We start from the raw sequence: 877,871 nt of genomic DNA on the forward strand, positions 1-877,871 counted from the left end.
AATGAAATCTTGATTTACCTCTACACTTCCCTCCATTAGCTAAGTAACTATTACTTGATGCCTCAGGAAGCATACATCTATCATCCCATTGATCTCTTAACATCTGTTGACCTCGCTGCTTTTAGACTTCTCCCTTTCCAAGTTTTCCTCAGCCTTACACGTTTTCTATGGTTTGGTGGTGTCCATAGTATAGTCTTTCTAGGTAACCTGGATGCATACATGCATTAGACATGATCATACCATATTAATTGTTTCCAGTCTGTCATTTGGGCCGTTTTATACCCATTCATAATTGAACCATTTTTTTTGTTATTCTCTGTAACTCTTCATGTGTCTACCCATAATCATTACCTATGGTATCATATTGTACTCCTAGAGGTGTAACTACTGCAAGCTCAGTTTCCCCTGTATTGAGGTAGATGCTGGTTAGTTCTCCCCCTGTTGAAAGGTATTTAGTTTTCTTGGTAACATGTTCCAAGCCCTGTCATTTATACTCTTCCTGTAGTTTTCATGCCATATCTTGTAGATATTTCTTTCTTTCTTTTTCTTTTCTTTCTTTTCTTTTCTTTCCAAGGATTTTACATCTTTGATGTAACTGGCACTGTAATAATATTAAGGTTGTCCATAGAGGGCACAGCTATCACACATCGTAATTCACTGTTTTTATCCAAAATATAAATAAGTTGTAGACACAACTATTATCTGGAAATCAGATATTTAAATGAATCAATTTTATGTTATTAGTGTATTTCCTACTTTTATACTTTGACGATGGCGTCATATTATGAACGCTGATTGGCAGTTATGAAGTAGTGTGACAGGAAGTAGGCGGAGCCTCTGCATATTTAAGCTCGTGCTCAGCACTCATAACCATCAGTTGACTGCACAGCAGCAAGGAGAGCTCCACCTACCAACCCAAGGGAGCCAATGGGTATAACTAATTTTATTTTATTTTGTTAAAAATTTTGACATCATTAGACTTTTTCATTCATTTAAAGATTGGTATCTAGTATTTCTTAAAATTTATTCACAGGTCTGATGATGGTTTTATAGAAAAAACCGAAACAGGTTACTCATTAAAACAGACATAACGTGATCAAGACTGAACTTTAATCTAAATGTATTGGCTGTGATGTGATGTTATTTGAATTTGTTTGGATATTAAGTGTGGTTTTCCAATTTTTCATTACTATGTTTAGGAACTGTATCAGTTTAGGATCTACTTTGTATATTTCCAATATTTGTAGTAACCATGAGTGGGGTACACTATCAAAAGCTTTTTGGTTAGCCCTATTAGTGGTTTGTTCTTTTCGTCGCCTTTTACGACTGGCAGAACATACCGGAGGCCTATTCTTTTCCCGGGCCTCCATGGGGAATTTATTATTATTATTATTATTATTATTATTATTGTTGTTGTTATTGTTGTTGTTGTTGTTGTTGTTGTTGTTGTTGTTGTTGTTGTTTCTGTTGTTGTGCCAAACTTGACGAGTCCTGTTGGGATTCCTTCTCGACTTGAAGATCAACAGTTTTTTAGTTTGTGAATAGTGGAAATGTCCTCTCCTTGGGTTAGTATTTGTACTCATTCCTGTTTTCTGTCAGTAATTGCATGTAGTGGTCTTATCTGTTGTTTCGTTGGTACTAATATGCAACATGGAACCATCTCCAAATTTATAGTTTTGTGCTACATCATGTTTTGGAAAACTTTAAAAATAAAATTCTGTTAGGTGAGAATGTTATTACAGTGTATGTTTTAGATACCAACGTTTAAAATAAAGAAAGGTATAAAATATAGATTTCCCTAGGTGGAAAGGGCGTAAATGGGAATTGGTTCCTTACTGCTTACCCCAGTAATTTAAAATGGCACTTTGATATCTTGTGTTGTATTTTGAGGGATTGGGTATTGTGCATCAGGAGCTTGAAAAACCTATCAATAGTGATGTTTGTGTGTATTAATATATTAAACTTTAATTATTTACCAAACAATATGAACATAATACAATGCAATGGCAAGAAAAATAACACATTTTGCACAATGAATCTGATGTTTTTCCAAGATGAAGTTCAGCTCCCCATCAGCCCCATCAGTATTGTCCACAACACCAGTCTACTGAAACATTACTGTAAAATGTAGTAGCATCAACCGGGATGAGATGCATAATGGATGTGATGTTGTCCAGTTTTGGCTGTGATATATGCTTTCCATTAGGCCACAAAGGTAACAGGAGTGATGAGAAGTTTACTGCATACTTTGGGCAACCAGCTCTTCTTTTCTTGACATCAACTTCAACAAAATTCTCACCTAATTCTGTATTCATAAATACAGAGAAGGGATTGCTCTTTGAGATTCTAATCTGACGGAGTTGCAGCAGTTTACTTTGTTCTAATGTATGTCTTGTTTCCTATTAACAATACTTTTTTCAAGTTTTGCGGTTCCTTTAAAGTCACGTTTTTGCACCTTATGGATCTGTAAGGGATTCTTTTACCTTCCCCTCTGCATTATACGGATATAATGTTCTGGCATATAGAGTCTATCCTGCATCTTCAGAGCGTATATCTCCAAAGTCGCTATTGTTAGGCAAAAAAGAATGGCATGAGATATTTCATTGTAATTGTTTCCAAAGAACTATGCTCTTCTAGAGTTGCTTTTAATATTAAAACCATTTTTATATTACAGTTTTGTTCCCCACGCGAATTCGACCACACAACCAATTCCTTCACTCACTGTATGTGACGTCGGAGACATGACCCAACTTCTTGAGCCCCACAGCCAGCAGTGCATTCAATCCAGGTATAGCAGTGCACTTCATTACATGGACCAGTATGTCTACATCTACATGGATACTCTGCAAATCACATTTAAGTGCCTGGCAGAGAGTTCATCGAACCATCTTCACAAGTGTCTATTATTCCAGTCTCGTATTGCAAGCGAAAATAACGAACACCTATATCTTTCCGTACAAGCTCTTACTTCGCTTATTTTATCGTGGTGATTGTTTCTCCCTATGTAGGTCGGTGTCAACAAAATATTTTCACATTCTGAAGAGAAAGTTAGTGATTGGAATTTTGTGAGAAGATTCTGTCACAACACGGCTCATTAACAATACATGAGGAATGGGTTTAGTTGATTAATACATAGATCATTAACAGAAGTAATTGTTTGTATTACAAAACATAAAATAAAATGAAAATAGTATGAGAAAGCTGAATAAAGCTTGAAATGTGTGTACAAGTTAGGAACTTTTTGTGGAAACTTTCCGTTTGTGGGTGAATGGCGAAACTTCCTGTAGGTGTGCCCTGCAGTAATCCGTCAAAAGGTTTGGTGACAATCTTCCCTTATATTGTCTTTCCGTGGCAGCAATATCAAGGTGAAATCACTCATGATGTTCGTCACTCACATCTCCAAGATTAGTTGGGAAGAAACCCAACTGGGAATGAAGGAAATGTAATTTCAGAGACCTGTTGCACCCCATAACCTTGTAACAGTCCAGCATGTGTTCCTTCAGTTACCTATAATTCTCAGACATTATGTTTCCCAAGGAATTGTAGCGTACATCTTTAAGAGCATGCCAAGCTGGCTTCTGAGTATCTGTCATCAACTGTTGAAAGATTGTGTGTTTCATCAAGTCACGGATCTGAGGCCCAGTGAACATTCCTTCTTTAATTTCTGCAGTACTAATCACAGAAGATTTAGATGGTAAAAAATCGGAAACCTTACCCCTTTTGCCCACTGCTTTCACAAAATTCTTCATAAAGCCCAATTTCAGATGGAGAGGTGGTAACAACACACTGTCTTTGTCAACAAGGGCTTCATGTTTGACCCCTTTTTTTCGCCGGGAAATTCCTCGTAAAGGCCACTCTTAGACTGCATAATTGCACTTCCTTCCCTTTAATATCCCAGTGATACAAAAAACAGCAATATTTTGTGTAACCATTACCAGAAGTAGTCACAGAACTTTGAGATCACCATAGATTTTCCGTTTGTGATTCGAATATCCAATATACTTGAGGAATAGTCTCATGTTCTCGAAGGTTTCCTTTAAATGAACAGAATGGGCCACTGTTATCAAGGTTTCTCATTTCCTTTATGTAAGAGAATAGATTTGAGACTACGGTTTAAGGAATGTATAAATAGGGGTCATTCTTCCGGATTGTAAATCATCCCAAATTTTGTAAGCAGCCCATTTATGTCATTACATTGTACCAAACTCTCTGTATTGAGAAAAAAGTGGGAAGACCAAGCTGTCATTTACAGAATTAAATACTAATGTTTGGTTGTTTAAGGTTCTTTTGTTGGAGACAAGACCTAAGTAATCCTGCTTGCCTCATTGAAAGATTTAAATCTTCATGGTAAATAACAGCCAACCAGTTGCAGAATAAAGACTTACTGAAATCCTTGACTACGGTTTTGGTATAGCTGAATGTACCTTCATCAGAAGCAAAACTACACCTGAACAGGAAGACACCTTCATTAGCAATAAACATAGCAACATAACTGAGATAGAAGAGAAAAAGAAACGATTATAACTTAAGTAACCATGACAATTACCAAAGTATTACAAGCACAAAAACTTTTAGTCACTTACTAAAATGACATCCTGCAGTCAAGATGCATAAAACAATTGTGGCAAAGGCGTTGTCAGTAGTTAAAATATCACCTCCATCTGTACAGCATAATTTTATAGAGAGACGGTCAATGTGAACACGGCATACTATCGGTACTTAGCCTGTGAACTAGCGTGAAGAGGATGTGGATACTCTAGGGCAGACAATTTCACCAAGAGAGGGCACTTGTGGTGCGCGAGGCACTTGCGCACATTAAAACTCTGGGATACATACTCATGCACATCAAAATTTTAAAGATTGTGCTAATTTAAACCCTCTGAGTTAATAAATAAAACATATCAGAACCATTTAACACACTCGCATACATAGAAAGAAGCTTGCGCTAAGGAACATACCCCACGAGAGAGAGCACTAGTGTTATGCACGAGAATCTTGCGCAAATTAAAGGCTAGGGGACATACTAGCGAAAACGAACAAAATATTGTAAATCGAAATCATCTGTCATCATGAATAAAAACATAACAGAATCATTTAAACCACACATGCACATCAAAAACTGTGAACAATAATTATCAAAAATATGTAAAATTCCAACTAGACAGGAAAGGAGCATCTCACCAGCATCAACAGACAAGAAAATTAGCTTCTAGTCAGCCAGACTATATTACGTTACAACAAGAAGGGGTTTGAAACTATCCAAAAATTGTTTGATTCTAAGCTGCACCTGTTCATTAAGAATAAATCCATCTCTTTGATATAAATGTTTGAAAATTTCTAATTCCTCAAACAGGTCCAGTTTGTAACCCTTACTCACTTCGTGTAGCATTTCTACGTCATCCAGTTTACGTGGCATATGTTGTAAGAGCAATAGATGTTCAGGAAACGTGGAATTGTACACATTTTCCCTGTTTTTTACCTAGCATGTGTTCTTTATATCTTACTTTAATAAGTCTACCTGTCTGTCCAACGTAATATTTGAGGCAGTCATTACAAGTAATTTTGTAAACTCCAGATTTAATGCCAAGTTCTTCCCGTGCTCCAGTAGTGGTATGAACACCTCTTTGTTTTAAGCTATTATTTACAGAAAAGGCAACTCTGTAACCATATTTCTTCTGTACAAATTTCCTTATCTTGTACGATACATTCCCCAAAAACAAAATAGAAATAAAGTTATTACCCTCACTCTTTATTGCCCTGTTATCTCCTAAGGTTGAATATTTTACAGCTGTTTTTTTCCTAATAATTTGGTCAATTAACATAGGGTCGTAACCATTGTTAATAGCTATGGATTTTACTAAAGATATTTCTTTTTCTAAACAATTCTGTTCTAACGGTGTCTTCACAGTACGATGAACTGCAGAGTGAAAGAAGGCAATTTTGTGAATTTGTGGATGACACGAACCTGCTGGGATAATATTATCAGAAAAAGTATTTTTACAAAAAATGTCAAAGCTAATGGTGTTGTCAAATAACTTAAGCTTCAAATCAAGAAAATTGAGTTCTCTCTCATCATTTTGCATCTATTTTGTGAAATTCATTTTTTTGTGAAAACTGTTATAAACGTGAAACATTAGTTGCAGATCTTGGTCACTCCCTTGAAATATTATGAGTACGCCATCAACGTAACGAGCATAGAAAGAAATCATATCACCCAACACAGGATTATTTTTGAAAAAATTCCCTTCTAAAGCATTCACAAAGATGTCAGCTAAGATACCAGCTAACGGCAACCCATGGCTAAGCCGAATGGTTTCTCATACATTTTGCCATTAAACTGAAAGTAATTATACTCGAGCACAACCTACAATAGTGACATAAGTTCTGACAGTTACAACTCACTTAAAATTTTATGTTGTTGAATGTTATTTTCAATAATTTTAAGAGTGATGTCTATTGGGACATTAGTGTATAAACTTAAAACATTGAGTGAAGTCAACCTGGAGGAGGTAGTGCGATCTACTGGTTTTAGCTTGTTTATTAACTCAGCACTATTTTTAACTGAATAATTATTTTAAAAAATGCTTCAGTCGTGTTTAAAATTTTGAGATTTAAATATCTTACAAGATCGTTCAGTTCTGCCTGTGACAACGGCTGTGGTTGTAGCCATGCTGCAGATGGCGTGACTCAAGACCTTCATGATCTGTTGGTAGTTCAGGAGCTGGAAGATAACCACAATGTGGAATTGCGTGAATTGCAGATTCCAAATCTGGATAAGAAACTGCATGTTTGGGTTTATTTCAGATTTCTTTTACTTTGATTAAACAAAAGTAGCCATCTGTAATGTGATTACTGGGTGTGGTACGGCGAACGGCATAGACAGGTAGTTGCCGTGTAACCAACCTGTTAAATAGCAGGAGCAACAGTTCTGTGGTGCCAATACTTATCCTCATCTATCTTTGATTCAAAATACAGTTCGTATGCTTTTAGCTAAGTGAAATGGGATGTCTTTGAGACTTAGTCGTAAACTCACCATAAACGTAGCGGAAAAGATTTGGTGAATTATCACACTTCCTAGATATGGCAGAGTATAAGAATCATGCAAATATACACAAGTAATGTTCATCACATTAGCGAATGTACACACATCAAGATGCAACTGCCACTTGCCTTGACCTACCCCAAGTGCCTATATCCCCCTTCCCTCTCTATTCCCACCACTAGGCAATAATATTCCTAAAATAATAAAATGAGATAAGCTTCTTGGCAGCATAAATAACACAGCCAAGTACAGATAAAAGTGCATTTCCAGAAGAAAGTTCAGGTGATGGCTAATAAAGGTTTTCACCATTGCCATCAGGACACTGAACTACATAACAACACATATTTTTGTTCTGCAGCAAATTGGATTGTCACACTATACAATTTTTCCAGTCTTCTCTATTTCAGTGATTCTGTTGCTAATGCTTCCAAAGGACTGATCTTTGTTAGTAGGAGTCCCATCATCAGAGATTGCATACAAACCCATGATTGTTGCTGTAATTTGAAATAAATTCTTATTATTAGTGTGATAATTTCATTTACAGTTTCAGAGCCTATTATTTTATGTTTACTTTTCTTATTACTCATGAAAGAGACATCTCTCTTTGCTCTTTGACCACCCTTCAGAAAATATGTATACAGTGTGTCAAGTATTTATTTTGTAGAAATAGTTATGGTACTTGCAATGTTTGCTATGGTATTGGTTTATTAGTGATTAGTTTTAAAATGCTCACCATCAATATCACAACCCACTTCCCATTTTTCAGCCGTGGCGCAGTACACGTTCTGAAGCATTAGTGGTGTTATGGCAGCAGCAGCTTGCATAATGCGGTTGCTGAGCTCCTGCAATTTGGTAATGCGTCGAGTGAACACATGTTGTTTGATAATCCCCACACAAAAAATCCATCAGCATGAGGTCAGGGGAACGTGCTGCCCATGGCAAGGGGCCTGCTCGTTCAACTCATCTCCCAGGAACTGTGAATTCGGGAATATGCAAACATCTAAGGTGTAATGACGTGGTACCCCATCATGTTAAAAGTTAACAGTATCCCGACACCCACCTTGGGTAAGCTGTGGCATATCTAGGTACACTGCTCCATTTATCATTTTTTTCAGCAAAGGAAAACAGTGCATAAACCCTGTCATGCTGATGCCCATCCAAATACAGGGTGTCCCACTCAAACATCCCTGATTTCAAAGACCCAGGAAAAGAAACCCACAGTAGATATGACAGTGAAAAATGCACCACATTGTAGAGCATCTCAAAGAATTTATTTATTTATCATCAATAAACCGCTGCATGTGAACCATTTGTAGCCGAAGAATATTGAGTCTATATTCAATTTCTTGCCAAGTTCTTTGTAACATTTCCTCTGTTATTGTTGCAATCGCATGAGTGATACGATGTCGCAACGTAGGAATATCGTCCACTTTGGTTGCCAACATGTGGTCCTTTTTCACGAATCCCCACATGAAGAAATCAGGCGACATAATGTCGGGTGCACGTGGTGGCCAAGCTATGGGTCCTCCGCATCTGATCCAACAATTGGGAAATTTCCTGTCCAGGAACTTGCAAAAAGCCACTGACAAATGTGGCGTAACTTCATCTTGTGGAAAAATGATGTTGGGTTGCAAATCTTGTATCTGCGGATACACAAACTTCTGAAGGTACTCAAACTGCTCCAACATGTCCATATACACTTACCCATTCACTGCTTGTTCCGCAAAGAGGCACAGTCCAAAAATCCTGTCGTACATTAGCCCGCACCAGATGTTTAGTTCAGGGCTATCACAAACATGTTCAATGACAACGTGCAGATTTTGCAAACCCCAAATCCGAACATTATGCCTGATAACCCTTCTTGATAGATGAAAGGTTGCCTAATCTGAGAATAAACACCTCTCCAAGAAGCTGGCATCCATATCAGTACTCGGCAGCATATCCACAACAAATAATTGTTCGGCATCAGATGTTGCAGAATTTGCACTTTGTAAGCAGACATACGAAGACGCTGGTGAACTACTCAATGCAGTGTTGATCGAGGTACATCAAGTTGCCTAGCCAGAATTGTTTTCACATCAGGTGGATCACATTCATACACACTACAATAATTTCTTTGCACAGTAATCGGCAAATTTGTTTCTGCAAACCTCACTACTGCTTGCACGTGCTGCTGTGGAATTGCCGTTTTCACTTCATGCGACCATACTGCACTCTGGTAACGATACTTGGCACTTCTGACACGGGAATATAAATTCTTTGAGATGCTCTACAATATGGTGCATTTTCATTGTCATATCTACTGTGGTTTTTCTCTCCTGGGTCCTTGAAATCAGGGAGATTTGAGTGGGACACCCAGTACTAACCTTGGGGTAGTCTTGCATGACTTCAACATGGTCTAGTGGTGTGGTATTGGCCCATATAATATAGTTATGCTTGTTAACCTTTCCATAAATGTGACAGGTCGCTTCATCACCGAATAAGATATGTTTCAGGATGCTGCGCTCTTCATGTGCACATGGCTATACACTGCAAAATCCTCTTCATCCAGATGGCGGAGAACCTGCAGATGGTATGGCTTGTTCTTTAGTGTACAACTTAACACTGTGTGTACCATTGAACATGAAATGTCCAATTCCACTGACAGACACTGCACCGATTTTATACTCCTTTCAGTGGATGTCCTGATGGCTTATATCCTTGTATTGGAAGCTGACAGACATCTTTGTCTGGACTCCCTTCTCAGTGATCCAGTGTGCCTGAACTTGTTTACCAACGTGCGGATTTTTCTATCGGTGGTGAAATCTCATCTGAATGTCATCCATATGCCAATCTCTGGTAGCCTCCAAATCACAATAGTCGTCTTCACTTTTATGGTAAACATCATGCACATTCATACTGGAGACAATTAAATACATTTTTAATTATTAGCATGAGATTATTGCATGGTACCATGCAATGAAGTACACACAAAGTACGTTGAATGTAGCAGCAATGATACACGATACACAACCCCCTCATAAAGTATGTATTTCTGCAAAATAGATACTTAATTTCTGGAGACCCAGCATAATTGTCCAACATTTCTGAACTTGTACATTCCAGATTGCAGTGTTCATGCACCTTTTCTGTAGCCTTTTTCATTTTCCAAGTGATCCGTCTGAACCCTAAAAGTATTCGGTTTCTTGATAATACACTATGTGATCAAAAGTATCCAGACACCTGGCTGAAAAAGACTTAAAAGTTCGTGGCACCCTCCATTGGTGATGGTGGAATTCAATATGATGTTGGCCCACCCTTAGCCTTGATGACAGCTTCCACTCTCGCAGGCGTACATTCAATCAGGTGCTGGAAGGTTTCTTGGTGAATGGAAGCCCATTCTCCACGGAGTGAGGTATCGATGTCAATGGGTGAGGCCTGGCATGAAGTTGGCATTCCAAAACATCCCAAAGATGTTCTATAGGATTCAAGTTAGGACTCTGTGCAGGCCAGTCCATTACAGAACGTTATTGTCATGTAACCACTCTGCCACAGGCCGTGTATTATGGACAGGTGCTCAAATGTGTCGAAAGGTGCAATCGCCATCCCCAAATTGCTCAACAGTGGGAAGCAATAAGGTGCCACACAAAACAACAAGGGGTGAAGTCCCCCTCCATGAAAAACACTACTGCACAATAACACTACCATCTCTGAATTTTACTGTTGGCAGTACACACGCTAACCGAGCGAGGTGGCGCAGTGGTTAGTCACTGGACTCGCATTCGGGAGGACGACGGTTCAATCCCGCGTCCGGCCATCCTGAATTAGGTTTTCCGTGATTTCCCTAAATCACTCCAGGCAAATGCCGGTATGGTTCCTCTGAAAGGGCACGGCCGTCTTCCTTCCCCATCTTTCCCTACTCCAATGAGACCGATGACCACGCTGTCTGGTCTCCTTCCCCAACCAACCAACCAGTACACACGCTAGCAGATGACATTCACCGGGTATTTGCCTTATTCACACCCTGCCATCAGATCGCCACATTGTGTGCCATGATTTGTCATTCCACACAGTGTTTTCCACTGTTCAGTCATCCGATATTTATGCTCCGTACACCAACCGAGGTGTTGTTTGGCATTTATCGGCATGATGTGAGGCTTATGAGCAGCCGCTCGACCGTGGAATCCAAGTTTTCTCACCTCCCGCCTAACTGTCATAGTACTTGCAGTGGATCCTGATGCAATTTGGAATTCTTGTGTGATAGTCTGGATAGGTGTCTGCATATTACACATTTACGACCCTCTTCAACTGTCGGGGTTTCTGTCAGTCAACAGACGAGGTCAGCCCGTACGCTTTTGTGCTGTACGTGTCGCTTCACGTTTCTACTTTACTGTCACATCAGAAACAGTGGCCCTAGGGATGTTTAGGAGTGTGGAAATCTCACGTACAGATGTATGACACAAGTTTATTTATCGTATGATGATACAGAGCTTGGATCAAATACATAATTTTAAGAGTATATAGTGTAAGAAATGACAAGCAAAATGCAGGTACAGAATCAAATGCTAAACTATGTACACATTACACAAAGTCTTAGATTTCTAAGTCCAGTCTGTTGATCCAGTTGAGCCCTTCAGATGATACATGGTGGATGTCATTTATTGATCCCGCGAAGACTCGTTTTGGGCATTCACCAACAATGTTATCTATTGTTTGCAGGACAGCTCCACAGTCCAATCTGGAGATGTTGCCCAGCCCCATTTGTGCTTTACATATCCGCAGTTCCCTTGTCCTGTTCGGATGCGGTTGATGGTTCTCCACTGGCATCTGGGGAGTGTGGAACCTGGAACTCACATGGAAGGCTTTTCAACCCGATGACCGTTGAACACCGGCGATTATCCCACTGACTTCTCCATACTTCGTTGATGTTAAAGTCGGAGGCTTCAAGATGTTGTGCAGTTCACCAAGGTGGTTTTCTTGACTTCAGACGCTGATGTTCTGCTATTAATATATTACTGTGTACGGGTAGCTGGGGATTCTTCTGAATGTTTCTCCAGATCTTCAGGAGAGCATCTGATCTTCGTAGAGCTGGATGTTGGATGTTACTTAAAACTGGTAGCCATGCAGTTTGAGTGCTATGAATGCAGTCTGTGATAAGTCGCATTGTCTGGTTGAGTTGCACATCTATCTTGCTACAGTGAGCACTGTTCATCCAAGTTGGACAACGATATTCAGTGACAGAGAATGATAGTGCGAAAGCAGTTGATCTTAGGGTTTGAGCGCTGCAACCCCAGGAGGTACCAGCAGGCTTCTGAATGATACTATTACAGGTCTTCACTTTTGCCGCCACATTGGAGAGATGTTGTCGGAAAGTAAGGGACCTATTGAGTGTTATTCCGAGGTACTTCGGTGTGCTGCAGTACTTAAAGATTTGTCCTCAGTGTTTAACTTCTGGTTTATAGTCAGAGTGTCTGTTCCGTAGGTGAAATGCTGAAGTCACAGTTTTCTGAGGGCTTAGGTGGAGACGCCATGTCCTGAAGCATGTGTCCAGAATTTCCATGTCAGCAGTTAATGTGCTTTCAGCAGGGGTGAAAGTGGAGCTCTGGGTTATCAGATGTCATCAGCATATATGAATTTCTTTGAGGTTGTGGCTTGTAGGTCATAAATGTGTAAGTTGAATAGGAGAGGGGCCAATACAGATCCTTGAGGTAGTCCATCACTTACTTTGAAGACTTTGCTTCTGTTGTTAAATCTGGAAGGTCTGTTGCTTAGCATGTTGCTAAGTAGGTTTGTAAGTTTCCGGCACTGAATGATGCTCACAAATTTAAAGAGAAGGCCTTCTTGCCATACGGTGTCGTAGGTGGTGGATAGATCCAAGAAAGCAGCTATGCTTACGCTTTTCTTCTCATATCCATTTTCAATATGGGTTGTAAATGCAAACACTTGGTCATTACAGCTTCTACCAGGCCTGAATCCAGCTTGTTCTATGGGTATTTGTTTATGGTGCAGCTAGAAAAAAACCGGACTGATGTTGGAAAAAACATTTATTTACAATTATTTACAATTTCATGTTATCTCCTTCAATGTACTCTCCTCCTCGGTCTCTACACCGCTCCATACGAATTTTCCACTGTTCATAGCAATGCTGAAGATCATTTTCGGTACGTCCATACATTACTTCCGTCGCTTTTTCTTTTATTGCTTCAACAGTCTCAAATCTAGTTCCTTTCAAAGCTGACTTGACTTTAGGGAAAAGAAAAAAGTCACAGGGGGCCAAATCAGGTGAGTAGGGTGGATGATCTAAGATGGGAATGTTGTGTTTTGCCAAAAACGTCTTCACTGACAACGCACTGTGAGCTGGGGCATTGTCTTGGTGAAGGATCCATGACTTTTTTCTCCACAAATCGTTCCGTTTTCTCCGTACTCGCTCACGTAGGGTAGCCAGGACGCTAATGTAGTAATGCTGATTCACTGTTTGTCCCTCTGGTACCCAATCAATGTGTACAATCCCTCTGATGTCAAAAAAAACAATCATCATTGCCTTGAATTTCGATTTTGACATTCGTGCTTTTTTTTGTCTTGGAGAACCAGGAGTTTTCCAATGCATCGATTGGCGTTTAGTTTCGGGATCGTAAGTAAAAAACCACGATTCATCGCAAGTAATAACATTTTGTAAGAAGGTGGGATCACTTTCAGTGTTTTCCAGGATGTCAGAACAAATCATTCTTCGGCGTTCCTTCTGTTCAATTCTGAGACACTTTGGAACCATTTTTGAACGCACTTTGTTCATGTTGAAACTTTCATGAAGAATCTGCCTAACACTTTCCTTGTCAACTCCTGTTAACTCAGACACTGCTCTGATTGTTAAACGGCGATCTTGTCGAACAAGTTTACCGATTTTTTTCAATGTTTGCATCAGTTTTTGCTGACAATGGTCTGCCAGTGCGAGTGTCATCACTGGTGTCTTCGCGGCCATCTTTAAATCGTTTAAACCACTCAAACACTTGTGTTCGCGATAAACAATCATCGCCGTACACTTGTTGTAACATTACAAATGTTTCACTTGCAAATTTTCCTAGTTTGAAACAAAATTTGATGTTAACACGCTGTTCTTTCTGTACACTCAACATTTTCCGACACACAGACAAAACGTCAACTACTTAAAACAGACGCCACGGGCAGACTGAGTGCAGGAGGCAGATGAAACTCAAGCAGTAGGCGAAGCGAGAGTCACGTGACAGGCCACGCGACTTTCAGCCTTATTGCATTCGTTTTATTGTCTCACCAGTACTAGTCCGGTTTTTTTCTAGCCACACCTCGTAGATGCGTCGTTCAAGTAGTTTGTAAGTAACACTTAACAGGGCTATTGGGCAGTAACTTTCTACTTTTTTTGGGTCTTTGTTCGGTTTAAGGGTTGCGATTAGCTTGGTTTTCTTGAATAATGGTGGGAGGGAATGTCTGAGAAGAAGGTAGAAAGCCATTTGATATTTGCTGGTCCACACTGTCTGAGAAATTCAGAGTACATTCCATCGAATCCAGCTGCCTTCCCAACATCCATGTTTCTGATGGCATATCCTACTTCCTCTTCATTGACTGGATTGGAAAATTAGAATAATTTGGTGCTGCTCGTTTCTTGGTGTTGAGCTGGATTTTGATTTCCCTTCTTGTCTGCTTATACTTTGGGCTCTCGGAATTTGAGATTAGATGTTTGGCAAAATCATTCAGCTTCATGGCAGTTTTAGGTCTCACCAGCACTGAGTTTGTTGCATCCAGTTTTCTGATAACAGACCAAGCTTTGCGACTTGAATGTGTGTGGTCGGTTGATTCTACGGTTTGATGCCAGATCGTCTGCCTATTCTCATCAAGTGACTGCAGAAGGTCCTTAGCTTTGTTAACAGTTGGATTTTCTTCATAGTCTTGAAGCAATTTTTTACTGTCCTCATTCCAGCCAGGTGTATATTCCTTATGATAGCCTCTATGAGAAATCGTCTGGCTGCTCCTTTAATTATGCCTATAAACCGACTGTAGTCACTGTTTATTGGCGTGATCCATGTGATATTGTTTTCTGAATTCAGTCCAGTTAGCTTTCTTGAAATTCCACCTTGGTTTCAGATGCGACTGCACAAGGGGTACACATAGTCCAGTCTCTAGAATAATAGGTCTGTGCCGACAGGGGAGGGGGGGGGGGGGGAAATCTTTAAGTATTGAGCGGCATATCTGGGTATGGGTGCTGTGAAGCACAGATCAGGTGTATGTCCTCTGCTCCAACTTCCTGAAAGAAAGGTAGGTGGATCCTTGGCATCAAAAACTACTTCCAAGTTTTTGGCTTCCATCCATTCTTAAAGAGCTTCACTATTACTGTCGTTTTCACAATATCCCCATAGATTATGATGGCTGTTGAAGTCGTACAGGAATAGAGATGGTGGAGGAGGAGCAAGCCAGATTACTCTGGGAGGCTTGTAGAAATTGACTATTGTTACACTATCAATTTTTGATGTAATTGTGAAAAAACAGGTGACACCCAGTCATCTGGCCATGTTCGAAGTCTGTGAGTTCCGCGAAGCGTCCCATTCTGCTCTCTCGCGATATCTAATGACATCTGAGGTCGCTGATATGGAGTACCTGGCAGTATATGGCAGCACAATGCACCTAATATGAAAAACATATGTTTTTGGGGGTGTCCGGATACTTTTGATCTCATAGTGCATCAGTCATTTAAAAAGTGATGGGGAACCAGCCCAATACCTCAACCCTCAACTTGGGAAATAGGGTGAGCATGGTGCAAGAATGTAGTCCTAGAGATTGTCCGTGTTTCTGGACTTTGTTGACCAATCTTCCTTTTTTTGCAGTTCTTCTATGTCTCAGATGACTTCCTGAGCACCGTTGACCATTTCTTGAAGATAATTCCTCTGCCTAATCCACCTTTAAAACCACTGACTGTCTCCGCATGTAACTGTGTCGAGGGGCCCTTACAAGGTACTGCCATCTGTGCCATGTGCACCAAGATAATATTTTTTTTTTTTAGAGATATTACTCTATTACTCACCCTTTATCCTGGCTTGTGACAGAGCATAGTTTCCCAGTTTTGCCATCAGGTTGGCCCACTCTACATGTAGTACCAGTAAATCAGAGATGTGAATGCTGACAATATTCTCAGTTTCATCTGCTTCCAAATTAAGTTTAGGGTCCTCCTTCAGGGTGTATATGCCCCAGGAGATCTGGGAGAAACCTGGGAATTTTTTCATCTGGTAGAAAACCGGGAAAAACAGGGGAATTTCTTAGAAATCCGGGAATTTTTCAAAGCTTTAGTTTTCAATTACATTTTTGTAATTTTGATTGCTAACAACTGACAGTCTAACAAAGAATATTACTCTACCTCACTACTGCAGAATTATATTGCAGCAATAAAACAAATGAGAGAAAAAAATTAAGTAAAACTTAAGTTGCAAAGAAAATGCACCACTTACAACAAAACGTGTTAAAGGCATTAGGATGAAAGACTGCAATACTTCATAACAGCAAGCTGCTTGCGATGAGCGTGACGTCACAATAGTTTACATTAGCTTCGTTAGAGAAGATGCCAGTCGCGTATGAACAGTACATTCTCCCGCTTGGGGCTACTTGGAAATGTTGCTGTAGCAAGCAGCCAGATGCTACCCGGAAAATTTTTTCTGGCACGCAGTGTTTACATTTAGTTATTTTGCTGTTTCCTCTTCATTTACAGATCTCACGTCATGAAAAAAAAAAAAAAAAAAAACGGATTTCTGTGGCCGGGAGCCATCAGTTCATAGATGAAATAGATTCACATGATTATGAAAGACTAGTATACGTTCTTCATTTCAGTTTTTTGGTTTTATTTTATTTCTAGGTTTTTAACAGTCAAGCAGTAATCGCCTTGCAGAATGGTGAAGTTTTTTTCGTCGGTTTGCTAAAGAAATTTGGTTGTTATTAATCTTTTCCCCTGAGGCAGGCAATTTATTTGAAATGAAGTGTTTCGTTCCATACTATTGACTAGTTTCTTCAACTGTCTGCTGGATTTCAAGTGTACGTTTTCATCTTCTGGCACGTATGGAATTGTCGATAAAATGAAATGAGCATATGGCATCGTTGGCCGGGAGGCCCCTATTCGGGAAAGTTCGGCCGCGGTGCAAGTCTTTATTTCATTCGACGCCATGATAATAAAGAACCAAACATATAATGCAGTATTGGTACTCCAAGAAAATTTACATCCAGAAAACCACACTGAAAAGCTTAATATCAGGTTGGGGCCTACTTCATTGTAAATCTGGACATAGGAATTGGGTATTTTAGTATAGTTCACAAAATTCCGAAGCTCTTGCATTGTGATGTGATCTTCTGTTTCTCGTACTGCGTTATGTAAGTTCTCTCAATGATTTAAACGTACGAACATACAGGCTGCACACGGGCAGTAACAACTGTTTTCTGGAGGCCAATGGCAGCTGATGAAACGAACCCGTTTCTAATAGCTCGAGGGAAAGTATTGCAAATGGTGGTTTGAAAAGCATCACTGTCAACGTAAATATCCTTTTACGCAAGATAAATAATATTGCATATGGGAATGTGCGATGAATTTCTTAAATCATAGACCTTTTGACTGTCGTTTGAAACTTAAAATTTTACTGGCTGATTTGTGTGATGTATTTAAAGTGTAACACACGTAAAAAAAGACCAATTGTGACTTTAGCTTTTCTGGTGGCTAATTGATCTTTGAGACCAGTATTATATGTGAAACTGTACCGTCCCTTGCAGCCACACTAGTATATTAATTTAAACCATTAACTTTCCATACTCGTGTGTTCGTGCTATTTAATAGCGATGTTGCTGTTGACTGACTACATCACGTGTTACATGCTCTGAATACCTGCTTTCATTGGCTGGCGAGATCACGTGGCATGAGCTATGATTGACTCACAAATGCGCATCACAAAACTCAATTTCAATGCTTCGGAAACTAACTTGGCGAGTTTGGTGGAAATTTGAATTTATACTTTTGTAATATGAAAATATGCAGCATACTTATGACTGCATATATATATATATATATATATATATATATATATATATATATATATATATATATTAAAAAAACAAAGATGATGTGACTTACCAAATGAAAGTGCTGGCAGGTCGACAGACACACAAACATACACACAAAATTCAAGCTTTCGCAACAAACGGTTGCTTCATCAGGAAAGAGGGAAGGAGAGGGAAAGATGAAGGATGTGGGTTTTAAGGGAGAGGGTAAGGAGTCATTCCAATCCCGGGAGCAGAAAGACTTACCTTAGGGGGAAAAAGGACAGGTATACACTCGCACACACGCACATATCCATCCACACATACACAGACACAAGCAGACATTTGTGAAGGCAAAGAGTTTGGGCAGAGATGTCAGTCGAGGCGGAAGTACAGAGGCAAAGATGTTGTTGAAAGACAGGTGAGGTATGAGCGGCGGCAAATTGAAATTAGCGGAGATTGAGGCCTGGCGGATAACGAGAAGAGAGGATATACTGAAGGTCAAGTTCCCATCTCCGGAGTTCTGACAGGTTGGTGTTAGTGGGAAGTATCCAGATAACCCGGACGGTGTAACACTGTGCCAAGATGTGCTGGGTGTGCATCAAGGCATGTCTTTAAATATGTCTGCTTGTGTCTGTATATGTGTGGATGGATGTGTGTGTGTGTGTGTGTGTGTGTGTGTGTGTGTGTGTGTGTGTGTGTGTGCGCGAGTGTATACCCGTCCTTTTTTCCCCCTAAGGTAAGTCTTTCCGCTCCTGGGATTGGAATGACTCCTTACCCTCTCCCTTAAAACCCACTTCCTTTCGTCTTTCCCTCTCCTTCCCTCTTTCCTGATGAGGCAACAGTTTGTTGCGAAAGCTTGAATTTTGTGTGTATGTATGCGTCTGTTTGTGTTTCTATCGACCTGCCAGCGTTTTCGTATGGTAAGTCACATCATCTTCGTTTTTAAATATATTTTTCCCGCGTGGAATGTTTCCCTCTATTTTATATATATAATTTTTTTTCTTTTTTACCTTGCTCGCAGTCATTTGCTAATGTGCAGGGAATTTCAGGCCAGCTCATGAAACCTTAACCCTTCAAAGGATTCACAAGTTTTACAGCTCCGAGGGAACGTATCCTGTCATTTAACACAGAAAAAGTGTATTTTTAACCGGGAAGTTTTTTTCCTTGTTCTTGTATACACCCTGTCCTTGATCAGATGAGAGTACCAAGATATTCCCAATGAATCTTCCTGCACCCGTAACTGTGACAAGCTGCCCTTACAAGGTACTGCCATCTGTGCCATGTGCACCAAGGTTTTTTTTTAGAGATGTTACTCCTGTATCACTCACCCTTTATCCTGGCTTGTGACAGAGCTCGGTTTAGGGTCCTGCTTGATCAGATCAGAGTACCAAGAGATTCCCAATGGATTTTTAACATTATTATACTCGTAGCCACCCACATTGAATTTCAGTTCAGCATCTTGCTTATATGAAGACTTCACTGTTTTAGTCTTTAGTGAATCGTTGAGAAACTTGATTCAGACTCTCCTCCAGTTACGGAAATTCGAATTTATACTTTTGTAATATGAAAATATGCAGCATACTTATGACTGCATATATCCAGCTCATGAAACCTTAACCCTTCAAAGGATTCATAAGTTTTACAGCTCCGAGGAAACGTATCCTGTCATTTAACACAGAAAAAGTGTATTTTTAACCGGGAAGTTTTTTTCCTTGTTCTCGTATACACCCTGTCCTTGATCAGATGAGAGTACCAAGATATTCCCAATGAATCTTCCTGCACCTGTAACTGTGACAACGGGCCCTTACAAGGTACTGCCATCTGTGCCATGTGCACCAAGGCTTCTTTTTTAGATGTTACTCCTGTATCACTCACCCTTTATCCTGGCTTGTGACAGAGCTCGGTTTAGGGTCCTCCTAGATCAGATCAGAGTACCAAGAGATTCCCAATGAATCTTCCTGCACCCATAACCGTGACAAGGTGCCCTTAACAAGGTACTGCCATGTGCACCAAGGTTGTTTTTTAGGGATGTTACTACTGTATCACTCACCCTTTATCCTGGCTTGTGATGGAGCTTGGTTTCCCAGTTTTGCCCTCAGGTTGGCCCACTGAACATGCAATACCAGTAAATCAGAGATGTGAATGCTGACAATATTCTCAGTTTCATCTGTTTCCAAATTAAGTTTAGGGTCCTACTTGATCAGATCAGAGTACAAAGAGATTCCCAATGAATCTTCCTCTACCCGTAACCGTGACAAGGTGCCCTTACTAGGTACTGCCATGTACATCAAGGGTTTGTTTTTTTGGAGATGTTTCTCCTCTATCACTCACCCTTTATCCTGGCTTGTGACAGAGCTTGGTTTAGGGTCCTGCTTGATCAGATCAGAGTACCAAGAGATTCCCAATGAATTTTTAACATTATTATACTCATAGCCATCCACATTGAGTTTCAGTTCAGCATCTTGCTTATATGATGACTTCACCTTTTTAGTGTTTAGTGAATCGTTGAGAAACTTGATTCAGACTCTCCTCCAGTTATGGAAATTCAAATTTATACTTTTGTAATATGAAAATATGCAGCGTACTTGTGGCTGCACACACACACACACACACACACACACACACACACACACACACACACACACACACACACACACACATATATATATTTTACCTTGCTCGAGGTCGTTTGCTAATGTGCCGGGAATTTCAGGCCGGCTCATGAAACCTTAACCCTTCAAAGGATTCATATGTTTTACAGCTCCGAGGGAACGTATCCTGTCATTTAACACAGAAGTAGTGTATTTTCATCCGGGAGAAAGTGTATTTTTAACCGGGAAGTTTTTTTCCTTGTCCACGTATACACCCTGTCCTTGATCAGATGAGAGTACAAAGATATTCCCAATGAATCTTCCTGCACCTGTAACTGTGACAACGGGCCCTTAGGAGGTACTGCCATCTGTGCCATGTGCACCAAGGCTTTTTTTTAGATGTTACTCCTGTACCACTCACCCTTTATCCTGGCTTGTGACAGAGCTTGGTTTAGGGTTCTCCTTGATCAGATCAGAGTACCAAGAGATTCCCAATGTATCTTCCTGCACCCATAACCATGAAAAGGTGCCCTTACAAGGTATTGCCATCTGTGCCATGTGCGCCAAGGTTGTTTTTTTAGGGATTTTACTACTCTATCACTTGGTTTCACAGTTTTGCCTTCAGGTTGGCCCACTGTACGTGCAGTACCAGTAAATCAGAGATGTGAATGCTGACAATATTCTCAGTTTCATTTGCTTCCAAATTTAGTTCAGGATCTTCCTTGATCAGATCAGAGTACCAAGATTCCCAATGGATTTTTAACATTATTATACTCATAGCCATCCACATTGAGTTTCAGTTCAGCATCTTGCTTATATGGAGGCTTCACGTTTTTAGTCTTTAGTGAATCATTGAGAAACTTGATCCAGACTTTCCTCCAGTTACTCTCTTACTTCACACTGAATGGGTAAATCTAAACCATGGGGTCTGGCTCAGTCGGTTCCCCATCTGTTTCCTCTTTTTTTTCCATCCACATAGTTTTCTTATTGTCCATAGCTGCTGTTCACCACTTCTTTCGCATTGGAATGATAAACCTAGTTCATGGTGTCTGATTGAGTAAATGCATAGATACCTCTCATCTCCTTCCCTTTTTTGGTAGATTGTTATCTTGTGGATCTTCGCTGCAACGCTACACCCATTTCACAATGTAGGGTAAACCTGGACCATACAGGCTGGCTTGGTAGATGTTTCAACACCTGCCAAGGATAACCTCGACCATGGATCCTAGCTTTAAAAAAAATCCAGGAAGTCTTCCTATGGCCCCCACCTCTGGAAACATAAAAATATATTTGTGTCCACAAAACACAAGATAGATTAAGATACTTTTTTTCACTACTACAGGGTTTGTATAAAAAGTATTGAGACTAAGCTTGTGAAACAAAGTTTATTCTACATATTGCTACAACCACTTAGTACTCCTCAACATACAGGGTGAGTCAGTAGGAAAGATACATGCTTTGACAGGTGATACCACTGGTAATTCTGAAAAAAAAACTTCTAATAAACATATGCCCATTTCTTAACCATCTCCGGGCAAACCATTCAAAACTGGTAGGAACACGAAAGGTGCATGTGATGATAAATTAAGATACTGTTGTGTTATGGTTTGTTTAATTGTGTACGTTTCCTCACAGAAGATGTTCAAACAGTCCACCATCAACTTCAGTGCATGTTGCTGCTCCTGTAGACAGGTATTGTGTTGCCGATCAGAGCTCAGTTTTGCATTCTTTTACCTGGGCACAAGCATGTAAAATAGGAGCGAGAAGTTCCTCTTATGTGTCCACTCTGCACTTGTAGACGTCGCTCTTCAGCCACCCCCACAAGTCAATGGGGTAAGATCGGGTGACCTCAGTGGGCAAGCAATGACTCCATGGCGACGATCCAACGACCGGGATACGCTGTGTTGAGATACTGTGTCACTAGCCATAAGGAATGTGTAGCAGCTCCATCGTGCTGAAAGTATATACGAGTTCGTGTTGCCAAAGGAATATCCTCCATGTATTCTGGTAACACATTTTGAAGAAACTCAAGATGGTGTTTCCCAGTAAGATGGTTATCTGAAACAACTGGACTGATAAGTTGGTCATCAATAATACCTTACCGCACATTGACTGAGAAATGCCATTGAAATATCATTTCCACAGTAGCATGCACATTTTCATTTTCCCGTAAATGAGAGTTGCGCATGTTGTTGATTCTGTTGTGGATAAATGTTGACTCATCAGTGAAAAGAATATGTGGAATTAATCAATCATTAGCAATGATCCATTGACAGAATTATTGCTGGGTGGGGGCATCTCCTTCATGCAGATGATGTACACTTTGCCAATGAACGGGATACAGACTGTGCTCGTGTACTGTGCTTATCACTCGTGTTTGTGGAATACCAAGTTGGGTAGCAAATACTTGAAGTATGTTCTCAAATTCATTAATAGTTTGTTATACGGGACATTCATAGATAACATTTACGCTGGGAAGCACACCATGCTCACACAATCCATGAAACACCCTGCTATCTGGCACTTTGCGATTCAGAAATTATTGTTGGTATTCTTGCACAGCTGCTCTGGAATTCCCGTTGAACAAACCGTAGACAAACATCATGTCAGCATACTCTGCATGTGTGAAGATCCATGGCATTTTTTCACTACACAAAACTGTATTTGTTGTTCACTTTACAACACTGTAGTACCATGCACTATGACAAGCACTGTCGGACTGAGACTTGAGGTAAACAACTGCACCATGCGCAAGTGAATTGCGTACTGACACGGTTAGTAAGGTCGACAATACATGTTTCCTGTTCCTAGTTTTCTTCATTGGTTTACCTGGAAATGGTTTAGAAAAGGGCATATGTTTATTAGGAGTTTTTTGTTCAGAGTCACCACTGGTATTACCCTCAAAGCACGTACCTTTCCTCCTGACTCATCCTGTATGACCCTTCAGAGTCAACAACCCGCTGCATGCGAGATTTTCACGCTTAAAGTGCTGCCGTGAATTATGAGTCCAGGATGGCCTTCAAAGCCCTCACTGTGGCGGCTTAGGCCTCCTCCACAGTCCAGTGATGGTGTCCTTTCATGGAAGTTTTTAGTTTGGGGAAGGAAAAAATGTCTGGCGGGGCCGCATCGGGACTGTAGGGGGCTGCGGAATTGTTGAAATCCCTATCTTGGTAGGTAGCCGGCCACCATGAAGCAGGTGTGATTCGGCGTGTTATGATGCAGCTTTTCCAGTCATCAGCGATGGCTGGCTTCACGTGATGGACCCTGGCTTTCAGTCACTTGAGCACTTCACAGTAAAAAGCACTGTTGATAGTATGGCCTTGGGGCACAAACTCATGATGAACCGTCCGCAGCTCGTAGTCTCGCAGTCGCGTTCTCGCTTCTCGAGCACAGGGTCCCAAGTTTGATTCCCGGCAGGTCAGGGATTTTCACCTACCTCGAGATAACTCAGTGTTTGTGTTGTCCTCATCATTTCATCATCATTCATGGAAGTGGCGAGATTGGGCTGAGAAAAGGTTGGTAATTTGTACGGGCGCTGATAACCGCGTGGTTGAGCGCCCCACAAATGAAACATCGAAAAACAAAATCAATGTGGCATTCACCTTCGATTTGCTCATGCGAGCCTTTTGTGGACGTGGAGATCCTGCAGTGTGCCATTTGGCACTTGTGTGCTTTGTCTCTAGGTCATACTGAAACAGCAAGGTTTCATCTCCGATGATTATTTCATCTAAAATTCCCGATCAGGTTCAAGGCTCTGGAGATTGTCTCGGCAGTCATACACAAGTGCTTGCTTTTGAACGTCTGACAAAATCTTCGGGACTGTCTTAGTGCAGATCTTCCTCACTGACAATTGTTTGGTGGTGATGCTGTGCATTGTCATTTTACCAAGTCCGAGGTCGTCTGCTATCATCCTGACACTCATCTGATGGTCAGTGTTCAATAAAACGCGTACGCTGTCGATGTTTTCTTCAGTTTTGCTGGCTGATGGGCGTCCGGAGTGGTCCTTGTCCCCAGCACTGTCCTAGTCCTCTGAAAACCTTGACTGTTGACAGGCAGCCATCACCACAGGCTTGTGGACATATATCCAATGCTTCCGTACCCGATGTTACTAGTTTCACTTGATGGCGTAACGTTGCTCGATCATTTGCTGTTTGTTGTGCCACGACCGATGACTTAGCAACGTGTCCATTCAACGTATGATGCTGCTGAGACAAGAACCCCCAGACAATTGGCATGCTGCACGTTTTCAGCCGGACATCATCCCCCCACTACCGCCGGGCAAACGCGCGCTGTGAAGTACAATCACATCAGCAAAAAATCAGTTTCATTATTTTTTATACAATCTCTGTAAATCATTGATACATATATATAATTGAATGCTAGTCGTGGACTCGTTTTCTCAAAAAAGTTTGCAAAAATACACCATACAGTGAAAGAAATAATTGTCCACAGTACTGATGTTGAGTCTGATCACGTTGTCTTTGTGTGCAGCCTCCTCCATTAGTTCTTGGGCTTCACTGTCCTGAGGCAGTGAGGTTGGAATTTCTGAGGTTCCATTGGGTGCACACCTCTCATTTCGTCGTGCTTCTGTGAATTGCTTTTTGGACTTGGCAGAATATGCTACTTGACCTTTAGCACAGTTGTTACGGTGTGATGGGATTATTTTAGCACTGCAGCATCTTGCATTGTGATTTCCTGTGCACTTTGTGCAGATTGGTTCTTTCTCTGTGTAGTCTTCTGTTGAGTGGCCGAATTTTAGGCACTTTAGGCAATGGATTGCCAGTGGTCTTCGGCATCGTGTTATTTCTGTATTGTGTAGCTTGAAGGAGGTGTATACGCTTCTTGTCGATAAAGAGTCTGGTGTATCATCGCAGAGCATAACAACAGGAAATTTCAGTTGATGTTTCAGGGTACCTAGAACAGTATCCAGTACCTTTTTTTTATGTTGTTTTATGAACTTTCACAGTTATGGATAATTATTTCAAAGAAAAGAAAAAATCTTACTAGCATCTAGAAATATTAGTGACCTACTCAAATGCAAATCAAAATGCCATATTTGTTAAAAGATAAGGTGTAGAATGAAAAAAGATTCATGTATCATGACTTCACTAAATCCCTGTTTTGATCTCTACATAAATCACTAGCTATGGCTCTTACATTTCATCTTGTTAACAGGGTTTTATTGTATATGTATTTATTTTGGAAACAGACTCCAAAGAAATGTAGCTTCATTCTCAATGCAAAAAATTCATCTGTGCTTGTTGAAGGTAGTTAAACACACCATGTCAGAAGAGAGTCTTAGCAGTAAGCATGAAAACAATATCAGTGCTGTGAAAATTGGCAGATGGTGATTCCTGATAGGTACATGTTTGAATAATCACTGATGTCTACCACAAACTTCTGAAGTGAGGCAAATCACACAAGCACTTGTGAACTTCATGACAACTGTATATGTGTAATTTTACTGCTTGTGTTCATTTGCATATCATTCTCTTTACACTTTTTTTATGGAAACAATCACTGTCTGATATTTTGGTAGTGCTTCTCCTAAGATCGCTTACCATAAATTTCTGCAATATGTAATTTACCAAACTGTTACAGAAGGTCTTTAATTCATCTTAAGCTGTGTTTGTAAAAGCCAGGCATTTCATATTCCTGGAGAAGTATATAACTTAAAACTAAGAGAATAGTCCTTAGTGTTATTAACATTCAAACAAAATAGCAGTGATCTCAGTACTAACAATGAGGCATGCAGTATTTATTAAATGTTTATTATTAACATTTCACATTTATGTACACCATACACTTTATTGAGAACTATAAACCAGTTTTCTATTTGTTAGGTAAAATTTTCTCATGTTACTAGCAGTACTTACAATACAGGATGTCCCACTTGAAAAAGGCCCCACAAGAAAAATTTGCTCAAGTTACATGTAAAAGCTTTGTACAAAAATCAGTAAATGAGATGAAGTGAAATGAACATTTCATTCCTTGTTCATGGGGAAATAAAGGTGAATCACAAAAGGTGTCACAAGTGACCACCCTCAACCTGTAAATACAGTTGAACACTACGCTGCAGATTCTTGAATGTTGCTGCCAGAACCTCTGGTGTCACTGCCTGGATTTCACAGATGATGTCCTCTCATAAATTTTTTCAAGTTGTGTGGTTTGTTCCTGTAGATCTTTCCTTTTAGACCACTGCAGAGGAAACAGTCAGGTGGTGCTAAAACAGGTGCCAGTGACCTTGGGGGCACAGTCCTTTCGAAATCACCTCAGCCATGGTTACTTAAAATGTAAGGCATGTGATGCATCCTGTTGTTACCAGCCGAGGCTAAGTTCTTCATTGCAAACTGGTTCACAAATTCCCAAAACATTTCAAAGTAAACTGCACTTGTCACAGTAGACTAAAAAAAGACTGGGCCGATGATGTGACGCTGTGATATTGCACAGAACACAGACCTTTGCATATGGATTTTCATTACACCACAAACATGTATTCTGAGAGTTTACATAGTCAGAGAGGTGTAAGCATGACCCATCACTGAACTGTGTGTACTGCAATATTCCTGGCCTCTGGGCAATACATTGCAGAAACCACTGGCAAAATGTAATGTGTTTGTCTTTGCCATTGACATTCAGTTCCCGAACTACTATAAACCTGTATAGATGCATGCCGGCTTTCTTTGCAGCTCTGTGACATGTGCTCCGTGACATTTCACATTCCTGAGATAAATGTTGAATAGACTTTGCAGGGGAGGCCAACAACTGTCGTTTCACGTCAGTCGCTTTTTCTTCCAATAAAGGCGCTGTCCTCTGCCGTGAAGATCCAGCGCTGTTCCGCTGCTCTCTGTCTTGTTCACTGTCTTTTGCATGCAGCATTTTGGCAGTCACCAAAATGATCAATAAACGTTCACTGGCCAGTCTTAATGGAACCAGTAATTGAATATTGTTTCACAAGGAACATGTGCTCTTAGACAGAATAGCGATACATTATCACTAAACATTGAACACTGTATTTATTTAGCGTATGGCAAGTACAAATCACGATTATAGAGAAGTAAGCTGCTACAATAACATTATATCTTTGGCACTAAAAACAAGACATAAAGAATTAAATACAGTTATGTCATGAACAACATATATATAATTACAAATTAACATTTAGGTTTTTAATATATTGAACTGCACTTCGAGTCGCATCCAGGAAGTCCGTTGTTTGACCTGAGTAGGCTCTCAGAGGGCACTCTGCAATGATGTGCCGGATTGTCTGCTTCTCAGCGCTGCAGTCGCACTTTGGGGATGGTGCTCTTCCCCATTTGTGTAGAGAGTCCGCACATCGACCGTGGCCCGTTCTGATCCTGTTGAGGATGGTCCAGATTTTACGTGGTAAGCCCAAAGCTGGAGGTCTGTTGGACGGTTTCAGTAAGGTGTTTACCTGTGGTGGTGGTGCTGATCCTTCCCATTCCACTTTCCAGCGTTCTCCAAGACAGAAACCATTTTCCTCCTTATCTTTGGCCCTTATAAGAGGTGGATGTGTAGAGCGCAATCTCTCTCTGTCAATGCCATTGCTCAAAGCGTGAATCGGAAGTTGCGGGTTGTCTTGTATTTTTTTAAATTCTCTGAGAAGCGCATGTTCTCTTCGTAAATGAGGTGGCGGTATGTGGCTCAGTATAGGTAGCCAGTGAATGGGGGTTGATTTTATTGTACCTGAAATAATCCTCATAGTTTGGTTCAGTACTGTGTCCACCATCTTGGTGTGAGCGCTCTTTAGCCAAACAGGGGAACAGTACTCTGCCGCAGAGTAGACAAGTCCCAAACTAGAGCATCACAAGGTAGAAGCGGAGGAGCCCCAGCTGGTACCACATAGTTTCTGAATGATTTTATTCCTAGTACGGATTTTTGCAGCAGTGTTGGTGAGGTGTTGTTTGTAGCTCAGGGTTCTTTCTAATATCACTCCCAGGTATTTTGGATTTTTATTATAAGGCAGAATATTGTTATCAAAATATAGCTTAAGGTGTCTGTTAGCCAATTTATTATTCAGGTGGAAACACATAGCCTCAGTTTTAGTTGGACTAGGTTGTAGCCTCCATTCACACTGTGAACTCCAGCCACACCGACACATAGAAACACACCGTTGCATCAAATGATGTAGCAGACTGCATGATACGATATCAAACCTCACAAATTACACGGTTCCATTTCAGTGGAATTACTGCACATATTTGTGAGTCCTCTTTTGAGTGGGACACCCTGTACAAATTTGTTATAACATAACAACAATTGAATCAGTCTTTTCTAAAAGGCCTTCTTTGCAAGAAGTAAGTTTTGAGCAAAAAAAAGCGCCTTTTCTTTTTTTATTACTCTTATTTTTATAGAGTACTTTATTAATGTTGTTATGTAGATATGTTAGAAGGCTTCCCATTTGGCACTACTTTCAGTTATTTTTGTTTGTTACTATCTTCATTCTTGATTTTTTAAATAACTAAGGGCCATTTTGAAATGAAAGCTAGCTATATAAAAGTTCATATGGCACAGGAAGGTTTTTGACAGGTAAAGTGGTTACAAATTATAACAAACTGCTGTATTTGACGCTCAAGCGCATTTTATAGTATAAAAACAGGTAACTGAAAAAATGAATGATTTCATTAGCATAACTTGCCTATTTTACACTTACACTTACTGTTACTGAATACCTTCATAAGAAGTTGAAGGTTCATATGTAATATAATTTCTTAACATTGAAAGTGCCTTTCGAATTTTCTGGGTTAAGCATCATCTTTCAACATATGCAGGGCTAGTAGGAAGGGTTAACAGCAGTAGCCAAAGATCAAAGGTATGCCCGATACATGCATCTATGAACTCTGAAGTATTTACAATATGAGGAAGGCTAGCAGTGTACTCAAATTTTGACTCGCTGTCTGGAGCAGATGACACCTTTGATTGCCAAGGTACTGCTTTGACTTGAGACTTGAGATTCTACAAAGAGGCAACCTTTCTTATAAAATTTAGGCCACCATAAGTTGAAGTTCAATATGTTGTTTGTTTCTACCGTGTAAGCAAGAAATTTGTTATCTCTTGTGCAATGAACAATAAGTTCTACTTACCCTTCGCCACATTCTCTCTCTCTCTCTCTCTCTCTCTCTCTCTCTCTCTCTCTCTCTCTCTCTCTCTCTCACACACACACACACACACACACACACACACACACACACACACACACACACACACAGAAATAGCCCTGTTAATTGACCTAAAATCCCAGTCGCATGGCAAATATGAGTGTCCAGTGACAGGAAATCCAAGCATATCGTGGAATGATTCTTGGTTTGTCCGGGCAGGAGTCAGAATAAAGATGTGGCTCTCTCATGGTATGTGGCACATACTCTTTATTGTATAGTCTAAGAAAAGAACAAGCCTCATTGGCCCCCTTTCTTGGCTGTTCTCTCATAGTACACTTAAATAACTGATTTACGTGTTCGTAACTTATGCATGCAGAATATATAAACCAATAACTGACATAGATAAAACAGTTTCCGAACAGGAATATGTGACAGGGGCAGAGTCTGCATAAAATCAAAAGGAGAGTGCAAAAACTCAATCATTTTATCATACTTCTTTCTCAGAATCGTTCTTTCTTGCACAGAATTTGGATGCAGACTTCTTGTGAACAACTAATTCAGTGGTAGCAGCCTTTTTTGCAGCTTCATTTATGCTGTGAATTTTAGCTATTAGACTCTCACATATTGAAATTCTCATTAAAATATTTCAAATAAAATTTAACAAATAACGGAAAATCCAGGATGGAATGTAACAATATTATGAAAAGGAAAGTTACTACTCACTGTATAGTGGAGATGCTGAGTCGCAGATAGGCACAGCAGAAAGACTATCACAACTAAAGCTTTCAGCCATTAAAGCCTTCATCAACAATAGATCACACACACACACACACACACACACACACACACACACACACACACACACACACGACTGCAGTCTCAGGCAACTGAAACCACACGGCGAGCAGCAGTGCCAGTGCGTGATCGGAGTGGCGACTGGGTGGTGGTAAGGAGGGCCACCAACATCACCTATCCCATCAAAGGCAGGGCTACCTGTGAAACCAGCCTTGTGGTCTACAACCTAAGCTGCAACCACTGTGCTGCATTCTATGTGAGCATGACAACCAACAAGCTGTCTGTCCGCATGAATGGCCACGGACAATCTGTGGCCAAGAAACAAGTGGACCACCCTGTTGTTGAACACGCTGCCAAGCATGACATCCTTCATTTCAGTGACTGCTTCACAGTCTGTGCCATATGAATCCTCCCCACCAACACCAGCTTTTCTGAATTGTGCAGGTGGGAACTTTCCCTGCAATACATCCTACATTCTCATAGCCCTCCCGGCCTCAACCTTCATTAGTCACTGTCCTCACCCATCCAGCCCCTTCCCTGTTCCCAGTCCAGCACTACACAGCCGTCATGCTACTGTCACACCCAGTATTTTTACTTCTCTCCTTTTCTGGTACCTCCCCCCCCCCCCCCCTTTCCCAGCTTTCCTGTGTCCCCTGTCTAACCTGCAGCACTCCAGTATCCGCCGCCTCCACCATACTGTCCCTCCCTCTCCATGCCCCTGCCTCCTCCTTACCCCCACCCAGTCCCCACACCCATCATGCACTGGTGCTGCTGCTCGCGGTGTGGTTTCAGTTGCCGTAGACTGCAGTCGTGTGTGTGTGTGTGTGTGTGTGTGTGTGTGTGTGTGTGTGTTCATTCTGTTGTTGACGAAGGCCTTAATGGCCGAAAGCTTTTGTTGTGATAGTCTTTTTGTTGTGCCTGTCTGCGACTCAGCATCTCCACTATATGGTGAGTAGCAACTTTCCTTTTCATAGTATTGTCAAATAATATTTATTTATTTATTTTTGATGTATTAGGGTATTTCTTAATGTAGAGTTCATGCATGATTCCTCCATTCAGTCTTTCGCATATTCCTTTGAAGTGTAATGAATCTTCTTTACAGGGAATGACTGAATATGATCATGAATTTTCATGCATCCATTGGCAGAAGTTACCTTTTTAACGAGTTTTCCATGTCAATCTTTTGATGATTTTGAAAACAGTAATAAACTTTTAAGCATACATACTCTTCTTCTCCTGCTTCTGTAAGACTCAAAATAGTTTTCCTGCAAACCTGAATGTCTGCTTCTTGTGCTAACATAAAATGTAAAGGAACTTGTGTGACTGGTATCTTCACCGTTGGCGGAACACATCGTTGCACTGGTATGGCATGAATGATACCCTGAATGAATATATGTTGTTCATCCTTTGTATTGAGGGATGAAAATTGCTTAGGTAGGTTCAGTTGAGATTACTTGTGTGTTCGCCGAAAAATTGCTGTGCCCGGATAAAGTAGTAATATATTTTACGTTAATGACTTCATTACTTTATTCTGCTTTTTATTAAATATACCAAAATATTATTGCTGTTTTCCTTATAATAATCTGCAATGCAGAACGGACAAGTCAAAGTAATCTCAAACAGCAGTTGAGCTATTAATTATTGTTATTGATAAAGGAGTTAGTGGATGTTTCGAAAAATATTTTATCACAATAGGTAAAACTAAATTATTATTTCACTACCTACATTTTCAGTGCCAATAAGTTTAGCTTTTTTGATCACGTTCCTTTTGTACATCAAGATCTGAGTTTCTCTTTCTAGGTTTATTTGGTTGCTTTTCAATTTAAAATTGATGGTTATATAGCATTCCAATCCTTTAATTAACTTAATACAGAGGAATTATCTCTGTCGTATAAAACAAATTAGCTGTTGATAAAACTCAGTTAGTTTACATTTATGTCACCAGATGGAATCACAGCATTCCAAGACTTTCATTGCTAGAAGGCTTGCTATCCTGTAGGTGGGATGCTTCAGAAATGACTAAATAATTTATTGCCTCCTATGTCTGTGCATGTAGATTAAGGGAAGTTCTAGGAGCCTTTGCACTAGGATAAAGAATCCACAATAAAACCATTTTTACAAAAAAAAATTGGAGAAAGGTCCTTTTAGATACTACCAATTCAATTACACAGTCAGCATTTTCAAGATAGAGAATCTGTGATGTGTTTTGCATATCACAGATATGTGAAATCAGCAAGTAAACTTCGAAAATTTGGCATTTTGAAATTCAAATTCGTCATTTATTTAGCATTTATACTTTCAATCGTGTGTATGCATTTAAACGACCCAGATATATACACACTAAACAACATTTACTCACAAAATTCTTACCTTACATTTCACGTTTTATTTGTTTTAAAAATAGGTGAAATTCATTATTTCTGTAACACAATACCATAGTGTTAGTTACCATTCAAATTAACACACTTTATAGGCAAAAGTCACCAAAGGAGGATGTTGTACACTGTTAGCAGAAGAGATGTATGTTCCACTGAACAGACCCAGAATGAACTAGGGCAGTTCCAGATTGAGTAACTTTGTTTAGCTGCACTGGGATGTGAAAAAACAAACCCTACAATGGCTAGTCATCTCAGTCTTCAGAGTCACTCGTAAGCTTGTAGCCAGTGTGTTGCGTATTCGTAGCTGTGAGTTGCAGTGGGAAGCAGCCGACATCTGACACTTGATGCAGCAAACCTGCAAGTTCCCACTGGGCTCGTGAGACTCGACTCTCGAGTGTCATTTGTTACAGTGCCAGTGCCTCTGCTATGATGTAGGTCGGCTTTGTTCAACCTATCTGAAAATCCTGTGCAGTGGTGCCAGGGAACGTTGCAGTAAAACAATTTTTAAGTTGTCATTGATAGTGGCAGCCATGTTATACTGAACTGATTTCATTGGGCAAATGTAACCTTTGTGATTTCCTCTTTTGAATGAAATAGCTGTAACACTGTTAAAGGAATGGTCTCTTTCCTAATATCAGTGTTTAAATTTCTCTCAAGGTCGCAATTTCCTGGGTCATTTTTAACAGGCACTATTTGCTTGTTAACTTGACTTTCACATTTTCTTGGTGCACATTTGTAGGAATGTGCCGTGTTGGAGCTAGGAAACCTTTTGCTTAACAGATAATTTATTTGTTACAAATGACACAAAATACTTCTCTTTTTATAAGTCTTTTTCCACCACTTAGAAAATATATGCCCAGTGCCGACTGTCCTTTCTAAACCACTCAGGGTGTACATTATAAGTTTGCTCCTTTTTTTAAGTTGCCTGCAAAAGAAAGAAACTGTAGTAGTGGGTACCTAGGTCCATTATGTCAATGTACAAATTAGGTATTTCTATTTCCACTTCTTTAATAAAAGTCAACCTTTATTTGATTACAATATGATACTTCCCACCACATAAGCAAACCTCTGTTTCACTATTTCCCATCTAATCTCAGCTCTTGCAAAAGATGGTAGGAGTAAGGCAATTGTCCATGCAACGATTAGTACTTTGTAATCATGGCAGCCGTGTAGACGCTTTATGTAACTGGTGGAGTGTGGCTTATTAACAGTGATCTTTAATACCGGAGATTAGTGCTTGTAAGTTACCACAGCTAAAGATATTAAAAGGTGAAATCGTAACACGGGGTAGTATGAACCTGTGAAAAGTCATGTCTAGGCAGAAATGAACTTCACATAAATATTACCCTTGAATGAAAATAATAAATAGTCACCTGGAAAGAACAATAGTTGACTGATTCTCCAAGATATTTGTATCTTTGGCACTTTGTATTAAAAATAGTCAAAGTAGTCACCTTTCCAAGGTCCAAACTAACAAATGATTGTTTAACTTCATCACTGCCCTGCTAACTGCCAGAGAACACAGCTGTTCTTCATAAGTCCCTCTGTTCAACACAGTGGTTACAGATTCCGATTGGCTAGAGTTTGAGTCTATGTTTATTTCTGGTGGCATCGGGATGGCAAAATATACAATAATGTTGTGGAGTAAAAAGCATTAATTTTGGCACATATAGTCTAAATATATTTTGGTTATGATGACTTGGGCCCTTGCTGTGGAAGATGCTGGGAGTGTTATTTGTCGGTAGAAGTTGGAAATTGTCATTTTCAGAACAGTTGCCATCCTACGCAATCTTACAGAAGAGGGTACTGCACTATTTCTAGTGTGTGAAGGCAAATATCGTATAAAGATAAAAGCAGAAACTTTTGCAAGAATGCATTAGTTCTTTACGAGACAGTATGCAACAGATGGCATCGAGTGGTTCGAAATGGCAACATTATTTTTGTCATCTGCTAGCATATAATACCTTGCTTGAAATAAAAACATAAAAAGTCTGTTGTGATTGGCAAGCTCTCGGAGCCAGTAGCTCCTTCTTCAGGTAGAAGAGTTGAAGGGGAAGGAATAAGGGTGAAGGGAAAGGACTGGAGAGGTCTAGGAAAAGGGATAGATTTTGGGAAAATCACCCAGAACTGCAGGTCAGGGGAGACTTACCATACTTACTCCAGTACAGTGAGTTGTGTTTATCGTATAGGTTGGGGCAGGGAATAAGCCCTTTAAAGTTAATAAAAGAAAACTAAAAGTGCTAGAAAACATTTATCTATTACCTTAATGAAGTACAGTTGGAAGTTTCATTTATTAAGTACTGAACATCAGATTCTGCAAGTGACGTCCCTCATTGTCAGTGCACAGATGCAGCCAGTTTCTAACTTTCTGCATCACTCCGTGGACAATCTGTTGTGGAATACAAGGCATATAGCATCCACCAAGGCTCCCAGGTCCGTGGCCGGTGTTTAGAAACTTCAGGTTTGAGCCCAAAGAAAGAAGTCACACAAACTTAAATCAGATACAATGTTTCCTGCTTTCTGTTTTTTGGTATTACATAACTACACAGGTGCTTATACTATATTTTGGACAGCATGGGGCAAAGTTATTTATTCAAGGCAGACTTATAAGATATGGGTTTTAAGTTGTAGCATGGAGGTCCAAGTAAAGAATATTTGACATGGGTTGAACAAACCAACATGGTGGTACTTTGCCAGAAAAATATGCCCACAATGGTCTTGGTTATGGAATAGTCATTATGTGTGTTGACCAGGTGGAAGAACTGCCATATATATTACATTTATTTACTTCATTTCATCCATGTAAATAATATTCAGGCCCCAGGTACAATAGTATCTAAAAGAATTTGTAAAGGTTGTAATCTACAGGAGGGAAATGAAATAAAAAAGAAACATAGAGGGACAGAGACTTCATATCTGACTGTTCAGCCAATATATTAGTGGCTTTATGGAAAGACAGCAGTGTGGTGATAGTGGCAACTAACTTTTATACAGGGTGGGGCAGGGAATTACCCCAATTTTAAGTTGGTACTGTGAAGAAAGAGGGGGGAAGAATGGGCATAGGCTCCAAGGTCAAATGCAGTGGACATTTACGATGGTACTGCTTTTAGTTGGAAACGTATCGTGGTCAAATGAATAACTTGCTTTTGCTGTTGCAACCTATTTTTCTGAAACCTGGTCTACAATTGCAGTACAGCGTGCTATGTGCACTTGATATCAACTGCTGCTGGTGGAAATGCTATGCAAAAGCATTCTGGTGAAAGTAGACGGACCACCACACTGCAAGAGGATCAATACATAGCCCTACTGGCGAAAAGGAACAGACATCTCATACCTATGCAGATCGCTTCACACCTTGCAGCCGCTACGGTACATGTGTGTCTGCCAGAACCATTTCACAGCAATTGAATCAGGCTGGTTTGTATGCACCCCACTTCAATCGAGCCACGTCAAGATAGTGTATGTTGGTGTAGGGAGCATAATGGTTGGGATCAGCAACAGTGACGTAGAGTGATGTTCTAATTGATGATCTTCCCCTGAACTTTCCTAAAACTTCTCCTGTACATTTTAGTGCTGGTACAAATCTGTTTTCAGTACTACATAAGTGCAATAAATGAGTGAGAAATTATCAGGTAGAATGAGTAGGCTTCACATAAATAAACTGTTGCTGAGTGCAAATAAAACAGGCCACATCCTCTTCTATTCAGCAAAAAAATCACCCTACTCAAATGACACCGATGACAGTAATACTAATACTATATTCCACCTTCCAACAGATGACCTTACATACTTTGTCCTATTTACCCATCCCATTGTTTATAACAATATTAACTTTCATTATTGAGTCAGAATTATTCTGTATGCATGAAAAAACTTTGTTTGCTGAAAATGGATTATCTGCCAGATCTTCTAGTTCATGGGTAAGTATAGCATCCCTGTGCACACACATATATTAGAGCAATAACTGTTCACATGTTCTCTCAGAACATCATGTTAATGCAGTGAGGGGTTAACATGGGTGTATCTGCATGCTTGAAATAACCTTGGTGACTGTCTGTTTAGGCAGTTCTTCTAGGACATTAGTATTATGCATACAAAAATGGCCATGACCCACACTGCTCAACATTCGATGAATGTCTTGAAGGAAATCTTTGCAGGTCGTTTGATCTCACGGTATGGTGATATTCCATTGCCTGCAGGCTCGTATTCCTGCAGTACTGCTGTGCTGTAACGGTATGTTACACTAAGATATGTAGCAGTTTTCGGCCATCGTGCATATGTAACATGTTCCACTCTCTCTTTACCCTGACTGGTGGCCAGAATCATTCACCACATTGAAGCAAGATTTGTCCGAGAACATCACTCTGGGCCAATGTTGCTGTTCCCAACCATCATGCTCCCTGCACCGACAACGCTTCCTTGACGATGGCTCGATTGAAGTGGAATGCATCGAACAGGGTTCCGAGCATACAAACCAGCCTGATTTAATTACTGTGAAATGGTTCTGGCAGACACATGTGTATCGTGACGGTTGCAAGGTGTGCAGCTATCTGCATAGGTATGAGATGTACGTTCCTTTTCGCCAGTAGAGCTATGTATCGATCCTCTCGCAGTATGGTGGTCCGTCTACCTCCACCAGCATGCTTTTGTATAGCATTTACACCTTCAGCAGCTGTTTTTATGTGTGAGATGACAGGTTTGGGCACATCCATTACAGTGGCCCCAGTAGTGACACATTGACCAGCTTCAAGCCTTCCAAAAAAATGCTCAAAAGGTGTCTTGCAGAAACATTGCAATACCACACAGAATGTCTCACTAATCGGTTCCACAACCACCTTTGTCGAACACCTTGCTGCATGAACTATTGAATGTATACAAAGTGTTCATGCAGAGACTTTGCTGCGGTTAACATATCCCGCCCTGTACATTTCCTTTTACTATCATTGATTGGATGTTCCGTAGCAATTGTTGGTTGTTCCGTAGCAGTTTCCAGCGTTCCATAGCAAGTGTCAATTGTTCCTTGGCTGCTGTTAATGTACTGTGGTATTCCAACCAAGATTTTTCATTACCATATTAGTTACTGCACAGGGTGAACCATAGCTCTGACAAACTTTCAGGGGCTGTTTGGGGACACCTTCAGTGTATTTTGGTGTAAGGTACCCAAGGTATCCAGCAGCTCATTACAGAGTTATTGCATCTTGTTTGGTTTCTTGCTCTAATTGTCTTCTTATTCATATTGCACAGAAAATAGTGAACAGCAGTCCAACTGTCTACAGTATGTGTTGAGTATCTCGTTTCCATTCACTCATGATACCTGCTTTAACAATAATAATGCCATCAACTCTTTGCCCTTTGCATTCAGTACTGCTCAAGGATTTTGTTTTCTAGTAGTGTTCATTGTGCATTAACAGTGATACACAGCAATACTGTGGATAGAGGCACAGATGAAGAGCTGGCATATCAATGCGTTTCTTGTACAAGTTCACTGACTGTGACAGAAGAGTGGTATGACGACACTAGGCGGCAACCACATCAGAGTACGTTTCGTTATTCTCTGTTTTGTATTGTACATTTTGGTTATTGCATGTTGCAGGATTCTTCACAAGGGTGATTGCTATAATAAACCTATTAAATCATAATTACATTATTACTCTGTAAGAAGCCATTGGAGACCAGGGCCTCTTACACTAAAATACTCAGAAAGCATCCCTAAACAACATTCGAAAGTTAGTTGTTGGAGTTCTGGTCTCCGTATATATTTTATGATTATTTACGATTAAAAATTGTTTCCTACAATAAAATTTTCCAACAGTTGCCTTTTCATTGTTACTGTTTTACTGCCTTCAGAGAAGCATTATATTTACACTTATGTCTTGTAATAACAACATGGTGGGATTTATTACATTATTTGTACCACTTACAAATGAAATAAAATTGGTAATAGCCTCATATTATTTGTAATTTGTGTGTGTGTGTGTGTGTGTGTGTGTGTGTGTGTGTGTGTGTGTGTGTGTGTGTGCTCTGAAAAGTGCTTCTGTCATTCTGTCATCACATTTAACATTAAGTAAAGTACAAAATTGTGTGAGAGTAGTAATTTGGTTCATACCGTAGTTTGTTTTTGGTTGCTGTATCCCTTTATTTAAAAGGGATTTACATTTAGTTTTAAATAAAAGATTAATTTATTGAAATAAGTTTTGCTCGTTGTGGCACCCTGTTATTGAAAGCTAATAAGTTGTTAATAGTGGTGATAGAGCATCTAAAATTGTGAATTTGTCATACATTTTTAACATATGTTTTATACACTAATCCTGTATTCACTCTCATCTGACGCGTGTCCTAAACACCTGAAGTCTTCCACTGTAAAAACTGGAATACATTTAATAATTGGTAGTAGAAATTTTTTGGTCTTACTGTAAAAGCAAGACACTTGTATATAATGGTTATCATATATAAACAATTTTTTGAAGTTCTCATTGTTTCATTCAGAAGTAATTTTTGTATTTGAAAACTAAGTGGAAATCATATTTATTTGTCCAACTAGAAATATTTAATACTATGGCACTTATGTATGCATTCACATATACTAGAATGTACAGAAAAAGAAACAAATATTAAAATTTTTGTGCGTTACTGTTTTTGTAAATTACAGCTGTGTATTTTTTCCTTAACCTCTCCTTTTCTTTGACCAGAAACTATGAAGTGAATTATTGTGGTTGAGTTGATTCATTAAATGTTTATTGTCACATTACTTGCTCCATACAATCAAAGATTATGACAGGTGATTTGTCAGTAAGGCTGTGTACAGACTCATAAAATTAATCTAAAGTTGTGTGACATAGACAGATAGTTTATATTAAGGGTCAGAAGACAAGTGTGATTAAATTTCTGGATATACACAGCAGGCCTAATTACAGATACAATTTTACAGTTATTTCTCAAGAAATATTTGTTTCATATATTTTTTCAGATCTGCCTGAGAGAGAGAGAGAGAGAGAGAGAGAGAGAGAGAGAGAGAGAGAGAGAGTGAGTGAGTGAGTGAGTGAGTGAGTGAGTTTAATTTGGATAACATCCCCACTACCAGATGTTACTTATAAATTTTTATGACAAGGATAGATTGCTGCTTACTGTAAAGTTGACACGTTGAGGTGCAGAGAAGCATGATGAAAAGACTGTTATGTATAAGTCTTTGACCAAAGCCTTCTTCATGGGGAAACAAAATGCACACACATTTGATAAGCACATATGAAATAGTCTTTTCGTTGTGCCTGTCTGCAACTCGAGATTGGGTTGTTTGGGGGAGGAGCCCAAACAGCAAGGATGGGGAAGGAAGTCGACCATGCCCTTTCAAAGGAACCATCCCGGCATTTGCATGGAGCAATTTAGGGAAATCATGCAAAACCTAAATCAGGACGGCTGGACACGTGATTGAGCCGTTGTCCTCCCGAGTGCAAGTCCAGTGTGCTAACCACTGCGCCACCTCGCTTGGTGCAACTCAAGATGTCATCTTTACGGTGAGTAGCAGTCTATCGTTTTCATAATATTGTCGCAGAAGAAGCTGAGTAGCACCATGGCGTAGTGGTTATGATACTAAACTGTCGCATGGAGGGTCGTGAGTTCAAAACTCATGTGGACTGTACAATTTTAATTTCTATATTTGTTCAAGTACATTCTAGAAGTATTCACAAATGTCAAGACTCATTCTACTGGCATGTTCTGTAGCTGTATATATACTCTATGTGTTCTGGCTGGAGGCAGTCCACTCTGTGCTCTTGTATGTGCAAGTGCTGAATAAACCTTCGTTAAGTGTAGTTTGAGTTCGTCATTCATCTAATTACACCTTCTTCTACGTGACATTATTCTGGTGGAGACGCTGGATATTAGAACTTGTGATAGCACACATTATGGACGACACAGGCCATGACAGAGCTGCCATTTATGTGGCGAGGAACTCGAGTTCGAGCCATATTCAACAGATTGCAATCTATTGTGGAGACAGAAGAAGAAGACAACATAACGATGACAGCAACTGCGTGCCACCACATGAGACATTCTTCCGGGTTCTCTGGTGACGATAGTCAAGATCGAAACAAGTGGTTGCAGGTATATGAGTTTATAGCAAAATTTAACAAATGGAATGGCGCCGTGTGTTTGGCTAATGTATTTTTCTACTTGGAGAGCACTGTCAAGCAATGGTATGAGAACAATGAAGAGAAGTTCACAAGCTGGGAAGTATTCCAGGCGAAACTGCACAAGTATTTCAGCGACACACAACGACAGAAGTGCAAGATTGAAGATAAATTAAAGTGCAGGGCACAGTGTCCAGTAGAAACTATAGCATCCTACATTCAAGACGTCTTGGAGCTGTGTAAAATAGTGGATCCTAGAATGGAGGAGGAAAATTAGGTTGCACATTCATGAAGGGTGTTGCTGAGGTCATGTATCAAGCCCTACTCCTGAAGGAGGTTTCAACAGTAGACGACTTCATAAAATGGTGCCAGTATATGGTGATAATGCATAAAAAAAGAATTACACCCAAGACGTTTGAATGGCTTCCAAATGTTGTATCGATGTCTTTGATGGCTGAGGAAATTGATTTCACAAGTGCTCTTCATCAGATAGTGAGAGAGGAAGTTCAGAAGGCACTTGGATTGTATGGCGAGCAAAAAACAGAGACGCTTCAAGAAGTCATAAGGGAGGAAATGGAAGAGACATTGAATCCAATCTCTCGTCCTCCATTTTCGTTTAAAACGGTGAAAAAGTCGAGACCCAGGCAGAGTTACGTTCCTGCCATGCCGCATGAGGAACCTGTTTAGGCACCAAGGAAGTCTGATGTCTGGAGGACGCAGGATAACCAACCAGTATGTTTCCACTGTGGACGGCTGGGACATGTGGTGCGTTATTGTCGAGAAAGGTGGGGGACATTTGATGATTCCCGCGCTACAAGACAGCAGACCAATCTTAGCCGACGCCAACTCCAGGATGACGAAGATGAACAAGATGTGGGTGCAGGACGATGTAGGTCACCATCGCCGCAAGCTAGCCGCTGGAGAGGACGCTCCCCAACACCCCGATCAACCTCTCCATCGCTGTTTAGAAGCTCCAATGGATCACCTAGCCGCCGCAACCTGGAAAACTAAAGGGTGCGACCTTCCTTGGAGGTGAGGCCGCTGAAGAGAAAAACCCTAGGAAACTATCTCGATATCCTCGTGGATGGCTGACCAGGCCAAGCTCTTGTGGACTCTGGAGCATCGTATTCAGTCATTTCCGAGATGTAACACCGCCAGTTGCAGAAAACTGTATTTGTCGACAGCAAAACATCTCTGTTGTAGGTGGCTAATGGGAAATATGTAAAACCTGCAGGAAGATGTACCATTCGTGTGGGTATAAGTGGCCATACACAGCCCTTAGAATTCATCATCTTACAAGATTGTAGTCATGATGTCATTCTTGGATGGGACTTTTTGAAAGCTTCTCAGGCAATTATAGATTGTGGTCGCTCGAAGATTATGCTAGGCGAGATGAGATACTGTGGACAGGAAGATGCGCATCCGAGTGTGTGGAGACTATATGTGCTGGGTGAAGTGATCATTCTTGCAATCAGCGCTAGAAAGGTAACTGTCACATGTCATGCCATACATCAACCCGTGGATCATGTAGAGGAATGTAAGAGAAGCATACCACTGAAGAATAACTTGGTCATCCCAGCCTCTGTCATCAAGTTTAAGAACAGATTTGATGAATTGTGGATAGTTAACTGTCACTGAGAACTGCAGATCCTTCCACAACGCATGTGTGTAGCAAATGCTGAGCCGTTAATTGAAGAACAGCTGCGTATCGTAGAAACGTCCCATGCACAATCTGTGTGTGAAATTAGCGCTACCACTACGAGACAAGATCTGGCTTAACTATCACCAGATCTCACTAAGGAACAAGAGAAGCGACGTGTCATTCTTCAAGAGTTCTCTGAATGCTTCAACCCACAGATGAAGAGCAATGTAGACAAATTGACGGTGAAGTGCCGGATTAGCACTGGAGACCATTAACCAATAAGCCAGAGAGCATACCATGTGTCAGCGACAGAACGTGACAATATTGTTGATATTCACATCTGGACTTTCCATTACCTGATTATGCTTGATGGTTTTTCTTCCATCCCACAACCCAGTGATGGTTTCCTTTGTTACTTTTCTCTAAAACAGTACTCCATGTCCGCTTTTTGTCTTGTTTCCTGTGTTTTTCTCATCGCCTTCCAAACCACACATGCTCTGAGCCACACTGTATCAAAGGTCATGTCTGCACACAACACATTGCTGCATAACTGCTCATATTGTTGGTGCAGCATCTCATGCCAAAAATTTTTCCAATTGATAATGAAAGTTATTGCTATTGATCACATTTCCTTCCCCATCCTCTCATATTTTTGCATATTAATTTCCATACGTACGTGTGCCACATGAACTTGTAAACCCAACCAACACCTCTTCCCCAGTCCCAACACAAACACTATCCCATACCTCATCTGATCCTTCCTTTTTTCCCCATATGGCTGCATAACCACATGTTGTTGGTGCAGCGTTTTATGCCTAAAATTCTACCGACCAATATTATAATTATTCCCACTTTATATACTTGTGCACAATTTTACGTATTTGTGCATATTTTTGCGTATGTATATGTATTTTTAGGCATCTTTTACCGTTATCCAGCTCTCCTCACAACCACCTAATGCCTTCAGTTTTGCCCATTTCCTACATCATTTCCTTTTCTCCAGTGCCAACACTGCCACAGTGGGCCCCTGCTCCCTGTTTCTGCACCAGCTCATGAAAGTATGCCTTTCCCTGGCAAAAACACAGTCCGACATCTCATTTCTTAAATGCTGCCTAACCATGGGATTCAACCCTTCGTTCCCCCTCGTCCCCGCCCTCCCTCATCCTTCCACTATGATCTTCACCTTTTCAGATCCTGACATTCCCTGTTCCTCACAGACCTAGTACTGCAAAAATAGATCTCCATGACACAGGCATCCAAGAACCGCCTCTGCAAGATACTGCTGCTGTGAAATCCCTACTACATACGAGAGTGGTTCTAAAAGATCTTGGTACGGAATAGGAAAAAAGTACTTACATCACTGAAACTTTTTTTATTTTTCAGTATAGTCTGCTTCTAGATTAATGCACTTGCTCCAACGATGTTCCAGTGCCTTGATCCAATCTCGAAAATGAGTTTCCTCCAGCCCTGCAAAGTAGTTATCAACTCTAGCTATCAATTCTTCATTTGAAGTGGATCTTTATACACCAAGAAAAATTTTTAGTTTTGGGAAGAGATGGAAGTCTGATGGAGTCATATTAGGTGAATAAGACGGGTGTGGCAACAATTCATACCATAGTTCATGTAATTTTGCCATGTCGACGGCACGTGTGTGGGTGCGCATTGTCTTGATGGATTATGACTTTCTTCCTTACTAAACTTGGCCCTTTATTGTGTATCTTTTGCTGCAATTTGTCCAGAAGGTTAGCATAGTATTCTCCAGTAATTGTTTGCCCAGTCTGGAGATAATCTACGAATAGAATCCTCTTTGCATCCTAGCACACTGATGCCATAACCTTTCCTGCTGAAGGAATTGTCTTCGCTTTCTTTGTTGGCGAATAATCAGCATGTTTCCACTTCTTTGACTGTTGTTTTGTCTCTGGGGTACAGTCGGTCACCCAAGTTTTTGTGGTCACAAACCGCGCAAAAAATCTTGTTTGTTTCTCCTAAAACTGGCCAAACATTGTTACGCTATGTCTATTCTCATGCGTTTTTGATCCAGTGTCAAGAGACGTGGTGCCCATCTTGCAGATAAATTTTTCATTTCTAATTCTTGATTTAAAATGTGATATACCCTTTCAGATGACATCTGGCAAGCGTGAGCAATTTCATGCACTTTCAATTCGCAATCCTCTATGACCATTTTGTGCCCTTTTGCAATAATTTCTGGAGTAGTGACACATCTTGGCTGGCCACTGCGCGGATCATCATCTAAGCTCTCCCAGCTAAATTTAAATTCATTTGCCCACTTGGCAACAGTTGAATATGAAGGAACAGAGTCCCCCAATGTATTCTGAAAATCGGCATGAATGTCCTTTGCTCTCATACGTTTCTTTATTAAGTACTTAATCACTGCTTGAATCTGAAATTTATTTTTTTCCCCCCCTCCATCTTCACAAATCACTACATGGGAACAACAACAGAGCCACATCATTGCCTCAGCTCACTTCCAAGAGCACTGACAAGCACTGACAGGGCATGTGTTTACAGGCAACAGCCCAGTGAATATCGCATGAACAACTCGATGCACAAGTGCTGACCTCTTGAGGTGATTCCGAGAACTTTTCAAACCACCCTCATACATCACATCTCTGAAATTGAATCCCTTGCACGCCAACATCTGGAAGAGCACTCCAGACTACCTCCATCCAGCCTACTGACATTCTACTGCCCCCTTGGGACACCGCTATCCAACCCCTATACTACTCACAGTATTTCTCCTCATCAAGTCTCACAGCATCCAGACACTGTGTAGCTGACCTTTTCAATCTGACATATCCCCCATAACTCCAGTCCAACAGTCCACTAAATCCTGAGCCGAAACAATCATAGATCACTGCTGTTACTCCTTCCACCAAAATCCTCAGCCCCGTAGAAGGTTCAGTCCTTCCCAGAGACCTCACTGCCAGCCCTACATCGAAATTTAACTATGTTGGACTTACCAAAGACCTAGTATCGTCCTCCCAATCCCTGCAATGGAAACACTTTTTTGCCACCAGTCCTTCCAACCTATTCCAAACATTTTACCCTGTCTCTTTCAGTTCATACCACCATCCAGCTGTGATCCTCCCACCTAACCACCCACTGGTCAACTTTGAGTAATTCCTTACCTCTGATGTGGCCTTACCATCCTTCCCCAGATTCCTCCCTAAGAACACTTAACCTTTCAGCAGAAAAAGGACAGCCTTGCACAGCCTCCAAACAGATCCTCACCTGATCATCCTACCTGCAGACAAAGGTTCCACCACCATCATTATGAATCACAGTGACTGCCTGGTGGTAGACCTCCAGCAATTGTGTGACATCTCCACTTATAAACTCTGCCAGAGTGATCCCATCCCAGAAGTCCAGCATAAACACCAATATCTGCTTAAAGCCTTTGGCCCTTCCCAGAACCTCTCCCATGAATCCATTTCCCTTCTCACTCATATGACACCATACACATCCAAAATCCACAAGTTCAACAATCCTGGAGCCCCTTTTTAGCTTTTTATTGTGCTCCCACTGAAATAATTTCAGCCATCGTTGACCAGGACCAACCTATTGTCCAAAATCTAGCCTCCCACATCAAAAATACCAACCACGTCCTTCACCAACTGTCCTTCATCCCCAACCCTTTACTTTCTGGAACTTAACTCGTCACTTTTGACACCAGTTCCCTATACATCAACATCTGTCATGCCCATGGTCTTGAGGCTATTAAACACTACCTCTCACAATATTCTTCAGACTCCAAACCCACTAGTCATTCCTCATATACCTTACTAACTGTATCCTAATGCACAATTACTTCTCTTTTGAAGGGAAGGTATAGAAACTAATCCACGTCACAGCCATAGGCACCACCAAGGCACACTTTTACACCAACTTGTTTATGGTCTGTCTAGAGGAAATTTTGCTAAGCCTCTAAAATCTCCAAACCCTTGGTCAAGTTCAGGTACATCGATGTCTTCATGAACTGGGTTGAGGACCAGGACAGCATTCCTTCACAAACTCAACATCTTCTCCCCAACCAAGTCACTTGGTCCTCCTGAACCCAACATGCCACCTACCAGGACATTGACCACCTCCTCTCTGATGGTCCTGTCCACACCTCTGTCCACATTAAACTCACCAACCACCAATAGTACCTGCATTTCAACAGCTGTCACTCTTTCCACACCAGAAGTTTCTCCCATACAACTTGGTTGCCAGGGGACAATGTTCTCCTTTACTCTCTGAAATGTTTGTACCCAGCAGATAAAGTAGTCCAGGATAGCCTCCTCCACCTACAATGACTGGGGAAGGAGATGTATTTCTGCTGGGTGCCTGGGCACCTGGGAATTGTGGGGAACGGAAGGGCAGATTTAGCAGCCAAGGAGACATGCCTTGATTCTCAGGTATTTCAGTGTGCCGTCCCTCTGTGTGCTATGACCTCGCTGTTGAGCTCCAGGGTCTTGTGTCAATGGGACCATCAGTGGCTGGAAGTAACCAACAATAAGCTTCATACCATAAAGCCCACTACTAGTCTGTGGCACACCTTCTTCCAGCCACATCGACATCCTCACTTGCCTTCGCATAGGCCGCTGCTTTGTGATGCACGGCTTTTTGCTTCGGTGAGAGGCCACTCTAATGTGTGGCATACAGATCACTCTGTGGCACATTTTATTAGACTGCATTTTACTTTTTGACCAGCAGGCCACGGCTGCTTTGCCAACAGATCCACAGACTATTATAGGTAATGATCAAATGAATGTGGTTCGAGTTTTAAAGTTTTGTGAATTATCCAATGTTTTTAACAAGATTTTAGGGAGATGGTTCTAATATGTTCATGGGGTGACTGGCTCACCATATTTTACGAAAATGGCCAGACAGTGATATTTTCCTATGCCTTCCTTTTAGATTCTTTTTCATTTTACTTGCGTTTTAGTCTCCTGTATAGGATCCGTTATTTTTTTCCTGTCGTCTTAATGTGTATGGTCACATTTTACTACTTTTCTTCACATTCGTTATTTGTAATATGAGTAAGGGCACTGATAACCTCGCCATTGAGCACCCGTAAGCACCACACACACACACACACACACACACACACACACACACACACACACACAACAGTGTTCTGTAGTGCCAGGAGTTCCCTTGCCCAGTATGCTGAAGGTCTCATGAAGGCCTTCATTGACAGGCACTATCCTCCAGACTTAGTCTGCAAACAGATTTCCCACAATCTTCCCTTTTCCCACACTGATAATCCTTCCACCAGCCCCCAAGAACCAGCTACAAAGGAGCACCCTCTTTATCACCCAGTAGTGTCCTGGACTGGAACATTGGTACACATGCTCGTTCAGGGCTTTGATTATCTATCATCATGCCCTGAAATTAGGGACATACTTTCCGTCCCTCCTAAAGTAGTGTTTAGTGTTCTGTTGCCCACTCAACCTCTGTGACATCATAGCTCATCCCTATTGCACTGCCAATCCCAACCCCTTGCCCAAAGATCATACCCCTGTGGAAGACCAAGGTGTAAGACCGGCCCAATCCACCCACCCAGAACTTCCTAGTTCAGTCCTGTCACAGGTTTATCCTACGCCATCAGAGGCTAGTCCACCTGTGAAAGCAGCCATGTCATATACCAGCTGTGCTGCAGTCATTGCTCAACTTTTTAAATTGGTATGAGTATCAACCAGCTTTCCACCAGGATGAATGGCCACTGCCAAACTATGGCCAAGAGCAAAATGTGCTATCCTGTAGCACATCATGCAGCTGTACATAAATTGCTTGATTTTCTATTTATTGGCTTTTGGGACATGCCCGTACAGCCATCTTGATAGTGTAATGTTAGTTGTTGTTATAAGAACGTAAGAGCAATACAATGCCCTGTCCCTGAGTGGAGAATATCTCCGATTCTGCTGGGAATTGAACTCGGGCCACTTCAGTTAGCAATCTGCCACACTGACCACGCTTGATTTCAATTGCTGCTTCACAGCCCAATCCATCTGGATCCTCCTCTCCACCCCAACTTTTCTGAATTGCCCAACCAACTGTCCCCACACCCTCCACCAACTGTTTCTGCCCTCCTCTGCCCTGTCACCACCTCACAGTTTACCTCTCACCATTACTACAATGGAACCAGTCTTTTCCCCTTCTTTGCTGCTCTGCTTTGCGCTCCCCCCCCCCCCTCCCCCTTCCCCTTCCCCACAGCTTCCCAGTGCTGCACCTGTCAGCCCTGTCCTTTCACCTCTAGTCCCTGGACACTCTGCCAGGCAGTGCTGACTCGTCTTCTACCACCCATGCCCTCCACCTCTCAACCTCACTCTGGATCGTTGCTCCCATGCGAAGTGTTGCAGCGGCATTCTGACCGGCGTTAGTACCTAAATGTGTGTGAGAAGTGCTTGCTTGTGTGAATATGTGTCCTTTTTTTCTTCAACAAAAGCTTATACGTAACAGTCTTTTCGTCGTACCTGTCTGCAATTCAGCGTGTCATCTTTATGGTGAGTAGCAATCTATCATTTTCATAATACTATTGATACTCCAACCTGCACTTCCCTTTGTTTATTTATAAATTTTGTGCACAGATAATGTGAATTTTCTTAATACAATTTCAGTATGTGGATAGGTAAAGTGTGGCTTGATCTGTGTCATACTGATCCAGGAAGTACACCAATATTATGAAAAAGATATATTGCCACTCACTGCGTAGAGGATCCAGTCGCAGTCAGGCACAGTGGAGAGACTATAACAATATTATGAAAAAGATACACTATGTGATCAAAAGTATCCGGACACCTGGCTGAAAATGACTTACAAGTTCATGGTGCCCTCCATCAGTAATGCTGCAATTCAGTACGGTGTTGGCCCATCCTTAGCCTTGATGACAGCTTCCACTCTCACAAGCATATGTTCAATCAGGTGCTGGAAGGTTTCTTGGGGAATGGCAGCCCAGTCATCACGGAGCGCTACACTGAGGAGAGATGTCGATGTCGGTCGGTAAGGCCTGGCACAAAGTCGGTGTTCCAAAACATCCCAAAGGTGTTCTCTAGGATTCAGGTCAGGAATCTGTGCAGGCCAGTCCATTAAAGGGATGTTATTGTCATTTAAACAATCCGCCAAAGGCCTTGCATTACGAACAGGTGCTCAATCATGTTGAAAGATGCAGCCGCCATCCCTCAATTGCTCTTCTACACTAGGAAGCAAGAAGGTGCTTAAAACTTCAATGTAGGCCTTTGCTGTGATAGTGCAATGCAAAACAACAAGGGGTGAAGGCTCTTTCCATGAAAAGCACTTCCACACCGTAACACTACCGCCTCTGCATTTTACTGTTGGCACTACACGTGCTGGCAGATGACGTTCACGAGGCATTCGCCTTACCCACACCCGACCATTGGATCACCACATCGTCTACTGTGATTCATCACACCACACAACATTTTTTTTGCTGTTCAATCGTCTGTTGTTTATGCTCCTTACACCAAGCGAGGAGTTGTTTGGCATTTATCGACATGACGTGTGGCTTATGAGCAGCCGCTCGACCATGAAATCCGAGTTTTCTCGCCTCCCGCCTAACTGTCATAGTACTTGCAGTGGATCCTGATGCAGTTTGGATTTCCTGTATGATACTTTGGATAGATATTTGCCTATTGCACATTACAACCCTCTTCAACTGTTGGCAGTCTCTGTCAGTCAACAGACGAGGTCAGCCTGTATGCTTTTGTGCTGTATTTATTGCTTCACATTTCCACTTGACTATCACATCGGAAACACTGTACCTAGGAATGTTTAGGGGTATGGAAATCTTGCGTACAGGCGTATGACACATGTGGCACCCAATCACATGACCACGGATGTGCATGAGTTCCGTGGGGCACCCCATTCTGCTCTCTTACGATGTCTAGTGACTACTGAGGTCGTTGATATGGAGTGAGTGTCTGGATACTTTTGATCACTTATTGCATATTGCCACTCACTGTGTAGGTGTGTCCAGTCACAGACAGGCACAGTGAAAAGACTACTAAACATTTAAGCTTTCAGTCAATCAGTCTTCTTTGGAAATAGAAAGCACCCCCCCCCCCCCCCCCCCCCCACACACACACACACACACACACACACACACACACACACACACACACACACGGCCATTGTCTCTGGTCACTGTGAACTGGAATTGCGTCTGACATGAGCAACAATCCAGGATGTTTAGTGAGGGTAAGGAGATGGTGTGGGATGGGGAGGGGAGAGGTGATAGTAAGAGTAGGAATGAGGGAATATGTTGGTTACTACGTGCATAGTTGTGATTCTATGCTGGGGTGCGAGTGGGACAGGTAGTAGAGAAGGGAGAGGAGAGAAACAGACAAAGGGAAAAGGCTAATGGATGGATTGGTGGAATGAAGACATACATAGTGCTGAAGTGGGAGCAGGTAAGGGGGTAGGTATTTGGAGAACAGGGACTAATGAAAGTTGAGGCCAGGGCGTTGTGAGAATGAAGAATATGTTGTAGGCAGAGTTCCCATCTTTGCAGTTCTGAAAAGCTGATGTTTGTAGGAAAGATCCAGATGGCGCATGTTGTGAGGCAGTCATTGAAGTGAAGCTCATGTTGAGCAGTGTGTTCAGCAGCTGGGTGGTCCACTTGTCTCTTGGCCACAATTTGACAGTGTCCATTCATGCAGACAGACAGTTTGTTAGTTTCATGCCCATGTAAGAAGCAGCACAGTGGTTGCAGCTTAGTTTGAAAACAACAGGGCTGCTTTCACAGGTAGCCCTGCCGAAAGGTACAGGTCTCACGTCTAGGTCTATTTTAGTATTATGAGACAAGGGGCCAGGAGTGGGGGTGCAGCTGGACAAACAAGGATATTGGGTAGGTTCACAAGGTGGCAGAACACCACTACGGGAGGGGTGAGTAGGATAGTCCTCATTTCATGGCAGGATGAGAGGACGATCTCTGAATTTAATTTTGGTAACACTATTTATGATTGTTAGCCCATAGCTGATAATTAAATACCAAATATAGAATGTAATACTAACCTGCCAAAGAAAGTGTGCATACTAATAGAAAGTGAGCACACACTAACTAAATTACCGAAACATAATTAATTTAGAACAAGTCTAAATTACACTGCCTAACAATTGTTTATGGGCAGACATTGTTGGAGCGGAATAACTACATGCAACAATGGATGACATAAAACACAGTACGTATGTAAGAGGTGTGGAATGGTATATTTGCAATTAAAAGTGGTACAGACTACACCACATGGAAAAGCAGGCTAATAGACATAAATAACATTCAGATTTGTCACACATCAGAGTTCCAACATAAAGGTTGGTAGCATACCCTCAGTAAAGAATATGCCCTCCTCTGACACTACACACACTTGGAATCTGTTGTTCATGTTTGTTACCGAACTCTTAAGGAGTCCTCGGCAGGGTATTGTCCCACGCATCTCTCGAAGAGCTTTTCAGTTCCCGCACAGTTTGAGGAGGAGGTGTTCATTAAGGAGCACTCTGCTAAGAGCATCCGAGGTGTGCTCTATAAAATTTAGATCTAGGGAGTATGCAGATCATTCCATATGCTCAGTATCTTCACTTTCCAGTGTGTCTGACGCATCAATGGTCGTGTGGCGGCAGGCATTGTCATCCATAAACTGGAAGTCAGGTCCTCCTGCACCTCTAAAGAGAGACATGTGATCCAGAATAATCTTTCTGTAATGCTCCTGTGCTGTCACGATGCCTAATACAAAGAAATGAAGTGGTTTTCAGCTACTGTGCATAATGCATGCCCACACCAGTATGCCTAAACCATAACAATGATTGTCAGTGGTATGTGATGCTTTCCTCTCTCTCTCTCTCTCTCTCTCTCTCTCTCTCTCCACACTAACTGGTGACCAGAATCACTTGACGCAGTGAAGCAGGATTTGTCAGAGAACATCACCCTGGACTACTGTTGCTGACCCCCATCAACATGCTCCCTACACCAATCAAACTTTTCTCAGTGATGACATGATTGAATGGATTCCAAGCATACAAAGCAGCCTGATTTAATCACCACAAAATGGTCCTGACAGATACACGTTTAATGATAGCAGTTGCAAGGTCTCCAACAGCCTTCCAAGGAGGTCGATGCCTGTTCCTTTTCGCCACTAGGGCCAGGTGTCAGTGCTCTTGGGGTGTGATGGTCCACCTGCAACCATTGACATGCTTTTGCAGAGCATTTTACCTCAAGTGGCATTTTTCAATCACAAGATGACACTTTGACCACCATCGAGCCATCCAGCTGTTTGCCTCCGATCTTAAGCACTCAAATGATGTCTTGCAAATGTGTTGCCATACCACACAGAATGTCGCACTAATCATTTTTCCAACAACCTTCGACGAACACTGTACTCCATAAACTGTAGAATGCATAAGGAACATTTGTGCACAAGTTTCGCTGCAGGTAAACACATTCTGCCCTCTTACATTTCCTTTTACTGTCATTGGTCGTGTGTTCTGTAGCAATTATCAGTCATTCTGTAGCAACTGACAGTTGTTTTTTTAGCAAGTGTCAGTTGTTTCTTAGCATTTGTCAAGCAACATAAAATGTAAGCTGAATATGACCCTGCATTCAATTTGCTTTTTCGTAAATTACGATCATTTGAAGAATCAATCTATGAAATAATGCCCCACCTGCCCCACATTGTTTACACTTTCTTTAAATAACAATATGGTTGAAGCCAAAGTTTTGAAATGTAACTTCTGTTAACAGCCCATCTGTCTGAGTTCCCCAAGTTCCATATAAACTGATAATGGTGTATCTTTGCCATTTTGAATGAATATACATAGCCTGATAAAAAACAAAGCTGCCGAAAGAAGAGGAACCAAAATGAAACTTGTGGGTTGAGAAGGTATGTGCTGTTGTTCGATGATTACACAATGAAGTCAAATTTACAAAGAACTTGGTACAATGAGGCCACTTAACCACTATGCCATTGAACCTCCTTTGGTCTTAATGCATGTACGACTTTGTTTAGCTCTTTCAGTATTTCATTTTTGAAGTCTTTTGTTGCTTTCTGTATGGACAATCCCTTACAAAAGCCAAACTAAGAGTTAATTAACACCTGATCTGTTAAATGAGTCAGTACTCTGTGATAGGCCACTTTCCACATCTGGACAGAGTGATATAGGCCTGTAAATAGAGTTAGTTTGCTTATCTCCAATCTTGTAGACGTGTGTTACTGTAGCATATCTAAGCCTCTCAGGAAACATGCCCCAAATCGTAGATTGATTATGAAGACAGCTTGTGGGTAATTCTAAACTTGGCAGAAGATTTTAATATTCCTCTAAAAATACATCTTCATTCATTTACATCTACATACATACTTTGCTAACTACTGTGAAATGCATGCCAGAGAATATGTCCCATATTACCAGTTATCTGGGATTTTTCCACTCCAGTAATGAAGGGAGCATGGGAAGAATGATTGCTTAAATGTATCTACATGCACTGTAATTAATTTGCTCTAATTTTGTCTTTACAATGGCTATATGAGAGATATGTAGAGGGTTGTAATATGCTGCTAGTTCCATCACTGAAAGTCAGTTTTAGAAATTTCCTAGTAATTGTTCGTGAGATAGTTGCATCTACCTTCAAGTGTCGTCACTTAGTTCTTCCAGCATCTTTCTGACAATTTTCCAAAGGTCAAACAAACCTTTGATAATTCATGTTGCCCTTCTCTGTATACGTTGAGCATCCACTGTTCTGTTTGTTATTGATCCCACACATTTGAGCAATTTTCCATTATGGGTTGCACAAGTGTTCAGTGTGCTGTCTCCTTTTTAGGCTGATTGAGTTTCCCTATTGCTATTCCTGTGAACTGAAGTGTGCCCCCTGCTTTTCTAAGAACTGAGTCTATGTGATCATTTGCATTTCATATCCTTAAAATACAGGATTATTCTAAATAATGAATCCAGTTTCAAAACTTCATATTTATTCAAGTACAAATCCAAAATGAACAAGCTTTACAGCAATGAAAAGAGGAAGTTTCAAAGTTTTTTCATAATTTTTGATATCAATTTAATAAATTTTATAATTTGTAATTAATTAGTTTTAATAATTACAGATGTTATAAATGTTCAGTGTGACCACTGTTAGCTGCACAGCAAACATCAACGTGGAGGCAAACGCGTCCCACACACGCAAAAGTGTATCTACTGTTACTTAGTGCACTGCAGCAGTGATCCGGTTCCGAAGATCATTCAGTGTGGTTGGTAGAGGTGGGACGTAAACAGCTTCCCTCGCATAACTCCATAAGAAATAGTTGTAGAGTGTGAGATTAGGAGATTTCAGTGGCTGGAAATGCAGAGCCAGATCCTCAAGTCCCCTGCAACAGATACAGCGTTGAGGAAGGGAGTCATTTAATAAGCCTCGTACATCACGGTGCCATTGGAGCGGAGCTCCGTCCTGTTGGAAAATGAAGTCCTGGGAATCTTCCATAAGTTGAGGGAACGGCTATTGTTCCAATATGTCCAGGTACGTGATTCCCTTTACAGTTCTTTCCACAAAGAAAAATGGCCTGTAAACCTTTGTATGAAGATCAATGTGTTCTGTGCCATATCCAACACATTGATCTTTGGTGAGTCTCTTTCGTCTTGCAGTGGTGAATGTGGATTTTCCAAACCCCATATGCGAATATTGTGTCTGTTGACTTTTCCACTAAGGTGGAACATCACTTCATCACTAAAAGTTACACTCTGTAGAAATGCATCATCCTCCATCTTTGCTAGCACATAACTGCAAAATGTGGGACACTTCTCTTTGTCATTGGGGTTGCAAGTCTGCACATTGGGCTTGCGAGCCTGCACAAGTTGTAATCAGTAGGGCTTTTACTGCAAACACTAGTATTCCAAGTTCTCAACTGGCTCTATTGGTAGACATACCGGGACTGCACACAAAACTATCATGAATCTGTCAGAGATCATCCTCTGACACGTGCAGTTGGCCTGTGCTTTTTCCTTTGCACACACTTCCAGTCTGTTTAAATTGCTTAAACTAACGGCTAATGCTTTTGCAAGTTGGTGGCTGAATACTGAATTTGGTACAAAATGCCTGCTACACTGCAATTTGCAGCTCACTTTTAGAAAACTCGAGAATGCAGAAAACCTTGTGCTCCCCAGTTGCTCTCATTCACAACTTACAGTGACACGGAATGACGGCCCTATTGCCATGCGAACTCTACCGGCCGGCCACTTCTGAAACCATCACCGCCCACCCTCCGCCACCTGAAACTTCCTCTTTTCATTAGTATAAAGCTTGTTCATTTTGGATTTGTACTTGAATGCATACAAACTTTTGGAAATGGGTCCATCATTTAGACTAATCCTGTACATACACCCTGGTATTCGTACAAGTCGACTGATTCCAATTGTTGCTCATTGACATACTCATGTGATACTACTTTTCTTTTTCATTTTTTGAAGTGCACAGTTAAGCATTTCTGAACATTTAAAGCAAGTTGCCAATCTGTTCACCACTTCAAAATCTTTTCAAGATATGGCGGAATACTTGTGCAGCTTCTTTCAAGCAGTATCTCATTATAATGTGTTATATTAGCTTAGCACCCACTGCTTCACTTGCGTAGACTGTATGATTCCACAGATTTTCTTTGTTTTTTTTTTTTTTTTTTTTTTTTTTTTTTTTTTTTTTAATAAAATTTTTATGTTGTTCACAAGCTGCACCACCTTCTAAACTTTTCATGCCAATTAAGGCCATATAAATATGGTCTTTTCTGAATGTACTTCTGACCAAAAAATGATTCTGGTAGCTGGAGTCCAGGGTTTTTGTTAATCGTGCCTTCTGCATTCTTGGGGTGTTATTTCCATAGAAACTTCTATCCCCTAACACATATTTCTTTATATCTAAGTGGAGAGTGAAATAACAGTTTCCATATATTTTGCTTCAGATTTTTTTAATGTTAAGAAGTATTTAAGTAAAAATTTTCATCCTCTGTTTCACGCCTCTAGGGGTGTAATTGAGAAATCAAATACCAATTTCCATAGATATAGCTTTAACAATGTTTTAGTAGTTCCTTAGTAATGATTTATTTTCAAGAAAACTTCCATCCACTGTTTCACCCGCATCAGGGTAAAATTTCCAAAAATTCTAAAACACACATTTCTTCATTTCTAAACAAGAACCCAAATACCTTTCCTGTATGTCTAGTCTCAAAGTTGCCATAATAGCAACACGTTTTCAAAAACCCTTTCATCCCCTGTTTCAACTTTTAGGAATCCATTCATTTGGAATTGTCACCATTTCTGCCAGAGCTATTTTGTGGGAGTTAAATTTCACTTGAATTACTGGTTTTGTATGTAACTTGTTAAATCATCTTCCAAACTGAGGCTCATTGGAAAACTCACGGGAATTATTTTTTGTCTCGAAAATGATAACAAACAAACAAATTCTGAAATATGCAAATGGAAGGTTAGTTCATATGTAAACATAACATGTAGGGAAATGGATGCACACACACACACACACACACACACACACACACACACACACACTCCCACACACACACACACACACACACACACACACACACACACACACACACACACACACACACACTCTCTCTCTCTCTCTCTCTCTCTCACACCACCACCATAAAAATATAGCAGGAGGAAAAAGACGAAAAGAAAGTTTGTCATTGCAAACATGTTTTATTGTCAATTTCCACAGTATGCAATACTACATTACAAACTGTACGCATCTAATGGCATCAGGAGTCTCCCCATGAATTCCCAGTAATGCAGTAATGTGACAGGATGCTAGATGGCCGTCCTTTCCAGGAGAATGAAGCATGAAGAGAAACCAGTGTTAGTTGAGCAGCCATTCAGAATGGATGTTACCTGACTTGAATGCTCTTATGACGAGATTGCAGTTCATCTTGGAAGGAATGTGCTACTATGCCACAAGCAGCTTGTGGAAGCAGTAGGAAATGCTGCTCTACTGCATCGAACAGTTGCTCAGTGGGTAGATGCATTCAGGTGTGGCAGAGGTGCAATGGCTAATAGGCTCCGCTGGGTGGGCAGCCTATCAGTGTGAGTATAGACTGTGCTCATACAAAGATCACCCAGTTCTTGCAGAATGACAGAAGATGGCCACTGCAGGAATTATGGTGCAATACTGGTATTGAGGAGACAACAATCTATAGGATTTTACATGATGAGCTGCACATGCATAAAGTTGCAGCAGAATGGGTGTCTGATGCACTAAGTGAAGTGGAAAAGTAGACAAATTATGAATCTTTTCTTGTCTTACGAGGAGCAGGGAGACAATAAGCTTGTGAGGATCATCGCAATAGATGAATTTTGGGCCAGGGCCAATGAGTCAAAACCGAAAGGCCTGTCCACTGACTCGCATCATCCAAGTTCACAACACAAGCAGAAATTTCATCACAATCTCTCTCCTCTCATGTTAATTATCACCACATTAGAGGACTGATTTTGTCCCAATTCGTCCCTAATGGACAAACTGTTAATGTACTGCACTGCTGTCTCACTTTCCTGCAGTAAACTATGCTGGACTATTCGGAAGAAACGTCCCAAACATCTACACGCTGCATTAATTCCTCAGGACAATGCGAGAGCCCATACAGCAGTGTGAATACAGAATCTTCCCACGCTATGGGGATGGGAAGTATTGGAGCATCAACCATATTCCCCAGACCTTGCATTTATAACCTCATACCAAAACAGTAAGAGCCATTATGTGGAACACACTTTTAAACACATAAAGGCATTGCCACAGCAGTGACATGACATGTCAGATTCAATGGTTCACTCTTGGTGAGGCCACAGGTACTTGGTGCCTTTCACAGTGATGGCAGTGTAGGATGGAATTGCTATTGCTGGGAGACTATTTCAGGGGACTCTTTAAGATGTCACAGGTCCACATTCCTGCCCTTTGCTATTGCTTACTGTTGCAATTGGCAGTAAAACTTGTTTGAAATGATGAAATTTGTTTCATCTCTTTTCTCATGCCATATCTTTATGGTGGTGTGTGTGTGTGTGTTCATCCATCTCCCTACATGTAATGTTTACATATGAACAAACCTTCCACTTGCATATTTCAGACTTTTTTAATTCATTACAATTTTAGAGACAAAACATAGTTGCCATGACTTCAATGACCCTTATAGTTTTGACATACTCTTTGAGTGCTTTATATTTGGAGCATAATACTTGAGATTTCCTTTTTTAGTGATAAAGTGGAGAATTTGATGATACTCATGGTAAAGTTGTTTCAGATCTTGACTACTGCCTGTTACCTGAATTTTGCCACTGCAGCCTTTTTATAGATGACAGGATTGTTTGTGTATAGATCCATATAGCCCACAATGTTATCCACTAAATCATTAAAATATAAGGAAATGTTTATTTGCAATAAATTGTACATAGCTTTAAAACTTGAACATTTTTCTATTTTTCCACATGATCACCATTTTGATGGATTCATTTTTGCAAACTTTGGAGTAGTTTCCGTTTGCCCATGTCATACCACCCTGCTGTCATGCTCTTGAAGAAGCATCAGACCTCATTGTTCACTGAAGCACCTCCCAATCAAGTGTTCTTTCAACTTCAGAAACAAGTGGTAGTCAAAGGGTGCTAAGTCAGGACTACATGGTGAAGTGTATCATCTAAATTGTTGAAGAATAGCCATGGTTTGATGGGCAATGTGGAGGCAAGCATTGTCATGGAGAAGGATTATGACCTTGCTCAACTTTCCTCTTCTTCAGATCTGAATCAGCTGTCTGAGTTGTTTTTAATGTCAACAATACATGTCATCATTTATTGTTGCCCCAGGAATCATGAAGTCAACAAAGACCATCCCCTTTCGATCCCAAAACACAGCTGCCATGACTTTACCAGAAACTGCGTTCTGTTGAATTTTTGCAGCTTAGGTAAATCAGAATGCTATCATTCATATATCTGTTGTTTGGTCTCAGGTGTGAAGTGGAAAGACAGGTTTCATCACTCATGAGTATTGGATCAAAAGGATTGCCCTTTACATCTGCGTAGTGTCGAAGAAATTGCCAAGAAACTTAAATGCATTGTTGTTAGTGGCCTTCTGTCAGTATTCGTGGGACCCATCTTGTGCACACCCTCTGAAATTCCAACACTTCAAAGACCAGTGAATGGTGCTTCGAGAAACCTCAGAAACAACATTGTAGAGCTCATCGAGAGTGATCCATCGATTTGTTCAAATTTTTTTAATTGCCTCTTCAGGAATTGGCAGTTTCCTGCATCTTTCCATGTCATGAATTTCAGTATGACTGCCTGCAAACTCACTACATCAGTAGTGGACATTTTTGACATCAATACACGACTCTCCATACACTTCCATCAGCTGTCAATGAATGTCAATTGGTTTAATGCCTTTTGTACTCAAAAACTGGATAACTGCGTGAACTTCACACCTGGCAGCAGTGGCAAACAGGAGCTCCATTACAACTGGCTGCTCAAGCCAAGACTGAAAGCTCCACTGGATGTGTGGTGGTTTCTGTACAGAGTGGAGGGAGCAAGGAAAAACACAGTGTGGCCAATAGCCATGCAAACAGTTTCCCTGTGGCCCCAGTGCTTTGGAGATCCTACTTTCAGGATTACCCCCATAAATTTTGTAAACAGTAATGGACCTATCAAGTTTCTTCGAGATTCTCGTGAAATTACCTATACATCCCAGACTTTTGTCTGTTAAGAAAGACATGTTGAGTTCTATCTGGAAGGAAGTCCAGAATTCAATCACAAGTCTTGTCCAATACTTGGTAGGCATGTATTTTGTTTAGTAAACTACAATACAGAACTGTAAGCAATGGATAGGAAGATACTTTGAGATAGAGTATTTCTGTTTTAAAGTCTGGTCTCGCACACATCACAAGGTGAACAACTTTGGCACAGATTTGGAGACATCGTATATATGTGGTAATGTAAATTTTTATGTTGGTAAAGAATCAGTACAACATAGCTGTAAATATTCACAGCTTACAGTGGTGAACATCCAGTATACTGAAAGCATAATGTGACAATTAACCCATGAGGTTCAAAATGCATTCTGAATAATAGGTTTTCTAAATTGCAGGCAGATTCTATCTAAGGTTTTTGTGCTTGGGTTCACAGCCACATTAAATTTCTTGAAATAAACTAGGCGTTTATTTCAAATAAATGACTGTGTCACACACTAAAGTAGGTTATGTAAAAAGAAATGTTATTAACTTAGTGTCTTCTCACTTGATATCGTAATTGCATTGATATGCAACTAGCTTCTATAGTCATGGCTAAATATTATTATTATTTATTTTATGGCCTTCATTGGACCACTGTAGTCAAAAATACAAAGTTCTAAACAAGTTGTTACACATGGATACAATTTGATTCGACAATAACTTAATATATTTACGTAATATAATTATTAGAGGCTATTCTTTAATATAATTATTAGAGGCTATTCTTATATGAAAGGTGTTTTGCTCTTCTGTCTGCCCAATATTTCTTCATTCTTTCAGATATTTTCTTTCTTTCTTCATCTGAGAGAACTCTTCCTGTACTCCTTTTATTGATTTTCATTTGTAGTCTGGTTTGCGGGTCTTGCAGTATTCTGATTTTCTCTGTCTTGTTTTTAGGTCATCTACTGTAATTTGAAGTTCTTTTATATCTTCCTTAATTTCTGTGATCCATTTAATGTCGCTCTTGCTATTCCACAATTTTTGTATTATTTTTTTACTAATTCTGTTTTCTGGAGTTCTCATCAGATGTCCAAAGAATGAGATGCGTTTCTTCCTGATTGTGCTCATGACTGGTTCTATTTTCTTATATACTGTTTCATTTGATGCTATTCTCCAATGTCCATTTATTTTATACTGTTTATTTATACATGTCCTAATTATTCTTCTTTCTATTTTTAGTATTCTGTCAATTTCTGCTGTATTAGTTGTTTTGAAGATAGTTTCAGCTGCATACGTTATTTCTGGTTGTGTAACTGTTTTATAGTGTTTTAATTTTGCATCTATAGATAGGCTTTTTTTGTTGTATGTAGTTTTGGTAATGTAATTTGCATAGTTCAGTTTTTTTATCCTATTTTGCCATGATGGCTTCTCATTTAGATTGTATGTTATTATTTCGCCTAAATATTTAAATTTATCAACAATTTTGATTTCCTGTTCTCCTATTGTAATTTTGTTTGCAAGTGGTGGATCAGTTAGCATAATCTCCGTTTTTTCAAATGATATTCTAAGGCCTACTTTCTCTGCTATTTCTTGTAGTTATTTCACTTGTTGCCTGGCTTCTTGAATGGTGTTGGCTAGGAGAGCAAGATCATCAGCGAATCCCAAGCAGTTTAAGCTAATATCATCTTTTGCACTTCCAATTCTTATCCTCTTTGGATTGTCCTTGGTTCAAATGGTTCTGAGTACTATGGGACTTAACTTCTGTGGTCATCAGTCCCCTAGAATTTAGAACTACTTAAACCTAACTAACCTAAGGACAGCACACACATCCATGCCCGAGGCAGGATTCGAACCTGCGACCGTAGCGGTCGTGCGGCTCCAGACTGTAGCGCCTAGAACCGCTCGGCCACGATTGTCCTTGTACCATTCTCTCATTATGTATTCCAGTGCACAGTTGAAAAGTAATGGTGATAGGCAGTCACCTTGTCTTAAGCCTGTTTTTATGAGGAATGGTTCTGAAATTCCTCCTCTAAACTTCACTTTTGATTTGGTGTTGGTTAGAGTGAGTTGTATTATTTTAATTAGTTTTGGATGGAGTCCTAAATTTCTTAAAATTTTTAATACTGAAGGTCTGTGGAGACAGTCATATGCCTTCTTAAAATCTACAAATGTTATTGCCAGAGGTTTGTTCCGTTTCTTGTAGTATGCCATAATCAATTTTAAACTAATTATCTGCTCTGCACAGCTTCTCCATGGTCTGAAACCTCCCTGATATTCCCCTAACTCCTGTTCTAATTGCTCCTTGATTCTTTCACATAGGATCTTGGATAGAATTTTATATGTGCAATCTAGGAGAGAGATTCCTCTGTAGTTGTCTGGGTTGCTCTTATCTCCCTTTTTGTGTAGTGGGTGGATGATAGCTGTGGTCCAATGTTTGGGAAATTGTTCTTTTACCCAAATTTTTGTTAGAGCCATGTGTAAGTAGGTCTTGACTGTGTCACTTGCATATTTCCACATTTCAACAAAAACCTGATCTTCTCCACATGCCTTATAATTTTTTTGTTCTTTAAAAATTTCTTCTACTTCTTGGAAAGTTGGAGGGTCTAGTTTGTTAGGTTTGGTTTTTATTGGGGTATTTATGTTGATTTGTAAGGGTTCTTTGGGTTCCTTGCAATTCAAAAGTTTGTAAAATGCTTTTGCCATGATTTCTGCATTTTCCTTGTTACTGTGTGTCATTCTTCCATCTTCATCTTTCAGTATTAGTGTAGGGGCCTCATATTGTTGTAGTTGTTTCCCAAAGATTTTGTAGTAGTTTCTGGAGTTGGTTTTATGATAATTAATATGTAACTTTGTAAGAAAATTTTACACTTTAACAGTGGATTAATTGCTCATAAGATAAAACATATGGAACAGAAAACTTACAGCTGTAGATTCCATGCACCTGTGTTTTAATCATTTTTAAGCTAACTGGCTCTGGTTCTGGCTTTAAGTAATGACTCTACAATCCCCCTACATATTGCTGTTGTAGGAGTCATTAGGACAAGATTAGATTAATTACAGCAGACACAGAGGCATTTACACTATGATTTTGCCATGCTCCTTTTGTGAATGGAATGGGAAGAAATCTTAATAAATGGTAAAATAATACAGTCCCTCTACCACGCACTTCACAGTGGTATGCAGAGTACATATTTGGATGTCTGTGAGACAGATGGTTTCCATTTCTTTTCTTTCTAATCACAGTGTTTGTAGGTTTCACACCACACTGAATTCTCCACATCAAAGATCATGTAGCTCTCTGTAGCCATAATCATCTCTATGTTGTAATGTACCCAGTCTGTAGTATACAAGTAGGTGTCAGTTCAGTCATGTGTCTCCCTATTGGTGATGAGATTTTAACAAGTGTTGGTGTACTAACTGTAATACTTCTTTATACGAGCCACAATTGATTACCATAATCTGATAAATCATTTTAAAAATGAAAGCTGTTGAGATTCATTATTTATCTGGGAAATGACACAGAAGAATCATTGTAGAGTGATTGGATGAAAATGGATAATACAGAAAAACTATGATACATAAAATAAGGAAAGGCAACCACTCAACCTGTAGTGGATCGATGCATGGAGCAGAGTGACACATACCCAAAAACAGCATTCATACTAGGTTTCGAGAACTAGCACTTTTTCCAGCAATAGTACACACATTCACACACACAACCACACAACCACAGAGACACCCAAAAGCACTCTCCCGTGGCCATGGCAAGACTCTTGTCGTATACACAAGTCTTGGCTTAATAAATGGCAGTCCACAGCTTGTGGTCTCGCGGTAGCGTTCTCGCGCCCCGAGCACGGGGTTCCGGGTTCGATTCCCGACAGGGTCAGGGATTTTCACCTGCCTTGAGATGATGACTGGGTGTTGTTGTGTCATCTTCATCATGATCATTCATGGTTGGAGGAAGGCAATGGCAAACCACCGCCACTAGGACCTTTCACCACCACCACCACCACCACCACCACCACCACCTCATCATCATCATCATCATCATCACCATCATCACCATCATCAATAAATGGCAGCTCTCTTTGTATGTGGTATGATGCATGATAATGTGTATAAGAAAGAGGAAGAACCAACAGGATCCCGATTTAGTTGCAGACATCTGAAAATGCAGTTTAGGTAGTTGTCTGGTGTGGAATGTCCCTATGTTGCATGCTCTCATTTGATGCAAGTGCAAACAGATGCAAAAGGAAGTCATACTGGCAAGGAGCGATGGTGAACACGCATCTCCACCTGGAGGCCTACTTATGCTTTGGCATCAATGGTCGGTGGTCCTGTTAAGCAGAAAAGTGGTGCTGGCAAGAATGTAAATGACAGAACAACTGAGCAAGCTAGACAAGAACTATCACTCAATCTCTGATGTCAAGACATTACACATACATGTTACGAGCTATTGAGAGCTACAAGTTATGAGCGATTTGCATCATCTGAAATTGTAAAAGTAAATATTGAAAATGTTGCTTTTACAATACAGAAGAGTTATCACAAACCTAATTACATCATTTTAGTAGCTTACATAGATCAGATCTCTCCTTTGACACCCACCCAAACTGCAAAAATAGAATAATTCACATGGCACTGCATAGCAGGTACAATTGAGCAATTACATTCAAGAATGGTGACTGCATATTATTTGTAAGGCAAAGTTGGCACACACATGCAACCAGGTGACAGATCATACAGGGAGTGACTTACATTGACCAATTTACCCCAGTAACTCCAACATTTCCAGCTTCCTTCTGACAACTGTTCATTTTCAATTAGTTCTAAAAGCAAATCATCCAAGATTTTGCATTTTTATAAATTTTGTTCTGTTGATCATGGTAGTCCTGCAGCTGGTGGTTCTTATGTGGCTGGTGTCCTTCTGGCCGCTAATAGTTTTTCTGCAGCTGGTAGTTCTTCTATAGCTGGCAGTTCTTCTGCTGCTGATGGTCCCTCACCTAGACAGTTCTTTGTCCCTTTTCACTGCTTTGCCAGACTGAAGTCTTCCAGTCTAGACAGTGTACCAATTAGGTTCCTTTCAGAGTATGCTGATGCAATAGCTCCATGCTTAACAATCATATACAACCACTTGCTTGACAAAAGATCCATATCCAAAGATTGGAAAGTTGCACAGGCCACACTAATATTCAAGAAAGCTTGTAGAAATAATCCACTAAATTACAAGCCCATATCACTAATGTCAATATGCAGCATGATTTTGGAACATATATTGTGTTTGAACATTATAAATTACATCAATGATAACTGTCTATTGACACAGAGTCAACACGGATTTAAAAAACATCATTCTTGTGAAACACAACTGACTCTTTACACACATGAAGTGTTGAGTGCTTTTGACAAGGGATTTCAAATTTACTCCATATTTCTAGATTTCCAAATGGCCTTTGACACTGTACCACACATGCAGCTTGTAGCAAAATTGCTTGCTTATGGAATAGGACCTCAGTTATTGAACTGGATTTGTAATTTCCTGTCAGAGAGGTCACAGTTTGTAGTAATTGATGAGAAGTCACCAAGTAAAACAAAAGTGATTACTGGCATTCCCCAATGTAGTGTTGTACACCCTCTGCTGTTCCTTATCTATATAAACAATCTAGGAGACAATCTGAGCAGCTATCTTAGGTTGTTTGCAGATGATGCTGTCATTTTATCATCTAGTAAAGTCCTCAGAAGATCAAAACAAAGTGCAAAATGATTTAGACGAGATATCTGTATGGTGCAAAAATTGGCAATTGATCATAAATAACGAAAAGTGTGAGGTCATCAACAAGAGTGCTAAAAGGAATCCTTTAAACTTATTACACAATAAAGCAAGTCAAATCAAATCTGAAGGCCATAAATTCAACTAAATACCTAGGAACTACAAGTACAAACAACTTAAATTGGAAATAACACCTAGATAATGTTGTGGGAAAGGCAAACCGGTAAAATCCCTGCTGCAGAAAACACAATAGAAATTAAAACAAATGATAGCATTCATGACAATGTTGAAATAATCACTGACATTTTTAACAACCACTTTGTGGCATCAGCATTACAAACTGGAAAAACATGTTCTGTTAATGAAACCATGTTATCCCTTCAGAAACCTATTCATAAAAAAACCAAGCAGATTAAAGTGTTTCCTGTCATAGTACATGAAATTGAGAACATAATTAGAGAGATGAAGAGCAAGAATTCTAGAATGAAATTTACACTCTACAGTGGAGTGTGCACTGATATGAAACTTCCTGGCAGATTAAAACTGTGTGCCGGACCGAGACTCGAACTAGGGACCTTTGCCTTTCGCGGGCAAGTGCTCTACCAACTGAGCTACCCAAGCACGACTCACGCCCCGACCTCACAGCCTTACTTCTGCCAGTGCCTCGTCTCCTACCTTTCATATCAGCGCACACTCCGCTATAGAGTGAAAATTTCATTCTAGAAACATCCCCCAGGCTGTGGCTAAGCCATGTCTCCACAATATCCTTTCTTTCAGGAGTGCTAGTTCTGCAAGGTTCGCAGGAGAGCTACTGTAAAGTTTGGAAGGTAGGAGACAAGGTACTGACAGAAGTAAGGCATGGAGAAGCTCCGATTCAGTAAATGGAGCATTATGTGGTTCACTCTGGCGTGTAGTGAAAGAGAGGAGCTTCCCTTCCATCCATCGTTTGAGGGTGAGAAAGGTGGGGTAGAGGAGGAGAGGGGTTATTCTCTGATGCAGAGGCCCAAACATAACACTCAGCAAAGTCCTCGGCAATTGCATTTGCGTCAGTAGATAGCACTCCATTGATGGATATTCCAGGGACACTTGTTGGGGCATGATACCCAAAGTCACATCTGATCTTTGTCCAGACTTGTGAAGATGACATATGTGACCCAATGGTAGAGATGTACAGTCTTAGACATAAAATATGACCACTGCCCGGCTGTCACAGAGACTAAGTCCAAGTCGTTCACTTAAGTGGCCAGTAAAACCGACCACCCCTGAGAACGTTAAGTCCAGCAATCTCCACAATCTGTCAATACTGTAAGATGCGGAAGTCGCATATTTGCATCCAACCGTGTCTCTTTTTTCACCACATTTTGGCCCTCATCTAAACTAATGAATCTGACTGAACATAGAAGACAATTCGCTTCACATTCTACCCACCAGCAATAACAAGTACTTCCAGAAGCAATTCCGCAGGACAGCTCGTGGCTGCGTTGCAATCACAACAGCTTACACTCGAGCGTTTCCTCGCGCTGCAGCGGCTACCAGCCACAGGCCAGACGCCACGCTCCGCCTGAAGTCGGTCGCCTCCCAGGTGAATGCGGTGCTGGCTGAAGTAGAGATATCAAGAATTTCCTGTCTCAACTCGACTTCTTCCTCTTAAGTACTGGAGCTCCCACATATTTCAGTGTAGCTCATGGTACTTACTTGAACGTTGATTTACCACTTTGCAGCCCAGGACTTCTCCCATCTGTCCACTGAAGAGCCCACGATGACTTGTGTGGTAATTACCACTTCCCCATCATCCTGTCACTCCCCCAACGTCATTCCCCAGGACGCCTACCCAGATGGACTTTAATCACTGTTAAATCTCCCACACATGGTAACATCGATATAGTGGAGATAGTAACCACAATGATCGTTGCTGCTGCAGTAACGTGATCCCTCGTTCCTGATGGTGACGCCACTGAAATCCAGTGCCTTGGTGGTCGCTGGAAATCAGTGAGGCCTTTAAAAAACGTAGGTTGACTCTACAGTGGCACTAGCAGCACCCTACATTGGAGCACCTAATAGATTTTAAACAGGTCCATGCCCCTGGTCGCCAACTCATAAAAGAATGGAAACGGGAGTATTGGGAGAGGTACAGTCTTCGATATAAAAACTGACCACCGCCCGGCAATCACAGAGACTAAGTCCAAGTCATTCACTTACGGTGGCTAATAAAACCGACCGCCCCTGACAACGCTAAGTCCGGCCATCTCCACAATCTGGCAACACTGTAGGATGCAGAAGTATTAGGTGGGAGTGTTGTCTACGTCCGAGAAGTTGTCGCATTGTGTGAACATGTGGTCTAGTGGTAATCATCGTGCATTGTAAACTTATAGTCGCATGTTCGTGTGCAACCGTATCTCTTCTTTTTTTTTCTTTACCACATTTCGACCCTTAACTAAAGTTATGAGTCTGATTGGGCGTCGAAGACAATTTGCTTCACATGCTACCCACCAGTAATAACTAATATTCCAGAAACAATTCAGCAGGATGGGTCGTGGCTGCGTCGCGATCAGAACAGCCTACGCTCGCGCTGCAGCAGATAGCGGCCACCGGCCAGACGCCACCCCGCCTGAAACCCGGCGCCACACGGGTGAACGCGGTGCGGCGCTGTCAGTGTATGTATCAACTGTCATTTTCGAATTTGAAGTTCTAGTTATCATCTTGCAGTTAAGCACTGGATTTTGCATACTTGAAAATCATGAACTACAGTTAAGCGTTGTAAAATTGGGTCGCAAGTACAAAAAGGTGTAACATCTGAACATCTGCACTACAATATTTACTTCTGGTATAATAGAGGGGTGAATGCAGGTGGGTGGGGGCAGCTCGAAAGATTTGATCTGTGTATGGAGCGAGTGCTTTTGGGGAAAATACGCCAGGAAAAGATATTCTAGTTTCAACATAGATCGTTCTGGCATGAATGATTTTTCACATTAAAGAAGTCGATATAAGTTATGGATTATCATTTAACCATCATGTGACAGTTGCATTCAACAGGCAAGGTTCAGAAGTCTGGTGTAGGAACACTGCATGCTCTAATTCGAAGCAACAAAACTCAACAGTGTGACTAATATTGCAGTTTTCCTTGAAGATCATCAGGTTGCTCATTGAGCATTATTATACAATACTGTTACTGGTGAGAGATATGATGCCTTTATCGTTAACCTCCTGAGAAAAAATGAAAGGCTGAGCCCTACCAAAAGACATAAACTCGACCAAAGAGTAGTGTGAACATAATATGTTCCATCTGATAACTCCAAAAGTGTGTTTTGCATTACGAATTCTTGCCCAAGGCTCTGCCCATCACAGCTGGAATTTATTGCCAACAATTGAGACACCTTTCGGCTGCAGTGTAAGAAAAACAACTGACAAAACTACATCACATTTGATACTGCATGATAACGCACCCTGTTGATTTGAGAAACAACACTGTCCAGCAGATTAATAGGGAAGTCATCTCTCGGGCACTTATACCTCTGATCGTATACTCGTAAAATTTTATTTTTCCCGCTCTTGATCGATCAACCGTCATTTAACTCATGTCTAGACGAAAATGTTCTTCAAACTACACTGGTTTAAAGACGTCGTTAGAACCAGTAGGTTACTACAGCCGTCGAATTTGTAAACTACTTTAGCACTGTCAGATTGTTTTAGATATTGTGAAAGAGTATACTGTTGCTGATTAATTTCTCTTTGGTGATTACTGTTGTGTTCAATAAACTAATGGAAAATGGCATTAAAATATTCACTGTACTAATACAAATTAAATACAACTTACATCAGAAACATCACGACGGGAGACTATCTTAACAAAGCGTTAAGTGTATGTAAGAAGATTGTGCCTATTTTAACGTGAATTATTACAGTATTACCGACTTTTGACATCGAACATCGAAAAGTTCTGTATTTACTTCATGTCCTCAGTCATACTCAAGTAATATGAAAATGTGGCTGTTCATAGATAAAATTATGCATTCACAACAACAAAAAGTATGTTGGCAGAAAACACAAGTGGCACGAATTTTGTAGCTCAAGAGTTGTCTTACATTTCCCTTGTTGAGTTACTATCTGCGTGCTTGTAGCTCTGCTACAAAAGATTTAAAAATCTGACTTTCAGCGAGTCTCGAAAGCAGCTTGCACGTGGTAGGCAAGCATGTTACCCTTTTTTTCCTTTTGTTCCGCACTGTTCGTTGCGTTTGTCTGGGCGGACGTCACATAACATCCATTCAAGTTGGTCGTCGACTCCTTTACTCAGTTTTTTAATTACAGTGGGCAAGTAGCTCTCTTACCGAACATTCTGAGCTATAGTGGCGACAGAAGCTAACGAAGAGGTGGTTGAAGGCGCAGGCGGCCGAATTTTACGACGAAGGAATTTCCAAGCTCGTCCATCGCTACGATAAGTGCCTTAATTTAAATGGCAACTATGTAGAAAAGTAGTATTTAAGTGTGGCTTTCATCTCTATATATTTTTTAAAAAAAATTCCACTTCTTCATTTATTTTTAATTCCAAAACGTAATGTACTTTGTGGATAGCCCTCATACTACCAGGAAGGATACCAGCTGATGTGTTCCGTGAGTGACCTCGGAAGTGACTATAGATTCGTGTGTGGCAAGGGCCGCAATATCCTCATTGTATGTCAATGAGTCTCCTTCGCAATTCTGTAACTAGGTTTAGGGGCTATGTATTTGTAATACATCGATGCACTGAGTGCAAACGAAACGTCATGAATTAGTAACTGCGACAGTTATTTGTGGTTTACTGTGTTAATTGGACCGAAACCTTGAAAGCGTATTCAACACATGTGATTCACAATTTTGAAGCCACTGAAGTGCCTGACAGATGACTTCCCTATCAATCTCATGGGTAGTGTTGTTTCTCAGATCAACAGAGTGCGTTATCATGCAGTATCACAAGTGATGTAGTTTTGTCAGTTGATTTTCTTACACTTCAACCGAAAGGTGTCTCAATTGTCGGCAACAAATTCCAGCTGTGATGGACATACCCTTGGGGAAGAATTCGTAGTGCAAAACACACTTTTGGAGTTATCAAATGGAAAATATTATGTTCACTACTCTTTGCTCGAGTATCAGTATACCATCAACTTGACCTTCTCGGGTAATTTGTCACCCTCAAATGACAAGATGAAGGCACTGGTGGCAACTTGATTATCCTTCGGACTCCTATGGATGCCCCAGATGAAATGAACACCTAATCACTTTAATTTGGCATGTAACTCTTCATCCGACTGCAAAAGAAGGTCTCTGTGGAATATAATATGCTCTTATGGGGCATGATGGAAACAGAAACATCCCCCAGCTTGTCACAGGTGAATAATACCTGTGACTGGGCAGAGGATGCTTTTTTTTATCAGGACTGACAAAGATCGTGATTTGGACAATCCTTTCACCTCCCCAACCTTGTCCTCTAAATGCTCGTCAAAAAACTAGGCTTCATTGGCAGGAAAGATTCCTCATCAGCTCTCACGCATACTATGTTCTGGTGCGAATAAGGTTCACTTCTATGTTTAGCCTGGCATTCCTCCCATGGTGCAGCCAGGGAGGGTAACAAGTTGGGGTCAAACTTCCTTAGATTGAATTGAGACCTTGAACGCTTAGAGACTGCTGGTGTTTGACCACCAGCAAGAGGTGACGTAGTCCACCTCATTCTGTGTCATCTGCCTTGACGCCATCCACTCTGACCAGGGGCCCTACCCACGAGCGCCACCCCGCCTCAGCAAAGGCCACCTGGCAGGATGGCCATTGCTGGGAGTCCCAATGCCCCAGGTAGACAGGCCTTCGCCTCAATAGGAAATGGAAGGGAAAACTGTCTGGGTTGATTGCAGAAAACTTCAGGGGGGACAATGGCACAAGTGGTAAAATACCAGTGGTCACAGGTGTCAGAGGGATGCCTTTTTTAGGATAGAGAAGGGGGAAAGAAAACGAATTTTAAGAGAGATTGGCAGACACACTCAGTTTGAGAAAACAGATGAACAGGAATCAGATTGTATCATACAGCCTCCATTTAAACAGTGTTTAACAGAAAGTAATCAGAAACTGCCAGTTCATCTTCACCAAAGCAGTTACAATCCCATTAGTATGCAGTATCAGCTATCTTTATTACACTAGAACATTCCGGGACTTAGAAATAAAGTTGATGAACTACTCATTTGTATCGATGAAATGAATTCATCTAACCAAATTGACATAATCTGCCTCTCTGAATATCAAGTGACCACTGATATAGATATGTTAGACATTCCAGGATTTAAGCTAGCTTCCTACTTCTGCAGAGTAGATATGGATGGAGGAGGAGTTGCCACATTTATCAAAAACTGCCATAAATTCAAGAACATTGACATTAATAAATTCTGTTTAGAGCAGCATCTAGAAGCATGTGCAACAGAAGTAGAGTTCCATAACAGATCATATACAATAATAACTATTTACCGAGCACCTGCAGGAAATTATAATCTATTCTTAGATCATCCAGAAGCTCTTTTGGGTTATTTAACAGGAAGAAACAAAGAAATTTTGATTGCTGGTGACTTTAATACAGATTTTCTAATGCAATCTTCCAGTAAACATTCACTGCAGTTAGTAATGTTGTCTTTCAATCTAACTCACACTGTAAACTTTCCAACTAGGATCATCCTCAAGGACAGCCATTGATAACATTTTTATAGACAAATCAAAGGAACAAAATCATATCATAAACCCTGTTATAAATGGACTACCAGATCACTGCGAACGGCTGAAAGCAAGGGGAAACTACAGCCGTAATTTTTCCCGAGGGCATGCAGCTTTACTGTATGATTACATGATGATGGCGTCCTCTTGGGTAAAATATTCCGGAGGTAAAATAGTCCCCCATTCGGATCTCCGGGCGGGGACGACTCAAGAGGATGTCGTTATCAGGAGAAAGAAAACTGGCGTTCTACGGATCGGAGCGTGGAATGTCAGATCCCTTAATCGGGCAGGTAGGTTAGAAAATTTAAAAAGGGAAATGGATAGGCTGAAGTTAGATATAGTGGGAATTAGTGAAGTTCGGTGGCAGGAGGAACAAGACTTCTGGTCAGGTGACTACAGGGTTATAAACACAAAATCAAATAGGGGTAATGCAGGAGTAGGTTTAATAATGAGTAGGAAAATAGGAATGCGGGTAAGCTACTACAAACAGCATAGTGAACGCATTATTGTGGCCAAGATAGATACGAAGCCCACACCTACTACAGTAGTACAAGTTTATATGCCAACTAGCTCTGCAGATGACGAAGAAATTGAAGAAATGTATGATGAAATAAAAGAAATTATTCAGATTGTGAAGGGAGACGAAAATTTAATAGTCATGGGTGACTGGAATTCGAGTGTAGGAAAAGGGAGAGAAGGAAACATAGTAGGTGAATATGGATTGGGGGACAGAAATGAAAGAGGAAGCCGCCTGGTAGAATTTTGCACAGAGCACAACATAATCATAACTAACACTTGGTTTAAGAATCATGAAAGAAGGTTGTATACATGGAAGAACCCTGGAGATACTAAAAGGTATCAGATAGATTATATAATGGTAAGACAGAGATTTAGGAACCAGGTTTTAAATTGCAAGACATTTCCAGGGGCAGATGTCGACTCTGACCACAATCTATTGGTTATGACCTGTAGATTAAAACTGAAGAAACTGCAAAAAGGTGGGAATTTAAGGAGATGGGACCTGGATAAACTAAAAGAACCAGAGGTTGTACAGAGATTCAGGGAGAGCATAAGGGAGCAATTGACAGGAATGGGGGAAATAAATACAGTAGAAGAAGAATGGGTAGCTTTGAGGGATGAAGTAGTGAAGGCAGCAGAGGATCAAGTAGGTAAAAAGACGAGGGCTAGTAGAAATCCTTGGGTAACAGAAGAAATATTGAATTTAATTGATGAAAGGAGAAAATATAAAAATGCAGTAAGTGAAACAGGCAAAAAGGAATACAAACGTCTCAAAAATGAGATCGACAGGAAATGCAAAATGGCTAAGCAGGGATGGCTAGAGGACAAATGTAAGGATGTAGAGGCCTATCTCACGAGGGGTAAGATAGATACCGCCTACAGGAAAATAAAAGAGACCTTTGGAGATAAGAGAACGACTTGTATGAATATCAAGAGCTCAGATGGAAACCCAGTTCTAAGCAAAGAAGGGAAAGCAGAAAGGTGGAAGGAGTATATAGAGGGTCTATACAAGGGCGATGTACTTGAGGACAATATTATGGAAATGGAAGAGGATGTAGATGAAGATGAAATGGGAGATAACGATACTGCGTGAAGAGTTTGACAGAGTACTGAAAGACCTGAGTCGAAACAAGGCCCCCGGAGTAGACAATATTCCATTGGAACTACTGACGGCCGTGGGAGAGCCAGTCCTGACAAAATTCTACCATCTGGTGAGCAAGATGTATGAGACAGGCGAAATACCCTCAGACTTCAAGAAGAATATAATAATTCCAATCCCAAAGAAAGCAGGTGTTAGACAGATGTGAAAATTACCGAACTATCAGTTTAATAAGTCACAGCTGCAAAATACTAACACGAATTCTTTACAGACAAATGGAAAAACTAGTAGAAGCCAACCTCGGGGAAGATCAGTTTGGATTCCGTAGAAACACTGGAACACGTGAGGCAATACTGACCTTACGACTTATCTTAGAAGAAAGATTAAGGAAAGGCAAACGTACGTTTCTAGCATTTGTAGACTTAGAGAGAGCTTTTGACAATGTTGACTGGAATACTCTCTTTCAAATTCTAAAGGTGGCAGGGGTAAAATACAGGGAGCGAAAGGCTATTTACAATTTGTACAGAAACCAGATGGCAGTTATAAGAGTCGAGGGGCATGAAAGGGAAGCAGTGGTTGGGAAGGGAGTAAGACAGGGTTGTAGCCTCTCCCCGATGTTGTTCAATCTGTATATTGAGCAAGCAGTAAAGGAAACAAAAGAAAAATTCGGAGTAGGTATTAAAATTCATGGAGAAGAAATAAAAACTTTGAGGTTCGCCGATGACATTGTAATTCTGTCAGAGACAGCAAAGGACTTGGAAGAGCAGTTGAATGGAATGGACAGTGTCTTGAAAGGAGGATATAAGATGAACATCAACAAAAGCAAAACAAGGATAATGGAATGTAGTCTAATTAAGTCGGGCGATGCTGAGGGAATTAGATTAGGAAATGAGGCACTTAAAGTAGTAAAGGAGTTTTGCTATTTGGGGAGCAAAATAACTGATGATGGTCGAAGTAGAGAGGATATAAAATGTAGGCTGGCAATGGCAAGGAAAGCGTTTCTGAAGAAGAGAAATTTGTTAACATCCAGTATTGATTTAAGTGTCAGGAAGTCATTTCTGAAAGTATTTGTATGGAGTGTAGCCATGTATGGAAGTGAAACATGGACAATAAATAGTTTGGACAAGAAGAGAATAGAAGCTTTCGAAATGTGGTGCTACAGAAGAATGCTGAAGATTAGATGGGTAGATCACATAACTAATGAGGAAGTATTGAATAGGATTGGGGAGAAGAGAAGTTTGTGGCACAGCTTGACCAGAAGAAGGGATCGGTTGGTAGGACATGTTCTGAGGCATCAAGGGATCACCAATTTAGTATTGGAGGGCAGCGTGGAGGGTAAAAATCGTAGAGGGAGACCAAGAGATGAATACACTAAGCAGATTCAGAAGGATGTAGGTTGCAGTAGGTACTGGGAGATGAAAAAGCTTGCACAGGATAGAGTAGCATGGAGAGCTGCATCAAACCAGTCTCAGGACTGAAGACCACAACAACAACAACCAGATCATGACATGCAGCTCCTTGTTTTAGATGCAACTTCTAAGCAGATTATCAAGACTGCTAAATCTGAGTACAAGAGAGTAGTCAATCAACCAAAAATTGAGTGTTTTAGAAAACTGCTCAAAGATATGAACTGGAAAGATGTTTATAGTGCTCATGACATGAATGAAAAATATAACACATTCATGAACAATGTCAGTACCATGTTTGAAAACTGTTTTTCTCTAAAAGTTACTCAAATTAAACAGAAGTCTATAATAAAACCATGGATTACACAAGGAATAAAGATTTCCTGTAAGACAAAAAGGAAAATGTATCTGTCGACCAAGAATAGCTCCAATGCTGATGATTTAGCTAAATGCAAGGAATACTGTAAAACATTAAAAAAAGTAATTCAGATGTCCAAACAAATGCACTACGAGAAGAAGATAGCAATGTCAGGGAACAAAATAAAAACAATATGGGATATAGTGAAAGAGCAGACTGGTAGAACCAGAAAGGAACAGGAGCAAATAGCACTAAGGGTAGATGACACATTAGTAACTGATGGGCATAGTGTGGCAAATCTATTTAACAAGTACTTTATATCCGTTACTGATACAATGGGACTTTCAGGATCAGTAAATAATTTCCTTGAATATCTGAAACTAGCCTTCACAAATAGCTTCAAGTACATGAATATATCACTCACTTCACCAAAAGAAATAACGTCCATAATAAAATCTTTAAAAACAAAGCATTCTAGTGGGTACGATGAAATATCAACAAAGTTAAATAAGGCATGTTCTTGCGAGTTTAGTACAATTCTAAGTTACTTGTGTAACCAGTCAATTATAACTGGGACATTTCCTGACTGGCTAAAATATGCAGATGTTAAGCCTCTATTCAAGAAAGGGGATAAAGAGATACCATCAAACTACAGACCGATTTCACTTTTGCCAGTATTCTCAAAAATTTTAGAAAAAGTAATGTTCAGGCAGCTGCTCAACCATCTGACCACAAATAACATATTATAAAGAACACAGTTTGGATTTCTGATGGGTTCTGATATCGAGAAGGCTATTTACACCTACAGTGGCAATGTACTTAATTCATTAAATAACAAATTACAAGCAGCAGGTATTTTCTGTGATTTGTCAAAGGCATTTGATTGTGTGAACCACAACATCCTTTTAAGTAAATTAGAATTCTATGGTGTCACGGGCAGTGCTGCAAAATGGTTCAAGTCATACCTCACTAACAGGAAACAAAGGGTGTCAGTGCAAGGGACTAGTGAATTAAGTCATCAGTCATCATCAGAATGGGAAGAAATTACATGTGGTGTCCCACAAGGATCCATCTTAGGGCCATTGCTTTTTCTTGTGTACATTAATGATCTCTCATCAGTTACACTGCCAGAAGCAGAGTTCGTTTTGTTTGCAGATGACACAAGTATTGCAATAAATAGTATGCCAAGTGTAGTCCTAGAAAGATCTGCTAATTATATTTTCATAGATATTAATAAATAGTTTAAAGCCAACTCACTGACATTAAACTTCGAAAAGACTCACTATATGCAATTCAGAATCTGTAACAGGTTTCCACCCAGCATATGCATAAAATACGAAGAAGAGCAGATAGAAGAGGTTGACAGTCTTAAATTCCTGGGATTACAACTTGATAATAAATTCAGTTGGGAAGAGCACACCACAGAACTGCAGAAACGCCTTAACAAATCTGTATTTGCAATTCAAGTGTTAGCAGACATAGACGACATAAAAATGAAAAAGCTTGCATACTTTGCCTACTTTCATTCCATAATGTCATATGGTATATTTTGGGGTAACTCTTCAAGTCAAACAAAAGTTTTCAGAGTCCAAAAGCGTGTAATATGTATTATTTGTGGAGTAAATTCACGGATGTGTTGTAGAAACCTCTTCAAAGAACTGGGTATACTAACTACTGTCTCTCAGTATATTTACTCCTTAATGAAATTTGTCCTAAATAATGTATCTCTTTTTCCAACAAACAACTCAGTTCATACATACAATACCAGGAACAAAAATGATCTGCACAAGGACTTAAAAGCACTTACTTTAGTTTAAAAAGGGGTCCACTACTCAGGAACACTCATCTTCAATAATTTGGCAGTAAACATAAAAAATTTAGTTACAAATAAAGATCAGTTTAAAAGGAACCTGAAAGACTTACTAGTGGCCAACTCCTTCTACTCCATTGACGAATTTTTTAATAGAAACAAATGATGTATTGTATATATTCATACTATTAGTATTGTTATTTCAGCTTAAAAAAATTGACATGTTCCACATCCACGAGGATCTCCTCAGCACGGATCTATGGAACGAAAACTAATCTAATCTAATCTAATCTCTAATCTAAGGCATCTATTCCTTAGCATATATGGGGAGTTAATGGCACAGGCATCAGCAGAGGCATCCCTGTGTAGTCAGGAGAGTACAACAAAGAGGGTACTGCGGTGGCCCAATGTAATGTTAAGTTCTCTCTATACAGCTTAAGCGTTTCGTGGACTTACTTGTTGAAGAATGCTGGTTCTGCTTTCTTGCAGCGCCGATGTCTTCTGCTAGCACCGGACACTTCTCCGAAGGTTTCACTGCTAGGAAAGGGAAATTTTCACTCTCTCGCTCTCTCTCCTTATGTAAAAAATACGCTACTCTTGGAATATCATTCAATGCACCAGAACATATTTATTTCCACTTTGTAAAAAAAAAAAAAAAAAAAAAAAAAAAAAAAAAAAAAAAAAAAAAAAAAAACTTTATGACGTAAGCCCACACATTACTGGGCACCCAGAATCAGTTAATTACACATTTTTGAACACGATTAATACATAAGCTTTTATCGTGGCTGACTATCCACGTCCAGTCCATGTACTCTCAACAGCAGTTCAACATCTAATAAACAGTCACTACTTCAAGTCTCTCCATTTGTTTTTTAACAATACAGCGCTACATTGCTCTTTGCAGCCGGCCACAGAGCTTCCGGGCCGTATTTGCTTATTCTTGGCAGGTCGCGCTGAACACTTGGCAGTGCCAACGAATTATCTCCCTTCCAGTTTCGCCTGCACAAACAATAAATGGGTACAGCATCCCATGCTCATCCTTACGCTCTGCTTTAAAATAACGCGTGTTCGAAACGGCTGGAACACAAGTGTCTCCAAACTTTCGTAAAATTCTGGGGGCACTACAGTACATGGTGACCCCACCGTAACAGGCTGGCTACCGTGCTAGATATCAGGTGGTGGTGGTGGTGGTGGTGGTGGTGGTGGTGGTGGTGGTTAGTGTTTTAACGTCCCATCGACAACGAGGTCATTAGAGACGGAGCGCAAGCTCGGGTTAGGGAAGGATTGGGAAGGAAATCGGCCGTGCCCTTTCAAAGGAACCATCCCGGCATTTGCCTGAAACGATTTAGGGAAATCACGGAAAACCTAAATCAGGATAGCCGGAGACGGGATTGAACCGTCGTCCTCCCGAATGCGAGTCCAGTGTGCTAACCACTGCGCCACCTAGCTCGGTAGATATCAGGTGCAAACAAGTCCATTATCAATGTCAGTGCAGAAAAATGATGGCGCACAGTGGATGGAGGAAACACATCCGGGAAGGTGTCAATGGCTGGAGAATGAGCAGAATTGCAGATCCACGATGATAAATGACACTAAAGGTTGCAGCACACAAGGGACATGATGCACCATGCTAAGCTCTCCCCCAATAGGCTTGCTCTTCGGAAAAATTTTGAAGAATGGAGGTCAAACCCTATAGGGGACAAACACAGAAAGGCCTAAACATTTGAGCTTCCTTTTAGTCACCGTTTATGACAGGCAGGAATACCTCTGGCCTATTCTAACCCCCCCCCCCCCCCCCAGACCCGCAGGAAGGCGGGGGGGCATTGTTGGTTGGCAGCCAGACCAAGATCAGTCACCAGGATTAGACTCATTGAGTCAATCACTGCAGTCTTTTAGGACAATTCCACGAGATTGTTATCAGCTTGTTTGAAAGGTATTTACATCGATCTGTAACAAATTTGATCTCACTTTGTGGGGCGAAAATCATCAAGTGACTGATTTGTTTGGGAACGTAGAATTTTGTCTGCGGTAGTAGCAGTGGCTACAGTATATTGTAGTTTAGGATTGGATCCCCGTGATTGGTGATTTTTACGCCAAAACAGTTACTGAATGAAGTGTAGCTTGAAAGCCACTTGTCTGTAGGCACCTCGTATTTTGGTTAGATTGGAGATTTTCCATTTTGTTGTGGGAGATAAGTGACATCGTCATGTGAAGTCTTTACTTGAATTTGAAGGTGGAGAAAGCACACACTAAGCCTCTGCTTTGTTCAATTGGCCAGCACTCATAAAATTGAATCTGACTTGTACCTGTACATGAAAGAAAACAGACAATAATGACAGAACTGTTTCTGCTTTAAAAATAGAAATAGTTTCCCAGTTCTCATCTGCTCCATATTTAATATTCAAAGATATTTTGAAAGTAAATATCAATTTTATTGCAAACATATAATTTGCAAATATCTTAAAGTGTTAAAAGGAAGCCAAAGATTAGATAAAAAGATCTTTCAATGTTATCAAAAGCAAAGATCTGATTTCCTATACAAAGTATACAACAGTGCATAGTATTTTCTGTTGAAGCTGAGATTGTCTGTGGTAATTATTCATGCAAATGTTGTAGGTCTTTTGATAGTCTGATGCATTATCAATATCATTATATTCTGGTAGCAACCACTAGCCCATCAAACAAATAGTATCCGTGACAATTGTGTAGTCCACATTCTTGTAGTGTGGACTGTATCGAGAGAATTTCAACTCTAAGTAAAAGTGTCTATGTTGTGATCTGGACAGATGATATTTCCAATACAGGAGTTTATGCCTAGTGGTTATCTTAGGCATAGACCTACCTGTAAAGTTGAATGATGTACTTCCACAATAGAGCTAACGTAGCAAATTCCTGCATCATCCTTCTTGGGCACAACTGGGCAAAACTAAAGTGTTGATTTCTGCTTTGCAAATCTGCTCTCCCTTTGTGTGTCACTGTGCCTTTGTTGTGTTTAATAGACGGTTGTTTCTATGAGGGCGCTCATGTCTGTAGGGTGCCGCACTACAATATCTTCATGATCTGGACCAAGAGTGGGGGCACCCTACCCACATTCCTCCATAACCTCAACACGTTCTCCCTCATTCGCTTCACCTTGCCCTCCTCAATCGAACAAGCCACCATCCTCTATGTTGACCTCAATCTCAAAGATGGCTGCACCAGTACCTCCACCCATATCAAACCTACCAACCACCACCAATACCTCCACTCTGACCACTGCCACACACTCCATACCAAATGAACCCCCCTCCCCCCATACTGTCTAGCCACCTGTGGTCATTGCACCTGTAGAGATGAGTGGTCCCTGTACAAATATACCAAAGGTCTCACTGAGACCTTCACAAACTGAAATTACCCTCCCAACCTTGCACAAGAACAGATCTCTCAATCCTTATCTGTCCAGTCACCAACCACCTCCCAAAGTCCCACCATCCAGCCACAGAGGAGTATTCCCCTCAAGACTCAGTACTTCCTAGGACTGGAGCAACTGAATCACATTCTTCACCAGCGTTTCGACTACCTCTCTTCTTGCCGTGAAATGAGAAGGATCCTGGCCACTATCCAGCCCATCCCTTCCACAGTGACATTCTACTGGCCACTGAACCTACATATCATCCTCGTCCATCCTTCTTCCATTCCCTTGCCTTGTATTCATGTAATAGGTCTATATGCAAGACCATCTCATACATCTTCCCACCCCCACCTACTCCAGTCTGGTCACAAGTACAGAGCGCTAAGCTAAGAAATATCTGCATGAAGTCAGGATAGCTGTTGGGAACCTGTGAAGTGTCAGTTACGCAAGTAAAATGTTATTAGAGTACAGTTATTTATTCACAATGTTTACACACAGTCATTCTTCTGTAGCAGCCTCGGCTGTTGCTGATTCAGTGGCGTGTTGGAAAGCTGACATCTGCCGAGTCAGCTCAGCATTTGCACACACAGGAGTTATCAGCAACCCTGGCGGTGCGGCGGTTGCCCAGCGCAATGTGTTTCTCACGCTGGCTGTGGGAGTGTACTCGGTCGCATTCTGAATTCTATAATGACCATTGATGCCCCATCCGCAATGTACCTGATGTCGGTAGTCCTGTAGCTACTTCATCTCCTCCTTACCTCTGCTACATTTCAGCATCTGAAGGCGCTTAAGTGTAGAATAGGAACATGGGCCTCATGAGGCCCTGTTGCTGGCTTATGCAATGAAGACCGGTATTAGCAGCACTCTGTAATGTCGTGTTGTCAGAGAACAGTTTCTCCACCAGTAGATAGTAGGTGGCTAGGTTAGGTTCGTGTTTAACGTCCCGTCGACAACGAGGTCATTACAGACGGAGCGCAAGCTCGGGTTAGGGAAGGATTGGGAAGTAAATCGGCCGTGCCCTTTCAAAAGAACCATCCCGGCATTTGCCTGAAACGATTTAGGGAAATCACGGAAAACCTAAATCAGGATGGCTGGAGATGGGATTGAACCGCCGTCCTCCCGAATGCGAGTCCAGTGTGTTACCACTGCGCCACCTCGCTCGGTAGATAGTAGGTGGCGAGCAGTATGAAGTTCATTGGGTGAATGCCATAATCTTGAGTACATTTTCAGATAGTTCGTAAACTGTGCTGGAACATCTAGGACTTAGATTCACTTCAGTATCGTAATCATGGAATCGAGTGCTGTTCCTGTGAATGCTATCAATCCCAATGATCGACTCATGACAAGGACTGGAGTATTTAAAGGGAGCTAAAGTGAGGCTACAATGCAAAGTTCAGTTTGTATTGACCGAATGTGTCCTCCTCATTCTGCTACATCCACTTAACGGGCTGTTAACTGCTGTTTCAATCTCTCACTATGCGCTCTTATGAAATAGATACAGTTTCTTGCAAGATGTCTTATGAGCTACAGAATATGCTTGTCTGTCTTCCTTTGGTTTTCTGCCCTCTCTTCTGCTGAATACTTATTCCTCATTCAGCAGACAGTGTCATCCACCTGACCCACTTGCAATATAATAGCTTGCTTCCTGCTTCTTCCTCTGTCTCTGGCAATGTGAGTGAATTTTAATAACATTTTTTTCCAATTTCTGTCTGCTACTATTCTGTGCTAAAACACAAGCATCACATATCCCATCACAGGCAGGGCTACTTGTGAAAGCAGTCATTTGGACTGAAACTAAGATGCGACGACCACCGTGCTGCATTCTGTGTGGACATGACAACCAACAAGCATGAATGGTGACTGACAAACTGTGTGTGTCCAAGAGACAGCTACATCACACAGTTGCTGAACATGGTGCTCAACACATGTTTCACTTCATGCCTGTCCGTGACTCAGCATCTCATTTAATTACAATTCCCTATTCATACTGTAAAAATCACTACCATGTTTAGTGTCTGGGAAATAATGGAAGTAATAGCATTAAAAAATTCCAAGTTATCAGTTCAGTGTTGTTTCAGCTGTCAAAAGATTGCATTTCTTCGCACTGTAGAGTTTTGTGTCTGTCTGTCATATACTGGAGCAACCAAACTGTATTTTTACAGTTTTTGGGAGGCAATTTCTCAAAAATAGGTAGACTCGATTTGCACTGCTGATTCTGAAAATTCATTTTGTTTTATTATGGTAGGGGTTTTGACAAAATAAGGTTTCATGTTTCAAATATTTAAGAAACGGAAATACAAATATTAAAATAAAATTTCAATCAAATTCTATATTTTTTTAGTTATTGTTATATTTTTGCAGGCCTGTGAGTACTCTGTTATATTTAACTTTCATACTTAGTCTTTTTTTATTTCTTTAGAGAATCTTCACCTTTACTGTCCCTTTTCAACATATGACAGTAGTTAGCCATCATACTTTCATTCCATCTTCCCTGATATATCTTCCACATCTCCTTAATACCTTGTCGGAAGAATTCTCCTTTATATTCATTATAATGTCCCAGATTTTCAGGAAAGTTGTAAATATGGTAGTGTAGGAAGTGGACTTTCACACTCACTTTACATCACAACATGCTTTTGACAATGTTTTTGCAATTTACATGTTTTTTTCTATTCCCTAATTATTTCAGTAACAAACCTAAAGGCAGTCCATGCACCTTCTTCTCTCACATTCACTGTGTTCTTGAATTCATGATCCTCCATCAGTCTGTTAATCTGAGGTTCAGCAATATTTGCAGCTTTCAATATTTTTTACTTTTTTACTCAAAGCATTTCATGCAAGACATTTTTAATCCAAGGTGCAAAATGTCATAAATTTGGCCAAACCTTCACATTCTGCTGCCTTTACTTTGCCCATCTACTACTCTCACATGAAAGCAGTGCATTTTTGTGTACCCTGATGGCTGCTGTATTAAAATTCTTATAACTAAAAAAGAAATAAACTTTATTTATTTATGCTGATCTGATTAGAGTCTCAGGCCATCTCTCACATCGGCCAGGCTTTCACACATACAGTACCTTTTGTACATCAAAGTTACCTAATTTCAATATGGCAAATAGTATTAAAATGGTTTGAGTGTTTATAGAGACAATGTGAGTAAATAATACTGACTATATACTAATAAAGCTAATACCAGCAGTGTTTCTACTACTACTACTACTACTACTGCTACTGCTGCTGCTGCTGCTGCTGCTGCGGTCGTTGCCACTAAGGATGTTAGCGATAATAACAGAAGTTGCAGATGTTGTTGTTGTGGTCTTCAGTCCAGAGACTGGTTTGATGCAGCTCTCCATGCTACAATATCCTGTGCAGGCTTCTTCATCTCCCAGTACCTACTTCAACCTACATCCTTCTGAATCTGTTTAGTGTATTCATCTCTTGGTCTCCCTCTACGATTTTTACTTCCCACGCTGCCCTCCATTACCAAATTGGTGATTCCTTGATGCCTCAGAATATGCCCTACCAACTGATCCCTTCTTCTAGTCAAGTTGTGCCACAAATTTCTCTTCTCTCCAATTCTATTCAATACCTCCACATTAGTTATGTGACCTACCCATCTAATCTTCAGCATTCTTCTGTAGCACCACATATCGAAAGCTTCTATTCTCTTCTTGTCTAAACTATTTATCGTCCATGTTTCACTTCCATACATGGCTAAACTCCATACAAATACTTTCAGAAACGACTTCCTGACACTTAAATCAATACTCGATGTTAACAAATTTCTCTTCTTCAGAAACGCTTTCCTTGCCATTGCCAGTCTACATGTTGTATCCTCTCTACTTCGACCATTAACAGTTATTTTGCTCTCCTAATAGCAAAACCCCTTTCCTTCTTTAAGTGTCTCATTTCCTAATCTAATTCCCTCAGCATAACCCGATTTAATTCGACTAAATTACATTATCCTCATTTTGATTTTGTTGATGTTACGGTATCCGTTTTTAAATCTGTTGAGTCACCATCATCAGTTTTCCACTCAAGTTACCAGCTGTGGTTTACGAGTGCTTTCCACTTTAGTCTGGCCATGCACCATTCCTTCAGGACTGTATCCCAATTGTCTCCTATTGTTCCTGAATCCTCATTCACTTGGTCCACCAGTCTCTTCCTTAGTCATTCTACCAGTCACATCTGTGCACAGTCATTGTTCTACTATCCTTTCCTCAGCTGTTTGAAATGTCCAAACCATCTGAAACAGGCTTATATAGCTGAAATCCAATGAAGGTTTGGCCAATGAGTACAATGATGCTGATTGTTTAAAGATTCGATACTGTACAACTAGAGTTTGCAACTGCCCATACTGGAAATAGTATGTATGAGGTGGTTGCTTTTTATCACACCTTGCCTGGCCTTGTTAGACGAACTATGTATTCTAACTGATGTGGAGCCACCACAAGTGATCTGCGTTGAGTGCCACGGTGCTATTAATCATGTACATGTAAGTACTTTCTTCTGCTAGACTAGTCTGTTGGTGCTACCACATGCTACTGCTGTGGCATTTGGGGTCGCGTTGCCAGCTTGCTACCTGCGTGCTCGCAAGCACTTGGGCTATGTAAGCTCAAACTAAGCCTGTATCATTATCAGTAATAAAGCTGAGTGATTTAACCTAATCTTTCAATGGTTGTTTAGTCAAACTGTACTGTGAGAGGCTGTTAAGAACTGTGCCTAGAAGCTGAAATTCAATCACAACCACCACCACAGCTTCTCCCTAAGACTGTGTTACTTTATGAATGCTTTAATTGTTAGGATATCTTAGGTTTTAGATTATTGGTTAATTTTTTGGAATCTGGCTTAGTAGCTGGAATTTAAGTTCACACTACTAAACAATAAGTTCATGGTTTATACAATATGGGTGTTAAATTGGAAAGTGCCGGCACTATGAGGAAAGGGAGTCTTTACTGAATGTTTCTCCCGTCAGATTTTAATATATGTAGGCTATATGTAGAGGACCCTGTTGTGATATTTGTGTTACTGGTGTTGGCCTGTTTCTGGCAGTGTCCGTGGATTCTTACATTGCATACAACTATTGTACTGTGGCAGTGGACCAGTTGACTCGATATGATCGTAAGACTAATTCAAGTATGTATTGCATACATAAACATTAATTGTTTGGCGAAGAATGCTTAAATTTCATGGTTGCAAATTTTTATTTAATTGCTTGGATAATCAATAAATGTTTTAAAAGACCTCTCTGCACTTATTAGACTCAGCCCCCCACTTCACTCCCATATATATAACTACCCATCCTTCCTAGTTTTTTGGCTCATAGTTAATAAGAACTTCATTTCTGCAGCTGTCACAGGGTATTTACAGAGTTGGCAAGGAAAAAATCCAAGGAGTATCTAATTAGTCTCCAGCCCAGTAATTTTTAGTGTCCCAGTGGGAGAAAAAGATTTCAAACAAATTTTATTCTGTTGGATTTGAATAGTTAGTGCTAAAATTGCACAGTATTCACAATATTGCTTTCATAAGTTTAAATACAAAATAGCCAACCAAGTTCTTTTAATCAATGACCGATGGTCTCCAGATAATTAAGCATTTTCTTTTCCACTTCTTTTTCAGATGGAACATTATTCTCTGTTGCATCCACCTGCTGGGAAGAGGTTCTTGGCTTCAGCGATATTTAAATGCATTTTTTCTTGCAGACAACATTGCTTTTAAAGTTCATTATGTAATTAATCAATGTGAAGAGCACTTAACAAAGTATTTTCTGTAGAAATGAGTTCATGAATGTTCAATGAGACCCCTTCTAGACACTGAAGCGACATCAACCATCTCTGGCGTAACAGTTTGGATAGCTGTAGTTATTCATTCTTTTAGTTCCTTAGTGTTAGCTGGAAGAGTTGGCCGATACACCATATCTTTAACATTTTGTACCCCACTCTTTCACAGGTCATTATCAGATAAATATGGCTTTACAATTTATTTACATTGAAATAGTAATATTACATTGAAAAAGTAAAATAAAATAAATAAGATTTATTAAAAATATAATAGAGAAAATGTACTTACTGGCAGGAAAAAAATTAAGAACCGATGTTTTTCTCTACCAGAAAAACACATGAAGAGAGTAACAGTATCAGGAGAAAGATGACAGGGGAAATAACGTAACACTCCCAACTAGTTACCAATGTATAACTTCTGTTTTACCTTCCAGCTCCAACAAAACTGCCCTTGAAATACCCACAAGTTTAAAATTATGTAGCGCCATCTAGTGATGTAATATGTAACTCATGTAAAGCCTCTAATCCCTCAAAATAATATAATTCTGGGTAATTATCATCAATCTGGGAACAATACTGCTAACAACTTTTCAGAACTTCACAAGAAAGGAGAAAGAGAGAAGGGAACTCTCAAACAACTGCCTTTCTTTTCTATCCGTAGAAGAGTGGGTGTGGTTATTAGGGTTATCCAAGCCAATTACATTTGTGCTTGAAACGAATGACACACTATATGCACTGATGTTCATTTTGCAATCATGATATGTTGAATACACATTTGAAGCCATGCAGTATTTTTGCATCACGGTAATATAAGGAATATTTTGTTCATATGAGGAGTATCAAGTACTCTCTGGAAATTTCTTTTGCAGCTAAGGTGTTTCTAAAGAGTATAAGGTGCCTACATGCTCCCAGAATTTGCAGTTTGTTGTTGACCTGTTTGGTTGCTGTACAGGTTTCTGTTGAGCGGAAACTTGTAAATGAATATTCATGTAAATGTACACTATGTCATCAAAAGTATCTGGGCACCCTCAAAAACATACGTTTTTCATATTAGGTGCATTGTGCTGCCACCCACTGCCAGGTACTCCATATCAGCAACCCCAGTAGTCATTAGACATCTTGAGAGAGCAGAACGGGGCACTCTGCAGAACTCACGGACTTCAAACGTGGACAGGTGACTGGGTGTCACTTGTGTCATACGCTTGTACGTGAGATTTTCAGACTCCTAAACATCCGTAGGTCCACTGTTTCCGATGTGATAGTGAAGTGGAAACGTGATGGGACATGTACAGCACAAAAGCGTACAAGCCGACCTCGTCTGTTGACTGACGGAGACCGCCGACAGTTGAAGAGAGTCGTAATGTGTAATATGCAGACATATATCCAGACCATCACACAGGAATTGCAAACTGCATCAGGATCCACTGCAAGTACTATCACAGTTAGGCAGGAGGTGAGAAAACTTGCATTTCATGGTCGAGCAGCTGCTCATAAGCCACACATCACACCAGTAAATGCCAAACAACGCCTCAGTTGGTGTAAGAAGTGTAAACATTGGACGATTGAACAGTGGTAAAAGGTTGTGTGGAGTGATGAGTCATGGTACACAGTGTGGTGATAGAACGGCAGTGTGTGGGCATGGTGAATGTCCGGTGAATGTCATCTGCCAGCGTGTGTAGTGCCAACAGTAAAATTCGGAGGCAGTGGCGTTATGGTGTGGTTATGTTTTTCATGGAGGGGACTTACACCCCTTGTTGTTTTGTGTGGCACTACCACAGAACAGGCCTACATTGATGTTTTAAGCACCTTCTTCCTTCCCACTGTTGAAGAGCAATTCAGGGATGACGACTGCATCTTTCAACACGATCGAGCACCTGTTCATAATGCACGGCCTGTAATGGAGTGGTTACAAGACAATAACATCCCTGTAGTGGACTGGTCTGCACAGAGTCCTGACTTGAATCCTATAGAACACCTTTGGGATGTTTTGGAACACCAACTTCGTAACAGGCCTCACCGACCAACATCCATACCTCTCGTCAGTGCAGCACTCCGTGATGAATGGGCTGCCATTCCCGAAGAAACCTTCCAGCACCTGATTGAACATACGCCTGCGGAGTGGAAGCTGCCATCAAGGCTAAGGGTTGACCAACACCATACTGAATTCCAGAATTACTAATGGAGTCATTTTCAGCCAGGCATCCAGATACTTTTGATCACAGATCATAGTCTAGACATGTTCCACAACTAAGGTGAGCTTATCATGGACCATGGAATACGCATACATTAATTTTGAAAAAATCAAATTTACATAATATTCTTACTACCAGTATCTGTAGAATAAATAATTTAAGGCCTTAGCTTAACTGCCCCAGACGACAATGCCACAGGGCTGTACCAGGTGATTGTACCCTAGCAATCCCATCCTTAGTTCAATGCAGTGATTTCTGCGTTAAAAGTGGGCAGAAATGAGGTTTCTGCTTAACTTATGGAATGTGCTGGCATCATCTCAGTTCACTGTTTGCAACTACATAATACAAGTTTTACTGTGGTAGAACAACTCTCATTATATGGTGGTAATTTATATACAACAAACTATGTTCTACAGTTATAGAATGTACTGCAATTCTAGAAACCCAATAATAAGAGTACAGAAGGAATTGGTAACAACACACACCTTAAATTTAGTTTCGTATTTTTGAGGATACACAATTTACTTCCTCGAAACAGGCTTTACCCTGCAGTGGGATGCAGATTTCATCCGAAACACTTTTTCATAAATTATGACACTGCATTTAATATATAATGAACCGAGACAATGATAATTAAATCTAACATTGTACACCAAATTCCCTGACAATCTTTATCGCAACAATAACTGTTAATCAACATTTTCTGCTACTAACAACCAAATTTCCAGACGTTTGTCAGACAATGTATATCAATAGACTATCAACCAAAATACTGACATAGTTTGTGCTATGAGCTGTCGCCCAGGAAGACATTCGTAAATGGTAAGAAATAAGTATTGAATGACCGCTGGAGCTTAGGAAAGGCATAACTGTGAGTATCTGTCATGTAGAACTCCCTTGGGGAAGTGGGTTGAGCGTTAGTTTATTATTAATACTACAGCACATGTGATGAAATTAGTTTTATGATATGCCTGAAGATAAACCTGCAAGAGTTTGGAGTACAAAGTGATGAGGTCAAACAGAACGAAATGTTGCCAGTTGTTACAAAGTGAGATAAATTCTCATTTACAAAACTTAGAAACATAATCAAAGTGGACTAATGGAAACAATGTGGCATTTGTTATAGGCTGAACCACTTTTTTTTAATTTGTTTGAAAGAACATGTGAGCCCATTTATATTTTATGTCTATCTGTACATAAATTTTTTTGTTCTCTGATGTTGCATCAGGTAACTGATGAATGATACTTACCTGGGTGACACACAAGTTGTTTTCAATAGTTTCACTTCAAAAATGTGTTTTTGTAAGATTAAGATTGAATCTGGTTAGCTGCTGTCTTGGGTTTGTCAGGTGCTTATGTTTTTGTTATCAGTGAATGTTTTTGAAAAAATTCAAATAGTTCCTTGACAGATCATTTAGGAACTTTGAGTCTTAAACAGGAATGACTGAACCTTGTGGGATACCATATTTCATTTTACCCCACAGTGGGTTTAGATTTTACTCCTGTAGTAACATCCTTTAATGTGACACGGTGATTCCTGTTAGTGAGAAAATACTTCTGGAATGTGGCAGTGTACTACTGATACTATTTATTTGGTTTCTCCTCAAGTAAAGATTATGTATCAACAACATTCAAACTCTTCAATGAAGTAACAGACAATAGGTAGGCCTATTGCTTCCTGTTTACATAACTCTCACCAAAATTAATTTGTGAGATAAAATAAAAAAAAGGTGTTTTAGTAAAGCCTTACATGAAATTAAATTGAGAGATGTTAAAAAGTTGTTGTCATAATTGGAAGTCTTAAAGCTTATCACAGTTATTTTCTGAAAGAAGTTTGAAAAACTGCCAGTGATATGGGTCTTCATGACGAGTTTGCTTCCAAATATCCACTTCTATAAATAAACACCACCACAGCATGTTTTAGTCTTTCAAGAATCATTCTCCTAGCATATGGTGATGAAACTTCAATGGTCAGTACCTCTCAATACAATTTAAAAATGCCATTTTTTCAATTAAGTCATGGTTTTTGTTATTTCTATGTTTGTTCTTTGCCCCTCAAGACAATAAACTTTCATTGTACTAATTATGGCACTGAATGTATACCAATCCAGGTGGCACACTGGTTAATGAACAAAGATGTTATACAAATCGACGTCTCACCATCCTGAGTTTTTCGTGTCCACAAATTTCTTGATCTAAAAGTTGACACTGTTGTTCTGAATACGCCATGGCTGATTTCTATACCCATACACAATCCAAGATTATGTCGTCTCTCTCTCTCTCTCTTTTGCACGTTAATGGTGATTGGCATGACACCACTACGCTTCCTTCTTTCTCGAAATTGAAAGATGTGCTATAAAAAAGAAAAACTAACTGCAAGCAAGGCTGACATCAATAGCTTTATCCAGTATGGCTTCGCCCTTATTACGCTAAATGTGTAAAGTTGCCCTCTCTTCCCCCTCACACACACGGCATTCGAAGAGACTGAAATCGCTAAAAATTATGGTGCCTTACACTCGTTAGTTTCAGTTGTTGCGCCATATGTAGGCCTACTAATAAACAGATCTAGCTCTCTTTTTAGTAATTTATAGATATTCTTGGGCGTATGTCTTATCCAGTTCACTTACAGTATTAGAACACAGTCGCAACCACCACTTTTAATTGGAAATTTACGGTGCGGTTTGTATTACATAAATTTCGCATTATGTCATTACGAAAGGTAAATTCATCATCCGTTTGCGCAATTACTTGCAGCCACAACTGTTAAGTCGAGGAATACAATCACGTCTATATATTTGTTTACTAGATACCAATTAATGTAACACTTAACTGAAAACCTGGCATTTCTTTCAAATAAGGGCAAACGAACAATAATACTCGTCGTACAATGAATCGCCAGATACAACTGTTCAACAATTCTTTGAGTGCATTTGAATCAGCCAACCACTGCCGTATGATATACAATTTGTCTTTGCTACAAATGCTGAATACTTTTTTACAGTTCTTAATTCACACCTCAGCCTTATATATAGCAGCGCCATCTACTTAAATCACTTCGACGCTCCAGGCTTCACAAACTTCTAAATTCGCAATGCAACTGAGGTTGCGGTAGTCTTTACAGAGACATTAGGTTTCAGGACGGTAGCCAACTCATCGAATAGTGTATTTTTTATGGTAAAGTAGTATACAGTAAAAGGTAAGTTCCTGCTTACTGTAAGACAGTCCAAGTGATTTAGTATATCTGTTGACAGTTATTTTCAAGTTAAATAGCTCATTTCTTTGCTTATACGATACAGCAGTGCTTGCGCGAAAAGCTTCCAGCGTTGGTAGCTCTTCACGCTTGTCAGTTGTCGTAGGCTTGCGAAGTGAAATATCTTTGACGGTGAATTTCATCGTAGTAGTTTACAATCTTTGCGCATTAGTGTTGTTAGTGAGTATTACGCGAGTTGTGTGACAAAGTAAGAGTGAGCAGTGAGTTGTAGCAACTTTGGTTCTCAGTGTTTTTGTTTACGTAAGTTTTGTTTTCCCCGCATCGCCTACGGAGGAGTGTGATTTCACGTAATGCCTGCAGTGTTTTGGAACATGCTTTCCTGTGTTTTGGAGGGTTAACAGTTCATCGTCCTTCAGATCCACGCCTTTTAAAGTAAGTAATGAATGCCATGAGTGTTTATTATCATTTGCAGTGGACGGAGGGTAGCTTCACACTATCTATTCTGTAATAGTGACCAATCCTCCACGAAATTTTAGTTCTCATCGTCAAAATTGGCCGCCAGTTTCTTGATTTGTGCATTATATCTGTTTTGCAACGTAAGCAATACATTCAAAATAGTGTTTTATAGTCCATTCTCGACTTTGCATGCTTTTTTTATGCCTGCCGTATTTTGTGAATGGCTTATTTCTGCTTTAATCGAACCTGACACTATTCCGTCGTGTAGTGCTTGACGAATCGGAGTTTGACATCGAATACTAAAGCTTTTTATGAGTGATTTTTGGTATCTTGTCTCGAAGTAGCCTCTTGCCGACGGGTAGCTATTTTTAAAGGGCAATTAGCGCACACTTCCTCGGCGCAGCGGCACGTAATGAAGAGATAATTGGGTTGTTTATTTAGTTGTGCGAGGCTTATCGTGGTGCTGAGTTATCTCTTACGATTATTTTGTAGGCGCACTATCACGTAGCCTGAAATAAATTTTCAGCGCAGCCTCGTCGTCTGTCGATAAGTTGTTTGTTGAGAACTGTGTAGATTTCTTTTTGTATGGTACAAAGTTTTATAAATGACTGTGGGGCTGCTGTGTGTGGCGTCTTGGAAAAGTAGCTCCGAAAGAAGTATTTCGTGACCGTAGACTTACATCGTTTTTATTTTTTGCTTGTCTGTCTTTAGAATAATATGCCACAGTATTAGACACGATACTACTACTACTAGAGTATATAGTATTGTATGTTTTACAGGGGAAATATGTTGCTCTTGGCGCTGGTTTTTCTCATCTTTTTGTGTGGTTTCCTCAAATTTTAAAGTAATACTGTCAGATGGCTGTGCAATTCAAGTAATTTTCAGATTGATTATCCGAAGTTTTATTTCCAGTCGCTTCATCGCTTTACTTGGAAGTTAGACGTGTTCGTGTCAGAAATACAAATACGCCGTATTTAATAACTGCTAGTTGGTGAAGAAATCGAAGCCAAAGGAAAGTTGTGCTTTTCTGGACGACTCCCTTTTCCAATGGGACTTATAAAGACGCTCAGGATTCCCAGCTATCTCGGACTGAGTGCGTTGACCAGAGACAACAATAAATAAAAATATTCTAAAGCTATGATTTTGTAAACATTATTCTTCGTCCGACGTTTATGTTTATGGCACTATACTCAAAATATATACGGTAAGCCAGCGAATGTAATGGGATCTGCAGACACTAGCCTCCTTTGAAGCACATTTTTCCATGCTTTTTATAACACCGTGATGTACAAATTATACTCATGACATGCTTTCTAGCTTCTGATGTACCTGTACTATAAGTCATTACATCTCCAAAGTCTCGCCTGTGAAGTGCGCTCCGCCAGTTACGGATGTGTAGATGTCCCTTACTTGGTCACTGTATGCCACACTAAGAGGATAATAAACACTGTTAATTGTGTCTGTCACGTTTTCCACAGAATTTAAGAGGAATCCATAGTGTTAGCTGCGTCGTTCCTGTCTGACGCTGTTTCTTAATCCTGTGTGTTTTCCAGATGCCACGGACACGTCACTGAGAATAGTCTGACAGCTGTCCAGGAATGTAGTGGGCCTCTTGTTAAAGCTTGTGAGATAACATTTACCAAGGGCAAAGAAAGTTAGCCGTGATGTTGTTCAGTTCTGGAACTGATTTTAAGGGCGTCGTGGGCGCATATCCTAGTTCTTTTGCAATGGTTACTTGTATATTTTTAAAAGCCATCTTCCGCAAACATTTTCATTTCTCATACGAAATGTGCCTGAGCCAAGTTGTCTGGGGAGGCAGTTATTCGCCAGCTGAATAGGCAAGTGATGACCGGGGTTTATCCGTTTCAGTTTTTAGGTAATTCCCGTCAGTAAGACGCATCGCGAAGACAGATTCTGGAAACTTAACGTTTCTATAAGTTCAAAGAGTATACTCGTGGTAACAGATTGGCCCCCTAGGTAATGTTCTACAATATAGAATATTTCTTAAAGATCAATCCACGGCACCTCATATTCGACGGTCTGCATTAATTCGACGCCGTTCTGCTTAGTTGCAACGGAGTCCCCCTTAGCTCTGCGAGGTTGAGAGGAACCCATGCCAGACGTCCTTGCTCCAATAAAAATGTATGCAGAGGTAACGGGAACTGAAGCCGGTTGCGCGTCGGAATACGGCGGGTTTTTGCCAGTGAGAAAAAAATACATATCATTAACGCTCATTCTGTTTCGCAAGACATGCGCCTTTCGTAAGACTCATTAAGCCAGTTGTCTGCTAGTAATAATTGCATCATGTTTTGTACTTAAGTTCTTTCCTTCGAATATATGTTTTTCGTTTGTAGTAAACGATTTCCAGCTGTAACAAGATGGAAACATGTGAACGACGAGAAACTGTCAGTCGAAAAACTGGCGCAAGTTGCAACGGTCGATTCACAGATAAACCAAATGGGTTTACCATATGTTCTAGAGAATTACATATATGGCATATACAGGGTGGTCCATTGATCGTGACCGGACCAAATATGTCACGAAATAAGCGTCAAACGAAAAACTACAAAGAACGAAACTTGTCTAGCTTGAAGGGGGAAACCAGATGGCGCTATGGTTGGCCCGCTAGATGGCGCTGCCATAGGTCAAACGGATATCAACCTTTTTTTTTTTTTTTTTTTTTTATATAGGAGCACCCATTTTTTTACATATTTGTGTAGTACGTAAATAAATATGACTGTTTTAGTTCGAGCACTTTTTTCGCTTTATGATAGATGGCGCTGTAATAGTCACAAACCCATATGGCTCACACTTTTAGACGAACAGTTGGTAACAAGTAGGTTTTTTTAAATTAAAATTCAGAACGTAGGTACGTTTGAACACTTCATTTCGGTTGTTCCAATGTGATACATGTACCTTTGTGAACTTATCATTTCTGAGAACGCATGCTGTTACAGTGTGATTACCTGTAAATACCACATTAATGCAATAAATGCTCAAAATGATGTCCGTCAATCTGAATGGATTTGGCAATACGTGTAACGACATTCCTCTCAACAGCGAGTAGTTCGCCTTCCGTAATGTTCGCACATGCATTGACAATGTGCTGACGCATGTTGTCAGGCGTTGTAGGTGGATCACGATAGCAAATATCCTTCAACTTTCCCCACAGAAAGAATTCAGGGGACGTCAGATCCTGTGAACGTGCGGCCCACGGTATGGTGCTTCGACGATCAATCCACCTGTCATGAAATATGCTATTCAATACCGCTTCAACCGCACGCGAACTATGTGCCGGACATCCATCATGTTGGAAGTACATTGCCATTCTGTCATGCAGTGAAACATTTTGTCGTAACATCGGTAGAACATTACGTAGGAAATCAGCATACATTGCACCATTTAGATTGACATCGATAAAATGGGGACAATTATCCTTCCTCCCATAATGCCGCACCATACACTGACCCGCCAAGGTCGCTGATGTTCCACTTGTCGCAGCCATCATGGATTTTCCGTTGCCCAATAGTGCATATTAGGCGGTTTACGTTACCGCTGTTGGAGAATGATGCTTCGTCGCTAAATAGAACGCGTGCAAAAAATCTGTCATCGTCCCGTAATTTTTCTTGTGCCCAGTGGCAGAACTGTACACGACGTTCAAAGTCGTCGCCATGCATTTCCTGGTGCATAGAAATATGGTACGGTGCAATCGATGTTGATGTAGCATTCTCAACACCAACGTTTTTGAGATTCCCGATTCTCGCGCAGTTTGTCTGCTACTGATGTGCGGATTAGCCGCGGCAGCAGTTAAAACACCTACTTGGGCATCCGCATTTGTTGCACGTCGTGGTTTCACATGTGGCTGAACACTTACTGTTTCCTTAAATAACGTAACTATCCGGCGAACGGTCCGGACACTTGAATGATGTCGTCCAGGATACCGAGCAGCATACATAGCAGAAGCCCGTTGGGCATTTTGATCTCAATAGCCATACATCAACACGATCTCGACCTTTTTCGCAATTGGTAAACGGTCCATTTTAAGACGGGTAATGTATCACGAAGCAAATACCGTCCGCACTGGCGGAATGTTGCGTGATACCACGTACTTACACATTTGTGACTATTACAGCGGCATCTATCACAAAACGAAAAAAGTGCTCCAACTAAAACATTAATATTTCTTTACGTACTACAAGAAGATGTAATAAAAATGGGGGTTCCTATTTTAAAAAAAATACAGTTTATATCTGTTTGACCTGTGGCAGCGCCATCTAGCGGGCCAACCATAGCGCCATCTGGTTTCCCCCTTCAAGCTAGTTTCGTTCTTTGTAGTTTTTTCATTTGATGCTTATTTTGTGAGATATTTGGCCCGGTCACTATCAATGGACCACCCTGTATAGGTGCATGTAGTGGCCGCCAGGTAGGCCCCACCGCATTGATAAACTCAGTGTCGTGAGAATGCTTCCGGACAACGCTGTGCATGGTTCTGTTACAGTACAGATACTACAGGCGTCCAATAAGTATTGCAATAAGTATTTCCCCGCAATCAGGTTGGTTTTATTCAGGAATCCAGTACAATACACCATACAATACCCCACTCTTTTGGCTACAGAACCCTGTTTTTCAACATAATCTCCGTTCAGTGCGACGTCCTTACGCCACCTTACTGGGGGGACCTCTTATGCCCACATGGTACCGCTCTGCTGGTCGACGTAGGAGCCAACAACGTCTTGCTATGTCAGTAACCTCCCAGTCATCCACGTATTGCTTCCCGCGGAGTGCATTATTCATTGGGTCAACAGCTGGAAGTCGGAAAGTGCGAGGTTTGGGCTGTAGGGTAGCTGAGGAAGAACAGCCCAATGAAGTTTTGTGAACTCCTCTCGAATGCGCACACCTGTGTGAGGCTTTGCTTTGCACCTGGACATTATTGTGGCGACGAACACCCTGAAGTCGTTTCATCAGTTTCCTGAGGGTAGCACAGTACGTAGCAGAGGTGATCGTTCCAGCACGAGAGAAGCTATCAAACAGAATAAAGTCGTCACTGTCCAAGAAGATCTTCGCCCCGACCTTAACGGTTGAGGGTGCGGCTTTGAACTTCTTGTTCAGAGATGAGGTGGTGTGACTTCACTCAGTGGATTGCTGTTTTGTTTCCGGCCCGATGTGGTGAACCCATGGTTCATCCCCCGTGACGATTTTCCATAAAAAATAGTCACAGTCAGCCTCGTAACGCGCAAGCAATTTCGCACAGGTGGCCCTTCGTTGCTCTTTCTGGTCTTCTGTTAAGCGGCGAGGAATCCACGGAGCATACAACTTTGAGTGGACGAGTGTGTCAGCACCATCAACAGAGATGATCAGCTATGTAGTGCGGTGTTCGATTGTGATACGTCGATCCCCTCTATTACAGTGTCCGCACGTCCCAACATTGCAGGAGTCTACATCTACGTGATTACTCTGCTATTCACAATAAAGTGCCTGGCAGAGGGTTCAATGATCCATCTTCATGCTGTCTCTCTACCGTTCCACTCTCGCCGGCACGCGGGAAAAACGAGCACTTAAATTTTTCCGTGCGAGCCCTGATTTCTGTTATTTTTCCGTGATGATCATTTCTCCCTACGTAGGTGGGTGCCAACAGAATGTTTTCGCCATCGGAGGAGAAAACTGGTGATTGAAATTTCATGAGAAGATCCCGTCGCAACGAAAAACGCCAATTCACGTATGATGTCTGTGACACTATCTCCCCTATTTCGCGGTAATAAAAAACAAGCTGCCCTTCTTTGTAATTTTTGGATGTCATCCGTCAGTCCCACACCGCACAGCAGTATTCCAGAATAGAGCGGACAAGCATAGTGTAAGCAGTCTCTTTGGTAGACCTGTTGCACCTTCTAAGTGTTCTGCCAATGAATCACAGCCTTTGGTTTGCTCTACCCACAATATTATCTATGTGATCGTTCCAACTTAGGTTGTTCGTAATTGTAATCCCTAAGTATTTAGTTGAATTTACAGCCCTCAGATTTGCGTGACTTATCGCGTAATCGAAATTTAACTAATTTCTCTTAGTACTCATGTGAATAACTTCGCACTTTTTCTTATTCAGGGTCAACTGCCAGTTTTCGCACCATGCAGATGTCTTATCTAAATCATTTTGCAAGTCGTTTTGATCATCTGATCAATTTACTGTGCACCATCACTGAAGACCGTTTACTTTTGCATTAATGATTTTAAACATGTTCGGACAAGCACCAAAGACGAAGTGCTGCCCAGCCGTCCAATTGAGGTCACCGCTGGGAAACCATTAACAAAGTCCATCATATGCTAATGCAAGACTGCCGAATAAAAATTCGTGAGATTACTCAGACTGCAGGCATCTCAACTGAGCGAGTGCTCAATATCTTGCACACACAACTGGTTATGAGACAGCTGTGGGCGTCTCGATTGCTCACAGACGACCAGAAGTGCATCCGGCACATTTGCATACAAGGCAAAGAAGTGCTCTTTCACCAGGATAATGCACCATCACACATGGGCGACAACAAAGGAGAAACTGCGTAAATTGGACTTAGAATTGGTTTCTGATCCACCCAGTTCACCAGACTCAGCCCCAGGCTGTTCCCTAACTTCAAAGTTTGGCTTGATGGGAAGAAATTTTCACCAAATGACTAAGTGATAGTTGCAGTCAACGAGTATTTTGCAGAGTTTGACATAACCTATTTTTCCAACGAGATGAAAAAGCTGGAAGATGGCTGGACCAAGAGTATATTTCTCAAAGGAGACTTATGTCAGTTAGTAAGGTTAGTTGGTTACGAAATAAATATTTTTTCTTATATTTTTTTACCAGACTTACCGAACCATCCTTTTACATAAGTACAAGAAGTCGCAGAGCAGACGTAAATGGCTACCTCACACAGTACTGATGTTGGCCACAGCGAAAACAAAATGGTTACCGGCGGAAGCCGTCCGACTTTTACCGACCTCTGCCGATTTATACCTAGGGAGCGGCCAGCTAACATGAAAGTCCGCAATATATACAGGAGTTTCCGTAAGAGCGTGCAAAAATTTAGCCAGACTTAGAGGGTGCTCCACTGAACAATTTGAGGTAGGGATCGTGGGGTCGGAAAAGCCAGCCTAAGGTGATAATAGAAATAAAATCACATTACTGTGTACTTTACGTTAGTTACAGTTAGCTGCAGATGCCATCCTTAACAGAATGAGCGTACAATTTGTACTGTATCTTACAAAATGTGCTGGAACAGATGGCCATCAACCTCGATGCAAGCGTGACATCAGCGAACAAGATTTTGACACACCCTGACAAATACCCCTGCTGTGTTTCAAACCACATCACTGGCAGCTATAATTCACGCAACTAATTCCATCTCTGTAGCCATTGGGGTCTCGTACACAAGTGACTTTAGATGTCCCCATAGAAAATAATCCAGAGGATTCAGGTCAAGTTATCTCGCAGGCCATGGAATAGGACCTCCACTTCCAATCCAGCGACCAGGAAATACAGCACTGAGGCGGTTGCGGATGCGGTGCACCGTCAAGTTGTTTCCACATCCTCTCACGACTAGCCAAGGCTACCTTCTCCCACAACTCAGGTAGAACTCTATGCACGAACTTCAAGTACGAGGGTGAGTCAAAAAAAACCGTAAATTTGTTACAACAAATCGAAATTTCGCGCCGTTATCCTGTAAGTTGGTAAGCGTGCTACAAACAGCGTGCAGAATGGCCTGTAGGTGGCAGCATAGTGCAGATGCACACATACCGTCGCAGTATCAGTATAAAGATGGCCACCCCACTTTCTACTTGCACCAGGGAAGAACAACGTTCTGTTGTTCGGTTTTTGCGTAGTGAAGGTGTGAAACCTATTGAAATTCATCGACGAATGAAGGTTCAGTACGGTGATGCATGTTTGTCACAGCAGCAAGTCTACGAATGGAGTAGAAAATTCGCAAATGGTGTGACTTCAGCGGAAGATGCTCCTCGTCCAGGTCAGGCACAACGAGTTGTGACTCCACAGAGCATTGCAGCAGTTGAAGCCATAGTGAAGGAAAACCGCGCAGTGGCACTAAATGACATTGCAGCATGTTTACAGATTAGTCATGGGTCAGCACACCACACTGTGCATGATGTGCTCCAGTTTCACAAAGTGCCTGCAAGATGGGTGCTACAGCAGCTGACTCCTGAAATGAGAGAACTAAGTGTTGATTCTTGTGAAGAACTTCTTCGGCGCTCTGAACGAGAAGGTGATGGCTTCCTTGCAAGAATCGTTACTGGGGACGAAACCTGGGTTCACTTCCACCAACCGGAAACGAAGAGAGCGAGCAATGAATGGCGCTATTCCTCATCACCAAAACCAAAGAAGTTTCGAACAGAACCATCAGCAGGGAAGGTTATGCTGACTCTCTTTTGGGACGAAAAAGACGTCATTTTGGAGCATTACATACCTAGAGGGACCACTGTCACCTGTGTATCATACACAGATCTCCTAAAAAATCATCTGTGGCCTGCAATCAAATCAAAGCGACGTGGATTGCTGTCAGCAGGTGTCCTTTTGCAACATGACAATGCAAGGCCCCACACTGCCTGTACAACAGTTGCAACAATCACAGACCTGGATTTTGAGTGTCTTCCTCTTCCACTACACTCACCAGACCTTGCCCCAAGTGATTTCCATATGTTTGGACCACTCAAAGACGCAATGGGAGGAAAGACGTTCCGTTCTGATGAAGAGAGACGCCACACAGTGTATGAGTGGTTGCGCGGAATACCAAAAGAAATTTTTTCTAAAGGAATTTATGCGCTTTGTAAGCGCTGGAGAACTTATTGAGCGTGGGGGAGATTATGTTGAAAAGGGATACAGCTTTGTATTACTTCTGCACAATAAATAATATTTTTTAAAAAATTTAAGGTTTTCATTCACTCACCCTCGTACTTGTGGCCTTTCAGACGGCCAGGTAGAAGATATGGCCCAGTGAGATTGTCGCCTACAATGCCGGCCCCGATATTCACAGGAGGAGTGCCCCAAGGGAAGTGTATAGGACCGCTATTGTTCCTGATCTATATTAACGACATAGGAGACAATCTGAGTAGCCGTCTTAGATTGTTTGCAGAAGATGCTATCATTTACCGTCTTGTAAAGTCATCAGATGATCAAAACTACTTTCAAAATGATTTAGATAAGGTACCTGTATGGTGCTAAAAGTGGAAATTGACCGTGAATAAGGAAAAGTGTGAAGTTATTCACATGAGTACTAAAAGAAATCAGCTAAATTTAGATAACCCGATAAGTCACACAAATCTGAAGGCTGTAAATTCAACTAAATACTTAGGGATTACAATTACGAACAACCTAAGTTGGAACGATGACATAGATACTATTGTGGGTAGAGGAAGCCAAAGACTGCGATTCATTGGCAGAACACTTAGGAGGTGCAACAGGTCTACTAAAGAGACTGCTTACACCACGCTTGTCCGCTCTATTCTGGAGTATTGCTATACGGTGTGGGATACGTATCAGGTGGGACTGACGGATGACATCGAATAAGTACAAAGAAGGGCGGCTCGTTTTGTATTATCGCGAAATAGGGGAGATAGTGTCACAGACATGATACGTGAATTGGAGTGGCAATCATTAAAACAAAGGGTTTTTTTGTTGGGACGGGATCTTCTCATGAAATTTCAATCACCTGTCTTCTTCTCCGATTGCGAAAACATTCGCTTGGCACCCACCTACATAGAGAGAAATGATCATCACGATAAAATAAGAGAAATCAGGGCTCGCACAGAAAAATGTAAGTGCTCGTTTTTCCCGCGTGCCGTTTGAGAGTGGAACGGTAGAGAGACAGCTTGAAGGTGGTTCATTGAACCCTCTGCCAGGCACTTTACTGTGAATAGCAGAGTAGTCACGTAGATGTAGAAAACTGTGGTAGGGAAGGCAGATGGTCGATTTCGGTTTATTGGGAAAGAATGGTATTCCTATAAAGGCGACCGCATATAGGACGCCGGTGCGACCTATTCTTGAGTACTGCTCGAGTGTTTGGGATCCGCACCAGGTCGGACTGAAGGAAGACATCAAAGCAATACAGAGGCAGGCCGCAAGATTTGTTACCGGTAACTTCAAATAAAACTTTAGTGCTTCTGGAACTCAAACGGGATTCCCTGAAGGGCGGTGTTCTTTTCGGGAAATACTATTGAGAAAATTTAGAGAAGCGGCATTTGAAGCTGACTTACGAATAATTCTGCTCCCGCCAACATACATCGCGCCTAAGGACCACGAAGATAACATACGAGAAATTACGGCTGGTACGGAGGCGTACAGGCATTCGTTTTTCCCTGTTTGCGAGTGGAACAGGAGGGGATAAGACAAGTAGTGGTATAGGGTACCCTACCCGAAGCCTTACGGTCGCTTGTGGAGATGTAGATGTAGGTATCGTACTTGATGGTGTGGCTTTACTACAGCGTGAAGGTTTTCCTCATCTCTCACATGGCTATTCCTGCTGTTTGAAATACCATCACGATCAAATGAGGACTCGTCAGTAAACAGCACGATTTGGAGGACATACGGTCGATCAATCCATTGTTGGGGTAACCACTGACACAATGCAGTCATAAGCATTCCATGGACTCGTTGGTTATATGGATGTAATTATTGTTCGTAGAGTATTAACCACAAGCTACACTATGTGATCAAAAGAATCCGGACACCCCCAAAAACATACGTTTTTCATGTTAGGCGCATTGTGCTGCCACCTACTGTTAGGTACTCCATGTCAGCGACATCAGTAGTCATTAGACATCGTGAGAGAGCAGATTGGGCGCTCCGCGGAACTCACGGACTTCGAACGTGGTCCGTTGCTTGGGTGTCACTTGTGTCGTACGTCTGTACGCGAGATTTCCACACTCCTAAACATCCCTAGGTCCACTGTTTCCGATGTGGTAGTAAAGTGGAAACGTGAAGGGACACGTACAGCACAAAAGCGTACTGGCCGACCTCGCCTGTCGACTGACAGAGATCGCCGACAGTTGAAGAGGATCGTAATGTGTAATAGACAGATATCTATCCAGACAATCACACAGGAATTCCAAACTGCATCGGGATCCACTACAAGTACTATGACAGTTCGGCGGGAGATGAGAAAACTTGGATTTCATGGTCGAGCGGCTGCTCGTAAGCCACACATCACACCGGTAAATGCCAAACGACGCCTCGCTTGGTGTAAGGAGCGTTAACATTGGACAATTGAACAATGGTAAAGAGTTGTGTGGAGTGCTGAATCACGGTACACAATGTGGTGATCCGATGGCAGGGTGTGGGTATGGCGAATGCCCGGTGAACGTCATATGCCAACATGTGCGGTGCCTACAGTAAAATCCGGAGGCGGTGGTGCTATGGTGTGGTCGTGTTTTTGATGGAGGGGTCTTGCACCCCTTGTTGTTTTGCGTGGCACTATCACAGCACAGGCCTACATTGATGTTTTAAGCACCTTCCTGCTTCCCACTGTTGAAGACTATTCGAGGATGGCGATTGCATCTTTCAACGCGAACGAGCACCCGTTCATAATGCACGGCCTGTGGCGGAGTGGTTACACGACAATAACATCCCTGTAATGAACTGGCCTGCACAGAGACCTGACCTGAATCCTACAGAACACCTTTAGGATGTTTTGGAACGCCGTGCCAGGCTTCACGGACCGACAGTGATATCTCTCGTCAGTGCAGCACTCCGTGAAGAATGGGCTGCCATTCCCCAAGAAACCTTCGAGCACCTGATTGAACGTATGCCTGCGGGAGCGGAAGCTGTCATCAAGGCTAAGGTTGGGCCAACATCATATTGAATTCCAGCATTACCTATGGAGGGCGCCACGAACTTTTGATCATATAGTGCAGTAAGTGTAGCACCCATTTCACGTGCAATACGACGAGTACTTGTAGTCGGATCTGTTGCAATACATTCCAGCACCTCCTCTTAAAAATGCGTGTGCGACTGGTCCTCATCTTGCCAGGTCCCTCGTTTCTTCTTTCCAATGACCAGTCTCCCGCATTCGTTGATCGAGAGAAATAAACATTCGTCGTGACGGATGATGCCTGTCAGGAAATCGTTCCCCGCACAACCTTTCACCAGCGAGAGCATTGCAACGTACTTCCCCATACACAAGGTACACCTCAGTGAGTTTTGCGAAACTCTACCTTTACTGCTTCATCGTATTGTACTGTACGCCTCTGAATAGCACTGAGTAGTGAATGGGTGTGTCGTTGATTCATAGCGCGTTCTGTCATGGGACTATGTAAATACGCTACAACACATCAACTTATGGACAGGTAAAGAAAACAACACCTGTATCATGACTTCCTAGTAATCAGGCTCGTCCTCCTTGTGTCCTTGCAGGAAATAAGGAATGTACACCTAAATAAACTGCGAAGTACCTGTAAACTTGTACTCTTGTTAGTTGTAAATAAGTTGGAACACAGTAATGCTAAACAAAGCAGTAGACAAGTTTACCTCCATACCTCCTTTAGCTGGCTTCTCCGACCCCAGGTGCCCATCTCAATTTGTTCAGTGGAGCATTCTGTTAAGTCCTGTTACATTTTTGCACGCTCTTACGGAACCACCCTTTATACTTGTTCAGTCTTTCAACAGGGCTCCAAAGCACCATTTCAAGTTTAGGGCATGCGTGTCTTCTCATTTTACAACCTTTCCAGAGAACTACTTTCTCCTATGGTTGGCTTGACAGACCTGCAACATTTTTGCTGTTGCCGAAAACGAATTACCACACGATACTCCCCTTTACTAATGGTCTGCGCCATTGGCTCCTCTAGTGGCGTGATTACGGTACTGTGGCGGGAGGATTTCACTGTATGTCAGGAATTGCTAACAAATACTTTGTAACGTAACTAGTGTTACAATACTCTAAAACCTCAAAATGAGGACACCCTCAAGGGGGCTTATCAACACGTTCCTAACATGGTTGTAGTCCGTATGTCGGTAACAGGGTAGAATAAGGCAAACATTGCTGACGTCATATCATATTTATAGCTGTGCTATAATTTATTTAATTGTAAATAAAAAAAATTATGATTGCCGTACCTTTATCTGTATCATAGCCCAGGTAATCGGTTCTAGGCTGGGACGTTTTTATTTGTAATTAAAAAGTACGATTACCGTAAAACAGTGACTGTCGCGTTTCAATCGAGATCCGGAATAATCCGTTTAAGACTGCCGAATGACACATTATTAGTTCAGTTTTTTGCGTTGCGAAACGGCTACAACACATATGGAACAAAATAAAAAATATTACACACATCACACATAACTTATTACCCCTTGTCCCATGTGTATTCACCAGACTGAATCTTGTTTAAAAGTTCTCTTTGTTGACACAGATATTTAAAAATGTTTTTGCAGTTCAGATGTGTGAAATTAAATTTTACCATTGTAATCCTTTTTATAGTTTCAACTTTCTCTCCTTTGTCCACTTCGTCATATTAAAGAGAACAACCTCCAACACCAGCGCTATGGGCTGGCACTGCAAAGATGTTCCATCGAATGTGGCCATAATTTTTTCTTTTAATTTGAAAACCGATCAAAATACTTGTCAGTATATTAAATAAAACAATGTTTCTGTGCCATAGGGGATATTTTGAAAATCTTTAAATTGTTGTTTCAACTTACTTAATAATATTATTTATTGGGTGAGTAATAGGCAATTTGAAGAAGATGCTGTTGGGTGAATACACTAGTTCACTAAAAATACAAGTATTGCACAGAAATCCACTTTTAAGTGGAAAGTGGAAGGAAGGGAACTGTCACAACCAAAGAACGTAGACATCACAGCTATCTCTAAGCTATAAAAGATCGAAACATTGATTGTGAGCAATATTTTCGGTTTGACTAGCATAACAAATCGATTGTAAGCAAATAACAAATGATGTAATTCAGTTAACGATGTAAAAGGTACATAATTTATTGACGACACCAAATGAAAACAGAAATCTAAAGATCGTAATTCCCAAAACTAAAAAAAAAGCGGATGTTATCAGAAATTGTAAAAATGTACGCGCACGCTACATTAACCGGCGAAGATGCGGACATGTCTGCATAAATGTGGACGTATGGTAACCCTACACGAAACAGCAGCATTGCTAATATTGTTTCTACCAAAAATGATTCAGCTCGTATAGAATTTGGTGATAAAATAATTGATCTTTTACATCGTAGCAGAATTCAAAGCACAGAATGTATTAAAAGTGGAGGTCTCTTGAAACATTTCTAATGAAATATATACAAGATTTAGTGTATGTAATTTTTGAGGTAACTAAAACCATAAACTTTTAACAGTTAATAAAATTAACTGAATATTACACTTACTCGGACCGGACCGATTGCTAATAATCACAAAACAAGCAAGGCCCCACAATAGTTCTGGAAGAACATAGTGTGACTAATACTAATATGTAAATAAATGTTATGCAACACGCATCTGTCAGATTCGAAGTTTTTCATCGTCATCATAATCATCATTTAAGACTGATTATGCCTTTCAGCGTTCGGTCTGGAGAATAGTCCCCCTTATAAAATTCCTCCATGATCCCCTATTCAGTGCTAACATTGGTGCCTCTTCTGATGTTAAGCCTATTACTTCAAAATCATTCTTAACCGAATGCAGGTACCTTCTCCTTGGTCTACCCCGACTCCTCTACTGCTGAACCCATGAGTCTCTTGGGTAACCTTGCTTCTCCCATGCGTGTAACATGACCACACCATCTAAGCCTGTTCGCCCCGACTGCTACATCTATAGAGTTCATTCCCAGTTTTTCTTTGATTTCGCCGGCCGGTGTGGCCAAGCGGTTCTAGGCGCTACGGTCGCAGGTTCGTATCCTGCCTCGGGCATGGATGTGTGTGATGTCCTTAGGTTAGTTAGGTTTAAGTAGTTCTAAGTTCTAGGGAACTGATGACGTCAGATGTTAAATCCCATAGTGCTCAGAGCCATTTGAACCATTTTTTTTCTTTGATTTCCTCATTGTGAACACCCTCCTACCATTGTTCCCATCTACTAGTACCTGCAATCATCCTAGCTACTTTCATATCCTTAACCTCAACCTTATTGATAAGGTAACCTGAATCCACCCAGCTTTCGCTCCCATACAAAAAAGTTGGTCGAAAGATTGAACAGTACACAGATAACTTAGTCTTGGTACCGACTTCGTTCTTGCAGAAGAGAGTAGATAGTAGCTGAGCGCCCACTGCATTAGCTTTGCTACACCTCGCTTCCAGTTCTTTCATTATGTTGCCATCCTTTGAGAATATGCATCTTAATTACTTGAAACGGCCACCTGTTCTAACTTTGTTCCTCCTATTTGACACTCAATCCGTGTATATCTCTTTCCCACTGATATTACTTTCTTTTTGGAGATGCTAATCTTCATACCATAGTCCTTACATTTCTGATCTAGCTCTGAAATATTGGTTCAAATGGCTCTGAGCACTATGGGACCTAACATCTGAGGTCATCAGTCTCCTAGAACTTAGAACTTCTTAGACCTAACTAACCTAAGGACATCACACACATCCACGCCCGAGGCAGGATTCGAACCTGCGACCGTAGCAGCAGCGCGGTTCCGGACTGAAGCGCCTAGAACCGGTCGGGCGCCGCGGCCGGCTCTGAAATATTACTTTGCAAACTTTCAATCGAATCTGTCACCACAACTAAGTCATCCGCATATGCGAGACTGCTTATTTTGTGTATCTTAATCTCACCTAGCCAGTCTATTGTTTTCAACATATGATCCATAAATAATACGAACAACAGTGGAGACAGGTTGCAGCCTTGTCTTACCCCTGAAACTACTCTGAGACTGTACAACAAGCGTATTTTACTAGCAGTTTCATTACACAGCACGAAATAGAACATGGGAACTGGATAAACTTGCAAAAGACAGGAGTGAGGCTTACAGACACTGCAGTTGTACATTTATATGTAGCAAAAGATGTAGAAAATATAAAATGAAAATAAATTCTGTCACTAGGTTGGTTGGTTGATTTGGGGGAGGGGACCAATAGCGAGGTCATCGGATTACGGAAGAATGGGGAAGGATGTCGGCCGTACCCTTTCAAAGGAACCGTCCTGGCGTTTGCCTGAAGCGATTTCGGGAAATCACGGAAAACCTAAATGAGGATGGCCGGGCGCGGGTTTGAACCGTCGTCCTCCCGAATGCGAGTCCAGTGTGATAACCACTGCCACCTCGCTCGATAATTCTATCACTCGATTCACACAGAAACGCTACAAGAATGAAGACGATGACAGAAGAGAAAATATCCGTAAAAACATACTTTCCTGTAAAAGAGCATTTTATGAAAGAAATGAATTTCGCTTTAATCTTTTTAAATTATTGAAAGTGTGGTCTAAAGTGTCTTGGTTTAAGGTGAGATAGGTGACGTACAACAATGAGAAAATTTAAAGGCAACTTCTGCTGTATGTTCGTTACACAAGTCTTGACGAATTAAATTTGCGATAGATGGGCTGCCTGTCACTCAGATGAAAGCTGAGGCAGTCGGCGTGCGGTCGTCCTGCTGTACAATTTCGGCGACGAACATCAAACGTGCTTCACTCGGCGAACACAACGTGATAATTATCGGCACCACTGCGCTTATTAGTCATTTCACGTCTCGGTTCAAACGTTGTACTCTTAACGTTAGTCTAAGGCGAGAAGCACTTCATACATCGCAGTCGACAAAGTGCGTTGTAAAACATTCTCTTTCCTGTTTGTTACTGCACGAAATGTTATAGTCCGATTAAAATTCTTGATTGTTGATGTCTGTTGCTTGCCGCTACAGTGTTGCCGCATCGGCTACTTGCTACAGATCGGTTATAGGTGACAAACAAACTCGGCAGAACACTTCACAAATGCTGTTCGTGTGTAACGCGGAGCAATGTTGGAAGCGACCGCCGCAAGGTATGTGGTAAATGCGAGATGCCCTGCCAATAGCTGATTTTAAGTCATCAGTGACTGGACTGTGGCAAGCGACGCGTTTTGTAACCCTGAATTTAAACTCATGACCTAAGCTAAACTTAGCCTCGTGATGTGCAATGTATAAGCGAAAATGGTAGTCAACAATCTGCGGCAGAGCGAGAATTACGATCGCTTTGTTCACGGCGATTGAAGCTAATCTGTACAAGCAAACGCAAGACAAGAGAAAATTCAGTTTCAGCGCTAAAAAACACTGTAATTTGTCGCTCGAAAGTATCCTCAGTTACATGACTTGCCATTTCAGCAATTGGTTGCAGATCACAGGCAGATTCCGGAAGAAAAGATAGGAAGAGAAAACAAGAGCAAACAAAGAGTGAATACAGAATGAGATTTTCACTCTGCAGCGGAGTGTGTGCTGATATGAAACTTCCTGGCCGATTAAAACTGTGTGCCGGACCGAGACTCGAACTCGGAACCTTTGCCTTTCGCGGGCAAGTGCTCTACCATCTGAGCTACCCAAGCACGACTCACGCCCTGTCCTCACAGCTTTACTTCTGCCAGTATCCGTCTCCTACCTTCCAAGCTTTACAGAAGCTCTCCTGCCCGCGAAAGGCAAAGGTCCCGAGTTCGAGTCCCAGTCCGGCACACAGTTTTAATCTGCTAGGAAGTTTCAAAAAGTGAATACGGCGATGAAAATGACGCGGCAAACAAATACAAAAAAAATTACATTTAAGTCAATTAACTGAAGAAAAGTAATAATCAAACTCTTTTGATTAGATTTAGGAATATAAATAATTTCGTTATATTTTATGAGATTCGAACCTGAGGTCTTCTATGCGTAAGGTTTTCACTCAAGCCATTGTGCTACGCCACATAGCTGTGGGTCAGGTGTTAAATTCATGTTTCTTCTGATCCAGTTGCAAGGATGAACTGCAGCCTTCAAAAATTCCGCTTTACATAATGTCTTGCGAAACTGATATCTATGACTATGGTGACTGTTTATGTGACACTGAATTGCGACTTGTGCTGAAGTATCCTGTATGTTTGGTTAGCGCTGTGTCGTCATTTGTGTGTGTGTTTGGTGTTCTTATGAGTGATGAAATACGACGTTAAAGAGCCAGATCCCGGATTCGGGATCCAGACACAACATATCTCACTGAGCAATCAGCTAATGAAATATTTGTAAGTATCAATGGGTGGTTCGCAGCAAATGGATTGTCACAGAATTTTGACAAGACCCAGTACATACAGCTTAGTACCTCACAAAGAATACTTGACCCTATAAGTCTGATGTTTTCAAACAATGAAATTAAAGCTGTAGACAGTGTCAATTTTTTAGGGCTTCAAATTGACCACAACCTAAATGGGAAAACTCATACTCTAGACTTAATGAAGCGCCTTAGTTCAGCTACATTTGCAGTACGCATGATAACAGAAATAGGTGATTTAAAAATGAAGAAGTTAGTTTATTCAGCCTACTTCCATTCACTAATGAGTTATGGAATCATCTTTTGGGGAAACTCCTCTCACAAAGAGAACATTTTCAAAATTCAGAAACGAGTCATTAGAATTATATCTGGTGTCAGTCCTAGATCATCATGCAGATACCTCTTTAAGAAACTTGTTATCTTAACTATTACTTCTCAGTACATATATTCATTGATGTACTCTGTGATTTCCAACGTGTCTCTTTTTACACAAAATAGTGCAAGACAAGGTTATAATACCAGAACCAAAAACAATCTGTATAAGGACTATAAAAGCTTAACATTAGTACAGAAAGGAATCAAATACATGGGTACTCATATACTCAGTAACTTACCAGAGCATATCAAAGGTCTTGTAAGTGATAAAGATCGGTTTCAGAGTGAATTAAAGAACTTCCTGTTGGCCAACTCCTTCTACTCCATCGATGAATATCTTAACAAGGATTATAGCTCATAACTCTGTCTGCATTAGTATTGTACAATATCCATGTATCTGAATAAAAAAAAGTAATGTAAAAAGAAAGCCGGACAAGGAGAACTTGCCAATTTTCTTGGCTGTCTGGCAACGGCGAACGGTTCGGGTGTGACTTTGAGCGCCCTGGTTGGAGGAAACCAGCTCCAACGCATGAAGTGTCAACTATCAAGTAATTTTAATCATACTATAGTAATGGTTGTCCACGATAAGTTGACGATTCGCATGGTCGATGTAATGAGCAGTAACGTCAGCTGTTTGTGGCAATGGTGGCATCATCACCCATGTTTTGTGCTTAATATGAAAACTGAGGCGGCACTCGCGGAAACATTGCCGGCTTAAATGACACTGGCATTGGTCGGAAATCACCTAATTTGTTGACATGTTCATGGTTCAAATGGCTCTGAGCATTGTGGGACTTAACATCTGAGGCCATCAGTCCCCTAGAACTTAAAACTACTTAAACCTAACTAACCTAAGGACATCACATACATCCATGCCCGAGGCAGGATACGAGCCTGCGACCGTAGCAGTCGCGCGCTTCCGGACTAAAGTGCCTAGAACCGCTCGTTCACCGCGGCGGGCCCCTGTTCATTAGTTGGGTTGATTTGATGTAGCAATTTTAATGGCCGGGTGTGTAGCTGAGTTTCAAGAGAAGTTTGTTTTTGGAGTTTATATGTATCCCAGTAGAGGAGCTTTTCACTCTGCAAAATAACCATAAGACACGATGAAAACGTGTTCCATTCTGGAACAGCTTGACGTCCGTGATACAGGCATAGAATTTTGTGCACCTGTCTACAACCTCCACTTGCAAACGTGGATTGACCGATATACTTCAGATATTTACGCGATACTGTAATAAATATTTAGACGGATGTAGACAATACATTTTTTTCAAACGAGATTTTCTGACAGTGAGAAAGAAAGTGCTGTGATGTGGTTTATTGTGAAAATGTGTTTAGTTTTCTCATTCTCAGTCAGTTTTAAATACGATAGCAAGACATTTGAAGCATTACACAATTTTTTTTTCTTTTCCATCTATATTCTTCCTCATGGTATATATGCGCTGAAGAGCCAAAGAAACTGGTACACCTGCCTAATATCGTGTAGCAGGGTGTATACAACCCGGGACATCCTGGAGATCCGGGAAAACACCGGAATTTTTTTCATCCGGGAGAAAAATTCCAGGAATTTTTCGTTGTTTTAGTTTTCAATCAAATTTTTGTAATTTTGACTGGTACGAATCGATACTCTAACAAAGCAAATTACTGTATCCCGCTACTGCAGAATAATACTGCTACAATAAAAAATGAACGAGAAAACAAAACGAAAATAAACCATAAATTGCAAAGGTAATGTGCCATATACAGCAGCTAAACACAGTGCTCATACAAGGGTTTGACAACAGCAAAATGTGTTAAAGGCTTTAGGAAGACTGTGCAATGCTTCATAAAAACAAATTGCTGTCTACATTGATTCGTTTGAGCAGTAGTGAACGGGCTCATGCGCATGCGCAGTTGAGTGGCGTGTGAGTAGTACCTTCTCCCGTTTCTGGCTACAGAAATGTGGCTGTTGGCTGTGTAAGCAGTCGCAGCAAGCAGCTAGATGCTACCGGGAAAAATTTTACTACCGCGCCCAAGCTGCTAGATTCACGCACGCGCAGCCGGCCCGGATCTACGAGGTTCAAAATGGTTCAAATGGCTCTGAGCACTATAGAACTTAACATTTGAGGTCATCAGTCCCCTAGAACTTTGAACTACTTAAACCTAACTAACCTAAGGACATCGAGGCAGGATTCGAACCTGCGACCGTAGCAGTCGCGCGGTTCCGAACTGCAGCGCCTAGAACCGCGTGGCCACTGCGGTCGGCGATCTATGAGGGATGAGGAGGGGGGGGGGGGGCAAATTCATGTTATTGAGGAGGAAAAACCTTGTTTCACAAAGCGCCTAACGCCCAGCGCACGTTGGTCTATCGATTACTCATATGATTTTGATGCGCATCCCTGTTGGTTTTTGAACACACTCTGTAAGTTGTTTTCTGAATGAATCAGAAGCTGCGCGGGGTAGCCTTGCGGTCTGAGGCGACTTGCCAATCGGAGGTTCGAATTCTCCCTCGGGCATGGGTGTATGTGTTGTTATTAGCGTAAGTTAGTTTAAGTCAGATTAAGTAGTTTGTAAGCCCAGGGACCGATGACATCAGCAGTTTGGTCCCATGGGAAAAAAAAGCATAAGTTGGTTTTCGAATGCGTGCATAGTGCACGTGATGTCTGTCAGGGGGAATCCTCGCCGCATCTAGAAGTAAACTTTCCTACAGGCAAAAGGGGACCGGGCTATACAAGCTGAGCGGAGTAAAGACGAACGAGTCAACGCCAATCGCTGTCTGATTATGCTGCTGTTTGGATTTACGAATGATCAGCGTTGCTATAATTACTAGGGAAAACCATAGATTCAGACTACCAGAGTGGAAATAATCGACTAACAGGAATAACAGGTCTCGGTGTATCCCGGAAAATGAAATTTTGTCAGAAAAGTTTTGACCAGATCGCTAACTAGTAAGGGCAAGTCGTACAGTCTCCATCTAGCAGACGCTTAAGTTCTATTCTGGAAGTAGCGCGGAAAATGGTTTGTAGGAACATAACAAATCCTAACCGGAGAATAATCAGGGATAACTAAACCGGTGATTCTGGCAGGGTTAGTGAAGTTAACCGGCGAATAAGTTTTGACAAAGGCAGGAATAGTTCCAGAATGAGTCATGACAAGAATGTTTGTTAGAGAGAGGAAGGAGAAGAAACGGGAACACCACATGAATTAGGGAAGAATATGACGATTCCAAATTTATATAAAATCTCGTACTACTACTTTTCGATCTCATGCTCGAGAAACTTGAGCGTATGAATGAAATGTGATACTATTTTCTAACATAAAGCATTTTGCATGTAGTAGGCCTAATAGGCATTTTATGTTGGCCTTCGTGAATTATATTCTGTCGTAAAAATGACCATTTGTGCCAAAATAGTCTCATTTATTTAGTGTGTGTTACAGTTTCTGTAGTGTTAGAAAGGCCTATTTTGTTTTGTCTAGCAGACAGTGAAAAAATAGACGTAATCAGATCGAGAAACCACACCAGTCTTGGATACTATTCGTATTAACAGCTTACGCAGTATTAGACAGCGATATTTCCAATTTTCATGTAGCAAAACGTTTAACAAACTTTGAGGTAATAGATTCTGTCGCAGAAAGGAAAGCACACCATGTACAGCTGTAGCAAAATTAGAGAGAAAACAATGCTAGAAGCTAAGGATTGAATAAATGTGTACTGCATTGCTTGTCTCTTGTCTTTACTCATTTTATGCCTTACATTTCCTCGAACATACATGTTTTATGTATCAGACTCTTCAGAAAGATGTTGCCTACAAAATGAACATAGTTTTGAAAATTCGAATTTTTCAAATTTTTGACGCCATATCTCAAACGCTCGATGGAGGGTGGGAGGGGGGGGGGGGGGCGCCACTATCTTAGTATTACCCCGGTTCGGAAATATCGTAGATCCGAGGCTGATGCGCAGAGCAGTCTGAGTTATAGTGGGGAAGTGTGTAGTCTCCACGTGACCCGTGTTTGCATTTAATGATTTTGCTGTTTCCTCTTCGTTTACTGCTCTCACGTCAAATGAAAACAAAATGCATTTCTGCGGCCGGGAGCTATCAATTGAATTAAAATACATTCATATAATTACGGAAGGCTAATATACGTTATTAGTTTCAGATTTTATTTCCACTTTTCTGACAGTCATGCATTAATCGCCTTGTAGAACAATCAAGTTTTTTTGTCGGTTTACTAAATAAATTTGGTTTTTATTAATCTTTTACGCTGAGACAGTGAATGTGTTTGAAACAAAGTGTTTAGTTCCCCACTATTGGCTAATTTCAACTGCTCACTGCATTTCAAGTATACGTTTTCATCTTCTAGTGCGTGTGGCACTATGCCATAATAAGGAATCAAAAATGAGTTAATACAGTACTGGCACTCCAAGAAAATTTACATCCCGAAACCCAACTTAAAAGCTTAATATCAGGTCGACGACTATTTCATTGGGAATCTGGACATACGAATGTGCTCTTTAAGTATGTACTTTAAATGTGCCATTTTAGTGTGCTTCACGAAATTCCTATGCTATTGGAGTATCCTCTGATGTCTTTTTTCTTGTATGACATACTGTAAGATCTTCTGATGCTTTACATGTACGAACATTACGGACTTCCTGAGTCACAGCAGCTGCCGAAGTGCGGTGGCGCCTGTTATCTGGCGCTCTGACGACTGCTGGAACGAGCCTATTTCTAACAGGTCGCGGAAAAATATTGCGAATGGTGGTTTGAAAAGCGTTACTTTCAAAGTAATTTTCCTTTTACGCAAGTTGAACTATGTGCGAGAATGTACGATGCATTTTTTAAATCACAGAGCGTTTGATGACGAGCCATTTAGAAGCATTTAGAGCCCAGAAGATCATTCATGTCGTTATTATGAGCAAATTGATGTAGTGCTGCGGGAAGCTCTCTCACCTATGCTGTAGCTAATTTATTTGTGAAAAACTTTGAGGACAAGTCACTGGACTCAGTTAAAAATTTTACTGGCACATTTATGTGATATATCTTAAAGTGTAACACGCGCAAAATTATCAACATTATGTGTGAAAACTTAGCTTCTGTTGCAGCATATTAATCTTAGAGACCAATGTTATATGTGAAAGCTTTGCTTTTCTTGTAGCAACACTATGTATATGAATTTAAAACATTAACTTTTCCTGTTTGTGTATCCGCACTACTTAACAGTGGTGTTGCTATTAGCTGACTACGTCACGTGTCCTGTGGTCTGAATATCAGCTGTCATCGGCTGGCGAGATCAAGTGACATGAGCTATGACTGCCTTACTAAAGCGCATCGCAATCTCGATTACAATGGTTCGGAAAGTAACATGCCGTGTTTGGTGGAATTCGAATTTACACTTCCGTAATACGAAACAATGCAGCGTACATGTTGCTGCACATCAAAAATCTTTCCAAAAGGAATTTTCTTCCCGGAGTTTCGTTTTCTAAGTGCCGGGAAATTCTACGCCCGTGTATAAAAACATAACCATTCAAAGGATTGATATGTCTTACAGTTCCGAGGGAAAATATACCGTCACTTAACAACACGGAAAAAGTGTGTTTTCATCCGGGAGAAAGTGTATTTTTAACCGGGAAATCCGGGAAAAATCCGGGAATTTTTTTTCCTTGTCCACGTGTACACCTTGTGTAGGGACCCCGCGAGCACGCGGAAGTGCCGCAGCACGTGGCGTGAACTCGACGAGTGTCTGAAGTAGTGCTGGACGGAACTGACGCCATGAATCCTGCAGGGCTGTCCATAAATCCGTAAGAGCACGAGGGCATGGAGATCTCTTCTGAACTGAACAGCACTTTGCAAGACATCCCAGATATGGTCAATTATCTTCATGTCTGGGGAGTCTGGTGGTCCGCGGAAGTGTTTAAATTCAGAAGAGCGTTCCTGGAGCCACTCTGTAGCAATTCTGGAGGCGTGGACTGTCGCATTATCCTGCTGGAATTACCCAAGTCTGTCGGAATGCACAGTGGACATGAATGGGTGCAGGTAATCAGACGGGATGCTTATGTACGTGTCACCTGTCAGAGTCGTATCTAGACGTATCAGGGGTCCCATATCACTCCAGCTGCACACGCCCCACATCATTGCAGAGCCTCCACCAGCTTGAACAGTACCCTGCTGACATGCAGTGTCCATGGATTCGTGAGGTTATCTGCATACCCTTACATGTCCATCCGCTCGATAATATTGAAACGAGACTCGTCCGACCAGGCAACATGTTTCCAGTCGTCAACAGACCAATGTCGGTGTTGATGGGCCAAAGCGAGGCATAAAGCTTTGTGTCGTGCAGTCATCAGGGGTACGCGAGTGGTCCTTCGGATACGAAAGCCCATATCGAGGAGGTTTCGTGGAATGGTTCGCACACTGACACTTGTTGATGACCCATCATTGAAATCCGCAGAAATCTGCGGAAGGGTTGTACTTCTGTCACTTGAGCGATTCTGTCGTCGTTGGTCCCGTTCTTGCAAGATCTTTCTCTGGCCGCATCGATGACGGAGATTTGATGCCTGATATTCACGGTACAATCGTAAACTGGTAGTACGGGGAAATCCCCACTTCATCGCTACCTCGGAGATGCTGTGTCCCATCGCTCGTGCGCTGACAAACACTTGATCAAACTCATTTAAATTTGATAACCTGCCATTCTAGCAGGAATATCCGATCTAGCAACTGTGCCGGCCACTAGTTGTCTTATGTAGGCGTTGCCGATCGCAGCGGTGTATTCTACCTATTTCCATATCCCTGTATTTGAATACGCATGTCTATACCAGTTTCTTTGGCGCTTTGCATATATATATATATATATATATATATATATATATATATATATATATATATATATATATATATACCAGCTGCGAAACACTGCCGCGTTCGTAAATAAATATTTGTGAAACAAAAGGAAAAGTGCACCACTGGTTGGCTTGCTGGCTGTCGGGTTTGCTTAACACTTCGTCACACTGCGAACAAATCCAACTCCTGTCTAAAGGTGCGTGAAGTGGCAGTATTGTCCTATACGACCGAACGAAAGATATTTCTATCCTCTCGGGCGCTAGTCGCGTGGGGCCGTTGAGTCCTGCACAGCGTTGGTATAGTCCTCCTGAACGTATCGACTACATATTAGCATGCCATTCGGGGGGGGGGGGGGGGGTGACCTCAGCAACGAGCAGCGGTATCGTTGAACGATGAACTGCAATTTTGATAGGCCAAGATTCTGCCGGTCTGGTATTCCTACAAGTCTTGGTAGACGTTTGTCTTCGTACATGCTGGCATAACTATGAAATGCGATTGTAGAAGAGACTCACAAGGGGGACACGCCAGTCGCAACTGGTCATCTATCAAGAAGGATGAAAATGAAGAGCTATCCTCTTTGGCTTGGGCGCCAATTAGCAATATCTTCCGAGAAAAAGACGGTCCAAGTTACGAAACGACTTCATCACGTTACTCGTGCGACGTAAAACCGTATGGGTTGACAGTGCAGTGGGTAAGAGAACCGTTTCTAAATTTTGCACTCCGTGTTCAGGTGCAGTCTTAAGGTGTTTTTTTTATTTTGTCGTTGCGAAAATATATCAGTATTTTTTTTAATGACATCGTGAAATACAGTGGAATTAGCGACAAAAAGAATAAAGATTTCAAATCTTATTAGGTCTACAACTTCCGCCGTTTCGCAGTAGCGGCAAGTGGCGGTACAGATGGTCAGTCATAAGCGACGTACAATAAACTTTGGTATTTGTAAACATAGCGCCACCAAAATACTAGTCGATTGAGTATGTCAGCTTAGGAACCCAATTTTCGCCATTGGCCGGAAAATTCTACTTTCTGCTTAAACATGAAGAAATCTGCGGCTGACGCTGTTGTGAACTGTTAGTGAAACAACGTGCGGAGAATGGTTTCAACGCTTCAGGAACGGTGGTTTTTACGTCAAAGCCCAGCATAGCAGTGGAAGAAAGGTGGTTTTCGAAGCTACTGAAACTGACGACAACAATCATAGGAGAGCATTATCGAAAACACTTGATGCTTTTGAGCAGAGCACTGAAAGACAGCAGCGTACCCAATATGTCTGCATATTAATAAAACCGACAAACTGCAGGGAACTAGAGGAAAAAAGGTCCTACTAACATGTGTCGGGAAATGCATCGTTGCCACAGTAGGTGGCACTGACGAATGAGAGTTCCTATGACCACGTGCCGTGTGTTCCTTGTTGCAGGCTGTGTGAGTGACGCAGCGTGCTGTAAGCAGCAAAATGGTCCGATGTTCATATAGGGAACAAGCCGAGATTTTGGGCGGTATTTGTGTACGGTCAACCACCTAAGGCAGAGGCCAGAGGCGATAACAAGACGCTATACAACATCACAAGAAAGCTGTCAAATAAGAAATTTGGGGGTGATATGCCAATCAAGGACAAGCAAGGAAAACTACTCGCCAATCGAGAAGACCAAGTGCAGAGATGGAGAGAACATTTCGAGGACGTTCTGAACCGCGAAACTACAGATGACAGTGTAACTCAGCTGAATGTGGATGGGGAAGGACTCCTACAAGATATGCCAATTAACGTAGAGGCGCCATCCAGAGAAGAAATCGCCAAAGTTGTTCAAGAAATAAGAAACGCAAAAGCTTCAGGCCTGGACAACATCAACCCAGAGTTACTTAAAGCAGATCCCTCTATAACAGCAGAAATTTTACATCCACTCCTGACAGCCATATGGATGAATGAACAAGTGCCAAATGACTGGAACAGAGGCTTGCTTATCAAGCTCCCCAAGAAAGGAGACCTATCCATTTGTGATCATTGGAGAGGCATTACCCTGCTGTCAATCCTAAGTAAGATCCTTTCACGAATAATCCTAAATAGGATAAAAGCACATGTAGACAAGAACGTAATAAGGGAACAAGCTGGATTCAGGGACGGTCGCTCATGCATTGACCAGATAAACACCTTGAGTATAATAGCAGTACATTCATATGAATACCAGTCACCACTTTACATGCTGTTTGTAGACTTTGAAAAGGCATTTGACAGTATAACTAGAAAAAAAATTTGGAGTTAACTGCGAACTTTTGGAATCCCCAAGAAAATAATAGCTCTCGTCAAGTGCATGTATGAAAACTACACATGCCAGATTCAGCATCAAGGTCTGCTTTGAGATCCAATAGCAGTGAAAACAGGAGTTAAGCAAGGCTGCATACTCTCACCAATACTTTTTAACATAGTACTTAATCTTGTAATGGCGCAAGCAATAGATAAAGTGAGAGGAATAAAATGGAGCAATGGGAGACATCTAGAAGACCTAGATTTTGCAGATGACCTTTGCCTTCTATCCCACAGCCTCAACGACATGAAATAGAAGCTAGAAGACCTGAAATCTGCAGCGAAGGAAGTTGGCTTGAAAATTAAAGCTCAAAAAACTAAAGACATGCAGACAAATGATAACAGCACTGCAGAGCTTAAGCTTGGGGGGGGGGGGGGGGCAGGTAATTGAAAAGGTGGATCAGTTTTGCTACCTTGGAAGCATGATTACACCAGATGGCGGTGCCACAGAGGACATTAACAGCTGCATCAACAAAGCAAGATTAGCTTTTACAACCCTACGCTCTATCTGGAGATCGAAGGAAATATCACTGAGGACCAAATTGCGGATATTTGAAAGTAATGTAAAATCTATGCTCCTTTATGGATGTGAAACATGGAAAGTGACAAAACAGTTAATCCACAAGCTGCAGACATTCAACAACAGATGCCTGAGGAGCGCCCTGGGGATACGGTGGCCAAATGTTGTCTCTTTGGGAAAGAACAAGCCAGAAGCCAATTGGGCTGCAAATCAGAAGTGGAGATGGTTAGGACATACTCTTAGAAGTCTAAATGAACATATTGCGAGAGAAGCACTTGACTGGATCCCGCAAGGACGACGGAGATGAGGCAGGCCCAAAATGAAATGGAGGCAGTCAGTTGAAGCAGAAGGCCATCAGCAAGGAATAGGATGGGATGAAATGAAGGTACTAGCAGAAGACAGAACAAGATAGCGATCCTTTGTTGCAGCCCTATGCTCCACATAAGGAGTTAGAGGAAATAATAATAATATAAATAACCAGATGGAAACGGTCGAGAGGCAGCACTGCTGTACCAAAGCAAGTACCCTCACAAACACCAACCACATCACACTGCATTTCGAGCCCTTCCAGGTTCTACAATATCCTTGTACACCCGGGCCCCAAATCTGGTGTACGCACAGTCTGCAGCCTCCCTGCACGTTCGTCTGCCTGAAAGGACCTATGATCACGCAAACACCCACCTAGGGCCAATCTGAATGTTTAATTTCTGATGAAGTGCTGAAACCAGGTCAAACGACTTAATTTTTGCGACCGAGGACTGTAATTGCTTTAGCGCACAAAGGGCTTGAAATGTTAAGTGATGATGTGGTTGATGTCTGTGAGGGTACATGTTTTGGTGTAGCCGTGCTGCCTCTCGACCATTTCCGTCTGCTTGGCCGTATGCAAACACCATCTCGGCTTTTTCCTAACATGAATACCAGACCATCCTACTGCTTACAGCACGCTGCACAAATCACCGGCCTGCAACACCAAGGACCTCATGGCATGCGCTCAGAAGAACTGTCATTCGTCAGCGCCATCTACTGAGGCAACGATGAATTTCTGGTCACATGTCCATAGGATCCTTTTCGAGTCAGGACTCTGTCCACGCAATTTGTGTGTTCTAAATGTTTGCGTAGCGTGTATCTGATGCGGAACGTGGGAATTATCCCAGTATTCACCTAGTGGGATGTGGGGAAACCACCTAAAAACCATGTCCAGGCTTGCCGGCACTCCGACCACTCGCCGATAATCCGCCGGGCGGATTCGATGCGGGAAGGGCATACGCCCCATCTCGGAAGCGGGGCGTTAACGTCCACGGTCTCCCGGGCGACTATACTTTTAACGACCAGAAGAGTACTTCAGAGAGTTTGATAATGCCTATTGTTTGTAGCTGTTCAAAATATCTGATTGCGATGAGAAAAGTGATTATCTCTAAAGGCCCCTGATATACGTATCAGATTCGCTGTTTTCTAACCGGCCTCTATAGTCGAGCGGTTCTAGGCGCTTCAGTCCGGAACTGCGCTGCTGCTACGGTCGCAGGTTCGAAGGCGAAATAGTCTACGACTGTTTGGAGTAGTAGAAAATAAGGAAGAAGACACGGACAACCTGCTTATACAAGTTGCACGTGAAAAATTAGGTGTTGAAGTGACCAAGGCAGACATTGACAGGAGCCATCGGGTGGGACGAAAATTACCAGGTGCCACCAAACCTCGTCCAATAATAATTAAATTTGTTTCGTACCGAAAAAGGGCAGAGATCTTTACCCAGAAGAAGAAGTTAGCAAGGACAGGGCTTACAATAAGGGAAGATCTGACACATGAACGGCTAAAGATTTTAAACAGTGCCATATCCCATTTCGGTCTTCAGAATGTGTGGACTCAGGATGGCAGAGTAATCATTAAGACAGCAGCTGGAAAGAAGACAGTCACAAACATGACAGAACTGAATAGTATTAAGTGAAGCTACTCGAGCCAAAAGTGCAAACTTAACACCATTTGCAATTGTAACAGCCCCAATACTCAGATATAGTCTTGTAATTGTATTAATTTTTTAATTATACCCATATTTGTACCTTCAACTAATTGTTTTTGTAACTGTATTAACTTTTCACTATTTTTTTGTGTCTGTAGCTCTAACCATTACTTAATTTTAGTTACTGCTAATTCTTTTTTCATTTTCTCAGTTTATTCTCTTCGATTCTGAAATAGTTCTATTGCAATTATTAGTCTCTCCTTTAGTTCATTAATCACCCATCTCTTCGGTTTAAATTGTTCATAACAAAAATCACTATCAGTATCACTTTAGCAAATTTCAATCTAATTGTAGCTTCCTACGATAATCACTACCAGTATCACTTAAGTAAATTTCAATTTAATTCTAGCTTCCTACGATAAACTATTAATTACTAAGCTTACTTCTCTCTGCTGGCAGCATCGGCCTCTTAAATCACCCCCTTCTCCCTTATTTCCACCCTAAGCTGTTTCAAATACGCTAATTACATTTCTCCTCGTACGACAGAGGATACACAGTGACACACAGCCGTCACTATTTTGGTCATATTCTCCTTGCACAGAATACCACTAATCCATTTTCTACACTCCCGCAACCTCAGGAAATCTTTAGCAGGCGCCTTTCTTTCGGCACTCGCGGTGTCACAAACAGGGCGTGCAAAATCTTGGACACCCCTGTGGTATGTCACTTGGCGGAAGCAGCGGCCAGTGCCCCTCGCGGCAGGTAGTGCCTAACAAAGGGACAAACCAGTCTGCCACCCTACTCCAGGCAGCTCGGCAGAACTCGTCAGAGCTTTTAGCAGCTCACTGCAACGTCCAGTCTTTACCTGCGCATTACGAAGAACTTAGCCTCCTCTTCAACCAACTAAACTACCACGTAATCCTCTTATCCGAAACGTGGTTGAAACCACACATATCCTCTGCATCTTTTCATCTCCCAGGGTACACATTTCTTAGGGCAGACAGATCAAAAAAGCGAGGTGGCGGGGTCGGCGCGTATATACGAACAGATCTCAAAGCGAAAGTCTTATGTACGTCAAATCCTGCTGAAGAAAAAGAGGCTGAATTCATGTTCATTGAAATAAATATACAAAGTCGGAAATTCTTGACTGGCGTCGTGTACAAGCCGCCAAAAATAAGCTCAATGAGTTCTTTCCAGTCGGAATTACATTCACTTCAGTGTCAATACGAACATGTCATCGTAATGGGTGACTTGAACATAGACCTGCTAAGAGACACTCCCTCCGCAATAAACCTAAGAAGACTGTTTAGTTGCAATAGCATGAACATTCTTCCATTACAACCTACACACCATACAGCGCACAGTCATACTCTTATAGACGTAATCGCAACGAAACAGACTGACAAAGTAAGAGATGTTGGTCAAACATCGGCCCCTGGCCTCTCAGCACATGATGTAATATTCCTGGCCTACTCTGTGCAGCCCCCAAGGATCAAATCGCGTTACATAACTTGTAGGAACATGAAACGTATTGACCTTGACGCTCTAACAGCCGATTGCTCAGAAATCCTATGGCATCAAATAATCAGAAAACCCACAATCGACGGCAAAATTAATGACCTTGGTGATAAACTCACTGCCCTCTATGACAAACATGCACCTGTGCGCACAATCCGTGTAAGAAAATCTCCTGCTCCGTGGCTGACAGCTGAATTACGTCAAATGATGACTAATAGGGATGCTGCCCACAGGCGTTTCAAGGCAGATCCGAAACCCGAGCGTTTCGAAGAATACAGAAAGCTACGGAACAGAGTGAAACAATGCATTCGCAATGCTAAAATCAGGCACGCTCGCTCCCTTGTATGCAGCGATCTGACGCCCACGACTCTATGGAAGAATCTCCGTAGCTTGGGGGTCGGAAAGGCAAAATCGGAAACTACTTTTCATGTGTCTGCTAACGAATTAAATGAATTCTTCTCTGCACCTCTGAATACCAGCACAGCTGATAATTACCGTCCACAAGAATCCCCAAACAGGATAACTAACAACGATACCTTCCATCTAAAACATGTAACAACAAATACGGCAAGAAAAGCAATAATGAGAATCTCTTCTGATGCAATAGGCAACGACAGTATCGGTATAACCATGATTAAGAATGTTGCCGATATCTTAGTACCTGTCTTAACTGACATATTTAATTTTTCCCTCGTGAACGGAATATATCCTACTGCATGGAAAAGAAGCCTAATTCGACCCATCCCTAAGATCGAAAACCCGCAACTGCCTAGTGATTACCGACCAATTAGCATACTGCCTGCTGTTTCCAAAGCACTTGAATATATTGTTCATGACCAAATCACTGAACACTTGCATGAATTCAGCCTATATGACAAATTTCAATCCGGTTTCCGTAAACATCACAGCACAAACACTGCTCTAATTAAAGTAACTGATGACCTGAAATATGCCATCGACAATCGAAAGGCAACAATATTGACGCTACTGGACTTCAGCAAAGCTTTTGACACTGTTAACTTTGACATATTGCTCAGAAAAATGCAACAGCTTAATTTCTCTGATAGTGCAATGAGATGGTTTGAAAGCTACTTAAAAGACAGACAGCAATGTGTTGTCTGCGTAAATGAAAAATCTTCCTGGAAACATGTTTCCTCGGGAGTGCCACAAGGATCAGTCTTAGGACCACTTTTGTTTTCTTTATATGTCAACGATATTTCGTCGGTTCTGTCCTCCTGTAAATATCATTTCTATGCCGACGACCTCCAGCTCTACCTAAGCGTCAGACCTGAAGATGTAAACACTGCAATCGCTCAGATGAATGATGATCTGTCTTCAGTAGTGAGATGGGCGAAAAACCTGGGGCTTAAACTTAATGCAAAAAAGACGCAAGTAATCTTAATAGCCCATCAGAAATTAATAAGTTCAGATTTTCGCGAACGGCTACCTCCTATTCTGCTCGACGGTACTCCAATACCATATCAGAAAACAGTGAAGAACTTGGGTGTAACTTTGGATGAGCATCTCAACTGGGCGGAGAATACAGTCGCAGTGTGCCGAAAGACGTCTGCTTGTCTCTATGCTCTCAAAAAGTTTCGGAACATATTTCCACAGGACTTGAAACGCCAGCTCGTGCAAGCACTCGTTCTACCGAACCTCCACTATTGTGATGTGATTCAACAAGGCATGAGTAGTGAAAGCAAAAGACGGCTAGAGCTAACCATGAATGCCTGTGTGCGTTACACCTGCAACATTCGCCGATATGATCATGTTAGTGCTTCATACTCCGAGCTAGGGTGGCTGCGGCCGGACAAATTGCGTGACTACCACACTCTATGTCTACTCCACCGACTCCTCATCGCGCAAGCACCCCAGTACCTTGCTTCAGAGATTAAAAATCTGTCATGTCATCATAATCGAAACACGAGGTCACTCTTATTTGGTATCCTAACTGTGCCCACTCACAAAACAAAAACTTTTGCAAACTCCTTCTCAGTTGCCGCTGTCCGCCTATGGAACAAACTGCCCCTTACCTTGCGCAAAATTCGATCTCCTGCTGCTTTTAAGAAGAAGTTGAAGCATTTCCTACTATCATCCTCACAAAGTTCTCCACAAAATTAATGTACAAGGACAATCCCCTCATCTGTCAAATAGCAAAGCTAGCGTCTCCTATCTTGCTCCTGAGATGCCTTCCTCTTCATCTTTCTCTATTAGCCACGCAATCTTCTTTTCCTTTATATTCCCTTAATTATGTTTCATCATGTCTCTATTCTTCTCCTCCCTTCACCATGAGTCTCCCTCATACTCCGTGCTGCCGGCACTCCTATCTAAAATCTGTCTCTTCAATAATGTCTAATTATAACAGTACTTGTGACCTAAGAATATAAACTCTATATGTATGTATTTTTCCAGGTGTACCTTTCAAATTGTTTATTTCACTTTTTGTACTAGATGTAGTTTAACATGCCTACTAAAACATATGAATGTAAAATAAGTAGAATGCCTGGTTAGATGTAAGAGAGGGCCTGATGGCCCTAATCTTGCCAGGTTAAACAAATCAATAAATAAATAAATAAATAAATAAATAAATAAATCCTGCCTCGGGCATGGATGTGTGTGATGTACTTAGGTTTAAGTAGTTCTAGGTCCAGGTGACTGATGACCTCAGATGTTAAGTCCCATAGTGCTTAGAGCCATTTGAATCATTTGCTGTTTTCTATCCATTTGTTTGTTTATGAAACAAGTGCGCAGATATACCAATAAAGTTTGTCAGATTTAACCTCGTTTCTTGACGCTGTCACGTTGTGCGTTCGTGTCGTAAACTGGTTGTCAAGTGTTCTTTTTTTGCCGAACTGTTCTTTATTTCAGCCCTGCTTTCGGTACCGAAGTATGAGTGGTTAGTTAATTTTCGAATTCCAATCATAACACAAATTTAAATATTTTATACGAAGAGAGCCGTATGCTAAACAAAACTTTGGAACAATTACTAAGTGAAGCACTACGTCTATTAACTCGATTTCTCGGAAAACGTTTTTAAACAGAAAAGAAACTCCTAACATAAAAAATATCGAAAGCGTAATGGCAGTTCCACGCAGCTATTATTATATAAAATGAGTCTTCAGTCGCATGAACAAATTGAGGGTTGTATGATAAAAGTAGTGTGTTACATTCGGTATAATTTGAAGTGTGCAACATGCAACAATTTTACCAAAAAAAAAAATAAAGGTAACAAAAATGTATTTAAAACCTTAAGTAGCAGTAATAAATACAATTTTTAATGTTTACTAAATGTTTTATTGTGTTCACTCTCAGCTCAGCAAATCCTTCGGCCAGAAAATGTTCATTAATTTTGTCAGTCCAATCTGGCAACTATAGTCGTGAAGTATTTTGCCACTAGGAGAAATGGCTACCAAGCAGAAAAGAAAACAAGTCACTGGTTCAGCGAATGGTTTAAATTGAGAAAGAAATGTATCCATGAAAGTGTGCTAAACTGAATACAGCACTCAGAAGCTTATGTTTACATCAAAGGCTGCGCGGGTTAGCCGCGCGGTATCAGGCTTTTGCCACGATTGGCGCGCCCCCCTCCCCCCCCTCCCCCCCCCCCCGCCCCCCCGTTGGAGGCTCGAGTCGTACATCGGGCATGGTGGTGTGTGTTGTCCTTAGCGTAAGTTCGTTTAAGTTAGATTAGGTAGTGTGTAAGCCTAGGGACCGATGACCTCAACAGTTTGGTCCCATAGGAACTTACTACAAATTTCCAAATTACGTCAACTTTCTCCGAAAAGACAGTCAAACTTTTTATAAACTGTTAGAATTAGTTCGCACTCACATTGAAAACACACAGATATGCAAATTTAGTCCTCTAACGAAAATTCATTAAAATGTATCCATCGTTGTGGAATACTGATATTCGTCAACGTCTTCTTGCGCTATATACGGCTAGGAAAGACTCAACATCTCTACCATGTTTGTAATTGCCACTGCTCTTTTGTTTTATTCATGATCGTAGTATTAGTAGTAGTGGAAGCTCACGATATGGTGAGATAAATAGCTGTAATAACTCTTTCTCACTGAACATCAACAAAAAAATATGTACGCCATTTTTTCAAATCTGCCATCAGTAAAAATTTCTCTCTAAATTATATGTTTGACAAACACGTCAAACAGTGCCGCAAACTGCCAAGTAATTTGACAAACTGGTAAAGTTTGACAATTTTTTATCGTTTCCTTGGCCCTTAAAAGGTAAACTAAAAAATAAATACTGTAATTTGTTTTATAAAATGTTTTCTTCATTGTGACCTCATTCAATAGGCGCAGCACTACTTGTATGTCTAAATTGGGCGGAAACGGCTTCGTCATTCATAACAACTGGAAATCCTTTTCTAGAGTGTATTTCTTGCCTGTATTCTCACACGTTGAGACGCAACAGCGGCACAGTTTCGTGTGGCAAGAGTCGCAGGGCGGCGTCTTTTGTAACGTGGCAATTGCCACACATTGTAAACACGGATGCTGCGAGTGTTAACAATCCCATTTAGCACGGAGCTGTTTGCGACGCGCATGTGGAAAGCAATTTTGCTTGCGGGACGGCACAGCTGCGGGGTTCCAGGTCACAAACGCTTCCTTTCCGCCAAAGATAGCAGTGAACTTCTGTATGTTTCCACTTCATTTGGTTCACAGGGTACGTAACACCTTCGTCAGTTGCGTATTTTGTTGTATTTCGCCGCATCGCGCGCTTATTTTACCATGACATTTTGAGACGTAAGGCGTATGCTCAGTTGCGTATTTTCTTGTACCGGGTGATTCAAAAAGAAGTAACAGATTTCAATTGTTTATTACAAAATATTACAAACAGAAACACATTGCGCGTGTCTCTGGATAGAGGAAGGTCCCAAGTTTAGGAACAGCTGCTCAGTTGGTTGTCTGTAGCAACGTTGCGAGTACACCACAAGAGGGATAATTTTGTGAGTTGGAATGTGCGTGACGTCAGACCATTGTTCAAGTGCATCGTGCATTCCGTCGTCGATTCAGCAAGAATCCACCTCTGCATAAGCAGATTTATGACTGGAATACAAAATTCTTGGAAGCTGTTTGCATATGCAAAAGGAAGAGCCACTGTTCGGCCACACACGTCCGATGAAAATGTCGAGCGTATCCGAGATGCGTTCACACGGAACCCTCGGAAGTTCACAAGACACGCAGGCCAGGAACTTCAACTTCCTCAAACAACGGTGCGGCGTGTTCTGAAACGACGCAGTTACTTCAGCAAATTGCGTCCAGGCGACCATAGCAGAAGCTACGAATTTTGCATTTCATTTCTCCAGGATATGGCAGCACACTTTTTCCGAGCGACTCATCCTTTCAGATGAATCAACGTTTCATCTACTGGGTAAAGTAAACGTTATAATGTAAGAAGTTGGGGGTTGCAAAATCCCGTCGTTGTTGTCGAACATGAAAGAGGCTCACCGAAACCGACAATAGAGTGTGTTTTGTCCCGTTTCTCTTCACAAAGTTTATGGACCTTCCATTTTTCACGGAGGAAGTGTGACAAGAATATCATACATGGACATGCTGCAAAACTAGTTATTTCCTCACCTTCACGAAGATTCTATTGATTTTGTTTAACAATGGAGAAACCAGGATGGACTCCAACAGTATTGTGAAAAGGATAGTTACTACTCACCATATAGCAGAGATGTTGAGTCGCAGACAGGCACAACAAAAAGATTGTCGGAAGTCCGCCAGGATAGGTGAGTGGTCAGCGCGGCTCGATGCTGTGCAAAGGGTCCCGGGTTCAATTCCCGGCTGGTCGGAGATTTTCTCTGCACAGGGACTGGGTGTTGTGATGTCTTCACCGTCGTCATATCATCTCCACCGACGTGCAAGTTGCCGAAGTGGCGTCACCCCCAAAGACTTGCACCAGGCGACCCGGTCTGCCCAACGGGACGCCTCTAGCTACGCGACACTTCATTTCAGACTGTCATAAAATGAGCTTTCAGCTGACAAAGTCTTCGTCGAAGGTAGAACACACACACACACACACACACACATAGCTGAGTGGTCAGAGCGGCCGAATGCTGTGCAAAGGCGCCGGGTTCGATTCCCGTCTGGCCTTTTTGAATCCAACAATTTTTACCTTTTTGAATCACCTTGTATTTCGCTGCATCCCGTGTTTGCTTTAGGTATGATATGTTGAGAGGTAAAGCGAACCACACATACATGACCGTAGTCTCTGGCTGCTAAGACCCAAAGTCAGAGGATTTCATTGTTGTTGTGAAAAGCGGTGCCCGTCTAGTGGCTACCGTTGCTGCCTCTGGATCACCGGGTCCCGGGCTCGATTTCCGGCCGGCTTGGGGATTTTTCTCTGCCCGGGGACTGGGTATTTGTGTTGTCCGCATCATTTCATCATCATCATTCGTGACATTGGCTAGCTTGGACTGTGTAAAAAAATTGGACTGTGTAAAAATTGGGACTTTGTACGGACGCTGATGACCGCACAGTTCCCCTCTTTCACCTTGTGCGCTGCTGTCTTAACACCACCATCCCACAACGTTGGATTGGGAGAGATGGACAACAAGGTCTTGTTTGTTGCATTTGGCCGGTCATCAGGCCTCACAGCTTGCGATTTTTTCCTGTAGAAGTATGTAACGGACAGAGCTTTTGCCCCACGTGTGGCACATACTCTTCAAGAGTTGATAAATCGAATTGTTAGATTCAATAAACAGGGATCTGTTCATTCGTGTATGGAATGGTACTCATGTAGAGTGCATGATATAGTGTCTGTACGAACATGAAACTTCGAACCTTCCTCTATCCAGCGACATGCGCAGTGTGTTTCTATCTTTCACCGTTTGTCTGTAATAAACAACTGAAATCTGTTCTGCCTTTTTGAATCACCCTGTATTTCGCTGCATCCCGTGTTTGTTTTAGGTATGATATGTTGAGAGGTAAAGCGTACCAGCGCTACAACTTTTATTAGACTTGAACTGCATTCTAAACTATCTTCTTAGTGGTACGCTGACACGGTAATGTGGGGTGTGTCTACACTTCGCCTTGATGACGGCTTGAACTCTATTTGGGACAGCTGCCGAGAATTCTTCCGAGTTGTATGGCCGTGGTCCATGGAACTCTTCTATCCCTGACGTTTCGTCCAAAGCTACGTTGGACATCTTCGGAGGTCGGCAAGACTCAGCATAACCAGGAGCACCTCCTAAGATGTCCAACGTAGCTTTGGACGAAACGTCAGGGATGAAGAGTTCCATGGACCACGGCCATACAACCCAGAAGAATTCTTGGCAGCTGAAACATCCGGTCGTGAAAGCCTTCATCCTATTTGGGACGCTTTCAAGGAGGTGTCTGTCCATGGAGAGATGGAAGTTCACTGTTTCTCGAGAGCCACAACTAGAGAATGTCGTGATTAGGGCCGCAGAGGTCTGGAGCGAAGTCGAAGTTGTAACTCAGGGATGCACAGACTAGGACCCTAGACCTGAAACCTCATGGCGTCCCCCCCCTCATTGTCCGTTCTTTCAATTTGTGTTTTACTCATCTTCCATTCCCTCCCGGAAAGGAGAGATTGGGCCCATGTAGAACTTTTGAGCCACGCCAGTCTAGCTGGCATTGGGGGATCCCAGTTTGAAGTGATAACTCGTCTCATGGCGAGTTATTTTTCAATAGTGCAGTCGCGGCAACAAGAGCTGTACCCGGGACTGTAGAGAAAGTCATTGTTTAGTCGTCTGTGGTGTACTTTTTGTTTCTCTCCCTCTCCCTCTGCCTTTGCCTTGCCTCCCCCCTCCCCATCCCGTTTTTTTTCCCCTCTGCCTTTACGTAGCCACATTTGTGATCTGCGATACCAGCAAGTTTGTACATCCCAACTCTGACTCATGCTGAAAGTGTTATGTTAGGTTCAGTTCGGGACTCTGGGAATGCCAATCCATTTCAGTAATGTTATTCTACACAAACTACTGCCTCCCAGATTCTGCCTCATAGCAGGGTGTGTTGTCATGCAGATACAGTTATCGTCTCCGAACGCTTCCTCTACTATAGACAATGCTCTAAAATGTGTTCATATCCTTCCGCATTTAGCATTGTATTGTATTGTATGTTAACTGGGGACCCAGAAACGACGGAGAGGCTCCGTCCCCGTCGCAGCCGCAGTGGTCCACAACCCCACGACGACTACCGCAGTCCACTTCACCCCTCCGCCGCCCCACACCAAACCCAGGGTTATTGTGCGGTTCGGCCCCCGGTGGACGCCCCAGGGAACGTCTCACACCAGACGAGTGTAACCCCAATGTTTGCGTGGCAGAATAATGGTGGTGTACGCGTACGTGGAGAACTTGTTTGCGCAGCAATCGCCGACATAGTGTAACTGAGGCGGAATAAGGGGAACCAGCCCACATTCGCCGAGGCAGATGGAAAACCGCCTAAAAACCATCCACAGACTGGCCAGTTCACCGGACTTCGACACAAGTACGCCGGGCGGCTGCGTGCCAGGGACCAGGCGCTCCTTCCCGCCCGGAAAGCCGTGCGTTAGAGCGCACGGCCAACCGGGCGGGCGCATGTAGCATACTCTTACGATTGATAAGAGGACCACACCCAGACCATGAAAAAGACCTCTATACCGATGTACCATATTCCCGTAAAAAGAAGACTGGAAATGGGAAACGCTGAATCGTCCCATGTCAGATTTTTCATGGAAACCGTTTTATGTGCCAAGGTGAATAACATGGAAAAGGTTGGAAGTGCCACAAATGTTTCCCTTTAATTCACAAGGCGTCCGATAAATGTAGGAGAATGGACGTTCCATCGGCGGCGGCACAGTGAACCCTGAATGTGTCACGTGCCTAAGGCAGTGATTGTTGTAAACTGTGTCTGGTGTGAGCTCCTACCAACGTAGTACTTTGAATATTGTGTAATCTCGTTTTGTGGTGTTATGACTGTGTCGAACATACCAAAAATCATATGATGTTGATACCTTTAATATAGTGTGTTTCAGAAGGTATCTTTAAAAGTGTTGAAATCAAGTTTTTAGTGTCTGGTCATCGTTCCATGCCTTCCCATTGATACTCTGCTGTTATAGAAAGGAAGAAAAAAGAATGTTGAATTCATGGTGCCAGAAGTACTGGAAAATATGGTGGCCACAGCTAGAGTGAAAAAAAAAAAATCTTTTCTGTTGATTAACATGGGTGACGGAGATTTCTTGGCTCCAGCTTCCTTCGGAACGCACATGTTGACGCCAGCAAACTAAAAATAACCAAAGCTTCAGTATTACGTGTCACTTCAGACTAGAATGGCAAGCTTCTAATGAAAACTCGAGTGGATGGAGCAGACTGAACTGACTTCGCTGTGTTCAAAAAGGGACGAAACTTCACTGACCTACCATCCTTAGGATATATGCCCCAACCTCGACTATCAAGCAAATTAAGTGAAGAGAAAAAAAAAGGATCTACTGGCACGTTCAGCATTACCGAAATGTTGAGTTTTATGGGATTCTGTGCTCAATATGAAATGCTGCTTTTTAAAATGTGTTTGGGTGAATTGTTAATAGTAATGTCGAATACACAGAAGAGCTGAAGAAATTGGTACACCTGCCTAATATCGTGTAGTATCCCCGCGAGAACGCAGAAGTGCCACCACACGACGTGGCATGGACTCGACTAATGTCTCAAGTAGTGCTGGAGGGAATTGACACCATGAATCCTGCAGGGCTGTCCATAAATCCCAAAGAGTACGAGGGGGTGGAGATCTCTTCTGAGCAGCACGTTGCAAGACATTCCAGATATGCTCAATAGTCTTCATGTGTGGGGAGTCTGGTGGTCAGGGGAGGTGTTTAAATTCAGAAGAGCGTTCCTGGAGCCCCTATAGCAATTCTGGACGTTTGGGGTGTCGCATTTTCCTGCTGGAATTGCCCAAGTCCGTCGGAATGCACAATCGACATGAGTGGATGCAGGTGATCAGACAGGACGCTTACGTACGTGTCACCTGTCAGAGTCGTATCTCGACGTATCAGGGGTCCCATATCACTCAAACTCCACACGCTCCACACCGTAACAGAGCGTCCACCGGCATGAACAGCCCCTGCTGACATGAAGGGTCCATGAATTCATGAGGTTACCTGTACACGTCCATCTGTTCGATACAATTTGAAACGAGACTCGTGCGACCAAGCAACATATTTCGAATCATCAACAGTCCAATGTCGGTGTTGACGGGTCCAGGGTACACGTAAAGCTTCGTTTCATGCAGTCATCAAGGGTAAACGAGTGGGCCTTCGGCTCCGAAAGCGCATATCGATGATGTTTCGTCGAATGTTTCTCTCGGTGACACTTGTTGACGGCCCAGCATTGAAATCCTCATCAATTTGCAGAAGGGTGCACTTCTATCACGTTGAACGATTTTCTTCAGTTGTCGTTGGTCCCGCTCTTTTTCCGGCCGCAGCAATGTCGGGGATTTGATGTTTTATCGGACTCCTGATATTCACGGTACACTCGTGAAATGGTCGTACGGGAAAATCCCCACTTCGTCTCTACCACGGAGATGCTGTGTCCCATCGCTCGCGCGCCGACTATAACACCATGTTCAGGCTCACTCAACTGTTGATAACCTGCCATTGTAGGAGGAGTAACCGATCTGACAAGTGCGCTAGACGTTTGTTGTCTTATATAGGCGTTGCCTACCGCAGCGCCGTATTCTGCCTGTTTACATATCACTGTGTTTGAATACGTAAGCCTATACCAGTTTCTTTGGCGCTTCAGTGTATAACAATTTATATTTCATTTTATTTTTATCACTTTCAGCGTTTCTCAGTTCCTGTGTTGCATTCTTGACCATTGGCACTACACATGGGGGGTGGGGGGGGGGGGGGGGAGCAGGTAGCGTTCTCCAGGCGTTCGCCAAACCCAAACTTTTCCATGAGTCTGCCATAGCGCGTACCGTGATTCATCACTCGAAACGACTCATTTCCGGTCTTCCACTGCCCAGTGACCTCGCTCTTTACAGCACATCAAGCGGCGCTCAGCAATGAGCACAGAAATATGTGGCTATTGATGAAGTAATCGGGCATTGTATCCCATTCTTTCTAATTCGCTACGCGCAGTTATTGTGCTCGCTGGAATGCTGATAGGGCTTTGGATTCCGTCCATTTATTTCATGTGTTTTTTACAACAATCTTCCGCATTAGTCGACGCCGTTGTCCGTCAGTACATGAGCTTTTTCTTGTCTCGAGTTAGTTGTGGTTGTTGCTTCGCCTGTCCACAGTAACATCACCAACAGTCGACTTGGGCATTGGCTGCGGACATAATACATAGGCTGAAAAATAGATTCTTCGGCACAGCTACAGACGCACACCGCTCCGTCCCTGAACTCATGTCTATAATCCTGGCGCCCGTGTCCTTCGATATCGGCGTCCGGCACTCTGCTCAGTATTTATAGCCGAGCCCTTCACCCTGTATCAGGCCACGGAGTACATTTGCCGACACCGACTTTTCAATTTTGTTCTCTGCTCAGACTCTCATAAAGAAATTGTCTGTCTGTCCGTCAGTTTAAGATCCCTTTTTTCCTCAGGAACGGGTACAGCCATGAAGTTGAAATTTGTGTCAAATACTAGGATCGACGGTCCCTCGGCGGTATAAAAAAAGTTAAACTTGTATGTCAGTGCAGTCAATACGACCATATAATTATGTCAGTTATTTTTGTACTCCGAAACTCACTCTTCAAAACGTGTAGATGGATTATCTATACACATTCCGACCTGGTGGTTTAACGATGAAGTGCGTACCTGGAAAATAAGAGCTCACAATATGGAATCTCGGTCGCACCACGGATTTTTCAGCCTTCGTTTTAACCAAGCGTATACCTCCCAACGATGTGGGAAGTCTGCAGAAACAACACGTGATTCGGGTGCCACGTTTAACTGCAAGTCACCGAAGTGGCCTTTAAAGTTTTTATTTTTATTGTCTCTGCTATTTAATGATCGTTTTATTAATGTGATTGCGTATTATTGTTAATTGATTTTTATTTATGGTTTGGTTTAGCGATTCATTTTTACTGTTTGCTCCTTTTATTTGACTCCTTTTAATTATGTTTGTGGTGGTTGTGAAGTCTATATTGCTTACTGTTCTCCGTAAGTTAAAGAATAAGGTAATACCAGATGCGTTTCGCAGCAGCAGATATTGTTGAGACTCCTTGCTGGAACTTCTCCACCTGAAATCGCTAAAGATAATTTATCGCTCTACGGAAATTGATCGGTACAGCCAAGTGCTATGCTGTGTCATGTGTATGGAATGTGGCGTTCAACTTTAGTTCGTAAAATTATTTAGGTCTTCGGAGAAATATTCTAGAATGATCCCAAAACCGTGTAAAACTGCAGGTTCGCACCATCAAACCACACAACTCTTCCGAACGACTTGCGTATTTATAATCACTGAATATTTATTTTGAAATGATTAAGGGTTATGAACTCTACACACCTGATACTCCTTTTGTGATTTTATATTATTTATTTTCTTCAATACCATAAAACATAGATTACTGCCTTAATGGCGGCTTCCATCAACAATCTCCTCTCAATTCGACTTAGAACATCTCTCTTCCAGTGTCCAACATGGAATAATTATCTCATTGCCGTAGCTTAATACAGTCTATATATTATTGTTATCGAGATGCTTAAATTCCACAGAGTACTTTTCTCTCGCACACGCAATTTATCGTCGTATTAATAGTCCGTCGCACTTTATTTATGGGTCTTTGCATCATGAAACGCTACACGCTTGAGCCGCCACGCAATTATTATTGTTACTTACCGTGACGGGAATAAATCCTATCAAGAAAAATTAATGTAGAGTGCTGAAATTTGGGGAAAACAGTTGTCTGGGCAACATATTTAAGTGCAATATCGCAGGTTAGTAGCGCCAGTTAAGACATTTGAAATGTGAAGTGCTGGTACATTAATAACCGGTTTAGCCGCCAGGATATTAAATGCAAACATGCACACGTGCTTGCATTGTGTTGGACAGGAGCAGGATGTCAGTTCCTGGGATGGAGGTCCATGCCTGTCGCACTTGGTTGGTCAGTACAGGCTGTTTGTGAATGACGCCGGAGATATCGTCCGATTATGTCCCATACGTCCTCGATTGGAGACAGATCTGTTGATCAATCAGGCCAAGGCAACATGTTGACAGGTTGAGTTACAACAGCGGTACGCGGGCGAGTAGTATCCTGTTGAAAAACACCCGCTGGAATGCTGTTGATGAATTGCAGCGCGACATGTCGAATCACCAGATTGACGTAGAAATTTGCAGTCAGGGCGCGTGGGATAGCCATGAGCGTCCCCAGACGATAACTCCAGGTGCAGGTCCGGTGTGTCTAGCACGCAGATAGGTTGGTTGCAGGCCCCCAACTGGCTAGTTTCTAACCAACACACGGTCATCACTGGCAACGAGGCAGAACCACCTTTCATCCGTGTGGTGTGCGTTTCAGTACACACACCATCAGATTATTTGACTTGTCGCTCTAACGAAGTAGGCGAGTGTCAGCGATATGCCTCGTGTCTTATCGTGGCGTGTTTATCTTCTGCCGGTAGGTCAGGCGACAGAAATGCCACTTGCACACTTAGAGTAGCAGATTGACGGTGACCAACTTTAAACAGAACTTGATTAATTTTTACATACATTTATTAAAATAATAACAAGCATAAAAATTACTTAATGCCGCCCGCGGTGGTCTCGCGGTTCTAGGCGCGAAGTCCGGAACCGTGCGACCGCTACGGTCGCAGGTTCGAATCCTGCCTCGGGCATGGATGTGTGGGATGTCCTTAGGTTAGTTAGGTTTAAGTAGTTCTAAGTTCTAGGGGACTTATGACCACAACAGTTGAGTCCCATAGTGCTCAGAGCCATTTGAACCATTTTGAATTACTTAACGTGGTTCTGGATGCTATTTACAATTGACAATCTGAAGTTCCTTTGGTGTGGGTACGTTAATCTTATTCTCACATACATCTCTGATACTTGACAAAAGTGTCTATACATTTATCTTCCTGGCTATGTACAGGAATATGATAATCTTAATAGGTGCAGACTGAAACTTGACTATAGACTGGTACAGACAAATGTAGAACTCGTACAGACTGATGCAGACTGGTACAGACTGGTGCAGACAAATGCAGACTGACTAATTGGAGGTCTGTACACTCGTTATAATACCTCGTGCATTCATGTATCACTGCGTGAGTGTGATCTGCGAGCAGAAAAGGTTCTACGTTAGCAGCAATCTCATTGGCTGCGTTACATATTAATACGCGGATCGGCGGAAGCAGAATTTGGTCCGTCTCTATGGCAGCGCCATCTCGTAGTGCGGAGACGGACGAGCGCTGCGCCTGCGCTGTTGCGCTTAGCGGGGCGCGCTCTAGTGGGAAAGTTGTGTACGCGCTGACTACGCAGAACTATGTACACAACAATCCGAAAACACAACAGATCCCCATCCTGCTCTCCAGTGAGCTCTTGCTTCACACCATTCTGGTCCAAAATGGCGGCGGTTTGAGATCAGCGGAATACACGCTACTTGGTGTCCAGATCCAACCTGTTCCTGAAGTAACCGATTTGTCACAGTTCATTGTGCCACTGTGATGTCAACTGCTGCTCAGACCGCTGCTGCAGCTGCAGTACGACGTGCGAGGGACAGACTCGGAACACGATGGTTTCTTACCTTGGTTGTACAAGTCATCTTGCGATCGCAGAAGGAACATCCAGCTTTTTGTAGCCCTATTACATGACCTCGTCCCAACTCTGTGAGCTGTTGACAACGGCCACTACGTCGTCTTACAAGCACTCTGGACTAGCATAAACCCATTAAGTTCAAGGGCAGCTAATGCTCACAACCGTTATATCACGTATCTAAAGAAAACCTGATTTGCGTCCACGTACTGGCGATATTAGTGTTACTCTTACGCGACTGGCCCACAATTTGAATAGGCGTCATCTTTCAGGTGTAGAAACAGTTCTGCCAACCTTCTTATACGTAGCACATCTCCTTCTTGTCGTTCGGATTTTTTTTTCCCGTCAGTGTAAATACATGATTAAACATTAGTGGACGTCTCTTACTTGCCCCTGTGCTGTTTACAGTGATGAAAATAAGCGTTCATACACTAGAGCTTGGAAAAGTAAACTGCCTTTATTGACAATACGACACCAAAAACACTAATTGGATATGCACTATATACATTGGCCAGTCGCCAATGCAGCTATGCTGGTATACAGGGTGTTACAAAAAGGTACGGCCAAACTTTCAGGAAACATTCCTCACACACAAAGAAAGAAAATATGTTGTGTGGACATGTGTCCGGAAACGCTTACTTTCCATGTTAGAGCTCATTTTAGTTTCGTCAGTGTGTACTGTACTTCCTCGATACACCGCCAGTTGGCCCAATTGAAGGAAGGTAATGTTGACTTCGGTGCTTGTGTTGACATGCAACTCACTGCTCTACAGTACTAGCATCAAGCACACCAGTACGTAGCATCAACAGGTTAGTGTTCATCACGAACGTGGTTTTGCAGTCAGTGCAATGTTTACAAATGCGGAGTTGGCAGATGCCCATTTGATGTATGGATTAGCACGGGGCAATAGCCGTGGCGCGGTACGTTTGTATCGAGACAGATTTCCAGAACGAAGGTGTCCCGACAGGAAGACGTTCGAAGCAATTGATCGGCGATTGATCGGCGTCTGAGGGAGCACGGAACATTCCAGCCTATGACTCGCGACTGGGGAAGACCTAGAACCACGAGGACACCTGCAATGGACGAGGCAATTCTTCGTGCAGTTGACGATAACCCTAATGTCAACGTCAGAGAAGTTGCTGCTGTACAAGGTAACGTTGACCACGTCACTGTATGGAGAGTGCTACGGGAGAACCAGTTGTTTCCGTACCATGTACAGCGTGTGCAGGCACTATCAGCAGCTGATTGGACTCCGCGGGTACACTTCTGCGAATGGTTCATTCAACAATGTGTCAATCCTCATTTCAGTGCAAATGTTCTCTTTACGGATGAGGCTTCATTCCAACATGATCAAATTGTAAATTTTCCCAATCAACATGTGTGGGCTGACGAGAATCCGCACGCAATTGTGCAATCACGTAAAAACACAGATTTTCTGGGAACGTTTGGGCAGGCATTGTTGGTGATGTCTTGATTGGGCCCCAGGTTCTTCCACCTACGCTCAATGGAGCACATTATCATGATTTCATACTGGATACTCTACCTGTGCTGCTAGAACATGTGCCTTTACAAGGACGACACAACATGTGGTTCACGCACGATGGAGCTCCTGCACATTTCAGTCGAAGTGTTCGTACGATTCTCAACAACAGATTCGGTGACCGATGGATTGGTAGAGGCGGACCAATTCCGAGGCCTCCACGCTCTCCTGACCTCAGCCCTCTTGACTTTCATTTATGGGGGCATTTGAAAGCTCTTGTCTACGCAACTCCGGTACCAAATGTAGAGACTCTTCGTGCTCGTATTGTGGACGGCTGTGATACAATACGCCATTCTCCAGGGCTGCATCAGCGCATCAGGGATTCCATGCGACGGAGGGTGGATGCATGTATCCTCGCGAAGGGAGGACATTTTGAACATTTTCTGAAACAAAGTGTTTGAAGTCACGCTGGTACGTTCTGTTGCTGTGTGTTTCCATTCCACGATTAATGTGATTTGAAGAGAAGTAATAAAATGAGCTCTAACATGGAAAGTAAGCGTTTCCGGACACACAACATATTTTCTTTCTTTGTGTGTGAGGAATGTTTCCTGAAAGTTTGGCCGTACCTTTTTGTAACACCCTGTATAGAACGAGAATGAACAAGCCTGTACAAAACAAAATACAAAAACGTCTACCAAGTTCTCTACTGCCCTGGGAATTTTGTATTCATACACCAACAGAAAATGACACTTCTAACAAAGCCAGAACATGTTTAATACTTCGTATGCATACCCTTCCGATGTATTACTTCTCGCAACCTCCGTGGCACGAAATGGACCAATTTTCTTGTAGTTTTCGGCGTGATACCTTCCTATTCTCGAAGGAGAGCCTCTTTCAAAGAGGCCTTACTACGGATGTCGTGTTTTCTCACTCGTGTTTCCAGCTCACTCCACAGGTGTTCGATGGGACTCAGGTCTGGACTCTGAGCTGGTGTTTTAAGAGTGTGTGGAGTGTTGTAGAGCAACCACAGCCGGACAATTTGCGCCGTATGTTTGGGATCATTATCCTGTTGGAAGTAATAATTTCTAGGAAGACCCAAGGCGTCAACACTCTGTTGTAAGCTCTGTTTGAGAATGTTCATATACACAAATCTGTCCATGGTACCTTCCACGAACACTAATTTTCCGACACCGGAGGCTGACATACAGCCCCATACCATCACTCCACCACCTCCGTGCTTCACCGTGGGTTGAATGTTGTTTCGGTCGAGGTCTGTATTCGGTTTTCTCCAGACCAAGATCCTACCATCATTGTGCACGAAATTAAATTTGCTTTCATCACTAAACAATACAGTATCCCAGAAGTCTGCTGTCTTGGATACATGCTGTTTGGCGAATTCCATCCGCCACTTTCTGTTCTTTTTGCTGATGTAGGGCTTTCTTCTCGGGACCCTGGCTCTGTAGCCCGAACGATTGAGAATGGTACGAACTGCCCTTGGAGTGATGTCCTTTCGGAAGTGGTCATGTACACTACTGGCCATTAAAATTGCTATACCATGAAGATGACGTGCTACAGACGCGAAATTTAACCGACAGGAAGAAGATGCTGTGATATGCAAATGATTAGCTTTTCAGAGCATTCAGACAAGGTTGGCGCCAATGGCGACACCTACAACGTGCTGACAGGAGGAAAGTTTCCAACCGATTTCTCATACACAAACATCAGTTGACCGGCGTTGCCTGGTGAAAAGTTGTTGTGATGCCTCATATAAGGAGGAGAAATGCGTACCATCACGTTTCCGACTTTGATAAAGGTCGGATTGTAGCCTATCGCGATTGCGGTTTATCGTATCGCGACATCGCTGCTCGCGTTGGTCGAGATCCAATGACTGTTAGCAGAATATGGAATCGGTGGGTTCAGGAGTGTAATACGGTACGCCGTGCTGGATCCCAACGGCCCCGTATCACTAGCAGTCGAGATGACAGGCATCTTATCCGCATGGCTGTAACGGATCGTGCAGCCACGTGTCGACCCTCGAATCAACAGATGGGGACGTTTTCAAGATAACAACCATCTGCACGAACAGTTCGACGACGTTTGCAGCAGCTTGGACTATCAGCTCGGAGACCATGGCTGCAGTTACCCTTGACGCTGCATCACAGACAGGAGCGCCTGCGATGGTGTACTCAACGGCGAACCTGGGTGCACGAATGGCAGAACGTCATTTTTTCGGATGAGTCCAGGTTCTGTTTACAGCATCATGATGGTCGCATCCGTGTTTGGCGACATTGCGGTGAACGCACATTAATCCGGCGTGATGGTATGGGGTGCCATTGGTTACACGTCTCGGTCACCTGTTGTGTGCATTGACGTCGCTTTGAAGAGTTGACGTTACATTTCAGATGTGTTACGACCCGTGGCTCTGCCCTACATTCGATCCCTGCGAAACCCTACATTTCAGCAGGATAATGCACGACCGCATGTTGCAGGTCCTGTACGGGCCTTTCTGGATACAGAAAATGTTGGACTGCTCCCCTGGCCAGTACATTCTCCAGATCTCTCACCATTTGAAAATGTCTGGTCAATGGTGGCCGAGCAACTGGCTCGTCACAATACGCCAGTCACTACTGTTGATGAACTGTGGTATCGTGTTGAAGCTGCATGGGCAGCTGTACCTGTACACGCCATTCAAGCTCTGTCTGACTCAATGCCCAGGCGTTATTACGCCCAGAGGTGGTTGTTCTGGATACTGATTTCTCAGGATCTATGCACCCAAATTGCGTGAAAATGTGATCACACGTCAGTTCTAGTATGATATATTTGTTCAATGAATACCTGTTATCATCTGCATTTCTTCTTGGTGTAGCAATTTTAATGGCCAGTAGTGTATATATGCGGATAGTGCCGACGCTGTCGTTTTCGGGTTTTTCTTGATGATTCTTGGAAGAATTCTGGTTTCTCTTGTTGTAAGCTTCTGTGGACGACCAAGTCGTTCACTGTTTATTACTACCATATCTGTCCTTATATGGCTTAATGATAGATTGCACAGTCGTTCGGCTTCGTCCTATGATGTTCGCAATTTCGGCATGCGACTTGGTTGAAGATATTGGGCGACAACGATGTTTCGTTCCTCAATGGTCGTTTCCTTCCCCTTGCGGCCTATTCTGCTGTTCACGGTACCCACGCCCGACGTGCTGTTGCTTCACGGCCGCCACAAGACTACACAAGTGTGGCATGCACTCCGGGGCTGCGTCAACCGTTTGTTTGGTTGAAAGTAGTCCGCTGTATGAACACATTTTGCCTCTGTCGCAGGCCGTGCGGAGTGTAACATATTTTATTTTCACAGAATAGATTCAAGGCATACGGCAAGCTTCATTACAAAGTACATGGTTATCTGACGCTACGTCATCGTAGTTATTCGTATCGGCACTGCGGGTGATTTACTATCCCAACACACCATCGTAGTCTGTCATAACCTACTGTTGATTGTTGTTGTGGTCTTCAGTCCTGAGACTGGTTTGATGCAGCTCTCCATGCTACTCTATCCTGTGCAAGCTTCTTCATCTCCCAGTATCTACTGCAGCCTACATCCTTCTGAATCTGCTTAGTGTATTCATCTCTTGGTCTCGCTCTTCGATTTTTACCCTCCACGCTGCCCTCCAATACTAAATTGGTGATCCCTCGATGTCTCAGAACATGTCCTACCAACCGATCCCTTCTTCTAGTCAAGTTGTGCCACAAACTCCTCTTCTCCCCAATTCTATTCAGTATTTCCTCATTAGTTATGTGATCTACCCATCTAATCTTTGCCATTGCCAGTCTACATTTTATATCCTCACTACTTCGACCATCATCAGTTATTTTGCTCCCCAAATAGCAAAACTCCTTTACTACTTTAAGTGTCTCATTTCCTAATCTAACCCCTCAGCATCTCGCGACTTAATTCGACTACATTCCATTATCCTCGTTTTGCTTTTGTTGATGTTCATCTTATATCCTCCTTTCAAGATACTGTCCATTCCGTTCAACTGCTGTTCCATGTCCTTTGCTGTCCCTGACAGAATTACTATGTCATCGACGAACCTCAAAGTTTTTATTTCTTCTCCATGGATTTTAATACCTATTCCGAACTTCTCTTTTGTTTCCTGTACTGCTTGCTCAATATACAGATTGAATAGCATCGGGGAGAGGCTACAACCCTGACAGATGTGAAAATTACCGAACTATCAGTTTAATAAGTCACAGCTGCAAAATACTAACCACCTACTGTATGAATACTTATTTCCTAGACTGTATTTTTATTTTATTTTTAAATTTCGAGAAAGTCGCTCGTGTGAAAGGGGCTGAGTTAGCGAGCGGGATAGACCTAGAGGCGGGAGCTTCCCTGTCCTTGACTTGGCGTCGGCGCTCATGTCAGCCCGGCGCACGTATATGCCAGACTTTCTCTCCCCTCGGGCGTGAACCGAACCCCACGCCGGGCCCCTCGCGAAACTGCGCAGTTGTTCTGTGGGTCCCTGTTGGGTCCGGTCTGGCGCGAAATTCGAGAGCATGCCGTGCGGTCGCCTCGTTACACGATTCGCACGCCCGCCACACCTCGCACTGCGAAGCGGCGCAGTGCGACCGTGATAATCCATCGGTATGTACCCGCTGGTTGTAATTAAACTGTGTTCCGAGTGGTGTAGTGCGGCCTGTATACACCGAGGACTCTGAAACAGCGTAGGTATGTTCAGTAATCGGTCGCGGAATATGCGAAAAAAATACACTACTGGCCATTAAAATTGCTACACCAAGGAGAAATGCAGATGATAAACGGGTATTCATTGGACAAATATATTATACTAGAACTGACATTCACGCAATTTGGGTGCATAGATACTGAGAAATCAGTACCCAGAACAACCACCTCTGGCCGTAATAACGGCCTTGATACGCCTCGGCATTGAGTGAAACAGAGCTTGGATGGCGTGTACAGGTACAGCTGTCCACGCAGCTTCAGCACGATACCACAGTTCATCAAGAGTAGTGACTGCCGCATTGTGACGAGCCAGTTGCTCGGCCACCATTGACCAGACGTTTTCAATTGGTGAGAGATCTGGAGAATGTGCTGGCCAGGCCAACAGTCGAACATTTTCTGTATCCGGAAATGCCCGTACAGGACCTGCAACATGCGGTCGTGCATTATCCTGCTGAAATGTAGAGCTTCGCAGGGATCGAATGTAGGGTAGAGCCACGGGTCGTAACACATCTGAACTGTAACGTCCACTGTTCAAAGTGCCGTCAATGCGAACAAGAGGTGACCGAGACGTGTAACCAACGGCACCCAATACTATCACGTCGGGTGATATGCCAGTATGACGATGACGAATACACGCTTCCAATGTGCGTTCACCGCGATGTCGCCAAACTCGGATGCGACCATCATGATGCTGTAAACAGAACCTGGATTCATCCGAAAAAAATGACGTTTTGCCATTCGTGCACCCAGGTTCGTCGATGAGTACACCATCGCAGGCGCTCCTGTCTGTGATGCAGCGTCAAGGGCAAGCGCAGCCATGATCTCCGAGCTGATAGTCCATGCTGCTGCAAACGTCGTCGAACTGTTCGTGGATATGGTTGTTGTCTTGCCAACGTCCATATCTGTTGACTCAGGGATCGAGACGTGGCTGCACGATCCGTTACAGCCGTGTGGATAAGATGCCTGTCACCTCGACTGCTAGTGATACGAGGTCTTTGGGACCAGCGCGGCACCGGCCGCTGAGTCCGGAACCGCGCGACTGCTACGGTCGCAGGTTCGAATCCTGCCTCGCGCATGGATGTGTGTGATGTCCTTAGGTTAGTTAGGTTTAAGTAGTTCTAAGTTCTAGAGGACTGATGACCACAGATGTTAAGTCCCATAGTTCTCAGAGCCATTTGAACCATTTGAACCAGCGCGGCGTTCCGTATTACCCTCCTGAACCCACCGATTCCATATTCTGCTAACAGTCATTGGATCTCTACCAACGCGAGCAGCAATGTCGCGATACGATAAACCGCAATCGCGATAGGCTACAATGCAACCTTTATCAAAGTCGAAAACGTGATGGTACGCATTTCTGCTTCTTACATGAGGCATCACAACAACGTTTCACAAGGCAACGCTGGTCAATTGCTGTTTGTGTATGAGAAATCGGTTGGAAACTTTCCTCCTGTCAGCACGTTGTAGGTGTCGCCATTGGCGCCAACCTTGTCTGAATGCTCTGAAAAGCTAATCATTTTCATATCACATCATCTTCGTCCTGTCGGCTAAATTTCGCGTCTGTAGCACTTCATCTTCGTCGTGTAGCAGTTTTAATGGCCAGTAGCGTCCCATTTTCTGCCTCCAGGCGAGAATATGGCGCTTAAGCAGTCAGAATGTTACCTGATTTGACGTCTGTGTCGTATTTGTTGCTTGGCGACGTATGTTGATTTATTTTGTGAAGTGACTGTCGGTGTAAAGCGTGGTTGTCCAACCTTGGGCCTCATGCGGTCCAAGAGTGGCCATCTATCACACAATCGGTAAGAAAAATCCATAAAACCAATCGATGCTGCTCTCTCATTGGTCCATCCCGTTCTTAACATTGCCGCCCCTGCTATATTTGAAGAACCCTGCAAGTTTCCTTCTTACAACTGGCCATTCCGTTCAAGTGCGTTAGTCCGTTGTAGAACCTTCAACATCGCAGCGCGTCAGCAATCGTTGGTTAATATATTAAAACATCCAGTTTTGAGCCCTTAACCTCGGCATGAAGTTACTCGATATCAACTGGAGGGCGCGGCCCATTAGCCGTTTGCACCAAGTGTTCCGCATACCTAGAGCCCTTAGTACCGTCACCGCTTCTAGTAGGATTATGCTCTTTATACCTGAGACCCAGAGCTCGTCCAGTTTGTCCGATGTAAAATTTTGGACAATCCCCGCCCTCCAGGTGATATCGAGTTACTTCATGCTGAGGTTAAGGGGATTAAAACTGGATGTTTTGCAAGAAATGCAGATCTTTAAGCATGTGCAACATGTTAAAGACAATATCCTCAATGACCAACTCCTACTAAGAAATAGAAATTTTTTTGAAGGTTTCGCGCCTTTACTTTGTTCTTCATACTTGTAAATCTGATGATCTGGGGATTATCACATGCGCGCGCTGTTCATCTTCTTTCTTTTTCTCCTCACTTTCCTTTTACAATGAAGGTGATTTTAGCCCGTTTAACACCTCACGTTTTACCCCTGTATCTTTATTACCACGACGTCTTTAGATTACGTCCCCTCAGCACCCCCCCCCCCTCCCAAGCTAACTAACTACTGCCTTTAGGTATAGTTTTTAAGCGTTCCTCCTGCTGCCATAGGTAGCTTCATATATAAGTTTCTTTACTAGCATAAGCAACCGTGTGCGGTTATTTTTGGGTTTCATCTCCTATTTAGCTCCTCTCGTGTTCTATCCATTTCATTTCTTGATATACGTTGATCCACGGTTCGGAATGTATGGGCTATTTAGCCCCGACCCATGGATAAACTTTCTCGTATTCGTATGCGCATGCGCATTCAAGTAACTTCCCTTGTCTTGCGCATGTGCATACATAGCGGGTCAGGCTTGTAAGTGAGCGACCGTTTGTAGCTGCAGTTTATGGCGGGTCATGGCCCATCGAACATAGACCGGTGTTAGGTGCAGCGTACACCATTAAGTTAGGTAGTGGTTTTGAATTTGTACATATTTACTGTTTGTGTTTTCCTTTTCTTTTTCGTTTATAAATGTGTAGCTATGGTGTTCTTTTAATCATTAACAAAGGTCTTCTTAGGCACTTGTGGGTTTTATTATTGTTTTGAAGAAGGCGTAGTTATCTACGCGGAAACTTGTGTTAACACTTAACACTAGGTGCTTTTTTCGCAATCGAGGCGGGTTTTTAATTTTTTAATATATTAGTCTGTTGTCGTGTGGCCACTTTAGTTGCAGCTGCGGAACTAGAGATTTAGAGACGCATAAATTAATTTATAGAAAAACAACAAATTCTGTGCTGTTTGTATACAGTTGTCATCAAGAACCGTTTTCACGGTAATTCTGGCACTACAAGACGGTAGAAGTTTGAAATCCTCATGCGGACTGCAATTACTGCCAATGTATGCTATAACAGGTTTAATTTGATACTATATCTATTGCTACAAATAACAACCACATTTGAACAAGAACGCTCTATGATGGGCTTCCACTGTCTTTTTACTTTCGTGTGCAAAGACAGACACAGCGGAACGAAATGAGCTTTAATTCAATTATATTTCTTAATTCGGCAGCCCACGTACCAGTTCGCTACGGCATTGAATCATCATCAGTTGCAGGAATTACTCAGAAGTTTGGATGCTGAGCATGTTGATATCGTACATTTTACAGAAGTAAGGTGGCTCACTCGAGGCCAGATGTAAAAAAGATCTTATGGCCAGTGGCATAGCGAGGGGCAAGGGGCTTCATCATGCCCCGGACGCCACCTGCGGAGGGACGCTAAATGACTTCCAACACAAACAAGTTATTACGGGAAATGCCTAACCTAACCTAATACACATATCAAAAAAAGTTTTGCATCACCCCGGTTGCCAGAACTCCTGAAGATAGGCGTTGACTGTGGATATTGTATCACAGACAAGAGTCCCTTTGACTGTTCAGAGACGTCACTAAACCCGCCCAAAGATGGAAAAAACCACGCATGAGCAGCGCCTATTAGACGGAGGGGGTCCGACAGCCGATCAGTTCCAGTCATTCCACCAGGAAGGAGGTACAAGACTCGTGTTCTCTGTAGTTCAACCCTGTCTAGACGCTCAGTACCGCGGTTCGATCCTATCCGCATTGTTACTTTTTGCTAGGAAGGGCTTTCAACAAGGGCAGTGTCCAGGCGTCGCGGAGTTAACCAAAATGATGTTGTTCGGACATGGAGGAGATACAGAAAGACAGGAACTGTCGATGACATGCCTCGCTCAGGCCGCCCAAGGGCTACTGCTGCAGTGGATGACCGCTACCTACGAATTATGGCTTAGAGGAACCCTGACAGCAAAGCCACAATGTTGAATAATGCTTTTCGTGCAGCCACTGGATGTCGTGTTACGACTCAAACTGTGCGCAATAGGTTGCATGATGCGCAAATTCACTCCCGACGTCCACGGCGAGGCCCGGTTTTGTAACCATGACACCATGCAGCGAGGTACAGATGTGCCCAACAACATGTTGAATGGACCGCTCAGGATTGGCATCACGTTCTCTTCACCGATGAGTGTCGCATATGCCTTCAACCAGACAATCGTCGGAGACATTTTTCGAGGCATCCTGGACAGGCTGAACGCCTTAGACACACTGTCCAACGAGTGCAGAAAGGTGAAGGTTCCTGCTGTTCTGGAGTGGCATTATGTGGGGCCGCTGGTGGTCATGGAAGGCGCCGTAGCGGCTGTACGATATGTTAATGCCTTCCGCCGACCGATAGTGGAACCATATCGGCAGCATATTGTCGAGGCATTCGTCTTCATGGACGACAATTCGCGTCCCCATCGTGCGCATCTTGTGAATGACTTCCTTCAGGATAACGACATCGCTCGAATAGAGTGGCCAGCATGTTCTCCAGACAAGAACCTTATCGAACGTGCTTGGGATAGATATAAAAGGGCCGTTTATGGACAACGTGACCCGCCAACCACTCTGAGGGATTTACGCCGAATCGCCGTTGAGGAGTGGGACTATCTGGACCAACAGTGCCTTGATGAACTTGTGTATAGTATGCCACAACGAATACAGGCATGCATCAATACAAGAATACGTGCTGCTAGGTATTAGAGTTACTGGTGTGTACAGTAACCTGGACCACCACCTCTGAAGGTCTCGCTATATGGTGGTACAACATCCTATGTCTGGTTTTTGTGGGCAATAAAAAGGGCGTAAATGATGTTCAGCGGTCAGCGGAAGTGTTTAAATTCAGAAGAGCGTTCCTGTAGCCACTCTGCAGAAATTCTGGAGGTGTGGGTTGTCGCGTTTTCCTGCTGGAATTGCCCAAGTTCGTCGGAATGGACAATGAACAATAATTGATGCAGATGATCAGACAGGATGCTTACGTACGTGTCACCTGTCAGAGTCTATCTAGACGTATCAGGGGTCCCATATCGCTTCAACTGTACATGCCCCACTCAATTACAGAGCCTCCACCAGCTTGAACAGTCGCCTACTGACATGCAGGATCCATGGATTCATGAGGTTGTCTCCATACCCGTACACGTCCATACGATCAATACAATTTGAAACGAAACTAGTCCGACCAGGCAACATGTCAGTGTTGACGGGCTCAGGTGAGGCGTAAAGCTTTGTGTCGTGCAGTCATCAACGGTACACGAATGTGCCTGCGGCTCCGAAAGCCCATATCGATGATGTTTCGTTGAATGGTTCGCACGCTGACACGGTCCAGCATTGGAATCTGTAGCAATTTATCGAAAGTGATGCTCTTCTGTGATGTTGAATGATTCTCTTCAGTCGTCGTTGGTCACGTTGTTACAGGATCTTTTTCCGGCCGCAGCTATGTCGGGAGATTTGATGTTTTACCGAATTCCTGATATTCACGGTACACTCTTGAAATGGTCGTAGGGGAAAATCCCCACTCCATCGCTATCTCGGAGATACTGTGTCCCATCGCTCGTGCGCCGACTGTAACACCACGTTCAAGCTCACTTAAATCTTGATAACCTACCATTGTAGTAGCAGTAACCGATCTAACTAATGCGCGTTGCCGACCGCAGCGCTGTATTCTGCCTGTTTACATATCTCTGTATTTGAATACGCATGCCTATACCAGTTCCTTTGGCGCTAAAGTTTAAAATGGGTACATTACTTTTTTTTGCGAGGCAGTGTATTTGGTACTTGGACACTCGATCATACTTTTTCCGAGGGAAACTCTCTAGCCTGTGCAACTCTCCTTCCTGTTTATTCCTTGGTTCGTTCGTCGTGCGTTATTTTGCTTCCTAGGTAGCAGAATTCTGTGCTGGATCGCCCTCGCTGTTAATGGTACGTTTGGCGCTTATCTCAGTCTGCGACTCCTCGTTACTTTCAACGTTTTTCCTGCACTCTTAGTTCACATTCTGCGTTCAGTAAACTGTTCATTCCATTCAGCGGGTCGTGCAATTCATCCTCACATTCACTGATTGCCTCTTCGTCTCTGGTGAAAAATGATGGAGCCATGTTTCATCATCTGTCACAATTCTTCCAAGAAATTCATCTCCACCATTCTCGTACTGTTCCAAAAGTTCGCTGCATACCGTTTTTCTTGTTTCTTTGTGAGCCACTGTCAACATCCTGGGAACCCACCTGGCACAAATCTTTTTTAAAACCAACACTTTCAGTATTCTGCAAACACTTCCTTCCCCTATCCCAACATAGCGTGACAATTCATTCACTGTGATGCGTCTGTCAGCAGGCACCAATTCGTTAACTCTCTGCACATTGTCTCTAGTGTGTGCAGTACGAGGGCCGGCCGGAGTGGCCGAGCGGTTAAACGCGCTACAGTCTGGAACCGCACGACCGCTACGGTCGCAGGTTCGAATCCTGCCTCGGGCATGGATGTGTGTGATGTCCTTAGGTTAGTTAGGTTTAAGTAGTTCTAAGTTCTAGGGGAATTATGACCACAGCAGTTAAGTCCCATAGTGCTCAGAGCCATTTTGCAGTACGAGGCCTGCCGCTGCGAGGACAATCCTCAATATTGCCGTGCCCGCTTTCATCACGTAACTTGCTTGCCCACCGACTAACTGCACTGCGATCAAAAATGGTTCAAATGGCTCTGGGCACTATGGGACTTAACATCTGTGGTCATCAGTCCCCTAGAACTTAGAACTACTTAAACCTAACTAACCTAAGGACACCACACACATCCATGCCCAAGGCAGGATTCGAACCTGCGACCGTAGCGGTCACGCGATTCCAGACTGAAGAGCCTAGAACCGCACGGCCACACCGGCCGGCTGTACTGCGATCGACAGCAGCATCTCCGTACACCTTTTTCAACCTCTTGTGGATGTTTCCCACTGTCTCGTTTTCACATCACAGGAATTCTATGACAGCGCGTTGCTTCTGATGAACGTGAAGTGTAGCAGCCATCTTGAAGACATGCTGTGACGGCGCCACTGACGGGAACAGGTTGAACTAAGTTTGAAAACAAGTGGGAAGGATGTATCTACACACTGTAAAACTTTCACACATGCAGAATGAAAACTGTATTTTTACAAAAATAGTGTGCATTTCTTTTGGAGTGACGATCGGCTTGCTCGCAACTCAGGTCAACTCACAGGGCTTGTTAGTTTCGACACAAATTCGTTATCTGTTATTTTGGCTCGGTCTACCAGAGAAGAGCTGACTGGGCATTGGCAGGCGACAAGCGAGGTGATAACTCGGTGGACTGCTACACGGGCCTCGCCAAACTAGTCGGCCCGTTGCAAAATATTCGCTGATTGCGCCCGAACTGTAACTAACACAGTTAATACACTCATTTCAAAAGCTGTGACTACCCGTCATCACATCACAGGCAGTTGCTCGTATTTCACGGATTTTTGGCAACGAATACTATAATTAAATACCTTAAATAGGGTTAAAGAAATGTAGTCGAAATAAATCGGGCGAAGCTGAGGCAATAAAATTAGCACATGAGACGCTAAATACACTCATGCTCCTAAATTAAGGATAATTGCAGAATGTGGTGTCACACAACGTGGCACTATACAAAACTGGCGCTAATAGCATAGGCACATAGGGAACACACACGACACAGATCTGTAAGCCCACGGTATTGGTGAACATGTTTTTAGAAAACGCCACTGTTTCCTGCGCATGTACCCCGACATCAATATGGGATATGATCACCATGCACACGTACAAATGCCGCACAACGGGCTGGCATACTTTGGCTCAGGTGGTCGAGCAGCTGCTGGGGTATAGCCTCCCATTCTTGCAACAGTGCCTGTCGGAGCTCCTGAAGTGACCTAGGGGGTTTGGAGACATGCAGCGATACGTCGAGAGAGAGCATCCCAGGCGTGCTCGATGGGGTTTAGGTCTGGAGAACAGGCAGGCCACTCCATTCGCCTGATATCTTCTGTTTCAAGGTGGTACTCCACGATGGCCGATCGGTGGGGCCGTGCGTTATCATCCATCAGGAGGAGGGTGGGACCCACTGCACCCCTGAAAAGGCGGACATTCTGGTGCAAAATGACGTCCCGATACACCTGATCTGTTACAGTTCCTCTGTCAAAGACATGCAGGGGTGTACGTACACCAATCATAATCCCATCCCACACCATCAAACCATGACCTCCGTACAGGTCCTTTTCAAGGACATTAAGGGGTTGGTATCTGGTTCGTGGTTCAGGCCAGATGAAAACCCGGCGAGAATCACTGTTCGGACTATACCTGGACTCGTCCGTGAACACAACATGGGACCACTGTTCCAGTGACCATATACTGTGTTCTTGACACCAGGCTTCACGTGCTCTCCTGTGAACAGGGGTCAGTGGAATGCACCTTGCAGGTCTCCGGGAGACTAAACCATGTCTGTTCTGTCGTCTGTAGACTGTGTGTCTGGAGACAACTGTTCCAGTGGCTGCGGTAAGGTCCCGAGCAAGGCTACCTGCAGGGCTCCGTGGGCGTCTGCGATCACTGATGGTGAGATACCGGTCTTCTTGTGGTGTTGTACACTGTGGACGTCCCGTACTGTAGCGCCTGGACACCTTCCCTGTCTGCTAGAGTCGTTGACATAATCGTGAGATCACACTCTGTGACACACGGAGGACCCGTGCTACGACCTGCTGTGTCTGACCAGCCTCCAGTCGCCCTAGTATTCTACCCCTCATAACGTCATCAATATGTGTTCTATGAACCATTTTCAACACACAGTCACCATTAGCACGTCTGAAAACGTCTGCACACTTACTCGCTACACCGTGCTCTGACATGCACCGACACACCTCTGCGTATGTGGACTGCTGCCAGCGCCACCGTGCGACGACCGCAGGTCAAATGCACCGCATGGTCATACCCCGAGGTGATTTAAATCCGTAAACCGCCCACCAGAGCGTTGTTTCACCATGTGTCAGCATTATGCTTAATTTATGAGCATGAGTGTAGTAGAGTTCTACCGGGGTTGGAACACTTGCACGGATCTAGGGGCTCTTGCCGGGCTAACCGGCTTTTCACAGGTACAGGGATACAAGGAAGTGTAGCAGTTCAGCACAGCTGCTGAAGTTCCATAGTGCTTAGAGCCATTCAACACAACTGCTCGAGCGACCTGGCTCGCGCCTGCACCATAGCAGTGGGCAACCACGTACCGCTTCAGGGTGGCTCATTAGCGCCTTTCGTGGCAAATTTATTTGTAAGGCTGTTGTATTAACGAGAACTGGCAATGAAATTCAGCATCTCGTTTAATATTTTGATCATGCAAAGGACTGGAGGCGGCTAAATTGGAAATCCGTGGTAAGTTCCTATGAGACCAAACTGCTGAGGGCATCGGTTCCTAGGCTTCCAGAATACTTAATCTAATTTAAACTAACTTACGCTAAGGACAAAACACACACACACACACATGCCGGGCGGGGGGGGGGGGGGGGGGGGGGAGGCGCGCGAATCGTGTCAAGGCCCCTGAGACCGCGCCACTGCCTCGCGCGCTGGCGGCTAAATAAGAAACATGGTATTTCTCACGACTGTTACGGCCTTATGATGCCGTTTTAGAACAAAATTTGAGTCGACAGATTTATATTTCGTTACCGTTTTATTTAAACCTTAGACGCAAAATCACACAATTTCAATGAAAATTACTTCTTTCGCTTATCACCAGTTTTCGAGTAATGCTAATTCGAAGACAGGTTCTTAAGCTGAAGTCTGCCGGTTAGCTTCTGTGGATGGATATCTTCCTCTTCATTGCGTAAAAAAGCAGCGTGTACCTGTAAGTGTGAACATCGACATAATCGCACCTCCGGACTTGTCAAGTCGTGGAAATTTACATTGTGGAAACAGAAGTCTACGAGACTTAATTTTGCTATGAAATTAATCACGCGAACGTCACACTTTGGGTGTATAAGTTCTAGTTATAGCCGAGTTTCCACGCTGTCAAAATAATCCGAAAATCAGTGAAACTGCGCAACTCTTTACAAGCTGAGAAGCAGTAGGGTAACTTCATGTAAATGCCGATTCAGTCATGTCCTGAAAAAGAATTTCCATAGTGAAAATGATGGGAAAATTATTGACTTATTTCTCTAGTCCCATATGATGAATACTTTCTTTTGACATACCGCTTAAAAGCGGTTTTTTTTTTTAAGAAAAAATATTTGCACATCGCCTTCTCGCTGATCACCTTCTGAGTGTCTAAAATCTTTTATGGAATCTATAGTAATGTTTTTAGTAAACTGAATTTTTTTCGTAGTGTTCAAAGTTTTGAAGTATATTAATAGAACACTAAGCGTATGAAGACTTCATCGCATACAAAAAACATATAGTCTTGGCATCCTCTGCTGATACGTTGATGTTGATGTGTCTGACCGCTTTGAATCTCGTAACCCGACCATCGTGCTACTTTTCATCGCTTTAAGAACAGCTGCTCTCCATTTCAAGGGGAGATTCCACCTAAAGCTTCATTCGTCAACAAAAAAATTTAATGAAATTAGAATTATATTAATACCTTCAGCTGCTGACGGGCGTTGATATATACAGGGTGGTCCCGAATTCATGGTACAAACTTTAATGGTAGGTGCAGGACATTGTAACAAGGATATATTGTATAGGAATGTATAGTCCCAGGTGACGCGGTGAGGCGTAAACAGGGGAAATAACGGCCGAAAGGAAAACGAAAGATTTTATTGAAATCGTTGTTGACAAGTGTCATGTTTACAGTAAGTGTTCAAAATTGCGTCCACCATGAGCGATACATGCTTGACAGCGTCGGTGCAGCGATTGGCGTACACGTTCAAAGATGCCTGGTATTTCACGCACACCTGCAGCAGCTACAGATATGCGAGCAACGAGATCCTCATCTGAGTCAACTGGAGTCTCATAAACAAGACTCTTAAGATGTCCCCATAAAAAGTAATCGAGGCAAGAGAAATCAGGAGATCGGGGTGGCCAAGGGACTGGTCCACCACGCCCAATCCATCTAGCACCAAACGTGGCATTCAGGTAATTCCGTACAGCAGTGCTGAAGTGTGCTGGCGCTCCATCGTGCTGAAACCACATGCGGTTACGAATGGCGAGCGGAACATCTTGCAGCAGTTCTGGTAACACTTCTTGCAGAAAAATAAGATAGCTTTCGCCACAGAGTCGCGTGGGTAGTAAGTATGGCCCAATCAAAAAGTCGTTCACAATACCAGCCCACACATTAATACCGAAACGTTGTTGATACGCATGTGGACGCGTTGCATGTGGATTATCTGTTGCCCACACATGGGAATTGTGCGCATTAAAGACACCCTCGCGTGAAAATGTCGCTTCATCTGTAAATAGCACATGACCTACGAAATCCGGCTGCAACGCACATTGCTGCAACAACCACTGGCAGAAGTTCACGCGAAGAGGATAATCTGCCGGATTCAATGCTTGTACTTTTTGAAAATGGAAGGGGTGTAAGCGATTTTCATTTAACACTCTGCATACAGTCTGATGACTCACATGTACGTCACGCGCAACAGTTCTTGTGCTTGACTCGGGTCTATCAGCCACTATGTTCAAGATGCGTTCTTCCAGTCTTGGAGTGCGTACAGCTCTTAATCGACCAGCGTCATGTCTGTTGACGTCGAACGTACCTGTTTCACAAAGTTGACGATGTAACCGTTGAAAAATTCTATGATCCGGCATTCGTCGATTAGGATACTCCGCGCGATACATTCGTAACGCAGCTCTGGCGTTACCATTTGCACGGCCGTACATGTAATGCATGTCTGCTTTTTCTGCATACGTAAAGTCACCCATCGTCTACGGCAGCACAATTGTGAATGGCGCTTGTCCCTACTGCGATACATCATGTTCATCTACTGCCCTCTACCGGCAGTGACACCAACCGATCACTCCATTTCTCTTTCCCCTGTTTACGCCTCACCGCGTCACCTGCGACTATACATTCCTATACAATAAATCCTTGTTACAATGTCCTGTACCTACCATTAAAGTTTGTACCATGAATTCGGGACCACCCTGTATATCAGCGGGGACAGGTGAAAATGTGTGCCCCGTCCGGGACTCGAACCTGGGATCTCCTGCTTACATGGCAGACGCTCTATCCATCTGAGCCACCGAGGGCACAAAGGATAGTGCGACTGCAGGGACTATCTCGCGCACGCCTCCCGCGAGACCCACATTCCCACCTTATATGTCCACACACTACATTCACTACATTCATAGTGTCCCACCCCCAACACACTCTTTACTCGTGGAAGACATTCTTACCAAGTCCCATAAGAGTTCGGGTAATATATATGCATCCGCCCAGAAGAAGGTGGTCATGGCCGGTATTGCCAGAACTGTATACTTATATGGATACGGTGTCCGTTCTTACGGACGTGTCCGAACTCTTACGGGACTTGGTAAGAATGTCTTCCACGAGTAATGAGTGTGTTGGGGTGGGACACTACGAATGTAGTGTGTGGACATATAAGGTGAGTATGTGGGGCTCGCGGGAGGCGTGCGCGAGATAGTGCCTGCAGTCGCACTATCCTCTGTGTACTCGGTGGCTCAGATGGATAGAGCGTCTGCTACGTAAGCAGGAGATCCCGGGTTCGGGTCCCGGTCGGGGCACACATTTTCACCTGTCCCTGTTGATATATATATCAACGCCCGTCAGCTGCTAAAGTTATTAATATAATTCTAATTTCGTTCTAGACGGCTGCAGGTCATCAATGTCCGAAAGAACAGACACCATATCCATATAAGTATAAAAAATTTAATGGCTGTTTCACATCTCTGGAGTGTTTGCCGTTAGTTCCCAAAGCGATATGGCTGTATTCCAGTTACAAGTACGACTAAGAAACGTTTGAAACACGGATTGCGTAAGGGGCTGTGGCACACCGAAAGATACCAAGGATAATTTTCGATTTCTATCACCATCGAACGGAACCATCTTTACTGCGAAGTTGGTATAAACTTAAACTGGGAAAAATAAGTTGCAAGATTTCGAGGGAAAATGAAACGAAACTATTTTCAGCCAGTTGTCGGAAATCAATTACTTTGGCTGTTGACTGTGTAAATATAAATTTAGGGATTACACTCAAGACAAGGCCCCAGGAGTAGACAACATTCCTTCAGAACTACTGACAGCCTTGGGAGAGCCAGTCCTGACAAAACTCTACCATCAGGTGAGCAAGAGGTATGAGACAGGCGAAATACCCTCAGACTTCAAGAAGAATATAATAATCCCTATCCCAAAGAAATCAGGTGTTGACAGATGTGAAAATTACCGAACTATCAGTTTAATAAGTGGTGGTGGTGGTGGTGGTGGTGGTGGTTAGTGTTTAACGTCCCGTCGACAACGAGGTCATTAGAGACGGAGCGCAAGCTCGGGATAGGGAAGGATTGGGAAGGAAATCGGCCGTGCCCTTTCAAAGAAACCATCCCGGCATTTGCCTGAAACGATTTAGGGAAATCACGGAAAACCTAAATCAGGATGGCCGGAGACGGGATTGAACCGTCGTCCTCCCGAACGCGAGTCCAGTGTGCTAACCACTGCGCCACCTCGCTCGGTAGTTTAATAAGTCACAGCTGCATAATACTAAGGCGAATTCTTTACAGACGAATGGAAAAACTAGTAGAAGCCAACCTCGGGGAAGATCAGTTTGGATTCCGTAGAAATATTGGAACACGTGAGTCAATACTGACGCTACGACTCATCTTAGAAGCTAGATTAAGGAAAGGCAAACCTACGTTTCTAGCATTTGTAGACATAGAGAAAGCGTTTGACAATGTTGACTGGAATACTGTCTTTCAGGGGTAAAATACAGGGAGCGAAAGGCTATTTACAATTTGTACAGAAAGCAGATGACAGTTATAAGAATCGAGGGACATGAAAGGGAAGCAGTGGTTGGGAAGAGTGAGTCAGGGTTGTAGCCTATCCCCGATGTTACTCAATCTGTATATTGAGCAAGCAGTAAAGGAAACAAAAGAAAAATTGGGAGTAGGTATTAAAATCCATGGAGAAGAAATAGAAACTTTGAGGTTCGCCGATGACATTGTAATTCTGTCAGAGACAGCAAAGGACCTGGAGGAGCAGTTGAACGGAATGGACAGTGTCTTGAAAGGAGGATATCAGATGAACATCAACAAAAGCAAAACGAGGATAATGGAATGTAGTCGAATTAAGTCGGGTGATGCTGAGGGAATTAGATTAGAAAATGAGACACTTAAAGTAGCAGAGGAGTTTCGCTATTTGGGGAGCAGAATAACTGATGATGGTCGAAGTAAAGAGGATATAAAATGTAGACTGGCAAATGACAAGGAAAGCGTTTCTGAAGAAGAGAAATTTGTTAACTTCGAGTATAGATTTAAGTGTCAGGAAGTCGTTTCTGAAAGTATTTGTATGGAGTGTAGCCATGTATGGAAGTGAAACATGGACGATAAATACCCTCCTGGAAATTGAAATAAGAACACCGTGAATTCATTGTCCCAGGAAGGGGAAATTTTATTGACACATTCCTGGGGTTAGATACATCACATGATCACACTGACAGAACCACAGGCACATAGACACAGGCAACAGAGCATGCACAATGTCGGCACTAGTACAGTGTTTATCCACCTTTCGCAGCAATGCAGGCTGCTATTCTCCCATGGAGACGATCGTAGAGATGCTGGATGTAGTCCTGTGGAACGGCTTGCCATGCCATTTCCACCTGGCGCCTCAGTTGGACCAGCGTTCGTGCTGGACGTGCAGACCGCGTGAGACGACGCTTCATCCAGTCCCAAACATGCTCAATGGGGGACAGATCCGGAGATCTTGCTGGCCAGGGTAGTTGACTTACACCTTCTAGAGCACGTTGGGTGGCACGGGATACATGCGGACGTGCATTGTCCTGTTGGAACAGCAAGTTCCCTTGCCGGTCTAGGAATGGTAGAACGATGGGTTCGATGACGGTTTGGATGTACCGTGCACTATTCAGTGTCCCCTCGACGATCACCAGTGGTGTACGGCCAGTGTAGGAGATCGCTCCCCACACCATGATGCCGGGTGTTGGCCCTGTGTGCCTCGGTCGTATGCAGTCCTGATTGTGGCGCTCACCTGCACGGCGCCAAACACGCATACGACCATCATTGGCACCAAGGCAGAAGCGACTCTCATCGCTAAAGACGACACGTCTCCATTCGTCCCTCCATTCACGCCTGTCGCGACACCACTGGAGGCGGGCTGCACGATGTTGGGGCGTGAGCGGAAGACGGCCTAACGGTGTGCGGGACCGTAGCCCAGCTTCATGGAGACGGTTGCGAATGGTCCTCGCCGATACCCCAGGAGCAACAGTGTCCCTAATTTGCTGGGAAGTGGCGGTGCGGTCCCCTACGGCACTGCGTAGGATCCTACGGTCTTGGCGTGCATCCGTGCGTCGCTGCGCTTCGGTCCCAGGTCGACGGGCACGTGCACCTTCCGCCGACCACTGGCGACAACATCGATGTACTGTGGAGACCTCACGCCCCACGTGTTGAGCAATTTGGCGGTACGTCCACCCGGCCTCCCGCATGCCCACTATACGCCCTCGCTCAAAGTCCGTCAACTGCACATACGGTTCACGTCCACGCTGTCGCGGTATGCTACCAGTGTTAAAGACTGCGATGGAGCTCCGTATGCCACGGCAAACTGGCTGACACTGACGGCGGCGGTGCACAAATGCTGCGCAGCTAGCGCCATTCGACGGCCAACACCGCGGTTCCTGGTGTGTCCGCTGTGCCGTGCGTGTGATCATTGCTTGTACAGCCCTCTCGCAGTGTCCGGAGCAAGTATGGTGGGTCTGACACACCGGTGTCAATGTGTTCTTTTTTCCATTTCCAGGAGTGTAGTTTGGACAAGAAGAGAATAGAAGCTTTCGAAATGTGGTGCTACGGAAGAATTCTGAAGATTAGATGGGTAGATCACATAACTGATGAGGAGGTATTGAATAGAATTGGGAAGAAGAGATGTTTGTGGCACAACTTGACTAGAAGAAGGGATCGGTTGGTAGGACATGTTCTGAGGCATCAAGGGATCACAAATTTAGCATTGGAGGGCAGTGCGGAAGGTAAAAATCGTAGAGGGAGACCAAGAGATGAATACACTTAACAGATTCCGAAGGATGTAGGCTGCAGTAGGTACTGAGAGATGAAGAAGCTTGCACAGGATAGAGTAGCATGGAGAGCTGCATCAAACCACTCTCAGGACTGAAGACCACAAGAACAACACACTCAAGACCTGATCAGTAGAATCAACAAGCTCCAATAAAATAGGCATTAGCTTACAATCAGATATCCCTACCACTGCATCACGTTAAGAACATTGTGAGTAGATTTTTATTCAGAAATTGAAGACTGGCGCAGGGACAGGGAACTCTGGCCTTCCCCGGCAGCCGCGGACGGGCTAGGGTACCCTGCTTCTGCAGCACGCTGTCCACTGCCTACCTTGTCCCGGGCTCCATGCAAATGCCGACATATACCCTCTCCGTACAAGTGTCACTCCGTGCCCGTGTCACCAAATCGTTTTACCGGATGGTGGGCATGAAAAGTGTCACAATTCTGCTTTTGAATAAACACTTTACTTTCAAGTTCTAAAGAGCATACACTACCATGGATACACTCTGTGGAGAATTGCTCTAACTCAGCACATGCTCAGTATGTCCACCATTTCGATTCCTAACTTCTTTCACACGAAAAACCGATGTTAGCGATAACCCTGCGTAATTTCAAAAAAATGGTTCAAATGGCTCTGAGCACTATGGGACTTAACATCTATGGTCATCAGTCCCCTAGAACTTAGAACTACTTAAACCTAACTAACCTAAGGACACCACACAACACCCAGCCATCACGAGGCAGAGAAAATCCCTGACCCCGCCGGGAATCGAACCCGGGAACCCGGGCGTGGGAAGCGAGGACGCTACCGCACGACCACGAGATGCGGGCGCATAATTTCACTGCAAGCTCGAAGAATGAGGCGTCTGAGCTGCAATAAATCATTTGAAAGTTTCGGGAAAATTGTTTCCTTTAGGTACCTCCAAAGAAATAAGTCATACGGGTTGATATCTGGACTATTGGGGGGGCCAAAATTGTCCGTCATTCGCGGGGTAGCCGCGCGGTTTGGGGCGCCTTGTCACGGTTCGCGCGGCTCCCCCCGTCGGAGTTTCGAGTCCTCCCTCGGGCATGGGTGTGTGTGTCGTACTTAGCGTAAGTTCGTTTAAGTTAGATTAAGTTTTGTGCAAGCTTAGGGACCGATGACCTCAGCAGTTTGGTCCCGTAAGTCATTACCACAAATTTCCATTTGTCCGTCATTGAAACGAGATCTGAGTGAAATGACCCGCATGTCGAAACGCTCGTGTAAGAAATCCAACAGAGTTTTATAAATTATAGAGTACAGCAATCAGTCGTCCTTTTTTAGATTTTATTACGCAAGCCTAGATTTCTGCTAGTGGTTAGGCATTCTAAATGCACTATTTTCTATTCTCGATGCATGTAAGTCGCTGGTGTTGCGTCAGTCACATTTCTTTGAATACTATTGTCGAAGTTATTTACATGCATCGAGAATAGAAAATAGTGCATTGAAAATGGCTAGCTATTAGCTGACATCTGGATTTGCGTAATAACATCTAAAAAAGGACGACTGATTGCTGCTCTCTATAATTTATAAGCCACATAACAGTCGCTGAGTGCACCCGCTTTCCGAATGAAAGGTAACCTGAATCCAACACAAGTGTTCGCACTATGTAGCCTTGCTTGTTGAGTGTTCTTGTGTATGTGAAATCTTATGGGACTTAACTGCTAAGGTCATCAGTCCCTAAGCTTACACACTACTTAACCTAAGTTATCCTAAGGACAAACACACACACACACACACACACACACACACACACACACACACACACCTATGCCCGAGGGAGGACTCGAACCTCCGCCGGGGCCAGTAGCCTTGCTCCGTCTTGCATTAACTACTGTGTGTTGAAGGGCAACACGGTAGCAAGAGGCTGTGGAACAAGATTATTGCGAAGCCTGCTCAAATAACTCGACTGTTCACAGTTTTTTCAAAGAAAAAAAGATCCAATAACTCCGTGTCTGGAAACTGTGACCCACAGTGCAATCCTCAAACTGAAACATTGTTCACGAGATAGACACTGGATCCATCCCTCCTTTTATAACGAGTCTGAATATATATAGCCCATTGCAAAATGTGCCTGCTTCGGCTGCGTCTTCTTCGCCTCATGAAGCTGAAGAGTCTTGCTTTTCTGTTTATTTAGCTCTTCTAGTGTTCCCAACTGTCCTTTTGAGCTGCTTCGCCTTCGTTAGCCTGACCCCTTTGTTTCTTCGCCATAAAAAAGTTTTTACTTTTAATTTTTCTTTTCATCGTTGTCTTTTCTGACCATTTCTGTTACCTTGAAATCGTTTTTGAATGGAGAGGTGGGCAGTATTATTGCTTTACCTTTTATTCTGCTGGTGATTTCTTTGCACTTTCCACAGAATCAGGCTTTGGCAGAGACATTAGAAAATTTTGCCAGCCTGGATTCGCTCCGGCCAATATATCCGATATTGCCCTACAGTGTAAGACAGAACAAAAAAAATAGCGCTGGAAAGTTAGCATTCACATTATGTGCATCATACAAACATTGAAACACGCTGAAAAACATGCTTAATCGAACTAATTACTTTAATATTTTGTATCAGGTAATGTTCCTGTGAAACACAACTAGCTCTTTATACATTTGAAGTGTTGAGTGCTATTGACAAGGGATTTCAGATCGATTCCGTATTTCTGGATTTCCGGAAGGCTTTTGACACTGTACCACACAAGCGGCTCGCAGTGAAATTGCGTGCTTATGGAATATCGTCTCAGTTATGTGACTGGATTTGTGATTTCCTCTCAGAGAGGTCACAGTTGGTAGTAATAGACGGAAAGTCATCGAGTAAACCACAAGTGATTTCAGGCGTTCCCCAAGGTAGTGTTATAGGCCCTTTGCCGTTCCTTATCTATATAAACGATTTGGGAGACAATCTGAGCAGCCGTCTTCAGTAAGTTTACGGATGACGCTGTCGTTTATCGACTAATAAAGTCATGAGAAGATCAAAACAAACTGCAAAACTATTTAGAAAAGATATCTGAATGATGCGAAAAGTGGCAGTTGGCCCTAAATAACGAAAAGTGTGAGGTCATCCACATGAGTGCTAAAAGGAACTCAAACTTCTTTTACACGATAAATCAGTCTAATCTAAAAGCCGTAAATTGAGCTAAATATCTAGGTATTACAATTACGAACAACTTAAATTGTAAGGAACACATAGAAAATGTTGTGGGGAAGGCTAAGCAAGAGACTGCGTTTTATTGGCAGTACACTTGGAAAATATAACAGACCTACTAAGGAGACTGCCCACACTACGCTTGTCCGTCCTCTTTTTGAATACTGCTGCGCGGTGTGGGATCCTTACCAGGTAGGACTGACGGAGTACATCGAAAAAGTTCAAAGGAAGGCAACACGTTTTGTATTATCGCGAAATATGGAAGGGAGTGTTACAGAAATGATACAGGATTTGGGCTGGACATCATTAAAAGAAAGGCGCTTTTCGTTGCGACGGAACTTCTCACGAAATTCCTATTACCAACTTTCTCCTCCGAATGCGAAAATATTTTGTTGACACCGATCTGTATACGGAGGAACGATAACCACGATAAAATAAGGGAAATGAGAGCTCGTGCGAAAAGATATAGGTGTTCATTCTTTCCTCGCGTTATACGAGATTGGAATAATAGAGAATTGTGAAGGTGGTTCGATGAACCCTCTGCCAGGCACTTAAATGTGATTTGCAGAGTACCCATGTATATGTAGATGCTTGTCTTCGAGACACTGCACCAAGAAGCGCCAGGATCGAAAAAACGTCAGCAAAAGCTTTTAAAATGTCTAGAAGGAAAAGTGCTGATGATGGTTATTTACGACTCCTGGAATGAAACTCCTTAGTGGTTCTGTGTGGTATCAGTCCGATGGCGGCACTAGTCGTGGGAATCTGAAGCTACTTGGTTTGACCCGCATACCCAGTTCTACCCTACTTTCCACTATATGCAAACAATCCCCATACATTCGAAGAGTTAGGTATTCGGCTAGTCATTTCCCTAATTTCGGTAGCCGAAATTCGTCGAGTATTTGGTAATGTGTTCAGAAGTTGTCAGGCTGCGCCGGCCGGAGTGGACGAGCGGTTCTAGGCGCTTCAGTCCGGAACCGCGCGACCGCTACGGTCGTAGGTTCGAATCCTGCCTCGGGCATGGATGTGTGTGATGTCCTTAGGTTAGTTAAGGTTTACGTAGTTCCAAGTCTTAGGGGACTAATGACCTCAGAAGTTAGTCCCATAGTGCTCAGAGCCATTTGAACAATTTTTTTTTTTTTTTTTTTTTTTTTTTTTTTTTTTTTTTTTTTTTTTTTTTGTCAGGCTGCTTAAGCCACGGAAGGACATTATTTTGAGCACCTGCTGGAAATTAACTCTATCGGAACAGGTCTGGGAAGGCGCAACGGTATCGACCGTCCGCTTTGTCATCCTCAAGCGATTGGTGTCACCGGATGCGGATTTGGAGGGCTATGTGGACAGCACAATCTCTTCCCACCGTGGTCAGTTTTCGTGATCGGAGCCCCTACTTCTCAATGAAGCAGCTCGTCAGTTGCCTTCAGAAGCGCTGAATGCACTCCGCTTGCTATTAGCGCTCGGCATGCCAGGACGGTTACCCATCCCAGTGCTAACCAAGCCCGACAGCGCTTAACTTCAGTGATCTGACATAACGTGTGTTAACAGCGCGGCAAGGCCGTAGGCGCTGCAAAGGTAGGTAAGCCTAATACAGTGGATTGCATCATTGCTTAAGCTCTACTGGGGGATGCATGCGCAGTCGTTTTGCGGCAGACGCAGGGGTCTTGACCGGTAGATCTGCCGTGTGGACTCCCCCCATTGTACGTGAAACATTTCGTACTTTGAAGGGGACATAGTTAAATTTTAACGCTGAATAAAACAGGTGAAAAATGTCTCATTGCTTTATTTGCACACATGATTAACCGTGTAGTCACCTCCATCCTCAACCACCACCACCTTTCGCCCCTCCATCATCCCTGTTTCGACAAATAACAGCAGGAAACCGTGTTTTACTTCCTGTTTACAGAGTGCTTGTCACCTGCCCCGCGAGGCACAGGCTGTTAAATAGCAGACTGCCTGTCGCTCGACCGGAGATTGGCCGTTTAGAGTTCCAATGATTGGAATCGGCAGAAGAGCACAGGCTGCGCCGCTCAGTCTCTGGCTGCCAATTTCTACGGCGACCCGTCTGCCATCTGTAGTGCTGTGACGCTACTGTGCGCTGCAGCTGGAATACGTACTACTGCCACTGGGCAAATCCCTCCCAGGATGCGATGCACCAGCTACACCGTGTTGTCCATTCAGCTACAGCAGAGAATGTGATCGGGTTCGTGGTTGATGTCTCAGCAATCTGTGGCGGCCGGCGCCCCCCCCACTCCCCCCCCCCCACACTCCCCCCCCCCCCCCCCCCCCCCCACCACACCCCGCCACCGACAATAGCCGCAGATTCGGGAGGACTACGGTTCAAATCCCCATCCGACGATCCACATTTCGTACGTCGCTCCAGGTAGATGCCGACCATACCAGCTGCGTTGCTCTCCTTTGGCCCTCTCCCGTGGGCTGTTAGACTGGTTCATCATCTTTTATCTCTCTGTGCTTCGCTTGCCCTGTCCGTCTTTCCTAGGCAATCTCTGAGTGGGGTATGTGTAACAAGTAGTGGAGGCTGGGGGATGTATGGCCCCTTACTTTCGGCTGCTCCCTAGAGGGGGCACGTTGGCTGCCTTTATTTGTCTTGTCTTCTTTTTGCCTGTAACTCGCCTTGTTGACCTTTCGTAGACCTCGGTGTTTTCTTCTGGTGCGTTTTGCGCGGTAGGCTATCTCTGTTCTACAGTCAAGTAGACCTGTCTGTTCGAGGAAAAAGGGACTGGTGGCATAGTAGTTTCGTTTAACCAACCAACCAACCAGGTACACATTAATTTCAATACGCCCTGGTATTTCAGATTTACAACACAAATCAAACGTTATTGCTCACAAAATATATTAACTTCCACGTACACTACTGGCCATTAAAATTGCTACACCAAGAAGAAATACAGATGATAAACGGGTATTCATTGGACAAATATATTATACTACAACTGTCATGTGATTACGTTTTCACGCAATTTGGGTGCATAGATCCTTAGAAATCAGTGCCCAGAACAACCACCTCTGGCCGTAATAACGGCCTTGATACCCCTGGGCATTGAGTCAAACAGAGCTTGGATGGCGTGTACAGGTACAGCTGTCCATGCAGCTTCAACACTATACCACAGTTCATCAAGAGTAGTGACTGGGGTATTGTAACGAGCCAGTTGCTCAGCCACCGTTGACCAGACGTTTTCAGTTGGTGAAAGATCTGGAGAATGTGCTGGCCAGGGCAGCAGTCGAACATTTTTCTGTATCCAGGAAGGCCCGTACAGGACCTGCAACATGCGGTCGTGCATTATCCTGCTGAAATGTAGGGTTTCGCAGGGATCGAATGTAGGGTAGAGCCACGGGTCGTAACACATCTGTTCAAACTGCCGTCAATGCGAACAAGAGGTGACCGAGACGTGTAACCAATGGCACCCCATACCGTCACGCCGGGTGATACGCCAGTAGGGCGATGACGAATACACGCTTCCAATGTGCGTTCACCGCGATGTCGCCAAACACGGATGCGGCCATCATGATACTGTAAACACAACCTGGATTCATCCAAAAAATGACGTTTTGCCATTCGTGCACCCAGGTTCGTCGTTGAGTATACCATCGCAGGCGCTCCTGTCTGTGATGCAGCGTCAAGGGTAACCGCAGCCACGGTCTCCGAGCTGATAGTCCATGCTGCTGCAAACGTCGTCGAATTGTTCGTGCAGATGGTTGTTGTCTTGCAAACGTCCACATCTGTTGACTCAGGGATCGAGACGTGGCTGCACGATCCGTTACAGCCATGCGGATAAGATGCCTGTCATCTCGACTGCTAGTGATACGAGGCCGTTGGGATCCAGCACGGCGCTCCGTATTATCCTCCTGATACCACCGATTCCATATTCTGCTAACAGTCATTGGATGTCGACCAACGCGAGCAGCAATGTCGCGATACGATAAACCCCAATCGCGATAGGCTGCAATCCGACCTTTATCAAAGTCGGAAACGTGATGGTAAGCATTTCTCCTCCTTACACGAGACATCACAACAACGTTTCACCAGGCAACGTCGGTCAACTGCTGTTTGTTTATGAGAAATCGGTTGGAAACTTTCCTTCTGTCAGCACGTTGTAGGTGTCGCCACCGGCGCCAACCTTGTGCGAATGCTCTGAAAATCTAATCATTTGCGTATCACACCATCTTCTTCCTGTCGGTTAAATTTCGCGTCTGTAGCACGTCATCTTCGTGGTGTAGCAAATTTAATGGCCAGTAGTGTATATAATACAATCACTATCATTATATTTTACTTTCATCAAAGCATCCTCCTTTGGATTAAATGACTGCCTCCCAAACTCGAGGCACGTGGTCAATCAGTTTTCGTAGGTATCGTGAATCTGTATGGTTCCACACATTCTTAACAATATTCTAGAGATGTTACTTGCTGGATATATTAACTTCCCTGATACATCTGTCCACTTCATCTCAGACCATTTCAATGCGATTATAACCGGGGCTTTGGGGCGGCCGTACCATATCATTCAGTATTTTCTGTTTTTCCTTTGATGCAATGTAGTTCGCACAGTATGCCAACTGATGTTTTGGGTCATTATCCTGTTGTAAGGTTAACCCTTTCCCTATTAAGCGCAATCGACTTCGTAATGCATGGTACTGAAGTATGCGGTGGTATGGCTTCTGATCCATACATCCTTCTACACTCCTGGAAATGGAAAAAAGAACACATTGACACCGGTGTGTCAGACCCACCATACTTGCTCCGGACACTGCGAGAGGGCTGTACAAGCAATGATCACACGCACGGCACAGCGGACACACCAGGAACCGCGGTGTTGGCCGTCGAATGGCGCTAGCTGCGCAGCATTTGTGCACCGCCGCCGTCAGTGTCAGCCAGTTTGCCGTGGCATACGGAGCTCCATCGCAGTCTTTAACACTGGTAGCATGCCGCGACAGCGTGGACGTGAACCGTATGTGCAGTTGACGGACTTTGAGCGAGGGCGTATAGTGGGCATGCGGGAGGCCGGGTGGACGTACCGCCGAATTGCTCAACACGTGGGGCGTGAGGTCTCCACAGTACATCGATGTTGTCGCCAGTGGTCGGCGGAAGGTGCACGTGCCCGTCGACCTGGGACCAGACCGCAGCGACGCATGGATGCACGCCAAGACCGTAGGATCCTACGCAGTGCCGTAGGGGACCGCACCGCCACTTCCCAGCAAATTAGGGACACTGTTGCTCCTGGGGTATCGGCGAGGACCATTCGCAACCGTCTCCATTAAGCTGGGCTACGGTCCCGCACACCGTTAGGCTGTCTTCCGCTCACGCCCCAACATCGTGCAGCCCGCCTCCAGTGGTGTCGCGACAGGCGTGAATGGAGGGACGAATGGAGACGTGTCGTCTTCAGCGATGAGAGTCGCTTCTGCCTTGGTGCCAATGATGGTCGTATGCGTGTTTGGCGCCGTGCAGGTGAGCGCCACAATCAGGACTGCATACGACCGAGGCACACAGGGCCAACACCCGGCATCATGGTGTGGGGAGCGATCTCCTACACTGGCCGTACACCACTGGTGATCGTCGAGGGGACACTGAATAGTGCACGGTACATCCAAACCGTCATCGAACCCATTGTTCTACCATTCCTAGACCGGCAAGGGAACTTGCTGTTCCAACAGGACAATGCACGTCCGCATGTATCCCGTGCCACCCAACGTGCTCTAGAAGGTGTAAGTCAACTACCCTGGCCAGCAAGATCTCCGGATCTGTCCCCCATTGAGCATGTTTGGGACTGGATGAAGCGTCGTCTCACGCGGTCTGCACGTCCAGCACGAACGCTGGTCCAACTGAGGCGCCAGGTGGAAATGGCATGGCAAGCCGTTCCACAGGACTACATCCAGCATCTCTACGATCGTCTCCATGGGAGAATAGCAGCCTGCATTGCTGCGAAAGGTGGATATACACGGTACTAGTGCCGACATTGTGCATGCTCTGTTGCCTGTGTCTATGTGCCTGTGGTTCTGTCAGTGTGATCATGTGATGTATCTGACCCCAGGAATGTGTCAATAAAGTTTCCCCTTCCTGGGACAATGAATTCACGGTGTTCTTATTTCAATTTCCAGGAGTGTATATTCACAATGTCGCTAATTCTATCTCCGGCAAAACATACCGAAACCATAATAGAACCTTCACAGTGTCTAATTGTAGGTAGAAGTTACTGCTGGGCTACCCTTTCACCTACAAATCAGAGAACAAAAATCTCTAACTTCGATTCGTTGGTGAATAACACCGTCGTCCAGTCTTCCGATGTCCAAATACGGTGTTTTCTAGCCCATTCAAGTCTCTTCTGTTTGTTTATGGACCTTAGAAGGGGTTTTCTTGCTGTGACGCATCCTTTCAAGTCGACGTAAATCAGTCTCCTCTTTACTGTTGCAACAGGTATTGTTCTCTGTTCGTTTCTACCAATTCTGTGCGAATTTGGGGCGCAGTTTTGTATCTATTTCTTTTACTGGTAATTCTGATATATTTATGATCACTTTTAGTGGTATTACGAGGTCGACCTGGTCGTGATATGTCATTGCTATCTGTTGTCTTCTGGCGGTGAAAGGTGTACTGCACTCCCCATATAGACACGCTACACTGTTTCGCTACTTGGCGATTAGATAAACCTGCTTGGCTAAGTGCTACAATTGCAGCATGTTTTTCTGTGGATATCTCCACTCGTGAAACGATACTAGCGATGTGCACACTTCAATGTCACGAAGGAACTGACGTGCAGGAACCATATGTTATGTATCGTAGCAATGCTTGCCGTTCGCTGCGGACATCACATCACTATGGGGAACAACACAGGTGCACCAGTGCAGCGTTCGTCGGCAAATAGGTAAACATATCAGATGGGGGTGGGGGTTGGAGGAATGGAATATCGCTCAACAAAAGGAGTGTTGGGGTCCTCCACCGACAAATAGGTAAAATTTGGTGTTGCTTAAAGTAGTTTTTGGTAATTGTTTTGGAGTTAGGTTAAAAATTTGTGTTAATAAATAAGCACCGGTACAATAACTCGTCCTTTGAAGGAAAAAAACTGGTGCGTGAAAAAGGCCGATTTCAGGCAAGTGCATTTTTTTGTTCAACCGCGAATAACAAACATTTCCGTTCCGTATTCGGAAAAACCGTTTCAGGGGTGGATTCTAAACACTTTCATCGATCCAAAAATGCAATGTAAAAAATCGATTTTTTAAACCAAAAGATTGTAAACCTCCGCTTAATGTTGCAGGGGGGTCACTTTCAACATTTTCTGGAAATGTATTTTTCGCTGTATTTTCGTTGCAAATAAGTGGTAAGTCCATTTCAGCTCTTCGTTTCTGTTATTTCCTGTATATTTACAGGGAGCTACTTTTTATCTGCGGCACTCTTTTAGTTGAGCAGTGTTGAGAAAACAGAGGAGTGTCGCTAAGAATTGACTGACGAAAGTTATGTCACCAGTTGACGAGACGGTAGGAATTACGGAGTGTTACTGACCGAGTGCCGCCTAGTCGTGCTCTGCGCAGAGCCAGGTCGAGCGCTCAGCCGCGACACCGACCTGCGTGGCTGGCTGGCTGCCTCTAGCGTCGCCGCTGTGGCCTAGGATGGACGGGGCTTTATCGCTAGCGGGCGAGCAAGTTGCGCGTCCGGCCGCGCCAACTTGTGCATTCGCCTGGGAGCCGTCCCACGCGCTCCAAGTCTGCCCTACTTCGCTCCTCCCCCCCCCCCCCCCCCCCCCACACACACACACATGCTGCTCTCCTACTGCTCTTTCCTTCCTCTCTCTCTCACGTATCACTCCCCTCTTCAATAGCGAAAAACGTACGAAAAATAGCTCTGCAGGGCGTACTCCTACACGGAGAAGTCCGTATATTTGAAAAAAAAAGGAGGGTGGTGGGGGATAAAAAAATGAAGAAGCGAAGAGCTGTTCAGCAGCAGGGTTGGAGTCGCCCCCACCCCTCCCTCCTTTTTCCTGCACTGCGCCGCTATGCATTTCTCTATCAGCGCAGTTTGCTCCTCGGATTCGGCGGAGTTATCGATCGCACCCGTCTCCTTCTTTGGCGCGCTTTTAATATGTCGACAGTTTCGGGGGCCAACTTCATAGCGAGGCGGCGGGGTTACCCACAAAAATATTGAAAATCCGAAGTGCACCGAAACACGAATTGCAACGAATGCACTTCGCTCACTGTGGGCCCCGTACAAAGCACAAGGCTTTTTTTTTAAATTTATTAGGCCTTTGGCGTTTAAATACATACACTACTGGCCATTAAAATTGCTACACCACGACGATGACGTGCTACAAACGCGAAATTTAACTGACAGGAAGAAGATGCTGTGATATCCAAATGATTAGCTTTTCAGAGCATTCACACAACGTTGGCGCCGGTGGCGACGTCTACAACGTGCTGACATGAGGAAAGTCTCCAACCGATTTCTCATACACAAACAGCAGTTGACCGGCGTTGCTTAGCGAAACGTTGTTGTGATGCCTCGTTTAAGGAGGAGAAATGCGTACCATCACGTTTCCGACTTTGATAAAGTTCGGATTGTAGCCTACCGCGATTGCGGTTTATCGTATCGCGACATTGCTCCTCGTGTTGGTCTAGATCCGATGGCTGTTAGCAGAATATGGAATCGGTGGGTTCAGGAGGGTAATACGGAACGCCGTGCTGGATCCCAAAGGCCTCGTATCATTAGCAGTCGAGATGACAGACATCTTATCAGCATGGCTGTAACGGATCGTGCAGCCACGTCTCGATCCCTGAGTCAACAGATGGGACGTTTGCAAGACAACAACCATCTGCACGAACAGTTCGACGACGTTTGCAGCAGCACGGACTATCAGCTCGGAGACCATTTCTGCGGCTACCCTTGACGCTGCATCACAGATAGGAGCGCCTGCGTTGGTGTACTCTCCGACGAACCTCGGTGCACGAATGGCAAAACGTCATTTTTTCGGATGAATCCAGATTCTGTTTACAGCATCATGACGGTCGCATCCGTGTTTGGCGACATCGCGGTGAAGCACATTGGAAGCGTGTATTCGTCATCGCCATACTGGCGTATCACCCGGCGTGATGGTATGGGGTGCCATTGGTCACACGTCTCGGTCACCTCTCGTTCGCATTGACGGCACTTTGAACAGTGGACATTACATTTCAGATGTGTTACGACCCGTGGCTCTAGCCTTCATTCGGTCCCTGCGAAACCCTACATTTCAGCAGGATAATGCACGACCGCACGTTGCAGGTCCTGTACGGGCCTTTCTGGATACAGAAAATGTTCGACTGCTACCCTGGCCAGCACATTATCCAGATCTCTCACCAATTGAAAACGTCTGGTCTATGGTGGCCGAGCAACTGGCTCGTCACAATACGCCAGTCACTACTGTTGATGAACTGTGGTATCGTGTTGAAGCTGCACGGGCAGCTGTACCTGTACACGCCATCCAAGCTCTGTTTGAGTCATTGCCTGATTTCTCAGGATCTGTGCACCCATATTGCGTGAAAATGTAATCACATGTCAGTTCTAGTAGGCCATGAATACCCGTTTATCATCTACATTTCTCTGAGTACTATGGGACTTAACATCTGAGGTCATCAGTCCCCTAGAACTTGGAACTACTTAAACCTAACTAACCTAAGGACATCACACACATCCATGCCCGAGGCAGGATTCGAACCTGCGACCGTAGCGGTTGCGCGGCTCCGGACTGAAGCGCCTAGAACCCCTCGGCCACACCGGACGGCGCCTTCTACTCAGTAGATAAATTATTACATATTACTGTAAAAAAAAAAAAAAAATTATTTTGTGTAATGAAAATTTATGTTAAAGTGACACGTTCCGCATCATTATGAAATGTCGTATTCATTATCTATGGAACAAGGATTAATGTGTGTGTGTATGTATGTATCTATGTATGTATGTATGCACTAGTTCGCGTTCGTCCACTTTGTGGGAATCGTGAATAATGACCAGTAATGTTTGGAGTACATGTGGGAGCAATTTGCGAGCCGCGATGTTGCCAGGCAACATTGTCGGTATATGTTGTCGACATAATGCAGTTTTTATGGCGCGATGTAAACGTACCTCAGGCAAGTCAGATCCCGCTGGGGCTCGAGCTGCCGAGCAACACGGCAGAGAAGCCGGTGTTTTCCTTTCCCGGCACGGTCGCCACCGCAGCCGTGACCCGCTGCGCCCGTGCCCTGTAGCGCGGCTGGCGGCTGGTGGGATCAGTCGAACAAGGCCGCGTCGCCAGACGGCGGAAGCCGACCAACTGCGCCTCCTAGCCTGCCCGCGCGCCTAAACATTCCCGGCAGTCCCGGGCGCGCTAGTCTGCAGACAGCAGGTGACTGTTTATTACGCGTACAGTTCAACTCCCGAAAGTTCCACGTTCAGGAAGCCCAGGGAAACTTTCGGATTTTAATTTAACGAAAGCTGTAATTTCCAAGAATGATTGCCTATAGAAGTTGGGGTGTCCAAACGATACATATCGAAGGTGCGATCGTAAATACCAGGTGATCAAAGTGTCAGTATAAATTTGAAAACTGAATAAATCACGGAATAATGTAGATACGCACTATCCTCTGTTATCTTTAACGTATGCATTGAAGAGGCGCTGAAAAAAGTAAGGGAAAATTCACAGACAGGTGTAGTAATTCATGGCCAACGAATAGATATGAGAAGATATGCCGATGATATAGCTGTCCTGGCTGAAAGTGAAGAAGATCTTGTAGTCCTACTGAATAGAATGGATAAAGTTATGGGTGAAGAATATAATATGAGAATTAATAAAGCAAAAACAAAAGTAATAGCATGCGACAAAGAAGATAAAGTGAAAGTCCAAGTTCATGTAGGCAATGAACTGCTTGAACAAGTTGATAAATTTACTTATCTGGGCAGTAATATTACCAGGGATGGAAGGAGCAAGGCAGAAGTGAGAAGTAGAATAGCTCAAGCAAAGGCTGCTTTTAACAAGAAGAAAAACATATTAACATCTAAGAGTATCAGCCTTGAAATCAGGAAAAGATTTTTGAAATCATATGTGTGGAGTGTGGCATGCTATGGGTGTGAAACATGGACTCTCGGGACAGAGGAAGACCAGAAGCTAAATTCTTTTGAAATGTGGTGCTATAGACGCATGCTCAAAATAAGATGTATCGGCAAGGTCAAAAACGAAGTGGTTCTGGAAAGAGCAGGTGAGAAGAGAAGCTTCTGGAGTTTCATTGTTAAAAGAGTGCAATTTACAGGCCATCTATTAAGACATAAAGGACTCGTGAACACAGTCATAGAGGGATATGTCGAGGGAAAAAGACCAAGAGGAAGACCACGACTGAGGTACATGGATCAAATCGTGAAAGATGTGGAATGTAACACCTACAAAGAAATGAAGAGAAAAGCTGAAAGACGCACAGAATGGAGACAAGCTGCCATTGTGACTGTTGCAAACCAATCCTTGGATTGACCACTACAGAAGAAGAATGTAGATACAGAGGTACAAATTGACACACATGCTTGGAATGACATGGGGTTTTTATTAGAACCAAAAAAATACAAACGTTCAAAAAGTGTCCGACAGATGCCGCTTCATCTGATCAGATTAGCATAACAAAGTAAGACAAAGCAAAGATGATGTTCTTTACAGAAAATGCTCAATATGTCCACCATCATTCCTCAACAATAGTTGTAGTCCAGAAATAATGTTGTGAACAGCACTGTAAAGCATGTCCGGAGTTATGGTGAGGCATTGGCGTCGGATGTTGCCTTTCAGCATTCCTAGAGATGTCTGTCGATCACGATACACTTGCGACTTCAGATAACCCCAAAGCCAATAATCGCACGGACTGAGGTCTGGAGACCTGGGAGGCCAAGCATGACGAAAGTGGCGGCTGAGCACACGATCATCACCAAACGACGCGCGCAAGAGATATTTCACGCGTCTAGCAATATGGGGCGGTTCTAATAAAACCCCATGTCATTCCAACCATGTGTGTCAATCTTTACCTATCTACATTATTCCATGGTTTATTGTTTTCAAATTTATATTGACTTTTTGATCACCCGGTAGATCATGCGATTCTGGTGGCTGGCGTTATGAGAATGTTTACGGTGGTCGCTACAGCAACGACAAAAGAGCGTTAAAAAATACTTGTAACTGCAAAGGAGACGACGTACCTTACTCGTCGACGGTGTTGTCGTCATGTAGAAGTCAATTACGGTGGTCTGGACGGATAATTTGGAAGAGTTGAACCATGTATTCTTCCTGATACTCGTTCGTTTTCCACACTGTCCGCAATGAAATTGTAAACCGCATTTCAGCATCGACACTGTTCTTACGAAGTTTTACACTCCATATTTGCGACAAAAAGTCGAACATTTTCTACGCTGGATAAACATGGGATTAGATTTTTCCGTGTGAGAGAATCCGCCGAAGAAACGTCAAGAACACCAGATATCCCACTCACTAACGACATATATCGTCAAGGATTCCTAGCAACTCACAAATAATTGGCGGATGTATGTAATTTAGAACAACTAAGGGAACGACGGAAAACAGATAAAAATGACCATCACAAACAATTGATCACAACGCCCGCCACCAGAGTCACGTGATCTATTTACGATCGCACGTTCGATATGTATCGTTTGGACACCGCAACTTCGATAGGCAATCATTCTTGGAAATTACCGATGAAGTAAATAGAGAGAAGAGATTGGAGATAACGAACCAAAGATGAATACCTTTGCATACAGTATACACTATGTGATCAAAAGTATCCGGATACCCCCAAAAACATATGTTTTTCGCATTAGGTGCATTGTGCCACTACCTACTGTCAGGTACTCCGTATCAGCGACTTCAGTAGCCAGAGAGCAGAATGGGGCGCTGCGCGGAACTCACGCACTTCGAACGTGGTCAGGTGATTGGGTGTCACTTGTGTCATACGTCTGTATGCGAAATTTCCACACTCCTAAACATTCCCAGGTCCACTGTTTCTGACTTGATAGTGAAGTGGAAACGTGAAGGAAGACGTACAGCACAAAAGCATGCAGGCTGACCTCGTCTGTTGACTGACAGAGACCGCCGACATTTGAAGAGGGTCGTAATGTGTAACACGCAGATATCTATCCAGACCATCACACACGAATTCCAAACTGCATCAGGATCCACTGCAAGTACTGTGACAGTTAGGCGGAAGGTGAGAAAACTTAATCATAGCCCACACATCACGCCGGTAAATGCCAAACGACGCCTCACTTGGTTTAAGGAGCGTAAACATTGCACGATTGAACAGTGGATAAAAACGTTATGTGAAGTAACGAATCACGGTACACAATGTGGCAATCCGATGGCAGAGTGTGGGCATGGCGAATGGCCGGTGAACGTCATCTGCCAGCGTGTGTAGTGCCAACAGTAAAATTCGGAGGCGGTGGTGTTATGGTGTGGTCGCGTTTTTCATGGAGGGGCTTGCACCCCTTGTTGTTTTCCGTGGCACTATCACAGCACAGGCTTATATCGATGTTTTAAGCACCTTCTTGCTTCCCACTGTTGAAGAGCAATTCGGGGATGGCGATTGCATCTTTTAACACATTCGAGCACTGTTCATAATGCATGGCCTGTGGCGGAGTGGTTACACGACAATAACATCGCTGTAATGGACTGGCCTGTACAGAGTCCTGACCTGAATCCTACAGAACACCGTTGGGATGTTTTGGAACGACGACTTCGTGCCAGGTCTTACCGACCGACATCGATACCTCTCCTCAATACAGCACTGCGTGAAGAATGGGCTGCCATTCCCCAAGAAACCTTCCAGCGCCTGATTGAACGTATGCCGGCGAGAGTGGAAGCTGTCTTCAAGGCTAAGGATGGGCCTTCGCCATTTTGAATTTCAGCATTACCGATGGAGGGCGCCACGATCTTCTAAGTCATTTTCAGCCAGGTGTTCGGATACTTTGAGCACATAGTGTACCTTGAAAACTTAGAGAAAGGAATGGGACGGCTGTGGGAGGGACGTCTCCCATCACATGCTGGACTGCAACTGGAAGCTCTCCTACCCACATCCACTTGTTCTCCTGATTATTCCTCCCACCTTGTTATGTGTGGTCAGTGTTATTGATGTTCATTGCGTATTTAGCCTTCTCATTATTACTATTACGAATCTCTCGGCTATAAGACATTCTTTCTGATGTAGCTGTCTTTCTCCTTTATCAGGTTGGCAGGGGCAGATGTGGGTGTGGGTTATCTCGCAACACATGTGCCCGGGAAGATACCTCGTCTGCAATCTGGTGTCTGTACCGGCCTGACCCATGTACTTTCACATCTCTCTAAATTATTTATCAGCTCTCGCATCAGTAATCCTTTCAAGGCCCGATTTTACCACTTTTACGTATGTCCTCAATTCGATTAAATTTCTGGCAGGAGACACTAACTCCAGATGAACTATTTCTACATCTCGCTGTTTAATCATTTTAACTTCCAACCAACCAATCGATGTAGGACGACAGTAAGTATTTCTGATCATTGATACTAGCTGATGACGAAAAAAACAGTTAAAGCTTGTACATTTCATCGGAAAGAGTAGGTTTTATTCCTATTGGGTCATTTACATAATCGTATTAACTTTCTTATTTGCTCTCATATATACTTTTTTTTATTCTTTTTTTTCATTTTGAATCTTAATCCATGTGATGATAAATACTTTTGTGTTACTACAGTAATATTTAAAGTTTGAAAGTACCTAACTGTCAAATAAAAAACAAACAATGAAACAGTCTATTAACATTGGCTGTGCAACGGTGTCAGAAATAGGATTTTCGTTACGAGATGTACATTTCTTTGGATTGTAATAGTCGTACAGAAATTTCGAACACAATTCGTCTCGCATCACGGACAGAATAACGCAGATGACGGTACAAACGAAAAGAGGGCTTTATAAAGTAAATGAATTTCACACAAAACGAATAATACAAATAACGACTGCAAGAAAACGGGCGAAAAGGAAACAAAATTACGGAAAGGAACAAATGAAATTGAAATAAATAGAAAAAATAATCGGTATCACATGGACAAAATTTCGAAATCAAAAAGAATAAAAGGAAGTAAAAATAGAGAGGAAAAAGGCAGTTAATATGTTAACTGAAATGATGTGACAACAGATAAGAAGTGAAACAATTACATTTAAACCAGTTACTTGAATAAAAATTAGGATCTCAATCGTTTCGATAAAGATTTAAAAATTGTTGATCGCACCGTACTGGGTTTGAACCCGGCACCTGCAGCATACGAGTCAAATATCTTAACTACTTTTTCGTTCTATATATTTATATACCTGTGTTTCTTCGTCAGTTATTGGCAGTAGTCATTTCGGATGTTCTATTACATCTCTTCAAATTAATCCTTGAGAACGTCACTGAGTTTATTATTAATATTATTATTATTATTGGCAATACTAACCTTACGACTTATCTTAGAAGAAAGATTAAGAAAAGGCAAACCTACGTTTCTAGCATTTATAGACTTAGAGATAGCTTTTGACAACGTTAACTGGAATACTCTCTTTCAAATGTGAAGGTGGCAGGGGTAAAATACAGGGAGCGAAAGGCTATTTACAATTTGTACAGAAACCAGATGGCAGTTATAAGAGTCGAGGGACGTGAAAGGGAAGCAGTGGTTGGGAAGCGAGTGAGACAGGGTTGTAGCCTCTCCCCGATGTTATTCAATCTGTATATTGAGCAAGCAGTAAAGGAAACAAAAGAAAAATTCGGAGTAGGTATTAAAATTCATGGAGAAGAAGTAAAAACTTTTGGTTCGCCGATGACATTGTAATTCTGTCAGAGACAGCAAAGGACTTGGAAGAGCAGTTGAACGGAATGGACAGTGTCTTGAAAGGAGGATATAAGATGAACATCAACAAAAGCAAAACGAGGTAATGCAATTTAGTTGATTTAAGTCGGGTGATGGTGAGGGAATTAGATTAGGAAATGAGACACTTAAAGTAGTAAAGGAGTTTTGCTATTTAGGGAGTAAAATAACTGATGATGGTCGAAGCAGAGAGGATATAAAATGTAGACTGGCAATGGCAAGGAAATCGTTTCTGAAGAAGAGAAATTTGTTAACATCGAGTGTAGATTTAAGTGTCAGGAAGTCGTTTCTGAAAGTATTTGTATGGAGTGTAGCCATGTATGGAAGTGAAACATGGACGATAACCAGTTTGGACAAGAAGAGAATAGAAGCTTTCGAAATGTGGTGCTACAGAAGAACGCTGAAGATAAGGTGGGTAGATCACGTAACTAATGAGGAGGTATTGAATAGGATTGGGGGGAAGAGAAGTTTGTGGCACAACTTGATTAGAAGAGGGGATCGGTTGGTAGGACATGTTTTGAGGCATCAAGGGATCACAAATTTAGCATTGGAGGGCAGCGTGGAGGGTAAAAATCGTAGAGGGAGACCAAGAGATGAATACACTAAGCAGATTCAGAAGGATGTAGGTTGCAGTAGGTACTGGGAGATGAAGGAGCTTGCACAGGATAGAGTAGCATGGAGAGCTGCATCAAACCAGTCTCAGGACTGAAGACCACAACAACAACATTATTATTATTATTATTATTATTATTATTATTATTACACACGTTATAGGCCTTCATCAGACCACACGAAGCGTTTATGACTATTTGTTCTTCCAGTACTCCTACATTCGTACGCTAAAGGCCCTCTCCCTTTCTTCGGTGCACTTTGTTATTTGAGCTATAGGTGCTGTCTTCTCTGACATTACTTCCCACTTGTGTATTTTGTGTCTATAGACGCTTTTGTGTGTGATGTCCGCTGAACCTACCTGTCCTTTTTCCAGATCAGTTTTGACTTGTGCCATCCAAGGTGTAGTGGTTTTGAGCATATTGACGTATCTGAGTATTCTGTTGGTGAGTCTGGTCTGTGGGAGTCTGTTGATGTGGCCGTAAAATCTTAGTCGCCTTTTTCTGATGTCCGCTGCGAGGTTGGACAACTTCTCTATGATGTCTCAGGAGTGAATCCTGTATCCTTCATCAGTGAGTTTTGGTCCAATAATTTTCCTGACAGTTTTTCGTTCTTCTGTGAGGATCTTCTTTAGGTCGCTCTCGGTGTGTAGCGTCAGTGTCTTGCAGGCTGGTAGCACGTCCGGTTTGATTACAGTATTGTAATGACGAATTTTGATGGAGGAGGACAGACATTTTTTGTTGTAGGTACCCTGTGTTTTGCATAAGACTCTCTTCATTATCAGTAACATGGTGTTTGTGTGATTTTTCTCCTTTCCTGTTGTATCGAGTACTTCCCCTAGGTATTTAAAATGATTTAGTATGTTGAATTTCCTGCTGAAGAACTCTGTTCTTTGGGAGGAGATCTGTAGCCCTACTTTTCCAGCGCACTCTTTGCGTACTTCTACCTGCCTGATTGCTGTAGTTTCGTTCTCCTGCAAGTAGTGCCAGGTGCCGGCCGGAGTGGCCGAGCGGTTCTAGGCGCTTCAGTCTGGAACAGCGCGACCGCTACGGTCGCAGGTTCGAATCCTGACTCGGGCGTGGATGTGTGTGATGTCCTTAGGTTAGTTAGGTTTAAGTAGTTCTAGGTTCTAGTGGACTGATAACCTCAGAAGTTGAGTTCCATAGTGCTTAGAGCCATTTGAACCATTTTAGTGCCAGGTCGTCCGCGAAGGATAAACAGCCACCTTCCAGTTCATCCTTGGGTCGTCCTAGTCGGACTGGTTTCCAGCATCCTTGTAATTTCAGCTCTTTCTCCCACTCCTTAATAACTTTGTCCAACACTGTGTCGAACAGGAGTGATGAGAGACCATCACCATGACGCACACCTGTCCTTCGTTCAGAGATTTCCCCCCTAAATTTCACTTTTGATGTTTTTGTCAGTGTCGGTCTGATCAGTCGTTATTCTTCTTCTGCTTTTACGGCCTCATTGGACCACTTCAGTCAATCATTTCTGGTCGTCTTCTTTGGTATTTTCCCCTTCCGAGTGGCCCAGTATCTCTTCATTCGTTCCGATGCTTTTCGTCGTTCCTTATCTGTAAATACCCTTTTCATTGTATGTCGTTTGTCAATTTTTGGTTTAAATCTTATTTCTGTGTCCCTCAACTTCTTTAAATTTGGCGTTTTGTTCTGCAAATCATCCAGAGTTACATTTCCAGTTCTTCCATATCCTCTCTTATTTCCTTAAGCCATCCTCCTTGTTGTTTCAATTTCCAGAGTTTCTCAATAATTTTCCTTGATAATCTGGTTTCTGGTGTCCTCAGAATGTGACCACAAAAAGAGATCCTTTTCTTTCGTATAGTATCAGTGATGGGCTCCAGTTCTCTGTATACCACTTCATTTGGAACTATCCGCCATTGCCCAGCTTTTTGATATTTCTTATTTATGCATGTTCTAGCAATTCTTCTCTCTACTTTTAAAATTTTGTCAATTCTGTTTTTCTGGGTGACTTTAAAAAGAGTTTCACTTCCGTATGTAACCTGTGGTTGAACCACCGTCTTGTAATATTTTAATTTTGTTTTAATTGATAGACATTTTTTATTGTATGTAGACCATGTTAGTTTTTGAGCTTTTATCATTTTATTAGTTCTTGCTCGCCATGCAGGTTTCTCGTCCAATTTATGTGTTATAATTTCACCCAGGTATTTAAATTGTTTCACTATTTTAATTTCCCTATTGTTCACTGTGATGTGATCTATTACAAGTGGATCCGTTACCATTATTTCAGTCTTTTCAAATGATATCTGGAGTCCTAATTTTTGTGCTATATTTTGTAAGCTTGTTATTTGTTTCGTGGCTTCCTGAATATTATTAGCTAGTAATGCTAGGTCATCAGCAAATCCCAAGCAATTTAGGTTTATTTTATCTTTCTTAGTTCCAATTTTAATATTCATAGGATTTTCCTTGTACCATTCTCTCATTACATATTCAAGAGCACAATTGAATAGCAATGGTGATAAACAATCTCCCTGTCTCAACCCTGTTTTAATCGTAAATGGTTCAGATATTTCTCCTCTAAATTTTACTTTGGATTTTGTGTTTGTTAAGGTTAACTGTATCAGTTTTATTAATTTAGGATGAAGTCCAAAATTCCTTAATATTTTCATTATTGAAGATCTATGGATGCAATCATACGCCTTTTTGAAATCTACAAAGGTTATGACTAGTTGTTTTTGCCTTCTTTTGTAGACATCCATAACTAACTTCAAGGTGATTATCTGTTCTGGGCAGCTTCTCCAGGATCTAAATCCTCCTTGATATTCTCCCAGTTCCAGTTCTAATTGATCTTTACAGCGGTTGTATAGTATTCTTGACATGATCTTATATATGCAGTCCAAAAGGGAAATTCCTCTATAGTTGTCTGGATTTGATTTTTCTCCTTTCTTATGTAATGGATGTATTATAGCAGTAGTCCAATTTTCTGGTAATTTCTCTTCATTCCAGATTTTTACTATGCATTGGTGTAATGCTATCTTTACTGGTTCTGCTGCATATTTCCAAAGTTCAGCAAACGTTTGATCTTCTCCACTTGCTTTGTAGTTTTTGAGTTCTTTCAAAGCTCTGTAGACCTCATTAATTGTAGGTGGATTTATATTTTCTGCTGGTGTTTTAATTGGGGTTTCTGTGTTTATCTGAAGAAGTTCTGGGGGATCTTCACAATTTAGTAACTTGTTAAATGTTTCTGCTAGAATTTCTGTATTTTTACTATTGCTATGGGCTAGGTTATTATCTTTATCTTTTAACATTAATGTTGGAGGATCATATCTTTGTAATTGTCTGCCAAATATTTTGTAATAGTCTCTTGAGTTTGTTTTTTCACTATTTATTTCTATCATTAGAAGTATATCTTTTTGGTACTGACGTTTAACTCTCCTTATTATTTTTTGTGTTGTCTTCCTTTGTTTTGTGAGTTCCAAATATGATTTTTCTGTTTTTTCATTTTGATGCCTTAACCAGGCTTGGTGTCGATCCAACACTGCTTCATCACATTCATCGTTCCACCACTGGTGTTTTTTCCTTGGATTTATAGGGGCAACTTGTTCAGCTATTTGTTTCAATTTGGGAATTATTTCTTCCAGATCATCTGTTATTTTTATATCCCTGGTTTGTGCTTCATAATCCTCATTTTGTATCAGTTTATGAGGGTCATAGGTTCTCTTCTTCTTCTGGTGGGATTTTTTCTTTGCTAATGGGGTTACTTTAATTTTAATTTTTATCATGTAATGATCTGATCCGGTATCTGTCCCTCTCAGTACTTTCACATTGTAAATTTCCTTGTGGTAATTCTTATCCATGCAGACATGGTCCAGTTGCCATTCTCCTTTTTTCCAGTCTGGATGTTTCCAAGTTTTTAGTTTACTTGGTCTTCTCTTAAAATACGTCGACTTTGAGATCATGTCATGGTTTCTGCAAAATTCCACTAGTCTTATGCCATTTTTGTTTGTTCTTCTTTGTGCTGTCCATTTCCCTATTATGTCTCTATATCTCTTTTCCCTTCCTAACTGGGCATTGAAGTCTCCAATTAAAATTTTGATGTGATTTTTATTAATGTTATTCGTCGTTTGATCTAAGAGCTCCCAAAATTTTTCTACCTCTTCTCTGTGTTCTTTTTTATTATTTTTATCATTTGTCGGGGCATGGGCATTTATTATTGTGTACATTTTATTTGCAGCTTTTAGAGTTAATGTTGAGAGCCTGGGAGATTGTGCTTTAAATTCTATTATGGACTCTATTATTTTCAGACTCACCACGAATCCTGTTCCAAATTGTGGACACTGTTTCATGACTCTTTTCCCTGGTATTCCCTTATAAATCCTATATCCTTGTGATTCTATCGGCTCCTGATCAGTATTTCTCATTTCTTGAAGTCCGGTTATGAGAATCCCCTTGCGATCCATTTCATCCGTCAGAATTTTGAGTTTGCCTGGTTGTATGAGGGAATTTATATTGTGTGTCGCAATGTAGTTTATTTGTCCTGTCTTGAGTTTTGGTCGTCTGTCCGTTTTGGGTATTTTCAGATGCTCCGACTCATCCAAGTTATCTTTCAGGTGACTGCCCACCGTATCCGAGTGCAGTCTTCCTTGGTTATTGCCAAGCGGTGGATTATTCCTTGAAAGATTTCCTTCCATGTTTGACTTTCAAAGGTAGTCAACCTTGTATGGAGCAAGCTCCGAGTTACAACTACGGTTGTTAGCCGTAGAGGTTGTTTAGTGTTTGGTCCGCGAGAGCTATTTTATTTCGCTGAAGTCCGCCGGTAAACCGGTGAGGACCCCCCTATCCGCCACCTGGGACGCGCCACGTCGGAGTATCACCTCTCCGCCTGCTACGACACCGTAGTAGGTTCGTGGTCAGTCGTTATTATTATTTGCGATTATTCCGATTTAAAGAGAGCGTTTGAACTTGAATTCCTTTATGATGATTGTTAATGTTTTTTCTGAGCCCAAATTTTCTTCATGTGTTCACTGTGTTGTTTCTTTCGCTCCGCTGTCCATTTACATCCTGGTCTCTTCTGTGTTGTGGTGTCAAATTTATGTTTTTTGATGATGTTCCTGAATTCAGTTCTATTTTCGGCATCGTTTACTGTTATGTGTGCTTGTCTGAGGTCCTCTTCAACTTCTTTTATCCATTTTGTTTCCCCCGGCCTGAGTTGATGACTTTAAGAATTCGCTTTGAAATTCTGTTTTCATTCATCCTGTGGATATGTCCGCAGAACTGCATTCTTCTTTTCCTTATTGTATCCGTAATCATGTCTGTGTGTATATATATATAATTCTGATGTTGGTCTCTTCTTCCAGATTCCTTGCTCTTGTATCGGGCCAAAAATTTTCCTGAGAATTTTCCTTTCTTGTTTTTCTATTTCTTTGATTTTAGTTTGCCCACTTATTTGTGTTGTTTCAGATGCATAAAGTGCCTCAATTTTGCGTTAATGGATATGGACTTTTTGTTATAATAGTTCCACGTGAGTTTATACGCTTTTTGTATTTTTTTTATTCTCTCCTCATTGGCCTTTAGGTTGATCCCTGATGGCTGGACGATTTCTCCCAGGTAATTAAAATGTGGTACTTGTACAATTTTCCCATGGGTTGTCACAATAGGCAATTTGTCTTGTGGCACTCTTTGTATGTCGTGGGTTTTCTCACACGAAATTTGCAGGCCAGTTCTTTCTGCAATTTCGAGTAACTTCTCTGAGGCATTAGTGGCTTCTTTTCTATTATTTGTGAGGATTGCAAGGTCATCTGCAAAAGCTAAACACTTCACATTGAATCTATTATCTTTTCTAATGCCAATTTGGATTCGTTTGATTTCTTTTTCCCATATCCTGGTAATTTTTTCAAGAATGATATTAAAGGGTAATGGTGAAAGTCCGTCACCCTGTCGCACTCCAGTTTGGATTTCAAATGGTTTAGAGATATCCCCCATAAATTTGACCTTGGAGACTGTCTGTCGCTATTATTATTATTATTATTATTATTGTTACAGAGGGTGGCCAGTCTGAGTGAACCCGCTGAGCTACCATGCGTTTTGCACATAAATTCCGTTTTAAAGGCCCTAGTGAATCACAAGACATGATGAAATTTTGATTGGTCCATTACTTGCAAACGAGGGTCAACCAGGGTGAACAGCTGCAGGGTGTGTTACCTGTTACACTAAACCTATAGCATTGTGCGGGCGGTTTCTAAAAGTCCATGCCACCCATCGGTACACCTCCTTGCAAGTTCCGGGGTCGAGTCCCAGTCTGGCAGAGTGTTTTAAGCTGCTAGACTGTTTCGACATTCTTGTTAATCACAGGACAGTTCCTAGTGACGCGCCGTCTTTAGTGTCAGGTGAGGTCCGGCCGCTGTTGCAGTGCCCGGTGGGGTCCAGGGAGCGACGTCGGTGGTGCGGCTTTAAGGCGCCGCGGCAGGCATGCCTGGGTTTTAGTTTTAACGTCCGCCCAGCTCCGAGGCCCTCGACTAAAGGTCGCTAACGAGGCCTGGGAAGAGCCACCCTCCGCCACCCACCACTCCGGCGACGGCCCTCCACAAGTTGTCCGCCGCGACGGGAGCTGTCCGCCTCTCTCGCCCAGCCCGAGGAATTTGGCCGCACATCGCACTCGCTCTGTTTCTGCACACGATCGCCGGAATAACACAACGTGTGACAAAAGGATCGTCTTCGGAACGAAATTGCGAAAAGGTTCTGAGGCACTGATGCTCCTTTTCGGTGCTGACCAGCTGGGTAGGTCTGATATTCCTGGCTGTGCTCCCCTTGATGCAGCTTGATATACGTGAAGTAGCATATGGTACAGAAGTGGACTGACATACAAGCAGCAGATGGTACAGTATGTACCACACTACTGGCCATTAAAATTACTACACCAAGAAGAAATGCAGACGATAAACGGGTATTCATTTGACAAATATATTATACTAGAACTGACATGTGGTTACATTTTCACGCGATTTGGGTGCATAAATCCTGAGAAATCAGTACCCAGAACAACCACCTCTGGCCGTAATAACGGCCTTGATACGCCTGGGCTTTGAGTCAAACAGAGCTTGGATGGCGTGTACAGGAACAGCTGCCCATGCAGATTCAGCACGATACCACAGTTCATCAAGAGTAGTGACTGGCATATTGTGACGAGCCAGTTGCTCGGCCACCATTGACCGTTTTCAGTTGGTGAGCGATCTGGAGAATGTGCTGGCCAGGGCAGCAGTCGAACATTTTCTGTATCCAGAAAGGCCCGTACATTATCCTGCTGAACTGTAGGGTTTCTCAGGGATCGAATGAAGGGTAGAGCCACGGGTCGTAACACAGCTGAAATGTAACGTCCACTGTTCAAAGTGCCGTCAGTGCGAACAAGAGGTGACCGAGACGTGTAACCAATGGCACCGCATACCGTCACGCCGGGTGATACACCAGTACGGCGATGGCGAATACACGCTTCCAATGTGCGTTCACCACGATGTCGCCAAAAACGGTTGCGACCATCATGATGCTGTAAACAGAACCTGGATTCATCCGAAAAAATGACTTTTTGCCATTCGTGCACCCAGGTTCGTCGTTGAGTACACCATCGCAGGTGCTCCTGTCTGTGATGCTGCGTCAAGGGTAACCGTAGCCACGGTCTCCGAGGCTGATAGTCCATGCTGCTGCAAACGTCGTCGAACTGTTCGTGCAGATGGTTGTTGTCTTGCAAACGTCCCCATCTGTTGAGTCAGGGATCGAGTCGTGGCTGCACGATCCGTTACAGCCATGTGGATAAGATGCCTGTCATCTCGACTGCTGATGATACGAGGCCGTTGGGATCCAGCACGGCGTTCCGTATTACTCTCCTGAACCCACCGATTCCATATTCTAACAGTCATTGGATCTCGACCAACGTGAGCAGCAATGTGGCGATACGATAAACCGCTATCGCGATAGGCTACAATCCGACCTTTATCAAAGTCGGAAATGTGATGGTACGCATTTCTCCTCCTTACACGAGGCATCACAACAACGTTTCACCAGGCAACGCCGGTGAACTGCTGTTTGTGTATGATAAATCGGTTGGAAACTTTCCTCATGTCAGCTAATCATTTGCAAATCTCAGCGTCTTCTTCCTGTCTTTTAAATTCCGCGCCTGTAGCATCATCATCGTGGTGTAGCAATTTTAATGGCCAGTAGTGTATTTCCGTGGGCAGTCCGCCAGTTGTACTGAACTTGATTCTGATTGATCTGCACATTCGGGTGCTAGCCACCAAAACGCCCAACTTCTCTTCTTAATTATTTGTATACTTTTCATCGTATTTAACCTAGTTTTCAGCGTGACCAACTCTCATGATTACCCCACGAGTCTACCGTATTTGTTTATTAAATTTCACTAGTTTTTAGAAACATAGGAGTATCGTTATCTTGGGGTCGCCTTGGCGCTTGGGAGACGAAGTACTTCGGCTGCACTAGTCAGACTGTTTCTGGCGTTCTGAATGTCTGGTCACGCAACTCTGTTTCGGGTGTTCTTCACAGCCGGACGTGTATCTCTGTTTAGGACGGACATACCGTTCTGTATATCGGAAATTGTGAAAAAAGTTACCGTACTATTAAGAAAGATATGTCGAGTGTTGTAGAAGATAGTGTAAAAGGTGAAATTTTAAAATATAAACAAACAGCGCCGCGCGGGATTAGCTGAACGGCCAAAACGCTGCAGTCATGGACTGTGCGGCTGGTCCCGGCGGAGGTTCGAGTCCTCCCTCGGGGATGGGTGTGTGTGTTTGTCCTTAAGGTAATTTAGGTTAAGTAGTGTGTAAGCTTAGGGAGTGATGACCTTAGCAGTTTAGTCCCATAAGATTTCTCACACAAAAAAAACACCATACATTAATGAGAGGTGTCGCCTACCATCATTGTCAGTACTACAGACCTTGTTCTCTGTAGATACAGAGACTAACCTGGGCAAGTGTCATCCCATAAAAAGTCCAATCTCCCCACTGTCATGAATGATGATGAAATAATGAGGACAACACGAACACCCAGTCATCTCGAGGCAGGTGAAAGTTCTCGACCCCGCCGGGAATGGAACCCGAGACCCCGTGCTGGGGAAGCGAGAACGCGACCACGAGCTGCGGACGGTTCATGTTCGAGATGACAGCATAGCGGCCTCCGACGAAGAAGATCCCAGACCGACGAGCTCTCTCTTCCACTGGGGACACAACTTTAGAAGACGACAGGTTGGTGGAGAGATCGATTAGGGACTCTCATTTAATCCCTCCAACATCTAGATCTGACTTCCAGCACGACAACGTATAATTTATACAAAAACGGCATCAAAAGTGAAATTTAGGGGGGAAATCTCTGAACGAAGGACAGGTGTGAGTCATGGTGATGGTCTCTCGTCACTCCTGTTCGACACAGTGTTGGACAAAGTTATTAAGGAGTGGGAGAAAGATCTTAAATTACGAGGATGCTGGAAACCAGTCCGACTAGGACGACCCAAGGATGAACTGGAAGTTGGCTGTTTATCCTTCGCGGACGACCTGGCACTAAAATGGTTCAAATGGCTCTGAGCACTATGGAACTCAACTTCTGAGGTTATCAGTCCCCTAGAACCTAGAACTACTTAAACCTAACTAACCTAAGGACATCACACACATCCACGCCCGAGGCAGGATTCGAACCTGCGACCGTAGCGGTCGCGCTGTTCCAGACTGAAGCGCCTAGAACCGCTCGGCCACTCCGGCCGGCACCTGGCACTACTTGCAGGAGAACGAAACCACAGCAATCAGGCAGGTAGAAGTACGCAAAGAGTGCGCTGGAAAAGTAGGGCTACAGATCTCCTCCCAAAGAACAGAGTTCTTCAGCAGGAAATTCAACATACTAAATCATTTTAAATACCTAGGCGAAGTACTCGATACAACAGGAAAGGAGAAAAATCACACAAACACCATGTTACTGATAATGAAGAGAGCCTTATGCAAAACACAGGGTACCTACAACAAAAAATGTCTGTCCTCCTCCATCAAAATTCGTCATTACAATACTGTAATCAAACCGGACGTGCTACAAGCCTGCGAGACACTTACGCTACACACCGAGGGCGACCTAAAGAAGATCCTCACAGAGGAACGAAAAACTGTCAGGAAAATTATTGGACCAAAACTCACTGATGAAGGATACAGGATTCACTCCTGAGACACCATAGAGAAGTTGTCCAACCTCGCAGCGGACATCAGAAAAAGGCGACTAAAATTTTACGGCCACATCAACAGACTCCCACAGACCAGACTCGCCAACAGAATACTCAGATACGTCAATATGCTCAAAACCACTACACCTTGCATGGCACAAGTCAAAACTGATCTGGAAAAAGGACAGGTAGGTTCAGCGGACATCACAGACAAAAGCGTCTATAGACACAAAATACACAAGTGGGAAGTAATGTCAGAGAAGACAGCACCTAAAGCTCAAATAACAAACTGCACCGAAGAAAGTGAGAGGGCCTTTAGCGAACGAATGAAAGCGTACTGGAAGAACAAGTAGTCATAAACGCTTCGCGTGGTCTGTGTGTTGCTCATCAGGCAGGGTGAAACCCAGAACAAACCACTGCGATAGCAGTTCATTAAACACCCGTGTTTGGAGATAGCTGTCGTTGCCAACGCCAGTCGGCGTTAAGTTACAGTTCAATATAAACGACACTATTCACAATCATCCGGTAGTCAAAAGTGTAGCATTCTGTCCGCGTGTAGCGCAGCCGTCGCACTGTACGTAAAGCTCTGTATAGGGTAAGTACAGCCAACTTGCCAGTGGTGATAAGTTGACTTCTGCAGCATATTTAGCCAGCCGTGTATATTAAGTGGACTCGGCCATCTAATGCACTGCTAAAACTGACCAGTGACATCAAACGGAACATGTTGGATATTCAGCAACAAAAAATCCCAACAAATCTAAGGTAAATGGGTCGAAAAGCATATGTTGTGGCGAGCATGAAAAACAGTTTTTTCCCTGCTATCCTTTATTAATAGCAGTTATTGTTGTGGTATCGAGTGTGAACACCTCTTTTCGTAATTGGCATTAAACTGATCTCATCCAATTGTCAGCAAGACAAAAGGGAACCAATAATAGTTTGCAAGTGCAATGAACAACCCATCACTAATTTAAAGCTCTAGATCGACTTACTACTTCTTCCTGCTAATCGGTACTACGAAAACTCGCCCATTGTCTCTTTTGTTGAACGAAATAAAGCATTGGATTCAAATGTATATGCGCGCTACCTCGGTAAATAGAATTGATAAATGTGCCTATATGATTAGGCGTGCTTTATATGTTTGTCAGATCTATCCCATAAAATTGTCTGCAATTTGTTCTATGACATTTGGAGAATGATTATGAAAGTACAAGAGAATACAATATTTTTAAAATGTGTTCGAATAAAACTAGGCCTAGGATCAAAAGTGGGCTGTAGGAAACTGTGACAACTGTATTCGTATTAATACAATGTACATTAGTGGATATGTTACAACAGTAGTAATAGTCTTTTGCCGACACGGCTGCCCAGCGTGTCCGGTCAGAGAGCTGGGTGGTCTCTGTAATAAAACAGCTGAGTCAAGGGATCAACAGTGAACTTCAGCGGATGTCATGTGACGTCCGCTACGACCAGATAGAACGAACAAAAAAAGTGTAGGTTCGGTACTTGGATAGAGAAAAATTTTTATTTCTTTTTGTATATTACATCGTGTGCAACAAAGTACACTTTATTATTGTGAACATACTATATGTAAGTTTAAACCATACTGTACAATCAATCAGGTCAAATTTTTTGCCAGTTATTATAACTTTGTACGGTATCACTCACTATTTTTCGTTTTATGTACTAACAGTGGCACTTTTATCTCTTAAGATTCCTACTTTGTAATTAAATTACTACTAAACCATCCTGTTAGCTCTTCCGACTTTTTTTTTTTTTTGCTGTGTGAGTGGATTTGATATTCTCCTTCTTGTTGCATCTCTCCCTTCGGAAGGAATTCTGTAGAGTTTTCCTCCCTTTTCGCATCGAAACGAACAGCCAAAAGCACAGCACTGAGGTATTATTCTACGTAAAACTTCGAAAATACACAACACTTCCTATGCCTCACACGTAACGCTTGTGTCCACAATGCCTACTAATGTCACGTGACGCGGTTTCAGCCAATCCTGAACTGCGGACGGCGGCAAACGCAGGGGAATAGATGGCCATACTTTCCTTTATACAGATCTTTAACTGTACGAGATGTGGTTATAAAATGACGGGAGTGGTGATGTCACAGAGTAAGTACACTTGCGGCAAAGATGAACGAGCAATAGCTGTCGACCGTGAAGTCTTCCCAGTCAAATGTGACGTCTTTGGTGCCTGTAGACAAACTATTGTAGCCGTGGCCTTCGTCTGTGTAAGAGCTGTGATTTTGTTTTGCCGGAAAATTTGTATGTGTAATAATAGAGCAACGAATTGACTTGAAGCTTTACATGAAACGTGGAAGAAACTGCTAGTAAAACCCATACGTTACCGAAAGACGTATATGGTGAAGACTGTTTATTACATACGCGAGCTTTTGCGCCATTCAAGCGTTTCCAAGATCGCCGAGAAGACGTTGAAGATGACCCGAGCCCGGGACGCCCTTCAACATCAAAAACGGATGAAAATATCGAAAAGGTAGGCCACCTGATTCGATGTGACCTTCGGTTGAGTCTTCGAGCGGTTGTTCAGACTGTAGAAATTGACGAAAAATGCTAAACACATGTTTTAAATAACAAGTTTAGCATGAAAAAATGTATGCGAAACTGAGGCCGAAAATTGTCTCCATCGGCCAAAATGAACTTCATGGAAATGTGTGTGCTGACACTTTGAATATTATTGAAAATGATTCTAATTTCTTGGAAAGAGTGATAATGTGTGAGAAAACTTGGTTTTTCCTTTTGCGCTAGAAACTGAGCGCCAATCCATGCATGGATGGACTCAACTTCACCGAGAGCGAAAAAAGCTCCAATGATTAAATCAGTATTCAAGGCGATGATTATTGCTTTTTACGATATTCAGGAATTGTGTACGTTCAGTGGGTTTCTAAACGTCAATCTATTAATCAACATTACTGGCGTGAGATTCTTGCTCAGTTTTGTGAGAAAAGAACGACCGGAATTGTAGAAGAACAAGTCATTGGTTCTGCAACAACACGGCTCACCGGCTCATACCTGTTAAGAAGTTTGTAACGAAGTACTGCATCGTGTTAAGACCACCCACCTTATTCGCAAGACATAGCACCATGTGACTTATCTGTTCCGCGACGTCAGATCTGCATTAGAAGGAACGAGATTTCAGTCCGTTGAAGCAGTCAAAGAAAAAGCGCCACGCGTCATCAAGGAACTCAGAGAAAGGCTTTCAGAACTGAAACTTCCTGGCAGATTAAAACTTTGTGCCGGACCGAGACTCGAACTCGAGGCCTTTGCCTTTCGCGGGCAATTGCTCTACCAACTGAGCTACCCAAGCACGACTCATGACCCGTCGTCACAGCTTCAATTCTGCCAGTACCTCGTCTCCTACCTTCCAAACTTGGTAGAGCACTTGCCCGCGAAAGGCAGAGGTCCCGAGTTTGAGTCTCGGTCCGGCACACAGTTTTCATCTGTCAGGAAGTTTCATATCAGCGCACACTTCGCTGCAGAGTGAAAATCTCATTCTGGAAACATCCCCCAGGCTTTGGCTAAGCCATGTTTCCGCAGTATCCTTTGTTCCAGGAGTGCTAGTTGTGCAAGGTGAAGAAGGTAGAAGACGAGGTACTGGCAGAATTGAAGCTGTGACGACGGGTCGTGAGTCGTGCTTGGGTAGCTTAGATGGTAGAGCACTTGTCCGCGAGAGGCAAAGGTCTTGATTTCGAGTCTCCGTCGGGCACACAGTTTTAAGCTACCAGGAAGTTTCATGTCAGCGACACTCTGCTGCAGAGTAAAATCTCATTCTGCTTTCAGAGTTGTTTCCATCAATGGAAAATTCGCATGGAGCGTTGCAGGGATAGAGAAGGGGAGTATATTGAAGGTTACAATAACTAGATATGTATGTTTTAGAAATATGTTTTACAGCAATAGTCCTTTAGTTGGTAGCCATACCTCATATAACAAAAATTATCGAGAGTATATTGACTGCATTATTAGTCTGTGGTGTTACTGTCAATATTTCTAACAGAGAAATATGTGCTTCCATGTTCCATTACTGCTCATCGTCAATAAATTTCATGATATTAACAGTAGCTCCTCAAAGCTGTACTAGTAACCTGACTGAGTTCGTTCTCGCTACGGTCAGGTTTACTATTCGCCATGTCGATCAATATCGGCGGTGCTTGAAGTGTTCACACACGTAAATGTATTTAGCCGGTGTGAGGCGGCTGCCAGCACGGCGGGAGTGTCCGGCGGGTTGCGTTATACGCCTGGATTCACGGGGCGTTAAACGAAAACTATAGTCCGTTTAAAATTACTTGATAGTTGAAGGCTGTCATTTGGTGCTGCAGTGTTGCCACATCGGCTACCGCTTGGTTAAAGGTGACATACAAACGCGGCGGATCACTTCGCAAGTGCCGAAATGCCGGTAAGTAACGCGTAGCGATGTTGGAAGCTGCTGCCGTCAAATTATAGTGAGATGCCCTGTCCACAGCTGATTTTATATGACCAGTGACAAATGCGGCAGACAACGCGTTTTGTAGCCCTGAGTTTACAGTCATCTTGTAACCTAGCCATAGCTAGGTGTATTGCATCCGAGAAATGGGGGTCAGCAACATGCAGCAGTACTATTAATCACGCTCGCTTGATCACAGCGATTAAAATTCACATGAACGAACAAACTCAAGACAGAGAAAAATCAGTTTCACTATTAAAGGCTAACTGCAAGATCTCGCTTTTTCTACGCGAGCTGACGCGATACCGATCGATGAGTAGTCGTTGTTGGAACTCGTTTACAGGCTATAGGGGACACAGGCAGATTACAAACGAAAAAATAGTGATAGAAAGACAAATAAGAGCAAATAAAGAAGTCATTACGATGATGAAAGTAATGCGACAAAAGATTGAGAATGTCGTGTGACTGGGGCCTCCCGTCGGGTAGACCGTTCGCCGGGTGCAAGTCTTTCGATTTGACGCCACTTCGGCGACTTGCCCTTAGGATTGACATTCTGCCGCGCTGACCATTCAGCTACCGGGGCAGACAAGATTGAAAATTATAAAAAATTACATTGAGGTTTCGAATCTGCGACCTTCTGTATCAGAGACTGTAACATTACCGCTGTCCAGTGTGGCCGAGCGGTTCTAGGCGCTACAGTCTGGAACCGCGCGACCGCTACGGTCGCAGGTTCGCCTGCCTCTGGCATGGATGTGTGTGATGTCCTTAGGTTAGTTAGGTTTAAGTAGATCTAAGTTCTAGGGGACTGATGACCTCAGCAGTTAAGTCCCATAGTGCTCAGAGCCATTTTTTGTAACTTTACCACTGCGCCACCGAAGATATTTAGGATGTATCCTTATACAGGGTGTTTCAAAAACGACTTTACAATTTTGAAAATTGATATAAATTAATACATAGTACCTACAGTGGTGATTGTGGTGTCAATTAGTAGGGAAAAAGTCAAGTTTTGTCTCGCGTAGTTCGCTAGTGCCGAATCGCACTGTAATGAAAGCTAGCGGCACTTGTGTTAAAGATAGCAGCCTTCACTCGACCCGAACGCGCTAGCTGGGAATTTTAGTTTGAAAAATCGAAGTCGGCAACAACAGTTCTTCATAATTTCCGTACCAAGTGCGCTATAGATCCTACTAGTAGGAATACAACTTATGAATGGGATAAATATTTCGTAAAAACAGGGTGCTCGGTAAGACATGGGAAATCAAAATGTCGTCCAAGCACATCTGACGAGCGAATGAGACGTTTTGTCAACAGCCGTAAGAAATCCACCCGGCGTGCGTCTCGCGAACTGCAAATCCCACATACGACTGTTTGTCGTGTGTTGAGAAACCGTTTGCATTTGAAACAGTACAGATTGACGATCGTACAAGCAATAAACGACACTCATATAAATGCTCGCAAGAAGTTCTGTGCGGGTACTTTAAATCGATTACATGAGGATGAACATTTCTTGGACAAAATCGTATTTTCTGACGAGTCTACTTTTCACTTAACTGGCAAGGCTAACACATGACTTTAGGATTTGAGACAATGAAAATCCACATCAAACGTTGCAACATGGTCGCGATAGCCCTAAACTGAACGTTTTTTGTGCACTGATCAAGAAAAACGTGTAAGGCCCCTTTTTTCCGTGAGAGAACCATCAACGGGATAGTGTACCTGGAGAGGTTACAACAATTTTTGATACCACAGATCGATGAGGATGACCAAGAACGAAATGTTCACTTCATGCAAGATGGTGCACCACCACACTACCTGGGTGACATCCGGCATTTTCTTAGTGACCGCTTTCCGGGTCAATGGATTGGCCGTGATGCACCAACTGCATGGCCCCCATGTTCCCCAGACCTGACACCATTCGATTTTTTTTTTAAATGGGGATTCACCAAGGATATCGTGTTTGTTACCTCCTGTGCCAGCTGCTCAACCTGAACTTAGAGTAAGAATTTACGCTGGCACTGAGTAAGTTACACCTCTAACGCTACAGCGAGTTTGAGAAGAAATTGACCTCCAATGGGACGTGTGCAGGATAACCAACGGAAATCACATACATTATCTTTAGTTTAAGGTAAAAAATCTTGATGTGTTGCCCTACAAAGTGACACTAAACCCAGCTCTATATCGTCTTTCAATAAATTTATATGAATTTTTAAAGTTGTAAAGTCCTTTTTGAAGCACTCTGTACTTGTTTATGTATAGAACAAGAAGCAATGATCATTTGTTGCCTTCAAAAAGTTTTTCACGCCACGTCGTATGACGTTTACCTACTGTAAGCCGATCTCTGTGATGATAATAATCGAATATGTGAAGCAGAATCTTGTCTTGTGAGAAAGAATCCAGTAGTCTTTGGTTAGTGGTGTATATGAAATATGAGGTATTTCGTTGCCATCGTTTTGTACGCGTTGTTTTGGATGTGTTTATCATGTCTGATGAAATTCGAAATAAAAGGGACCGATCCAGTATTCAGGATCCAAACACAGCAAGAAAATAAACCAGACAGGGAATTGGAGGTTACCTGACCGTTTGTTGCGTTAGGTTGGCATCGGCGGACGGTTCGGTAGTGACGTTGAGCGCTCTGATTGGAGGAAGGCACCTCCAACACGTAAAGTGTCAACAATCAAGTAATTTTAATCAGATCGTAGAAAGACGATTTAAGAATTAACCGGGACAGAGGTGCGTGAGTTTTTCCAGCTCTACGAGTTCCTATCTTCTGCCTGCGAGAAGCAGTCTTTAGAGTACGCAGGTTCATTTCGTCTAAATACCACCTAAATAAATGACTGCTGCCGAACATGCGTCACTTGGCTTTTGTGTCAACAGAGCGCTTGATTCATACAGCTGCCGCCGAACGCCGGAGAAATGCGGACACGGAGATAAGCGGACAGCAGCGTTTGTCAGAGATTTGCGGAGCAACTTCAGACGTGTCATTGTTTCTGCTGCACTTTGTGTCAATGGATAGGAATAAGTATTAAACGTATACACACTTCGATTTTGTTGAGCACATAACTGAGTATTTCTTCAACGTGGCGTCCATATTCCTTTATCATTTCGTGAGACTGACCCGCATTTCACGGAGTACCAGCATGAATGCGGTGTGCTCTTCGAAGTAGAAGATTTTTTCGCAGTTGCAGTGTGGAGTACTGTTGTGATTCAATTCGTCAAACTAAGGCTGTGTTCGAATGTTTAAAATGAAAGCAGTGTCACAGAGAATCACGTATTAACCACATTACGAAGTGTTCAATGTAATTATTGTTGCAAAGATCTGTGGTATGTAAGAACATTGTATTAAAACAGTGTTCAAAAAATTCTAAGGAAAGAGGTTTTTGTTTTGTTTTAAATGTGTAGTATGAAGACATGCGCCGATGCATGTAACGCTACTTCAGGCATATTCTGTGGCCAAACAATGTTTTCTGTTTGTATATGTACTAGAAAAATGGTCAACTATTTGAAGACTTCGTCTTTTTCGATTTGAACCCCGCCATGCCTTTTTTGGTATCAGTTTCTTAATGATTGTCTCGACTTGTCTGACGTGGTAGACAAGAGTAAATTTAGTAAATTGCAGAAACTACCCATGGGGAAAAAGTACAATCATACTTAAAAAGTTGAAACAGAGACAAACAAACTGTATCCAACTTTATCAGCAATTATTATGGACAGTAAAAGTAAGAAAAATAAACTTGAAACAGTGGTTAAAAGATAGACCACTGAAAGGATAACTTAAGATAAATGGGAAACAAACACATTTTTTGTAAATATTGTGTCACATTTATTTTTAAAACACTTACTTTGTCTGGAAATTAGCGCTATCACGAACGAATAATTCGCATTTTCCCCCCCATAACCTTCATCACTTTTACGCTACAAATGAATTACACTTCATTTATTAATGTAACTTAAAATTAGTGCTAATAAGGTTTCTTCAATGTAATTAGTGGTGCCGGCCGGTGTGGTCCAGCGGTTCTTGGCGCGTCAGTCTGGAAACGCGCGACCGCTACGGTCGTAGGTTCAAATCCTGCCTCGGGCATGGATGTGTGTGATGTCCTTAGGTTAGTTAGGTTTAAGTAGTTCTAAGTTCTAGGGGACTGATGACCTCAGATGTTAAGTCCCATAGTGCTCAGAGCCATTTGAACCATTAATCAATGATTTAAACGAAGTAATCTACGATGACTCACAAGCTATCATAGCTTTTTAATACGTGTGAACAGACCCTAGTCCTGTTTCTGAATGAATGTCGGCAACTTTCAAACAGTACGTCGCCAGGATCTTTATGATTTTTTTTACAGTTCTCTTCTGTCCTGTCGTCCAGCTTCAAGAATTTCCTCTTTCTCCTCTTTTCTTCAAGACTCGTTTCCAGCTTTATGTACATGCAGTTTTTTCAAGCTTTCCATCAAATAGTCGATTCTAGGGAGAGGGTTTCCAATAACATTATTTACGAGTATTTTGCTGTGCCACCTTTCAACAGCATTCGCCTTTCGGTGGCGTTTTCCATAGCCGTTCCACATTGCGATGGGGACACATCATTGGGGACATGTAGGTCTGACAGGGAGTGTGCAAGAGATAAGTCCCTGCAGGCGTACTATCCTCTTGTGCCCTCTGTGGCTCAGATGGATAGAGCGTCTGCCATGTAAGCAGGAGATCCCGGTCGGGACATACATTTTCAACATGTCCCCAATGATGTATACCAACGCCTGTTTGCTGCTAGGGTGTCGATTTAATTATCATTTCAGCCTGCAGCAGTGACAATACCTTGGTACGTAAAACTTCCTCGGTGTAGTGGTACCTGCTGAGACTTAACCTCAAGACGTAGGAGGTAAGATCGCGTTTTGTGGGGAACGGCTCCCCAAACCGTCATACTTGGCGTCTGTCCGCTATGCCGCACAATAATACAGTCTGCCCGACCGCGTTCGCTACGGAGACGTCCAACGCATATGACGACAAGTTGAAGCGGAACTCGTCCGTAAACACTACATTTTGCTGGCCGGAGTGGCCGAGCCGTTCTAGGCGTTACTGTCTGGAACCGCGCGACCGCTACGGTCGCATGTTCCAATCCTGCCTCGGGCATGGATGTGTGTGATGTCCTTAGGTTAGTTAGGTTTAAGTAGTTCTCAGTTCTAGGGGACTGATGACCTCAGATGTTAAGTCCTATAGTACTCAGAGCCATTTGAACCACTACATTTTGCAACTCAGCACGCCAGTGCGGCGTACGTGTGCTCATCGCAGTCTGCGGTGTTGGTGGTTTGTGATGGATGGAAGCCGACCAAATGGCTGCGTGCCATGGGTCCAGCCCGCAGGAGACGGGTTGAATCGTCGACACAGACGTCCACACCCGTTGCACTACTCCAAAGTCGTGCCACCACTGCGAACTAAGCTGTTCTGTCCGTTACGGCCAAGCGGACAAGACCGCGGTCACCGCGCACTGTGGTCTTCTTGTGTTGTCCAGTACGCTATCGGCAATGTGTACTGCTCACTTCTCTCCACTGGTTCCACATACGCCTCACTGCTGAAGCAGCTTGACCTGTCCGAGGAACGACATAGCCGCCTCCCGGAGACCAACTATTCTGCTCCGTTCTAACGCGCTCAACTCCGTCCGAACAGGCCATGAAGGCCCATTGGTACCGATCGGCTGCCGTGTCATTCTCAGCCCACAGGCATCACTAGATGCGAATATGGATGGGCATGTGGTCAGCACATCGCTCACCCTGCCGTTTTGTCAGATTACGAGACCGGAGCCGCTACTTCTCAGTCAAGCAGCTCCTCAGTTTGCCTCACAAGGGCTGAGTGCACCCCGCTTGCCAACAGCGCTCGGCACACCGGATAGTCACCCTGTAATGTTATGTGAGCCTCACTGCCTCCTTTTTTTTAAACTAATTTGTGTCAGATTTTATTCTGAGAGCTCAGTAATGTATGATAATACCGTAAATGTAAATTTGATTCAAAAAGTACTTGTAGCGAAGTAAAGCATAGCTGGACAGCAACAAACTCCTTAGCGCGCAATCGCCGCAACGATAGTAGTTGTGAATCTTTGAGTGTCGACTAAACAAAAAAAAAAGACAAAATTGATTAAAAAAAAGGTTAATCTGTATCTCGTGGAAAGAGGACGTGTTGCTATGCAGTCTCTCAGAACGTATTGTTACATTTAATGAAAATTGATATTTTAGTGATAAAACCGAGTAAAGTATGTGTAAGACTTGCCAAACATTTATGCATACAAATTTTCTGGAAGTGAAGAATAGAAATATCTTGTTTTTGGAAAAGGAGGTGAACTACATTGTCGTCGCCGTCTATCAATCCACAGAATTGTAAGTGTACAAAGTTCACTAAAATACAGGAAAAGAAATGCATTATCTATAGTTTTCATTCAGTTAGTAACAGCCTCTCATAATTTCTTAATTACAGTAACTGGATGATGTTCTTGTACAATAGTATGGTGCTGAACTCCACTGACCAATTTTGATGTAGCAGGACGTGTAGTTTGAAGGAAGTTTGTGTGCCAAGTAATCTCCTTTTCTCACGAAGAGCAGATTGCTGTTTGATCTTATTTACTTACAACAGTGGTCCCTTAGGTATGAAAAGCTACGAAAACTTGGGCTCAAAGCTATCCGCAATACGGCCAAGTAACTAACAGAGTCGTATTTTAAACTTCCTCCAAATTGTAATACGTCACCAACTGATGCAGAAGCTGATCATTCAAGGAGGCAGCAACCAAAATTCAGGTACCAGTTACGACTAAAAGTAAAAAATCTCAATCAAAAATCTCTCTCTCTCCAAACGCATATATAAATATTCATATTATTATTTTTATAAGTCATTTTATAACCCATCCAAGTGCTAGGCCACCCCGACAGCGCGTAACCGGTTATCTGAAGGCAAACGGTGTTACCACTGCGGCAAGGCTGTCCTCACATGCCGATATTCCACAGTATGATGTGGGCGAGGCATAGCGGCCCTTGGTTACACGTTTTTCGTGTGACTGTTCCGCACCGACTGAGCATTGCATAATACTGACTTGTCCTACGTGAACGCCACCTTGTGTCAGGTCAGAGGGGTGTTCTGAACACAATTTCGACACAAAGCAGCTCAATAGGCTGTGGAGTGGAAGGGGTAGGCTAGCAATAGAACAGTGCATCACCGTTGACTAGACACTCATTTATATAAGTCCGATATTACCCAAAAGGAACAATCAGTACAAATTACAAAATAATATTCTTTTCCTTTAAGTCACTCAAACATTTAAACAGGCAAGTAGCAATCATTTAACTGAAAGCCTTTTAAGAAAGCAAGGCTAGAAAATTTGAATGATGAGTTAAATCATATTTAAATAGGCTCTGACCGAGCACATATTTTAAAGCGAAATACTTCCTTTAAGAAACCAGCGATCAAAATTACATAATCCTCAACAATCATATTACATCCAAGACATTTAAGATTAATGAGTAATATATAACATCAGAAAGCTGCAGTCCCAAGTTTTAAGCAGCACGTTTCAGATGGACTGCACTGCAATAGTACACTACAAGTCCCTCAGAGGATCTCCCCACACAGGAAGTTATTGCCGCAATCGACAAAATATCAACATCATTCCATGTACAGACCTAAAACAAACTAAAATCTCTCTTAAGTTTGTACAGTTAATTCCCTTTCGACATAACATACATCACAAGTCTAGCCCTAGGACGGCACCGACACCCCGCAGTTTAGCACGCGAAAAACTACAGCGATGCACTCATCACGTATCCTTACAAAATCCAAGAACAGAGAGCCGGCTCGCCAATAGCGGAACATTTAACCACGCGCAGCGTGCGGGTTTGCGGGATGCTGATCTCCCCCTTAACCTCAACACCAGTTCAAATACTAGTCAGCCTTCAATCTTGAACCACCATACACATCCCTTCAGGTACTGCATAGAAAGCAAATGTGATAGGCAAACAGACCAGCATATGATAAAAGCTTAAGCATTTTCCTTACTAGATAACCCTTATGAATAGTAGCTGTAATTTTTTTTGTTTTTATTTTTATTTATTTTTTTTTTTTTTTTGTTAAACGTGAGCACACCCACAATCAAAAGACAAACAGCGCCAGTCATAAGGACAGTGGCACATAAGCAAGTAGCAGTGGTAACTTCTGCTTAGATTGGCTACAAATCAGCGCGTGATTTAACACACCCGAGAACAGTCTTTACAACATAACCATCAATACAATAGCAAATTACTCACACGTGTACTCCCCCCACGATTTCGATTCGCAAAGCCACAGACAAAACGTGGAGAACGTATTACTTAGACCAACATAAAGGTGCTCCCTCAGTTACCCCAAATAACTGACTCCCTTAGTTGCACAGCAAAGAACCAGACCTAATGAAACCACCACAGTTTTCGCCTCTAAATTGTCACAGTGCAAGTGAGACTCAATCACAAATGTAATTTTACATCACCAATTCCCGTATAGTCAATACAAGCGCCTGATTTTCACCCGTTTATAACGGCAGGCAGCAACATCGTACGGAAAAGAGCGTAGACACAAGCTCTTACCAATTCCCTTCTCCGAAAGCAGCCAACGCAACTCTCGGGAACCACTGGGGCATCCAATGCAAAAATCGTTACTCCTTTACACAAATTACAGGACGCCCGCTTCCCGCTGCTTGCTACGGCGCCTTCCGTTCAGAGCCAACTTGTATATCTCCATGCGATAGGTCCGGTCCCACACTCGCTGCGTCAACCCGACAACCGTCTTCCACCACGTCCCGGAGCACACCCCCCCCCCCTCCCCCACAGGACCTCGCCTCGTTACTCCTCGCATAGACCCCAGAGGACGCTGCTTACCGCCCTGACCGTGGCAGGAAAGATAAACCACCAGAGTGGCACTATCGATATGAGCCGCCACGGCTCACACCTCTCTCTCATTTAAATCATTTATTACGCTTCCACTATTCTACACATCTTTATATTGTGCCTTATTTCAGAGCAATGCTTCTGAGTGTTTCATTTTTTTTCTTTTTTGCAATCAGTAGCGTAGCAGAGGCTTTTTTTTCTTTGAAATGCTGATATCCACTATGGCTTTTATAGGATCCGACCGCCAAATGTCACTAACTTTGCATCAGTCCATAAAACAGTGCCGACCCGTACAGAAACAGGAAAAATCAAGGAAGAATAAGAAGAAAGTCTGTAACTGTACTGTTGCAAGGTGTTGTGTGCATAGTTGCGCGTAGTCAGCGCCTACACAACTTCCCACTAGAGCGCGCCCCGCTAAACACAATAGCGCAGGCGCAGCGCTCGTCCGTCTCCGCACTACGAGATGGCGCTGCCATAGAGACGGACCAAATTCTGCTTCCGCCGATCCCCGTATTAATATGTAACGCAGCCAGTGAGATTGCTGCTGACGTAGAACCTTTTCTCCTCGCGGATCACACTCGCGCAGTGATACATGACGCGCGAGGTATTATAACGAGTGTACAGACCTCCAATTAGTCAAAAAAATGGCTCTGAGCACTATGGGACTCAACTGCTGAGGTCATTAGTCCCCTAGAACTTAGAACTAGTTAAACCTAACTAACCTAAGGACATCACAAACATCCATGCCCGAAACAGGATTCGAACCTGCGACCGTAGCGGTCTTGCGGTTCCAGACTGCAGCGCCTTTAACCGCTCCAATTAGTCAGTCTGCATTTGTCTGCACCAGTCTGTACCAGTCTGCATTTGTCTGCACGAGTTCTGCATTTGTCTGCACCAGTCTGCATTTGTCTGTACGAGTTCTACATTTGTCTGGACCAGTCTATAGTCAAGTTTCAGTCTGCACCTATTAAGATTACCATATTCCTGTACGTAGCCATGAAGAGAAATGTATAGACACTTTTATCAAGTATCAGAGATATATGTGAGAATTAGATTAACGTACCAACACCAAAGGAACTTCAGATTGTCCATTGTAAATAGCATCCAGAAACAAGTTAAGTAATTTTTAGGCTTGTTATTATTTTAATAAATGTGTGTGAAAATTAATCAAGTTCTGTTTAAAGTTGGTCACCGTCAGTCTGCTACTCTAAGCGTGCAAGTGGCATTTCTATCGTCTGACCTAACGGCAGAAGATAAACGCGCCACGATAAGACCCCGAGACATATTGCTGACTCTCGCCTACTTCGTTAGAGCGACAAGTCAAATAATCTGATGGTGTGTGTACCGAAGGTCTTACAGTACGGACACCACGCAAAGTATAGTGAAAACCTCCGCATCAGGTGGAAGGGTTGGAGTGGCTGGTGTCCGGTGGATGGCAGGGGCTTCGTTATGCAGATTATCCCATGGCGGCGCCTTTGAAGCTGGAGCCAGGAAGGCGGAGAGCGTAGCCGGCCCTTTGAAGACGCGGGCCGTGGGGCCTATCAGGGGCCCTCGACATTCGCAGCGCGCACGCACGCACACGCAGCGCGCACAAACATGGCGGCGACAGACGAGGGGGTCTGGAACAAAAGGCGGCTAATTGTAGGCCTGCCCGCCGCCATGACACAACGCGCGCCGCCTGCTCCCGCCAGATAAGGCTGGCGCAAAAAAACACGCGGAGAGCCTCGCCAGAATATCTGCGCGGCTGGCGGAGGGGGCGTGCCGAGCCGCGGTAAGCTGGCGAACTCAATATGCGCGCGTGGCAGCACAGAGCCGAAACCAACCAGCTTACCTGCACACGTGTCCCTGTCACGACAACCTGGCGCTGTGTAAATTCTATACAGGATGTGTCAAAAAGAAACATCAGATATTTTTTTTTTTAAGTCGTAACTATTTTGTTATGTGAGATACACTGAAGAGCCTAAGAAATTAGTGCACTGTTCTAATGGTTATAATTGCTCTGAGCGCTATGGGACTTAACAGCTGAGTTCATCAGTCCCCTAGACTTACAACGACTTAAACCTAAATAATCTAAGGACGTCACACACATCCATGCCCGAGGCAGGATTCGAACCTGCGACCGTAGCGGTCGCGCGGTTCTAGACTGAAGCGCCCAGAACTGCTCGACCACACCGGCCGGCCTAGTACACTGTCTAATACCGTGTAGGGTCCCTATAAGGCGCACAGAAGTGGCGCAACACGACGTGGCATGGACTAGACTAATGTCTGAAGTAGTGCTGGAGGGAACTGACACCATCAACCCTGCAGGGCTGTCTATAAATCCGTTAGAGTACGAGGGGATGGAGATCTCTTCTGAACAGCACGTTGCAAGGCATACCAGATACGCTCAATAATGTTCATGTTGGGGTGTTTGGTGGCCAGCGGAAGTGTTTAAACTCAGAAGAGTGTTCCTGGAGCCACTCTGCAGCAATTCCAGACGTGTGGGATGTCGCATTGCCCTGCTGGAATGACGGTGTTGATGGGCCCAGGAGAGGCGTGTCGCGCAGTCATCATGGGTACACGATTGGGCCTTCGGTTCCGAAAGCCCATATCGATGATGTTTCGTTGAATGATCCGCACGCTGACACTTGTTGATGGCCCATCACTGAAATCTGCACCAATGTGCGGAATGGTTGCACTTCTGTCACGTTGAACGATTTTCTTCAGTCGTCGTTGGTCCCGTTCTTGCAGGATCTTTTTCCGGCCGCTGCGATGTCGGAGATTTGATGTTTTACCGGTTTCCTGATATTCACGGTACAAACGTGAAATGGTCGTATGGGAAAAATCCCCACTTCATCGCCACCTCGGAGATGCTGTGTCCCACCGCTCGTGCGCTAACTATAATACCACGCTCATTGCCATTTTAGCAGCAGTAACCGATCCAAAAACTGCGCGAGACACTTGTTGTCTTATATAGGCTTTGGCGACCGCAGCGCCGTACTCTGCCTGTTTACAGCTCTCTGTATTTGAATACGCATGCCTATACCAGTTTCTTTGGCGCTTCAGTGTACATAGTCATTTTTCTGTCGTTCTGTTAGTGACTGGAACAGGAAAGGAAAGAAGAAGTAGTGGTACAGGGTACCCTCCGCCACGCACCGTACCGTGGCTTGCGGAGTATATAAGTGCATGTGGATGTAGGTATCACAGGAACGATCATTCGAAGATAAAAAAATCTAACAAGGATTGGCTGTAAAATGCAAACCTTAAGATCTACGAGAGCATGTTCAGTAGAAGAAATTTGTTCACAGTAGCGATGATGAACAAGTGCTTATAGTTCTTAAAAAATGGTTCAAATGGCTCTGAGCACTATGGGACTTAATATCTATGGTCATCAGTCCCCTAGAACTTAGAACTACTTAAACCTAACTAACCTAAGGACATCACACAACACCCAGTCATCACGAGGCAGAGAAAATCCCTGACCCCGCTGGGAATCGAACCCGGGCGTGGGAAGCGCGAACGCTACCCCATGACCACGAGCTGCGGACCATAGTTCTTAACTTACGCATTTAGAGCCCATGTTAATTATACTTTTAACCCTCGAATATGCTTCCTGCTGTATCGCTGAATATAAATCATCTTTTCTCTGACACACTGTAAACGTTTGTTCATAAAGTACCGGGGATTTTGTGATCTCGTGTGCACGCAGCCATAAAAGCTGGCGAATCACACTGTGTGATCGAAAGTATCCGGACACCTGGCTGAAAATGACTTACAAGCTTGTGGTACACTCCATCCGTCGTGCTGGAATTCAGTATGGTGTTGGCCCACCCTTAGCCTTGATGACACCTTCCACTCTCGCAGGCATACGTTCAATCAATGCTGGAAGGTTTCTTGGGGGAATGGTTGCGCATTCTTCACGGAGTGCTGCACTAAGGAGAGGTATCGATGTCGGTCGGTGAGGCATGGCACGAAATCGGCGTTCCAAAACATCCCTAAGGTGTTCTGTAGGATTCAGGTCAGGACTCTGTGCAGGCCAGTCCATTACAGGGACATTATTGTCGTGTAAGCACTCCGCCAGAGGCCGTGCAATATGAACAGGTGCTTGATCATGTTGAAAGATGCAATCGCCATCCCAGAATTGCTCTTCTATAGTGGGAAGCAGGAAAGTGCTTAAAACATCAATGTAGGCCTGTGCTGTGATAATGCCTGTAGGCTTTTGTGCTGTACGTGTCCCTTCACGTTTCCACTTAACTATCACATCGGAAACAGTGGAGCTAGGGATGTTTAGGAATGTGGAAATCTCGCGTACAGACGTATGACACAAGTGACACCCAATCGCCTGACCACGTTCGAAGTCCCTGAGTTCCGCGCAGCGCCCCATTCTGCTGTCACACGATGTCTAAAGACTACTAAGGTCGCTGATATGGAGTACCTGGCAGTAGGTGGCAGCACAATGCACCTAATATGAAAAACGTATGTTTTTGAGGGTGTCCGGATACTTTTGATCACATAGTGTATGTTTACACACCTGATTTCACATTTCCGAAATTTAACCTTAATTGAACGTCGTAATTTCTCCAGCACAGCGTTTCCCAGTGATGGAGACACCAAGTTTCTTGAGATCAATATGCGATGGGCCCTGGGATTCAAAGAAGAGGCTGAGCATCACCTTTCCTGGAGATGTCTGGCTCTTGAACTTCTTGGTCGTTTTCTACCGACATGCTGCTCCATACACGTTCTTCGTTTCCCGATGAATGTCTACCTGTGTTTGTCCTTTGGCGGTCAAGAAGAGAATAACAGCAGGATAGTCCTGTTTGGACGCATTTGGTAATAAAGTCACCGTAGTTCAGTTTTCCGCTTGTACCGCGCGTACATCGGAAAGATAAAGATGCCACGCTGATCGCTTTCCTACATGTCGGTGCTTATATACCCGTATCGGAGTCGCAGTACATTGTGTATATGCTGCAGCAACGCCGTCAAACGGAAACATTTTGACTACCCCTTATGTAAGATGAATACCATATAAAACCAGTTTTTGCAGTTTAACAACACACATATACTTACAACATTTGATATTATATTATTTCGTCACAAGAAGTTAAAAAATATTGTTGTAGTACCGTGTTGATTTTTGATATAGTCATAATATTGATATAATCATAATATAAGTATATTAGCATCAAAATCAACATACACTCCTGGAAATGGAAAAAAGAACACATTGACACCGGTGTGTCAGACCCACCATACTTGCTCCGGACACTGCGAGAGGGCTGTACAAGCAATGATCACACGCACGGCACAGCGGACACACCAGGAACCGCGGTGTTGGCCGTCGAATGGCGCTAGCTGCGCAGCATTTGTGCACCGCCGCCGTCAGTGTCAGCCAGTTTGCCGTGGCATACGGAGCTCCATCGCAGTCTTTAACACTGGTAGCATACCGCGACAGCGTGGACGTGAACCGTATGTGCAGTTGACGGACTTTGAGCGAGGGCGTATAGTGGGCATGCGGGAGGCCGGGTGGACGTACCGCCGAATTGCTCAACACGTGGGGCGTGAGGTCTCCACAGTACATCGATGTTGTCGCCAGTGGTCGGCGGAAGGTGCACGTGCCCGTCGACCTGGGACCGGACCGCAGCGACGCACGGATGCACGCCAAGACCGTAGGATCCTACGCAGTGCCGTAGGGGACCGCACCGCCACTTCCCAGCAAATTAGGGACACTGTTGCTCCTGGGGTATCGGCGAGGACCATTCGCAACCGTCTCCATGAAGCTGGGCTACGGTCCCGCACACCGTTAGGCCGTCTTCCGCTCACGCCCCAACATCGTGCAGCCCGCCTCCAGTGGTGTCGCGACAGGCGTGAATGGAGGGACGAATGGAGACGTGTCGTCTTCAGCGATGAGAGTCGCTTCTGCCTTGGTGCCAATGATGGTCGTGTGCGTATTTGGCGCCGTGCAGGTGAGCGCCACAATCAGGACTGCATACGACCGAGGCACACAGGGCCAACACCCGGCATCATGGTGTGGGGAGCGATCTCCTACACTGGCCGTACACCACTGGTGATCGTCGAGGGACACTGAATAGTGCACGGTACATCCAAACCGTCATCGAACCCATCGTTCTAGCATTCCTAGACCGGCAAGGGAACTTGCTGTTCCAACAGGACAATGCACGTCCGCATGTATCCCGTGCCACCCAACGTGCTCTAGAAGGTGTAAGTCAACTACCCTGGCCAGCAAGATCTCCGGATCTGTCCCCCATTGAGCATGTTTGGGACTGGATGAAGCGTCGTCTCACGCGGTCTGCACGTCCAGCACGAACGCTGGTCCAACTGAGGCGCCAGGTGGAAATGGCATGGCAAGCCGTTCCACAGGACTACATCCAGCATCTCTACGATCGTCTCCATGGGAGAATAGCAGCCTGCATTGCTGCGAAAGGTGGATATACACTGTACTAGTGCCGACTTTGTGCATGCTCTGTTGCCTGTGTCTATGTGCCTGTGGTTCTGTCAGTGTGATCATGTGATGTATCTGACCCCAGGAATGTGTCAATAAAGTTTCCCCTTCCTGGGACAATGAATTCACGGTGTTCTTATTTCAATTTCCAGGAGTGTAGTTTTAGAACAGCGTTATTTTTAATATATTTCTGAGTTATAACACCAAATCATGTGTGTATACGAATTTTAATCCTGCCAAAACTGGTTGTACATGTATCAATTTCATACTATATGTTTTTCTCAATATGCTGTATTATGCTTTGCAAATACTTTAAAATGTCACAAATGCTGAAATTGCAAGAGCAAATAAAAGAAGTAACTGCTAATAGCGAATACGTCATTTAGAAAAATTATAGTAGCTGTGGTGGTGATGATTAAGTCCCATACCCAAGGAGTATGGCACTTCATCATAGTATCTCTGGACCCAGGCTATAAAAAAATGTGTTACACTGGTAGTTCTACAGTATTCCCAGCTGCCAGCGCCTGCGTTCTTTGGAACTGGAATGGTTACGTTATTCTTGAAAATAGAGGTGATTTCGCCTGTCTCAGATATCATGCACCCGTGATTCAATAGTTTGCCGTAACTGACTCTCCCAAGGAGCTCAGTAATTCTGAGGACATGTCTTATACTCAAGGACCTTGTTTCCACTTAGGTCTTTGAACACTCTGCTATATTCTTTTTGCGGTATCATGTCTCTTATTTCATCTTCATCTACTTCCATGTCCCTCTGTATAACATCATCTTTAAGTTAACTTCACTTGGATGAGCCCGTCTATATATTCCTTCCACGTTTCAGCTTCCCTTATCTCGATTTAGAATGGCTTGCCATCTGATCTCTTGATATTCATACAGCTGATTCTCTTTTCTACAGCGATAGTATCCAGGAATAATTAAAGGATGGATTCGAATACAGTACGGCTGCGACCGAGCGAGGTGGCACGGTGGTTAGCACACTCAACTCGCATTCGGTTCAAATGGCTCTAAGCACTATGACTAGACTTTAGAACTACTTTAACCTGACTAACCTAAGGACATCACACACATCCATAACCGATGGAGGATTCGAACCTGCGACCGTAGCAGGAGCGCGGTTACGGACTGAAGCGCCTAGAACATCTACATCTACATTTATACTCCGCAAGCCACCCAACGGTGTGTGGCGGAGGGCACTTAACGTGCCACTGTCATTACCTCCCTTTCCTGTTCCACTCGCGTATGGTTCGCTGGAAGAACAACTGCCGGAAAGCTTCCGTGCGCGCTCGAATCTTTCTAATTTTACATTCGTGATCTCTTCGGGAGGTATAAGTAGGGGGAAGCAATATATTCGATACCTCATCCAGAAAAGCACCCTCTCGAAACCTGGACAGCAAGCTATACCACGATGCTCTTCTTTGGATCATCTCTATCTCCTGTGTCAACCCGACCTGGTACGTATCCCACACTGATGAGCAATACTCAAGTATAGGCCGAACGAGTGTTTCGTAAGCCACCTCCTTTGTTGATGGACTACATTTTCTAAGAACTCTCCCAATGAATCTCATCCTGGCACCCGCCTTACCAACAATTAATTTTATATGATCATTCCACTTCAAATCGTTCCGTACGCATACTCCCAGATATTTTACAGAAGTAACTGCTACCAGTGTTTGTTCCGCTATCATATAATCATACAATAAAGGATCCTTCTTTCTATATATTCGCAATACATTACATTTGTCTATGTTAAGGGTCAGTTGCCACTCCCTGCACCAAGTGCCTATCCGCTGCAGATCTTCCTGCATTTCGCTGCAATTTTCTAATGCTGCAACTTCTCTGTATACTACAGCATAATCCGCGAAAAGCCGCATGGAACTTCCGACACTATCTACTAGGTCATTAATATATATTGTGAAAAGCAATGGTCCCATAACATTCCCCTGTGGCACACCAGAGGTTACTTTAACGTCTGTAGACGTCTCTCCATTGAGAACAACATGCTGTGTTCTGTTTGCTAAAAACTCTTCAATCCAGCCACACAGCAGGTCTGATATTCCGCAGGCTCTTACTTTGTTTATCAGGCGACAGTGCGGAACTGTATCGAACGCCTTCCGGAAGTGAAGGAAAATGGCATCTACCTGGGAGCCTGTATCTAATATTTTCTGGGTCTCATGAACAAATAAAGCGAGTTGGGTCTCACACGATCGCTGTTTCCGGAATCCATGTTGACTCCTACAGAGTAGATTCTGGGTTTCCAGAAACGACATGATATGCAAGCAAAAAACATGTTCTAAAATTCTACAACAGATCGACGTCAGAGATATAGGCCTATAGTTTTGCGCATCTACTCGACGACCCTATTTGAAAACTGGAACTACCTGTGCCCCCTTCCAATCATTTGGAACCTTCCGTTCCTCTAGAGACTTGCGGTACACGGCTGTTAGATGGGGGGGAAGTTCTTTCGCGTACTCTGTGTAGAATCGAATTAGTATCCCGTCAGGTCCAGTGGACTTTCCTCTGTTGAGTGATTTCAGTTGCTTTTATATTCCTTGGACACTTTTTTCGATGTCAGTCATTTTTTCGTTCGTTCGGTGATTTAGAGAAGGAACTGCAGTGCGGACCCACAGCGGCCGGTCCCGCATTCGGGAGAACGACGGTTCTAACACGCGCTCGGCCGTCTAGATTTAGGTGTTCATGGTAAAAAAAACTTCCTACAGCCAAGATCGCATAAATACTTCTTCATTTTCGACATCTGGTTCCGACGGACTTTGCTGTCAACTCCTGGTATTCAGAAAGTTTTGTTGCAAAACGTGTTCATTGTGAGTTGGAACCTTATGTCAGGTTGTTCGGCATATGGCTCTGACGCATCGTACTGGATCTACAGCAGCAATATGGGCAGCAGTTGGCACCACAGTGACACAAGGAAATGTTACAAATCGGTTACTTCAAGGACAGCTCCACATGTCCCGTAGCGTGCGTTCCACTGATCCCAAACCACGGCCATTTGCGACTTCAGTGGTTTCATGCGAGAGCTCGCTAAAGCTGGTTCTGCCTCGGTGCCAACGATGTGGTGCGTTGGTCAGGAGGCGGCCAGTTGAGGGCCTGAAACGAACCTGTCTGCGTGCAAGACCCACCGGGCCTACTCGTGAAGATATGGTCTGCGGTGGAAATTAGTATGGCAGCGGGAGCACTCCCACGGCTGTCCCACACACTCTGACTGCAAATTTGTGCGTCAGTCTGGTGATTCGACCTGTTGTGCTGCCATTCATTAACAGGGACTGTTTTCGAGCAGGATAACCCTCGCCCAGGTACCGCTGTTATAACCCAACATGCTCTACAGCTTGTCGACAAGTTGCCTTGACCGGCTCTATCACGACATCTGTCTCCAATCGAGTACGTATGGGACAAATCGGACAACTCCAGCGTTATCCAAATCCACTATTAACCGTCCCTGTATTGACCAACCAAGTGCAACAGGCGTGGAACTCCATCCTACAAACTGACATCCAGCACCTGTACAATTCATGCCCGTGTGTATATTTGCATGCCAACGGCCTTGACGCAGTGGTAACACCGGTTCCCGTCAGATCACCTAAGTGAAGCGCTGTCGGGCTGGGCTAGCACTTGGATGGGTGACCATCCGGTCTGCTGAGCGCTGTTTTCCAGGGTGGAGCACTCAGCCCTCGTGAGGCAAACGGAGGAGCTACTTGAATGAGAAGCAGCGGCTCCGGTCTCGTGAACTGACATACGACCGGGAGAGCGGTGTGCTGACCACATGCCCCTCCATACCCACATCCCGTCACGCCTATTGTTTGAGGATGACACGGCGGCCGGTCGATACGATTGGGCCTCCATGGCCTGTTCGGGAGGAGTTTAGTTTTAGTTTTTTTTGTGCACTTTTGCATAAAACATTCTGGCGGCTACACGGGTTCGGAGTAAGCATTAAAATCCATGGAGAAGGAATAAAAGTTCGCCGATGACATTGTAATTCTGTCAGAGACAGCAAAGAACTTGGAAGAGCAGTTGAACGGAATGGACAGTGTCTTGAAAGGAGGATATCAGATGAACATCAACAAAAGCAAAACGACGATAATCGAATGTAGTCGAATTAAGTCGGGTGATGCTGAGGGAATTAGATTAGGAAATGAGACACAAAATAGTAAATGAGTTTTGCTATTTGAGGAGCAAAATAACTGATGATGGTCGAAGTAGAGAGGATATAAAATGTAGACTGGCAATGGCAAGGAAAGAGTTTCTGAAGAAATTTGTTAACATCGATTATTGATGTAAGTGTCAGGAAGTCGTTTCTGAAAGTATTTCTATGGAGTGTAGCCATGTATGGAAGGGAAGTGAAACGTGGACGATAAATAATTTGGACAAGAAGAGAATAGATGCTTTCGAAATCTGATGCTACAGAAGAATGCTGAAGATTAGAATGCTGAAGATTAGATGGCCGGCCGAAGTGGCCGTGCGGTTAAAGGCGCTGCGGTCTGGAACCGCAAGACCTCTACGGTCGCAGGTTCGAATCCTGCCTCGGGCATAGATGTTTGTGATGTCCTTACGTTAGTTAGGTTTCACTAGTTCTAAGTTCTAGGGGACTAATGACCTCAGCAGTTGAGTCCCATAGTGCTCAGAGCCATTTGCACCATTTTTGAAGATTAGATGGGTAGATCACATAACTAATGAGGATGTATTGAATAGAATTGGGGAGAAGAGCAGTTTGTGGCGCAACTTGACTAGAAGAAGGGATCGGTTGGTAGGACATGTTCTGAGATATCGAGGGATCACCAATTTGGTATTGGAGGGCAGCGTGGAGGGTAAAAATCGGAGAGGGAGACCAAGAGATGAATACACTAAACAGATTCAGAAGGATGTGGGCTGCAGTAGGTACTGGGAGATGATGAAGCTTGCACAGGATAGAGTAGCATGGAGAACTGCATTAAACCAATCTCAGGACTGATAACAACAACAACAACAACAACAACACAGGTTATTAACGTACTAGCATTTTGCATTTGCAGTGGCTTATCTCGCGCTTACATTATCCTTTTGCTGTAGTTTTAAGCCTCTCGACGAGAATGTAACTTTATGCAATTGATAATTGTTATCAGATACTTGCTGCTTGTGCCATTCAGAACAATGATACGGAAACTATTGGAAAGACGGTTTTTTCGGTAAGGAATCTAAAAGAGCCCTGTCTTCCATTACACGTGTAGGATTACAAAATTCATAAAATAAAATCATTAATTTGACTTACAACTAGTAATTTCTTCCGAGGAAAGTCAGTTGTATTTCGAACGATTACACAGGACATCAGCTAAAATGAACTAATCTTAAGACAGTTTATTGAGAAAATAAGAAGTTGGTGCGTCTAAAGGACCCCTGCTATGCAGACAATGGTTAAGTTCGATGTGGTATCAGCAAAACCGGTACGCCAGGATACTGTTCTTTTATGTGCGTTCTAAGGATCATGCCTCCTCAGTCCGAGCTTGAGCGCCGTCTCTGATGACCTTCTGGTCGACGGGATGGTAAACCCTAAGCTGCCATCCTCGCTACCGATAGCAACGTAATCACGTGGGTGGGTAAGATCGGTGTTGGGGAGGGGAGGTAGAGGAGGGGCGTCGTTGTTTGTGGCAATGAGAGGTATCCGTGAAAGCCCCCAATAGTGACTCTCAACTTGCGAGAACGGCGATCTCGTAGCGCATCTGGTGCTATTTGTTGACGCTCTCGATGATGGAGTGCTTGCGAAATGAAGTGTTTGTCGTGGCTCTTATAGCGCACGGCCGTCGTTAAGATAACATGTTTCCTCAGCTGCCTCACACTGTAAAGAGCCTTGGCCTTTATACTTTGTACGGGGCGAGGAAAATTTTTCTTCTCCCTCTCTCTTTCTCTACGGATCGTATTGCTTTGCTATAAAGCGTCCACCTGGATGTAGCGGTAGCTTATGGGGCGCCCAAGATTAGAAATCTAGGTTTTGGGCAGCGTCATGATGGAACACTGAAACACGTATAAAACCGCCGTTTCGGCCGTCAGCCAGCGGTCATATTCAGCACGGGTTAATCTGCCCTGAAGAGGATTGCTGCAGCCATTCCTACAGCAGACAAAAAAAATGGAATTCTGTAGAACAAACGAAGTCCTGTCACTTTCAAAAGAAAGCATCTGTGACACACTCCGTTTTTTTAAGTGCGAGTCTGCTCATGAATTGATAATTTTTTTTGTGGTATCGAAATCGATACCACATTTTGAAATATTATTCTTTTGAATCAATACTGAACTAAAATACTAAATGTTGATGGTTTCCACATACAACTTTCAGTTTAGAATGGCTACTTTCTCAACAATACGCGAATTGTGATGTGTGTGATGGGGAGAAAAAAAAATGGTTCAAATGGCTCTGAGCACTATGGGACTCAACTGCTGTGGTTATCAGTCTCCTAGAACTTAGAACTACTTAAACCTAACTAACCTAAGGACATCACACACATCCATGCCCGAGGCAGGATTCGAACCTGCGACCGTAGCAGTCGCACGGTTCCGGACTGCGCGCCTAGAACCGCGAGACCACCGCGGCCGGCTGTGATGGGGAGATGGTTATTTTGCATATGTGTGTTTTTGTTGTGTGTCCTGGGTCAGTTCTCTCAGAGCGGTACAGTGTGTGTTGTTGCAAAGTGTTGTGTTTTCTTTTATTACATTTTTTCCCTTTCAGTAAACGGTAAAAAAGCAAGAAAAATTGATTCCATAAACAATTCAGCTTGCTTCTCGACATAGGCTCCCTCGAGGTATGTACACTTTGCTCTAGCGATCCTCCATTTTGTACATCGCATCGGAAAAATAGGTTCTGACAAACTTTGCTGCTAAAACTTTATTTGTTTGCTTATTTATTTCCCAAACTAGTTTCGGCGACAAATATCGCCATCATCAGTGGGCTCTTTAAATCTAAATCATGCAGAAAATAGCACAGTTATACATACACAGTATTACATTTTTACTGTTCGTTTTTTGAAGTATAGTTTTCTGTGGATTCTTTCACACTGCTTTATTTATTGTCGCTGTTTGCGGCATATTTTCTGTGCTTCTTCTGTTGCCGTTTTTTCCCAGCGTACATCATTTCATTTGCAACTGTGTGAGCGGCTGTTAGTAAACAAATAGAAAAAAGTTGAATTTTACGTACGTCAGCGTTACACACTTGGGGTTGTGGTAGTGTTGTGGGATCCAGTTTTGGTGTGTACTGGACTGTTACTTAGTTATTCGTGTACTCACGTGCGTTGGACGACATGTAGCTGATTCTGTACACAGAAAAACGAAACTTCCGCACTTTGTTATGATCCAGAACATTACGCCATCTTCCTGTTCGCGTGTATCGCGAGAGATGTATCGCATGTTGCCAGAAGGCTATGTAAACAGTAGCAGGAGTTACGACGACTTCTGTTCTTTATTTATGTCTCTGTGTGTGATGCGGAAGTGGTTCTTTTGCATATGTATGTTTTTGCTTCGTGTCCTAGAGTCAGTTCTCTCAGAGCGGTACAGAGTGTGTTGTTGCATTCGTTTATTACATTTTTCCCTTTCAATAAACTTTATAAAAGCAAGAAAAATTGATTGCGTAAAAGTTCAGCTTACTTCTCGACATAGGCTCCTTCGAGGTATGTACTCTTCGCTCTAGCGATCCTCCATTTTTTACATCGCATCCGAAAAATAGGTCCTGACAAACTCTGCAAAATACTTGTCAATACAAATATTACTCTCTCATTTGATGAAAATTTGTTCCCAACAACCATAAATTTCAGTGTAGGTAATAGGAAGAAATCACTTGGGATCTGGTCAATAGAGGAACGAATTCAGAGCCCAGTTCATGCATTTTTCGCCACTGTTATCTCTGATGTGTGGAAAGGTGCAGTATCATGTTGAAAGAGAACTTTTTTGCATCCAACCTCTTTCTTTTTTGTGCCAACACAAATTTCAAACGATCCGACAATGAAGCATAATAGGTTCCAGCTATGGTGCTGCCTATTTCCAGTTATTCTATCAGGATTAACCCTTAGGAACCTCAGAAAAGTGCCGTTTTGACTCTGGTGTGTAGTGATGGTTCCAGGTTTCATCAGCAAAAAGTCTTGCGAATGGCGATGAAACATCGCCAGATAATATTTTGAAATGTTGTGTCGGTTGCGCTTTACGGTCGACTGTGAACAATCGCGGTACTTACTTACCACGCACACAGCTTCTTTAAAGCCAATTCTCTGAGCAGGACATTATGAACTTGCTCAGTTGAGATGCCTACAGTCTCAGAAATCCCACGAATGTTTACCATATTCCAGACTGAAGCGCTCGGCCACATCGTCCGGCTATAGTTAGAAGACAGCACTGGAAAACCCGAAGAAACATCATGGATCTCTATCTCTGAATCCTTAAGCCGAGGCGAAGCCTCGAGTAGAACTTCACTCATCAGAAGCTGTGGTGTCAGAAGTGTGATGATAATAATAATAATAATAATAATAATAATAATAAAGACTCATTAAGTCCTTTCTGGTTCTGCCTTGCTCTGAACCCACTATCCGACATCCTAAATAATACAAATTATGGATTCAATATTACTGGAACATACCAACACAAAATCACACATTTGCTATACATGGATGATATAAAACTACTGACAGCAACAAATCAACAACTCAACCAATTACTAAAGATAACAGAAGTATTCAGCAATGATATAAATATGGCTTTTGGAACAGACAAATGTAAGAAAAATAGCATAGTCAAGGGAAAACACACTAAACAAGAAGATTACATACTGGATAACCACAGCGACTGCATAGAAGCGATGGAAAAAACAGATGCCTATAAATATCTAGGATACAGACAAAAAATAGGAATAGATAATACAAATATTAAAGAAGAACTAAAAGAAAAATATAGACAAAGACTAACAAAAATACTGAAAACAGAATTGACAGCAAGAAGCAAGACAAAAGCTATAAATACTTATGCTATACCAATATTGACCTACTCACTTGGAGTAGTGAAATGGAGTAACACAGACCTAGAAGCACTCAATACACTTACACGATCACAATGCCACAAATATAGAATACATCGGCTACATCGGCTACACCAGTGCAATTTCGTAACCACTTCTACAACCCTTTAAATCACATAACATCAACAGATACAAAGAAAGTAAATTGGAAAAAGAAAACACTACATGGCAAGCACATCGATCAAGACGCATCCAACACATGGCTAAGAAAAGGCAATATATACAGTGAGACGAAAGGATTCATGATTGCAATACAGGGTTAAACAATAAACACCAGATATTACAGCAAGCATATTATTAAAGATCCCAATACCACAACAGATAAATGCAGACTTTGCAAACAATAAGTAGAAACAGTAGATCACATCACAAGCGGGTGTACAATACTAGCAAATACAGAATACCCCTGGAGACACGACAATGTAGCAAAAATAATACATCAACAACGTGCCATGCAACATAAACTAATAAAACAACACGTTCCCACATACAAGTATGCACCACAAAATGTACTGGAGAATGGTGAATACAAATTATACTGGAGCAGAACCATTATAACAAATAAAACAACACCACATAACAAACCTGACATCAACTCACCAATAAAAAGAACAAATTAACACAACTAATCGAAATATCCATACCCAATACCACATATATACAGAAGAAAACAGGAGAAAAAAATTGAAAAATACATCCAACTGGCTGAGGAAGTCAAGGACATGTGGCATCAGGATAAAGTTGACATTGTACCAATTATACTATCAACTACAGGAGTCGTACCACACAATATCCACGAGTACATCAACGCAATACAGCTACATCCAAACGTATGTATACAACTACTGAAATCTGTAATTATTGATGCATGTTCAATTACTCGAATGTTCCTAAATGCAATGTAACGTATACCGTACAGTTAAAAGGAAGTCACGCTTGATCAAGGTCCGCGTCACTTTCCATTTTTAACCAGACATAACGTCTGAGAAAAGAAAGAATAATAATAATAATAATAATAATAATAATAATAATAATAATAATAATAATAATAATAATGATGATGATGATGATGTACAGAGCAGGCTTATTCAGTATACGGCTTTCGAGTGTGCGAATCGCAAGTGGGTTGAAATGTGTTTATCGCTGTTGTATATGTCGAGTTGTCCAAACAGGGTCTCGGCCTTGTTACCTGTCCGTCGCGTGCGAGTTTTCCCGGCCCTCGTCTGACACGGCTTTTCGTAATATCACGCAACGTTGAGTGACGTCACCAGGTAAACACGGCCGCCATTAATATTATTACGCCGAAAGCCGCGGTGCGTCGCTGCCGACACTCCAAAGCGATCGCGTGGAAATTATCGCGTTATCGGATAAACACGGCAATTACGTCGTGGTACAGAAATGTCGTTCTCTGATCGAACAGCTGCGTCCTTCGTTTAGAGAAATTGACATACTTTATTGAATGTAGCTATTGTCCCGCTCCTACGATACTAATTTTGTGATGACTGCCGCTTCTTTTCTAACTTCGTATACCCGTGGCGCACGTCGTTGAGGAAGAATGAAGAGATTTTCAGTCTTTACCCTGGCACATATCGTTTCATTTATTTTTGATGCACTTTCAGGTGTTTGCAGAGGTGTAACATACTCGACACTGACCGGCCTCCGAAAATAAAAATTCGGGCCCGTAAAAATGTACAACTAACATAATTTTAATTACAAACGCTACAAGTAGAAATTTAATGGTGTGTGCTGTGTAGTCCCATGGAATATGGACAAAGGCATTATCAATACTTGTTTTGCAAATCAAACTGCCTTTTCCTGCTGCTAATTATTTTATTTATGCCATACGCGTTTCTCATTTTCCTGTTCTAAGGCATCATCAGTGGGATCCATAATGATACAGTTTTATTAGTTATAGATTATCAAACAGTTCACTTCGCGATTTTTTGTAGAAATGTAATTACTTACGATTTGCTGATCTGCGTTTCCTCACATCTGGTCTGGAGGTCGCACTACCACTTATATCACTGTTCTATATTCACATCTTTGTATTTTGGCCATCCGCACACTGTTCACCATGTTTCTCACTCTTTTTTGTGGTGGACTATCGTTCTTCTGTCACTCTATACAACTATTTCGTCGTACACTTCTTTTCACAGCGTAAATATTGTGACTCGGTTACGTGTTTCATCGTCTTTGGTATGTTTACCTATTTGTTGCCAACCTAACGAAGTATATGTTCGATACTAACTTCTGTTTATGATGTTTATACCGTGTGTGTGCGTAAGAGAGAGAGAGAGAGACCAGATGTGCCTGGCCGAAAGGCGAAGGTGGGATCTGGCCGCGTGGCAGCTGCCTTACCCCTTTCCAACAGGTACGGGGTGCTTCCTAGTGGTGATGACATCGTTTCCGAGCCACCACAGGGTGCCTCGCCTGTTGGGCCAGTGGCCGATTCTCCGGCAAGGTCCCGACAGTCACAGAGGGCGGGCCTATTAGTTATAGGGAGCTCCAACGTTAGGCGGGTTATGGAGCCCCTCAGGAAAATAGCGGGTAGGTCGGGGAAGAATGCCAGTGTGCACTCGGTGTGCTTGCCGGGGGGTCTCGTCCGTAATGTGGAGGAGGCCCTTCCGGCAGCTATTGAACGCACTGGGTGTGACCGGCTGCAGATAGTAGCACATGTCGGAACGAATGACGCCTGCCGCTTGGGTTCTGAGGCCATCCTTGGTTCCTTCCGGCGGCTGGCTGATTTGGTGAAGACAACCAGCATCGCACGCGGAGTGCAAGCTGAGCTTAATATCTGCAGCATAGTGCCCAGAGTCGATCGCGGTCCTCTGGTTTGGAGCCGTGTGGAGGGTCTAAACCAGAGGCTCAGACGACTCTGCGACTATAATGGTTGCAAATTCATCGACCTCCGTTATTGGGTGGAGAACTGTAGGGCCCCCCTAGACAGGTCAGGCGTGCACTACACACCGGAAGCAGCTACTAGGGTAGCAGAGTACGTGTGGCGTGCACACGGGGGTTTTTTAGGTTAGAGGGACCCCCCCTTGGGCGAAACGATAAAATACCTGACGGCTTACCAGAGAGGACATTATCATCGTTGATAAAGAACGTCCGTCCTCAGAAACCAAAAACAGGAAAAGTTAACGTAATATTGGTAAACTGCAGGAGTATCCAGGGCAAGGTTCCTGAATTAGTATCTCTTATTGAAGGAAATAGTGCGCATATAGTATTAGGAACGGAAAGTTGGTTAAAACCGGAAGTGAACAGTAACGAAATCCTGGACACAGAATGGAATATATACCGCAAGGATAGGATAAACGCCAATGGTGGAGGAGTATTTATAGCAGTAAAGAATTCAATAATATCCAGTGAAGTTATTAGCGAATGCGAATGTGAAATAATCTGGGTTAAGTTAAGTATCAAAGGTGGGTCAGATATGATAGTCGGATGCTTCTATAGACCACCTGCATCAGTAACCGTAGTAGTTGAGCGCCTCAGAGAGAACCTGCAGAACGTCGTGAAGAAGTTTCGTGATCATACTATTGTAATAGGGGGAGACTTCAATCTACCAGGTATAGAATGGGATAGTCACACAATCAGAACTGGAGCCAGGGACAGAGACTCTTGTGACATTATCCTGACTGCCTTGTCCGAGAATTACTTCGAGCAGATAGTTAGAGAACCAACTCGTGAAGCTAACGTTTTAGACCTCATAGCAACAAATAGACCGGAACTTTTCGACTCCGTGAATGTAGAAGAGGGTATCAGTGATCATAAGTCATTGGTTGCATCAATGACTACAAGTGTAATAAGAAATGCCAAGAAAGGAAGGAAAATATATTTGCTTAACAAGAGTGATAGGGCACAAATCGCAGAATATCTGAGTGACCACCATCAAACGTTCATTTCTGAGGAAGAGGATGTGGAACAAAAATGGAAAAAAATTCAGAAACATCGTCCAGTACGCATTAGATAAGTTCGTACCGACTAAGGTCCAAAGCGAGGGGAAAGATCCACCGTGGTATAACAATCATGTACGAAAGGTACTACGGAAACAAAGAAAGCTTCATCATAGGTTTAAGAGTAGTCGAATCATAGCTGATAAGGAAAAGCTGAACGAAGCGAAAAAGAGCGTAAAGAGAGCAATGAGAGAAGCATTCAACGAATTCGAACATAAAACATTGGCAAACAATCTAAACAAGAACCCTAAAAAGTTTTGGTCATATGTAAAATCGGTAAGCGGATCTAAATCCCCTATTCAGTCACTCGTTGACCACGATGGAACCGAAACAGAGGACGACCGAAGAAAGGCAGAAATACTGAATTCAGTGTTCCGAAACTGTTTCACTGCGGAAAATCGTAACACGGTCCCTGACTTCAGCCGTCGCACGGACGCCAAAATGGAAAATATTGAAATAAACGATATCGGAATTGAAAAACAACTGCTATCACTTAGTAGCGGAAAAGCATCCGGACCAGACGAGATACCCTTAAGATTCTACAGTGATTATGCTAAAGAACTTGCCCCCTTTCTATCAGCAATTTATCGTAGATCGCTGGAAGAACGTAAAGTACCTAGCGACTGGAAGAAAGCGCAGGTCGTTCCCATTTTCAAGAAGGGTCATAAATCAGATGCGAATAATTATAGGCCTATTTCGCTTACGTCAATCTGTTGTAGAATAATGGAACATGTTTTGTGTTCTCGTATTATGACGTTCTTAGATAATACAAATCTCCTTCATCATAACCAACATGGATTCCGCAAACAGAGATCATGTGAAACTCAGCTCGCCCTATTTGCCCAAGAAATTCACAGTGCCGTAGATACTGGCGAGCAGATTGATGCCGTATTCCTGGACTTCAGGAAGGCATTTGATACGGTTCCGCACTTACGTTTAGTGAAAAAAATACGAGCTTACGGAATATCGGACCAGGTTTGTGATTGGATTCAGGATTTCCTAGAAGAAAGAACACAACATGTCATTCTTAACGGTTCAAAATCTGCAGATGTAGAGGTAATTTCGGGAGTACCGCAGGGAAGCGTGATAGGACCTTTATTGTTTACAATATACATAAATGACTTAGTTGACAACATCGGTAGCTCCGTGAGGCTATTTGCAGATGACACGGTTGTCTACAAGAAAGTAGCAACATCAGAAGACTCGTACGTACTCCAGGAGGACCTGCAGAGGATTAATGCATGGTGCGACAGCTGGCAGCTTTCCCTAAACGTAGATAAATGTAATATAATGCGCATACATAGGGGCAGAAATCCATTCCAGTACGATTATGCCATAGGTGGTAAATCATTGGAAGCGGTAACGACCGTAAAATACTTAGGAGTTACTATCCGGAGCGATCTGAAGTGGAATGATCACATAAAACAAATAGTGGGAAAAGCAGGCGCCAGGTTGAGATTCATAGGAAGAATTCTAAGAAAATGTGACTCATCGACGAAAGAAGTAGCTTACAAAACGCTTGTTCGTCCGATTCTTGAGTATTGCTCATCAGTATGGGACCCTTACCAGGTTGGATTAATAGAAGAGATAGACATGATCCAGCGAAAAGCAGCGCGATTCGTCATGGGGACATTTAGTCAGCGCGAGAGCGTTACGGAGATGCTGAACAAGCTCCAGTGGCGGACACTTCAAGAAAGGCGTTACGCAATACGGAGAGGTTTATTATCGAAATTACGAGAGAGCACATTCCGGGAAGAGATGGGCAACATATTACTACCGCCCACATATATCTCGCGTAATGATCACAACGAAAAGATCCGAGAAATTAGAGCAAATACGGAGACTTACAAGCAGTCGTTCTTTCCACGCACAATTCGTGAATGGAACAGGGAAGGGGGGATCAGATAGTGGTACAATAAGTACCCTCCGCCACACACCGTAAGGTGGCTCGCGGAGTATAGATGTAGATGTAGATGTAGAGCCGCGTATGGGATAAATAAAATAATTAGCAGCAGGAAAAGGCAATTTGATTTGCAAAACAAGTATTTATATGCTTGCTGCGGAGGATGGCCGCCGCGCGGGATTAGCCGAGCGGTCTGGGCGCTGCAGTCATGGACTGTGCGGCTGGTCCCGGCGGAGGTTCGAGTCCTCCCTCGGGCATGGGTGTGATTGTTCGTCCTTAGGATAATTTAGGTTAAGTAGTGTGTAAGCTTAGGGACTGATGACCTTACCAGTTAAGTCCCATAAGGTTTCACACACATTTGAACATTATTACTTTTTTAATTTTTTTTAGGATGGCCACACAAACAAACTTGTTAAAGGCATTATTCATTCACTATTTTAAAAAAATTCAATAAGCTTATTTTGATTGGTTAATGTTATTAAAAATTAAATGCATTATAGCGATTGAAACTTCTATCTGCTGTTTCATGTACTTGTACTTTTAAAAACTGTGTGTACACCCTGATTTCTAGTGAAGCTGGAGCACGCAGAGTACTTTCCGTGATGCGAAAGTGTTGATGTTTCCACTGACATCAATCGATATACGTCTTTCGCTTTCGATAACTGAGGACACTTGAGTTCACCAAGTCCATTACGGCGTTTATGCCACATCCCGCCCCACGTTTATTAAATTTTTGTTGCTGTGTTTTAATGCAAAGATTTGTTACGAGAGGCTAGCAAGTAGGTGGATCACAAACAAGTCAGACTCTTCGACGCCAGATAGTCACGTAGCGTGAGATGGCCGGGCGAGCAAAAGCCTTATCGAACTGGTTCAGGGAGAGAGAGAGAGAGAGAGAGAGAGAGAGAGAGAGAGAGAGAGAGAGAGAGAGATTTCGCTTACAACGCTGGGCGCCGTGTAGCGAATTTTTTGTTATTTATATTTACCTTTTAAATATTGGTTCAAATGGCTCTAAGGATTACGGGACTTAACATCTGAGGTCATCAGTCCATCAGTCCCCTAGACTTAGAACTACTTAAACCTAACTAACCTAACGACATCACACACATTCATGCCCGAGGCAGGATTCGAACCTGCAGCAGCGCGGTTCCGGACTGAAGTGCCTAGAACCGCTCGGCCACAGCGGACGGCTTTTGAATCTCTCCGGATATTTTTGATCACATAGTGTGTATTATAGCATTTTGTATTGCATGCGGTACGCGAAAAGTTCGGAGGCAATGATTCTTTCTATGGATCCTGTCTTAAAGCAGCATCTGTGAGGCAAAGGTTTGTGCACAGTAACATTCCTGAAGTGGACTGGCGTCTTCGGAATCGCAGTCTGAACCCAGTGGAACATCTTTGGGGTCATTTCGAACATCAGCTTCGCTGGAGACCCCACCGTCAGAAGGGCTGTCATTACTCCAGAGACACTCAGAAATAGCAATATCAGAAAATTGAGTCCGCCTTGATGCAAAACACCTTGTTATTCGTTTATGTCTTTATTATCCCAAACTAATTTCGGCGACAAATATCGCCATCATCAGTGTTTTTTTTTTTAGATCTAAAACATGCAGAAAATAGCATGGTTCAAACACAGTAGGGCGTTATTATGTTTTTGATATTCGTTTTTTAATATAGTTTTCTTTGGACACTTTTATACTACCTTATTTATTGTATGTTACAGCATGTTTTAAGCAATTATTCTCATTGTGTGCCGCATATTTTCTGTGCGCTTTTTGTTTCTGTTGCCGTTTTTTTACTTAGCGACACACGCGAACATCAAGACGGCGTAATGTTCTGGATCAGAAACAGAGTGCGAAAGTTTTGTTTTTCTTTGTATAAAAGCAGCCACATACAATCCAATGAACGTGAGTACACGAATAGCTATGTAACAGCTCAGTCCACACCAAATAACTGGTTTCCACAACACTACCACAACCCCAAGTATATATTGCTGACGTACGAAGTTCACCTTTTAGTATTTTGTTTACTAACAGCCGCCCACATGTTTGCAGATGCCATGATGTTCGCTAAGTGGAAAAACGGCAACAGAAGCAAAAAGCCCACAGAAAATATGTCGCAGACAGTGACAATAATTGCTTAAAACATGCTGTAACATACAATAAATAAGGTAGTATAAAAGTGTCCATAGAAAACTATATTAAAAAACGAATATCAAAAACGTAATAACGTCCTACTGTGTTTGACCCATGCTATTTTCTGCATGTTTTAGATCTAAAAAGAAACACTGGTGATGGTGATATTTGTCGCTGAAACTAGTTTGGGAGAATAAAGCAATAAACGAATAACAAGGTGGTTTGCATCAAGGCGGACTCAATTTTCTGATATTACTGTTTTTCTATGCAAACACGGACCAAATGCAAGAGTTCCAAGATAAAATCATTCATTCAGAAATGTCATTGAAAGTGTCCCGAACAAAGTTCAAGCCGTCATAAAGACGAAGGTTGCACATATCCCATATGAATGTCGTCCAGATACTTTTGCTGAGCTATACAATTGGCGTTTTATAAGTAATGCAGCCCATTTTTTTCTCCACAGTTTCGGTTGAAAAAGTTTCGAATTTGGTGTGGAACATCGTGGAATATTCCCTTTCAGCCCCTACAGTTTCATGAAATTTCGATTCGTGGTGGCGCTGTACGTACGTAATCTTCAAAATGGCATCTGTGACGGATGTACAGTGACTGCACAAAGTACTCGTCCGACCGTGGCGCATAGACTATAATACGCGCAGTCATACAAATATAGCTGCGAAATGAATAATAACTATTGCCTTACATTGCGGCCCCTCCCGCAAGAGGTTCTAGTCCTCCCTCGGGCATGGGTGTGTGTTGTCTTTAGCGTAAGTTAGTTCAAGTAGTTTGTAAGTCTAGGGACCGATGATCTTAGCAGTTTGGTCCCTTACGAATTCTCACACATTTGAACATTTCCGCACATTGTTTGATTTCTACACGTGGAAATAAAACGCTCTTTGTGGTCCAGACGTCGCTTAATTTGTGACCAAATACATGCTATGTAAAATCACGCCGCAATGGACGCCAAACAAGTATTCGTCTAGTAAGCAATATCTGTGGTATTGGGCCGCACTGACACAAGCCCCTCTCGCGTTCGTTATGCAGTCGTGTTCCATCCAGCACACTGAACAGTTTCCTCTCCGGTCTGAAAGCCGTTGAGTGATATTTACGTAATATGGTGCGAAAACGTTGCGAAACTATAAAGGAAGAGACACAAATATGCGTCAGCTTGTTTCGACAAGGAAAACGTTTTCAAGAAATCTGAGAAACCGTTGGTAGACCTACAAGTACAGTGAAGAATATTATATACAGGTTTAATCAGAGCAAGAAGTACGAAAACAACTCACGAAGTGGTCGTCCTGAGAGAAACTACAGCTACTTCGAAAAATCATCAAAAACCCGAAGCTGAGCGCTCCACATCTTGCTCTTGCTTTTCATCTGCTTACAGGAAGGTCTGTTTCAGCACAGACTGTAAGAAATATGCTTCATGAAGCTGCGTGTGGAGGCCGAAGAGCATGTAGAAAGCCGTACCTCAGTGAGATCAACAGAAGAAAGCGACTTGCATTTGTCATGGAACACAAATCAGATGGGTTTGATTCCTGGGAAAAGGTTGTATTTACTGACGAGAGTCGATTTGAGCTGTTTAAGCCTAAAGGGCGCGTAACAATGTGGAGAGAAAGAATTGTGAATTTGAAGAGAGAAATATAACAGACTCAGTGAAACATGGAGGAGATTCAGTACGTGTGTGGTGGTGCATGAGTGCAAATGGTGTGGGTGTCGTCATTCATGGCATTATGAACCATAACTCCTACGTAAATATTCTAAAAACACATATATCCAGTAGTGTGAATCATATGGGTCTTAATGGAGATTATACACTACTGGCCATTAAAATTGCTACACCAAGAAGAACTGCAGATGATAAACGGGTATTCATTGGACAAATATATTATACTAGAACTGACATGTGATTACATTTTCACACAATATGGATGCATAATCCTGAGAAATCTCTAGCCAGAACAACCACCTCTGGCCGTAATAACGGCCTTGATACGCCTGGGCATTGAGCCAAACAGAGCTCGGATGGCGCGTACAGGTACAGCTGCCCATGCAGCTTCGACACGATACCACAGTACATCAAGAGTAGTGACTGGCGTATTGTGACGAGCCTGTTGCTCGGCCACCATTGACCAGACGTTTTCAATTGGTGAGAGATCTGAAGAATGTGCTGGCCATGCCAGCAGTCGAACATTTTCTGTATCCAGAAAAGCCCGTACAAGACCCGCAACATGCGGTCGTGCGTTATCCTGCTGAAATGTAGGGTTTCGCAGGGATCGAATGAAGGGTAGAGCCACGGGTCGTAACACATCTGAAATGTAACGTCCACTGTTCAAACTGCCGTCAATGCGAACAAGAGGTGACCGAGACGTGTAACCAATGGCACCCCATACCATCACGCCGGGTGATACCGCAGTAGGGCGATGACGAATACACGCTTCCAATGTGCGTTCACCGCGATGTCGCTGAACACGGATGCGACCATCATGATGCTGTAAACAGAACCTGTATTCATCCGAACAAATGACGTTTTGCCATTCGTGCACTCCGGTTCGTCGTTGAGTACACCATCGCAGGCGCTCCTGTCTGTGATGCAGCGTCAAGGGTAACCGCAGCCACGGTCTCCGAGCTGATAGTCCATGCTGCTGCAAACGTCGTCGAATTGTTCGTGCAGATGGTTGTTGTCTTGCAAACGTCCACATCTGTTGACTCAGGGATCGAGGGGTGGCTGCACGATCCGTTACAGCCACGCAGGTAAGATGCCTGTCATCTCGACTGCTAGTGATACGAGGCCGTTGGATCCAGCACGGCGTTCCGTATTACCGTCCTGACCCACCGATTCCATATTCTGCTAACAGTCATTGGATCTCGACCAACGGGAGCAGCAATGTCGCGATATGATAAACCGCAATTTGCGATAGGCTACAATCCGACCTTTATCAAAGTCGGAAACATGATGGTACGCATTTCTCCTCCTTACACGAGGCATCACAACAACGTTTCATCACGCAACGCCGGTCAACTGCTGTTTGTGTATGAGAAATCGGTTGGAAACTTTCCTCATGGCAGCACGTTGTAGGTGTCGCCACCGGCAGTGTACTGTGAGTGCTCTGTGAAGCTGATCATTTGCATATTACAGCATCTTCTTCCTGTCGGTTAAATTTCGCGTCTGTAGCACGTCATCTTCGTAGTGTAGCAATTTTAATGGCCAGTAGTGTATTTTCACACAAGATAATGATCCAAAACATACGACTCTAGGTACAGAGCTGTGGCTTCGGTATAACACGCCCCACTGGATGCAGACACCACCACAATTCTCAGACATTAATCCTGTCGAGAACTCGTGGCATTTACTCGACAGATAGATCAGGAATCGTCAGATATCCGGTAGAAATGATATACAGATCGCGTAAAAGTACAGTGCAAACAACAGAATCTCTGGTGAAATCCGTGCCAGGAAGAATGCAAGGGATTATAAAGAGGAAAGGCGGAGGAGGCCCTACTAACAACAACAATCTCTGTTCAAAGTGTGATTTTCAGTACTGTAGACGATTACTTACTTTGCGTCTTCCATTGCTTGTCTGTACTTTGCGTCTTCCATTGCTTGTCTGTACTTCTGAATGCTTAAGTATGTTTATTTACATAGCAATCTGTGCTTCTTTATTGTATTCTCATTTTCATTGATCAATAATCCTGCTTTATTTCAATCCGCTAGTTCTCCACCCTTTATACACCCTTATACAGACAATCATGTATTAGACGAATATTTTGTGGAGTAACTGTGTATCAAACAGAGAGCTGTCATTGAGTTTCTTTTTGACGGAAAACCAGAGCATCGCTGCTATTCACAGGCACTTGCAGAATATCTACAGAGACCTGGCAGTGAACAAAAGCACGGTGAGTCGTCTGTCATCTCAACAAGGTCGCGCAAATTTGTCGAATCTTCCACATGCCGGCCGGCCGCACGCAGTTGTGACTCCTGCAACGTTGAAATACACACGCATTCGAGGTGATTGACTGAACACAATCAAACACCTCGCTCTTCAGCTGTTTGTAGTGCTGGCACACTCGTCCACCAGCTGGGGTGCCCACTGGCTTCCTTATCGAATAACAGAAGAGCGTAAAGAGCAACGAAGGACCATCTGTAGGGCATTGCTGGCTCGTTACGAGGCTAATAGCGACAGCTTTATGTCGAACATTGTCACAGGCGATGAAACACGGGTTCATCACTTTTAACCGGAAGCGAAACTGCAATCCATGGAGTGGCGCTACACCACTTAACCTCCGAAGAAGTAGTTCAAAGCCGTACCCTACGTCGATAATGTCATGGCGACCGTATCCTGGGACTTTGAAGTGGTTATTCTGTTTGATGCTCTGCCTCGTGTTGCAACGATCGGATCTGCAGTGTACTGTGCTACCCTCAGAAAACTGATGAAACGACTTCAGCGTCTTCGTCGCCACAAAAATGCAAACGAACTTCTCCATGACACCGCAGGGCCTCACACAAGGTTGCGCACCCGAGAGCAGCTCAAGAAACTTCATTGGACTGTTCTTGCTCATCCCCCCTACAGCCCGGACCTCGCACTTTCCAGCTGTTTGGCCCAATGGAGGATGCACTCTATGGGAAGCTGTACGTGGATAATGGGGAGGTTTTTGACGCAGCAGGTCATTGGCTCTGACCTCGACCAGTAGAGTGATACCACGCTGGCGTACAGCCCTTCCGGTAAGGTGGACCATCATTGGACTGTTGTTTCTCATCCACCCTACAGCCCAGACCTCACTCTTTCCAGCTGTTTCGCCCAATGGAGGATGCACTCCATAGGAAGCTGTACAAGGATAATGGGGAGGTTTTTGACGCAGTGCGACATTGGCTCTGACCTCGACCGGTAGAGTGATACCACGCGGGCATACAGCCCTTCCAGTAAGGTGGAGCAATATTGGACTGTTGTTTCTCATCCACCCTACAGCCCGGACCTCACACTTTCCAGCTGTTTCGCCCAGTGGAGGATGCACTCCATGGGAAGCAGTACATGGATAATGGGGAGGTTTTTGACGCAGCGGGACATTGGCTCTGACCTCGACCAGTAGAGTGATACCACGCGGGCATACAGCCCTTCCAGAAGGTGGAGCAATATTGGACTGTTGTTTCTCATCCACCCTACAGCCCGGACCTCACTCTTTCCAGCTGTTTCGCCCAGTGGAGGATGCACTCCATAGGAAGCTGTATGAGGATAATGGGGAGGTTTTTGACGCAGTGCGACATTGGCTCTGACCTCGACTAGTAGAGTGATACCACGCGGGCATACAGCCCTTCCAGTAAGGTGGAGCAATATTGGACTGTTGTTTCTCATCCACCCTACAGCCCGGACCTCACACTTTCCAGCTGTTTCGCCCAGTGGAGGATGCACTCCATGGGAAGCAGTACATGGATAATGGGGAGGTTTTTGACGCAGCAGGACATTGGCTCTGACCTCGACCAGTAGAGTGATACCACGTGGGCATACAGCCCTTCCAGTAAGGTGGAGCAATGTTGGACTGTTTTTTCTCATCCACCCTACAGCCCGGACCTCACACTTTCCAGCTGTTTCGCCCAGTGGAGGATGCACTCCATGGGAAGCAGTACATGGATAATGGGGAGGTTTTTGACGCAGCGGGACATTGGCTCTGACCTCGACCAGTAGAGTGATACCACGCGGGCATACAGCCCTTCCAGAAGGTGGAGCAATATTGGACTGTTGTTTCTCATCCACCCTACAGCCCGGACCTCACTCTTTCCAGCTGTTTCGCCCAATGGAGGATGCACTCCATAGGAAGCTGTATGAGGATAATGGGGAGGTTTTTGACGCAGTGCGACATTGGCTCTGACCTCGACTAGTAGAGTGATACCACGCGGGCATACAGCCCTTCCAGTAAGGTGGAGCAATATTGGACTGTTGTTTCTCATCCACCCTACAGCCCAGACCTCACACTTTCCATCTGTTTCGCCCAGTGGAGGATGCACTCCATGGGAAGCAGTACATGGATAATGGGGAGGTTTTTGACGCAGCGGGACATTGGCTGTGACCTCGACCTGTAGAGTGATACCACGCAGCCATACAGCCCTCCCAGTAAGGTGCACCAAGGCCGTCACATTGAACAGAGACTATGTTGAGAAATAGAGTGTTTTAGTCAAAGGAGTGGGGAATAATTCTTTCTTTCTTTCTTTGTCTGAGCCTTGTCCCATTGATACGCAGGGTCGTACATGGTTAATCGGGTGCGGCATGTTAAGTTTAAGGGGTGGCCGGATGCCCTTCCTGGCGTCACCCCATAGCCCCCCAGGAAGGAATCAGTGGACCCCAGCTGTCTGTGTCTAATGTAAGCCATGGAATAGTGCGAATGTGTTGCAAATGTCTGCGAGTCGTGTAACTGAGGCGGAACGTGGGGACCAGCCCGGTATTCACGTAGGGGGATGTGGACAACCGCCTAAAAATCACATACAGGCTGGCCGGCACACCGGCCCTTCGTCGTTAATCCGCCAGGCGGATTCGATCCGGGGCCGGCGCGCCTACCCGAGTCGAGGGTGCCTATTCTGTATCTCTCCGCTATTGTGCCGATCGTTTCGGTACTCAAGAGCACCGAACGGTCTAGTACTCGAATTAATGTCCCATCTTTATTGAGTATGCATTTCGGTAACGATACCGTTCGGGTCTAGAGAACCGAAGCGCTGTTGTCGGTTCGCGTCGCGCAAGCCAATCAAAAGCAACGGCCGCACATCCGCGCATGCGCACTGCAGCTCGTACAGCGCCACGAGCACGAAGCGGCTAGCAGACGACACAGGCGCGCTATTCTTCTATTCTTCCAAGTACCGAACTTGCGTTTTCGCAGTACGAAGTGATGCTAAAATACCAGCGGAAATGTAGGACGAAAATGAGTCACAGTTCAGTGACGCTGAAAGAGCGTTAAGGATTGCTATTGTGATTGTCGTTTGTGGTTATTTTATTGGAAACAAACACAGCAACCCTGGGTATGGAGAGGCACTTATTATTGAACAGTCTAAAAATATTACTGCGGAGATCTTTCATCTGTCTACCGTTGTTGAGGATTCGATCGCAGATAAAGACTTGTGACAAGCAAGATTATGAAGATGACTGCTGCTAGTTACATTCCCAGTAATTTAAGTTGTGCTCTTAGATTCCTGTCTAACCGCATACTCGGAAATCGCAACATATTCGGAAAAAATGGTGAATTATTTATGACAAGAAAAAAATATAAAGGTTACTGTCGGTTGTTTCATTCACAATTATTTCATCTCCAACAATTTCATATTTCGTATTTTAAACACACAGAAATAACGAAATCATTACTGAGGAAATGCGCTCTTACATGTAAGTAATATTGCAGAAAAATCTTAACTTACACGAATAACAATGTCTCAACACGTGTTGCATATATGAAGAGGGAAAAAATTTTTTGCACCCATCCGTGCGCGAACCCATGCCCTTTTGCATAGCAATCCCGCGCGCTAACCACTTTTTTTGTTGTTGATCTCATTTTGTTCTATGTTGTTTGTTGAATTTGTTGTGCGCCCCGGTAGCTGAGTGGTCAGCGTGACAGACTGCCAATCCTAAGGGCCCGGGTTCGATTCCCGGCAGGGTCGGAGATTTTCTCCGCTCAGGGACTGGGTGTTGTGTTGTCCTAATCATCATCATCATCATTTCATCCCCATCGACGCGCAGGTCGCCGAAGTGGCGTCAACTCGAAAGACTTGCACCAGGCGAACGGTCTACCCGAGGGGAGGCCCTAGCCACACGACATTTCCATTTTATTTTTTGAATTTGTTGACTACGTTAAACAACAGCTACGCGCGGCTGAATTCTTGTACTATTGCGGAGGAACGTAGGCTGACTTCGTTGCCAAACGATGCTGCGTAAGTCAGAAATGCGTAATAGTTTGGAAGGTTTCTAATATCAGGCTTCACATAATTGCTTTCCATTGTTAGTTGAAAGTTGTAAACACGTTTCGATAATTACTAACTAAACCATTTGTGGGGAAAAAGAACACGAAGTCACTAGTAACGTTAGTTCACACTCATGTAATATACGTAAGCAGAGCCGATGTCTTGCTATTTAATGATCTTTAGACTCTTATTTGCATTAAAATAACACATATTTTGAGAGAATATTGACCGAAAACGTTTTCTTTTTGGATGTAATCATTCACAGTAACAAACTAACCATATTTCTAACAAAGGAAAATAATCTATTATGTACTAACTTTCCAACCGGATGCATCCTCTGGTGATTCTTTAGTAACACAATCACTAAATCCAAAGCTAAAACCGCTAAATTATAGGTGTACATAAACCACAGCTCACTGATCGACAGGGCCACAACGAAATCCAAAACCTCTCAGTACAATTGTCGTAAAATCGGTGGGAGGACCGTTCGGTAACAGAAGCTTACTGAATAGCATATTTCGATAAAGAACCGAAAATGACGTCACTACCGAAACGAACCAACTACACCGATCGATATGAACGATACTGGATAGGGCCCCAGGAAACAGCGCGTTAGCGCGCTCGGCTACCCTGGCGGATCAAAGGAGTGGGGAATAATGTGGAACATCCAAATTCTGAATAAAACCATCCTGCTTTCAGGGAAAAAGCGTGTTGCATTACTTATTGGGGTGTGGTAGGAAAGTTGGGAGGGCGTCGCGCGGGTTGTGAGTGCAGCTGGCTCGTGCGCCAGCGAGTCAGGCGCACAGACGACCTCTGCAGTTGCGGTCTTTTTCCGCCTCGTCTGCGGCGCGTCTGCCGCCCAGAATAGCTCCGGGCCCGCCCCTCCCCCCTTCCACCACTCTCACTTCCCCTCCACCGCCCCAATGACTGCAACCGTCGCGAGCAGCCGCTGCTGTGACATCACAGACTCCGTCGATACGGACCGCGCTTGACACGCGACGACCTGGTCTCACGGTAAACGATTCCCCGACTCTGTGACACAGTTACTTTGCGGTTATCTAGCAACAGGCAGCCACGCCCGCTGCAGCTTCCTCGTAGAATTATGCAACCAGTGTACTCGCTTGCGTATTCTTATGTGGGGAGCACAGGTTTATAGGGTAGCGTAGAGAAACGGAGTAATCAGAAAAGTAATTATCGAAGTACACATGAATTTTTAATATACAACTTTTTAGATCGGACAAAAGAAGTTTAAAAATAAGTTCTCCTTGCCGCTTACAGATTCCTAGCCACACACGAATAGGCCTTAAAATTTATGATCGTGAATTTTTTTAATGACGAAGAAAATATTTTTAGGATTTAAAACAAGAAAGGTGGGTTGCACACGATAGATAATAGTAAGGAAGTGCTATTCATGCATCAGTTCGTAAGTAGTGTACTAGTAAGGAGGTGAATTATACATGCATCAGTTATGCTCTGAATTGGCCCTAGTTTCTCGTTTAAAATCTTTCAAGTATTTTCACAGCTGTTAAAAATTCAGACACATATTTTCAAGACTGCCTGTTTGTGGCAAAGAGAATTTGTTTCATTCTTCCGAGTCCAAATTAAAAATTGATGTATCAAAAATTGATTTTTATTTAACTCTATATCTACATGATTATTCTGCAGTACACAATTTAGTGCCTGCGAAAGGTTTTATCCACCCACCTTCAAGCTATTTCTCTGCCGTTCCGATCTCGAACAGTTTGCGGTGAAAACGAACACTTAAATCTTTCCCTGTGAGTTCTGGTCCCTCTTAGTTTATCACAATGGTCGTTCCCCTATGTAGGTACGTGTCAGTAATATATTTACGCAATCGAAGGAGAAATTTAGTGATTGAAATGTCACGAGATGATCCTGCCACAAAGAAATACAGCTTTGTTTTAAATGATTGCCCCCCCCCCCCCCCCAATTCGGGTATAATATCCGTGACACTATCGCACATATTTCGCGATAATAAAAAATGCGCTGCCCTTCTTTGAACTTCTTCGATGTCCTCCGTAACACTCATTTGCTGCGGATCCTACCCGTAACAGCAGTACTCCAGAATAGGCCGGTAGTGTCTTTAGTATACCTATTACATTTTCCAAGTGTTCTGCCAATAAAATTCAATCTTTGGTTTGCTTTCCCCACATCATTACTGTATGATCGTTAGAATTTAAGTTATCCATAACTAAATTCGTAAATTAATATTTTCTGTTTATAGTATTATGTGTCACAAATCTTTCGATTGATTTGAAACATTTCCATGAAATTACAAAAGAGACATGTGATATGGTAAATGTCTGGTTTATTTCAGTTTTTGTTCACTCAACAAATATATTGCTTCCTTCTACAAATGCCTCGCGAGGACGTGAAGGAACAAATTAGAGACGTTAGAGCTCACATTGGAACTTAGCAACAGTTGGCGCATATCATTCGCGACTGGAACACGAAAAGTGTGAAATGGCAGTCGTACCGAAAGTACCCTCCACCATTCACCAGACAAAAAAGCTCGCTAACGTTGGACTGTCACCCAGTTCTGAGCTGTGTGGATGGTTCCAAGTCTCGAGCTCATTGGGAAGTTATTTTATAATCAACTGCAAAATTTTACTGAACAGGCATCGGATAGACAGGCAGACAGACAAAAAAGCGATATACACTCCTGGAAATTGAAATAAGAACACCGTGAATTCATTGTCCCAGGAAGGGGAAACTTTATTGACACATTCCTGGGGTCAGATACATCACATGATCACACTGACAGACCCACAGGCACATAGACACAGGCAACAGAGCATGCACAATGTCGGCACTAGTACAGTGTATATCCACCTTTCGCAGCAATGCAGGCTGCTATTCTCCCATGGAGACGATCGTAGAGATGCTGGATGTAGTCCTGTGGAACGGCTTGCCATGCCATTTCCACCTGGCGCCTCAGTTGGACCAGCGTTCGTGCTGGACGTGCAGACCGCGTGAGACGACGCTTCATCCAGTCCCAAACATGCTCAATGCGGGACAGATCCGGAGATCTTGCTGGCCAGGGTAGTTGAGTTATACCTTCTAGAGAACGTTGGGTGGCACGGGATACATGCGGACGTGCATTGTCCTGTTGGAACAGCAAGTTCCCTTGCCGGTCTAGGAATGGTAGAACGATGGGTTCGATGACGGTTTGGATGTACTGTGCACTATTCAGTGTCCCCTCGACGATCACCAGTGGTGTACGGCCAGTGTAGGAGATCGCTCCCCACACCATGATGCCGGGTGTTGGCCCTGTGTGCCTCGGTCGTAAGCAGTCCTGATTGTGGCGCTCACCTGCACGGCGCCAAACACGCATACGACCATCATTGGCACCAAGGCAGAAGCGACTCTCATCGCTGAAGACGACACGTCTCCATTCGTCCCTCCATTCACGCCTGTCGCGACACCACTGGAGGCGGGCTGCACGATGTTGGGGCGTGAGCGGAAGACGGCCTAACGGTGTGCGGGACGGTAGCCCAGCTTCATGGAGACGGTTGCGAATGGTCCTCGCCGATACCCCAGGAGCAACAGTGTCCCTAATTTGCTGGGAAGTGGCGGTGCGGTCCCCTACGGCACTGCGTAGGATCCTACGGTCTTGGCGTGCATCCGTGCGTCGCTGCAGTCCGGTCCCAGGTCGACGGGCACGTGCACCTTCCGCCGACCACTGGCGACAACATCGATGTACTGTGGAGACCTCACGCCCCACGTGTTGAGCAATTCGGCGGTACGTCCACCCGGCCTCCCGCATGCCCACTATACAACCTCGCTCAAAGTCCGTCAACTGCACATACGGTTCACGTCCACGCTGTCGCGGCATGCTACCAGTGTTAAAGACTGCGATGGAGCTCCGTATGCCACGGCAAACTGGCTGACACTGACGGCGGCGGTGCACAAATGCTGCGAAGCTAGCGCCATTCGACGGCCAACACCGCGGTTCCTGGTGTGTCCGCTGTGCCGTGCGTGTGATCATTGCTTGTACAGCCCTCTCGCAGTGTCCGGAGCAAGTATGGTAGGTCTGACACACCGGTGTCAATGTGTTCTTTTTTCCATTTCCAGGAGTGTACATCTCCTCTTTCCCGTTTCTCTGCTCAGCGGTGCAGAACACATTCGTCCTGCAGGGCAGCAGAGATGTCAGGCGCTACCAGCCTTTCACCCCCACCCCTATTATATGCACACATTAAAAAAAATCTTTGCATCAGCCCCATTCCCAGAACTTCTGAAGATAGACGTTGACCGTGGATATTGCATCACAGACACAGTGTCTTTGACTGTTAAACGATGTCACTAAACCCACCCAAAGATCTAAACAATGATGCATGGGCAGCGCCTATTAGACGGAGGGGCTCCAACCACGACACCATGCAGTGCGGTACAGATGGACCCAATAACATGCCGAATGGACCGCTCGGGATTGGCATCATGTTCTCTTTACCAATGAGTGTCGCATATGCCTTCAACCAGACAATCGTCGGAGACGTTTTTGGAGGCATCCTGGACAGGCTGAACGCCTTAGACACGCTGTCCAACGAGTGCAGAAAGGTGAAGGTCTCTGCTGTTTTGGAGTGGCATTATGTGGGGCCGACGTACGCCGCTGGTGGTCATGGAAGCGCCGTAATGGCTGTCCAATACGTGAATGGCATCCTCCGACCGATAGTGCAACCATATCAGCAGCATATTGGCGAGGCATTCGTCTTCATGGACGACAGTTCGCGCCCCCATCGTGCACATCTTGTGAATGACTTCCTTCAGGATTACGACATCGCTCGACTAGAGTGGCCAGCATGTTCTCCAGACAAGAACCCTATTGAACATGCCTGTGATAGATTGAAAAGGGCCGTTTATGGACGACGTGACCTACCAACCACTCTGAGGAATCTACGCCGAATCGCCGTTGAGGAGTGGGACAATCTGGACCAAAAGTGCCTTCATGAACTTGTGTATAGTAGGTCATGACGAATACAGACATGCATCAATGCAAGAGGACATGCTACGGGGTATTAGAGGTACAGGCGTGTACAGCAGTCTGGATCACCACCTCTGAAGGTCTCGCTCCATGGTGGTACAACATGCAGTGTGTGGTTTTGATGAGGAATAAAAAAGGGCGGAAATGATTATGTTGATCTCTATTCCAATTTTCTGTACAGGTTCCGGAACTCGCGGAACCGAGGTGATGTAGAATTTGTTTTATGTGTGTATATTACCAATTTGCAGACCAAGTTGTAGCGCTCCGCTGCTGAAGTGCCCCGAACCGAGGCGTGTAACATGGTATTGTGTTACGTAAATATGTGTATGAGAGCCCCTCAAAAAAGTGAAAGCACAAAGTCGAGTTGTTCATCCACACATGGAACACTCTCTCCTTCGGTATGACGATGCCGGACAATATACGAGCATTGCAGCATCAGCAACAATCGTATGCTTTCGATTCACTGTCATCGATGATCCTCGCTACAGTTCCCATTTAGTGATGAAGCGGTGCAAGCAGAGGTGAGGTTATGGCTGTGTCAGCAGCGTCAAATATTCTACAGTGACGGTATCTACAAACTGGTCTCTCGTTGGCAGAAAACTTTTTGTCGCCAGAGTGATTATGCTGAGAAACAAATATATATCCGTGAATAATATGAAATGTTAATAACGTTCGTTTTGTGAAATTTAAAATTTTCCCGGCGAACTAAATATTCAAAAATATTTCGGGCTTGCAGCCGGTCGTCGTTAGCTTCAATCCACGATATTTCGACTGGACAACTGCCAGCCATCGAAGACTGACGTAGACGCCCTCCGTTCCGTAATATATAGCGTGCAGCGAGTATTCCGCGCATGCGTGAAAATCGTATGGAGAGACGAACCACACCGCCCGCCAGCAGCGCCCTCGCTGGTGAAACTGCAGAACTCAGTTATCTTCGGCGTTGACAATTGCCGCGGCAATCGGAGTACTCTGACGTCTTCGTCTGGAGCAGATCTTAGAGATGACGGGGTTCCACGCATTACCTAGCTGGTAGCCATTGTCACGGTTCATAAGATTGTCTGTCATGCGAATTTCCACTGATTCTTTTATGACAGAGTCCCAAAAGGATGTTGCTGTGGCCAAAATTGGTGTCTTGTCATACTCCATTGAGTGTCCAGTGGAAATGCAGTGCTCAGCAATTGCAGACTTGCTAGGTTGCAAAAGGCGAGTACAGCTCTGATGTTCAGTGCAACGTTCGTCTACTGTTCGCAATGTTTGTCCTATATATGACATGCCACACTGACAACGTATTTTATAAATTCCCGCCTTCCGCAATACCAGATCGTCTTTCACTGATCCCAGCAGGCCGGAAATCTTCGATGGTGGACGGAAAATCACTTTCACTTCGAAACCGTGGAGGATTCTTGCAATTTTGAAGGAAATGTCGCCAACGAAGGGAAGTAGAGCTGAATATTTAGTAAGCGTGCTATCTTGTTTCTCCACTCCCTGTTCCTTTGGCTGAATTGCAAGTGCCTTGCTGCCGGGTAGAATATCCATTCTCTTTGAAAACCCTCTTCAGATGGGCAAGCTCTTAAGGCAAACTATCTGCATCTGACATTACATGAGCTCTGTGTACAGGTGTTTTATGTACACACATTGTTTGCGATGGGTGACGGCAGCTGGACAAATTTAAATACAAATCAGTATGTGTGGGCTTTCGATAAACCGAATGCCCCAGAGAGCCAAAACTCTTCCGTCTAACTAGCACATCCAAGAAAGGGAGGTAACCATTTTTCTCTAATTCCATAGTAAACCGAATGTTCTCGTGAATGGAGTTGAGGTGATCTAAATATTCCATTAATTTTGCTCTTCCTTTGTTGGAAACATTTCCTTCAAAATTAAGAATCCTCCACGGCTTCGAAGTGAACGTAATCTTCCGTCCACCATCGAAGATTTCCGGCCTGCTGGGATCAGTGAAAGACAATCTGGTATTGCAGAAGGCGGCAATTTATAAAATACGTTGTCAGTGTGGCATGTCATATATAGGATAAACATTGCGAACAGTAGACGAACGTTGCACTGAACATCAGAGCTGTACTCGCCTTTTGCAACCTAGAAAGTCTGCAATTGCTGAGCACTGCATTTCCACTGGACACTCAATGGAGTATGACAAGACAACATTTTTGGCCACAGCAACATCCTTTTGGGACTCTGCCATAAAAGAATCAGTGGAAATTCGCATAACAGACTGTCTTATTAACCGTGACAATGGCTACCAGCTAGGTAATGCGTGGAACCCCGTCATCTCTAAGATCTGCTCCAGACGAAGACGTCAGAGTACTCCCATGGCCGCGGCAATTGACAACAGCTGAGTTCTGCAGTTCCACCAGCGAGGGCGCTGCTGGCGGGCGGTGTGGTTCGTCTGTCAATGCGTTTTTGACGCATGCGCGGAATACTCGCTGCACGCTATACAGGGTGTTACAAAAAGGTACGGCCAAACTTTCAGGAAACATTCCTCACACACAAAGAAAGAAAATATGTTATGTGGACATGTGTCCGGAAACGCTTACTTTCCATGTTAGAGCTCATTTTATTACTTCTCTTCAAATCACATTAATCATGGAATGGAAACACACAGCAACAGAACGTACCAGCGTGACTTCAAACACTTTGTTTCAGGAAATGTTCCAAATGTCTTCCGCTAGCGAGGATACATGCATCCACCCTCCGTCGCATGGAATCCCTGATGCGCTGATGCAGCCCTGGAGAATGACGTATTGTATCACAGCCCTCCACAATACGAGCACGAAGAGTCTCTACATTTAGTACCGGGGTTGCGTAGACAAGAGCTTTCAATTGCCCCCATAAATTAAAGTCCGGAGGGTTGAGGTCAGAAGAGCGTGGAGGCCATGGAATTGGTCCGCCTCTACCAATCCATCGCTCACCGAATCTGTTGTTGAGAAGCGTACGAACACTTCGACTGAAATGTGCAGGAGCTCCATCGTGCATGAACGACATGTTGTGTCGTACTTGTAAAGGCACATGTTCTAGCAGCACAGGTAGAGTATCCCGCATGAAATCATGATAACGTGCTCCATTGAGCGTAGGTGGACGAAACTAAAATGAGCTCTAACATTGAAGTTAAGCGTTTCCGGACACATGTCCACCTAACATCTTTTCTTTATTTGTGTGTGAGGAATGTTTCCTGAAAGTTTGGCCGTACCTTTTTGTAACACCCTGTATATTGCGGAACGGAGAGCGTCTTCGTCAGTCTTCGATGGCTCACCAGAGGATGGCTGACAGTTGTCCAGTCGAAATATCGTGGATTGAAGCTAACGACGACCGGCTGCAAGCCCGAAATATTTTTGAATAACGGTCGTTGTATTTAAAAAGCTTTAAGAGTTTTCACATAAAAATTTCGGGGCATCACTTTTCAGAAAGCCCTCATTTTTGAAGAGAAGAACATTCTTAGTTACTTAAATTGTTTCAGTTTTAATAAATTCTTTATTCTTAAATAATTTATTTCTGTGAGCTATAATGACTTCTGTAATTTAATGAATTGTGTTCCTTTTGTTACAGGTAAGTTCCGAACGCTGAAGTTACTGACTGCCATGGACACTCGTTGCTGGTGGAAAAGACGCACATCCGCGTAAGTTTTTGCCAGAAAATAAAAGTTTTGAAACCTCTCTCTCTCTCTCTCTCTCTCTCTCTCTCTCTCTCTCTCTCTCTCTCTCTCTCTCCTGCTCTTCAGAAGTTCCCTGGCGTCGCGTGAAATCACACGCGCGTTCACGGCCAGATTCCGAGCACTGTTGGCGAAGCGCCGGGTGGCGTGGTGCTCCACGGGTTTACTCGCAAACCTTTACCGGCGGACCCCGATCGGTTCTGTGCGCTGTTGCTCCTCGCTTTGACCTGCGAGACAGGTTTAAACTTCTCACAACTGCCAAGCTAATGGTTAAAAGACCTGCACGCATCTACCGAGCGAGGTGGCGCAGTGGTTAGCACACTGGTTTCGCACTCGGGAGGACGACAGTTCAAACCTGCGTCCGGCCAACCAGATTTAGGTTTCCCGTGATTTCCCTAAATCGCTCCAGGCAAATGCCTGGATAATTCCTTTGAAAGGGCACGGCCGATATCCTTGCCCATCCTTGTCACAAGCCGAGCTTCTGCTCCGTCTGTAATGATCTCGATGTCGACGGGACGTTAAACCCAATGTTCCGTTTCTGCACCTATGAAACCTGGTAGTCAAGGGAAGGCAGGATTCGGTTATGATTCTGGACGGCGCCGTAATCAGTTACTATTGGTTGCCTTTTACAGTTACACACAATGTATTTTAAAGAGGTAATTCCAGACTCAACAGTAAATAAAAATACCACACGTTATTAATGAAGGAGTAAACAACTGTGTAAATAATAGTGTTTTCAGTGAGTTACAATTTAGCAAATCACCATTAAATACAGATACAGCAGATAATGTTTTAAAAGCAGGCCACTGTGATCTGGACAGAAGGCCTTAGACGCCAGGAATCGCAATAAATTAAGAATTGCTTTAAACTCGCTGCAACTTACAAATTACAGGTGCTGAAATATTAAAGGTAAGTCGCCACAAACACAGCAGAAGGCATCAGACGCCAGGAAAGGCAGTAAATAAGGTTTTAAGGCGTACTGCCAAAATACAAATACCAAATTAGAATTTTAAGGCAAATGACCACAATCACTGCTGAAGGCCTTACACGTCAGGAACGCCAATAAAATAAAAAATTTAGAAACCTGCTGTAAAACAGCAAATACAGTAGCAAAGGTTAATTAAAAAATAAGCAACTGATCACCAAACGGGTGAAATAAGATGATGATAAACTTTGTAACACAACACTTCACATCCACTGAACACTACACTGCTAGATTTATTCCAGAAGGCGACCAGAACTATTGATGATGATGATGATGAGCGTTTGGCGTCATTGGCCGGGAGGCCCCTCGCGGGGCAGGTCCGGCCGCCATATCGCAGGTCTTATTACATTCGGCGCCACATTGGGCGACCTGCACGCCGGATGGGGATGAAATGATGATGAACACAACACAACACCCAGTCCCTGAGCGGAGAAAATCCCCGACCCAGCCGGGAATCGAACCCGGGCCCAGAGGACGGCAATCCGTCACGCTGACCACTCAGCTACTGGGGCGGACACCAGAACTATTAACTAGCATGTATAACCTTTAATGTAGGCATTACAAGGTATTGTAATAAATAATACAATAATAAAACACAACGACCAGTTCATAAGTTCCTTAAAGGGTACTGAGGCAGATTATACCCGCAGAAGACGTGGGCTGAAGAAGCGTTACACTGAATTACTGGCGATCAGATATCCATTTAGAACACACATGTCTTACAAGAACCAAGGGGCCACAGACAGTGCTCCAGGAATCGACCTCTGAGAAGGTCCGGCAACAAACACTTTCGCGAGCGATCAAATAGGCTGCCAAGAGTTGCATTCACTTCACAAGATGGTAACTCAGACTCGTGGCAGTCTAACGAATGACTAATGATAACCTTGCTGAAGCTACCTGACGTCCGATAAACCAAATGCAACGATGGAACAATACGCCAAAGCCGGAACCGGAGGTCTGCACTACGTCCCCTTAATACTGTCTTTAGAGCGCCCGGAACGAGAAAGGAATCACTTCCACCAGAGTAGAAGAATCACCAACCGGCCTGCAATCAAGAAAGCTGTCAAAACTACACGCCTTAGCGGATAGCAGCGGCAAGGCGAGGAAACGTGCACTGGCGTTACATACACCAACCCCCAGGACAGGTAACTGGGGCGTTAGCGGTTAAACTTAAGAGATTGTAACAAGTTGAACGCAGTAAATAGTAATAAGGAGTCGAGGAAAGCTCGCTGGATCCGGTTTACGACGAGGTCGTGCACCCTCGTGACTACAGGCCTTCCATCCGGCAGTCCATGCGTGCCGCCAGCCGTCCCGGCGTGTTCTGGAGCTGCGCGGACCTCGCTCCTCCTGAGTCCCCACTGGCCCACTCACACGACACGGAAAAACAACAACGTCGCCCCAAAGATAGGGCAACAGATAGTACATATCGATAACCGCCGCTGCTGCCACTAGCGGATAGGCAACGCTTGCGAAACCGAGTGGCGCCAGTCAACAGGAGAAGAAGACAAACAACCGCAACCATACCAACTAAATGATACCGTTTGGCCTCCAACAGAGCACGGAAACCTACAAATAGCTCCAACGCGAGCCATAGCACGGCTCAACCTACTTGACTAGTTTAAAGAAAGATTCCGAGATCCGCCCACTGGACTGGTAACGTGCACAGTTCTAGCGGTTTAGTAATACGCACGAGGACCTTACGAACCGCAGTGATCTCACATATTCTGAAGCTATTATGGTCGGAGTCATGAACGATGGCGGATTGTTCTACGCTCCTACGTCAGTCACGCATTCTCCGACAGCCAATTAGCGTTCATTAGTGTTCTGAGTGCTCTTCTGTGAATGTCGTGGCCAGTCCGAGCATTGAAAGTGATTGTAGCAAGTTGCAGTCGAAACCGGTTATGCTCATATTAAGTCGAACGGTCCCGATGGTTTACGATCGTTACAGCCGATAGTCCTGGGTTTATGCTTTGTTTTTTGATAAAAATTTCGTATCTGTAAATTTCAGGCTATCTTAGAGTTAACCCTTCAAAAAAGCAGAAATACAGCGCACCGGCGGTATTTACAGTGCAGTATTTATGGAGAGGGACTGACGATGAATTTTGTTCAAATGTGTGTGAATTCTTAAAGGACCAAACTGCTGAGGTCATCGGTCCCTAGACTTACACACTACTTAAAGTAACTCAAACTAACTTATGCTAAGGCAAACACACACACACACACACACACACACACACACTCATGCCCGATGGAGGACTCGAACCTCCGGCGGGAGGGGCCGCGCAGTCCGTGACATGGCGCCTCAAACCGCGCTGCCACTCCGCGCGGCATGAATTTTATGATTTTGAAATACGTGCAGCAGTAAAATGCCAGGAAAATGTAAAAACCATCAATAAGTGACGAAAGAAGTAGCAACAATGTAAATTGTTCAATAATATCGAACACAGTCTCGGATAATGAATGAGATAAAATGTTGAACATGTTTAAAACGTACTGTAAGTGCTGTGTAGCATAAAAGTCGTCAATGACACTTCCGGTTAACTGTATTACAAAATTTAGTCAACAGTAATGAAATGAAAAGACGGTATTCTATACATACATTACACGAAAGCCTACACCTCTTATGTGTCTCTTTAAACTTTCTAGAAATGAAAATATCTAAAACACACAACCACAAAACGTGAATAACGAATACATTATTGTTCTACTTATGTACTTTGAGAAAAGATGTTTATGTTCTTTAACCAGCTGCTTCAACTTTAAAATGCGGTACAGTAACACATATGTATGGTGTCCTGCTTAAGGTAGTCATTTATATTTTCTTGCATTTTGTGTCTAAGATGTGACGATTTGACGATGTACTCCTTTTGACCCCCCACCCCCATGAACCATGGACCTTGCCGTTGGTGGGGAGGCTTGCGTTCCTCAGCGATACAGATGGCCGTACCGTAGGTGCAACCACAACGGAGGGGTATCTGTTGAGAGGCCAGACAAACGTGTGGTTCCTGAAGAGGGGCAGCAGCCTTTTCAGTAGTTGCAAGGGCAACAGTCTGGATGATTGACTGATCTGGCCTTGCAACACTAACCAAAACGGCCTTGCTGTGCTGGTACTGCGAACGGCTGAAAGCAAGGGGAAACTACAGCCGTAATTTTTCCCGAGGGCATGCAGCTTTACTGTATGGTTAAATGATGATGGCGTCCTCTTGCGTAAAATATTCCGGAGGTAAAATAGTCCCCCATTCGGATCTCTGGGCGGGGACTACTCAAGAGCACGTCGTTATCAGGATGAAGAAGCTTGCACAGGGTAGAGCAGCATGGAGAGCTGCATCAAACCAGTCTCAGGAATGAAGACCACAACAACAACAACAACAAAGCCGCCCGCGGTGGTCTAGCGGTTCTAGGCGCGCATTCCGGAACCGCGCGACTGCTACGGTCGCAGGTTCGAATCCTGCCTCGGGCATGGATGTGTGTGATGTCCTTAGGTTAGTTAGGTTTAAGTAGTTCTAAGTTCTAGGGGACTGATGACCACAGCAGTTGAGTCCCATAGTGCTCAGAGCCATTTGAACAACAACAAACAACAACTCCTTTTGACGCCTGATTTAAAATCGTCCTGCAGAAAGCAAGAATTTGAAAATAGGCTGTACATTGTAGTTAGAAATTCCCAAATACGTAACAAACAAAACTGAACGTTGGACGTAACAGCCGATATGTTGTTGTTGTTGTGGTCTTCAGTCCTGAGACTGGTTTGATGCAGCTCTCCATGCTACTCTATCCTGTGCAAGCTTTTTCATCTCCCAGTACCTACTGCAACCTACATCCTTCTGAATCTGCTTAGTGTATTCATCTCTTGGTCTCCCTCTACGATTTTTACCCTCCACGCTGCCCTCCAATACTAAATTGGTGATCCCTTGATGCCTCAGAACATGTCCTACCAACCGATTCCTTCTTCTGGTCAAGTTGTGCCACAAACTTCTCTTCTCCCCAATCCTATTCAGTACTTCCTCATTAGTTATGTGATCTACCCATCTAATCTTCAGCATTCTTCTGTAGCACCACATTTCGAAAGCTTCTATTCTCTTCTTGTCCAAACTATTTATCGTCCATGTTTCACTTCCATACATGGCTACACTCGATGTTAACAAATTTCTCTTCTTCAGAAATGCTTTCCTTGCCATTGCCAGTCTACATTTTATATCCTCTCTACTTCGACCAGCATCTGTTATTTTGCTCCCCAAATAGCAAAACTCCTTTACTACTTTAAGTGTCTCATTTCCTAATCTAATTCCCTCAGCATCACCCGACTTGATTAGACTACATTCCATTATCCTCGTTTTGCTTTTGTTGATGTTCATCTTATATCCTCCTTTCAAGACACTGTCCATTCCATTCAACTGCTCTTCCAAGTCCTTTGCTGTCTCCGACAAAATTACAATGTCACCGGCGAACCATAAAGTTTTTATTTCTTCTCCATGGATTTTAATACCTACTCCGAATTTTTCTTTTGTTTCCTTTACTGCTTGCTCAATATACAGATTGAACAACATCGGGGATAGGCTACAACCCTGTCTCACTCCCTTCCCAACCACTGCTTCCCTTTCATGTCCCTCGACTCTTATAACTGCTATCTGGTTTCTGTACAAATTGTAAATAGCCTTTCGCTCCCTGTATTTTACCCCTGCAACCTTTAGAATTTGAAAGAGATTATTCCAGTCAACATTGTCAAAAGCTTTCTCGAAGTCTACAAATGCTAGAAACGTAGGTTTGCCTTTCCTTAATCTTACTTCTAAGATGAGTCATAAGGTCAGTATTGCCTCACGTGTTCCAGTGTTTCTACGGAATTCAAACTGATCTTCCCCGAGGTTGGCTTCTACTAGTTTTTCCGCTCTTCTGTAAAGAATTCGTGTTAATATTTTGCAGCTGAGACTTATTAAACTGATAGTTCGGTAATTTTCACATCTGTCAACACCTGCTTTCTTTGGGATTGGAATTATTATATTCTTCTTGAAGTATGAGGGTATTTCGCCTGTTTCATACATCTTGCTCACCAGATGGTAGAGTTTTGTCAGGACTGGCTCTCCCAAGGCCGTCAGTAGTTCGAATGGAATGTTGTCTACTCCGGGGGCCTTGTTTCGACTCAGGTCTTTCAGTGCTCTGTCAAACTCTTCACGCAGTATCATATCTCCCATTTAATCTTCATCTACATCCTCTTCCATTTCCATAATATTGTCCTCAAGTACATCGCCCTTGTATAGACCCTCTATATACTCCTTCCACCTTTCTGCTTTCCCTTCTTTGCTTAGAACTGGGTTTCCATCTGAGCTCTTGATATTCATACAAGTCGTTCTCTTATCTCCAAAGGTATCTTTAATTTTCCTGTAGGCAGTATCTAGCTTACCCCTAGTGAGATAGGCCTCTACATCCTTACATTTGTCCTCTAGCCATCCCTGCTTAATCATTTTGCACCTCCTGTCGATCTCATTTTTGAGACGTTTGTATTCCTTTTTGCCTGCTTCATTTACTGCATTTTTATATTTTTTCCTTTCATCAATTAAATTCAATATATCTTCTGTTACCGAAGGATTTCTACTAGCCCTCGTCTTTTTACCTACTTGATCCTCTGCTGCCTTCGCTACTTCATCCCTCAAAGCTACCCATTCTTCTTCTACTGTATTTCTTTCCCCCATTCCTGTCAATTGTTCCCTTATGCTCTCCCTGAAACTCTGTACAACCTCTGGTTCTTTCAGTTTATCCAGGTCCCATCTCCTTAAATTCCCACCTTTTTGCAGTTTCTTCAGTTTTAATCTACAGGTCATAACCAATAGATTGTGGTCAGAGTCCACATCTGCCCCTGGAAATGTCTTACTATGTAAAACATGGTTCCTAAATCTCTGTCTTACCATTATATAATCTATCTGATACCTTTTAGTATCTCCAGGGTTCTTCCATGTATACAACCTTCTTTTATGATTCTTAAACCAAGTGTTAGCTATGATTATGTTGTGCTCTGTGCAAAATTCTACCAGGCGGCTTCCTCTTTCACTTCTTTCCCCCTATCCATATTCACCTACTATGTTTCCTTCTCTCCCTTTTCCTACACTCGAATTGCAGTCATCCATGACTATTAAATTTTCGTCTCCCTTCACAATCTGAATAATTTCTTTTATTTCATCATACATTTCTTCAATTTCTTCGTCATCTGCAGAGCTAGTTGGCATATAAACTTGTACTACTGTAGTAGGTGTGGGCTTCGTATCTATCTTGGCCACAATAATGCGTTCACTATGCTGTTTGTAGTAGCTTACCCGCATTCCTATTTTCCTATTCATTATTAAACCTACTCCTGCATTACCCCTATTTGATTTTGTGTTTATAACCCTGTAGTCACCTGACCAGAAGTCTTGATCCTCCTGCCACCGAACTTCACTAATTCCCACTATATCTAACTTCAACCTATCCATTTCCCTTTTTAAATTTTCTAACCTACCTGCCCGATTAAGGGATCTGACATTCCACGCTCCGATCCGTAGAACGCCAGTTTTCTTTCTCCTGATAACGACATCCTCAATATATTTCTCCGAAAATGAAATAAAAATACGTCGTTTCATACGATAAGTCACAATAAGCCATGTCGCACTAAGCGCTTTTTTTAAAAATATAGCGCCTACGTAGAATTTAGACGGGACCGTTAGATTTCGCTGTTGCAGCTTGTACGCCGGTAAAAGCGATGTCGCTATTAACGATATCGACTGTGTTTAGAGATTTTTATTCCGTTTGTTGCAAGTGGCCATCACTGATGTTGGCGGTGAGAGACACATTCTACATAAGTAAGCAAGACACATACTCTGCAGGATGCATGCTTTCTTCAAGCGAAAAGCACGTATCGCAACTGTGGAAAACGGAAACAATGCAATCCTCATGCCTCGACCTGCGCGGACGCCCATCGTACGTGAATCAGACCGTAGTGTAGCCACGGCTCCCGTAGGAAAAATAGGAGTTTCTTTTGGCAGTCGAAACGTTTTAGATACTTTTTTTCTGTGTCCAGAGAAAATCCACATCCGACATTTTCCCCCTCCGACAATTCTGAACCATCCCTGTTTTAAGTCTTTTACTGTATGTTCCACGGCGATAAAGCAGGAAACACAGGGGGTTGTGAAAATATCATGAAGTGTGAAATGAAAGCCAATATAACGCATCCACAACATATAAACTGTGTAAAGAATATCAAATGACAGTGTTTACTTTTGATAAACTCAACAGACTCTGTCGCAATAAACGTACTAAGCGCCGCCAGAAAGAAAATTGACTGACTCTTTTCTCTCGTTGCACAAGAAGAAATTCTTAATTTCAGAATATAATTCAATAGTTAAAATATTAACCTGCTTTCTTACTTTCTGAAAGGCTCCTCTCGTTGCCGGCCGTTGTGGCCGAGCGGTTCTAGGCGCTTCAGTCTGGAACCGCGTGACCGCTACGGTGGCAGGTTCGAATCCTGCCTCGGGCGTGGATGTGTGTGTGATGTCCTTAGGTTAGTTAGGTTTAAATAGTTCTAAGTCTAGGGGACTGATGACCTCAGAAGTTAAGTCCCATAGTGCTCAGAGCCATTTGAGCTCCTCTCGTTGAATTGTTAAGTAAATACGTAAGATTTTTCTAGCGGCCATAAGACATTGCAGGTCATTGCTGGATCGCGGCCGTAAACCACAAATAGCTTTGTATTTGTGTAATTATCTGCGGGCTTCACCTGTCTTCGAGAGTAATATCATTGGAATAAAAACCAGTAGAACATTAAGCCTTTTAATGATACCTTAAAATGTGAGTGCTCAGGGATATCTTTTTTTACTCACGTAATAAAATGCTCTGACTTGGATTTCGTTTCACGAAATCTGATAACTATGAATGTTTCGTTAAAGCATTAACTTGAAGACAGATACTGAATAGATAACCGAAGTGCATTCATTCTGGATGCCTAAATCAGAAGAATTACATCATTACAATATTCTTTCGTTAAGTGAGTGTTTATATTGGCAGTGCCTCTCGAAAGTGTACGTTGTGTCAGGCAGACATAAACAATTTCATAGTATTGACATCCCATACCGAAGCTTTATCAGACATATTGATTCGGAATATTAATTTTACCAACATGTCAAAACCTTTTGTTCACATAATATCAAACTATTAACAGTGACAAATGCAAGGCAGTGTTCTATGCTTTCTCGCTGTATTCATTTCATTTTTTTCACACGCTGAACAGCTGCGGCACGAGTGTATGTAAATCATTACAGGCAATTCTGAGCGCGCAACCACCAACCAAGTAAGGCCAATTCTAAAATATTACATATAAAATAAATTCAAATAAAAAATAAACACTAAGAGTGGGAAGGTCACTAACTACGAAGGGCGTTTGAAAAGTCCGTACAAAAATAAAAACTACTTAGGTGTTTGAGGGTAAACCTTTTTTATTTTTCGACATAGTCTCCTTTTAGACTTATACACGCTGTTCTAATTTGTTGATCCCTTCCGAATAATAGGAAGTGTCCAAGACTGCGAAATAGCTATTAGTTGCTGCAATCACTTCCTTGTTTGAATAAAATCTTTGTCCCAACAGCCATTTCTAGTAGCCCGAGGGAGCCAAGTCTGGAGAATAGGGGGGATGTGAAACGAGTTGGAATCCTATTTCCATTAATTTTGCGACCGCAGCTGCTGAGGTGTGTGCTGGTGCATTGTCGTGGTGGAAAAAGACTTTTTTGCGGTCCAATCGCCGGCGTTTTTCTTGCAGCTCGGTTTTCAAACGGTCCAGTAATGATGAATAATATGCACCTGTAATAGTTTTACCCTTTTCCAGATAGTCGATGAGGATTACTCCTAGCGTATCCCAAAAGACAGTCGTCATAACCTTTCCGGCCGAAGGAACGATCTTCGCCTTTTTTGGTGCAGATTCTCCCTTGGTAACCCATTGTTTAGATTGTTGTTTGGTCTCAGGAGTATAGTAATGTAACCACGTTCCATCCACAGTCACGAAACGTCGCTTAAAGTTCTGTGGATTCTTCCTCAACAGTTGCAAACCATCCTTGCAACACTTCACACGATTCCGTTTTTCGTCAAGCGTGAGAAATCGCGGAACCCATCTTGCGGATAGCTTTCTCGTGTCCAAATGTTTATGCAAAATATTATGTACCCGTTAATTCGAGATGCCCGCAGCACTAGCAATGCCACGCACCCTATCTCTTCTGTCATCCATCACCATATCATGGATTTCATCAACGATTTCTGGAGTCGTAACCTCCACAGGGCGCCCAGAACGTTCAGCATCACTTGTGCCCATATGGCCACTCCGAAAATTTTGAAACCACTTATAAACTGTTCTCATCGAAGGTGCAGAGTCACCGTAATGTTCATCAAGCTTCTCCTTAGTCTCCAGAGGCGTTTTGCCTTTCGCAAAGTACTCCGCAAGCCACCCAACGGTGTGTGGCGGAGGGCACTTTACGTGCCACTATGATTACCTCCCTTTTCTGTTCCAGTTGCGTATGGTTCGCGGGAAGAACGACTGCCGGAAAGCCTCCGTGCGCGCTCGAATCTCTCTAATTTTACATTCGTGATCTCCTCGGGAGGTATAAGTAGGGGGAAGTAATATATTCGATACCTCATCCAGAAACGCACCGTCTCGAAACCTGGCGAGCAAGCTATACCGCGATGCAGAGCGCCTCTCTTGCAGAGTCTGCCACTTGAGTTTATTAAACATCTCCGTAACGCTATCACGGTTACCAAATAACCCTGTCACGAAACGCGCCGCTCTTCTTTGGATCTTCTCTATCTCCTCCGTCAACCCGATATGGTACGGATCCCACACTGATGAGCAATACTCAAGTATAGGTCGAACGAGTGTTTTGTAAGCCACCTCCTTTGTTGATGGACTACATTTTCTAAGGACTCTCCCAATGAATCTCAACCTGCTACCCGCCTTACCAACAATTAATTTTATATGATCATTCTACTTCAAATCGTTCCGCACCCATACTCCCAGATATTTTACAGAAGTAACTGCTACCAGTGTTTGTTCCGCTATCATATAATCATACAATAAAGGATCCTTCTTTCTATGTATTCGCAATACATTACATTTGTCTATGTTAAGGGTCAGTTGCCACTCCCTGCACCAAGTGCCTATCCGCTGCAGATCTTCCTGCATTTCGCTACAATTTTCTAATGCTGCAACTTCTCTGTATGCTACAGCATCATCCGCGAAAAGCCGCATGGAACTTCCGACACTATCTACTAGGTCATTTATATATATTGTGAAAAGCAATGGTCCCATAACACTCCCCTGTGGCATGCCAGAGGTTACTTTAACGTCTGTACACGTCTCTCCATTGATAACAACATGCTGTGTTCTGTTTGCTAAAAACTCTTCAATCACAGCTGGTCTGATATTCCGTATGCTCTTACTTTGTTTATCAGGCGACAGTGCGGAACTGTATCGAACGCCTTCCGGAAGTCAAGAAAAATGGCATCTACCTGGGAGCCTGTATCTAATATTTTCTGGGTCTCATGAACAAATAAAGCGAGTTGGGTCTCACACGATCGCTGTTTCCGGAATCCATGTTGATTCCTACATAGTAGATTCTGGGTTTCCAAAAACGACATGATACGCGAGCAAAAAACATGTTCTAAAATTCTACAACAGACCGACGTCAGAGATATAGGTCTATAGTTTTGCGCATCTGCTCGACGACCCTTCTTGAAGACTGGGACTACCTGTGCTCTTTTCCAATCATTTGGAACCCTCCGTTCCTCTAGAGACTTGCGGTACACGGCTGTTAGAAGGGGGGCAAGTTCTTTCGCGTACTCTGTGTAGAATCGAATTGGTATCCCGTCAGGTCCAGTGGACTTTCCTCTATTGAGTGATTCCAGTTGCTTTTCTATTCCTTGGACACTTATTTCGATGTCAGCCATTTTTTCGTTTGTGCGAGGATTTAGAGAAGGAACTGCAGTGCGGTCTTCCTCTGTGAAACAGCTTTGGAAAAAGGTGTTTAGTATTTCAGCTTACGCGTGTCATCCTCTGTTTCAATGCCATCATCATCACGGAGTGTCTGGATATGCTGTTTCGAGCCACTTACTGATTTAACGTAAGATCAGAACTTCCTAGGATTTTCTGTCAAGTCGGTACATAGAACTTTACTTTCGAATTCACTGAACGCTTCACGCATAGCCCTCCTTACGCTAACTTTGACATCGTTTAGCTTCTGTTTGTCTGAGAGGTTTTGGCTGCGTTTAAACTTGGAGTGAAGCTCTCTTTGCTTTCGCAGTAGTTTCCTAACTTTGTTGTTGTACCACGGTGGGTTTTTCCCGTCGCTCACAGTTTTACTCGGCACGTACCTGTCTAAAACACATTTTACGATTGCCTTGAACTCATATTGCGGATAGCTTTCTCATGTCTAAATGTTTATACAAAATATTATGTACTCGTTCTCTCGAGATGCCCACAGCACTAGCAATCTCACGCACCTTAACTCTTCTGTCATCCATCACCATATCATGGATTTTATCAATGAATTCTGGAGTCGTAACCTCCACAGGGCGTCCAGACCTTTCAGCATCACTTGTGCCCATATGGCCTCTCCGAAATTTTCAAACCACTTATAAACCGTCCTAATCGAAGGTGCAGAGTCACCGTTATGTTTATCAAGCTTCTCTTTAGTCTCCTGAGGCGTTTTGCCTTTCATAATCACCACACGAAATTATTCTTCGTCCATTTTTTGACAATCACTCGACTTCCTAGATTCACACGAATGCCAGACAGACAGAAATAGACCAATATGGCTGAAACTTGGTGTGCGTTCTTTCTAAAGATGCTACTAACTAAACATGACTTCGATATGTGCCGGTGGTGCCATCTCTCGGACTTTTTACGGACTTTTCAAACGGCCCTTGTACGTGCAAAAAGTCCAGCCATTTCTGAGATACTTGGCAGTTGCTTCACGATGGAAGATTAGACTTTGTTAGTGATGTGCAGTGTAGCCTCTTATTGTAATGTCTAACATCCACATTCGCGACATCTAACTGCTGTGGAAGGTTCCTGAATATTTTGGGGTGAAAGGGCTGGAAAGGAAACGGTATGGGAAAAGAGATAGGAAGTAAGTAATGACTTGCAGCCGCACAGGGCACTGCGGCAATGCAATGGCGAAAGTTGAAAATTCGTGCCGGACCCTGATTCGAGTCCAGATACCCTGCTTCTGTAGAACGTTTGCCTTTAGCGCCTCGGCTATCCGGTCACACTTCTGGACCCTATCATCAGACTAGTCAGCACAACAACAGAAGCCCTAAACAGAGGTGACTGCGTATTGGCACTGTTCCTAGACATCGAGCGAGCTTTCGACAAGGTGTGGCACTGCGGGCTGGCGTATAAAATGGCCAAGCAAAGCTTCCCACCTCACTACGTTCGCCTCATTCTCGACATAATTACCAAGAGAACAGCAACAGTATCGGTCGGTAACCAACTCTCCAAAAAATTCTCTCCTGCTGCTGGAGTAGCGCAAGGTGCTGTCCTCTCACCCACGCTCTACAGCTTATACACCGCCGACATCCCTCGCCCCAACAAGTGGAACGAACACTTCGCCCTCTACGCAGACGACACCGCCTACTGGTGCACGGCGCACTCGGTAGAGGAAGCGAAGAATGTAATAGCTTCCTACACACCCCAGCTAGAACAGTGGATGGCCAAATGGCGCATCAAACCCAATCCAACAAAGAGCCAGCTGCTACTTTTCAGACACCGCAACCAAACGCAAAGTGCCAGACTAAAACAAGACGACCTCCACATAACCCTATGGCAAAAGAGAGTCGACCCCGTACAGAGTGCAAAATATCTAGGGATGACTCTCTACTCTACCATGGAAGCACCACACCGAAAACATCATCAGCAAATGCAAACAAAAAATGAACCTTGTGAAGCTAATCAGCTCAAAATTCGGGGGCGCCAGCCCAGATGCAGTGCTACACACCTACAGAACATTTGTCCGACCTACCCTAGAGTACGGGGCCTGTCTGTGGACAGCCTCCAGGGCGCAGTATGAAAGAGTTGCCGCATTTGACCGCCACAACTTGAGACGAGCGGGAAAGCTGCACTACACAACCGCCAACGACTTAGTCTACGCGGGCACCAACACCTGCCCTATATTAGACAAGATCACTCCTGAGGTAGCCAATTACGGCCGGAACAGAGTGAGAATGGATGGGATAATGAAAGACATAATATGCAACCCAATCCACGAATACAGGATCACCCTATTTCGATACCCCTACCCCCCAGACTTCATTGCCCATGCCATTCAACGTACATACCCAAACAACAAAGAACTCACAGATAAAATTAGAAAAAGAAGAGTGTAGTAAATACAGTGAAGTGAAGTGGCCCATTATCTCCCTCCAACTCTCTCCAACCACCCCAGTGAAGTGAAGTGCAACGACCTCCACAAACCGTCGAACTCATAACTCATAATAAGTTAGGAATAGAATCCACCAATTAAACTATTAGCCAGACACATTCTAAAATAGAGCAGTAGGTTAGTCGATATAAATAACTCTAGAACAAAACTCTAAACAGAGATGAAACAATCTACCAATAGATCATTATTTAGTATAAAAACCTAGCATAATAAACACATTTGAACAGACGATAACCCAGTGCCATCCCGACTGGGGTTTTGGTGGTTTCCCCCAGTTGTAAGGCGACTGCCGGGATGTGGAATTCCACCACTTAGACATAAGAAAACTGACTACAAAATGGCATGAGCCAAAACATACAGAAATACCAAGTAGGCAGGTTTCCCCACTGAAACTAATAAAAAGCGCCCCAACAGCATCAAACAACCCCAGGCTGAGAAGGACCCGAGTCCTCAGCAGCCGCCATTACCCGAAAGGGTATGGCAATCCTTAAAAATAAACTTCCCCTCAGAACAAAATTCCCAACTTCCCACTCGCCGCACAGCGACGACCACCGCACGTTAACCCCGTACTCGCAGATTTCTGATTCCCGTAGCAGTTCTGACGTTGGTTGTGCATCCCCACTGAAACTTATTCGCGAAACGCCCGTCGCCCCCAAACAGGCACGACTCACATCTGTAAAGCTGTTAGGCCGTGTCCTGCGTGAGCGGCAGTAGCGAGCGACTTCTGGATAAGCGACACTCCAGCGACAGCGCTACAAGATGGCTGCTTAGAGCCAACCATCTGTTTCCATGAAACGGCGTCCATGACCTTTAGAATACTGTAGCTGGAGAGTAGGGCTGCAGAATTAAGTTTGCATAATAAAAGCGAAAAGGAATGCTGTGAATGAAATTTATAAAAGAAGGAATCTCCACGGAGAATTTCATAAATATCATCAACTACGAAGATCACCAGACAAATTCTTCGAATACACATGGATAAGCAGAGGAGCATTCGACTATCTCATCGATAAATTAAATACAAATGTTCTTTTACATGATCAAGAACTTTTAACAGCCAATAAATGCGGAGGAATGGCTACTACACGACTAACTATGCTAAATGAAAAGAAGGTGACACCTGTATATAAGAAGGGTAGAAGGAGGACGGATCCTCAAAATTACAGACCAATATTGTTAACATCGGTTTGTTGCAGGATTCTCGAATATATTCTCAGTTCGAATATAATGAATTTCCTTGAGACAGAGAACTTGCTTTCCATTCATCAGCACGGCTTTAGAAAGCATCGCTCCTGCGAAACTAAACTCGCCCTTTTTTCACATGATATCTTGCGAACCATGGATGAAGGGTATCAGACGGATGCCATATTCCTTGACTTCCGGAAAGCGTTTGACTCGGTGCCCCACTGCAGACTCCTAACTAAGGTACGAGCATATAGGATTGGTTCCCAAGTATGTGAGTGGCTCGAAGACTTCTTAAGTAATAGAACCCAGTACGTTGTCCTCGATAGTGAGTGTTGATCAGAGGTGAGGGTATCATCTGTAGTGCCCCAGGGAAGTGTGGTAGGTCCGCTGTTGTTTTCTATCTACATAAATGATCTTTTGGATAGGATGGATAGCAATGTGCGGCTGTTTGCTGATGATGCTGTGGTGTACGGGAAGGTGTCGTCGTTCAGTGACTGTAGGAGGATACGAGATGACTTGGACAGGATTTGTGATTGGTGTAAAGAATGGCAGCTAACCCTAAATATAGATAAATGTAAATTAATGCAGATGAATAGGAAAAAGAATCCTCTAATGTTTGAATACTCCATTAGCAGTGTAGCGCTTGACACAGTCACGTCGATTAAATATTTGGGGCCGGCCGCGGTGGTCTAGCGGTTCTAGGCGCGCAGTCCGGAACCGCGCGACTGCTACAGTCGCAGGTTCGAATCCTGCCTCGGGCATGGATGTGTGTGATGTCCTTAGGTTAGTTAGGTTTAAGTAGTTCTAAGTTCTAGGGGACTGATGACCACCGTAGTTACGTCCCATAGTGCTCAGAGCCAATTGAACCATTTTTTGTAAAGGAGACCGCGTATAAAACACTAATACGACCTATTCTTGAGTACTGCTCGAGCGTTTGGGATCCCTATCAGATCTAATTGAGGGACGACATAGAAGCAGTTCAGAGGCGGGCTACTAGATTTGTTACTGATAGGTTTGATCATCACGCGAGTGTTACCGAAATGCTTCAGGAACTTGGATGGGAGTCTCTAGAGGAAAGGAGGCGTTCTTTTCGTGAATCGCTGCTGAGGAAATTTAGAGACCAGCATTTGAGGCTGACTGCAATACAATTTTACTGCCGCCAACTTACATTTCGCGCAAAGACTACAAAGATAAAAGAGATTAGCGCTCGTAAAGAGGCATATAGGCAGTCATTTTTCCCTCGTTCTGTTTGGGAGTGGAACAGGGAGAGAAGGTGCTAGTTGTGGTACGAGGTACCCTCCGCCACGCAACGTATGGTGGATTGCGGAGTATGTATGTAGATGTAGGTGTAGAAGCACCCGGCGATACAGTGGCAGAGAATATGGAGAGCAAAGCCTCATGGTGTAAGTTATAGGGAGTCTTGTTTTCGCTCTGCTCACGCATTTACAAAAACGTATCGAGTGTTAATCATCTGATAAAATAGTCCTTTCTGCGTGCTGTCATATCCAAAATTCGTCGTTTCGATATCTTGAACCTTCTATGAGATACGACGATTTTTACGACCACTTGATTCCCGAAGCGCAGGAAAGGTTCGGACGCGCCGCGAGCGATCTGTCAGCGGATGTAACAACTAATATCTCAAGAATGAAAAGAGATATCATTCCGGTCTCAACTTGAAATACAATTTAGATATATTGATTACATTTCATACGCAATAATGTATGGCCTTAAATGAACTATACGGAAAGTCTACACAATGTGATTTTACCTCTGCAAATTCTTAAAACTTTCGTGCAGCCATGTACTCAGATTCTTGCAGCACAGTAACTATGAGGAATAACGAAAATAAATTCAGACCTTTATCGTTTAAAGGTATCAAGCTATAGGTTGCTGAAGAATCAAATTTTTTCACCCAATAGTTTTCTTAAAATCGGATGTTAAGTAATTCATAGATGCCGTCGCGTTCGCTCCACTGCTTTGCCGAGAAGACACGTGGCTGTCGCTCTGTGTCGCGCGTGCTGCAGCGACAAGATTCAAACACGTTTGAATTCAAACGTCGCCAGTTGCCGCGGGAAACAGGCAGCGACACAGATGTCGCTCACGTTGGACACTTCCGTAACTACACGTGCGGCTGTGTTTTGTCACCTGAAGCTGTCGCTCGCTTCTGTCGCTCACGTAGGACACGGCCTTACCGCCCGACAGTTGGAGCGGCACTAGCGCTCCTAGCGGCGAGAAAACCAACTGTAAGGTTAATGTTTATTTTCAGTTATTCTTCTTCCTAATCACCGAAATAGTTACTATATTTTGCGTCTCAAGCATTTGTTAATTATGTAGAGATACGAATACCCGTTATTTAAATGTAAAAACAGCCCAATCTCACTGACGCAGTGGCATAAGCTACAACTAACTCATGAGGAAATACCTTCGAATATCTCTATAATTTTAGCTTATTCCGCTCACTGCAAGACAATATAAACACACTTAATGCATGAGAAGCATATATTTCTGTTGTTGTATGTCCTTATTATGATAGGCACTTTCCAGACACTTAACAGCTTATGCAGTGTAGTGCTTCGGACATTCTTCCACGTCACTAGACGTTCTTATACAGGAATAGTTTTGTAAATGTAATTACTGTTTACTCTAAAAGCGAATGTGTTGAAGATTCTTGTCATGTGTGACGCAGATTTAACAGCAGTTGCGGAATTGGTATCTCCTGTGTGGTCTTCCTTTCAGCTACAGTTGTGGTGGTTTATTTGGTACGTTAAATAATTTAGGTACTGCATTACATACAAGTTTCCTACATTAGACATTTACTGGTGTGATACGGAGGCCAACTGCATCCATTACAGACACCACCACTTGAGCACCCACCCTGAAATCCCGATGCCTCCCTGTGGAATTATTACGCCGATTTACTCACGGCGGCCTGTGGTCTAGCTGGATTGTAGTTTTTTGATAATTACAAACAAAGTTTACAGTTGTAGTGTGGTGTCACGCTCTTAAACATAAATCTTCTTAATTTGTTTGAAAGTTGTCTGGAAATAATAAAACTATGATTGTTGTACTCTGTTTTGAATAATACGAGCTGTGCAGACGTAATAATGAATCGTAATAGAAAATTGAACTGTCATGATGAGCAGGCAAGCCTTTAATACTGGTAAAGTGAATAATCTGACTACAAGAATTTTGAACAGTATAAAATGCCTGAATAATGAACTTTGACATAAAACAGATCCCGGAATTAAAACTGATACATAACACAGAAAAACCTAATTGTCTCTGAGTGACATACGTTGGCCCTGATTGAATAAAAAATATTAAAATATTTAGTCCTTACCTCTATTCTGCACAAATATGGGTAACACGTTGATGTACTGCTATGCTAAAGCTGCAAATTACTGTACCTGCACAGAGACAACCTTGAGGTGTGTAACCTCCCCACCGTAATTTTATAAGAAAGAAAAATAAAGCAATACTTAATAGAGATGGGAGCCAAGTGTAACCTCCCCGCAAAATTTAGAATAATTGACAATATTATTTAGGGATGCTAATGGACATTACTCTATGCGTAACTTGCCCACAATCAAATGTACTGACAATGGCAACAAAAATGTGAAATACGCAATCTGACTCAAATATAAATCCTTCAAAAAATTAAAGTCCATTCAGTGACAAGAAAATTCAATTAAACCGAAATATCGGTTTTTGGCCCTGTGTAAAAACAATCAGAATTAAAGTCTTACCTCAGAATAAATGGATGTCACATATCTGCTCTTGTTGTTGCGCACCGCTTCGAGGAACTGCATTGCAAATAATAATATTCTCTTTTTTTGTGATTTTAGTGGAATTTTTCTTCAAAAGAAGTGGAATGAAATGGGAAGTGCAACGAAATCTTGAGTTCAATAAAAAAATTAAATTTTTGAAAAATGCTTTTGAAATAAAAAATTATTATTGAGAGACTTGTTGGAGAATAATTACAATAAATAAAATTTTTCATTATCTAATGATTATATTAATTAACAGTATACCTTATTCCTCATCTTGACCATTGTTGCCGACCGCGTACATCACACAACCGCACTGGGCTGCTACTACTGACCGACCGCTCTGCATGACGACTACAGACTGAGTACTGCTCTCAACTAGACAGAGCTACAGACTCGCAACGACTGAACTGACAGACTCGCAACGACTGACTGACTGCTACTTTGCATAGCGACAACTAACTCGCAAAGACTACTACTGACAGAGAACCGCTCGCAACACTCGCGCGGTCAAGCGCATACTCTCTGGTCACAGATGCTACAATGCCTCGCCATCGCTGCTGCGTTACATACGTGTTTCATAACCCTCCACTCGGGGGGCAAAAATTTGGCAGCGATGGTGAGTCATTTGGACTTGCCAAGCGCGGCAAAATTTTTCTTTAATTAACAAAATCCTACAACTTACAGAATATTTAAATGTTGTGCACACGCACTAAGTACAAAATATATCAGACAAGGACAAAATGTGAATACTAAACATAGTAGCAAATCAGAAAAAAGTATATACAAACTTTTTGACAGATAAAGTGCACAGGCACTGAAAAAATTCTTTAGCATATGCAGAACAAATAAACAGACTGGCAAAATATTATGTTGACAAGTGTACATGCACTGAAAAATGTCTTTAGTATTTTCACAACAAATAAACATAATGGCAAAAAAAATTCATGTCCAAAGTGCACATGCACTGAAAAATGTCTTTAGTATTTTCACAACAAATAAACATAATGGCAAACATCATGTCGACCAGTGACATAAGTGTACTCACACTGGAGTTTAGCGAATCGAAAAATGTATAACCTATGAACATAAATGATGTTACCAAAAAAAATTTTTTCTTTATGTGACAAGAATCAGGATAGGAAAGGGAAGGATTGCATCATGGTTGTAGCACTTTAGATTGCACACAGCTGCTCTGAAAGTCCATATCTTTCCACAGTAGTACAACACCAAGTGACACAACTTGAAGTTCTTTTCCCATCAGAATTTATCAGTGTAGCCAAGACACTGAACTGTCGTAGTAATGTTCCATGTTTTCATTTTGGCAGTACATTAGGTACACCAAACAGTGGGACCATAATAACGTCTTCATTGCTCACGGTGGTGGACAGCATGTCGTGTCAACACCACACTCTTACAAGGCACACCAACGTAGAATTAGTGCAAAACCAAAGATAGTGCTCCATGATCACTAGGATAAACAGGACAAATGGACATTGCAGTAATTCAGGGTAGTCAGCTTATGAGGTGAAGGACATCAAGTCACATAATATTGACAATTACAGTCTTCATTGATAGTTCGTGGCATTCATAGCCCAGTTATTGAACATTTCTGTACCAAGTATGTAGTATTACAGAAAAATGTTCATTACTTGTTTTACATAGAATCAGTAGCCTTCTTTTCCTGGTTACAAAATATTATGAAATAATCGCATTCTTTTCAGTTACAGAGTATAATTAAGAATCATTAACCTTTTCCTAATTACAGTTAATTAATCATTTGTCATTAATTAATCATTTGTCTAATTACAATTAATTAATCATTTGTATAATTACAGTTAATTAATCATTTGTCGTTAATTAATCAGTTGTCTAATTACAGTTAATTAATCATTTGTCGTTAATTAATCATTTGTCTAACTACAGTTAATTAATCATTTGTATAATTACAGTTAATTAATTGATCATTTGTCATTTCAATATATTAAGAATTATTAGCCTTAATTAATTACAAAGCATTATTAAACAGTACCATAGTTAATTAATTATGTGTCATTCCAATCTATTAAGAATCATTAGTCTTTTCCTAATTACAAAGCATTATGAAACAGTCACATTCATTTCCAAATACAAAGTATGAACATTGAAAACAAGAGTTAATTAATGGCATAATTAATAACAATTTCGTTGATTGACATTAATTATTGGCACTCAGTGGCCATCAAGTATTGAATAGAATAAAACATAGTTCATCATTCAGTATTATTCAGATCATTACAAAGTCATTATTAAAAATCAGTTAATTACAGTCAAATCATTAGTAATCACAGGCATTACAATAAACAGTGGCAGTTATTAGCTAGTGACAAAGCATTATTTTGAATATAGTCTCATTAAGAGGTCATTACTCGAGTGACATGCTATTCAGAGTTGATCAGTATTATTCAGAATTATCATAAACTAGTGACATTATGTGGGACTGGTAATACATTTTTTTTTGGTAGCAATGCATTGCGTTGGGATCGATAATTAATTGCTGAGGCATAATACTTTTTGCTTTTGACCTATTGCTGCAAATGAGGATAGGTAACGTCATTCGTCATGAGTCAGCTGTAGCAAGATTATGTAACAAGGCAGTACATGTGATCACATTTATAAATGATAAACACAAATGGGTAAAAAATATAAAAATGCAAGTACTAGAACAGGTATAATAAGTAACAGGTTTAGTAAGTGTCATGAAAAACTTTTCCTGAAAAAAAAATACAAAAACGGATTATTGACCTGAAAGAAGAAACGCACACTATGCTGAAAAGTAGTAAACTTCGAATTAACAAGTAGTGAAATGTGTATAAAATGTGTTCCATAGCTGTCCTTTCCAAAACTTTCCGTCATCCTACTATGCAATGTAACACCTGCTGTCAAAGCAAACCGCAACAAATACTTAAATAACTACGTAGCATAAATACATTACTTCAACATTATCCTCATCTGTAAAGAAAAAACTTCATTATCCATCACTTCATTATCCATATTATCATAACTTCATTATTATCATCACCTGTAAAGAAAAACTTCATTATTCATAATACCATACCCTTCGTCATTATTCATCAGTATTCACTATCATCTGCAAAAAATCACTTCATTACTCATTACATAACTATTCCTTATCTCTAGCATATTTCATCACTAAAACTAAGATGTGTAGTTCAGTCTGACAGCCTGCATCAATCACCTTGTAATCTGAAAGAAAAAATTAGTTAAGACTGCTATTCTGTGATGAGTATAGTATAGTCTTGTTAATGCTTGTTAATCCTGATCCCTTTACTCTTCCTCATAAAGTTATTGCATCTCCTTTCGTTTATTCCGTAGGTGAAATTCCCATTTCTGTTGAATTTATTTCTTACACGCACCATTTCTTTCTGAAATTGATGACAGAGATTAATGTCTTGCATTTAAATCATATACCCACTAAATAATGACTGGTTTATGGTGACATAATTAGCCATACAGCATAACATGACAGAAAACGTAATATGTCCAAGACATTGACAGTGTTCGGATGCGAAAAAATGTACACAGAATAATACAATGCAGTAGCAAAAAAAATGTGAAACAGTCACGATGTTGAGATGTCATAAGGCAAAAAAAAATGTCAAAGTCGACTGGTGTGTGTTATATCTTAATTATTTCATAGTCCATACAAACAAAACTGGAGTACAGTCATATACACAAAAAAATGGAAAATGTGCACGGTCTGATGTGTAACGACAAGAAAAGCGACCTGCTAACCTTACCTTGCCGGGCACTTGCCAAGAAAAAATACGATAATCATCAATAAGTATTCACATAAATATAATTGCTGAAATAGTCGTAAATGTGTAAATTCATCTGGAAAAATATGCACGGTCTGATGTGTAACGACAAGAAGAGCGACCTGCTAACCTTACCTTGCCGGGCACTTGCCAAGAAAAAATACGATAATCATCAATAAGTAGTCACATAAATATAATTGCTTTAGTAAATGGCATCATAGTGTGTTGAATCATACAGTGGTTTCACTCAATAAACGGTTTAATGTTTGAGATATGGTGATTGCCTTTCGATTTTCTGGTTCTCAAAGTTTCGACGTGTACAACATTGGGGTGAGGGATGCTGCGAATCCGATACGGACCTGCGTATAGAAGTTCAAATTTACTGCACTTACCTTTTAATTTACTGGATAAATAGTGTGTACGTACTAGTATCTTCTGTCCAACGTGAAAGTCGCGGCGTGTACAAACCTGTTTTTGCTGTCTTCTCCGGCGCTCTGCGGCACGTTTGATGTTGTTCAGCGCAATGTCAATTATTTCGTGGTGTCGTAGGCGACGATTTTTGGGGAATTCTATTAATTCTTTAATTTTGTTCGGTGGTTCAACGTTTTTCAGTATAACAGTCGGAGATAGCATAGTGGATTCATTTGGAATGGAATTAATTACATCTTGGAATGAGAGTATGTGTGTATCCCAATCAATATGTCTTTTGTGGCAGTATATTCTGCACAGCTTACCAATTTCCTTCATTAATCTTTCACAAGGGTTCGAAGAAGCGTGGTACTTGGATATATAGATCGGAGAAATGTTTCTAGCTCGTAACATGCGTGTCCATACACTACTACGAAATTGAGATCCATTATCAGAAATTACTTTCATTACATGCCCTACATGAAATAGAAAATGTTTTACAAATGCTTTCGAAACAGTTTTAGCAGTAGCTTTGCGTAACGGAGTGAAAGTAACAAATTTTGAAGTGAGTTCAACAGCGACAAAAATGTAGCAAAAACCTCTGTTAGTTCTCGGAATCGGACCAAAAAATATCTACTGCGGCCATGTGTCTTAATTTCACAGGTATAATGGGATTTAAAGGAGGAATATGTGAAGTGGTGTCTGATTTAGCTTTCTGGCAAATTTTACAAGACGCTAAAACTCGTCGTATACGTTTTTCCATGTTGGTAAAATAACAGTTCTGTCTCAGTATAAGAAAACATTTTCGTGCTCCGTAATGTGCGTAACTTAAATGAGTGTACCAAATTAGTTTGTTAACCAGTTCGTCAGGAATGCATAATAACCAAATGTTGCTGTCAGGATGAGAGCGGCGAAACAGAATGTCATTGCGTACAGTGTAGTGGTTCCTAATCGTAACATTTTTCCTATCTTGCCAAAGGTGTTTAATTTCTTTCCACACATTGTCCTTATTTTGTTCTTGTGCTATGTCCTGTAATGACGATGAAATAAAATTTTCAAATGCAACCTGCTGAATGTACATGACACTGAAATTTGCTTTGCAGAAGTTGGTTGCTACGTCTTGCTGATTGTTACTGAGAGAACGCGATAGTGCGTCTGCTATAACATTTTGCGTACCGGGAATGTGAACAATCGTAAAATTAAATTCTTGCAAATAAAGTTTCCATCTACTTAATCTATCGTGAGTAAATTTGGCTGAAAGTAAAAATTGTATGGCTCTATGGTCAGTGTAAACGGTGGTGTGTCTGCCATAAAGAAAATGCCTAAATCTCGTGAAAGCCCATACAACACATAATGTTTCTAATTCTGTAACGGAATAATTTCGCTCAGCAGGTGACAAAATGCGACTTGCAAATGCGATGTTTTTAATTACTGTAGAGCCATCTTCTTCTATTTCCTGGAAAATGTGTACGCCTAAAGCGGTGTTGGAACTGTCGGTAGCGATGGAAAAATTTCTAGTAAGATCTGGATGCGATAAAAGTGGTGCATTCAACAAAGCATGTTTCAAATAACATTCTCGTGAACAAAATTCTGCGTGTCAAAAGTAATGTTTGCGTTTCTGTAATATGCAATCTGTGCTGTATCTGGTTTGTTGCTGCTCATAAGATCGACTGTTATTAAATGTACGCTGAAAATTGTGCTCATCATTCTTTTTACGTCTGTCCTAATAATCATTCCTATACGGTGTATTGCGATAGGAATTGAAATAGAGTGTTGTCTGCACGTAGTTATTTCTTTGCTGCCATGCGTTACTATTTGTTGGAGCTGAGACTATACATGCACGCGGCGAAACATTAAAGTTTGGTTGACCTTGTAGTCTGCATTGTTGGTTAGGTATGCTAAGCGGTTGACTTTAATGCTATTGTGGTGAAAAACATCTATTGTTACAAAAATGTGGTTGCGACTGCCGAAAATTTTGTACATACTGATGATTACGATTTTATCTGTAATTAAAATTACGGCGGTAGTTGTCATTACGGGAGTGCCTACTGAATATTGTCACATTCGGTAGAAGTTTGTCACATCGGGTTTTCATTACTCGTTTCTTAATACTAGGTAGAGCAATAGTTAAAGAGCAGTTTGGATAGATATAAAGGATAGTAGAAGAGAAGGCAGCAGTGCAGAAAACTAAAGATGAAACAGCACTACTACAGCTCGGGGCCCTATGCTCGCTACGGCACATATTCATTAAAGCGTAATGAATCCCCTGAGGTCGTTTACGCACTGCAAATAAATTTTAGCTTTTGCGTTGCACGCAATAGCGGTAAAAAATCAAAAGCAAATTGTTGTATTCTTGCTAATTCCAGTTTCTGCATTATAGGCAATGCTGTTGTAAATACAAAAATAAATTGTCGCATCTGGTTCAAAGTTAGCTTCTGCATTACAGGCAATAGCGGTGAATGTACAAAGATAAATTGTCGTATACAGTGCAAAGCGTGTGCCTGTACGCTGTCATTATTACTTTCTTTACATTTTCTGGCGGATAAAATTTGCTCGTAATCTACGTTCTCGTCATTGAATTTGAAAACACGTTCGGGTTTGTGTGTGAATCTGTTTGTCTGTGTCATTTCGGATTTCAAGTTGCGTAGCTTTTCAGATTTTAAGTCGCGTGGCTTTTCGGATTTTAAGTCGCGTAGTTGCTGTAAATTGCTCACATGATACGCGCTGCGTGAGTCTGACACATGTTCATAAAGTGGCGTCTGTTGCGGTATGTTATTAACAGAAGTGTTTTTCATTTCTGTTACTTCTTGTTGTAAATTTGATAACTTCCTACGTAACGTGTTGTTAGATGAATCGATCTCATTAATTGTCTGCTGTAAATTTTGAAATTCAGGCGTTTGGATAAATGAAACCGGTGCAGTATCGTCTGATTTATTGTCATTAGTATTTTCGATAACATCAATACGACTGGCCAATTCATCACATTTTTCAGTCAGTATTTTAACCTGATCATCGGTTTTAGAATCAGACGCATTAATCTGTTTTTGCAACTTGCGCGTAGTTTCGCTCAGTTTTTTAACATCAGCTTTGATGACATCGCAATCCTGTGTTAGATCTAGTTGTTCGAATCTATCTGTCACTGTTTGAATATTTACTGTGTGTGTATCCGTTTTTGCTTTAAGATCAGAAATTTCATCCCGTAATTCCGCGTTCAATTGTTCTATGGTATTAATTTTGTCGGACACTGTAGTAATATTATTGTCTACATACGTCTTCGCTTTCGCGAATATTTTACGTTTGTCCTCTTGTCTCTGTGCAGTGATTGTTTCCATGACTTGTCGTTTTACTTTGTTTTGATCTTGAATAAATCTGCGGAAACGCGTGTTACTGTTCTGTATGTGCTGACTAAAGCGCTCGTTAATCTGAGTATTCTGCTGTTCGAATTTCGCGTCTATCTTTGCGTCCATAGTGCGCGAAAGTTCTACCGTCATTGCTTTAAACTCGTCCCGTAATTGTGCAGCTTTTTCAGAGCACTGTTTAGCGACTCCGCTAATTTCGTCTCTGAGTGTTTCGGTTGCGACTGTTTGCATTTCTCTTAATTCTTGCGCAACAGATTTAATTTCTTCGCTATTTTTTTGTGAACAAGCCTCAATTTCCACGCGCAACTGTTCCTTAGTGTCATGGCACTGCGCGGCAACGGCTGTAATTTGTTCACTAAGTTGTTTGAAATTTTCGTCATTATTGTCAAGTTTTTCATTTAAGTGTTTGTTATCTTCCCTAAGTTGTTTGAAATTCTCTTTAAATTGTTTGTTATCTACACTCTGTTGTTTGACTTGTTCATTAAGTTGTTTGAGATTGTTGTTAGTTTTCTCACTTTGCTGTTTGTTCTGTTCTATCAATATTGCCATAAGTTGCTCCAAGGTGACATTACCTACTCTATTCTCAGTACTGTTTGATGGTGTATCTATAGTTGTCGCGCTTTGTGTGACCATTTGGTCATTTTGCAACTTACAAAAAGGATTATCAGTCGGATGTGCACTATCAGACACTGTTCCGGAATTAAATGGATCCGTCATACTCTCACTACGCTGACCATTTTCATTCGAAAAATTTGTCTGTACATTACTTGGATTTTCTAAATCGGGTGTGTTAAGCTCTGCAGCGCTCATTACCATAGAGCATTCTGCGTCATCAATTGTCGTCAAGTTAACAGACGAGACAATTGAGTTCGTTTGTTCATCATTAAGGTGAAAGTCATCATTAGTGGTTGGAATGCACTGATTGTTAGTGAACGCAGGATTGTCATCACCACGCTGCGTATCACAATTACTATCGGTCACGTTGCTTAAGTCGGTAATTTCATTCACAATACTTCGCGATACACTATTCACAGTCTTTCGCGGCATTTTTGCAATAGTCACAATTATTCACAAAACAAAAAAAAAGCACAATGCAAAAGCAACACACAAATACAACAAAGCAGCAAATTGCCGTTGACCTGTAGAAAGAAAGTCACAATATTATTAAAAGCGTTGCGCCAAATCCTAATTATCTAAGCAAATAAGAGCAGATATCTGACTGTCGCTCAAAAGACTCTCAACGAAATACGATCCTGGACTGGGTGTCGCCAAGTGTAACCTCCCCACCGTAATTTTATAAGAAAGAAAAATAAAGCAATACTTAATAGAGATGGGAGCCGAGTGTAACCTCCCCGCAAAATTTAGAATAATTGACAATATTATTTAGGGATGCTAATGGACATTACTCTATGCGTAACTTGCCCACAATCAAATGTACTGACAATGGCAACAAAAATGTGAAATACGCAATCTGACTCAAATATAAATCCTTCAAAAAATTAAAGTCCATTCAGTGACAAGAAAATTCAATTAAACCGAAATATCGGTTTTTGGCCCTGTGTAAAAACAATCAGAATTAAAGTCTTACCTCAGAATAAATGGATGTCACATATCTGCTCTTGTTGTTGCGCACCGCTTCGAGGAACTGCATTGCAAATAATAATATTCTCTTTTTTTGTGATTTTAGTGGAATTTTTCTTCAAAAGAAGTGGAATGAAATGGGAAGTGCAACGAAATCTTGAGTTCAATAAAAAAATTAAATTTTTGAAAAATGCTTTTGAAATAAAAAATTATTATTGAGAGACTTGTTGGAGAATAATTACAATAAATAAAATTTTTCATTATCTAATGATTATATTAATTAACAGTATACCTTATTCCTCATCTTGACCATTGTTGCCGACCGCGTACATCACACAACCGCACTGGGCTGCTACTACTGACCGACCGCTCTGCATGACGACTACAGACTGAGTACTGCTCTCAACTAGACAGAGCTACAGACTCGCAACGACTGAACTGACAGACTCGCAACGACTGACTGACTGCTACTTTGCATAGCGACAACTAACTCGCAAAGACTACTACTGACAGAGAACCGCTCGCAACACTCGCGCGGTCAAGCGCATACTCTCTGGTCACAGATGCTACAATGCCTTGCCATCGCTGCTGCGTTACATACGTGTTTCAGGTGTAATGACTTCTCTATTAGTTGTAATCGAATTATTTTCGGAACGCACTTGGTTCCTTTTCTACTTTAAAAAAAAAAAAAAAATGATCAATTAAAAATTTTAAGAGAAATGTAGGTGAAAAATGGCGATGCAATAATAAGAGTGATTTTTTAAAAAAACTTATAATTCCTATTCACGTAAATAAAAGATTCTATTACACCTCCTCCTTCTCAGATCAGTTACCAGTACATAATCCTCTTAATTAAACACGGCGATAAATTGAGGTTTTACATTTGAAACATAGCATTACAGCTGCTTCCTCATTTTAACTCAGATAAACACTATCTGCTACTGCGCCTGCACGCACAGCAAAGATGATAACCTAACCCTGCAATACAGCTTACAGCCGGCCGGAGTGGCCGTGCGGTTCTAGGCGCTACAGTCTGGAGCCGAGCGACAGCTACGGTCGCAGGTTCGAATCCCGCCTCGGGCATGGATGTGTGTGATGTCCTTAGGTTACTTAGGTTTAATTAGTTCTAAGTTCTAGGCGACTGATGACCTCAGCAGTTAAGTCGCATAGTGCTCAGAGCCATTTGAACCAATACAGCTTACAACATCGCTGCTCGCTTACTTTCCTTGAGAGCAAAGCTATGACATTATTGTACAATCGATTAATTCTCGAATGACACCTCTTATGTTCTGTCCAAAATATGTCCCAACGACAGTGCAGTTTTATCAGCAGACTGAAAACGAACATTATTTCATCAGCTTTTCTTTCAAGCAAAGTTACAGTTCCACAGCTAAAACGATGGCATTCAGTAACTTCAGTATTTAATTACCGCTGTACATGATCATATTGAGTCGCTATGGTGACGCTTTGGAAATGGAAGAGGATGTAGATGAAGATGAAATAGGAGATATGATACTGCGTGAAGAGTTTGACATAGCACTGAAAGACCTAAACCAAACACAGGCCCGGGAGTAGACAACAATCCATTAGAACTACTGACAGCCTTGGGAGAGCCAGTCCTGACAAACTCTACCATCTGGTGAGCAAGATGTATGGGACAGGCGAAATACCCTCAGACTTCAAGAAGAATATAATTATTCCAATCCCAAAGAAAGCAGATGTTGACAGATGTGAAAATTACCGAACTATCAGTTTAATAAGTCACGGCTGCAAAATACTAACGCGAATTCTTTACAGACGAATGGAAAAACTGGTAGAAGCCGACCTCGGGGAAGATCAGTTTGGATTCCGTAGAAATATTGGAACACGTGAGGCAATGCTGACCCTACGACTTATCTTAGAAGCTAGATTAAGAAAAGGCGAACCCCCGTTTCTAGCATTTGTAGACTTATAGAAAGCTTTTGACAATGTTGACTGGAATACTCTCTTTCAAATTCTGAAGGTGGCAGGGGTAAAATACAGGGAGCGAAAGGCTATTTACAATTTGTACAGAAAGCAGGTGGCAGTTATAAGAATCGAGGGACATGAAAGGGAAGCAGTGGTTGGGAAGGGAGTGAGACAGGGTTGTAGCCTCTCCCCGATGTTATTCAATCTGTACATCGAGCAAGCAGTAAAGGAAACAAAAGAAAAATTCAGAGTAGGTATTAAAATCCATGGAGAAGAAATAAAAACTTTGAGGTTCGCCGATGACATTGTAATTCTGTCAGAGACAGCAGAGGACCTGGAAGAGCAGCTGAACGGAATGAACAGTGTGTTGAAAGGAGGATATAAGATGAACATCAACAAAAGCAAATCGAGGATAATGGAATGTAGTCGAATTAAGTCGCGTGATGCTGAGGAAATTAGATTAGGAAATGAGACAATTGAAGTAGTAAAGGAGTTTTGCTATTTGGGGAGCAAAATAACTGATGATGGACGAAGTAGAGAGGATATAAAATGTAGACTAGCAATGGCAAGGAAAGCGTTTCTGAAGAAGAGAAATTTGTTAACGTCGAGTATAGATTTAAGTGTCAGGAAGTCGTTTCTGAAAGTATTTGTATGGAGTGTAGCCATGTATGAAAGTGAAACATGGACGATAAATAGCTTAGACAAGAATAGAAGCTTTCGAAATGTGGTGCTACAGAAGAATGCTGAAGATTAGATGGGTAGGATCCTAGGAAGTTCTGGTCTTACGTTAAATCAGTAAGTGGCTCGAAACAGCATATCCAGACACTACGGGATGATGATGGCATTGAAACAGAGGATGACACGCGTAAAGCTGAAATACTAAACACCTTTTTCCAAAGCTGTTTCACAGAGGAAGACCGCACTGCAGTTCCTTCTCTAAATCCTCGCACAAACGAAAAAATGGCTGACATCGAAATAAGTGTCCAAGGAATAGAAAAGCAACTGGAATCACTCAACAGAGGAAAGTCCACTGGACCTGACGGGATACCAATTCGATTCTACACAGAGTACGCGAAAGAACTTGCCCCCCTTCTAACAGCCGTGTACCGCAAGTCTCTAGAGGAACGGAGGGTTCCAAATGATTGGAAAAGAGCACAGATAGTCCCAGTCTTCAAGAAGGGTCGTCGAGCAGATGCGCAAAACTATAGACCTATATCTCTTACGTCGATCTCTTGTAGAATTTTAGAACATGTTTTTTGCTCGCGTATCATGTCATTTCTGGAAACCCAGAATCTACTATGTAGGAATCAACATGGATTCCGGAAACAGCGATCGTGTGAGACCCAACTCGCCTTATTTGTTCATGAGACCCAGAAAATATTAGATACAGGCTCCCAGGTAGATGCTATTTTTCTTGACTTCCGGAAGGCGTTCGATACAGTTCCGCACTGTCGCCTGATAAACAAAGTAAGAGCCTACGGAATATCAGACCAGCTGTGTGGCTGGATTGAAGAGTTTTTAGCAAACAGAACACAGCATGTTGTTATCAATGGAGAGACGTCTACAGACGTTAAAGTAACCTCTGGCGTGCCACAGGGGAGTGTTATGGGACCATTGCTTTTCACAATATATATAAATGACCTAGTAGATAGTGTCGGAAGTTCCATGCGGCTTTTCGCGGATGATGCTGTAGTATACAGAGAAGTTGCTGCATTAGAAAATTGTAGCGAAATACAGGAAGATCTGCAGCGTATAGGCACTTGGTGCAGGGAGTGGCAACTGACCCTTAACATAGACAAATGTAATGTATTGCGAATACATAGAAAGAAGGATCCTTTATTGTATGATTATATGATAGCGGAACAAACACTGGTAGCAGTTACTTCTGTAAAATATCTGGGAGTGTGCGTACGGAACGATTTGAAGTGGAATGATCATATAAAATTAATTGTTGGTAAGGCGGGTACCAGGTTGAGATTCATTGGGAGAGTGCTTAGAAAATGTAGTCCATCAACAAAGGAGGTGGCTTACAAAACACTCGTTCGACCTATACTTGAGTATTGCTCATCAGTGTGGGATCCGTACCAGGTCGGGTTGACGGAGGAGTTAGAGAAGATCCAAAGAAGAGCGGCGCGTTTCGTCACCGGGTTATTTGGTAACCGTGATAGCGTTACGGAGATGTTTAATAAACTCAAGTGGCAGACTCTGCAAGAGAGGCGCTCTGCATCGCGGTATAGCTTGCTCGCCAGGTTTCGAGACGGTGCGTTTCTGGATGAGGTATCGAATATGTTGCTTCCCCCTACTTATACCTCCCGAGGAGATCATGAATGTAAAATTAGAGAGATTAGAGCGCGCACGGAGGCTTTCAGACAGTCGTTCTTCCCGCGAGCCATACGCGACTGGAACAGGAAAGGGAGGTAATGACAGTGGCACGTGAAGTGCCCTCCGCCACACACCGTTGGGTGGCTTGCGGAGTATCAATGTAGATGTAGATGTAGATGTAGATCACATAACTAATGAGGAGGTGTTTAATAGGATTGGGGAGAAGAAAAGTTTGTGGCCCAACTTGACTAGAAGAAGGGACCGGTTGGTAGGGCATATTCTGAGGCATCAAGGGATCACCAGTTTAGTATTTCAGGGCAGTGTGGAGGGTAAAAATCGTAGAGGGAGACCAAGAGATGAATACACTTAACAGATTCAGAAGGATGTAGGCTGCAGTAGGTACTGGGAGATGAAGCAGCATGCACAGGATAGAGTAGCATGGAGAGCTGCATCAAACCAGTCTCAGGACTGAAGACCACAACAACAGCAACAACAACAACAACATGGAGACGCTTGCAGAACCTCAAGTATACAGTACACTCATGGAAAATGGACAGTGAAAAAGGGATTCTAACTCTAGATGCCTGTTGGTCGCATTACTGCCGTTGCGTTGTGTCTAAGTGGTGTAGAGTGTTATGTTGCCTTGGCCGCGTGGCCTGGACGCACGGTTGTTGCGTCGCACTCGGTCAGTGAGTGCCACGTCATACCGAGTGAGGGAACCGCCAACCGCGTGCTTCCGCATGCGCATGCGTACCGAGCCTAGCGGGAAAGGCCGGCCACGGCGCGTACGTCACAGCACGTGACTGTGCAGGTCTTAAGAGTGCCAGCAGGCGTCTCCAGTGTGGAGCGAAACTGCACTGATTGAAAATAATAATAATAATAATAATCCACCAATAGGAAGTTGGCAGACGTGATCCTACAGGTCAAAGATGATGTCTATTCAAATTTCGCGCCAGTCGCATAAGATAACGCCACTATGAGGTTGTAAATTAGATTTGCTTTAAATCCACGCTGTAACGGCCTTGAGCGTTAATTACCTTTAAGATTGAGCGTGCTTCTAAGACGGCAAAGACGCCATTGTCAGCATCTTACTGATGTGATTCTTCAGTTTCTCCAGGCGTATTTTATGACGAAATAAATATCGGGTGAACGGCCTGGTATGAGTGTGTATAGGACACAATATTTCGGCAGTCGGCTACGTTGATGTACTGACCGGCGGTAGTCCAGCCATGTTTCGGAGGAATGTTTACAAGGAAGGAAAATTCGGAAGGCTCTACATCCCTCACCTGCAGCACCGGCGAAAACTGAGGATGAACCTCAGGAGGAGGCGGTCTTGGCTATTATTCCGTTTTGTGAGGCCTTTTCCGGAAAATTGGACGCATTTTACGCAAACACCAAGTGAAAACCATCTTCCGTCCTCCAAGCAAAACCAAGAGCCTTCTTGGTAGTGTCAAGGACAGCCTTGGTCTACGTAAATCTGGGGTTTATCAGATACTGTGCCATGCGGTAGTGTATACATAGGGCAGACCATTCGTACCATTGAGGACCTATGCCCAGAACATCAACGGCACACTAGACTGCAACAGCCCAGTAAGTCAGCAATCGCTGAGCATTGCCTGTCGGAACTCCACAGCATGGATTATGACCAGATAGACCAAACTTCCAAATACTGGGACTCTGTCATCAAAGAAGCCATAGAGATCTGAGTAAGGGAGCCACAACTAAATCGTGACACCGGTTACATCCTTAGCAAGGCGTGGGAACCCGCGATCACCCGGATGAAGATGAAAAAGGATATTTCCCAGAGTGTACCGACTTCAAGGGTGGAGGGAAGAATAACGAGAGCGGTGCCGGCAGACCCTCCTGAACGAGAAGACCTAGGACGCAGCGGCCAGACGGCGGGAGAACGGACGCTGTACCTGGACCACGCGCGGGGCGCGAACTGCACCGACTCGTAGGAAGCGCCTGAGGGAGGAGCGGCAGAGGGATTGTCCTATATACAGGGTGTTACAAAAAGGTACGGCCAAACTTTCAGGAAACATTCCTCACACACAAAGAAAAAAATATGTTGTGTGTCCGGAAACGCTTACTTTCCATGTTAGAGCTCATTTTATTACTTCTCTGCATATCACATTAATCATGGAATGGAAACACACAGCAACAGAACGTACCAGCGTGACTTCAAACACTTTGTCACAGGAAATGTTCAAAATGTCCTCCGTTAGCGAGGACACATGCATCCAATCTCCGTCGCATGGAATCCCTGATGCGCTGATGCAGCCCTGGAGAATGGCGTATTGTATCACAGCCGTCCACAATACGAGCACGAAGAGTCTACATTTGGTACCGGGGTTGCGTAGACAAGAGCTTTCAAATGCCCCCAAAAATGAAGGTCAAGAGGGCTGAGGTCAGGAGAGCGTGGAGGCCATGGAATTGGTCCGCCCCTACCAATCCATCGGTCACCGAATCTGTTGTTGAGAAGTGTACGAACACTTCGACTGAAATGTGCAGGAGCTCCATCGTGCATGAACCACATGTTGTGTCGTACTTGTAAAGGCACATGTTCTAGAAGCACAGGTAGAGTATCCCGTATGAAATCATGATAACGTGCTCCATTGAGCGTAGGTGGAAGAACCTGGGGCCCAATCAAGACATCACCAACAATGCCTGCCCAAACATTCACAGAAAATCTATGTTTATGACGTGATTGCACAATTGCGTGCGGATTCTCGTCAGCCCACACATGTTGATTGCGAAAATTTACAATTTGATAACGTTGGAATGAAGCCTCATCCGTAAAGAGAACATTTGCACTGAAATGAGGATTGACACATTGTTGGATGAACCATTCGCAGAAGTGTACCCGTGGAGGCCAATCAGCTGCTGATAGTGCCTGCACACGCTGTACATGGTACGGAAACGCCGGCCGAAGTGGCCGTGCGGTTAAAGGCGCTGCAGTCTGGAACCGCAAGACCGCTACGGTCGCAGGTTCGAATCCTGCCTCGGGCATGGGTGTTTGTGATGTCCTTAGGTTAGTTAGGTTTAACTAGTTCTAAGTTCTAGGGGACTAATGACCTCAGCAGTTGAGTCCCATAGTGCTACCATTAGAACCATTTGGTACGGAAACAACTGGTTCTCCAGTAGCACTCTCCGTAAAGTGACGTGGTCAACGTTACCTTGTACAGCAGCAAACTTCTCTGACGCTGACATTAGGGTTATCGTCGACTGCAGGAAGAATTGCCTCGTCCATTGCAGGTGTCCTCGTTGTTCTAGGTCTTCCCCAGTCGCGAGTCATAGGCTGGAATGTTCCGTGCTCCCTAAGACGCCGATCAATTGCTTCGAACGTCTTCCTGTCGGGACACCTTCGTTCTTGAAATCTGTCTCGATACAAACGTACCGCGCCACGGCTATTGCCCCGTGCTAATTCATACATCAAATGGACATCTGCCAACTCCACATTTGTAAACATTGCACTGACTGCAAAACCACGTTCGTGATGAACACTAACCTGTTGATGTTACGTACTGATGTGCTTGATGCTAGTACTGTAGAGTAATGAGTTGCATGTCAACACAAGCACCGAAGTGAACATTACCTTCCTTCAAATGGGCCAACTGGCGGTGTATCGAGGAAGTACAGTACATGCTGACGAAACTAAAATGAGCTCTAACATGGAAATTAAGCATTTCTGGACACATGTCCACATAACATATTTTCTTTATTTGTGTGTGAGGAATGTTTCCTGAAAGTTTGGCCGTATCTTTTTGTAACATTGCGCCGGCCCACCGCCGGTCAGTACATCAGCGCACCCGATGATGGCAACGTGGTCGTTTGCCAAAATATTGTGTCCTATGCATACTCATACCAGGCTGTTCACCCGAGATTTATTTCGTCAGCATCTTACTGACTTTGAACGATGTCGTGTAGTAGGACTACGAGAAGCAGGATGTTCTTTCTGCGATATTGCAGGAAGACTTGGCACGACTGTCGCCAATGTACTTGATTGCTGGCACCGGTTATCACGAGAATGTACGGCCGCAAAAAGACCGAGCTCTGGAGTTCCGGGTGCGATTACCAAAAGAGGTGACCATTGTGTTCGGCGTATGACTGTGGCGCGTTATACTGCATCTGCAGCAGCAATATGAGCAGCAGGTGGCGCCGTAGTGAACTTTTACAAACAGGTTACTTCAAGGACAGCTCCAAATCAGACGCCCTGTAGCGTGTATTCCACTGACACCAAACCACCGCCATCTGTGACTTCAGTGGTATCAAGCGAGAGCTCATTGCAGGGCAGAGGGGGGGGGGATCTGTTGTGTTTTCTGACGAAAGCCAGTGATGACCATGTGTTGGGTAAAAGGAATCCAGTTGAGGGCCTGCAGCCAAGCTCTCTGCACTTGAGACACGCTGGACCTACACATGGAGTTACGGTCTGGGGTGCGATTTCGTATGACAGCGGGAGCACTCTCTTGGCCATCCCGCGCACCCTGACTGCAGATTTGTACGTCAATCTCGTGATTCGACCTGATGTGCTGCCACCTATTAACAGCATTCCAGAGAGTGTTTTCCAACACGATAACGCTCGTCCACATACCGCTGTTGTAACTAAACGTTCTCTGCAGCGTGCCTGCTCGGTCACTGGATGTGTCTCCAACCGAGCACGTATGAGACATCATACGACAACTCCGGCGTCATCCACAACCGTCATTAACCGTCCCTGTCTTGACCGGTCGAATGCCACAGGGGTGGAACTCTTTGTCTCACAAACTGACAGCCGGCTCTTGGACAACGCAATGCTTGCATGTGTGCACGCTTGCATTCAACTATCTGGCCGTTACACTGTTTAATCATGTAGCAGCATTTCACATTTGCAATCTCATGTCTCGCGCTTACATTAACTTGTAGTCTTGCAGCGTTAATAACTTAAATACGTTACCTAGGCAAAACAATTCCTGGAATTTATGTAGCTCTACGTTATCATGGTTTTGAAGTTTTTTTCCCACCAGTGTGTTTCAGACGAGCTTAATAAGTCTTCGAATGTTTGCAAGCTCTCGATTGCACACGACATAGTTACGACATGTAGTTTGTACCTTTTCAAGTACGTATTTCCCATGGACCCTAAAGGGGTCGAGATTTCCAAAGTGTGGAGGAAGTGCAGGGAAGCATTCCCAACTTCTGTGATGGCCCTTTTTAGAGATGTCCATTCCTCTTCAACTGTACTGCCTACTGCGCTATTCCTTATTGCTGTATCTACAAAGGGCGTTTGAAAAGACCGTGCAAAGTCCGAGAGATGGCACCACCGGCGCGTATCGAGGTCATGTTTAGATAGTAGCATCTTTGGAAGGAACGCACTCCAAGTTTCAGCCGTATTGGTCTATTTCTTTGTGTTGGGCATTCGTGTGAATCAAGGAAGTCGAGTGATTGTCAAAAAATGGACGAGGAAGAATTTCGTTTGGTGATTCAACATTCCTAGGAAGTTCTGGTCTTACTTTCAATCAGTAAGTGGCTCGAAACAGCATATCCAGACACTCTGGGATGATGATGGCATTGAAACAAAGGATGACACGCGTAAAGCTGAAATACTAAACACCTTTTTCCAAAGCTGTTTCACAGAGGAAGACCGCACTGCAGTTCCTTCTCTAAATCCTCGCACAAACGAAAAAATGGCTGACATCGAAATAAGTGACCAAGGAATAGGAAAGCAACTGGAATCACTCAACAGAGGAAAGTCCACTGGACCTGACGGGATACCAGTTCGATTCAGAATTACGCGAAAGAGCTCCCCCCCCCCCCCCCCCCTTCTAACAGCCGTGTAGCGCAAGTCTCTAGAGTAACGGAAGGTTCCAAATGATTGGAAGGGGGCACAGGTAGTTCCAGTTTTCAAAAAGGGTCGTCGAGCAGATGCGCAAAACTATAGGCCTATATCTCTGACGTCGATCTGTTGTAGAATTCTAGAACATATTTTTTGCTCGCGTATGATGTCGTTTCTGGAAACCCAGAATCCACTCTGTAGGAATCAACATGTATTCCGGAAACAGCGATCGTGTGAGACCCAACTCGCTTTATTTGTTCATGAGACTCAGAAAATATTAGATACAGGCTCCCAGGTAGGTGCCATTTTCCATCACATCCGGAAGGCGTTCGATGCAGTTCCGCACTGTCGCCTGATAAAGTAAGAGCCTACGGAATATCAGATCAGCTGTGTTGCTGGATTGAAGAGTTTTTAGCAAACAGAACACAGCATGTTGTTCTCAATGGAGAGACGTCTACAGGCGTTAAAGTAACCTCTGGCGTACCACAGGGGAGTGTTATGGGACCATTGCTTTTCACAATATATATAAATGACCTAGTAGATAGTGTCGGAAGTTCCATGCGGCTTTTCGCGGATGATGCTGTAGTATACAGAGAAGTAGCAGCATTAGAAAATTGTAGCGAGATGCAGGAAGATCTGCAGCGGATAGGCACTTGGTGCAGGAGTGGCAACTGTCCCTTAACATAGACAAATGTAATGTATTGCGAATATATAGAAAGAAGGATCCTTTATTGTATGATTATATGATAGCGGAGCAAACACTGGTAGCAGTTAACTTCTGTAAAATATCTGGGAGTATGCGTGCGAGACGATTTGAAGTGGAATGATCATATAAAATTAATTGTTGGTAAGGCGGGTACCAGGTTGAGATTCATTGGGAGAGTTCTTAGAAAATGTAGTACATCAACAAAGAAAGTGGCTTACAAAACACTCGTTCCACCTATACTTGAGTATTGCTCATTGGTGTGGGATCCGTACCAGGTCGAGTTGACGGAGGAGATAGAGAAGATCCAAAGAAGAGCGGCGCGTTTCGTACAGGGTTATTTGGAGATGTTTAGCAAACTCAAGTGCCAGACTCTGCAAGAGAGGCGCTCTGCTTCGCGGTGTAGCTTGCTGTCCAGGTTTCGAGAGGGTGCGTTTCTGGATGAGGTATCGAATATATTACTTCCCCCTACTTATACCTCCCGAGGAGATCACGAATGTAAAATTAGAGAGATTCGAGCGCGCACGGAGGCTTTCCGGCAGTCGTTCTTCCCGCGAACCATACGCAACTGGAACAGAAAAGGGAGGTAATCATAGTGGCACGTAAAGTGCCCTCCGCCACACACCGTTGGGTGGCTTGCGGAGTACTTTGTGAAAGGCAAAACGCCTCTGGAGACTAAAGAGAAGCTTGATGAACATTACGGTGACTCTGCACCTTCGATTACAACAGTTTATAAGCGGTTTGAAAATTTTCGGAGTGGCCATATGGGCACAAGTGATGCTGAACGTTCTGGGCGCCCTGTGGAGGTTACGTCTCCAGAAATCATTGATGAAATCCATGATATGGTGACGGATGACAGAAGAGATAGGGTGCGTGGCATTGCTAGTGCTGCGGGCATCTCGAATTAACGGGTACATAATATTTTGCATAAACATTTGGACACGAGAAAGCTATCCGCAAGATGGGTTCCGCGATTTCTCACGCTTGACGAAAAACGGAATTGTTGCAAGGATGGTTTGCAGCTGTTGAGGAAGAATCCACAGAACTTTAAGCGACGTTTCGTGACTGTGGATGGAACGTGGTTACATTACTATACCCCTGAGACCAAACAGCAATCTAAACAATGGGTTACCAAGGGAGAAACTGCACCAAAAAAGGCGAAGACCATTCCTTCGGTTGGAAAGGTTATGACGACTGACTTTTGAGCTTCGCAAGGAATAATCCTCATCGACTATCTGGAAAAGGGTAAAATTATTACCGGTGAATATTATTCATCGTTATTGGTCCGTTTGAAAACCGAGCAGCAAGAAAAACGTCGGCGATTGGACCGCAAAAATGCCCTTTTCCATCACGACAATGCACCAGCACACACCTCAGCAGTTGTGGTCGCAAAATTAATGGAAATAGTATTCCAACTTGTTTCACATCCCCCCTATTCTCCAGACTTTCCTCCCTCGGACTACTATTTGTTCCCCAATTTGAAGAAATGCCTGGCGGGACAAAGATTTTATTCAAACGAGGAGGTGATTGCAGCAACTAATAGCTATTTTGCAGACTTGGACAATTCCTATTATTCGGAAGGGATCAACAAATTAGATCAGCGGTGGACGAAGTGCTTAAGTCTAAAAATAGACAATGTCGAAAAATGGAAAAGATTTACCCGGAACACGTTAGTATTTTTTTTATTTTTGCACGGACTTTTCAAACGCCCCTCGTTTCCCCAGTGGCGTCATTCAGCATGCTGAAGACACTCTCCGACAGCCGTTGAGAGAACAGTGTTAACCAACTACAGATTGTGGCACACATTGCAACAAACGCAACCAATCACCTGAGCTCTGTGATTATACTTGGATCACTTCAGACTAGCAGAGAATGTAGAGAATACTGCCCTTGCTCACAGAATTTCAACGAAGCTCACAGTCTGCAGCTTTGTCCCCCAGGTTCTGAATTAAATGGGAGGCTTGAATTAGAGTCTGTTTGAGTTCTCTGACAAACAAGGCTGCAACTTCCTAGACTTGCAACATAGGGTTGAGAACTATGAGGTCCCCCTAAATGGGTCAGGTGTAGCCTACACATCAGAGGCAGTTACTCAGGGGGGTGAAAACAAGCCTTTTTTTTTTTTTTAGACTCTCCATTCAATTCAGATAACGATAGCTGAAGGAAACCCAAAAGTCACAGTGTAAGATTCAAAGAAAAGCCCCTACAGATCAGTGTACACAAAGTCTAGTGGTTGATTGTCGAAGCGTCATCAACGGAGGTTGAAGCGCTCCTAAAGAACAGTGACACTCACATAATACAGGTACATAAGGCTTACTACGTGGAGCTGGCAGTAGGGAGAGATTAGCGTAGATTTAAGTGACTACCAAAGCGATAGGGAAATGGGGTATGGACATCGTGTAATGGTCGCAGTAGACAAAATAAACTCAGATCCACCGAGATAGAAATCGAAGCTACATGTGAGACTAAGTGGGCGAGACTTATTATCAAGGATGGGCGTAAATTACAGTTGGATCATTCTCTCGACCACCTGACTCATTTTCTGATGTAACTGAAAACTTTAGAGTAAACGTCAGTTCGCTTGTATGTAAGTACCCCAAGCATAGTTTAATCACTGGAGGAACCATCCAACAAATGATTGTTCTCGTGCTCTTCCTATCTGAGTAGTACAGTGCAGCATTAGTAGATGTACTCTAGAAACAGGGCTCGTAGAATCAAAAACAGAGTTTAACGGCTTTGGCAGGAAAAGACACAAAGCAGTTTGTTGCAGTGTACACACTCCATTCTGATTAAATAAAGTTGTCACATAGCTCTAGTTGTTGTTGTTGTGGTCTTCAGTCCTGAGACTGGTTTGATGCAGCTCTCCATGCTACTCTATCCTGTGCAAGCTTCTTCATCTCCCAGTACCTACTGCAACCTACATCCTTCTGAATCTGTTTAGTGTATTCATCTCTTGGTCTCCCTCTACGATTTTTACCCTCCACGCTGCCCTCCAATACTAAATTGGTGACCCCTTGATGCCTCAGAACATGTCCTACCAACCGATCCCTTCTTCTAGTGAAGTTGTGCCACAAACTTCTCTTCTCCCCAATCCTATTCAATACCTCCTCATTAGTTATATGATCTACCCATCTAATCTTCAGCATTCTTCTGTAGCACCACATTTCGAAAGCTTCTATTCTCTTCTTGTCCAAGCTAGCTATCGTCCATGTTTCACTTCCATACATGTCTACGCTCCATACAAATACTTTCAGAATCGACTTCCCGACACTTAAATCTATACACGATGTTAACAAATTTCTCTTCTTCAGAAACGCTTTCCTTGCCATTGCCAGTCTACATTTTATATCCTCTCTACTTCGACCATCATCGGTTATTTTGCTCCCCAAAAAGCAAAACTCCTTTACTACTTTAAGTGTCTCATTTCCTAATCTAATTCCCTCAGCATCACCCGACTTAATTCGACTACATTCCATTATCCTCGTTTTGCTTTTGTTGATGTTCATCTTATATCCTCCTTTCAAGACACAGTCCATTCCGTTCAACTGCTGTTCCAAGTCCTTTGCTGTCTCTGACAGAATTACAATGTCATCGGCGATCCTCAAAGTTTTTATTTCTTGTCCATGGATTTTAATACCTACTCCGAATTTTTCTTTTGTTTCCTTTACTGTTTGCTCAATACACAGATTGAATAACATCGGGGAGAGACTACAACCCTGTCTCACTCCCTTCCCAACCACTGCTTCCCTTTCATGCCCCTCGACTCTTGTAACTGCCATCTGGTTTCTGTTCAAATTGTAAATGGCCTTTCGCTCCCTGTGTTTTACCCCTGACACCTTCAGAATTTGAAAGAGAGTATTCCAGTCAACATTGTCAAAACCTTTCGCTAAGTCTACAAATGCTAGAAACGTAGGTTTGCCTTTCCTTAATCTTTCTTCTAAGATAAGTCGTAGGGTCAGTATTGCCTCACGTGTTCCATCATTTCTACGGAATCCAAACTGATCTTCCCCGCGGTCAGCTTCTACCAGTTTTTCCATTCGTCTGTAGAGAATACACGTTAGTATTTTGCCTCCGTGACTTATTAAACTGATAGTTCGGTAATTTTCACATCTGTCAACACCTGCTTTCTTTGGGATTGGAATTATTATATTCGTCCTGAAGTCTGAGGGTATTTCACCTGTTTCATACATCTTGTTCACCAGATGATAGAGTAAAGGAATGTTGTCTACTCCCTGGGCCTTGTTTCGACTCAGGTGTTTCAGTGCTCTGTCAAACTCTTCACGCAGTATCGTATCTCTCATATCCTCTTCCATTTCCATAATATTGTCCTCAAGTACATTGCCCTTGTATAGGCCCTCTATATACTCCCTCCACCTTTCTGCTTTCCCTTCTTTGCTCTAGTACTTCATAAACATTTGCTACGCTTCACGAAGGAATTATCCGAAAGGGACGGAAATCGGTAGATGTGATTTACGGTATGTGTACAGACAAAAATGGGATGATTTATTCAAGAGAAAGAGCTTCATGAACAGAGCAAGTCAATAATACGTTAGTCCACCTATGGCCCTTGTGCAGCAGTTATTCGGCCTCGCACTGGTTGAGAGAGTTGTTGAATGTCCGACTGAGAGATATCTTGTCACATTCTGTTTAGTTGGCGCGTTAGATCGTCAAAATCCCGACGTGACTGGAGGGCTTTCCCCTTAACACTCCTAACATTCTCAGTTGGAGAGAGATATGCTGACCTCGCTTGCCAAGGTAGGGTTGGGCGAGCACGATGACAAGCGGTATAAACTCTCGCCGTGTGCGGGTGTGCATTATCTTGCTGAAGTGTAAGCGAAGACGGCTTGCCAAAAAGGGCAACAAAACGGTGCGTAGACTATCGCCTAAAAGTAGACAATGCCGAAAAATAAAAAAGGTTTACCCCAAACACGTTAGTAGTTTTTATTTTTGCACGGACTTCTCAAACGCCCCTCGTAGTGTGATGTCGCAAGTCTGTTGTGGGGCCCTTATTTCTCGTGGTCCCGCATGCTTAAAAAGTGACATAGACCAACGCTACTGAAGCGGATTCGCCTCTCTGTTGCGTATCGATTCGGAGTGTCGCTGGCCGGGTCCCCCGAACAGCTGGGGGTGGCCTGGTCTGCTCTGCTGTGCAGTCACAGGGAGGCGGACGCGGGCAAGAACCTGCGTGGGCGGCGGGCAGTAGAGCGCCGCCCCCGCCGCCCACGCACTCGGCTTTCGCCCGCAATGCGGCGCCGGACGTCACTAGCTTTGGGGCGCTGGAGCTCCCAGGGCCGGCATCTCCGAGTTAACCCACCGCCCACACTCTCAAAAGCGGGGCCCATCCGTAGACGTCTCCGATGTTCGCTGGTATCCGCAGTAATTGGCCCAAGTATAACGAAATACTGGTTGATCGGAAGATCACACTCATAAAAAAAAATATCCAAGTGTTGGGGTTGCGCAAAAACATGGAAACACCGCGAGAAATCTATGCTCAAACATAAACACAGATGGTAACCGAACTTGCATCTGTCGCGAAAGCGACCTATGCAGTGGTCTCAGTAGGTTGCAAGTGTTATCTTTTTTTTTTTTTTTTTTCAAACACTTAATTTTTTGACAGAATTTTGTAAATAAATGAACATAAAAACAAAACAACTCAGGATATTTTAATTATTATAGTTCCATGTGTGTTAAATCTCACACTTGTCATGTTGTGAAAATTTCATGTCTCTACCATCAGTGCCGACCGCGGTGGTCTAGCGGTTCTAGGCGCTCAGTCTGGAACCGCGCGACTGCTACGGTCGCAGGTTCGAATCCTGCCTCGGGCATGGATGTGTGTGATGTCCTCAGGTTAGTTAGGTTTAAGTAGTTCTAAGTTCTAGGGGACTGATGACCACAGATGTTAAGTCCCATAGTGCTCAGAGCCATTTGAACCATTCTACCATCAGTACTTTTTTAGAAAATGGGTCATTTATTGGAAAAAATGTAGTTCACAGATACTGAGGTTTAAAATTTTTTTATTACAAATTCTTATACAGACGTACATTTTTGCGTCTTTTATGCACTAGAATTGCCCTGACTCATAGTCTGTGTCTTCTCCAGTGTCACAACGACCCAGTGCTTGCCTCCATCTTTTCTTTCTTGCTTCTTTTGTCATTTGCTGAGCAGCTAACTCCGCTTCACGTACACGAACCTCATGCAGTTCCCGCAGTCCTTTAGCTGTGTTCTGTCCAAATCTTACCCCTAACTTCTCCAGAACCTTACGTCTTTCATAGTTCCCACCATTAAAAATTATTACACCAACAAATACATTTTTAGGCACACGGCACCTCACAACCTTATTGAATGATTCATTCACATTCTGGGTCTTCCCACGTAAACACTTCTTTAGTAGCTCAGGAAAATCTCTGTAAATAAGTTTGATTGCCTCAATTACTGCCAAAGGAAGAGAATGTTTATGTGTAAATTCATGCAGGGAGCCAGAAAATTCAGCTTGGCTATATTTGCACCAAGTGTTTGGTGGAGGTGGACACAAAGCATGACATGGCTTTTCATCGGTTGATATTCGATGAAAGAAAGTGCTCCACACAGCACTTTTCATCTTCTCTAAATTGTCACAGTTATCTCTAATGGCCTTCCCATAATATTCCTGTAATTCATCAATAACTTTGTCCGTTAGTCTCCCAGCACTGTTATTGTCTTGCCATCAGAAAGTTTTGTGTTACCCAGCTTGGTTTTTAGGTTTATTCGTAATGTTAATGTCTGAGACGTAGCAGTAGGCACAAAACAAAGCAATTCACAGCTCAAATGGTTCAAGTGGCTCTAAGCACTATGGGACTTAACATCTGAGGTCATCAGTCCCCTAGAACTTAGAAGTACTTCAACCAAACTAATCTAAGGACTTCACACACATCCATGCCGAGGTAGGACTCGAACCTGCGACCGTAGCAGCAGTGCGGTTCAGGGCTGAAGCGCCTAGAACCACTCGGCCCCACCGGCCGGCTTGCAAGTGTTAGCCATGGTCAGGACGGCATTCTGTGTAGTTGTGAGTGCATTATGTCGGAGCTAAGTGAATTGGAATTGTATGCTCGGTGTTGCCATTACCAAAGTAGCCGAAAAGTTGTGTTTCAAGATCTGTACCGTATGTAGGTAAAGCGAAAAAATATTATCCGGCAAAGCTGTCGGCACACGGACCGTGCATTCGAGCGTTGAGTGTGCCGAGTTTCTAACGTCATAGCGTGGAATAGCGCTTTGGGAAGTTCTCCCGAACGTGAAAAGCAATATGTAGCATGTGAGCTATTCTGAACGTGCGTCTGAACGTTGATCAGTGAGATGGTAGAACGCCGCCTACGTCACTTTCACGCCATATTCTTTCGGTGTAAAGTTGTTAGGTCCCGTATTGGCTTTCAGTTGAAGACCGTATGTATATACCGGGTGATCAAAAAGACAGTATAAATTTGAAAACTGAATAAATCACGGAATAATGTAGATAGAGAGGTACAAATTGACACACATGCTTGGAATGACATGGGGTTTTATTAGAACCAAAAAAAAAAAAATACAAAATATCAAATAATGTCCCACAGATGGCGCTTCATCTGATCAGAATAGCAATAATTAGCATAACAAAGTAAGACAAAGCAAAGATGATGTTCTTTAAAGGAAATGCTCAATATGTCCACCATCATTCCTCAACAATAGCTGTAGTCGAGGAATAATGTTGTGAACAGCACTGTAAAGCATGTCCGGAGTTATGATGAGGCATTGGCGTCGGATGTTGTCTTTCAGCATCCCTAGAGATGTCGGTCGATCACAATACACTTGGAACATCAGGTCACCCCAAAGCCAATAATCACACGGGCGGAGGTCTGGGGACCTGGAAGCTCAAGCATTACGAAAGTGGCTGCTGAGCACACGATCATCACCAAACGACGCGCGCAAGAGATATTTCACACGGCTAGAAATATGGGGTGGTTCTAATAAAACCCAATGTCATTCCAAACATGTGTGTCAATTTTTACCTCTCTTTCTACATTATTCCGTGGTTTATTAAGTTTTCATATTTATACTGACTTTTTGATCACCCAGTATATCGTCTCTGAGCACCAGGAATATGAGGAGCTGTCGAAAACACGCCGTTAATTATATGATTCGTTGTAATAAAATAACGAGGAACGTCGTATTCGTGGTAAAAGGATTACTGTAACTTGCGTATTATGAGACTATGCCATTTGAAGACAACGGCATGCTGAGGATCCATTAAAAACGCGTTGTTCTTGTTACAGTTTGTCATAATTAAATTTCAGTCAGTAAAATAGCTACCATTAAAGCTTTCAGGACTGGGTGAATAGCTAGATAAGATCATCGAAGGTTCGTGGTTCAAAAATGGTTTAAATGGCTCTAAGCACTATGGGACTTACCATCTGAAGCCATCAGTCCCCTAGACTTGGAACTACGTAAACCCAACTAACCTAAGGACATCACACAGACCCATGTCCGAGGCGGGATTCGAACCTGCGACCGTAGCAACCGCGTGGTTCCAGACTGAAGCGCCTAGAACCGCTCGGCCACAGCGGCCGGCGAAGGTTCGTGGTCAGCATAATGAATAGCATCATAGGTTAGTTATAAAGTTCGTGGTTCGCATCCCACTGCATCCATTTTTTTTTCTAACCTTCGCATTTTTAATACGTTTTGATACTTCCTTATTAATTTAATATAAATATAAACTATGAGTATTCGAAGTTTTGATTTGTGTATAATACAGACAGGGCAACCTGACTAGCATGTGCACAAGGAGGAAAGTACGTTTTAATAGAACTAATATAGGAATTTTGCGCCCGTCGATTTCGAAAATAGTGGGATTTACGAGCCAGATACTGCCGATAACTGCCGCTGGAGAGCGTTGCGATCGCGTGTACGACGTTGGGCCCACGTACCGATGCAGAAGTCGTATCGTTTCTGAACGTTCAACAGCACGTTGAAATCGGCACGCTCAACGTTCACGTTCGACAACTTAAAGTATCGAAATTCCAAGCGTAAAACATCCGATTCGGGCAACGGCCTTGCCGCAGTGGATACACCGGTTCCCGTGAGATCACCGCAGTTAAGCGCTGTCGGGCGTGGTCGGCACTTGGATGGGTGACCATCCAGGCCGCCATGCGCTGTTGCCATTTTTCAGGGTGCACTCGGCCTCGTGATGCCAATTGAGGAGCTATTCGACCGAACAGTAGCGGCTTCGGTCAAGAATACCATCTTACGACCGAGAGAGCGGTGTGCGGACCCCACCCCCCTGCTATTCGCATCCTCCACCGAGGATGACACGGCGGTCGGATGGTCCCGGTAGGCCACTCGTGGCCTGAAGACGGAGTGCCAACTGAATATTTGACGTAGTATCTCCTGAAGTATGCGCCGTTCCGTGATATTACGTTCCAGGGACATTCAGTGGTCTGTGTGGATATTGTCTGCGATATGTGTTGCGAAGTAAGACGTTATGCCTGATGATGTAGTTTTACTGTACCAACTTTTTTCCTCGGGTGAGAGGCAGAGATCAGCGAGAAAGACGTTTGAAATTATTAAAATCACTCCACTTCGTAATTACCGCGTTGGCACAGGTACAGCAACAGTAATAGATCTTTAGATACAGAAGAAAACAGCCTTGGTTGCACAAGATAGGTTTTCTCAACCTTAACATGTGACGCGTTTCGCCTGTTCTAGGCATCAGCAGGTAATCGAATAAAAACTCGTGCTAATGGTGACAGAGGCGTCGAACGAAATTGAAAGCCTTATAGAATCGGGAGTTGACAGCCAGATAGCCACAGTCGATGCTTCATTACATCTTACTTACTTACTTACTTACTCACTTGTCATACCAGACTCGAGAGTCCATTACCGCAGCAACGTACACTCCTGGAAATGGAAAAAAGGACACATTGACACCGGTGTGTCAGACCCACCATACTTGCTCCGGACACTGCGAGAGGGCTGTACAAGCAATGATCACACGCACGGCACAGCGGACACACCAGGAACCGCGGTGTTGGCCGTCGAATGGCGCTAGCTGCGCAGCATTTGTGCACCGCCGCCGTCAGTGTCAGCCAGTTTGCCGTGGCATACGGAGCTCCATCGCAGTCTTTAACACTGGTAGCATGCCGCGACAGCGTGGACGTGAACCGTATGTGCAGTTGACGGACTTTGAGCGAGGGCGTATAGTGGGCATGCGGGAGGCCGGGTGGACGTACCGCCGAATTGCTCAACACGTGGGGCGTGAGGTCTCCACAGTACATCGATGTTGTCGCCAGTGGTCGGCGGAAGGTGCACGTGCCCGTCGACCTGGGACCGGACCGCAGCGACGCACGGATGCACGCCAAGACCGTAGGATCCTACGCAGTGCCGTAGGGGACCGCACCGCCACTTCCCAGCAAATTAGGGACACTGTTGCTCCTGGGGTATCGGCGAGGACCATTCGCAACCGTCTCCATGAAGCTGGGCTACGGTCCCGCACACCGTTAGGCCATCTTCCGCTCACGCCCCAACATCGTGCAGCCCGCCTCCAGTGGTGTCGCGACAGGCGTGAATGGAGGGACGAATGGAGACGTGTCGTCTTCAGCGATGAGAGTCGCTTCTGCCTTGGTGCCAATGATGGTCGTATGCGTGTTTGGCGCCATGCAGGTGAGCGCCACAATCAGGACTGCATACGACCGAGGCACACAGGGCCAACACCCGGCATCATGGTGTGGGGAGCGATCTCCTACACTGGCCGTACACCACTGGTGATCGTCGAGGGGACACTGAATAGTGCACGGTACATCCAAACCGTCATCGAACCCATCGTTCTACCATTCCTAGACCGGCAAGGGAACTTGCTGTTCCAACAGGACAATGCACGTCCGCATGTATCCCGTGCCACCCAACGTGCTCTAGAAGGTGTAAGTCAACTACCCTGGCCAGCAAGATCTCCGGATCTGTCCCCCATTGAGCATGTTTGGGACTGGATGAAGCGTCGTCTCACGCGGTCTGCACGTCCAGCACGAACGCTGGTCCAACTGAGGCGCCAGGTGGAAATGGCATGGCAAGCCGTTCCACAGGACTACATCCAGCATCTCTACGATCGTCTCCATGGGAGAATAGCAGCCTGCATTGCTGCGAAAGGTGGATATACACTGTACTAGTGCCGACATTGTGCATGCTCTGTTGCCTGTGTCTATGTGCCTGTGGTTCTGTCAGTGTGATCATGTGATGTATCTGACCCCAGGAATGTGTCAATAAAGTTTCCCCTTCCTGGGACAATGAATTCACGGTGTTCTTATTTCAATTTCCAGGAGTGTATTTTCGCCATCTGCCCCTGTCTTGAGCTATTTACTTCCATTCACCTTCAATACCTAGGCTCCTTAAATCAGCTTTCACATTGTCTTCCCATCTACGCCTCGGTCTCCCCACAGGACGTTTTCCCTCTAGGTGCCCTACCAGTACTCTGCGCGCTGCCCTGCCCTCATCCATTCGAGCTACGTGACCCGCCCATCGCAGCCTACGTGATTTAACGATACTGATTATGTCAGGGCTTGAATAGAGTTCGTGAACCTCTTCGTTATGCAGCTTTCGCGACTCTCCGCTAATGTCATCCCTTTTTGCCCCGAAAATTTTCCTCATAATTTTGTTTTTGAATACTCGAAACGGCTTTTTGTTTTGCACAGTGAGAGACCAAGTCTCAAGCCCATACAGCATAACTGGTAGGATAATAGTTTTGTATATTCTAATCTTTAAATTCCTAGACAATATCCGCGATGAAAGTAATCTATTGAGTGAGAAGTAGCACGCATTTCCCGCCCGTAATCTCTTCTTCAGTTCGGATTCAATCTCATTTTTCGAAGTGATGTCCACGCCTAGATACTTAAATGTGTTCACTTTTTCAAACTGCTTGTCTCCAACTCTTAACATTTCCTGATCTACTGCTGTTGGCATTCTAGTAGTAACCAGGTATTTAGTTTTGTTTTCACTTATCTTTAGACCTACATCTTCACTAGCCTTGATTAACGCATTCGCATTTGCTGTTACAGATTCTTTCCTATCGCTAATGATGTTTAGATCATCTGCATACCCTAATATCTTAATATTTCCATTTAACTCCACACCCTCTGAATTATCTGTTGCCATTCGTACAATATATTCTAGGACTAAATTAAAAAGTAGCGGAGACAGTGCATCTTCCTGCTTAAGTCCGTTCTATATTACAAATTCTTCTGACTCCAATTTCCCCACGCGTACTCTACCTTTTTGTTTTTCAAACTCGCTTCTATAAGTCTAACATACTTCTTTGGTATTCCAAGTTCCAAAAGAATCCTGTGCAATTTTGACTGCAATACTTAATCATATGCTTTTGTAAAATCTATGAAAAGATTCTGAACTGGTTTATTGTATTCCCATTTCTTTTCGAAAATTTGACGCAGGGTGAATATTTGGTCTATAGTTAATCTGTTCCTCCGAAAGCTGGCTTGGTAATCCCCCACAATTTTATCTGCATATGGAGTAAGCCTGCTTAGCAGAATATTCGAGAAAATTTTGGAACATACTGGTAGTAGCGATATCCCTCTATAATTACTACAATCCATTTTGTCACCTTTCTTAAAAATTGGGATCAGAATCGACTCCTGCCACTCTTCAGGTATCATCTCTGAGTTCCATACTTTAGTTATCACTTTGTGAACTATTTCCACCAATTTCTGTCTCCCATTTTTAACTAATTCTGCAGTTATGCAATCTGATCCTGGTGCTTTATGGTTTTTCAATTTGTTGATCGCATCTCTTACTTCCTTTAACGTTGGCTCAGGTATCTGGGTTTCTGCTGTATGTATTTCGTACACCTACTCATTTCCTGCTTCCTGGTGTACATTTCATAGATGCTCAAAATACGCCCTCCATTTACTTAATATAGCACTGCGGTCTGTCAGTATTCCCCCAGCATCCCCTCGAAGTGCATTTGTCCTAGCCTTCCTATACCCATTTATGTCTAGGTAAAGTTCCCTAATGTTTTTTGTTTTAATGTTTGTTTCCATTTTTGTAATTTGATTGTTCAAATAATCCCTCTTCTTTGCCCGTAGCCTACGACCAACTTCCCTTCTCATGTTCAAGAACTCCTCTCGTTTTCTGTCTCCCTTGCTTCATTACATCACTGATGAAATTCTTCCCGCTTATATTCAAGGCGTGAGACGTGATTAAAAAGTCCCAAAGAACTAGGGGGAAACAACCAGATAGTCACTGTCAACGCTTGTTTATGTCAACCGTGAAGAAACAGATCAAATTTGTGTTCGTGGATCTCTGTCACACACTTTGAGGTTAGCACCACCATTTCCTTCATTACGAGCACACAAAACCCAACGTGACACTTTACTGATGTCGATGCGATCATCACCGTACACAGCTTTCATTCTTCTATGCATTTCAATTGCAGGCAAGTTTCCTGCGGTTAGAAACTTGAATACACCGAGCTGCTTCTCACCACTGACATTCACCGAAGAGTCAAAACTCTATAACCACCTCTTTAATAGCGTGTTGTTCTACTTTTCAAACACTATACAACAGAGATTCTGCTTGGTATGGATTTACAAATCCTTGACAGGATTCCTAAAGTAAGTGGCGCCAGATGTCTACGCAAAGGTCAAGCAATTCCCACAAATTATGGGATAATGGTTTACAGGCACACAGCTGGCGCCCGATGTGTGTTTCAGTGGGTACAGATCAGGGACATTGCTGGCCAAGACATCAATGTGAGTTCACTACAGTGCCTCTCAAACCTTGCATCATGGACAGTTATCCTGCTGGAAGATGTCATGCCGTAGCGTGAGACTTCAAGCATGCAGCGATGCACGTAGTCCGCAGTAATGTTGACGCAGTTCACTGTTGTCATAATGCCTTCGGCTACCACCACAGATCCCCTGGAAGCCCAACAGCATAATTCTGCCCTCGTCGGCTTGCCGCTGTGGAGTGGTGCGTGTTTTGTGCAGCCATTCACCTGGACGGCAGCGTGTAAGGACCCAACCACCGACCTGGTGTAACAAGAAATGCGATTCATTCGACAGGCGACATGTTTCTATTCATCCACGGTGAACACTCAGTGATGCTGTGCCCACTGCATTCTACATCTACATCTACATCCATACTCCGCAAGCCACCTGACGGTGTGTGGCGGAGGGTACCTTGAGTACCTCTATGGTTTCTCCCTTCTATTACAGTCTCGTACTGTTCGTGGAAAGAAGGATTGTCGGTATGCCTCTGTGTGGGCTCTAATCTCTCTGATTTTATCCACATGGTCTCTTCGCGAGATATAGGTGGGAGGGAGCAATATGCTGCTTGACTCCTCGGTGAATGTATGTTCTCGAAACTTCAACAAAAGCCCGTACCGAGCTACTGAGCGTCTCTCCTGTAGAGTCTTCAACTGGAGTTTATCATCTCCATAACGCTTTCGCGATTTCTAAATGATCCTGTAACGAAGCACATTCTCCGTTGGATCTTCTCTATCTCTTCTATCATCCCTACTATCATCCCTATCTGGTACGGATCCCACACTGCTGAGCAGTATTCAAGCAGTGAGCGAACTATCATACTGCCGGCCGCGGTGGTCTCGCAGTTCTAGGCGCGCAGTGCGGAACCGTGCGACTGCTACGGTCGCAGGTTCGAATCCTGCCTAGGGCATGGATGTGTGTGATGTCCTTAGGTTAGTTAGATTTAAGTAGTTCTAAGTTCTAGGGGACTGATGACCACAGCAGTTGAGTCCCATAGTGCTCAGAGCCATTTGAACTATCATACTGTAACCTACTTCCTTTGTTTTCGGATTGCATTTGCTTAGGATTCTTCCAATGAATCTCAGTCTGGCATCTGCTTTAACGACGATCAACTTTATATGATCATTCCATTTTAAATCACTCTTAATGCATACTCCCAGATAATTTATGGAATTAACTGCTTCCAGTTGCTGACCTGCTATATTGTAGTTAAATGATAAGGGATCTATCTTTCTATGTATTCGCAGCACGTTACACTTGTCTACATTGAGCATTGAGATTAAGTTGCATTTCCCTGCACCATGCGTCAGTTCGTTGCAGATCCTCCTGCATTTCAGTACAATTTTCCATTTTTACAACCTCTCGATATACCACAGCATCATCCGCAAAAAGCCTCAGTGAACTTCCGATGTCATCCCCAAGGTCATTTATGTATATTTTGAATAGCAACGGTCCTACGACACTCCCCAGCGGGACACTTGAAATCACTCTTACTTCGGAAGACTTCTCTACACTGAGAATGACATGCTGCGTTCTGTTATGTGGGAACTCTTCAATCCAGTCACTCAATTGATCTGATAGTCCATATGCTCTTACTTTGTTCATTAAACGACTGTGGGGAACTGTATCGAACGCCTTGCGGAGCTGGGTTTCACACGATCGTCTTTTTCGAAACCCATGCTGGCTCCTACAGAGTAGATTTCTAGTCTCCAGAAACTGACGATGTCGTTGTGTCTACTCTGGAGCACTTAAGAGTCCATATCGAACAATGGCGTTTGAACGGTGTACTCCGAAACACATGTGGCTGCACCGGCATTGTACTGTGTCGTCACATCTGCCACAGGATAGCTGTCTATCCTCGATTACTCAGTGAGGATCCCCCGACCTCTTCGTTTTCTGATGAGACTTGGTTGTCCAATACCATACGGCCAGTCGTTATTTCACCATTCCTAACCACTCTAGGTGCTCACGACAGCAATACGCCAACAGGCGACCAATTTCGCCTGTTTCGGAGATTCTCGTTTCCAGTCAGCACTGAAAGACCTGAGTCGAAACAAGGCCCCCGGAGTAGACAACATTCCATTAGAACTACTGACAGCCTTGGGAGAGCCAGTCCTGACAAAACTGTACCATCTGTGAGCAAGATGTTTGAGACAGGCGAAATTCCCTCAGACTTCAAGAAGAATATAATTATTCCAATCCCAAAGTAAGTAGGTGTCGACAGATGTGAAAATTACCGAACTATCAGTTTAATAAGTCACAGCTGCAAAATACTAACGCGAATTCTTTACAGACGAATGGAAAAACTGATAGAAGCCGACCTCGGGGAAGAGCATTTTGGATTCCGTAGAAATGTTGGAGCCCGTGAGGCAATACTGACCCTACGACGTACCTTAGAGGAAAGATTAAGGAAAGGCAAACCTACCTTTCTAGCACTTGTAGACTTAGAGAAAGCTTTTGACAATGTTGACTGGAATACTGTTTTTCAAATTCTGAAGGTTGCAGGGGTAAAATACAGGGAGCGAAAGGCTATTTACAAATTGTACAGAAAACAGATGGCAGTTATAAGAGTCGAGGGATATGAAAGGGAAGCAGTGGTTGGGAAGGGAGTGAGACAGGGTTGTAGCCTGTCCCCGATGTTATTGAATCTTTATACTGAGCAAGCAATAAAGGAAACAAAAGAAAAGTTCGCATTGGGAATTAAAATCCATGGAGAAGAAATAAAAACTTTGAGCCAGAATGAGATTTTCACTCTGCAGCGGAGTGCGCGCTGATATGAAACTTCCTGGCAGATTAAAACTGTGTGCGCCGACGGAGATTCGAACTAGGGACGTTTGCCTTTCGCGTTTTAATCTGCCAGGAAGTTTCATATCAGCGCACACTCCGCTGCAGATTGAAAATCTCATTCTGGAAACATCCCCTAAGCTGTGGCTAAGCCATGTCTCCACAATATCCTTTCTTTCAGGAGTGCTAGTTCTGCATGGTTCGCAGGAGAGCTTCTGTAAAGTTTGAAAGGTAGGAGACGAGATACTGGCAGAAGTAAAGCTGTGAGGGCCGGGCGTGAGTCGTGCTTGGGTAGCTCAGATGGTAGAGCACTTGCCCGCGAAAGGCAAAGGTCCCGAGTTCGAGTCTCGGTCGGCGCACTCAGTTTTAATCTGCCAGGAAGTTTCAAAAACTTTGAGGTTCGCCGATGACATTGTAATTCTGTCAGAGACAGCAAAGGACTTGGAAGAGCAGTTGAACGGAATGGACAGTGTCATGAAAGGAGGCTATAAGATGAACATCAACAAAAGCAAAACGAGGATAATGGAATGTAGTCGAATTAAGTCGGGTGATGCTGAGGGAATTAGATTAGGAAATGAGACACTTAAAGTAGTAAAGGAGTTTTGCTATTTGGGAAGCAAAATAACCGATGATGGTCGAAGTAGAGAGGATATAAAATGTAGACTGGCAATGGCAAGGAAAGCGTTTCTGAAGAAGAGAAATTTGTTAACATCGAGTATAGATTTAAGTGTCAGGAAGTCGTTTCTGAAAGTATTTGTATGGAGTGTAGCCATGTATGGAAGTGAAACATGGACGATAAATATTTTAGACAAGAGAGAATAGAAGCGTTCGAAATGTGGTGCTACAGAAGAATCCTGAAGATTAGATGGTTAGGTCACATAACTAATGAGAAGGTGTTTAATAGGATTGGGGAGAAGAGAAGTTTGTGGCACAACTTCACTAGAAGAAGGGATCGGTTGGTAGGACATGTTCTGAGGCATCAAGGGGTCACCAATTTAGTATTGGAGGGCAGCGTGGAGGGTAAAAATCGTAGAGGGAGACCAAGAGATGAATACACTAAACAGATTCAGAAGGATGTAGGCTGCAGTAGGTACTGGGAGATGAAGAAGCCTGCACAGGATAGAGTAGCATGGAGAGCTGCACCAAACCAGTCTCAGGACTGAAGACCACAACAACAACAACGTTTCCAGTCACAGCGCGACCACTGTGCCCTTTGTCAAAACCGCTTATATCGGTGGATTTCCGCATTTGCGGCGCATATCTTTGCTATACTGACTGCCAATTCGTCTCTCTTCCGCTTAAATTCTTTCCTTACTGCGTCACTTGCCCGCAGCACCCGAGAAAGCATTCAAACTTGCGGTGGGCAGTGGTTATAATGTTTTGGCTCATCAGTGTAGCTACGATGCACACCGCCATGTTAAAATCTACAGTTCGGAGCTCTACAGCGGTAGAAGATTGTAAATTGCGTCAGTCAATCAAGAAAGTTCGCCGAATGACATGCATCACATGTGATACTAGAAGCAATATTGAGACCAGAATAAAGAAAATTCGGAGGCTTTACTTGATAGCACGCCCTCGTATGAAACGTGGCAGTTTGCTCCCCTGGTGGAAAATTTCCTGCGGACGTCCACGAGGCCAGCTGTCAGATACGATGTGGTCAGACCCCGACCGTGCCGGGCCGCGACACGAAAGCCCGCTCACTTGTGCCCAGCCAGGCAGGGCTAACGGAACTGACCTCGGGCTGCGGTGTCGCTTTTCGCGTAGCCCTGACCCAGTTGGGGCGCCTTAACAAGGGCCTCTCTGTCTGCCTGTTCTACACACAAACACACACAGAACTTCAGAAGTACCGACCCAGTACGGCTGTGTACCTGGGCCCTGCATTAGATTGGTGAGAAAGTACATTTATGGCACGACTAAAACAAGGGCTGGGTTAACACGACACATGCTACAGCATCTATGAGAGGTCTGACGCAGGACACTTTGCACTCAAGTCAACAACAACTGTAAGGTTCTCAAATGTTTTCTGCTATTGTAAATACACTGAAGAGCCAAACAAACTGGTACACCTGCGTAGTATCGTGTAGGGCCCCCGCGAGCATGGAGATCTGCCGCAACACGACGTGGCATGGACTCGACTGATGTCTGAAGGAGTGCTGGAGGGAATTAACACCATGAATCCTGCAGGGCTGTCCATAAATCCGTAAGAGTGCGAGTGGGTGGAGATCTCTTTTTACAGCAGGTTGCAGGGCATCCCAGATATACTGAATAATGTTCACGTCTGGGGAGTTTGGTGGCCAGCGGAATTGTTTAAACTGAGAAAAGTGTTCCTGGAACCATTGTGTAGCAATTCTGGACGTGTGGGGCGTCGCATTGCCCTGTTGGAATTACCCAAGTTCGTAGGAGTGCACAATGGACATAAATGGATGCACCAGCTTGAACAGTCCCCTAACGATGTTGCAGCGTCCATGGATTCATGAGGCTGTCTCCATACCCTTACACGCTCATCCGCTCAATACAGTTTGAAACGAGACTCACCCGACCAGACAATGTTTTTCTAATCATCGACAGTCCATTGTCGCTGTTGACGGGCCCAGGCGAGGCGTAAAGCTTCGTGTCGTGCAGTCATCAAGGGTACACGAGTGTGCCTTTGGCTCCGAAAGTTCATATCGATGATTTTTCGTTGAATTTATTTAATCTATGTAAAAATGAATGGGCTGTTACGTTTCAAACTTCGTGTTTAGAGAAAACTCGAATTTTATAGTTAATTATCCCAATTTTTACCACAGTTTTTAACAGATTTGGGAAATTTTAGAGTTTCATACACCTGTAAGTATGGTTTGTATGCTGTGAAAAATTCATCGAAGAATCTCTCTTACTTATGAAGAAAAGTGTACCTACAGCAACAAATGCAGCTAATACCAAGTGAAAAAATGATGAAATTTCACATGTAAAAAAAAAAAATTGTTTTGTTAGTTCGGAGTAGGTATTAGAATCCATGGAGAAGAAATAAAAACTTTGAGGTTCGCCGATGACATTGTAATTCTGTCAGAGACAGCAAAGGACTTGGAAGAGCAGTTGAACGGAATGGACAGTGTCTTGAAAGGAGGATATAAGATGATCATCAACAAAAGCAAAACACTTAAAGTAGTGAAGGAGTTTTGCTATTTGGGAAGCAAAACAAGTGATGATGGTCGAAGTAGAGAGGATATAAAATGTAGACTGGCAATGGCAAGGAAAGAGTTTCTGAAGAAGAGAAATTTGTTAACATCGAGTATAGATTTAAATGTCAGGAAGTCGTTTCTGAAAGTATTTGTATGGAGTGTAGCCATGTATGGAAGTGAAACATGGACGATAAATAGTTTGGACAAGAAGAGAATAGAAGCTTTCGAAATGTGGTGCTACAGAAGAATGCTGAAGATTAGATGGGTAGATCACACAACTAATGAGGAGGTATTGAATAGAATTGGGGAGGAGTTTGAGGCGTAACTTGACTAGAAGAAGGGATCGGTTGGTAGGACATGTTCTGAGGCATCAAGGGATCACCAATTTAGTATTGGAGGGCAGCGTGGAGGGTAAAAATCGTAGAAGGAGACCAAGAGATGAATACACTACGCTGATTCAGAAGGATGTAGGCTGCAGTAGGTACTGGGAGATGAAGAAGCCTGCACAGGATAGAGTAGCATGGAGAGCTGCATCAAACCAATCTCAGGACTGAAGACCACAACAACAACAACATGTTTTTGAACTTCCTCTGCTATGAGTGTGAATCCTGAATCCTTCCTGGTCATGCTAACAGTTTTATGAATTTATTTGTAAAATTATAGCCAGTGTAAATTAAAATGTCCTGTGGTGCCTCTCCTGCTCCAAGTCGGCCCGTTTCACGTCCTACCCCCCTTAAGAGACGGACAGGTAGACAGATAGGCGGACAAGAAAGTGACGCTATAAGGGTTCCGTTTCTACCGATTGAGGTATAGAGACTTCAGAAACAATAGCCTTATCCGCAGTGAGGTGAACACTGTTGACGCTGATGCGTCGATAGGAGGGTTTCCAGCAGAGAGCAGTCAGATGGAGAAGGCTGCGGAACGAAGAAGTCGGGCACGCGACCCGAATTCCACTGGGAGCGCGACGCCCTTTTGCCGCCTAACCTCACCCACCTCGGCTGCCTTCCCCGCAGGTCAACGGCGGCTGTATTCTCGTCCCGTGCGCTCGTCTGGGGGGGGGGGGGGGGGCGTGGAAACGTTCACGTACTGCCCGATGAAACATCAACTACATCCACTTCCACATACACTCAGTCGCGAAAGTATTCGGACAGCACGTAACGGCGCATAATTTTGCAGTTTGCCGCATAAACAAATGCAGAAACTGCACTTTGTAATGTATTTGGGACTCTGGGTACGATGTCGCAACATGAAACACGCGTCAAATACGAAGAATTGTTGTTGGACATGTGTCTGTTACGTAATATTTCCTGAAAACGACATGGGAAGGTGCAACAACAGTATTCGGACAAAGGCGGACAACGTGAGAGAATAGTTCATTCCGTGACGCGCGGAGGGTGAAGCGACTGCAGTGTGTCCGACATTTCCGCGAGACGATAGCGATGATTAGCGAACACGTATCGCGAGCCTGTGCAGGTCGACGATGGGACGTTCGAGCAAAGGCAACTTGTCGTTTATCATCACGCGAAGGGGAAAACCTGCAGGGAAATTGCCGCAATAGTGAACATGAAGAAAATTACAGTTCACGACATTATTAAACGGTTCGACAAAGAAGACCGATTGGAATTCCGTTGCAGCACAGGACGGCCACGGACATTTTCACAGAGAGATGAACGTGTGATTGTGCGAAAGGTACAACAGAATCCGAAAATATCTGCCACACGAATTGCAAGTGAGGTGGAGGGAGACCTCGGTATAAAAGTTCATCCCGAAACTGTGCGGAGAGTACTACGACGATCGCAGTATCATGATCGAGTGGCACGGCGAAAGCCATTCATAAATGCAGTGAACCAGAAGAAAAGTATGCAGTTTGCGAGGGAATACGCCGAATACGATCAGGCTTGGTGGAATAGGGTGATATTTTGCGACGAATGTAAATTTACATTATGTCAAAGCGATGGAAAGACAAACGTGTGGCGAAAGACCAATGAAGAAGATCTGAATCCCAGGAACCTCAAACCAACAGTAAAGTTTGGAGGTGGGAGCATCATGGCACGACATTTAGGTATTGCGAACAACTTTCATTTTTATCAGGATAATGATCCCAAGCATACCGCGCATATTGTACAAATTTGGTTGCTCTTCAATTGTCCGAAAGTATTGCACCCCCCTCCCCAATCACCAGACCTTAACCCAATCGAAGATTTGTGGAATAAATTGAAACGGACCCTACGCGCGTACATCTACACGAAGGAGACCTTGAAAGAGAAACTGCGCCAAGAATGGGCAAATATAGGCCCAAATTTCACGAAAAAACTCGTGGAAAGTATACCTAGTAGATTGGAGGAGACATTGAAAATGAAAGGTGGACCCACAAGGTATTGACATTTTCGTCGTACAACTTATGAAAATTTTGTTGGACAGTGTCCGAATACTTTTGTAGCAGCAGTGTGTGCAGGATGTTTCATTTTTGTTGTTAATTTTTCTGTTATTCATGTTTTGGAAACGAATTAATACAATAATTCTTTTGTAATTAATGTTGTTACGCATATATATTGCTAATAAATATGTATTGGTTTCACAGCCAGTGTTTCTCGGGTACTCATTGTGAAACTTCCCACTGTCCGAATACTTTTGCGACTGAGTGTAGATAGTCTGCAGGCCACCGGCCGGCGTGTGGCGGTAGGGACCCTATACCAAATCTGCATCTACATAATGACTCTGTTATTTACAATAAAGTGCCTGGCAGAGGGTTCAATGAACCACCACCTTTACCGTTCCACTCTCGTATGATGCGCGCGAAAAGCGAACACTTAAATTTTTCTGCGCGAGCCCTGATTTCTCTTATTTTACCGTGATGATCATTTCTCCCTATGTAGGTGGCTGCCAGCAGAATGTTTTCGCAATCGGAGGAGAAAACTGGTGATTGAAATTTCATGAGAAGATCCTGTCGTAACGAAATGATTGCCACGCCAATTCACGTATCATGTCTGTGACACTGTCTCCCCTATTTCGCGATAATACAAAACGAGCCGCCCTTCTTTGAACTTTTTCGATGTCATCCGTCAGTCCCACCTGATACGGATCCCGCACCGCACAATAATACTCCAGAATAGGGCGGACAAGCTTGGGGTAACCAGTCTCTTTAGTAGACCTGTTGCACCTTCTAAGTGTTCTGACAAGGAGTCGCAGTCTATGGTTTGCTCTACCCACAACATTATCTATGTTATAATTCCAATTTAGGTAGTTTGTAATTGTAATCCCTAAGTATTTAGTTGAATTTACGACCTTCAGATTAGTGTGACTTATTGCATAACCGAATAGTACTCATGTGAGTAACTTTACACTTTTCTCTATTCAGGGTCAATTGCCACTATCCGCACCGTACAGATATCTTATCTAAATCATTCTGCAATTCGTTTTGGTCATCTGATGACTTTACAATACGGTAAATGACAGCATCTTTTGCAAACAATCTAAGACGGCTACTCAGATTGTCTCCTATGTCGTTAGTATAGATCAGGAACAATAGAAGGCCTATAACACTTCCTTGGGGGACGCTGGATATTACTTCTGTTTTATTTGATGACTTGCCGTCTATTACTACGAACTGTGACCTTTCTGACAGGAAATCGCGAATCCAGTCGCCCAACTGAGGCGATGTTCCATAGGCACGCAGTTTGGTTAGAAGACGCTTGTGAGCAACCGTGTCGAAAGCCTTCTGGAAATCTAAAAATATGGAACCAATTTGACATCCCCTGTCGATAGCACTCATTACTTCATGAGTATAAAGAGCTATTTGTGTTTCACAGGGACGATGTTTTCTGAATCTGCGCTGACTATGTGTCAATAAATCGTTTTATTCGAGGTAATTCATAATGTTCGGATACAGTATATGTTCCAAAATCCTACTGCAAATCGACGTTAGTGATAAAGGCCTGTAATTCAGCGGATTACTCCTACTTCCCTTTTTGGGTCTTAGTGTGACTTGAGCAATTTTCCAGTCTGTAGGTACGGATCTTTCTGTGAGCGAGCGGTTGTATGTAATTGCTAAATATGGAGCTATTGTATGAGCATACTCTTGAGAGGAACCTGACTGGTGTACAATCTGGACCGGAAGCCTTCCTTTTATTAAATGATTTAAGCTGCTTTGCTACACCGAGGACATCTACTTCTATGTTTCTCATCTTGGCAGTTGTCCTTGAAATGAATTCAGGAATATTTACTTCGTCTTGTTTGGTGTATTTTCGGAAAACCGTGTTTAATAACTCTGCTTTAGTGCCACTGTCATCAGTGACTTCACCGTTGTTTTCGCGCAATGAAGGTATTGACTGCGTCTTGCCACTGGTGTGCTTTATATAGGACCAGAATCTCTTTCGGTTTACTGCCAGATTCCGAGACAGGGTTTCGCTGTGGAAATTATTAAAAGCATCTCTCACTGAAATACGCGCTATATTTCGAACTTCTGTAAAACTTTGCCAATCTTGAGGATTTTGCGTTCTTTTTAATTTGGCATTTTTTTCGTTGCTTCTGCAACAGCGATTTGACCCGTTTTGTGTACCATGGAGGGTCACTACCATCACTTATGTAGTATATATCTCTCAATTGCCGTCGATACTATCTCTTTGAAAACATTCCAGAACTTTTCTACACTTACATGATCAGATCGGATGGAGTGAAGACTGTCTCTTAAAACGGCGTTAAGAGCATTTGTATCAGCTTTTTTAAATAGATGCACGTTGCGTTTCTTTTTGATGGTTGTGGGTGTTACCGTATTCAGTCAGCCTAACAGCAACTGCCTTGTGGTCGCGAATCCCTGTATTCGTCACAACACTCGCTATTTGTCCAGAATTATTTGTTGCTAAGAGGTCAAGTATGCTTTTGCAACCATTTACGCTTCGATTGGGCTCATGAGCTAATTGTTCAAAATAATTTTCTGAGAAAGCATTCAGTACAATTTCGGATGACGTTTTACGCCTGCCGCCGGGTTTAAACGTATAATTTTTCCAGCACATTGAGGATAGATTGAAGTCACCACCGACTATAATTGCATGAGTGGAGTACCTATTTGAAATGAGACTCAGGTTTTCTTTAAACTGTTCAGCAGCTAGTCATCTTGTCCTGCTGCAGTTATTCTTGTTATGTCCGTGCTTGCAACGAAAATATGGAACGAGGAATTTCTCGTTCCATATGTTCAGCAACTATATCTTCTGAATGGGGACTAGTAGTCATTTCCTTTCCTGTTCCTCTCGCAAACAGAGCGAGAGAAAAACGACTGTCTATATGCTTCCGCAAGAGCCCTAATTTCTCATATCTTCGTGGTCCTTACACGCAATGTACATTGGCGTCAGTAGAATCGTTCGGCAGTCAACTTCAAATGTCGGCTCTCTAAATTTTTTCAATAGTGTTTCTCGAAAAGAACGTCATGTTCCCTCCAGGGACTCCTACACTCCTGGAAATTGAAATAAGAACACCGTGAATTCATTGTCCCAGGAAGGGGAAACTTTATTGACACATTCCTGGGGTCAGATACATCACATGATCACACTGACAGAACCACAGGCACATAGACACAGGCAACAGAGCATGCACAATGTCGGCACTAGTACAGTGTATATCCACCTTTCGCAGCAATGCAGGCTGCTATTCTCCCATGGAGACGATCGTAGAGATGCTGGATGTAGTCCTGTGGAACGGCTTGCCATGCCATTTCCACCTGGCGCCTCAGTTGGACCAGCGTTCGTGCTGGACGTGCAGACCGCGTGAGACGACGCTTCATCCAGTCCCAAACATGCTCAATGGGGGACAGATCCGGAGATCTTGCTGGCCAGGGTAGTTGACTTACACCTTCTAGAGCACGTTGGGTGGCACGGGATACATGCGGACGTGCATTGTCCTGTTGGAACAGCAAGTTGCCTTGCCGGTCTAGGAATGGTAGAACGATGGGTTCGATGACGGTTTGGATGTACCGTGCGCTATTCAGTGTCCCCTCGACGATCACCAGTGGTGTACGGCCAGTGTAGGAGATCGCTCCCCACACCATGATGCCGGGTGTTGGCCCTGTGTGCCTCGGTCGTATGCAGTCCTGATTGTGGCGCTCACCTGCACGGCGCCAAACGCGCATACGACCATCATTGGCACCAAGGCAGAAGCGACTCTCATCGCTGAAGACGACACGTCTCCATTCGTCCCTCCATTCACGCCTGTCGCGACACCATTGGAGGCGGGCTGCACGATGTTGGGGCGTGAGCGGAAGACGGCCTAACGGTGTGCGGGACCGTAGCCCAGCTTCATGGAGGCGGTTGCGAATGGTCCTCGCCGATACCCCAGGAGCAACAGTGTCCCTAATTTGCTGGGAAGTGGCGGTGCGGTCCCCTACGGCACTGCGTAGGATCCTACGGTCTTGGCGTGCATCCGTGCGTCGCTGCGGTCCGGTCCCAGGTCGACGGGCACGTGCACCTTCCGCCGACCACTGGCGACAACATCGATGTACTGTGGAGACCTCACGCCCCACGTGTTGAGCAATTCGGCGGTACGTCCACCCGGCCTCCCGCATGCCCACTATACGCCCTCGCTCAAAGTCCGTCAACTGCACATACGGTTCACGTCCACGCTGTCGCGGCATGCTACCAGTGTTAAAGACTGCGATGGAGCTCCGTATGCCACGGCAAACTGGCTGACACTGACGGCGGCGGTGCACAAATGCTGCGCAGCTAGCGCCATTCGACGGCCAACACCGCGGTTCCTGGTGTGTCCGCTGTGCCGTGCGTGTGATCATTGCTTGTACAGCCCTCTCGCAGTGTCCGGAGCAAGTATGGTGGGTCTGACACACCGGTGTCAATGTGTTCCTTTTTCCATTTCCAGGATTGTATTTGGCTTCACGAAGCATATCCTTAACACCTACGTGTTCTACCTGCAGAATTATATTATTTGATGTCTCATGGTTCACGAGATGTCACGTCATAAATATTGAAATGTTTGGAAAACTAATTCTTTGATCATCTCAGCAGACTACCAGAAAAGCGGGCGGCATAAAGGGTAATACATTACTGTAACATCAGATAAGCAGGAAACACTTCGGCTGAGCGAAATTCGAAAGGACCTCAAAAATGCAAACCTAAGACCAAACGACATTTTAGGAAGAGAGACCTTCAGACGCAAAGTAGACAAATGAGAAGTCACATCAGAGAAACCAAAACAAAAACAGCACGGAACCAAAGTCGTCGCAAGAACTTACACAAGCCTGCTCGGCAAGAATGAAAACTAAACTCAGCCAAACCCCGCCCGAAGGGGCCACGAAGGCCCAACAGTACCGACCGGCCGCCGTGTAGTCTTCAGCCCAGAGGCGTCGCTGGATGCGGATATGGAGGGGCATGTGGTCAGCACACCGCTCTCCCGGCCGTATGTCAGTTTACGAGACCGGAGCCGCTACTTCTCAATCAAGTAGCTCCTCAGTTTGCCTCACAAGGGCTGGGTGCACCCCGCTTGCCAACAGTGCTCGCCAGACTGGATGGTCACCCATCCAAGTGCTAGCCCAGCCCGAGAGCGCTTAACCTCTGTGATCCGACGGGAACCAGTGTTACCATTACGGCAATGCCGTTGGCTAGGAAAGATTGAAAGCCTACAGGAAAAGCAAGAAGAACAGAAACAAAAGTTGACTGAGTTATTTGCTTAACATGTTTCATTTATTGAGAGAATTCTCTGATAATGATGATGATGATAATAATAATAATAATAATAATAATAATAATAATAATAATGATAATGACAGTTAAAAGGAAGTGACGCTTGATCAAGGTCCGCGTCACTTTCATTCCGAACCAGACCTAAGGTCTGAGAAAGGAAAGATAATAATAATAATAATACAGGGTTACCCTGATTTCAAGATTAAATATTAATTATATTTACGATGGTAACAACGTCTGTTTGTTGTGACAGGTTTACTAGGGAGCCCGTGAAGTTTCTGTACAGCTGTGGCTAATTCAAGACTTCCCCCACAAGGAGCGCTGAGTGAGACATATCGTAAAAATGCCCCCCCCCCCTCCAAGGTTAAGACTCAGTGTGTTGTGTGACTAGCAGAAACTAAATCACCGATTGGAGCTTCCTGGCAGATTAAAACTGTGTTGCGGACCAAGACTCGAACTGGGGACCTTTGTCTTTCGCAGGCCTACGGAATATCAGAACAGCTGTGTGGCTGGATTGAAGAGTTTTTAGCAAACAGAACACAGCATGTTGTTCTCAATGGAGAGACGTCTACAGACGTTAAAGTTACCTCTGGCGTGCCACAGGGGAGTGTTACGGGACCATTGCTTTTCACAATATATATAAATGACCTAGTAGATAGTGTCGGAAGTTCCATGCGGCTTTTCGCGGACGATGCTGTAGTATACAGAGAAGTTCCAGCATTAGAAAATTGCAGCGAAATGCAGGAAGATCTGCAGCGGATAGGCACTTGGTGCAGGGAGTGGCAACTGACTCTTAACATAGACAAATGTAATGTATTGCGAATACTTAGAAAGAAGGATCCTTTATTGTAAGATTATATGATAGCGGAAAAAACACTGGTAGCAGTTACTTCTGTAAAATATCTGGGAGTATGCGTGCGGAACGATTTGAAGTGGAATGATCATATAAAATTAATTGTTGGTAAGGCGGGTACCACGTTGAGATTCATTGGGAGAGTGCTTAGAAAATGTAGTCCATCAACAAAGGAGGTGGCTTACGAAACACTCGTTCGACCTATACTTGAGTATTGCTCATCAGTGTGGGATCCGTACCATATCGGGTTGACGGAGGAGATAGAGAAGATCCAAAGAAGAGCGGCGCGTTTCGTCACAGGGTTATTTGGTAACGGTGATAGCGTTACGGAGATGTTTAATAAACTCAAGTGGCAGACTCTGCAAGAGAGGCGCTCTGCATCGCGGTGTGGCTTGCTCGCCAGTTTTCGAGAGGGTGCGTTTCTGGATGAGGTATCGAATATATTGCTTCCCCCTACTTATACCTCCCGAGGAGATCACGAATGTAAAATTAGAAAGATTCGAGCGCGCACGGAGGCTTTCCGGCAGTCGTTCTTCCAGTGAACCATACGCGAGTGGAACAGGAAAGGGAGGTAATGACAGTGGCACGTTAAGTGCCCTCCGCTACACACCGTTGGGTGGCTTGCGGAGTGTAGATGTAGATGTACTAACCCATTCGCGACGTGGTTGGCGTGACGCGCAGTTGAAGATTTTGACCACGCAATCTTTCTATAAGACCCGCTGCAGGGAGTGAATGAGCTAGAAAGCGGCTCGAGTAAAGAGGTGAAGTTTCCCTCTCGCCGGCAGCGCGCGCTCCGGCGAGCAGCGATATCTGGGACACGCCACCCTTGCCCTTGAACTGGGCGCCGCGCGCTCGTAAAAATAACGACGAGAAATAACCGAGCGCCGCGTGGCCGCTTTTCAGATCGGACTACCTGCCCCGTCTGGCCGAGGCAGCGAGTGCGCATGCGCCGGAGGTCCGACTGCGCATGCGTCCTTCCCCCCACCGCCACCACCACTAATACCGACCGACGCAAAGATTAGCACATCCACACTCTGCAAACCACTCTGAAGTGCATGGCAGAGGTTACGATCCATTCTACTAGTTATTAGGGTTTCTTCTCATTCTATTCACGTATGGAGCGCGACAAGGCCAACTGTTTGAATCCTCTGTGCGTGCAGTAATTATTTCAAACTCATCCTCACAATACCTTTGTGAGTGATACGTAGGGAGTTGCGGTATATTACTAGAGTCGCACTTAAAGCCGGTTCTTTAGACATTGCTAATACACTTTCTTGTTAATACACATTCTCAGGATAGTTTACGTCCATCTTAAAGAGCCTTCATCATCATCATCATCATCATCATCAGCCAATTCAATCATTAGATGATGTGGCCTCTTCGAGTCGTGGATTCAGGTAGGCTTTCAGAAGTCTTCTCCAAGTGGGACGGTCTTGGGCAGTTCTCTGCCAGGTGTTACCAGCGGTCTTCTTGATGTCTTTGTCCCATCTGTCTGGTGGTTTCCTCTAGGCCTCCGGTGCTCTCTCGGACTCCACTCCAGTACTAACTTCGTCCATCTGTTGTCTTTTCTTCTTGCGACGTGGCCAGCCCACTGCCGTTTCAAGGAACCTACTCTCTCTAAGATGTCATTAACCTTCGTCACAGACAGGATGTCATCTGCCCTTTTCCTGTCCTTTCTTGTATAGCCCAGCATTGATCTCTCCATGGCTCTCTGTGCTGTCCTAAGTTTCCCTTTTGTGAATGAGTTCAGTGTCCATGTCTCGCATCCGTACGTCATCACAGGAAGAATGCATTGATCAAATACTGCTTTCTTCAGATTTACTGGCATTTTTGATCTGAATACTTTTGAATTCTTCCCAAATGCTTGCCAGCCAAGCTTGATGCGTCGATAGATTTCTGGTCTTATGTCTCCCTTCATATTTATAATCTGGCCAAGGTAGACATATTCACTGACCTCTTCTAGTAGACTGTCCTTGACTTTCACATCTCCAGCTGGGATCCATTTGTTGGATATTACTTTTGTTTTGGAAAGGTTCATGTTCAGTTTATTTAGTATCTCTGTGACACATTCCCAATCATCAAACAAATTCGTGATCATTCGTGCTGTCTTCCTCTGAATGCGTTCAGTATTCCCGTTAGTCCTAACTGGTACGGGTCCCACATACACTACTGGCCATTAAAATTGCTTCACCACGAAGATCACGTGCTACAGACGCGAAATTTAACCGACAGGAAGAAGATACTGTGATATGCAAATGATTAGCTTTTCAGAGCATTCACACAAGGTTGGTGCCGGTGGCGACACCTACAACGTGCTGACATGAGGAAAGTTTCCAACCGATTTCTCTTACACTAATGGCAGTTGATCGGCGTTGTCTGGTGAAACGTTGTTGTGATGCTTCGTGTAAGGAGGAGAAATGCGTGCCATCACGTTTCCGACTTTGATAAAGGTCGGATTGTAGCCTATCGCGATTGCGGTTTATCGCATCGCGACATTGCTGCTCGCGTTGGTCGAGATCCAATGACCGTTAGCAAAATATGGAATCGGTGGATTCAGGAGTGTAATACGGAACGCCGTGCTGGATCCCAACGGCCTCGTATCACTAGCAGTCGAGATGACAGGCATCTTATCTGCATGGTTGTAACGGATCGTGCAGCCACGTCTCGATCCCTGGGTCAACACATGGGGACGTTTGCAAGACAACAACCATCTGCACGAACAGTTCGACGACGTTTACAGCAGCATGGACTATCAGCTCGGAAGCCGCGGCTGCGGTTGCCCTTGACGCTGAATCACAGACAGGAGCGCCTGCGATGGTATACTCAGCGACGAACCTGGGTGCACGAACGGCAAAACGTCATTTTTTCGGATGAATCCAGGTTCTGCTTACAGCATCATGATGGTCGCATCCGTGTTTGGCGACATCGCAGTGAACGCACATTGCTGGCCTCGGTGGCCGTGCGGTTCTAGGCGCTGCACTCCGGAACCGCGGGACTACTACGGTCGCAGGTTCGAATCCTGCCTCGGGCATGGATGTGTGAGATGACCTTCGGTTAGTTAGGTTTAAGTAGTTCTAAGTTCTAGGGGACTGATGACCTAAGATGTTAAGTCCCATAGTGCTCAGAGCCATTTGAACCATTTTTTGAACGCACATTGGAAGTATGTATTTCTCATCGCCACACTGGCGTATCACCCGTGGTGATGGTATGGGGTGCCATTGGTTACACGTCTCGGTCACCTCTTGTTCGCATTGGCGGCACTTTGAACAGTGGACGTTACATTTCAGATGTATTGCGACCCGTGGCTCTACCCTTCATTCGATCCCTGCGAAAGCCTACATTTCAGCAGGATAATGCACGACCGCATGTTGCAGATCCTGTACGGGCCTTTCTGGATACAGAAAATGTTCGACTGCTGCCCCGGCCAGCACATTCTCCAGATCTCTCACCAATTGAAAACGTCTGGTAAATGGTGGCCGAGCAACTGGCTCGTCACAATACGCCAGTCACTACTCTTGATGAAGTGTGGTATCGTGTTGAAGCTGCATGGGCAGCTGTACCTGTACACGCCATCTAAGCTCTGTTTGACTCAATGCCCTGGCGTATCACGGCCGTTATTACGGCCAGAGGTGGTTGTTCTGGGTACTGATTTCTCAGGATCTATGCACCCAAATTGCCTGAAAATGTAAAATCAGTTCTGGTATAATATATTTGTCCAATGAATACCCGTTTATCATCTGCAGTTCTTCTTGGTGTTGCAATTTTAATGGCCAGTAGTGTACGTAGGGAGTTGCAGTATATTCCTAGAGTCGCACTTAAAGCCGGTTCTTTAAACATTGTTAATACACTTTCTTGTTAATACACTTTCTCAGGGTAGTTGACGTCCATCTTAAAGAGCCTTCAGTTCAGGTTATTCAGTATCTCTGTGACACATTCCCAATGATCTGGATGCGTTCAGTATTCCCTCTTAGTCCTAACTGGTACAGGTCGCGCATTCAATATTCTAGAACCGGTTACACGAACGATTTCTAAGTTATCTCCTTTGAAGACTGATTGCACTTCTCCTGTATTCTGTCAGTAAACAGAAGTCTACCACGTGCTTTACTCACGACTGAACCAGTGTGATCATTCCAATTCATGTCCCTACGAAGTGTCACACCCAGGTATATGTATGAGTTGGCCAGTTCCAACACTGACTCATTGATATTATACTCATAGGATACTACGTTTTTTCGTTTCGTGAAGCGCAAAATTTTACATTTCTGAACATTTAAAGTGGTTGGGAAGAGAGTGAGACAGGGCTGTAGCCTATCCTCGATGTTATTCAATCTGTATATTGAGCAAAAGGAAGCAAAAGAAAAATTCGTAGTAGGAATTAAAATCCATGGATAAGAAATAAAAACTTTGAGGTTCGCCGATGACATTGTATTTCTGTCAGAGACAGCAAAGGACCTGGAAGAGCAGCTGAACGGAATGGACAGTGTCTTGAAGGGAGGGTATAAGATGAACATCAACAAATGCAAAACAAGGATAATGGAATGTAGTCGAATTAAGTCGGGTGATGCTGAGGAATTAGATCAGGAAATGAGACACTTAAAGTAGTAAAGGAGTTTTGCTATTTGGGGAGTAAAATAACTGATGATGGTCGAAGTAGAGAGGATATAAAATGTAGACTGGCAATGGGAAGGAAAGCGTTTCTGAAGAAGAGAAATTTGTTAACATCGAGTATAGATTTAAGTGTCAGGAAGTCGTTTCTGAAAGTATTTGTATGGAGTGCAGCCATGTATGGAAGTGAAACATGGACGATAAATAGTTTAGACAAGAAGAGAATAGAAGGTTTCGAAGAATGCTGAAGATTAGATGGGTAGATCACATAACTAATGAGGAGGTATTGAATAGAATTGGGGAGGAGTTTGTGGCACAACTTGACTAGAAGAAAGGGTCGTTTGGTAGGACATGTTCTGAGGCATCAAGGGATCATCAATATGGTATTGGAGGGCAACGTGGAGGGTGAAAATCGTAGAGCGAGACCAAGAGATGAAAGAAGAAGTGGACAGTGTTAAATTCTTGGGATTACAGCCTGATAATAAATTCAACTGGGAGGAGCACACCACAGAACTGCTGAAGCGTCTTAACAAATCTCTACTTGCAATGCGAATTGTGTCAGACATAGGGGATATAAAAATGAAAAAGCTGGCATACTATGCTTGCTTTCACACCGTAATGTCATAGGGGATTATTTTTTGGGATAATTCTTCAACCCAATCTAAAGTTTGGGGGCACAAAAAGTGCAATAAGAATTATATGTGGTGTGAACTCAAGAACATCGTGCAGAAGCCTGTTTAGGGAACTAGGGATACGAACTACTGCTTTTCAATATATGTATTCCTTAATGAAATTTGTCATTAAAAATTATCACTTTTTCAAACCAACAGCTCAATTCATGGGATCAATTTAGAAATAAGAATAATCTTCACAAGGATTTAAAACCACTTCCTCTTGGTCAAAAAGGTGTGCATTATTCGGGAACACACATTTTCAATAACTTGCCAGCAGCCATAAAAGGCTTAACAGCCAATGAAATTCAGTTCAAGAGAAGCCTGAAAGATTTATTGGTGGCCATCTCGTTCTACTCCATTGATGGATTTCTCAGTAGAACCAACTGATTTGTATAAGTACAATCTAACTTCTGCACCATTTCAGTACAGTAATGTGTTCATTGTAAATAAGTATTGTAGTACTTACATTACATGTTTATTACCTTATACATAAAAAAACTTTTTTCGTTTTAAATTTAGTGCATTAGTGTTAGTAAAATGATTCTTTCATATAGTGTTCTTTAAAAAAATGATGATTATTCCACTTGGGACCTGTGGAAGGTACATTAGCTTATTTGTTTCAGTTGTAAATATTTGTCATGTATTGGTGTTTCTCTTACATGTTCTACAGCCTGGAGGACCTCCTCACTACGGATCAATTGGAATTATGTTGTTGTTGTGGTCTTCAGTCCTGAGAGTGGTTTGATGCAGCTCTCCATGCTACTCTATCCGGTGCAAGCTTCTTCATCTCCCAGTACCTACTGCAACCTACATCCTTCTGAATCTGCTTAGTGTATTCATCTCTTGGTCTCACTCTACGATTTTTACTCTCCACGCTACCCTCCAGTACTGTATTGGTGATCCCTTGATGCCTGAGAATAAGCCCTACGAACCGATCCCTTCTTCTAGTCAAGTTGTGCCACAAACTCCTCTTGTCCCCAATTCTATTCAGTACCTCCTCATTAGTTATGTGATCTACCCATCTAATCTTCAGCATTCTTCTGTAGCACCACATTTCGAAAGCTTCTATTCTTTTCTATTATCATCCATGTTTCACTTCCATACATGGCACACTCCATGCAAATACTTTCAGAAGCGACTTCCTGACCCTTAAACCTCTACTCGATGTTAACAAATTTCTCTTCTTCAGAAACGCTTTCCTTGCCATTGCCAGCCTACATTTTATATCCTCTCTACTTCGACCATCATCAGTTATTTTGCTCCCCAAATAGCAAAACTCCTTTACTACTTTAAGTGCCTCATTTCCTAATCTAATTCCCTCAGCATCACCCGATTTAATTCAACTACATTCCATCATCATCGTTTTGCTTTTGTTGATGTTCATCTTATATCCTCCTTTTAAGACACTGTCCATTCCGTTCAGCTGCTCTTCCAGGTCCTTTGCTGTCTCTGACAGAATTACAAATGTGTGTGTGAAATCTTACGGAACTTAACTGCTAAGGTCATCAGTCCCTAAGCTTACACACTACTTAACCTAAATTACCCTAAGGACAAACACACACACCCATGCCCGTGGGAGGACTCGAACCTCCGCCGGGACCAGCCGCACAGTCCATGACTGCAGCGCCTTAGACCGCTAGGCGACAGAATTGCAATGTCATCGGCGAACCTTAAAGTTTTTATTTCTTGTCCATGGATTTTAATACCTACTCCGAATTTTTCTTTTGTTTCCTTTACTATTTGCTCAATATACAGATTGAACAACATCGGGGAGAGGCTACAACCCTGTCTCACTCCCTTCCCAACCACTGGTTCCCTTTCATGCCCCTCGACTCTTGTAACTGCCATCTGGTTTCTGTACAGATTGTAAATAGCCTTTCACTCCCTGTATTTTACCCCTGCCACCTTTAGAATTTCAAAGAGAGTATTCCAGTCAACATTGTCAAAAGCTTTCTCTTAGTCTAAAAATGCTAGAAACGTAGATTTGCCTTTTCTTAATCTACACTCCTGGAAATTGAAATAAGAACACCGTGAATTCATTGTCCCAGGAAGGGGAAACTTTATTGACACATTCCTGGGGTCAGAGACATCACATGATCACACTGACAGAACCACAGGCACATAGACACAGGCAACAGAGCATGCAGAATGTCGGCACTAGTACAGTGTATATCCACCTTTCGCAGCAATGCAGGCTGCTATTCTCCCATGGGGACGATCGTAGAGATGCTGGATGTAGTCCTGTGGAACGGCTTGCCATGCCATTTCCACCTGGCGCCTCAGTTGGACCAGCGTTCGTGCTGGACGTGCAGACCGCGTGAGACGACGCTTCATCCAGTCCCAAACATGCTCAATGGGGGACAGATCCGGAGATCTTGCTGGCCAGGGTAGCTGACTTACACCTTCTAGAGCACGTTGGGTGGCACGGGATACATGCGGACGTGCATTGTCCTGTTGGAACAGCAAGTTCCCTTGCCGGTCTAGGAATGGTAGAACGATGGGTTCGATGACGGTTTGGATGTACCGTGCGCTATTCAGGGTCCCCTCGACGATCACCAGTGGTGTACGGCCAGTGTAGGAGATCGCTCCCCACACCATGATGCCGGGTGTTGGCCCTGTGTGCCTCGGTCGTATGCAGTCCTGATTGTGGCGCTCACCTGCACGGCGCCAAACACGCATACGACCATCATTGGCACCAAGGCAGAAGCGACTCTCATCGCTGAAGACGACACGTCTCCATTCGTCCCTCCATTCACGCCTGTCGCGACACCACTGGAGGCGGGCTGCACGATGTTGGGGCGTGAGCGGAAGACGGCCTAACGGTGTGCGGGACCGTAGCCCAGCTTCATGGAGACGGTTGCGAATGGTCCTCGCCGATATCCCAGGAGCAACAGTGTCCCTAATTTGCTGGGAAGTGGCGGCGCGGTCCCCTACGGCACTGCGTAGGATCCTACGGTCTTGGCGTGCATCCGTGCGTCGCTGCGGTCCGGTCCCAGGTCGACGGGCACGTGCACCTTCCGCCGACCACTGGCGACAACATCGATGTACTGTGGAGACCTCACGCCCCACGTGTTGAGCAATTCGGCGGTACGTCCACCTGGCCTCCCGCATGCCCACTATACGCCCTCGCTCAAAGCCCGTCAACTGCACATACGGTTCACGTCCACGCTGTCGCGGCATGCTACCAGTGTTAAAGACTGCGATGGAGCTCCGTATGCCACGGCAAACTGGCTGACACTGACGGCGGCGGTGCACAAATGCTGCGCAGCTAGCGCCATTCGACGGCCAACACCGCGGTTCCTGGTGTGTCCGCTGTGCCGTGCGTGTGATCATTGCTTGTACAGCCCTCTCGCAGTCTCCGGAGCAAGTATGGTGGGTCTGACACACCGGTGTCAATGTGTTCTTTTTTCCATTTCCAGGAGTGTAGTTTCTAAGGTAAGTCGTAGGGTCAGTATTGCCTCACGTGTTCCAACATTTCCACGGAATCCAAACTGATCTTCCCCGAGGTCAGCTTTTACCAGTTTTTCCATTCGTCTGTAAAGAATTCGCGTTAGTATTTTGCAGCTGTGACTTAAAGTAAATCTAATCTAGCGGAGCTCCTACTGGAGAGAGAGAGAGAGAGAGAGAGTGAGGTGGCGGGGTACAGGGGGTGGGGGGAGCGTCTGGGCATTGAGACGTGTAGCGCCGATCTGCCCGGCAATATCCCCACCCCACACCATACCAGACCACGCCTCGTCACTCCAACCTTCATTACTCTCGCGGCTGGCTCGACCCCGGCGTGTCTGCTGGCACTCTGCCACCGCCACACAGAGCTCTGCCGTCATCTCACTCGCCATTTTAATTAAAAGACGTGCAAGTCTGCGAGCGGAGGCCACAAGTTTCTATTATTCCTCAGCGCCAGTCCGCAGTACATCCCCGAGGGTGGACTTCGGTCGCCATTAATGTAAAGAAGAAAAGAAAATACTCATAAATAAGGAATCATATATGTGGTGACTATCAGATATATACGGAAAATCGAGATTCGTAGAGGTATTGCTGTGGGGAATCGAAAAGTTTTGTTCCATTTTTTCCCCCCCGCAAGCCACTGTTCTCGGAGCTAACGTTACTTTTGTGTATTTTACAAACAAGAGGTCAGAGGAACATAAAAGTAATTGATACGTGCGTAAAACTGTACCGTTAGGAGGGTTGTGTGTGACTACTTCGTCTAAATCAGTGGTTCGCATCAGCCCCGAGTGCAATGAGATATTAGCTGTTATCGTCCCTCCCCTCCGCCTGCATCATCCTTAACGTCGAACTAATCTTTAGAATGAAAAAAATTGTCGTCTAACACATTCATACTCGAAATGACAAAAGAGAAATGATATTCAGATTAGCTGTTTCATTGAACTACTTACTATGGAGGCAATGAGACATCAGTAGTGCTTATTTCTAACAGTCTTGTTTTACAGAAGGTTAAACCAATTCTCAGTGCATCGCGTGTGTTCCCTCCAACTTCTTCTCAGAAAAAAAAAGCAAACTATCCATATAGAGGTAAACGACGTATTATAAAACATGCTTCTTCTGCATAGTTCCTCTCCCTAACGACATGTGCTTCACGTACATACTGTACCACTGTTTAATGACAGCCAGATTAAAATGTTTGGAAACCAACTGATTGCAGGACTGCATACTGCTGAACTGGCAGAAATTGGAAGACTTCACGCTGATAGTGCTTTTCGTGTGACCACTGCCACTAATACTACTACCACCACCAGTTCTACTAACAATAATAATAATAATAATAATAATAATAGGAAATACAGAATACACCAGAAGACATGACAATGTAGCAAAAATAATACATCAACAACTTGCCATACAATATAAACTAATAAAACAACACGTTCCCACATACAAGTATGCACCACAAAATGTACTGGAGAATGATGGATACAAATTATACTGGAACAGAACCATGGTAACAGATAAAACAATACCACATAACAAACCTGACATCATACTCGCCAATAAAAAGAAGAAATTAACACAACTAATCGAAACATCCATACCCAATACAACAAATATACACAAGAAAACAGGAGAAAAAATTGAAAAACACATCCAACTGGCTGAGGAAGTAAAGGACATGTGGCATCAAGATAAAGTTGACATTCTACCAATTATACTATCAACTACAGGAGTCATACCACACAATATCCACCAGTACATCAATGCAGTACAGCTACATCCAAACTTATATATACAACTACAGAAATCTGTAATTATTGATACATGTTCAATTACCCGAAAGTTCCTAAATGCAATATAACATATACCGTACAGTTAAAAGGAAGTCACGCTTGATCAAGGTCCGCGTCACTTTCCATTTTTAACCAGACATAACGTCTGAGAAAGGAAAGAAATAATAATATACATACAGTGTATGTCCTACGGCACTATACTAGCCATTCCGTAGTTACTGTTTTGCTAAGCTGTCAGTTCGTTTATTTGTAACGATGTGAATAATGAAGCAATTTCGACCCATTACGCGAACAACCTAAAACTGGGAGAAAGCAATTTCATGACGTATTTCAGCATATGGATACATATGTATCAGCTTTAAAGCATGGTACGAAGTACAAAGAATGTTTGTAGCGTGTGGACTGTGTGAGGAAAATAAAGTTTGCACACTCGATTTACAACCTATAATCTCCACCATATTACGTCACGTCTTAATGCTAGTAATTGAAAAGTATTTGGTAACGTAAGTAATGGATTTTTAAGGTTCACTTAGAAGTACACTATTTTTGCACTACTGATTTTTCACTACGGTCGCAGGTTCGAATCCTGCCTCTGGCATGAATGTGTGTGATGTCCTTAGGTAAGTTAGGTTTAATTAGTCCTGGGCGACTGATAACCTCAGAGGTTAAGTCGCATAGTCCTCAGAGCCATTTGAATTACTAATTTTAGTTTATTTCGAAATAGTTTTTGGGCTATTAGGGCATCTTTAGGAAACAATTGTTTGCTGAAGATGGCTTAATAAGCTGAAAACAGGTCAGAAATAAACAAAAATCTATAGAACACACATAATCTTAAATATAGGACTGTTCTACCAAGAAGTAACGGAAGAAACCACAAATAAGTATTGCGTATTTTAGTACTTCGAAACAGTGACAATATAATAACATTAAAAATAAAATTGTTACGTAGGAAATACAGTTGAACGCCTTTCTTTCTACCCCTCAGAAAATTACATTTAACACCTAACGGGGTAATAACCCCCAAGTTGGGAACCACTGTCTGTATAAGCACGATGGTCGTAGGATCCACAAAAAGATAAGTGATACAGCTGTTGAAACACTGTAGGGGGTTTGTTATCCATAACTGCCTCCAGCGCGTGGGAGGACAACTCCGTCAAAATCGCAACCGCTATATAACACTGAGGTGAGAAGAGAAAGTCATGGGATAGCGATACGCACATATAGAGAGATGGTGGTAGTATAACAGAGCAGTGCAATTGTGCAGCCGTCATTTGTACTCACGTCATTCATGCGGAAAGGTTACCTCCTGGAATTTGGTCGCCCGACGGCAATGAACAGACTTTGAACGCGGAATGCTAATTGGAGCTAGACGCATGGAACATTCTATTTCCGAAATCGTTAGGATTCAATATTGCGAGGTCCACCGTGTCAAGAGTGTGCCGAGAATACCGAATTTCAGGCATCACCTCCCACTACGGCCAATGCAGTGGCCGACGGCTTTCACTGAACGACCGAGAGCAGCGGAGTTCCCAACAGGCAAGCAACACTGCGTGAAATAGCCGCACAAACAAATGTGGGATGTAGAACGAACGTATCCATTAGGTCAGTGCTACGAAATTTGGCGTTACTGGGCTGTGGGAACAGACGATCGACTTGTGAACAACTGCGGCCTGGTGATAGGGTGAATTGTCATCCATAAAACTCCTCGTTGTTTGGGAACATGAAGTCCATGTGAATGGCTGAAAAAGGTCTCCATTTAGCCGAACATAAGCATTTCCAGTCCATAATGGGTTCAGTTGGACGAGAAGACCCAGTCGACTCCATGTAAACACAGCCACCATCGTTATGGAGCCGCCACTATCTGGCACACCGGCTTGAGGAGAACTGGGGTCCATGGCTTCATGGGGTCTGCGCCACACTCGAACCTATCACCAGCTGAAATCTGGACTTAACTGGCCAGGTCACGGTTTTCCAGTCGTGTAGGGTCCACCAGATACGGTCACGAGCCCAGGAGAGCCGCCGCAGGCAATATATGCTGTTAGCAAAGGCACTCGCGTCGTCATAGCCCATTAACGTTAGACTTCGCCGCGCTGACCTAACGGATATCTTCGTCATACGTAGCACATTTATACTACTGGCCATTAAAATTGCTACACCAAGAAGAAATGCAGATGATAAACGGGTATTCATTGGACAAATATATTATACTAGAACTGACATGTGATTACATTTTCTCGCAATTTGGGTGCATAGATCCTGAGAAATCAGTACCCAGAACAACCACCTCTGGCCGTAATAACGGCCTTCATACGCCTGGGCATTGAGTCAAACAGAGCTTGGATGGCGTGTACAGGTACAGCTGCCCATGCAGCTTCAACACGATACCACAGTTCATCAAGAGTAGTGATGGCGTATTGTGACGAGCCAGTTGCTCGGCCACCATTGACCAGACGTTTTCAATTGGTGAGAGGTTTGGAGAATGTGCTGGCCAAGGCAGCAGTCGAACATCGACCAACGCGAGCAGCAATGTCGCAATACGATAAACCGCAATTGCGATAGGCTGCAATCCGACCTTCATCAAAGTCAGAAACGTGATGGTACGCATTTCTCCTCCTTACACGAGGCATCACAACAACGTTTCACCAGGCAACGCCGGTCAACTGCTGTTTGTGTATGAGAAATCGTTTGGAAACTTTCCTCATGTCAGCACGGTGTCGCCACCGGCGCCAACCTTGTGTGAATGCTCTGAAAAGATAATCATTTGGATATCACAGCATTTTAAACAAGGCCCTGGGAGTAGACAACATTCCATTAGAACTACTGACAGCCTTGGGAGAGCCAGTCATGACAAAACTCTACCATCTGGTGAGCAAGATGTATGAGACAGGCGAAATACCCTCAAACTTCAAGAAGAATATAATAATTCCAATCCCAAAGAAAGCAGGTGTTGACAGATGTGAAAATTACCGAACTATCAGTTTAATAAGTCACAGATGCAAAATACTAACGCGAATTCTTTACAGAGGAATGGAAAAACTGGTAGAAGCGGACCTCGGGGAAGATCAGTTTGGATTCCGTAGAAATGTTGGAACACGTGAGGCAATACTGACCCTACGACTTATTTTAGAAGAAAGATTAAGGAAAGGCAAACCTACGTTTCTAGCATTTGTAGACTTAGAGAAAGCATTTGACAATGTTGACTGGAATACTCTCTTTCAAATTCTGAAGGTGGCAAGGGTGAAATACAGGGAGCGAAATGCTATTTACAATTTGTACAGAAACCAGATGGCAGTTATAAGAGTGGAGGGGCATGAAAGGGAAGCAGTGGTTGGGAAGGGAGTGAGACAAGGTTGTAGCCTCTCCCCGATGTTATTCAATCTGTATATTGAGTAAGCAGTAAAGGAAACAAAAGTAAATTCGGAGTAGGTATTAAAATTCATGGAGAAGAAGTAAATACTTTGAGGTTCGCCGATGACATTGTAATTCTGTCAGAGACAGCAAAGGACCTGGAAGAGCAGCTGAACGGAATGGACAGTGTCTTGAAAGGAGGATATAAGATGAACATCAACAAAAGCAAAACAAGGATAATGGAATGTAGTCGAATTAAATCGGGTGATGCTGAGGGAATTAGATTAGGAAATGAGGCACTTAAAGTAGTAAAGGAGTTTTGCTATTTGGGGAGCAAAATAACTGATGATGGTCGAAGTAGAGAGGATATAAAATGTAGGCTGGCAATGGCAAGGAAAGCGTTTCTGAAGAAGAGAAATTTGTTAACATCTAGTATTGATTTAAGTGTCAGGAAGTCATTTCTGAAAGTATTCGTATGGAGTGTAGCCATGTATGGAAGTGAAACATGGACGATAAATAGTTTGGACAAGAAGAGAATAGAAGCTTTCGAAATGTGGTGCTACAGAAGAATGCTGAAGATTAGATGGGTAGATCACATAACTAATGAGGAGGTATTGAATAGAATTGGGGAGAAGAGGAGTTTGTGGCACAACTTGACAAAAAGAAGGGACCGGTTGGTAGGACATGTTTTTAGGCATCAAGGGATCACAAATTTAGCATTGGAGGGCAGCGTGGAGGGTAAAAATCGTAGAGGGAGACCAAGAGATGAATACACTAAGCAGATTCAGAAGGATGTAGGTTGCAGTAAGTGCTGGGAGATGAAGAAGCTTGCACAGGAGCATGGGGAGCTGTATCAAACCAGTCTCAGGACTGAAGACCACAACAACAACAACAACAACAACAACAACAGCATCTTCTTTCTGTCGATTAAATTTCGCGTCTGTAGCACGTCATCTTCGTGGTGTAGCAATTTTAATGGCCAGTAGTGTATTTCTGTGGTTATTTCACGTAGTGATGCCGCTGCTTTCGGTCGGTAAGTGACGGGCGCCGGTCACTGCGTTATCCTCGGTGAGAAGTAATGTCTGAAATTTGATACTAGCGGCACACTTTTGACACTGTGGATCTCGGAATATTGATTTCGCTAACGATTTCCGAAATGGAATGTCCCATGCATCGAGCTCCAACTAACATTCCGCGTTCCAACTGTGTTCATTGCGGTAGTGCGGCCATAATGACGTCGGCAACATTTCCACTTGAATCACGTGGTTACATATGACAGCTCCGCCAATGCGCTGCCCTTGTGTACGTGATACCCCAGATCACGTAAGAAACAGATTGACCGTCCTTATGGCGGAACAGGCAACCGTAAAAATAGTTTTCCCGTCGGTCAACAGATGTCACAAGCGACGCTACAACGCTAACTGACATATCCATGTCGCGGAATTGGCAACGCTGTATCTACGGCGACGTGAATGACGCTGATTTGCGTTCGGCTAGAGCGCTGCGTGCGAAATGCATTCGTCACACTGCTGACTGTAGCTCATGATCGGCTGTGGTTTTTCCCGAGTTTTCAATCTAAGAATGTAGATTAGCTCCTGTAATTCTACAGACCAAGTTTATTTCTCACAATCATATGCGAAATGAAATAAATGAAAAGTAACACACAAACATTTCTCGCGAGTTACTGTTTAAATGCAGACTGTATTGCAGTCGCAAGGGTTTTACACTCTCCTTCCATGCCGTCTGTTTCCTCTTTGCTATACAGCTCTTCTGATATGGATTATGGTGGTAAAAAAGATCTCCACGTGCAGGTTAACACTAGAAAGTTTTCAAAATCCGCACTCGGTTAAGATGCCAATTAAGGCTGGACATATTTCAGTGACAGTCATTTCAAATTTAAATTCTTTTACTTTGCATGTAACTTATCGTAAATGATATAAGAGTGGCACAAAACGATGAATTTTGGATTGTTGCTGAAAGGGGGCTGCAAACGCGGTAATATACAAGTGAAAGCGTGTTTTTCGAGCATATTTTGGCGCTGACAACTTTGAAGAGCCACAGTCGGCAAACCATAATTATGTTAAAAATTTACTTTGTACAGTTTAAAGATAACCCGCAAATATTCGCAACAGACGTACGCCTTTACCTGCAACATAGTTATTACTGGGGATATCCACACTCGCACAGACCTGTTACTATAAGTAGTGTTGCTTTCGAGTGAAATCTGTGTGAGGATTATTAGCGCACAGATTAAAAAAATTAAAATAGGCAGCGTCTATAGTTTGCATGTTATGCTCGTTCTCTTCTATTCTCCTCCCTTCATTCCAGTATAAACGCTTGTTCACAAGTATAAACGAATGGCAGTGAACATTGGCGAATTATCTATGAATACTCGTTTGCAGTAGTGTAAACGAGGTTTTACACTCGTTCACTTCGTTCGCTCTAGTATATACTAGGATTTAGAGGGACCGATGATCTAGCAATTATTCATTTATTTCACTGTTGCGATTTCAGCTCTAGAGCCATTTTCAAGTACCAAGGGAAAGGTCTTGTAAGGTAATGCTTCTTAAATTGTTTACCAAATGTTACCACACTATGCTTTGCATTTTGTTATCCACATGTTATATTGGTTTCAGTTTTTACATTGCACACAAAAATGCCTCTACACCCAAAATTACGATAGTGAAGTGAATAAACAGTTTTAAAACAAATCGCAGCAAAGATTTCATTCAAAAATTATATGATATGATTCTTGTAGAGGAAGGGCTGCCACGTCATATCGAATATAACATCGACAACATTTAAATAGGATCGAATGCTTATGGCTCTTTATTAATTCTTACTCGTTACTAATTTATTGATTTACCTGAATTTAAAATCCACTCGCGTAACCTTTCTTTATCTTTGACGGGAAATCTGAACATTTTTAGTTCAGGATTTGTTCGTCTACTCCTTCCACAGTTGTCATACCGAGGACCTACGAGTATATCGACTCGATCCACTACCACCGGTATGTCAGAAACAGCTGTACTTCACAGACGCCAAATAGTGGAAAGCTGCACGCATTCGGCCGATGTTGCCACATATTCCACAGAACGGAGTGCCATCTAGTGGTTGATTCCAGAAGTAAGGGTGTGACGCTGTTGCCGCCTGGTGGCCGTTCCCTGACAAGTGTTGCCTGCTAGACCAAGCGATAGGGCAATCTGTTTCTTACGTGATCTGGGGTGATACTAACGCCACATCAGTGTATTGAGGACGACTAATGCCGTCCTCTGGCCAGAGTACTCTACAGTCTAGTGTTGTGTGTACACGTCAGTACTGCCCGCTGTTCACTCATTGTGGGTGCCTCCCTAGTTTTAATGACATACGCGCGGTTCTACGGCGCATGTGCTGGTTTGGGCGACACGTGTTAGGGGCACCAGTATAGCGGCGACCTTGACCTATGCTTGCTTTATCCAGCCCGCGAGTGGAGCAGAGCAGAGCACGCCCAGCAGCCTCTGCCCTATCTCCGCGCTGCAGACGCTCCCGTGACGTCACGGCGTGTTTAGTCTGCCCAACCTTCGCTGCGTCCGTGGGCCGATGTGTGCGCAACGCGACGCCGCCGTTATGCTGCTCTCTGACCAGAAACACATTCTTACACTTTCGTTTCACTTATTGTATTGCTTCCTTTCTCCACATCATAATTGAGTGACTTGTAGAGGGCCCAGCAAACCATCTACAAGCTGCACTCTCGAACAGCGCGCGGGAGAAACGAACTCTTAAATCTTTCCGTCCGAATACTGATTTCTCTAATTATAATGATTATTTCTCCCTGTACAGGATGAAAAGTATTTAAACCGACAAACTGTGGGAGGTTGTAGGGGACATCAAAACAAATATTTTTCCCTAATGTCATTTTTTCCTATGAGTAGTATTTAAGCCGGTGGAGGCCGTATTACGCTCTTCAGTTGTTAGAGACCGTATTACTATCTTCAGTTGTAGGCAGCTGCTGTCCACCAGTGTAGTAGTGCATTGTCTCTGTTTACTAATGGAGCGATACACCTGGAGTGAGTACACTGATATGGTTGGTGCGTACTACGTAGCGCACCACAATTGACGAGCTGCACAGCGGGTTTATCAACAGCAATATCCTAATCGCCGTATCCAGCACCATACGACCTTTGCTGCTGTGTACCAACGTGTGCGTGAGACCGGGACATTTAGAAGATTACCTGGACAGGGGCGCAGTCGCACGGTAAGAACGCTGTGATTTGGGGAAGCTGTCTTGCAGCATGTGGAGCGGGATCCTTCAGTCAGCACTCGTGCAATTGCACATAACGTGGTGACGAATCAGACGAATGTAAGATCAGTCCTTCGAGAGCAGTTATTACGTCCATTTCAGTTACAGCGTGTCCACAACCTGGAACCTGGTGATTATCCACCCAGAGCACAGTTTTCGCGCCGGCCGCAGTAGCCGAGCGGTTCTAGGCGCTACAGTCTGGAACCGCGCGACCGCTACGGTCGCAGGTTCGAATCCTGCCTCGTGCATGGGTGTGTGTGATGTCCTTAGGTTATTTCGGTTTAAGTAGTTCTAAGTTCTAGGAGGCTGATGACCACAGCAGTTAAGTCCCATTTGAACCACAGTTTTCACAGTGGTACCTGGAACAGTGTGAAGTGCATCCTACATTTCCATCCTCTGTGTTGTTTACCGGTCAAGCAACGTTCGGGCGTGATGGAATCTTCAACAAACACAGTTCGCATGTTTGGAGTGAGGATAACCCACATGCCACAGTTACTAGCGCTCATCAAGTGCGGTTCTTCGTTAATGTGTGGGTCGGTGTTGTTGGGGACTGTTTAATTGGGCCGTATCTGCTACTTAACCCATTAAATGGCAGGCACTGTTACAATTTTCTCGCCAGAGCATTGCCAGAATTGCTGGAAGACGTCCCGCTCCCTACAAGACAACGCATGTGGTTCCAACATGACGGGGCGCCGGCACATTTCAGTCGTCGTGTGCGTCGATTCCTGGGCCGACGGTTCCCAGAAACGTGGATTGGCAGAGGTGGTCCTGTACCATGGCCTCCTCGATCCCCAGATATGTCCCCTCTGGACTTTTTTGTGTGGGGAGAGATGCACAACCTTGTTTACGCAACTCCTGTTGCATCAGAAGAGGATCTGGGTGCTCGGATAGTAGCAGCAGCAGCAGGAACAATTCAGGATACTCCTGGGGTTTTTGCCCGTGACAGACAGAACATTATCCGACGGTGTAACCTTTGTTTACGTGTCAATGGAGGCATTTTCGAAAATCTAATGTAACTGAAATTGGGTTGTGTTAATTTGTTCTCTCTTGATCATAAAAAAATGGAAAAGTGTTTGTTGTTTAATTAACATGCCGCCAGAGAAAACTTCCTCTACCAGTTTAAATATTCCTCAAAGAAAAAAATGACATTAGGGAAAAATATTTGTTGTGATGTCCTCTACAACCTCCCACAGTTTGTCGGTTTAAATACTTTTCACCCTGTATAGGCTGCGCCAGAAAACTATTTTGACACTCTGAGGAGAAAGTTGATTGAAATTTCATGAGAATATCCTGAAATGCCTGAGCTACCAGGACAGAGCGGACTAGGTTGTGGAAAGGGACCAACATAAGTTGCTGTCAGTTTCACTCAACATGCAAACTTTACTTGTCAACACACAATACTACAACAAAGATGCAAAACACTCAAAACTTTAATCGACCACCTTTGATTAACCTTAGATCGGCTGAACCCCACACTCAAAATTCAAGACACAAGGCCTGAGTAAGGAACTGAAATACAAGATCCTTCTGCAAGTTTCACCCAAGAATATTTTCTAAATCTTCAATGTAAACAAGCTGAAGGCCTTATCAATTTAATTTTAATGGATGTTGGCTGGAGGCCGCATATTAAGCAATAAGAAGAGTATCAATCAAAAGGCAAAAGGCCTTATCTTAAAACCAAAGCATAACAATCTTATGCCTTAAGGGCAAGACAAGAACATTAATTTAAGAGACACTAAAACTCGGCTGAAGGCCGCACATCAACAACTACTTTAACGGCTTAAGCCCTAGAAAGAAGAGTTTCAATTTTAAAAGGCAGAACGCCGTATCTTAAAACATTTCATATGAAATTCAGTTGAAGGCCCCTCTACAGAATAACGATCTATTGCCTTAAGGGCAAGACAAGAACTTTAATTTAAGAGATATTAATAATGGTTCGAATGGTTCTGAGCACTATGGGACTTAACTTCTGAGGTCATCAGTCCCCTAGAACTTAGAACTACTTAAACCTAACTAACCGAAAACATCACACACATCCATGCCCGAGGCAGGATTCGGACCTGCGACCGTAGCGGTCACGCGTCTCCAGACTGTAGCGCCTAGAACCGCACGGTCACTCCGGCCGGCTAGATATTAATACTCAGCTGAAGGCCGCATACCGACAAACTATGTTTAACGGCTTAAGGCCTAGAAAAAGAGTTTCAGTTTAAAAGGCAGAAAGCCTTATATTAAAACATCTCATGTAAAATTGGGCTAAAGGCCCCATATAAAAGAATAACAATCTCATGTCTTAAGGGCAAGACAAGAACATTAAGTGATATTGAAACTCGGCTGAAGCCCACATATCAACCAAATAACTAAAACCCAAACAGGGAAATTACTGTGTAATGTGGTGTCACCGCCAGACACCACACTTGCTAGGTGGTAGCTTTAAATCGGCCGCGGTCCATTAGTACATGTCGGACCCGCGTGTCGCCACTGTGTGATCGCAGACCGAGCGCCACCACACGGCAGGTCTCGAGATACGGACTAGCACTCGCCCCAGTTGTACAGACGACGTAGCTAGCGACTACACTGACGAAGCCTCGCTCCTTTGCCGAGCAGATAGTTAGAATAGCCTTCAGCTAAGTCAATGGCTACGACCTAGCAAGGCGCCATTAGTAACATTGCATGTATCTAAAGAGTCTCACTTGTATCGCCACAATCTCCAGATGTACCAAAATGATGGATTAAAGTTAAGTATTCCAGAAGCTATGTACTTTTCTTTATAGCATTCATTACGTATCCTGTTTCAGACCTCACGCCATCCTGCTTTAGCTTAGCGCTTGCCTTTCGGCTTCCTCTCATTGTGTCTAGGCTGTCTTGTCTAGACACAACATGTAACACATAAGGAATGGCGCTCAGAATTTTCCAAGGGTCGGCCTGAGATTGTAACACTAAAGCCCGTTTAGGTGAGGCAGGCTGCCTGTCCAAAGACTTCTTAATCTGAAGGCAACCCAACCGACAGACAACCGTCCGACCAATGAACAAGATCAGTTATGCTCCATGCAACCAGCAAAACGACCACAAGATTTCAATACAACGACACACAGAATATTGGCGCCCACAACGACCAACAAGACCTCAGCTGTCGAACTACACACCGTGCTGGACAGCAACAACACGACGAGGAAAATACACTGCCTAAAATTACTTCAACGACCAGGACAGGTAACCGGAACGTCAACGGCCACAAGGCAGAAGATACCACTGGGCAACTTCAATAACAGGGAATAAATTGAGTTAAACTGCTCAGGAAGACGGCTGAATCTTAGCAGACCTGAAAACACACACGTTGTTGCTCGCAGGAATGTCCCAAAAGCGACAACCAGGATCAAACGAAGAAATGTAAACAGCTGAGGCTGGATAGTAGGTTATGTGAGGACTCAACTTCTACGTCGAAGATCGGTGGGCGACGAACTACGTAGCACTCGGAAGCAGCGCCTCACACTCCAGCCGCGCATGCACGCCGCCAGCAGCTCCGGCCGACTCCTCGCGACGGGGACTTCCTTGCTGCTCCACGCCAACCGACCGACTGCCCAGGCCCGGAAAGGACCAGATATACGTCGGCCGACGAGAAGACCAACCGAACGACCAACCAACGGTCGTCCCGCTCCAATCTCCCTCCGTTGGACATTTCATGTGTGTCCCCAGCAGTCGGCGAGCACTGGCTGTCGGCGCCTCACCGGCGCTCCGTCCCCGACTTCACTGCTGGTCCGTCTCCAACTGCACTATCGGTCGCTCCAGAGATGGTAGGACAGTGCTCTTATTAATACGAGCTGCTGCTGCCGCTCACGGGCAAGTAAGGCAGTAAGTTAGTGACGCCAGTAAATGGAATAAGGAAACGAGGCAGCATTACCGTAATAGAAGATGACAAACAATAAATGGCATGAACACAAGCCGTGCATGGCTCATATCCTGCCGCAACGAAAAACACCTTTGTTTTAATGATCGACAACCCAATTCGCGTACCACATCCGTGTCACGGTCTCTCATATTTCGCGGTAATACGAAACGCGCTGCCTTTTGAACTTTGTCGATGTCCTCCATCAATTCTATCTGATACACATTGCACAGCAGAACGGACAAGCGTTGTGTAGGCAGTCTTTCTAGCGGATATGTTGCATCTTCTAAGTATTCTGCCAGTAAAGCACAGTCTATGGTTTACCTTCGTCACATCATTATCTACAGTGAATACCCAAAGAAACTGGTACACCTGCCTAATATTTTGTAGGACCCCGCGAGCACGCATAAGTACAGCAACACTACGTGGCATGGACTCGACTAATGTCTGAAGTAGTGCTAGAGGGAATTGACACAATGAACCCTGCAGGGCTGACCATAAATGCGGAAGAGTACGAGGAGGTGGCGATCACTTCTTCACAGCATCCCAGATATGCTCAATAATGTTCATGTCTGTGGAGTTTGGTGGCCAGCGGAAGTGTTTAATCTCAGAATAGTGTTCCTGGAGCCACTCTGTAGCAATTCTGGACGTGCGGGGCGTCGTGTTGTCCTGCTGGAGTTGCCCAACTCCGTCACAATGGACAACGGACATCAATGGATGCAGGTGATCAGACAGCATGCTTATGTACGTGTCAGCTGTCAAGAGTCGTATCTAAACGTATCAGGAGTCCCATATCACTCCAACTGCACACACCTCACACTATTACAGAGCCTCCAACAGCTCGAACAGTCCCTTGCTGACATGCAGGGTTCATAGATTCATGAGGTTGTCGGCATACACGTACACGTCCATACGGTACATTCAATTTGCAACGAATCTCGTCCATCTAGGCAACATGTTTCCAGTCGTCAACAGTCCATTGTCAGTGTTGAAGAGGCCCAGGCGAGGCGTAAAGCTGTGTGTCGTGCAGTCATCAAGGGTACACGAATGGGCCATCGGCTCTGAAAGCCCATATCGATGATGTTTCGTTGAATGGTTCGTACGCTGACACTTGTTGACGGCCCAGCATTGAAATCCGCGGCATTTTGTGGATGGATTGCACTTCCGTGACGTTGAACTATTCTCTTCAGTCTTCGTTGGTCCCGTGCTTGCAGGATCTTTTTCTGGTCGCAGCGATCTCGGAGATTTGACGTTTTACTGGATTCCTGATATTCAGGATACACTCGTGAAGTGGTCGCACTGGAAAATTACCACTTCATCGCTAGTTCGGAGATACTGTGTCCCATCGCCCGTACGCCGACTATAACACCAAGTTCAAACTCACTGAACTCTTGATAATCTGCCATTGTATCGGCAGTAATTGATCTAACGACTGCGCTAGACACTTGTTGTGTTATATAGGCGTTGCCGACCGCAGGACTGTATTCTGCCTGTTTACATATCTCTGTATTTGAATGCGCATGCCTATACCACTTTCTTTGGCGCTTCACTGTATATAATTACGGCGAGGACGGCCAGTGATCTCTTCAGTGCAGATACACACCAGGCTCGAACTACAATGGGAATCGGCGAAATGCCGCGACTAACGAGGATAATAGGCAAGGGGCACTACATTAGTAGTGTTTGGTAATTTGGATCTGGCAGGAGGCGTGCTGAGGTAGTCAGCGCAGTTGGGATGATCAGTGTGTCCGTATCTACATCTACATTCATACTCTGCAAGCCACCTGACGGTGTGTGGCGGAGGGTACCTTGAGTACCTCTATCGGTTCTCCCTTCTTTTCCAGTCTCGTATTGTTCATGGTAAGAAGGATTGTCGGTATGGCTCTGTGTGGGCTCTAATCTCTCTGATTTTATCCACATGGTCTCTTCGCGAGATATACGTAGGGGGGGGGGGGGGGGGGAGCAATGTACTGCTTGACTCCTCGGTGAAGGTATGTTCTCGAAACTTTAACAAAAGCCCGTACCGAGTTACTGAGCGTCTCTCTTGCAGAGTCTTCCACTGGAGTTTATCTGTCATCTCCGTAACGCTCTCGCGATTACTAAATAATCCTGTAACGAAGCGCGCTGCTCTCCGTTGGATCTTCTCTATCTATTCTATCAACCCTATCTGGTACAGATCCCACACCAGTGAGCAGTATTCAAGCAATGGGCGAACAAGTGTACTGTAACCTACTTCCTTTGTTTTCGGAGTGCATTTCCTTAGGATTCTTCCAATGAATCTCAGTCTGGCATCTACTTTACCGACGATTAATTTTATATGATCATTCCACTTTAAATCACTCCTAATGCCTACTCCCAGTTAATTTATGGAATTAACTGCTTCCAGTTGCTGACCTGCTATATTGTAGCCAAATGATAAAGGATCTTTCTTTCTATGTATTCGTAGCACATTACACTTGCCTGCATTGAGATTGAATTGCCATTCCCTGCACCATGCGTCAATTCGTTGCAGATCCTCCTGCATTTCAGTACAATTTTCCATTGTTACCACCTTTCGATATTCTACATCATCATCCGCAAAAAGCCTCAGTGAACTTCCGATGTTATCCACAAGGTCATTTATATATATTGTGAATAGCAACGGTCCTACGACACTCCCCTGCGGCACACCTGAAATCACTATTACTTCGGAAGACTTTTCTCTCCATTGAGAATGACATTCTGCGTTCTGTTACGTGGGAACTCTTCAATCGAATCACACAATTGGGTGATAGTCCACATGCTCTTACTTTGTTCATTAAACGACTGTGGGAAACTGTATCGAACGGCTTGCGGAATAAAGAAACCCACGCGCGAGCTGGGTTTCACACGATCGTCTTTTTCGAAACCCATGCTGATTCCTACAGAGGAGATTTATAGTCTCCAGAAAAGTCATTGTCCTCGAAGATAATACGTGTTCCTACATTCTACAACTGATCGACGTTAGAGATATAGGTCTATAGTTCTCCACATCTGTTCGACGTCCCTTCTTGAAAACGGGGATGACCTGTGCCCATTTCCAATCCTTTGGAACGCTACGCTCTTCAAGAGACCTACGGTACACTGCTGCAATAAAGGGCAAGTTCCTTCACGTACTCTGTGTAAAATCCAACTGGAATCTCATCAGGTCCAGCGGCGTTTCCTCTTTTGAGCGATTTTAATTGTATGGGGCAGTGGTCAGGGCATCTGCCTAGTAAACAGGAGACCTGGGTTGGAGTCCCAGTATGGCACAAATTTTGTACTTTCCCCCTTGATTTAAATCAGTGCCCACTGTCTTAAAATAATATTGGCATCGGGAGTAGTAAGGACAAGCATGATGATTCCACGTTGCTCTGCTAAACATTGCAAAGTTTAGACAACGCTTTATCCAGAGTTGGACGTGCAAAAACTGATGATGTTTATAAATTACAAATACGAAGTCGGCTTTGCTTACCCTACATAGATACGCCGAAAAAGAATATTGTAGATGAAACTGCATTGCTTGCTTTAGCAGCTGTTTGTTTCGCTCTAAAAAACAGAATGGCAAGTTGTTTCTCTAAAGCGACGTCTTACATAAAACGGTCGTTAGAAAAGCATTTAAACGAAAGGTTATGTGCCGGCCTTTCTGGAGAAGTCCATAAACGGCAACAATTCTGCGCTAGCTTTACCATGGGGAAATAAAGCTAGCCGTGGAGTTGGTGAAAACATAATTCTGCCGCAGCCGGTTCACGGACAACTCGGTCACACTAGCAGCCGGCTAGTCGCTTCTTGTTTCTACGCGCCTTATCTGCGGCCGGCTGCTGCCCGTACGGAAGTTTTCAACTGCGTCCGTCTTTCTCTTCAGTGTACGGTCAAAGTTCACGCATCACACAAAAATATTTGTGTCTGCTGCTCTTCGACTCGGGGCAGCGGAGATATTTTGGTGCCGGCCGGACAACACGAAACCGTAGTGCGCTGCGACAAAGCTAGCGCGACTGATTTCGGTTACCTAACCGGCACTGTGATACGCGGCCGTCACGAATAGTTTCCCAGAATGCTTTATGTTTCAAATGTTGGCAAAACTGTGTCGTTCTGTAAAGACGCGAAACGTCAAAACCATGGTTTCTCGTTGTTACTAATACTTGGCCCGCCCGGTTGGCCGTGCGCTCTAACGCACGGCTTTCCGGGCGGGAAGGAACGCCTGGTCCCCGGCACGAATCCGCCCGGCGGATTTGTGTCGAGGTCCGGTGAACCGGCCAGTCTGTGGATGGTTTTTAGGCGGTTTTCCATCTGCGTCGGCGAATGCGGGCTGGTTCCCCTTACTCCGCCTCAGCTACACTATGTCGGCGATTGCTGCGCAAACAAGTTCTCCACGTACACGTACACCACCATTACTCTACCACGCAAACATAGGGGGTTACACTCGTCTGGTGTGAGACGTTCCCTGGGGGGTCCACCGGGGGCCGAACCGCACAATAACCCTGGGTTCGGTGTGGGGCGGCGGAGGGGTGAAGTGGACTGCGGTAGTCGTAGGGGGGTTGTGGACCACTGCGGCTGCGGCGGGGACGGAGCCTCTCCGTTGTTTCTAAGTCCCCGATTAACATACCATACAATACAATACAATACAATACAATACTAATACTTGTCGGGCTGGTCCGTTTCTGCTTGAGAGCCCATTTTCGAGTGATGCCAGGAAACGATCAAACGCAGTGTGTCCCAGGGGGAACGATAAGTATGCTGAGGCTTGACAGTAACGATAATTCTAAGGAAAAAAGTCTAATAAACATTGGCTCTAAAACGCGCACCTTAACAGCCGTGTGCGCTGCTTCATCTTCGCTACCGTGAAACACACCTCTTCTACTGAACAACTATGTCAGAGTATGCAGACACAATAGCGCCTTTCTTAGTAATCCCATACAACCGCTCACTTGACGAAAGGTCTGTTCCTAAAGACTGGAAAGTAGCACAGGTGACACCAATATTCAAGAAAGGAAATAGGAGTAACCCATTGAATTACAGACCCATATCACTTACCTCAAGTTGCAATAGTATTTTGGAGCATTTACTGTACTCGAACATTATGAATCATCTTGAAGAAAATGACTTATTGATACATAACCAACACAGATTCTGAAAATATCGTTCTTGTGCAACACAGCCAGCTCTTTATTCCCATGGGGTAATGAGTGCTGTCGACAAGGGATCTCAGATCGATTCCATATTCCTAGATTTCCAGAAGGCTTTTGATACCGTTCCTCACAAGCAACTATTAATCAAAGTGCGTGCATATGGAGTATCGTCTTAGTTGTGTGAATGGATTCGTGATTTACTCTCAAAGAGGTCACATTTCGTAGTGATAGACGGTAAATCATCGAGTAGAACAGAAGTGATATCTGGCGTTCCGCAAGGTAGTGTCATAGGCTCTCTGCTGTTCCTGATTTACATAAATGATCTAGGTGATAATCTGAGTAGACCCCGTAGATTGTTTGCAGATGACGCCGTAATTTACCGCCTAGTAAAATCATCAGACGATCAATTCCAATTACAAAATGATCTAGAGAGAATTTCTGTATGGTGCGAAAAGTGGCAATTGGCACTAAACAAAGAAAAGTGCGAGGTCATCCACATGCGTCCTAAAAGCAATCTAATAAATTTTGGGTATACGATAAATCGCACAAATCTAAGGGCTGTCAATTAGACTAAATACCTAGGAATTACAATTACGAGCAACTTAAATTGGAAAGACCACATAGATAATACTGTGGGGAAGGCAGAACACTTAGAAGATGCGACAAACTCACTAAAGAGACAGCCTACATTACACCTGTCCGTCCTCTGCTAGAATATTGCTGCGCAGTGTTGGATCCTTACCAGGTAGGATTGACGGAGGTCATCGAAAAAGTGCAAAGAAGGGCAGCTCGTTTCGTGTTATCGTGCAAGAGGGGTGAGAGTGTCACTGATATGATACGTGAGTTGGGGTGGCAGTCACTGAAACAAAGGCGGTTTTCTTTGCGGCGAGATCTATTTACGAAATTTCAATCACCAACTTTCTCTTCCGAATGCGAAAATATTTTGTTGACACCCAACTGCGTAGGGAGGAATGATCATCATGATAAAATAAGAGAAATGAGAGCTCGAACGGAAAGATTTCATATGAACATAGTCAAGACGAAGCAATTAGGGCTGTGTTGTGGGTGATGGAACACTTCCCATCGAAAAGGCTGCAGCAGCGTCTTCACTGCCCCTGCAGAGTGCGGCTGAGAATTGCCATGAAGAAGGGAGTGCGTGGCAGTTGTGTTAGGTGGGCTGCATTCATTAAGGCGAAGCCTCTCAGCAGGCCCTCCTACTTTGCAGGAGACATCGTTGTTCCAGGCATCTTTACTCGCTCACAGTGCGCTCACAACTAAAAAGAGCGTCTCGATGCGATTGGCGGTCATACTAGAGACATTACCCAACGCATCTGTGTAAAGCTTCACCGGGTTTTCACTGTGGTGTCCATTTCACGACCGATCGCAACTTCCTTTCTGGACAACCCTCGTAGTACAGGAGGTAGATGTGGCTGGCTGATCTCTGGAATAAAAAGCAATGTGTCAGGCGCTCCGCAACACACTAAAAGACAGTCTAAAAGCTTAGGACAGAGAACAAGCACTATACAAAATTTTACAAGTGTCACCATACTCTCCTCGTCGTCAGCTAACGAAGAATGTAAATCCCCACTAGAATTTGCTCCTGCCCTGTCATCATAATGTATTGTCGAGAGTTGGGGGGGGGGGGTGGCTCTCGCTGGAGAGACTGGTGTGAGGAACGCCACGGCCGGATAGTTTGTTTCACTGATCACAGCCTACTGTGCTACACTGCCAGCAACTCCTCCCCCCATAGCTTGTAACATTACTGTGAGAATAATACTGATATACAATACCTATTTACAGGAATAATACGTCTGTGGTAAGCTTACTAGACCAGACAAGTAAATGACAATTTAAATCGCTGCTACCCTTCGCACCTTTACTCGCTGATCCTCAGCGAGATAGTAGATGAAGCATATTATAGTTTGTTCCTTTCTGCCGAAACGTTCAGACGAGACGATCGTTTTGTCGGAGAGATTACAAACCTGTCCATTATAATTATCCGGGCTGTTATGCCGTGGTCGGTTGATAAATTCTGTGTCAGTTCCCAACGTTTCGTCCCCGTCTGCGGAGGACATCTTCAAGGGGGGTCTGTAGCTCGATGGAAGGTCCAACACACCCACTGGCTCGCTACTGACTGCCGCTAAATTCCGTGACGTCACGTGTTTTGAAAACGTCAGTGCAGTTGGCCGCTGTCCGCTGCCGTCGATCGTCGTTTCCATAAAAATGTAAAAAGAATCAAAAATGTGCTTGGCTAAATGCAAACCTATAACCTTCAGCATACCAGACAGTTAACCACTGTGCCGTTTTGGTAATTACGGTTTTCCAATGCTCTGTAGACTCAAACGAAATTTGTCAATTCTATTTCGTTGACTACGCGCGAATGACGACCCACTGGGGTGGATGGCTGCAGCATGTGACACCTGCGACCCTGATCCACGCCACCGTACAGGTGGTTCAAAAAGTTCATCCCACCGGTGGGGACCTATCCTTGTTAGTACTCCGTCGCTCTCGCCAATCCCCAGCTAACGTCAAGTGCCGGCCGATCGGCCGCGCGCCAGCAGGACGTCTGCGTGTTGTGTGCGTTACGCAGTGCGAGCGGCGGCCCCTTTGTGCCAGCGCGCGCGTGCCTGGCGAGTGAAGTCAGGCGGTGAAAGTTCCCCCCGCCCATGGGCACGCCTTCGCGCAGCTCCACGGCTCGACTCGCTCCCGTACCACTTGGCTGGCTGAGCGCTCCACATGCGCGCCGTCATTCGTTCCATGTTACAGATTCTGCCATTCATCCACGTCGTCTGCAAGCGTTTGTTCAGTTACCGTTTCCATAGAACAAAAACTCGCACACCACAACCGCTGCGACGTGGAACGCAAGAAATAGAGGGAAAAATATTCATAGGGCTACACGCTGGCCACTTGCAGATGTAAGGCCCTCTGCTGTTCCTGATTTACATAAATGAGACATGACAGCCCATTGTTCACGGAGTCTTGCACTGAGGGGAGGTATCGATGTCAGTCGCTGAGGCCTGACACGAAGTCGGCATTCCATAACATCCCAAAGATGTTCTATAGGATTCAGGCCAGGACTCTGTGCATGCCAGTCCATTACAGGCCGTGCTTCATCAACAGGTACTCGATCGTGTTAAAGACGCAGTCGCCATCCCCGAATTACTTTTCAACAGTCGGAAGCAAGAAGGTGCTTAAAACTTCAATGTAGGTCTGTGCTATGATTTTTTTTTTTTTTAACATCAGTCTACTGACTGGTTTGATGCGGCCCGCCACGAATTCCTTTCCTGTGCCAACCATCTCAGAGAAGCACTTGCAACCTACGTCCTCAATTATTTGCTTGACGTATTCCAATCTCTGTTTTCCTCTACACTTTTTGCCCTCTACAGCTCCCTCTAGTACCATGGAAGTCATTCCTTCATGTCTTAGCAGATGTCCTATCATCCTGTCCCTTCTCTTTATCAGTGTTTTCCACATATTCCTTTCCTCTCCGATTCTGCATAGAACCTCCTCATTCCTTACCTTATCAGTCCACCTATTTTTCAACATTCGTCTATAGCACCACATCTCAAATGCTTCAATTCTCTTCTGTTCCGGTTTTACCACAGTCCATGTTTCACTACCATACAATGCTGTACTCCAGACGTACATCCTCAGAAATTTCTTCCTCAAATTAAGGCCGTTATTTGACATTAGTAGACTTCTGTTGGCCAGAAATGCCTTTTTTGCCATAGCGAGTCTGCTTTTGATGTCCTCCTTGCTCTGTCCGTCATTGGTTATTTTACTGCCTAGGTAGCAGAATTCCTTAACTTCATTGACTTCGTGACCATCAATCCTGATGTTAAGTTCCTCGCTGTTCTCATTTCTACTACTTCTCATTACCTTCGTCTTTCTCCGATTTACTCTCAAGCCATACTGTGTACTCATTAGACTGTTCATTCCGTTCAGCAGATCATTTAATTCTTCTTCACTTTCACTCAGGACAGCAATGTCATCAGCGAATCGTATCCTTTCACTTTGTATTTTAATTCCACTCCTAAACCTTTCTTTTATTTCCATCATTGCTTCCTCGATGTACAGATTGAAGAGTAGGGGCGAAAGGCTACAGTCTTGTCTTACAGCCTTCTTAATACGAGCACTTCGTTCTTGATCGTCCACTCTTGTTATTCCCTCTTGGCTGTTGTACATATTGTATATGACCCGTCTCTCCCTATAGCTTACCCCTACTTTTTTCAGAATCTCGAACAGCTTGCACCATTTTATATTGTCGAACGCTTTTTCCAGGTCGACAAATCCTATGAAAGTGTCTTGATTTTTCTTTAGCCTTGCTTCCATTATTAGCCGTAACGTCAGAATTGCCTCTCTCGTCCCTTTACTTTCCCTAAAGCCAAACTGATCGTCACCTAGCGCATTCTCAATTTTCTTTTCCATTCTTCTGTATATTATTCTTGTAAGCAGCTTCGATGCATGAGCTGTTAAGCTGATTGTGCGATAATTCTCGCACTTGTCAGCTCTTGCCGTCTTCGAAATTGCGTGGATGATGTTTTTCCGAAAGTCAGATGGTATGTCGCCAGACTCATATATTCTACACACCAACGTGAATAGTCGTTTTGTTGCCACTTCCCCCAATGATTTAAGAAATTCTGATGGAATGTTATCTATCCCTTCTGCCTTATTTGACCGTAAGTCCTCCAAAGCTCTTTTAAATTCCGATTCTAATACTGGATCCCCTATCTCTTCTAAATCGACTCCTGTTTCTTCTTCTATCACATCAGACAAATCTTCCCCCTCATAGAGGCTTTCAATGTATTCTTCCCACCTATCTGCTCTCTCCTCTGCATTTAACAGTGGAATTCCCGTTGCACTCTTAATGTTACCACCGTTGCTTTTAATGTCACCAAAGGTTGTTTTGACTTTCCTGTATGCTGAGTCTGTCCTTCCGACAATCATATCTTTTTCGATGTCTTCACATTTTTCCTGCAGCCATTTCGTCTTAGCTTCCCTGCACTTCCTATTTATTTCATTCCTCAGCGACTTATATTTCTGTATTCCTGATTTTCCCGGAACATGTTTGTACTTCCTCCTTTCATCAATCAACTGAAGTATTTCTTCTGTTACCCATGGTTTCTTCGCAGCTACCTTCTTTGTACCTATGTTTTCCTTCCCAACTTCTGTGATGGCCCTTTTTAGAGATGTCCATTCCTCTTCAACTGTACTGCCTACTGCGCTACTCCTTATTGCTGTATCTATAGCGTTAGAGAACTTCAAACGTGTTCTCGTCATTCCTTAGTACTTCCGTATCCCACTTCTTTGCGTATTGATTCTTCCTGACTAATGTCTTGAACTTCAGCCTACTCTTCATCACTACTATATTGTGATCTGAGTCTATATCTGCTCCTGGGTACGCCTTACAGTCCAGTATCTGATTTCGGAATCTCTGTCTGACCAAGATGTAATCTAATTGAAATCTTCCCTTATCTCCCGGCCTTTTCCAAGTATACCTCCTCCTCTTGTGATTCTTGAACAGGGTATTCGCTATTACTAGCTGAAACTTGTTACAGAACTCAATTAGTCTTTCTCATCTTTCATTCCTTGTCCCAAGCCCATATTCTCCTGTAACCTTTTCTTCTACTCCTTCCCCTACAACTGCATTCCAGTCGCCCATGACTATTAGATTTTCGTCCCCCTTTACATACTACATTACCCTTTCAATATCCTCATACACTTTCTCTATCTGTTCATCTTCAGCTTGCGACGTCGGCATGTATACCTGAACTATCGTTGTTGGTGTTGGTCTGCTGTCGATTCTGATTAGAACAACCCGGTCACTGAACTGTTGACAGTAACACACCCTCTGCCCTACCTTCCTATTCATAACGAATCCTACACCTGTTATACCATTTTCTGCTGCTGTTGATATTACCCGATACTCGTCTGACCAGAAATCCTTGTCTTCCTTCCACTTCACTTCACTGACCCCTACTATATCTAGATTGAGCCTTTGCATTTCCCTTTTCAGATTTTCTAGTTTCCCTACCACGTTCAAGCTTCTGACATTCCACGCCCCGACTCGTAGAACGTTATCCTTTCGTTGATTATTCAATCTTTTTCTCATGGTAACCTCCCCCTTGGCAGTCCCCTCCCGGAGATCCGAATGGGGGACTATTCCGGAATCTTTAGCCAATGGAGAGATCATCATGACACTTCTTCAATTACAGGCCATATGTCCTGTGGATACACGTTACGTGTCTTTAATGCAGTGGTTTACATTGCCTTCTGCATCCTCATGTCGTTGATCATTGCTGATTCTTCCGCCTTTAGGGGCAATTTCCCACCCCTAGGACAAGAGAGTGCCCTGAACCTCTATCCGCTCCTCCGCCCTCTTTGACAAGGCCGTTGGCAGAATGAGGCTGAGGCCGGAAGTCTTCGGCCGCCAATGCTGATTATTTATCAAAATTTAGGCAGTGGCGCGGGTCGAACCCGGGACCGAAGATGTTTTGATTATGAATCAAAGACGCTACCCCTAGACCACGGGTACAGACGCTGTGATAGTTCCACGCAAAACAACAAGGGGTGCAAGACCCCTCCATGAAAAACACGGCCGGTCTCGGTGGCCGTGCGGTTCTCGGCGCTTCAGTCTGGAACGGTGCGACCGCTACGGTCACAAGTTCGAATCCTGCCTCGGTCATGGATGTGTGTGATGTCCTTAGGTTAGTTAGGTTTAAGTAGTTCTAAGTTCTAGGGGACTGATGACCTCAGATGTTAAGTCCCATTGTGCTCAGAGCCGTTTCAACCATTTTTGAGCAACCCCGTTAGATTGTTTGCAGATGACGCTGTAATTTACCACCTAATAAAATCATCAGACGATCAATTCCAATTACAACATGATCTAGAGAGAATTTCTGTATCGTGCGAAAAGTGGCAATTGGCACTAAACAAAGAAAAGTGCGAAGTCATCCACATGGGTACTAAAACAAATCTGATAAATTTTGTGCGTACGATAAATCGCACAAATCTAAGGGCTGTCAATTCGACTAAACACCTAGGAATTACAATTACGAGCAACTTAAATTGGAAAGACCACATAGACAATATTGTGGGGAAGGCGAAACAAAGACTGCGCTTCGTTGGCAGGACACTTGGAAGATGCGACAAACCCACTAAAGACAGCCTACGTTACACTTGTCCGTCCTCTGCTGGGATATTGCTGCGCGGTCTTGGATCCTTACCAGGTAGGATTGACGAAAAAGTACAAAGAAGGGCAGCTCGTTTCGTGTTATCGCGCTGTAGGAGTGAGAGTGTCATTGATTGTGATTGGCAGTCACTGAAACAAAGGCGGTTTTCTTTGCGTCGATATCTATTTACGAAATTTTAATCACCAACTTTCTCTTCCGATTGCGAAAATATTTTGTTGACACCCACCTACGTAGGGAGAAATGATCATCATAATAAAATAAGAGAAATCAGAGCTTGAACGGAAAGATTTAGGTGTTCCTTTTTCCCACGCGCCATTGGAGAGTAGAATGGTAGAGAAGTAGTATGAAAATGGTTCGATGAACCCTCTGCCAGGCACTTAAGTGTGGATTGCAGAGTAGTCATATAGATGTTGATGTTTTACTGTGTAAGTGTCTCGCTATTTGTGTTATATTCGCCAACTGGGTTTGGAGTTAGGCTTGGAGTCAAACTCGAGAGATATTCTAATGCGTTTAAAAATGGTTCAAATGGCTCTGAGCACTATGGGACTCAACATCTGTGGTCATAAGTCCCCTAGAACTTAGAACTACTTAAACCTAACTAACCTGAGGACATCACACACATCCGTGCCCGAGGCAGGATTCGAACCTGCGACCGTAGCGGTCGCGCGGTTCTAATGCGTTTATGCGGAACCGATTTACGCTGAAAAGAAGGGTCAAATTTTAGCCACCAATTGCAAATCTGGCGCCGTGAATGAAAGAAAGACGTCTAGAAATGTTACCATATGTAATGTATTAGGAACGGGACGTGAACAGAGAAAGTCGGACAAGCGAGTAGGGCATAATCTCGATCGTATCATTAACTGATTAACTGCTACCAACAGCGTCTCCTCAAGGAGCGTTCCGGGAACGTAGCTGCATATGAGCCCCCGCAGAAGGCGCCCGGTTCATGCACCCATGCTGACTGCTGTTCATCAGCTACCAAGGCTGGAGTTTGCACGGCAGTACCGAAAGTGGACGTCCACTGACTACTGACAGATGGCTTCTCAGATGAATCACGTTTTGTGCGCAATTGAGCTGACGGCCGTTGGCTTGTACGGCGTGAAACGTCTGAAAGCAAAGGGCGTGCGTCTAAGGAGAGAGCCTTATGGGCTGGGGAATGTTTTTGTGGCTCTCCCTGGGTTATATCGTCATTCTGGAAGGCACAGTATCTCAAAAATGATTTTAAACGCTATGGAACTTAACATCTGAGGTCATCAGTCCGCTAGACTTAGAACTACTTAAACCTAACTAACCTAAGGACATCACACACATCCATGCCCGAGGCAGGATTCGAACCAGCGACCGTAGCAGCCGCGTGGTTCCGGACTGAAGCGCCAAGCACCGCTCGACCACAGCGGCCTGCGAAGGCACAGTGTGTTTTCGCTCGCTACAATGGGATCTACTAGCAGGAAAATGCAAAGTGTCTCATAGCTCGCAGCGTACCAGCGTGGTTTTAAGAATACCAAGATGGCTTTACCATGCTCCCCAGCCACCAAAGTCCCCGGATTTGAACCCAGTCGAGAATCTGTGGGACTACCTCGGTGGGACTGTTTGTCCCATGGAATGGAGAAATCTAGTGCAGCTGTCCATGACACTGAAGTAGGCATGGATCCACATACGTTTCAGGACCTTCCAGAATGACACTCTTCCTGCACATCTCGCAACAGTTCGCTCTGCAGAACGTGGTTATTCGTGCTTTTGACAGGTGGTGACATTAATGTGACTGGAGAGCGTGTGTCACACGTATAGCTTCGTCTAGCTCCTAGCCTGTTACGTCACTAGGTTGGTTGGTTGGTTTGGGGAAGGAGACCAGATAGCGAGGTCATCGGTCTCATCGGATTAGGGAAGGACGGGGAAGGAAGTCGGCCGTGCCCTTTGAAAGGAACCATCCCGGCATTTGCCTGGAGCGATTTAGGGAAATCACGGATGGCCGGACGCGGGATTGAACCGTCGTCCTCCCGAATGCGAGTCCAGTGTCTAACCATTACGTCACTAGAGCTTCAGCCAATAACAAAGCGTTTTTGATAATCATTGTGAATAACAGCAATACGAATACATAGAAAATAGGCCATTAGAAAATAAGGCCACGCAGAATAACGTGGTCGATAGATGCGCAGTCGGCAGGGCACGCGTGGGGAGAGTGGTGGTGGTGGGGGTTACAGGTGGTCGCTGTAGGGGAAATGCCCGGGGGGGGGGGGGGATGCGGGGGGCAGTGCCGTTCTAAACTGAAGCCTACACTCACATTTTTTGTAAATTTTAAGTGGAGCCCCGCCACACCCACACTTGCATCATGACCATTCAAAAAGACTTGTCACATCCACTTTGGTTGGTATCTGAAAAGAATTCTGTTGAAAATGCAGTGATTTATTTTCCCGTGGCTTGTTAAACCTTTGTAACTTTCGGAGAAGCGTCATGAGTCGCGAATTTTAAGTAAAACACCTCACTAACACGTTGTGCAGACCCAGTTGCGAGAGAATTCTGAGGCAGTGGTTAATTGGCCGGCCGCGGTGGTCTCGCGGTTCTAGGCGCACAGTCCGGAACCGTGCGACCGCTACGGTCGCTGGTTCGAATCCTGCCTCGGGCATGAATGTGTGTGATGTTCTTAGGTTAGTTAGATTTAAGTAGTTCTAAGTTCTAGGGGACTGATGACCACAGCAGTTGAGTCCCATAGTGCTCAGAGGCATTTGAACCATTTTGAACAGTGGTTAATTAAGCAAGGAACTGAGGAAAATTAAGGTAAGTAGCTTATGAAAAAGCACATCCTCGGTACAAAATAAACGTGTAGTGTCTTCAGTTATGTTTTTCCAAAATCCACAGCATTTCTTATTTCACTGGATATCGATGGCAATTGAAAATATCATTTTTTCATGGAAAAAGTGTGCAGTTAGTGGAATAACTCGGTAGATAACGAAGTGTACAATAACAAGGCATAATACTCTTCTCTTTGCGTGCTTTCATTTGCTAAAATCTAATTTCAATATCTCAAACTGTTTATGAAATACGAGGACTGTTGTGGATATTTCATTTTTGCTCAAATTGGCTCTGAGCACTATGGGACTTAACTTCTGAGGTCATCAGTCCCGTAGAACTTAGAACTAGTTAAACCTAACTAACCTAAGGACACCACACACCTCCATGCCCGAGGCAGGATTCGAACCTGCGACCGTAGCGGTCACGCAGTTCCAGACTGAAGCGCCTAGAACCGCTCGGCCACCCCGGCCGGCGCGCGATCTCAGATGAGTGTCCTACGTAAGATTGCTGACAGATACAGTCCTGTATCCAAATCTAAAGAAAAATTCGATACGCTAGCTAAATTTCATGTGCAGCAACATATTATGTAATCTGCACAGAGTGCAAAATCATAACATCCTCTATTTTTCACTGCAAACTGTATCGAATTTCCCAGGATGCCATACTTGCATGTACGAGGGTCACTCCAAAAGAAATGCACACTATTTTTTTTAAATCCATCTTTTATTGTACATGGTTTAAACTTTTGCAGTGTGTAGATTCATCCTTTAGGAACAATATTTTCATTTCTCCACATAATTTCCATCCCTCTGAACTGCCTTACGCCATCTTGGAACCATCGCCTGTATACCCGCATTGTAAAATTCTGGACCAACCTGTTGGAGACCGAGCGAGGTGGCGCAGTGGTTCGACACTGGACTCGCATTCGGGAGGACGACGGTTCAACCCCGTCTCCGGCCATCCTGATTTAGGTTTTCCGTGATTTCCCTAAATCGCTCCAGGCAAATGCCGGGATGGTTCCTCTGAAAGGGCACGGCCGACTTCCTTCCCCATCCTTCCCTAATCCTATGAGACCGATGACCACGCTGTCTGGTCTCCTTCCCCAAAAACAACCAACCAACCTGTTGGAGTCACTGTTTGGTAGCGTGCACAAGGGAGTCGTCATCTTCAAACCTTGTTCCACGAAGAGAGTCTTTCAGTTTCCCAAAGTGATGATAGTCACATGGAGCCAGGTCAGGACTGTAAAGCGGGTGTTTCAGTGTTGTCCATCCGAGTTTTGTGATCGCTTCCATGGTTTTTTGACTGACATGTGGCCGTGCATTGTTGTGCAACAGCAAAACATCCTGCTTTTGCCGATGTGGTCAAACACGAGTCAGTCGAGCTTGAAGTTTCTTCAGTGTTGTCACATATGCATCAGAATTTATGGTGGTTCCACTTGGCATGATGTCCACAAGCAAGAGTCCTTCTGAATCGAAAAACACCGTAGCCATGACTTTTTCAGCAGAAGGTGTGGTTTTGAATTTTTTTTTTTTTTCTTGGGTGAATTTGCATGATGCCACTCCATTGATTGCCTCTTCATCTCTGGTGAAAAATGATGGAGCCATGTTTCATCACTAGTCACAATTCTTCCAAGAAATTCATCTCCACCATTCATGTACTGTTCCAAAAGTTTGCTGCATACCGTTTTTCTTGTTTCTTTGTGAGCCACTGTCAACATCCTGGGAATAATAAGTAGAGGAAAGACAGGGAGTGCCCTGCAGACATGTTCAACACAGCTGAATTGACAACAGACAGACGGGGGCGTGTTGTTGTTAGGGAAATGCTCCCACTTTCGCATCAACTTACACCAAACATACTAAAAGCATACGTAATCCTGTTCAGGAAGGACTTGGGTACAACTTAACACAGTAGAAAAAAAAGCTGCTATTTTGAGGAGTTTTCACTTCCTTCTTCCCATAAGGGAGTGACCTATATTTTGACTGGTTAGCATACGTTGCTTATGTTGCATCTCGAAGGACACGAATGAAAACAGGAACCTTTCCCGTTGCGGCGGCGAGTCTCGGGGACTCTGGAGTGAATGGAATCGCTCTGACGTGTCTGTCCATAAGGCAGCGGCAGTGCGCTTTGGTGACGCAAGAGGCGTCTTATCTGATGATGACGTCACTGTTCCACTGACCCACAAAGCGACGGAGGCGTAGAAAGCGAGTTCGCTTGTAGCGGCGACGAAAGTGGTCCATCGCGCCCGAGGAAACGTGTAACCTGGCGTCCGCGGACTAGTGGACGCCGCGAGCTCATCTTTAACCCTTGGATACATAACTGGGGTCTTTTAGACCAGGCAGCCTTTAGTTTTCTCAGTAAATTATCTTAAAATCAAGTTGTTTTCCTGCGTAATCGTTGGAAACTGAATTAAAATTCAATGTAAAAAACATTATACGAGGGCCTTTGAGACTTCCGTGCAGAGTCCGAGAGATGGCACCACCGGCGCCTATCGAGGCCATGTTTAGTTAGTAGGATCTTTGGAAAGAACGCACACCCAGTTTCAGCCATATTGGTCTATTTCTTTGTGTTTGGATTTCGTGTGAATCAAGGAAGTGGAATGATTGTCAAAAAACGGACGAAGAAGAATTTCGTGTGGTGATTAAACATTACTTTATGAAAGGCAAAACGCCTCTGGAGACTAAAGAGAAGCTTGATAAACATGACGGTGACTCTGCACCTTCGATTAGAACAGTTTATAAGCGGTTTCAAAATATTCGGATGGACCATATGGGCACAAGTGATACTGAACCTTCTGGGTGCCCTGTGGAGGTTACGACTCCAGAATTCATTGATAAAATTCGTGATATGGTGATGTATGACAGAAGAGTTAAGGTGCGTGAGATTGCTAGTGCTGTGGGCATCTCGAATGAACGAGTACATAATATTTTGCATAAACATTTGGACATGAGAAAGCTATCTGCAACATGGGTTCCGCGATTGCTCACGCTTGACCAAAAACGAAATCGTGTGAGGTGTTGCAAGAATTGGTTGCAGCTGCTCTGGAAGAATCCGCAGGACTTTAAGTGTCGTTTCGTCACTGTAGATGAAACATGGATACATTACTATAGTCCTGAGACCAAACAACAATCTAAACAATGGGTTACCAAGGGAGAATCTGCACCAAAAAAGGCGAAGACCAGTCCTTCGGCCGGAAAGGTTATGGCGATTGACTTTTCGGATTCGCAAGGGATAATCCTCATCGTCTATCTGGAAAAGGGTAAAATTATTACAGGTGAATATTGTTCATCGTTATTGGACCGTTTGAAAACCGAGCTGCAAGAAAAACGCCCGCGATTGGACCGCAAAAATGTCCTTTTCCATCACGACCATGCACCAGTACACACCTCAGCAGTTGTGGTCGCAATATTAATGGAAATAGGATTCCAACTCGTTTCACATACCCCCCTATTCTCCAGACTTGACTCCCTCGGACTACTATTTGTTCCCCAATTTGAAGAAATGGCTGGCGGGACAAAGATTTTATTCAAACGAGGAGGTGATTGCAGCAACTAATAGCTATTTTGCAGACTTGGACAATTCCTATTATTCGGAAGGGTTCAACAAATTAGAACAGCGTTGGACGAAGTGTATGTATAAAATGAGACTATGTGGAAAAATAGAAAAGTTTTACCCCAAACACGTAAGTAGTTTTTATTTTTGCACGGACTTCACAAACCCCCCTCGTATGTTGTAGGCCAGATTACTTATGTCATGAATTTTGTAATCTTCTGCATGTCTTTCATCCCCTTACCAAACAAGCCGTATTTCCAATGGTGTATTTGTCATGTTAAAGTGGCAAGTTACTGATAAAAGTTATCAGTTATCTACACGTATAGTCTCTACTGAGTGTTAAGATGTACTGCAAAAGATATAACTGAGTACTCTTGTGAAGATAAGGGCGTTGCTCATTGCCAAAATACTTTCAGATGAGCACAAGTTTAGTTTCACAGACGGAATAATTATGGAAGACATTTTAGTTCTTTACGTAAAACAGCGGTACTGTACTGCCTGTAAGACACAAAAGAACATGACATATAGTCGGCACAAGTGATGGAAATTTTGAATAGGTTGTTACTGGATGGCTCGAAGATGGACGTCCATTTGATTATGAAGCTAACAGATGCTCAGACACCGTTGATCCGCAGTATAATCAATTCGCATCTTCTAGCGTCTCAAATGTAGTATGCAGGCTCCATTAACAGGTAGAATAACAAAACAAAAACAAAATTTCACCTCAGATGATGGTTTTCACTACCAGAGAAGCTTTATCATTATCATTTTGATGTGAAAAACAATTTGACAATTATACAATTGCCAAGAAAAACAAAAATTTGATATTGCTAATTTCATTGTATCATTGTAGATGAAGAACCTAAAAACAAGTGAGAGGATGTTTTATTCAGTAATAAATGTCGTTCTCTTTGCCAGATTGCACATACACACGCACTAAAAAGGGATAGGAAGATGATGATACTTCTGTTACTTACAATCCGTCTTGATTGCAAAAATGTTTATTCACATGACCGGTTTCGGTTCTTCTAGAACCATCTTCAGATCTGCAATTTCGGTTACAGGAGTAACCCATCTACATACAGCAACCTTCACATGCTGCGTCAGCCGCTTCACTGGTTGTGCGCTGTACGGAAGGGCGCCACCTTGCATAAAAATGGTATCATCCCACAAATCTCCACGCTGTTGAAGGACCGAAATGAGGTGCGTAAAACACTCTCAGATACAGATACCAAGACTGGCAGAAGGCATCTACTAAAAAAAAAATACGGCCCTATGGTAAACGACGCTGTGAACCCGCACCACACAGTCATCTTTGCAGAAGTACGTCGTACCGGTTGATGTGCATGCGATTTTTCCGTTGCCCGCATTTTGCAGTTATGCATATTGACGTGTCCTTGGAGATGGAAGTGGGCTTTGTCTCTCCATAGAATGGTCGATGGCCATTAATTGGAAGTGGTTCCATGTTGTTGTTGTTGTGGTGGTCTTCAGTCCTGAGACTGGTTTGATGCAGCTCTCCATGCTACTCTATCCTGTGCAAGCTTTTTCATCTCCCAGTACCTACTGCAACCTACATCCTCCTGAATCTGCTTAGTGTATTCATCTCTTGGTCTCCCTCTACGATTTTTACCCTCCACGCTGCCCTCCAATAGTAAATTGGTGATCCCTTGATGCCTCAGAACATGTCCTACCAACCGATCCCTTCTTCTGGTCAAGTTGTGCCACAAACTTCTCTTCTCCCCAATCCTATTCAATACTTCCTCATTAGTTATGTGATCTACCCATCTAATCTTCAGCATTCTTCTGTAGCACCACATTTCGAAAGCTTCTATTCTCTTCTTGTCCAAACTATTTATCGTCCATGTTTCACTTCCATACATGGCTACACTCCATACGAATACTTTCAGAAATGACTTCCTGACACTTAAATCAATACTAGATGTTAACAAATTTCTCTTCTTCAGAAACGCTTTCCTTGCCATTGCCAGCCTACATTTTATATCCTCTCTACTTCGACCATCATCAGTTATTTTGCTCCCCAAATAGCAAAACTCCTTTACTACTTTAAGTGCCTCATTTCCTAATCTAATTCCCTCAGCATCACCCGATTTAATTCGACTACATTCCATTACCCTTGTTTTGCTTTTGTTGATGTTCATCTTATATCCTCCTTTCAAGACACTGTCCATTCCGTTCAGCTGCTCTTCCAGGTCCTTTGCTGTCTCTGACAGAATTACAATGTCATCGGCGAACCTCAAAGTATTTACTTCTTCTCCATGAATTTTAATACCTACTCCGAATTTACTTTTGTTTCCTTTACTGCTTGCTCAATATACAGATTGAACAACATCGGGGAGAGGCTACAACCCTGTCTTACTCCCTTCCCAACCACTGCTTCCCTTTCATGTCCCTCGACTCTTATAACTGCCATCTGGTTTCTGTACAAATTGTAAATAGCCTTTCGCTCCCTGTATTTTACCCCTGCCACCTTTAGAATTTGAAAGAGAGTATTCCAGTCAACATTGTCAAAAGCTTCCTCTAAGTCTACAAATGCTAGAAACGTAGGTTTGCCTTTCCTTAATCTTTCATCTAAGATAAGTCGTAAGGTCAGTATTGCCTCACGTGTTCCAGTGTTTCTACGGAATCCAAACTGATCTTCCCCGAGGTTGGCTTCTACTAGTTTCTCCATTCGTCTGTAAAGAATTCGTGTTAGTATTTTGCAGCTGTGACTTATTAAACTGATAGTTCGGTAATTTTCACATCTGTCAACACCTGCTTTCTTTGGGATTGGAATTATTATATTCCTCTTGAAGTCTGTGGGTATTTCGCCTGTTTCATACATCTTGCTCACCAGATCGTAGAGTTTTGTCAGGACTGGCTCTCCCAAGGCCGTCAGTAGTTCCAATGGAATGTTGTCTACTCCCGGGGCCTTGTTTCGACTCAGGTCTTTCAGTGCTCTGTCAAACTCTTCACGCAGTATCATATCTCCCATTTCATCTTCATTTACATCCTCTTCCATTTCCATAATATTGTCCTCAAGTACATCGCCCTTGTATAGACCCTCTATATACTCCTTCCACCTTTCTCCTTTCCCTTCTTTGCTTAGAACTGGGTTTCCATCTGAGCTCTTGATAATCATACAAGTCGTTCTCTTATCTCCAAAGGTCTCTTTAATTTTCCTGTAGTCAGTATCTATCTTACTCCTAGTGAGATAGGCCTCTACATCCTTACATTTGTCCTCTAGCCATCCTGCTTAGCCATTTTGCACTTCCTGTCGATCTCCTTTTTTAGACGTTTGTATTCCTTTTTGCATGCTTCATTTACTGCATTTTTATATTTTCTCCTTTCATCAATTAAATTCAATATTTCTTCTGTTACCCAAGGATTTCTACTAGCCCTCGTCTTTTTACCTACTTGATCCTCTGCTGCCTTCGCTACTTCATCCCTCAAAGCTACCCATTCTTCTTCTACTGTATTTCTTTCCCCCATTCCTGTCAATTGTTCCCTTATGCTCTCCCTGAAACTATGTACAACCTCTGGTTCTTTCAGTTTATCCAGGTCCCATCTCCTTAAATTCCCACCTTTTTGCAGTTTCTTCAGTTTTAATCTACAGGTCATAACCAATAGATTGTGGTCAGAGTCCACATATGCCCCTGGAAATGTCTTACAATTTAAAACCTGGTTCCTAAATCTCTGTCTTACCATTATATAATCTATCTGATACCTTTTAGTATCTCCAGGATTCTTCCAGGTATACAACCTTCTTTCATGATTCTTAAACCAAGAGTTATTATTATGTTGTGCTCTGTACAAAATTCTACCAGGCGGCTTCCTCTTTCATTTCTTCCCCCCCATCCATATTCACCTAGTACGTTTCCTTCACTCCCTTTTCCTACACTCGAATTCCAGTCACCCATGACTATTAAATTTTCGTCTGCCTTCACAATCTGAATAATTTCTTTTATTGCATCATACATTTCTTCAATTTCTTCGTCATCTGCAGAGCCAGTTGGCATATAAACTTTTACTACTGTGGTTCCATGAGAGCAGTAAATTTCGGAGCGAACATTTGTCTCGATGGCATCTCAGCAGGAAGCAAGTCCTGAACACAGGTGATTTTGTACGCGTAGCAGTGCAGGGTGTTTCGTAAGATATAATGCGCTGTGCTCGCAGGCGTGTCCAACGTTCGGGCAATTCCATGTGCACTGCATGTTTGCACACAACCGCTCGGTCCCCCGTGCAGTGATGCGGCCACCATCTTCGACACAGCCGGCCGTGGTGGCCAAGCGGTTAAAGGCGCTACAGTCTGGAACCGCGCGACCGCTACGGTCGCAGGTTCGAATCCTGCCTCGGGCATGGATGTGTGTGATGTCCTTAGGTTAGTTAGGTTTAAGTAGTTCTAAGTTCTAGGGGACTGATGACCTTAGAAGTTAAGTCCCATAGTGCTCAGAGCCATTTTCTTCGACAGACGCCGAATCAATGGCTTTTCTCCATCTGCCAAATTGCACTTCAAAAGAAGCTGTCTCTTCGAATTTCATAATTATTTTCTAGAAATGCTTCATAGACATCGGTCCAATGCATTTTTCCACACCTTTGAGTGACCGGAATTTCTGCTGGGCTACAGGCGCGCAGTCACTGTTCTTGTAGAAGAGCGTTACCAAACGCGCGCGACCGTTTATCGAAACAATCGTCTTAGGCGTATCGGATGCAAACTGAGGAACAGCATGTCTGTTGGTGTGCTTTATTGACGTTTACAGTGCCATCTATTGGTCAAATGTTTCTTAAATTTTTATCGTTCCATGGCATATCCCCCTGCGTCACATTTTCACCCTCACTGTTTTCCTTATTGCCAGTAGGTGCTTCTTACATCCACACTGTAGTATTTTCATTCGATTCTGAACTATGTTTAAAATCTGAAGTTAAGGTAGTTAATTTAAAATCAGTGGCAAAGTTTGTACCAAACAGACAGACAAGAATGCAAATCAGTCTCCTCTTCCCCCCCCCCCCCCCTCCCCCGGCCGTTTTCAGCTGTGCCTGCCCGCTAACGTGACGCCTGGAACGCATTCCGATACTACCTGCACAACACACCTGTCCTGCAGGTGGGTCATACAGGAAATGAGTCACTACCAAAAATGGTTCAAATGGCTCTGAGCACTATGGGACTCAACTGCTGTGGTCATCAGTCCCCTAGAACTTTAGAACTTAGAACTACTTAAACCTAACTAACCTAAGGACATCACACACATCCATGCCCGAGGCAGGATTCGAACCTGCGACCGTAGCAGTCCCACGGTTCCGGACTGCGCGCCTAGAACCGCGAGACCACCGCGGCCGGCTGAGTCACTACCGCTTTGTCATCCAGTTCTGAGCTATTTTTAAAATTTTAAATCTCTAGATCAGGGGAAGTTTATTAAAACCAACCTCAATGTTTATACTGAGAGGCAGACCAGAAGGCAACCTCACAGGAATGTGTTAAAATACCAGTAACCGAAAAGTAACATTAACAGAAATCACTGTCATCGTAAAGGCCCAGTTTAGCCCGCCCTTAGTCTGCACTAGCTCGCGGATGCCTGCGGGCTGTGCAGAATCCGTCGGAAATAGCCGCGGCCCGTCGCTGAAATCTGCTCACGTTCGTTCGGCTATTGTCAGGTGCAAACGGCCGGCGCTGTGTCCGACCTGGCGAGCACGCCCGCGGCCGGAAATACTTGGCGCGCGGCACTTGTTTACCGCCGCTGCGGCGGAGGCGGCGCCGTGCGAAGAGCAGCCGATGTGCTCAGACTCGCCGAGCAACGACTTTAATGTGTGCCACAGGGACAACTTCTTTTTTTGCTCTCCTCTTCCTCCTCCTCATCCAGTTCCCACTCTCAGGGGTGACAGTCCATCGCCGTCTCTTACAGCATAGGTTATGTGCGCTTCGTCGACTCCTACGCCTACCGTTGACGAATGTGCAGAGACATCCTAGACAGCAATGGTGTATGGAACGACGTCACTGAGTAAAAGAATGGTATCGGAAAATGTTTTAGGACGAATCCAGGTCTTGTTTGTTTGAAAATGATGGCCGCATTTTGGTTCGCTGCAGACAGGGGTAGCGGCTTCACAATGGCTGTATTCGCGCAAGACTTACAGTGCCAACTCAAAGACTTATGGTGTGAGGTGCTATTGGTTACAACCACAAATCACGGTTGATGCATGTCCAGGGTACTCTGACCAGCCTGACGTACATGAATGGCACCCTGCGACCCACAGCCATATCCTCTCTGCACAACGCCCCAGATGTCATTTTTCAGCACGACAATGGACGACCACTCTCTTTCAAATTCTGAAGGCGGCAGGGGTAAAATACAGGGAGCGAAAGGCTATTTACAATTTGTGCAGAAACCAGATGGCAATCATTAGAGTCGAAGGACATGAAAGGAAAGCAGTGGTTGGAAAGGGAGTGAGACAGGGTTGTAGCCTCTCCGCCATGTTGCTCAGTCTGTATATTGAGCAAGCAGTAAAGGAAACGAAAGAAAAAATCGGAGTAGGTACTAAAATCCGTGGAGAAGAAATAAAAACTTTCAGGTTCGCCGATGACATAGTAATTCTGTCAGGGACAGCGAAGGACATGGAAGAGCAGTTGAACGGAATGGACAGTGTCTTGAAAGGAGGGTATAAGATGAACATCAACAAAAGCAAAACGATGATGATGGAATGTAGTTGAATTAAATCGGGTGATGCTGAGGGAATTAGATTAGGAAATGAGACACTTAAAGTAGTAAAGGAGTTTTGCTATTTAAGGAGCAAAATAAACTGGTGATGGTCGAAGAAGAGAAGATATAAAATGTAGACTGGCAATGGCAAGGAAAGCGTTTTTGAAGAAGAGCAATTTGTTAACATCGACTATAGATTTAAGTGTCAGGAAGTCGTTTCTTAAAGTATTTGTATGGAGTGTAGACATGCATGGAAGTGAAACATGGACGATAAATAGTTTGGACAAGAAGAGAATAGAAGCTTTCGAAATGTGGTGCTACGGAAGAATGCTGAAGATTAGATGGGTAGATCACGTAACTAAAGAGGAGGTATTGAATAGAATTGGGGAGAAGAGGAGTTTGTGGCACGACTAGAAGAAGGGATCGGTTGATAGGACATATTCTGAGGCCAAGGGATCAATTTGGTATCGGAGGGCAGTGTGGAGGGTAAAAATCATAGAGGGAGACCAAGAGATGAATACACTAAGCAGATTCAGGAGGATGTAGGTTGCAGTAGGTACTGGGAGATGAAGGAGGTTGCACAGGATAGAGTAGCATGGAGAGCTGCATCAAACCAGTCACAGGACTGAAGACCACAACAACAACAACAACAACAATGGACGACCAAATGTTGCTGCATGAACACATGCCTTCTTGGTGCAACAGGACTGCCAGATCACCAGACTTGTCGTCAATGGAAAATGTGTGCGATATGTTCAAACGACAGTTGAGCACTGTGACCCAATGGCTACCACCACAGATGAACCTGGAACCAGGTGAATGCAGCTTGGATGGCTATAACACAGGACGCCATTCGCATCGTATACGCATTGATGCCATCACACATGGGACACATTATCAGGGTCCATGGCGGACCCTGTGCCTAGCAGGCAACAGGACACATGCTGAACTGAGGTGGCTGAAATGCTAATCATTTGTGCAGAACATACTAATGTACGTGTCCTGTGAATATGATTATCATCCTCTAGGTGTTCTGTTTGTTTCTGAACATGGGTCTAGTCAAGGATACCAAATACTACTGTAAATGCAGTGTAAGTTTCTGGTAACCGAGCTAAGTAAGCATCCAGTGTTATACATGGATGAGTAGCTAATGTTAATGCATAGGATTAGCAATACGATTTCTCTACTGCTAACTACGAGGGTTGGAATTTTAATAGTGGCAACTATTTATTTACAGCTCGTGCAAAGTAGATACGTGTTTCTAAGTTTTACTGACCTTCAAAGTAATCATCAGCATCGCGTATAACCCGTTGCCAGCGATGTGGAAGTCGTAGGATACTCTTAGCAGTGCCAGTTGTGTTCACAGTTCGAGCGGCGCGGTCTATTGCCCGACGAATTTGTAGCTGTTCTGAAGCGAATGCCGTGAAGTGTTTCCTTCAGTTTAGAAATAGAGTTGAACTCATGAGGGTTTAAGTCAGGGGAGTGCAGTAGGTGGTATAGCACTTAGCAGCCCCATCAGTTAAACATATCAGTAACAGCTTGCACTGTACGTGATTGTCCTGCAAAATGAAGGTCAGGTCCTGCAAAAAGTGTCATCACTTCTGTCTCTACGCTGGTCGTAGGATGTGTTCTAAAACTGAACAGCATAGAGACAGAAGTGTTGACATTTTCTGCAGGACCTGACCGTCATTTTGCAGGACAGTGCTCAAGCACGTACTGTGCAAGCTGTTACTGATTTGTTTGACTGAAGGGGCTGCTAAGTGCTATACCACCTACTGCACTCCCCTGACTTAAGCCCTCGTGGGTTCAACTCGATTTCTAAACTGAAGGTTCAAATGGCTCTGAGCACTATGGGACTTAACATCTGAGGTCATCAGTCCGCTGGAACTTACAACTACTTAAACCTAGCTAACCTAAGGACATCACACAATCCATGCCTGAGGCAGGATTCGAACCTGCGACAGTAGAGGTCGCGCGGTTCCAGACTGACGCGCCTAGAACGGCTCGGCCATACCGGCCGGCAGTCTAAACTGAAGGAAACACTTCACGGCATTCGCTTCAGAACTGCTACAAATTCGTCGGGCAATAGACCGCGTCGCTCGAACTGTCAACACAACTGCCACTGCTAAGAGTATCCTACGACTTCCACATCGGTGGCAACGGGTTATACACAATGCTGGTGAAGGTCAGTAAAACTTTGAAACACTTTTCTATGTTGTACGAGCTGTAAATAAGTAGTTGGCACTATTAAAGTTTCAACCCTCGTATAAGCTACTTTGTTCTGACTGCTGGCCCATAGCTCGAAGAAACTATTGCAAGGTATTGACCGCCAGTCACAACTGACGATGTTACTAACACATTTCGCCTCTGTCTTACATATTTTTATATTATTCTTAAAACAAGAAAATATTATTTGTGTTTGAACTTCGAATAATTGTTGTTTTTGAAAAAAGTGTTATTCTATGTAAAATTTTACAGATAAAAACGAAAGAAAAAAAGATAACAAACGAAAACTTTAATGTGTACGGCTTGTTTTAAAACATCAGGTAATAGGTGTTTAAATTCGCAATAAGTAAATAAATATTAACAATTCTGTGGAAACGAAATAGTGGGGAAGCATGTTACCATAGATCTCCCAATTATGGACAGAAAGCTGAACGGCGCGTGGCGTGAGGTGAGGGTGACTTTAGCGCAGTGTGCGATTTGTACTTTTACCAGTGGGGGATGTCTTATGGGGTTAGTATAAATATACATGTTACTAGCTTGGACCGTGGCGTTACCCATGGTTAAACAGTTATTTATAAATAGATGTTAATGCCGAAACTCACTATTCACGCGTATACACTATCAGAAAAGCCATCCCTTGTTGTATCTTTAAAAGTACATTATAGGTAAAGCTTATTTACAAAATCATCTACATACAGATATACGAGGGGAATTCAAAAAGTAAAGGCAAATTTGTGAAAAGCTGTACTTATTATGATGACAGAAAACTGAAACATGCGTTATTTTTCTACGTAACCTCCCTGGACTTCAATGCAGTTTTCCCGACGTTTTACGAGTTTTCATTAAATACATTTCTCGGTTGCATCTGTAACCAATTTTGCACCGCAGCAATGACGTCTTCATCACTTGCAAATCTTCTTCCCTGTAGTGCTTTCGTTAAGGGTCAAAACATGTGAAAATGGCTTTATTGCGTCGGCTGTCCGTTTGACAGAATGTGGCGGAGCGTTATCTTGCTGCAGGATGACACCTCTTCACAGTTTTCCACGACGTTTGGATCTGGTTGCAGGTTTTAGTTTCGTACGCAACACATCACATCCACCATACAATACAGACCTGGCTCTAAAGCCTCGTTTACGCTGGGACGACGTCTTGCAACATTGTGGCTTGCTATGGAAATGTGGCGTACGTCGTCTTGTCATAAAATGTTTTGAAATGCTTAACTACTACATAACAGTTTTTCAAAATTAATAAGCAAACTTATTAATAGTATTAATAGTAAACTTTCAGTGTTCGGCTCCACAAATTTGAATTATATGTAAAGTCTTACTCCAGTGAGTGGGAAATAAACATCCCAGGTTGAGATGCATAAACTAAAACCAGAGGAGGGGATGGTCTGATGCAGAGGGGGGCAAATCCCCCCCCCCCCCCTGGAAATCGCACACTGCTTTAGCGCCAAAAGGGCCCGGCGCCGCAACACGAGGCAGTGCAAGGAATTCAAAAAAACAGTGTGTGCCCATCATGATGTTCGGCATTTCTTAAACAGGAGATTGGAAAACCGATGGATCGGTCGTGGTGGAGATCACGATCAGCAATTCATGTCATGGCCTCCACGCTCTCCCGACTTAACCCCATGCGATTTCTTTCTGTGGGGTTATGTGAAAGATTCAGGGTGTAAACCTTCTCTACCAAGAAACGTGCCAGATCTGCGAGCTCGCATCAACGATGCTTTCGAACTCATTGATGGGGACATGCTGCGCCGAGTGTGGGAGCAACTTGATTATCGGCTTGATGTCTGCCGAATCACTAAAGGGGCACATATCGAACATTTGTGAATGCCTAAAAAAACTTTTTGAGTTTTTGTATGTGTGTGCAAAGCATTGTGAAAATATCTCAAGTAATAAAGTTATTGTAGAGCTGCCAAGACTACAGAAAGAGAGCAAACGTATCAGTGACCGTACGGACAGTACACAATGTTTTAAAAAAATAGAAATTGATGACACTTGGGAGTTTGGAATCCGGCTCCTCCGATCTGTTTTTTAATTTTTTTCCCATTTTGTTCGATATAGTTCGTTGCTTTTGGTCTGGGCGGGGGTCGCAAGACATCCGTTCAAGTTGATCGTTGATTCCTTGATTCAGTTTTTTTTTTATTATAGAGAGCACGCAGCCCTCTGACTGAACACGATTTTTTTCATTTTCTTCGTATTCGTTCGTTGTACGAGGTGCATTCAAGTTCTAAGGCCTCCGATTTTTTTTTCTAATTAACTACTCACCCGAAATCGATGAAACTGGCGTTACTTCTCGACGTAATCGCCCTGCAGACGTACACATTTTTCACAACGCTGACGCCATGATTCCATGGCAGCGGCGAAGGCTTCTTTAGGAGTCTGTTTTGACCACTGGAAAATCGCTGAGGCAATAGCAGCACGGCTGGTGAATGTGCGGCCACGGAGAGTGTCTTTCATTGTTGGAAAACGCCAAAAGTCACTAGGAGCCAGGTCAGGTGAGTAGGGAGCATGAGGAATCACTTCAAAGTTGTTATCACGAAGAAACTGTTGCATAACGTTAGCTCGATGTGCGGGTGCGTTGTCTTGGTGAAACAGCACACGTGCAGCCCTTCCCAGACGTTTTTGTTGCAGTGCAGGAAGGAATTTGTTCTTCAAAACATTCTCAAATAATAAAGTTATTGTAGAGCTGTGAAATCGCTTCAATCATTTGTAATAACCCTGTAGTTTCTGGCAAGTCGGTGTGCGGCAGTCGGCCTGTTAAGCCGTCGGCACACGGACCGTGCTGTCGAACGTTAACGTTGAGCGTGCTGCTGAACGCCCAGGCACGCTGCGACTTGTGCACACGGTACGTGGGCCCCAACGTGGTATACGCGATCGCAACGCACTCCAGCGGCGGTTGAGGGATGCTTGTAGTTCGTAAATCACGCTGTTTACTCAACGGGAGCGCGCAAAATTCCCACGTTAGCTCTATTAAAACGCACATTCCCTCCATCGTCCACGAAAAGCAAAGTACCATGTCCAATCAATAAGGACAGAGGCTTATAAAAATTCCATTACAAACAGTGCGGTACAAATTTGGAATACTTCTCCGCAAAAGATAAACATTATTTCATCATTCCCACATTTTAGTAAAAGCCCAAGGTAAGTCTTACTTGATCACTGTTCCTACCCAGTAGCAGAATCTTTGCAACATGTGAATTACGAAGTGTAAAAGAAAAAGGAGCAAAATATCTTTATACAAGTAGCGCAAGCTGTCCAGTAGATTAAGCCAATCGAACAAAGTCACCCCTCAGAAAAGGTGAACTTATGTTTACATAACATCAAATATTATAGCATATATTAAAGTAATAATAAAGTATCAGAACCAATTAAAAACGCGAATGTTAGGGGAAAAAATTGGAAGTGTTGAGACGCGAACCACCGCCCCAACAAAAACTTATCACTAAGCAGAGACTCTACACATTACGCTAAGCCAACAACACTCTGGCTCTACTTAATCTTATTATTTTACCCCTTGATAAAAACGTTAATCGTAGGTAATTATGTTACTAATTGAAATTTTAAGAAATTGTACCGAGAACAATGCGTTTTGGGTGGATCTTCAGTGTGTCGCTGCCTTCAAATAGCCTACTCTCACAATACGCAAGTTACAATAATTATTTTGCCACGAATACGATGATTCTCATTATTTTATTGGAACGAATCATACAACTAACAACGGGTTTTCCAGTGATTCTCAATTTGCTGGTGCTCAGAAACGGCATATATACATATAGGCTTGAAATGAATGCCAATATGGCGCCTCACAACTCTGTACTGAAGGGAGACGGCGTGCGTGTGACGTAGGTGGCGTTGTGCCATCTCATTGGTCAATGCTCAGACGCACGCTCAGAATATCTGACATGCCAGATATTGCTCTGCACGTTCGGAAAGACTCCCGAACGTGCTATTCCACGCTATGACGTTAGAAACTCGGCACGCTCAACGCTCGGATGCACGGTCCGTGTGCCGTCGGCTTTAGGGTGGATCAGCTAGGAAATCGCGCGGCGCAGTGGGCCGGGCCGACTGGCGGTCTCTACGCAGTGTCGGAGTGTGTGGGAGCTGTGCCGATTACTACGAGGTTCGTGGCTAACCGACGCAGGACATCAAAGTTGAGTGGCGATTTAATTACCGAAGCCAGTCCGTTCACATCGTGTCGTTGGTTTTCATGGCTGTTGGGGGTATTCCCGTGAGCAACAGCGAGTGTTCGAGTTGGCAAAAGTTTGGCCACCATCCGGTGGAGATTAACTGTATTTTGGTTATTTGAAGTCCAAGTGCACCAGAGGAAATTTGCTGTCTTGTGGCCGTTAGCGTTCCGGTTACCTGCCCTGGCCGCTGACGTGAAATTCGGGCAGTGTCCTTTCCTCACCGTATTGTCGATGTCTATCACGTGTGGGTAGTTCCACAAGATTTCGGGATTGCAGCCGGATCTCATCGACTTCTTTCCACGATGTTTCGGCTGACAACCTTACAGCAATCTTCAGGCGAGTGTTTGACACTGGAGATTGCTAGTGCAAGTCGCTCTGTTTATACGTAAAAGTGCCGCAGATTGTTAAGTGCTTTATGTTTCTTACTGAAATGCCGGGGTAGGTGGCGCGCATGCTACGGTAACTTGCGCATGCGCGCCTGCGGCACTTTTACGTATAAATAGAGCGACTTGCACTAGCAATCTCCAGTGTTAAACACTCGCCTGAAGATGGCTGTAAGGTTGTCAGCCGAAATATCGTGGAAAGAAGTCGATGAGATCCGGCTGCAATCCCGAAATCTTGTGGAATATTCGATACGGCGGGAAAACTTCAAGAGTCACACGTGTGGGTAGTTTTGACTGCTTATGCATACTTGGTTGTCGGCGGCTACGCCTTTTACGTTTCGGCATTGGAGTTCCTTGTGTACTGGTCGGGTGGAAAGCAAGTCGTCTTGTCGGTGGGTCCGTTGACTGTCTCTTGGTTGGGTTGCCGACGGATCGGAATAGTTGGGCCGACTACCTGTCTCCCCTAAGCGAACGCTAATATTTCAAGTGCAGACCGACCCCCAGAAACTTCTGAGGGCCGCTGGCTGTACTGCCTTTTCCTATTGGTGTTTGATTGTGTATTTTAATGGCTCATAGCCGATGGTTTGAATTTGTATGCTTTTAGTTGGGTTTTAAATAATGGGCTTTTCAGCCGTTTTAAAACTGAAAATTTCTTACTTGTTAAGTCTTGCATTGTTTGCGCCTTCAGACTCATTAATTTTTTTTTTCTGGATAAAGCTTTGGGCCTTCTGCCTTTGAAAATATATTGTAGTTGTGGTTTTAAATCATGGGCTTTCAGCCGTTTTAAAATTAAAATTCCTTGCTTGTCTTAGATTGCTTGGGTCTTCAGCCTCATCAGACATATTATTTAAGGATAAAACCTTGCGTTTTCTGCCTTTTGAAAATTTGTTGTAGTTGTGTTCCAAATCATGGGCCTTCAGCCGTTTTAAAAATTAAAGAGTTTGTGTCCTTAGTTTCACACACCTTAGTAGTAATGTTTTGCAATCCTTGGTTGATAATCGAACAGCATGTGCAGAAGCAGTATTTCTCATTGCGTAGCAGCAATCGTTAGTGTTTCCTCTCAACTCCTAGCACTACGCTCATTTCTGGAAAACTACTGCACGCACACGTCTGGGACGTGTTTTATTAGAATCTCCAGATCGATAACAACAAAATAAATGGAAAGCGTGTTTTACTTTAACCTCGTACTGTTTTGCAATGGCTTCATATTAGCGAAGTTGCTAAATTTCGGGCAAAGTCTTTTATTAGCCCTAACTCCGTAACTAAACATTTGCGGACCTATGTTAATATGAACTTTTTTCTCTTTAGTTATACTTGTAGAATAACACATTAAAATATTTGCATATCTTCGTGCTTCACCTTGTATATACCGAGCGAGGTGGCGCAGTGGTTAGCACACTGGACTTGCATTCGAGTGGACGACGGTTCAGACCCGCGTCCGGCCATTTTTATTACCGCGAACAGCACTAGTACACCCTAGAGACGGGCAAAGTCGTTCATCCTTGGGAACTAGTTCACTGGTGATCGCTCTTTTTATGGAACCGTTCATTTTTACTCCTTCAACGTTCATTGTGCTTGGTATATGGTTCTTATGAAAAATTGAAAATTAGTAGCGTAGATGAGTGAAGATGGAAGGCGCCAAGAGAGGGACTTGCCTCCCCCTGGAGTACACAGTTTTTTTTTTTTTTTCATAACAGAATTCTCACACACTTGTAATTTTCGTGTTTCGTAAAACATCTCGTTTAGCCAACTGTAGCGTTATGTGGCTGATCGCAGTGAAATAATATAAGGTGGCGCACGAGAAACCGGCCCCGAGTACAGACTGCTCGCCAATTACGCACGATTTGTTGACCGCTGCGTGCAGTACAGATAAACGTGTAATAATTGGGCAGTGAAGAAATAACAAATAAGCAAATGCAAACAGCTTCGAAACAGTAGAAGACGATTGGTAGGCGATAATGAGCAGTGTAGTACTCGGGGCCGACTTTTCGTGCGCCACCCTGTAGCACCGAAATAATACTGTAGAAGTTATCATATTCTCTTTAAAAAATGTGACACCAGACACTCGATTACGAAGCTCGGGCTTCATTCGGTTGTACGTCGGTCTGCCTTCCGTAACAATGAACATGCTCTTTTACCTTCGATCAAAAAAAGACGGAAAATGGCCACTCGTGTGTGCCGTGCCAACGTCCTTTGCATGTGTAATAACAAAAAATCTTTCCTTTTTACAAGTATTTCTTCTGCTGTTTATCGAAATAGTGGAGTAAGCTGATACGCCGTTTTGTTAGCTGAAAAGATGTTATTTTATGCAGTTTACGTAATTATAAAACACATTTTAATTACCGGTCGTGGACGCTGAATAGAATACGAAAAGAATCAGAAGTTCAGATTTCAAAAAACGGTTGAAACAGATAGAGAGTGCGCGTGCGAAGCGAACGAAACGAACAACTGGATACTGAACTAACCATGAGCAGTCGGCAGTGGAAATGCGAGTGGCCACGCGAAGAAGGACGAGTCCGGCCGAGCGAGACCGAGACCGAGACCGAGGAAAACGGGACCGAGGCTGGAACGACACTGGGCGACGTGCCGTTCGTGAATGAGACCGACCGTTTCCCATTCCCGGGAACGATAAGTAGAAAGCCAGGACCGAAGTGAACTATGAAAGGGCGGCCGGAGTGGCCGTGCGGTTCTAGGCGCTACAGCTGGAACCGCGCGACCGCTACGGTCGCAGGTTCGAATCCTGCCTCGGGCATGGATGTGTGTGATGTCCTTAGGTTAGTTAGGTTTAAGTAGTTCTAAGTTGTAGGGGACTAATGACCTCAGAAGTTAAGTCGCATAGTGCTCAGAGCCATTTGAACCATTTGAACTATGAAAGACCATTCCTTAGAATTCGTTCCTCTCTTGCTGCGTTCATCTTCGTGAACCGTTCCTATGGACCAGTTAGTTCGCGAAAAGACCCATCTCTAGTGCACGCTGGTGGCCATTCTACCTGTGAGAAAGGACTGGAACGCTAGATCATCTACATACCTGCCGATGGTGTACGCGGGTGAGTCAAACGAAAACTTTAAATTTGTAATAACAAATCGAAATTTCGCACCGTCATCCTGTAAGTTAGTAAGCGTGCTATAAACAGCGTGCAGAATGGCCTGTAAGTGGCAGCATAGGGCAGATGCGCAGATACCGTCACAGTATCAGTATAAAGATGGCCGCCCCACTTGCGACTTGCACCAGGAAAGAACAGCGTATTCGGTTTTTGCGTAGTGAAGGTGTGAAACCTATTGAAATTCATCGACGAATGAAGGTTCAGTAAGGTGATGCATGTTTGTCACAGCAGCAAGTCTACGAATGGAGTAGGAAATTCGCAAGTGGTGTGACTTCAGTGGAAGATGCTCCTCGTCCAGGTCAGGCGCAAGAGTTGTGACTCCACAGAGCATTGCAGCAGTTGAAGCCATAGTGAAGGAAAACCGCCGAGTGACACTGAATGACATTGCGGCATGTTTACAGATTAGTCATGGGTCAGCACACCACACTGTGCATGATGTGCTCCAGTTTCACAAAGTGTCTGCAAGATGGGTGCTACAGCAGCTGACTCCTGAAATGAGAGAACTAAGTGTTGATTCTTGTGAAGAACTTCTTCGGCGCTCTGAACGAGAAGGTGATGGCTTCCTTGCAAGAATCGTTACTGGGGACGAAACCTGGGTTCACTTCCACCAACCGGAAACGAAGAGAGCGAGCAATGAATGGCGCCATTCCTCATCACCAAAACCAAAGAAGTTTCGAACAGAACCATCAGCAGGGACGGTTATGCTGACTCTCTTTTGGGACGAAAAAGACGTCATTTTGGAGCATTACATGCCTAGAGAGACCACTGTCACCAGTGCATCATACACAGATCTCCTAAAAAACCATCTGCGGCCTGCAATGAAATCAAAGCGACGTGGATTGCTGTCAGCAGGTGTCCTTTTGCAACATGTCAATGCAAGGCCCCACACTGCCGGTACAACAGTTGCAAGAATCACAGACCTGCATTTTGAGTCTCTTCCTCATCCAACATACTCAGCAGACCTTGCCCCAAGTGTTTTCCAATGTTTGGACCACTCAAAGACGCAATGGGAAGGAAAGAAGTTCCGTTCTGATGAAGAGGTACGCCACACAGTGTATGAGTGGTTGCGCGGACTACCAAAAAATTTCTTTTCTAAAGGAATTAAGGAATTTATGCACAGTGTAAGCGCTGGAGGACTTGCATTGAGCGTGGGAGAGATTATGTTGAAAAGTGATACAGCTTCGTACCACTTCTGCACAGTAAATAATATTTTTAAAAAATATTTAACGTTTTCATTTGACTAAGCCTCGTATACATGGACGGAGTTACATTCACATCCGACCATGTCTTTGGGTGCTTCAGCTTTGTTGTATTGTATATGCTTCGATGAAAGCTCTCTGCCACGTAAATGAGTGTGCTGGCAGAGCATAATTGTGGGTGTAAATTTCCGGTGGGGAAAGGGCAGAACGATATGTTGTCTTGAGTAGTGGAAGACAGTCAGCAGGGTGCAGGGGAAAGGAAACGAACTGTACACTCTATCTGCTTACGGTAGCGTGATTCCTGACCCGTCAGTTCCCGCCGCCGAGGACCAGAGAGACGTGCGCCCATCCGTTGCGGCTTCCGGGGGGCGGCGTGGGCTACCCCTCCACCCTCCCGCCTCTTTCCACCCCCATCGCCCACCCTACGCGTCCCGTAGCGTTCTTCACTCCAGAGACAGCCGGATCGGATTTAGAGCGACCGGAAGCGGACCCACTTAAGGAACACTCTCGTTTCCTCTCCGTCTCTCTCGTCGTCGTCCTCCTCCTCCTCCTCCTCCTACACACACACACACACACACACACACACACACACACAGTGAAAAGCTCTACACTCAAACAGTAGCTGCATCCGCTCACAGTTGGCTATCTGTACTACTTGTGGCTGTTCAATAAAGGTAACAGTGTTCCGTGCTCCCAAAGGTATTATGCGGCAAATGACCTGTACGGCAAGAAAAAAGGAATATAAGTGAGATAGTGTTAATACTTTCATCCTTCTTTACCTCCTCTGCATTACTGCAGATGACGTGTCACTGAGCACATTTGTACTGTGCATGCACTACACGTGAGGTGCCTAGTTGTCTCCACTGCCCTGTGTGTAATACATAAGTTCTTGTACACTTCGCTAACCTACTGTCTTCGTGATGATGATGTCCCCAGCGCAGAAAACAGCACGCAGGTCGTGGATTCCTTTTCTTGAGGCTGAAATTAACTTCGCAAGGAACTGCTGCTACGAATAAACTAAAACTCATTTGGGATGCCACTCGCGTTTTTATTGATATAGACACGAGAAACTATTCTTGATCACAACGTATTGAACATACCTTTCCACAGTCATTATATCTGGCTAAATAAACATGAAATACTTGCTGCCACAGACAACATGTCTGTCTACTGGAACCGTCAGAACTGGAGAATAAAATTACATGAATCAAATACTACTATTACAGACAACATGTCTGTAACTATCGACGGTCGGAACTGTAGTAAATAAAATTGCATGAAACAAATACTGCTTTAACAGACAACATGTCTGTCCCCCGAGACACTTCGCGCGCCAAGCCAGCCAGGCATGACCCGAACGCCACCGAAGTGCATCGGCGGTAATATCGTCAGTCTTTTGTTTTAGTAATACTTTGATTTTAATAATTTTGAAATGACTGACTGATAGCTGCCTGTTGAGAGATGTTTATTTGAAAAAATGAAGTAATTTGGATTACAGGTTTAATTAATAATAGCAACTAAAGTTTAACGTTTTGGCGCCCTACCGGCGAACACAGCAGCCAATCACAGAGCAGCAGCATCATGCAGGCGGTCTTTCTCACGGGAATGGTACCGAATCTAACATCTGTCACCGGTACCTCACCCCACATTGCGTCATCTCTATGCTTCTTGCATCTCCACTGCCCTGGGAATAGCTTCCTGGAGCCTAATATGATGGCTCAATAAGCCAGAAATATAACACCTGCTATATGGTGGGCCGCATCGAACCAGTCAGAAGACTGATGAAGAATGCAGGGGACGCGACTTCAACGCCCGGTTCCACACGGGAGGTCGGGCAACGACAGTAACCACGAACAGAACAGGTGCACACTGGTAATGGTTCGCCCTGTGAGGGACGAGTGGAACTCTAATAAATCATCTACGTACTCGCCGATGGTGTGTATATGTACGGAGTATGTATGCAGTAAGAATAAACGTAAAACACCAAACATAATTTTATGCCAGCGAATAAAACAGTAGAATAGATTAACCAAGGAGATTAAAGAGAGTACTTACACTATTCATTAAGAAAAACCTTCTTAAGTAGATATTAAGCAATACTTCCTATACATTGAAGGATTGCTTAGATAACTTAGTGTTTGGGTTTGGTAACAAAAAGGAACACAACAAACAATAATACGATGGTAATCGCAAAAGTAAGGTCTCCTATTTTTTTATAAGTACATAGACCTGTTTATTTCTGCAATGGTTTACATCAGTTTACAGCTTGAACATTTAGCTATTTTTCGACATAATCACCATTTCTGTCGATGCATTTTTGTAGACACTGTGGCAGTTTTTGTATGCCCACGTCATACCAGCTCGCCGCTATGTTGTTCAGAAAGTTATGAACCTCTTCTTTCACCGCGTCGTCGGAGCTGAATCACTTTCCGGCCAAATGTCTTTTAACCTAGGGAACAGGTGATAGTCACTGGGCGCCAAGTCAGGACTATAGGGTGGGTGGGTGATTATGTTCCACTGAAACTGTTGCAGGAGAACAACGGTTTGCCGAGCGATGTGTGGGCGAGCGTTGTCATGGAGAATGTGTACGCCCTTGCTCAACATTCCTCTTCTCCGGTTCTCAGTTGCACGTTTGAGTTTTTTCAGAGTCTCACAGTACCTGTCAGCGTTAATTGTGGTCCCGTTGGGCTTAAAGTCGACTAACAATACGCCTTTCCGATCCCAAAAAACGGTTGTCAAGACTTTACCGGCGTGCTGTGTTTGTTTGAATTTCCGCGACTTAGGCGAAGAAGGATGCCACCACTCGCGTGATCGTTGATTGGTCTCAGGTGTAAAGTGGTATGTCCAGGTTTCATCATCCGTAACAGTTGGGTCCAGAACGTTGTCCTGTTCGGCTGCAAGGCGGTGAAGAAATGCGCGAGAAGCATCAACTCGTTGCCGCATGTGGTCCTCAGTCAGCATGCGTGGCACCCATCTTGCGCACACCTTCCGGTAGTTCAATTTTTCCGTTAAAATTCTGTGAACGGAGCTTCGGGAAACCTCAGGAACCAACGTGCAGAGATCATCCAGGGTGATCTGCCGATCTTCACGCATGCTTTGCTCAACCTTCAACACTGTCTCCTCAGAAGTTGACGGGCTCCCTCTCCTCTGTTCGTCGTGAATTTCGGTCCGACCAGCTGCAAACTCTCTACACCACTTACGAACATTTTTGACATCCATGCACGATTCATCATACACTTCCGTCAATTGGCGATGGATTTCTATCTGCGCAGTGCCCTTTGCGTTCCAAAACCGAATAACTGCGCTCAATCCGCTCTTGGCGGTAACATCCAACGGGAGCTCCATTCTCAACGGCTGCCAAGCCAAGACTGAGCGCCTCAGCGTGGCCTGCACATGTTTACACACAGTGCGTGAAACACTCTTCATAACAGTGTGACCAACTGCCACACAAACAGAGTTGCTGTTTGGAAAATCTGTGCCCGGTGAGGTGAGCCCCGATTTCAACTGGTAAGACCTGATGGTAGGGTTCGAGTGCGACGCAGACCCCACGAAGCCATAAACCCTAGCTGTCAACAAGGCAGTGTCCAAGCTGGGGCTGGCTCCATAATGGTGTAGTCTGCGTTAACATGGAATGGACTGGATCAGTGCTGTTTTTCTGGGGGAACGCTGAGGGATGCGTACCCCTAAACTTTTTCGTTGACAAAGTAATTTTTTTACGATGTTGAGAACTTGGAAGAGTGCCAAAGATTTATTTCACGGACGTAAATTTTTTATTTAATTTTTTGGTGTTGGTAATTGCAATACGAACGAAATCAGTGCAGTTTTTGGTGGGAAAAGCGATGCCAATGATCCTTCGCGATTCATTTCCATCTTTGTTTTGTAGTTCTTCATTCGTTGGCGTTTGCCGTTCCGTTTGCTGTTTCATTTGAGGTGTATTATAGGTCAGTTGTAGTGTACAATACCGTTTTCTTTTATTGTTCACGGGTTGATGGGAATCGCATGCTTCGTTTAAGGTGATGTGAACTGAAGTGCTCGCTACCAAATTCTCTTGTATGTTTGCATGTTTCTCGGTATCGTCTACTTCATTTGAGTTGTAAAGTCAACTGAAGTGGCCGATACTTTTTTAGTTCGACATGTTGATGGCGTCATGGCTAAAAGCAGAGGGGTGGTATCCCATGCTTCAGTTTCGCTGGATTATATCCAATGTCGCGGAGTACCCTCAAACTTTTTTAGAAAAAAAGCACTGGACTGGATCCAATTAATGCACTTCACGTTCCAAGACAACAGTGAAATTGTTATGGATGACAATGCGCCATCTCACCGTGCCACTGCTGCCCGCGGTTGATTTGAAGAACGTGTTGGACGATTCGAGTGCATGGTTTGGCCACCCATATCGGCCGACTTGAATCCCATAGACCGTTCATGGGACATAATCGAGAGGTCAGGTCGTGCACAAAATCCGTCACCTGCAACACTTTCACAATTATGGATGGCAGTAGAGGCAGCATGGCTCAGTATTTCTGCAGTTGACTTCCAACGTCTTATTTAGCCCATGCCACGTCGAGTTCCTGAGGAGGTACGGAACAATATCTAGCTGGTATCAATGTCGATAACAGGCAAAAACCGCCGACATTTTCGATTCCCAAAATGGATGAACTGTCTAAATACATGATTAGCTCGGTGCGGAACCCTCAGTGCGGGAGTCCTGTTCGCATTTGGCTAGGTTTTCCCTCGGTTTGCACCGAGCGAGGTGGTGCAGTGGTTAACACACATAGGACCCGCATTCTGGAGGACGACGGTTCAAACCCCCGTCCGGCCATCCTGATTTAGGTTTTCCGTGATTTCCTTACATCGCTTGAGGTAAATCCCGGGATGGGTCCTGTGAAAGGTCACAGCCGTTTTCCTTCCCCACCCTTCCCAAATCCGAAGAGACCGATGACCTCGCTGTTTGGTCCCCTCCCCCGAATCAACCAACCAATCTTGGTTTACCTTTTCAACGAAATGGGCCACTGTGCAATGTGACGTGTGTTGCATGGCTCCTTGATAGCGCTGCAATTGTATTGGTCCGCAGTGTACGCCCGCCGTGTGGAGACGGTAGTAGTCGTCCGCATCACGTGTGGTCCCACCGCCTGCAGCTGCGCCGCGCCTCCGCCTCCTCTGACGCTGCTAAATGCGGTCCCAGCGCCGCCGCGACGGCACCATTTATTTCTGGGCCTCCTGTCGCGTCTCCTCCTCCGCTCCTGTCGTCTCGTCTCGCGCTTCGCCAGAGCGGCGTGGGCGGCACCCACATACACTTGTTTACAGCCAGGCGCTACCGCACCGCAGCGCTGCGACGGAAGGCACACGCGAAATTATACAGGCTGTCTCAGATTAAGAGTTGTTCTCCGTAACTTAGAAAATAGTAAATGGAAAGAACAGTTTTGTTCATGAAATCTTGTCGCGTCATAATTCGAGTCATGTCGATATGTTTCAAACAGTTTCCTACTTGTCATCATGAGTCGAAGTCCAGAATGAGATTTTCACTCTGCAGCGGAGTGTGCGCTGATATGAAACTTCCTGGCAAATTAAAACTGTGTGCCGGACCGACACTCGAACTCGGGACCTTTGCCTTTCGCGGGCAAGTGCTCTACCATCTGAGCTACCCAAGCATGACTCGCGCCCCGTCCTTCCAGCTTCACTTCTGCCAGTACCTCGTCTACTACCTTCCAAACTTTACAGAAGCTCTCTTGCGAAGCCAGGCGCGGTGGCCGTGCGGTTCTAGGCGCTTCAGTCCGGAACCGCGAGACTGCTACGGTCGCAGGTTCGAATCCTGCCTCGGGCATGGATGTGTGTGGTGTCCTTAGGTTAGTTATGTTTAAGTAGTTCTAAGTTCTAGGGGACTGATGACCTCAGATGTTAAGTCCCATAGTGCTCAGAGTCATTTGAACCATTGCTCCTGCGAAACTTGCAGAACTAGTACTCCTGAAAGAAAGGATAGTGCGAAGAGATGGCTTAACCACAGCCTAGGGGATGTTTCCAGCATGAGGTTTTCACTCTGCAACGGATTGTGCGCTGATATGAAACTTCCTGGCAGATTAAAACTGTGTGCCGGACCGAGACTCGAACTCGGGACCTTAGCCTTTCGTGGGCAAGTGCTCTACTAACTGAGTTACCCAAGCACGACTCACGCCCCGTCCTCACAGCTTTACTTCTGCCAGTACCAACAGAGTTTTAAGCTGGCAGGAAGTTTCATGTCTGACCTTGCTTGCCTCTCACAGGCGGGAACCAGGAGTTCTAATGAAACTACTACGACGTTTTTGTTGCACATTAAGCTAACAGAATATCGTAAGATTAAATTTTAGCGTATGAAATTATGAATATAAAAAAGTTATGATCGTTCTTTATTGAACAACCCTCGTAGATTGGTGGTATACTCTATCTTAACAGAAAGCAGGAAATACCTATTTGCCGCTGTTATAATTTTATTCATGAGAGTTGTGCAGAGCCAGGACTCGACGCCCGGACCCCAGGCAACCCCTCCTGTGTCAGAGCCCCGGCCGCGACCTCTCTTCTGGAGGAACGTGATCGGCCCAGCAGTGGATCTGCACGGTCCAGCATCTATGAAGGAAAGAGCTGGAGATCAAGCCGACACTTCGACTCATGAAACTTCCTGGCAGATTAAAACTGTGTACCGGAACAAGACTCGAACTCGGGAAGTCGGAAATACCTATTTGTTCGCAGGAGAGCTTCTGTGAAGTTTGGAAGGTGGGAGACGAGGTACTGGCAGAAGTAAAGCTGTGAGGACGCGGCGTGAGTCGTACTTCGGTAGCTCAGATGGTAGAGCACTTGCCCGCGAAAGGCAAAGGTCCCGAGTTCAAGTCTCGGTCCGGCACACAGTTTTAAGCTGCCACGATGTTTCATATCGGCGCACACTCCGTTGCAGAGCGAAAATCTCATTCTGGTAGGTCAGACATGTTCAGTGTCGCCTATCGCTGCAATGGAGGTAAATGTAAATGTCGTGTGACTAGGACCTCCCGTCGGCTAGACCGTTCGTCGGCTGCAATTCTTTCGCTTTGACGCCACTTCGGCGACTTGCGCGTCGATGGGGATGAAATGATGATGATTAGGACAACACAACATCCAGTCCCTGAGCGGAGAAAATCTCCGACCCAGCCGGGAATCGAACCCGGGCCCTTAGGATTGACATTCTGTCGCGCTGACCACTCAGCTACCGGGGACGGACTGCAACGGAGGTAACACGCGAGGAATAGTATGCGGCTTAGAAATTCTGCTTTCGTCTCGACAAATCTTCAGCGGGGGCGTATACAATGTTACAGGGGGCCTATGGAAAGTCTGTTCTTCCCTACAGCACAGCTCGAAGGTCGTTTAAACTGTTTAAGGAGGGGAGACAGGATCGACGAATTACCTTAAGATCAGAGACTCACTCTGGAAGCATCTCCCAGGCTGTGGCTAAGCCATGTCTCCACAATTTCCTTTCGTCTAGGAGTGTTTGTTCTGCAAGGTTCGCAGGAGAGCACTAAGGAGCTAGTCGACCTGGCGCATCTTGGGCGATACTGCTGCCGTAGTTTCCAGGAAGGCCAAGGAAGACTTCACGAGGCATTCAACCATAAGTCACCATGCTACTATCCAGGCTAGACAACATAATCTGTAGAGGAAGTAACTGAGGTCAGCGACCACCGAATGAAATAGTGTCCCAAGAAGCTTCATTAGGTTGGTACAAGTGATAATGCAAGTATGGACTTTAAGGCCTAACAGTGATTGCTGAAATTACACTACTGGCCATTAAAATTGCTACACCAAGAAGAAATGCAGATGATAAACGGGTATTCATTGGACAAATATATTATACTAGAACTGACATTCACGCAATTTGGGTGCATAGATACTGAGAAATCAGTACCCAGAACAACCACCTCTGTCCGTAATAACGGCCTTGATACGCCTCGGCATTGAGTCAAACAGAGCTTTGATGGCGTGTACAGGTACAGCTGCCCATGCAGCTTCAACACGATACCACAGTTCATCAAGAGTAGTGACTGAAGTATTGTGAAGAGCCAGTTGTTCGGCCACCATTGACCAGACGTTTTCAGTTGGTAACAGATCTGGAGAATGTGCTGGCCAGGACATCAGTCGAACATTTTCTGTATCCAGAAAGGCCCGTACAGGACCTGCAACACGCGGTCTCGTGCATTATCCTGCTGAAATGTAGGGTTTCACAGGGATCGAATGAAGAGTATAGCCACGGGTCGTAACACATCTGAAATGTAACGTCCACTGTTCAAAGTGCCGTCAGTGCGAACAAGAGGTGACCGAGACGTGTAACCAATAGCACCTCATACCGTCACGCCGGGTGATACGCCAGTATGGCGATGACGAATACACGCTTCCAATGTGCGTTCACCGCGATGTCGCCAAACACGGATGCGACCATCATGATGCTGTAAACAGAGCCTGGATTCATCCGAAAAAACGATGTTTTGCCATTCGTGCACCCAGGTTCGTCGTTGTGTACACCATCGCAGGCGCTCCTGTTTGTGATGCAGCGTCAAGGGTAACCTCAGCCTTGGTCTCCGAGCTGCAAACGTTGTCGAACTGTTCGTGCAGACGGTTGTTGTCTTGTAAACGTCCCCATCTGTTGACTCAGGGATCGAGACGTGGCTGCACGATCCGTTACAGCCATGCAGATAAGATGCCTGTCATCTCGACTGCTAGTGATACGAGGCCGTTGGGATCCAGCACGGCGTTCCGTATTACCCTATTGAACCCACAGATTGCATATTCTGCTAACAGTCATTGGATCTCGACCAACGCGAGCAGCAATGTCGCGATACGATAAACCGCAATCGCGAAAGGCTACAATCCGACCTTAATGAAAGTCGGAAACGTGATGGTACGCATTTCTCCTTCTTACACGAGGCATCACAACAACGTTTCACCAGGCAACGCCGGTCAACTGCCGTTTGTGTATGAGAAATCGGTTGGAAACTTTCCTCATGTCAGCACGTTGTAGGTGTCGCCACCGGCGCCAACCCTGTGTGAATGCTCTGAAAAGCTAATCATTTGCATATCGCAGCATGTTCTTCCTGTCGGTTAAATTTCGCGTCTGTAGCACGTCATCTTCGTGATGTAGCAATTTTAATTGCCAGTAGTGTACTTGCTGTAGCGATGTGCTGCCCGACGCCCAAGGAGTCCAGCAGACAATGACTGTTGGCCGGGTTAGTATGAGGGCGGATCCAGTAGCGCTGGTAACCGTAATCATGACGTGTACTCAGAGTCTGGAATATACAACTAAACATATCAGGAGTGCTCCATGCTCTGCCTAGGACAAACGGGCCGAAATTTCAAAGCCAGGTGTACAGAGCGCATTAAACCCTACACGCAGAACACCAACGAAATAGCCGCACACATACGTAACACTGGATACCCATTTGGGAAAGTCGAGCAAAATGTTGAAGTACTCACCGACTAAATGAAGGACGAAGAAGGGATATGTCAGAAGAACTGCAGATACATTCATATTGCAGAAAATATAAAGACAAAATGTTAAACGAAAAACTTGAAAGTGAATCAGTGAATATCTTCAGATGCTTTGAAAATATACTTAAATAAAAACAGTAATAAGGACCATTGTAAAATATATGTAGGGAAATTATAATCTATATTGTTAAAATAAGTACCCTCTGTGCGAAAGTGTATCATACTCTGTAGGAGACTTTTTATCTCTGTCAACTACTTTCTCTGCCGGGAGATTGGGTTTTTGTGTTTTCATCATCATCATCATCATTTGTGGCGGTGGTTAGAGTTGACCTGGAAAAAATTGGACTGTAACAAATGGTCTTTTGTAAGGGCGTTGATGATGGTGCAGTTGAGCACCCCACAAACCAAACAGCATTAACATCTCTCAACTACAACAACTAAAAACATCTTTGTAACTGTTTGTTTTTGTAAGTTATTCTCGATATATACAGTGCACTGAAAGTTTTGTGTGATGTTTAACATGTGTGACACACTGCAAGTACAAGTTCGTCCATATTTCGCCACTAACTAGATATAAAAATCGATAAGTAACGAAGAATTGCGCGTTTTTTTTGTACATTGCTGTAAACTCAACAAAACTAAACGGAACCTCACAGATCCAAAACACTACGTAAAAATTGCATATTAAAAAGAGAAAGCACATTTGTAAATGGGAATCATTTCCGAAACGCTTCGAGTAAAATATGAATAAAATAAAATCGTGACTGGCAGGAGGAAAGTTCTTATAAACAAACCCATTGCCAAATGGTTCAAATGGCTCTGAGCACTATGGGACTCAACATCTGAGGTCATCGGTCCCCTAGAACTTAGAACTAATTAAACCTAACTAACCGAAGGACATCATACACATCCATGTCCGAGGCAGGATTCGAACGTGCGACCGTAGCGGTCGCGCGGTTCCAGACTGAAGCGCCTAGAACCGCTCGGCCACATCGGCCGGCGATCCCATTGACAGTCAGGTTGGTATCCCAACACTCTCCGGGGCGTCTACGGACTGGAATCTCATTGACTGGAGTAGAATTGTGTTCTGTGATTAGACCTGCTTCGAACTGAGCTCCGATGACCAGCGGTGTCTGGAGAGGGCGCAAAGCGCAGGGGGTACCGAGCTGACGTACGGACCGACAGCCAGGGTTGATGCTCTGGGGTGCCACTTCATTTCATAGCAGGACCACCCTGGTTGCCATTCGCATTAACCTTACAGCACAGCAGTACTCGACGATATTACAGGCCCCGTATTTTTGCCGTTCTCCGCAAGCCTTCCTGGGTTTACATTTGAGCAACACAAGGTCCGTCCACACACGGCGAGAGTTTCTACTGCTTGTCTTTGTGCTTGGCAAACCTTACCTTGGCCAGCAAGGTCGCCGGGTCTTTCCCCAACTAATAACGTTTGAAAATTATGGGCAGGGTCCTCGAAGCATCTCGGGATTTCGACGATCTAACACGCCAACTGGAGACAAGTTGGCATGGTATCTTTCAGGAGGATACTCAACGACTCTATCAATCAGTGTCAAACCGAATAAGGATTTGAATAAGTGCCAGAGGTCGACCAACGCGTTACTGACTTGTTCATTTTATAAAGCTCTTTCCCTTGAAGAAATCAACCATTTTTTTCTATAATTGTCTGTAAATGTACTTCACATTTGCCGATTTCCGGCACCATTTGGGTAATGTCTTCCTCGTGCTTCTTTTTTTGTCCTATAGTGTTGTTTTACTTCTTAAATTATCAGCTGTCTGTCTCCATAGCTGAGTGGTAGCGTGGCAGAACGCCATGCGAGGGGCCCAGTTTTGATTCCCGGCCGGAGCAGAGATTTACTCCGCATGGGGACCGGCTGTTGTGTTGTCTTCATCATCATTTCATCCTCATCGACAAGCACGTCGCAGAAGTGGCAGCAAATAATCAGACTTGCGCCAGGCGACTGGTCTACGCGACAGAACGGCCTAGCCACAAGCAAAGTTCATATTTATATGCCCTGAAGCGCCAGAGAAACTTGTATAGGCATGCGTACTCAAATACGGAGATATGTAAACACGCAGAATACGGCGCTGCAGTCGCCAACGCCTATATGACAGGCGTCTGGCGCAGTTAATCGGTTACTGCTGATACAATGGCCAGCTATCAAGATTTAAGTGACTTTGAACAAGGTGTTATGGTAGGCGCACGAGCGATGGGGCACAGCATCTCCGAGGTAGCGATGAAGTGGGGATTTTCCCGTACGACCATTTCACGAGTGTACCGTACCAGAAATCCGGAAAAATATGAAATCTCAGACATGGCTGTGGCCGGAAAAAGATTCTGCAAGAACAGGGCCAACGAAGGTTGAAGAGAATCGTTCAGCGTGACAGAAGTGCAACACTTCTGCGAAGTGCTGCAGATTTCAATGCTGGGCCATCAACAAGTACCAGCGCGCGAAGCGTTCAACGAAACGTCATGGATATGGGCTTTGAGAGCTGAAGGTCGAATCGTGTATCGTTGATGATTGCACAACACAAAGCTTTACGCCTCGCCTGAGCTCGTCAACACCGCCATTGGGTTGTTGATAACTGGAAACATGTTGCCTGGTCGGACGAATCTCGTTTCAAATTGTATCGAGTGGATGGACCTGTACTGGTATGGAGACAACCTCATGAATATGTGGATTCTGCATGTCAGCAGGGGACTGTTCAAGCTGGTGGAGGCTCTGTAATGGTGTGGGGCGTGCGCAGTTGGAGTGATACGTGACCCCTGATACGTTTAGATACGACTCTGACAGGTGACACCTACGTAAGCATCCTGTCTGATCACCTGCATCCATTCACGTCCATTGTGCATTTCGAGGGACTTGAGCAATTCCAGCAGTACGGTGCGACACCCCACACGCCCAGAATTGCTAGAGAGCGGCTCCAGGTGAGTTTAAATACTTCCGCTGGCCACCAAACTCCCCAGACATGAACATTATTGAGCATACAAGGCAACGTTCTGTTTAGAAATCTCCACCCCCTCGTACTCCTACTGATTTATCGATAGCCCTGCAGGATTCATGGTGTCAGTTACCTCCAGCATTACTTCAGACATTAGTCTAGTCCAGGCCACGTCGTGTTGCGGCGCTGCTACGGCTCTCGCGGGGTCCCTAAACGATATTAGGCGGGTGTGCCAGTTTCTTTGGGTCTTCAGTGCATATTTCTCAGCTCTGGAATCAGTACTGGTTTCATTGTGTCGATATTAACACCCGTACACATGTTAATAATCCGATCAAATTTCTAGTGGATGTCATTATTTCTGGATGAACTACCTCTTGACCGAAGGATTGAATATTATGCCATGTAGTTCTTTAACCCTAAGCAGAGAGAGAAAGAGAGAGAGAGAGAGAGAGAGAGAGAGAGGTTGGTGGTGTGTGTTTTGGACCGGAGCCTCTGCCGTTGGATATGGTCGACCTTGCAGCAGCTAAGCTTTCAACGAAAAGCGTGGCATTTGTTTTGCTCTGCTGTCATCTCCTGCACGCGGGGCTGTGTGATGCGAGTTAAGTGCAGAGTGGGAGGGGAGGTGTGGAAGAGAAGAGCAACAGGGCAGCGCGGGGATCGTGACGGAGGGCGGGGGGGGGGGGGGGAGGGAGGAGTCGGTGTTTGTCATTCCGGACAGGCCGTTCACCTCTCCAGGCGAGGCGCCTCTGCGCCAACCCCGACACAGCGGCCGCTCTGACTCACTGGCCACGCTATTCACTGCCAACACTCACGGTGTAGCAGCCGCCGCGGATCCAGCTGGGCTTTCGTGGGGCTCGTGACCTCTCCCTCCCCATCCCCATCCCTCCAACACCCCAAAAAATAAGCTGAAGTGCTGGAATGTTGCTTTCGTCATTTTTCGGAGAGTCCGTGTCTTCGCGCGAGATCGATCTTTCCGCAATATGCGGCGCGCTAAAGAAATGAAGAGCTTCCTTAGTCAAGACTGTGTATTAACGTTGTTGGTAATGTTGCGTTTTCGCTGAAGTAAACTGGCCCATTACGTGAGACGTGATTCCACAGCAACGGATGCCTTGTTTTCTGTTTGCAAGTTGGGCTGTTTGTAGTTGTTATGTTGACCATCGTGTTAGAACATTGTATATCACTGAAAATGGTGGATGTGGCTACTGTAGCCGGCCGGCGTGGCCGAGCGGTTCTAGGCGCTACAGTATGGAGCCGCGCGACCGTTACGTTCGCAGGTTCGAATCCTGCCTCGGACATGGATGTGTGTGATGTCCTTAGGTTAGTTAGGTTTACGTAGTTCTAAGTCTAGGGGACTGATGACCTCAGATGTTAAGTCCCATAGTGCTTAGAGCCATTTGAACCGACAGACTCCAGGGACAGATTTCTGGCTAGAAATGGAGGAGAAAAGGTCCTTTGAACATGTGTCCGTAAATGCATCTTTGCCTCGGTAGAAGGGGCTGACGAATCAGTTCATCTGGCCACGTGCCGTGTGTGCCTTGCGTGTTGGCGGGATGTGTGATTGACGCAGCGATGCAGAGAAAATGGTATGGTGTTACGAGGTGCTTTCAAGTTCTAACTACTCACCCGAAATCGATGAAACTGGCGTTACGTCTCGATGTAATCGCCCTGCTGACGCCATGATTCCATGGCAGCGGCGAAAGCTCCTTTAGGAGTCTGTTTTGACCACTGGAAAATCGCTGAGGCAATAGCAGCATGGCTGGTGAATGTGCGGCCACGGGGAGTGTCTTTCATTGGTGGAAAAAGCCAAAAGTCACTAGGAGCCAGGTCAGGTGAGTAGGGAGCATGAGGAATCACTTCAAAGTTGTTATCACGAAGAAACTGTTGTGTAACGTTAGCTCGATGTGCGGGTACGTTGTCTTGGTGAAACAGCACACGCGCAGCCCTTCCCGGACGTTTTTGTTGCAGTGCAGGAAGGAATTTGTTCTTCAAAACATTTTCGTAGGATGCACCTCTAACCGCAGTGCCCTTTGGAACCCAATGGGTAAGGATTACGCCCTCGCTGTCCCAGAACGCGGACACCATCATTTTTTCAGCCCTGGCGGTTACCCGAAATTTTTTTGGTGGCAGTGAATCTGTGTGCTTCCATTGAACTGACTGGCGCTTTGTTTCTGGATTGAAAAATGGCATCCACGTCTCATCCATTGTCACAACCGACGAAAAGGAAGTCCCATTCATGCTGTCGTTGCGCGTCAGTATTGCTTGGGAACATGCCACACGGGCAGCCGTGTGGTCGTCCGTCAGCATTCGTGGCACCTACCTGGATGACACTTTTCGCATTTTCAGGTCGTCATGCAGGGTTGTGTGCACAGAACCCACAGAAATGCCAACTCTGGAGGCGATCTGTTCAACGGTCATTCGGCGATCCCCCAAAACAATTCTCTCCACTTTCTCGATCATGTCATCAGACCGGCTTGTGCGAGCCCGAGATTGTTTCGGTTTGTTGTCACACGATGTTCTGCCTTCATTAAACTGTCGCACCCACGAACGCACTTTCGACCCATCCATAACTCCATCACCACATGTCTCCTTCAACTGTCGATGAATTTCAATTGATTTCACACCACGCAAATTCAGAAAACGAATGATTGCACGCTGTTCAAGTAAGGAAAAGGTCGCCATTTTAAGTATTTAAAACAGTTCTCATTCTCGCCGCTGGCGGTAAAATTCCATCTGCCGTACAGTGCTGCCATCTCTGGGACGTATTGACAATGAATGCGGCCTCATTTTAAAACAATGCTCATGTTTCTATCTCTTTCCAGTCCCGAGAAAAAAAAATCGGAGGCCTTAGAACTTGAATGCACCTCGTAATATAGGGACCAAGCCAAGATGCTGTTTCTGTGCGGCCAAGCAGATGGAAACGGTCGAGAAGTACACTCACAGACACCATCCACGTCACACAACATATCAAGACGTTTTTGGGCGTTTGTGTGATCATGAGTCTTCAGTCAAACGAATGGGCTGAGTGGCGGCGGTCTGCGCATGTACCAGATCTGGAGGACCGGGTTCTACGGGATATTGGGATGGATCCCAGTACTCAGACGAAGCGAAGTTCAAGCTCCCGGCAAGTGATCCGCCAGCATGGTGTAAGCGAAAGAGTACGATAATCCATGATGTGTCACGAGAACGCGCGCATTTCATTCCATAGAGGCCGCTTTGAACATCTGTTGTGACATGGATGCGATGGAGCATAGGTTCGTCGTACGTCCCACATTGATTTCTGCGGCTATTGCACGCAGTGTTGCTTGTCTGTTAGTACTGACAATTCTACGTGAACACCGCTGCTCTCGGTCGTTAAGTGAAAGCCGTCGCCCATTGCATTGGCCGTAATGGGAGGTAATGCCTGAAATGTAGTATTATTGCCATGCTCTTGACACTGTGGATCTCGGAATATTAAATTCCCCAACGATTTTCAAAATTTAATGTCTCATGCGTCTACCACCAACTACCATTTCGCGTTGAAAGTCTTTTAATTTCCGTCGTGCGGTCCTAATGACGTCGAAAACCTTTCCACAAGAATCGCCTAAGTACAAATGACAGCTGCGCCAATGCACTGGCCTTTCATACCTTGTGTACGCGATACTACCGCCATACCTGTATATGTGTGTACCTGTATCTCATGACTTTTGTCAGCTCAGTGTAAGTGTAACGGTAAGTGGTTGAGTTTTTCATTTTTCGGGTATGACTCTGGGATGCACAAGAAGTCGAACCCCATTTCTCGCAACCTCTCTCTAAGTTCGGACATTAGAAATGTTGGAGGTTAATGCGATGGCAATTTTATTTGTAAAGTCATGCTAATGGTCCGTCCCTAACGCCAGCGTGTGCCGTGTGTTGCAGACATGGCGGAGGTGTCGCCGCCTCCATCTTCGGCGCCCACCACAGCCAACATCGTCAAGGAGGGGTGGCTCTTCAAGAGGGGTGAGTACCTGTACCGTCGCCTTTCATTTTCAAGGTAATGAGAACACCTGGCAAGAGGGCGTGTGGTGGAGCGATGCTATCGTAGCAGTACGAGAGCGTGCGTTTTCCTAAACAAATCATAAAACTTCTTTGATGCTTCATATGATGCGTAAAATGTGCTTTTTGCACGCCACAAATAACGTACGCCGTCGACGATTCAGTTTAGTGCCGAAGCAGATCAGACGTCGTAAGAACTGTTCTGTCAGATGTTACAGTACTGAAGTGAATCATGAATGTGGGGAAACCGAAAAAAAAAAGAACAGAATCGAACAGTAGGAAATGTAGTATGGAAGGATGTGGTCTGATGAGATATGAAATGAGGATATTCACCTCACGATAGGCGAGGAGAGAAACATCTGCAAATTGTAGTCATGTGTTCGGACATCAAGGGATAGCTTCCAAGTTACTAGAGATAGTGTAGAGGGTAAAAAGTGTAGGGGAAGACAGTGGTTATTGTACTCGTATGTCCAACAAACAATTGAGGACGTTATGTGCAAGTACTACCGCAAATGAATACGTTCGCGCAGGGAGGAATTCGTCGTCAGGTGCATCACAACAGGCAGAGGAAAAAGATAATTATTTGGATGAAAAACTTTTTAATATAATACATTTTTAAAACGAACTAAATAGTGCTATTTTTTCGAAAACTGGCGTTTTGAGCCCGTGGTCCTATACAAAATACAGATAAAATCAACCAGCCACTTTGTTATAACGCTATTTAACAATAATTTATCCTAGTCCCACACAGATTCCTAATCCCATATAGATAGTTCTGAATGTTTCTGTTTGTAAGTTTTTAATAACTGTGACATTACCTTGTAAAACTAAAGCGAAAAACATGGGACGCATGTTACTGATAATTCATGTTCCTAGGTCACAAATAGTTTTATGGGAAATGATAATAGCCGTTGCGATTTTTCTCAACGACGGATACTCTCTACGCTCCTTAATATCATGTATTGCTTGCGCCCAAGGTTTTCGTTTTAATTTTTACAAGTATTATCACAACTGTTAAAAATTCACAAGCTCAAAACTCCAGGACTGTCTGTTTGGGGTTAGAAATCTGTGTGGTGCCAGGAGAAATTATTTTATACATTTTAGCCGGTTTTAAAAATGTGTTACGTTAAAAAATGTTTACTTAAATAATTGTTTTCAGCGTTGTATCCTTGTCTGTGTGTAATTTTTCAAGCATTTTGATGTGGTAAATTTCAGGTTTACTTCAATTTCTCTTCATCTGAGCCAAACAGTATTCAGCTTCCTAATACGTACATATCGCGAAAAGACCATGAAGGAAAAAATTACAGAGATTGTAACTCTCACGGAGGGTTACGAGACATTCGCAAGTAGAACAGAAAAGTGGGGAATAGCAGTGGAACACAAAGTACACTCCGCCACACACCAGACAAGAAAGTGAGTTAACATTGCACTGTCATCAGGTTCTGAGCTATGTTCAAAGTTTCAGGTCTCTAGAACATCGGGAAATTAGTTTGAAATCAAATGAAAAATGTTTACTGTACAGACAGACAGATAAGCAAAGTAGTCGCCGCCACACACGAGACAATAAAGCGAGTTAATTTTGCATTGTCACACGCTCCTCAGCCATGTGAGTGTTTCAGGTATGTAGTGCATCGCGAAGATGGTTTGAAATTAATTCCAAATTTTGCATCAGACAGACAAGAAAGTCGCCTAATAAAAAGTCTTAAAAACTGAGGAAGACAAGCAGAAACAGATTCCGTGGAGAAACCATTTTGTATAGGTTGTGTACAGTGAACTTTAAATGGCTACCTTTAAACATTTTTTAAAAATTACTATTCCTTTTTCGTGTTGAACCTAAAATAGACATACACTGTCTGATAAGAAGTACACTACTGGCTATTAAAATTGCAGCACCACGAAGAAATGCAGATGATAAACAGGTTTCATTGGACAAATATATTATACTAGAACTGACATGTGATTACATTTTCACGCAATTTGGGTGCATAGATCCTGGGAAATCAGTACCCAAAACAACCACCTCTGGCCGTAATAACGGCCTTGATACGTCTGGGCATTGAGTCAAACAGAGCTTGGATGGCGTGTACATGTACAGCAGCCCATGAAGCTTCAACACGATACCACAGTTCATCAAGAGTAGTAACTGGCGTATTGTGACGAGCCAGTTGCTCGACCACCATTGACCAGACGTTTTCAGTTGGCGAGAGATCTGGAGAATGTGCTGGCCAGAGCAGCAGTCGAACATTTTCTGTATCCAGAAAGTCCCGTACGGGACCTGCTGAAATGTAGGCTTTCGCAGGGATTGAATGAAGGGTAAAGCCACGGGTCGTAACACATCTGAAATGTAACGTCCACTGTTCGAAGTGCCGTCAATGCGAACAAGAGGTGACCGAGACGTGTAACCAATGGCACCCCATACCATCACGCCGGGTGATACGCCAGTATGGCGATGACGAATACACGCTTCCAATGTGCGTTCACCGTGATGTCGCCAAACACGGATGCGACCATAACGATGCTGTAAACAGAACCTGGATTCATCCGAAAAAACGATGTTTTGCCATTTGTGCACCCAGGTTCGTCGCTGAGTACACCATCGCAGGCGCTCGTGTCTGTGATGCAGCGTGAAGGGTAACCGCAGCCATGGTCTCGGAGCTGATAGTCCATGCTGCTGCAAATGTCGTCGAACTGCTCGTGCTAGTTTATGCTGCTGCAAATGTCGTCGAACTGTTCGTGCAGATGGTTGTTGTCTTGCAAACGTCCCCGTCTGTTGACTCAGGGATCCAGACGTGGCTGCCAGATCCGTTATAGCCATGCGGATAAGATGCCTGTCATCTCGACTGCTAGTGATACGAGGCCGTTGGGATCCACCACGGCGTTCTGTATTACCCTCCTGAACCCAGCGATTCCATATTGCCGGCCGGAGTGGCCGAGCGGTTAAAGGCGCTACAGTCTGGAACCGCACGACCGCTACGGTCGCAGGTTCGAATCCTGCCTCGGGCATGGATGTGTGTGATGTCCTTAGGTTAGTTAGGTTTAAGTTGTTCTAAGTTCTAGGGGACTGATGACCACAGCAGTTAAGCCCCATAGTGCTCAGAGCCATTTGAACCATTTGATTCCATATTCCGCTAACAGTTATCTCGACTAACGCTAGCAGCAATGTCACGATACGATAAACCGCAATCGCCGTAGGCTACAATCCAACCTTTATCGAAGTCGGAAACGTGATGGTACCCATTTCTCCTCCTTACACGAGGCATCACAACAACGTTTCACCAGGCAACGCCTGTCAACTGCTGTTTGAGTATGAGAAATCGGTTGGGAATTTTCCTCATGTCAGCACGTTGTAGTTGTCGCCACCGGCGCCAACTTTGTGTGAATGCTCTGAAAAGCGAATCATTTGCATCTTCTTCCTGTCGGTCAAATTTCGCGGCTGTAGCACGTCATTTTCGTGGTGTAGCAATTTTAATAGCCAGTAGTGTATTTGGACGCTTACTAGTGGAAATTAATGTCTGGTGTGCCCACTCTTCGCCTGTATAACGGCTTGTTCTTTCCAGGGGACACTTGGAGTGTGGTGTGTGTTGATGACTGTGGAGGAATGACAACCCACTCTTCTTCATGAGCCGTTTGTTCCACTGGATTCAGGTCGGGACTCTGGACAGCCCAGCGCATTTTAGGACTATTACTGTCCACAAGTGCCTCACAGATGTTGCGTTATGACAGGGTGCTCTGTCATGCTGTTGCAAAGGACCATCGTCTCCTACTTGTTCCTCCACTGTGCACAATACGAAAGGCTTTAACACGCGTTCATATCCTTCGGCTTTCAGCTCTTTCTTAAACGCAATAATGCAACAACACCATAACCACGAAAAACATACCCATACCGTAACACCTCCCTTCTGTATTCAGTGTTGGGCTACACGTGATTTGACGTAACGCTGTCCAGACATTCGTCAAACTCAAACCCTTCCATCAGACCGCTACGTGTTATGACTGGATTCATGACTCAAAATCTCTCGTTTCGAGTCATCCACTGTCCAGTGGCGTTTCTTGTGCGTTCCGACTCGCCTAGTGCGCTACAAGCAATTCACCAAATGTATCCAGTAGACAAGTTGATTCAGCTCATGCAGACTCCTCACAGCCAGCGGCTCCAACACCATGGCAAGGAAATGATGAGAGGGCGGTTTGGAAAGTTCTCGGAAAGGAAGAGAAAAAAAGTACGAGTACTTACATAACTGTAACTATTTTTTAGTTTTCAGTGTAGTCTCCTTGTAGATTAATGCACTCGGTACAACGATGTTCTAGTGCCTTGATCCCATCTCGAAAAATGAGTTTCCTCCAGGCCTGCAAAACTCCGGCTATCTGTTCTTCGTTTGAAGTGAATCTTCGTCCACCAAAAATATTTTGAGTATTAGGAAGAGCTGGAAGTCTGACGGACCCATATCGGGTGAATAAGGCGGTTGTGGCAACAATTCATACCTTAGTTCGTGTAATTTTGGCTTGGCGACGGCACGTGTGCGGGCGCGCATTGTGTTGATGGAAGATGACTTTCTTCCGTGCTAAACCGGGCCTTTTTTTCGCGTATCTTTTGTTTCAATTTATCCAGGAGGTTAGTGTGGTATTGTCCAGTAATTGTTCGCCCAGTGGGGCAGTAATCTACAAACAGAATCCCCTTCGCACCCCAGAACACTGATGCCACGACCTTTCCCGCCGAAGGAATTGCCTTTGCTTTCTTTGGTTGCGTAGAGTCGGCATGTTTCCGCTGCTTTGACTGTGGTATTGTCTCTGGGTTATAGTAGTGTACCCACGTTTCATCTGTGGTCACAAACCGGCGCAAAAAATCATGTTCTTTTCTCCTAAAACGGGCCAAACATTGTTCCGATATGTCTATTCTCGTGCGTTTTTGATCCACCGTCAAGAGTCCGTCACCCATCTTGCAGATAATTTTTTTCATTTCTAATTCTTCAGTCAAAATGTGATACACCGTTTCAGATGACATCTGGTAAGTGTGAGCAGTTTTCACGCACTGTCAAGCGGCGGTCCTCCATGATCGCTTTGTGCACTTTTGTAATTACTTCTGGAGCAGTGACACACCTTGGCCGACTACTGCGCGGATCATCATCTAAGCTCTCCCGACCAAATTTAAGCTCATTTATCTACTCGGCAACAGTTGAATATGAAGGAACAGAGTCCCCCAGTGTATTCTGGAAATCGGCATGAATGGCCTTTGCTTTCATACCTCTCTCTACAGAGTACTTAATCACTGCTCGAATCTCAATTCCTTTGCATCTTCGCAAATTCCTGAGCGGGTACAACAACAGAGCCACGTCACCGCCGCAGCTCTCTTCCAAGAGCACTGACGTGGCACGTGTTTACAGGCAACAGTCAAAATGGTTCAAATGGCTCTGAGCACTATGGGACTTAACATCTATGGTCATCAGTCCCCCAGAACTTAGAACTACTTAAACCTAACTAACCTAAGGACAGCACACAACACCCAGCCATCACGAGCCAGAGAAAATCGCTGACCCCGCCGGGAATCGAACCCTGGCGTGGAAGTGAGAACGCTACCGCACGACCACGAGATGCGGGCAGGCAACAGTCCAATGAATATCACGTGAAGAACTCGTTGCGCTAGTGCTGATCTGTCGTGGTGATTCCGAGAACTTTTCAGACCACCCTGGAATTTGTTGGATACATGGCCACATCGGGATGAGGGGAAACGACATGGCTGACAAAGTGGCCAATGAAGCATGTAGGGACTGTGTTGCCCGTCGGTGTCCCATCGTGTTGTACGCCGTCATCTCATTTTCTGACAGACGCATCATGTATCAGTGGGAGACTGGATGGTTGAAGGTGACGAAAACAAACTGTGGTCGCTCAAATCGACCACACAGGCATGGCGGACTTCATGTCAGCCTCACCGCTGGATGGAGGTTCTGCTTACCAGACTGCGCATCGGACATAGCCCTTTAACACATGGCTTCCTCCTCCGGTGGGAGGGTCCACCACTTTATGAAGTTTGTGCTGTGCCACTGTCAGTTCATCATGTTTTTTATTTATTTATTTATTTATTTATTTATTTATTGTTCCGTGGGACCACATTTAGGAGAAGTCTCCATGGTCATGGAACGAGTCAATACATGAAATTATAACACGATTGTAGAAACACATAAAATGAAACAAGTCGTTAGTTTAAATAAAGAAAATCAAGAATGTAACACTGGAATTTGCTTAATTTTTTATCTCTTCCAGGAGCTCCTCGACAGAATAGAAGGAGTGAGCCATGAGGAAACTCTTCAGTTTAGACTTAAAAGTGTTTGGGCTACTGCTAAGATTTTTGAGTTCTTGTGGTAGCTTATTGAAAATGGATGCAGCAGAATACTGCACTCCTTTCTGCACAAGAGTCAAGGAAGTGCATTCCACATGCAGATTTGATTTCTGCCTAGTATTAACTGAGTGAAAGCTGCTAACTCTTGGGAATAAGCTAATATTGCTAACAACAAACGACATTAAAGAAAATACATACTGTGAGGGCAATGTCAAAATTCCCAGACTATTGAATAGGGGTCGACAAGAGGTTTTCGAACTTACACCATACATAGCTCGAACAGCCCGTTTTTGAGCCAAAAATACCCTTTTTGAATCAGAAGAATTACCCCAAAAAATAATACCATATGACATAAGCGTATGAAAATATGCGAAGTATACTACTTTTCGTGTTGAAATGTCACTTATTTCAGATACTGTTCTAATGCTAAATAAAGCGGCATTTAGTTTCTGAACAAGATCCTGAACATGGGCTTTCCACAACAGCTTACTATCTATCCGTACGCCTAGGAACTTGAACTGTTCCGTCTCGCTTATAACATGCCCATTCTGTCTGATTAAAATGTCAGTTCTTGTTGAATTGTGGGTTAGAAACTGTAAAAACTGAGTCTTACTGTGATTTAGCATCAAATTATTTTCCACAAGCCACGAACTTACTTCATGAACTACATTATTTGATAATGTTTCAATATTACACACAATGTGAGTCTTATATATTGATATCAGGGCAGCCCCTCAGTCTCTATGGAGATGTGCCGATACTGATTCCAGTGTTAGAAGGGTGGTGGAATTTCGTGAACAGTCAGGCCTCATCCGTAAACTGGTGGGGAAGAGAGGCAGACTTCAGTGCATTTTAAACTACTGCGCATGTGGGGACAACCATCGTCCCCACCAGTGAGATTGGCTTGCTGACTTTTCGTCAGGGCACCGATGATCATGATGTAGAGCACCCTGATTATTGTAATGTCACTACGTGATGTAACATTATTGTAATATTCCGAATGTCAGTACCAGCGATGATGCGCTACCGTAACTGAGACCAGAACGCTCTTTGCTATGACGACAACGCTCTTTGCTGTGAAGAAAGGCATGTAGCTATTTTTGCAATTGTTGGAGATAAGGAATACCGGTTGGACATTGTGTTTTTTTTTTCAGGTGAGATAAGTTTGCATATAAACGTAATTTGAAGTGCAGAGGTCAACTTGTTGTCGCAATTATCAAGAATAAAAAAAAAATTGTCTTATGAAAAAGAAGGTAAATATCGTCTACGAACTTTTATTCGAGGTTGGATTCCCGGACCTTCCTAAAAACTATTAGTGTGTTTAGCAATAGAGTGAATACTGGGCGAATCTGCTACTATCACGGTCCGAACGAGGCGCAATATTTCGCCGTCAGCATGTGTGTTAAAGACGTTCCCTAAGCGACCAGTTTGTTACACAGAAGATATCATACTTCCACTGTTGTTCAAACTTTTCATTCTGAAAGAGAATTTCCAAAAAATCTTACGGTGACTGTGAGTACTTCAGCTGCCACGACAGACAGAGTTTTCATGGCGAGTTGTAGCATTTTTCTCCGACTTTGCCTGGCGATCTCTGAGAACTGGAGGAACGGAAACATCCGACCGCCAAATCATCGTGCACCTAACCCGGTCTCTCCTTAGCCACGAAGCCATCTATAATCAAATTTTTCACAAATTTTTGTATTAGACAGGTAAAAAATATTAAAGTATATGCATCTACGCAAAAAATCAAAAGAGTTCAAATGCAGTACCTGTCTTGTCTGTGTCAAAGTCAGAGGTCAAGTTATTTTTTTTTCTTTACGACGTAGCAGTTCATTATACACTCATCCTCATAAATTAATGGAAATTGCAGAATGGCGCTAATAGCATAGGCACATAGGGAACACACACGACACAGGTATTGGGGATAAGTTGAAAAAACTGTCCCGAAACACTTGAGCTGCAAAACGCCATTGTTTCCTGCGCATGGGATATGATCACCATGCACACGTACACAGGCCGCACAACGGGTTGGCATACTCTGGATTAGGTGGTCGAGCAGCTGCTGGGGTATAGCCTCCCATTCTTGCACCAATGCCTGTCGGAGCTCCTGAAGTGTCGTAGGGGTTTGAAGACGTGCAGGAATACGTCGACCGAGAGCATCCCAAACGTGCTCGATGTGGTTTAGGTCTGGAGAACAGGCAGGCCACTCCATTCGCCTGATATCTTCTGTTTCAAGTTACTCCTCTACGATGGCAGCTCGGTGGGGCTGTGCGTTATCATCCATCATGAGGAAGGTGGGACCCACTGCACCCCTGAAAAGGCGGACATACTGGTGCAAAATGACGTCCCGATACACCTGGCCTCTTACGGTTCCTCTGACAAAGACCTGCAAGGGTATATGTGCACCAATCATAATCCCACCCCACACCATCAAACCACGACCTCTATACAGATCCCTTTCAAGGACATTAAGGGGTTGGTATCTAGTTCCTGGTTCACGCCAGATGAAAACCCGTCGCGAATCACTGTTCAGACGTTACCTGGAACCACTGTTCCAATGACCGTGTACTGTGTTTTTGACACTAAGCTTTACGGGCTCTCCTGTGACCAGGGGTCAGTGGAATCCACCTTGCAGGTCTCTGAGCGAATAAACCATGTCTTTTCAGTCGTCTGTAGACTGTGTGTCTGGAGACAACTGTTCCAGTGGCTGCAGTAAGGTTCCGAGCAAGGCTACCTGCAGTACTCCGTGGCCGTCTGCGGGCACTGATGCTGAGATATCGGTCTTCTTGTGGTGTTGTACACTGTGGACATCCCGAACTGTAGCGCCGGGACACGTTTCCTGTCTGCTGGAATCGCTGCCATAATCTTGAGATCACACTATGTGGCACACGGAGGGCCTGTGTTACGACGTGCTGTGTTTGACCAGCCTCCAGTCGCCCTAGTATTCTACCCCGTCATCAATATGTGTTCTTTGAGCCATTTGCAACAGACAGTCACCATTAGCACGTCTGAAAACGTCTGCACACTTACTCGCTGCACCGTACTCTGACATGCACCAACGCACCTCTGTGTATGTGGACTGCTGCCAGCGCCACCGTGCGGCGATCGCAGGTCAAATGCATCGCATGGTCATTCCCCGAGGTCATCTAAACCCGCAGACCGCCCACCGGAGCGTTGTTTCACCGTGTTTCAGCATTATCCTTAATTTATGAGCATGAGTGTATTACCATCATCTTCTGTACCTCACTGTTGGTCTACACATGATGGGATGTAACACTCTCCAGGCGTTCGATAGACGCAAACCCTTCCATTGGATTGCGACAGGGTGTATCTTGGTTCATCACTCCAAATCGCTCGTTTCGAGTCTTCCACTGTCTATCGCCGTCTCTCCTTAGACGACGTCAAGCTTAGTTTAGCATTGACTCCAGCAATGACTGCTCGATCATTGTATTATATTCTTTTTAACTCCATAAGCGCAATCACTGTGCTAGCTGGATTACTGATATCACTTTGGAAGTGACGTTACAACCACCATCCGCGATGCTCAATAGACCCTCTGTCACTATATGAGACTTGCGTTGCCTTCGTTTATCTGTGATTGTTTCTTCGTGTTTCCACTTCACAATCACAACACCAACAGTCCACCTGGGCGGCTTAAGAAGAGGTGAAATGTCCCTGATGGATCTGTTACTCAGGCGACATCCAATGACTACTCCATGTTCCAAGTCATTGCACTCTCTTGACAGATCCATTTTGCTGATCCTGCTTGCCTAACATACGTTTTGCCTAACATATGATGACAAGCAGAAAGAAGGACAGTGTTAAATTTTTGGGATTTCAGCTTGATAATAAATTCAACTGGGAGGAGCACACCACAGAACTGCTGAAGCGTCTAAACAAATCTCTATTTGCTGTGCAAAATCTGTCAGACATAGGGGATATAAAAATGAAAAAGCTGGGCTGGCATACTGTGCTTACTTTCACTCCATAATGTCACATGGGATTATTTTTTGGGGCAATTCATCAAGCCAAATTAAAGTTTTGCGGGCACAAGAACGTGCAGTAAGAGGTATATGTCATGTGAACTCAGTAACACCCTACAGAGGCCTGTTTAGGGAACTAGGGGTACTAACTATTGCTTCCCAATATATTTAATCGTCAATGAAATCTCTCATTAAAAATATATCACTTTTTCAAACCAACAGCTCAGTTGATGGAATCAATACTAGAAATAAGAATAATCTTCGTAAGGATTTAAAGTCACTTACTCTTGTACAAAGAGGTGTGCATTATTCCGGAAGCCAGGCGCGGTGGCCGTGCGGTTCTAGGCGCTTCAGTCCGGAACCGCGCGACTGCTACGGTCGCAGGTTCGAATCCTGCCTCGGGCATGGATGTGTGTGATGTCCCTAGGTTAGTTAGGTTTAAGTAGTTCTAAGTTCTAGGGGACTGATGACCTCAGATGTCAAGTCCCATAGTGCTCAGAGCCATTTGAACCATTTGAACCACACATTTTCAATAACTTGCCAGCAGCCATAAGAAGCTTAACAACCAATTAAATTCAGTTTAAGAGAAGCCTAAAGGATTTATTGGTGGCCAAGTCCTTCTACTCCATTGTTGAATTTCTCAGTAGAACCAACTGGTTTGTATAAGTACAATCTAACTTCTGCACCATTTCAATGCAGCAATGTGTTCATTGTAAATAAGTATTGTAGTAGTTCTATTATATGTTTATTACCTTATAAATTCCGCCCCCCGGTAGCTGAGTGGTCTGTGGGACAGAATGTCAATCCTAAGGGCCCGGGTTCGATTCCCGTCGGGGGTTTTCTCCGCTCAGAGACTGGGTGTTGTGTTGTCCTAATCATCATCATTTCATCCTTATCGACGCGCAAGTCGCCGAAGTGGCGTCAAATCGAAAGACTTGCACCTGGCGAACGGTCTACCCGACGGGAGGCCCTAGTCACACGACATTTACGTTTACCTTATAAATAAAAAAAACATTTTTTTAATTCAGTGCATTAATGCGATCTCAGTAAATGAGTGTTGTAAAATGATCCTTCCATATAGTGTTCATTAAAAAAATGACGGTCATTCCACTTGGGTACTGTGGAAGGTACATTAGCTTATTTGTCTCAGTTGTAAATATTTATCATATATTATTGTTTTTCTGACATGTTCTGCATCCTAGAGAACCTCCTCATTATGAATCAATTGGAATGAAAGTAAATCTAATCCAATCTCTGCTGACAGCACAGTACTCATCATCTCCTTTTATACTGACGACTTCGCCGCTCGTGACATCTGGGGGTCAATTCCGCACAGGTTCGATCCGATCGTGTATTTATGACACTGACAAATAAGTAAGAGTGAATTTTTAACTACTCCCGTACCCGCCCCATGTTGTAATGCAAATTTGTAATACGGCAGAACGACCGTTGTTCACGAATGAGGTGGCAATCTGGAGACGTAATCAGCCAGAACACAGCGAGGTAGATACTCGCTCCTGTTTTCCCCTTCCCGCTTGTACGGGCAGCAGTGAGAGGGGATACTAGAGACCTGCGTGTCAGACGGCGTTTAACCTTTAGAGCACTAATTACAGTGCGCTGTTCGGTCGAACTGCACTTACTGTTGACGGGAAGGTCGGCGATACGGGCGACAACAACGTACCCTCACCGTTATCCCAGTTAAGGACGACTCGGTATATGTTAGAGATACGGCGTTTGCACAGAAATACGGAAGCACCGCGAGAAACGCATGTTGGCAAATTGTCGTTGCTCGTATCGGAGGTGCTTCAGTAACCAAGGTAGCCAAAATGTTTGGCGGTTCAAGAGGCGCGGCGTCGAAGACTTGTATCACATACAGGGAAATCGGAAAAACATCACCCGCAAAGTCACAACACGGACGGAAGTGTGTGTTCAGTGATGGTGACGGGTGCTAATTGAAGCCGAATGCGCCGGCCGCCGTGGCCGAATGGTTCTAGGTGCTTCAGTCCGGAACCAGGCTGCTGCTGCGGTTGCAGGTTCGAATCCTGCCTCGGGCATGGATGTGTGTGACGTCCTTAGGTTGGTTAGTTTTAAGTAGTTCTAAGTTCTAGGCGACAGATGACCTCAGATGTTACGTCCCATAGTGCTCAGAGCCATTTGAACCATTTTTGAAGTGGAATGTGACGAAAAATAAGAGCACAACAGCTGCTAAGTCACTGCAGAATTGAATGTTGCACTCGCGAACCCTGTCAACAGCAAAACAACGCCTAGGGAGCTCCATAATCAGGGAATTCCAGAGCGAGTTGGAATTCCAAAACCATTCATCAGTGGCGCAAATGCCCGAACAGGAAAACGTGGTACCGAAGTCATAGATGCTCCCCTGTGGAGCAGTGGAAGAAGGTCGTTTGGTCGAATGAGTTTTAGTTCACACCGTTTTCAACTTATGATCGTGTTTACGTCACGTGGCGGGGGTTCCGTGATAATTTGGGCAGCCGTATCGTGGTATTCCATGGGCCCCATACTTACTTTGCGAGGACGTGATTGCCAACGATTATGTGGCCATTTTGACTGATAAGCTCCATCCCACGGTACAATATTAGTTCGCCAATGGTGAAGCTGTGTTCCAAGATGTCTCTGGCCCTGTTCACACAGCTCGCATTATCCAGGACTGGTTTCTTTTTTGAGGACGAGGTATGAATTGTGGCGTCTTCCCTGGCAACCACAATCGCCAGATCTCAGTATTATTGAGCCTCTTTGGTCTTCTTTTGGAGAGAAAGGGGCGTGATCGCTGCACACCTCCATCATCGTTATCTATGGACAGACTTGCACGATTCATGGTGTCAATTCCGTCCAACACTACTTCAGACATTGGTCGAGTCCAAGCCACGTCGTGTTACGGCCTTCTGCGTCCTCGCCGGGGCCCTACACGATATTAGGTAGGTGTACCAGTTTCTTTGGGTCTTCAGTGTATAATGTGACCTCTATTACCCAACCAGTCGAATGTGAGACGAAGTGGTTGGCTGATCGTAAGTTTATGAAATTAATACCAAAGACAATACGTAAGTGGTCAGTCTTTCTCCTTTACCAATTTATTATCTCCTTTTTATATAGATCCAAATTCGGGAAAATTACTACTCGTGTACAAAAGGATACCAAGATTCGGTTTCGTAGAGCGGTTTACACTTCTTACTTTCAATATGCGTAGAAAGGGCTCCCATTATAATTTTTATTAATAATTTAAATTTAGTAATTACCTAGTCCTCCTGACAGAAAAATGACATGCTTTTCTGTCTGTAATATACAGGGTGAAGATAAATTGGCGCACTCGAACTTAGCAATGCAATTCCTCACATACTAGTAATACAAAAATGTGTCACACAAAATTTCATCGTGCGCATATTTCAGGCAGTAAATGGGCGTTAAAGATTGGCAAACTGGCAACACTGTAATCACATGTACGATAACTACATACACGTGAAAGCATATAACAGGAGGGCTGTGCAGCTGGTGTAGTGGATAGCGTTTCGGGTTAGCTTGCAGGAAGTCGAGAGTTCGATTCTGGGCTGAGGCGTGTTGGTTTTTTATTTGCTAAATGTAGTCACCGTGGTACGGTATTGACGTCTTAATCGCCATATCGCGGTTACAGTCGGTGTTCTAAAAGACATCTGCAGTTACGCCCTATATGAACACAGAAATCGAAATAGGATCGTCTTCATTGCAGCTTTTAAAGAACCCCTTTGTACGTCGTGGGTGCGAATTGTGTACCCTCCCTGAATGGACCCATTGAAATTATTTGCAAAGCACGTTGCTAGCCCTGCTGTTGACGTAAGACCTTTACGAAATGTAATGGACTTGAATGTGCCAAGAATAATAGTTGGTATTAATCAATGAGACCATCAGGGTAGGTACACACAAAACAGGTTTGGAATCTAGTATATGCAGTGACGCGAAACAATTCGCGTCCACGACGTGCAAAGGCTTTTTATAAGCTGGTCAATGAAAATGAGTGTATCTCCATTTCTGTGTTCATATTACGCAACTGCAAATGTTTTGTAGAAGACTCATTGTAAAGGCTGTGGGACGATTAAGACGCCAGATACCGTATTACGCGGACTACATTTAGCAAATAAAAACGAATAAGCCTCGACCCAGAATCGAATCCTCGACCTCATGCGTGCTAATCCAAAACACTATCCACTATGCAAACTGCACAACACTACTGCTATATACCGTCAGTGTTAGTTACCGTAAGTGTCATTGTAGTGTGGGCAGCTTGCCAATCTTTAACGTCCATTTACTGCCCTGAATATGTGCAGGACGAAATTTTGTGAAAGACATTTTTATGTAGGTAGTTGTGAGGTATTGCACTGCGAAGTCCGTTTGCGCGAATTTTTCTTCACCAGTATATTTTGCTGCTTTCTATTAAATTTAAAAAAAAATGTATGGGCTGTTCCACAAGCGAACTCAGTTCACGCCGTCACGCGATTAGGAGCATTTTTATGTACGTTTGTTATGTAATGAATCAATCGATGCAGGACGTTATTAAAAACAGTGATTGGCCGAATATTAATGATAGCTGTTTTACTTTTTTTCAAAAATTGTACGACACAGTAGAGTGAGAATTTCACAATCCTGTAAATGCATTCGACCATGAACTGGTCACTTTCAGTAGCTGAAATAAGCAGGCAAAGAAACGTTATAGAGTCTAGAAAATATTTGTAAAGGTCCGTATTGATCACATGAATTGTACGTTTCACAAATACCGCTTTCGGCCATTGACTTCTTCGGATCATAAAAATATTGTGATGCAGATATCAACGTCAAAATCTGTATATCTAGGTACCTACTAAGTGAGCACTTTCCATGTACCTTGATATATAGATTTTGACATTGATACCTACATCAGAATATTTTTATGATCTGAAGAAGGCAATGGCCGAAACTGATAATTGTGAAATGTACAATTTATGTGATCAAGGCGGACCTGTACAAATAAAGTACCATAACATGATCGCGGACTCATCTACTGACGTTATGCCTTCGATTGCTCTACAAAATCCTTCAAGTAACTGTGTAGTGATGCAGAAGAATAAAATGACAAATAAAGTCACGTGATGCAAGTGGTTTCCCGTGCATTGTCAACAGTAACGCAGCTATAGATCCAGGTTTTGTAGTCGGAGTGGAAGCCTATCGTTGTCTATCGATACTCGTTCATGTTCATTCCTACTACAAAACCTGTGGCTCGAAGTAGTGGTGCCTTCGTCATTCTTAACAACGCAAGGGAGAGGGACCACTTGGAATACGTGTCTTTTGGTATAATTTTATTCTTTTACCTCACTAAAAAGGTACTTTGCCGATTCCATAGACTCTATAATGATTTTTTGCCACACTTTTTGTCTATTGACAGTTTGAATACGACCAGTGGCTGGTCGAAACCGTTCAACCTCTTTACTACCATTGAGACGTGTGTGTCCCACGACGGGTTATCAGAGAGCCAATGGCAGTTTGCTGCACGTTTTTACTGCCAGTGTCCCCTGATAAAGGGAAGGCAGCCAAATAGTCTCCGCAATTCTTACAATTACGTTTTGCACTTGTAGGTTGTGCTGTCTCAAGTTTCGTTGCTAACCCCCCGCTCCGCTCCGCAACGAACTGGATAGCGCCTGCAGATAGGCAACCGGATGAACAGATTTGCAAAGCGGGTTGCTGTCGCGCCTTCCCGGACTGTGCGCACGTTTTGACGTTGCCGCGTGACAAACGGTGCTCATATCGAGCACCTGTGATGTAAGATTTTTTATTCGTTTATTTTGAGATTTTTTTATTCGTTTAGTTTGGGTTTTGGTTTCATGGCCATAGAACCAACCGTAGTTTAAACACATGAGTAACAACTGTCAGTTTTGATTACCCCTAAATACAAATTTCTGTACCCTTATAGCAAAAGAAGTATAATTTTTATAAAATTGGTATGTATGCACTACACTTGTCTGTGTCCAATATTTAAGTCAATTACAGTAAAAGGTGTACTTATTTTAACTAAATAATTTTGAACAAATAGATAGAGTCGGAAGTTCCATGCGGCTTTTCGCGGATGATGCTGTAGTATACAGAGAAGTTGCAGCATTAGAAAATTGTAACGAAATGCAGGAAGATCTGCAGCGGATAGGCACTTGGTGCAGGCAGTGGCAACTGACGCTTAACACAGACAAATGTAATGTATTGCGAATACATAGATAGAAGGATCCTTTATTCTATGATAATATGATACCGGAACAAACACTGGTAGCAGTTACTTCTGTAAAATATCTGGGAGCATGCGTGCGGAACGATTTGAAGTGGAATGATCATATAAAATTAATTGTTGGTAAGGCGGGTACCAGGTTGAGATTCATTGGGAGAGTCCTTAGAAAATGTAGTCCATCAACAAAGGAGGTGGCTTACAAAACACTCGTTCGACCTATACTTGAGTATTGCTCATCTGTGGGATCCGTACCAGATCGGGTTGACGGAGGAGATAGAGAAGATCCAAAGAAGAGCGGCGCGTTTCGTCACAGGGTTATTTGGTAAGCGTGATAGCGTTACGGAGATGTTTAGCAAACTCAAGTGGCAGAATCTACAAGAGAGGCGCTCTGCATCGCGGTGTAGCTTGCTGTTCAGGTTTCGAGAGGGTGCGTTTCTGGATGAGGTATCGAATATATTGCTTCCCCCTACTTATACCTCCCGAGGAGATCACGAATGTAAAATTAGAGAGATTCTAGCGGGCACGGAGGCTTTCAGACAGTCGTTCTTCCCGCGAACCATACGCGAGTGGAACAGAAAAGGGAGGTAATGAAGTGGCACGTTAAGTACCCTCCGCCACACACCGTTGGGTGGCTTGCGGAATATAAATGTAGATGTACTTCACTTTATGTGTCATATTTGTCTTCCGATGTATTGGGTAACTGGAATCCGCCCCCCCTTTATGTCAGTTAAAAACTTCGAGAGTTGATCTAACTACTGATGTATGTCTGGTTTCCGTACGTCTCGTAGTTTTTGCGCAGATGTCTTCCGAAACTGCGGAGGTGTTAATGGTCTCGCAGTATGCCCCATCCTTCCCCGCGACGGAAAACGAAACGACGGGAAATATGTACTATATTTGCGACGAGTGACACTGCCCTGTTTGATAATACTATTTATTACTATACGGCTGTTTCACCGTGATTGCCATCGTCAAGTTAGATCATATAGTCTCGATATCTATACGGCATTGATGTGTCAGTTGCTGTTGCACTGTTGTATATGTTTGCTCCTTTGACGTTGTTGGGGCTATAGTAGATGTTAAATATACAGGGTGTTACTAAAAGGTACGGCCAAACTTTCAGGAAACATTCCTCACACACAAAGAAAGAAAATATGTTATGTGGACATGTGTCCGGAAACGCTTACTTTCCATGTTAGAGCTCATTTTATTACTTCTCTTCAAATCACATTAATCATGGAATGGAAACACACACCAACAGAACGTACCAGCGTGACTTCAAACACTTTGTTACAGGAAATGTTCAAAATGTCCTCCGTTAGCGAGGATACATGCATCCACCCTCCGTCGCGTGGAATCCCTGATGCGCTGATGCAGCCCTGGATAATGGCGTATTGTATCATAGCCGTCCACAATATGAGCACGAAGAGTCTCTACATTTGGTACCGGGGTTGCGTAGACAAGAGATTTCAAATGCCCCCATAAATGAAAGTCAAGAGGAGTGAGGTCAGGAGAGCGTGGAGGCCATGGTCCGCCTCTACCAATCCATCGGTCACCGAGTCTGTTGTTGTGAAGCGTACAAACACTTCGACTGAAATGCGCAGGAGCTCCATCGTGCATGAACCACATGTTGTGTCGTACTTGTAAAGGCACATGTTCTAGCAGCACAGGTAGAGTATCCCGTATGAAATCATGATAACGTGCTCCATTGAGCGTAGGTGGAAGAACATGGGGCCCAATCAAGACATCACCAACAATGCCTGCCCAAACGTTCACGGAAAATCTGTGTTGATGACGTGATTGCACACAGCCCACACATGTTGATTGTGAAAATTTACAATTTGATCACGTTGGAATGAAGCCTCATACGTAAAGAGAACATTTGCACTGGAATGCCGTGGATGAACCATTCGCAGAAGTGTACCCGTGGAGGCCAATCAGCTGCTGATAGTGCCTGCACACGCTGTACATGGTACGGAAACAACTGGTTCTCCCGTATCACTCTCCATACAGTGACGTGGTCAACGTTACCTTGTACAGCAGCAACTTCTCTGACGCTGACATTAGGGTTATCGTCAACTGCACGAAGAATTGTCTCGTCCATTGCAGGTGTCCTCGTCGTTCTAGGTCTTCCCCAGTCGCGAGTACAGTACATACTGACGAAACTAAAATGAGCTCTAACATGGAAATTAAGCGTTTCCGGACACATGTCCACATAACATCTTTTCCTTATTTGTGTGTGAGGAATTTTTCCTGAAAGTTTGGCCGTACCTTTTTGTAATGATGACATTTCGTGACAGCTGTATTGACATCGCTGACTTAACTGTCACTACATCCGTCACGAAACGTCATTATGAAATAAACTTACATAACACAATTGAATCAGCGATGTCAATACAGCTGTCACGAAATGTCAGAATGAAATAAACTTACGTAATTCGACGGCTACACAAGTAACTGCTCCAACAAAAGTTTCACATCAGCTGTAGTTCAAACAACGTCAAAGGAGCTAAGATATACAAAAATGCGACAGCAACTGAGACATCGATGTCACATGGATGTCAAGATCACCTGATACACCCAGACGATGGCAATCACGCCTGTAGTAATAAACAATATAACAAACAGAGTAGCGTATTTGTTTTATAAATAAAAAAGCATATATTTGTTTCGTCATAACTAATGTAAGCACATCCAGTGCACTTAGCACGTGCTTCTGCATTATGTAAGTCAGTTATCTTGACTTTGTTCTTTGTAAATGTTACTCCAACTGTGAGTAAAATATGTTATATTAATTGTTTTGTATAGAATGTACTATATTATTTTTGTAATATTCAGTATACTTTAGTTAACCAGTCGCTACTGTGCTTATTTAATAACCACGCATAGCACTCAGTACAGACATGCTAAGCAGTTTCAGTTTATTAATCATAGAGAAGCTTAAACTAGGAATAGTACATTCAGAACCTGTAAGTAAAATGTAATTTTGAACCGTACACTTAATTTTTCGACGTGAATGAAGATGCCAGTCGGCAATATGGCGGATACTGCACTAGTTTTGCGCAGTGTACCGTAAACCGTATTGAGATTTAAACGTAATTATCATTACTGTTTTTTTAAGTTCAATGACGTTTATGTTAGTGAACATAGTGGCTTGTATGAAATGATGACATACTAATTAGTACAATACATTTTGTAAAATGCAGAGGATGTAACGGGGAAAAATGTACATGGTCAAAGTTAGCATGGATTTTGTGGTCAATATTTCAGAGCTTTGATCACGCAGAACTAAATAAATTGATCTAAAGTTTTCTTAAGTGCTTTGTTAATCCCCATTTAAAAAAACTGATACGGTGCATAAATGAAGTGTCATCCGTCGTCAAAATTAATAAGTATGTGGTAATAAAAGACACTAGGCTGGAGTGCCTCAACATAGCTCCAAATTTTGTTGAAGGAACTCATCACCCCATTAAACCTAATACTCGTTTCACAACATCTGGTGCTGTTAGAAGTGACTCATCTGTTTTTCATTTATCGAATGAATATCTGGCACTTGTGGCCAAGCAGACTTCACTCCTTGTTTTCGGAGATATTCGACATTATATGTTGTACCTGAATCACCGCTTGAACCTCAGTAGCTTGTGATTTGAGCAATATACGATTGACCTTTGTTTTTCTTAGTTGTAGGAACATTAACAATTACAAATGAGCCTCCTCCTGTATCCCGAGTGTTAACGTTTGCATTCCTTAGTTCCGCACTGTCAATCACTATCACTATACAATCATTTTCCAAGGTTCCCAGCATGCTTTCTGCAAACATGTGCCGCCACAATAGTCATTTCGCTTCAATTGTTGAACCACCATGATTTTAAAAGGATGAAAGTGGAGGTCAAAGGGCAAAAAGCAGCGAACCGACCTGTATGAAATGCGCAAAGCGCGAACGTGTCGTACCGTTGAACGCCGAGGGCTGACCTCCACGGCTTGTCGAACTTTTTCGATGTTTTTTGCTGTTCTGATTCTCCGAACACCTCCCCGAGTTGGTCCAGGTCTCACCGTTCAAATGGTTCAAATGGCTCTGAGCACTATGGGACTCAACATCTTAGGTCATAAGTCCCCTAGAACTTAGAACTAATTAAACCTAAGTAACCTAAGGACATCACACACACCCATGCCCGAGGCAGGATTTGAACCTGCGACCATAGTAGTGCCGCGGTTCCCGACTGCAGCGCCAGAACCGCACGGCCACCGCGGCCGGCGGTCTCACCGTTCTGAAGTTGTTGAACCACTTTACTGTTGTTGGGTTAGACGGGACAGCACCGTGTCTCCCGACATTGACCTGATTGCAAAGTTTTTACTGCGTGTGCACTACCGAATGATCCGCTGCAGCAAAGGTGTCGTAGAGACGTGTGTTCAGCTGACCGAGGGTCCATATTCGCTGAAATGGCAACTGATAACGAATGTGTATTAACCAGTACGCATCCGCTGGTTCCCCCACCACTTAAATTGTGGCTGAGTCCCTGCCGGTCGCCTTGACGTAAAACAGTGGCTGGTTGCAGTATTTCGTAAAACAATGAAATCATTTCATTCTGGTGCGCAAAATACACCGAAGAGCCAAAGTAACTGGTACACCGCCTAATACCGCGTAGGGCCCCCCGAAAGCACGCAGAAGTGCCGCAACACGACGTGGCATGGACACCGCTAACCTCTGATGTAGAGCTGGAGGGAATTGACACCATTAATCCTCCACACCATGAATTCTGCAGGTCTGTTAATAAATCCGTAAGATTACGAGGGGGTGGAGATATCCTCTGAACAGTACGTTGTAAAGCATCACAGATATGCTCAATAGTGTTTATGTCTGCGGAGTTTGGTGGCCATCGGAAGTGTTTAAACTCAGAAGAGTGTTACTGGAACCACTCTGCAGCAACTCTGCACGTGTGTGGTGTCGCATTGTCGTGCTGGAATTGCCCAAGTCCGTCGGAATGCACAATGGACATGAAAGATGCAGGTGATCAGACAGGGTGCTTAGGTACGTGTCACCTGTCAGAGTCGTATCTAAATGTATCAGGGGTCCCATATTGCTCCACCCCACGCCATTACAGAGCCTCCACAAGCTTGAACAATCTCCTGCTGACATACACGGTCCATGGATTCATGAGGTTGCCTCCGTACCCGTACACGTCCATCCGCTCGATACAATTTTAAACGACACTGGTCCGAACACGCAACATGTTTCCAGGCATAAACAGTCGAATGTTGATGTTGATGGGTCCAGGCAAGGCGGAATGCCTTGTGTCGTGCAATCACCAAGGGTAAACGAGTGTGCCATCGGCTCCTAAAGCACTTACCGACGATGTTTCGATGATTGGTTCGCACGCTGACATTTGTTGATGGCCCAGTATTGAAATCTGCAGCAGTTTGCGGAAGGGTTGCACTTGTGTCACGTTGAACGATTCTCTTCACTCGTTGTTGGTCCCGTTCTTGCAGGATCTTTTTCCGGCCGCAGCGACGTCGGGGATTTGATGTTTTACCAGATTCTTGATACTCACCGAACACACACTCGTGAAATGCCCGTTCATCGCTACCTCGAACATGCTGTGAGCCATCGCTCGTGCGCCGACTATAACACCACCTTCAGACTCACTTGAATCTGCCATTGTAGCAGCAGGCACTGATCTAAGAACTGCGCCAAACACTTGTCTTAAATAGGCGTTGCCGATCGCAGGGCCGAATTCTGCCTGTTTACATGTCTCGGTTATTGAATACGCATGCCTATACCACTTTCTTTGGCGCTTCAGTGTACAAAAAGAGAAAAGAACATGGTCAATTACTTAATCTTCATGAACAGTAGGCCACTTTTTCCAAAACAGCCGAATGGAAAAACTGGTAGAAGCCGACCTCGGGGAAGATCAGTTTGGATGCCATAGAAATGCAGGAACACGTGAGGAATTACTGACCATACGGCTTATCTTAGAAGCTAGATTAAGAAAAGGCAAACCTACGTTTCTAGCATTTGTAAACTCAGAGAAAGCTTTTGACAATGTTGACTGGAATACTCTATTTCAAATTCTATAGGTGGCAGGGGTAAAATACTGGGAGCGAAAGGCTATTTACAATTTGTACAGAAACCAGATGGCAGTTACAAGAGTCGAGGGGCATGAAAGGGAAGCAGTGGTTGGGAAGGGAGGGAGACAGGGTTGTAGTCTATCCACGATGCTATTCAATCTGTATATTTACCAAGCAGTACAGGAAACAAAAGAAAAATTCGGAGTAGGTATTAAAATCCATGGAGAAGAAATAAAAACTTTAAGGTTCGCCGGTGACATTGTAATTCTGTCGGAGACAGCAAAGGACTTGGAAGAGCAGTTGAACGGAATGGACAGTGTCTTGAAAGGAGGATATACGATGAACATGGACAAAAGCATAAAGAGGATAATGGAATGTTGTCGAATTAAGTCGGGTGATGCTGAGGGAATTAGATTAGGAAATGAGACACTTAAAGTAGTAAAGGAGTTTTGCTATTTGGGGAGCAAAATAACTGACGATGGTCGAAGTAGAGAGGATACAGAACGTAGACTGGCAATGGCAAGGAAAGCGTTTCTGAAGAAGAGAAATTTGTTAACATCGAGTATAGATTTAAGTGTCAGGAAGTCGTTTCTGAAAGTATTTGTATGGAGTGTAGCCATGTATTGAAGTGAAACATGGACGATAAATAGTTTGGACAGGAAGAGAATAGAAGCTTTCGAAATGTGGTGCTACAGAAGAATGCTGAAGATTAGATGGGTCGATCACATAACTAATGAGTTGAATAGGATTGGAGAGAAGAGAAATTTGTGGCACAACTTGACTAGAAGAAGGGACCGGTTGGTAGGTCATATTCTGAGGCATCAAGGGATCACCAATTTAGTACTGGAGGGCAGCATGGAGGGTAAAAATCGTAAAGAGAGACCAAGAGATGAATACACTAAACAGATTCAGAAGGATGTAGGTTGCAGTAGGTACTGGGAGATGAAGAAGCTTGCTCAGGATAGATGGACAGCTGCATCAAACCAGTCTCAGGACTGAAGACCACAACTACAACAATAACAATCTCTGTAGAGTAGCATCCAGTGTTGTAAACAGCATAGGACACACACGCGCGCGCGCGCGTGTGTGTGTGTGTGTGTGTGTGTGTGTGTGTGTGTGTGTGTGCGCTGCGATAGGACAGCGTGAGGCAGTGTTAGCCGCGGCGGCGAGCAAACAGGATGTTTACCGGCAGAAAACCTGGCGGCGTGTCACCGAACTCCCGAGTCCGGCGCGCACGTTTCTCGGCTCCCCTCTTGTTTACGTTTCCTGCGGCAAAGGCCAGTGGACAGAGACACTCCTCTGGGGCAACCTTCACACAGCCACAACACTACCCGCTCAGCAACAACTACTTTCCGTTACCGTACTGAAAAGAAAGAAGGCCTGTATAGCGTAGACTGCATCCTCTCCACACTTCGTCCGAATAGGCCTCGGAAGCCCCAACGGTACCGACCGACCACCGCGTCATCCTCACAGATAGGCGTCGCTGGTTGCGGATATGGAGGGTAGGGAGGCAGTTATCGGCGAAACAACCTGTTTTCAGTTATACCAGGTTTTTTTTAGAGTCAGTTTAACCTGAGTTTTAAAACCGTTCAAAATAACCGATTTCTGAAATAACCGATTTTCAGTTTTTTTATTCACATTACTTCCTGTAATAGCCGGCCGGTGTGGCCGAGCGGTTCTAGTTGCTTCTGTCTGGAACCGCGCGACCGCTACGGTCGCAGGTTCGAATCCTGCCTCGGGCATGGATGTGTGAGAGGTCCTTAGGTTAGTTAGGTTTAAATAGTTCTAAGTTCTAGGGGACTGATGATCTCAAATGTTAAGTCCCATAGTCCTCAGAGCCATTTGACCTTCCTGTGGTATACATATAATTCGGACAAAGATTGAAAATTTTTGATTCCCTCAGTTTCAGGATACTTAAAATCAACATACTAAATCATAAAAAAGGGTCGGACCTGTTCTCTTCATATATTTCCTTTTAATAATTTTATATGGGTAAGTGCATTCATCTTTTAATGTATGACAATTGGTTTCTATGATAGTCATCAATTTTAATAGGTCTGTTACATGCATTTTACCTAAAGTGTTTTTATCAGATTATGTTTTTTGTGTAAATGATGACTATATCTAAGTAAGCCCACAGTAGCGACATCTAGGGAGGATGTAGGCAAACAGGTTTCTGGAATCCAGTTGCAATAATCACCATGTGGACGATGTGGCCTATTGTACACCTTATTTTAGATCCATGTGACGATGCATTGCTGATTTATTTTGCGTGTTTTGACGATGCCATTATGGCCTTCTCACTTTAGGACATGGTTTAAAAAAGCTATATTATACCACATTTTATCTGTACATTTCTCTGGTTGTGTGACAGTATATTGTGATACATATTGCTGTTTTATATTGAAAGACACACTGCTCACTAGATGTATACATTTATGTATTTTAGATTTGAGGATGGTCATTACGCACTGAAACCGGTCATCGTCTAGAGAATTGATATTGCGATCAGAGACTGGAATAAAAAACATTTGAAAATACTACTTTAAATAGGCAGATAAAAGGGAACTTTCTACGTCCACGGTACGGTGTTTCACGAAAAGTGATAAGTGTGTGAATACTATACAAAAAAGTATTCTCTACTGATTCTAATTTTTTGAAACTCTACTTTAAAAAATGTTGTAAAAGGGGATACTACCACAACTAGGAATAGTGGGTGCGAAACTTTGAAAAATGAGTTTGAAGAGCTCTATTCTTCGTGTTAATTCGCCCGTTTTCAAGGGTACAAGCGCATGTATTGTAGACACATTTAACACATAGGCTACTTTCAGATTTGATAGCAAACTATGAATGAATTGTAATAAGTTTTCTGCTTCTATGATGTCGCAGGTTTGTTGTAGCTCCTCCCGTTGTTAATCTTTTAAAGTAAATGGAGCACTGTACTTCATTGATCCCGCACTTTGTGAAATACTTCCAGACTACGGATGGTGCCATCCCATAATACAGGGCTATTACAAATGATTGAAGCGATTTCATAAATTCACTGTAGCTCCGTTCATTGACATATGGTCACGACACACTACAGATACGTAGAAAAACTCATAAAGTTTTGTTCGGCTGAAGCCTCACTTCAGGTTTCTGCCGCCAGAGTGCTCGAGAGCGCAGTGAGACAAAATGGCGACAGGAGCCGAGAAAGCGTATGTCGTGCTTGAAATGCACTCACATCAGTCAATCATAACAGTGCAACGACACTTCAGGACGAAGTTCAACAAAGATCCACCAACTGTTAACTCCATTCGGCGATGGTATGCGCAATTTAAAGCTTCTGGATGCCTCTGTAAGGGGAAATCCACGGGTCGGCCTGCAGTGAGCGAAGAAACGGTTGAACGCGTGCGGGCAAGTTTCACGCGTAGCCCGCGGAAGTCGACGAATAAAGCAAGCAGGGAGCTAAACGTACCACAGCCGACGGTTTGGAAAATCTTACGGAAAAGGCGAAAGCAGAAGCCTTACCGTTTACAATTGCTACAAGCCCTGACACCCGATGACAAAGTCAAACGCTTTGAATTTTCGGCGCGGTTGCAACAGCTCATGGAAGAGGATGCGTTCAGCGCGAAACTTGTTTTCAGTGATGAAACAACATTTTTTCTTAATGGTGAAGTGAACAGACACAATGTGCGAATCTGGGCGGTAGAGAATACTCACGCATTCGTGCAGCAAATTCGCAATTCACCAAAAGTTAACGTGTTTTGTGCAATCTCACGGTTTAAAGTTTACGGCCCCTTTTTCTTCTGCGAAAAAAACTTTACAGGGCACGTGTATCTGGAAATGTTGGAAAATTGGCTCATGCCACAACTGGAGACCGACAGCGCCGACTTCATCTTTCAACAGGATGGTGCTCCACCGCACTTCCATCGTGATGTTCGGCATTTCTTAAACAGGAGATTGGAAAACCGATGGATCGGTCGTGGTGGAGATCACGATCAGCAATTCATGTCATGGCCTCCACGCTCTCCCGACTTAACCCCATGCGATTTCTTTCTGTGGGGTTATGTGAAAGATTCAGTGTTTAAACCTCCTCTACCAAGAAACGTGCCAGAACTGCGAGCTCGCATCAACGATGCTTTCGAACTCATTGACGTGGACATGCTGCGCCGAGTGTGGGAGGAACTTGATTATCGGCTTGATGTCTGCCGAATCACTAAAGGGGCACATATCGAACATTTGTGAATGCTTAAAAAAACTTTTTGAGTTTTTGTATGTGTGTGCAAAGCATTGTGAAAATATCTCAAATAATAAAGTTATTGTAGAGCTGTGAAATCGCTTCAATCATTTGTAATAACCGTGTGTATCTGATGTCCGGTGACGACCGTGTGAAACTACCGTATAGACCAGATGGGGCACGTCTCGCGCATTGCAACGGCAGCGTATCATCCAATACACCAGCCACGCGGCAATAGGGACATCTCTGTCACACCAGTGCTGAACCAATTCTCATGTCACCTGTTTGTTGCTCGTGTCTGTCGACATTGTTATTAAAATAGTTGCGATTACGTTTCCAGTTTTTATGACGCAATACTTCAAATGAACGGAAAATTTTCAAATAAAAAAGGACTTTTTTTGTTTATTTGAAAACCACATATTTTAACACTGCTGCAGTTGTGGGGGCGGCGGGTTACATAATAGTGATGGTGGTTGCTTACTGATGTTTTTTGTTCGCCGTCTTTTTCACGTGAACCTGTCAACTATTTTTGTCGTCAGCCAGAAAGCGATGGAGAGCATATTGACCATAGTTTCCACTCTGCACGGCCACATTTTGATCCAGCCCACTGAAAGAAATGCTCTATTCTCCTTCTACCTAGCGGGATCATAATCCTATGATTATAAATGAAAGTATAGCATTCTAGTTCATACTTATATTTAGGAAAGTATCTCTCACACAGTACTTTGAAAGTCACTATGTTCAATTGACAGTAAATAAACAGGACTATTATCAGATCAGAGGCGACCTCTACGGTACGTTCCTGTCAAGTAGTCCTTCGCGATGACTAGTAATACTCAAAGAAATCCTTCCTTATATGTGAAATTCTCGTGTCACAGTGTTAGTTGCCATACTCCTCCGAAACGGCTCGAACGATTCTGATGAAATTTTACATGTATATTCCGTATGTCTGAGAATCGGTCGTAATCTATTTTCATACCCCTAAGTGATAAGGGTAGTCCATCCCAAAATTTTTTCTTATTTTTTGGACAGAACTTTTTATTTTTTTGTGATGTGGCATTACAAAATATACGCAACCCTAAATTTTCACCCTTCTACCACCAACCCTTACGTTTTAATAGCCATTTTAGTAATTTAATAATTTTCAACCCCAGTCGATAACTGATCAATTATCACTTGATCCCCGCCAGGTGTCTACCGGTGATAGCTTTTCACTATTCGATAGATAGGTGATTGAAGAAAATGTACCAAAAGCAACTACTCGAATATCCCTCTCTGAATCGACGTAACTAGATCGAGAAGTTTAACTTGGTAGCATGCGTCATCCGCCAAACCGACATTTAGACCTAGCGCACACGGATCGATTTTTGTCGTACGGAAATATATCGTACAATCAAATTCTTTTAGTGGAACAAAGAAGCTCTCCTTTGTTCCTCTAAAAGAATATAATCGTACAAAATTTTATGCACGATAAAAATCGAGGCGTGTGCGGTTGTGCCTTATTCATAATGCTGGCGAACACGTTTCGCCACAAAATTGTCGCTATGTTTGTATGCTCATGGACGAGCTGCATTTGTTAAATCCGCGCGATCTACCGTAGAAACGTTAGAACTAATAGTGGCGGATACTGCCGGAGTTGCCACTAAGCCTTTTCTCACTCCCTACACAGTTTTCGGCCATTATTATTGTTGGTGTTACGAGCTCCCGCCAACAATGGCTATTGTGTTCCACGTATACATTGTGTTACACGTATACATTATTCTTATAGACTAGAGATAATTTATATGGCAAAACATTTCCCATATAACATATGCTATATAACATATAAAGATTTTCAGAGGCGGAACGAAGTTAGCCGGATATAGCTAGAGTTCGATATAAATACTCTCCACAAAAGTGGAAATAATATTTACCTGTTGCCACGCGGATTTGTCATTATTGCGGCCGGCACACTAACAGTTACTTTAGCGAATTCTAAGCAATCCAGGACGGTGTATATTCCTCGCGAGTCCACTATCAGTTTTTACCGCAAATAGGCGATTTGTCACAGTCCGTCTCTGACGTCATCCGAGCCAGAACTCGATCTGCCGTTTAACACACGTGGATCTTTACAGTGGCTGAGTGGGATGTGAACCTTTTTCCTTTAGTCGTCGAAGCACCATACCATGGGCAGCACGTTCATCGAATCTGACGTCTCCGGATTTCTTTCTGTGGGGAAAGTTGAAGGATATTTGCTATCATGATCCACTGACATGTGTCAGCGCATTGTCAATGCATGTGCGAACATTACGGAAGGCGAACTACTCGCTGTTGAGAGGAATGTCGTTACACGTATTGCCAAATGCATTGAGGTTGACGGACATCATTTTGAGCATTTATTGCATTAATGTGGTATTTACATGTAATTACGCTGTAACAGCGTGCGTTCTCAGAAAGGTACATGTATCACATTGGAACAACCGAAATAAAATGTTCAAACGTACCTACATTCTGTATTTTAATTTAAAAACCCATCTGTTACCATCTGTTCGTCTAAAGTTGTGAGCCATATGTTTGTGACTATTACAGCGCCATCTATCACAAAGCAGAAAAAGTGGTCCAACTACAACATTAATATTTCTTTCGTACTACATGAATATGTAATGAAAAATGGGGGTTCATATTTTAAAAAACGCAGTTGATATCCGTTTGACCGATGGCAGCGCCATCTAGCGGGCCAACCATAGCGCCATCTGGTTTCCCCCCCTTCAAGCTAGACAAGTTTCCTTCTTTGTAGTTTTTTCATTTGACGCTTATTTCGTGAGATATTTGGCCCGGTCACGATCAATGGACTACGCTGTATATGTATTGGGGCAGCGTAGAAGTATTTGAAAATGGAAATCTTCCGTAACAGCTGTAGTAATAGTCAATAATTTACTTACAACGTCCAATCAAGACATATATTCCACTTCAGGCTCAATCATGAAGAAATTAAAATTTAAGACATTCTCGAAATTCTTGGCCCAGGATCGATAACTTGACAGTAGCAATGTCGATAACAGGCAAAAATGGTAGAGATTCTCAATTCCCTGGGTGGATGATCTGTCCTGATACATAATTAAATTTGTACGGAACCGTCAGTCGGCGAAGCCTACTCGCACCTGGGCAGTTTTTACTTTTCTTTAGGAAATTTATACATTTTGTGCTTTATTTACAGAGGTTATACGTTTACTCGTAATTTACTGGTATAGTTCATGTACGTAATATTTTGCAATAACGCGTAATTTTTGTTAGACCTGCTTACAAAATTATGTACGTTTTCAAGATCTGCACACAAAAAAAATTTCGAATATTGTGGAGGGGGGGGGGGCAATTTGGTCTTTTTGCCACGGATGCAGAATTGCGTCGATAGAAGCAGGAAGTGAGACCCAACGTGAACTTACGCTTTCGTTGCCAGTTACCAGGGTAGGCAATGGGTGGAGGGAATGGTGTGGGGAGGGTCAGATGGCGCAGTGGCGACGCCGCGAAATGTGCTGCGTACTTCTGTGCGCAGAACGCAGTCGCACAGCCGCCACGTCACTTGCACAACACTGTAGCTGGTGGAACTGACAAGCGCTTTCGGCCGGGTGTCGCGATTACGCCGCAGACCGTGTGTAAGTGTGAAGGCGGGGCACGGCAGGGCTGCGACCCACCTCCCGCCGCTGCCTCCGCTGGCGTGGGCGGCGCCTGACGTAAGTGGGCCAGCGAGGGCGGCGAAAATGACGGATTGCCGCGGCCGGCCTTTTGCAACCCGGAGGCAGGTGCGCGAATCTGACTGCGTGCGGCGGTGTTCAGACGGAGCAAAACGGAACCGAGGTCATCTGTCAATGTAGAGAAGTGTAATGTGCTGCGAATACACAGAAAGAAATATCCCTTATCATCTAGCTACAGTCCGCCCCAGTAGCTGAGTGGTCAGCGTGACGGATTGCCGTCCTCTGGGCCCGGGTTCGATTCCCGGCTGGGTCGGAGATTTTCTCCGCTCAGGGACTGGGTGTTGTGTTCTGTTCATCATCGTTTCATCCCCATCCGGCGTGCAGGTCGCCCAATGTGGCGCCGGATGTAATAAGACCTGCGATATGGCGGCCGGACCTGCCCCGCGAGGGGCCTCCCGGCCAATGACGCCAAACGCTCATCATCATCATCATCTAGCTACAATATAGCAGGTCAGCAACTGGAAGCAGTTTGGGAGTAGGCATTAGGAGTGATTTAAAATTGAATGATCATATAAAGTTGATCGTCGGTAAAGCAGATGCCAGACTGAGATTCATTGGAAGAATCCTAAGGAAATGCAGTCCGAAAACAAAGGAAGTAGGTTACAGTCGCTTGTTCGCCCACTGCTTGAATGCATCGGTGTGGAATCCGTACTAGATAGGGTTGATAGAAGAGATAGAGAAGATCCAACGGAGAGCAGCGCACTTCGTTACAGGATCATTTAGTAATCGCGAAAGCGTTACGGAGATGATACATAAACTCCAGTGGAAGACTCTGCAAGAGAGACGCTCAGGAGCTCGGTACGGCTTTTGTTGAAGTTTCGAGAACATACCTTCTCCGAGGAGTCAAGCAGTATATTGTTCCCTCCTACGTATATCTCGCGAAGAGACCATGAGGATAAAATCTTAGAGATTAGAGCCCACACAGAGGCATAACGACAATCCTTCTTTCCACGAACAATACGAGACTGGAATAGAAGGGAGAACCGATAGAGGTACTCAAGGTACCCTCCGCCACACACCGTCAGGTGGTTTGCGGAGTATGGATGTAGATGTAGATCAGAGACGGAGTACAAGCTCGGATTGTGTCAAGGATGGGGAAGGAAATCGGCCGTGCCCCTTCAAATGGCCCATCCCAGCATTTGCTTCGAGAGATTTAGGGAAATCACGGAGAATCTAAATGTAGATGGCCGGACGCGGGTTTGAACCGTCGTCCTCCTGAATGCGAGTCCTGAGGTGCGGAGAACAGCAACTGCATAACTGTGAGCTCTCCAGTGGGGAAGTCTGTACAACGATAGTTGGTCATACCGAGGATCCCGGTTTCGAGCCCTGGTGTTGTCAGTTTTTGTATGTAGTACGTTTGGAGCTGTTATACGGTACAACGTGTTTCTGACATGTAAAAAGACTGTTCGACTTTTATACCAATATTCTGTTGGCAGTTTTTGGTTGTAATATGTTGGTACTTCTCTTTGAAAGACATTAACTCTCCCCTTTCCCCCAGCCTTTTCCATTCATACACCACACGTCGTGCAGGACATTTAGTGCGAAATCTGTTTTTCATTCCAGACATCGTGAGATGTGCAAATGTTTGGGATGACTCCGGCTGCTTTAGACGTCAACTTGTATCTGAGCATTTCGAATTTCTCGTTTTCTGATTGAAGTACGAACTTTTCGTGGTTTTTCGTCATTTCCACCACTTGTGGGCTATTCTGGTGACGATATCGAAGGCGTCGATTCTTGTCCATGCACTTGTTCAAATGGCTCTGAGCACTATGGGACTTAATATCTGGGGTCATCAGTCCCTTATAACTTAGAACTATTTAAACCTAAGGATATATATGACGGTAGTATCTGTTCCCGCAAGAACAGTTACCGTGGATGACCATGCAGCTTTGCTAGAAATGAAATGATAATTAAATGGACACCCTAGCTGCAAACAGGCGTTGATGTACTTCATTGGGGACATGTTGAAAATGTGTGCCCCGACCGGGACTCGAACCTGGGATCTCCTGCTTACATGGCACACGCTCTATCCATCTGAGCCACCGTGGGCACAGAGGATAGTGCGTCTGCAGGGACTTATCCCTTGCACGCTCCCCGTGAGAGCCACATTCCCAACATGTCCACACCACTACATTCGTAGTGCGCCTAATAGATGTTTGCCCATCATACTCACTACTCGTGGCAGATTAATCTACCAAGTCCCGTACGAGTTCGGGCATAGCGTGTGCGTTCGCACAAGAAGGTCAATGGCCGGGAAGCCATATTTTAATTATGTATGACGGTAGTATCTGTTCCCGAAAGAACAGTTACCGTGGATGACCATGCAGCTTTGCTAGAAATGAAATGATAATTAAATGGATACCCTAGCTGCAAAAACATCTATTAGGTGCACTACGAATGTAGTGTTGTGGACATGTTGGGAATGTGGATCTCACGGGGAGCGTGCAAGGGATAAGTCCCTGCAGACGCACTATCCTCTGTGCCCGCGGTGGCTCAGATGGATAGAGCGTCTGCCATGTAAGCAGGAGATCCCGGGTTCGAGTCCCGGTCGGGGCACACATTTTCAACATGTCCCCAATGAAGTACATCAACGCCTGTTTGCAGCTAGGGTGTCCATTTAATTATCATTTAAACCTAAGGACATCACACACATCCATGCCCGAGGCAGAATTCGAACCTGCGACCGTAGCGGTCGCGCGGGGTCCGGACCGAAGCGTCTAGAACCGCTCGGCTACCGCGGCCGGCTTGCACTTGGTCACATACGAACGCTCAATCTGGTGTGCGCTCATCGATATCCAGTGTTTCCTCTTTCGTGCCGTTCGACACCTTTCACTGGTCAGTTAAGTCTACTAGGAATGCTGCGCATTCTTCCTCTTCGCCAGTTACTTCCGTTTTTGTAGTTACAGAGCCGCCGCTACGCAACAGTTCGACGAGAATATCAATAACGTTCCACGGTTTCATGTAGCAAAACTGCACTGTCAGCTGTAGCGGTAACATGTGGACTGGAAGGCAGTTTCAGACCCCTCGTTCCCGTCTGCACAAACACGAACGAGTCTCTGGCCACAACACCCACATCTGAAGTACGGCAGTGCTGCCATCTAGTACTCAGTTATCACTACCATTATTGTTATTGTTACTGTCATCATTATTATTGTTGTCATCTTCTTCTTCTTTCGTTTCACCCTCTTTGGGGTACGCTGGATCAATCATTTCTTTGTGCGTTGTTCTTTTCTTAGGGCCCAGTATTTCTTCATTCTTTCTGATCTTCTTCTCCTCTCTTCTTCCGAGATGAAGGATTTGGACTTTTGTGTGGATTTGTCTTGGAACCTTATGTTTTCATCTTTAGTAATTAATTTAGCAGTTCGATCAATAAGTGAATTTTCTGAAATATTTAATTCCACTAGGTCTTTCTCAGTTTCTTTAAACCAGTTGGGCTTCGTTTTTCGGTTACGGAAGAAGTCAAAGATTTGTTTAGTTAATCTGTTGGAATTCATTCTGAGAAGATGACCATAAAAATTTATTCTCCTTTTTCGCATAGAATCTGAAAGTTTTTCAATTTTCTTGTAGAGAGTTTCATTTTTAATGTATATAATCTTATTGTCTTGAAATTTTGGCCCAATGATTTTTCTTAAAATTTTTCTTTCCTTTATCTCAAGTTTCTCCATTTGGCCTTTGAAATTCATGTTAAGTGTTTCTGCTGCATACAGTGCTTCTGGCTTAATCACTGTCTTGTAACATGTAATTTTGGACCCCCATGAAAGGGATTTTTTGTTGTATGTATTTTTTGTTAGTTGGAAGGCCAATTCAAGTTTATTTTTTCTGGATTCCATTGCTTTGCTTTCCCCAGCATTCCAAGTAATCCATTCTCCGAGATATTTGAATTCTTTTACTATTTCAATCTTGTTGTCATCATTAATAATACGTTTGCGTTGTGATGCAGCTGTTTTTTCGTTTTTCTTTTCCGATTGTCTGTGTTTATTCTGTGAAACGACGAATGTACTCTATGGGTTTGCTACTTTCAAATGAACGAAGTGAAAGGGGTTTGCCAGTAGGGCATTGCTATAACAGTTCTTTTACTTGTTAGGAGCATGATGTCCCACGTAACAGTCCCACACGTAGTACAATACGAAAACTGACATGAGCAGGAGTCGTACCTGGGCCCATTAGTACGATAGAGTAACGCTCTGCCAACTTCCTCACGGGAGGTCAAAATGACAAACGCTGACAGTTACGCTCTTCGTGTGTTCCGTGGGCCACGTGTTAGTTATTACTTACCGTTTACCCACATTCTCATATACAGCAGCATAAAGCACAAACTATATCGGAGTTCTGGTTGATACTCTGTCGATATGCTACGGATCTGACTGTCTGACATCTGGAGGTTCGGGTGTCAGCTCAACGAACGAGGCGGGCGTGCGGATACAGAGTTTCAATGCCCATACAATCAAGACCGTATTATAGTTACCACCCGAAACCCTCCCACAGTCGCGATTCTGTAAACAATCGAACTGCCATGTATCATACAGCACCAAATATCTGATCACTTTGCAGATATTTTAATTTGTCCAATATTTGACGTTAAGCATGTGAAAACCTAATTACATTCGTTTCATGACGTCCTAACTCCTGAACTATTTCTGGTACATAAACGTTGTGTTCTGTATTTTTGTAGGACTACTGGTTTGCACATTGCGAGTGAGAGAATATGAAAAACTGGCCCGTGGTGTTGCAGGTTGCAGATTGCATAGAATCCATAGGTACGGTTCAAAAAATGGTTCAAATGGCTCTGAGCACTATGGGACTTAACTTCTGTGGTCATCAGTCCCCTAGAACTTAGAACTACTTAAACCTAACTAATCTAAGGACTTCACACACATCCATGCCCGAGGCAGGATTCGAACCTACGACCGTAGCGGTCACGCGGTACCAGACTGAAGCGCCTTTAACCGCACGGCCACACCGGCCGGCCATAGGTACGGACAGCTGAATTATCCTGTATGCAAAAAAATGGCTCTGAGCACTATGGGACTTAACAGCTATGGTCATCAGTCCCCTATAACTTAGAACTACCTAAACTTAACTAACCTAAGGACAGCACACAACACCCAGCCATCACGAGGCAGAGAAAATCCCTGACCCCGCCGGGAATCGAACCCGGGAACCCGGGCGTGGGAAGCAAGAACGCTATCGCACGACCACGAGATGCGGGCATATCCTGTATGCAAGCGATGTTCAATAAATGCAGCACACTGCAAAATTTTTGCCGCAACATCGGTGTAGATACTGCAGCTTCTTTTTGTAAATTACGATCTTTGTACACAAAGATTTGCATGGGGCAAGTACTTTGAAATATGTGTGTGTGTGTGTGTGTGTGTGTGTGTGTGTGTGTGTGTGTGTGTGTGTGTGTGTGTGTGTGTGTGTGTGCGCGTGTGTGTGTAAGGGGCAAGGCGGGGGGCTCTACACTGTGTATTCATGGTTCAGAAATCGGCGAAATATGCACGTCTTCAAAAACAATTAACAGTGCAGTAAAGAGACACTGGACATTCAATGTACCACGAAGCTAATTCAGTTCATATTTTAGAACCTTGTTTCATTTACAATAAAGTAGTCCTGTTTTCGTACACTGTTTTGTTGCTGTGGAGCACCACTAGCCCACGAATCTTTTAGGGCAATCACCGAACATCACATGGACACTATATGAAATTTTGAATGTGAACAGCCGTCTGAGCAGAAACATGAAAATACATAGCCTTATCTGATAAGCTTGTTAAAATTTTGTAGTGGTTTATATTCCGTGTTTCTTTTTCCCTCTAAATATTGACCTGTTCATTTAGCGTACAGTGCAGAAGCCTACTTTGCGAGACCCGGGGGGAGGGGGGGGGGAGGTGGAGTCAGACATCCAGACCAGTACCGAATCCTCGCAGTGAATTAACGCTCTCTGGTATCGTGCACTGGCCAGCCCGGGGGGGGGGGGGGTTAAGCTATTTTTCAAGCTCCTCAGAAAATTCTACCCACAAACAGTTAAAATAAGATAGCACACAGAATATATTTAATAGCAACCTTGCACATTTTGCAGATAATCCACTTGTCTGTAGTTAAGTATTAACTGGAAAAAACTCCTCCAATACCAAGACAAACCTTGATAAGATTTCAAACTGATGCACAAATTGGCAACTTGCTTTAAGTGTACACAAATGTCAAATGGCGCACTTCGCAAAAGGAGTGGTATTCTATGGCTACAACATTAGCGAGGGAAAATTATGATCAGTCAACTCACCTAAACAGCTGGATGAAACTATTTGTAAGGATATGAAATGGAACGTTTACATAGGCTCAGCAGTAGGTCAGGCAGATAACAGGCATCAGTGGCAGGATACTAGCAAAATGCAGTCCGTCAGCAATGGAGATTTATGAGTTATATATGGTTTAAATAGAGCGTTTTGCGACTGTAATAAAGTCTTGTTAAGACCAAACGCGTTTAGCTGTATTTTAAAGCATCTGCAGTGGTGTGTCTATTCTCATATACTTATGTTGCAGTTTTTAGCGCACACCACTTCAACTAACAATAAATATAGGGCGATTCAGCTAGGCTTTATGCAACCTGCAACACTTTCAAAAACCGTGCGTGTTATTTTAATATTCTTTCACTAGCTACGTGTAAACTCTTAGTCTTACAGAAAAAATGAACAGGAGCTTTTTGTAGGAAATGAAATGTAGTTAAAATTTTTACTGAGCTACGCTTTCGCTGGACGTCACGGTTTTCGACTTATTCAAGAAAGACGCGTTTGAAGTTCACTTTTGTGCGTTTTTCTTTATAATTCGAAAACTACAGCCTCTAGTAAAAATATATCTCGGTATACAATTGAACTACATTAAATTTCCTATGAAACGGTTCTGTTAAAAGTAATAGTTTGCATGTTGCGAGCAAGAGAATATGAAAATAGTGCATGTCGTATTCGGAGGTATTGCGAGTTGCATAAAATCAGTGGGTAGGGGCAGCTGAATAACGTTTTTGTTTTCTGAAGAACCATTGCCATGCCGCCATTTCGTACGCCTTCGTCACTGTTATGAGTGTTGAGAAGCAATGCCATAACTCTGCAGGGCTTCAGAGGCCTGGAAAATACACAAGTGTAGAGGTTACAATATGACATAATACCACAGGACATGCCTTGAGAAACTTGGTGGAACAAAGCACTGAAATAGTGTAATCTGGGCCAATGTCTCCAACCCTAAGGGTGCTCTCTCTCTCTCTCTCTCTCTCTCTCTCTCTCTCTCTTTCTCTCTTTCTCTCTCTCTCTCTCTCTCTCTCTCTGTGTGTGTGTGTGTGTGTGTGTGTGTGTGTGTGTGTGTGTGTGTGTGTGTGTGTTTAAGTTTTTTGGCGGTCTAGGTTGTACTGATATTTTCTGGTCATTTACTATCTACTTCTTCTCTGTTACAATTTTTTTTTTAATTTGGAAGTTCTGTTGTAAGGCCAGGAAATGTTTCTTGTTACTGAAACTGACTATCTTCATGTTCTTTTCTATTATGGTAGGATCGTCGTTTCTTGCCGAAGGTGTTCTGCAAATGTTGAATGGGTCGTGGCATATTTCCATGCTCTTTTGTGTTCCTCATACCTTATTTCAAAAGTTCTGCTGGTCCGCTCTAAGTATAGAGCATCAGAATTAAACAATGGAGTTTTTAAGAGCCAGATTTTCCGTGCATTTCAGCGTCATCTTACTTAAAAAGTGGTTCAAATGGCTCTGAGCACTATGGGACTTAACTTCTGAGGTCATCAGTCCCTAGAACTTAGAACTACTTAAACCTAACCAACCTAAGGACATCAAACACATCAATGCCCGAGGCAGGATTCGAACCTGCGACCGTAGCGGTCGCGCGGTTCCAGACTGTAGCGCCTAGAACCGCTCGGCCACTTCGGCCGGCTCATCTTACTTCTTTAGGCGAGATGACAGCGGTTGTTCAGAACACAGAAACGTGAATGTATTTAGTCCAGTGAAAGTGCTCTGTGCTAAAATCTAGTACACGTATGTGGGAGAACGGGAAGAATAACGGAAACAGCCCGCATCTCGTGGTCGTGCGGTAGCGTTCTCGCTTCCCACGCCCGGGTTCCCGGGTTCGATTCCCGGCGGGGTCAGGGATTTTCTCTGCCTCGTGATGGCTGGGTGTTGTGTGCTGTCCTTAGGTTAGTTAGGTTTAAGTAGTTCTAAGTTCTAGGGGACTGATGACCATAGATGTTAAGTCCCATAGTGCTCAGAGCCATTTGAACCATTTTTTGAATAACGGAAACAACAAAAACCGTGAGTAACGACACTATTTATACAGTAGTAGTAAGTTAAAGCATACGAACTGTTCATAATCCTAGCGAACAAAATTGTAAGAGAAAAAAAACTGTGAGCTCTGAAAATAGTTTAGAATAAAGCGAAATGCGTTTGGTCTTACTAAGATTTGCATTGCAGTTGCACAAAACGGTATTTAAGGTTGGTTGATTAGTGGGACGGGACCAAACAGTGAGGTCATCGGTCCCATCGGGTTAGGGAAGGATGGGGAAGGAAGTCTGTTGTGTCCTTCAAAGGAACCATCCACCATTTGCCTGAAGCAATTTAGGGGAATCACGGAAAACCTAAATCAGGATGGCCGCACGCGGGTTTGAACCGTCGCCCTTCCGAATGCAAGTCCAGTGTGCTAACCACTGCACCACCTCGCACGGTACGGTATTTAACTTGTACAACATGTGACAAAGTCTTGTGGTGATTGCAGGTCGTGAAATAATGTACGGAAGTTTCTCTCACGTAGTCCAACCACCGCACACATACATTTTATTTTAGGACTTGTATTACTTCTGTAAAATTGTGACATGCTTAAATATCTGATAGAAATATCTTGTACGATTGTAGGTAGTTTCAGCAGTACACCAGAAATGTATTTCAGTATTCGTTTCCGAATAATAAAGGTACTAATTCACAGCACAACACAGCAGTAACTATGTAATGGGTACTATACTGCTATAGAGCCTACACAGTATTATTATTATTGTTGTTGTTGTTGTTGTTGTTGATGATGATGATGCTGTCAGTGGTTAGACACAACCCATTGGCAGCCTGAAGTCTTGCAATTTTTGCCAGTTCAGAAGTTAGCAGTCTAGGTAACAAGTGATTTACTAATAGTAAGCCTTAAGTATAGTGCACACATTTTAACTGGTTTATTTCAATTGGGGGTGGAGCGTGTGAGTGAAGGAAGTGTAGCTAGGGAGAGGAGAGGTGTGGAGAAATCATGTTTTGTAACAAATGTCTACCCTCGGTATGGAGGGTTAGCTTCCTTTTCTGAGAAGGGGTGGTATGGAGCACTCGCTATGCACAGGAAATGGCGTCATCTCCTGTAAGAAAAAAATGGTTCAAATGGCTCAGAGCACTATGGGACTTAACTGCTGTGGTCATCAGTCCCCTAGAACGTAGAACTACTCAAACCTAACTAACCTAAGGACAGCACACACATCCATGCCCGAGGCAGGATTCGAACCTGCGACCGTAGCGGTCGCGCGGTTCCAGACTGTAGCGCCTTTAACCGCTCGGCCACCTCCGGCCGGCTCTCCTGTAAGAGAGCGTTGTTGGAAACAAGCAGTACCTGTTGTCCATCCGACTCATTAGTTCGTGGATTAATAAAAAGTCTACAAAAACTGAATATCATTTATTTTTTCTGATTTTTAAAATAAGTGTTCAAACGAAATTCTTTTTCATTCTGAAGCAGATGCTATTGTTGATGATGGTGGTTTGGGGAAGGGGGGGGGGGGGGAGAGACTACAAGTTAATATCTCAATGCATTCAGGAGTAGCGGTCTGAGAAAGGTTACGAACCACAGGTGTAGGCTCTGGTATTTCGACAGGAGGCTGGGTGGAGGAGAGGGGCAGGTGGGGGGGGGGGGGTGTATAGCTGGTGAAAGCCACCAAAAGATTGGAACGTGAAATAAACACCAAGTGAAACATGTCACTTCTTACTTGTTACAGCCAAAATGGTGTCACTGGATGTGAGATTTGCAGTCACGAAATTGCGAAATCGGCTTGCGTAAAAGTGTAATTAAGAAACGACTCAACCTGATGTGGCGCTACGGCTCATTCCCGCTGCGGAGATTTTAATTAAGGACTACTGTTCCAGTTGAGATGGCAGATGCCTGGTTTTTAACTTCTCCCTTATCCAGGCGAGCTAGAAGCGCCGAATTAGAAACCGCATGACTTCCGGTATCGACTCATTCTCGAACTCCTGTAGCAGCGTCTTGGAGGCAATATTTTTATTTGTTAAGGGTTTTGGTTATTCAGGTTCAGTGGAAAGTTTTTGCCCATGGAACGAGTCCGAGCGCGCGCCTTTACGCACGCACGCACACACACAAAAATACGATTAAAATTTGAAAATTACGTTAGAAAATTAAACAGAAACGATAAAAAGACAGTATTTTGTGTCATCTAAATATTGTCTGATACGTTTAACTACATAAACTGAGTAAATGCTCCATTGTTTGGACGGCACCTCCTGCTCTTCAGTTCTAGGGTTGGGTTGGGTTGTTTGGGGGAAGAGACCAAACTGCGAGGTTATCGAGCTCATCGGATTAGGGAAGGACGGGGAAGGAAGACGGTCGTGCCCTTTCAGAGGAACCATCCCGGCATTTGCCTAGGGAGATTTAGGGAAATCACGGAAAACCTAAATCAGGATGGCCGGACGCGGGATTGAACCGTCGTCCTCCTGAATGCGAGTCCAGTATGCTAACCACTGCGCCACCTCGCTCGTTCTAGGATGTGTTGGGAATTCACCATACGACATTTGTCAACAACGTACACCGTGAATTTTGTTTTGGCCATTAATAAATTGTTGACTCCTTTTTACCCAAAAAATATTAGCGTAATTCAAATAAATACATTAATTATTTATTATTGTGCAAATAAGGTAATACAGAAAAACGCAGACTTCGTTTTTCGAAGTATTCCCGATGACATGGTAACGCAAGCATTCCTCCGCTTCAGGGCCGCATGGAAGCTATCATCAAGGCTAAGGGGGGCCAACACCATATTGAATTCCAGCATTACCGATGGAGAGCGCCACGAACTTGTAAGTCATTTTCATCCAGGTGTCCGGATACTTTTGATCTCGTAGTGTCTGAAACTTCCTGACAGATTAAAACTGTGTGCCGGACCGAGAATCGAACTCGGGATGTACCAGGTGTACCGATATGAAATGAGCGTCTTTTTTTTGCGAAAATGAAACACTAATTTTGAATTGAAAAGTAAAAATATTTTATTCAAAGTACTGACCAATGCTTCCTATAGATTTTGACCACCTTTCTGGCAATTTGTGAACACCACGCCGATAGAAATGTTCTTCTTTTGAAGCAAACCAATCAAACACCCAATTTTCGACTTCTTCGTAGGAATCGAAGTGTTCCTCAGCCATTGCGTGTCCCATTGATGAAAACAAATGGTAGTCGGAAGGGGCCAAGCCTGGTGAATACAGCGGGTGGGGTAGCAGCTCCCAGCCACGTGTTTTGATTGTATCCTGAACCAGTTTTGCTTTGTGTGCAGGTGCATTGTCGTGTAAAAAAATTACTTTGCCATGTCTTCTGGCCCATTCTGGTCTTTTTTCGATCAATGCATCAAATTGATCATTTGCTGTCTATAGCGATTAGTATTCACAGTTTCACCGGGTTTTAGAAGCTCATGATACACCACACTTTTCTGATCCCACCAAACACAGAGCATTGTTTTCTTGCCGAATCGATATGGTTTTGCAGTCGATGTTGATGGGTGTCCCGGATTAACCCATGATTTTTCCCGTTTAGGATTCTTAAAATAATTCCATTTTTCATCGCCAGTAACAGTTCGATGCAAAATTGATTTTCTTTCATCTCTTTGAAGCAAAATTTGACAAATGGTTTTTCGGTTTTCCATCTGTCTTTCATTCAGTTCATGTGGCACCCATTTTCCACACTTTTGGATCTTTCCCATAGCTTTCAAACGGTCAGAAATTGTTTGTTGTGCAACATTTAGCATTGCTGCCATTTGCTTCTGACTCAAAGTATCATCTTCATCCAGTATTGCTTGCAATTCGGCGTCTTCGAACTTTTTTGGTGGTCTTCCACGTTCTTCATTTCTTACATCAAAAATCATTATTTCTGAACCGCTGAAACCATCTTTTGCATGTCGCTTCTGATAGAGCATGATCACCATATGCCTTGACAAGCATTCGATGCGACTCTGCAGCACTTTTTTCGAATGAAAACAAAAAATTATTGCTTTCCGCAAGTCATCACTTTCTAGTACAAAATTCGACATTGTTAACACGGTGAAAACATATGATGTTGTTTGTTCCATGACCTGATGTATACTAAATATTTTTGACAGATGTCATACCAACCAAACAAAAAAAAATTAAGACTCGTTCACAACAAATGTTCCCTATCGACACATTTGTATCTCAACACTCATTTCATAATGGTACACCTGGTATGTCTTTCGCGGACAATTGCTGTAATGATGACATAATTTTTGTCTTACATGGGGAACTAGTGTAAATTTGTATCGCACTATTTGTAATGGAGCTTTTATAAGCAGATGGAATTATTGACTGTATATGGTACTTTCCTTTTTGCTCTATAATATGTCCATGGGAATTGAATTTTTATTTGTGTATACTACATACAGAATAACACGGCTAACATATGGATAAGGAAGCAGATGGGCGTTTCAATAGAGCTAACGTGGAAATTTTATGCTAGTCGGTTTCATAAACGAACGGTGTGTTATGAGGGGCAGATACAGTCGAGAACAGCCGCTAGAGCGCGATGTAGTTACCTGTATCTCTTACACGGGAACCTCCCCATCGCACCCCCCTCAGATTTAGTTATAAGTTGGCACAGTGGATAGGCCTTGAAAAACTGAACACAGATTAATCGAGAAAACAGGAAGAAGTTGTGTGGAACTATGAAAAAAATAAGCAAAATATACAAACTGAGTACTACATGCGCAAGATAGGCAACATCAAGGATAATGTGAGCTGAGGATCGCAGTGGTCCCGTGGGTAGCGTGAGCAGCTGCGGAACGAGAGGTCCTTGGTTCAAGTCATCCCTCGAGTGAAAAGTTTACTTTCTTTATTTTCGCAAATTTATGATCTGTCAGTTCGTTCATTGACGTCTCTGTTCACTGTAATAAGTTTAGTGTCTGTGTTTTGCGACCGCACCGCAAAACCGTGCGATTAGTAGATGAAAGGGCGTGCCTCTCCAATGGGAACCGAAAACATTTGATCGCAAGGTCATAGGTCAACCAATTCCTCCACAGGAAAACACGTTTGATATATTCTATACGACACTGGTGACGGCATGTGCGTCACATGACAGGAATATGTTGTCGACCCACCTAACTTGTACACTTGGCGAATGGGTAAAAAGATTCTTCTACCTTGCCCGATTTAGGTTTTCTTGTGGATGTCACAATCATTCCCAAAAAAGTGATGAAAACATAAGAGTTTGTCACATAAACTGCAACAAATGAATGCAAGAGTTTCACAGTCGCACAGTTTTCCCTGTGCTCTGTCAAAACATATGTTTTTAACGTTTTCAAATTTTTCCGTGTGTAGACCGTCAAATCGTGCATATGTCAAGCAAATCTGAACATGTCCTGGAATTTTGGAGAGCGAAGTTGATTATGTGTGAGTGCCTGAACTTTGATAATTGACACACGATCACGTAAACAATACTGCTCTGTGTACCTGTGCAGCTTCGCAAAATCATAGAATCTTGTTACAAAGTATTTCACTTGCCGAAAACCAAACACATCTAAAGGTTGCACAAGAGGTGTACAACCTGGAGGAATGGTAATCAGTCGTGTGAAGTTAGCACCCCTTTTTCGAGAAATATACATTTTTTTCACAGTTCTTGTTAGATGTTCCATAGTTCTAGAGTTCTTTCCACAAAATTTCAATAGTTCTGCAAAATGTAACGAAGAAAACAACAATACTCGAAAAAATTTTTGTATCGAAAATATTCTCTGACAATTTCCGCAAAATTTAAATAAGTACAAGAGTTCTGAGCACAGTTCTGAACAGAGCTCCGAGAGTTCTTTCGAAAATCCAAGTAACATTTTTTTGTGCAGCTAATAGTTTACGAGATAATTGCAATTTAAGAGAAAATCTTTTCACTTACTGTAAAGTTGGCACCCTTTTTTTCTGAAATGTATACTTTTTTCAAAAAATGGTTCAAATGGCTCTGAGCACTATGGGACTCAACTGCTGAGGTCATTAGTCCCCTAGAACTTAGAACTAGTTAAACCTAACTAACCTAAGAACATCACAAACATCCATGCCCGAGGCAGGATTCGAACCTGCGACCGTAGCGGTCTTGCGGTTCCAGACTGCAGCGCCTTTAACCGCACGGCCACTTCGGCCGGCTACTTTTTTCAGATTTCTTGATAGATATGCCATAGTTCTAGAGTTCCTTGTACAAAATTTCAATAGTTCTGCAGAATTTAGCGACGAAAACAATATTCGAAAAAATTTTCGTATCGAAAACATTCTTCGTCAATTTTCGCAAATTGTAAATAAGTACAACAGTTCTGAGCACAGTTCTGAACAGAACTCCAAGAGTTCTCTCGAAAACCCAAGTAACATTTTTTTGTGCAGCTAATAGCTTACTAGATAATTGCAATTTAAGGAGAAAATCTTTTCACTTACTGTGAAGTTGGCACCCTTTTTTTCACAAGTGTATACTTTTTTCAGATTTCTTGATAGATATGGCATAGTTCTAGAGTTCCTTGTACAAAATTTCAATAGTTCTGCAGAATTTAGCGACGAAAACAATATTCGAAAAAATTTTCGTATCGAAAACATTCTTCGTCAATTTTCGCAAATTGTAAATAAGTACAACAGTTCTGAGCACAGTTCTGAACAGAACTCCAAGAGTTCTATCGAAAACCCAAGTAACATTTTTTTGTGCAGCTAATAGTTTACGAGATAATTGCAATTTAAGGAGAAAATCTTTTCACTTACTGTGAAGTTGGCACCCTTTTTTTCAGAAATGTATATTTCTTTCACAGTTCTTGACAGGTATGCCATAGTTCTAGAGTTCTTTGTACAAAATTTCAATAGTTCTGCAGAATTTAGCGAAGAAAACAACAATACTCGAAAAAATTTTTCTATCGAAAACATTTTTTGTCAATTTTCGCAAAAATTAAACTTGTACAACAGTTCTGAGGACAGTTCCGAACAGAACCCCAAGAGCTCTATCGAAAATCCTAATAACATTTTTCTATGGCGATAATAGTTTGTGATAAATTGATTTAATGTGGGACACACTTTCTCTACAGAAAATATAAATATATTCGTACAACAGTTCTGATGACAGTTCTGGACACCACGTGAAGAGTTCTATCGAAATTCCTAGTAGAATTTTTTAGTGCAGGTAATAGGTTAAGAGGTAATTGCAACTTAATTAAGAACCACATAAGAGCTCCTACTGTGAAGCTGGCACCCTTTTTTTCGGAAATATGTATATTTTTCAGAGTTCTTGATAGATAAGTCATAGTTATAGAGTTCTCTGTACAAAATTTCAATAGTTATGCAGAATTTAGCGAAGAAAACAACATTGTATAACAAAGCTGATTCAGGAACCCTTTCCTTCTGATACAGTTCTTACTGTTGCCACAATAAATCACTTGTGCATAGATTCCAACTGTACTGATCATTACAAAAATACAATCATTGACCAGCGGCGCACATTTCTTGCAGCGTTGTACAAAGTATTCGGCTTATCCGCTGTGAAAATACCACACTTAACACTATTTTAAAATTTACGGTGGATGGCTTCCGTTTATCTACAATGTCAGCATCTATCGAATTATCTTCATGCAAACGTGATGCCTGGATCACTCACTTCCCCTTTTTAGGTACGGAGGAAAGTAGAGTTCAGTCTTGTGGAAGCCAAAAAAGGAAATGTGGGCAGCCCTTCTTTTACTGATAGCAAACTCTAGACAAATCTCCACGCTTGTCTTTCTTCATCATGCCAACAAAAGAAAAATTCTCCCTTCATAGCTCTATTATCATTCCAGTACTAGTAAACCAGTTGTCCGCTTTCACATTTCGACCTGACTGATATATAGGTTTACACAGTCACAGAACAACATCAAAATGTTTATTGCTCAGTTGGTAAATCCTTCTGGTTGCAACAAAGCGTATATTTCCAAATTGTACAGGTAAAATACTTAAGAACGCACACTCAAGAATCCATACTCGTTTGTTTTGATTGATACATATTGGCAAAAACTGTACCTTCCACAGAATCCTTCCAGCTTCTTGTCTACTGTAACATTTTCTCCAAGGATGTAAGATTTGTGGTAGTTGCGTACAAACACAGTAAATATTTCCCGAATAGCTGTTAGCTTGTCTAATTGTCTCCTTTCATCACGAATAGCGCGACTGTAAAATCTAAGGCTCTCCAGAATAAATTTGAAACGTTTTATGTTCATTTGGAAGGTGAAATTTTTCAATGCCATCACCATCAGTTCCACACAGATATTCCAGGCTTTATCTGTTACTTTTGTTAACAACAATTAAAAACAAGAGACTGATGAAGGCTTTCAATTCAATATCATCTATTGATTTTACCCCTCTCTCGCTGAAATGAGGCTTTGATGCTCTCAAAATTCTGATTGGAATACAAAACTACAATAGACAAATATCGTTATCTGTGAGGTAATTACAGCATCACAAATGCTGCTTTGGCTGCACCTATTGGTACAGGTAAATTTCGAATAATATTATGCTCTTCGAACAATATGCTTTGGATTTCTTCAACATTATCTAGTACTTCCCACTTACAATAATAAAATTCCTATAAAATAACGCAACCAGGCGCAGTGTATTAATCTGAAATTTGACGTTCAGACAGCGGACACTGACTATTAAACAGTTAAAACAGAATTTAAGTGCAGTTTACATTCTGGATTAGCTTTGTACTACTTACTACGTTGATAAACAAATAAATTAATCGCTGAAATGAAATTCGAAAGGGCACAGTGGATAAAAACGAGCAATCGGCTCATATCTCATCAAGAGAGCATTAGCGTCGATACTGAATCATACAACATTGAAAGGCACACATGAAGTGTATATTTTTAGAATCAGGAAGAACCAGATGAATTTTATTACGTAAAACAGTAATTGTTTTGAGCTCTCATGACATCCAGGACCCACTAACAGCTAAAAATATGCCCAGGACCCTCATGGATGAAAGTTATGTGGCAACATCACCAGCCGCTAGGATACATAAAAACATGTGCTGTGTGTAACGAATAAATTTGAAATTGCTGTCGTTAATATTGTTGCAAACATTTGTTCTAGTTAGAAAGGAAGTGTGGAAGTTTGATGAGTTACACTACAGCGAGAGTTAAAAGTTTTTACAATGTATAGAAATGTAAGTATATTTACTGAATATATCGTACAAACGAACTAAGTAGTATGTTTAAATCCTAATTCAATACATGACTGATAGAGGTGTTATAATGTTGAGGGGATACAGTATTAAAGTTAATAACAAGTTCGAAATTTGTAAATAAGAACCTCGTTTATTTGGTCCTCAGTAATCCGGATTTCCGGTTTATCCGGATTCATATTTTGTGTCGCTTGGTATTTTTCTCTTTTTTTCTTGTAACACGAAGATGTGTAGTCGGTGAGGTACATAGGCTGCTTATCACTAGGCCGGTAATTTAGTCTAGTACTGAGTGATGAGGAACTCGGAGTGTGTGAATGACATTGTTTCTCAAGTATTGTACATTAATATAACGGTGTATTTGTTGTGGCGTAACAAGCTAGTTACGCCACACTGGGAAGGGAGCCGAAAGAAAGGCACGCGTACACACACGCCGACTGGCGTCAAGTCTGGAACAGGATACGTTATGACTGCTATAAAGAAAATACGTAGCTTTGGAATATACTTAACTTTTAATCACTCCTTGTGATACATCTCTCTTGACTATACAAATGAGACTCGTAAGATACATGCACTGTTACAATTGGCGCCTTGCTAGGTCGTAGCCATGGACTTAGCAGAAGGCTATTCTAACTGTCTCTCGGCAAATGAGAGGAAGGCTTCGTCCGTATTGTCGCTAGCAATGTCGTCCGTACAACTGGGGCGAGTGCTCGTCCGTATCTCGAGACCTGCCTTGTGGTGGCGCTCGGTCTGCGATCACACAGTGGCGACACGCGGGTCCGACATGTACTAAATGGACCGCGGCCGATTTAAGCTACCACCTAGCAAGTGTGGTGTCTGGCGGTGACACCACAGTATTGATGCCCATCAAGTAAGTTGCATAGTAACCACGCCAACAGCACTCCACCACAGCTCATTGTACCTCTGGTGCGATTCTCGACAGGTGTGACACCATCTGGTTAGTGGCGCGTGTGAATGTATCTGCTCTCTCAGCCATCTGTTTGTTTTCCACTGACGAGCCTTCTCTCCTTGAATCATCTAAGCGTGCACATCCCACGCTTCCACCTACAGTTACTACAGTCAGTCTTAAGAAGGTGTACTGGCATTTGTATAGTGCTGAACATTTAGCCTTTTTGTATTTAGTAGAATATACATCCGGGTTTTCGATTTTCGGTTTTCCAAACTAAAAGTGAGAATTTACGATCGTCCTCATAGCTGTACTTCCAGCAATACCTCATCTCCTGCGTTCCCAATTTCGTAGAAGTTGTCCTACGAAAATTGCAGAAGCACTCTTGGACGAAAGGATATTGTGACGATATTCTTTCGTCACAGCCTGGGGTTAGAGACCCGGTCCGGCACACAGTTTTTATCTGCCAGTAAGTTTCACATCGGCGCACACCCACTGCAGAGTGAACACACAATCTACACTCCTGGAAATTGAAATAAGAACACCGTGAATTCATTGTCCCAGGAAGGGGAAACTTTATTGACACATTCCTGGGGTCAGATACATCACATGATCACACTGACAGAACCACAGGCACATTGACACAGGCAACGGAGCATGCACAATGTCGGCACTAGTACAGTGTATATCCACTTTTCGCGGCAATTCAGGCTGCTATTCTCCCATGGAGACGATCGTAGAGATGCTGGATGTAGTCCTGTGGAACGGCTTGCCATGCCATTTCCACCTGGCGCCTCAGTTGGACCAGCGTTCGTGCTGGACGTGCAGACCGCGTGAGACGACGCTTCATCCAGTCCCAAACATGCTCAATGGGGGACAGATCCGGAGATCTTGCTGGCCAGGGTAGTTGACTTACACCTTGTAGAGCACGTTGGGTGGCACGGGATACATGCGGACGTTCATTGTCCTGTTGGAACAGCAAGTTCCCTTGCCGGTCTAGGAATGGTAGAACGATGGGTTCGATGACGGTTTGGATGTACCGTGCACTATTCAGTGTCCCCTCGACGATCACCAGTGGTGTACGGCCAGTGTAGGAGATCGCTCCCCACACCATGATGCCGGGTGTTGGCCCTGTGTGCCTCGGTCGTATGCAGTCCTGATTGTGGCGCTCACCTGCACGGCGCCAAACACGCATACGACCATCATTGGCACCAAGGCAGAAGCGACTCTCATCGCTGAAGACGACACGTCTCCATTCGTCCCTCCATTCACGCCTGTCGCGACACCACTGGAGGCGGGCTGCACGATGTTGGGGCGTGAGCGGAAGACGGCCTAACGGTGTGCGGGACCGTAGCCCAGCTTCATGGAGACGGTTGCGAATGGTCCTCGCCGATACCCCAGGAGCAACAGTGTCCCTAATTTGCTGGGAAGTGGCGGTGCGGTCCCCTACGGCACTGCGTAGGATCCTACGGTCTTGGCGTGCATCCGTGCGTCGCTGCGGTCCGGTCCCAGGTCGACGGGCACGTGCACCTTCCGCCGACCACTGGCGACAACATCGATGTACTGTGGAGACCTCACGCCCCACGTGTTGAGCAATTCGGCGGTACGTCCACCCGGCCTCCCGCATACCCACTATACGCCCTCGTTCAAAGTACGTCAACTGCACATACGGTTCACGTCCACGGTGTCGCGGCATGCTACCAGTGTTAAAGACTGCGTTGGAGCTCCGTATGCCACGGCAAACTGGCTGACACTGACGGCGGCGGTGCACAAATGCTGCGCAGCTAGCGCCATTCGACGGCCAACACCGCGGTTCCTGGTGTGTCCGCTGTGCCGTGCGTGTGATCATTGCTTGTACAGCCCTCTTGCAGTGTCCGGAGCAAGTATAGTGGGTCTGACACACCGGTGTCAATGTGTTCTTTTTTCCATTTCCAGGAGTGTATTTCATAATCTACTGGCATCATAAAAATGTTATGAGGGTTTTTAAAAGAACTCTTTCGGTGCTATCCAGAACTGTCAGCAAAAGGGTTGTGCCAATTTATTATAATGTAGACCAAGTGGGTCTCTCGAAAATGCTATTATCTCATTGTTATCCCCACAAAAAATGTTATTACAATTGTCGGTAGAACTCTTAAGGTCGTATTAAGAAATGCCATCAGATCTTTTGTACGAATTTATTACTTTTACATGACAAAAGTGAGTCCCACATTAATTATCTCATATAATGTCATCGTCACAAATAATGTTATTATAGTTTTTGGTAGAACTCTGTGGGTGATATTCAGAACTGTCATTAGAACTATTCTACGAATTTTGCTGTATTAGATAAAGTGAGTATCAGATTAAAACTAATATTGTATAAACTATTATCGCCACAAAAATGTTCTTATCATTTTCAATGCAACTCTTCCGGTGCTATCCAGAACTGTTATACAAATTTATTTTTTCCAAACTGACAAATAATTTTTTACCATACCAAAATTTTGCCGAGTTATTGTTTTCTTCCCGAAATTCTGTAGAACATTCGTGTTTTGAGCAGGGAAATCTAGAAGTATTGCATATATATCAAGAACTGTGAAAAAAATTTATATTTATCGTAAGAGGGGTTCAAACTTCACGGGAAATGCTCATAAGCATTCCTTAGTAAAGGCAGTTACTACGTAAACAATTACCTGCACAGAATATGTTACTAGTATTTTCGATAGAACTCTTACAGTGCTATCCAGAGCTGGCATCAGAGCATACGAACAGACATAATTTTTTTTTAGTAAGAGTGCCCCACAATTAATCAATTACCATACAAACTTTATAACCACAAAAAATGTTATTATGATTATCGATAGAAGTCTTGAGGTGTTAACCTGATCTGTTCATCAAAACTGTTGAACGAATTTACTTTTTCTGTGGAGAAAGTGGGTCTAACATCAAAGCAGTTACCGTATAAACTATCATCGCCACAAAAAGATATTATTAGGATTTTCGATAGAGCTCTTGGTGTTCTGTTCAGAACTGTTGTACGAATTTACTTTTTGCGAAAATTGACAAAGAATGTATTCGATAAGAAAATTTTTTCGAGTATTGTTGTTTTTCTCGCTAAATTCTGCAGGACTATTCAAATTTTGTACAAATAACTCTAGAACTATGACATTTCTATCAAGAACTCTGAAAAATATATATTTCTGAAGAAAAGGATTCCAACTTCACAGTAAGTGAAGAGGTTCCCTCCTTAAATTGCAATTATCTCGTAAAGTGTTAGCTGCACAAAAAATTGTAATTAGGATATTCGATAGAACTATTGGGGTTCTGTTCAGAACTGCCCTCAGAACTGTTGTCCGAATTTACTTTTTGCGAAAATTTATAACGAATGTTTGCTATTCGAATTTTTTTGAGTATTGTTGTTTTCTTCGTTAAATTCTGCAGAACTATTAAAATTTTGTACAAAGAACTCTAGAACTATGGCATACCTGTCAATAACTGTGAAAGAAATATACATTTATGAAAAAAAGGGCGCCAACTTCACAGTAAGTGAAAAGATTTTCTTCTTAAATTGCAATTATCTCGTAAGCTGTTAGCTGCACAAAAATATGTTACTTGGGTTTTCGATAGAACTCTTGGAGTTCTGTTCAGAGCTGTGCTCAGAACTGTTGTACTTATTTACAATTTGCGAAAATTGATGAAGAATGTTTTCGATACGAAAATTTTTTCGAATATTGTTTTCGTCGCTAAATTCTGCAGAACTATTGAAATTTTATACAAAGAACTCTAGAACTATGGCATATCTATCAAGAAATCTGAAAAAAGTATACACTTGTGAAAAAAAGGGTGCCAACTTCACAGTAAGTGAAAAGATTTTCTCCTTAAATTGCAATTATCTAGTAAGCTATTAGCTGCACAAAAAAATGTTACTTGGGTTTTCGATAGAACTCTTGGAGTTCTGTTCAGAACTGTGCTCAGAACTGTTGTACTTATTTACAATTTGCGAAAATTGACGAAGAATGTTTTCGATACGAAAATTTTTTCGAATTTTGTTTTCGTCGCTAAATTCTGCAGAACTATTGAAATTTTGTACAAAGAACTCTAGAACTATGCCATATCTATCAAGAACTCTGAAAAAAATATATATTTCTGAAAAAAAGGGTGCCAACTTCACAGTAAGTGAAAAGATTTTCTCATTAACATGCAATTATCTCGTAAACTATTAGCTGCACAAAAAAATGTTACTTGGATTTTCGAAAGAACTCTTGGAGCTCTGTTCAGAACTGTGCTCAGAACTCTTGTATTTATTTACATTTTGCGGAAACTGCCAAAGAACATTTTCGATACGAAACTTTTTTAGAGTATTGTTGTTTTCGTCACTAAATTCTGCTGAACTATTGAAATTTTGTGCAGAGAACTCTAGAACTATGACTTATCTATCAAGAGCTCTGAAAAAAATATATATTTCTGAAAAAAAGGGTGCCAGCTTCACAGTAGGACCTCTTATGGAATTCTTAATTAAGTTGCAATTACCTCTTAAACTATTACCTGCACAAAAAAATTTCACTAGGATTTTCGATAGAACTCTTTACGTGGTGTCCAGAACTGTCATCAGAACTGTTGTACGAATATATTTATATTTTCCGTAAAGAAAGTGTGTCCTATATGTAAGTAGGCTGTTTAGGTTTTTTATTGGTAACGCCAGCTCTGTATGAAAATCACTGGCTGTGCTGTGTGCAGTCTGTGGCTGCTTTGCATTGTTGTAATACTCGCCATTGTAGTGTTGGGCAGCGGCAGCTGGATGTGAGCAGCGCGTGGCGTTGCGCAGTTGGAGGTGAGCCGCCAGCAGTGGTGGATGTGGGGAGAGAGATGGCGGAGTTTTGAAATTTGTCATGAAATGCTATATTTATATATGATGATATCAAGGTAAATACATTGTTTGTTCTCTATTAATATCTTTCATTTGCTAACTATCCCTATCAGTAGTTAGTGCCTTCCATAGTTTGAATCTTTTATTTGTTTCTTTCTTTCTGGTAAGCACGTAAAAGTATACAGTGATCATCGTGCATTACAATTTCTTATGTCTTCAAAATTAAATCATGACAGGTTAAAACGTTGGGCATTGTTTCTGCAAGAATTTCGCTTCACAATAGTCTACATTCCCGGCAAGGAGAACATTGTTGCGGACGCACTGTCACGCGCACCGGCTGGGCTTGAGAAAAGTAACAAAGAAGGCAACCTCGAGAAAAATTTCAGTATTCTTTACATTCAGAAAGTCGCCTTTGAAAACTTCATCACCACATCTTTAAAAGACATTGCTCATGAACAAGATAAAGATCCGATTTGGAGAGACATCAAAAGTAAATGGCATGAAAAGACACACACTCAGATTCGGCATTATTACCTGGTTAGAAACAACATACTCTTCAAACGCTGCACTGTTGATGATAAGCTATGGGTACTTTGCATTCTAGACGATTTTGTTAATAAGCTCATTTGGTACATTCATTTCAGCTACGCACATTTTGGCCCACGAAAATGTTATCATATTCTTCGAACGACTTGTTATTTTAACAATATGGAAAAGAGAATTCGAAGAGTCTTGTCTATTTGTAAACTTTGTCAAAAGGCGAAACCATCTACTATCTCCCATAGTGCTCCGCTGTTTCCTATCATTCCTTCTAAATTAAAAGAATTTGCTGCTGTTGATCTCTTGGGACCGCTTGTCAGAACATCTAATGGATTTTCGTACGTTCTAGTCGCTGTTGAACTTACTTCAAAATTTGTTTCTTTCACACCGTTACGTAAAGCCACTGGACGGTCTGTATCCAACGCCTTTGTTAAAAATTTCTTATGTGAAGTTGGACACGTTAGTAAAGTCATTTCAGATAACGGACCGCAATTCAGATCTGCTGTTTGGTCACGCATGCTTCGCAACCATAAAATCAAACCTGTTTTTATTTCATTGTACTCACCACATTGTAACCCGTCTGAACGGATTATGAAAGAAATCAATAAGCTTTGCAGACTTTATTGTCACAGAAAGCATCAGCATTGGGACAGATATTTACACTTATTTCAAAATGTGCTGAATGAAATGCCTCATGATTCCACTGCTTTACCACCTACTCTTGTACTGGAGAATGAAGAACCACCGAACAGAATCAGAGAGCTTGTACCTTTCCCGAATACACATAAACTTCGACACAAAGACATAATTGATTTGGCTCTTAAAAATATAAAATCTGCAGCAGACAAAAGGAGAAAACTACACGGTAAAGCAAATGCAAAGAAATTGTATATTGGTCAGAAAGTTCTCATTAAAGCTCATTCATTGTCACATAAGAAGAAACACTTGAGTCACAAATTCTTTCTAGTTTACAATGGACCATACAGAATCCGACGTATACCACATGATAATTGCGTTGAAGTTGAAACTCTGCGTACTAGGAAGAGTAAAGGTTTACACCACACTTCACATGTAAAACCATTTATTGAAAGATAATCTGCTTTTTAACTTTGTCTTTGCCATAAAACTTTTCACTTCACATTTCTAGTATGCTTTGTCAGACTTAAGAAACTGTTAACATGCAACAATGTTTGAAGTTAAATATCCAGTCTAGAACATAGGGAACATTTTTAAACAGAAATTACGAATGCATTGTTATAGTGAACAGACGACACAGTGTTGTGTGTACATTCTTGCTTGTTAGTTGCACGATTACGTAACGACTATCAGGCTTACATACTTAGGACACATACTGGTACTGCTAATGAGATTTTGATGCAACATTTTGGTTTACTTGAAAATACATTCTGGGTTTAAAGTACTTTCTGTGAGATACCAGACGACACAGTGGTTAGTTTAAGTGACAACTACACGGTTTTATCACGACGCTACTAATGAGTGACAATTTACAATGTTGCTTTTGCGGTGTATCTGTTTTATATCTGCACAGTTTTTCTGAATTCCTCTGGAAATCAAAATATGTTTTATTAGTAACTTTTGTGGTATAGCTACAAGGAGACAGCCTTTTCCATAGCACAACAATACGTTACAGCACAGTACTTTCATCATCACAACAATAAGCGTAATAACTAAGATATCTCTACGCAAAGCATTTCACTTTTGTTTATCATGAGGTAAGTACATTGGCTTCTGCAGAACTTAGCTTTCGGAGGAAAATAACTACGACACTTCCACAGAGATTATCTTACAACAAGATGCACATTTAGCTCTACAGGACACGCATTTCAGTGATTAATTTTGTACTTAAAACATTTATTTTTAAAGATTTTTGAATTACAAAGAAAGTTTTCCGTGATACATTTCATTCCATTGCTGTAATCTGTAACACCTGAGGGTATAATTACATTAATCCTCAGGGGGGTACACGCTTACTTTGTGTACCATGTGTGTGGCAACCACAAGGAACCCTAGCTAATATGATATTTGCTTATACAACTTTACACATCGGTACCACATTTCTCTAACACACAAATTACACAGCTATCTGATCATTTAACTGAGAGATAAACATTTTTTTACTACATCAGTGACACATGTTTACGCAATACACAGTTGGGTAACTTCACACTTATGAAACTGTATTTTGTCTGTACTTTGTAAACTGTTCATATTTTTTCAGAATCATTGTGATACTATGAGGGCTTTGAATGATGTATTTGGTAAGGGAGCATGATTTTAAAGTACGTTTGAGGAAGATGACACTATTGAAATGAGCAGAGAATTTTTTTTAGGTTTTGAAATTATTGGAGGAAGCTACGACGATTTTGAGAGTTGACTAAGATGTTATGATATTATTACGACGACGATGTGTATTATACTGTTGAGGTATGTTTATGGTTGATAAGATGATGATACCGTATATGAGGAGTTTGAGTATGCTACATATTTCTTATGATGAAATACTGAAGAAGTGTCGACGAATAAGGTAAGGAATAATGAGTAGTGATTAGGGACTCTGATTTGTGAAAAATGTTGTTGGAAACCAAGAATCGTACTTTAAGAGTTATGAAATGTGTGTATATGAGTGAATGTATCACAATGCTGGCGAAAATTTTTTGGACACTGTTATATTTACAGGGTTTTGTTTCTACAGATTTGCAACGCTAATTCTTGACCTGTGAAATATTTTTATGTGAGACTGTCACTGTAGCGGAAACTGCTGTCGTAAATATTTCCGTAAGAAAGTTAAGTGACCACCTGCACGTAATGCGTCGCGGGCACCCACCTGGGCGACAGCCGCCCGAAAAAAAGCCATTAGCCTGGCACAGGTAGAAAAAAAAAAGGGGAGGCCATTATAATGACAAATGTCTTTCTACGAGAGTTGGGAGCTACTGACTTATGAAATGTCACATGACTATTGAATTATATTTTTATGCTTTGCTTTTCATAGTTGCTTACTTCACTAGATATCTGGTTTCCATCTGTGTTGCAGCATTGCTTTTATAAAATAAAATGCATTTGCTAATGTGAACACTTTCTGTCAACAGATCTATTAAATAATAATTTTGTAATCCACATTCTTTAAAAAAGGAGCACTTGGAAAGGAAGGAACAATAAGAAGGGACTAGTAACAGTAACTGGACACATAATTTTCTTTTCAAGTACATGGTAATATTTTTTTTACAATAAGTTGTTGTGGTGCACCACTTTAATTACTTAGACATTAAGATGTGATTATACATTTCCCTTATCTGCATTGTTATCTTTAGTGATATATTTTTTCTGCTTGAGCTATGTCATGTTTAGGTATACGGGTAAGTTACTGCTGTTTGCCAGGCATAGTGCTACTGAACTTTAACTTGTGTTACTCTGCTCAGCCAGATTTATTTTTCTTGTTTGCTGCGCATTGCCTCATATTAGTTGTAATGTTGAATTGCTTGGTAATTTAGATTTACTGTAGCTTGCTTTGCGATTTTCCATTTTTTTTCATTGCTGTTTATATTAATTGTTTTATGTGCTGCTGCATTGCCTCGTTCCTTAGTTTAGCATCTGAGCTCAGTAGATTTAAGTTAGCTTAAGAGGAGGTAGACTATATAAGAAACTGACTATGGACAATATGAAAAAGATTTGGGCCAAAATGAGTATTCTACACTGAGAAATAATTATATTGAAAGAAATATGAATAGAATACAGAAAGCAGGTATAGATAGGACTTTTTGGGAATAATGATGAATGAAGGGAGATCTCCAAGAAGTAAAGAAAGTTTTGTTTGCAAAATACTGCAGTACAACAAACCCTGTCCTTTCCTTTTGTGTTATCCCACTATATGTTTGTGTACCCTTGTGTATTTGTTTTCTTCCTGTCTGTGTAGTTTCATAGAATTTTTTTTTCTTTTAATATTAAGCTACATTCACTATGATGAGGAATACTGTTATCCTCAAATATAATTTGCATTAATAATATGTTATTTACCTTGTAAATATGCTTAGACATTATTTATTCTGGTTTGTTGCTCACATGTGAAGGCGATGTTTCAAAAGTTCTTGTGATCTTTATGTATTTACTTATGTCATAATTCCTGTAACACTGATGTATATGTTTTTTCGATTCTTTTGTAAAGCCCATATTACTACAAATGTTATCTGTACTATTATGTTCTTTAATGATGTATTTGTACCTTTGTAATTGTATTCTTATGTTATAAAATTGTAATTGTCACCAGTTCATGATATTATTAACTTGTTAGTTACATTTCACTGCACACGTTTCTGTTGGTCATAGTATATGGACAATATGTGAGAAGTAGGGACTGTTAGTGTTTGCACGTGTGTTAATAATTCAGCAAGGGACTGGATAACAGCATTGCTGGTTCTAAGGACAATTCCAAAAACTTTGTGAGTGCACAAGTGGTGGTTTATGGACTTGCTATATTCTCCGCAAGACTCTTCGATGGTGAATGTGCACCTGCACAATCGCAACAGATGGCTGCTGGCCATCTCTACAAGGACTACAGTGGGTCTGCTCTGTGATGACCTAACTACCAATATTCTTCAAAACGTCGACTGACTCTGCTGTGGGTTTACTCTGTTGTGGCCCATTACCTGTCTGCATGTCGAGTCAGCACTGTCTTTCCGTTGGAAGGACAACGCTACTTCTTCAAGACTGCATGGAAATCCACTACTTCCGTGTGCATTTTCTTTTACTGTTCAGACTTTGAAAAAAAAAGAAAAACACTGCAATTTTACTGTGACGAATGATGAGGACTGTCTTTATGGACTGTGAGAAAATTTTAGCTTTTGACCAACATTGTATCAATAAGTGTGTGCCTTTGATTTCTTTGTTATTGTAATTGTGAAAAAAAATTTTAACAAATATGTATTGGCCAGTGCCCAAAAAAAAATTTGTAAAATTTTTTTGGGTAGCATGGGGGCTATGTAAGTAGGCTGTTTAGGTTTTTATTGGTAACGCCACCTCTGTATGAAAATCACTGGCTGTGCTGTGTGCAGTCTGTGGCTGCTTTGCATTGTTGTAATACTCGCCATTGTAGTGTTGGGCAGCGGCAGCTGGATGTGAACAGCGCGTGGCGTTGCGCAGTTGGAGGTGAGCCGCCAGCAATGGTGGATGTGGGGAGAGAGATGGCGGAGTTTTGTAATTTGTCATGAACTGCTATATTTATATATGATGATATCAAGGTAAATACATTGTTTGTTCTCTATTAATATCTTTCATTTGCTAACTATCCCTATCAGTAGTTAGTGCCTTCCATAGTTTGAATCTTTTATTTAGCTGGCAGTAGTGGCGCTCGCTGTATTGCAATAGCTTGAGCAGCGAAGATTTTTGTGAGGTAAGTGATTTGTGAAAGGTATAGTTTAATGTTAGTCAGGGCCATTCTTTTGTAGGGAATTTTGAAAGTCAGATTGCGTTGCGCTAACAAAATATTGTGTGTCAGGTTAAGCACAGTCTTGTATAAATTGTTCAAAGGGGACGTTTCACATATTAAATCAATTTATCTCAAACCATTATCGCCATAGAAAAATGTTGTTGGGATTTTCGATAGAGCTCTTGGGATTCTGTTCAGGACTGTCCTCAGAACTGTTGTACAAGTTTAATTTTTGCGAAAATTGACAAAAAATGTTTTCGATACGAAAAATTTTTCGAAAATTGTTGTTTTCTTCGCTAAATTCTGCAGAACTATTGAAATTTTGTACAAAGAACTCTAGAACTATGCCATATCTATCAAGAAATCTGAAAAAAGTATACACTTGTGAAAAAAAGGGTGCCAACTTCACAGTAAGTGAAAAGATTTTCTCATTAAAATGCAATTATCTCGTAAACTATTAGCTGCACAAAAAAATGTTACTGGGATTTTCGAAAGAACTCTTGGAGCTCTGTTCAGAACTGTGCTCAGAACTCTTGTACTTATTTACATTTTGCGGAAACTGCCAAAGAACATTTTCGATACGAAAATTTTTTCGAGTATTGTTGTTTTGGTCGCTAAATTCTGCAGAACTATTGAAATTTTGTACAAAGAACTCTAGAACTATGCTACATCTATCAAGAACTGTGAAAAAAAATGTATATTTCTCGAAAAAGGGGTGCTAACTTCACACGACTATGGTAATCACGTCTACTCCCACACTAAAATTGTACAATGCTTGATCCTTCTGTCCTGTATAGCTGTCATGGAGTTAGGCAAAATCTTTGTCCGCGTAAGGAGCCATCACATGTTCATTAAAGTCTTTCACTAGTCTTCCCTTCATTTTTCCTGACGCACTGGAATTCACTACGGCGCAGTTACCCCGCATCGGACGGACGGACGGACAGACAGATGATAATTGTCTGAAAACAAAAAATTAAACTTTTCACTCGAGGGTTGAACGTAGGACCTCTCGTTTCACAGCTGCTCAAGCTAACCACGGGACCACGGCACTCCTGAGCGTATACTATTCTTGATGTTACCTATCTTGCGCGTGGACTACTCAGTTTGTATATTTTGCTTATTTTTTTTTTTTCATAGTTCCACACAACTTCTTCCTGTTTTCTCGATTGATCTGTGTTCAGTTTTTCAAGGCCTATCCACTGTGCCAACTTATAACTAAATCTGAGGGGGGTGCGATGGGGAGGTTCCCTTGTTAGAGCCACACTTAACGGTACGCACAAGTCGCATAGTTTCTGAGCGTTCAGCAGCACGGTACGCTCAACGTTGAAGTTCGAAAGCGCGATCCGTTTGTCGATGGCTTTTAGCACGTGGCGCTCGCCGTGCTATAGCGGAGCTCGTAGCGGCGCGTCTTCGCGCGTCGTCGGCAATGTTCGTCGGTGTTCGGCCAGGCGGCGTCGCAGCCACTGCTGGGTGCAGCGGTGCAGGTCAGGGAACTTCCGCAACTACTGCGCAGCGCCAGACCGATGGATGCGTGTGCCACTGCCGGTCGGTTATCAGTACACGCGCCGCGGTAGCCTCGCAGAGCGCCAATCGACACGTACACGCGTGTGTTTCTCTCCGTGTATCACGTCCCGGGATTTTTGCAATGTTCAGGCACGAACATCTTGGCTCGCTCCTTCACAATATGAATTCCACATTGGGTGGTCATCCGTCCCGACATTTCAGGATCGTCGCCGTTATGGACCTTCTTGTTCCGACATCCCGACAGGACCCAATTTTGTGCCGATTTTGCAAAACGCTGTTACGACCTTGGCTCAAGTACTGAAGTAACGTCATCTGTTAGCACAACATATAACTGCAGCCTCGGTTTTATTTATGTCAGCAAGTTGATGTTGGGAAATGGCTCTGAGCACTATGGGACTTAACTTCTAAGGTCATCAGTCCCCTAGACTTAGATCTACTTAAAACTAACTAACCTAAGGACATCACACACATCCATGCCAGTGGTAAGATTTGAACCTGCGACCGTAGCGGTCGCGTGGTTCCAGACTGTAGCGCCTAGAACCGCTCGGCCAACCCGGCCGGCCGATATAGCAGACATCTTCAGTTCTACGAGACCTGAACTATTTAATCAGCGACACGTGGAATAATCGGGAAACTGCCATTTGAATAGTGATCTGATAAGACGATTTTTTCTAAACGTAATACGAACAGAAAATGCAATTTGGTAATGTTTGAAGTGATTACTGCGAGTATACAGGATGCTCCAATGATAGTGACCGGGCCAAATATCTCACGAAATAAGAATCAAACGAAAAAACTACAAAGAGCGAAGCTCGTCTAGCTTGAAGGGGGAAAACAGATAGCGCTGCCATAGGTGAAATGGATATCAACTGCGTTTTTTAAAAATTAGGGACCCCCATTTTTAATTACATATTCGTGTAGTACGTAAAGAAATATGAATGTTTTAGTTGGACCACTTTTTTTGCTTTGTGGTAGATGGCGCTGTAATACTCACAAACATATAAGTACCTGGTATCACGTAACATTCTGCCAGTGCGGACGGTATTTGCTTCGTGATACATTACCCGTGTTAAAATGGACCGTTTACCAATTGCGAAAAAGGTCGATATCGTGTTGATGTATGGCTACTGTGATCAAAATGCCCAACGGGCTTCTGCTATGTATGCTGCTCGGTATCCTGGACGACATCATCCAAGTGTCCGGACCGTTCGCCGGATAGTTACGTTATTTAAGGAAACAGGAAGTGTTCAGCCAAGTCTGAAACGTCAACCACGACCTGAAACAAATGATGATGCCCAAGTAGGTGTTTTAACTTCTGTCGCGGCTAATCCGCACATCAGTAGCTCCGCGAGAATCGGGAATCTCAAAAACGTCGGTGTTGAGAATGCTACATCAACATCGGTAGCACCCGTACCATATTTCTATACACCAGGATTTGCATGGCGACGACTTTGAACGTCGTGTACAGTTCTGACACTGGGCACAAGAGAAATTACTGGACGATGACAGATTTTTTGTACGCGTTCTATTTAGCGACGAAGCGTCATTCACCAACAGCGGTAACGTAAACCGGCATATTATGCACTATTGGGCAACGGAAAATCCACGATGGCTGCGACAAGTGGAACATCAGCGACCTTGTCGGGTTAATGTAAGGTGCGGCATTATGGGTGGAAGGATAATTGGCCCCCGTTTTATCGATGGCAATCTAAATGGTGCAATGTATGCTGATTTCCTACGTAATGTTCTACCGATGTTGCTACAAGATGTTTCACTGCATAACAGAATGTCGATGTACTTCCAACATGATGGATGTCCGGCACATAGCTCGCGTGCGGTTGAAGCTGTATTGAATAGCATATTTCATGACAGGTGGATTGGTCGTCGAAGCACCATACCATGGCCCGCACGTTCACCGGATCTGACGTCCCCGGATTTCTTTCTGTGGGGAAAGCTGAAGGATATTTGCTATCGTGATCCACCGACAATGCCTGACAATATACGTCAGCGCATTGTCAATGCATGTGCGAACATTACGGAAGGCGAACTACTCGCTGTTGAGGGGAATGTCGTTACACGTATTGCCAAATGCACTGAGGTTGACGGACATCATTTTGAGCATTTATTGCATTAATGTGGTATTTACAGGTAATTACGCTGTAACAGCATGCGTTCTCAGAAATGATAAGTTCACAAAGGTAGATGTGTCACATTGGAACAACCGAAATAAAATGTTCAGACGAGCCTACGTTATGTATTTTAATTTAAAAAACCTACCTGTTACCAGATGTTCGCCTAAAATTGTGAGCCGTATGTTTGTGACTATTACAGCGCGATTTATCAAAAAGCGAAAAAAGTGGTCCAACTAAAACATTCATATTTCTTTACGTACTACACGAATATTTAATGAAAAATGGGGGTTCCTATTAAAAAAAAAAAACGCAATTGATATCCGTTTGACCTATGGCAGCGCCATGACTGAAGTGTTATTGTGTACAGTTTACCTTGTAATAAACTTATCATAACTTAAGAAAATGCCTAATGATGGTAAGAGAAACTGTCAGTTTTCGAATGATTACAGAAAAGAATAAAGTCTCGATAGTTGAAACAAGAAATATGTTTATTAACACTCAAATATGTCTGAATGAAAGAAAGACTGCAAACCAAGACGAATTTGAACAAATTAAGCAATGAGCGTTTTGGAAGCTAAACGTGACTCGGAAGAAGGGAATTCGAAACAGTCCTTGGAGGAAAGGTGGATTTACTTTATTAAGGACTCTCTCTGTGAAAGCAGGCGCAGTTATGTGGTGGAGGGGTAGCAAATACAGGTCCCCTCACAATGATAATATTATAGTTGAGTCGGCGTAACTTGAACGCTGGCAGTTTAATTGGGCTGTACTCGCGAGCTTCGGGGCCTGTTTCAACCAATAGCGTAACGCGGTTTTGTAAACTACTGTGTGTTGCCCCTGCTCTGTAGACGTTCGGCAAACCGTTGCTCACCTGCAACAGTTTTAGTGGAACATAATCACCCACCCACCCTATAGTCCTGACTTGGCGGGCAGTCACTATCACCTGCTCCCTAGGTTAAAAGAACATTTGGCCGGAAAGCGGTTCAGCTCCGACGACGAGGTGAAAGAAGAGGTTCATAACTTTCTAAACAGCATGGCGGCTGGTATGACATGGGCATGCAAAAACTGTCACAGCGTCTACAAAAATGCATCGACAGAAATGGTCGCTACGGTCGCAGGTTCGAATCCTGCCTCGGGCATGGATGTTTGTGATGTCCTTAGGTTAGTTAGGTTTAACTAGTTCTAAGTTCTAGGGGACTAATGACCTCAGCAGTTGAGTCCCATAGTGCTCAGAGCCATTTGAACAGAAATGGTGATTATGTCGAAAAATAGCTACATGTTCAAGCTGTAAACTGATGTAAACCATTGTAGAAATAAACAGGTCTATGTATTTATAAAAAAAATAGGAGACCTTACTTTTGGGATTACCCCCGTGCTTACGGGCCAAGCGACACAGGACGCGGCTTGGGGAGCCAAGCTGAGAGGGGCGTTCAAGTGAGAATTATGTATACAGTGCATATCACTCGCTGCAGTCATGGACCGTGCGGCTGGTCCCGGCGGAGGTTCGAGTTCTCCCTCGGGCATGGGGGTGTGTGTTTGTCCTTAGGATAATTTAGGTTAAGCAGTGTGTAAGCTTAGGGACTGATGACCTTGGCAGTTAAGTCCAATAAGATTTCACACACGTTTGAACTTTTTTTTTGCCTATCACAATTAATAGCGAAAACTGAAACAGGTGAATGTGTACGAGGAGAAAAAAGTGTGTGTGTGTGTGTGTGTGTGTGTGTGTGTGTGTGTGTGTGTGTGTGTGAGAGAGAGAGAGAGAGAGAGAGAGAGAGGGGGGGGGGGGGGGGAAATAAAACGTCGCTTGTCTGGGAAATAGTTTTCGAACCCGTCCTGCTCTCAAAAGCATTCAATTAACTGAAGACGGAATGATCGATGTGCCTTTTTCCATTTGTTTACAACTTCATATTCACGTGAATAGTACATCGTGATACATTTTTGAACAGGTCTTGAACACACAAAGTGGATAAGCAAATAAAAAAGTAAAGGGTGCTATTTAAAAAAAAATGTAGCTACTGCTGGTCACATCATCGTAACGTGAGTTACAGGAGAGGCATTTACACTGGTTAATGTTCCCTTGCCGGCCGATGTGGCCGAGCGGTTCTAGGCGCTTCAGTCTGGAACCGCGCGACCGCTACAGTCGCAGGTTCGAATCCTGCCTCGGGCATGGATGTGTGTGATGTTCTTAGGTTGGTTAGGCTTAAGTAGTTCTAAGTCTGCGGGACTGATGACCTCAGATAAGTCCCATAGTGCTCAGAGCCATTTGAACGAATGTTTCCTTGGTATGTAAACAACATTTGGTTATGGGATGAAATTTTCACTCTACAGCGGAGTGTGCGCTGATATCAAAATTCCTGGCAGATTAAAACTGTGTGCCGGACCGAGACTCGAACTTGGGACCTTTGCCTTTCGCGGGCAAGTGCTCTACCAACTTTTTTTTTTTTTTTTTTAAGTTCAAGTGGCTTTTTTTTATTATTATTAAATCTCATTTTGTTCGCTTTCGTTCGTTGCATCTGCTCGGCGCGGACGTCGTAAGACATCCGTTTAAGTTCGTTGTTGATCGATTAACTCAGTTTTTTATTACAGAGGGCTACTAACCCTCTGACCGAACACGTCCAACTGAGCTACCCAAGCGCGACTCACGCCCCGTCCTCACAGCATTAATTCCGCCAGAAACCTCGTCTCCTACCTTCCAAACTTCACAAAAGGTGTCCTGCAGTTGCCCGCTAAGGGCAAAGGTCCCGAGTTCGTCTCGGTCCGGCACACAGTTTTAATCTGACAGGAAGTTTCAACATTTGGTTGATAAAATTTTGGACCGGGGGAAAAATAAAAATGTATTTGGGGTGGTCTCAAGCTAAGTGCGACGCCCCGTATCGGCAACCGTTGGGGATGCGGCATGTGACGATATCATGAGCGCGTTGTACCAGTACGTGTAACCACTAGCGATATTATGTGACACAACTTTTTTTCCGTTCTGGAAAAACCGACATTTAAGGACAAAAGAATAAACACATGTAGTCCAACGATTGCAAAGGACAAATGTACACTGAAGCGGCAAAGACACTGGTACAGGCATGCGTATTCAGATACCGAGATTTGTAAGCAGGCGGAACGTGGCGCTGGGGTCGGTAACGCCTATGTAAGACAGCAAATGCCTGGCGCAGTTGTTAGATCGGTTACTGCTGCTACAATGGCAGCTTATCAAGATTTAAACAAGTTTGAACGTGGTTTTGTAGTCGGCGCAAGAGTGATGGGACACAGCATCTCCGAGGTAGCAGTGATTTGGGGATTTTCCCGTACGACCATTTCAAGCGTGTACCGTGAATATATAAAAATGCAGTACATGAAGCAGGCAAAAAGGAATACAAACGTCTCAAAAATGAGATCGACAGGAAGTGCAAAATGGCTAAGCAGGGATGGCTAGAGGACAAATGTAAGGATGTAGACGCTTATCTCACTAGGGGTAAGATAGATACTGCCTACAGCAAAATTAAAGAGACTTTTGGAGATAAGAGAACCACTTGTATGAACATCAAGAGCTCAGATGGAAACCCAGTTCTAAGCAAAGAAGGGAAAGCAGAAAGGTGGAAGGAGTATATAGAGGGTCTATACAAGGGCGATGTACTTGAGGACAATATTATGGAAATGGAAGAGGATGTAGATGAAGATGAAATGGGAGATACGATACTGCGTGAAGAGTTTGACAGAGCACTGAAAGACCTGAGTCGAAACAAGGCCCCCGGAGTAGACAACATTCCATTCGAACTACTGACGGCCTTGGGAGAGCCAATCCTGACAAAACTCTACCATCTGGTGAGCAACATGTATGAAACAGGCGAAATACCCTCAGACTTCCAGAAGAATATAATAATTCCAATCCCAAAGAAAGCAGGTGTTGACAGATGTGAGAATTACCGAACAATCAGTTTAATAAGCCACAGCTGCAAAATAATAACACGAATTCTTTACAGACGAATGGAAAAACTAGTAGAAGCCGACCTCGGGGAAGATCAGTTTGGATTCCGTAGAAATACTGGAACACGTGAGGCAATACTGACCTTACGACTTATCTTAGAAGAAAGATTAAGGAAAGGCAAACCTACGTTTCTAGCATTTGTAGACTTAGAGAAAGCTTTTGACAATGTTGACTGCAATACTCTCTTTTAAATTCTAAAGGTGCCAGGGGTAAAATACAGGGAGCGAAAGGCTATTTACAATTTGTACAGAAACCAGATGGCAGTTATAATAAGAGTCGAGGGACATGAAAGGGAAGCAGTGGTTGGGAAGGGAGTAAGACAGGGTTGTAGCCTCTCCCCGATGTTATTCAATCTGTATATTGAGCAAGCAGTAAAGGAAACAACAGAAAAATTCGGAGTAGGTATTAAAATCCATGGAGAAGAAATAAAAACTTTGAGGTTCGCCGATGACATTGTAATTCTGTCAGAGACAGCAAAGGACTTGGAAGAGCAGTTGAACGGAATGGACAGTGTCTTGAAGGGAGGATATAAGATGAACATCAACAAACGCAAAACGAGGATAATGGAATGTAGTCGAATTAAGTCGGGTGATGTTGAGGGTATTAGATTAGGAAATGAGACACTTAAAGTAGTAAAGGAGTTTTGCTATTTGGGGAGCAAAATAACTGATGATGGTCGAAGTAGAGAGGATATAAAATGTAGACTGGCAATGGCAAGGAAAGCGTTTCTGAAGAAGAGAAATTTGTTAACATCGAGTATAGATTTAAGTGTCAGGAAGTCATTTCTGAAAGTATTTGTATTGAGTGGAGCCATGTATGGAAGTGAAACATGGACGGTAAATAGTTTGGACAAGAAGAGAATAGAAGCTTTCGAAATGTGGTGCTACAGAAGAATGCTGAAGATTAGATGGGTAGATCACATGACTAATGAGGAGGTACTGAATAGGATTGGGGAGAAGAGGAGTTTGTGGCACAACTTGACCAGAAGAAGGGATCGGTTGGTAGGACATGTTCTGAGGCATCAAGGGATCACCAATTTGGTATTGGAGGGCAGCGTGGAGGGTAAAAATCGTAGGGAGAGACCAAGAGATGAATACACTAAGCAGATTCAGAAGGATGTAGGTTGCAGTAGGTACTGGGAGATGAAGAAACTTGCACAGGATAGAGTAGCATGGAGAGCTGCATCAAACCAGTCTCAGGACTGAAGACCACAACAACAACAACCGTGAATATCAGGAACCCGGTAAGACATCAAATCTCCGACATCACTGCGCCCGGAAAGAGATCCTGCGAGAATGGGACCAACGACGACTGAAGAGAATCGCTCAACGTGACAGAAGTGCAACCCATCCGCAGATTTGAATGCTGGGCCATCAACTAGTGTCAGCGGGCAAACCATTGATGACTGCACGACACAAAGCTTTACGCCTTGCCAGGGCCCGTCAACACTGACATTGGACTGTTGATGACTGAAAACATGTTGCCTAGTCGGACGAGTCTCGTTTCAAATTGTATCGAGCGTATGGACGTGTACGGGTATGGAGACAACCTCATGAATCCATGGACCCTGGATGGCAGCAGGGGACTGTTCAAGCTGGCGGAGGCTCTGTAATGGTGTGGGGCCTTTCATTCGTCTTGACATTACTCTGACAGGTGACACGTACGTAAGCACCCTGTCTGATCACCTGCATCCATTCATGTCCATTGTGCATTCCGACGGTCTTGGGCAATTCCAGCACGGCAATGCGACACCCCACACGTCCGGAATTGCTACACAGCGGCTGTAGTAGCACTCTTCTCAGTTTAAACACTTTCGCTGGCCACCAAACTCCCCATACATGAACATTATTGAGCATGTCTGGGATGCCTTGCAACGTGCTGTTTAGAAGAGAGCTCCACGCCCTCGTACTCTTATGGATTTATGGACAGCCCTGCAGGATTCATGGTGTCAATTCCCTCCTACACTATTTCAGACATTAGTCGAGTTCATGCCGCGTCGTGTTGCGGCATTTCTGCGTTCTCGCTGGGGCCCTACACGAAGTTAGGCAGGAGTACCAGTTTCTTTGGCTCTTCAGCGTATATTCTTAATAATCGAGCGTGAGAGGCTGCGCGTATGCTACCTTGTTTTTAAGCTATTTTTTATTTTGTTTCTCTACTCACTTATCTTTGTCTGTCTACTCGTTCGAGAGGCCACATGTAAGTTCCTTATTCTCTGTCTTACGCAACAGTAAGATAAGAATTAATTACTTCACTGTGTCTAATTTCTCAAGATCAGACGACATAGATAACTTGAGAAGTCATATATTATGCATTAAATGTATTATTAGGTTTACAGGCTTCGTTTTTCAAAAAAACTGGAGCCGGTTTTTTCACTTTGTGCTTCTCCTTCCTTAGTCATTGTCTTAACAGTGAATGAACATCAAAGACCGATTGTCTTAATTCCAAAATTATTTCCGTGTAGGGATTTTATTAAAGTTTTACGGTCAAGAATCACGAATAATGACGAGAGACAACCAAAACATGTTGACTTGAAATGTAATTATCTGTAATTCTCTTGCAGCGACCAACAGTGATTTTTTTTAAAATTACGACAGGTTGCTTATAAAAGGCGATAATGCTAGTCTGGGACACAATGGAAATGCCATTGCTGTTGGAATTCGCGTTCTGACTTGACAAAAATACGCACGTCAAACTTCGACTCAATCCTATTTCTTAATGTCCTTTAACTGGGCGGTTGTTATATTTTCACTATCGAGAGGGCGCTTATCAACATTGTCCAATAAATTTAAATTTTGACATGTGGTAACTCAAACTTTTTCTCAGTGTTCCATATGAAAATGGCCACATGCCGAGATTTCAGTCGTTAAACTTGTAATAAATAATTTTAACAGTTATAAGCGACAGTAGTGTGTTTTTAAAAAATGATTGAAATTCAACTTCTTTAGAAAATCTCTTGTGAGTCCCTCGGATGGTAGGATTCAAACAATTGACACAGTCATTTTCGAAAGGGCCTTATCCAAATTTTGCCAAAATTAGTTAAGAACGGTACCAGATTGTACATACATATCCAGTTCTTTCTGGATTAAAAGGGCTTTATTTCACACATTGTACACCGTACCAGATTCTACATACATAGATACGTGTTTCTGGATTAAAAGGGCTTTATTCCACACATTGTACAAGTGTTTTTCCAACTTTGTTACAGTGACCTCATTTTCGAAAGGGCTTTTCTCTTAGAATAAAGCCTTATCAGTGGTGATAATTTACGCATGTCGTCTATCGAATACCTAATACACTATGCGTTATGTTTCGTTTTCCTTGTTCACCTGTTGTTATTTCTGAACAGTCATGTGAAATGCAAAATAGCGTCAAGTATTAAGTTGGAACGCAGTGTAAGTACCAAAAATCTTTTGTTTGCGGAATTGTCTGCTGGTTTTAATTTTGCAAAGGCTTACACTGGACAGGTGGTTACTAACAGGAACATAATGCAAGGCATACAATACTTAATCATATTTCGCATGAATGTAGGTATTTCTACGATGGTTTTGTGAAATGGCTTGTGCGTAGCAGTGCTGCTGCTGATAAGAGAAACCATTTTATATGTGATTTGATCAGAATTACAATACTGTGAAAATATACGAGTAAGAAAACTAAAAACGGATCTTGACCATTACTTCATCAAGAAAGGGACCTTATTCCAAGATTTTTGCCTTATTTTTTTCCAAAGAGATTGCAAAACTTAGCAACTGCATTAATGGCAAAACATTCATTTCATTCTGTTGTTTAAGCGTTTGGAAAGCCCATCCTGTTACATTCCATATACTCACTCGCATTTTTTTTTCCTTAGCTCCTGAAGATCTGGGGTAAGGTCCTTTCAAAAATGAGTGTCTCAATTGCCTTCCGTTCGAAGCCACTCAGTTCTGCTCATAATCTCATTTTGACGGAAAAGACGGCCACGATAGTGCGACGTTGTGTCTGATCGTGTCACACGAATAGCCTGGTGTCATACACGCAGTACGTATAATTCGATGTCTGTAGTGGAAAAGCGGTGGGGGGGGGGGGGGGGGGAGAGGCGAGAGAGAGAGAGAGACTCGCAGGTAATGAGAGCGGCAGTCATCAGAATACTGTGTGAACGATTGACTCAGTAACAGACAACAAGAAATTTGTCCTTTAGATGAAGTTTTGTGGAAATTGTGTCTAATCGGGCTTTTCCATTTGTGTAAGATCCCTCTGTATCAGCTGGTAAACAGGCAGTGACGTAAGAAATTCTGAAGGTACCCCGCCTCGTCATAATACGTGATACGCGCTATTCGATTTACGATGATTATGCAGCATTAGCGTTGTTGACAAATAGGAACCAGCGTTAAAGGTAAACGCATTCCGACGGTTATAGCCTATCCTGCTGATGCCGTTTCTGAAAATAGAAGCTATCGCGGCGTAAACGGGAATGGGGATATATTTTTCTCGCCCGACGTCTCAACAACAAGGCCATCGTGACAGGCAAATAAAAGATTTAGGGCCACTGGTAGGAATTTCTATGTCACACACGCTCGTTCCTTTCTGATAAACATGGAGGCCGTAAGACGCAAGTCAGTCGGTTACGTTTATAGCGGCAGGCGGCTGTTGAAGCCGTGATTAGCGTTAAAACTCTCAGTGCGTAAACACGCTTTCTCTCTGCTGGGCGAGGCACCTGTTGGAAATGCGCCACTGCCATGTTTTCGGATTAGACGTTCCGGAGTGTGCGGAGGCAAGGTAAATTTTATTACCTCCGTTCTCATGGCTACCAGGAAGAGATTGAAGACTTAATAAAACCATGACAGCAGTTCATAAATTTTTGAAAGAGAAAATGTCGACCTGCGCATATTTATTAGTTAGTCTTTGCATAAGCTCCCAGCTACATTATGTACTGCTGCTCATTGAATTAGCAACGCGAGGAAGTACAGAAAATAACGAAATTTTATTTACTGTGAGTACGCGGTATAGTAGGAAGGAACCGCAGTTAAATTTGTAGGTTATTTGGAAGATACACAGGGTGCGAAACGCCTCCTGTGGCAGTAAGAATAGCTCTAACTCACCTGGCCGACCGCTGTGGCCGAGCGGTTCCAGGCGCTTCAGTTCGGAACCGCGCTGCTGCAACGGTCGCAGGTTCGAATCGTGCCTCGGGCATGGATGTGTGTTATGTCCTTAGGTTAGTTAGGTTTACGTAGTTCTAAGTTCTAGGGGACTGATCACCTCAGATGTTAAGTCCCATAGAGCAATTTGATTTTTCAAACTCATCTGCACATCGAGTCGAACTGAGATGGAATAAGAGGTACACTGTCCAGTCGCATTAGTGCGGCCTCCTGTCGAAAGCCTAGATAACCACATTTTTCAGCGCGGGCCGCTGCCTGACGTCTCGTTGAGGTTATGGAAGCTACTAACAGGGTTCAAATGGTTCAGATGACTCTGAGCACTATTGGACAACATCTTAGGTCATCAGTCCCCTAGAACTTAGAACTACTTAAACCTAACTAACCTAAGGATATCACACACATCCATGCCCGAGGCAGGATTCGAACCTGCGACCGTAGCAGTCCTGCGGCTCCGGACTGCAGCGCCCAGAACCGCACGGTCACTGCGGTCGGCCTACTAACAGGGATGTGGAGCAATGCCGATTCCAGTGCTGTGGGCAGCTGCGGTAGATTTCTCGGTTGGAGGGTCTGTGGCGCCAACAGGCCGTTCGAGGTGGTCCCACAGATTCTCGATTAGGTTTAAATCGGGGATATTTGGTGGACATCGGAGTACCGTAAACTGATCCTCGTGCTCTTCGAACCACGCACACTGTGAACTGTGTGACATGTTTAGTTGTGTTGCTGGTAGATGCCATCGCGTCGAGCACAGAAGAACTGTTTGTAGGGCTGGACATGGACCTCAAGGATAGATGCATACTTGTGCTGATCCGTTGAGCCTTCCAAAATGACGAGACCACCCTATGAATGCCACGAGAACATTCTGCAGAGCATAAGACTCGCTCCTTCGACCTGCACCCTCCCGTAGATGGTTGGGGGGGGGGGGGGGGGGCGCATATGCCATTGGACATCTGTCCAGTGGAGCATAAAATGTGAGTCATTTGAAAAGACCACCTGGCGCCAGTCAGTGGACATTCATTTGCGGTATTGGCGTCCAAATTTCAGCCTTCTTCGCCAATGAACAGTAGTCAGCGTGGTTTCATGAACCATGCGTCTGCTGCGACGGCTCATACGCAGCAACGTGCGCTGAACAGTTGTTGGGAGACACCATTTGTCGCCCTTTTGGTCATCTGGGCTGTCAGTTGCACGCCTTTACACGTCTCTGCAGCCTTGGGTCACACCGGTCATCTATGGATACATGGCCTGTGGTGCACTACAGTTGCCTCTCGCCAGTTTTGGATATCGCCATTTTGCCATGCACGGTGTTCTTTAACCACGGCAGGACGCTAACGGTTTACAAACGTAGCTGTTTCGGAAATTCTTCAACCATTGGCGCTAAAGCCAGTGATAATGCCATCTTGGAACACAGATAAATGGCGCCGTTTCCACATTACAACAACGACTGTACTGTCCATTATAATTATCCGGGCTGTTATGCCGTGGTCGGTTGATGAATTCTGTGTCAATTCCCAACGTGTCGTCCCCGTCTGCGGAGGACTACTTCTTTATGGCGGGTCGTGGCCCATCGAACATAGGCCGGTGTGAGGTGGATGGTTCAAATGGCTCTGGGCACTATGGGACTGAACTTCTGAGGTCATCAGTCCCCTAGAACTTAGAACTACTTAAACCTAACTAACCTAAGGACATCACACACATCCATGCCCGAGGCAGGATTCGAACCTGCAGTGTGAGGTGGAGCGTACACCTTTAAGTTAAGTAGTGGTTTTGACTTTGTACATATGTCCTGTTTGTGTTTTCCTTTTTTTCATTTATAAATGTATAGCTGTGGTGTTCTTTTAATCATTGACAAAGGTCTTCTTAGGCACTTGTGGGTTTTATTGTTCTGAACAAGGTGTAGTTATCTACGCCGAAACCTGGGTTAACACTAGGTGCTTTTTTCGCAATCGAGGCGGGTTTCTAGTTTTTTAATATTCTTCAAGGGGATCTGTAGCTCGATGGAAGGTCCAACACACCCACTTAGTAGCGAGCCAGTGGGTGTGTTGGACCTTCCATCGAGATGCAGACCCCCTTGAAGGTGTCCTCCGCAGACAGGGACGAAACGTTGGGAATTGACTCAGAATTCATGAACCGACCACGGCATAACAGGCCGGTTAATTATAATGGACATGACATTTCCCGCCTTGGAAGTCTACATTTTAGTAACGACTGTACTGTTCTCCGCATCCCCCAGAAATGTTCTATGTACCCTCCACTGCTAGTGGTGACATCTGCCGTCTGTGAGTGGTTATTGCACGTTGACGTCGAAATTAGGCAGTGGTCGCATTAAAGTGACAGGACCTTCTATCTGGGTATGTCATTCTATGCTGCTTTAAGTTTGCATCCCATTACCGGTCATAGTGGTTGGCGGGCAGTGGCGTCCCATTCGCTCAGAAACCGATGACCAGGCGCTTTCAACGTGTAGAGTTGTGAAGGACGTGATGGTGAGGGCAACACTCTAACAATATATGTCGAAGTATGGCGGGAGAGCATGGACAGCGTGCAGTTTTGTGTTGTCTTCTTGAAAATAAACGTCACGCGGACCTCTACATGTGAGATTGTAGCCGCGGGGGATTAGCCGAGCGGTCTTAGGCGCTGCAGTCACGGACTGTGCTGCTGGTCCCGGCGGAGGTTCGAGTCCTCCCTCGGGCATGGGTGTGTGTGTTTGTCTTCATTATAAATTAGGTTAAGTAGTGTGTAAGCTTAGGGACTGATGACCTTAGCAGTTAAGTCCCATAGGATTTCACACTTTTTTTATGAGATTGTACACTGCTCAGCCATAACATTATGACTACCTACCTAATAGTTAGTGTGTCCACCTTTGGCACAAATCACAGTATCGAAGCGCCGAGGCATGAAAACAGTGAGGCCTTGGTAGGTCCCTGGAGGGATTCGGCTCCACATCACCAAGCGCAAGCCACTTAATACCTGTAAATTCTGGGGTGGGGGGATGAGCTCTGACGCCACGTTCAATCATATCCCAGACGTGTTCGATCGGGTTCAGGTCTGGAAAGTTGGGACCAGCACATCATTTGGAAATCGCCCCTGTGTTCCTCAATTAGTAATACATTGACCTTCACTGTTTACAACAGTCTGCCAACGCCTGGTAACTTTTCGATTCCGCAATTGTGGAAATCACGTGGTTTTTGAGGTGAAGAACTTGCCGAGCCGTGTTCGGTGCGCATTTTCATCCGGAAAGGAAGTTCCTAGAAGGTTACTCGATAGAGAGCGGAAAAGGTGAAAGTCTGATGGTGCAATATCAGGTAATTAAGGTGGGTGTCGAGTGACTTCCCAACCCAAGTACTGTATAGTGCTCTTTGTCAGTCTAGCAGAATGCAGGCGGGCGTTACCGTGGGGTAGCTTCACTTCACACAGTCTCCCCGGTCGATGTTCTTAGTTTGCGTATGCTAGACGTCTGTGTTGTTGGTAATAAATGTCAGCACTGATGGTTACACCTGGGGAAAGCTATTCGTAGTACCCAGCACTGTCGCTTTTCCACCACATGCGTAACATTTATCTTTGTGCGCATATATTTGTACGAGGAGTTACTGCTTTGTTTGGTCTGAGCCATTCGTTTCTTTTCCTTACGTTAGCATAATGACACTAATACACGTCACCAGTTAAGATAAAGATTAGGAATTTTGTCCACGAGCCAATTGATGACGAGCAAGGCGCGATGCATATACTATGGCCACCCGCTGATCTTTGTGATTTTGGCTTAGAGCGTGCGGTACACATACACCCGATTGCTTGCAAATGTCCCACGATGGTGGAATGATGTCGTTTAGTCACGTTTGTAGTTCTTGAGTACACTCACGTGGATCATTGTTGATTGACGCTTGTAAACTGTTTCCTTCAAACCGAGAAAGTCTTCCTGAACGTGGAATGTCACTTATGTCAGAACGATCCTGTTTAAAACGAGAAAACCATTTTTATGCCGTGCTCTGTCCAGTGGCATTATCTCAATACACTGCACAAATGTTTCTGGCTACCTCCGATGCTGTCACCTGTCCCTTGAACTCAAATAGAAGAATATGTCGGACATGTTCCGATTTCTCCAATTGTCGTTTCATTTCTCAAGTCTACAGCTCCATTCACTATCTCCAAGTGGCAAAATGACAATACGTAAACTCAGCTGGCCGCTGTGACCGAGCGGTTCTAGGCGCTTCAGTCCGGAGCCACGCTGCTGCTACGGTCGCAGATTCGAATCCTGCCTCGGGCATGGATGTGTGTGATGTCCTGAGGTTGGTTAGGTTTAAGTAGTTCCAAGTCTAGCGGACTGATGACCTCAGATGTTAAGTCCCATAGTGCTTGGATCCATTTGAAGCAAGTAAACTCAAACAACAGTGAACTGCAAATAAAAATTGACAGTCGATAAATAAACTTATCCATCAACATAATACATTAACTTTGGAATAAAAGCAGTAAATATTGTTTGTAGAAATGGAAGAGTAATTACAATACGATCTTGGCGATATAGCTAGTCACCTTATTTCAGTAGTATAGGTATATGCGTCTCTGGACCCGAACTTTTCTTAACTTTTTTTTCTTCTGTCACGGTTTTTTAGTAGTAATAATGCAACAACGGTGGCAGCCGAAGAATCGATGCCGCAGTAAAACAAGTTAAATCTACCTGATGTTGCAGCGAGTTTGGCAAGAAATTGACTTCAGACAGGGTCTCTGCCATTTAATGATTGGAAGTCACGTTGATCCTTTTCAGGTATCACGTAAAAAAGAAAAAAAACTTGACGCACTTCGCTAAACAATAATACTAAAGCCAGGTGTGTAAGTAATATGAATGAATTTATATCTGCTTCCAGTGTTGTGAATCCCTTCTAGAAACACTCTGTATTTCCTGTTGAAATACATTGCTGTCCAAAATTAAAGCAACAAACGGAAATTTTGCAAGGTTACGTTTATTTTCCCACTAAACAGTATAGACAGGTCATTGTAAATAGAAACGATGTAACGAATACAAAATGTCATCAACTGCAACGTACATAACGGTAGACAAAAATTTCTTTTTTTTTTTTTTTTTCAACTTAACGGATTTGCACACGCATTCTGACAGCTGGTTAGTGTGCCGAATATGGGATGTGATATTCTCTGGCGCCAATACAGTCTGATAACGAAGGGATATGCTGTAAATGATGTCATCAATCTGTTGTTGAGGTAGTAACAGCCATTCTTCCTGCAGAACTGCTCGCAAGTCTTGGAGGGTTGGTTGGTGGATGCTGACGTGATGCAACCTGTTTCCCTAGTGCATCCCAGACATGCTCTATGGGATTTAAATGGAGAGAGCGAGCAGGCCAACCACGTGTGCGATATCTTTCGTTTCCTAAAAAACATCAACCACCTGTGCTCTGTGAGGTCGAGCATTGTCGTCCATCAGTACGAAGCCTGTGCCCACAGGACCTTGCAACAACGGCGCATGAGATCCCAAGGGTTCCTCACAGTACCTGACAGCAGTTAAACCTTGCTGATTCACCCGTACAATTGCATGAAGAGGTGTTCGAGTGGTCAACATGATACGAGGCCTGCCCACACCTTTAGTGATCTTCCTTGATATCAGTCTCTTTCCACAATGTCTGCGTCCCGAAATCGTGTTCGACATGCCCTCCAGATGCAAATCCGTCGGGAATCACTCTCCAGGCCAAATCGGGACTTACCTGTGAAAAGAATATTGGCCCATAGCTTGACCGTCCAGGTGGCGTGTTGACGGCTCCGCTCTAGAGGTTCCCTTCTGTGAAGACACGCCAGACGTGAACAGACAGCGGTCTCCAACAGTAAAAGCTACTCTGCTGAAGCCATCTGTACACCGTTCACCTCGATACAGCACATCCGAGGGATGTTGCGAGGTCAGATGCCATAAGGTGGTGCCGTCGTGCCCTTACAGCCGAATAACGGTCCTCTCTTTCTGAAGACACACGTGGTCGGCCCTGCCCTGGTCTCCTGGATACAGTTTCGGTCTCTGTAAACTGTCGCCATATCCGAGAAACAACAGAAAGATCCACATTAAGCCATCGGGCTACATCGGTTTGCAACTGCCTTGCTTCCATTCTTCCTGTGGCCCTCCACAGCGGAGTACCTGTAGACGCCTTCTCTGTGCCTTACTGCGCCGTCCGTGACTGTATACACCGCGATTGTGCACGTGGAGTACCCTGCAAACACTACCTTGTTTGATAGGTGCCATGACGTCATTGCTGGCGTGGTTGTCCGCTGATCGGAATGCTCTCTTCCGGTCAGAACACTATCGTAACGACATCTGTTGGCAGTTTCTATGATTATATCGTGAATTAGACACAGGGCGGGGAAACAGCAGTTGGTTGCTTTAATTTTGGACGCCAGTGTATTTGTCCTTTACTCATAATAGCGTAATTTGCGTATTTTGCTAATGGTGTGCTTCCGAAAGTTCAACCAAGTTGTTGTTTCCATTTTATGGACACAAAGGAAACAAAGATCAGGCTGAACCCGTGAAAGCTTGCCATTAATCAGTCAACCGAGAAAACCTGCTCATTCACATACACTACGTGATCAAAAGTATCCGGACACCTGGCTGAAAGTGACTTAAAAGTTCGTGGCGCCCTCCATCGATAATGCTGGAATTCAATATGATGTTAGCCTTGATGACAGCTTCCACTCACGCAGGCATACGTTCAATCAGCTCCTGGAAGGTTTCTTGGGGAGTGCCAGCCCATTCTTCGCCGTGTGCTGCACTGAGGAGAGATATCGATGTCAGTCGGTGAGGCCTGGCACGGAGTCGGCGTTCCAATACATCACAAAGGTTCTCTATAGGATTCAGGTCAGGACTCTGTGCATGCCAGTCTATTATAGGCCGTGCACTATGAACAGGTGCTCAGTGTGTTGAAAGATGCAATCGCCATCCCCGAATTGCTCTTCAACAGTGGGAAGCAAGAAGATGCTTAAAACATCAATGTAGGCATGTGCTGTGATAGTGCCACGCAAAACAACAAGGGGTACAAGCACCTTCCACGAGAAACACGACCACACCATAACACCACCGCCTCCGAATTTTAGTGTTGGCACTACACACGCTGGCAGATGAAGTTCACCGGCCATTCGCTATACCCACACCCTGCCATCGGATCGCCGCCTTGTGTACCGTGATTCATTACTCCACACAACGTTTTCACATTGTTCAATCTTCCAACGTTTACGTTCCTTACACCAACCGAGGCGTGGTTTGGCATTTACCGGCGTGATGGCTTACGAGCAGCCGCTCGACAGTGAAATGTAAGTTTTCTCATCTCCCGCCTAACTGTCATAGTACTTGCAGTGGATCCTGATGCAGTTTGGAGTTATTGTGTGATGGTCTGGGTAGATATCTGCCTGTTACACATTACGACCCTCTTCAAGTGTCGGCGGTCTCTGTCAGTCAACAGACGAGGTCGGCTTGTACGCTTTTGTGCTGTACGTGTCCCTTCGCGTTTCCAGTTCACTATCACATCGGAAACGGTGGAGCTAGGGATGTTTAGGAGTGTGGAAATTTCGCATACAGACGTATGACACAAGTGACACCCAACCAGATGACCACGTTCGAAGTCCGTGAGTTCCGCGGAGCGCCGCATTCTGCTCTCTCACGATGTGTAATGACTACTGAGGTCGCTGATATGGGGTATCTGGCGGTAGGTGGCAGCACAATGCTCCTAATACGAAAAACGTATGTTTTTGGGAGTGTCCGGATACTTTTGATCACATAGTGTACGCATTTTTCCTTCCGTCGGAGATATGTACAGTGTGTCCTAGGAGGATTGGTCAGTATTCATAGATATGACAGGAACGGTCATTCGAAAGAAAAAAAATGTAGTAAATACGTGCTCTAAAGTGCGTATCTTAACCTTAATGGGTATGTGCACTTGTTCAACTTCACTACTCTTAAACGCATTTCTTTTTCTGAAAAAGGGCTCTTAGCTCTTAGGGTATGCATGTAAGGCCCATTTTAACTAGATAATTTTTTCCTGTTTTGTTTCACGCTTACTTTTCCCAAAATATGGAAAGCAAAGACCTTACAAGAGAAGAAATTTATTTCCCAGTGGCGAAGATGAAATAGTGCTCGTTGCTCTTAAGGCATACCGTGTAGAGCCCATGGTTGCTAGATTTTTTTGCTTCGAGTGATCGTTCCTATCATATCCCTGAATAGTGTCCATTTCGCCTCAGATTTGTAGTTACATTCATCCATCCGGCGCTCCCTGCAGCAAACGAGAATAAACTGCTACATTTTACAGCGGTTTGGAACCCCCAGTCGCTCCAGCGACGTAGTCAGATCCGTGTGTACTTAGCCTGTCGTTAGAAGTCGTGACGCAGTCTTTGGCGGCGATTTTGTCCACATGGAGCCGGAACGGTCCGGTTTGCGAAGGCCTGTTAGCGGGGCAGAAGGCCTCAGACAGACAGACAGCAGCTCAAGTGCGGGCGTACTGTGCGTGGGCGGACGAGCCGGACCAGTGTGTGTGTGTGTGTGTGTATGTGTGTGTGCGCGCGCGCGCGTGTGTACTTGAGTGAGCCGTACTCCGGCCACGTCGTAGTCTCGTTCCGTAAACAGGTCTAGGTCGACAGGCGTTCAGAAGTTCGCCAAACAGGTTTGAACACCCACCAGGTGTCCCGATTTATACCAGAGAATCCCGATTTTCCACTTTTTCTCCCGCCTGCCGATTATTTCATTATTTCTCCCAATTTTTAGCTAATTACCGTCAGAACTAGTTCATTTGATTTGAGAAACTTGCCATTTCAGTTTTATTGTCCAATGAGTGGAAGTCCTTCTCTCATTAGTTTTATTTAATCGATATAAGTATCGAAGGTTACGGAAATCAGGAAGTCGCGCGCGGCCTGAGTATCCATTGTTATTTTTCCTCAATTCCAAGCATTTTGTAGGGTGGTTTAAGTCTACAGCTGTCCTTCCGCCGTTTTGCAATAGATGGGAGTACCAGTAAGTTGTGGTGCAGATGGTCGGTCGTGTCATACAAAAAGCGTAGGCAGTCGTAAACATAACGCCACCAAAATATCATTATAATCAAATCCAGACCTTTAGCTGCTTACAGGCGTTGATAGATAGCAACGGGGACAGTTGAAAATGTGTGCCTCGACCGGGACTCGACCGCGGGACCTCCTGCTTACATGGCAGTCGTTCTATCCGACTGCAGGGGCACTGCAAATGTAGTGTGTGGACTGTAAGTTGGAAATGTGGGTCTCACGGGGAGTGCGCCAGAGATAAATCCTTGCAGTCCCACTATCCTGTGTTTCCTTGATGGCACAGTTGGATATAATGTCTTCCATGTAAGCAGGAGATCCCGGTCTCGCATTTTTCAACTGTTCCCGTTGATATTTATCAACGCCTGTAAGCAGCCAAAGGTCTGGATTTCTTTATAATTTCATTCTTCCAGAGCTGGAAAATCACCAGTGGTGTCTGTACAGATACCAGCTTCATGAATATAAGAATATAATAATTCCAATCCCAAAGAAAGCAGGAGATGACAGATGTGAAAATTACCGAACTACCAGTTTAATAAGTTGCGGCTGCAACATGGTGACACGAATTCTTTAAAGACGAATGCAAAAACTGGTAGAAGCCGACCTCGGGGAAGATCAGCTTGGATTCCGTAGAAATGTTGGAACACGTGAGGCAATACTGACTCTACGACTTATCTTAGAAGAAACATTAAGGAAAGGCAAACCTACGTTTCTAGCATTTGTAGACTTAGAGAAAGCTTTTGACAATGCTGACTGGAATACTCTCTTTCAAATTCTAAAGGTGGCAGGGGTAAAATACAGGGAGCAAAAGGCCATTTACAACTTGTACAGAAACCGGATGGCAGTTACAAGAGTCGGGGGACATGAAAGGGAAGCAGTGGTTGGGAAGGAAGTGAGACAGGGTTGTAGCCGCTCCCCGATGTTATTCAATCTGTATATTGAGCAAGCAGTGAAGGAAACAAAAGAAAAATTTGGAGTGGGTATTAAAATCCATGGAGAAGAAATAAAAACTTTGAGGTTCGCCAATGACATTGTAATTCTGTCAGAGACAGCAAAGGACCTGAAAGAGCAGTCGAACGGAGTGTACAGTAACTTGAAAGGAGGATATAAGATGAACATCAACAAAAGCAAAACGAGGATAATGGAATGTAGTCGAATTAAGTTGGGTGATGCTGAGGGAATTAGATTAGGAAATGAGGCACTTAAACTAGTAAATGAGGTTTGCTATTTGCGGAGCAAAATAACTGATGATGGTCGAAGTAGAGAGGATATAAAATGTAGACTGGCAATGGCAAGGAAAGCGTTTCTGAAGAAGAGAAATTTGTTAACATCGAGTATAGATTTAAATGTCAGGAAGTCGTTTCTGAATGTATTTGTATTGAGTGTAGCCATGTATGGAAGTGAAACATGGACGATAAATAGTTTGGACAAGAAGAGAATAGAAGCTTTCGAAGTGTGGTGCTACAGAAGAATGCTGAAGATTAGAGGGGTAGATCACGTAACTAATGAGGAGGTATTGGATAGCATTAGGAAGAAGAGGAGTTTGTGGCACAATTTGACTAGAAGAAGGGATCGGTTGGTAGGGCATATTCTGAGACATCAAGGGGTCACCAATTTAGTATTGGAGGGAAGTGTGGAGGGTAAAAATCGTAGAGGGAGACCAAGAGATGAAAGCACTAAATTGGTGATCCCTTGATGTCTTAGAATGTGTCCTGCCAACCGATCTCTTCTTCTAGCCAGGTTGCGCCACAAATTTCTCTTCTCCCCAGTTCTATTCAGTACCTCCTAATTAATGACGTGATCTACCCATCTAATCTTGAGCATTCTTCTGTATCACGACATTCCAAATGCTTCTATTCCCTTCTTGTCTAAACTGTGTGTTTTCCATGTTTCACATCCATACAAATACTTTCAGAAAGGACTTCCTGACACTATACTCGAGAATGTAAACAAACCTCTGTTCTTCAGAAACGCTTTCCTTGCCATAGCCGGTCTACATTTTATATCCTTTACATCGACCATCATCAGTTATTTTGCTTCCCAAATAGAAAAACGTACGTAATACTTTAAGTGTCTCATTTCCTAATCTTATTTCCTCAGCATCACCTGATTTAATTCGACAACATTCCATTATCCTCGTACTTTCCATATGATAATAAAACCGTAATCGAAGTTACCATGACAGATACAAGAGCTAAAGTAAAAGTGTTTACCAAGACAAGTGTCTTCAATGAAGAAGTGAAGTAAGGTGTCTCCACTGTCTTATTCAGTACAGCCGTGCTCAGTGTGGTAAATAAGATCAATAAAAGAGTCATCATATTTATGAAAATTAGCCAGATATGTGCGTACGTCGATGACATAGCAATAGTAGGAAGAAATGCCAACACACTTACAGAAACATACCTGACAATGGAAACGGAAGGTTTAAAAATCGACCTCACAGCAACGGAAAGTAAAACAAAGTATATGGTACTGTCACACTCTGAGGCCAAAAAGACCTCTAAAGAACTACACACAAATGATGAATGTTTCAAAGGAGTGTCCTCTTTTAGTTACTTGGGAGCCTTAATACCAAACGATAGCAGCGTAGGGAAAGCTGTGCGGGAAAGGGTACACGCAGGGAAAAGAGCTTACTTTCCAAGAAGCTACCTTGTTACATGAACAAAACTGCTGATGTACAACGTGGACTCTTTTAATCAATTATTTGGAATAATTCGGAATAGAGATGAGATACAGCAAAACGTTTTAGATAAAAGTTTTCGGTGACAAAGAGTGTCACGCATTGCTACTAATGACCTTGAAGGTAATATGGAGGTTAAAGGTTTTTAAAAAATATATTTGATTTAAGATTTGAAAAGAGCCGCAAATTTACGTATAAAATGATATATTATTCAAGGTCATGGCATGATTCAGTGAGGATCAAATAGGCAAATGTGTTTTCAGTTCTAGTAGGTACACTACTGGCCTGAAAGTTGCTGCACCAATAAGAAATGCAGATGATAAACGGGTATTCATTGGACAAATATATTATACTAGAACTGACATGTGATTACATTTTCACGACATTTGGGTGCATAGATCCTGAGAAATCAGTACCCAGAATAACCACTTATGGCCGTAATAATGGCCTTGATACGCCTGGGCATTGAGTGAAACAGAGCTTGGATGGCGTGTACAGGTACAGCTGCCCATGCAGTTTCAACACGATACCACAGTTCATCAAGAGTAGTGACTGGCGTATTGTGACGAGACACTTGCTCGGCCACCATAGACCAGACTTTTTCAATTGGTGAGAGATCTGGAGAATGTGCTGGCCAGGGCAGCAGTCGAACATTTTCTGTATCCAGAAAGGCCCGTACAGGAACTGGAATATGCGGTCGTGCATTATCCTGCTGAAATGTAGGGTTTCGCAGGGATCGAATGAAGGGTAGAGCCACGGGTCGTAACACATCTGAAATGTAACGTCCACTGTACAGAGTGCCGTCAATGCCAACAAGAGGTGACCGAGACGTGTAACCAATGGCACCCCATACCACCACGCCGGGTGATATGCCAGTATGGCGATGACGAATACACGCTTCCAATGTGCGTTTACCGCGATGTCGCCACACATGGATGCGACCATCATGATGCTGTAAACAGAACCTGGATTCATCCGAAAAAATGACGTTTTGCCATTCGTGCACCCAGGATCGTCGTTGAGTACACCATCGCAGGCGCTCCTGTCTGTGATGCAGCGTCAAGGGTAACCGCAGCCACGGTCTCCGAGCTGATAGTCCATGCTGCTGCAAACGTCGTCGAAGTGTTCGTGTAGACGGTTGTTGTCTTGCAAACGTCCCCATCTGTTGACTCAGGGATCGAGACGTGGCTGCACGATCCGTTACAGCTATGCGGACAAGATGCCTGTCATCTCGACTGCTAGTGATACGAGGCCGTCGGGATCCATCACGGCGTCCCGTATTACCCTCCTGAACCGATAGATTCCATATTCTGCTAACAGTCATTAGATCTCGACCAACGCGAGCAGCAATGTCGCGATATGATAAACCGCAATCGCGATAGGCTACGATCCGACCTTTATCAAAGTCGGAAACGTGATGGTACGCATTTCTCCTCCTTTCACGAGGCATCACAACGTTTCACCAGGCAACGCCGGTCAAGTGGTGTTTGTGTATGAGAAATCGGTTGGAAGCTCTCCTCATGTGAGCACGTTGTCGGTGTCGCCACCGGCGCCCACAGCATCTTCTTCCTGTCGGTTAAATTTCGCGTCCGTAGCACGTCATCTTCGTGGTGTAGCAATTTTAATGGCCAGTAGTGCGGATGTAGAGGTAGATGTAAAACAGAAAATTCTTTTAAGGAACCGTTTAGTTTGAACAGTTCAAACAGCCAGGTTAAACTGGCGTGTAAACAAACCGATATAACCGAAAACCGGTCGTTTCGGCGACAACCGCCTTGCCCAGGGCAGATGTGGGTCAGACGCCGACGGCGCGTCTCAGGTCGAGGCAGGTGCGGCGCGGCTTGGCAGCGGGAAGTATGCCGGACGCAGAAGCCGCGGCCGAAATTCGCGAGCGGCGAGGCCGGCTTCCGCGAACTGCTCACCTCGCTACACACGGCCGGGCTGGCGCGTGCCCCGACTGCGGGAAGCACGGAACACACCTGCCGTGGCCCGCGGCGGCGCAGCTGCGGGCCGCGACGTCCACCCTACACCGGCGGTCCGTCCAGCGGTGCGGGAAGCGGCCCCCACCCTGACTGGTGGGTACTTCCAGCCACACCTAGACTGTTGTGTTTACAGCATCATGATGGTCGCATCCGTGTTTGGCGACATCGCGGTAAACGCACATTGGAAGCGTGTATTCGTCATCGCCATACTGGCGTATTACCCGGCGTGATGGTATGGGGTGCCATTGGTTACACGTGTCGGTCACCTCTTGTTCGCATTGACGGCACTTTGAACAGTGGACATTACATTTCAGATGTGTTACGACCCGTGGCTCCACCCTTCATTCGATCCCTGCGAAAGCCTTCATTTCAGCAGAATAATGCACGACTGAATGTTGCAGGTCCTGTACGGGCCTTTCTGGATACAGAAAATGTTCGACTGCTGTCCTGGCCAGGACATTCGCCAGATCTCTCCCCAATTGAAAACGTCTAGTCAATCGTGACCAAGCAACTGGCTCGTCACAATACGCCTGCCAGTCACTACTCTTGATGAACTGTGGCATCGTGTTGAAGCTGCATGGGCAGCTGTACCTGTACACGCCATCCAAGCTCTGTTTCACTCAATGCCCAGGCGTATCAAGGCCGTTATTACGGCCATAGGTGGTTGTTCTGGGTACTGATTTCTCACGATCTATGCATCCAAATTGGGTGAAAATGTAATCACATGTCAGTTCTAGTATAATATATTTCACCAATTAATACCCGTTTATCGCCTGCATTTCTTCTTGGTGTGGCAATTTTAATGGCAAGTAGTGTAGATTTCTATTTCGCAAGCCAGCCAACGGTGTGTGGCGGAGGGCACTTTATGTGCCACTGTCATTACCTCCCTTTCCTGTTCCACTCGCGTATGGTTCGCGGGAAGAACGACTGCCGGAAAGCCTAAGTGCGCGCTCGAATCTCTCTAATTTTACATTCGTGATCTCCTCGAGAGGTATAAGTAAGGGGAAGCAATATATTCGATACCTCATTCAGAAACGCACCCTCTCGAAACCTGGACAGCAAGCTACACCGCGATGCAGAGCGCCTCTCTTGCAGAGTCTGCCACTTGAGTTTGCTAAACATCTCCGTGACGCTATCACGCTTACCAAATAACCCTGTGACGAAACGCGCCGCTCCTCTTTGGATCTTCTCTATCTGCTCTGTCAACCCGACCTGGTACGGATCCCACACTGATGAGGAATACTCAAGTATAGGTCTAACGAGTGTTTTGTAAGCCACCTCCTTTGTTGATGGACTACATTTTCTAAGGACTCTCCCAATGATTCCCAACCTAGCACCCGTCTTACCAACAATTAATTTTATATGATCATTCCACTTCAAATCGTTCCGCACGCATACTCCCAGATATTTTACAGAAGTAACTGCTACCAGTGTTTGTTCCGCTGTCATATAATCATACAATGAAGGATCCTTCTTTCTATGTATTCGCAATACATTACATTTGTCTATGGTAAGGGTCAGTTGCCACTGCCTGCACCAAGTGCCTATCCGCTGCAGTTTTTTTTTTACTCGATAGATTTTCTCGTTTCCCGTAATACAGAGTGTTCATTTTAACTGAAGACATTCAGATATCTCGAAAATTACACATCGCATGAAAAAAGTTATAATTCTGATTTGTTTGTCTCGGAAGGGATTTTACATCATAGCGATCAAAATTACACAGAATATTTCTTATTTATGTGAGAATTGTATGACGAATCCTACTCATCATTTTCCTTGCACATACAAATCATATCGATTTTTTTTTTTTCAGTGCTGGACTTTATATCTAATATCAGACTATTCAGAGAACGACTATGTTGACTAAGTCATCTGAAACTAACTGCTGTCTGGATATGATTATATCAACAAGATTTTGCGTAGAGACCGGTAATACCAGTGTCGTGAGACAATGGATTCTCGGAATTTGCAGACTCTTCGCAACAGCCGCCAAGTTTGTAAACTGTTGCCAACATCCAACGATACTACCACACTCCACCCGCCACTCCACCCCGTGTGTGGGTGGCTGGGGGCAACTTTGAAGTCTTCATTGGGAACCCGCCTTATTTGTAGCAGATTACGATTCTACGGCACAATCTACTTACTTTTTGTCTGAGGCGTATTCTTAGTTTTTCCACAGATGGCGCTGTAATCGGAGGAATGGAAGTCGACACACAGTCGTAATTTACGACATGCTACTCAACGGCCCTAGAGTATACAATGGCACGTGGGACCCCACCTCCATGCTGCGAGCGAAGGACAGGCCAGTATTACATGAATTCTAATTCGAAACTCCATTCGCAAAGTCATATTCCTCCGACACATCGAACAGGGGAGAATTCGACGCTGTATAGCGAACGACGACGTATCATAACAGGCAGTACACTGTTACCGGAGCTCACTTACGCAGACGTAGAACAGATAGCGGCTCCAACTATTACATTGCGCAGTGTTTATTACCTTTGCACCTACAATATGTGATCAAAATTATCCGGACTCCTGGCTGAAAATGACTTAAAAGTTCGTGGCGCCCTCAATGGGTAATGCTGGAATTCAGTATGGTGTTGGCCCACCCTTAGCCTTCATGACAGCTTCCACTCTCGCAGGCATACGTTCAGTCAGGTGCTGGAAGGTTTCTTGGGGAATGGCAGCCCATTCTTCACGGAGTGCTGCACTGGGGAGAGGTATCGATGTCGGTCGGTGAGGCCTGACACGAAGTCGGCGTCCCAAAACACCCCAAAGGTGTTCTATAGGATTCAGGTCAGGATTCTGTGCAGGCCAGTCCATTACAGGGATTTTATTGTCGTGTAACCACTCCGCCACAAGCTGAGCATTATGAACAGGTGCTCAGTGTGTTGAAAGAAGCAGCCGCCATCCCCGAATTGCTCTTCAACAGTGGGAAGCAAGAAGGTGCTTAAAACAGCAATGTAGGCCTGTTCCGTGATAGTGCCACGCAAAACAACAAGAGGTGCAAGCCCCCCCTCCATGATAAACACGACCACACCATAACACCACCGCCTCCGAATTTTACTATTGGCACTAGACATGCTAGTATACGACGTGCACCGGGCATTCGGTATACACACACGCTACCATCGGATCGCCACATTGTGTACCGTGATTCGTCTCTCCACACAACGTTTTTCCACTGTTCAGTCGTCCATTGTTTACGCTCCTTACACCAAGCAAGGCGTCGATTGGCATTTACCGGCGTGATGTGTGGCTTACTAGCAGTCGCTCGACTATGAAATCCAAGTTTTCTCACCTCCCGCGTAACTGTCAAAGTACTTGCAGTGGATCCTGATGCAGTTTGGAATTCTTGTGTGATGGTTTGGACATAGGCCTGCCTATTGCACAGTACGACCCTCTTCATGTGTGGGCGGTCTCTGGTGGTCAACAGCCGTGGTCGGCCTTTTGTGCTGTACGTGTCCCTTCACGTTTATATAGACGCATGACACAAGTGACATCCAATCACCTGACCACGTTCGAAGTGCGTGACTTGCGCGGAGCGCCCCACTCCGCTCTCACACGATGTCTAATGACTACTGAGGTCGCTGATATGGAGTACCTGGCAATGCTCCTAATATGAAAAACGTGTATTTTTAGGGCTGTCCGGATGCTTTTGATCATATAGTGTATCTATCATTTGGAGAACAGACGTATAAATGGACGACGAATGTTGCAACCACAGAAGAAAAATTGAAATGATACTGATCTACGAAGAATGCAGGAGAAATGTTGAGGCTGCTGTTGCCTTGTGTGCCGAGCATTTTCGAGAGAAAGCGCGCTCTCGTTCGTTCTTTTACTAGGCTGTGAAAGCCTTTATTGGGGATGGCACACGGCAGAAGTCAACGTGTTACAGGAGAAGGTAATAAAACTGCTGTGCTAGCGGCAGTGCGCCACAACACACGGATAAGCACAAGGCAATTACACCGCGATTCTGGGATGTTCGTAGGTAATATTACAATAGTGTCATCCATACCGCGTGTCCCGGTTAGCGTTTAGTGAATGCAAATTAGCCCCACATTCTTTGCCGAGATACTGCTTTCCGGCCGGCTGTTCTAGGCACTTCATTCCGGAACCGCGCTGCTGCTACGGTCGCAGGTTCGAATCCTGCCTCGGGCATGGATGTGTGTGATGTCCTTAGGTTAAATAGGTTTAAGTAGTTCTAAGTTCTGCGGGACTGATGACCTCAGATGTTAAGTCCGATAGTGCTTAGAGCCGTTTCAACCATTTGAACTACTTTCCGATGAATGTACATCCGCAATCCCTCGTAGCTTTAACCAGGGTTACATGCATTGCAGGAGTGTAGGCAATGGCCACTGGTTACAGCTTGTCTGTCAATGCCCTTGGTTGGTTAACGAAGTGTGTGGCATCACATGCACATGCGGAACAAACTCGTTGATCCGTATTTTATCGGCGGCACGTTGAATGTACGCAAATATGGTACGTTTTTGCAACAGGAATAACCGGTACCAGTGCAGCAAGTTGCTGTCGTCGTTCGACAACGTATGTGGTTTTAACATGTTGTTTGCCCAGCGCATTACATGATTGCAGTAGGGGAGAAACTAGACCGAGTTTACAGTGGTCGGTGGCCTTATTAATCGGCTGGCTAGGTCTACATGTACATCTACATCCATACTCCGTAAGCCACCTGACGGTGTGTGGCGGAGGGTACCTTGAGTACCTCTATCGGTTCTCCCTTCTATTCCAGTCTCGTATTGTTCGTGGAAAGAAGGATTGTCGGCATGCTTCTGTGTGGGCTCTAATCTCTCTGATTTTATCCTCGTGGTCTCTTCGCGAGGTATACGTAGGAGGGAGCAATATACTGCTTGACTCCTCGGTGAAGGTATGTTCTCGAAACTTTAACAAAAGCCCGTACCGAGCTACTGAGCGTCTCTCCGGCACAGTCTTCCACTGGAGTTTATCTATCATCTCCGTAACGCTTTCGCGATTACTAAATGATCCTGTAACGAAGCGCGCTGCTCTCTATTGGATCTTCTCTATCTCTTCTATCAACCCTATCTGGTACGGATCCCACACTGCTGACAAGTATTCAAGGAGTGGGCGAACAAGCGTACTGTAACGTACTTCCTTTGTTTTCGCACTGCATTTCCTTAGGATTCTTCCAATGAATCTCAGTCTGGCATCTGCCTTACCGACGATCAACTTTATATGATCATTCCATTTTAAATCACTCCTAATGCGTACTCGCAGATAATTTATGGAATTAACTGCTTCCAGTTGCTGACCTGCTATTTTGTAGCTAAATGATAAGGGATCTATCTTGCTATGTATTCGCAGCACATTACACTAGTCTACATTGAGATTCAATTGCCATTCCCTGCACCATGCGTCAATTCGCTGCAGATCCTCCTGCATTTCAGTACAATTTTCCATTCTTACAACCTCTCGATGCACCACAGCATCATCTGCAAAAAGCCTCAGTGAACTTCCGATGTTATCCACCAGGTCATTTATGTATATTGTGAATAGCAACGGTCCTATGACACTCCCCTGCGGCACACCTGAAATCACTCGTACTTCGGAAGACTTCTCTCTATTGAGAATGACATTCTGCGTTCTGTTATCTAGGAACTCTTCAATCCAATCACACAATTGGTCTGACAGTCCATATGCTCTGACATTGTTCATTAAACGACTGTGGGGAACTGTATCGAACGCCTTGCGTAAGTCAAGAAACACGGCATCTACCTGTGAACCCGTGTCTATGGCCCTCTGAGTCTCGTGGACGAATAGTGCAAGCTGGGTTTCACACGACCGTCTTTTTCGAAACCCATGCTGACTCCTACAGAGTAGATTTCTAGTCTCCAGAAAAGTCATTATACTCGAACATAATACGTGTTCCAAAATTCTACAACTGACCGACGTTAGAGATGATGATGGATACATAACACCCTGTCCCCTGCCGGGAATCGAACCCGGGCCTCCTTGCGTGGTAGTCGGTGACGCCACTGCTGCGCTACGGAAGTGCACAGCGCAGTTGTTATCACACCGGACTCGCATTCTCGAGGACAACGGTTCATATCCGCGTCCGGCTGTCCTGATTTTGCTTTTCCATGATTTCCCTAAATCGCTTCAGGCAAATTCAGGGATAGTTTCTTCGTAAGGGCAGGCCGCTTTCCTTTCCATTTTTCCGTAATCCGAACTCGGGCTTCGTCTCTGATGACCTAGTTGTCGACGAGACGTTAAACCCCAGTCTCCTCCTCCTCCGCTCGTATCTTGGCGGGTCGCTTGAATTTGCGCGCACAACGGCCTGATTGGCTAACTTCAATGCTAATTAATTCGGAAATGGCGCAGTGTATCGGATCTTTCTTAACTGTTTCTCAGCAGATCTTGCCGTACAACACCTTTACTAGCTGTTCAGATTGTATCTCATCAGGCTCTATAAATGATTTAGTAGTAAGCGTCGGAAGCTCTTTGAGACAGTTCGCACATGATGCGGATGTCGTAAGAAAGTAGCAACGCCAGAGGACAATATCGATTAGCAGAATGAAGTGCAGAGGATTGATGAATCTTACTGGCTCTGGTAGTTGTCCCTGAACGCAAATTAATGTAACATATTGCTTTTGCGTACGAAAAGAAACCCACGATTGTGAAACTACACTGTTGATGAGTATTTGCTGAAAACAGTTATTGTTGTTGTTGTTGTTGTTGTTGTGGTCTTCAGTCCTGAGACTGGTTTGATGCAGCTCTCCATGCTACTCTATCCTGTGCAAGCTTCTTCATCTCGCAGTACCTATTGCAACCTACATCCTTCCGAATCTGCTTAGTGTATTCATCTCTTGGTCTCCCTCTACGATTTTTACACTCCACGCTGCCCTCCAAAACTAAATTTGTGATCCCTTGATGCCTCAGAACATGTCCTACCAACCGGGCCCTTCTTCTTGTCATGTTGTGCCACAAACTCCTCTTCTGCCCAATTCTATTCAATACCTCCGCATTAGTTATGTGATCTACCTATCTAATCTTCAGCATTCTTCTGTAGCACCACATTTCGAAAGCTTCTATTCTCTTCTTGTCCAAACTATTTATCGTCTACGTTTCGCTTCCATACATGGCTACACCCCATAAAAATACTTTCAGAAACGACTTTCTGACACTTAAATCTATACTCGATGTTAACAAATTTCTCTTCTTCAGAAACGCTTTCCTTGCAATTGCCAGTCTACATTTTATATCCTCTCTACTTCGACCATCATCAGTTATTTTGCTCCCCAAATAGCAAAACTCCTTTACTACTTTAAGTGTCTCATTTTCTAATCTAATTCCCTCTGCATCACCCGACTTGATGCGACTGCATTCCATTATACTCGTTTTGCTTTTGTTGATGTTCATCGTATGTCCTCCTTTCAAGACACTGTCCATTCCGTTCAACTGCTCTTCCAAGTCCTGGAAACAGTATCAAACGTAAAATATCTAGGAGTAACTGTCCAGCGCGACCTTTAGTGGAGCAACCACTTAAAGCAATTAGCAGGAAAAGCAGATTCTAGACTGAGATAGAGATGAAGAATCCTAAGGAAATGAAACTCACCTACGAAGGAAGTGACATATATGGCGCTTCTTTGACCGATTCTTGAGCATTTTAAGTTTCGCGTTCATTCATTTATGTGCATGGGCACATGGAGTGTCTGTAATTTGTCACTGACGTTCATCACTGTTGTAGTTCCTACGAGACGACTAAACGCACGAATAGATAAATAAAAGTTCTAATAAATTTCATTCCTTTTGTTTCAGGTAAGTCCCTGACTCTGAAGTTGTGGACTGATTGTGAGGCAGAAACTGTTGCTCAGTGGGACTCAGTTATGCGTAAGTTTAAATTCTTAAAAATAAATTCTTAGCTGTATTTTGTCATCAGTTCTTGTGTCTATGTAGTAGAGAAATGGAACTGTTCTTAGGCAAAAAATTTGTGGTACACGCTAATTTGGATAATTATTCGGTATGTTACCTAAGCCTGCTACTATTATAAGACGTCAGATTGTATATGATGCTTCATAGCTAACATCAGAAGATTGCTTGTATGGTAAAACATCGACAGTGTGTCTGGCTGTCGACCTTCGAATTATGTGCCTGATATGTGACGTAAGTACGAGTATCATCTCAGAAAAAAGTGAAAAAACACGAAAGCGCAAAATCACACCTCTTCAAAATGCGTATCAATCAATCAATTTTGAAGTTATCAAATTGGAGCACGCGATCTACTTTGAAAAATACTGTCTTTGTTCCAATTTCCTTGATCGCATTGGATGGACTAGTAGTAGTTGGTTCAAATGGCTCTGAGCTCTATGGGACTTAGCTTCTGAGATCATCAGTCCCCCAGAACTTAGAACTACTTAAACCTAACTAGCCTAAGGACATCACACACATCCATACCGGAGGCAGGATTCGAACGTGCGACCGTAGCGGTCGCGGTTCCAGACTGTAGCGCCTAGAACCGCTCGGCCACCCGGCCGGCTAGTAATAATTATCCAGTTTCTACTCTGACGAGTCATTATCATAATGAAAAAATACAGAAGAGACAAAATGGAAATATAATTATTATGCGTGTGGCTCAACGGCTTGGTGGAAGTCAAACACTAAAAACTGCAAGATAGAGAGACGTAAGGGAGTGCAGGAGATACTCAACAAACTCCAACGGGAGACTTTAGAGGAGAAGGGTTGTGCATCATGGGGAGGTTTAATGTTAAAATTACGAAGAGGTAGAGTCGGACAACAAATTACTTCCTCCTGCATACGTTTCGCGAAATAATGATCCAGAAAATTCGAGAAATTAGAGTTAACACAGAGGTGTACTGACAATCATTCTTCCCATGCGCCATTGTCGGTTGGAACGGGTAATCAGAAGTATAGGCGTCAGAAAGATAGGGGGAGGGAGGGGGGGCACTTGCACGCACCCGTCTCCTCCCCCTATCTGTCCCCGCACTTGGAATCTGGAGTTCAGACCCTTTATCCATATACTAGCGTAGCGCCCGCTTCTTCGCTCGCGTAGGCTGTGTATGCTCTGCACAGATTTATGTTGTTCACAAATTGCAACGCCTTCTAAACTTCTCACTCTAATTGTAGCGCCAGAAGCATGTTCTTTACCGAATATTCTCCTGAGTAAAAAGTGATCCTGGGAACTGGAGTCCAAGGTTTTTGTTCCATGCCTTTTGCGTTTTTGTGGTAACACTTCCATAGAAATTTTCATTCCCTAAGGCATATTTCTTTATGTCTAACCGAGAAGTGAAATACCAATTTTCATAGCGTAAAAAACGTTTTCATTCAACGAAATATTTTCTTAAAAATTTTCATCCTGTTTTTCACATCTAATTGGATGAACTTCCAAGAACACTGAAACACGTACTTTCTTATTTTCCAAATGAGAAGTTAAATAATAGTTTTCACAGATGACCTTTAAAATACTTTACTGTTTATTTAATAGTGATTTATTTGTAAAAGAAAAAAAAATTCACCCACTACTCCCCCTCCCCCCCCCTTCAGGGGTTAAATTTCCAAAAATGCTGAAACACGTATTTCTTTATTTCTGATCGAGAAACCAACAATTTTTGTGAGTCTAGTTTCAAAACTGCCTTAGTAGCAACTAATTTTCTAAAAACATTTCATGCCATAATGGCGGAATTTCGAAAAATCCCTTCTTAAATAACGCCTACAGTATAAGATCAACACCCTCTCCAAATCAGATTTCAAATTTCTATCATTAGCGGTTTAAACCGGTGTGACTGTGTTAGTCAGTCGGGATATATGGAGACGGTGTGGTAACTATCAGTTTCTTGTGATAAGTTTCTTCTGTCACTTGTAAAATTTAGTTCCTATTGCCTGACATGTTTCGCAACCGACGATCTCATTTACATCAAAATAGGGAATTTTTAGAGTCTTGCGCCCCCCCCCCTCCACACACACAAAAAAAACTCCTCTCGGAAAATTTTCTGCGAACGCATATGATGCCCAAAAGTACCCTCTGCCAGAGACTGTATGTTGGCCTGCGTAGTGTATAGGTACGGATATGGAAGTGATTAATGCAGTGGGCTTCCCAGTGTGATATCGAGCATGTTTTGTAAATAGAGTAAGTTGCCGTTTCCGGTAAAATACGAGGCGTGTTTTTTAAGTAAGTATCGTTTTGAAATTAAAAAAAGACGTGCAAAGATATCTCAATAATTTTATATTTACACCAAAGCCTGTACCTTAATCTACACTCCTGGAAATTGAAATAAGAACACCGTGAATTCATTGTCCCAGGAAGGGGAAACTTTATTGACACATTCCTGGGGTCAGATACATCACATGATCACACTGACAGAACCACAGGCACATAGACACAGGCAACAGAGCATGCACAATGTCGGCACTAGTACAGTGTATATCCACCTTTCGCAGCAATGCAGGCTGCTATTCTCCCATGGAGACGATCGTAGAGATGCTGGATGTAGTCCTGTGGAACGGCTTGCCATGCCATTTCCACCTGGCGCCTCAGTTGGACCAGCGTTCGTGCTGGACGTGCAGACCGCGTGAGACGACGCTTCATCCAGTCCCAAACATGCTCAATGGGGGACAGATCCGGAGATCTTGCTGGCCAGGGTAGTTGACTTACACCTTCTAGAGCACGTTGGGTGGCACGGGATACATGCGGACGTGCATTGTCCTGTTGGAACAGCAAGTTCCCTTGCCGGTCTAGGAATGGTAGAACGATGGGTTCGATGACGGTTTGGATGTACCGTGCACTATTCAGTGTCCCCTCGACGATCACCAGTGGTGTACGGCCAGTGTAGGAGATCGCTCCCCACACCATGATGCCGGGTGTTGGCCCTGTGTGCCTCGGTCGTATGCAGTCCTGATTGTGGCGCTCACCTGCACGGCGCCAAACACGCATACGACCATCATTGGCACCAAGGCAGAAGCGACTCTCATCGCTGAAGACGACACGTCTCCATTCGTCCCTCCATTCACGCCTGTCGCGACACCACTGGAGGCGGGCTGCACGATGTTGGGGCGTGAGCGGAAGACGGCCTAACGGTGTGCGGGACCGTAGCCCAGCTTCATGGAGACGGTTGCGAATGGTCCTCGCCGATACCCCAGGAGCAACAGTGTCCCTAATTTGCTGGGAAGTGGCGGTGCGGTCCCCTACGGCACTGCGTAGGATCCTACGGTCTTGGCGTGCATCCGTGCGTCGCTGCGGTCCGGTCCCAGGTCGACGGGCACGTGCACCTTCCGCCGACCACTGGCGACAACATCGATGTACTGTGGAGACCTCACGCCCCACGTGTTGAGCAATTCGGCGGTACGTCCACCCGGCCTCCCGCATGCTCACTATACGCCGTCGCTCAAAGTCCGTCAACTGCACATACGGTTCACGTCCACGCTGTCGCGGCATGCTACCAGTGTTAAAGACTGCGATGGAGCTCCGTATGCCACGGCAAACTGGCTGACACTGACGGCGGCGGTGCACAAATGCTGCGCAGCTAGCGCCATTCGACGGCCAACACCGCGGTTCCTGGTGTGTCCGCTGTGCCGTGCGTGTGATCATTGCTTGTACAGCCCTCTCGCAGTGTCCGGAGCAAGTTTGGTGGGTCTGACACGCCGGTGTCAATGTGTTCTTTTTTCCATTTCTAGGAGTGTACTTTTCTACGTAATTTCCGTCAATATTGAGGCACTTGTCATAACGTTGTAGCAGTTTTTGAATACCCTCCTCATAGAAGTCTGCCGCCTGACTTGTTAACCACTGCATCACCACTGTTTTGACTTCGCCATCGTCTGAAGACGCTGACCGCCCAGGTGTTTCTTCAAGTGCAGGAACAGATGGTGGTCACTGGGCGCAAGATGGGGTCTGTACGGAGGATGATCTAGAGTTTCCCATCGAAAATATGTGATGAGATCTTTGGTCTGATTCGCCACATGCGAACGGGCATTGTCTTGCAGCAAAACGGTGCCCTTGCTCAACTCCCATGGACTGTTGCTTTGATTCTGGTGTGACGTAGGCCACCCATGTTTCATCGGGCGTAACAGTTTGGTTTAAGAAATCATCACCGTCGTTGTGGCACCGCTCAAGGAAAGTCAATGCACTGTCTAAAAACGTTTGGTTTTGTGCACATCCGTCAACATTTTCAGTACCCAACGTGCGCATAATTTTCGGTAATTTAAGTGCTCGGTCACAATGCCATACAAAACACTACGAGAAACATTAGGAAAGTCATCCCGCAAGGAGGAAATCGTGAAGAGTCTGTTTTCTCTCACCTTATTGTCCACTTCCTGCACCAAACTTTCATTAACGACCGAAGGACGCCCACTCCGTTGTTCATTATGCACATTTGTGCGGCCATCTTTAAATGCTCTGTCCCACTCTCTTACCATTCCATCGTCCGCCCCGGTAGCTGAGTGGTCAGCGCGACAGAATGTCAATCCAAAGGGCCCGGGTTCGATTCCCGGCTGGGTCGGAGATTTTCTCCGCTCAGGGACTGGGTGTTGTGTTGTCCTAATCATCATCATTTCATCCCCATCGACGCGCAAGTCGCCGAAGTGGCGTCAAATCGAAAGACTTGCACCAGGCGAACGGTCTACCCGACGGGAGGCCCTCGTCACACGACATTTCATTTCATACCATTCCATCGCTCATTATGTTTTCTCCGTAAACTGCACAGATCTCACGATGAATATCGATTGCTTTTAGGTCTTTAGCACTAACAAATCTTACAACAGCCCGTACTTCACAGTCGGCGGGACTGACGATTATCGGAGGCATCTTAAACACTCAGTGCACAACGTAAACAAGGAAGAACCAGACTTTAATGGCAGATTAAGGTACAGGCTTTCATGTAAAAATAAAATTACTGAGATATCTTAGCACGTCTTTTTTTGTTTCAAAACGGTACTTACTTAAAAAACACGGCTCCTATTGTAGTTGGCAGAAGAGTCAACACCGTGTTACTAGAGTAGGCCGAAATGCACGCGTTTTAGCTCACGCAGGCTGGCGTGAGGAGTGAAGGACTATACTGACGTGAGGTCTGGAACATGACAAGGAATTAGAATTCAGAAAGCGGACGTTATTAGTTTGATACTTAACTTTAATCCATTAATGATGAACGTCGCTCTTGACGGTACATGATTCACAATATTATCTGTTCAGAATTCATTCTAATTACTGAATATGGCGCCTTGCTAGGTCGTAGCAAATGACGTAGCTGAAGGCTATGCTAAACTGTCGTCTCGGCAAATGAGAGCGTATGTAGACAGTGAACCATCGCTACCAAAGTCGGTTGTACAACTGGGGCGAGTGCTAGGACGTCTCTCTAGACTAGACCTGCCGTGTGGCGGCGCTCGGTCTGCAATCACTGATAGTGGTGACACGCGGGTCCGACGTATACTAACGGACCGCGGCCGATTTAAAGGCTACCACCTGGCAAGTGTGGTGTCTGGCGGTGACACCACACCTCGTACATAGGTATTTTTGATTATCAGTGCTTGTCAGTTACCCCCCAATCTCGGATCCACAATCAGCCTTGATGACCGAGAGGTTGCTCCCTATCTAAATTTTGTTTTAACTCGGCGCCTGCTTGCGCTAGACAGAGTAGTTTCTTCCGCGCTGTCTTATGGGGGTCATTATAATGGATGAGAAGACTTGCGGTTCGGCAAGGGCGTGCGTAACGGGTTTCGGCAGCTGCTGCAGACGCCAGGAATGGCCGCATCGTACGTGGCCCGGCCGGGGCTCCGGCGAGATGGTATCAGCTGCCGCGGAATACTTGGGATGTGTGCCGCGCCGTGGAGCCGAGCGGTCGCGGAATCTCTCCGTGGCTGGCATGTCTGAGCAGGGTCAGCTGCAGGCAGGGCCACACTCCAAGTACGTAAACAAAAGGCCCGCTCTGCTGGCGACCTGATACAGCTCGTTTTATACAGTTCATGTTACACACTTCTAGAGGTTGTAGAGGGGACTTTATAGATCAAGTTTCACATAGGTTCGGATAGATAGTAAGGTGTTGTGGAAAGCCCAAGTCCAGGATCTTGTTCAAAAGCTAAATGCTGCTTTATTTACCATTAGAACAGTATCTGAAATAAGTGACAGCTCAACACGAAGAGTAGTCTACTTCGCATATTTTCATACGCTTATGTCGTATGTTATTATTTTTTGGGGTAATTCATCTGATTCAAAACTGGTATTTTGGCTGAAAAACGGGCTGTTCGAGCTATATGTGGTGTAAGCTCGAGAACCTCTTGTCGACCCCTATTCAGTAGTCTGGGATTTCTGACATTGCCCTCACAGTATATATTTTCTTTAACGTCGTTTGTTGTTAGCAATATTAGCCTATTCCCAAGAGTTAGAAGCTTTCACTCAGTTAATACTAGGCAGAAATCAAATCTGCATGTGAAATGCACTTCCTTGACTCTTGGGCAGAAAGGAGTGCAGTATTCTGCTGCATCCATTTTCAATAAGCTACCACAAGAACTCAAAAACCTTAGCAGTAGCCCCAACTCTTTTAAGTCTAAACTGAAGAGTTTCCTCATGGCTCACTCCTTCTATTCTGTCGAGGAGCTCCTGGAAGAGCTAAAAAATTAAGCAAATTCCAGTGTTACATTGTTGATTTTCTTTATTTAAACTCAAGTCTTATCGCCTGAATATGTTTTTCATATTTCATTTTATCTGTTTCTACTATCGTGTTTTAATTCCATGTATTGACTCGTTCCATGACCATGGAGATTTCTCCTTAATTTGGTCCCACGGAACAATAAATAAATAAATAAATAAAATAAATAATAAATAGGAATACACGTCCAGGAACGTCATCCAACGACGTCACAGAGCGTCGAAGTGTGAGTGTGAGTGTCTCTGTGTGTGTGTGTGTGTGTGTGTGTGTGTGTGTGTGTGTGTGTGTGTGTGTGTACCGGGTGTTTCAAAAAGGACTTTACAACTTTGAAAAAAAATGGAAATTTGTGGTAAGGTCTTATGGGACCAAAGTGCTGAGGTCATCGGTCCCTAAGTTTACGCACTGCTTAATCTAATTTAAACTAACTTACGCTAAGGACAACACACCCACCCATGCCCGAGGGAGGATTCGAACCTCCGACGGGGGCAGCCGCCCGGAATGTGACAAGACGCCTAAAGTTTGAAAATTTGTATAAATTAATTCATAGTACGTACAGAAGTGAGTGTAGTGTCAATTTGTAGGCGAATAAAAAAAGTTTCGTCTCGCGTAGTTCCCTAGTGCCGAATCTCACCATACGGAGCGCTAGCGGCAGTTGCGTTGAAGATGGCTGCCTTCACTGGACCCAAGCCTGCTATCTGTGTGTTTTGGGTGAAGAACCGAAGTCGGCGACAAGAGTTCAGCGTAATTTCCTTACCAAGTACGCTAAAGATCGGTCTTGTAGGCCTGCAGTTTATGTGTGGCGTAGATGTTTTGTAGAAACAGGGTGCTCGGTAAGACATGGGAAATCATCAGGTCGGCCAAGCACATCTGACGACGTCGTCGAGCGAGTGAGACAACGTTTTGCCAACAGCCCTATGAAATCCACTGTCGTGGAACCTAAAACCTGTATCCTTCTGTAGCTCGCGTTTTACAGTTTTCTTGTTTGCGCTCTGGTAAGAAGTTAATTAACAAAAACCAGTTGTTAATTAATGATTAAATAACGCAGTAGATGTTCGTAATTAAGTCCCCCCCCCCCTTTGGATCTGAAATTTAACATTCAGAATAAACATCTGGTCGCTTCTAAGACCGGGATTCAGTAGTCCAAACATTACTCTAGGCAACCTACTGAACGAAACTCCACAATTCCAAACTTTTTTTTTTATATTTATAGCCACTTTTTCGGGTATCTGACCCAAGTCACCAGAGCGGTCTAAAGCGCTGCAGTCATGGACTGTGCGGCTGGTCCCGGCGGAGGTTCGAGTCCTCCCTCGGGCATGGATGTGTATGTTTGTCCTTAGGATAATTTAGCTTAAGTAGTGTGTAAGCTTAGGGACTGATGACCTTAGCAGTTAAATCCCATAAGATTTCACACATATTTGAACAGTAGCACGCTAACAGCTGACCAACTTCGTCTCTGCCGCTACGCGCCACCAGGCAGTATTCAACCTCGTCGTGTGCAGTGGTCACAATGTTTTGCACATCAGTGTGTATCTCGGCCATTGGGGAACTTCTACTGCTGCGTGGACGCATCTTCTGGACTGTTACATGTACGGGGATAGACCGAGGGAATACCGACACCGTAAAAGCTTTTTCTTTTTGTTTTCCAATCTATCACTTCCGTGGAAAATTTCTTGACCCACTGTGTGACCCAGGAATGTTAGACGTACGATGTATCAGTAGCAAAATAATCAAAACACGCTGAAACGATCGGAGTTCTATAAACATTTTTTAACGTGTGCAACCTGTCGGAACGGCCCCGAGTACCTTACAGGATAATGTCAATAGCACGACAGACAGAATACAATTCCTACTCTAAAATAGTAAAAAAAATTTAGTATCATAACATGTATCAACATACATGCACGGAATGTTTTTTCGAAAATAGTGTTCAAATTCCGGGAAAAAATCAGCTTCAGCCTTCTTGAAACCTATAGCTCCGTTGATAGTTGCGTCGTTGTTTTCTTAAGCTTAACCTAGGATTTCTTTTTTTGTAAACAAGAAACCCAGTCTTCAGTCGTTTTGCAATTATATTGAAATTGGGCTTAAGGCCCAGTTCTCGGGCAAGGTCTTAGGTAGTTCGCCGCAATTGAATCAGGAAAATGCCGTAGAATAGTTGATTAATTCTTGTTCTTGTTCACGAGTAAAAATAGATCTCCTCTCCAAGGAAGGATTCTCGTCTGAATTTGATTTTAAACTATGTCCAGCTTCTTCGAGACGCTGGGCAGAGTTCTCCCTGACTTCAGTAAAGTTAATGCCTCTTTCCGGGTTTCTTCAGTCCATTTAGGCCTCTCTGTTTTTTGATTTCTTCTCCTCGCCCCCTGTAATGTCAGATACTAACACCATGGTTAAGTGGAAACAGCTTTTTTTTTTCTAACGTTTAGAGCATGGGGAAGTATCGACAGCCTGCCTACATTGCCCCATATACGCCCATCGGTATTATCACAGAAATCATGTCGGAGATCAGACTAATGGCTTCGCTAAGTCTCCGACAGTTACAAAACCCGTTTCTTAGACGCACTAGGAAATGTACTGTCTACCTACATTTGACCATTAAAAAGTAGTGAAACACTTACCTCAATTTAAGCATAAACCAAAAGTAACACCAAATGTAATACAAATTATTTTGTAGCGTCAAAATAAGGCTGTCGTTGACAAGAACTCTTCGCCTCTGCGGTCTACTTCTGGCAACATCTTTTATGCTGCAGCACTGTCTCCCACTGACTACAACGCTACTCTGCCGTAAAGAGGATGGCGTCGGTATTGCCCGGCATGTCGTTATTCTCGCGTTCTCCCCTACAGTGCCCAGTGATTCTCCTTGTTCTGACACAGAAGACGACCGTAATGTTGTCGTAGTGTGACTAATCTTGTATAGCTATTCTGACACGTATATCTTGCCGCCTCAACATGTGATCAAAAGTATCAGGACACCCCCAAAAGCCGGCCGAAGTGGCCGTGCGGTTAAGGGCGCTGCAGTCTGGAACCGCAAGACCGCTACGGTCGCAGGTTCGAATCCTGCCTCGGGCATGGATGTTTGTGATGTCCTTAGGTTAGTTAGGTTTAACTAGTTCTAAGTTCTAGGGGACTAATGACCTCAGCAGTTGAGTCCCATAGTGCTCAGAGCCATTTTTGAACACCCTCAAAAACATACGTTTTTCATATAAGGTGCATTGTGCTGCCACCTACTGCCAGGTACTCCATACCAGCGACCTCAGTAGTCATTAGACATCGTGAGAGAGCAGAATGGGACGCTCCGCGGAACTCACGAACTTCGAACGTGGTCATGTGGTTGGGTGTCACTTGTGTCATACGTCTGTACGCGAGATTTCCACACTCCTAAACATCCCTAGCTCCACCGTTTCCGATGTGATACTGAAGTGGAAACGTGAAGGGACACGTACAGCACAAAAGCGTACAGGGCGATCTCGTCTGTTGACTGACAGAGACTGCCAACAGCTGAAGAGGGTCGTAACGTGTAGTAGGCAGACATCTATCCAGACCATGACACAGGAATTCCAAACTGCATCAGGTTCTACTGCAAGTACTATGACGGTTAGGCGGGAGGTGAGAAAACTTGGATTTGATGCTCGATCTTCTGCTCATAGGCCACACATCACGCCGGTAAATACCAAATGACGCGTAAGCATTCGGCGATTCAACAATGGAAAAACGTTGTGTGGAGTGACGGAACACGGTACACAATGTGGCGATCGGATGGCAGGGTGCGGTTATGCCAAATGTCAGGTGTGAACGTCATCTGCCAGCGTGTTTAGTGCCAACAGTATAATTCGGAGACGGTGGTGTTATGGTGTGGTTGTGTTTTTCATGGAAGGAACTTGCACCCCTTGTTGTTTTGCGTGGCACTATCACAGCACTGGCCTACACTGGTGTTTTAAACACCTTCTTGCCTCCCACTGTTGAAGAACAATTCGGGGATGGCGGTTGCATCTTTCAACACGATTGATCACCTGTTCATAATGCACAGCTTGTAGCGGAGTGGTTACACGACGATAACATCCCTGTAATGGACTGGCCTGCACGGAGTCCTGACCTGAATCATACAGAACACCTCTGGGATGTTTTGGGACGCAGACTTCGTGCCAGGCCTACCCGACCGACATCGATACCTGTCATCAGTGCAGCACTCCGTGAAGAATGGGCCGCCATTCCCCAAGAAACCTTCCAGTACCTGATTGGAGGAGGGTGGAAGCTGTCATGAAGGCTAAGGGTCGGCCAACACCATATTGAATTCCAGCATCACCGATGAGGGCGCCACGATCTTGTAAGTCATTTTCAGCCAGGTGAGCGGATACTTTTGATCACGTAGTGTATTTAACTTCGGCCAGGCATTGAACAGTGGCTTGCAGGATACAGATCTATAGAAGCGCCCACTCTCTCTCCCTCTCTCTCTCTCTCTCTCTCTCTCTCTCTCTCTCTCTCTCTCTCTCTCTCACACACACACACACACACACACACACACACACACACACACACACACACACACCAGCTGGTACGCGGCGCTACAGCGCGCACGGAACGCGAGGTTCGCCAGCCTCGCGCGTGGTTTCTCGCGCTGCGGCTCGAACCCAGGACCGTTAGGAATGCGCCCGCCCTCCTGGTCCGGTTCAGCGGGCCGACCTGCGCAGTCGCAGCTCCAGGTCGCTCTGCAGTACATGCCGGAACTCCCAGCGCCACGTGCTGAACGTACTAGATTTATCTGTACTGGTGCTCTCAATAGCACAGATTGCCCTCTGCTCTAACGCACAGACCGGGTGAGCTTTGTAATATCGTGCGTTGTATTGATTCGACTCGGTATTTTTTTCGTTGTTAAGCTTCACTACTGGCCATTAAAATATATTATACTAGAACTAATATGTGATTACATTTTCACGCAGTTTGGGTGCATAGATCCTGAGCCATCAGTACCCAGAACAACCACCTCTGGCCTTAATAACGGCCTTGATACGCCTGGGCTTTGAGTCAAACAGAGCTCGGATGGCGTGTACAGGTACAGCTGCCCATGCAGCTTCAACACGATGCCACAGTTCATCAAGAGTAGTGACTGGCGTATTGTGACGAGCCAGTTGCTAGGCCACCATTGACCAGACGTTTTCAGTTGGTGAGAGATCTGGAGAATGTGCTGGCCAGGGCAGCAGTCGAACATTTTCTGTATCCAGAAAGGCCCCTAGAGCACCTGCAACATGCGGTCGTGCATTATCCTGCTGAAATGTAGTGTTTCGCAGGTATCGAATGAAGGGTACAGCCAAGGGTCATAACACATCTGAAATGTAACGTCCACTGTTGAAATTGCCGTCAATGCGAACAACAGGTGACCGAGATGCATAAGCAGTGGCACCCCATACCATCACGCCAGGTGATACGCCAGTATGGCGATGACGAATACACGCTTCCAATGTGCGTGCACCGTGATGTCGCCAGACAAGGATGCGACCATCATGATGCTGTAAACAGAACCTGGATTCATCCGAAAAAATGACGTTTTGCCATTCGTGCACCCAGGATCGTCGCTGAGTACACCATCGCAGGCGCTCCTGTCTGTGATGCAGCATCAAGGGTAACCGCAGCCATGGTCTCCGAGCTGATAGTCCATGTTGCTGCAAACGTCGTTGAACTGTTCGTGCAGATGGTTGTTGTCTTGCAAACGTCCCCATCTGTTGAGACAGGGATCGAGACGTGGCTGCGCGATCCGTTAGAGCCATGCGGATAAGATGCCTGTCATTTCGACTGCTAGTAATACAAGGCCGTTGGGATTCAGCACGGTTTTCCGTATTACCCTCCTGAACCCACCGATTCCATATTGTGCAAACAGCCATTGGATCTCGACCAACGCGAGCAGCAATGTCGCGATACGATAAACCGCAATCGCGATAGGCTACAATCCGACCTTTATCAAAGTCGGAAACGTGATGGTACGCATTTCTCCTCCTTACACGAGGCATCACAACAACACTTCACCAGGCAACGCCGGTTAACTGCTGTTTGTGTTAGAGAAATCGGTTGGAAACTTTCGTCATGTCAGCACGTTGTAGGTGTCGCTACCGGCGCCAACCTTGTGTGAATGCTCTGAAAAGCTAATCATTTGCATATCACAGCATCTTCTTCCTGTCGGTTAAATTTCGCGTCTGTAGCACGTCATCTTCGTTGTGTAGCAATTTTAATGACTATTAGTGTAGTACAAACACCTTAAAATTATCCATACACTGTTAGACATATCGGAAAATTATTCTGTTGTCAGGTCTCAAAAAGGCTGTATGTTAATTTCCTCGTGATTATTTCTTCCGTATAAAAATAGATCACATACATTGCATTAAATTTTCCTGTAATATCGAAATAAAGTAAAAAAAAAGCTTTAGAAACGTTAATTCTCGCATTTGGTTAGTGTCTTATGACTCAACCAGGAGTTAACAGTGATTGGACAAAAATATGGATACATTCTTCAAAATATAAACGCAGATGCTAGCAAAGCCTATACGTGCAGCTGTTGTATTTGACGGTGGCCGCTGTGGCCGAGCGGTTCTACCGGTGCGGTAGCTCAGCGTGTTCGGCCAGAGGGCTGCTTGCCCTCTGTAATAAAAAAACTGAGTAAAGGAATCAATGATCAACTTGAAAGAATGTCTTGTGACGTCCGCCCAGACCAAACGCAACAAACAATACCGAAAAAAAAGAAAGAAAGAAAGAAAGCTGTTCTAGGCGCTTCAGTGTGCAACCGCGCTGCTTCTACGGTCGCAGGTTCGAATCCTGCCTCGGGCATGGGTGTGTGTGATGTCCTTAGGTTAGTTAGGTTTAAGTAGTTCTAAGTCTAGGGGACTGATGACCTCTGATGTTAAGTCCCTTATTGTTTCGAGCGATTTGAACCTATGGCAGTGAAGACCAGAGGAAAAAGAAGAAGAAAGTTCAGATGACGATTTGCAGAGATTTTAAACGTCAATTCAGTTTTGTGAACTAAACATTTTTTTACTATGGTTTTGCACTCTAGTAATAGAAATATTAACAGTGTTCTTTTTTAAAAAATTGCTTAAAAATTAAGGTGCGTCGTATAGTCCGTAAAATATGGTACACTGGATGTCATGTTTCCGTAGGAGTCTTCCGATGTATTCGGATTTTGGGCCAGCATCAGGTAGATCACCGATTTTTTCTTGTCTTCCTCGTCTCACCCTCTATTACTTTGTCAGCCGTTCTTGATTTGGTTTTTAGACAACATAGTTGTGTGGAGATAACAGCGATTAATTTACTTATAATCAATTATTCAAAATGGCAGTCACAATCGCGTATTTTTTCTGCCGCCCACCGGTTTCATCGGTTGGTAACTATCAACCATGCACAGGCGGGGTGACGACTCGAGCGAGCGATCAAATGGTGTGAATTGCCCTGAAGATTACCCCATCGCGGGTTGAAACCGGTTGGCGGCAAAATAAATAATGCGACTGCGACTGTCATTCTGTATAATTGGTTCATGATTTTGACTGCATCGTCTGGTCAGTTTGTTGCTCCGTGTATCCACTCGTTCAGAACACCAGTCGTAAGATGTTTTAATTCTCCGTTGAGGCTGTCCTTGTCTGAAAGCGTTCGAGCTCTGTGGACCAGAGTCTTTAGCGCCAAAGTACCTTGTGACGGACGGTTATGACTCGAGGCGTACCGAGCGAGGTGGCGCAGTGGTTGGCACACTGGACTCGCATTCTGGAGGACGACGGTTCAATCCCGTCTCCGGCCATCCTGATTTAGGTTTTCCGTGATTTCCCTAAATCGTTTCAGGCAAATGCCGGGATGGTTCCTTTGAAAGGGCACGGCCGATTTCCTTCCCAATCCTTCCCTAACCCGAGCTTGCGCTCCGTCTCTAATGACCTCGTTGTCGACGGGACGTTAAACTCTAACCACCACCACCACTCGAGGCGTGGAGATAGAGGTCAGTGGGTGTAGGTTTCTGGACCTGTCCGGTCTTCTCTTAATTAACATGTCGAGTTCCACCATGAATGTTATTTTACGATGGATACGGTTTAAATATTCCAGGAACTTCAGAAGGGTTTCGGCTCCATGTGGCCACACCACAAACATGTCGTCCACCTACCGATAGAAACACATGGGTTTCAATTTGGCGGTTCCTGGTGCCTTTGCTTCAAAGTCGTCTGGGTAAAACGTTCGTCACGACAGGCGATGATGGGCCGTCGGTTTGTTTGTCACGAAACCTGCCAGTTAAAAGGGTAGTACCTATGCGACCATGGAGTGTGGGCTACGGATCCACGGAAACGTCACACCTGCTCGGATCCACCACGGTTCGTGTTACAGCTCGCGCAGGATACGGTGAGCGATGCGCAGTGACCAATTTTCGTCCAAAGTGCTGGGGGGTTCATTCGTTCGTTAGGAAGAGGAGGCCGATTGTGTCAAACATTTCGGTTAGTCGGCGATGACAGAACCGAGGCGCACGCCCTGCACTCTTTGTCAAACGATTTTAGAGAAACTATTCGGAAAAAAAATCATTTTTAGCTTTACTTATATGTCAGCTTCATCATGACGTGCCCATCATTTCGTTAATGGTCGTACTTACAGTGATATTTACATGGAAGTAAGACACCGCGCGAAATTCGAAAAAGATTGTAATGAAAAATAGAGGTCGCTATGATTTTGCGTTTGGTGCATATTACACAGTATGTTGCAGCGTATGAAATTTAGCTAACATATTGAATTTTTCTTTCGACTTGGTTTGAGGTCTTTGTCACTAATCTTGAGAAAATTGATCTGACGTAGCACAGTCATTTGCGACGCACGGAATGTGTTACCAGTTGTTTCTTTCACAATTCACGACGCACGTTAGATATCCCTCTGGGATCTCTACGGCAGTACCAGCAGAGCTTGGAAAAACAAATGAGTTACGAAATGACGTGTAATTCACGATACTGCCGCTAGGAGACTAGTAGGCAGCAATGGCTGACAATGGAAGACTGCACAGCAACGATTGGCAATTGTGTTACTTTTTCATGAAACGAAAAGCCTTGTTGTGACTCAGACGCATTTTCGACAACAGTTTAAGACATGATGGGTCCCTTGCAAGAAGATCATCCACATGTTGTACGATAAATTTGTACAGGAAGGAACAGTATTGGAGGCGAAGCGACCTCGGCCTAAGTCTGTTTCTTCGCCGGAGAATACTGAAGCGTTACGAGTTGCTGTACAGAGAAGTCCCGGGAAATTGTGTACAAAGGCAGCAGTGCAACTGGGAATATCCAGACGCTCCGTTCAACGCATTCTTAACTGACCTCCATATATACCCATACAAGATGACCTGTGCACAGAAGCTCACTGAAGAACACAAGCAGCAGAGACTACTGTTTGCTCAGTAGGCGGAGGATAGAGAAGAGACTCTGAACAACGTTTGGTTTTCAGACGAGGCGCACTTTCATTTAGACGGTGTGGTTAACAAACAAAATGTACGCTTTTGGACCACTGATAACCCACAAGTGCTTCACGAACGACAACATTATGCTCCGAGGATTACAGCGTGGGCAGCAATTTCCAGTCACGGACTTATTGGACCCTTTTTCTTTGAAGAAACTATGAACAGCGAGCGTTATTTGAGCATGCTTCGCAATAGCTTCATTCCACAGCTTCTTGCTACTGCCTTGCCCTTCAACACGCAGTGGTTCATGCACGATGGAGCAAGGCCACATACTGCAAACACTGTGTTGGAGTTTTTACACGAGCATTTCGGCATGCGGATCATTTCACTCAGGTTTCAAGGTCGCATCAATGACGGACAAAATTGGCCCCCCAATAGTCCAGACCTAAATCCATGTGACTTTTTTCTTTGGGGGTACCTAAAGGAAAACATTTTCCCGAAACGTCCACGTGATTTAATGGAGCTCAGAAGACTTATTATTCAAGCTTGCAGTGAAATTACGGAAGACATGCGCCGTAGGGTAATCACTAACTTCAGTGTTCGTTTGAAGGAAGTTAGGAAAGGAAATGGTGGACGTATTGAGCATGCGCTGAGTTAGAACAAATCTCCATGGACGGCTCTTCATTGTAGTACATGTTCCTTTGAGATTGTATTGACAAAGTTTATATGCAAAAATAAAATGGTACATTTAGTGCGCCACCCTGTAGCTAACATATTGAATTTTTCTTTAGACTTGGCTCGAGGTCTCTGTCACCAATCTTGAGAAAATTGATGTGACGTAGCACAGTCATTTGTGACTGCGCCGCGCCAGCGATAAAGCCAGTGTGAAATATCTACAACATTCCTCATATTTCATAAACGGTTTGGGATATCGATTGCGGCAAATGGTAGACAGAAAGAGGAGAGTATTTTGTCACTTGGTTATTATGCAAAAATCATTATCTACCGGGTTATTTGACTGACTACAGACTTCTTCGATGAAACAATGCAATTTTTAAGGGCCATTGATAGCTGGTGAAACGACAAATGCTACGAGTTTTGGATCAACGTAAGTGAAGACATTATACGTTTATTTTGTAGCGTGAATATACTTTTTGATAAGGTATTGAACTTATGTTATGTTAACCGGGGATCTAGAAACGACGGAGAGGCTCCGTCCCCGCCGCAGCTGCAGTGGTCCACAACCCCACTACGACTACCTCAGTCCACTTCACCCCTCCGTCGCCCCACACCGAACCCAGGGTTTTTGTGTGGTTTGGCCCCCGGTGGACCCCCTAGGGAACGTCTTACACCAGACGAGTGTAACCCCTATGTTTGCGTGGTAGAGTAATGGTGATGTACGCGTACGTGGAGAACTTGTTTGCGCAGCAATTGCTGACATAGTGTAGCTGACGCAGAATAAGGGGAACCAGCCTGCATTTGCCGAGGCAGATGGAAAACCGCCTAAAAACCATCCATAGACTGGCCGGCTCACCAGACCTCGACACGAATCCACCTCCACCGGGCTGATTCGTGCCGGGGACCGGCGCTCCTTCCCATCCAGAAAGCCGTGCGTTAGACCGCACGGCCAACCGGGCCGGCAGCTGTTCACCTTACTTATCCTTAGTTCCTCACTTAATAAACCACTGTTTCAGAATAATTCTCTCGCAATTGTATGTGCACAATTTGTTAGTGAGGGATACTGTGGAATCTCTTCTGCGTTTTGGAAAAAGAAGGAAATTTGGACATGGCAACCAGAGAAATTTGTAGGTTTTACTCATAATTCGCCACTCGTGATGCTTCTTTGAAACAAATGGCCAACAAGCCAGGCGAAAATAAATCGCTACATTTTTGGCGAAATTCTTTTTAGATTCTAACCGAAACAGAGGTGACAGCAGATCTTTTTGAAGGGCCCCCACTTAATATTCATAGAAAATGTGAGCCTACGCTCGGTATTTCCCCTACAGTGCCTGCCCGTAACCCCCACCACTGCCACTCTCCCCACGCGTGCCCTGCCGTCTGCGCATCTAGCGGCACTCTAGGCGAATGGGAGCCAGTGCGCCAGAGACAGAGGGTGTTGGGATGGACATTCACCTGGGATTCCGTGGACCTGTGGCAGTCGTCAAAGGAAACGTTAACAGCTGTGGTCTACCAGCATCGCTCTGAGTTTCATGTCTCCCCCTGATGGCGATGGCTCTTTCCAGCAGGATAACTGCCCCTGTCACAAGGACAATATTGTACTACAGCGGTTTCAGGTGTGTGTGATAGTGAGTTCCCGTTGATGTCTCGGCCAGCAGATTCGCCTGATGTGAGCTCATGGAACATCTGGGAACCTGCAGGGCACCAGCTCCTCACCCACGACCAACCAACCCCGTAATTTACGCGAAACGCGTGACATGTGCTTTGACATCTGGAGCCACATGGCCTTGGAAACCTACCAAGGCCCTGCTGAATCCGTGGCACGCAAAATCGCCGCTATAGTGCATTCCGAACGGGGACCATCACAGAATTAACCTGGTGCCATACTGCTTCAGCCCGTCGGCGTATACGGGACCTGTTGCTCTGCACCATTTCGCAGCATCACCACGCCGCGGCGTTCGGATGGCCCCTAGCTATGGAGCAGCGGGCTCGCTCTTCCCGCGACATTGTCCAGAGCGAGAAAACGGGCTGCGACTGACACCACACAATGGGGACGCTCTCTGCCACCTGTTGCGAGATGAACACAAAAGGGATGCGACGCAAGCTGCCGGCTCCACTGCAGACAATACCTCGCGGAGGCTGCACTCGTCAATCCCACCCTAGCTCCGGCAAAGAGCGCTACCTTAACGGGGCGCAGCGAAATCCAGCTTCTGTCATTTCTCAACCGCCGAGACGCTGTCGATACAATTTCGCAGGATAAATAAAAACCCGTATAAACTATACATACAGTATGTGATCAAAAGTATCCGGACACCCCCAAAAACATATGTTTTTCATATTAGGTGCATTGTGCTGCCACCTACTGCCAGGTACCCCAGCGACCTAAGTACTCATTAGACATCGTGGGAGAGCAGAATGGAGCGCTCCGCGGAACTCAAGGACTTCGAACGTGGACAGGTGATTGGGTGTCAGTTGTGTCATACGTCTGTACGCGAGATGTCAGCACTCCTAAAAATCCCTAGGTCCACTATCTCGAACGTGATAGTGAAGTCGAAACGTGAAGGGACACATACAGCACAAAAGCGTACAGGTCGACCCCTTCTGTTGACTGACAGAGACCGACGACAGTTGAAGAGGGTCGTAATGTGTAATATGCAGACATCTATCCAGATATTCACGCAATAATTCCAAACTGCATCAGAATCCACTGCAAGTACAAGATGTTTATAAATGAATATTGGGATTTTAAACGCTTTATGATATCTACACTCCTGGAAATTGAAATAAGAACACCGTGAATTCAATGTCCCAGGAAGGGGAAACTTTATTGACACATTCCTGGGGTCAAATACATCACATGATCACACTGACAGACCCACAGGCACATAGACACAGGCAACAGAGCATGCACAATGTCGGCACTAGTACAGTGTATATCCACCTTTCGCAGCAATGCAGGCTGCTATTCTCCCATGGAGACGATCGTAGAGATGCTGGATGTAGTCCTGTGGAACGGCTTGCCATGCCATTTCCACCTGGCGCCTCAGTTGGACCAGCGTTCGTGCTGGACGTGCAGACCGCGTGAGACGACGCTTCATCCAGTCCCAAACATGCTCAATGGGGGACAGATCCGGAGATCTTGCTGGCCAGGGTAGTTGACGTACACCTTCTAGAGCACGTTGGGTGGCACGGGATACATGCGGACGTGCGTTGTCCTGTTGGAACAGCAAGTTCCCTTGCCGGTCTAGGAATGGTAGAACGATGGGTTCGATGACGGTTTGGATGTACCGTGCACTATTCAGTGTCCCCTCGACGATCACCAGTGGTGTACGGCCAGTGTAGGAGATCGCTCCCCACACCATGATGCCGGGTGTTGGCCCTGTGTGCCTCGGTCGTATGCAGTCCTGATTGTGGCGCTCACCTGCACGGCGCCAAACACGCATACGACCATCATTGGCACCAAGGCAGAAGCGACTCTCATCGCTGAAGACGACACGTCTCCATTCGTCCCTCCATTCACGCCTGTCGCGACACCACTGGAGGCGGGCTGCACGATGTTGGGGCGTGAGCGGAAGACGGCCTAACGGTGTGCGGGACCGTAGCCCAGCTTCATGGAGACGGTTGCGAATGGTCCTCGCCGATACCCCAGGAGCAACAGTGTCCCTAATTTGCTGGGAAGTGGCGGTGCGGTCCCCTACGGCACTGCGTAGGATCCTACGGTCTTGGCGTGCATCCGTGCGTCGCTGCGGTCCGGTCCCAGGTCGACGGGCACGTGCACCTTCCGCCGACCACTGGCGACAACATCGATGTACTGTGGAGACCTCACGCCACACGTGTTGAGCAATTCGGCGGTACGTCCACCCGGCCTCCCGCATGCCCACTATACGCCCTCGCTCAAAGTCCGTCAACTGCACATACGGTTCACGTCCACGCTGTCGCGGCATGCTACCAGTGTTAAAGACTGCGATGGAGCTCCGTATGCCTCGGCAAACTGGCTGACACTGACGGCGGCGGTGCACAAATGCTGCGCAGCTAGCGCCATTCGACGGCCAACACCGCGGTTCCTGGTGTGTCCGCTGTGCCGTGCGTGTGATCATTGCTTGTACAGCCCTCTCGCAGTGTCCGGAGCAAGTATGGTGGGTCTGACACACCGGTGTCAATGTGTTCTTTTTTCCATTTCCAGGAGTGTATTACATTGAACGTACAGTTATAAACGATATGTCAAATGAAAGAGCAACTCAAACAGTTTTACCAAGAACCTTATAAATGTTCAATGTGAGCACTGGGCCGTCCGCGTTGGTCTAGTGGTTCTAGTCGCTTCAGTCTGGAACCGCGCGACCGCTACGGTCGCAGGTTCGAATCCTGCCTCGGGCATGGATGTGTGTGATGTCCTTAGGTTAGTTAGGTTTAAGTAGTTCTAAGTTCTAGGGGACTGATGACCACAGAAGTTAAGTCCCATAATGCTCAGAGCCATTTGAACCATTTGTGAGCACTGGCCTAACGAAGTACGCGATTGGTTGAACTTCACTGTACCCAAGCGCTGGATAGGGTGCAAGGGGTCCAGTCACAGTGTTTGCTTTGCATGGCCTCCACGTTCTCCCGACCTAACTCCATGAGTTTTTTTTTCCTTTGGGGCTTCATCAAGGTTCGTGTGTACGTGCCTCCCTAGCCAGCACACCTCCTTGAATTAAGAAACCGAATTGAAGCAGCTGTTGCTACAATCACTGAAGACATACTTACCAACGTTTGGGAAGAACTCGGCTATAGACTTGATGTGCGCCGTGTGATAAATAGCCCTCACATTGTACATCTATACGGTTCTTGGTAAAAATACTTCAGTTGCTCTTTCACTTGACATATCATTTATAACTGTAAGTTTAATATAATAAATATTATAAAGCGTTAAAACCCCGATATTCATTTATAAACACCCTGTACTATGGCAGTTAGGCGGGACGTGAGAAAACTTGGCTTTCATGGTCGAGTGGCTGCCCATAGGCCACACATCACGCCGGTTAATGTCAAACGACGACTCGCGTGGTGTAAGGACTGTAAACATTGGACAATTGAACAGTGGAAAAACGTTGTGTTGGGCGACGAATCACGGTACACAATGTGGCGATCTGATGGCGGGCTGTGGGTATGGCGAATGCCCAGTGAACGTCATCTGCTAGCGTGTGTAGTACCAACAGTAAAATTTGGAGGTGGTGGTGGTGTTTTTCATGGAGGGGGCTTGCACCCCTTGTTGGGCGTGGTACTATCACAGCACAGGCCTACATTGATGTTTTAAGCACCTTCTCGCTTCCCCCTGTTGAAGAGCAGTTTGGGGATGGCGATTGCATCCTTCACCACGATCGAGCACCTGTTCATAATGCACGGCCCGTGGCTTAGTGGTTACACGACAGTAATATCCCTGTAATGGCACCTCAGTGACACCCCGAACTGTTACAGATCTGTTACTTAAAGGGCAGCTCAGAGCCAGGCGCCCTGCAGCGTGCATACCACTGACCCCAGACCACCTCCATTTGTGAATTCAGCGGTGTCAAGCAAAACCTCATTGGAGGGCGGACTGGAGGTAAGTTTTCTGATAAAAGCTAGTTCTGCCTCGGTGCCAGAGATCGCCGTGTATTGGTTAGAAGGATGCCACTTGAGGGCCTGCAGCCAACCCGTCTGTGTGCTGGACACACTGGACCCACACCTGGAGTTATGGTCTGGGGTGCGATTTCGTATGACACTAAGAGAACTCTCGTGGTTATCCCACGCACCCTGACTGCAAATTTGTACGTCTGTGTGTTGATTCGATATGTTGTGTTGCCATTCTCAAAAAGCATTTAAGGGGGTGTTTTCCAACAGGACAACGCTCGTCTATACGGGGTGGTCCATTGATAGTGACCGGACCAAATATCTCATGAAATAAGTATCAAACGAAAAAACTACAAAGAACAAAACTCGTCTAGCTTGAAGGGGGAAACCAGATGGCGCTATGGTTGGCCCGCTAGATGGCGCTGCCATAGGTCAAACGGATATCATCTGCGCCTTTTTTTAAATAGGAACCTCCATTTTTTTATTTCATATTCGTGTAGTACGTAAAGAAATATGAATGTTTTAGTTGGACCACTTTTTTCGCTTTGTGATAGATGGCGCTGTAATAGTCACAAATGTATAAGTACGTGGTATCACGTGACATTCCGCCAGTGCGGACGGTATTTGCTTCGTAATGCATTACCCGTGTTCAAATGGACCGTTTAGCAATTGCGGAAAAGGTCGATGTCGTGTTGATGTATGGCTATTGTGATCAAAATACCCAACGGGCGTGTGCTATGTATGCTGCTCGGTGTCCTGGACGACATCATCCAAGTGTCCGGACCGTTCGCCGGATAGTTACGTTATTTAAGGAAACAGGAAGTGTTCAGCCACATGTGAAACGCCAACCACGACCTGCAACAAATGATGATGCCCAAGTAGGTGTTTTAGCTGCTATCGCGGCTAATCCGCACATCAGTAGCAGACAAATTGCTCGTGAATCGGGAATCTCAAAAACGTCGGTGTTGAGAATACTACATCAACATCGATTGCACCCGTACCATATTTCTTTGCACCAGGAATTGCATGGCGACGACTTTGAACGTCGTGTACAGTTCTGCCAATTGGCACAAGAGAAATTACGGGACGATGACAGATTTTTTGCACGCGTTCTATTTAGCGACGAAGCGTCATTCACCAACAGCGGTAACGTAAGCCGGCATAATATGCGCTATTGGGCAACGGAAAATCCACAATAGCTGCGACAAGTGCGACATCAGAGACCTTGGCGGGTTAATGTTTGGTGCGGCATTATCGGAGGAATGATAATTGGCTCCCACTTTATTTATGGCAATCTAAATGGTGCAGTGCATGCTGATTTCCTACGTAATGTTCTACCGATGTTACTACAAGATGTTTCACTGTATAACACAATGGCGATGTACTTCCAACATGATGATGTCCGGCACACAGATCGCGTGTGGTTGAAGCGGTATTGAATAGCATATTTCATGACAGGTGGATTGGTCGTCGAAGCACCATGCCATGGCCGGCACGTTCAGCGGATCTGAGGTCCCCGGATCTCATTCTGTGGGGATAGTTGAGGGATATTTGCTATCGTGATCCACCGACAACGGCTGACAACGAGCGTCAGCGCATTGTCAATGCATGTGCGAACATTACGGAATGCGAACTACTCGCTGTTGAGAGGAATGTCGTTACACGTATTGCCAAATGCAGTGAGGTTGACGGACATCATTTTGAGCATTTATTGCATTAATGTGTTATTTACAGGTAATCACGCTGTAACAGCATGCGTTCTCACAAATGATAGGTTCACAAAGATACATGTATCACATTGGAACAACCGAAATAAAATGTTGAAACGTACCTACGTTCTGTATTTTAATTTGAATAACCTACCTGTTACCAACTGTTCGTCTAAAATTGTGAGCCATATGTTTGTGACTGTTACTGCGCCATCTATCACAAAGCGAAAAAAGTGGTCCAACTAAAACATTCATATTTCTTTACGTACTACGCGAATATGTAATAAAAATGGGGGTTCCTATTTTTTTAAAACGCAATTGATATCCGTTTGACCTACGGCAGCGCCATCTAGCGGGCCAGCCATAGCGCCATCTGGTTTCCCCCTTCAAGCTAGACAAGTTTCTTTCTTTGTAGTTTTTTCATTTGACGCTTATTTCTTGAGATATTTGGCCCGGTCACGATCAGTGGACCTCCCTGTACACTGCTGCTGTATCCCAACGTGCCCTTCAGGGTGTCGCCGTGTTGCCTTGGCCTGCTCGATCACCGGACCTGTCTCCAGTCGAGCACATCCGAGACATCACCGAACAACTCCAGCGTCATTCACAAACAGAATTAACCGTCGCTGTATTGACCGACCAAGTGAGACAGGCAGGGAACTCTATTCCTCATACTGACATCCGCCACCGTGCAACACAGTGCATGCTCGTTTGCATGCTTGTATTCAACAGACTGGCGGTTACATAGGTTATTAATGTACCAGCATTTTACATTAACATGTCATTTTGTGATGTTGATCACCTAAATGTGTTATATAGACAATTGTATTCCCGAAATTTAATTAAGGGGGGTAGGAGGACAAACGGGCCGACTTGGAGCAGGAGAGGCACCACAGGACATTTTAATTTCCACTGTCTATACTTTTACAAGTAAATTCATAAAACTTTGACAGCATGACCAGGAAGGATTCAGGATTCACACTCGTAGCAGCGGAAGTTCAAAAACATAACAAAATAATTTTTTTTACATGCAAAACTTCATCATTTTTTTACGTACTATTGGCTGCATTTGTTGCTATAGGTACACTTTTCTTCATAAGTAAGAGAGACTGTTCTATGAATTTTGCACAGCATACAAACCATACTTACAGGTGTCTGAAACTCTAGAATCTATTTAATTTATGAAAAAATGAATGAGCTGTTACGTTTTAAACTTTATGTTTAGAAAAAGTCAAATTTTGTAGTTAATTATCTCAATTTTTACCACAGTTTTTAATAGATTTGGAAAATTCTAGTTTCATACACCTGTAAGTATGGTTTTTATGCTGTGCAAAATTCATCAAAGAATCTCTCTTACTTGTGATGAAAAATGTACCTATAGCAACAAAAGCAGCCAACAGTAAGTGAAAAGGTGATGAAATTTCATATCTAAAAAAAAATTTATTTTGTTATGTTTTTGCACTTCCACTGCTAAGGATGTGAATCCTGAATCCTTCCTGGTCATGCTGACAAAGTTTTATGAATTTATTTGTGGAAGTATAGACAGTAGAAAATAAAATGTCCTGTGGTGCCTCTCCTGCTCCAAGTCGGCCCGTTTGACGTCCTACCCCCCTTAATGTACATTTACTATTTCTTGGTGTTACAATTTTTTCCGTTAGCGTATTTTTTTTAATATCCCGAATTTTACTCAAAATAAAACTCTGTGATATAAGAAAGCAACAACATTTTTATTTCACATCCGTTGAATGTGTATAGCTCGAACCATTTACAAATGCTGCGCAAAACACAACCTCGTATCTAGCATGGACAAGAGCTGGAGAAAATAGTGGAATCTCCTTACGGGGGTCTTCTAGTGCGCATTCCTACATAAATGTTTCTGAAATGAGTCACCAGGCTGAAGTACCGACCAAAGAACGTCGTGTCTTTATGGATACACTATCCTCCGGGTACAACACTCTCTCCTATCGAGCTTTTATTTATGTACTGAGTGGGTAACCATCAGTTCCCTGCAAACGCGTGCTGGAAAGTATCACTACCGAATTTTTTTATGTCAAAACTCAATGCTTTTTTAATAAAACAGACATCTCTATTCTTGATATCTGCATATTTATTTCTCTACGTAGTCACCCCTGCTACAAACACGTTTCTGCCAACGAGAGACCAGTTTGTTGATACAGTCACTCTAAAATGTTGAGCCACAACCTCACCTCTGCTTTCCTCAACGTGATTTTGGAAATAGGTGAAAATCGGATGGCGCCAAATGGGTACTGTATGGAGGATGATTGGTTGCGGTGAACCCAGGGCGTGGAATTGTCGCAGATATCGCAGAGCTCCTTTGTGGTTTCGCTTTGTACTCAAGGAGAGGGCGTTCGGTGTGTGGGCGAACTCTTCGAATTCATGCTCTAAGTTTTCCGAGGGTCTCGCAATACCTTGTAGGGCTTATCGTGGCGTCTTTGCGCATGAATTCCATATGAACCACATCCCAGAACACGGTGAGCATCACTTTGTCTGCTGATGGCGTTGTCTTGAACTTTTTTTTGGCATCAGGGATTCTTTGTGGTAGAACACCGTTGATGCTTCCTTGTCTTCGGGACCAAAATGGTGAATCCAGATTTCGTCACATGTCACGGTGTTGTTAAGGGATCCATCAGCCTCACGCCATAAACGCAAAAGAAATTGCTGAGCGATGTCCAATCTCCTCCATTTCATGTCAGGAGTGAGCATTTCATTTACATCTACTCTGCAAATCACATTTAAGTGCCTGGCAGAGGGTTCATCGAACCACCTTCACAATCATCTGTTGTTCCAATCTCGTATAGCGCGCGGAAAGAATGAACATCTATATCGTTCCTCCCTATGTACGTGGGTGTCAACAAAACATTTTCGCATTCGAAGGAGAAGGTTGTTGATTGGAATTTCGCGAGAAGATTCCGTCGCAACGAAAAACGCCTTTCTTTTAATGATGTCCATCCCAAATCCTGTATCATTTCAGTGACACTCTCTCCCATATTTCGAAATAATACAAAACTTGCTGCCCTTCTTTGAACTTGTCGATGTACTCCGTCAGGCCTATCTGGTAAGGATCCCACACCGCGGAGCAGTATTCTAAAAGAGGGCGGACAAACGTAGTGTAGGGAGTCTCCTTAGTAGTTCTGTTACATTTTCTAAGCGTCCTGCCAATAAAACATTTGAGGCATCCAGGGTGCACACAGTTTTCTGGGCCGCAGTTCACCAGCAATGGCCTGTACACGCTTCCGTGATATGCCACACTTACTAAAGAGCTGTGTCTGTGTTATCCGACGTTTTCCTGTGATGAGATCGTCAACCTGATTCCAATTATCTCTTTTGGTCCATCATGGCAAAGGGACACCGGCAGGTAAGTAATTTTCAGTGTCAATAAAATTCACCAACAGCCATATACCTTAGGAAGTTTTACTTCATTCTGAAACCAACCAGTTTCGGCATTTCATTTTGCCTTCTTCAGACCCCATACGCTTCTATCCAAATAAACGAACTTGTCGTTTAGCGCCGCAAATAACTGGATATCGTGAATTCCAGAACTGAGCACACCTACAGTTGACATGGCCTGCAGGTGTGCCCAGTTGCTGTCACGTCTTCGTTTGAAGCAATTGTATAACGATTGGAATTCACGATAACCAGTGATTTATGGCGCCATGTGACAAGTTCGTTTATTTGGATAGAAGCGTATGGGGTCTGAAGAAGGCAAAATGAAATGCCGAAACTGGTTGGTTTCAGAATGAAGTAAAATATCTTAAACTATACTGTTGTTGGTGAATTTTATTGACATTTGAAACGATGCTAATGAGTGTCGTTGGTTGCCACATATGGTCGTTTAGTACGAGCACTGTCACACATGTTGAAGTTCGCACAACAGTGTCCCTTATTATGAGAGTGTGCAACCCAAAGTCGTACATTAGTGATGTCAATAGCCGGCCGTTGTGGCCGACCGGTTCTACGCGCTTCAGTCCGGAACCACGCGGCTGCAACGGTCACAGGTTCCAATCTTGCCTCGGGCATGGATGTGTGTGATGTCCTTAGGTTGGTTGGTTGGTTGGTTGGTTTTTGGGGAAGGAGACCAGACAGCGTGGTCATCGGTCTCATCGGATTAGGGAACGATGGGGAAGGAAGTCGGCCGTGCCCTTTCAGAGGAACCATCCCGGCATTTGCCTGGAGTGATTTAGGGAAATCACGGAAAACGTAAATCAGGATGGCCGGACGCGGGATTGAACCGTCGTCCTCCCGAATGCGAGTCCAGTGTCTAACCACTGCGCCACCTCGCTCGGTGATGTCCTTAGGTTAGTTAGGTTTAAGTAGTCTAGGGGAGTGATGACCTCAGATGTTAAGTCCAATAGTGCTTAGAGCCATTTGAACTATTTTTTTTTTTTATGTCTATACAATCATCACCATACAGAGCTTTCATTCTTCTATGGATTTGAGTTGGATGCACGGTTTATGCAGTCAGAAATTCGATTAAAAAACGCTGTTTCTCACGCGCCGACGAGGTTACGTTACACACGGCCATGTTACACGCTTCATTTCGGAACTCCGTACCAGCAATCGTTGCACCTTGGCGGCAGCTGAGCGGGAAAGTCGACCGAGCAACATGCATGGCATGTACACTGAAGTGCCAAAGAAACTAGTATAGGCATGCGTATTCAAATACTCAGAATACGGCGCTGCGGTCGGCAACGACTACATAGACGACAAGTGTCTGGCGCAGTTATTACATCGGCTACTGCTGCTACAGTGGCAGGTTATCAAGATTTAGGTGAGTTTGAACGTGGTGTTATGGTCGGAGCAAGAGTAATGGGACACAATATCTCCGAGGCAGTGATGAAGTGAGGATGTTTCCGTACGACCAGTTCACGAGTGTACCGTGAATATCAGGAATCTGGTAAAACATGAAATCTCCGACATCGCTGCGGCCGTAAAAAGATCCTGCAAGAACGGGACCAAAGGCGATTGAAGAGAATCGTTCAGCCTGACTGAAGTGCAACCCCGCAGATTTCGATGCTGCACCATCAACAAGGATCAGCGTGCGAACCATTCAACGAAACATCATCGATAAGGGCTTTCGAAGCCGAAGGCGCACTCATGTGCCTTTGACGGCTGGACGACACAAAGCTTTACACGTCGCCTGGGCCCGTCAACACTGTTGATGACTGGTAACACGTCGACTGGTCGGAGGAGTCTCGTTTCAAATTGTATCGAGCGGATGGACGTGTACGGGTATGTAGGCAGCTTCATGAATCCATGGGCCCTGCATGTCGGAAGGGGACTGTTCAAGCTGATGGAGGTTGTGTAATGGTGTGGGGCTTGTGCAGTTGGAGTGATATGGGACCCGTGATACGTCCAAATACGACTGATAGTTCACACGTACGTATGTATCCTGCCTGATCACCTGCTTCCATTCATGTCCATTGTGCATTCCCACGAACTTGAGCAATTCCAGCAGGACAATGCGACATCACACACGCTCGGAATTGCTACAGATTGGCTCCAGCCGGCCGCTGTGGCCGAGCGGTTTTAGTGCTTCAGTCTGGAACCGCGCTGCTGCTAAGGTCGCTGGTTCGAATCCTGCCTCGGGAATGGTTGTGTGTGATGTCCTTAGATTTAAGCCGGCCGCGGTGGTCTAGCGGTTCTAGGCGCTCAGTCCGGAGCTGCGCGACTGCTACGGTCGCAAGTTCGAATCCTGCCTCGGGCATGGATGTGTGTGATGTCCTTAGGTTAGTTAGGTTTAAGTAGTTCTGAGTTCTAGGGGACTGATGACCATAGATGTTAAGTCTCATAGTGCTCAGAGCCATTTGAACCTTAGATTTAAGTAGTTCTAAGTCTAGGGAACTGTGGGCATATTTTTTCTGTTTGAGCGCACTGTTCCAATCACATTAGTTTTATTGGTGAGGAGAGTTCTGAACAGTTTCGGTGAAGAAAACTAGTTATATAAATATAGAGTATGCCCTTTCTGTAATACCGACTGTGATAGTTCTAGAACTACACTGGCACTAGCATCACGTTTGTCACTACCCATGTATATCATAAAATCATAGCAGTATCCTGAACTCGACTCCCACAATTTATAAATATTAATACCAAACCTCGCTCTTTTTGATGGATTAACTTGTTTGTAGGATAAGCGCTCCTTAAATTGCATTAATGATTCATCAACGGCAATATTCTCTTGTATTGTGTACACTTCCTTAAATTTTGATTGAACATATCTATGTCTGGCCTTAGTTTGAACAGCTTATCTGTGTTGTTGCCTAATCTGTTTTTCGCTAGATGCAGAAATCTACTTATGTGCAGAAATCTCCTGAATGGCAACGTCTTCCTAAATATTAGCGTTTCTGTAACGGCCCTCCGAGACCAATACATCTGAATCGGGGGTTAAAGAATCGGGGAGGAGTGAGGACATAAGGCCGGTATTACACTATCAAATTTCTTTGTCAAAGATTTGATCAAAGATGTGATCCAATATTCCGTCCAATATATTTGACAAAGATCTTTGACGTAGCGCTAGAAGGGGTATTACACTGTCATCAAATTTTTCGTCAAAGTTCAAGATGGCTGACAACAACTTGTTATTTAACCGCAGCAGTTTTACGTACTCCAGTTGCATTGTGTGCACATGCGGAAAAGAAGTGGGGGGAAAAATGGAACCATACATATGAGGTTGACAGTCTTAAAAGTCCTGGGATTACAACTGGATAATAAATTCAGTTGGGAGGAGCACACCACAGAACTGCAGAAAGGCCTTAACAAATCTGTATTTGCAATTCGAGTGTTAGCAGACATAGGCAACATAAAAATGAAAAAGCTTGCATACTTTCGTTCCATAATGTCATATGGGATAATATTTTGGGGGTAAATCTTGAAGTCAAACAAAAGTTTTCAAGGTCCAAAAGCGTGTAATACGTATTATTTGTGGAGTAAATTCACGGACCTCCTGCAGAAACCTCTTCAAAGAACTGGGTATACTAACTACTGCCTCTCAGTATATTTACTTCTTAATGAAATTTGTCGTAAATAATATATCTCTTTTTCCAACAAACAACTCAGTTCATACATACAATACCAGGAACAAAAATGATCTGCACAAGGACTTAAAAGCGCTTACTTTAGTTCAAAAAGGGGTCCACTACTCAGGAACACTCATCCTCAATAATTTGCCAGCAAACATAAAAAATTTAGTTAGAAATAAAGATCAGTTTAAAAGAAGCCTGAAAGACTTACTACTGACCAACTCCTTCTACTCCATTGGCGAAATTTTTAATAGAAACAAATGATGTATTGTATTTATTCATACTATTAGTATTGTTATTTCAGCTTAAAAAAATCGACATGTTCCACATCCACGAGGATCTCCTCAGCACGGATCTATGGAACGAAAAAACTAATCTAATCTGGCTGTAGCCGTGGGTTTTACGACGACACGATAAAATCATTCAACAAAACTTGTTACGTGAGCTTACAGTGGAAGACGTCAAGTCGTACATCATACAGAATGGATGAGCATACATTTCTGTATGTGCTCAATGAAGTGTATCCTCATATCACAAAGCACAATACTTAAGGACTGCTACATCTTCAGAAGACAGACTCACTATAACACTCCGATTCCTTGCTACAGGAGAGGGTTATGTTAGGTTAGGTTAGGTCAGGTTAGGTCTCCAATCTTCTTAATCTATTTTTGTATTCAGGGTGCCTCACGTTGTAAAGCGCCTCATCAGCTTCAGACATCTCTATTAATTTTGTAGTTGTCGGCACACACCAATTGTATTTACCGGCAATGGTTATAAAAACACTACAGACGACAGAACGCTGCAGCGATCCTAGCGCTCAGAAGACAAGCGGTTTCTTTGATCAAATATACAGCGAGGCCCTAGATTTGATCAAATATTGGACGACATTTGACAAAGTCCCTATTACACTATCAAATATCTTTGACAAAGATATTGGACAAAGATTTTGGACAAAGAAATTTGATAGTGTAATACCGGCCTAAGGAACTGCGATCGAAGCGTTCCTGCGGGTTCCTGACCGCCACATTTGCGCACCGAGGCGCAGCTTCACAATGCGGCAAGTTGCGACACACGTGGCGTGACCGGGTCGCATAAAGCAGCCCGCCCGACCCGTGGTTCCGCTAGCAGAGTCCGGCGACGCGTCAGCTGGGCGACGGCCTTGAGTGTCCTGACGCAGCACGTGCGGACTAACGGAACAACGCGGACTCCAGACCACTCCTGCGTAAGAGGGCAAGCTCTCCTTCACAGCTGCGGGTGTCCGCGGAAATGATCTCGAGGCCGGGGTGGAGAGGGCTGGGGGGATGGGCGAGGAAGACTCTAGACACTGCCATGTTTGATACAAATGAATTGATTCACTTTCGAGATACGTTTGCCACAAAAAATACACTACTGGCCATTGAAATTGCTACACCAAGAAGAAATGCAGATAATAAACGGGTATTCATTGGACAAATATATTATACTAGAAGTGACATGTGATTACGTTTTCACGCAATTTGGGTGCATAGATCCTGAGAAATCAGTACCCAGAACAACCACCTCTAGCCGTAATAACGGCCTTGATACGCCTGGGCATTGAGTCAAACAGAGCTCGGATGGCGTGTACAGGTACAGCTGCCCATACAGCTCCAACACGATAACACAGTTCATCAAGAGTAGTGACTGGCGTATTGTGTCGAGCCAGTTGCTCGGCCACCATTGACCAGACGTTTTCAATTGGTGAGAGATCTGGAGAAAGTGCTGGCCAGGGCAGCAGTCGAACATTTTCTGTATCCAGAAAGTCCCGTACAGGACCTACAACCCTGCGGTCGTGCATTATCCTGCTGAAATGTAGGGTTTCGCAGGGATCGAATGAAGGGTAGAGCCACGGGTCGTAACACGTCTTAAATGTAACGTCCACTGTTCAAAATGCCGTCAATGCGAACAACAGGTGTCCAAGACGTATAACCAATGGCAACCCATACCATGACGCCGGGTGATACGCCCGTATGGCGATGACGAATACACGCTTCCAATGTGCGTTCACCGCGATGTCGCCAAACACGGATGCTACCATCATGATGCTGTAGACAGAACCTAGATTCAGCCGAAAAAATGACGTTTTGTCATTCGTGCACCCAGATTCGCAGTTGCGTACACCATCGCAGGCGCTCCTGTCTGTGATGCAGTGTCAAGGGTAAACGAAGCCATGGTCTCCAAGCTGATAGTCCATGCTGCTGCGAACGTCGTCGAACTGTTCGTGCAGATGGTTGTTGTCTTGCAAACGTTCCCATCTGTTGGCTCAGGGATCGAGACGTGGCTGCATGATCCGTTACAGCCATGCGGATAAGACGCCTGTCATCTCGACTGCTAGGCCGTTGGGATCCAGCACGGCGTTCCGTATTACCGTCCTGAACCCACCGATTCCATATTCTGCTGACACTCATTGGATGTCGACCAACGCGAGCAGCAATGTCGCGATACGATAAACAGCAATCGCAATAGGCTACAATCCGACCTTTATCAAAGTCGGAAACGTGATGGTACGCATTTCTCCTCCTTACACGGGGCATCACAACAACGTTTCACCAGGCAACGCCGGTCAACTGCTGTTTGTGTATGAGAAATCGGTTGGAAACTTTCCTCAAATCAGCACGTTGTAGGTGTCGCCACCGGCGCCAACATTGCGTGAATGCTCTGAAAAACTAATCATTTGCATATCACAGCATCTTCTGCCGTTCGGTTAAATTTCGGGTCTGTAGCATGTCATCTTCGTGGTGTAGCAATTTTAATGGCCAGTAGTGTACAGTCGTTGCGTGTTGTAACAGCATAAATTCTATGTCAGAAAGACCGCTTCAGGATCACAGTCTGTGTGCTTCACCATATCAAGTCTGTTGCTGTCGTCATCTGGGACTGTTTGCGTTTGGCACTCGAAGACGTGGTTCGGGAACGCCCGCGCTTCGGCAACCCGCTGTACCCGCGCGTTTTGTTGGTGGACTGCGTGTCCCAATACACAAGGTGTCACCTGAAGATGTTCGTTTAGAACATGATCTGTCACGCCGTTCCAAACGACACGCGATTACAGTGAGCGGGCCCAATCTCAGCCTCTCTGCAGCTTTACTCGGTCCTTCTCAGAAGTAGTCGATACTCGACTGCGAAGTTTCGCAGGTCACACTAGTACTCGACAAAGGAAATAGGAGCAGTGCGCTAAATTACAAAAATGGTTCAAATGGCTCTGAGCACTATGGGACTTAACATCTCAGGTCATCAGTCCCCTAGAACTTAGAACTACTTAAACCTAACTAACCTAAGGTCATCACACACATCCATGCCCGAGGCAGGATTCGATTCTGCGAGCGTAGCGGGTGCACGGTTCCACACTGAAGCGCCTAGAACCGCTCGGCCACAGAGGCCGGCTATTGATAGTGGATCTCAAATTGAGTTCATATTTCGAGATTTCCAGAAGCATTTTGACACCGTTCCACGCACACTACTTCTAATCAAATTGCGTGCCTATGCAGTGTCACATCAGCTGTGCGACTGGCTCTGACGTTTCCTCTCAGAAAGGTCGCAGTAAGTAGTATTTGACGGAGAATCGTGGAGTATAACAGAAATAACATCTAACGTTCCCCAAAGAAGTGTTATAGCCCCTCGGCTGTTCCTAACCTACATGAACTGTTTAGAAGACAATCTGAGCAGCTGTCTTAGATTGTTTGCAGATGATGCTGTCATTTAGCGTCTGGTAAAGTCATCAGAGTAAAGATACGACTTACTATACAACAGAGTAAAGACTATGACATGGGAGCAAAACAGAGCAGGAAGTGCTACTATGGAAATTTTGAGTAAAGACAAAGAGGTAGTGTACAAAGATCGTGACGATGTCCTCCAGAGATGGGAAGAATATATAAAAGAGCTAAATGACACAAATAGCAAACCAGAAACTCTGGAACTTGAAGCACACAACAGTGTAAGTGATGAAGAGAAAGGACCGACCATCATAATGGAAGAAGTGAAGTCTGCCATTGCTGCAATGAAAAATGGCAAAGCAGCAGGTACAGATACAATACCGGGAGAAATACTAAAATGCTTGAACCACAATGGAATAAGAGAAATATTGAGGTTATGTAATAAAATATATGACAGTGGTGAATGGCCTGAGGACTTTCTGACAACAGTAATGATTCCATTGCCGAAAAAACAAGGAACCAAGAAATGCAGCGAGCACAGGACAATCAGCCTCATTTCACATGCAGCCAAAGTGATGTTAAGAATAATTAATAAAAGACTTGAAAAAGTAATAGAGGTAAATCTCGGCGAGGAGCAGTTTGGCTTTAGACGGAATCCGGGCACCAGAGATGCGATAGGGCTCCTACGAATCTTGGGAGAAAGGTTTATTGAATAAGGAAGAGACCTATATATGTGCTTCATCGATTTAGAAAAGGCATTTGACAATGTGGTTTGGGACAAGCTGGCGACTATTATGAGGGAAAAGAGAGTGGACTGGAAAACCAGAAGACTTATAAACTCATTGTACCTTAATCAAAAAGTTTCAGTTAAAGTGAGAGGAGAAAGTACAAAATGGATCAGACTAGGGGAAGGAGTAAGACAAGGATGCTGTTTATCACCTACTCTTTTCAACCTGTACTTGGAAAATATGATTGACCAGTGCTCATTAGATGACAAAGGAGTAGAAATTGGAGGAAGAAGAGTAGGGTGCTTGAGATTTGCTGATGACATGGTCCTTCTAGCCACAGGGGAAAAAGAATTACAGGATTTGGTGGACACCATTGCAACTAACGGAAAAAAATATGGAATGAAACTTAACACAAATAAAACAAAAGTATTGGCAATAGGAGGAAATAAATAAATAAAAATTGTGCTGAATGGAGAAACACTAGAACAGGTGCAAAATTTTAAGTATCTTGGAAGCAGGATAGACACCGATTGGAAGTGCACCACAGAAATTCAAACAAGGATAGCAATGGCAAAAGAGGCGTTTTATAAGAAAAGGAGAATCTTCTGCAGCGGTCTGGACAGAGAACTCAGAAAGAGACTCATAAAATGTCTTGTATGGAGTGTTCTTCTATATGGCGCTGAAACATGGACTATGAGGAAAAAAGACAAAGAAAGGCTGGAGGCTTTTGAGATCTGGACATGGCGGAAGATGGAAAGAATAAGTTGGATGGACAGAATAAAAAATGAAGAGGTACTGAGAAGAGTGGGAGAGAAAAGACAGTTACTAGCTGTAATAAAGAGAAGAAAAAGAAATTGGATTGGGCATATATTAAGAAAGAATGACGGACTGATAGAAACAGTTTTAGAAGGTTATGTAGAAGGGAAAAGGAAGCGAGGAAGGAAGAGATTCTAGATACTGGATGACATGATGGACGGTACAACATACAGCAGCCTTAAGAAGGAAGCAATGGATCGCAGAAAATGGAGAGGCAAAGGACCTGCTAATATAGCAGATAACTGATGATGATGAAAGTCATCAGAAGATCAAAACCAATTACAAATTGACTTATACGCGAAATCCGAATGGTGCAAAAAGTTGCATTTGACTCTCAATAAGAAACATTGTGAGCTCATCAACATGGATACAAAAAAAAACTTCTGTTAAATTTCGATTACACAATAAGTCCCGCTAATTTAAAGGCTGCCAGTTCGACTAAATACCTAGGAATTACAATTACGAACAACTTAAGCTGGAACGATCGTATAGAAAATGTTGTGAGGGAAGCCAAACCAAAGACTGTTTATTGACAAAGCACTTAGAAGATTCTGCAGGTCTACTGTAGAGACCGGCTACACTACGCTTGTCCGTCCTCTTCTGGAGAACCGTTGTGCTTTATGAGATCCTTACTAGACAAGATTGACGAAGTTCAAAGAAGGGCAACTCGTTTTCTACTGTCGCGAAGTAGGGCAGTGTGTGTTACGGATATGATAAACAAAGGCGTATATCGTTGTGGCGAGATCCTTTCACGAAATTTCGTTCACCACCTTTCTCGTCTGAATGTGAAAATATTTTACTGGCGCCGGTCTACTTATGTAGGAATAATTGTCGTAATAAAATAAGGGAAACCCGAGCTCGCAGCAAAAGATTGAAGTGTTCATTTTACCCATACGCTGTTGGAGAATGGAACTGTACAGAAACAGTCTGAAGGTGGTCTGAAAAACCCTCTGCCAGTCACTCACGTGTGAATCGCAGAGCAGTCACGTAGATCTACATCAAGATTTAGATAGAGCCCAACATTTCGGTGAATATGGCCGTGCGGCATTTTTTGGTCTGCGTGACTGTCTTCATTTCGGCAGAATCACGGTGCCAGCCATGTTTACCCTTCGCTATTTGTTCGTCTTATGAAGGACGTTCACAGGTCTCGCCGGTGTTTGCACAGACGGAGCCAGCCCAGCGATCTGTCGTCACAACCGTTTAAAAATGGATGCGAATGTCAGAAGATAGTGATGAGAATTCTCATTATCTGTCGTGCAGTTGCACAAGTGACGTTTACTTGAAATTTTCTGTGAAACGACATTACATGCAGAAAGAATCTGAAGATTAGTTTTTGTTGAAAGAGCAGAATATTACAACGATCTTTAAATGTGATTTGTTGTTGTGTACATTATGAAGCACTTTCTGCTAAATTTGTAGGCATGCGGCACGTGATGGAATTTGTGGTACGAAGTAGTAAAATTTCTGAAGCTGCCCGCAGTTCCAACAGTTTTCGATGGAATTGAGCGAAGAGTATAGATACTTTAAATATTACTGTAAAGTACGTTGGTCGTATCAAGGAGCATCAAATGGCTCTGAGCACTATGGAACTTAACATCTATGGTCATCAGTCCCCTAGAACTTAGAACTACTTGAACCTAACTAACCTAAGGACATCACACAACACCCAGTCATCACGAGGCAGAGAAAATGCCTGATCCCGCCGGGAATCGAACCCAGGAATCAAGGAGCATCCATGGAACGATTTTTCGATTTAAAACTCGCTACTGTTGAAGTCATGGAAGAAGGAGTCTAGGTACGAAAATTAGACCATCCGGAATGGATTGCAGACCTCGCATTTTAAGTGGACGGGACTGCACACTGCCCACAATTAGACATTGCAATGTGAGAAACAATGTGTTTCTAATTTGATGGGGATACTTTTAAAAAGAAAATCGCGTAGTAGAAGGGACAAATTCTGACAAAAAACATAGTTACCTGAGCTCACTGACGCCAAAGGAAACGCGAGGTCGGAAGAATTCATTGTGACCTTCAAAGAACTAGACGTTTTCTAAAAGTTTTGAGGACGCTGCCACTCTTACACCTCTTTTCAAGATCATTTGTCGTTTCAGTTGAAAGCGACGCTGTGCGTGTGAAGGGGGAATTGATTGGTCTACAATGCAAATTTCATTCTAAAGAGAAATTCTTTGAAGTTAAAACTGTCCAGCTCGTCCACATTGTTTTCCTCACGAAGAGTTTCCATGTCTCCATAACGAGTTTGCTAACATGATAGAATATTTCGACCAGGATGTGCTTTAAAAAGGCTTTTTTGCGATCGTGGAAGTGAGTGAGTGACGATTACGTGGCAACCTGGGTGCGAAAATCTGTGAAATTGCATCTTTCCGTAACTCCACTGTTTGTACCAGATAAAAAAAATATTGTCTTAAGCGCACCAAAAATAGTTAAAGAATACAGAAAATTTGTTTTGTACGTGATTCCTTGGGTAACGGAAGAAATATTGAATTTAATTGATGAAAGAAGAAAATATAAAAATGCAGTAAATGAAGCACGCAAAAGGGAATACAAACGTCTCAAAAATGATATCGACAGGAAGTGCAAAATGGCTAAGCAGGGATGGCTAGAGGACAAATGTAAGAATGTAGAGGCTTGTCTCATTAGGGGTAAGATAGATACTGCCTGCAGGAAAATTAAAGAGACCTTTGGAGAAAAGAGAACCACTTGTATGAATATCAAGAGCTCAGATGGAAACCCAGATCTAAGCAAAGAAGGGAAAGCAGAAAGGTGGAAGGAGTATATAGAGGGTCTATACAGGGGCGATGTTCTTGAGGACAATATCATGGAAATGGAAGAGGATGTAGATGAAGATGAAATGGGAGATATGATACTGCGTGAAGAGTTTGGCAGAGCACTGAAAGACCTAAGTCGAAACAAGGCCCCGGGAGTAGACAAAATTCCATTAGAACTACCGACAGCCTTGGGAGAGCCAGCCCTGACAAAACTCTACCATCTGGTGAGCAAGATGTATGAGACAGGCGAAATTCCCTCAGACTTCAAGAAGAATATAATAATTCCAATCCCAACGAAAGCAGGTGTTGACAGGTGTGAAAATTACGGAACTAACAGTTTAATAAGCCACAGCTGCAAAATACTAACGCGAATTCTTTACAGATGAATTGAAAGACTGGTAGAAGCCGACCTCGGGGAAGATCAGTTTGGATTCAGTAGAAATGTTGGAACACGTGAGGCAGTACTGACCTTACGACTCATCTTAGAAGAAACATTAAGGAAAGGCAAACCTACGTTTCTAGCATTTGTAGACTTAGAGAAAGCTTTTGACAATGCTGACTGGAATAGTCTCTTTCAAATTCTAAAGGTGGCAGGCGTAAAAAACAGGGAGCGAAAGGCTATTTACAAATTGCACGGAAACCAGATGGCAGTTATAAGAGCCGAGGGACATGAAAGGGAAGCAGTGGTTGGGAAGGGAGTGAGACAGGGTTGTAGCCTCTCCCCGATGTTATTCAATCTGTATATTGACCAAGCAGTAAAGGAAACAAAAGAAAAATTCGGTGTAGGTATTAAAATCCATGGAGGAGAAATAAAAACTTTAAGGTTCGCCAATGACATTGTAATTCTGTCAGAGACAGCAAAGGACTTGGAAGAGCAGTTAAACGGAATGGACAGTGTCTTGAAAGGAGGGTATAAGATGAACATCAACAAAAGCAAAACGAGGATAATTGAATGTAGTAGAATTAAATCGGGTGATGCTGAGGGAATTAGATTAGGAAATGAGACACTTAAAGTAGTAAAGGAGTTTTGCTATTTGGGGAGCAAAATAACAGATGATGGTAGAAGTAGAGAGGATATAAAATGTAGACTGGCAATGGCAAGGAAAGCGTTTCTGAAGAAGAAAAATTTGTTAACATCGAGTACACATTAAATGTCAGGAAGTTGTTTCTGAAAGTATTTGAATGGAGTGTAGCCTTGTATGGGAGTGAAACATGGACGATAAATAGTTTAGACAAGAAGAGAATAGAAGCTTTCGGAATGTGGTGCTACAGAAGAATGCTGAAGATTAGATGGGTAGATCACATAACTAATGAGGAGGTATTGAATAGAATTGGGGAGGAGCTTGTGGCACAACTTGACTAGAAGAAGGGATCGGTTGGTAGAACATGTTTTGAGGCATCGCGGGATCACCAATTTAGTACTGGAGAGCAGCGTGGAGGGTGAAAATCGTAGAGGAAGACCAAGAGATGAATACACTAAGCAGATTCAGAAGGATGTAGGTTACAGTAAGTACTGGGAGATGAGGAAGCTTGTGCAGGATAGAGTAGCATGGAGAGCTGCATCAAACCAGTCTCAGGACTGAAGACCACAACAAAAACGTGATCTATGTTGTTGAGAAATATGAAACAGAAGTCCTATGCATGCATTGCCATCTAAATGCTGCGCGTTTGTCATTTATCCGTCTTCCCCTTCCTTCCGTTCAGTTGTCGTGACGTGGTGATGGGGGAAGTACGCAGTTAGACTGACACCCAAACCTCCAGATACCAGACACTCAAATCTGTGCCGAACGCTGTATGTCGATAGAGTATCATCCAAAACTCCGATTTAGTTCGTAGTACGAGGTGCATTCAAGTTCTAAGGCCTCCGATTTTTTCTAATTAACTACTCACCCGAAATCGATGAAACTGGCGTTACTTCTCGACGTAATCGCCCTGCAGACGTGCACATTTTTCACAACGCTGACGCCATGATTTCACGGCAGCGGCGAAGGCTTCTTTAGGAGTCTGTTTTGACCACTGGAAAATCGCTGAGGCAATAGCAGCATGGCTGGTGAATGTGGGGCCACGGAGAGTGTCTTTCATTGTTGGAAAAAGCCAAAAGTCACTGGGAGCCAGGTCAGGTGAGTAGGGAGCATGAGGAATCACTTCAGAGTTGTTATCACGAAGAAACTGTTGCGTAACGTTAGCTCGATGTGTGGGTGCGTTGTCTTGGTGAAACAGCACACGCGCAGCCCTTCCCGGACGTTTTTGTTGCAGTGCAGGAAGGAATTTGTTCTTCAAAACATTTTCTTAGGATGCACTTGTTACCGTAGTGCCCTTTGGAAGCCAATGGGTAAGGATTACGCCCTCGCTGTCCCAGAACATGGACGCCATCATTTTTTCAGCACTGGCGGTTACCCGAAATTTTTTTGGTGGCAGTGAATCTGTGTGCTTCCATTGAACTGACTGGCGCTTTGTTTCTGGATTGAAAAATGGCATCCACGTCGCATCCATTGTCACAACCGACGAAAAGAAAGTCCCATTCATGCTGTCGTTGTTCGTCAACATTGCTTGGCAACATGCCACACGGGCAGCCGTGTGGTCATCCGTCAGCATTCGTGGCACCCACCTGGATGACACTTTTCGCATGTTCAGGTCGTCATGCAGGATTGTGTGTACAGAACCCACAGAAATGCCAACTCTGGAGGCGATCTGTTCAACAGTCATTCGGCGATCCCCCAAAACAATTCTCTCCACTTTCTCGATCATGTCATCAGACCGGCTTGTGCGAGCCCGAGGTTGTTTCGGTTTGTTGTCCCACGATGTTCTGCCTTCATTAAACTGTCACACCCACGAACGCACTTTCGACACATCCATAACTCCATCACCACATGTCTCCTTCAACTGTCGAAGAATTTCAATAGGTTTCACACCACGCAAATTCAGAAAACGAATGATTGCACGCTGTTCAAGTAAGGAAAACGTCGCCATCTTAAGTATCTAAAACAGTTCTCATTCTCGCCGCTGGCGGTAAAATTCCATCTGCTGTACGGTGCTGCCATCTCTGGGACGTATTGACAATGAACGCGGCCTCATTTTAAAGCAATGCGCATGTTTCTATCTCTTTCCAGTCCGGAGAAAAAAAATCGGAGGCCTTAGAACTTGAATGCACCTCGTATGTGCTGTCGTTCAGCAAAACGGCCCTAACCGTTAATTAAAAGTAACAACACAACTATCAGAGCTCTGTAAAAGCTTGTCTATGAGGGCACAATAGAAGTGGCATCCGTGGGTGAGTTAGAAGAGCGTTGTATCACCACCGCAAGGGTCCTGGTTTGTGAACCTAGTCATGGCAATTTTTTAAAAACAGTTTACGTGCGAAACTGTTATATGGGAGAACATTTTCGGGACATGAAAAAAGACGTTTCTGACATGCAGGCTGGCTGACACCTGTTTAAGTGGTCGTGGCACTGGGGCAGTTTGGACGACTGAGCTGGTTCCACCCATGTTCTGTCGGGAACAGTTCTCACGATTGTATTGGCCACAGTGTAACACTACTGCACAGTGGCTCATAATTACAAATTAATTAATCCCATAATTTTGATGTAATTTATTAGATGTGTATATACCTTTGTTAATTTTTTCAGTGTTCATTACTTAAACTGTAATGTAAAGTATTTATGGAGGACTATTTGAAGTGCTGGCAAAGTGAAGGAGATTTATGTTGTACACTGTGTCTGGGTTGAAAATATTTAGTAATATAATATGTAATAACTTGAGAAGTAACTGAGATATTTATTGACAGTATGTTTCTAAAAGTGTGGCAACCCAACTACCATACCAAAAAACAGTAAAAGACCTTGGAATAATCTTGGATGAACACCTAAACTGGGAAGAACAAACAGTCACAGCTTGCAGGAAATCGCTCTCCTCCCTACATGCAATCCAAAAATTTAGAAAAATGTTTCCAACCCAAGTTAAACAAAAATTAGTCCAAACGCTAGTCTTGCCTAATCTTTACTACTGTGATGTAGTTCAACACGGCACAAATAGTGAAAATTCGAGATGCCTCGAGCTAGTGATGAATGCTTGCGTTAGATACGTGTGCAATATACGGTTGTACATATCAGCCCTTCATACTCCCAGCTAGGTTGGATACGCCCTCATAAGGCACGCGATCTCCACACGATGTGCTTACTTCATCGATTTCTTAGCCACTGGTGCCCCCAATACTTGTCCTCTCACATTAAACACCTATCATCATTCCACAACCGCAATACCAGATCGGATACGTCTAGCATCTTGGCTGTACCTTTACATAACACAAAATCTTTCTCCGTGTCATTCTCCATCTCAGCCATACGACTATGGAACGCGCTCCCCTGTGATCTGCGTCTTATCCAGAACCACTCAACATTCAAGAGGGAACTCAAAACTTACATATTAGGGACGGTATAGCCACCATTGTTGTGCCCCTCTCATCTCTTTCTTTCTCCTCTCCATCATAGCTTCGAATTTTACCATTCTATTTCTCTTCCTCTAACCTAGCTACCTCTTTGTATCTCTTTCACCCCATTCTATCGTCTTATGTCTCTGCTCGATGAGAATAACTCACAAGCTGCAAGAACATGACGAGAAAATTCCAAACTAGCAATAGGACTGACATTCATAACAGAAAAATATGTTTATTTCATATACTTAGTCATTACTATTATTGTTATTATTATTATTATTATTATTATTGATTGTTATAATTATTTTTTATTGTTATAATTATCATTGTACTACTGTTTATAATCTCTATTTTTTCTTCTTTAACAATATTACTGTTTAACACGTCACGTTCTGTACAAACTGAAATTCGTTCAAATTGAGTATGCCTGGTTAGATGTAAGAGAGGGCCTAAGGCCCTAATCTTGCCAGGTCAAATAAATGTATAAATAAATAAATCTCGATATGCGCCCCATTAATGGCGCGACACACAGTATTCCACGTCTCAGGTGTTTTCCATCATTTCAGGCGTAACATTTGCGGTAGTTGCACGAATGCGATGGCGCGTAACTGTTAAATCACGAACTGATGTCAGATACACTTGATGGTTGTTAAAACGCCACAGAAAAAAGTTGAGTGGCGTAATTTTTGAGCTTCTACGGTGCCACGCAATCGATAGACTTAAGTCCTCCAGTCCAGCGATGTGGGACCTCATGATGCAAGAAATCCCTCACATTGTTCGCCAAATGGCATGGTGCGCCGTCTGATTGAAAGATTGTGTCACGAAGTGGTTTTGGCACTGCATATAACCCTATCCTTCAACAATCCACACCACACATTAATTTTTTAGAGTAATGTTCGCACTGTGTCGCTATGTGGGGTTCAGTTCCCCATATGCAGCAGTTCTGTATGTTTACCGTTCAGAGATGTTGAATGTAGCCTCTCGACCGAGAAACAGACCAAATTCAGGAGTGCCTCGTTTTCATCCATTTTTGCCAGAATTGTCTTCACGAATGCCTTCCTCCTCAGCCTGTCCTAAAGCTCGATTTTGTGACAAAGCCGCAGTATGTACGCACGTAAATTCAACCTTTTTTCGTGTACTGTCGAAAGAGGTAACTGTAACTGCCTACTTGCGTGTGTGATTGGCTTACGAGGCTCTGCTGCAAGAACGTATGGATTAATTCACCAGTAGCCTCTGGAACTGCGTGCATGGCGTGGTGGCCCGCCATCGAAAGCAAACTCCCAGTTCTCCGAAGTCTGCTTGTCAAATTTCTTGATTCTTACGTAAGAAGGAACGTTGTCAGTTGTTCGCAGTCCATGATTACGCCGAAAACGACCTTGCACTAGTGTAACAGACTTCAGCTCAGCGAGAGGAAGTCCACATGGCTGGTGACGCGTGTTTACGTGAACAATGCAGCTATGTGTATGCGCAGGTGGTACCGTTTTAATGTACCGAAGAGTGTGGCACGTTACTGCGGGAGTACCTCAGTATCGCGCATACAGTTCATGGAGACACCTGCCGTATTTGTACGAACGTTGTCTTGTTGAAAAATAGCGCAACGTTATTATTGCATGAGAGGTAATAACATGAAGATACAGGTAGGAAAAGAGGTACTGGCAGAAGTAAAACTGTGAGGTCGGGGCGTGAATCGTGCTTGGGTATCTCAGTTGGTAGAGCACTTGCCTGCGAAAGGCAAAGGTCCCGAGTTCGAGTCTTGGTCCGGCATACAGTTTTAATCTGCCAGGAAGTTTGAAGACACAGGATTTCCATGAAGTACCGCTATGCTGTTAGCATTCCCTCACTCACTAAGAGCCGTAACCTGAAGTCACACCCAATGGCTCTCCACACCACGATTCCAGGAGCAACACCACTGTGGTTCTCCCAAACATGATAAGGACGACACGTCTCCCTAGTTCGCGACCATATTCACAAGCTATGGTCATCCGATATAGCACAGAACCGAAAGTCGTCGCTAACACAATGCAGCAGCATTCGTCAGCAGTCTATGCGTAACGCCACCTCTCCAAATGCAGCCGTTTGTGTTGTGTGTTGATGGGAACCTAGACATGGGACGGTAATTCCATAGTCCGGCTGCTTCCAGTCTCCGACCAATGGTGCGAAATGACACAGAATATTGCCGACATGCATTACTTGCTACCTGGTCGCAGGCGCAGGTGTGAAGGAGTTACGGTGTGATCGGTGTGTAATACGGCGTTCCATCCTTGTGGTGGTATGGTCGATCGGAACCGTGACGACAAATGTCCCTGCCCTCTCGTTCGCGTTCCGTCCAATGTCGGACACCGAGTAAGGTGGCACAGTAGTTCGCACACTGGACTCGCATTCGGGAGGAATACGCTTCAAACCCGCGTCCGGCCATTCTGATTTAAGCTTCCTGTAATTTCCCTAAATCGCTTTAGGTATGGTTCTTTTGAAAGGGCACGGCCGATCTCCTTCCCCTTCCTTCCCTAATCCGAGCTTGTGTTCCGTCCCTAATAACGTCACTGTCGATGGGACACTAAACACTCATCTCCTCCTCCTATTCGATCTGGTTCAGACTTGGCAACCTGGGGTGCCAGCCAGTCAATTTTAACTCGCCACTGTGTTCCTCGAACCACACCATCACACTCCTAGCGTTGTAACATCGCACGTTATCATGTTGAAAAATGCCACTGCCATTGGGAAACAAGATCGTCATGAACGTGGTCTGCAACAAGTGTAAGGTACTCCTTGGCCGTCAAGGTGCTTTGCACGAACTCCACTGGACACACAGATGCCCACGTGAATGCTCCCCAGAGCATAGTGGAGCTGTTTCCAGCTTGTCTCCGTCCCGCTGTACAGGCTCTGGCTCTGAGCACTATGGGATTTAACTTCTAAGGTCATCAGTCCCCTAGAACTTAGAACTAATTAAACCTAACTAACCTAAGGACATGACACACATCCATGCCCGAGGCAGGATTCGAACCTGCGACCTAAGCGGTCGCGCGGTTCCAGACTGTAGCGCCTAGAACCGCTCGGCCACCACAGTACAGATGTTAAGGAGCTGTTCTCATGGAAGACGACAGATTCACCCCCTTCCATTGGTATGATGAAGAAGGTATCGGCATTCATCACACTGTGCAATGCTCTGCCACTACACCAACGTCCAGCCGATGGTCACGTGCCCATCTCAGTCATAGTTGCCGATGTTATGGTGTTAACATTGGTACGTGCATGGGTCGTCAGCGGAGGCCCATCGTTTGGAGAGTTTGGTGCTTTGCGTGTTTCAGATACACTTGGACTCTGCCCAGCATTAAAGTCTGATGTTAGGTCCGCCGTAGTTCGCTGCCTGTCCTGTTTTAACACTGCCGAGTCTACGGCGTACGACATCTGTAATGAGAGGTGGCAGCCCAACCCACGTCAGGATGTGGTTTCAGCTGTGTTTCGCCATGTGTTGAAGACACTCACCACAGCACTCCTCAAACACCCGACAAGTCGTGCAGTCCCCGAAATGCTCGTGCTGAGCCTCCAGGCCATCACAGTTACCTGTTGATTCTAGTGTACAGGCCACTCAGCATTTGTCGTCTGCAAAGAATTCGTGTAAATTATATTCTGTCTAATATTAGCAACTGAGCTAGTTGGTGCAGTGGTCAGCATAATGGACTCGTATTCTGGAGACACCGGTTCAAACCTGTGTCCGGCCATTCTGATTTAACTTTTCCGTGATTTCCCTAAACTTCTTCAGGCAGATGCTGGTACGGTTCCTTTTTTTTTTTTTTTTTTTAAGGATTGCCATACCCTTTCGGGTAGTGGCGGCTGCTGAGGACTCGGGTCCTTCTCAGCCTGGGGTTGGTTGATGCTGTTGGGGCTCTGTTTATTAGTTTCAGTGGGGAAACCTGCCTACTTGGATTTTCTATATGATTTGGCTCACGCCATTTTGTAGTCAGTATTCTTATGTCTAAGTGGTGGAATTCCACATCCCGGCATTCGCCTTACAACTGGGGGAAACCACCAAAACCCCAGTCGGGATGGTACTGGGTTATCGTCTGTTGAAATGTGTTTGTTGTGCTAGGTTTTTATACTAAATAATGTTCTCATGGAAGATTGGTTCATCTCTGTTTAGAGTTTTGTTCTAGAGTTATTTATATCATCTAACCTACTGCTCTTTTTAGAGTGTGTCTGATTGATAGATTAATTGGTGATTCTATTCCTAACTTATTCTAACTTATTCTGAGCTATGGGTTCGACGGTTTGTGGAGGGTCGTTGCACTTCACTTCACTGGGGTGGTTGGAGAGAGTTGGAGGGAGATAATGGGCCACTTCACTTCACTGTATTTGCTACACTCTTCTTTTTCTAATTTTATCTATGAGATCTTTGTTGTTCGGGAATGTTCGTTGAATTGCATGGGCAATGAAGTCTGGGGGGTAAGGGTATCTAAATAGGGTGATCCTGTATTCGTGAATTGGATTGCATAACACGTCTTTCATTATCCCATCTGTTCTCACTCTGTTCCGACCGTAATTGGCTACCTCAGGAGTGATTTTCTCTAATATAGAGCGGGTGTTGGTGCCCGCATAGACTAGGTCGTTGGCGGTTGTGTAGTGCAGCTTTCCCGCTCGTCTCAAGTTGTGGCGGTCAAATGCGGCAACTCTCTCATACTGCACTCTGGAGGCCGTCCACAGACAGGCACCGTACTCTAGGATGGGTCGAACAAATGTTCTGTAGGTGTGTAGCACTGCATCTGGGCTGGCGCCCCCGAATTTTGAGCTGATTAGCTTCACAAGGTTCATTCTTTGTTTACACTTGCTGATGATGTTTTCGGTGTGGTGCTTCCATGATAGAGTGGAGTCGAGAGTCATCCCTAGATACTTTGCACTCTGGACAGGGCTGACTCTCTTTAGCCATAGGGTTATGTGGAGGTCGTCTTGTTTTAGTCTGGCACTTTGCGTTTGGTTGCGGTGTCTGAAAAGTAGCAGCTGGCTCTTTGTTGGATTGGGTTTGATGCGCCATTTGGCCATCCACTGTTGTAGCTGGGGTGTGTAGGAAGCTATTACATTCTTCGCTTCCTCTACCGAGTGCGCCGTGCACCAGTAGGCGGTGTCGTCCGCCTAGAGGGCGAAGTGTTCGTTCCACTTGTTGGGGCGAGGGATGTCGGCGGTGTATAAACTGTAGAGCGTGGGTGAGAGGACAGCACCTTGCGCTACTCCAGCAGCAGGAGAGAATTTTTTGGAAAGTTGGTTACCGACCGATACTGTTGCAGTTCTATTGGAAATTATGTCGAGAATGAGTCGTACATAATGAGGAGGAAAATTTTGCTTGGCCATTTTGTACGCCAGCCCGCAGTGCCACACCTTATCGAAAGCTCGCTCGATATCTAGGAATAGTGCCAATACGCAGTCACCTCTGTTTAGGGCTTCTGTTGTTGTACTGACTAGTCTGATGATAGGGTCCATGGTTGAATGTTCCTGTCTAAAGCCGGCTTGTTCTGGAGGGAGGATCTTTAATTTGTTTATGAATTTGTGGGTTCTTTTGTTTAGAATGGATTCAAATGTTTTGCCAATTACTGGTAGAAGCGAGATTGGGCGATATGAAGAAGGTTTATTAATCGGCTTTCCAGGTTTGTGTATCATGATAACGTTTGCGTTTTTCCATTGCTTTGGCACTATCCCTAGACAGAGCGCAGCGTTGTAGAGACGGCTTAGAGTTGGAAGGAGCACTTTGAAAGGGCACAGCCAACTTTCCTTCCCAATGATGATCTCGCTGTTTGGTCACCTCTCCCAAATCAACCAACTAACAACCAACGTCGGACGACTGTCACAAATGGTTCAAATGGCTCTGAACACTATGGGACTTAACATCTGAGGTCATCAGTCCCCTAGAACTTAGAACTACTTAAACCTAACCAACCTAAGGACATCACACACATCCATGCCCGAGGCAGGATTCGAACCAGCGACCGTAGCGGTCGCGCGGTTCCGGACTGAAGCGCCTAGAACCGCATGCCCGCAACGGCCGGCACGTCTGTCACATTTCGAATGCCTCACAAATCAGGATATTGCCCGACTAGCCAGTCAAACCGAGACCCCACAGTGACGGCCATTTCAGACTACGACAGGTGCTGATAATGCCGTCTCTGGCGAGTATGTGTAAGGGTTGCACTCTGCCGAAACTACGGTTCAGTAGTTTTGGTAGATACATAAATGACTTAGTAAATGGTAGAATTACCGATAGTATTCGTAGCATTGGTGGGAAAAGAAACATAAACAAATCTGAGAAATTCGGAGCTGAAGACGTCTCAATTTTTTGTTTTTTGTTTTGGTTTTTTTGCATGTTATTTAAATCGCGCATCACGCAGTGTTAGTTTATTGTGTATTTTGTATCCTTAGGAAGTATAAATTACGTTTTGTAAGGAATAAAGATTATTTGAGCGCATAACTCTTGCACATTTATGTAACCAAAGCAATTACTTTTGATGCAAGTACAATTTATGTGCACAGCCAAATAAAATATTGTTGTAATCATTGTTATTTTGTACTCAATAGAACATTCTTCATCATGATGAAAGGAAAGACTTCCCTGTTGTTATTGATAAATGCGGAAGTTGTTTATGAATAACAGAAAGATGTTTTATATAACTTCGACGTTAAAATCAGAAATTTTCGAATAAAACCTGACTTAAATATTGATCAAGTCAATTTTACTGTAAATACTGTTTTTTCTCAAATAAAGGAGGACAGTCATGTAGAAAAAAAACCTCCAGGTTTGCCGAGAGCGCTAATATGCTGCTTCCTGGACACGAGTAGGCACGCTGGCCCCGGGTCTAATCTGCCCAGCGGATTACCGTCGTCAGTCGGTGTGCCGGCCAGCCTGGATGTGGTTTTTAGGCGGTTTTCCACGTCCCGCTAGGTGAATACCGGGCTGGTCCCCACGTTCCGCCTCAGTTACACGACTCGCAAACATCTGCACACACTCGCACTATTCCATGAATAACACTCGATGCAGACAGGAGGGGTACACTAATTCCGCTCCGGGGGGGGGGGGGGGGGCGGCAGGAAGGGCATCCGGCCACCCATTTCCACTAAGCTTGCCAAATCCGTTCCTAACAATGCCGACCCAGCGTCAGCGCGTGCCAAGGCACCAGTGAAAGAAAGAAAGAGTCATGTAGTACAAAAATATTCTGTTGCTTACGTGGCCCATTATACACTACTGGCCATTAAAATTGCTACACCTAGAAGATCAAAATGGTTCAAATGGCTCTGAGCACTGTGCGACTCAAATTCTGAGGTCATCAGTCGCCTAGAACTTAGAACTAATTAAACCTAACTAACCTAAGGACATCACACACATCCATGCCCGAGGCAGGATTCGAACCTGCGACCGTAGCGGTCGCTCGGCCTAGAACCGCACGGCCACAACGGCCGGCTACACCTAGAAGAAATGCAGATGATGAACAGGTATTCATTGGACAAATATATTATACTAGAACTGACATGTGATTACATTTTCACGCAGTTTGGGTGCATAGATCCTGAGAAATCAGTACCCAAAACAACCACCTCTAGCCGTAATAACGGCCTTGATACGACTGGGCATTGAGTCAAACAGAGGTTGGATGGCGTGTACAGGTACAGCTGCCCATGCAGCTTCAACACGATACCACAGTTCATCAAGAGTAGGGACTGGCGTATTGTGACGAGCCAGTTGCTCGGCCACCATTGACCAGACGTTTTCAATTGGTGAGAGATCTGGAGAATGTACTGGCCAGGGCAGCAGTCGAACATTTTCTGTATCCAGAAAGGCCCGTACAGGAATTATCCTACTGAAATGTAGGGTTTCACAGGGATCGAATGAAGGGTAGAGCCACGGGTCGTAACACATCTGAAATGTAACGTTCACTGTTCAAAGGGCCGTCAATGCGAACAAGAGGTGACAGAGACGTGTAACCAATGGCACCCCATACCATCACGCCAGGTGATACGCCAGAATGGCGATGACGAATACACGCTTTCAATGTGCGTTCACCGCAATGTCGCCAAACACGGGTGTGACCGTCATGATGCTGTAAAAAGAACCTGGATTCATCCGAAAAAATGACGTTTTGCCATTTGTGCACCCAGGTTCGTGGTCGAGTGATGCATCATCAAGGGTAACCGCAGCCATTGTCTCCGAGCTGATAGTCCATGCTGCTGCAAACGTCGTCGAATTGTTCGTGCAGATGGTTATTGTCTTGCAAACATCCCCATCTGTTGACACAGAGATCGAGATGTGACTGCACGATCCGTTACAGCCATGCAGATAAGGTGCCTGTCATCTTGACTGCTAGTGATACGAGGCCGTTGGGATCCAGCATGGCATTCCATATTACCCTCTTGAGCCCACCGATTCCATATTCTGCTAACCGTCATTGGATCTCGACCAATGAGAGCAGCAATGTCGCGATACGATAAAGAGGAATCGCGATAGTCTACAATCCGACCTTTATCAGAGTCGGAAGCGTGAAAGTACGCATTTATCCTCCTTACACGAGGCATCACTCCTTCGTTTACATACCCGCTGACGGGGGTGACTGGTTCGAAGTTGTGCTGGCATCTGACCGTATCTTCTAAGCGCCTCACTTTTTTTGTCGGGCAGTGTCGTTCTTCGGATCACGAGCGCGCGGGCTGTGGGAGATGAGTTTCCAGCGCGCAGGGCTTCTGCAGAGGTCTGCCCTTGATAGCGCGGATGGTGGGTGGCCTCGCGGCGCGCCTGCAGATGGCTGCAGCAAAAACTGGGCGCAGGATCGCACTGCGCCTACCTGTTTGCCTCCAGGGCTTTCACTCGGCTAGCGATTCGCATGAACGCCGTCTAAGGCCTCCGCCTCTGTGTGTGAATGAAACGTTGGTTCTGATTAACTGAATTCTTTTGCCAATGAAATTAAATGCTTCCAGAGACCTTTTCAATCCCCCACACATCTTTGATGTACACTGAAGAGCTAAAGAAACCGGTACACCTGCTTGATATCGTGTAAGGTCCCTGCGAGCACGCAGAAGCCCCTCAACGCGAGGTGGCATGGACTCGCCAGATGTCTAAAGTAGTGCTGGAGGGTTGGCCATAAATCCGTAAGAGTATGAGGGAGTGGAGATGTCTTCTGAACAGCACGTTGCAAGTCATCGCAAATATCCTCAATAATTTTCATATCTGTGGAGTCTGGTGGTCAGTGGAAGTGTTTAAACTCGTACGGGTGTTCCTCGAGCCACGCTGTAGCAATTCTGGAAGTCGGCGGTGGAGTGTCGCATTATCTGCTGCAATTGGTCAAGTCCGTCGGAATGCACAATGGACGTGAATGGCTGCAGCTGATCAGACAAGATGCTTAGGGGTACATATCAACTGTCAGAGTCGTATCTAGACGTATCACAGGTCCCATGTCCGCCTCCGGTAGCTGAGTGGTCAGCGCGACAGACTGTCAATCCTACGGGCTCGGGTTCGATTCCCGGAGGGGTCGGAGTTTTTCTCCGCTCGGGGATTGAATGTTGTGTTGTTCTTATCATCATTATTTCATCCCCATCGACGCGCAAGTCGCCGAAGTGGCGTCAAATCGAAAGACTTGCACCAGGCGATCGGTCCACCCGACGGGGGCGTCGTCGCACGACATTGTACAGGTCCCATATCGCTGCAACTGCACACGCCCCGCACCATTGCAGAGCCTCCACCAGCTTGAACAGTCCCCTGCTGACGTGCAGGGTCCATCGATTCATGAGATTGTCTCCATACCAGTACACGTCCGTCCGCTCGATATAATTTGAAACGACACTCGTCCGACCAGACAATATGTTTCCAGTCATCACAGTCCAATGTCACTGTTGACCGGCCCAGGCGAGGCGTAAAGCTTTGTGTCGTGCAGTCAAGGGTGTACGAATGGGCCTTCGGCTCCGAAAATCCTTATCGATGATGTTTCGTCGAATTGTCCACACGCTGATGTGTAGTGATGACCCAGCATTGAAATCTTGAACAGTTTGCGGAAGAGTTGCACCATTCTCTTCCGTCGTCGTTGTTCCCTTTCTTGCAGGATCTTTCTCCAGCCGCATAGAATTGGTGCTTTCCGGATTCCTGATATTCACGGTACAGTCGTGAAATGGTCGTACGGGAAAATCTCCATTTCATCGCTACCTCGGAGATGTAGTGTCCCATTGCTCGTGCGCCGACTATAACACCATGTTCAAACGCACGTAAATTTTGATAAGCTGTCATTGTAGCAGCAGTTACCGATCTAACAACTGTGCCAGACATTTGTTGTCTTACGTAGGCGCTGCCGACCGCAGATCCGTAGTCTGCCTGTTTACACATCTCTGTATTTGAATACGCATGCCAATACGTTTCTTTGGCGCTTCAGTGTTTATATGCAGAGTGAAGCGACGAATGAAAGATTTTACCAAGGACTGCTCATTACGCAGATTCGCTAATCACTACGCCACCTTGACACATCGGCTTTGCACAAGGGCACAGATTACCTTTGCACATCTCTCCCTCAACCCAAATTCTATTCAGCCCTCAGGCAACTTCTTATTTCTTCTAACCTCGCACAGCATAACGGAGACTCACCAACTTTATTCGAATACCACCTCAACATCGAACGAAACTGGCGATATATATATATACATTATAAATGTATTCTTTTGTTTGCCCCTATTTCGCGATAATACAAAACGTGCTGCTCTTCGTTGAACTTTCTCGATGTACTCCGTTAATCCTATCTATTATCGATCCCGGACCGTGCAACTGTACTCCAAAAGAGGACGGACAAGCGTAGAATAGGAACTATTGTTAGTAGATCTGTCACATTTTCGAAGTCTTCTGCCAATAAAACGCAGTCTTTGCTTTGCCTTCCCCACAACATTTTATGTGTGTTTTTTCCAATTAAAGTTGTTCGTAATTGTAAACCCTAGGCATTCAGTTGAATATATGGCCTTAATCGTGTAACCGAAGTTAAATGGGTTCCTTTTAGCACTCATGAGGACGACCTTACACTTTTCATTATTTAGGGTCAATTGCCAATTTTCGTACCATACAGATATCGCTTTGCAATTGGTGTTGATCTTCTGATGACTTTATCAGACGATAAACGACAGCATCTTAGCAAAAAACCTAAGACGGCTGCTCAAATTATCTCCTAAATCGTTTATATACGAGGGTTGCCCTGAAAGTAATGAGCCGCATTTTATTCAACAATTCTTTATTGGACATAGTCAGAATCAGACACACGAAAGAATGGTGTTTTACCTACACATCCTATTTTTCCACGTAATCTCCGTCTCGTTCTGTGGCCTTCCTCCAGCGCGAAACAAGGGCGCGTATGTCCTGTCGGTAGCAATCCTCCTGCTGATGGCGGAGCCAGCGCTTCACTGTGTGAATCACCTCCTCATCGTCCTCAAAATGCCTTCGACGAATGGCATACTTTAATGGCCCAAATAAGTGGAAGTCCGAGGGGGCGGGGTCAGGTGTCACGTGTGACAGCCGTGGATAGACTCCCACGACCACTGCAAATCGTGGAGCTACGCCGAACCGACTTCTGATGACCTCACCCTTCGTGCCGTGCATTACCTTCTGGACAACCCTCGTAGATATGGAACAGCAGAGGGTCGACAGCGCTGCCTTGGGAACGGCAGAAATCACTTTCCGCCAGGTACTACGAATTGTGACCTCTCTGACAGGAAATCACGAATCCAGTCACATAACAGACGATATTCCGTAAGCACACGATTTCACTACAAGCCCTTCAGTCCGGAACCGCGCTGCTGCTACGGTCGCAGATTCGAATGGGTGTGTGTGATGTCCGTAGGTTAGTTAGGTTCAACCAGTTCTAAGTTCTAGGGGACTGATGAGCACAGATGTTGAGTCCTATAGTGCTTAGAGCCATTTGGACCACTACAAGCCACTTGTGATGTTCAATGTCAAAAACCTTCTGGATATCTCAAAATACGGAGTCAATTTGAAATCCCTTATCAATTGTAACAACTATAACGGCTTCTGAGACCAAATGTAACAGTTGTGTTACTAAATGTGACACTTCTGTCACTCAATGTAACTGTGTTTTCTCTTTTGATGCTGTCAATTGTCAGGATGAGCATTCTAAAGCATTCTGTCAGGGTGAAAATACTAAATAAATTAACTTTTCTCTCTTAACAACATGTGGGCAGGGTGGGTTCTTCCTTGGCTCGGGTATGAGGTCGAATGAAACATCATTTTTACAAAAGATAACTTTTATTGAAGATTTATACAAATGTATCTTACGGGATGTTCTGGTTCGGCGAGCGGCAGCTGTGTCGTTTGTGAAGTCTTTTGCTGCGGGAGTGGCAGTGGCGGCGGCGGCGGCGGCGTCTGATTACGCGTAGCGGTGTGTATCTCGTGTCGCCGTCTCGCCCAGCTGACCGGAGACGCGCAGCGCGAGGTGGCCCGTTTAATTATTGCGAGCGACGTCGTGCATCGGATGGTGATACCTTGGATGTGGCGTCCCAGTGTTTCTCTTCTCTAAGCGGCCGCGTGTGTTGTGCGTCGACCAGCGGAGCGGCGCGGCGGGGCAAGGCCAGTGTCCCGAACTCGAACCACGGACTCCCGCTTGCCAGTCTTCGGCTGTCAGGTCTTCATCCCAGCTCACAGGTGACTGCTGAGGTGAGGCCGTCTCCTTCCCGTCCTCACGAGTCACCCGGGTACGTAAAAATCAGACTTCCAATACCTTTTAACTTCTGTCTTCTGGCGCCGCGGCTGCTGCTTGCTATTCCATTACAGCGGCGGACTTGGTGCGTCTGTGCATGATGCAGTCTCTTCTTGCATGACGGTCTTCAGCACCGAAACTGACTGAAAACTACTGCTACTCTTCTTTTCTTCCTTCGTCTCTCGTCTTCGTCTTCGTCTTCGTCCCCGTCTTCATCTGTCTTCATCTGTCGGGCCCACCGCGTCTCGCGTATTTATTCACTTCAGTTCACTGGAGGTGAACGACTTCACGGCCATTGCCTCTTCTGTCACGTTGAAAAGCTTCTCGAAGAATCTTCTTGACGTGTGTCATTGGCTCTTGGAATGTAGGCGGGGCCCTCTGATCGCATGTGACGACTGGGAAACACGTGAGCCGGTCATTGCCTCTTCCGTCACGTTGAAAAGCTTCTAGAAGAATCTTCTTAACGTCGGTCATTGGCTCTTGGAATGTAGGCGAGGGCCTTTGCTCACATGCGACAACTGAGAAACACGTGAGCCGGTCGGGCGATGCCCTGACGGCTGAATCGACAGCGCCCGCTTATGTGGAACTGCTGACTTCATGGTCATTGTCTCTTCTGTTCTGCCCACTGAATGCGAGTATGTAACTCTCTAAACTAAACCAAGTTTTCCATTTATATTCTAATTTCTAGTTCACTTTGATTTCACTAATTTATTTACTTAAGTAACACTTAACACAATAGGACTCATCACTTCATGCGAGTAAAGAGTTAGTTGTGTTTCACAACAACGATATTTTCTAAATCCATGTTGACTGTGTGTCATTAGACCGTTCTTTTCGAAGTAACTCGTAATGTTCGAACAGAATATATGCTCCAAATTCCTGCTACACATGGACGTTTATCATATGGGCCTATAATTTAGTCGATTTCTCCTACTGCATTTCTTGAATACTGGTGTGACCCGTGCAACTTTCCAGTCTTCAGGTACGGGTCTTTCGTCGAACGAGTGGTTGTATAAGATTGTTAAGTATGGAGCTATTGTATCAGCATACTCCGAAAGGAACCTAATTGGTATACAGTCTCGACCAGAAGACTTGCTTTTATTAAGTGATTTAAGTTGCTTCTCTACTCCGAGGATATCTACTTCTACGTTACTCATGTTGGCAGCTGTTTTCGATTCGAATGGTGGAATATTTATTTCTTCTTTGGTGAAGGTGTTTCGCAAGGCTGTGTTTAGTAACTCTGCTTTGGCAACGCTGTAGTCGATAGTATTTCCTTTGCCATCGCGCAAAGAAGGTGTTGACTGTCTTGCCGCTACAATAGGCTCAAATGGCTCTGAGCACTATGGGACTTAACATCTGTGGTCATCAGTCCCCTAGAACTTAGAACTACTTAAACCTAACTAACCTAAGGACATCACACACATCCATGCCCGAGGCAGGATTCGAACCTGCGACCGTAGCAGTCGCGCGGTTCCGGACTGCGCGCCTAGAACCGCTAGACCACCGCGGCCGGCCGCTACAATAGCTTACGTACGATAACTCCTTGAATTTTCTGCCATTTTCGAGACAAAGTTTTGTTGTGAAAACTTCTATAAGTGTTTCGTTTTGAAGTCTGCGCTAAATTTCGAGAATATGTAAAAAATCGTGAATCTTTGAGATTTCGCGTTTTTTTCTTTTAACAGAATTTGATCTATAGCTGTAGACGGATGGCTAATAAAGCGTCTGTGGATGTGGGTAGGTGTCTTATACAGGAAGTGGATAGGTAGACCAAAATATGGAAACAGCTTATGAAATTCGTGCATGAACTTAAACGCAGATATTAGCTAAGAATCAGTTTTTACATTTTCTGACAAACAGTTCAACAAGTTTTAGTTTCACAGAACGTGCGTATGATTAGTGAAACTGAGCAGTTCAGATTTCTAGGTGTACATATAGATAGTAAACCTTCATGGAAAGCCCACGTTCGAGATCTTGTTCAGACTTAATGCTGCCATTTTTGGTATTCGAACTATATCTGAAGTAAGTGATAGTTCGACACAAAAGGTCTACTTTGCTTATTTTCATTCGCTTATGACATATAGTAGTATATTTTGGGGTAACTCTTCTCATTCTCGGAAACGGGCGGTTATGGCAGTAAGTGGTGGAAGTGCGCGAACCTCTTGTCGACTCCTGTTCATTAGTCTGGGTATCCTGACATTGTCATATATATATATATATTCTTTACTGTTGTTTCTTGTCAACAATATAAGCTTGTTTCCAAGAATTAGCAGCCTTCATTCAGTTAATACTCAGCAGAAATAAGACTTGCATTTGGATCGGACGTCCTTAAGCCTTGTGCAGAAGGGTGTGCAGTGTACTGCTGCATCCGTTTTCAATAAGCTGCCACAAGAATTCAAAAGTCTTACCAGTAATCCACGCGCTTTCGAATCGAAACTGAGGAGTTTCCTCATGGGTCACGCCTTCTATTCTGTCGAGGAGTTTCTTGAAAAATTAAGCTGATTCCTGTGTTGTATTGTCGATTGCGTTTACGTAAACTTATATGGCTAGTCTTTTTTTGGCTTCATAAACATTTTACTTTATCTGTTAATACTTTTTAAGTTGTAATTTCGTGTACTGACACTTTCTATGACCTTGGAAATTTGCTCCTCAATTTTGTGCTATGGAACTGGACGTGTAAACTAAAATGAAAAAAAAAAAAAAAAACCAGCAATTTGACGTGTTGTGTTTGGCCGGCCGGGGTGACCGAGCGGTTCTAGGCGTTTCAGTCTGGAACCGCGCTGCCCCTAGGTCACAAGTTCGAATCCTGCCTCGGGCATGGATTTGTGTGATGCCCTTAGGTTAGTTAGGTTTAAGTAGTTCTCAGTTCTAGGGGAGTGATGACCTCAGATGTTAAGTCCCATCGTGCTCAGAGCCATTTGAACCATTTGTTGTGTTTGACCACGAACCCCACCTGTACACAGGGCCTCAGTACGTTGCAAGTGTACGTCGTGCTCAGAACAGTGTTGTGTGTAGTTTTGAGTGCGTTATGTCGGAACTCAGTGAATTCGGACCTGGGCAAATTGTTGTTGCTAGTATGGTGGGTGATTCCGTAACCAAAGGAGCCGAAGCTGTGGGTATTTCAACAGACACAAAGTCCAAGATTTACATTGCATAGTGAGAAAGCGGAAAGACGTTATCCGCTAAGTCATAACGGGGACGAAAGTTTGTGTGGATGATTGTGGCAAATGTTCATTGAATAGGACTCTGACGGAAAATAAGAGGACGGCAGCTGAAAAAGTCAACACGAAGGAGATCCAGGAACAGGGAATTCCTAAGCCACTCATCAGTGGCGCAAATGTCCGCAACAAGAAAACATGGTGCTGAAGTCGAAAAACCAGAGCCGTGGAGCAATGGGAGAATGTCATTTGGTCGAATGAGTCTTGTTTCGCGCTGTTCCCAACTGGCCGAGTTCACGTCCCAAGTGTGAAATACAACGAGATTTCCTAAATGATTTCCGCGGCCATGACGTATATCATGGGCCCCATGGTTATTCAGCAAGGTCAAATTGCTGCCAAGCATTATGCGACCATTTCGGCTGATCAGCTTCATCCGGTGGTACGAAGATTGTTCCCCAATGGTGATGATCCGTTCCAAGATGACAGGACCCCTACTCACATATTTCGCATCGTCGAGGACTGGTTTGTGAGCTCGAGAATGAATTGTGGCGTCGGCCCCCTCCCCCTCCCCCCTAGCCTCCAATTTTATTGAGGAGGGTGCGTGATCGTTGTCCACGTCCATTAATATCTGAACTTGCCAGTATTTTGCTAGAAATAATGTTGCAAGATCCCTGAAAAAAAAAAGTCTGGAAGCTGATTTGAATGGCTACGGGTTTCCCACTCGTAATGGGCGTGATAATGTGTGCTGTTTCTGCCGTTTCTATATTTATGTCCAACCCCAGCGATGAGGAAGTTCGTCGACCGTTCCTTTTCTGTTTGTAGAGACAACCAACGTCCATGTGTCGTTGACACCAACGCACAGTGCTCTGTTTATATCGCGCTTCCTTTCCATAATTCGCTCTGCATGCTCACTGCACTGTTGTATAGATATGCATTTCGCATATTCCAGCATACAAAAGCTCTTTACTTTGTCACCTTCTTGTCAAGTTACTGCACTCGTAACGCCAACTGATCTGCAGAACGTAAACTGGATAAGGTTAGGGCTGTATTCATGCGTCAGTCGTATTTGCAGGTACAATACTTTGGAAAATAAACAACTCTGAAAACGAATGGGTCATTTACAGCAGCCCAGTATAAGCCTTTATACTGGTTTCACGGTTCAAGGTGGAGACCCTACCCCCGGATCGAATCTAACTCGCGAGCTAACGACGGCCGGCGGCTGACGAGTCGGCTCCCATGGTTGTTGTTTTTAGGCGGTTTTCCACTTCCAAGTAGATGAAACTGGGCCTGTATCAGGTCCTGCATCAAATACACGCTAAGCAAACGTTTAGAAAAACGCTCTCACACGTCAACATGAATCACTAGACGCAGACAGTAGGGGTACACAGAGTCTGTCCCACGTGGAAGCGGTGGTTTCAGAAAGGGCACCCAGTCCCAACTGTAACTAATGTTACCAATGCACTTATAACATCCCCGACCTTGTAGAGGAGGGGGAGAAGGAGGAGGAGGAGGAGGTGGTGCTGCTGCTGCTGGTGGTGGTGGTGCTTTAATAGAAACTGTTTGTGGTTTCAAGAAACCTTTCCCATCAGTTTTATGGATTTAATGAACTACACTGCTAGCCATTAAAATTACTAGACCACGAAGATGACGTGCTACAGACGCGAAATTTAACCGACAGGAAGAAGATGCTGTGATATGCAAATGATTAGCTTTTCAGAGCATTCACACAACATTGGCGCCGGTGGCGACATCTACAACGTGCTGACATGAGGAAAGTTTCCAACCGATTTCTCATACGCAAACAGCAGTTGACCGGCGTTGCCTGGTGAAACGTTGTTGTGATGCCTAGTGTAAGGAGGAGAAATGCGTACCATCACGTTTCCGACTTTGATAAAGGTCGGATTGTAGCCTATCGCGATTGCGGTTTATCGTATCGCGACATTGCTGCTCGCGTTGGTCGACATCCAATGACTGTTAGCAGAATATGGAATCGGTGGGTTCAGGAGGGTAATACGCAACGCGAGCTGGATCCCAACGGCCTCGTATCACTGGCAGTCGAGATGACAGGTACCTTATCCGCATGGCTCTAACGGATCGTGCAGCCACGTCTCGATCCCTGAGTCAACAGATGGGGACGTTTGCAAGACAACAACCGTCTGCACGAACAGTTCGACGACATTCGCAGCAGCATGGACTATCAGCTCGGAGACCATGGCTGAGGTTACCCTCGACGCTGCATCACAGACAGGAGCGCCTGCGATGGTGTACTCAACGACGAACCTGGGTGCACGAATGGCAAAACGTCATTTTTTCGGAAGAATCCAGGTTCTGTTTACAACATCGTGATGGTCACATCCGTGTTTGGCGATATCGCGGTGAACGCACATTCGAAGCGTGTATTCCTCATCGCCATACTGGCGTATCACCCGGCGTGATTGTATGGGGAGCCATTGGTTACACGTCTCGGTCACCTCTTGTCCGCATTGACGGCACTTTGAACAGTGCACGTTGCATTTCAGATGTGTTACGACCCGTGGCTCTACCCTTCATTCGATCCTGCGAAACCCTACATTTCAGCAGGATAATGCAGGACCACATGTTGCAGGTCCTGTACGGGCCTTTCTGGATACAGAAAATATACGACTGCTGCCCTGGCCAGCACATTCTCCAGGCCTCTCACCAATTGAAAACGTCTGGTCAATGGTGGCCGAGCAACTGGCTCGTCACAGTGCGCCAGTCACTGCTCTTGATGAACTGTGGTATCGTGTTGAAGCTGCATGGGCAGCTGTACCTGTTCACGCCATCCAAGCTCCGTTTGAAATAATGCCGAGGCGTATCAAGGCCGTTATTACGGCCAGAGGTGGTTGTTCTGGGTTCTGATTTCTCATTATCTGTTGTTGTTGATGTCTTCAGTCCTGAGACTGGTTTGATGCAGCTCTCCATGCTACTCTATCCTGTGCAAGCTTCTTCATCTCCCAGTACCTACTGCAGCTTACATCCTTCTGAATCTGTTTAGTGTATTCATCTCTTGGTCTCCCTCTATAATTTTTACCCTCCACGCTGCCCTCTAGTACTAAATTGGTGATCCCTCGATGTCTCAGAACATGTCCTACCAACCGATCCCTTCTTCTAGTCAAGTTGTGCCACAAGCTCCTCGTCTCCCCACTTCTGTTCAATACCTCCTCATTAGTTGTGTGATCTACCCATCTAATCTTCAGCTTTCTTGTCTAGCACCACATTTCTAAAGCTTCTATCCTCTTCTTGTCTAAACTATTTATCGTCCACGTTTCACTTCCATACATGGCTAGACTCCATACAAATACTTTCAGAAACGACTTCCTGACATTTAAATCTATACTCGATGTTAACAAATTTTTCTTCTTCAGAAACGCTTCCCTTGTCATTGTCAGTCTACATTTTATATCCTCTCTACTTCTACCATTGTCAATTATTTTGCTCCCCAGATAGCAAAACTCATTCACTACTTCAAGTGTCTCATTTCCTAATCTAATACCTTCAGCATCACCCGAGCTAATTCGACTACCTTCAATTATCCTCGTCCAATGAACACCCGTTTATCATCTGCAGTTTTTCTTGGTGTAGCAATTCAACAGTTTAGGGAAGACGTGGTCCTACAGAAGATTAGATGGGTAGACTACGTAACTAATGAGGAGGTACTGAATAGAACTGGGGAGAATAGAAATTTGTGGTGCAACCTGACTGGAAGAATGGATCGGTTAGTAGGACACATTCTGAGAAATCAGGGGATCAGCAATTTAGTATTGGAGGTGAGGTGGGGGGGCGTTAGAAATTGTAGAGGGAGACCAAGACATGAATACCCTGAGGTAATTCGGAAGGATTAGGTTGCAGTAGTTATTCGGAGATGAAGAGTCTCGCACGGGGTAGAGTTGCATGGACATCTGCATCAAACCTGTTTTCTGACTGAAGACTACACCACAACACCTAAGTAATACTGAAACATGGATGTAAGTAAGTGAGTGGTCTGACCGCACCAACCAATATGGTGCAGGAAGTATTGAACCGCACGGGGGTATGGATCCTCTTAACGTATCCATTTCCGTCCGTCCGTCCCCTCAACACTCTCTCTCTCTCTCTCTCTCTCTCTCTCTCTCTCTCTCTTTCTCTCTCTCTCCCCCTACCTACCTACCTACCTACTCCAGTCTCTCTATCCCCCCTTTTTCCCCCGATCCCTCTCGCTCGTTCTCCCCCCCCCCCCCCCCTCTCTTTCTGTCATGCTGCTGTCAGAAACACGCATACGAAGTGAATTCGCAGCCCTAGGTGAGCGGACGGGAAGTGCGGAGAATTTGCATAATTGGCCTCCGCGCGTGTAATGGTTCGTCCACATAAGGCGACTCCAATTAACTACCGGCCGAAGCCGCGCGCGCACTGGCTGCGATAACTCCATACTTCCGACGCCGGCTAGTGTAGATTGCATCGAGCCGGCACTGTGTTCTAGCCCGGGAGCGGGAGCGGGAGCGCCGTGTGTGATTGAAAATGCAAAACTGGTGTCAGCGGGCGGTGTAGCTAACGTTAATTAGAAACCCACCCAGCGCGCTACAGGCTAGCCGGCGCGTGAAAAGAGTCTCAAGCTGCTAATTGTTTCGATTTTTTTTTTTACTTACATTCGTTTTTGGGCCAAGGAACTCTACATGTCCAATACTGGCCACCAAAATTATTCCAGGAAGGCGAGCGAATAATGACGTTTTACTTATTGTGCGTATACCGCACGGCAGGAAGAATACACGCACTACTAGCCATTAAAATTGCTACACCAAGAAGAATTGCAGATGATAAACGGGCATTCATTGGACAAATATATTATACTAGAGCTGACATGTGATTACTTTTGACGCAATTTAGGTGCATAGATCCTGAGAAATCAGTGTCCAGAAGAACCACCTCTGGCCGTAATAACGGCCTTGACACGCCTGGGCATTGGGTCAAACAGAGCTTGGATGGTGTGTACAGGTACAGCTGCCCATGCAGCTTCAACAGGATACCACAGTTCATCAAGAGTAGTGACTGGCGTATTGTGACGAGCCAGTTGCTGGGCCACCATTGACCACACGTATTCAGTTGGTGAGAGATCAGGAGAATGTGCTGGCCAGGGCAGCAGTCGAACATTTTCTGTATCCAGAAAGGCCCGTACAGGACCTGGAACATGCGGTCGTGTATTATCCTGCTGAAATGTAGGGTTTCGTAGGGATCGAATGAAGGGTAGAGCCACGGGTCGTAACACATCTGAAATGTAACGTCCACTGTTCAAAGTGCCGTCAATGCGAACAAGAGGTGACCGAGACGTGTAACCACTGGCACCCCATTCCATCACGCCAGCTGATACGCCAGTATGGCGATGACGAATACACGCTTCCAATGTGCGTTCACCGCGATGTCGCCAAACACGGATGTGACCATCATGACGCTGTAAACAGAACCTGAATTCACCCGAAAAAATGACGTTTTGCCATTCGTGCACTCAGGTTCGTCGTTGAGTACGCCATCGCAGGCGCGCCTGTGTGTGATGCAGCGTCAAGGGTAACTGAACCACGGTCTCCGAGCTGATAGTCCATACTGCTGCAAACGTCGTCGATCTGATCGTGCAGATGGTTGTTGTCTTGCAAACGTCCCCATTTGTTGACTCAGGGATCGAGACGTGGCTGCACGATCCGTTACAGCCATGCGGATAAGATGCCTTTCATCTCGACTGCTAGTGATACGAGGCCGATGGAATCTAGCACGGCGTTCTGTATTACCCTCCTGAACCCACCGATTCCATATTCTGCTAACTGTCTTCGGATGTCGACCAACGCGAGCAGCAATGTCGCGATACGATAAACCGCAATCGCGATAGGCTACAATCCGACCTTTATCAAAGTCGGAAACGTGATGGTACGCATTTCTCCTCCTTACGCGAGGCATCACAACAACGTTTCACCAGGCAACGCCGATCAAGTGCTGTTTGTGTATGAGAAATCGGTTGGAGACTTTCCTCATGTCAGCACGTTGTAGGTGTCGCCACCGGCGCCAATGTTGTGTGAATGCTCTGAAAAGCTAATCATTTGCATATCACAGCATCTTCTTCCTGTCGGTTAAACTTCGCGTCTGTAGCCCTTCATCTTCGTGGTCTAGCAATTTTAATGGCCAGTAGTGTAGTTAAATTTGTTATGATATGCGCGTTCGTGGTGATAAGTAATACCTCCGAATTTTTTATGTGAACATGTTTGCATATTTATAGTGAGGGGACAAAAGTAATGGGATGCCTCCTAGTGTCGCTGGACCTCCTTTTACCGGCGTAATGCAGGTAATCGACGTGACGTGGACTCAACAAGTCGTTGGAGTCCCATAGCTGCGTATAATTATTACAGTGTTGCCGGTGCAAGATTTTGTACATGAACTAACATCTCGATTATGCCCTAAGAATATTCGGTGGTATGCGTGCCGGGCGGCCTGAGCGGTCAGTCATTCCCTGAAATTGTTCAGAACGCTCTTCAGAACAATCGCAACAGTTGTGGCCCAGTGACACGGTGCACTGTCAGTCATAAAAAAATTTCATCGTTGTTTGGGAACATAAAGTGCATGAATGGCTGCAGACTCTCTCCAAGTAGGCGAACAAACATTTCTTGTCAATGATCCGTTCAAAATAGAATGGCTCTGAGCATTATGGGACTTAACTTCAGAGGTCATCAGTCCCCTAGGACTTAGAACTACAGGGTGATTCAAAAAGAATACCGCAACTTTAAAAATGTGTATTTAATGAAAGAAACATAATATAACCTTCTGTTATACATCATTACAAAGAGTATTTAAAAAGTTTTTTCACTCAAAACAAGTTCAGAGATGTTCAATATGGCCCCCTCCAGACACTCGAGCAATATCAACCCGATACTCCAACTCGTTCCACACTCTCTGTAGCATATCAGGCGTAACAGTTTGGATAGCTGCTGTTATTTCTCGTTTCAAATCATCAATGGTGGCTGGGAGAGGTGGCCGAAACACCATATCCTTAACATACCCCCATAAGAAAAAATCGCAGGGAGTAAGATCAGGGCTTCTTGGAGGCCAGTGATGAAGTGCTCTGTCACGGGCTGCCTGGCGGCCGATCCATCGCCTCGGGTAGTTGACGTTCAGGTAGTTACGGACAGATAAGTGCCAATGTGGTGGCGCCCCATCCTGCTGAAATATGAATTGTTGTGCTACTTGTTCGAGCTGAGGGAACAGCCAATTCTCTAACATCTCCAGATACTGTAGTCCAGTTACAGTAGCACCTTCGAAGAAAAAGGGACCAAAAACTTTATTGGCTGAAATGGCACAGAAAACGTTCACCTTAGGCGAGTCACGTTCATACTGAGTTGTTTCCCGCGGATTCTCAGTGCCCCATATACAGACATTGTGACGGTTGACTTTCCCGTTAGTGTGGAAAGTTGCTTCATCACTAAACACAATCTTTGAAACGAAAGATTCATCTGTTTCCATTTGAGCAAGGATAAAATCACAGAAATCGATTCTTTTAATCTTATCAGCTGCAGACAGTGCTTGAACCAATTTCAGACGATAAGGTTTCATAACTAACCTTTTTCGTAGGACTCTCCATACAGTTGATTGTGGAATTTGCAGCTCTCTGCTAGCTCTGCGAGTCGATTTTCCTGGGCTGCGAACAAATGCTTGCTGGATGCGTGCTACATTTTCATCACTCGTTCTCGGCCGTCCAGAACTTTTCCCTTTGCACAAACACCCATTCTCTGTAAACTGTTTATACCAACGTTTAATACACCACCTATCAGGAGGTTTAACACCATACTTCGTTCGAAATGCACGCTGAACAACTGTCGTCGATTCACTTCTGCCGTACTCAATAACACAAAAAGCTTTCTGTTGAGCGGTCGCCATCTTAGCATCAACTGACGCTGACGCCTAGTCAACAGCGCCTCAAGCGAACAAATGTACAACCAAATGAAACTTTATAGCTCCCTTAATTCGCCGACAGATAGTGCTTAGCTCTGCCTTTTGTCGTTACAGAGTTTTAAATTCCTAAAGTTGTGGTATTCTTTTTGAATCACCCTGTATTTAAACCTGACTAACCTTAGGACATCACACACATCCCCGAGGCAGGATTTGAACCTGCGACCGTAGCGGTCGACGATCCGTTGAGTTTGACCAGAGGGCCCAGTCCATTCCATGTAAACACAGCCCACACCATTAGGGATCCGGCAGAACCTTGCACATATCGTTGTGCACAACTCGAGTCCATGGTTTCCAAGGGTCTGCGGAACACTGCAATGCTACCGCCAGCTCTTACCAAGTGAAATCGGGACTCATCTGACCAGGCCACGGTTTCCCTATCTTCTACGGTCCAACCGACATGGTCACCAGCCCAGGAGAGGCGCTGCAGGCGATGTCGTGCCGCTAGCAATGGCACTCGCGTCAGCCGTCTGCTACCAGAGGCCATTAACGCCAAATTTCGCCGCTCTGCCCTAACGGATATGTTCGTCCTACGTTCCACATTGATTTCTACGGTTATTGCACGCAGTGTTGCTTGTCTGATAGCACTGACGACTCGACGAAAACGTCGCTGCTCTCGGTCGTTAAGTGAAGGACTGCGTTGTCCGTGGTGAGAGGTAATGCCTGAAATTTGGTATTCTCGGCACACTCTTTGTGGATCTCGGAATACTGAATTTCCTAGCAGTTTCCGAAATTACCGTTCCGCGTGCGAAGTCTATTAATTCCCATCGTGCGGCCATAATGACGTCGGAAACCTTTTTAGGGAAGCACCCAAGTGCAAATGACAGATTCGTCAATGCATTGCCCTTTCGTATCTTGTGTACACTTTAGTACCGCAGTATGTATGTCTGCATATCGCTATCACGTCACTTGCGCCACGTCAGTGTATTTCTCAACGTAGATGCAACACATTTTTCCGAACGAGAGACCAGTTTATTGATACCACCAGCGTCGAACGTTTGACTTTGTTGACGGAACGACAGTCTCTCACCTCTGCTGGCACCGCTTCATCACTGTCAGAGTGAAGTTCTCGAAGCCGTTCTCTAAGTTTTGGGAACAGGTGAAAATCGGATTGGACCAAGTCGGCACAGTATGGAGGATAGTCGATGACACTGAACTACAGGCTTCGGCTTGTTGCTAATGCCGCAGTGTTTGTGTGTGGTCTGGCAGTATCGTGTTGAACGAGAGGGTGCTCTGTGTGTGGACCGACTGTTTCAATTAGAGTTGCGCTCTACCAAAGCTACGGGTTTGCTAGTCTGGTACACTACATGATTGACGTGTGTGTGTGTGTGTGTGTGTGTGTGTGTGTGTGTGTAGTAAACCGGGGACCTAAAACGACGGAGAGGCTTCGTCCCACCGTAACCCTCAATGGCTCAGTGGTTCACAATCCCACAACAGGCCACAGCAGTCCACCCATCCCACCGCCGCCCACACCGAACCGAGGGTTATTGTGCGGTTCATCCCCCAGTGGAGATATGATGATGTTTCGTTGAATGGTTGACACGCTGACACTTCTTGATGACCCAGCATTGAAATCTGAAGCAATTTGCGGAAAGGTTGCACTTCTGTCACGTTGAACGACTGTCTTCAGTCATCGTTGGTCGCATTCTTGCAGGATCTATTTCCGGCCGCAGCGATGTCGAAGATTTGAAGTTTTACCGAATTCCTAATATTCACGGTACAATCGTGAAATGGTCGTACGGGAAATCCCCACTTCATCTGTTCCTCGGAGATGCTGCGAGCCATCGCTCATGGGCCGACTATAACGCCACGTTCAAACTCGCTTAAGTCTTGATAACCTGACAACCATTGTAGCAGCAGTAACCCATCTAACAACTGCACCAGACACTTGTTATCTTATATAGGCGCTGCCGATCGCAGCGCCGTTTGCTGCCTGTTTGCGTATCTCCGTATTTGAATACGCAAGCCTATACCAGTTTCTTTGGCGTTTCAGTGTAGATGCGTCTCTTAGCCTTATTAATGTTAGAAGAGTCAACTGACAGGTTGTGGTATTGTACAGAGATCGCATTGACAACCCAAAGTTGGCAACGCAAAAAGATATCACCGATAATAGCGAGGGGTCACTGAAATCCGCAACGACGTACTGCCGACGTTCTTCAAGACAAAGCCTCTGTTCTCAGCTTAGTAGCGCCCACAAACTGATGCCAGTGTATTGTCGAGCATGGGAGAGGTCTTCCCAGTTGTAGATCTGACGTATAATGACAGTTGATTTTCCACTGCTACTATATTAGCAGGCGAAAGGGAGTGACTTTCGAATGGGAAGCGCAAACGTTTCATGACTAGGCGACAAATCAACCGAATCCATCACCGGAAAATACGTCTCGTGTGTCATACACGGCACTGGTGACAGTACGTGTGTTAGCGATTTAGATGTTCATATGAATGTGACCCCTCCCATGGAAATGATGGAAACGGGGGAGTTTGTCACATAAGCTGCAACAAATTAACGGAACAGTTCCACAATCACACAATTTCTCTGTGTTCTGTCAAAACATATGTTTTTAAAGCTTTTGAAGTTGCATTCCGTTTTGGAAGTCTTGACTCTTGAATTCCTTTGTTGCAACATAGTTCACATCTGTTTATTTGTTGTTTTCATTTCTGTGAGATGTCTATATGGTATCTCATCTGCTCTCACGTTTACTTCCGACGGTAACGTATTCTCATCCCATGACTCATATTCTATAACCATTGTACAGGGCTATTACAAATGATTGAAGCGATTTCATAAATTCACTGTACCTCCATTCATTGACATATGGTCACGACACACTACAGATACGTAGAAAAACTCACAAAGTTTTGTTCGGCTGAAGCCTCACTTCAGGTTTCTGCCGCCAGAGTGCTCGAGAGCGCAGTGAGACAAAATGGCGACAGGAGCCGAGAAAGCGTATGTCGTGCTTGAAATGCACTCACATCAGTCAGTCATAACAGTGCAACGACACTTCAGGACGAAGTTCAACAAAGATCCACCAACTGCTAACTCCATTCGGCGATGGTATGCGCAGTTTAAAGCTTTTGGATGCCTCTCTAAGGGGAAATCAACGGGTCGGCCTGCAGTGAGCGAAGAAACGGTTGAACGCGTGCGGGCAAGTTTCTCGCGTAGCCCGCGGAAGTCGACGAATAAAGCAAGCAGGGAGCTAAACGTACCACAGCCGACGGTTTGGAAAATCTTACGGAAAAGGCTAAAGCAGAAGCCTTACCGTTTACAATTGCTACAAGCCCTGACACCCGATGACAAAGTCAAACGCCTTGGAATTTCGGCGCGGTTGCAACAGCTCATGGAAGAGGATGCGTTCAGTGCGAAACTTGTTTTCAGTGATGAAGCGACATTTTTTTCTTAATGGTGAAGTGAACAGACACAATGTGCGAATCTGGCCGGTAGAGAATCCTCACGCATTCGTGCAGCAAATTCGCAATTCACCAAAAGTTAATGTGTTTTGTGTGCAATCTCACGGTTTAAAGTTTACGGCCCCTTTTTCTTCTGCGAAAAGAAACGTTACAGGACACGTGTATCTGGACATGCTGGAAAATAGGCTCATGCCACAACTGGAGACCGACAGCGCCGACTTCATCTTTCAACAGGATGGTGCTCCACCGCACTTCCATCGTGATGTTCGGCGTTTCTTAAACAGAAGATTGGAAAACCGCTGGATCGGTCGTGGTGGAGATCACGATCAGCAATTCATGTCATGGCCTCCACGCTCTCCCGACTTAACCCCATGCGATTTCTTTCTGTGGGGTTATGTGAAGGATTCAGTGTTTAAACCTCCTCTACGAAGATACGTGCCAGAACTGCGAGCTCGCATCAACGATGCTTTCGAACTCATTGATGGGGACATGCTGCGCAGAGTGTGGGAGGAACTTGATTATCGGCTTGATGTCTGCCGAATCACTAAAGGGGCACATATCGAACATTTGTGAATGCCTAAAAAAACTTTTTGAGTTTTTGTATGTGTGTGCAAAGCATTGTGAAAATATCTCAAGTAATAAAGTTATTGTAGAGCTGCCAAGACTACAGAAAGAGAGCAAACGTATCAGTGACCGTACGGACAGTACACAATGTTTTAAAAAAATAGAAATTGATGACACTTGGGAGTTTGGAATCCGGCTCCTCCGATCTGTTTTTTAATTTTTTTCCCATTTTGTTCGATATAGTTCGTTGCTTTTGGTCTGGGCGGGGGTCGCAAGACATCCGTTCAAGTTGATCGTTGATTCCTTGATTCAGTTTTTTTTTATTATAGAGAGCACGCAGCCCTCTGACTGAACACGATTTTTTTCATTTTCTTCGTATTCGTTCGTTGTACGAGGTGCATTCAAGTTCTAAGGCCTCCGATTTTTTTTTCTAATTAACTACTCACCCGAAATCGATGAAACTGGCGTTACTTCTCGACGTAATCGCCCTGCAGACGTACACATTTTTCACAACGCTGACGCCATGATTCCATGGCAGCGGCGAAGGCTTCTTTAGGAGTCTGTTTTGACCACTGGAAAATCGCTGAGGCAATAGCAGCACGGCTGGTGAATGTGCGGCCACGGAGAGTGTCTTTCATTGTTGGAAAAAGCCAAAAGTCACTAGGAGCCAGGTCAGGTGAGTAACGAGCATGAGGAATCACTTCAAAGTTGTTATCACGAAGAAACTGTTGCATAACGTTAGCTCGATGTGCAGGTGCGTTGTCTTGGTGAAACAGCACACGCGCAGCCCTTCCCGGACGTTTTTGTTGCAGTGCAGAAAGGAATGCGTTCCTCAAAACATTTTCGTAGGATGCACCTGTTACCGTAGTGCCCTTTGGAACGCAATGGGTAAGGATTACGCCCTCGCTGTCCCAGAACATGGACACCATCATTTTTTCAGCCCTGGCGGTTACCCGAGATGTTTTTGGTGGCGGTGAATCTGTGTGCTTCCATTGAGCTGACTGGCGCTTTGTTTCTGGATTGAAAAATGGCATCCACGTCTCATCCATTGTCACAACCGACGAAAAGAAAGTCCCATTCATGCTGTCGTTGCGCGTCAACATTGCTTGGCAACATGCCACATGGGCAGCCGTGTGGTTGTCCGTCAGCATTCGTGGCACCCACCTGGATGACACTTTTCGCATTTTCAGGTCGTCATGCAGGGTTGTGTGCACAGAACCCACAGAAATGCCAACTCTGGAGGCGATCTGTTCAACAGTCATTCGGCGATCCCCCAAAACAATTCCCTCCACTTTCTCGATCGTGTCGTCAGACCGGCTTGTGTGAGCCCGAGGTTATTTCGGTTTGTTGTCACACGATGTTCTGCCTTCATTAAACTGTCACACCCACGAACGCACTTCCGACACATCCATAACTCCATCACCACATGTCTCCTTCAACTGTCGATGAATTTCAATTGATTTCACACCACGCAAATTCAGAAAAGGAATGATTGCACGTTGTTCAAGTAAGGAAAACGTCGCCATTTTAAGTATTTAAAACAGTTCTCATTCTCGCCGCTGGCGGTAAAATTCCATCTGCCGTACGGTGCTGCCATCTCTGGGACGTATTGACAATGAACGCGGCCTCATTTTAAAACAATGCGCATGTTTCTATCTCTTTCCAGTTCGGAGAAAAAAAAATCGGAGGCCTTAGAACTTGAATGCACCTCGTATCTGCTCGGGGCGGACGTCGGAAGACACCCGTTTTAGTTCTTTGTTGATCCATTAACTCAGTTTTTTTTATTACAGAGGGCAGCTAACCCTCTGATTAATAGTCCAACACCATGACCACTTATCCACTACTCCACGGCTGTACAGGTGCGCTGAATATTACGCTTGGACCGATCACTGTTTTTATTTTGCTTTTTATTCACAGTTTAGTACACTTTCATCCGGTTTTTACCATTGATCTGTGTTCAGGTTTTGGCGGGCTTTGCCTTGAGCCATCTGTGGGGGGGGGGGGGGGTCCGATGAGGAGTTTTCCTTGTGAGAAGCCTCGGTTCCTTTGCCAAAGCGGCCACAATATGCTGCCCAGCGGAGGGAACAGGGATTGGTCGTGTCTCGCTGCCCCTCTTGGAACATTAATTCAGTCTGCGGCTTCGCAGACCCGCGAGGTTAGAGTGCGGAGTGGCAAAAGGGGGCAGTCACCCGCCGATATTTATTGCCGACGTTTTAACTGCCACGCTCTCTGCGAAGCGGCGAGAGCTTTTGTAGTGTGTGTGTGTGTGTGTGTGTGTGTGTGTGTGTGTGTGTGAGAGAGAGAGAGAGAGAGAGAGCCCTGCCCGCCGCTGTAAAGAAAACAAGAAGAGTATAAGGGCGCCGGCAAAGCCACGCAGAGCTGCGTGCGGAATTCTATCAGCGACCCGGACGCAGGGGAGGTAAACAAGAACGCAGCCGGGCCTGTCTCGGTGGCTGGCGGTCGTGCTCCGACGTGCGAATGCGGCCGCGGGTCTGGCGAGAAGCCGTATGGGGGGAAAAGTAGGCGCAGCTGCAGCGACCATATTTGTGACGTGGTGTTTACGTCACGTAGCGTTACGAACCCCCGGCCGCGACCGCCGTGATGCACTGCGCGTCTACACACGATGGGAAAGCCGTGACAGGAAGGGAACCCCTTTCCACCGAAAGTGGTTTGCTTGCTCGCAGCAACTACACAGCTTTGTAGGACGGGCAAAGAGCGTTAGGCAACAGCTACGGAAAAAACGGATGGCAAACACAGTTTAGCATCAGTGTATGATGATTTAGTAATTCGAAGTTTTTGCAATACTTAACTGGAGTATCAAAGTTTGTAACCGCTCAATGTCATTCAATACGATCACGACGACACCCCTCATGGACACCCCTCGATCGCATGGTGTCACTCGCCTTCATACATGGCAGTGGACGTTTGAAAATTCGTGACGCTAGCTCAATGGTCTTCAATTGATTTAAATGTATTTCCCGGCTGACTCTTGATTCTGTTGTGGATTGGCCAAAGCGCCAACCCACAATGAGAGGAAGCCGAAAGGCACGCGTTTAAGCTCACGCAGGATGGCGTGAGGTCTGGAACAGGACAAGTAATGAAGACTAGCAAATAAAGTACGTAGCTTCTGGAATACTTAACTTTAATCCATAATTGGTGAGCATCGGTCTGACGGTACATGCATCACAAGATAAATAGCAAATGATAATGGCGCCTTGCTAGGTCGTAACAAATGACGTAGCTGAAGGCTATGCTAACCATGGTCTCGGCAATTGAGAGCGTAATTTGTCAGTGAACCATCACCAGCAAAGTCGGCTGTACAACTGGGGCGAGTGCTAGGAAGTCTCTCTAGACCTGTCGTGTGGCGGCGCTCGGTCTGCAGTCACTGATAGTGGCGACACGCGGGTCCGACGTATACTAACGGACCGCGGCCGATTTAAAGGCAAGTGTGGTGTCTGGCGGTGACACCACAGATTCAATTGCTGCCACGGGGGTGAGGAGAAAGAACGCATCCTGGTGATACCAGCCTTATGCGTATTGAGATGTTCGATTAATCTGAATGGTTTGCAATGTTCCAGCGATTCTATTCGAACTCTATGCTGATGTACCGACAAGGACCATTTTCGCAGATAAACATGCAAGTACGTTATGGATGTTCAGTTTCTCAGTATAGTTCGTCGCACTCACACATTATACGTCCGCTGTAAGAACAAATTTCATGCATTTACATTTTTGGTGTCCCACAATATTCGTTGACTAAATATTATGACGATACGTTGCGTACAACTTCCACAGGAATTGTTTGTCATGTAGTCAAGACTACGTAATGAAGCCAAAATCGTGGATAAAACTGAAATGTAGTTTGTTTATTAACACTTCTCTTTTCACTAATTAAATACGAAATACGAATCGGCATTGGAGGTGATGATCCTATCCTTCTTTTTTAGTGTTTTACGCCCCCGTTAATTAATATCTGGTACTTAATAAGCGAACTATTTTTTATGCTGGCGCGTTGTTTGTATCACTTACCCCGTAAACCGTCCAAGGATAAGATTCTATTAATGTTCCGCGCACACGCGTTTCACCATTTTATAAAATGCAGAATTACGTAAACTGTAGCTTTCCGTTACGCACAACTTTCGAGCGTTCCACAACCATAATAGTTTCCCAAGAGTATTTTTCCCAGCTAACACAAAGTTCGAATTATGTTGTCGGATTCATTTTCACTTCACCCCATAATAAACGTCTCTGATCACTTCGTCACACGTAATGTATTTTAAACGTGCTTGAAGAGTCTTTAAATAATCTCCTTAACGAATTTCGCAGTCGCGTACCACTTTTTCATCGACTAGCCCGATCGCGATAACTGAAGCTAGAGAGCTCAATGACGTGTTACATGTTCTTTTATATGTATTAAAAAACAAACGCGCCCCTATATCTTTCCGTCCCGCTTGGTCTTTGCTACTTTGCTTTTTATTACTTTTCATTATATTGCTTCTTAGTAATACTGTGGAGTTATTAAAGTTTCGTATTACTTTCCTCTTTTTAATTCTTCCAAAATAAAGTCTATTTATCCCCGATTTTAATTAACATGATGCTAGTTGACACTCCTGCCCGCAAAGTACCGTTATAAGTTGTTCAAGCGGACACGCTGTTAAAACCTTTAGGCCACTTGAGCAGGTTGATCAGGAAACAGGGTTTCTCTGCTGAATGCTGCTGAACCTTCTCTCGTGGTATTATATTTATTAACACAACTTTTACTACCGCAAAGATTTCGTTCCTTGTTACGTACGAGACACACTAGTAAAACTTCGGCTCAATAAAAACATACATTTAAGGAAACAATGGACGAAATCACAATAATATTAACAATAATGTAAAAGACAATAAAATAATCAAAGAACACTACAAGCCTACAGCTACCTTTCCGTCTTTCCTGAACAAAAACAATTTCGTTTAACTACTTGTATATCAAACCCCATAAGACATCTTAACATTGAACAACTTTCCTGAGATCTCTGTCCTTAATATTAAATTACTGCCAGAATTTCAAGCCGTTGACCCAAAATTTTTATCACCATCAAACTTCCACAGACCATCTTGTGACACAAGCATCAGTCATCTTTTAAGTGATACCTTACGTTAGAGTTCAGTAAACACAAAAATAACAATCTAAGAATTATACAGGGTGAGTCACTAACTATTGCCACCTGGAATAACACCGAAAGCATGATATTACCTGAAAAGTTTGTGGACAAATGTTACATGGGACAACGGGGGCAATAATATGACGTTAGTTTTTTCTTGCAGATGGAGTCGCTTCAGAGATATGAAGGTCAACTTTTTTTTTTAATGAGATGCTGTAGTTTTGGTACTTATTTTCTGATAGCGGCTATCGAGACGAATCCAGTGATGTTTAACAGCAAGGTCTTTGAAGGTTATGTACTGAAGGTTTTCGAATGATGACCATTGGTATCAATGCAGTGCTGCCGTCTTCTTATCATGGATTGAGTGGTATTCCTTATCACTTCGGCACTTACCGAAGCACATGCTCTGACAATTCTCTCTCGTATATCGTGTAAATAGTAAATATTTTCCGAATAGGGCGTATCCATCTAACGTACCATTGACATGTGAACACCATTCGACGGTTTCGCAATACGACACTAATAGGAACGGTAAGACTAGTATTATCGAATCAAGCGAATGTGAATCACGTATTCCTTCGAAGAACAAGTCGACATGCTTCTCACTTACAGAGAACGCCAACGAAATTCAGTGAGAGCTAGAGACTTATCCTCAAGGTACCCACCCTGCCCGTTGTACATTTAAATATGTGTTTGATAAATTTAGAACAACTGGATCTTTAACGTATCGGAAACATATCCGGTAAAGGAAAGTTACTAACGAGAAAACGGAAATTGGTACTCTTGACACTGTGGTTCGAGACCCTTGTGTTAGTTGCGTTAAATTGCAAGGGAATATGGCATGAGCCAGAGTAGCGTTGTTCGTGTTCTGCATCGCTATAAATATCATCCTTACCCATATCAGTTCCCACCAAGAATTAACTGGCACGGATTGTATGCGTCGCAGTGATTTCTGCCGATGCGCTTAACTTCAGATTCAGAGGGATGAGACAAATTAATACACTCCTGGAAATGGAAAAAGAACACATTGACACCGGTGTGTCAGACCCACCATACTTGCTCCGGACACTGCAAGAGGGCTGTACAAGCAATGATCACACGCACGGCACAGCGGACACACCAGGAACCGCGGTGTTGGCCGACGAATGGCGCTAGCTGCGCAGCATTTGTGCACCGCCGCCGTCAGTGTCAGCCAGTTTGCCGTGGCATACGGAGCTCCATCGCAGTCTTTAACACTGGTAGCATGCCGCGACAGTGTGGACGTGAACCGTATGTGCAGTTGACGGACTTTGAGCGAGGGCGTATAGTGGGCATGCGGGAGGCCGGGTGGACGTACCGCCGAATTGCTCAACACGTGAGGCGTGAGGTCTCCACAGTACATCCATGTTGTCGCCAGTGGTCGGCGGAAGGTGCACGTGCCCGTCGACCTGGGACCGGACCGCAGCGACGCACGGATGCACGCCAAGACCGTAGGATCCTACGCAGTGCCGTAGGGGACCGCACCGCCTCTTCCCAGCAAATTAGGGACACTGTTGCTCCTGGGGTATCGGCGAGGACCATTCGCAACCGTCTCCATGAAGCTGGGCTACGGTCCCGCACACCGTTAGGCCGTCTTCCGCTCATGCCCCAACATCGTGCAGCCCGCCTCCAGTGGTGTCGCGACAGGCGTGAATGGAGGGACGAATGGAGACGTGTCTTCTTCAGCGATGAGAGTCGCTTCTGCCTTGGTGCCAATGATGGTCGTATGCGTGTTTGGCGCCGTGCAGGTGAGCGCAACATTCAGGACTGCATACGACCGAGGCGCACAGGGCCAACACCCGGCATCATGGTGTGGGGAGCGATCTCCTACACTGGCCGTACACCACTGGTGATCGTCGAGGGGACACTGAATAGTGCACGGTACATCCAAACCGTCATCGAACCCATCGTTCTACCATTCCTAGACCGGCAAGGGAACTTGCTGTTCCAACAGGACAATGCACGTCCGCATGTATCCCGTGCCACCCAACGTGCTGTAGAAGGTGTAAGTCAACTACCCTGGCCAGCAAGATCTCCGGATCTGTCCCCCATTGAGCATGTTTGGGACTGGATGAAGCGTCGTCTCACGCGGTCTGCACGTCCAGCACGAACGCTGGTCCAACTGAGGCGCCAGGTGGAAATGGCATGGCAAGCCGTTCCACAGGACTACATCCAGCGTCTCTACGATCGTCTCCATGGGAGAATAGCAGCCTGCATTGCTGCGAAAGGTGGATATACACTGTACTAGTGCCGACATTGTGCATGCTCTGTTGCCTGTGTCTATGTGCCTGTGGTTCTGTCAGTGTGATCATGTGATGTATCTGACCCCAGGAATGTGTCAATAAAGTTTCCCCTTCCTGGGACAATGAATTCACGGTGTTCTCATTTCAATTTCCAGGAGTGTTTATGAGTTTATGTACTCACGAGGCTACATTCACGAACCGTGCAAATGTTAATTTGGAGAATATGCATTACTGGGCAACTGAAGATTTAAATAATTTTGATCATGGTATTATAATCAGCGCACGAGCGCTGGGACACATCATCTCCGACGTAGCGATTAAGTGGCGATTTTCCCATACGACCATATCACGAGTGTACCGTGAATATCAGGAATCTGGTTAAACATCCAATTTCCGACATCGCTGCGACCGTAAAAGGATCCTGCATGAAAGGGACCAACGACGATGAAGAGAATCGTTAAGGTGACAGAAGTGCAAACCTTTCGCAAATTGCTGAACATTTCAATGTTGGGCAATCAGCAAGTGTCAGCGTGCGAACCATACAACGAAACATGATCGATATGGACTTTCGGAGCCAAAGTCCACTCGTGTACCCTTGATGACTGCACGACACGAAACTTTACGCCTCGCCTGGGTCTGTCACCACCGACCTTGGACTGTTAATGACTGTAAACATGGACCGTGGTCAGACAAGTCTCGTTTCAAATTGTATCGGCCGGATGGAAGGGTACGGGTATGGAGACAACCTCATCAAACCATGGACCCTGCACGTCAGTTGGGGATTGTTCAAGTTGGTGGAGGCTCTGTAATAGTGTGGGGCGTGAGCAGTTGTAATGATATGGGACCACGACTCTCACAGGTGACACGCCCGTAAGCACCCTGTCTGGTCACCTGCATCCATTCGTGTCCATTGTGCATTCCGACGGACTTGGCCAGTTCCAGCAGGACAACGCGACACCCCCCCCACACGTCCAGAATTGCTACAGAGTGGCTCCAGGAACACTCTCGTGAGTTTAAACACTAAACTCCCCAGACACGAACATTACTGAGCATGCCTGGGATACCTTTCTACGTGCTGCTCAAAAGAGATCTCCATCCCCTCGTACTCTCACGGATTTATGGACAGTCCTGCGGGATTCATAACGTCAATTCCCTCCAGCACTACTTCAGATATTAGTCGAGTCCATGCCACGTCGTATTACGGCACTCCCGCGTGTTCGCGGGGCCCCTATACGATATTAGGCAGGCGTACCAGTTTCTGTTCAGTGTATTTTTAAACATTAATGCACTCCTAGATATAGTGAACTATGTCTAACATCACTTGTGTAATGTCCGGTTTGGCTCTTCTCGGCGGCGACTGTACACGAGTTCTGCGCCTCTGTCTAACTTCAGGTTCTTACCAACAAACCAACTCTGTTAATTCGGACATGGGGCCACAATCACGTCGGAAACCGTTTCACACGAATTACTTTAGTGGAATTGACATTTCCTCCAGTGCACTGTCCTTTCATACCTTGTGTACGTGATACTTCCGCAATCTGTCAATGTACGAGGGCAGTTCAATAAGTAATGCAACACATTTTTTTTCTCGGCCAATTTTGGTTGAAAAAACCGGAAATTTCTTGTGGAATATTTTCAAACATTCCCGCTTCGTCTCGTGTAGTTTCATTGACTTCCGACAGGTGGCAGCGCTGTACGGAGCTGTTAAAATGGCGTCTGTAACGGATGTGCGTTGCAAACAACGGGCAGTGATCGAGTTTCTTTTGGCGGAAAACCAGGGCATCTCAGATATTCATAGGTGCTTGCAGAATGTCTACGGTGATCTGGCAGTGGACAAAATCACGGTGAGTCGTTGGGCAAAGCGTGTGTCATCATCGCCGCAAGGTCAAGCAAGACTGTCTGATCTCCCGCGTGCGGGCCGGCCGTGCACAGCTGTGACTCCTGCAATGGCGGAGCGTGCGAACACACTCGTTCGAGATGATCGACGGATCACCATCAAACAACTCAGTGCTCAACTTGACATCTCTGTTGGTAGTGCTGTCACAATTGTTCACCAGTTGGGATGTTCAAAGGTTTGTTCCCGCTGGGTTCCTCGTTGTCTAACCGAACACCATAATGAGCAAAGGAGAACCATCTGTGCGGAATTGCTTGCTCGTCATGTGGCTGAGGGTGACAATTTCTTGTCAAAGATTGTTACAGGCGATGAAACATGGGTTCATCACTTCGAACCTGAAATAAAACGGCAATCAATGGAGTGGCGCCACTCCGACTCCCCTACCAAGAAAAAGTTTAAAGCCATACCCTCAGCCGGTAAAGTCATGGTTACAGTCTTCTGGGGCGCTGAAGGGGTTCGATGTCCTTCCCCATGGTCAAACGATCAACTCTGAAGTGTATTGTGCTACTCTTCAGAAATTGAAGAAACGACTTCAGCGTGTTCGTAGGCACAAAAATCTGAACGAACTTCTCCTTCTTCATGACAACGCAAGACCTCACACAAGTCTTCGCATCGGAGAGGAGCTCACAAAACTTCAGTGGACCGTTCTTCCTCGTGCACCCTACAGCCCCGATCTCGCACCGTCGGATTTCCATATGTTTGGCCCAATGAAGGACGCAATCCGTGGGAGGCACTACGCGGATGATGAAGAAGTTATTGATGCAGTACGACGTTGGCTCCGACATCGACCAGTGGAATGGTACCGTGCAGGCATGCAGGCCCTCATTTCAAGGTGGCGTAAGGCCGTAGCATTGAATGGAGATTACGTTGAAAAGTAGTGTTGTGTAGCTAAAAGATTGGGGAATAACCTGGTGTATTTCAATGCTGAATAAAACAACCCCTGTTTCAGAAAAAAAATGTGTTGCATTACTTATTGAACTGCCCTCGTAGATATAGCTTTGTTACCTTATTGTAGGCAGGGGACGGGGTGGCCGAGCGGCTCTAGGCACTACAGTCTGCAACCGCGCGACCGCTACGGTCGCAGGTTCGAATCCTGTCTCGGGCATGGTTGTGTGTGATGTCCTTAGGTTAGTTAGGTTTAAGTAGTTCTAAGTTCTAGGGGACTGATGACCCATAGTGCTCAGAGGCTTATTGCAGATGAAGGTGTGGAGTAGGATTGGACCCACGGAACGCTGCGGAATCGCTACGGCGGTATTGATTTCTCGCCTGTGTGGAAGAGAACCCGTTCCGTCAGGTGACGGCGCTGCGGCGCGCCTCATAATTTTGCGAGCCCGCCGCGTTCCTGACCTCGCTCGCGAGAGGCAGCTGAAGGCGTCACGGCACAACACAACACAATAGCCGGAAGGCGCAGGCGGTGGGGAGCGACGACCGGACCAGCTCAGCCTGCTTCCCGGCGTCTCCATCCACTCCTACATGCGGCACGGCACAGTGCGAGCACGCCCCGTGTAAACATCCGGCCGCCAGCGTTCGTCTACAGGTAGGATTAAAAAAAAAAAACTAGCGCGAAAAATACGTCACGCACCTTCAGGTAGGCAACCGGCCGAGGTGTCGCAGTGGCTAGCTCAGTGGACTCGCATTCGGGAGGACGACAGTTCAAATCCACATCCGGCCATCCTGATTTGTTTCCCTAAATCGCATCAGGCAAATGCCGGGATAGTTCTTTTGAAACGGCACTGCCGATTTCCTTCCTATTCTTTGACACAATCCGAGCTTCTGCTCCGTCTCTAATGATCTAGACGTCCACGGGACGTTAAATCCCATTTTCCTTCGTTCTTTCTTTTAACATCCTACGTCGTCTACTCCGGGTCGGCTGATGCAAGTTGGATTCCCTAGCTTGTTGTTGTTGTGGTCTTCAGTCCAGAGACTGGTTTGATGCAGATCTCCATGCTACTCTATCCTGTGCAAGCTCCTTCACTCCCAGTACCTACTGCTGCCTACATCCTTCTGAATCTGCTTAGTGTATTCATCTCTCGGTCTCCCTCTACGATTTTTACCCTCCACGCTGCCCTCCAATATTAAATTGGTGATCCCTTGATGCCTCAAAACATGTCCTACCAACCGATCCCTTCTTCTAGTCAAGTTGTGCCACAAACTTCTCTTCTCCCCAATCCTATTCAATACCTCCTCATTAGTTACGTGATCTACGCACCTTATCTTCAGGATTCTTCTGTAGCACCACATTTCCAAAGCTTCTATTCTCTTCTTGTCCAAACTAGTTATCGTCCATGTTTCACTTCCATACATGGCTACACTCCATACAAATACTTTCAGAAACGACTTCCTGACACTTAAATCTATACTCGATGTTAACAAATTTCTCTTCTTCAGAAACACTTTCCTTGCCATTGCCAGTCTACATTTTATATCCTCTCTACTTCGACTCCTTTACTACTTTAAGTGTCTGATTTCCTAATCTAATACCCTCAGCATCACCCTATTTACTTTGACTACATTCCATTATCCTCGTTTTGCTTTTGTTGATGTTCGTCTTATATCCTCCTTTCAAGAGACTGTCCATTCCGTTCATCTGCTATTCCAGGTCCTTTGCCGTCTCTGACAGAATTACAGTGCCATCGGCGAAAGTTTGTTGGCTGTCACTGAGTACTTTAACTGCGAAATTCTGGATGAGTATAGTCTCGTTCATTTGCGCGCGGTGAGTTACTCTGCCTGGAGACGTAGGCACAGTTTCTAATTTTAATAGTTGACTTATTCTGTTAAACCTTTGTCATCAAATTATACCTCTCAGTGAGTAGATTTCTTCACTTAATAACTATATGAAGTAGGGAAAGTCAATTTTTGCTGCCCCTGGAAGTTATTAGATAAGCAACCTGCAACTAAGATGTGTACGGTGCACTGTTTTAGCCATTTAGTAATGTGAATGAAATAGAAAATAGAGTCACGTGCATTGTTCAGCATTGATTTGACCTGCCAGGTTAGCCGAGAGCGCTAATGCGCTGCTTCCTGGACTCAGGTAGGAGAGCCGGCCTCGGATCGAATCCGCCCGGCGGATTAACACCGTGGGGCGGCCAGCCTGGATGTGTGGTATTTAGGCGGTTTTCCACATCCCACTATGTGAATACCGGGTTGGTCCCCACATCCCGCCTCAGTTACACGACTTGCAGACATTTGACACACGTTCGCACTGTTTCATGGTTAACACTAGACGCAGACAGCTGGGGTACACCGATTCCATCCTGGGAGGGGGGGGGGGGGGGGTATGGACTGGTTACAGGAAGAGCATCCGGCCACCCCTTTCCATTAACCGTGCCAAATCCGACTGTAACACTTCCGACTCTGCAAAAACTGTGGGACAAAGGTACAAGGTAAAGAAGAAGTAGTTCAGCATCGATTTCTCATGAACACAGAAAAATATTTCTGACCCATCAGTTCAGTGTTAAGGCACATAGCACTGTGTTCTGTTGGGAACGCAGTGTAATTTTGTGTTATAGGTTTTTCGTATTTTGGTACCCATGACTACGGAGGTAGTTGGATGCTCCAGAGAGGGAAGTGTATTTCGCGTCACGGCCGAGAGAGAGAGAGAGCCGTCCACGGGGGATTCCCCGCCCTGTCGGTCGCGGTCGTGGGTGGGGCGGGGGGGGGGGGGGGGGCGCTACGGAGGTCAGCAACAGGTGTCCCGCTGCTGGCTGTTATTGGCTCGCGCGTTTACAACCTGGCCCGTTATACGCGGACGAGTTAGCTCAATGGTAGCGAGCTAATACTACACGTTTAAATGATACTTCGTCCACACGGGGACCGCTAATACTCAGTGTTAAGTTGTCCTCAGCGGGACGTATTTCATCGTTAAGCTCGCCACAAGTGATTTGCAAAGTGGTTGGCCCACTCGCTCGCAAACGAGATAGTCCCCATCGTGATTTGCGACCGCAGTGCTATCTAACGGCGGCAATTTTTGCTAGTGTGCGGCGAGGAAACCTCTCAGGTTCTTTCGCGAAATGGACGTACAAAAATGCGCATCCGCTCCATTATTGTCGACACGTAAGCCATGTACACTCATGCTCATAAATTAAGGACAATGCTGATACATGGCGAAACGACGCTCTGGTGGGCGGTTTGCGGTTTAAATCACCCCGGGGTATGACCATGCGGTGCATCTGACCTGCGGTCGTCGCACGGTGGCGCTGGCAGCAGTCCACATTGGTGCATGTCAGAGCACGGTGTAGCGAGTAAGTGTGCAGACGTTTTCAGAGGTGCTAATGGTGACTGTGCGTTGAAAATGGCTCAAAGAACACACATTGATGGCGTTATGAGGGGTAGAATACTAGGCTGCTCAAATACAGCAGGTCGTAGCACGGGCCCCCCGTTTGCCACTAAGTGTGATCTCAAGATTATGGCAACGATTCCAGCAGACAGGAAACGTGTCCAGGCGCTGCAGTATGGGACGTCCACAGTGTACAACACCACAAGAAGACCGATATCTCACCATCAGTGCCCGCAGACGGCCACGGAGTACTGCAGGTTGCCTTGCTCGGGACCTTACCGCAGCCACTGGAACAGTTGTCTCCAGACACACATTCTACAGACGACTGAACAGACATGGTTTATTCGCCCGGAGATCTGCAAGGTGCATTCCACTGACCCCTGGTCACTGGAGACCCCGTAAAGCCTGGTGTCAAAAACACAGTACATGGTCATTGGAACAGTGGTCCCAGCTTATGTTCACCGACGAGGCCAGCTATAGTCTGAACAGTGATTCTCGTCTCATTTTCATCTGGCGTGAACCAGGAACCAGATACCAATTTCTTAATGTCCTTGAAAAGAACCTATATGCAGGTCGTGGTTTCATGGTGTGGGGTGGGATTACTACTGGTGCACGTACACCCTTGCATGTAACAGGTCAGGTGTATAGGGACTTCGTTTTGCACCAGCATGTCCGCCAATTCAGGGGTGCAGTGGGTCCCAACTTCCTCCTGATTGATGATAACGCACGGCCCCACCGAGCTGCCATCGTGGTCGAGTATGTTGAAACAGAAGATACCAGGCGAATGGAGTTGCCTGCCTGTTCTCGGTCGACGTATCGCTGCACGTCTTCAAACCCATAGGACACTTCAGTAGCTCCGACAGGCACTGGTGCAGGAATAGGAGGCTGTACCCCAGCAGCTGCTCGACTACCTGATCCAGAGTATGTCGATCCGTTGACGGCCTGTGTACGTGTGCATGGTGATGATATCCTATATTGATGTCGGTGTACATTCGCAGGAAACAGTGGCGTTTTGTAGCACATGCGTTTCGGAATGGTTTTCTCGACTTATAACGTATACCGTGGACTTAGAGATCTGTGTCGTGTGTGTTCCCTATGTGCCTATGCTATTAGCGCGAATTTTGTGTAGTGCCACGTTTGTGGCACCACATTCTGCAATTATCCTTAATTTATGAGCATGAGTATATTTGTGCCTGTAGTATACATCCAACTTAATTGTGAGCACTCAGCCAGTCACTTAGACAGCAGTCGGCCGGAGTGGCCGAGCGGCTAAAGGCGCTACAGTCTGGAACCGCACGACCGCTATGGTCGCAGGTTCGAATCCTGCCTCCGGCATGGATGTGTGTGATGTCCTTAGGTTAGTTAGGTTTAAGTAGTTCTAAGTTCTAGGGGACTTATGACCACAGCAGTTGAGTCCCATAGTGCTCAGAGCCATTTGAACCATTTTTTTTTAACTTAGACAGCAGTCATTCAGTTCAGTGGTCGATCTTCTTTCGCAAATATATAAAATCGAACGAACTCACTGCTGAACGGCGTTTTCTTTTACTGTACATAATACTGACTAATCCAGAACATACAAATATTAGGTGCATTGATAAAGTCCCAGAATCTTTTAGGGAACACGAACATGAGTAAAAAAGATTCCCACCAGAAACGTTTCAGCCTACAGTTTCAAATCTCTGTCCACTACACAACAAACAGGGGTTCCATGTTTGCATGTTGTTGGTCTTGCATTTGCAGGAGATGAGCTTTAACCTCACCTTAGATGACATACACTAAGAAAAGTGTTCAGAAGTACTAAGTAAAGAAAAGAAAAGAAGTGTGGGAAACGATGAGTAGGCAGTACTACTTACAACTGCAACGCCATGTGCGTGTAACACGGCGAGGAAAACACACTGCCGGAAAACTACACTAACAGCGAGGGCAGGTAACTGGGGCGTTGACGACCACAAGGCAGAAAATACCGCTGGTGCACTTCACTGATAAGTAACAACCAATTTAATAGTTAAAGAACATACAGGAAGACGGCTGCAAAATTTCGCCGACTCCAACACACCATATGTTACTGCCAGCCTGAACGGCCCAGGAAGCAACGAACCAGCAGTGAACAAAGAGATGTCACAGCAGTTGAGGTTTCATAACAGGTTAACTGATCACTCAACTTCAGCGTCCAGGTTCGGTGGGCAACGAACTTTGTAGCTCTCACAGCTAGCGCCTCAGATTCTGACCGCGCAGGCACGCCACCAGCGGTCCCGGCCTGTGGAGACTTCCTCACTGCTCCGTCCCAACCGACAGACTGCCACACACACCACCGCACGGAAATATAGCGGTCACACCAAAGATGGCACAGCAGTACTAGTATCGTTAAGCGCTGCTGCCACTGACGGAGGCAAGTTCAAAATGGTTCATAAGGCTCTGAGCACTATGGGACTTAACATCGGAGGTCATCAGTCCCCTAGAACTTAGAACTACTTAAACCTAACTAACCTAAAGCCGTCGGCACACGGACCGTGCATCCGAACGTTGAGCGTTGAGCGTGCCGAGTTTCTGACGTCACAGCATGGAATAGCACGCTCGGGAGTCTTTCCGAACGTGCAGAGCAATATCTTGCATGTCAGATATTCTCAGCGTGCGTCTGAGCGTTGACCAATGACATGGCACAACGCCACCTACGTCACACGCACGCCGTCTCCCTTCAGTACAGAGTTGTGACACGCCATATTGTCATTCATTTCAAGCCTATACGTATATATGCCGTTCCGAGTACCAGAAAATTGAGAATCACTGCAAAACTCATTGTTAACTGTGTGATTCGTTCCAATAAAATAATGAGAAACATCATATTCGCGGCAAAATAATTATTGTAACTTGCGTATAATGAGAGTAGGCTATTTGAAGGCAGCGACACACTGTAGATCAACCTAAAACGCATTGTTCTTGGTACAATGTGTTATAATTAAATTTCAGTTAATAAAATATCTACGATTAAAGTTTCTAGCAAGAGGTAAGGTACTATCATTAGATACAACAGACGTGATGTTGGTATAGCGTAATGAATAGCATCATTGTATACTAATGAGGTTTTTTTTGTTGGGGCGGTGGTTCGCGTCCTGACACGACAAATTTTTTTTTCCCTAACATTCGTGTTTTTATTAGGTTCTGATACTTTATTATTAGTTTAATATAAGTATAGACTGTAATGTTTGATTTTGTGTAAATACAAGTTCACCTTTTTTTGAGGGGTGACTTTGTTCGATTGGCTTAATCTAAAGGACAGCTTACGCTACTTGTATAAAGGTATTTTTTCTCCTTTTTCTTTTACGCTTCGTAATTCACATGTTGCAAAGATTCTGCTACTGGGTACGAACAGTGATCAAGTAAGACTGACCTTGGGGTTTTATTAAAATGTGGTAATGATGAAATAATGTTTATCTTATGCGGAAAGTATTCCAATTTTGTAACGCACTGTTTGTAATGGAACTTTTATAAGCCTCTGTCCGTATTGATTGGACATGGTACTTTCCTTGTCGTGGACGATGGAGGAAATGTGCGTTTTAATGGAGCTAACGTGGGAATTTTGTACGCTCCCGTTGAGTAAACAGTGTGATTTACGAACTAGAAACATCCCTCAATTGCCGCTGGAGTGCGTTGCGATCGCGTATACCACGTTGGGGCCCACGTACCGTGTGCACAAGTCGCATCGTTCCTGAGCGTTCAGCAGCACGTTGAACTCGGCACGCTCAACGTTAACGTTCGACAGCACGGTCCGTGTGCCGACGGCTTAAGGACATCACACACATCCATGTGTGGCGTTCGCTGTGTTATTCAGTGGTTTGATATTTAACTAATTTGTAAATGAAAATGATAATCTTATTTCATTACAGCGAGTAATTACTAAACAATTTTTCTCCCGGCGAAAGATTTGGTCTAGTTGCTAAAGAACTGTTGTCTGTAAGTTGTGTAAGTGTCAGTAAATCACAGGTCATACAACAGATTCTATACAACTATTGATTATGATGGAAACGGTTATCTTCAGCAAAATGATCATTAAAACCACCGAATATCAGCCACGCACAACACTGACGTATGTTACCTGAAACAGTATTCTTCGCAACTCGTGCGTTATTAATTTCGGCTCCATACATCAGCGAGAAAAGTTTGTTACATGGATCGTGCTATGAGCACTGTTTTTAAAGAACCAATCTGATCCGAATTATTTTCATTAAAATGAGTTCGGGACTACCGGTGCACATTTATTTTTACACATTTTTATTGCCTTCGGCATTTATGTCTGCAGAGTTGCGTAATTTGAATTTGCCGCTGAGATCATTGTTACGATGGCGGCAGATAATTGATAGAGACTTTTATTGTTAGAGCAAATTTCCTTTTAACAGGATAAGTATTTGAAATGATTATTAAACTTTACTTTCATATTGTGCACTATTTAGACTAATTTTCATCAAGCAAACCTTTGATACTTTCGTAAGAAACAAAGATAAAAACGCGATACAAATCACTATCATCAATGGCTGCGCTCCTTGCAGCGGAATGAAATATTTAACACAAATAATGCTTATTGAGAGCCGCGCGGGATTAGCTGAGTGGTCTAGGGCGCTGCAGTCATGGACTGTGTGGTTGGTCCCAGCGGAGGTTCGAGTCCTCCCTCGGTCATGGGTGTGTGTGTGTTTGTCCTTAGGATAATTTAGGTGAAGTCGTGTGTAAGCTTAGGGACTGATGACCTTAGCAGTTAAGTCCCATAAGATTTCACACACATTTGAACAATGCTTATTGAGAGAGGAATTAAAGTTACAAATAATTATTCACTCATATTTATAATAATAATGAACTCTATTCTCAAGTAATAATTAACAAATAATTACAATTTCTTAACAGACCTAAGTTTGATATGCGTCTTGCCTCCGCAACCTACAAAAGCCAACGAACAAAAGCTAAAAACAAAAGCAAGACAAACGCAGATCATAAAAAGATTTTACAATTATCATTGTCTTTGTACGATACACATCGATATGTCCAATTACACCATAAAATATTATATAAACAGTTAATATTTATCATCGTATTATTTCACTGTTTTTTTCATATGTCGGATAGATAATGTTTATAACTGTTAGAGGCATAATTTCGTCTCGTCGCACTGTAGCTAAAATTTATCTCGTGGATGTTACACATGCCCGAGGCAGGATTCGAACCTGCGACTGTAGGGGTCGCGCGGTTCCAGACTGAAGCGCCTAGAACCGCTCGGCCACTACGGCTGCAAGTCAGCAACTCGTTATGGTAGTAACTCGGGGAGAAATAAGACGCCACTCGATTGCGACAAAATGCTAAACAACAAACGGCATGAACGCGAGTCGGCCACCGCTCTGGCATGTTAAGCTGTGGTCTTCCCCACATTTCTGTTCTCCTCGGTAGGGCCCCGCTACTTGTGTCTTTTCCGTACACTCGGTTATAAAAGCTGCCTGAACAATTACCGTGAGCGCTAGTATTTGTACTAGACGGTTAGTCTCTCGCTCAATGGGAGGCGCAGCTGTTTGCTCCGCGAAACCGTTGTCCTTACGCCGAGGGTACCCCGAATGCTTTTGTCCCGCGCTTGTCAGTCCGTGAAAGCGGAGAGGCGGCGCGGGGGCGGTCTCAAACAAGAGAGCGTCGCAGCGTCTCAGGTAAAGAGGCGGAGAGGGGGCGGCAGGGGACGGCGAGGGACCGCGGCGAGCAGCAAAAAAGTGCCGGCGGAGGTGTAGGTGGCGGTGGCGGTGGGGGTGGGGGCGGAGCCTTTCCTGGCGTTCCGTGACGCCGTCTGCTCGGCGTCTGCCCGCAGTGTAAGCAAACTCTGGCGCACTCACCGGAACTGCGGCTGGAGTGGGCGGACTCCACGGGCGAGCTGCAAGCTGCCGACAGGACGCGTCCCTCAGGGCTCCACTCTAGGGCCACTACTGTGCGTGTCACACCAGGTCAACAGACTGTGTGAATGAGTAAACTACCACAGAAGGTCCTCTGCGTTAAAGCCGTCGGCACACGGACCGTGCATCCGAACGTTGAGCGTTGAGCGTGCCGAGTTTCTGACGTCACAGCGTGGAATAGCACGCTCGGGAGTCTTGGTTCAAATGGCTCTGAGCACTATGGGACTTAACATCTGAGGTCATGAGTCCCCTAGAACTTAGAACTACTTAAACCTAACTAACCTAAGGACATCAGACACATCCATGCCCGAGGCAGGATTCGAACCTGCGGCCGTAGCGGTCACGCGGTTCCAGACTGAAGCGCCTTTAACCGCACGGCCACACCGGCCGGCTCGGGAGTCTTTCCGAACGTCCAGAGCAATATCTGGCGTGTCAGATATTCTGAGCGTTGACCAATGAGATGGCACAACGCCACCTACGTTACAAGCACGCCGTTTCCCTTCAGGACAGAGATGTGAGGCGCCGTATTGGTATTCATTTCAAGCGTGTATGTACACTCCTGGAAATTGAAATAAGAACACCGTGAATTCATTGTCCCAGGAAGGGGAAACTTTATTGACACATTCCTGGGGTCAGATACATCACATGATCACACTGACAGAACCACGGGCACATAGACACAGGCAACAGAGCATGCACAATGTCGGCACTAGTACAGTGTATATCCACCTTTCGCAGCAATGCAGGCTGCTATTCTCCCATGGAGACGATCGTAGAGATGCTGGATGTAGTCCTGTGGAACGGCTTGCCATGCCATTTCCACCTGGCGCCTCAGTTGGACCAGCGTTCGTGCTGGACGTGCAGACCGCGTGAGACGACGCTTCATCCAGTCCCAAACATGCTCAATGGGAGACAGATCCGGAGATCTTGCTGGCCAGGGTAGTTGACTTACACCTTCTAGAGCACGTTGAGTGGCACGGGATACATGCGGACGTGCATTGTCCTGTTGGAACAGCAAGTTCCCTTGCCGGTCTAGGAATGGTAGAACGATGGGTTCGATGACGGTTTGGATGTACCGTGCACTATTCAGTGTCCCCTCGACGATCACTAGTGGTGTACGGTCAGTGTAGGAGATCGCTCCCCACACCATGATGCCGGGTGTTGGCCCTGTGTGCCTCGGTCGTATGCAGTCCTGATTGTGGCGCTCACCTGCACGGCGCCAAACACGCATACGACCATCATTGGCACCAAGGCAGAAGCGACTCTCATCGCTGAAGACGACACGTCTCCATTCGTCCCTCCATTCACGCCTGTCGCGACACCACTGGAGGCGGGATGCACGATGTTGGGGCGTGAGCGGAAGACGGCCTAACGGTGTGCGGGTCCGTAGCCCAGCTTCATGGAGACGGTTGCGAATGGTCCTCGCCGATACCCCAGGAGCAACAGTGTCCCTAATTTGCTGGGAAGTGGCGGTGCGGTCCCCTACGGCACTGCGTAGGATCCTACGGTCTTGGCGTGCATCCGTGCGTCGCTGAGGTCCGGTCCCAGGTCGACGGGCACGTGCACCTTCCGCCGACCACTGGCGACAACATCGATGTACTGTGGAGACCTCACGCCCCACGTGTTGAGCAATTCGGCGGTACGTCCACCCGGCCTCCCGCATGCCCACAATACGCCCTCGCTCAAAGTCCGTCAACTGCACATACGGTTCGCGTCCACGCTGTCGCGGCATGCTACCAGTGTTAAAGACTGCGATGGAGCTCCGTATGCCACGGCAAACTGGCTGACACTGACGGCGGCGGTGCACAAATGCTGCGCAGCTAGCGCCATTCGACGGCCAACACCGCGGTTCCTGGTGTGTCCGCTGTGCCGTGCGTGTGATCATTGCTTGTACAGCCCTCTCGCAGTGTCCGGAGCAAGTATGGTGGGTCTGACACAGCGGTGTCAATGTGTTCTTTTTTCCATTTCCAGGAGTGTATATATGCCATTCCGAGCACCAGAAAATTGAGAATCACGGCAAAACTCGTTGTTAACTGTGTGATTCGTTCCAAAAAAATAATGAGAAACGTTATATTCGTGGCAAAAGAATTATTGTAACTTGCGTATAATGAGAGTAGGTTATTTGAAGGCAGCGACACACTGAAGATCCAACCAAAACGCATTGTTCTTGGCACAGTTTGTTATAATTAAATTTCATTTACTAACATATCTACGATTAAGGTTTTTAACAAGCGAAAATGTGTCATGTTGGTTTATAGTGTAATGAATAGCATCATTGACCTATAATTTGTTTTTTTGTTGGGGCGGTGGTTCGCGTCCTGGCACAACCAATTTTTCTTTCCTAACATTCGCGTTTGTATTAGGTTCTAATACTTCATTATTAGTTTAATATAAGTATTGACTATAATATTTGATGTTATGTAAATACAAATGGTTCAAATGGCTCTGAGCAGTATGGGACTCAACTTCTGAGGTCATTAGTCCCCTAGAACATTTTTTTTTTTTTTTAATTCTTTATTCTCAAAACCATTATAATTATACAAATTTAACCCACTACCTTACTACATTAGTGGGTCCTAACATTTATACATTTGTATTGAAATGATGCAGCTAGTTTAGTATTATTTGGTGAGCTACAGTTAATATTAATATTAATAACAATGGGCATCTAGTCTACATTTACTATTTATTTCCTATTCCTATGACTTATTTAATTTGTATGTGTATTCTGCAGCGTCACATGTGTGCCAGTAAAGATATAAACCTACTTAATATTCCTTGTTCTTCGAGCTAACCCCGAAGAACATGCCTCAAACACTGGGCAGGCCTCGACGTTATAAATCGCTGCTGTACCTATTCTAATTTCCTATAACTAAGTCCTACAAACTAACTTATCCTACGTCAAATCCGGTGTGTGTCACGATCGGTGGTTGTTCCCCACTCCCCCTAGTCCTGCACGTGGCGGATTCCAACTTAGATGTAGTCGGCCAGTCCACGCACAGGCGGCATGGGTGTAGGGCTCCTGGACGCAATTGGTGGTTATTGTATCTCGCCTAAATAGTCAATGAGAACTTTTCGAGATACCTCGTTAGCCAAGGTGTTTAAGGTCTGAAATGTTCCCTCTTGTCTGAGTAGTTGGTATGTGTCGCGGTTGGGTAGTCTGTCTCGTAGTGTGTTGGCAACATCATTGAAGAGGGCATTCGTAAACTACATGCTCGGGTGTACCCTCCGGATCACCACAGTCACACGCTGGTGTTGCCCTCTTCCCAAATCGACATAAATAAGTTGGGTAGGGTCCATGGCCAGTGAGAAAGTGGATCAACCCTCGCGTAGGCTCGAAGTACTTCAGTCCAAGTCGTTCCCTGACATCAGGTAGGAACTGGAAGGTTCTTCGTCCCGGCTCTTCTGCCTCCCAAGTCTCCTGCCAGAGCTCCTCCCCTCTTTTCCTTATCTCTCTCTTATCCCCCACTCTAATACCCATAATATCAGCAATCTTTTCATAATTTCCTTTCTTGGCCCAATACCATGCCGCCTGCTCTCTTATCTTTATGTCTAGGGGGCAGAGCCCCATTATGGCTAATAGCCCCCCCCCCCCCCCCCCGGAGATGTTCTATAGGCACCTACTGCTCTTAGTACCATACTTCTCTGGACCCTTCTCACGACCATGGCGGGCACAACCCTCGTGAGCCTGTGCGCCCAGACTCCCGAGCCATAGCCCACAACTGAGGTTAAAATGCTATTGTGATAGAGTCTGATTAAGTGTGGAGGAAAATGAAATCTTTTGTGACCTATTGAAATGAGATTATTTAATATCTGAAGGGCTCTTTGGGTGACAGTATCAATGTGTTTTCCGAAGTTCCACCTCTCATCAATGATAACTCCCAGGTAGCGTGTCTCTCGTCGTCGGAGAACTGGTGAACCGTCTATTCTTACTGTCGGGTTTCTGATGAGTTGTCTTTTTAGTAGTAAGTAGGTGGATTTACTGGGTGAAATCGTCATTTTAGTCGTGTGGCACCACTGTTGGAGTTTGTCTAATGCTGTCTCTATTTTCGGTTCAATGTCTTCGCGGCTACGGCCACCGACCAACAGAAGGAGGTCATCCGCGTAGGCTATCACCTCTAGCACCTCATTACTTTGTTGCAGTCTATCTAATAAAGGCTCCATATGTATGTCCCAAAAAAGGGGTCCTAAGACGGAACCTTGGGGACATCCTTTGGTAATTACCTTCCCAACTCTTTCGCTAGACGATGATAACCAGACCTCCCGATCCTTACAATAGCTCCTCAGGCAACCATATAGCGGCCCTGGACACTCTTTCTCCCGCAAGCAGGAGAAGAGCGAAGGCCACCACAGGTTGTCAAAGGCGCCACTGATATCCACCATGATGCCAACCACGTATTTGTGCGGGGTCGAGTCACAGACCTCGGCCGCCAGGGCAATTGCATCAGATGCCGATCGCCCCGGCCTGAACCCGAACTGCCTGTCACTCATCCCACACAACACTCGATGTGCTGTCAATCTGTCAGCCAATAATTTCTCTAATATTTTACCAAATACGTCCAACAGGCAAATCGGCCTGTAGGATTTTACTTCTGCAGGGTCCTTGTCTAGTCCTTTCTTTATAAAACTACGTTCGCCATTTTCCATTTCTTCGGGAATCTTATCTGTCTGAGGCATTCGTTATATAGATGTGTTAGTGGCGCAATTATCTGAGGCGCCAGAAACTGCACCACCTCCGCCACAATGCCGTCTGGCCCAGGTGCTTTTCCTTTTTTCAGTGATCTTATATGGGTTGTCACCTCCTCCTCCGAGAAGGGGTAGACAGCCGTTTCATTGACATATTCTTCGTGATGTTCGTCTCTGAGTTGCTTCTGCCCCTCTGTCTCCCCATCTGCATTATCGTCAGGCAACAGGGACCGGAGGAGGACCCCTGCAGTCTCCTGCCAGGACTCCGTCATCCCGTCCCCGTGCCTGACTGTTGATAGTTCCAGAGGAGAGCGGATTTTTTCCCTTACCAGTTTGTACGGAAGCCCCCATGGGTCAGTGACTAGCTGGTTAAGCACAAAGTTTTCCCAGCTTCTCATCCTGACTTGGCGCAGTTCCTTTTGGAACTTCCGCTTTTCCTCTCTGTATAGCATCTGCCACCTTTGTCGTTCCTGCCAGACGACACTGCGCTGGTAGTGCCTCCTCAGCCTTCTGACAGATTGACGCAGTTCTCCCAGTTCAGCAGTCCATGGTGACGGAGAGGCCGCTCTGGCCCTCCTCCTTGTCGGTACAGCTGCCTTCACCGCTCTTGTCACTGCATTCACCAGTTCCTCTGCTCTCTGGTCTACGTCTATGTCCAGTTGCATGTCACCTCTGGTAATGGAGGAATGTCACACTAGACGTTCCCAATTTGCTCTCCTGTAGTCCAGTTGCACCTCCCACCCCGTGGCCCAGTGGCACTCTCTTTCTCCCAAGGTGAAACATATTAGATTGTGGTCACTTGTGGTGGCGTTCTCTATGACTTTCCAATTTTGGATAATGTTTGCCATATTTGGAGTTACAAGGGTGACATCAATATTTGTGCCCTGTCCTCCCCCTGCAGCGTAGGTAGGAGGATTGCCGGCCCTATTTGCAACCACAAGTTGTGATGCCATTATGAATTCTTCAACTTTTTCGCCGTTAGCGTCTCTTGTGCCACTGTACCACAGGGGGGATTTGGCATTGATATCAGCTGTTACCACGATCTTTCTTCCCTGTAACGCCGTGGTAACTCTCGCTAGATGGTCTATGTGATGTTCTATGCTATCCCCGTACTGGAAGTACATATTTATGAGAGTTATGATCCCTATAGGGGTTTGAAGCTCCACGACGTTACAGTGGCTCGTTGTGAATTGTGAGAGCGTGGTGACTCTCAAGAGTCTATTTGCAATTATAATTGCTGCCTTCGGGTCGTCCCCTCTGCTGACTATTTGCCAGCTCGCAGCAGCAAAAGCTATTTTTCCGGCCAGGGAGTATGGCTCCTGTAGACAGAGTACATCTAGTCTCCTCTCCTCCACCTCCCTTCGGAGCTCTTGCATAACGAGTCTGCTGTTGTGAGTGTTAAACTGTCCAATAGTTATTTTCGTCATTAGGGGAAGTACGTATGTATTCGGTCATGTGGCCAGGTCTTACTGCAGTCGAATGCAATCCGTCCGTGTGCTATTACTGATTGTTTGTAAATGTCGTTAAGGTCAAATTTCTCACCTCGTCTTTCAAAAACTTTCTTGAGCAGATCTCGCAAGGCTCCGAAGTCGGTGGGAAGATTCACTGATTTTAACTGGATTCTGTCAACAGCCTCCATAACCGAGAAGGTTATCTTTCTACTGTCTTCATGTCCTACGCGGACCACATGTCGTAAGGCAGTGGTCAGGGTAGCCGGCTGCTCCAATCTGGATAGTTGCATGGTGTACTCCAAGTTGGGGTACACCCTGACTGGATCAACTGATGGCAATCTGACTATTGGTGAACTTTGTACAGTGGGGCTCGTACTTGATCTTGTTACTGTATTTTCTTGTATGGGTTGTTGATTTGTTTGGTTGATATGATTGTCTTTAAGCGTTGCCACAGCCACAGGATGCCCTTGCCGTTGCTGGTGTAATTCCGGCTTTGTTCCCCGGCTTCCAGAGGAGAGGGTTTCGGCCATGAGGGGGAGATCGGTTTGTGTACCAATGTCCATAGTTGGAAATTCGGTTTGTATTGCTTTATCTATTATTTCAGTTTTGGTGGCGCCCGAGAGAGACCTCAAGAAATCCTTGAATTTTTTTGCCCTCATGGCGTCCCTCCTCCTTTTGCTCGGGGACTTTCGCTTTGGCATCCTGTTCGGTATGCCGGGCTCAGCCATAATCGGTTCTAGAAATTAACCTTTGCTCCAACATTTTGTATGTCGGGCAATTCCTGCCTGTGGCTCCGCAAGACTTCTTTCCGCGATTCTTACATGGTATGCAGACTGCCGCCGCCTTGCAATCTTTGCGGCCATGACCATGTTCCCCACACTTAGCACACGCCGGCTCCCTGGTGCACAACCTTAAGGCGTGATCCAAGTCTCCACAGTTGTGGCAACGAGGTACCACGACATAATCTCTTGTGTTTATGGCGTGAAAGCCAACATATATTCTGCCCATTGTTATTATTTTTCTCCACATCTGCGCTGATACCTCGGCGACGTGATGTACAACATCACGACCCCTTGGCCCAGTCTTGAATTTTAATTTGAAACAGTTCTTGAATTCATCTTCGTCTATTTCGTCAAAGTTTTGCATTCTAATTGTATTTAAGAGTTCGTCATTGGTCATTATTGTTGGAACGTCATATAGTATGACGAGAGGATTTCTTTTCCTCGGTGATTCGCATTTGACCACCGAGTTCAGTTTTTGGTTGTTCAGCAATTTATTTTTATCTTCCTCAGAGGCTACTTCTACGATAACAGAGTTTCTAATCGGTTTTACTTTTTTGATTCTGATTTTATCTTTCACAGGGTCTATGCTTTTTGTAAATAATTCTTGAATCTTTTTCACACTTGTGTCTTGCCCAGGCAGTGTCCTGAGGAAGACTGCTGTGTCTGTTCTCTTTGTCATTCTTTCAATAGTGTCTTTTGTCGTGTTTTGTGGGCGCTTAGTGGGCGCTTGCGCGGCCAAGGCCGCCCACGTCTTTGTCGACTCCTTAATCTATTGTTCTCCTTTTCAAGTTCCTCTACCCTACCTTCTAGTTTAGCGTGGGCAATAGCCCAAGCTGAAAGCTCGTTCTTGATAATGGCAAGTCCTGCTTGGCTTATCTTTCCGTTTTTAATTTGCTGCTCCATGAGCGACATGATTCTCGTATACCTTTCCATGACTGTTTCATTCTCTGCCTGTCCCTGCTCGTCCCCTAGAACTTAGAACTACTTAAACCTAACTAACCTAAGGACATCACACACATCCATGCCCGAGGCAGGATTCGAACCTGCGACCGTAGCTGCCTCGCGGTTCCAGACTGCAGCGCCTAGAACCGCACGGCCACTTCGGCCGGCTATGTAAATACAAGTTCACCTTTTTTTGAGGGGTGACTTGGTTCGATTGGCTTAATCTAAAGGACAGCTTGCGCTACTTGTATAAAGATATTTTGCTCCTTCTTCTTTTACGCTTCGTAATTCACTTGTTGCAAAGATTCTGCTACTGGGTAGGAACAGTGATCAAGTAAGACAGATCTTGGGGTTTTACTAAAATGTGGTAATGATGAAATAATGTTTATCTTATGCGGAGAAGTATTCCAAATTTGTAACGCAATGTTTGCAATGGAACTTTTATAAGCCTGTGTCCTTATTGATTGGACGTTGTACTTTCCTTTTCGTGGACGATGGAAGAAACGTGCATTTTAATAGAGCTAACGTGAGAATTTTACGCGCTCCCGTTGAATAAACAGTGTGATTTACGAACTAGAAATATCCCTCAACTGTCGCTGCAGTGCGTTGCGATCTCGTATACCACGTTGGGGCCCACGTACCGTATGCACAAGTCGTATCGTTCCTCAGCAGCACGCTGAACTTTCCACGCTCAACGATAACGTTCGAGAGCACGGTCCGTGTGCCGACGGCTTAAGGGAACCTGTCCCTGAACGGGCTGCGTTTCTAGCGTGCTCTTGGCCTCCCACAGAATTACTGTTCTACGAGGCGTGTTTTTTTAATTAAGTACCGTTTTGAAATTAAAAAGGACGTGCTAAGATATCTCAATAATTTTATTTTTACGTGAAAGCCTGTACCTTAATCTACGCACTGACGCCATTACAGTCTGATTCTTCCTTGTTTACGTTGTGTACTGAGTGTTTCAAATGTTCAAATGTGTGGGAAATCTTATGGGACTTAACCGCTAACGTCATCAGTCCCTAAGCCTACACACTACTTAACCTAAATTATCCTAAGGACAAACACACACACCAATGCCCGAAGGAGGGTTCGAACCTCGGCCGGGACCAACCGCACATTCCATGACTGCAGCGCCTGACACCGCTCGGCTAATCCCGCGCGGCTACTGAGTGTTTAAGATGCCTCCGATAATCGAGAGTCCAGCCGACTGTGAAGTACGGGCTGTTATAAGATTTATTAGTGCTAAAGGCCTAAAAGCGATCGATATTCATCGTGAGATCTCTACATCTACATCTACCTCCATACTCCGCAAGCCACCTGACAGTGTGTGGCGGAGGGTACCTTGAGTACTTCTATCGGTTCTCCCTTCTATTCCAGTCTCGTATTGTTCGTGGAAAGAAAGATTGTCGGTATGCTTCTGTGTGGGCTCTAATCTCTCTGATTTTATACTCATGGTCTCTTCGCGAGATATACGTAGGAGGGAGCAATATACTGCTTGACTCCTCGGTGATGGTATGTTCTCGAAACTTCAACAAAAGCCCGTACCGAGCTATTGAGCGTCTCTCCTGCAGAGTCTTCCACTGGAGTTTATCTATCATCTCCGTAATGCTTTCGCGATTACAAAATGATCCTGTAACGAAGCGCGCTGCTCTCCGTTGGATCTTCTCTATCTCTTCTATCAACCCTATCTGGTACGGATCCCACACTGCTGAGCAGTATTCAAGCAGTGGGCGAACAAGCGTACTGTAACCTACTTCCTTTGTTTTCGGATTGCATTTCCTTAGGATTCTTCCAGTGAATCTCAGTCTGGCATCTGCTTTACTGACAATCAACTTTATATGATCATTCCATTTTAAATCACACCTAATGCGTACTCGCAGATAATTTATGGAGTTAACTGCTTCCAGTTGCTGAACTGCTATATTGTAGCTAAATGATAAGGGATCTTTCTTTCTATGTATTTGCAGCACATTACACTTGTCTACATTGAGATTCAATTGCCATTCCCTGCACCATGCGTCAATTCACTGCAGATCCTCCTGCATTTCAGTACAATTTTCCTTTGTTAGAACCTCTCGATATACCACAGCATCATCCGCAAAAAGCCTCAGTGAACTTCCGATGTCAGATGTCTGTGCAGTTTACGGCGAAAACATTATGGGTGATGGAATGGTAAGAAAGTGGGTGAGAGCATTTAATGATGGCCGCAGAAATGTGCATGATGAACAACGGAGTGGGAGTCCTTCGGTCGTTAATGAAAGTTTGGTGCGGGAAGTGGACAATAAGGTGAGAGAAAACAGACGCGTTAAGATTTCCTCCTTGCGTGATGACTTTCCTAATGTTTCTCGTAGGGTTTGTATGGCATTGTGACCGAGCACTTGAATTACCGGAAATTGTGCGCCCGTTGGGTAGCGAAAATGTCGACGGATGTGCACAAAACCAAACGTTTAGACAGTGCATTGACTTTTCCTGAGCGGTACCACAACGACGGTGATGATTTCTTAAGCCAAATTGTTTCGGGCGGTGAAACATGGTTGGTCTACGTCACACCAGAATCAAAGCAACAGTCCATGGAAGTTGAGCAAGGGCATCGTTTTGCAGCAAGACAATGCCCGTCCGCATGTGGCCAATCAAACCAAAGATCTCATCACATCTTTTCGATGGGAAACTCTAGATCATCCTCCGTACAGCCCCGATCTTGCGCCCAGTGACTACCGTCTGTTCCTGCACTTGAAGAAACACATGGGCGGTCAGCGTCTTCAAGACGATGACGAAGTCAAAAGTGGTAATGCAGTGGTTAACAAGTCAGGCGGCAGACTTCTATGAGGAGGGTATTCAAAAACTGGTACAACGCTATGACAAGTGCCTCAGTACTGGCGGAAATTATGTAGAAAAGTAGATTAAGGTACAGGCTTTCATGTAAAAATAAAATTATTGAGATATCTTAGCACGTCATCTTTTAATTTCAAAACGGTACTTAGTTAAAAACACGCCTCGTATAAAGCAGAGGTAGCTCAAAATTTGTTCAAACTGTTTCGGTTATTAGTCGAAGTGTATCTGAGAAAATCAGTTAGGTATTTGTTACATTGTAATGTTGGCAACAATATTTATAAAAAGCCAATAAAGAGGACACTGTTTAACTGAGATACCATTTAATTTGGCGCCACTGACTGGACAGCTTAGAGGAACAGTCAGGTGGCAGACAACATTCAGGTAACTTTGTTATGCCTATAATCTCCTCGTGTAGTCGTGGTCTGTCAATAATGTACAATTTATTGTAGTACGAGAAATATATTTAAAAATTTAGATAAACAGTCACACACACACATCATCATCATGACATTTTAGAATTTTCTGGCAGCGTGGGATTAGCCGAGCGGTCTGCGGCGCTGCAGTCATGGACTGTGCGCTGGTCCCAGCGGAGGTTCGAGTCCTCCCTCGGGCATGGATGTGTGTGTGTGTGTGTTTGTCCTTAGGATAATTTAGGTTAAAGTAGTGTGTAAGATTAGAGACTGATGACCTTAGCAGTTAAGTCCCACAATATTTAAAAAAAAAATTCTGAAGATGGTAGACAAGGCAGGTAGAGAAGGTCATGCGAATTATATGTGCCAATTTTGCGGAATTTAATTTGAGCAGGTCAGGAGAAAACTGTACTTGAATGACAAGAAATCAAGTTTCTAGTGAACTGCAAAAGAAAATACACGAAAGTAGTAGCGAACCACTAGCTGTACCCACTTTTATCCCCACTGTTGTTGGACTCTTGGCAGACTATCCTTGCCTTGACTGTGTGTTCAACAGTTTCAGGTCCGCTCCAGTTCGGTTTAGCGCCTGTAAGTTTTGCAACAACGTGTGTTACTTCTGTGTTCCCTACAGAAAAACTTTGTGTTGAAGTGAACGTTTCACGTAACATGCCGGCAGCAATGCGCGGGCTGTTCACATTAATGTGACCAACGCCTACGTTCGACGTCAACGTGCAACAAGCACTAGCTGACGGCAGACGGCAGCACTAGCAGTGGAGGGTATACAAAGCGTGTTTCGGGAACGTGGAAAACAGCAAAATCATTGTCGTAATGCGGAAATGGAGGGATTTATCTGACGTCCGAAAGACCTTGATTATTGGCATTTCCGAAACGGCTAACTTCGGAAACTGTTCGCGTGCCGCTGTGGATAAGCTACGAGGGCTATTCAGAAAGTAAGTTCCGATCGTCCGCGAAATGGGCACTACTGTAAAAATTAAAAAAAAAAACGATTTATTTGCAACAGCTAGCCACAACTCCCAGCTAATTATGTAAATAATCGCCGCTCCGATTTACAGAAATTTGTCGTGGCATTGTACACCAATTTTCGATATCCTTGTCATAGAAGGTAGCCGCCAGTGCTTTATGCTAATTCTCTACGCAGGTCTACAGCTCGTTGTCTGTGCCAATATGTTGTCTTCATAATCAGCGGGTCATGAGAGCAGATTTGAAACTCAGGTATCAATTGCGGTCTGTATTGTGGCTGATCAAACACTTTCCACTGGAAACGCTGTAGCAGGATCTGCATTGTGCAGAGTGCAGCTAAGAATTGTCATGAAGAAGGAACGGCGTGACAGTTGTGTTATGTGGGCTGCATAGGTTCAGGCGAAATTCCTCACCAGGCCCTCGTACTTGGCGGGAGACACTATTTTCTAGGTACATTTACGTGCTCACTGTGCTCTCAGAACTGAAAAGAGCGATGTGACCGGAGCGACGGGCTACTCTATCCTGTGCAAGCTGCTTCACTCCCAGTACCTACTGCAGCCTACATCCTTCTGAATCTGCTTAGTGTATTCATCTCTTGGTCTCCCTCTATGATTTTTACCCTCCGCGCTACCCTCCAATACTAAATTGGTGTTCCCATGATGCCTCAGAACATGTCCTACTGACAGATCCCTTCTTCTGGTCAAGTTGTGCCACAAGCTCCTCTTCTCTCCAATTCTATTCAATACCTCCTCATTAGTTGTGTGATCCACCCATCTAATCTTCAGTATTCTTCTTTAGCACCACATTTCGAAAGCTTCTATTCTCTTCTTGTCCAAACTATTTATTGTCCTTGTTTCACTTCTGTACATGGCTACACTCCATAGAAATACTTTCAGAAACGACTTCCTGACACTTAAATCTATACAGATGTTAACAAATTTCTCTTCTTCAGAAACGCTTTCCTTCCCATTGTCAGTCTACATTTTATATCCTCTCTACTTCGACCATCATCAGTTATTTTGCTCCCCAATTAGCAAAACTCCTTTACTACTTTAAGTGTCTCATTTCTTAACGTAATTCCCTCAGCATCACCCGACTTAATTCGACTACATTCCATTATCCTCGTTTTGCTTTTGTTGATGTTCATCTTATATCCTCCCTTCAAGACACTATCCCTTCCGTTCAACTGCTCTTCCAAGTCCTTTACTGTCTCTGACAGAACTACAATGTCATCGGCGAACCTCAAAGTTTTTATTTCTCCTCCATAGGTTTTAATTCCTACTCTGAATTTTTCTTTTGCTGCTTGCTCAATATACAGATTGAATAACATCGGGGATAGGCTACAACCCTGTCTCACTCCCTTCCCAACCACTGCTTCCCTTTCATGTCCCTCGATTCTTATAACTGCCATCTGGTTTCTGTACAAATTGTAAACAGCCTTTCGCTCCCTGTATTTTACCCCTGCCACAGTCAACATTGTCAAAAGCTTTCTCTAAGTCTACTAATGCTAGAAACGTAGGTTTGCCTTTCGTACATGGCAAAATGGCGCCATCCAAATCCGGCGTCAGTACCACTGTGGCACTGTCGGTGACCCACGGCTGTGAAGATGCTTACAGGCGGATAGACGTGTTACTCTCGAGCAACACACTGCGTAGACCAACCAAGGGGCTACCAACCGTGTCTCCTGAGTGACGTCCAGCGAACGTTGCTGCATATGGGCCTCTTCAGTGGGCGCTGACTGCTGTTCGTCGGCGACGGAGGCCAATACCCCAACTGGCCGTCCAGGGAATGCCGACAGGTGGCCCTTTGAAAAGAATTACGTTTTACGCTACATCGGACAGATTCCCTTTGGCATGAACGGCCCTACAACAATCGTCGGAAGGATCCAGACCGGAGGAGAGATCGTTATGGTCTGGGGAACGATTTCGTGGCATTCCCCGGATGATCTCGCCCTCCTGGGAGATGCAGTGGATGAACACGAGTATGCATCTATCCTTGGAGACTATGTCCATCCCTACATGCATTTTGTGTTTCCTCGACACGATGGCATTTACCAGCAGGAGAGTGCAGCTTGTCGCGCTGCTCGCAGTCCACCTGCATGGTTCAAAGAGTACCGCATCAAACGTCCTGGCAGATTAAAACTGTGTGCCTGACCGAGACTCGAACTCGGGACCTTTGCCTACCATCTGAGCTACCCAAGCACGACTCACGCCCCGTCCTCACAGCTTTACTTCTGCCAGTAGTAAGCTTTACAGAAGCTCTCCTGCAAACCTGGCAGAACTAGCACTCTTGAAAGAGAGAATATTGCGGAAGCCACAGCCTGGGGGATATCCCGAGTTAGAGTCTCGGTCCGGCACACAGTTTTAATCTGCCAGGAAGTTTCATATCAGCGCACACTGTGCTGCAGAGTGAAAATCTCATTCTAGTATCGCATTACTTTCCTGTACTCTCTTGGCCACAAAACCCCCAGAATTAAACCCAGTCGAGAAGACTGTGCGGCTGGTCCCGGCAGAGATTCGAGTCCTCCCTCGGGCATGGGTGTGTGTGTTTGGCCTTAGGATAATTTAGGTTAAGTAGAGTGTAAGCTTAGGGACTGATGACCTTAGCAGTTAAGTCTCATAAGATTTCACGCACATTTGAACATTTGAAACCCAGTCGAGAATCTGTTGGACTGTCTACATCGGGCATTTCATCCACTGGATCTTCAGCCGTGAAACTTTACGCAGCTGGCAACGGTGCTGGGCTCAGCATGGCTCCCCATCCCTGTGGGTAGCTTCCAGAACCACACTACCTCTCTTCTTGCACGTCTTGCAGCGGTCCATGATGTAGAAGGTGCTTATTCAATCTTTTGATAGGTGATCACATTAATGTGACTCTATCACGTAGTTGCTACGTCTACGTCTATGTGATCACTCAGCTTTTCACAATGAAGTCCCTGGCAGAGGGTCCAATGAACCACCTTCAAGCTCACTCTCTATCGTTCCACTCTCGAACGGCGCGCGCGAAAAACGAGCACTTAAATTTTTCTGTGCGATCCTTGACTTCTCTTATTTCACCGTGATGATCATTTCTCCCTATGTAGGTGGGTCCCAACAGTATGCTTTCGCAGTCGGAGCAGAAAACTGGTGATTGAAATTTCATGAGAAGGTCCCGTCGCACCGAAAAACGCCTTTGTTTTAATGATTGCAACTCCAATTCACGTATCACGTATCACTGTGGCACTGTCTCCCCTATTTTGCGATAATACGAAACGAGCCGCTCGTCTTAGAACTTTTTCGCTGTCATTCGTCAGTCCCACCTGATGCAGATCCCACAGCGTACAGCAATACTCCAGAATAGGGAAGACAAATGTGGTGTACGCAGTCTTCTTAGTGGATCTGTTGCACTTTCTAAGCGTTCCGCCAATGAATCGAGGTCCCTGGTTTGCTCTACCCACAACATTATCTATGTGATCGTTCCAGTTTAGGGTATTTGTAATTGTAACCCCTATGTATTTACACTACTGGCCATTAAAATTGCTACACCACGAAGATGACGTGCTACAGCCGCAAAATTTAACCGACAGGAAGAAGATGCTCTGATATGCAAATGATTAGCTTTTCAGAGCATTCACACAAGGCTGGCGCCGGTGGCGGCACCTACAACGTGCTGACATGAGGAAAGTTTCCAACCGATTTCTCATACACAAACAGAAGTTGACCGGCGTTGCCTGGTGAAACGTTGTTGTGATGCCTCGTGTAAGGAGGATAAATGCGTACCATCACGTTTCCGACTTTGATAAAGGTCGGATTGTAGCCTATCGCGATTGCGGTTTACCGTATCTCGACATTGCTGCTCGCGTTGGTCTAGATCCAATGACTGTTAGCAGAATATGGAATCGGTGGATTCAGGAGGGTAATACGGAACGCCGTGCTGGATCCCAACGGCCTCGTATCACTAGCAGTCGAGATGACAAGCATCTTATCCGCATGGCTGTAACGGATCGTGCAGCCACCTCTCGATCCCTGAGTCAACAGATGGGGACGTTTGCAAGACAACAACCATCTGCACGAACAGTTCGACGACGTTTGCAGCAGCATGGACTATCAGCTCGGAGACCACGGCTGCGGTTACCCTTGACGGTGCATCACAGACAGGAGCGCCTGCGATGATGTACTCAACGACGAACCTGGGTGCACGAATGGCAAAACGTCATTTATTCGGATGAATCCAGGTTCTGTTTACAGCATCCTGATGGTCGCATCAGTGTTTGGCGACATCGCGGTGAACGCACATTGGAAGCATGTATTCGTCATCGCCATACTGGCGTATTACCCGGCGTGATGGTATGGGGTGCCATTGGTTACACGTCTCGGTCACCTCTTGTTCGCATTGACTGCACTTTGAACAGTGGACGTTACATTTCAGATGTGTTACGACCCGTGGCTCTACCCTTCATTCGATCTTTGCGAAATCCTACATTTCAGCAGGATAATGCACGACCGCATGTTGCAGGTCCTGTACGGGCTTTTCTGGATACAGAAAATGTTCGACTGCTGTCCTGGCTAGCACATTCTCCAGATCTCTCAGCAACTGAAAACGTCTGGTCAATGGTGGCCGAGTAACTGGCTCGTCACAATACGCCAGTCACTACTCTTGATGATCTGTGGTATTGTGTTGAAGCTGCATGGGCAGCTGTACCTGTACACGCCATCCATGCTCTGTTTGACTCAATGCCCAGACGTATCAAGGCCGTTATTACGGCTAGAGGTGGTTGTTCTATGCATTGATTTCTCAGGATCTATGCACTCAAATTGCGTGAAAATGTAATCATATGTCAGTTCTAGTATAATATATTTGTCCAATGAATACCCGTTTATCATCTGCATTTCTTCTTGCTGTAGACATTTTAATGGCTACTAGTGGACAAGCGCTGATAATTCGTATTCGACGTCCAGTGCGAAATACCCTGTAGGCGCCCTGCAGTATATTACGAAAGCAGACGCCCACACTGCAAGGGTGAGGTAAGGGGGATAGGAAAATACCCTGGAGGGGAACCGCATTGGCTTGCGATGACCCACATACGACCGCTCGTGTACGCCACGCCGTCGGCAGTCCCATTGAGCACGAGCCGCTCCGTGGAGAGCCAATCAGAGCGCGGCACCGCGGGGAGCCGACCAATGGCGCGCATTCTCGTGCCCCGCAAGACGCAGGGAGCAGCTGCGGCGGCGTTCGGCATGCGGTGCGGCGCCGCGGTGCAGCGGAATCGATGCGGCCGTCTGCAGCCGGCGCACACGTGTCGGGGTCCCCAGAGTGGAGGGAGAGTGCAGCGGGGCACGCCGTCTGGCCGGACGATACTGCAGCGTAGCAACGCCGTCCTCCAGGGTGCCTCGCCACGTCCCCCAGTCACCCTCATCTACAGCACTTCTGTAAAGGAAGGGGTCCTTCAAGGTTCAATGTTGGGTCCACACCTGTACAATGTGGCGCACGAAATTTGTCACTATTTTGTGATCGAATAAACACTTTATTGTCAACACTAACTCAGAGGAACATACACTGTGTGATCAAAAGCATCCGGAAACCCCCAGAAACATACGTTTTTGATATTAGGTGCATTATGCTGCGATCTACTGCCACGTACTCTATTAGACATCGTGAGAGAGCAGAATGGGGCGCTCCGCGGAACTCACGGACTTCGAACGACACAGGTAATCGGGTATCACTTGTGTCATACGGCTGTACGCGAGATTTCCACACCCCTAAACATCTCTAGGTCGACTGTTTCCGATCTGATAGTGAAGTGGAAACGTGAAGGGACACGTGCAGCACAAAAGCGTACAGACCGACCTCGTCTGTTGACTGACAGAAAACGCCAACAGTTGAAGAGGGTCGTAGCGTGTAATAGGCATACATCTATCCAGACTATTACACAGGAATCCCAAACTGCAGCCGTCCAGGGTGGCCGAGCGGCTCTAGGCGCTGCAGTCTGGAACCGCGCGACCTCTACGGTCGCAGTTTCGCATCCTGCCTCGGGCATGGATGTGTGTGATGTCCTTAAGTTAGTTAGGTTTAATTAGTTCTAAATTCTAGGCGACTGATGACCTTAGAAGTTAAGTCCCATAGTGCTCAGAGCCATTTGAACCCAAACTGTATCAGGATCCACTGCAAGTACTATGAGAGTTAGGGGGGAGGTGAGAAAACTTGGATTTCATGGTCGACCGCCTGATCAGAAACCACACATAACGCAGGTAAATGCCAAACGACGTCTCGCTTGGTGTAAGGACTGTATGCATTGGACCAGGACTTCCCAACGTGTGGCTCTTTCTAGGGGGTCTGCGGCCACCCTTCACCAAATCGTGTAATATAATGAGTAAAATTATTGAATAAAAATCTGAAAATCAAATTCATCACTTTTTTTCGTGTGAGAAACATGTGTACTTTTACTTCATGTCGTATTCCCAAGCAGCCTTTGCGGTTCCTAAGTGAGAACGCATACACAGTTTAGTGCCACAGAATGCGGCTTTTCTGATCGACTGTTTCGCAACAATACGGGTGTCGTTTGTTTGCCGGCTCACGACCGTATATGCGCTGGAACCTCTTACGCATGCGCGGACCGAGCTTTGTCGACCAATCACAGCGCTCGCTGGCACGTATGCGGCCCCAGTCATCATTAAATGTTAAACTTGCTTTGTCAGTGCACTACCTATTTCATAAGTCGATTTTTGACCTTCAAACCTTCAAGTTGTTTTCATTCATCTCTAAACCAAAGAATATTGATACTTCGAGGGGGGGGGGGGGGGGGTTGGTCATTGGGAACATGGAACTTGCATTAAGAAGCTTTCAGTTCCCATAGGTTTCGCTCTGCAATGTAAAGTTACTGTGCTCTTGACTGACTAGGGGTCCGCCATGGATATTCGACTGAAGAAGGGGTCCACCAGCTGAAAAGGTTGGGAAGCCCTGCATTGGACGATTGAACAGTGGAAAAACGTTGTGTGGAGTGACGAATAACGATGAACAATGTGCCGATTCGGGTATGGAGAATGGCCAATGAACGTCATCTGCCAGCGTGTGTAGTGCCAACAGTAAAATTCGGTTCAAAAATGGCTCTGAGCACTACAGGACTTAACATCTGAGGTCATCAGTCCCCTAGACTTAGAACTACTTAAACCTAACTAACCTAAGGACATTACACACAGCCATGCCCGAGGCAGTATTCGAACCTGCGACCGTATCAGTCGCGCGGTTCCGCACTGAAGCGCCTAGAACCGCTCGGTCACCGCGGCCGGCGTAAAATTCGGAGGCGGTTGTGTTATGGTGTGGTCGTGTTTTCCATGGAGAGGGCTTGCACCGCTTGTTGTTTCGCGTGGCATTATCGAAGCACATGCCTACATTGATGTTTTAAGCACCGTCGGGGATGGTGACTGCATATTTCAACGCGTTCGAGCACCTGTTCATAATGCACAGCCTGTAATAGACTGGCCTGCGTAGAGTCCTGACTGAATCCTATAGAACGCCTTGGGAATGTTTTGGAACGCCGACTTCGTACCAGGTCTCACCGACCGACACCGATACCTCTTCTCAGTGCAGCACTCCGTGAAGAATGGGCTGCCATTCCCCGAGAAACCTTCCAGCACCTGACTGAACGTATGCCTGCGAGAGTGGAAGCTGTCATCAAGGCTAAGGGTGGGGCAACACCAAACTGAATTGCAGCATTACCGATGGAGGGCACCACGAACTTGTGAGTCATTTTCAGCCAGGTGTCCGGATACTTTTGATCACATAATGTGTACTACCATGTCAGACATTCTGTGGAGAATTGATCTGACTCAGCGGATGTTCAGTATGACCATTTTGATTCTTCACTTCTTCACACGAACACTGATGTTAGTCACAATCCTACGGCATTGCAGGCTTGAAGAAATAGGCATCTGAGCTCCATTAAATCAAAAGCACGTTTCGGGAGAACTGTTGCCTTTAGGCACCCTCAAAGAAATATGTCGTTTAGGGTGTGGTCTGGCATATTGGAGGGCCGAAATTGTCCGGTAATTGAAACGACCTTGCAATCTGGTCTAAACGGTGGTGTAAGAAAACCCACACAGTGTTTGCACTATGTGGCCTTCCTCCATCGTGCATTAACCACTGCGTGTTGAAGGACAACGCAGCAACACTAAGATGTGTAACGAGCTTCTTGCGGAGCGTGCTCAAATTACGCCCACTGTACACAGTTTCTTCAAAGGAAAGAAAAAAGGCCAATAAGTCAGTGATTCGAAATTGTAACCGCCACAGTAACCCTTGGAACGTGATGATGTCGTTCATGAAGCACTTGTGATTTTTAGTAGCGTACATCAGAAGCTGGCACACCGTCCAAATGAGAAGGCGCCTCGTCTGAAAACCAAACTTTGTTCAGAGTTTGTTTCCTATGGTTTGCCCATGCGGCAAACACTAGACTCTGCCGCTTATGTTCTGCTGTGAGCTTTTGAGCAGAGGTCATCTCGTACGGATGCATTCAGAGGTCACATTTAAGAATCCGTTGAACCGAGCGTCTGGATATGCCCACTGGCGAACAGACGGACTTCGTCCGCGTTCGCTTCGCTTCCCGTACTGATGCTTCCTGTACAAATCTATCATACAGCCTACGAATGGTTGTTTTATAAGTGGCCCACCATGTATTAATCTGTTGTCGAAAGCGCCTCTGAGTCGCCACAGCACTTTTCGTTTCGTGAAAAAGTAATGCAACTGCCGATCGCTGCTGCGTTGTTCGTTCATTGTCGGACTTGTTCTAAGCACCAGTCTCGTATCGACGGTACCCTGAACTACGCGTCGTTTCCCAACTCATTTGTTTCTCTAAGCTCTGCTGCTACTGCTGTCGAGATATTCAACGGGGTATCTGTGCGGCTCATAAATTACGTACGAAGCAAATGGTGTCACATTTCGTGTCCCACTGCTATGTATATGAATGACCTTCCACTTTACGTTCATGAAGCAGAATTGGTACTTTTTTCCGACAGTTCTAGGGCTATAATAAATTCCATTAGAGAGAAAGTAACAGAAGAGATTGTTGATGGTGTTTTTCATATAGTTATTATGTGATCCTCTGAAATGGGCCCGCATCTCGTGGTCGTGCGGTAGCGTTCTCGCTTCCCACGCCCGGGTTCCCGGGTTCGATTCCCGGCGGGGTCAGGGATTTTCTCTGCCTCGTGATGGCTGGGTGTTGTGTGCTGTCCTTAGGTTAGTTAGGTTTAAGTAGTTCTAAGTTCTAGGCGACTGATGACCATAGATGTTAAGTCCCATAGTGCTCAGAGCCTCTGAAATGGACTATTCCTAAATTTTGAGGAAACAATCTATACTCAGTTCTATATAACAAATAGTCATGCGAGCAATTGACGTAGCACATTTATAGGAGTAAGAAAAAACGAATCAGCTTATTTACACGCGGTAATGTCTTATCAATTAATTTTCGGGGGTGACTCATGAGTGATCACACTGCACAAAAGCGAGCATTAAGAATATTATGTCATGTTCACCTGCGGTCGTCATGTAGATACTCTTCAACGAGTTTGACATTTTAGCTGCACGGTCATAATACGTAATATATTCGCTAAGGAAATTTGACATGAATAATCTAGCAGAAACTCGTGTAAACAAAACAATGATTTTCTTACCCATTATTAAGCCTTTCAATGGCCCAAAGTAGTTACAAATGCATCAACAAACTTTTTGGTTCATTTGCCCACAAATATCAAATGGCTTGCAGGTGGGAAAGCAAGGTTTAAATGTACACTAAAATCACGTCCGTTGCACAAGTTGTTCTATTCCATAGAGTAATTTTTTTAAAAACGGGTAGCTTCTAACAAATGAAAGAAAAGAAAACGTAGTTTTAACTGTAGTTGCTTAGAGAAGACTGAAAAATCTTGTATTCATTACTGTGTAATTTAGGCCAGTGTGACATTCAGGTTCAGATGGCTCTGAGCACTATGCGACTTAACATCTGAGGTCATCAGTCCCCTAGAACTTAGAACTACTTAAACCTAACTAGCCTAAGGACATCACACACATCCATGCCCGAGGCAGTATTCGAACCTGCGACCGTAGCGCTCGCGCGGTTCCGGACTGAAGCGCCTAGAACCGCTCGGCCACATCGGCCGACGCGTGACATTCAGGTAAATGGCTAAACGGTCATGTATACATTCCTGCAAACTGACTCGTTCCACATCATTTCGGCATCTTGATTCCATTTTAAGAACAACAAGCGTTATACTCGTGGTCTCACCCGCATGTGTATGTACACAAGTACTGCTGAAGAGAATTGACACCATGAATCCTGCAGGGCTGTCCCTAAATCCGTAAGAGCAAGAGCGGGTGGAGATCTCTTCTGAACAGCACGTAGTAAGGCAGCCCAGATATGCTCAATAATGTTCATGTCTGGGGAGCTTCGTGGCCAGCGGAAGTGTTTAAACTCAGAAGATTGTTCCTGGAGCCACTCTGTAGCAATTCTGAACGTGTGGATTGCCCCAGTTCGTCGGACAAGAATGGATGCGCATGACCAAGACAGGATACTTACGTACGTATCACCTGTCAGAGTCGTATCTCGACGTATAAGGGGTCCCATGTCACTCCGACTGCACACGCCCCACACCATTACAGAGCCTCCACCAGCTTGAACAGCCCCTTGCTGACGTGCAGGGTCAGTGGATTCATGAGATTGTCTCCATACCCGTACACGTCCATCCACTCGATAAAATTTGGAACGAGACTCGTCCGACCGGGCAACATGTTTTCAGATATCAACAGTCTAATGTTGGTGATGACGAGCCCAGGCAAGGCATAAAGATTTGTGTTGTGCTGTTATCAAGGGTCAAAAATGGACTTTCGGAGCCGATGATGTTTCGTTGAGTGCTTCGCAGACTGACAGTTGTTGATGGCCCAGCAATGAAATCTGCAGCAATTTGCGGAAGTGCTGTGACGTTGAACGATTCTCTTCAGTCGTCGTTGGTCCTGTTCTTGCACCATCTTTTTCGGGCCGCAACAATGTCGGAGATTTGGTGTTTTACCGGATTCCTGATAATGGCGCTACACGCGTGAAATGGTCGTACGGGAATATCCGCACATCATCGCTACCCCGGAGATGATGTGTCCCATCGCTCGTGTGCCGACTATACCACGTTCGAACTCACTTAAATCATCGTGCGAACTCCCTCCAGCGATATACCGAGGTATCACTTCTTCGATGACACGACACGTCTTCGCTGTTACCCGAGCCAAAGTTGGACATACCTGCTATCGGGTGGGTGGTGATAATGTTCTGGCTGATCACTCTATACAGGGTGGTCCATTGATAGTGACCGGGCCAAATATCTCACGAAATAAGCATTAAACGAAAAAACTACAAACAACGAAACTTGTCTAGCTTGAAGGGGGAAACCAGACGGCGCTATGGTTGGCCCGCTAGATGGTGCTGCCATAGGTCAAACGGATATCAACTGCGTTTTTTTTTAAATAGGAACCCCCAATTTTCTATTACATATTCGTGTAGTACGTAAAGAAATATGAATGTTTTAGTTGGACCACTTTTTTCGCTTTGTGATAGATGGCGCTGTAATAGTCACAAACGTGTAAGTACGTGGTATCACGTAACATTCCGCCAGTGCGGGCGGTATTTGCTGCGTGATACATTACCCGTGTTAAAATGGACCGTTTACCAATTGCGAAAAAGGTCGATATCGTGTAGATGTATGGCTATTGTGATCAAAATGCCCAACGGACGTGTGCTATGTATGCTGCTCGGTATCCTGGACGACATCATCCAAGTGTCCGGACCGTTCGCCGAATAGTTACGTTATTTAAGGAAACTGGAAGTGTTCAGCCAGATGTGAAACGTCAACCACGACCTGCAACAAATGATGATGCCCAAGTAGGTGTTTCAGTTGCTGCCGCGGCTAATCCGCACATCAGTAGCAGACAAATTTCGCGAGAATCGGGAATCTCAAAAACGTCGGTGTTGAGGATGCTACATCAACATCGATTGCACCCGTACCATATTTCTATGCACCAGGAATTGCATGGCGACGACTTTGAACGTCGCGTAAAGTTCTGCCACTGGGCACGAGAGAAATTACGGGACTATTACTGATATTTTGCACGCGTTCTATTTAGCGACGAAGCGTCATTCACAAACAGCTGTAACGTAAACCGGCATTACATGCACTATTGCGCAACGGAAAATCCACGATGGCTGCGACAAGTGGAACATCAGCGACCTTGGCGGGTTAATGTATGGTGCGGCAATATGGGAAGAAGGATAATTGACCCCCATTATATCGATGACAATCTAAATGGTGCAATGTTTGCTGATTTCCTACGTAATGTTCTACCGTTGTTACTACAAGATGTTTCACTGCATGACAGAATGGCGATGTACTTCCAACATGATGAATGTCCGTGCGGTTGAAGCGGTATTGAATAGCATATTTCATGACAGGTGGACTGGTCGTCGAAGCACCATACCATGGCCCGCACGTTCACCGGATCTGACGTCCGATTTCTTTCTGTCGGGAAAGTTTGGATATTTTCCATTATGATCCACCGACAACGCCTGACAAGATGCGTCAACGGACTGTCAATGCATGTGGGAACATTACGGAAGGCGAACTACTCGCTGTTGAGAGGAATGTCGTTACACGTATTGCCAATTGCATTGAGTTTGACGGACATCATTTTGAGCATATATTGCATTTATGTGGTATTTACAGGTAATCACCCTGTAACAGCATGCGTTCTCAGAAATAAGTTCACCAAGGTACATGTATCATATTGGAACAACCGAATAAAATGTTCAAGCGTACCTACGTTCTGTATTTTAATTTAAAAAACCTACCTGTTACCAACTGTTCGTCTAAAATTGTGAGCCATATGTTTGTGACTATTACAACGCCATCTATCACAAAGCGAGAAAAGTGGTCCAACAAAAACGTTCATATTTGTTTACGTACTACACGAATATGTAATAAAAATGGGGATTCCTATTTAAAAAAAAAAAAAACCGCAGTAATATCCGTTTGACCTATGTCAGCGCCATCTAGCGGGCCAATCATAGCGCCATCTGGTTTCCCCCTTCAAGCCAGACAAGTTTCGTTCTTTGTAGTTTTTTCGTTTGACGCTTATTTCGTGAGATATTTGCCCCGGTCACGATCAATGGACCACCCTGTATTAACCTCCGTTCTCAGGCGCTGCTGCGCTGAGAGAGGGACAGCGTGTCCTCTTCGGCCTCTCCCTTTCGTCACTGCGGACTGCAGCGAGGATCACTAATGTCTGTGGTATCGATTTGCGTTGCCGACTTCGGTGTGGCGCCGCGGTCTTTGTTCGATAACACACTGGCGAAATCTCTGCGTGGCATTTTGGTTCTTGATGTACCTTCTAACAACCCTACCACAACAAAGGTCAAAAATTAATTGTGATTGTAGTGTTGCTCACGCTGCTAAATATTGCATTTTCGGGCAACAACAAAGATATATTATGTGGCAGGTGTCATTAGAGCACAGTTAATAAAGTCAATTCTTGAAATAATGGATAAACCAGCCACTCATCTTTTCGTGTTTCCCACACTGGTCTCGTTGTGAACTCATGGCTCAATCGTCGAAAATGTAGGTAGTGATGATTCCAAGCTCGGATGCAAAGAAGCCTAGGTGTTAGTCTGCGATATTCAAAAGTTTTATAGATGTGTTTCATAAACCATTCTTGAAGATTAAACTTTTGCAAGTTGGTACAATGGTGATTTAAAATGTAATCAGCACTCCGAATTTAAGTTACACATCTTTTTTAATACTTTTGTTGCAACATCACTTCACAATATAAAACATACTTGAAAATATCTTCCTCATTGTTAAAGTTCACATTTCATAAGCTGACTACAATTTGCGCCTTTTTAACATGACGAACAAAGCTTGACTCTCTAATAACCGCTTACTCGCCCAAAAAGCAGAGTTACAAGTACGTCAAAGATCATAGTGACAAAAGAAAGAATACACATAAGAATAATATCATTCCAATATAAACATATCAAAGTATCGAAGTACCTCTACATTAATGAAATCAAATCTGAATGTTGTCTCAGAAATATGCTAACTATTTTACAGAAAGACAGTAGAATATTGCTGGTATCGAGAAGTTGAGGTGAGGTGCCGTAATGGTTACGTAATTAAACTACCATTACAACCTTTTAAGCAGGCGAAGTTGCGGTAGTGAGTCGGAAGCTTGTACCAGCGGCGGCGGCTGCTTGTGTTGTGGGTTTGTCAGCCGTCGCGGAGCGCCGCACAGTATTTGCATTCGGCAGGCACGCAGCCGGTGCTGTGTCCGCAGCGTCATTGGCAGGGGCGATAGCGCCGGCATTGGCGGAAGCCGCCTCTCCGTGCCGTGCGACGGGTAAACAGTTCGCGGAAACGAGTAGCGCCGCACCGCCAGATAATGGGCCGAGCCGTTTCGCAACCCGCGCCCGACGCAGCCGACCACGTGGCTCCATTCAGAAAGGAAGCAACTCGGCCAGACAGAGCAGCTACCACTCCACCTGGGACAACGCGCTAAATTACAGGGCTGCTACACTACTGGCCATTAAAACTGCTACACCAAGAAGAAATGCAGATGACAAACGGGTATTCATTGGACATACTATACTAGAACTGACATGTGATTACATTTTCACGCAATTTGGGTGCATAGATCCTGAGAAATCAGTACCCAGAACAACCACCTCTCGCCGTAATTACGGCCTTGATACGCCTGGGCATTGAGTCAGACAGAGCTTGGATGGCGTGTACAGGTATAGCTGCCCATGCAGCTTCAACACGATATCACATTTCATCAAGAGTAGTGACTGGCGTATTGTGACGAGCCAGTTGCTCGGCCACCATTGACCAGCTGTTTTCAATTCGTGAGAGATCTGGAGAATGTGCTGGCCAGGGGCAGCAGTCGAACATTTTCTGTATCCAGAATGGCACGTACAGGACCTGCAACATGCGGTCGTGCATTATTCTGCTGAAATGTAGGGCTTCGCAGGGATCGAATGAAGGGTAGAGCCAGGGGTCGTATCACATCTGAAATGTAACGTCCACTGTTCAAACTGCCGTCAATGCGAACAAGAGGTGACCGAGACGTGTAACCAATCGCACCCCATACCATCAATCCGGCTGATACGCCTCTATGGCGATGACGAATACACACTTCCAATGTGCGTTCACCGCTATGTCGCCAAACGCGGATGCGACCATCGTGATGCTGTAATCAGAACCTGGATTCATCAGAAAAAATGGCGTTTTGCCATTCGTGCACCCAGTTTCGTCGTTGAGAACACCATCACAGGGTCTCCTGTCTGTGATGCACCGTCAAGGGTAACCGCAGCCATGGTCTCCGAGCTGATAGTCCATGCTGCTGCAAACGTCGTCGAACTGTTCGTGGAGATGGTTGTTGTCTTGGGATTCTTCCAATGAATATCAATCTGGCATCTGCTTTACCGACGAAAATGTTGTATGGTCATTCCATTTTAAATCACTTCTAAAGCGTACTCCCATATAATTTATGGAATTAACTGCTTCCAATTGCTGACCTGCTATATTGTAGCTAAATGATAAGGGATCTTTCTTTCTATGTATTCGCAGCACCTTACACTTGTCTACATTGAGATTCAATTGTTGCCATTCCCTGCACCATGCGTGAATTCTTTGCAGATCTTTCTGAATTTCAGTACAATTTTCCATTGTTACAGTCTCTCCATATACTAGAGCATCATCCGCAAAAAGCCTCGGTGAACTTCCGATGTTATGCACAAGGTCATATATATTGTGAATAGCAACGGCCCTACGACACACTACCCTGCGGCACACGTGAAATCACTCTTACTTCGGAAGAGTGCTTTCCATTGAGAATGACATGCTGCCTTCTGTTATCTAGGAATTTTTCAATCCAATCACACAATTGGCCTAATAGTCCATATGCTCTTACTTTGTTCATTAAACGACTGTGGGGAACTGTATCAAACGCCTTGCGGAAGTCAAGAAACACGAAATCTACCTGGGAATCCGAGTCTATGGCCCTCTGAGCCTCGTGGACGAATAGCGCGAGCTGGGTTTTACACGATCGTCTTTTTCCAAACCCATGCTGATTCCTACAGTGTAGATTTCTAGTCTCCAGAAACGTCATTATACTCGAACATTATACGTGTTCGTAAATTCTAGGTCTATAGTTCTGCACATCTGTTTGACGTCCGTTCTCGAAAACGGGGATCACCTGTGGCCTTTTCCAATCTTTTGGAACGCTACGCTCTTCTAGCTGTTTGGAAGCTATTAACACTGGGGATACGTTAACTCGACACTTAATGTACCGGCAGAGCAGAAATGTCAGGAGGCGTTATGTCAGGTGGTCTTGGGGGAGGGGTTGGGGGGAACACAGTAAAATGGACAGGGGGACTGCACGAACTTCCTCTCACCGATTTGACTCGTATTGACAGTGTGTGCAGGACTTCAACATACACCGATCAGACATAACGTTATGACCTAACCCGTCCGGGTGATAGTATTGTCACATGGCGAGGAATGACTGCTTGTCAGACACACGCGCGAAGCATGTAGTGTCACTGAACATGCTGTCTGTGTGTACAGTGGGGAAGATCTGTCAGAGTTTGACCGAGGGCCGCGTGTGATGTCCCGGAGGCTCGGCGCGAGCATTTCGTAGGCAGAGCAGACTGGAGAAACAGGACAGGCTGTGAACTGTGGCGGAACTAACATCAGACTTCAATGCTGGGCAGAGAACAAGTGTCTCTGAACGCACAGAGCACTGAACACTCCCAACTATGGGCCTCCGCAGCCGACGACCCACATACAGGGTGTTTCAAAAATGACCGGTATATTTGAAACGGCAATAAAAACTAAACGAGCAGCGATAGAAATACACCGTTTGTTGCAATATGCTTGGGACAACAGTACATTTTCAGGCGGACAAACTTTCGAAATTACAGTAGTTACAATTTTCAACAACAGATGGCGCTGCAAGTGATGTGAAAGATATAGAAGACAACGCAGTCTGTGGGTGCGCCATTCTGTACGTCGTCTTTCTGCTGTAAGCGTGTGCTGTTCACAACGTGCAAGTGTGCTGTAGACAACATGGTTTATTCCTTAGAACAGAGGATTTTTCTGGTGTTGGAATTCCACCGCCTAGAACACAGTGTTGTTGCAACAAGACGAAGTTTTCAACGGAGGTTTAATGTAACCAAAGGACCGAAAAGCGATACAATAAAGGATCTGTTTGAAAAATTTCAACGGACTGGGAACGTGACGGATGAACGTGCTGGAAAGGTAGGGCGACTGCGTACGGCAACCACAGAGGGCAACGCGCAGCTAGTGCAGCAGGTGATCCAACAGCGGCCTCGGGTTTCCGTTCGCCGTGTTGCAGCTGCGGTCCAAATGACGCCAACGTCCACGTATCGTCTCATGCGCCAGAGTTTACACCTCTATCCATACAAAATTCAAAGGCGGCAACCCCTCAGCGCCGCTACCATTGCTGCACGAGAGACATTCGCTAACGATATAGTGCACAGGATTGATGACGGCGATATGCATGTGGGCAGCATTTGGTTTACTGACGAAGCTTATTTTTACCTGGACGGCTTCGTCAATAAACAGAACTGGCGCATATGGGGAACCGAAAAGCCCCATGTTGCAGTCCCATCGTCCCTGCATCCTCAAAAAGTACTGGTCTGGGCCGCCATTTCTTCCAGAGGAATCATTGGCCCATTTTTCAGATCCGAAACGACTACTGCATCACGCTATCTGGACATTCTTCGTGAATTTGTGGCGGTACAAACTGCCTTAGACGACACTGCGAACACCTCGTGGTTTATGCAAGATGGTGCCCGGCCACATCGCACGGCCGACGTCTTTAATTTCCTGAATGAATATTTCGATGATCGTGTGATTGCTTTGGGCTATCCGAAACATACAGGAGGCGGCGTGGATTGGCTTCCCTATTCGCCAGACATGAACCCCTGTGACTTCTTTCTGTGGGGACAGTTGAAAGATGAGGTGTACCGCCAGAATCCAGAAACAATTGAACAGCTGAAGCAGTACATCTCATCTGCATGTGAAGCCATTCCGCCAGACACGTTGTCGAAGGTTTCGGGTAATTTCATTCAGAGACTACGCCATATTATTGCTACGCATGGTGGATATGTGGAAAATATCGTACTATAGAGTTTCCCAGACCGCAGCGCCATCTGTTTTTGAAAATTGTAAGTACTGTAATTTCGAAAGTTTGTCTGCCTGAAAATGTACTGTTGTCCCAAGCATATTGCAACAAACGGTGTATTTCTATCGCTGCTCGTTTAGTTTTTATTGCCGTTTCAAATATACCGGTCATTTTTGAAACACCCTGTATGTGCCAATGTTATCACGACATCGGCAGCTACTTCTGAAATGGGCACGTGAGCATCGGCACTGGAGGCTGGTACAGTGGCAGAGCGTTGCTTGGTCTGATGGATCCGGTTCTTCATCATGCCATTGGAAGGGTGGGGATCTGTAGTCTTCCAGGTCATCAGCTCCTTCACACCTGTATGGGGGAGGGAGACACGGTGGCGGCGGCTCCGTTATGGTCTGAGGAACATTCACGTGGGCATTCATCGGTCCAGTGGAGCTCGTGCAAGGCACGGTGACGACCAAGGAGTATCGTGCACTGGTTGCAGACCACGTACACCTCTTCCTGACAATCTTGTTTCCCAACGGCAGTAACATTTTTCAACAAGATAATGCGCCACGTCACAGGGCCAGGAGTGTGATGGAATGGTTCGAGGAGCACAGTGACGAGTTCCAAGTGATGCGCTGGTCCCCCAACTCGTCAGGTCTGAAGCCGGTCGAACACATCTGGGATGTGCCCGAACATGACGGCAGAACTTACCGCCCTTTCCCTGGAGTTTACGTTAATTAGGTGACTTTTGTGTGCGTATGTGATGCCTAACAAGGATCGGTGTTTCCCTGCCACGACGTATCGTAGCTGTTATCCGTTATAGAGGTAGACATAATGGGCTATTAGGTAGATCAGTATAAATGTTAACAGGGACAAGCAAGTCTCAACCGGTTTTGCGAAAATCGAGTTTGAAAATTATAGACGTGCTTATGTTGTACATTTTGTGGGGCCGTTAGTATTCACGGAGTCTGCAGGCGAGCGAGTAAGGGCTTAGTGTGACGACCAAGAGCCGGCTGCTGTGGCCGAGCGGTTCTAGGCGCTTCAGCCCGGAACCGCGCTGCTGCTGTGGTCGCAGGTTCGAATCGTGCCTCGGGCATGGATGTGTGTGATGTTCTTAAGTTAGTTAGGTTTAAGTAGTTCTAAGTCTAGGGGACTGATGACCTCAGATATTAAGTCTCATAGCTCTCAGAGCCATTTGATGTCCAAGAACCGTTTGGCTTCCAATAGACACATTGATGAAACCCATAGGCATCGAAAAATTCTGCATCTGCTGTATGTCACGATAGTTAATGTTTTCCGTGTTTCTGCGATCAGTGTCATCCTGATAGCGCGGTACTGCATAGGTTTTTCCACATCATATTTGTCACAAATGAAATGACTATGTTGCTTTGACTGTAAGTTCTCATGTTTCCTTTTTTACTTTCCAGTCTCCTTAAGAACAAAAAAACTTTTTCTCCTTTTTTGATGTTAAAGATTACGAAAACACAAAGTTCATGATTAAATGTTGACACTGTGCTCGGTCATAATAAATCGGTTGTTCAGAATTACGTGGGGATGGAAAAGAAAGCTACCAGCAGGGGGTTCGGATCCAGAGACTTCGCGCTTATACAAAAACACTTACTCGCTTCGCTACGGAATCCGTGAATACTATGGACCCTACAAACCACACGGCACACGCACACCTGTAATTTTCAAACTCGATTTTCGCAAAAACTGTTGAGAGTTGTGTCTTTCTGTTAACATTTCTGTTGAAATCCTAGTCGTGCCCTACACAAGCAGATAGATGAGGGTATGTTCGAGCGGCCCCCTTGTAAACGAAGCGTTGCCGAATTTCGTCATCTTAAGTAACGACGAACATCGATGATCCAATGTGAGGGTACTGTCTTTTTGGAAGATCATATTCTCGGAATCAGTGGTCATTCGTGGAAACAACCACATCTGCAACGTAATCAAGTTAATAGGTACCCGTCACAGGTTTATCACAGAAGAAAAATGGCCCATTCAACTTCGCCTCTGGTACTGCACACAAATCATTAATCCCCGGCGAATCTCGTTCTTTCATTACAACTTAATGAGATTTTTCATTGTCTATTGGCGATTAACCTTTCCGGTAAATGGAATTTTGGTTCGCCGCTAAATATCAGCTTGGAACCGACACGTTCATCTTCAGTTAGTCCTTTTTGCATTGTGATTGAATGCACCGGCTGTAGTCCTACCGTTTTAATTGTACGAGCGCCAGACAGTATAGTTTGAAATGTAACCGCTTTTTCTGTTTATAGAGTCAGCCAATGTCCCGAACCTGTTGCCAAGGAGGTACAGTGCTCCGTTTATATGACGGCTATTTACTGACATATCTTTCTGAACGCACGCTGCACTGTTTTAGCAGATAAACATCTCGCATATTGCTGCACATAAAAACTCTTTTCTTGCTTTGCCACCATTTTGTCAAGTCATTACACTCTTAACAACAACTGGTGGGCGCAGTGCAAACCCATTGAGCTTACGGTTGGTATTTGTGCACCAGTCACATCTGTACATGTAATACTTCGAAAAATATAGAACTCGGAACACGAATGTATCATTTATAGTAGTTTTGTATGTTACTAACTGGGTAAAACGCTCACCAGGTCCTGCTTGCAAGAAACCTATCGCACGACATCCAGCGATAACAAAAATTTGATTTTCAATACTTCATACATTTACTGACCGAATTAAAAAATTAAAAATGCTGTGCAGTGCTGTTACTAGGTAACAATTTGAAAGGACACTTAACGAAACATCCATTTAGCATTTAAACACATTTGTTTGTATTAATACTTTAACATTACGTGTTTACATTATTCAAAACAGAAAAGAACCCAGCTTACTGTACGTACAGAACAGTACTGATGCATTACATCAGCGGCTCGATGTGCCGACCACCAACGTTGTTACAGACATTGTACCTTCGAAGCATGTTCTAGTCTTCGTTTATCTCATTGAATTGAACGTTTTTTTCTGATATACTGTGTATATGTTCCAGTACATTTCTTTAGGCTTGTATTGTATGGAACCGGGGACCTAGAAACGACGGAGAGGCTTCGTCCCTGCCGTAGCCCTCAGTGTTTCGCAACGCCCAACAGGTTACAGCTGTCCACTCGCCCCACACTCAACCCAGGATTATTGTGCGGTTCGGCCCACAGTGGACACTCCCCCCTTCCCCGAGAACGTCACACACCAGATGAGTGTAACCTCACTGTTTGCGTGGTAGAGTAGTTATGGTGTATGCTTACGTGGAGAAAGTCTTTGCGCAGCAATCGCCGACATAGTGTAACTGAGGCGAGATAAGGAGAACCAGCTCGCATTCGCCGAGGCAGATGGAAAACCGCCTAAAAACCATCCACAGACTGGCCGGCACACCTTACCGCGACACTAATCCGCAGGCTCGCCATCCCGCCTTGAAAGCAGTGCGTTAGACGGCACGGCTAACCGGGCGGGCTTCTTTAGGCTTACTTCATAGTTTACAGTTCGCTGTGTCACCTAGCCAAACACCCGTCTGGCAACAGACTTCCAACTTCTTGATAATGCCCATTACGACTTCTTCGATATCATACTTGACACTTCCTGCATAGAGGGAACACTTTGCGGTGTATTACATTAGCTCCACAGTTTGTGACATTAAAATTGTTTATATTAAATAGTTTGTATCGTATGAATCTGTGACTTGATACATTATTTTGACGTAACATAACGTTGCTGTTTTATTAATATATGATACCTGGCGATAGAGGAAAATAGCGTGGGGGTTACCTCCGACAAATGGTTTTATATTTTAGTAGTATATGACAACATATAAATACTTTACCTTCAGGTTTTGCTAATCAGTATACAACTGTGATTGGTTTAATTCATTTTATTAACGGGTATTCACGTTATCATTACATACTAGTTTTTGTCCATATGTGACACTGCAGTTATCGAAGACTGATTTTGACCTCCCATTAGTAGGCTAACTATACTATTATATGGCATATGTATATATTGTTCCCCAGTTTACATACATACATGGTACAACAGTTCTCTCGTTTTATTTCTTAGTTTATCATTACCTTCTACAGTTTCGTTTATGTTAAATGAACACTGCGTGTTATTACGGTATATAATTCATCTCCTAAATCTTACACCACCCTTTTATTAAGTAGTTCACATTGTCGTTGTTGTTGTTGACTTTACACAAGTACCTGAAGATGGCATAGTGAAACGCCGAAAATGGTAGCATCGATAAGTTGTACTCGAAATACAGGCGGCTGAAGTTGATTTTAATTTTACATTTTACACTGAAGAGACAAAGAAACTGGTACACCTGCTTAATATCCAGTAGGGCCACCGCGAGCACGCAGAAGTAAAGCAACATGACGTGACATGGACTCAACTAATGTCTGAAGCAGTGCTGGAGGCAACTAACCCCATGAATCAAATGGTTCAAATGACTCTGAGCACTATGGGACTTAACCTCTGAGGTTATCAGTCCCCTAGAACTTAGAACTACTTAAACCTAACTAACCTAAGGACATCACACACATCCATGCCCGCGGCAGGATTCGAACCTGCGACCGGAGCGGTCGCTCGGCTCCAGACTGTAGCGCCTAGAACCGCACGGCCATTCCGGCCGGCGAATCAGATGGTTTAAATGACTCTGAGCACTATGAGACTTAACATCTGAGGTCATCAGTCCCCTACAACTTAAACCCAACTAACCTAAGGACATCACACACATCCATGCCTGAGGCAGGATTCGAACCTGCGGCCGTAGCGGTCGCGCGGTTCCAGACTGAAGCGCCTAGAACCGCTTGGCCACCACCATGAATCCTGCAGGGCTGTCCATGAATCCATAAGAGTATGAGGTGGGCAGAGATCTCTTCCGAACAGCACGTTGCAAGACATCCCAGATATGCTCGATTTTGTTCATGTTTGGGGAGGTAGGTGGCCAGCGGAAGTTTTTAAACTCAGGAGAGTGTTCCTGGAGCCACTCTGTAGCAATTCTGGACGTTTAGGGTATTGCGTTGTCATGCTGGAATTGACTAAGTCAGTCGGAATGCACAATGGATATGAATGGATGCAGATGATAAGAAAGAATGCTTACGCACGTCTCACCTGTCAGAGTCGTGTCTCGATTATCAGGGGTCACACATCATTCCAACTCCACACGCCCCACACCATTACAGAGCCTCCACCAGCTTGAACAGTCCCCTGCTGACGTGCAGTGTCCATGGATTCATGAGATTGCCTCCGTACCAGTACACGTCCATCCGCTCGATAAAATTTGAAACGAGACTCGTCCGATAAGGCAAAATGTTTCCAGTCGTCAACAGTCCATTGTCGCTGTTGAGGGGCCCAGGCGTGGCGTAAAGCTTTGTGTCGTGCAGTCTTCAAGGGTACACGAGTGGGCCCTCGGTTCCGAAAGCTCATATCGATGATGATTTGTTGAATGGTTCACACGCTGACACTTGTTGATGGCCCAGCACTGAAATCTGCATCAGTAACCGATCTAGCAACAGCGCCAGACCCTTTTTGTCTTATATAGGCGTTGCCGACCTCAGCGCCGTATTGTGCCTGTTTACATATGGCTCTGAGCACTATGGTACTTAACATCTAAGGTCATCAGCCCCCTAGAACTAAGAACTACTTAAACCTAACTAACCTAAGGATATCACACAACACCCAGTCATCACGAGGCAGAGAAAAGCCCTGACCCCGCCGGGAATCGAACCCGGGAATCCGGGTGCGGGAAGCGAGAACGCTACCGCACGACCACGAGCTACGGACCCTGTTTACATATCTCTGTATTTGGGTACGCATGCCTATACCAGTTTCTTTGGCGCTTCAGTGTATACTGAACAGCCGAAGCCCCGCAACCATCCTGTACCAAGGTAGACTTAAGAGACAGTAAGTCATTTGTAAAGTCATCAGGCGTTTGAAGCTGTTGTATTCACGGGGATTGTTTAACGAGCGATAAAGGTGGGGGGGGGGGGGGAAGGGCAAGCAGCGTTTGGCACGACCAGTGCCTGCTAAATGCGTGCTGATCACTTGCCGCGGTATCGACTGTCACGGTCGGGACTCCCACTGGGGAAGCAAGGGAACGCCCTTGGAGCTTCATTGGGCAGCCCCGACTTCAGCCGCGTAGTAAACAGTTTCTCAAGAGCGCACCCACTGCTTCGGTCGCACTGAGACGCAGGGCAGCGGACGACGAACGGCGCGTTGCGAAAACGCGCAGTAAAGCGGCCATTGTGACAGTGGCGGCGCTGTTCAAGGCTGTCCTATTACTGGTTTACGACTGACGCTGGCCTTGCGGGCGCACAAAGCCACCACGCAGTCGGCATTACGTACTCTGCTGTACTCCAGCCAGTTATTACTGTACACTGAGGTAACAAAAGTAATGGGATAGCTATACAGGGTGGTCCATTGATAGTGACCGGGCCAAATATCTCATGAAATAAGCATCAAACGAAAAAACTACAAAGAACGAAGCTCGTCTAGCTTGAAGGGGGAAACCAGATGGCGCTATGGTTGGCCCACTAGATGGTGCTGCCATAGGTCAAACGGATATCAACCGCGTTTCTTTTAAATACGAACCACCATTTTTACTACATATTCGTGTAATACGTAAAGAAATATGAATGTTTTAGTTGGACCACTTTTTTCGCTTTGTGATAGATGGCGCTGTAATAGTCACAAACGTATAAGTACGTGGTATCACGTAACATTCCGCCAGTGCGGGCGGTATTTGCTGCGCGATACATTACCCGTGTTAAAATGGACCGTTTACCAATTGCGGAAAAGGTCGATATCATGTTGATGATGTATGGCTATTGAGATCAAAATGCCCAACGGGCGTGTGCTATGTATGCTGCTCGGTATCCTGGACGACATCACCCAAGTGTCCGGACCGTTCGCCGGATAGTTACGTTATTTAAGGAAGCTGGAAGTGTTCAGCCAGATGTGAAACGTCAACCACGACCTGCAACAAATAATGATGCCCAAGTAGGTGTTTCAGTTGCTGCCGCGGCTAATCCGCACATCATTAGCAGACAAATTTCGCGAGAATCGGGAATCTCAAAAACGACGGTGTTGAGAATGCTACATCAACATCGATTGTACCCGTACCATATTTATATGCGCTAGGAATTGCATGGCGACAACTTTCAACGTCGTGTACAGTTCTGCCACTGGGCACAAGAGAAATTACGGGACGATGACAGATTTTTTGCACGCGTTCTATGTAGCAACGAAGCGTCATTCACCAACAGCTGTAACGTAAACCGACATAATATGCACTATTGGGCAACGGAAAATCCACGATGGCTGCGACAAGTGGAACATCAGCGACCTTGCCGGGTTAATGTATGGTGCGGCATTATGGGTGGAAGGATAATTGGCCCCCATTTTATCGATGGCAATCTAAATGGTGCAATGCATGCTGATTTCCTACGTAATGTTCTTCCGATGTTACTACAACATGTTTCACTGCGTGACAGAATGGCGATGTACTTGCAACATGATGGATGTCCGGCACATAGCTCGCGTGCGGTTGAAGCGGTATTGAATAGCATATTTCATGACAGGTGGATTGGTCGTCGAAGCACCATGCCATGGCCCGCACGTTCACCGGATCTGACGTCCTCGGATTTCTTTCTGTGGGGAAAGTTGAAGGATATTTGCTATCGTGATCCACCGACAACGCCTGACAACATGCGTCAGCGCATTGTCAATGCATGTGCGAACATTACGGTAGGCTAACTACTCGCTGTTGAGAGGAATGTCGTTACACGTATTGCCAAATGCATTGAGGTTGACGGACATCATTTTGAGCATTTATTGCATTAATGTGGTATTTACAGAAATCTCGTCTACTAAAGTCATCAGAAGATCAAAACAAATTGCGAAACTATTTAGAAAAGGTACCTGTGTAGTACGAACATTGGCAATTGACCCTACACAATGAAAAGTGTCGGGTACCCACATGAGTGCAAAAAAGAACCCGTTAAACTTCGGTTACGCGATAAATCAGTCAAATCTAAAGACTGTAAATTCAACTAAATACCTAGGGATTACAATTACGATCAACTTTAACTGGAAATAACACACAGAAAATGTTGTGGGGAAGGCGAATCGAAGATTGCGTTTTATTGGCAGAACACGTAGGAGATGCAACAGATCTACGAAAGAGACTGCCTACACTAAACATTTCCTTCCTCTTTTGGGATACTGCTGCGCGATGTGGGATCTTCACCAGATAGGATTAACGTAGTACATCGAGAAAGTCGAAAGAAGTCAACACGTTTTGTATTATCGCGAAATAGGGGAAAGAGCGTCATGGACATGACACAACATTTGGGGTGGGCATGATTAGAACGAAGGCCTTTCTGATTGCGGCGGGAACTTACCATGAAATTTCAATCACCAACTTCTTCATGTGCATGCGAATATTTTTTTTAACGCCGACATACGGAGGGAGAAACTATCATCATAATAAAATAAGGGAAATCAGAGCTCACACGGAAAGATATAGCCCTTCGTTTTTTTCGCGCGCTTTTCGAGAGTGGAATAGTAGAGAATTACAGTGAAGGTGGTTCCATGAACCTTGTGCCAGGCACTTACGTGTGGTTTGCAGAGTATTGCTGTAGATTTTGATGAATGTGCCGGACAGATCACGGTGCGCTACATTTCACTAGACTTTATTTTCAGACCACAGGGCGCCAGCTTACTTGCCGATTAATTTGGCTTCTATTTCGATTAACAATCAAACGAATGCGGTACGACTTATAAAATTTTGTAGATAATATCGAAACAAACACATTACATGTGAAGAGGAAGCATTATTACAGAAAATCGCAAAAGTACTTGTCCGATTTACTTCAAATTTTTTCATGTTACGTTAATAAACGACGGGCAGATATGTACAGGCTGGAGAGAAATTCTGTCACAAAATTTTAACCCTGGATAGCTGATGCCAGTAAGAACCAATTTTGGTTCCTACTGGCGTCCGCTACCCTGGGTTAATATTTCGTGACACAAATTTTCCCCGCCCTTTATATTAGCTAAACATTGCTAGCAAAAATTTCGAAAAGTTTGCGACCGAATTACTTGAAACTTTAGAAGCTGGTGAACATTGAGACGAGCTAGACTATATGTCTTTTTTTTAAAAAAACATTGTGCAAGTTTTCTGTTGAAGCGACTCCAGGAAATAGAATGTTCCGCTATGTTGCGCTGTAGAAATGAGCTGTTTTGTTTCCTTTGTCGTAGCTAGTGGGGCATTTGAACCATTAGAGAAGTTGTTTCTCCCGTGTATTGTGTATTTTCTTTCTCATTATATATATATATATATATATATATATATATATATATATATATATATATATATATATATATATATATATATACTCCTGGAAATGGAAAAAAGAACACATTGACGCCGGTGTGTCAGACCCACCATACTTGCTCCGGACACTGCGAGAGGGCTGTACAAGCAATGATCACACGCACGGCACAGCGGACACACCAGGAACCGCGGTGTTGGCCGTCGAATGGCGCTAGCTGCGCAGCATTTGTGCACCGCCGCCGTCAGTGTCAGCCAGTTTGCCGTGGCATACGGAGCTCCATCGCAGTCTTTAACACTGGTAGCATGCCGCGACAGCGTGGACGTGAACCGTATGTGCAGTTGACGGACTTTGAGCGAGGGCGTATAGTGGGCATGCGGGAGGCCGGGTGGACGTACCGCCGAATTGCTCAACACGTGGGGCGTGAGGTCTCCACAGTACATCGATGTTGTCGCCAGTGGTCGGCGGAAGGTGCACGTGCCCGTCGACCAGGGACCGGACCGCAGCGACGCACGGATGCACGCCAAGACCGTAGGATCCTACGCAGTGCCGTAGGGGACCGCACCGCCACTTCCCAGCAAATTAGGGACACTGTTGCTCCTGGGGTATCGGCGAGGACCATTCGCAACCGTTTCCATGAAGCTGGGCTACGGTCCCGCACACCGTTAGGCCGTCTTCCGCTCACGCCCCAACATCGTGCAGCCCGCCTCCAGTAGTGTCGCGACAGGCGTGAATGGAGGGACGAATGGAGACGTGTCGTCTTCAGCGATGAGAGTCGCTTCTGCCTTGGTGCCAATGATGGTCGTATGCGTGTTTGGCGCCGTGCAGGTGAGCGCCACAATCAGGACTGCATACGACCAAGGCACACAGGGCCAAGACCCGGCATCATGGTGTGGGGAGCGATCTCCTACACTGGCTGTACACCACTGGTGATCGTCGAGGGGACACTGAATAGTGCACGGTACATCCAAACCGTCATCGAACCCATCGTTCTACCATTTCTAGACCGGCAAGGGAACTTGCTGTTCCAACAGGACAATGCACGTCCGCATGTATCCTGTGCCACCCAACGTGCTCTAGAAGGTGTACATCAACTACCCTGGCCAGCAAGATCTCCGGATCTGTCCCCCATTGAGCATGTTTGGGACTGGATGAAGCGTCGTCTCACGCGGTCTGCACGTCCAGCACGAACGCTGGTCCAACTGAGGCGCCAGGTGGAAATGGCATGGCAAGCCGTTCCACAGGACTACATCCAGCATCTCTACGATCGTCTCCATGGGAGAATAGCAGCCTGCATTGCTGCGAAAGGTGGATATACACTGTACTAGTGCCGACATTGTGCATGCTCTGTTACCTGTGTCTATGTGCCTGTGGTTCTGTCAGTGTGATCATGTGATGTATCTGACTCCAGGAATGTGTCAATAAAGTTTCCCCTTCCTGGGACAATGAATTCACGGTGTTCTTATTTCAATTTCCAGAAGTGTATTATAGGCCGTGCATTATGAACAGGTGCTCAGTGTGTTGAAAGATGCAATCGCCATCCCCGAATTGCTCTTCAACAGTGGGAAGCAAGATGATGCTTAATACATCAATATAGGCATGTGCTGTGATAGTGCCACGCAAAACAACAAGGGGTACAAGCACCTTCCACGAGAAACACGACCACACCATAACACCACATATCCACCATGCGTAGCAATAATATGGCGTAGTCTCTGAAGGAAATTACCCGAAACCTTTGACAACGTGTCTGGCGGAATGGCTTCACATGCAGATGAGATGTATTGCTTCAGCTGTTCAATTGTTTCTGGATTCTGGCGGTACACCTGGTCTTTCGAGTGTCCCCACAGAAAGAAGTCACAGGGGTTCATGTCTGGCGAATAGGGAGGCCAATCCACGCCGCCTCCTGTATGTTTCGGATAGCCCAAAGCAATCACACGATCATCGAAATATTCATTCAGGAAATTAAAGACGTCGGCCGTGCGATGTGGCCGGGCACCATCTTGCATAAACCACGAGGTGTTCGCAGTGTCGTCTAAGGCAGTTTGTACCGCCACAAATTCACGAAGAATGTCCAGATAGCGTGATGCAGTAATCGTTCCGGATCTGAAAAATGGGCCAATGATTCCTTTGGAAGAAATGGCGGCCCAGACCAGTACTTTTTGAGGATGCAGGGACGCTGGGACTGCAACATGGGGCTTTTCGGTTCCCCATATGCGCCAGTTCTGTTTATTGACGAAGCCGTCCAGGTAAAAATAAGCTTCGTCAGTAAACCAAATGCTGCCCACATGCATATCGCCGTCATCAATCCTGTGCACTATATCGTTAGCGAATGTCTCTCGTGCAGCAATGGTAGCGGCGCTGAGGGGTTGCCGCGTTTGAATTTTGTATGGATAGAGGTGTAAACTCTGGCGCATGAGACGATACGTGGACGTTGGCGTCATTTGGACCGCAGCTGAAACACGGCGAACGGAAACCCGAGGCCGCTGTTGGATCACCTGCTGCACTAGCTGCGCGTTGCCCTCTGTGGTTGCCGTACGCAGTCGCCCTACCTTTCCAGCACGTTCATTCGTCACGTTCCCAGTCCGTTGAAATTTTTCAAACAGATCCTTTATTGTATCGCTTTTCGGTCCTTTGGTTACATTAAACCTCCTTTGAAAACTTCGTCTTGTTGCAACAACACTGTGTTCTAGGCGGTGGAATTCCAACACCAGAAAAATCCTCTGTTCTAAGGAATAAACCATGTTGTCTACAGCACACTTGCACTTTGTGAACAGCACACGCTTACAGCAGAAAGACGACGTACAGAATGGCGCACCCACAGACTGCGTTGTCTTCTATATCTTTCACATCACTTGCAGCGCCATCTGTTGTTGAAAATCGTAACTACTGTAATTTCGAAAGTTTGTCCGCCTGAAAATGTACTGTTGTCCCAAGCATATTGCAACAAACGGTATATTTCTATCGCTGCTCGTTTAGTTTTTATTGCCGTTTCAAATATACCGGTCATTTTTGAAACACCCTGTATATATATATATATATATATATATATATATATATATATATATATATATATATATATAAAAACTGAGTAACCAATGTGCTGTTTCGTTTTCTGCGTCGCATATTGTTTTCACAGAAAACAGTAAATTTGAGTTTCTGGTTTATTCTTCTGTGATTTGAACGTTACTCACAAATGTTCAAGTGTGTGTGAAATCTTATGGGACTTAACTGCTGTGGTCATCAGTCTCTAAGCTTACACACTAATTAACCTAAATTATCCTAAGGACAAACACACACACACACACACACACATACCCATGCCTCCGCCCGGACTAGCCGCACGGTCCATGACTGCAGCGCCGTAGACCGCTCGCCTAATCCCGCGCGGCAGAACGATACTGCGGTGTCTAAATTTAGGATAACAGTAAAACAGGCTCTTTGTCAAGGTGGCGGGGGAGGGGGGGGGGGGGGAGAGAAGAGATGGATACAGGGCGCTGCCGCTGCAGAATATATTGGGGCATCTAGGACTGCCTAGTCTGATAATAGAAGTTCAAGCCATGCGGCTACGCCTTCAATAATAAAAATTGACATTAAAACAATAGCTTTTTGGTTGTCTTTTTTTTTCTGCTTTCAAATGATTAAAAGACATTGGCTGGATGATAATATTTTTTTTGCTTTTTCTTTTTTATTATGTATTTTTTGTTTTTTTAAATTTTATTTTTATTTATTTTTTTCATTCGCTCACACATTCACAGGATATATACATTATACAGACTCATACATATTACAGTTAACACATTCTCACACTCATTCATTCACTTTTTTAAATAAATAAATAATAAATACAATAAAAATATTAAAAAATTTTAGATACAATAAGATAATATTAAATTAAAATTATAGTAATTAAAATTGTTAAAATTATATAAAAATATATACACAAGATGTGTAGTCTTGTTATTCGCGTAGATCGTCGGGCCATCTGGTGGAGGTCAGGTAGTGCACCCTGTGTCCAAGTTCTCGTACAAGTTCGTTATCTGACTGTTGTGTGTTTTCGTTAAAGGTTTTGGCAGTGGTTCTGAATCGGTACCTCAAATAGGGTACCCCTGCGAGTTGGTGAAGTTCGTCCGTTGGGAACCGGTATGGCAGGTGGAGTGCCATTTTCAGACATGGGCAGAGACACGGGAGGAGGGGTAAGATTAGGACGTATATCTAATGCCCACACATTTAATATACATGGGCTTTCTGTTTTGTTTCTCTTTCCATTTAACGAGATTGAGCCACAAGAGCGTGGTCAGTGCTAAATATTCGGGGTATAGGCCGTGACAGTCCAGGACAACTAGTTTTCATGTGATGACTTTCTCCAGGATGCAAGAGCTCTGGCAGCGCTGAACTGCGGCGGCAGCTACGCGTGTGAACGCGTTAGTACGGGAGATGCGAGAAGAAACCCATTGCTGGACAATACAGATTGACCGGGTTGCGGCTCGCGCGCCCAGCAGGCAGGCAACCCATCGCGCACGGCTGAAGGCCGCGCTGCATTCTTGACCGTGCGATAACCGCAGAACAGGTAGGAAGACCGTCTCCACCCGCGTCTGCCTCCTTATAGCAGCTTAGACAGGTATTCCGAGCGCCCATTGTAGCCGGAGCTTCCGCGGCGGCAGCGGACCTAGGCGGTGACGTCGTCAACAAAAAAGTGTCGCCCCGGGATGGTCGCGAGGGAACACAGGTCGACTTTAAAGGTATTTATACACTACTGGCCATTAAAATTGCTGCACCAAGAAGAAATCCATATGATAAGCAGGTATTCATTGGACAAATATACTAGAACTGACTTGTGATTACATTTTCACGCAATTTGGGTGCATAGATCCTGAGAAATCAGTACCCAGAACAACCACCTCTGGCCGTAATAACGGCCTCGATACGCCTGGGCATTGAGTCAAACAGAGCTTGGATGGCCTGTACTGGTACAGCTGCCCATGCAGCTTCAACTCGATACCACAGTTCATCAAGAATAGTGACTGGCGTATTGTGACGAGCCAGTTGCTCGGCCACCATTGACCAGACGTTTTCAATTGGTGAGAGATCTGGAGAATGTGCTGGCCAGGGCAGCAGTCAAACATTTTCTGTATCCGGAAATGCCCGTACTCGACCTGCAACATGCGGTCGTGCATTATCCTGCTGAAATGTAGCGTTTTGCAGGGAACGAATAAAGGGTAGAGCCACGGGTCGGAACACATCTGAAATGTAACGTACATTGTTCAAAGTGCCGTCAATGCGAACAAGAGGTGACCGAGACGTGTAACCAGTGGCACCCCATACCATCCCGCCGGGTGATATGCCAGTATGGCGATGACGAATACACAATTCCAATGTGCGTTCTCCGCGATGTCGCCAAACACGGATGCGACCATCATGATGCTGTCAACAGAACCTGGATTCATCCGAAAAAATGACGTTTTGCCATTCGTGCACCACCGTTCGTCGTTGAGAACACCATCGCAGGCGCTCCTGTCTGTGATGCAGCGTCAAGGGTAAGCGCAGCCACGGTCTCCGAGCTGATAGTCCATGCTGCTGCAAACGTCGTCGAAATGTTCGTGTAGATGGTTGTTGTCTTGCAAACGTCCCCATCTGTTCACTCAGGGATCGAGACGTGGCTGCACGATCCGTTACAGCCATGCGGATAAGATGCCTGTCATCTCGACTGCTAGTGATACGAGGCCGTTGGTATCCAGCACGGCGTTCCGTATTACCCTCCTGAATCCATCGATTCCATATTGTGCAAACAGTCATTGGACCTCGACCAACGCTAGCAACAATGTAGCGATACGATAAATCTCAATCGCGATAGGCTACAATCCGACCTTTATCAAAGTCGGAAACGGTACGCATTTCTCCTCCTTATACGAGGCATCACAACAACGCTTCACCAGGCTACGCCGGTCAACTGCTGTTTGTGTATGAGAAATCGCTTGGAAACTTTCCTTATGTCAGCACGTTGTAGGTGTCGCCACCGGCGCCAACCTTGTTTGAGTACTCTGAAAAGCTAATCATTTGCATATCACAGCATCTTCTTCCTGTCGGTTAAATTTCGCGTCTATAGCACGTCACCTTCGTGGTGTAGCAATTTTAATGACCAGTAGCGTAGCTGGTGCATTCAGTGGCAGCTCTCTCTATTATAGAACAAAGTTGGCGTGGATTGCAGCAGCGTAATGTTTACCTGCGAGAAACGGTGTGAGGAGGTAGCAACATCGTACAAAGTACGCTCCAGGTCTTTATAAGTGGAGAGATGTGAGGCCCGTACGTGCCGCTGAATGAAGTGCCGATTTAGAAGAAGAACAGAAGCAGAAACAGGGTGCCCATTGTATCTCGCTTTGGGTGCTTACGGTGCTTCGCTGGCAGTGTCCGCGAAACTGCCTTCGACAGTGATTGTATTTTTCACAGCTGTGTTTAGCGATACGTCGACTGCCATTCGTCGCGAATGATAAATGCCGCCCGCATCTCGTGGTCGTGCGGTAGCGTTCTCGCTTCCCACGCCCGGGTTCCCGGGTTCGATTCCTGGCGGGGTCAGGGATTTTCTCTGTCTCGTGATGGCTGGGTGTTGTGTGGTGTCCTTAGGTTAGTTAGGTTTAAGTAGTTCTAAGTTCTAGGGGACTGATGACCATAGCTGTTAAGTCCCATAGTGCTCAGAGCCATTTTTTTGATAAATGCCGACTCCTTGTTCGAATCTTTGCCGACTGGTTTTATTACTGTACTGAAAAGCCAAAGAAACTGGTACATCTGCCTAATATCGTGTACGGCCCCGCGAGCACGCAGAAGTGCTGCAACATGACGTCGCAAGGACTCGACTAATGTCTGAAGTAGCACTGGAGGGAATTGACACAAAGAATCCTGCAGGGCTGTCCATAAATCCGTAAGGGTACGAGGGGGTGGAGATCTCTTCTGAACAGCACGTTGCAAGGCATCCCAGATATACTCAATAATGTTCATCTCTGCGGAGTTTGGTGGCCAACGGAAGTGTTTAAACTCAGAAGAGCGTTACTGGAGCCACTTTGTAGCAATCCTGGACTTGTGGGGTGTCGCATTGTCCTGCTGGAATTGCTCAACTTCGGCGGAAAGCACAATGAACATGAATGGATGCAGATGATCAGACAGTATGCATAGGTGCGTGTCACCTGTCAGAGTCGTACCTAGACGTATCAGGGTTCCCATATCACTCCAACTACACACGCCCCACACCATTACAGAGCCTCCACCAGCTTGAACAGTCCCCTGCTGACATGCAGGGTCCGTGGATTCATTATATTGTCTCCACACCCATACACGTCCATCCGCTCGATAGAATTAGAAACGAGACTCGTCCGACCGGGCAACATGTTTCGAGTCACCAACAGTCCAATGTCGGTGTTGACGGTTCCAGGCGAGATGCAAAGCTTTGTGTCGTGCAGTCATCAACGGTACATGAATGGGCCTTCGGCTCCGAAAGTGCGTATCTATGAAGTTCCGTTGAATTGTTCGCACGCTGACGCTTGTTGGTGGCCCAGCATTGAAACCTACAGCAATTAGTGGAAGAGTTGCACTTCGGTCACGTTCAAAGATTCTCTTTAGTCATCGTTGGTCCCGTTCTTGCAGGATATTTTTCCGGCCGCAGCGATATCAGATATTTGATGATTTACCGGATTCCTGATATTCACGGTGCACTCGTGGTCGTACGGGAAAATCCCCTCTTCACGCTACCTCGGAGATGCCGTGGCGAAACGCTCGTGCGTTCAAACTCAGTTAAATCCACGTTCAAACTCAGTTAAATCTTGATAACCTGCCATCGTAGCTGCAATAACCGACCTAACAACTGCGCCAGAGAATTGTTGTCTTATATAGGCGTTGCCGACCACAGCGCCGTATTCTGCCTGTTTACATATCTCTGTATTTGAAAACGCTTGGCTGTATCGGTTTCTTTGGCGCCTCATTGTAGAACAAAACTGGCCAGGATTGCAGCAGCGTAGTGTTTACCTCCGAGAAACGGGGAGAGGAGGTAGCAACATCGCACGCTCCCGTTCTTTATAAATGGCGATATGTGATGCCTGTACGCCTCGCTGAATGAAGTATCCATTTAGAAGAAGAACAGGAACAGGATGCCCCACTCTATCTCATGGTGGGTTCTCACGACGCTTCACTTTCAATGTTCGTAGAACTACGTTCCACAGCGATGCTATTTTTCGCAGCTGTGTTTTGTGATATGTCGATTACTGATTGTCGCTAATGGTAATTCCGACTGATTTTGTTGTTATTATTACTATACTGACTGTGACAAAAGTGAAGCTCACAAAAAAGCACGAGAAATAAAGTGAAACTTCACGGGTTGAAGGGGCATGTGATGTTATTTCACTGATTGCAAAAGCTTGTCAGATTCACAAAGAATTTCGCTCTCGTAAGGGGTAATGTAAAATCGTTGTATCCTGGCTGGCCCACAGATGTTGCAATTTTTCATTGACATCTTGGATACTTATTTTTCTGTGTTTTTTCATCAGTCTTCTCATTGGTTTGATGCGGCCCGCCACGCATTCCACTCCCGTGCCAACCTCTTCGTCTCAGAGTAGCACTTGCAACACACGTCCTCAATTATTTGCTGGATATATTCCAATCTCTGTCTTCCTCTACAGAATTTGCCCTCTACAGCTCCTTCTAGTACCATGGAAGTCATTCCCTCATGTCTTAGCCGATGTCCTATCATCCTGTCCCTTCTCCTTATCAGTGTTTTCCACATATTCCTTTCCTCTCCGAATCTGCGCATACCCTTCTCATTCCTTATGAGTCCACATAATTTTCTACATTCGCCTGTGGCAACACATCTCAATTGCTTCGATTCTCTTCTGCCCCGGCTATCCCACAGTCCATGTTTCACTACCATACAAAGCTCTACTCCAGATGTACATTCTCAGATATTTCTTCTTCAGAAAAGGCCTATGTTTGATGCCAGGAATGCCCGTTTTTCTTTTGATGTCCTCTTTGCTCCATCTGCCGTTAGTTATTTTGCTATCTAGGTAACAGAATACCTTCACTTCATGTAATTCGTGACCATCAATCCTGATGTTAAGTTTCTCGCTGTTCTCATTTCTGCTAGTTCTCATTACTTTCGTCTTTATTCAGTCCATAATTTGTACTTATTAGATTGTTCATTCCATTTAGCATATCATGTAATTCTTCTTCACTTTCACTCAAGATAGCATTGTCATCAGCGAATCGCATCATCGATATTCCTCCACCTTGAATTTTAATTCCACTCCTGAACCTTTCTTTTATTTTCATCATTGCTTCTTCGATGTACAGATTGAAAAGTAGGGGCGAAAGAATACATCCCTGTCTCACACCCTTTTTAATCCGATTGCTTCGTTCTTGCTCGTCCACTCTTACTATTCCCTCTTGGCTGTTGTACGTATTGTATATACCCGTCTCTCGCTATACGTTACCCCTTTCTTTCGGAATTTCGAACAACTCACATAATTCTAACAGGACACATTCGGGTATCTTTCTGTCCCCACGGAAGTACCTCACCAACACTCAGATACTTCATGGATACACGTATAAGCTGTAGACGAGCATTGTCGTGTTGAAAAATGGCACCATGATACTGTCACATGAGAGGTAGGATGCCCGTGACGTGCCATTGCGCTGTGTTCCCTCAGTCACTACCAGCTGTAATTATTGGATATGGGTTCCCACTTTTGTGCAAAAAGACTGTTGTTTCTTATTACCCAAATACGAGGGCTGTCAAAAATGGTTCAAATGGCTCTGAGCACTATGGGACTTAACATATTAGGTCATCAGTCCCCTAGAACTTAGAACTCCTTAAACCTAACTAACCTAAGGACATCACACACATCCATGCCTGAGGCAGGATTCGAACCTGCGACCGAAGCAGTCTCGCGGTTCCGGACTGCAGCGCCTAAAACCGCACGGCCACCGCGACCGGCCGAGGGCTGTCCAGAAAGTTCCCATCGGTCGTGAAATGGAAACCACAGTGGAAACCAGAAACGTTTTATTTGCAACAGTTAGGTAGACAATCCCCCTACTTCTCTACATAGTCGGCACTCCAACTTCGAGTTTTGTCGTAGTGTTGTAGTGTTGTTTCCAATATCCACCGCCGGCCGGAGTGGCTGGAACCGCGGGACCGCTACGGTCGTAGGTTGGAATCCTGCCTCGGGCATGGATGTGTGTGATGTCCTTAGGTTGGTTAGGTTTAAGTAGTTCTAAGTTTTAGGGGACTGATGACCTCAGCTGTTAAGTCCCATAGTGCTCAGATCCATTTGAACCAATATCCTCCTCATAGAAAGCAGCCGCTTGTGCTTTCGGCCAGTTATCTACACTGGTCTGCAGATCGTTGTCTGTGGAAAAATTTTGTCTTCATAGACAGCGGTTCCTGTGAGCAGAGATGAGACTCAGGGGGAGTCAATTAGGGACTGTATTGTGGGTCGTCAAACACTTCTCGTCGGAAACGCTGCAGGAGCGTCTTCATTGCCCCTGCAGTGTGCAGCCGAGAATTGGCATGAAGAAGGAACTGCTCGACACTTGTTTTATGTGGACTGCATGTCACAGGCGAAGTCTCTAACCAGGCCCTCATACTTGGCGGGGGACGCTGTTCCCTACGCATCTTTACGTGCTCACTGTTCACTCAAAACTGGAAAGAACGAGGCGGCACGATCGACGGGCATACTGGAGACACTGCCCAACACGTCTGTGCAAAGCTTTACCGGATTTTCCCAGTGGTTTCCATTTCGCGACCGATCGGAACTTACTTTCTCGACAATAATCGTTTGCTTCGGCACCTCTGTGCCATCATCAGTAGCTTTTGTTTATTGAAAGGCGTAAGAAGTGAACTTATTTTAGTTAGTAACTGATCTAACAAAATGTGGCCTATAGACAGTTTTTGTTCTTACCTTGATTTTACATTATGCGGTTTTGCGTGACAGTCTGTATTGTGTCCTGCATTGATAGGTTGTCATCTGCAGACCAAACGATTTAAATGTGAGTTTTACCAGTGAGTTCACACGTCCCTTGATTTAAAAAAAGCATGATTCTAGTTTGTCAAGAAAAATCAGTGCTTTCACATAAAAGGCCGAACCTATATCCAATGATTTTAACTGTAAACACGTAAAAAAACTACAAGAGCTGCAAATCCACTGTGAATAATACCAGCTGTAATCTTAGGTCATACCCGCTGGCTTCCAGTGATACGATACCAAGAGTAAAAACGCTAGATTCTGCAAAATACTGCAAGAATTGGACCACTCCTCAGGTCGCAGTATTACTAGCCAACGATGTTCCAATAGGATGAAACATGGGCGGGGTTCGGTGATGATTTGGGCAGCCGTTCGTGGTACTGGTTCAAATGGCTCTAAGCACTGTGGGACATAACATCTATCAGTCCCCTAGACTTAAACCTAACTAACCTAAGGACATCACACACATCCATGCCCGAGGCAGGATTCAAACCTGCGACGGTAGCAGCCGCGCGTTTCTGGACTGAAGCGCCTAGAACCGCTCGACCACAGTGGCCGGCATTCGTGGTATTCCGTGGGCCAGTGGAGCCTCTGCAGGGTCGCATTACTGCCATTTTGGCTGCTCTGGTCCATCGCATGGTACAGTGTTTGTTACCCAGTGACGATGCTGTGTTCCAAGACGAGAGGGTCGCTGATCACACATCGCGCGTTGCCCAGTAGTAGTTTTGTGAGCAAGAAGATGAATTGTCGCGCGTCCCCTAGCTGGACAGTCACCAGATCCCGATATTAGTGATACTTTGTGGTTTATTTTGGAGAGGAGGGTGAAGGATTGATGTCCACCTCCATCATCCTTACCAGGCAGCACGTTGGTATGTCACGCACATGGACCCAGGTTCGATTCCCGGCTGGAGTGGGAGATTCTCTCCCCTCAGGGACTGGCTGTTGTGTTGTCCTCATCATCATTTCACCCCCATTGTCGACGCGCAAGTCGGCCAATGTGGCGTCGCACTCAATAAGACTTGCACTTGGCGGCCGAACTTCCCGCCTGGGAACTCCCAGCCACTGACGCCATCTGATCATTTCCATTTCCGTCCTTACCACAACTTGACACTATTTCACAGAAAGAGTGCTTGAAAACTATATGGACCTGTATTGTTCCATTCCGAGACGAGTGGAAGTAGTTTTGAATGGCAACTGTTTTCCTACACCGTATTTGGCATGGTAATGTGTCGCGTTTTTGGTGTTTCCATATTTTTGCCCACCCCCTGTACATCCTCACATTTCTCGTCTCAGCCAGTTTGCACTTCTTACTCATTTTTCAGACGTCTGTATTCCCTTTCGCCTGCTAAACACTTCTTTCTAATACGAGGGTAATCCCAAAAGCACGGTCTCCTATTTTTTTATAAGAACATAGACCAGTTTATTTCTGCAGTAGTTTACATCAGTTTACAGCTTTAACATTTAGATATTTTTCGACGTAATCACCATTTCTGTCGATGGATTTTTGTAGACGCTGTGGCAGTTTTTGTATGCCCATGTCATATTAGCTCGCCTCCATGCTGTTCAGAAAATTATGAACCTCTTCTTTCACCTGGTCGTCGGAGCTGAATTGCTTTCCGGCCAAATGTTCTTTTAAGCTAGAAAACAGGTGATAGTCACTGGGCGCCAAGTCAGCGCAGGAGAGCAACGGTTTGACGAGCGATGTGTTGGGCGAGCGTTGTCATGGAGAATGTGTACGCCCTTGCTCAACATTCCTCTTCTCCAGTTCTGAATTGCCCGTTTCAGTTTGTTGCAGAGTCTCACAGTACCTGTCAGTGTTAACTGTGGTCCCAGTGGGCATAAAGTCGACCAACAATACGCCTTTCCGATTCCAAAAAACGGTTGTCATGACTTTACCGGCAGACTGTGTTTGTTTGAATTTCCGCGGCTTTGGCGAAGGAGGATGCCGCCACTGGCGTGATTGTTGCTTGGTCTCAGTTGTAAAGTGGTATGCCCAGGTCTCGTCACCCGTGACAGTTGAGTCCAGAAAGTTGTCCTGTTCGGCTGCAAGGCGGTGAAGAAATGCGCGGGAAGCATCAGCTCGTTGCCGCATGTGGTCCTCAGTCAGCATGCGTGGCACCCATCTTGCTCACACCTTTCGGTAGTTCAATGTTTCCGTTAAAATTCTGTGAGCGGTGCTTCGGGAAACCTCAGGAACCGACGTGCAGAGATCATGCAGGGTGGTCCACCGATCTTCACGCATGCTTTGCTCAACCTTCAAAACTGTCACCTCAGAAATTGACGGCCTCTCGATCCTTTGTTCGTCGTGAATTTCGGTCCGACCAGCTGCAAACTCTCTACACCACTTACGAACATTTTTGACATCCGTGTACGACTCACCATACACTTCCGTCAATTGGCGTTGTATTTCAATTCGAGCAGTGCCCTCTAGCGTTCAAACACCGAATAACTGCGCAGAATTCGCACTTGGAGGTAACATCCAACGGGAGCTCCATTCTCAACGGCTGCCAAGCCAAGACTGAGCGCCTCAGCGTAGCGTCCGCATGTTTACACATAGCGCGTGAAGCACTCTTCATAACAGTGTGACCAACTGCCACACAAACAGAGTTGTTGTTGTTGTGGTCTTCAGTCCTGAGACTGGTTTGATGCAGCTCTCCATCCTACTCTATCCTGTGCAAGCTGCTTCATCTCCCAGTACCTACTGCAGCCTACATCCTTCTGAATCTGCTTTGTGTATTCATCTCTTGGTCTCCCTCTTCTATTTTTACCCTCCACCCTGCCCTCCAATACTAAATTGGTGATCCCTTGATGCCTCAGAACATGTCCTACCAACCGATCCCTTCTTCTAGTCAAGTTGTGCCACAAACTTCTCTTCTCCCCAATCCTATTAAACACCTCCTCATTAGTTATGTGATCTACCCATCTAATCTTCAGCATTCTTCTGTAGCACCACATTTCGAAAGCTTCTATTCTCTTCTTGTCTAAAATATTTATCGTCCATGTTTCACTTCCATACATGGCTACACTCCATACAAATACTTTCAGAAACGACTTCCTGACACTTAAATGTATACTCGATGTTAACAAATTTCTCTTCTTCAGAAACGCTTTCCTTGCCATTGCCAGTCTACATTTTATATCCTCTCTACTTCGACCATCATCAGTTATTTTGCTCCCCAAATAGCAAAACTCCTTTACTACTTTAAGTGTATCTAATTCCCTCAGCATCACCCGACTTAATTTGACTACATTCCATTATCCTCGATTTGCTTTTGTTGATGTTCATCTTATACCCTCCTTTCAAGACAGTGCCCATTCCGTTGAACTGCTCTTCCAAGTCCTTTGCTGTCTGTGACAGAATTACAATGTCATCGACCAACCTCAAAGTTTTTATTTCTTCTCCATGGATTTTAATACCTACTCCGAACTTTTCTTTTGTTTCCTTTACTGCCTGCTCAATATACAGATTGAATAACATGGGGGAGAGGCTACAACCCTGTCTCACTCCCTTCCCAACCACTGTTTCCCTTTCATACCCCCCGACTGTTATAACTGCCATCTGGTATCTGTAAAAGTTTTAAATAGCCTTTCGCTCCCTGTATTTTCCCCCTGCAACCTTCAGAATTTGAAAGATAGTATTCCAATCAACATTGTCAAAAGCTTTCTCTAAGTCTACAAATGCTAGAAACGTAGGTTTGCCTTTCCTTAATCTATTTTCTAAGATAAACCGTAGGGTCAGTATTGGCTCACGTTTTCCAATATTTCTACGAAATCCAAACTCATCTTCCCCAAGGTCGGCTTCTACTAGTTTTTCCATTCGTCTGTAAAGAATTTGCATTAGTATTTTGCAGCCGTGACTTATTAAACTGATAGTTCGGTAATTTTCACATCTGTCAACACCCGCTTTCTTTGGGATTGGAATTATTATATTCTTCTTGAAGTCTGAGGGAAATTCGCCTTTCTCATACATCTTGCTCACCAGATGGTAGAGTTTTGTCAGGACTGGCTCTCCCAAGGCCGTCAGTAGTTTTTAATGGAATGTTGTCTACCCCCGGGGCCTTGTTTCAACTCAGGTCTTTCAGTGCTCTGTCAAACTCTTCACGCAGTATCGTATCTCCCATTTCATCTTCATCTACATCCTCTTCCATTTCCATAATACTGTCCTCAAGTACATCGCCCTTGTATAGACCCTCTAAATACTCCTTCCACCGTTTTACTTTCCCTTCTTTGCTTAGAACTGGGTTTCCATCTGAGCTCTTGATATTCATGCAAGTGGTTCTCCTTCTCCATAAGTCTCTCTTATTTTCCTGTAGGCAGTATCTATCTTACCCCTAGTGAGATAAGCCTCTACATCCTTACATTTGTCCTGAGAGTTCTGTACTCATAAAAAAAATAGGAGACCTTTTGGGATTACCCTCGTAACAAAGGTGTTGCGCAGGCTGAGGTAACGAGAAACGTCCGAACCCTGTGTGATGTCACAGAGTAACAGATCTTTGCCTGCGGTGCTGTGTTGTTGTCGCTGCTGCTGCTGCTTCTGTTGAGGATGGTCAGAGGCGGCGTGCTGTTTACGGTTTGTCGCCCTGCAGAGGCGGCAGCGCGATGGAAGGCTGGCAGACACAAAGGGGCCGCCTATGCGTGAGTAACGCGCCCTTATCCCTCCCCACTCTCACCCCTCCCCTCCCCCAATCCACACACACACACCACATGCGACTTGTCTGCCGTTTATCTGGCTAGCAGGTGGCGGCCGAGCTCGCACACACGTCACAGTATATTGACACGTTTCTGGTCACAGGGCACGTGCATTTGTTTGTTTACGGCGGGACGAAAACTGCGACGCTGTGGGCACGGCCATCTTCCAAGATGACAAACCGAGCGATGTGGCGCAATGTTTAACCCACTGGACTCGCATTCAGGAGGACGACGGTTCAAACCCACGTCCGGCCATCCTGATTTAGGTTTTCTGTGATTTCCCTTAGATTGCTTCAGGAGAATGCCGGGGTGGCTCCTTTGAAAGGGCAAGGCCAGCTTTCTACCATAACCTTCCCCAACCTGATGCGACCGATGACCTCGCTGGGTGGTCCCCTGCCCCAGATAAACTAACCAACCGAGGTGCTAACAGCCGTATTAACAGGACTGCACGCATACTGCCCTTCTTTGATGAACACTCAGACAACCTACCGCACATTGGCTGGTCTTCTAGATCACCCAATCATAAAGGGGCACTGTACTGACTGGCCACTCCCGATTTTCTTCATACACTGACTGACAAGGTAAGTGAAGCACCCTGATGTTATTTCAGTGATTACAAAACAGAGCTAAATTAACAAAGAACTTGTCACTGTTAGTCCACTTGTCAATATGACGTTACACCAGCTGTGACCTGTATGGATGCATTGATTCCGTTGGGAAGACTGTCAAAACCTATGTACCCGCTTCTGGGGCAAGTTGGAACTGGCGCCAGATACCTTGGATACTAGCAGTGGAGCAGAGTTGAAGTCCGAGCTGGTACCACACATTTTTTCTTGGGGACTGATCTGGGTATCTTGCTGCCCTTTTGAGTACTTCAACAGTTCATAGAGACACGATCAACTGTGAGCGGGTATTGATTGTTCTATTGAAAAGTGGCACCATCATATTGTTGCCTTGTGTCGTGCTGCAAAGAAGAGATCCCCACCCGTCGTACGCGTACGGATTTATGGACAGCCCTACAGAATTCGTGGTGTCAGTTCCCTCCGGCACTACTTCATACATTAGTCGAGTCTATGCCACGTCGTGTTGTGGCACTTCGTGCTTGCGGGGGCGGGCCCTACACGACATTAGGCAGGTGTACCGGATTCTTTGGCTCTTCAGTTTATTATTTACATTACCCAAGAAAGGTGTCACGAACCTTGTCAGGTTTACCCTTGACAGTTCGGCCAGTGTGTGAAGCGGCGCTTTTACGTGGTTGGCATGTTGCCGGCCACGCTGCAGGTTCATCCACGCGATAAGGAAATTGGTATCAGCGTGTGTAGAAATATAATTCCGTTGAACAGGCATCTGAAGGCCCATGGCAACCGACCGACCACCGTCTCATCCTCAGCTGTTAGGTGTCACTGGATGCGGATGTGGAGGTGCATGTGATTACCACACCACTCTGTCGGCCATGTCAGCTTTCACGAACAGATCCGCTACTTCTGAGTCCAGTAGCTCATCTGTTTGACTTACGAGGTCTGTTTGCACTCCTCGCGCTGACAGCGCTCGGCTGACCTGGACTGTCACCCTCTCGAGTGCTAGCCCAGCCCGACAGCACTTGACTTCGGTGGTCTGACGGGAACCGGTATTACCCCTGTGGTAAGGCCATTGCCATGCAGAAATATAAACAACTGTATTAATTTTTTTTTTCAAAAGTAGAGATGTGTATGTTAGATTGTATGTGCGTGTGGGGGGGAGAGGAGGGGGGGGGCGCCCTCCCCTTCCCCCTCAGATCCATGCTTATCTAAATCGCGATCTCATTGCCGTCGTCTCGTATTTCAGACTGCTTTGACACAGTGTTCTTTCAATACTACACAAACATTGTATTGATAAAAACGTTCGACACAACTTTGTGCACTCCGAGAGATATTGTTACCTAGAGATATGCTACAGATCGGCCTGTCACAACAATCTATATTTCAAAAAACTAATATAGATGCTAAAGAAATATTCTCATTTCCATGTTCTGTCTTATTGTTTTGTGCATGCATAACGTCACACGTCATATCATCTTTCAGTCGTGTGATACAAAGTAATCACGACTATGTCTCTTACGATTATAAGAGTGCCCGCAGCACAGTATTAAAACAAAGTTGTCTTTATTTCGTTTTAGATTTTCATTGTTTGGGCTCTAGACTGTATGCCTAATTGCCAGTGCATAGACGTGGGAGGGAGGGGAGGGGGTGCCCCATCTCTCTCAGATCCATTGGACTGGTTGATACTGACAGGAGTTTTCTTCGTTTTTGTTTTTTTTGTTTTCTCTCTATCAAAGACTGAGAATGATTGGAATGCTGGGCAGCTTTGGTGTGTCATTTGTGAAAAGAGAGGGTGCAGGAGCTTCTTATAGAGCAAGCCTCTGGAGCTTGTCTGACCTGAAAATTCGTTTGTTATCCGGTGGAGCACCAGAAGGTCGACCAGCCTGAGCACCTTTATGTTTTAAACTATCGATTGAAAGACGATATGGCTAACGGTACCGTAGTACCTTTAATTTTACCACCGGTGTATTTGACTCAGTTACGAAAAACCTCTGTGATATTCATTAACAATTTGCTTTCTTTTTTCTTTACAGGTAAGTTCCCGATGTCACAACTGTTGTTCATATGAGTCATCCCCTGGAAGGAGAATTTCCGACTAATGTAAGTATTTCGACACTTCTCGTGTGTGCATGTGCACCCTCTCCCCAAGACACACACTGCCGCGCAATTCCTCCCCCCCCCCCCCCCCCCCGCGCCCGACACACACACACACACACACACACACACACACATAGATAGATAGATAGAGAGAGAGAGAGAGAGAGAGAGAGAGAGAGAGAGAGAGAGACACGCACATGCGAGCACGACCTCTTGTGATTCATGAAACTTACTTCCCCCCCCACACACACACATACAAACATACATTTTCAATGTCCACTCCCCCTTCGTGCAAACACACAGTTTAATCTCACGCTAGGCTTCAAAGTATAGGTAGCAAGGGCAAAGGAACAGGAATAGGCGTGTGGTTGAATAACACTGTGGGAGAGACGTGGGTACAACATTGGAGATTTTAGAGGGTTCCAGGAGAAAAGTAAGCTGCAGATGGAAACCGTTGTTGAAAACCGTCATCCACCGAACCACCAGAGCAACGTAATCGTAGGAGACAAGGCCCACGCAGCAGCTGGTTTTATCTTATATTCGCTCGTACACACCACCGCAGCTGTCGTGTGAATCACTGTCATCTATGTACCGTGATCCACCACGGTTGCCTCGCCACCCGCCTTGGGTTGCGCTATTTTCCCATGCACGGCATACTTTAACCATGACGGCACGTGAACAGTTCACAGACTTAGCCGTTTCATAGATGCTTTTACCCTTGGCGCGAAAGCCAATAATCGTCAATTTTAGACCTGGCCTTGGAAGGCCCAACGGTACCGACCGGTCGCCGTGTCATCCTCAACCACAGGCGTCACTGGATGCGGACATGAAGGGGCATGTGGTCAGCACACCACTCTCCCGGCCGTATGTCAGTTTACGAGACCGGAGCCGCTACTTCTCAGTCAAGTAGCTCCTCAGTTTGCCTCACGAGGGCTGGGTGCACCCCGCTTGCCAACAGCGCTCGGCAGACCGGATGGTCAGCCATCCAAGTGCTAGCCCAGCACGACAGCGCTTAACTTCGGTGATCTGGCGGAACCCGTTTTACCACTGCGGCAAGGCCGTTGCCATTTCTTTGCCATCAGTGTTTATTAAAGTTACTGAAAAGGCTGTGTATGTAAGGATAATTGATCATTTTATTGCTATTGCTATCAGATGTAGACTTCGTATTTAGAAGTCGTTTAACAACTGAAATTAAACTAAAGCTAAATCGCAGTAAGATTCAGTTTTTACAGTTTCTAACACACATTTCAACAAAGCCCGACGTTTTAGTTTCACAGAATGGACATACGATTAGTGAAACTGAGCAGTTCAAATTTCTAGGTGTTCAGATAGATAGTAAACTTTCGTGGAAAGCCTACCTTCAGGACCTTGTTCAAAGACTTAGTGATGCCATTTTTGCTGTTGCAGCGGTTTCAGAAGTACATGATAGTTTCACGCGAAAACTACTCTTCTTTGGTTATTTTCATTCGTTTGTTCAAAAATGGTTCAAATGGCTCTGAGCACTATGGGACTTAACTGCTGAGGTCATCAGTCCCCTAGAACAGAACTATTTAAACCGAACTAACCTAAGGACATCACAAACATCCATGCCCGATGCAGGATTCGAACCTGCGACTGTAGCGGTCGCGCGGTTCCGGACTGTAGCGCCTAGAACCGCTCGGCCACACCGGCCGGCTCATTCGTTTGTGACGTACGGTATTATACTCGTATTTAGTGGTAACTCTTCCCATTCTCAAAGGAAATTTTTCGCTCTGAAACAGGTGGTTCGGGCAAGAAGCGGTGAAGTTCGCGACCTTCTCGTCGACCATTGTTCATTAGTCTCGGTATTCTGACATTGGCCTCTCAGTAGGAATATTCTTTTCTGACGTTTCTTGACAGCAGTATCAGCTTATTCCCAAGATTTAACAGCTTTCACTCAATTAATACTAGGCTGAAATCCAATCTGCATCGCACTTCCTTGACTCTTCGCTCAGAAAGATGTGCAGTATCCTGCTACATCCATTTTCAATAAGCTACCACAAGAATTCAAAAATCTTACCAGTATTCCACGCGCTTTCATATCGAAACTGAAGTGTTTCCTCGTGGGTCACTCCTATTCTGTCGAGGGGTTCCTTGAAAAATTAAGCTGATTCCTGTGCTATATTGTTGATCACGCGTACATAAACTTATGACTTGTCTTTTTCAGGCTTCATAAACATTTTATTTTATCTGCTATTACTTTTATGTTGTAATTTCGTGTACCGACACGTTCCTTGTCCTTGGAGATTCGCTTCTCAGTTTGGTCCTACGGAACTAGACTTGTAAAATTAAAAGAAAATTAAATTGCTCCGTTTCCGCATTACGACAATGACTCCACTGTTATCCGCGTACCCCCACCCCCTCCGGACACAATTTATGTACCCTCCACTGCCGATGCTGCCACCTGCTGTATGTCCCCATTGGTTACTGCACGTTGACCTCAAAGATATGCGATGGTAGTAGTAATGTAACTTGACCTTGTATAAATCAGCTGTTGTGGATGCAGGATGAACAGCACTTTTGGAGCGTGTTCTCACTCAGCAGTCACAACTCGATCATGAGTAAATGTAAATAGTAATGTCACACAATAATTCCTTGTGTTGAAGTCATAAGTATAAAAACTTAATTTACACTACTGGCCATTGAAATTCCTACACCACGCAGATGACGTGCTACAGACGCGAAATTCAACCGACAGGAAGAAGACGCTGTGAGATGCAAATGATAAGCTTTTCAGAGCATTCACACAAGGTTGGCGCCGGTGGCGACACCTACAACGTGCTGACATGAGGAAAGTTTCCAACCAATTTCTAATACGCAAACAGGAGTTGACCGGCGTTGCCTGGTGAAACGTTGTTGTGATGCCTCGTGTAAGGAGGAGAAATGCGTGCCATCACGTTTCCGACTTTGATAAAGGTCGGATTGTAGCCTATCACGATTGCGGTTTATCGTATCGCCACATTGCTGCTCGCGTTGGTAGACATCCAATGACTATTAGCAGAATATGGAATAGGTGGGTTCAGGAGGGTAATAAGGAACGCCGTGCTGGATCCCAACGGCCTCGTATCAATAGCAGTCGAGATGACAGGCATGTTGTCCGCGTGGCTTTAACGGATCGTGCAGCCACGTCTCGATCCCTGAGTCAACAGATGGGGATGTTTGCAAGAAAACAACGAACAGTTCGACGACGTTTGCAGCAGCACGTACTATCAGCTCGGAGACCGTGGCTGCGGTTACCCTTGACGCTGCAACACAGACAGGAGCGCCTGCGATGGTGTACTCAACGACGAACTTGGGTGCACGAATAGCAAAACGCCATTTTTTCGGATGATTCCAGGTTCTGTTTACAGCATCGTGATGGTCGCATCCGTGTTTGGCGACGTCGCAGTGAAAGCACAGTGGAAGCGTGTATTCGTCATCGCCATACTGGCGTATAACCCGGCGTGATGGAAAGCGGTGACATTGGTTACACGTCTCGGTCACCTCTTGTTCGCATTGACGGCACTTTGAACAGTGGATATTACATTTCAGATGTGTTACGACCCGTGCCTCTACCCTTAATTCGATCCCTGCAAAAGCGTACATTTCAGCAGGATAATGCACGACTGCATGTTGCAGGTCCTGTGCAGGCGTTTCTGGGTACAGAAAATGTTCGACTGCTGCCCTGGCCAGCACATTCTCCAGATCTCTCACCAACTGAAAACGTCTGGTCAATGGTGGCCGAGCAACTGGCTCGTCACAATACGCCAGTCACTACTGTTGATGAACTGTGGTATCGTGTTGAAGCTGCATGGGCAGCTGTACCTGTACACGCCATCCAAGCTCTGTTTGACTCAATGCCCGGGCGTATCAAGGCCTTTATTACGGCCAGAGGTGGTTGTTCCGGGTACTGATTTCTCAGGATCTATGCACCCAAGTTGCGTGAAAATGTAATCACATGTCGGTTCTAGTATAATATATTTGTCCAATGAATACCCGTTTATCATATGCATATCTTCTTGGTGTAGCAGGTTTAATGGCCAGTAGTGTACTTATCCATTGCTGCACCCTATCGTCAGTATAAATTTTAAAAAGAATCGGAAGCACACTGCATCCTTGTCTTACGTGTTTATGCTAAAAACTGAATGTAAGTGCACCTGCACTACTGAATTGTACGCGCAACTTGCAGCTGATGTTTGGACGTATCAGTAAAACTGTCAGCGAGTGAGAGGAGTGAGATAAAATGCGAGCCGCTAACGTAGCACTCTGGCAGTGACACAGCACTGCCTCGGCGCACCTCCCGCCGCCCTGATGGAAGGCAAATGTTTACCCCTGCTTTGGACGATAAGATAGCGCGCCACGGCCCGTCTGTTGCAGTGACAACGACGACTTCCGGTCGTAGTCAGCACACAGTGCTTTGTATCGGCGCACATCACTCAGTCGCTCATTCATTCATTCCTCCGCCCATCCATTCTTTCATTCGTTTCTCTGTTCATTCAGTGACACGTCGTGCCCGCAGAATCTCATCATGAAGGGACGTGGAACGAGTAAAAGTAAACATTAACAAACAGGATCAGCCACTGTGAAGTGTACAACGGGTTTAAAAATGGTTCAAATGGCCTTGAGCACTACGGGACTTACCATCTGTGGTCATCAGTCCCCTAGAACTTAGAACTACTTAAACCTAACTAAACTAAGGACATCACACGCGTGGCCGGGCGGTGTGGCCGTGCGGTTCTAGGTGCTCCACTCTGGAACCGCGTGACCGCTACTGTTGCAGGTTCGAATCCTGCCTCGGACACGGATGTGTGCGATGTCCTAAGGTTAGTTAGGTTTAAGTAGTTCTAAGTTCTAGGGGACTGATGACGATAGATGTTAAGTTGCATAGTGCTCAGAGCCATTTGAACAACCGTTTGGCATCACACGCATCCATGCCCGAGGCAGGATTCGAACCTGCGACCGTAGCGGTCACGCCGTTCCAGACTGAAGCGCCTAGAACCGCACGGCCACACCTGCCGGCTGTACAACGGTTAGTAACTGAAATGTGTCATTGAATTCTGTTACCAAATCAATGTAACAAGATTTGCCAAGGCCACTGGACCGGACTGTCAAGTAACAGTCGTTTTCAGAATGAGGTTTTCACTCTGCAGCGGAGTGTGCGCTGATATGAAACTTCCTGGCAGATTAAAACTGTGTGCCGGACCGAGACTCGAACTTCATATCAGCGCACACTCCGCTGCAGAGTGAAAATCTTATTCAGGAAACATCCCCCAGGCTGTGGCTAAGCCATGTCTCCGCAGTATCCTTTCTTTCAGCAGTGCTAGTTCTGCAAGGTTCGCAGGAGAGCTTCTGTAAAGTTTGGAAGGTAGGAGACGATGTACTGGCAGAATTGAAGCTGTGAGGACGGGGCGTGAGTCGTGCTTGGGTAGCTCAAATGGTAGAGCACTTGCCCGCGAGAGGCAAAGGTCCCGAGTTCGAGTCTCGGTCCGGCACACAGCTTTAATCTGCCAGGAAGTTTCAACATTCGTTTTATTTACACGTTGGCACTTTGAGCTAGGGATGGTGGTTATCGCAGAAACAACATCTTTTCTGTTGCACCAGTTATTTTCGCCTCCAGTTTAACCAGATGGTTAAAACCGCTCAAAATAACTGCTTTCTCAACTAATTAATTTTCGGTATTTTTTTGCTAATACGTCCAGTGATGAACATGGACTTCCGACAAAAACTGAAAATCTTATAATTAAATTTTCCTCGAGACATTTAAGCCTTATCTTTATCTGCGATAATGCTGGGAGCTGAATAAAAGAATTAAAATTTGTGCCACGGACGGGACTTGAACCTGATTCTCCTTGCTTAATTTTTTTTCGTTATTGTTCGTTGTATTTTGGTCGTAGCGGTCGTCACATGACATCCGTTGAGGTTCGTTGTTCATCCTTCTACTCAGTTTTTTTTTTATTACAGAGACTAGTCAGCGCTCTGACCGAACACGCTGAGCTACCGTGCTGGCTTCTCCGTGTCTTTCCAATTTTAGTATATGTACCGCCGAAGCGAGTTCGCTTACTAGGCAGCAATGCTGAACATTGCACCACTGCAGAACTATCGTTAACGTTGCTGCACGGCCGAGACAACGCAGGGATGCTATTCCAGTGCCGGGGAGCCTCGGCAGTAGTGACGACTTAGGGGGAAAATAAGCTGAAGATATGAAGTTTATGTTGGGGAGGGAATTGGACTTGGGTAGCTCGTGCAGGAGTGTTAATTGTAGCGCTGCGGCTGTGTAATGGTCAGCAGTCCTGTGCAGTGAGTAAGGAGACCCGGTTCAAGACCTGGCCGTGGCAAAAGTTTTAATTCATTTATTCAGCTTCCATCATTATCGTAAAAACTGAAAAACTCAAATGAAGGTCAAACAGTAACAGATGACGGTCTATATGTGGTTGAGGCTGCATCAGAAATCAGACTGATTGCCTCCAACAAAGACTGCGAAAGTGAAGGAGACAGGTGTAGCGACAGAGAGGGTGAAATCTCACAAGCTGATCGCTTCCCTGCACCGTTACTTTTGCATGCTATCAGTTTTTCACCCTGCAGCAACCACGAAAGTAAGGGTTCAGTTATCATCCCGAGTTTATAAATTTATTGCACACCTTCTCTTCCAAATAAGATTGTGGATGTTTCGTCGTATGATGTCGCATCTTTGTTGTGCCTCATCCCGTTTTTAATCTCGTAAAGTAAATGGAGCATTGTACTTCATTGTTACCAGAATCCATAAAACGCTTCCAACCTACGGTTGGTACCATTCTGGACTACATTAAAATAGTGCCGATCGCTTTTCCCTATTTCTGTACTAATGCAATGTTTCAAAGCAATGGAAATTATACGAATAAACATTACTCGTTTTTAAAAAAAATATTAGCGCTCCTCCCTTGGCAAACTGATATGCTATTTCTTTACCCAGTTATTAATGAAAAAATGAAAAAATCTGTTATAACCGAGACCAAATAAATGTGGAAAAGTACTTCAGAACTAAAATACGGGTAACTGTTTTTCCGACTCCTACTGTGAGCACAGAAACAAACAATATCAATTGATATTTTGTAATTGTAAGGGGCGTTCAAAATAATAGTAATAATAATAAAATAGAAAAACTGAGAAAAGACATCGGACAGCTAACACAATTTATAAGAAATGAAATGTCAGAAAAAAAACGAAAAAGGTTAGGTAAAATCTCACAACAAGAAGTGATAGAGCAATTAGATGAAAAGAAGCAGAAATTACAAGCATTGGCCAAACGACTTAGAAGATACAAAAAAAGTGAAAATAGAAGGAAACAAAACCAAACATTCAACACAAACCAAAAGAAATTTTACCAGACAATAGATAACACACACATTAAAATAGACAATCCACCAAACATAAGACATGGAACACTTCTAGAGCAACGTATGGTCAAACCCGGTACAACATAACAGGCATGCACGGTGGATACAAGCAGAAACAGACACGTACAAGATGATACCACAAATGCCTAAAATGATAATTTTGCAACATGAAGTCACCCAAGCAATTAATTCTACTCACAACTGGAAAGCCCCTGGAAAAGATAAAATAGCAAATTTCTGGCTAAAGAAATTCACCTCAACACATTCACATCTAACTAAATTATTTAACAGTTACATTGCAGACCCATACACATTCCCTGATACACTTACACATGGAATAACTTATCTGAAACCTAAAGATCAAGCAGACACAGCAGACCCAGCTAAATATCGGCCCATAACATGCCTACCAACAATATACAAAATATTAACTTCAGTCATTACACAGAAATTAATGACACATACAACACAGAACAAAATTATAAATGAAGAACAAAAAGGCTGTTGCAAAGGAGCACGAGGATGTAAAGAGCAACTGATAATAGATGCAGAAGTGACATATCAAGCTAAAACTAAACAAAGGTCGCTACACTATGCATACATTGATTACCAAAAACCTTTTGATAGTGTACCCCACTCATGGTTACTACAAATATTGGAAATATACAAAGTAGATCCTAAACTGATACAGTTCCTAAACATAGTAATGAAAAATTGGAAAACCACACTTAATATCCAAACAAATTCAAATAATATCACATCACAGCCAATACAGATTAAGCGTGGAATATACCAAGGAGACTCATTAAGTCCTTTCTGGTTCTGCCTTACTCTGAACCCACTATCCAACATGCTAAATAATACAAATTATGGATACAATATTACTGGAACATACCCACACAAAATCACACATCTGCTATACATGGATGATCTAAAACTACTGGCAGCAACAAATCAACAACTCATCCAATTGCTAAAGATAACAGAAGTATTCAGCAATGATATAAATATGGCTTTTGAAACAGACAAATGTAAGAAAAATAGCATAGTCAAGGAAAAACACACTAAACAAGAAGATTACATATTGGATAACCACAGCGACTGCATAGAAGCGATGGAAAAAACGGATGCCTATAAATATCTAGGATACAGGCAAAAAATAGGAATAGATAATACAAATATCAAAGAAGAACTAAAAGAAAAATATAGACAAAGACTAACAAAAATACTGAAAACAGAATTGACAGCAAGAAACAAGACAAAAGCTATAAATACTTATGCTATACCAATATTGACCTACTCACTTGGAGTAGTGAAATGGAGTAATACAGACATAGAAGCACTCAATACACTTACACGATCACAATGCCACAAATATAGAATACATCACATACATTCAGCAACTGAAAGATTCACATTAAGCAGAAAGGAAGGAGGAAGGGGATTTATCTACATAAAAAACCTACATTATGGACAGGTAGACAATTTAAGAAAATTCTTTATAGAACGAGCAGAAACTAGCAAAATACACAAAGCAATCACTCATATAAATACATCGGCTACACCACTGCAATTTCATAACCACTTCTACAACCCTTTAGATCACATAACATCAACAGTTACGAAGAAAGTAAATTGGAAAAAGAAAACACTACATGGCAAGCACCCGTATCATCTAACACAGCCACACATCGATCAAGACGCATCCAACACATGGCTAAGAAAAGGCAGTATATACAGTGAGACGGAAGGATTCATGATTGCAATACAGGATCAAACAATAAACACCAGATATTACAGCAAGCATATTATTAAAGATCCCAATACCACAACAGATAAATGCAGACTTTGCAAACAACAAATAGAAACAGTAGATCACATCACAAGTGGATGTACAATACTAGCAAATACAGAATACCCCAGAAGACACGACAATGTAGCAAAAATAATACATCAACAGCTTGCCTTACAACATAAACTTATAAAACAACATGTTCCCACATACAAGTATGCACCACAAAATGTACTGGAGAACGATGAATACAAATGTTACTGGAACAGAACCATTATAACAGATAAAACAACACCACATAACAAACCTGACATCAACTCATCAATAAAAAGAAGAAATTATTACAACTAATCGAAATATCCATACCCAATACCACAAATATACAGAAGAAAACAGGAGAAAAAATTGAAAAATACATCCAACTGGCTGAGGAAGTCAAGGACATGTGGCATCAGGATAAAGTTGACATTATACCAATTATACTATCAACTACAGGAGTCATACCACACAATATCCACCAGTACATCAATGCAATACAGCTACATCCAAACTTATATATACAACTACAGAAATCTGTAATTATTGACACTTGTTCAATTACCCGAAAGTTCCTAAATGCAATGTAACATATACCGTACAGTTAAAAGGAAGTCACACTTGATCAAGGTCCGCGTCACTTTCCATTTTTAACCAGACATAACGTCTGAGACAAGAAAGAAATAATAATAATGAGCCGAAGGCATAATTACAGAAACCAGTACATATGTGTTAGAAGTATTGACCCTGGCTCCTGAGACACTTGTCCCACTTTGACACAAGGTGATGAATGGCTGTCTCATAAAATTTCCGGGGCTGCGATGTTGACCAGTTCCGCACGTATGGAACTTCTTCACTCCCTTCTCATTAAAAATTTATAAAATATTTTATGCTCCTTGTATGGAGTGAACCGAATAGTAATTACTCTTTATAGAGATTTTGAGAATGCTCTTCTCACGAAACAGAAAAATTGAAATGTAATATTACAAGGCTGTAGAAATGTATATCGAACTTGAGTGGTAATTTGTAAATATTATTAAATGTAAAGAGTTAAGAAATGGTTGCCAGTGTCTTCAAATATCGATTTTACGCAGTAACAACCTGAGCCTGTTTAATAGTTTTTTCCCATACGTAGGCACTTGCAAAAGTAGTGTTTCTTTCTGAATTAAAAGTAGCTACTTCAAGAAATGTGGTATGTTCACTGTACAGAGAGAGAAAGTATAGTTTCATGTTACTGTGAAAGGAATTTTTATAAATAGTTTCATATATTATTTAACCAGTACTCATTTTATGTGCTTCATGATAGGGTACGTTACTTGTGCAGGTTCCTTGACAATGACGAATCCGCTACAAAAATATCCTAATTATGTTTCGTGCTGCCATACCTGTATCGGGAATGGAGTGAAGTATTATTCAGTTTGTGTATGGATGTTTATAATAACGACGTATAAATACACCACAATAAATTCTTCTCCACTTTACCAGCTACGAAACTATCTCAGCAATCGAAAAATTTTGAGACCAACTGCTTCAGTATAAAACTTCCTGGCAGATTAAAACTGTGTGCCGGACCGAGACTCGAACTCAGGACCTTTGTCTCTCGCGGGCAAGTGCTCTACCAACTGAGCTACCCAAGGACGACTCACGCCCCGTCCTCACAGCTTTATTTCTGACAGTACCTCGCCTCCTACCTTCCAAACTTTACAGAAGCTCTCCTGCGAACCTTGCAGAACTAGCACTCCTGGAAGAAAGGATATAGCGGAGACATGGCTTAGCCACAGCCTGGGGGATGTTTCCAGAATGAGATTTTCACTCTGCAGCGGAGTGTGCGCTGATCTGAAACTTCCTGGCAGATTAAAACTGTGTGCCGGACCGAGACTCGAACTCGGGACCTTTGCCTTTCGCGGGCAACTGCTCTACCAACTGAGCTACCCAAGAACGACTCACGTCCCGTCCTCACAGCTTTAATTCCGCCAGTACCTCGTCTCCTACTTTCCAATCTTCACCGAAGCTCTCCTGCGATCCTTGCAGAACTAGCACTCCTGGAACAAAGGAAGTAGGAGACGAGTTACTGATGCAAGTAAAGCTGTGAGGACGGGGCATGACTCGTGCTTGGGGAGCTCAGTTGGTAGAGCACTTTCCCGCGAAAGGCAAAGGTCCCGAGTTCGAGTCTCGGTCCGGTACACAGTTTTAATCGGCCAGGAAGTTTCATATCAGTGCACACTCCGCTGCAGAGTGAAAATCTCGTTCTACTTCATTATAGTTTTCGACTGGGAAAAGAAACGCAGTTGTGCACAATGGGTTTCATGTCTAGAACTACTTTTATTAACATAGACCTACAGTACGCAATTGAGCCCCACGTCCTGGTTCCCAGTTCTCTCTCCTGCAATTTATGACCCATATTTTTCTTCTATAGTGGTCACTGGGAAATTAAATTTGCGGAAACCATTTTTGCAATGGTTAGTGCAGTTCCACCCATATTTGCGACTAATTCTTCAGTCCATTTAATTAGAAATCGCCATTTACATCGCAGACTGATATGTAGACAAGTCTGAATATCTCGTACTATGGGGAAAACGTGGCCGGAGAATGGAGCTCAGATTGTAGGAGACTTACGCCGGGTTGCGTGTGAGAGTAGACGACGCGGCATGAATGAGCTGCCCGGCGCCGGGCGTAGCAGGAAGAGGCGACGGCGGAGCTGGGCGCACGCGCGGCGCCTGGCGGCAGGAAGCGGAAACCGCAGGCCGCAGCGGTCCGTCCATTCATAGAACAGAGCGCCGTAAACAACTCGCGTCCCGTAGTACCGGCTGCACCAATAACACGGCCCTGACGCGCTTCGCAGTGCGCGCTCTTCTGGCGGTGTTTACAACGTCGGATGCCTAATGTAAACGCAAAACTACCTCAATTTACACGTACCTAAACCCGAAGGGTATGGTTAGGCGCGCCATAAAAGAGCACTTCACTGGATCCTCAAGAGCAGCGGTTCCCAGGCAGTGGCGCGCAAGGATGTTTCACGGGGTACGCATTCAAGTAAACAAAACACGTACAGACAGAAGTACACTGCTGGCCATTAAAATTGCTACACCACGAAGATGACGTGTTACAGACGCGAAATTTAACCGACAGGAAGAAGATGCTGTGTTATGTAAATGATTTTCTTGTCACAGCATTCACACAAGGTTAACGCCGGTGGCGACACCTGACATGAGGAAAGTTTCCAACCGATTTCTCATACACAAACAGCAGTTGTCCGGCGTTGCCTGGTGAAACGTTGTTGTGGTGCCTCGTGTAAGGAGGAGAAATGCGTACCATCACGTTTCCGACTTCGATAAAGGTTGGACTGTAGCCTATGGCGATTGCGGTTTATCGTATCGTGACATTGCTGCTCGCATTGGTCGAGATCCAATGACTGTTAGCATAATAAGGAATCAGTGGGTTCAGGAGGGTAATACGGAACGGCGTGGTGGATCCCAACGGCCTCGTATCACTAACAGTCGAGATGACAGGCATCTTATCCGCATGGCGGTAACGGATCGTGCAGCCACGTCTCGATCGCTGAGCCAACAGATGGGGACGTTTGCAAGACAACAACCATCTGCACGAATAGTTCGACGACGTTTGCAGCAGCACGGGCTATCAGCTCGGAGACCGTGGCTGTGGTTACCCTTGACGCTGCATCACAGACAGGAGCGCCTGCGATGGTGTACTCAACGACGAACTTGGGTGCACGAATAACAAAACGCCATTTTTTCGGATGATTCCAGGTTCTGTTTACAGCATCGTGATGGTCGCATCCGTGTTTGGCGACATCGCAGTGAAAGCACATTGGAAGTGTGTATTCGTGATCGCCATACTGGTGTATAACCCGGCATGATGGAAAGGGGTGTCATTGGTTACACGTCACGGTCACTTCTGGTTCGCACTGACGGCACTTTGAACGGTGGACGTTACATTTCAGATGTGTTACGACCCATGGCTCTACCCCTCATTCGGTCCCTGCGAAACCCTACATTTCAGCAGGATAATGCTCGACCGCATGTTGCAGGTCCTGTACGGGCCTTTCTGGATGCAGAAAATGTTCGACTGGTGCCCTGCCCAGCACATTCTCCAGATCTCTGACCAATTGAAAACGTCTGGTCAATGGTGGTCGAGCAAATTGCTCGTCACAATACGCCAGTCACTACTCTTGATGAACTGTGGTATCGTGTTGAAGCTGCATGGGCAGCTGTACCTCTACACGCCATCCAAGTTCTGTTTGACTCAATGCCCAGGCATATTAAGGCCGTCATTACGGCCAAGGCCAGAGGTGGTTTTTCTGGGGACTGATTTCTCAGGATGTATGCACCCAAATTTCGTGAAAACGTAATCACATGTCAGTTCTAGTGTAATATATTTGTCCAATGAATACCCGTTTATCATCTTCATTTCTTCTTGGTGTAGAAATTTCAATGGCCAGTAGCGTAAAATTATTCTCCTTCGCAATCGTGGCTTGTAGTGACCATAATTGTGTAGCCTGCGACATTTGTCGATCGGAACTAACCTAAAACGCGGCCGACGCCGAAAATGAGTGTCACCTCAATTAAGATTTCGGGGGGGGGGGGGGGGGTATAACGCAGGGTAGCCAAACGGTTACATACTATATCCTCTTTCCGTTTCATAATCAAATGGCAAAAGCTAACTCCATTTCCCGACGGTTTTCCACAACAAATCGTTCTAAAAGACGTGTTTTGGAGAGATCTTTAATGCGGTGTATTTTTAGCTTTGTTGGATGCTTATAGTTTTTGAGGTTTTCATTTAAAAGTTTCGGAAATTTAATGTTTTGTGCTCTCAAACCACACTGTTTATGAGCTTTCGTGACGAAACAGTGACGTTCCATGACGTCACGGATCTTATGCTGTCAGTGGCTGATATGAGCAGCCGCCTTGGAAATGTACTGTCCGTATTTGTCGCATTTACACTTTTATGTTACAAAAATATATGTTAATGAGAAATTTCATTAAGGAATTAGTTTAGTGGGAAGCAGTAGTCTGCCCATGAACAAGACGCAGCACGATCTTCTTGAGTTCACATCATAAATAATACTTATTACACGTTTTTTGACCCGGAGTACTTGGCTTGATGAGTTACCCTGCCCCCTCAAGAAATGCTTGTGACATTATGGAATGAAGGTAAACGTAGTGTACTAGCTTTATTATTTTTATATCACCAAATGATGCCTTCGGTAATTATCCCGCGCCGTTTGTTTTGGACTGACCTTCGTGGTTTCGGAAGACTTCCACAATAAACCTGCGATGTCACAGTTTACAAGTTCCCAGGTCCCCAGACCTCAGTCCGTGCGATTATTGGCTTTGCGGTTACCTGAAGTCGCAAGTGTATCGTGATCGACCGACATCTCTAGGGATGCTGAAAGACAACATCCGACGCCAGTGCCTCACCATAACTCCGGACATGCTTTACAGTGCTGTTCACAACATTATTTCTCGACTACAGCTATTGTTGAGGAATGATGGTGGACATATTGAGCATTTCCTGTAAAGAACATCATCTTTGCTTTGTCTTACTTTGTTATGGTAATTATTGTTATTCTGATCAGATGAAGTGCCATCTGCCGGACATTTTTTGAATATTTGCATTTTTTTGGTTCTAATAAAACCCCTTGTCATTCCAAGCATGTGTGTCAGTTTGTAGCTCTCTATCTACATTATTCCGTGATTTATTCAAAAAGGGGGCTCTGAGCACTATGGGACTCAACTGCTGAGGTCATTAGTCCCCGAGAACTTAGAACTAGTTAAACCTAACTAACCTAAGGACATCACAGACATCCATGCCCGAGGCAGGATTCGAACCTGCGACCGTAGCGGTCTTGCGGTTCCAGACTGCAGCGCCTTTAACCGCACGGCCACTTCGGCCGGCGATTTATTCAGTTTTCAAATTTATACTGACTTTTTGATCACCCGGTATATAGCCTCCACGAATTCCTCTCCTGTGGCAACCTTCTCATCTCATTGTAACACTTGCAAACTACGTCCTCAGTTATTTGCTACATGTATTTCAATCTCTGTCTTCTTCTACAGCTTTTTACCCTCTACAGCTCCGTCTAGTACCCTGGTGGTTACGCCTGACGCCGTAACGGATGTCCTATCAACCCGTGTCTTCTTCTTGTTAGTTTTTTTCCACATATTCCTTTCCTCTTTGATTCTGCCCAGAACCTCCTCTTTCCTTACCTTATCAGACCACCTAATTTTCAACATTCGTCTGTAGCGCCACATCTCAGATCTTCGATACTCTTCTGTTCGGGTTTCTTCCACAGTCCATGTTTCACTACCATATACAAACGTACATTCTCAGAAATTACTTCCTCAAATTAAGAAATGGCTCTGAGCACTATGGGACTCAACTGCTGAGGTCATTAGTCCCCTAGAACTTAGAACTAGTTAAACCTAACTAACCTAAGGACATCACAAACATCCATGCCCGAGGCAGGATTCGAACCTGCGACCGTAGCGGTCTTGCGGTTCCAGACTGCAGCGCCTTTAACCGCACGGCCACTTCGGCCGGCCCCTCAAATTAAGGCCTATGTTTAATACTAGTAGACTTCTCTTGGCCATGAATGCCCTATTTGCCAGTGCTAGTCAACTTTTTATGTCCTCCTTGCTCCTTCCATCATGGGTTATTCTGCTGCCTAGGCAGCAGAATTCCTTAACCTCGTGATCACCAATTCTGACGTTAAGTTTCTCGCTGATCTCATTTCTGCTACTTTTCATCGCTTTCGCTTTCTTCGAATTACTCTCAGTCCATATTCTGTACTCATTAGGCTGTTCATTCCATTCAGCGGATCCCGTAACTGTTCCTCACTCTGAGCATAGCAATGTGATCCGCGAATCTACCGGTTATACCGAGCGAGGTGGCGCAGTGGTTGGCACACTGGACTCGCATTCTGGAGGACGACGGTTCAATCCCGTCTCCGGCCATCCTGATTTCGGTTTTCCGTGATTTCCCTAAATCGTTTCAGGCAAATGCCGGGATGGTTCCTTTGAAAGGGCACGGCCGGATTTCCTTCCCAATCCTTCCCTAACCCGAGCTTGCGCTCCGTCTCTAATGACCTCGTTGTCGACGGGACGTTAAACTCTAACCACCACCACCACTCGAGGCGTGGAGATAGAGGTCAGTGGGTGTAGGTTTCTGGACCTGTCCGGTCTTCTCTTAATTAACATGTCGAGTTCCACCATGAATGTTATTTTACGATGGATACGGTTTAAATATTCCAGGAACTTCAGAAGGGTTTCGGCTCCATGTGGCCACACCACAAACATGTCGTCCACCTACCGATAGAAACACATGGGTTTCAATTTGGCGGTTCCTGGTGCCTTTGCTTCAAAGTCGTCTGCGTAAAACGTTCGTCACGACAGGCGATAATGAGCCACCGGTTTGTTTGTCACGAAACCTGCCAGTTAAAAGGGTAGTACCTATGCGACCATGGAGTGTGGGCTACGGATCCACGGGAACGTCACACGTGCTCGGATCCACCACGGTTGGTGTTACAGCTCGCGCAGGATACGGTGAGCGATGCGCAGTGACCAATTTTCGTCCAAAGTGCTGGGGGGTTCATTCGTTCGTTAGGAAGAGGAGGCCGACTGTGTCAAACATTTCGGTTAGTCGGCGATGACAGAACCGAGGCGCACGCCCTGCACTCTTTGTCAAACGATTTTAGAGAAACTATTCGTTAAAAAAAAAAAATCACCACCACCACCGGTTATATCCTTTCACTTTGCATTTTAATACCACTCTTGAACCTTTCTTTAATTCCCGTCATTGCTTCTTCGATATATGAATTGAGCAGTAGGTGCAAAAGACTACATCAGTGTTTCTCTCCTTTTTAATTCGGGATAGATCCTTTCGATTTAAAAAAAAGGAAAGAAAAAGAATGCTGTAACCACCATTTTGCGGTTTGACATCGTGTGCTTGAATTTTTTGGGCGTATTGGGAGAGTTAGTGTGCATCTAGCATTGAACAGCCGCTTAGTTTCAGAATTCACGTATATCACCCGCTCCTCCTCCCTGGTCTCGATTCTATTAAAAGATTAGTGTCAGCGCTACGGAATGTCAAGGTCAAACCTATTCTTCCAGTTTTGCGAGTATCGGTTACGCATTTTGGTACCCACCGTGCACAAAACCGGTCGTAACCTAACACCTCTACCAGAATGTTGATGAGGGTTGTTCTTGAACAGTGAGGCAGATCTTCAGGATCTTCGGAAATTGAGAACCGACGTCTCGCACGCACCATTTTTTCACGATGTTGCACAAATTTGTCAGTAAAACCTGAATGTGTTCCTCGACCACTTTCATCATGCCCTTTGTGCGCCGAGCCATCAATTTTGCGTACGACAATTCCTTCACAACATCATCACTCATAACGCCGTCCCCTCACACAGCACAACCGACAGTGAATTTCGGCGCCATTGACTTTTCCTGCGTCCGGGAAGCGGAGGGCAGAACACGCCTGTTCAGGTGTCCGGGAATTCTGACACTGGCCTCTCAGTACATAGACTCTATAAACAAAGACTGGATCATTTATTCAGGAGAAAGAGCTCCACAAGTTGAGCAAATTAGTAACTCATTGGCCAACCTCTTGCCCTTATGCAAGCAGTTATTGGGCCTGCCACTGATTGTCAGAGTTGTTCGATGTCCCGCTGAAGGATCTACATCTACATCTACATCCATACTCCGCAAGCCACCTGACGGTGTGTGGCGTAGGGTACCTTGAGTACCTCTATCGGTTCTCCCTTCTATTCCAGTCTCGTATTGTTCGTGGAAAGAAGGATTGTCGGTATGCCTCTGTGTGGGCTCTAATCTCTCTGATTTTATCCTCATGGTCTCTTCGCGATATATACGTAGGAGGGAGCAATATACTGCTTGACTCTTCGGTGAAGGTATGTTCTCGAAACTTTGACAAAAGCCCGTACCGAGCTACTGAGCGTCTCTCCTCCAGACTCTTCCACTGGAGTTTATCTATCATCTCCGTAACGCTTTCGCGATTACTAAATGATCCTGTAACGAAGCGCGCTGCTCTCCGTTGGATCTTCTCTATATCTTCTATCAATCCTATCTGGTACGGATCCCACACTGCTGAGCAGTATTCAAGCAGTGGGCGAACAAGCGTACTGTAACCTACTTCCTTCGTTTTCGGATTGCATTTCCTTAGGATTCTTCCAATGAATCTCAGTCTGGCATCTGCTTTACCGACGATCAACATTATATGATCATTCCATTTTAAATCACTCCTAATGCGTACTCCCAGATAATTTATGGTATTAACTACTTCCAGCTGCTGACCTGCTATTTTGTAGCTAAATGATAAAGGATCTATCTTTCTGTGTATTCGCAGCACATTACACTTGTCTACATTGAGATTCAATTGCCATTCGCTGCACCATGCGTCAATTCGCTGCAGATCCTCCTGCATTTCAGTACAATTTTCCATTGTTACAACCTCTCGATACACCACAGCATCATCTGCAAAAAGCCTCAGTGAACTTCCGATGTCATCCACAAGGTCATTTATGTATATTGTGAATAGCAACGGTCCTATGACACTCCCCTGCGGCACACCAGAAATCACTCTTACTTCGGAGGATATCTTGCTAGATTCTATCTAATTTTTGCGTTAAATCGTCAAAACCAGAATTCTTGGAGGGCCGTTTACAATACTGCAAACGTTCTGACTAGCAGAGATTTGCAGCGGCCTTGCTGATGGCAGAAGGGTTTGGCAAGGAGGAAGACAGTCGTCTTGTCCGAGCGCGGATTATCATGCTGAAATGTACGAGGGTCACTCCAAAAGAAATGCACACTATTTTTTAAGATCCATCTTTTATTCTACGTGTTTGAAAGTTTTACAGTGTGTAGATACATCCTTTAGGAACAATATTTTCATTTCTCCACATAATTTCCATCCCTCTCAACTGCCTTACGCCATCTTGGAACCAGCGCCTGTATACCCGCACGGTAAAATTCTGGACCAACCTGCTGGAGTCACTGTTTGGCAGCGTGCACAAGGGAGTCATCATCTTCGAACCTTGTTCCACGAAGAGTGTCTTTCAGTTTCCCAAAGCGATGATAGTCACATGGAGCCAGGTCAGGACTGTAAGGCGGGTGTTTCAGTGTTGTCCATCACAGTTTTGTGAACGCTTCCATGGTTTTTTGACTGACATGTGGCCGTGCATTGTCGTGCAACAGCAAAACATCCTGCTTTTGCCGATGTGGTCGAACACGACTCAGTCGAGCTTGAAGTTTCTTCAGTGTCGTCACATGTGCATCAGAATTTATGGTGGTTCCATTTGGCATGATGTTCACAAGCAAGAGTCCTTCGGAATCGAAAAATGCCGTAGCGATACCTATTCCAGTAGAAGGTGTGGTTTTGAATTTTTTTTTTGTTGGGTGAATTTGCATGATGCCACTCCATTGATTGCCTCTTCGTCTCTGGCGTAAAATGATGGAGCCATGTTTCATCGCCTGTCACAATTCTTCCCAGAAATATACGTTTTTCTTGTTCTTTGTGAGCCACTGGCAACATGCTGTGAACCCATCTGGCACAAACCTTTTTTTACGCCAACACTTTCAGTATTCTGCAAACACTTCCTTCCCCTATCCCAGCTTAGCGTGACAATTCGTTGACCGTGATGCATCTGTCATCAGTCACAATTCGTTAACTCTCTGCACATTGTCTGGAGTGTGTTCAGTCTGAAGCCTGCCGCTGCGAGGACAATTCTCCTTCCCCTATCTCAACGTAGCGTGACAATTCATTCACTGTGATGCGTCTTTCAGCAGTCACCAATTCGTTAACTCTCTGCACATTGTCTGGAGTGTGTTCAGTCTGAAGCCTGCCGCTGCGAGGACAATTCTCAATATTGCCGTGCCCGCTTTCATCACGTAACCTGCTTGCCCACCGACTAACTGTACTGCGATCGACAGCAGCATCATACATCTTTTTCAACCTCTTGTGGATGTTTCCCACTGTCTCGTTTTCACAGCACAGGAGTTCTGTGACAGCACGTTGCTTCTGACAAACGTCAAGTGTAGCAGCCATCTTGAAGACATGCTGTGACGGCGCCACATGTTGAACTGAGTTTGAAAACAAGCTGGAAGGGTGTATCTACACACCGTAAAACTTTCACACATGCAGAATGAAAACTGTATTTTTAGAAAAATAGTGTGCATTTCTTTTGAAGTGACCCTCGTAAGTCCAGGTTATCTTACCATGAAGGGCAACAAAACGCGACGTAGAATATCGTCGACGTACTGCCGTGTTGTAACGGTGCCGTGGACAACAACCTAAAGGGTTCTGCTATCAAATGAAGTGGCACGAAAGACTGTAACTCCTTGGCTTCGGCTGTACACGGGACGACAGTCGGGTCGCTACCCCACCACTGTCCGGGACGCCTTATCTGGTCATTGGGGCTGAATGCCGAGCGGGAACCATCACTGAAGACAATTCTCATCCAGTGAGTGAGGTTACAGTGGGAAGACGTGTCTGGAGAAGCTCCAGATAGCCGTGCGACACCAACCTGATATAAGGCCCATCATCCAGGAGTAATGGTCTGAGCTGCTTGTTCTCCCCCCCCCCCCCCTCCATCAGTCTTCTGACTGGTTTGATCCGGCCCCCCATGAATTCCTCTTCTGTGCTAACTTCTTCATCTCAGAGTAGCACTTGCAACTTAAGTCCTCAATTATTTGTTGGATGTATTCCACTCTCTGTCTTCCTCTACAGTTTTTGCCCTCTACAGCTCCCTCTAGTACCATGGAAGTCATTCCCTCATGTCTTAGCAGATGTCCTGTCCCTTCTCTTTATCAGTGTTTTCCACATATTCCTTTCCTCTCCGATTCTGCATAGAATCTCCTCATTCCTTACCTTATCAGTCCACCTAATTTTCAACATTCGTCTGTAGCACCACATCTCAAATGCTTCGATTCTCTTCTGTTCCGATGTTCCCACAGTCCATGTTTCACTACCATACAATGCAGTGCCCCAGACGTACATTCTCAGAAATTTCTTCCTCAAATTAAGACCGATATTTGATATTAGTAGACTCCTCTTGGCCAGGAATGCCCTTTTTGCCATTGCTAGTCTGCTTTTGATGTCCTCCTTGCTCCGTCCGTCATTGGTTATTTTATTGCCTAGGTAGCAGAATTCCTTAACTTCATCTGCTTCGTGACCATCAATCCTGATGTTAAGTTTCTCGCTGTTCTCATTTCTACTACTTCTCATTACCTTCGTCTTTCTGCGATTTACTCTCAAACCATACTGTGTACTCGTTAGACTGTTCATTCCGTTCAGCAGATTATTTAATTCTTCTTCACTTTCGGTCAGGATAGCAATGTCATCAGCGAATCGTATCATTGATATCCTTTCACCTTGTATTTTAATTCCAATCCTGAACCTTTCTTTTATTTCCATCATTGCTTTCTCGATGTACAGATTGAAGAGTAGGGGCGAAAGGCTACATCCTATATTTAGACCCTTTTTAATAGAAGCACTTCGTTCTTGATCGTCCACTCTTATTATTCCCTCTTGGTTGTTGTACATATTGTATATGACCCGTCTCTCCCTATAGCTTACCCCTACTTTTTTTCAGAATTTCGAACATCTTGCAACATTTCACATTGTCGAATGCTTTTTCCTGGTCGACAAATCCTATGAACGTGTCTTGATTTTTCTGCCATTACACAGTAGGACTTATTTCGTTGTCATCCGAAGAGCACTTGCAGCAAAGCGGTATGTCGACAATATTGTATTCTCCGTCTTGTCGCCCTTCATGGCAAACCACCCTGGGACTACTTTTCAGCTAGATAATGTCTGCTCGCACACGGCGAGATTTTTTACTGGTTCTCTTCGTGCCTGCGAAATTCTACCATGGTCAACAAGGTTACCGGATCTCTATGCAATTGACAACGTTTGGAACTTTATGGGTGAGGCCTTCTAACCACTCGGCATTTTGACGATCCAAGCCGTTACTTGGGCAGAATTTGGCACCATATCTCTTAGCAGGCCATAAAACAACTCTATCAGTTCAATGCCGAGCCGAATAACTGCTTGCATAAGGAACAGTCAGGAAAAGAGAAAAGAGTACATGGAAAACGCTAACAGGCAGGATGATAGGACTTTAAGGCATCAGGGAATGATACATGAAGATAGTAACTGTTCTTGAAAGAACAGATACCATTGATGACCGTGCAGCTTCTCTAGAATAAATGATAATTGAAACCCTGAGCTGCTGACAGGTATTGTTGATATACCTCGATGGGGACAGCTGAAAAGTGTGCCCCGACCGCGACTCGAACCCGAGATCTCCTGCTTACATGGCAGACGCTCTGTCCATCTTAGCCACCGAGGAGACCCGCATGCGAATGCGCACAGCTTGCCCGAACTCTTACGGGAATCGCCAAAGTGTGTGGATGGGCAAATACCTATTAGGTACGTTACATATGTAGAATCGTGGACAGTTGGGAATGTGGGTCTCACGGGGAACGTGGAAGGGATAAGTCCCTGCAGTAGTGCTATTCTACATCTACATTAATACTTCGCAAGCCACCCAACGGTGTGTGGCGGAGGGGACTTTACGTGCCACTGTCATTACCTCCCTTTTCTGTTTCAGTCGCGTATGGTTCGCGGGAAGAACGACTGCCGGAAAGCCTCCGTGCGCGCTCGAATCTCTCTAATTTTACATCCGTAATCTCCTCGGGAGGTATATGTAGGGGGAAGCAATATATTCGATTCCTCCTCCGGAAACGCACCCTCTCCAAACCTGGACAGCAAGCTACACCGCGATGCAGAGCGCCTCTCTTGCAGAGTCTGCCACTTGAGTTTGCTAAACATCTCCGTAACGTTATCACGCTTACCAAATAATCCTGTGACAAAACGCGCCGCTCTTCTTTGGATCTTCTCTATCTCCTCTGTCAACCCGACTTGGTACGGATCCCACACTGATGAGCAATATACGTCGAACGAGTGTTTTGTAAGCCACCTCCTTTGTTGGTGGACTACATTTTCTAAGGATTCTCCCAATGAGTCTCAACCTGGCACCCGTCTTACCAACAGTTAATTTTATACGATCATTCCACTTCAGATCGTTCCGTACGCATACTCCCAGATCTTTTACAGAAGTAACTGCTACCAGTGTATGTTCCGCTATCATATAGTCATACAATAAAGGATTCTTCTTTCTATGTATTCGCAATATGTTACATTTGTCTGTGTTAAGGATCAGTTGCCACTCCCTGCACCAAGTGCCTATCCGCTGCAGATCTTCCTGCATTTCGCTGCAATTTTCTAATGCTGCAACTTCTCTGTATACTACAGCATCATCGGCGAAAAGCCGCATGGAACTTCCGACACTATCTACTAGGTCTTCTCCGTCTTGTCTCCCTTCATGGCAAGCCACCCTGGGCTTACCTTTCAGCAAGATAATGTCTGCTCGCACACGGCACTCGGTGGCTCAGATGGACAGAGCGTCTGCCATGTAAGCAGGAGATGCCGGGTTCGAGTCCCGGTTGAGGCACACATTTTCAGCTGTCCCCATCGAGGTATATCAACAACACCTGTCGGCAGCTGAGTGTTTCAATTAATTATCGTTTATCAGGGGATGACTTCCATGGTAGTAGAGGAGCTGTAGAAAGGAAAAACTGTAAGAGGAAGACAGAGATTGGAATACGACCAGCAAATAATTGAGGACTTAGGTTGCAAGTGGGACTCTGAGATGAAGAGGTTGGCACAGTAGAGAAATTCGTGGCGGGCCGCACCAAACCAGTCAGAAAGACTGATGACTTTGATAAACAAGGAGTGGGGGTGGTCCATCGCGTTGTTGACTTACTCAATTTGTGAATCTCTTTCTCTTGAATAAATCATCCAATTTTCCTGCAACTGTAATCAGTTGTTTGTCTGTACATTAACATAAAATCTACAGATTTCCATCCCATTCGGACAATTCCTTCGCAGTGCGTTTTTTTTTTATCTTGTGGTATATTTGTGGGAGAAGACTGAGAGGAAGAAGGAGGTACAATATGATAGACGACATAAAGGGAAGAGGAAATTATGCAGATCTGTAGACGATGGTAGAAGACCGGACCGCCTGGAGAACTTCCATGTGAAAACCTGCCTTTTGGCACAACACTGATATATATATACATCTACATGTAGATACATACTCCGCAATCCACCATATGGTGCGTGTCGGAGGGTACCTCGTACCACAACTAGCATCTTCTTTCCTTGTTCCACTTCCAAACAGAACGAGGGAAAAATGACTGCGTGTATGCCTCTGTACGAGCCCTAATCTCTCTTATCTTATCTTTGTGGTCTTTCCGCGAAATGTAAGTAGGCGGCAGTAGAATCGTTCGGTAGTCAACTTCAAATGTCAGCTCTCTACTGCAGTCAGCCTCAAATGCTGGTTCTCTAAATTTCCTCAGTAGCGACGATGATGATGATGTGGCATATATGCTGGAACAGAATCTTCACGCGCTTTCCGATTCCGCGACTAGTCGGCTGCCTCGCTGCGTGGCCGCCACTTCCGCCTGCTACTTGTTGCCTCCCCGCTGAACCCCTGACCCGCCGCCGCTGCGCCAGCCGCCACGCCACGCCACACGCCGTACCGCGGCTCGTGTGCTCCAGCCCTCCCCCGCACCCTCCGGCGTCTGGGCGCCGGCGAGACGGTTCGATTCGGGGGTGGCGCGCCGCGGCGCTGCCAAGTCTCCGTCTGGACGCCGCCCTCGTCTTCCGCCAACCACGCCCCCGCTCCGTGTGCCGCCCGTCTCGTATTATACGCACTCGCCGCTGCCGTGACAGTACTGGCGTAAGCGCCGCACACAGAGGTTGGACAAACGACAACGGGGAGTGACATGAAAACCGAACACCCGCCACAATGAGACCGTGGAACGGTTCCATTCAAAACTGATCAAATATATCCCACACGGAGAAAGGACGACACAATCTTGTTTCTTAGAAGGGAATCTCCCCATCGCACCGCCCTCAGATTTAGTTATAAGTTGGCACAGTGGATAGGCCTTGAAAAACTGAACACAGATCAATCGAGAAAACAGGAAGAGGTTGTGTGGAACTATGAAAAAATAAGCAAAATATACAAACTGAGTAGTCCATGTGCAAGATAAGCAACATCAAGGATATAATGACCTCAGGAGCGCCGTGGTCCCGTGGTTAGCGTGAGCAGCTGCGGAACGAGAGGTCCGTGGATCAATTCCTGCTCGAGTGAAAAATTTAATTTTTTATTATGAGACAATTATTTTGCGAAGCTGCACAGGTACACAGAGCAGTATTGTTTACGTGATCGTGTGTCAATTATCAAAGTTCAGGCACTCACACATAATCAACTTCGCTCTCCAAAATTCCGGGACATGCTCAGATTTGCTTTGACATATGCAGGATTTGACGGTCTACAAACGGAAAAACTTGAAATATTAAAAACATATGTTTTGACAGAGCACAGAGAAAACTGTGAAACTGTTGCAGTCATTTGTTGCAGTTCATGTGACAAACTCTTATGTTTTCATCACTTTTTTGGGAGTGATTATCACATCCACAAGAAAACCTAAATCGGGCAAGATAGAAGAATCTTTTCACCCATTCGCCAAGTGTACAAGTTAGGTGGGTCGACAACATATTCCTGTCATGTGACGCACATGCCGTCACCAGTGTCGTATAGAATATATCAGACGTGTTTTCCTGTGGAGGAATCGGTTGACCTATGACCTTGCAATCAAATGTTTTCGGTTCCCATTGGAGAGGCACGTCCTTTCGTCTACTAATCGTACGGTTTTGCGGTGCAGTCGCAAAACACAGACACTAAACTTATTACAGTGAACAGAGACGTCAATGAACGAACGGACAGATCATAACTGGGCGAAAATAAAGAAAGTAAACTTTTCACTCGAGGGAAGACTTGAACCAAGGACCTCTCGTTCCGCAGCTGCTCACGCTAACCACGGGACCACGACGCTCTTGAGCTCACATTATCCTTGATGTCGCGTATCTTGCACATGGACTACTCAGTTTGTATATTTTGCTTATTTTTTTCATCGTTCCACACAACTTCTTCCTGTTTTCTCGATTGATCTGTGTTCAGGGTTTCAAGGCCTATCCACCGTGCTAACTTATAATTAAATCTGAGGGGGGTGCGATGGGGAAGTTCCCTTGTTAGAACGTGGGCGCCCGTTGACTCCACGACCCCACCCAGTCTTGTAGTTCCTAGTCCGACTAAAACCGACCTCCACGCATGCTTTCCCTCTACCACTTTCTTCCTGGGTTCTCCATGTTTTACTGCTGGCCGGATGCTTCGTCCCATGCTTCGCTGTGGTAAGGCACATATTTTCCCAATCTCATTTCTTGTGTCTTACCTTCTGTTTTATTGTTCTGAGTCTTTTCTTGACACCCGTCTCAATCTGTTACTCAGTGGGCGCTGTAGACCTTGCCGTCGTGCGCCCATACAACCCTCTCCACCCATCCATCCATCCATCTTCAGTTGCCCAAAAACTGGGGAAATCACACGATGAGAGATCCGGGCTTTAAGGGGAGCCGGAACGATGAAAATGACAAAATTAACGTTTATTTAGAGTTTTCTGAGTAAAACAAATCAAGTTTCACCCTTCTAAGTGAATTCTAAGTGTGTTTTTTATCGCTGCAAAGTTGACGCGCCGCGTAAACGGTTATAGCGACTCGGTGTGTGACATCTCACGGCGCCGCTCGCTGGCTCTAAGCAGGGTATCTTTGCGGAATTAGACAGTGTTTTGTTTTCCAACGCTGTATGGCTTTATCTCTGTGACAAGTGACTTCTTATCCGGAAACATAAACGCTATATCGTGTGTGTTGACTTGTGGAGTTTGCTTTGTGTTGTTTAGCTTTTCAATTTTGCGTATTTGACGAATTTTTGCTCGTACCTGTTTTACGTATTTGGTTTGTGGATATCAGTATGCCCCGTTTCAGCAATCGAGTGTTTAAGAAAAGGCACATAACATTGTTGTTTCGATGGGAGATGCTGCTCAGACTGCTTCACCGACTACTCCAAATGAATGTGACAGAACTTCTTCCCGCAAGAAACTTTGTGACAGCAAAGAAAAATTTGTAGACTATGGAAGTGACAGTAATGATGTGAATGAAATAATTAACATTTCCTTGCTCTCTAATATTTAGAAACAACGTATTGTGACAAGTTTGCAAAGAAAGAGGACTGGAATTGAAAATAACGTCACACATTAGTTTGGCATGTAAAATGTTATTGAAGTGTAACAAATGTGCTGCACAAGTTTAGTTTTCTAATTCTAACAGTATTCCTCGTAATGGTAATAGTGGAAAGAAGGTGTATGATATAAATGTTAGGCTAGTGTATGGCTTGCGTTGCATTGGCAAGGGCAGTGCTGCGCGGACAATGTTATGTGGCATTATGAACTTACCAAAACCACCAACCAAGTTTGGATTTTATAATGAATTGCTGAGATCTTCTGCTGAAGATATTGCTCAAGCAACAATGAAGAAAGCACTTAAGCTGTGACAGATAGTGGCAATTGTAGAGATTTAGCTGTTGCTTTAGATGGATCATGGCAACGTAGAGGTCATAAATCTCTAAATGGAATTGTGGCAGTTACCAGTGGAGACAATTGGAAAGTAATTGATGTTGCTATTCTCTCAAAACATTGTAGATGTAAGGGCAATACCAAGGACGGACATAGTGAAAGTTATGAAGCAAATTATCACGGCACGAGTGGAGCGATGGAAGTAGAGGGAGGGAAAGCAATTTCTTCCAGATCACAGGAGTGGTATAATGTACGATACACTATCAAGGAGATTGTGACTCTAAGGGATATAAAGCAGTAGAGGAACTCAAACCTTATGGCATTGAAATTCACATTAAAAAAGAGGAGTGCATTGGACATGCCCTGAAGCGCATGGGGGCTCTCTTGCGCAAAACTAAAGCAGACATTAGGATCCCAGAAGCTTAGTGATGGTAAGACCCTTGGAGGAAGAGGAAGATTGACAGATGAAGCAATTGATAGATTGCAGAGGTATTATGGGTGGGCAATTAGGCAAAATACAGGGTGTCCAGAAAAGGACTCCCTGATTTCAAAATTAAATATCTCGAAAACAAAGATCGATAGAGGAATGCAGTAAACGGTATGTTTATTGTGAAAGCTGTAAGAAGTTTATACAGCAGTTTGAAATAATAGTTACAAAAGCTGCTAACAGTTGGTGCTGTAATCGCCATACGTAATGCCTAGTATAAATAGTGATCCGAAGCGCAGAACGATCAGTTCCACTATTGAAACGTGAAAGGAGGTTAGCGTACCGAAGGAAGAGATTAAAACCATGTACTCCATTGAACAACGCGTTTTTCTGGTGCTAGAGTACCACAGGTTACAAGAGAGTCCTACGGCAACAAGGCGAAGATTTCAAGCACGATTTAATGTTCCAAAAGGACCCGATGCGAAAACCATTCGTACGCTCTTTGCAAAATTTCAACGAACAGGCAGCGTAACTGATGATCTAGTGGGGCATGTTGACCGCAAGCAAACCGCAGTTACGCCTGAAAATATCGCCACAGTTTCTGGAATTATTCAGCGAAATCCAATGTCATCCGTCCGTAGAATTGCATCTGAGACGGGTTTGAAGCGTTCCAGCACGCAGAAAATACTGAGAAAGAGCCTAGACATGTTTCCATTCAAAATTCAAACGCACCACGCCATACCCGTACGAGCTGTGCAACAAAGGGTGGCCTTTGCTAATCAGATGCTCAGAATGATTGATAGTGAAGGATTTGATGTTGGCTGCATCTGGTTTACAGATGAAGCACATTTCCACCTGAATGGATACGTGAATAAGCAGAACTGGCGATTTTGGGGTTCCGAAAAGCCATATTGGTGTGAAACGAAACACCTGTATTCTCCTAAAGTTACTCTGTGGGCTGCAGTATGCAGCAGAGGCATTATTGTCCCTTTTTTCATTCGAGAAACGGTCACTGGTGCACGTTGCGTTGCAATTTTGGAACAATTTGTCGCCACACAGCAAGCGTTAGAGGATCGACCAGGTACTGAATGGTTTATGCACGATGGAGCCCGACCACATCGGACCGAACAAGTGTTTCGCTTTCTTGAGGAATACTTCGGGAATCGAGTCATTGCTTTGGAATATCCCAAATTTACTGGTGCAGGCATGGATTGGCCTCCATATTCGCCGGATTTGACTCCCTGTGACTTTTTTTTGTGGGGCACAGTGAAAGACATGGTCTACCCGAAGCATCCCGCCACGCTGGACGAGCTTGAATCGTCGATCTCTGTGGCATGTGAATCCATTTCGGTTGAGACACTACGAAATGTGATGGCGAATTTCATTCTTCGTTTGCGCCACGTCTGTAGCGCCAATGGTGAACATTTTGAAAACATTGTGATGTGATTGTTTGCAAAGATTGTTTTCATACGATTATTTCACTTATGTATGCTGATATGAGCTGTACAGCGTACAGCGCCATCTGTTAGCAGCTTTTGTAACTATTATTTCAAACTGCTGTATAAACTTCTTACAGCTTTCACCATAAACATACCGTTTACTGCATTCCTCTATCGATCTTTGTTTTTGAGATATTTAATTTTGAAATCAGGGAGCCCTTTTCTGGACACCCTGTACAAGAAGCATTGAGCATATGAGGAGAGCAGTATGGGCATTATTTTTTCATACTGCGTCAACAAATGTGCACCCACAACATGCACTGTGCCCCACAGGTGATGACTCATGGTGTAAGTACCAATCAGGAAAAGAATATGGCCATAAAAACGGTTTCCCAAACGCTGTAATTGATGTAATTAAGCCCATATTCACAGATTTATCAGAGTCAAGTTCATTGGAAAAGTGCACCTTGACCTGAAATATTTTATAATTATAAATCTTGAGAATTATAACTCTAAAAAGATTCTCTGATAACGGAGATATACAAACAAATAAATTAAGTAAAGTAAATCGTGTATTATCAATCACGGGCACAAAATCTAAATGAAAGTGTAAACAATTTAATTTGGATTAGGGTTCCCAAAATAGTGTTTGTGCAGATAAAAACATTTCATTTTTTAGTGTATGATGCACTAGCAATATACAGTGAAGGAAACATTATCAAATGTGATGTACTGAAACGTTTAGGATTCCAACCAGGACACAACACCATTTCCACAATGCGCCTGATTGATGAAGAAAGACTAAGTAAGAGGTGCAGGAAGAAGAGACAAAAGCCTACAACATGGAGCAAAAGGGAATAAAAGTCCAGCGAGAAGGTAACTAACACTGGAAAAAGAAGAGGATGCTGATAATCCATCATATGGAGCAGGAATGTATTAAAAACTTTGGAAGCCATTTCCAATAACTTTAAAATTTTCATCTTTGAGGAACATTTTCTCGCTGCTAACAGGATATCAATGAAATTTATACATAATATTGTTTACTTCTTTTCCTTCATTTTTATAACAAATTGTAAAAAAAAAATTCAAGAGTTACAGAAGAAAAAGTGCAAAATTTTAGAGAAAAAAATAAGCATCTGTTTAAAAAAAATTGTAAAGCAAAAACCAATAAATATTTCTTAACATGGCATTATAAATTTGTAGAGAAATATTCACTGAACATGTAGTCCAAATTTCAGAGCAGTATGTTTAATGGTTTTAGAAAAAATTTTCCCTCTATTTGCTAAAATTAACTTGGAGGAGATGGGTCGTTCCGGCTCCACTTATGCAGCGTTTTGCAGTGTTTCCCAACCAAGTCGCTGAAGCGTAGCCTTCGTCAGATTGGCGTTTTCGTGCTACAAGACGATTTCGTGCAACAGCAGTCCTGGACGTTTCGACTTTGTGGCGCATCGCAGTTTCTGCTGTATGTCTCCGTAGCGCTGTGCGTTTATGGTGATTCCACGCTCGAAGAACTCGACGAGGAGAGGCCCTCTCCAGCCGAACAAGGAGGACACCATGACTTAACGTGCTCCCACCATTTGGAGTGCGATGCAAACGGGAAAGCCAACGCGGAACTATGCCTCATCTCCCGAGCCAAAGAAATCCAAAGCTGTTCCCAAAAGTTTCGGTAAGGCCACGTCTGCAGAGGTCCTCTGCTCGTCGAGTTCCTCGAGCATGGAACTACAACCATTGCGCAACGCTGTGAAGAGACTTAGCAGAAACTGCGGCGCGCCATGAAGTCAAAACGCCCGGAAGGGCTGTCGGAAGGAGACATCTTGTTGCACGATAACATCCGCCCACACACTGCCAATCGAGCGAAGGCTACACTTCAGCGACGTGGTTGGGAAACACTGCAAAATCCTCCGCATAGCCCGGACATTTCGTCGCGTGATTTCTACATCTTTGGCAACCTGAAGAAAAACATGTGTTTCAGTCGTACGAGAAAGTGCAGGAGTGGGTACTCCGTCTTCAGGCCACGAGTGGCCTACCGGAACCATCCGACCGCCCTGTCATCCTCAGTGGACGATGCGGATAGGAGGGGCGTGTGGTCAGCACATCGCTCACCCGGTCGTTACGATGGTATTCTTGGTCGAAGCCGCTACTGTTCGGTCGAGTAGCTCCTCAATTGGCATCACGACGCTGAATGCACTCCGAAAAATGGCAACAGCGCATGGCGGCCCGGATGGTCACCCATCCAAGTGCCGACCACGCCCGACAACGCTTAACTACGGTGATCTCACGGGAACCGGTGTATCCACTGCGTCAAGACCGTTGCCTCAAGAGTGGGTGCGGTTATGGATCCGTCAGCGGCCGACCGCGTTCTACGAAACGGGAACCGATCGTGTGGTCTCCCAGTGGGGTAAATATCTTAACACGTGTGGTCATTACTTCTGAGTGGAATCATTCCATGATCCCGTTGTGAAGTGTGTTCCGTTTCCATTTGACTGCCCCTTATAAGATCTACGTCATTATGTAAACATACGAGCATCAGTCAGAAAGCACGGTTTTCCGAAATTTCTCCACCAACGAAGACGAAGTAAACACTCCAGAATTCAAATAAAAAACTGCAACCGGCACGAGTAACGTGGATGTAGATATCTTTGGTGTAGCAAAGAATAAAATTACTTATTAAACGCAAGGCCACTGGTCCATATTGTATACCAGTCACTTTACTTTCATAGCTTGCTAATACAGAAACTGTATACTTAGCAATCATATACAACGGCTTGCTGGTCGAGAGATCCGCACTTAAAGACTGAAAAGTTGCGTAAGTCACGCTAATACCTAAGGTTGGACGTAGGAGTAATCGGCTGACTTGCAGACCCATTCCATTAACGTCGATTTGCAGTATGATTCATAGTGATGTCCCCAAAGAACTTCTCTGACTATCCGAACAGATGGAAATCTGACGGCACAAGATGAAGGCTGTACGGAGGATGGAAAAGAACATCCTCAGTAACTTTTGGTGGACGAACTTGCAGAACACGTGCTTTCAACTAACTTCTTGAGAGTTTTCCCCTTTTCACATATTGGATAGTGTTTATTGTGCATCGCGACTGTTAAAAACCAAGTTTCTGAAAACAGCCACACATCTACTTTGTATTGTTTATGTACAAGAGCACTTGTATTATTTGTTTACAAGAGCATCAGAAGAATATATAGTGCAAAGTTGGCTCACGGCATCAGCGCAGCAATGCTGTCAGCCAACTTTCAACTACGTGGCTGTTGGTAAACCTTTCGTGATGTGAGGTCGTGGTCCAAGAAATTCTTCTGTTCCTGACGTTTCGTCCACGACTGCGCAGGACATCTTCAGAGGCGCTCCTCCGCTGAGTCTTGCCGACTGACCGGTAGGACGTCCGAGAGCGATATATATACTGTAGGAAAGGGGGGCACGATCTAAGTAACACGTGATGAGCAGAGATAATCCTTGTCAAATATAAAACGTAATTATCGATTGTCGTATTGTGAAAGATAAAATTGTCTAGCGATTCTACAGAGCTACTGTCCATATGTCGCCAAGTTTCATTGCCTCCCCTTTCCTATTAAAATTATCCTGGTGCTTATAAATTTCAATGGCTTCTCTACATAGTCGTGGATAATAATGTGACGTTGTAGATAAAATTTCTGTTACAGAAAACTTCACTTCGTGGTTTCTTGACTGAAGAGCATGCTCTGCTGCAGCTGATTTCTCTCTTTTTCCTAGTTCGTAAAGACTTTTGTCCTCTTTTAGCCGTGTATTTACGCTCCTCTTGGTAGTTCCAATATAAACTTTACCACACATACACGGAATTTTGTATACGACACATGTCTACAGAGGAGAGCGTTTATCCTTCACAGATCGGAGTACTTGACTTATTTTCTTTGTTTGTCTAAAGACCGGTATGATGTCATGTTTGCTCTTCTTCATTTGAAGACGTGTAGCTGATTTCAAAAACTTAATTTTTTCCTTGTCGGAGATGTTGTGCAATTCCATTCCACCGACTGCCTCTTGGACGCAGATTTAGTTTCGCAGCTGCTAATACTTCGTCCACTCTTTGGAGCTGTCCAAATATGTGGAATTTTAACTACGAAGCACAAACGGAATTTGAAGAAAGTCTGCTGTAATGATTGATGTATTAATGAAGCTACTATCACCTGTCGAGTGCGCCTTCTCTGTAGTCTAACCTTAACTACGTTACGCCTGATTCTTAAACAGCCCTTTGCTCTTATAGATAGGCTGTGTCGCACATCGTCTGGAAGACAGAGCAGTAATAGTAAGTCGTGACAGCAAAAATTTGTGCCACACTGGGATACGAACCTGGATTTCCCACTCAGCGCGGACAGTCTTGTTACTATATAGCATTAGGCTATTCGAGCACGCCTCCTGCCCTAATCCAGATTTACATTGTGACTGATGGTCTGTGCCTATAATTTTCGAACATTACTGTTAGGGTTTGTCCCAGAGAGTGAGAATTCCGAAAGGGAACCAGTACATTGCTTCCTCATACATACGTGGGTCACTCCAAAAGAAATGCACACTCTTTTTCTAAAAATACAGTTTTCATCCTGCATGTGTGAAAGGTTTACAGTGTGTAGATACATCCTTCCCGCTTGTTTTGAAACTTAGTCCAACTTGTTCCCGTGAGTGGAGCCTTTACAGCATGTCTTCAAGATGACTGCTACACTTGACGTTCGTCAGAAGCAACGTGCTGTCATAGAATTCCTGTGCTGTGAAAACGAGACAGTGGGAAACATCCAAAAGAGGTTGAAAAAGATGTATGGAGATGCAGCTGTCGATCGCAGTACAGGTAGTCGGTGGGCAAGCAGGTTACGTGATGAAAGCGGGCACGGCAATATTGCGGATTGTCCTCGCAGCGGCAGGCCTCGTACTGCACACACTCCAGACAATGTGCAGAGAGTCAACGAATTGGTGACTGCTGACAGACGCATCACAGTGAACGAATTGTCACGCTACGTTGAGATAGGGGAAGGAAGTGTTTGCAGAATACAGAAAGAGTTGGCGTTAAAAATGTTTTGTGCCAGGTGGGTTCCCAGGGTGTTGACAGTGGCTCACGAAGAAACAAGAAAAACGGTGTGCAGCGAACTTTTGGAACAGTACGAGAAGAATTGTGACAGGTGATGAAACATGGCCCCATCATTTTTCACCAGAGATGAAGAGGCAATCAGTGGAGTGGCATCATGCAAATTCATCCAAGAAAAAAAAACTCAAAACCACACCTTCTGCTGGAAAAGTTATGGCTACGGTGTTTTTCGATTCCGAAGGACTCTTGCTTTTGGACATCATGCCAAATGGAACCACCATAAATTCTGATGCATACGTGACGACACTGAAGAAACTTCAAGCTCGACTGAGTCGTGTTCGTCAACATCGGCAAAAGCAGGATGTTTTGCTGTTGCACGGCAATGCACGGCCACATGTCAGTCAAAAAACCATGGAAGCGATCACAAAACTCGGATGGACAACACTGAAACACCCGCATTACAGTCCTGAACTGGCTCCATGTGACTATCATCTCTTTGGGAAACTGAAAGACTCTATTCGTGGAACAAGGATTGAAGATGATGACTCCCTTGTGCACGCTGCCAAACAGTGGCTCCAACAGGTTGGTCCAGAATTTTACCGTGCGGGTATACAGGCGCTGGTTCCAAGATGGCGTAAGGCAGTTGAGAAAGATGGAAATTATGTGGAGAAATAAAAATATTGTTCCTAAAGGATGTATCTGCACACTGTAAAACTTTCAAACATGTAGAATAAAAGATGGATTTAAGAAAAATAGTGTTCATTTCTTTTGGATTGACCCTCGTATATCTCATGAACAGGTCTTAAATATGTGACAGTCTCGACTGGAACAAGAAAGAGCAGAAGTGTGAAAGCGGTTTATAAAGTTACGTCCGCCACGAAGCGCAGGATGGCTTGCAGCGTAGACGTAGATGTAGGTATCGGAGCACCATGTGTCGAGAGCTGCTTCCTGCCCTACGGAACTGTTGTGCTGGTTGCATAACGAGCCAGTCTCCTCTGGTCACGGCTTCCCCACAGCCACGCTTGACCACATGGTAGGGGAGCCCCAGAGGGCAAGTCTGTTTCCCTATACCCTCAGAAGGGATAGGCAAGAAATCGCGTATCGGTTACAAACCACAGTTATTGAGAAGTCACAGAAACCACAATAATTACTTTACGGAATCTGGCTGGAATTTCAGTCACAACAACAAGTTGCTAGTTGCATTTAACATTCAACGGCGTGTGCCGTCTGTTGGCTGCAGTTTGACTTATGCCATACATTTGTAACCTACTTATGGTCGGTGAAGTGAACCCAGAAGGTAAGTCGCTTTGCGAAACATTTTATATCTAATGAAGCTGGTATCTTTACAGACACCATTGATGATCTTACAGCTCTCTAAGAACGAAATTACAACGAAATCAGACCTTTAGCTGCTTACAGGCGTTGGTAAATATCAACGGGGACAGTTGAAAAGTGTTTTCCCCGAACGGGACTCGAACCCGGGACCTCCTGCTTACATGGCAGCGCTCTGTCCGACCGAGCCACCGAGGGCACAGAGACTAGTGCGACTGCGGGGCCTAATCTCTGGCACGCTCTCCGAGAGACCCACACTTTCCAAGTTTCTGTCCACACACTACATTTGTAATGCCCCTTCCAACCATACTCATTACTCGCGGCAGTCAATCTACCGATTCCCGTAAGAGTTCGGGCTATCTGAGTGCATCCGCATCGAAGAACATCATTGGCCAGTAATCCTTATCTATATGAAGATGGTATGTGTTCTTTCAGACATGTCTGAAAGAACAGGTACCGTCTTCATATAGAATTTATATTGGTTGGCTGTTCGCTTTAAATGCAAAATGAGATAAAAAAATAGTCGGATAGAGCGTCTGGCATGTAAGAAGGAGATTCCGGGTTCGAGTCCCGGTCAGGGAACACATTTTTCAACTGTCGCCGATGATATTTACCAATGCCTGTAAGCAGCTAAAGGTCTGATTTTAACTTGAGCTTAGCTTGGGGCACCGTATGGGCTTTATTTCATGAAATTCGGATTACGAAAAAAAGATATCTTAATTGAAAGTTTTATACATACTAATAATAAGCAAGTAGCTCCGACTGTTTAGTTTTCACGAGTAACCCGCTGAATCGAGTTCGATGAAATTTGGTTCTGATATATCTCGAACAGTGAGGAAGGACATAGGCTACTTTGCAAAGTGTGTAGTACAAGATACTTATTGATTTGAAGAATGTTACGCGAATTAGAAAAAAGATATTTACTATTTGGGTTTTGATCTTTTATCATGCTTTTATTGGTTGATATGTGCTACGTGATTCGATTCAAAGTAATGAATAGAATGCTTGTACAATGTTTTGAGTGTCTAATCGATACTTCCTCACTGTTTGTTGCATAATGTACACGATATATAATGTATAGCTACTTCAATGGCAACGGCCTTGCCGCAGTGGATATACCGGTTCCCGTGAGATCACCGAAGTTAAGCGCTGTCGGGCGTGGTCGGCACTTACATGGGTGACCATCCAGGCCGCCATGCGATGTTGCCGTTTTTCGGGGTGCACTCAGCCTCGTGATACCAATTTAGGAGCTACTCGACCGAATAGTAGCGGCTTCGGTCAAGAATACCATCTTACGACCGGGATAGCGGTGTGCTGACCCCACGCCCCTCCTATCCGCATCCTCCACTGGGGATGACACGGCGGTCGGATGGTCCCTGTAGGCCAGTCGTGGCCTGAACACAGAGTGCTAATTCAATAGCACGCTGCAGAGACGCGTCCTCCTGCTTATGCCCATCTATACGCGCTGTTCGGCAGCCACGTTGTACCGAGACCCACGAGAAAGACAGACTGCGGCGCGTACGTCACATCACGTGACACTACAGGTCTTATGAGTGCCAGTAGCCGTCTCACGTGGGGAGCGAGTAACTGTTTCAGACAAGTTCAATAATCCTCGATTGCGTATGTAGCTGCATGTGATTTCTCGATAGCACACAACAAAGTTAAGACCTTTAGTGGGTACCTCTTTTAATTAATGCTGATTTCCCGTGGACCTTTCACGGAGCCGGGTGTTCGTGAAGTGTGGCGAAGAAGCCTACTAATGTGACGTCACAGGTCCGTTGCAGGGCCCGTATCTCTCGTTGGCCCCGCATTGCGAATGCCAACGCATCGTGCGTGGGGCTGCTTTGGAGGGGGGAGAGCTGGGTGCACATCACTGCTCGTACTGTAGCTTGCTTACTCACCATCACTCATCATACCGAGCGAGGTGGCGCAGTAGTTAGCACACTCGACTCGCATTGGGGAGGACAACGGTTCGAACCCGGGTCCAGCCATCATGATTTACGTTTTCCATGATTTCCGTAAATTGGTTCTGGCAAACTCTGGGGTGGTTCCTTTGAAATGGCATCGCCGACTTCCTTCCCTAATCCGATGGGACAGATAACCTCGCTGTTTGGTCCCTCACCCAAGTCAGCCTACCAACTAGTCACTCACCAGAAGAAAGCTACTGATACGCAAATGCAGTCGCAGGTAACAGGCAGTCGAGTAATAATTTCCACGGTATTCGAGGGAGCTGTAGAGGTTACAAAGAGATTAGCATATATCCAACAAATAATTAAGAACGCCGCGCGGGATTAGCCGAGCGGTCTAAGGTGCTGCAGTCATGGACTGTGCGGCTGGTCCCGGCGGAGGTTCGAGTCCTCCCTCGGGCATGGGTGTGTGTTTGTCCTTAGAATAATTTAGGTTAAGTAGTGTGTAAGCTTATGGACTGATGACCTTAGCAGTTAAGTCCCATAAGATTTCAAATAATAATAATAATTAAGAACGTTGGATTCAAGTGATCCTCTTAGATGAAGAGGTTGGGACCGAGGACGAATTCATGTTGGGCCGCATGAAACTAGTCAGAAGCCTGATGTCCGAAAATAGAGGACAACAAAAAATGTATATATGAAAAAAAACATATATGAAAAAAATGTATATTAATTTATTTAATCGTATGGTGATTTTATACAATATACAGTTGATATAAGGCATGTGATTTTATACAATATACATATGATATTAGACAAGATTAAATCTTAAAGTCCGTGTTTTTCAGCCATTTAATTAAGCTGGGCATGAGAGTGAACAAGTCATCGGGAATTCCAGGGTATGAATGAAGTGGACAGCGTTGGACTAAATGTTCAACTGTCTGCTCTTCTTGATTACATTCACACATTGGTGAACTGATCCAGCCCCATTTGTGCCTGAAGCACCTACAACAACCGTGTCCAGTCTTTAACCTGTTGAGGCGGCACCAAAGGTTCCTCGGTAGGTCAAAAGCTTTTGGCTTCTTTGTGGGATCAAGGTGATGGGCTCTTGTTCCGCATGTTTTGTGGACCATTCATGCTTCCAGTTTTCATTTAGATCAAAACCATCCGCGATGAGTTGTCCTGCGGTAACACTTGCCTGTCTTCTTGATCGCAATCGTTGCTGTGGCGGATTACAGAATTCCTGGTGGAGTGGTAGAGAGGGGGATGCAGAGATTTTCTTGGCCTCCCTCAGTAGAGCTTGTTTCCGCCTTAAGTGAGGTGGAGGGATGTGCCTCAGTACAGGCAACCAGTGGCATGGGGTTGATTTGATGGAACCAGTAATACAGCGCATTGTGTCGTTAAGTTTTGTGTCTACCTTCTTCACATTCACACTTTCCAAATGTACAGGGTGAAAAGTATTTAAACCGACAAATTCTGGGAGGTTGTAGGGGACATCAAAACAAATATTTTTTCCTAATGTCATTTTTTCCTGTGAGGATTATTTAAACCAGTGGAGGCCGTATTACGATCTTCAGTTGTTAGAGGCCGTATTACGCTCTTCAGTTGTAGGCAACTGCTGTCCACCAGTGTAATAGTGCGTTGTCTCTGTTTACTAATGGAGCGATACACCTGGAGTGAGTACACTGATACGGTTGGTGCGTACTACGTAGCGCACCACAACGGACGAGCTGCACAGCGGGTTTATCAACAACAATATCTTAATCGTCGTATCCCGCACCATACGACCTTTGCTGCTGTGTACCAACGTCTGCGTGAGACCGGGACATTTAGAAGATTACCTGGACAGGGGCGCCGTCTCACGGTAAGAACGCTGCAATTTGAGAAAGCTGTTTTGCAGTAAGTGGAGCGGGATCCTTCAATCAGCACTCGTGCAATTGCACGTAACATGGGGACGAATCAGACGAATGTAAGAACAGTCTTTCGAGAGCAGTTTTTACTTTTATTTCACTTACAGAGTGCCCACAACCTGGAACCAGTGGTACCTGGAACAGTGTGAAATGTATGCGACATTTCCATCCTCTGTGTTGTTTACCGATTAAGCAACGTTCGGGCGTGATGGAGTCTTCAACATGCACAATTCGCATGCTTGGAGTGAGGATAACCCACGTGCCACAGTTACTAGCGCTCATCAAGTGCGATTCTTCCTAAATGTGTGGGTCGGTGTTGTTGGGGACTGTTTAATTGGGCCGTATCTGCTACCTAGGCCATTAAATGGCAGGCACTGTTACAATTTTCTCGCCAGTGTATTGCCAGAATTGCTGGAAGACGTCCTGCTCCCTACAAGACAGCGTATGTGTTTCCAACATGACAGGGCGCCGGCACATTTCAGTCGTCGTGTGCGTCGATTCCTGGATCGACGGTTCCCAGAAACGTGGATTGGCAGAGGTGGCCCTATACCATGGCCTGCTCGATCCCCAGATGTATCCCCTCTGGACTTTTTTGTGTGGGGAGAGATGCACAACGTTATTTACGCTACCCCTGTTGCATCAGAAGAGGATATGGTTGCCCGGATAGTAGCAGCAGCAGGAACAATTCAGGATACTCGCGCGGTTTTTGCCCGTGTCAGACAGAACATGATCCGACGGTGTAACCTTTGTTTACGTGTCCATAAAGGCATTTTTGAAAATCTGCTGTAACTGAAATTGGGTTGTGTTAATGTGTTGTCTCTTGGTCATAAAAAAACGGAAAAGTGTTTGTTGGTTTAATTAATTTGCCGCCAGAGAAATCTTCCTAAAGCGGTTTTAAGACTCCTCATAGGAAGAAATGACATTAGGGAAAAATATTTGTTTTGATGTCCCCTACAACCTCCCAGAGTTTGTCGGTTTAAATACTTTTCACCTTGTATATGAAATATATATATGAAAACTAAAAACGTGGAAAATAAACGCGGCTAGGCGGAGGCCTAGATCGCCGCTCTATGTGTACGCGGTCAAGGATCCCAGTTGGACAATGGGAATTTTTTTTAAATTTAATCATATGGTTAGGGCCCCCCGTCGGGCAGACCGTTCGCCGGGTGACGGTCTTTCAATTTGGCGCCAGTTCGGCGACCTGCAGTCGATGAGGATGAAAGGATGACGATGAGGACAGCAAAACACCCAGTCCGTGGGCGGAGAAAATTCCCCGACCCAACCGGGAATCGAACCCGTGCCCAGAGGATTGACAATCCGCCACGCTGACGATTCAGCTTCCGGGGGCAGACAATGGGAAAATAAAAACAAAGGTCTGCAGCCGAGGATGACGTCGGCGAGCTCGTTGCGTGCGTGCGTGTGATAGCGCTGGGCAACCACTGTGGAATCACGGCTCGTGTCAGCCGTGGAGCGGTCTGAGTGCAGCCCGGCCGTGTGTTCCGGGCAGCAGGCGCGCGTCGCTAATGTGTCAACGCAGCGACGCTCAGAGTACCGACTAAGTGGCCCGCGTCACGCGGAAGGGTACTCCCGCAGGGAGGGACGGAGCGTGGGGGGCGAGAATCGAACACCAGCACCGCGGCGCAGGCGGCCGCCGCACTGCTGCCAACTTTCCTCTTTCTAAAACGCTACTAGCGTCGTAGCGGCACGCTGCAAGGCCCCACTCACAAAGCCACCGCGCGGTCCCGAGGTGGGTTTCACTGTCACGCCGTGTAGGCGCCTGCTACATTGATCTACGGGCATAATTACTGTATGAATACCAAGGGGGATCAAATGAAAGCCTTTAAATACACTACTGGCCATTAAAAATGCTACAGCAAGAAGAAATGCAGATGATAAACGGGTATTCATTGGACAAATATGTTGTACTAGAACTTATTATTATTTAGCGTATGGCTAATACAGACATATCATGAAATTACATATATATATGTACATATTAGCACACAAGAAACTTAAGTTTGTTTTTACAACTGAATATCCAGTCCTTCAATCCAGCGCACTGCATCTGGAGTTGCTAGCAGGAAGTCCTCTTTGGCGCCGTGATAGGCTCGAATCCTGCATTCGCTGACGATGTGGTGAACAGTCTGGTATGGAGCCCCGCAGTCACAAGCTGGATCAGGCAGCTTGTTCCACTTAAAGAGAGCATCCCTGCATCGCCCATGGCTGGTACGGATTCTGTTGAGAGTAGACCACGTCTTGCGTGGTAGGTCGAATCCACTTGGAAGTTTAGCACCTGATATAAGATGTCAGGCAGGTGCACATCTGTCACTGCTTCCCACCGACCTTTCCATTCTTCAAGAGGTTTGAAATTCTTAGCAACCATGTCAGCAGCATCGCACAGAGTTGGATGACGTGATTTCAGTCTCTTGCGATTTAAAAGTGGCAGGTCGCTATGCACGGGTAGGTTAGAATTCCTGGAGATCTTGTGGAATTCTCTCATAAGGGCAGTACATCTGCGTAGATCAGGAGGCATTATACCAGTTAACAGTGGAAGCCAATAAACTAGAGTAGGTCTGATTGTGCCAGATATTATGCGCATTGTCGTATTCAGCTGGGTATCAACAAGCCTTGTATGATGACTATTCATCCAAACAGGTGCACAATACTCAGCAATACAAGCCCAGAGCTGAAGTTCGCAGGGTGGTTGCTGAAGATCCCCAGGTAGTTCCGCATAGCTTATGGAGGATGTTGTTTCGAGTCCTCAGCTTTTGAGCTAAGTTAAGAAGGTGTTGTTTGAAGCATAGTGTGCGATCCAGGGTGACACCAAGATATTTTGGGTTCCAGTTGTGATGAAGAATTCTGCCTCTGAAACTTACCTCCAGTTTTACGTTCGCCAACTGGTTATTTAGGTGGAAGCAACACACTTCTGTTTTACTCACACTGGGTTGGAGTCTCCAGACTTTGAAGTAATTGTCTAATGCAGACAGGTCATTGGCTAAAATCTCTTCTGTTGTCTTCATTTCCTGGTGTTTGACGGCTAGAGCCAGATCATCGGCATAGCAGTATTTTCTGGACGAAGTGTAAGGTAGATCAGATAGATATAGGTTGAACAGTAAGGGTGAGAGAACTGATCCTTGAGGCAATCCGTTGTTCAGCTTCCTCTCCTTACTTATGTTGCTTCCAGTGATTACCTGGAACTTCAGATCACTTAGCATGCTGTTAATCAGTCGAGCCATTGTTCTGCAGGGTATGATGCGGAGAAATTTGTAGATAAGGCCTTCCCTCCACACAGTGTCGAAGGCGGCAGTTAGATCAACAAATGCCACAGATGTTTTCTGCTTCATTTGGTATCCTGACTCTATGAAGGATGTGAGAGACAATACTTGGTCGCAGCAGCTACGCCCTGGTCTGAAGCCTGCCTGATCAACTGGAACGTTCTCTAAGATAGCGCTACTTATTCTGTTATATATTAGCCTTTCAAAAAGCTTGTAGCAGCAGCTGAGTAGGGAAATGGGGCGATAGTTTTCTACCCTGTTGCTGGGTTTGCCAGGTTTCAGAACAGATATTATCTTCACCTTTTTAAACTCAGATGGAAGTTGACCAGTCAGCAGGATGTCAGTGAAGAATTCTGCCAGCCATTTCTTAGCTTTTCCTCCCATATGGATCAGGAATTCTGGGTGGATACCATCGAATCCAGGTGCCTTAAGAGGTTTGAGGTCTTTCAGTCCAGAGTCAATGTCTGAAACTGTGAAGGGATGGGTATACTCAGATGAGGGAGATGCCTTCTTTTTAAGGTCACGAAGCTGTCGTCTGATATGTCTTGTATGTTTCTTGTCAGGAGGTACTCTTGAGGTGGTAATGATGTGGGAAGCAATTTGGTCTGGTGTTACTTCGGAATTTTTTCTGCATGCTGGTGCACTTCCTCCCAGTTTTCTCAGAAGACTCCATGCTTTCCTGCTCGAGTGGGTAAAGTCCATAGTTTTGACTGTTTCTGCCCATTTCTGCCTCCGAGACATGTCCAAGCTCGACAATAGTTCCGTAGCTATCTCTGGGTCACCACTTTGCTGAAAGTATTGGTACAGTGTTTCACTTTCCTCATTCCATCCTGGAACATATTCTTTTCGGTATCCTCTTGGCATACACTTTTTAGCTGTTGCTGTTACTGCACCAATGAAGCGTTGATAGCTATTATGTGATGGAGGTATCCATCGAATGGTCTTATCCAGTTCCGTTGAAAACTTCATCCAGTCGGCTTTCTGGAAATTCCATCGAGCATGCGGAGTTGATCGTATGACAGGAACAGTGCAGCCAATTTGTATTATTACAGGTCTGTGTTGGCTGTGAGGAAAGGCATCTATCACTTTCCTTGTGGTGTTGATGGGAAAGCCAGTTTCGTTGCAGCTAACAAAGCATAAGTCAGGATTTGAATCCTTGTCCCAAGCAGCTGACCTGAAAGTGCCTTGATCTTTGGCATCAAACACTAGATGAAGATTATTCTCTTCGATCCATTCTGCAAGCATGCTCCCATTTTCATCATTTTGAGAGTACTTCCAAAGTTCATGGTGACTATTGAAGTCTCCTATGTAAATTGCAGGATGTTCTGCTGTGTGTAGGACAAAATCGGGCCATGTTGTTTTGGGTGGTTTGTAAACATTTGTAATAGTAATGCCGTGCAATTGTATGACAACTGTATGTATATCTGCCTCCACACTTACAGAAATCAGCGAAGCTTCGTTTATGTTGTTACGGACATACGTAGCAATTCCATACACCTCGTGGTAAGTTACACCAAGTGCAGAATATCCTGGAATTCGACCTCGGCTTCGGAATATTTCTTCGCTGGAAACACGAGTTTCTTGAATGGCGACGACATCGATATTGTTGTCCAGCAAAAATTTTGACAGGTAGTCACACTTTGCCCTGCTAATGCTTTCGATATTCAGTTGAAGGAGTCTGATAGTTGGTCCAATGTTTCTTGTTAATGAGCTCTGAAAAGAACTGTTTCTGCTATTTAGTTGATATGTCATTGCCAGGAGATCCTGTGGATAGTCTGGCTGCCTGTAATCACTGTTGCTCAATTAGCACCACCCAGGAGGCACGTGTAGGGTATTTTAAGGTTAAACCTACGGACGTGAGCAACGCTACCTCCCTGTACTAGAACTGACATGTGATTACATTTTCAAGTAATATGGGTGCATAGATCATGAGAAATCTGTACCCAGAACAACCGCCTCTGGCCGTAATAACGGCCTTGATACGCCTGGGCATTGAGTCAGACAGAGTTTGGATGGGGTGTACAGATACAGCTGCCCATGCAGCTTCAACACGATACCACAGTTCATCAAGAGTAGTGACTGACGTATTGTGACGAGCCAGTTGTTCGGCCACCATTGACCAGACGTTTTCAATTAGGGAGAGATGTGGAGAATGTGCTGGCCAGGGCAGCAGTCGAACATTTTCTGTATCCAGAAAGGCCCGTACAGGACGTGCAACATGCAGTCGTGCATTATCCTGCTGAAATGTAGGCTTTTGGAGGGATCCACTGTTCAAAATGCCGTCAATGCGAACAAGAGGTGACAGAGACGTGTAGCCAATGGCACCCCATTCCATCACGCCAGGTGATAGGCCAGTATGGCAATGACGGATACACGCTTCCAATGTGCGTCCACTGCGATGTCGCCAAACACGGATGCGACCATCATCATGCTGTAAACAGAACCTGGATTCATCCGAAAAAATGACGTTTTGCCATTCGTGCACCCAGGTTCGTCGTTGAGTACACCATCGCAGGCGCTCCTGTCTGTGCTGCAGCGTCAAGGGTAACCGCAGCCATGATCTCCGAGCTGATAGTCCATGCTGCTGCAATCGTCGTCGAACTGTTGGTGCAGATGGTTGTTGTCTTGCAAACATCCCCATCTGTTGACTCAGGGATCAAGACGTGGCTGCACGATCCGTTAAAGTACTTCCAGTACTACGAGCAGGCAGATGGAGTTGCAATGGGAAGCCCATTGGCATCATTGCCAATTTGCGTATGGAAGGTGAGAGGAACGTGCCTTGGATTCGGCTACATTGAAACGTACGCTTTTTTTTGTTTCAGATATGTTAACGATACTATTGCTGTCTGACCTCATAGCAGTGAGAGTTTGAACGTCTTTTCAGAACACCTGCATTCAGTCCACCCGAATATTTGTTTGACGATGGAGGTGGAAAAGGATGGCTGTCTTCCCTTCCTTGATGTGTTGGTCAGGAGAACGATGGATGCAACGCTGGGACATACCACGTACAGTCAGCCTACTCTCATTGACTTGTGTTTGCAGGCTGACAGCTGTCACACCATCCGGCTCAACATGAAGGGATACGAAGTACCTTATTTCACAGGACCCATGTCATCTCGGAACCTGGACGTTTATCAGCAGAGTTAGCCCATCACATAATCACCTTCCGTCAGAATGGTTATAGTGAAAGACAGATCAGACGTGCGTTGCGCTATCGACCACTTTTGCATGGGATGAGTGATGATAATACCGAGATGGCACCAATGTCTACGACCTACTGCCTTATGCTGCCTTACGCAGGATGCATTTCGAGTAAGGTTGGTCGTATTTTGCGGAATATTTCGACCACCACTAAGATCAGGGCTCTTTGAAGTTCCGGAGAGGACGGTTTTGGTTTACTTAAGGCGGGTTTGTCTACCGTATTTTTTTTTTGCAGCTGTGGCACGTCATATTTTGGTCAGACTATCAGGGCGGTGGAGGACAGGTGTACTGAGCATAAGCGTCACACCTGCTTACAATAGCCGAGTAAATCCGCCATTGCAGAACATTCAAATGTTCAAATTTGTGTGAATTCCTAAGAGACCAAACTGCTGAGGTCATCGGTCCCTAACTTATGCTAAGAACAACACATACAGCCATGCCCGAGGGAGGACTCGAATCTCCGGCGGGAGGCGCCGCGCAATCCGTGCATGGCGCTTCAAACCGCACGGCCGCTCCGCGCGGCTGCAGAACATTGTTTTGGCAGCGCTAATTTGCTATAGCTACACTTTGAAATCTGCAGGGTGGGCACCTGTCGAAATATCGGCGGTTATTAACGACTTCGCCCAGCTGCATTCCCGTAAGTCATTTATGCACTAAGGTAAATCGCTCGTGCCTCGTGTGACCCGCGCCAAATTTCATTTATATCGAAACGCTTGACCATAGGAAGCCTTTCAGTTCTGTCTCTCTCATTTCAAGCCATAGACCATAAATTTCGACGATATCGGTAATGACGTTAGGCACGGTCCCCTTGTAAGTGGAACCGTGTTTCATACTACACTCCTGGAAATTGAAATAAGAACACCGTGAATTCATTGTCCCAGGAAGGGGAAACTTTATTGACACATTCCTGGGGTCAGATACATCACATGATCACACTGACAGAACCACAGGCACATAGACACAGGCAACAGAGCATGCACAATGTCGGCACTAGTACAGTGTATATCCACCTTTCGCAGCAATGCAGGCTGCTATTCTCCCATGGAGACGATCGTAGAGATGCTGGATGTAGTCCTGTGGAACGGCTTGCCATGCCATTTCCACCTGGCGCCTCAGTTGGACCAGCGTTCGTGCTGGACGTGCAGACCGCGTGAGACGACGCTTCATCCAGTCCCAAACATGCTCAATGGGGGACAGATCCGGAGATCTTGCTGGCCAGGGTAGTTGACTTACACCTTCTAGAGCACGTTGGGTGGCACGGGATACATGCGGACGTGCATTGTCCTGTTGGAACAGCAAGTTCCCTTGCCGGTCTACGAATGGTAGAACGATGGGTTCGATGACGGTTTGGATGTACCGTGCACTATTCACTGTCCCCTCGACGATCACCAGTGGTGTACGGCCAGTGTAGGAGATCGCTCCCCACACCATGATGCCGGGTGTTGGCCCTGTGTGCCTCGGTTGTATGCAGCCCTGATTGTGGTGCTCACCTGCACGGCGCCAAACACGCATACGACCATCATTGGCACCAAGGCAGAAGCGACTCTCATCGCTGAAGACGACACGTCTCCATTCGTCCCTCCATTCACGCCTGTCGCGACACCACTGGAGGCGGGCTGCACGATGTTGGGGCGTGAGCGGAAGACGGCCTAACGGTGTGCAGGACCGTAGCCCAGCTTCATGGAGACGGTTGCGAATGGTCCTCGCCGATACCCCAGGAGCAACAGTGTCCCTAATTTGCTGGGAAGTGGCGGTGCGGTCCCCTACGGCACTGCGTAGGATCCTACGGTCTTGGCGTGCATCCGTGCGTCGCTGCGGTCCGGTCCCAGGTCGACGGGCACGTGCACCTTCCGCCGACCACTGGCGACAACATCGATGTACTGTGGAGACCTCACGCCCCACGTGTTGAGCAATTCGGCGGTACGTCCACCCGGCCTCCCGCATGCCCACTATACGCCCTCGCTCAAAGTCCGTCAACTGCACATACGGTTCACGTCCACGCTGTCGCGGCATGCTACCAGTGTTAAAGACTGCGATGGAGCTCCGTATGCCACGGCAAACTGGCTGACACTGACGGCGGCGGTGCACAAATGCTGCGCAGCTAGCGCCATTCGACGGCCAACACCGCGGTTCCTGGTGTGTCCGCTGTGCCGTGCGTGTGATCATTGCTTGTACAGCCCTCTCGCAGTGTCCGGAGCAAGTATGGTGGGTCTGACACACCGGTGTCAATGTGTTCTTTTTTCCATTTCCAGGAGTGTATATTTACGTCAGCCAAGTAGACGATTCCGGAACTGTATGTGTGGCGTAAGGCGGAAGCGTAACATATCTGTAGCTGTTGTTGAGCACCGTCACCCAGTAGTCTAACCCTAACTGTGTTACGCCTGAGTTGTAGGCAGCCCAGTGCCCTTCCATGTAGGCCTTGTCTCGTATCTTCTGGCAGGCAGAACAGTAATGAATAGAGGTGACAACAAAAATTTGTGCCACAGTGGGATTCGAACCTAGATTTCCTGCTCAGTGCGAACAGCTGCGTTATACTATAAGGGCATCCGAACACGTCTCTGGCCCAAACGAAAATTTCCATTGTCAGTGATGTCCTCTACCTACGATTTTCGAACATCACTACTGGGGAAACATAGTAGGTGGAGAACTTCTGACGCCACTTTCTCCAGGAGTGGCAAATATGTTATCGCCGCATCAGAATTTATTTTAATTAGGGGTTAACAAGCGTTTGAGGCTTGCAGTGGCAGTAGCATGCGAGTAAATTTTGTCCCTCCCCCGCCCTTCTCCTCGAGAGTTTGAGGGATAGAAGGTAAAAAAAAAACTATATTGCAAAAGTATGTTCATTTTGTAGCGCACATCATTCTGAAGAGTTTGATATATAAAACATATGTGTTAGAGGAAATGTAAGAGATGTTATTAGGTCTTAAATGTGCCAAAGTGCAGTGCCACACCTCTTCACGTAACATTCTCCTATCGCACGTCACTGTATTTCGCTCTGTGGAATTTATTTTGTAATGGAAGCCATTAGACCTATATTCAGGACAGTCGAAACTAAAATGTCCTGTGGTGCCTCCCCTGCTCCCTGTCTGCCGCTTTGACGTCCTACCACCTCCACAAAAAAAAAAAAACCTCACAATTAACATTAACGCTGGGTGGGAAATTTTGTGATCGGCAGAATAAGAACGCTACAGAAAGTTTCCACTGTTTATTACCTATCAGCGAATAACTTTAGATTTATGTGACATAAAATTGAGTATAGGAAACACAAAACCAGCAAAGACAAGAGACAAGCACGACAGTACACATTTCTTCAATCCTTAGGTCCAAGTATTTATCTCTCTCTAATCTTGCTACAGCTTTACATGGCTTGCTTTCATTTCTGCGAAAGAATCTGTTATCTCATCAAAATTCGTATAACGTTTTCTACATGAAAAATCAAAATGTCGAATACTGAAAAAGCTGTTAATACGAATAGTACCCAAGAGTAATGTGGTTTCTCGACGTAATTAAGCCTATTTTGTCATTGTCTGCTACATAAAACGAAATAGGCCTTTCTAATATTGTAGCAGTTGTAACATGCGCCAAATAAGCGAGACTGTTTTGGTACAAATGGCCATTTGTATCTACATCATTCACATAAATAAGACTAAAGGATATAATTCAAGAAGTACCAATATTAAATTCGTACTAGGCCTACTACAAGCCAAACGTTTCATGTTAAGAAATACTTTCACATTTAATTGGTTCAAATGGCTCTGAGCACTATGGGACTTAACATCTCATGTCATCAGTCCCCTAGAACTTAGAACTACTTAGCCCTAACTAACCTAAGGACATCACACACATCCATGCCCGGGGCAGGATTCGAACCTGCAACCGTCGCGGTCGCGCGGTTCCAGACTGTAGCGCCTAGAACCGCAAGGCCACCAGCGGCCGGCCACATTTAATTCATACGCTTCAGTTTCTTAAGCATAAGATCGAAAGATCCGTATAATTTGTGTGATGTCTTGATTTCTTCTCCTCCTCGTTCTAACAATCAATCTTGTCGTCACTAGTTTTGTAAGTATTCCTGCTATTGTCACAATTTATTCTCTGGTTAACTTAGTAACCCTGACAGAATCACCGGTTTAGTTATGCCGCGTCTATTCCCCGGTTAGGCGTTGTTACGTTTTCGTACAACGCGCTTTCCGCGCTATAGCGAGAATAGAACTTAACGCGGCTGCTAACCGGAGCCTATGCAACTGGCCCTTGAGTAGTGTAACGATCTGGCAAAAGTTTTCTGTCAAAATTTTATGTTCTTGGCTACACCGAGAAGATAATACGTAGTCTTCCTTACCTGTTAGTCGTTTATTTCCACTCAGATAGCCTGAGTCCATGCATTCCGTAAATAATTATAACAACGCTGATCATTCTCACTCCAATCAATCACATAAACAAACAGCGATTGGCGTTCACCCGTTCGGTTTATTCGGCTCAGCTCGTATAGCCCCGCCCCCTTCTTGTCTGCGGGAAAGTTTTTTGTTTCTAGATGTGACGGGGCAGCGCCATCATGTACACATGCACAAATTCAAAAATCAACTTATGATTCGTTAATAAAGCTGCTTAGAATATGTTCAAAAATGTTCAAGACAGACAGCGATTCGTTTCAAAATCATATGAATAATCGATAGAGCAACGCGCGCAAGATGCTAGACACTTTATGAAAATGCTTTCTTCTTCTTCTTCAAGAATATGAATTAGTTGCCCCCCCCCCCCCCCCCCCGAAATTTCCTCCCGGCGCCATTCTGTAATCGCTATTGTGTGTAGTCTGACCTCTGGGAGCATTTGTACTCGCTGCAGCAGAGACATCTGTGTTTGGTTGCTGTAGCAATGGCGTGCCAGTATCGATAGTTGCACTGTAGCGAGGCCCACCACAGATACCATCATGTCATTTTGCTTTTTACTTAAATTAGGATTAGACTCGTAAAAATTTTAGGTATGTAAATTTTGTATTTATTTCTGTATCCATTTTTCGTATAAATTCCACTAAACCAATCAATGTAGCATATCTCACGCATGATAGGTTGTCAAAGATGCACTGCAGTAGGCGACGGGCGGAACTTACAGTGTATAATCTCGAATACAGCTACCTTATTCAGCAGTGCCTTACATACTTCTACGGATCTCGGTCACTCTGCCGCCACAGCAGCCATAATGGGCGTAACATCGCACTTTTTAATCATTGTAGCTTGTATCTTAGGCGTTGTTAGCCACATTTCCGTCCCTCTATACTGAATATGTCCGCAGCTCGTGGTCTCGCGGTAGCGTTCTCGCTTGCCGAGCACGGGGTCACGGGTTCGATTCCCGGCGGGGTCAGGCCTTTTAACCTGCCCCGAGATGACTGGGTGTTGTTGTGTCGTCTTCCTCATCTTCATTCATCCCCATTACGCTCGGAGGAAGACAACGGCAAACCACGTCCATTAGGACCTTGCCTAATACGCTCTGTCAAGAAGTATGAGACTTTATTTCCGTTTCCATACGGGACATGTATTATAACTGTATTGCAGCGGGGAAAAGCCTAAAGATGGTATGAGGAAAGGGCCGAAACCGGTTGCTAACGAATAAAAATCTGAAAACGCGATCGAGACTGTTTGCATTTGACTTTTAACATTATTATTGTGTTAAATCATTAACCTAGAATTATTTTACGTACTACTTATATTCGGACAGAAATTTTAAATTCGGTCAATGAGTTTATGAGTACTGAAAATCGAATTTAATTGATGAAATGAGAAAATGTAAAAATGCAGTAAATGAATCAGGCAAAAAGGAATATAAACGTCTCAAAAATGAGATCGACAGGAAGTGCAAATTGGCTAAGCAGGCATGGCTAGAGGACAAATGTAAGGATGTAGAGGCTTATCTCACTAGGGGTAAGATAGTTACAGCCTACAGGAAAATTAAAGAGACCTTTGGAGAAAAGAGAGCCACTTGTATGAATATCAAGAGCTGTGATGGAAACCCAGTTCTAAGCAAAGAAGGGAAAGCAGAAGGGTGGAAGGAGTATATAGAGGGTCTATACAAGGGCAATGTACTTGAGGACAATATGGAAATGGAAGAGGATGTAGATGGAGATGAAATGGGAGATACGATACTGCGTGAAGAAGAGTTTGACAGAGCACTGAAAGACCTGAGTCGAAACAAGGCCCCGGGAGTAGACAACATTCCATTAGAACTACTGACGGCCTTGGGAGAGCTAGTCCTGACAAAACTCTACCATCTGGTGAGCAAGATGTACGAGACAGGCGAAATACCCTCAGACTTCAAGAAGAATATAATAATTCCAATCCCAAAGAAAGCAGGTGTTGACAGATGCGAAAATTACCGAACTATCAGTTTAATAAGTCACAGTTGCAAAATACTAACGCGAATTATTTACAGACGAATGGAGAAACTGGTAGAAGCCGACCTCGGGGAAGATCAGTTTGGATTCCGTAGAAATGTTGGAACACGTGAGCCATGTATGGAAGTGAAACATGGACAATAAATAGTTTGGACAAGAAGAGAATAGAAGCTTTCGAAATGTGGCGCTACAGAAGAATGTTGAGGATTAGGTGGGTAGATCACATAACTAATGATGAGGTATTGAATAGGATTGGGGAGAAGAGAAGTTTGTGGCACAACTTGACTAGAAGAAGGGATCGGTTGGTACGACATGTCCTGAGGCATCAAGGGATCACAAATTTAGCATTGGAGGGTAGCGTGGAGGGTAAAAATCGTAGAGGGAGACCAAGAGATGAATACACTAAGCAGATTCTGAAGGATGTAGGTTGCAGTGCGTACTGGGAGATGAAGAAGCTTGCACAGGATAGAGTAGCATGGAGAGCTGCATCAAACCAGTCTCAGGACTGAAGACCACAACAACAACTGGAAACCTTTACACAGTCAACTTCAAATTGAATTAGTGCATCTTTTCAGGCGTTCAGTACCATACACTGTCAAAAGTCTGAATGAGCACCTTTCGCAGCGCGGAGCGCGCGGGAAGAGATTCAGTGAGGTTCTGGAAGGTATCGACAGGGATGTGGAGTCATGCCGATTCCAGTACTGTGGACAGCTGCCCTGTGTTTCTCGGTTGAGGATCCATGATGCGAACAGCCCTATAGAGGTGGTCACAGATTCTCGATTTGATTTACAGGGGCGTTTGAAAAGTCCGTGCAAAGTCCGAGAGACGGCACCACTGGCGAGTATCGAGGTCATGTTTAGTTAGTAGCATCTTTGGAAAGAACGCACACCAAGTTTTAGCCATATTCGTCTATTTCTTTGTGTTTGGCATTCGTGTGAATCAAGGAAGTCGAGTGATTGTCAAAAAATGGACGAAAAAGAATTTCATTTCGTAATTAAACATTACTTTATGAAAGGCAAAACGCCTCAGGAGACTAAAGCGAAGCTTCATAAACATTACGGTGACTCTGCACTTTCGGTTAGAACAGTTTATAAATGGTTTCAAAATTTTCGGAGTGGCCATATGGGCACAAGTGATGCTGAACTTTCTGGACGCCCTGTGGAGGTTACGACTCCAGAAATCATTGATAAAATCCATGATATGGTGATGGATGACAGAAGAGTTAAGGTGCGTGAGATTGCAAGTGCTGTGGGCATCTCGAATGGACGGGTACATAATATTTTGCATAAACATTTGGACATGAGAAAGCTATCCGCAAGATGTGTTCCGCGATTGCTCACGCTAGACCAAAAACGGAATCGTGTGAAGTGTTGCAACGATAGTTTGCAGCTGTTCAGGAAGAATCTTCGGGACTTTAAGCGTCGTTTCGTGACTGTGGATGAAACATGGATACATTACTATACTCCTGAGACCAAACAACAATCTAAACAATGGATTACCAAGGGAGAATCTGCATCAAAAAAGGCGAAGACCATTCCTTCGTCCGGAAAGGTTATGGGGACTGTCTTGTGGGATTCGCAAGAGATAATCCTTATCGACTATCTGGAAAAGGGTAAAGCTATTACAGGTGCATATTATTCATCGTTATTGGACCGTTGGAAAACCGAGCTTTAAGAGAAACTCCGGCGATTGGACCGCAAAAATGTCCTTTTCCATCACGACAATGCACCAGCACACATCTCATGTGGTCGCAAAATTCATGGAAATAGGATTCCAACTCGTTTCACGTCCCCCCTATTCTCCAGACTTTGCTCCCTCGGACTACTCGCCCGGAAATGGCTGGCGGGACAAATATTTTATTCAAACGAGGAGGTGATTTCAGCAAGTAATAGCTATTTTGCTGACTTGCACAATTCCTATTATTCGGAAGGGATCAACAAATTAGAACAGCGTTGGACGAAGTGTATAAGTCTAAAAGGAGACTATGTCGAAAAATAAAAAAGGTTTATTCCAAACACGTAAGTAATTTTTTTTTATTTTTGCACGGACTTTTCAAACGCCGCTCGTACTTTGGCCACAGCGAACGTTTCGGAAATGCTTACACCATTGACCCGAAAGACAATGATCACGAGCTTTTGGACGCCAGATAAATCGTTCCGTTTCGGTATTACGATAACGACTGTACCATTTTCCGCGTCCTCGACACTCTTTATGTGCCGCCCACTACTAGTGGTGCCACGTTCCCCCTGTGAGTGGTTATTGCATGTTGGCTTCGAACATAGCCGGTGGTCACAGTAACGTGATTGGGCGGTGTAGATGATTCCCCAGTCTAGAGATATTTTCCATAATTTGTGGTGGTCCTAATTACACTTGACTCCGAACTTAATAATTTTCGCCGAGTGGGCGTTTTCCGTTGTAGTGGAGCTCATTGTGCTAAGTTGAAACAGTCCTTAGCGCCAGAGAGGCGCTAGAGTAGCGGTTTCGGCCACTAGAACTGTGTATTGACACCCACCTACGTAGGGAGTGTGGTGTCACCGCCAGACACCACACTTGCTAGGTGGTAGCTTAAATCGGCCGCGGTCCATTTAGTACATGTCGGACCCGCGTGTCGCCACTGTGTGATCGCAGACCGAGCGCCACCACAAGGCAGGTCTCGAGATACGATATAGCACTCGCCCCAGTTGTACAGACGACATTGCTAGCGACTACACAGACGAAGCATCGCTCATTAGCCGAGCAGATAGTTAGAATGCATCGCTCATTAGCCGAGCAGATAGTTAGAATAGCCTTCAGCTAAGTCCATGGCTATGACCTAGCAAGGCGCCATTAGCCTTACATAGTTTGATAGTTATCGTATGAAATGTCTCATCAAGAATGCTGTATTCACATGAAGGAATAAAAGTTAAGTATTCGAGGAGCTGCATACTTTTCTTATTAACATTCACTACTTATCCTGTTCCAGAATTCACGCCCGTCTGCGTTAGATAGCGTGCATTTCGGCCTCCTCTATCTACAAGGTGTTGGCACATTGCTCAACACATCAGGGAGAAATGATCGTCATAATAAAATAAGAGAAACCAGAGCTCGAAGGGAAAGATTCAAGTGTTCCTTTTCTCCCACGCTCCATTAGACAGTGGAATGGTAGAGAAGTAGTATGAAAATGGTTCGATGAACCCTCTGCTAGGCACTTACGTGTGAACTGCAGAGTAACCATGTAGATGTAGATGTAGGTCTCAACCTTTCTCAGACCATCGCCCTTGAGTTTAATCAGATATTAGGTACCACCTCTCCCCCTTTCTCCGATCCCTCTCACTATTGTAAAATTTAGCGCGTAACTAGACATTAGAACGAAAAAGAAATTTCGTTGAACACTTTTTTTTAAGACGAAGCAACAAAATTGATATTCAGTATTGCTAACTGTTTTATTAAATCACGGCCGGCCGTTGTGGCCGAGTGGTTCTAGGCGCTTCAGTTTGGAACCGCGCGACCGCTACGGTCGCAGGTTCGAATCCTACCTCGGGCATGGATGTGTGTGATGTCCTTAGGTTAGTTAGGTTTAAGTAGTTCTAAGTTCTAGGGGACTGATGACCTCTGATGTTAAGACAAAGCCATTTTTTTGCACCATTAAATCACGAACTAATCAGTCAGTGAGGCAACCCTTTTTATAGAATGATGAAGCTATTGTGAGTGCATCATGAGTGATACCTACAACTTCTTCTCAGAAAAGAAAGTTACCCGACCAGTCTGAGGACCGTTCCTCTCCATAGCGACGTTTGCTTCACTCCTGCATCCTTCACTCCCATTTAAAATCAACCAAATCAAAATCCGTGCGCTATACTTAGGCCTACTCTTTGTGTATCACTTGATTGCTGAACTCCCTATTTCTGGAATGGCAGAAATTGGAAGACTGTTTCAAATCGACCAGTTTGAAATATTGACATGTTGAAAGCGCGTTTACTTCATACCTGGAAACACCGGGCAGCAAACCTCCAACTGCTTGCAGATATGAAGTATTCGCGCTTTCCACATGTCAAGAGTTTTCAACTGGTCGATTTGACATCTGGACGCCTTGTTTGTTGCGGGTATCAGTATTTTATTTTGAGGAGGCTGAATCTCCCCTTCCCGTAATATTGGGTTAATGTTTTATTGTTATTTATACCCAAGGGTGTGATGTGGTATCGCGAAACTGGTCGTGCTCCTGTAGATAAAAAAAAGTTCATATACAGCTGAACGAAGTTTATTTTTGAAACATTTAATCATTGTGTTTGGACCTCTTACAGGGTGACTACATGAAATAAAATCGTCATAAAATCTGGACGGTTTGCATTGGGACGTTCTGATTGGGCGGCTGGCATGATGGGAACTAGTATGCGCATATATGGTTTGGTTTGGCGACGAAGCCCACTTTCATTTGCATGGGTTCGTCAATAAGCAAAATTGGCGCATTTGGGGGACTGAAAATCCGCATTTCGTGATCGAGAAGTCCTTCACTCTCAACGAGTGACTGTGTGGTGTGCAATGTCCAGTGACGGAATAATCGGTACCATATCCCTTGATCGCACAGTGACTACTGAACGGTACGTGGAGGTTTTGGAGGATGATTTCATCCCCATTATCCAGAGTGACCGTGATTTCGACAAGAATTGGTTCGTGCAAGACGGAGCTCGACCCCATCGAAGCAGGAGAGTGTTTGATGTCCTGGAGGAGCACTTTGGGGACCACATTCTGGCTCTGGGGTACTCAGAGGCCACTGGCATGGGCCTTGATTGGCCGCCATATTCTCCGGATCTGGACACATGTGAGTCCTTTTTGTGGGGCTATATTTAAGACAAAGTGTACAACAATAACACTGAAACCATTTCTGAGCTGGAAACAACCATTTAGGAGGTCATCAACATCATCGATGTTCGGACACTTCAGTGGCTCATGCAGAATTTCGCTATTCGTCTGCGCCAAATCATCGCCAATGATGGCAGGCATATCGAACATGTCATAACCTAAATCGAAATATTTCAACTGACGTTTACATATTGAATAAAGTGTGTGCAGGCCGTAGTTTACGTTTTTTTCCCATGTAGTTCAATAATTGTTACCCTGTACCTTCTTGTTTGACGCACCTATATTGCCAAAATCGCTCGCGTCCTCTCACTAAGTACATATCCAAGGGAGGGCCTACCATCAAACCCATCTCTCCTGCATAGAAGTCACATGCGCTAACCGTTCGGTTCCGGAGGCATTTTATTGCATTTCTTGACTTGACAGAAGTTGACGTCGCTTGAGGCTAAATTTTGGAAAGCTTGAATAGCCGCACATAAACCATAGCAGAGCATACGGCCGTTTATCTCGGGCATTTTCCCGTGTTTGTTTTACTAGCTACTTGCTGAGACTCTACCGTCATTATTTCGAGTAGCTCGTATAATCGTCCGATCTTTCTTTCACGGGTCTGCTTTGTGTGTTTATAGCGCTATTTTCGTAATTGCCGTAATAAACAACGCTGTGCATTAAGAACATGGCCGCGATTTACCGTGTGTTTCTCTGAAAGATAATTTTATGAAAACAGCGGAGGATCGCCAAGTCTTCCACGAAACTTGGAACGCCTCCACTCTTGCAATTTATGGTCGTTATTAATGCCGAAAATACTGGCTTCTGTGAATACGGCGATCTCTCCGAAAGAAAACAAAACAGGGCGCCTTCATAGCGTCGCACTACATGTTGGGACGTCGCGTGTTATTAATTGGTCACAACTCTGAGGGAAAGATTGAATTTACTGTGGGAGACATGTGTGCAGGATTCCTGGCTGTGTCGTCTCGTGAATTCTTCTTTTCCTTTCACCGGGCTTAGGATTTTCCTCAAGATCTGTCTTTCTCTTATTTCTGCTTTGTACATCAGACCTTTCCTATTCATAGCAAGGCATTCTGCGGCAAGTAGGTTCTCTGGTCGTGTTACTATGCAGTTATGTTGTATCTTAGCATTAAATGATATCTCCTTCTTCTTGCAGACACTTTTGTTTAATTTGTTTGCTGTTTCAATTTTTTTTTGCCGATCCGTGATGCAAAGGTTTCTTCCTCAGGGGAGTTTGGCCTATCCACTCTAGTACGTATTTAATATTTAATTGTTAACATGGGGTCCGACAGATCCCCAGCACATTTAGTTTAGCTAAATTTGTATGAATAAAGTTGGCAACACTGCCTGCCGTCTAGCTCACATCTGTTTATTTCCGGTCTCCAGTTTTCCACTCTTGTGCTGCTCATTGTTATTAGCGTTTGACAGTTATTTAGTGGCTGGGAATTTCCTGTACCTCCACATTATCACTTCTGTTCGAGACAGTGCCGAAGAAATATGATTTGAATTCGCATACTCATGCTTAAAATGGAAAAAAAAGGATTTTCTTTGGGAAATTAGATTGAGCTTGGTGCAAGATTATGTAAAGAAGAGGACAATATTGGATTGCTTACGCAGAGAAATTCACCTAAGGGCACCAAAAATGAGTGGACCAGCATCTGCTGTTAATGACAAATGAGCACAAAACTAAGTGGCAGCTGTGAAAAGGAGGTTGTAATCTTCCCCCCCCCCCCCCCCCCGCCCCCCTCCTTCCTCCTTCAGTTATTGCAATAAATTTTCTAGTTTACTTAGCTTTTCGTGTAGAGTAGGCTCCAGTTGTTCTTGTCTAGGGATCTGATTCTTGAAATTCTCACATTTTAGGTCCGCATGATTGAATTGATCTACATAAATTTGAAGATGGTTGTTGCAAAATTTTTGTTGTAACGTTAATATATTTTGTCACATTTTAGTATATCATACAGTCTTTTGAATTTTCACATTAACGCAGCCGAAATTACATTGTTCGCCCGAAATACGAAAATCCGATCACATCAAAATGGTTCAAATGTCTCTGAGCACTATAGGACTTAACATATGAGGTCATCAGTCCCCTAGAATTTATAACGACTTAAACCTAACTAACCTAAGGACATAACACACATCCATGCCCGAGGCAGGATTCGAACCTGCGACCGTAGCGGTCGCGCGGTTCCGGACTGTAGCGCCTAGAACCGCTCGGCCACCCCAGCCGGCCGATCACATCAGTGACATGCTTACTACTACTTCAGTCAGCAGCAGTAACCATGTTCCAAAGCGTTTACACTTCTTCTTGACAAATGATTTTCTATTAGTTTCGATTATTATTTCATAAATGAATCCAAAAATAAACATAATAAACAATACTAGATCCCGTAATTAATAATAGAAATTTTAAGTGTGCCATGTAATTCGCAATTTCAAATGTTTCTGAAAAACATAATGTTTAACTTTACATTCAGAGCTAGTATTTATCGATTATAACATCCAAAATAAGGTAATTCTTTTTCATAAATTATATGAAAGTTTTCAGAAAAGCAGCTGAGATAATACTGATCTGTCCAAAATTCGAAAAATGATACTGGTATGGGCAACTGCTGTCGAAGAAAAGTCCCGTTACAAGGCACATCATCTGGCTTAAAAATAAGGATGTAAAAAACTCAATTTACTTGTCAGCAATGTGGAAAACATATGTGCATGTAACATTTCCTTACAGTCTGTGACCTGTGTCTAAATGGTAAATGTAATGAGTCATCAGAAGAAGACAGTTTAATCACTGAATATGCAGTTTATATTGTGTAAACATCACTGTAAGGTATTATCTTGTATCTAATATAATAAAAGGCATTATTTCTTCAAATAAGCATTGATTGGTTCAATTTCACAATTTATGTTGTTGCCTCTACTTTAATTTGTATTAAATAATATAGTTATTAATGTTATACGCATGTAGCAACATTAACACATCATGGGGATCCACTTGGCCCCGCATTACCACTTGTGTAAAATAGAGCCATGTTTACAAAGGAAGGTTACACTTCTCCAGCCGTCTGATTTCCCTTTATTGTGCCTCTGCTGCAGTGGGTGGTGGGTTGATGTTCGTAATAAATTAATTTTTCTTGAAGGAGATCTGGATTTCCCCCTTCGCTGCTCGTGTCTTAGGTCATTGATCTGTTCTGCAGCTGTGTCTTGCGAGTCAGCCGAAATAGCGAGGTCATGTACAAAGGCGAGGCCGTCAATTGTCGGATTCATGTTTATGGGATGGGTGGGTTGGTTGGGGAAGGAGACCAGACAGCGTGGTCATCGGTCTCATCGGATTAGGGAAGGATGGGGAAGGAAGTCGGCCGTGCCCTTTCAGAGGAACCATCCCGGCATTTGCCTGGAGTGATTTAGGGAAATCACGGAAAACCTAAATCAGGATGGCCGGACGCGAGATTGAACCGTCGTCCTCCCGAATGCGAGTTCAGTGTCGAACCACTGCGCCACCTCGCTCGGTTTCATGTTTATGGAACTAAGCTTATAGTGTTGTTAACATTTTGTCCACTGATTCTTTTTCGCCACTCGTGGTCCACTTTCTCAAACGCACAACTGAAAAGTCTGTCGGACTGAGTTCAAAAGTATCGGAAATATCTTCCATAAATTTCAGTAATTATTATTTTTATTATTAAGGTCACCAGACAAAAAATTGGCCAGTCTAGTGCGCACGCAGAGATGTTTCGTTAAGCCTTTACAAATGGCGCAGCGATCGAGTCACGTGTGTAACTGTACACGCACTTACCTCCACGTGAGTTTAAGGTAGTAGCGTTCAGTGAGGCATCTATGCTTTAAGCAGACATTGTACGTAAACGTGGGTAAATGTAAGGACGTGGCAGTGTGACATAAAGGGGCAATCGTGTTGGGCCGTTCCCATGGCCATGCGGTGTGTGAAGTTGCTGGATTTGTTAGTGTTTCGCGGCGGACTGTTCAACGAGCAGTGGTGTAACACCCGTGCCTGCGAAACGCGTCGTCGAAATTATGGCTGGTAAAAGATCTTGACTGAGAGGAACCGGGACGCGTTTCAGGGCTTGTGTATCAAAATCGCTTCCAAGACCGGACGGAATTGCTGAGGCAGGAATGAACGTCCATCCCATCCTGATAGCGGGAGAACATTGCGTAGGTAATTGCAGACAGTGAACATTTGGAGTCGGTAAACTCGCAAGAGGCCATTGTTCACAAGAGGCCATTACTCACACAGGCACTTACGAGACGACAGCAACAAAGTTAATCGGGCTGGAAGAATATTTGACCGCTTTTTTGAACACTCCCCGACACTATTACTTTTCGATTTTCGTGCAAAATCATCTGACTTGAATTCCATAGAAAACCTGAGGGACATGTTGGAACAGAGGGTAAAACGCCGACATCAGCATCCTCGCTGTTTTGTGCAACTGCGCGATCAAATCCTCAGCGAGTGGCTTAAGCTGGATGCCACATACCGGCACTTACCGACTCAGTTCCTACCAGAATCCAGGCGTTTATCAACTCCAGCAGCGGAATTACACGGTGTTAAATGATGCTTGTAATGATTTCTATAGGACTGAGCATTCCTGGCAGATTAAAACTGTGTGCCGCACCGAGACTCGAACTCGGGACCTTTGCCTTTGCTTGGGTAGCTCAGTTAGTAGAGCACTTGCCCGCGAAAGGCAAAGGTCCCGAGTTCGAGTCTCGATCCGGCACACAGTTTTAATCTGCCAGGAAGTTTCATATCAGCGCACACTCCGCTGCAGAGTGAAAATCTCATTCTGGACTGAATAATTGTTTGCCTGATGAGCTTATTATTATATCGTCACAGACCAACTAAGGACTACGTCAATATGACTATTTAATTCTCTTTTCCTTCATCTGCCTGTAAACCTCCTTCATTTTCTCAGAATGAGCTCTTTTCCTCCCATCTGACCAGAGTCAGTTTTCTGTTTATTTTAGCTTCCTCAAACACTTTGAATTTATCGACTCCTAGTCTGAACTCCTCTGCGTTGAGTAAACTCTACTGATTAATCTGCATTTCCTCCAGTCCTTTTTGATCTTGCTCCGCACCCATTTTCTTTGTCTCTTTTCCTGCATTTGAAGAATGTGTTGATGTCTCGATTTTTTTGTTAGTCTGTATGCCTTCGCTCTCTCTAGATGTCTGTAGAGTGTAACATGTTTTTTCGTGATATCGTATATTCTCTTAGGGCAGAATGAGTATATTTCATTATTTGGTCTCAGAACCAAATTGCCATCTTTCTTCTTGACTGGACCTAACATTTTTTCAGGATTCTTCTTTGTGTCTTTCCCACGTCTTCTAATACTCTTTTGCATTTGGAAAAAAGTAGTGTTTCCAACCCGTAGAGGACTTCTCGGGTTTACAGCTGCATTACAGTGCCTCAGATTAACATATTTAGAAAAACATTTTCACAATACGTAATTATCACTGTCCTGTCTGTTCTTTTCTTTTTTTAAATTCTGATTTTTATCGATTCTTTTGACTTTTTATGTTTATATTCTCACCCAGATATTTAAAGTTGTCTGTTTTCTTGATCTTGCCATACTTGGTATTTAAAATTCTTGGTGAGTTATTTTCGTAGGTTATGTAATCCGTCTTTTCAAACGATATTTGTAGACCTGCCTTCTCAGCTCTTTCCCTCATAAGTTCTAGTCTTCTCATTGCTTTCTTTGAGGTTCCATCTGTTACTACTAGATCGTCTGCAACGGCCAAGCAGTTTACAGATCCTTGTCTTCTGTTCAACGTTATGTGGTTGTTAAGTTTTTGTTTATCTTCATCTATTTTCCATTCTCTTATAACTTCTTCCTGCATACAGTTGAGTGATAATAGTGAGAAACTGTCTCCTTTACTGACTTTGGTACATTTTGGAAGTGACTAGAATTTATTCCTCTATATTTTCATATACCTAATTACTTGTTTAAGGTTCGGAATTTGCTGTGGGCACGATCTGTTACTACTGAATCCAGCTTGATACAGTCCGGTTGATTCATCTAATGAGGATCTAATATGTCCACAGGCGGTATGGTTATTATTATTATTATTATTATTATTATTATGACGATGACGAAGAGGTAAAGTATGTGTTCACGACACAGGAGTTTCTCTGAAAATTAACGGCAAATCAAGTAGAGAATTAATGGGTGCTTTTGGAACATGTCCAGTTTCATAATTCATGCGCCAGATTATTAATGCTGAAAAGCTGCCGCTTGTTCATTTATAGTCTCCCACAAAATAAAACAAAATAGGGTGCCTCCTTCGTCACCTCGTACTACCAATCCTCCGGGTGTTATTTATTGTCTGCGTCTGCGCGGAAAGCGATAATTTTATGAATAACTGACAACCTTTTTTGATTCTGGAGTGTTTCCGATTTATCACTACGTTCGGACGATGAACTCGAGAGAATTTCCACACACACTAAAGCATGAAAATTCGCGAGAAATAAACTTTATGGAGGGGAGAACACTCTAGATCTCGTCTGAGAATTTCTGGGAAACCATACGACTCTTCGCTTCCAGCTGATAGAAACTATAAAACATGTCGGAGCGTGCAGATGACAAATTCTGGGAAAAAAACTTGGTATGGAGCCAGCATCAACAGGGACGTCGAATGTCATTATGTGGTGTCCAGAGGTGAGTCTCGCTTCTGTTTTTGGCGGCTAGACCAACATCATCGTGTCCGTAGACGACCTGACGAAAGGTCTAAGGAAGCAGCGGTTGTCGAGGCCCATATGACTCCAACTCCTGCAATCTTGGTGTGAGGAACTGTTGGATACGACAACTCGTTAGAGAAAAGTGATCGCTCCTATACCAGTAAAAACAACAACGGGATTTTGTGTGTTTGTGTGTGTATGCCCGCATCTCGTGGTCGTGCGGTAGCGTTCTCGCTTCCCACGCCCGGGTTCCCGGGTTCGATTCCCGGCGGGGTCAGGGATTTTCTCTGCCTCGCGATGGCTGGGTGTTGTGTGCTGTCCTTAGGTTAGTTAGGTTTAAGTAGTTCTAAGTTCTAGGGGACTGATGACCATAGATGTTAAGTCCCATAGTGGTCAGAGCCATTTTTTTTTGGTGTGTGTATAGGGACGACAGCACTCCATTTTACGGAACGAAAGAGTATCTTTTCGCAGTGTGCTCAGTGGTCCATACTCAATTCTGAGACCATTAGCCATCCAAGCAAGAAACAAATACGTAAATATTTATTACATACATTTAGTTTTATTATTTCCTATGTAATGGTTAAGTTTTGCTCAGAACCTGGTAATTAAGCATTTTTTTTTTGGTGAATTTTCATGTCCAAATGATGCAAGCTCATAGTACAAGTTGCAGGATCTGACTACGAGTTCCTTACGGCAGTGTCTTGTCAATCTCAAAATCAGTCAGACTTTCTCTAAGTGTATCTTTGGATACACAATCTCCGATTCGCATACGCGGTGGACGATTTCTGCCCCGCTTCCCTGTTTTGGTGTTTTCGATTCGTTCGTAGTTGCCCTGATTTTCTACGCATGTAAATGTCGAACAGTGGTGTGCTGTACGACGAAGATCACAAATCCATGAAATGGGAAACAGTTCATACGTGAACATCAGGCCGCTGAACCAGATAACTGGCAACAAGGCCAAAGAATAAGCGAGTATAAAAATCTTGTATATACAGCTACACTTAAAAAAAAAAGAAAAAACAGAAAATGTTAATAGTTATAGTATTGTAAGAAGTTTCACGATGTATGGGATCCAAATACTTAAGTAAACGCTATTCGTTTCTCGCGAAGCGTTTCCCCTTGAAACGCCGGAAATGCATATCCTCCTATTTCCATCTATTGTACTATAATTTCTTTTCCTTATTTTTGTTACCTGAATATATGACATTTCTGTGTCTTTACATATTGTAATTGTTTTACTATTTGTATATATATATTTATGCATTTATGTCGATGTATAATTGGTTTGTTTCGTAAATATTATTTGTATTTTTACGCTGGGTCCTGCCTAGGGAAAACTGCTATCGAACGATTACATCGATAGGTCGTGCGAAGACTCAAAGTGTGTAGGATCTTTGGTAGTGTTAACTCTGCCGCGTGGAGCGCGGGCAGAGCTGTGAGAGTCTGGCTGGAGTAGCGAGTGGAGCAGGTGTGTTGTGTGACGCTCCCGCGAGTTGCCGCGCTTTCGGGGTTTGGCAGCATGTAATTGCGCTCGACTCGCGATGATAGTTTCTGACATGGTGTCGCGGACGGGAAGCATTAGCTGGCGCACATCAAGAGCCCGTTTCGCCTGGTGACCGTGTCGAGAAGAAGGCGCGCCAACATCCAGCTTCTGCAACAGCGACGGCCGACAATGAGTGACTGTCGCCACCTCCTCGATCGACGGCTTCAAACCTTCAATCAACCAACAAGGAGGACTAAAAGCACGTAAAGTTTCAGAACTGTATGGCAGACCTCAGCTTTTCAAATTGTTCCATTTGCCTCGCAAAATTACAGCAACTTAGCATGAACCTTTGTTGCTCATTGTCCCAATTGCATTGCCAAGCAGGGTCCCTTCCTTTTCCGAAATGAACCCGAGTGTCGCTGAAATTCAAACGCCAGCATAACTCCATTTCACTGCTTTAATTTCAAAGTTCAATTTAAGTATTCATAGCTGGCTACAATAGTTAGATTACACAAGCACAAATTAAGAGTGCGAGTTTTGTTACCGTATTTTAGCTTACCTGTGACTGCAGCTCAGCTTGGTACGTACTAAATTTTACTATTGTTAATTGTTCAGAATCGTTTAATTCAAGTTCAAAGTTAAATCACTTCTTTCTAAATTGCGTAGATTCAAGTAGCTTTAGAAATGATTGTTGAGGTAGTCCAAGACTAACTGTATTTCGATGTGCTTCAGAAACAAAGCTCACTATTAACTTCAGTCACTAAATTAACTTCCCATTTTCCGGTTTTATTAATTCTTTTGCTAAATTAAGTCAAAGTGTAGCGAAATTTATTACTTCTGACAAACTTTGTTTTCACACTACATGTGTCAACCTTCAGTTGCCACGCTTCTAGTGCTAATTATATGTGTAATAACCTTTCTTTTTCAGTTACTATAGTAATTGTCCTTAGGACTGGCGACCGTAATTTCCCCCAAATCTCAAATATCTAATTACCGCTAGTTGATTGTTAACGTAACGGCCGCACATTTACTTTCTTTATTAACTATCCCTATTTCAAAATTAATTTCCACCAGTTTCACTTGCATTTTTCCTTTCATTTAGATGTAACCCTTTCCTCCCTCTTTACCGACAGGTTAACTTCGGTGACGATTGCTTTTCCAAAATTCCCATTAGGTACACGCGGTTTCATTTTTCACTGTCATTAAGGTCGAAAAGTGAGGGGGAGGTTACACCCTCTACAATTTATATTACGAGAGAAAGGCCTGAGATATTACTATTCTGAAAACTTTTCCCAGTCTGCCACGGCAAATAAAAATACCGATTATTATGCAATTCCATGACGGGTGGGAGAAACGTTCAAAGACGGCAACCCGTATCAAAAATATAGATAAATGAAATTAATAATTACTGCAAATAATGTAAATTAAGTATTCACGTAATAATCAGGTTACCACATATATTAATATTGTGTGTCATCAATCTACTGAAGCGAATGCCAACTTCATTGTTCGACGGTAACTGACCGATCAACCTAAATGATTATTAAGTAAAAAATAGACGTAATAAATGAAAGAAAATAGTCGGCAACTCGATCTCAGTGTAGTTCTGCTCAGCGATATCGAATAGGTAACGAGAGAACACGTAATTTGTTTGGTCGTTCTGTCTGTGAACAATTCGTCACCTATCCTTTCTTTACAGTATTTGAAAAGAAAGATGCAAATATTCGTACGAAGCTATGGTTGTTATCATGGGATATGATCAAGTCTGATACAGAAATTAAATTCCACTTATACTTTTTTAAAAAATCTTATATTATACCTATATTTATGGCACATAGAAATATATGTGCTTATTCCAGAATACAACGGCCAGACGAAAAGCGGCGTCACAGAATGGCGAATCTGTTTTACAGCAGAAGATATACAAAGTTCATTCCTGTTTGGTCTCTCTAGCAAAAGCCTCTGATCAATCGTCTTTTTAGGATTTTAATTACAAAACGTATTTTACACAGAAAAACAGAAGCAGAAATTCACCACGTGTCATAGTATTAATATGTTGGTTTCGGTATATTTTCATTTTACACTTTAGACTGTTATGAAGTTACATAGTGGGGAGGGGGCAGGAGATTGGGGGGGGGGGGGGGGCAACGCGTGTATGTATTTCATGGCCAGCATATATTACGCTATTAAGAATATGGCACTATAAACTCGTGAATGAAGGACCGAAAACTGCTCTTAGCAAGTCTACTTATCTCAACAGGCAGTTCGTAAAACAGATCTCTCAAGGCAGTCTGCAAAACAAACAGAGAAATGTTAGCTGAAAAACAAATACTTCCAGCTCTCCCCCTTTCATTTACGTGAGATTCTCTCCAGGATTTGTTTGGGATGCAGTGATTGCCTTAAGCCCCTTCCTGTTGTAATGTAATTGCCAGTGCAAAGCGGTATTGCAGAGGTCGATACGCAAAACGTAGGCAAGAGGTCGTGGTGAAAAGTACTGCCTCTGCATTTTTTTATGTGAAAACTCTTAAAATATTTTTAAATAAAACAAACGTGATTCATGTTATACATCTTCATTTTTCATATCTTCATGCCGTGTATTTATTTCTCAATATAGTGAAGAGGAGAATGGAAGAGGATGTAGATGAAGATGAAATGGGAGATATGATACTGCGTGAAGAGTTTGACAGAGCACTGAAAGACCTAAGTCGAACAAGGCCCCGGGAGTAGGCAACATTCCATTAGAACTACTGACAGCCTTGGGAGAGCCATTCCTGACAAAACCCTACCATCTGGTGAGCAAGATGTATGAGACAGGCGAAATTCCCTCAGACTTCAAGAAGAATATAATAACTCCAATCCCAAAGAAAGCAGGTGTTGACAGATGTGAAAATTACCGTGCTATCTTTTTGAATAATTCACAGCTGCAAAATACTAACGCGAATTCTTTACAGACGAATGGAAAAACTGGTAGAAGCCGACCTCGGGGAAGATCAGTTCGGATGCCATAGAAATGCAGGAACACGTGAGGCAATACTGACCATACGGCTTATCTTAGAAGCTAGATTAAGAAAAGGCAAACCTACGTTTCTAGCATTTGTAAACTCAGAGAAAGCTTTTGACAATGTTTGCGGGAATACTGTATTTCAAATTCTATAGGTGGCAGGGGTAAAATACAGGGAGCGAAAGGCTATTTACAATTTGTACAGAAACCAGATGGCAGTTATAAGAATCGAGGGACATGAAAGGGAAGCAATGGTTGGGAAGGGAGGGAGACAGGGTTGTAGCCTATCCCCGATGCTATTCAATCTGTATATTGAGCAAGCAGTAAAGGAAACAAAAGAAAAGTTAGGAGTAGGTATTAAAATCCATGGAGAAGAAATAAAAACTTTCAGGTTCGCCGATGACATTGTAATTCTGTCAGAAATAGCAAAGGACTTGGAAGAGCAGTTGAACGGACAGTGTCTTGATGGAGGATATAAGATGAACATCAACAGGGGCAAAACGACGATAATGGAATGTAGTCAAGTTAACTCTGGTGATGCTGAGGGAATTAGATTAGGAAATGAGACACTTAAAGTAGTAAAGGAGTTTTGCTATTTGGGGATCAAAATAACTGATGATGGTCGAAGTAGAGAGGATATAAAATGTAGACTGGCGATGCCAAGGAAAGCATTTCAGAATAAGAGAAATTTGTTAACATCGAGTGTAGATTTATATGTCAGGAAGTCGTTTCTGAAAGTATTTGTATGGAGTTTAGCCGCGTATGGAAGTGAAACATGGACGGTAAATAGTTTGGAGAAGAAGAGAATAGAAGCTTTCTAAATGTGGTGCTACAGAAGAATGCTGAAGAATAGGTGGGTAGATCACATAACTAATGAGGAGGTATTGTATAGAATTGGGGAGAAGAGGGGTTTGTGGCACAACTTGACTAGAAGAAGGGATCGGTTGGTAGGACATGTTCTGAGGCATCAAGGGGTCACCAATTTAGCATTGGAGGGCAGCGTGGATGGTAAAAATCGTAGAGGGAGACCAAGAGATAAATACACCAAGCAGATTCAGAAGGATGTAGGCTGCAGTACGTACTGGGAGATGAAAAGATGAAGCAGCTTGCACAGGATAGAGTAGCATGGAGAGCTGCATCTAACCAGTTCAGGAATGAAGACCACAACATATAATATGTATAAAGTGCAGATATTTCTAGTGGTGACTGAGGACGGTGTACTGAACAATATTGTATCAGTATTTGCTTCATTTGCAGACAAAAAAATTACAGCTGTTGGGAGTAGTGTGTTTTTAGGTTGATTAGTACCTCCAAGTGCATATGGCAAGAACAAGCCATTGATGCTTATTTACGCCTGGATGTCAGGTAAGATGTTGAAGTGTGGACAGGTGGATGCCAAATGGTTTGCCTATACTGACAGGCGTAGTCCACGTATACTGACAGTCGAGATGACAGGCATCTTATCCGCATGGTTGTAACGGAACGTGCAGCCGCGTCTTGATCCCTGAGTCAACAGATGGGGACGTTTGCAAAACAACAACTATCTGCACGAACAGTTCGACGACGTTTGCAGCAGCATGGACTATGAGCTCAGAGACCTTGGCTGCGGTTACCCTTGACGCTGCATCACAGACAGGAGCGCCTGCGATGGTGTACTCAACGACGAACCTGGGTGCACGAATGGCAAAACGTCATTTCTTCGGATGAATCCAGGTTCTGATTACAGCATCATGATGGTCGCATCCGTGTTTGGCGACATCGCGGTGAACGCACATTGGAAGCGCGTATTCGTCATCTCCATACTGGCGTATCACCCGGCGTGATGGTATGGGGTGCCGTTGGTTACACGTCTCGGTCACCTCTTGTTCGCATTGACGGCACTTTGAACAGTGGACGTTACATTTCAGACGTGTTACGACCCGTGGCTCTACCCTTCATTCGATCCCTGCGAAACCCTACATTTCAGCAGGATAATTCACGACCGCATGTTGCAGGTCCTGTAAGGGCCTTTCTGGATACAGAAAAAGTTCGACTGCTGTCCTGGGCAGCACATTGCCCAGATCTCACACCAATTGAAAACGTGTGGTCAATGGTGGCCGCGCAACTGGCTCGTCACAATACGCCAGTCACTACTCTTGATGAACTGTGGTATCGTGTTGAAGTTGAAAGGGCAGCTGTACCTGTACACGCCATCTAAGCTCCGTTTGACTCAATGCCCAGGCGTATCAACGCCGTTATTACGGCCAGAGGTGGTTGTTCTGGGTACTGATTTCTCAACATCTATGCATCCAAATTTGCGTGAAAATGTAATCACATGTCAGTTCTAGTGTAATATATGTGTCCAATGAATACCCGTTTATCATTTGCATTTGTTCTTGGTGTAGCAATTTTAATGGTCGGTAGTGTATTTATGTTTCATACTTGACAGCTTTTGATATTACTGAATCTGACAGAAGAAGAAGAACCGGTAGCAGGAAATTCGTGGATGCATTGTTGACTCTTATCGCAGTTTCGATGTTGCTAGGCGGACCCATTGGCAGCTCCTTCCGTACGTCACTTCCTTTACACTTGCATACCATGCCAAGGCGATGTCTCGCCTCAAGTGTTTTCTTCCGTCTAGTAGGTCATATACTGTGTGGTTTTTGATTAACAGCGAAAACTGGCACTGTTGAAAGCATCACTTAAATCATTTCTTATAGGATTGGAGCATCAGAGCTTGAGGCTCTTGCTGAAGTAAGCGGCTTTGTGCCCGTAGCATACACGTCCGTTTGCAAAAAGATGACTCCCAATAAAGTACACCATGAGTTTTTGTCCCATTATTCATAGTCAAACGAAGAGTGGCAAATGGACAAATGGGATATCAAATTGACCAGCGTGAGATTATTTGTGCAGAAAAGTTGCAAAAAAACTCCCCTTTGGCTCCGACTGTCTCTCACTGCTTAACTCATATGCTCCCTGTTCTCTGACTCAAACCCGCTAAGACAGCTGCCAACTGCCTTTTACATACTGCTCTTTCAGGGTCTTGGGTTCTTTCCCCTGCTATCCTTGAAGGTCCTTTTAGTGACCGGAATCTTTCCAGAAGTTTCTCGCACCTCCTCCGAAAGTCTAGACTTCCTTATTTTGACATGAATATTTTGGAGTGAAAGGAATGGAAATGAAACGGAATGGGAAGGAGATAAAAGTGATATAATGACTTCCAGTCACACAGGGCATAGCGGAAATGCAAGGGCGACTGGTGAAAATTTGTGCTAGACCGGGACTCGATCGCAGATGCTTTGCTTATCTAGAACAGTTGCCTCAAGCGCTTCGGCCATCCAGACACGCTTTCCGTCAGACTCAAAATTCCCTACGTCCCGCTCACTGCACCGCAGCGACCACCCCCTATTAACCCGCTACTCGCAGATTTCTGATTACTGAGTGAGCTGGCGCAGTGGTTAGCACACTGGACTCGCATTCGGGAGGACGACGGTTCAAACCCACATCCAGCCATCCAGATTTAGGTTTTCCGTGATTTCCCTAAGTCGCTCAAGGCAAATAGGATGACTGCTAGGAAAGGGTACGGCCAACTTTCTTATTTCCTTCCTCATCCTTGACGCAGTCCGAACTTGTGCTCCGTCTCTAGTGGCTTCGGGACGTTAATGCCAATCTTCCTTCCTTCTACATTTGTGACCTCCCTTAGTTCTAGATTTGTGATTCCTTTGGCAGTTCGGGCGCTGGTTGCGCATCCGCAGTGAAACGTTTTCATCAGACGGCCGTCGCGCCCATGAACTATAGAGATGAGTGATGTCTGTTCTTGTTATCGACTATTTCTAATTATCTGTTCTGGCCTCAGTCACCTGGCTGTGGTTATTTCCATTGCTTGCAGTATGTTGCCGTTCCAGTAACGGCAATGGTTGCGGCAGCATATCACCTTCGCCTGGGTTGTGCTAACTGCAGCACTTGGCCGCTCTGCTTCCTTCTAGCTTTATCCAGCATGTCTCTCCGACGCCATACCTGTGTATTGCTACTCAATAAAGTTTCCTGTCTTTCCACAGCGTCTGTGACAATTCTTATGTCAACAACATTTGACCTCTTATGTTAATAAATCTTGACTGCCTGTAACACGCCCGGGAGTACAAATGGGGGTGGGGGACCCTTAAACTGGTTGTCGCTTCTGCTTTTCTTGACCGTGCGCCCTGTCCACACCACGTACCTGATAATCCCGCAGCGGTCGTACTATTCTGCTCCACAGCTGGCTTGCTGAAATTATCTATCGAAATAGGCAAGCGAGTTAGGGGAGCCACTCAACATCAAAATACAACACTGTTCTACGTCTGGTATGAACAACTACACTGCTGGCCACCGTAAATGCAACACCCTGAAGGAAGCATCCGAATCAAGTGAAATTTACACCATGGGTTTGCAGCGATGAGATATGCAACTGATTAGAATTTCAGCGCAGACGCACATCACGCGCGCCTGTGGCGCTACCTCATAGCTCCATTTAAGGCTTGGCGATTTCGACGAGTGTACGTTCGGCACGTGTGCTTACCTTGTGGTTGTTTCACAAGACGATCAGTTACGCCTCGTAGACAACAGCGAACATCTTTTGATCAAGTATCCGAGTTCGACAGAGGAAGGATAGTGGCTTACCGAGATTGTGGATTATCATACAGAGAAATCGCTAGTCGTGTTGGACGAAACCAAACAACTGTAATGCGGATATGTGACCGTTGGATGCAGGAGGGTACGACGGACCGACGTGGTCGATCGCACTCACCTCGGTGCACCACTGCACGTGCTGATAGGCAAATTGTGCGCATGGCAGTGCCGGATCGCTCAGTGACATCCCGAACCATAGCACAGCACATTGTGTCTGTAACGCATCATCCAGTGTCAGCGCGTACCATTCGACGCCGTTTACAGCAGAGTGGTCTGTCCGCAAGACGTCCATTTCTTCGTCTACCATTGACACAGAACCACAGACGTCTCCGTCGCCAATGGTGTGATGACAGACGGATGTGGACGGCAGAATGGAATGACGTTGTCTTTACTGACGAGGCACGCTTCTGTCTGCAGCACCACGATGGTCGGATTCGAGTGTGGAGACACCGTGGAGAGAGGATGCTGGACAGCTGCATTATGCACCGCCACACTGGTCTTGCACCTGGTATTATGGTATGGGGCGGTATTGGATATTACTCTCGCACGCCTCTAGTACGCATTGCCGGTACTTTAAATAGCCGGCGCTACATATCCGAGGTGCTGGAGCCAGTTGTCCTTCCTTACCTTCAGGGCTCGGCCACAGCCATATTCCAACAGGATAATGCGCGACCACACGTGGCACGCATTGTCCAAAGGTTCTTCGTCAATAACCAGATTGAATTGCTTCCCTGGCCGGCTCACTCTCCGGATCTTTCGCCGATAGCAAACATGTGGTCCATGGTTGCTCAACGAGTGACCCAGATTACATCCCCAGCTGCCACACCAGATGATCTTTGGCATTGTGAGGAAGCTGCTTGGGCTGCTGTACCCCAGGAATACATCCAACGTCTCTTTGACTCAATGCCGAGACGTGTGGCAGCGGTGATCTCCCACAATGGCGGCTACTCTGGCTACTGATTCTGGCAGGAACCACATGTCACAGACGTCTGTAAACGTAATCATTTGATACTTGGTCAACATGTTATCTACAAAATAAATTTTGTTGTGCTACCTCTTGTCTTTCTTGGTGTTGCATTTACGGTGGCCAGCAGTGTATATTCTGAGACGATAAAAGAAAGTCGCAAGTTGCACTGTTTACATTCTAATTCACAAGTGTTATCCCAATTAACGGATGATTAACAGTCCACAATATCACTCGGACGAGCGTACGCATAACCGACACGACGCGGGTGATTGTTGATGATGCGGAAGCCGAATGATCGCACGGAAGTTCTACGCTCGTCGCGCATACACAGATATTTGGTACCAGTAATGACTAGTGACATTAGTAATGATATTTTAATACTGTTCACAAAGTTAAATTTACAGTTTACAGTTCACAGTTCTCAGTTGTACGAGCGTGCGCGTAACCGCCGCGGCGCGGTTGATCATTGATAATGCGCAAACGCGATGATGGAACGCACGTCCTCACGCTCGCTACAAGACAGTGGCACTTACGTGCTCTCTTTCGTGGCAAATAATATTACTGATTCACATCAGTTCATTTCTGGAGACCGAACAGGCGCGGATGATTGAAACTGTACGGTACGACATGCAACGAGAGGATACACAAATACGTTACCAACAGCACTGCTCATTTTTAAATTACTTATTGACGCACTCTCTTCTGAATCAGTTGCATATTTTGTCACTTTACTGTAATAGCACTTGTAGCATCAGTTCAACTTCCATACTAACAGTGCCTCTCACATGCAGAGGTTCTACATCTACATCCTTACTCCGCAAGCCACGTGACGGTGTGTGGCGGAGGGTACCTTGAGTACCTCTATCGGTTCTCCCTTCTATTCCATTCTCGTATTGTTCGTGGAAAGAAGGATTGTCGGTATGCCTCTGTGTGGGCTCTAATCTCTCTGGTTTTATCCTCATGGTCTCTTCGCGAGATATACGTAGGAGGGAGCAATATACTGCTTGACTCTTCGGTGAAGGTATGTTCTCGAAACTTTGACAAAAGCTCGTACCGAGCTACTGAGCGTCTCTCCTGCAGAGTCTTCCACTGGAGTTTATCTATTATCTCCGTAACGCTTTCGCGATTACTAAATGATCCTGTAACGAAGCGCGCTGCTCTCCGTTGGATCTTCTCTATATCTTCTATCAACCCTATCTGGTACGGATCCCACACTACTGAGCAGTATTCAAGCAGTGGGCGAACAAGCGTACTGTAACCTACTTCCTTTGTTTTCGGATTGCATTTCCTTAGGATTCTTCCAATGAATCTCAGTCTGGCATCTGCTTTACCGACGAGCAACATTATATGATCATTCCATTTTAAATCACTCCTAATGCGTACTCCCAGATAATTTATGGTATTAACTGCTTCCAGTTGCTGACCTGCTATTTTGTAGCTAAATGATAAAGGATCTATCTTTCTGTGTATTCGCAGCACATTACACTTGTCTACATTGAGATTCAATTGCCATTCCCTGCACCATGCGTCAATTCGCTGCAGATCCTCCTGCATTTCAGTACAATTTTCCATTGTTACAACCTCTCGATACACCACAGCATCATCCGCAAGAAACCTCAGTGACCTTCCGATGTCATCCACAATCTCATTTATGTATGTTGTGAATAGCAACGGTCCTATGACACTCCCCTGCGGCACACCTGAAATCACTCTTACTTCGGAAGACTTCTCTCCATTGAGAATGACATGCTGCGTCCTGTTATCTAGGAACTCCTCAATCCAATCACACAATTGGTCTGATAGTCCATATGCTCTTACTTTGTTCATTAAACGACTGTGGGGAACTGTATCGAACGCCTTGCGGAAGTCAAGAAACACGGCATCTACCTGTGAACCCGTATCTATGGCCCTCTGAGTCTCGTGGACGAATAGCGCGAGCTGGGTTTCACATGACCGTCTTTTTCGAAACCCATGCTGATTCCTACAGAGTAGATTTCTAGTCTCCAGAAAAGTCATTATACTTGTTTGGGTTGGTTGGTTGGGGGACGAGACCAAGCAGCGAGGTTATAGGTCTCATAGGATTAGGGAAGGAAGTCGGCCGTGCCCTTTCAAAGGAACCATCCCAGCATTTGCCTGTAGCGATTTAGGGAAATCACGGAAAACCTGAATCAGGATGGCCGGACGCGGGATTGAACCGTCGTCCTTCCGAATGCGAGTCCAGTGTGCTAACCACTGCGCCACCTCGCTCGGCCACATGCAGAGCTACACACAACACAACATAACAGTTCCGTGTCCCGCGTTCGACTCGACAGACGCGGCTGCCCGCAAAGATACTCCGCAACCAAACCAGCGATATGACAATAGGCTTACAAGCCTTGGCACGCCATTTCTTCGACAGGTAGGTGATACGCTTTTTCAGCAGGACACTGCATCTCCACAAACGTCTGCAGTGATGCATCCCGCTCTTCGCGGTGTACAACAACTGCCATTGGCAGCAAGATCACCAGCTCTCTCGCCAATCGAACGCCTGTGGGACACGATGAACTGGAAACCTACTTGTTCTGCTGAATCTGCAAGAAACATTGCGGAATTGCGGCAAAGATGCTTGGGATACTCTTTCGCAGGATGTTATTCAGCACCTTTAAGACCGTTGCATGCGAATACACGACTGCATAGCCGCCAGGGGTGTGGAGGGGAGGAGGTTTACACTGTGTATTGACGCGACTATTTGAGCCCCTTTACTGTAACATGTGTGTTTCATTTGGTCGGAATTTGCTACACTTGCAGCGATAGACTACCAGTCACATCACTTGTCAATAAAAGGACCTTGCCCTTGGTCGTGTCGCTTTTTTTTTTTCAGGTGGCGTAGTTGCGTAATGGGAATCTGTATTTCCGTCGGAAGCTGCCAAACACCTCTAGTGCTCGGTGTGAGACAGTGGGCCGCTATTTTCGTTTCTGGACACGGTTGGCAGCAATGGGAGAGAGGGGGGCGGCCTACGTCCACTCGTGAAACTGATACGGGCGAGGAGTGGGGAAACGTGTTTTCGTTGTGTCGAGCGTGAGTCAGCGAACGCAGGTGCCGTTGGAGCGGCTCCTGCCGCGGTGGCTGCGCCGGCCAGACTGCGCCCTGTTATGTTGCAGGCGTCTGCGTGCAGTCCGAGCCTGAAGATTCCGTTCTGCCGTTGTCCGCCTGGCAACCGGATATACAGGGTGGTCCAAAAGTCCGAAAACACCCTCATAAAATTCAAATGGAGTAGCAAACAAGGATACAGAGTCCTTACACACGAGGAATGGGAAGGGGGAAACTTTATAGGCTATGCCACCAACAGGGCGGCTATCTTCAAAGCCGCCATCTTCGATTCAACTTCACAATTTCAAATGGGAATTTGGTCATGTGACATATCAAACAGATAGAGAATTTCAACAGGAAAACAATGCCGTTGTTATTTTAAACATAGCTTTATTCATTCTCGGGTTATAGCCAGTTACATGTGGCAGCGGTGGGACGCTCGACAGCATGTGTGTTATGTGCCTAAGAGACATTACGCCGATGTTACACAGTCCCGAGAGACCACCAACAGTCATAGGAATGGCTCGATATGTTGTCCATTACGTTGGATTTTCAATGCTATCCTCCGAACCCAGTCCTGATGAACTTGGACCAACACATCTGGCTGAATTTCACCACACGCATCAACAATGCGCCGCTTTAGATGATGCAAATTCCGTATTTTCACAGAATAAACCAGAGCTTTGACATGACCCCAAAGATAAAAATCCAAAGGAGTCAAATCTGGTGAACGTGGTGGCCACTCCACAGCACCCCTACGACCAATCCACTTTTGAGGGAACTGCACACCCAGGTATGCTCGCACATTGTGCCCATAATGTGGTGGGGCTCCATCATGCTGGAAGAATTCCGGAAATGTCCCGTCCGTTAACAACGAGGGAAACACTTCTTCATCCAATAACCTCAGATAACCGTTGGCTGTTAACGTACCATCAATAAAAAAAGGTCCAACGACTTTGGTACCCCACACACCACACCAGACCATCACTTTTTGTGAGTAGACCGTTTTGGAAGCATCAATCCATTGCGGATTTGTGTCGCACCAGTATCTGTGACTCTGCTTGTTCACCTCACCATTGATAAAGAAATTGGCTTCATCACTGAACAGCACCTAATAGGGGAAACGTGGGTTTACCTGCAGGTGCTGTGTCACCCATTCTGCGTACTGTACCCGATGGTCTGTGTCATCCTCGCCCAGGTGTTGGAGATGCTGACTTTTGTACGTGTGTCATTTGTGCTGCGATAAAATTCGCAGTATGGAGGTACGGCTAACCCCACATTCTTGTGACAGGCGACGAGTACTCCGTTGCGGACTCTTGGCTAAATGATGCCAACACGCTCACTGTTGTTGCTTCATCGGTGGCGGATTTTTGTCTTCCAGCCTTAGGTTTATCTGCGACAGAACCCGTTGCTAGGAATTTGGCTAAAAGCTTGGCAACTGCTCTGTGAGTGACGGGCTGTCTGGTTGGGTGACGACTGTTGAAATCCTCAGCAATGACCCGTGTGCTTCTTTCTCCTGATATCAAGATGATTTCAACGCGTTCTTCATGTGTTAAGGACATTTTGTAACCTGTAAATAAGGAAACAGTGATTAAAACGTTAGCATGTGTAAATGATACCTAACAGTTTTCTGGTGAAATTCTCTATCTGTTTCATATGTCACATGACCACATTCCCATTTGAAATTTTGGAGTTGGATCCAAGATGGCGGCTTTCAAGATGGGCGCCATGTTGGTGGCATAGCCTATAAAGTTTCCCCCTTCCCCTTCATCGTGTGTAGGGACTCTGTTTCCTTGTTTGCTACTTCATTTGGATTTTATCGGGGTGTTTCTGGACTTTTTTTTTTTTACAGGATGTTACGGGTTTAAGTGCAGATATTTCTAGTGGTGACTGAGGACGGTGTACTGAACAATATTATATCAGTATTTCCTTCGTTTGCAGATAAAAAATTATAGCTATTGGGAGTAGTGTGTTTTTAGGTTGATTGGTACCTCCAAGTGCATACGGCAAGAACAAGCCATTGATGCTTATTTACGCCTGGGCGTCTGGTCAGATGTTGAAATCTGGACAGGTGGATGCCAAATGGTTTGCCTATACTGACGGGCGTAGTCCACGTAGTGGTACAGTTACGACCATGTAGAAAACATCATTTCGTAACGTTTGTGACGTGTTTGTGGGAAGACTGTTCGAAGCAGAGAAAAAGCAACCAGCACACTGATATGTATATATGAAAACAGTAACTGTTCTCGAAAGAACAGGATACTGTTGATCACCGTGCAGCTTTTCCCTGGAATAAATGATGACTAACTGAAACCCTCAGCTGCCGACAGGTGTTGTTGATATACCTCGATGTGGAGAGCTGAAAATGTGTGCCCCGACAAGGGCTCGAACCCGGGATCTCCTGCTTACATGGCAGATGCTCTATCCATCTGAGCCACCGAGGACACAGATGAATAGCGCGACTGCAGGGTCTGTCGGGGCACATATTTTCAGCTGTCCACATCGAGGTATATCAACAACACCTGTCGGCAGCTGAGGGTTTCAGTTAGTCATCATTTATTCCAGGGAAAAGCTGCATGGTCATCAACAGCATTCTGTTCTTTCGAGAACAGTTACTGTCTTCATATATATATTTAAAGGCTACCCAGCCATTGACCTTCGTCTGTGCGAATGCGCACAGGTTGCCCAAACTCTTACGGGAATCGCCAAAGCGTGCGCGAGTAATGAGTGGATGGGCAAATGTCTATACGGTACATTACATATGTAGAATTGTGGACAGTTGGGAATGTGAGTCTCACGGGAATCGTACAAGGGATAAGTCCCTGCAGTCGCGCTATTCATCTGTGTCCTCGGTGGCTCAGATGGATAGAGCGTCTGCCACGTAAGCAGGAGATCCCGGGTTCGAGTCCCCAGTCTGCTTTCGGCCGGTGAGCGGCGAGGACGTCTTGTTTACGTCCCGTCCGCAGAGTCGCGGTCCCGTCCGCAGAGTCGCGAGCGTGCGTAGTTTGTTTACTTCCTCGCCGCAGCTAATACTCGCGTCCGTTAACACTGAGTCGCCATGGCTCATTCGTACAGAAAAGCTACCATCAAGATCAGCTTCCAGCCCGACTACGCACGACCACGAGCCTTTGAAGTCGAACGATTCATCCGTAACGAAGTTCAAATACCAACACAGCACATCATCGGTATCCACCTATCCATCACAAGTAGCGTCGTTTACGTCAAGATGGTCGACGACGAGTTATGTCACGCAGTTGTGAACAGATGCGCGAACACTCTCAAGTTCAAACACTCCGATGGTCACATCGGAGAGGTTACTGTTGACCATGCTGGACTAGGATTACGCACACTAAGAGTCTTCGAACTCCCTTTCGAAGTTACCTCAGCTTTCCGCCCTTATGGGACGGTAATTAGCCACGTGGCCGAAAAATGGAACACCTTCGAGACGTACCAAGTCCTCAACGGCGTCCGACAAGTGAAAATTGAATTAAAGAAAGATGTGCCGTCCTACTTAGTCATAGGTAGCTGTTGAGCAATAATAATGTACGACGGCCAACCTCGTACTTGTTCTGGTTGCGGCCAGGAGGGTCATGTGCGCTCGGCGTGTATTCAACGTCGAGTTACACAACTTCCATTGCATGACACGACACCACCTCCTACGCTCACGGCCCTCCCCTCAATTACGCAGAGGTGACACGATCGACCGTCATGACAGACGACAACCCCCCCGGCAGACAGGAAGCGTTAGAATGCGCACCTGTCGCCGGTCCTGGATTGACCAACACCATTACGGTGTCTGCAGGGGTTGAAGAACGCCGCCCATCGACTCCACATGAAGATTCGAACGAGAGAATGGAACTCGACGCTAGGGTTGTACCGACCTCTGCCTTTCTCCCTGAAGGGGATGCTATACGGGAACCACAAACTCTTTCGGACACAGAAACCCACGTCCGCAAACAAAGGTCACCGAGAAAACATAAAAAGCGATGTCGCACACCCTCAGACGATTGGCTCCAGTTGACGACCGGACGGCCGACGAAACGACGAGGAAAATGGATGACACGAGATCGCCCTCACCTGTCACTTTGTCTGATTTTGACAAACCCGATTCCGCTCTCTCGGACAAACGGATGGCCAGCACAGCGCCCGCCGTTGGTACACAACCGGAAACAACTGCGGACTCACCCTTAGTCACTCAGCCCACAAGTGTTCTACCGCAGCCACCGTTAACTTACGGACCTTGGGCGGATGACATTGAAGACGATTCTACGGCCGCTGTGGTGGATGAGGAGAGGGGTCTCTCCTCCCACACCTCGGCTCCTCCCGAGTAGCAACAGATGATGGCACGGACGCGGCCAGCAGATCACGGGCCCTTCCTTTTATGGCGACACTGACGGCAGCCCCCACCGCAGGAGACGATCTACAAACCTATCGCTTGACGACCATCAACATTAACACCATTCGGACACGTACGAAGTTGTCGCTGCTCCAAGACATGCTCAATGCAGCAGACGTTGACATTGTCTTTCTCCAAGAAGTCTTCGTCGCCGATTTCTCGGGTATGTATGGTTATACGGCTCATGTGTCCCACGCCTCGCCAACTAACAGTGGAGTCGCCATTCTCCTCAGAGAGGGCCTCGAGGCGGACGAAGTCCGATATCTCCCCGACGCTAGAGGAATGGCCGTAACGGTGCAAGGCGTCCGGTTTATCAACGTGTACGCCCCTTCCGGAACGAATCGCCGTCGTGACCGATCGCTTTTCTTCGCAGAAGAAATAGCATCGCTTTTTCAGGGCAGGCACGATGACTTGATATTAGGGGGCGATTTCAATTGCACCCAAGCACCTAAAGATCAGCTGCCACGCCATTCACCGTGCCCCGAACTTGAGACACTCATCGGCGATCTCCAGCTAGTAGATACATGGGAACATGTCCGAGGAAATAGACCGGGATACACCCATTTCACGAGTCACTCGTCTAGTCGCATCGATAGGATTTACGTCTCTCGTTCTCTCGCGGCAACGGTGAGTGACGCGGATGTATGGCCAGTAGCCTTTTCTGATCACGAGGCCTATATATGTGCCGTCACCCTTCGTCGCCAACGGGTGTGGCGCAGCCGACATCCCTGGAAATTAAACCTTGCTCATCTCGCTTCTCCAGATTGTCGACGCCCCATCGAAGACACGTGGAGTTTGTGCGTCCGCCGCCTCCCAACGTATCCTACGTCGATTAGTTGGTGGTTAACCTGCGCCAAGCCGGCCCTACGACGAACCTTTATTACGTATGGTCGTGAGACTGCTGCTTGGAGGCGGCAGACCCTTGATTTTTATTTCACCGTCCTTCGCGAATGCGCCTCCTTGCCACCCACACCGGAACGACAGCTGACAGTTCAGCGTGCGAAAGCACAGATCGTAGCCCAGATGCGCCGACACCTCGAAGGGACGATCGTCCGAGCGCGGACACAAGACAGACTCGCAAAGAAACGACCCACCATGTACACAGCTGTCGTTCCGGTGTGGGTGGCAAGGAGGCGCATTCGCGAAGGACAGTTCAGCGTGCGAAAGCACAGATCGTAGCCCAGATGCGCCGACACCTCGAAGGGACGATCGTCCGAGCGCGGACACAAGACAGACTCGCAAAGGAACGACCCACCATGTACCACGTCATCCGAGAACGTACACTGCGAAGACGGGCGCTGATACATGCCGTCACCACTGAGGACGGCCGTCATCACACCACACAACGCGATATTGCTGTAGCCTTCTTCGACCATTACGCACGACTTTATTCTGCTCAATGTTCCGACCCGATGACGGTGACAGCAGTCTCACAACTGGTTTACGGCATTGTCCCACAGGATTTACAAACTGAATTATTGAACGACATTACGGAAGACGAAGTTATCGACGCCATCGGTAAAGGAGCGGCGAATAAGTCTCCTGGCCCCGACGGGCTCCCTGTGGAGTTTTATAGAACTTTCCAGTATTTACTGGCTCCCAAGTTGACAGACATCTGTCGGGAGCTTATGTCCCCCGCGGTGCCGCTCCCTGCGACCTTCGTAGAAGGAATAATTATACCGGTTCACAAGCCTAAAGGTGGGGCTCGAATACAAGATTACCGCCCGCTAACACTCATCAACTGTGACATGAAGATATTCACCAGACTATTAGCAAACCGTCTACGACCGACCCTACCTTACGTCATCTCGCCAGATCAGACTTCCCTAGGGGCTATCAACAACATCCACACAGCACTGTGTCGATACCGTGACTTACTAGCCCTAGCCAGGGCACGCCGCATCCCGGGAGCGCTGGCATCACTAGATTTTAGCCAAGCTTTTGATCGAGTGGATCACGCGTACCTAACGTCCGTTCTCCAGCACATGCAGTACCCACAGCAATTCACAGACGTCGTGATGCGCCCACTCCGAGGGGCGACTTCCAAAGTGCTCGTTAACGGGCGTCTCTCGCAGTCCCTCCCGATTTTGCGCTCCGTCCGTCAAGGCTGCCCCCCTTGTCGACGTTACTGCATGCTCTGGCACTGGAACCGCTCCTCTGTGGTCTCCGTCAACGCCTCACCTGTCTTACCCTACGTGACGTCACATTTCGCTGTACAGCATATGCAGACGACCTGGTTCTCGTGTTCCGCAATCGCGACGATGTCAACAGAGCACTAGAATGGATTACCACGTACGGTGTGGCTTCCGGCAGCTGTCTCAACGTCGCCAAATCGGTCGCCATGGCCATAGGAGACGGGTTGACCCCAGCGTGTGTCGAACCCCTACAGCTTGGTGGCACTATCAAATGTCTCGGAATAGAGTTTCACGACGACATACGGCGCACCGCGGCTCTTAACTACCGCCGCTTATTACAACAAATTCGGGTCCAGATCTTCAACCTCCGTCTGCGGACCCTCGACATTCTCCAAAGGACACACTTCGTCAATGTTTACCTCGCATCGCGCCTTCCACACATAGCGCGTGTTCTCCCGATAACGTTACTGATGGCTCGACGTCTATTAGCGGCATTCGGAGCCTACGTCAGTACAGGCATGCTCTTCAAAGTCAGTTATGAGTCACTGACCCTTCCCCCAGAAAGGGGAGGTCTTGGTCTAGTCCATGTCCACGACAGAGCTGTGGCCCTGTATGTCAGCTCACACATCAAGCTGCGGCGCCACCACCCGGAAAGTTTGACAGGTTTGCTGTTGGAGTCCTTAGCTCCGCCCTCCATTATGCCCCCACTGACGGCGCAAGACATACCCCCACCCTTCTACTACTTCGGGAACTTTTACATTGAACACAGCTATGTCCGTATCGCAGTACCACCGACGAAACAGGCGTCGGCGCGGGATATATATCATGTCCTACAGCAGAGGCGCCCACCAAACATCGTGGAGACGAGAAGCCCTCAGGTTAATTGGAAGGTGGTGTGGAAGACGATTCACGCGATTCCACTGGACACAGCCGTCCGATCCACTTGGTACATCACAGTCAATGGTAAACAGATCACCCGATCACGCCTCCACAAGATAAACATGGCGGAATCGCCTCTCTGCGTTGACTGCGGGATACCAGACACGGACGAACACCGTCTCACATGTGGCGCGGCAGAAGACGTATGGCGCTTGGTGCGACAAATTTTGTCGTATTTTCTACGAGTGACTCCGGAACACATTACACCTCGGTTTCTAATTTCCGGATCAACAGTATTTCCCGCGCGCCAAGACCAACGCTGTCACGTGGATCCGTGCGCATGCGGTACACTACTTATTTCACGAAGGACCTAAAGATGTATTCGACTTTTGGAACTACCTACAAGAACGTCATTGCAAGATCGTACGGAACCCAAAATACAGACAGTATTATTTTAATTACTTAGGGAGTGCCCTACGCGACCCTCCACGCAGCTGGATCATCAACAGGTTGGAGAAGATACCCATTGAGTGAGCTGACATGACTAAGTTCGATTCTCGGTGGAACAACATGATATACGTGAAGACGTATCTGGATGATGAAGCGTAAGGAGAGTAACGACACACCCTTCTGCATCCTGTATGAAGCACTTGTTTTCGTTTTCCCCATATACACTCCTGGAAATTGAAATAAGAACACCGTGAATTCATTGTCCCAGGAAGGGGAAACTTTATTGACACATTCCTGGGGTCAGATACATCACATGATCACACTGACAGAACCACAGGCACATAGACACAGGCAACAGAGCATGCACAATGTCGGCACTAGTACAGTGTATATCCACCTTTCGCAGCAATGCAGGCTGCTATTCTCCCATGGAGACGATCGTAGAGATGCTGGATGTAGTCCTGTGGAACGGCTTGCCATGCCATTTCCACCTGGCGCCTCAGTTGGACCAGCGTTCGTGCTGGACGTGCAGACCGCGTGAGACGACGCTTCATTCAGTCCCAAACATGCTCAATGGGGGACAGATCCGGAGATCTTGCTGGCCAGGGTAGTTGACTTACACCTTCTAGAGCACGTTGGGTGGCACGGGATACATGCGGACGTGCATTGTCCTGTTGGAACAGCAAGTTCCCTTGCCGGTCTAGGAATGGTAGAACGATGGGTTCGATGACGGTTTGGATGTACCGTGCACTATTCAGTGTCCCCTCGACGATCACCAGTGGTGTACGGCCAGTGTAGGAGATCGCTCCCCACACCATGATGCCGGGTGTTGGCCCTGTGTGCCTCGGTCGTATGCAGTCCTGATTGTGGCGCTCACCTGCACGGCGCCAAACACGCATACGACCATCATTGGCACCAAGGCAGAAGCGACTCTCATCGCTGAAGACGACACGTCTCCATTCGTCCCTCCATTCACGCCTGTCGCGACACCACTGGAGGCGGGCTGCACGATGTTGGGGCGTGAGCGGAAGACGGCCTAACGGTGTGCGGAACCGTAGCCCAGCTTCATGGAGACGGTTGCGAATGGTCCTCGCCGATACCCCAGGAGCAACAGTGTCCCTAATTTGCTGGGAAGTGGCGGTGCGGTCCCCTACGGCACTGCGTAGGATCCTACGGTCTCGGCGTGCATCCGTGCGTCGCTGCGGTCCGGTCCCAGGTCGACCTTCACGTGCACCTTCCGCCGACCACTGGCGACAACATCGATGTACTGTGGAGACCTCACGCCCCACGTGTTGAGCAATTCGGCGGTACGTCCACCCGGCCTCCCGCATGCCCACTATACGCCCTCGCTCAAAGTCCGTCAACTGCACATACGGTTCACGTCCACGCTGTCGCGGCATGCTACCAGTGTTAAAGACTGCGATGGAGCTCCGTATGCCACGGCAAACTGGCTGACACTGATGGCGGCGGTGCACAAATGCTGCGCAGCTAGCGCCATTCGACGGCCAACACCGCGGTTCCTGGTGTGTCCGCTGTGCCGTGCGTGTGATCATTGCTTGTACAGCCCTCTCGCAGTGTCCGGAGCAAGTATGGTGGGTCTGACACACCGGTGTCAATGTGTTCTTTTTTCCATTTCCAGGAGTGTACATTACCTCGGTGTAGGAACGTGCCGAGATATTGTTTTCTTTTTCTCAGAGCACGATGCGGTGCTCGATACATTTATTTTTGTTGTGGTGTAAAGTAAAACCACATTAAGAATGTATTAAAACAGTAAATAAAAATAAATAAATAAATAAATAATAATTCCCACAAAAGATTTCCCCTTCCCATCCCTGATTCCTTGACGGACGAGGGGGACACTGCGACCAGGCCTCGGGCTACGACCCCTGATCGCTCTGCCTTCCCCGTCCTCCCCCACATTCTTTAAAAAAAAAAAAAAAAAAAAAAAAAGTCCCTGTCGGGGCACACATTTTCAGCTGTCCACATCGAGGTATATCAACAACACCTGTCGGCAGCTGAGGGTTTCAGTTAGTCATCATTTACACTGATATGTGTACATAAAGGGTGACAATTACTGAACTGCGAACAGAACGTAAATTAATTACAAACTACGCCGTGCACACACTTTATTAACATGTGAACGTCGCTACAGATATTCGGATTTAGGTTATGACATGTGCGATATGACTGCCATTAATGGCGATGATGTGGCGCAGAGGAATAGTGAAATTCCACATGACCCGCTGAAGTGTCGGAACATCGAAGCTGTCGATTACCTCCTGAATGGTTCTTTTCAGCTCAGCAATGGTTTCTGGGTTATTGCTGTACACGTTGTCTTTAATATAGCCCCACAAAAAGAAGTCACGTTTGTCCAGATCCGGAGAATAAGGCGGCCAATCAAGGTCGATGCCGGTCGTCCATTTGGTCACCACAGTGCTCCCCTAGGACATCAAACACTCTCCTGCTTCGATGGGGTTGAGCCCCTCTTGCATGAACCACATCTTGTTGAAATCAGGGTCACTTGGATAATGGAGAAATTATCCGAGGCAATCATGCATCTAAAAACAAGACGACGAAGTCAGCGTAAGACAAACAGTCAGATAAGTAAAAGATTTATATTTTTAGTAAAGTGGACACGTCATTGCAAATACGTTATTGAATGGCAGTGTTACAGCACGTGTTACCGCTGACTCGTCTTCCTCTGCCCGCCCGCCACCCTTTTTTTTGAGATAAGGGCATGAAATGACAATAAACAAGTGAGTCTTCTGCCACGTGCGTTCGTCACGTGTACACTCACAAGGAGAGGTCACGAGTTTCTTCTTTCAGACTGTGTACACTTTTAGTAGTCCATTACACAACATAATGTGGAAGGCATAATACTCGTACTTAACCGATTCCGAGAAAACCGCGAGAGAAGTTTTACACGTCAGTGATGTACTGGTGTGCTGCGACGCTGAGTACGACATGGCGGCAGTCATATGGTTGGCGTTAAAGCTCCGTAATCGATGGAGCCGTTACATTTTTTTAAAATTTATATTTTTTGAACATACGTCATGTCATACATATTACTTTTCAAAGGTAATGCGATGAAAAGTCACGTGTATTTCCATTACTTGTATTGAATTTCCAATATTAACTGGTTGTTTGCTAGTTTTATTAGCACAACAAATATGAAATTTGTAACTATCGACAAAAAACGACCAAATGCATGCGGTTTTTTTCTGAAAATGTATGTCTGTCGTCATTTCCGAACTCGCTTATACCTGCAATCGGGAAAGGAACTGAGAACTGATTTTCACTTGGGTGCTTCGATCTGCAGACATAGGTTTCAAGGACGAGGGACAGGCGTGAAAAGCCCAAGTCGAACATCGATAAATAAAAGTGTAAATAACTTTATTCAATAAGACAATGAGTTAGAATATGACAGAATATGAGGGTAATGTACGATTAATCGTCGGATATAGTTTCGACGTTACAACTTCCAACGTGATATTTTTCACACAGTTAGGTAAAACATAAATTAAAATGACATCTACTACATCGAATGAAAACAATTTTCCCGCGTGCACAAGGAATCTTCAGTGTTTCTAACAAGAAACAAAGCTGTTTGCCGTTTTGAAAAACTTCTCTTTCTTCCGAAAAATTGGATGGAATACATGCCTAACGCAATATTTTCGTAAATATCGGTGCCGAAAATTGGCTTTGTGTACAATTGAATGTATTTAATAGCATCTTCACGAAAATCAGTTTTTCGTTCGTTGTCATTCAAATATACTATGTGATCAAAAGTATCCGGACACCCCCAAAAACATACGTTTTTCGTATTGGGTGCATTATACTGCCACTTCTTCCAGGTACTCAATATCAGCGACCTCAGTAGTCAGTAGACGTCGTGAGAGAGCAGAATGGGGCGCTCCGCGGAACTCACGGACTTCGAAGGTGGTCAGGTGACATGGTTGTCACTTGCTTCATCCGTCTGTACGCGAAATATCCACACTCCTAAACATCCCTAGGTCCACTGTTTCCGATGTGATAGTGAAGTGGAAACGAAGTCACACGTACGGCACAAAAGCGCACAGGGCGACCTCGTCTGTTGACTGACAAACACCGCCGACGGTTGAAGAGGGTCGTAAAGTGTAATAGGCAGACGATCTATCCACACCATCACACAGGAATTCCAAACTGTATGAATATCCAGTGCAAGTACTATGACTGTTAGAGGGGAGTTTAGAAAACTTGGATTTTGTGGTCGAGCAGCTGCTCATAAGCCACACATCACGCTAGTAAATGCCAAACGACGCCTCGCTTGGTGTAAGGGGCGTAAACATCGGACGACTGAACAGTGGAAAAACGTTGTGTGGAGTGACGAATCACAGTACACAATGTGGCGATACGGTACCAGGGTGTGGGTATGGCGAATGCCCCGTGAACGTCATCTGCCAGCGTGTTTAGTGTCAACAGTAAAATTCGGAAGCTGTGTCTTATGGTGTGGTCGTGTTTTTCATGGAGGGGGCTTCCACCCCTTTTTGTTTTGCGTGGCACTATCACAACACAGGCCTACATTGATGTTTTAAGCACTTTTTCGCTTCCCACTGTTGAAGAGCAATTTGGGGGTGGCGATTGCATCCTTCAATACGATCGAGCACCTATTCATAATGCGAGGCCTGTGACGGAGTGGTTACGCGACAGTAACATCCCTGTAATGGACTGGCCGGCACCGAGTCCCGACATGAATCCTATAGAACATCTTCGGGATGTTCTGAAACGCCGACTTCGTGCCAGGCCTCACCGACCGACATTGATGCCTCTCATCAGTGCAGCACTCCGTGAAGAATGGGCTGCCATTCCCCAAGGAACCTTCCAGCACCCGACTGAACGTATGCCTGCGACAGTGGAAGCTGTCATCAAGGCTAAGGGTGAGCCAACACCATATTGAATTCCAGAATTACCGATGGAAGTCGCGACGAACTTGTAAGTCATTTTCAGCCAGGCGTCCGGATACTTTTGATCACATAGTGTATGTCTGGGGGTCCCTGACACATCGGTGTTGCATACGGGCTTGACACCACGTTAAAGACACAAATTTGAATATAGCGAACAGACACCTCAATCGCCGGACGGATAGTTCATAATTAAGTGAAGAAGAGGAAAAAAATAGGGGGCGGGGGGTTGCGATGGGGAGTTTCCCGTCTAAGTAGTAGGCCTTACTCCAGAATGAGATTTTCACTCTGCAGCGGAGTGTGCGCTGATATGAAACTTCCTGGCAGATTAAAACTGTGTGCCCGACCGAGACTCGAACTCGGGACCTTTGCCTTTCGCGGGCAAGTGCTCTACCATCTGAGCTTCCCAAGAACGACTGATGCCACGCCCGCACAGCTTTACTTGTATCAGCACGTCGTCTCCTACTTCGTTTCTTCCAGGAGTGCTAGTTCTACAAGGTTCGCAGGAGAGCTTCTGTGAAGTTTGGAAGGTAGGAGGCGAGGTACTGGCGGAATTAAATCTATGAGGACGGGGCTTGAGTCGTGCTTGGGTAGATCAGTTGGTACAGCACTTGCCCACGAAAGGCACAGGTCCCGAGTTCAAGTCTCGGTCTGGCACACAGTTTTAATTTGACTGGAAGTTTCAGTAGGCCTTACTACACTACTGGCCATTAAAATTGCTACACCACGAAGATGACGTGCTACACACGCGAAATTTAACCGACAGGAAGAAGATGCTGTCACATGCAAATGAATAGCTTTTCAGAACATTCATACAAGGTTGGCGCCGGTGGCGACACCTACGACGTGCTGACAAGAGGAAAGTTCCCAATCGATTTCTCATACACAAACAGCAGTTGACCGGCGTTGCCTGGTGAAACGTTGTTGTGATGCCTCGTGTAAGGAGGAGAAATGCGTACCATCACGTTTCCGACTTTGATAAAGGTCGGATTGTAGCCTATCGCGATTGCGGTTTATCGTATCGCGACATTGCTGCTCACGTTGGTTGAGATCCAATGACTGTTAGCGGAATATGGAATCGGTGGGTTCGGGAGGGTAATACGGAACGCCGTGTTGGATCCCAACGGCCTGGTATCACTAGCAGTCGAGATGACAGGCATCATATCTGCATGGCTGTAACGGATCGTGCAGCCACGTCTCGATCCCTGAGTCAGCAGATGTGGACTTTTGCAAGACAACAACCATCTGCACGTACAGTTCGACGACGTTTGCAGCAGCATGGACTATCAGCTCGAAGACCACGTCTGCGGTTACCCTTGGCGCTGCATCACAGACAGGAGCGCCTGCGATGGTGTACTCAACGACGAACCTGGGTGTACAAATGGTAAAATGTCATTTTTTCGGGTGAATCCAGGATCTGTTTACAGCATCATGAGGGTCGCATCCGTGTTTGACGACATCGCGGTGAACGCACGTGTGAAGCATGTATTCGTCATCACCATACTGGCGTATCACGCGGCGTGGTGGTCTGGGGTGCCATTGGTTACACATCTCTGTCATCTCTTGTTCGCATTGACGGCACTTTGAACAGTGGACGTTACATTTCAGATGAGTTACGACCCGTGGCTCTACCATTCATTCGATCCCTGCGAAACCCTACATTTCAGCAGGATAATGCACTACCGCATGTTGTAGGCCCTGTACGGGCCTTTCTGGATACAGAAAATGTTCGACTGCTGCCATTTCCAGCACATTCTCCAGATCTCTCACCAATTGAAAACGTCTGGTCAATGGTGGCCGAGCAAGTGTCTCGTCACAATACGCCAGTCACTACTCTTGATGAACTGTGGTATCGTGTTGAAGCTGCATGGGCAGCTGTACCTGTACACGCCATCCAAGCTCTGTTTGACTCAATGACCAGGCGTATGAAGGCCAGAGGTGGTTGTTCTGGGTACTGATTTCTCAGGATCTATGCACCCAAATTGCGTGAAAATGTAATCACATGTCAGTTGTAGTATAATATATTTGTCCAATGAATACCCCTTTATAATCCGCATTTCTTCGTGGTGCAGCAATTTTAATGGCCAGTAGTGTACTTGGACGTTGTGGTCTCCTAATGGAATAGAAAAGTTTACTGAAGTGAATCCCTGATGGGGACGCCGAGGCCTAGCCTCGACAGACAGACAGACAGACGGGCCGGCAGACGTCAGCGGCTGGGAGCGCGACCGAGGCGCCCCGTTTTGCGCAACGCGGATGCTCCGGCGGCCCACGTCGCCCCGAGAATAGCGCCGTCTAATCTGTTTTGCGCGGCTATTCATAGCTCAGTGCCGGGGGGGGGGGGGGGGGGGGGGTGCGGGGCGCCGGGCGCCGGCGTCTTTTGTACCTCGCGCTAAGACGGCGCCGCCGCGTCAACACCGGACGCAACAGCGTTACGACCACACACGGGAAGGCCCCCGCCACTCTTCATTGCGTAAATGCCTACTCACAGCAGAGGATCACGTAGGTAAAAAGTCGAGGGCTAATAGAAATCCGTGGGTAACGGAAGAAATATTGAATTTAATTGATGCAAGGAGAAAATATAAAAACGCAGTAAATGAAGCAGGCAAAAGGGAATACAAACGTCTCAAAAATGGTATCGACAGGAAGTGCAAAATGGCTAAGCAGGGATGGCTGGAGGACAAATGTAACGATGTAGAGGCGTATCTCACTAGGGGTATGATAGATACTGCCTACAGGAAAATTAGAGAGACCTTTGGAGAAAAGAGAGCCACTTGTATGAATATCAAGGGCTCAGATGGAAACCCAGTTCTAAGCAAAGAAGGGAAAGCAGAAAGGTGGAAGGAGTATATAGAGGGTCTATACAAGGGTGGTGTTCTTCAGAACAATATTATGGAAATGGAAGAGGATGAAGATGAAATGGGAGATGTGGTACTGCTTGAAGAGTTTTACAGAGCACTGAAAGACCTGAGTCTAAACAAGGCCCCGGGAGTAGATAACATTCCATTAGAACTACTGACAGCCTTGGGAGAGCCAGTCCTGACAAATCTCTACCATCTGGTGAGCAAGATGTATGAGACAGGCGAAATGCCCTCAGACTTCAAGAAGAATATAATCAATCCAATCCCAAAGAAAACAGGTGTTGACAGATATGAAAATTACCGTGCTATCAGTTTAATAAGTCACAGCTGCAAAATAGTAACGCGAATTCTTTTCAGACGAATGGAAAAACCAGTAGAAGCCGACCTCGGGAAAGATCAGCTTGGATTCCGTACAAATATTGGAACACGTCAGGCAATACTGACCCTACGACTTATCTTAGAAAATATATTAAGGAAAGGCAAGATAAGATTAGATTAGTTTTTCGTTCCATAGATCCGTGCTGAGGAGATCCTCGTGGATGTGGAACATGTCCTTTTTTTAAAAAAAAATTTTAAAAATGTTGAAACAACAATACTAATAGTATGAATATTTACATCATTTGTTTCTATTAAAAAATTCGTCAGTGGAGTAGAAGGAGTTTGCCACTAGTAATTCTTTCAGGCTCCTTTTAAACTGATCTTTATTTTTAACCAAATTTTTTGTGTTTGCTGGCAAATTATTGAAGATGGGTGTTCCTGAGTAGTGGACCCCTTTTTGAACTAAACTAACTGCTTTTATGTCCTTGTACAGATCATTTTCGCTCTTGGTATTGTATGTATGAACTTTGCTCTGAGCACTATGGGACTTAACTGTTGAGGTCATCAGTCCCCTAGAACTTAGAACTACTTAAACCTAATTAACTTAAGGACGTCACACACATCCATGCCCGAGGCAGGATTCGAGGAGGAGGAGGAGATTAGTGTTTAACGTCCCGTCGACAGCGAGGTCATTAGAGACGGAGCGCAAGCTCGGGTGGGGGAAGTTTGGGGAAGGAATTCGGCCGTGCCCTTTCAAAGGAACCATCCCGGCATTTGCCTGAAGCGATTTAGGGAAATCACGGAAAACCTAAATCAGGATGGCCGGAGACGGGATTGAACCGTCGTCCTCCCGAATGCGAGTCCAGTGTGCTAACCACTGCGCCACCTCGCTCGGTGTGCAGGATTCGAACCTGCGACCGTAGCGGTCACGCGGTTCCAGACTGTAGCGACTAGAACCGCTCGGCCACCCTGGCCGGTTATGTATGAACTTAGTTGTTTGTTGGAAAAAGAGATATATTATTTAGGACAAATTTCATTAAGGAGTAAGTACACTGAGAGGCAGTACTTAGTATACCCAGATCTTTGAAGAGGTTTCTACAGGATGTCCGTGAATTTACTCCACAAATAATACGTATTACACGCTTTTGAACTCTGAAAACTTGTGTTTGACTTGAAGAGTTACCCCAAAATAGTATACCATATGACATTATGGAATGAAAGTAGGCAAAGTATGCAAGCTTTTTCATTTTTATGTCGCCTATGACTGCTAACACTCGAATTGCAAATACAGTTTTGTTAAGGCGTTTCTGCAGTTCCGTGGTGTGCTCCTCCCAACTGAATTTATTATCAAGTTGTAATCCCAGGAATTTAAGACTATCAACCTCTTCTATCTGCTCTTATTCGTACTACGTTTCTAGCATTTCTAGACTTAGAGAAAGTTTTGATAATGTTGACTGGAATGCTCTCTTTCAAATTCTGAAGGTGGCAGGCGTAAAATGCAGGGAGCGAAAGGCTATTTACAATTTGTGCAAAAACCAGATGGCAGTTAAGAGTCGAGGGGCATGAAAGGGAAGCAGTGGTTGAGAAGGGAGTGAGACAGGGTTGTAGCCTATCCCCGATGTTGTTCAATCTGTATATTGAGCAAGCAGTAAAGGAAACGGAAGAAGAATTCGGAGTAGGAATTAAAATGCATGGAGAAGTAATAAAAACTTTGAGGTTCGCCGATGACACTGTAATTCTGTCAGAGACATCAAAGTACCTGGAAGAGCAGCTGAACGGAATGGACAGTGTCTTGAAAGGAGGGTATAAGATGAACGTCAAGAAAAGCAGAGCGAGGATAATGGAATGTAGTCGAATTAATTCGGGTGATGCTGAGGGAATTAGATTAGGAAATGCGAAACTTAATGTAGCAAATGAGTTTTGCTATTTTGAGAGCAAAATAACTGATGATGGTCGAAGTAGAGAGGATATAAAATGTAGACTGGCAATGGCAAGGAAAGCGTACCTGAAGAAGAGAAATTTGTTAAGATCGGGTGTAGGTGTGTCAGGGAGTCCTTTCTGAAAGTATTTGTATGGAGTGTAGCCATGTATGAAAGTGAAACATGACGATAAATAGTTTGGACAAGAAGAGAATAGAAGCTTTCGAAATGTGGTGCTACCCCGGCCGGAGTGACCGAGCGGTTCTAGGCGCTACAGTCTGGAACCGGGCGCCCGCTCTGGTCGCAGATTCGAATCCTGCCTCGGGCATGGATGTGTCTGATGTCCTTAGGTTGGTTAGGTTTAATTAGTTCTAAGTTCTAGGCGACTGATGACCTCAGAAGTCAAGTCGCATAGTGCTCAGAGCCATTTTTTTATTGTGGTGCTACAGAAGAATGCTGAAGATTAGATGGGTAGATCACATAACTAATGAGGGATCGGTTGATAGGACATGTTCTGAGGCATCAAGGGATCACCAATTTAGTATTGGAGGGCAGCGTGGAGGGTAAAAATCGTAGAGGCAGACCAAGAGATGAATAGACTAAACAGATTCAGAAGGGTGTAGGTTGCAGTAGGTACTGGGAGATGAAAAAGCTTGCACAGGATAGAGTAGCATGGAGAGCTGCATCAAACCAGTCTCTGGACTGAAGACCACAACATTAACAAATGCCTCGTCGCTAATGGACGGATGCAACGGGGCAGGGAATCTCATGTAAGAAGGTAAAAGAAATGGAAGCAAAAATATTGAAAATGATGCATAACGGATACATTCACTTACAAAAATGAAGCTCCCAGGAGCGGTCGAGAAAACGGAATAAAACTTCACATGTTGCGAGGATAGGTGATGTTATTGGGTTGGTGCATATGTTCGAAGCGTTTTTTCGTAAGTTTAATAAACACAGCGGATACACATATACTTGAATATTTTGGTATCTCAACTGCAGACTTTTCAGTGCTCATTTAACTTTAAGACTCTGTATCTCAGAATGAACAAAAATGGACTTGTACCACTATTGAAATAAGCTCTTCATATGCTACTTGACTATTTAATACCTGTAATTAAATTTATAAGGACGAGGAACAGGTTTGGAAAGCCCAAGTCAACCAGGGAATCACCTTCATTTTTGTAGTGCAAGTGTAAATTCTGTGATATTCAAAAAAAATTTGCACCTACGCTATTCTTTCTTGTTCTATTATCAACGTCGCATCGCTACGTAGCTTGACTGCCAAATGAGAGTTGCCTCTGTGTCTGCAGCATGAAGCGTCGAGATGCAATGTAGTTCCGGGTACCGAACTAGATTGTATGTGTAAGGGATTTCGCAAATCACGACAGACATACATTTTCAGGAAAACTCTTTGCGTTTCTTCGTTTAGTTTTCTATAGTTATAAATATGTTTGTTCTAATAATTTAATTTAATTAAAAATAATACGAAGTCAAATAACGAGAAATTCATGGAAACTTCATGCAAATTATATTACCTCTCAAATGTCATAGAAATTAAATAATATGACCAGTGATGAGAAAATACACTCCTGGAAATTGAAATAAGAACACCGTGAATTCATTGTCCCAGGAAGGGGAAACTTTATTGACACATTCCTGGGGTCAGATACATCACATGATCACACTGACAGAACCACAGGCACATAGACACAGGCAACAGAGCAGCACAATGTCGGCACTAGTACAGTGTATATCCACCTTTCGCAGCAATGCAGGCTGCTATTCTCCCATGGAAACGATCGTAGAGATGCTGGATGTAGTCCTGTGGAACGGCTTGCCATGCCATTTCCACCTGGCGCCTCAGTTGGACCAGCGTTCGTGCTGGACGTGCAGACCGCGTGAGACGACGCTTCATCCAGTCCCAAACATGCTCAATGGGGGACAGATCCGGAGATCTTGCTGGCCAGGGTAGTTGACTTACACCTTCTAGAGCACGTTGGGTGCACGGGATACATGCGGACGTGCATTGTCCTGTTGGAACAGCAAGTTCCCTTGCCGGTCTAGGAATGGTAGAACGATGGGTTCGATGACGGTTTGGATGTACCGTGCACTATTCAGTGTCCCCTCGACGATCACCAGTGGTGTACGGCCAGTGTAGGAGATCGCTCCCCACACCATGATGCCGAGTGTTGGCCCTGTGTGCCTCGGTCGTATGCAGTCCTGATTGTGGCGCTCACCTGCACGGCGCCAAACACGCATACGACCATCATTGGCACCAAGGCAGAAGCGACTCTCATCACTGAAGACGACACGTCTCCATTCGTCCCTCCATTCACGCCTGTCGCGGCACCACTGGAGGCGGGCTGCACGATGTTGGGGCATGAGCGGAAGACGGCCTAACGGTGTGCGGGACCGTAGCCCAGCTTCATGGAGACGGTTGCGAATGGTCCTCGCCGATACCCCAGGAGCAACAGTGTCCCTAATTTGCTGGGAAGTGGCGGTGCGGTCCCCTACGGCACTGCGTAGGATCCTACGGTCTTGGCGTGCATCCGTGCGTCGCTGCGGTCCGGTCCCAGGTCGACGGGCACGTGCACCTTCCGCCGACTACTGGCGACAACATCGATGTACTGTGGAGACCTCACGCCCCACGTGTTGAGCAATTCGGCGGTACGTCCACCCGGCCTCCCGCATGCCCACTATACGCCCTCGCTCAAAGTCCGTCAACTGCACATACGGTTCACGTCCACGCTGTCGCGGCATGCTACCAGTGTTAAAGACTGCGATGGAGCTCCGTATGCCACAGCAAACTGGCTGACACTGACGGCGGCGGTGCACAAATGCTGTGCAGCTAGCGCCATTCGACGGCCAACACCGCGGTTCCTGGTGTGTCCGCTGTGCCGTGCGTGTGATCATTGCTTGTACAGCCCTCTCGCAGTGTCCGGAGCAAGTATGGTGGGTCTGACACACCGGTGTCAATGTGTTCTTTTTTCCATTTCCAGGAGTGTAGATTAATAATTAACTTTGAGCGGGAGGCCCGGTTCAAAATGGCTCGGAGCACTATGGTACTTAACTGCTGTGGTCATCAGTCCCTTAGAACTTAGAACTACTTAAACCTAACTAACCTAAGGACAGCGGTCACGCGGTTCCAGACTGTAGCGCCTAGAACCGCACGGCCACTCCGGCCGGCGGGAGGCCAGGGTTCCCGGTTCGATTCCCAGCGGGGTCAGGGATTTTCTCTGCCTCGTGATGACTGGGTGTTGTGTGATGTCTTTAGGTTAGTTAGGTTTAAGTAGTTCTAAGTTCTAGGGGACTGATGACCATAGTGCTCAGAGCCATTTGACCCATTTTGAGCGGGAGTCGAACCGTCGCCTCATCCATCTTCGTTTTACGAAGCTCTAACGCAAGCCACTTGATCAGCATGACCTCTAAGGTGTGGGACCTACGCACAGATACATAAGACAGATAATAAACACGCTAAACTTCTCTCGCGATTTTCTCAGAATTGCCAGAGTAATGCACCTTAGTACTTGTACGTTATGTTGCTTTAATGGCCTATTAAAGGTGTGCAACGTTTGAAGTAAATCTGTGAGCACAACTATGTGGCTTCCCCTTAGTATTTCCTTTTACTATTACTCTGCAATATATAATACTTAACTTTGGTCCACGTCAATGACAGAGTAAATGAAGAACTGTTTATACTTGAAAAGTACTGAAGGACAGCCACGTATCAATGTACATTTAACTTTAAACTTTAGCACACAGATCCGAATAAGAAAGCTAGCTCTGCCGGACCTGAGCTATGGCGATCACAGCCTGGGATGGGCGACGCTGCACTGGACGTAAGTCGACTTCCAGCAGTGGCTGTGGAGGAAACCTCTCGAGGACGTGTCTTCGCCGATGCCTCTCTTTCGTGGCAGCGTCTGGCAGCGACGGTCCTTAGCTTGCGATGTCGTCATGAGGTACCAACTGCGTGAGACTGGTTAGCGATTTTGGTTTTGTGTGTAGGGAGGTCGCATCTCCAGACAGCAGTAGCAATGTGCATAAAGACTTGCAGCGAATCGACGTTACGTGCAACATAAAAAAAAAATAATAAATATGAAAAAACGGAAGCTCATTACTTCTCGATCACTATTGGGGATCACTGGATAGATTAGCTACCGTAAGATGTCTATAGTATCTGTCTGATCCAACCAAAAGTGGAACGACCACCTAAAACTACACTCATGCTTATAAACTAAGGATAATGCTGATACATGGTGAAACAACGCTCTGGCGGGCGCTTTTCCGGGTTTAAATCACCTCGGGGTACGACCATGCGGTGCATTTGACCTGCGGTCGTCGCACGGTGGCGCTGGCAGGAGTCCACATACACAGAGGTGTGTCGGTGGATGTCAGAGTACGGAGCAGCGAGTAAGTGTGCAGACGTTTTCAGACGTGCTAATGGTGATTGTCTGTTGAAAATGGCTCAAAGAACACATATTGATGACGTTATGAGGGGTAGAATACTGGGGCGACTGGAGGCTGGTCAAACGCAGCAGGTCGTAGCACGGGCCTGCCGTGTGCCACAAAGTGTGATCTCAAGATTACGGCAACGATTCCAGCAGACAGGAAATGTGTCCAGGTGCTACAGTACGGGACGTCCATAGCGCACAACACCGCAAGAAGACCGATATCTCACCATCAGTGCCCGCTGATCGCCACGGAGTACTGCAGGTAGCCTTGCTCGGGACCTTACCACAGCCACTGGAACAGTTATCTCCAGACACACAGTCTACAGACGACTGCACAGACATAGTTTATTCGCCCGGAGACCTGCAAGGTGCATTCCACTGACCTCTGGTCACAGGAGAGCCCATAAAGTCTGATGTCAAGAACACAGTACATGGTCAGTGGTCCCAGGTTATGTTCACGGACGAGTCCAGGTGTAGTCTCAACAGTGATTCTCGCCGGGTTTTCAACTGGCGTGAACCAGGAACCAGATACCAACCCCCTAATGTCCTTGAAAGGGACCTGTATGGAGGTCGTGGTTTGATGGTGTCGGGTGGGATTATGATTGGTGCACGTACACCCCTGCATGTCTTTGACAGAGGAACTGTAACAGGTCAGGTGTATCGGGACGTCATTTTGCACCAGTATTTCCGCCTTTTCTGGGGTGCAGTGGGCCCACCTTTCTCCTGATGAATGATAACGCACGGCCCCACCGATCTGCCGTCATGGAGGAGTACCTTGAAACAGACGATATCAGACGAATGTCGTGGCCTGCCTGTTCTCCAGACCTTAATCCCATCGAGCACGTCTGGGATGCTCTCGGTCGACGTATCGCTTCACGTCTTCAAACCCGTATGACACTTCAGGAGCTCCAACAGGCACTGGTGCAAGAATGGGAGGCTATACCCCAGCAGCTGCTCGACCATCTGATCCAAAGTATGCCAACCCGTTGTGCGGCCTGTGTACGTGTGCATGGTGATCATATCCCATATCGATGTCGGGGTACATGCGCAGGGAACAGTGGCGTTTTGTAGCACGTGTTTTTCGGGGCAGTTTTCTCAACTTATCACCAATACTGTGGACTTACAGATATGTGTCGTGTGTGTTCCCTATGTGCCAGCGCCAGTTTTGTCTAGTGCCTCGTTGTGTGGCAACACATCCTGCAATTATCCATAATTTATGAGCATGAGTGTAGTTATATCAAAAGCAGACGCCAGACTGTGATTCACTGGAATTAAGAAAATGTAATTCATCCACGACTTGGAGAATCTACAGGTGCTGCGTTCGATTTATTCTTAAACGTTGCTCGTTAAGCCAGGGGTCACTCACGAGGTAGGATTTCTAACAGACGAAGAAAATTGAGTTTTAGTCTTCCGTACCTCAATTGGTAAAAACTGAACCCTTACAGGATCACTTCGTTGTCCGCGCGTCTGTCCATCCGACTATTTTCTTACGACTGGTATAAAGTTGAAACTGATGTCACATACGTAAGTCTGTGGTCCGTTAGGCTTTTAAATTAATGAAATTAAAACATACGGCCATTTATGTCACGTATTTTGATACTCGCAGACTCACTCATCAAAACCTGTGGGGTATTTCCCGCTGACCTAGAATCATGAAATTTGGCAGCGAGCAAGGTTTCACAGTATAAATAAAGAAATAAATCGGAAAACTGTTGATATTTATTGAATATTCCGTCGGCTCTTGGAGGAATATAGACGTATTAATAACTTCAATACTGCATATTAATGCTCCACAATAATATTTATTATTTCGTTATGTACTCACCAAAAGAAGAGACAGAGGATAATAGTTCTCTTTTATCCACCTCATACAACACAAACCCACGCAATAATAGCAAATGAGCCCCGATGCTATGTGTGGGTAGGACTTCACAGTTGCCGGCCGGTGTGGCCGAGCGGTTCTAGGCGCGTCAGCCTGGAACCGCGCGTCCGCTACGGTCGCAGGTTCGAATCCTGCCTCGGGCACGGATGTGTGTGATGTCCTTAGGTTAGTCAGGTTTTAGTAGTTCTAAGTTCTCGGGGACTGATGACCTCAGATGTTAAGTTCCATAGTGCTCAGAGCCATTTGAACCATTTGAACTTCACACTTTCTTGCCAGGAAACTAAAGATCAGGAAATGTATTCCAGCTTTTTACACTTTGAATACTTCTGCCCACCTTCTGTACAACGGTGAAGATAATATTTCACCTTTAGAATAGAGAGGAATTTACAGAATTTCCTGCAATCCGTGTGGCAAATTATAACTTAAACTGCTAGGCTGACTGAGCGTGAAAGGAGTTGCAGACTGAAAGAAATATTCCACCTTCGCTGAACATGCTCTGAATGAACGTGATTCATATGATGTGAGCCCGCCCGGTTAGCCGTGCGGTCTAACGCACGGCTTTCCGGATTGGGAACGAGCGCCTGGTCCCCGGCACGAACCCGCCCGGCAGATTTGTGTCGAGGTCCGGTGAGCCGTCTGTGGATGGTTTTTAGGCGGTTTTCCTTCTGCCTCAGCGAATGCGGGCTGGTTCCCCTTATTCCGCCTCAACTACACTGTGTCGGCGATTGCTGCGCAAACAAGTTCTCCACGTGCGCGTACACCACCATTACTATACCACGCAAACATAGGGGGTTACACTCGTCTGGTGTGAGACGTTCCCTGGGGGGTCCACCGGGGACCGAACCGCACAATAACCCTGAAAGAGTGGTTCGGTGTGGGGCAGCGCAGGGGTGAAGTGGACTGCGGTAGTCGTCGTGGGGTTGTGGCCCACTGCGGCAGTCACGGGGACGGAGTCTCCCCGTCGTTTCTAGGTCCCCGGTTAACATGCAATACAATACAATACATATGATGTGAAATGTGATGCTCTACATAAAGCAACTAAAGGGAGAAAACTAACGTTACGTGAAATTCTGTCCATTAACAAACACCAATCAAAGAATCCTGACCTGGTCCTTAATGACCAAACCACGGTTCCACTACTCACCCTTCTTAAAGTAGCAGCCAGTTATTATTTCTCCTACCGCTAACTAATAAGCTTGTTATAACTGTTCTATACCCATATACCATAGACATCTTCCTTCCTCTCCCTTTATTCGGTCTGTTTGTCCATTCACCAGTTTGTCCGTATGATATAGTAGCCTGTGCCAATATTCACTTGTAGAACATTTCTGTGTTATACGCTCACACCTTTTTAATATCTGAATATACTTTAATGTAAAATTTATTTGTTCACTGTCTCTTTAGGTATTACATCATACTTGTGTTTGTATCGATATAGTTATAAAGTGTCACATATCTCTGTACAGCACCCTTTGTACAGCTATGAAATCTCACTGAAATTGTGTGGACTATCTGTTCAATAGTACGTTATCTGACTATGGCCTAAGAAGCCGAAAGCCTCTTTATAACGAATTTATAAATAGTAGTGTAGAGCGTTAATATGTTGAATTAGAGTTCCTGATAAGAAAATTATTGATTTGTAATTATATCATACAAAAAATATATCTTTTGTCACTTGTTATCTGCCTTCAAACTTAAAACAATTCTCGAAAGATTTTGAATTCCAGGGATCGATATCCTGCCAGTATCAATATCGATAACTGGCAAAACTTGTCAATATTCTAGACTCTCGGGATCGAAGAACTGTCTGTACACATAATTACGTATTTACGGAACCCACACTGTGTGTCCTACTCGTACCTGGCCTATTATTAGATGTACGGAGATTTGTGAAAATGAATTGATGGGTATGATAAGAGAGAGTATAAAATGCTTAAGTAAAACAATGTGATAAAAAAAAATGACGCCAATTTTTTTCACCCTAAGAAATATGCAATGTAATCATCCGTGTCGAATATGGCACCGTGCTAGGTGGCGCAGTGGTTAGCACACTGGACTCGCATTCCGGAGGACGACGGTTCAAACCGGCATTCGGCCATCCAGACTTGGGTTTTCCGTGATTTTCCTAAATCATTTCAGTCAAATGTCGTAAAGATTCCTTTGAAAGGGCAGGGCCACTCCGTGCTTGCCTAATCCGAGCTCGTGCTGCGTCTCTAATGATCTAGTTGTCGACGGGACGTTAAACGGTAATCTCCCCCTCCTCTTCCTTCAATCCGGCAGTTCCAACACAGTAGCCAGAGGGTAGAAGCGAGCCGAGAAACACGCATTCTCGGAAACTCTGCTCATTTGGTATTCCATCCGCCTCGCCACGCACGCTCGTCCGACTGCCACGACGTGTTAATCTGATACATCATTCCAGGCGGACGCTCCGCCATTGTTCTGGAGTACGCCGGCGACGTGTGCAGCAGTAGTATGGCCAGTGGGGGGTTCCGGGACGCTTTGTTTATATGCGGCGATTCACCTCTTCATTCCGAGTGCAAACCACTTCTCGAGGAATTCTGCGAATGTCGGCCTTACTCCCAGCCTTCAAGTGAGGGGTTGTCAGCTTCGGTCCTAGCTCAGCTTACCAGTTTTACTTCCACGGACCGCCATATTACGCTGTCTAGTCACATTAATGTGACCCCCTGTCGAAAGCCTGAATAAGCACCATTTGCAGCGTGGAGCACTGCGAGACATGCAGGAAGACAGTCAATGAGGTTCTGGTAGGGCCGCCAAGGATGTGGAACCATGACGACTTCAGTGCCGTAGAGCGCTACTTTCCTCGATTGAGGATCCTCGGCACGAACAGCCAGAAAGAGGTGGTCCCACAGGTTCTTGATTGGATTTCAATCCGGGAAGTTTGATGGCCAGGGCAGAACGGTCAACTGATACTGGCGGTCTTGGAACTACTCGAGGTGCGTGACAGTTGCATTGTCATCCTGGTAGATGCCATCGTGCCGAGGCGTGCGTGTAGGGGTGGACATGGTGCACAGCGACAGACGCATACTGTTTTTGATCCGTTTTGCCTTTCACAATGACGAAGTCACCCAGGAAATGCCGCGCCAACGTCCCTCAGATCATACCGCTCCCTCCTCCAGGCTGTACCCCTTTGCTTTCAGACGTCCCACTCCGTACACGCTAACAGCCAGTTGTTGTTGTTGTTGTTGTTGTTGTTGTTGTTCTTGTTGTGGTCTTCAGTCCTGAGACTGGTTTGATGCAGCTCTCCATGCTACTCTATCCTGTGCAAGCTTCTTCATCTCCCAGTACCCACTACAAACTTCATCTTTCTGAATCTGCTTAGTGTATTCATCTCTTCGTCTCCCTGTAAGATTTTTACCCTCACGCTGCGCTCCAATACTAAATTTGTGATCCCGTGAAGCCTCAGAACATGTCCTACCAAGTCAAGTTGTGCCTCAAACTCCTCCCCAATCCTATTCAATACCTCCTCATTAGTTACGTGATGAACCCATCTAATCTTCAGCATTCTTCTGTAGCACCACATTTCGAAAGCTTCTATTCTCTTCTTGTCCAAACTATTTATCGTCCATGTTTCACTTCCATACGTGGCTACACTCCGAACTAATACTTTCAGAAACGACTTACTGACACTTCAATCTATATTCGATGTTAATAAATTTCTCTTCTTCAGAAACGCTTTCCTTGCCATTGCCAGTCTACATTTTATATTCTCTCCTTCGACCATCATCAGTTATTTTGCTCCCAAAATAGCAAAACTCGTTTACTACTTTAAGTGTCTCATTTCCTAATCTAATTCCCTCAGCATCACCCGACTTAATTCGACTACATTCCATTATCCTCGTTTTGCTTTTGTTGATGTTCATCTTATACCCTCCTTTCAAGACACTGTCCATTCCGTTCAACTGCTCTTCCAAGTCCTTTGCTGTGTCTGACAGAATTACAATGTCATCGGCGAACCTCAAAGATTTTATTTCTTCTCCATGGATTTTAGTACCTATTCCGAATTTTTCTTTTGTTTCCTTTACTGCTTGCTCAATATACAGATTGAAAAACATTGGGGAGAGGCTACAACTCTGTCTCGCTCCCTTCCCAACCACTGCTTCCCTTTCATGTCCCTCGACTCGTATACCCGCCATCTGGTTTCTGTACAAATTGTAAGTAGCCTTTCACTCCCTGTATTTTACCCCTGCCACCTTCAGAATTTGAAAGAGAGTATTCCAGTTAACATTGCCAAAAGCTTCCTCTAAGTCTACAAATTCTAGAAATGTAGGTTTGCCTTTCCTTAATCTAGCTTCTAAGATAAGTCGTAGGGTCAGTATTGCCTCACGTGTTCTAATATTTCTACGGAATCCAAACTGACCTTCCCCGACTTCGTCTTCTACCAGTTTTCCCATTCGTCTGTAAAGAATTGGAGCATAAAACATGATTTTTCTGAAAAGGTCACATGTCGCCACTGTGTGCATGCGCAGTTGCGATATTGGCGTGCGTGTTTCACCCTTCGTCGTCGCTGAACGGCAGTCAACAAGGGTTCATCAAAGAGGCGCTTGCTACGGAGGCCCATAGCAGCAACTTTCGCTGTACGGGCATTGGCGAGACATTGATTCTTAGCGCCCTAGTTTATCAGGGCGGGAAGTCGCTCAACAGTTGCTCATCTTTTCACCTTTACATATCAGTGGATGAGCCATATGTGCCTCGGCGCCATTTTGCCATGCACGGTGTACTTTGTAAGTAGGCTGTTTAGGTTTTTATGTTGGTAACGCCACGTAGCGCTCTGTATGAAAATCACTGACTGTGCTGTGTGCAGTCTGTGGCTGGTTGGACTCATTGTTGGAATATTCGCTTTTGTATTGTTGGGCAGTTGGATGTGAAAAGCACGTTAGCGTTGGGAAGTTGCAGGTGTGCCGGCAGCCGTGGTGGATGTGGGATGAGAGATGCCAGAGGTTTGAGAGGTCACTATAAGCGGACGATCTGAACGTGTGTCCGCCAGAAAAAGGAAATTTGTACAGATGGATGTCATAGATATATATCAGCATGTGTTTCGAAAAATACGATCGTGTGAAACCCAGCTCGCGCTATTCGTCCACGAGACTCAGAGGGACATAGACACGGGTTCCCAGGTAGATGCCGGGTTTCTTGACTTCCGCAAGGCGTTCGATACAGTTCCCCACAGTCGTCTAATGAACAAAGTAAGAGCATATGGACTATCAGACCAATTCTGTGATTGGATTGAAGAGTTCCTGGATAACAGAACGCAGCATGTCATTCTCAGTGGAGAGAAGTCTTCTGAAGTAAGAGTGATTTCAGATGTGCCGCAGGGGAGTGTCGTAGGAGAGTTCCTATTCAAAATATACATAAGTGACTTTGTGGATAACATCGGAAGTTCAATGAGGCTTTTTTCAGATGATGCTGTGGTATATCGAGAGGCTGTAACAATGGAAAATGGTACTGAAATGCAGGAGGATCTGCAACGAATTGACGCATGGTGCAGGGAATGGCAATTGAATCTCAATGTAGACAAGTGTAATGTGCTGCGAATACATAGAAAGAAAGATCCCGTATCATTTAGCCACAACATAGTACGTCAGCAGCTGGAAGCAGTTAATTCCATAAATTACATGGGAGTAGGAATTAGGAGTGATTTAAAATGGAATGGTCATATAAAGCTGATCGTCGGTAACGCAGATGCCATGAGATTCAGTGGAAGAATCCTAAGGGGATGCAGTCCGAAAACAAAGGAAGTAAGTTACAGTACACTTGTTCGCCCACTGCTTGAATACTGCTCACTGGTGTGGGATCCGTACCAGATAAGGTTGATAGAAGAAATAGAGAAGATCCAACGGAGAGCAGCGCTCTTCGTTACAGGATCATTTAGTAATCGCGAAAGCGTTACGGAGATGATAGATAAACTCCAGTGGAAGACTCTGCAGGAGAGACGCTCAGTAGCTCGGTACGGGCTTTTGTTGAAGTTTCGAGAACATACCTTCACCGAGGAGCCAAGCAGTATATTGCTCCCTCCTACGTATATCTCTCGAAGAGACCATGATGATAAAATCAGAGAGATTAGAACCCACACAGAGGCATACCGATAATCTTTCTTTCCACGAACAGTACGAGACTGGAATAGAAGGGAGAACCGATAGAGGTACTCAGGGTACCCTCCGCCACACACCGTCATGTGGCTTGCGAAGTATGGATGTAGACGCAGATGATGTCTTTTGAACATTATTAAGGTAAATACATTGTTTGTTCTCTGTCAGAATCTTTTATTTGCTAACTATGCCTGTCAGTAGTTAGCGCCTTCAGTAGTTAAAATCTTTTATTTAGCTGGCAGTATTGGCGCTCGCTGTATTGCAGTAGTTCGAGTAACGGAATATTTTGATGAGGTAAGTGATTCATGAAGGATAGATTATTGTTAGTCAGGGCTATTCTTTGGTAGGTATTATTAAAGGGTGAGATTGCGTTGCGCTAAAATATTGTGTGTCAGTTTAGTGATGATCAGAATAAGTAAAGAGTAAACTATCTGAGTGCGTTCAGTGTTACTTACCTGTTTCTGTATCAATTAACGTAAGAGGTTTACCAGCACAGGGATTTATAATTTTTCTAAGGGGACGTTTCAACTTTAACCACGGTGGCAAGCGGATGCTTTGCAAACTTAGTAGTTTCAGAAATGCTTCCATCCTTGGTCTGAAGGCCAATGATAAAGCCTGCCTGGACGCTTCGTTTCCGCATTACGCAACCGCTGCATTTTTTTTCGCTTCTCCACTGATTTTATATACCCTCACCTGCTGCCTTCTGTGCGTGGTTATTGCACGTTGACATCGAACGTAGGTGGTGGTCACATTAACGGGACTGGACTTCGTATAACCGTCTTTCCCGGAGAAAAATGGGCGGATCGTAAGTATTTTTGTGGAAACGGCGCAGAAAACATGAAGCTTTGGAGAGTCTGTTATCGACCTCGACTGTGGTACTTGGCTGTTGCTTTCCCCGTATTCTGAAGTTGTGGCCGCTCACTTTCCTATTTATATGCGGTGTGAAAGAAATTTATTTTGCATTTCCACGACCAGTTGGAGTTGACCAAACTGTGCACGTTGTTGTTTGCCGCTATTGTGAAGGCCGTTTGTAATAACTGATGGTGTTTAGCAGGAACGTAAGCGTCGCCGCAAAACACGTCAGGCGCGTGGAGAGTGACTAAGCCTGGGCGGTTACCGTGATTATAAGTTCAGCGGACTGCGAGCGCGCTGAGGCAAACTGTGGATTTCCCCTTACATACACAGTCTGTGTCTCTAAACTGCTGGTGCCATTGTCTTGCATCTTGAGCCATAGGATTTGCAGCTCCGTACTCACGATGAAAACAACGAGCGCACAGTCGTAACGGGCATAGGATATACCTTTTATTGCTGCGTTATCGCCGGCTCAAGTCGACGCACACTCTTTCATGAACGAGCATGGGAGATGGCTGCAACAGGGAGGCCCTACGGCAAGTTAAGAACTGGCGCCATGATGAAATTTTAATTTCTAAGCCCAAGTTAAAATTCTCTATCTTTATCCATAAATAAGGTATTCACAGTCTATAACGATATGTCTACGTAATGTGTATACATAAACATACAGTTATAAATGTCCCCGTTCGTAGTCCCTAATTATAACAATATGTTTACTTTTGTGCTGTAACATATAGCTATAATCAGCGGTTGAAATATATTTGCGAACGCCGACCGTGTGCGGCTGTTTCTTGTTAGATCTTCTGATCAGTCGGAAGTTGCATTGCAGAGGAGAGTAAATGCCTATTCAAAATATAATTATTTTTGGATAGCTCATCATAAATTTCCTAAGGGACCGTAGTTTATCATTCATTTACCAGTAGAATATGGCGCAGAGAAAATATTTCGCCGTGTACAACTTCCGTCCGATTTCGACGAAAGAATTCGTGACTGTGAACACTCTATTTGGCAGAAACATAAAGAAAACTAAATAACTTCTAAACTAAATAAATAGTCCATACACTAGTTCCATTTAACTCTGAATTTATGGCAGTTAATAGATGAACTTACACTACAATGAAGAATTTAACATGGATGCCGTTTTGACTGGCACTTCTCGTAATGAAAATAATTCCTTTAACGTTTTCACGTACACGTCGCACAATAAATCTACTGCTATACTGTATTGCACTTTTAGTATTGCACATTTACTTTACACTAAAACAATATTATTTTTAACGATAATAATACGGCGGCGAGACATGCGCGTCCGACACAAGTTGCAAGAGACAAGAGAAGAATGAGTAACTGTTCATCGAGAATATCTCGTACATCAAAAAAATGTGTAAAAGTGTTCTTCTTCTGTCTGTTTTCCGCGCCGCGGTTTTCAAAGTCAATAACTCACTGCATCTCTGGCGGCGCTTCGACAATAAACAAGTTACGTCACAGGTCGTTCACCTTTTACATTCTCGCAACATTATTTGCTAACTGTAGCTGTTACCGAGCGACTACTCGATTAGTGAATGATTTAAAATGATAAGGAAATCACAATGTTACAAGTCTCATCAGAAGTATCCAGACACCACTGCGTAATGCAGAACTGTCCACCAGATACACGGTGGGGCAAATGAAAGTTGCCCGGGCAAGTGGACACCATTTGACGTGAATGTATGCGCATAACCACACCCCGTGTGGCGCACACCACTTGTACTCCCGCCACGTGATTCACACCGGTTGTTGTTGTTTTTGCGGAAGAAGACAGCGAGGTCATCGGTCTCATCGGTTTAGGGAAGGACGGGGGTCTCATCGGTTTAGGGAAGGACGGGGAAGGAAGTCGGCTGTACCCTTTGAAAGGAACCATCGCGGCATTTGCCTGAAGTGATTTAGGGAAATCACGGAAAACCTAAATCAGGATGGCCGGACGCGGGATTGAACCGTCGTCCTCCCGAATGCGAGTCCAGTGTCTAACCACTGCGCCACCTCGCTCGGTGGTTTCACGCCGGTTCAGAGCGTAGTCAGGCCTGTGACGGTGCGAGTGGAGCAGTGCAAAGGAGACGATAGTACGGACAGCGGAGTGGCGGGTGTTCGCTGTGGGAAGTACTGAAACAGAGGATGACAAAGGCCGAAATACTAATTGTCTTTTTCCAAAGCTGTTTCACAGAGGAAATCTGCACTGTAGTTCCTTCTCTAGATTGTCGTACAGATTACCAAATGGTAGATATCGAAATACACTCCTGGAAATTGAAATAAGAACACCGTGAATTCATTGTCCCAGGAAGGGGAAACTTTATTGACACATTCCTGGGGTCAGATACATCACATGATCACACTGACAGAACCACAGGCACATAGACACAGGCAACAGAGCATGCACAATGTCGGCACTAGTACAGTGTATATCCACCTTTCGCAGCAATGCAGGCTGCTATTCTCCCATGGAGACGATCGTAGAGATGCTGGATGTAGTCCTGTGGAACGGCTTGCCATGCCATTTCCACCTGGCGCCTCAGTTGGACCAGCGTTCGTGCTGGACGTGCAGACCGCGTGAGACGACGCTTCATTCAGTCCCAAACATGCTCAATGGGGGACAGATCCGGAGATCTTGCTGGCCAGGGTAGTTGACTTACACCTTCTAGAGCACGTTGGGTGGCACGGGATACATGCGGACGTGCATTGTCCTGTTGGAACAGCAAGTTCCCTTGCCGGTCTAGGAATGGTAGAACGATGGGTTCGATGACGGTTTGGATGTACCGTGCACTATTCAGTGTCCCCTCGACGATCACCAGTGGTGTACGGCCAGTGTAGGAGATCGCTCCCCACACCATGATGCCGGGTGTTGGCCCTGTGTGCCTCGGTCGTATGCAGTCCTGATTGTGGCGCTCACCTGCACGGCGCCAAACACGCATACGACCATCATTGGCACCAAGGCAGAAGCGACTCTCATCGCTGAAGACGACACGTCTCCATTCGTCCCTCCATTCACGCCTGTCGCGACACCACTGGAGGCGGGCTGCACGATGTTGGGGCGTGAGCGGAAGACGGCCTAACGGTGTGCGGGACCGTAGCCCAGCTTCATGGAGACGGTTGCGAATGGTCCTCGCCGATACCCCAGGAGCAACAGTGTCCCTAATTTGCTGGGAAGTGGCGGTGCGGTCCCCTACGGCACTGCGTAGGATCCTACGGTCTTGGCGTGCATCCGTGCGTCGCTGCGGTCCGGTCCCTGGTCGACGGGCACGTGCACCTTCCGCCGACCACTGGCGACAACATCGATGTACTGTGGAGACCTCACGCCCCACGTGTTGAGCAATTCGGTGGTACGTCCACCCGGCCTCCCGCATGCCCACTATACCCCCTCGCTCAAAGTCCGTCAACTGCACATACGGTTCACGTCCACGCTGTCGCGGCATGCTACCAGTGTTAAAGACTGCGATGGAGCTCCGTATGCCACGGCAAACTGGCTGACATTGACGGCGGCGGTGCACAAATGCTGCGCAGCTAGCGCCATTCGACGGCCAACACCGCGGTTCCTGGTGTGTCCGCTGTGCCGTGCGTGTGAATTTTGCTTGTACAGCCCTCTCGCAGTGTCCGGAGCAAGTATGGTGGGTCTGACACACCGGTGTCAATGTGTTCTTTTTTCCATTTCCAGGAGTGTAGATGACAGAGGGATAGAAAAACAATTAAAATCACTCAAAAGCGCAAAGGCCGCTGGACCTGATGGGATACCAGTTCGATTTCACACAGAGTACGCGAAGGAACTTGCCCCCCTTCTTGCAGCGGTGTACCGTAGGTCTCTAGAAGAGCGTAGCGTTCCAAAGGATTGGAAAAGGTCTCAGGTCATCCCTGTTTCCAAGAAGGGAAGTAGAGCTATAGACCTATATCTCTAACGTCGATCAGTTGTAGAATTTTGGAACACGTATTAATGACATTTATGGGGACTAGAAATCTCCTCTGTGGGAATAAGCATGAGTTTCGAAAAAGACGATCGTCCACGAGACTCGGAGGGTAGTAGACACGGGTTCCCAGGTAGATGCCGTGTTTCTTGACTTCCGAAAGGCGTTCGATACAGTTCCCCACAGTCGTTTAATGAACAAAGTAAGAGCATGTGGACTGTTAGACCAATTGTGTGATTGGATTGAAGAGTTCCTAGATAACAGAACGCAGCATGTCATTCTCAGTGGAGAGAAGTTTTCGCAAGTAAGAGTAATTTAAGGTGTGCCGCAGGTGAGTGTCGTAGGACAGTTCCTATTCACAATATACATAAATGACCTTGTGGATGACATCGGAAGTTCACTGAGGCTGTTTTGCGGATGATGCTGTGGTATATCGAGAGGTTGTAACAATGGAAAATTGTACTGAAACGCAGGAGGATCTGCAGCGAATTGACGCATGGTGCAGGGAGTGGCAATTGAATCTCAATGTAGACAAGTGTAATGTGCTGCGAATACATAGAAAAAAAGATCCCATATCATTTAGCTACAATATAGCAGGTCAGCAGCTGGAAGCAGTTAATTCCATAAATTATCTGGGACTACGCATTAGGAGTGATTTAAAATGGAATGACCATATAAAATTAATCGTCGGTAACGCAGATGCCAGCCTGAGATTCATTGGAAGAATCCTAAGGAAATGTAAGGAAGTTGGGTACAGTACACTTGTTCGCCCACAGCTTGAATACTGCTCACCGGTGTGGGATCCGTACCAGATACGGTTGATAGAAGAGACAGAGAAGATCCAACGGAGAGCATCGCGCTTCGTTACAGGATCATTTAGTAACCGCGAAAGCGTTACGGAGATGATAAACTCCAGTGGAAGACTCTACAAGAGAAACGCTCAGTAGCTCGGTACGGGCTTTTGTTGAAGTTTCGAGGACATACCTTCACCGAGGACTCAAGCAGTATATTGCTCCCTCCTACGTGTATCTCGCGAAGACACCATGAGGATAAAATCAGAGAGATTAGAGCCCACACAGAGGCGTACCGACAATCTTTCTTTCCACGAACAATACGAGACTGGAATAGAAGGGAGAACCAATAGAGACACTCAAGGTACCCTCCGCCATACACCGTCAGGTGGCTTGTGGAGTATGGACGTAGATGTAGATGTGGAAGTTGCGTGGCAACAAAATCGTAGGAACGGTGTTCAAATGGCTCTAAGCACTATGGTAACATTTGAGGTCATCAGTCCCTTAGTCTTAGAACTACTTAAACCTAACTAACCTAAGGACATCACACACATCCATACCAGAGGCAGGATTCGAACTTGCGACCGTAGCAGCATCGCGGTTCCGGACTTAAGCGCCTAGAACCGCTCGGCCACAGCGGCCTGCCAACGCCACAAGGTCTAGCGGCCACTTCAGCTAGAATGGGAAATGAAATCTTACTTCTTCTTATACGTTCTGTAGGGTTCTCTGAGCTTATTGAATGCTACTGATGTCTGCAGACGCGAAAATTTGGAGAATAAGGAAATAAAATGTAATTTGAAAATAAGAAGTACAGTCGTCGATAAGCTCCTCATAAGCCACACATTTCTGACGTCACTGTTAAGCGACGCATGAGGTCGAACACTGAAGAGCCAAAGTAACTGGTACACCTACCTAATATCGTGTAGGGCCCCCGCGAGCACGCAGAAGTGCCGCAGCACGACGTGGTATAGACTCGACTAATGTCTGAAGTAGTGCTGGAGGGAACTGACACCGTGAATAGAGCAGGCCTGTCCATAAATCCGTAAGAGTACGAGAGGGAGGAGATCTCTTCTGAACCGCACGTTGCAAGGCATCCCAGATAAGCTCAACAGTGTTCATGTCTTGGGAGTTTGATAGCCAGCGGAAGTGTTTAAACTCAGAAGAGGGGGAGCCAGTGCGTAACAATTCTGGACGTATGTGGTGTCGCATTGTCGTGCTGGAATTTACCAAGTCCGTCGGAATGCGCAATGGACATGAATGGATGTAGGTGATCACACATGGTGCTTATGTACGTGTCACATGTCAGAGTCGTATCTAGACGTATTAGGAGTCCCATATCACTCTTGACTGCTACCGCCCCACACCGTTACAGAGCCTCCGCCAGACTGAATAGTCCCGCGCGGGGTCCATGGATTCAAGAGGTTGTCTCCATACCCGTAGACGTCCATCCGCTCGATGCAAATGAGACTCGTCCAACCAAGTAACATCTTTCCAGTCATCAACAGTCCAATCTCGGTATTGACGGGCCGAGGCGAGGCGTATAGCTTTGTGTCGTGCAGCCATCAAGGATATACGAGTGGGCCTTCTACTCCGAAAGCCCACATCGATGACGTTTCGTTGAATGGTTCTAACGCTGACACTTGTTGATGGCGCAGCATTGAAATCTGCAACAATTTGCAGAAGGGTTGCACTTTTGTCACGTTGAACGATTCTCTTCAATCCCGTACTTGCAGGATCTTTTTCAGACGCAGCGATGTCGGATTCCTGATACTCACGGTACACTTATGAAGTGGTCTTACGGCAAAATCTCCACTTCATCGCTACCTCGGAGATGCTGAGTCCCATCGCTCGTGCGCCGACTGTAATACCACGTTCAAAAATGATCCAAATGGCTCTGAGCACTATGGGACTTAACATCTATGGTCATCTGTCCCCTAGAACTTAGAACTACTTAAACCTAACTAACCTAAGGACACCACACAACACCCAGTCATCACGAGGCAGAGAAAATCCCTGACCCCGCCGGAAATCGAACCCGGGAACCCGGGCGTGGGAAGCGAGAACGCCACCGCACGACCACGAGCTACGGACAAAACCACGTTCAAAGTCTCTTAAATTTTGATAACCTGCCATTATAGCAGCTGTAACCGAACTAAGAACTGCGCCAGACACTTGTCTTGTATAGGTGTTGCCGCCCGCAGCGCCGTATTCTGCCTGTTTACGCACCTCTGTATTTGAACACTCATGCTCACACCAGTTTCTTTGGCGCTTCAGCGTATAAAGAGCGACGATTCAGGACTGTGGATGATTGTAAACGAGTAATTTGGTGTGATGCATCACGCTGTACCCTGCCTCAGTCCCATTGGGAGGATTTGGGTCTGGCGAATGCCTCTGGAATGTTACCTGCCATCATGTCTAGTGACAACAGTGCAGGTGGTTTTACGGTATGGGTATGTTTTTGTGACCCCCTTATTGCAATAAAAATATGCTAAATGCGGAAGGCTGTGAAGACATTTTACGGCATTGTGGAATGCTTACAGTAGAGGAACAGTCGAGAAACGATGACTGTATCAGCATGACTGTGGACCTTTTCATGAAGTACCATCTCTGTTGCAATAATGGTTTGGGGACAAATGGACGGTCTACCCAGTGTCCAGACATGAACCGAATGAAACAACTTTGGAATCAGTTACAATGTCGAATGCGCTCCAGACCCACCGCCCAACGTCACTACCTTCTCTGGTCTCGACTCTCGGAGACGATTGGACTACCATCCCTCGACAGACATTCAGACATCTCATTGAAAGTGTCTGTAGCCGAGCTCACACCGTCTTTCACGCGAAGTGTGGACACACCCCATATTAATGTCCACTAACAGGTGCTTACAAGAATAATATACAGAAGAATGGAAAAGAAAATTGAGAATGCGCTAGGTGACGATCAGTTTGGCTGTAGGAAAAGAAAAGGGACGAGAGAGGCAATTCTGACGTTACGGCTAATAATGGAAGCAAGGCTAAAGAAAAATCAAGACACTTTCATAGGATTTGTCGACCTGGAAAAAGCGTTCGACAATATAAAATGGTGCAAGCTGTTCGAGATTCTGAAAAAAGCAGGGGTAAGCTATAGGGAGAGACGGGTCATATACAATATGTACAACAGCCAAGAGGGAATAATAAGATTGGACGATCAAGAACAAAGTGCTCGTATTAAGAAGGGTGTAAGACAAGGCTGTATCCTTTCGCCCCTACTCTTCAATCTGTGCATCGAGGAAGCAATGATGGAAATAAAAGAAAGGTTCAGGATTGGAATTAAAATACAAGGTGAAAGGATATCAATGATACGATTCGCTGATGACATTGCTATCCTGAGCGAAAGTGAAGAAGAATTAAATGATCTGATGAACGGAATGAACAGTCTAATGAGTACACAGTTTGGTTTGAGAGTAAATCGGTGAAAGACGAAGGTAATGAGAAGTAACAGAAATGAGAACAGCGAGAAACTTAACATCATGATTGATGGTCACGAGGTCAATGAAGTTAAGGAATTCTGCTACCTAGGCAATAAAATAACTAATGACGGACGGAGCAAGGAGGACATCAAAAGCAGACTCGCTATGGCAAAAAAGGCATTTCTGGCCAAGAGAGGTCTACTAATATCAAATACCGGCCTTAATTTGAGGAACAAATTTCTGAGGATGTACGTCTGGAGTACAACATTGTATGGTAGTGAAACATGGACTGTGGGAAAACCGGAACAGAAGAGAATCGAAGCACTTGAGATGTGGTGCTATAGACGAATGTTGAAAATTAGGTGGACTGATAAGGTAAGGAATGAGGAGGTTCTACGCAGAATCGGAGAGGAAAGGAATATGTGGAAAACTCTGCTAAGACATGAGGGAATGACTTCCATGGTACTAGAGGGAGCTGTAGAGGGCAAAAACTGTAGAGGAAGACAGAAATTGGAATACGTGAAGCAAATAATTGAGGACGTAGGTTGCAAGAGCTACTTTGAGATGAAGAGGTTAGCACAGGAAAGGAATTCGTGGCGGGCCGCATCAAACCAGTCAGTAGACTGACCCCCCCCCCCCCAAAAAAAACAGGTGTTCGGGTTTTTTTTAACACCCTTCATTCCTTCGTGGTGGCCCTCCCCTCAAACGGTGCGCGGTGTGCGCCATGTTGTGTTGTGTGGCTCGCACATGCGAACAGTTTTGGCGCCATCTCCCTGTTGGCCGGCTTACAGCTCAGGCGGACCGTAACATTCGCAATTGTCTGTAACCGAGTCACGAATTTCAAGAGCCTCAGCACGTGTTCCCCCAGCCATGAAGAACAACCAAGGGCAACAGCTAAATTAGTCTGCCTAAAGGCGGCCGTCTAATAGCGGTTAGTGTTTCTTCTTAACTGTGGCGCCATATACAGCCCCGAACCGACCGAACCGGTGCAGGTCTCGTGGTCTGGAGAAACGTCTCGTGTACTGAAGAAACTGGATTCAGACCCCTGCCCCCCCCCCCCCCCCCCCCGCCATCCCTCCCCCATCCGACTATCCAAATCTACGAGGTGGGACCCAAAAGAAACCGGATTGTTGTCATAAAAAATTTATTGGTGAACCTTTTTACAAAATTACTTCAGTCACATTCAAAATACTCTCCATTACATGCGATGCACTTGTCAAGTCTCTTTTCCCACTGTTGGAAGCATGTTTGGAACTCTTCAAGTTTGATATTGTCCAGTGCCCTTTGCGAAGCTGTTTTTATCGCCTCCACATCGTCCTAACGCTCTCCTTTTAGCGTTTTTTTCATTCGTGGAAATAGGAAAAAGTCGCACGGGGCTAGGTCCGGCGAATACGGAGCGTGGGGAACGACAGACCACCTCTGAGATGCCAAGTAGTGGGTCACTCGTAAGGCCGTGTGTGCTGGAGCGTTGTCGTGATGCAGAAACCAGTCACCTGATCGCCAAAGTTCCGGGCGTTTCCTCCTCACATTCTCTCGCGGATGCCTTAAAACGTCCAAGTAAAAGTGCTGGTTAACAGTCTGGCCAGGGGGTACCAATTCCCGATGCACAATCCCACGAACATCAAAAAAGACAATGATCATCGTCTTCACATTTGACCTCACTTGCCTTGCTTTTTTTGGTCTGGAAGAGTTGGGAGTCCTCCACTGGCTTGACGCTTGCTTGGTTTCTGGGTCATATCCGTATCACCAACTCTCATCCCCTGTAACGACTTTGTTCAAGAAGTTTGGATCGCGTGCAGTATCTGTTTTCAAGTTCTGACACACATTCATGATGATGGTTTTTTGCTCCTGTGTGAGAAGGCGCGGAACAAATTTAGCAGCAACACGTCTCATGTGCAAATCCTCACTCAGAATCCGCTGGCACGAGCTCCAACTGATTCCTGTCTCTGCTGAAATTTGTTCGATCGTTTGGCGACGATCCTCGTTGATATTTTGGCGGACCTTTTCAATGTTCTCCTCATTTCGTGATGTTGAAGGGTGCCCAGAACGAGCTTGGTCTTCAACACACATCTCACCACGTTTAAAGCGCCCAAACCACTAGAAAACCAGTGTGCGGCTCATAGCGTCCTCCTGGAAAGCTTCCTGAAGCATTTGGTGTGTGTCCGTTGCAGTTTTTTTAAGCAGGAAACAAAATTTCACACACACTCTTTGTTCTTTTAAACTTGCCATAACGACTTCGCAGAGGTAACCCACCAACAGTCAGAGAAACACAATACCACACTTGCACGTTTACACTGACGCCGTCTGCACAGCTGTATCATGAAAGTCTCTACTGACACCATCTAGCATGAGAAACCTGCACTACGTCTACGAGTGGCAGCACCCTCGGAGTCCGGTTTCTTTTGGGTCCCCCCTCGTACATTCACATATACATTCACTACCAAACACTGTGAAGTGCGTGCCAGAGCACACGTTGTACCGTAACTCACAGGAGCTTTTCTTCCCAGTCCAATCACATACGGAGCTCTGGATGGATGACTATTTAAACTCCCCTGTGCGCAATGGAATTGTCCAAATTTGTCCTCACGCTACGTAAGAGCGACACGTAGGAGGTTGAATTTTCTCAATTCATCATTTAAACCTGGTTCTTGAAGATATATAAGTAGACTTTCGCGTGATAACTGGCGTCTTTCTTCAGGCGCGAGACAGTTCAGTTATTTCAGCAGCTCTCTCCCATTAGTTAAACAAATCTGTGACAATCCGTGCTTGTCTTCTTTGTGTACGTTCAGTGTCCCTTGTTAATTCTATGCGGTACGCATCCCAGAAACCTGAGCAATATTTTACGATGGGACGCAAAATGGATTTGTAAACAGTCTGGTTTTGTAGACTGATTGAATTTCCCAAATGTTCTACCAGTGAACCGAAGTATACCGCCTGATTTACCTAAAACTGAGCCCATGTAATCATCCCATTCCGTATCTCTACAGATTGTTGCACTGCGGTATTGGTATATCGAAATGTCAAACTTCTTCAATTGCCTATGTAGCGTACATACATTCTATGGCAAAAAAAAGGGGAGGAGTACGACGGAGGAATTATCCGATTAGGACATAAATCGGTAGATGTGACGCAGATGTACACATAAACAAATGATTACAATTTCAGAAAAATTGGATGGTTTATTCAAGCGAAAGAGCTTCACAAATTGATCAAATCAATAAAGCGTTGCTCCACGTCTGGCCCTTCAACTTCAAATGGTCCAAATGGCTCTAAGAACTATGGGACTTAACATGTGAGGTCATCAGTCCCCTAGACTTAGAACTACTTAAACGTAACTAACCTAAGGACACCATACACATCCATGCCCGAGGCAAGATTCGAACCTGCGACCGTATCAGCAGCAGCGCGGTTCCGGACCGAAGTGCCTAGAACCGCTCGGCCACAACGGCCGGCCGTCCGACCCTTACACTAGCAGCTGTTGGGCTGGGCATTGACTGACGAAGTTTTTAAATGTTCTCCTGAAGGATATCCTGCCAAATTCTGCCCGAGAAGTTTGGAAGGCTTTGCCCATTCTGCTCCATACGTTCTCAGTTGGGGAGAGATCCGGCGAACTTGCTCGTCAAGGTAGGATTTGGCAAGCTTGCTGAAATGTAAGCCCAGGATGTTTATCCTGAAGGGAAACAAAACAGCGCTAAGAATATCGTCGACGTACCACTGTACTGTATACCTACCGCGGATGACAACCAGACGGGTCCTGCTATGAAAATACATAAAAAAACAAATGGCACCCCAGACAATCGCTCTTGGTTGTCGTGCCGTATGGCGGGCGACTGTCATGCTGGTGTCTCCCTGCTGTCCAGGGAGTTTCCAGACTCGTCTTCGGCCTGGAAGCTCGCAGACTGGAGCAGAATTGTCTTCAGTGACGAGTCCCGCTTCGAACTGAGCTCCGATGACCTCTCTCGTTGGGATAAATGTGTTCATCACCAGGCTGACTATATTGGGAAATAAATATATACACTACTGGCCATTAAAAGTGCTACACCAAGAATAAATGCAGATGATAAACGGGTATTCATTGGACAAATATATTGTACTAGAACTGACATGTGGTTACATTTTCACGCAATTTGGGTGCATAGATCCTGAGAAATCAGTACCCAGAACAACCACCTCTGGCCGTAACAAAGGACTTACAATGTCTGGGCATCGAGTCAAACAGAGCTTGGATGGCGTGTACAGGTGCAGCTCCCCATGCAGCTTCAACACGATACCACAGTTCATCAAGATTAGTAACTGGCGTATTGTGACGAGCCAGTTGATCGGCCAACATTGACCAGACGATTTCAATTAGTGAGAGATCTGGCGAATGTGCTGGCCCGGGCAGCAGTCGAACATTTTCTGTATCCAGAAAGGCCCGTACCGGACCTGCAACATGCGGTCGTGCATTATCCCGCTGAAAGTGTAGGGTTTCGCAGGAATCGAATGAAGGGTGGAGCCACGGGTCGTAACACATTTGAAATGTAACGTCCACTGTTGAAAGTGCCGTCAAAGCGAACAAGAGGTGACCGAGACGTGTAATCAGTGGTACTCATACCATCACGCCGGGCGATGACGAATACACGCTTCCAATGTGCGTTCACCATCATGATGCTGTAAACAGAAGCTGGATTCATCCGAAAAAATGAGGTTTTGCCATTCGTGCACCCATGTTCGTCGTTGAGTTCACCATCGCAGGCGCTCCTGTCTGTGATGCAGCGCCAAGGGTAACTGCAGCCGTGGTCTCCCAGCTGATAGTCCATTCTGCTGCAAACGTCGTCGAACTGTTCGTGCAAATGGTTTTTGTCTTACAAACGCCCCCATCTGTTGACTCAGTGATCGAGACGTGGCTGCACGATCCGTTACAGCCATGCCGATAAGATTCTAGTGATACGAGGCCGTTGGGATCCAGCAAGGCGTTCCGCGATAGGCTACAATCCGACCTTTATCAAAGTCGGAAACGTGATGGTACGCATTTCTCCTCCTTACACGAGGCATCACAACAACGTTTCACCAGGCATCGCCGGTCAACTGCTGTTTCTGTATGAGAAATCGGTTGGACACTTTCCTCATGTCAGCACGTTGTAGGTGTCGCCACCGGTGCCAAACTTGTGTGAATGCTCTGAAAAGCTAATGATTTGCATATCGCAGCATCTTCTTCGCTGTCGGTTAAATTTCGCGTCTGTAACACGTCATCTTCGTGTTGTAGCAATTTTAATGGGCAGTAGTGTAGACATGAAGAATAAAGATGTTGAAGTTAGTGAAGTTTGTTTTATTTAAAAAGCTTCTAGAGTTCTCACATAAAAAATTCGGAGATATTACTTCTCAGCGTGCACCTATTAGTTGTGTATGATGGTAGCTTTAATTCTACCACACATTCTACAGCTTGTCATCTGAAAGCAAAAGGAACGTTTGTATTTTCTGTTTGTCGTTCATTACCGACTGAGAATCGCGATATATCGCGTTATTTAGCACGTTGCTTACGGGTATTCCATGTTGTGTTGTCTGGCATGCTTGTGATGTGCTGAAGTACGTATTTTAGTTTGCTACTGTCGCTTTGTCGTTTCATGTTGTTACACACGCATTTTGTGTAGTTTGACAGCCAAGCACAAAGTGTCTGCTGCCATTTCACGTCTTTTTGTATCTGCCCTGTGTTCATTTGTTTTGTTTCATGTTGTTTGTGGCTTGGCGCAGATTTTAAAGTGTTGTTGACGTTTGAGATATCTGGCTTGTTTGTGTGTGTGTGTGTGTGTGTGTGTGTGTGTGTGTGTGTGTGTGTGAGAGAGAGAGAGAGAGAGAGAGAGAGAGAGAGAGAGAGAGAGAGAGATGCTGTTGGGGGGAGGTGTTATTTGTACACTTGGTTATTGTAGCAAAGTGTGTTTTATTACATGGTGATGTGTATACTTTTAGTAGTTTCTTTCTTGGAGCTATTGATTTTTGGATGTGATAATGTTGTTATACCTCTAATTTTGGGTACCGGCTGTTAAAAAAGTTTCAGAATTTATAAATCAGTTTCTGTGTTCATCAGGTTATGATGGTGCTATTAAGTGATCAGCAAATATTGAGTTGGAACTAAGGCAGAGTTACTAGCACAGCCTTCCGAAATGCCTTCACTAAAGAAGACGAAGTAAATATTCCAGAATTCGAATCGAGAACAGTTGCCAACATGAGTAACGCAGAAGTAAATATCCTCGGAGTAGTGAAGCAACTTAAATCACTTAATAAAAGCAAGTCTTCTGGTCCAGACTGTATACCAATTAGGTTCCTTTCGGATATGCTGATGCATTAGCTCCATACTTTGCAATCATATACACTCCTGGAAATTGAAATAAGAACACCGTGAATTCATTGTCCCAGGAAGGGGAAACTTTATTGACACATTCCTGGGGTCAGATACATCACATGATCACACTGACAGAACCACAGGCACATAGACACAGGCAACAGAGCATGCACAATGTCGGCACTAGTACAGTGTATATCCACCTTTCGCAGCAATGCAGGCTGCTATTCTCCCATGGAGACGATCGTAGAGATGCTGGATGTAGTCCTGTGGAACGGCTTGCCATGCCATTTCCACCTGGCGCCTCAGTTGCACCAGCGTTCGTGCTGGACGTGCAGACCGCGTGAGACGACGCTTCATCCAGTCCCAAACATGCTCAATGGGGGACAGATCCGGAGATCTTGCTGGCCAGGGTAGTTGACTTACACCTTGTAGAGCACGTTGGGTGGCACGGGATACATGCGGACGTGCATTGTCCTGTTGGAACAGCAAGTTCCCTTGCCAGTCTAGGAATGGTAGAACGATGGGTTCGATGACGGTTTGGATGTACTGTGCACTATTCAGTGTCCCCTCGACGATCACCAGTGGTGTACGGCCAGTGTAGGAGATCGCTCCCCACACCATGATGCCGGGTGTTGGCCCTGTGTGCCTCGGTCGTATGCAGTTCTGATTGTGGCGCTCACCTGCACGGCGCCAAACACACATACGACTATCATTGGCACCAAGGCAGAAGCGACTCTCATCGCTGAAGACTACACGTCTCCATTCGTCCCTCCATTCACGCCTGTCGCGACACCACTGGAGGCGGGCTGCACGATGTTGGGGCGTGAGCGGAAGACGGCCTAACGGTGTGCGGGACCGTAGCCCAGCTTCATGGAGACGGTTGCGAATGATCCTCGCCGATACCCCAGGAGCAACAGTGTCCCTAATTTGCTGGGAAGTGGCGGTGCGGTCCCCTACGGCACTGCGTAGGATCCTACGGTCTTGGCGTGCATCCGTGCGTCGCTGCGGTCCGGTCCCAGGTCGACGGGCACCTTCCGCCGACCACTGGCGACAACATCGATGTACTGTGGAGACCCCACGTGTTGAGCAATTCGGCGGTACGTCCACCCGGCCTCCCGCGTGCCCACTATACGCCCTCGCTCAAAGTCCGTCAACTGCACATACGGTTCACGTCCACGCTGTCGCGGCATGCTACCAGTGTTAAAGACTGCGATGGAGCTCCGTATGCCACGGCAAACTGGCTGACACTGACGGCGGCGGTGCACAAATGCTGCGCAGCTAGCGCCATTCGACGGCCAACACCGCGGTTCCTGGTGTGTCCGCTGTGCCGTGCGTGTGATCATTGCTTGTACAGCCCTCTCGCAGTGTCCGGAGCAAGTATGGTGGGTCTGACACACCGGTGTCAATGTGTTCTTTTTTCCATTTCCAGGAGTGTACAATCGTTCGCTCGACGTAAGATCCGTTCCCAAAGACTGGAAATTTGCACAGGTCACACCAATATTCAAGAAAGGTAGCAGGAGTAATCCACTAAACTACAGGCCCATATCATTAACGTCGATGTGCAGCAGAATTTTGCAACATATATTGTGTTCAAACATTATGAATTACCTCGAAGAAAACTGTCTATTGATACAGAGGCAGCATGGGTTTGGAGGACATGGTTCCTGTGAAACACAACTAGCTCTTTATGCACATGAAGTGTTGAGTGCTATTGACAAGGGATTTCAGATCGATTCCGTATTTCTGGATATCCGAAAGGCTTTTGACACTGTATCACACAAGCGGCTCTTAGTGGAATTGCGTGCTTATGGAATATCGTCTCAGTTATGTGACTGGATTTGTGATTTCCAATCAGAGAGGTCACAGTTCGTAGTAACTGACGGAAAGTCATCGAGTAAATCAGAAGTGATTTCTGGCGTTCCCCAAGGTAGTGTTATACGCCCTCTGCTGTTCGTTATCTGTATAAACGATTTTGGAAACAATCTGAGCAGCCGTCTTCGGTTGGTTGCAGGTGACGCTGTCGTTTATCGACTAATAAAGTCATCAGATCAAAACAAACTGCAAAACGATTTAGAAAAGATATCTGAATGGCGCGAAAAGTGTCAGTTGACCCTAAATAACGAAAAGCGTGAGGTCATCCACATGAGTGCTAAAAGGAATTAGTTGAAAAAAATGTATCACGCCAAAACAAACACACACACACACACACACACACACACACACACACACACACACACACACACACACACACACACACACAGATATATATATACCAAAACACATACACAGAAATGCATAAACGAACAGATCACAGATACTTCAATAATTACACTCGAAAGTTCGGCAATATCATTCGATCTTTGGCAAAAACATTTGACAGTCGGCAACAGCAACCAAAACATTGCATTGAAATAAGCGTTCAGTTCTAAGTGCTGTGGAATGTGGGAAAAAACCGCAAATTGGCGTTCATAAGAAGAAGAACAACACCAAAAATGCAACAGGAGCGTGATATGTAAGAAATTGTCCACGCAACCTATAAGCACAGTTTAAAACATTACTACTTAATAGGTAATACCAAACCACCTGAACTGTTTATAACCTATAGGTACAGTGACAAAAATGTAAATTAAATAGCAAACATATGTACATATTCCAGGCCACTGGTGGTGCCTTGCAGAAAATAAAGGCGAAACGCGTATGGCACTAAAATTGTGTTTTATTCAGTTGCTGGCAGACGGTCCATATGTAAAAATTATCAATATACCGTAATATTACACGCAACTGAGGAGGACAGGACTACAAAAGTTGAAGATATCGGTAAACTTCGGTTACACGATAAATCAGTGTAATCTAAAAGCCTTAAATTGAACTAAATACCTAGGTATGACACTTACGAACAACTTAAATTGTAAGGAACACATAGAAAATGTTGTGGGGAAGGCTAACCAGAGACTGCGTTTTGTTGACAGGACATTTGGAACATGTAACAGATCTGCTAAGAAGACTGCATACACTACACTTGTCCGTCCTCTTTTAGGATACTGCTACGCCGTGTGGGATCCTTACCAGATAGGACTGACGGAGTACATCGATAAAGTTCAAAGAAAGGCAGCACATTTTGTATTATCGAAAAATAGAGGAGAGAGTGTCACAAATGATACAGGAGTTTGGCTAGACATCAATAAAAGAGAGGCGTTTTTCGTTGCGACGGAATCTTCTCACGAAATTCAGATCACCAACGTTCTCCTTCGAATGTAAAAATATTTTGTTGACACCGACTTACATAGGGAGAAACGATCACCACGATAAAATAAGGGAAATTAGAGCTTGTACGGAAAGATACAGGTGTTAGTTCTTTCCGCGCCCTGTACGAGATTGGAGTAATAGATAATTGTGAAGGTGGTTCGATGAACCCTCTGCCAGGCACTTAAATGTGATTTGCAGAGTATCCATGTAGATGTAGATTTTCTGTGCTCTGAGACGTTCTGTATACACTACTGGCCATTAAAATTACTACACCAAGAAGAAATGCACATGATAAACGGGTATTCATTGGACAAATAGATTTTACTAGAACTGATATGTGATTAAATTTTCACGCAATTTGGGTGCATAGAACCTGAAAAATCAGTACCCAAAACAACCACCTCTGGCCGTAATAACGGCCTTGTTACGCCTGGGCATTGAGTGAAACAGAGCTTGGATGGCGCGTACAGGTACAGCTGCCCATGCAGATTCAACACGTTACCACAGTTCATCAAGAGTAGTGACTGGCGTATTGTGACGAGACAGTTGCTCGGCCACCATTGACCAGACGTTTTCAATTGGTGAGAGGTCTGGAGAATGTGCTGGCCAGGGCAGCAGTCGAACATTTTCTGTATCCAGAAAGGCCCATACGGGGCCTGCAACATGCGGTCGTGCGTTATTCTGCTGAAATGTAGGGTTTCGCAGGGATCGAACGAAGGGTAGAGCCGGGAGTCGTATCACCTCTGAAATGTAACGTCCACTGTTCAAAGTGCCGTCAATGCGAACAAGAGGTGACAGAGACGTGTAACCAATGGCACCCCATACCCTCACGCCGGGTGATACGCCAGTATGGCGATGACGAATACACGCATTCAGTGTGCGTTCACTGCGATGTCGCCAAACATGGATGCGACCATCATGATGCTGTAAACAGAACCTGGATTCATCCGAAAAAATTCGTGCACCCAGGTTCGTTGTCGAGTACACCATCGCAGGCGCTCTTGTCTGTGATGCAGCGTCAAGGGTAACCGCAGCTATATTATCCGAGCTGATAGTCCATGCTGCTGCAAACGTCCCCATCTGTTGACTCAGGGATCGAGACGTGGCTGCACGATCCGTTACAACCCTGCGGATAAGATGCCTGTCATCTCGACTGCTAGTGATAGGAGGCCGTTGGCATCCAGCACGGCATTCCGTAGTACCCTCCTGAACCCACCGATTCCATATTCTGCTAACAGTCATTGGATCTCGACCAACGCGAGCAGCAATGTTGCGATACGATAAACCGCAATCGCGATAGGCTACAATCCGACCTGCATCAAAGTCGGAAACGTGATGGTACGCATGTCTCCTCCTTACACGAGGCACCACAACAACGTTTCACCAGGCAACGCCGGTCAACTGCTTTTTGTGTATGAGAAATCGGTTGGAAACATCCCTTATGTGAGGACGTTGTAGGTGTCGCCAACGGCGCCAACCTTTTGTGAATGCTCTGAGAAGCTAATCATTTGCATATCACAGCATCTTCTTCATGTCGTTTAAATTTCGCGTCTGTGGCACGTCATCTTCGTGGTGTAGCAGTTTTAACGGCCAGCCCGCATCCCGTGGTCGTGCGGTAGCGTTCTCGCTTCCCACGCCCGGGTTCCCGGGTTCGATTCCCGGCGGGGTCAGGGATTTTCTCTGCCTCGTGATGGCTGGGTGTTGTGTGCTGTCCTTAGGTTAGTTAGGTTTAAGTAGTTCTAAGTTCTAGGGGACTTATGACCACAGCAGTTGAGTCCCATAGTGCTCAGAGCCATTTGAACCAATTTTTTTTAACGGCCAGTAATGTATATGATTCTAAAATTCGTACATGTTTGGCCCATGTATACAGATTGACAGCAGTTACAGGTTAATTGGTGTATACCATATGGGCTGTATTTGTCAGTGGTGGTGGTATGTCCCCCAAGTCATATCTGGATAAAACAAAAACCATCTAAAATATGATTTCTAATATTGGTATCATTAATCTTTGCAGTGGCGCAGTGCTTCTGGAAACGGAGTATGGTATTGTACACGTTGGCAGGCGGCAGAGGGCGTGTGGACTGACGTGGGGTTTGTGGCGCTGTTGCAGGGGAGCACATCAAGAACTGGCGGTCGCGCTACTTCGTGCTGCTGGACGACGGCTCGCTGGTGGGCTTCAAGAACAAGCCGGAGCACGCGCTCTCCGACCCGCTCAACAACTTCACCGTCAAGGGCTGCCAGATCATGTCGGTGGACCGGCCCAAGCCCTACACCTTCATCATCCGCGGCCTCCAGTGGACCACCGTCATCGAGCGCACCTTCCACGTCGAGTCCGACAAGGAGAGGTTCGTAGTGCACTCCTTGGCCCAAGGTGCAGGCCTAATTTTGCATTCGCCAAGTATTCCTTGTGTCAAACATTGGAATGGAAATGGACGTTTGGCGTCACTGGCCCACAGTTAGAAACGGCGAGTGCAGTGGTTCATGGAGCATAACTCGCGGTTTAAAACTCCTTTCGAACAGACCATGAAGGCCCAAAGGTACCAATTTTTTTTCCCAATTTGTGAAACATTCATAACCCACTTTCTGACACTTTTGACTGGGTGTATTAAGACTAACTATCTCTGCTATTAGTGCTACAGAAGTGGTTTATTAATGGATGCACACTATCTATTTATTACGCCTCTGGAATCTTGCCAGAGAGTTGCCCGTCCGTAGCCACGTGGAGGCGGGCCGCCACTACTAGAAGAAACCACTCCATTTATACTTCTCTTTTATTCCCCCCACCACCATACTGATCTAACTACAACTACTAGCTACTACAATTCAAAGACTTAAACAAAAGTAGTATTTACATATTTACAGTTGCGCATTAGATCTGAAGCGCATTTATCCTCTCCCAAGGTAGGCTCGCTGGGCCTCCCTTGAGATTTTATTCACTAATTTTGCGAAATTGCTAAACAATTCGCCATTTGTTAATATATCATGTCTGCAGAAGCTGTCTCTCAACTGAGACAGCCTGTTCGTATATTGGACACTCAAACACTGTGTGTTCTGGCGATCCTGCGCGGGCATCAGTCACACTCCCTATTTTATGCAGGTACGTGGGATAGGGACCGTGGCCTGTAAGGAAGTGAACTAGGCCCTGTGAGGGCTTCATTATCTTGTTCTTTAGTCTTTCCCTTCTGTGGGTAGAAACCCATGGACTCTACGGCCTGTACTGGACCCGTCCCATTCGTCCTGCCAAATGTCGAGCATTTTTTCTCGGATGGATTTGACGCTTACCAGTGGAGTGCCCATTATATTTTGCACCATATCGATGTTCTGTTTGCGCAGCCAGTAGAAGGCTGCGTGCTGCCTTATTATCAGGTCTAGTGGACATAGACCCATAATTACCAACAGTGCATCTGTTGGACTTGTGTTGAATGCTCCAATGCATCTCAACAGAACGTTCCTCTGTATTCGCTTGACAGCAGCGGCAGGCCGCACAAGAGCCAACTTGTGGGCCCACACACTGGATGCGTGCCCTACTATTGGTGCCAATATACTGTTGTGATAGATATTTATTGCCTTTGACGGCAGATGAAATCATCTTTGTCCAATTGATATTATCTTATTGAACAGAGCTAAGGACTTTGTCGTTACTTGCTCAATATGCGGAATGAAACTCCAATTCTCATCTAGATATACCCCTAGGTAACGGGCATACCTCTGTCGCGACACTGCCTGGCCATTAATTCTGACTGTTGGGTCCCTATTTAACTTGCCTTTTAAGAGCATATATAGCGATTTTTGTGGTGCAATAGACATTTTAGTCTTCTCTCACCAGTTTGTTAACAGCCCAATAGCCAGTCGTGATCGCTCTTGTATCAAAGGTACCGACCGGCCACCGTGTCATCCTCAGACGTCACTGGATGCGGTTACGGAGGGGCATGTGGTCAGCACACCGCTCTCCCGACCGTATGTCAGCTTACGAGACCGAAGCCGCTACTTCTCAATCAAGTAGCTCCTCAGTTTGCCTCACAAGGGCTGCGTGCACCCCACTTGCCAACAGCGCTTGGCAGACCGGATGGTCACCCATCCAAGTGCTAGGCCAGCCCGACAGCGCTTAACTTCGTGATCTGACGGAAACCGGTGTTACCACTGCGGCAAGGCCGTTGGCAACTCGCGGTTTAACAGTGCCCCAAATTCGGCAGTTCTGTATATTCACTGCACACAGTAAAAATAATGTGCTTCGTCACTCCATAGAATGTTGCCCGTCACATGTCATCAACTTCGATTCGTGCCAGAAATTGAAAAGCAAATTCAGAACATTGCAGCGGATCATGAGGTTGCAATTACTGCACCGTCTGGATCTTGAACGGGTCCCAGTTTAGAATGGACCACAAAACTTTCCGTTCTGTTACCACGGGACGGACAGTTCTCGTGACATTGCACGAGCACTATCGCTACCACGGCGGTTCATCTCCTGCATCGGCGGTCTAGGTGAGGGCTCACGATTGCGGTTCGCGTCCGGTCGCTTCCGTCTGAACTGGAGGCCTTCCCGTTACAAACTCTCCTCGAGGTCCATTCACGTACACCTCCATGGTGTACACCTTGGCTGCAGATTCTTCTGGACCTTTCGCATGGCCCTAAGGACCGTTAACCCTGCGGTTCTCCGCCATCACTTCCTCTCGATTCTCGGAATGTACCGAGACCGTGACGTGGTTTACACCGAAGGCTCGATGGCTGATGGTCACGCAGGCATGGAGGACATATTGAACACCACTGCTTGGCAGATGGCTGCAGTGTTTGCACTGCAGACCTGGCGGCCATATCTCGTGCTCTTGAGCACATCCGCTCACTTCAGCATACTCAGCATACTCAGAATTTGTTCAAATGGCTGTAAGCACTATGGAACTTAACGTCTGAGGTCATCCGTCCCATAGACTTAGAACTGCGTAAACCGAACTACCCTAAGAACATCACACACATCCATGCCCAAGGCAGGATTCGAACCTGCGACCGTAGCAGTAGCTGGCCTCCGGAATGAAGCGCCTAGAACCTCTCGACCATCAGAATTTGTAAATGCGTGCGCCGAGCGTAAGCGATAGAGTGGAATTGCCTAGCAAATCGCAGTCAAAGTGTTAACTAAACTCAAGTAGAACTTTCGAAACAAATTGCAGTCGATAATTAAGCCCATAGCAACTGGAGTACAACACGCGAAATGAAGACTTAGCTATGTAACCAAGTCAAACTGTACAACGAAAAACAATGGACACACATTATGTGAAACGTTTTATTCGAATTAGTCTACAGTGCTACCTGCTAGAAACTTATTGTTCCTTCTGAAAAGCTTTGCGTCATCCAGTATTTGCCCGCAGTTGGCAGTGCCTATTTTTAGATTACTCTTACACGGCTGGATGTTCGAGGTCTAGCAGCTACTTAGCGGCGATTTCCCCCCACCCCCACCCCCCTCTTTCTCTATCTGTCATTCATTTCCACGCAAGACGTTATAAATCCGCTTTTATAAAAAGTTCAGATACATGTACATTTATTTGCATGAAAATAAAATAATCATTTGAGCAGTAAAAGGACTCAATTGCTTAGAAGCAACATCATATTTTTATACGAATAAAAACAGCTTTTTTAAAAATAACAGCCTCGGTTGCAATTAGTCACACTTGATAACAAGTTTTGGACACATTTGATTATCATCTTCAGATGTAAACATAAGACAAAATATTAATTTTTTTGGTGAAACCTCTAAGGCTTTTGACATCAAAACTGGGGTAAGACAAGCAGATGGACTGTCCTCACTGCTGTTCAGTTGTGTACTAGAGAAGATAATCAGAGAATCGTAAAAAGGATAGAAGAAGGAAGAATTAAAAAAAAAACTGGAGAAAAGGGGATAATCTGAGTTTCGATTGATTGGCTTTTGAAGACGATCTTGCATCTATGGAAGATGCAACTATGCAGATATGTCTCCTACACGAGACTGCTTCAAAATCTGGCTTATGTATATCTGTTCAAAAAGCAAAGTCTATGACAAATGCGAAGAAGGTACCGAAATACTAGGAAACGGATTATGGAAGAATAAAAAAAAAGGCGACAAACTTTGAATACGTAGGTGAAAATACTTTTGGACAAAGAAGCTAACTTATCAAGGACAAGGAAAATAAGGTGGCTTTTTAATTAACAGAAAATCTGTAGACTGGTCCCGGCGGAGGTTCGAGTCCTCCCTCGGGCATGGATGTGTGTTGGCTCTGAGCACAATGGGACTTAACTTCTGAGGTCATCAGTCCCCTAGAACGTAGAACTACTTAAACCTAAGGCATCACACACATCCATGCCCGAGGCAGGATTCGAACCTGCGACCGTAGCGGTCGCGCGGTGTGTGTGTGTGTGTGTGTGTGTGTGTGTGTGTGTGTGTGTGTGTGTGTGTGTGTTTGTCCTTAGGATAATTTAGGTTAAGTAGTGTGTAAGCTTAGGGACTGATGACCTTAGCAGTTAAGTTCCATAAGATTTCACACACATTTGAACATTAGTTTGAAAATCTGTATAACAAGAAATCTATTTTCGTAAAAGCAAAACTCTGGCACTACAACACTGTCATTAGACCAGAGTGGCTTTATGCTTCGGAATGCCTTTCGTTAAATACAGCCAAAGAACTAGGTGAACTAGAAAAGAGGAGGAGGAAATAATCTGGAAAATCTTGGGATCAAAATATGACAAACGGAAATAGAAATTAAGAAATAATCTTGAACGTATTAAAAATAGAAGAAATATTAGACCAATGACGGAGCGGAGAACTGTATTCTATAGACACCTGACACTGCTAGATAAAAAGAGGTAATAATTTTTATAACTTTTTTTGATAGGAACCCGAAAATGGTTCAAATGGCTCTGAGCACTATGGGACTTTACATCTGAGGTCATCAGTCCCCTAGAACTTAGAACTACTTAAAGCGAACTAACCTAAGGACATCGCACACATCGATGCCCGCGACAGGATTCGAACCTGCGACCGTAGCAGTCGCGCGATTCCAGACTAAAGCGCCTAGATCCGCTCGGCCACCACGGCCACAAACCCGAAAACATCAGTGACATGGATCAAAGAAGTTAACTCAGATCTGAGAGAAATGGAAATAACAGAGCAAAAAATATGAGAGGAAAGTTGAGAGCAAAAGTAAAAAGTTTCAAGGGCTTCCACGGCAACTCAAGAAGAGAGACAGACGCAGTGTGGATAGAAGTAAGAAGAGAAAAACATAAGGAAAGAGTGAAAAACTACTCGAAAACAGGAAAGGAGAAGAGAAAGAAGACATAAGTTATGTCATGTGGTCCTTCGTAAGAAACACCAGTAAAAATATTAACAAATAAGTATTTGAAGTATTATTATTTTATTTTTAGATCTGAAGAATGATCATTAAGTGTGACCGAAACCAGGTGTCAAGTGTGACTAATTGCAACTAAGACTTTAAATAAATATTTTTAAAAAAATCCCGTTGCGGCTTCTGTGGTGGTAATATCTTACCCGTTACAAAAATAGATTATGCTTCCAATCCATATGTGGCATACAGCAAACCAGTGCTTAACAGTATTGGTTAAAAACAGTCTTGTTTGCAATTTTAGTTTTAATGCCTTATGCATTATGCTTACTACCTGAGCCCCATCTTATTCTGTTACTCGCCCCTGTGAGCGGCAACCCGTTATGAAGGTCTTGGAGTCACTCACGTCCATCTAGAAAAGATCAACCTGAAGATGTCTAAATAAGGCGGAACGCGTAGTTGAAAAATAAAAAACTAAAATTACAACCAAGACTGTTTTTAACCAATACTAAAAATAGATTAATATAAATACTTCCTTAGAACCAGTCAGTCCCCTTTAATAGAAAAAAAAGCTGCAATTTTTCCTCTGAATTTTAAAGTGGTTGTACATAGAGGGTGAAGACACCGCCCTCGCTGTTGTGGCTCGCGACGCTACCCGACTCGCGAAACAGGAGCAAGCTTAAAGGCCCGCCGCATGTGCGATCACCAGGCGCCGCCCCGCCTATGTAAACAGTTTTCGCGCCTCGCCGTACCACGTACCGCGCAGAACCAGATATTTCCAGTCGCCGTATCGCGGACAGGGGGGGCTTCGATTACATTGTTTGTTTACGGCACCGGCCATTCCTCACGCTAAGGCTGTGCAAATTATTCAAGAGACCGTAGACACTATACTGTAAAGTGAAACGTGTAACGTACCACATAAGACGGACATCCGTAATATTTAACAATGTGCTGTATAGTACCAAACGCCTAAAAAGGTACAGGCTTCCGATTGCAGGTTGCCTATCTGGCGACCTCCAGGAACAACAAAAGTTTGATTTTCAGTGTTTCCAATAATTATTGACCGAATTCAAAAATTTTAAATGCTGTCATGATCTACTCATTAAGTGGCATAATCTTGCGTTAAAAATTTAGCACACAAACTCGAGTATTACAGTTAGAAACTGTGTGTATTGTGTCTTCGGACATTGTAGCTCACGGCGCGAAAATTATTCAGACTATATTCATCCACTATTTGAGAATGGCAGGACGTAGTGACTTCTAACAAAATTTACTTATAATTTCCAAACTTTTCCAAACATTTTCTTGCTGACATCCAGCACATATTAATGAAACGAAAAAACATCTTCGCTTACTGTATTTTAGCCGTTCATGCAGTAAAACTGCCGCTTCAGACGTCCTGTTTTAATTAATTGCTTGTGTACTATGTATTATATTGGCACTATACTTTGCAAGACAATATTCACAAAGGGAACAGCGAGCGGGGCTATAAGAATGATTTGAGCGTAAGTCAAATTATTTCGGAAGATTTTTAAATAAATTTCCGCTTTAGATATGTAGTGTTACTTCTATGGGTATGCCTATCCTACTGATGAAAGATGATTGTACAGGTTTGTCAGACATTTATGTTACGCTATTTTTCGATTTACCCTCCCGATCGGACAAAAGTGCATTATAGTGGGGCTTTCGATTAGCGGTCGGGGTATTTGAATAAGGTAAATTATTGGTATATACACAGTTAAATTACACTAAAGAGACAAAGAAACTGGTTCACCTGCCTAATAACGCGTACCGAGCCCACGGAAGTGCCGCAACACGACGTGGTATGGACTCGACTAATGTCTGAAGCAGTGCTGGAGGGAACTGAAACGATGAATCCTGTAGGGCTGTCCATGAATCCGTAAGAATACGAGGGGGTGGAGATCTCTTCTGAACAGCAAGTTGCAAAGCATCACAGATATGCTCAATAATGTTCACGTCTGGGGTGTTTGGTGACTAACGGAAGTGTTTAAACTCAGAAGAGTGTTGCTGGAGCCACTCGACTAATGTCTGAAGCAGTGCTGGAGGGAACTGAAACGATGAATCCTGTAGGGCTGTCCATGAATCCGTAAGAATACGACGGGGTGGAGATCTCTTCTGAACAGCAAGTTGCAAAGCATCACAGATATGCTCAATAATGTTCACGTCTGGGGTGTTTGGTGACTAACGGAAGTGTTTAAACTCAGAAGAGTGTTGCTGGAGCCACTCGACTAATGTCTGAAGCAGTGCTGGAGGGAACTGAAACGATGAATCCTGTAGGGCTGTCCATGAATCCGTAAGAATACGACGGGGTGGAGATCTCTTCTGAACAGCAAGTTGCAAAGCATCACAGATATGCTCAATAATGTTCACGTCTGGGGTGTTTGGTGACTAACGGAAGTGTTTAAACTCAGAAGAGTGTTGCTGGAACCACTCTCTAGCAATTCTGGACGTGTGGGGTGTCGCATTGTCCTGCTGGAATTGTCTAGTGTCTGTCGGAATACATAATGGACACGAATGGATGGAGGTAACCAGACAGGATACTTACGTACGTGCCACCTGTCAGAGTCATATCTAGACGTATCAGGGGTCCCATATCACTCCAACTGGACACTTTCCACACCATTACAGAGCCTCCACCAGCTTGAACAGTCCCCTGCTGACACGCAGGCTCCATGGGGTTGTCTCCATACCCATACACGCCCATCCGCTCGATACAATTTCAAACGAGACTTGTCCAACCAGGCAACATGTTTCCAGCCATCAACAGTCGAATTTCGGTGTTGGCGGGCCCAGGTGAGGCGTAAAGATTTGTGTCGTGCAGTCATCGAGTGTACACGAGTGGGCCTTCTGCTCCGAAAGCCCATATCGATGATATTTCATTGATTGGTTCGCACGCTGACACCTGTTGATGGCCTAGCATTGAAATGTGCAGCAATCTGCGGAATGGTTGCACTTCTGTTGCGTTGGACGAGTCTCTTCAGTCGTCTTTGGTCGCGTTCTTGCAGGATCTTTTTCCGACCGCAGCGATGTCGAGGATTTGATGTTTTACTGCAGTCCTGATATTTACGATACACTCTTGAAATGGTCGTACAGGAAAATCCTCACTTCATCGCTACGTAGGAGATGCCGTGTCCCATCGCTCGTGCGCCGACTATAATACCATGTTCAAACTCACTCAATGTTGATATCCTGCAGTCGTAGCAGCAGCAACCGGTCTAACAACTGCGTCAGAGACTTGTTGTCTTACACAGGCGTTGCCGACCGCAGCGCCGTCTTCTGCCTGTTTACATATCTGTGTATTTGAATACGCATGCCTATACCAGTTTCTTTGGCGCTTCAGTGTATATCAATTTTTTTTTAAGATTATTAACTAAATTTTCGTTTTAGGCATGTAGTTTTACTTCTATCCTACTGATGAAAGGTGGTTGTACAGGGTTGTCAAACATTTATGTTAGGCTGTTATTCGATTTACCCTCCCGACTGGACAAAAGTGGAATCTAGCGGCGCTATTCGAATAGTGGCCGGGGCTATTTGATTAAGATAAATTATGGACAGATACACAGCTAAATTACATGGAAGGTTAGCTGAAAATACGCTAATTTCTATTTAACACTCATTACCCCTAGAATACAGTAATAACTGCAATGCTGATTTCACATGATGAAAGTAGTATTTCACATTAATTGAAAGTAGTTTTTGTGAAATGTTTCTGCTCTCGTAAGTCACCTGGAGAGTCGTCAGAAAAATTGAATACAGCCTCCTGCACCGGCACGGAATTCTTGATGCCAGGTGGTACACTTTTGGCATTGCATTCATTCACATTTTTTGATCATCTGCAACACTTGACTATTTCTTCTGGCAGAATCCATATTTACGTGAATCATTTAGGGGCACAGGATTGTTGACACTGCAATCTGAATCGGTGTCTACAACTTTTCTTTTGTTTGCTGTCTTCTTGGATAGGCCATCATTAGCTCTCTTACTGTTACTGGCACTACTTTTCCGTCACCATTAGGTTCAGAAGCTTTCTTATTTTGCTACTTCTTGCATCGGTAGGTCACACTATTTCTTTGCCCTCACTACAGCTATGTTCTCTGGAGATGTGTGACGAGCGTTTGGTATATCTCTGGAGATCTTTCTTTCACGATAACTTTTGTGGAGAAGGAAGGATATTCCGAGTGGATTCTTCTAGGATAGCTATTAACGAATTACCGATTGTTACTCTCTTTTCTGTGTTTGCTCTTAGGGCTTCAGAAGGAGCAAACCAGTTATCCTCAATCGAATTTGGGTTAAATGGGTAAATCCCCATCCAGGAAAATCCACTTGCAGAAAAGTAAACTGACGCAGTTGACATCCAAGAAGTTAGGGCTGTTGCAAGAATATTTCCTCATTTATCCAGCTACTTTCAGTCAGGCGTGAAATGAACCCACTGGGAAAGTGAACTGTCAGCTCCGACCAGTGTCTTAGGCCCTTCGAGATAACAAGTGGTGGTAAACTTGCTGCGTTGCAACAAGCAGTAACCGTAACATTGTCACCTCTTTAAGCGCTGGTTGAAGAAAGCACCAATGGAAAATAATGACTGAACATGAAAAGTGTTCGGTCACTAACGTCCACTAACCATCTGCCGTCGACGCCTCTGTTCCAGCCGCGATCCTCAGAAAACACGTCATACAGAATAAAAACCATATAAAAGTGATATGGTGTTTGATAGAATTAAAAGGCGGGAGAACTGTAACTTCATACTACACACATCAAAAAAAGTTTGACGTCAGCTCGATTCCGAGAGTTCCGGAACCTATACAGAAAATTGGAATAGAGATCAACATAAACATAAATTCTGCCCTTTTTACTGCTCATGAAAACCACACAGTGCATTTTGCACAACCATACAGCGAGACCTTCAGAGGTGGTGGTCCAGATTGCTGTACACACCGGTACCTCTAATACCCAGCAGCGCGTCCTCTTGCATTGATGCATGCCTGTATTCGTCGTGGCATACTATCCACAAGTTCATCAAGGTACTTTTGATCCAGATTGGCCGCGCGGGATTAGCCGAGCGGTCTTAGGCGCTGTAGTCACGGACTGTGCGGCTGGTCCGGCGGAGGTTCGAGTCCTACCTCGGGCATGGATGTGTGTGTTTGTCCTTAGGATAATTCAGTTTAAGTAATGTGTAAGCTTAGGGACTGATGACCTTAGCAGTTAAGTCTCATAAGATTTCACACACATTTGAACATTTGATCCAGCTTGTCCCACTCCTCAACGGCGATTTGGCGTAGATCCCTCAGAGTGGTTCGTGCGTCACGTCGTCCATAAACAGCCCTTCTCAATCTATCCCAGGCATCTTTGATAATGTCTGGAGAATATGCTGGCCACTCTAGTCGAGCGATGTCGTTATTCTGAAGGAAGTCATTCACAAGATGTACACGATGGGGGCGCGAATTGTCGTTCACGAAGACGAATGCCTCGCCAATATGCTGCCAATATGGTTGCAATATCGATCGGAGGCTGGTATTCACGTAACGTACAGCCGTTACGGCGCCTTCCGTGACCACCAGCTTCGTACGTCGGCCACCCCAAAACAGAAGGGAACCTCCACCCTCGGTGGATAGTGTGTCTGAGGAGTTCAGCCTGACCGGGTTCCCTCCAAACACGTCTCCGACGATTGTCTGGTTGAAGGAATACGCGACACTCATCGGTGAAGAGAACGTGATGCCAGTTCTGTGCGGTCCATTCGGCATGTTGTTGGGCTCATCTGTACCGCACTGCATGGTGTCGTGGTTGCAAAGGTGGACCTCGCCATGGACGTCGGGAGTGAAGTTGCGCATCATGCAGCCTATTGCGCACAGTTTGAGTCGTAACACGACGTCTTGTGGCTGCACGAAAAGCATTATTTAACATTGTGGCTTTGCTGTCAGGGTTCCTCCGAGCAATAATCCGTAGGTAGCCATCGTCCACTGCAGTAGTAGACCTTGGAGGGGTCTGAGCGAGGCACGTCATCGACAGTTCCTGTCTCTCTGTATGTCCTCCTCGTCCGAACAACGTCGCTTTGGTTCACTGTGAGACACCTGGACACTTCCCTTGTTGAGAGCCCTTTGTGGCACAAAGTAACAGTGCGGACGCGATCGAACCGCGGTATTGACCATCTAGGCATGGTTGAACTACAGACAACGCGAGCCGTGTACCTCTGTGAACTGATCGGCCGTTGGACCACCTCCGTCTAATAGCCGCTGCTCATGCATGGTTGTTTACATCTTTGGGCGGGTTTAGTGGCATCTCTGAACAATCAAAGGGACTGTGTCTGTGGTACAGTATCCACAGTCAACGTCTATCTTCAGGAGTTTTGGGAACCGGGGTGATGCAAAACTTTTTTTGATATGTGTATATTGAGAAAACCTAATTATCATAACAAACTTTACAATGAGCACAGCAGAATGGCGTCCTTATCTTACGAGAGCTAGACAACGAAAGATTAAACTCACAAGATATAACACAACATACGGAGTGCAAAAGTATCAGACGAATGAAATTAGTCCAGCGATTAGGTATGAAATTTTTCAGGAGTTGATACACTCGTGTGAATGCGTAAATTTAAAGTAAAGTGCATCGTTTAGAGAGTTACTTCAAAAACAGTTCTTACGTACAAAATAGGATCAAATTTGAAGTAATAATACACGGTGGGTGCTTCCGTAACCAAGGTAGACGAAATGCTGGTGATTCAAGACACGCTACCGAAGATTCATACTGCATGCGAAGAAAACGGAAATGCATCATCCGATCTGTCACAACGCTGAGAAAGTGTGTGTGTTCATTGGTCGTGGCAGACGATTATTGAAGAGAATTGCGACGAAACATAGAGAGGACAACAGCTGCAAAAGTCACTGCTAAATGCCGCACACGCGGACCGTCAGCACCAAGACTCCACGAAGGAAGCTCCATAAGCAGAGTATTTCAAGGCGCTGCAGTCCCAAAACCACTAGTCACTGATGCTAACGCCTGTCGTAGGAAAACGGAGCCACAAAATCCGGACCGTGGAGCAATGGAAGAAAGTCGTTCGCTCGTATGAGTCTTGTTTCATTCTGAAACTTCCTGGCAGATTAAAACTGTGTGCCGGACCTAGACTCGAACTCGGGACGCAGAGTACTTGCCCGCGAAAGGCAAGTTCGAATCTCGGTCCTACACAGTTTTAATCTGCCAGGAAGTTTACTATCAGCGCACACTCCGCTGCAGAGTGAAAATCTCATTCTTGTTTCATTGTACCCATGTATGGAAGTGAAACATGGACGATAAATAGTTTGGACAAGAAGAGAATAGAAGCTTTCGAAATGTGGTGCTACAGAAGAATGCTGAAGATTAGATGGGTAGATCACATAAATAATGAGGAGGTACTGAATAGGATTGGGGAGAAGAGGAGTTTGTGGTCCAACTTGACTAGAAGAAGGGATCGGTGGTTACGACATGTTCTGAGGCATCAAGGGATCTCGCCACCTGCTCTGTACGGCCCCACATCAAATATAAATTTAAATGCTAGATGGTGGTTCAAAAAGTCCGGAATTTGTTTTGGGGGACATCGAGGAATATTCCTGCTTCAGTTGCGACAAATGGCGGCGCACCACGTAGTCTTCAAAATGACGTCTCAAACGGGGCTGCAGTCCAAGCGGAGAGCAGTCATTGACTTCCTTTTGGCAGAAAAGTAGATTAGATTAGTACTCGTTCCAATATACAAGATATTACATGACACTTTTTTTGGGTGGGATGTGGGGTAGTTACCCACTTACTATATCCAAAAATTCATCTAATGAGTAGAAGGAGTTGCCATTCAGAAATTCTTTTAATTTCCTTTTAAATGTTATATGGCTATTAGTCAGACTGTTGATGCTATTACGTAAGTGACCAAAGACTTTTGTGGCAGCATAATTAACCCCCTTGTGAGCCAAAATTAGATTTAACCTTGATTAGTGAAGACCATCCTTTCTCCTAGTGTTGTAGCCATGTGCACTGCTATTACTTTTCAATTCGTTCGGATTGTTAATAACAAATTTCATAAGTGAATATATACATTGTGAGGCTACAGTGAAGATTTCTAGCTCTTTAAATAAGTGTCTGCAGGATGATCTTGGATGAGCTCCAGAAATTATTCTGATTACACGCTTTTGTGCAATGAACACTCTTTTACTCAATGATGAGTTACCCCAGAATATGATGTCATACAAAAGCAGAGAATGAAAATAGGCGTGGTAAGCTAATTTACTGAAATGTATATCGCCGAAATTTGCAATGACCCTAATCGCATAAGTAGCTGAAGTCAAACGTTTCAGCAGATCTTCAGTGTGTTTTTTGCAGTTCAACCCCGTCATCAATGCATGCACCTAGAAATTTTGAGTTCGCAGCTCGTGGTAGTGCGGTAGCGTTCTCGCTTCCCACGCCCGGGTTCCCGGGTTCGATTCCCGGCGGGGTCAGGGATTTTCTCTGCCTCGTGATCACTGGGTGTTGTGTGATGTCGTTAGGTTTAAGTAGTTCTAAGTTCTAGGGGACTGATGACCATAGATGTTAAGTCCCATAGTGCTCAGAGCCATTTGAACCATTTTTTAGAAATTTTGAATATTCTACCTTAGCTACCGATTTCTGATCGAAATCTATATTTATTAATGGTGTCATTCCATTTACTGTGTGGAACTGTATGTACTGTGTTTTGTCAAAGTTTAATGAGAGCCCATTTGCAGAGAACCACTTAACGATTTTCTGAAAACCATCGTTTACAATTTCATCAGTTAATTCCTGTCTTTTGGGCGTGATAGCTATACTTGTATCAGTACCGGCTTTGCATCTTCGTGAATATAGAATGGCAAGTCATTAATATACAGGGTGTTACAAAAAGGTACGGCCAAACTTTCAGGAAACATTCCTCACACACAAAGAAAGAAAATATGTTACGTGGACATGTGTCCGGAAACGCTTACTTTCCATGTTACAGCTCATTTTATTACTTCTCTTCAAATCACATTAATGATGGAATGGAAACACACAGCAACAGAACGTACCAGCGTGACTTCAAACACTTTGTGACAGGAAATGTTCAAAATGTCCTCCGTTAGCGAGGATACATGCATCCACCCTCCGTCGCATGGAATCCCTGATGCGCTGATGCAGCCCTGGAGAATGGCGTATTGTATCACAGCCGTCCACAATACGAGCACGAAGAGTCTCTACATTTGGTACCGGGGTTGCGTAGACAAGAGCTTTCAAATGCCCCCCATGAATGAAAGTCAAGAGGGTTGAGGGCAGGAGAGCGTGGAGGCCATGGAATTGGTCCGCCTCTACCAATCCATCGGTCACCGAATCTGTTGTTGAGAAGCGTACGAACACTTCAACTGAAATGTGCAGGAGCTCCATCGTGCATGAACCACATGTTGTGTCGTAGTTGTAAAGGCACATGTTCTAGCAGCACAGGTAGAGTATCCCGTATGAAATCATGATAACGTGCTCCACTGAGCGTAGGTGGAAGAACATGGGGCCCAATCAAGACATCACCAACAATGCCTGCCCAAACGTTCACAGAAAATCTGTGTTTATGACGTGATTGCACAATTGCGTGCGGATTCTCGTCAGCCCACCCAACTGGCGGTGAATCGAGGACGTACAGTACATACTGACGAAACTAAAATGAGCTCTAACATGGAAATTAAGCGTTTCTGGACACATGTCCACATGACATCTTTTCTTTATTTGTGTGTGAGGAATGTTTCCTGAAAGTTTGGCCGTATCTTTTTGTAACACCCTGTATATTAAGAACAGATCGTAAATATTCATAGGCACTTGCACAATGTCTACGGAGGCCTGATAATGAGCAAAAGCACGGTGAGTCGGTGGGCGAGGCGTCTGCCATCATCGCAACAAGGTCGTGGAAACTTGCCCAATCTCCTGCGTGCCGGGCGGGCGCGAACAGCTGCGACTCCTGGTATGTCGGAACGTGGGGACACTCTCATTCCAGGTGATCGACACAGACATCTCACTGCACAACTGGACGTCTCTGTTGGTGGTGCTGACACACTCGTCCTTTGGGTTTTTCGTCACCAGGAGACCATAAAGAGCAACGAAGGATTATCTCTGCGGATCCGTGGGAAACAGTACGTGGACGATGGAGAGGTTATTGATGCTCTGTAGGACGATGGCTCCGAACTCGACCAGTAGAGTGGTACCATGCGTCCATAAAAGCCCCCCAATAAGGTGGCGTATAGCCAAAAGAGTGGGGAACGATAGGGTCAATTGGCATCCTGGATAAAGTCAACCTGATGCCAGAAGAAAGTGTTGCATTGCTTACTGAACGCTCCTTATATTTGTCTGGGATGTAACCTTGTGCGGAGGTGAAATGTGGATGATAAGCAGTTCAGACAAGAAGAGAATAGAAGCTTTTGAAATGTGGTGCTACAGAAGAAGCTAAACAGAGACAAATGCCGCCTTATGCAAGACATTGTTTTATGGTCACCTAGACACGTTTCAGCACTTTTTGTGCTATCTTCAGTGGGTTTATACCTTCTTCTTCATTTTCTTTCTCAAATTAAGCTATTAGTTGTCTGTGCTATTAACTTTAACTCTGCTACACAATCTACAGCTTGTTTCCTTGTTTGCCGGCCGGTCTGGCCGAGCGGTTCTAGGCGTTTCATTCTGGAACCGTGCGACAGCTACGGTCGCAGGTTCGAATCCTGCCTCGGGCATGGATGTGTGTGATGTCCTTAGGTTAGTTAGGTTTAAGTAGTTCTAAGTTCTAGGGGACTGATGACCTCAGATGTTAAGCCCCATAGTGCTCAGAGCCATTTGAATCATTTTGTTTCCTTGTTTGTGTCGAGTTAAACCGCTTATTTTTTTCCTGTTGACTTTACACACTCATTTTCTACTATTTGTTAGCCGAGCGCATTCGCCCCCGATAGAATGCAGTGGTAAGTAGATCCATACTGTCGACTTCGTAAAAATTTTACTCGATTTTTGTAACCACTGAGGTAACATCACATACGCTCTCAACCCTTCAAGTTTCTTTTCGTTTCCGCCTCCGCTTCGCGCAGTCGCCCCCGATAGAATGCAGTGGTAAGTAGATCCATACTGTCGACTTCGTAAAAATTTTACTCGATTTTTGTAACCACTGAGGTGACATCACATACGCTCTCAACCCTTCAAGTTTCTTTTCGTTTCCGCCTCCGCTTCGTGGTGCCTGTTTCTTTGTTTTTGTTTTTGGCAGACACTTGAAAATGCCTCTGAGCACTATGGAACTTAACTTCTGAGGTCATCAGTCCCCTAGAACTTAGAAGTACTTAAACCTAACTAACCTAAGGACATCACACACATCCATGCCCGAGGCAGGATTCGAACCTGCGACCATAGCGGTCGCGCGGTTCCAGACTAGCGCCTAGAACCGCTCGGCCACTCCGGCCGGTCAGACACTTGAAAATGGCTTCACAGGCGTAACTGCGCAGTAGCAAAACAGACAGAATAAAAGCATGTTCTAATCCTGGTTACGGTAGCCAGTGCGTAGATACTACTGTCATTCGAAAAAAAGGAAGAAAAAAACAGGGTGATTCAAAAGGAAAGAATGATTTCAGTTTGTTACAATTGTGAAAGACAGAAAAATAATGTGCATCTTCTGGACATATGACGGTTCGAAGTTTTATGTTAACACAGATAGTATACCTTACACTCAATGTGATCAGCATCCGTTGCTCGAGAAATACGAAATTGGTAGTCCATTTCATTCCACACACAGATCAACAGGTCTCTGTTTATTGAATCGATAGCGTCAACAATTCTACTACGAGGGCAAGTTATGAACCTCTTCTTTCACCTCGTCGTCGGAGCTGAATCGGTTTCCGGCCAAATGTTCTTTTAATCTAGGAAACAGGTGATAGTCACTGGGCGCCAAGTCAGGACTATAGGGTGATTATGTTCCACTGAAACTGTTGCAGGAGAGCAACGCTTTGCCGAGCGAAGTGTGGGCGAGCGTTGTCATGGAGAATGTGTACGCCCTTGCTCAACATTCCTCTTCTCCGGTTCTGAATTGGCCGTCTTAGTTTTTTCAGAGTGTCACAGTACCTGTCAGCGTTAATTGTGGTCCCAGCGATTCAGCTCCGACGACGAGATGAAAGAAGAGGTTCATAACGTTCTGAACGGCGTGGCGGCTAGATGGTATGACATGGGCATACAAAAACTGCCGTAGCGTCTACAAAAATTCATCAGCAGAAATGGTGATTATGTCGAAAAATAGCTAAATGTTCAAGCTGTAAATTGATGTAAGCCATTGTAGAAACAAACAGGTCTATGTACTCATAAAAAATAGGAGACCTTACTTTTGGGATTACCCTCGTACATTAAGTAGAGTTTGGTATAAATCGAGAATTTATGTCTGACGGGAGGCGTGCTGGGGTAGGCGTGGCTGTGGTGACCACTGTGTCCGCCATGTTGTTGTGGTCAGCGCATCCGGGTAGTACGCAGGAGACCCGGGTTCGAATCCCAGCCCAGCACAAATTTTCAACCTTCCCCATTGATTTAAACCAATGCCCATGTAATTCCTTTAAGTCTTGAATAAGATCTTGTTGTCCACCTCATCCAATCCAACTTTGTGGGATGGTGGTGTTGAGATAACGCCGCACCTGAAGGTGAGCGAGAGGCAGGGCGCCGCCATGCATAAAAAAAAAGTATAAACTGTGAAGAGAAACAAGACAAAGCACATTCAGTTTTGGTGAGTCAGCGCGAAGACGCCAACATTTTGTGACCCACAAATGCTTCCATTACGTCGGTTTACTTTACACAGTAGATGAAAAGTTGATTCGTCCGAAGAGATACACTACTGGCCATTAAAACTGCTACACCAAGAAGAAATGCAGATGATAAACAGATATTCATTGGACAAATATATCATACTAGAACTGACATGTGATTACATTTTCACGCAATTTGGGTGCATAGATCCTGAGAAATCAGTACCCAGAACAACCACCTCGGGCCGTAATAACGGCCTTGATACACCTGGGCAGCTTGGATGGCGTGTACAGGTACAGCTGCCCATGCAGCTTCAACACGATACCACAGTTCATCAAGAGTAGTGACTGGCGTGTTGTGACGAGCCAGTTGCTCGGCCACCATTGATGGCTCTGAGCAGTATGGGACTTAACATCTATGGTCATCAGTCCCCTCGAACTTAGAACTACTTAAACCTAACTAACCTAAGGACAACACACAACACCCAGTCATCACGAGGCAGAGAAAATCCCTGACCCCGCCGGGAATCGAACCCGGGAGCCCGGGCGTGGGAAGCGAGGACGCTACTGCACGACCACGAGCTGCGGACGCCACCATTGACCAGACGTTTTCAGTTGGTGAGAGATCTGGAGAATGTGCTGGCCACGGCAGCAGTGGAACATTTTCTGTATCCAGAAAGGCCCGTACAGGACCTGCAACATGTGGTCGTGCATTATCCTGCTGAAATGTAGGGTTTCGCAGGTATCGAATGAAGGGTAGAGCCACGGGTCGTAACACATCTGAAATGTAACGTCCAAACTGCCGTCAATGCGAACAAGAGGTGACCGCGACGTGTAACCAATGGCACCCCATACTATCACGCCGGGTGATATGCCAGTATGGCGATGACGAATACACGCTCCAATGTGCGTTCACCGCGATGTCGCCAGACACGGATGCAACTATCATGATGCTGTAAACAAAACCTGGATTCACCCGAGAAAATGACGTTTTGCCATTCGTGCACGCAGGTTCGTCGTGGAGTATACCATCGCAGGCGCTCCTATCTGTGATGCAGCGTCAAGGGTAACCGCAGTCATGGTCTCCGAGATGATAGTCCATGCTGCTGGAAACGTCGCCGGACTGTGCGTGCAGATGGTTGTCGTATTGCAAACGTCCCCATCTGTTGACTCAGTGATCGAGACGTGGCTGCATGATGCGTTAAGCCACGCGTATAAGACGCCTGTCATATCGACTGCTAGTGATACGAGGCCGTTGGGATCCAGCACGGCGTTCCGTATTACCCTCCTGAAGCCACCGATTCCATATTCTGCTAACAGTCATTGGATCTCGACCGACGGGAGTAGCAATGACGCGATACGATAAACCGCCATCGTGATAGGCTACAATCCGACTTTTATCAAAGTCGTAAACGTGATGGTACGCGTTTCTCCTCCTTACACGAGGCATGACAACAACGTTTCACAAGGGAGCGCCGGTCAACTGCTGTTTGTGTATGAGAAATCGGTTGGAAACTTTCCTGGTGGCAGCACGTTGTAGGTGTCGCCACCGGCGCCAACCTTGTGTGAATGCTGTGGAAAGCGAATCATTTACATATCACAGCATCTTCTTCCTGTCGGTTAAATTTCGCGTCTGTAACACGTCATCTTCGTGGTGTGGCAGTTTTAATGGCCAATAGTGTAAGTCGTTTGGGAAAAGTGTCCTCTCCCATGTCCTTGAGAATGGAAATGCAGAATTCGTACGCTCTGTTATGGTCGCCGGGACGCAATTGCTCACTACTGCGGCTTGTAAGGCTTCATACGCCGGCGTTGCTCCAGAAGACGCCACACCGTTGTTTGAGGAAGGTGAAAATCCTGGCCTGGCTGTCTTGTGAACTTTTGAGGGCTCCGTGTGAACGCATCTCGCACACACTCGACATTTTCATCACACATGGATTGCCGACCAGTACTCTTCCCTTTGCTTATGCAACCAGCTTCCAAAAATTATTTGTGGCAGTCATAAATGTGCGTGTGCAGAGGCGGCTTCTTGCTGAATCGACAGTAGAAAACACGTTGCGCAATAGGTGGGCTTCCCGCAAATCCCAACATACAAAATGATTTCTCTCTTGGTGTAGTCGCCAACTTGCTGCGAACAAACTACAGAGCAGCTGTGTCAAAACTTGGAACTTTCCACTAACTAGTGACATGCTCATAGTGTTTCTATGTTGTATAGTTTATCTCTAATAAACAACTGAAATGTGTTCTTTCTTTTTGAATCTAGCTGTACGCTGAAGTACCAAAAGTCATTGGCTAGCGATGTGCACATATAAAGAGATTCTGGTCATACGTGAAGTATGTTAGCGGCAAGAAACAATGAGTGCCTTCCTTGCACGATAGCAATGGAGATACTATCGAAGACAGTGCTGCCAAAGCACGTAGCCTTCCGAAATGCCTTCACAAAAGAAGACGAAGTAAATATTCCAGAATTCGAATCGAGAACAGCTGCCAACATGAGTAACGTACAAGTAAATATCCTCGGAGTAGTGAAGCAACTTAAATCACTTAATAAAAGCAAGTCTTATGGTCCAGTCTGTATACCAATTAGATTCCTTTCGGAGTATGCTGATTAATTAGCTCCATATTTAACAATCATATACAACCGTTCACTCAACGAGATTTTAGAACATATATTGTGTTCGAACATTATCAATTACCTCGAATAAAACGGTCTATTGACACACAGTCAACATGGGTTTAGAAAACATCGTTCCTGTGAAACACAACTATCTCTCTATTCACCTGAAGTGGTGAGTGCTACTGACAAGGGATTTCAGATCGATTACGTATTTCAGGATTTCCGGAAGGTTTTTGACACTGTACTACACAAGCGACTCGTAGTGAAATTGCGTGATTATGGAATATCGTCTCAGTTATGTGACTGGATTTATGATTTCCTGTCAGTTCATAGTAATTGACGGAAAGTCATCGAGTAAAACAGAAGTGATTTCTGCCGTTCGCCCAAGGCAGTGTTATAGGCCCTTTGCTGTTCCTTATCTATATAAACGATTTTGGAAACAATCTGAGCAGCCGTTTTCTGTTGTTTGCAGATGACGCTTTCTTTTATCGACTAATAATGTCATCAGAAGACCAAAACAAACTGCAAAACGATTTAGAAAAGATATCTGAATGGTGCGAAAAGTGGCTGTTGACCCTAAATAACGAAAAGTGAGCTGCCATCCACATGAGTGCTAAAAGGAACTCGTTAAACTTAGGTTACAGGATAAATCAGTCTAATCTAAAAGCCGCAAATTCAACTAAATACCTGGGTATGACAATAACGAACAACTTAAATTGGAAGGAACACACAGAAAATGTTGTGGGGGAAGGCTAACCAAAGACACTGTTTTGTTGGCAGGACATTTAGAAAATGTAACAGACCAACTAAGGAGACTGTCTACACTACGCTTGTCCGTCCTCTTTTAGAATACTGCTGCGTGGTGTGGGATCCTTACCAGATAGGACTGACGGAGTACATCGAAAAAGTTCAAAGAAAGGCAGCAGGTTTTGTATTATCGCGAAATACGGGAGAGAGTGTCACAGAAATGATACAGGATTTGGGCTGGACATCATTAAAAGAAAGGCGTTTTTGTTGCGACGGAATCTTCTCACGAAATTCCAATCATCAACTTTCTCCTTCGAATGCGAAAATATTTGGTTGACACCGACCTAAATAGGGAGGAACGATCACCAAGATAAAATAAAGGAAATCAGAGCTCGTACGGAAAGATACAGGTGTTCATTCTTCCGCGCGCTATACTAGATTGGAATAATTGAGAATTGTGAAGGTGGTTCGATGAACCCTCTACCAGGCACTTAAATGTGATTTGCAGAGTCTCCATGTAGATGTAGATGGCGGTAGTGTCGCCTACACAGGTATGAAAAGGCAGTGCATTGGCGATGCTGACATTTGTACTCAGGTGATTGTTCAGATGGCTCTAAGGACTATGGGACGTAAACCCAACTAACCTAAGGACATCACACACATCCATGCCCGAGGCAGGATTCGAAACTGCGACCGTAGCAGCGCGTGGTTCCGTACTGAAGCGCCTAGAACCGCTCGGCCACCCCTGCTGGCAGTCCGTAGTGCTCAGAGCCATTTGAACCATTTGAATTTTTTGGAAATCGTTTGGGAACTCAATATTCTGCGATCTGTTTTGTCAATAGTGCCGAGAATACCACATTCAGGCATTTCCTCTCACCCCCCCCCCCCCCCCCCTGACAACGCAGTTGTCGACGGCATCCACATAACGACCGAGAACAGACGCTTTTGCTTAGATTTGTCAGTGCTAACAGACAGCGTGAAATAACGGCAGAAACCAATGTGGGACGTACGACGAGCGTATCCGTAAGGGCATCACGGCGAAATTTGGCGTTAATGGGCTTTGGCAGCAGACAACCGACGCGAGTATCTTTTGTAACAACACGACATCGCCTAGAGCACCTGAAGTGATAATTAAATCAAGACCCTAAGCTGTCGACAGGCATTGATATAAATCAACGAGGACAGGTGAAAATGTGTGCCCCGAGCGGGACTCGAACCCGGGATCTCCTGCTTACATGGCAGACGCTCTATCCATCTGAGCCACCGAAGGTACAGAGGACAGTGCGAAGGCAGGGATTTATCCCTTGAACGCTCCTCGTGAGACCCACATTCCCAACTCAATGTCCACACACTGCATTCGTAGTGCCCCTGCCCATTACACTCATTACTCGCGGCAGACAATCTTACCGAGTACTGTAATAGTTCGGGCAATGCGTGTGCATCCAGCACAGAAGAAGAAGGTCAATGGCCGCTTAACCGTAACTATACGAAGATGGTATCTGTTCTTTCGGGGCTCGTGACCATATCGGCTGGGCACTAGACGATTGGAAAACGCTGACCTGGTCAGATGAGTCCCGATTACACTTGGTAAGAGCTGATGGTAGGGTGGTGCAGGCTACACGATGTCGTGGACCCAAGTTGCCAATAAGGCAATGTGCAACCTGGTGATGGTTCCATAGTGGTGCGGGCTGTGTTTGGTTGGGTCCTTTGGATTTTGGATTGGATTGTGTGTAAAATCTTACGGGACTTAACTACTAAGGTCATCAGTCCCTAAGCTTACACACTACTTAACCTAAATTACCCTAAGGACAAACACACACCCATGCCCGAGGGAGGACTCGAACCTCCGCCGGGACCAGCCGCACAGCCCATGACTGCAGCGCCCCGACCGCTCGGCTAATCCCGCGCGGCGGTCCTTTGGATGCTCAGCTACTTTGAGACCATTTGCAGCCATTCTACGACGTTATTTTCCCAAGCAACGATGGAATTTTTTGTGGATGACAACGCGCCATGTCACCGAATCGCAGTTGTTCACGATTGCTTTGAAAAACGTACTGGACAGTTGGAGCGAATGTTTTGGCCAGCCAGGTCGGACACCATGAATCCCATCGAACATTTATGGAACATAATCGAGAGCTCAGTTCGACCGGCCGAAGTGGCCGAGCGGTTCTAGGCGCTACAGTCTGGAACCATGCGACCGCTACGGTCGCAGGTTCGAATCCTGCCTCGGGCATGGATGTGTGTGATGTCTTTAGGTTAGTTAGGTTTAAGTAGTTGTAAGTTCTAGGGGACTGATGACCTAAGATGTTGTCCCATAGTGCTCAGATCCATTTGAACCATTTTGAACCAGCTCAGTTCGTGCACAAAATCCTGTGAGTATGGACGGCTATAGAGGCAACATGGCTCAGTATTTCTGCAGTTTATATTGGCTATGGACCACGTCGCAACGCAAACAGAAGCGATGCCTTAGTTGAGCAGTTATTGGCTTCATAATGGGAAACAAGCGGTAGATGGTATATTTTTAGAGTGTGCGTCGCTCTGACAAGATAGCAGCTATGAGACAGTTGGCGGTGACGTGTCGCCAAGCGGTGGGTGCTCAGACTGACGCCCACCCGAGGCACTGCCGGCCTAAGTTGTTTATTTACATTCTGCCGAGTTGACAGGGTGACGTGTACTGACATACTTCGGATGGAGGAAGAAAGTACTGGTAGGCGGGTGAGCCAGTCTGTCTACAGAGATTTGTTTGAGCCAGTCCAGCGTTGATAGGTTGCGTGCGTATTGGCTATACTTCAACCAACGTAGACATCTTATTACACTATTAATGTTTACATGATATTTTTTAAGAAGAAAGCGACAATGACTTGGTAAAATGATGTACTATTGACAACGAATGACAGAGTGGATTTTTTTATTTTTGAACTGGGACGAGTCTCTGATGCTATTCTGGCTGTAAACGCCTGGTGTTACTTTCTGTAAATGACCGTCGCATGGAATATTTGGCTCTTCTGTTCAGAGAAATTATGTTAACCAAAGCGCTTCTCCACTTGTTTGGGTTTTGTTGTGATTTGAGAGATCCAATCGCGCTGGATGTTTTATTTATTTTCAAATAACGAATATAGCTATTTTGTTAACACACCTAACTGTTTAAGATGTAGATATCGCTACTATAACATACGAGAAACCTAATTCTTACCCTCTGTGGTATTATTAGAGGAAGATAAGACCCTCTCTTAGTTACAAAACGAAGCAGAGTTACAAGAAATTGGTTCACGGGTAGTGACCCATCTTCAGGTTCAAACCTATAGACACTCTTGAGCACTGCAGTGGTCTCCACGCCCTCACAGATGGACCTACTCTGCGCCAACGGTTCCTACGATTATCAAGAAATGTAAGATCTGAAGATGATCTCTTAGTGGTAGAAACCGATCATCTGAAAATAAAAATAATTGAGGTGCGATTACGACTGTTTGTACTGAAATAATTTATAATATTACGAAGATTGCTGTTTTTTTCGTAAAACCAAGTTCCAAAAAAATTTATACGTATAAATTTTGGCAGAAATCTCCAAAAGAATAATAACCTTTACTGTCTGGAATTTATTGGCACCATTGCAAACATCTCCAGTAACAGACGAGAAGCAGTCTAATGTTTAGAGTGACTCCATGAAATAACGGGAGATTCATCTCCAAATTTAGTGGGAAAGATAGGCTCAAGATTCACCATTTATCACGAAATTCGACAAAATATCGTAAGCAAGCAAGCTCAAGTGACAACGAGAAATTATGCAACCAACATATTGCCCCAGTAGCTAACAAAGGTAGAGCTGCAGAACTACAAGAATACACGAACTCACTTGGAACTTATACAATAAGAAAATCTGTATCACTAAGGGAAAATTACGAAGCTGTAACGTAGTTGTTAAAACAGAAACGCGTTGCACATCTAAAACCGTGATAATTGGTAGCAGACTCCAAATAAAATTACCGAGAAACAAAGACGGAAAATTCTCTAAAAAAAAAAAACCATAGGACGAAAATGAAAAAAGTGGAATTTGGATGAAAAAGAAGTCCCAGGAGATGAATAAAGTTACAAAGATACCGGCAGGAAACAGCAATAACACTTCTATGGTCACCCACAAGAATGCGCAGCAACAGCTTCTCAAAGAAAATTATTAAGGGGGAGTTGTAACTGATATCCTATCATCCTGTCCCTTCTCCTTGTCAGTGTTTTCCACATATTCCTTTCCTCTCCGATTCTGCGCAGAACCTCCTCATTCCTCATCGGCCTTAATTTGAGGAAGAGAGTTCTGAGAATGTACGTCTGGAGTACAGCACCGTATGGTAGTGAAACAATTTCAGAGAGTGTACGTCTGGAGTACAGCACCGTATGGTAGTGAAACATGTTTCACTACCATACGGTGCTGTACTCCAGACGTACATTATCAGAAATCTCTTCCTCAAATTAAGGACCATATTTGATGTTAGTAGACTTCTCTTGGCCAAGAATGCCCTTTTTGTCATTGCTAGTCTGCTTCTGATGTCATTGTTGGTAGCAGAATTCCTTAACTTCATCTACTTCGTGACCGTGAATCCTGGTGTTAAGTTTCTCGCTGTTCTCATTCCTACTACTTCTCATTACCTTCGTCTTTCTTCTGTATACTCTCACTCCATACTCTGTGCCCATTAGACTGTTCAAAAATGGTTCAAATGGCTGTGAGCACTATGGGACTTAACTGCTGAGGTCATCAGTCCCCTAGGACTTAGAACTACTTAAACCTAACTAACCAAAGAACATCACACACATCCATGCCCGAGGCACCATTCGAACCTGCGACCGTAGCGGTCCATTAGACTGTTAATTACGTTCAGCAGATCATGTAATTTTTCTTCACTTTCACTCAGGATCGCAATGTCATCAGCAAATTGTATCATTGATATCCTTTCACATTGAATTTTAATTCCACCCCTGAACCTTCCCTGGCTGCATCCTGTCTTACACCCTTTTTAATACGAGCACTTCGTTCTTGGTCGTTCACTTCATTCCCTCTTGGCTGTTGCACATATTGTATATGACCCGTCTCTCCCTATAGCTTACCCCCACTTTTCTCAAAATTTCGAACATCTTGCACCATTTTACATTGTCGAATGCTTTTTCCAGGTTGACAAATCCTATGAACGTGTCTTGATTTTTCTTTAGTCTTGCTTCCATTATAATCGCTACGTCAGAATTGCCTTTTTACCATACCTAAAGCCAAACTGATCGTCATTTAGCGCATCCTCAATTTTATTTTCCATTCTTCTGTATATTATTCTTGTAAGCAACTTGGATGCATGAGCTGTTTAGCTGATTTTGCGGTAATTCTTGCACTTGTCAGCTCTTGCCGCCAACGGAATTGTGTGGATGGTGCTTTTCCGAAAGCGAGGTGGTATGTCACCAGACTCATACATTCTACACAGCAACCTGAACAATCGTTTTGTTGCCGCTTCTCCAAATGATTTTAGAAATTCTGGTGGAATGTTATCTATCCGTTCTGCCTTATTTGATCTTAAGTCCTCCAAAGCTCTTTTAAATTCTGATTCAAATGCTGGATCCCCTATCTCTTCTAAATCGACTCCTGTTTCTTCTTCTATCACATAACTCTTTCCCCTCATAGAGGCTTCAACGTATTCTTTCCACCTATCCGCTCTCTCCTCTGCATTTAACAATGTAATTCCCGTTGCACTCTTAATGTTGTCACCCTTGCTTTTAATATCACCGAAGGTTGTTTTGACTTACCTGTATGCTGAGTCAAAAATGGTTCAAATGGCTCTGAGCACTATGGGACTTAACATCTATGGTCATCAGTCCCCTAGAACTTAGAACTACTTAAACCTAACTAACCTAAGGACATCACACAACACCCAGCCATCACGAGGCAGAGAAAATCCCTGACCCCGCCGGGAATCGAACCCGGGCGTGGGAAGCGAGAACGCTACCGCACGACCACGAGATGCGGGCTATGCTGAGTCTTTCTTTCTGACAATCATTTCTTTTTTGATATCTTCACATTTTTTCCTGCAGCCATTTCGTCTTTGCTTCCCTGCACTTCCGATTTATTTCATTCCTCAGCGACTTGTGTTTTTCTATTCGTGAGTTTCCCGGAACATTTTTGTACTTCTTCCTTTCATCGATCAGTTGAATTATTTCTTCTGTTACCCATGGTTTCTTCGCAGTTACCGTCTTTGTACCTATATTTACCGTCCCAGCTTCTGTGATGGCCCTTTTTAGAGATGTCCATTCCTCTTCAACTGTACTGCCTACTGCGCTATTCCTTATTGCTGTATCTATAGCGTTAGAGAACTTAAAACGTATCTCGTCATTCCTTAGTACTTCCGTATCCCACTTCTTTGCGTATTGATTCTTCCTGACTAATGTCTTGAACTTCAGCCTACTCTTCATCACTACTATATTGTGATCTGAGTCTATGTCTGCTCCTGGGTACGCCTTACAATCCAGTATCTGATTTCGGAGTCTCTGTCTGACGATGATGTAATCTAATTGAAATCTTCCCGTATCTCCCGGCCTTTTCCAAGTATACCTCCTCCTCTTGTGATTCTTGAACAGGGTATTCGCTATTACTAGCTGAAACTTGTTACAGAACTCAATTAGTCTTTCTCATCTTTCATTCCTTGTCCCAAGCCCATATTCTCCTGTAACCTTTTCTTCTACTCCTTCCCCTACAACTGCATTCCAGTCGCCCATGACTATTAGATTTTCGTCCCCCTTTGCATACTGCATTACCCTTTCAATATCCTCATACACTTTCTCTGTCTGTTCATCTTCAGCTTGCGACGTCGGCATGTATACCTGAACTATCGTTGTCGCTGTTGGTTTGCTGTCGATTCTGATAAGAACAACCCTATCGCTGAACTGTTCGCTGTAAACACTCTCTGCCCTACCTTCCTATTCATAACGAATCGTAATCCCGTTATACCATTTCCTGTGCTGTTAATGTTGCCCTATACTCATCTGACCAGAAAACCTTGTCTTCTTTCCACTGGATTTCCCTTTTCAGATTTTCCAGTTTCCCTGCCACGTTCAAGCTTCTGACATTCCACGCCCCGACTCGTAGAACGTTACCCTTCCGTTGATTATTCAATCTTTTTCTCATGGTAACCTCCCCCTTGGCAGTTCCCTCCGGGAGATCCGAATGGAGGACTATTCCGGAATCTTTAGCCAATGGAGAGATCATCATGACACTTCTTCAATAATAGGCTACATGTCCTATGGACACGCCGCGCGGGATTAGCCAAGCGCTCTAAGGCTCTGCAGTCATGGACTGTGCGGCTTGTCCCGGCGGAGGTCCGAGTCCTCCCTCGAGCATGTGTATGCGTGTTTGTCCTTAGGATAATTTAGGTTCAGTAGTGTTTAAGCTTAGGGACTGATGACCTTAACAGTTAAGTACATACATTTGAACATTTTTTTTTCCTATGGACACACGTTACGTGCCTTTAATACACTGGTTTCCATTGCCTTCTGCATCCTCATGCCGTTGGTCATTTCTTCCGCCTTTAGGGGCAGTTTCCCACCCCTAGGACAAGAGAGTGCCCTGAATCTCTGTCCGCTCCTCCGCCCTCTTTAACAAGGCCGTTGGCAGAATGAGGGGTGACTTCTTATGCCGGAAGTCTTCGGCCGCCAGTGCTGATTACTAATTAAAATTTAAGCAGCGGCGAGATTCGAACCATGGACCGAAGACCTTTTGAATCAAAGACGGTATCCTTTTTTTTGTTGAACCGTTCAGAGTCTTCGTTGATCCATTCACTCAGTTATTTTTTTTATTACAGAGGGTAGCTAACACACTGTCCGAACACGCTGAGCTACCGTGCCGGCTCCCGTAGACTGAGGGAACTACAGGGCACGTCTTTTCACCTGTGCGTGCGAAGCGCGTGCGCTACTCACGCGGTTTGACCATGCGGATGCAGTGCTCTGTAATCTGCAGTGTGGTTGTCTGACAGCGCATGCGTCGTTGTTAGTCAGTCGGTTGGTGTGCCAAGTGAGAGGGCTTGAAAAGAAAACTGGAAATCAATGCAGAACTACTAATTTCGTTAGTAGAACCTTGACTAGCACTGTACGATAAATGGTTGAAGAGTTATAGCGACTAAAGATCTCTCTGAAGCATTGACATGAAGTTTGGTAGAACTAACTTTTTGAGAGAAAATAGAAATGCGTTAGAACCATTTCTTTGTTATAAATAACAATCAATCCAGAATCAAAAATGCTCTATCACAACTGGCAGCTTCAAAGACATTTAAATCAAAACACCGTGAGATATTCATACTTTTTTTTCAAAAATGGTTCAAAAGGCTCTGAGTACTATGGGACTTAAGATCTATAACTGCATAAACCTAACTAACCTAAGGACATCACACACAACCATGCCCGAGGCAGAATTCGAACCTGCGACCGTAGCGGTCGCGCGGTTCCAGACTGAAGCGCCTAGAACCGCTCGCGCACAGCGGCCGACTACTTTTTTTTTTGTTGGTATTAGTACCCGTGTCATGTGATAAAATGCATCAGGTCAAGTAAATTAATGTGATGCATGATTTCATGTCATACAACATGATGTACGTCATCATTTCATCCCACATGGCGTTTGTGTTGTACCATGTGATACAATGTGTCATTAAAGTGTAGGATTCATGCACCCCCACTCTGGAATACTTACTGTTATAGACGCACCACACTATCGGATACTTCCTATTGTAGATGCATCCCACTCTGTTGAAGCACATAAATTTGTGTCTGTTCTTACACCCCACACCATACATGTAACGGGATGGATGTGGGGGAGAAATGGTCCCCTCAATGAAAAAGTAACCCCGCGCCCCATCTAAATTTAAAAAAAATTGTCTGAGTGCCCCCCCCCCCCCCCAAGACAAATCCACCCCCAGAAATTTTATCCTCCCAGAAAAAAAACCTTTTTAAATATTATATGTATGCTCCTAAGCTAAATGGCATTTATATTGTTTACCATGGCTGGCCGATCTTCTTGGTTTTGGGCCCAGTATCAGGAACTTCAGCGTATAAACTGCGAGATGCAGGTATGGCACGGTTCCAGGCGCTTCATTCCGGAACCGCGCGACTGCTACGGTCGCAGGTTCGAATCCTGCCTCGGGCATGGATGTTTGTGATGTACTTAGGTTAGTTAGGTTTAAGTAGTTCTAAGTTCTAGGGGACTGATGACCTCAGATGTTAAGTCCCATAGTGCTCAGAGCCATTTGAGCTATTTGAGCAGGTATGGCAACACACAGCTAAGAGCTCACCCTGAGCTAAGGATGTAGGTTTAACTCGTAAAACAAAAAAAAAACGCGAATATGTCAAGATGTTTTGATTTAAATGTCTCTCAAGATGCCAGATAAGTCGAAAAGCTAGTTCCTTTCTGTTACATCCCTAACTTCGCCTAGGACAAATGGTTCAAGTGGCTGTCAGCACTATGGGACTTAACACCTGAGGTCTTCAGTCGCCTAGAACTTAGAACTACTTAAACGTAACTAACCTAAGGACATTACACACATCCATGCCCGAGGCAGGATTCGAACCTGCGATCGTAGCGGCGCGCGGTTCCAAACTGAAGCGCCTAGAACCGCTCGGCCACTGCAGCCGGCTCCCTTAGGACATATTCGGCTTCTTTTCATTGCTTTGATAACACCATTTTGCATTTTGGTTGCCAACTTTCATCCTACCATAATTTTGACATTAGACCGCTATCGCTCGGAAACCGATGTACATTTTTGTTGATCCGGGTGGCGACGACTGGTCCGATGCAAGCAGTATTGCTTTTTGAATCACGTTGCTTTTATTGTGGCAACGGAGAAGCTTTCACAGAACAGGACGAATATTAATTACACTTATTTGTCTACCTTCTTACAAAAACTGAACCGATTAGCACAAGTTTGGAACCGGTGGTGCCGCGCGTAAAAAAGCTTACAAAAAACTTGCTTTTTGCGTCTAAAATCCGAATGAAGCTAGATATTTGAAAATGAGTTTTCAGTTTTATCGTAAGAATGCATTTTTTAAATTTATTTGGTACAGTTAAACTGTTTCCGCGCATTTAATTTACGTAAGACCGAATTTTAAGTGCTGCATGATTTTATTGATTTATGTGCCTTCAAGCAAAGTTTGAACCGCATCGTAAAGGTTTAAAGTATAGACGTTTTCTTCAAAAACATCCCAGATAAAACTTGTTTTTTTTTGCATGGTTTTTCACGTAACATCCGAGCGGTGCATTTACAAATGGTTCCATTAACTGAGCATTAATTTCAATCCAATTAAAACCTGCAAAAGGAATTAATCGATTCGTGCAATTTGCCGGGGCGCTAGTTCCAATGCGTCGTTCGAACCTTGCTTAACATAACTACAGTACGTTCGAATGGCTGTACAAATGGCAGCTGGCCCGGGCTGAACGAAAAACCTTTATACTTCTTGTACCTAGCTCAAATAGGAACCGAACTCTGTGACCTTCCACCCCCCCCCCCTCCCCCCCGAGCAAAAAAAGCGCTATTATGCTCGCGGCCTTTTGAGAAATATTTGTTACTGTGTTATTGAGAAATCAGTTATTAACTAAGTACTCAGTATGTTGAAATACGGAAAAATTGGTTATATTGCCACCCAACAGATCCTTTTAGCGAAGTAAGGAATCCGGAAAGGTATTTAAGAATCTCGTGAAGCACTTTTGAATCATACTCGTTTGTTGCAGAAATAATTCAAGCAGCAAATTTGTGGGGAATGTTTTTCGTCTTCCGTTCGTTTACCATCGGGTTGCCCTACAATGTGAAGCACGCAACATGTTATAAAACTTTCACGGAAATCAGAATTTTTGCCGAGACAGGTGTAGTATGCTCCACTTGCTGGTGAGAACGATGAAAGCTCACTGTAAACGTCTGTCAGCTTTGTGTAGTTTATAGTTGAAAACTCATGTCAGATATATCGAATTTCATTTTTCATTAAGCGGTAAGACCTGTTCTGATAAACTAAATGCCTCGTCGCCAATAAACACACATGGTATTGCTGTATACTGTTTGTCTAATGATTTTTATCAGAAATGTTAAATTGTTTTGTGAAAGTCGACTCCAAAAAGTCGCATTTTTAACTGTTTATGAACAATACAACTACTGTACACACATGTACCCACCAGGCAACTAAATGCTTTTCACTACTTTAACTACTGTCACGAATGATGTTCTAATATGTGATACAAGGTGAAATAATAGCAAGTAATGCCTCGAAGCTGTTGACCGACGTGCTAGTGTAATCGCAAAATTGCTAAATGTGTGACCCAATTATCGCCCCTGAATCGATCTTTCACTAGGCTTGAACTTATTACTGGATGTACCCAATATTCTGCCTCAGTTTTATACGTCGGACACAAAACACTTGCTACCGTTTCCAAATTCATAATTAAGTAAATTGTCGACCGAACAATGAATCGTTTATGCGCGCGAACTACCATCGTCTGATTTACAAAACGTTTTTTGCACACTGGTCGACCGACTATAGACGGCGAACCAACGATTCGTTCGTGTGCACGTAGTCTATTTTCTTTATATTATAGGCTCTGACGAAAGCTGGCGCGCAAGGCAACGGCTTTAGGTGTAGACGGATTACGAGACAGTATTATTGCGTTCAAACCCCCACTACTCGCTGCAGACGCCCTTTTTCATTGTAGCCCACGAATCACGCTTCACTTGTCATCTCTCTTTCCAAAGACCTTAGCTGGAAGTGTCGTCGTTTCTCCCGCCGAGTTGAATCTGTGTCTAGACAAGTGCTCGTACATGTTAAGTTTCGTTTCATTGCTGTATCTATTCGGAGAGAAATAATCCAGGCGTTTCAGTTAATATTTTTTACGGTTTTTTTATTATAAGGTTTCGATGTTAACGTATAGTACGTGAGTTCAAAGTTTGGCGGTAGCGTACAACGGAACCAAACAATTGACTGCGTCGAAGGCGGATCCTGTAGGTAAATACAAACATGTTTACTCGGGGCACTTCGTGACTGCTTCGTTTGCGCGTGGCATGTTCGACCATATGGACAAGCGACGACGGTCTTCCAAGCTGTGGCAGAGATTCTGCAGAACTACGTTCCGGATCTGTGGCGTCATGCATCTGAAAGGGTAATCTTTTTTTTCGTATTCCATGTTTATTATAACGTCAATTTTCAAATTGGTTATCTTAAGTTACGTAATATTTGTGCCAACGGGGGAAGCATTGTTTACTTAATTTACTATGTAAGAGGGTAGCCATGGGCCAGAATACGTTGCGTATTGTTCAGTCGGCGAGTCTGCACAGATATGTACAGTTTATTTAGTGTGTAATATTGACAGTCACCCCCACCTCCGATGTCTTGATAGCGATGACAGACATGTAGCGTAGCCCGAGTTCTACGATAGGTTGGAAGGTGATAATTTGGTTTGAGTTGAAGCCAACGAATGTGAATGCCAAATGAAATTGAATCGAATGAAACAAGTTAACTGTTACCAGTCACTGGACCTCACTTTGATAGTGATGGGACGGTGCAAGCAGAGATGAGATTGTGGCTTCGTTAAGAACGTCACGACATTCTACAATGACGGTGACTGGCGACAGTAAACTTGTTTCATTCGATGTAAATAAGTCACGGTAAAGCCGTGCCTAAAATGTTCGCATTTAAAGCTAAATGAAATTATTGTCCTAACCTGTAACGTAGCTCATTGTTTACGTTCGCGCCATACATTAAGGCACGTGACCGTATTTCACACATAAAAACTAAAACTGCAGTAGGAAATATTAGATTATGAACAAGTCACCGGTGAGTATTCTGATGCATGTTGTTATCGTACACAAACCAGGAGGGTCCACAACGTAACTTTCATGGGATAATTTCTCAGTGTTACGTCAGAAAAAGTTGTAAGGCTTCAAATAAATGTTTCACTGAGTTCGTTTGTGGTGCCTAGAACGCATTTCCACACTTCACGCCCCGACAAGAAAAGTGGCAGAAGTTGAACGGCATCTTTTGGTAGTGTCACTGAAAAATACGTAGGAGGCGCCCCAAAATACACCAAAAAAATAATGGAATTTACTGCGAACAATACTTGAAATTTAAAGTAAGCGTCTAGTATTTCAATAAAAGTTTTATAAAATTAATTCATTGAATTCGAGTTTTGTATTGCGTTTGTGAGTTGTCACTGCACTTGTCGAGTTGCGACTTGTCAACAGAAGCTTGTGTTTACGATTGCTAGAAACCCTTCACGATTTCTTGCAATACTGTCAGCAGCCGTGCAGTTTTAGGCTTACTGTAATTAAATACAAATGAGTGTCTTATTGAAATTTGTTTTAATAATAAGGATCCTAATATGTTAACGGTGTTGCTCATGTTTTTCTTTCTACTCGCTGTAGATATTGGACGAGATAGCTTTCTGGCAGAGGTCGGGGGAGGCCATCGTAGGCTAAAAGTGTGCTGAATTTCTCGAAACTGCCAGTCTCGTAGATAAAGTACGTTTCGTATGCTCACCAACTTCTTACGTGTTTTTATTGTTAGTGTGGCCTAATAATTAACACAGTTAGTACTGATCAGAATGTCTGAGAGGTTGTCTTATTCTGGACCAAGATGGCCACCATGAATTCGTTCAGGAACTGTTACTGAAACTCTCAATATTACTATAAAGTTCGACTATCCTAAGTACGCATTTGTAGCTTCTGAGATTGTTCGAATTTGAATGTTAATTTAATGACATGTACTTCTTTTCACGGTGTAGAGTCTGAAATAGTTATCTAATATGAGTAAGATCGTGATGAGGCCATTTTTGTATTGCTCTTTCAGGCTAGGACATTTGAAGACAAAAACCAGAAATATGTAAAGCTACCCGTAGATGGTCAATAATGTTTACGATTTTTCCCGAATGCGCAATAATATTGACCTTCGAGGAGTGAGATTGTGAGGTTGCGCATTGATACTGAGAACATCAAAAGCTTTGCAAATGTGTTGCGCTTCCTGCAAATAATGTGCCGTCTTCTAGCAGTATTCGCAACATCCTTTAAAGTCTCTCGCATGCTACACAGACAAAGAAGGTTGTGTCAGGTTTGTTGTTGCTGTCGTTGTTGCGTGGAAAATGAGCACAGAACAAGACAAAAGATGGTTATTATTACAGTGCATCGAAATGTATGAATCACTGCCGGCATTTTGAGTTGTTAGGACAGATGAGTACAAAAACAAATATTAAGAACGATGAATAGTGTGTTTTGTTGCTCAGAATATAGGTATTGTATTAATTTGATTTGTGGTAAGGGGATATAGGGGTAATGTATCAAATGTCGGACCATCAACACACGAAGAACAAAATTTTCTTGGTTTTCAAGTCGCATCAATTCGAATAAAATTATCGATCTTTCGATGGAAGGGTGACACTTCTGTATTAATTGTAAGTTTCATGCTCGTGCATGACACACATTTCAATTATTTCAGCAGTAACCCGCCTAATCTTCGAAACTGTATTGCCCCAAGCTTTCTTTGCTCCATTGCGTTTTTCTTTCAGATTAGAGCAGTCAAGAGCTGCCTTAAAGGCTGAAATGGTTTATTTGGGAATATTGTATACCCCAACAGTGCGGCCATTTTTTAGAACAGTAATGTTACATAACTATGACGTCATACTGTCAAGAATATTTCTAGTATCAGAGCTTCGTGATCATTAAGGGAATATGAGTGGGGTGCTGTTGTTATTAGGGTCATCAAACGTAATGAAAATTTCAAAAAGCACACCACTGGGAAAGTAGAGGTCTTGCAGCGGGAGCGCAAAAAAATAATTACAAAATGTATAAAAAACTTCTCATTTATAGGCTTGCTAACTCATAAAGACTATCGGATTCCAAGGTAAATTAGACCTCGGGCGGCCGTTCAGATATTGTTTGCAAAACTGATAATACTAACATAGATTCTGAACAATCTTTGGTTTCTGGTGATCTATTGTGGACCTGGGTCAGCAACTGGTCAAATATTTATCAAGAAAGATCGCCAAACAGCCGTACGTTTTTGAGAAGTTATTTATTGTTACTACCAGTTTTGACATTTTAGTATGCGATCCCAGGCCCCATATGCAATTTCTGTGTATTTTCAGATGTATCTATATTGGTTTATAGGCGCCATCAGTGTCTTGATATCGTGAATACCTTATTCGAAGACTTGACAATCCAAGTCAAGTCGTCGAAGGATGCACTCGAAAATTCCCGATGCTTCAGCTCAACAAACAGCACGAAAAATGACGCACTTCGGAGAGATCTTTAATGCGATGTATCACCGAAACTGCATATTTCCATAATGTGCAAGTGTAAATGCAAAACCACCAAATATGATTTGTTATGGAAGCTGACTTCTTCCCGTCACAGCACAGGCTTCGATTGGATTGGGATCTAATTGCACTGTTTGAATAAATAATTAAACAAATAAATATTTCCTGTGTGTTCTGCTCGGTTAAAGGAATGAACGTGTAATAGGTGAACTGTTAATGCGTTGCAGAGTGATACCAAAGTTGATGGCGAGTCGCTACAATGACCAGGTACAGCATCACTTTTGTAAATATTATACGCACAGCACCGCATAAGGATCAACACTATATTCACAACAGCTGGTAATTGTTACGGCGCACAATACTGTTACGTATTTAATGTTGGCAGCGACCGTAAATATTCGGGAGCGGCACGAAGTGGGCCGACTTCCACCGATCACAGAGGGCCAAATAAAAGTGCGCACTCACTACATTTCCTGTGTTCTAGAGATGGGCAAACCGAAACACGTAACTGTTTCGAAACAAATGAAACAGTACAATGTAATGTTTCGATACGAAGTTTCGAAACAGTAAAACAGTTCGTATTTTGTAATCTAATAAACCTACACATTTTATCATCTTGAATGTCTACTGTATACGTATGTCCATATAAGCACAAATGAGGTGCGAGAGCGATAATCATATCGCAGAAAGTGTGAAACTATCACTTAGACGTCTTGGCAGTTTCGTATTTCCTGCAGCAAATGCGCTGCTTTCGTGTCCTGTGACTTTCATACTTTTCAATTGGCTGAGGACAGGCATAGCTGAAGACAGAAGAGCCACCACGAACGGAACTGGAGATGGGAGCAAACTGCAGAAACAACGCATATGCTACTGGGATTCCCACATTCCGTTAGTATGGGTAATATACCCATCCTGCTAATTTCCACGCACACAAGGGAATAATTGTGGATAATAGGCACAGTGGCTGTAGACTCACAAATAACGCCAAATAATTCGAATAAATAACAAAATATAACAAAAAATTTTGGTCTTTCAAGTTGTTCCGAACCGTTCCTATAAATTCATCATGCTTCCCAGCCCTTCCCGTTCACCATTGCACTATCAGTGATATGTCAAACAGATTGCTTGCAATTATACCTACATCAAATTTACGTATATGTCTAACAACTGTCACTCTACGCCTTTTTTTATTCAAAATGTTGTAGGCTTACTTGCGTTTCTTAATATGATTACTGTACATGGACAGAGAAGCGTATGTTATAAAAAAAAAGTATAATTTAACTGAATGATTTTCACATATTCATTATTTTGAATGTGAATAGTATGCGTTGTTTTATTGTTGGTTAGTGTTTATAAAGTAGATGTAACGCCATTTCGAAATTGGACAGTCAGCTAGAAACGAAGCTTTATTTTCGGATATCTTAAGCTTCATCCTATTGTTTGTCAAAAAGATTTCGACACTCTTGAAAGTGTTTCATGAAGTGGTATGTTGTGTTTCAGTACCTGTGCCGAGCCCGAATCTCGTCCGACACAGAGCGGAATGAAACATCACTGTTACGAAAGTGAGATCGAATCTGGTCCGAGACAGGGGCGGAATGAAACACTACTGTTTCGAAACAGTGAACCACAGCCGTTCCGAAACACTGAAACAGTTCCACGTATCGATACACTGTATCGAAACATAGAAACGTGGCCAAGTCTACTGTGTTCAGTCTCACAGAACTACGAAAAGGAAAGTCGCTACTCTACTCACCACACAGGGGAGATGCTGAGTCGCAGATAGGCATAACAAAAAGACCGTCACAAATAAAGCTTTCGGCCGTAAGGCCTTCGTAAAAACACACAGGCGTGCGTGTGTGTGTTTGCAGTCTCAAGCAGCTGAAGCCACACTGTACGGTGCTGAGATTTGATTAATTAGAATTCATAATATGCGTGCAGCTTGAATAACTACATTTACATGCATCACCGTTTTTCGCTGTCATGTTTACATGTAAAGCTGTGAAGTGGTTTGGTAGCCCAGTTAAATATGACGCCTGGAAAGCAGCTGTTCCAGTTTCTGATTTAGTTAATACAGCCGCTATTTCTCCTCGCTTAAATATTAGAGGTAAACAGGTTCATGCTCGGTCTAATATTTCTGCTTCTCCGTCACTGCACTGCAGGTCACTTCGTCCATATTATCCGAATATTTTGAAAACAAAACGTAACCTGACAACCCAGTCACGGTTCAAAATCGGTTGTGCGTCTACATGGGAGAGAGAATAGATTGTGTGGAAGTATAAAATCGGCGATTTCCAGAATCAGGGTGTACACGGCCCGGGACATCCGGGAGATCCGGGAAAAACCTGGGAATTTTTTCATTCCGGACAAATCCGGGAATTTTTTAGAATTCCGGTATTTTTCATTGTTTTTGTTCGTAGTTAAAGTTTTGTAGGTTTGACGTGTAAGATCTGATACGCTGACAACTTTAGTCCATTACTGCTGAATAATACTGCAGCAATGAAACATAAGTAAGAGAATAACACCAAAATAAAAGTTTCGTTGCATAGAAAATGGGTAATTTACACAATGCACAGACCAGTGCCGACACCGAAAAGTGTCAAAGGCTTTAGGTTGAAGATTATGCCGTACGTCCGTAACAACTAACGTGCATTCGATGTGCGTGACGTCACAATTGTTTACATTTCTAACAGATCACCAGAAAATATTACGAATAGTGGCTTGAGATGCGTTACTTTCAAAGTAAATTTCCACGCAAGATGATTTATGTTACGTGTGAGAATGTGCAGTGAATTTCTTAAATCACAGGGCGTTATAACCCTCATTCAAAACGTAACACTTTGAGGATCAGCCATTTTAAAATGTCGGGCCCAGAAGATAAGTCATTTATGCCACTATTTAAAATTTTACCGGCACATTTGTATTTGATATGACTTAACGTGTAACACACGCTAAAAAGAGACCGAGCTTCAAGTTAGTTTTCATATTTAATGTTCTTTCATAGATAAGAAATTATGCAATCGATGGCAAAAAGTGTAATTGACCTTCAAAAAAAAATGTGCATAATGTGTTATTGAGCTATGTCACAAATCTCTTCATGCCAGAACACTTCGACTTTTCTTCGCAACTGATAATCATTTTGGCACGATTTTAATTGCCAAATTAGAGCCTGTTAGTGGGCCTACGGACTTCCTATCATTGTAGGACTAATAACAGTGGATGCCAATAGACGATGCAATTCTCGTTCGTACATACACTTCTACTTACGAGTTAACCGGTGTAGAAGCGCACTTTGCTCAGTTGAGCGAGCTCGGCCTATCTTCGTAACGTACGCGCCGCGGCCTGTCTTTGTCGTAGGCATCGTGCTCTGAATAACTGCCTTCATTCGCTAGCGAGATCACGTGACATGAGCTATGACTGGCTGACAAAAGTGAATCGCTCAACGCAATCTCTATTTTAGAGTTTCGGAAACTACCGTGCTGTAATTTGTGGAATTTGTGTATATACTTTCGCAATACGAAAATAAACTCTGTGCATATTGTCTCGCATCAAACAACTTTCCAAACGCATTGTTTTTCCTGGATTTCGTTTCCTAAAGTGCTGGGACGTCCTCCGTCGGTATAAGACCTTTACGATAAAGGACTGATAGGTTTTACAGCTCCGAGGAAAAGTATACTGTTACTTAACACGGATGTATTTTCACCCGCTTTATACGCAAAATCAACCAGGAGAAATTGTGTTTTTAACCGGGAAGTCCGGGAAAAATCCGGGAAATTTTTTTTCTTGTCCACGTAGACACCCTGAGAATCGATTTTGGAGTAGGCCTAATACGTTTTGTTTGCATGACCGTCTTCTGCAGCAGCTGTTAAAACGGTTAATATTGGTTTTTCCACCTTCACGTTGCTGCAATTTCATGAAACAAAATTACACCAGACGCGTTTTGCTTTTATTTATAAAGCATCTTCCGTGGTTATTGGTTTTCCTTTGCATATTCTGCTTCTTCCCGCCTTACTAGCAGCTGTGGATGTCGAAAGGCTTCGATTCACATATGGAGTTGGCAGTGTTTGCCATTCTGACATAACGAACTGATATAAAAACTTAATGAAAAACACACACAACTTCAATTTACAAGAGTAAAATGTAAAAAATGCAGCGCAAAAAAATACTGCAGAATGGTAAAAACTGCCAAGTGCAACGTGAAGCAAAGTCTTTCCGCGTCAATCGCTGCTAGGAAGGAGGGAAGAAGCAGAATACATAACGAAACACCAATAAACGCGGAAGATGCTTAATACATAAAAGCGAAACGCGTCTGGTGTAATTCTCTTTAATTAAATTGCACTAAGCTCAAGACGGAAAACCAATAGTATGGAGTGTTTACATGACCAACCAGAAACGGTGTTGTGAAATCGGCTTACGGAATCCGATTTCGGTAGCCCCATGCAAACATAATGACTGACCCTTGGTTAATTAAGTCATAATATTCGTGCAGCTTGTAAGAATATTAAATCATCGTGTTAGTGGGACGACACAGTGTCCTGTGCATTGATTGGCTGAAATAAGCAAAGTTAGCAGCTGTATGAAAGGAGAAAATATAAAAATGCAGTAAATGAAGCAGGCAAAAAGGAATACAAACGTCTCAAAAATGAGATCGACAGGAAGTGCAAAATGGCTAAGCAGGCATGACCAGAGGATAAATGTAAGGATGTAGAGGCTTATCTCACTAGAGGTAAGATAGATACTGCCTACAGGAAAATTAGAGAGACCTTTCGAGAAAAGAGAACCACTTGTATGAATATTAAGAGTTCAGATGGAAACCCAGTTCTAAGCAAAGAAGGGAAAGCAGAAATGTGGAAGGAGTATATAGAGGGTCTATACAAGGGCGATATACTTGAGGACAATATTATGGAAATGGAAGAGGATGTAGATGAAGATGAAATGGGAGATATGATACTGCGTGAATATTTTGACAGAGCACTGAAAGACCTGAGTCGAAACAAGGCCCCGGGAGTAGACAACATTCCATTAGAACTACTGACGGCCTTGGGAGAGCCAGTCCTGACAAAATTCTACCATCTGGTGAGCAAGATGTATGAGACAGGCGAAATACCCTCAGACTTCAAGAAGAATATAATAATTCCAATCCCAAAGAAAGCAGGTGTTGACAGATCTGAAAATTACCGAACTATCAGTTTAATAAGTCACGGCTGCAAAATACTAACGCAAATTCTTTACAGACGAATGGAAAAACTAGTAAAAGCCGACCTCGGGGAAGATCAGTTTGGATTCCGTAGAAATATTGGAACACGTGAGGCAATACTGACCCTACGACTTATCTTAGAAGCTAGATTAAGGAATGGCAAACCTACGTTTCTAGCATTTGTAGACTTAGAGAAAGCTGTTGACAATGTTGACTGGAATACTCTCTTTCAAATTCTGAAGGTGGCATGGGTAAAATACAGGGAGTGAAAGGCTATTTACAATTTGTACAGAAACCAGATGGCGGGTATACGAGTTGAGGGACATGAAAGGGAAGCAGTGGTTGGGAAGGGAGCGAGACAGAGTTGTAGCCTCTCCCCAATGTTTTTCAATCTGTATATTGAGCAAGCAGTAAAGGAAACAAAAGAAAAATTCGGAGTAGGAACTAAAATCCATGGAGAAGATGACATTGTAATTCTGTCAGAGACAGCAAAGGACTTGGAAGAGCAGTTGAACGGAATGGATAGTGTCTTGAAAGGGGGATATAAGATGAACATCAACAAAAGCAAAACGAGGATAATGGAATGTAGTCAAATTAAATCGGGTGATGCTGAGGGTATTAGATTAGGAAATGAGACACTTAAAGTAGTAAAGGAGTTTTGCTATTTAGGGAGTAAAATAACTGATGATGGTCGAAGTAGAGAGGATATAAAATGTAGACTGGCAATGGGAAGGAAAGCGTTTCTGAAGAAGAGAAATTTGTTAACATCGAGTATAGATTTAAGTGTCAGGAAGTCGTTTCTGAAAGTATTTGTATGGAGTGTAGCCATGTATGGAAGTGAAACATGGACGATAAATATTTTAGACAAGAGAGAATAGAAGCGTTCGAAATGTGGTGCTACAGAAGAATCCTGAAGATTAGATGGTTAGGTCACATAACTAATGAGGAGGTGTTTAATAGGATTGGGGAGAAGAGAAGTTTGTGGCACAACTTGACTAGAAGAAGGGATCGGTTGGTAGGACATGTTCTGAGGCATCAAGGGATCACCAATTTAGTATTGGAGGGCAGCGTGGAGGGTAAAAATCGTAGAGGGAGACCAAGAGATGAATACACTAAGCAGATTCAGAAGGATGTAGGTTGCAGTAGGTACTGGGAGATGAAGAAGCTTGCACAGGATAGAGTAGCATGGAGAGCTGCATCAAACCAGTCTCAGGACTGAAGACAACAACAACAACAACAGCTGCCGTTTTGATTTCAGTGTTTGCGCAACCAACAGGCCGTATGAAACTTCCTGGCAGGTTAAAACTCTGTGTCGGACCGAGACTCGAACTCGGGACCTTTGCATGGTAGGACATTTGCCCGCGAAAGGCAAAGGTCCCGTGTTCTAGTCTCGGGCCGGCACACAGTTTTAATCTGCCAGGAAGTTTCATATCAGCGCGCATTACGCTGCGGAATGAAAATCTCATTCTGGTAGCAGGCTGTATTTGGTGATTTTGTGTTTATACTTACGTATTAAATAAATCTGCAGTTTCAGTGACATATCGCTGAAAAAATTACGTCGGCGCATGAAAACGGTACCGTCACAGGTCAATAGATCAATTAAGCCTTTTTTGGTGCGAGCAGGCTGTGGTTCATTGTGCAGTTTGTCTAATCGTCATGGATTGAAACTGAAACCACCTATTATCAGTAATGGTTCAGAAGACGGTACGTAAGTCATTAAGTTTAGGTAGGATGCAGTAAATGATGACTAACTAGAATGGGGAACTTTAGTCCTGAATAAGGCAACTAGAGGACTAGACAGCTCCCGCCAGATGTGTTGCCAGCTCTTGAAATCGGAAGTAAACCAAATCTGTCCATAAAAAGCCAGGAAGAGCTGAAATAAAATGTGGTGTATTGTTGTGCAGTTTTATTTTTGTAGTAATTGTATAAGATATTGGAGGAGAAGAGGGACATACACGAAAATGCAGTAGAGTACATATTCTTAGGTAACTCCAACTGTGTGAAGAATACTTTGATCAAACTTTATACGTAGACTACCCTAAATGAAATCAACACTGGTATTATTTATTTTGATGAACTTTTTTCTAACTTTCAAATTAAGTGCTTGGAAAATAATTTACTCACATCAGGTATATAAGTCACAGTTTAAAACAACTTCAGGAAATAATTGTTCCAAAGGATTTTGCTTCAAATGTACAGCGTTTCATTTTAATGGTTTTAACAGCTGGAGAGGAAAGTGTAGATGTTAAAGAATATAAAGCTTCGGAAAGCACAAAAGAATAAAAATTTAGAGGTGCGCCTTGTCCATCCCGTTAGAGAAATGATTTCTAGATGAACTAGTACTTCGAATGCTGATGTAACAATTTGAGACTTTATTTCTATGATATGCATATAAAGTGGCAGCCTATTTTTAAAACCTTGATATTTGACACAAAAATATACTTAAATTAAGTTTTTTACACAACTTTCTTTTAACATCAATAAAAATATAAATATTGTTTCTGCTAGGTACTTACAGGGCAAACTTGACAATTTCTGCACCATAATAGTACATTATTTCTTACACGTAGCAAACTACTGCGCGAAGTAGAAGTTCCAGCTTCCTCTCCCCAGTTCACTCGTTGGCACATAGTTTGATGCAACTGTGAAGTCCGTCTTCAGACTCTTCCTACAGAAATCAGGCCGCTTAGCCTGGAACAGCTTCCTTCATTATTGTGATGTTGCGACACTGTGCTGATGAAGTAAGCTATGGTAATGCTGCAACAGCGTTTCCGGTAAAGCTCTGAACTGTTTATATTCCGTAGTAAGGTTTTTGGTCTTGTGTGTGTGCAAGCCGACGTGCACAGTACAGCTAAAGGTACTGTTTTAGTTTGCTTTGCTTTCTGATTTCAATACAATAATGCATTTTCATAGGATATTGAAGCGTATTTGGAAATCTTAGTTCAATGCAAATAATTTTCCTTTAATCAACATGGATGTTAATGCTTTCCGATAGCCAAGAAAAAGGTAGAAAAGAAGCCAAATGATTGTGAAATAAGCAATTCTTCCGGACCGCAACTGAATCATTCTTTTGCCAGCTAAACGGTATTAAAAATAAGCCAGAATGAGCTTTGAAAGCTGATTTGGCAACACTGCCCGCCAGCAATGCACCAGTGGGATCTGGACACGCACTATTCACTCCCACTGTGTTGCCACTTCAGCTGTACAGACCATTGTGCTTCTTGCCATATTTCGCGATTCTAGGTCAATGAGAAGTACCCTAAAGGTTTTGTTGAGTGAGTTTTCTAGTATCAAAGTAAGTGACATAATCTTATGAGTGTATTGTCGTAGAAGCCTAAATTTCTTACACCGACAAGGGCCCATAGACTGTGGTATGGGACATGAATTTTAACTTGGTACGTCTTCCCGTTCTTGAGAAGAAGGATTCTTCGCTGACGGCCAGATCCTATAACGGTTCCGGTTTTACAGTTTGAGGCTCGTCGGATCCCTAAAAAAGACAAGCCGTTTTCCAAAACATGATCATTGCCCGCTGCGATTTTGAATGCCTACTGGTGGTGTTGCGTGCATGTGACGCAGTAAGGAAAGAATGTAAGTGGAAGAGAGACGAATTGGCAGTCATTATATCGAAGATACGGACCGCAAACGTGGAAATCCACGGACATACGCTGTTTTGTCAAAGGTTTCATTGTGACGCTGCGGCTGGAAACTAGAATATCTGAAATGGCGCTGGTCGCCTGTTGGCGCAACAATTGTCGTGGACACGCATGGAAAGTGGTTGATCGACGGTGAAATAATGGGTAGGCCGTGTGTTATTGGACGGCCACATCTCATCACGAAACGTAGAGGTCGGTGAATCCCCCCCGTATGTAATCCAGGAGAGGGAGCGATCTGTGGCATCTGATGACAGAGTACAATGCTAGTGCAGGCACATGTGTTCGGAGCACACCGTTCAAAGACAATTTTTGAACATGGAGTTCCACATCACACAACCCGTGTGTGTCCGTGAGTTGACCAACGACATCGTCAGTTATGATTGGAGTGGACACAGCATCACAGAGCTTTCACCGTGGATCAATAGACACGTTTCGCCTGTCGAATGAATCGCATTTCTTGCTATAGCGGGTCGATGGCTGGGTCCTTACACGCTTTCATCCAGGCGAGTGGCTGCACAAAACATGCACTGCGCCATAGATGCAGGTAATTATGCTGTGGGGTACATTGAGTTGGGCCCCCATGGGATATGTGGTGGTAATTGAAGGCTCATGGCAGAAGTGAACTGTGCGAAATTATATTGCGTACCACTTGCATCGCTTGATGCCTGAAGTCTCCCCCTACATCTTCCAGCAGGATAGCTGTCCAAAGGTCACAATACTGCTATAGCGGTTTGAGACACATTACAGTGAACTCACATTGATGTCTTGGCCAGCAATTGTGCTTGATCTGATCCTGTAAACTGTGGGAGTTGCTTGACCTGTGCATTTACATCTGGTGCCACATACTTCTGGAATTCTGTCAAGGACTTGCAGAATCCCTGCCAAGCAGAATTTCTGTTGTACTGTGTTTGAAAAGTGGAACAACACGCTATTAAACAGGTCGTCATGTTTTTGCTCATCAGTGTAAGTAGAACACACAATACGACATGGAACATCTCTGGCCGAGCGTGCGAGGTATTTTGGTAGCCACTGAAAAAATGCATTTTGTTGAGGTAAAGAGTTTTAGATATATACAGGATGTCCCTGAAGGAAAATTGAAGATTCAGAGATCAACTGTGAAACACATCTCTTCTGCTGAAAAATGCTCATAGCTCTTTAACATATGCATTTTGGAGCCCATGTGTAAAAGACTTTTTTTTTTCTTCTTCGATTGATGATGCCTCTCATATTCCTTAATAATGACCATTCCTCCTGGGAGACCCTGTTTGATGTGTTCGGAGCTGTTCCTTGGATGAAAAATTTTCATCAGTTAAAAAAAATTAACATTGCTCTGATCCTAATTAAAACTACAAAAGTTTTTTGAGTTGCTTATACTTACAGACGGTATAGAGTTAAATGCTGAACATGAACTTCGGATTTTTTTAGGCAATAGACGCTTTAGAGCTATTTTCTATGGCTACAAAGAGCTGAGTGCAGTGGTTGTTGCCTACGGTTTGATTAAAATTTGTTGGTAGTTGACATGTCAAGTGTTAGAGGTGTCTTTCTCCAGTCAGAGAGCACAACGCCGTTGCCGGACTGCCACAACAAATGGTCAGTCCACTTGTGATTCCTTGTCTGGCTTTCTTTTTTTCTTTTCTTTTCTTTTTTAATCCCAAATCCAGGGTCCGGTATTGTGCGAACAGTATATCATGGCAGGCGGCCACGACCGTAAACAAATGAGAACTATGACTCCTCGGGGGCGGGGGAGCGGTCTGAGTTGACAACCCCCGCCTCCCTATCGAGGTGCTGCCATCCTACGTCCGAGTTCTGTGCTCCCACGAAATCAGAACTGACATAACTGTTATAGGGATCGCTGATTCCTTTTGTTGTGGCGAGAGACGCATTCAGATCCCTTTATACAGCAGGATTAATCTCTTCACTCATTTCAAAATAAGAAAACAAAACAAGCAATCCACAACACAAAGGAAATTGAAGTAGGGCTACATTGTTTGCTGCAGTTGGCAGTGGTAGTTTAGGTCCCACCTCTAGCTGTAACTTAACCATAGTTCAAAACGGTCCCCACCTATAGTGCGTTTAAAAGAATTTTAAACTTTTGACTGTTCAGTACGGAGCGAGTGGAGGGAAGCATAGTTGCCAGCGTGTGCTGGAAGAGTCAGCAGGCGACCACAATGACCGACCTGCGATCTTTCTCAAATTCTTTTAAAGAAACTACTCGCTACTAAAATCTTAATTCTCGCACATCTTATAGTTTAATTCCTCAGCTGCATGATGAACCGGCTATCACTTCGTTAATAGTCATAATTATTGTGATATTTCGATAGTAGGTACACTGCAGCAAGAAATTCTCAGTTTGTAGTGAAAAGTAGGCATCGCTATTAATTTGTGTTTGGTGCGTGATAGATTAAAAGTTGCTGCGTATTAAATGTAGATGATATATTGAATTATTCTTTAAACGTGTAAGGATATCGCCGTCTGTTTTCGATTTCGAGAAAATTTAATGTACCGGGTGATCACAAAGTCAGTATAAATTTGAAAACGTAATAAACCATGGAATAATGTAGATAGAGAGGTAAAAACTGGCACACATGCTTGGAATGGCATGGGGTTTTATTAGAACAAAAAAAGTTCACAAAATGTCCGACAGATGCGGGTCGTTTGGTGGTGATAGTGTGCTCAGCCGCCACTTTCGTCATGCTTGGCCTCCCAGGTCCCCAGACCTCAGTCCGTGCGATTATTGGCTTTGGGGTTACCTGAAGTCGCAAGTGTGTCGTGATCGACCGACATCTCTAGGGATGCTGAAAGACAACATCCGACGCTAATGCCTCACCATAACTCCGGACATGCTTTACAGTGCTGTTCACAACATTATTCCTCGACTACAGCTATTGTTGAGGAATGATGGTGGACATATTGAGCATTTCCTGTAAAGAACATCATCTTTGCTTTCTTACTTTGTTATGCAAATTATTGCTATTCTGATCAAATGAAGCGCCATCTGTCGGACATTTTTTGAACGTTTGTATTTTTTTGGTTCTAATAAAACCCCATGTCATTCCAAGCATGTGTGTCAAAACTCTCTATCTACATTAATTTTTCAAATTTATGCTGACTTTTTGATCACCCGGTATTTAAAGCGCCGTGACGAACTCTTGCTTCAGTGAAAAAAACTAGAATAAAATATTCATAAATTTCTGGTATCTCATTAATGGTTTGAGATATCCAAACAAGATTTTGGCAAATGATAGCACGCAAAGACGAGTGTTTTACCGTACGTTAGTATGCGAAACTTCCGTATCTATCGCCGCGATATTCAGACGACTACAGATTTTTTCAGTGAAATAATGTAATTGAGAGCCATCGATAGCTGGTGAAGCGAGAACTGCTTGTGGGTTTTATGACAATGTAAGTGAAGAAATTACAAACTTTTTGTATACTAACAATGGGCTGTTTCATAAACTGTTGACCTGAGTAGCTCTCAGTTGTTAGTATTGTAATACACTATTTCAGGATACTGTAACGATTCCAACTGCATTAGTGTTGGCGAGATGAATATTTCTGAACTCGGCTATGTTTTGACAAAAGCAGATTTTAACATGGCAACAAGAGAAGTTACGTATTCGTCACAGCCCTTCATGAATCAATGCCTCCTGTACTGCGTTCTTGGTATGGCTGACAAATCAAGACCAGTCATGTCGTGCAACATTTTCAGTGGCTTCTTTGGTCAGCACTTCAACCGCACTGAGCGTAAATTTCATGTTTTTTGCCACATTACTTTTCACTTACGCCCATAAACTCTGTCGGATTTAAACAAGCATGATACGAAGGAAGCCTGGTTAAACTATTCCATTTACCGTTAGCCAGTTCGTCGACCAGGTAGCTTGAAGTTTTGGCTTGTACAGCACTAAAAGTTCGATTACCTTCGCTTTACACACGCTGAGTTCACCTTTATCTCATGGCACATTTCTTTGCACCCATAAAATATCCGCTTTCCTTCCCTGTATTGTTGGAGGTTTGTGTATGAGAAGGGAGTGGTAATGCGTTTTGTCCGTTACTATTATCGAATTCCGAAGAATGTTTTGCAGCAGCTCATGAACGTGTTCTCGGCCGACACTTTTATTGAAAATATCGTATTCAGATGTACAGCACTGTTGTTATTAATGCAACACCAACACAAAAAATTTGTTCACAATATCTGAGACGACTTGAGAATACTTCATTGCCAGAAAATACGATATTACAATGGGAGCGGACGAACCTTGCATGTAATGCCTGTTGTTTATTCATGGTCTGGCAACAGTGGCGCGTTTCCAGCAGACCTGCTGGCGTCGTGGTAAGGAAAGCCGGCTCGCCATTGGTGTTACCTGGGCAACGGCGTCACTTCCTGTACCGTCAGCCAACTAATTTGAAACACACTCTAAAACAGCCACGATGGTGTGTCCGCATAGTACTTCCATTTCGCATTTCATCATACGGACAACCATACCTGAAACAATACACACAAAACGGTGGTAACTAAATACGCACATTTCGTACACACCATTTGCCAAAGATTACTGTTTTTTTTTTCGCACAAGACACGATTCAGCTTCACATATTCAGTTATCATCATCGCAGATATCGACCTAAAATAGGTAAACTTCATACGACGTGGCGTAAAACAGAATTTCTTGAAGGCAGTAAATGATCGTTGCAACTTGGCCTATACACAAATATAAGAGTCTTACACAAATAACTTCTGCAGCGCAGTGGAAAAGCTAGATCTGCTGAAGGTTCTGGGTTCGAATCTCGTCAGGTAATGTTATTTAAAAATCTTTATCGAAGTTATTTATTATTGTTTTTAATTAATTAGTTTGAATTTTTTTATTTTTAATCTTCTGTTGCATCATTTTTATCTTGACTTTTTTTGTTTGCTCTTATTTTTCTTCCTATCATTTTTTTTATGCGTTTGTAAACTACCGATGTCGCCTGCAATCAAATGAATGCCACCCAGGACTGCTTGCGTGGCTAACGGTTCACTTATAGCGCTGAAAGTGAAATCTTTTTCTGTCTTGAGCCTGCTCGCACAGGTCAGGTATAATCGCCATGAGCAAAGGTAGTATGATTAATAGGTCGCTTCTGGTCTCTGAGCGCCGTTTTCTCGGATACGTTGCATATCAAGAAATTGTGGCTAAGTTGGGACAAGGGTGTGAATATTCAGGACTACAAGACACGTCATCTGTTGTAGTTCAGCCAGTGGTCACTCGAAATCAGCTGTGGGCAAAGCACCTCGCGTTCCCGCCATACCTGTTGGCAGACAGCAGCTTCCGACGTTGCTCCGCGTTACTAGTAAAGTGACACACCTTGTTTGCGTGTCTCTCTTAGGCCGGTATTACACTATCAAATTTCTTTGTCCAATATCTTTGTCAAAGATATTTGATAGTGTAATAAGGACTTTGTCAAATGTCGTCCAATATTTAATCAAATCTATGGCCTCGCTGTATATTTGATCAAAGAAACCGCTTGTCTTCTGAGCGCTAGGATCGCTGCAGCGTTCTGTTGTCTGTAGTGTTTTTATAACCATTGCCGGTAAATACAATTGGTGTGTGCCGACAACTACAAAATTAATAGAGATGTCTGAAGCTGATGAGGCGCTTTACAACGTGAGGCACCCTGAATACAAAGATAGATTAAGAAGATTGGAGACCTAACCTGACCTGACCTAACCTAACATAACCCTCTCCTGTAGCAAGGAATCGGAGTGTTATAGTGAGCCTGTCTTCTGAAGATGTAGCAGTTCTTAAGTGAATATTGTGCTTTGTGATATGAGGATACACTTCATTGAGCACATACAGAAATGTATGCTCATCCATTCTTAAGTAATTGATGTACGACTTGACGTCTTCCACTGTAAGCTCACGTAACAAGTTTTGTTGAATGCTTTTATCGTGTCGTCGTAAAATCCACGGCTTCACCCAGATTAGATTAGTTTTTTCGTTCCATAGATCCGTGCTGAGGAGATCCTCGTGGATGTGGAACATGTCGATTTTTTTAAGCTGAAATAACAATACTAATAGTATGAATAAATACAATACATCATTTGTTTCTATTAAAAATTTCACCAATGGAGTAGAAGTAAGTCTTTCAGGCTCCTTTTAAACTGATCTTTATTTCTAACTAAATTTTTTATGTTTGCTGGCAAATTATTGAAGATGAGTGTTCCTGAGTAGTGGACCCCTTTTTGAACTAAAGTAAGTGCTTTTAAGTCCTTGTGCAGATCATTTTTGTTCCTGGTATTGTATGTATGAACTGAGCTGTTTATTGGAAAAAGAGATATCTCTGTTTGCGACAAATTTCATTAAGAAGTAAATATACTGAGAGGCAGTAGTTAGTATACCCAGTTCTTTGAAGAGGTTTCTGCAGGAGGTCCGTGAATTTACTCCACAAATAATACGATTACACGCTTTTGGACCTTGAAAACTTTTGTTTGACTTCAAGATTTACCCCCAAAATATTATCCCATACGACATTATGGAATGAAAGTATGCAAGCTTTTTCATTTTTATGTTGCCTATGTCTGCTAACACTCGAATTGCAAATACAGATTTGTTAAGGCCTTTCTGCAGTTCTGTGGTGTGCTCCTCCCAACTGAATTTATTATGAAGTTGTAATCCCAGGACTTTTAAGACTGTCAACCTCGTATGTATGGTCCCCCCCCCCCCCCACTTCTTTTCCGCATGTGCACACAATGCAATTGGAGTACGTAGAACTGCTGCGGCTAAATAACAAGTTGTTGTCAGCCATCTTGAACTTTGACGAAAAATTTGATGACAGTGTAATACCCCTTGTAGCGCTACGTCAAATATCTTTGTCAAATATATTGGACGGAATATTGGATCACATCTTTGATCAAATCTTTGACAAAGAAATTTGATAGTGTAATACCGGCCTTAACCGAGCGGTAGCTAATGTGGCAACACTGCAGTGCCAAGTGACAGGCGTCAAGTATCAAGTAATTGTAATCGGACTATAAACACAACACCGCACGCGAAACAACACTATATTCACAGTTGTTACAGCATGCTACGAAGGTTGTTCGATAAATCTGGTTAAAAAGCAAAGAAAAAAAAGTTTTTGTTTCGTAAAAAATTCACCTTACTTCTTGACATAGTCACCCTTTGATGGCATGGACATCAGGTCCTCCAGCTTTTCCATCCCATCAGAAAATACTAGTTGACTGTAACTATCAAAGCCCATGTACTTTCGCCATTGCTATCACTATTGTATAGGATGGTGCAGTATCCTTTTTTGCATGTCAACGTCGGTCTTCTTTCAGCCAACACGAGTTTAAAATGATCCAACAACGAAGCATAACAGGGCCCAGCTATAGTTTTACCTTTTTCCAAATAATCTAAAAAAGGTTATTGTTTGGGAATCGCAAAAAACAGTGGTTGCCACCTTACCAATTGACAAAATGGTATTTGCCTTCTTCAGTGCACTTTCACCTGCCTTTTTCCGTTGTTGTGACTGTGGTGTGTGATGATGGATCCAGGTTTCATTGACAGTCGCAAATCCGTGCAATAAGTCTTGCAGATTGTGATTAAAGATACTGAGACACTGTGTTGAAATGTTCTGCCAGATGCACTTATGATTGACTGTGGGCAATCTTACAGCACCGACATTGCTTTTTCATAGCCAGTTCTCTATGCAGGATATTATGCATTTGCTCAGTTTAGATGAGTACAGTTTCGACAATCTCACAGATTTTTATTCGGTGGTCTTTCATTATATGTGATGGATTTTGTCAATGGTTTCCTTTGTGGCGACTTTAGTTACATGGAGCTCTTCATTTTCGTTCCCTTTCCAGTAAAGTTTAAATTCATTAATCCAAAAGTAAATGGTCTTCAATGATGGTGCAGAGTCTGCGTGAACTTCCTTCAATCTGTCTTGATATGTGCGGCAGTCCAATCCTCCAAACGAAAATGTTTTAAAAAATCGTGAAACTCTTTTCTTCATTTTCAATTGCAGTTGACGCACTGACCAATTCAGATGGCTGTGAATAATGAACTGTCTGCTGTACATTGTTGAAATTCCTTATATGATCCTTGGAATAATACATTTACGCCATATGAAGGGGCACCAAAAATGTTCCAATCTTTCATGGAAATTTACCAAATTTGTCAAACCATCCTTGTATACCAGCAGCTAAACAATTTACAGGTGCCAATACAGCTCCATAAAAATGTGTAACATAAATTTTGAAAACAAGCTATTGTTAAGGGAGATATTAAAAAAACAGTGAATGATTTTCCCCCTTAATATTGATGATTAAGTAGTGAAATTTAAATTCCTATGAGTAATATATTCAAAACACTAACCCAGTCTTGCAATGTCTTTATTCATTTCTTGCTTTGTGTCAGCACTGCATCCATTGAGAGAATCTTCTCCCCCTACACGTGTGTTTGGTCATAATTAAGAAATAATTTAGGAAAGACAAAACCTGAGAGATTAGTGAATGTCTATAAATTTCTGCATTTGGATTCAATTATAGTTTAGAGTCATTACGATTCTGCTTTTTTTTCCCCTCCCTCAGGAAGTGTAAATGTTATTTAACTGTCTGTCTTATATTGCAAGAAAAGTTAAAATACAGAAATAATAAAATAAATTATTGCAATAGTAACTAGTTGCCTTCAATACATATGATGTCTCTCTTTAATTTGTGTAAGGCTAACTATATAATATTTTGTATGTTACTTAATATTTCATGATTAAATATAGTTGAGTTAATTGTATGTGTTTTTGGCTTCTTTTTTCCTCCGGGTGAAATTAAAACCACCCTGGATTTATTTCATAAGACAACTTGAACGTGAGAGAGACTGTTTTAAATTTTATCTTGCAATATAAGAAATACAGTTAAATAACATTTACACTTCCAGAAAAAAAATGTGGAATCGTAATGACTACAAAGCACATGTAGATACATTACAGTCAAATATGAAATCAAGTGTTGGGTATTTTTTCCAGAAAGTAATTGCCTGGAGTGTAGGGAAGTGGAACTAACAGATAAGAAGGCAATAGAAACTTCTGAAGTGAAGTGTGCTACAGAAGATTACTACAGTTTAGATGGGAAGATCATGTAATTGATGAAGAGGTAGTGAATCAAACTGGGTAGAAAAGTTACACCACAACTTGGCTCAAAGAAGGGAAATTATTTATAGTACATATCCTGAGACATCAAGGAATAGTTAATTTGGTAATTGAAGGAAGTGTGTGTGATAAAAATTGCAGTGGGAGAGCTGAATCAAACCAAGCCTTCGGACTAAAGACTACTGCAGTAAATTATTTAAATTTTGGGTCCTGCAAATTCAGTGTGTTAATCCATCTAGAACTATCTTCATTATAAATAAACCTACTTTATGCAGTAAATGTGTCTGACAATTATTAAACTGTTTCCATAGCATTTGTTGCTTGTGATCCCTTTTCTGCTATTTGACTAGTGGATACCAACAGGGACCTGAAAAATCACTACTAATTTTCATTTATTTATTTTGTTAAAAAATTGTGATGTACATAGCCATAGTACCTCTTGCCATTTTGATTGAAGAAAAGCAAATTTTTGTTGAGTTACAGTTCACAAAGAAAAATTTGGACTAGGCTTATTAGATGACTAGTAGTTGAGAAGATCAGTAAAAGTTTGTAATTTCCAGGGAAGAATGGGTTGCTGCAATCCGTTATGTAGCGGACCGCCTTGCGGGATCGGAGGATGTGGACATGCCTACATCTGACCTGGATAGGAGTGCGTCCTTCGGTGACAGCTTTGACAATGGCTCGTCTGCAGCTCTTAATGAACTCGGTGCCAAGTTTTCTGTACAAGGCACCTCGAATAGCAAATCTTCCGGAAAGAAGAAAGTGGTATGTATTCAGAATTTTAAAAATGTTTGAAGCTTGTAGGGATCATTTGAGAACTACAGTAACATAAAAATGGGTTAGTTCATTCCATGTCAGTCCATCAAGGCCATGACACCCACTATCTACTTGAGAACTGAGTAACAAACTTAACTTGATATATATGTGAAATTTTAGTTTTTAATGCCGTGTTGGTGAGTCAAATTTATGTTTCTGTGCTGCGTACTGACTATGCCAAGAAACTGAATCCAGTTTTGCGACAGATATTCCTAGCCTAGTTAAGCCAATATTCGGCTCTTTTTCAGGAGTTTTCACCTTTACAGTACAGACATTAACATTGTATAATGATGACGAGTTGTTATGTGCTTGTTTCTAATAATAAGTGTGGTACAGGTTTGGTCCAGTTTATCCACAAGAACAGAGCTCAGTCCTCTAATTTTAAGTACTTTGCCTTTTATCAACTGACTTAACACAGTTGAGATGAAATGTCTCATTTTCTACACTTAAAAGGATCACAGTAAATTTTCTTACACAGAGAGATGGTGTGCAGGTACCTGTCTGTAACATACACATATCAATCAGATAATCAGTGTGGATGACCATTGCTTCACTATAATGTATGTACTTGGTCTTCATCAGTCAGTTCATCCACACATGGCAGTACACATGAACTTTGAAGATACTGTCCAAGAGAACACTGACTACTTCTGTTTCCCTTATTGCTTGAGGTGTAAAACCACCATTTGTCATAGATAATTAAGAAGAGACAGGCCTAACATAAAAAAGTGATTAATGGCAGAATCACACTGTTCCATTGTTTCTTTACAAAGTATTTCAAATTATTATTTTAATATTATTGCTACTATTTTCAGCAGGAAATACTTTCTTTTCTTTTGTATGTGAATATTTGTAAAATCGAAACAACCAAATTTATGAAAAGCAATGAATTATGCAACACAATTCAATACAAGAGCTCAAACAGCGGGCTCCACGAACACGACTCAAAACAAATGAAATGTGTTATGGAATACATTTAGTGGCATTTAAATAGTGTTTCCAAATAGGATTTGTCCCTAGGGAAATCCAAGGTAGCCCCTTCAACTTCAGCAGTTCACAGGTAATCATAAATTACCAATTTAAACAATTTTTAAATAGCATTTTCCACTCATTCCATTTCTACAAGTTGGTTGTTTCTGTCTGACAGAGAAATATTTATAATAATATTATAAAACTTCCAAAGGAACCTATGAGGTGTCAACACTTCAAAAATTTAATATCACCCATGCATCAATCTTGTGTAAATGAAATCAAACAGTGGAAAATCTGGGATGGAATAATGACAGTATTATGAAAAGGAAATATTACTATCCGCCATATGGAGGAGAACATGAAATACAGGAAATGTATTCACAGTTCCAAATATGAAAAACCATCGACTTGATAATGGAATAATGGTAATGAGAATTTGTGCTGGACTGGGACTCGAACCCAGATTTCCTGCTTATCACGAGTAGTTGCCTTCCCATTCGAATACCTGACCACAACTCAGGGCCAGACTTGAACTTCCACATGTTTCAACCTGTAGTCATACATCCGTTATATATATTTCCGTACGGTGGAGACATTTTGCCACTGAGGCCACACTGCGAGCAACTGTGCCCGATGACAGAAGCGATCTGGGTGGCAGGGGTAAAGATGACCCTGGGGTGTGGAGGGGGAGAGACAGTAGGGTAGGGGTGGGGAGGGGCAGTAAAGGGCTACTTGTGGGAGAGTACAGGAGGGTAGGTGGCCAGGGTATAGCACAGTTTTCATCTTGTGTACTGCTGAACAAGACACGGTCTGAAGATGGTATGTTTCAGTCATGTGGCTTTTGTGAAGTTTGGGGTTTCGTTTTGGTGTTGAAAGTACATGTCTCATAAGTTAAAACTCTTAATCCATATTTAGATTTTGTTGTGTGATACATAGGTAACTCATTGTCAGCCATGGTTAAAGTGAACTGGAAGGGAGGGAATGTTTTCAACTTTCTGTATCACTTGGCACAAATAATGTCTCGTACAGTAAAGCATACAGTAAGGCAGCATTTCACTTTGAAATAAAAATTCAGTCCGAATTATAGTGAAAATTAGTGAAGGTTTACTGTATTTTGTTGTTTTCAGAATTTTGGCTATTTTGTTAGTCTGCCAAAGAAGGGGGTAATAGACATATTTTATGGCCACTGCTTGGGACACTGTTACTTGATACACTACTGTTTTAGCTCGATTTATAACTTATTCTTAACAGTACTGTTGGTATGAATGGGCTGTTACCCATTGTTAATAGCTATCATTTTGATTGAGTGTATGTTTTTTTTTTAATTTCATTCCTCTTGTTTTATGTTTGATAAGGCTTTAAATATACATTGTATATAGCTTAACAGAATTTTATTCTAAATTTCTATTTCTCTGTCCACAGACACTAGAGAATTTTGAGTTCCTTAAAGTCCTTGGAAAGGGGACATTTGGCAAAGTAATTTTATGCCGAGAAAAGGCTACTGCACACCTTTATGCAATAAAGATTCTGAAGAAGGAGGTTATCATCCAAAAGGATGAAGTGGCCCATACTCTGACGGAGAACAGAGTACTGCGGACCACAAGCCATCCATTTCTCATTGTGAGTATTAATTGACATTTAAAACTCAACTGTTCATATTACTAAATTGTGTCCAAATACCGAAATTTACTGTAAAATTGACATTTGAGGTTTTGATAATGCCAGCTAGGTGGAACGTATCGTTAGAATGTTTTGTTTTCTGGCGTAGTTCTTTGCATACAGCAGTCATTGGCTGATGTGTTGCACCATTTTTGGTTGTCACTCATTAAGTATTATTTGCTTTGCTCCTTATGGATTTTTATTAACAACTGAATACTGATGTATGGTGGAGCTAGTATATTTCCTCATGCAGAATTGTCATTTACCATTGAACACAAAGTTTTTACAATTGATTATATCTTATGTTTCAGTCGCTGAAGTATTCATTTCAGACAGCTGACCGGTTGTGTTTTGTTATGGAGTATGTGAATGGTGGAGAACTCTTCTTCCATTTATCGAGAGAGAGAATATTTAGTGAAGAACGGACACGCTTCTATGGGGCAGAGATCATCTCGGCACTTGGATACCTGCATGAAGAGGGCATCATCTACAGGGATCTTAAGGTACTAATCAGTTAGACTTGCACTTCTCAGTTTCTAGCTGAATATATGTGTTTGTGAGAGTGTACCCAAATTTTCCAGAGTAGTGCTACCTTGGGTGGAGCCTCTGGGGTTCACATTTTTCTCACTAGGGGTGTATTGTGCAACTTTTTGAGAGGTCAGAACTGCCTCTGGAAGTGTCCAGGAAGTTTTTGTCTGTCTGTTGTCATAACTGGACAAGGGTCACAACATACTCAGAAGCTCATGCTCAGATCAGAAGGGGGACAGGATGTTAGGCTAAGGAGGTGTAGATATGGTGGTTATATGGAAATGAGACTCTGGTTTGGCTTATTGGTCTGCTTTTTGTTTGTATTTAAAGTGTTTGCAAAGAACGTGCAGAAGTTATATTATTATTATTGTGGTCTTCAGTCCTGAGACTGGTTTGATGCAGCTCTCCATGCTACTGTATCCTGTGCAAGCTTCTTCATCTCCCAGTACCTACTGCAGCCTACATCCTTCTGAATCTGCTTAGTGTATTCATCTCTTGGTCTCCCTCTACGATTTTTACCCTCCACGCTGCCCTCCAATACTAAATTGGTGATCCCTTGATGCCTCAGAACATGTCCTACCAACCGATCCCTTCTTCTGGTCAAGTTGTGCCACAAACTTCTCTTCTCCCCAATCCTATTCAATACTTTCTCATTAGTTACGTGATCTACCCATCTAATCTTCAGCATTCTTCTGTAGCACCACATTTCGAAAGCTTCTATTCTCTTCTTGTCCAAACTATTTATCGTCCATGTTTCACTTCCATACATGGCTACACTCCATACAAATACTTTCAGAAATGACTTCCTGATACTTAAATCTATACTCGATGTTAACAAATTTTTCTTCTTCAGAAACGCTTTCCTTGCCATTGCCAGTCTACATTTTATATCCTCTCTACTTCGACCATCATCAGGTATTTTGCTCCACAAATAGCAAAACTCCTTTACTACTTTAAGTGTTTCATTTCCTAATCTAATTCCCTCAGCATCACCTGATTTATTTGGACTATATTCCATTATCCTCGTTTTGCTTTTGTTGATGTTCATCTTATTTCCTCCTTTCAATACACTGCCCATTCCGTTCAACTGCTCTTCCAAGTCCTTCGCTGTCTCTGACAGAATTACAATGTCATCGGCGAACCTCAAAGTGTTTATTTCTTCTCCATGGATTTTAATACCTACTCTGAATTTTTGTTTTGTTTCCTTTACTGCTTGCTCAATATACAGATTGAATAACATTGGGGAGAGGCTACAACCCTGTCTTACTCCCTTCCCAACAACTGCTTCCCTTTCATGTCCCTGGACTCTTATAATTGCCATCTGGTTTCTGTACAAATTGTAAATAGCCTTTCGCTCCCTGTATTTTACCCCTGCCACCTTTAGAATTTGAAAGAGAGTATTCCAGCCAGCATTGTCAAAAGCTTTCTCTAAGTCTACAAATGCTAGAAACGTAGGTTTGCCTTTCCTGAATCTTTCTTCTAAGCTAAGTCGTAAGGTCAGTATTGCCTCACGTGTTCCAGTATTTCTACGGAATCGAAACTGATCTTCTCCTTTCTTCTACTAGTTTTTCCATTCGTCTGTAAAGAATTCGTGTTAGTATTTTGCAGCTGTGGCTTATTAAACTGATTGTTCGGTAATTTTCACATCTGTCAACACCTGCTTTCTTTCGGATTGGAATTATTATATTCTTCTTGAAGTCTGAGGGTACTTCGCCTGTCTCGTACATCTTGCTCACCAGATGGTAGAGTTTTGTCAGGACTGTCTCTCCCAAGGCTGTCAGTAGTTCCAATGGAATGTTGTCTACTCCTGGGGCCTTCTTTCGACTCAGGTCTTTCAGTGCTCTGTCAAACTCTTCACCCAGTATTGTATCTCCCATTTCATCTTCATCTACATCCTCTTCCATTTCCATAATGTTGTCCTCAAGTACATCGCCCTTGTATAGACCCTCTATATACTCCTTCCACCTTTCTGTTTTCCCTTCTTTGCTTAGAACTGGGTTTCCATCTGAGCTCTTGATGTTCATACAAGTGGTTCTCTTATCTCCAAAGGTCTCTCTAATTTTCCTGTAGGCAGTATCTATCTTACCCCTAGCGAGATAAGCCTCTACCTCCCTACATTTGTCCTCTAGCCATCCCTGCTTAGCCATTTTGCACTTCCTGTCGATCTCATTTTTGAGACGTTTGTATTCCTTTTTGCCTGCTTCATTTACTGCATTTTTATATTTTCTCCTTTCATCAATTAAATTCAATATTTCTTCTGTTACCCAAGGATTTCTACTAGCCCTCATCTTTTTACCTACTTGATCCTCTGCTGCCTTCACTACTTCATCCCTCAAAGCTACCCATTCTTCTTCTACTGTATTTCTTTCCCCCATTCCTGTCAATTGTTCCCTTATGCTCTCCCTGAATCTCTGTACAACCTCTGGTTCTTTCAGTTTATCCAGGTCTCATCTCCGTAAGTTCCCACCTTTTTGCAGTTTCTTCAATTTTAATCTACAGGTCATAACCAATAGATTGTGGTCAGAGTCCACATCTGCCCCTGGAAATGTCTTACAATTTAAAACCTGGTTCCTAAATCTCTGTCTTACCATTATAAAATCTATCTGATACCTTTTAGTATCTCCAGGGTTCTTCCATGTATATAACCTTCTTTCATGATTCTTAAACCAAGTGTTAGCTATGATTAAGTTGTGCTCTGTGCAAAATTCTACCAGGCGGCTTCCTCTTTCATTTCTTAGCCCCAATCCATATTCACCTACTACGTTTCCTTCTCTCCCTTTTCCTACTACCAAATTCCAGTCACCCATGACTATTAAATTTTCGTCACCCTTCACTATCTGAATAATTTCTTTTATTTCATCATACATTTCTTCAATTTCTTCGTCATCTGCAGAGCTAGTTGGCATATAAACTTGTACTACTGTAGTAGGTGTGGGCTTCGTATCTATCTTAGCAACAATAATGCGTTCACTATGCTGTTTGTAGTAGCTTACCCGCATTCCTATTTTCCTATTCATTATTAAACCTACTCCTGCAATACCCCTATTTGATTTTGTGTTTATAACCCTGTAGTCACCTGACCAGAAGTCTTGTTCCTCCTGCCACCGAACTTCACTAATTCCCACTATATCTAACTTTAACCTATCCATTTCCCTTTTTAAATTTTCCAACCTACCTGCCCGATTAAGTGATCTGACATTCCACGCTCCGATCCGTAGAATGCCAGTTTTCTTTCTCCTAGTAACTACATCCTCCTGAGTAGTCCCCGCCCGGAGATCCGAATGGGGGACTATTTTACCTCCGGAATATTTTACCCAAGAGGACGCCATCATCATTTAATCATACAGTAAAGCTGCATGCCCTCGGGAAAAATTACGGCCGTAGTTTCCCCTTGCTTTCAGCCGTTCGCAGTACCAACACAGCAAGGCCGTTTTGGTTATTGTTACAAGACCAGATCTGTCAATCATCCAGACTGTTGCCCTTGCAACTACTGAAAAGGCTGCTGCCCCTCTTCAGGAACCACACGTTTGTCTGGCCTCTCAACAGATACCCTTGCGTTGTGGTTGCACCTACGGTACGGCTATCTGTATCGCTGAGGGCACGCTGCAGAAGGGCACGCAACTATTTTATAACTTCTGTAAGTGTAAAACATACATGAGGCTTAAGAGCTTCTCCAATCAGTTACCAGAACAAATGGCCACCCCGGCCTGGAACTTTGTTGAGGTGCAGGTATGCACAATAATGTATGGTACTACAGACCACATGGAAGTAGCAGATTCTGTTATTCTAATTGAACCATCAGGTTGAAGTACATATCACAATGAAAGTGATACACAGGCTTAGGTAGTTGTAGACGAATGAATGAATGAATGAATGAATGAATGATTGATTGATTGATTGATTGATTGATTGATACCAGTAACCCTAGCCTACAGGTATGTCCAGGCAAGCTTTGCAAAATCTTTGTGTACAAGCTTGATTGAGTTTACGTTCACTCGAATAGTACTTGCTGTAGGCCATTGGTGTTCCAAGGCTGGTTGATCTGGAATTCTTCTGCTTGCTAGAACTCTTTTTGTTCTGGAACTCCGCCTTGCTTGATTTTTGAGGGCATCCCTGTATGTCATTTGGGGCAATTGGCTTACAGGTGGTATGTGACAATATAACTTTTTGTCTCCAATTTGCAGTCATTGAGCACAAAATCATCGGTTTTTCAATGCGTATGACCTGCCAGTGGACCAGTGAATGCGTCTTCCACTGTATGTTTCTATGTTACAAGGCTTACTGCTAAAACTCATACTTAAATAATTTTTGTTCTTTTCTGGAAGATATCAATGATTACATTATTACAGTAAGAGAATTTTTTGCCACAAATGTTTTGCGTGTCCCCGACCGCCTGACCCCCCCCCCCCCCTGCCTCCCCCCTCCCCTGCCTACACTCCGCTTTAATAGTGGGTGTAATTGAACAACATGTGGCAGTGAAAATTTATCTGTTCTCTGGAAAAATACTGCAGACACTTTTGCGATCCGGAAAACAGATTGCAGAGAATACGCTATAGAAAAAACTGGAGTATAATGGTGTGTAAGATTACTGACCCTCTTTTGTGCTCAGTAGATGTCCTTGTATCAGTGTTCATTTGCAGGCTGAAAAAGAATTTGAAGTAGTTCTTCAATGAATTTTACAGAACATTGTGGGTTAATTTTAACAGTTACCTATGTTTGTTAATATTGTAGTATCCAATTGTGGGTGATGCACCCATTTTATTACAACAGAAATTACACAATAATGTTGGGCAACTGAAACAGCTTCAGAGTGAAGGCAACATAAATATTGTCCTGATCTGGTGAAAGATTTTTCACTAATACAATAAAAGTTCCTGAAGGTGAGAGTTGACCTCTCATATCTCTTGAACAAGAACACTCTCGTTGCACTCTCAGTGTCCTACATTCCGATGGCGTGCACTGCGCTCTGAGGAATATACTCGCGGCGCTTCCGAAGTGGAGTGGTGAGGTTGAGCCAGGAATTACACTGACTAGCGGACTGGTAGGCAGCATCCTATAGAGGCCGTCCGTGCTGTATCCAGCAGATGTGGTAACCCCCAGTACTGCAGTACCTGTCAAGGCAGAACGGGCTGTGCTTGCGTCGCAAGTGCAGTGACAGGGAGGTAACCTGCAACCCCCTGTTTTGTGACATCTTGGTTGGATTATAAGGTACCAGTCATGTCACCAATACTAGCCATACACACTGAAGATCCACTGTGGATTAGTATCTGTGTATTTCATATAAAGGGCCTGCAAATCTGTCTGCACGTTGATAATTACATAGCAATAGATGTAGTAACACGGTTCACGTTTTCCGTCGCACTTCAGAGTAGACCGACAACTGTCTCATAGGCATGCCCTATGTCAACTGACTGGGCACGGCCCGTGCTGCCTGAGTAGTTGTTGTTGTTGTTGTTCCGCTGTCAGAGGTCGCGGCCGAATTTTCGCATGCCCTCTGGTGGATGGGACTCTATTTGCGGCAACTACCGTCCGTGACGCGCCGTGCCGATGTGCGCCTCCCGCGATCTTTCTGGTGGCTACTGCACTCCTCCTCCTTCGGGGGGTGACGCCACTGTGATCCACTTCGTCGGAAGGTGGAGCGTCGTGCAGGAGTGACGACCTCCACGTCCATAGGAAGGCTGGAGTCTAGGGCATCCGCCAACCCTCGAGCCGGAAGTTTCGAATACAGCGGGAAGTGACCCACACGAAGAGGCCCTGTCGTCCCACCACCGGAACCCGGGACAGAAAGGGAGACAGGCCATCGCACTCGGGATCCTGGTCCACCCCGGGAGGGTCAAGACCCAGTGGCGGGGACAATGGGGAAGGGACAACCACAGGTGAACCAGCCTGCTGAGAAACCGGGCCTGCGAGGGGGCCAGCTCTCGCTGGGGCATCGCTAATGATGGCGATGCCCATGCTGGAGCGACTGAAGGCTGCCAAGGCTGAGAGCCATCGCAGTGCGGCGGAATCACAGGGGGGAGGGGTGGTAGCGTCCCCTGAGAAACCAACACAGGTGCCGGCAATGGGGAAGCCGGTGCCCGAGGGGTCGAAGGGTGGGGGCCCAAACGTGGACGAAGCTGATTTTGGTGACAACGTACCTCCCGGTTCCCCGTCTGCAAGGTATAGAGCCGGTGGCCATTTCGGCGCAGGACCACCGCCGGTATCCAACGAGGATTGCGACCAAACCCACATGCCCAGACCGACATACACGGTGGAAAGCTGGGTACGCTGTTTTGCGAAGACTGGCGAGGAACGTGCCGAAGGAGGGAGCAGCAGAGTCCTAGGTTGGCGCCTGTGGAGGAGCTCTGCGGGGCTGCGTTCTCCCATAGGTGTGGTCCAGTATGCCGTCAGGAAAAACGTCAACGCCTCCTCCGCAGGAAATTCGTGCACATACTTTTTCACCTGTGTCTTAAACGTGCTCACCATGCGCTCGGCTTCCCCATTCGATTGTGGATGAAAGGGGGGAGAGCAAATATGCCGAATACCGAAGCGCCTACAAAAATCCCGGAAGGTCTGCGACATAAACTGAGGTTCATTGTCCGAGACCAGGGTGACTGGCAGACCTTCCACAGAAAAGATTTTTACTAGTGCCTGGATTACAAACTCTGAAGTGGTTGAGGAGCAGCGAACCACATATGGAAATCGGGAATAAGCATCAATGACAATGAGCCAAAAGCCATTGAGAAACGGGCTCGCAAAATCGATGTGAACACGTTCCCATGCCTGGGTTGCAGGCGGCCATGAAGAGAACGCTGACCTGGGAGATGCCTGTTGGCTCGCCCACTGGGAACAGGCGGCCACCAAGTGCTCAATTTCTCTGTCAATACCGGGCCAGTACACATGTCTGCGAGCCAAGGTTTTAGTACGGGAAACACCCCAGTGCCCCTCATGTAATAACGTGAGGACTACTTCCCTTCGCACACTTGCAGGAACAACCGCGCAAGGAGCTGTATCATCGGTAGCCAGAAGGAGAACTCCTTCCAAGACGGAGAGGCGGTCTCGTAGAACAAAATAATTACGAAGAGGGTCCGAGGCCCGGCCAGGAGGTCGGGATGACCACCCCTGCTGAATGAGGCGAACCACTTGCTGGAGAACCGGGTCAGCTGCCGTTTCCCTCACGACTCTAGAACTAGTGATCGGGAAACCATCAACCACTTCGCGGGACGCCACATCCAAATGAAAACACACTATTTCCTCTCGATCGAACTTAGGATCCGGGCCCACCGGAAGACTGGAAAGAGCGCCTGCGTTGGCATGCTGTCCGGTAGGGCGAAAATGAATGTCATAGAGGAACAAGGCCCAGCACTGTAGTCTGTGGGCCGCCCTATCCGGAATCTGAGAGGCGGGGCCAAATAACGATATTAATGGCTTATGGTCAGTGATTAACTGAAACTTCGTGCCATACAAGAAAGGGTGAAACTTGGTAACAGCGTAGACAATGGCCAAAGCCTCTTTTTCCACCTGGGAGCAATGGGCCTGTGCGGGACTAAGAGTTTTAGACGCAAACGCCAGTGGTTGCTCGGAACCATCTGAGTTGCGATGGGCCAGGACCGCCCCTACCCCATACTGCGAAGCATCTGTAGCCAGGACCAACGGCTTATGGGGGTCAACAGTAGCCAAACACGGCGCTGACGTGAGGAGGCCTTTCAACGAGGTGAACGCTCGCTCGCATGCAGGCGACCAATCAAAAGGAACACCCTTGCGCAGAAGGCAGTATAGGGGGTGGGCGATGGTGGAAGCCCTGGGAATGAACCGGTGGTAATAGGCAATCTTGCCTAAAAAAGCTTGTAACTCCTTCAGCGAAGCGGGCCGCGGAAGGTCGACGATACCTTGGACCAAACTTCCTAGCGGGTGGACGCCGTGCCGAGAGATTGTGTAGCCCACATACTCAATGGACGGTTGGAAGAAGTTTGAATTACGCAGGTTGCAACGCAAGCCCACGGACCTGAATTTGAGAAAGAGGGTGCGAAGGTTGTGCAAGTGTTCCTTCGTGCCGCGGCCTGTGACAATTATGTCGTCCAGGTAATTAATACAATGAGGGATTGTCGACGTGCTCAAGATAACGCTGGAATATCGCCGGGGCACTGGATATTCCGAAGGCCAACCGCTGGTATTGGTAAAGGCCAAACGGGGTGTTGACAACTGCCAGCCGTTTGGAGCTCTCATCAAGAGGTATCTGATGATAAGCCTCCAAAAGATCGATTTTCGAAAAATATTGGCCTCCCGCTACGGCGGAGAACAATTCATCAGCACGAGGCAAAGGATAGGTGTCCACCACCAATTGGGAATTAATGGTGGCCTTGAAATCGCCACAAAGACGAAATTTTCCCAAGGGTTTCCTGACAATAACGAGGGGCGAATCCCACTCACTAGAAGAAATGGGAAGAACGACCCCTAGGGCTGTCACCCGGTCTAGCTCTTCTTTTACCTGAGGGCGGAGAGCCAAGGGGATCTGCCTCGCGCGTAGAAAACGTGGGCGAGCCGATGCCTTCAATGTTAAGTGAGCTTCAAAGTCTGAAACACGCCCCAGGCCCTCCTCAAAGATATCCGGAAAGTCAGAGATAAAAGATTCTAATGATTGATAGGGAACGTCTTCGGAGACCAACTGTACGGTGTCAGTGATAGAAAACCCGAAAACTTAAAAGGCATCCAAGCCAAAAAGGTTTGCGGAGCTCGCATCACTGACAACAATAAAAGTAATAGGCCGAGTGACTGGTTTGTAAGTCACGTCGGTAGTGAATTGACCCAGTAGGGGAATGAACTGTTTACCATAACCGCGTAGACGCCGGTAAACTGGCGCGAACGGGGGCGACCCAAGGTCGGAGTAAGTTTGTGCATTCAACAAAGAAACCGCCGCGCCCGTATCTACTTGCAGTTGTAATCGGTGCGACCGGACCGACACCTCGATAAAGAGTTTGTGGGCCGATGCGTCGGGAGCCTGGCCCGATGAAACTTCCTGAATGAATGTCAACGTCCATGTCCTCTGTAACTGCTTCCTTTGAGTCTTTTGAGGCTGAGCGGCAAACTTTAGCAATGTGTCCTTTTTTATTACATTTGCGACAAACGGCCCAACACTGGGGGCACTCCGACCGATCGTGATGTATATAGCACGACGCCCAGGACGGTAACAGGGGCCGGCGGCCAGAACTCTGTTTACGCACCGTGCGGGAGCGGCCGTAACGGCCGGATTGTACCGCTCGCACGTCGTCCACCCCGGACGCAGTGGACGCGGCCGCGCCGCCCTGAACCACCGCGACGTCGCACCACGCTTCCAGCTGTTGACCGGCGGCGTGAGAGACTTCATACGATTGAGCAATGGACAGGACTTCCTCGAGGGAGGGGTCTTCTAACTGCAGGGCCCGTTGCCGGACCTCCCTATCAGGGACCGAACGAACAATGACGTCGCGCACCATAATGTGGGCATATGACTCTCGCGACTGCTCCGTGACAAAATGACACTAGCGACTAAGACCGTGCAGGGTAGTGGCCCACGCCCAGTAAGACTGATGGGGCTGCTTCTTGCATTGATAGAACTCAACCCTAGCCGCCACAACATGCGTGCGGCGGCGATAATATGAAGACAGTAAGGAACACAATGCGTCAAAAGACAAGGACGAGGGTTCCTGCAACGGCGCTAGCTGCCGCAAAACTTGATACAGCGAGGGAGATATCCAAGACAAGAAAAGAGCACGACATACCTCCACATCGGCAACATGAAATGCCTGGAAATGCTGCCGAAGGCGATGTTCATACGCGTCCCAATCCTCTGCCGTCTCGTCATACGGAGGAAAGGGAGGAGGAAACGGCGCTGGAGCAGATGGCGTGGAGAGCAACGCCGGAAGCACTTGTTTCATGGTGGCCATGAGCTCTGTCTGCTGCTCAACCAAAACCCGCACTAAATCCTCCATGCCACGGAGAAGCCGCGAAACCGGAACGACGCCGCAACACGTGAAAGAACGACCCTACTCGTCGCCAATTGTGTAGTAACACGGTTCACGTTTTCCGTCGCACTTGAGAGTAGACCGAGAACTGTCTCATAGGCATGGCCGATGTCAGCTGACTGGGCACGGCCCGTGCTGCCTGAGTTGTTGTTGTTGTTGTTGTTGTTGTTGTTGTTGTTCCGCTGTCAGAGGTCGCGGCCGAATTCTCGCGTGCCCTCTGGTGGATGGGACTCTATTTGCGGCAACTGTCGTCCGTGACGCGCCGTGCCGATGTGCGCCTCCCGAGATCTTTCTGGTGGCTACTGCAATAGATCACTTGGAAATATGCAAATTAGCACACATAAACTTTACATGCTGTTTATTCTTTTCAGTCCCTGTTTACAGATTGTCTTACTTACAGATTTTGTGTACTGAATGATAATCACCAGATGCTGGAAGTTCAGCCATTATAAGTCACTTAAATAGGTAGGCAGAAGGGCATTTTAAATAGCTGTGGCTAATATAGGTAGTAAAAGGCAATGTAGCAAAATCTAACACTATGGCTATTTACTTGATTGCTCTGTTCACACAATCACACAGTTAGCAGATGCATGTTAACATTGTATTGTATTACTATTTTTAAAGTAAATTCAAAGTTTTAAACAGAATGCTGATTGTATGTGATGGAATACTGAAAATATTTTTTTGAAAGCCTTCGCATTATAATGCCTTACTGACTCGATTGTTACACTTGATAACCAAATGCTTTTTTAAATTTTCTCGAGTCGTGTTGAGTCTCCTGCCAGATATTACATTTTTCAACTGAGAAAATGATGTCAACATGAGCTGAGGTAACTGAAGCAAATGTAAGACACTGAACTATTGTAGTGTTCATTTGTACTGCAATTGAATTGTTACCTTTTAGAATTTTTGAAATATTTATAAGTTTGACACAATCAGGGTTTTCTGAAAACACCAATTTACAGTTGTCCCTAACTAATGAACTCTGATTTCCCTGACTCTCTCTCCAATCTTTGCACTCTGCTATTCACATTTTTTACTGATTTTGTTAAAGGCTGCTCTTTTACTTGAACCTGAGGTGTTGAATTTTATTCCACTTTCCAAGCAAAATTTAATGCAAATTCTTTGATACATCTTTTTTGAAAGCAAAAATTTGCCAAACACTCAAAATCACTTATAACCTTTTGAACTGTCAGAAATAAACTAAATATTCAAAACAGCTGAAAATCCTAATATAAATCAGGAACATGTGTACCAACAGGACGTTAAAACAACCCAGATGTATAAAGCCTGTGAAATTAAGAAAAATTCCCATTACTTTTTGATCAGACATTGTATGTATGAATCTGGAAGCGCACGTACTGAACAGATTGATGCAATGATATTTTCATTTAAAGCATTTTTTGATGCAACTGGGTTAAAGCAAATGACATTTCTATCACCTAAATTAACTCTTAAATTGTTTTCCTCAATATGAGTGTTGCAATTTTGTATAAAGATCTGCCCCTCTGTGTTGAGACTAACTGCACTATTTTTCTGGCAGATGACAGGTGTATCACCAGCTATATTGTAATGAAAGATTTATTCTGTAGAGCACCTGGGATGTCAGAAATTCCCTTTGCAAGGAAACCTCTTACATTTTAAATGCTCACATTCTAATTTCAAATGACACCCTAGCATTTCTGATTTAGGTTTCCCCTTGCATTCTTCCACCATATTTTCCTGGAATCATTTTTGTAACAAGATCACAGCTGATTTACCTCTGTTGCCAGCCCTAGAGCTGATGCTGTGTTTCTAGTTACCTCAACAGAATGTTAGTTCCATCCATCCTTGCTTCTTTAATCTTTAGTGTCCCAAACAGTATAAAAACTTCAATTTTTAATTTTTTTTTTACAAAATTGACCTTTATTAGTGTAGCAAGCACAAGTACAAGAAGCCATTGTCAAAAAGTAAATAATCAGTTGTTTTGAAGTTTTGGTTTAACTTTGAACTGCGGGGACATACGTTTTCAGCCACATGTCGTTTCAGCAGACATATTTGAAAGCAGTTTTCCATTTTTCCTAGACGCAATCCCACATCTTGAAACTTCCATGAACTTGATAATCTCAAAATCAAATTATAGTCCTAAATAACAAGCAAAAAGAGCATAAAATGTAATAAATTTTGTAGTGTTGGCTGAAGAGCCAACACTGTTTTTCTAGAGGAGGCCGAAATGCACACGTTTAATTACACGCTGACTGGTGTTAGGTCTGGAACAGGTCAGAGAAATAAGACTAGCAAAACCGGAGGTAACTGGTAGAATACTTAACTTTAATCCACAATTGTAGAACATCTCTCATTACGGTACATGCTTCATAATATTAATTATCAATTGAATATGGCGCCTTGCTAGGTCGTAGCAAATGTAGCTGAAGGCTGTGCTAACTATCGTCTCGGCAAATGAGAGCGTATTTGTCAGTGAACCATTGCAATGAACGTCGGCTGTACAACTGGGCCGAGTGCCAGTACGTCTCTCTAGACCTGCCGTGTGGTGGCGCTCGGTCTGCTATCACTGACAGTGGCGACACGCGGGTCCGGCGTATACTAATGGACTGCGGCTGATTTAAAGGCTACCACCTAGCAAGTGTGGTGTCTGGTGGTGACACCACAAATTTATCTCAAAAGTACTAGAGTTGAAGTGGTTTCATTTAAAAACCACGTGTAACAGCAGTAGTTCAAGCTGTCTTTTCCTACATTGTTGATATTCCTACCTGGAGTTTCCCTTGTTTGAAACTCAAATTTATGTTATGATAATGTTAGGTATTACAGCATTTCCAGAGACATCTAAGCAGCCACTCTTCGGTCGCTGTTTAAGTGGTAGGAGTGGAAAGAAACTCCCAAGTACCCTTTGCCATGCACTTCAGATGCTTGCAGATAATAGAAGTGGATGTACAGCTGTTGTTACATTGTTTCCATCTTTATTGTTCATAGTATTTCCACAGACATAGCATGTGTATTTACAGTAACAAAATATTTTGTGCTTAATTTCAGTTGGAGAACCTCTTGCTCGACAAAGATGGTCATATAAAGATAGCCGACTTTGGTCTGTGCAAAGAAGACATCACATATGGCCGGACCACAAAGACTTTCTGCGGAACACCAGAATACCTAGCTCCAGAGGTGAGTTGGAGCTATTGTTGTTGCTTATGCTGAGACTGTGGTCAATTAGGTCTGTGTGGTGTGCTTACATGACATAAACAGTACTCTTTGTTGTGCACGTTACAGCACAACTGAACTGATGGCATGATTTCAGTATGTTAGCAGTGCATGACTAGTTTCTTTTTATTGTTCTGAATAGGTACCGATAACTTTAGTTTGTATGCTAATGCTTAATCTAAACAGAGCTTGGTGTCCTTTAATTCTTTTGTGCGACCACCATAATGGCCACACACCGAAATCAGCTGATCGTGTACAAGTGAACTGTGAATGAAGTAACATTCATTTTCAAAATTTTGAACTTCTGAGGGAAGCAAAATTGTTCTCTCTTTCAAAATATCAGTTGATGGTTATTACAATAAATGTTTGATACAGTCTGTTAAGTAAGATTGTGGTTGGGTTAACCAATAGAAATATTTATTTGACAACAAACTAAACATGTCTTTACATCATACATGAACAAAAGAAAAATGCATTTACAATTAATAATACGTCCAGTCACCCACAGTGCTGATAATTACTTGGTGTTTCTGAATCGTGCTCAAAACCAAGTTTTCCGCGTATTCACTTGGAAGAGACCTCCAAATGCTTTGGATTTGCACTGACAGCTGTTTCAAATTCAAGATCTTCTTTCCTTGCAACCTTTTTTTTATGTAAGACCATACATTTTGAACAGTATTAGCATCAGGCAACTGTGAGGACAAATCCAGTACCTGCAAACGTTCTCATTTTTCTAGTCACTGCATTGTCTGCTGCGGTGCCTCGGGGGATTATTGTCCTCCTGCAGTATCCATTGTTAATTTTTGTCCATGCACCAATGTGTGCCAGTTGCAATCAAACATCTTTGATAAATTTATAACATTTTCTGTGGATTTAAAAACTTCGTAAACAGGTGCAAATGTTAGTCAAGCATTCAAAGTAAACAAATAGTTTATGGACATTCTGTAAAGGACAAAGGTTCCCTGTAATGAGGTATGAAAGAACTAAGGTGATATCTTTTACCATCTGTGTGTAATGCTGACCACGCTCCTGCTTAACAAACTGTATATTTGACTTTCATAAAACTGTGATCTTGTAGTGATTGATTTTGGTTAAGCCTCGCGCTTGAAGCAATTTAAACGTCATTTGTTGCATTAATTAATTAGAAAATGATAACATTTGAATACAGCAGTTAAATTTTTTAATAAATGGAGGGATTAGCAGTGCCAGTTGCAGGAATGCAACCACAATACAGCAGAGTCCCGCTAATCTGAACCCCGGTAATCTGAACATTCGGTTAATCCGAATATGAAAAATGTTAGTCCAAGTATGGAAAACTGTGCGGTAAACTGCAGTACATACACACTATTTTAATTTACACAGTACAGTAAACATGTATTTAAAAAATTGGCAAGAAAACATTAGGTTTAAACAATGCATAACAATGAAAGAAAATCTGACAAACATACTAAAATACAACGGACATTTTATCCCCACTTTTAAGATGACAAAAATTCAGTCATTGTTTTTTTTGCCTAATGAAGACTGTCTGTTACATGACGCATAGTTGTGCTGTCATCTCATAAACATCAAATCAGCAGGTGTAGCAGTGGGCTGTTGCTCCAAGGGCGAGATCAAGGGCTTCTGCTGCATCACTGTGTGGCACCAGCTCTCCTTTGCCGCTTTCAGCTCATTGTCACTTCCGTCACAGCAGTCCTCTTCTTCGTGGTCTTGAGTCATAGCAGCTACTAAATCAGTGTCAGTAATGTTCTTGACACATGCCCAATCCGCTGCCATCCACTCATCTGTCCCTCCTTCACTAGCTTCTTCACATCAAGGGATTGTCTGTATCATTTGTAGTAGATTTTCATTTTCAACTCTAGGGTATCCTGAAATTCAAGATATGTCCACAGTTTTCTCCACAATTTTCTCACAGTGTTTTCTGAAATATTCTGCCATGCCTCAGCAGCCCAATAAACTTCTTTCATGTTGGTCTTTCTGTTTTGTCTACTAAAGGAATGCTATCATTTTGGATCAGCATTCTTAAAAATTGTTTTCTGTAGATCAGTTTTAATGTTGGCAGTATGCCCTGGTCCATCGGCTGTAGAATTGGCGTAACACTCGGCGGCAAAAACTTCACCACAATTTCTCCATGACATAATTCCTCACTGCTGGCTGAAATGGCGCGTTACCATTCAAAGGGATTGCATGCGGAGACAAGTGATTTTCCTTAGAAAACTGTCGAACAGAGGGAACAAACTGGCAGTGAAACCATTCTTTGAGCAGCTTACCATCCATCCATGCTTTTTTCTGGTTGTGATAATACACAGGCAGGGACTTCATGTTGCAGTTTTTAAAAGCTCTGGGCCTAGCAGATTTGCCGATCAGCATTAAAGGCAGCTTGTGATTACCAGTAGTGTTGCTGCACACTAATAGTCACACGATCTTAGCACATTTTAAAACCTGGAGCATGGTCTTCTGCTTTCGATGCCAGGCTTTTTGTTGGCAATGCCCTAAAATTAAGGCCTGTCTCGACAATGTTATAAATTTGTTGGGAGAATACTTTCCTTCTATTATAATTTTTTCAAACTCACCCAAGTATTTCTTCACTGCATCATGGTCAGAAGAAAGCTTCTCTCCAGTAATTGTTAGCTGACTGATTCCATGATATATTTTGAATCGCTCCAACCAACCCGTACTCGCACTAAAAGACCCGTCACTATTCATTAACTTGTTGAGGTAAACAGCCTTCTCCTGAACCAGTGCTCCACTCAAAGGGGTTCCCCTTTCTCTTTCCTGCGCAATCCAAAGGGAAAGAACTTCATCCACTTGAGCGTGCTGGGGCTGTTTCAAATTTGGAGTGTTTTTCCTGAAGACATTGCACTGGACTGTTCAAGCTTCACTCAGTTCTTCTTCCAATCACAAATGGTTGCTTTACCAACACCCAGTTCCGTTGCCAGTTTAGATACATTCTCACCATTGTCCATCCAGTTCAAAACATTGTTTTTCTTTGAGGGTTAATGTCGTATGTTTCCGTTTACTCATGACGAAAATACGTACACCACTATACCTGAACGAATACAACTGTTATGCGTGCCAGTGATCGATAAGTAACATAACCCGGCACTTTCCACGTCAACTGGCAGTGAACTGACCTCAGACACTACAAAGGTCTCAACAATGCACGGCAACAAGGGCAGGGAGTGAGAGTGACCCATTGTTACCACTCTTGTTCCCATTTGTTACCATGGTGTACCTACTTAACTGCTTGGTATACTTCATTCTAGAAACTCGTCACCGTAATTCCGGCTAATCCGAACAAATCTGTAATCCGACCAAGGTCCGGTCCCATTTAGTTCAGATTAACAGGACTCTACTGTACTATGAATTTACTTGCATAATATGTCATATTTGGAACCACTGCGAGTTATTGATGTCACCCTTTACAAAACACAATTACAAAACAATGGACTCCTCAAGTGTTAATATTTTTATAATAATAAATTTATTGCAGCCAAATAGCCATACAAGTTCAAAGTACAAGGTTTGCTTAGTCACTTATTGATCATGTCCTTTTGGTACATAGTTCTGTGTGGTAACATTTGCATATTCACTGACACAGTTTGCACTCGCCATGTTGCATTCGGTTCATGATATGACGTGTTGTTGCAAATAAGGTGGTGGAAACCATGGACTGCCATTCTGGAGATCATGTGTGTCATCTGGGAGTTTTCCTTTGTTCCTTATGGTCATTCATGGAACCCGTGCCATAAAATTCTGTAGGTATATCTTCTCTTTTTTTCCTTCAGTGTTTATAGTAGACCTTCTGAAGTACTTGTTTTGGGTAGCATCAGGTTTGTCCATATATCTTATGTGAGTAAGAACTGTATGCAGTTATTGCAGTGTCATTTGTATAGAATCAGTTGAATTCAGATTTAGTTGGTAATATCTTTAATAAGTTGGTAGTTTCGGGGCGCATGCCTAGTCTACTGGCAGTAGTTTCTATGGCTTGCTGGTCCCAGAATACAGCGTTTCAGTGAAATTGCTCTAGAACTGGAATTACTTGTTCAAATGTTACAAAAATGTCAGGAATTGGTATCAATACATATTTATTACGATTAAAATTTACATTCTCAGTTAAAATGAATTTTGAGTGTGGTATATTTTGAAACAATCTTTGAAACAGTCTTACACCACGGTCCTTGCACCAAAACGATGTTTCCTTACGTTTCCCCATCTCCTTGCAGCAGACTGCACATCTCTTTGTAGGCTTGGTCTTCTTCTCTGTGGGTGGGATCTTCTCAATAAAATGCCTTGCTGTGAGCCGTTCAGGTGCAGGAGTTTTTGAAGGTCACCTACATTGAGGTGAAGATAGGTGAAGTTACATTCTTCCCATGAATTTCCAGCAATTGTGTTACGAGCAGAAGCCTGAATTATATGCGTTTCTTCCATGGGTTTTTCGCTAGCATTGTAAACAATAAAAGCATTGTGCACTGCAACATTCATCATCATTCTAAACATTTTCATATACCGCTTTACACCTTTGTTCCTTTCTGTGAGAAAAGGTTGTAGTTTCTGATCCTTCAAATCTACACCACCCATAAAGCTATTGTACTCTTTTATGCACTGAGGCTTTCTTATCTCGTTGCCCCTTTTGGTAGCCGTAACAACTGCATCATTATGAAATGTAGAAATAAAGTCAACCTGCTTTTTATCCATCCATTTCAATACCATTACGCCGTGTGAATGATATGCTATGAGTTCACCTTTCTTCAGTTTTACATGTCTCAAGGCATCAGGTACATTCTTTTTATTCAGTGGAAGTGTGCCAGCTACATTCATACCTCTTTCCTTCAAAAAGTGGCACAAAAGGATGCTGTTATAATAATTGTCCGTCCAGAGCATATGGCCTAAGTTGAATCAACAAGCTTCACTACAGTCTGACTGGTTTTCAGGGTATGTGCAGAAAGAAATTTCGTTTCTATTTCTGTGGAACTTCCTGCATTAATAATAAATTGCCATAAATAATCTGTGGAAGATTCGCAGATCTCATAGGGCTTTATACCAAACTTTGCTGATTTTAGAGTTAGATAAGTTTTTATTGCCAGCCTTTCTTTCCATAATGTAAAAGATTCGTCAATAGAAATGTTTTCTCCCATGTTGAATGTATTTATAAATGTATCATTCAAGTGCTGAATGACAGAACCCAACTCGAACACTCTCTTATTGCCTTCAAATGTATTCATTTCTTCATTGTTTACAAAATGAAGGAATCTGCAAAGTAGCTCAAACCTGTCTTGTTGCATACTCTGGTAAAAAATCGGCGTGTTCAAAAGTGGATGCTTGCTGAAATACGACTTTATGGGTGGCTTCTGAATAATTCCCATCAACATCTGCAGTGCGAAAAACACACAAAAGCTCATCTTTGTCTACCCAGTTACGTAGCTTAGAACGAGGTTGTAGAACAGTCTGTTTTTGTATACAATCTGCAGAATAACAGTTAGTTTACAGAGCAGCACAGATATGTCTGTAGTTAGCTGATGAAGTAGTATCGGTTGTCGTCAACAGATGGCAGAGCAATACAGTTTTACCTCCGAGACTGCAACTGGCAAGTATGTGGTCGGGATGCTGCCAGTGCAGACATTCGCAGCGCACAAGTAGGCATTCGAGCTCCCGGCTTGAGGGGTTAAATTACAAAAATTCTGTTCTTCACATACATGCAATGTATTGTGATGTGAGAGACTCACCATCTCACGTTATATTTCTGGACAAACTGAAATGTGATGCTGCTAGACCAGTTTACAAAACAAAATTGTGGAACTGTTTCTTTCACAAGGAATGATGCTGCCAGCTGTGCTATCCAGATGCGACACACTTCCAAATAGGCAGAAGGGAAGTTGTGAGTGCAGGCTGTGAGTCGTGTCTCAATAGTTCAGTCACTGAGAGAACTGCTTGGGAAAGGGAAGGCTGAGGGTTTGACTCCCAGTTTGGCTCTTGGTTCTGGTTTGGCACTCAGTTTTAGTCTCCCAGGAATTTTCAAAACAGAGTTACTCGCTTGTGCTTATCTCACTTCTATTTAATTATTGACAAGCACTAAATAGCTGGTGTAAAATGTGATTTGCAATCTGGCAGCTGTGATTTCTATTTATCTTAGTGCATGCCATACGCTTAAATGTAGTAGCAATTTTTCTTTCTTGTACATGTTACAGCCTCTCTGACACTTCTTATTGTCCCGCAAGGAGTCTTTCTAGACATTTGGACTCTCGGCTTCCGATGGTCGGTACGGGACTATCTCGTTCCGGTAGTGCGATGCTTTAAACCTGGATTGGATACTTGCACGGCAGACTGAATGCATACCTGGTGCTATTGTAGGTTGTGCGTTCTCGTGTGCCTCGCTCATGTTCCTGTTGGCTTCCCCCCGGACAGGTCCTCGAGGACAACGACTACGGGCGTGCTGTCGACTGGTGGGGCATCGGCGTGGTCATGTACGAGATGATGTGCGGTCGGCTGCCTTTCTACAATCGTGACCACGATGTGCTCTTCACCCTGATTCTGATGGAGGATGTAAGTGACAAGTAGCTTGTTGTGAGTGCAGCACTGTTTGTGTATATTTCTTCTTTTTTGTGGGTTGTGCCTCTCAGATTTGAAACCTTTTTTTTAATGTCATATCAGAAACAACGGTTGCTGTGTTGATTACCTTATTTGCTACAGTTTCAAAACTTATACATTAGAACACTGATGTTAAAGTGTCAGAAAATATTCGTGTTTTGTCAAATACGATGTACACTCATGATTAGTAACTATCAGTATGGCTTCTTTTATTTCAATGTCCCAGAACTGTGGTGCTTGCATTGCGATGCTGATACATGTGTAAGGCAGCAATGATATCATCTGATTGAGTCGGTTATTGTATTCTTTATACACTGTCCAGTCATATTTCTCAGTTGAGGATCCGCTGCACGAATAGCTCTGTTGAGATAGAACCACAGATTTTTGAATGGGTTGAGTTCTGCGCAGGGTAGCTGTACGGTCTGAGGTGCCTTGCCATGGTTCGCACCCCTCCCCCCCACCCCCCACCCCCATCCACCCCCCTCTGTCGGAGGTTCGAGTCCTCCCTGTGCTTTGTGTGTGTGTGTTGTTGTAGTTGTAGTAGTAGTAGTATCATGTGTCCTATGCTATGATTCGCTGACAAAAGCACATCACAACCTCAATTTCAGTGCTTTGGAAGCTACTGTGCTGTATCTGGTGGAATCTGTATTTGTACTTCTGTAACATGAAAATATGCAGTGTACATTTTGTTGCACATCAAAGATCTTAACGAAACTCTCTCTCTCTCTCTCTCTCTCTCTCTCTCTCTCTCTCTTTTTACAGTGTTTTGTTTCGTGAAATGCTGCGAAGTTGTGCATCAGCCTACAAAACTTCCACCTTTCCATGCAAAGGATTGAAGAGTTTTGCAGCTCTAAACAAAAGTATAGTCACTTAACAGGAAAAAAAAATTACTTTCACCCGGGGTATAGAGTATTTTCAACCAGAGGAACAAGTGTGTTTCTAACCAGGAAATCTGGGAAGAATGTGGGAACTTATTTCTTTTCTCATCCGTGTAGACACCCTGCTACCACAATATGCTATTTCTGGGATTGCTAAATCACCTGTATCACTGTCGCACTTTTATTTCCTAAATTCATCAATCCTCAATTTACTTCAAACTATGTTTCTTCCCAGATGATCATGAGCGTATTTTAATAGTATTCCCTGCCCTTTTCCCAGTTAAATATACGAGGGCTATCCACAAAGTACATTACGTTTTGGAATTAAAAATAAATAAAGTATTGGAATTTTGTTTTATTATATACAGATGAGAGCCACACTTAAATACTACTTTTCTACATAGTTGCCATTTAAATTAAGGCACTTGTCGTAGCGATGGACGAGCTTGGAAATTCCTTCGTCGTAAAATTCGGCCGCCTGCGCCTTCAACCACGTGGTTACCTCTTCTTGAAGCTGTGCATCGTCATCAAAACGCTTCATAGCCAGCCACTTCTTCATTGCTGGGAATAAGTGGAAGTCGCTCGGTGCCAGGTCGGGACTGTACGGCGGATGAGGAAACAACTCCCACTTTAAAGATTCGAGAACTTCACGAGTGGCATTTGCTGTGTGGGCCCGGGCGTTGTCTTGAATCAGCAAGATCTTTGAGCCCAACTTTCCCTTGCGCTTGTTTTGTATTCCTCTTCTGAGGTTGTGCAGAGTTTGGCAATACCTTTGAGGGTTTATTGTAGTGCCTCTTTCCAGGAAATCCACAAAAATCACACCTTTTCTGTCCCAAGAGAAGAGGTAACCACGTGGCGGCCGAATTTTACGATGAAGGAATTTCCAAGCTCATCCATCGCTACGATAAGTGCTTTAAATTAAATGGCAACTATGTAGAAAAGTAGTATTTAAGTGTGGCTTTCATCTTTATATAATAAAAAAAATTTTCGAGTACTTTATTTATTTTTAATTCCAAAATGTAATGTACTTTGTGGATAGCCCTCATAGTTACTGTATAAGTACAGTGATGAAAAATCTGAGACCTGTATACCTGAACTTCACATGTAGCAGATTTCAGTAAAGTGCTTAGACCTTCACAATTTTGAAGGATGAGGGTGTGATTTGAATACAGTTCATCAATGTTTCTCATTTTTGCCGCGGTTATCACATTTCAGCCATTTGCCATACAACTTGTGTAGAGCACCTACTGTTTTATTACACTAAAGAAGTGGAGGCTTGCTGAAAATGTTCCACAAGTTACAAACACACACGTATATGTTCCAAAAGTACTAAATCCAAATTATTTAGTTACAAGAAGATATTTGAAAGTTTGTGCTATTTTTTGCCTGGCAGATTTTATTAGAGAGCACTTTACAAAAATAGGTCACACACTTTGACACTATTAAAACAGCATTAAAATCGTGCTTTGAATTTTAGTAATGCCATGGTGTTACTGTATACCTCAGCCATTCATCCCCACAACATATTCACCAAATCGGTCTGATCCGGACTAGTGGATACTAATTAGCAACAAAGCCAAAGCTGTGGCAACAAGGCCCAGCTGTACTACAGCATGGGCATGAAATTGCAAATGTTCAAAGAGGAGGATGTTTTGGAATGACAATATGCTTACCATGGCTGCTTTTTTCCATGTGAGTGCATTCAACCAGCATAATAACTAGACTGGGATGATGGGTTGTTTCAAATGGGGAGAAAGAGGGATAGAGCTGTTGCCTATCATACACATTTCTTAAAGAGTTAAGACTATTCCACAAGGCTTGAAGTACTGTTCCGTTACTGTGTGAAATGTGTTGGTACTTCATGTTTTATTTTTCACATGCACTGGCTGCTCGACTTGGCCAGTTCGGTAGTTTTTGTTTCCCTCCAATTCTGTGGAGTCGAGTAATGGAAGTGTTTTGTTACTAGCCTGTACGTTTGTACCAAATTGGTAGTTCTCATATTCCTTCAACTTTTTATTCTCAGCAGAGCTAGTCGTCAGTGACTTGGAATACCAAATATTTTTGGTTACTCACCACCCTTTCTTTCCTTGCAACCGATTTGTGGATGTTCGTCTTTGTAATAAGTTTTTCGCGTTGCCATTAAACATTCTTGTCTTTATCTTCTCAAGGGACAAAGCAGTAAGAGCACTGACTATATGTTGGAAGCATTCACCACACAGTCTAGTGGCCCAATCTAATGCTTTAACAAACTGTTTAATGAAACGCAGTTTGATATTGTGTGGAGGGAAAATTATGTTTGCTCGATGGACAACATTTGGCATACTTACTTGCTGAGTCACACATATGGACTACTACTTGTGGTTCCAGTACCTACCTCATGCTTGGCTGTCTCAGATTCAGAGAAAGCAGCCATACGTTATAAATGCTCTCTGTTGGCCTAGCAGCAAGTTAACCTTTTTGAGGTCCTTGCAAATTGTCCAGTTGTGCTTCTGGTGTTGTAGTGAGTTAATCACAGTGTTCATGTCATTATGCTCTTCTCATAAAGACACGGAATGGCCAACTGGAAGAGGTGCAGAGACATTTCCAATGTGTAGTAGAACTCACTTCAGACTGCATTTTGAACTGTCTACAAATAAATGTCAGTCATCTCGATTGTACAGTGTACTTCCTCATTCCTGGAGAAGACCTGAGACATCATGGCAATAAAGGAACTTATTTTCCTCTGTAAAATGTGAAGGTAAGATCTACCCAGTTCACATTCTTTTTGAAGTCTAGGGGCAAACACTTCAGCTGCAAGTTGGAGAGACCCTAACCACCCACAGTGTCGGTCACTTCAGACTGGTTAAACTGCCAAGAAGTTGAAGACTGAGAGAGATTAAAGGAATAGGTATTCAAAGTCACTCTCTTCTTCTGTCTCAATTTTTGTCACTAACCACATCTGCAGATGGAATAAATCGTGTAAAAACTGATTGCAGTAGCTCATCCGAGTGCATGAAAGGTTTGATTGCGAGGAGATATTAAGATATGGTGTTTTATGTCTGTTTTTTTGTGTCTACCATTCAAATATGAATGAACAATTTTTGCCACACATTGCTTCGAACTGCATGCCAGTTACCAATCAGCTGTTATCGAGAACACGCACCAGGAAAGTGGATACTTTGCCCTGGCTTAAAAATAAAAAATATTTCTCACATTATAAATGTGACTTGGGCTGAACTCCTGCAGCTCATTAATTATACGAGGGTCACTCCAAAAGAAATGCATACTTTTTTTTTTTTAAGCCATCTTTAATTCAACATGTTTGAAAGTTTTAGTGTGTAGATACATCCTTTAGGAACAATATTTTCATTTCTCATCCCTCTCAACTGCCTTACACCATCTTGGAACCAGAGTGTGTATACCCGCACGATAAAATTCTGGACCAGCCTGTTGGAGCCACTGTTGGGCAGCGTGCACAAGGGAGTCATCATCTTCGAACCTTGTTCCACGAAGAGAGTCTTTCAGTTTCCCAAAGAGATGATAGTCACATGGAGCCAGATCAGGACTGTAAGGCGGGTGTTTCAGTGTTGTCCATCCGAGTTTTGTGATTGCTTCCATGCTTTTTTGACTGACATGTGGCCGTGCATTGTCGTGCAACAGCAAAACATCCTGCTTTTGCCGATGTGGTCGAACATGAGTCAGTTGAGCTTGAAGTTTCTTCAGTGTCGTCACATACGCATCAGAATTTATAGTGGTTCCACATGGCATGATGTCCACGAGCAAGAGTCCTTCAGAATCGAAAAACACCGTAGCATAGCTATTCCAGCAGAAGGTGTGGTTTTGAATTTTTTTTCCTTGGGTGAATTTGCATGATGACACTCCATGGATTGCCTCTTCGTCTCTGGTGCAAAATGATGGAGCCATGTTTCATCACCTGTCACAATTCTTCCAAGAAATTCATTTCCACTATTCGCGTACTGTTCCAAAAGTTCGCTGCATACTGTTTTTCTTGTTTCTTTGTGAGCCACTGTCAACATCCTGGGAACCCACCTGGCACAAACCTTTTTTAACACCAACACTTTCAGTATTCTGCAAACACTTCCTTCCCGTATCCCAACGTAGCGTGACAATTCGTTCACTGTGATGCGTCTGTCAGCAGTCACCAATTCGTTAACTCTCTGCACATTGTCTGGTGTGTGTGCAGTACGAGGCCTGCCGCAGTGAGGACAATCCTCAATATTGCCGTGCCCGCTTTCATCACGTAACCTGCTTGCCCACCGACTAACTGTACTGCGATCGACAGCAGCATCGCCATACACCTTTTTCAACCTCTTGTGTATGTTTCCCACTGTCTCGTTTTCACAGCACAGGAATTCTATGACAGCACGTTGCTTCTGACGAACGTCAAGTGTAGCAGCCATCTTGAAGACATGCTGTGACGGCGCCACTCACGAGAAGAGGTTGAACTAAGTTTGAAAACAAGCGGGAAGGATGTATCTACACACTGTAAAACTTTCGCACATGCAGAATGAAAACTGTTCCCCCCCCCCCCCCCCCCTCCCCCCCTCAAAAAAAATAGTGTGCATTTCTTTTGGAGTGACCCTCGTGTAAATCACACCACACAACGTACGAACTTGACTTTTGTGCATGTGAATGTGGTCACAGAGTCTTGGGGTTACCCACATATCACTGTCAGTATAATCCCATGGAATTAAGCTTGGCAGTAAAGCTATACACAATATCCTCTCTTTAGTATGGGCACAGTCGGTGTGGCATGCTGAAAAGCATCACAAAGATTATTTTGATATGGAGGTGAAGATGACTATAAGGATTGAACCTATCATTGTAAATTTACAATTAGATGGTTTGGACATAGACTAGCAGTGACAGTGGTGTATGATGCAGAATTTGGAACAAAGTAAAGTAATAAGTTTTAAGGACTCATGGTTTTAAAAATGTGTTTGTCTACATATCAACTGCATACATAGTGTATGAGAACTTTGTAGCCTTTTTCCCAGTGTGTTGTATGCTCTAATTACTCATGAGACTGCGGCCGGATTAATTTATCAAAGACTGTGATATTTCTACAGGTAAACCCCTGTCATTTTCAAGAGATAATCTGGAAAATGCCTTAAAAAGACAGGGATTGTTACTTGTCGATATATCAATGGTTTTTGATCTTATTGGTCAGCATTGCCTCAAGTTATTTGCAGAAGACAGTTAACTGCTTTCCTGTTCAGTGAATTGTAAATGCAGAACCTCACTGTAATGTTAAAGAGTTAGCTTACACTCAAAAGTGCCCACTGACAGTGAGAAATGTCAGCATACTGACCATTTTTACAACAGTTTTTTACATTAGTCTTTTCTACCAGTAATTCTCTTATATGCACAGTGATTACACTTGACTACAATCAAGCACACCCACATATACGCTTTGTACACATTTTTAAAAATTCCACAAGTAGAAGCAGTTGTCAAGCAAATATAATGATTTCGGTGTCTGCTTGAAGTTAATTTTATTGTGTAGTAAAATTTTTCTTATAATACAGTTCAAATCGAAAATGGCAGTTACTGCAAGCAGTTTGAACAACCTTGTTGTTTTTGACAGTTGTCATTTCAAGAAACATTGTTCTTAGCTTCACAAAGCTGTGTTAGCTGTTCTCACCCTCCAACATCACACGGACAAGCTGTTGAGCAGTGAACGCAATGTCGTCAAGGTGTGAAACAAGATTTCTCTCATAATGATTAATCGAAATCAGCTTTAACATTTATTATACCGTAGGCAAATGATCCTGATTGTTGTTCTCATCAGCACAGTTCAGTAACGTTGACTTCGTTTACCTGCTCTTTGCTGCTATGCATGCGCAGGTCTCATCCTCTCCAAATTTCCATACTGTTCTGCCTCTTCGCGTGGAAGGCATGGAAGTGCCATCCTACTTCATGCAGGCTATAGTTACATCTCGCTGTCCTCATCTGTTCCACCTGATACGACCTTTCATTCCAGTTGCATTGCAGACTGGGATCGAAGTAATGGGCACTTGTGTGTGAGATTTTATTAAAAAAAGAAGCAGCAGGTTTGAAGTAGGATTCATCAAAAAGCTTGGTAGTGTCATAGATCTTATGCGCATCATCTATTTCCTTGTAGATTTTTTCTAGCTACAATAATTTTAAAATGTTGTGTGTCTATTATGCTTTTTAATCACACTGATGTTTACCAAGAGATTTTTGGTGAAGTAATAAAAGAATTCAAGGCAAATGAGTAGTGCCAACATTTTTTGAACAATGTGTTGGCCATTATTTGGGAATGGTAGTGTAAATTTCTTCTCCTGTATGCAGGTACGCTTCCCACGGAGCATCTCCAATGATGCCCGTGACCTACTAAGTGGGTTGCTCGTTAAGGATCCCACCAAGCGGCTCGGTGGAGGGCCGGAGGATGCCAAGGAGATCATGGCTCACCCGTTCTTTCGTTCCATAAACTGGAATGACCTTGTGCAGAAGAAGGTGAGCTACTGTCACTGCAGTCCTTTCTGTTCATGTTATGGAAATGTAACACTACTACTAAATCTCATTTTCTCTTTGATGATTGATTACATTACATTAGTTACTTGAACTGATTTTCTACATTTGGCTGTAGCTGTTTTCTTGTGATGTTGCAATTTTGGCATATGTGCCATTGTCAAGAATCTTCAAAAATTTACTGTAATACACTCCTGGAAATTGAAATAAGAACACCGTGAATTCATTGTCCCAGGAAGGGGAAACTTTATTGACACATTCTTGGGGTCAGATACATCACATGATCACACTGACAGAACCACAGGCACATAGACACAGGCAACAGAGCATGCACAATGTCGGCACTAGTACAGTATATATCCACCTTTCGCAGCAATGCACGCTGCTATTCTCCCATGGAGACGATCGTAGAGATGCTGGATGTAGTTCTGTGGAATGGCTTGCCATGCCATTTCCACCTGGCGCCTCAGTTGGACCAGCGTTCGTGCTGGACGTGCAGACCGCGTGAGACGACGCTTCATCCAGTCCCAAACATGCTCAATGGGGGACAGAACCGGAGATCTTGCTGGCCAGGGTAGTTGACTTACACCTTCTAGAGCACGTTGGGTGGCACGGGATACATGCGGACGTGCATTGTCCTGTTGGAACAGCAAGTTCCCTTGCCGGTCTAGGAATGGTAGAACGATGGGTTCGATGACGGTTTGGATGTACCGTGCACTATTCAGTGTCCCCTCGACGATCACCAGTGGTGTACGGCCAGTGTAGGAGATCGCTCCCCACACCATGATGCCGGGTGTTGGCCCTGTGTGCCTCGGTCGTATGCAGTCCTGATTGTGGCGCTCACCTGCACGGCGCCAAACACGCATACGACCATCAATGGCACCAAGGCAGAAGCGACTCTCATCGCTGAAGACGACACGTCTCCATCCGTCCATCCATTCACGCCTGTCGCGACACCACTGGAGGCGGGCTGCACGATGTTGGGGCGTGAGCGGAAGACGGCCTAACGGTGTGCGGGACCGTAGCCCAGCTTCATGGAGACGGTTGCGAATGGTCCTCGCCGATACCCCAGGAGCAACAGTGTCCCTAATTTGCTGGGAAGTGGCGGTGCGGTCCCCTACGGCACTGCGTAGGATCCTACGGTCTTGGCGTGCATCCGTGCGTCGCTGCGGTCCGGTCCCAGGTCGACGGGCACGTGCACCTTCCGCCGACCACTGGCGACAACATCGATGTACTGTGGAGACCTCACGCCCCACTTGTTGAGCAATTCGGCGGTATGTCCACCCGGCCTCCCGCATGCCCACTATACGCCCTCGCTCAAAGTCCGTCAACTGCACATACGGTTCACGTCCACGCTGTCGCGGCATGCTACCAGTGTTAAAGACTGCGATGGAGCTCCGTATGCCACGGCAAACTGGCTGACACTGACGGCGGTGGTGCACAAATGCTGCGCAGCTAGCGCCATTCGACGGCCAACACTGCGGTTCCTGGTGTGTCCGCTGTGCCGTGCGTGTGATCATTGCTTGTACAGCCCTCTCGCAGTGTCCGGAGCAAGTATGGTGGGTCTGACACACCGGTGTCAATGTGTTCTTTTTTCCATTTCCAGGAGTGTACAATGTGCTAAGAAGAAAATTGTAGGAAAACAACAGTATGTACGAGATGTTTTCAGCCTGTTGATGTCCCTGTACATAGAAGATTTGATTTCATAATTTAATTGGATAGATAAAAAGTGGCGGCAGAACACATACATGAAAGATGGTTGTAATTTGGCAAGATCTCGGAGCCAGTGGCTCCTCCTTCAGGCAGAAGGGTTGAAGGGGAAGGAAGAGGGCGAAGGAAAAGGACTGGAGAGGTTTAGGGAAAGGATTAGATTTTGGGAAGATTTGATTTTGTACTATGCCATACAAACAGGATAAAAATAAATGCCCTTATTGGGATGTCACCATTGATGGTAATGCAGTTCATGGCTGTTATCAATGATATGAGTAACTTGATGCATAGATTTGTTGTTTATGAAGGTTAACATACAACTTTGGCTGTACAAAGTCAGTCAGTGTTAGGCAGAGATAACAATGTAAGATGTATACACATCAGAGAGTAACTAATAAGCAGTTCATTATGTTCCATGCTACTCCATCAAACGTGTTTCTGAAAACTAGATATCCTTCATGGGGCTCACAACTCTTTTGTTTGTGAGCATGTGTTGGGCTACCACGGGGCCCCATTCCTCAGTCGGAGATGCATAAACCTCATTTGGCTTCTCACGCCAGCGATGGATGCCTTGAAACTCAAATGTTTCTGCCGGTCTTCAGTCAGATATGAGCCAGTGACTGTGCTTCATGATCTTCTTCTGCCCCTGAAACTAATTCAAGGAATCCCTCACAGTAATTCAAACCCCCTAAAGAAAAGAAACACAAAAAGAAATAGTCTTCCAAGATGAAGGAAATTTTGGTGGCCCTCATGCCACCGAATCACACATGTTCTGTTTGTGTGGCCGTGGCGGCAATTCCGGTGGTCCCTGAGGCTCCAGATCTTACCACACAACGTGTCTCAGAACCTGTGTCTTCATTGCATACTCTCTCAACCAGTGGCAGCAGGTGATCCTGGGACATACCTGCTGCTTGGACCCTTCACGTCCTCACAGTATACTTACAGCATCTCCAGTGGAAGTGTAGTGGTTTATTCCACTACCTGGCTGAGCTATGACATCTACTTTCTCCATTGCCCTTTACGAAATTTGGTTTGCAGCGACATGGTCCCCTGCCCTTCATGGCTACCAAGGTATTTTAAGAATCGTGCCGATTATGATATGTGTGTCAGGTGGAGACTGCACATATGTTCAGAACTCTGTACACACTGAACTAGTGACTCTTGATACTGTTTTGGAGGCTGTGGCTGTTTAGGTAGAAGCATTTCGGGATTTTTACCATCTGTAATGTTTGTCTCCTTCCCGGTGGTGGAGTGCGTCAGAACATACTGTGTGCATTGGTTTCTGAGGCCCTCCCCCCCGCCTTTCCTAATGTTTGCCGACTTCAATGTCCATAACCCTTTGTGCAGTGGAACCACGATCACTGGCTGCTGTAAAGACAACAAAAACTTACTGGCAGATATCGACCTGTGTCTCTTTAGTACTGGAGCCTCCACACACTTCATTGTGGCTCATGGAACTTACTCGGCCATTGATCTTTCTATTTGCAGCTCTGGTCTTCTCCCATACAATCACTGGAGGGCCTACGACGACCTGTGTGGTAGCAGCCACTTCCTGACCTCCCTGCCCCTCCCTCAGCATTACTCACCTTGGTGTCCACCTAGATGGGCTCTCCACAATGCTGACTGGGAAGGTGTCACGTCCACTGTCATTCTGAACTCCCCATTAAATGAAGACATTGATGAGGCTGTCCAGAATGCAACATCAGTCATTCTATCGGGAGCCGACCTAGCGATTCCCTATTCTTTGAGATCATCCTGTTGGAAGGTAGTATCCTGGTGGATGTTTGGACTTTGGAAATCACTCAGGCCGTTAGAGATCATAGATGTGCTCTCCAACTCCATAAGCGACATCAGTCGATCGAGCACTTCATTACCTTTAAATGGTGCCATGCCCCGGTCTGCCATTTAATAAAATAATGGAAACAAGAGTGCTGGGAATGGTATGTTTCAACCACTGGACCACATACTCCAACTTCGCAGGTTTGGACGAAGATTCATCTCTTTGAATACCAGTCCTTTGCGGGTATACTTGGTATTTCCTTAAACGGTGCTGTTGACACTGACACTGACCCAGACACCATAACTGAAAACTTTGCTCTTCACTATTTTTGAGACTCTGTGTGAAAACTATCAACCTACCTTCCATGTTCTTAAACAGTGGATTGAGAAACTGCACTTATCTTGCACTTCACAACACCTGGAGCCCTATGGTGCTACATTCAGTGAATGAGAATTCTTCAGTGCCCTAGCACTTTGCCCTGATACAGCACCAGGACCAGACCACATCCACTTGATGCTACACAGCACTTTTGGGTTAGAGTTGGTGCTTTCCACAGTAACCCCAACGTTCAAGAGAGTGAGGTGCCATGGGGCTCTGTATTGTGTCCCTTCTTTTGTAGAAGCCATCAACAGTATAGCAACAACTGTAGGGTCTCTCTATTGCATACACACACACAAGGTTCAGTGAACTACACTCCTTGCTGGATGCAGTGTCTTCACTGCTGAATTAGTGGCCATCAGACGAGCCCTTAACCACACTTGTTCTTGCACTGGCAAGATGCTTGTAGTCTGCGGTGACTCCCTGAGCAGCCTTCGGACTACAGACCAGTGCTGCTCGTCACCCATTAGCTGTGACTATCCAGGATTTCTTTCTGACCTTCATCAAGCTGGATGGCCAGTTAACTTCATTTGAACTCATGGGCATGTTGGGATCCAAGGGAATGGATGTGCCAACTGCTTGGCAAAGTTGGCTGACAGGATGCCACTTTTAGAACTGTCGGATGTGTGGAACTCGTAATGGTTCATCTTGGACTCCCAAACAAACTGAGAGCAATAAAAGAGACTACAACTGTGTGGCAGTCTTTTCTTCGTATTTCTTGCATGGAATCCAGTCTTCTTTCTCGGCTATGCATTGGCCATGTTTGGCTGATCCACAGCTACAGTCTCTGACATCAGAACCCACCTTACTGCTGATGTGGTGTCTGCCTGACAGTGGCCCACACCCTGATAGACTCCCAAATTTGGGTGGTTTGCGGCAATATCTTAAATTTCCTGACATGCTACTGTGGTTTTAATGGATGGCTCCAAAACCGTTGACCTGGTTTTATGTTTCACCTGTGAAGATGGTTTCTGCTCACCCATGTGAAATGGAGCACTTTGGCTTCATTGACAGCATGAGGAGTTGGAGAGGCACCCCCACCAGGTCTGGCCCAGGTGTCCCATGGTGGCCCTTGCTCAGTGGCATGGCCTGGCCCGGCCCCTACCCTTACCATCTTTTTATTCTTCCTATTCTTTTACATTTACCATATTTAATGTTCTATTGTTCCTTAACTTCACTGCATACCATGCTGAGGACCACCAATTGCATTCTTGGCAGAGGGGCTCACCCACATTACCCCCTCGCACTAACCTCCTTTTTCTCCTGATTTTTCTTTCTGTCTTCTGGTATCTTGCTTACAGTTGGGCTGTCCAGGATTGCCTTTGTATCCTTCTTCTGAGAGTTATTCCTGGTTCAATACAAATAGGATGAAGGGACTGAAGACCTCACAGTTCAGACCGGTTCAATGCCTATAGGGTGAAGGGCTGAAGACCTTTTAACTCAACCAACCAACCAACCAACCAACCAACTGAAACTAGGCAGTGGTGTAATCTTGAGTGAACATGTTCAGTACAAAGAGGCTTTACATGGCTAAAAGTGTTTACTTACAATTAAGGATGGTGGTGGCGGCGGCGGCGGCGGTGGTGGTGGTGGATTATTTTCTTGCCAATTTCAGTGTTATTTCACAGAATTCAGTGCGATTTACTGTTAGTTTGTACAGGACTTCCTTTAAGTAGATGAGAATTTTTCTATGTATTCTTTTTTATTTCTTTTTATACTCTCTCACAGTTTTTCCTGTTTTATTAAGTCAAAAGTCCTCTTTTTTTAAATATATTTTATAATCATCATTCTGTGTTGTGTATAGACTCAATATTGCTAATATTTGTATTATGGACATTAGACTGTGGTCCAAGCCAAAATTTTCTGTAAAAACACTATACACATCATTAGATGCCTTACAGACTGGCAAAGCAGTTACAGACTCAAACAGCCTCAGCAAACTAAAATGTTTACATGTGGCTATTCAATGGCCGGTTCATGATGACACCAGACTGCTGCCTTAGATCACGGACTTACGCCACTGTATGCTATGGAGCTTGCTGCGAGGAAGAGTGGCTGTTCATTTTATTTAGCTCTGAGGCCCACAACTTGTCTAATTTTAGTCCCTGTCTGTTGAAATTGTTCTTGTACTTCAGTATTTCTATGGCCCCTCTGTACATTATTCATTATAACGTAGTGATTATTAGATCTACATATACATACTCTGCAAGCCACAGTATGGTTCATGGCAGAGGTTACCCTGTGCCACTTCTAGTCATTTCCTTTCCTGTTCAACCTACAAATAGAGCAAGGAAAAAAAATGACTGTCTGTATACCTATGTATGAGCACTAATTTCTCATATCTTATCTCTGTGGTCCTAACTCGGAATGTATTTAGGCAGGCCCAGTAGAATCAGTCTGCTGTCAGCTTCAAATGCCAGTTCTCTAAATTTTCTCAGTAGCATTCTGTGAAAAGAATGTTGTCTTCCCTCCATATATTACCATTTGAGTTTCTGAAGCATCTCTATAATACATGTGTGATGTTCAAACCTACTGGTAATAAATCTAGCAGCCCACTTCTGAATTGCTTCGATGTCTTTCCTTGACTCGACCTGGTGTGAATCCGAAACACTGAAGCAGTACTCAAGAATTGATTGCACTAGTATCCATATGCGGTCGCCTTTACAGATGAACCACACTTTCTTGAAATTTTACAAGTAAACTGAAGCCAATGATTTGCCTTCACTACCACTACCCTCAGATAACCTGTTCCATTTGGTATCACTTTGCAGTGTTACACCCAAATACTTAAATGGCATGACTGTGGAAAGCAGGATGCTGAATGCTGTATTTGAAAGTTAAAGGTTTGTTTTTCCTATTTGTCTGCACTAACTTCAATTTTTATGGACGTGTAGAAGCATGTCCCGTAACATGCACAGTACTCGCGTGACTCTATCTATACTTAAAGCTTGCGTCACGTAAGAATGCTGCTCGATTTTCAGCCGTTCTGTACATCCCCCCTCTACTAGTCACTGGCAGCCAATAATATTCATTCTCTGTCTGAATGGGTAGCAGAGAATGCCGGCAAGAGAACTGTAAACGAAAGTGTCAGAGCTGTAGGAACCATAGAAACAGTTGGTTTCGTGTCGCCTCGAAAGCATCAAAATCGCAAGGAACTTGTAACACAAATGGATGGCTTTAACAACAATGTTTTAAAGTGCTCCATGTGAATGACGAATGCCCGATATAACAAAAATGTGTTACAGTTATGCAGGCTTCAACGGTAAGCACTTTGTCAAGGTAAAGATTTTAAAAGATATTGGTTCCAGATATGTTGAGAAGGGACTTTTTAGTTGACAGAAGTGACATAGCTGCAGCACGAACTACATGATTCAGATTCATGATACAAGAGGAGGAGATAGTTCAACAGTGAATAAACTTGTATGTATGTGTAAGAAACACAGCAGTGATTACCATTCGGCAGCGAACGCTGTCAGTTTTGTGACATGATTCACAATTCTTGTCATACCTTGTTTCGAAGTCAGTCATTGCCAGTTATAATTCAACTGTTATAGAGAAAATATCAAGTACAAAAACCAGAAAAGTGTATATTTTTCCCTGGCTTAAAAATAAAAATAAATATATTAAGCACTGTATAAGCCAGACTCGTGCCGATCCCCTGCAGCTCGTTAATTTATACAAGTCACGTGACAGAATGTACAAACGTGACTTCCTTACGAGTGAATGGGATCACACAGTTTTGCATTTACCCACGTAACACTGTCATTGTAGCAGGTTCCTAGGTCCCTAGAATTATGCTGGAGGGCATGCTCCGCTACTGGGTATTGGGCATCTCCTAGGCGGACAGTTCGTCTGTGTCCGTTCATGCGCTCAGCCAGTTTGGTTGTTGTCATGCCGATGTAAAAGGCTGTGCAGTGCAGGCATGTCAGTTGATAAATGACGTGTGGTTTCACACGTAGCCCTGCCTTGAATTGTGTATGTTTTACCAGTAGCGGGGCTGGAGTAGGTGGTTGTGGGGGGATGCATGGGGCAGGTTTTGCAGCGGGGTCGGTTACAGGGGTAGGAACCGCTGGGTAGAGAAGGTAGTCTGGGAATATTGTAGGGTTTAACAAGGATGTTACGGAGGTTAGGGGGGCGACGAAAGGCAACTCTGGGTGGTGTGGGGAGAATTTTGTCAAGGGATGATCTCATTTCAGGGGTTGACTTGAGAAAGTCATATCCCTGGTGGAGTAATTTGTTGATGTTTTCGAGGCCAGGATAATATTGGGTGACAAGGGGGATGCTTCTGTGTGGTCTGGGGGTAGGAACATTGTTGTTGGACGGGGAGGAATGTATTGCTCGGGATATCTGTTTGTGGACAAGGTCTGCAGGATAGTTGCGGGAGAGGAAAGCACTGGTCAGGTTATTGGTATAGTTGTTGAGGGATTCGTCACTGGAGCAGATACGTTTGCCACGAATACCTAGGCTGTAGGGAACGGAGCGTTTGATGTGGAAAGGATGGCAGCTATCAAAGTGAAGGTACTGTTGTTTGTTTGTGGGTTTGATATGGACAGAGGTGTGGATGTGAGCTTCAACAAGATGAAGGTCAACATCCAGGAAGGTGGCTTGGGTTTTGGAGAAGGACCAGGTGAAATTCAGATTCGAAAAGGTGTTGAGGTTATGGAGGAAATTAAGGAGTGTTTCTTCACCATGAGTCCAGACCACAAAGATGTCATCTATAAACCTATACCAGGCCAGGGGAAGCAGCTGTTGGGTCTTCAGGAAAGCCTCCTCCATGCGGCCCATGAAGAGGTTGGCATAGGAGGGAGCCATCCTGGTTCCCATGGCCGTTCCCCTGATTTGTTTGTAGGTCTGGCCTTCAAAAGTGAAGTAATTATGGGTGAGGATGAAGTTGGTAAGTGTGATAAGGAACGAGGTTTTTGGAAGATCTTTGGGTGGGCGTTGGGAGAGGTAGTGCTCAAGGGCAGAGAGACCATGGGTATGTGGGATGTTTGTGTAAAGGGATGTAGCATCTATGGTGACAAGAAAGGTTTCAGGTGGGAGAGGAGTGGGAATGGATTTGAGGCGTTCTAGGAAGTGGTTTGTGTCTTTGATGTAGGATGGGAGTCTGCGGGTGATAGGTTGTAGGTGCTGATCTACCAGAGCTGAGATACGTTCGGTTGGGGATTTGAAGCCTGCTACAATGGGACGGCCAGGATGGTTCTCTTTGTGGATTTTGGGTAATAGGTAGAAGGTAGGGGTACGTGGCTCAGGTGGAGTGAGTAAGTCTATGGAAGCCGTTGTGAGGCCTTGTGAGGGACCTTGGATTTTTAGGATTTTTTGCAGCTCAGTCTGGATGGAGGGAATGGGATCCTGGGTGACAGCTTTGTAGGTTGAGGCGTCAGAGAGTTGACGCAGTCCTTCTGCCACATACTCCACACGGTCAAGTACGACAGTTGTGGAGCCTTTATCCGCCGGGAGGATGACAATAGAGCGGTCTATTTTCAGCTCCTTAATGGCACGGGATTCAGCTGGGGTGATGTTGGGGGTTGTCGGGATGTTCTTCAAGAAGGACTGGGAGGCAACACTGGATGTGAGGAATTCCTGAAATGTCTGCAAGGGATGGTTTTGGGGGAGGGGAGGAGGATCCCTTTGAGAAGGCAGTCGGAACTGTTCTAGACAGGGTTCAACACTGGGTCTAGTACTTGGGGGCTGTGTTTGGGTAGTGAAGTGATATTTCCAGTTGAGGTTCCGGGTGAATGAGAGGAGATCTTTAGCCAGGGCAGTGTGGTTGAATTTAGGTGTGGGGCTAAAGGTTAAGCCTTTTGATAGAACAGATGTCTCTGGAGGAGAGAGGGATCTGGATGAGAGGTTTAGGACTGAATTGGGACTGGTGATATGTGGCATTTGACTGTGGTTATAGTTGAGATTTGGTCTGTGTGGGGTATGTGCTGGTATGGGGAGATTGAGTAGGGTGGCTAGGCTAGGTTTGTTGGCTATGAGGGGGGTTTGTTGAAGGTTCTGTTGTGGTTGGTGTTTGTGAGGGATAGGGAGAGGGACCCCACTTCTTAGGTGTTGCACTAGCACTGTGGATAGTTTTTTCAGGTGGTGTGTGGCATGGAACTCAAGTTTGCAGCTGGCTTCTAGGATGATGTTCCTCAGTGTGTTCTCCAAGCAAGGGTTTGAGAGGTGGAGGACTTTGAAGAGAGATAGGAGCTGTTGGGAGTGGTGGTTACATGAAGTAGTGTAGAGATTCAGGACAAGTTGGGTAAGGGCTAAGGATTGAAGGTTCTGGAAGTCCAGGAGAGACTGGTGGAAGGAGGAATTGCACCCGGAGATGGGAACTTTTAAGGTAAGCCCTTTAGGGGTAATTCCAAAGGTTAAACAGGACTGGAGGAAAAGTATGTGGGATTGCAGTTTGGCTACGGTGAATGCATTTTTCCGGAATGAATGTAAATAATGTGGTATTTACTCCTTCTTGTGATTACTATTTCAACTTTAGTTATTTAATTTCCCTACCCACCAGTTACCCACTATGTACCCTAATCCTATACCACATTATCAAAGAATGCAGCAGTGTAAGTAACAACAAATAGCAATCTCTTTGGTATTGTTTCGCTAATGAGGCGATTTTTTTTCCAGACGCTTCTTTAGTACATTACATTCTGCACAGAAATTAGTCATCTTGGATTTAAAAATCTAGTCAATTGCCGTGCTTCATTTCTGATTGTATCGCTGTTACGCATAAGAATATAAGAATAATTCGAATATAAACATGACATGATATGTACGTTCTTCTGCGTTTGCTGTTGCCTCACTCTATCTTCGTAGTTTATTAGGCAGACAGGATTTAAATGAGAAGGCAGCAGACACGAAAGAATACATGGCAAAATGTTTATATTTGTATTATTCTTATGTTGAAGAGAATACTGCATGTGACTCACGATTCACAAAAGTTCTTATTAGCTACCATCACTTCTCACGGGTAGGAAAAAATTCAGAACGTGGAGTTGGCCATATTGACAAACATCCCTAACAGTCTTGCCAGTCGGATTTTCGTAGTACATTGAAATGCTGCAACATTCGAAGATGAACAATACGGGATTTGTATTTACTTCGATGGATAATGTACAAAAATGCAGTGGTCGAATATTTATCTTTGTGCCTGCAAAGCATGCCTGTGTAGCGCTACATATATTTGACGGCAGAGGTTAGTTGTGGCGGCACCTAAAGCGGCGGTAGCGCGCACAAAAGCAAGCCATGCCGCGAGTGGCGACATACCGTAAACACTCATTATCAGAATGCGACAAACAATGCATTACACAGTACAGTAATGCATCTTCAGCTTAAAGTGACGTCAACACCTATAACAAAGAGAACGGAACTTATCAGATCAAAGAAAAATAAGCAATCGATTCAAACCAGACGAAGCATGTGAAAAATGATGGGAACCCGTATAAATACGGACGGAGTGCCTGACGCATAGCAATGGCTACCTGGTAAAGCTTAACTGCTAAGCTTACGACTCGAACCAAACTACTGTAGCTGCATCGTCATTCGTTCGACCTAAATTGTATCTCATATTACAACGAACCAGCTTTGTTTAAATTTGGAGGTGTGGCCTTAAACTTTTCTCTTCCCTTGAATTTCGAGTCTCAAATTTCAGGTGCGGCTTAGATTCAGGAAAATTTTTTTCCTTGATTTCGAGTCTCATTTTTCAGGTGCGGCTTAGGTTCGAGTAAATACGGTATGTTTACATGATGAGTTAAATATATCATGGATCCACATTCTTTGAATACACAGTTCAAACCTACTTTCAAAAGAATATGGATGGAAATTAGATAAATAATTGGTGCTTAATAAAATGAACATATGTCTTCAACCAGACAATCGTCGGAGATGTGTTTGGAGGCAACCTGTTCAGGCTGTGGAAGTCTTAGATGCACTGTCCAGCAAGTGCAACAAGGTGGAGGTTCCCAGCTGTTTCAGGATGGCATTATGTGGGGCTCATGTACTCCGCTGGTGGTCATGGAATGTGCCGTAATAGCTGTACAATACATGAATGCCATCCTCCAACCAATAGTGCAACCATATTGGCAGCATATTGGTGAGGCATTCTCTTAATGGGCGACAATTCGCGCCCCCATCATGCGCATCCTTCAGGATAACGACATCGCTCGACTAGTGCTACGATGAATACAGGCAGGACGTGCTGCTGGGTATTAGAGGTACCGGTGTGTACAGCAATCTGGACCACCACCTCTGAAGGTAACACTGTATGGTGGTACAACATGCAATGTGAGGTTTTCATGAACAATAAAAAGGGCAAAAATGATGTTTATGTTGATCTTTATTCCAATTTTCTGTACAGGTTACGGAACTGAGGTGATGCAAAACTTTTTTTGATGTGTGTATAAACAGTTAGCTGGGTGACCTTGTTTGAGCTTTAACTGCATTCCGAGTTGTTAAAGCCTCTGGCAATATCTCCAGCCTTAAACGACAAAACGTTAGGCAGAGAATTACGCCTTGGACCATGGCCTAATGCCCATAATACAAATACAATACCAGCCATCTTACAAATATGGGCTGGGGTGACAAGGACTGACTTGTTCCAAGCCCAAGTAGTTTTTTCCTTGCATGTTCCCATTGAACCTGATAAGCAGAGTCGCACGGGCTATGGTGGCAATATGCAGTGACCAATTTTTGTCCAAAGTGATGATCAAATCATTCATTCGTTCGGAAGTGGAGACTGACATTGTTTGCTGGCTTTTGGCTGCTTGGTGATGACAGAATCCAGGCGCACACTCTACATTCTTTCTCGAATGATTTTACAGAAACTATTCATTAAAAAATTCTTTTTTTTTTGTGACTTACAGCTCTGTGTCACCTTTCTGATGACATGCTCATTATTTTGCTAATGGTCGTAGTTATTGTGAAATTTGCCTTTAAGTAAAACACTGACTGAAATTTGAAATAGTTTGTAATTAAAAATAGGGGTTACTATGATTAGATGGGTAGATCATATAACTAATGAGGAAGTATTGAATAGGATTGGGGAGAAGAGAAGTTTGTGGCACAACTTGACTAGAAGAAGGGATCGGTTGGTAGGACATGTTCTGAGGCATCAAGGGATCACCATTTTTGTATTGGAGGGCAGCGTGGAGGGTAAAAATCGTAGAGGGAGATAAAGAGATGAATACACCAAGCAGATTCAGAAGGATGCAGGTTGCAGTAGGTACTGGAAGATGAAGCAGCTTGCACAGGATAGAGTAGCATGGAGAGCTGCATCAAACCAGTCTCAGGACTGAAGAACACAACAACTACTATGATTTTGCATTTGGTGCCTATTACTTAATATGTTCCTAAGTATGAAATTTACCCAACATATACTGAATTTTTCCATAGACTTTGGTGTTCTCTAAAGGTCACCAATCTGTAGAAAATTGATCTGATGTAGCTGACACAATTTGTGATCGTGTATGCCAGTGATAAAGTGAGAAAGTAATATCCACAACATTCCTCATATTTCATAAACAGTTTGAGATACTGAAATGAGATTTTAACAAACGAGGAGAGTAAAGTAATACTGTAGTACAAAAGCAAACCAGTGCTTTTCATTTATTATAATGTTGTTCTGCCAAGAACTGACAGAAGATTCAGTTAACATGAAAAGGGGAGTGTGTTTTGCCATATGATTTTTATGCAAAATTTTATTATCCACCATGTTATTCCATTAACTAAAGACTTTTTTGATAAAAGAATGTAGTTTTTAAGGGCCATTGCTAGATGGTGAAATGAGAGATGCTGTGGGTTTTGGAGCAATACATAATGAACCATTTTTTCGGAATTCTCTCACAATTGTGTCTGCACAACACATTAGTGAGGTAACATTTTGTTAACTCCTCTATGGCTTGGCAAAAGAAGCAAATTTTGACATGGCAACAAAATAAAAGCTTCCTTCACTCAAAATTCGCCACTTGTGGTACTTGTCTGAAAGCTACAAATGTTTAGCAAGATAGTTGAAAACAAATTGCTGATTTTATTGCATTTTCAGTGGAATTCTTTTTAGATACTAACCAAAGCAGAGGTGACAGTAGATCTTTTTGAATGGTGACCATGCAAGTGTGGGCATGGAGGATATCCACTTAATATTTACAAAACAAAATTTGAGTATAACCTTCAGTTTAGAATGGCACTTGCCCTCCAGCGTTTGGCGTTTTTCCTACAGCACCCGCCCACAACTCCCACTATTGCCACCCGCCCACATGTACCCTGTCGACTGCACATCTAATGGCCCTGCACAGACTGTAAATAAAAATCCCAGAGATGATGGTACCGTTTCAGACAGTGTTTTATGTCATTATACAAGGTAAATAAGTTAGAATTCAATGCAGCATTATTTATGTCTTTACAGATCAAGCCACCTTTCAAGCCACAAGTGACATCCGATACAGACACCCGGTATTTCGAGTCGGAGTTCACTGGTGAGAGTGTGGAGCTGACGCCACCCGAACATTCGGACAGCGCCCTGAACAGCATCGCGGAAGAGCTGGAGCAGACGGGGCCGTACTTCTCGCAGTTCAGCTACCAGGACCTGACTGGCAGTAGTATGCTCAGTTCTACGGCCGGCACTTCGATCGTCTCCTCCTCCTCGGCGGCGGCCAGCATGCAGTAGTGTGCTGCGGTCACCGACCTCGCCCTTCCGAGAGGAACTCCACCTTTCCGGGGCTCGATTTGAAAGGACCCTGTGCCACTGTTCCCATTTTGAACCGATGCACGCAGTTTCCCGGGGACCGAGAGACGGCTCGATATATTGTGCACTTACCCGGTATGGGAGTGACGGATCGGGATAGTGGTGGGCTGTAATGGGTGATGCGACGAAGACAGAGCCTCTGAGGTTGTTTCGACACCCGTAGGATACCGGTGTAGCTGCCCGGAACCGGGCCGTAGGCAGATTCTAGGAATCCCTGCTCTGGAGATTTTTTTGACTAAAATTGACAATAGGGGTAGGAAAAGGAGTCTGCTTGTGCAATACCTATGTTGCCCTATTCTGGAAGCAAATGGAGCCTGATCGCTGATACGGCTGCAAATAATTAGACTGTGACCAGTTTGTGGTCTGTCATTGCATGATCATGGGTGGTGTGTTTGTATGTGTGTGCGTGTGTGTGTGTGTGTGTGTGTGTGTGTAAGTAGTATATAACATACATTAAGAGGGATTCTGTTGATTTCAGCTGGTAAGAACATTTTATATTTCAAGCATGGTCATTTCATGCATATTGTGCAGACTGTACATTTCTCTTTCTTTTTTCTTTTAAATTATCACTGTAAATTTAATGTCCATCAAGCCAGAAACAAATTTCTGGCCTCTGTGCAATGGTGAAATTTGGTACCTCTGTTAGTACTTCAATATTGTTAGTGCAGGGTGAGCAAAGCTCTTCGGGCTTAATTTTCATGTTTCTTTCCTTTTTATTTACAAGTGCATATTCACCAGTTTTATTGCACTGTTAACAAGCAATACAGGGACATACTTTGTGGGCAACTGCACTGGGGCTCCCTTTGTATCTCCTAGTTCTCTCCTTGTGAAAGGACTGAAACCAGTTCGGTAATTTGTTTAATGACGTACTGTGGTTTGGAAGAATGAAGTACTTGGAGACATTGTAGTTAGCATTCCATTTTGTTAGTTTCCATGAGTAGCTTTAGATCACACCACAAAATAAGTCATTATGTGAATACATGCTGGAGCATCGTATGTTGACTGCCACGTGTTTTTGCAAAATGAGCCATAAATACCTATTAGATTTTGGTCTTAGATTTCAAAGGTAGGTACAAAGGGATACACCAGTTTGTGTGAGTGTGCATGTAGGTAATTAAGTCTAAGCCTTCCTGAATTGATATGAAATGACTGTCAGTTTTTTCATACTGCAAGGGGATCATGTTGTTAAATCTTGTGTTGTACAGTTAAGAATAAATTCTGGATAACAGTAACTAGAAAGTAAGATTTTACACACTGAACCGGAGAAGTCACTCTTATTAGTAGTAAAACAGTTATCTTTGTATACAAATGAACTTAAAAGATTTATAATTAATGTGTGAAATACATTAATTAGAAGTCATCTTAAGAGTACTATAGATGGATGTGACAACCACTATTTTATTGGCACTATTGTAGTACATACAAAAGGCAGCCAATGTGATTACACCCAGAACTATCTTCTACTGTTGAATATTGTACATTTCTGACAAAATCCAGAGTGAAGGAAGTGGTTATGGGTGAGTGTTGTTATGTGCTAAAAATATGTTTAAATATTATTTGGATGTGTTGGCAGAGATCAAACCTTGACAATGATACTTCCATTTGCTGTGATGGTAGCTCATTAACACATCCAGCTCCTCCTTTTAAAGAGCTGTTTGTTATTGTTGTACAGAAGTTGATTATACCATTGAGTTCTGTGCCATGTTGTAAGAAGCAGATTTATGTTATCACCCGTACCAATTGTGTGCTAAATGATCTGGTAGTAGTTCTCTCTGCTGGTGGAAGTATTATTGAAACTTAAATTTTCTAGCCTATTAATGGTATATACTGTCTTTGAGAATATTTAAGGGATGACAGTAACATTTAGGCAAATTTAGAGACCCCTTTTTAAATGGTGCCAGTGCCGTACCTGAATCGTTTGGCTAGAAACATGATGTAGCAAAGAGTGATTAGTTTTGTCTTATTAGCTCTACAAATGCAAGCTTCGTAACAGTGCTGAACAGTTACAACTGGTGCTCTATAACTCCCTTCACTGGATATGGAAATCTAATTTTTCAAATATGAAAAAAATATCAATGTTCTCAAGCTTCCAGCCATGTCAAGTCGATGTATAACCATTTGGTGTGGCTTGACGAGACTACGCATTTGTACCTTAATCTGTAGCATTCAATAAATTATTGTGTGAAGTACATTAGAAATTAACAGGTAGCTTTTTCAAAGACCAGTTTCTTGTCGCATCTTGCCATCTCTGCTTAAACAGGCTGTGCAACTTTCTGGTACTAGTTTGAGTGGAAAAAAGGAATTTCAATAAAAGGAGAGCCTTAACATTCAATCAGAGAAACAATAAGAACAAAAAAATAAGCAACATACTTCTAATACAATGAAGCCAGCACACTCTGTCTCGATCATTTCTTCATACTTTTTTGTGCCCAAATGGCAAATGTTGCCTTTATTTTCTTCTTATTGCTTCTCTGACTGAATTTTAAAGTTCTCATTTTACTGAAATTTCCTTTTTTTCCATTGACTGTAGGTTTGCAGTGAAATAGTAGTGGTCAATTGTTAGCATGAAGCTTATGTCTCTTTGTTGATCATCTTACTTTGCACAAACTTTATTTAGTGTGTGAGAAATGTAAGAGCAGATGGCAAAATATTTTTTGCTTCATTTGGTGTCTTTGAGGCATTTGTTAATTTCTGTTCCCACAGTTTCATTGTGCAATGTGTTTACATCATAAGCTAGAATGGATAGTAATGTTAAGACATGAATTTTGTTACCAGAGTGCTGAGTTAGGGTTTTGTTGAAATTCTAACAGGGACACGCTAAAGCTCTATAAATGTTCATCGTTTTTGTATGTAAAGTGGGAGCTTGAGAGAGCATCTTGATACAGAATGTCATGATTATGGCCATATCCATTAAGTTTCATAGGTAATTGCTTTATGGAGTAATAAATGTAAAGACGTTACTCATGTTTATCATCCTCATTGATGAAATTGGTTCAAGCACTGTAATTATTGTGACGATGTGCAGTATGACTGCTTCATATTTCTACACAGTTGGTGATCTTTGATGATACAATTAAGAAAAATGATTGTCAACTTGCCTTAGCTGTGTTACTTCTTATCATGCAGAAGGTGGTAGTGTGCACACTGTGAAAATGTATTTATAGGAAGCAATATAATAAGTAACTAAAATTCTGTTTTCTTTTAAGCCTTGGGAGATTATGTGCACAGGATCAAATAGTATAAAGAATTAAATCCAGTGAATTATTAGGAGAACCAGGCATCTTATACAGATTGTACTTTTTTTTTTGTTGAAGTGATAGCCTTGCAGCTGATGAAACTGACAGCAGTGTATATGATTAGAAAACATTTCTTGACTATAAGCAAGATAAAACCATAGAATGGGTTATCTGTGCACCCCCTCCCCCCACTGGTATTGATTACAGTTTTACAACCAGAAACCATGTATTTATTAAAATACAAATTCTGCATTTAAGGAAAGGCAATAATGCTTTACTATTATCGTTATCATTATTTGTCACAAGTTTTATTTATTTATTCTGGTATAACATTTGTTGTGAATCTATTGTTTTCTTTTAGTCTTCAATAGGAAAATAATGAACTGTTTTATTGCAAGAAATGATGATAGTTTGAAATGCTGTAAGTTCTGCTTGTAGACTATTTGGGTGATTCCTCTTAGTTATTCTGAAAGAATGTATAAATAAAGTTTTTTTTTTCTTCCTGATGGGTTGTAATTTGTTTACCTTCATATTGGAGATTGGAATGGAAATTTTGTAACTGGAGCAGATCCAGTGCAAATGCAGTTGACTTCACGTATGTGTGGGACTCATATTTGTCTGGATGAGTGAGCATTGTAATAGTAACAGAAAATAAAGTATTTCAAAATTGGAAAGAAGTAATAAGAACTGTACTCCAAAAGCACTTTATGGCAAACATGACATAAGGTCAGACTACAGCTACAGTTTGCTCTACCATAGCATTTGGCAAATAGTCAACATTGTAACACTGTCATTAGTTTGTTTGCCTTCCCCCCCCCCCCCCCCCCCTTCCCCCTCTATTATGCTTATGAATAAACCACTTGAAGATCAGATTTCCATGTGATGGTAAGTACAAACTGTTTGTAGCTTATTGACATTGTTGCCAGTAGCTGAGTGACTAGTGTAAAAAATTTTGAAAATCCAAATTCCGTGTTTCTTAATATAATTTTTAATTAACAGTTGTTGAATCATGTAGTAAGGAGAGGTCTGCTGGAATGTAAAGAATTTTTTCCAAACCTAGCACAGCGTGCATTCTCTTTCATGCATGCCTGTCAAAGAGTTAACACTTCTCCTATTAGGTGGTGATTTCATTACTCCTGAATTAATTACTGAATCACAGCTTTATAATAAAATCTAGCATGTATTAAGTAATTAAAAGTATCACTTGAAGATGCCAGTATTCGCAATTAATTAAAATTTGGCCCCAAAATTCAAACACAATTATAAAATAACGCATTTATTATTAGAGAGACCGAGCAGTATTACTGATGTATGTAATTTTTCACGTTTTACATTTCTTTATCAAATTAAAATTTACTTTCATACAACCAGTAATCAAAATGGTATGATTCAATGTTCATTAATTAACATTTCTGTGTGTTAATAAATACAAAGATGAAAATGAGGCTGCTAGAAAGAGTCGAATCAGCAACTATACAGTTACTCTACTTCAGTATTTCACATAATTATTAAACAAATTTAAATATTTGTCATAATCTATTCAAATTAAGAGATATAATGTTATGTTTGATATGACACAGCAAGAGTAGTAGTACTGTTAGAGACTTAATGCTGTCTTTAGGCATATACACGGTTCTATGTGCAAATACCTAGTCTATATTGATCCAGTATTTGAAAATGAGGGCAGTCAGTGAATTACGACAAACTCATTTGTATAGTAAACAGGGGTTTGAACCTATTTTATACATGAGAGTAAAATTCTTTCTGGAACTGAGGACCTACTAGTACTAAGGAACTGTGCTGTTCCTATTCACCAGGGAAGACAAAGTACTGCAATGAGACTGAATTCTCATAAAGGTCCCTGAACAGTGGTTCAAGAATCAGCTGCAGAATTTGAAATGTAGAGGCAATTCTTGTCTTCTTCACGTCGTCATAGCTGTATTGACTTATGTGACCAATGCGCAATACTGCTTGGTTCAACACCTTAGTGCCAGTTACAGGTAGACTGAATTGTCACAGAAGGTGCAGAATTTCACCATGAGCAAGCCCCACTGTACATGGGGAAATTTCAAAACAAAGCATTCTAGTGGTTACGATAAAATATCAACAAAGTTAATTAAGGCATGTTCTTGTGAGTTTAGTACAATTCTAAGTTACTTGTGTAACCAGTCCATTATAACTGGGACATTTCCTGACTGGCTAAAATATACAGATGTTAAGCCTCTATTCAAGAAAGGGGATAAAGAGATACCATCAAACTACAGGCCGATTCCACTTTCGTTAGCATTCTCAAACATTTTAGAAAAAGTAATGTACAGGCAGCTTCTCAACCATCTGACCACAAATAACATATTACCAAGAACACAGTGTGGATTTCTGAAGGGTTCTGATATCGAAAAGGCTATTTACACCTACAGTGAAAATGTACTTAATTCATTAAATAACAAGTTACAAGCAGCAGTTTTTTCTGTGATTTGTCAAAGGCATTCGATTGTGTGAACCACAACATCCTTTTAAATAAATTAGAATTCTATGGTGTCACGGGCAGTGCTGCAAAATGGTTCAAGTCATACCTCACTAACAGGAAACAAAGAGTGTCACTGCAAGGGACTAGTGAATTAAGTCATCAGTCATCATCAGAATGGCAAGAAATTACATGTGGTGTCCCACAAGGATCCATCTTAGGGCCATTGCTTTTTCTTGTGTACATTAATGATCTCTCATCAGTTACACTGCCAGAAGCAGAGTTCGTTTTGTTTGCAGATGACACAAGTATTGCAATAAATAGTATGCCAAGTGTAGTTCTAGAAAGATCTGCTAATTATATTTTCATAGATATTAATAAATGGTTTAAAGCCAACTCACTGACATTAAACTTCGAAAAGACTCACTATATGCAATTCAGAATCTGTAACAGGTTTCCACCCAGCATATGCATAAAATACGGAGAAGAGCAGATAGAAGAGGTTGACAGTCTTAAATTCCTGGGATTACAACTTGATGATAAATTCAGTTGGGAAGAGCACACCACAGAACTGCAGAAACGCCTTAACAAATCTGTATTTGCAATTCGAGTGTTAGCAGACATAGACGACATAAAAATGAAAAAGCTTGCATACTTTGCCTACTTTCATTCCATAATGTCATATGGTATATTTTGGGGTAACTCTTCAAGTCAAACAAAAGTTTTCAGAGTCCAAAAGCGTGTAATATGTATTATTTGTGGAGTAAATTCACGGATGTGTTGTAGAAACCTCTTCAAAGAACTGGGTATACTAACTACTGTCTCTCAGTATATTTACTCCTTAATGAAATTTGTCCTAAATAATATATCTCTTTTTCCAACAAATAGCTTAGTTCATACATACAATACCAGGAACAAAAATGATCTGCACAAGGACTTAAAAGCACTTACTTTAGTTCAAAAAGGGGTCCACTACTCAGGAACACTCATCTTCAATAATTTGCCATCAAACATAAAAAATTTAGTTACAAATAAAGATCAGTTTAAAAGGAGCCTGAAAAAGTTACTAGTGGCCAACTCCTCCATTGACGAATTTAATAGAAACAAATGACGTATTGTGTATATTCATACTATTAGTATTGTTATTTCAGCTTTAAAAAATCGACATGTTCCACATCCACGAGGATCTCCTCAGCTTGGATCTATGGAACGAAAAACTGATCTAATCTAGGTAACAATGTCTTTTAATAGACACACAACATGACAAAATAGGGAGGCATTTCATTTCACTATCAGTTGATGGTCTAAAGCAGAAGAAAAATTAATAGAAATATGACAATCCATTGTTTTATTGAAGATGTATTCATATATTACTTCATTCTAAACATATTGTAAGTAAATGGAACTGAACTTTTTATTGGATTGATTACATTTTATAACTATGTACTAATGATACTCAGAGTAGCAGTACCTATGGAGTGAGCATTCACATGTACACAACAGAATTTTTATTTGCTAACGTACCTTGACTGTCACGCGATTGTGGTGTGGCATAAGGTATGTCTGTAAGCGTCTTGAAAATTCAAAGATACTATGGATTTTGTTCCTGTATTTTATAGGCGTCTTAACAAACTGCGTTCTATTTTTGATATGAACTTGACGTAAAACTTCGAAGAGACAAATGCAAAACCATTTCACTTGTTTGCACCCAGTGTCATAGCTCAGATCTCTGATTTTATTTATTTATTTATTTTTCAGTGGGCCAAAGTGAGAGTGTCCAGAAAAAGATCAAAGTTATAGCCATGGCATGCAAGTAATTAGTGAATTATCACTCTGTGAAAAGGAACAAAATTCTTCCATTTTTATTTTCTGGTAGAATCTTTGTTAATAATTAGAGAACTAAAATATTGATGCATAAAACTATTCACTGTGCCATAGGAACTTGATGACCACTGTAAAATAAGCGCAGTGTTTTTGGAAACAGAATAATCTTAAGGAAATAACTCAGACTATCATATTTAAATCTTATCTGCGGGGTGAAACCTGCTTAAAATGTATGTACATTCAACATATTAATTGGAAGCACACTACTGAATTTATCCAACCCCCCCCCCCCTTCTCAACACGCGTGTGCACAAACAAATTAGCTTTATGGTTTTTTTTATCTTCATTATACTGTTGATATTAATCAATGTACAATGTGCTGCTATAATTACTCTTCTAGTACTTCCTAACAAAAAAAGTATTATCTATTGACGAATTTTGATAAATGTGTGGAAATGGCATATACATGCAAAATTTTAACTCTCCAGTACATGCTACTATGAGGGTGAACCACACACAAACTGGATTTTTTTTCCTTTGGAAGCTTATTTAAGTTGCAGGAAAATTAATTCACCTGAACTTATTTTTTTATAGTGTCTCCTGAACAGGGAAACCCATTTTCCCCCCATAGCTAAAATGTTCCTTGACCTTGGGGGGGGGGGGGGGGGAAACAACAACAACATGTACTTGCCTCACTATCTCGGTCAATATAAACATTATGATTATTGTGCATGTACCAATGTATGTGCCCCATAGTCGGCTATGATTCACCGAAAACCACATGCCGATACGTGCAATTGCCCCCAGAATAATGGGGGGTGTTACTTACGTCTTACGCGACTCCCCCTGTATAGTACCCTGGTAAGTACAATTAAAATAATAGGGTATCCAATCCTTGTTTATTATTTAAGTTTCACAGTCATAAAAAGGGTTATAAATAAATTTTAACATTTTACTTTACAAACTTACATCTTAATCCAAATAATATAAATAACTGTTTTAGCCAGTAATATTCACTTGTACCAGTTGTATAACTGTGGCCGCTGGCACAAATTATGCCAATACTAAATCAATTGCTAAGTCCAAGATCACTTAATAATTAAATCAAATTACTCCATAAAGAACATTTAGTTAACAAAACTTGCATATAATATGAAGAGGAAGTGAATAAACAATCAAGAATAAAACTTAGAATAGCAGTGATAACAACTCCTTTACAATAAGACTTCAAAGAACCTTCCCAAAGTGTTCCTCTTCAGTTTGGTAGCATGTCAGTAGCCATTTGCACACTTTGAGACAGTAAAGTTTGTGATCTTTGGTGAGAAGACGAGATACACACCAGGTGAACATTTCCAAAATCCGAAGGTGTCAGTAATGATCATCTGACCACTACTGTAGCAGTCATCTTCAATAAGCTGGCTAACTGTGTGAATATTCTTGTCATGCTGGTAGTCAAGTGACATTAGTGAACTACATTCTCGACTATTTCTTGCCCTCATAAACATTGTTTGTGTCATAAGTACCCCTGAGTTTTTCTGTACAATTCTGCAAGGTTTTCAAAATTTCAGACTGTTTTATATCCTGTGAGAAAGTTGATTATAATGCATAGTCCAACAGATGACTGTATCTCCTGCTCTGACATTGTGATTCTGATTAAAGAAACAATATAAAATTCTAGTTGTGGAGAATAATCACTGGGAAGAAAAACATCAATGAGCAAGAGATGACACTTCTCCAAAAAAAAAAAAAAAAAAAAAAGTGTAAAACAACACTTCCGGTTTGTATTTGATTGCATCAAGGGATCACCAATTTGGTATTGGAGGGTAAAAATCGTAGAGGGAGACCAAGAGATGAAAACACTAAGCAGATTCAGAAGGATGTAGGTTGCAGTAGGTACTGGGAGATGAAGAAGCTTGCACAGGATAGAGTAGCATGGCGAGCTGAATCAAACCAGTCTCGGGACTGAAGACCACAACAACAACAACTCTTGTATCTACAGCTGTAACTGTGTCGTAAATTTAAGGCAATTTATTTAGTACTTAGCTGTTGAAGATGGCACATTGTCTTTGGCAGCAATAGTTTTGGTCATAATATGAACTATGGAATGAAACACCATTTTTCATGTCACAAACTTCTGTTGACTAATTGTCAAATAAGTGTCAAAACTGCACAAAAACTGATACATATGTAAAGTATACGGGCACTTCACACACCAACTGTAAATGTATATGATCCCACTTCTGGCACCAATTGTAAATGTATGCAAGGTTTGGGAAAGGGGGGAGGTGGTTGTAACATATGCCTTGTGATGACAGAGTGCAGGAGGTCGGGCGGTCAGGATTAGAGAGTTGGCTGCTGTTAAATGACAAAACAGGAAATAAGGTACAATAAAGAAGATGTATTTCGTTGTACATTGTTTGGAAGTTACCAGTTTCAGGCCAGTCTAGGAGGTCGAACAATTAATTGAAATGGGCAACAGGAGGGGAAGTGGTTCATGTCTACTTCCAAAAAGACGTCTGTTCTGCTCGAGGTCTCGATTACGAGAGAGAGAAGCAACTGTGTTCTGCACCACAAAACACTCCAGCATCCACACACGTGATCGGTATCCTGCGCACACTATTGACTAAAACCAATTACGTGAATTCGCTAGCAGTTTCAGCAGAGGTCTCAGGGTGTCTCGTGTCAGCAGCTTAAACTGGACAGAACTGCCTCGGTTTTGAAAGACAAGCAACTTGTGTCACATAGGCAGGGCGTAAGTTACTCAGGGAGAACACGTAAAGATTGGACTGGGTCTTTGAAATAATTTTTTTAAACTAATTCCCTAAAATATTCCTTGACTGGCTGCCACCATGTACATGTATCTGGTTGCTATATGCTACGAAACTGCCACAAAATTGGTACAAAATGACTACATCCACTACAGCTCACAACTGGTTTCCACTGCCACTCTTGTACACAATACTTCCTTATAACAATCACAGCTATGTAATTCAGTCTTGAGTATTGATTTACAATGAAGAATTAAGTATTCACAGAGTTTTAAGAATGACATTGTATTCTGCAGTTATAAATAATACACTAGACAATATATTTGCTTATACAGAAATACTTGAAACTTTGTTTAAACAATGACAGAAAAATCTAAGTTATGGTGTAAGCTAAATATTAAAGTTTCCATAATTGACAAATGTTCTGGCGTTGAAGTAGTATTAAGTCGTACAAAGAGATGTCTTTAAAAGTGCGTTTGAAATGTTTACATTTTGAATGTTTGACTGTCTTACTTTACAATGCTTTTCAGAAACGAATCTGTCTCATAATTCTGCATATATTTTCACAAAAATTGCATTACTTGAACAAATATTTTTCTATCTGAGTTTGAATTGCTGTAGTTTCACAATTTTGCATATTAAATAAAGTGATGAACTTTGCCTTTTGAATGCCATTAAATTGCTTTAAACCCTTAACATAAAACCCCCTAGTTATTTTATTTTTATTATGTTGACAGAAACTTCAAATTCCGAGTGTACTGAGCTGCTAGAGAACAGCTGCTTCTACATTTGAAGCCCGGCTGTCATGTTTTGGTTGAGCTGGTTGCCACTAGGTATCATCTTTACTGTGTGTAGCGTTGAATACAAGATGACGAAACGCGCTTTCAGCCTGTCTCCTGTTATTGTTTAGACAATGCTTTCAAAAAAGAAAGTGATGACAGTGGTATGAGATTAATACATTCACTGTGCTCCAACCAGCTCCCCAGCTCCTTCCAAGATTTATGTGCACAGGAAACCGTTTTGAAATACATGGTTAGACTTCAAAGCTATGTACATACTAAAAAATGACTTCAAGTTCCAGCATAGTTCACCAAGTCCAGTGCACAAGTATACTCAAGATATTATTATTTGGTGAACCTCAAAATTTTGTAACTCATTATTTTAAGCTATAAAAGCTATCTTTATATATCTGTGCATAATGTCACTCATTCTAGGATGTTTCTCAATAATAAAGTTTTTATTTTTTAATGTAATGTGAAAAAGAAAATCAATGAGTTAAGGGTTTAAATGATATTTTGCAGCCAAGCTAGTCCGCTATTGCTGAACATTGTATTTCTACCAGACATTCAATGGAGTACGAGAAAACAATGATTCTGTCCCCAGCAATGTCTTTCTGGGACTCCATTATTAAAGAATCTGTAGAAATACGGCTAGCAGAAAATCTTTAAACCGTGACAGCGGCTACCAGCTGGACAGTGCATGGAATCCCACCATCTCCACAATTTGCTCAAATCGAAGATGACAGAGTGCGTCGACGGCCGTGGCAAACAGTAACGCAAAGGGCGACTGAGTTCCGCTATTCCACCAGCGAGGGCACTGCCGGCGGGCAGTGTGGTTCAACTATCAAGTTTTCGACGCACGCGCAGAATAGTTGCAGTACGCTATATATTGCGGAACGGAGGACGTTTTTGCCAGTCTGTGACGGCTCACCTGAAGATGACTGGCAGGTGTCCAGTTGAAATATCATGCGAAGTATTGAACGACGACCGACTGCAAGCCCGAAATTTGTTTGAACGAAAAAAAAAAAAAAAAAAGGGTCCAGTAAACATGGTCATAGAAATCCACTTCTTAAGAGCTATGAGCACCTGTTCAATGACAGATGTGTTTCATACTAGCAAAGGTTAACAAGTGCTCATAGCTCTTAAGGTATGCAGTTTACAGCCCCTATTTACTGGTCTTCGTTTTCTTGTTTTACTTCCATATTACCTCCTCCAAAACTGTAAAAAGGAAAGAGCTTGCAGTAGAAGAGTCCAACGTCAGAGATATCAGAATGATTTTCACTACTAACATCTATGATTGTTTTTCACCTGATTTACTGGTATGAATATTTGCCTTGCCATATCTCATGGTAGACTTAATAATACATAATAAATTGAGCAGGTTTATTAATTGCTATTCCCAAAGACTATGCCTGCATATATGACACTATTATTGTGGGAAAAATCTTTTCTCTCTTAAAGGGTTAAATCTGGTTGATTATGTGGCTCAAATCAATTTCCCCAAAGACAATAGTATTCAGAAAGAAATTATCAATTGGCATTGCACTGTTGTCGTCGTCGTCTTCCAAAGACTGGATTGATGCAGCTTTCCATATTACTATATTTTCTGCAAGTCTCTTCACCTCCAAACAACTACTTCTGAATCTGCTTAATATATTCAACTCTTGGTCTCCCTCTACAATTCTTACCACCCACCCCCACCCCCTGACCCCACGCACGGCCCCCTCTCCCCCCACACACGCACTCCTCTCCCCCCCCCCCCCCCCCTCCCCCGTCACTTCAGCCCTAAATTGGTGATTCTTTGATGTCTCAGAATGTGTCTTATCAACTGATTCCTGCTTCTACCCTCTGTTCATCATAAGAATAAACCCGATGTAAACATTACGCTATGTATTCTTCTGTGTTTGCTTGAATGTCATTGGATTTCGTTTCACGTGGAGTGGAAGCCAAGTTGTGACCAGTGCAGTCAAGTAAAATATTAAGGGTACATTTTATGCTGCTTTACATGCACATAACTGAGCAATAATGTGGGACAACAGCTTTATCGACACATTAAACTGGGGACAGCACTGCCCAGCCAGCAGTCCAGCTAACCTGTAATGATGTGAGCAGTTGCAGTTAAGATGTAAAAAGAGGCAAGAAAAAAAAAAGCTTCAAATGTCATTTAATTTTTAAAGAGAATGAAATAATATTTGACAAAACTGCAGCACTATTGCGCGCTTTTTAGGTGACAGACAGAAAGCATAAAATGCTCTTGTTCTCACCTGACAGAAATTTTCATCACTCTTGTTTGTAATTAGAATACTAACTTAGATGCAGGGTAATTTTTATGAGTGAGCTGTGTTTCATGCAAATCATACTGCAGGGATTTCACTGTACTGTTGAATACTGAAGCCACTGAAGGTATTAATTACAATCAGTCACCTGACAATCTCTTAGCTCCTTCCTTATCTGGATCGGAGAAACACATTTCAGTTCTGGAAGTGTTACCTGCTACATTGATAACAAGCCTATCAATAACAGAACCCACAAAGCCAACCAGGCGCCACATTGTCTCCTCTTTTTTTTTATGACAAGCCATTCTACACTCCTGGAAATGGAAAAAAGAACACATTGACACCGGTGTGTCAGACCCACCATACTTGCTCCGGACACTGCGAGAGGGCTGTACAAGCAATGATCACACGCACGGCACAGCGGACACACCAGGAACCGCGGTGTTGGCCGTCGAATGGCGCTAGCTGCGCAGCATTTGTGCACCGCCGCCGTCAGTGTCAGCCAGTTTGCCGTGGCATACGGAGCTCCATCGCAGTCTTTAACACTGGTAGCATGCCGCGACAGCGTGGACGTGAACCGTATGTGCAGTTGACGGACTTTGAGCGAGGGCGTATAGTGGGCATGCGGGAGGCCGGGTGGACGTACCGCCGAATTGCTCAACACGTGGGGCGTGAGGTCTCCACAGTACATCGATGTTGTCACCAGTGCTCGGCGGAAGGTGCACGTGCCCGTCGACCTGGGGCCGGACCGCAGCGATGCACGGATGCACGCCAAGACCGTAGGATCCTACGCAGTGCCGTAGGGGACCGCACCGCCACTTCCCAGCAAATTAGGGACACTGTTGCTCCTGGGGTATTGGCGAGGACCATTCGCAACCGTCTCCATGAAGCTGGGCTACGGTCCCGCACACCGTTAGGCGTTGCTCAACACGTGGGGCGTGAGGTCTCCACAGTACATCGATGTTGTCACCAGTGCTCGGCGGAAGGTGCACGTGCCCGTCGACCTGGGGCCGGACCGCAGCGATGCACGGATGCACGCCAAGACCGTAGGATCCTACGCAGTGCCGTAGGGGACCGCACCGCCACTTCCCAGCAAATTAGGGACACTGTTGCTCCTGGGGTATTGGCGAGGACCATTCGCAACCGTCTCCATGAAGCTGGGCTACGGTCCCGCACACCGTTAGGCCGTCTTCCGCTCACACCCCAACATCGTGCAGCCCGCCTCCGGTGGTGTCGCAACAGGCGTGAATGGAGGGACGAATGGAGACGTGTCGTCTTCAGCGATGAGAGTCGCTTCTGCCTTGGTGCCAATGATGGTCGTATGCGTGTTTGGCGCCGTGCAGGTGAGCGCCACAATCAGGACTGCATACGACCGAGGCACACAGGGCCAACACCCGGCATCATGGTGTGGGGAGCGATCTCCTACACTGGCCGTACACCACTGGTGATCATCGAGGGGACACTGAATAGTGCACGGTACATCCAAACCGTCATCGAACCCATCGTTCTACCATTCCTAGACCGGCAAGGGAACTTGCTGTTCCAACAGGACAATGCACGTCCGCATGTATTCCGTGCCACCCAACGTGCTCTAGAAGGTGTAAGTCAACTACCCTGGCCAGCAAGATCTCCGGATCTGTCCCCCATTGAGCAATATTTGGGACTGGATGAAGCGTCGTCTCACGCGGTCTGCACGTCCAGCACGAACGCTGGTCCAACTGAGGCGCCAGGTGGAAATGGCATGGCAAGCCGTTCCACAGGACTACATCCAGCATCTCTACGATCGTCTCCATGGGAGAATAGCAGCCTGCATTGCTGCGAAAGGTGGATATACACTGTACTAGTGCCGACATTGTGCATGCTCTGTTGCCTGTGTCTATGTGCCTGTGGTTCTGTCAGTGTGATCATGTGATGTATCTGACCCCAGGAATGTGTCAATAAAGTTTCCCCTTCCTGGGACAATGAATTCACGGTGTTCTTATTTCAATTTCCAGGAGTGTATATCCCACCAGCATTCGGCAGTGACACGTTAAAAACCTGTGTGCGGTAGTTCCAGTATGTCTGGCAGCTTAGTAGTCTTGTTACTTCTAGGCTCAAATCCCGTAACTTGGTCCAGATCAGCTCTGTTCATATTGTAATGATATAATGGCAAATGAAAAAATGCGGCATTTGTATGCTGTGAAAATGATTGTTTTTCACATTTCTACAACACTTATTATCTGTGGTCTAAAACGATGGATTTAGTCCAAATAAAGAGCATATCATTATTCATTTTTGCCTTAAAAATGAAATTGTTATATTTCCTTGATTTAAGCAACTTTTATTAACCGTCTTTCATAAAATATCAATAATTAAGAATTTATATTTGAAAGAAAACAGGAATTTGGCATGCAATATGTAATTAGAAACAATAAAATGTGCATTATTCAGGAAAAATACAGATGAATTTTACAGTTACGAGATGTGGGTATTTCAAATTGAATGAGAAAAAACAATAAGACGAGATTTGAAGCAGCAAACCATGAACTGTAATAGATTTTCAGTCAGTTACGTTACTGATTGCACTACCCACCTAGTATGTATTTCTGACTCAACTTAATCCAATATAGCCCCTCAGAAAACTTCAAACTCGACTATCTCTGCAATTTTATGAAATACATTAAGAGCAACCTACTCCTCGGCACTTTTTAACAATGTTCCACACACCTGTTTCACTACAGAACAAGAAGCAGCCTCAGCCATTTTCATACTGCACATCAACAGTGCGATAATCGGAGCACAGTAGCGCAGAGGCCGTAACTGTACTCGATTACTGAAATGAAAACTACATAGCGAAAGTGTGGTTGAGACAAACATTGATGACTGTTAATAAATTTGAGTATCTTTAAGCTTCATTTAATGTAAGTTAGTAATAATATATCTAATACATAACTAGGACTTACTACCAAGAGCGTAACACCAGTGTACATGTGCTATACTCCACTCATCATAAGAATATACCTGATGTAAACAAACACAAACACAATGACTGGTCAGAAGCCATAGCACAACTGGTGTTTTAATGCTTTTGGAAATAGGTCCTACTCATGTATTAGATATATTAACTTACATTAAATGAAACTTATCTAATTCAGAGAAATAACAGGCCCATACTCAGCACATATTAGCACGAACAGAAATGGGGAACACCTCATAAAATATTGTCAAAACTTTAACCTCAAAATCATGTCAACACAATTTCAAAAACCAAGACGAAAACTTACAACATGGAAAGCACCCAACACAGTGTGGGGAGAATTTCAGATTGATCATGTGGCCATATCCAAGAAAAATTCGCGGGAAATTCTAAATGTCAGAACACGTAAAGGAGTCTTCGAGTCTGATCATTATTTGCTACAAGTTAAGATTAGGCCAATCCCAAGACTGAAACAGACAGTGCAAAACAAAATAATCAAACCTGATCCGGAATACTTGAAGATAAACAGGGATAAAATCGTTGAAGAAATTAATAGGCACTCAATAGACACATGGACAGATCTGGCGAAGGCAGTTCAGAAGACTATGTGCTGGGGACAACCACCTAGAAAACGCAAACATAGGTGGTGGAACGCAAAGTGTGATGAAGCCATTGAGAGAAGAAAGCAAGCATGGGACAAGTTCAGTAGCTACAGAAATTCAGAAACATGGAAAGAATTTCACGAAGTTCAGAAACTAGCATCGAAGGAAATCAGAAGGGAAAAACGAGCATATGACAATAACAGACTAAAAGAAATTGAGGAAGATTTCAAAAGAAATAACACAAGAAATTTTTACAGAACTTTCAAAGAAAATATTAAGGGCTATCAACCCCCTAGCCTCTGCTTCTGAAGAACAGATGGATCCCTGGAAACAAACACAAAAGAAAACTGTAAAATTCTCAAACATTACTTTGATAAACTTCTTAATTGCAAAAAACCTACAGGAAAATTAACATTCCAAAAGACCACATCTAATGCCGATTCTGATCCACCCACAATAGAAGAGATAGAGGAAATCATAAAACAAATGAAAAATAACAGAGCTGCTGGAGAAGATGGTATTATCGCCGAGATCTGGAAATTCCAAGATGAAAACATCACCAAAAAAATCCATAAGATTATCTCCGAAATTTGGATCACAGAGAAAGTGCCAGAGGAATGGAAATGTGCATTGATCCATCCGTTACATAAAAAGGGTGATAAGTCAGATCCAAACAATTACAGAGGCATTTCGCTAGTACCAGTTACATACAAAATTTTCTCTAAGGTGCTATTAAACAGACTAGAACCACAAGCAGATCTGCAAATTGGGGAATACCAGGCAGGCTTCAGAAAAGGGAGATCATGCATCGAACAGATCTGGAACTTGAGAACACTTTTAAAAGTCAGACAGGCAAGAAACACTGTAGTTACCTTTGTGGACTTTAAAAAAGCATATGATTCCATAGACAGACAGACACTCTTTGACGTACTGGAAGAATATGGTATCGACAGAAAAACCAGGGCACTTATACAACAGACGCTTACAGACACTACCTCCAAGATTAAGTTCATGGGAGAAATTTCGGAACCCTTCCACATACACACAGGTGTCCGACAAGGAGACGGGCTCTCACCAATCCTGTTCAACATGGTGTTAGACAAAATTATCAAGCAGTGGGAGGAACAAGTTAAAGGAATACAGCTGGGAAGAACACGTGAAACCAAAACAATCATAAAATGTCTGGCATTTGCAGATGATATAGCCATACTCAGCAATAATATACAGGAGGCAAAGGAAGCACTGGAATGCTTGCATGAAATAGCTGCCAAAACAGGTCTGCAGGTATCTTACGAGAAGACACAATATATGGAACGACAGACCAACAATGTACAC

The 877,871-nt window shown here is 44.2% G+C and overlaps 1 protein-coding gene, 2 non-coding genes and 1 pseudogene across 3 annotated transcripts; 3 read left to right on the plus strand and 1 right to left on the minus strand.

Annotated features, from left to right (window-relative positions):
* Nucleotides 1-79,481: 79,481 nt before the first annotated feature.
* Nucleotides 79,482-79,554, minus strand: Trnaa-cgc (transfer RNA alanine (anticodon CGC)). Its single transcript has one exon. It is a non-coding gene; the product is annotated as a tRNA-Ala (tRNA).
* A 13,325-nt stretch (nt 79,555-92,879) lies between these two features.
* On the plus strand, nt 92,880-863,551 carry LOC126424790 (RAC serine/threonine-protein kinase). Its single transcript, XM_050087562.1, has 10 exons — nt 92,880-93,111; nt 387,849-387,929; nt 759,337-759,571; nt 814,481-814,685; nt 817,131-817,328; nt 817,679-817,870; nt 830,906-831,034; nt 837,476-837,613; nt 844,852-845,016; nt 859,293-863,551. The coding sequence occupies exons 2-10, from the start codon at nt 387,851-387,853 to the stop codon at nt 859,551-859,553; spliced, it is 1,602 nt and encodes a 533-aa protein (XP_049943519.1). The 5' UTR covers nt 92,880-93,111; nt 387,849-387,850; the 3' UTR covers nt 859,554-863,551.
* Nucleotides 293,838-293,955, plus strand: LOC126425333 (5S ribosomal RNA; annotated as a pseudogene).
* Nucleotides 421,006-421,080, plus strand: Trnat-ugu (transfer RNA threonine (anticodon UGU)). Its single transcript has one exon. It is a non-coding gene; the product is annotated as a tRNA-Thr (tRNA).
* Nucleotides 863,552-877,871: the final 14,320 nt, after the last annotated feature.

The sequence above is a fragment of the Schistocerca serialis genome, chromosome 10 (assembly GCF_023864345.2).
Source record: "Schistocerca serialis cubense isolate TAMUIC-IGC-003099 chromosome 10, iqSchSeri2.2, whole genome shotgun sequence".
NCBI classification, from domain to species: domain Eukaryota; kingdom Metazoa; phylum Arthropoda; class Insecta; order Orthoptera; family Acrididae; genus Schistocerca; species Schistocerca serialis.

What these genes read in the sequence shown, in the direction of transcription:
- LOC126424790 (XM_050087562.1), top strand. Translation starts at nt 387,851, where the DNA reads ATGGCGGAGGTGTCGCCGCCTCCATCTTCGGCGCCCACCACAGCCAAC. An exon ending in GTCGAGTCCGACAAGGAGAG is followed by an intron (nt 759,572 to 814,480) that starts GTTCGTAGTGCA and finishes TGTAATTTCCAG; the next exon opens with GGAAGAATGGGTTGCTGCAA. An exon ending in CAAGCCATCCATTTCTCATT is followed by an intron (nt 817,329 to 817,678) that starts GTGAGTATTAAT and finishes CTTATGTTTCAG; the next exon opens with TCGCTGAAGTATTCATTTCA.